Below are 1,153,433 nucleotides of genomic sequence, written 5' to 3' on the forward strand. Positions count from 1 at the left end.
ACTGTGTCTACTTTCGCTCTGTGTATTTTTGAAGTTCATCCATACCGTTAGATTTGCTGGTGGTTTCTTCCACCAAAATCAAGAGTTGGCTGCTCAACAGACTGAGCTACCCAGGCACCCCAATATTTCTTACTATTTTCTAACAGAGGGGTGGAGTACAGTCAATTAGGCTTTGTGAAGTGTTCCAAAAGGGCCACTAGGACTGCAAAAGTTGGATCAATGGGATACCATGGCAATTGAGCTTGGCTTTGATGATTTTCTGGGGATATGACCACTCAGTCTTCCTAAGATGGGGTGCTTTGAGGAGGTTTTGTTTGGCTCCAGTGGCTTTATAGAGTTGCTATTATATTAACATTTTGGCAGCAAACATGTAAAACGATCTAATAAAAATGGGTTCTACTTATTAAACCCTAAGCACTCTATACCTTATCTCATTTAATCCTTGTAATAGCACTGCAAATCAGGTCTTAGTGAGCACCTAATATCTACCAGTTCTTATGGAACTTACAGTCTAAAGGAAAAAGCAGACATTAATGAGAGTCTGATAGTTGTTTTGCTAAAACTGGGGGCAATGAGAACATTTATCAGGGGGGCCTAATCTAATCTAAGGGGCAGCTAAAATATTGCTGAAGAAGTGACCTTTTAGCAGGACCTTGGAGGACAAGTAGAGTTAGCTAAGTCAGAAAAGGGACTAAGAGCCTTTCAATGTGAGAAACATGTATGCAGGCTAAGAGATAAGAAAGTTGCAGGAAGGTTGGAGGAATTGATAAAAGCTTTTTTGTATTTAGAATCTAGAGTTGGAGGCAGTGGGGGGTCAGCTGAGCCAAGCTGTGCCTGAAATGTGGAGGCCTACAAGCTTGGATAGTAAGAATGGGTTATGAGTACTGTTCACTCTAGAATGGCAGTGATGTTCCACAGCCACCAATGTATGAAGATTCAGAGAACTGAATTCCAGTGGATTGGGAAGAGATTTCAGACAGGAAAAATGTCCAATGGTCTCTTGGGTCAATCGTTGGAATGACATGATGTCAATTCATTTATGACATTCACTTTGTAAGTGACTTTATTATTGAAATTCTAGTTAATATTCCACTCACCTCCAGAAAAATAATTATTATTTTACAAGTGGTCTTTCTGAGGTAGAGTTCAGAGAACATATGTAGTGTGAGGACTGATTTCTACTATTATGCTGTCTTTAGTTAAAAAAAAATTAATTTGCAATGTTGTTAATCTGATAATCTTCACAGATAATATTTAATTTTTAAAAGTTAATGGTTACCAACTAGAACACTTCCATGTGTAAAATCCAAGAAATTGATTAAAAAACAGTCAGTGAGGGGCGCCTGGGTGGCGCAGTCGGTTAAGCGTCCGACTTCAGCCAGGTCACGATCTCGCGGTCCGTGAGTTCGAGCCCCGCGTCAGGCTCTGGGCTGATGGCTCGGAGCCTGGAGCCTGTTTCCGATTCTGTGTCTCCCTCTCTCTCTGCCCCTCCCCCGTTCATGCTCTGTCTCTCTCTGTCCCAAAAATAAATAAAAAAACGTTGAAAAAAAAAATTAAAAAAAAAAAAAAAACAGTCAGTGATAAATATCTGTATTTTAAGGGCAACATATACATTGAAAATTGCATCTCTGTCTTGCATTTATGGTAAATAAATAAACATAGTTTTGTAAATTCTCAAGGCAATTGTGGGAAGACCACGACAAGTTGGGTCCTTAATCACATTGTGAAACTAGATGCAGCAGAAAAAGAATTAAATAAAGCTCACTGAACCAAAATAACACATACAGGAATGTGCGTAGATTTCCCGGTTCAGTCTGAGATTCAAGTAATGTTGGTGTTTCTGAACTCTGTCCTAACCTAAAGTGGAGAACAATGATGAAGAAAACATTATGCCTCCTTGGAATGAGGAGGTTAGAGATTGAGGGAATATGTTTTATATGTTGAAATTATTTTTAGCATTAAGATGAAGTTATCACCCACATTGATATTTCTGTAATATTATGAGAGTTAAAATATAGATGCAGACTGAGAATTGGGTCTTTGACTTGATTTCAACAAAACGTGCACTCAAAGAACATGTGTGATGTAAAAATATAATGTCATACCAGGTATGACCTGACATTATTCAAATAAGATATTAGAAAAGTTGATTATTTAAGCTATCATTTTGATAGAAAATTTTTCTTTAAAGTTTTACTTATTTTTGTTTTTTGCTAGAAAGGATTTTTATTTACAAATTTCCGTGTTAGAAACATCATCAATGTAGAAAAGCTCAAAAAATATTGAGGTTATGTTGTCATGACTGCAGTTTCTTTGAAATTCCATATATTTAAAGTACCAAAGGAGTAACCCCAACAGACTTTCTTTCCTTTTTGCTTCCATTCTTGATGTTTCATAAGGCCCACAAAACTGTCTTTAATCTTGCTCTTTCCCCCCTTTTTTGCATAGTTTCTTGGGGGTGTTTCCCAGATTCTCTGCCAGAGTGCTGGGTTGTTCAGGCCTGGCTTTGCTGTGTTCCTCACCCCTGCCCAAAAGGCAGCCACAGCACCTTGACTAGTCTTGCTCCCTTTGGTAGTATGTACTGTACCCATTGGCAGGACTAACTTTTTCAAAGGCTTTTTATCACCCCATTTCTGGGTCCAGAATCTGCAGAGGCTCCCTTTGCTTTACAGTGTGAATCTAAACTCTTGACCTGCCCTCAGAACGACCACTACCTTCTTTTTCCCCTTCACCAACAATCATAATTCTTATTTTCTCACCTGAATGATCTATAAATTTCACGGATTCACTCTATTTATTGAGCAAAAGGCAACATTAGATTCATGTTTTGGAAAGATTAACCTTGGGATGTGTCAACAGAAGCCGTGGGGGTCTCCTGGGGGCCTGTGCAGGAGTCCTGGTGGGAGATGAGGGTGGCTTGAAGGAGGGTCTTGGCAGTAGAGATGGAATGAGATAGTTTAGCAACTGATTTAGGACACGGGTATTCCCTATACTTATCAAAAAACACACTGTGTCTAAATTTTCTTTTTTTTAGATGTTTTATTTATTTTTTAATAGAGCGTAAATCAGGGAAGGGTGGGGGGGTGACAGAGGATCTGAAGCAGTCTCTGTGTTGACAGGGTGACAGCAGTGAGCCTGATGTGGGGCTCACATCATGACATCATGACCTGAGCCAAAGTCCAATGCTCAAACGACTGAGCCACCCAGGTGCCCCTGTGTCTAAATTTTCTACCAGTACTTTTACCTTCAAATCCCACTTGAATGACCACTTTTAGTTCTGTGACCCACCACTCTAGCTGTGTGATATCAGAAAGGTTTTTTTTTTTTAATTTGTTTTTAATTCCATTCCTAAAAGGAATATAATTATGGTACCTGTCCTAAACAGGCTTGAATGTTTCAAAGCTTGTAAAGGTTTTAGCTTAATGCTTGGCGTGTAGTAAGAACACAATAAAAATTAGTTACTGGTACTGCTACTGTGTCTTTTCTGATTAATCTGCAGCATTTGGTTTACATATAGAACAGAACCATTCACTCTTAAAGCTGCAAGAGACCTTAGAAAGTATCTTGTCATATTCTCTCATTTACACATTTAGAAATGTAGTCATAGGGGTTGGGGGAGGTGACCGTTCCTCAGTTCTAGTGCCAGAAACAAGGTCTGGGCCCTCCACCTCCAGGGTCAATGCCTTTTCGCCCTCGACTATAGACCTTTTTCAGTGCCTAAGTGTATGTTTTATCTCAAGTAAAACTTAAGCAGCTAGAATGTGTGGCTCCTCTTCTGGTTATTGGCCCAGTCCTCTGCTGGAAGCCTTGCACCAAAATGCCTGCTGTAATATGGAGATGAAATCTGATGCTTTATTTCACAAATTAGATTAAGTGGCTCTATGAGCTAGACCATTTTCAGTCCCCACTCACCACATAATGGGAGAGATTAAAGCAACCTAAATAAGTAATACTTTATTTAATAACCATCTTACCAGGTGTGTTTTCTAGATAATTAGATCTAATACTACCTGGTGATCTAATACTTGAACTGCTCTCTGGGAGGAAGTGAGGCACTTTTGGGACTACAATATGGTTAGAATAACTCTGGGTCTACTCAGGCAAGGGCACTTGCAAATTGGCTCTTCCAATTTACTAGGCCCTGAGGGAGAATCCTATTCATTGTCAGCCGTCACAGCCCCCTGTGAAACTAGGGCCAGCAATTAGAAAATACTCACACAATTTTCCATTGCACAAGTGGAGACGCCTATGAAATTTCTTGCATGGGGTTTAACTGTTCAGGTTCCTTCACTAAGTCAGTGCTGTAACAACAATGAGAGATGGAGAAAGATAGAGAAGGAGATAGAGATACTGATATAAATAGATGATAGATAGAAATTTATTCCTCCAGTTTCCAGTACTTAGAAAAAACGCCTTTTTTTAATATAACATGTTATTTATTTTGTTTTGTTCTTTTGTTTGTTTTTAATAGATTTTATTTATTTGTTTGAGTACAGTTGATACATAACATCACATTAGTTTCTTTTTGTGTGTGTGTGTGAGTATTTTCTGCTTTATTAAGGTTGATCTTTGTCATTAAAAGTATGGATAACATTTAAGGAAATGCAATATCTAAGTGCATACTTAGTATTTAATTTAATTTAATTTAATTTATAAGGATTAAGTACTTAAAGCATTTATCAGGTCCATGAGGTGATTACAAATAAAACTTTTCAAAGGTGTAAATCCATTTCAAAATCTTGAAACGAATTTAACTAAGTTATATTAAGTACAGATTACTTAGAAAGGTTTAATTTGTTCAATGTCAGTTAATGAAACACCAGTTGAAAACAAAGAGCCAGACTGGTTGAATTTGAATCTCGATGCTGTCACTTTTTGGCTCATGATACTGTACAACTTACTTAACATTAGTTTCAGGTGTACAACATAGTGATTCGACAACATAGTGATTATGCTAAGTCCAACATGGTATTTGTTTTTTCTGATCATATAAAATTGAGCGTTACTTGGAAGTGACCTAATTGGGATCAGTAGAATGTTAACTCTCTCACTGCATAACAGGGAGACTGAATTTACTACCTCAGCTACTTAGTGTATACTGAGGTGATAGTTTTGAGGCTTTCCACAGTGAAATACATTTATTCACAATTGCCATCTTAGGAAACTTTTAGTCCTCAACTTATGTATAAACAATTTCTTAATATTACCTGTCTCCTTTTTCTTACTCCCTTGATTGCATATTATGGTTCTCATTCTCAGGGTCTTCTTTTTTATTTAAATATTCTCATTTCTTTTCCTCATCTCAGTTTTTAGTAGTAAACTTTGTTGTTAAAACTTTCCAAATTATCCCCCAGATAATAACTAGAATAGCCAAAAAAACCCTGTCATTTTTTTCTTATTTAAGAAAATTTTTTTAAGTTTTTTTTTTTTTACATTTATTTATTTATTTTTGAGAGACAGAGCGAGACAGAGCACAAGCGGGGGATGGGCAGAGAGAGAAGGAGACACAGAATCTGAAGCAGGCTCCAGGCTCCGAGCTGTTGGCACAGAGCCTGACATGGGGTTTGAACTCACAAACCGCGAGATCATGACCTGAGCCGAAGTCGGATGCTCAACCGACTAAGCCACCCAGGCGCCATTTTTTTAGGTTTATTTATTTTTGAGAGAGAGAGAGAGAGGCAGAGGGTGAGTGCGGGAGGGGCAGAGAGAGAGGGAGACACAGAATCTGAAACAGGCTTCTGGAGCCTGATGTGGGCTTGAACTCAAGACCTCGAGATTATGAGCGGAAGTTGGATGCTTAACCCACTAAGCCACCCAGGCACCCCTCATTTTCTTCTTATAATATCAAACAAAGAATAGCAAGTTTCATAGAGTGATAGTTTTATTTTTTTTATTTTTTAATTTTATTTGAGAAAATGAGAGAGAAAGAGAGAGAATCTCAAGCAGGCTCCATGTTCAGCATGGAGCCCAAGGTAGGGCTCAATCCCACGACTATCAGATCATAACCTGAGCTGAAATCAAGCGTCGGATGTTTAATCAACTGAACCACCCACCCATCCCAGAGTGATAGTTTTAGAACTGGAAGTGATGTTGGACAGTCTGACAGCTTTTTGGATAGCCTTGTTGTCACATACCTGCTGAAGCCCATTGTCCCCTGAAGGAGGTTGAATTATAGCCCCTAAAGATATCCCTGGAATACATAAGTGTTATTTTATTTGGAAAAAGGGGTTGCAGATGTGATTAAGGATCTTGTGATGAGGAAATGATTCTAGATTTATCTGGGTGGGCCCTAAATGTAATCACATGTGTTCCTATAAGGGAGAGGCAGAGGAAATTTAGTTGGAAGAACAGCAGGTTGTTCTCAGAGCTGCAATTGATACTCATTATCTTTCCTCCTCCATTATCCATTCTAAGTTCTTCTCACCCTCAGCTCTCACTTCTGCAGGGCTTAGTAGGTGACCTGTGTGATACTGGGATTATAATAAGTATATATTGGTCTTCCTCTGGAACAGGGCTTCTAAAATGCTTGAAATTTCCTGAGTGATGAGAGGGATAAAGAAGAAAGGAGTGTCTTTATTATTGAAAACAAGCCCTTTTATTTATTTATTTTTTTTTAATTTTTTTAAATTATTTTTTTTAATGTTTATTTATTTTTGAGACAGAGAGAGACAGAGCATGAACGGGGGAGGGTCAGAGAGAGAGGGAGACACAGAATCGGAAGCAGGCTCCAGGCTCTGAGCCATCAGCCCAGAGCCCGATGCGGGGCTCGAACTCACGGACGCGAGATCGTGACCTGAGCTGAAGTCCGACGCTTAACCGACTGAGCCACCCAGGTGCCCCAAACAAGCCCTTTTAAACCTCAGAATTTATGTTAATGAAGTGACTTTAGAAAGCCTTTAAGAATGGGCTCCCCTCCACCTCACTGCATTGCCAGGGGAACCGACCTGGAGATTAGAGGGTTCACACTTTTAGCTCTTCCTGCCCTGACTTCCAGAAAGGGGAGATGAGTTGGAGGTTGAGTCAATCACCAATGGCCAACAATTAAATCAGTCATGACTATTATGTCATGAAGCCATCATAAACATCCTTCACTGAAGGAGTTTGGAGGGCTTCCAGTTGGTGAACATGAAGAGGTGCTGGGAGGGTCATATGCCTGGAGAGTGCATGGACACTCCATGTCCCTTCTCCCATACTTTGCCTCATGCATCTCTTCCATCTGGCTGTTTCTGGGTTGCATTCTTTTATGATAAACTTGTAATCTAGTAAGTAAACAATTTCCCTGAGTTCTGTGAGCCATATTAACTTATTATTGAATCTAAAGTGGGGGTGGTGGGAGCATTCATTTATAGCCTGTGTGTTGGAAGCACCAGTGACCACGTAGATTTGTGACTGACATATGAAATGGAGTCAGTCTTGTGGGACTATGCCCTTAACCTGTGGGATTTAATGCTGTCTCTGCGTAGATAGTGTCAGAATTGAGTTCTATTATAGGACATCCAGCTGGTGTCAGAGAATTGCTTGATGTGGGAACCCCACCCCCAACACACACATTTGGTGGTCAATAGTATAAGTGTGGTAATAGCAGAGAATAGAGAGAGAGGGAAAAAGAAGTTGTTTTTTGTTTTTTGTTTTTTTTTTTTTTTTTTTGCAACCTGGTAATGTAACTCAAACCCTCATTTCTGAGGCATTTGAGCCCTTAGTAACCATCTCCTTCTTAGGTCAGCATTGCTATGCATGTCCAGTTACACTTACATTTGGGCAAGGCAATACCAAGAGGCACCCAAGTGGACCACCTGACTTTTTCAAATATTCCACTCTGCCTCATTATGTAAGAGCAGCCTTACCTAATCCTTTTGATCAAAGTCACTCCCTGCCAAGATGGTGGCTCCTTTCTCACTTGACAGTTCAGACACCAGGTGTCCAAAGTGTCAGGCAGCAGTCATAGGTCAATGGGCACTTTGCCTTGTCCTCTTCAGAGGACCTCTATGCATGCAGACCCCAGGGCCTGGGGGACAGAAAACAGGCTCTCAGGAGCCTGGGAATCATGGTAAGAGAGGCCATTCCTGCTTCCAATCTTTGTTTCCTGAACCCAAATGTTTTTCTTATTAGGACACAGCACCAGATACAGGTCTTGGAGGTTAACAATTCCTACCTGAAGGGACTTGCCTCTGAGTTAGCACTTCAGCAGCATTTTCAGTAGGATGATACAATGTTTTATCAGACTGGCTGCCTCTGGATGGTGTGTGGCATGCCATACAACTGGTACACCCTATGACCATGGGCCTACAACCACACCTCCTTCACTGTGAAGTGGGACCGCTGGCTGGATGTTAGGTTGTATGGAATCAGGCATACTGTAGAGTCCTGAATAGTGATGCTGGCCGGGACTCAGGGGGCAGAAAAGCAAACAGATACCTAGAAGAGTTGTCTATTTTTGTGAGAAGCCATGAAGTGGCCAGTTGGTATCCTTGAGGAATAGTGCCATATTGGGTCTTTGTTGTTGGTAGGTTGTATGTTCAGAGGTGGCAGTAGCTACATCAGCCTTCATTAGTGAAGCCCAAGCTGTTGAGGTCATTTGTAGCCATTCCTGAGTGGGATTGTAATGCTTACGTTTGTCTACTAAGTAGATTAAAAATGAACCGTGCTCTGGGTTTTTCCTCTTCTGTCAGATGTTCAAAAGAAATACCCCATGTGGTCATAGGTGTGATACAGAGGTGGAGTGGTGGTATAAAACTGGTTAATGACATCATTGAGGTTTATGCCCAATCCAGTTTATTGAGGTTTATGCTATCCAGTTTAACCACTGGCTCCCCAAAAAAGTATGTATGTATCTATCTATATCTATATCTATATCTATATCTATATCTATATCTATATCTATATCATCTATCTATATCTCTATCTATCTATCTATGTGTGTGTGTCTTAGTCAATTCACTTTGCTATAACCATAAACTGGGTGGCTTATAAAAAACAAAGATTTATGTTGCACAGCTCCAGAGACCTGGAAGTAAGTCCAAGAGACCAAGGTGCTGGCAGATTCAGTGTTCAGTGAGGGTCCACTTCCTGGTTCATAGATAGCTGTCTTCTTAGATGGTAGGAGGGGTGAAGGAGTTCTCTGGGGTCTCTTTTATAAAGACATTAATCCCATTCAATAGCACTCCATCCTTATGATCTAGTCACATCCTTTCCAAACACCATCACATTGGGGATTAGGTTTCAACACATGAAGTTTTGAGGGACACAAACATTCCGTGGATAGCAATATACATAAGTAGATTTATTAGAACTTTTACTTATATGAAGGATGTGCAGTAACCAATTTTAAAATAATAATAAAATAAACAATATACTTTAAATTACATATAGTCAAATGATTCTTACAGAATGCTTTTGTTGATTTTTGTCAAACTCTTGTATCTATAACCAATCTATGGTTGTCATTGACAAATGAATGTAGTTCTTTTTTTAAAAGTTTATTTGTTTATTTTGAGAGTAGGGAGGGGCAGAGAGAGAGAGAGAGATGGAGAGTGAGTGAATCCCAAGCAGGCTCCACACCCAGCATGGAGCCCAACCATGGGCTCTATCTCACAACTGTGAGATCATGACCTGAGCCAAGATTAAGAGTGGGATACTTAACTGAGTACCCACGTGCCCCCCCAAATGAATACAGTGCTGACATGAACATTGGTTGATATTTTTATTTACTTTATGAGTAAGACAAAAGTGAAATAACAAAGATAGATATTAGAACTTGACTCTTTTGCTAATGCTGTGACTGACTTATTGGCTGAATAGAAAAGTTTTCTAATGCTGGAATAAAACTGCCTCAATTTTTTGTGCTATTCACAATGCACTGGCCAAGGAAATACACACTTTTATATTTAATTTACATTATAGGGATGCCTAGGGGCTCAGCCTAGCTGGCTTGAGCATCTGGCTCTTGATTTCAGCTCAGGTCATGATCCTAGGGTCATGGGATCAAGCCCCACGTATGGCTCTTAAGATTCTCTCCATCTGTCCCTTGCCCCTGCTCGCATATGCACTCTCTAAAATAAAATTTAAAAATCTACAATATTATTTTTCCTATTATATTCTGTGTAAACGATCAGTAAAACAATAAATCAAGCCCTCATTTGTAGTACTTGCCAATTTACATGGTATCAATACTTCCAACATGGCTGATTGCAAACTACCAACATCATGTCACTGAATGTGTAGTTCTGAAAAGATGTGCCATAGCACACTATTAGAGATCATTTCCATCATATAGGCATAAAAAATAAAAATAATCTCAAGAGCATAGGTAATAGTATAATGTAGTAAAATAATTAGGAAGTAATAAAGTTTGAGTATTTCTTGCCTCATCATAGGCCCAAACTATTACCATGCGACAATGGTCATTTACAAGGGGCTTGAAAGAGACTTTCAAACATAGAGACCTGTCTAGTGAGCAGCACTCAGGGATATGTAATTAATGATAGATTATAATTAGCATTTTTTAAAGGAAAATGACTTTTGAAGAAGACAGGGAAGTTTAGGCTCCAAGCAGAGGACTTAGGCAGTTTGAGTATTGTTGGCAGAAAAGTTGAAATGCGCGCAGAACCCGAAAACTAATAATCAGACCCAAGCGATCCACTTGAAAGAGAAGGAAGAGGAATTTGCTACCCATCTCCCTATCACTAGAATTAGAAGAAATGTTTCAGAAACCAACTTAGCCCCCAGACCCAAGCGGAAAGTCGAACCTGGGACTTTTCCTAAGTGCGAGCTGAGCAACAGGAGGGCGGTAAAGAGAAAACAGCCCTTGGCGCCCCTGAACAGACTGCGCGGGGCGAGCAGGAAGCCCTCGGCCAGGAGACCCTTTCTCTTGGTTTCGGGAAGGTGCTTCGGGCAGTTCCGTCTCCCCCACGGCCTCCTCCACGCGGAGGCTGCAGGCGCGGGGCGCAGGCCCGGGGAGGAGGCGCGGACAGGGCGGCGGGACGCGGGCGCGGGCGCTGGGCAGGAGAGCGTGTCTCCGGGCGCCGCCGCCGCTGTTGTCCGGGGTGCTGAAAGCCGGGAACTTGCGGGGAAGCGGCGGGCCACTATTCCCTCTCTCGGAGCGCGGGGTCGGGGGGTTTCAGGGTGCGCACCTATTAAGCCCGCCCTGGCCCTGGGCCCGGAGGTTCCCACAGGCGAGGCCCTCCCCAGCCTCGTTGGTGGGGTGGTGGGGGTGCATGATTGGGGGGCTGAGGTAAGCATGGCCGGGAGCGCCAGGCAGGACCCCGGTGCCCCTTCTCCGCCTCTCGGGCGCCCCAGCGCCGCGACCCCGTTCCACCTGCGTGCGAACTCTCGCGGTCGGGGACGCGGGCGACGGGGGCTCAGCCTGGGGAGACCGGCGTGTGTTCTCCAGATTTTCGAGGGGCGGGGGCGGGGAGTAGGGTTTTACGGCAGGGGCCGGTAGTGGGGCCGGGGCATGCGCAGTGGGGCGGAGGAGGCATCGTGTGCAGAGGCAGCTGCTACTGCTGTGGCGCCTCCCAGGCGGGCGAGTGCGTGCACAAGGATCTCCGACGTGCGGCCCGGCATCCTCCTCCGCTGGGGCGTCTTCACCAACTACTTCTAGGGCAAGGGCATGGCCGAGAACGCGAGCCACAAGTCCTACCGGCCGCTCTGCGTCCTCACCTTCAAGTGAGTCCCTCACTTCGTGCTCCCAGCTGGCCCCTGAGTCCGGAGAAGTTGTGGGACTACGTTTTTCTGTTTTTTTTTTTTTTTTTTTTTTTTTGTTTTTTTTCGTTGTTGTTTTGTTTTGTTTTGCCACCCTCCACACTTCCCTCCCCATCTGGTGACACCACTCCCACTTTCTCTACAAAAAAGTATTATAGAGAATGCTAGTGGTCTTTAGGTTGCTTGCCTTAAATGCGTATAGACTGCCTTCAGTACTTAGGGAAACCTTCCTGGGCCCAGGGAACAAGGATCAGTGTTACAGATGGCCAATAAACTGTGCATTCATTCAACAAATATTTATAACATAGCTTTCATTTGCAGTTTCTCTTCCAGCCACTGGGGGTAAGGGTCCTTATTGATACAGCTCAGGTAAAATAGGATTGAAGGCCATGGAAGTTTTACAGAGAAAAAGAAAGTACCAGCCAAATTAATAGTAGCTGAGGTATCAAGGGCAGATGAATTAATGAATGGAGACTCAAATCTCAGCCTTGTTGTGTGGGAGAAAAACAGGGGTTCCATACTCCTCGATAATGAAGTTTTGCCTCTGTGTTGTCTAGTGAGTCCCTGGATGAAGGCATCTTCTGAAGCTATTTTTTTATCACCTGATTTACCTGACTTCCTTTGGAGCAATATTCATACTTTCCCTACCTTTGAGTACTGTTAGTCCACTTAACACACACAGAAGAAGAAAGAAATGCTTGATTATGCCAAAAAATAGTATCTCCCCTCCCCCACCCCAACCCAATACACATACATGATAATAGATACTTTCTATTCACAAGGTTCTCTGTGATCTGTCTCCTGGTTACCTCTGGGATATAATCTTCCATGCACTTTCAACTTGTTCATTCCACATCCTTGTTGCATTCTAGAACTCATGTTCTTTGTGCATTCCAAGCACACTCAAGCATACTGCCCCTTCAGGGCTTTGGCACTTTTGTTTTCTCTTCTCCCAGATAGTCTCTGGGTTGGTCCCCCATACAACGTAGGCTCTAAGAGATGAACTCTAGCCCCTAGGATGTTCCTCTGCACACAAAGATGATACTTAACAAATGTTAGTGAATATGATTATTTTTGTGACTGTTTAGGAACTTTTCCAGATAACGAAAGTTAATAAGGTTGTTCTTTACCTTTTTTTTAATTTAAATTTTTATTTATTAAATTTTTTTTTTTAATTTTAACGGAGGTATGACATTTCCTTGGTCCTTTATCCTAACTAGGATGTCCCTGGACCCACCAGAGGCCCTGGTTACTGCAGAGTTAAAGGGTGCACTGATTCCAAACAGGGCTCTTGTGGCTCTCAGCTGGAATCTGCTGTGACTTTGACTGTGACTCTCCATGGAGAATGAGGATCCTTGGCACTTCCTCCAGGACAGTGTAGTGAAGGATGATTGTTGGTGGATGGTACCGTAAAATTCAAGCCTGTAAATACCCTGAGGGAATTTCAGAACTACTGGAAGTTCTCTTCCTACTCCACCAACTCAGAACTAAGTTCCTGCTATGTTGGTAACCTGCTTTCTTGAAGAGGGTCATTTTTTTTTTTTCTTTCAGTCCACAAGCAAGAAGCTATGGAATTTTTTTCCCTCTTACAGTACAGGACCAGAAAATAACTTGTCCCCAAAGCAGTTAACATGAATCCCTGTTCTGTTCAGTACTCTGCCAGTCACATCTTTAAAAGAAGGGCAGACCTTTGCTAAAAACCATCAACCTAGCACTTTTGAAGAAAATAATGTTTTTCTGATCTGATTTGCATTATTTGCTGACCTCCTTTTCTGAGGGTTTCCTTCTGGGACTTGCGAACTTCTACATATGGTTAGTGACTTTCTTTGGTGCAATTGTTACCCTGAATACTAAGATGACAATAGTGACAAAAGCTACCTCTGAACTTGGTCATGGGCATGGCTCCTCTTGCCCGACTCCCCTTCCCCTTCCCCCTGCCCCATGCTCCTTCCCTCCCCTTTCCTTTAAAGCCATGTGAGGGTGTCCTGCATCAAACTTGAATCACAACCATGAACTTTGCTTTCACCTCCAAGTGCACTAAATGTTTGCATTGGTGCCTGCAAATCACATCCTTTGGTACTTCAGGTACGTGAGGATGATAACTTGCTGATTTGTTTTTGGTACTGGATGGACTGTGGAAAAAGAGCAACCAAAATGATTAAGGGCCAGACAGACTTGCCTTAGAGGAAAAATAAGAATCTGATGATATTTATTGGTAGAATGGTCTAAGAAGACTATGGAAACCACTTATGAGCACTTTTTTTTTTTTTAACACTTATGAGCATTTGAGAGCTGAGATGATGGCAAAAGATGAGAAGAACATCCAGCAGCTTTAGAGGAAGGCAGGAGAACACACTGTGTTTTTTATTGGACTGTGGAAACTCACCTGGAAAGTGTTGTAGAATCCTCATTTGAGACACTGGAAACAGATGATGAAACAGCATATTTAATTTTTTTCTTGCTGGAATTTTAGCTTAAATGATAGTGAATGCCTATTGAGTTACCAGAGAGAGCTGAGTTTGTCTGGCAAGTGTGGAGTTGATGCCCAAAGTTTGTAGACCTGTGTTTCTCATGGTCTCAGCACTGCCTGCCTTTATTTACCTGAGATGGTTAGTAAATGGGCAAACCTGTGGGCTTCCTTCAAGATGCACTGAATTAGATTTTATGGAGCTAGGTTTAGGGTATCTGCATTTGCAGGATGCAGGGATTCTTAGATACTTTGAAATTTAGAAACCGTGGGTGTATTTAGCACTTACAGTTTTACTTGTGTTAACTTAGTTAATCCTCACAGCTAGCCTATGAGTTATGTTCTATTGTTATTTAAAGGTAACGTATGAGAAAACAGAGACCCTGAGAGGCTAAGTGACCCGCCCAGCTGATGCATCTAAGAAGCATCAAAGCCGGGATTGTTCTTCACCTACAGGCTGGCCCTTAACTCTGTGCTCTTAATCATGCCAGGCAACCTCTCTGAGGACAGTTAACTTTGAAATCCTTTTGGTCTTATGGGATGGAAAAGCCAGGGGAAATGGTTTACACTCCCTTTTTATCAAAGGTGAATTCATCTTTTTGTTTTCACATGGAGATGAATGAATGATTTAAAATGCACTATGTCTATGTGAAATGTGAGATATGTAGTGAAATCAGCTTTGAATGGAAAACTCTGGGTTTGTCATTTATTCTGACAGTAAAAGGCTGAGAGAACTTTAATTTTGAGAAGGGGCTTTTGTAATTGAAACAGAAAGAAGCTTTCTTGAGGGTTTTTATTGCTTTTCCAAAAATTAGGTTGAGATTGCCTGCCTGCAAAAGTAGTTCAGCTCGGGTTTAAGAAGACTGGACCTCAAGGAAGCATTTTATATGTATCTTTTCAGGTTAGTATACTTTCAACTATGAATCTTATACTGTCAACCTTGTTTTATTTGGCATTCTGTTAACCATCAATTCTACACTTTTAATTTTTATACTATCATAGTATAGAAATTAATGAGGCAGGAGTTTGAAGTATTTTTTTAGTTATCAAAGAAAAGTGAAATTGTGTTCTTTATGCTTTGGTGTTAAACACTTCATCAGTAGTGTTTAGAATCCAATAGTATATTAATTCACAAACTTCATGTTAGACTTTAACTTTGAGCAAGACAGATGAAATTCCCGCCCACAGGAACTTAATTAGGTTGAACCATATGAAATTGCTAATATTTAAGAGGTTTTTGAGTTTGAGAAATAGCAATTTCATATGATTCAACTTCACAGCAGGGAGAGGCAAACAACAAATATATTAATGAATAAATAGGAAAAATTAAAGTGATAAGTGTTTTTGCCAGGTATCAAACTAGTTTCTTTTGTCTCTAAACCCTTCTCCGCTCTTTCTCCACTTACCTTTGTGTTGCTAGGGATGAGACTGTGCAAACCGCTTTTTTTTCTTTTTTTTACTTTGCCAGCTGGATCCCTGGTCAGGTCTACCAACAAAGAGCAGAGGGAGAGCCTGGGAGGCTGGGGTGGGAGGTGGGAAGAAGCGACTCAGCTTCTTCCCATCAGTTTCCTGTCTGCTTGTCATTCCGCTAATATCACCCTGTCGGGCTTCTTCACATCCCTATAGCAGTGCCTCCCATAGCAACAGATGAATCTGGTTTGCAATTTTTTTCTGTATGTGCAGAATCACCTTCATTGCCGGCCTCTCAGTAATATCAGCACCAGAAGATATTAATTTCCCTTAATTTCAACTCGGCCAGGTTCCCATTCCAAACTTCTTCTTTAAAATAATTCCGACCTCTTCCATTTGTTTCTCTAGCTCTAGGGTTGGGAGCTGCTTCCCATAATGCTGCTTTTGCGATACCTTAGTTTTCTGTTTTTGTCTTTTCAGTTACTCAGTTAACAGTTTCATACCTGGTTATCACAATATTAAATTCTCTCTTTTTTTTAAACTTAATTTATTTTTTAAAATTTACATCCAAGTTAGTTAGCATAGAGTGCAACAATGATTTCAGGAGTAGATTCCTTAGTGCCCCTTACCCATTTAGCCCGTCCCCCCTCCCACAACCCCTCCAGTAACCCTCTGTTTGTTCTCCATATTTAAGAGTCTCTTCTGTTTTGTCCCCCTCCCTGTTTTTATATTATTTTTGCTTCCCTTCCCTTATGTTCATCTGTTTTGTATCTTAAAGTCCTCATATGAGTGAAGTCCTATGATTAAATTCTCTCTTAATATACCTTGTGAGGCTTTTGTCTCCTGACTGGATCTTGACTGATGCGGGACCACACAGAGAATTAAAATAGGGCTGTGTGAAGGATGGCTACTTGTAATTGAGTGGTCTAAGAGGCCTCTGCGGGGGGTGACATTTAAAATAAAATCTCAAAGACAGAATGGTGGGGAGGAGAGAAGGGAAGGGAGCTAGGCAAGGGGCATAGCCATTTCAGAGCATTAGGGTGGGAGTGGGATGTGAGGAGAGGGGAGAGAGTGTTACAGTTGCCTGGATGTTGAGGGGAGAGGTGGACAGTGGTCAGACAGGGAGCTCTGGGGCCAGGATAGGGAGCTTTCATTTGATTCCAGTAAGTTGGAGGATTTTCCGCAAAATGAATTTTAGAGAATGAGAATCAAAACCAACAACCGGCCAGGAGGTATTTGCTGTGGTCTAAGCAAGAGGCAGTGGTGGCTTCAACCAGGTGGTTTGCAGATAGTGAACTTGAACCAGGTAGTAGGAGAGATGGTGAGAGAAGTAGACAGATTGGGTAAGAAGTCAACAAACACTTTGGAGAAGTTTAAGGACCCAATGCAGCATTGATGTGTGGGGTAAGGAAAAAAGGAATTGAGGCAAATTTGCAGTGTGTGTGTGTGTGTGTGTGTGTGTGTGTGTGTATTGTAGTAGTAGTAGTAGCTCTCCATTAAGTCCGCTCACCCATTCATACGTAAGAACACATACATATCCCACATTCACACAGTCACATTCACACACACATAAGCATTTAGGCACAAGCTGGAGGCTTCTATTCAAGATGGCATAGATTCATCCATCACTACTCTGTGACTCCTGCCAGTCCGCCTTACTGGGTTCTTGTCTAGCTCACATTTCTCTATCTTGAATGCAGAGATTTTATGAGAGATTTTCCAAAACTATGCGAATGTATTTCTAGAACTCCCGGTTTAATGATCATATTTTAAAAATGAGGTTAATTAGTTCAATCTTAATTTTTTCTAAACCCATACTGGCTTTCAGTCTAATCAGAGATCCTTTTGTAAGTGCTTACAACCGTTTATTTAGTAATCTATTCCAGAATGTTTTGTCATGTTGTGTTGAGCTCCTTCATCTATAGTTTTAGAGTTTACTTGCTGCATTTTAGAAATTAGTAAATTTTTTTAACTCCAGATTCGTGGCTCCTCCCTATTTCTCAGTGATTTCTTATATGTGACGGTATTTCACATAGTTATCTCATTACTGCAGTTACTCCATATTTGATAATTCCTTTTGATATTATGAAATCCAACTGGGCATACTTCAGACACCTGGCACTTTCTTGTAATCTATCACACAAGAGAAGAAAAAGGATCCATGTAGATCGTGTATGCATATTTTTAGATAGGATTGCATGTGGATCACCCAAGGTGATATATATCTTCCATTTTATATTACTTAATGTAGCTCATAAGAATGTAGTAACAGAATAATACCATCTTTCAAGATTTTTTTAATTTTTGGGAATACAATAAGTTCTTTCTCTTTTTTTTATTAAAATGTTTTTTGTTTTTATTTTTAGAGAGCAAGTATGAGCAGGGGAGAGGGGCAGAGGGTGAGAGAGAGAGAGAGAGAGAGAGAGAATCTCAAACAGGCTCCATGCTTAGTTGACCTGAGCTGAAATTGAGTTGGATGCTCAACCAGCAGAGCCACCCAGGCACCCAATTCTTTGTCTCTTTTAAATAATGATGCTATGTTGTATAATCTAAATGTTTGGTCTTAATTATTATATCTGTGGGAATCAGTCATATGTATCAAGGATATGACATAAAGGATGTCTTCTCTTGTTCCCCTCCTTCACACCTACGCTTTCAATACCAAAAGGAAAATATGGAATTACCAGTGTTTAGATGTCATCAAGTGGGCAGCTAGTACTGGCTTTTTGTGGCTTTTATTTGCAAGGGAACGAGCAGCGATGTTGCAGATAAGAGTTAAAGAATCATTGCCTTTCCTGATCATGAAAAATAAGTACTGGTAGAAAATTAGGACAATTCATAAATATATAAAAATGAAAATAAAACCCATGTGTAATCCTATCATTGTTAACATTTTAGTGTAGATCCTCTCATTCTTCATATACAGATAATGTAGTATATGCTGTATATATTTAACAGACACACATATATATTTAATGACTACACACACTATATGCATATATATATGATTATTTTATTTAACTGGAAGTCATAATGTAATACTGTCCTGCAGTTGGCCTTTTAAACTTAACAATGTGTCATCAACATTTTCTCCTACCATTCAGCTCATAACTTACTTTATTACACAGATAAGTGTTTCCCATGCGTTCATGTCTTTTTAAAAACAAAATAGGAACCCACTGCACCGTTTAATTATCTTCTCTTAAAAATATTTATATAATGAAAAAATATCCCCATGTCAGTATAGTTTCACATTATCATTTTTAATTGTTCATAATAGTTCACGGTGTTAATTTGATTATTTACCAAAATTAATTTGATCATTTCCTTATGGTTGGACATTTAGCTTTTGTATTTTTCAATTTTTTTGCTCCTATAATAATATGATAAGGAACACTTTTATACACATATCTTTGTGTACTTCCTTGGTTATTTTCTCTTACGAGAATTCTGGAGGTGGAATCACTCAGTCAAACATTATGTGCTTTTTTAAAGCTTTTGGTACATATTGATACATATGCTTCTGCAACCTGGACATCCACCAATGGTATAAGATTGCCTTTTTCCTCTCACTGTACTTTCTGATTCTCACTTCTCTGTTTATGGAGTATGATACTCTGTCCAGATCTTAATGGACTTGTCCTGTCCATTGGCTTGTTGTCTTGTCCATTGGCTGTTTTCACTCCTCTAGAAGGGGCCAGGGAAGTGAGTCATTTCATACCAGGCTCTAAGAAAGCTAAGTTACACAGAAGCTGTGCCAATACACAACTGGATCAAGTCTCACTTCAGAGCACTGGTGTTAAATCTCATCCATCATTTAATTTTTCTGGCCTTTGGTGGACATATATTTACTTCAGTGTATTCCTATAGCAGCAGAAAGGGAGTAGACAACGTGATCTCTTCTATTCCCATTAGATTGATTGTGAAACTATAATTTGGGATGTTCAAAATTTTGTAAGTTATAAGGTTATAAGGGCTTCATGCTCTTTCCCCATTACCTTGCCCTATGCATCTCGTCCATCCGGCTGTTCCTGAGTTGTATCCTTTTACAATAGACCAGCAATCTAGTAAGTAAAATGTTTCTGTGAGTTCTGTGAGCCCTTGTAGGAAATTAAACCCAAGGAGGGGGTTGAACCTCTGACTTAAGGACTGTCAGAAGCACAGGGACAATCTGGGCTTGTGACTGTCCTCTGAAGGGGTGAGGGGCAGGCAGGCTTGTGGGACTGAGTTCTTAACCTGGAATCTGGTGCTGTTTTTAGGTAGATAATGTCAGAATTGGGTTGAATTGTAGGACACCCAGGTTGTGTCTGAGAATTGTTTGTTGTTTGGGGGAAGCCACACCTTTTCCCAACCATGTTGAAACTGGGTCCAGGAACCCAAAAGAATGCTGCATGTTCTTTTCTAGCAATAATTAATAGTGATCTCAGAGATGAGAATTACCAATCAAACCAAACCACGCTCACTCAAAATAGCCACCTCCATCTTTATTAAGAGGTGCATATTTTGTATTTAATATTTATTTATGAAAGATTATAATATAGTTATATTCATTATATATTAATAATAGCTAATAACAGCTTAATTAAACATATTTTTTCACATTTAGAAGGCCTTATGGTCTAAAGGAAAAATTTAATTTATGTGCATATTTTGATGCAGAGAAATAAGACAATCAACAAAAGAATTTCAAGCATAAAAGTATCTTACAGTAAGATGAAATGCTGAGAGGGAAATGGAATGGAAATAGGAGTTTCAGGAGAAAGAAAGAAGGATATGAAATGAACGTATTCACATTTGTGTAAGTAGATAATCAGTCATTATTGCATTTAGATACTCTGGGGGATGTATAAAGCGGTAATATCACTTTCATAATGTCAGCATTTACAGTGCACTGGACATAACATTCATTCAACTAATTAAAATTATGATGAAAAAATTTAGGTATCAACTTAGAAAGGTAAAATTTAAGACATCGTTTAAAGAAATTATCTTAGGAAATACATGAGGAAAGAAATACAAAGATCGCTATTCTAAATTCTGTAGAATGTCCTATGCCATTCTCTGTAGGCAGTGTCTTCCTTTTATACCTGTAGAAAGCAATTTGATTTTAGTCCAGCTAAAAATCTGTGCTAATAGTAGCGTGGAGACAATTATTAGAAGAAAGAACAAATGAGTAGAGTAGAAAACTCTCCCAGTTCAAAACTTGCAGAGAGAGAAAGTGCATTAAACTGAAGGGGAATTTTGGTCAATGTGATCACCAGCTGGTAGAATTTAACTTGGGGACTAAGAAAAAGTGAATATCCTCTTAGTAAAATGACCTTTTAAAAAGGTTTTTAGCACACTTCGGCACTAATTGAAAAGAATCCATGGAAACAAGATAGAAGAGCCAAGTAGCTGAAAAGTTGGACATTTATTTAGTGAAGGATGTTAGAGAAGGCCATTTGGATTCATAAGAAGATCCGGGAGGTCAGTGTAGGACGGAGGTGAGAAAATTTGTGTAAGAATCAAGTTATACTAGGATATGAAAAAGAGAAGACTCATTTAAGTAGATTCCAGTTCAGGTTTCTAAGGAGGAGAACATGAACTAGGAAAGAAAGATGCATTTTGTAGATGACAAAGTGGTGAAAAAATATATGGGAAGTATCTCTTCATTGTTACGTGTTGAACAAAAAACAAAGACCATAAATGATATCAGAAATGATGGCGAATTAATTGATTAACTTCCAGTTTTATTGAGACATGATTGGCGTATAATTGTCTTAGGTGTACAACATAATGATTTGACATATGTATATGTTGTTAAATGATTACCATAAGTTTAGTTAACATCCATCACCTCCCATAGTTACAGATTTTTTCTTGTGATAAGAACTTTAAGTTCTACTTTCTTTTTTTTTTTTTTTTTAGTTTGAAATAAATTGATCAATTTTTAAAACAGGATCTACTCTCTTCGTGACTTTCAGATACACAATGCAGTACTGTTAACTATAGTCAACATGCTGTATATTACATCCCCAGAATTTATTTATCTTATAACTTACAGTTTGTACCTATTGACTACCTTCATCTATTTTCCCCACCCCCCAACCATCACCTCTGCAACCACCAATCTGTTCTCTGTATTTATATGAGTTTGGGGCTTTTTTAGATTTTATATATAAGTGAGATCATACAGTTTTTTTTTCTTCTGTCTTATCTCACTTAGCATAATGCCCTCATGGTCCTTCCATGTTGTCGTAAATGGCAAGATTTCCTTCTTTTCTATGGCTGAATAGTATTCCATTATATATATTACATTTTCTTTATCCATTCATCTGTCAATGGATACTTAGATCATTTACACGTCATGGCTAATGTAAATAATGCTGCTAGGTATATGGGAGCGCAGACACCTCTTTAAGGTCACGATTTCATTTCTTTTGTATACATTACAGGAAGCAGAATAGCAAACTTAGATTGTTTTCTTTTTGGTGTAGAATAGTAGAATAGCATGTTGAAGTGATGTAATGAGACTGTTTTATCTTCCATACTATTTATACACCGAACAAATAATGAGTAACTAGTTTGCAAGGCTCTCTACTAGGTTTCAGGAGGTATTTGAATAGATACAATCTTGTCCCTGCCCATATATTACTTTAAAATATCAAAGAAGAACACTAAAACACATAAATGGCTGCAGGAACAAGCAATATGTTGTGATACAAACAAGAGAAGCAATTTTCAACTTGGGTAGACAGGGAGAAACTAATTTACTCCTTTTCACAAATATTTATGTCACAGCAGTGCACGGCAGCCCTGAGAGGAGCTGGGATGCAGCCATGACTGTGAGGGACTCAGTCCCCACCCTCCTGGTGGTGCTGATTGTGCAAAGGGTTGTAAAGTCTCCCTGGTGTTAGTAGCTTGCAGTTTGAGGCAGAGATACTTTTTGCTTATTTCTATTGTTTTGAATTGGTCTTTTTGCAGTTCCTAGCACCTCACACTTTAGCACTTCCTAGTGATACAGTTAATTCTACTTGTCTTAGGATGATATTCAAGGCTTTTTATAGTGTGATGCCCAACTCACCTCCAGCTTTGCCGCCCAGTACCCTCCCTCATACCTTCCATTCATTTCATTCTCTTGTCACTTTATGTTTTGCTTCCAGAAACATCCCCCATCATTTTATTTTATTTTATGTTATCCTGTGTTATTTTATTATTTTATTTTTATTTATTTAAACATTTTTTAAGTTTATTTATTTTGAGAAAGAGTGTGAGTGGGGGAAGGGCAGAGAGGAAGGGAGAAAGAATCCCAAGCAGGCTCCGCCCTGTCAGCACAGAACCCAATGTGGGGCTGGATCTCACCAACCATGAGATCATGGCCTGAGCAGAAATTAAGATTCTGACACTCATGACCTGAGCCGAAATTAAGAATCTGACACTTAACTGACTGAGCCACCCAGGTACCCCTACCCATTGTTTTAGACTCCTGTTCCTTTGTTCCTGTTGCTTACTTTTCCTAGAATGCACCTTTTTGTTTTCTGACCTTGAATGCATGTTTCCTTTACTTTTCCTTCCCAAAATTCTCCTAATCTGTCTTTCAGTCTTAGTTCACAGGTCAGCTCTTTCATGAAGCCTTTCTAGATCCTCCAGTCAAAATTATTCCCTTCCTTCTGTTTTTTCCCATAGAACTTAATATTCTTTATGATGTGTGTAATTTTCAAGTGTCTTGACTCCCCATCAATCTTAAAAACTTGAGCAGTACTTGGCAAATAGGAGGTACTTTAAAAAAAATACTTGTTCACTGGAATAAAGCACTCAATTATTGAATCTGGTGGTGTTCAGTAATTGAATCACAGTGTGTGACTTGTGTAGACATTTAGTGGTTGATTGCTAGCACCTTCTTTTTCAGAAATTTGATTCCACCCTCCTAAGGACCCCAGAAGAACATGGGATGCAGGGTAAGTGTTCAATACATGTTTGGTGCTTATATATGAACGTACAGGTGTGGCTGAAGAGGACAGATGAACAGCTCCTTCTCAGTGCATTTACTCACATGGTAATTGGTTTTCAAATTGGCATTAGTGTTAGCACCTCTGACACTTTTCCTCTCTGAGTCTCTGCTCCAAGGGATGCTACATTTTTTAATGCAATGTGCATTGGGCTGGCACATTCTGCTGTTACTGATGCTTCCCAGTAGTGCCTAATGGAACTGTGAGGTGACAAGTAGAGCTTCAGCGTACTATTAAAGCATGAGCAGGGTGCCTGGGTGGCTCAGTCGTTTAAGTGTCCGACTTCTGTTCAGGTCATGATCTCAGGGTTTGTGAGTCTGAGCCCTGCGTTGGGCTCTCTGCTGACAGCTCAAAGCCTGGACTGGTTTGATTTCTGTGTCTCCCTTTCTCTTTGTCCCTCCCCTGCTGATGCCCTGTCTCTGTCTCAAAACAAATAAACGTTAAAAAAAAATAATAAAGCATGAGGTATGCTTGCCCAGTTTGTGATTGCTTCAATCCAACTTGCCACTCGAGGTGGCAGGTCATGGTTTTATCTGTGTTTTGTATATCCACATGTGCAATGATGAGTGTTCATCCAGGACCAGACAACTGGCTTTGCTCCCAAACCTTGTTGCTGATGAGCCTGGTTCTCTGTTTTAACCTTCAGGAAGCCTTGCAGGTGATGCTAAGCTCAGCACTCAAGGAGCCTGTGTGTAGATGGAACAGATCTGGGCTTCCCTTTGGCTCTGCTCATAATCGTTTGTTTCCAGACTGTGTGTCAGAGCTGGTGTGAGTCTTGACACCGTGGTGAAACCACACTTCCCTTGCCTGCCTCCTTTAAATTATGCCAGCGTTCTTGAGTCCTTAGTTCCTCTCAGATTCACAGATCAATGGCCATTGTGTGCTATAACAGCAGCACAGGGCAGTAGTGCCAGCTTTCTGCTCCCAGTGGCAATATTCAGCGATGTCCAGGGTTTTCCAGGCTGTTTCAAATATCTATTGCTGCATTAGAAACTACCCTAAAACATAGTGACTAAAAAATATTTTATTATTATTACCATATCTATGATTCTGTGGGTCAGGAATTCAGGGCACAGGAGGGATGATGAATCTCTGCTCCATGTTGCTCGGAGATTCATCTGTGATGCTTCAGATTAGGAGGCTGGAACAGCTGAAGGTGGAGGGGCATAGTTGGTTTTCTTACATGGTGGTTCAGGGCTCTACAAGTTAGTGTTTCAAGATACAGGAAATGGAAGCTGCCAGTCTTTTGCAGTCTGGGCCTGAAAGCTGGCACTACTTTCATTATATTCAATTGGTTATGAATCACAGCACAAGCCCAGACTTGAGGATTGAATGCTGGGGGGAGTTGGTTCAGTGGGGTCTCTTTGGAGATCTTTCTGACCAGTATTGGTTGGTATAGAATTTTTCTGTAAGTGCAACTTAGTATCAATACATATATATGTACACATAATTGACTTTTTATCAATTCATGATTAATAGATTTATTAGATAATCTTATAAAGTTAACTAAAGCCAACATCTGTTTAAGCTTTAAATTAATAAGATGGATATCCACAAGTTATCCAAGGAAACTTACCTCATTGGTTTGTGGGCCCACCTCCCTAGTCTGAAAGGGAATGGAGGAGAGAAAGGCCCTGATGTTTATTAAGCACTTCCAATTTATCTTGTGATTTTTATGTTATCCTGTTTAATACACAATTATATGAGGTTTCTTATATTTATAGATAAGAAAAACAGGTAGGTGTTTACAAAAATGACCACAAATTCTTCTCTTACCATGAAGTGGGAGGTTCTGTTTCTCCAGCCTTTAGATTTGTGCTGGCCTTGGGCCCTACTTTGCCCAAGTGATAATGAGGAGGTTCTGAGCTTGGGCTACAAGAGGTTTTTGCACACATCTGTTCTCACTCTTTGAACCTTGTCACCACCATGGCAACAAGTCCAGGTAAAGACACCACAAAAAAAGAGAACTATAGGCCAATATCTGTGATGAATATAGATGCAGAAATCCTCAACAAAATGTTAGTAAACCAAATTGAACAATATATTCAAAAAAGCATACACCATGAACTAGTGGCATTTATATCTGGGATGCAAAGGAGTTTTAATATTTGCAAAATGATCAACATGATATGTCACATAAATAAGAGAAAGGATAAAAACCGTATGATCATTTTAGTAGATGCAGAGAAAGCATTTGTCAAAGTACAACATCCATTCTTGGTAAAAACCCTCTGCCAAGGAGGTCTAGAGGGAACATATCTCAACATAATAAAGGTCCTATATGAAAAACCCACAGTGAACATCATACTCAGTGGTGAAAAACTGAAAACTTCTCTTTCATGGTCAGGAAAGAGATAAGTCGACTCTCATCACTTTTATTCAACATAGTATTGGAAGTCCTAGCCACACCAGTTAGACAACATAAAGAAATAAAAGGCATCCAGATTGGTAAGGAAGAAATAAAGCTCTATTTGCAGATGACATGATACTATATATAGAAAACCCTAAAGACTGCACCAAAAACTACTAGAACTGATAAAGTCAGTCACAGGATACAAAATCAATGTACAGAAATCTGTTGTACTCCTATATACTAATAATGAAGCAGCAGAAAGAAATTAAGAAACATTCCCATTTACAACTGTATCTCAAACAGTGAAATATCGAGGAATAAACTTAACCAAAGAGGTGAAAGACCTGTACTCTGAAAATTATAAAACTTTGGTGAAAGAAATTCAAAACAATGCAAAGAAATGGAAAGACATTCCATGATAATGGGTTGGAAGAACAAATATTGTTCAAATGTCTATACGTTATTCAATGCAATCTCCACATTTAGTTCAGTCCCTATCGAAATACCAACAGCATTTTTCAAAGAGCTAGAACAAATAATCCTAAAATTTGTGTGGAATCACAAAAGACCCTGAATAGTCAAAGCAATCTTGAAAAAGCAAAGCAAAGCTGGAGGCCTCACAATTCTGGAATTCAAGTTATATTACAAAGCTGTAGTAATTCAAACAGTATGGTACTGGAACAAAATGACACATAGATTTATAGAACAGAATAGAAAACCCATAAACAAACCCGTAATTATATGGCCAGTTAATCTTAGACAAAGCAGGAAAGAATATCCAATGGGAAAAGGACAGTCTCTTCATCAAGTGGTGTTTGGAAAACTGGACAGCAACAGGCAATAGAAAGAAATGGGACCCCTTTTTATACCACACACAAAAATAAACTCAAAATGGATTAATATGAGACCTGAAACCATAAAAATCCTACTAGAGAAAGGCAGTAACCTCTTTGAAATTGGCCATAGCAACTTTTTTTCTAGATATGTCTCCTGAGGCAAGGGAAATGAAAGCAAAAATAAACTATTGGGCTACATCAAAATAAAAAGCTTCTGCACAGTGAAGGAAATAAGCAACATAGCTAAAAGGCAGCCTACAGAATGGGAGAAGATATTTGCAAATGACATATCCAATAAAGGCTTAGTATCCAAAATGTATAAAAAATTTATACAACTCAACACCCCAAACCCAAATAATCCAATTAAAAATGGACAAAAGACATAAACTTTTCTCCAAAGAAGACATCCAAGTCCAACAGACATGAAAAGATGTTCATCATCACTTACCATCAGGGAAATACAAATCAAAACTATAAGAGATATCACCTCACACCTGTCAGAATGGCTAAAAACAACAAGAAACTATTGTTGACAAGAATGTGGAGAAAAAGGAACCCTCTTGCATAGTTGGTAGATACACAAACTGGCACAGCCACAATGGAAAACAGTATGCAGGTTTCTCAAAAAGTTAAAAATAGAATAGCTCTATGATCCAGTAATCACACTACTGGGCGTTTACCCCCAAAATACAAAAAGACTAATTCAAAGGGATACATGAACCCCCTATGTTTATAGCAGCATTGTTTACAATAGCCAAGATATGAAACAAGCCCATGTTTATCAATTGATGAATCAATAAAGAAGAGGTGGTTGATACACACACACACACACACACACACACACACACACACGAATATTATTTAGTTATAAAAAGCATGAAATCTTGCCATTTGCAATGACATGGATGTAGCTAGCAAGTATAGTGCTAAGCCAAATAAGTCAGAGAAAGACAACCACCGTGTGATTTCACTCATGTGGAATTTAAGAAACAAAACAAATGAGCAAGGGAAAAAAGAGAGGGGGAGGCAAACCAAGGAACAGACTCTATATAGAGAACAAACTGATGGTTACCAGAGGGAAGTGGGTGGGGATGGGTTACATAGATGATGGTGATTAAGGAGTGCACTTGTGGTGATGAGCACAGGGTGATGTATGGAAATGCAGTATCACTATATTGTACACCTGAAACTAATATTACACCATCTGTTACCTAACTGGAATTTAAATAAAAACTTAAAAAACTATATCCATGTGCTCACCACTAACAACCACTGAAAACTTATAATAATGACAACTACTCATAAGAATGGAGAGTGCCAGTAAGCCTTGTGTCATATGTATTTGAGCTGGGCACCTGTGTGTGGTTGTGCACTTGCTTGTATTATTTTCCACAAGATGATTTTGGCAGCTCTGGATTTTAAAATGATCTAGGCAAAATGTAGCTTCTAGATTAATGACACATTTACAGAAGTTCAGGTTCAATAGCAGATGGGTAGATCATGTTTGATTGTCTATTTGTAGCTTAATTATGAGCTCCTTAAATTTAGGAAGAGCGTCTGTGACTTCAGGGTCTGACATGAAGCAAATGACAGCTAAATCAAATGGGAAAGGTAGAGTGATTGAGCCACTGAATATTTTTTAAGTAGCTAGCTCATCCAGATAGTTCTTGATCTATCAAGATAGATAGATAGATAGATGAACTATCTATCTAGTTCATCATCTATCTGGAACCACCACAACAGATTTGGGCAGTTGGACAGATTTGCAAACCAGTAGGCTACCTCTTTAGACTACAAGACTATAGTGGTGACATGCTGGCCTGTTTGACACCCATTTACTGCCCATGAATTAATTAATAGAGCAGAGCTGGACTGTTTGCTCACCCCCAGGGAGAGAACAGGTGGTGACCATTCCTGCTTCATTGAGTTAGCACTGATGGCAAAGGACAACCTGATTGAGGCTGATGGTTTTATTTTGGTTGATAATTTGTCTATTTTTAAAATCTGTGAAGGTAGATAAAGGATTTTTTTTCTTTCTGCTTCTATATCAATGCATAGGAAATGTGATAGAAGCCCATAATTTAAAAAAATGCTGGTACTAGGTAGCTTTTTAATTTGTGAAAGAGAAGTAGGATTCATGTTCACAGTCAAACCTCTTTTTGCCTTTTCAGGGTAGCAAATCCACCCTAGAACTGGAACCACCTAGTAGTTTTCAAGTTTTAGCATTATCAAAAATTGGATCACACTAAAAAAAATGTAGGGAGTGGAAGAACTGGGGACATGATTATTTAGATAATAACAATAGTAATTACAGCATTGTAATTGTGTAATTCTTTATGGTTTTAGAAGTGCTTACCTATAGATTATGCCATTTGCCTGTTTCCCTATGAAATAAACAGGACAGGCATTTCCCCCATTTTGAGTTGAGAGGACACTGAGGTTATATGACCTCGGCTGGTTGGTTTCCAGGACACAGACTGAAGTAGAACTTAGTGTGCAGAATGTTTATGAAGGAGAGTCCTTGGGATTAATACCTGTGGAAGAGAGGGAAGGAAGCAGGACTGGGCAGAGGGAAACACTGATGTGTGATCCAGGCCCAAAGATAGCCTATGCCCCAGGTAGATCTTTTTAGCTAAGATGGCTTTGCAGAGTTGTCCTGAGTTGGGTTGAGATGGCCAGATGATCAATGTCATTGGATGTGGTCATTCTGGGAAGGGAGATGACCTTGGGCAAGGCAGTACTCGGCCACTAAGGCAATCCCTACAGTCTGACAGCTAAAGGCTCTCTGCCACAGCACTCTCAGCACCAGGAGAATTCCTCATTGGAAGGAGATTTGGGCAATCTATTCCTCATGCTGACTGAATCAGGCTTTCCCTTTCATTGTGGGACTGGCTTTTCCAGGATTCCAGTGGATCTCTTGCTGGGGGAAACTTGGAAGAGGAAGATTAGTGGGATGAAAGTATAATTTCATTGCTGATGCTGGGCTGAGGGCCACAGTTACTACTGATGTCCTTCCCCAGTATCCATTCTAGATTCCCCCTGCATTCAGCTAGCACCTCTGCTGGTCTTAGTGGCTTACCTGGTGTCAGGACTCTGGCTCGTATTACCCAGAAGTCAGCACCCTGATCACCATGTTCTTCTAAGGTCCAGGTTGCTACACTTGTTCTAATTACAATAAAAATTGGGCAAGAGGGTACCTAAAGGCACCTTTATGGATCACTTGGACATCAAAGTTATTCCTTTCTATTTCTCTTGTGTATCAGCAACCCTATCTCTTCTTGGTGACCAGGGGAAATTGCTCCTGATTAGAATGGTTACTCTTTTTCATGCTTGCTGGTCCCTTGGCATGAGGAGCCTGAAGTGCCCAGGAGAAGTCATTGCTTATAATTCAATGAGGTTGTTTGTGTATCCTTTGTCAGACATGATCTCTGTTTAGGAGAATTTCTAAACTTGTACAACCTATAGCTGTGGGAGAAAAGCACAAATTTGTCAAGTAGATAACTGAGAGTGATGGGAAATGGGGTCACTCCAGCTTCCAGCCCTTGGTGCCTAGAGTCATATATTTTTCCTTTTGGAGACACAACACCATAGAAAATTCTTTGATTCAACATGTATACTGCATCCTGGAGGATGGTGTCCCACCCTTATAAAATACTGCATCCCAAAGCATTGTTTCATCTATGCCTTTAATAATCCATTCCAATACTTTATTAGACTGGCAGCTTCTGGTTACAGTGGTATAACCACTGGAGCAATAGATACCATGGTCGTGGATCCATTTTCACATCTTGTAAAGACTGTCCCCTGGTCTTTTACAATGAAATCCAGGATTCTGTGCTTGTAAAACAGATACTGTGTACCTCCTCAGAGTGGTGCTGGCTGAGACCCTCTGGGCAAGAAAGCTCAGAATGAAACTCTTACCCTTCTAGGATAGAAAGGATTCATTGTTGTCAACTTGCCACTCATATTGGTCTCTGTTTCTGGCAGGTTGGATATTTGCCAGTGGCTGCAGCTAGATTGGGCCTTGGTTGGGCTGTTGGGCTCATGCTGTTGACCCAGACATAGTCTCCATCCCAGCTGCCTAGTTTCTTTCCTACACCTATCATGTCAGCACTGGGGTAGCTGATTATAGAGGTTCATTGGTGCCAACTGGTTGAGTTATTTGTTTTTGTACTTGGTTGTTTAGTACTCTCTGGGGGGGTGCATATGGAAATGAAGATTATACTTCATACCCCTTCCATATGTCCATCCACATGCCCCTACCCAAGACATCCTTGTCCCTGATATTCCAGTGTTTCTCCTTCCAGTCTTCTGACAACCCAAGCCAGTTTCCACTATCCATAACTCCACATATATTTTAATCTTGGGCCCTTTTTCTTCAGCAGAAGACCAGGAAAAGTGGAAGAAAGTGAAAGATCAGGTAAACTATTCAGGTTCTTCCCATTGGGAGAATTTTCTCTTAACTCTGTTTTTCAAGTGTACTCTTGAATGAAGCTGATGAAAAGCTGCTATCTATGGGGTTGGAGGCAATTTCAGAAGCTTCCATTTGACATTCTCTGTTATGATAGTGTTTACTTCATTCACCAAGGACTTAATGTGGGTGTTGTGTACCTACTAAGTATGTTTATTTTAATTGTATATTCAGGGATTTGGAAAATGATTACCAGGTGGGTCTCTGGAACCTGCTGATATACTGTGAGCAGAATCTTGGCCAGGTCTGAGACAGGCTATGGTGATGCTTCAGGACTCCAGGTATCAGTCAATTCAGACCATGGATCTAGTGGTTCTGAAAAATGTTTACACCTAGTCAGCTGGGAAGATGATAGAGTAAGAGGACCCTAAGCCTGCCTTGTTCCACAAATACAACTGGAAAACACCCATATCAGTGTAAATAACCCAGGAAATGACCCAAAGCCTAGAAGAACAAATTCCATAACTAAAGGCAGGGAAGAGCTTATATCAATGAAGGTAGGAATGGTAAAGAGGTGGTCTGGGAGAGAAACAACCATGGCTGTCCCCAGTAAGGAGAGAGCCAGTGGTCTGGAGAAGGGCAGAAAACAGACTGTCACACTGGGGAATCCCATGAATTGGGAAGATGAATCACTGTAATATTTGTCTTTGAAAGTGAGAGGGGCTGAATTTTGTGAGTTCTTGAAACCAGTAGGGCTTAAAGCCTGGATTTTTAAAAATCAGGAAGCTCAGCTTTGGGAGAGCTCAGAGGGCATTAGGAAATGGAGTATCTTCCCTTAAAGAGACAGCATGATAAACAACCCCTGCAGACACAGGGTAGACCCAGCAATTTGAAAAATGCTGGGGGCAGATGGGAGGGAGGGTGATTTTCTAATCTTAGAGCATGGCCCAGAGAGATAGGGATCATAGGGAGACCCCTTCAGGAACAAAGAAACTGGCAGGTACCTTTTCCCTTTCCTATCTCCCAACATAAACAATGGCCACTTGTGGGAACCAGTGCAGCACCCATACTCCTTACCTAACTTGCTTGAACCAAGAACCCCTGCCCCCTCACCCTGTGATTGGGGGTATCTGCCCTTCCCAGTCATAAGTCCCACCACTGTGGGCCCCTCCCCCAGAAGACCTGTGTAAGCCCTGCCAACACCACATCTCCTGACCTGTGTGTTTTGTGGGATCTGAGTTCTGGCAGCAGCTGGGGAAAATGTCATTTTTCACGCAGATCACTACACACCTTGCTGTCCACAATAGGCAAAGAGAGCCATTGCAAACAACTGGACTGAGATAAAAAGAGGCAAAGACTCAACATCAGAGCACACACAGCACACATGGGAGATACTTCCTGAAGTGTCATACCTTGGGGAACAGGGAACTCTGTACTCCAGGGCAATGAAGGATCTCTTTTTCATAAGGCTATTATTGTTAAAAACAAAAGAAGTAGCTGATTTCCTAACACACAGAAACAGTTACAGAAAGTCAGACAAAATTAGACAGAGAAACATCTCCCAAATGAAAGATCAGGACCAAACCACAGCAAGAGACCAAAGTAAAACAGGTATAAGTAATATGCCTGATAGAGAATTTAACTAATTACCATAAAGATACTCACTGGACTAGAGAAAAAAAGTGGAGGGCATCAGTGAGACCCGTAATACAGAGATAAGAAATAACCAATCAGAGATGAAGAACACAGTGAATAAAATTAAAAATACTCTTGTGGAATAAACAGCAGGCTAGATAAAGCAGGACAACGAATTAATGAACTGGACGACAGAGTAATGAAAAGTAACCAAACTGAGCAAAGAAGAAGAATGAACATTATGCAAATTGAGAATAGTCTTAGGGACAGGAAACCATCAAAACCCTAGAGGAGAAAGCAGGAAAAAACCTCTTTGACTTCAGCCACAGCAATTTCTTACTCAACACATCTCCAATGGCAAGGGAATTAAAACCAAAAATGAACTATTGGGACCTCATCAAGATAAAAAGCTTCTGCATTGCAAAGGAAACAATCAACAGACCTTAAAGGCAACTGACAGAATGAGAAAAGATATTTGCAAGTGACATATCGGATAAAAGGCTAGTATCTAAAATCTATAAAGAACTCACCAAACTCCACACCCAAAAAACAAATAATCCGGTGAAGAAATGGGCAGAAGACATGAATAGACACTTTTCCAAAGAAGACATCCAGATGGCCAACAGACACATGAAACGATGCTCAATGTCACTCATCATCAGGGAAATACAGATCAGAACCACACCGAGATACCACCTCACTCCTGTCAGAGTGGCTAAAATGAACAAATAAGGAGACTAGAGATGCTGGCAAGGATGTGGAGAAATGGGAACCCTCTTGCACTGTTGGTGGGAATGCAAACTAGTGCAGCTGCTCTGGAAAACAGTGTGGAGGCTCCTCAAAAAATTAAAAATAGATCTACCCTATGACCCAGCAATAGCACTGCTAGGAATTTACCCAAGGGATACAGGAGTGCTGATGCTTAGGGGCACATGTACCCCAATGTTTATAGCAGCACTTTCAACAATAGCCAAATTATGGAAAGAGCCCAAATGTCCATCCATCAACTGATGAATGGGTAAAGAAGATGTGGTTTATGAATACAATGGAATACTAGTTGGCAATGAGAAAGAATGAAATCTGGCCACTTGTAGTAATGTGGATGGAACTGGAAGGTATTATGCTGAGTGAAATAAGTCAGTCAGAGAAAGACAGATACCATATGTTTTCACTCATATATGGATCTTGAGAAACTTAACAGAAGACCATGGGGGAGAGGGAGGGGAAAAAAAGTTACAAACAGAGAGGGAGGGAGGCAAACCATAAGAGACTCTTAAATACAGAGAACAAATTGAAGGTTGATGGTGGGTGGGGGAGAGGGGAAAGTGGGTGATGGGCATTGAGGAGGGCATTTGTTGGGATGAGCACTGGGTGTTGTATGGAAACTAATTTGACAATAAATTGTATTAAAAATAAATAAAAAGAGAACAGTCTTAGGGAACTCAGTGACTTCATCAGACAAATAGGGATGCTTGCATTATAGGGATCTCAGAAGAAGGAGAGAGAGATAAGGAGGCAGAAAATTTATTTGAAGAAATAATTGCTGAGAACTATCCTAATCTGTAGAAGGAAACAGACATCCAGATCTTGGAGGGATAGAGATCCCCCCAAATTCAACACAAGGAGGTCCACACCAAGACACATAGTAATTAAAATGGCAAAAAGTAGTGATAAAGAAATAATTTTAAAAGCAGGAAGAGAAAAGAAGACAGTTACATACAAGGGAAAACCCATAAGGCTATCAGGGGAATTTTCAGCAGAAACTTTGCAGGCCCGAAGGGAGTGGCATGATATATTCAAAGTACTGAAAGGGAAAAATCTGCAGCCAAGAATACTCTATATAACAAGACTATCATAAAGAATAGAAGAGGAGATAAAGAGTTTCTCACACAAACAAAAACTAAAAAAGTTAATGACCATTAAACCAGATTTATAAGTATATTAAGGGGGACCCTTTGAGTGGAACCATAAGTGAGAGTATGAAAAGTAAAACACAAAATCAGTAAAAATAAGTATTTCTGTAAAAATCAGTCAAGAAACTCATAAAATGAAGGTAAAATATGATACCATATATCTAAAACATGGGAGGGAGAGAAGTAAAGAATGGATTTAAACTTAAGTAACCATTAACTTAATATAGACTCCTATCATGTAGAAGATATTATGTACAACCCTAATGGTAACCATAAATCAAAGACTAGTAATAGATATGGAAAGAATAAAGAGAAAGGAATCCAAGTATATCACTAAAGAAATCCAATAAACCATGAAAGAGAGCACAAGAGGAAGGATCAGAGAAAATTTATAGAAACAACCACAAAACAAGTAACAAAATGGAAATAAATACATATCTACCATAAGTACTTTGAATGTAAATGGACTGAATGCTCCAATCACAAGACATAGAGTGACAGAGTAGATAAAAAAAATAAGACCCATGTATATGCTGCCTAAAAGAGACTCATTTTAGACCTAAAGACACCTGGAGATAGAAAGTGAAGGGATGGAGAACGATTTATCATGCAAATAGATGCCAAAGAAAGCTGAGGTAGCAATACTTATATCAGACAAATAGACTTTAAAACAGAGTGTAACAAGAGACAAAGAAGGATACTATATAATAATAAAGAACAATCCAACAAGAGGATATAAAAATTGTAAATATTTATGCACCCAACATGGAGGCACCCAAATATATAAAGCAGCTGTTAACAAACATAAAAGAACTAATTGATAATAATACAGTAATAGTAGGGGACTTTGACATCCCATATCAATGGAGAGATCATTCAAACAGAATATCAACAAGGAAACAGTGGCTTTGAATGACACATTGGACTAGATGTATTTAACAGATATATTCAGAACAGTCCATCATAAAACAGCAGAATACACATTCTTTTCAAGTGCACATGGAACATTGTCCACAATAGATCACATGTTAGGTCACAAAGCAAGTCTCAGCAAGTTCAGAAAAATTAAGGTTGTACCATGCATCTTTTCTGACCACAATGTTATGAAACTAGAAATTAAGAAACAAGAAAATAAGAAACAGTCTGGAAAGACAATAAATACATGAAGGTTAAATAACATGCTATTAAACAATGAATGGGTCACCCAAGAAATCAAAGAAGAAATAAAAAGTTATATGAAAACAAATGAAAATTAAAACACAATGGCCCAAAATCTCTGGGATGCAACAAAAGTGGTCCTAGGAGGGAAGTATATAGCAATACAGATCTACCTGAAGAAGCAAGAAAAATCTCAACCTAACATTACACCTAAAGGAGCTAGATAAAAGAAGAACAAACAAAATGTAATGCAGCAAAAGGAAGGAAAATAAAAAAGGTTAGAGCAGACATAAATGATATAGAAACTAAAAAAAATAATAGAACAGATCAATGAAACCAGGAACTGGTTCTTTGAAGAGGTCAACAAAATTTCTAAACCTCTAACAATCCTCATTTAAAAAAAGAGAGAGGGGGGCGCCTGGGTGGCGCAGTCGGTTAAGCGTCCGACTTCAGCCAGGTCACGATCTCACGGTCTGTGAGTTCGAGCCCCGCGTCAGGCTCTGGGCTGATGGCTCAGAGCCTGGAGCCTGTTTCCGATTCTGTGTCTCCCTCTCTCTCTGTCCCTCCCCCGTTCATGCTCTGTCTCTCTCTGTCCCAAAAAATAAAATAAACGTTGAAAAAAAAAAATTTTTAAAAAAGAGAGAGGACCCAAATAAACAAAATTACTAAGAAAGAGAGGAGAAACAACAACCAATACCACAGAAATACCAACAATTGTAACAGAATGTTATGAAAACCTACATACCAGAAAATTGGACAACAAAGAAATGGATAAATTTCTAGAAACATATAAATTACCAAAGCTAAAGCAGGAAGAAATAGAAAATTTGAATAGACCAATCACCAGCAATGAAATTGAATCAGTAATCACAAAACTGCCAACAAATAAGAGTCCAGTACCAGATGGCTTCACAGGCTAATTCTACTAAACATTTAAGTTAGACTTAATATCCATCCTTCTCAAACTATTCCACAAAATACCAGAGGAAGGAAAACTTTTCAAATTCATTCTGGAAGACCAGTATCGCCCTGATACCAAAACCAGATAAAGGCATCACAAAAAAAGAGAACTACAGGCCAGTATCTCTCCTGAATACAGGTGCAAAATCCCTCAAAGTGTTAGCAAACCGAATCTAACAATACATTAAAAAAAATCATGCACTATGGATGAGTGGGATTCATTCCCGAGATGCAAAGGTGTTTTAATATTTGCAAAATGATTAATAGGATACATTAATAAAAGAAAGCATAAAAACCATATGATCATTTCAAAAGATGCAGAAAAAAGCATTTGGCAAAATACAACATCCATTCTTGATAAAAACCCTCTGCCAAGGAGGTCTAGAGGTAACATATCTCAACATAATAAAGGCCTTATATGAAAAACCCACAGTGAACATCATACTCAGTGGTGAAAAACTGAAAACTTTTAAGGTCAGGAAAGAGACAAGGAAATCAACTGTCACTGCTTTTATTCATCATAGTATTGGAAGTCCTAGCCACGGCAATTAGACAACATAAAGAAATAAAAGGCATCCAGATTGGTAAGGAAGAAGTATATAGAAAACTCTAAAGACTCCACTAAAAACTACTGGAACTGAGAAATAAAGTCACAGGATACAAAATCAACGTACAGAAATCTGTTGCATTCCTATACATAATAATGAAGCAGCAGAAAGAGAAATTAAGAAAACAATCCCATTTACAATTGTACTCCAAACAGTAAAATATCTAGGAATAAACTTAACCAAAGAGGTGAAAGACCTGTACTCTGAAAATTATAAAACTCTTATGAAAGAAATTCAAAACAATGCAAAGAAATGGAAAGACATTCCACGCTCATGGGTTGGAAGAACAAATATTGTTAAAATGTCTATGTACTACTCAAAGCAATCTACACGCTTAAATCAATCCCTATCGAAATACCAACACCATTTTTCACAGAACTAGAACAAATAATCCTAAAATTTGTATGGAACCACAAAAGACCCTGAATAGCCAAAGCAATCTTGAAAAAGAAATGCAAAACTGGAGGTATCACAATTCCAGATTTCAAGTTATATTACAAAGTGGTAGTAATTAAAATGGTATGGTACTGGCATGAAAATAGATACATAGATCAATAAAACAGAATCAAAAACCCAGAAACAAACCCACAATTATATGCTCAGTTAATCTTAGACAAAGAAAGAATGAGTATACATTGGGAAAAAGATAATCTCTTCATCAAATGGTGTTGGGAAGACTGGACAGTTATATGCAAAAGAATGAAATTGGACCACTTTCTTCTACCATACACAAAAATAAACTCAAAATGGATTAAAGACCTAAATGTGAGATGTGAAACCATAAAAATCTTTGAATAGAGCACAGGCAGTAATTTCTCTGATATCAGCTATAACAACATTTTTCTAAATATGTATCCTGAGGCAACGGAAATAAAAGCAAAATAAACTTTTTGGGGTACATCAAAATAAAATTTCTGCATAGCAAAGGAAACAACAAAACTAAAAGGCAATCTACTGAATGGGAGAAGATATTTACAAATGAGGTATCCAATAAAGGAGTCGTATCCAAAATATATAAAGAACTGATGCAACTCAATACCCAAAAAACAAACAATCCAATTTAAAAATAGGAAAAAGAGATGAACGGACATTTCTCCAAAGAAGACACACAGATGGCCAATAGACACATGAAAAGATCCTCAACATCATTCATCATCGGGGAAATGCAAATCAGAACTATAATGCGATATCACCTCACGCCTGTCAGAATGGATAATATAAAAAATACAAGAAACAACAAACATTGATGAGGCTGTGGAGAAAAAGGAACCCTCATGCACTGTTGATGGGATGCAAATTGGTACAGCCATTGTGCAAAACTCTATGGAGTTTTCTTAAAAAATCAAAAATAGAACTGCCCTATGATCTAGTAATCACGCTACTGGGTGTTTACCCCATAAATACAAAAAACACTAATTCAGAGGGATACATGTACCCCTATGTTTATAGCAGCATTATTTACAATAGCCAAATTATGGATTTGGCACAAGTGTCCATTGATAGATGAATGGATAAAGAAGTAGTGGCATATATATAATGAAATATTATCCATAAAAAAGAATGAAATCTTGACATTTGCAACTACATGGGTAAAGCTAGTGAGTACAATAGTAAGCGAAATAAGTCAGTCAGAGAAAGACTGATATCATATGATCTCACTCATATGTGGAATTTAAGAAACAAAATAAACAGGTAAAGGAAAAAAGGACAGGGCAGGGAGGCAAACCAAGAAACAGACTCTTAACTATAGAGAACAAGCCGTTAGTTACCAGAGGGGAGGGATGAGAGAAATAGGGGATGGGGATTAAAGAGTACGCTTATCATGCTGAAAAAAATGACTGAAAAAAAAAGATATATGTACCCCTATGTTCATTAAAACATTATTTACAATTGCTGAGGTATGGAAGCAACATTAAATGTCTATTAACAGATGAATGGATAAAGAAGTTGTGGTATATATACACAATGTAATATAGTTCAGCTGTAAGAAGAATGAAATCTTGCCATTTGCAACAACATGGATGGACCTAGAGAGTATTCTGCTAAGTAAAATAAGTCGGAACAAATACCACATGATTTCACTTATATGTAGAATTTACAAAACTCAACAAACAAAACAAAACAGAGAACAAACTGGTAGTTGCCATAGGCCAGGTGGGTACGGGGATAGGTGAAAGGATTAAGAGGTACAAACTTCAGGGCGCCTGGGTGGCTTAGTTGGTTAAGTGCCAACTCTTGATTTTGGCTCAGGTCATGATCCCAGAGTTGTGGAATTAAGCCCCGCCTCAGGCTCCATGCCTTACACGGAGCCTGCTTAAAATTCTTCTTCTCTCTCCCTCTGTCCCTCTCCCACCTCTCTCTCAGAAGGAAAAAAAAAAAAAAAAAAGAGGTACAAACTTCTAGTTATAAATGAATCACAGGAATGAAAATACAGCATAGGGAATATAGTCAATAATTTTGTAATAACATTGTATGATCACAGATGGTGATCTGTGGTGAGCATTTCATAATGTATACAAATGTCAGATCACTATGTTGTACACTCGAAACCAATATAACACTGTATGTCAACTATACTTCCATTAAACATAACTAATATTTTGAAAAAACACTTGGACCTTTCCCCAGTGCACAGTTACCTAAGTAAATAGCCATAGGTTCCTTGGGGGAAGGACCTGGGCAATAATTTCTGTGTTTACTTGGCTGTGGTGTTAGAGAGTGTTGGAGACTTTTCCCTCTTTCTCAGTCAATGGGTTCCATGTATGAAAACTTGTTCATGTCTGAAAACTTTGTAAGGGATCCCTACTTTTTTTTTTAATGTATGAAATTTATTGTCAAATTGGTTTCCATACAACACTCAGTGCTCATCCAAAAGATGCCCTCTTCAATACCCATCACCTCCCCTCCCCTCCCTCCCACACCCCATCAACCCTCAGTTCTCAGTTTTTAAGAGTCTCTTATGCTTTGGCTCTCTCCCACTCTAACCTCTTTTTTTTCCCTTCCCTTCCCCCATTGGTTTCTGTTAAGTTTCTCAGGATCCACATAAGAGTGAAAACATACGGTATCTGTCTTTCTCTGTAAGGCTTATTTCACTTAGCGTAACACTCTCCAGTTCCATCCACGTTGCTACAAAGGGCCATATTTCATTCTTTCTCATTGCCACGTAGTACTCCATTGTGTATATAAACCACAATTTCTTTATCCATTCATCAGTTGATGGACATTTAGGCTCTTTCCATAGTTTGGCTATTGTTGAGAGTGCTGCTGTAAACATTGGGGTACAAGTGCCCCTATGCATCAGTACTCCTGTAAGGGATCCCTACTTTTTATTGGAGACATTGCTGATAATCCCTGCTTGATTTTTTTTTTGATGGTTCAATCTGAGTAGTATGACTCTGAGTAGTTCTGACTGCTCATCTCTTTGGCCCCTAAGACACTGCATTCTATTAAATATCTCAGTAACTCTCTGTGGCTCAGGTCGCTCATTATGACAGTTGCTGTCACCTGAATTTTGACAGTTCTGTACTGCTAAGTGGCCTCTATTGCTTGGAGATCCCATCTTCCACCTTGTGAGTAATGAGCCTCCCTGTGGAATGGCCTCTCCTACTATCTAATCCTGGTCTATAGAGGAGAGAGGTTGATGACTTTCCCACCAGTTTGTTCCTTGTGGTCTTAGCAAATGGAATATCCTCTAGACTTTCCTGGGGAATATAATCATCTGGTGGGTTTTCAGGCCTTAAATAGAACATCCACTTCAGTGTGTCCCTTCTCTCAGCCTTTTAAGTCATTTTCCACCACTGTAACCAGTTCTGGCACTTCTAATTTATCATGAGTCATGGCTTTCACTATGCTTCTTGGAGCTTGCTAGTAGCAAGTTCACACTATCTCCTGGGGTTTTTGCTAAGGGGTTAGATACTGTTTCCTAGAAGAATGTGCCCAAAATGATAATTTCTCTTTTATCTAATTCTTGACCAAGTACCCTCAGAATACAATTCCACATGTATTATTGCTGGTCCAGGCTGGCTAGATATTGAGGCAGCTTTGGGGTATAGTGTCTCTCCTGAGGGGGATATGTGGTATCCTGGAGGGAAGAGGCCCCTGCATCATCTAAGCCAGGCTGAGAGGAGTGTTAGTTTCACAGGAAGAAACAGGACACTTCTGCAGCCTTCAGAGGGTTCTGGGGATTCTGATTTGGGAATTCAGGAATTTTTTTGTGGGCATAAATCCAGATATTTCATCTATTCAGAATCTGGTCTTTCCCAACCAGGGACCTGACCTTGGCATAGCAGACCTGGCTTAGATGGGAGTTTAACATTCTTTGGAGCTCAGCTATGATGACAGTGAAGTCCTGAATCTTGTTCCTTAGCTTTCTCTTCCCTCTCTGCTGAGGAGAAGCCTCTTCTTACGTTACCAAGGAGGCTCTCACACGCAGCTTTTAACTGGTACTCAATCATTCAGCTACTCGTTATCTACCTCCCTGCCCCTGTCACCTCTTCTGTAATATCGAACATAGCAATAACCAGCTAATACCATTATCCTATAGCTGCTCCTTCCTTTCTATATATCTCAGATACCAGCTAGTGGATTCCCTTCTATTAGTATAGCATCCCAATTTGACCAATGCTGGGAGCTTTAAAAATGGAATTGATATTCTATTACAGGGGCTATGTGTGCTTCACTTACCACGGGATAAAGGGTCTTTATTACTCTGGCAGAGAGTGATCCATGATCCAGCTACAAACCCCATCTTAGCCCCTTTTCTTTTCTGGATCATTCATGGAACCAAGTGTTTAGATTGAGTCCCAGAGAGAACATTCTGAAATGGAGTTTCACCTGCGAGATATTTATGGAAAAGTGCTCTGGAGATCAATACCTTTATACTCCTTCATTTATCAGTCATTGGTTATTGGCTTTCTTGGAAGGGATGTGACCTTAGGTGAGGCAGCTCTTCCCCTGAAGCTATCTTTATTGTCTTCAGGGCTTTATTTGAGCTTTCTGTGCGTTTCCAGTGTGGAGCCCCTAGGGCCGGTACTTCAGTTGTGACGAATACATCCAAATGAGCGACGTCCAAACATGAGGTGCAGCTGACCTTGGAGCCGTTACTTCCTTCCGTGATACTGCTGGAGAAAACTGCCCAAAACAGTCTTGGGAGTTGCCTGTTGCAATTCTGCAGAGGGTCAGTTTGAAACACGTAGGCCTATCATTACTTTATTGTTGTACATTATATTCAAACTAAAACATAACTTTATTGAGTAGTCCATTTAACTAAAGGAAAAATGTATAAAGCATTTTAATGTGTGGAATATTGATAAGAATGTCCTGACTAAGCATATTAAAAGTTGAAGCACATACTGAGAATTTTTCCCCTATTAAATCCATAAATAGCAACCATTTGACATACAGACGCTAAGTCAGTAATTATAAGGCAAAATCACTTTTGATCTTTTTCTTTATGTGGCTGATTTATTCTCTTACATTGTCAGATGAAGAATTCTACCTTAAAATATTCTTTTTTTTTTCTTTTCAACATTTCCCTCTTCTTTATTCTCCTTGACAGGAAGATGACAGTAGTTCTATTGAATGGCAACAAGCTGGGATATGCTATTAAATTTTAATCACTTTCCTGCCTATGAAGTTGATAATTGGAGACCATTTAATAGAGCCGGCTGCTTTGTTGGCTCTCTGCAAATCCCAGCCATTTGTAAAAGGCAAAGAGCCCAGTTATCACTATAACCCAAGCTCATCTGGAGCATGGATTTTATGCCAAATGCCCGGTACCTAAATGCCATGAGCCTGAGGACCTCCCTTGGGCTTATACTAGTTTTTCTTTCTTTTCTTTCCCTTTAACCAATGGAACAGTTGTAATGTAATGTCATGTAGAAACTGGCAGGCCAGCCTTACTTATCAGAGACCAAGTGACTGATCTCCCTTGCTTTCTTTCCTCTTTCTTCTCAAATGGACACAAAAGCTGCCTCTAACTTCTTTTCACGTTGCTTCCAATAGCACGTGGATATGACAACTAACTGCAAACACTCTCTCATCTGGTCCAGTCCAGACCTGCTTTCATTTTATCTGTGAATTGGTGTCTCCTGTGGTCTTGTGACTCTCTAGCCAACTGTCATCTACACTTCTTACTCCTTTTCATCCCATCTGTGTAGAGCCAGGCTCCTTTTTTCAAAGAGGATGATTCTTCCTTCTGTTCCATGAACCATCCTTGACCTTCATTATAAGAAATTTCCAAGTGTGTTAAAGGAATTGTGTTGCTGAAATGTGCTTTAGAAACCTCATAGCTCAGAGTTTCTGATTCTGTACTTTAAAGGAAAGTTTTAGCCCACACAGTCAGCATCTCTGCATTAGTGGGGACACTCATTCACTTATTCTTCCCTCATCTGTCTGTTCAGTATATGTTTAATGTGTTCTTGGCACTCTGCTAGTATTAAGAGAATAGTTGAGAATAAAAATGGGTGTGAAGAGCTTATATTGTCCTTGAAGAGCTTATAATCTGGTGAGGACACAGACATAAGTCATTGCATGAAAAATTGATTACTGGTGGGATCATTGCTGTGAAGGAAGTGTGCAGAACGAGAGTATGGAACAGGGAGACCTTGCCATGTACCAGGCACTATGCCATACCATTATAGGCATGAAGTTATTTACACTCACAGTCATCCCATTATCCTTGTTTTATATAGGGGGAAACAAGCATAGAAGTAACCATCCAGAGTTACACAGTCTGAAGGTAGCCATTCACACTCATAGTGTATGAGAATTCCCTTTGTTCCACATCCTCACCAGTACTTTGTCATATCAGATCAAAAAATTCTTTTTAATGTTTGGTTTTGAGAGAGAGAGAGAGAGAGAGAGAGTGAGCACGAGCAGGGGAGGGACAGAGAGACAGAATCCGAAGCAGGCTCCAGGCTCTGAGCTGTCAGCAAAGAGCCCAATTCAGGGCTTGAACCACAAACCATGAGATCATGACCTGAGCTGAAGTCAGATGCTTAACCTACTGAGCCACCCAGGTGTCTCTGTCATATCAGATTTTTAACTTTTCACAGTTTAATAGGTATTAAATTATATCCTGGTATGGTTCTAGAGAGAAGGTGTAATTGTGGTAAACTTTGTATCAGTGACAAACATTTACATGGCCATAGTAATGAACTATGAAAACTGATTTAACTGATATTGTGAGAATGTAGACTTTGGAGGATGTGGGGAAGGGACATGTACATTTGTATGTATGTATATGTGTGAGCATGTTTGTGAGCATAGGTGAGGTGATGATGATGTATATAAGGTAGCTAGTTCCTAGTTTTCCATAGAAAGAAGTCAGTGTGATAATACTGAAAATTGAAATATCAGGTACTAGTAGTAAACTTGTGTTATTTTAAAGTATGGAGGAAAATACCAGAAAAAAAAATGTGGGAATGTTTGCTTCTAGGGAGTAGGACTTGAGAAAAGGATGAATAGATCAGGGGACTGCTGTTTCTTTTTGCAAGTTTTGTCATTCTGTTTGTTTCCTCTCAATTCCATGAGTACCCAGGGTCACAGCAGCACAGCCCACAGCAGCCTGGGAGCCTCCAGGCCCCCTTACTGCCAGCACACCCTCACTGGGAGAATGGGAAGCAGCAGCAGTTTCCTCACCAGGGAGCTTGGGGTTGCTGCCACTTGCCATCACCATTAGAACCCAAAAGCAGTGGATTCCCCTGGCCTCTTCAAGCTGGGTGGTCCATAATGAGATACTGTGCTAGGCTCCTCATCTGTGTGGGTTTTAATGTTCAGCATCACCTAGTGCAGAGTATGATGGTGGGGAATAAAGCTCTCAGTCAGTTCTTTGGGACTTCCTCTTTTCTCTCCCTTCATCCCTCCCTCCTTTTCTCCTTTCCCTCCTTCTTTTCCTGCATTAGATTACAGAAAGGCATAGCAGAAGGGGAGAAGGAGGAAGAAGTAGAAACATTGCTGTTTGCCATCATTTGGGAGAAAGAGATGTTCTGCAAAGCCTCGATTAAGAAGAGCAAACATTTTGCTGGTTCCCTGGTGGAAGCGCCCCAGGCATCAGAGAACAGATGCACTAGGTTTTGTAGGAGAGGAGAGCACTCTACTTTCTTCTTGCAGTCTCTCCCTGCTCTCTGTGTGTGTTAAGAATTTGGTTCAGCACAAGTATGGGAGGAAGCCCAGAAAAATCTTGGAAGCCCAAAGGATATGCTTTTGAATTGGCAGGAAAATGCTTTTAGAGAATGCGAGTTTCCAAAGCCTTAATGAAGTTTCATTGTTCTCTTCTTTGACCTAACAGGTTTTCACTAAATTAGCCTGCTTCTAATGGATAAGAATTTTAATAGATATGAAACTTCTACTTATAGCATTGGTACTTTACCACTTCAGATTATGCCTTCTGTGCCCTTTCAGGGTCTCTGTTCCTAGTTATTCGCTCCTTTACCTGATTCTATCCATTCATTAAAAAAAATCTAATGAGCATCTTCTGTATACGTGGCATGTTCCAAGCACCAGGGATGCCCTGGGCAATAAGAAGATAAGGTCTTTGCCCCCGTGTATCTTCCCTTCCAGTAGAGGAAGACAGGTGGTAAATAATTAAAAATGAACAAACATTGGTGAACACCATGAGAGCTGGGCGTCAGTTTTTGCTCATAGTCGTATCCTCAGTTCCTGGCACAGGACTTGGCAAATGGTAGCTGCTCAAAGATTTGTGAAATTAATAAACAAATGAGCAGGTGGTAAGACAGTGTTGGAAGTGACAATGAACATTTCGCAATGAAGATACAGAGAGAAAGGATGTTGGCTGGAACAATGGCAGGTTTTATGTTTATTTTCAATGTCATGGACAAGGGGTTCCTGAGGATGGTTATAGTCTCAGGGAAGAAAACCCCTAAGGAGGACTGATGAAGATGGTGGGGCCAGAGAGTAACTGCTAGAAGGAGGTCCTTGGAGGGCCAGTGGGGAGGATGAGCAGGTGTGGGAGAGGAGGAAGGGAAAGGGGGAGAAGGGACAGAACGAGCATGTGGTGCAGTCTTCTAAGTACCAGAGAGTATGCTAGGTGTTTAGGAGTATGTGTACCTGGAGCCATCACAGTAGCCATTTGGGATAGATATTATTATACTTCTTAGTTTACATGTGAGTGCCTGAGAGCTGAGAGGTGGAATCACTACCTGAAGTTCCCAAGTGAGTAAGGGGTAGCGCAGATGGATTTGTGCCGGAAGGTGTACTTTTAGCATTAAGCTGTGCTGTAGACAGGCTGGAGTTCCAGGCCATGATGAAGAGTTAGCATAGGTGAGGGGTCCGGTGGTGGACTTTCAAGGTTATTTTCATGCTTAACTTAAACCGGCAATTTTAGAAAGTGAGATCACTGGACTGCAATACATAGCTCCGTTAAAACCAGGACAGAGGATTACAGGTTATCATGTTTGTGAGCAAGGAAGGCAACTTCTTTCTTTTGAAAAGAAAGCTGTTATAATTCTGTGTATATTGTCAAAGTATTAGTAATTTGGGGAAATTTTTTTTGTTCTTTTGTATCAGGAGGTGGGTTAATTGAGCTTAATAAAAAGTCTGAAAATGTGGTCTGTGTAGGACTGCAGAGCTCTGACCCTGAAGACAGAAGGCCTTGGTTTAAATTATGGCTCTGGTACTTGCTAGACAATTTGTTTAATCTCTCTGAGCCTCAGCTTCTTCATGTATAAAATGACAGTAATATTGCCTCAGGAGAGGTTGTGAGGACTAAATGTGATGGTGCAAATCTACACTCCTAATACAGGGAAAAGGATTTGACAATGGGACTGAGAATTAGCTTTACTTTGTTATCATTCCCATTATTTTCTTTTAAGCGTGTCTTAGGCACCATAGGTTGCTGTAATAGAATACCATAGACTGAGTGTTTGTAAACAATAGAAGTTTGTTTCTGAGGCCCAGAAGCCCAGTGTTGGCAGATTCACTTCTCCAGTGGGGGCTCTGTTCCTGGGTTGCAGATGGCTGCCTGTGTCTTCACCTGACAGATTGAGATAGAGGGAGAGAGGGAGAGAAGGAGAGAGAAAGAGAGAAAGAGGGAGGCAAGCTTTTCTGGTGTTTCTTTTTATAAGGGCACTAATCCTATCAAGGGCCCCCTGCCCATGATCTCATCTAAATCTAAATACCTCCCAAAGGTCTTACCATCAAATACCATTACATTGGGGGTTAGGGCTTGAACATATGAATTTTGGAGAACACAGTTCAGTCCATAACAAAGCATAAGTGCATTGTGAGAAATGGTGAATCTGAGATTCTGAAATACACAGTATGAGAATGAAATAATGAAGTTGTGTGAGGTTTTTTTTTTTATTTTATTTTTAAATTTTTTGCTGTTGTTTGGTTCATTTGTGAGAGCTGTTTCTGAAAAAAACCCTAGGGTGAAATTATATTGAGGTCATTATTCTGAGGCTGACACAAATACTTTATCTGGCAAATAAACTATGGGTTACAGATGTCAGGAAGCATGGGAAAAATCCTTTTCTTCTTATTTCATGAATTTAGTTGCCTGATTTTATCTTCTTTGTAGCGATTGGCTTAAAAGTAGAATTTATTGAATTGGAAATCCTGGACTGTTGTTACACCCAGCTTTAGATCAGAAGAAGTTCATTTACTATTGTCTTTTCCCTGAATTGCTGCTTGTGCAATGAGAAATGCTTTGTACTTAAGTACTTTACCCCAACGCTACCAATATATCAAATGAATGCACACAACTTTTCCCTTTAAAATTAGAAAGTTAAAGAGAGGGAGGGAGGCAAATTGTAAGAGACTCTTAAGGACAGTGAACAAACTGAGGGTTGATGGGGGGTGGGGGAGAGGGGAAAGTGGGTGATGGGCATGGAGGAGTGCACTTGTTGGGATGAGTACTGGGTGTTGTATGGAAACCAATTTGACGATAAATTATATTTTAAGAAAAAAGAAAATTAGAAAGCTCAGGGATTTGTATATGAAGTCTTATCTTTATTTTCCTTATTCCTGATACGTATGAGTGTGTATTTCACATTTTGATGACAGTCACAACAATATGCACTGAGACAGTTCCTGGCTCAGTGAATTCATGGATAATTTATTTTTCTTCTCTGCAGTAGCCTGTGCAGTAGGATCTCTCATATTTCCTCATTAATTTAACAATATTTGTTGAGTATCTGTTATCTATCAGGCATTATTTCAACTTTCGGGGAGGAGATGTGGCAGTCAATGAAACAAAATCCTGCCCTCATGGAATTTATCTGGTTGATGGTCATGATGTTTTGCTTAAAATGGGCTCATTTTCTACCTTTTGTGGATGAAACATTGGTTGGATTTCCACTCAGTGAATGTTAAAACTCTTTTATTTTAATTACTTTGCACAAAAGCATGTAAATCAAGTTACTAAGACAGGACTCGATTTAGAGAACATCTTTACATTTGTCACTAAAGTGAAATTGTAGGGTATGTAAAATTAGGAGACATAAGGAGACATAAAAATATCTTGACTGGCATTGTTAGAGTGAGTAACTGTATCAGGCTGCTATAATAGAGTACCATAGACTAGGTAGCTTATAAACAATAGACTTATTTCTCACAGTTCTGGAGTCTGGAAGTCCAAGATTGGGCTGTCAGCAGATTTGATGTCTGGTGACAGCCTGCTTCCTGGTTCATAGATGACTGTCGTTTTGCTGTGTTCTCACGTTGTGGGAGAAACTCTTATCTCTTCAGCCCTCTATAAGGGCACTAATTCCATTCATGAGAGATTTACCCTGATGTCCTAATTATCTCTCAAAAAAACCCATCTGCAAATACTATCACATTGGGGATCTAAGCTTCAACATGTGAATGTTAGGGAAATGCAAACATTCAGCCATTGCAGTAACCAAATACTTAAATAATATTTTAATATTTTATTGTCATAGACCTTGTGCTTTGTTCTTTCCCCCCAAGTTAGAAAACATTGTATAAAGTATCCTCATATTATTTCATCTCCTTAGCTGGAATGTTAAGGTTTTATTTCATACATGTGATGCTATAATAGGCTGAATGTATTTCAGATTATTATTAATAGCATTATACTGGTTTGAGACAAATGTGGTGAGCTAGGGCAGTGAGATTTGTAAGTGATAGAAAAATAAATCTGTGCACATCATGTATTTTTAATAAATAATAACATTGTCTTCTGAAGGTAATTGGTCACCTGTTATTCCTCTTTCCCCTTTTTCTTATTGACTGAATTATAGCTCTTCACTTTATTCAGCTGATACCTGTCAAAAATGAAATAATGGAATGAACAAGGTGTGAAGTTGAATAATGAGTCTGCACAGAATAGATAGCCACCAGTTAAAGTAATGTTTGTGAAGTCATGTTTGCTTAATAGATTAATCTCTTACTTTAAAGTGTCTTAATAAAACTTTTGTTTTCTCTAGCTTCCTTAATAATTGTTAAGAATACAATATATTGTAGTTATACAAAATATGTGTTAATTGACTGTTTATGTTAACAGTAAGACTTCTGATCGACAGTAGGCTATTAGCAATTGTGTTTCTGGGTAGTCAGGAGTTACATGTGGATTTTTGACTGCACGAGGGGTCAATGCCCCTTATCGCCATGTTGTTCATGGGTCAACTGTACTTTCATTTACTCCCTCTTGTCTTTCATGCTGCTGTTCTCATACATTTTACTTCAACATATTTTATGAAATATACATTGCTTTTTAAGTATTTTTCCTTCAGACAATTGCCTTTTAAAGAGATTGAAATTAAGAAAAACATCTGGCATATTTATCCCCATTTTTCCTGCTCCCATGCTCTCTATCTCTATTTTGCATCAGATTCCTTTGAACTGAAGAACTTCCTTTAAGAACATCCTTTAACAGTTCTTGTTGTGGTGATTAACTCAGCTTTTGTTTGTCTGGAAAAATCTTCATTCTATCTCCATTTTTTGAAAGGTATTTTTACTGGATACCGAATTATGACTTGACACATTTTTTTTCTTTCAGGTTTTTAAAGATGTGACTTCATTGTCTTCTGCTTACTTAATTTCTGACAAGAAATCTGTTCTACTTCCTATCTTTGTGCCTCTGTAGGAAATGTTTCTTTTTCTCTGGCTACCATCAAAATTTTCCTTTTATCTTTGGTTTTCAGCATTTGTACTATAATGTGCCTGGTGGGTTTTTCTTGGTATTTATACTGCTTGTGCTCTCTGAACTTCTTGGATGTGTGGTTTGTTGTCTAATTTTGAAAATGATATCTTCAAATACTCTTTCTGTCCTGTTCTCTATCTTTTCTCCTTCTGGTACTCCCAGTACATATATTTAAGACTATTTGATATTGTCCCACATCTCTTGGATGATCTTTTTTTTTTTCATCCTTTTTTTTCTTTTGTGGTTGAATTTGGATAATTTCTGTTGGCATATTTTTAAACTCATTTATTCTTTGCTCTATATATCTTGTTGATAAGCTTGTACAGGGAATTTTCCAACATATATACATATGTACATAAATGTGGAAGTATGTATATATATGCATTTATACATACCAGATTATCTATTTGGTTCTTTTTTATAGTTTCCATCTCTCTGCTGAAGTTTCCCATTTGTGAATGCATGTTGTCTACCTTTTTCACTAAATATTTTAGAACATTTATCATAATTATTTTAAAGTCCCTGCCTGTCTGATAGTTCTAACACATGAGTCATTTCTCAGTCTGGTTCTCTTGATTTCTTTTTTTTTTTTTTTTTTTAATTTTTTTTAACGTTTATTTACTTTTGAGACACAGAGAGAGAGCATGAACAGGGGAGGGTCAGAGAAAGAGGGAAACACAGGATCCGAAACAGGCTCCAGGCTCCGAGCTGTCAGCACAGAGCCTGACACGGGGCTTGAACCCACGGACTGCGAGATCATGACCCGAGCCGAAGTTGGACGCTCAACCTCAACCGACTGAGCCACCCAGGCACCCCTCTTGATTTCTTTTTTACATGATAATATGTCTTTTGTTTTTTTTCTTTTTTGTGTATCACAGTTTTTCATTGAATACTAGTTCTTTTTTTTTTTTTTTTTTTTTTTAAAGAGCAGAAAAAATGGAGGTCAATACAATTTACACCTGAAACTGACACACATCTTTTGTCAGGCCCTGAGTGGTCATCAGTAGCGTGGCTGGATTTGTTGTTGTTGTTTACCTTCAGTACATCTGTCTTCAAATTCCTCGAATGGTGGGCTCCTGCCACTTTGTGCTTAGCATAAGGCCTGCGTTAGCACAGGGCTTTTTTCGGGGTTCCTGTTCTGCTAGCAACAGGTCCTGCATACCCGAACTACAAATGGATATTCTCCCATGGTCTTGTTCCTCCCAAACAGCAGATTGCTATTGCTTGTTATTTCGTGGAAACTTGGGGGGAAGGTAGGTAGTGTGTCTCGGTTTTCCCGATCTAGCCTCAGTCTTAGGAAGGCCTTGTTCACCTATATTTTGGGGGTGGAGCTTTCTTAGTGTTTCAGACCTCTATCCTCACTAGAATCCTTTCCCCCCTTACCCTGCCACATCACCGTAGTCTTCTCTATATTTATAAAGGGGTCTTGAAGGGACCTCTTGAGTGGGGGCATTTGTCCTGCCGTCTCCCAGTGACAGTACACCTCTGCTTTGTACCAGTTTAGGGGCGTGGGTTCAAGCAGCTGTCCTGTCCCTTCCTCGGCTGCATATTGCTGTTGCTACTTGCTCTCCTTCCCCTGTAGTGTAACTTTGTCTGAGAACAGGCCAGGAGGCTTTCCTACCCCACCTCCTGTGTCTTCCAGGTTTTGCTTCATATGAGATGTTCCAATGAGGAGGTGCTGTGCTATTGACCTGAGCATCCAATAGAGGGCCTTGGATAAAAGCTGATGAAGGAGAACAGACTTTTTAAGTCTAGGGCCCCTAGAGATCTAAAACTGACAGGCTAGTCCATACTTAGCATTTAAGAATTTGTTAAAATTTCACATATTTTTTTCTTCTATAATGGTGATCTTGTCCTTCCACTCTGTGCCAAAGATGAAACCTTTTTCCTAGCAGAACTTATCATCTGTTGAATTTTAGTGTAACCTGGTTGCTTTAAAATAATTTATTAGTAAAAAAAATCCTTTATAGGGGTGCCACGGTGGCTCAGTTGGTTGAGTGTCTGATGTTTAATTTCAGCTCAGGTCATGATCTCACGGTTCATGGGATTGATCCCTGCATTGGGCTCTGTGCTGACAGCACGGAGCCTGCTTGGAATTCTCTCTCCCTCTCTCTCTGCCCCTCCCCTACTCATGCTCTCTCTCTCTTTCTAAATAAATAAATAAACCAAAAAAATACTTTATAACATGTCCTATTATTTGAATTTAGTAATTCAGATACTTCTATGACCTTTTCCAATCTTTTCCCAGTTGCGTAAAAATGATTTTGTATTGTTTACAAAATATTTTTTATTTTTTAAATACAGTGAACTGTTCATAGATTTTGTTAACACCAGGTACCCTGAGGTACAGAATTCTTAGTGTCTATTAAGGCATTAGAGAGGTAGTTGGGTGATACGATGCCCAGGCAAATGTTCTTAAGTTCTTAAGTAGGGAATATTTAACTAAAAACATACTCTCAGATAGGGGTGCCTGTGTGGCTCAGTTGGTTAAGTGTCAGACTCTTGATTTCAGCTCAAGTCATGATCTCACAGTTTGTGAACTCCAGCCCCGAGTTGGGCTGTGTGCTAAGCACGGACCCTGCTTGGGATTCTCTCCCTCTCTCTCTGACCCTTTCCTGCTTGTGCACACATGCACATGTTCTCTCTCTCAAAATAAATAAATAGACTTAAAAAATGCTCAGATAATCTCATTTTTTTGCATAGGAACAACAGAAATCATGGGAACCATTAAGAAATTTATAAAAAATACTACATTAGATTAGTATTGCTAGTTTCCTAAATTATGGGCCATCTCCCACTGGGGATTCTCATTAGGGAAGAAAGTTCTGTTGTGAAAAGTTTTGCCTCTGTTTTGGGTGGGATTAGTTGATTTAGTAAAGCTGGACTCTCAAATTCCTTTATAGTGAAATGGAGAGGATGTAGTTTACATATATTGTTATTCTTTCTAATTGAGTCCCCAGAATAAGTAGTAGAGCAAGAATTACTTTGATGTGTTCATTTGAAAGCCTATTGGCAATTGTGTTGGTTGGTACTTGAACTGAGCTCAACACTAAAATGGTTTATTTCAATAAAATGCTTCTTGGCTTTATTCAGAAATTAGCATTAAAAGCTTTTCCCAAATAAATCACTTATTCAGGGGACAAAATTTCTTCAATTTATGGGTAGCAGTTGGTAAAGATTCTTGCTGCTACTGTCCTTGATTCATTTTGCTTAATGTTAATTGGGTACTGGTGCTTAGTAATTTTTGATCTCCTAGGTGAACTTCAGTTAATGGAAGATAAATTCTTTCCTTTATCAGTTGAAAATAATCAAGTTTAGATACATACTTTCTCGTAAATGCCCAGGATAATATATTCAAAGAGATACTATCAGAATGTAGGCATTTCTGGTTGACAGGTGATTAAGTCACTGTCATAACCACTTCTTGCTAGTGTATCCCAGGTCTCAAGCTTTCCCATCAAGCAGTCACCATATGGAATGCTCTAGCTGTAGATAAGAACTGTGATTTTAAGATCACCAAACATTTCTCCATCTTTTTTTGAAACAAAAGATTGTACTTCTATCTTTCTCTTCCTGTCTCCCTCCATTCTTCCCTTTTTCTTTGTAATGTAGCCTGTGGACAGATTGTTATTATAATAAAAGCAGTTTCAGTTATTTTTATATCATAAAAGAGTGAGAGTTTATATCATATAAAAAAAGTGAGAGTTCTCTCATGAGAACATAATTCTAGAGCAGGTAGCAAATCCTATGATCTGAAATTTCTTGGTAAAAACTTCAGTGACTTCCAGCCTTGAAAACCGTATGTCACTGAGTGATACTATGTTTTGTAGAATGCTTGTGACAGATGCCAGAAATTCATGTTTGAAACATTAAAGAAAGCCATGATGCATTTAGAGAGCCAATTATTTTTTCAGCAGAAAACAATGGGATTGTACATACAAAATAATTTAGAATATAAAAGTAACAAGCATCATGATTCACAATCATGATTATCAGCCCAATAACCATGATGATGACCACTACAGTTACACATGTCTGGGTACTCATTAAAGGGTAGGAACTATGCTACTTGATTTACATATATCTTTACATTTTACTCTTACAAAAGCATACAAACTACGCAGTATACAGAGTGGTTAAGAGTATGATTTCATGCCAGAGTTCCTGGGATCCTCTTCAGCTCCACTATTTGTCAGGAATATCATCTTGGGCAAATTTCTTGAACTCTGTGGCTGTAGGTTCCTCATGTGTACAATGGCAAAAATACTAATACTTACCCTACAGGATTGTATAACCCAATATACATAGAGGGAGCTAATAAGTGCTAGGATTTCCTCATGTTTATTTTTTGCCAGATCAATGTTGAAGAATTATTGTTGAGAACCATATTTTTTCCACAATGTCTCCTTGTTTTCTGTTGGGTTTATTAGGGAAAATGAGATAGTCTTGATTTGACATATTTGTCAAGTCATTGCTCTCTTTTTATGAGCTTACAGCATTTGAAAGAGAGTAAAAACAGAGTTTAAAGAAGTAGAAAATAAAAAGTGTTCTGGGGTAATTTTGTGAAGTCTACCAGTATTTAGAACATGGAATGCCTGGGTTAGGACCCATTCTTAACAGAAGGGTGTATTTATTTAACTGATGAGTGTCATCCTCATTATAAATTGATTAAAAAGAATTGCTTGTGTTTAGTCTTTATTTTTCTGTAACTAAGAATTAGTCAAGAAAAAATACCTTTTAACATTTTTAGAGTCTTTACTGAATAAAGAAGCATTAGTTAAATGAACAAATAATTAGGTTGAAATGCAAGAAATAAATAGATGTAGTTTACCATTTTTAGATAAATAAACTTTATTCTTATAGGGGAAGCTTTGCTTTTTGTATCTAGACTTGACAAATGTTAAGGCTGCTTGCATTATACAAATCATGGTTATCATTATTTATAGATAAGCAAGAGAATCCATATTGATTTTGAAATCATTCTAAGCGGTAGCCTCTATGAGGAGACTGATATTAAAGATTTGCCCTTAAAATTTTAACCTCTAAAAGTGTTGATGGACTATTTAAAGAGAACGTAAATCTGGATTTCTAGGGGGATGAAGCCAACTAATTTATCATAGTTTGAAAAAGAAATAAAACACACTCAAATAACCGTCCAGAGGTGGGTGAATGAAAGGATAATGCTTGTGCTGAGCTTGAGGGCTGGCATCCATCTGCACCTAGTGAATAATCAATGCATTTTAGTTATTGATTGATAGAGCTTTATGTAACTGATAGTTAAGTGTTTCTTATAGATCTTTCCTTTATACTTTGCACGTAGCTTTAAGTGATTTTTGTGACTGTGAAGGGAATTATGACATATATGTCAAATATGAGGACCATATATTATTGGTAAAAATGGTTGATAACTTACTTTGATAACTGTGATTGTGATTTTTATGCAACGAAAACAAGAGACTATCTTTTACATCTCCAGTGATTCTTCATTCAGTCACATTTACAGCTGAGACTGAGAGCTGCTCTGCACCATCTTTTAGACCTTAAGGTTGGTCACATGTGAAGACTAAGGGAACAGAATATCTTCCAGATCTGAACTCTTACCATTGACCTTCATTCTACTTTTGAAAGACCTGCAGGATATAAAACCACTGCTCAGTTTCGCTCTTCTGAAAGCTCATGTCACGGCATTGATGTTTCCCTGATTGTGCTTGAGTCAAAGGTACTTGAAAACATGTTAAGTGGGAGAGAAGAAATGGCTTATCCAACAAGAAGCCTGGGGTTGTGATTCTGACTTGGTATATGACCATGGGCCAGTTATTTCACCTCTCTGGTCTCCATTTTCTTATCTTTAAAATGGTAGCAATTGGAGGAGGGTAAAGTTTTTGAATACTTTTAAAAGTCTTTCTACATCCAAAATCTTATAAAATTATACTGGCATTTTTCTTTTTAAAAAAAATTGCTATTCTTCCAATGGTAGGTGCAAACTTGGAGGTTCTGCTGAAGACTGGGGCTGAGAGGGAATCCTTATTCTCACCTGATAAATTAAAAGGCAGTCACTGATTCATTTAATTAACAGGTGTATATTCACTACTTATTGTATATATGTGTCTTAGAGATTATTTGCTTGTGAGAAACAGTAATGTTTTAAAATTGCTTAGCTAAAAACAGAGACCTTATTGGAAGGATATGAGAATATCTCAGACCTCAAGGTTTCCTGGTTTCTGGACACAGGAAACAGTAAATTAAACTGATTTGTTTTTTGCCTCTTCTGGATTTGTGGCTTCCCTTTTGATTTCTGTTCATGTTTCATCCTTTCCTCTCTTTTCAAAGAGTGGCTTTCCCTAATTTTGTGAGTGCAGTTACCCCCATTCTAGCTTTGCATGGTCTCTCAGTTTGTCTTGGGAAGAGATGAGCTAGAATTATTTACTGTGTTCTGATTCTAAGTTCTCATAAAAGAGACTAATTGGTTCAGCATGGGTTAGATTACTATAGTAGATAAGTCATATAAATAAAAAACAATGCAATGATAGATGTATGCACAAGGTGCTTTGGGACTCCAGGACAGAACATCTTACCCAACTTGGAATGTTTAGTTGGAGCTGAGTCCCAACAGACAGTGGGCAGAAGAAAGGTGGGAATATCCTCAGTCAGAAAGTGCAGCACAAGCTGCATGTGAGGTTTGCAACTACAAAATATGTGTGTGTGTGTGTGTGTGTGTGTGTGTGTGTGTGTGTGTGTGTGTGACAGCAACCAGCTCAGGACTGGTGTGGTGGGCAGGGCGAGGCAGGGCCCATAGGTGAGAATGCTGCCATGGAGGGAGATGCCAAGGGGATTCCTTTATCTGGCAACAAGCGAGATAGACTGGCTGTCTTCGATTTAGGTTTCTGTGTGGCAAAAAGTGATCAAAGCAAGAAAGAACATATTACTTAAATGCGAAGGTTAAAAAATCTCAAGCCACTTGATATTATTTTTTTAACAGTTAACTGAGTATGACAATTACCTGTTGAGAATGACAAAGCATTAGTTCTGAGATTTTTACCTTAGTTGAATCCTGCATATCTGTGAAAGCTTAATATTGATTATCTCTTAAATAAAATTTTCTCTATACCTATTTGTAGCTTGAAAGAATTTTAATATTTGCAAATGGTACTAGAAGCCTTCAGGGTGTGATTTTATCACATGGGATGGAGAAACTGCACCATTATTCATATCAATTGATTCCAGCCTCTAAAATTTTTTTATTTCCCTCCAAAGAACATAAAAACAAATAGAAACTTTATTTAGCTAAGACATTAAGTTTATAATTTTATTTCTGACTTCTAATTAATTTCATCATTTCTGAACATGTACAGTTGGATATAGTTGGGTAAAATGAGAGCTGTCTACTGGCCAATGAGATTTGAGACCTTGTTTGGAAGAAGGGAAATATAAATATGTTCCTACAAAATTGGTAAGTGGAATAAAATGAATACACTGGCAGTAATGTCTTGTTTTCTTGTTATTACAAGCACATTAAACGTTCTTAGCCTCATTTCAAAATTTGTTATATCCAGTCGTGATGTAATAATGTTATAATGATGAAACAACAGTTAGTTTATATTGATAAAGAAGCATCTGAGTTCCCTTGAAGACTGAGGGAAAAGAACAGAAAATGTATTTCATAAGTGGTCTGCCAGTTAAAAGTAAAATAAACTTCATTTATTAAGCACACTTCGATCTGAATTATTCTGGTGTGCCTGGTTGATACATGAAGCTCCACTAATTGTGGTTAGGTTTAGAATTTCTCATGCTTGTTTCATGCAAGCAGCTGATAAACTTTTTACCAGAGAAGATGATTGGTTATTTATTTGGCAAAGAAAGTAAACAGATACACAGTAAATATAATTTTCTGGCTTGATCATTCAGAAGCTTTGTAACCTGTTGACTGTGTTTTCTTTAATTTTCTTTCTTTCTTTTTTGTGGATGACTGTGTTTTCTTAGGTGATACAGTAAGTGCAGTTCAACATCAGACTGAAGCTATTAATTGTCAAGGGTTCACTTTGATCAGGATTGTATGGCAAGCCTGTAATATCAAAGCTCTTAGAATTAAGGCTTGAATAGTAAGAAACAATGTTTAGTTTTCACATAAGGAAAATTGAACCACTTGAAGGGTTTATACTGATAGACTTTTTTTTCCTGAAAAGTGGTTCTGGACTTTCCTTACTTGTTTATCTTTAATAATGATGGAGTAGCATGGCTTGGTGATTAGGTACATAGCTAGCCTCTGGAGTCAAAAGTACTGGGTTCAAGTCTCTTAGCTTTATCAGTTAGTAGTAGTGTAAAGTTAGGTTATTTCTTCACTCCAAAAATAGGAATAATAGTAATACAGCCTTATGAGATAGTTGTAAGATTTAAATGTATAGTTTAAATGTATAGTTGTAAGATTTAAAAGTATAGAAATACATAAGACCCAGTAGAACTTAAAGCATTCAGGAGACATTCACTGATGTTGTTATTGTTGTATGATAATCTCATGCAGTTGACTAGTTTTCCTGAGATTGGAAATGGGGGGAAAGAGTGTCAGATCAGAGAAACTTCCTGTCTAATGCATTTATGATACTGTTTTTCAATTTCTTAAAAGTTTTAGATTAATTTTTCATTACCTCTCTGCCATTGGGAAGGGAAAGGGAAATAGCATGGAGTGCCTACTAAAAGCCAGGAAATTAATACACTTAACAGTGAGCATGTCCCTATGAAGTAGTTGTTTTTGCCACACTTATATATGTGAAAGGAAGCCTCAAGGAAATTGTATAATTTTCAGAGCGTTGTACAGCTAGGAGTGGAAGATCCAGATCTGCCAGATTTTATTCTAGTTGCCTCATGTTCTAGAGGCTGAGCCCCACAGTGTTTTCTTACGTAGCTAGAAACATTCAGTGAACATGAAGGGCATTGTTCTAATCTATTTTCCCCTATAACCTATGGGTCTCATGTGGCTTTAGCTTACACTTCACACATGTTGGGCATTGACAATTTATTCTACTCCTCCAAGTCATCATCACGCTGAAGATTAGTGGGATTTCACTGTCCAGGGCCTTGGGCTCAGCACGTTTCAGAAGGACCTTATTCACCTTGAAGTAAAATATGAAATGTGTCACAGTCCATCTCTAAGCAGCTCTTTAATACATTTTTGAAGGGCTCTGAAGTAACAGCCAGCTAGCTGACAGAATGAAAACTTGGGTCCTGATTATTGTATCTGATGGGTTTTTTTGTTGTTGTTGTTGTTGAGTTGTTCTGCTCCTCAGTGAAATAACTTCATGTGTAATATTTCTGGGGGATAGGCTGTTTTTTTGCAAGGTCATAATTACATTTATGAGTTTTTTGGTCCAAAACTCTTCAAAGTGAATGCATGTCTGTGTGGGTGTTCACTGTGGGCATGCTAAAACAATGTTTTGCTGTAATTGATCATGGTCGTGCACAAGCAAGCCATTGGTTTCTTAAGGGAAAAAAAAAAGTGAGGCAGTTAATTTAAGTAAGAGAAGTGGTGTAGTATGTCTCCTATTTGAAATGAAATGTCCTCTAATTTCAATTTATGTATTTATACTTTCCAGTTTCTTATCTATAATATACTATTCCTTACTCAAACATTTTCCAGTAATTCTTTCATAGACTGCTTTCCCTGTTTATTTTTTTTCTGAAAAGTTAAAAAATTAGGAAAAAGTATATAGGAAAATAAAACAAGCACCTGCATATTCCTACTGACCCAGAAAGAAAACTTTGAACATCTGAAATTCTTCCAGATCCTCCCAAAAATGAAACATTAGAGAACATGAAAGTCTCCCTTAACTGTATAACAACAAAAACAAACAAACAAACAATCCTATTACTTTCTCCTCTTCTTAGGGGCAGAAACTATGGTGAGTTTGGTGTAGACCTCAACTCATAGGTTGTTTTTCTGAGACATTGTCTATCTTCTTTTAAATTATCCAGTACACTGTGCCAACCTTTGATTAATCCAGCCATACAATCAGTTTCCTCATAGACATTGGATTAAAAGTGAAACAAAATATACTTTAAGATTTCCCAGGTTTTGTCTTTTTTCAGTCTTCTAAATTTTTACAGTATTATGTGAACAAGTTACCTTGGATCTCAAATTACCCAGAGAGATCTAGGCTAGAGTGGCCCTGAATTCTTAGTAATTAGCTCAGAGTATAGTTGTTTCTCAGGTGACACTGAGGTGATAAGAGTCTCAGAGTCCTTATACTTGTTCCTAAACTTCTAGCCCCTGTTAGCATCTTCATGCAAGGATGATATGGAAGAAACTCCTAGATTTTATTATGTCAGGGTCCTTAACATCTGATCACCGGATGGCCTTCACTCATCCCGGGGCTACCATGCCACTAGGAACTGCAAGGGAGAAGACTTGCCCAGTAGCCCCAGCCTTCCAGTTTAAATAGAATGATAGGACCCATTCGTCTCATGAATCTTATCCTCTGGTGCTTCCATTGCAACCAGAAGCTTAAACCTCACAAGTTATGTGTGGACACTCATATTCTTATTCTTATTCTGGATAGCCCCTAATCTGGCCTTTCCTGGTACCTCTTCCTACCTTCCCAAACACTTCCTTTGTGCACCCAAGAACTCTCTTGAGCAAGCTTCTCTATATCCACATTCTTTTCACTACTTTGACTAAGTGAAACCTAAATTTCCCCTGATGAAAATACTCACCTGTGGTCCTCTTCAGTAGAGACCATATTTTTTCTCTCCAGTAACACACCTCAGCAAGCAGATATAGAGTAGGAATCCTATGCTTGTATCTCATTGCCTCTCCTTCATATTCCTTTAAAAAGGGAAGCACTCCACAATCCGTCTTGCTGTTGCTGTTATTGGCTACCACTCACGTAGTCATTGGGGCACACTGGTTTAGAATGTGTGCCTGGGTTTGAATTCCAGCTGCTACTTGTTAGCTATGTAACTTGGCATATGCTGTTTAATTTTGGTGCTTTAGTTTCCTCATCTGTAAAATGAAGATGTTTGTGAGGAGAAATGGTATTAAATGGAAGGTTCTTAAAATGGTATCTGATACATAGTAAATGCTTATTAAATATGAGATATTATTTTAAAAAATAATTATCATGGGCACCTCATTGGCTCAGTCGATTAAGCATCCGACTTCAGCTCAGGTCATGAATTTGCGGTTCGTAAGTTCGAGCCCCTTATCAGGCTCTGCGTTGACAGGTAGGATCCTGGGGCCTGCTTTGGATTCTGTGTCTTCCTCTTTCCCTGTTCCTCCCCCACTTGCACTCTGTCTGCCTGCCTCTCTCTCTCTCAAAAATAAATAAAGATTCAAAAAATGAAAAAAAATTATCATTCTTTTCTTATGCTTATCTCCATCAATGACTATAGTGTATTTAAAAATCTCACTTTTGGGGCACCTGAATGGCTCAGTTAAGCATCTGACTCTTGGTTTAGGCTCAAGTCATGATCTTGTGGTTTATGAGTTCAAGCCCCACATTGGGCTCTGCACTGGCAGTGGGGAGCCTACTCAGGATTCTCTCTCTCTCCCTCTCTTTCTGCCCCTCCCTGCTCTCTCTCTCTTTGTGTCAAAATAAATAAACTTTAAAATCTCAGTTTTAAGCAAACTAATGTCTAACCACTGGCTCCTTCCCTTCAACCTCACTTTCTCTGATACTTCCTCTCCAACATTTCTTCCATTCCACCAACATCTCCAAGATATGGATCCTGCTGCCTTTCACTCTTAGTCAACCTCTATGTGAACACTATCTTTCTTACCCATGGTAGAATCTGTGGTCCATCTTCATATTCCTTCTCATGCAACATCAACTACCCTTTTCCTTTCTACCTTCTTTATACTCACCTGGCAGAACCACAACTCAACTTAACTGCAGTTTTCTACCTGTTTGACTAGAATCTGAGCAACTAAATACTCATGGAGAAAAATATATAACTTGCAGATTTACAAATATAAATCTTGAATGGGGACTCAATGCTGCTCATCAATCCTACTGAGCTTTCTAGTCTGTTCACTTTCTCATTCTCCAAAATGATTATTTCACATATTCTCTTTCTTCAAAACTGTAACTCTTCTTCTGTTTTCTTGGTTTTCCTGTCTGTCTTCCTAATACATTGTTTTCTCCCCCTCTGGTCTCCTTTGCTTGTTTCCCTATCAGTAACTGTAATAGTTTGCTTTACAAATTACCCCAAAACTAGACTGGCTTAAAGCAACAATAATTTTTAATTTTTTAGTTTCTGTGGGTCAGGAATTTGGGAGTGGCTTGGGGTCTCATGATGTCAGTCAGATGTCAGCTGGATCTACAGTCATCTAAAGGTTTAACTTGGACTGGCTCACTCATATGGCCTCTCTGTGGTACTGCTTGAGTGTTGTCTTAGCATAGTGACTGGCTTGCCTTTGAATGAGAAGACAAAGAAAGCTGTGCAGATACTGTAATTCTTTTTATGAGCAAACCTTGAAAACCATACACCATTACTCCCATAGTATTCTATTGGTCACACATGCTAGCCATGATTCATTGTGCGGGGGGCAGGGTTGAGGGGGACTACACAAGGGCATGGATACCAGGAGATGAGGATCATTGGAGGCCATCTTAGAGGCTGGTTGCTGCTACATGTCAGCCTGACTCTAAGTTTTGCCGTTCCCTAGGTCTCTGAAGAGAGGTTTCTTTTCTTCTGTATCTATATTCTCTCTTTGAATGCTCTCATCTAGTCTTATGGCTTTATATATCATATATAAGCTATTGACACCCAAATTTGTCTCCACCCCTAAACACTAGATCCATACTTTTAAGTACCCACTGGCATTTTCAGTTAGATATCTAATAGGTGTTTCAAACTTCCTTCTAAAATATTTCCCAGACCACCTCATCTCAATAAATGGCATCAGCATCAGTCCAGTTAGTAGCTCAGGCCAGAAATCCAAGAGAGTAATCTTGAATTTTCCTGTTTCCTGATGAGATTGTTAATAATACCTTCAAATCATATCCCAAATTCGTCTACCTTGCTTCACCTCTGTTGCCACTACATTGATCTAAGCTATCATTATTTCTCATTGAGTCTGCATCAGAAGCTCCTATTTGGTTTTTCCATTTCTGCAATCCACTCTTCATCAGGGTCATCTTAAAGAAAGGTCAGTATTACATCTTAATTATGCTTAAATATGTCTGTTGGCTTCCCATTCCACTTAGAATGAAATCCCTCTTCCTCACCCTGCCTAAAAGGCCTTCCATGAATGGCATCTGTACTGTTCTCCACCCCCATTTTCTACTACTTTTTCTCTGGTTTACAACATTCCATCCATACTTGTTTGTCTTCTGATCTTGGCACGTGCCAAGTGCATCCCAATGTGGGCCTTTTGTGCTGGCTTTCACTAGGAAATGCTCTCCCCCAACTCCTGCCACTGATCTTGGTGTAGTCATCTCTTTCTTGTCATTCAGGTCTCAGCTTAAAAGTCCAACTTCCTTGCAGAAGCCAGACCTGATCATTCAGTCTAAAGCAGATCCTATTTTATTTTCTGCATAACACTTAACACTATCTGCTATTGTTTGCTTCTTTATTTGTTTGTTGTTTGTACTCCTTAGTAGAATATAAACTTCATAAATGCAGAGTCCTCAAGTTTCATGTTGACTACTATATCCCCAGCTCCTGGAACAGTATCTGGCTCATATTAAAGACTCAAAAAATGTTTTCTGAATGAAACACCAAATAGCTGTTAACTGGTCACTCAGGTACCCTTCCTAGTATCATTTAGATTGAATTAACCCTGGAATATTTAGGTTATTACAAGAAAAAAATTGCTTAGTAACTATTTAGTTTACAGACAGTTCTTTGATATGTTCCAGTAGAGAGAAAACCCAAAAGGCATATTTTCCTCTGCAAGAAAAATATTGACTTCTTCACACCCAACATCTGTCTTTCCTTTTATGTATTCTGTTGTAAGTATTCTCTTTATTGCTCTTGGTACTTAGGCAAATTTGTCTACATTTTAAGAATATTGCAATTTCTGTTATAGGTAATAATACCTTTGGGATGCTACAGGTTTAAGGCATCTTGTGTTAACAAAAATACATGTAACTTTATGCTGTTTGCTATGGTTATTCGTTTGCAGAGTTATCCTCTACAGTTCTGTCTCTCAATTTTTATTGCCAAATTTGTTGTTAAACCTGGGTCTATATTGCAGAGAAGCCATCTAAATGTTTCTTTTCCTGGCAAACCACCATAGCCTGTTTATTATTATTGTTATTATCTTCAGAATAATCACTCCTCTTTGCTGCAAGTCACTGTGTTTTTTCTTTAGAATAACCCTGAGATCCCTCCCTTACTCCCCTTGGCTCAAAATCTCCTTTTCTCTTAAGTATTTCCCTTAATTTTGTTATTTTAGCTCATACGCATTGCTTTATTTTGAGTTGATGTTACCTTGATCAGTGACGTTCTATGGTTATCATTTCTCTTTTAGGTGGTTTGTTTTTCTTTTCTCCTATCTTACCCCCGCCAAGACAGCACATTCTGCACAGCTGGCATTCAGTCTGGATGGGTGGATGCTGCCCTCCTGTTCATGTCGACCTTGAGACTCACCTGAGCTAACTGTGACTCCTGGTGACACATACCTCACCATGTGAGGTGGGCACCTGAGTTACCTGTGGGTGAACTTTCCTTCATTCCCATCACATTTTATGCCAGAATGTTTTATGAAACATGGTCATTTCTGTTAGTTTAATTACACAAATATTTATTCATATTTATTCAACACCTACTAATCAAATGCAATTCTGAATTCAATAAAAAGTACCCCAGGGATTTTAGATGTATCTGGAATAATTAATAGTACTAGCTGTAACAGTCAAGGTTTTACCGAGAAACAAAACCAGTAGATATATATCTTTATCTATCTCTATCTCTGTCTATATCTATATCATCTCTGTCTATATCTGATTTACTTATAGCTGACACTCATTAGTTTTGGATTTTGTATTTGTGAATTCACCTATTTGCTAAACTTTTTTGTAACCCCCAAACCACTATTTGTAATGCTTGCATGGTCGTTCATGGACATGCACAGAGCAGTGAAAATTTTGAATCACCTGATGCTTCTAGCCGAAGTTGAACAAGGTGATGCCTGCCTTCTTGTTTCAGCTATCATGCTGTAAACAAGCATCTTTTTCATGGTCTACGTAGTGCCACATTTTTCATATTTTTGTTCTTTTTGTTGGTGATTTCATTGTTTACAGTGGCCCCCAAGGGTAGTGCTGAAGTGCTGTCTAGTGTTCCTAAGCACAAGAAGGCTGTGTTGTTCCTTATGGAGAACATATATGTGCTAGATAAGCATCATTCAGGCATGAGTTATAGTGCTGCTAGTTATGAGTTCAATATTAATGAATCAACAACAGAGTATATCCAGAAAAACGAAGAAGAAATTCACTGCTCTGCGCAAGAAGTTGCTCTGGAAAGTGCTAAAGTAACAACTATTGTGTGTGATGAAGCTATGGAAAAGATGGGAAAGTGGCTAAAGATTCATGAGGTAGTAACTCACAGGATAAAGCACAGTAGATAACAATGTTGTGAGGCTGAAAGCCAAAGAAGTTTATGGTCATGTTAGCCAGGGTCAGGAAGATGTTAAACCTGTCTTGGCTAGTGCTGGTTTGCTCACATGTCAAAAAGGTGATACAGCCTGAAAAATATTAACTTGCAGATGAGGCAGGTGCTGCAGATCAGGAGGCCGCATCAGAACTTTAAAAAACCTGATAAATGGTAGATGGGAAAAGGGTTATACGAAAGAGCTGATTTTCACAGACTGGCTTGTTTTATAACGACACTGGACAACAAACCTGTATCATGCAAATGGCCCCTAAATCTCCCAGCTTTTATTTATAATAAATAAATCTCCCATGCAATTATTTATAATAAATATATATTAAATAAGGTGTCCTTAAACAGAAACACGCATGAAACAAGATTATGTATTGATTGGTTGACAAAAATGTTGTGACCAGAGGCTTGCAGGAACCTAAAGTGTATTTCTCCTAGGAGCAAGGAACCTAATGTGTGTTTCTTCTAGGAGCAATGGTTGCGTATGCATGAATTCAGTGATTATGGCTACTTTGTAGAGTATAACTACTGGGAATAAGGATCATCAGCTTCTTGTCAAGGAATTGTATTGGTTCATGTAATTGTGAGGTGTGGCTAGGGAAGTGCAGAATCTACAGGGCTGTCCGGCCAGCCAGCCAGAAACTCTTGGGTGGTGGCTGGCAATTCAGGCCAGAGGCATAATTTCTTTTTCCTAAGGGAAATCTAAGCTTTGCTCTGAAGGCCTTTCAACTGAACCAATGAGTCTATCCCAAATTATACATGCTAATTTTTACTTAAAGTCAACTGATTATAGAGGTTAACCATGTCTACAAAATACCTTCGCAGCTTTCTAGAATACTGTTTGTTTAAATAATCGGTACTGTAGCCTAGCCAGGTTGACACTTAAAACTAACCATCACGCTAACATTTTTGAGGCTTTACTATGTTCAGGCGCAGTTCTCTATGCCTTTGTACTTATTTAACCCTCAACAATGCTATGCAGTTGGTACTATTATTATGTGCATTTTACAGATGAAAAAAAAAAACCCAGAATCTTTCTCAGGATCACACAGCTGGTATGTAGTGAAGCTGGAAATCAAACCTCTGCAGGCTGGCCCCTAGTCCCTGCTCTTAACCAATTCACTCACCTTATATAAAGACAAAGTTAGCTATGGCAGGAAATCTCATAATTGTACAATTGGCCAGAATTTTTACCTTAAAGATGGTACTGCCTTGGTTGACATTGAGGGTTATACACCACTTGAAAGATGGAGGCTGTCTTCTGAATGGGTGTTTCTTTCTCCTCTCATGAGTTTTACCTCTGCCTGCCTAACCCGTGTTCAGTCTGGTTCTGCATTTGATGAGATCATAGTTGTGAGATGATTGGTTATTTTAACTATTACATATTTTTAACTAGCTTGTAATAGGCTAATTCTTTTTTTAAATATAATTCATTATCAAATTGGTTTCCTTTTTTTATGTTGAGCTATACTTTTTTTTGGAATGTCTTTATTTATTTTTTTAATATAATTTATTGTCAAATTGGTTTTGATACAACACCCAGTACTCATCCCAACAAATGCCCTCCTCAATGCCCATCACCCACTTTCCCCTCTCCCCCACCCCCCATCAACCCTCAATTTGTTCTCAGTATTTAAGAGTCTCTTATGGTTTGCCTCCCTCCCTCTCTGTAACTTTCCCCCCATCCTCTCCCCCATAGTCTTCTGTTAAGTTTTTCAAGATCCGCATATGAGTGAAAACATATGGTATCTGTCTTTATCTGTATGACTTATTTCACTTAGCATAATACCCTCCAGTTCCATCCACGTTGCTGCAAATGGCCAGATTTCATTCTTTCTCATTGCCAACTAGTATTCCACTGTATACATAAACCACATCTTCTTTATCTATTCGTCAGTTGATGGACATTTAAGCTCTTTCCATAATTTGGCTGTTGTTGAAAGTGCTGCTATAAACATTGTGGTACAAGTGCCCCTATGCGTCAGCACTCTTGTATCCCTTGGGTAAATTCCTAGCAGTGCTGTTGATGGGTCCTAGGGTAGGTCTATTTTTAATTTTTTGAGGAACCTCCACACTGCTTTCCAGAGCGGCTGCACCAGTTTGCATTCCCACCAATAGTGCAAGAGGGTTCCCGTTTCTCCACATCCTCTCCAGCATCTATAGTCTCCTTATTTGTTCATTTTAGCCACTCTGACCAGTGTGAGGTGGTATCTCAATATGGTTTTGGTTTTATTTCCCTGATGATGAGTGATGTTAAGCATCATTTCATGTATCTGTTGGCCATCTGGATGTCTTCTTTGGAAAAATGTCTATTCATGTCTTTTGCCCATTTCTTCACTGGATTATTTGTTTTTCGGGTGTGGAGTTTGGTGAGTTCTTTATAGATTTTGGATACTAGCCCTTTGTCTGATATGTCATTTGCAAATATCTTTTCCCATTCTTTCAGTTGCCTTTTAGGTTTGTTGATTGTTTCCTTTGCAATGCAGAAGTTTTTATCTTGATGAGGTCCCAATAGTTCATTTTTGCTTTTAATTCCCTTGCCTTTGGAGATGTGAGTAAGAAATTGCTGCGGCTGAGGCCAAAAATATTTTTTCCTGCTTTCTCCTCTAGGGTTTTGATGGTTTCCTGTCTCACATTCAGGTCCTTCATCCATTTTGAGTTTATTTTTGTGAATGGTGTAAGAGTGTGCTATAGTTTCATTCTTCTGCATGTTGCTGTCCAGTTAGTTCTCCCAGTACCATTTGTTAAAGAGACTGTCTTTTTTCCAATGGATACTCTTTCCTGCTTTGTCAAAGATTAGTTGGCCATACATTTGTGGGTCCAGTTCTGGAGTCTCTAATCTATTCCCTTCATCTATATGTCTGTTTTTGTGCCAATGCCATACTGTCTTGATGATTACAGCTTTGTAGTAGAGGCTAGAGTCTGGGATTGTGATGCCTCCCTCTTTGATTTTCTTCTTCAATATTACTTTGGCTTGGAATAGGCTAATTATTGAGACAGAAGCCAAACACTGTCAAGAAACAAAGTTCATACCAAGAGACGCACTGAAATTATGTTCTGAAATGTTTACACACAACTGAAGTAACCCCAGAGGTCCCACACAATCTCCATAATCACAGTATGGCTTAGTGTGGTTGTCAGCTAAAACCACTAACCACCTTATGGCAGGAGGATCTATGATTGCTGGAAATATCCCTTATAACTGTTTCAGTTGTAAAAAGCAAAACAAGTCAGAATAGAAATACAAATTACCAACTACTGAATTGAAGTAGCATAAAGTTAAATTTTTTTTTTAATGTTCATTTATTTTTGAGAGAGAGAGAGAGAGAGAGGGTGTGTGTGAGCAGGGGAGGGGCAGACAGAGAGGGAGACACAGAATCTGAAACGGGCTCCAGGCTCCGAGCTTCTCACACAGAGCCCGATGCAGGGCTCAAACTCACAAACTGTGAGATCATGACCTGAGCCGAAGTCGGACACTTAACCGACTGAGCCACCCAGGCGTCCGAAGTAACATAAAGTTAAATAAAATTGAGCTTCACAAAGATTGGTAATGGTGGTCCCACATGAATAGCACAGGGAATGTGGCACATCCTAAACGATTGATTCTTTGGCTATTTCCATAATGCAGTTCAAAATAATTTTGGTTTTGTTTTTTCTGTTTAGTTTGTAGCATTCTTAAAATAATTTGTGATCTTCCAGCTTCTGGATGCAGTCACTGAGGAACCTGAGTGCACTGAGGCATACCTGAGAAAGACTTGGAAACTGCGAGGGAGAGTTCAGAAGTACTGATGTCCGAGGTAAAGGTTAGGGGTTCTTCCCGTGAAAAATGTGCTGTGTCTTCTATAACCATGGACAAAATTGGAAGAGGCCACCACTTCTTTAGGTTTGCAAAGGCATGTGGCCTCATTAGATAGAGGCCGACTCTGATGGATGCTTGAGAGGAAATGCATCATCCCTGTGGGCATCACACTTTCTCTCTCCCAATGTACAAGAGGCATGTGAAGGAATAAAAAGACAGAATGTCAACGTATATCTGAGAGGAGTGAATCATAGTTTAACCAGATAGCTTTTGGCTGCTTGGTGATGCAGCAGATGTTTCAACATCTATTTTAAGATGCGCATTAGTTAAGAGATTGGTTGATCATTGTACTATAAAAAGGTAAAAAGACTCGATCCCTATTCTTAGAAGTAAGTTATATTTATTTTCCCCAGTAAAGTGCTGAATGCAGGTCTTCAAGGAAATGTTAAGTGAACAGTTTCAGGTTCATTGATGTTATGTGGAAATTGACATTAAAAAAAAGTAGTAGGCCTTGTGCTGTCAAAGCAAAGAAATGGGAAGCTCCTCAGGATCAACAATAGAGTATGCAGAGCAGTATGGAAACAGGTGAAGAAAAGCAAGGGGTGTTGAGTACAGAGACTCCGAGGGAAGGCTGATAAGGAGTGGGGGCTCGAATAGAGGAGTAGTGATGAGCAGTTCAGGTGCACACGGAGGCATAAAGTCAGCCGGGGTGCAGATTTTGTCATGTCACAGCCAGGAGCGGGAGAAAGCCAGCTGTGTTCAGAAGATGGTAATTTTGAGCAAAATACATTCTTCTGGAAGGAAAAAGGATGTGACAGTTGAACAGCTGAGACCTTAGCTGGCTCTTGCCACCTCTCTATATATTAGCAATGACTGTCAGTGTCTGACTTTCAGGGTAAAATGCAGGGTAATATGTAACAACTTCCTAGAGAACACAAAGGATTGCCCTTTGATTATGGCTTTTCTGTAAACTGAAGGCATCCTCATGGAGGATAAGTCAGTGAGGCCAAGGAAGCCCTGGACCTGGGACAGCTGACACTGGCCCATGTGATTACTGTCTTGGGGTTCTTGGAGGGTGGGAAGGAGAAGGTGATGTGGTGTCTCTAGGGTCAGATTGCCTGGTCCAGACACAGGTCTGTCACCCACATCATCTGCATCATCTGTGACGTGACAAGTTATTTGAGCTTTTTAAATCTCAGTTTCCTTACACGTAGATGGGACCAATAATGACATCTCTCTCATAGGATTGTTAGGATGATGAAGCAAGATAATGCTCGCTTCAGAGCATGAGGTGGGGGCCCTGAGGGTGTTTTTGGTAATGTCACCTTGATAGCACACCCACTCTTTTGGTAGGATGCTTGAGTTATCTCATGTAAGCATCCTAACAGCATTTACAAGGGCATGTTTTTTTTTTTTTTTTAACCTGTGAGAACATTGAATTCAGAGAAAATAAGTTGTGAAGAATAGTACATATAGTCACTGTTTGAATGTAGGTCTTTCTTTTTTTTAATTTTTTTTTAACATTTTATTTATTTTTTGAGAGACATAGAGACAGAGCATGAGCAGGGGAGGAGCAGAGAGAGAGAGGGAGACACAGAATCCAAAGCAGGTTCTAGGCTCTGAGCTGTCAGCCCAGAGCCTGATGTGGGGCGGCTCGAACTTATGAACTGTGAGATCATGACCTGAGCCAAAGTCAGACGCTTAACTGACTGAGCCACCCAGGTGCCCCAGAATCTAGGTCTTTCTTGATCCAAGTTCATGTTAACTTTACTGTGACTCCTAACATATGTGAGGGCAGACATGGAGCATCATTGGGAAGTGACAGCTGAGTACAGAGGCAAGAGGCTTGGTTCTGGAGAGCCCTGGCTATAATGGAATGATTCATTACATCACTCAGCACCAAGACCCTTCTAATAGTGACACATTAAGACTCCGTGTTGATAACAGAAACTCATACTTTTTGGGTCCCTTGCTATGTGCTATACACTGGGAAAGGTGTTTTCCCATTTAATACCTACAGAAATTCTCTGAGATAGTTGCTATTATCATCTCCATTTTGCAGATGAGGAAATGGGCCTGGTAGGTAGCAGAACCAGAATTGGAAAGGACATCTGTCTGGTGTCAGAACCTGTGACTTAACAGCCCTCTGTGTGAACTCTCTCTGCAGCTATAGGGTGATGGGCCTCATGTCCACATCGGGCTGCACTCCCACATGGCTCTTATGAAGTAGTTTGCTCTCACCAAATCCCTCTCCTCACTGTCACAAAATGTACCTTTTGCTTTCTGATTGCCATGGCTTTCCAGTATTGTCATCCACCTCCATATCTTCTCCCACATAAGGCAATCTATTTGATACAGTTTCATGAACATCCATCCTGCCTGGTCCTATTGCAACTTACCTGAGAAACCACAGCGTTTCTTCTTGGCTTACTTACCCAGCAATTGTCATTGCTAGTTTGTATTCAATTGTCATTGCTAGTTTGTCTTTCATGTGTCTGTGCCTTGTGCTTTCAAATACATTACCAAGCCCTGTGGCCCATGTCTTCCTTTTGTAACCTCTAGAAATCCTTACTTTGCACATCGTCTAACTTAATAAATATCAATTAATTAATTAATTTCAGGAAAATGTTATACTCATCAAGGGAGATAATTTTAATTTTTTTTTAACGTTTATTTATTTTTGAGACAGAGAGAGACCGAGCATGAACGGGGGAGGGTCAGAGAGAGGGTAACACAGAATCTGAAACAGGCTCCAGGCTCTGAGCTGTCAGCACAGAGCCCGACGCGGGGCTTGAACTCACTAACCGCGAGATCATGACCTGAGCCGAAGTCGGCCGCCCAACCGACTGAGCCACCCAGGCGCCCCAAGGGAGATAATTTTAAAACATGAAAGAAAACAAATCTATAAAATTATAGCACAAGTCACAGTTTATAGATATTAGGATTAGGCGCCTTTATCATCTTGGTTACTTTAATGAAAAGAAAGTGAGTAAATGCGGGAAATCATAGCCACGGAAAAGCTGTAATAAAGAGGCAAAAAAAAGGGATGGAACATAACAGAGTCATGGTAGGGTTTACCTATCACTTTGGAAGACTGATCAACCAAGTGCCCCAAATCCTTCAGTGTGTAACAAAATGCAGCAGTTAAAGTACAGGAAAAAAATTGATACCATATATAGCTATTAAGTAGCATTTCATTCTTTTATGTGTCTTTTTAATACTCTTCATATTAAACAGAATTTTTTTATATACTGTGACATTATTTAATAATCCTCTTCATTCATGTAAATGAGAGAAAGATGATTTAGAAGTAAAACTGGCATTGGATTTATAAATTTTTATTGTGTCTTCTTCCAACATTTGGTTGCACAAGGAGCGAGCAATTTCTATAGTCATGTGAGTTTAAATATGTTACCTAATCTTAAAGTTTTTCTTCTAATAGCTTAACATTTATTTTCTAGTTTCATCATGTTGTTTGGTGCCACGTATGTGTGTGTGTTTTGAATAACTATTTGTTTTGCTAGGTATTTAGCCTGCTATTCAATCCATTTCTGTATTTGTTGGGTTAAATCTTTTAGTAGGAACTATAGTTCCCTGATAATATGGCAAAAATCAGATTTTCATGATTAGTTTTACTTCCCACTCCTTTCTCCAAACCTTCCATAGAAATATGTAGACTCTGTTTCTATTTCACATACTAACATATGATATTTGTAAGAGAATCTGAGATCTGATCTCCCATGACTTTCCTCTTTTTTGAATATGTTCCTGTCTTGCCCTCAGATATTTTTAGAGGACAGAGTGTAGCTATTTTGCGTAATTGTTAATATTACCTTGCATTAAAAGGAATTAAAAATATCATTCTCAAAGAGACTTTTTCCCCTTTGGGGTCAATGTTAAGTAGAATTTCTCAGTGTGGTTCCTGCTTTATTTATACTCGAAATAATTCTGTACAAACTTGACTGTTAAGATGTGAGAGCATAGGAATCATTACTACCCTGTTTACTGGCTCTTCTAAATGTGTGTAATTTATTTTAATATGGAACAGCTGGAGAACAATCAGGTGAAACCTCTGTTGGCATCAAGAAATAATTAAATCATCTTTGTGCTAATACCCACCATCTTCTGTTGCAGATGGCAATGCTGTCACCCTCCAAAGGTCTTTTTCAGAGATGGCTCTAAATGTAGAATCCCTGCTTGTATGCAGCAAATACGACTTTATTTTAAAGGATAAGTGGAAGAAAGGACATGATAGCATCCCCTTATCTTTAGGAATGGGTATTATTTTGTTGAAATTGTAGACAGATGTGGAAGGTGGTTTTGCAAGGCACTTAAGCCCCGTAGTGTATGTTACTAATAATACATTTAGTGTAATCCATCTGCCTCTTATGTGAAGAAAGGTGGCTGTTTTCTACAAAACGCATTTTTAAAAGCCACCTTGGAACTTTGTGTGGGCGATGACTCTTGGGAAGTTGGTGGGTTGAACTGCATATGATCATTGAACCTGATCCTTTAGGCAAAGGTCCTAAAACCTCCCTTCTGTGTTTAAATCTCACTCAAGTAAAATATTTTCAGAGTCTTTGAATTAATTGGGTAAGAATAAGTGAATTTAGATGGAAATTATTATACTTTTTTTTCCAACTTTTAGCACCCTTCATGGGACCCCTACCCCCAGCTCTCTTCAGTCCTCAACCAGCCACTGATTCTGGGAATAGTCCCCTTTTGTGCCTTATTCCCATCTTGCTCAGAGTCCTTCCAGGAGAATCTGCCACACATAACCAACACCCTGGAAAGCGTTCTAAATACAGAAAAAGGGGAAAGGTTTAACATGAAGAATGAGCATATCGATTCATCCAAATGAGTGACGGGTACTGGACTAGGTCCAGAGTATAAACTCATGAGGTTGGGGTCTTACTCTCAGCAACAGAATTGTGTATGGTACAGAAGTAGACCCACAACCAGGTGGAGACACTATGTGGGGCCACAATCACAGCAGGACAAGAAGACATACTCAGGTTAGGATAACTGGGTGGGCAGGTGGGGGGTGGGAGTGGGTTGTTCACAGAGGCAGGCATGGGGCCCTGCAGGGGCCTTCAGTCTAGGAAGGGCAGAGTTACTGTGATTGCATCCAGGCCTGAAGGGAAGAGGGAAGAAACAGTTACTCGAACCCAGGGGAGAGAGTCTTGTGGAAATGTTCCCTTGAGACTTACAAGGAATGACACATCCATCTTGAGGCAACCTTGTGAGGAGGGTGCCATAGGCATGTGCCCTGACCTCCCTTTCTTCCCTTCCTTCCGTCTCCTGTCAGGGCCCCCATTGAAATCAAACTGGAAGGCAGAAGGCATGAGAAGAAGTTGCAGACCATATGAGGCAAGCTTCTGTATAGACAGAGCGGAGCAGGGTGGAGAAAAGAGTTGGGGGCGGGTGCAGGGGAGACAGGAGACACTCAACACATACAGCTAAGATGTCCTGCTAATAAAAACTCCCGATCTAGTAGGGAGAATGAGGAGAAAACAGACATGGACAGCCTGGTTCGACATGTGCTGTAGATGTGGTGCACGCAGAGTGCAATTGGGGATCACTGAGGACAGGTCCCTGAATCAGAGGACAAGGTGCTACGGGGATTCACAGGAGGCATTCCTGGATTTTGAATGATGAGGAGTCTTCCTGGTGAGAAAACTAGCCCCTGACAGCCAGGAATTGGCTTGGTGCTCACAGTTAGGCCTAGCTATTCTGTAGCACATAAACAATTTCACAGAACATCAACATCAGAAAATGTTGATGGATCTGTGCTCAGATGGATTAAATAAAAAACAAGAGCACTCTGAAATCATGTCTGAACATAGATGAAAGCTTGAACATTGTCCAGATCACAAAAATGGTCAAATATTCCTCCATCCTGGATAATGTGAATGACTGCTCTTTGTTTACAAATTACAGATTTAGCTTTGCTTCATTTCATCCACTTTATTGATAAGATTTACCAGCATCAGCCAGTCCTGATCAAAGCTTTTCCCTCCTACCCAGAGTCACCTAATACTCGCCCCAATCCTGTAATAGGTTCTTTATAAACCCTCTTACTAAGGCATCCCAGAGTTCCCCAATGTGTGCATTATCCATCTCTGCAGTGAGTAATAAACTCAACTTGGTCCACCACGGTGTGTTCCTGGTGTTTTTTAGTTGGAGCATGTTACCCCTGGTTAAAATTGAGAGAAGGCATTTTAAGTTAATGGGGCAGCATGTAGAAATGCATAGAACGGAGAGAATGTGTTACATTGAAAACATTACAAGTAGTTCGCAAGGGTTGGTACTAAGTTTACTAGTTTAGTAGGTTGTAAATGTACTCCCAATGTGTGTATTCAAAAATAAATTTTACTCTTTCCTAGCCCGTGTAATTAGGTGAGGAAAAGAAATAACATGCATAAAAAACTGGAGAAAGATTTTACATTTTGAAATAACTCAAAACTTACCTGTAGGCAGAAATTAAAACAACTTTCTAGATTTTCTGATTGCAAAGTTACAATATATTCATAGAAATGTACTTTTCTAAGTTTTTCGTGGGGTAGGGTGGAAATGTGGCTCGCTTTGTAAATGTCCTAAGCATGCTTAGTTGACCTACTGGTAATCCAGAACTCTGTGGTCATTATGGTACAAAACAAGACGAGTAAAAGCAGAGACAAGATGCTAAAGCAGCTCTTTTATATTGAGCCCAGAAGCTTCTCCCTTTGCAGACACTAGGGAATCACTGTATGCATCCTTAAAAGCCTTAAAAATTCCATATTTCTAAGCAGAGTCATATATATATATATATATATATATATATATATATATATGCAGAAGTTGATAATTGATAACTTCTGATTTTTTCCTCATCAAATCATCATAAAAATGATATTAAAATAATAATTGCTAAAACTTGTATAGAATTTATTTTATGCCCGGAATCTCTATGTTCATTTTGTGTTCTCTCACAAGAACCCAGTGAAGTAAGTATTGTGATGATTTTGTAGAAGGAATTGAGAGGGAGTGAGTTTAAGGGTCATAAAGCTACTTAGTGAAGGAGACTAGATTGAAACCCAGGCAGTTTGTTTCTTGACCTGCTTTGTTGGATTGGAAGAGTTAAGCAGTGTAGTGTAGAGCTATGCTTTTCAAACCTTACTATGCATGGGAACCTTCTGGGGGATCTTCTTTAAAAATAATTCCTGGTTCAGTAGATCTTAAGATGGGGCCTGAGCATCTACATTTCTACCAAATGCTGTTGATCTGCTTTGTGTGGTGAGGGATCAAGGGCCTGGAGATAGAAAAGTGGAGTCCAGTCTTAAGGGTAAGACTCTAGTTAGCTCAATTCAATCAATCTCTTTGCTGTTCCTTTTCCTGATGTGTGACATGAGCAGGTTGCATGATTTTTAAGTCCCAGCCAAGCTTGCAAACCTTGCACACCCCTCTGCCCTTGATTCAGACGCAGGAGGCACCTTTCAGCTGTCAGTGGTGCAGTTCTCCTGGTCTTGACCAGCTAGGAGGCTCTAGACAGGGGAGCTGGTGTGGACAGCCTCCTTCTCCCCATGGGCCGAGTTCAGATGACAGCGCTTGAGCTTCTGGACAGACAGGGGCTCTCTGTGATCAGCTGTTTTCTTCCACATCTGAGAGGTTTGCCAGCAGCTGGCACTGCTCAGTTTTGCCTCATGGATTTTTATTCCCTGTCACAGCTGATTAGGGGGCTCAATCTAAAAATGGAGCCTGATACAAGATACCACATTGTATTATTTATGTTTTACCCTATAATTTCAGCCCCAAACTGTAATATTCCTGTGAAGAAAACGCTAGCATCTTCATAAGACTTTTTCTTTTAAAAGGATTTCTGCTATGAAACTAACAGAAATTACTTAACTCAGTGTGGCCAGCCAATGCTGTGCTTAAAACTCACCATTTTCAAACATCTTTTGCTTTTGTAATAGCTGTGAGGACCTATGAATAGAAAATGATAAGCCCTCTTATAACTTAAGCTTCAAAGAAAGTTTTATTGTTATGGTTCCCTAAATCTCCAAGTGCTGTACCTGCAATTTAGGGCTTCATTTCACTGTAATCCCCAGTTCTGTGTTCACTATGCAAATCACAGTTTTGTGTTTTCAGTCTGGGTCCACAATAGTGGGCCTTTCTTTTTCTTCCTTTTGCTTTGATCATGCAGTACCATAGTGTACATTCAATAAATTATGCAAAGAATTTCTCCAGATGGTTTTCTTGCTGCATTTTGACATTTTGTGAAATTTAATTGCATCTGATGATGCTCTCACCCTAATCAGTCCAGAGCAGCAGTGTTATCCCCCTGCTGTGCTTCAGCAGTGCCTCCTGGAAAGTTGCGAAGGGTGTTTGCTGTCCTGTTACCATGTGTATATAATTCATTATTTCTTAACCACATTCAGGGCTAGTTACATGTCAGGAAGATGTTGGGACAGGGTAATCTTTTTAAGCATACATTTAATTTTCAAGTAGATACAAGCAGAAATAGGTCTTTCCATCTTTAGAATGGTCTTCATGTTGGAGATATTGAATGACTTGTCTTCCTAATTTTTCCTGATCTATAGTTAAGGATGTTTTTATTATGTACCATTGATACTCAATTATTATTCCAACCGTGGTTTAGGATTAATATGCCCAGTATTTAACCAGGCATGGGATTTTTAGAATTGTTAAAGGATAAAAGATACAGAGTAAAAGAAATTGTTGTAAAGCTTGTGATGGGTAGGAGAGGGATGATGGTTCCAAAAACCCTTGAAGAGAAACACAGTTGGTCTGTATCTCTATCCATATATCTGTCTTGGCTGAATGCTTCATTCCCACTTGGGTTGAAGATCTGGAATAGATGGAAGAGCGCTATAAAAATCTAGGAAGCAATTCTTTGCAACTTTCCTAAGATTGGAAAGATGGTAGAATCATTGTTACTAACGGAGTAAATACCGTATTTAGAGACCCTATGTCTTTAAAAGCAGCTTCCATGTTAATTGATTTTGAATTATAGTAAAAATATCAAAAGCATCTATTGAGTAGACAAGGTTAAGGCAGAAATCTGGGGTGATTTCACAAGACAGACTGCTTTTCCTCCCTGGCCTCACCTCCTATATTCTACCCACCCCTCGCCTAGCAGCCCCAGAGAACAGGCAGCAGCTCTCCCAGGCTTGTGGAGTTGGTCATGTCCCATGAGACTGCACTGTGTTTTCTAGAACAGTGTTAGATGAACGAGAACATGGTGTATGGCTATTCTCTTCCTTTTGGGTCGATACTTGGTAACTCGGTCAGACGATGGAATCCTGGGTCTAAGCAGCAGCTCTGCATATAATGACTTGGGTCTGGCCAAAAATAAGAGGCCATAATGGAATTTGTCTCTCTCTGCCAGATAGTCTGGTTCAGATTCAGATTCCCTTTCTTGAAATATCCCTTACATGTTTATACACCTGCATGCATTTTGAATTGGAATAGTTGGTATAAAAAAATGGGACCTATGTACATTGTTCCCTCTCTCAAAATTAATTCCAATGTAGTTCTGATGACTTCGAAATGTTATACATGGAAAATGGAAAATATTTTCACATAAAATATTGTGAAATAGGTAAAATGAACATTTATTAGAAAGGACAAAAATTTAATACTGTAATTTTTTTCTTTACAGAGCATTCAATTAATTAAGATTTATAGGGAAATAGTCACTTTATTGGCATTTATCTGGATACAGTGTTTACAGTGTTTTATAAACAAGATTATTCACTAATAGTCTTTCAGTTCTGCTTTTATTACATGATGATCTTGTGATTTAAAATAAGAAATGATAATGCTTAGAATTTGGCAGAGATAGTTGAGTTATACATAGATTTTTTTAGAATGCTCATTTATAATAAAAGCTGTTGATAACATTTTTATCTCACATTCTTTCATGTACTTTAATGTGTTCTAACTTTTTAAGTTTAAAATATTTTTGTTAAGTGTTGAATATATAACACAAATTTTAATAAAACACTTGATAAAATTCAGAGTTTTGAATGAACTCAGTGAATACCTCTGTATTGTGTACCTCTTCCCCAATGCATTCTATTCCAATTGCCTCAGAGATGCCATTGTCCAGAATTTGGTGTTTAACTTTTTTTCATTATGATTTTACCATATATGTTCATATCCCTAAAAATACACTTTTTAGGGGCGCCTGGGTGGCGCAGTCGGTTAAGCGTCCGACTTCAGCCAGGTCACGATCTCGCGGTCCGTGAGTTCGAGCCCCGTGTCGGGCTCTGGGCTGATGGCTCAGAGCCTGGAGCCTGCTTCCGATTCTGTGTCTCCCTCTCTCTCTGCCCCTCCCCCGTTCATGCTCTGTCTCTCTCTGTCCCAAAAATAAAAAAAAAAAAAAACGTTGAAAAAATACACTTTTTAGTTTTTCATTTTTTTGAAATTTGTATAAATCAAATCATCATTCCGTAGGTATTATTTCTGAAATTGCTTTTTTTTACTCACCTTATGTTTCTGAGATTCATTTCCTTTTTTGTTCTTAGCTATAATTGATTCTTTTAATGGCTATAGATTATTTCATTATAGGAGTACACCACTATGTATCCATTATGCTATTGATAGACCTTTGGTTTTCCACTATTTTACTACCACATATGGTCCTGGCATGAATAATTTTTACATGCTTATTGGTGTAAATGTATAAAACCTTTCCTAGTTGATATTCCTAGAATTGACACTTACGAATTATGAACACCATTAACATTTTTGGGTGAACCAAAATTTTTTTCTGTGGTCATTAGGCAAATTTTCAGTCTCATCAACCACGTATATGCAATCCAGTTGATCTGTATCTTTGCTAATAGTTGATACTGTCAGACCTTCAAACTCTGACCAGTCTGGAGGGTGTGAAATGGTATGTCACTGTGGTTTCTAACTTATTTTTTCTATGACTACCAGTGAGGGTCAGCATATTTTCATACTGTACAATTGGCTGTTGGGATTTCCTTCTCTGTGAAGTACCCATTTTACATCTTTGCCTACTTTTCTATTGGGTTGTGTTGTGGCTTGAAACGTGTCACCCCCAAATTCATATGGTGAGTCCTAACATTAGTGGGATCTTACAATTTTCAAAGAGGTAGTCAAGTTAGTCTGAAGTCATTAGGGTGGGCCCTAATCCAGTTCAATTAGTGTCCTAATAAGAAGAGGAAATTTGGACACAGACAGGTACAGAGGGAAGACAATGTGAAGGCACAGTAAAGAGAGCCTTCTGCAAGGAGAGAGGCCTCGGATGAAACCAACCCTGCTAATAACACCGTGAGTTGCACTCAATGTGTCCAGAACTGTGAGAAAGTAAGTTTCATTATTTAAACAATCTAGTCTGTGGTACTTTGTTATGCTGGCCTGAGAAGACAAATGCAGTTAATTTTAACAGCTTCCTTTCAGGTTTGCTCTTATTGTGTCTTATTTAAGAAATCCTTCTCTGAGGGGCACCTGGGTGGCTCAGTCAGTTGTGTCTGACTTCGGCTCAGGTCATGATCTCACGGTTTGTGAGTTCAAGCCCCACATCAGGGTTGCTGCTGTCAGCTGGGTTGAAGCCTGCTATGGATTCTGTGTCTCCCTCTCTCTCTGCCCCTCCCCCACTCATGCTCGCACGCGCGCTCTCTCTCTCTCTCTTAAAAATAAATAAACATTAAAAAAATTAAAGAGAGATAAAAACAAAAAGAAATCCTTCTCTGGAGCGCCTGGGTGGCTCAGTTGGTTAAGAGTGACTCTTGATTTTGACTCACGGTTCATGAGATGGAGTCCTGCATTGGGCTGTACACTGAGTGTGGATCCTGCTTGGGATTCTCTCTCTCTCTCTCTCTCTCTCTCTCTCTCTCTCTCTCTCTGTCTTCCCCTTCTCTGCTCATGCTCCCTCTCAAAATAAATATTAAAAAAAATCCTTTTCCATTCTGAATTCATGAAAATATCCTCCTATATTCTATTTCTTAAAGTTATTAGTTTTGCTTTTTCATATTTAAGTCTTTTTAAAAAAATTATAATTGGTGCACAGTGTTACATTAGTTTCATGTACACAACATAGTGATTCAAAAATCCTATGCATTATGCTATGCTCACCAAAGGTGTAGTCACCATCTGTCACCATACAACACTATTACAGTGCCACTGATTATATTTTAGTTTTCCTTTTTTCATATTTAGGTCTTTTAAGAACCTGTAATTGATTTTTTTAGTGTGTGTAGAGTAACCTGGCAGTACAGCTCTTCTTTCACTATATGAAAAACCAATGATCAGAATATGATTTAGAAAAAAAGTCTAGCCTTTGCCCAATGAAGTTTCCATCTGTGTGTCTGTTTTTACTTTCCCTGTGCTAATACCACATGGTTTTTAAGTATTATAGCTATATAATAATTCTTGATGTTCGGTACAATAGCTTCTATCAACTGGTTTATTTTTTTCCCAATTTTTTCGGTGGGTTCTTAGCTATTCTTGGATGTTAACTATTCCAAATTTATGAGATTTTGATTAAAATCATATTGAATTTGTAGATCAATTTTAGGGGGCCTGATATGATTAAGATATTGAGTCTTTCTATAACTGAAGATTTAATGTATGCTATGACTTATATTGTTTTAAGGGACAGAAATCAATGACTCTTGAACCAGGCACACATATCTTAAGCAATAGTTCCATTTTGGTGACTCAAGTAGCTGATTGATTGCCTAGAAATGAATCCCAATTATGTTCTCTGGCTGTTCACAAGGCATTTTAGGATCTGCTTTGTCCTGCTGTCTTTTAAAGAATTCTAAATTTTTGGACTCATTGTTTTAGCATTCAGTTAAAGAGTTATTGTGATGTCAGGATGTCTATGCAATGAAAAGTAAATATCTTTTTTAGAGTGAAATTTTTTATTTTTGGCATAAGGTAGCTTTCTCATTCAGTTTTTATTCTTGAACTTTAAAATTTTCGGTTTCTTAAATACAGCATCTGTACTTGTTTTCCTAGTCTTTTAATTTGGACACCATAGAGCATGTACACAGACACCATGGCGGTGTGATTGCTTTTCCCTGAGAAGCATGTCATAAATTCTAAAATCTACCAACTTTTAATCTTATCAGTTAACTCATATTTGTTAAGCCTGATCAAATATATAAAAATAATAATAGAACAGCAGAAGGTTATTTTGCACAGTGACATATTTTATCACTGGTTTTCAAACCATGGGATTCATATCAACACTGTTGTTAACATTTAACAATGATAACTGCTATCTATTGACTGCTTATCCTGTGCCAGGGCTGTTTTGCATTTTCTGTGTGCTACCCCACTGATTCTTGCGTCCACTATATTAGGTAGTTACTGTCATTAGCCTATTTTCCTGGTATGGAAATGGTGGTGAGGAGAGATAAATACTGTACCCAAGGTCACTTAATAATAACTGACAGAAACTTAATTTGAACCTTAGAGCCAGTGTTCTTAACCTCTACACTTGCATCTTGTGCAAGGTAATCATCTTGGAAAAACTGGTGGTACAGAGAATTATATTGTATCTTTTAGCTCTGAAACCACTGATTTTTCTCTAGTCAGATTGCCATTTACTCCCAAAGTAGAAAGTGCTGTAAACAGTGAATAAAAACCTAGAGTTCCCTCTGAATTCCACATTCTCCATTCTTTAATTCATGTTGTACTTACTGTCTCTACCCTAAAGTTTATCCTTTTTTTTCACAGTCTTTGTTTTTAATTTGTTTTTTCAGACTCTAATTACTTATCTCTACTTTTCCTTCACACTTGATTTACTAATGTGTATTCAAAGAACACTGGATAGTTTCATTAGAAAGGTAATAGCTGAGTTAATAAGAAACATGTCTTACATAATAGGTTGAAGATTTTCTATCATTTTATACTTTTAAATTATTTATTTCTTGGAATTAGAAGTAAAATTCTAAATGTCCAAAAGAGTAGTAAGAGAAAAATTAGTTTCCCATATACAACAATTGTTGGTGATTTAAACAAAAACTGTTTTATTTTTCTAAAAATATACCCAGCAGGGGCACCTGGGTGGCTCAGTCGGTTGAGTGTCCGACTCTTGATTTGGCTCAGGTCTTGAGCCCAGGGTCCTGGGATCAATCTCTGTGGTGAATGTGAAGTCTGCTTGAGATTCTCCTTCCCTCTCCTGCTGTCCCTGTCCCCATTCATGCATGCGCTCTCTCTAAAAAATAAAATAAAATAAAATAAAATAAAATAAAATAAAATAAAATAAAATAAAATAAAATAAAATAAAATAAAATAAAAACCAATAGAATCTAAATACTGGAGTGATTTGTTCTCCATCAGTATCCATTTAAAAAATACGCAAATAAGAGGGATTTCCAGTTATGGTGAAGTGAAGAGTTTGGAGAAATCTCTCCACAACAAGCAAGTATAAAACTGCACAAAGTTGCCAAAAACAACTGCTGCAGGGTTGTGCAAACTGAATAAAGGCAGGCAAAATATTGGGAAGCATTTATTACTGAAAGACTTCCAGAGCTTCAGGCAATATTAGCAGCCTTCTTGCCTGGGATTGCTCCCAGCCACCTTTCCCAGCCGTAGTTTTGCCAGCTTACCAGAATAAAGATGGATGCAAAACAAAGTAACCAACAGCTTTGCTGCTAGAGGGAGCAAACAATTTTAGATGAGGAACAACATCACTGTTTTGTCAAATAAGCTTTACAAACTGAGTAGAAGCTTTGATAGTCCAAGGTTATGTTCCTCTTTGAGGTGAGCTATGGACAGTCAGAAAATCAATGACAGGGTTCTGCAAATGAGAGTGTCATAAAGGGCTGAGATAAGGTCTGCACTCACGCCTGGTAGATTGGGAAACCACACACGAGCAAACGGTAAAAAGCAAGACAGACCTAAGGAAAGCCTTCAATTCTGAATATGTTCTCAAACCACAACCAGATGGACTCACAGAAGATGGAAGGTATATAGGTCAAGGTGGTCAGTCACTGTCTGCCCACATCATTAGCTAACTTCTAAGGTATGCAGCCGCAGAAGCAACCTCTAGGAAATGAAGCCAAAAAATGAAGATAAGAATAAAAAATTGAGCACAGACATCAGAGGATGCATCCTGCAGGGGAGACAGATTCCAAAGTTTAAGACCAGGCAGGTTACAATAGCAGCAACAAAACCCTCAGAAAAAATAAAATAGAGCTCATGATTTCTACTATCTATCATCTGAAATGTCCAGATCTTTTCAACCAAGATTTAAGAGACATGCAGTAAAACAGTAAAGTGTGACTTGTGTTCAGAAGAAAAGGAAAAAAAGAAAAGAGGAAATAACACCGAGAGGGCCCAAATGTTGGGTTTGTCAGACAAAGCAGCATGTACAAATATGTTCTTAAGAGTTAAACTATGTCCCAAGAATTAAAATAAAATATAATGATAATAACAAATAGGGAATATCGTTAGAGAAATAGAAGCTATAACAGGATTAGAAAGGAAATTCTAGAGTTAAAAATGAAATGAAGTAGTCCCTAGATGGTCTCAATAGCAGATTTGAGATGATAGAAGAAAGAAAGAACCAGTAATTTTGAAAGTAGATCAATAAGGATTATTCATTCCAGTGACCATGAGAAAATAAAGATTGACAAAAATGAATGGAGCCTCAGGGACTTAAAAAACTATCCTATCAATATATATTTCATGAATATTCCAAAAGGAGAGGAAAGAGAGGGGCAAGAAACTAATAAAAAATAATGGTTGAATGATTCCCAGATTTGATGAAAAGCATTAGTTTACATATCCAGTGAACCCTAAGTTAAAAAAACAAAAACAACAGAGAGATCCACACCCAGATACATATAGTCAAACTTGAAAACCTACCTGATTTTAAAACTTACTATAGAACACTACACTAGTCAAGGCAGTGTAATATTGGTATAAGAACAGATGTATATAACAAGGAAAGAATGCAATCCAAGAAAACCCCCAAACTGAACATTTATGGTGAATTGATTTGTGACAGAGGTGCCAAGCGATTTCAATTGGGAAAGGAGGACTTTTTCAACAAAAGTGAGACAATTGGATAGCCCTATCTCTACCCCTCCTTCCAAAAGATTGTAGATACCTTACCTTACTCCATGCATAAAATTAACTCAAATGGATCATAGTCCAAAATATAACAGGTAAAACTGTAAATTTTGTACAAGAAACACAGAAAATCTTTGTGACCTTGAGCAGGCAAAGATTTCTTAGATATGATATCAAAAGTGTGGCACATGAAAGAAAAATTTGATAAACTGGACTTCATCAGAATTTAAAACTTCACTTTTCAGTTTGAGACAATGAGGTCATGGACTATTAAGAAAATGAAAGACAAGTCAAAGACTGGGAAAGATTTTGTAATCTATCTGATAAAGGATTCCAGATTATATAAAGAACTCTTTTAACTCTTAGAAGTGGACAAAAAAAGTTCAGTAAAAATGGGCCAGAGATTATAATAAACCAAGGAAAGAATATGATTGGCTAACAAGCACATGAAAAAATGCTTAGCATCATTAGTCATTAGGGAAATGCAAATTAAAACCACAATAAGATGCTACTATACATCACCAGAATGGCTAAAATTAAAAAGTCCATCAAAAGCAAACGTTGCTGAGGATGTGAAGAAACTCTGTATTGCTGGCAGGAATGTAAAGTCCTGCAACCACTTTGGAAGACAGACACGCAGTTTCTTAAAAAGGTAAATACACATTTCCATTCTACCCAGCAATTCCAGTCCTAGGTATCTACTGAAGAGAGATGGAAACATGTCCACATAAGACTTGCATAAGTATTCATAACAACATTACTCATCGTTCCCAGTCAAAACCTGGAAACAAACCAAATATCCATCAACTGGTGAATGGATACACAAAGTAGGGAATATCCATACAGTGGAGTATTTAGTCAGCAATAAAAGGGAATGAACCCCTGAATATGCAACAGCATGGATGAAACTCAAAGGTATTACGCTAAGTGAAAGAAACCAGCCATGAAAGACACAGATGATTCAAACTGATATAAAATTTCCAGCAAAGGAAAAACTATAGAGATAGAAAGTGGGTCAGTGGTTGCAGGGGGTGGGGAGAATGTGACTGGGTATTGATTACAAACTATACATGGGGACTTTTGGGGGGGTGATGAAAGTATTTTAAAACTCGATTGTGAAAATGGTTGCAGAATTGTTACAAATCTAATAAAAATCCTCATGCTGTTCATTTAAAATGGGAAAATTATATGATATGTAAATTTTAACCCAATAAAGCTTTAAATAACAGGAGGATATATGGATAAATAGATGGATGGATTTATGGCAAAACAAGTACAATACAGTGTTAATGGAAAGTCTATGTAGTGGGTTTTTGGATATTAACTATAAAATTCTTTGAAAAATACATACTCTCTTCCTTAAAAAATTCAAATTTTATGTCTTCCCTTTTTCTCCTTGAACTTGTATTTTCATTCCACTTCAATTACAGTATTTTATGCTGATATAATACTTTTTCAAATCAAATAGCTTTCATGGACTACTCTATCTTATTTCTTTGCGATATGCATTGTATATACATTTTCAAATTTTTAATTAACTATGAGCGTAACCCTCTAAATATTTAAAATGTTTCTGGATGTGGTTATGAATGCAAACAACCTAAATGTGTTTATTATAAACACACTGAGACAATACCGGGTATGGTTAAAACAGACATATTCTGGAGTCAGACTTCCTAGATTCAAACCCGCCTCTGCCCAGCAAGGTAGCCTGGGGAAAGTTTCTTAAACTCTGTGTATCCATTGACTCAACTGTAAAATGGGGTAAAAATAATATCTAGCCCATAGCAATCTTAAGGAAGTTCAATGAGTTAAAAATGTATAGCACTTAGAGTTCATAGAAAGCACTATATATGTGTTAGTTACTATTTTTATGTTGATGCTTATACACAAAAGGTAAAATTTTCCTATAATCATGTGATGAATTTCAGTTATTGTTCAGCATGTATGTTATCCCTATTTTCCATTGTAACATTACAGAGCGAAACTTGTTTTCATAAATCAGTAGATAGAAATGCAAGAAGGGTTTTTTTTTTTCTTAAAGTATAACCAAGTCAATTAGAATTCCATGCTAAAAAATCACTTCCCATTTTTTGTCACCAAATATTTTACCTGATTCTTCACTGGATGACCTTGTTCAATTTTATCAAAAGCAAGGGTTTGGAGACCACCTGACTTGCAAAAGTTTTTTTCCCTCTGTCTTCCCACTCATTTTCCTTTGCAACCACCATTCCAGGTTTTGGATTGCACCCCTAGTACCTCATTAGGTTTTTTACTGTCTGGGACAGTGGGCCTGTGTAATATTCAGAGAGACAGGAAAGTTGGCTTACCCTCTATGGAGTGATGGAGATAGATATCGGGAAAGAGAAACAGTGTGATCCATTGGCTGCTGATCTTAGGCAAATCTAAGGAAACAATACATGTGGATAGATTTTGTGTGTGGGCTTAGTTTGAAGAACTGTCTCTGGGGACCCTGTCTTCTACTGGGTGTTTGAAGCAGGAACATATCACGCCCAGCATCTGCCAACTTGAGTTCTCTGTTCTTGCCCCTATTGGGTATGGATACTCAAAGTGGCCTCTTGGTAAACAGGAGGAAATGAAATTTGAAAGAAAATAATTATTATTTTGGCTGAGCACACATTATGGGTTAAATTTTGTCTTCAGGGATTAACAAATTTGGACATTTTCACATAAAAAAGTAGTTTCTCATATGAAAGGACACTCTTCTTTGTGAGCATATTCTTTGGATTACTTTATGTGCTGATAGAAATAATATTATATTACAGAAATATTAACATATAGTAAAAATGAGACCCGTAATCCCATATCACCCTGAAAGATTCTGATTTTTCTGTTAAAATTATCTTCATACAGTATGTTTTTTTCATAGTCTCAAATTTTTTAAAATTTTGGAACAGTTTAGATTTACAGAAGAGATGTGATGATAGTACCTATATACCTTTCACCCTCTTCCCCTAATGTTTTTTCCCTAGCTTTATTGAAGTATAACTGACAAATAAAAATTGTATTTTTTAAATGTTTACAATATGATGGTTTGATATACACACACATTGTGACATGATTACCACAGTCAAGCTGATTAACACATCTGTCACCTCACACAGTTATCATTTTTCCTTTTTGTGGTGAGAACACTTAAGATCTACTCTGTCAGCAAATTTCAAGTATACAATGCAGTATTCCTAACTATGGTCACAATGCTGTACACTGGATTCCCCAAACTTATTCATCTTATAACTGGAAGTTTGTACCCTTTGACCCCCGCCCCCCAGCCCCGTTCTACTCTCCTTTTCTATGAGCTTGACTTTTTTAGATTCCACATATTAAGTGAGATCATACAGTGTTTGTCTTTCTGCACAATGTGATACTTTTAGTGTGTTTTCTGTCTGTAGCAAGATGAATGGCTTGAAAATGGCATTCATTTTTAGGATTCTCTTCCACATATTTCTTTTTGTTGCCACAGAAGACTATCGTACATTTGAGAGTGACAGAGCCTTAAGAAAAGAGGGTCTGAGATGAGCCAGCCCAGAGAGGGCAGCTTTGTTAAGTGGCTCTGGGAACATTTCACCAAGTGTGTGCAGCAGCAGCTCACCGGTTTTCTTTCACGCTCTGCCTCTGGACCGCATCTCCCTGAATATTTCTATGTGTGCTCCATCTACTCCATTAACTTCCCTTATCACAGCTGTCTTAGGAGTACACTGTCATTTGCAGTTTATAGCTTAGTTAAAAAAATTTACTGAATCCTAACTCAAGGCGTTTAATTTTTTGGGACAATGTAGAACATTTCAGTAGGTTTGAGGGAATAGAAAAGCAACATTTTGAATTAACAAAATAGAGATCAGGACGCCTGGGTGGCTCAGTCGTTGGGCGTCCGACTTCAGCTCAGGTCATGATCTCACGGTTTGTGAGTTCGAGCCCTGCGTCGGGTTCTGTGCTGACAGCTTGGAGCGAGCCTGGAGCCTGCTTCGGATTCTGTGTCTCCCCCTCTCTCTGCCCCTCCCCTGCTCATGCTCTCTTTCTCTTTCTCTCTTTCAATAATGGATACACGTTAAAAAATTTTTTTTAAAAATAGAGATCTGTCTACCTTGAATGTTCCTTTATTTCCTCCCCTCCAATTCATCACATAAAACTAGTTCATGTATGGCAAAGGAAACAAGTGACAAAACTAAAAGGCAATCTATGAAATGGGAGAAAATATTTGCAAATGCCATATTCGATAAAGGGCTAGTATCCAAAATCTATAAAGAACTTATCAAACTCAGCACCCCAAAAATAAATAATCCAGTTAAGGAATGGGCAGAAGACATGAACAGACATTTTTCCAAAGAAGACATACAAATGGCTAACAGACACATGAAAAGATTCTCAACAGCACTCATTGTCAGGGAAATACAAATCAAAACCACAATGAGATACCACCTCACACCTGTCAGAATGGCTAAAATTAACAACTCAGGAAACGATAGATGTTGGTGAGGATGCAGAGAAATGGGAACCCTCTTGCACTGCTGGTGAGAATGCAAACTAGTGCAGCCACTCCGGAAAACAGCCTGGAGGTTCCTCAAAAAGTTAAAAATAGAACTACTCTACAACCCAGCAACTGCACTACTAGGTATTTATCCAAAGAATACAAAAATTCTGATTTGAAGGGGTACATGCACCCCAATATTTAGAGCAGCATTATCAGCAACAGCTAAATTACGGAAAGAGCCCAAATATCAATCAGCTGATGAATGGATAAAGAAGATGTAATATATATACGTGTGTATATATATATATATGCGTATATATATATATATATGCATATATATATGTGTATATATATATGCATATATATACACATATATATATAAATATATATATGTGTATATATATATATATGCGTGTGTGTGAATATATATATACATATACACACAATGGAATATTACTCAGCCATCAAAAAGAATGAAATCTTTCCATTTGCATTAACATGGATGGAACTAGAGTGTATTATGCTAAGTAAAATAAGTCAGAGAAGACAAATACCATATGATTTTGCTCATATGTGGAATTTAAGAAACAAAATGACCATAGGGAAAGGGAAGGAAAAATAAAATAAGAAAAAATAGGGAGACAAACCATATTAAGAGTCTCTTATGGTTTGCCTATAGAGAATAAGCAGGGTTGCTGGAAGAGAGGTGGGGGGGGGATGGGCTAAGTGGGTGATGGGCATTATGGAGGGCACTTGTGAAGAGCACTGGGTGTTATATCTAAGTGATGAATCATGTAAATTCTGCTTCTGAAACCAATACTACACTGTATGCTAACTAACCTGAATTTAAATAAAATCTTGGAAAAAAAACGTAGTTCCTATGTAAATACTTTCCCTTTTTACCTTGTAAAAATATTTAGCTTTCATGTTTCCTACTCTGAAAATGGTCTTCTAAAGTTTCAGGAATTGCCAAGGACATTTGAGGTCCAGGTTGGTGACAAACATTGGGTGTCATCACCATTTGGTTTCTCAGACATGTGGTTCCCTAATAGGAGTGTGGTTCCAGTGGATGCAGGGGAAGAGCAGCCCGCAGACTAATTGGCATGCAGGGGGAGCAGTAGCGGCCAAATGACTTACAAGGGATCCGCTGTGTCCTAACAGCTCTAAAGACTTTCTGTAGACCCGGGCAAGGCGGTGCAGGCTGTGTTTGGAGTAGCTCAGACGGGAAGCCAGTTAGCAGCATGGCAGCTGCTTGATTAAAGAGAATTGTTCAGTAGAATCAATGGGAACAGAAATCAACTATAAACTCTGCTTGCTTCCCCGAGGAGGGACAAAGTATGTTCGTTTACAGCAGACCAATGTGGGGTATGTCTTGTGTAGTGCTGAGTTGTTAGGAAAACCTCCCTTGGGCTGTTCCTACCCTAATGTTAGTCCTTCTCACAGCAAATTAATGATTTTATACTTCAAGATAACTTGCCTCATGTTGTGAATGCCTGTCTTTCTGGGCATTATTTTTTTCACATGTATTTTCATATGATGGTGAGGCATTTGGATAGCATTTTTTGCTTTTTGTTGTGTTTTAAGTATGTTTATGTATGTTATAATCCTATTTTATAGGTTAGCATTGGTAAACATTGAGCTAAGTTATGGAAATCATGTGTTTTTGTTGTTGTTGTTTGTTTGGTTTAATATGGAGACAGGGGTGCCTGGGTGGCTCAGTTGGTTAAGTGTCCAACTTCAGCTCAGGTCATGATCTCACAATTTCTGAGTTCGAGCCCTGCTTCAGGCTCTGTGCTGACAGCTCAGAACCTGGAGCCTGCTTTGGATTCTGTGTCTCCCTCTCTCTGCCACTTCCCCACTCACACTCTGTCTCTCTCTCTCGAAAATAAATAAACATTAAAAAAATAAAAAAATATGGAGACATAAAGGCATATTTTGATTTTTAAAGCCAACTTCCTAAAGCAGACATAGAGCTGGAAGAATGTTACACAGTCATGATTGGTTCCCTTATCATCTGGGAGTTGACTTCTGAAAGAACAGCAGAGAATGGATAAACAGGCTCAGCCAAGGGGGGGTTCTCTGATTTCTTTTCCATGTTTGCCTCTTTCTTTGGCCATTTCTTTGTGAAATACCTCCCCCCTCAAAAAACCCTTTTGTTTCTGATAATGTATTTTTAAAGTATTTTAAAAGATGGTAGTTATACATAGAAACATATTTTGGCTTTTACTCAGTTCTCTGTAATGTGGAAATATTTTTCTTTCTCATTTTTTCTTTTCCACTTTCTTTCCTGCATTTTGTCAGTGTGCCAAGTATTCTTCCAAACATGGATTATCTTGTATAATGTTCATACTGTCCTATGAAGCTAATTTTAATTATTATTATTTTCCCCATTTTATAAGAAAGGAAAACAGTCTTGGAAAGGTTAAATGGGTAGACTAAGGCCACTCAGTTCAAAAAGGACTCACATTCATTTGCATTTAGCAACTAGGTTCCATAGCCTATGTTTTAAAAATTACTCTATAAGATGGCATTCCTAAACTCTGAAACTTCTCTGAATTTGAGACATGTCTTTTGTTATATTGTGTATAAAGATACAAGAACAGTGATCTCTTCTCTTTCGGTTTTGCTGTTCTACACTTATTCAGTATCATTTCTTACTGACTTTTCTCCTACTAGAAAGGGCTAGATCACGTACATTGGGCAGAAAATCACTTTCTTTTATTCCCATGTTTACAAGAGAAATAAAATATCTCCCTTTACTCAGAAGAAAACTAAGACAACATTTCATTTTGGCTTTGTTCCTATTAAGATATGGATCTTATTCACAAAGCTTTCAAACATCTTGGATCTGCCTTTTTTCTCAGACTATTTCTCCTTTTTTGCATCTCCCATAAAACAAGGTTTAAGAAAATATATTCTAGATTTGTGTTTTGACTGTTGTGGATTTTTTCTTCTCAAGGAAAACGTCTTTTCTTTGGAATTTATTGAACAAGTGAATATTTTTCTGTTCTTGGTATGCTGTGGCTGTGATTGGAAAATTCTAATATACCCTGATTGTACCTTATGTCATATATCTGAAAGTATTGTAAGAAAAATGCTTTTGGAGTAGGAGTCCTTATCATGGCATTCATGAGCTTTAGAGGGTCTCATTGTAGTTGTCTGAAAACATTGGTTTGGCTTTAGAGTTCCAGGAGATCCTGAAATTGTAATGGTGTAGCTTTGGTTGATCTCTAAAGTTACTTTCAGATTTTTATCTGAATTATTTATATATTTATTTATATATTTATTGTTTATTTATTGTAATATAAATTCTTTATCTTATTGTTTGCATTGGTTGAGATTAGCAGCTTCTTTTTTGTATTTCATATGGATTTATTTAGGATATAAAGTGTACTAAGTTTGCTGGGAGCTTCTTTATGCATATTTCCTCCTCCCCTTAGCCGTATTCATTCCTTCATTCATTTATTACATTTACATTGTGCTATAGTCAAACTATGTCTCCTCAAACTAAGTAAGATCACTCCATTATAAATTCATTCTGTAGTTCTCCATGGTAATTTTATCACTCTTTACAAATTAAGTATTTGTATGATGTCTACTCACTGTGCCAAAAGCTACAGTAGCCTCGGGACTGGGCACACTGCCTGATATAATAGGATCTCCAAAACATCACTGTTGAATGAATATATTACCATGTCCGTTTATAGTGCCTGGCATCTACCTGAGATTTACTTTATATCTGTTGTAAATAGGTAATCACTATGGAGTGTTGGAAGGGTAGAAAAAGAAGAAACACAACATGATCCTTATGTCAGGGAGCTTACAATTCACCAGAGGAAAAGGAAGTATCAAACCCATAGTTCTGAGTTAGGTGCTGTAGGAAATGAAGAGAAGGACAAGAGATAGCAGGCAGCATGGAAGGAAGACTTCTCAGTGGAGACCTGATACGGGGAATGACTTATGGGTAGAGAGAACATGTCAAGTAATCTGAAAAGCAGGATCAGCAAGAAGGGTGAGGAAGACCCCTTGGTGCAGAGGCCACTGCAAGGAGTCTATAGAATTTCCCCAGTTGCAGAACTGTCTCTGTCTCTGTCCTCGGGCACTAGAAACAAGTGATTTGCCTAATATCAGTGAATGAAGAGCCACGGCCAGATTAGGGGGCTGTTGGAAATTTGTGATGGGGAAAAGGGTTTTTGAAAAGGAGAAAGAGCAGCACTGGGAGCAATAGTAAGGCTCTGATGGTAGTCTTGGAGCACAGGATGCCCCAGGGTGGAGAGCAGAGGAGGGCAAGTCTTGTGTGGAACGCAAGCGTGAGATGCTAAAAGGAAAGTATAATAATAGCTAAGCAAGTTTTGTTCTAGAAGGAGACAGGATATCCACGAGCCAACCACCATCTATGTATCTCGTGAACCTCATGCGGATGAATGAGGATGGTTAGGGAAGAAGCCAAGCCAAGGAAGGAACATCACTATGACCACCATGAGGGGTGGGGACTTCTGGGTTGGGACACCTGCATGTGTGGTTGATCTTGCAGAGTAGCTGTAAAACCAAGACGTCACAGGCTAACCATTCCCTTCCCCTGCCCAAGCATTCACTTTGTATCTATTTGGGGTCATTTAGCCTTTTGTCCAGTAATTGTTTTCCCCTTTATCTCCCAGTGTATCTGCCTCCTGAGATTCAAGATGGCCCCAGATGTAACTGTTCCATCCTCTTAAGGATAGGAATACTGGTACCTTCATCCACTACAACTCCCAGTCACATACTTTCCACAAATAATAAAGTCTGCTTTTCTGCTAGCAGTTTGTTATTTTCTCTCATCCTTGCTCCCCACCTTGCATACCACATATTCTAAATAAAGCCTGATTTGTTGGCTTCATTTCCCCTTTCTTTAAAAAAAAAAAGGTTTTGGTCACAATTTAAAAAACAAGAATAACACCAAAATCATCAACTTAAAAAAAAACAAGAGGGGCTTTGTAGAGTGAGAAACCATAGCACAGAAATTAGAGTTTACCAAAAATACCCTTAGAGAGTGTCATCAATAGTGTCAACAATAAAATCCTGGGAGTTAGGAATCTGATTCTAGTCCTTCATTTTCAACAGAAATAATTATTTTTATGGATGACTGTTCCCAAGTGTTTGATGATTCCTGGATTCAGTGTTCCAGATGAAAGCATCTGTTCTAAACCCTGCTAAAGTACCTCCAGAATCATTTCTTCACATTCCCACATTTCAGTGAAGGCACCAAAATGTAGCTGGAAGTAATTACTTCAGACTAAGCCCTGATGCTAATGGCACTACCTCATTAGTGTTGTGGCTCAGTGAGGAGCCAGAGTGTATTTTTAATGAGTTTAGAATGGTAATAAAATAAAAGTGGAATTGTTGGGCAGAAGGAATATGTAATCCTATTATACTAATGTCTCAACGTAAAGGGAATAGTGACAGGAATTGTAGAGGATTGTATTACTTTTGCTCTCGTCTCTGCCTTTAATGTTCCTGGCTGCTTGAGATCTTGCCCTTTGTGAAATGCATACTTCCCTCTCCACCTAAATCTCCCCTTCCTGCAGGTGTCAGATCAGATTTCAAGTTCTCTGTGAAGTTTTCCTGATCACAAGATGTATCTTTCTCTAAAAGCTGGTGGTAGTATTGTTTGGGCACCAAAAATGTTGTGTTTCATGCCTCAATTCTGTCTCCTTCTGTGGCAGTGCCACACACAAAACAACCTTGGTAGGTTAATTTATTTCTAAAAAGCATAAGAAGAGGATATGTAGAGAACATGGACAACATTAAATTTTGTTCAATAGTTTTTGAGGAATTAGAATTTTGAGGAATTTAGAGCACTCTGAGGGAAAAAAAAATCTGAAGCCTTTGCTCTTATCCAAAATGTTATTGAAGCTTAATAGATATGCAAATACATCAAACTTCCCAGAATCCCATCCAGAAGTACATGAACATCTTTGTAAACATCATATGAACTCTTTGTAATGTAAGCACCATCAATGAATGATGGCCTGGAAAGACAAAATTATCCATATATCCATCCACCCACCAATTTAGAAGCACTAAGTGTTAGTGCTAGGTGTTGGGACACAGAAATTAAAAAAAATGTCATGAGTAGAATTCCTGCCCTCATGGAGATCCTGCCACCCCAAATGTAGGAGACAGAAATGAGGGTAGAACCAAACCATGAAGGACTTTTTATGCTGTGGTAAGGCATTTGCATTTTATTTTGAATTCTGAGGAGAAATGATGAAGATGTTAAGCAAGAAAATAATGGTAATGATTTATGTTCTAGAAATATCTCTCTGGGAGCATTAGAAGTAATAGAGTGGAGATGTGGCAAAGCAAGTTTGAATATAGGGAGGTGAGAAATAGACCATTGGATATTCAAAATAGTCTCTCCAAACTCTCTTTAAGAATAGGTATCCACATATGAGTGAAACATACATCTGTCTTTCTCCGACTGACTTCACTCAGCATAATACCTTCCAGTTTGATCCACATTGCTGCAGATGGCATGATTTCATTCTTTCTCATTGCCAAGTAGTATTCCATTGTATATATAAACCACATCTTCTTTATCTATTCATCAGTTGATGGACATTTAGGCTCTTTCCATAATTTGGCTATTGTTGAAAATGCTGCTATAAACAGAAGACCTTGGGGGAAGGGAAGGGGAAAAAATAGTTACAAACAGAGAGGGAGGGCGGCAAACCATAAGAGACTCTTAAATACAGAGAACAATCTGAGGGTTGATGGTGGGGGGTGGAGGGGAGGGGAAAATGGGTAATGGGTATTGAGGAGGGCACTTGTTGGGATGAGCTCTGGGTGTTGTATGTAAGTGATGAACCATGGAAATCTGCCCCAAGAACACACTTTACACACTGTATGTTAGCCAATTTGACAATAAATTATATATATATTAAAAAAACAACAGTAGAGAGTCAATCACCCTCAAACTAAAAAAAAAAAAAAAAATAAAGAATAGGTATGTAAACCACCAGTTGGAGAGCTAAAGATACTTCTGGCTGAAAACTGTACCAGTTTAAAAGCTTTCTGATCATGCACACCAAAGACGAATTAAAGCAACCAGGGGCTTCTTGGCTTTATAAAAGGAATTTATTTTGAAAACAAAATTTGGTTATAATTATACGCATTTTTATTAAACTTATGTGTAATGAGATGCTATATTTATTTAATTTGTTGAATTAAAAAAAGCATGGAGCTTTAAAAAATAAAGTTGCATTAAAAGGACTTGAAAATATTTTATGGTTTAATAGAACTTTTTGTTCTCTCACATAGGATTTTATTTTATTAATAAGACATACTAAAATTCAATTTGTTTCCTTCATCATGACTGTGTTCTCTCCAAAGAGTTGAAGGATTCATTTTCATATAAAGGAATGCATAAAAAAATTATAAAATTCAATGAAAGTAATAAAATTTTGTCTAGACATGCAGAGAAACATTTCATGAGCAAAGATTCTTTAGTTGACACACCAGAGAAATTCAGAGATCTGCATAGCTGTTACCCACCCTACTGTCTAATTTGGTTAAAAGAAAATAATTCCTTAGCCTAGATTTGGCCCCTCCATTCCACACCCCCCCCCCCACCTCCTACCTTGGAACAAATAGGACATTTTTAGGTTGAGCATCTTGTGGGGTCCATAATTAAAGATTCTACCGTGCACATAAATTTAGGTTATCCTTTTCAGTCTTGATGGGAGATTTATAACCCCACCTATCAAAAAGTCAAAATTCTGTTGCTTATTAGTCCTAATAAAGCAGCAGAAGTTTCCTGAAGGAAATGCTGATGAGCCTAATTGTTCACAGCTGGAGGGTGAAGGGTTGGTTTTATCAATGAAATTTTAACCTTCTTCTTCCCCATTTTGGGAAGGTAACAGGATAGAGAGTTATTGTGCAAAGACCAATAGTATTTCTATATAGTAGCAATGAATAACTGCAAAGTAAAATTAAAATAACATCATTTACCCAAATCATAAAATGCTTAAAGGTAATTTTATCAAATATATACTGTACCTTGAAAATTATAAAACACTGCTGAGAGAAATCAATGAAAGCAAAATAAATGTAGGGAAATGCTGTGTTCATAACTCAAAACATTTAATATGTTTAAGATATCAATTCACTTCAAACTGGGCTAAAGATTTAACATCACTCTAATTAAAATCCCACCAGGCTTGTTTAATAAAATTTTTGGAGGGGGGGTGTCTGGCTCCCCAGTCAGTTAAGCATCCAACTCTGGATTTCAGCTCCAGTCTTGATCTTGAGGTTGTGAGTTTGAGCCCCGCATTGAGCTCCACATGGAGCCCACTTAAATAAATTTTTTCTTCTTAACTTTTATAATGCAAATTCTAGGAATTCTAAAATCTTTGAAGAATTAGAACAATTTTGATGAGAAGAAAATTGGAGAACATATACTATGTGATTTCACAACTGACTATAAAGATATGACAATCATTCTGTGTGATTTGGGACTGTGACTGACACGTAAACAGACCAGTGCAGCAAAATAGAGCCCAGAAACAGACCCCCACATGACTTGGCAATTGATATATCAAGGTAATTTCACGGGGGGAAGGATGGATTTCTTCAATAGTGTTGGGAGAATTGAATATCTTTATGTAGGGAAAAAACCCAACCTTCAATACTTCCCTCATACTATATTCAGAAATTAATTCTAAGTGGATCATGGACATAAGTATAAAATAAAAATTAGAAGAAACAAAAATTAACATCTTTGTGACCTTGGGGTAGGCAAAGATTTCTTAGGAGAAATAAAGCACTAACCATAAAAAGAAAAACAGATCAATTGTTCTTCATCAAAGTGTAAGTATTATTAAGAAAATAAAGATGAAAAGACAAGCCTCAGACTGGAAGAAAATACCACAGTACATATATTTAGAGCTTTTATTAAGCACAACAAGAAGCAAAACCACCAAATTGACCAAATGGGCATATTTGAACAGGCATTTCACAAAACTAGATCTATAGCAAACACATAGTAGATGCTTGACATCATGAGTCATCAAGGAAAAACAAAACCACAATGAGAACATAATTCTTCCATGAGAATTGTCAGAATTAAAGACCCAATACCAAGTGTGAGGATGTGAGGCAGCTGGAACTCTTATATAGTTCTGATGAAATGCAAAATAGTAAAACTATTAGAAAAATAATTGGTAGTTTTTAATAAAGTTAAATATACACTTAACATAAGACCCAGCGATGCCACTGTGTGGGTATTCATTTACCCAAGAGAAATGAAAAGACGTGTTTACAAAAAGACTTTTATGTGAATATTTATGGAAGATTTATTTATAATACCAAAATGGAGACAACTCAAATGTCCATCAATAACTGAATGTATAAACAGATTGTGCCATATCCATATCAAACAAAAAAAAACTATGAATTACTGATAGATACAACATTAATTCATCTTAAAACATAATGGTGAGTGAAAGAAACCAGTCCCCCAAAAGCATATGGTATATAAATTTCTAGAATAGTCAAACCTAACATAGAGTGACAAAAAGCAGATGCGTGGTTATCTCATGCAGAAGATGGAAGATGACTGGATGAGGCACAAAGGAACTTTTGAGGGAGATGAAAACATATAAATGTGTCACACTGCAGGTGTGTGTATGGGTAACATGTGTGCATTTTATTCTATGTAAATTATACCCAATAAAGTTGATTCAAAAAGTAAAAAGACATGATATGTATCCAAATTGTATGGTTTTGTTTTGTCTTGTCTTTTAGAATGGGATTAGTGTTATATATAGGTAGCACAGTGTCCAATATAGCAAGATATGATATAATTAAAAATTAATGATAGAATGCTTTTAGTGCATGATTTATATTATATTTAAGTTCAGACTTTAAAATATGAACCTCCACAGTAAGTAACCAAGCAGCTTTTTGGTTCACTAAACAAAATCTTAAAAACACATTAGATTGTACATACTAGTTTATTCCAAATAGTCTTAGAAGTTGTTAAGCTCTTATTCCTTCTGTATCTTCATTTTCTTCTTGTTATTTTAATAAAATGAAAGTGTAAAAAGTATGTTACATTGGCTGATTTCAATCTAATGAAAGAATGCATCTGACAGCCATAAAGTATGGATGAGAAAATTCTAGTTCTCCTATTTGCAGTAAAGGAAACCAGCTAGTATTTGTTTTCCACTGGAAAAATACTTGCCTTTCATAACTTTTTTTATATACAATGGGTGAATTAGGGACCCCAGAGACATGTTCAGGGCAAGATGAAGGAAATGTTGCTGATTTTTTCTTTGGAATTTTGGTTACTCTTTATTGCATTATTCTTTTGCATTGTACCAATTTGCTAGCAAATGGCAATTTAGTCTCATGTATAAACCTCTAGACTCTATCACTCTATGATAGAAAATTTTCAGAGCAGTTTGATGTGGGCATGTGTTTCGGTTCAGGTCAAAAAGTGTATCTTTGAAAATAACAACTTAAAATATGACCATGGTGGGGTGTGTGGGTGGCTCAGTCAGTTAAGTGTCCAATTCTTGATTTTAGCTCAGGTCATGATCTCACTCACAGTTTGTGAGATTGAGCCCTGTGTTGGACTCTGCACTGACAGCATGAATCCTGCTTGAGATTCTCTCTCGCCCTCTCTCTCTGCCCCCTGCTCACGCACATCTCTAGCTCTCTCTCTCTCTCTCTCTCTCTCTCTCTCTGTCTCTCTCACTCTGTCAAAATAAATATACAAACTTAAAAAAATATGATCATGGTACTAGATTTTTAAAAGGACAAGAATGGAATTTTTCTGTCATAAATTCAATTGGGTGAATTAAATGTATGTGTTGCAAAGCACTGTGTTGGGACTGCAGGGCAGACACAGATGAATAAGGCACCCACTATTCCAATGTACTTAGAAAAACTAAATGACTTTCTTCATTTGAACATTAATTTACACATGGTTTGGTGACTGGAAATACAGCAACAATGTGATAGTACATCAGTGAGAAAATGAAATTGATGGCAAATAAAATGGAAACATTTGATTAAACAAGTCACTGTGAAGGTCATTAGCAATAAGAAGCTGTCTAGTCCATAAGTGTTGAACAGTAGCAGAGTCAGGACACTTGTGTGTTTATGAGAAAGAGGTGTGGGCGCAGAGCCCATGGTTTGGTGTGCAGAGGCCACTATTGTACATCAGTACTAAGGCTTCCCTTTCCCTGAACGGATACAAGCTCCAGTCCAAGGGTGTGTGTTGTTTCTGCCCCTATTTCACCTCAGCTCAGCACCCTTGCACTATTGCATGGTAGTGGTCTGACCTCAGTATGACAGCTGAATTAATAAGGGCATGTTCAAAGTCAAATTATACTTTTATCTTTCAGGATGATACTGTGTTACATTCCGCTTTTCCTTCCAGGAAGGAAGGGATTGACAGACTTTTTGATATCCTATTTCTGTGCTTATTCAAGTTGAATCCAGTCATTCTTTGGCCAAGAGAGATAATTATTTCCTGTATGTGTGTGGCCTGAAAAGTGTAGGCTATACATAGTGTTTTGGTATTTTCAACTGAGTTATACTCACTGTTTCAGTAATGTCTACTTTGTGTGCCTATGTTTGCTGGACATTGTGTTAAGCCACTCATATAATTGATCTCATTGAAATCCTTTCAACCTTATAAGGCAGAAATTATGATGGCAACTTTACTGCTAAGACACCTGCAAGCCAAGGAGGTTAAATGGCTTGCCCAGTCCCCCATATCATCACTGGCTGAACCAAGATATAAATGGGTCAGCCTTCCATCCTGGGCTCTGCTGGATTGGTCACACTCAGATGTCCTGTGGAAAGAAGGAAGCCTAGTTTTGAGATCTTAGAATAAAAAGAATCATTAGAGATCACTCTAGAAATGGAGGCCCAGAGGTTTTTCAGAAGGTCTAAGGATTTGCCCAAAGTCACGGAGCTAAAATAGAAGAGTTTGCCTGAGAGAAAAGGGTCTTTATTAAAGGGTTTCAAGAATCAGAACAACAGCTGTCATCAGCAAGCCTAACTAGTGAGTAGTTACTATTTAGGGGCCACAAGGAGGCAGATCAGTGCCATGAATAAAGGCTTGGATTTGTGGGGTCATCTGGGCCCCAGTAACATCCTTGGTCTGTCATTCACTTGTTGTGTGACTTTGGGCTATATGACTGCCTCCATTTTCCATTCTGGAAGATGGAGATGGTGATAGTAATAACTCCTACCTGGTTAGAGCGAAGATTATGTGGGGCCATCAATATGTAGTTACTACTATTATTTGTAGTATGTGTAATACACCAACCCAGTGACAATGCTTGAATAATAATAAACAACAACAATCAAAAAGAAAAAACAAAAACCTAGTTTTGATAGGGACAGAAAGAAGTTTCAAGGGATAAATTTGGTTTTGGTTTGTTTGTTTGTTTTTTCTCTCTGTGATTGTATTTTACTGTCTCCTCTTTGACTGTGCAGCTATGTAGTAACTGTTCACTGCCTCACCCAGACCACCTAAGGACTGGGGTAGGTGTCTGGGAATCTGCAGACAGATAGCCTCATTGTCAGGATTCATCATAGATATGGATCATAACAGCTGAACAAATTAGAGTGTTTTTTATTGATTTCTGTTTTTACATTAAAAAACACTTTGATTTGATTAAAAATTTTAAATTACAAGCAAATAGGCATACAGATTGCATAGTAGGACATAGTAGAATTTCTGATTTCTTCAGCAGCTTTCCAACATAAACTTCTTTTCTGTGCCTTAAATCTAGATTGTCAGGTCTATGGAGAAATCAGGAAAAGGTTTCAAAAGTTACAAAATTGAAAGAAACATATTTCGTTTTTATATAAACCATGATTATGATGCATACATTCCTTCTACAATACCGATAGACATATTAATCAAACTTTAAAATCCTGGTGTGAATAACGTTTGTATATATGTCTTGAATACTCTTTATGAGGGTCAATGTGGTTCTCATTTCTACTCTACAATCTTATTTATGGCTTTCCCCTAAGGAGCTAGCTTTCTATGAGAGTGAAAATTCAAAATAAAAAATAAAAAAAAATACACATCAAATATTTCAGAAGTCAAGAGTTTAAAAAAAGTCTACAGGCTGTTTTTAACATAACACAGATCTTTGTCCTCAAGGTAACAATAATCAGAGTTCCAACTGCATATCTACAGAGCTCTTTGTCCAGGTCACTGTCTCTTCTCTGTGCCTTTTGATCTCTGGCTACTATGGCCTGCTCCAGGCTTGGGAACTTTCTCCAGGGCAGTTAGCTGGGACAGTTGTTTCCATCTCTCAGGGGTCCAGGGGTCACTGGCCTTCCCTGCCTCATGTTTTGTGTGATTTTTGTCATTTGGCTTGATTTGTTTTGTTTATTAGGAAGGGTGAATTTTAGTGTTTGGCAAGATTGTGCGGATAATGACTTATTCCTCACTTTCTAGCCCCATCTGCAAGGGTACTCAAATGCTCATACCTTAACTGTAAAGCCACATTGAGACTGGGAAAGATAGTAACCTGTTCTTTGGATGAGTTTTGTTTGGGCTAAGAAAAAATTTATTGTCTCCCATATCAACAGTATTTACACGCTTTAGATTGTGCTGTGTTTTATTAGGCCCACCTACTCTACTGAAAGGCTTTGACCACAAATGTAAGGTGATCTATTTGAGGTGGAGCTGTAGGTCTGCCAGAAGCTGAGGTTGCAGACTGTCTTCTTTAGCCCCTGTGTGAACTCAGCTCAAGAAACTCATGGGCTTTAATTTTTTTTAATTCTTTGTTTTTAAATTATTTTAGATTTAGAGAAAAATTGCAAAAATCATACTAATTAGGAAATTAGCATTGATACAACTTTATTAAGTAATCTATAGATCTTGTTCAATACCTGCCACTGTTCCATTAATGTCCTTTTTCTGGTGCGAGATCAACTTCAGAATCCCACATAAAAACACACTCATGTTAAGTGTACATGTAAGTAAGCTTTGACAAATTTATACATCATGTAACTACCATCTAAATTAATATGTAGAACATTTTTCCCATTCCCAAAAGAATCCCTTTTATTTCCAACACACCCCAAAGTTCACTGTGCCCCTTCCTAGTCCATCCCCCACCTACTTGCAGCTATGGCAACCACAGGTCTGCTTTCTGTCTCCTTAGATGAGACTGTTTTTTTCTAGTATTTTAAGTAGATGCAATTATCTAGCATATATTCTTCTGCATCTGGCCCTTTGTGTTCAGCATACTTGCTTAGATATTCATTCATGTTGCTGTACCTGTAGTTATTTATTTTTTTTATTGCTGAGTTTGGAAATACCACCACAATTTGTTTATTTGTTCACCTGCTGATGAATATTTGGATTGTTTCTGGATTTGAGGTATCTAGAGGAGAAATCATAGGAAGGTGGACCCTTCCCTGCCATATTGCTTACTCTTCCTCCAAGTGGGATTCTTGACTAACAAAGGTTAATACAAAGAACTAGGCTAGTTCTAGCAGGCTAGAAACCAGAATACCATTAAATATCCCTGATTCAGAGCACTTTTTTCTGAAAGCTGCATTGGTGAGATTTATTTTGGGCTTAAGGCTTTAGTGAGGCTTCTTCTTCCCCCTGCCTTAAACCTGAGATGTCTGGAATTATAGATCTGGCTCCAGCCTAAATTATTCACCCAATTTCAGACACAAAGCTGGGATAAAGAGAAAGAGAGCCAGTATTGAGAATGTGGGCTCAAAACCAGACTGCACAGGTTCAAGTCTCAGCTCAGCTAATTGCTGGACATATAACCATTGGCAAGTTAATTCACTCTCTGGGCCTCACTTTTCTATAAAAGAGGGGTAGCAATAGCACCTTCTTCCTGGGGTTGTTATGAGGATTGAAAAAGTTAATAGATGTGTTCAGCCTGTCTGACCTCAGTATACATTCAGTGGATTTTAGATGTTGTTATTAAAATATTCAATATGTGCCTTCATTCAGGTTTGCCTGGATGTTCCTAGAGGTAAGATTCACAGATATGTTTTTTATCTTTTCCATTACCTCTAAGTCTATCACAGGGCTGGACAGATGGTAGCTGCTTAATATTTCTTTTCAAATTGAATATTGATGTCCAAATCATTCATCATTTTCATAGTGATGAAGTTATAGCTATTCTTTTGTGGGTTTCCCAAACTGAGCACTAATATCCTGTTATCCTGGGTTATCAGTCTTTATAACATATATCATTGATGTATTTGTATCTCTGGGAATAGTATTTGAAGTTTAAATATCCTCTTGGAAAGGTGAAGATAGAGATTTTGCAGATGATAATGTAGGTGGTAGAGCATCAATGGTTAAGGACATGACCTAGGCTTAAATCTGACTTTACTTACTAGCTGTGAGAACTTGGGTAAGTTACTGACTACTAAGTGCCTCAATTTCCCCTCTGTAAAATGTAGCTAATAGTAGTACCCATGTCATTGAGTTATGCTGAGGAGTGATATATTAATGCAAATAAAGCACTTAGAAAAGTCCCTTGCACAAGGTAAGCATTCAATACATGTTATTTGTTGTTACTGTTTTTTGTAAGGTGGAATAGCCCCAATTTTTGAAGATAGTTTCAATGTCAAATATTCTACTTCACTAGCTTAATTGTGCTAAAATTTATTGCCCCCTGTATCCCAATTAGGAATTCAGAAAATCTGATTATAGCAATATTGGCTTTTTAAAAAAAGTCTTCTTAGTACTAAGCTTACTTATGCACCTGCATGAGTATGTACAGAAAGAAGTGATTTTGTTTGCTTGGATTCCTTGGAGCTCTTCTGTGCAGTAAGTTTGGACAGATGGAAAGAGAAGAAAAAAAGATATTAAATTCCACATACTTACAGTCATGCAGCTAAGAGAACACTGAACTTCAGAAAACTCAAATTCATGTTCATTATTCACTGCCTCTGACCACTTTACCTCTGTGAGCCTCATTCTTAATATGGGGACAGTGTTACTGTCTGCCAACCTCAAAAGAGTCTTTCAAAGATTAAATAAGAAAATTGATGGAAAAGCCCAATGTAACCTATACACTGATATATAAATACATAATGTGTATATTTATTTGAGTGACTGATATTCTGGCAAATTAAATGTTCAGATAATAGAGAATTCTTATACATAACAAATTATTAACTAATTAGCAAAAGATTGAAATGCATTGACAAAATACTTAGCATCTAAATCATTTCGACATATACATATAACATGCTTTTCTCACTCATCTTTACCCATGATTAGGAGAGTATTTAGTTCCTGACACAAGAGCCTTCTCAATATTTCTGAAAGTTCCTCTGATGATATGCCAGATGTTCTCCCAAAGTACTGTTGTCTACCTCTTATTCTGGCTCTCATCTCTGCTATTGCCCTCTGGTCCTTGGACATTGCCTCTCCACCCATTACCCAATTCCGTGGTGATGTATTCTTCTATGACTCCAGAGTGGCACTGTACAAATGTTGTACACTGCAGAATCTGCCCTGCTCAAAATCTGATCATGCCATCTACTAAAGCCCTTCCACATACTTGTTCTCTTTCAATTCTAAGATTTTTTTTTAATGCTCTTCCAAGTCATCTTCTGTCATCTCATGAATTCTTCATCATTCTTTATGTGTAAGCTTCAGTGCCATTCTTTCAGGGCATTTGTCCATGACCCGCTGTCAGCTTCAGCTTGCAGCTTTTCTCAGCTTGGGATGCTAGGTCTGTGTTTTGGGGGGCAGGTTGACAGTTTGGTCTGAGAAGCTATAGTGTAGTGATCTGGTCTCGGGTTTCCTCTCTCAACTGTGTGTACCCTTTCCCTATGGTCAGTTGTTTTCCACTTGGAATTTCTAAATTAACCTGTTCTATATAGGGTTCTATTTTATCTCACAGTTTCCAATATGTATATTTATATTTTAAAATATTTTGTAGAGGGCCCTTCAGGACTGCACACTGCCTAAGTTCTTCCTTCCTTCCTCCCTCCCTCTTTCTTTCTTTCTTTCTTTCTTTCTTTCTTTCTTTCTTTCTTTCTTTCTTTCTTTCTTTCTTTCTTCCTCTTTATTTCTACAAATGTTTATTTTGTATTTACTGTGTGCCAGGGACTATTCTAACTTACGGAGACATCCAAAATATGTGAAATGAGGTGGTTGTTTTTTAAATAAAAACCAACACTCATTGTATTACAGACACCCAGAAATACCAGTAAATACAAGATATCAAGTCAAAAACATGCTGGATAAACCAACTTTTATTTTGCTTCTACAGGGTCTAGATTAGTTGATGGCTTTGAATTTGTGTTGTGTCCTACTCTACTATTAGGCTCTGGGCTTCTGGACAAGAAATTTCCTAAGCCTCATCTGCAAGACAAGGAAGAGTTCTGACTCAGACCATCATGAGGATTAGAGAAGATAAAGCATGCAGCGAGTGTGCTTTGCACAGAGAACAGCACATATTAAATGCACTAAATGCCAAATCTGTTATTATATTGGAACTTCCCTGTTAACCACATAAGTAGCTGATAGCACCAAAATTGATTAAAGCTATTAATTGTAGAGAAAATAGAAATGATTCCTTTGGGGGCTCTGACTAAATTATGGTATAGTGTATTGAGAAAAACACTGGACTAAGCATAAAGAATCTGAACCCCAGTTGATTTTTGACATTTTGACACTACATGACTATATGACTTTATGTAAATCATTTACTATCTTTGACTTTCTTTTTCTTATCTATAAAATTACAAGAGCCCGTATGGTCCCTTTTTATTAGAGTATACTAGAACTTTCAAACTGGTTTAGAGAATTAAAATTATATCCCCATAGGTCCTCTGTATCTCCTATTTCTACATTTTCTAGTATGATAACAGGACATATTTTCTTGTACGCAATTCTTTCTTCACAAGTAACATGCTGGAATATGAGTTTAACATTTTAGGAAGAAGAATTTATTGTAGCTATGGAGCAAGATACTGAAGGTTAATTGGAGTTTTGGTGCAGTGAAGACATTTGTGAGTGTCTTTTTTGACTGGTTGGACAGCTTCTTCCCTTCCACATCTGCCTCTGATTATCAAAGGAGACATCAAAGGTTGTTCTCCTCTGTAGAATGCCATTGGTTATTAAAGTTTAGATGAAGCACTTCATTTGTTTAATGGAGTACATTTCAGAGAGAACCCATAGACACTTAAATTCTCTTTATTATTTTTGTTAAACTGTAATCTTTCCTAATATGAGATGCGTCTTTGCAGTTGAGGTCAGCTGAGAAATCTTTTTCCCTACTGTTCAAGGGGAAATAGGATTTCTGAATTTTTATTCTGAAAACTTTAAATTCCAATTCTTTCTTATTAGAAGATGTGACCCTTTCTTCCTCCATTTTATTGCTTAAAAGAACAAGGAAAACTATATCAGTATGAATGTTTTAGAAATTTTATATAAAACTCTTTGCTATTTATAGGTATAATGTAAAATAGTAACAACTCTTTGCAATGAGGTGATGGTCACCAGAGTCAGTATTTAGGCAAAAATTAGTAAGTGTTTATATATTCTATGAAGGGCTTGAAACTCTACCAGAATATTTTTATTGAAACACAAGATATTACGGTGGGTAAACAATACTTTCCAAGTGGTTCTTCCCCTCCATTCTGTTGTCCATATCCCAAACTGCGAGCACTCTTTTTTTTTAAGTTTATTTATTTTGAAAGAAAGAGTGCAAGTAGGGGAGGGGCGGAGAGAGAGAGAGAATCTCAAGCAGGCCCCACACTGCTAGTGCAGAGCCTGATGAGGGGCTCAAACCCATGAGCCATGAGATCATGATCTGAGCTGAAGTCGGACACTTAACCGACTGAGCCACCCAGGCACCCCCAAACTGTGAGCATTCTTATTCTTCACCCTGGTTAAGCACTGGCTGGAAAGAAAAAAAAGAGATCAAGAGAGTGAGAAAGAGTAAGAGAGATAGCAGAAGTGGGGAGTGAGAGTTCTACCTGGAGGAGCACTAAAGATTTTATAAGTTCATTTAAGCTCAGTAAATATTTATTGATCATCTTGCTATAAGGTTAGGTATATCATTGTCATTTGATGGTACAAATGAATAAGGAAGAAAGCTTCTTCATTATCCAGGAGCTCACAAACTTGTGAGAGGGATGGGTAAATGCATTTTTGACTACTATCAGGCTGATTTCTTGAAAGGGCTATCGTAAAGACACCAAAGATGAGTATCTACAGAGTTAAGAGCAGAGACTCCCAAAGAAGACAGACCTGGTGAAGCTAAGCTCTGTTCTTTATATTTTGTGTAACCTTGACCAAGGTATTGACTGTTCTAAAGATCCAGGGTCCTCCTTTATAAATGGAGGTAATGTCTGTCTCTAAGGGTCACTTTGAGAATTACAGGTATAGAAGATTATATGCATAGACACCTATATGCATTCACACAATGTCAGACATTTGGTAAAAGTTCTCAAAATGATAACTAAGTGATAGGAAAGTCCAGGGAATGGAGATATTAAATCCTACTGGGAGATTGTAGATACCCTCCTTGAGAAGGTGAGATTTTATTTTGATGTTAAAGAATGAACAGATCTCTGCTAGGAACCATGGGAAGGAAAGGCATTCTGGGCAGAGGAAGCTGTTTATTCAGAGGTTGCAAAGGACAGAGGAGGACCCAGAGAACCCAGGAGAGATTTGGGTGTGTTGTAGTGGGAGAGCATCTGGATATGCCAGGTAGTCAGAGTTTGGAGATTTTGAATGCCAGGTCAAGAAATTTGGACTTTAATTTTAGTAAGAGCTATGTATTTGAAATGAATCTCAGTTTTCAAAGAGTTTTCTCACACATTAAAAAAAAAGTCTGTGTAGCCTATGAGGTAGGTCAGGAACGTCTTACATCATCTCACTACATACATAAAGAAATTTATTTTCAAATAAGAAAGAAGTACAAGGCTGCAGACCCAGTAAGTAGTAGACTTAGAACTGGGTCTCACATCCTTTGGCCTAGACAAAGTGTCTTGCCCTAGATGCTACCTCTGGCTGCAGTGAGTGTGGCTGAAAGTATTGATTAGGGGGCCTGGTGAGATCTTTTCTTTTAAGAAGGGAACTCCCCTTCAAGTGAATGGCATTGAGGAAAAACAGCCAAGTTGGGAAGACCAGTTAGGGGGGCGGGGCTTTAAGATAATCAAGGGGGAGATAACAGGGAGCCCAACTATGGAACTTTCAGGGCAACAGACTGAATAGCCTTCATGAATATGGAATCAACAGGATCAACAGGATGGGAAGACTGATTAGCCATGGAGGGTGAACTTTAAGTAAGGAGAAGGAGTTTATGGCTTTGATGTTTTGAATGTGACCAGCTGAGAAGGGGGATGTTCAGGCTCAGAGAATTTGAAGTGTTTTTATTATTCACTGTCTTTGCAGCAGCAAACCTTGGAGAAGTTGAACAAGATTGAAAAGTAGCTAATGACATTGGAATAGTGCCTTATGTTTACACAGCACATTCAGGTCTTTATCTCATGGTTGAATTAAGTAGCTGAGAACATCTGATATAATTATTATTTCTAGTTCTTTATTTTTCTCATCTATAAAATGGGGAATATAATGATTTTCCCCCTGGGCTTATATTGCATTAGTTAATATATTTAAATCACAGCAGTGTCTGGCACATACAAATTGTTTCCCATTATTATTTTTGGTTTTATTGTTGTTAAGTTTCAGTTCTATAGGCTGTATATAATAAATGGGCTGATGAGGAAAATCCCACAGGCCACTTTTACAGGGATGCGAGAGAGGAGGAAGAGATTTGGAGAACTCAATCCCTGAATTTATGAATTTCAGTCTCTGATATAGAGTGGGGAAAAGGCCAGATCATTGTTGGCTTATTTTCTATTTTATTATGAATTGATAAAGAGAAATAGAAACCTTGAAATACAGGTAATTTCTTAGAATTAGAATAGAATGGTTAGTGACCCTCATTGCTATGGAAAGCTAACTCTTAATTAAGAGTAAATTATTTGGGGGTGCCTGGTTGGCTCAGTTGGTTGAGCGTCCGACTTTGGCTCAGGTCATGATCTTGCGGTTTGTGGATTTGAGCCCCGCGTTGGGCTCTGTGCTGACAGCTCAGAGCTTGGAGCCTGCTTCGGATTCTGTGTCTCCTTCTCTGTCTGCCCCCTCCCCCATTCGTGCTCTGTCTCTCTCTGTCTCTCAAAAATAAATAAATGTAAAAAAAAATTTTTTAAAAGAGTAAATTATTTGGTCCCTTTATATTCACTTCTTGAGGAAATGGAATTTTTCATGGAGGTAGAATTGCCAAATAAGAAAGAGCCTCATAAATAAAACTCTTCATACAACACCCCTAGCATACTTTCAGGGAACTGGAACATGAGAAATATACTTCAACATAACATTTTAAAAGAAATCCTCAAACACAAAGTTTGTCATTGCAGAAAGGAGGAGCCACTTCTAATTTCATTTGCTATGTTAAAATAAGTAAACAAAAGAAGAAATGGAGAAAGTAAGCTTTCAGGAGTACTTTTTCATTTACCTCCAGCCCCCCCAAGTAGCTTTTTCCACACTGCCATTCTCTTTCCTTTCTTACTACTCTTCATTTTGATCCTATAAAGAAGTTGCAGGAGCATATGATCCAGTAATTCTACTATGGATACTTACCCAAGAATATGAAAACACTAATTCTAAAAGATATATGCTCCACTATGTTTATTGCAACATTTTTACAATAGCCAAGCTAAGGAAGCAGCTGAGGGGTCCATCAATAGATAAATGGATAGAGAAGATGCGGTATCTATACATAATGGAATATTACCCAGTCATAAAAAAGAATGAGACCTTGCTATTTGCAAAAACATGGATGGCTCTAGAGGGTATAATGCTAAGTGAAATAAGTCAGTCAGACAAAGGAAAATACCATATGATTTCACTCATTTGTAGAATGTAAGAAACAAAACAAACAAAGAAAAAAGAGACAAGAAAACAGACTATTGACTATAAACTGATGGTCACCAGAGGGGAGATGGGTGAGTGGAGATGCATAAAATAGGTGATGGGGATTCAGAATACACTTATCTTGATGAGCACTTAGTAATGTATGACTTGTTGAATCACTATATTGTACGCCTGAAACTAACATAACACTGTATGTTAAATATACTGGAATTAAAAATAAATAGATAAAACTAGAAGAAAAAGATAAAATAAAATTAGATTAAATAAGCAAGAGAGATAGAGAGAGAGACAGAGAGAGAGAGAGAGAAGTTACATAAGTAACCAGAGTTTGGTCTTTGTGATGTTGAACTGAAAATAATTCCACCAGGGAGCCAGGGTTGAGAGGAAGAGGATACTTAGCTGGGCTTTAGCAATTTGGGATCACAGATCACATTGAGATTGAAAATCAAAGGTAGACTTTTACCCCCAAAATGTTTTAATGCAAATATATGCAAAATTTTTCTTATAATTTCAAGGGTTATGGACTGCCTTAGGCCAGTCCTGGGTCAGGAGCTGCACCTGTTTTGGGAGAGCTGGTAGGACCTCTGGGCTTCCTCCTTGCCAAGCCCAGAGGGAGCTAACATAGGCGGAGGAGAGGGAGCTAACATAGGAGGGAGGGAGATAAATAATATGGTGCTTGGGGTGAATCCAGTCCAGGGCTTACTAAAAGGGATTCGGTTTCGTTTCCAGATTCTTTTCTTTTTTTTCCATTCCATAAATACTCACACAGCCAGTTTTCTAGGAACTTTTGCCAGGATTGTTGGTATGGTAGCAGGAAACCTGGTATTAAGAGAGAAAGAAGGAGGAGTGGGGAAAGAAGACACACGATCTGAGTGAGCTGGTCATTTCCTCTCTGTGCCATTTGGGTAGTTAGGTGTTAGGAAGTATATGAGGCCACATGTATTTTCTAAGTATCAAAACAGAAGCTTCTTTTGGAATTACTGATTCACTCTCATAGTCAGGCTTTACAGGATTTTCCCTGAGAGAGCTCATTCAAGTTCAAAATTTTGAGGGAAATGGGGAGAAATACTCTGAGGAAAAATTGTATGAAAAAAGAGTGAAAGGGTGAAAAAAGAGTAGCAGTGTGTGGAGAGTAAGGGTGAGAGAAGTGGTTGTAGGATTTTATGATTAGATGCAACTCTCTTTGTCTCCTCTCTGTCCTTAAAATATAGTTGATTTGCATATAGTTTGCACATAGTAATTGCCTCTGGATATAACCAAAGAATTTATGCAAAATTTGACATTGAAAAGAAAGTAAATGATCACATAATTTAAAATTGTGGGCCTGAAAATCATAGAGGAAATGATGACACAGGATGTAAAGCAGGTGGCCACGGAGCCTACCTTTGAGGCTTATTAACTCTGACTTTGGGGAAATTACATAACCTTGCCTACCTATAGTGTCCCCTCCTTTTTAGTATAAGTGATAGGTCTGTTTGGGAGATACTCAATAACATAAAATAACTCATTTACTCTACAGAATAGAACTATGAGGTAGATAACTATTATTGTCCCCATTTTATAATTAAGAAAAATACAGAGGTGTAGAAAAGTTAAATAAGTTGCCCAAGATGTTCCAGAGAGTAACTAGCAGAGCTGGGGGATTTAGACACAGCTGGTCTTTCTCCAGAGGCCATACCCTTAGCTTTGGTCCTTGTTGGTTTGCAAATAGGCCCCCATACATGGAGAGCAAGGAGAGACAGAAGAAAGAGGCAGGCCACTCCATATTGGCAGGTGGCAAGTATAGTAAGCAAGGGAACTCACCTACAAGAATTGTCTTCGGCAGCCACAAGAGTACATTTGTGTACCTGCTGGCCAGAATCTTCAAAGTTTATATAGGGGCCTTAACTGGGTTCAGTCCTGTATACTGTCCAGGTGGTCTCAACAGAACATCACTATCTCAAGGCTATTTGCTTGGAACCACTCCTACAGTAGGAACAATAGGCAGAATGTATCTTCCAAGGATAGAGTAGGGAGTGACCAATTCCAGGGGGTAAAGTGGCAGTTATGTCCTCTCAAAGACCTCTTCCAAAAGTTCTTTACAGCTATCTGAAATTAATGCAGGTTGAGTGAAACATTTTTTTTTTAATATATGAAATTCACTGTCAAATTGGTTTCCATACAACACCCAGTGCTCATCCCAAAAGGTGCCCTCCTCAATACCCATCACCCACCCTGCCCTCCCTCCCACCCCCCATCAACCCTCAGTTTGTTCTCAGTTTTTAACAGTCTCTTATGCTTTGGCTCTCTCCCACTCTAACCTTTTTTTTTTTTTTCCCTTTCCCTCCCCCATGGGTTTCTGTTAAGTTTCTCAGGATCCACATAAGAGTGAAACCATATGGTGTCTGTCTTTCTCTGTATGGCTTATTTCACTTAGCATCACACTCTCCAGTTCCATCCACGTTGCTACAAAAGGCCATATTTCATTTTTTCTCATTGCCACGTAGTATTCCATTGTGTATATAAACCACAATTTCTTTATCCATTCATCAGTTGATGGACATTTAGGCTCTTTCCATAATTTGGCTATTGTTGAGAGTGCTGCTATAAACATTGGGGTACAAGTGCCCCTATGCATCAGTACTTGAGTGAAACATTTTTGAAGAGTAGAGTAAATTAGTTTCGAAAGAATATTATACATGTAGTATATTCTTAACATTGTTTTAGGAAAAATTTTTCCTTCCTGTTTCACATATCTGACTAAAAAGTAGCAATAGGTATTTCTGTTCCCATAAGACTGTTTTTAAAAGGACCATTCTGGTCATAAGCTATGTAAATATGTATATACTTTTGGGCTGTCTGGTAAGAAATGTTTTTGCTTTTATTTGGATGAGACATGTATTTCATAAACTCTGCGTTGGAGTCTAATAACATGATCTAATAACAATGGATCTTGCTCATCCACTTGGAAGTTGCTGAATCAATAAATGGTCCCACAAACCAAATCATTCTCCTGTGTTGTTGGAGTCTCCCAGTCAGCCAGCTTAGGAGGCCAGCCTTGTGTGATATTAATCTTTCTTATAAATTCCCTACCAACAGTTATTTATAAAAATATCTCTCTGCTTATTTGTAATGTCAGTCACTAACATAATGTGCTTATTTACCAAACATTAAAACATATTTGTGGGAGAAGAGACTTATCTAAAAATGGACTGAAATGGAGATCAGCTTTTAAAAAAGTGGGAGGACCATGTGTCTAGAAAATACCCTAAAGCATCTTGCATAGAATTAAGATGCCATTGCCTGCCCTACAAATCTTTGTGTTTGTGTGTATGTTACTGTGATGAAAGTTGTCAAATTTCAACCCATCTGTTATTCTTTGAATAATTCAAGTCTCACAGATCACTTTACTATCAGTTTTCTTACCAGTTTTGTTGTTGGTATCACTACTTAAATGTCTTTAAGAATTTAAGTTTAGTCTGAAAATTCTCCAGTCACCTTAACCCACCCTAAAAGAGGACATTGTGTAAGTGTGAAATTGAAATGATGTTAAATTATTGCATATCTACTGTCACACTAACATTGGACTGATGCCACATGTGTATCCCAATTTTTGGATTTGGGCCATTATACTAATAAGTCTGTGATATGCATTTAAAAACACTTTTTTAATGTTTATTTTTGAGAGAGAGAGAGAGAGGATGAGTGAGGGGGGTGGGTTGCAGAGAGAGAGGGAGACACATAATGAGAAGCAGGCACCAGGCTCTGAGCTGTCAGCACAGAGACTGATGTGGGACTCAAAACCATAAACTGTGAGATCATGACCTGAGCCCAAGTCGAACTCTCACTGACTGAGCCACCCAGATGCCCCATGTGATATTCATTTTTTAAAAATCCAGCCATGAGTACTTCAAAATATAATTCTTTGTCTTTTATTCAAGTGAAGAATGTCCAGACCACTGGAATTGGTCTTCACAGAAATGAGAAGAATGTCCAGCCTCAACTGTGAACAATACTTGCCAGGGCAGTAATGTCACCTCAGCCTCTGCAGTCCCCCTGCCCAAGGTAGCCACAGGGTCCCACTGGTCAATGAGATGAAAAAAAGGGGAGGAAAATCTTCCCTTGGGGTCTGTTGAAATAAACCTTTGCTAGCATTTTGTCTTAAGTCATTCAAGAATTGGCATTTTTCCAACTGTTTTCATGCAAGAAACAACAACATTATGCATCACATTAAAAATAACTTTCAGAAGGCTGCATGAGCAGGATGGTTAAGAGCTTGGGCTTTGATCTGAAAGCCTGGCTCTTGCCATTTTCTAGTCGTGTGACCCTGGACAGATTACTTAACTTCCCTAAGCCTCCATCTTTGTGTAAAGGGTGGGCAGTGATATCTACATCCTCGAGTATTATGAGAATAAACTAAAATGAAAAGCATTTAGCACAATGATAGAAGGGCACAGTGACAAGCCGCTGCTACCTTATCAGTTTTGCCTTTGCCTCATCACCTTCCTTACTTGCTCTTCTTTCACACAGTGAATTTTGCTCTTCCTCCTCAGTTGGTCATTAAGATAGAAAAGCTCACCACAAGGAGTGTGTGTAAAGTGTCTTGAGATGACCAGAGAAGTGTATCACTCCACTGAGTGGTTATTTAGTCCTTAGTTTTTTTTGTTGTTGTTCTGTGGAGCAATTTTGCTTGTGCTGCTGTATTTCTGCCTGTGGATGATGGAAGATTCCAGGCTACTCTTCTGAGAAAGACAGTCCAGTTTCATTCTTGCCTAACATTTTTGCAAGGTCAGTAGGAATGACATTTGAAAAATCATCTAGGTATTTGTTGGATAGTTTTAGTAATCTTAAGTGTTTTATTTTGGTTTTGTACTTTGAGGAAACAAAAGTCACATTCTGTTCAGGGTGTGGAGAAGTTAAGAGTAGTAAAAAGAAATTAATAGGTATTTTTGCAAAGATACACTCAGTCATGTCTTTATTTGTCCATAAGAGTTCTAGAGTTATTAGGTCAGAGAGTATATGTTGATCAATGAGTTTGATTCAATGGTAAGGTACATTTACCACATGGAGTTTATATTTACTTATTACTTTTATTGAAGCATACTGGCATATAAGATTGTATAAGTTTCAGGTGTGCAACATTATAATCTGTCAACTGTGTGCACTACAAAGTGATCACCACTAAATGTCTAGTTACTATCCATATGGTATTTATATGGGAAACTGTATAAATAATGCTAAATTAGGACACATTTGTTCTTTTGCATTTAACCTCACCTTGAGGTCTACTTTTTAAAAAATTGGAACTCAAGATTTTCATTTGTGGGGGAAGTTTTGAAGGATATTTATTGATTGTCACCATGCTATCAATGATGACTGTAACAATAATCATGAAAAATGTATTTAGAGCATCTAATAAACTCTTATGTTCTTCAAAACCTGTAAAATCAATTCTGAACAGCATATGGAAAGCTAGAGGCAATTATTTGAAAGTGAGACTAAAGCAGGGTGGGATTTCATTTGAGAAAGTGAAATATTGATGAATATCAACATCTTCTTAATTTCTACACCATTGAAACTGTTTATACTAGTGTGTAATACAAAAAATACGATGTCATATTTAATAAAAAGTTCACACTTGGAAGTGTCATTGAGATGGCGGTGTAGGAGGACGCTGGGCTCACCGCCTGTCCTGCTGATCACTTAGATTCCACCTACACCTGCCTAAAGAACCCAGAAAACCGCCAGAGGATTAGCAGAACGGAGTCTCCAGAGCCAAGCGCAGACGAGAGGCCCACGGAAGAGAGTAGGAAGGGCGGCGAGGTGGTGCGCGCTCCACGGACTGGCGGGAGGGAGCCGGGCGGAGGGGCGGCTCGCCGGCCAAGCAGAGCCCCCGAGTCTGGCTGGCAAAAGCGGAGGGGCCGGACGGACTGTGTTCCGACAGCAAGCGTGACTTAGCGTCTGGGAGGTCATAAGTTAACAGCTCTGCTCAGAAAGCGGGAAGGCTGGAGGACAAAGGGAGGGAGAGTTGCTGAGCCCCCGGAAAGCAGAGCTCAGCTTGGCGGGGAACAAAGGCGCTCGCCAGCGCCATCTCCCTCGCCCATCCCCCAGCCAAAATCCCAAAGAGAACCAGTTCCTGCCAGGGAACTTGCTCGCTCGGCGCAAACAGCCAACTCTGTGCTTCTGCGGAGCCAAACCTCCGGCAGCGTTCTGACTCCCTCCCGCTGCCACAGGGCCCCTCCTGAAGTGGATCACCTAAGGAGAAGCGAGCTAAGCCTGCCCCTCCTGCCCCCGTGCACCTTGCCTACCCACCCCAGCTAATACGCCAGATCCCCAGCACCACAAGCCTGGCAGTGTGCAAGTAGCCCAGATGGGCCACGCCACCCCACGGTGAATCCCGCCCCTAGGAGAGGGGAAGAGAAGGCACACACCAGTCTGACTGTGGCCCCAGCGGTGGGCTGGGGGCAGACGTCAGGTCTGACTGCGGCCCCGCCCACCAACTCCAGTTATACACCACAGCACAGGGGAAGTGCCCTGCAGGTCCTCACCACTCCAGGGACTATCCAAAATGACCAAACGGAAGAATTCCCCTCAGAAGAATCTCCAGGAAATAACAACAGCTAATGAACTGATCAAAAAGGATTTAAATAATATAACAGAAAGTGAATTTAGAATAATAGTCATAAAATTAATTGCTGGGCTTGAAAACAGTATACAGGACAGCAGAGAATCTCTTGCCACAGAGATCAAGGGACTAAAGAACAGTCACGAGGAGCTGAAAAGCGCTTTAAACGAAATGCAAAACAAAATGGAAACGACGACAGCTCAGATTGAAGAGGCAGAGGAGAGAATAGGTGAACTAGAAGATAAAGTTATGGAAAAAGAGGAAGCTGAGAGAAAGAGAGATAAAAAAATCCAGGAGTATGAGGGAAAAATTAGAGAACTAAGTGATACACTAAAAAGAAATAATATACGCATAATTGGTATCCCAGAGGAGGAAGAGAGAGGGAAAGGTGCTGAAGGGGTACTTGAAGAAATAATAGCTGAGAACTTCCCTGAACTGGGGAAGGAAAAAGGCATTGAAATCCAAGAGGCACAGAGAACTCCCTTCAGACATAACTTGAATCGATCTTCTGCACGACATATCATAGTGAAACTGGCAAAATACAAGGATAAAGAGAAAATTCTGAAAGCAGCAAGGGATAAACGTGCCCTCACATATAAAGGGAGACCTATAAGACTCGTGACTGATCTCTCCTTTGAAACTTGGCAGGCCAGAAAGGCTTGGCACGATATCTTCAGTGTGCTAAACAGAAAAAATATGCAGCCGAGAATCCTTTATCTAGCAAGTCTGTCATTTAGAATAGAAGGAGAGATAAAGGTCTTCCCAAACAAACAAAAACTGAAGGAATTTGTCACCACGAAACCAGCCCTACAAGAGATCCTAAGGGGGATCCTGTGAGACAAAGTACCAGAGACATCACTACAAGCATAAAACATACAGACATCACAGTGACTCTAAACCCGTATCTTTCTATAATAACACTGAATGTAAATGGATTAAATGCGCCAACCAAAAGACATAGGGTATCAGAATGGATAAAAAAACAAGACCCATCTATTTGCTGTCTACAAGAGACTCATTTTAGACCTGAGGACACCTTTAGATTGAGAGTGAGGGGATGGAGAACTATTTATCATGCTAGTGGAAGCCAAAAGAAAGCTGGAGTAGCCATACTTATATCAGACAAACTAGACTTTAAATTAAAGGCCGTAACAAGAGATGAAGAAGGGCATTATATAATAATTACAGGGTCTATCCATCAGGAAGAGCTAACAATTATAAATGTCTATGCGCCGAATACCGGAGCCCCCAGATATATAAAACAATTACTCATAAAAATAAGCAACCTTATTGATAAGAATGTGGTCATTGCAGGGGACTTTAACACCCCACTTACAGAAATGGATAGATCATCTAGACACACAGTCAATAAAGAAATAAGGGCCCCGAATGATACATTGGATCAGATGGACTTGACAGATATATTTAGAACTCTGCATCCCAAAGCAACAGAATATACTTTCTTCTCGAGTGCACATGGAACATTCTCCAAGATAGATCATATACTGGGTCACAAAACAGCCCTTCATAAGTTTACAAGAATTGAAATTATACCATGCATACTTTCAGACCACAATGCTATGAAGCTTGAAATCAACCACAGGAAAAAGTCTGGAAAACCTCCAAAAGCATGGAGGTTAAAGAAGACCCTACTAACGAATGAGTGGGTCAACCAGGCAATTAGAGAAGAAATTTAAAAATATATGGAAACAAACGAAAATGAAAATACAACAATCCAAACGCTTTGGGACGCAGTGAAGGCAGTCTTGAGAGGAAAATACATCGCAATCCAGGCCTATCTCAAGAAACAAGAAAAATCCCAAATACAAAAATCTAACAGCACACCTAAAGGAAATAGAAGCAGAACAGCAAAGGCAGCCTAAACCCAGCAGAAGAAGAGAAATCATAAAGATCAGAGCAGAAATAAACAATATAGAATCTAAAAAAACTGTAGAGCAGATCAACGAAACCAAGAGTTGGTTTTTTGAAAAAATAAACAAAATTGACAAACCTCTAGCCAGGCTTCTCAAAAAGAAAAGGGAGATGACCCAAATAGACAAAATCATGAATGAAAATGGAATTATTACAACCAATCCCTCAGAGATACAAACAATTATCAGGGAATACTATGAAAAATTATATGCCAACAAATTGGACAACCTGGAAGAAATGGACAAATTGCTAAACACCCACACTCTTCCAAAACTCAATCAGGAGGAAATAGAAAGCTTGAACAGACCCATAACCAGCGAAGAGATTGAATCGGTTATCAAAAATCTCCCAACAAATAAGAGTCCAGGACCAGATGGCTTCCCAGGGGAGTTCTACCAGACGTTTAAAGCAGAGATAATACCTATCGTTCTCAAGCTATTCCAAGAAATAGAAAGGGAAGGAAAACTTCCAGACTCATTCTATGAAGCCAGTATTACTTTGATTCCTAAACCAGACAGAGACCCAGTAAAAAAAGAGAACTACAGGCCAATATCCCTGATGAATATGGATGCAAAAATTCTCAATAAGATACTAGCAAATCGAATTCAACAGCATATAAAAAGAATTATTCACCATGATCAAGTGGGATTCATTCCTGGGATGCAGGGCTGGTTCAACATTCGCAAATCGATCAATGTGATACATCACATTAACAAAAAAAAAAGAGAAGAACCATATGATCCTGTCAATCGATGCAGAAAAGGCCTTTGACAAAATCCAGCACCCTTTCTTAATAAAAACCCTTGAGAAAGTCGGGATAGAAGGAACATACTTAAAGATCATAAAAGCCATTTATGAAAAGCCCACAGCTAACATCATCCTCAACGGGGAAAAACTGAGAGCTTTTTCCCTGAGATCAGGAACACGACAGGGATGTCCACTCTCACCGCTGTTGTTTAACATAGTGCTGGAAGTTCTAGCATCAGCAATCAGACAACAAAAGGAAATCAAAGGCATCCAAATTGGCAAAGATGAAGTCAAGCTTTCGCTTTTTGCAGATGACATGATATTATACATGGAAAATCCGATAGACTCCACCAAAAGTCTGCTAGAACTGATACATGAATTCAGCAAAGTTGCAGGATACAAAATCAATGTACAGAAATCAGTTGCATTCTTATACACTAACAATGAAGCAACAGAAAGACGAATAAAGAAACTGATCCCATTCACAATTGCACCAAGAAGCATAAAATACCTAGGAATAAATCTAACCAAAGATGTAAAAGATCTGTATGCTGAAAACTATAGAAAGCTTATGCAGGTAATTGAAGAAGATATAAAGAAATGGAAAGACATTCCCTGCTCATGGATTGGAAGAATAAATATTGTCAAAATGTCAATACTACCCAAAGCTATCTACACATTCAATGCAATCCCAATGAAAATTGCACCAGCATTCTCCTCGAAACTAGAACAAGCAATCCTAAAATTCATATGGAACCACAAAAGGCCCCGAATAGCCAAAGTAATTTTGAAGAAGAAGACCAAAGCAGGAGGCATCACAATCCCAGACTTTAGCCTCTACTACAAAGCTGTAACCATCAAGACAGCATGGTATTGGCATAAAAACAGACACATAGACCAATGGAATAGAATAGAAACCCCAGAACTAGACCCACAAACGTATGGTCAACTAAACTTTGACAAAGCAGGAAAGAACATCCAATGGAAAAAAGACAGTCTCTTTAACAAATGGTGCTGGGAGAACTGGACAGCAACATGCAGAAGGTTGAAACTAGACCACTTTCTCACACCATTCACAAAAATAAACTCAAAATGGATAAAGGACCTGAATGTGAGACAGGAAACCATCAAAACCTTAGAGGAGAAAGCAGGAAAAGACCTCTCTGACCTCAGCCATAGCAATCTCTTACTCGGCACATCCCCAAAGGCAAGGGAATTAAAAGCAAAAGTGAATTACTGGGACCTTATGAAGATAAAAAGCTTCTGCACAGCAAAGGAAACAACCAACAAAACTAAAAGGCAACCAACGGAATGGGAAAAGATATTTGCAAATGACACATCGGACAAAGGGCTAGTATCCAAAATCTATAAAGAGCTCATCAAACTCCACACCCGAAAAACAACCCAGTGAAGAAATGGGCAGAAAACATGAATAGACACTTCTCTAAAGAAGACATCCGGATGGCCAACAGGCACATGAAAAGATGTTCAACGTCGCTCCTCATCAGGGAAATACAAATCAAAACCACACTCAGATACCACCTCACGCCAGTCAGAGTGGCCAAAATGAAGAAATCAGGAGACTATAGATGCTGGAGAGGATGTGGAGAAACGGGAACCCTCTTGCACTGTTGGTGGGAATGCAAATTGGTGCAGCCGCTCTGGAAAGCAGTGTGGAGGTTCCTCAGAAAATTAAAAATAGACCTACCCTATGACCCAGCAATAGCACTGCTAGGAATTTATCCAAGGGATACAGGAGTACTGATGCATAGGGGCACTTGTACCCCGATGTTTATAGCAGCACTCTCAACAATAGCCAAATTATGGAAAGAGCCTAAATGTCCATCAACTGATGAATGGATAAAGAAATTGTGGTTTATATACACAATGGAATACTACGTGGCAATGAGAAAAAATGAAATATGGCCTTTTGTAGCAACGTGGATGGAACTGGAGAGTGTGATGCTAAGTGAAATAAGCCATACAGAGAAAGACAGATACCATATGGTTTCACTCTTATGTGGATCCTGAGAAACGTAACAGAAACCCATGGGGGAGGGGAAGGAAAAAAAAAAAAAGAGGTTAGAGTGGGAGAGAGCCAAAGCATAAGAGACTGTTAAAAACTGAGAACAAACTGAGGGTTGATGGGGGGTGGGAGGGAGGGCAGGGTGGGTGATGGGTATTGAGGAGGGCACCTTTTGGGATGAGCACTGGGTGTTGTATGGAAACCAATTTGACAGTAAATTTCATATATTAAAAAATTAAAAAAAAATAAATTTTTTCCTCAAAAAAAAAATAAAAAAAATAAAAAAAATAAAAACACACACACACACAAAAATAAAAAATAAAAATACTTTATTATCATCTGAATTTTCTCTATGACATAAGCATTAAAGGTATAGTTTAAAATTTTTCACATAGTTGAGCAATTTTAGAGGCTGCTTTTGTTATTTCTCACATCACAAGGTGAAAATATAGGATATATAGATTTTATGCCTTTCTGATACTTACTTTATTTTTCTTACTTAAGCAATTCTTAATATATATATATGAATTATATATATATATATATAAAATTTATTGTCAAGTTAGCTAACATAACAGTGTATATACAGTGCGCTCTTGATTTGGGGGGTACATTCCTGTGATTCATCACTTACATACAACACCGAATGCTCATCCCAACAAGTGCCCTCCTCAATGCCCATCACCCATTTTCCCCTCTCCTCTGCCCCCCACCCCCCAAGCCTCAGTTTGTTCTCTGTATTTATGAGTCTCTTATGGTTTGCTTCCCTTTCTGAAACTATTTTTTCCCCTTCCCTTCCCCCATGGTCTTCTGTGAAATTTCTCAAGTTCCACATATGAGTGAAAACATATGATGTATGTCTTTCTCTGACTGACTTATTTCGATTGGCATAATACCCTCCAGTTCCATCCACATTATTGCAAATGGCAGGATTTCATTCTTTCTCATTGCCAAGTAGTATTCCATTGTGTATATATACCACATCTTCTTTATCCATTCATCAGTTCATGGACATTTGGGCTCTTTCCATAATTTGGCTGTTGTTGAAAGCACTGCTATAAACATTGGGTACATGTGCCCCTGTGAATCAGCACTCCTGTATCCTTTGGATAAATTTCTAGTAGTGCATTGCTGGATTGTTGGGTAGTTCTATTTTTAACTTTTTTGAGGAACCTCCACACCGTTTTCCAGAGCAGCTGCAGCAGCTTGAATTCCCACCAAGAGTGCAAGAAAGTTCCCATTTCTCCACATCCTCACCAACATGTGTTGTTTCCTGAGTTGTTCATTTTAGCCACTCTGACCAGTGTGGGGTGGTATCTCAGTGTGACTTTGATTTGTATTTCCCTGATGATGAGTGATGTTGAGCATTTTTTCATGTGTCAGTTGGCCATCTGGATGTTTTCTTTGAATAAATGTCTATTCATGTCTTGTGCCCATTTCTTCCCTGGATTATTTGTCTTTTGTGGGTTGAGTTTGGTAAGTTCTTTATAGATTTTGGATACTAATGCTTTATTCAGTATGTCATTTGCAAATATCTTCTCCCATTCTGTCGGTTGCCTTTTAGTTTTGTTAATTATTTCCTTTGTAGTGCAGAAGCTTTTCATCTTGATGAGGTCCCAATAGTTTATTTTTGCTTTTAATTCCCTTGCCTTTGGAAACGTGTCGAGCAAGAAGTTGTTATGGCTGATGTCAAAGAGATTGTTGCTTGTATTCTCCTCTAGGGTTTTTATGGTTTTGTCTCACATTTAGGTCTTTCATCCATTTTGAGTTTATTTTTGTGTATGGTGTAAGAAAGTGGTCCAGGTTCATTCTTCTGCATGTTGCTGGCCAGTTCTCCTAGCACCATTTGCTAAAGAGACTGTCTTTTTTTCATTTACCTAGGCAATTCAAAAATAATAATAGATATGGATTTAGTAAGAAAAAAAAAAACAAAAAAACCCAGTGACTCTTCCATCTTGTCATTAAATTTTTACTATTACAAAGTTATTTGTCATTTATTATTTGATGTAGCTTTAAAAATTCTGTTTTATCATTATTCTTAATTTGATATCTACTAAACCTGATATTATAAACTGATGAGGTTTTCAGGTACAATTATATTTTCCATTTTTAATCTCTTTTTCTTCAGAATATGTTGTTACCATGTTGTTTGGAATAGACACATGCGATATAGTTAGATAGTTTCTTCTTGAATATGACTTTATATATGAAGTTATTTGTTTATTAATTTGTCCTAACTTTTTGCCATAGTAGAAAACTCCAGATTTCTTCTTTTTGTATTTGCACAGATATAAAAGACTTTAAATTATCACTTAACTTTTAGCCACTTATATTTTAATTTTAAGTATGTCTCATATAGGCCTCAGCTTGTTAAATTTTATTTTTATGCCAGTGACCTATACCTTATATTGGGGTTTAGTTCATTTGCCTTAAAGATTTTAATTGATAACTTTCTACTACTTCCTGTTTTCTCCTATTGTTGCCTTCTTTTATTCCATTTTATAATATTTCTGTAGCAGATTATAAACTTTTTTATAAAGTTTCTTTAAATTCCAATTAGTTAACCTACAGGGCAATATTAATTTCAGGTGTACAGTTTAGTGATTCCATATTTACATATAACACCCAGTGCTCAACAAGTTCCCTCCTTAATCCCCATCACCTATGAACCCATCCCCCCACCTACCTCCTCTTTGGTAGCCATCAGTTTGTTCCCTATAGTTAAGAGCCTGCTTCTTGGGTTGCTCTCTCTTATTTCTCCCAATGCTTGGTTGTTTTGTTTCTTAAATTCCACATATGAGTGAAATCATATGGTATTTGTCTTTCTCTGATTGACTTATTTTGCTTAGCATAATACTCTCTGGATCCATCTATATTGTTGCAAAATGCAAGATTTCATTTTTTTTTCATGACTGAGAAGTAATATTCCATTTATTTATCCATTTATCAGTTGATGGGCATTTGGGCTCTTTCCATAATTTGGCTATTGTAGATAGTGCTGCTGTAAACATCAGGCTGCATGTATCCCTTTGAATCAGTGTTTTTTTATCCTTTGGGTAAATACCTAGTAGTGCAATTGCTGGATGGTAGGGTAGTTCTATTTTTAAGTTTCAAGGAATCTTCATGCTGTTTTTCAGAGTGGCTTCAACAGTTTGCATTCCCACCAACAGTGTAAGAGGGTTCCCCTTTCTCCATATCCTCATCAACACCTGTTGTTTCTTGTGTTGCTGCTTTTAGCCAATCTGACGGGAGTGAGGTAATGTCTTATTGTGGTTTTGATTTGTATTTCCCTGATGATGAGTGATGTTGAGCATCTTTTCATATGTCTGTTAACCATCTGGATGTCTTCTTTGGAGAAATGTCTATTCATGTCTTCTGACCATTTCTTCACTGGATTATTTGTTTTTTGGGGGTTGAGTTTGGTAAGTTCTTTATAGATTTTGGATACTAACCCTTTATTCAATATGTCATTTGCAAATATCTTCTCCCATTCTGTCAGTTGCCTTTTAGTTTTGTTGATTGTTTCCTTCACTGTGCAGAAGCTTTTCATTTTGATGAAGCCCCAATAGTTTATTTTCGCTTTTGTTTCCCTTGCCTCAGGAGACGTATCTAGTAAGAAGTTGTTACTTCCTGTATTACTGCCTGTATTCTCCTCTAGGATTTTAATGGTTTCATATCTCACATTTAGGTCTTCAACCCATTTGGAATTTATTTTTGTGTGTGGTGTAGGAAAGTGGTCCAGTTTCATTCTTCTGCATGTTGCTATCCAGTTTTCTCAACACCATTTGTTGAAAGGATTTTTTCCCTGTAGATATTCTTTCCTGCTTTGTTGAAGATGAATTGACCATATAGTTGTGGGTTCATTTCTGGATTTTCTATTCTGTTCTATTGATCTGTGTATCTCTTTTTTGTGCCAGTACCATACTGTTTTGATAATGACAGCTTTGCAATATACCTTGAAGTCTGGAATTGTGATATCTACAGTTTTGCTTTTCTTTTTCCAGATTGCTTTGGTTATTCGATGTTCCATGCAAATTTTAGGATTGTTCTAACTCTATGAAAAATACTGTTGCTATTTTGATAGGGATTGCATTAATTGTATAGATTGCTTTGGGTAGTATAGACATTTTAATATTTGTTCTTCTGATCCTTGAGCACAGAATGTCTTTCCATTTCTTTGTGTCCTCTTCAATTTCTTTCCTCAGTGTTTTATAGTTTCAGAGTACAAGTCTTTCACCACTTTTATTAGGTTTATTACTAGGTGTCTTATGGTTTGGGGTGCAATTGTAAATGGGACTGATTCCTTAATTTCTCTTTCTGCTGCTTCATTATTGGTGTATAGAAATGCAACAAATTTCTGTACATTGATTTTGTATCCTGGGACTTTACTGAATTCATCCATTAATTCTAGCATTCTAGAATTCTTTGGTGGAGTCTTTCTGGTTTTCTATATAGAGTATCATGTCATCTGAAAATAGTGAAAGTTTGACTTCTTCCTTGCCAGTTTGGGTGCCTTTTATTTCTTTTTGTTGTCTGATGCTGAGGGTAGGACTTCCGGCTTCCAGCACTATGTTGAACAATAGTGGTGAGAGTTGACATCCCTGTCTTGTTCCTGACCATAGAAGAAAAGCTCAGTTTTTCCCCAATGAGGATATTAACTGTGGGTTTTTCATATATGACCTTTATTATGTTAAGGTGTATTTCCTCTAACCCTACTTTATTGAAGGTTTTTATCATGAATGGGTGTTGTATTTTGTCACATGTTTTTTCTGCATCTATTGAAATGATCATATGGTTCTTATCCTTTCTTCTATTCATTGATTGATTTGTGAATATTGATCCACCTTGCAACCCAAGAATAAACCATGATCATGATGAATGATTTTTTTAATGTACTTTTGGATTTGGTTTGCTAGTATTTTATTGAGAATTTTTGCATCCATGTTCATCAGGAATATTGGCCTGTAGTTCTCTTAAGTGGAGTCTTTATCAGATTTTGGTATCAGGGTAATGCTGGCCTCATAGAATGAATTTAGATGTTTTCCTTCCCTTTTTTATGTTCTGGAATAGTTTGAGAAGCATAGGTATTAGCACTTCCTTCAATGTTTGGTAGAATTTGTTTGTGAAGCCATCTGGCCCTGGACTTTTGTTTGTTGGGAGATTTTTGATTACTGATTCAATTTATTTGCTGGTTATCAACCTATTCAAGTTTTCTATTTCTTCCTGTTTAAATTTTGGTAGTTTATATGTTTCTAGGAATTTATCCATTTCTTCCAGGTTGTCCAATATGTTGGCATGTAGTTTTTGATAATATTCTCTTATAATTGTTTTATTTCTGTGGTGTTGGTCCTCCCTCACTAGTGATTTTATTTATTTGGGTACTTGTGCCTTTTCTTTCTGATAAGTTTGACTAGAGGTTTATCAATTTTATTAATTTTTTCAAATAGTAGGCTCTTATTTTCGTTGATCTGTTCTGTGGGTTTTTTTAGTTTCCATATAATTTATTTCTGCTCTAACTTTATTGTTTCCTTCCTTCTGCTGGCTTTGGCTTTGTTTGTTGTTGTTTTTCTAGCTCCTTTAGGTGTAAGGTTGGGTTTTGTATTTTAGATTTTTCTTGCTTCTTAAGGTAGGCCTGTGTAGCTATATACTTCCTCTTAGGACTACTTTTGCTGCATCCCAAAGGCTTTGGAACATTGTGTTTTCATTTTATTTCTTTCCATGTATTTTTTTAAGTTTTTCTTTGAGTTCCTGGTTGTTAAGTAGCATGTTGTTTAACCGCAATGTATTTGTAGTCTTTCTAATTATTTTTTGTGTGTGGTTTACTTTAAGTTTCATAACATTGTGGTCAGAAAATATGGATGGTATGATCTCAGTCTTTTTGTGTTTGTTGAGGCCTGATTTGTTACCTAGTATGTGATCTATTCTGGAGAACATTCCGTGTGCACTTGAAAAGAATGTGTATTCTCCTATTTTATGATGTAATGTTCTGAATATATCTGTTAAGTCCATCTGGTCCAGTGTGTCATTCAAAGCCATTGTTTTCTTGTTGATTTTCTCTTTAGATGATGTGTCCATTGATATAAGTGGGCTGTTAAAGTCCCCTACTATTATTGTATTATTATAAATTAGTTCCTTTATGTCTGTTATTTTTTAAAAAAAAATTAATGTTGGGCATCTGGGCAGCTGAGTTGGTTAAGTGTCCAACTTTGGCTCAGGTCATGATCTCACAGTTTGTGAGTTTGAGCCCCACGTTGGGCTCTGTGTTGACAGCTCGGAACCTGGAGCCTATTTTGGATTCTGTGTCTCCTTCTCTCTCTGCCTGTCCCCCACTGGTGCTCTGTCTCTCAAAAATAAATAAATGTAAAAAAATATTTTTAATTTTTTAATGTTTATTTTATTTTTGAGAGAGAGACAACGTGAGTGGGGGAGAGGCAGAAAGAGAGGGAGACACGGAATCTGAAGCAGGCTCCAGGCTCCAGGCTATCAGCACAGAGCCCAACGGAGGGCTTGAACTCACAAACTGCAAGATCATGACCTGAGTCAAAGCTGGACACATAACCAAATGAGCCATCTAGGTCCCCCTCCTTTATGTCTGTTATTAACTGTTTCATGTATTTGGGTGCTTTCATGTTGCAGGCATAAATATTTACAATTGTTAGATCCTCTTGTTGGATTGTCCCCTTTTTTTTAACGTTTTTATTTTTTAAATTTTTTTTTAACGTTTTTATTTATTTTTGAGACAGAGAGAGACAGAGCGTGAACAGGGGAGGGGCAGAGAGAGAGGGAGACACAGAATCCGAAACAGGCTCCAGGCTCTGAGCAGTCCGCACAGAGCCCGTCGCGGGGCTTGAACTCACGGACCGTGAGATCATGACCTGAGCCGAAGTCGGATGCTTAACCGACCAAGCCACCCAGGCACCCCGTCCCCTTTATTATTATATAGCACACTTCTTCGTCTCTTGTTACAGTCTTTGGTTTAAAATCTATTTGGTCCCATTTAAGTATTGCTACTCTGGCTTTCTTTTGGCATCCATTTGCATGAAAAATGTTTCTCCATCCCCTTACTTTCAATCTGCATGTGTCTTTAGGTCTAAAATGAGTCTCTTGTAGGCAGCATATAGATGGGTCTCATTTTTTATCTATTCTGACACCCTGTATCTTTAGATTGGAGCATTTAGTCCATTTTCATTCAGGGTAATTATTGATAGATATGTGTTTAATGACATTTTATTACTTGTTTTATTACTGTTTCTGGAGATTTTCTCTGTTCCTTTCTTTTTTTCCCCCTGTGTTCCTTTCTTTTCTTTGTCACTTTTGGTCTTTGCTTTACACTCAAAAAGTCCCCTTCAATATTTTTTGCAGGACTGGTTTAGTGGTCACAAACTCCTTAGTCTGGGAAACTCTTTAACTCTCCTATTCTGAAGGATAGCCTTGCTGGGTACAGTATACTTGGCTGCAGATTTTTCCCATTCAGCACATTCGAACAGTCATGCCACTCTCTTCTGGCATGCCAAGTTTCTGTGTAGAAATCTGCAGTTAGCCTTATGGTCTTCCCTTGTAAGTTAAGGACTTCTTTTATCTTGCTGCTTTTAAGATTTTTTTCTTTATCACTATATTCGGCAAATTTAATTATAATATGTCCTGGTGTTGGTCCTCCCCGCCCCACACTTTTTTTTTTTATTTTTATGGGAGTTCTCTATGCCTCCTGGATCTGGATGTCTGTTTCCTTCCCCATATTAGGGAAGTTTTCAGCTATTATTCCCTGAAATAAATTTTCTGCCCCTCTTTCTCTGTCTTCTTCTTTTTATAAAAATAATGTTTATTTATTTATTATGAGGGAGACAGAGAGAGCATGAATGTGGGAGGGGCAGAGAAAGAGGGAGAGAGAATCCCAAGCAGGCTCCATACTCAATGTGGAGCCCAATGCAGGGCTCAGTCTCACAGCTGTGAAATCACAACCTGAACCAACATCAAGAGTTGGATGATTAACTGACTAGTCACCCCAGCGCCCCTCTCTCTTTTTCTTCTGAGATTCCTATGGTATAAATGTTACTACATTTGATGGAGTCAGAGTTCCCTAAGTCTATTCTTGTGTTCCATGATTCATCTTTCTGTCTTTTGTTCAGCTTCATTGTTTTTCCATTATTTTGTCTTCTATATCACTTATTCATTCCTCTTCTTCTTCCAGCCTTGGATTCATTGCACCAAACCTATTTTCAATCTCAGTTATTTTTCATTTCTTTTTTTAACTCTCCTTTCTTTAAATTTTTTTAACATTTTATTCATTTTTGAGAGAGAGAGACAGAGTGAGCAGGGAAGGAGCAGAGAGAGAGAGGGAGACACAGAATCTGAAACAGGCTCCAGGCTCTGAGCTGTCAGCACAGAGCCCAATGCGGTGTTTGAACTCTGAATGGCGAGATCATGACCTGAGCCCAAATCAGACATTTAACTGACTGAGCAACCCAGGTGCCCCTATATTTTTTATTTATAACTGATTCTTTTAAAATTATTTTATCTCTGTTGTATCTCCCTCAAGTCTTCCATTCTTTTCTCAAGCCCAGTGAGTATCCTTATAATTGTTGTTTTAAATTCTCCATAAGGCATATTTCTTATATCTAGTTTGATTAGATCTCTGGCTGGACCTTATCTTGTTTTTTCATTTGGGATGAATTCCTCCTTCTGGGCATTTTGTCTAAGTGTCTGCCTTCTCTGTTAGAAAAGCCCATTATGTTTCCCTCTTCTAAGAGTAATGGTTTTATGAAGATGCAGTCATATAGTGTCCAGGGCTTGGTGCTTGATTGAGTGTCTCTGGTGTGTGCTGCATGAGCTCTGCTGTTTGGCTGCTCTATCTTTCAGGCCAGTCATCTGCAGAGGCACTCCTTGCCTGCAGTGGGCAGTGTTTGTTCCTTGGCCAGAATGTGGCAGATTTTAACTAGGTGTGCTCTGGTCTGCTTATGAAATGGGACCTGACACCACCTCCACCAGAACTGAAGCCCCTCAGAACTCTCTAGTTGGGAGATGTGTGGGTAGGGGTTTGTGCTGGTCTTCTGGGGAAGGGGCCCACTATGCTAGGACTGAGGCAAGCTTGACTGAGAAGGGCAATCTCACCATAGTACAGGGGTGTGGCACTTGGTATAAGCAGGTTATGCCTAATAAGTAGCCAATGTGGTCACTGCCCTGCTTCCTGTAGGTGGTTCTGTGTTTATGCTGGGGCAAGGGAGAGAAATGGCACCAGCCAGCTCCTTTGTCCCTGAAGAAGCATCTCTGTGCTACTTCTCAAGGAAGCACTCCAAGAAGAGCAAATAATCTCCCTAATGTATACCCCAGTCATTCTTCAGATCACTGTTTCCACACTGTCTCCAGGTTGTTTGTTGCCTTCTCTCTCAGGAGCAGGGCAGTGCCTTTAGCGATCTATCCCAGCCAAGCCCGCCAACCTTTAAACATCCTGTCTTTAAGCCCCACTGGTTGTAAGAGCTCACGAAAATCAGCTCCTCTCCCAGCCAATGGCTTTTTCCTGGTCAATGGCTTTGGAGAGAGGTCCTCCTTGTGCATTCCCCTGTGTGCTCCTGTCTCACCTTTCTCTGAGACCATGGCCCCTTCCCCTCCACAGCACCTTTGATCCTTTTCTCCCGCAAACCACATCTCCACCCTTCCTACTTTCTTCAATGTTTCTTCTCTCCCTTTAGTTGTGGAGTTTGTTCTGTCAGTCTTCAGGTTGATTTCTAGGGTATTTAGAATGATTTGATAGTTATATAGTTGTGTTCGTGGGACAAGATGAGCCTAGGGCCCTTCTACTCTGCCCTATTGTTTGATACCTGATTTTAAAGTTTTTATTTCCAACTGAAAAGATTATCTACCAATCTGATTACCTATTTTTAACAACAATACATTTTGACACATTTGTCATCATTAGTTTTAATATACACTTGAACTAAATAAATTAACCTTTATCATTGTTTTGGAGGTGACATGAAATCTAAATTCTATGCTGGCATTTCCATTGGCATAGCCTGGAACACTTTATAAAATATTTACATGCATCTCAAAATGAGGTCTAATTTTACATGGTATTTCTAACCATTCCTTTTATTAATTTTGCAGTCCACTGGTTCTTAATAGTTATCTGTCATTTCATTCTTCTCACTGGAGTATTTTCATCAAATTTTTTCCAGGGTTTTGAGGTTTTCTTTCATTTTCAAAAGCTATCTTTTGTCTTCAAAGAAAAAAATGATCTTTGTTGGATTCTGTTCTTTTATAATGCCTCCTTTTCCCTTAGCTTTGGGTTGATGTCCCTTGAAGCCTGCCTTGTGCCTCAAGGCTGAGCATCAGGGCATTCTTACCTTTATAGTAAGATGGAGCCTGTTTTTTGAGGCCACCAATCTCTAGAAAATTAAGATGCATGGTCAAACAGACAGTTAGATGAAAGCAAGTGTAATCCTCACACCAGAGTGCTCTCAACTCACCAAGCAATGATTTCTATCATATGTTCTGCCATCAGTAAGGAAGTGGTCCTACACTCCTTTGATCTCCAACTTACTGTTCTCCAAACTGTGCCATCTTACCTGCCCAAGGGCTTGTGTTATGGGTTCTTATCATCTGATGGCCTGAAAAAAAAATTCTTCCCTTTTATTGGTGGATCTCAAGGCAAAATTAATACATTAGGTCATTCATTTATCAGGCCTTTCCCTCAACTCCTAAGAATCCAGACATATACAAGTTATAGGAGTAAAAATACTCCTTAGAAGGGGGCTCTGGAGGAAATTTGACCTTTGACTTCTCCATATGAGTTTATCCAGGTGTCTATACTCAGGTTACACAATCCATAGAGTGCAATAAAAATATCCCATTAATCACATCTTTATCTTCTTTTATGCCTTTCTACTCAAGACCTCATATTCTTTTGTTCATGTGTGTCAGACTTTAAAAATGTAACAAGTAGGCACCCAGGTATATTTCAGTGAAGCCTGTTTCCAACTGACTTTTCATATTTGTTCAAGATATCTGTATTGTAATTTGATTTCTTGACAGTCCACAAAATTATCTTTAATTTATTCCCTAAGTAAAATTCCACTTTATTTACATTTTTATTTCCTTTAATACATCGATTATTCTCAAATTGGTTATCCTGGTTTTTACCCTGGTTTGTAGGTTTCTTTTCTTTGTCATTGCTGTGTACCCTTGATGTACTTTCATTTGTTCTGTTATTGTCTTTTCAATATCACAGGTTCTTCGTTCTTGATGCCAGTTATACTCATAATGGTCTTCTCTGATGCTTGACTGCTTTTATAGGATTTATAGATTTCATACAGTTTTTAATAGAATCTTTGCACCTTGTTTGGGTAAAAATTATTTCTTCTTTTAAAGTAGTGGGAATAAATTGCTCTCCAATCACATAAGCAGCTTTTAGACAATGGATGTTTTGTCTAGCTTCCTGTCCCTTTAGTAGTTGCCCTACTAATAAAATGTGGATTTTCAAAAATATTATTTTTGTTCTATATAACTTGTTGACATTTGCTCTTACAGTTTCCTTTTTCAAATAATATCTTCTTGCAAGTTTTTCTCTGAGTTTCCTTCTCTTTTGGATTCTCTTTACCTAAATTTAGCTAAGAGGTCATTTGCTTTTCAGTCTGTCCAAGAAGTTCTCTCTTTTGCTTTAACTAAACTGAGGAGAAAAAACCCCAAGACATTGTGGTACGCTTATGTAAAAAGGCAGAGTGCTTGCCACCCCCAATTCATTTTTCCATCATCTTCATATTAAATTCATTTATATACTAACTGTAGAATAATCCCTGCCACCATATTACTTAAACAAAAGGGTTGAAATAATAATAGTGGCAATAATACTTATGAGAATTTGTCAATGATTAAAAAGTATGCAATGGTAGAGTGCTTTCCTATCTTGCATGGTATATTGGATAGACAAATTGTCCACATTTACAAATGAGTAAACTTAGTTTCAGGGAAGTTCAGTGACTTGCTCTTGGTCACTTAGCAAAGCCAAACCAGTTATATAAATTTTGGCTGTAAAGTTTGAGGATCCTGATTTCTAAATTAATGCTAAGCCTTTCAACTAAGCAGAAAAATTCTTTTTGTCTAAGTTTTTATTTAAATTCTAGTTATCATACAGTGCAATATTAGTTTCAGGTATACTATAGTTAAGAGTCTGTTTCATTGTTTGCCTCTCTTTCTCATTTTTTCCCTATGCTTGATTGTTTTGTTTCCTAATTCCACACATTAGTCAAGTCATATGGTATTTGTCTTTCTCTGACAGACTTATTTTGCTTAGTATTATACTCTCTAGCTCCATCCATATCATTGCAAATGCCAGTACATACTTTTTTATGAATACAAATAAAATATTTTATATAAATATATATATACACCATATCTTCCTATTGTTTTTTCTCAGATCTATGTTTAGGGTTTAGGTTAAGCTTATAGTTAGAAATAGGGTTGGGGTTTGGGGTTTATGGTTTAGGGTTCTGGTTAGTGTTAGGGTTAGGGTTGGGGTATGTGCCTGGTCTCCTGTAGTTCAGAGACCTCTTCAGAGAATAAAACCCTAGACTTCTAAGCAGAAAAAATTCTTAGTCCAGTAAGAGATAATATTACCCCAATAGGGTCTTTGTGATGCCCTAAAGTCAAACTAAACTGGTAATTTACCACATTTTGTTTGAGTGAGATATTCCGAAGATCAGCCACATAAGCGCTCCTCAAAAATACCTAACGACATGACTGAGAAATAGTTAATGTTCCCCAAAGTTTGGATGCCTTTAAGAACTTGACTTCTTAATTTTGATCAGTTGGCCTGTCAAATCACACAGAGGACCATTATAATCAGGGACCATTATTCAAATATGCTAGTAACAAGAACCCTTTAATCTTTCACATTTCTGTTTTATCTCAAGTGGGCAATTGTAGGCTGTCAGCACTTCTGTGTGTTTGATCAATAACTTTTCCAACCTGTAGTGAATAGAGTGTGCTGATCAATTGAATGATATGACATTGAATCATAAATGTGTTTGCTTTCAAGTTGTGTAGAAAACTGTAATTAAAAGTTTAGGGATAAAGGAGTCATTGCATTTTGATTGCCCATGCATTAGCAACGTATAAGGAGTGAGCGAAGTCCCCGAACAACTTTCTCTTGCCTATAGAATCTCCCGGGGGTTCAGTCCTTCTACTAGTTGTCCATGTTAAAACACTTAGCAATCATTTTGTCTACTGTTTCCCTTCACCAGTCACAGTCAAGCAGTCACCAGGGCCTGTGGTTTTGATCATTCAGGTTCTCCAGAATTTGACCATTTATCTCTATCCCCAGTGCTTCCACTTTAGTTAAAGCTCTCATCATAGTTCACCTGGGTTACTGCAAATAGCTTCTTTACCAATCTCCATGCCCCCAGTTTTTTACCTCTTCAGACCCATTCTCCACATTGCTGGTACTTGATCTTTATAATTATCTTAAAATAGTAAGTGGTTTCCTGTAACCTTTACGGTAGAGGCTAATAGTCCTTGGTAAGGCATATGATTATGATCTGACCCTTGCTGATCATTTTGCCTCATCTCTTGACACCTCCCTTGCTCTTCTTTAACAATAAGCACTCTCCACCCTAAATTACTCTTGGTTCCTCAAATATACCAAGTTCTATTTGTCTCAGAGCTTTATCACAAGCTTCTTCCTTTTCCTGGAATGCTCTTTCCTTTATCCTTGGCTGCTATTGCTTCTATATGGCTTCTAGGACTTCTTGCCTGAACTTTCTTATCCCCAGTGTTTGTTATGTCTGATGTCCTAAGACTCTGTACTTTCTTTTCTTTTATTGCACTAGATATTATTTGCTAGTGATTCTTCTTCCCTTTGATGTGAAGTCCTTGAGGGCTGAGACCATGCCTTCCTTTATGTCTCCAGCAGGTTGTATGGTGTTGAATCTAGAATAGACCCACAGTAAGTGGTTTTTTCCAGCTTCATTGAGATATAATTGACCAAAAATTAATATGTATTTAAAGTGTACAGCGTGATTATTTGATATACATATATACATTGTGAATGATTACCATAGTCAAACTAATTAACACATCCATCACCTCACATAGTTATTTTTTTGTGGTGCAAACACTTAAGATCTATGCTGTTAGCAAAGTCAATAGTATTCACTACAGTCACTATGCTATATATTATTAGATCCCCAGAACTTATTTATCTTAGAACTGAAAGTTTGGGGGTGCCTGGGTAGCTCAGTCGGTTAAGTGTCTGACGTTAGCTGAGGCCATGATCTCATGATTCGTGATTTTAAGCCCCACATTGGGCTCTCTGCTATCAGCACAGAGCCTGCTTTGGATCCTCTGTCTCCCTCTTTCTCTGCCCCTCCTCCACTCATGCTCTATCTCTTTCTCAAAAAAAAAAAAAAAAGAACTGAAAGTTTGTACCCTTTGACCAACATCTTTTCATTTTACCCATTGTCCAGTTCCTGATAACCTCTAGTAACTCCTATTCTACTCTGTTTCTGTAAGTTTGACTTTTTTTTTTTAATTCCACATGTAAGTTAGATTATACAGTATTTGTCTTCTTTGGCTTATTTTCCTTAGCATAATGTTCTTCATTGTGCACATAGCACAATTTCCTTCTTTTTTTAATGAATGAATAATATTCCATTGTATATATCTATATATCATCTGTATCTATATCTGTCTATCCATGTATCTATACATATACGTCTTTTTATCCATTCAGCCTTTGATGGACACTTAGGTTGTTTCCATGTGTCAGCTGTTGTGAATAATGTTGTAATTAACATGGGAGTGCAGATATCTCTTTGACATAGTGATTTCATTTCCCTCAGATGTATAACCAGAAGTGGGATTGCTGGAAGATATTAGCTGTGGGTTTGTCATATATGGCCTTTATTATGTTGAGGTAAATTCCTTCCATATCTAATTTGTTGACAGTTTTATCATAAAAGGATGCTGAGTTTCGTCAAATGCTTTTTCTATATCTGTTAAATGGTCATCTGAATTTTACCCTTCATTCTGTTTGCTAGAGTATCACTCTTACTAATATTTGTGTGTCAACTCATCCTTGCATCCTTGAGTCCTTTCAGTTTGCTGTTGAATTCAGTTTGCTAGTATTTTGTTGTGGATTTTTAAAACCTGTGTTCTTTAGGGATATTGGTAGTTTTCTTGTAGTATCCTTATTGATATCAGGATAATGCTGGCCTTGTAAAATGAATTTGGAAGTGTTTTCTTCTCTTCATTTTTTGGAAGAGTTTAAGAAGGATTGGTATTACTTCTTTAAACATTTGATAGACTTCATCATAAAGTCATTTGGTCCTGGGCTCTTTTTTTTGTTGGGAGACTTTTGAGTACTGACTCAGTCCCCTTACCCATTATTTGATCTTTCCACATTTTCTATTCATGGTTCAGTCTTGGTTAGTTTTATGTTTCTAGGAACTTACTCATTTATTTTAGATTATCCAATCTGTTAGACGTTGCCATTTTTGAAAAAGTTCTTGGGGCACCTGGGTGGCCCAGTCGGTTGAGCGACCGTCTTCGGCTCAGGTCACGATCTCACAGTCCATGAGCTCGAGCCCTGCGTCGAGCTCTGTGCTGACAGCTCAGAGCCTGGAGCCTTCTTCTGATTCTGTGTCTCCCTCTCTGTCTGCCCCTCCCCCACTCATGCTCTGTCTCTGTCTCAGAAATGAATAAAATAAACATTAAAAAAAATTAAAAAAAAAAGTTCTTTAGCCACCCTTGCCACAGGTGACTTCTTGTTGGTTGATTTTTTTTTTCCTGAAAATCCCTTGCCTGTACTGTGTTGCCTGACCTTTCCTTCTTACCCTCAGTTTCCTCTCTGTGCTCCTTCTCAAATTCATGCTAGTTTCTTATCCAGTCAGCTATCCTATAAGTTACCTCTTTGGCTAGCTCCATACCATATAGGCTATTACAGGCTACCCCATATTCAAAATCAAATCTTCCTATTATTATTTAGGTTAGGCTAGGCTACACACTTACACTGAGGTATCAAGTAACCACAAAATACCAGTGGCTTACCACATAAAGATTTCCACCTTGTTCACAAAAGGTCTGCTTTGGGTTATCAAGGGAACTCTCCTCTATGCAGTGACCTGGGATTCCACCCTATAGTATTATCCTAAAGCTTTACTTCTGGAATAGGTGGTTTTTGGATCACTTTAATAGGAAGGTAAAGGGAGAGGGTGTCAAACCAGTTGATCTTTTAAAAATTTGTGTTAATAGATTTCAGTTATGTAAACAATCATCAGTTCAGTTTGCTTCAATTGTATCCCTACTCACCATATCTACTCTTACTGGACGATTTTGAAAATGATCCCAGAAATTTCCTCTATAAATGTTTAAGTATGTACCTTTAAAAGACATGGATTCTTTCTAAAAGCATCATCAAAATACCATTTTCACATCTAAAAGATGACACAATTTCTTAATATTATCAAATAATCACTCAGCCCCACCGGCCCTTAGGTATTTTAGCCAGAAAGAGACACATTACACACATTATTGGCCAGAACTAGTCACATGGCTCTAACTAAAGCTGGGAAGGCAGTTTTTTTGTGTACCCAGGAAAAGAATTATGAAGCAGGACTTGGTGAACACAACCTAACATTAGATAAGTTTTACTGAGCTCACTTTGCTTCTTTTTAAGCATTTCTTTCTTCCCTTGTGTTTATCAGTAAAGGTTCTCAGGCATATTGAGCAATGCTACTGTCATTAACTACTCAAACATGACATCTCAGAATTTTGGGACAGACACACAGATCTACTTTGTTTACTTAATTCATAAGTATTCCATTCTGATTCCTGCCCATACATTTCATAAAGGTCCAATTTAAGTGTTAACCTCTTTTGGAGAAAGGTTTTCCTGACCTAAAACTGGCAGTGAACTTTCACTCCCTAATTGTTTAAACATAGTAGTTATTGGTACTAGATTGCGAATTATTTCAGTCATGGTGCTTTCTTTTTGCAGTCAAATGCTCTACCACTGAGCTATACCCCCATGGTGCTTTCTTTTTGAAGCACAGCCAGGATCTGATCCCTAAGTGAGTGGGTGCCCTGCCTGGTGATTTTGCAGCATGAAGTATCTGCTCATGCTGCATAAGTGAAGATGGAGTAGGTCAAGAGAAGGGTGAGCCACAGGTGATATGGTGATATGGTTCAGGGTGAGCCTAGACTATAAAGGGATGTAGGTCTTAAGGTCAAGAGGAGCAGCCACTTATTTGCAGAAATTTTATCACTAAGTTAGGTGGGAGGGTGTGCTAATCGACAAACCTATCTCCTGCTCAGCTTTTCTTATATTCCTGGGGGTGACAGTGGCACCGATGACATACTTTTTATGCCATCTGTCATAGACTCTGGGTCTAGAGTTCTTTCTTGTCCAGCAAGAAAGTGGGACACAGGATTAAAATGCGAGAGATGGCTAATGTCCAGGAGAAGACAAGAGCCCCTATCAAGGGTCCTTGCTCCATTTTTATTAGGATCAGAAGACTTACAAACATGGTGATGGATGTGCACAAAGAGACAGTGAAACTGTGAACATTAACTCATGGGCGTGAGGGAAAGGGGGTTTTGAAAACATGCCGTTTCAGGGATTTGGGTTAATACAAAACAAAATCCTGGCTCTGGAGGAAAGTTGTTTATAGCAGATGTGAGGCACCACCTCTGTTTACCTAAACTGGTCTAGGGGACAAGAAAAGCAGAGCTGTCTCAGGGTCAACAAGGCACCTTTCTTTTGCTAATTAGCTTGGCTCTGGGCAACTTTGCTGGCAGTGGTCTATAGCCCTATTTACCTGTTTACCTAATTTGGTCCTTCCTTCCTGTGAAAGCAGCTTCCTGCTATGGTACTAAATTAGGGGGCATTTCCTCCCTGAATACCTAATCTTATTTACCTCACAGACTTTTGTTCTATATTGGGGCCTTTGCCCCGCTCTCTCTGTGCCTATGTACCTAATCTTGTTTACTCAAACTTGGGTGTGAGCATCCTATGGCTTTCTAATTCCTTATACTTGTTAATCCATAGGTGCAAGCCCAGGGAATTCCTAAACTTATTCCCCGCAGACATCAAAATTTCTTAGCATATTTATTGGCCTTGGCTGATTGAAATAATTTAGCTGACCTGGCCCCCAACTAAATCCTCTGTGCCTGATGGGAAGAAGGACTGCTGATGCCTGTGATGCACTTAGCAGTGAGACGGGAGGGACACTTGTCGAGGTACCCTCTGAAGCAGCAGCATCCACCTGATAGTCCATGCTGCTGCATCAGAGTTTTGATAGGAAGTTAAAATTCCATGTCTCATTCCTTGTCCAGTTTTTTAATCTGAAAGTTTAGTATCTACAGAAGTCTGTACAGTCATAGGCTTCCTTGAGAGTTTCTGAACTGATGCAGCGGAATGAGAAGTGGGACTTTCTAGTTAATTTAAGCATAGTTTCATCTAAAAGAAGATGTAAACTCTATATAGAGAAGATTTCTCTATATCATGCATGTTGTTCTTCAACAGTTAGTCACTTTTTTTTTTCCTAATTAAGAAAGGTTTAGCTCTCATATGTCCAAAGTCCTGTATCTCTCTTATCCTGTGTCTTCTCTCTTATCCCAGCAGGAATTTCTATAGGAGCAAGTGCTAGAACAGAAGTTTTCACCAAAAACAAAGGAAGTAAGTAGAGACAAAAGCAATACAACAAGACCAAGGAAAAAAAAGCCAGGATGTTGATTTGGGGACTCTTGACAGTGGAAGGAGGTGCCAGCCAACTACTGAGAGTAAGTATAGGGTCAGTAACCCTGAACTCAAAAGATGAGAACCATGGTGTGTGTGAATGGACAATGATGGAGGATGGGGTTGAAGGCTGTAGTGATTTTCTAGAACAAGCTCTGGTGTTCCTGGTTTGACTTTATGAGATGGAAGAAACTTGATTAGTGGATGGGATGGCCAGGTGTGAAAACTAGGTGGAACAGACACTGTGCACTCTGCAACCTTTGTTTATCTCTGGTTTGGATGTTCTCTGAATCTGCCAACTCATGTTTTGTTCGGCTTACTCTCAGTGGTGGGAGGTTTGGATTTTATTTATACTTTTGTTGTGATAAATAACTTAGAATTTAAGATCCACCTGAAAATGAAGGTGTTTCCTCCATGAGCCAGCAAAATGGTGCTATGACACTTCCCAAGTATGACCATCTAGTAGCATGTCCTGGCCAGAGCCACTCAACTTGTTCTGTTCCACTTTCTGGCCACTGTAGGGTAGAGAGTGGTTCTCCCAGCCCTTGGCTGGGCATCAAGGACACCAGGAGAACATGTTAAAAGTACCAGTTCTGGCTGCTGTGCCCATGAGATTCTGATTTAGTACACTGAGTGGATTCAAATTTGGGAACTGATATCATAGATTTGCATGTAACTTGTTCTGTCAGAGTAGTGGCATTATATTTCTGTGAATATTAATCTTTAGAAACTGGGTAATTAGCACTTAACTATACAATCTGAGATTGTAAACAAACTAACAAAAAGCCCAAGTTAATTATGATTCTCCAAAAAATTGGAGCCTGCAGTAGACAACATAAGCTGGCAGTTTTCAAGGCAGACTAAATGTTGTGTAAATGGTAGCCAATCTCCACCTCCTAGTACTTGAAAGAGAGAAGAAGTGATACATTGTATGCTTCATCAAAGATGTTCAGCCTTTATAATGTTTAACATCTTGGCTTCCATATCCACATAAATGGATAACATTGGACCCGTAGGGAAAGACATAAAGAATCCTTATTAGCATCGTATTATTTTCCTGAGAAGATTAAATGGATTTACTTAAGTGACAGATATATTTCTGCTATAGAGAAATGTAAGAAAAAGCATGTGATACTTTTTAGGAAAACAATAGGATATGAAATGACAGAAAAGACTATTTAAGACAGAATTCATCATTGTTCCTTCTCTTTCTCCTGACTTTTCAATTTCTATCAATATATCAGAGACTCAAACCCTCAGATTTTACTTGTTACTGCCTTACAGGCTTTACTTTACAGTGAACCACCACCCATAAGACAATTCTGGCCCCCACTGATTTTTGTAAGGCCCCCAAAATTGTTTTTACATTTTTTAAATGGTTGGAAAAAAATTCTAAAGATGAATGATATTTCATGACATGTGAAAAGTATATGACATTCAAGTGCTAGTATCTATAAATGAAGTTTTGTTGGAATGCAGCCAACTGCATTCATTTACATATTATCTCTGGCTGCTTTTATAGTAACAGAACCCAGTAGTTACACAGAAGCATGTGACCCACAATGCCTAAAACACTTAATCTCTGGCCCTTGACAGAAAAAGTTTATCTTAGTAGATTATAAGCTTCTTGAGCCCAGGAACTATATCTTTCTAATACCTTTATCCTAAGAAACCACTAACACAGTGCTTAGCACAGAGTAAATTCTCCATAGAAGTTTGAAGAAATATGCATTTAAAAAGTGATGTAGTACAAAGTGAGCTGCTCTTTTTTCCCTGAAGCAGCTAACCCAGGGACTTTACTCAGGAGGGTCTCAATATATGGTTTTTTTAAATTGAAATTTAACTATTCTCTCTCTTGTTGAAATCCGTGGTTCTCAAACTGCACCGTGTATCAAAACCATCTGAAGGACATGACAGAACACAGATTTCTGGGCTATATGGTTGGCTTAGTTGGTTAAGCATCCAACTTTTGATTTCAGCTCAGGTCATGATCTCACAGTTCGTGAGTTCAAACCCTGCATCAGGCTCTGCACTGACAGCACAGAGCCTACATTCTCTCTCTCTCTCTCTCTCTCTCTCTCTCTCTCTCTCTCTGTCTCTCTCCCCCTCCCCCCTCTTAAAAATAAATAAACATTAACAAAACAAAACACAGATTTCTGTGGCCCCATCCTAAGAATCTCTGATTTAGTAGGTCTGGGGCAGGACCTGAGAACTTTCATTTCTAGAATGTTCCCAGGTTCCCAAATGGGGGTGAACATCAGAATCATCCAAGGAAGTGTGTTAGAAATACATATTTCTAAGTCTCATTCCAGAAATTCTGATTTAGTACGTCTGGGTTTGGGCCCAGGGATCTGCTCGACAAGGCATCCAAGGCATATATAACAAGGTGTCCAACTGTTTCTGGGATTTCTGGGGGTCACCCCTTTTGGGATCCACAGTGATAACATCCTCTGAGGTGTGAGTACTGTTTGATATTCATATAGTTAGTGCTTTTTTTCATAGACTAATAGATTGATGGGTTTAGAAGAGATCATCTAGTTTGCTAGTTTGGTTTCCAAAACTCAAATGACACCAGGGTTGGGTGAAATGTTTGCTTTTGTTTTTTTTTTTTTTTTAAATCTCATACCTGGGAATGAAAAGATACAGTATGAAGTAGGGTGAAGAGGAGAGCTTATCGATCTGTGTTGTCTCTGGGAATGGTGTCTGGGGAGGTTGCTGTGGAGCTGACAAAATTTGCCTTTGGAGAATGGCCCTACAGTTGGAGAAATACTGTTCCAGTCTAACTGCTGGGCTTTTACTTCATGGAGGAAACTACATAAGCCTACATGTTAATATTTCCATTAAATTCTCAGTTGCTGAAAAACCGATTAAGTTAAGAGAAAATCCTTTTCTTCATAAATTAGGACATAATGACAAAATAATTTTTATAATGACAAAATTGCTAGGCTCCAGTGAACATTATGTAAAGCTTTTAATTTACAATTTTATTTCTGGCTGTGTGATGCTCTAACAAATTTTCAGCAGTCATCTATTAACCGAGCTGTTAGAAGAAATGGTACACTCATTGTAAGCTTGTGTCAGCTCTGATATAGTCACATAGAAACTCAAGTTCACCTGGGCTGCACTGCTAAACAGTCTGGATCTCAGGCACAGTGCTTCCATGAAAGCAATATTTGACACAACATATTCCCCTGTCCATTCTCCACATTAATAAAGGAGCTGAAATGAGAGGCCATGTGTTGTAGCAGAGAATTGGGTTTGGAGCCAGACAACCTACTCTCACGTGGGAGTCGACTGTGTACTTGGAGTGACCTTGAGGGAGTCATAACAACCACTCTATGCTATTCCTCCACTGTAAGATTAAAGGGGTTTTGTTGGTAGCAGATGATTCTTATATGAAAGTGTTCACGAGCCACAAAGCATTCTACCCACTTACAGCATTGTTAATGTGATTGCTAATGTGTTTGTTAACAGATAAACAAGATTCTTGTCTGGAAGTCCGGAAACATGTGCTTGGTGCATATAGTATGCAATCTGTACATGTTTATTGGATGAAACTGAGAGAATGAAATGACAAAGAAAATTTATTGGTTTAAAATAAATATGTTAAATGCTTTATAGAGCAGAACTAGACTAGAGGTAAGAAATGAACCAAGTATGTGTTTTGCAGAATGTCACATTTGCTTTTTTGCAGGTATGTGCTTTAGATTTTGTTAGCAGTCTTAGACGTAGAAATTTACTTTATTAAATTTACTCTGTTAATAATATAACTGTATTAATACTGTATTAGAAAATTCACTGAGTCTTAATGGCATTTCAAATCCACTTTAGATTTATTCAGGGTGAGAAAAACCCTGATTTAAACTGTGTTGTTATTCAATACAAAGCAAGAAAGAATCTCACATAGCTTTTTTTATATATTGATATCTCTTTATTGTTACTTTTTTGATTTAAATATAGTTGACATATAATGTTATATTAGTTCCAGGTGTACAACCTAGTGATTCAAGAGGTTTATACATTATGCTGTGTTCTTATATATTGATACTTCTGTAGCCTGTAAAGGGGACTGCATTCTCATTCATTTCTCACTGGTTCATTTCAGATAGTTACTATTCAAAAGAAGCAGACCTTCAACATGTGTCCTTAGCTAGATGCCTCAACAACTAGAAGCATAGCAGATGCTTTTATAGAAATGTAGAAATTTGTATGGTGGCTTCAGCAAGAGCAAAAAGTACAGACTTAATGTATTTCCATATTTGTAGGTATTATTTTAATATAGGGTTAATCCAAACCCATTGAGCCCATGTTTATTTATTTAAAGAGCTAGATGCTGAGAAAATAATAATCCATGAGGCACAACCCTGGCCCAGGAGCTTCTGCTGGGAAGACAGACAAGTGAACAGGCAGTTATTGGGCGGTGTGTAAGTCTGGGTGGGGCTGTGGGAGCACAGAGAGGCACCCACCTGGTCTAGCAGCCTGTGACAGGGCAGGTTTGTCAGAGGATGTGACATCCTCACTGGGACCTGAAGGGTCAGCGGGGGCTGGAGTTCAGCAACTTGTAAGAGTTGGTCCCAGAAGGTGAGGTGAGTTGATGGGCACTGCTCTCAGGACCTGGACACCAGAGAGAGAGCTGTGAAGACTGTAGTGATAAGTGTGTGAGGACAGGAGAAAAGGAGAGGGGGCCGCCCTCATGACCATGCTCCAGCCTCAGTCCAGAACAGGCCCAATAAGCCCATGAGCAGAGAGAGCAGGGGAACCACGTGCACAGGGTGAAGCAGGGTGGCCATGAAAGAGGCCCGTGGCCAAGAAAGGAGTACTACCCCTCTCTTATCAACTGATGGGAACTGCATGTGATTTCCCACCACTACGCCCTTGACCTGGGCTCTGGCCCTGTTCCAAATCAGTCAAACCTCAGTTTCATGCCACTTTGCTTCAATGAACTCTTTGTCGCACACTCTCAGAATTTGCTCCCAACACTCATTAGGTACCGTGGTCTGTGCTGTTGGTCTTGATGCCTGCTTCGTATTATTATAATCTGTCTTGACTCCACTGGAACTTGAGCTATGATTGTCACCCTTCTCAAGGTGACACGGTTGCAGATCTATCACCATTTGACTCTTATGCAGTCACTAGGACACTAAATCTACCACTGTTTTCCCAGTTTACCTTTGGGTGTCTGTTGGTTGAAGTTATCAGAACAAAAATTCTCAAATATATAAGGTGCTACTTTTCTTTTATCTTTTCTTCCAGCAGTAGAATTGAACAAAAAGTAATGGTTGTTGGTTACTGCGTGATATATGATAACATCAGAGTGGGCTGAGTAGATGTGATGCCAGCAGCTGGTATGAGGACTCCCATAGTGAAGCTAATGGGAACTCCCAGGGAGAAAAGGATGGAAATGAAATCCCATGTTTTTAAGAAGGGATATCCCCAGCCTAACTGACATTGTGATTTGTTATCCATATTAGACAGATTTTAGAGCCTGTAGGCTATAGTCAGCACCATAACCCATGTCTTCTTGCTCTTGAAGTGACTCAGACTCCTGAGATAATCAGGAAAACGACTCCTCTAACTCACACACACATCATCTACTTGGCTAGAAATATAAGAGTTGGGGGTCCCAGGAGCTCATCTAGTCAAGTCTGCCATACTGTCTGAAGCAGATGCTCTCACTGCAATATCCTTGCACAGCAAGTTTCTTTCCATAATTCCTTAATTGCCATGATTCCAGACTTGCCAATAAGCAAACATATTCTCTTCGCCCACACTCTATTCTATAAACTTGAATTTCCTTCCCGAATGCTCTGTTCTGCCAGTGTATACTACCACTGTCCAGCCAACTAAGCCAGAAACAGGAGTCACATCTTGGACAAGTCCCCCTCCTTTCTTGTATGTTAGTATCTGAATCCTGGTTTTGTTTTGTTTTGTTTTGTTTTGCTTTGTTTCTTTGAAGCAGCTTTTCTCCTCTTCCTTTTTTTCTGTTATCACTGTCTATCTCCACCAAGACCATTATTTTTGTGCTCTATTAGTAAATTTCACACAAGATCGATGTTTCTGTATCATTGATTTTGTCAGATCTCTCCTGTTTAAATCTCCAGAGAAAACTGCAAAATAAGTTTTGCTGTATACCTGGAATTTAAGGATCTCTACAGCTTGAGACAAATGGCAACCTCTTCAAACTGATTTAGTAATTATTGCTACTATATGGTACACAGTCTTTACTGTGTTTTTAAAATTTTTTTAATGTTTTTTATTTTTTGAGAGATGGAGAGAGACAGAGGGCAAGCAGGGGAGGGGTAGAGAGAGAGGGAGACATAGAATCCAAAGCAAGCTTCAGGCTCTTAGCTCTCAGCACAGAGCCCGATGCAGAGCTTGAACTCATCAATGCAAGATCATGACATGAAGTTGGACACTTGACCGACGGAGCCACCCAGGCACCTTTGTACTGTGTTTTTACCATCCTCAGAAAAATGTCACATTTGTTCATAATGTTAAGGCTTTCTGATTCAGTGGCCCCTGCCAGACTGGTTCTTTTCCCATCATTCCAACTATCTAAATTCTGGCTAGAAAAGATACATCTTCCCATATTCTTCCCTTACTCATTAATGTCTTATTTCTTGAACTCCTTTGACACTTGGTGTTGGTGGCCCATACTCCATTCCACCTTGCAATGTGAGTGGGAATGTGTGTGTGGCTATTACTTGGAGTATAAGCAGATAGGGGACAGGTTCTGCACATCCAGTGAATTAAATGGAAGTTGTGGTTCTGTTGAGAAGAGTTGTGCTAATAATAACTTTCTTTGGATGGTCCTGGAGAAGGTAGGTGACAAAAGAGTAAGATGGTGATACCTGCCTAGACCTATTATAGCTGGTGCCAGGTCAGACCAAAGGCCCTTTGAAGCATCAGTGCTAACTCAGAAATGTTGAGGGCAAAAATAGGGGACAGACTTGGCAAGGAGGTCAGATCACCAGTATCTGGCAAGTAGAACAGAAGGAGTTAGGGCAGGGTGAAGTGCCACATGCTGGTCTTAAATGTGTTTAAATTGAAACTAGTGTCCTTGATAAAGCCAAATGATGTTCTTCCCCAAGGCGGAGGCAAGTCCTATGAAACAGACTAAGCCACTCTATATAAACGGAGTTTTTAAGTAAAAGAATCAGAGGGGTCATTTGGCTTTGAACACTAATGTTCTGATATAAGACAAACACTTGCTGCTTTTTAAAAAAAATTTCATATGTACCTTCCCCATGCTGAGGAAGTATTTTGGACTCCTGTTACTTCTCAGAAAATGTTCCTCAAAGACAAAAGAACAGAGCTCTGATCATCTTTTTGAATTTAAGGCATCCTGGGATTAAAAATTTTTTTCTTGATTAAAATAGTTTGAATACAAAGGGCTATACAATTTAATTAAGTGCCAGTTGATGGATGCCAGTTTCCCTACAGTCTTATCTCCCTTTTCCCAGTCATATATTTTTGTTATGAATTCCTTTACTCTTTCCTGATTAACCAACAAAAATGCATGACTAAATTGTTTAAGCTTAATTCTTGGCTTATTTGTGTTTTATATTCTATTTTGTTGGCAAGATATTTTAATGTCTTTCCTCCCACTAGCAGAATTTATGGCAGAAAAATTGCTTTAGCTTTAAAAAAGAGACCTGGCAGGGCAGGAATTTTCGGCTGATCACTTGGTTTCTGAAATTTTAGCAGAAATAAACAAGATGATTAGTTTGAAATGTAATTCATAGTCAATGAGTTTAAAAAAAAAATACTTGAGTTGCTGATTACAGCTAGCTCAAATAGACCCCCTAAAATGTAATTTACTTTTGGAATGATTCCAAATGGATTCTTTCTGCTTAAATTTGCAAAATTTCCCAATGCTGTGTCAATATTTCAAATAGTACTTAAAAAGTTTATTAGTAGCATTGATCTGACTTTAATCATCTGGCCTGAATGTTGGTGGTATCTTGAATTTTATGAGCACAATATACATGAATCGAAAAGAGACATTGGTTTGGATAAATGCATAGCCCTGATTTTCCCCCATGCACTTTCACTATTGCCCTTTTTCTTCTAATGTTTTTCTTTTTTCTTTTTGAAAATTTTTATTATGGATAATTTCAAATTTACAGACACAAGAGAAGAAAGCAAAGCTCTAACTATGCAACACTCAGCTTCAAGCATCATGAGCTGTGCCAATCTTGTCTCATTCATCTCCTACCTACTTTTCCTTTCCCTGTGCTGATTTTTTTAAAGCAAATTCTGGATGTGCAAGTCATTTCATGTGTAAATATTTTAGCATGATATCTAAATTATGATTCTTTTAAAAAATAACTTTAATACCATTATCACATCTAAAAAAATCGAGATTGCTTCCTTCATCAAATATCCAACTCAAATTCCCTGTTTTATCTCATATAGATTTTATAGTCCATATATTCAAATCAGGGTCTGAATGAGGTCCATCCGTATATTATAATTGCTCAGCATGTCACTTAAATTTCTTTTGAGTATGGGTTTCTTATTCTTTTTTTCCCCTTCTAATACATTTTTTGGAGAAACTAGTCATTTATTTTTCTAGATTGTCCTACAATATAGATTTTCCGGGTTGTATTCATTCCCATGTTTTTACTTGGCATCTTGCTCTGTCTTTTGTATTTGTTGAATAATCTGGTCACTGCATGATCTGTCCATGCCTGACTATTCAGTGTCATCTCACACAAGCATTCTGTACTCATCCAGAATTTGCCCACCTCTACCTAGAATGGTCTGACTGCTCAGCTCAAATGTTGTTTTCTTAGGAAAGCCTTATCTAAGGTAGGAACCTATCTCGTGCTCTTCTAGCACTTTTTTCTTCATAGCAATTATCTTTATAACATATTTGTATGTATATTATTTAATACATGTTTAAAAAACTGTCTTTTTTGCACACCATTGAATAGTCAGCACCTAATATAGCAACCAATCCGTGAAAATGTGTCAAAAAATGATGAATTTGATGATTAACTAAAATGAATTCTATACTATGCACTACTCAGCTTCAAGCATCATGAACTCATGGCCAATCTTGTCTCATTAATTTCCTGCCTACTTTCTCCTTTCCCCTACACTGAATTCTTTTGAAGCAAATTCTAGACATGGAAGTCATTTCATGTGTGAATATTTTATATCCCCCCTTGCTTCTTGAATATTACTTAATACAAATGAGGTGACCACAAGTTGTGCTCCAGTTATTCTTTATCTTGGTCCTACCTCCTGGTCTTCCACATGTGGCTACTTTTCACACCCACTATCGTGTAATACTGCAGACAGCTGGTCAGTATTCCTCTAGGGGAGACTATAAAGGACATGTGGAATTTAGTCACATTTCTTTTGGTGGTCGTGATGGTCTTGGGAGCCTGCATTGCTTAGGGAGCTTTAAGGGAAATTTTCTCAAAATGCAAATGAACTCTTTATTTAAAAGGAGATGGTTATACTTATATATTAGTGTGCTTGGGGTGCCATGACAGAATACCACAGACTGGGTGGGTTAAGTAATAGAAATTTATTTTCTTATAGTCTTGGAGGCTGGAAGTGCAAGATCAAGGTGCTGGGAAAGTTGGCTTCTGACACCTGTCTTTCTGGCTTGCCAACAGCTGCCTTCTCACTATGTCCTCACGTAGCTTTTCCTTTGTGCCCTTGAAAAGAGAGAGAGAGATACCTTTCTGGTGTCTCTTCCTCTTCCCAGAAGGACATCAGTTCTGTTGGATTAGGTCCCCACCTCACCCTTTTTCTGTTTTTGTTTTTTTGAGACAGAAAGAGAGAGAGAATGAGTGGAGGATGGATGGGGGGCGGGGCGGGGGGGGACAGAGGATCTGAAGCAGACTCTATGCTGACAGCAGAGCCCAATGCAAAGCTCGAATTCATGACCCGTGAGATCATGACCTGAGCTGAAGTTAGACACTTAACCGACTGAACCACACAGGTGCCACAAACCCCCACCCTTTTACCTCATTTAACCTTAGTTACCTCCTAAAAGGCCCCATTTCCAAATATAGTACAGTCATTAAACATTTGATTTAATATAATGGTTAAATAACAATTTTAAGTACTAAAAATAAAGTTTAAAACATACAAAAAGGGTAAAAGCAGGGCTACATTTAGAACTAAGATTTGAATACAAAATGTAATATGTATTTCTGAAAATCTTTGTAAAGTACTTAAAACATACTTACGTAACCATGACATCTTAGATCAATTTATAAGTGGGCCTTAGAAAAATGATGTGAAAAACCACTCTGACATACCAATTAGTGACCCAAAGCTCAAATTTTATGAACTACAACCATGTCATATCAAATGCATTTATGCCCCTTCTCATCAATGCCCCATATTCCTTTCATTGTTTTATTTCTTCTACAGTATTTATTTTCTAAAATACCATGTAGTTTGCTTATTTTGTTTGTCTGTCTGCCTACTTCAACTAGAATGTTTAATGATCCATGAGGTCAGGGTATGTGTCTGTTCTGTTTGCTGTAGAATCTCTGGCTTCCAGATCAATAGTTATTACAATATGGGCACTTAATATACATTGGCTAAATAAGTAAATAAATTAGTAGTAAGTCAATTATTCTGTCCAATTGGATTTTAATAGTCAGGTTTTTAAAAAATTATAAATTAAATATTACTTATAATGCAATGCACCAGAATCACCTGGAGGGCTTGTTTTAGGGCTTATTGAACTCCATCTCCAAATTCTGGACTCTGTAGATCTAATGTGAGAATCTGCATTTCTAATGTGTTGTTACTGGTGCTGTTACTGGTGGTAGAGGAAACATACTTTGAAAAAACACTAACTTACAAAGACCAAAACTCAATAGCATCATGAAATTTGGGGGAGGGATATGAATTATTAGCATTTGGCCCTAACTCATGGTATAGTGCATCTGCTACGTTGTAATTAACTTGCAGAAGCACATGTAGTGGAACACTGGATTGGTGTGTTGGTAAGTGATTTTCTTGACTCCTTCGCAACAAATTAAAGGGAGTGCTGACTCCCCATAGGCTGTCATCTCACTCACGTATTTTAAATATGGACCTTCATGATGGCAGTAGATTCACAGAAGGCAAATCTTGGCTGTCCCCAGAGTGTCTTTGTTAATGTGATGAATGAATGGAAATTTCCCTTTGGAAGGCTGTTCAGGCTTTTCTTTTGGTAGAATGTATTTAAAAGTATTTGTAATGTAGCATGAAAAAAAAATAGCATTCCAGTTATTGAGATAGTAGGATTTAGCTCTTCTCTGATACTTTTCATCTTGAAAATTTTTTGCAAACATTAACTAATGCCTCAGGCAATCCTTGGAGGCAATTTATACTCTATATTTTGTTCTTTTAAAGGTTGGAGACAGAAGTTTGGCTTCTATTTCATGCTTTTGTGGCCTGGCCTCTCTGCTTTTTGGTCTGTTTATGCACTGGTAGAGAGTTGGAAATCAGCCCTTAAAAATCAGATTCTCCTGCTACTCAGCAACCTCTTGAGGCCTGTTGTTTCCTGCCTCTCTTGTTATTTCTGACCATCCTATTTTTCATGTGCAATGATTAGTTACTAAGGCAATGATCTTAAGGACTCTGACTCTGTTTATCATCCAGTAGGGAGTGAACTTATAGGAAAACAGAGGTCTTGCTTTTATAGACATTCTTTTGTGTTAAAAAAAAAACAAATATTATGCTGAGTGAAATAAGTCAGTCAGAGAAGGACAGATATCATATGTTTTCACTCATATGTGGATCTTGAGAAACTTAACAGAAGACCATGGGGGAAGGGAGGGGGAAAAATAGTTACAAACAGAGAGGGAGGGAGGCAAACCACAAGAGACTCTTAAATACAGAGAACAAACTGAAGGTGGATGGGGGAGGGGGGAGAGAAAACGGGTGATGGGCATTGAGGAGGGTGCTTGTTGGGATGAGCACTGGGTGTTGAATGTAAGCCAATTTGACAATAATTAATATTAAAACAAACAAACAATGAATGAGATGTATACAGAATTATCAGCAAAATAAGCACAACTCTGTTGGCCTAGAAATGTTTTCATTAACGTGCTCACTGTATTCAATAATTATTGGGTTAAATTTATCTCCTAACTCTTCCTATGTTCTTAAATTTTGAGGGGGTAGGAAGCCTATTATCAGAAAGTATATTTTTTATTGGATAAGAAAGCATATACACAAAGTCCAGAGGATCAGACAAAATATTTCTTTCATTCTTAAGTATACCACAGCCACCTTGACCAGTAAGGAGAGGGCAGGTGCTCTTTCTAGTCTTTCTTCTTTCTTCATCATTGAATATTTGTTGAGTGCCTAGTACAGACTAGGTACCTGTCTAGTTCTGGGATTAGAGCAGAGAACAAAACAAAGGTTCTGGTCTCATGGACTTAGATTATAGTAGAGGGGAATAATTAATAAATAAAATTGTATGTCTGTATTAGAATTAAGTGTTGATAATGGCGCTTGGGTGGCTCAGTCAGTTGAGTGTACGGCTCTTGATTTCAGCTCAATACATGACTTTGAGGTTCATGAGATGGAGCCCCACATTGGGCTCTGTGCTGACAGCATAGAGCCTGCTTGTGATGCTCACTCTCTCTCTCTCTTTGCCCCTTCCCTGCTTGCACATGCATGTGTATTTTCTCTCTCTCAATATAAATAAATTAAGAATAAATAAATAAAATTGAATTAAGTATTGATAAATACTGTGTAGACATTAAGACAAGAGCTTTCAAGTAAGATGACACATGGTACAAGTCCAGAAGGCACCAGGGGAATGAGCCACTTAGAGTATTGAGGGAAAAGCATTCTAGGCAGAGGAAAATTAGGCACCAGGATCCTGAGGAGGGAGCATGGCTGATAATTCAGGACCAATAGGGAAGCAATGGGCTGCAGTACAATGAGTCAGGAGTACAGTGGTACCAACTGAAATCAGAGAGATACAGGAGTATACAGAGAGTTACAAATCATGTCTTCTCATTAAAAAAAATGTTTATTTATTCTGAGAGAGAGAATATGCATGTGCACATGAGCCGGGGGGGGGGTGCAAAGAGAGAGAGAGAGAGAGAGAGAGAGAGAGAGAGAGAGAGAATCTCAAGTAGGCTCCATGCTGACAGCACAGGGGCCAGATGCGGGGCTCGATCTCACAAACCATGAGATCATGACCTGAGCCAAAATCAAGAGTCAGATACTTAATTGATTGATCCACCCAGATTCCCTGAGTCTCCTCATTAAAAAAAAATTTTCATAAACTAGTTGGAGGGTTAGGTTAGGTAGGAGACCCGATGAATAGATATTTAAAGTTTATAAGATATTGTCCAGAATTGGGTAAAAGCCCTAAGATATGTTACCTAGGTTTTCCTCTAGAAAAATTGCAGATTGAATATATGGATTGTTTGAAATTTATGCTTTTTCATAGCATTAGAAATTCAAGACCTCAAGCTTAGCTTCTTATTTATCTCAAAAGAACTCAGGTTTCATCTCTAAGTGTTGTGCCCCTTAAAGAGAATCACAGTGAGAATTTGTGTGTAGAACTTGGTTCATTCTGTGCCTTTCTATCATGTTCTCCTCCTACTCCTATTATACCTGCACTAAGACTGAATTTCAACATATATTACATCATGCAAACAATCATATAAGAATTTAGCATTTAATTCAGTCCTCTGTTAGCATTAAATTTTTAAATGAACTAATTTGTTGTTGACCATTATGATTAGAATAATCACCCCATTGGAATGTATGTACAGTAGAGATAAAGGGAATTAAAACTGAAGGCTGATTCTTTCTTCTATGAATAGTTAATGTTATACCCCAGGAGGACCATCATCTGAAAATGTACTCGGGTTTCCTTTATGACTCTTGCCCATTTAAGCTGGACTAAGAATGTTGGTTTGCAATAAATAGTGGCATAAATCAGGAAAATAACCAGTCTAATTTTGATTGGCAGAATCAATGTCATTGGATCTATTTTTTATAGTTCTCAATTTCCTATGTCTTCTAATGTGGTTTCCCTGCACAACAAAAAACATCATTGAATTTTATTTATGAGTAATTTATTTGGTATTGGTTTTTCATTACTTTCTCACAAGGTGCCTTGAGGTTTGGGGTTATTTTTATTATGTATTTTACAATCATATGGCCTACTTACAAGGGGAGAATGTTGCGTGGGGTTGAGGGTACCAGAGATCTGACTTGCCTAAAAATGACAATGATATATCTTTTCATCATTTTGTGAAGCAATGGAACCCCCACTGGAAGGGTGGGTGATTTGAAGGCTTTTTTTCTCCAGTAGAGGTGACCTCATCCATCCATCCATCCATCCATCCATCCATCCATCCATCCATCCAAACCCTCCCTTGAGCTCACATTTCCCTTCAACTACCATCTCATTTATAAATTCCCTTTTCATAGAAAAAAGTCATAATTATTGTATACACATATTGCCTTTATACCTCTTTTCTTTCTTGAATGCTTTCCAGGTAGTCTTCTGTTTTTACTATACCATGAAAGTAATTCTTACTGAGGTGATCAAGAATCACAATTTCAAAGTTCTCACCCTCATCTTGACCTTTCAACTCATTAAACTCTCTTCATTTTTTTCTTCCTCCATGAAATACTTCCTTCAATTTGTCCTCACTCTTGTTTAGATTTCCTTTGGCTTCACCTTTTCTCAGTCACCTCCTCATTTCCCTTCTAAATTTTATAATACTCCAAGGCTGATCCATAGATTTCTTCTAGCCTATGAATTGTCTTCTTTATCTTATCTTTATAGTGATCTCATCTAGTCTCTTGGCTTTAAGTACCATCTGGATAGTGCAACCTCAACATTTAGGTCTTCTGCTTGGACTTCTCCAAACTTCAAACTCATATTAAATTGTCTAAATTATATTTCCTACTGGTTATAAAAATATGCATCTCAAGTTTAATGTGTCTAAGCTGGACTTCTGATTCCCACCACCCCAACCTGTACTTCCTGAAATCTTTCCCATCTAGTAATCACTAAGCCCACTGTTCCAGTTTTTCAGACAAAAATCTTAGATTGCCATAGATTCCTCTTTCTCTTACATAATACATTTAATCCATCATAAAACCTGTTGACTTTTTCCTTAAAATACATTCAATCTTTTAACCTCTACCACTACCATTCTAGTTCCAGGCACTATCATTACCTGAGACAGTTTTCTAATGTGGTTGTCCCTTTTACATTTCCATAGCAACATGAGGGTTCCAGTTTCCTAATCAATATTTGCTCTTATCACTCATTTTCATTTTAGCCAATTTAGTAGGCATGAAGTGGTATCTCATGGTGACTTTAATTTTCATTTTCATTATAATTAATGATGTTGAGCAGGTTGACCCATCATATTTAATTGCAACTCATCCCATGATACCCTCCAGGTACTCTTTATCTGTTCAATCTCTAGTTTTTTTCATAACACTTATTACCTTCTGACATGATGCATAATTTATTTATATTTACTGCTTATTACCTCCTTCCCTGATAATCTCCCTTCCCAACTAGAATGTTAGCATGGAATCTTCCCCCATTTTGCTTGTCAATGTAGCCCAAAGAGCCTAGAATAAAACCAGTATTTATTTGGTATTAGATACATATTGCTTGAGCAAATGAATGATCAATAGCCTTGGATTACTAGGAGTACCACTGCTGAGAATGGGATAGTTTCCAAGACTCACACAAAAGAAGTGAAGTGGAAGCTTCCTGTCCATTATTTCCCTTCATCATCCCTGTGCCACTTGTACTTTCTGTGTCTCTCATAGGCAGGGACCAGGTGTCTGAGTAGCATGACTAGTCACAGTTAGCAGCTACATATATATATATATATATATATATATATATATATATATATATATGTATATATATATATACTGCATATATATATATGTATATATATATATAGCTACATATATATATATATATATATGTATATATATATATAGCTACATATATATATATATATATATATATGTATATATATATATAGCTACATATATATATATATATATATACTGCACTATATGGGGATTCTCACTTGGAGAACATGATGGACATGAAAAATTACTGTGAAAGTGACAAAGTATTCAAGTGAAACACAATAGCTTTCATGGTAGTGAGATACACACACATACACACACACACACACACACACACAAGGCAATACCTTTGCAAGAAAAATCAGTGGTAAAGTAGGAGACAAAATACTAGATATTATGCTGAATGTGGCAAATAAAAATGGAATAAGACCTACTACCTGCCTTGAGGAGCTTGGCTTGCCCTACTTCCATTTCATTCACTCCACCAGGGATATGATGTAAACATGTCACTCCCATGTCAAGAACTCATCATGGTCTCTTTGTTCTCCATTAAGTCTATATTCCTTAGTGGAGCATTCAGGCTCCTTCACAAACTGGCTCCAGCCATCTTTCTTTCTAGTTTCAGTTCTTGTTTTTTCCCCTTATCCAACTCCCAGCAACACAAGAATCAAAGTTCCAGGTTATGGGCTCTTTCTGACACAGAATACTCATTTCATATCTACTTGCCTTTTCTCCTGCTCCATTTGCATAAAAATTTCCCAAGCCCCCCACTATACATTTCCACATACACAACATGCACACAGCACCTTTCCACAGTTAATAAAATCCTCCTTGTTGTTCAAGACTTGATACTTTTGGGGCAACATTCTTTCATGATTTAAGCAGAATGAATTTCTTCCCTTCCTATACAATTATGATACTTAATACAGTCTTATTTTGATTTTGATTTTGTTTATGCTTGTTTCCATCAAATATGAAGTCTGAGACAAGAGGTTGGGTCATATTCATGTTTTTGCCCAATATTCCCCCCTCCTGTTGCCTACTGTAATTGTTTACTGAACACTGAAACAGAATAAAACAAATAATAAGTAGACTCCTCTTTCCTTGTACTTAGAATATAATGAATAGATTTTTTTTAACGTTTATTTATTAATCAGAGACGGAGAGAGACAGAGCATGAGCATGGGAGGGGCAAAGAGAGGAGGAAACACAGAATCCGAAGCAGGCTCCAGGCTCCGAGCTGTCAGCACAGAGCCTGACATGGGGCTCGAACTCACAAACCGTGAGATCATGACCTGAGTTGTTGGCCGCTTAACCGACTGAGCCACCCAGGCGCCCCTGAATAGATTTTTAAAAACGTAACTAAAATGATAATCAAATGCATTTTGACATAAAGTTATTTGCATCATAGGTACATTTGCACAAATGCAATTATAGTAGATTAATTTTAAATCTCAAAAGCAAAAATGAAAGAGAAAAATCACAACTTAATAGTGTGGATACAATTCACACTATTGCTCTCACTGACTGCAGTCCCAGGAGAAAGCAGGAAATAAGAGATATGGATTGGTTCTTCTCTTTGTCAGTTCCAGATCCAGCTCCTGTGAGTCCTCTTGGTGTGAGCATCTTGCTGTGGTGAACAGGATTCTAGTGTTTAAAGATACACATTTTTCATACAACGTGGCCTCTGAGAAGAACCCAACTACTTTATTTGGTACAGCCCCTAGATCTGGAGGGAGATGCATCTTTGGGGATGGCATGTCCTTCTTCACCATCAAGCCTTTAATAGGGTCTGAAGAGTATTTTAACTCTACATGATTTTGCTTCATTTGTTGCCTTTTAGACCCGATTCCCACATGAGGTATTACTCCACAGTAATCTGTCCGCACTGTGGTACTAAGTACCGGTCATATTTCTAACAGAGTAGCTATACTTATGGACTTCCTAACTTAAAAATGTAATGGAGAAAGTAGATGATTCCAAGTAGAGCTGCAAAGATAGTTAACATTTGTAGAAGATGAATATCTAAGAAAGATTTAATCATTGTACTTGCTCTTGTTGTGACAAAGAAGGTAGATAGATGCCCTAAGACAGGTCTCTAAACGAAAAATGATTTCTCACATGGAAAATGGTGGCCAGCTGTTCTTCTCCGCAGAGTACGCAACAGCAGGGAATGTTTAAAATGTAGCATGAGGGATTTACCTCAGATACAGAAAGATTTTCTGTTTGTCAGACACTGAGATGACTTCTTGAGAGAAGTTATAGAATCTCTGAATGTGGAAACTTTTCTTTTTAACCTCATTCTGTCTGGAATAGTTCATACCCACATTTTTCATAGTATGTTCTAGTATTTTATGGGCTGTTAAGGGAAGTTACTCAAATAAAGATTCTGTTATCAAATGCATTTCAGAAACACTAGGTTTAACAAAGTTAAAAAAGAAAAAGCTCTACTGAAGGGCTTTATGGCATTTGCTTTATACTTTGTGAATTTCTGGTTAGAGTTAGGGACATGTAGTAAAACTTCTTTGTAAACTTTATTTAATCATATATAACCCATTTTTTAAAGAGGCTTTTTAAAGGATTGGTGTTCTATGTTACTTTCTGGGAGATATGTTGACCTACATATTTGAAGTGGACTTTCACATAATGTTGAAAAAATTCTCACTTGCCACATTCCTACTTTTGAAAACAATAACAAAGTAATCCACAGAGATATCTCTTTTTAAAAACCACCTAAATATGGATTCCTTTGGAATAATTTCTTTTACAGTTTTAGATGTCCAGTGAGCCACAGTGGAGTGAAAACAATGAGTGTTCAGAAGCAGAAACAGATTTATGGAATCTTACTCCTCGTTCTCGTTTCTGAGCACATTATTTGTGCTAATGTAGAGGCAGAGGCTATACATGTGCATGTTGGGTTTTGCTGTAGTGAGGATTGCAGCTCCAAACACTTCTAATGAAATGAGAGGTGAGTATATTCATAAGATAGTATAATTTGGGGAGGACAATTTCACCTGGAATAGCTAGCTTACTCACTACTACATTACATGACATCTTACCCATGGAAAGCAAAATTATCACCCTACATAACTCTTCACTACTTACACTTGCTCTAGTAAGTTCTCAGGGTCTTGAGTGAATCTTTTGGGAGCTACATAAACGTAACTGGACAGATGTACGGGAGAGAAGTTATCTCCACATCTACTTAACTGTTAATCTGAAATGAGGCAAAAATATATAGAAGAAACAGTGAGGGAAGGGACATACAGAACAAGGTGACATATTGTCTGGATGGTAATATACTTTGATATTGTATTGAATGTGTGTGGGATTAAGTGACCTATAATGTACACTCTTAGAGGTGGTTAGTTAGTACTTGAAGTGCTTCAAGAAGCACTTGAAGATCCCCCATTAGGGATCTAAGTTACTCTTGGTTCTCCAGAAAAACTGTGTGTGTGTGTGTGTGTGTGTGTGTGTGTGTGTGTGTGTGTGAAAGAGAGATTTATTTTAAGGAATTGACTCATGGTGATCATGGGGGTGGGCAAGTTTGAAATTTGTGGGACAGACCAGAACCTTGAACAGGCAGGATTTCTATGTTGGAGTCTTGAGGAAGAATTACTTCTTCCTTAGGAAGCCTCAGTCTCTGTTTTTAGAGCTCAAGCTGATTGGATGAGGCCCACCTAGCCATGGAGGTAAGGTCCTTTACTTAAAATCCGCTAATTATAAACATTAATCACATATAAGAAATAACTTCACAGCAACATCTAGACTGATGTTTAACTAAACGATTAGAAACTATAGCCTAGCCTGAAAACTATCACAGAGTCTACACTTCCGATATTGTCAAAATTCCTACCAGAGCTTTGTTCTTTAGCATGAGAATTGTTAGAAAATAATCTTACATCATTGAGATAAGTAGTGGTCAAACTAAGTGGCCGGCCAGAAGGAGTGTACGGGCACTATTGGCCTTAAATGAACAAGATCCCACTCTGGCAAGCCCAGCAGGCTTATGGAGCTAGAACTGAACTCTGTTCGGGTGTGTTTCCCTACAGAAAAGACTATCCACTGTCCTGACTAGAAGGTAAGCTGATGCTGCCTCACAGCACTGGACATCCTCCTCAGAGTGAATCTGTTAAGCAAGATTCTCCTAAAAGGCCTGAAAACAGAGGGCGTCTCTCTGAGGTTCCAAGAACAGGTGGTGTAGACTTTATCTAGTCGCGCATAAATGTTTACATCCCAGCAGACCTTTGTCTAAGACTTGTTTTCATTGTTACGTCCCATCTGGCTCTTATCGCTAGAGGCTTTTACAAAGGTTTTGGCTGTTTTCAGATAGCCAAACCAGCTCAGCTTAGTTCACAACAAAAGGAATTTGGAAGTCAGTATCAAAAAACTATCCATTGGGAGAAACGCTGTGATTTCCTCTCCATCCCAGCCGACTACCATCCTTTTTTGGTTTGAGTGACTTCGGTCAGCAAAGTCTAGTCTTCTGTCTCCCACAGATGTAGGTCTTCATTATGATATTCATGTAAGAATAATTGAATGCCAGGGGTTGTTGAAGAAACCATTTCACTCTTTTTGTTTCCTGACACTTAAAATTCTTTTTTTTTATTAAAAAAAATTTTTTTAACGTTTATTTATTTTTGAGACAGAGAGAGACAGAGCATGAATGGGGGAGGGTCAGAGAGAGGGAGACACAGAATCTGAAACAGGCTCCAGGCTCCGAGCTGTCAGCACAGAGCCCGACGCGGGGCTCGAACTCACGGACCGCGAGATCATGACCTGAGCCGAAGTCGGCTGCTTAACCGACTGAGCCACCCAGGCGCCCCTTAAAATTCTTAAAGGAATTAATTAATGTGTTGGGGCTTCACTCTTACCTTTAATGTAATTTTGAGCCTTATACGAATCACACAAATCTTCCTCTCTTGTATATACACTTAGGAGATGTGGGTTGATGCCACTTGATGGAAAACAGTCCTTTTAAGAATGCATTTTCCATACCATGAACCAGTGAAAATAGGGGTATGAGAGTCTGAATTCTGAAAAACACAGATATTTGACAAGTCAAAAACATAGGACCTTTATTACATTTTATTACCCCATTAACATTTCCCCACTTAAGTTATGGAAGGTAGATGTTTGCATACTTAAAAGTGGAGAAAGGGGAGTATTCCATCAAGTGAGTTTTTTCTTAAAATAGCTGTTTAACCACCTCTTAAGAAGCTAAATAATCCATCATGCTTTATTACCATGAACTTGGAAGTAGGAAAATGGGTCTTGTCCAAAGAGATACACTGTATTTTGATTTAGAAGATATTTTGCTTTTGGATGAATACATTGATTGATAACAGGAATCAGCTACACTATTAATAGTAGCTCCCCCAAAAGCTCTGTTATACAAATAAATCTCTCCCATCTTTCTTAGCTGCTAAAATAGATGCTTACTAGATTTATCTTTCCTTTCATATTATGTGGCCTTGAAGTAAGCCAAGAATTTCTCTGCAAATTTGTTAGATAAAGCAAAGCGAATTCTTACCTGTTTTTAGGAAATAGTGCTCTAAACTATTTAGATCTTTACAAGTGAGTGAAACTGGAATTTTTGACTCTTTCTTTTTGTTTATTTTATTTATTTTTTTTTAATTTTTAATTATTTATTTTTGAGAGAGAGAGAGCCAGGGAGGGGCAGAGAGAGTGAGACACAGAATCTGAAGCAGTCTGAGCTGTCAGCACAGAGCCTGATGTGGGGCTTGAACTCATGAACTGCACGATCATGACCTCAGCCAAAGTTGGACGCCTAACCAACTGAGCCACCCAGGTGCCCCACTTTTTGTTTATTTTAGATTATAGAATGAAGGGCACCACTTTCTGTGTGTCAAACTGTGGTGACAGATGAATGAGAAGTATTCCTTGAGTGAAGACAACTCAGCAGATTTTGGTGGACAAATGTTTTACTAAAGCAGTACTGAGTAATGTTAGAAGACTACTTTATCCACAGGAACAAAACTATTAATGCCAGCTTCTAATTTATACAGATCTATGTTATCTACCTTCTCATTTTCTCTACCTCTGTTTTCTCCACTTCATCAAAGCTAACTTCACGGTATGACTCCACTTAGGATTCCATAACCTAGGGGCTTAGGGACTTAGGGTGCCATAATTCAGACCTTACCTGAACCATATGCTTCTCCAACCAGGGCCACAATGTGGTGAATGAGGTGCTGCCTGGGCATCTAAGGAGCTGTTGACTTGTTCACCTCTTCTTGCCTTTCTGCTCTGAGTTGGCTCTGAGCACAGGAATGGGGTTTGCTTAGGTTTTCTCTCTTTGGTTCTCATGAGTTACCCTGTCTAGTGTCATATCTGGTGCACACCCTGTGGTATAGTCTTTCCTGAAGCCAAGTGATTCTGATGGGGCGTCTTGGTACTTTACCTAATCTCCTGCTTGACCCTTACTCAAGTAGCTTTGGTCCTACCATGTGAACACATCTCCTACACAGCAATACCACTGCTTAGATTTTCAAACTGTGCCCACTTAAGTGAATACCCAGCATTTAATGCTGTGAGAGTGGGACTGAAAAGCCAGCAATATTCTCCCAAGTGAGCATTTGTAGCTAAGTGGATATCTGTCCCCACATCTGCCTGATGTCAGCTCATCCTGCCTTCCCACAACAGTTTCTTGTTGCCTCAGTAACCATACTGCTTGTGATGGTTAATTTTTATGTATCATCTTGGAAGGTGTTTTGAGATGAAATTAACGTTTAATTATGTGAACTCAGAGTAAAGCAGCTTGTCCTTCATAGTGTGGGTGGGCCTCATCTAATCAGTTGATGGCTTGAATAGAACAAAAAGACTGGTCTTCTCAAGCACGAGGGAAATTTTCAGCAGACTGTCTTGGGATTTCCTCTGCACATTGGCTTTTCTGGATCTCTACCTGCTGACCATCAGACTGGAGCTGCACCATTGGCTCTCCTGGGTCTCATGCCTGCCAGCCCACAGTGCAGAGTCAATTCCTTGTAATAAATCTCTTTCTGGAGCCTAAATGTCCATCAACTGATGAATGGATAAAGAAATTGTGGTTTATATACACAATGGAATACTACGTGGCAATGAGAAAGAATGAAATATGGCCTTTTGTAGCAACGTGGATGGAACTGGAGAGTGTGATGCTAAGTGAAATAAGCCATACAGAGAAAGACAGATACCATATGGTTTCACTCTTATGTGGATCCTGAGAAACGTAACAGAAACCCATGGGGGAGGGGAAGGGAAAAAAAAAAAAAAAAAGAGGTTAGAGTGGGAGAGAGCCAAAGCATAAGAGACTGTTAAAAACTGAGAACAAACTGAGGGTTGATGGGGGGTGGGAGGGAGGGCAGGGTGGGTGATGGGTATTGAGGAGGGCACCTTTTGGGATGAGCACTGGGTGTTGTAAGGAAACCAATTTGACAGTAAATTTCATATATTAAATAAATAAATAAATAAATAAATTAAAAAAAAAAAGACAAAAATCAAAACTTCCAACTCTTCTGAATACCTCAATAAAAAGACTAGTAGTAAAAAAAAATAAAAATAAAAAAATAAATCTCTTTCTGGATATATGCACATCCTATTGGTTCTGTTTCTTTGAAGAACCCTGAAAATTATAATGTCTTATGTTGTAGTACCTCAAACTGTAACACTATTATAAATGTTTATGTTAAATTTGCGTCTGTATATATGCATGTTTTTACTGTGGGAAAAATGAGGCTTCACATTGACTTTGGATCAGAACTCTAATAGGCAGTTTTACTATCCACAGTCAAGGGAGAATGTCAGCCCCAAAACCTTCTAACAAAAAGCCTCAAAGCTTTTGTAGTTGCTGTTTCTTCTTCTGGAATACTCTTCCTCCTGAGAGTTGCAGGGATTATTCCCATATTTTGATTTAGGTCGATACTCAAATGCCTCTTCTCAAAGAAGACTTCTTCAACCACAGTCTAAAATAACCCCCTTTATCACCCTGCACAGCCTTACCTTAATTGATATTTCTTTATAGCATTTACAACCACTTGGTATTTTATTATGCATGTATTTATTTCTTTGTTGTCTAGCACTCCACTAGCATGTGAAGTCCAAGGACTTTGCTTTATTCACTGCTGTATCCCTGGTGCTCAGACTTGCTCAGACTAGATTTTTGAATAATATTTGTTGTCTGAATGAATAAACGAATAAATGTTCTATGTAATAATAGAATAATTAACCCAAGGCTTGTGAATTTATGTACCACTCAGTTTGAGCAAAATTAGAATCCTATAGCAAGTGTTACATTACTTTAGTGAAAAATGTAATTTCCTGTAGCAAATACGTTACAAGGTTGAGAGGTCATGATAAAATTATATTATTGGGAAGTTAACAGAAAATTTTATGGAGTAAAGAATTGTGGATGAAAAAGATTAAAAAAAGTGTGGTTGTGATGACAAGTAATAGAATATGTATGGATGTCATGTTTAAGATCTTTGTCCCATTTGGCCCATTTCCAGATGTGCTGTTTATTCATGGGCCCTCTGTGGTCCCTGGAATATGAATGCTCTCCAGCCTTCTCTAGCTTTTCTTACTGAGAAGGGCAGTTTCAACAGAGCACTTCAGTGCTTATGTTAAAATAAACAGGGAGAAGAGGGTATTTGTATATAGTTGTTTATTCCCAAGGTATAATATTGTGGCTAGTACTCATGATGTGTATGTTAAGTGCTAGCATAAGCAGGTGGTTCATACAAAGTAATGGGACAGACTAATTTGTAAGGAGCTCCATTCTGGAGTTATCTCTCTCTAGGTTAAAGAATAGCTGTTTCTCTATTCAGCTGGCAAATTGAAGCAGGGATGCCCATTGCTAGAGACCCACAGGGTTGAGATATTCCTAAAACACTGTGGCAGTCTTACCTGGCAACCCCAGCCCGCTGCACCTCATCCGCTAGCAGAGTGCATTTCAACTACATAACAATTAAGCAGTGGACAGGCTGGAATTACTTCCCATATCTGAGGATGGCTTTGGGGTTCAGAGCCAGATGGGCTGTGGGAAGAGAACAGGCTTTGGAGTCAGCCAAATGTCAGATTAAAACCCAGCCGTGCCCCTCACTGGATGAACTTGGCTAAGTTATTAAATCTCCTTGAGCTATAATTTCTTCACCCGTGACATAGGACTAATTGTACTTATCTGGTAAGGTTACCAGGAAGGTTCATCTGGCTCACAGCTGACACTTGAAGAGATGATAATTTTTCTCCTACTGTCCACCATTTGCAGTTATTAGGTGTTTTCTTTTTATTTGTTGGCTTTTTGGGTTTTTTTCCCCTTTGACATGTCTACCTCTCATAGGACACATGAAATTTATAATTTGGAAGGAATCTTACAGATTAACTAAGCCAATTCCTTCCTCCATCTCCTTCTTCTACTTTACTCTTATACACACACACACACACACACACACACACACACACACACACAATTTTCTACTTCCTTTCCTGTTTCTGGTCATATCCATAGATGATGAAGAATGTTCATGTATTGTATACTCCCCAGGTCTCCATAAAAAGCTATGTTTCTTTCCAATTGGAAAAGATTTATTCATGATTTTCAGTCTCATAAACCCTCCTCCTTTCTAGCAATTGCTTAACACAAACCATGAATGAAATTTCAGTGCTAGATCCTGTCCTTTCCCATCCTGCCCTTTCTAGAGAAGTGATTTAAAAAAATTTTTTTTTCAACATTTTAAATTTATTTTTGGGACAGAGAGAGACAGAGCATGAACGGGGGAGGGGCAGAGAGAGAGGGAGACACAGAATCGGAAACAGGCTCCAGGCTCCGAGCCATCAGCCCAGAGCCTGACGCGGGGCTCGAACTCACGGACCGCGAGATCGTGACCTGGCTGAAGTCGGACGCTTAACCGACTGCGCCACCCAGGCGCCCCGAGAAGTGATTTTTAAAAAGGCTTTGCCTTATTTCCCTTTGAACATTTGGAAACATATAAGCAGAATGTAGTTTGCATTTCTAAATAAAGCTACAAATTTGTGTGTTCATGTTTACATTAAAACAAACAAACTGGAACTTCAGTATCTCACCCCACTTAACCTAGAAAAGTTTTTTTTGTTCTTATAAGATGTCTTTTTAATTGAGGTATAATTTAACACAATAAAATGCACTGATCATAATTTTTCTGAGGAGATAAGGAATTTTAAGCTCATGACATGGTTTGTAAGAAGTTTAAGACTACTGATTAAAAGCAAAACCGAACCAAAAGAGTGATGCAAAAAAATCTAGTTCAGAACTCAAAACCCAGAAGTGGAAAATATCAGTGTAGGGACGCCGAATTTTCCTCAGCTTCAGCTCACTGATTATTATTGCATGTGGCAGTGCCTCTTGCGGAAGAAATTGGCCTTTGAAAGGCCAAATTGTAAAAAAATTTTAAATTGTAAAATCTATGAAATTGTAAGGCTAATTGTAATCCTAATTAGCTTTACCATTGGTAGCATTAACAAGTATAAGGATTTGCTTGGATTAAAAGTTCTGTGATATTTTAAATAAACCTGGCACTCTGATTCACTCCATTAAAAATACTGTTTCATCTTCTGTGGTCAACAGCAAAGGCATTACCCTACAGAAAACTCTTAAAGCATACGCCAGCTCCTCAGTTTTGCCACTGTCACACCTATATATGGGGTATAGTGTATGGTGTACAGACCTGTGTATAGTGTCCGCATTTGCTGGCTTAGCATTTGTGATGAAAATTATTTGTGAGGGACCCAACGGTCTAAGATATATGCCACTTTTGAATAGGGATAATACCTCCATCACATTGCTGTGGAGATCAAACAAGACTTCGTTGGTACCTGGCACAAATTTAGATTGCCATGGCACAAGATTCATACAGGGGAATTATTTAACTAGTGAATAACCCGTCTGATGGCCCACTCCCCATGCCCCCTCACGTAACTGGAGTGCTGAACATATTTCTCAAGAATGTCAAGAATTGTGCGATCAGATGATGTATGATAGGTTTCAGTTGGTTAAAAATACTTAGCCTTCTGTTTTGAAATTCTTCAATAATGAAAATAATAAATGTCTCTGAAACATGTTGATTCCCCCAAGCAAGAAAGTTATTAGGAGAAATGATGATATCAAAGAATGAATGGTAACCAAGAGCAACAAGCCCAATTGGAGAATTTCAAATGGCAAACACTGTATCATGATGAAAAAGATCTCCTCAAGTGTCAATTCTATCAGACCATTAGGAGACACCCTTGTGTGCTCAGCTCAAGGCTGAGAGAACTTGCCACTCAACTTCATGTCCCATCTACTATATGCTAGTGCATTCTCAGAGATCGATTACCTTCACGGGAATTCCCTTAAAGCCACACGAGTGCCTGAACACCCCAGTGATAAATATATATAGCCTTAACTGCAAATTTTTCCTAACACATTTTTATTGAGTGTCTATTTTGAATGTGCCTGGTCCTGACATGACAAATTTGAATACATTTAGCATACCCCTGAGGAATTTGCAGTGTGATGGAAAACATTGCCATATAAAGAGATATAAAACAGTGAGCTAAGGGCAACAGCAGAAGTCCGTGGAGGGTGCAGGGAGTACCCAGGAGAGGGCTGTCTAAGCTGGACAGTGGGGATGGAGGTGTGTGTGGAGTAGATCTAGTTACCCAAAATCAACTATCTTCCTACAGCATAAACAGACACAGTGAGAGAAAACAACTGCACGTTTAGATCCGTATCTACCGAATTTCACTCTCTGGATTGTTCAATAGCCCCTCCTTCATCCATGGTTTCACTTTCCATGGTTTCAGTTACCTGCAGTCAATTGTGGTCCCGCATCTCATCATATAAGCATCTTATCACCTCTCATCAATACAAGAAGAGGGGTGTACACAGTATAGTAAGACATGGTGAGAGAGACCACATTCATGTAGCTTTTATTATATCATTATAATTGTTCTATTTTATTATTAGTTATTGTTCATCTCTTCTGTGCCTAATTTACAAATTAAACTTTATCCATAGGTATGTATGTATAGGAAAAATGTAGTATATATAGAGTTTGGTGCTGTTTGGGGTTTCAGGCATCCACAGGGGTCTTGGCACACATCCCCTGCAGGTAAGTGGGGACTATTATAATTGAGAGTATAGGGGGAAGTAGCAGTATCTGTAGTCCAGGAAGAGAGGCAGAAAGGAGAGGAAACCCCAAAGGGGGATGCTGGGACCCCCTAACTGCAGCCTTAGCTGTGAATTGGGTTTTGCCTCCTACCTGTTGTACCACCCTTTTCTGGACAGCTGTGTCTAATACTTGTCAGTGGGAAAGTTTATTCATTTTCAGATATCTGGCCTTTGACGTGAATCCAGCAGGGAGTCTAGATGCAGAGGCGCAGCCAGGCCAGTTGTCAGCTTCGCAAGTGTCTTACTCCGGGGCAGAAGGGGAGAGCTTGGCTGTCATCAGCTTCCGGGAAGATTGATAAATTGGAGGCAGACAGCTAGAGCCTAGGGCTGCCAGATAGATCTTTAGGATGGAAATACAACTGCTGTATGTAGAACTCTGTGAAACACCCACACACACCCAAACACATGAGGATCTTGTTTAGAGTTAGATCATGTATTAGAAACAATAATTGTAATTAATATCATGAGGCCTATTGTCTACCTCCTCGGGAAGGCAACAGCCTGCAGTGGATGGAATTTGTGTTGTTTGGGCAGGGCAGGCAGGGGTGCCTCTTCCTCTCAGGCACACTCACCCCCACACTGCTGGCCACAGTGCCCGAGTCCAGGGAGAATGTGTAGTGTGGGCATATATATGGATTTGTGTGTGCCTGTCTGTCTTTGGGTAGGAGTATGCAGGCATCGATAATCTGTGTCCATCAGTCTGTACACACGTGCGTGTGTGTGTGTGTGTGTGTGTGTGTGAGACAGTGTCTGCCTCTGTGTCTGTGTGTATCATATGTATCTATCTTTATGTACATGTGTGGGCATATGCCTTTATCTGTGTCTCTGTCTCTGTATACATGTGTGGATATATGTGTGCATCTGTGTGTGTTTGTTTCACTGTCTACATCTGTCTTGTCTGTGTATATATGTGAAGGATTGTGTGCATGTGTCTGTATGTTATTGTGTACATGTGTGGACATATGTCTATGTCTGTGTGTCGGACTGCCTGTACCTGCGTGGGTCTGTGTGTATATGTTTCCCCTGTGTGTATATGTTTCCCCTGTGTGTATATGTCCCATCCTCTGGAAGCCGAGCTTCTAAGTTACACTTAAGCCCCAAGCTGGACTTCCTCTGTGGTGACTGATAGCACTGAGGAAGGCCGCTGTTGTTGCTGCTTGGCTGTCTGCGTGGCTGTACCCATAGCAGCTAAACAGTAATGTGGGCTTACACTCGGTCACCTCAGAGACTCTTAACGGGAATGTTGAGAAAAGATATCTACCTCTTTGTGGCTCAGGAAGACCCTCCCAAGCCAGAAAATGAAATTCAGTCTCCGTTATATCTGCTGCAGGGAATCTATTAATATCCCACTAATTGTCTTCACAGGTTTGCTATGAGGTAACGTATGTGTGTCAGCTTCAAGTATAGAGAAGTCTAAAGTCATGTTAATTATAGGCAGAAATACTGTGTGTTATCAGGGACTGTATCATTAGCTGTTTTAATTCTCACTTCTCTTAGTTCCTTGTGTGATCAGAAATATGCACCTTCCCATTGGCCTCTTTTCCCAGAAACAAATGCACTATGTTAACTTTGGAAAATGCCTCAAATGCCTTCTTTCTGGTTCCTCGAATTGTGTTTGAGTTTTATCTGAATTTATTTGGCTGAAATCAGCTATAATTTTTAAAAACAATTTTGTCACACAAACTACAAGAATGTTTAGCCAATTTTTGATCCCCGCTTTTCAAAATTGGGATCCTCTCCCAGTCTTTCTTGTGCTTAGAAATCCAGACATATCTTAGCGACATATTTTTGCCTCATTTTCCAACTTTGTACTTGGCAGGTGCATGTGCAATGTAACGAAATACCATCTTAGATATTTTAAATCCAACTTGGCTGATTGGGGAGGAGGGAGGGAAAGGAGTGTTATGAACAGTAGTGTTTGAAGTTAAAGAAGCGTTGGCGAATATTACTGTTTTCAAAATTAACCCCAGGGAGTGTGGGAGTTTTGTCTTTAGCTGAAAATTTTAAAAATAGGGCGCCTGCGGGGCGCCTGGGTGGCTCAGTCAGTTAAGCATCTGACTTCGGCTCAGGTCATGATCTCACGGTCTGTGAGTTTGAGCCCTGTGTCGGGCTCTGTGCTGACAGCTCAGAGCCTGGAGCCTTCTTCAGATTCTGTGTCTCCCTCTCTCTCTGCCCCTGTCCCACTCGCACTCTGTCTCTCTCTGCAATAAATAAACACTAAAAAAAATAAAAATAAAAAAAAAATAGGGGCGCCTGGGTGGCTCAGTCAGTTAAGCGTCTTGACTTTGGCTCAGGTCACGATCTCACAGTTTATGGGTTTGAGCCCACTTCAGATCCTCTGTCTTTCTGTCTCTCTCATTCTCTCTGTCTCTCTCTCTCTCAAAAATAAATAAACATTAAAAAAATGAAAATAAATCACAGATCCACTCCTTGCCTCTTCAAACCAGTGCTGTGGAACAAATAGAATGTGGTGCTTCCAGTGTTCAGAGCTCATGCTATGGGATCTCCACCTTATTCACCCTATGATGGCCTTGTGACTCAGGGTAACGTAACTCAAATAACATGGACTTTCAGAGCTGGAGCATGTCTGCAATCACCTAAGCCCTAAGCCTCAGGAGGTCCTTAAAGGCAGGAAAAGCCACAACTTGACTCCGGGCTTGCTGACTCCTGATCAGCAAGGATCAGCAAGGATGCTGTCCTCCTGTGCACGTGAGACTCTTCAGCAGCTTCCTAGTGACTGCTAGGTGAGGGTTGACTCCACAACAGGACATGGGAAAACCTCACTTCCCATCTCCTGCCCACATGCCTGGTCCAACTTATTGCCATTCTTCCCTTCCCACTTTACACTCAGGAAATACAAATGTCTCATAAATACACGGTAGCATTTTACATCTTCCTGTCTCCGTACTTTTTGTACTTTCTGCGTAGAATGCTCTTAGCTACTAGTGTCATTTGAGAGGTACCAAGAAAACTCTCACATGAGCACCTAAAACATCACCATTAATTCCCTTTATACTCAGCTTTGTTTCCATTGGTGCTCCCCCTGCCCCACATGCCTGCCCCCATAACTCATGTCATTTCTGTGAAGACAACAACTTAAAATTGCATTGGTACTGATTGAGTTTTCCAGATGCTTTGCTGCCAGGGAGGACTAGGTGCCTGGGCAACAGGGATGCTGAAAGGGGCAGGAAGCAAAGAACAGGGACTTCTGAGGGCAGTCTCATTTGATCAGAGTTTTGCTCAGGTCCAGCCTACTGACCACACCATACACCTGTCAGAAGTTTTTGGATGGCACTCGGGTGTCAGAGGTGCAACATGGGAATATTTAGGTGTGCTACGTTCTCGCCTGTATGGGGTTTCTCTGTTCAGTTCAGCACACTGATCAAAATATGTACACGAATTATTCATTTATTCAATGAGAATCTGAAAATAAGAATCAGAGTTAAAAACCAACACAAAGAATTAAATGAAATTTCGTTTGTCCTTCATGATTGTGCCTTTCAAAAACTAGATGTTCTGAAAAAAAGAAAGAAAGAAAGAAACCTAGCTGTTCTGATTATTGCTGGGTAGCAGACCACTACAGTCGTGGCTTACAATAACATTTATTTTGCACATGAGTCTGCAATTTGGTCAGGTCTCTAGGGGGGCTAGCTCCTGTCCGCTCCACTGGGTGTCAGGTGGGGCAGCTGGAAGGCTCATGTGGAATTATCTGACAGCTCCCCTCACTCACATGTCAAGCAGATGATGCTGGCTGTCAGCTCAGCTGAAGCTGTCACCAGGACTACCCACGGGTGGCTGCTTCCTGTGGCCCGTGTTTCCTCCCAGCGGCATGGCTGGGTTCCAAGATGAGTGTCCTGAGAAAAGGAGCCAGGAGAAAGCCCTATCTGCTTTATGACTTAGCCTAAGAAATTATGCAGAATCATTTCTGCCACATTCCATTCATCCCCACAACCACAAAGCCTCTCAAATTCAGGAAGGGACGTGCGGGACCAGAAATACTGCTTTGACCATTTTTAGAAAATACAATCTGCTACACTGGAGCATACAGAAATTTTAATGGACTTGTTATTGCTGGTTTTCCCGTTTATTCCAGCCACCAGAGTCTTCATGGTAGGTTGTGTGGAGGCCAAGAAAGTCTTTTACACGACTAAGTAATTACTGTATTTGGTTTCTTTGTTAATGAGACCTGCCCTCCATCACCAACATCTCTTTGTCCAGAGAGAAAAGCTTTCGTGCATATAACAATTAGATCCATGTGGATCAAAGGTTTTTATTACAACAGCTTTAAAAACAACCTCACAAACTGTTGTACAAGATTAAATTCTGGCCCATCCACTTTAGTATTTAATACTCTGTACAATTGAAAGATTTATAGGAAATTTGAAATATTGATTTGAGTACATATAGATGATCTTTGCAGCAGGAGTTGAGCAAGTCTTTGGCCAAACATCTGTGTTTTCTGGAATGTTTTCTGGTATGTAATTAAAGTAGTTGTCTAGCAAATCTGTCTATTTGCATAACATTAATTGTGTTTAAGTAGTTTAGTTTTAATTAAGCTTTTCTTCTTTAAAAATTAAAGATAAGGAAAATCACATTAAGAATTTGACCTTCACTCAGTCTGTTAAGCATCTGCCTCTTGATTTGAAATCAGGTCATGATCTCATGGTTTATGAATTCAAGCCTTGCATCGGGTTCTGTGCTGACAGAGGGACCCTGCTTGGGATTCTCTCTCTCCCTCTCTCTCTCTCCCTGCCTCTCCCTCACTTACACTCTCTCTCTCTCAAAGTAAATAAATAAACTTTAAAAAAAGAATTTGGCCTTGAGAAAAATAATACAAGGTTTCAAAATTGTAGCAGTATTGCGATATTTGGGATTATGTAATGCCACTTAGCTTTTGGATATTTGAACTATTCTGAAGCTTGTCTTTTGTCTCATTCAACCTGCATCATCCTAAGGCCATGTTTATTTTTGGATGCCTGGAAAAAAACCCTGAATCAGGAGATAGAGTCCTGGTTCAGCCCTATTCGTTGAATGGCCATAAAAGCAGAACACTAAACTGGGTGGTACCTCATTTGTAGAATGAAAGCATTTGATTAAACATTCTCTCAAATTGTTTATGAATAATATATAAGAATGTCATTTACTGAGAGCATAACAAAACAAAACAATATGAAGAATTAATTTTTTTTGATGCTGGGCTAGTAATTAGAAATAATCAAAACCATATATTTTACTTAGAAGCACACTTCAAAATCTTTTATTTCCCAACAACCAATTATTCAAGCTTTCTTGAGACATTTCAGGGTCTTGTTTGGATTTGATTAAGGGAGTAGTCAGCCCTTAGCTTCTTTTATATGACTTCATTACAATTTGAGAAGCAGATGGTTACTTAATAGATACTATTTGATAATGGCAAAAATAGGACAAGGCTCTTCACATCTTAAATAGGTCTTAAAATAACAGTCTTATAAAGCCTTGCCAGTAATTAGGGCTGTGTCCATATTACGGACAGGCAAAAGGAGGCGGGGACCTTTGTTGTAGGATAGTTACTAATGTCAAAGTCTTTCTTCTTTGGGTATTATAAGCTATAATATCCCTTAAAACAATATTATATTCATTCTGTTTTGTATTAATCAAAACATTCTTTTGATATGAACAAAAAACAATAGCAAACTTTTGTGTATCCCTTATAACATGTCAGATACAATGCTGTGTGCTTTATAGTCATTGCCTAATACGATACCCACTTTTAAGGAGTCTTTTTCAGCATGACTTCTACACTCATAGGTTTTGGATTCAAATTACTGCTTACCTAATAGTTGTGATGACCTCACATCTCATTGCCTTGACCTTTGAGGATTACATGAGATTCATCATGCAAAATACTTAATATAGTGTCTGGAATAGTAAACATTCAATAGACATTAACTCTTTATAATTATTATTGTCACCATCAGCTCTGTCAGGTAGGTAATGTGGATAATTTTTGTGTGGCTTTAAAGAGTGAAGTAATTTGCCTGGTCACATAGCTCTTAAGCAGTGGAGCTAGAAAGATAGTTGTTGTTTAATGCCAAATTTCTTAACTTCTAAACCATAATTCTTCCTAACAGTTAAAATGGTGAAACTTAGTAAAATATTTCAGTTCTTTCAATTCTGTTAAGTGATCAACCCTTGATACTTCCAAGGATCCTGGGATCAAAATCTCAAGTTGTTTCATTTTGTGTGGCCTTTCTCATCTAGAGTTTCTGAATCTGGGAAAATAGTTTATGGTGGGGGGGGGTAGAAAAAAGATTGTGGGTGCCCCTTTTGAACAGTCAGGAGTCTTCGTGGATTGATTTATTCTTTCTAAAACTTTTGATCTCTTATTCTTATCCTAAGAGAAACTGATACAATTATGTTTCTTTTTTCACTTTTGTAAAACCCACATTAGAATGGGTCAGGTGTCTAAAATTTCTGGGGATTAATGAAGCAGAAGTAGTTGATGAAAGCTCTCAAAATAAAGTCATAGAATGTGATCAGATATTCATTCACATGCCAGATTAAGTGTGATTTATTCACTTCAGTGCCAAAAAGCAAATTCCTAAACTACTTTAGGAAAACATGAATAAGAATGGAAAAATATACTGGAATGAAAAAAAACAAATTCTAAGCAGAGGCTTGAGGTCAGAGCAAGACTACCCATAGGATGACAGGTGCCATTCAGAGTGTTGAGTTAGTGTAAGTCCCTCTGTGTAAGGCACCCGTGGTGGGGATTGGACAAGATCGAGCCTACTGATACAACTCAAGGAGTTCCAGATTTAAAGGGAACCAGACCACAGCAGGGGTAGGGAGCCCAGATGCCTTTAGCTTGATTCTCTGTTTGACATCTCACAAAGCCATTCGTTGAAGAGACAGGAAGAGCAAACTGGGCTTGCCAAGAAGCCGTTCTACTGAGAACACCGGTAAATAAGTCAACATGTATTTTTCATAGTTCTGATGTCCACTGCATCACACGCTGTATCAGTGCATGCCCTGTGCATATGTGCATGGCTAAATTATAAAACTTATCCTGTCATTATTTCCTCATCCTGAATGCGTTTGCTATGCCTTCCTTTTCGTTTATTCTTCATGTCTGAACTTATTTTTAGTTTCATTTCTGTTTTCAAGTGCATCACATTCCTCATTTCTTGCCTCTGCTTCTCCTGCGCAGATGCTGATGAGCCATAGCTCTCAAGACAACGTATATTTAGAACCCGATCAGACAGTGTTGTAATTTTTGCTTCAACTGTTAAACATAATTCAGAAAGCTCCAGAGGAAAAGGAAAGTCTATTTATTCACCCATATTTTTGCTTACTATGTTCTCTCTTTCTTCTTCATGTAGCAGGTTTCCTTCTATCGTTTCCTCTCTGTTTAGGGCACTCCCTTCAGCCATTGTCTTAGGGTAGGTCTGCTGGTGGGTGGCACATTGTCTTAATTTGTCTTCATCCAAGAATGGCTTCATTTCCCCTTTCTTCCTGAAGGATACTTTCACTGGAGGTAGAATTGTCAGTTGACAGCTCTTTCTCTAAGCATTTTTCAATATTTCGCCATTTCCTCTGGCCTCTGTGGATTCTGGTGGGAAATCCACTGGCGTCTGAGTTATTTTTCCCCTATCGGTAGTGCTGCCTTCAAGAGTTTTTCTTTGTCTTTAGCTTCCTGAAGTTTATGATGTGACTTGGTATGGATGTTTTTTTGAATTATCCTGTTTGGCATTTGCTTAGCTTTTGAAACTGTAAGTTTATGTCTTTTGCCAAGCTTGGAAAGTTTTCTTTTTAACGTTTATCTATTTTTGAGAGAGAGGGTGAGAGAGAGAGAGAGAGAGAGAGAGAGAGAGAGAGAGAGAGAGAGAGAACAAATGATCAGGGGAGTGGCACAGAGAGGTGACACAGAATCCAAAGCAGGCTCCAGGCTCTGAGCTGTCAGCATAGAGCCCAACGAGGGGCTTGAACCCATGAACCATGAGATCATGACCTCAGCCAAAGTCGACACTCAACCAATTGAGCCACCCAGGTGCCCCTCACCTTTTTTTTAATGTTTATTTATTTTTGAGAGCGAGAGAGATAGACAGACAAACTTGGAAAGTTTTTAGCCATAATTGCTTCTAGTACTTTTTCAGCCATGTCCCTCTCTCTCCTGTCTTTTGGGGACTCCAGCGATATGACTGTTTGATCTTTTGTTATAGTCCAGATCTCTGAGGAGCTATCTGTGGATTTTTTTTTCCTCCAGTCTATTTTCTCTCTGTTGTTCAAATTTGATAACACATTATTCTGTCTTCCTGCTCACTGACTCTCCTCTGACCCCCTCATTCTACTATTGTACCCATTCATTGAGTTTTTAGTTTCAATTATTGTATTTTTCAATTCTAAAAATTTCCACTTGGTTCTTCTTGTATCTTTTTATTTTCTGCTAGAACTTTCTAGTCCTTTGCTGAGGCTTCCTATTTTTTTCATTAGCTTTGATCATGCTCATAATTGCTTGTTGAAGCATTTAAATTTTTTTTTAATGTTTATTTATTATTGAGAGACAGACAGAGCGCAAGCATGGGAGGGGCAGAGAGAGAAGGAGACACAGAATCTGAAGCAGGCTTCGGGCTCTGAGCTGTCAGCACAGAGCCCAACACGGGGCTCGAACCCACAGATGGCGAGATCATGACCTGAGCCAAAGTCAGACACTTAACCAACTGAGCCACCCAGGTGCCCCAGCTTGTGGAAGCATTTTAATGATGTCTGCTTTAAAAATCGTTGTCAGATATTTCTAATATCTCTGTTATCTCAGTGTTGACTTCTGTTGATTATCATTTATCCCTCATTTGGGGGTCTTCCTGTTTCTTGGTATGATGTGTGAGTTTTAGCTGAAATCTAGATATTTTGGGTATTTTGTTGTCAGACTCTGGATCTTATTTAAACCTTCAGATTAGGCTATCTTTCTTTGACACCTCCCTGGCCAGGCAAGTGGGGTCTCATCTTGTCACTGCCAGGTGGGATTAGAATTCATTTCACCTGTTGGCTTCTGTTGACACCACAGTGGTGGTAGTGGGAGGGTCCCCTTGTTACTTCTGGGCAGGAGTGAGACTTCCTCCCCACTAGGTCTCTGCTGACACTTCCCTGGCAGAAGGATAGGAATGCCTGTATACTGCTCCTCCGTGACCTCCATGACACCAAGTGGGTGGGGGCTGCCTGGCTGCCTCATTACCAGTAGGTGGTGGTGAAAGTCCTGATTCTCTAGGAGGCCTCTCCTGACACCCACCAGGGGTGGGAAGGAGGGATGCCTCATTACTGCTGGATGGGGGTAGAAGTCCAGGCTCCCATGTGGTTCCCAATGACACTGGGAGTCAGGGAGGTGCAGAGTTTGTTGCCACCCAAGTGGAGATAACAGTCCCAGCTCCTTATTTGGCCTTATATGATACTATGGCAACAGGGGAGGGGGAGGATTGAGGCACTTTGTTACAGCCCTATGATGGTGGAAGTGTGGCTCCCCACTTAGCATATGCTGGAATGGTGAGAAGGGGCCACTGTGTTATCTGTGGTGTCTGGCTGGAGTAGAGCAGTTTTTGTCTAAAAGTTTTCTGTCTTTCTAACTGCTCCTTTCCTGATCCTTTGGCTAGAAAGAACAGGCTTCCTTTGAGCCGTTTTGTCTGCCCGTGTTGGCATCCAAGTTGCTGGCTTCTCCAGTTCCAAATCCGGGATACATAAGGCAAAGAGAAGAGCCACCATGTCATTCCTTGGGTCCTCAAGTCCCTAACCAGTCTGCCTTCTTCTCACCAACTTTCAGAGTCTTCATAGATTTGTTTTACTTACAATGTCCAAGGCTCTTCTTCATACTTAACAGGCAGAATGGGGAAAAGTATGTATGTTCCATTTTCCCAGAAGTGGAAATCAACTGCCTACATTTTACACAGAATTACTTACATGATCCATCATTGTCCTTGTTGTTGTTCATTTATTTGTTCACTCCCTCATTCGTGTAGGAGCTCTGAGGGAGAGCCGGCCACTTAGCACTTGTCATTGCAGGAAGGTCTAGTGCTGGCGTCGGGGGAGAGGCTCCAGAAGAAGGGGAAGCCGTGGCCTGGCCTCTTTCTCCCCGAGTACAGCTTCTTGACGTCTCTGGTTCTGTTGCCTGCTGCCACACCGATTCTCAGCCAGGCTTCCCCAGACTCAGCTGGAACCAATAGGATTATAATAAGACAAGGAATGTAAATATTAAATATTTACTTATAGTTATATGGCTGAGCTTGTGAATAATGAATACAAGAATTTTACAGGAGAAAAAAACTTCTAAGGGGACTTTTTTTCCTTTTTTGGTAACATGCCATTTAAAGACGTTTTTTGGGGAAATAATCTCCCACCTGGTGAAAGATGCAAAAATAGAATAGTGAAAGGAAAGCCCATATACCCCTTACCCACATTCACCTGTTTCTAACACTTAACACTCTATTTTCTTTATCATTTGCACACTGTCTCCCTACAACACCCACACACCCACACCCACACACACACACACACACACACACACTAATTTAACAGACCATCTGCACTCAAATTTTTCAATTGACTCAATATCTTTTATAGGATTTCCCCTCCAGGACAGGACTCAGTATAGCATCAAGTATCACATACATTTATAGAGCCTCCTTAGTCTCCTTTCATTGGGAACAGTTCCTAACTGTGATTTTTTTAAAAAAACAATAAAATGGTAAAACTGTATCTGTCTCATATCATTAATGTTATTTATGGGTACACTTAGCAGATTGTGAACTTATTAACTTGCAAAAAAAGTAGAATTTCAGTACTCAGTAGTAGTAAAAAGGATCTTGCAGCAGCATGTAATTAAATCAAAAAATGAAACCACAGCAAAACCATAAAAAACCATAAAATGCTTGACCCAAAATTAGAAAGTTGTTTATGTAAAGTTAGAATGGAGAGCATTGTTCTTTTATCACCTAAAAGCTTCTGGGGGTGATTAATGAAAGTGCATTTGTACAATTTACACTTAAATTAAATGCTTGCAAAGTTCTAAAATGACAGTTTTTAAAGCCTAGCTGGAAAATTTGTTTTATTCTAACTTGCAGTCAAATATTGCTAATGTGCCTGTCCTGATAAATCCCCTCTGGACATGCACCATAAAAGCACAAGTGAGAGCAGCACAGTGTCTTTCCTTATTTTAAATGCTGAATTCTGAACAGACTACCAATAAACCCATTTCTAATTTGGAGGTGCCATTAGCCTGCAAATGAATGATCACCTTTATATGCTAGGGATAATCTCTATTCCCTGAGACTGCAGTGGTGTTTCTCCAACATGCTTTGAAAATCCATCTGAAATGCATCTTCTTAGTATGCAGCAAAACTGAACATTTGGCAACCAGTTCCAAATGTGGGATACATAAGGCAAAGAGAAAAGCCACCGTGTCATTCCTTGGGTCCTCAAGTCCCTAGCCAGCCTGGCTTCTTCTCACCAACTTTCAGAGTCTTCATAGATTTGGCAACCAGAGTTTACCTTCTGGTTCTTGCGTGTCACTGGCTTGCCCTGGCTCTTTTGTGCTCCTTATTGAGATCTCTAGTCAGAGCAGAGTTATCCTCACAGCCAGGACGGGCTGGTTTCATCTCCTTGGAGGCCAGAAAAACACATGGTTTGCTCTTCACTTGAATTTCCCTTTTCAAGAAGAGGCCTTGCCCTGTTCCTGGAGATGGAGAGAGAGTACTTCTCTCAAAACCTTGGACTGATGAGGTCTGAATTAGACCAGACATTGAAAGATCTTTCCTATTGAAGAAGCGTGTTAATCTCTGTAATGTTTGTATTAGGATTTTAAGCAATGTGACACCTGTCAAGATATTTTCAAATCCGAGTAGAGATTATTTTAGATGAATTACGGCTTCTTGAAATCCTATCTCTTTTCAGTGGTTTAGAAAGAAAATCATCTCCGTTTTATTTTATATAGATGTCTTGGGTTATTGCATCGTGTTAGGGGCAGGCTCTAGAGGCAAGGCTGCCCTCATTGCATTCCTCACCAGTGAGCATGTTACTGAACCCCATAAGTCTCAGTTTCCTCATGTGTAAGATGATAAGAATAGTAGTGACTTCCTGGGATTTGAAGAGCAGTAAAATTTTAAATTAGATGATACCTTTAAAACCAGTGTACCTCAGACCCAGGCACGAGGTTCCCATCCCGTGCCTTAGACTTCAGAGGATTCCACTCTGGCTCTCCTATAGCAATATTCTACAAAATGAAGAATCTGGGATGAGTGGAGGGGTAGCAAGAAAGTGCTCTCCCTTCTCCCTGTCTCTCATTGCATGCTGCACCATCCAGAACAAGTTCTAGGCACTAGAAACTCCAGATCCCTGCCCAGTTGTCCCCAAGTCCACTTACAGGGTCTTTATACACTTCTTTTCTGCTTCTCCTGAAGGGTGACCTCCCCCCTGCCCCCTCTGGTATGAGCATCCCCCCTCCTGAGGGATGGCCAGAGAGTGGCAGTTAGTAGGGCTGTGGGGAGGAGCTTGGGTTCTCAGTGTGGGTGTCTACACATGCATGTGGCCCCTTGCACAGTCACCCAGAGTGAGTGGGAAGAAAAGGGGGGTGACCTGGGGCTGCCTTTTCCTGAGCTTCCATATTCCTACATGGAATGTCAAGGAGTCTGAGCAAGCTAACTTCTCAGTCTCATGGCCTCCCAAGTTGTTATGAAGGCATATTTGTCAAATAAGAGACCAGATGTATTTTATGTGTTTAGCTCTATTTGTACATGTGCCCCAGACTCCACGAATGTTGGGAGTGAGAGTGTGTTTAGGCAGTGACTGGCACATAGTAAGAACTCAGCAAACATTGTCATTATTGTTGTCATTGTTACCTTCTGCCACATGTGGCATGTGGCATTTCTGTGAAATGGGTGGGAAACCAGTCCTTCTCTCACCCCTTCGTGGTCAAATACCAGCTCTGTTTCTTACAAGAGAGAGTAGATGACTATGAAGATTTCATGGATGGTTTTGGGGAAGACAGTGGGGGAGGCAGTGTAATCTGGACTGGAATGAGCAGACCATCGAAGGTGACTACCCTCGCCCTTTGCTGTGGGTTCTGTCTAGGGTCTGTCATCCTGCCGGCTCCTATTTGGCACAGTTCTCAGACTCTGGTGGCCTCATTCCCTCAGACTATCCGGTACCAAAGTCATTTGACAAACACAGGTGTGTGGACATCTGCTACTTCAACTTTCTCTTAGCTTCTGCCTAATTTTTTTCTTTCATCTTTTAAATGTTGGTGCTTTTGTAAGAGACTTAAGATGGTTCTGTCCTGTGGTAGGCTCTTGCCTGAATAAGGGTACCCATAGTCTAACAGCACCCATGTCTCTGGGACAGGATCTTTGGCAGACAGCAGTTTATCTCAAGGATTAAGGTGCTCAAACCCTCCTCAGGTGATGCCAGTGGCCCAAAAATATCTTGCTGATTTTGCATCTAGGATGGTTTTGTAGTAGAAGCAATCTGACAGAATACCTTAGCATAGGCCTTTGTGTTAGAGAAAATACAAATTTTGGTCAAGTTCCAGTCTTTTCAAATAAACTTCTTTGCATGAAAGAGATCCCACCATCTGATGCCTTTTTGGGAGAAACACATAGAGTCATTTTAGCTGTGTGAGTGATGTGCCTCATTGGCAAGAAGCATGACGACCACAAAAACACAGAACTTGGGTTTCACCAAGTTGGGTAATGCTAATGACAGAGATCATTTATGGCATGCTTATTATATGCCAAGGCTGTATTCAGTGATTCGTACATATTATTTAATCAATGAGAAATCAATATGTCCAAGTTAACAAAGCTAACACAATGAGGAGCCAAGATTTGAACCACATTTAATTAAAAAAAAAAAAGCTAAGAGATATGAAACCTCACTACTCTTTTTGTTTGCGAGAGGAGGGCATTTTTCAGCCTAATGTATGTCCAATGTAAATAAGGAGAGGTGCTTATAATTATAGCTGCACGGAACTTTAATTTTGATTAGCAAGAACAGTATTATCTTGAGGGCTGGGCGAAATGAGTGAAGGGAAGTGGGAGGTACACGCTTCCAGTTATGAAATGAATAAGTCATGGGGAGGAGATGTACAGCGCAGGGCATCCAGGCAGTGGTACTGTAATAGGGTTGCTTGCTGACAGATGGTAGCTACGTTGTGGTGAGCACAGTATAATCTATAGATTGGTGAAATCACCATGTTGTACACCTGAAACTGACACTGTGTGTCAGCTGTACTTTAATTTAAAAAAAAAAAAAAAAAGAACAGTGTTATCTCCTGGAAACAGTGATGACTGCCATCCCCAGACACGAATTTTTATAATTTATATTACCTTATATTGTTTATAGTAAAATAACCCCGTATATTGTTTATAGTAAAAATAACAGTACAATTTGACAAACTTTTCTCCAATCTTCACAATAGCAGATAAACATGAAATAAAACATTCTCAATTCTTTCCTCTGTTTTATCACCTATTCTTCCCTCCTGGCTGCCCTCCTCACCATAACCCCCTCCCCTGTCATCTAATCAAGAGCAGTTTCGAGCCATTTCCTCCCGGACAGCTCTCAAAATTACCTGTTTTTGTTTCCCCACTATCACTACCTTGGTCCAGGCCAGGGAACAGACTGTAGAACCAAACTATTGGGGAGTTGTGATTCCAGCTCACTGCTGCTTACCAGCGGTGTGACCTCAGTCAAATAACTCAACATCTCTGTGCCCAGTTTTCAGTCTGTAATTTGGGAATGATAGTACATAGTTCACAGGGTTGTAAAGATTAAAGAATAGATATAACACAAAAAAGGTACTTAGAATAGTGCATTGCACATGTAAGGTGCTGCTGTCCTTAGCCCATTATAAAAGCTTTAGGAACTACAGTCCTGTTCAATTAACTACATGTTCATAGTCATTTTCATTTTCAACTTATTTTGCCGGGAAAATTATCCACTACTTACAAGTGGGCAAAAGAAAACTTGCTGGCTATCCTTTCAGTGGAGCATTGGTATCTTGTCCAGTGGAACCTCCTGGCATTATCGGATTCTGTAGCCGTGGGCATCTTTGATAATCTTTGCATTGATTAGACTATTTTACAACATTGCATGTGTAAAAGTTGTAGAAAACTCACAGTAAAGCAAGTGATCTTTGTCATAAAAAAAAAAGGAAAGGAATTTTGTCTTAAAAAAGATGCAATTGATTTCCACACTGTGGAAAAGATGACCTCAAACATTATGTTTTTCTGCCCTCGATGGTATCAAGCACTTTTGTATCTGTTAGCAAATATATTTCATAATTCCTGGTTGTATACATGTATGTGTATGTTCATGAATTCTACTTAAAATTTTGTTTTAATATTTACTTTGAGAGAGAGATAGAGTCCAATGGAGGGAGGGGCAGAGAGAGGGAGACACAGAATCTGAAGCAGGCTCCAGGCTCTGAGCTGTCAGCACAGAGCCCGATGCGGGGCTCGAACTCAACAACCATGAGATCATGACCTGAGCCAAAGTGGGACGCTTAACCTACTGAGCCACGCAGGCACCCTGTGAATTCTACTTTGAAATAGTTTTAACATCTTAGTGGTACCTTCCTCAACTATTGAGTTAAATGAAATCTTTTTACATGTGCAAAGCTCCCAAACAATATAACTAAGCCAAATGAGAGTCCCTGATTAAAAATTTACAAACCTTCCTTCTCTCATCATTTTCTGAAACCCAAGGAAGAGCCCCAAGTTTGTCCTAATGCAACACTGAGAACTGATAAACTTGTTGCTGGTTATTTTCTTCTCCCTTTCTGTTTTCTGCCTTTTTCAATAGTGCTCCCCACTATCACGGCAGATGCCAGCATCCCATGGTGGTGGAGACACCCCATTCCCCACACCAACCAGCCTTATCTACCCTGGTCTCACCCAGTGCCCCTCCTTGATTGTCACCTCAAAAGCAGTTTGTGTCCTGGGGCACCGATACAGCTCAGTTGTTTGAGCGTCCGACTTTGGCTCAGGTCATGATCTTGAGGTTCGTTAGTTCGAGCCCCACAACAGGCTCACTGCTGTTATCCTGTCAGCACAGAGCCTGCTTCAGATCCTCTGTCCCCCTCTCTCTGCCTCTCCCCCACTTGCGCTCTACCTAAAATTAATTATTTTTTTTAAAAAAGCACTTTGTGTCCTGAGTCTTCCCTCATCACCATCCTCAGCTTATCCCCTTATCAGTTCTGATCCTCAGTTCCTCAGATCATGAAGGCTGATAACAGGCAATATCAGAAAATCATTCATTCATTGAGCTAAGATTATTTGTTGAGCTCCTGCTAAGTGCCAGACACTCTGCTAGGTGCTAGTGATAGAAAAGTGAAGACAACACAATTCATGTCTCTAAGAGCTTTAAAGTCTATTGAGAGAGACCAGCAAACCAGAGATTTGGATACAGTGTGTAGGGACAGTGACTCAGGTAAGAACAGTAGCTATGGGAGTGAAGGGAAGTGACGATGAAAGGGATATGGAAGAGAGCATTCTGGGAAGCACAAATTCTGTGGCTTGATCCCCAGGAAAAGACCAACAGAATCCTTCAAGCTAAAGTAGCCCTAAGTGGCCAACAGACCTCGTGTTGCCTTCAGAAAGATGAGGGTCCCTAAGTAGATGGCCTTAGCATAGAGGAGCAGAGAGGAAAACCTTTAGTGTCCTATTTTTGTTCCCACCTCTCAGTGTCCTTTGTGATGAAAAACTCCACAGAAAACAAGACAAAAATGGAATGCTTGGTTCTGTGTACTTGAGAAAGGCCTGGAGAAGAGGGGTTCCTTCACTTGGGGAGAGCTTCATATCCCGCCTTGTGCTAGTAGCAAACCTCTGGTGGCATTTGGCTGGCTGTACCTCCTGTACCTGAGGAGAAAGCGTTATGTTCTTCCTAGTAGTTAAGTGCATGGCCTTTGAAGTACATCAGGTTGAAGTTTAAGTTCTGGTCTCTCATTTGCTGGATGGTGACCTTGAATATGACATTAAACCACTCCGAGAGAACCCTCCCTTTCCTGCCTGTATACAAGTGCTTGACACAATGCCTGGCACATGGGAAGTAATACTAAAAGGAGGTGATATTCAACCTTCCAAGCAAAGCTTATCAACAGTCGACAAACAATGCAACCTGCTGTTGCTTGCAAAGTTTTGTCCAAACAAGCATGCAGAACCATTTTTACATTTGCTAGTTCGGAAATATGAGGGTGATAAGTTCAAAACCATCTATTTCCATATGGGTGACAGATTCTAATGCAGTGCAGAGTTTAGCGATACTGGAATATTCCTGTATTACACCATTTGGGTGTTTTATATCCCTTAGAAAAGTAATCATCTCAGTGTCCTTTTCATGTGTGTGTCTCAGCCCAGTGCACCCCTGGTCTACAGCAGAGATGAGCCAATTTACAACTCTGTCCGGTGCTTTTCCCCCAGGCGATTCCAGGACTGACTTGAAGGGATGGCAGTAGGGCTGTTGCAGGACTTGTGCAGTTTCTCTGAGCAGGAGAGACACCTCTGCCTTTCCCCATTCACAGCATCCCCCACCCCACAATGCACTGCATTTTGGAATTATGCCACACAGCAATCCCAGAGTCTCTACTCGCTGTGTTTCCTGGGAATCATGCCGTTACAGCAATATGCCTACGCATGTATTTTTGTATTCAGGAAATTTGGTTCAACCAAATAGTGTCAACAGCAGCTTGGGGAGCAGCATACATAAAGACCAGGAAGATATCATGTCTCTGTTCTTCCCCCTCACTTCCCCCACCCCCTGACCAACCCACTAGAGAGCACAAAGTTGAATAAGTGTCATCTGCCAACACAGGGCTATTCATGCAAAGATATATTGACAGCATGAACACTGGGTCAGAGCCAGGATGAGCCATCATCTCTGATAGGACAACTGGAAGAGAGACATCATTGTAGTATTCACAGAGGAAAGAATGCTTGAATTGGGCTTTGAAAGATGAGCAGGATTTCATCAGGTGGAGATACTACCATCCACCACAGGGCTGTTGAGACTACCATGTCCAGTAGCAGGCAGAGGAAGAGCAATGTTTGGGTGGTGATTCTGGGGAAGATAACCAGTTAGTAGGGCTAAGGGAGATTCCTAAGCTAGGGAACTGTGAAAAATATGTGATGCCTGACCTCTTGTTTCTTGACGCTGTCAATAGAAATCTATTGCCAAGCTATTGGTACTTACTCATCTCAGCCCAGCTAAGGGGGTTTCCTGTGTAATGCTCACCAGTGTTTCTAGGAATGTACAAGATTATAGACCTCTAGGTCTACCCATAATAGTTGCTCATTATTGTGAGATGTCAGTGAGAGAGCTGACTTGGCTCTGTCAGCATCCTTGTCCACGTAAAGCCCTTCCTGATGTAGTTGAGAAATCAGTACTATATCCATATCTTTCTGAGGACTGCAAGACAGAAAATTCTGATTTAGCTGCCTCATGCCCCCACTTACTCCCATCTCCATTTTTCTTCATGTTCTAATTACCACAATAATATGGAGTACAGGGAGAAAAGCAAGATTTTGATGAGGAAATGGGTGCAAACGAGTTTAGTATTCCCTTGTTAAGTGCAGTCCCAGCGGGATGTCTGGAGGTTGAGCTAATAGACAACCATGGGAACTAATCTCGAGCTGAAGAGCTTGGTGCAACTAAATCCAGGTGTAACCCATGGCAGAGTGAGAAGGGAAGATGGGGTGGAGTAGTTGAGGACGTTGACAGGTGACGTTCCCCATCTCAATGACAGGATAAGCAAGATCTTCTGGGAGAGCGGGAGGATGAGGTAGATTAAGGTCCAAGAGGAAAGCAAGACATGTTGGAATTATTGCATTGGAGAGTTCAAAAGATAGGTGATCAGTAACGAGTGAAGGAATATCTAAGCAACACTGATGCTTAAAATGCAGTGGGAAACCATGGGGTTATGGAGTGTCTGTCATGCTGTTCAGTTATAATAGCTTTTACCACAAGGTTTGACAACCTAGGAGGAAGAAGAAAGTTGGGCTGGTTCTGAGTTTGGGACTGGTCAGAAAATCCGGCAGGGGATTTCTGCTCATGCTAGCATGTGATTTTAGTGTCTGGTGGTTTTAGGTGCTGGTTTGTACTTCCCCATGCCTACCCCAGATAAAGCTATCTAGCTGCCTCCATGTGAATGCATGTGATGATACATGACAAACCCAAACCGACTCAAATAACAGAAGGAATTTGTTGGTTTATGAAACAGGATTCAAGATTGTAACTTGCCTCACAGGATCGTTATGGGGATTAAAGAGATTAATTGTGTAAAGTGCATAAAACAGATTTTAGTTCAAAACAGATACTCCATAAAGAATTTGGCATGTTAACATTATCATCCAGAATCCATCATATCTTTGTATCTATTCTGTCTACCATGTTGTTAGCTTCTTCCTTGTTCATGTCCAGTGAAAAAAGACCTGTCTTCTAACTTCTCTCCTGGAAGGGTGAGGAGCCATCTTTCTCAAACATCTCAAAACTCATTGGTCTGATCTGGGTCTATAACAACGTCTGTGGCAAAGGAAATGTCATTTGCTCATTCGCATTGTCTCAGTAGGACAATCACGGTGGTTGGAGAAATGGGTTTTTTAATTGCTAGATAAAGCAGAGCCCATGCTAGAGTTGAGGGTGATCCATATTCCTGTCTAGATTACATGACTATTACATCATAAGTATTAGTGTGGTATTTGCTAGAGAGACAATCAAGAAGTTCACTGCAATCACTGAAGGTTTTAAGCAAAAAAGTACAGTTTTGCTTAATTAAGACTGAACAGAAAAATATTCTCCTGGGCCCCCGTGGAATTGTTTTATTGTCACAAGATAGAGATAGGATTCTCCTGAACAAAGAGCTGGTCTTGCTGTGTAATTCCTGTCAGAAAAACCACTGTATTAGTTTCCTGTGGTTCTGTAATAAATTACTTGAAGCATGCTGACTTAAAACAACAGAAATGCAGTCCCTCATAGTTCTGTAGACCAGCATTTCAGAATCAGTATCACTGGGTTGAAGCAAGGTGTGAGCAGGACCATACTCCCTCTGGAGGCTCAGGTCAGCATCTTCGAATCTCTCTGGGCCCTCTTGTCACATTACCTTCTCTGTGTAATGATGCAGGTGTCCTCTTACAAGGATGCAGGTGTCCTCAGTTTTCAAAAGTTCACATTACACCACTTTGCTTTTATGAAAGACTTGTGTTGGTACCTGTTTTCACTAAGTAAAAGCAATCTGAAGAGGATTTTCACTTTTATGAAAAAAAAGCAAAAAGAAGAGATAGCATGCAGTAGTTTTTTAAATAAATTTTTTAGTGTTTATTATTTTTGAGAGAGAGAGAGTGAGATATACAGAGTGCAAGCAGGGGAGGGGCAGAGAAAGAGGGAGACACAGAATCCGAAGCAGGCTCCAAGCTGTCAGCATGACAGCCCCAACAGGGGCTCAAACCCATGAACCGTGAGATCATGACCTGAGCCAAAATTGGCCACTCAATCGACTGGGCCACCCAGACACCAATATGCAGTGTTTGTTTTACAGCAGAGACTTTATAGAGGCAATGGGCACCCTGGGCAGCAAGAGTGGCTCCGTCAGGCTCCTGCCCGGGAACCTCACTCAGCATCTCAGCCTCAAGCTGCTATAGCTTTGAACTGTGTGAGCATCTGTGCTTTATCTTGACTTATGTTGTGCCTCTGTTAGCAAGATGTGTCTTAAGATATCAGAAAAGCCTAAGAGAGGTTATTTTTTGGGGTCTGGGAATGCTAAAAAATATTTCCATATAAATTAAGGTCAGTGGTGTCATTTTGGTTTACAAAAGATTTAATAGTAACACTCACTGTACTATCATAGTAGGGACAGCCTGTGTACATGGGATTGCATTTAGAGTCCACCCTGATAATCCAGGATAATCTTCCTGTCTCAAGACCTTTATTTTAATCACATCTGCAAAGATTTTGCCACATAAAGTAATATTCACAGGTTCTAAGACTGGAACTTGATATCTTTGTGTGCCATTATTTAGATCAATTACTCTAAAATAATTATATTCTGTATTGGCAGACACCCTTAGATAATCGATAACCCAGTATAGAAGAACAATTTGTTATTTAGAAGGATATTATGCAATTACCACATACCCTTAATTGCCAGACTTCATCTGTTGAAAACAGCTTTTGAGAGGAACAAAAAAGAATAAACACTATACTAAATGTCCACATCCATCCTGATTTCAGAAACATAATGTGGGGAAATATGCATTTTAGAATTGAGGAAATGTGGTAATTTATCTTGGGAATATCACCAGGAAGTTACATTGTTTAAAACTAGATGTTTTATGGATAGTTATTGAGATTTTCCTAAAGAGCTATCAAAGGTGAGTGATAATACTTCCCTGAAAATTTTCCAGAGTGAAATCATCATGGCTATGAGTAGAGCATAGGATCCGTCCTTTGCTGGTTTGTTGGAGATCTCAGAACTATTTCTAAAGGTAAATTTTGGCCATTTACTCAGATTTTTTCCTTGAGCCACCTCTGATCTCTTTTTCTACATTTCTCATATTGTAATAATTCAGCTTTGTCATCTGCCTAGATTACCCCCACCACCAAATAATATAAGGCTATAGGATAACGGAGAGAAGAACAAACTGAATTGACTGAGCATGCAGCTGTTCTCCAGGGAACCACATGTCACCAAGGGTTTTTACTTCTGTTTCCCCAATTTCTCTTGAACCCCTCCACTTGTTGCAATAGCCGCTGTACAAGGAGAACGACTCCCAAAGATGCCAACACCATAATCCCCAATCTGAATATGTTCTGTTACAAGGCAATTGGTCTAAAAAACAGAATTAAGGATGCTAATCTGCTGATCTTAAAGAGATTGGCCTGGGTTTTTCAGGGAGGCCCAATGTAATGGCAGAGCCCCTAAAGGGGCAAGAGGGAATGGAAGATTCAGAACCAGAAAGTTGACATTGCGAGGGAGAATTTACCAGCCATTGCTGGCTTTGAAGATGGAGAAAGGGGACCATTATGTGAGGAATATATCACCTGCTAGAGGCTGGAAAAGATGAGGAAATGGAGGGGCATCTGGGTGTCTCAGTCAGTTAAGCGTTTCACTTTGGCTCAGGTCATGATCTTGTGGTTCAAGCCCCACCTTGGGCTCTGCACTCTCTTTCTCTCTCTCCCTGTCCCTCCCCTCATGGTTCCTCTCTCTCTCTCTCTCTCTCTCTCTCTCTCTCTCTCTCTCAAAAAAATAAAAATAAATAAACTTAAAAAAAAAAGATGAGGAAATGGATTCTTCCCTTGAGCCTCCAGAAAGGCACACACCCATACTGACTCCTTGATGATAGCCCAGTGAGACCCATTTTGAACTTCAGATCTCCAGAGCTGTAAGATAACAAATGTGTTGTTTTAAGTTACGAAGGTTGTGGTAATCCTTTCTAGCATCACCGTTGTGGTTCTGCACATCCTATTCCCTAGGTCACTGAAACAAACCTTGATATGATTTCCCGCCTTGCCCCCTTCCACCACATTTCTACACCGTGGTTACAGCTGTCTTAATAAAATGCTGTACAAGAGGTCTCAGTCACCTCAGTCACCTTCCAGTGACTCTCTTCTGCTTTTAAAGCCCAAAGTCTCTAATATGACCCCTAAGGTCCCTTCAGGATTGCTCTGCTCTAGATTTCCCTCGACCATCCACCCAGCCTGAATTTCTTCCAGTTCCTCAAAAGCCTCTCACTCTCCTCTCTCTGGATTCTCTGCTCAGAGGACTCTCCTCCCTCCCCGGGTGCTCCTCCTCCTCCTCTAGACACTCATCTCCATAAAGTAGCTCCTTAGTTGTTGCTGCTTCCTGACTTTCCTGGACTCCACAGCCAGGCCAGATGCCCTCCCTTCTGCTCACATGAGACCCTGGTCACCACTCTTACAAGTCATCTTGTAGTTGCCCATGTTTCCTGCCAGCCTATAAGCTTCCTGGGGACAGAGACCCTGACTGCCTGAGCAACCAGCACAGTTCTTGGCACCCAGCAGGCCCCACTTTGTATGTAATGTCTGTACCCATTATTCAGATCGCAGGAATGCTGGATGTTAATTGGGCCAAACCATTTCAGTTCAGGAATTTCCCCCTTTTGATGGTTCTATGAGGGCTCACACATACTTTTATTCTCTCTTCTCCTTCCCTCATTACTTAACACTGTACTCTTCCCTGAGTGGCTGGGTGGCTCAATCAGTTAAGTATCCAACCGGCAGAGGTCATGATCTCACCAGTTCATGAGTTCTAGCCTCACGTTGGGCTCTGTGCACAGAGCCTGCTTGGGATTCTCTCTCTCTCCCTCCCTCCTTCTGCCCCTCACCTGCTTGCACTCTCTGTCTGTAAAAGAGGTAGAAAGAAAGAAAGAAAGAAAGAAAGAAAGAAAGAAAGAAAGAAAGAGAGAGAAAGAAAGAGAGAGAGAGAGAGAGAGAGAGAGAGAGAGAGAAAGAAAGAAAGAAAGAAAGAAAGAAAGAAAGAAAGAAAGAAAGAAAGAAAGAAAGAAAGAAAGAAGCAAAAGAGAAAGAAAGAACTGTACTCTTCCCATGTTGTCCAGGGTAGGCATGTGAGAATTACATCAACCAAGCCAACTTTCCCACCCGCCATGGTTATGTGCTTGAGGAGCTGTACAAATCCCCCTGCACAGTCTTTAGGTCTAGAATGTGTTTCTTCTCCAAACATGGAGCCCCTAAGATTTATGCAAACAAAAGTAAAAACGTGGAGATGGAAAAGAGTCCTTGAACCTTCAGAGATACAAACTGAATTCTAATATTACAAGAATAATTATCTAATTACCTAATATTAGTAATATTATCTAATATTACAAGAATAATTCTCTAATTATCTTGTACTTTCTAATATTACAAGAAACTAGAATGGAGGAAATAATAAAGGTAAAGAAAAGCAAAGAACAAAGATACATTGCACATTGTAGCTAATTTTTTAATTTACAGAGGAGGGTGTACTTTTAGTCTATTTCTTGTTATAAAAATCATTTAATCTTTTGTTCTTTTGTACTCACATCAGTCAACTAGGCTATTTTTTCAAATCTCCATGATTAAAAAGCCTGCCCTTTTTAGGTGGATAGACATGAAAAGAAGAAAGGGTTTATCTAATGCCAGTCTCCCCCAGATAGGATGAATAGTTAATTACTCTCTGTGGGGTCTAGCTTGCTGTAGTATAGCCCCAATGTCCTCACATCTGCTGCTCACTGCACCCTGGCTTAGGAAAGCCAGACTGGCCTGGTAGTTTCAAGTTATGCATTTCCCTGGTTGTATCATGTGCACTGAGGTCTATAACTAGGCCCTGCTAGGCTCCCCGGAGTCCCTTAGGTAAGATGACAAAGCTCTACCCAGGCTCTGCATGTGACTCTGGTGGACACAAACCCTTATATTTACATGCTAATGGCATTTTGTTCATGTGCAAGTGGCATGTTTGTTTAGATGTGCACTCTTGCCTTCTGTGTAGTTTTGTGTACAGGCATGTTTAATAACTTATATAGTTCACTTATTTTGGAATCCTTGGCTTAGATATAATATATCATTTCAAATAGAAGTTCATAAATCCATGAGTAAAAACATAAGGTAAAATGACAGATTCCTAATTATTACTCTTTGTTTTCGTGGGTTTTTTTGTTGTTTTTTTTTAACGTTTATTTATTTTTGAGACAGAGAGAGACAGAGCATGAACGGGGGAGGATCAGAGAGAGGGAGACACAGAATCAGAAACAGGCTCCAGGCTCTGAGCTGTCAGCACAGAGCCCGATGCGGGGCTCGAACTCACGGACCGCGAGATCATGACCTGAGCCGAAGTTGGCCGCCCAACCGATTGAGCCACCCAGGCGCCCCTGTTGTTTTTATTTTTTGGTATTTTTGTTGTTGTTTTAAGCTCAGAAGTCAACTGTGTATCATAATGCCTAGGTACACTACTTCTGCAGTAATTTTCTGAAAGCCCAAGGTTGGAAAGTGAAACAGTCTTCTGCTTGTCCTCAAGTAAGTGTGTGACACATATTTACACTTTTCAGAACACTATTTATTTTACTTGTCTCCTCCAGTATATGGAGTTTTTTGTTCTTGTTTTTTTCTCTTGACAATGAGCATGACCTTGGAGGAGGTAGAGTTCTTGGACTTTCAGTCTCAATATTCTAAACATTCTACTGGAGTTCCTAGCCAGTGCAATTAGGCAAGGAAAGAAATGACATGCATATGTCTTAGAAAGGCAGAAAAGATGATTTTGTTTATATAAAATCTTAAGAAATCTTTGAACAAAGCTACTAGAACCAATAAATGAATTTAGCAAACCAATGGAACACAAGATCAATGCACAAAAATCAGCATTTCTATATTTGTAAGCAGTAATTGGAAATTACAATTAAAGAATAACCATTACAATAGTACTAAAAAAGGGCAACTTTAACACAATATATGCAAGACTCGAACACTGAATACTACAAAACATTGCAGAGAAAAATTAAATTAAACCTAAAGAAATAGAACAGTATACCATGTTCATTAAAGAAGACTCAATTTATTTAGATATCAAAAACTCCCAAATTGATTTATAAATTTAATGCAGTTTCAATCAAATTCTCAGCAGGTTTTTCTTTTTTTTTTCAGTTTTTCTTTTTTTCAATGTGAAATTTATTGTCAAATTGGTTTCCATACAACATCCAGTGCTCATCCCAACAAGTGCCCTCCCCACTTTCCCCTCCGTCCCAACCCCCATCAATCCTCAGTTTATTCTCAGTGTTTAAGAGTCTCTTATGGTTTGCCTCCTTCCCTCTCTGTAACTTCTTTTTTTTTCCCCTTTCCCTCCCCCATGGTCTTGTTAAGTTTCTCAGGATCCACATATGAGTGAAAACATATGGTATCTGTCTTTCTCTGTATGACTTATTAGCATAACACTCTCCAGTTCCATCCACATTGCTACAAAGGCCATATTTCATTCTTTCTCATTGCCAAGTAGTATTCCATTGTGTTTATAAACCACAACTTCTTTTTTTTTTTAGGTTTTTATTTATTTATTATTTTTTTCAATATATGAAATTTATTGTCAAATTGGTTTCCATACAACACCCAGTGCTCATCCCAAAAGGTGCCCTCCTCAATACCCATCACCCACCCTCCCCTCCCTCCCACCCCCCATCAACCCTCAGTTTGTTCTCAGTTTTTAACAGTCTCTTATGCTTTGGCTGTCTCCCACTCTAACCTCTTTTTTTTTTCCTTCCCCTCCCCCATGGGTTTCTGTTAAGTTTCTCAGGATCCTCATAAGACTGAAAACATATGGTATCTGTCTTTCTCTGTATGGCGTATTTCACTTAGCATAACACTCTCCAGTTCCATCCACGTTGCTACAAAGGGCCATGTTTCATTCTTTCTCATTGCCACGTAGTACTCCATTGTGTATATAAACCACAATTTCTTTATCCATTCATCAGTTGATGGACATTTAGGCTCTTTCCATAATTTGGCTATTGTTGAAAGTGCTGCTATAAACATTGGGGTACAAGTGCCCTTATGCATCAGCACTCCTATATCCCTTGGGTAAATTCCTAGCAGTGCTATCGCTGAGTCATAGGGTAGATCTATTTTTAATTTTTTGAGGAACCTCCACACTGTTTTCCAGAGTGGCTGTACCAGTTTGCATTCCCACCAACAGTGCGAGAGGATTCCCATTTCTCCACATCTTCACCAGCATCTCTAGAGTCCTGATTTGTTCATTTTAGCCACTCTGGCTGGCATAAGGTGGTATCTTGGTGTGGTTTTGATTTGTATTTCCGTGATGAGGAGTGCCTATTGACCATCTGGATGTCTTCTTTAGAGAAGTGTCTATTCATGTCTTCTGCCCATTTCTTCACTGGATTATTTGTTTTTCAGGTGTGGAGTTTGGTGAGTTCTTCATAGATTTTGGATACTAGCCCTTTGTCTGATATGTCATTTGCAAATATCTTTTCCAATTCCGTTGGTTGCCTTTTAGTTTTGTGGATTGTTTCCTTTGCAGTGCAGAAGCTTTTTACCTTTGTGAGGTCCCAATAGTTCATTTTTGCTTTCAGTTCCCTTGCCTTTGGATATGTGTCAAGTAAGAAACTCAGCAGGTTTTTCTGAAGAAATTTATAAGGTGAATGTAAAATCTATACAGAAATGCAAATAACCCAGAATAGACAAAAACCACTTGGAAAAACAAGAATTATACTGCCTAATTTAAAGAATTTTTATGAATGCACATTAAACAAGATAGTGTGGTATTGATTTAATCATTGACATATTTATTAGTGAAACAGAACACAGAGTACAGAGATAGATCCAAATGTATAGGGTCAATTGATCTTTGATGAATTTCCAAAGTAATTGCATAGTGAAAGAGTTCATCTTTTTGATTGATGGTATTAGTACAGTTGGATATCCATATGGAAACAATGCATCTTAACCTTTACCTCACATCATATATAAAAAAATGACCAAAGGAAATATATCAATGGCCAATAAGCACACAAATGATTCTCAATATCATTAGTCGTTAGGGAAATGCAAATCAGATCCCTAATGATATAGCACTATACACCCATCAGAATGGCTAAAACTTGAGGAAATAATACTAACAAATATATGTCTGATGAGAAGGTAAATGGTGTGCACCAGTCTGTAAAATGCTTTGGCAGTTTTTTTTTTAATCAAATCAAACATGTGTATATTGAATGTTGGGACCCGGAAATCCCACATTTAAGTATTTATTTACAGAAGAAATTGAAAACACATGCCCACACAAATATTGTTATACAAATGTTTGGAGCAGCATTAAACATAATGGCTCCCAACTGGAAACAACCTAAATGTCCAATAAACTGGTGAATAAACAGATTATTGTATAACCATATAATGGACTACTACTTAGTAATAAAAATAACATTGTATTGTTACATGCAACAATATGGATGAATCTTAAAACAATTACGTCAAGTCAAAAAAGCCAGACACAAAAGATTATATACTATATGATTCCATTTATGTGAAACTCTTAGTAACAGAAAGCAGATCATTTGTTGCCTGGTGCCATGGATGAGCAGAGGTGATTGGCCACAAAAGGGCACAAAGGAATTTATAGGAGTGATGAAAGTGTTCTCTGTCTTGATTGTGTCATGGTTACATGAGTGTGTAAAGAATTATCCTTTTCCACCTTATTCTGCACCATAGTATTGTTCATCACTTGTTTAATATCCAGCTAACAAATAATTTACAACAGTATCCATCAAAATCTTTACCAAAGATCACAAGAAATGTAAACTTCAAAGAGAAAATCAGACCAAAGTGTCATGTTTTATTGCAGAATAGAAGATCTGTTTGAGATGCATTAAGCATTCACGTTTCTTCACTGGGAAACAATTTACCAAAATTTGCAGTAATTATCTCTGGGTCATGTGATTATTCTCAATTTATTTTTTCTTTTTAAGATTTTCTTATTTGCCAAATGCTCAAGGATAAATGTCTTATTAGTTTAGCTATTAGAGGATGTCATTTTAAACTGAGAGGAGACAAATTAGGTGATGGCGACTTTAACAATTAATTAATTAACTTAGTAGTTTTAGTGGTATTCCAAAGTGAAGATAAAGGGCACTAAGTTTATCAGACAAATACAGAATGAAAAAATGTTTTAGTAATTTATTTCATTCTGAGAGTTTATTTTTTTATCTGGTTCAAACAGAAAAATAAGGCATTCGTTAAAGCAAAGCTCAGACTAAGGTATACAATGAACAAAAATCACTAGCAGTTAATTTTACAGGATTATTGAAGTTGGTTAGGTACTTTCAGCTTTTCTCTGGTGAAATTATACAAATAAATCATGTTTTATCAACTGTGCTTCTGGAAGAAACCTGTCTCTTGAGAAATTAAAAAAAAAATAAAGCCACAAATATCCCACATAGTAATTTTTTATCTTCTTGTACCAGGCTGAAAGCACTTCCTGCTTTAAAAATATTATCACGTGTGGGTAGCCCCTGATGTAAATATTCAAATGACGTTGGTCATTTCCGAAATAAATTATCATTTTTTAATATGCACTGGAGAGAAAGGAGAAAATGCAAGGATGATTCATCATTTTAATGGTTATTTACACAAGTGATTGGAAGATTGTTTTTACTTTGATATAGCAGCAGTTCCTGAGGGAGAGATTCCTCCTCTCCCATTTGCCCCTTCCCAGCTCTAAGTGCTGTGTGTCTGATGTTCTCCGCCTTCGCTCACAGCAGGGAGGAGAATAATTGGGAAACGCAGGGATAAGGGGATAGAATTGGAAATCAGTTCTAACAATGATCTGTTACTGCTGCAGTGAACGCACCGATTGCAAAGATCATAGTTACATTAGTCAGCAGGGTTATATTTATCTGTAATGATCAATCTGTTTGGTCTGGCTTATATTTTTCAAATTAGCACACTATTAAATTGGTATTCATAGACTGCCTGACTGTTCTGCTTCAACTTTTCATTTTATTTTTAAAGCATTGTAGAATTCCCATTGCCCTTTCTCTTTTTAGCATCGCATATTTTATTTCTGCACTACGAGCAAAATCGCCTTTGGAAAATGCTGCTTCTAAGGTTATGGATTTAATTTAAACCCTGAATCAAAGAAAAATGTCAGAACCCTTTTCTTAAAGCTTCAGCAAACATGAGTGCTAGCTTTCCTTTTTTTTTTTTTTTTTTTTTTTGTTTTTGTATGAGGCAGCTTTCTTATTTTACTGTCGCTAGTGCCTTAGAGCTTCTGAGTATTTATTTCCAGACACCACAGAACCACTGGGACATCTGTCATAGCCTTCCAAAGTTTTGTGACAGTCACTTTTTACTGTGTAACAGACTACCTCCCAAGTTTAGTGGACTAAAATAACAACAGTCATCTATTTGTGCAAAATTCTGCAAACAGGCTGGGCAGCTGGGCAGCTGGTCTCTGTTCCATGTGGTATCAGCTGGCCAGACTCACGTGTTTGCAGTCAGCTGGTGTTGTGACTGGGTCTGGAGCATCCAAGACAGACTTAGTCATATGCTGGCACCATCATCATCTATGATGGCTGGAACAAGTGGGTGGTGGTTTAGCCTTTCCTTCTTCAAAGTGGTCTTTTATCTTCCAAAGTCTGTCTCTTTACATCAGGTGCAGTTCACGAGGAGGCTGGCTTGGGCTTCCTTGCATGGCATCATATGGCAGCAAGAGAACAAAAACAAAAAGAATGAGGCTTCTTAAGGTCAAGGCCCAGTTCTTGTACAACATTGCTTTTGTCATGTCTTGTCAGTCCAAGAAATTAATAATATTGGAGAGTTGTATCCGAGGGTATGAAATCAAGGAGGAGTGACTCATTGGGAGCTCTTTTGTAGCAATAAGCCCTAGTTATTCTGAGGAATGTTTTTTTTTTTTATCATTTCATTACAGTGGAGGCAAATAACAAGTTATATATATTTTCCCCCTTCAGTGACCATCTGAAATCAGCTCACTATTTCTACACAGGAACTTGAAAGTAGTTGTCCAATAAGAAGAAATTCAGTAAACCCGAGTGAATAGGTGCAGGAGGAATCCTCCAAGTGAATGGGTACTTGGTCAATAGTTGGCTGATTAATTTGAAAAGTCAGTTAAGTATGAGGAGTCATAAAACAAATTATATATAATCTCACACACTTTGTTTTAACCTAAAATGAGCAAATATGTATGCATTCATCAATATTTTAATATCAGTCCCAAGGCTTTTCTTTTTTTAAATATTTTTTAATGTTTATTTATTTTTGAGAGAGAGAGAGTGTGCGTGGAGGAAGGGTAGAGACAGAGAGGGAGACACAGAATCTGATGCAGGCTCTAGGCTGCGAGCTGTCAGCACAGAGCCTGCTGCGGGGCTCGAACTTGGGAATGGTGAAATCATGATCTGAGCCAAAGTTGGACACTTAACTGCCTGAGGCCCCAGGTGCCTCAGACCCAAGGCTCTTCTGTGAGTAAGCACCCACTGTTTAGAATACCACTTCATCTTTCTTGTATTAACCCACCAGTAATGATAGCCAGTGATTATCAATATCAATAGCTTTGAAGTGGAATGAATACAAATATGGTTGCATATCAATCTGTTTAGAGAATCTGACACTTATATATTTTCTTCCAAGCTCTTATAGTTGTCTTAATCACACCTCATTCACAGCAGTTACTTGGGCCACTTGGTGATTGTGACATTATCTTTCTACATCACTTAAATGGTTTTCATTAAAAGAGCATTAAGTCCCTTTACACTTATATTTTTATCAATTTCCAGATACGTTATACAATTTTGATAAAAAGTACAACCTGGATAAATTTGGGAATAAACTCAGTTGACTTTTAGCAGTTGTGCAATTCAAAACAATGGAAACACAAATGCACGAGCATACCAGAGAATGTTTATTGGGCTGTGGGCATCCACCAATATGTTTTACAGAGGAAATGGGGAGTATCTATTAACTGATGACCTGATGAAGTGGACATTATTTAAAAGAGTTTTTATTATAAGGGAAATAGGTAATTTATAATAGGTGGATCAGTAGCAACTATGAATTTTACTATTGTTCAAATAGTATTGGAATGATTCTATTACTGGTTGATTAATGTGAGCTGGTCATCAAAAAATCCTGCATCTTAGAATGTAAAATAAAATTCTCTATTCCTGGTGATTTGGAAGTTCTCAGTGCTATCACCAGAAAATTACCCATTTCCCATTGAATATTAGTTCACCTGGATGCTCATTCTGAAACTCCACCCCATAAGGACTTGCTGAATTCAGTGGTCTAAATTTGCTGATATGCCCAGTTGTTTGGTTATCAGCTGTGTGCAGGATTCCAACCTGATAAAAGGGCTGTGATCCGCACTCAAACTTGACGGCCATTTCCTTCTGCAAAAGTATTAGTTTCAGTATAAAAATGTATAAATCAAATAGGATTTATTTTCTCCCTGCTATTTTGGACAAACAAGATATGTTGCCATGTCCTAAAGGAAACTGAAATGTACGTGCGCAGTCATAGGACTTTTGGAAATGTCTGATCAGTTCCCAGTGTATCTGTTACTGAACTTTTAAGTAGAAAATACAAACTGAAATACACATATATGTTCAAAGAATTTGAAGTCCTTGATGTTCTATTGGTAAATTAAGGGGAAGGAATGTGTTTTTAATGTTCCTGTACAAAAGGAATGCTCATTCAATTTTTAATTTGGTAACACATGGGAAAGAAAAGGATTGAAATAGTTTTGGTTAAAATTAACACATAAGGAGAGACTTGTCATGAGACTGGTGTCCACTAATATGCTACTTTGTTATCTCTCCTATATGGAAATTCCATTAGACTCTGATAAATATAGATTGAGTAAACAAATAACCAATGAATGGATATTGGAGAAACACCATATTGTTTGTATTGTAATGAAATCCAAAAAAAAAAAAAAATTGAATCTCAGTTGTAAATTAACCTACTGTTCAATAGTATCTTATGATATAATTTATAAAGGTCTTATTATAATTCCAAATGAAAAGTATAGTCAATAAATTAAAAATAGCAAAAATTAGAATTCACTGAATATTATAAAAATCCCACACTTCTTTACATTGCTTATTTAAAAGAGCATTTAGGGGCAGCTGGGTGGCTCAGTCTGTTAATGGTTGGACTCTTGATTTCTGCTCAGGTCATGATCTCATTCATGGTCTTGAGATCCAGCCCCACATCAGAATCTGTGCTCAGCACAGAGCCTGCTTGGGATTCTCTCTCTCCTTCTGTCTCTGCCTCTCCCTGGCTCACACATGCTCTTTCTCTCTCTCTCAAAATTAATAAATAAATGTTAAAAAATAAAAGGACATTTAAAATAGCTTTCTCATGGCTATAGGTGGCCTTGGATACCAACTGCCATGTATTTCTGGAAGAACAAAATACCAAGGCCATTTGTAACCCAGGCTTAACAAGTGGAGAGAGGTTCCTCTGCTAAAGTGGTGTTACTATTTTGGGACTTGCCTGTAGAGCTCCCAAAATATCCTTCTGGTATCACTATTAGAAACTTGAAATTATTTGTCTCCTCTCATTAATAAAATAATATTCTCACTTCCTGTTCTGTGTTAATTAAGTCTGGCAAAAAAGTAACAAATGAATGTTCATTAAATAAAATAAATATTACTTCATTTTAAAAAGTGTACTACAGTTTTAGTTCATACTGGTCATGCCTGTAAACCAAATTTCAAAATCAAAGCACAATACTTTTTATTCAAAAACAGTGGGTTTTTTTGTGTTTTTTTGTTTTTTTTCAGTTTTTTTGTTGTTGTTGTTTTTTTTTTTGGTTTGGTTTTTGACCTCATATCTTTCTTGCACTTCAAAAGTAGATTGATAGTCCATCACATGAGTAAGTATGGCTGCTTGGGGAGGGTATCTCTCAGATTGAGTAGTGGTACCTATCTCACAGAGTTCTTGTCAGAATAGAGCAGTTAATTCATGTTAAGCACTTAGAACAGTATGGCACTGCAAATGCAGTCAGACCCATGTCTCTGCCCTCCTTTGCTTCTCCAGCCTGTCCCCTGGAATCCAGCCTGGGTCACTGCCTTTCCTTCCACAGGTCTTCAGCCTCCCACCTTTGTTTCCGTCCCCTCAGTTCTCACCTGGGCAGCCTCAGGGTTTCATGGGTCGTGGATTCAAGTCCCTACTCAGCTCAGAGCCTGGCACTGGACCCCATCTCATCCATAGGAAAAGTCAAAGCCCCCACGTGGGTGCATACACTCCACGCTGCCTGGCCTTCCCTGTTCTGTCCCCACCGCCTGCTGCTGGCTTCTTGCCCCCTGCCACCTGAGGCTCCTTACTGCCGCTGGAGCTCCACGGGCTCAGTCCTGCATCCGGGCTTTTGCATTTGCAGTTCCCACGGTCCAGAGTGCTTTTCCCTCAGCCTTGCATGGCTCACGTTCTGCTTCCTTCAGATCCTGTGTCCCCACCACAAGGCTTTCCCTGACCTCGCTGCATAAAATTACCAGCCCCCTACCTCCAGCACTTCCTCACCTCTGACCTTTGTTTTCTCCCTTAGTTCTCCTCACCACCGGATAGATCACATACTGTTTTGTTAATTGTCTGTCTCCCACTACCTGAAGAGCAGATATTTTGTAAATGTGCTCAGCACATCAGGCTCATGTCAGGCCTACAATAAATACTTGTTGGATGAATGAATGCTGCAGGTATGTACTTTGAATACATGCACTACTCATGCTGTTGGTTTTTTTTTTTTAAGGTTCATTGTCTGAAATTAAAAGTAGTGACTGAGGTATAAGGAAATCAGTCAGTCATTGTAGGGAGAGAGCCTCAACTACCTTACAGCAAATCCATAAAGGCACCTGCCTTTACTACTGTGCTGCCCTCCTCCCTCCTGTGGCCAGGACTCCAAGCTTCTAGGTTCTCAAGTTCACTTTGTAGTTATACTTTTCCTTGAAAACCTAATGGCTCATTCCTATTAGTATATAAATGTTTCAGATTTCTCTCATCTTTAAATAAGCAAATAAACAGACCTCCTTGAACCTCTTTTCTCCCCTCCAGCTATTCCTCCCCTCCTTTCTCTCCTTTCCTAGGTCATGTCCACGTTTCAATGGCAGCTACTCCTTGAGAGAGTTGCCAGGGTCGCTCTCACTAGGTTCCTGGTGGCTGGACCCAGTGGGCTCTTCCTAGACATTATCCTCATTGACCTCTCAGCTGCATTTGACCTTGTGGACCACTGACTCCTCCTCTATACTGTCTCTTCTCTTGGCTAAGATATATCTTAACCTCTTTCTCTGTGGCTGTGCCAACCTCTTGCACTCTAGCTTGCTTTTTCTTTTTTTTAAAAAAAATTTTTTTTTAACGTTTATTTATTTTTGAGACAGAGAGAGACAGAGCATGAATGGGGGAGGGTCAGAGAGAGGGAGACACAGAATCTGAAACAGGCTCCGGGCTCTGAGCTGTCAGCACAGGGGCCCGATGCAGGGCTCGAACTCACGGACCGCGAGATCGTGACCGGAGCCGAAGTCGGCGCTCAACCGACTGAGCCACCCAGGCGCCCCTAGCTTGCTTTTTCTTAAGAGGTCTCTTTAGTTTCAACAGTTTTGGTTACAGCCTACATGCTGACTAACTCTCAAATCTGTATTTTCACCCCATATTTTCCCCCAAATATCAGAGCCATCTACCCCACTACCTAAAGAGCATTTCCACCATTTGCCCTCTGCACCTCCAACCCCAGAATATCTAAAACTAAGCTCGTTGTCTTCTTTCCAAAGCCCACTCCTGGTCCTTTATTCTCCCCACACCCTCCCTGTGCTTCGTCTGAGTGAAATGTTTTCAGTGGCCTGACTTTTATTTGGGTGTTGGTTTCTCTCTTTGGAAAGCCTTTACTCTTCTCCCTTTTACCCCCACCCCTATCCCTGGACCCCGATTCTTGGTCCAACATCACTCTCTCTGCTAAGACCTCAGTGAGTACCTGGTCCTCCTGGCTGCTCCTGTCATCCCTTGTTCCTCTCTGTCTCAGCCCTCACTGCACTGTATTGAAATAAATTGGTTTTCTTCCACCATGAGAGCTTCTTGAGGACAAGGACTACATTCTTTTTTCTTTTCTGTCCTCTGCACTTAGCAGAGGGCCTGCCACTTTGTAAGTGCTTAATAATTGTCTGTCGAAAGAAAGACTGAATAAGTGTGAGTGTATAAGGGCTACAGAGCTCTTGGGAGAGAGGACAACTTGGTAATATTAAGCAGAGTTTCTTTTCAACGTTTTTTTTTTTTTATTCATTTTTTGGGACAGAGAGAGACAGAGCATGAACGGGGGAGGGGCAGAGAGAGAGGGAGACACAGAATCGGAAACAGGCTCCAGGCTCCGAGCCATCAGCCCAGAGCCTGACGCGGGGCTCGAACTCACGGACCGCGAGATCGTGACCTGGCTGAAGTCGGACGCTTAACCGACTGCGCCACCCAGGCGCCCCAAGCAGAGTTTCTTAATGGGAGACATGTTGTCATTTTGGATGGAACAACTCCATTTGGTAGAATTGTTAAGGTCACCCCTCTGCTCAGAGCCTGGCACCTGTCCTAAGCATTGCAGGATGGTTAGCACCACAGTGGTACCCTCAGTCACTAAAATCAGAAATGCACCCCCCCCCCCAAACACACACACATTTCTAGATGCTTCTTGTGGAGATAGCTTGCCTTGGGCTGGGAATCTCTGGGCAAAGGTTGGTGCTCTGGGTAGTGCAGTGGTTTATACAGTGGGAGTACTCGGGGAATCAGAGAGAAGTAGACCTCTTATTAAAACTATCTAATTGTATAGATTCCAACTGCTGTACTGAAAATCAGAAGAGAGACGCCTGGGTGGCTTAGTTGGTTGAGGATCCAACTCTTGATTTTGGTTCAGGTCATGATCCCGGGGTCATGGGATCAAGCCCTGAGTTGGGCTCAGCGCTGAGCGTGGAACCTGCTTAAGATATTCTCTCTCTCTCTCTGTCTCTCTCACTTTCTCTCACTTACTCCCTCCCTCTGCCCCTCTCTTGAGCTTGCTCTCTCCGTCTAAAAAAAAAGAAGAAAATCAGAAGGCTGATGCATTAAAAATGTGGATCTTCACTAGAAACAGATGAAGGCATTAAACTGCTGCAGAGTCAGTTAATTTTTTAGCACTCCTTACCTTTATAATGCCCAGCTTCAGAAAAGCTATCTGTCATTGTGCTCTGCACATCTTGAGTCATTGAAGTTTGATGCAGTTGCAAGCACTGAATCACAATCAGAGCTCACAGAACAGTAAAATCCAGACTGTGACTGGAGTGCTTTCTATGAATTCAGATTCCTAGGTGCCACCCCAGACCCACCACTGGAAAAGCTCTGAGAAGCTTGGACATTTCAACAAACTTCATAGGAGATTCTTAAGCACCCTCCTTTGAGAACTATTGACCCAGACCATGTTCTTTTGTGAATGGATCTCGAGAAATTTCCTGATTTCTGGCTACTTGTTTCTTAAAAGGGCAAAGATTTACATGATTAATTAAGGCATATTAACTTTAGGGAGGGGAGTTTTGGCATTTCAAATTCACACGGCATTGAAGAAAATGGATGTGACTGTGACTACCAAAAGAAAAAAAATTCTGTCAATTTTCCAGAAAGCGTATTTTCTAACAAGAGTCTAATTTCTGATGGACTAGTCCACTTTGGTATGGTTTTTGCCAATGTCTGTCTGCAAGTGAATCAAGTTCTCCAAGACATAAGAAAAATAAGGAGAAACTGCATGTTCTTCTATGTTTGAACATTCTTGGGTCTCATGCAGGATAACATTTGGTGATCCAACATGTCTTAATTCCAGAATACTCAAAGATGTTACAGTGTCCATGTTTCTCATAGAAATGTATGGATGCACAAAGACTTTTCTGGGGGCACCTGGGGGCTCAGTGAGTTAAGCATAGGATTCTTAATTTCAGCTCAGGTCATGACCTCGCAGTTCATGAGTTCAAACTCCACATTGGGCTCTGTGCTGACAGCTCAGAGCCTGCTTGGGATTTTCTCATTGCCCCTCCCCTGCTCTCTCTCTCTCTCTCTCTCTCTCTCTCTCTCTCTCTCTCTTTCTCTCTCTCTCTCTCTCTCTCTCTCTCTCTCTCTGTGTCTCTCTGAAAAATAAATAAATAAACTAAAAAAAAAGACTTTTTTTCTGGCTGATTCTGTCATCTTTTTTTGTTCTATGAAAGAAATTTCCAGAGCTCAAGTTTTCAGTGAGAATTAGGAGTGGATACCCTAGCCTGTCCATTTAGAGTTTCTCAGAGGAAGCCTAATATGATCCGTGTCCTGTAAATGAAATCCGTGTCCTGTCTGCATTCCTGGAAAGGGAATACAGGATATATCGCCTCCCAGGTCTCCTCAGAGGACAGTTACTGACTAGGCACACACTTCCTGCTACTTCTGTCTCTTCCCTGAGTGGATCCACCAACCAGAGTGCTAATCATGCTACAAAGTATTGTAACAACAGCAATTCCAAAAACATGTGGATCTGTCACCCTGGCACCTCACAGAATTTTGAACATTATTATCACCTTAGGTTGTAGACTTTTAAATTGAGCATGCCTGGAATTCCACTTGATGTTGGCATTTCAGAGAAGCTTCAAGAAAAACTGCTCACGTGTTTAAGATTATCTGCTCTGGATGATGAAGGATTGACAGACTTTGGAGTGAGTTCTTGACACACTCTCACCATCTTGAAATAGAGATGATCACTCATTTTTCACACCTAAAAGCACTCAGTGTAAGGGAAGGTTGTCTCGAGTGTCACTAGGTTAGTGGTGGAGAAATAATGGATGATATCTTGACTGATGGGAACAAGTCGAAGGCTGTTGACAGGTGTGTCGAGAATGGTTTGGGGGAAGATGAAAGAAGGATAGGAGAGAAGCAGAGCTGGGTCTTCAGCGTGGTCTGGGCTCATCCTGGCTGTGGAGCCAGCGTCACTGCACAGAGGTCCTGTGGTTGCACGGGCTCTGATGCATCTCCAGGTGACAGAGCTAAGGGTCCTTCCCCCCTGGGGGAAGTTCGGAATGGAGACAACCACATTTAAATACTTAAATATAACAACATATTGTAAATGTGTACTAGTGGATGGTTTTACACAATTCATTTTATTTATAAGTTTTTTTTTTAATGTTTATTTGTTTTTAAGAGAGGTGGGGGACAGAAGATCCAAAGCAGGCTTAGTGATGACAGCAGAGAGCCCGATGCAGGGTTCGAACCCACAGACTGGGGGATCATGACCTGAGCCGAAGTCAGAGGCCCAACTGACTGAGCCACCCAAATGCCCCCAAATCATTTTTATTTGTTCACACAGCAGCTCAAGGAGATGTTTTTGGCCTTAATTTTCAGAGACAAACTAAAACAAAGACATAAGTCTAAAATCGTGTGGTTATAAAGTATCATAATCAGAAAAGTCAGGGCTGCTGAATCCAAATTCACTTGTCTTTCCATTTTTCCAAAGTGGTTTCCCATCATTCTGTCACAAAAACTGAGGCTCAGTATTCTCATTCCAAGCCACCAAGAAGGGTTTTAAAAGGGCAGAGAGGGGCGCCTGGGTGGCGCAGTGAGTTAAGCGTCTGACTTCAACTCAGGTCACCATCTCACAGTTTGTGAGTTCCAGCCCCACGTCGGGCTCTGTGCCGACAGCTCAGAGCCTGGAGCCTGCTTAGGATTCTGTGTCTCCCTCTGTCTCTCTGCCCATCCCCTGCTCGTGCTCTGTCTCTGTCTCTCAAAAATAAATGTTAAAAAAAAAAATTAAAAGAGCAGAGAAGGGAGGTGGCAGATGAGCAGTGTGGGTGAAGAGGAGTGAGAGGTACAGGTTTCTAGTTAGGGAATATAGTCAATGGTATTGTAGTAGCCTTGTATGGTGACAGATAATAGCTACAGTTGTGGTGAGTGCACCATAATTTATAGAATTGTCCAAACACTGTGTTGTACACCTGAAACTAATATAACATTATGTGCCAACTCTACATCAATTGCAAATAAATAAACAAATAAACAAACAGCAGAGAGTATAATAGTGCAATTTAGAAAGAGTTTCACTCAATAAAATCCCTGCTTACTGGTACTTAAAGGATTAACTCCTCGGCTATCAGCCAATTCAGTTATTTACCAAGGTTCATTTCCTGAGGAAATAGACAGCGGTGGTCTTACTGTAAATTCACTTGGAAAATAAACAGGGTAGTGTCCTCTGAGGTCATTCCTAGAAGTCATCCGTACTCCTTTTGTTATGTAGTAGACCACTCATCTGAAAATGTCCACATTTTCCTAAATCACCTTAGAGTTTTTTCAGGTCTGTCCATTATGGATCAGAAGCAGTACAATTAGCACCTACAGCGACTGTCTGAATTGTTCACAGCAATTCCAAATATTAAAGGAAACAGACCAGTAGGGCTAGCTATATTTGTCAGTGGCAGTTTATTGATATGATAATTCAAATGTTATAACAGGAATTAAGTACAGGTTAAGGTTACAGACCAAATGCTTCCCAGGAATAAGGAAAGATCTAGGCACTTAACAAATGACACAAACTAACTTGAGTGAGATAAAGTTTCTGTGGGTACTTTTTAGTTCTGTGAAAGTTACATTTATGAATTTCAAGTCATATTTTTCTCTTGACTTTTTAAAACATGAAATAGAAAATATATATCTTAAGCATAGTTAACTTCAAGTAAGTGAATGTTTGAGAATGGCAATCAGACAAGTAATAATGATGCATGCATTCACATGTGACAGTAAGAAAATGACTAAGACGATAAAAAGCTGGCCCAAATCATTGAATTTTGAAGAATGTTAAAAAAATCTAAAGGAAATGACTGAAATCAAATGTAAAATTAAGATTTAATCCTATGAATTTCATCAACAAATAATCTTTATTATCTGGACTACAGGCCCATTTTCCAGACTTCAGCCTTTGGACCTTTGGCTGAAGTCAAGAATAGTAGAGCTGAATGCTCTACTATTTTATATTTTTATATTTATATTTTACTTTGTTATATTTTATTTTATATTTTTCTATAAAACTTAGGAAGCTAAGTTTCATACATTTTCTGAATATCCTCTTTTCTAAATCAGCTTTCCATAATGCCATACCTTTCAGGAATGTAATGTTCATTTTGTGTAATAGGAAACAAATTTTTATTTAAAAAAAGAAATCTCTGTAGCCCAGGATCCTGAAAATTGAGTTTGTTTGACTTCTATTGTGGCCCTTAAAAGCTGACTAGATTGGCCAATGAAACAAAATGAAGTAACTATCCCAACAGATTTAACTAGTAGCTATTTAAACATTTCATTAGTGAGCTGTTTTCCCTGAAAATTAACTGAATTCTTTTTTTGAAAACTCACAGATTGACAGGAGACACTTGGACTCCTTTCATTTCCTTTAAGAGCAGTTCTTAATAATATAATTGAAGTAATAATTATTTATATTTTTTATAATACATTCTTTACTTAATTTCTTCCAGCTGTGGTTTCCTCAGTTGTAAAGTAGAGACAACAGTAATTTCACCTTAAAGAATTGTGAAGATTACATGATCTAATGACAGTAACACAAATATCAAGTATCAGCTTTACTAACAGATTATTTGGACCTCTTTTTGTTAGGGTTTAGCTTTTTCCCTTAGGCAAATTCTCCCTCCCAAAGTCTACGTCTTATTCAAATGTCACAGATGCACTGGCTGGATGGAAGGAAATAACAATATCCTCACCAATTTGACTAGTTGTGTTTAAGGAAATGCTGTTAGATACTAAGATCCCCTTAAATGATCAAATAGTTCTGTTTTAAAACTTAAATAGCATTTAAGTTTTCTAATGTTTTAATTAAAAGGATTAAAATTCTCAGTGGATTAAAGATTATTTCCATGGCAACTAATTTCTTTCTTTTTCCTTCAACACATTAAACTATATTTCTGTAGTTAGTCTTTTAAAAGAAAATAAGCTCTTCCACCTCAGAACTACTTAAAATATCAAACATAGTACCTTATGATAAATTTTTAAAATCCAAGTCAGAAAACGATGAAAACGCAATAGTAAGAGAGTCCTCCGCAAACAATGCAAATGTTGAACAAGACTGTGAGAACGAAAATCCAGTGGCTATTCATGCCGGACTTCGAAACGGGCTTGAAAAACACCATTCTGCTCCAGTTCAGTGAAGCTTTTGTTGAGTTATATCAGTGCAACTCTGTTTTTCAGATGGGGTAGGGAATAATTACTGACAGGATTTTTGTATGACACACCTGTAAAAGTCAAAATCAAGATGCACTTAAATTTATTCAGATAGACATCTCTTGAATTATTCATCTTTCCAAAGGAAAATAATCCTACTTGACTCTTCTGGGGACCTCAAACCCCAATCTAGTTTAAACACATCTAAAGGGGAAACACACAAAGTGTGTATTGTTTCTGCATGAGTCTGTGATAAATAAAAAAATATATGTATATGTTTTAAGAGAGTATTTGATTTAGAAAATCAAAATAAAGTATGATACTTTTCATCACCTGATTGTTGAAGAATCCTTTTAATGAAATTTAGCTTTGTTTCATAACTGATGCAATGATTGTACATGATTAGGTGAACTCCAAAGGAATTTTCACCTAACCAGATACCTGGTAAGAAAGGATATTTGCTTTCAGAAATTTAGTGTTACTAGGAACAAAAAGTATCTGCATATTCTCCATATGGAGGGCTATGGTTGATAGTAGAATCAGTAAATTGCCATAAATACTAGCAATTCCATTCTATGATGGTTTGGGCTATTTGTTACAGCAAAGTTCCTCCTTTGATTCTGGCCAGCTTGAAGTCTCCCCGTAAACTTCATGATTCTGCAGCTGCAGACAGTGTCTGAGCACAGAATATAGGAAAGGCCTTCTCTGCTCACAGAGTTTATATTTGTTTCTCTCTCCTAGGGAATGGATCAGGCTTTTAAGAAATTACTTCTGTGATGAAGAGAGGAAAAGATCCCAGGTAGGTTTTTTATTACTACACGTCATCAAGGAAACAACCAGCTTGGGAATTGCCTCACCAGGTTGCCTGGACATTCCTTAAATCTGTTAGTGACCAGAGAGCTTAGCTTGATATATACATAGGGAGATGATAGATAGATAGACAGACAGATAGATGATAGATAGATAGATAGATAGATAGATAGATAGATAGATAGATAGATAGAACAAAATTTTAAATTATACTTCTGGCTATGATGTGCTCTTATAACCACTTCTAAGAAGCAGCAAGGCAATTTTTAGACACAGCTGCCCAGGAGAGTTGCTAGGGCAAGGCCTGAGTAGGTTAGCAGAAGGGTATTTTTATGCTGCAGTTGTAGCTGTGGTATCCACTAGCTGCCTCCAGAGATGGCACTTGGGATTTGCTATCCCCTCACTGGGGAGATTAGAAGGTCCTTGAACTGTTCTTGCCAATTAAAGATATCCAGAAAGAAGCAGTGGGGCATTCTGAGGCTCATGGTTTTCTTTGTCCAGCTAGCTCTTATATGTCACTCATCACAGCTTCCTAAGCTCTTGTGTGGGCCTTTTAAACTAATGCAACTTGTTTTCCTAAGCCTTTCAATAGAATCTACTTCTGCCCCATATTAAATTGATCGTTTTGATAGGGCAGGACAGGGGAGCAAGCTTGGCATTTAATTGTCCAGAGACTTGACAAGCACTGATCCTGTTTTTATTAGTTGGGCATTATCTTGGCTTTTCTACATTAAAGGCCAGTCCCATAGGCTTATTTCCAGTACCTTTGGTGACAGAGATAGAGGGAACCTATTACATGCCAAATATGTCTACTGTAAATGTAGCAAAAACAGCTGAGTCATGTAGGGGTGCTGATTTGGCTGCTTTATAGTTTTGAGTCAAAGAAGTTAGTAAGCTAAGTCTCTTGTTTCCTTAATTGGTGCAGACATCCAGTCCTCCTTTGCATCTGCTTCTGGATATTGGAAATGTTGGCCTGGCTTCTGTTTTGTTTTTGTTTTGTTTCCATATACTTTTGCATCGCTTAATACTTTTCACAGTATTTGCCAGGATTTCAATGCTAAAAATATATATCATGCCAGACAGAGTCTAGTGGCAGAAGAAGAGGGAAATGAAATAAAACAGAAAAAAAAATCAAGAGAAAGAACTATTTTGGCAGAAATTTTGTACAGTTTCCTTTCTCCATAATGTAGATTCTTTACCCAAGGAATTCCCACCACCTTGTGTGAACAGAGAACAGAGAGCGAACAGAGAGCATGGAGGAGCAGGTGGCCAGCAGCCCTGGGATGGGGTGGGGGACAGAAACTCAGCACCTGACTGAGGTAAGGAGGATTTCCTAATGCAAAAACTTGGAAGTAATCTTATCCCCGTGAGCTAAAATTTATTTAATGCTTGTAGCTTTTCCCGAGTAGCTCCAAATCATGCATTATTGGGTGGTTATTTATTTTAATATTCTCTGTCAATGGTTTTCTTACTGAGGGACAATTTACCAGTGTTTGATTTTGATAGTGGAATATTTGGGGACGAAAGAACAAATAAACTCTGCCTCATTTAGAGCTTTTTGTACAAACAAATGGCTTAACATTTTCAATCTTTCACGTTATGTCTCTACCATGCAAGTGCCTTGAACAACCATGGGTATAGCAGGGGAAAAAATGTACTATCTGAGGGCTCTCCAGTTAGATCCCCAGCATAACTGGGCCACTTGAAATCTTGGAAATATCTTTAAGGAAGCAGAATATCAAGAAGCATTGTAACTTAAACACTGTTTTAGGTACCCTGCATTGGTGTCTTCCTAAGGCAGAGTAGTTAGACTTTTCAAGCTTTAGGAGGATGTAATCTCCATCTGAATTAATTCTTTCCTGTGTCAGTCAACAACAACATTTCTCAAAGTCTCTTCCTGAAAATATTAGTTCTGAGAGATATCCACGCCTGTTCTTAAATGGGCAAGGTGGGAACGGGGAGTTGCCTGGTCAAATAAATTCAGGAAGCAAAGGCTTTGGCAAAGGTAAATGATTATTGCAGGAGCCTTTAATATGCTAAGAACCCTGTGAAACTTTAAAAAAAGAAATACGGACACAATTGCCCAAGGGATGGTTTTTAGGAGATAAGCATTTCTTAAGACAAACATTCCAAAACACATAATTTGGGGAGAAACATTCAGGATTATAATTCAGTTATCATGCCCAGTTTATGCTACAAATAAGAAACACCTTGAGCTGGGATTAGTAGTGGTGACCTTGGTTCCTATGAATAGTATTTGGTTTTTGCTTACATCTATGTTCTGAGGTGATAATGTAATTAAGCCATTGAAGACTGAATTAGAACTGGGTGAATCTTGTGTTTTTATTGATATAAACGTTAGACATGGGGGTGATGTGTTGTGATGGTTGCATCAGTGGTAGTGTTTTTACTTCCAAACTAGTCAGAATGAAAACAGTAATAACAAAAATTAGAAACACTTTTAAAAAAACGGACTCAAAGAAAAGCAAGCAGTGAACTATTTTGTATATGTCTTTTGTGAAGCTGAGAAGTCACACACAAATAATGAAATAGCTTCTGTATTTATAAACTTCTAGAGGACAAGTAATACACTTATTCATGTTTGTACATCTTTAGCATGTATTTACTAGATAATTGATGATGCTTTTAAATGAATGAAAACAACTCATCAGAAATTCAGCCTTCATACATCATGCTATTGGAATGTCCTGCTTTATCTACAAGGATAAAAAATTAAAACCTTTATATTTTTAGTTTAAAACTTTAGGAATAAAAATATTTTCAAGTGTTTTCTCTTAAAATTTGAAATAGTATAAACTAACTTTGATGAGGCAATAAGACTTTTTGTTCATAAATATTTTTGTCCCATCACAATGAGTAATTATTCTATAAATTCTGGTAATTCTAAGCAGACATAGTCTTTTCTCATTCCTTTTTGTAAAGTCATGGTTGCCAGCTGAGTATACACGTACAATGATTGACATGACGCCTTTAGTTTTGTCTTCCATTAATGCTTTGTCAAGGGCTCTCTCCAGATGGCCCTTAAAGTTAATGGGTTGCTTGTGTTCCTCCAGCCTTTCCATAACAAAACTGATTCATTTGCCTTGGTAACTGAAAGTATAATGCATCTGCCTGTTTACCCCTGAATCTTAGGATCATATTCATAGGGAGACTTGTGCTTGTGTGTGTGTGTGTGTGTGTGTGTGTGCGTGCGCGTGCACACATGCACACACTCATCTTTTTCTTTAGTCCCATTAAACAAAAGCATTAGTGTTTGTCAGTTATGGAATAATTTTAATATAGTGTATGGTGATAACATCCATCAGGGATGTGAAGTAATTTGTATATTCAAAATTGGCCTTAGATCTCATGATGGAATACAAAATAAAGGGGACACACAACGCAAAATAATAACTGCTATTATTGTACTACTAAATAAGGTTTAAAAAGTATAAATCAGTAAAAAAAATTTAAAGCTTAATTTGAAAACCAGGTACTATTTGATAGAAACAGAGAAAGATAAACATTGAGGATAATTGAAAGAGTACACAGTGAGTCAGAACTATCATTTTAGTACCAAGAAGTTCTGTACGAAAATGAAAGGAAATCCAAAGATGAAAGAAGAATGAGTATAGTTATTATAGTATTTATTTAGAATACAGGACTATATGAAGCTTATTATTTTATCCTACTGTGTTTCGATTTTATGGCCACTTATTTCTTCATGTGTAGTTCTAAAGACTCATTTTTTGAAGTTATTGCTTCTCAATATGTTCTACTTAAAGCCCAAATAACAGAAGACCTGGAAAAACTCCTTTTTATACTTTTTTGGGTCCCTGGATAGTGTAATACAATGAAATAAAATCATTTCAAGTATCATGTAGATGTGTATTATTTTTTTCTTGGCTAATTCTTTTCAAGAAAGCCAGCTTTAACGGCCTGGCTACATTTTGTTCTTATGAAAGATACACTGCAATTATGTTATAACATTGTGCTGAATGTGGTTCCACAGAAGAAGGATGGCAGAAATTCTTTTAAATTTCATTTTGCCAAGACCTAAGGAAGAGATCGATGCTATAATCTTTCCTTTTCGATTCACATAAATTGCCAGTAACTGTTTTCTTGAATTAATATATATCAGTTCAATTTAGAAAAAAAAGTATTTTGAGGGATGAAAATGGTTCCTTTTTACAGTAAACGGGTTCAAGAAACACCAACATAGAAGTTCTTTTCTCTAAGTCCACTGGAGTAAAGTCAACTCTTGCTGACAATCCCAGATAATGACCATGGCTTACATTTATGTAGTACTTTGCAATTTTCAAAGTGTGTTCTTGTCATTGTTTCATGAGAACTCATATTAAGTATGCAAAATAGGCCAGGATAAAGAGAAACCAAGGTCCTGAGATATGAAGTGACTTGTAGAAAATCACACCAGCAGATATTTGCAAATGACATATGTGATAAAGGGTTAGTATCCAAAATCTATGAAAACCTTATTAAACTCAACACCCAAAAAACAAATAATCCAATTTAAAATGGGCAGAAGGCATGATCAGACATTTCTCCAAAGAAGACATACATGAAAAGATGCTCAACGTCACTCACCATCAGAGAAATACAAATCAATACTACGATGAGATATCACCTCACACCTGTCAGAATGGCTAAAATTAACAACACAGGGAACAACAGATGGTGGTGAGGATATTGGAGGAAGGGGAACCCTTTTACACTGTTGGTGGGAATGCAAACTAGTGTAGCCACTCTGGAAAACAGTGTGAAGTTTTCTTAAAAAGTTAAAAGTAGATGGGGTACCTCGGTGACTCAGTTAAATGTCTGACTCTTGATTTCGGCTCAGGTCGTGATCTCATGGTTCATGACGCTGAGCCCTGCATCAGGTTCTGTGCTGACAGTGCAGAACCTGCTTGGGATTGTGTCTCTCTCCTTGTCTCTCTGCCTCTTCCACACATACTCTCTCTCTTTCTCTCTCTCAAAAAAAGTTAAATGTAGAACTACCCTACAACCCAGCAATTGCACTACTAGGTTATTACCCAAAGGATACAAAAATACAGATTTGAAGGAGTACAGGCACCCCAATGTTTATAGCAGCACTATTGACAATAGCCAAACTATGGAAAGAGCCCAAATATCCATCAACTGATGAATGGATAAAGAAGGTGTTTGTTACTCAGGAATATTAGTCATCAAAAGGAATGAAATCTTGCCATAGGCAATGTTGTGAATGGAGCTAGAGTATATTATGCTAACTAAGCAAAATAAGTCAGTCAGAGAAAGACAAATACCATATGATGTCACTCTTATGTGGAATTTAAGAAACAAAACAGATGAACATAGAGGATGGGGGAAAAAAGAGAGAGGGAAGCAAACCATAACAGAATATTAACTATAGAGTACTAACTGAGGGTTGATAGAAGGAGGTGGGTAGGGGATGAACTAAATGGGTGATGGGTGTTAAGGAGGGCACTTGTGATGAGCACTGGGTGTTATATTCGTAAGTGACGAATCACTAAATTCTACATCTAAAACCAATTTTACTGTATATGTTAACTAACTAGAATTTAAATAAAAGCTTGAAAAAAAAGATCATACAACTAATGAATGACAGTACTCGGTTGGATTGTCACCGTGGTTTACACTCTCAGGTGTGTGTGTGTGTGTGTGTGTGTGTGTGTGTGTTTCATAAACAGAATCGTTGATAATATGGTTCAGCAGTTTAGAATAATTATAATAGTTAACATCTGTATAATGCTTTTCACTTTACTGAATGATTTCATGTCCTTTACCTTGCTTAAGTTTTATGGTAACTTTAGCCGTATCTATTTTTATCATCTGCATCCCCATTTTACAGATGAGGAAGCCAAGGCTCAGAGATCTCACGTGACCTTGGCTCTGGCAGATCCTGGACTGAGGTGTTGACCAGTCTGAAAGGTCTAAAAACGAGGCAATATCAGGACCTTCCATTCCTGTGGTAACAGTGCTGTAGTGCTGGAACACATTTTATTTGAATCTTTGCAATTACATGACAATTTACTATGAATCTTTTCAGGGTGAAAGAATTCTCTGAATGCCATGTGAATACTCTGACTTCTTCAACAAACACTTAGGTTCTTCCATGAACCTAGAAGGAAATCAGCCAAGATTCTGTATAGCATAGTGCCAATATGAGAGATTCATAAAGAATAGCTTTCATATTGTTATTCTTGATTTATATTATTTACGACTGGCTTTCTTTAGAATTAAGCACTGTCACATTTCCACCTTAACATAAAGAGGGGCTGTTGCCGTTACTCCTACTTCTTCCCACCCATTCAGTGCGAGCAAGCTGATCTCTTGAACATCAGCTGTGAATTTCCAAGACCTTCTCTCAGCCCTTAGCATGCTTGATTTTTCTAGAATGAACAATTTGACACTGTTTAATTCCCTTCTTTTGAAAGTTCTCTTTCTTTGCTTCTGTGGTATTTTTCTGCAACCTCTGTATCTGGTGGCTACTCTTCTTTAACCCACTCTGAATTTACAGGCATCAGAGATAATTAATCCATGATTATATATCGTCTGCGTACATAAAAAGCCTTAGTTGAGGTGCCTGGGTGGCTCAGTCAGTTGGGCATTCAACTCTTGATTTTGGCTCAGGTCATGATCCGAGGGTCATGGAATCAAGCCCCGAGTCAGGCTCTGCACTGAGTGTGGAGCCTGATTAAGATATTATCTCTCTCTCTCTCTCTCTCTCTCTCTCTCTCTCTCTCTCTCTCTCTGCCTCTATCCACTTGTTCTCTGTCTCTGTAAAATTAAAAAAAGGCTTAGCACTCAGGGTTTGCAGTAATACAGTTACTTTCTATGGCTATTTTTTTTCACCATTTTCCTGTACCCTGCAAACCCAGCCCTCCAGCCAAACTAAACACTTGGCAGTAATTGGGAAACAAAAATCTACCAAAATTCAACTTGAGGAAATGTTACAAAGGGAATCACCTAAGGGTTTCTTTAAAGTGAGAACTCTTCTTATTCACCTAAAATGTGTTTCCATTTGAGTTGTTTTTTACTCATAATCAGATTTCTTTCTAAACTTGAATTACCTATAATGAGAATGAGAATGCTTACTTATTACCCCAGATGTTCATATAGAAACTTGTCCACAAGTGGCCATAAAAGCAGCATCCATAATAGCCAAAAGGTGGAAACAACCCAAATATCCATCAACTGATGTATGGATAACCAGTATGTGGTATATCCATATAATGGTATATGATTCAGCAATGAAAAGAAATAGACTCTTGATATACATGATCTAACATGGATGAACCCTGAAAACTGATGGCTAAGTGAAAGAAGCCAGTGACAAAGGACAAGATATTGGTAATTTTTATTTATAGGAAGTGTCTAGAATAGGCAAACCATAGACACAAAGTAGATTAGTGGCTGCCAAGAGCTGTGGGGGATGGAGAATTAGGGTGTGATGTCTAATAGTTATGGAGTTATGGGGAGGGAGATGAAAATATTCTAAAATTGTTTGGGGCGGTATTTGCATAATGCTATTAATACACTGATAACCACTGAATTATATACTTTGAATTGTATGGTATGTGAATTTTATCTCCATAAACCTTTTTTTAAAAAAAGAATAAAAGGTCAGCAAGATGGCTGAATAAGAGGTCCCCTGTTGTATTCCTCTTTGGCAATAATAATTTGGCAGCCATGCATGGACAAAATTGCCTTGGTGGAAGCTTTTGTGGAGGTGGCTAAATCTGTGGCTGGGACCACAGAAATAGAAATAGCTCTTTATCCCAGAGGACTCAGTCACAGCCCTGTGTGGCTTGATCCTGTCACCAGCATCATATACCAAAGGACCCAGAAGGAGTCATATCCACCTAAGTAGTAAGCATACAGACCTCTGTCATGGCTGTAGACCCTGAAGTGTCCTATGAATCAGCTCTAGATCTTCTTGGTTATGATCTGGGAGATCCTTGAGGTAAGTCCGCCAAACTTGGCCTGACGGTAGAGTCTAAAAGGGTCCAATAACTGGGCTTCAGACCCTTTCAGCCACAGTCCATTAGTAGCCATGCTGGCACAGGAACTCAGCAGGAAACATTCCCAGGTACCCCCAGAGATCTATGACTAGTCCCCACCTAGTCATAGTCTACGGATTGACCTGTTGGCACAGGAACCAGGTAGGAGAAGTTCTGGGCCTACACATGGCTCCAGGCCCCTCTCAACTGCAGTCTGTAAGCAGGCCTGCCAGTACAGGGACACAAACATAGACATGTCTGTCTGCTCCCCCATAAATTCTGAAAGAGCCCCACACTCGGCTCCAGCCTCCTCCTAGCTACAGTCTGCAAGCATTTTTGTGAGTCCAGGGACCCAGAAGGAAACACTCCCATTTACACATCCAGAGATTCTGAAAGGGCCTTAGAGGGGCACTTGGGTGGCTCAGTCAGTTGAGCATCAGCATCCGACTTCAGCTTAAGTCATGATCTCACGGTTCATGGGTTTGGGCCTGTGTCAGCCTCTTTGCTGACAGCTCCGAGCCTGCAGCCTGCTCCAAGTTTTATGTCTCCCTTGCTTTCTGCCCCTTCCCTGGTCATGTTCTGTCTCTTTCTTTCTCTAAAAAATAAATAAACATTAGAAAAAAAATTTTTTTAATGAAAGGGCCTTACAGTTAGCTTCAACCCCTCCCACCCTCAGTCCACAAACAATCCTGCTGGCACAGGGACCTGTCAGGAGACACTCCTGTGTGTACCTCAGGAGATTCTGAAACAACCATATACTTGGCTCCAGTCATGGTAACGGGGCAGCCCAACCTACCCAGGGACTTGGTGGGAGACACGCTCATTCATGTCTCCTGGGCAAGATCTGCAGACATAATCTTGCCTGTGGACCTTGAAATAGCAGTAGGGCTCAGTTCTAGCACCTCTCAGCCATGGTCCAGGGCTAGTCCTTTTCACCCAGGGAGCTACCCAGTGACCCAGCAGGAGTCTTCCAGGGACCTGGTGGGAGTCACATCTATGCACACCTGCTATCAGGTCCACTGTCTGAGGACCTAACTGTGGACCGTGAAGTGGACTCTTGTCCCAGCGCAACCCTACTGAACAAGGTATTAGAGTCAGTCCCGTCCACCTGGGGACTAGACAGAATCTGCCAAAAGCAGTTGTAAGAAGGAAGTTTATAGTGATAAATTTCTACATTAAGAAGAAAGATTTCAAATAAACAACCCAACTTGACACCTGAAGGAATTAGAAAAAGAAGAAAAAAAACTAAGCCAAAAGTTAGAAGGAAGGAAATAATAGAGATTAGAGCAGAAATAAATTAAATATACTTGAAACACAATAGAAAAAATCAATGAAATTAAAAGGTTGTTTTTTAAAAGATAAACAAAATTAACACCCTTAGCTTAGCTAAACTAACCAAGAAAAAAAGAGGAAGGACTAAAACAAAACTGTCAATGAAAGAGGGGACATAATTGATACCACAGAAATACAAAAGAAGCTACTATTAACAATTATATGCCAAAAAACTAGATAACCTAAGAGAAATGAAAAAGTTCCTAGAATCATACAACCTACAACATACATAGCAAGTCCAAATTATGAAGAAATAAAAATTTAACAGTCCAATAACAATTGAAGAGATACAAGCAATAATAAAAAACCTCCCCCAAAATAAAAGCCCTAAACTAATGGCTCTTTGGGTGAATTCTACCAAACTTTTAAAGAATAATTAATGCCAATGCTTCTCAAATTCCCCCAATGTTTGAAGAAGAAGGAACACTCCCAAACTCATTTTATGACGCTGTACCATTACTCTGATACCAAAGCCAGATAATGGCACTATAAAAGAAAAGAAAGCTACAGGCCAATATCTCTGATGAAAATAGATGCAAAAATTCTGAACAAAATACTAGCAAACAAAATTCAATAGCACATTAAAAGGATAATACCCATTATCAAGTAGGATCCATGCCTGGGATGGAAGCATGGTTCAACATGCAAATGACTAAACATGATGTGCCACGTTAATAAATGAAAGGAAAATCATTTGATCCTCTCAACAGATGCAAAAAAAGAATTTGACAAAATTCAACACCCATTCATGATAAAAACTATCAACAAATTGGTTATAGAAGGAACATACTTCAACATAGTAAAGGCCATATATGAAAAGTCCACAGCAAATATTATATGAAATGGTGAGAAGTTGAAAGCTTTTCCTCTAAGATCAGGGACAAGACAAGGGTGCCTGCTCTCACCACTCCTATTCAACATAGTACTGGAAGTCCTAGCCACAGTAGCTAACTAGGCTAGCAAAAAGAAATAAAAGGCATTCATATCAGAAAGGAAGAAGTAAAATTGTCTCTGTTTATGTATTATATGACCTTATATGTAGAAAACTCTAAAGACTCCACCAAAAAACTGTTAGAACTAATAAACAAATTCAGCAATGCTGCAGTATGCAAAATCAATATGCAAAAATTAGATGCATATCTATACACTAACAACAAACTATCTGCAATAAAGTAAAGAAAACAATCATACAAAATAGCATCAAACAATAAAAATACTTAGGCATAAATTGAAGGAGATAAAAGATCTGTATATGAAAAACTCTAAAAAACTGATGAAATAAATAGAAGAAAACACAAGTAAATGAAAAAATATCACATGTTCATGTATCAAAAGAGATAGTGTTGTTAAAAATGTCCACATTAGCCAAAGCCATCCATAGATTCAATGCAATCGCTATCAAAATTTCAATGGCATTTTCCACAGAAATGAAAAACAGTCCTACAATGTGTTTGGAATCACAAAAGATCCTGAATAGCCAAGGCAGTCTTGAAGAAGAACAAAGTTGGAGGCATCACACTTCCTGATTTCAAAATCTTACAAAGCTAGAGTAGTCAGAACAATGTAGTACAGGTGTAAAAACAGACACATCAACCAATGAAGCAGAATCAACAGTCCATAAATAAAGCCATTCATATATGGCCAAGAAATATTTGGCAAGGAAGCCAAGACTACTCAATAGGGAAACGATAATCTCTTCAATAAATGGTATTGGTTATCCACATACAAAAGAGTGAAACCAGACCCCTATCTTACACCACCCAGAAAAATTAACTCAAAATAGATTAAGGACTTAAACATAAGAACTGAAACTGTAAAAGTCCTAGAAGAAAACATAGGGAAAAACTCCTTGACATTGGTCTTGGCAATAATTGTTTGGATATAACACCAAAAGCACAAGCAACAAATAAAAAAATCAATAAGCAGGACTATATCAAACTAAAAGGCTTCAACACAGCATGAACAAACGAACAAGAAAAACAAAACAAAACAATCAACAAAATTAAAAGGTAACCCACAGAGCAGGAGAAAATATTTGCAAGTTGTATATATCTGATAAGTAGTTAATATCCAAAAAATATAAAGAACTTGTATGATTCAGCAGCACAAAAACAATTGGCAAAGGATCTGAATAATCATATTTCCAAAAAAGACCTATACTCTGCCAACAGGTACACAAAAAAGTGCTCAACATCAGTAATCATCAGGGAAATGCAAATCAAAATCATAATGAGATATCACCTCACATCTGTTAGAATGACTATTATCAAAAAGATAAGACATAACAAGTGCTGGTAAGGATGTGGAGAAAAGGAAACATTTGTGCACTGTTGGTGGAAGTGAAAACTGGTACTGCCACCATGGAAAACAGTATGGAGGTTTCTCAAAAAATTAAAAATAGAAATACCATATGATCCAACAATTCCACTTCTGGGTATATATCCAAAGGAAATGAAATCACTATCTTGGAGAGAAATCTGCACCCCCATGTTCATTGCAGTGTCATTTATATAGCCAACACATGGAAACAACGCAAGTGTTCATTAACATGTACAATGCAATATTACTCAGCCATAAAAAGAAGGAAATTCTGCCATTTGAGACAACATGAATGAATCTTGAGGGCATTAAGCTAAGTGAAATAAGTCAGACAGAAATACAAATACTGTATGATCTCACTTATATGTGGAATCTAAAAAGTCAGCTCATAGAAACAGTAAAATGGTGGTTACCAGGGGCTGGGTGTGGGGGGACTGTGGAGACACTGGTCAAGAGGTACAAACTTTCAATCACAATATGAATAAGTTTTGAGAAGTTCACGTACAGCATGGTGACTATAGCTGACAAAACTGTAGCATATACTTGAAATTTTCTAAGAGAGTAGAGCTTGAATGTTTTCAATACACACACACACACACACACACACACACACGATTTAAAAGAAAGCAAATAAAAAAAACAGGAGTCTTTTGAAACTTTCATTTTAGAGAGACAAACAAGCTTCCTAGTCAGTTAATTTTTTCAAGAGTTACTTAAACATAAAACCAAGAGGGGATACTAAGAAGACATATGAGAAATATCAGGTAATTGTTATGCAGTTTCTTAATACTATGTACCTATTTTCTCTAACAACACAGATCACCCCTGAGGTGGCATCAGACAATATTAAAACTTCCTAATGCATGTATTTTGACTATGCAATAAATATTTAGGGAAGCCAGAAGCCACGTATTAACTTAGGCCTTATCTATAAAGGAATATCATGTTAATTATCTGAACCAGATTGACAGGTATATTCAGAAAGTAAAAGAATTAGTAAAATAAAATTTCTTCTGAATTCACTAGGCAAGCGTCATATGTAATGAAGTTGTTTTTCTATATTATATCAATGGAGCCTAAAATCCCTAAGTCATATGTGTTGAACAAATAAATAAAAATGGTTGAAACAGCTGTACAAGTAGATAACACTTCAGTACATATTCTATACAATTAGCCAAGGCTCCACTTTAGTCTGAAGCCAGAGAAAAGAATGCTTTCATTCTTTTTTGAAAATCATGTGATATAGTGGCTCTCAGAACCTCTGTTAAGGGTTGTGCAGTTGGTACTGGATAGAACCAAGATATTTTGGTTGCTGTGGTCTGAATGTTTGTGTCCCTCCCACACCATTCATATGTTGAAATCCTAATGTCCAATATGATGGTGTGTAGTATGTGGGGGTCTTTGGGAAGTGATTAGGTCATTTAATTAGGCAGACACCTCATGAATGAGATTAATGCTCTTATAAAAGAGACCCAAGAGAGCTCCCCTACCCCTTCCACCATGTGAGAAACCTGCTGCCCTGACAAAGTCCTTCACCAAACCATGCTGGCTCCCTGACTTCAGACTTCCAACTTCAGAACTGTGAGAAATACATTTCTGTTTCTAAGTCACCCAGACTGTGGCATTTGTGATAGCAGCCTGGACAGATGAAGACACTAGTTAAATGAGATAAGCGAAGTAAAAATTGCTCTAGGATAAAGCAGTATTATTTCCCTCTAGAAACCTGCACTTCCTTATCAAATGGTGTAAATAAGTAAGGATCAACAATCCTCGGCTTTTCCTCTAGATCAGCAGTGATCAAATTTCAGTGCCATAAGTATTAGTGTATTTGTTACAATGCATAGCCCTAGGCCCTTCAGTGACATAGTGGGTCTCAGCAGGGACCCAGGGATCAGCTTTCAAAATAAACACCATAGTGATGCTGATAGAAGTGGTGTGTAGGCTACATTTTGAGAAATACTAGCATGTGAATTTTCCTTATCCCTTGATGCTTGCAATCAGATTAAATGTATCAATGGTAACAGCTAACAAATAAAAAGAGAAGACTTCCCTCAGACTATTTGAGCTAAGGTCACAATAGGTGGCTCATTTTCTGTTCTTTTTTTTTTTTTTTTCAATATATGAAGTTTTTGTCAAATTGGTTTCCATACAACACCCGTGTGTTCATCCCAAAAGGTGCCCTCCTCGATACCCATCACCCACCCTCCCCCCTCACACCCCCCATCAACCCTCAGTTTGTTCTCAGTTTTTAAGAGTCTCTTATGCTTTGGCTCTCTCCCACTCCTTTTTTTTTTTTTTTCCTTCCCTCCCCCATGGGTTTCTGTTAAGTTTCTCAGGATCCACCTAAGAGTGAAAACATATGGTATCTGTCCTTCTCTGTATGGCTTATTTCACTTAGCATAACACTCTCCAGTTCTATCCACGTTGCTACAAAGGGCCATGTTTCATTCTTTCTCATTGCCACGTAGTACTCCATTGTGTATATAGACCACAATTTCTGTATCCATTCATCAGTTGATGGACATTCAGGCTCTTTCCATAATTTGGCTATTGTTGAGAGTGCTGCTATAAACATTGGGGTACAAGTGCCCCTATGCATCAGTACTCCTGTATCCCTTGGGTAAATTCCTAGCAGTGCTACTGCTGGGTCATAGGGTAGGTCTATTTTTAATTTTTTGAGGAACCTCCACACTGTTTTCCAGAGTGGCTGCACCAGTTTGCATTCCCACCAACAGTGCAAGAGGGTTCCTGTTTCTCCACATCCTCTCCAGCATCTATAGTCTCCTGATTTGTTCATTTTGGCCACTCTGACTGGCGTGAGGTGATATCTGAGTGTGGTTTTAATTTGTATTTCCCTGATGACGAGCGATGTTGAGCATCTTTTCATGTGCCTGTTGGCCATCCGGATGTCTTCTTTAGAGAAGTGTCTATTCATGTTTTCTGCCCATTTCTTCACTGGGTTATTTGTTTTTTGGGTGTGAAGTTTGGTGAGCTCTTTATAGATTTTGGATACTAGCCCTTTGTCCGATATGTCATTTGCAAATATCTTTTCCCGTTCCGTTGGTTGCCTTTTAGTTTTGTTGGTTGTTTCCTTTGCTGTGCAGAAGCTTTTTATCTTCATAAGGTCCCAGTAGTTCATTTTTGCTTCTAATTCCCTTGCCTTTGGAGATGTGTCAAGTAAGAAATTGCCACGGCTGAGGTCAGAGAGGTCTTTTCCTGCTTTCTCCTCTAGGGTTTTGATGGTTTCCTGTCTCACATTCAGATCCTTTATCCATTTTGAGTTTATTTTTGTGAATGGTGTAAGAAAGTGGTCTAGTTTCATTCTTCTGCATGTTGCCGTCCAGTTCTCCCAGCACCATTTGTTAAAGAGACTGTCTTTTTTCCATTGGATGTTCTTTCCTGCTTTGTCAAAGATGAGTTGGCCATATGTTTGTGGGTCTAGTTTTGGGGTTTCTATTCTGTTCCTTTGGTTTATGTATCTGTATTTGTGCCAATACCATGCTGTCTTGATGATTACAGCTTTGTAGTAGAGGCTAAAGTCTGGGATTGTGATGCCTCCTGCTTTGGTCTCCTTCAAAATTACTTTGGCTATTCGGGGCCTTTTGTGTTTCCATATGAATTTTAGGATTGCTTGTTCTAGTTTCGAGAAGAATGCTGGTACAATTTTGATTGGGGTTGCATTGAATATGTAGATAGCTTTGGGTAGTATTGACATTTTGACAATATTTATTCTTCCAATCCATGAGCACGGAATGTTTTTCCATTTCTTTATATCTTCTTCAATTTCCTTCATAAGCTTTCTATAGTTTTCAGCATACAGATCTTTTACATCTTTGGTTAGATTTATTCCTAGGTATTTTATGCTTCTTGGTGCAATTGTGAATGGGATCAGTTTCTTTATTTGTCTTTCTGTTGCTTCATTATTAGTGTATAAGAATGCAACTGATTTCTGTACATTGATTTTGTATCCTGCAACTTTGCTAAATTCATCTATCAGTTCTAGCAGACTTTTGGTGGAATCTATCAGATTTTCCATGTATAATATGTCATCTGCAAAAAGTGAAAGCTTAACTTCATCTTTGCCAATTTTGATGCCTTTGATTTCCTTTTGTTGTCTGATTGCTGATGCTAGCACTTCCAACACTATGTTAAATAACAGCGGTGAGAGTGGACATCCCTGTCGTGTTCCTGATCTCAGGGAAAAAGCTCTCAGTTTTTCCCCGTTGAGGATGATGTTAGCTGTGGGCTTTTCATAAATGGCTTTTATGATCTTTAAGTATGTTCCTTCTATCCCGACTTTCTTGAGGGTTTTTATTAAGAAAGTTGCTGAATTTTGTCAAATGCCTTTTCTGCATCGATTGACAGGATCCTATGGTTCTTATCTTTTCTTTTATTAATGTGATGTATCACATTGATTGATTTGCGAATGTTGAACCAGCCCTGCATCCCAGGAATGAATCCCACTTGATCATGGTGAATAATTCTTTTTATATGCTGTTGAATTCGATTTGCTATTATCTTATTGAGAATTTTTGCATCCATATTCATCAGGGATATTGGCCTACAGTTCTCTTTTTTGGCTGGGTTTCTGTCTGGTTTAGGAATCAAAGTAATACTGGCTTCATAAAATGAGTCTGGAAGTTTTCCTTCCCTTTCTATTTTTTGGACTAGCTTGAGAAGGATAGGTATTATCTCTGCTTTAAACGTCTGGTAGAACTCCCCTGGGAAGCCATCTGGTCCTGGAATCTTATTTGTTGGGAGATTTTTGATGACTGATTCAATCTCTTCGCTGGTTATGGGTCTGTTCAGGCTTTCTATTTCCTCCTGATTGTTTTGGAAGCATGTGGGTGTTTAGGAATTTGTCCATTTTTTCCAGGTTGTTCAGTTTGTTGGCATATAATTTTTCATAGTATTCCCTGATAATTGCTTGTATCTCTGAGGGATTGGTTGTAATAATTCCATTTTCATTCATGATTTTATCATTTGGGTCATCTCCCTTTTCTTTTTGAGAAGCCTGGCTAGAGGTTTGTCAATTTTGTTTATTTTTTCAAAAAACCAGGGGCGCCTGGGTGGCGCAGTCGGTTAAGCGTCCAACTTCAGCCAGGTCACGATCTCGCGGTCCGTGAGTTCGAGCCCCGCGTCAGGCTCTGGGCTGATGGCTCGGAGCCTGGAGCCTGTTTCCGATTCTGTGTCTCCCTCTCTCTCTGCCCCTCCCCCGTTCATGCTCTGTCTCTCTCTGTCCCAAAAATAAATTTAAAAAAACGTTGAAAAAAAAAAATTAAAAAAAAAAAAAAACCAACTCTTGGTTTCGTTGATCTGCTCTACAGTTTTTTTAGATTCTATATTGTTTATTTCTGCTCTGATCTTTATTATTTCTCTTCTTCTGCTGGGTTTAGGCTGCCTTTGCTGTTCTGCTTCTATTTCCTTTAGGTGTGCTGTTAGATTTTTGTATTTGGGATTTTTCTTGTTTCTTGAGATAGGCCTGGATTGCAATGTATTTTCCTCTCAGGACTGCCTTTACTGCATCCCAAAGCGTTTGGATTGTTGTATTTTCATTTTCGTTTGTTTCCATCTATTTTTTAATTTCTTCTCTAATTGCCTGGTTGACCCACTCATTTTTTAGTAGGGTGTTCTTTAACCTCCATGCTTTTGGAGGTTTTCCAGACTTTTTCCTGTGGTTGATCTCAAGCTTCATAGCATTGTGGTCTGAAAGTATGCATGGTATGATTTCAATTCTTGTATACTTATGAAGGGCTGTTTTGTGACCCAGTATGTGATCTATCTTGGAGAATGTTCCATGTGCACTCGAGAAGAAAGTCTATTCTGTTGCTTTGGGATGCAGAGTTCTAAATATATCTGTCAAGTCCATCTGATCCAATGTATCATTCGGGGCCCTTGTTTCTTTATTGACCGTGTGTCTAGATGATCTATCCATTTCTGTAAGTGGGGTGTTAAAGTCCCCTGCAATGACCACATTCTTGTCAATAAGGTTGCTTATGTTTGTGAGTAATTGTTTTATATATTTGGGGGCTTCTGTATTTGGTGCATAGACATTTATAATAGTTAGCTCTTCCTGATGGATAGACCCTGTAATTATTATATAATGCCCTTCTTCATCTCTTGTTACAGCCTTTAATTTAAAGTCTAGTTTGTCTGATATAAGTATGGCTACTCCAGCTTTCTTTTGGCTTCCAGTGGCGTGATAAATAGTTCTCCATCCCCTCACTCTCAATCTGAAGGTGTCCTCAGGTCTAAAATGAGTCTCTTGTAGACAGCAAATAGATGGGTCTTGTTTTTTTATCCATTCTGATACCCTATGTCTTTTGGTTGGCGCATTTAGTTCATTTACATTCAGTGTTATTATAGAAAGATATGGGTTTAGAGTCATTGTGATGTCTGTAGGTTTCATGCTTGTAGCGATGTCTCTGGTACTTTGTCTCATAGGATCCCCCTTAGGATCTCTTGTAGGGCTGGTTTAGTGGTGACAAATTCTTCAGTTTTTGTTTGTTTGAGAAGACCTTTATCTCTCCTTCTATTCTAAATGACAGACTTGCTCGATAAAGGATTCTCGGCTGCATATTTTTTTCTGTTCATCACATTAAAGATCTCCTGCCATTCCTTTCTGGCCTGCCAAGTTTCAGTAGAGAGATCAGTCACGAGTCTTATAGGTCTCCCTTTATATGTTAGAGCACGTTTATCCCTAGCTGCTTTCAGAATTTTCTCTTTATCCTTGTATTTTGCCAGTTTCACTATGATATGTCGTGCAGAAGATCAATTCAAGTTACGTCTGAAGGGAGTTCTCTGTGCCTCTTGGATTTCAGTGCCTTTTTCCTTCCCCAGATCCGGGAAGTTCTCAGCTATTATTTCTTCAAGTACCCCTTCAGCACCTTTCCCTCTCTCTTCCTCCTCTGGAATACCAATTATGCATATATTATTTCTCTTTAGTGCATCACTTAATTCTCTAATTTTCCCCTCCTACTCCTGGATTTTTTTTATCTCTCTTTTTCTCAGCTTCTTCTTTTTCCATAATTTTATCTTCTAGTTCACCTATTCTCTCCTCTGCCTCTTCAATCCAAGCCGTGGTTGTCTCCATTTTATTTTGCAGCTCATTGATAGCGTTTTTTGGCTCCTCCTGGCTGTTCCTTAGTCCCTTGATCTCTGTAGCAATAGATTCTCTGCTGTCCTTTATACTGTTTTCAAGCCCAGTGATTAATTTTATGACTATTATTCTAAATTCACTTTCTGTTATATTGTTTAAATCGTTTTTGATCAGTTCGTTAGCTGTTGTTATTTCCTGGACGTTTTTTTGAGGGGAATTCTTCCGTTTTGTCATTTTGGATAGTCCCTGGAGTGGTGCGGAACTGCTGGGCACTTCCCCTGTGCTGTCTCGAATAACTTGCGTTGGTGGGCGGGGCCGCAGTCAGACCTGATGTCTGCCCCCAGCCCACCACTGGGGCCACAGTCAGACTGGTGTGAACCTTCTCTTCCCCTCTCCTAGGGGCGGGATTCACTGCGGGGTGGCATGGCCCGTCTGGGCTACTTGCACACTGCCAGGCTTGTGATGCTGGGGATCTGGCGTATTAGCCGGGGTGGATCGGCAAGGTGCACAGGGGCGGGAGGGGCAGACTGAGCTTGCTTATCCTTGGGTGATCCTCTTCGGGAGGGGCCCTACGGCCCCGGGAGAGAGTCAGACCCACTGCCAGAGGGATGGATCCACAGAAGCACAGCCTTGGGTGTTTGCGCGGAGCGAGCAAGTTCCCTGACAGGAACTGGTTCCCTTTGGGATTTTGGCTGGGGGATGGGCAGGGGAGATGGCGCTGGCAAGTGCCTTTGTTCCCCGCCAAGCTGAGCTCTGTCGTCCGGGGCTCAACAACTCTCCCTCCCGTTGTCCATCAGCCCTCCCATTCTGCGAGCAGAGCTGTTAGCTTATAACCTTCCAGATGTCAAGTCCCGCTTGCTGTCAGAACACACTCCATCCGGCCCCTCCGCTTTTGCAAGCCAGACTCGGGGGCTCTGCTTGGCCAGCAGGCCGACTCTCTGCCCTGGCTCCCTCCCGCCAGTCCATGGAGCGTGCACCTCCTCGCCGCCCTTCCTACCCTCTTCCGTGGGCCTCTTGTCTGCGCTTGGCTCCGGAGACTCCGTTCTGCTAGTCTTCTGGTGGTTTTCTGGGTTATTTAAGCAGGTGTAGGTGGAATCTAAGTGATCAGCAGGACGCGCGGTGAGCCCAGCGTCCTCCTACGCCGCCATCTTCCCAGGATCCCCCGGTGGCTCATTATTCATGATGATAATATTGTGGCCACTTGGTGAGATGAGAAGGCTGGAGGTTGGATGGTACTGAGAAATGCTGCAATGATAAGAGATTGTCCACTTTGAGTTAGTTGAGAAACACTGAAGCCCCAGCTCCTGCAGATCCAAATGTCCATCAAAATAGGAACAAAGGTTCCCAGTGTTTTGTAAGCAAACCCCACATTCCACTCTGTACATTTCTCTCAGAAACCTCCAAAAGGTCACATCTGTGAAAGAGGGATACTGGGGCCAGCAACAGCTTTATCATATTTAAAAAAGGGACATTTACTTGAGGCATCTGGGTGGCTCAGTCAGTTGAGGTTCAGACTCTTTATTTCAGTTCAGGTCATGTGGGGCTTGAACTCACAAATTGTGGGATCATGACCTGACCGAAATCAAGATGCCTAACTGACTGAGCCACCCAGGGGCCCCTACCTGGATTTTTTTTTTCAATAAATACAGTATAGTACTGTAGATGTATTTTCTCTTCCTTATGATTTTCTTAATACGATTTCCCCTTCCCTAGCTTACTTTATTGTAAGAATACAATGTATAATACATATAACACACAAAATATGTTAATCAACCGTTTGTGTTATTGGTAAGGCTTCTAATCAACAGTAGGCTATTAGTAGTTAAGTTTTTGGGGAATCAAAAGTCATACATGATTTTCAACTGCACAGGGGGCTGGCACCCCTAACTCCAACATTGTTCAAGGGTAACTGTAATATGATAAGGATTACAGAGGAGTGCACAACTACCTAAGAGTAAATGGAGGAAGGGAAATGCTGAGTGTGGCTTGCCCATGGAACTGGCTAGATCTAATGTTGCAAATGAGAATTGTGGTGAAGTATTTGGGAGGTTAGTGCCCTGCAGTGGTTAAGGAATTGGAAGAATTGGCACGTCCAGGTTCAAATTACAACATTATCACTGAGTAAGTAGCTGGTTGACTGGGCCAATGCTAATGCAAATGCAAATGCAAATTTACAAATTTCCTATTTAATTTTAGCATGGGAATAATATTGCCTACTTCAAAATGTTTAATATGAATTAAAGTATGTTATACATTACAAAGCATGATACCTGGCAGAAAGAAAATGGTCCATGAGTAGAGACTTTCTGGAATGATGGAAACGATTGAGATGATGGTTACATGGGTATTTACATTTATCAAAACTCCCTGAACTGTACACTTAGTTGCACTGAATTATATGTAAATTATGTAAATAATTTTGATTTTAAAAATCACCAATTATCTCTTGTAACTTTTTGGGCTTGGTGACTTTATTTTTTAAAAAGTTTTTAAACAACTTTCCAAGTGGCATGAACTAGACTTGTTAGCCTGAGTCTTCAGTGTCTAATGACTCTCCAAAAGTCCCCCAAAAAAGGTAGAGTCATCCTACAGTGCAGAGCTAAGAGGAAATATTCTATGTGCCTCAGAAGGCTTTGCATTTTTTAATACTCCTATACTGTAATTTTATGTGTCAATTTGCAGGGTGTTTTAGGCTAAGACTAACATTTAAATAGGTGAACACTGAGTAAAGCAGATTGTATTCCATTATATCGATGGGTCTAATCCAATCATTTGAAGGCCTGAATAGAACAGAAAGATCAACCTCTCCCAAGCAAGAGATGATTCTCCAGCACACAGCCTTCAGCTTGGGACTTGAATCAAAACATCAGCTGTCCTGGGTCTTTAGCCTGCTGGCCCATTCTTTAGATTTTAGACTTGCCAGCCTCATAATAACATGAACCAGATCCTTATAATAAATCTCTCTCTTTATATTTATACGTTTTATTATTTTTCCCCCCTCTGGAAAACACTAACACATATACTAAATTATGTAATGAGATGCTTTTCTTTATAGGGGTCAGTCCCTCATGGGATTTTTAGAGGTATATCTTCCTGTAAAGAAGCACTTTCTAGTGAAGGTGACACTTAATAACACTTGTTAATTTGGCACGTGAATGTGAAAGGGGGAACTGAAATAAATTCATCATGTGTGTTTAGTGCCAGATACCCTACTAGAGTCATTATATAAAAGGCCAATCCTGGTATAAAATCAAATAAATTAAGCACTGTCAAATCTATACTATCAAATTGTGTTGTTTCTTTTTTCTTTTCTGCTGATTTTGAAAAGCATAGAAGTTATATTATTATGGAGACAATAAATCCTGGGTGTTTTCAGCCTTTGTTTCTTAAACTGACTCCTCCTTGAGATAGCTCTCCAAGGAAAAAATTGGTAAAAAACTTTTAAATCCTTTAACTGAAGAACTATATCAGCCATAAAATCCATGACAAATTTAATAGTGCTTTAAAAACAACAAAATTTCATTAAAAAAATATGTGCCCATTGAAGGATTACTTCATCGGATAGTTTAGTGTAAAAGCTGAGTATATGTAAACATAATGGACTTCTGAAGTGCTTTGTACACACTCTTCAAATATTTGTTGACTAAATGAATGGATCAATAATGTAGCAACAAGTAGAGAGCTGCAGATGCATTTTATTATAAGCATGCAACTTTAAAACCAAGAATTGGCCAAATCACCATAAGCAGGGAGTAACGTGGACCACCACTTCCCACAGGAAACCTCTGAGACCTGCACTGCACACAGGGCCTGACAAATAACACACAGTGATAAATGTTTGCAAACTGAATCATTAAATGTAGGGTCTGTGTGGGAAACAGAATTTTTTCAATGCCTGTGATAGGAAACTGCCTTCTAGATGAAATCGCCATGTGATAAGCTCCCGTGGCACTCACAAACCCCAATTTATGGAGTCAAGTGAGTTTTCCCTCTACTGCATCCTGCAGAGACTTGAGCCAGAGGGGTTCTGTAGCAGGAGCTTCTTTGATTGTTCACGGAGCAGTTCTGCTGAGATCTCAGCCTGCAGACAGACTGTCTGGGGCGGCGGGGGGTGGGGGGGGTGGGGGCGCTTGTTAAACACAAGGTCTGATTCAGAAGGTCTGGGTGGGGTCCGAGATTCTGCATGTCTAACAAGCTCCCAGGTGACGCCAACATGGCATCCATGGAACACACTTGGGGCAGCAAGGTCGTAGAAAAAGAGCAAGAATCCTGAATAACCAGGCAGACTAAGCAGATATGGGGTGATGGAAGACACTGAACCTGGAGAGGACAGGTTATGTGACCACATATGAGTCACTTAACTTTTCAGAATCCAAATTGTCTCATGGGGAAAATGGGTATAATAATGATGATGATTGGATGATAATGACACATTATGAGATCCTTATAGAATTAATGAATAACTTAATGTAAAAAATGCAGGCGCATGCTCCATACACAGCCTTTGTTCTGCAAATGCTTACTGACTGAACGGTAAGCACAGGTCACATGCTCTCCGTAGGTCAGAGGACTCAGCGCCTCATCCCCCCTAGTGCCAAGCACAGGTACTGAGCAGGTGCTCAGGCAGTGTTTGCTCAGTTCAGTTAGCAGCACAGCAATGGATGCTGTAAAGACACAGACACCTGGACGATGGCTCCCTGTGGCACCAACAGGAGAGAATCTTCACTGAGAAAACAGTAACTTTGAGGCCTTGGGTAACTTCCGGGCTCCTCTGAGCCAGTGGTGGGAGACAGAACCAGCTCTTCCCAATAAAGGAAGAAGGTGTTAGGGTAGCTGATCTTTCATATCCTTCAACATAAATTGAGTCTAAATCGCCTACCTGTGATACAAGGCCAGGCCTGTCTGGAGGAAGGCTCAGCTGCTCTTGGGCACAGCCCACAGCCCTGATTAGTGACTTAGACTCAAGTCAATCTCCGGATTCTCTGACTCCGGCTCCCGGCCACCAGTATTGCCCCGGACGATGCTCTGCTGAAGGTCAGGTGAAGGTCTTGTGAACAACTTGTTGAGGACGGAACAGAACTCCCAAGCAACACAGCAGGAACATAGGTAGAGGACACTGAGAATTACCCTCAGGTTCACTTAAATCATAACACCTCTTTCTGATGAGGAGTCAGAGACACTGAATCTGTTAGCACCTTGAGAAAGCCTGGTTTCATCCACTTTCAGTGAAAATCTAGGGTAAGTCAGTTGATCTTTGTTAAAAGAAATTAGATACTATTGAAATCTGATCAAAGTATTTAGACAAAGTGTTTTTAAAAGGTGTTCTTTCTCTCCCTTTCATAAGCTATTGATCCCAGGAGAAAAAAGAAGCTGGTATCATCTTACTGAAGGATTGATTCCAATAAATATAGTTCAGAGTTGGATGAGTATCCAAGTTTTGCTCCTTTAATGGCTGACAAGTAATTGCTTCCATTTAATTTCACACCATATTTTGAAAAATTCCTTGTCAAATATATAAATTAAGATTGAACAAATTTTCATAAAATGGCTTTAATTTTTAAGGTCATAATTGACATATAATCTCTATGACTATTTTCTTTTTTTAATATTTATTTGTTTATTTTGAGAGAGAGTATGAACAGAGGAAGGCTGGGGGTGGGGTGGAGAGAGAGAGAGAATCCCCAATCAGCTCCACACCGTTAGTGGGCTCGAACTTGTGAACCATGAGATCATGACCTGAGCCCAAATCAAGAGTTGTATACTTAGCTGACTGAGCCACCCGTGCACCCCTTTGACTATTTTCTTTCTTTTAAAAAAAAATTGTTTCATGTTTATTTATTTTTGAGAGAGAAAGAGAGAGTGTGTGTGTGTGAGCAGGGGACGGACAGAGAGAAAGGGCAACACAGAATCTGAAGCAGGCTCCAGGTTCTGAGGTGTCAGCATAGAGCCTGACGTGGGGCTTGAACTCATGAACTGTGAGATCATGACCTGAGCTGAAGTTGGACGCTTAACCAACTGAGCCACCCAGGTGCTCCTGACTATTTTCTTTTCATTAGAATTTCTTTTTTTTTTTTTAATTTTTTTTAATGTTTTTTATTTATTTTCGAGACAGAGAGAGACAGAGAGAGAGGGAGACACAGAATCGGAAGCAGGCTCCAGGCTCTGAGGCATCAGCCCAGAGCCTGATGCGGGGCTCGAACTCACGGACCGCAAGATCGTGACCTGAGCTGAAGCCGAATGCCCAACCGACTGAGCCACCCAGGCGCCCCCTTTTCATTAGAATTTCTTACACACGTATTACATACACATATTTGCTGCTCCAGGTTAGGTAGGTTCTAGGCCAGAATAATCCATTGTATTAATATATTCTTTATTAACCTTGGGAAAAATATTTCATGAACAATAAAAGATTGCTTGCAGCTTTTAAAGAAGTTTTTATTTTAATTCCAGTTAACATACAGTGTTATATTAGCTTCAAGTGTATGATATAGTAAGTCAACGATTCCATACATCACCTGGTGCTTATCAAGATAAGTGCACTTCTTATTCTGCATCACCTATTTCACCCATGTCTCCTGTCCCCCTCTCCTCTGGTAACCACCAATATGTTCTCTATAGTGAAGAGTCTCTTTCTTGGTTTCCCTCTCTCTCTCTCTCTCTCTCTCTCTCTCTTTCTCTCCCTTTCCTTTCTTGTCTTTCAAATTCCACATGAGTGGAATACGTATATGGTATTTGTTTTTTTCTAACTGACTTATTTCACTTAGTGTTATAACCTCTAGTTCCATCCATCTCTTTGCAAATGGCAAGACTTAATCATTTCTTATGGCTGAATAATATTCTATTGTATCACCTCTTCTTTATCCCTACATCTATTGATGGACACTTGGGCTGCCTCCATATCTTCACTATTATAAATAATGCTGCTATACACATACCAGACTTATTTTGCTTAGCATTATACCCTCTAGTTCCATCCATCTCATTGCAAATGGCAAGACTTCATCCTTTTTTATAGCTGAATAATATTCCAGTAGTTTGATTACTCACTGAGTAGTTTTATTTTTAACTTTTTCAGGAACTCAAAAAGTTTTCCACAGTGGGTGCACCAGTTTGCATTCCCACCAACAGTGTAGAGGTTTACTTTTTCTCCACATCCTTGCCAACACCTGTTGTTTCTTGTGTTGGTGATGTTAGCCATCTGACAGGTGAGATTATATTGTATTGTAGCTTTGATTTGCATTTCTCTGATGTTAAGTGGCAATGAGCATCTTTTCATATGTCTGTTGGCCATATGGATGTGTTCTTTGGAGAAATGTCTATTCATGTCTTCTGTCCTTTTTTCATTGGATTATTTTGGGGGGAGTGGTTAGTTGTATCACTTCTTTATGTATTTTGGATACTAACCCTTTATCAGCTATGTCATTTATAAATATCTTCTTGCATTGAGTAGGTTGTCTTTTAGTTTTGTTGTTTCTTCCACTGTGCAGAAGCTTTTTATCTTGATGTAGTCTCAGTAGTTTACTTTTTTTTGTTTCCCTTGCCTTAAGGGACCTATCTAGAAAGAAATTGCTATAGCAGATATCAGAAAACATACCGCCTATGTTCTTTTCTAGGAACTTTATGGTTACGGGTCTCAAATTTAAGTCTTCAATCCATTTTGAATTTATTTTTGTTTATAGTGTAAGAGTGATCCAGTTTTATTGTTTTGCATGTTGCTGTCTGCAACTTTTATTAATCTTTTTTCAGGCTTTGCATAGGAATTGGCTATGTTCCTAGTCAGATGGATCCAATTACTTATAATCTTACAGAATCTGCATCTTAATACCTCTTAGAAGATCAAGGACAGTTGTGATGATGGCCTTTTTAGAGAAAATATTTTTAATGGCATAAAACATATGTAGTTGACCTCTCCTCTTTCATTTTTACTTTACTTTCATTTTTACCTTCATTTTTACTCTCCTTTTTCATTTTTACATTTTAAATGATTTTATATTGTTTTCCAATGTCCTGGATACATGCCACCTGCTATTAAAAGTAAAAATATAAATTGTCTCCTGTAATATGATGACATAGTTCTGCTAATACCTAGAAACATCCAAAATAGACAACAGGTCCTATATTATGATTTTTTTTTTTGCCAGACAGAACATCTTTAAAATTAAATCCAGGGGGGCGCCTGGGTGGCTTGGTTGGTTAAGCATCTGACTTCGGCTCAGGTCACGATCTCACGGTCAGTGAGTTCGAGCCCCGCGTCGGGCTCTGTGCTGACAGCTCAGAGCCTGGAGCCTGTTTCAGATTCTGTGTCTCCCTCTCTCTCTGCCCCTCCCCCGTTCATGCTCTGTCTCAAAAATAAACGTTAAAAAAAATTCAAAAAAAATAAAAATTAAAAATAATAATAATAAAATAAAATCCAGGGGCACCTGGGTGGCTCAGTCAGTTAAGCATCTGACTTCTGCTTAGACCATGATCTCACAGCTCATGAGTTCATGCCCCACATCTGGCTCTGTGCTGACAGCTCAGAGCCTGGAACCTGCTTCATATTCTGTGTCTCCCTCTCTCTGCCTCCTTACCCGACTCTCTCTCTCTCTCTCTCTCTCTCAAAAATAAATAAGCGTTAAAAATTTTTTTAAATCAAATCCAACATTTTTAATAGAAGCTCTCAACATTCAATTGACTTAAAGTCAGTAAATGGTTCTATGCTACAGATCAGTTACCAAAGGCTGTAATTTGTGGTCATTTAATCCTGGAAGATCCACCAGGAAGCAAAACTTGAATATTCTTCACATATTTTAGAGGATTTGTCTATGGCTGTGCATGTGGTTTAAAGCATGAGGGATTTTTTTGGTTCTAACATCTTAAATAATGTTAGCCATGCTCTATGTATATATCAGGCATCCCTGGCCCATTTGTGTATGTATTGAAGTAGACACAGAACTTCTCCCTTGAGAAGACACTGGCCCTGTCCATCAGTGTTCTCTTGGTCCACCTAATCCTCACTCTTTCATGTTCAAAAGAGGACTCTCACTTTGCCCTCCACCTAGCTGGTTACAAAGAATGGGAAATGCTCTTCAAACTGGAACATTTCTGCTGCAAGTTCTCACCAGAGACTGCAACCTCAGAACTCTCTGCCATCAAATTCTCACCAACGCTTAGTTCTGAGAAATAATGTTTATGAAGAAGCCAACCTATTGGTGTTCCTGCTATTGTCTAAACTGACAGTTATTTTAGGGTTTTTGCTGTTTCCTATGCCCTTTTCTCCTAGCTTTCTCTATAGATTCCTTCCTCATTTCAGTCATGTCTCTATTCAGATATGTTCACATTAGAAAGGTCTTTCATGCGAACTCTTCCTAGTGTAGCAGTGCCCACCACACCCCCCATCATGTTCTCTGTCACCTCCCCCTGGTTTAGATATTTCCATAGCATTCATGACAAAGCATTTATTTTATCTGTTCATCTGGTATGTGCATTCCCTCAATACCATATTATTCACTGACATCTGCCTCTCTGAATGCCACTGCACATAACAGGTGCTCAATAAAATTGTACAATGCTCGAATGAGTATAAACTAAAGAATATGTAGTCCATCCATTCCTGTATGTATTAGAAATTTTACTCTTGTATCAAGATGTTCAGATCATCTGAAATCTGGGGCATGCAGGGCACACTGCTTTGAGGCCCCTCATAGAATTGCCTTTAGCAAGTTATACCTCAGCATTCTGTTCTTGTCCTATACTAAGTGACATTGCAAAAAACAGCCATGTGAAATTATTCTTCATAACTATAGGTTTAGGGATGGAGTTATGGCCATCACCTGGACATCAACAGGTGACTTCTTATACAAACAGAGGCAAAATTCCTTTCCTGAATTACAGACTTGTTTTTAGATGACGGGTAAGTTTCTTTGCTAGTCAGATTTGTGCCCCTGAGGAACAGCTGTGGGTCTTATATACTACATTTCTCTGTTGGCCAGTCTTCCTCTTCCTCTTGGGTTTATTATTTTCCCTCAGTAATTCATTTTGTATGATTTTTGTATATATTTTCACATGCTATCTCCATTACTTTGTGGAAAGAAAGGGAAAAAAATAAATAAGTAAAGCATTGAATTAAAATTCTTTGTTTGTTTGTTCCCTCTGAACTCAACCAGGATAGGAAATATACATGTCATTGCTCTCCCTGAATGATAATCATTCTTAGGGACAGTATCTCTCATGTAATACAAATGTTAACATATTCATTATTTGAAGGGAGAGTACTTTACACATGTGAATGCGATTTATATTTACTTATCTCCCTTCAATAGCATCTTCCCTGTTTTCTCTCTTTAGGCCCCATCTATTCTCCAAGATCCAGTTCCACTTCTACTTCCTCCCAAGAGTATGTTCACACCTCCCCATCTTTCTCTAGTGTTTTTGCAAAACATATTGAACACGCATCAATAAGCAAACCAGTCCTGTGTTCTATTTCTTATGTTAGTATCTTGAACTGTGCTTTAAGCCTTGTGTTGATTTTCAGGTCTTTAGTCTTGTCCCCTGAAATAAAACTATCTATTTCTTTAAAGTGCTAAGGTTTTTGGTAAACCTACTTTTCCTACAAGGGTGTATAAACCAGGAAGTCCATTTCAGTCTCCCTTGAGTTAATTTACTTTGGGCTTCATTTACCCTGCCATGTGTTCTAAAAGAGCATTTCACTATGAACAGGGAATCTTGGGTTCTGGACCTCACACCAAAGTAACCAGCTACATGGGCTTTGGTAGGGGCTGGATCTCTCTGGGTCTTAGTTGCTAAATCTAAGGCTAAAAAATACTCTCAGTGATGTTTTCTCTTCTAGTTCCAAAATTTCAAAAGTGTCTAGTACTATTGCCCTTGATATCAATAAACTAGTAGCCACTGTTATGATGAATAACTTGTCTCTATTGCAATCAGTATTATTATCCCAAATGCAAGTATGTTAATATGCTAAAATAGCTTATATTTTAATAACACTTGATGTTCTAATTGAACACATGGCTTGTAATATTTACATGTAGGCTCTAGATTGGTCAACTACAAATTCATGAAAAGTTACTTTTTTAAATGTTTGAGTTGTTTAGTGACCTCAAAATTGACTTTAATGTCTTTCTGCTGATCTTTGCATTCATCGTTACTACTGACAGTTTTTATAAAAGATGGAGGTTTTAAAAAGATAACATATATGGGACACCTGGGTGGCTCAGTCAGGTCCAACCTCAGCTCAGGTTATGATCTCGCAGTTCTGATCTTTGAGCCCCATGTTGGGCTCTGTGCTGACAGCTCAGAGCCTGGAGCCTGCTTCGGATTCTTTGTCTCCCTCTCCCTCTGCCCCTACCCCAGTCATGCTCTGTCTCTCTCTCTCTCTCTCTCTCTCTCAAAAATAAATATTAACAAAATTTAAAAAATATAACATATATATATATTTGTCTTCACTTATGTTTAAGAAATGACAGATGCTCTATTTTAAAATCAGTAATGTGACAGGTTTAATCTGAGTGAACCTCAAGGGTACACTGATGCAAAGTTATTGCATTTCACATATTTGAGGTTGTGAGCCATTTTAAAGAAAAACAAAATATTAGTAAGATCATGATCTTGTCTTATATACAAAGGTCACATCCTTTGGTAGGCTTTCTCACATTAAATACAATGTTGAAATGTTATGAGATCTAAGAAATAAATCGAAAGTTTGAAAGTTTCTTTCTTTAGCTTTTTGGGTAATTGATTTTAGCATCAAAGAAGCAGAGTAGCTGGTGGGCATTACTCAGAATTATTCACCTCTCTCTGACTTTCATGATCTCATCATGTTTTGAATTTTATAATAATAAGAGCATGCTCCTAATCCATGCTAAGCACAGAGCATCTGTTAACAAAAAACCCACTTGACTCAACATTCTTTAGCAGAAAACAAATTCCTTTTGTGATGATACCACTGTGTTTATCATCCCAACAATTCAGGCACCCACACCAGATGAAATCATTGTCTACAAACCTTTCTCAATCCATCACAACTTGTGAAACCCTGTCAAACCACCTGTCATTTTTCAGTGACACCATCTGTCTGCACGCACAGCTCATGCTTATTGTAGATGTGCATATGCAGTTATGGAGGGGTGGGGTGGAGAGGACTATACGAGCAGCAGCATACATTAGTTATTCTCTGCCTTTTCTCAATTCAGTATCCTACAAAATGCAGGAATCCCTATATATAATACACACCCCAAGGGGAATTATTCAACATCTGCCTGAAAACTTCCAGGAAGAGGCATCTCGCTCTTATGCAAGAAGACACATTTTATTTGGGGGACAGTTGACTTGTTAGAAAGGTTTTCCCTACATTGAGCTAGAATCAACCTCGCTATAATTTTCACCACGTGGGCCCTGTGTTTCCATCTGAGAACCTGTGAGGTGTATGTCAATGTCCACCATGCTCCTTCTCTAACCATGTCTTTTATAAGCCAAACACCTCACTTTTTCCAATTTTCCCCTTATTTGCCAGGTTTCTCATATAGTTATCTTTCTGATGACATTGCTTGGCTAGTCTTCAGATTATCTGTTTTCCCCATTAAAATGTAGCACCCGGAATCTGAAATGGCTTTTTTACCTGAAGTTCAATAAGTTCAGGGTAGAGAGTGATTATTTACTTGCCAGCCACTGGATTGATATAATCCAGCATGAAATAATATATATTTTTTACATTCACAAGACTTTATGGCTCAGATTGGAGAGGCAGTCAACATAAACCTTTGTTCTTGTTTTTTGTTAATGTAAACATTTGTTATGTCTCACCCATGATGAAATAGGCCCAAGAAAAAGGATACATATTTATTTGTATTTAGTTTCTCTTGATATCAGCCTGAAATTTCAAATTTCCTGGAACTTCTTGATTTTTTTTCTGCTACTCAATGACTTAATAAATTTTCTCTAGCTAACTTAATTGACAGATTTGGTAAGAATGCCTCCAAAAATTTAAATCATTGATACCTGTGTTAAGTGAGAGTGGGCTGATGTTAAACTTTGTGGCAAGTCTATGGGATCTCTCTTCAAGTTGACCTCTATCTTATTCAAATTCTTGGATGTAGTTATTCCTCTAGCTTTGAATTTACCTACTTGGCTATCACCCAGCTCAGTTCTCAGTCTCATCTACAATGATATCATGAGACTCTTTGTCAGGTGCCTTGCTGAAAGCATTCCTTTGATGGAAGCTAATGAAATCTATCAAAACTATGGTTAGTTCTGTCAATCATGTCTCAATAAAGCTGAAAAAATGTATGATTAGATAACACTCTTATTGTGTCTACTGATCATATTTCCTGTCTTAAGTGACAAAAATCCCCACATAATCCCTTCTACTATTTTGCCTGTGACTAATACTATGTTCACTAATTTCTTATTTTTACGACACACCTTTCCAATTTAAAAAAACTTGAAAAATATTCGTTTTAAGGGTTCTGGGACCTTTTCTACCAACCATAATTTTTAAAATGACTACGCTATGCTATAGCAATATCTTACATAACCGCTGCATATCTTCAAATATCTTTTCACATATTTAGAAATTCCATGGAAATAAGTACCAAGAAGACCTGGAATAAGGTGTCATTAAATTGATAGGTTTGAATGAGAGAGGAAAAAGACAGACAGTTGGGTACAGATCCTGTTGATGAATCCAGCAAAGCTTACTTGGCCAAAGGAGAGAATTCAAAATAAGGAAATATTAAAATTAAGGTAGGAGTTGAAGAAAGATTATATAAAGGGAGTAGTAAGACACACATTGAAGTCTAAATTTAAATTGGTAGGCAAAGGTATATTTTGAGGGGGGATTTTGATACAATATGTGGGAAAGATTTTTGTGGAAATATGTAGAGTATTTGGGATCTGTTGAAGACATTCTGTTGAGATTGGCTGAAAGCCTGGAGGTAGGCAGAGAGTGTTGGAATGGATAGAATCCATCATGGAAGCAGATTTGTTTGTACTTGGGGAGAGCTTAAATATGAAGAGAGAAGCAGTAGAGAAATAGAAAATTAAGGAATCTAGGACAAAACACCTAGAGGACCAAGAAGAACAGCCACTGAGGCCACTGATGAAGACACTAGGGTGAGGCAAAATTTTAGGAAGGGATGAAACAAAATCAGATTCGTTTTTCATGTACACATGTAACAGAAAAATGGAATATTTGGAAAGAGGAAAAGCAAAAATAAATAAATTATAATATACATTTATTTATTTATTTATTTATGTATTTATTTAAGTGTCTTTCCTATAGAATATATGCATATGTGGCATCTTTAGTCCTACTGTCTGAATCAAATTTTGCATGGGGAGTCCTCCTTCATTTGTGGAAAGATAGATAAATAGATAAAGAGAGTATTACTCAAGGTTCTCCAGAGAGACAAAACCATTAGGATATATAGATAGATTATAAGACATTGGCTCATACTATTATGGAGGTTGAGAAGTCCCACAGTCTGCCTTCTGGAAGCTGGAAACCCAAGGAAGTTCATGGTATAGCTGGAAGGTCTGAGACCAGAAAGCCAATGGTGTAAATTTCAGTCTAGGTTTGAAGTCCTAAGTACCGGGAACTTCAGCTGAAGATATGCAGCTGAAGGCAGATTGAGATGGATATCCTGACTCAAGCAATCAAGTCAGGATGAAGAGAGCAAATCCAACTTTCCCCCACCTTTTTGTTCTGTTCAGGCCCTCAGCGGATTGGATGATACCTGCCTACACTGGGAGACCCATCTGCTTTACTCAGTCCACCATTTCAAATGCTAATCTCTTCCAGAAACATCCTCACAGACACCCAGAAATAATGTTTAACCAGCTATCTAGACATGCCTTAACAAACTGATACATAAAATTAACTATCAAAGATGATAGATAGATAGATAGATAGATAGATAGATAAACAGACAAATATAATTCTAAGGATGGACCTGCTAAGAGTCTCATCCCTTGGTTATTCAGTCAAACACTAGTCTAGGTCTGACTGTTGTGAAGGAATTTTGCAGATTTAATTAAATTCCTAAATCAGTGTCCCTTAAAATACAGAGATTATCTGGGTAAGCCTGATCTAATTAGTTGATACCTTCAAAAGGCAGAAGAGGAAACCAAAAGGGAAGTCAGAGAGAGTTGAAACATGAAAAAGACTCCATGCACCATTACTGGTTTAAAGATGGAGTCACGTGAGAAGGAATGTGGATGGTCTACAGAGAGCAAGGAGATGGGCACAATAGTCCTGTAAATGCAAGGAACTGAATTCTGACAGCAACGTTAATAAGCTTGTAGTCCAGTTCTTCTCCAGATCCTCTAAACAAGAACCCACACAGTCAATATACTGACTTTAACCTCAGGAGACACTGAGCAGAAAACCCAGTTGAGCCTCAGACTTGTGACCTACAGAACTATGAGATAATAAATGAATGTTTTTAACTGCTGAATTTGTGCAATATAAAACTAGTCACAGTGCAATATAAACTAATATTCTCTTTCTACATGTGTAAAACTATTCTATATATGCCTACACACACATGAAGTTGTTTACACATTTATGTCCTGTTCTGTTCACTTGTCATTGTATTATATAAAATGTTGCACATGTCTTTTATGTTACTACAGAGCCCTCATAAATACTATCTTTCTGGCTGCTTAGTAGTTATCAAATTCATACATTAGAAATTATTTAGTAATTCCCTGTTGAACGTTTAGATTCCCTTCTATTTTTTGTGGCAATGAATATCTTCATGCATATGACTTCTAAAATATGGATTTGGGGTAATCATCTTCAGACCTAGCAGAATTCCTGAGTCCAAAGGTGAGAGGTATTTCATAACCACTCATTCTGTTATATGAATGGCCAGGTCAATCTACAGTAATTCTCAGCAGAAGGCACCAGGTGTATATAGAGTTTACTGTGCCTGGAAATAGAACACCTGTGAAAATGCCATGAGATGAGTCTGGAGAAGTGGAAGCTGCAGTTGTATGCAACATAAAGATAGTTGTTTCTGTGTTTTCCCTTGCCATGGTCTCCTGACAGTGCTGTAGTCCTGGCTCAGGTCACACTTTTTCTTTAGTTTTTATTTGATAATGTTTGGCATTTCCTCTTTAAAATGATATTTCTCTCTTGCCTAAATTGTCACAGTTTGATATTGATCACACCCTGCCTGCTGCTGAGAAAACCCAGCTTAGAAGAGAACCAATATTTGCTGAGTTATGAGGGTGAGGAGAATGCCAGAGTGAATGATTCATTTCAGCCTTCTGTGAAAGATGAACTAGGAAGCAGACATGAAAAGTGAGTCACTCACGAAATGACCATATTGATGGCAGATGAGTGGGAGAGCTGTTTTGAAGAGGAAATGCAGAGGATAGAAAGTAGAAGTGGAAAGGCACTTTCCACTTCATTCTAGAGGATGAAAGAGTATGCCTGTCTATTGTATCTTTGAATTAGTGGGTCTGGGTAGTATGTGTCTTAGAGAAATAATTATAATAAATCTTAATTCCCGTTGGTCTTTGTCCTAGTCTCCTGTGGCTGCCAAAGCAAATTACTACAAACAGGTGGTTTAGAACAACTGAAATATTCTCACACAGTTCTGGAGGCCAGAGTCTGAAGTAAAGTGTCAACAGGGCCATACCCCACTGGAGACCCTAGCGGGGAATCCTTGCTTGACTCTTCTAGCTGCTGATAGCTCCACATATTTCTTGGCTTCCTTGGCTTGTGGCCACATGGCTCCACTCTCTTCCTCCATCTAAGTATGAACTTCTCTGTGGTTTTTTTTCTTCTCTACCTTATAAGGATACTGGTCATTGATTTACCCAGGTAATCCAAGATGATCTTATCCCAAATTCCTTAGCCAATTACATCTGCAAAGACCCTTCTTCCAGATAAGGACATATTCAGAGATTCTAGGGATTTGGGTGTGGACATATCTTTTGGGGGGGGGCATAATTAACTCACTCTAGTCTTCAATTTACCAGGGGTACACTATTGTAGGGGAAAAATGGTTTATGGAAGATAATTTGTGACTCATCATTAACTACGGTGAAAAATACTTCCAGAAAGTAAGTGGTTCAGCACTAGGACAACTTTCCAGTGGAGGTACCCCATGTCTCTCTCCCTTTCTATAGCTCCTCCATGACTCTGAAATGCCTGCCCCTTACCATTCTAGGCAGGAAGCATATGTTATTAGAGATCATCCATTAGGCAGTGTGTATGTTAACACATCTGGGTGTAACATTTGCTAATTTCCATGGTGTAGGTGCTCCCACTGTGGCTAATTTTAAGCTGCCTGTGTGATGTTTCTGACCACAAAATTGAAAGAGATATATATGCCCAGCTGGATCCAGCACACCACTATCAGTAGACAGGCATTATTACTGTCACACACATTTTAAACTAAAGGTGACTTATAAATATTTTATTTTATTTTTCCTCCGGAATTCACAATGTTTGCAGAGACAGAGAATGGACAGGCTTAGCTCAGGAACTTCTAACTTGGTAAATTAACAGAAGAGGAACTGCCTGAAATACATAGATCGTACTTTTATTGGGGATAAATGTACTGCCTCTACAGAGAACAAAACAATAAATTGGGTTTGAATATATTGTATGTCATGTGTTTTCCTTCTGCAGTGATCTCTCTTCATGTGTTTTAAAGTAGAGTCTTAATTCCTCTTTGAAATTCACAGTCGGGAGTGAAAGAAAAAGAAAGACAAATACTGAGGACATTTTCCTCTGAACCAGAATCTTAAGACCACTCCCTGGGGCTAAGGAAGTAAGAGATGTAATTATATGATCTGGATATATGTGCTAATTTGAATTCCCTTGTTAAAATCTCTGACTTCAAAATTTGCATTTCTAGTTGAAGCCTAGCTGAGTAACCCAGTAGAGGAAGAAGAAATTTTAGATGAAAAACTGTGCTCTCTTTGACTATTTTACAGCAGCAAAACTATCAGAGAAGTAAATTAATTCAGATAAGATAGCAATTGCACTCCTGTTTACTGCTATATTCTGTTTCAAGAACTTACCTCGTGAGGAAATTGATTTTAATCCTTTCAGGAAAAATACTTCCCCTGCGTTTGTTTATAAGGGTGTCTTTGGGATCTAAAGTGTCCCTGGATTTTTTTAAAGTACATGTTTATATTACATGTGATGCTGAGATCAGTGCGTGGGAGAAAGGGGGAAAGGGTCTTGGAAGAGAGCAGTGTGGCGGCACCTCCAGCGCCTTATCCTTGCTGGTCTGAGTAGATGTGGGCAGTGACTGTCCTTCCTCTGCCCCGGCAGCAGTATACAGAAGCTTCCTCTTGTGTTTCTCCGCCACCTCTCCTGTAAAATCCTAGTAGGGTCACCACCTTGTCCTGCTTATAAAACTGAAAATCCCACATCCTGGTGTCCCCTTCAGTCCCAGAAGGGCCATTTGGTCACCATAGAGCCTAATGGGGTTCTCAGAGGGAAATCCAGTAGGGACCTAGATCATATGGACCCCCATGTCTGTGATCCCCAGAGGCCTCGCACTTTCCAAGTAGCCTGCACTCTGCCTGCAGCAGTTTGTTAACATTTCTGGCTAATCTTCCTATGGGTTTATATGGCGTTTGGTAAGCAAATGCCCAGGTCCTATTTCTCCCTGCAAGGATCTGCCTCTTGGGTTAGTTGTTTGCCCTGCGACCTCATTTATGTGATAGGTTGAAGAGAAGTCATTGCAGTATATCCAGCTTTTTCCTATTGTAAAAGTGGAAGTGATATTCTTTCCACCTCTTAATATCTTCCAGCTGAAACCAGAAGTCACTCAGGGGTGACTAACTAAATCTGAAGTAAATAAGCATGGCTATGAATTGTAGCTATTTTTGCATGGTTAATACTGACGTCAGTGCATCTAAATATTTAAAGGGTGAATCATCATGTCTGCCATACAGTAGATGTTCAATAAATGTTAGTTCTTTTCCCATTTTACCCCCCCCCACCTGCCCTCAGTGGAGACTATAGTATTAATTATTAAAAATCTAAAAAAAATATTAAAAATCTATCATGCATTTTCTTTGTTCTTTTTTTAAGAAGTAATTTAAGGAAGATGAAGAAATGAATTAGGCTGGACCCAAGAAGTGTCTAGAGAGCTCAGATTTACACAGTCTTGGGGTTTCTTACTTGATGCTGGCAAAGGAGATTAAGGAGAACCTGTTCTGGTGAGATTAGATAATGCTAATCAGGTGTATCTATCAAACAAATGGCAGTAACCCAAATAATGCCCAAGAAATAAAATTTCACTGAGCTTGGCAGTAAGCTCAAAATGTTGACAGGACCTAGTACCTTGGGGACGGTGATTTCTCCAGCTCTCCAAGATCAGCTCAGCAAAATCTGCCCAGTTCTTATAATCATATCTCTAAAGAAAACTCCCCAGGCTGCAAGAAGTAGTATTAATGATTTATTGAGCAGCAGACTTCTTTTTACATCATTTATACAAGATTTTATAAATCCACAATGAGGAAATGTTCCTCTACAGTGAGGCAGAAACTTCATTTAAATCTAGACATAGGCTCAGGGAAGACACTAGCTTTCTATGCATGACACAAGCCTCCAGTGCTGTTGTTTTTTTCCTTATTTAAACACATCATATAACCCCATTTACTATACCTTATAATTGATAGGATGTTCTTGTATAGCTGGTGTTCTTATAAAATGCTTTTACGGCAGTTTATTTAAAGCAACACTGTATGGGAAGGGATTCTATTTTCTTTATGATTCGGGCAGAACCACATACACTCTTGGCATATAATGAATACTTATAAATAATTTAAAAAATTCAAGCTTAATGCAAAGACCGCCCTGTTCTCATTGCCCAGTAGACTGTCTGCCCTGCAGTAAAATTTTATTTTAATTATTTTTCTAACCTGAAACGTACACAATGGTATTCATTTCTTGGTAAATTTGAAGCTCGCCTGTTTTCAAGAATATAAATTTATATTTTGGATTTATTTAATATGACCTGCCTATGAAGCTTGTTTAATTTTCACTTAAAATTGTCTTATATTCCTATTTGCTGACCTGTTAGCAACATAATACAAATTAGGAGTTACACACATTAGGAAATCAACAAAATTGACAAAATTAATGCATTGACAAAAAGCAGAAGAGAATTCAAGAGAACGACTCTCCTACTTCCATGACAAACAAACCCCCAGAACAGTCCACACACTGCTCTATTTATCTTGTGAACAACATCCTTTGTCTTTCTGCTTATGTGCTTATGAAGTTCCCCAAATCCTCTCCCCACCACCTGCTGTATATCTGAATATAGATTTGTCTCTTGTCACCTGCCAAACTTGCATTCTAACGTGGCATGCCTAAAAATTATGATGTAGAGAGGAGACATTCCGCTAGGGAAAATGCACCTCAAATTCAGTTATCTACATATAATCTCACTCAAATGCTACTTTGGAGAAAATTACCTAAACCAGAGAGACTTAATTCTACTTCTCTATGAGAACCTCATTTGCCCTGACATCTTTGTCCGAGCATTTAACCTCTTTGTGCTTTGGCTTCTGGGTTTGTGAAATGGTGATTTTGTCTACTTCTTTATATCGCTTCCATCCCAAGAGGGATTTTAGGCAGTGAAGTGATATTTTTAAAATTAAGGTCATATGTGCAAATGAAAGTTTTTTGATTCATTACATCACCAGACAAGTGCAAGGTGATGTGTTGTATGGTTCAAAATCCTATTGAAGTAAACACCAGTAAAACAAAAATGCCTGACTGGAAAAGACATTTTCAAACTTCCAACTAATATACAGTTATGTAGAACAATGTATCAGTTATGATGTTCCAGCTTAGTATTGAGGCAGACTTAGCGTTTGCTAGAGAATGATTTTTTTTTCTATTATGTATCTTAATGTAAAATAAGAATGATTTGGATAAATAACAGCTGCTAGAAATTTCAAAATATCACATTTGCTAGGATGTTGGTGGCACACGTTTTTGTAAACTTCCACAAATAAAAAGAGATATGGCATTTGGCTTTTGTTTTGTTTTGTTACTATGTTCTTTGATGCTTGGAGTACATACTGAGTATCCAAAGTTAGGCACTGGCAAGAGGACACTAATGGTGTGACCCTCTAATAACAAGGAAGCATCATATAAGAAGAGAGATTGAAGAGTTATGTTTTGTAATTAAGAAAGCTCTGGTGTTGGGGCACCTGGGTGGCTCAGTCAGTTGAGCGTCCAACTCTTGGTTTTGGCTCAGGTCAGGATCTCATGGTTCGTGGGATTGAGGGGTCATTGGGCTCTGCACTGACAGCACAGAGTCTGCTCTCTCCCTCCCTGTCTCTCTGCTCCTCCCCTCTATCTGTCTTAAACAAACAAACAAACAAACAAACAAACTTTAAAAAAAAGAAAGAAAGAAAGCTCTGGTATTACCAAACCTTCACTGTCAGAGTTTGCACAGAAGGCAGTGGCCCATTATCAATGGGTCACTAAGCTCAGCTCAAAGCATCATGTGGCCATGGTGAACCAGGAGAGATTACAGGCCAGTGGAAGAGAACAGCCTGGCCAAAAATGGTGACGATCCTTTTCTTCACTTTGCAAATTGTGTAGAAACCTACACATTGCCCATTAATTTTTTTAGCTGGTTGGAAGAAACCAGTTTTTAAGTGTTAGAAAGTGTCAAACATTTAGGTAGCATTGACTCTCTTTCTCAAAAATAGGAATAAAATGCCGTAAATACTGTCCTAATTAATGACTGAACAGCTTGCTGATTACACAGTGGTGTTAATCAAGCTCAATTTGGAATCCATTTTTCTATATTTCATATAAGCCCATTATCTTCTACAGCCCTAAGAAAAAGTAATAATTTTTAATTTTTAAAATGGTAATAGAAGAACACCTATGCATTAGCAGACAAGTCTACCACTTTTGATGGAATGACCCTTGGTTCCATCTTAGTGCCTCAGCAGAGGGAAGCATCCTTAAATGCAGAGGATAGTGACATAATTATTTTATATTTTTACTCTTGATATAAACTCAAGCATTATGTTAAACGCAGTTTCAATCTAAGGATAGTCCTCCCCAGTCTTTCACAACATTTAGAAATGGACTTTTTTGAAAAGAACGCATTGGTTCTTAAAATTGAGCACACTGCAGGTGGTACATAAAAGGGAGAGACTTTCTTTGGGAGAGCTATGTTACCATGCTGACAGTGTGAAGAAGTTTTCAGATTTGCTAGAAAGTTACAGTACATAGGATCTCTGGCATTGGTAAGAAGAGTGCAGAAAACAAAGGTGAGGATGAGCATGTGAGCAGTGTGGGGAGGCTTTGATGAGCCTCAAAGCTGGAACCAAAATATCTGTAGTATATCGATTTTATAAATACTGATGTGACACTTAATTAGATTCATTCACCAAAATCATAGACACCCAAGTTCTTTTTTAATTTCAATTTTCTGTTCCATGCACTTCTTTCTCATTAAATATGCAGTCAATGAAGTTTTTTTTCTACAAGTGTGCTCTTCTCCTTAAAGCTTGTGAAATCATTCAGTACTGTGGCTCTGGGTCATGATTTGACATACTTAGTTAATTTGTTTTTAAAAAGCACAAATTATTTCTCTGAGTTTCCTTGGACATCCTTGCCAGTCTCACACACACGCACACGCACATGAACACACGCACATACACAGAACCATAAACTGGAAATTCAGCCCCCTGTGAGTCACAAACAGATGCTGAGCATTTTTGTCAGGAGTGTTTCTGGCACACCTCTATTCAGGGATGCTGTATTTGATGAGGTGATAACGAAGTGTCTCCTAGGCCAAGGTCAGTGTGGTTTTGCAGGCTCAGGTTTCGGCTGTAATGGGTCAGACAAGAGAAGCTTGAAAAGATGACCACCCACATCGTGTCAGAGGAGACCGGATGCCTCGAATGCTACCTGTTGTCAGCAATCTACAGCAAGAGGAGCACCATGACAAGAGAGACAAGAGAGGACACGCAAGTTGTTCAGATCCACAGGTGGAAGATGGTGTGCACCTGACTGACTCTCCAGTCTGCAAGTTTACGAGGCAGAGCAGTCTTGACTATCACCCGTTGGCATAGTGTATCTTATGGATGCCCACTTTTCACAGATACCCACTGAATTCCTTAGATTCACATTTGGTATGAAAGTTTATGGGTTATTATTTCAGTTTGTTTTTAGCTATTCCTATTATGAAGAATTCTTTTATTTGTGTGCTCTATTGTTTGCCACATTTCTCCTAATACATTATCTCTGTTTTCCCTGTAAAAGACTCGTAAAAACCCTGTGAAACAAGTGAACCACACTATGTCGTTGCTGTTATCAGTATCTCCATTTTAAAGATTACCCAACCATTAAATTCATGAATTAATTCGACCAATGTTTATTGAATGCCTGCCATGTGCTAGATATTTGGGGAGATAGGAATCAAACAACCGCACCCTGACCTACATAAAATTATCATGGTACTCAATCATGACATGAAGAATGATGTGGTCTCAAAAGAGGGGAGGCAGGAATACAAGTTTCCAGATGGAGAAAGAGTACTTTTGAGGGCCCTATGAAGGAGAAAATATGGCCTACTTGAGGAGCAGAATAAGGGAGCAGGAGCAAGAGGTGAGATCCAAATGTACAGCCAGCTCAAGTAGTTTATTTGTTATTCAAGGAATGATGGAGAATGCAAAGGAGAAGAGAAATGTGATCAGATGTGTGCTGCAAGGGGTGGGGCAGTGAGTGCTGGGGGCAGAGTCGATCCTGGAACCCAAGAGGGGGCTAGGGGCGGGGCCCAGATGGTCATGTGGTCAGTGCAAGATGTCCAGCCCCAGATGTTGTTTTCTTTCAGCTGTATCACATGACCTCCCTGTACAGTGATCCGGGACATTTCATTGTCACTAATTTATAGATAGGAAATGTGTGAACTTGTCAGGTACACATTATTTCTCAATAAGAAAGTCAGGAATTATATGACTGTTTTGTTTCTAACCCCACTGCATTTACTTAACATATTGTACCAAGTAATACATACGAACAAGAGCATAATTTTTATTATTTAAGCATGAATTTCTTTATCTAGTTGGCACTCATAGTCTTAATTTCCAGTCTCTTATGTGCATGAGTTAATTCAATGTGACTATATAGAAAATGTACTTCAGCTAAAACCCAACCCTAAAGTCATATGTAAATTTTTTTCACAAAAGGAAATCAACTAAGAGAGCAGAACCATTGTGACAAAAGTTCAAAGATATAAACAATTAATAAAATCAAGACATTAAATTATGTTCGTGGATAAAATTAGTGCTTCCTCAGTCTTTACACACTTACACAGTAAAATCTACTATCGTTGGCAATTGTAGAATTTATCTTCTGATTAATTGACCTCATTTAATTTTGTAAATAAGTGCCTGTTTTGGGGGCACCTGGGTGGCTCCGTCGGTTGGGCATCCGACTTCAGTTTGGGTCATGATCTCACGATTCGTGAGTTCAAGCCCCACATCGGGCACTGTGCTGACAGCTCAGAGCCTGGAGCCTGCTTCAGATTCTGTGTCTCCCTCTCTCTCTGCCCCTCCCCCGCTCACACTCTGTCTCTGTCTCTCTCAAAAATAAATAAAACGTTAAAAAAATGTTTTAAAATAAGTGTCCGTTTTTATTTTTCAAGATCCCAGAACCCTCTACTCCAGCTTAACTATCACCTGAGTAGTTTTCGACATTTCCACATCCACATGCACTTGTGTCTTTGGAAGAGTTGCTGTCATCCCTGAGTCCCATTCATCTACCAAGACTGTGTCCTCCATTCCTTAGAAAGGCCTTCCTGACCATCCCTGCTCCCAGTGACCTTGCTTGTCTTATACTTTCAGGTCATTTAGTGTCCGTACTGATTACTTGAAGGCCTTCATATGTTGCCTTGTACTATTAGGTCTCTATAGTATATATCTATATATCTATATTAATATAATATGTCATCAGTCTTTAGATGCAAATGTGGAAATATCCAAAACTAATACTCTTTCTGTACTTATAATATGTAATACATAATTTCATATACGTATATATACTCCACATAAACATCAACTAATTGCTTTACCAGAAAAAAAAAAGAATCGTGTTTCCATACTATTTATATTTATTTGCAAATGTCATAGCAATGTGCAAGCTGTGTATGAATTTTATTTCATTGCTGTATCTGTTGAATACCAAGCTAGAAGATGTAAGACACAGTGATATAAATATAGAAACTTCCTTAAGTTTTAAGAAGCTTCCAGTCCTTTCTCGGGGATTATATACATTGTATACATGATATACATCAAATTTTATATCATGTAAGTAAAATATAATATATAGAATCTCTTAATATATAATATCTCCTAATTTAATATATAATCTTCTAATATAATATATATAATCTCCTAATATATAAAATCTCCTCATGCAATATATATAAGCTCCCAAACAGGATTGAAAATTCTCTGAGGAAAGAGACTGCTTCTTTCTATGTTCACATCATTAACCTGGTATATCTGTTCAGTTGTATTTTTAATAATTAAATCATAAAGAATATTTTAATATAAAATCATAATCTTTGAATGTATAATTTGTATTTCAGTTGACAGCAACTATTAACCTTTGCCTAATCTGAGTCAACAAGTTTATGAGGATCATGCTATTAACACTGAAAATCATTGGGCAGAATTTCTTTACTGCAAATCAAGCAAAAATACTTAAAGCGAATCCTCATAGACATTGCATTCAATACAATATTTGTTCTTTAGATAAAAAGAAAAATGTAAGAGGAAGCACTTCACACATGTGAAGCCCTTTCATGTGGCAGGAGAAACTCACTGTGTGTTGCTCTATACTAAGCAGCAAATTTCAGCTGAAAATAAAGACCTTCTAGTAATTAAAACTTCTGTCAGTGAAACAGACTCCCTAAGGAGGAAGCGACACCCGGACGTTTTCATCTTTATTTGCGCTTGGACTAGGTAACGTTGTGAAAGGCAAGACAGCATTGAGCGCTGAGTGAGCGGACTTTGGCAACTGCTCGAAGATCCAAGGATAATAAGAAATTTTTATTACAAACTTCATTTGTAATGAAAACAGCCGAAAACCACAGTTCTCATACAGGTCAAAGCCAGTGGGAAATGATGTCCTGTAATAGAAATCGCCGGGATTTCCTGCAGGCATCTTCATCCCCTTTTCATCCACGAGGTTAGCTCTGCAGGGAAATTACACATTTCCGTTTCTTGCACTTTGGAATCAGCAACTTACACTGTGCATGCGACGTTAGAAAATAACGGGAAGAAAATGGGTCACTTTGTGAGCTGGGAGTGGCTGGTTCCATGACAATGATTATTGCATTTCATTATTTAAATTCTTGTGTGTGAAGGGAGTGCTTTCCACAAACCTATAGGGATCTGGTTTTGTGACATGAAGGTATTTATTTTTAAATTTTTTATTTAGAGCTCTAAAACCGTCTTGGAAATAAATCAAGATCAAGCACAGACCTGGATGTACATGCGTGGACTCCAGCACATCAGGATACAAGAAAGAAATCATTTTTAAATGGAATGAGTCTTCCTGGGTTTTTTCCTTATATCTTTATTCTCTCAAATAATTGAAAACACTAGGTTATTATTTCTTTGGGTTATTTTAAAACAAAAAGGAGAGATTTCTAAAAAGTGAATTTAGTAGTTTATGTTTTGCCATGTGTTAACCAGATACAGAATATGATGACTCCCTTGTCTTGTTTTGTTTTGTTCTTGATATGTCTGTGTAAATTGGGTATTGTGATTTTACTGATCATAGAGAGAATCATATGTACTTATGGGAAGTATCATTTAACATCCGTTATGATCTGTTTTAGTGAACTAAAGTCCTGTTAAAGCAGCGATTCCCAATTAAGAGGATTTTGTCCTTCAGAGAACATTTGCAGTGTTTGGAGACTTTTTTGGTTGTTACAACCGGAAAGTGCTACTGGAGTCTAGGTGTACCAGAGATCAGGGATGCTGCTGAACATCCTAAGTTCCCCAGGGCAGTCCCCACAATAAAGACCCACCCAGCCCCTACTATCAGTATGGTCAAGGTTGAGAAACCATGTGTTAGTGCTTTGTGTGGCTCCTTTTCTTCACAGCCTCTGACTTAAGTGTCAAGGCTAAAGTGTTACTTCAAATGTTATTTTCCTATTTCTCATGTAAAAAGTACTTCCTCTTACTGATAAACAAGCTTGTTTGTGCTATAGTAAAAGCTACCCTTGACGAATCTCCCTGTCTAGGAGCACTGAAGGTAGGGGGACTATATTGTAATGCTGGTATCTAATAAAAGCCAAAGTTCACCATAATTCATTTACTCATCCATTTATCCAGTTAATATTTATGAAAGATATCCTACACTTCAGGTACTTTTGAAGGTACTGAGAATAGTGTGATGAAATCCTGACTTTATGGGGCTTTTATTCAATAGAAAAGGATCCATTGACCAATACGTATGCATATACGAACAGAAAGGCATACAGAGATATGTAGGTGAATGCTGCAAAGAAACATAAAGTAGGAAAGGGGGATAGGACATGCTGAAGGTAGTGAATGCAATTAAAAATTACAGTCATCAAAGAAGGCCATGGTGAAAAGTACATTTGGGTAAAGACCCAAAGGTCATAAGGGAAAAAGCCACGTGGCGGTCTAAAAGAAGAACGTTCCAGACAAAGCAAACAGCAAGTGCAAAGGCCCTGAGTAGCAGCAAAGTGCCATATGGCTGAGGTGGAGCAAGTTAAAGTGAGTCAGAGATTGCGGGGCTCAGATCATAATGGCAGAGGCTAGAGTAATGTAGGGCCCTGAAGGTAACTATAGGGACTTTGGCTTTCATGTCAGATGAGTTGGAGACTTTCAGAGGGCTTTGAGCAAGACCACTGTGGTTCAAGTGAGCTATTCTCAGTCTTCGTCCCGCCTGGCCTCTGTGCTCTCGGGCCCATATCCAAAAAATGTAAACAGGTTAAATGGCAGGACAGAGATTAGAATGTCAGCCTCGTCCTGCAGCTGTGATGAACACAGTGCCTCCTGGCCAACAAGGCTTATTGTTCTGCAGAAACCGGACCACTCTAAAGAACACAGCACAACAAAATACCCAGACCAGAAAGGTCATCCATGGTGCTGGGCATGGGAAGCAGTGATGGTGTGATTGTGGCCTCGTGACTGGCAGGACTTGATTGAATAGAGAACAAAATGGGCGCATGTGAGCAGACCTTCATCTGACTCAAACCCTGGTCTTACTGGTGGTAAACTTGTTGCCCAGATGCACTGCATCTGATGTGCCTCACTCTTTCCCTGAGACTGGATACTGCTTAGCATTAGCTGAGGCTGTGACAGGGGGAAGGGTGCAAGATGAGTTGCCACTCTGAGAGAAAGGGAAGCCTAGGGGTGAGGTGAGGGAGGTGGGGAGCATGGACGTCTCCAGCTCAGAAAATTTGGTAACAAAAAGAAGCATTTTTAGAGTTTGGGATGCAGTTGAATACTGGATTAAAAAAGCAATGCCAACATTCTCTATGAACAAATGGAAACATCAATCTGGCACGTCATAAATTGTATTTTCTTTGCAAAAACACTCTAGAATGTAATATTGCCTAGAAAATTGCAAGATTTCAATTCTTTCAGATACAGAAAATAAAGATATTAAATCAAGGGTACAGCACATATTTTTAATGGTTTCTCATTTCGGGGGGGGGGCGGGAAATGAAAGGAAAACTTGGGAAACTAAGTGTTGCCACACTCAGCCTGGGTTTTGAGTGAAGGGTCAGAAGAGAGAATCCTGAGGTGACCAGGGAAGGAGATTCCAAGGCCTCACACGAGAGCCCTCAATTCAGGGAAACCTCTTCAAAGAAATAAGTTGATAACAACCTGCAGTAGAAATATGTTTTGAAAATTCTCAGTTGACTACACATGTGTATGAACTTTAATAAATATCAGAAGATACTTGTAAGACAAATGTTCGGGTAGAGAAGAGTAATGAAATCCAGCAGTCCAGGTTCTCACTGTTCTGGATTTTGTTATTCATCCTCATCAGAGTTAATAATAAGAATGCTTTTTAAATGTGCTTGGGTACATACAGAGCCTGCGGATCCCTGTCAACGAAACCTGCTGTTTTTCGTTTCTTCCCACTCTCTTTCACCTACCTCACAAGTGATACATCAGTGACAGACACTTTTAGACAATGCCTGAGTACTAATAACAGCACCAATAATAACAGCAGAACATTGAGTGTTCACTGTTATCTGGCTCTGTTCTGGCCTTTTGCGTGTGGTCCCTCAACATTTGGAACACAACAGCCATCAGAAAATGTTAGGCTTTGGTTGCACAAAGTACTTTCACTCCAAGAGATACTGTTTCAATCTAAGATTGAAATCTAGGGAGTAAACATTTCTCATCCATATGGGAGCTTTAAAAGAGAATAAAGTGGAAATAAGTCATATTTTTTGATATAGGGAAAGGGGTCCCTGGGTGGCTCAGTCAGTTAAGTGTCTGACTTTGGCTCAGGTCATGATCTCACAGTTTGTGGTTTTGAGCTGTGCTGACAGCTCAGAGCCTGGAACTTGCTTCAGATTCTGCATCTCCCTCTCTCTCTGCCCCTCTTCCCCGCCTCTGAAAAATAAATAAACATTAAAAAAATTTTTAATTGAAATAGAGAAAACTAAAAGGCATTATCTCTGAAACTCTACAGGAAATGGATCCAAAGAGAGGGTGAACCAGATAATGGAGAAAACGGATTTATGCACAAGGACCTAGGACCAGGCAGACGGTCTAAGGATGCTATTTAGGTTACGGGGCATTGAACAAAACAGAGGGGGCTGATGGAGGGTTGGGACAGTGTGCTTGACAGGTCAGGAGATGGGCTGGGGCACTGTACCTTCCCTCTTGCTTAAGTGTCCAGAGGGATGTACTGCCATACATTTTGGGCACTGGGCAAATTAGGTACTGTTATTTTCATTTGTTCTTTTCATTAAAAAAAAAAAAAGAACACTTTCATTTAAACTATACTATGTAAGAATTACTCACATGTACATATTTTTAAGTTGAAGATTAGAATAACTCAATTCAGTAGGTATGATACACTTATGGGTTCCTTCATCATCACTCTTACAGATTCAGAAAACTCTCTCCTTCCTCCCTTACTCCCTCCTGCCCACCCTCCTCCTCCCTCCTTCTTTCTCTCCCTCTCTCCTTCCTTCTTCCTTCTTCCCAATAATATGAATCTCTAGCCAACACTCTGATGAGAACACTATGAAATGTCAGCCCCAGCTGTTACTCCCAGAAGGTTTAACTGATATCCTCATACTTGTCATAAGCAGAATTGAAAAAGTCTGCTCTTCTGTTGTTTAACCTTGTGCTACAACTCTTTTCCTTCGAATTCTCCAGCTGGTCATATACTTAACACTAACAATGAGTTTCTTTGAGACATGGACCAGCAAGGATGGTATAGCTCATCCAGGCAATGTTTTCTCAGTTTCCTCAATTCTATTATGAAAGAAGTCTGGTGGATCGGGATAAAATCATTCTCTTCCTGGGTGTCTGCAAAGGGACGATTATGAGGAAATCTTATCACTGGTTTCAGATAGCAAATTACTAAGGGAAAGTCTTGCTAAACTGGAATGCCTAAGGAAAAAATTGGAGAATATTCAAGAAAAGGGTCAGACATAGCAGCACCTGTACCTAGTCTCATGAGACAAAACTGATGCCTCTAGGAGAGAACAGAGGGATGAAAGTTCTAATTCTGACATTGTTAAGGGCAACACCAATGAAGATATCTTCTCATTCTGAGTTCTGAGTTCTGAGTGGTGTGTTTGGCGCAGGTGCTCGTAACTCTGTACTGAGAGACTGACATTTCCATGGCAGAATATATCAAATGCAAGAAAAGATAAAACAGGGAGAGGGAAAAAAACAAAAATCTTTTGGTCTGATTTATGAGTGATTTAGCTCCTGGTCTTACCATCGTTTGTTGCTCTGCACTTGTAAATGGGGGATGTAATTCCATTTCTGAGTTATTTATGTCAAAAATGCAAAAACTTAGAGGGCTATGGAGACAGAGTCTACTCTTTATGGAGGAAGATATTTCAAAAATGGTAAATCCTCCAGGGGTAAGTTATTTGGAAAATGCTAGCAAGAGGAGCAGTGTGTAACTCTCTAGAGCCAGCAGTAGAGTATCTATAGTCTTTATAGAGCCTTTGGGATAACGTGGGGAAAAGGGATGAGATTAATTGATCCAGAAGTATATTATTAGATCCCTGTTAAGAAGTAAGCTAGATTTCACTCTAATACAAGTTTTTTCCATTATCCTAATATATTAAAAGGAAATTCCATAGTCATATATGGATGTCTTTGTTCCTAGGGAATATCAACGAGCTTGAAAAGGAAATAGTAGAATATTTGTTCTTCTTTAACGTTAAAAAGATGCTATTAAAATCACAAATGTGAGGGGCACCTCAATGGCTCAGTCGGTTAAGCGTCTGACTTTGGCTCAGGTCATGGTCTCATGGTTTGTGGGTTTGAGCCCTCCATCAGGCTCTGTATTGACAGCTCAGAGCCTGGAGCCTGCTTCAGATTCTGTGTCTCCCTCTCTCTCTCTGCCTCTCCCCAGCTCACACTCTGTCTCTCTCTCCCAAAGATAAATAAAATCATTAAAAAAATTTAATAATAAAATCACAAATGTAAAATCAATCAATCACAAATGACCTCCTGCAATATATGGCTATTTTGGAGGAGGAAATAGTATAATTCTACAACAAAAATATTATAATGTAAACTATAGCCATAGCTATGTTTCTGATTTCAATCCTGATATTGTTTCTTAGAGTTTTCTTTGCATTTTAAAAATTATTTTGGGATAATATACATTGATTCAAAACAACTAGCTTTTGGTTTGATGTAATTTATGGTATTTTATTAATTTCTATTCTCATCTTCATTTCCCATTTCTTTGAGCTAATTCTATTGTTTTTCTAACTTCTTGAGTTGGACTTGTAGCTCATTAACTTTGTAGCCTTTCTTAATTTCTAATACAATCAAGCTCTGCCCTAATATATTAGTCTCTATTCTATGAAATTTGGTATGAGGTGATAATTTTTTTCCAACTTTTATATATGAAGATATCAATTGCAAGTTGTTTGTAGCAGTGAAAAGACTTAATAAGGAAATTGTCTAGAATATTGGCATTCACCTCTTACAACATTATATAGTTGAAAATGATTATAAAGCCCGTGTGGGAAAGTGGGGAAATGTTTTTAATTGAAAAGTAGAGAATATTCAATTGTGTTTGCCTTCATGGCAAGAAAATATGTACCTATGGACAAGGAGTTGAAAGAATCAAGAAAATTAAGTGATTGTCTTATTGTTTGGATGGAAGGTTAATTTGATTTTATCCTTTTTGTTATTAACTTTAGGTTAATAATTTTCAAAAATATGTAGAGAATTTTTACCTTCAAGAGGAAATGCTAGTTATTTGGGCAGTTAGTTAATATAGTCTATATCATTAGAAGGGAATTCTCATTTCACAGGGAAGTGAATTATTATCATTCATTTATTTGGGATTAGAGTAGCCAGAGAAGGTAAACAGACCTTGTTTATTTTGACCTTCTTCCTTTGGTCTGGCAAGGTATACTTGCAAAGCAAGTGAAGTTATGATTCCTTTAGCTAAAAATATGGGAGACAAATGCTTTAAGTAAAGATAGTTGTGCTGCATGGAATACCACTCACTAGTGGGCTGGCTGCAGTAACTATTGCAGATACTGGTGGGAGATGCAAGAAAAGATGCAGAAGACATGCACTTATAATAGACTTGAAAACCTTGTTTGTCAGGTGGACAAAAAATAAGTATAGCTATAAGAGATCTTAAAAACTTAATTAAGAGGACAGACATTTTGGATTTATATCCAACACTATACCTTGATAATAGAGAATATACCTGCCTCATTGTTGGGGAAGGGAGTTGCAAATATGACAGTGGGGAAGCCTGGAATGAACCCGGTGGAGCTGGCCACAGTGACACCCAATAGCAGTCTGTCTGCACTGCCTTAAGAGGCACTGATCTAACTCCATCTGATTCTGTGTGCTTAGTTTCAATTTCTTCTCCATAAGCCTCCTTGGAGAACCCCTTCCAGTGAACTTTTCTCTTTAGAACTAATAACTCTTATTGCTTCTGCCAGTCACTTGGGAAAAGTCACTTGCTCATTATTGGCTCTTGTGAAATTTGACTCTCATTCTAACCCTCTATTAGAACTGTTATCCTGGGGGCGCCTGGGTGGCTCAGTTGGTTGGGCGTCCGACTTCGGCTCAGGTCATGATCTCGCAGTCCGTGAGTTCGAGCCCTGCATCGGGCTCTGCTGACAGCTCAGAGCCTGGAGCCTGTTTCAGATTCTGTGTCTCCCTCTCTCTCTGACCTTCCCCCATTCGTGCTCTGTCTCCTTCTGTCTTAAAAATGAATAAACGTTAAAAAAAATTAAAAAAAAAAGAACTGTTATCCTGAAAGTTTGCATAATCACCATATTCAACAGTGTTTTTCCAAGATCTTCATTTCCAGCATCATTCCCTCTAGGTCTTCTTGTAAAAGTGGCTGATTCCAGACTGGGGAGGAATAGGTGTAAGATAGTCCTGGAACATTTTGTTACTACTAGAAAGTAAAGAAATCCTCAAAAACTTGATGGGAAATGTAATAAATATAGAGGGTTTGGCTTGAAGGGGTTCTCACTGGCTAATTTTGGAACGATTTGAATGCCAAAATATTTAGGTACAGAAATGAATTACAAAGGCTTTTAAAAATAAGAACTCATGAATGATGAAAGAAAGCGAAAAGAGGAAGAGAGTGAGAAAGAAGAGGAGGGGAAGGAAAAGAGACTCTTGCTCACAGCAGAATGCCATGTGTCAGTGTAAGTGTGCAGAGGGTGCTAGACTTAGAAGATCATTATTTTTCAGCCATCACAGTAAAGCAAGGATCCTCAGTGGATTTTAAACCTAGGGGAAATTTTTTATAATGAGTACAATATTTCCATTGTCTTAAAATGTCTTTCCACAGACTTCATATTCGCTCCAAGAGAGAAAAAGTGATTATATAGTAGAGACATCCAGCAAAACTTTGATGGATGATCAGATTACATCACCAGTCATCATGTGCCTATCCTCAGATGTGGTATCCTGAAAAGGACATGACATGAAGTCGTCTGTGTGGTTTTCTGAGTGAGAAAATATAAAACGAACATTCCTGGGAGCACCTGGGTGGCTCAGTCGGTTAAGCGTCCGACTTCGGCTCAGGTCATGATCTCACGGTTCGTGAGTTCGAGCCCCACATCCATCTCTGTGCTCACAGCTCAGAGCCTGGAGCCTCCTTTGGATTCTGTGTCTCCCTCTCTGCCCCTCTCCCATTCACGCTCTCTCGCTCTCTCAAAAATAAATAAACATTAAAAAAAATTTAAGTGGACATTCCTAGATATTATATATGGAATATATAGAACATATAATAATATTGTATATTATACAATACAATTGTAATTGTAATTGTATAATATTGTATAATTGTATAATATGTATAATTGTATTGTATAATATACAATATTATTATATGTTCTATATATTCCATATATAATATCTAGGAATGTCCACTTAAATTTTTTAAAAATAATATATAATATTATTATATTATTATATGTTCTATATATTCCATGTCTTTTTCTCCAGCTTTATCAATATATAATTGAAATTAACATTGTGTAAATTTAAAGTGTAATGTGATTGATATGTGTATATATAGTGAAATGATTATTATAATGAAGGCAGTTACATCATTTACCTCACATAATTGCCTTTTTTTGTTGTTCTTGTGGTGACAGCATTTAAGATCTATTAGCAACTTTCAAGTGCACAATAAACTATAAGTTACCATGCTGTAGATTAGATCCCCAGAACTTACTCATCTTAAAATTGAAAGTTTGTACCCTTGGACCAACATCTCATTTCCTTCCACCTACCTGTGGCAACCACCATTCTGTTTCTATCATTTGGTTTTTTTAGATTCCACGTATAAGTGAGATCATACTATATTTGTCTTTCTCTGACTTATTTCACTTAGTATGCTCTCAGGTTTAAAATGGCAGGATTTGGGGCGCCTGGGTGGCTCATTTGGTTGAGCATCTGACTTCAGCTCAGGTCATGATCTCACAGTTTGTGAGTTCGAGCCCCGCGTCAGGCTCTGTGCTGACAGCTCGGGGCCTGGAGCCTGCTTTCGAGTCTGTGTCTCCATCTCTCTCTGCCTCTCCCCTGCTCATCCTCTGCCACTCTCTCTGTCAAAAATAAATAAACTTTAAAAAAATTAAAATAAAATAAAATAAAATAAAATAAAATAAAATAAAATGGCAGGATTTTCTTTTCCATGGCTGAATAATATTCCTGTGTGTGTGTGTGTGTGTGTGTGTGTGTGTGTGTGTGACAGTGACAATTTCGTTATCCATTCATCTGTCAATGGACAGTTAGTTTGTTTCCTTATCTTGGCTGCTGTAAATATGCTGCTATGAACATGAGGGTGCAGATATCTATTTGAGATAGTGATTCGATATCCTTTAGATATATACCCAGAAATGGAATTGCTGCATCATATGGCAGTTCTATTTTTAATTTTTTGAGAAACTTCCATACTGTTTTCTAGAATGTCTATACCAATTTACATTTCCACCAGCAGTGCACAAAGTTTTCCTTTTCTCAACATCCTTGCCCACATGTATTATCTCTTGTCTTTTTGATGATAGCCGTGTTAGTAAGTGTCAGGTGATAGCTCATTCTAGTTTTGATTTGCATTTCCTGATGATCAGTGATGCTAGGTACCTTTTCATGTACCTGTTGGCCATTTGTACATCTTTGGAAAAACATCTATTTAGGTCCTTTGACAATTTTTTAATCCAATTATTTGCATTTTTTTTCCTAATGAGTTGTATGAATTTCTTATATATTTTCAGTGTTAACCTCTTATCAAATACATTGTTTGCAAATATTTTCTCCCATTCTCTAGGTTACCTTTTCATTTTGTTGAATTTTTTCTTTGGCTGTTCAGAAGCTTTTAAAAATAAGTTCCACTTCTTTCTTTTGACCTTTGTTGCTTGTGCTTTTCATGTCATATCTAAAAAAACCATAGCGAACCTCAGGGTCAAGGACTTTTTTCCCTATGTTTGCTTCTAGGAATTTTACGTTTCAGTTAGTTTCTGTGAGTGGTAGAAGATAGAGGTCTAGTCATTCTTTTGCATGTGAATATTCAGTTTTTCCAAGACTGTTTATCAAAGAGATTATCATTTCTCCTTTGAGTATTTTTTGGCTCCCTTGTCAAGTATTAGGTTGATCATATGTGTCTGGGTTTATTTTTGGGTTTTTGCTTCTGTCCCATTGGTCTAGGTGCCTGCTTTTATGCTAGTACTATACTGTTTTGATTACTGTAGCTTTGTGGTATAGTTTGGAGTCAGGAAGTGTGATGCCTCCAGCTTTGTTTTTGTTTCTAAAGTTTGCTTTACACTCGGGGTCATTTGTGGTTCTGTATGAATTTTGGGACAGTTTATTCTATTTCTGTGAAAAATGTCATTGGAATTTTGACAGGGATTACATTGAATTTATAAATTGCTTTGGGTAATATGGATATTTTAACAATACTAGCTCTTCTGATCCATGAACATGAGAAAGCTTTCCTTTTTATACTTGTTTTCTTTGATTTCTTTCATTAATGTCTTATAGTTTTCAGCATGTAGGTCTTTCATCTCCGTCATCCAGTTGATCTCTAAGTATTTTATTGTTTTTGATGCTATTGTTCATGGGATTATTTTCTTTTTTTCTTTTTCAGATAGTTCATTGTTAGTGTATAAATGCAACTGATTTTTTATGTTGACTTTGTATCCTGCAACTTTACTGAATTCATTTATTTGTTCTAACAATTTTTTGATTGGAGTCTTTGCAGTTTTCTATACATAACATCATGTCTGCAAACAGAGATCGTTTTACTTCTTTTACAATTTGAATGCCATTTCTTTTTCTTCCCTGGTTGCTCAATTTATGTATTTTTCTATTTTGTTTCCATTAATTATAGTAGCTGTAGTTATTTTCAATACTTCTGTCTTCTGTCTTAATTTATATACTAAAGTTAAATAATTAAATAATGAATATACCATCATATTAAAGTATGGTGATGTATTACTATATATACTTACCTTTACCAGTACATTTTATACTTCATATGTATATGCCATGTCTTTATTTTCATGTTGTTGTGGTCACTTCTGGGAGATTTGCCTCAAATTTATCTTCCAGTTATTATACTAAGTTTTTTTTATTTTTGCTAGTGTGTATTTAATATCAAAAGTTTTCTTGTTTCTTTGATAATCCCTTTGTATCGTCTCCTCTTGTTTTATGGATGCACTATCTTTTTCTGTCTCTCTGAGGATGTGAATGATGTTTTAAAGCTAATTTTTCTCCCAGAGCTGTCTGTTTCTTCCACGATCTTTGTTTTGGTCTGTGTCTTTCATGTTACAGACTTTCCTTTCTACTGTCTCAATTGTATCTCACAAAACTATCTCATTGTGAAATATTTCCAACAAATATTTATTGAGTGCCTACTTTGTGCAATATATCATGGGGGATATAAAAGAGAGAACATAGTCCCTACTCTAAAGCAGTAGTTGAAGACCCAGGAAAAGATACATGTAAAACATAAACGAAGTGGTTATACAGGAAATCTCATTGTAACATATGTTTTGTTTATTAGAAAGTAGAAGGAAGAGGGGGAAAAAAAAGAAGAGGGAGAGGGGGAGAGAGAAGATGAAGAAGAGCTTTAAAACAAAAAAAGAAAACCTAGTGTAGTGTTGTAATGTCAAAGATGTGATAGAATATGTACTACGGGAGTCAAAAGCCAAGGGAGGTGTTTTTTATGGCTTGGGTGATTGGGGGAAGATGGAACAAGCCAGGCTCAGTCTGGTCTTTGAAGGACAGACACCCATTAAAGGCAGAGAGCAAAAGGGAGGCTATTGCAGAACATGGGGAAAATACAAGCCTAAATATGGATATGAGATTAAGGAGTGTGTGTTGTATGGTGATGGATTCCAAATGTCCATATCACCTAGGAAGCTTTTAGGTCTTGGGTGAGGCCTGGAAATGTGTATTTAAAAAATATGCCCCAGGTGCTTCTTAGGTAGTCAGCCAAGTGTGGGTTCTTTTAAAAGAATAAGATGGAAAAATAAGCTGGGGACAGACTGTAGGAGGCTTAAATTCTGGGCTAAGACGATATTATGCCATATCCAAGAGAGCTGTTGAATGTTTTTCCTTAAGGGCCGTGACCTCATACACTTGAGTGTTACCAGGAATTAACATCACAGGCAAGAGGAGCTAAAAGGGGTGGAGCCAGAAGCACTGGAAGGTTACTTTATTGACTGGGAATCAGCTCAGAAGGCCTTGTTCTGGTGTTAGAATCGCAGTTGATGGAAATAGCACATAGGAGAAAAGCATATTTTAAAATCAAGAATAATGATTGTGGAGAGGACATTGTTGCATCTGATCTTAGCCAAAAGGCTGGAAGTGATTGGAGAGGACATTGTTGAAGAAGCCAAAAGTTTAGCCTGGTTGACTGGGAGAATGGTAGAACTAGTGATGAAGATGAGGGGACGAGAGGATCTTTTAGGTAAAATGTTAAACCCGGGGTTAGATGTGTTGAGTTTGAGGTAAATTATTCAAATAGAAAAAGGCTAGTAGGCATAGAGGAAGGTTGGACCTAAAGGTATCGATGTTGGGTCTTTGGTATAAAATGATGCTGAAGCCACAGGTAGTGAGACTTACAGAGGAGGAGAGGAACAAGAGCAGGGCACTTGTGCTGCCCAAGATCTCGATTTGGGGGACGCTGTATGTGATATATGCTTAATGAAACAGCAGAAAGGAAAGGAGGCAGAGAAGAGCACCATGGTCAAAGAACTACACAGACCAGAGGCTTATAATGTCTTAAATTTTCTTTACTATCTTGCAGAGGTGGGTGTTAATGGAGTACACAGAAATGTATCGCTGTCTGACTGAGCATCATTGCTCTGTGTTTGTAGCAGTGCTGCATTTTTGTATCTTCTGCCTAAAATGTTTTTACTGTAACCTGATCACATCATCACTTATTGTCTGATTTAAGAATTGTCACTGGACTCTCGTTATATTTTCCTCCTTTCCCTATGACAACCCCAAAAAGACAGTTGGGCAGAATTGGAATGCTCCTTGCCATCAGCTGCCGAGGAACAGGGGAGGGCGCTGAAGGAGGTCCGCACGGTGGCTCACACTGAAGCACAGTGCTGGGTCAGCCAGATTACTTTCTAGATTGCAGTACATGTCGTGCAGGTGAGCTTATAGACTGGTTTGTGTCTAAATGCTGTTTTTAACTTGACAGGTATCAGCCCTTCAGAAAATAAAGAATTGGCATTATTTTGATTGTTCATCATTTTAATTACTTATATTAACTTTGCACCATCTGTACATCTTTAATGTGTTTATAGACAATATTCTTATTCCTACCATTATTCCATTTTAGAAGCAAAGGTGAGGAATAAGAGTCACAATGACTCTTGCTAAAAGAGAGTTAATCAACTGGATCACCAACCAAAGCATCTCAGCCACACATAGCCTAAGGCACTTCATAATAAGTTCTTGCAAGGAACTTGGACTCCTGGAAGCAGATGAGAAAATACTCTCCATTTCTCTTTGTTGGACTTTATATGGTAGTGATTCTTATCATTAGCTGTTAGTCTTTGAACTGGAGACATTCGTTTTTATGAGGATTATCAGTGATCACAGTAAATAGATCTATGGAAAACCTTTCATATTTACAAAGATATATTTTCAGGAAACGTGATGGAATAAGTACATAATTCAATACCAAGTTTCCTCTGTTATTCCCATAGATGTAGGTATTTCTGAAGTTTCTGTACCAGCCCTCCTGGAATCATATGAGAAGTTCAAGATCTTTCTGCAATAGAGAACAGAAAGCTGGTGGAAAAACTTAGAAAATTGTTTTCCTCTTGCTCATTTTATAGTCCATTTGTACCATATTCAACGCATGTATGCCAGCAAGGCATGTTCATTTCTACTTGAGGGCATCATCTGCTTTGGTAGGAGCAGGGACAACTTTTATTCCACTAGTTAAATAAGGAATTGGAATTGAAGACCTAACTTAACTAGCAGCATATTTCCAAAGTAAAGAAAAAAAAAAATAGGTTTAAGGCTCCTTATTGGCTGGTGTCCTAGGCCACTCCCCAGTTGGCCTGCCTTTTTAATTGGGCTGTGGCTGACTCTTAAAACCCTTCATCATTAAGACGGAGTAGTACATCACTTCTGAAGGCAGAGATGATAAAATGAACGGAGTACTCACACACTTTCATCCAGGACCACACCTGAAAAGGTACACCTCCTTTTTGTACTCAGAATATGGGATATCCTGAGTCAGCCACAACTGTAGGTGGTGCTCTTTCCCTAACTGCACTTTGAAGATTCCACCCACTCATTTCTCCTCTCCAGTGAGTATTCTTTGCTTGGCTGCATTATTATAGGCCTTGGTGAGATGGGATGTCTTGCCTTTAAATAAAGTCTGAAGTGCTGGTTAATACCTTGGACCAGATGTTCCCATTTCTGAACCAAGTTCGTGTTGTACAACTTCGCATTTAAAGTGATTTACTACAACTTAAAAGTGACCAGGGCAGGCAATGAGCCTGGCAAAGATTCTATCCAAGGAAAAGGAAAGGAAATCCATGGAAAGGAAAGAAATTCTTCCAGTAAGTAAATGTTAAAGGGACAATGATAGATAAAATTAAAATTGCATTTTGAAGAGCTACCGTGAGTTGTTCTTGTTAACTTTTACAACAGTATACGGTAGTATCCAATGCAAAATGTCATGTTGCACTTCAAGATAATATATTATTCAACAAATATTTATTTAGTCTCAGCTCTTTCTAAGCACTATCTGGACATTGGAGGAAGCCTTTTGAACTGAATAGACGTTGTGTCTACCCCAAAGCATATTATCTGTTCAGGACTGTCATCCAGGTTCTCTGCCACCCAACCAAACTTGAGAACCGCTGTAACCAGGTGAAAGGGGGGCTATTTCACAAGCTCAGCTTGTCTGGACTTGGAATCATGCCTGGGAATAGAAGCGGTTGTTCTAGTTGGAGAAATCTGATAGAGCGGATTATTTGAATAGGTGACTTTCCACTTTAGAGGATTCAGCAATGACTGCAGTTTTCTCCTTATCCAAGAAGATCTCCTTCAGACTGGTATTTCAAAACTTGTTGCCGTGAACAGCACTCAGGGAATATAGCTGATATGTGCCATTTTGACAACCAGGAAACCTGAGTCTCAAGGGAATGGATCAAAAATTCGAGACTCATTAGAAATTATTCATGGCAACAGCATCAGAGATGAAACAGCAGAATCTAGAGAAGGCAGTTTCGAATTCTGGGTGGCACCAAGTGCCTTGTGGCAGTGCTGTTCCACGACAGCAGGGGAGGAGGTGCAACTAGGGGAGGGCATATATGTCATGGGGCACAATTTTATGCTGGTTCCTGCTGCCCAGCTCTCTTACTTCTTGACAGTGCCCATGCCTGACTTCCCACCTTCCTTTCAGTTCTGTGGGCAGTCTCAAGTCTCTCTAATAAATTCCTTTTCTACTTACATTAGCCAGAGTTGGTTTCTGTTGCTTGCAATCAAGAATGCTCACTGATGTGGGAAACAAACTGATACTTTGCTCCTAGGTGGGTTGCCCCAGATGAACTATTATTCTCTGTTCATAAACCAAATTTGACATGAGACAAGGCAGAAACATTTTCTTCTTTACGTGGTTCTTAGGAGAAACACATGTATGCCAAACTTAAACAGGGTCGAACCATTCTCTTTTGGTTGGGGCAGACTACTTATTGCAGAGACTAGACTATCTGACAATTGAAGAAGGGCACCTGCAATTTGTTGGAAACCTACCATAAAATAAGCACTTTGTTAGATGTTGTCTCCTACCTGATAATTCCTTACATCCATTGTGTACATTAAGCATTATTATTCCTGTTTTACAGAAGCGTGAGAAATTAAGGCACTCCCATAAAATCCTACAGTTAGTATGTGGTGAGGAGTGACTCCAAAGTTTATTCCCTCTCTACTGCCTCTCAGTGTATGTATAGGAAATCAGGTTTGCATCATTCAGAATTTATCCGGTCTGGTGTATTAGGGCTAGTGCCCCAAAGTTAATGTGATTTGGGGAAGGGGGAGTGAGTATGGGGACTAAGGACACTGCTCTCACAGTGTGCCAATATCCCAATCCCCAAGGTGCAGGAACCATGCCAGGTCTGGTACTTCAGTCATCCTGTGAGACTCTGCTTTCTAGAACCTAGTATTAGGAAAACCACAATCTTATATTTCCCCTCATTTCCTGAGACATAAATCTGTAGTAAACAAAAGTTCAAATGCATTCTGGCATTTTTCTGTCTCTATCATCGCTGTTTATTTTCCTTTAGAATTGACTCACTTGAAGGCCTCCTAGTCAGTGTTAATGAGCTGTGACATTGTTTAAAATATAAAATTCTGAAAGTTTCAACATTTTCTTCAGTACCTTGTGGAAATGTAGAAATCTGTGAGAAATATGGAGGTGTCAATATTAGAAACATAATGGGTCAGATTATTTTCTTTTGAAAGAGGAAAGTGTGGGGGCACCTGGGTGGCTCAGTCAGTTTAAGGGTCCAACTTTGGCTCAGGTCATAATCTCACCATTTGTGAGTTCCAGCCCTGCCGTCAGGCTCTGTGGTGAACTTCGTTCTCTCTCTCTCTCTCTCTCTCTCTCTCTCTCTCTCTCTCTCTCTCTCTCTCTTTCTCTCTCTTTCTCTCTCTCTCTCTCTCTCTCTCTCTCTCTCTCTCTCTCTCTCTCCCCGCCGCCCGGCCCCTTGCTCATACTCTGTCTCTGTCTCTGTCTCACAAATAAATAAACATTAAAAAATATATATATAAAAAAAAAAGAAAGAAAGAGGGAAGTGTGACAAAGATCATTAGGAATAGAAATTGAGGGCTGCCTGGCTGGCTGAGTCAGTAGAGCATGTGACTCTTGATCTCAGGGTTGTAAGTTCAAGTCCCACACTGGGTGTAGAGATTACATAAAATAAAATAAATAAAATAAAATAAAATGATAAATTACATATTCTACACAAGACTATAGTAACTTTCATTTTGATAAGTGACATAGGAGTGTTAACTTTCATTCTACTTATTTGAAAACTACAGGTAGAAAGCTTGTCTTACTTGAAAGTATGTCCTTCTTGGGGCACCTGGGTAGGTCAGCTGGTTGAGCATCCGACTAGGGCTCGGGTCATGATCTCAGTTTGTGAGTTTGAGCCCCGCATCGGACTCTGCACTGACAGCTCAAAGCCTGGAGTCTGCTTCGGATTCTGGGTCTCCATGTTTCTGTCCTTCCCATGCTCGTGCTCTGCTTCTCTCTCTCTCTCTCAAAAATAAACATCAAAAAATTTTTTTAAAAAAAGAAAGTATGTCCTTCTTAATTAGGGCACATACCTGTCTTATACTTTGAAACATAAAGACATACAGACCTTGTGCTGTTAATTAAAGGATAGGTGTTGTGCACACAGAAGCACAAGAGAGGAAAAGTCAGCATCAGATGTGAGAAAGAAATAGATCACCTCCAAGATTCCTTCTCTTTCTAAGATTCTGTGAGAGTTTGAATACGGAGAGTAAATAAGAACTGAATTTTTTTCAGAATGATGTAGCTTGTATATTTTCAAACTATTATGCTTAAAAATAGCTATGATATGAACTCAGTGGCTTAGACTCAGGTTTGCATCCACTAGGCATTTGATTTCAGGGACTATCCTCCCCATCCCTTCCACTTTGTTTTTATTAAGTCATCTACATTTTTAACATAAGAAAACTTTCTACAAGTGAGAAAGCATCATCAAATTTATAGGTTACATTTATATGTCCATAAAGCCCTTTTTGGAACAATGGGTAATTCTTTATTAAATATATTCAGGCATTATCTCAGGTTAATACTTGTTAATGTGCTCATTTGTAGTAATAGATGTGTTTATTCTTTACTCAGTGGGTCAACTCTACCATAGGTGATTGAATTTGATAACTGCAAACATTTATAAATGCAGAGCAAAGACAGTTTCTCAACACATCAGTTAAATGTGCACAAAGGATTTGCATTTCTGCAAAACTGTTCCTCAGAATCATTCAAGAGTGTTTTTAAGTCTGGACATGACTTTCTGCCCTTGGGCTCTGTTTTCAACGCCTCATTTTTATATTCAACTTGAAATCCAATTTTCATGAATGTCTGGGTTTAAAATAGGCTATGGGTTTAAATAGAGGAACAGGGGGCACGTGGGTGGCGCAGTTGGTTAAGCGTCCGACTTCAGCCAGGTCACGATCTCGCGGTCCGTGAGTTCGAGCCCCGCGTCAGGCTCTGGGCTGATGGCTCGGAGCCTGGAGCCTGTTTCCGATTCTGTGTCTCCCTCTCTCTCTGACCCTCCCGCATTCATGCTCTGTCTCTCTCTGTCCCAAAAATAAATAAAAAAACGTTGAAAAAAAAAATTTAAAAAATAAAAAAATAAATAGAGGAACAGGATTGTTTGTGTAAAACACTAACCAGGCTTTTGACTCCCCAGATCTTTTATTGAGCTGTCATTTTGTGACAGTTATTTGGTGACACCATTAATTTTATTCTGCCATGCAGAGAACCACTAAATTAGAATAATGGATTGTACTTTCAATTAGACTCCATGTAATCTTGTATACCTTAATAACTGAATACATGAGAAAATGCGTAAAGTGCAGTTCTTTATAATGGCCCTATTTTCCCCCTACATGGCATCATAATATTGTAAATGTGATCCCAAGGGAAAGTTTTAACACCATGACACTCTCACAGAGAAATTTAAGTGTTGGATTTTAATATATTTGCTTACTAAACAAAACGCAAATCAAGTAATAAGGGAAGATGGTGGAATGAATGAACTCATCCTCTTGCTTAACTCACTCTCTTTTCAAATGTGTAAAAATGAACAAACATCACCAGACACATTTATTTATTAAGGAAAAACGTGCAAGTCTAAGAAAAAGAGAAAGAAAAAAGAAAAATTCAATACTAAAAACCTATTTGAAACCACAGCTCTGTGGCCTATCTTGATGGATATAAAGTAACATTATTGTTTATATGAAATAACATTAAAGAGAAAAATGGGAAAAAAATCAGAAAGGACTGACTAAATACTTAGAATGTGTGCCCAGCATATATGTAAATCCCAAATATGTATATACCTTCAAGGTGCTTTACCATTTTAATTCCCAGCATCAATACCATTTTGCAGTCCCTGCATATCCAATGTGATAAGTGATTATATAGGATAGTATGCCTGATTTTAGAGGCAAACACATGTAGAACTTTAAAAGGTATTTAAATTATTTTATTATTTTAAAGATTTTGGTATTGTTCCTGGTCTCCTAATGATGTATTCATAATTTTCACGATAACATCGGTAGGTTGCCTTTTTGTTTTGTGGATGATTTCCTTGGCTCTGCAGAAGTGTTTTAGTTTGACGTAGTCCCAATAGTTTATTTTCACTCTTCTTGCTTTTTGTGTGTGATGTCAGATTTAAAAAATCATTGCCAAGATGAATGCCAAGGGGCTTGCCACCTGTTTTCTTCTGGGAGTTTTATGGTTTCAGGTGTTACCTACAAGTCTTTAACCCACTTTGAGTTAGTTTTTGTTTCTGGTGTAAAATAGTGGCCCAGTTTCTCTCTTTGGCATACAGCTGCCCTGTTTTCTCAACACCATTTATTGATGTGACTGTCCTTTCCCCATTGTATATTCTTGGTTCCTTTTGCATAAATTAACTACCTAGGCATGGGTTTTTTTCTGGGTTTTCAATTCTTTTCCATTAATCTGTGTCTGTTTTTAAACTAATACCATGCTGGTTAAATTACTATAGCTTTGTAATATAGTTTGAAATCAGGGCAAATGATGCCTTCAGCTTTGTTCTTCTTTCTCAAGGTTGCTTTAGCTATTCAGAATCTTTTATAGTCCCATACAAATATTAGGATTGTTCATTCTATTTCTGTGAAAAGTGACATTGGAATTTTGATAGGGGTTACAGTGAATCTGTTTATTGCTTTAGATAGTATGGGCTTTTTTCTTTTTTCTTTTTTTTTTCTGAGAGAGAATGTGTGAGCATGAGTAGGGGAGGGGCAGAGGGAGAGAGAGAGAGAGAGAGAGAGAGAGAGAGAGAGAGAGAGAGAGAGAAGGAGAAAATCCTAAGCAGACTCCACACCCCAGCATGGAGCTGACATGGGATTGGATCCCATGATCCTGGGATCATGACCTGAGCCTAAATCAAAAGTTGGATGTTCAACTGACTGAGCCACCCAGGTATTCTAGACATGTTAACAATACTAATTCTTCTACTTCATGAGCACAGAATATCTTTACAATTATTTGTGTCTTCTTTAATTTCTTTCATTAATGTCTCATAGTTTTATATAGGTCTTTTACCTTCTAGGTTAAATTTATAAATTTATAGGCATTTTACTTTTTCGGTGCAGTTGTAAATGGGATTGTTCTCTTAATATCCCTTTCTGATAGTTCATTATTAGTGTATAGAAATGCAACATATTTTTGTATATTGATTTTCTATGTACAACTTTACTGAATTCATTTATTCTAACAGTTTTTTGATGAAATATTTAGGGTTATATATATATTTATATTTATATATTATTTATATATTTATATATAAATAATATTGTGTAATCTGCAAATAGTGACAGTTTTACTTCTTCCTTTTCTATTTGGATGACCTTTCTTCATTTCTTCCTTCCCTCCCTTCTTTTTTCTTTCTTTCCCTTTCTTTTCTTTCTTTCTTTCTTTCTTTCTTTCTTTCTTTCTTTCTTTCTTTCTTTCTTTCTTTCTTTCTTTCCTTACTGCTCTGACTATGGACTTCCAATACTATGTTGAATGAGAGTAGTAAGAATGGCATTTCTCTCTTGTTCCTGACCTTACAGGAAAAGCTTTCAGCTTTTTACAGTTGAGTATGATGTTAACTGTAACGTTGTCAAAATATTACTTTTATCAGGTTTGTTCCCTCTATACCTACTTTGTTGAGTCTTTTAAATCATAAATGGATGTTGAATTTTGTCAAATTGCTTTTTCTAGATCTATTGAGATCATTGTCTGATTTTTATTCTTCATTTTCTTTTTTTTTTTTTTAATTTTTTTTAATGTTTATTTATTTTTGAGACAGAGAGAGACAGAGCATGAACGGGGGAGGGGCAGAGAGAGAGGGAGACACAGAATTGGAAGCAGGCTCCAGGCTCTGAGCCGTCAGCCCAGAGCCCGACGCGGGGCTCGAACTCACGGACTGTGAGATCATGACCTGAGCTGAAGTCGGACGCTTAGCCGACTGAGCCACCCAGGGGCCCCTATTCTTTATTTTCTTAATCTGATGTAGTACATTAACTGACTTACGGGTGTTAAACTATCATTGCATCCCTAGAATAAATCCCACTTGATCATGGTGTATGACCCTCTTAATGTATTATTGAATTTTGTTTGCAAGTATTTTGTTGAAGATCTTTACATCTATGTTCATCAGGGATATTGGCCAATAATTTTCCTTCCCTGGAATGTCTTTGTCTGGTTTTGGTAACAGATAATGCTGGAATCATAAAATGAGTTTGGAAGAATCTCATCCTCTTCTGTTTTTTGGAAGAGTTTGAGAGGATTGGTATTCAATCTTCTTGGAATGGTAGAATTCATTAACAAAACCGTTTGGTCCTGGACTTTGGTTTGTTGGGAGGTTTTTAATAATGAACTCAATCTTCTTACTAGTAATTAGTATGTTCAGATTTTCTATTTCACTATAATTCAGTCTTGGTAAAGTTGTATGTTTCTAGGAATTATCCATTTCTTGTAGGTTGTCCAATTTGTTGACATATAATTTTTCATAGTCATCTCATTATCCTTTGTATTTCTGTGGTATCAGTTGTAACATCTCTTTCGTTTCTGATTTTATATATATGAATCCTCTCCTTTTTCTTGGTGAATCAAGCTAAAGGTGTGTCAAATTTTGTTTATCTTTTCAAAGAACCAGCTCTTAGTGTTACTGATCTTCTCTATTATCTTTTTAGTATCCATTTCATTTATTTTTGCTTTAATCTTTGGTATTTCCTTCCTTCTACAAACTTTGCACTTTGTTCTTTTTCTAGTTCTTTGTGGTGTAAAGTTAGGTTATTTATTTGAGACTTTTCTTGTTTCTTGAGATAGGTATTTATCACTGTGACCTTCCCTCTTAGAACTGATTTTGCTGCATCTCACGAATTTTCGTATGTTATATTTCCATTTTCGTTTGTCTCAAGGTAGTTTTTTATTTCTCTTTTGATTTCTTCTTTGGCCCATTTGTTGTTCAGTAGCATGTTGTTTAATCTCCACAAAGCTGTGAATTTTCCAGTGTTTTTCATGTAATTAATTTCTAGTTTCATAGCACTGTTGTGGAGAAAGATGCTTTATATGATTTCAATTCTCTTAAATCTATTAAGATTTGTTTTGTGGACTAACATATGATATATCCTGGAAATTTTTTCACATGAGAAGATGTATATTCTGTTGCCTTCAGATGGAATGTTCTGTATATATCTGTTAAGTCCATCTGGTGTGATGTTTCATTTAAGGCCTATGTTTCTCTATTCATTTTCTGTCTGGATGATCTGTCCACTGGTGTAAGTGGAGTATTAAAACCCCTTACTATTATTGTATGGTATCTATTTCTTCCTTCAGATCTGTTAATATTTGCTTTATATATTTTTGTGTTCCTATGTTAGGTGCATAAATATTTACCAATGTTGTATCATCTTATTGGATTGATCTCTTTATCATAATGTAATGTCCATCTTTGTCTTTTATTATAGTCTTTGTTGTAAAGTCTATTTTTTCTGATATAAGTATAGCTACTCTGGATTTCTTTTGGTTTCCATTTGCATGTAATATCTTTTTCCATCCCCTCACTTTCAGTCTGTGTGTGTCCTTACCTCTAAAGTGAATTTCTTATAGGCAGCATATGATGAGTCCTATTCTTTTTAATTTTTAAATTTTGTTTAAATCCAAGTTAGTTAAAATATAGTGTAATAATGATTTCAGTAGTAGAATTTAGTAATTCGTCACTTACATGTAACACCCAGTGCTCATCCCAATAAGTGCTCTCCTTAATGTCCATCACCCATTTAGCCCATCCCTCCACCAAACACCCCTCCAGCAACCCTCAGTTTGTTCTTTGTATTTAAGAGTCTTTATCTTATTTTTCCTTCCCTTCCCCTATGTTCATCTGTTTGTTTCTTAAATTCCACAGATGAGTGAAATCATACAATATTTATCTTTCTCTGACTGACTTATTTCGCTTAGCATAATACATTCTAGTTCCATCCACGTTGTTGCAAATGGCAAGATTTCATTCTTTTTGATTGCCAAGTAATATCCTATGGTGTATATATACCACATCTTCTTTATCCATTTATCAGTTGATGCACATTTGGCCTCTTTCCATAATTTGGCTATTGTTGATAATGCTGCTGTAAACATTGGGGTTCATGTTCCCCTTCAAAATAGCACACCTGTATCCTTTAGATAAATGCCTACTAGTGCCATTTCTTGGTCATAGGGTAGTTTTATTTTTAATTTCTTGAGGAACTTCCATACTGTTTTCCAGAGTGGCTGCAACAGTTTGCATTCCCACAGCAGTGCAAAAGTGTTCCCCTTTCTCCACATCCTCTCCAACATCTGTTATTTCCTGAGTTGTTAATGTTAGCCATTCTGACAGGTGTAAGTGGCATCTCATTGTGGTTTTGATTTGTATTTCCCTGATGATGAGTGATGTTGGGCATTTTTTCATGTGTCTGTTAGCCATCTGGATGTCTTCTTTGGAAAAGTGTCTGTTCATGTCTTTTGCCCATTTCTTCATGGGATCATTTGTTTTTTAGGGTGTTGAGTTTAATAAGTTCTTGTAGATTTTGGATACTAACCCTTTATCTGATTTGTCATTTGCAAATATCTTCTCCCCTTGCATCAGTTGCCTTCAGTTTTGTTGATTGTTTCCTTCAGTGCGCAGAAGTTTTTTATCTTGATGAGATCCCAGTAGTTCATTTCTTGTTTTTAATTCCCTTGCCTTTGGAGACATGTCTAGTGAGAAGTTGCTGTGGCCGAGGTCAGAGAGGTTGTTGCCTGTTTTCTCCTTTAGGATTTTGATGGCTTCCTGTCTTACATTTAGGTCTTTCATCCATTTTGAGTTTCTTTTTGTGTATGGTATAAGAAAGTACCTAGGATCATTCTTCTGCCTGTCTCTGTCCAGTCTTCCTGACACCATTTGCTGAAGAGACTGTCTTTTGTCCATTGGATATTCTTTCCTGCTCTGTTAAAGATTAGTTGGCCATATATTTGTGTGTCCATTTCTGAGTCCTCTATTCTCTTCCATTGATCTGAGTGTCTGTTCTTGTGCCAGTACCATACTGTCTTGATAATTACAGCTTTGTAAGGCAGCTTGAAGTCTGGGATTGTGATGCCTCCAGCTTTGGTTTTCTTTTTCAGGATTACTTTGGCTATTTGGGGTCTTTTCTGATTCCACACAAATTTCAGAGTTGTTTGTTCTAGCTCTGTGAAAAATGCTTGTGTTATTTTGATAGGGATTGCATTGAATATGTAGCTTGCTTTGGGTAGTATTGACAAGTCTTTTTTTTTTTTTTAATCCATTCAGCCACTCTTTGTCTTTTGATTATACAATTTATTACATTTATATTTAAAATAATTATTATTAGGGGGTGCCTGGGTGGCTCAGTCGGTTAAGTGGCCGACTTCGGCTCGGGTCATGATCTCATGGTCAGTGAGTTCCAGCCCTGCGTCGGGCTCTGTGCTGACAGCTCAGAGCCTAGAGCCTGTTTCAGATTCTGTGTCTCCCTCTCTCTGACCCTCCCCCATTCATGCTCTGTCTCTCTCTGTCTCAAAAATAAATAAACGTTAAAAAAATAATTAAAAAAATAATTATTATTAGGTACATAATTATGCTATTTTGTTAATTGTTTTCTAGCTGTTTTTGTAGTTCCTCTGTTTCCTTTTTTTTGTCTCTTGCTCTCCTCATTTTTGGTTTTATGACTTTCTTTCATAATATGCTTATACTTCTTTATCTTTTGCATATTTACCATGGGTTTCTGCTTTGTGGTTATCATGGGGCTTATGTGTAATAACTTATATCTATAGCAGTCTATTTAAAGTTGATAACAACTTAAGATTGATTCCATTCTAAAGCTCGACTTTTTTATTCCCCATCTCCTATGTTTTATGGTGCTGTTTTGTTTTTTGTTTTTTAAGTAGGCTCCATGCTGGGCTTGAACTCAGGACCCTGAGAACAAGACCTGAGCTAAGATCAAGAGTTGGATGCTGAAATCACTGAGCCACCCAGGCACCTCTGTTTAATATTTTTGATGTCACATTTTACATTTTTTTAATCTTGTGTGTTCCTTAATTAATTATAGTAATCAGTCATATAGTTATTTTGTCTTTTAAACTTATATTAACTTTATAAGTTATTAATCCACTACCTTTATTATATATTTACCTTTCCAGGGAGATTTATTCTTTCATATGTTTTCTTGTTACTAATTAGTGCTCCTTCTTTTTGCTGAGCACACACGCTAAGTATTTAGTCAGTCCTTGCTGATTTTTGAGTCACTGATTCTGTTTACTTTTCTCAATAGCTATAGAACATAGCCAAGAAAGTGATCATTTCTATTTACCTGAAGGGCATGAAAATGTAACTGACTTCATCATCCATTCCTTATGTACCTCACTATTTTTGAAGATGAAAAGACTGGAGGTTACAAGTATGGATTTTGTACATGATGTGCATGCTAGCACTGCCACAGGGTTTCTTTTTTATTATTATTAATTTGACACAGATGACAAGAAGTGTTGACATCTTAAAGAGTAATAAAGTCAAACTACTTTTATTCCTTTAGAAGCTTACTCTCCTCTTATCTCAGTTTTGCTCACTGATAAAACAGAAATCAACAGAATATATACAGTTGCAAATTTCAGGTGAACTCTGCAAATCAAATTAAAAGCAGTGATATAATTGCCACAAATTTAAACTTTTAAAAATTTAATTTACTTAAAAAATAAAGATGAAGTTACCATAATTTTTGCGTAATTACACTAGAAAATGAAAGTTTTTGCATTGTACATTCAGAAGTAAGCTTTCTTATGTACAAGGTTAGGTCCCATGTACCATTTCAGAAGGAGCTAGTCTCAGTATATGGGGACTTAAATAATGAGTTTGGAATGATCTTTCCTCTAGGCATGCTGGTTTTATCTGTGCTCTGTTTTCTTTATTCCATAATTTCTTATGCATCAGACACCCGTGGGTTCTCAATAAATGCTGATTGAATGAATATAAGATGTTAAAGGCAGTAAGTAAAGGAATCAGATGAGATATTGTCTCCCTGTCTTCTTTGTGAATAGGAGCAGTTTGAATAGGTGCCCATTTGACAATAAAATAATATCAGGGGACTTCACACCAGGTCAGTTTGGTTTGGCTCATTCCAACATAAGAATGTTTCCAGTGATTCATCTGAGCAATATTCCTCCTTTTTCATAGTTCTGATGAATGACAGTTTCTACTTATAAATGTTTTTGATCCCCTTGTTTAAGCAATGATACATTCTCAGAATGTTATCAAAGGTGTACAATTTCAGGGCATAGTACCATTATCCATCCATTAGCTTTACTACAACTTTTCTTACTCTTGTTACAAATTCTAAAATGCGTTAAATTGAAAATGTCTAATTTAGAGTCAGAACCCTGTAGAGGTCTAAAGAAAGAGTCCTAAATGTTGCCAATTTTAAAAAGAAAGAGTAACTCAGAGCAGGGAGGATCTATTCATTCAACATCATTTCACAAAGGTTAGGTGGAGCCTAGAAAGCATGATTCATTATTGCAATTTGTTGGTTCTTCGTACAATAGTATAAAGTAACAAATATGTACCTGAGATTTTGAGATTGTACTAGGCCCTGAGGCTACAGCAGGAAACAGAATGGACAAAAAGTCTGCTCTTTTTCAAGCTTACCTTCTCATACAGGGGGAGACTAAATACCATTGTTAATTTACATTAAGATAAACATTTTTGTACCTCAGAGACTTGTTTGTGTCTTATAGTTGCTGTTGGCCTAGTGTCCATCAAGCCCTTGCTGTTATTGCCTGTTCATAATTCATCAAAACTTGTAGAGTGAAGTCAGCAATTTGGGACAAAATCCTGGCGACACTGGCAGAGCATTCGGGAAATGCCATATCTCCAAAGCTGCTGATAGCACAAAACAGTGATCGGTGGAGAAACACTGTCGATGAGTCTGGGTTACATAGTCAAGAGCAGTTGAACTCTGAATACGATGCAGTCTTAGAAACACGTCAATTTATGTTGCTGGTATTTCCCCCTTGGTTTGCACAATAGTGACATATAATAAAAACTAGACTTATCTAGTTATCTAGACTTAAAGATAGGTATAGATAAATCTAAAATAGCTGTTGCAGTGAGTGTAAAATAATTTAAAAGGAATTTTTAATTTAATTCTTAGTACCACATAAAATTATACTGTTTCTTGTAATTTATGGTTTCTCAGATGTGAAGAAATATAATGTGTCTATATTAGATGATGATAAATGCTTTAGAGAACACTAAAACATAGAAAAGTGAGTAGGGAGTGGAATGGGGTGGTTTGCACGTTTAGCCAGGGTAGGCAGGAAAGCCCTTGAGAAAGTGACATTTAAAATACTTTTTTTTTTTTTTAAGACTTGATGAGAGACTGAGCTGGGCAGACAGCTGAAAAGAGTATCTCAGGCAGAGTGAACAACCAGTGTGAAGGCCCTAAGCAGGAGCATACCAAGCTTATTTGAGAAATAGAGAGGAGGTCATATGGCTAGAGGACAGTGAGAAAGGGTAAAGTAGTAGGAGATGAGGTTAAAAATTAAAGGAGGCCAGCTCACACAGAAACCTGTAGGAGATTGTGAAAGATGTACTTTGAGATTAAAAAGATTTTCACATTTACTCTAAATTGGGATCCATTAAGGGAATAACATGACCCAGCTTACATATTTAAAGAATCAATGAAGCTGCTAGATGGAGAAAAAGAAACTGAAGGGAGACAAAGACAGAACTGGAGAGAATAGTTGGGAGGCTATCATCATAAACTGGCTGGGAAATGATGGTGGCTTGGACCAGTGTAGTAGCACTATAGGGATCAGAAGAAGTAATGGAATTCACAACTCAGTTTTAAGGTAGATCCAAAGGTTTTGCTGATAATTTGGATAAGGAATATGAGAAAAAGAAAAGAAGATTCAAGAGGACTCCAAGGTTTCTCATCTTAGCGACTACAAACATGAGGTTGACATTAACTGAGATGAGGAGAATGACCAGAAGAACAGATGTGGTGGGGCTGGCATGAATTCATTTTTAAACATGTGAAATTTGATATGCCTATTAGACATCCAAGAGAAGATGTCATATAGACAATCAGATATGTGAAACTAGAGTTCTTACCACCGGTTCTTTGCCAAAATTTCCCATCATCTATTCATTGGCCAGAGTGTGTCCTCCTGTAGTTTCCCTTGAAAAGAGCAATTTTTCCCTGGGATCCCAGGTTCATATGAACAATGGTGCCTAAGTTCTTACGTGTTCAAAACTGTTTGATAATATCAGGTCCTGAAGAGAATGTCTAACAACAGGATCTGTCAATCACAGGTTACAATGTAAATTGGTACAACCGCCATGGAAAATAGTTTGGGAACTTATTTCCAACTACTGTGGAATATGGTTTGGTAACGTATTCAATTTTAAGATTGAATATTTACAAACTCTAACAGCCAGCAATTTCACACCAACATTTATATCCAAGAGAAAAATCTGGACAAATGTATTAGAGGACATGCACAAAAATATCCAAAGTAGTTGCCCAGCAAAACGTGGAAACAGCCCAAAAACATTTCAAAATAACCAGTCAGAGATGTACTGTATTTCATCTCCTCTAATGTGTGCAATTTTTCTTATGATGTCTCAAAAATCTTAGCTTACTTGGCAGAGGTTTTTTATTAGTGATTGTGCCAACCATGAAAATATTGTTCTTTAGCTCCAAATCATCTCATCTATACTCTGCTTTGTGGTACAGCACTGAGAGACCACAACACACTCCTGTGCTTTCCCCAGCTGGCTCTGTTAAAGTTTGTCAACAGGGGGCACCAGAGGAGGGTTCCGTGCCAGAGAAGGAAGAAGGGACTTGCTCCTCCTGTTGGCTTCCTGCTTCCTCTCCCCGTGATCTCCCTCCCCTCCAAGCAACCTTTCTTCACAACAGCGATGGCAAATCATTCCTTTAGTGGCAGTTAAACTCGGTTGTAACTTTCCCGTCACATGCAGAAAACCAGCTTGGTAACACTGCCTCACCGGAGGGCAACCACCCCCTCCCCAGAGGCCTAGGCCTGTGTCCCAGGGAGCCCCCTCCTCTGGGCTCAGAGATGCATCAACTGAGCAGTGCTTCCTCTTCAGATATCTGTCTCAGTTTCAGCCCCATATGGACCTTTTTCTAAGTTCTTCCCTTAGTTTCGTCTGTTTTCTCAGCCATAGGGCATGATAGTTTCTTCCTGCAGTTTCTACCTTCATGCTATCTTAGAGTCCTCTTTTTACCCTTTCAGTGGAAAACAACTTTATACCTGGTACTGGTGTTTTGTATCAAATTCCTCTGGTCAAATAACTGGTGTGATTTCTGTCTGACTAATACAATAGTACATAAAATAATTGTACCATCTTTGGGCGCCTGGGTGGCTCAGTCAGTTAAGCATCTGACTCTTGGTTTCAGCTCAGGTCATGATCTCATGGTTCATGAATTTGAGCCCTGCGTTGGCTTCTCAGAGACTGCTTGGGATTCTCTCTCTCTCTCCCCCTCTCTCTGCCCCTCCTGCGTGCTCTCTTATTCTCTCTTTCAAAATAAATAAACTTTAAGAAACATAATTATACTCCTTATAATTCATAGGGTATTAGATTTGAAGTGTCAGGAGATCATATACAGCAAAATCTTGCAAAAAGCTAAAAACAAAGAAAACTCTATATTTTAGGAACACACACACACGTGATTTATATAGTTCTTATCTCTGATAAAGTTTTTATGTTTGGGTTCATTGAGTTTGTTATTACATAAATAATACCTACTTACATCGAAATCTGCATGCATAATACATTCATAATACATATATACATGCATAGAACAATGGTTGAGCTTTGATGAGACTATAAAAAGAACTTTGATTAGTCTGATTCTCTATAAATGACCTCATAATAAAATAAAATCATTTCCCTTTTTACTTAAAGTAAGATTTGGCTATGAAATTCTTGACTCACGTTCATTGCTTGAATGTACTGAGGACATGTCTTCACTGTGTTTTGGTACTGAGTGTTTCTATACTGAAATCAGATGCCACCCTGCTTGTATTTCCCTTAAAAGTGAGTTCTTTCATCTGTTGCCTGGCTTCCCAAAAGGCAAGGGTTCTTTCTAGATCTTTAAAGGATTCCAAAAGGGATTTGTTCTGTATCTTTAAAGGCAACAACTTCACCAAAGTGTGATTTGGTGTTGATGGTTCTGGGTCAACTCTCTGTTGCTCAGTGTGCCGTGAATTTTCTTTAATTACATGTTAAAACACTCATTCTGTTGCTTTCTTTTGGGTTTCTTCTTTGGAATTCCAATTAAGTGTACAAGGGCTATGCTTTGCTTCACTTCTTTACTTGTGTAGCTGTGATCTGTCACTGACCCTATCTCTGTATTTCTCTTTTCTTCTGTTTGTTTTTTCCCATTTCTATCCTCTGTGTCCTTTACTGTGGCCTCACTGTTGTCAGATTTCCCTTACGCCCGTCCTACTTTATGTTTTATTTCTGTTACTTTTTGTCTTGCTTTCTTTCCTGAATTCTGCCATTACCTTCTATTGTGTGCTCCTCTCTTCCCTGATGTATCCATCTTGGTTTTCATGGTCAGGATTCATTTAACTTTTTTTCTCCAAAATAATGATAAATTATTTGTTTATAATTTTTGTCTGCTCTATCACTTTCCCTGAAAACTTTTCTTTGTCTTATATAAATGTCTTGCTGTTCTTTCCCACATATTTTCTTAGAGTATTTTTGGGTGACTAGCATACATTTCCTTTAATTTTTCTCTTTTTTTTAATGTATTGTCATATTGTCCTGAACCATTTTTTGAAACAGGTTAGAGGTGGAGGGATAGGTTAGGAAGAATAAGGGCCAGGGTAGCTCTCTTGACTTAGTAACTGAAGAGCTGTAACTCCTCCCTTCGTATAGTGAGAAATGTTTCCTTGAAATATGACCCTGTTGTGTGGCCACATCTTCTGTGCCTCCCTGAGCTCATCCTGGTTCTGTCTGACTCGTCCAGCCAGGCCTACGCTTCCCCAGTTCCTTGACCAGTACTGCAACCAGGAGACTGTCTTCAATGCAATCCCCACACTTTTTGAGGGTGTATTTTTGTTGATGCTTTCTAAAATACCCAACTCTGGACCCCCAGGCACCTTCCACATCTTTCTTCTCATCCGTTCCTGGTACTTCTAACCTCTCTGATCTAACCCCTACCTGCAGCAGTTCTCTCATAGGTGGAATATTCTCCTCCTGAGGGAGGAATTCTCTGGAGATTTCTGAGCCGCACCACCACTAAGCCCTCTGTCCTTCCCATTCTTCCCTGATGCTTCCCACCTGGCTTCCTGTAGACTTTTGCTGGCTTCAGCTGTTCTTGGCAGTTCTTAAATGTAAATGGAGTTTCCAGGTTTTCTCTGTCTCTTGGCTTCACTATAAACAAATTGTGTGACTTCTGGAAAAATTCTCTGTGTGGTTTCCAAGAGGAGTTGAAGCAAGATCCAGAATTAAGCTGGCACCATGTCCCTACCAGAAGTTCTACAACTGTGATCTAAAAAGAAGAGAGAAAAACTGCCATTGTATTCTCTTCAAAATCTGTTTTCAATCTTTCAAAGAAAGATGTGAAAAATGAAGTTGGCCTGAGGTTTGAGGTGGATATTGTGACTGGTGCTCTTCTCAGTCAACTGTTTTCTTGAAGGTTTGGGAGCACATTTGGTGTAGCAGGAATTGAGCGGGCAAGGCTAAATCGAATATTGAGAATGAATGGGCAGACATTTTCACAGGACCAAATTTGGTACGCAGTTATCATGATTTCTTCATTATTTTCTTGTATTAATCATGGTGAGAGAAGTCGAAAGAGCAGAGAGGGAGGGAACACACTGAAACTTTGTTATTAAGCCTATGAAAAGGAATAGAGGGGGCAAAAGGAGACTGGGTTCTGAGCCTCAGTGCAACCAGGAAAAAAAATCCTCTTCAGACAAAAAGCAATTACATAAAAATTGGTTCAGAAATATCATGTCAGAGCTGTGCAATCTTAAGAAAAAATTTACCTGGATTTTGAAAGCCAATTTATAAGAAATTTTAATATAAAGAGTTATCATGTTATTCATTTAAATCTTGTTAAATGAAGTAGCTCTTGCATTTAGCTAGTCTGTTTATTCTCTTTATAGGATTGTGGCAAAGTCTTAACTACCTGGATTGTTAACCCCATCAAACCTCGGGTTATCCACCAAAAAATCATTGCATTACCATGTTTAGCTGAACCACCAACTATCTAGTGACAACTAGCAAGTCTTTGCCTTTAAAGAAACAACTGGTCTCTTTAGCAACAGAAATGTCAGGAAGTCTGGAAAACCCTCCAATTCCAAAGGATCATAATCTGAGTGGCTGGGTTTCAGACATCCTGACAGAGGGCAGAGGATATTATTTTGGTTAAGAGACTCTTTTCATAATCCCTCAAATCATAGGAGGTTGTCCACTCCCAGCCTGCCTATACATCTGGCCTCCAGTGACTCTGACATCCCTGGCCAGATGCATTGTTAACACATTCCACTGAATGTTGTGAGTGGGTATCAATGTGACAGCAGGGAAGTGTGGCTGAAATGGATCTCCCCAGTCCCAGGACCTTGTCCTGCTTGGCAAATACTGTAATACTTGACTTTCTTATAGGGATTAAGACCTCTGATTTCAGTGATGTAACATCAACAGTCCTCTGTTAATCCAATAATGATTCAACAACCGCTCTTTAGATCCTTTGATTTAGTGAGATGTAATGGGGTAGTTTTTAGGTTCCTGAATTCCAACTACATTAATTGCTATACTTAGAGTGCAGCTGTCGAGCCTTTAATCCCTCTCTGCTGCAATGATATTGAATTGAATTGAATTATATTAAATTACCCTGAATGTACTCATGACTGTTCATTTGTTTGTACTATTAATTTTTTTTTATTTTGAAAGCAATCAAAGTTTGAGGTACAGACCAGAGTACTTCATGTTTTCTCATATAAACCTAAAAAATAGAGATAAAATAATGCACTAATGAGGCAAATAGACAGTTTCTAAACAATTTTTCGTCAGACACATTTGTCACTATTTAATGGTAAGTGATACATTTATATGCACTGCATTTCAATTGCATCTATAATCATTTGAAATTAAATAATGTAAATATCTCTCTTCCCTTATTAGACAAAATTTGTATCAACACATTGTGAATCGCAAAACAGACCAAGAAATGGAAATAAAGACTAAAAATACATGCTGCTTAGAAGACAAAAATATAAGAGATATGAGGTCATGGGTATCTGTTGTGCTCAGGTAAGCACTAAGGGTAACACACTTATTATTTCATGAAGTACAGCAGCAGGGCAGGGCTCCTGGGTGCCTGTGAGCCTCTGAGTTACAATCTTTCCTTCCCTGCACCTCACTGGTATGGCCCATAGGGAAAGGTCCATGAGGCCATCTGCAAGGTGCACTCCAAGCCATCTTCTGAAGAAAACAGCTCCTATACTCCTTTGTGCACTAAGTTACTACAGCTTGAGCCAAATTCAAGGAGTGAAGTGAGCCATGCTATCCTGGTCACCTAAGCCAGAGTCACTGGTGGGGTGGGCTGGACATGAGAAAGGCCAAAAACCACTGCTGGACTTTGGCCGAGCTCTTTCCCATCAGGTGCTTCGTATGGAGTAGTAACAAACAGACTCAATCAGATCCTCTTTCTTAGAAAAAAGGAATTCCCGGAGTGCATAAGTCTGCAGGTGGATCCCAGAGCTTGTAAAGATATCATTCTTCCTCTGTGAGACCTACTCTCTAGTCAACTGCTGATGTATGTGGGACCAAAAGTGACCATACAACCAAGAAGGAGGTGATAATTGAGCCATCTGACATGCCCCTGAATCCCAACCTTTATCACAACAAAGGTTACCTGAATACCTCCTTTCTCATAATCTTAAAAAATCCACTTTACCCTTCTGAATCAAGGTCTCTACCCTCTGCTGTTTCATTTTCCTTGCTGACCAGAGGGAGTATGAGAAAGCAGAAAGGGGACAACCTTATTGCTCCCCAGATATGAGCTTTGTTTCTAACTCTACTACTTGCCAGATGACAGCCACTGTCAAGTCTTCTCTGAGCTTCAGATTCCTTATCCCGAAAATGGGAATAATCTACATATGACCTGCAAGGTCCCCTTAAATCATTTAAGATAAAGAACAATTTTGTAAGCTGTCAACTAACGTACAGATATTATTATTTGAATCCTTAGCTAAACTGTGAGGGTCTCTAATAGCGGCACTTCTTTCTTTTTATCTCCTGTCCTGTATAATAATGTTTGAGATCACCAGGCAAGTTTAATAAATGCTTGTTGCATATGTCACTGCATCATAACCATGCTCTACATAGGTTATTCAAAAGGGGCACCATGTAAAGGAGGAAAGTCCAATAGGAACTCAAACCTTCACACATATTTCTTAAAGAAGGTAAAACTCAAAGGTAACTCTTGCTAAAATTCTCTTCCTCTCATATGATTTAGCACCACATATCTCCCAGGGTCTGTCACTAGTTTTCTTTCCCTCATCCCCCGTGACTCTTCTTGGACATGACCATGACCTTTCTCTTGCCTTTCTCAACCTCTCCCCAAGCCCTTCATCACCAGCACGTTCCTCCAGACTTCCGAAGTGTCAGCTCCCCACACTCATTGTCCTCTGGGAAAGAAAGCTCCACATTCTCTTTCACTACTGTTTTATAGAGCTTTTATCCCTCAGCCCATTTTTGTGATTGGAGCTCACAACAAGCGTAGAGGCAAGTGGAGGGGGTAAAAAGGAACAGTGGCAAAAACAAAGCCTAGTTTATTTGGCAGAGAGAAAGGGTGGGAACATTCACCTATGTTGTCATTTTTATCCTCTCCCCTATAGATGATTGGATGGAGAATTGGCAAGTTATGAGTACGCATTGAATTCCTACTGGGAATCAGGTTCTAGTAATGATGTGATAGAATTGAGCTACCTTGTCTCTGTCCTTGAAAGCTTTGTGCCTCAGTGATTTACGCAGAGCCTTGCACATGTCCTAGAAGATGCTACAAATACTCAAGAGAGTGAAGATAATGAGGTACTTTCATGGGATCAATCTGGAAAGTGTGTGCAGGGAACAAGAGTTGCTGAGATCACAATGATTTCAGGGAATCTGTAGGGAGTTGGCTGTTGCCTGTAACAATGAAGTTTTCATTGGGATAAAGACAGTCTGCCTTATGTTTGGCAAGCAGAGAGGAGAGAAACTAATTTGGCTGAACTAAATATCTATAAAAGTTTGGCATCTCTCCCTCTATAATTTAATGGGTGGAGAAATGTAAAGTTTTGGACCAGAAGCTCCTGAACCACGTTGTTGTTGTTGTTGTTGTTGTTGTTGTTGTTGTTCTGTTTGAATCAATTTTGCAGCTTCTTTATAAGTAGTGCCCAAATAGAAGTATTTAGAATTGAAGAAGAAAGTACTCAGGGAACAGAGAGGTACCTGTGCTGGTACCATCCTTAAATTTAACCAATTTTGTTGTAAACATGTTGAAGTCAAGTAGACTCAGCTAGACTTGATGAAGGATTCACTTTATCCTCAGCACTGTAGGAGATACCAAAATAGTGTTTTCTTTATAAATTGGGGAAAGTAATACTTCTCAACAACTCCCTAAAAAGGTGATTAAGAGGATTCAAAAGGATAATGAATGTAAATGGTAAGTATTCATCTGATACAGAGCAGGAGCTTAATAAATATTTGGGGATGAATGCATGAATGAATGAATGGACTATGGGAGTAGATTAGCCTTGTGACTCTCTAAGCCATACAATCTTTTTGATTCTTTGAAATAAACCTGGGACTGAGGAGTTAAGTAAGAGTCATGAGGTCTGAATTGAGATCAGTTCTTTATTCTGAGTTGGTTTACTTTACCCCTTCACCCTTCACTTTCCTCACTTATGAATAGGGATAACAACAGAGTCCACTTTGTAGGATCGATCTTAAAAGCATTTGGAATGATTACCATCGTGGAAAATCCCCTGCCCATTTGAAGCAACTGCATCCTACCCAGTCACTGCTGTCTTCTTTTCCCAATCAATCAGGTCCAGAATCTCCTAAATTGACCCTTGCCATTAGTAAAACCTTCTCAGATCCAATCCCAACAGTCAGCTGATCTGTCTAAAATGAAAATCTGGTCTACGGCCATACCACCCTGAATGCTTCTGATCTCGTCTGAAGTGAAAATCTGGGGGCACCTGGCTGGCTCAGTCGGTAGAGCATGTGACTGTTGATCTCAGGGTTGTGAGTTTAGGCCCCACATTGATCGTGCGTGGAGTTTACTTAAATTAAAAATAATAATAATAAAAATTTAAAAAGAAATAAAATGAAAATCTGATCCTGTTACTACTATCTACAGGATAAAAATCCAACTTTCTTCTCAAACAGAAAGCTCTTCATAATCTGGTAGTACAGCGAAGAGAGCAGAATTCCATCTGTATTCCTTACTTGTAGGCCTTAGACAAACCATTTAACCTCCCTGTGGCCCAATTTATTTTTCTAACAAATAAGGATTTAATAATGGTGTGGTGGTGAATGGATTCTAAGATTGCTCCCAATTGAACCTACCTCAGGGTACACTCACCCTTGTGTAATCCAGTCCCTTTGAATGTGCATGAGACCTGTAATGCTTCTAACCAAAAGAATATGGTAAAGTGGACAGGATGTCACTTCCAGGAATTACATTACATAAGACTGCAACACCAGCCTGGCCGGGACATGCTATAGATCTTGCTCACTTTGAGGAGGGAAGCTTCCATGTTGGGAAAGCCCATGAGATAAGGAAAGAAGGAGGCCTCTAGTTGATAGCCAGCAAGAAACTGAGGACCTTAGTCCAATAGCCCATAAAGAACTGAATGTTGCTAATAGCCCCCAAAGCTTGGAAATAGATTCCCCCCATTCAAGCCTCAGCTGAGACCCTAGCCCCAGCCAACACCTTGATTGCAGCCTTCTGAGACTCTGACAGAGGATGCAGCTGAGCTGTGCCTGGACTCCTGACCTACAGCAAGTAAGATAATAAACGTGTTGTTTTAAGCCACTAGATTTATGGTCATTGTTATGCCATGATAAATAACTCTTACAGGTGCCTTCCCAGAGCAGGGATGGCTGGTGCTCATCGAATATCCATGTGCTTCTCTGCATTTCCAAATTTCATTTGCAGTGAAGTTGGGAATATATGACTAGTTCTAGCCCACAGACTGAGCAGAAGTGACGGCAAGCAGTTATGAATCAGAGTATCTCTTCTATCCCTTTTCCTCTGTGCTGGTGGCCTTAGAGGCCACATGATCCAGATGTCATGGCTACTAGATATAAGTAGGCTGCCTGGCCCACGTTGGACCTTTAGAGATGAAAAATAGATTTTAATTATACTAAGTCACTAAGAGTTTGGGGTTTGAATATTAACCTTGATTAACAAAACTACCCCCCCCAAGAGCTGTTATAGGATTAACCATGATGATGTACAAAAACAAAAAGTATAAGTTGTACAAATCGACACTCAATAAATTATGCCACTTAAACTTTATCCAGCCTTGTATTCTACAAACCTGTACTTTTGAACTAGTTTTTAGTCCTACAATCACACCATGTCATCTCAAACCTTCATGCTGTTCCCTCTGCCTGGAATGCTCTTCCCTGGATCACACATCCTTCAAAATGTGGCTAAGATGGCACCTTTCCTGGGTTAGGTGTGTTCCCCTCTTCTTTCTGCAGCTGAATGTTTAGTCCATCTGCCACACTAACCACACTGTACTTGCCACCTCCCAGGACAGGTGGAGAGCACCTTTTCAAGGGAAGGCTCAGAGGCTCTGTCACACTGAAGGCACTTGATAAATGTTTGTCATTTACCATGTCAGATTTACATCTTTCCTCATTACATACCTAGTTGAAGTGGATTTTTTTTTCAATATATGAAATTTATTGTCAAATTGGTTTCCATACAACACCCAGTGCTCATCCCAAAAGGTGCCCTCCTCAATACCCATCACCCGCCCTCCCCTCCCTCCCTCCCCCCATCAACCCTCAGTTTGTTCTCAGTTTTTAAGAGTCTCTTATGCTTTGGCTCTCTCCCACTCTAACCTCTTTTTTTTTTTTTTTTCCTTCCCCTCCCCCATGGGTTTCTGTTAAGTTTCTCAGGATCCACATAAGAGCGAAACCCTATGGTATCTGTCTTTCTCTGTATGGCTTATTTCATGAAGTGGATTTTTTTTTTTTTTTTTTAATTTTTTTTTTTTTCAACGTTTTTTTTTTTTTTTTATTTATTTTTGGGACAGAGAGAGACAGAGCATGAACGGGGGAGGGGCAGAGAGAGAGGGAGACACAGAATCGGAAACAGGCTCCAGGCTCCGAGCCGTCAGCCCAGAGCCCGACGCGGGGCTCGAACTCACGGACCGCGAGATCGTGACCTGGCTGAAGTCGGACGCTTAACCGACTGCGCCACCCAGGCGCCCCTCATGAAGTGGATTTTTAAAAAAACTTTAAACCATTCCCTTTCAAGATTTTCCCATGACCCCCCACCCCAGGTGCTTTCATCAGGTAAAAGAAGTGTTAATATTCTATTATCTCCCATTACTCTCCATTTTAGACTGAGCTCCAGTACTCCTTTTATCCTTCTGTCATAATTTCAGTTCTCAACACTGTAATCATGTCTCCAAAGTCTCTCCCTACTTGTGAAATAAAGAGTCACACAGAGTGTTCTAGGGTTCAGTCATGACCAGGAACAATGGAAGACTCTGTAAGCTATTCTGATTTCTTTGTTCTTGAACCTGATAGTGGTCTCTTAGCTTCTTGTCTCTGGGCCCAAGCATTTATCCATCTTATATTTGTGTCCTCTTTTGTATCTTCTCCCTCCAACTTATTCAAGGTCAACTTGTTGAGAAGGAAGCTAATTTTATCTCTATGTTTTCTCTGAGATATGTAATTTGAAATTCTAGTTCTAAATTTTAGTGAGGTCCTCCCATACCTCTCTTCTGGACCTTGGTGAAAAAAGGTGTAGCTGTACTGAGCTCAACCTCTCTAGGTCTCAACTTTGCCCCTCAAAGTTGGCAGAGAGTAATTGCTAACCCCCACATACAACTACAATGTTCTCAGGAGCTTGAACAACAAGATGTGCAAATGAACATACAGTCTTATTAATGGGCTCGCAATAGTTCACAGGTAGAAGTTAAGATGGCTATTCTGATTTTTTTGCAGCATTTCATTTTGGCACATCCAAGGGACAGCATTTTCCTCTTTAAGATGCATTCATTTTCTTAGGCATTATTATATCAGCTGTTCATTTGAAATAGAGCTCTCTGTAGACATGCCATGGCCAGTGACCAAGGAAAAGAGAAAGTATGTCTCATTTAGAAAATTGCTCTCGAGGTATGATAAATGATACCCAAGTATCAGTGAAGAGCTGGGATGTGTCTTAAAGCACCTACGCTATGCCCCAGGGGCTTAGTAATGGTAAGATATTATCTTTAATAATGTTAATGAAAATGATATCTTTAAATAGCATTCTCCAATTTTCCAAGCATCTTCACAGATATTATTACATTAGATCATTGCAGAAATTCTGTTCTTAGGTGTAGTGTGTGATTCCTATTTTAAGATGTGGACTCAGAGGACTTCCTCATATTCTCACAGCCAAAGTAAGTAGCAGAGTTGGAAAGATCATTTGGTATTTTTCACCCTGAAGCCACTTCTATTTTTATATAGTATCGTATGTTTTTCACTATATTCTCTTTAGTTGCTAATAAGCTTTACTTTCCTCAAATAAGTCTTAAAAATAAAATTCTTTCCAAGTTGTGTTTGATTTTATTGCTCTGGGTTTTAGCCACATAAATAAACATCTAAGCAGTGATCTCTCGTTGAAGGTTTTATTATTTTCCACTGGCCAGTTGCTCATTTGTCCTTAGGGCTGCAAAGCTGGGGCCACCCTCAGCTTCTGGAGACTTCCCTCTGGTCCTTGCCTGTGGTCCTACATCTTGGAGCCAGCATGTTGAATCTCTGTCATGCTTCCACTCTCTCTGAGTTCCTTTTCTGCCTCATATCTTTTGGCTTCCTCTTCTTCCAGCACAAGGCTGTTCTCTGTTCTTAAAGGCAGAAGATTTTCGTTGTGAGGGCTGTTCCAAGGTTTCAAAAAGAGAGCAAAGAGTATTAGCAAGTTCTTTTGACTAGCAGATCCAAGCTATGTTCTCCAATATCTACTTTATAAGTAATATGTGAGAGTAATGTTTTCATCTCCTTGTATTTTTAGCTCCCATCTGCCTGATTCTTATGTGTAACTTTCAGTCAGTTCCAAATTCCAGTGAGGAAAGGATTGTTATTTATTGGTTTCCCTCAAATCCCAACACAAATAAAACATGGACAAGACCAGTAGCCTCTTGAGAATTTTTTTGGTGATTTTTCTATGCTTTCTGTATTAGTTTTCTGTTGCTGCCAGAACAAATTACCTCAACCATAACATCTTAAAGTAACAAAAACTTTGAGGCCTGCCTAAGAATTTTTTGTCTACTCTGAAATCGTAAATATTTTCACATATGCTTTCTTTGATAAGCTTTTTAGTTTTTTGTTTTTGTATGAGATCCATGATCCATTTTAAGTTGAGCTTTGTGTATAGAACCAGGTAATGGTATGGTATGGTAAACAGCAATGTTCGTTTTTCTTTTCCTCATGGGTATCTAGTTGTTCTAGCGTCATTTGTTGAAAAGACTATTTCTTTTCTGTTGAATTTCCTTGGCAACTTGTCAAAAATCAATTGATTAAAGTACAAATAATATGTCTACTATGCTATACTTTATATAAGGAAAAGGGGGTATAAAAAATTATACATGTAATTGCTCACTTACACACCAAACATACAGAAAGGATAAACTGAAGCCTAGTGAGATTTACCTACAGGGAACAGGAAAGAATGGAGTGCGAGAGTGGGGGAATGGGGACCAGCTAGTGGGACTTGGTGGGGAGAGACACCTTTCTGATGATAACTTTCTACACAGCTCTGACTCAGAACCATGGCAATATTCCACATACTCAAAGAATACATAATTAATTAAAAATCAACAGGTAAAGGGGTGCCTGGGTGGCTCAGTTGGGTAAGCATCTGACTCTTGATTTCTGCTCAGGTCATTATCTCACAGTTGTGAGATCGGGTCCCACGTTGGGCTCCATGCTGAGTGTAGAGCCTGCTTAAGATTCTTTCTCTCTCTTCCTCACCTCTGCTCATGCATTTGCATGCTCTGTCTCTCTTTCTCTCTCACTCTGTCTCAGAAAAAATCAGGGCACCTGGGTGGCTCAGTTGGTTGAGTGTCTGACTCTTGACTTCAGTTCAGGTCATGATCTCATGGTTTGTGAGTTCGAGCCCCACATTGGGCTCCGTGCTGACAGTGTGAAGCCTGGTTGGGATTCTTTCTCTCCCTCTCTCTCTCTCTGCCCCTTCCCCACTCACTCTGTCTCTCTCTCTCAAAATAAATAAATAAGTAAACTTGAAATAAAAAAAAATTTTAACGAACAGGGATATAAGGGAACTCAAAACGGAATACAAACATTAAAAAAATCAAATTTAATTATTATACATGAATAACATAACTACACTGAAGGGGTTGTAGAAAATACTAATCTCAACAATTTTGGAAAACAGTATTTTTACCTTTTATTATAAAACTAAAGCGAAAAGCACTAGAACTATAAACATATATTGTACTTGAGTTGGTAAATTGGTTTCTCAAAGGAGTGTGGTAGGTTAGCAATTCAGAAACTACCTATGTGTACATGAGGATTGAAAAAATAAGTGAACATATTGTGGATAATAAGAGCCAGGTTGCTCATGATCAGAGAAAAAAGTAACAAATAAAAAAATGTAAGACCCCGTTGTGTAGGATTAGAATTACAGATATAAGAATGAGCTCATGAGCTTTAATATACACATATAGATAGATATGGAACTAAATATATGTAGGTAGGAGTTAGTGTGTGTGTGTCTGTGTGTGTGTGTGTGTGTGTGTGTGTGTGTGTGTGTGTGTGTCACCTCTAGGAAGGGCCAGGATTGGCAGTGGCATTTGTACCTGAGCCTCTCTGACAACAGACTATAGTCTGCTCACCCCAGTACCTTGCACCGCCCTCTCTGCCTACTCCTTACCCTGCTTTATGTTTTCTTCCATATCCTTGGTAATGTGAACAGGTCTCCCACACTCAAAGGCTGAAGACACTGAAAGAGAGAGGTAAATGCTCCTTTGCAATGGTATTGGAGTAAACTCTTTTTCCTTAGATTGATTAGCTGCAAGTTTAAAATTTCCAAATGTAATTGCCTTTAAAAATTGGTTAAATCTGGAAAGGGGTGGGAGTCTTCAGCAGACTGGCAGTTATGTGCAGATTGTTTGACTTTAATATATTTATAGAAGCTGTGTCTGTCACCAGGCCTCTGGGAACACTTGTACTATTTAAAATATAAATTAGAAAAATATGCTGACGGAATTGTCTGCCCTGAGGAATTTTCCCCTAATCATAGCCCTCATGCCAATGGAAGAATTTCTTCTTGGCTATCCCTTTCTAGACAGAAGTTGGAGCATGCAGCTGAGACTTAAAAGTTTACTAATGCTTAAAAATTAACCAGAAACGCTTTGTCCCAACACACGTTCATTTCAGGCTGGAGATCCCCCCCCCCACCCCCCGACAGCATTTCCATTCTTCCTTCCTCTTCTCCTTTCCCCCACCAGGAGTGCCCCCCTTCCCCCTGACCTCCCTTCTCCCACATGCCTTTCAGATGTCTGTGGCTTTGCTGTGCTGTCCCCTTCTTGAATGACCTCACTGGTTCCTTGTAACCACCCCTAAGGTCCTAAGACCCTGTCAGAATCTGGATGCAGCCAACTCTACTGAGCTCCTACTGTCCCCTCCTCCTCCTAAGTCCACATGTCCCACATTTGCATCTGCTCGGTTCCCCACCAGCTTTTACTCCCTGCTGCTGACCAGGATCCAACACACTCCCACTCTGGTCTTGGCCAATTGGTGAAGATCCCACAGAGCTCCTGTCAGGGGTGACCTGCTCTGCCTCACATAGCTAGTGGTACTTTATCTGTTTGCATGGGGTCCTTGCATAGAGTCTTTGCTGTTACTGATGCTCATTGTATATATTTCCTGCCAACCCAAAGCTCTAGGAGAGCACAGAGTCTGTGATAACCGAGGTAAAGTGCCTGACACCCTGCCTGGCAGGCACACAAAAAAGCTCTTGATAAATAGAGGTTTTCACTTCTCTCTCCTACATTAAGAAACAGTTATCCACAATGCCTGGCTTTTAGTAGATGATCAATAAATATTTTTAGATAATGTACTGTGGCAGAACTTGTTAGAGAGAAATTTGAACAATTAAGTATTTAAAAAACATTTCGGGACTCAGATTTTCTACTTGGGGAGTCTAGAGCCTGGGTGTGTGTTAGGTACTGTTCTCAACAGCAGTGTGATACTGTTATAATCACAATCCTAGGCAGATCCTGACTTTTAGCCCCAGAACCCACCAATGGAGATGCATCCTTACAATGCCTATGTGATATGCACTCCACCCTCTCCAACCTTATCTACTTTTTCCCCTCTTTCCCACTCTTCCTCAGCCATTCTGTCCTCTTCGATGTTTCCTCAACATGCTAAGCATGATTCTGCCTCAGGGCCTTTGCACATCCACTCTTTGTCCATAATACTTTAAGAGATCTGTTTAGCTCTTTCCCTTCCCTCAGTCAAGACTTCTCTCTATACTACCTTCTCATTGGGGCCTTCCCTCACTATCCTATTTAAAATTGCACGCAGACACACATATCCTTTATCCCTCATTCCATACTTTGCCCTCATGAGCCTTTATTACCTGATAATATACTATGTAATATATTTATATTGTATATTTTTTTCTCTACTCTCCTTCCACTGCTATGAAAGTTCTCTGAGAGCAGTGATTTTCCCCCATTTTATTATCTTCTATATTCCTAACCTAGCATCCATAAGTAGATATTTATTGCAAAAATGAATGAAAGCAATCAGGTAGGATACCAATTTCCCCTGGTTCTGTAAAGAGATACATCCTCTCATTTATGGCCTTCTCTGTTTGACTAATGTAGTCTCCCAATCACATTGACTAATGAACAACATTTGCATTGCATTGAGATAAGTTACTTAAAATTAATTAATTCAAATCAATTTATTTTAAATAAATTAAAATACTTTTTTGCTTCTCTTGCATCTAGACATTGTTACCCAATTTGTTGTTACAACCATAGCTGCTGAAATAGAAGTCTGGAAAATACCAAAATTATAGAAAAAGTGATCATTTCAAGGAAGGCTATAAACATATAAAGCAGAATGGAATTTGTACTACACAAACTACTTTTATTCATTAATCCAGAAGATATCTACTGAGAGTGCATCATGTTCCAGGCCAGTTCTAGAAGTTGCAGTCACAGTAGTGAACATGACAGGTCCTGTCCTCATGAAGCTCTGTCCACAGACAACGAACAAAGCACATGTTTCAAGTTAAGGTCAAGGCTGGAGACAAAATTAATGTGATATGAGAAGATACAGAGTGGCCCCTCCTTTTCTCTGCCATTGTGGTGTGTGTGGTTGACTGTTCCCTGCCATGTCTTTTCACAAGACTTTCAGGATCAAGTGATTCCTGGTCAAGAAACAAAAAGCAGAATCATCCTGTTCCCCAGTGGGATTTGGATGAAACCTGGTAATAAAATCAGTTACAACTCCAGGAAGAGACACTGGAGAAGAACCAAAGCTGGATCCACAAGAAATCGCCCATGAGATGGCACATGTATTCATGTTCATCAAGGTCACTTGGTCATACCATATCACTCTCTAAACATCACTGCTACTTGAACAATTAGGTGTGTTTTACTGGGGAAAAAATGTTTTTTCTCTATTTCTATGCTTCTGCACTAGTAGGTTTGTGTAGTAATAAATATGTGAGACCTTTTGTTTGGGGGGAAAAAGAGTCATGGGACCTATTTTATACGTGCTGGTCAAGAAAGGTAGAGTAGAAGGACTTCGAGCAGAAATCTGAATGAGGTGAGGCAGAAAGTCATATGATGTAGGAACAGCAAGTGTAAGTTCCTGAGGCAGGAATGAGCTTGATGTGTTTGCCATCCTCGTCTCCTTCACTGCTACTGCTGGTTTTGTGAGACGGACATAAAAGCTTACGTGGACCTGTGCATCCTCGGGGAGACATGGAGAACGGCAGCAGAAATGGGAGCAGGTCTCAGTTTCTCATTTTTACAAGAGATGGAATCAGTGCCTTGCTAATGTGGTCCTAGAACTAGCAGCATCAGGACCACCTGGGAGCTTGTGAGAAATACAGATTCTTGGGTGGCACCCCATACTTACTGAATCAGAAATTGCAAGATAGAGCCTCAAAATCTGCCATTAAGCAAGCCTTCCCTGTGATTCTGATACACAAAAGCTTGAGGTTTGAAAAAGATGATCTTAAATAGCTAAACTTCTATATTCTTATTAAAATGAAACCAAGATCCCAGACTTTAGCCTCTACTACAAAGCCGTAATCATCAAGACAGCATGGTATTGGCACAAAAACAGACACATAGACCGATGGAATAGAATAGAAACCCCAGAACTAGACCCACAAACGTATGGCCAACTCATCTTTGACAAAGCAGGAAAGAACATCCAATGGAAAAAAGACAGTCTCTTTAACAAATGGTGCTGGGAGAACTGGACAGCAACATGCAGAAGGTTGAAACTAGACCACTTTCTCACACCATTCACAAAAATAAACTCAAAATGGATAAAGGACCTGAATGTGAGGCAGGAAACCATCAAAACCTTAGAGGAGAAAGCAGGAAAAGACCTCTCTGACCTCAGCCGTAGCAATCTCTTACTCAACACATCCCCAAAGGCAAGGGAATTAAAAGCAAAAGTGAATTACTGGGACCTTATGAAGATAAAAAGCTTCTGCACAGCAAAGGAAACAACCAACAAAACTAAAAGGCAACCAACGGAATGGGAAAAGATATTTGCAAATGACACATCGGACAAAGGGCTAGTATCCAAAATCTATAAAGAGCTCACCAAACTCCACACCCGAAAAACAAATAATCCAGTGAAGAAATGGGCAGAAAACATGAATAGACACTTCCCTAAAGAAGACATCCGGATGGCCAACAGGCACATGAAAAGATGTTCAACGTCGCTCCTCATCAGGGAAATACAAATCAAAACCACACTCAGATATCACCTCACGCCAGTCAGAGTGGCCAAAATGAACAAATCAGGAGACTATAGATGCTGACGAGGATGTGGAGAAACGGGAACCCTCTTGCACTGTTGGTGGGAATGCAAATTGGTGCAGCCGCTCTGGAAAGCAGTGTGGAGGTTCCTCAGAAAATTAAAAATAGACCTACCCTATGACCCAGCAATAGCACTGCTAGGAATTTATCCAAGGGATACAGGAGTACTGATGCATAGGGGCACTTGTACCCCAATGTTTATAGCAGCACTTTCAACAATAGCCAAATTATGGAAAGAGCCTAAATGTCCATCAACTGATGAATGGATAAAGAAATTGTGGTTTATATACACAATGGAATACTACGTGGCAATGAGAAAGAATGAAATATGGCCTTTTGTAGCAACGTGGATGGAACTGGAGAGTGTGATGCTAAGTGAAATAAGCCATACAGAGAAAGACAGATACCATATGGTTTCACTCTTAATGTGGATCTTATGTGGAGAAACGTAACAGAAACCCATGGGGGAGGGGAAGGAAAAAAAAAAAAAAGAGGTTAGAGTGGGAGAGAACCAAAGCATAAGAGACTGTTAAAAACTGAGAACAAACTGAGGGTTGATGGGGGGTGGGAGGGAGGGGAGGGTGGGTGATGGGTATTGAGGAGGGCACCTTTTGGGATGAGCACTGGGTGTTGTATGGAAACCAATTTGACAATAAATTTCATATATTAAAAAAAAACCTGAGAACAAACTGAGGGTTGATGGGGGGTGGGAGGGGGGGAGGGAGGGTGATGGTTATTGAAGAGGACATCTTTTGGGATGAGCACTGGGTGTTGTATGGAAACCAATTTGATAATAAATCTCATATATTAAAAAAAACAGTATTGCAACAGAAAAAATAAAATAAAATGAAACCAAGAGCACAAGTTAGGTGGAAGCAGCCTCCATGCTAGGACAGCAAAGAGAAAAATGTGGATGGTACCCTTAACTCAACACTCATATGCAGCATTTCTCTGCCCCTCCTCCCAAGAAACGTTCTGCAAATCATTTATAGCCAGGTACTACCAGTGCTATTCTTTTGGAAATTCTCTCAAAAATGCACACATTATCTGTATCTCCCTCTCTCTGTGCCCTCCCCCGCTCATGCTCTCTCTCTTTCTCTCTCTCTCAAAAATAAATACACATTAAAAAAAATTTTTTTAATGGGGCACCTGGATGGCTCAGTCAATTAAGCATCTGACTTCAGCTCAGGTCATGATCTCACAGTTAGTGGGTTTGAGCCCCGCGTCGGGCTCTGTGCCGACAGCTCAGAGCCTGGAGCCTGCTTCAGATTCTGTGTCTCCCTCTCTCTCTGCCCCTCCCCAGCTCGTGCTCTGTCTCTGTCTCTTTCTTTCTCCAAAATAAATAAACATTAAATGCACACATTTTTAAAATGCACACATTGTGCAAAGATCCATAAATGCTTATGAGCAGCTTTAGAGGATGAAAAAGAAGTAGAGGATCAGAGAGAGTAGTACCTGTGGCATCGGGTGACCTGTTGAATAACCCATGGCATCCTCCTTAACCTTTCATATCGTAGAGCTTTGGTTTTGTTTTGTGAATTTGGGTCTATGGCAGTTCAAGGACATGATAAGCTCCTTGAAATTTTATGCAAAATTGTATGTTCATGTTCATTTTTCAGAAGATAGGGTCAGTAGTTTTCATAAAATATCCAAAAGCGACCATGACTCAAAGAAGATTGAGAACAACTGTATAAAAAAGGGTGGTTATTGAACTCTGGCCAGATATTAAATACAGCTTGAAAATCAAAAAGATTGGCTTTCTTACCCCAGAGCCTCTTAGTCTAAATTCCAACATGGAGAAGAATTAGCTCTGTGGGTGGCATTTTTCTCTGTATATACAATATATCCTTTTAGGACTTATAACCTCATAAACAGCAATTTTACGCCTGTCAGTATTGTTTTGGCTTAAGAGGGTGGGGTCACAAATTCTGCTGGCCTCCTTCCAGATCCACTGTCTTGTTTCCATGGCCTCTGTGGATGACACTAGGTTTTAGAGTCTACTTTTCAAAAAACTTAAATAAGGACACACATGCACATGTAAAGTCCAACTCAATTTTGTTTTCACCCCTGAAGACAAAGTGTCATAAGCAAGCTGGGTGCTACTATGTGGTCATACAAGGGTTCTTTTTTTAAGTCAGAGAGTCAGGATACCAGAGAGGGAGTTTATTGGGAAAGTAGTGGTAAACTTTTAAGGGGCTGATCTGTACTGTCTGTGGTCAAATCCAGATATCTCTCATTTAATGTCTTAACTGGGGGCAGATTTCATGCCTTACTCTTACATCAGGTTCTGCAGACGGCTGGGAAGAGAGACGTGCTCAGGTTATCAGGTATGTGATTTTCTTGTGAGAATAGATGGAATGTAAAAGTACAAAAAAAATCTAAACTGCCTCATACAAAGAGAACAGAGCCTCATTTGTAACTGTTTATTTGCTTATTTACAGTGGTAGATCTGATGGTCCAATAGCCGCTTTGGCACAGGGAGTGGAAAGGAGCCAACCCAAGGTACAGAATCTCTGCCTGAGTTCTTGGGTCTCTGATCCCCCCTTCCCTTCTTTGCCTTTCTTCTGGACCGCCCCCCCCCCAACCTGGTTCTCCACTCTTCTCCCAAGGGCATGGTTGCTCTTCACCACCTTCACTCTTTGTATCTCTAATCTTCACTACTGTACCCACAGGCCATACCCCTGTGTGCATGGCAAGCACCCCAAAGGACAAGATCTGATTGGTTGGACCTCTCTCCCTCTTGGATACAACGTCTCCACTGGGAAGAACTCTAGAAACAGTCCTTTGGATGGTCAGCCATTGCATCAGACGGCCCATTCCTGGGTGAGCGAGTGTGGTTACATTTATCATGGTAAAAACCACTTGTGAATGTTTTTACAATCCCAAGAGAAAGCAACTGTCTTCAAAACGATGCTAAGTATATATGGCAGGCTGTGGTACGCAGAATAATATCCTCCAAAGAAGTCCACATTCCAATCCCCAGAATTTACGGATATGTTATCCTACATGGCAAAGGGGAACTTGCAATTTTGACTAGCTTAAGGATCTTGAGATGGGAAGATTATACTGAATTATCTGGGTGAACCCAATAAGAAAGGCACACAGATTTAAAAATGCTACCCTTCTGGCTTTGAGGATGGAGGAGGAGGCCATGAGCCAAGGTATGCAGGCCACTTATAGAAGCTGAAAAAGAGAGGGAATAAACTCTCCCTCTAGAACCTCTAGAAGGAACAGAATCTTGCCAACACCTTGATTTTAACCCAGTGAGACTGTGTCAGACTTCTCATTTCTAAAACTATAGACAGTAAATTTGTGTTATTTTAAGCCATTAATTTTTCTCAGAAGCAACAGGAAACTAATAGGCCCTCAAAACATTCTCTCTGAAAACATCTCATAGTGATTAAAACAAAAAAACAAAAAACAACAAAACAGCTTCAGAGGGAATTATAGATTCATTCATTTTTACTCCATTCTGGGCATAATTTATCTGCAACTTTCCTACATATTCACACAGACTTTCCCATAATCTGTTCTTTATTGGCTTGGCTGTCTACTAGCCAGAAAACTTTGATGTCACTTAAAGTTTGGTTGGACTGACCCTGCCTGTCCCTACCCATCCTTCTTACACCTGCAGGGACTGGGCATATAATCCAAACTTGGCCATAGTTGTTGACCCAGGGATAAACACAGAGCACAAACGTAAGATTCTCTGGCAGTCGTGGAAGAAGACACTCTTCAAACTGGCGGCATATGAACGCTGGGCTTTATGTGAGCACCACACTGCTGTGTATAACGAGCCATCTGAAAATGGAGATGTGGAGCCCTGACTTTATCGTTTTGGCTCCTAGACCGAGCTCTGCCTGATGTTTGTCTCAATCTTGGCCTTTCTCATTAAATGGGTTCCACATTTAGCCCATCAACACATCCTGCTAGCTTTGTGTTCAAAATACATCCAGAACCCAAGCTCTTGTCAGCACTGTGCTGCCGCTCACAGCACAGCCAGTCATCTCCCTGGGTCCCTTTGGCAGCCTATTACCTGGGCCTCCTGCCTCTGCCACTGCCTCTCTTCACTCTGTTCTTAGCCGGGCAGCCAGGACAACATTCTTGAAATGTCACTCAGATCACGTCACTCCTCCATCGTCTCCCCTCTTCACTCCGAGTCAAAGTCGGAGTCCTTGCAGTGGTCCACAGGAGCCTCTATCAGTGGCTCTCCCCTGCCTCTTATCTTTGTGACTTCCCAACCTTCAGGTCTTTACTCAGATGCCATCCATGTTGCCTCGGGCTTTAGCTTTCTTCACAGCGCTCTTATGATCTACATTTTATTCCTTTGTGCTAAAAGACACATTTGGTGCCTTGCTACAAATTACACATTTGTCTGTCAGCACATTTGGTGCCTTGCTACAAATTACAAAACACTGACCTTTCCTCCAGGCTAACATTGCAGCCCACTGAGATTTAAGGCTTGGTGATAGAGTTCCAATCTGCTTTCAGCCCCGCTTGCCCTCTCCACTGGGCACTATTGAGCTTTGCACAGACTGTACAGTGTGTGTGTGTGTGTGTGTGTGTGTGTGTGTGTGTGTGTATCAGCCTGTATCTTTTATTGTCTGTTTCCCCCCTTAGAATGTATACTCCATGAGAACAAAGATACTTGGTTTTTTAAAATATTTTGTTAACTATTGTATCCCCAGGTTTTAGAACAATGTCTGGTACATGGTAGGAGCTCAAGAAATGATTGCTAAAACAATTAATATGTTTTATGTTTTCTTTTTTGCTTGAGCTAGCCTGAATTGGTTTTCTGTCACAACCAAGAGTTCTAATATATCCACGCAATGCAATGCTCAAGTATTTATGTTGAACAGCAGCAATGACATAAATTGCTGTCCTCCTGAACAACTCATTTCATGTTTGGATATTTATGCTTTTGTGAAAATTCTTTGTGGTATTGAACTGAAATCTACCTCTCTGAAAATTTCATACATCTCTTACTTACAGATTAGGCAGCACAGAAGAGATTTAATTTTTCTATCATATGACAACCCCTCAAATATTAAAAGGTAGCTATTATTACCTTTGTATCTTCTCTTTTCTTGATTAAAAGCCCCCAATTACTTCCACTGTTTCTCATACAATATTGTTTTAAGAAATATTATTCTCCAGGGCACCTAGGTGGCTCGGTTGGTTAAGTGTCTGCTCTTGATTTTGGCTGGTCATGATCTCACAATTTGTGAGTTCGAGCCCGGCTCTGGGCTCTGCACCAACAGCATGGAACCTGCTTGGGATTCTCTGTCTCCCTCTCTCTCTGTCTCTCTCTGCCCACCCACTCTCACTCTCTATCTCTCTCTCTCAAAAAAAAAAAAAAAAAGAAAGAAACTAAGAAAAAAAAAGAAATCTTACTTTCCTTGTTAACCCTATTTGAATGTCGTCAGGGTTTGTTTGTTTGTTGTGTGTGTGTGTGTGTGTGTGTGTGTGTGTGTGTGTGTGTGTGTTCCTCCAAGTCAGAACTGAATGTAACACTCTGGGGATCCAACCAGTACAGGGTAGAGCAAATTTATCACTTCTGATCTTTAAGGTATTCTACTTTCATTAATACAGTCAGTCTATGGTCAAATTAACATTTGGGGAAAGTCAAAACATAATAATGATTTACATTGAACTTACCATGAATAAAAGCCCCGAAGTCTTTGTCACACAAGCTGTTATTAAGCTGCACTAAATCCCATAATTGGACAATTGGCACTTTGGACCAAAATTGCCTGCACTCAGATGCTTGAGCCTTATACCAGTCTCTGTCCTTTGCAGCTTTGTGTCAGCTTCATATTGTACAAAATTCTGTTCTTTTTATCCAAATCCCTCCCTCTCCCTCTCGTCTGACCGCCCTTCTTTCACTGGACGGTTCTGAGACAGAAAGCAGTCGGCTGTCCCAGCTTCACATTCTGGGGCCATATGGCAAGTCAGGCTGATTCATTCTGGGCACAGACTTCATGTCCAAAACCCAGCGTCCTGCAGGCACCAGAACATACTTGCTTTCCAGCCCCGGTTCTGTGGCTCATTCCAGGGATTTGCTTAGAGCCTCAGTCTTCTCCTCTCTCTTCTTGCTATGATCTTCCCGGGGCATTGTAGCCTTTCTGCTGATCCTCTTTCTGTTGAAAGAAGACTGAGAATCAAATGGTGAACCCTGAGATGCCAGCACTTGCTTGCCAAAACTTTTGAACATTAGCCACCCCAAAGCCCCACAACAATAGTCTACATTCCTATTGGGATACTCACTATTTCTACTGAGAACCATATTCAAAATAATTAGAAATTATTATTCTCTTTAGAACATGCGAAGTGTATGAATAAGTGGACAAGACAGAGGAGACCCAGTCAGAAAGGTAGAAGGATAGATGAAGACCAAGAGAGAAAATAATTTTGAAGACAAAATTGCCAGCCAAATGTCAAATAATTTGAGCTGAGGACAACACAACTATTGTTTGATAAGTGTCTCTGATATCTACAGGTTTAATCCCTGTCTTCAGTACATTAGGGCACAAACACTGAATATCTTGAATACCAATTTAAAACTGTCACTTTACATGCATTGAAATGACTCTATCTTTGGTACACAGCTATATTGACCATCACATGCAGGTCTCTTATAGCAGGAGAATGGAATAGAAAACCAGAAATTCTTTTTGTATTGACAATGTACAACTGACAGAATGAGTAGTTTCCATTACTTGCAGGAGACAGAAAAATTCAGAGCTGCTAACCCTTATTCCACAGAATCAGGACAGTCATGGGATTGTGACAGGTCTACAGGGTGTTCAGGACTTCTCCAATCTACGGACAGAGGGAAAGGCAAAGCAGGCATTACTATCTCGCAGGTTCAGTGCAAACTTTGGTCTTTGGATGATACCTCTGAGAACAGCTCTGAGCTGGGCCATAAGGAGAGCCGGGCTGAACAAGGGGAAGCGGTGGGTATTTATTACTTTCCTGCAATGCAGCATCTATTCTTTTCTTTTGATGACACTACTAGTCTTTTAAATAAAAGTGCCCTGGCCTCACCTAGCCAAGGGTAGGAGAGTGACTCATATAGCACAGTTTGGGTTTTCCCGGGACTTTGAATCTTGAATGCCATGTTGCAAAGATAGAAATGAAAATGCAGATGCTCAGTCATTGCTGGTGTTGTCCTGGCTCCCATCTCTTCATAAGGCTTCCTCTCTACCCTCTCTAATCATCCCAAAAGCTACCCATTGTCCTACCAATATATTTCCTTCTTGCATGATAGTCAGAACTGGTTCTGTTGCTCACAACCAAAGAACCCTGACTGATACAAATACCATGCCCATAGCTGGACTAGTCCCTTTTTTATCCCCCAACCCCAGCCTGTCTTTTCCTTAAGGAAGCCTGGAGAAGAGAAACCCCAAGCAATTCTCCCCATTTCCTCTGATGTTAGTATCAAAGCAACTGTTTCTCCTCTGATACTGATTCTCTTCACGCCAGTGCTCACCTTCATTTCCCACAGATTATGGCTTAAGTCATAGCAGAAAGGGAGAGCCTGAAAATCACGTGAATATAAATTGAACTGAATTTGTAAATGAGACAAAATTAGACATACACACATGCTATCTACAAAGGTTGGTAATGAAATAAGGATAGACCACATGAGGCAAACAAACAAACAAACAAACAACAACAACAAAACCAAGAGTATAATGTGTTCCAGAGAGAAATGTGGTGACAGTTTTGCCAGAAACCCCAGCTATAATGAACACCTCTTTATTATCACTTTTCTGGCCATCCTGGAAACAGCCAAACTCTGAATGAATACCAGGATATATTATATTACCTTCTTTTTGTATTACAGTCAGAAGTTGTTTCTGTTTACAATTATATTTTTGGCAGGCCTTATTAATTAGTACTGCCAAAACCAATCATCTAACCCCAGATCTGATCAAGTTACTGTCTGCAGTTGTGGTAGGTCCTGAGACATGCTGAGTTTCCAACCAAGCTTCATCCTAAACTTAAATGGCATCTGTTTGATCAACAAACATACCCGATTCTCAAGTTAATTAATGTTTATATGTTTCATCTTCCCAACAAATCTGTAAGCTTTGAGAAGACAGGAACCACTGTGTCATGGAGAAAGCATAGACTGAGGACCAGACAGAACGGTGAGCCCCAGCTCCATGTGAGTCTGCCATTTGCCACCTGTATTAAGTTCAGGCAAGTTATCTAACCATCTGAGCCTCTGTTTCCTTATCAGAACATGGAGAAAAGAATCACCGCATGATGGGGTGCCTGGGTAGTACAGTCGGTAGGTTTCTTGACTCTCGGTCTCAGCTCAGGTCATGATTTCACAGTTCATGAGTTTGAGCCCTGCATCAGGCTCTGCACTGATAGCGCTGAGCCTGCCTGAGATTCTGTCTCTCTCCCTCTCTCTGCCATTCTCCCACTTGTGCTGTCTACCCACCCCCCCTCAAAATAAATAAACTTTAAAAAAAATAAAAATTTAAAAAGAGTCATGACATGATTATCAAACCTATTAGTATATGTTAATCTTCATTCCATTTTTTCTGTTTCTTCCTCACAATGCCTAATGTAGTATTGTGCATAAAATGGACATTAAGTTGGTATCGGACACCATCTGTCCAACATGTATTGAGTACTGTGTACCAGGAACTGCAATTGGTCCTGAGCACACACCGTGAAAATTCAGCCTTCAGTCAGCCTGGATTCTCCATCATCAGGAATGCAGCTGCTGATGGCTCTTGGCACATGGCTTTCACATCACACAACATCACCATCACAATGGGCTGAAATTTGTTCTCTATGGTGAGATTCATAATGTCCAACAAGGACTCCAACCTTGTGTTGATCAAACCTTGTGTAAGGTTTCCACCCAGTTCCAATTAACTGTGGCTAGAAACGTAAACTTCTTGGGGTGCCTGGGTGGCTCAGTCGGTTGAGCGTGCAACTTTTGATTTTGGCTCAGGTCATGAGCATGGGGTCATGGGATTGACCCCTGAATTGGGCGCCACACCAAGTATGAAACCTACTTAAGATTCTCCCTCTCTCTCTTTCTCTCTCTCTCTCTGTCTCTCTCCCTCCACCTCCCTCCCTCCCTCCCCCTGTGCCCCTCTTCCCCACTCACTCACACACACTCTGTCTCTCTCCCTCTCTCTAAAAAAGGAAGGAAGGAAGGAAGGAAAGAAGGAAGGAAGGAAGGAAAGAAGGAAGGTAAAGCTTCCTTACTGTGTCTGTCCCAAGTGCAATCTCATATGTACCCAGGGACAATCAGCATTGGTTATAAGAGAGTAGGTTCCATAAGACAATGGTCCCTCCCTTTGATTGGTTCAGTGGATAAAGGAACATTTCCCAGAAGGGCTGTGTACGAAGAAGATGCTATTCCAGGCAGATAATACAGCATATATCCATGTCAGTATATCTTAAGAGCAGGGTCTTTGTCTTGTTGGTCTTACTCATCTGCCCAACCCATTGACACATGTACATGTATATTTGAAATGTTTGTGGGAAGGAAGAATATAGAAAAAAACAGGGAATATTTAATTGCTATTTTTGTGGCAATGACTATACCAACAATGCAACTACAGTGTGGGATTTAGAGAGGTCATGAAAGAGATAAAAACTTTAAGTAGGCCTCCAAGAATGATTTAAGTAAGGAAGTACTTGATTAAGTAAGGAAGAAGGGAGAACGCATTTCATAAATGAACCTGGCTTATGTGTTTATGTGAGGGGTGAGGGAAAGCAATCAGGGTTCAAATGGGCCTTACTGGAGCAGTGAGGAAATAATGGGTAAAGATGATAAATCAACTATTGGAGGCAGGCTATTTGAACCCCAAGAAACCGTCTATTCCTAATGTGTTAGTGAGTAGGAAGGCATACAAGTTCTTAATATTTATGAATATTCATGAATATTAATTTAGGAGAATTAACAGTCGCAATGCTGAGGAAACTGGTCATGAAGATATTTATCTGGGAAGTTAGCAATGAAACCCTGAAATGACACCCCGAATCAATAAAGAGAAATCACTGATTCTGTGACAGATTGGAGATAGAAGCTCTATTTCAGCAAAGGGAAACTCAAAAATAACTTTAAAGCTGATGATGATGATGATGATGATGATGATGATGATGATGATGATACTCCTGGAATATATTAGATGATAGGGAAAGGAGTTTGGGTTGATAGAAATAACAAACTTAATTTTGAAATCCTAGGAAATTAATTTTGAATTCTAGAAACTAGCAGAGCACTTGAATGGAGGCAGTCAGTAGACTTCTACAAATATCACCCTGAATTTCAGGTAAAATCTGAAGGTGTCTTTTAGGAAGCCAAAATTACTTTAATAATTTTACTTCACAAGGATGTGAGTCTTCACTCTATGGAAAGGTCTGGACTAGGTGTTCTGTCCAAACAAGAAAGATACAATCCCTGCCTCTTAGCCACTTCCCTTCTGTGAGGGGACATGACAAGCAAACGCTTCACTACGATATCAATAATCCTATGACCTTAGGCTTAGGTTTGTGTTTCTTACTGTGTTTTAACTGAAAAGTGGGATTCTACACTAAAAGCAACATTAAGAAATAGTCCTAAACCAATGGGGCGGCAACATTTGCTTTCTTTGGTTGCCGTGGCAGTCAAGCTTGGCATTTCATGGAGAAATGTGCTCTCAAGACTCTGAGCTGGGGCATTCTAAAGTGGCCTCTGTTGGGCTCCAGCAGCCTCTTCAACTTGCTATTATCTTTCACACCATGGCCCTAAGTGCTTAAACTACTCTGATAAAGACAGCTTCCATTTAATAAGCTCCTGATTTTTGGAGCTATATACTCTTATGTACATCAGCTCTTTTAATTCTTGGAAGTGCCCACACAGAATCTCAAAGTGATGAATAACTAGGTTTCTATTACACAGACACCTTTCATTCATCCATTCACTCGACAGATATTTATTAAACCCCTGTTCCCATCCAGGTGCTATACTAAGCTCTAAGGTCAGACAGTCCCTACCCTTATGGAATTTATAATCTCAAGAAAGAAGATACTGCATTATTAAAGAAGTACTTTACAGTATGATATGATGCTTGCTTTTGTTATAGACAGGAAGTTATGGAAATATATATCAGAAGGAATCTAATCTGGTGGGCAGAGAAGGCCTTGCTGAGGAAATAAGTGACTTTTAAACTGAGACTTGAAGGACAAGTGTTACTAGTTTAGCTAAAAGGGGACAGAAAGTGTAGTCCAGGAAAATATACTGAAAAACATGCTGCAAGCTTGGAAATGAGAGAGGACCTAGGTGATTAAAATAAATGTAAAATGTTCTGAGTATTTGGATCATAGAATTGGAGGCAGAGAGTGAGGGCAACTTGACTAACAAATTACTGCATCAGGATTAGAATTTAGGCCTGTTGGACTCCAATACCTGCTCTGGACATTCTCCCCACAGCCTCTTGAAATGTGCAAAGAATCCAGATTAGGCTGCCATTTTTGGGTGTCCCAAAAGCCAGGAAGAAATGGATTTGTCATTTCAGGATGACAGCGTAGTCCCATTGCACAGGTCTGTAGTTTCAAATAGCAAGAATGAGTTTTTGAATATGCTAACTCTGTAAGTCAGGACTTTCCACAAGCAACCGTGCTTTAAGATTCAGAGAAAATTCCAGTGGGTCGGAAGGGAATTCAGAGGAGAAATGTCTGGTGGTTTCTCAGGTTGATCATTTGAAAAAATTTGCTATCAATATTCAATTTTAAGATTGAAATTTCAAGTTAATTGTTTTTTTTTCTGTCTGTGAAAATTACTCTTATTTTTTAGAGTAGCTCTTCTGAGAACTGAGACTATATTGTAGAAAAAGGACCATGGTCAGCCATTCTGGTGCCTTTAATCTAGAGAGAGGGTTTAATTTGTAATGTTAATCTGACACTTTTCATAAGCACTATTTTTACTTCAAAAGTATGGGTAAAAAGTGTGTGTGCCATATAAAACTGTTCTGTGGATTATCATGGAAAATGATTAAAACATAGTCAATGATGAATATATGTGCACTTCTGACAGCAGCATTTACATTGGATATCACATCTCTGTTTTGCTCTTATAGTAAATGAGTAAATCTAATGCTGCAAATTCTCAAGGCAACCGTGGGGAAGACAAGAAAAGTTCAGTCATTAATCACATTGTGAAACTAGACATAGCAGAAAAAGAATTGAAACAAAACTCACTGGACCAAAAATAATCCATATTGGAAAGTGTAGATTTGCCTAGTCAGATGTGGGATTCAAGTGATATTTGTTTTTCTGAGCTGTCTCCTGACCTAAAATAGATAGCAGTAGTGAACGAAACATTATACATTTCCTTTTCTGGGCCCAGTAAATTGGGAATTAAAAAAATATGCTCTATGTGTTAGAAGTGCTTTCCCAAAAATTCTTATATAATTCATCAGTTAAAGTTAAGTGAAGCTATCATTCATATTGGCACAGTTAAATATTATATTATGATGATTAAATAGGGGCAAAGATTTATACCATGAGGATATGTATAATATAAATGTATAATATAAAATGATGGATATAATCTGAAGTTACTGAAATAATTAAACATGATACATTCTGCAAAGATTTTCATCTATGAGCTCTAGAAATTTTATCATTACAGTTTCTTTTGTTATAAAGGATTTCTAGACAAATGTTTTGGTTCTGTTAGAAACATAGATGTAGGGGCGCCTGGGTGGCTCAGTCGGTTAAGCGTCCAACTTCAGCTCAGGTCACGATCTCACGGTCCGTGAGTTCGAGCCCCGCATCGGGCTCTGGGCTGATGGCTCAGAGCCTGGAGCCTGCTTCCGATTCTGTGTCTCCCTCTCTCTCTGCCCCTCCCCCATTCATGCTCAGTCTCTCTCTGTCTCAAAAATAAACACTAAAAAAAAAAAAAAAAAAAAAAGAAACATAGATGTAGAAGAGCTTGACAAAATCGGGGTTTATCACATGTAGATTCGTTTGAAATTCCTTATAGTTAACATGCTAAAGAAATAATACACCACGATCATTCTGCTTTGTTTCCCACCAATGATGTCCCTAAGGCTCATGAATCATGGTTAAGCTTTCTGTTTCCCTTTTCCTTTCACTTAGCCCTACCCCAGCCCCCTGGATGGTTTCCCAAGAATGTTTCCTGGCATGGGCCCCTCTGTCAAGTTGCAAGCTCCCACCCTGGCCGCTGTCATCAGCGCCACCCGGGAAGGCAGCCACCATCTCCCTGCTGTCTGTCTTTGCCAGGGTGTTCCATACACAACTTCTGGAGATACTTTTTCTCAGTCATGCCATTTCCTGGGTCAGCTTCCGTGCTTCTCTCTCTCCCTCTATCTCTCTCTTTCTCTCTGTCTCTCTCTCTTCCACCTTGCCTCTTCTTTTTCCAACCATCAGTTCTCTGGCATGGATGGATTTCACTGTACTTTTCTTGTATTCATGAGCAAATATCTGTTGAGGGAAGGACAACATGAGACTCATCATATTGAAAGCCCATTCTGGCTACAGTGTGGAAGTTGCCTTGTGGTGGGTGTGCCAAGAGAAACCATGGGGTTGGCTGTTCGGAGTTTACTGCAGGAGCCCCAGCAGGGGATGATGATGTCTTGAAGCAGGGTCTTAGCAGTGGACATGGGGTGAAATAATTGGTTTTGCAACCTATTTAGGGAGTGTGTATCCCCTGTTCCTACTGAATGTGACTTCCTAGATGCTCAGTAATTATCTCCCCAAACTTTTAAAATTTTATTTATTTATTTATTTATTTGTTTGTTTGTTTATTTATTTATTTAGACAGCATGAACAAGGAATGGGCAGAGAGAGAGAAACAGAGAGAATTTCAAGCAGACTCTGCACTGAGTCAGTATGGAGCCCGATCCAGCACTTAGGTCATGATCTCACGGTCCCACAAACTGTGAGATCATGACCTAAGCCAAAATCAAGAGTCAGACATTCAGCTGACTGAGCCACCCAGGCACTCCTCCCAAAACTTATTTATTTTAAGAGAAGAAGAGAGAGAATCCCAAGCAGTCTCCACACTTCAGTGCAGAGCCCCACACAGGGCTCAAACTCACAACCCTGGGGTCATGACCTGAGCCGAAATCAGGAGTCAGAAGCTCAACCAACTGAGCCCCCCGGGCACCCCTCCCAAAGATTTTATCTCCACTTTAAAAATTTCTACTAGATATGTGACCCAATACCCAAACTATGTAATCTATGGACTTTAACGCTTGATGCCTCAATTTCTTTATCGGTAAAGTGAACCTACTAACATGACCTGCTTCATAGAATTGTTTCAACGCTTACATGAGATATGCTTTAAAGTGGTAAACTCAGTGCTTGGCCCATTGTAAGTGCACAATCAATGTTAGTCACTACACTACTCCTACTCATAATTCTACATCTGACTCTGTCCTGACTAATCCATGATTCTGAACACTTTGTTTTTTATGCTTTCAGCTCTATTTATTCTATATATATGAATCCATATTCATGAAAAAGAATTAAGCACAGCTGACCCTTGAACAACATAGGGGTCGGTGTGCCGAGCCCCCACACAGTTGAAAATACAGGTGTAGCTTTGACTCAAAACTTAACTGCTAATAGCCTACTGTTGACTAGAAGCCTTACTTACCAATAACATAAAGTTGATTAACACATATTTTGTATGTTGTGTGTATTATATATTGTATTGTTACAATAAATTAAGCTGGAGTAAAGACAATGTTATTGAGAAAATCATAAGAGAAAATACACCTGTAGTACTGTACTGTGTTTATTGGAAAAAATTCCATATATAAGTGGACCTATGTAGTTCAAGCCTGTGTTGTTCAAGGGAGGTAGAAGGGATCTTAGGAATTATATTGTCTCCTCCTTTTACTTACAGATCGACTAATATGGTAACATGCTAAACTCAAACGTTTCCTCAGAGCTAGATCCAAAATTAGAACCCAAGTCCCTGAGTCCCTGAGTCCTGAGATATGGGCCTTTTTCTATATATGCTTGTTGTATTGCTTAACTAAAATTTCGGCAACTTGAGGGTGTGGCCCCTCTTCTGGTGACTGGCCCAGTGCTCAGCAGGAAGCCTTGCATGAACATGCCTACAGCCACAATATTAATCTGGAAGTTAATTCTGATGCTTTATGTGACAAATTAGATTAAATGAATTTATGGGCTAAGCAATTCCAAATCCTGCTCACCACGTAATGAGAGAGATTAAAGCACCCTCAAGGAAGAATACTTTATCTAATGGCCATCTTACCAGGAGTTGAGTCTTTTGAGAATAATGGTCCAACACTCTCAGCATTGAACTATTCCACGGGCAATCCGAAGGCTGAAGTGATACCGGTAGGGTGCCAGTGAGTGTACTCAGGTGAGTGAGCTCTTCCAAATAGGCCCTTCCCCTTTCCTGGAGCTCCAAGGGAGAATTGGGTTCATGGTCTCAATTCACACAGCCCCCTGTGTAACTGGTTTTCTCACAAAACACAGACACATATGTCCCACAGCACACACAGAAAGGCTGCCTTCTACCGTGTTTAACTATTCCGCTTCTCCTACTGTCTCAGGGCTGTCCTTTCAGAAGGAACCCAATGGAAGCATTCTTCCTTCTGGAACTTTGTTTCTGTTTTTAATCTTGCACGTTGTGTTCTTCTCTGCCTTTTTATAATCAGACAAAAGTAAGCATTCCTTTTAAGTGTCCCAATTGGAATCTTAGAACATTTACTTTCCCACCGATCCCAGACCAGGAAAACTTCTCTGGGTTAGTTACTTAGGATTCCACGACATCGAGTCAATGGTTTTAAGATTCTTGGTGAGTAAATAAATACAGAGTGTCTGCGTGGAGTACCTATAGACCACAGTACACTACGTGACTTAAAGAAATTATCCATGTATTTGTTCCTATGCCTGTTCTATCTTTCTTATTCTCACTTTTTCAGTTTTTAAACTTAATTTTTCTTGCATTTCTTTCCTCACCTGTTTTTGACAATTACCCTTGGTAAAAATTTTTTGTTAAAAATTCCCCTTACTCCCAAAATTATAATACCCACAAAAATAGGAAAATAAAATTACTGTAATCTTATTCTTATAATATCTAATCAGGAAATATCCACTTTCTTAGAATCATAGAATTCTAGAAAAGAAAGGATCCTTAGGAAATGTGTCAGCTAAAATACAATTTGAAGTAACTAGAATGTTTTTTTAAGTTTATTTACTTATTTTGAGAGGAGGGGGAGGGGCAGAGAGAGAGGGGGAGAGCGGGAGAATCCCAAGCAGGCTCCATGCTGTCACCTCGGAGCCCTACATAGGGCTCAATCCCACGAACCATAAGATCATGACCTGATCCAAAATCAAGAGTTGGACGCTTAACCAACTGAGCCACCCTGTTGCCCCTGAAGTAGCTAGAATGTTTTATGATGGCTCAATTAATTCAGTAAAGAATTTTTATATTTCAGTTGTCAGGAAAGTTGTTAAAGCCTTGGAAATGGGCAGGAGAGATTACTAAAGTGTTTGTTAGGTGAATGTGGGATTGTCTAGCAGACCCTCCAGGGATTCTCTGACTCTATGGGATGTGCATATTTGACTGTCTTTGACAAGGCTATTTGCAAATCTGTAGCGATAGAATTCTACTCATGTGGAAAACTAATAACAATGCAAACATTTCTTGTCCCCAGAAAAGCAAAAGATTCCTGTTTATAGCGATGCAAATGAATTTTGTCCACCAGAGAATAAAAATATCTGTAAATCAGCCACTCCTTTGAATCAATTTTAATATCGTACTGGTTTCCTCACTAATCCATGAATTAAATAAAATATTTAACAGATGTTCATTTTGTATTTGTATGAGAATTTATGATTTGGCTATTTCACATCTTGTACTTTATTTAACACAACAGTTCTGGAGAAATCTATGAACTATTTTTCCCTGTTTAGTAAACAGAATACAGTATACTTCATTAGATTCTTAAGAATTCTGCAGTGTTTCAGGGTTTTCGCAGCAGACACCAATTTGTAGGTAATGTAGCTATCTAAGAGGAACAAGTACAGCATAATGATTAAGCACATAGGATTAGAACCGGAGTGCTAAGGTTGAAATCTTGACTCTGCCCCTTTTCACCTGTGTGCTTGCCAGCCAGGTGCTTAACCCTTTGTATTTCAATTTCATCTTTGGTATCAATTTGATGCCAGAACTAAATGAATAAATATATGTAATACACTTGGGACAAGCACACACTCTTGTCGTGATTTGTATTGAGTCATTCTCCAAAACAGTGACATCTTATCTTTTTAACTTCTGGATGCTAAATCCTGCCGTGGGAAGGAAGAAAACCATATAAACTATGTAAGCAATTCTTACCTACCCAGGCCTGGGTGAACAAATGAACCTGAATCTGGGGGTTGGGGGGGGTCAGAGAGCAGGCAGCCCTTGGGTTCTCAGTCCGAGCTACATCCCGACTTGGCCTCTGTGATGGCTTTGCAATGTGTCAACTTGGCTAGTCTGAACTACATCTCCAAGAATTCTTCTTGTGTATTTCTCGATAGCGTAGATCACACAGGAGATCCTTGCAAAATTTTTGGTAGGCAGAAGGGAGGCAGCAGCCGTTTTGTAATTGACACACGTTGCTGCTGATCTGCTGACTCACCTGATTGCCATGAGGCAGCAGCTAAGCTTGCCTCTGCCTTCCCCTGAATCCTGTCTTGTTTTGTTTGTTTGTTTGTTTGTTTGTTTGTTTTGAGGGCTACTCTCATCACCAAGAAGAGAGGCAACTACAATAGACACAGGTTTCAGTTAACCCTCATGAGGTTCCAGCCTATGTGTGAAATTCCCTTCCTGACTCTGTCATGTGAACTTCACGATCCAGCACCAGACACAGACACACAGCCTTACAGATACTGCTTCACTGGCCCCTGTAATTGTATAAACCAAGTCCTGTAACAAATATCTTTAATTATAGGTAGGTAGGTAGATATAGATTATAGATATAGATATAGATATAGATATAGATATAGATATAGATAGACATATCCTTCTGATTCTATTTCTCTTGTTGAATTGTGACTCATGCAGAATTTGGTACCAAAAATGGGGAACCCAAGAAGAGCTCATTCAATTTTTTATCTACACACTAAAAAATACACATATTTTGACTCATACTCTACATATCATCTACCTTTACCACCTAAAAATGTATCATGAGCATCTTATTCCATATGAGTACCATAACTATTTTAATGGTTAGATAATCCCTTGTAAATATGTGTTATCCTTTATTTATGAAGTACCCAATATGAGCATTCAAATTGTTTCCAATAACAATACCACAATAAACACTTTTATGCATATGTCTCTGCATACTTGTGTGATTGTACTCTTAGGATAAATTCCCAGAAAAGGTATTATTTAGTCAAGTGATATACACAATTAAATTTTTGAAACATTTTTATCAGAATAGTTGTTCCAATAAACTGTCTTACCAACTGTGTATGAAAGGACCTAATTTTTCAGAACCTCCTAGGTATTTAAATCAAGACATCCCCTACTGGATTTCAGTGGTTTGTTTTGTGAACTGAAGTAGGTTTATTGTTGCTTTTAAAGATTTCTAATCAAAAACCTCTCTATAAGCCAGCTGGTTGCTTTCCCATTCAGGTGACATCTCCATAACCAATCTTTGAACTCCTTGGGCCAGTGGACTGAAACCAGAGCCACTAAGGTCTGGTTCTCCTGTCCTCTTCCAGGAGGACATCAAGGCCATCGGGCATCAGGACCCTTGGAGACTGTGTGCACAGTAAGCAGATAGCCCAGTGCTCGCTGAGGAAGCTTTCTGAAAGCAGCTTGCTTGTGGGTAGCACTGATGTGCTTTCATTCACAGTGTTTGCAAAGTACTAAAGTAATTGGAGATCTTTAGCAGAAAATTCTTGCTGACTGAGAGAGGAAGAACTGCTGAAATCCTTCAGACTCCCACAGCACTTACTCAGAATCATGTGAATGCATTTCAAGTATCTTTTAGAGGATGCTAAGCGGAGTTTGAAAGTTAGCACCAGAGCCTATCCAGATGGCAGTGCTCACATAACTGTTTACTTTCCATCCTGTTTAAAAGAACGCTCTCATGCTGCAGGTTTAGAGGGTGGTGAGGGGTCTCAGTATGACGTGATCCGTTTTAACTATAAAGCATAAATATCCATTAAAATCCTATCCCACCCATACAGTTTTTCTTTTCAAACACAAAAGGAAACAACCCTCCTCTTAAAAAAAAAAAAATCACTGTGAAAGCTACTCTGGCCCAAATGCAGCAGTTCAAGTGACTTTGCGCTGTAATCTATGGTCTTTTCTCCTCAATCTTTCTTCTCTAGTTCTTGGTCCAGGTGAAGAAACTCCAAATCCTATCTGTAGAAAGGAACTTCACATTGGCAATTGCAGTGTTTTAGTGAGTAAAGGCTAAAGGAAATACTGGTTGATCCATGAGCACAGTTCATTGGTTAGTCAGCAGTATCAGTGTTAATATTGGATGATTGGATTTAAGCAGTTTTATGCCTGGCCTGGAGATGAGGAAAAATATCGACACTGGTGGACCAGGAGACTGAAGACAATTAAAATAATGGACATATGACAAAGACATAGTAGCATTCAAATAACTTTATTTCAGAAATGTGGAACAGAAGGAGTTTTTGCAAGTGAGATTTATTTAAAAGACTTGGGAAGAGTCCCACTTCTGAGTGGCTTCTTGGATGTGAGATTGCTGTCTAATTAGTAAGATAAATGTTAAGGCATGTAACCCTGTGTGGATGTGTTTGTGTGCTGGCAGCCATTTAGATGAATGTGTCTCATTTTACCAACAAGGAAAATTCCTCTCTCATTTGGGGTCACCTGAAACATCTTTTGGTTTCCCTTAAAAAAAATCTCTGCTATTATCCAAACGATCAAGAAAGGGAGTGTTTCTTCCCTTGACAGCTTTCCTTCTGAGCAAGACTTCTACAATTCACAGTCTGTCAAGAATATCAATTGTTTTCAAGAGAGAGACATTTTGTCTGTAGAAATAAAAGGGGTCCTCCCTCGTCAGACATGCCGCCGGGCAGCTCCGGAGACAAAGTAGCTTCTCATTGTCGTGGTGACCCAGTAGCCAACAGGTAATGATTGTTAGGATATTTCTGGATCTGGGCACATTTCTTTTTTGAGGTGGGGGAGGGGCAGAAGGAGAGAGAGAAAAAATCCTAAGCAGGCTCCACACCCAACGCAGAGCCTGATGCAGGGCTCAATTTCACAACCATGAGGTCTCCTCAGCCAACTGAGCCACCCAGGCGCCCCTGGATCCAGTAACATTTTAAAAGGAGACTTGGGCAGGCAGGGAACAGGTTGAGAGAAAGGGATCTTGAGATTCTTTTTGGGAGGGAGTTTAGCTGACTTGATCAACTGGAAAGGAACTTAGAATGCTGAGGATCAACACTTGTTGCAGGTCTCTAATTCTGTTAGAGTTTTAAGGTCACTTGAGTTCGATTCCCAATTTTAATGCATAAGGAAAATGAAGACTTTGACATTCTCTTCATCTGTAAGTTTTGCCTGCTCACTCAGTAGGTAAATACAGGTGCAGCGAGTGAGAACTTGGATGGAGGAATTGGATGGATGATAGAACAAAAGAAACACAGTACAAACTGATTTTCAGGCTTGGCTAGAGGAAGCATTTTAGTTAATGAAATATTTTTGGTAACAGAATGCTACACTGCTCTAAGAATACCCCAAAATGAGCATAATTTATACTCTTGTGGTTTCATTGTGGAGGGAGAGTAGGATTGTATAATTCTTCAGGACCTTTGTGAACAACACACATCATTGTACTGGTGGAGTTTCAAGGTGTCATTTGCAGATATTTCTGCTAGATAGAATGTGAGAGTAAGAGTTAACCATCAACAAACCAGATCACTGCCCTCTGAGAGATTACCAACCAAGTCAGGTGACCACAGTAGACCCATTTGTTTAGGATGTGTAAGCACTGGCCTTCAGATCTGACACCAGTGATGTGGACTCATTGTCTAAGCAGGAAAGATGTATTCTACTAAGGCACCTCAACTTCTGACCTGATACCATGGGTGGGTAAGATGGTACAGAACGGATGAGTGAGGGGAGCCTGTAATTTTGGGATAGAGTAGCCTATTTGCAGAGCTAAGTAGCCCACACATAGATAGCAAAGCCATATTCCTGATCTCCAAACTACTGTGCCCTAACCTGGTGATCTCCAAGCTTTTTTTGATCACATACCCTAGCATGCCTTTTTTTAGCATACACCCCTAATGTATGGATGTTTATCTGTTTATTAATTATATATGTGTTTTTCTAATAATACATTATATGCTTATAAAACAAATTTTAAAAGACAAGGTTAGGGGCGCCTGGGTGGCTCAGTCGGTTAAGCGGCCGACTTCAGCTCAGGTCACGATCTCGCCATCCGTGAGTTCGAGCCCCGCGTCGGGCTCTGGGCTGATGGCTCAGAGCCTGGAGCCTGCTTCCAATTCTGTGTCTCCCTCTCTCTCTGCCCCTCCCCCGTTCATGCTCTGTCTCTCTCTGTCTCAAAAATAAATAAACGTTAAAAAAAAAATTTAAAAGACAAGGTTAAAATCAATATAAATAGATATTTAATGGTTTCTTCCTATACACAACAGGGTGGGAAAACCCATACTGTGATTTCTAGCCATCTCTGGAGTATGTTCATTATACCTCGTTTTCAATCCCAATCCCAATCCCATCATAGATTTGACCTTCAGTAAAAATGTTAAGAAATATGGAAAAGAAAGAGAAGAAGAAAATAGTTAATATATACATAGAAACACACATAACAGCAAGCAAGAATCTATGTGAAGCCACCAACGTTTTCATTCTTGTAACTCATCGCAAAGCTGTGGCTGGTTGGTATTAATAATTTCCTCCTTCCATTACACATTCCATCCTTCCGTTTCCATCAGCCAGGACCTCGGCTGGTCAGGGCTCATTACCTAAAAGTCTTCAGTGACTCTTTCCTTTATTGCTTGATGTAGTTTTCAGTTCACTTTTACTATTGGAAATGATGGTATTAAGAGCAATCAGAGAGAATTCCCTGGGTTCCAGAAATAATCCTCCCTGTTCACATTTTTAGGCAGGAATCCAGTTCCCTCTTGATAATCCAGATCAGCTACCCAGCAGAGCAGCTTCCTTCTTTGCCTATTGGTTTCATGGTATGAGGAACTCAAAATGATCTGATAGTGGTCTCAAACTCCAGTTCCATGAAACCATTGTTGTAAGGATTTCTCTCTTAGAAACCAAGACCTCCAGAGGGCAGAGCTTAAAGATGTAGAGATGGATGCAGAAACTCTGCAGATGGGCTATTTGGTATAGTAATGAGAGACCCATTCCTGCTTCCATCTGCTGAGGCCTAGACAATCCATGTGTGCTGGCTGTGGGAAAGACAGCACCATTTATTGTTACCTGATCAAAAGTTTACACTAAATCTTATATGACAGAACTGTAACTGCTCAGGGTTTTGATGCTATTGTATATGAAAATTTTAAAATTGAATATTCATGCCGTTTGCTGCAGTATATAAAAACACAACTGTTTGAGTATAGTAACATTGATCCTGTGCCTCTGACAAGTTCATGAGTTCTAGTAGTTGTTTTATATATTGTTAGGAATTTCTATAGAAAGAAGTATATAATCTGCAAAGAGGTTACTTCTTTCCCGATCATTATTCTTTTGTATTTCTCCTTTCTTTTTTTGTCAGTATGCAGTGACCAAGACCTCCAGCTCGATGTTCAGGGGACATAGTGAGAGTGAGTATCCTTTGGGGAATGCACTCTGCTCAGCTGACTCTGGTGTCTCTGAGCTCAGAGAAAGGGGCTGGGACCCAGATATGTGAGGAGGGGGGTTGCTGACTGGCTGGTGCAGGTGTCTGCAAGGGGGTGTAATGAATCTGGATCTGCAAGTGTTACAGAATTACAAGAAGAAACTGCCACTATGTAGCCAAGAAGCATTCCTGGGATGATACTCACAGGAACAGGAAAATAGGCAGGAAGGTCACAGTAAGGAAACAGAAACAAGCAAGGCTTTCTTCCTCCTCAGACTTCCAGTCTTTCTCTCGTGGCCCCTATTGGCAAAAGGAACCTAACATGGAATCATTTGGCCAAACAGAGATGTGGTTTACAGAGTCCCAGACCCAAAATCACAATGCTGACTATAGAAAGGTGAGTGTGGAGCCATGAGACAATAGCTTACCAACAGGCACCCAAGAAATACATCTGGAGTTTAGACTCAAGCATGTCTTCTCTTCCATCCAAGACTAAGTCCCAAGAGTCATTAGAACGTCACCTCAGTTTTGTTTTGCTTTCCTAATTTGAGATTTGTTTGAGAAAGACTACCATGCCTCAAACTGATGTGGTTTCACTCTGCCCTGAGATCTGTCTCCTACTGAGATGCCGGAAGCTCAGCCTCACAGGTTCGAGCTGGCTGCCTGAAACGTCTTTTCAGTTTCACTTCACATCCAGCTTTGCTCCTTTACTTCTTCCCCACTTTCCCTGGGCCACTGTAACTTCCTTTTACGAAAGTATTGTATTCTTAGCTCTGCAAAGTGAAAACTTTCTTTTTAGCATTTCCTGTGTTAATTAGTATGTTTCCATTCACTGTGCTATTAATGCAGTAATTTCACCTGTCCTTTCTTCTTACGTATCATTCATATACATTCACCTACATATTCGAAGTGTCCACACACCTGGAAACTTCGGTTTATAAAGCCCGACATTTTTTGCTCCAAGAAGTAGAGAATTTCTCACAGTCACACAAGTAGAGAGAGGCACAGTTGGTGTTCAGCCTCCAGACTGGCTGATTCAAAAGCTGTTACCTTTCCCATTTTCCACTCTGTCTCTCTTCTCTTCTTTTTTAATACTAAAAATAGTAACTCTACTTACATCATTTCATTTTCAAAGTGCTTTCGCATATCTTGCAGTATGTGACAAGCACAACTTCTCTGGAAAGTAGGACAGGTCATATTATTTTCTTAATGTTCCAAGAGAGGAAACTTGGCTTAGAACATTTCCCAACTGGGCTCCTGAGTGGCTCGGTTGAGCGTCCGACTTCGGCTCAGGTCATGATCTCGCGGCCAGTGAGTTCAAGCCCCGTGTCGGGCTCTGTGCTGACAGCTCAGAGCCTGGAGCCTGTTTCAGATTCTGTGTCTCCCTCTCTCTCTGACCCTCCCCCGTTCATACTCTGTCTCTCTCTCTGTCTCAAAAATAAATAAACGTTAAAAAACATTTTTTTTAAAAAAAGAGCATTTCCCAATAGAAAGGGGAAAACATTTCTAAAAGGAAACATCAGCCGGTTGTCAATTCTGTCTCCATCCCAATGCACTTTTCATTAAAGCTCATTTAAACAATTCTAAAGATTAATCTTGCATTCGTAACACCTGTGGTCTCCTTGACGTCTACTGCCTGTGTACTATTGACCGTTCTGTATCTTAATAGATGTTGTTATTTTCCGGGGGTTGGGGGTGGGTGGGTGTACGTGCAGGATGTAAATATCTTTGCTGAGTTCTTCTAAGTCTGAAACATATCAGATCCAGTCAGGCAAGATCATTATCAGTATCAAGTCTGAATGAAATTTGTGTTGAATTTACTGTAGAAAACCTTATGTGCTAAGAGTTTGTTCCCCACAATATTAATTGGTGCATTTGCATTTTTATTCCACTATTTGGAGGGCATACCTTTTATTTTTTATTTTATTTTTAATTGTTTTAATGTTTATTTGTTTTTGAAGAGAGAGAGATAGAGCATGACAGGGGAGGGGCAGAGAGAGAGAGGGAGACACAACACTTGAAGCAGGCTCCAGGCTCCGTGCTGTCAGCACAAAGCCCGATGCGGGGCTTGAACTCGCGAGCTGCAAGATCATGACCTGAGCCAAAGTCAGACGCTCAACTGACTGAGCCACCCATGCAGCCCAGGAGGGCATCTCTTTTAGAACATCTGGTTCTTCATTTTGTGTATGGTTTGGAAGAGAAAAATATAAAACAGAAGAGTATACACTTGTTTTTTACTACAGTATTGACCTTGCATTGCTCTGGAGTTAAGAGAGTGCACATGTTTATCACTGATGAATCATCCTAAAAATCTTGTTTTGTTTTATATTAGTGGTGTGAGAGTTTGTAGTTCCACATCCTTCCGGTCTCCTCCTTTCTTTGTGAAAGAGAGTAGCTAGCTTGCAGGATCACAACACCTGTAGTCTTAAATAGTAAATCAGCTATCACTCCACCTCTCCTTAGCGTATACCAGCTATTCTTTATCAGACACTTTCAGCAAAGCACTTCTCTTAAAACGAGCAACTTTATCCTTATCCCCCAAGCCACTGGCATATATAAAATAATGAGAAGTTTTTATTAAATGTTGTCTGCCCTAAAAAAAAAAAAAAAAAAAAAAAAAAAAATGTTGTCTGCCCTATCTCTTTCTTTCTGTTTACAAACCTTACCTCACTGTGAGGATTCATTTTAACATGGCAAGTAGGCTGGGCCACCGGTGCCCAGATATTTGTTCAGGCAATCTTCTGGATGCTTTTGTGAATGTGTTTTTTGGGATGAAACTAACATTTAAATCTGTAGACTTTGAGTAACACAGATTACCTGCCATAATGTGGGCGGGTCTCATCTGATCAGTTGGAGGCCTTAATAAGACAGAGATTTATATATACATATAAATAAATATATTTATGTATATATTTGAGGATATAGACATAGATACAGATATAGATATAGATTATATAGATATAGATCTGTTTCTTTGGAGAATCCTAATATACTCACTTAATCCTTATAATTGGTAGATTTATTATCACATTTTCATACAGTGAAACTAAGGATCAAAGAGATTAAATAATATTCCCAAGATCATACAGGTAATATGTGGCAGGGCAGGCATTTGAAACTATGCTATTGCCAAAGTCAGTATTCTAACTATTATGCTATATGTTTGTTCTACAATTTGTTCTAATATGCTATACTATTCTATATATTACAATACAAGATCAGATAATCCTCACTAGAACTTGGAAGTACATCCAAAGATCCTGTGGTACCTTACCCTCCAGAATAGTTTTTGAGTTACATGATGCAACTCACATGCTTTTTGGTGTGAAGTGATTAAATGGTAATATCAGAGATCCTGTTGCCTGGAAAATGTTTAATAGTGTTGCTCAGGAAATACCACAACACTTGGCTAATGGGGGATCCATTTTCAGTTTGGACTCCAAGCAGAAAGAAACTATCTCCCCAAAGGTTTTAATTGTTCAGCTTTGAAAAAACACTTATTATCAGACTATATGAGAGTATATTACAGATTATATTATACTAACCATACTAAATATTATAATAAAATAAAATTTGTCTTCAATTTTGCCACTCCAAAAAAACAAACATTTCATTTTATAGCTTTCTTTTCAGTGTGCTTTTATAAGCATTTTTCACAAGTTATAGTGATAGTTGAGTTATAATTATGTTATGTTTATAATTAGTTATGTTTCTTTAATCAAAAAAAAGTATTTTATTTTATTTTTTATTTTTTAACGTTTATTTATTTTTGAGACAGAGAGAGACAGAGCATGAACGGGGGAGGGGCAGAGAGAGAGGGAGACACAGAATCCTAAGCAGGCTCCAGGCTCTGAGCCATCAGCCCAGAGCCCGAGGCAGGGCTTGAACTCACAGACAGCGAGATTGTGACCTGAGCTGAAGTTGGACGCTTAACCGGCTGAGCCACCCAGATGCCCCTCCCCAAAAAAAGTATTTTAACAGAGGGAAGAAAAGTGCTCCTCTTTTCCTGATTTTCAGAAGGAAATTCCAAGGCAAAGAAGAAAAAGTAGGTGTTGAAACTTGAATACTCTGTGTAACCAGTATCTAGGGATTAAAAAAAAAGAATTCATCTGACCTACTAGATCATTTTCTTTGATTCAGTTCTCATAATTAGAACTGATTTACACTGGGAGTGGGAAAAGAGCAGTCAAGAAACCCCAGGAACAATACCTGCTCTCCCGGCCGTGGAGAACATCTTCTCTAAACTTAAATTTCAGCCATCTATGTATGCTTCACAGCCAATCCAGTAACCTGCTGATTTCCATAAAGCACCCTAACAGTAACCAGGAGGATGGACTAAACTCAAAAGTTTCTGTGAAATAGAAAAGACAAATTAACATAAAAGTGTGATGCTGGAAAGGCATAAAAAGCAAAGAGGATTATCACAGAAGGATGTAATCCTTTTGTTCTTCCAGCGACAAAAATGAATGGATAAATGAGCCTGCACTCTCTGGCCACTGGGAGCCAGGATTTGATAGCTTGTATATTGTACTGTGTCATGCGGCCGTCTGTTCTGATCCTATGAAAATTGGGAGTTCCTTGGGAAAACATTAATTTTTACAACATCCTAAGACTTCTTGCAAAATAGTTTAACATTGGTTTGAGACACCGAAGGCCCACATATGGGAGTGATGAGTGCCTCCCACGGGAGCGCTCAGTGAAGCTAGCATTGAGCCATGGGGAGTGGTATTAGGTCGGTCAGAATCTGACATCTTCACTAATGACCTGGAGGAGGGAGTCAATGGCTCATTTATGAAATCCACAGATGAAGTGAAATGACGGATTGGATGCAAGAAAGCAATTAATGATGTTGGTAATAGGAGATGCATCTTATAGAAATGCTCACTCATCCTTTACACAGAAAATCACCATCACAATCAGTCCTGAAAGTGCAGCTGCCAGCAGAGGCCTGGAGGGGAGGTGGGGGAAAAGATTAGACAGGAGATGGGAAGCTGAACCAGCACCGAGTGTCTTTCTGGAAAGATTTCACGATGGCTGGCCAGTGTTCACATGCTTCCCATGGCTCTTGACACCAAGCCAGGGTCTCTGAAGTCAATTCTGCTTCTGTCTGGTGGCCAGTCTGTCCCCTGACTTCTACCTGTGGCTGGAAAAGATGGTTCCAGATGGGCTTCCCATTACTGCTCTGTGCAAGAAGAAGTTGACAATGACCAACACTTAACTGTTTGGGGGCCAGTATCTTGGCCAAGGCAGGAGATGTGGGTCCAGCATCAGTATGAAAGACTGGGTCGTGTTCCAGTTTGGATCAGAAAATGTTGTTGGGGCGCCTGGGTGGCTAAGTCGGTTTAGCCTCAGACTTCGGCTCAGGTCATGATCTTGTGGTTTGTGGGTTCGAGCCTCGCGTTGGGCTCTGTGCTGACAGCTCAGAGCCTAGAGCCTGCTTTGGGTCTGTGTCTCCCCTTCTCTCTGCCCATCCCATGCTCATGTTCTGTCTCTCTCTGTCTCTCAATAATAAATAAACGTTAAAAATTTTTAAGAAAAGAAAAGAAAATGTTGTTTTTATCTCTGGCTCATATCTCCATTCTGAGGTGGGTGGGTGTTCTATTTACAGTCCTGCCGCCCATGTCATCTGCTGCTTCTGTCACCTCATGGCTTGGCCACTGGACCTGCTGAGGCTTTCAAGGCCGTAGCAATTTGAGTTCATTTTATGGGCATGCATGTACTCCCCTTCATTGTCCTGTCACCTGAGGCACTGTGTGAGACTGAAGAATATAAGTGCCTGCCTGTGAAAACCTACGATTTCCTCGAAAAAAAAAAAAATTTTAACGTTTATTTATTTTTGAGACAGAGAGAGACAGAGCATGAATGGGGGATGGTCACAGAGAGAGGGAGACACAGAATCTGAAACAGGCTCCAGGCTCCGAGCTGTCAGCACAGAGCCCGACGCGGGGCTTAAACCCACAGACCGTGAGATCATGACCTGAGCCGAAGTCAGACACTTAACCTACCAAGCCACCCAGGCGCCCCCGATTTCCTCGTTTTAATGATCTGTTTCCTCCATCTCAGAAGAATCCACCTCTCTTCCCAGGGTCTGGCTGCATTGCTCCCAGCCCCTCTCTCCTTTGCTGTCTTGAGCATGAGCTTAACACAGGCTTCTGGCCTTCCCCTAAGGTAAAGGGAACTCAGGCACCCTGGACTAATAACCTTTATTTCCATCTTTACCGACAGTCCTGTTCCTTGTAGGGCAATAAGACACAGTTTCTCTATCATATCACAACATCATATAAGTTAACCTCAATTAGGATTTTAAACCCTGAAAATAGAAGTTGTTTCCTCATGAGAGCCAAAAAGTTCATTAAAAGAGACTCTTCCAGGGGTGTCTGGGTGGCTCAGTCAGTTGAGCATCTGACTTGGACTCAGGTCATGATCTCATGGTTCATGAGTTTGAGCGCCACATCAGACTCTCTGCTGTCAGCACGGAGCTCCCTTCAGATCCTCTCTGGACCTCCTCCACTCGCTCTCTTTCTCTCAAAAACAAACATTTTTTAAAAAGAGACTTTTCCAGCATTATTTTTTAGGCCTTCCAGAGAACTTATTTTAAGTTTATAGTTATTTATTATTTGGAATAGTTTCAGATTACTGGGTGAACCTGGAAGTAAACTATTACAAGATCGTTGGATTACCAAAGAAGAAGTAGCAGTGGTAGGCAGAATTGTCCCAATTCAATGCATTTTTAAATCAGAAAGTATCCAATGGGCTGTGGTACTGGACAAGGGATCCTGAATGTAGACTTCTCCAGAGTTATTGCTTATTGTTACAAAACTGCCCTGGGGAACCAAAATCCCCCTGGTAGCCCCTCACCTCGCTCTAGTCCTGATCTTCCTACCCTGAATCTGTCTTTAGCACACATGGTTGAGGATGCATTTCCCATCTTGTCTTGTAACATAAAAAAGCCCAGTTTCAAGGCACGGCCCTCTGAGAATGCAGCGTTGTGGATGGTACTCAGCATGAAGTTAGACAGTCTGGCCCAGCTTTAATGGACTTAACTGGGGAAGGACCTTCTCCTAGTTCGAAGCCATTACTGGAGCCAGAACCATTGCTTGTCAAAACATGACCGGATGCCCGCATCCAGCTTTCAAGTGAAAAGATCTGACATTGTCTCACCCCTGCAGCCTTTGCTTCTGTTGTTCATGACTTGAAGCCTCCACTCTGGCCAGACCGGAGCCCAGCTCTTCTGATTCCTACTCCAGGGGTCTTTCCCTTCCAGCCATTACAGCGGCTGCTGCTGAGACTACATTTAATGTCACCCTCAATTAACCTGACAGGATACAGTCTCCCAAACCCCTCCTGGGACTGAGAGAAAAGAAGAGGCTTAGGGTGGGAAACGGAAAAGGCTTTTATGTTCCTGGCTCTTTTGCAGGCAAATCTCTCAGAAAATTGCTGTTTTATTGTTTCCAGGCACTGAGCTCACATTACACCAACCGAAGCCTAGAAGGCTCTGTCAGCCCATCCATCAGCCTTTACAGGGTGAAGACCTCTGAGAAACATGGAAACCACTCAACAAGTTGGAAATGTTAATGACATGGTCCAAGTAAACACCTTCCAAACTTCTTTCAGATACAATAAACTCTACTGCAACAGAAACAAACAGAAAGTGTGTGTGTGTGTGTATGTGTGTGTCTGTGTCTGTGTGTCTGTGTGTGTTTGTACATACAGGATAGTGTCACAGCCAAATGCATGGGGAAATTCCCAAAGGAAATTAAGATGTAGTTCCTGTCAACCTTTCTCAGAAAGTTTTTTTTTTCTTTCTGGAGGTTGGACTATATGCAATCCAGAATCATTATAATCTTTACTGAAGCAATGGGGTGTTGGATATTTCCCCCTGTACAAATGAGTTTTATTACTTAATTACTTGCTTTTTATCCATACAACTGAGTAACATTTGTTTTCCAGAAAACGATATTGATAATGTACCTGAAAGATAAGGAAGGAAGGAACCCTGCCAGCTTGTTCAGTCCTGTTTTAATTTTAAGAATATGTTAGGTATATTTTATAAATTCTCTAATGGATTATGAACTATTATTTTACCGAATTATGTTAATCACTACAAGAGAAATGGTTGACAGATTAAGCAAATAAAAATACAGGACACCCATTTAATTGTAATTTTCAGATAAGTAAATAATTTTTAGTATAGTAAATACTGCATGGGGCATACCTATAGTAAAAAAAAAATCATCTGAAATAAGAATTTAACTGGCCACACTGTATTTTATCTGGTAATCCTACCAAGAGACCAGTTTCACCTGAAATGCTTCTAGTGTATGTTTTACATCAGTTTGCATCAAATATCTTGGCTTGCCCTTTAGAAACTAACCACTCCTTGACAATTGATCTGACCACTTGGATGTCAGCAAGGAAAATATTTAAGAAGGAGCTGAAAAACACAGTGAAAGCCGACTCTGTTGTCATTGCTTTTCCAGGTTGTCATAGTCTATTTGCTGTTCTTTATTCTTCATTCTATTTTTATAATAATGCACCTCAATAGGTTCTTTTTTCCCAGAAGGACTTCTTGACCACAGTACATTTCTCAATCATCCTAAAATAGAAACATGAACACATGTAGGACAAAATAATATGAGAAACAAGAATGTCATGCTTTTTGAAATTGACTACATTGTTGTAATTGTGTCTGAATATTTGGGGTTTTTTTAAACTAAGATTTAATGACAAATGGCAAATGACATTGTTTCATTTAATGTCAAGGAGGATGCCTTGAATTTGATTTTTTTAATTTGATTTTTAAGTGCTTTTATAACTCTTAATTTATTTTATTTTAATTCCAATAAAGTTAACACATAGTGTTATGTTAGTTTCAGACGTACAATATAGTGATTCAACAATTTCAGAATGCTTTTATAACTCTTTTAAGAAGTTTTCTGGGACACCTGGGTGGCTCTTGTCAGTTAAGTGTCCGACTTCAGTTCAGGTCATGATCTCTTGGTTCATGAGTTCAAGCCCCACATCATCGGGCTCTGTGCTGACAGCTCGGAGCCTGGAGCCTGCTTCGGATTCTGTGTCACCTTCTCTCTCTGCCCCTCCACAACTTGTGCTCTGTGTCTCTATGCCTCTCAAAAAATAAATAAATGTAAAAAAAAATTTTTTTTTAAAGAAATTAGTATTTCTAGTTTTCTGAGAAGAAAATAATTTTTTTACTTATAAAATTACTATTTTTAAGACCATCTTCCAACATGTTGTTGAGAGTATCATGTTTGTTCAGTTAAAATTGTGGTAGTTGGGGCTATATCACTCTTGATTAAAGTTGATCAAAACCAGGTATAAGGGATCCTAAAACTTACCCCAAAAATAGCATTAATGGGCACCTGGGTGACTCAGTTGGTTAAGCATCTGACTTCAGGTCAGGTCATGATCTCACAGTTTGTGAGTTTGAGACCTGCATTGGGCTCCGTGCTGGCAGTGCAAAGCTTGCTTGGGATTCTCGCCTTCTCCTCCCTCTCTGACCCTCTTCTGCTCATGCTTTCTCTCTCTCTCTCTCAAAATAAATAAATAAACTTAAAAAAAAATTTTTTTTACGGATTCAAAGATTTTTTTCTTACTAGTTCCAATTACTCAACAAAAATAGTGGCCCTCTAATAGTGATTCTTAAAGGAAGGATGCATATATTTGTCATTAAAATTTTTTTTTTTTTTTATTTTGAGAGAGAGAAAGAACACAAGCAGGGGATGGGGCAGAGAGCGAGGGCAGCGGGGGAGATAGAAAGAATCCCATGCAGGCTCCTCACTGTCAGCGCAGAGCCCAATGCAGGGCTTGAACTCAAACCGTGATATCATGACCTGAGCAGAAACCAAGAATCAGAAGCTTAATTGACTGAGCCACGCAGGCACCCCGATATTTGTCATTTTTAAAAGTTTCCCTGTTATCACACAAATATTACTTGTGGTAAAAACTTCTTCAAAAATTCAATTTGAGTTAATTCTAAATAATATATCTTCATTAATTCATAAATTATATCGAGCTATCTATAATAATGACTTTTTTTATATCATAATTGGCTGAATATCTGCAGTTTTTCATATGGTGCAAATAAAATTTTAAAAACTAACTTTATTGAGATATTTTACTATAAAATGCATCCATTTTAAGAGTACAGTCTCCTCGATAAATGGTGTTGGGAAAACTGGACAACCACACAAAAGAATGAAATTGGACCACTAATCTTATGCCATACATAAAAATTAACTCAAAATGTATTAAAGACTTGAATGTAAGACTTGAATGTAAGACTTGGAACCATAAAACTGCTAGAAGAAAACATAAAGGCTAGGCTCTTTGGCATGTCTTGGCAATGATATTTTGGATTTGACACCAAAAGCAAAGACAACAAAAGCAAAAATAAACAAGTGGAACCACATCAAACTAAAGAACTTCTGCACAGCAAAGGAAGCCATTAATTAAACTAAAAGGTAAACCTATCAAATAGGTGAAAATATTTGTAAATAATATATCTGATAAGGGGTTAATATTCAAAATACATAAAGAATTCATATAGCTCAGTAGCAAAAATTGAAACAATCTGATTGAAAAATGAGCAGAGCATCTAATATATATTTTTCCAAAGAAGACATACAGATGGCCAACAGGTACATGAAAAAATACTCAACACCACTAATCATCAGGAAAATGCAAATCAAAACCACAATGAGATATCACCTCACACCTGTTAGAATGGCTGTTGTACACACACACACACACACACACACACACGTTGGGGATGATGTGGAGAAGAGGAAACCCTCATATACTGATGGTAGGAATGTAATTTGGTGCAGACCCTATGGAAAACAGTGTGGAATTTCCTCAAAAAATTAAAAATAGAACTGCTTTATGATCCAGCAATTCCACTTCTGGATATTTATCTGAAGTAAACAAAAACACTAATTCAAAAACATATGTGCGCCCCTATGTTTGTTGCAGCATAACTGCAACTAAATAAAAATAACTAAAAATAGAACAAATAACTAAAATAGAACTATTTAGTTCTATAACTAAATAGTTACTATTACTAACTAATAATAGAACTAAAAATAGAACTAACTAAAATAACTAAAAATAACTAAAAATAGAACAAATCAAGTGTCCATTGATGGGTGAATGGATTCTTAAAATATGGTGTACGTATATACAATGATTGCCAGTAACTTGTTCTGCGGGTGTTCTGCAAGACAAGCAAACATTTCTAATAAATTTTAATTTGATAAACAAGCAATGTCTTGCAATATGAGTAGTTCATGATGCCGAATGTCATATGATCACAACTGAGCCAATGGTTCTTCTCTACTCCCCCTGCCCTGCGTGATTGTGGGTGATCATCTCCCATGGCAATGGTCGGTCTCAGGCCGCGGTGTTTGGTGGAAATCAGTGGTTTTTCAGAACGTTGGAAGGTGCCCACAACTGGCACTAGTATATTTTTTGTCACTTCAAAGCACCTATGGACAGTTTTCTGCTTTTCCATACAAGAGTAAGCTTAGGAATGCTTTGCTTCATTCTAGGTCAAGCTGCCTGCAAATATAGACCCTTTCCTCTGATGCCTTATTGCCAGTTACATTAAATACAGTATATGACAAGAGTTCATTAATACTGTACTGCAGTCAACATCCATGCAAGTGTATACAATGGCCTTCATGTAGAAAATGGTTGAAAAGAAAGGCTGTAAGAAGAAGGAGATGATTACGGTGAAAGGTAAGAAGGAAATCATTGAGAAGTATGAATGAGGTATGTGAGTAGCCAAAATTGCAAGATTTTAAAGGTCTGCATCTGCATCTCATCTGCAGAGGAGGAGGAGAAAAAGGCAGAGGAATCCCTTACTTCAAATGAAATTAGGGAGATGTGTCAAATGTGGGAAACAGTGCAAAATTTTGTAGAAAAGCACCACCCAAATAAGGCTGTAGCAGTGTGAGCGATGAATCTGTTTAATGACAATGCAATGTCACATTTCTGTGAAATCTTCAAAAGAAGGTAAAAGCAAGTGTCATTGGATAGATTCCTTGTTAAAGTTTCATGAAAAGAGAAAGATTCCATTGAGCCAATAGATAGCAGTGATTCCATTAGTGATAGTGAAAGCCGTCTTACACAATAACCCTCCTTTCTCTGGTCTCCCTCACACCAGTCACAAAAGTTTTCAAAGGTAAGTGCAGGTTAATTTGTTTATTTTTTCTTTATATTTTGTATTTTCTTTATTATTTTGTATTATATTACAGTATTGTAATCATTTTTATATGAATATTTTGGGGTTGTGGAACTAAGCATCAGTTTCCATTATTTCTTATGGGGAAATTCACTTTGATATACAAGTGCTTTGGATTAAAAGCATGTTTCTGGAATGAATTATGCTCACAAACCAAGTTTTTAATATATATATTACTTATTATATGATATATATATTCTATATACATACAGTGGAATATTATTCTGCTGTAAAAAATGAGATCTTGCCATTTGCAGCAACATGAATGGAAATGAAAGGTATTATGCTCAGTGAAATAAGTCAGAGAAAGACAAATACCTTATGATATCACTTATATGGGGAATCTAAAAAATAAACAAACAAGCTCAGAGGTACAGAGAACAGACTGGTAATAGCCATAGGCAGCAGGGTAGAGGGAGAGCAGAGTGGGCGAAATGGATGAGGGAAGTCAAAAAGTACAGACTTCCAGTTATAAATGAGTCATGGGGATGTAATGTACAGTACAGTGACTATGGTTAATACTATATTGCATATTTGTAAGTTGCTAACAGAGCAAATTTTAAAAGTTCTCATTACAAGAAAAAAGTTCTATAACTACTTATGGTTATGGGTGTTAACAAGACTTACTGTGGTAATATTTCACAATATATGCAAATTTCAAGTCATTATATTGTATACTGGAAACTAATATAATTTTGTATGTCAATTATACTTCATTTAAAAACAGGAGGACACTTCAAAGACAAATGTATACATCTATCTAACTACCACTACAATCAAGTTATAAAACAATTTCATTACCTTAAAATTTTCTTTCTGCCCCTTTCCAGTTAATCCCTGCTTCCCACTTCCTCACCTCGGCAACCCCTGATGTACTTTTTAGTCACCTGTAGACTAGGTTTTTTATTTCTAACATTTTACATAAATTGAATAATAAAATATGTATATTTTGTGTCTAGTTTCTTTTCCCCACAACAATATGTTTAATGTTCACCAACACTGCTCCAGTTATCAGTATTTCATTCCTTTTTTATTGCTGAATGGTGATGAATTATAGGAACATACCACAATTTTGTTTACTCACTAACCTATTGATAGACATTCAGATTGCTTCCAGTTTGGGTCTATACAGAGCTGCTATAAATATTTGTGTACAGATCTTTGTGTGAATATATATTTTCATTTCAGTTAGGTAAATATCTAGGAGTAGAATTGCTCAGACATATTTTTCATAAGAAATTGTCAAACTATTTTCCAAAATGTGTACCATTTTACATTCCTATCAGCAATGCATATGTTTCACGTTCTCTATATCCTTGCCACACCTGAAAAAAAAAATGCCTTAATTTCAGCCCATCTAGTGAGTATATTATAGTATCTTATTGACATTTTAGTTTGCATTTTCTGATGGCTCAGTGATTTTAAATACTTTTCCATGGGCTTGCTGTCCATTCTTAAACCTTTTGTGAAGTGTGAGTTACATTTTTTAATTGGATTGACTGTCATATTATTATAATTTCCTTGTATATTTTACAAAGGAGTACTTGATCATATGGACTTAAAATGTTTTCTTCCAGGGGCACCTGGTGGCTCAGTTGATTAAGAGTCCTCTTGACTTTGGCTGGGGTCATCATCTCAGGTCATGATCTCGGGAACTCGTGAGTTCCAGCCCATATTGGGTTCTGCATTGGCAGCATGCAGGGAGCCTGCTTGGGATTCTGTCTCCTCTCTCTCTGCCCCTACCTGATTGAGGTGCACGCATGCGCCTACTCTTCCCCCCTTCTCTCAAAAATAATTAAACTTTAAAAAATAAAATAAAATAAAATAAAATAAAATAAAATAAATTTCCTTCCAGCTTGTAATGGGACTTTCAATTTTTAATTTTTATTTTTTAATGTTTATTTTTGAGAGAGACAGAGCACGAGCAGGGGAGTGGCAGAGGGAGACACCGAATCCAAAGTAGGCTCCAGGCTCCGCACTGTCAGCACAGAGCCTAACACGGGGCTTGAACTCAGAAACTCTGAGATCATTACCGAAGCCAAAGTCCGTCACTTAACCAACTGAGCTATTCAGGTGCCCCTGGACTTGTAATTCTTTTTAATGGCATCTTCCAAAGATCAAAACTTCTTAATTTTGATGAAGTCTAATTTATCAATTTTTTTTCTTTTATGATTCATGTTTTTTGTGTTCTAAAAAATCTGTAGAACCCAAGGTCACAGAGATTTTCTTTTATGTTTTCTTCTAGACTTTTATGGTTTAAACTTTATGTTTAGGCCTATGATCCATTTGGAAGTAATTTTTGCATATGGTGTAAATTAACAGTTGAGGTTCATTTTCTTTCCCTATGGATCTTCCAGCATCATCTGTTGAAAAAAAAACTATCTTTTCCCATTAAATCACCTTAGCACTTTGTCAAAGATCCATCAACCTTATATATGTGGATCTATTTCTGTACTCTATTTTGTTTCACTGAGCTATATATTTATAGGCCAGTACACCACTTCATCTTTATAAACTGTTGATTTATGATGTCTTGAATTCAAGTAGTAGTATTCCTACAACTTGATCCATCTTTTTCAAAATTGTTTGATTTTCAGGGGCACCTGGGTGCCTCAGTTGGTTGAATGTCCGACTTCGGCTCAGGTCATGATCTCGCAGTTTGTGAGTTCGAGCCCTGCATCGGGCTCAGTGCTGATAGCTGGGAGCCTGGAGCCTGCTTCGGATTCTGTGTCTCCCTCTCTCTCTGCCCCTCCCCCACTTGTGCTCTGTCTCTCTCTATCAAAAATAAATTTAAAAATTTTTTTAAAAATTGTTTGATTTTTCTAAGTCCTTTATATTTCCATGTAAACTTTATAATCAGTTTGTCAAACCATGCCTTCCACCAGCCCCACCCCCACCCCCTGAAAAAGTCTTCTGGCAGGTTGATTGAATTATGCTGAATCTATTTATTAATTTATGAAGAATTAATATCTTAGTCATATTGGATCTGCCAATCCATGAACATGATATATATCTCCATTTATTTAAGTCTTTAATTTTTCTCAGCAATGTTTTCTTTCCTTTCTTTCTTTCTTTTTTTTTTTTTTTTTGGTTTGTTTCTTGTTTTTTGTTTCTTTGTTTTCACAGATCGGGAATATATTGTTTGGAATTTATTCCATGTATTTCATGGTTTTTGATGTCATTGAAACTGTTATTTTTCTTTTTAATTTACTTTCTCAAAAAAATTTTTTTAGAGTGTGTGTGTGCATATAAATGGTGGGGGGGGGGGGGCAGAAGGAGAGGGAGAGAGACTATTAAGCAGACTCCACACCCAGCACAGAGCCTGTGTCAACTCTGAGATCCTGACCTGAGCCAAAATCAAGAGTCAGATGTCCAATCAACTGAACCACCAAGGTGCCCCAGCTTTCTCAATTTTTTATTGCTAGTGCTTAGAAATAATTGTTTTTTAATTTGGCTCTGTATAATGTGATCTTCTAAAATTCAGTTATTTCTAGTAGCTTTTCCTAAGTTCCTAAGAATTTCCTATATACCAAACCACATAATCTGCTAATAAAGACACTTTTAGTTCTTCCTTTCCAATGCATATTTATGTCATTTCTTTTTGTTACCTTATTACACTAGAAAGGACAATGTTAAATAGAAGCCATGAGAGAAATAACATCCATAAATTGTGCCCAATCTTAGGAAGGAAATAGTCAATCATTAATCACTGAATATACTTATCAAAGTTTTTCTGTAGGTACCTTTATCGGGGAGGTGGTTCCCTTCTATTCCTAGTTCATTGAGAGTTTCTTATCTTTGAAGGATCATTTTTTCCTTCTATGTTAATCTAGTGAATCATATTAATCCAATGATTGAGATCTAATGTTAAACCCTCCTCACATTCTGGTTATGATATTTTACTTTTTAATATATAGATCAAGTTGACTTAAAATATTTTATTTGGTATTTCTGTATCTGTGTACATGTGGGATATTGGTCACTAGTTTTTTTTTTCCATGTACTGTCTTTGTCTGATTTTGGTAATAGCATACTTCTGGATTTAGAGAAGAGTCGAGAACTGTCCCTTCCTCTTCTATTTTCTGAAAGATTTTTTTACAGTGTTGCTGTTATGTCTTCCATAAGTGTTTGATAGAGTTTACTACTAAAGTTCTGTGGGCCTAGAGTATTCGTTACGGAAATGTTTTTAATTGTAAGTTCAGTTCCATTAATTCAATTTATTTTAATCTATTTTATTGATTTCTGTTATTGTCTTTATTATTTCTTTCTATCTACTAACTTAGGGCTTAATTTGCTTCTGGGCTTGGCTGAGAAGTTCTTTTACATTTTTTTTTCAATGTTTTTATTTATTTTTGAGTGAGAGAGACAGAGACAGGGCACAGTGGGAGAGGGGCAGAGAGAGAAGGAGACAGAATCTAAAGCACGCTCCAGGCTCCAAGCTGTCAGCACAGAGCCTGATCTGGGGCTGGAAACCATGAACTGCAAAATCATGACCTGAAACAAACGCAGACACTTAACGACTGAGCCACCCAGGCACCCCTGGCTGAGAAGTTCTTAGGGCAGGATAGAAGAAAAAGCTCAGTCTTCATTTTAGGAGATTTCTTAAGGTAAGGGTTAATGCAAGCAAAATGAGATTTTGCGTGAAGGAAATGTTATTTGAGTCACAAGACATCCTGAGTTTGCAGTTGCATAACTAGTAAAGATGGTCGTCATTCTTACAACCTCCCTTTTAGCTACCCTGTGACTAGTCCAGAGGTTGGCCATAAAAGCAAGCGCGGTGCAGATCTATACCGCTATCATGATCTAGAGGTGATTTTATCATCTCAAAATAAGAGTTCAGGGATAGAACAGAATCTGGCCTTGTTTTTCCTTTTGTCAAATGACCGTGGCTGCATGGCAGCACTTAAAACTCTGGAAATCCACACTACACAAGTGTAATACACATGAAGAATAAGAGCAGGAGGGTGATTCGCCTTTACAGAATGCTTTGAAGATACAATCTCAGAGCAGTGAACCCAAGAACACTTCTCTCAGCGTCCATTTGGTCTTACCTTGGAGATCTGGACACATCTCCTTTAGTTTAGAAATGGATTGTTCTACTTGACCAATGCATCAGAAATTGTTAGCAATGGCACAAACACTGCCTGGATTACCTAATAGGAAGTCAAAAGCAATTATACTATCAGTTACTATCTTTTAGTTGTAGAAGCATCTCTTATAACTTTGGCCAAATTGAATAATAATATATTTATCATATTTTCCCAGTTGTATCACCCTCACTATAGGATGGTGTGCATAACAAGTGGGCAAATCTTGAGTATAATTTACTCTTCATTTTGTAAGTTACTGGATACATTCTTCAATGAACTATGGTTCATAGAAGGTAAAAGGATCTGGAATATATCAAAGTCTCCAAAAATTACCCCACAGTCATAAGTCAGATTTGTGTGTGGTGAACAAGTAAAAGCTATTGTCCACAGGAGAAATAATATTCTAGAAGGGTCTAGGGACTGTTGAGGTTATATGTTTACTTACAATGACAAAAATTTGCCAGTTGTAGTCTGTTGATAAAGGAAGAGTTCTTGGTGAAGTTGAAAAACTATCTGAGGTTAGCAAGTGAAGAAAAGACAATCCAAATATTTATTCCAATATTAATTACTTCTGTGTTGTCTCTGTCCCCAGGGACAGTACTGTAATTATTTTTTCAGTATTTTGCTGTTTGAAGTCAGGGTCCAGTGTTTATATGATTGGAAGGTAGGGTTAATAATATGGGAGTCAGGGGTGTTTGAAGGTAGTTAGAGGTGCTTATCAATGAGGTATTTGATTGATTTTGAGGGAGATGAGTAAACATAGTAGTAGGACTTATCATCAACAGTGTTAACACTTATAGTCAAAACTATGAGTTTGCCCTTAATTGTTAATGATAATTCTAAAAAGTATAAGAGAAAAAATAAATGTCAGGTGCCACCTTACTTAATTTGCAAAGCCTTGTTTCATTTTGTTCAAAGAACATTTCAAAATCTTTGGCAAAATCTGGCAGGTATTGTGGGGAAGGAATTTCCAAGTCCAGTCCTTGCTTATTAACAATATTCATTAGCTAAGTTCTAGTTCCAGCTTAAGGAAGGCCATGCATAAAAATGAGGGGAATGCAGCTAAAGCAATTGCCTGTGGACCTATCCAGAATTTTGTCAGAAGGAATTGAAAAGATGCTTTTCTCTCCTATAGATTTCCCCTTTCTTTGTTTAGAAACTAGATCAATTCAGTTCCATCTTTACTGAAAATGCAAGGAGATGGCCCCAGTGAATAAGGTTTGTTCTAGGGAATCAGGAAGAGCCAGAGCCTTTTCTAAGCCTTCCACTCAACATTTTGGAGCCAGGCTTTAGCATAAGAAGAGCCTACTGTTCTAGTTGATTTAGTTCAGGGAGGCTGGGATTCTTAGTTCCTAGGAGTATTAAAAGTTGTGGGAAATTTTTGTCTTTTCTCTCAGGACTTGGAAGAATCCTTTTGCTTATAATGTACCTGGTTCTCATCCTATTTTGGTGGACTATTTTTGGAAGAACTTGTACTTTGGGAATGGGAGCAGAGGGGAAGGATGTGCCAGGATGGAGGGCTTTGGGGGGAAGAGAAGAGAGGATCCTGGAGAGAGTGGGAAAGAGGAGGAACTGGCCATGAGAACAGGATTCAAAGGAAGCAGAATTAGGGTGGGCTGCGGGAAATGACACGATTTTATTGTAACCAAAATGTTTTAAGTTTTTCCACATTTTTCATTAGTTTTGGACCAAGAAAATCCCTTCATGAAGCTACTTTGAAGTCAGAATTTTGGTTAGAAGCTTCTTACCATGAAAAAAAGGCCAAGCTTTGAATGTTAAAAATTGTCTTGCCCTTTTGCCCTATATTATCTCTAAGATAAACAATTTTAATCATATTAAAAGTTCACCAAAGTGGCCACTTACATTCCAAATTATCTGTAATGCACTCCCACTGTTTTGTAAGATATGCACAAGAATTTGAGTTAAAGTGACAATACATATCAGAGGAAGACATTTGACCTGGGTGGTATTAATATGGTATGAAATGACCCTATGTTATGCCCAGAATTCGTGATCCCCAAATACCGCCAGGGAGCCGAGTCCGATGTAAAAGCAAAAGAGCCTTTATTCGAGCTAGCTCGAGCTCAATCCCCTACCTGCACAGACGCAGTGGTGAGATACCGGGGAGAGAGGGTGAGTTTCAAAAGGACAAAGGTTTTATTGGGGCCTAGGGGCAGTTGGTGAGGTAATGGCTATGGCCTCAGCCGATTGGCTGGGGAAGGGTCCTGGGGAAGGGTCCGAGTCCTGTTAGGCAGGTGAGGGGGCGGTTACTCAAGGGGAGGAGGTGTGGTCAAGGTGAAGGACACAGAACAAGATGGAGTCAGCCGGCGTAGGCCCGCCCTTTCACCTAGAAGATAAATGCACAGGGATTGCTTTTACAACTCTTCTCTCAGGCCCTCAGTCAGAATCCCTGACTTCAGATCTGACAATTGTCAGCCTCCATAGATGGGGTTTTTGGGAAATTCTACCTCCCAAACTCTCGGGAGCACAAAGCCGGGACAGAGGGACAGACAGAACTTGTAAGGTTTCCAGATGGTGACCCAAAAGCAAAGTTTATTTTATGAGGGCCACTGCCTGACAAGACCTTAAAACAGTCACTCTTCATGGCCAGTATAGCGTTCACATCACTGATTTTATGTTGGAACTTGAACAGAAAGGCTGGTGAGAGTCCCCCTTTGTTCATCACGAATGTGCTGCTGCTGTTGATGTGTGATGTGATCTGGCTGGGTGTTAGGGCGGGACTAGAGTAGAGATGGCAAGCCAATGGCACTCAGTATTGCCACAACCCTTTCCCGGGCTGGTGGAATGCATTGCTAGTCACTCACAACAGTTTGTTTTCTGCTCTATACAGTGTTCCAGATAACCACTATCAATAGGTAATATTGGTTAAATTGAACATTTAATATGTGCCGTAAACTCTTCTAAGCACTACAAAAATTAATTCCGTAATCTTCACCTCAGTGCTTTTTACAGATTACGTAACCCTGGCCAAGGTCACACAGCTAGTAAATGGTGGGTCTAGGATTCAATCCCCAGCAGTCTGACCACAGAGCATGCGTTTTGCCACTGTATTTTCAGACCCCTGGTCAGAGTTAGCACATGAACTGTAGTCAAAGCTGATACGAGTGTGCACTGTAACACAGGTTGTTAAAATATTGAAATGTTTTTATAAGTTTTGATATAAACTTTCCTTCTGCTGCTTCCTGTTGGCCCTACCCTTGGGACCTCCTCTCCTAACCCCTAACAAGAGAATTAATGCCCAGTGCAGAGAAGTGCAGAGAAGGGGTTTCAGAAGCCATCTCAAGACGGACTTTGTTCTGGTTGGTCAGTGTTGGCCAGTGCCCATGCCTCACAAGTCACTAAATATGGAATTTTAAAAATCATCTCTAGATGTGACTCTTTTAGGTTTTGGTTCTAGGAATAAACAACATCAATATTGTTTACATACAGTATTATTTAAATGTAACATTCACACTTCATACTATAATAAAACCTTATCAAAATACAGAAACAAATACTTTAAAAAAGTAAACATAGGACAACACTTTTTAAATGAACTCTTACTATATTTTTCTAAACCCCTTTTCTTATCACTAACTAAAGTTAATTTTCCATGCTAATGTTGCTTTCCTAGTCACTTCTCAAGATGATAAAATTAGGCTTTCTGCTTAATTTGTTTTTGTACCAACCATCTGATTCCAAATCCTCAGTGGAATGAAATCTCACTTTTATGACACATTTCCTGTTTCTTTCTCTTTTTTTAAGGTTTATTTATTTTTGAGAGAGAGAGAGAGACAGAGTACGAGCAGGGGAGGGGCAGAGAGATTGGAAGACACAGAATCTGAAGCAGACTCCAGGCTCTGAGCTGTCAGCGCAGAGCCCGACGTGGGGCTTGAACTCATGAACTACAAGATCATGACCTGAGTCGAAGTCAGATGCTTAACCGACTGAACCACCCTATTTCCTGTTTCAAACAATTTTCCCCTCCATCTCTGAGCTGTGTCTTACTGCTCAGAAGCTTCTGGTCATCTTTGAGACACCCCAGGACCAGCATCCCTTCACAGGAAGGTAAGCCTTGTCTTGGGGGTGAGTACTGGTCTGCTGTCGCCTGCCTGTACAAACACCCAACTCCCCTTCTGCTCCAAGTTTCCGTTTCATTTCACCACTCTGATTTTCTAGCTCCTGTATTTGAATAACCACTGGAATTTCCTCCTGTGAACTCTGGCTGCAGACCCATTCTCTGTCTCAATTCGTCCGTTCTTGTCTCTGCTGCAGGATCCGCCTCGTGGCAGCTCCTATCACTGACCAAACCAGGCCTGGACCTCATTTTTGCCAAGCCTGGTGCGGCAGAACTGGCTTTCTCTGAGCTAGTTTCTTCTGAGATGTAATTTAGATACTGTAAGCCATCCACGAAGTCAAAGCTGGGTGGGACAGCTTGGTAAATTGAATTTGAAAAGGATCAAGTTCATTCTGACATTCAAGCAACATTGTTACAAAGGAAGAGAATCACTTAACAATAATTAGGAAAACAACAAAAAATGTTTGTTGGGAATTGTTCTTCATTCCCACTTGAAAGGTAAAAAGAGATGATCTTAAATTGTACCTAGTGAATAATATTAGATAAAATAAAAATGTAGGGAAGAGAAACTTTAGAATAAGAGACTGGACTTCCCTTCTTTAGAGGTCAGAATATTTGCAGTAATTTGAGACAGGCTGTCTGAAGGAAGAGTGCTGACCTCAGAAATTTCCTTCCAAAAGGAAAGCAGGTAGAAGTGGTTCCAAATCAGAAATCAGGGTTAACAACCTTCAGTAGAAGTGACAGACAATGTAGAAAGTGAATCCTATACCTCCAGAGTGTGAATTTATTCAGTTTCACTCAGAAATTTATAAAATTTTATAAATGTGTTACTTTCTGTTTTTTTAGGCATTGAAGGTACTTAAAATGTATACTGTAATAGAAAAAGAACAAAGTGAATTTCCCTCCTGCCACCAGGAAATCCTAAACATCCAGCTACTGGAAGTCCTGTCTTCTATTTATGAATGCATTCAAACATTTGTGTATTCCATCAATTATCAGATATCTGACTTGTTACTGTGTGCAGACAATCTGCTTAAGCTCAGAGGCAGACAGAACAGTTGCTGGTCCTGATTTTGGTAATTTAAAGCCAGTGAAAAAGGTTTACCACAGTAAAACATTTACAGAGCAGAAAAAATGTCTAAGTCCTAGTCTTCCCTAAGCCAGTTGTATTATTTAAATCTTCACATTTTCACTGTCTGAGGTGATTGTACCTATTGTGTTTACTAAGTTTATTCATATGGTTTACTCTTTACATTTTACACTTATCTTATGTATACCATTTTAGGAAGAAAACACAAGAGAAAATTTATCTTCCCATTCTCTGTTTGCAAACTTTATCACTGTTTTGTTTGGGTTCTTTAAGGAGGAATTGACTGGAAAAGTGGAGTGTATGTTGGTGTTAATCCTTTTGACTTTGTTGCCTATCATTCTTTTTAAAAAATGTGTGTGTGTGTGTGTTGTTTGAAAAATGACTCAACACACCCATAACATGTGCATAAAACATCATTGCAAAGCCTAAGGACTAATTCCTAATTTGTCGTCTTCCCAGACAATTCAATGTTTCGGAACACTTCAAGTCCACGTAGCCTCTCAATTTACATGCTGTTGATGTCATACATTTTTCTGTTCTTTTTTCAAAAAGCTTCACTGACAGATAATTTATATACCATCCAGTTCACCCTTATAAAGTATACAACTCAATAGATTTTAGTGTACTCCCAGAATTGTGCAAGTATCACCACAATATCATTTTAGGACATATTCATGCCTCTAAGAAGGAACCCTGTGCTCATTAGTAGTCCTCTCCATTCCCCCTCTCCCCAGCCCCTGGCAACCAGTAATCTACTTTCTGTCTCTATAGATTTGCAAGCATGCAGTTTCGACTAGATTTAATCACATATCACCATATTTACCATTTAAATTGCATTTTTTTTCTCTCTCTATACTTTCATCTGGAATCATTTTCATCCTGTCAGAAAAACTATCTGTTAGAATTTTCTTTTGTACTGGTTTTCCAGTGATAAACTCTTTCCAGTTTTGCTAGTAAAAGTCTTTCTTTCACCTTTACTGGGATGATCCAGATCCCAGAAAGTGGGGCTGGAATTAGAAGCGGTGGTGACTTCCAGTTCCTCTTTATTTGTAGGATGCCTTCTTCAGGGTCTCACCCCTATGTAAAGATTGGGTTACCAGGACACCTACTCTTAGGGTGGAACTTGGATTCTAAGTGTTTTATTCTTCCTGGTGCCTCCAGGGTGTCAAAGATGTGCTCAGCCTCTCACTCATCCCCGAGGCAAAAATGGTCCCAAATGCTGGGCTCACCCTTTATCTTCTCCTGGCCTGGTTCTCTACTGTTAAAAATCTGATGTTATGAGGCAAATGTTGTTTAATCTGATTGTCTACATATCCTCTGAAGGAGGATTGATTGAAATCATCTTGTTCCCTATTATAGGGAGGCAAAGTCTCTCACTTAAAAAAAAATTTTTTTTAAGTTTGTTTATTTTTGAGAGAGAGAGAAAGTGCGTGGGGGGGGGGAGGGAAGGGACAGAGAGAGGGAGGGATTCACAGAATCTGAAGCAGGCTCCAGGCTCTGAGCTGTCAGCACAGAGCCCAACCGGGGGCTTGAACTCACAAACGGTGAGATCACCACCTGAGCCAAAGTCAGACCTTTAAACAACTGAGACATCCAGGTTTGCCTCTCACTTTTTTTTTTTTTTTTAAATACAGATGACATTCTTGTTTTCTCCAGGATATCTGTTCACTCTCTCCTACCCTAGAGCTACAACATTAGAGCAAAGGAGCTTAAGCTCCGGACCTACAGCTTTAAAGGAAAGGAACCCAAGGTTTCCTTGAAAATCCTAGGAAAGGAATATCCTTGGAAAAGCAGGTATTTTCACACCTTCCTTTTTTTTTTTTTTTGCTAGTTTATTGTCAGCATAAACTCAGCTTCATAAGGAAATCTTAAAAAAAAATGTTTTAAAAGCAGATTGAGGAAAGGGATAAATATTCATGATAAAATAGCCCAATAACTTTGCTAGTAATTCTTTTGTAACCATGGGGAAATATGAAAAATGTCCCATGAAGTAATTGTTAAAAATTTACGTCATGTGATGTTAAAGGTTAAAGTTCTGGGAAGAAATATTATTAAAGTTTCTTTGAGAAGCAATTTGATCCTGGCAGTCAAATTAGAAACAGCAGAACAGCTGGGGGACTCACTGAGGCATTCATTGGCATCAGGAACTGAGAAGGTTTCTAGTCTCAGTCCCACAATGCAGTGAGATGACGGTGAGCAAAATAGAGTATGGTCGTCCTAAATCTAGGTTAGGCTGATAGCCACATTCCCAGAATGAATGAATAAATGAGTGAGTGACTGACTGAATGAATGGTCAGGAATTGGGAAGCAGATATCCAAGTATTACTTAAAAGCAGGTTTTCCATAATGGAAAGAAATAGAAGTAAAAAGAAAATTACTGAGAAAAAGGAAAAAAGAGGTGGAGAAAAATCATCACCACCATCACCATCTTTTATCGAAGCTATACTTCTATTGAGCATACCTACTATGTGTCAGGCAGTTTTCGAAGCTCTTGACTCAGCTCACACAATCTTCACACTTGCCCTCTGAGGTACTTTCACAGGTTAGGAAACCGGGACTCCGTCTAGTGGTGATCGGGCAGAGAGGGGCCCGTGCTCTTGTGCATTCCTTGGCTATAAACCATTGGAAGCAAAATAGAGCAATTAGTTCAGAAACAAGTATAGGTCATTGGACTACCAAAATTTGGCTCCATCTAATGAACATAGATTAAATAAAATCCTCCTTTATTCATGAACAAGTTATCTTTAATTTGGGGGCAGACAACAAAACTCAGCATTAATTTTAGTGATGATAAATTATAGCTAAGACTATATTTGTGCCCAAATTATTGACTTTCTTTATAAATGACTCTTAATAGTAGTTTTTCTAGATTTTTCAAATGTTGTAGGCATCTTATTTGTAGAAAAACTCTAATATGGCAATTCAATTCTTGTGTGGTAATTTTCACTCATCTGGTAATATATTTGAGAACAATGAACATTCTTACGGAAACCTCCTAAAAAGTACCCCCAGATACAAAAGGTATACTCTTATTAGACCTGCTTAAAAATTTATTCAAATAGAAGTGATCACATCTAAAGTTAAAAATTTAAATATATTTATTTTACATGAGATTTATATATACATATACATATATGTTCATATTCATATATATGAAAACTTTGTAATGATAAACTTCTATTTTTATGGAAAGCATTACTGTTTTAGTACCATGCCACTCAGTAGCTATTTTCCACTGGTAAGGGGTTTTGACTCAAGGGCCAATCTATCCATAGAAAGCGGCAGCCTGGAGAACTGTGTTGAGAAAGATTCTAAGATTGCGTGTGGAGTGGATATGCAAGACAATGACAGTTGATTAGTCAAGATCTTTATAAGCATAGAAAGGAAGAGGGTTTAGAACATGTTTTGTGGGTTTGCCATCCCTGTGTCTCATGATACCACCTCTCAGTAATTGTGATCTGAATTTTGGGCCAAGTATGAAGGAAAAATAAAATAAAATTGGGGTGTTTCCATAAATACGAATTTAGGTCAGCAATAATGCAGTAACAGCATTACAAGGCACTCTGATTCTTAGAAGGTAGGTATAATGCTCATTCTCTTGGAAAAAGGTTGTCAAATGGATAAAATGCTCTCCTAATCCCTCCGACTACTTTAGAGGGAAAGAAGGAAATGACTGAACAAATGGGAAATGAAAGAAAAAGAGTCTGTGAATCAGACTATAAAGCAAGATCTGTTTCTACTTTGTCTTCTGTCTACTGGAAAGGCCACAATATTCAGCCCTAATCCAAGATATGCAAAGACATAAAATTATTTAAAAAACAACCACTACCACCAACCATCACCACCACAACAAAAATCCCCTGACTGTCTCATTCACAGAAACATGACCAAAAATAAAATCTGAAAGACATTTTCTTTCTTTTCTTTCTTTCTCCCTCCCTCCCTCCCTTTCTTTCTTTTTCTTTCTTTCTTTCTTTCTTTCTTTCTTTCTTTCTTTCTTTCTTTCTTTCTTTCTTTCTTTCTTTCTCTTTCTTTTTTTTCTTTCTTCCTCCCTCCCTCTTTCTTTCTTTCTTTCTTTCTTTCTTTCTTTCTTTCTTTCATTCTTTCTCTTTCTTTTTTTTCTTTCTTCCTCCCTCCCTCCCTCTCTCTGCCTTTCTTTCTTTCTTTCTTTCTTTCTTTCTTTCTTTCTTTCTTTCTTTCTTTCTTTCTCTTTCTTTTTTTCTTTCTTCCTCCCTCCCTCCCTCTCTCTGCCTTTCTTTCTTTCTTTCTTTCTTTCTTTCTTTCTTTCTTTCTTTCTTTCTTTCTTTCTCTTTCTTTTTTTTTCTTTCTTCCTCCCTCCCTCCCTCTCTCTGCCTTTCTTTCTTTCTTTCTTTCTTTCTTTCTTTCTTTCTTTCTTTCTTTCTTTCTTTCTTTCTTTTAAGCTTCAGTGGATCCTGCAATAATTCACTTGTAGCCCCCTGGATTGTCTCACATATGGAAAAATAGGCCAAGAAATAAGACTTAGCAGCACAGTGAGAAAAGATAGGAGAGTGTTATTTCTCAAGGGAAATTATTTATCTCCAGATATAATCTTTACTTTATGACAAAGAAAAACTGGCATGGTAGGTTCTCCAATTTCTTTAATAATATAGGATGCAGGCAATGTCATTGGCTTTTGGCAGGTATTTTATTAGGTTCCTTATGCCCTGAGTGTACTAATTTTGGCTGTCCCCAGACTTTATAAGGAAAGGTGGGGAATGGACCTCAGGACCATCTGTGAGGTGGGGAATTTCTTACCAAAATAATTTTTATATTTCAATAAAACAGAGAAATGTGACACAAATATATTAAAACAAAGTATTATTGGATGGCATAGGACAAAAAACAATATTGATGACTAATATTTTATGTAGACCAACCAAGCATTCATATTTTTCTCATTATTCTTTCTTTTTAAAATAGTCATTTTTTAAAAGTTTTTATTTATTTATTTTAAGAGAGAGAGCACACAGGAGGGGCAGAGAAAGAGAATCCCAAACAGGCTCTGCACTGTCAGCACAGAGTCTGACACTGGGCTTGGACTCATGAACTGTAAGATCATGACCTGATCCGAAACCAAGAGTTGGACAGTGAACTGACTGAGCCATCCAGGCCCCCCAAAAATAGTCCTTAGTTTTGAGCTTCATCATCTACAAACTGACAATCACACATGAGTTTCTGAAGTTAACTCCTCAGGTGCATTTATGCAGTGGCTCTAGGTTTTTAAGGTTTCCTTTATTCCTTCTTCCCTCTCTCCCAATCTATCATCCCCCTTCCCTTCCCTTCCCACCCCTCCCCTCCCCTTCCCTTCTCCTCCCCTCCCTCCCTTCCTTCCTTCCTTCCTTCCTTCCTTCCTTCCTTCCTTCCTTCCTTCCTTCCTTCATTTTAGCTTAGTTTTGTTTTACTTTTGTAGCCTTTCCCAAAGACTTTAAATAGGGAAAAAGAAGGAAGTTTAATATAATAGCTTTGAGGATGCCTATTGTTTCTTCCATTCTTCTTGGAGGATAGCTGTCCGGTTAAGAGAAAAAAATTTTGTATTACAGAAAAATTTAAAAGCAGAAAAATAGTATTAAGGAGCATTTAGACACAGTCTTCATAAGAATGACCCCACATCTGACACTAATTGCAAGTTTAGGGGGTTCGCCAAACCACCCTGTGTTGATAATCTTCTGGAACGATTTAATGAATTCACTGAAAACTGTTATACTCACAGTTAAGGATTATTACAGAAAAAGGATACAGATGAAAATCAGCCAAGGAAAGAAGTGCCCAGGGCAGAGTCCAGAAGTACCAAACACAAAATGGCCATTGTCTTCTCTCCATGAAGTCAAGGACATGTCTCTGTCCTGGCATTAATGTGTGATAATATGCCCAGAGTATTGTCAGCCAGCAAAACTCACCTGGGCCCTTGGTGTCCAGAGTTTTTATTGGGGCTCATCACATACTGCGTGCATGACTGACTTTAGTTGTCAGCCTCTCCCAGAGGTCAGGCTAAAATCCCCAGAAATCAGAGCTGATATTGTGCGACCCAAAGTTCCTGCCATAAACTACATTGTTAGACTGTACTCTGGCCAAAGCCGTAGGCAAAACAAAGATACTCCTGTCAGTCAGGAAATTCCAGGGGCCTAAAGATTATCTCCCAGTAGCCCAGGCAAAGGCCAGGCCTCTCTTCAGGTAAAGCTAATTCTTCACTATACGAGTATAGTGATCCCTTTGCCTCTGCCCATACTGATCACTCAAATTCCAAATTACGATGCTAATAATTTTCTTATTTCATCTGAGACTGTGCCAGAGTCAACTCATATTCATTCACAAAAACTGGTTGTTAGGTATTTAGGAGTTTTGTTAAGTTGGTTGTTAAACACAACTGTTATAAAAAATTGTGTTCTATAAACATATAATTATATAAATTAGATTAAAAACAAAGATAAATGTTCAAAACTCATCATTTTCTAATTATTATATTTTACTGTTACTATGCTCCTGATTGTATTCATACCTACTGTATCTGTCTGGTGAGAACTATATAGAATGTTAGACTTCTATGCCACTGAATGACGTCTGCATTCATTCAGTGATGTCACTTGTTGCTTGGGTAGCGTGAAATTGACCATACTAAGAATCTTTACACCATGAAATTCAGTAAATGCTATGAATCAGGATTTTGTTTTGATACTTTTTAATTTTGAGAAGGATCGTTCTGTTGATCCAACTGTTACTAGAACTGTTAAGAGTATTTATAGGTTGTGACAACATTAGGATAAATTTCTGAGAAATTATTTCAAAATATAAGTCATAGTGTGTCTAGAGCTGATGAATCTGATGGGATAATTTATCTAAAAAAGTTTTAACTCTTCATACAAATCAGTTTGTTGTAAGCCTGAATTTAATTTTAAATGTCAATTGATACAGCATTTTAGTGGGTTTTTTTTTTCCTGACATATCCTATACATTGTGGACATTGTACAAGAAACTAAGAGTGCCTTTTTCATTTGTATATAATTAAAGTGTAAAACCAAAATATATGTAATTAAAATTTCATTCATATGAAAATACTTTTTTTCTGTTGAATACACTAATCTTAAAATGTAATGTCTGTTTCTAAGACTGGGTATTTGCTTTGTGATGGTGCAGCAGTTTTCAAAACCGGAGATTCTGAACTCTTTGAAGAAGTCTAGTGAGTACTTGATATGCTTTATTTTAATGTACATATGCATGCTTTTATCTTCTAGTAATTCGCTGACAAAGTTTATTGCCTGAGAGACAGCAAGTGCAAGATCACAGATAATTTTTGATATTGTTTCATTTTAATTCTGGGCAGAATTCACAGAGATACATTCCGGGGATGGGAGTGGAGGCCAGTTTACCTCCCTGAGGAGCCCCTCCTCTCTCCAGGGGCTGCTATTTCTGCTGCCACCATTTGCTGCTACCAGCCTGGGCCAAGTCTGGGCACAGCCACCACTCAGACCACATGGCACCCCAGACTGTCCACATGTGTCCTTCCTGGTGCTGGCCAGCTTCTTAAAGTGCATGTTGCCTGTCCTACCATAGGCCAGGGGGTGGTGGGGTAAGTATATGTAATTTTCTTGCTCTTTTTTTTCTATTTTTCGGGATTTTCTTCAGGAACAGGTAATAGTTTAATAAGACCACAAAAAATTATTTTTAATATAAATTACATTATCAACTTTTTCTGAATTTGTGCTTTTGTAACATTGCATTTGTCCCTTTATATAGGATGTACCTGAACGGGGTGTATATTAGGCTGAAAAAGCACAGTGGGCAGTAATTTGAAATGTGTTTTATTAAAATACCTACTTGTCCTTGATTTATTTTTGGTTTGTCCTAATTTTTTAAGGACTTTGGTCCACTTTAATTTACATGAGTGACTTAATCTGTATGAGTCTCAGAGAGGCACTTCTGTAATAAGTTATGTTTTAAATTGCACTGAGTGGACAAAAGGTGTCTTAGAAGGTAGTATTGCTCTGAGTAAATTAATCAGTGACTAAGTAACAAGAATTTAATCTCATTTCCTTTGGGCCCCTTTATTAGCCAAGATGAGTGCTTTACACCTTAAGAGAGGAGCAGAGGATGATGGACTGGCATATTAATGTAAACCTTTCTCTGACATCACCACCACTTTCACACTGTTTTCCTGTAACACAAAACAATATTGAATTAGGAAGTGATGGGGCAGCAGAGGAACTATTTGGTTTTAAAAAGTATTTACTTTCTGGTTCGTGCTTGAGAAGACTTTTGAGGTGTCTCGGTATTTTAAAGTGAATTAATCCCAAATTTATCATCCAAAATGATAGAGTAATAAATAGAGTAGAGATGCCATTGAATGTAGAGGAAAACTTAAGGAAACTAGGCTCAGAAAGCTGGAATCCCACTTAGAGGTTTCCTTTATCTCTTCTCCATTGCCTTTTTGGAATCCAGCTCTGGTCCTTCTCCATTTCTCTCCATTGTCATGGAACTCTGATACCTCTTTTCATCTAAAAAGGAAAACAACTTGGAGAAGAAGGGGATGGGCAGGGCTGTATTCCTACAAGGGCAATTTAAGGGTGGTGTGAGGGAGAAAAAAAAGGTCAGCTCTCTCTAAAAATCTATTATTGGTCACTCTTTGGGATTAAGACATTGTCTAAAGAAAGCCTCTATTAATTATAGGTAAGGATTGATACATTGGCTATATCATTTCAGCAAAGGCATTTCAGCCAAGGCAGCTAGTCAGCTGTTAACTTAGAAAGTTAGACTTTATGCTGTTGATCTTTCACACACATTCCACACAGGCACACTTTGAGCAACTTTCCTTATCCAGCCTAGTATTTAACACATTGTATCACAAAGTATCCTCTTAAAGTATGTCTATTAAATTGATGGGCAGGCAAAGAGGAGATGGCTGTGGTGGGTTCTCTGCTGGAGATGGTAGACTCAGGTGTATGTGGGGTCTGGCTATTGAAGCTCTCAGAGGTCAAAAAATTTTGACTTAAGGATAAAAACATCAATGCCTGGGTTTTTCAATTTCATTTTGCAGTCACTAATTTTCAAGTCACCAAAAAGCAAAGTGAAATGGATGAAATGAATCTTGACTTGGAATATGTTTGTCTTAAATTCGCTGAATTTTCAACTGCTCAGACGCATCTTAAAATTTAAAAAATAATAAATCGGTGTAGTAAAGAGTCATGCAAATGCTCAGTTAGTATAAGAACAATTTATGCCTTCTATTTTACTTTTTTTTTTTTTTTAAGATCAACTAAACTTTTAAGAATTTCTGGAGGCTGGGTATATTTGGCAAATTTTGTATTTTAAGTTTTCCTCTTTGGATGTGTCAAATTCCAGGTAATTTCAATAACATACAGAAATGGAAGTTAACGATGGGCCTCAAAGAGTTAACAGATTTTCAAACTTGGAGAAATTCTAGGAATCATCATTTTGGGATACCTAATTTATTTACGTATTATAATTAGTATTTAAAAAAAAAAGAAAAAGAAAACAACTTTTCAAAAAAACAGGGAGATTGGGGGTCAAAGCCAGAGGTCTTAACGTTTTAATTTTTTCCCCCATGTTTTTTTGTTTTTCAGGTGGTACTGACTTATCAGGAAAAGTTCAAACACGCCCACAGCCCAGAAAATAATCAGACCCAAGTGATCCACTTAGGTGGGAAGAAAAAGTAATATGCTCCGCATCTCCTGGATCGTCTTAAGAGTTTCAGTAAGAAATAAAACGAGGAGAAATGTTTCACAAACCAACTTAGCCCCCAGACGCAAACCCCAAGTCGAACCTGGGACTTTTCCTAAGTGCGAGCTGAGCAACTGGCGGGCGGCAAAGAGAAACAGCCCTTGGCGCCCCTGAACAGACTGCGCGGGGCGAGCAGGAAGCCCTCGGCCAGAAGACCCTTTCTCTTGGTTTCGGGAAGGTGCTTCGGGCAGTTCCGTCTCCCCCACGGCCTCCTCCACGCGGAGGCTGCAGGCGCGGGGCGCAGGCAGGTGGGGGACAGAAAGGCCCGGGGAGGAGGCGCGGACAGGGCGGCGGGACGCGAGCGCGGGCGCCGGGCGGGAGAGCGTGTCTCCGGGCGCCGCCGCCGCTGTTGTCCGGGGTGCTGAAAGCCGGGAACTTGCCGGGAAGCGGCGGCCACTTTTCCCTCTCTCGGAGCGCGGGGTGGGGGGGTTTCGGGGTGCGCACCTGCTAAGCCCGCCCTGGCCCTGGGCCCGGAGGTGCCCGCAGACGAGGCCCTCCCCAACCTCGTTGGTGGTGGTGGTGGTGGGGGGGGTGAGGGTGCATGATTAGGGGGCGGCCCGGAGCGCCAGGCAGGACCCCGGTGCCCCTTCTCCGCCTCTCGGGCGCCCTAGCGCCGCGACCCCGCTCCACCTGCGTGCGAACTCTCGCGGCCGGGGACGCGGGCGCCCGGGGCTGAGTGTGGAGACGAGCCGGGCGGGGGTGGGGGGTACGGGGGTGGGGGGGCGGCTCTAGTCCGGGGATGGAGGGGGGGCGGGTGGAGGCGAGAGCGAGCGGGGCATGCGCAGTGGGGCGGAGGAGGTGGCGATGGCCGGGGGAGGCGGGGGGACTGCTGTTTATTTGCAGCTGGGCCAACTCGGCGGCGCAGGCGGCGGCGGAGCGCGGGGCGCCAGCGGCGGGTCCAGCTGCCGCCGCACCATGCCCGAGCCCACCTCCGGGCAGCCGCCGCGCGCCGCCGGGGCCCCGGCCGGGGAGGATGCCAGACGCCCGGGAGCGGCCAGGGCAGCGGTGGTGGCGGCGGCGGCGCGATGGTAGTGACAGGCTGTGCCCGAGGCGGCGGCGGCGGCGGGGACCGCGCGCCCTCCCGGCGGCGGGGCTGCGGACTCGCGCCGGCCGGGGCCGCGGCGCTGCTGGCCGGGGCGAGCTGCCTGTGCTACGGCCGCTCCCTGCAGGGCGAGTTCGTGCACGACGACGTGTGGGCGATCGTGAACAACCCCGACGTGCGGCCCGGCGCCCCCCTCCGCTGGGGCATCTTCACCAACGACTTCTGGGGCAAGGGCATGGCCGAGAACACCAGCCACAAGTCCTACCGACCGCTCTGCGTCCTCACCTTCAAGTGAGTCCCTCACCTCGCGCCTGCAGCCGCCGCAGTTTCTCCTCACCCCCCAGCCCGAGCTGGGCGAAGTTGCGGGACCCGCGTGGGGGGCGCTCCTTTTCTTGCGGCGCCTTCCCCTCCACGCCTCCCTCCTGTCCTCCCGTCCACGCCACTCTGCTCCGCGGTCCCAGGCCCCGCTTCTCTGGGCTCCCGGGGCGGTTCGGGAGGCGCGGGCTGGGAGTTGGGATCGAGTTTCTCAAGAGTCTGTGCTCTCAGCGGGCTGGTCTGTCGGGCAAGGACTTGGCGCGGGGCTGGTAGAGCTGCTCCTGCACCCCACCCCTGCCGGACAGTGGTCAAGTGCGACGGTGCGGGCCCAGCGAGTTCCGGACTGGGGGGCTGTGGTGGGAATGCTTCCAAGTTGGGAATTTCTCAGAGGCTGTTGGGCAGCTTCGCTGATGGAGAGAGAGGATCAGTCCCTTTGGGGTCGCGTTCGGAGAAGAGGCGAGAGCTGTGAGCTGCCAGGGCTGCTTGGGTTTTGGGGAGGCGCAGCGGAGGGAGCAGAGGCTCTCCCCCGACCTGCAGCCTTTGGTTGCTCTCCAAGCCTTTCCAATCTGCTGGTCTGCGGAAGGGCTCGGGATTTAGATTTTAAAAGATGCAAAGCAAAGGAATGCAGAAGCGTGGGATCCTCTGGGGATCCTGGTGTCCCAGTCGAAATAGTTTTCGTTTCACAACCTCAGAGTCATGATTCAGCATTTCTGGTGTGAATAAAGTGTAAAGGGAGCCGAGAGAACGCCAGGTTTTTGTAGGGTGGAGTATTTTCTTGAATTTAAAAGAGGGCTTGCTTCAGATGGATGGGGAGGAGGGCTTTGTATGAGTACTATCTCCTACACCATGAGCTTGACTCAACCCCTTATAATTTGGCTCCGTGTTTAAGCTTAACAGTGTGTCGGACAAAAACTTGAAATAATATTGGTTCGGTATCATCAGTGTTTTAAGCCTTTTCCAGTGGGTGTAATATGAACCCGTCTTTATGGTAGTGGTCATCCGAGACGGGATAGGCAGCTTGAAAAGCCTGCCTCTGGCTAGGAGGCCAAGGTCTCTTGACAGGTGGCTCAGATGACTTAGAAAAGGAAACCATAGCAGTTGGCAGTAATTCATGGGCTTTTGACTTAATTTTTCCATTGAAAGTTCAGTGTTTTAAAGAGAGTGAGGAAATTGCACATTTGAATCTGGAGAGAATATTTTATAAACATTTGTCCGCTTAGGAAGCGGTTTTGGGGTTCTGCTGAAAGATAACGTCAGCTACTGAGTGAGTTGCTCAGTACTTTCAGTTTTCTAAATGTTTCTTAAAATCTCCTTAGATGGCACAAATATATATGTTTACTTTCTAGATTGACCTGCTTTTTCATTTATTACAGTGAGGGTTGGTGGTTAATTTAAGGTGTGAAAGCTCACAGTATGAGATGTGCTGGGCTTGTAACAGCCATGGAGACCGTCTTGATTTGAGCATTTTCCATTTTAAAAGGTCAGGGCCAAAAGCCTGTGCCCACTTGGTGGAGAGTGGGGAAGATGTTTTCACTTCTTGACTTTCTAAAATGTTTTTTTCATTCATGCAGGAAATGGGAAGGACAGAAAAGAGAGGAGTGGGGGAAGGAAGTAGACAATGAAGCAAGGCCATTGATGAAGAGGAATGGTAGCTAGGGTTTGGGGGAACAGGGGTAGGGAAAGGAGAGTTGGGAGGGCCAGGGTCTAATCCTCACTGTGTACTCTTTGGTCACAAAATGCAGACTGGTGTCTAATGCCATTGTTCTTTGTATATTGCATCTATTTTGTTTTTGTTTTTGAGAAGGTTGAGTTGCAAATCTAGAAAGCAACACAGCACTAATTGGAAAGGGGTAGATGTCTCTTCGAAGAGAAAGTTCATCTTTCTGTGCTCACAGGTGTGGATTTAAACAGGACCTAGAAGCTTTCTCCATACTGCATCTTCTGCAATAGCTTAAAGAGGGGCACGTATAAGAGCTGGCATCGATGATGTTAGACCCACCCAACTCTAAAGATTGTTGCAAGGAAGGACAGAGAATCGCATTTATTAACTATTCAGTGTGAACCAAACATTGGCCTAAGCACTTTACACAGATTATGTTTTTATGATTTTTATTTTAGGTAGTTGGTGAAAATAAAGTGGCTTGTTAAATATACATACAAACTATCTTAATTATATCTTAAGGTAGGAATGTTTGAATAAAAATCTTTGAGAATTCAAAACGATTTTTTATTTTTATTGTAAGAACTCATAATATAAGATTTGCCAGGTACAATTTTTAAGAGCTTGATAAAATATTATTAACTATAGGCACAATGATTTACAACAGATCTCTGGCACTCATTTCTCTTGCATAACTGGAACTATAGACCTGCTGAACAGCAACACTCCAGGGCTCCATTCCCCCTGCCCTTGGTAGCCATAATTCTATTCTCTGTATTTCCGTGATTTTGACTATTTTAGATACCTTATATAAGTATAATCATGCAGTATTTGTCCTGTGACTGGCTTATTTTACTTAGCATAATGTCCTCCAGGTCCAGCCATGTTGTTGCATATGACAAGATTTCCTTCTTTTTAAAGGCTGAATAATACTTCATTGCATGTATATACAATTAAAAAATTCTTTTTTAATGTTTATTTTTTTGAGAGTGAGAGACGGAGTGCGAGTGGAGGAGGGTCAGAGAGAGGGGGAGGCACAGAATCTGAAGCAGGACCCAGGCTCTGAGCCGTCAGCACAGAGCCCACGCGGGGTTCGTACCCAGGAGATCATGCCCTAAGCCAAAGTCAGACGCTTAACTAACTGAGCCACCCAGGTGCCCCATACCACTTTTTTTTTTTAATCCATTCATCTGATGGTGGCCAGCCAGATTGTGTCCATACCTTAGTTTTTATGAATAATGCTGCAGTGAACTTGGGAGTGCATATATCTCAAGATCATGATTTCAATTCTTTTGGATTTATAACCAGGGGTAGGATTGCTGGATTCTAAGATAAGTGTATTTTTAACTTTTTGAGGAATCTGTATCCTGTTCTCCGTCGGAACTACACCTTTTTTACATTCCCACCAGTAATGTACAGTGGTTCCAGTTGCTCTACATCCTTGCTAACATTTGTTATCTTTTTTTTTTCTTCATAAAATCCAACCTAATTAATTGGTGTGAGTTAGGTGATAACTCATTGTGGTTTTGATTTGCATTTCCCTCATGATTACTGGTGTTAAGCATCTTTTCATGTACTTGTTGGCCATTTGTATATCTTGTTTTTAAAGTATAATTGACATGCAATGTCCTATTAGTAGTGATGTGATGTGTTTTATACATTATAAAATGGTCCTCACTATAAGTCTAGTTATCATCTGTCACTATACAAATTTATTACAATATGATTGACTAGATTCCCTAGGCTGTACATGAGATCTCCATGACATATTTATTTTATAACTGGAAGTTTGTACTTCTTAATCCCCTCCACCTATTTTTTTTACCTGCCCCCCAACCCCCAATCAAGCCAGCCCCCGTCTGGTAATCAGTCATTTGTTTCCTGTATCTGTGAGTCTGTTTCTATTTTGTTCTCTTTTGTTTGATTGTTTTCTTTTTTAAATTTCCCTTGTAAATGAAATCATGGTATTCATCTTTCTTTGCTTGACATATTTCACTTAGGATAATACCTTCTAGGTCCATCCATGTTTTCACAAATGGCAAGATTTCATTCTTTTTTATGGCCAAGTCTTTTTTGGGGAAATGTCTTTTCAAGCCCTTTGCCCATTTTTTTTCATCAGATTATTGTTCATTTGTTTTGTTTTGTTTTACCTTGAGTTGTATGAGTTTCTTATGTATTTGGGATATTAATAATATATTAGATACATGGTTTGCAAATATTTTCTCCTGTTCTGTGGGTTGCCTTTCTACTCTGTTGATTGCTTCCTTTGCTGTGCAGAGGTTTTTTAGTTTGATAGTCCCAGTTACCTAATTTCTTTTTATTGCCTTTACTGTTGGTGTCATATTTAAAAAATCATTGCTAAGCCTTAACATCATGAAATTTTGCCCCTGTTTTTCTTCTGGGAGTTTTACAGTTTTAGGTCTTACATTAAAAATTTTAATACATTTCAAGTTGAATTTTGTCTATGATGTAAGATAAAGGTCCAGGCTTATTCTTTTGTATGCAGATATCCAGTTTTCCCAGGGCCATTTGTTGGAGGGACTATCCTTTCCCCATTGTGTATACTTGGCCTTTATGTTGAAGATCCTTTGACCATATATGTGTAGGTTAATTTCTGGCCTCTCTATTCTTTTCCATTGGTTAGTATGTTTCTTTTAATGCCAGTACTATACTGTTTTAATTACTGTAGCTTTGTAATATAGTTTGAAATTAGGAAGTGTGATGCTTCCAAGCTTTATTCTTTCTCAAAATTGTCTTGTGTATTTGGGGTCTTGTGCAGTTACAAATGAATTTTTTTTTCTATTTCAGTAAAAAAAGCCACTAGGATATTGGAATACATTGGAATACATTGGCTATAGAATACACTGACTATGGACTACATTGGAATGTATGGAATACATTGGAATACATTGACTATAGATGGCTTTGAGTAGTATGGACTTTTTAACAGTATTAAGTCTTCTGATCTGTAAACATGAGACGTCTTTCTGTTTATTTGTGTCTTTAATTTCTTTCATTAGTGACTTAGGGTTTTAATTATACAAGTTTCATCTCTATTTTTAGTGCTATTTTATTCTTTTCGATGCTATTATAAATGGAATTGCTTTCTTAATTTTGGATAGTTCATAATTATATAGAAATGCAGCTGATTTTCTTAACTGAAATATAGTTGATACAAATGCAGCTGATTTTTGTACATTGATTTGTGTCTTACAACTTTACTGACTTTGAGTATTCTAACAGTTTTTTATTTTGGGGGGAATCTTTAGGGCTCTTTAACGCAAAGGATTGTGTCATCTGCAAACATAGTTTTACTTTTTTTTTTTTTTTTCCAAATGTAAATGCCTTTTATTTCTTTTTCTTGTCTAATTGCTCTGGGTAGAGTCCTAAATAGAAATGCAGGAGTGGACGTCCTTGTCTTGCTCTTGATCTTAGAGAAAAACCTTTCAGTTTTTCACTGTTGAGTATGATGTTAATTGTGGACTTTTTATATATGACTTTTATTATATTCAGGTAAATTCTTTCTAAACCTAGTTTTTGGGAATTTTTACCATGAAAGGGTGTTGAATTTTGTGAGATGTTTTTCTTGCATTTATAGACACGATCATGTAATTTAGCTTCCGTTTTGTTAATGTGGTAAATAACATTAGTTGAATTTTGCATGTTGAACTATTCTTGCATCCTAGGGATAAAACCCACTTGGTTATGGTGCATGTTCCTTTTAATGTGCTGTTGAATTCAGTTTGCTAGTATTTTGTTTAAGACTTTCCCATCTGTGTTTATCATGAAAGTTGGCCTGTGGTTTCATTTTCTTACAGTGTCTTTGCCTTAAAAACAAACAAACAAAACAAAACAAAACAAAATAAAACCTTTAATTTTGAGGGGCGCCTGGGTGGCTCAGTCATTTAAGTGTCCAACTTTGGCTCAGGTCATGATCTCACGGCTTGTGAGTTTGAGCCCCGCATCAGGCTCTGTGCTAACAGCTCAGAGCCTGGAGCCTGCTTTGGATTCTGTGTCTCCCTCTCTCTCTGCCCCTCCCCTGCTCGTGCTCTGTCTCTGTCTCTCAAAAATAAATAAATTAATTAAAAAAAAAACCTTTTCATTTTGAGATAATTGTACATTCCCCAGTTGTAACTAATAATACAGAGATCTCTTATACCATTTATCCATTTTCCTCTAGGGTTAAGGTCTTGCATAATTATAGTATAATATCACAACCAGCAAACTGATATTGATACAATCCACAGTTTTTATTTACTTTTTACCAAGTTTACATATACTCTTTTTTATTTTTATTTTTGTTGAGTGTGTATTTAATTCTATGCAGTTTTGTCACATGCAGATTTCTAACATTACCACTAGTCAAGATACAGAACAGTTTCATCACAAGGATCCTTCCTGGTTCTTTATCATAATTATAAACACCTAATTCATAATAACCCCCTAATTCATAACACCCCACCCTACTTCATAATCACTACTAATTTGTTCTCCATGTCTATAATTTTGTCATTTTGAGAATGCTATTTGTGGAATCATTTAGTATGTAACTTGTCGAGGTTGGCCTTTTTTTTTTTTGCACTTAGCATAATTCTCTGGAGTTTATTCAGATTGTTGCATCTCAGTAGTTAATTCCTTCTATTGCTGAGTACTATTCCATTGTATAGATGTAGCACTGTTTACTTATTCACCTGTCGAAGGACATCTGGATTGTTTCCAGTTTTTGGCTGTTTCACAAATAAAACTGCTATAAACATTCATTTACACATTTGTATGTGAACATGTTTTATTTCTTTGGGATAAATGACCAGGATTGCAATTGCTGGGTCATATGGTGGTTGCATATTTAGTTTTTTAAGAAACTGGTAGACTGTTTTCCAGACCTTGTCATACTGTGTATGAGTAATCCAGTTTACTTTGCCTCCTCATCAGCATTTGGCATTATCATTGTTTTTTTATTGTAGCCATTCTGATAAGTGTACAGTGATAATCTCATTGTGATTTTAATTTGCATTTCCCTAATGGCTCTCGGTGTTAAATATACTTTCACGTGCTTATTTGCCCTCTGTATATCCTCTTTTGAAAAATGTCTCTTCATGTCTTTCACCCATTTCCTCAGTGGATTTTTTTTGTTGTTGTTGAATTTTGAGATCTCTTCATATATCGTAGGTACAAGTCCTTTGTGAGCCATGTGGTTGGCACATATTTCCTCCCATTCTGTAGCCTCTTTTCATCCTCTTCAGAGGGTCTTTCTCAGTCCAAAACTCAAACCTAGTTTCTATTAAAATAGTTTATTACCTTTGATTCATTGAATGAACCTTGTACACACTGAGAGCTGGAAATTACCTTAAGAATAAACAATAAATAAATATGTTAATTAATAAGTAAAGATGTGTAATGCTTGTTTCTATAAAGGTACTTGCATGTATAGAAAGATATTAATCACAGTTTCTCTCAAATAAGAAATGAGCTGAATTGCGAGTGAGGAAATGGATTTTTAGAGGGTCTGCTTTTACCAGTTTGCAGGACAGGGTATAAAGGAAAATGAAGGCAGTTTACCAAGATAGGGTGGCTTTGTACTATGTCAACTTAATGAAACTGGAATTTTGTTTCTTGGAAATTCCTTCCCTATGTTGCGCTAGGTTATAGTTGTACACAAATTTCTTCCAGATATGGAAAGTGAAAGTGAGACTGCCTATCCCAGTCAGAAGGCTCGTGTCAAGAGAGTCTTGTGGGTTATCACAGACAGGGCGGCTAACCCACTGCTGCTGTGTGACAGTGGCTAGGTCCCTGGCGCTTCCAGAACTTTCCAGATCATGGTGCTCTAGCTACTTCGTATCATGGTGCAAGTGCGAGTGCAGCTCTGTAGGGAAGAGTGCCAGCCTGTTTGCAAGCCACTCACATTAAAGTTGGAGCCTTCAAGGCGGTGAGAAGCAGAGGTGCCTTGTAGTTCATCTTCGTGGCTTCCAGCTCTGTCTCCCTTTCCCCTACTTCAAGACCCTCCTTCCTCCCTCCCGAATGCCTGCCCTGCCTGCCCTGCTGGCTTTTGGCATCTGTTACGGACAGAAGTGGCAGCCTTGCATAGGCTATTTAGCCAGCTTCCACAATTGTGAAAGGTCAAATCTCTACAGTAAATCCCTTCTGCTGTATCCTTCCCTGTGGTTCCGTTTCTGCAGTCAAACTTTAACTGATACAAACGGTCATCTGTGTTCCCTGAAGTGAATTTAGAATTCTAATGAGTTTCTGTTTCTAGTCAAACCTTACATCGGTCTTTTCGTAAGATCATTTCCAAGGGCACACAGGAATATTTTTGGACCCTTGTAGAGCAGAATCAAAACATCTGTGAAAACTTAATCTGCAGCAGTAACCTTTTTTATTTTGCTTCTTTATCCTCCACTGGCCATGACCTGTTTTTAACTCTGGAATCAGGACATTAACCACGTTCAGTCACTTGGTAGACACTTAATTGACACAGAACCAAAACCCATGATGCCCATAACCTCCACCTTGAAATATGGCCCTGATTGATTTAAAAGGTGCTTAGCTTTTTAATTTTATTTCTTTTCTACCTCTTTCCTCTTGAGAAGAAGCTCCTGCTGGATTGCTAGCAGTGCCTTTCTGCATCAGGAAGGAAGGAGAAGCTTCCTTCAACAAGGAAGATCCAATGGTTTTCAGGTTAAAGATGGGGAAATGAAGGCAAATTAAAGGACCTTAAACTCTTGATTCTCTCTCCATGTTTAGGCTATTAGATCATAGTGTTCTACCAGTTTGCTATAAAGTTTTATTTTATTGAAGGCTTCTGATGATGATATAAACCGTAAGAGTGAAAGTGGGTGGTTTAAAATGTCAGAGTTAAAAAATAGAATATCTTAATATGTGCAGCTGTAAGGATTTGCAACATTTTAATGCTTGGATCTGGAGAGGGTTTTTTTTGTTTTTGTTTTTTTTTTTGCAGCAGTTTGCATCTTTTAGTCACAGATGATACGCCAACCATGAAAATCAGCTCTAGCCTCTGTGCCCCAAAACTGAAAGAAATGGTGGAGTGTTCATTTTGGTTCTGTTTCTTTTGATTTGCCGCAACTCTTTGGAATTCATTTTGAGATAGTCTGTCTATTGCAGCAAAACTCATAAGTTTGTGTTCTGAGTCTATGATAAATGGACAAATGGAGATTGACTAGATTGTCTAAGATGTTCAGTGATGGATATAGCCAAGGAAAAATATGATTGGATGCGATAGAGATTTTATAGAGAAAAATGAAAAAATGGCCTCTGAAAATTTCATGCCAACTAAGGTTTATCTTAGAAACCCCAAGAGGAGGGGGTTAAGATTGTTGCCTGCTAGCATATACTTTAGATGTAAGATAAGCTTTAGACTACAGTCTGGCAGTGTAGGAAGGATGGAAAATGAGAGGAATATATTTTTGAATTATGAGGGTTTTTGTAGGTGAATCTCTCAATGGGGGCTTGGAAACACTTTTTTTTTTTAAATCAACAAATGTCTTTTTTATCTTCCTTTGGAGCTACATTCATGTTTTCCTTAAAATTTTCTTTAATTTCTTGTTTTTTTTTTTTTATGAGAGAGAGAGAGAGAGAGAGAGAGAGAGAGAATCCCAAGCAGGGTCCTGACATGGGGCTCAATCCCAGGACCCTGGGATCATGACCTGAGGCAAAATCATGAGTGGGATGCTTAACCAACTGAGCCACCTAGGCGTACGATGTTTTTCTTAACTTTGAATACATAGTTATCCCACTTAAAAGGATGGGGCAGGGTAAGGAATGCTTGGCCATGCGAGAGTAATGGCTCTGTTACTTTTCCAAATGATAAGAAATGGTTTCTGTTCTATGAGCCCCTGTTGATCTGACCCCTGACCTCTACCATCTAGTCTATCAATCTGCAACTCATTCTAGAGTTCTTATGCCCTTTACAGGCCAAACCTGCTGCTGCTGCCTTTGCATTTTCTGAATTGCTTTCCCCAGACCTGTGCCCTCTTGCTCTCTCACCACTTTGAGTCCCTCTTCAAATGTCACTTCATCCTTTGCACTTTCCCTGGTTCCCCAATCCAAAATGGCAGACTCTCCTCCATATTCAGTCCTTACTCTCTCACTCTGTATCTTCCTTGCCTTAGTAGCCCTCATTCCTATCTGACAACATGGATTTATTGTTGGTTTTTATCTTCTCTCATACTGTGTAAACTCCATGAGGTATATCTTTAGCACCTGGAGCCGTGCTTGTCATACAAAGTCAGGGCTTCATAAATTACTGTTAAAAGAATGAGTTAATTAATAACTTATGTGAATGCTTGACTTTTTCAGGTTAATATTTAGGTAGGGCTACACCTTTATATATAGATGAAAAAGTCTGCTTGACTTATTTCTTGGTTTATTTACCTTTTGTCTTCCTCTGTCAAAGAGAAAAGTAGAGGCACATACAGATGGTTGCAGTGGGTCCTGCTTACTGGGCAGTTAAGGGGCAATTTTGATTCTGAGAGGGGCAACTGTGGCTCCCTGTTGTCACCTGCTGTGACTGTGACTCTGTAGAGAATGAGGATCTACAGCGCTTTGCGACCCACCATTCTCCTCTTGCGTGGCATATTGATGTGTGCTGGTTGCTGGATGCTTGCTATAGATTTGAAGACCGGACACAGCAGCTGTACCTTCTGAGGCAAACCCCAGAATTACACAGGGTTCTCTCCATACCCTACTGTCAGGGGACAAAAGCTCAGCCATGCCTGTGGCCTACAATCTATAAAGAATGGCCATGTTTTTTCCAGCCAATGAGGTAGACATGAAATATTATTTCCGGTTGGATCAAATAGATTATAAGGCCCTGAAAATACTTTCTCAAGGGAACTATGATGGCTGTGACTTTCTGTCCCCAAGTATTACAGAATAAAGAATTTGTCTGGTTTTTATCCCAGGTTCCTGGGAGCTTCTAAACCCTTGGAATTTCCCGAGTGATGAGAGTGTCTCTGTTGTTCATGGTGGGCCTGAGACCACACTTCAGTTTATGTTAAGGAAGAGGTAACTCATGATGGGCCTCCAGATAGTTTCAGAACGTCGGCTGGCTCTGCTGGAAAGACCAAGCATATGATTAGGGAGACGGGACTTTGAGCCACATACCAGCCCTACCTTCCAACCTCTGGGAAGGGAAAGGGGAGCTGGAGATTGAGTTCAGTCACATGATGAAGGATTGAATCAATCAGCCTAAGTAATAAAACCCCACTTAAATTTTTTTTAAGTTTATTTATTTATTTTGAGGGAGAGAGTGAGCAGAGGAGAGGCAGAGAGAGAGGGAGAGAGAGGATCCCAAGCAGGTTCTGCATGTCAGCAGAGATGTGGGGCTTGATCTCACAAACTGTGAGATCATGACCTGAACTGAAATCAGGAGATGGACGCTTAACCGACTGAGCCACCCAGGTGCCCAGAAACCCAAATTAAAAACTTGACATAGAAGCTTGGTTGAGTTTCCTTGATTGGTAATCATACATCATTGTGCTGAGAGGGTGATGTGTCCTGAAGGCATGGATGGTTTGTGTTTAGGACCCTCCCAGATCTACTCCATGGATCTTTTCTTTTGATTGATTTTGATTTGTATGCTTTATAATAAAACTGCAGTCATAAGCTTAACACTCTTAAATTCTGTGAGGCATTCCTGCAAATTCCTAACCTGAGAGAATCATGGGAATCCCCTAATTTGTGGTCAGTTGGTCAGCAGTGCAGGTGGCCTGGGAACCATTGAACTTGCAGCCGGTGTCTGAAGTGAGTGGAGTCCGAAGCAGGACTTTGTCCTCACATAAACTCTGGGTAGTCACTGTCAGAACTGCACTGCACCCAGGAACTTTACCAAACACATACCTTTAAAAGAGAACAAATTTGCAGGAGTGCCTGGGTGGCTCAGTCGATACAGTGTCCAACTCTTGATTTTGGCTCCGCTCATGATCCGAGGGTCCTGGGATTGAGCTCTGCATTAGGCTCCTCGATGAGCATGAAGCCAGCTCAAGATTCTCTGTCTCTCTCTTCCTCTGCTCCACACCCCCACTCATGATCTCTCTCTCTCTCTCTAAAATAAAAAAATAAAAAAATAAAAATAAAAGAAAACAAATTTGCTAAAAATTGACAACCCCATTATAGTTATAACTGTACTTATATGATATTTGGTGTTGATCTTTTAATTTTTATTATTTGCTGACTCTCTTGATGAAGATTTTCTTCTGGGACTTGCTGCCTTCTAGATATGGTCACTGATCTTCCTTTCCTCAATTTTCCCACCCTTTCTTTGATGTTATTGCTACTCTGAGCACTTATGAGACAATAGTGACAATAACTTCCCCTTGCATGGGGTGTGGGCTCCTCCTGACAAGCCCCTCCTCCCCGTTCCCTCCCTATGGCTTCCTCATAGCCAGGCGAAGATGTGATGCCTTGAGCACAAACCAAAACCATGAATTTTATTTTTGTCTCAGAGCACCAATCTCCCCTTTGCACTGTTGTTTGCATTGGTGCTTGTGAATCACATCCTTTGGTTCTTTGATACATTAAGTGATGATGATTTGCTGATTTATTCTTGATACTAGAGGGAATGCAGAAGAAGAGCAACCAGAATGATTAAGGGCCAAAGGGATTCGCCTTGGAGGAAAACGAGAAAAAACAGATGTTGTTATTTATTGGTTGAATGATCTAAGGAGACTATGGAAACCACTTACAAACATTTGAGAGCTGGGAGGATGGCAGGAGAAGGGGAAGAAGAAAAATGGATGGGAATAGAGGAAGACAGGAGAATATACCGTATGTTCAGTATTGGGCTGTGGGAACTCATAAGGCAAGTGTTGGAGAGCCCATTATTGGATAGCAGAAACAGATTGTAAGGGGGTAAATGTAATTTTTTCTTTCCCCTAGTTTGTAGCTCTTATTGGAAAAAAATGTAAACTGGATTCTCCTGGTAAGTGTGGCAAACATATGTAGCCTTCCTTTAAGCTTTGTGATGCATGACTCTCATTGTTCTGAGTATCACCTGTTTTGAATCACTGGGTTTCTTGGGACAGATTTCTGGGCCCCATTTCAGATTTACTGACTTAGAATATCTTGGGATGGGATAAGGGAATCAGCAATTGTAGCTAGCACGCCAGGGGATTCAGAATCCTGTGAACCACTGGGACTCAGTGGGAGCATATGTTTCATGAGGTTGAGATGCCAAATATTGCTGGTGTAATATACAAAAAGGAATCCCAAAGCTCATTGAGATAAGGATGTTGCAATGCACTTATCACATGCTGCCTGCCCACACCTTCCTCCCACCACTCTACTACATTTCCTGAGAGGGCCAGATGATTTTCCCTTCACTGAGGCATTGAGAAATATATTAGCAGGGGAGCACCGACAACTTCGGGAAGCTCTGCGTGGACTCTTTTCTATAAGCCAAGTGTGGTGTGGGAGATACTGCGAGTGAGGTAGACTTTCTGATTTCAGTGGGGGTGATGGGACCCTGGAGTACCAGATGCCAAGTGGCAATGCTTAGCTGCCACAGACAAGGTGAGTGCTTTTACCATGATTGGCAGCAGGGATGCAGTAGTAATCACAATGTTTTGACCCCCTGACAGGGACCATTGGTGGTGACTAATCAGTCACATTGTCCCTAGATATGAAGTAGATGGGCAGCCCTCTTAAATCTTGCTTCAGCTGTATACCACGAAAACTCCAGGTTTTGGGCCCCAAACCAGACGTGAGCCATGACCTCTTCTGGAGGCTCCAGACCTCTGCTAGTTTGTTGAGATGGAGCTGTTTGATTGATGTGGAGTTGGGGTCCCCTGGAGGAAAGACCCTAGTATATTTCCTAGCAGAAGTCTCTTCCAGAAGATACAGCCTGTTTTTGTTTTCTTAAACCAGAAGTATTTTCCAAAGAAGAAAATCAAGAGTAAGGGGCTTTGTTTATCTAGAGCTCCAGGGTATGCAGGTGTGAGGAGAAGGAAGTGCGGCCAATGGCTTTCTTCTCCCCTTCCCACCCCTCCTTCCGTGACTTCTTGGTGCCAAACTGTGTGACCCTGTAACCTTTTCTGGGGACAGGTGCTCTCTGATTGCTGTGAGCTCATCATGGCCCCACCTTTCTGGACAGTTTTACAAGGAGGCAGAGGAGCTCAGACAGAGGAGGGGTATTAGCATTCATATTTGCCAAAGTCTGGAAGGCTTTCGAGCAGTCCGACATGGCTGTTCAGACTTTTTCTGGAAAAAAAAAAATCCTATTGGCCAGTTTAGCTTTAAATGAGAAATGAAGGCTAAATGAAATAATTCTTACTGTTGACTGGGAAAGATGATCTTTTCAACTTTCAACTTAAGGTGAGTTTAATGTGCTCATTCGGTAAACTTTCATTTAGAATCAATTCACTGTGTGCTAAGTGAGATGGATACTATGAGGAAAAGAAATTAATGTTTTACAGTGTATGAAAAAATGCTTATAATATTTGAGGAATATAGTAAAAGAGTTTTAAAAAACTGATGTGTGCTATAATAGAGTCTGTTCGGGGTGACATGGAACCCTAGAGACTGTTCTTAGGTGGTATTTCAGGTGTGCTGTTTATCATGTTCCTGCATGGACATTTCTGGGTGTCCAAACACCCGTTCTAGTTTTAAATATTACTTCTTTGTTTTTGAGCTGAAGCCTGTCTCATAGCAGTTGTTGTTTTGTATTGTGGTAAATTGTGCGTACTTGTGCCCTCTGAATAGGCAACGTGTTTCCATGCGGCCATGTAGTACTTCAAGAGAAGCTGGAAATTTTTATATAAAATCGTCTGTTTTAAAAATGTCGGTGGGGGGGCGCCTGGGTGGCTCAGTCGGTTAAGCAGCCGACTTCGGCTCAGGTCATGATCTCCCGGTCCGTGGGTTCGAACCCCGCGTCGGGCTCTGTGCTGACAGCTCGGAGCCTGGAACCTGTTTTGGATTCTGTGTCTCCCTCTCTCTGACCCTCCCCTGTTCATGCTCTGTCTCTCGCTGTCTCAAAAAAATAAATAAACGTTAAAAAAAATTAAAAAAAAATGTCAGTAGGGTGCCTGGGTGGCTCAGTTGGTTGAGTGTCCAACTTCGGCTCAGGTCATGATCTCTCACGGTTTGTGGGTTTGAGCCCGGCGTTGGGCTCTGTGCTCACAGCTCAGAGCCTGGAGCCTGCTTCGGATTCTGTGTCTCCCTCTCTCTCTGCTCCTCCCCCACTCACGCTCTGTCTCTCTCTCTCAAAAATAAATAAACATTAAAAAATTTTTTTTCAAAAGATAAAAAATAAATAAAAATAAAAATGTTGGTAAATTCGGGGCCCCTGGGTGGCTCAGTCAGTTCAACGTCTGACTCTTGGTTTCAGCTCAGATCATGATCTCAGGGTTGTGGGATGGAGACCTGCGGCAGGCTCTGTGCTGGCCGTGGAGCCTGCTTAAGATTCTGTCCCCCTCTACCACTTGCTTGTGTGCACTCTCTTTCTCTCAAAAAAAAAAAAAGTGGTAAATTAAAGAAAGAAAGAAAAGGTATACAGATGAAACAAAATAATTTGCAGACTTAAACTTGGCCCTTAGTCTATTTGCAACATTGTTATTGGATCTTAGTTTCCACTCAGAGAGGTACTTGAGTAAGTGCATTGCTTAAATATTTCATCATTCATTCATTTGTATATCCATCCACGTATCCACTTAATTTTGACAACTGTGAGCCAGGCAGTATGCTAGATACTAGGGATACAGCCATAATATGGCAAAGATCATTTCCCTTGGAGGATTTGGTATCATTTCTGTCATCTTTCTTTAGGCTGAGCATCCTCCATTTCCTCAAGCCTACCTTCCTGAGACATCACTTTGAGACTCCCCGTCCTTCAGCATCCTGGAGCTCTCCTGTGAAGATGCTCCAGCGTTTAAGTAGCACTCACAGAGGCTGCTGCCCCACATTGGATACCACCTACCTTCACTGTCCCGCATGCAGACAGAATGTCTCCCTCTTTCCTATCTCTGCACCTGGTAGGTTCTCCCCTTGCTAGGTTTCTTTCACTGTTAATTATCTGCTTAGTGTCTCTCTTTCTCTGGTAGCAGATGCCATGTCTTCTCCTTGTGTCTCTGGGCCCTACATCACACCTGACATGTAGTAGGTACTCAATAAATATCTGTTAGAGTGAATTGAAATGAAAATTAGTTGGACTTATGCAGAACCCTGTCTGTGGTTTGGTCTGTTTTGATAGCCAGGACATAATAACTCTGAGTTTACAGTAAACTAACAGCTCTTGGACAATGCTATGTGAGTAGTTTTAGTCTAGATTGCAAGTATTTTGTTCCCTTTTATGTCCAAATGTGGATTTTGCTCTTACCCATATTCTGTGTAATCCTGTAAGAACTAACTAACAATATCAGGCATTTAAACCCTTTGCCAATCTTAGTCTCCCAGAACAGTGACCCTCCTTCCCAGATACAGGCTTTCTGGCAAGCTTGGTTAGCATACACTACAGATCTAGCTAAGTCCTTGATAGAAATATGGGACAGACCAGAGATAACATCAGAGTCTTGTGACTTACACTGAAGGTCTACATCTAAGGGGACATTGATTATTATTCACTACTCTTTGTGTTTGCTACAAATCCTTCTTCTTATATCTTGTGCACAAGGTGATTGTGAAAGATTTTGATAAATGCCTTTGTTAAAATAAAGATAAGATGTGTCTGTCACATTCCCTGTCCTATTAAAATGTGAGGTTCATCAGTTGAACCCCCTTTTTGTGAACCCGTATTGGATCCTAGGATCAGAGATTCTTTTTCCAATGCTCACAAATAACATTTTGTTATTATTTCATCTCAAGATCACTTGTTTATAGTTTGAAGAGTTCACTCTCTATCTTTTTAGATACTTGGGAACTTCTCCTAACTTTAGATTCTCAGTAATTTCTTAAAGCTTAGATTTGCCAGTAACTGGTACCATGTGAGAGGCTTTCAGTTACTTTAGCACTGCGGTGGATCCCCATTCAGTAATTTATTTTTATATTTTGGGGTCTAAATGAATTCCCTTGAAACACCAAGCATTTTTTTCCTAACCAGTTTCCAGGAATAATAATATGATGGTAGCTATACTTGTGGTAAACATAATAGCATGTGTATAAACGTGTCAAATCACCAAGTTGTACACTTGAAACTAATGTAATATTGTGTGTCAACTATACTCAGATTAAAAAAAATCCTCCCCCGAAAAATCAGGGATTTGGCTTATTAGATGTCTTGCCTTCTCTCTATTGTCATCTTATGATTATCACAGTATGATGCATCCTTGTATACTAAAAAGAAAAGTCCTGTTTCTTCTTCTGCTTATAGTCCATACTTCTGACACCAGATATGTAGGGCTTTTTTTCCACAGTGATCAATTCTCAGTGTCCTACAGTATGTGGATATCCTGCAATTCAATGTAATTCTGCCACTGTTTGTCTGGAGTTAGCATTGGATCCCCCAGGTTAAGGGCTCATTTCCTTCCACAAGACTCACCCCATTTCAGATACCAGTTGCAAGTCGTGGGTCCCTAGATTGCCACACTTCTGTCTAACTTGGTTGTTAAATCAGTGTTCCCATGAGCCCCTCCTCAGGTTCAACAATTTGCTATAATGGCCCACAGAACTCAAGCAGACACTTACTTAATGTTTACTGGCTTATTATAGAATAAAGGATATAGATGAACAGCCAGATGAAGAGATGCTTAGGTGGGGTCTGGAGGGTCCCAAGCACAGGAGCTTCTGTCCCTGTGAAATTGAGGTGTGCCACCTGCCCAGCTTGTGGATGTGCTCACCAATGTGGAAGTTCTCCAAAACCTGTAGTTCAGAGATTTTTATGGAGGCTTCATCAAGTAGGCATCACTGATAATTAACTCAATCTCTAGCCCTTCTCCAATCCCTGGGGTGGAGGAGGGGGAGAGGGAGAAAGGCTGGAAGTTCTAAGCTTCTAATCATAACTCGATCTTTCTGGTGACCAGCCCCCATCCAGAAGCCATCCAGGAGCCTACCAAGAGTCATGTTATTAGAGCAAAAGGTAATCCTATCACTTAGGAAGTTCCAAGGGATTTAGGAGCTCTGTGTCAGGAACTGGGGCCAAAGACCAAGAATTGGAACAAAAGATACTCCTACTACCTTTATAACTTAAGAAATTACAAAGGTTTTACCATTTCTACCAGGAGTTGGGATGAAGACCAAAATGCATATTTATTATATTACAATGTCATATCTGTCTGTTTATATCTGTATATCTATATCTATCTACATCTATCTTTGAACACTTTTCAGGTTATTTCCTTATGGAAAATTCCTAGAAGTGGAATTTTTGATCAAAGGTTATGTACTTCTTTTAAAAAAATTTTTTTTTAATGTCTCTTACTTATTTTTGAGAGAGAGACAAGGTGCTAGTGGGGAATGGGCAGAGAGAAAGGGAGACACAGAATCCAAAGCAGGCTCCAGGTTCCTAGCTGTCAGCACAGAGCCTCACATGGGGCTTGAACTCATGAACCATGAGATCATGACCTGAGCCTTAGTCAGGCTTAACCCACTGAGCCACCCAGGCACCCCCAAAAGTTACGTACTTCTTAAAGCCTTTGCTATGTATTGACAAATTTGAGACCTTCCCAGTGGTTGTGAGATAGTTTGCCTATTTAGTTTTTTTGCCCTGAGTGTGAATGAACTTTAAATGAGTGGCTTAGTTGGTCTGGAAAGCTTAGCCTGATGAAAATCAGCCTCAGGAGGATGGGCTCTCTGGGAACTGCACCTAAGTTCTCCGAGGATAGGGACCTGGTCTTGCCCTTTCTCAAAGCTCCACCGTCTTAAGCTCTGATTTCCAACAGCTCTCTCACCATAGGTGGGTCCTCTTGAACTGGAATGGGATGCGATTCTTTCTCCTGTAGCTGTACCTGACCATTCCTCTTTCCCTCCTTATGTTTCATGCTACATTCCTGTCTTAAGGACCCTGGGGTGTGTGCAGAGTAGTGGGTCCGCCAACATACAGCTGGCTTGAATCTTACCTTGGAGCCCTGAAGTTTGATTCCACAAAACAGTTCATTTTATCTAGGCTTAGTTAGGACCATGATTACTTCAGTGGGAATGGAACTGGCGTCAATTAGTAACTATGACATTTATATTCATGTGTCCAAATAAAGCTTGAGATGCTTAAAATTCTGTTAAATTTGTGCCTGAATCAAGTCAAGTATTTAGAATATGCATATGCCATCGCTAAAGTTGACTTTTTCATTCTCGATTGTTTTGGCAAAGAGGAGGTGTTTCTATAAGAAAAGCAGATCAAGGGCATGAGAATAAAGACATGGGATTACTGTTTCAGTAAAATAAGCTGGAATATAGACAACTACAGGCAACCCCCCTTAGAGTATATATGCTCCCCCAAAAGAATCATGCCCTATACAACTATTTTTTTCTGTAACCCCACAGAGTCAATTGGGGACATTATGTCCTGTTATTAAATTTAAGGCAACCTTCAGAAGTGTCTCTGTTCTGCATTTCATAGTAAAGTATTTTTAAAGATGTTGAACAATAAATTTCCCTTCTTTTTGTGACACTCTTTAGTTTCTTCGTCATAATTTTAGAATTCAGATTTTGAGATCTGTGGGAATTTATGTTAGAAAACATTTAATACAGATTCTGAAATGCTATGCTTTTGCTCATCCTTTTAATTTCAGCTGCAGCTGGTAATAGTGTCTTTAGGTGCACTGAAGATCCCTTGTGGGGTGGTAATTAATGATCATTCCGGGTGCATAGTCTGGAAATTTGGTTCCTGGTGGGTATTCTGGGTGAGAGAACACGTTCATGCTTGATTTGTCCCAACTCTGACCACAGTCACAGTCTTGTGGCTTTTCTGTCTTCTCCAGGGGCTGCATCTCTGACCCAGAGCACTGTGGACTTGCTTTTGAACCCTCAGCTCCTTGGGAAGAGCTGGTAGTGAAAGCAAGAGTTTCTCGGGGCTGTTTGCATTAGCCACGGAGTGAAGGAAAAACAGGTCCAGCACCTAGCTGCTTGTCTTCTCGGGCCACAGGGTTTTCTGAAATAATATTGTATTGCTTTTGCAATGACTTTTGCAGATAGGAAAATTCTGAGATAGGGAAAAAATGATACTTGTATATGTAGAGTAACCTGATGTTGGGAGTCATCCATTAAAAATAATTGATTGAACAGCTTATCTTTTTTAAATGATCAGTTCCCTCTGCTTTCTCTGCTCCCTTGTGCTTATGTTTTCTGTTTGTAGCTGATTCCATTTTTGTTTTTGTTTTTATCTTTTTTTACAGGCTGAACGTATTTTTGACTGGTATGAACCCATTCTACTTTCATGCAGTGAATGTGATTTTGCACTGCCTAGTGACCCTTGTCCTGATGTACACCTGTGACAAAGCTGTCTTCAGGAATCGCAGACTTGCTTTTGCTACGGCGTTGCTTTTTGCTGTGCATCCTATCCACACGGAGGCAGTGAGTATCCCTGGAACTTAATGAAACAATGAACTAAAACAAAAAACAAAACAAAAAACAAAACAACAACAACAACAACAACAAAATGAGCCTTTCAAAACCACGGTAATTCAGTGCTCCACTAAAGTGTTTGTCTTTATGTATAAACCATTCTGCTCAACAACTTTTCTTTTTGAATGTTCAAATGGCCTTCAGAATTTAACTGCTTTTCTAAATAACCACTGTTGTTATTACACGTAGTAATAAATGGCCACAGTTTATTTGAATAAAATGTAAGTTCTAACGTGTTTTAAACAGCACAGGGCATTTTGCGATACTTGTCCTGCCGAGGCATTGTTCTTGCTCTGCGTTTGTATTTTACCTTTTCTCTCTGTGCTTTTTATTTACAATATTTATGATGCTGAGCTGTGAGTAAGAGGAAAGACTAAAAAGTTAGACTTACATTCTTCAAGTTAGAAAGACAGACTTAAGAGAGGGATTTATAAATAGGTTTCTAAGTTATTTCGTGTGAAGTGTAGTTATTTGGTGGGTGATGACAAATTTATTTAAAAGATAGTTCAAATCTGTGGTCCTCTTTAAAATAGGGATTTAATCATGCACCCAGAAGGCATTATCAATTTACCTCATTTCACATCTCAGTAATACTTGGTTTATTTTAGCATAACTCAGTAACCACAGTTGGTTTATTTTATATGTATTGCTGGGGGCAGATGAAGACTTTCTAAGGGGTATGTTTTAAAAGAATCATTTCCAGAGCCTCAGCTTGCTTCTGGACACTTTCCTACAGTTTATCTGTCTCAGAACATGCCTGGGGTCAAAGTGTCAAGTTGGTTCTTCTCTCTGTCACCCCCTTTCTTTTTTTAAAAAAAAAGTTTATTTATTTATTTATTTTTGAGAGAGAGAGAAAGAGAGAGAGAGGGGTGGGGCAGAGAGAGAAGGAGAAGAATCCCAAGCTGGCTCCGCACCAGCAGTGCAGAGCCTGATGTGGGGCTCAAACTCACTAACTCTGAGATTGTGACCTGAGCGGAAATCAAGAGTTGGATGCTCAACCAACTGAGCCACCCAGGCACCCCTTCCTCCTCTCCTTTCAATTGTCCTTCTCTCATTGAAAAATAAGAAGGACATTGAAGAGGGCACTTGTTGGGATGAGCACTGGCTGTTGTACATAAGCAATGAATCACGGGAATCTACCTCCAAAACCAAGAGCACGCTGTATATACACTGTGTGTTTGCCAACTTGACAGTAAATTATATTTGAAAAAAGAAAAAGAAAAAGAAAAAAAAGAATGTCTCAAATACATCAGACTTTTACTATTCCCCAGGTATAGAAATCTCTGAGATACCTTACAAAGAAACAATTTGATATATTGGTGTCAGCAAAGCCTCCTTCAATGAAGGCATCATAGACCCGAAGATGAGCTTCATATCACGCTCTGTCTTACACATATTTCTGTGAAGAATACAGCATGGCATTAGAAGTAGGGTACGGTGGCCTGTGTTGATCTTCTGAATTCAGAAGTGAGATGGTTGTCATGGGAATGCATAATAATATGTTCATTTGAATTGACATAAGAAGTTTGATTTGGCCAATTGGTTTTATAATGAGGACTGGTTTTGCCAGTTAGGCTATATGTGATAGATATTTTCCACACACAGTATTGTAAATCTGTAAGCCCAAGATTTTGATACAAATCTATTTGGAGTGAGTGACAAAGAAAAAATGATTTTACAAAAACAATTACATTACTTAAGGTAAATTTCCCTGCCGTTCCTTGAGTGCCTCTCAAAAGGTGCCTCTAAGTGGAAGATTATGCTATAACTGTTATTAAGAAGTGTATTTTTATATCTAAGAGCTACTTATCATTTTTTCTAATTTGTGATGTATTAAAAAGTTATGTATTAACACTAAGTGGAATAATAATATGAAATTGAAAATTTAACAGTTATCACAAGGACGTTTACAATAAATTTAAATATATAAGTATTTTTATTACAGGGAGGAGATGGTAAGTAGAATATTTTTAAGCATAACTATTTAATACATTAATAAACAATGCTGAGGAGGAAATAAAATAGAAATAAGAGTTCAAGGGGAAATGGGTGTGAAATATCCATCATTTAATGAAGAGCCTGTTCATGTTTGTGTAAATGGAAAACAATGAGCTTCAAATTGCTGTGGTACATTCCAGATTCCATTTGGTACATTTAAAACAGTAATATTATGGCCTTATTTTGAAATGTCAGTATTTACAATGCATAGGAAATTAGATCCTTGCAAGTATTTAAAATTATGATGAAAAACTTTAGATATGAATTTTAAAAGATGAGAGAGATACATAAGTTTTTAATATTCTTTTTGGATGTCATATGAAGAGAAATAATCAAAGACTATTACTCCTAGCCATATAGAATATATGACACCAGGTCAAAGTACAGTTGAAAATATGTGTGTGGAGCGTCTTGGGGAACATTTTTTCAGGAAAGAATAAATGAATAGGACAATAACGGTCTTAATTCTATGCTTGCAAAGAGGGAGAGTAGGTAACCTTGGACAGTGAGATCATGAGCTGGTAGAGTTAGGTCGAATTCTAAGAAAAAAAATCCTGTTAGCAAAGTGACCTTTAAAAAAAGGTTTCATTAAGGAGACACCTTGGGTGGCTCAGTTGGTTGAGCGTCCAGCTCTTGGTGTCCTCTCAGGTCATGATCTCACAGTTTGTGAGTTCGAGCCCTGTATCAGGCTCTGCACTGACAGCACAGAACCTGCTTGGGATTCTCTCTAGTCCTCTTTCTCTGCCCTCCTCCCTCTTCCTCCCCAAATCCCCCCCACCCCCACTCATGCTCTTTCTTTCTTACAATAAATAGACTTAAAAAAATGAAAAGGTTTCAATAAGCTTTTGTACTAATAAAAAAAAATCCATGATAACACAATTATAGGGACAAAGGAGTCTGAGAACTGGACATTTAAGGAAAAAGTTTAAAGAAACTATTTGCATTCACAAGGAATGAGAGAAGTGTAGGAAGGAAGTGAAGGAAGTAAAGAAATTTGACTTACATAACAATCTATACTAGGAAGTAAAATCAAGATACTATTTCAGTTATAGGTAATAGTTTAGGTTTCTAAGGAAGAAGACAGAGAAATAGAAAAAAAGGTATTGTGTTGTGGAAGACTTAGTGACAAATTATTTTTAAAAAGGGAAAATAGATCACAGGGTGGCTGGAGAGGCAGTTAGAGGGATGTATCTCCCTTTTGTTAAACAAGAACAAAAATGGGACCATAAGTAATCCCAGGAAGGATGGAGGATTTACATTTTTGGGGGAGGGGCTCAAAAAATTTTTTAATGTTTATTTTTGAGAGAGAGAGAGAGAGAGAGGGAGCGAGAGAGGGAGCAGGGGAGGGACACAGGGAGAGGGAGACACAGAACCTGAAGCAGGCTCCAGGCTCTGAGCTGTCAGCACAGAGCCCAGTGCCCCACAGGAGGAGGGGTTTAGTTTCAACATATTGGTCCGATCAAAGATTTGCTTCCTTAATTATGTAATCAGCATATAGTAAATGAATACTTGTTTGGTGCAAGCACTGTGCTGGGTGCCAAGAGGTTATGTGGGTGGATAAGGGGTCCCTACCCATAATTTGTTCACAAGCTCCTAAAAAAGCCAAAGAACATACACATAAATACATACAAGACAAAACAATATGTTGTAATAAAAAAAATCATTTCCAATTTAAGTATGCAGGAATAAATTCATTTATTTACTCAATCTTTCAACAAATAGATTGCAGAGGGTATAGCACTGACCAAGGTATACGCAGACCTTTCTTCGTTGAAGGCCTGTGATTCTGGAAGAGTTTTCTTTTATTGTCTTTTTTTTTTTTTTTTTTTTTGAGAGACAGCAAGCAGGAGAGGGGCAGAGAGTAAGGTTGAGAGAGAGAATCCCAAGCCCGCTTCATGCTGTCAGGTCAGAGCCCAATGTTGGGGCTCGATTCCATGAACCATAAGATTGTGACCTAAGCCTAAATCAAGAGGCAGACGCTTAACCGACTGAGCCACCCAGGTGGCCCAGAAGGGTTTCTGACAGTATATTTCTGGGGAAATCATGGGAAATTTGTATGTTTTTCTGAATCCTGAATCATGAGAAAAATAAATAGAGAAATTGGGAAAATGGGGAATATCATTGTAATTCCCTTCTAGGAATAAAACTTAGCAACCATTATGGAAACATTATTGGTTGGAAGGAATGCACTTGACTTACGTCAAGTCAAAAGCAAGAGCAGGAAATGCTGATACATGGAGCTGAAGGTTAAGTTCAACATTTCCAGAACTGGGACAAGAGCACGTAGGAGAGAATTGGTAGTGATCTAATCAGTCATTCTGGCTTTCAGCTGTTGGATGTGTTAAGTGTGTGTTTCCTGTCCCTGTCTAACACTAATGGGACTCATTCTTGCAGATGGAACAATCAATAACTTGATACACATGCAATACTTTGTACAAATCCTATGAATGTTATTCTAAGGAATAACAAGTTTTGGGGACAAATTAAATTCTTAATTGGTAATTTCCACATGTGATTCTGTTAAGCTCACTAGGACCTAGATCTGAATGTTACATTGTTTCCATTCTACCCTGATGATGTTCACTCATTTTTTCCATTACTTGAGTATGTGTTACAGAGTTCAGTTCCCAAGTTACAGCTACCCTTTTGGTGATGAAAACCTGCAGCTTGAGGCAGAAGTACATGCTATCCATCTGCATGTATTTTTGGCTGGGTCCTTTGTATTTCCCATCACCCTACAGTTCAGCCTACGTTGCCATAGAATCAACCCAGGAGCCCCAACTTAGCATCCCAGTTTGCTTCCCATTGCCCATTCCTGTCCATTTTCATTTACTCCATGCTTTCATCCCTTTATGCTTTCCCTTCCAGAAACACCTGTGTTTTGAGACTGGACTTTCCTCTGCCTGGAATGCTTCTGTGTTCCTTCCCTGGCCCAGGATTCACATTCCCCTGTCTTCAACTTACTGAGCCCTTCTTGCCTCTCCTTTAGTTGTTAGTGTATAACACCAGCCTTTCCATGAAGCCTTCCCAGATTCTACAGTCAAAATTAATCTCTCCATTCTCTCATGGCAATGATTTCTCCTCTTTATGATACATGCAGTACCCTCTTTTGACTCCCAACCAGATGTTAAACTCCTTGAGGCAGGTTATATCCCTCCAGCTGGCACAGTACCTGGCAAATAGGAGGCACTTGGAAAATGTTTGTTGAGTGGAATAAATCATGCAATTACTGAATATGATGCTACCGACTAATTGAATCACAGGGAAAGTGAATGGTGGTCTTGACATATAGTAGTTGGTGTCAAGCACCTTGTTTTTAAGACATCTAACCCTCTTGCCCCAGAGACCCCAGCTCAACAGGGATATAGAGTAGGTGTTCAGTGGATGCTTGGTGGTTTGAAACTGGCCACAGAGTCTGTCACTGTTAGCATTAACATTTCAACAACCCCTCTGAGCTTCCGCTCCAAGGGACACTACATTCTTTATATCCGGGCACATCCAGCTGGCACATTCTGCTGCTGCTGCTGCTGCTTCCCAGAAGCACTAACTGGCTGCAATTTGAGAAGTAGGCTTCAGGCTCCTTTAGCACATTAGTTATGCTTGCCTAGCTTGTGATTGCCTCATTCCAACTTGCTACACCCAATATCAGCTTGCACCTCTTGCTGTTGTGTGAGTTGGCCACATCAGTTGTGCTGTGGTGAGCGTCCCTCTGGGTCCAGATGTGTGGCTTTCTCCCAAGACTTTGTTGCTAGTGAGTTGGGCTCTCTGTTTAGTGTTCTAGAGGCCTCGCAGGTGATGCTGAGCTCAATGCTCAGAGATGTGGTGGTGTAGACTGAGCAGATCTGGGCTCACAGTTAACCTGTGTGCAATTGTTGCTCTACAGACTGTAAGTCTGAGCTGGTTCTGACGCTGAGGTGACACCATATTGTCACTGTGTACCTCCTTTGTGTCATGCAATCTTCCTGATTTAGCATGCAAATGCCTTATAAATGAATGGATCAATGAACAGTGTATAGTCCAGGCAGCCACATTAGCTAATTCCTTTTAACTCTGTACTGCTAGTGTAATTCTTTGGCTGTATCCAGTTTTCTCTTGGTGTACATTGGACTTGAATTTTTCTCAATATGTGACTTGCTGTCAATCCATATGCAGGTATATAACTAAATTACATTCTATTTATATTTTTAACTAAACTATTCATTTATCTAATGAAGTTTATATATATATACACTTTATATATATAAAATGTATATATATACATACATATATATATGTATGTAAACTCATTAATTATAACAGTAACGTGAGATGTGGGTGTTATACTCATTTTAAAGATAACAAAACCAAATCCCAGAAATTAAAGATAACAAAATTGAGTCTCATTCAAATGGCAAGAGAAGGAGTCTGTATTCAAGCCTTGGATGGCCTAGTTCCATGCATGTGTCATTCCCTCTTCTTTATGAATGCAAAGTGTGCTCATTATATGAGAGTATTTATAGGTACATTTCCCAGAACTCTATTTTCCACTATTAATTATGGTTGATTCTCTAACACACTGTGGACTTCAGGTCCTCTGTGGTTTGGGTGATGCTGTTCTCTGTGCCTGAAATGTCAACCCTGTTCATTTCCCTTGTGAGCTCTGACTCATCTTTAAGATCCAGCTCATACGTGGCCTTTTTTGAAGCATTCTTTGAACCATCCTCCATTTTTTTCCTTTACAGTTTTGTTTCTTGGATTTCAAAAGAGTAAGAGAAATGCACACACATTTTAAGTAGTAATGAAATAATACAAAGATTTATAAAAAGCTGTCTGTCCTCTACCCCTCTTCCATTTTAGTACCTTTCTAAAGTAACACATTAAAAAAAATAATTTTAAACCTCAAAAATGAAGTGACCATATACTCTTTATCCAGACTCATCAATTTTTAACATTTTGCCACATTTGTTTTGTCATTCTTCCTCTCTTTCTCCCTTAATATATAAAAATATTTTTTGTATTCTGAAGCATTTGAGAGTAGGTTGCGTAATTCATGCCTCTTTGCACCAGAATAATTTAATTGTGTATTTTCTAAAACCAAGGCCATTAGTCATTCTCTTCAGTCTCCTTAAGTTTGGAGTAGTTACCAGTCTTCATTGTCTTTTTATAATATAACTCACAGCTTTAAATATAATTTAAAACTTATATTTAATGTACATAATATAAAATGTTTACATGATGTTTATTATAACATTGCAGTTGATGTTATATAACATATATAAACATTCATATTATATCAAATGATTATAATATATATAACACATATACAAAGTATAACACATGATTTATATATATGTTAAAATTTATAATATATAAATAAAAATAGTATAACTATATATTGTATGTAAATACATAAATATAGAAATATGTAAAAATATAAAATAGTATATAAGTTGTTAATACATAATATATGCACATGTAGTAGATTATGCAGGTATAATATACATACATGTATTATATAATAATATCATATATGTAATATTATAATACATCAGATTATAGGAGTTGTAACATAATAAATCATGATATGGTATAAATTAGAACATATTAAAATACTGGAATTTTAATGTTACCAGATGATGTATAATTGTTGTATTTTATACTTTATTAATGTAAAATATATTTATTTATGTATTTTTTTTTTTAATGTTTTTTATTTATTTTTGGGACAGAGAGAGACAGAGCATGAACGGGCGGGAGAGGGGCAGAGAGAGAGGGAGACACAGAATCGGAAACAGGCTCCAGGCTCCAAGCCATCAGCACAGAGCCTGACGCGGGGCTCGAACTCACGGACCGCGAGATCGTGACCTGGCTGAAGTCGGACGCTTAACCGACTGCGCCACCCAGGCGCCCCTATTTATGTATTTAATAGAACATTCCTCATCCTGGGTTTGTCTGATGTTTTCTCATGATTACATTCAGGTTATGCATCCTTGGCTGGAATTTGACAAAAGTGATATTGTGTCCTTCTCAGGGTATAATGTGCAGAGGCATGCCACATCCATTGGCCCTTTATTGGTGAAGTCAAGTTTGAACCTCCAGTTAAGGTGTAATGAGTTTTCTCCATAGTGTAGTTATTCTTTTTACTTTTTCATTTAACAAGTAATTGATGAGGACATGCTTTGAAGCCCTACTAATACGCTTTGCCTCACCAAACCTTTATACCCTAGATTTAGCATCCACTGGTATTTTATGATGTTTCTTGCTCTATCTAATCTTGACTCTTTTGGAAACAAAATGGCTATTTGTCAGCTGCACTATTCCCTCTACATTCATTAACTTGCTTTTTAATGTAAGGAAGAGATTTCTATTCTTTTCCATTCACTTGCTTACTGTATTTATGTGTGTACTTATATTGTGCATTCATTCATCCATCCATCAATATCAGTATGCATTCATGGATGTCTGGTTTTTTTAAATGGTTTATTTTATTATCGTCTTTACTTATTTTGATGTTCAAATGGTCTGATATTTGGTCGGTGGGAGCCCTTTGTCACCAGCTTCTGTGCCCTTTTGACACATACCTGTCACTTAAAAAAAAATTTAATGTTTATTTATTTTTGAGAGTGTGAGTGGGGAGGGGCAGAGAGAGAGGGAGACACAGAATCTGAAGCAGGCTCCAGGCTCTGAACACTTCAGCACAGAGCCTGACTCAGGGTTCGAACTCCTTCGCCTCAGCCCTGGAGTCAGCTACTTCTCCAAGGACCCCCGTTCTCCTTAGTGGAGGAATGTGTGTGGTCAGTGCCAGGATGACTCTTTGCTAGTGGGGTAGCTTGCGTTTAGGCTCTTTCAGTGACAGAACTAAGAAACACAATGACACAGACACACATACATACATGGCCATCAAGAGTTTATACTCATTCCTGTTTTTACCAGAATTATTGTTTCCTAAACTTATTTTTTTCTAATACTCTGTAAATATCTTCTGCTCTATTAGCACTCTGCTACCTGAAGACTAGCACAGTGTCTGGCCTTCAGTCATTACTCAGAAAATATTTTTGAATAAATCAACAAAGGAATAAGCTTTGGTGATATGAATTGGCCTTCTATAGAAGAAAGGTTAAAATGAAATTAAGCATGAAAATATTTTCCCTTCCTTCCTGTTTTTTCCTCCTATAAACTTATCGTTATATATATGATACAAGAGGTGGTTAGTCATAAGCCAAATTTTGAAGAAGAATGTGTTTTCTTACTTTATCATACTTTTCATTCGTCTAAAAACGAATCCATTCTATAACGGTTTCCTGAAAGTGATTTTCTGAGGCTTTTATCTTTTCAAACTTTCTAGGTGGCTGGAATTGTTGGCAGAGCTGACGTGTTAGCATGCCTGCTGTTTCTGTTGGCCTTTCTCTCCTACAATAGGTATGTATGTATGTATGGCTAAGAATGCCCTTCTGTGTGGTTACAATAATGCTGTCCCCTTGGGAATTTCTGTCATGTTGGGGGCTGGGGGGTAGTGCGGACTCTGAGCATCTGCCTGAGAGACGAGGGAGGCTTGTTGGCAGCAAAAAGCTTAGAAAAGCTTCATGGAGATCAGGATAGGAAACCTGCCCTTACCAAATGCAAGGCTGCTCTCTCCTCTAGCCATATTCTCAACTTTGTCATAGCCTTTTTTAAAATTTTTTTTTTTCAACGTTTTTTATTTATTTTTGGGACAGAGAGAGACAGAGCATGAACGGGGGAGGGGCAGAGAGAGAGGGAGACACAGAATCGGAAACAGGCTCCAGGCTCCGAGCCATCAGCCCAGAGCCCGACGCGGGGCTCGAACTCACAGACCGCGAGATCGTGACCTGGCTGAAGTCGGACGCTTAACCGACTGCGCCACCCAGGCGCCCCTCATAGCCTTTTAAAGGAACTGCTCTCCTCGTGCTCCTTGCTTCTTGATTATTCCTACTTGTCATTTCTTACTGAGAATGGAATTTGAAATCTTCGCTCCGAGCCAGTATGTATTGGATATGGTCCTATCTTCCATTTGGCCATGATTGGTTTAATTCCTCCTGTTCATTTTGGTCCTAATTTTTTTTTTCCTCTTTATTATCCTCACGAAAGTAGCTCAGAGCTTAAAATAACAAGGCTGAATTAGAAGTAGTATTTCTCAACCATGGTTTTCTAATATACACACCCTTTCATCAAAACATAGAAGTTCCTTGCTTTGGGATACTGAAAAGCAATAAAATAATTTTCCATTATAGTGTCCCCTTCTCCCCCAAAGTGCTCAGATTCTTACTTGAGTTGTGACATGGCCACATAGGGAAAGGGGCAGGTTAAAAAGAGAATAGGAGCGAGGTGGATGGCTCAGAGAGTGGCCCAGAAAAGGGGGGAGTGAATCCTGTTACTCTACTTTGTGGAGAGATGTCTGGTTAGGGATTTATGAGCTTTGATCTTTGGCTCAGTTTGGTGACCTACCATGTTACAGAGCCCCGGGACCTTGAGAAATACAATTCTAAACAAGTGGTTCTCAATGTGGGGCACTTTTGCCCTTCCCCTGGGGATATTTGACAATTTCTGGAGACACCTTTGCTTGTCGTTAAGTGGGAAGGTGTTAGCGGTTGGCATTTAGTAAGTAGAGGCCAAGCATCCTACAATGTTCAGTACAGCCCTAACAACAAAGAGGCATTTTCCCCAAAATGCTAGTAGTACCAAGATTGAGATTGAGAAGCCCTGTAACAAACAGGTTTAGACCTTGGATGATCAAGAATGAAAAGAATTAATTCTTATGAAATTTCGGTTTAACGAGTGGAGCTTTTCTTAGTACAGGTTTCCCCTGCTATCTGAAAGTAGAGCATTTCTCTGAAACCTTCTGTCAGCTGAAATGGCTCAAAGTGAAGAAGCAATTACCGTTAATTTCTATGGAAAAATTGGGGGCATTCCCAGACCCAAAAAACAACTTCTCTTAGGCTTTTTCTGATATCTTAGGACACATCTTGCTAATGAATGCACGGAATAGATGGAGATAAGGCACAGAGGCTCACACGGTTCAGTTCTCTGGAGGCTTGGGATTGATATGCTGGGTGTGGTCCCCGGGAAGGAACTTGTTGCTGCTGTGGGTTCCTAACAGCACCTCTACAATGGTTCCTAACAAACAAATGCTGTTTTTGCTTTTCACCTTTTTTCGTAAAAGCAAAGACCCTCTTCAGACTTCTTTCTGTTAGTGAAAATAAGTACGAAGGTAGGTCTTTCATAAAAGTAAAGTGGCAGTAATGTGAACTTTTGAAAAGCGGGGGGTACCTGTGTGGTATTAGGCCTCTGTTCCTGGCTCTGTGACTTTCTACAGAGTCACAAAGCTAATCGTATGAAGTGCTGTTGTGAAAATCTTAGAAATATAAATCCAAATTCACCAAGTAGTTGCTTCCTGTTTGCTCCGGTATTAGAACAAGATTCACAGTTGCCGTTGGGTTTAAACTTATTCTGGGCAGCTTTTGCTGTGTCGTTGGTATACTCGGGAACATGATGAGGCCAGCAGCATGTCCGTATCTGTGTGATAATGAGCCGTGGTGTTACAGTTTCTGTTGTGCGTGCCATTCTCAATTTTAGCAATGTAAGCTCTAGACCAGCTTAAGAGGAAAATGCGTATCTGCCACAAATTTGGCATATAATTTTAGGTGATTGTTCCAAGACATACCGGTGAGAGTCAGGTGTCGCAGCTACAGAAATATTGGCCTTGCTTCAGAGGATTAGAGGCAAATGGGTGTGGCGCCTACTGAAGGAACAGTGATGAGTTTTGGTGTGGGCTGATTCTATGATATAAGGTGAAAAAAGGATTTATAGGCCTAGGAGACTTTTGAAAATCCCTGCTGGAAATTATACGGAGGAAAAAAAACACTTTATCTAATACATCTCCTTGGAAAATAAATTTAAAAATACAAATTAACCAGAAGAAAAGAAAAAGGCCAAAACATCTGTATTTTCATCACAGAAAAATGAGGATTCTGTATATCTACTGACTGATTTGTGTATAGAAATATACACAATATTCACTAGGATAATAATAATGATGTGATAGCCACTCCACATGTAATAAGTCATTTATGTAATCCTGCCTGCAACACTGTGATCCCATTTCATATATGAGGGAACTGAGGCCCCGAGAGGCATACTAACCTGCCCCATAATACCCTGTTAGTTAACTGCAAAGCTCTGATTTGAACCCAGGGAACCTGGCTCCAGAGTTCATGTATATGGCTTAGTAACTCGTATTATTCATTTAAAATATATTGACGAAATATCCTTCCATGTCACTAACTGTATCTTTATGGTATCATGTTAAGTGTTTTTGGTGGGGGGGGACGCCTGGGTGACTCCTTCAGTTGGGCGTCCAACTTCATCTCAGGTCATGATCTCGCGGTTCGTGTGTTTGAGCCCCGAATCGGGCTCTGTGCTGACAGCTCAGAGCCTGGAGCCTGTTTCAGATTCTGTGTCTCCCTCTCTCTCTGCCCCTCCCCTGCTCACACTTGGTCTCTGTCTCTCTCAAACATAAATAAACGTTAAAAACATTTTTAAGTGTTTTTTTTCAGTATCCATTTGTTATATGCCATATTTTATCATAATTTATGTGTATTTTAATTTAAATACCAAAGTTCAATGTTGTTGGGCATTTACTTTTTTCATCTTTGCAATATTAAATAACTCTGTGATGAATATTCACGAAGAAATCTTTGTTCACCTACTTACTTAGAATACGATGAAATTGAGTTAAATCATATTTTTTAGAAAGTTGGTGTTTGTCAGTGACCCATATTTCTTCTTAGATTAAAAGAGTCTCAATCTTGTTTTCCAGGAGTGTGGACCAGCGTCATGTTGGGGAATGTTTCCCTCCCACGGTGTCTCCCTTCTTCTTGCTGCTCAGTTTGTTGCTGGGGACCTGTGCGATGCTGGTGAAGGAGACCGGCATCACAGTGTTTGGAGTGTGCCTGGTTTATGATCTCTTTTCCCTATCCCACAAGCAAGAGAAATCGTAAGTCATTTTTAAGTTTTGCCATCAAGCAGAGCATGCACAGAGAATTACTTAGATCGGTAGCTTTCAAACTTTCATTCAAAAATAAATAAATAAAAGTACACTCTTGTGTTAAATGTAACCTCTTGGCCCATAAATTAGTAAGTCTTGTTTTGTTAAAATAAATGCATCAGATATGTTCAAACTCTTCACACTTTATAGAAGTCAGTGAGGACCGTAAAGATTTTGGGAGCCCCACATTTGGAATTGGCAAGTATCCATGCTGATTACAGGTTTCTATTGCTAGATTGTTTCGGTTGCATCCTATGGAGACCTCTTGATTCACAAAGAGAAGTGGTTGCAAATGGTGACAGGTTTTTTTTAATAGCTTGCTTAAATCCCTGCATTCAAATGAGTGTTGTCTATCAAAAAGCACTGCTAAGTTGGAACCTGCTTACTTGTTCTAAGGATGATGCTGTTACCTAAGAGTTTTGGGAGTCTCATTTTGGAATTCTGCAAAAGGCCAGTCTAAACCATACAGGAATACTCACATGTTATATTCAAATTAAAGGTCAAGTTTAATTAGTAGCCCATTTTCACTTAAAGAATTTAAGCACATTAAAAAAAAAAAGAATTTAAGCACATTCATTATATCCTGTAGATTATAGATGGTAAGAATGCTGTGGCACATTAAAAGTTGAAGCACATACTATATTTTTCTTTCTCTATCAAATCCATAATTACTTACAGTTTGACATGCAGACCCCATTTTTCAGTAATTATAAGGCCCTTACTTTTGAACTCTTAAAAACGTGGTTGATTTATTCTTCTGCTTTATCTGATGAAGAATTTTAGCTTAAAAAAAATTTGCCTTTTTATCCCATTCCCTACCTCTTTATACTCCTTGATATAAAGATAAGAGCAGTGTTATTGAGTGGCAACAAGCTGAGATGAGTCATTAAATTCTGATCACCTTCCTGCCTGGGCGTGCTTGGAGATAATTTAAATAGACTTTAGTGCTCTATTGGCTCTCTGTAAATCTCAGAGGCGTGTAAAAGGAAGGAGCTCAGTTATCATTTTGACCTAAGCTCCTGCCAAGAAAGCTGTGAGCCAGAGGACCTCCCCTTGGCTTATATGAGAATGCCTTTCCTCTGCAACCTCTCAACCAATGGGAGTAATGGCAGTGCCTGCCTTACTTTTTACAACCTATCGGCTCATCTTGCTTCCCACTTCCTTCTTGCATCATTTTTGTCTCCGCCTCCTAACCCCTTTCTTCTTTGCTCACTGATAGCAGAAAGCTGGCTGCAGACCCTCTCCTGTGGTCCAGTCCAGAGCAATTTTAACTTCATCATTGAAGTCGTGTCTCCTCTGGGCTCGGGACTTTCCAGGCCACCGTTGCCTGTATACAACATCCTTTTTCATCTGGTCACTGTTGAGCCAGGCTTTTTTCAAAAGGGATAATTGTCTCTTTTATTTCTTTAATAATTGTTTCTGGCCTTCATTATGCTAAACTGTTAGAAGTTCTATGGGAGAAATCATATTGCTAATATATAGCTCAGAAGGTGAAAAGCTTCTAGCCTCTGCTTTGTTTTTTAGAAACTTTTGGCTCTCATAACCAGCAGCTCTGCATAAGTGGAGACATTCATTCTTTCCTTCATCTTTTCTCTATCTATTCAATACATACTCATTTTGTGCCTGACCAAGAAGGAGACAGAAGATTTCTTCCCCCCAAGGGCATATGCAATATCAGGGAAGACAGACATTGTATAAGTAATTCCATGAGTAACTGATTACAGTTGTGAAAAGTGGTAGGAAGGAATGGAGAGCATGTACCAGGGAGACCTGGCCAAAACTGGTTAATATCTCTTGAGTTCTGTTCATGTGTCAGGCACTGTGCCACACCATTTACAGGCTTGAAGTCACTTAATGCCCACAATCACTGTTGGCCTCATTTTACAGAGGAGAAAACAGAATCAGAAGGTAACCCCTCCAGAGAATGACATTCCCTGACTCCTGTCCCTAACCTCTTTCTCTAAAAGTAACCATAATCCTGAACTTGTCACTTTTCATTTCTATGATTATCTTTATGCCCTTACTTAGTATGTATATACCAGTGAATACCAAAGAGTATCTTTTAATATATTTTTAAACTTTATATAAATAGTATCACTTGCTTTTCTCTTTGTTTAACCTTGAGATTTTTGAGATACATCATTGTCCATATGTGTAGCTATAGTACATTCATTTTAACTGTTGTACAGTATTTAATTATCACAATTTATTTAACTCTTTCTGGATTTGGAATTTAGGTAATTTTCACAGCTTGTACTATTGTAAACTATGCTGCAATGGATTTTTTTGTGTGCAAATACATGTGAGTTTCTCTCGGGCATAACCATAGGAGTGGACTTACTGGGACCACGGGTAGATGCATGTTCACTGTGTCCCGTGCTCAGACATTGCTCCTGAAATGATTGTAGCAGTGTCTAAGAATCCCCTTTGCTTTTTTCCAAATGCTGGACATCATTCAGTGGTATCAGACGTTTTAGTTTCTGTTCGTTCAGTGATTATGAACTCTGTCTCAGAGGATTCATGAAAGAAAATGTAATCAAGGTACATTGGATGGATCAACTATGAGCAGTATTTTACAAGATCAAAATTATGTAAATCCCGAATATCACTTCAACCAAGTATTTTGAAAGAAATCTATATTTGGAGGATGAAGCGTGAAGAAGAGGGTGTGTGTGTGTGTGTGTGTGTGTTGGTGACCATGTAAGAGGGACTGAGTCCTAGTCTTCTGTAGTAGTAAGTCAGTATAAGTTCTAAAATAAAAAGAAATATGTTCTCTTGTTATTTTAAAGCATTGTGATACGTACCAGAAACAAAAGAGGTGAAAGACTTGAGCATGGCTGCTTCCAGGGAACAAGACCGTGGAGTGGGCCAGGGGACTGCTGTTTCTCGTTGCAAACCTTGTCATTCTGTCTGACTTTGTTTCTGCTCCGTTCCACATACACAATTAGGAGCAATGGGGTCATCCATCAGCGCAGCCCGCAGCAGCCTGCGAGTCCCCCGCCCCCGTCACTGCCCCCGCAGCCTCACCGGGAGAACGGGAAGCAGCATCGATTTCCTCACCGAGGAGCTTGGGGTGGCTGCCACTCACCATCGCCACTAGAACCCAAGAGCAGTGGATTCCCAGTGTCTCCTGGAGCTATGTGGTCCATGATGAGGTACTGAGCTGGGCTCCCCACGCCCATGTTCGCCATCCAGCACCGCCTGGTGCAGCATGGCTTGGCGGGAGAAATCAAACGTTGAATGTTTTTTTTCCTGACTTCCCTTCTCTCTCTCCTTGTTTCCCTAGCTCCATTCTTCTTTCCCTCCCTCCGTCCCTCCTTCTTTCCCTTCTTCCCTTTTCTTTATATTAGATTTAGATAAGAAAGGAGTAGTTAAGAAGAAGCAAGTAGAAACCCTGCTGTCTGCTTTGATTCGGAAGCACGGGGTGAGATGTGGATCTGTGAGGCCTCAGTTAAGAAGAACAAACACTTTACCGTGTCCTCGGTGGAGGAGCCTTGCAGTGGAGAGCAGGCACCCTCAGTTTCCCGGGGGAGGAGAGCACTCTGCCTCCATGCTCCCTCCACCTGCTTGTTGTATGTGATAGGAATTTATTACAGCACAGGTATGGGAGGAAGCCCGGGGGACTCTGCTTCTCAGGAATGTTTTTGAGGATGCAGGAAATCTTTTCTAAGTCACGGAATTTTCTTTCCCTTTAAGAATATTTTGACCTAGCCATGAAAATGAACATAGATTTACCAGAACGGGTACTCACTAAATTAGGTTGCCTCTAAAATAGCTCAAGCCATGGGCAAGTTAGAATTTAATAAAGATGGAAATTAGATTCATTCTATTAGCACGTTACCATTTCAGATTGCTGTTCTTATTCCTCTGTGCGGTCCCAGAAAACTCTTGTTTCAGGGTCTTAGTTTCCAATTATTTCTGCCTTTGCCTGTTTTTTTTTGTTTTTGTTTTTGTTTTTGCTTTTTTTTTTGTTTTGTTTTGTTTTGTTTTTTGTTTTTGATCTTGCTTCATTCATCAACAAATATCTGTTGAGCATCTCTCATGTGCCAGGCACTGTTTCGGGCACCAGAGATGTCTTGGTGAATAAGGAGGACAAGGTTTTTGCTCCTGTGTAGCTGATTTTCCAGTAGAGGAAGACAGATACTAGATAACCACCAAGGAATGGACAGAGTGATAGAGAGTGATGGAGAGGGGTGGGCTGGCCTGGCCTGGCCAAAGTTGTGTTGGTTGGTCCGGGAAGGCCTCCTGAAACCTTGTGAATGATAGGAGGAGCTAGTCCTGCAAAGACCTGCCAAGATCTGGACAGAGGGCTCCAGCTTTGGAATGAGCAAGTGGGAATTGAAAGGGGGCAAGGTCAGGAAGGGGGAGAGGTCAGGAAGGGGGCAGGCCCAGATCATGAAGGGCCCTGTTGTCCACAAAATCAAGTTTGGGTTTTATTCTGGGTGGAATAAAGGTTTTTTGTTTGCTTAAGTGTGGAGAGAAATGATTACATTTCTTTTTAAAAAAAATATTCCCTGACTTCGTCGTAGTGCATGATGTGAGGGGGCAAGAGTAAAGCAGGGAGGAGGGTTTGGAGGCTTTTATACAGATTAAGTGAAAAAGAAAGGTCCTGCCCAAGGGTGACAGGCTGGGATGAAGTACTGTGTTGGATTTGGGACATCTCTTGGATATAGATCCCAGGACTTGCTAATGCTTGGGATGAAGAGGGGTAAGGGAAAGGCAGGAAATGTGGATTTTAGGGTTTCTGGCTCAAACAGTTGAGTGGATGGTGGTGCCAGTTACTGAGAGAGGAAGGCTAGGGGAGAAATAGGTTTCCTGGGAGTTGGAGGGAGGATGAAATCACAGAAATGTGTGAAATTCCTAAAGATGAAAGAAGGCAGAAAAATAGTCAAAACACTGAGGAAATCTTGACTTTTTAATAGAGGACCATGGAGGAAAAGAAGATAACATTTGGGGGAAATTGTACATTTTCTAAGGAAAGGCCAAGGAGGAGAAAAAAGGAGGACTTAATAGAACATTGGAGACTTTCAAGGTGGGTTTGACAACGTGACTCTCGTGAAGGAGGGACCATGTTGGGCTTTGCTCACATTTGTGTCCCCAGTTACTTTCATAGTGTCTGGCTAATTGTAGTTACTCAGATGTTTGTGAGATGAATAAATAAATGAGTTGATGGTAAGAAAGTGTTGGAATGAATCACAGAAAGAACATTTCCAGTGAATTTGGCCGTGAAGGAATGGTGGAAAAGGATGTTATCTGGAGGCTGTTAGGTGTTGGTTTTCATTCTTATTTTAAATTCACTGGACATGTGTGTGTATGTAGATAAGTTGCAGAGTGGAGAGATGAAAGACAGCAGCAGAGAGGGATGTGATGAAATATGAATACCAGGGGGATGCTGGTGAATGTTTAATACCTGGCTCTCCCAAAACAGGAAATCCTGACTTGTAGTGTTTGCCTGTTTCCACGTAAATACCGCTACCATGGCTCATTTCAGGCTACAAATGTGATGTCACTGACTGTGGAGTTGGGGGAAATGTACCAGAACCCACCATTATGTAGTATTTCCACTCTCTAGCAGACAACAGGCATAACCTCAAGAGCATAGATAATAGTAAAATGAGGTAAACTAGGAAGCGATGAGTTTTGAGTGTTTACCACCTTTGTCTTTAATACAATTGTAAAACTTTTAAGTTTAATTTAATTTTCAGTAGTGGTCATATTTAATAACTGGCCTGCAGAATTCCTAAAAATTTACTAGACATCTTCCATAAGCCAGTGTGAGTTAGCTCTAGCACACCAGTGAAGAAGGTCCTTTGGGAAAAGGAAGAAAGTTTGCTTTCTGTTATCCATCTACTCTGTACCAGGAAGTGGGCGAGCACTTCCCCCGTGTTACCCCGTGTGACCATCACAATATCCATTTAGGGTGGCTATGACAGTTCCTGCTGCCAGGAGGAAATCAGAGATCTTAGAGGTTAAAAAACCTTGTCCACATTTACATAGTAAGTGTAAGGTCGGGATTGGAACTCAAGTTATTTGACCCCTAAACCTGTGCTTTGCTCGTTGGCCATGCTCTCAAGTCCAGAGTCCCTGGCGAGGATTCAGTTTTGGGGAGGAGATGCCTGTATCATTTTATGTGGAGGTTGCCTCTCTGTTGAACTCTCAGGAGGTAGAAAAATTCTTGCGATTATCCTTGGTCCACAGATGAGGAACCTTTTAACTTGCTTTCATATAGGGTTTGGTGCTAATGCATTGAATCAGATGACCTGCTTTTGTAGGTTACATTTTATTTTGTTTTGTTTTGTTTTTAATCTGAGCACCAGGGTATTTATTTTAGAAACAACGGTGTCTGAAGAGCAGTATACAGTACAGCCGGAACTGGGTCAGAGGCTTGCTGAGTTACCATGTTTGTGGGCAAGAAGGATCATTTTCCCTCCCTTGAAAAGTGTCATGTATTTTCCCTGTTTGTAAAGGAAAAGGATTATATTTTTGAGTATGCGTTTGATTAGTATTAAAATTGTTTTTGAAATCTATACTTGAACTTCTGTCAGAAGGTAGTCAGGTAAAGCAAATAAAAGTTCAAAAAGGCAGCTGTGTCCTAGTTCTAAAGATCTCTACAGAGAGCTTGTAAATCATGGCTCCTTTGTTTACTTGATCCTGGACAAGTTAGTATCTCCGTGAGCCTCAGTTTCCTCATCTCCAAACCGTGAAAGCAGCAGTAATAACACTTTACTCTCTTTTTTTTTTTCAATATATGAAGTTTATTGTCAAATTGGTTTCCATACAACACCCAGTGCTCATCCCGACAGGTGCCCTCCTCAATACCCATCACCCACCCTCCCCTCCCTCCCACCCCCCATCAACCCTCAGTTTGTTTCAAGAGTCTCCTATGCTTTGGCTCTCTCCCTCTCCAACCTCTTTTTTTTTTCCCTTCCCCTCCCCCATGGACTTCTGCCAAGTTTCCCAGGATCCACATAAGAGTGAAACCATATGGTATCTGTCTTTCTCTGTATGGCTTATTTCACTTAGCATCACACTCTCCAGTTCCATCCACGTTGCTACAAAGGGCCATATTTCATTCTTTCTCATTGCCACGTAGTACTCCATTGAATAACACTTTACTCTCAAATTGGTTGTCAGGACTAAGAGCAATCAAACAGGTAATAAGCATGTAAATAGGTGCTTGGCACACGGGTGGCCGTTCGGCCCATGGCAGCCAGCTTCATCATTATTAGTAGTTAATATTATAAATATTTTCATTTTTGTGTGGGTTTCTAAACACCAGCATGCATCGTGAAAATGGTGAACCTGTAGTATGCAGGCAGGGGATGAGGAGTTTGTGTGTTTGTGTGGGACTTTTTTTTTTTTTTTAATTGGACCTCGAGCTTATTTGCTAGTGTACATTTGTACTGCATGTATAACGTTAGGCTGGCAAAAAATTGGGCTGACACTATCACTTAAAATATATTCGGAAGATGGCGCACCTGGGCGGCTCAGTGGGATAAGCAGCCGACTTTGGCTCAACTCATGATCTCATGGTTCATGAGTTCGAGCCCTGTGTTGGGCCCTGTGCTGACAGCTGGGAGCCTGGAGCCTGCTTTCGGATTCTGCGTCTCCATTTCTCTCTGCCCCTACCCTGCTCGTGCTCTGTCTCTCTCTTTCTCTCTCTCAAAAATAAATAAACATTAAAAGAAAAAATGATTTCAGAAGTTGCTAATTGCAGGGAAAAATCCCAACCCAGGAAAAAAACCCTAAATTTATTTAGTTGCTGGTTTTTCTGTGTGATTTGGTGATTGATTTATGGGCAGAAAGTGAAATAAAAAGACCTCAGACTTGGGGTACACACTCTGGAATCAGATAAAATTTCAGTTGATACTATGTTTTACTGAATTACTCCATGTGAAATGAGGAATGTTTTGTATTAAACATTCCTTTCCTCATCTTCTTCATTATGTTAAATTCATTCACACATGGACACACTTTCCATTTTGCGTTGGAAAGGTCAGTGAATTCTACATGAAATCTTATCCTCATAACTCCTATTGACATCTATATATAACAATATATAGTTACTCTTCGTATATATACTTGATTGATTTAATATTTAAATGACAGCGATCACAATAGGTGTTGAAGACAGTTCTTAGCTCAATAGATTCTTGTTCGTTTCCTCTTTTTTCAGCTGGATCTGTCATGGGTCATTCATTCACTCAACAGTATTTGCTGAGGCACCATTTTTGGTGTTAGGACTTTGGCCACTGCCAAATAAACAAAGCCCTGCCCTCATGGAATGTGGTGGGATGGTGGCCATGGTGTTTTTACTTAAAATGAGCTCATTTTCTACCTTTGTGGGCAAGACAGTGGTTAGATAGTTCAGTGGGTCTTTAAAAAGTTTTTCTTGTAGGGGCGCCTGGGTGGCTCAGTCGGTTAAGCGGCCGACTTCAGCTCAGGTCATGATCTCACGGTCCATGAGTTCAAGTCCCGCGTCAGGCTCTGTGCTGACAGCTCAGAGCCTGGAGCCTGTTTCAGATTCTGTGTCTCCCTCTCTCTGACCCTCCCCCATTCATGCTCTGTCTCTCTCTGTCTCATAAATAAACGTTAAAAAAATTAAAAAAAAAAAGTTTTTCTTGTAAATACTTTGCACATAGGCATGCAAATCAAGAAACTAAGACAAGTTTAGGACTATAGAACAGTTTAGCACCAAAGTGGATTTGTGAGGTAATTAAATTCAGGGGACTTAGGGAGGCATATAAATATTTTGACCTTCACTGATGGAATGGGTAACTGATCTTTTAAGTGTCGTTTTAATGCTTTATTTCTGTAGACCTTGCATTGTATTCTTTTTCCCCAAAGTAAGAAATGCTGTGCAGGTTAAACTCCTGAGGTGGAATTTTGAACCTTTATCCACACATATGACCCAGTGAGTAGGGCAAGTGTGTTTCAGATAATCATTGATAGCCTCATATCAGCTTTGAGAGAAACTTAGCAGCAAAGTGAGATTTGCAAGTGACAAAAAAATCTGTTGAAAGTCTGCATTACTGATGAATAACTTAGTTCTCTTGTGTCCCCCAACCCTCAATTTTACATACTTTTTCTGTTGACTGATCTCAGATGAGCCCTTTTCTTTCTTTCTTTCTTTCTTTCTTTCTTTCTTTCTTTCTTTCTTTCTTTCTTTCTTTCTTTCTCTTTCTTTCTTTCTCTCTCTTTCTTTTTAAAATATAATTTATTGTCAAGTTGGCTCACATACAGTGTATACAGTGTGCTCTTGGTTTTGAGGGTAGATTCCCATGGTTCATTGCTTACATACAGCATACGAGTGCTCACCAACAAGTGCCCTTCTCAGTGCCCACCACCAATTTTCCCCTCCCCCCATCCACCCTCAGTTTGTTCTCTGTATTTAAGAGTCTCTTGTGGTTTGCCTCCCTCACTCTCTGTAACTATTTTTTCCCCTTCCCTTCCCCCATGGTCTTCTGTTAAGTTTCTCGAGTTCCACATATGTGCAAACGTATGATATCTGACTTTCTCTGACTTATTTCACTTAGCATAATACCCTCCAATTCCATCCACGTTGCTGCAAATGGCCAGATTTCATTCTTTCTCATTGCCAAGTAGTAGTCCATTGTATATATAAACTACATCTTCTTTATCCATTCATCAGTTGATAGACATTTAGGCTCTTTCCATAATTTGACTATTGTTGAAAGTGCTGCTATAAACATTGGGGTACACGTGCCCCTTTTGAATCACTATTCCTGTATCCTTTGGATAAATGTCTAGTAGTGCTATTGCTGGGTCGTAGGGTAGTTCTATTTTTAATTTTTTGAAAAAACTCCATGCTTTTTTCAAGAGTGGTTGCACCAAAATGAGCCATTTTCAGTCTCATTCATTCAGCTGCTGCTTTCAAAAATTTTATGACCAAGAGTGCCTGGCTGGCTCAGTCAGTGGAGCGTGTGATTCTTGATCTTGGTGTTGTAAGTTCGAGTCCCATGTTGGGTATAAAGATTACTTCAAAATAAAATGTTAAAAAAAAATGAAATAACCAAATGAAAGAGGTGTGGCATTAACTAATAGGTCTACACAGAAAATTATCCAACAATTACAGGTGAAGTTTGTAGGTTCATAATAGTAAATCTCCTCCCCTACTTTAAAAATCTCTTAATGCAAGTGTAAACTTCAATGATGAATCCATGTTAAGAACACAGACCACCTCGTGGAGGTAGATGTTAACTAAGATTTTATTACAAAGAGACTTTGCAAATTCTTCAGTTGGTGCTTATCATTTTTCCTCACTTTGCTTTGTTTAAAGATGAAATGGGCCACATTTTGCCAGGGAATTTTCTCTCTTCCTCAGTGGTATAAATTCTTTGGTCTTTAGTTGTAGTTCTTAGATGACTTTATCCAGATCATTATGATTTATTTGGAGGAGGTAGGCACATGATGGGTGGAGGACCAAGAAACCAATTAACTCTCAGGCTGCATTGTATGAAAACAATAACCAAATCAACTAGTATAATTATTGTTAAAATTATTTATTATTAAACAACTTTAGGGACGCCTGGGTGGCTCAGTCAGTTAAGTGTCTGACTTCAGGTCAGGTCATGATCTTATGGTTTGTGAGTTTGTGAGCCCATGTCGGGCTCTGTGCTGACAGCTCAGAGCCTGGAGCCTCTTTCAGATTCTGTTTCCCTCTCCCTGCCCCTCCCCCACTTGTTCTCTCTCTCTCTCTCTCTCTCTCTCTCTCTCTGTCAAATAAATAAAAGTTAAAAAAAAAAAACCCAAACAAACATGGGGCACCTGAGTGGGTCAGTTGGTTAAACATCCGACTTTGGCTCAGGTTATGATCTTGCAGTTCATGGGTTCAAGTCCCGTGTTGGGCTCTGTGCTGACAGCTCAAAGCCTGGAGCCTACTTCACATTCTGTATGTCCTTCTCTGCCCCTCCCCTGCTCTCTCTCTCTCTCTCAAAAATAAATAACCATTAAAAAAGTAAAACCAAATAAAAACAAAGTACAAAAAAAAAATGACTTTATAGGTCCTTACTCCATGAGTCTATTATTTGAGCATAATATCAAAATGATATACTGTTCTGACTTTTGTCCCATACATCCTGAGCATATTCATAGTTTGTCAGTTTCTCTTTAACATAGTGACCTGACCATAGCTTTTGCTAAGACCCTGTGGTACATTTTGGTGTCACTGAACTGCAGACATGCTTAGTGAGTGTAAAGGCACTGGAGAAGGAGGTGACTGATTGTGGTAGGTATTGGTCTTCCTGTGCAGAAAGAAATATTTTCCTGGGAAGGGTGAACAAATGGTGGAGTTTTGCTATAAGAATAATGGAAATGGTGGGAAATTTCTTTTAAAAAATTTTATTTATTTATTTATTCATTCATTTATTTAATATTAAATATAGTTTAGTGTCAAATTGGTTCCCATACAACACCCAGTGCTCATCCCAACAGGTGCCCGCCTCAATGCCCATTGCCCACTTTCCCCTCTCCCCCACCCCCTATCAACCCTCAGTTTGTTCTCAGTATTTAAGAGTCTCTTATGGTTTGTCTCCCTCCCTCTCTGTAACTTTTTTTTCCCTTTCCCCTCCCCCATGGTCTTCTGATGAATGGATAAAGAAGATGTGGTTTATATATATACAATGGAATACTACTTGGCAATGAGAAAGAATGAAATCTGGACATTTGTAGCAACATGGATGGAACTGGAGGGTATTAGGCTAAGTGAAATAAGTCAGGCAGAGAAAGACAGATATCATATGTTTTCACTCATATGTGGATCCTGAGAAACTTAATAAAAATTTTTAAAAAGTAAAGAAGTTAGTTTTAAGGCAGTGTTATCAGGCTTCTTTTTTGTTTTTGTTTTTGTTTTATTTTTTTAATTTATATCCAAGTTAGTTAGCATATAGCACAACAGTGATTTCAGGAGTAGATTCCTTAATGCCCCTTACCCATTTAGCCCATCCCCCCTCCCACAACCTCTCCAGTAACTCTCTGTTTGTTCTCCATATTTAAGAGTCTCTTATGTTTTGTCCCCCTCCCTTTTTTTATATTATTTTTGTCTCCCTTTTCTTTTTTTTTTTTTTTAAATTTTTTTTTAACTTTTTTTTTTTTTTTTTTTTTTAATTTTTATTTTTGAGACAGAGAGAGACAGAGCATGAACGGGGAGGGGCAGAGAGAGAGGGAGACACAGAACCGGAAGCAGGCTCCAGGCTCTGAGCCATCAGCCCAGAGCCCGATGCGGGGCTCGAACTCGCAGACCACAAGATCGTGACCTGAGCTGAAGTCGGCGCTTAACCGACCGAGCCACCCAGGCGCCCCTGTCTCCCTTTTCTTATGTTCATCTGTTCTGTGTCTTAAAGTCCTCATATGAGTGAAGTCATATGATATATGTCTTTCTCTGACTGACAAATTTTGCTTAGTATAATACCCTCTAGTTCCATCCACATTGTTGCAAATGGCGAGATTTCATTCTTTTTGTTTGCTGAGTAATACTCCATTATATATATACCACATCTTCTTTATCCATTCATCCATCGATGGACATTTGGGCTCTTTCCATACTTTGGCTATTGTTGATAGTGCTGTTATAAACATTAGGGTGAATGTGTCCCTTTGAAACAGCACACCTGTATCCCTTGGATAAATACCTAGTAGTGCAACTGTTGGGTTGTAGGGTAGTTAGATTTTTAATTTTTTGAGGAATCTCCATACTGTTTTCCAGAGTGGCTGCACCAGCTTGCATTCCCACCAACAATGCAAAAGAGAATCTCTTTCTCCACATCCTCGCCAACATCTGTCGTTGCCTGAGTTGTTCATGTTAGCCATTCTGACAGGTGTGAGGTGGTATCTCATTATGGTTTTGATTTGTATTTCCCTGATGATGAGTGATGTTGAGCATTTTTTCATGTGTCAGTTGGCCATCTGGATGTCTTCTTTGGAGAAGTGTCTATTCATGTCTTTTGCCCATTTCTTCACTGGATTATTTGTTTTTTGGGTGTTGAGTTTGATAAGTTCTTTATAGATTTTGGATACTAACCCTTTATCTGATATGTCATTTGCAAATATCTTCTCCCATTCTGTTGGTTGCCTTTTAGTTTTGCTGATTGTTCCCTTCGCTGTGCAGAAGCTTTTTATTTTGATGAGGTACCAGTAGTTCATTTTTGCTTTTGTTTCCCTTGCCTCCGAAGACGTGTTGAGTAGGAAGTTGCTGTGGCCAAGGTCAAAGAGGTTTTTGCCTGCTTTCTCCTTGAGGATTTTGATGGCTTCCTGTCTTACATTTCGGTCTTTCATCCATTTTGAGTTTATTTTTGTGTATGGTGTAAGAAAGTGGTCCAGGTTCATTTTTCTGCATGTCGCTGTCCAATTTTCCCAGCACCACTTGCTGAAGAGACTGTCTTTATTCCATTGGATATTCTTTCCTGCTTTGTCAAAGATTAGTTGGCCATACATTTGTGGGTCCCTTTCTGGGTTCTCTATTCTGTTAGTGTTATCAGGCTTCTTAGTTATGAACTGTGTTTATTGCAATAGTATCATTAATATGCCTTTAATGTTCATTAGTAGGGTTGATTTGCCAAGCTGGGCTTTCGAGTTCTTTCAAAGTAGCTTTTCCAAAATATGGAACTTACCAGAAAAGTATTCTCTTCTATGGCTAGAGAACTTTTTTTTCCTCTTACTATTTCTTAACCATTAGTTGGGAGTGATGTTATTCTTTTTGAACCAGATCTAGAGTATATGGTAAGGCAGGAATTATCTTGATGAGTTTGACTGAAAGCTTATTATAATCTGCTTTGGTTCTTGAACTGAGCTCAGCACTAAAATGGATCATTTCAATAAAGTGTTCCTTGGATTCATTCAGAACTTAGCACTAAAAGCTTCTTCCAAATAAATCACATGCTAAGGAGGCAAAATTCCTTTTAATTTATGGATAGCAGTTGGTAGAGTTCCTAACTGCTGACAGCCCCTGGTTCATTCTGTTTAATCTTGATTGGGTACTGATTCTTGGCAATCTTCGATCCCCTGTGAATTTCAGTCAGTAGATGATAAGTTCTTTCGTCTCTCAGTGTAGAGCAATCAAGCTTAGGCATCTGCTTTCCAACTGGATGCACAGGGACATATGCTGAAAGAGAAAACTATCAGAATGTAGGCATTTCTGGTTGGCATGCAATTTTGTCACTGCCACAATAGGCTCTTAGAAGAGGATCCCGGGTCTCATGCTTTTCCATTGCCTCACCAGTTTCTGTATGGAGCACTCCACCTCTGTCCTGTGTGGTGGTTAAGAATCTGGGTGGCTTCAAGGCCACCAAACATCTCTCTCTTCTTTTTCAGAGCACAGTGAGGGCACTTAAGATGGTTAGGTAGTGTAGTGCTGATTTCTTTGCTCTTTTAGTTAATGCTACTGGCATCCAGCTTAAAATTTTTTTTCTCTTTATCTTTTTAAATGTTAGCCTGCTGAGAGGTTGTAGAGTGATTGTGATGGCAGTATCAGTTCATCTTAACATTGTAAATACTCAGGGTTTATATAAATAACTCTTTCACAAGGAATTATTCTATGCCAGGCAATACATTCATGATGGTTTCAGATAATTTGGTGGGATGTACAGTTTGTTGTTCTGAAAACTGTCTGCCATGGGTTTCGATCTGGTAATATGTTTTGTAGATTAAATGTAACAGAATCTTAAAAATATGCATGCTTGAAAAAAACAGTTTTTTAAAATCCAAGTGGGCTTTGGAGGGACCTCTTGTCCAGCAGAAGGAAAAAAAGAATTGTGGAAATACAAATGAATGAAAATTTCCTTATTCAGAAGCCAGCATCGTGATCATGTATCGACATTACAGGTACCACTGTCACTCGCATGGAGTGTGTACTTACCAACTGCCAGAGATCGTGTTACAGGTTCTATGAGCAGCTTATAATTTTAATTTTTATAAAAACCTATGAGAGAGACAGTGTACATTGCCGTAAAGACCAGGGGTTCATATCAGAGTGCCTGGGTTCTAATTCTGTTCCACTGCTTACCATGTATGTGATCTTTGGCAAATTCCTTCAACTCTCTGTGTCTCCATTTCCTTGTGGGTGGGTGGCAAGAATACTGGTACCTACCCCATGAGGTTATTGGGAGGGAGAAATGGGTTAATGTATGAAAAGAGCTTAAAATAGCTTTTCACTAATGGTAGTGTGGAGATTTAGCTCCCCTGGCCCCTCATGCTTAATTTATACCAAAACCAATGTGGAAGAATTCTTGTTTAAAAATCTTCTTCTTGTCACACTCACCTTTTCTTTGCCACATTTATGAAAGAAAGTGATATGGTCTTGATCTTCCTTGTTTGTGATATTTAGTTATTTTCTCTTTTTATGAGTGTACAATATCGTAGAGGGAAATGATTATAAACGAGAAAGGTTCTTGTAGCCATGATGGAAAGTTCATTGAGGTTTAGCAGGATTTTAGAATGTCTGTGCTACCACTTATTCTTAACTGATGAATGCCATCCTCATTACAAGTCGTCTCAAAAGATGTCTTTAGAGCTATTTTTAGTTTATGAGATGAATAGCCAGCTTTTTAAAATTTTATGTATTTAGAATTACTATAGAATAAAACATCACGTTAGTCAACAAGTCATTAGGTTGAAAATAAAATAATAAAGACTTCATTTACCTAATAACCATATAGGAAGATGTGTATCATGTTATAGATTTATGAATTTTTTAATGCCATTCATGTTATTCAAACCATGATCTTTTTATTACTTTATGTGTAATGTAGAAAAAGCATATTGATTTTAAAGTCACCCTAAGCAGCAGTCTCCATGAAGAGCCTGGCATTAAAGATTTGCTAGTAACGATTTAACCTCTAAAAGTATTGGTAAAGTGTTTAAAGGGAACATAAGTATAGATTTTTAGGGAATGAAGGCAATTAATATATCATAATTTAGAAAAAAAGAAATAAAACAAATAAACCCAAACCCCCAGTCAAGGTTGGACGGAGGGAAAGAAGAATGTTTATGTCTCATGTTAAGAGCTAAACATGCCCTCAGTCCCTAGTGAATAACCAATACAGTTCAACTTTTGAGTGGTAGAGCTTTTAGTTCCTGACACTTAAGTCTTTATCATAGATTTTTTTTCATACTTTGCATTTGGCTCTTGTAAGTGATTTTTCTTTGGGAGCTTGAAGGAATGTGACTTCGTGAAAAGAATTATGATATGTAATACAATTATGATGAAAGGAAAGTTCTGATTTTTAAAAGTTGTCTATTTAATTATAAAACTGTAGCTTGGGTTTCCGTGCAAAGTCACTGAAAGACGGTGCATTTATCCTCAATGCATTGTGTTTCTCTCTTCTTTACAGTGTGTCACGTGCAGCCTCAAAGGGTAGGTAAACCTTTTACATAAATCAAGATTGGGTGCCAGTCTCCAGATATTTTTAAGCAGGAAATACAGGTGTGATAATAGTTGATGGCTAAGAGGACATGATGTCTTGAACACTGCAACTCTCATCATTGCCCCTCATTGCTATTTGTGAAAAATCTGAACAATGTAGGTGTAGGGGTGCTGATAATTATTATTTTTTTTTTTTTTTTGAAAGGGAAGAGTTTTTTCCAGGTTGGGCTGTGGGTGTAAAGAAATGAGGCAGCAGCACTGGGTAGCGTAAGGAGCCATGGCCTGGTCGGTGGGAAAACTGGGTTTCACTCTGATTCTGATTTGCTATGGTCCTTGGGCCAGTTACATCACTTCTGTGTGGATTTTTGTTTTTCGTATCTGTGACATGACACAGGGAGACAGGATGGAGTGGTTTCATGGCATTTGCTACTCTCTCTAAGGTCTGTTTTAGCCAAACTCTTCCCTCTTTGAATTAGTGTGTTCCATGGGCATGTGTGTGGTTGGTAGCTGTGGAGGGGTGGGGGGGCGGTGGGAGGTTGACCCTAAAAGGAGACCACACTGAGAGATGACCATAATGAGAGGCTCTCATAAATAACTAAATGGACAGTGGAGGAAATTCTGCTAATGTGCATTTTGTTGTTCTCTCTTTTCCTTTTCTGTCTTGAATTCTTGACTACCCAGAATCTTTAGAACTTAAGTCAAATGTCTTGATGAAAAATGTCCATATTAAAAAAGATTAGAGGAACCTGGGTGGCTCAGTTAAGTGTCCAACTCTTGATTTCAGCTCAGGTCATGATCTCATGGTTCATGGGTTGGGACCCTGAGTTGAGCTCTGCATTGACAGTACGGAGCCAGCTTGAAATTCTGTCTCTCTCCTCTCTCTCCACCCCTCCCCTGCTCTCTGTCTCTCAAAAGAAATAAATAAACTTTAAAAAATCTTTAAAAAAAGATTAAATTTTGCCTTATACATATTTTACCTTCAGCCATCATAGTTGTAGTCAATGTTGTGCATTTGCAAGCTGACTACTGCTGCTGACTATTCAGAGGCAGTTGATTCATTTCATTAAAAAACATTTTTTAAACACTTAGTATAAAAATGTCTTAGGGATCATTTGCTTGCAAAGAACAAAACCTTCTGAAAACTTGCTTAAGCAAATTGTATTTATTAGAAGGATACACTAGAATCTAACAGCACACCAGCATGGGTATCAAGCCTGGTTTCTGTGCACAGGAACTGGCAAAGCCAAAACATTTATTTTTTGCTTCTTGGGGATTCATGCTCTCTTGCTTTTTAAAAATCCACATTGTTTTCCTTTTTGTCTCTTTTTAAAGACTGACTTTTCTTAATTTGGTGAGTGCCGGGCTGCCTCAATCCTAGGTTCATACAGCCTCTCAATTCAGTTCTCCATATGAGATGGACTAGAATTATTGTGTCCTAACTCCAAATTCCCAAAAAGGAGACTGGTTGGAAATCAGCATCAATTTGCTTACATCCCCGTGGAGAAGTCATACAGATAAAAAGATAATGTCACTGGTTTATGCACACTGAATTATGGAATACACAGGATAAGACATGTTGTCAGCTTGGGAAGTCTGGCTCAAGCTGAGTCTTAACAGATGAGACAATGAGCTGAAGAAAGGCAGGCCAGTCTTTCTAGGCAGAGAGTACAGCATGAGGGAGAACACAGAGGCATGCACCTGCAAAGTGTGTGTGCATGTGTGTGTGCGTGTACATGCACGATCATGTGTGTATATGTGTGCATCATGTGTTTGCATGTGTGTATGTGTGCATGAGTCTCTGCGTGTGCACATGTGTGTACAATGACAAGCAGCTTGGGACTTGAGTAGTGGGAGATGAGGCTGAGAAGGCCAGCAGGAGCCCTGTCATGAAGGAATTTGGGAGAGATGCCAGGGGACTTTGACTCTTGCGCATGAAGGGCGACAAGTACAATGGCATGTTCATCTTCGTTCCAGATTCATACATATAAAAGTCTGATAATAAAGCCAGATGAGACATGCTATTTATATGAAGATGAAAAAACTCAACCCATTTGATACTAATTTGTATACTTTTGAGAATGACAAAGCAGTGATTCTGAGATTTTTAGTATAATTGAATCCTGCATATTTGTGAAAACTCAGTATTCTTTCTTTGTCTTTCAAGATTGTGTTTTATATAAAATTATCTTTACACATTTTTGTAGGTTTGGAAGGATTCTCATATTTATTTAGGAAAAGTTACCAGGAGCCTTAAGATCGCATTTGCCCATGGTAGGGAAAGGCTATATCTTTTATCAACGCCTGTTGATTGATCTAAGCCTTTTCAATTTATGATTTTCTTCTAAAGAATAGAAAGTAATGGAAACTTCATGGAAGTGATAATCCCTTCCTATTATGCATTCAGGATACTAAGTTTGACATAATTTTGATTTCTGGTTTCTGATTAAAATAATCATTTCTTCTTATGTGTATTGTGTCCAAGCAGCTGTTGTGTTTTGTATTGGCACAGATAATTGCTTTTCTACTTGGCAAAGAATATGAGCAGATGCAAAACAAATATCTTTTTCTGGCATGGTCGATTGGAAGCTCTGCAGCCCAATATTGACTGCGTTTTCATAAGTGATGTAGCAAGTGCAGCTCAATGTCAGACTGCAGCTGTTAACGGCCAAGAATCCACTTTGGCTAAGATAAATTCTGACCAAGTTTGTACATCAGACTTAGGCTTTGAGCGTGAATATAAGAAACAACAGTTTAGTGTCCACATAAGGAAAATAGTACATTGACATGAAGGCCTCTATTGATGCCATTGCCCCCAAAAGTGATTCTAGAATTTCCTACCTCGTTTCCCTTTAATAGTGATGGGAGCACTGGTATGCTCAGTGGGTTAGTACATGGATCCTGGAGTCACACAAAACAGATTTGAGTCCCAGATTTCTCATTTAGTAGCAGTATAAACTTGGATTAAGTGATTTTCACATCCATAAAATAGGAATAATTAGTTCTTATAAATGGAATGAGGTTTCTAAAGCCTGGGGCCCAGTACAACACAAGCCCAATTAGCACTCATTATTCACTAATGTGAAAATGTCCAGTGTTTCTACAGTTGGGCATGGGGGAAATACGTTGTCTGTCTAATATATCTGTGGTGTTGGTATTCAATGTCTTGAGAACTTTGAGAATTTTGCCTCATTTCGTTGGGAGGTACACAGACAGAATATGGACTGCCTGTGTCAATCCAGGAGAGAAGCATTTAATTGTCACCATGTCCTTGGGAGGTAGATCTTCCCACCACATTTATGTATGTGAAGGACAAGACTCAAATAGGTTGAGTGATTTTTACACTGTTACATAGTTAGAAAGTGGAAGATCCAGGATTTGAACCCACATCCGTCTGATTCTACTATACAGGTTATCAAGGTCAAACCCTTTACAGTGTTTCCTGGAAATATTTATAAGAAGCTCTTAGAAAGGACTGTTATGGGGAAAGCAGAAGTATTCTGGGAGCATTAACCTGCTCCTCTTTTTTCTGCATTTCATGGAGCCTGTGTAGCTTTACTCTGTTTTGTTTGTTTGTTTGTTTATTTAATATTGATTTTTGAGAGGGAGTGAGAGCTAGTAGGGGAGGGGAGAGAGAGAGGGAGACAGAAGATCCAAAGCAGGGTCTGTGCTGACAGCAGAGAGCCCTGTGTGGGGGCTCACGAGCTGTGAGGTCATGTGCTGAGCTGAAGTCAGACGCTTAACCAACCATGCCACCCAGGCGCTCCTGCTCCATTTTAAATGTTGGGTGCTGATGCTCCGCTTGGCTCTTGGCCATGTCATCATCACTCCGGAGATAAGGGGGATTTCGCTGCTTGGAGCACCCAGCTTAGCACTGTTTAGAAAACTATTCTTCATTTTAAACATTTTTTTTAACGTTTTTATTTATTATTTTTGAGAGCCAGAGGGAGACAGAGCATGAGCAGAGGGACAGAAAGAGAGGGAAACACAGAATCCGAAGCAGGCTCCAGGCCCTGAGCTGTCAGTACAGAGCCTGACATGGGACTCGAACTCACAAACAGCGACATCATGACCTGAGCCAAAGTTGGACACTCAACCGGCTGAGCCACCCAGGTGCCCCAAGAAAACTGTTCATCATTTAAAGAGAATTACTGGGTGAGATGTGTCACATTTCATCTGTAAGCAGTCATTAAATACCATTTTTCAAAAGTTCTGTGAAGCAACAGTGAACTAGCTGTTCAGTAATAGATGAGATCCTCAGCCCCTGATCATTATATCTGCTGAGTTTTCTGCTGGAAGGTTGTGTTGCTTTTCAGTGAAACTTTTCTGTGTGTGACATTTCTGAAAGATGGATTGTGTATGTGTGAGAGAGAGCGAGAGAGAGAAGAAAGAGAGGGAGAGGTAGTATTGCTTTGTGGATTTTTGATTCGGACTTTCCAAAGTTAGTGTACATTGGAATATTACTGAGCCATAAAAAAGAAAGAAATCTTGCCATTTTCAATAACATAGGTGGGCTTAGAGGGTATTATGTTCAGTGAAAGTCAGACATAGAAAGAAAAATACCATAGTTTTTCACTTACATGTGGAATCTAATAAACAACAACGACAACAACAAAATGAACAAAAGCAGAAACAGCTCCGTAAATACAGAGAACAAACTGATGGTTGCCAGAGAGGGGAGGTGGGGGGATGGGCAAAATGTGTGCAGGAGTGAAAGGTACAGGCTTGCAGTCCTGGCATCAGTCATGAGGATGAAAAGTACAGCATAAGGAATATAGTCAATGATATTGTCATAGGGTGTTGTGGTGTCAATAGTTACAATAGTTGCAAGTATATAGCATAACATGAGTTGTAGTTGCTGAATCACTATGTTGTGCCCCTGAAACCAATGTAACATTATGTGTCAACGGCACTTTAGTTAAAAACAAGGATGAAATGATATAAAGAAACTCAAGTAAAGCCCTGTAATAAATATATAAAAGAAATAAATAAAAGAAAGAATGAAAAAAATGTTCTGTCCCTGAAGAATTTGCTGTTATGGAAATCCAAAACAGTGATGAATACTTTGAGAAACTGACCATTTGCTACCCTAGACTGTAAACAAAGAAACACAGGCAAGCCGGATACCTTATAATGAACTCTGAGTGCTTATCAATCATGAGGGCTCCTACTGAGCGAATGTAGGCAATAGTAAAGCTATTCGCTACCAAGAGAGTCTCAAAAATGAAGTAACTTGCTGAACCTCAGAAAAAACAAACATGAACTAGAGATTTTAAAACAGAAATCATGAACCCTACAACTACACTAAGATACAGGAGAAAAAAATTAGAACCTTTCACTGGTATACAATGGCCCAACATTGTTTTCTCAACTCAGTGACTTACTCATTTGTTCGGTAATGTTTTATTGTTTAGCTGTTTTGTGCCTAGTTAAGGGGTAGGGCAGTAATGATAAATAAACCAACACATATGCGAGGAGAAAAAAAAAAGTTAGTGCATATCTGTGAAAGCAATCACTGTGGGAATTCCAAAGCAATTCATTGTGGTTACAGTGGCCCGTCATTGTTTGTTTGTTTGTTTTTACTTTTCCTTTTTAGAGAAGTTTTAGGGTCACGGCAAAGTTGAGAAGAAGATACAGAGATTTCCCGTCAACTTGCTCCCACACATGCATAGCCTCCCCCATTATCAACATCATTCATCAGAATGGTACATTTGTTACTGAAGATGAGCCTACATTGACATGTTATCTCACCCATAGTTCATAGTTTATATCAGGTTCATTTTTGGAGTTATACATGCTGTGCATGTGCAGTTGTATATGGACAAATGTATAATGACATGTATTCATCATTATAATACCTTAAGAGTATTTTCACTGTCCTAAAACTCCTCTGTGCTCCTCCTTTTCATCCCTCCTCACTTCCCCAATTCCTGACAATCATTGAATTTTTTATTGCCTCCCTAGTTTTGCCTTTTCCAGAAAGTCATATAGCTAGAATCATATAGATGCAGCCATTTCAGATTCGCTTCTTACACTTAATAATATACATTTAAGTTTTCTCCATGTTTCTTATGGCTTGATAGCTTATTTCTATTAGTGCTGAATAGTATTCCATTGTCAAGGTGTAGCACCCACCACAGTTTATTTATCCGTTCACTTAATAAAGGACATTTTGATTGCTTCCAAATTTGGGCAGTTACAAATAAAGCTATCATAAATATCTGTGTGCAGGTCTTTGTATGAGTGTAAGTTTTTAACCTCTTTGGATAAATACTAAGGAGTGCAATTGCTGGGTCCTGTAGTGCATGTATGTTTAGTTTTGTAAGAAACTGCCAAACTGTCTTCCAAAGCGGCTGTAACTTTTTGCATTCCCACTGGCAGTGAATGAGAGTGCATTTTGCTCCAAGTCTTCATCAGCATTTGGTGTTGTCAGCTTTTGAATTTTGGCCGTTCTAGTAGATGTATAGTGGTATCTCATTGTTGTCTTTATCTTCAATTCCCTGGTAACACATGATGTGGAGCATCTTTCATATGCTTTTTTGCCATCTGTATATTTTCTTTGGTGAGGTGTCTGTTAAGGTCTTAGACCCTGACCCATTTTTTAATCAGGTTGTATGTTATTGTTGAGTTCTAGGAGTTCTTTGCGTATTTTGAATAGCAGTCCTTTATCAAATGTATCTTTTGAAAATATTTTCTCCCAGTCTGTGACTTGTTTTCCCATTCTTTTAACATTATTTTTCACAGGATAAAAGCTTTAATTTTAATGAAGTCCAGCATATCAATTATTTCTTTCATGGATCATGCCTTTGGTGTTTCATCTAAAAAGTCTTCTTCATACACAAGCTCATCTACATTTTCTCCTATGTTATCTTCTAAGGGCTTTGTTTTGTGTTTTACATTTATGTCTGTGATCCATTCTGAGTTAATTTTTGTGAAGTCTATAAGATCTGTTTAGATTTATTTATTTATTTTTTGCATATGGATATCCAGTTGTTCCACACTATTTGTTGAAAAGAATATCTTTCCTCCATTGTATTGCTTTGGTCTTTTGTCAAAGATCAGGTGATTATGTTTCCATAGGTCTGTTTCTGAGCTCTTTATTCTGTTCCATCGGTCTGTTTGTTCTTTCATTAATACGAGACTGTCTTGATTATTATAGCTTTATGACAAGTCTTAAAGTTGGGTAGTGTTAGTCCTTCAATTTTATTCTTCTCCTTCAATATTGTGTTACTGTAGATTTTTTGCATCTTCATATAAACTTTAGAATCATGTTGTCAAATCCACAAGATAATTTGCTGAGATTTAGGTTGGATTGCATTGAATATATAGATCAAGTTGGGAAGAACTGACGTCTTGTCAATATTGAATCTTTCTGTCCACGAACTTGGTACGGCTCTCCATGTATTTAGTTATTTAATTTCATTTATCAAAGTGTTGTAGTTTTCCTCATATAGATCTTGTGAACTTGTACTTAATTTGTTACATTTATACTTAAGTATTTCATTTTGGGGGTGCTAATGTAAATGGCATTCTATTTTTAATTCAAAATTCCACTTGCTCATTGCTGGTATGGAGGAAAGCAGTTGACTTTTGTATATTAAGTTGGTATCCTGCAACTTTCCTATAATTGCTTATCAGTTCCAGTTCCAAGGTTTTATTTTTTATGTTTTTTATTTTTATTTTTGTCTATTCCATTGGATTTTCTACATAGATGATCACGTGGTCTGTTTTTCATATCATTAGTTTTTATTTTTATTTTTTAAAGAGGAAATTTTAAGGAAAGTCTGCTTTTCTTTTTTCCATTTTTTTTGGTCTGAGAAATACAAAATATTCTGGCAAATATGAAAAAATAATATAACTAGCACCCATATCATGTTTGGTCGTGTTTATTTCCAGGGTTTTATTTTCCCTCCTAAGGAATGGAACTATATTGGTATAGTTGAACTCTACTTTAACATTGCCTTTGGTCTCATTTCCTTTGCTGTCTCCTCAGAGGTAATGACCATTCTGTATCTTGTATGTACAAGCTGTTTTCTGAGACCACATCTTTCTCACTTGAATTATGCTTCACCCTCTGGTTAATCTAGTCATATAGTCAATTTTCACATAGAAAATGGATTGAAAGGTCTGTGTGGCTGGGGAGAGAATGTACCCATAGGAATCTCCAGATTTTACCTTACTTTCATCTCCTTAGCCTATAGTCTGTAGTAGACCTGAGGAGTATCTTTAGATCTGGAATAATGCAGAGAGATCTAATCTGAGAAAGCCCCAAATTGTGTGAGGCTGACTCCGAAGTTTCTTGTTTTCTCTTGCTTTTTTTTTGTCACCTGTAACAACATCTGCTGTACAGTTGATTCGCAGCCCATTATAGGTGGATATGGCTCTGCTGGCCCCTGGGCCCCAAGACCCTCCTGATCCCTTGGCCCATCTGAGCCAACAGTGACTCTTAGCAATACTTATCTCAGCTTTTGAGGGTTAGCACTGGAGTTACAAGTGCAGTCACCTTCTTCCTTGCCCATCAACTTTTATGCTAGAGTATTTTATGAAATGTCATCACTTCAACGAGTGTAACTTCATAAGTATTTACTAAACACATGCTAAATGATGAGGTGACAATTCTCTTATGGATATAATACTGAATTCCAGTAACTAATCCTCCAGAGTATACTGAGTATAGTTAATAATAATAACTAACATTCATTGAGTATTTACTATATTCATACACTGCTTTGAGAGCTTTACATATATTAACTCAATCCTCTTAATAACTCATGGTTTGCTGCCATTATTATCCACATTTTACTGATGCAATAATGGGGCCATGGGGAGGATAAGTAACTTGCCCTGAATAATATAGCTAATATGTACAGAACCTGGAAGTCTCATTCCTGCAGCCTGGCTCCTAAGTCTTTTCTTTTAAAATCAATTCACTATATTTTTCCTCTGCAAAGAGACATTTGGTGAGAAATTTCATAACTTCAAAAAGTGATCAAGTTGCCAGTTTAAAGATGTTCCTCTTTGCAGAATGCAGAAAGTTATATGCATTCATGCCTTTATGAGGGTCAGCCTTCTGAGTGGCTGTCGGTGTTTCCCTCTGTCATGGGCTTTACCTCTGCTCACGTAATTCAGCTTGGTTCTGGGCTTTAATGAGAACACGGAAGTATATTTTTAAGTAGGCTGGAATAGCCTAACTATTATGATAGTAGTGAAATACTGTGGAGAAGCAGAACTCACACAAACAGATGTATCAAATTATGTTCTGACAGTGTTTACAACCAGTTGGGATAGCTGTGGAGGTTCCAGACAATCCCTTTAATCGTAGCACAGTTTAAATGGCAATAGATGTCTTGAGGCAGAAGGATTCATACCTCCTACAGATATTGACCGTCACAGCATCTGTTGTAAAAAACTAAAGAAGAAAACAAAAACTCCAAATAATCAATATTAAAATTAAAGTAAAATTAAGTTATTTTTTTTAAATGAGCTTTGTGAAAGATTGCTAGTGGCAGTCCAGTAGGAAAAGCATGGCAAATATGTGTGTTCTTAAAGCCTTTTGCTCAGACATTTCCATAATGTGATTCATAAAACATATATATTTTCCATTTGGTTTGTGGAACTGTCAAAGTAACTTATGATCTTCTAGCTACTGCCACAGCCCAGAGGAAGAGTCTGCCAAATGTAAGGAAAGGAAAGGAGAAGGCCTGATATTCTGGGAAGGGGTCAGGGATTCATCCATGTGAAACATTCTTGCGTCTCCTAGAACCCACTTGAAAAAATCAGAGCATGTCAGTTAATCTTCAGGTTAGAAAAGGCATGTGGCCTTATTAGAGGCAGGCAAACTCAACAGGGTGTTCAACAGAAATAAATAAGTCCTGTGGACTTGTACCTCCCTGTAGTTTAAGAGACACATGAAAATGTAAGAAGGCAAAAGGCAGTCTTGGATTAGGAAAGAATAAATCATAGCTTAAATAGGTACCTTTTGTCGGCTTGGTGAGAAAGCAGATGTACCAAGATATATTTTAGGGCACATTAAGTTCCTGGGTTGAGCGAGAGAGAACAGGGATCATTGCATTATGCAAAGGTACAAACGCTCCAGCAGCAATATCAGAAGCAAGTTACTTTCTTTAGTAAAATGTTGGATATATATCTTTAAAGAAAAATAAGTAAACATCTTTAGGTGCATTAATGTTCTGTGGAAACTGCAATGAAAAGAAAAAGTGGCCTTAGGTTGCCAAAACAAAGAAATGGGAAGCTTCCCAAGAAAAACAATAGAGTAACTGCAGAGCAATATTGAAACAGGTGAAGAAAAGAACATGATGTGCTGTGTACAGAAAAATTATTGATGGCATGGAAACTGAGGGAAAGGCTGATAAAGAGTGAATAGAAAAGTAGCTCATAAGAAATTCAAGCTCACACTGAGGCATAGAGCCAACCTGATTGCAAATTTTGTCAGGTTGCAGCCAGGAGACGGAAAAGGCAGGATGTGTTCAGAAGATGGAATATTTTATCTCAAAATGTGTTAATTCTGGAAGAAAAAGAGGCATGAGTGTGGTAACAACTGGGACTTTCGCCTAACTCTTGAGACCTCTCCGTGTCATCATAATGGCTGTGTTAGTCTTTGACATCAGGGATAAAAAGTGTGATAATAAATAAACTTCCTAGAAGGTATTAAGGATTTCCCCTTTTCTTATGTCTTTTATGTTAACCAAAGACATTCTCACAAGTGATGCAGCGAGGATAGTATGGTTCTGGGCCTGGAGAGGCTAACCCTGGTGAAGGGAGTCACCCTCTCAGGGCTCTGAGCAGGTGGGAAGGAGAACATGAGGTGGTACAGAGTCAGACCCGCCTGGTTCTGATGTAATTGTGCCACCCAGGCCATCTGGGACTTGACAAGTCCGTTAATCTCTTTAAGCCTCAGTTTCATTTGCAAAATGTGAATAATAATAAGCATGTACCTGATAGAGTTGTTTTCAGGGTTAACTAGATAATCAGCAGCGCCTAGCATTCTGTGTTTAATGTTGTGCTAGTTGCTTTTTATTTATTTGTCTCACTTAAGCCTCATAATAACATACCCAAGTTGGTTTTATTATTTCCATGTTTGACATGAAATAACCAAGTTCAGAGAAAATAACTTGTCAAGAGTAACACACATAGTCAGCATTTGAATCCAGGCCTTTCTTTTTTTTTTTTAATTTTTATTTTTTTTAACGTTTATTTATTTTCGAGACAGAGAGAGACAGAGCATGAACGGGGGAGGGTCAGAGACAGAGGGAGACACAGAATCTGAAACAGCCTCCAGGCTCCGAGCAGTCAGCACAGAGCCGGACGCGGGGCTCGAACTCACATACCTCGAGATCGTGACCTGAGCCGAAGTCGGACGCTTAACCGACTGAGCCACCCAGGCGCCCCGAATCCAGGCCTTTCTTGACGCAGGTCCTTGTTCACTGTACTCTGAGGCTTAGCATATATAGAAGCAGACACTGGAGAATTACGGGGAACTGATAGCAGAGTACAAAGGTAGGCTTAGTTCTGGAAGCCCTCTGGCGTAATGGAATGATGTGGCTGGGTAAGAAGCCAGTTCAAATCCATATTGTTGCGTTGAGAAGGTTGCATGAAGGGGGTGCGGTGGCTAGGGCTGGATAGAGCTGGGAGTGTTACTTGACAGATGAGTACGTCATCATGTCACTGTATACCACGGCCCCTGTAACAAGATCTAGACCTCTCAGTGTGGCTAATAATAGGAACAAACTTAAAATATTTTTCTTTGTCCCTTGATACATGCTGAGCACTGTGTTAAGAGTTTTATTATTTATTGCTTAGAGAATTCTTTTGAGATAAGTGCTGTTATTGTCAACATTTTATGGGTGTGGAAACCCACGGTTGTAGGTAGCAGAAGCAGGTTTAGAACAGGATTTGTCTGGCCTTAGAGGCAATCTCTGAATCTCCCATAGTGCCTTTCTCTTGGCATTCAGAGATGGATTGGCTTTGAGCCCATCGGTTTATCTTCTTCTCCCTATGCTTTCCTACTAGAAGGTTTTGCTTAGCCAAATGGCTGTCCTCACTTCACTGAACTATATATCCTGGGTTTCTGGTTGCCGTCATTTTCCTTTCTTGTCGTTCCCCTCCACATCTTCTTCTTTTCCACTCACTCAGTAATTTCTTCCTGCTTTTGAACACTCTATCTTGAGCACGCAGCTCCGTCTGGTGGTCTTATCCTAAGACCCATTGAGCTTGGTAATGCTTTACTGATTTTGCAATTATCACTTGCCACCATGTATTTGTAACCTTTATTATGTGTGCCCTTTTCAAAAAGATTTTAAAGCCTTTGTGGTGCGAGTCTTTTTTCAAAAAGGAATCCCAACAGTGTTTGATACCATATCTCACACATAGTTTATATTGAGTTTTTGAATATTCTTCAAATGACTAATTCCAGGAAAAGAATATTCTGCTGGAATGAAATAATCATAATACATTGCCTAGCTTTTGGGAATTAGACTAAAGTTGCTTGAATGTTGTAGTAGAGAAAAGGGAATGAGCAAAAGAAAATAGCAGCCAAGAAAAACTGTATCATAATGGAAGGAATATACTGGAACCACATGGGAATTGATATTCTGGTTTAGAAGAATTAGGTCAGCTGTGCCAAAAATATTTAAACGTGTAACAAAAAGTGGTAACTAAAGTGACTGGAAAAAATCTGTACACATTTGTATAGCTGTATAGCCGCGTTCCTTTCCTTTTTTTTTTTTTTTTTTTAATTTATTTTTGGGACAGAGAGAGACAGAGCATGAACGGGGGAGGGGCAGAGAGAGAGGGAGACACAGAATCGGAAACAGGCTCCAGGCTCCGAGCCATCAGCCCAGAGCCTGACGCGGGGCTCGAACTCACGGACTGCGAGATCGTGACCTGGCTGAAGTCGGACGCTTAACCGACTGCGCCACCCAGGCGCCCTGTTCCTTTCCTTTTTTGTGTGTCTTAATGGACTCAAAGCATGAGCATTTTTTAAAGTTTCTTTATTTGGAGCAGGGGGAGGAGGGGGAGAGAGAGGGAGAGATAGAGGAAGAGAGAGAATCCCAAGCAGGCTCCACACTGTTGGTGTACATGACCCGCAAGAGTTGGACACTTAACTGACTGGTCCACCCAGGCACCCCAAGAACATTTTATTTGGTTATTGGATTTATTTCAAGTAAATGAGAAGAGAAAATAAAATTAATATTAGGTTTAGAGACTGCTACATTTTCTTCTGGTACTTGCTTGAAAGGAGCACTTTTTAAACAATTTTTTTTTCTTTCTTTCTTTTTTTTATTTTTTTGTTCCAAGAACATAAACCTTACTCACTGCTGCTTTGCTATTATGTTGTTAAGAATCTACTTGCTAGACTTTTAGACTATTATTCAACCCATTTCTTTTTTGAATTAAATTCTCTTTTAGTAAGAGCTAAAGTTCCCTGACAGAAAACTGCAGAAAATAGGTTTTCATTAATTTGACTTGACTACTCCCTAGTTACTCCAAATCCTGATCCGTGACCTTTCTCAAGAGTATGTAGAATCCACTCCTGTTACCTTTAGTGTTAATAATGATGGTTCTTGCGGGAGGCCCTATTGTACTTTATTTGCATAAAGCAGATATTTAAAAACTCATGCTGAATATTTACAAATTCTAACAAAAATACAAACAAAATGAGGACCTTTCTCCCTTTTTGAGCAAATACCAAGTGGAATATCTCCTTGTGATCCTTCCCGTTTTTATATCCCAAATGAACCAGTATCAAGTTGACCTTGAAGATTTTGGAACCTAAGATTTGTACGTTATTAGTACCCATTACTGCAGATTTTCCAGCCTTTATTCAAATTGGGAGCCACTGAAGGAAGAGCAGGCGGAAACTCTTGTTAGTGTCAGGAAATAATTACGTCATCTTAGTGCTAATTCCCAACATCCTCTACTGCAGGTGGCAATGCTGTCGTCCTTTGCTGATCCTTCTCAGAGATGGCTCTTGAATGTGGAGTCCCTGTTTGCTTGCAGTAAATTTGACTTTGAGGGAAGGAAGAGTGGGAGAAAAGAATTGATAAACATCTCTGGTCTCTAGGCACGGGTATTATTTTGATGAAACTTTGAAGCAGATGTGAAAAGATTATTTTGCAAAGCCTCAAGCTTAGAATTTTAAGTGACACATATTACTGATAAGACATAGCTTAATCCATCTGCCCCCTAAGAAATGTGGTTGTTTTCCACAAAATGCATTTTAAAAGAGCACCAGCCAGGATATCTGTGGGAGGTTGTTCTTTGGTAGATCAGAGGAGTAAATGCTGCGTGCAGTGGTTTGATCTGACAGAAACGCTGCAATACTCACCTTCCCGTGATTGTTTTTTAAATCTTTCTCAGGTGAAATGTTTTCAGAGCCTTGACTTTATTAAATGAAAATGCGTAGATTTGGATTCAAATCCACATAGCGCCTGTTTCAGCTGTGTGCTTCCACAAGGCTCTGATTGCCTTGTGCGGCTTACTCCCCATCCTTGGTCCCTGTCTGCACATTTGCTGTATGTAGTCAGCAGGCTCTTGGTGTAGCCTGTGGCTAGCACTTTTGATTCAAGACTGAGGAAACATTTGAATGAAAAGAGGATATTATATTTATCCATTTAGAAAGGAGCCTGCCCTGTGTTAGACACTGCATCGGGTCTAGAATATAAATGCCATGAGTGCGGGGACTTCGCCATTTTTATGTTAGCTCTGTATCTTCAATAACTGGCAGTTTCAAATATCGTTGATTTGCAGGAATATTTATTGAACGGTGGAAGAAGACATGGTGTATTGATGAGAGTCACATCAACAAAGAGATGGCGCATTCACATTAGGATAATAGGGTGGGGATTCTTTGCAAAGGGACCTCTTAGAGGTGAGGGCAGTAACAGCAGAAGAGCTGTTATCACTCAGCACCTGCAGGATAGGTCCCTTTGAGACATTTGGTGGAGGCATCAGCCCCCATCCGTGTGGTGACCTGGCAAAGAGGAAGTATGGGCAACGAATCTCTTTCCTGATATCTTTCCTCTTATTCCAGGGCTCCCCATTGTGAACTAGAGGGTAGGGTAGCTCACTGATGTAGCCCATGAGCCAGCCTTCTGATACAGGGAGAGCTCTCAAATACACAGATCAAATTCCCTGCCACTAAGGAGTTCCCAACCCGTCAGGGAGTAAGCACACATTTTAACATAGTTAGAATAATAATCAGTAATTGTTAATTAGTACCCCCAAAAGAACACTATGAGGTAGGCATTGTGATGATTTTTTACAGATGGAAACCAAGAGACAGGAAAGGTCACCAAGCTAGTAAGTGAGGGAATCGAGACTGGGAGCTGGAAGTTAGTCTCTAGATCTGCTTTGCTGGATTGCAAGAGTTAAATAGTGTGGTATAGAGCCATGCTTTTCATACTCATATGCAGGGAATTTTCTGGGGGTCTTGTTTAAAAATAGTTCCTGATTTAGTTGGTCTGAGATGGTGCCTGAGCATCTGCACTTCTGCCAAATGCTGATCTGCTTTGTGTGGTGAGGGGTCAAGGGCCTGGTGATAGAAGAGTGGAGTCCAGTCGGTCTTAAGGATAAGACTCTGGTTAGCTCAATTTAGCTAATCTCTTTGCTTTTCCTTTTCCTGATGTGTGATATGAGCAGTTGCATGATTTTGAATTCCCAACCAAGCTTGCAAACCTTGCACACCCCTCTGCCCATGATTCAGACGTAGGAGGCTCCTTTCAGCTGTCATTGGTGCAGTTCTCCTGGTCCTGACCAGGAGGAGGCTCTAGACAGGGGAGCTGGTGTGGACAGCCTCCTTCTCCCTACGGGCCGGGTTCAGATGACAGTGCTTGAGCTTCTGGACAGACAGGGGCTGCTCTGTGATCAGCTGTTTCCTTCCACGTCTGAGAGGCTTGCCAGCATCTGGCGCTGCTCGGTTTTGCCTCATGGATTCTCATTCCCTGTCACAGCTGATTAGGGGGGGGCTGGATCTAAAAACGGAGCCTGATACTCAGGGCACCACATTGTATCATTTTCATTGTGCTCTGTCATTTCAGCCGGAAACTGTGTTACTCCTATAAAGAATCCTGTAGCATCTTCAAAAGGCTCTTTTTCTTTTAAAAGGGTCTCTGCTATTGGACGTGTAGAAGTTACTTAACTGTGTGGCTTCAGTTTTAAGCAGAGTCAGTACGCTGCCTAAAACTCGTAATTTGAAAATTATTTTCCTTTTGCAATGCCTGGAGAATGCCATTGCTGCCGTGAGCACCTGCCGGTGGAAAGTGATAAACCCTCACTACTAAACACTGAAAAAACAAATGTCATTGTTTTGGTCCCCTGGGCTCCCAAGCTTTCCACTTGTGATTTGGGGCTCCCATTTTGCTGTAATCTACAGCAGCATATGCAATATGAAAAATCTCAGACTTTGTGTTTCAGAAAAATCACTCTGGGACCACAATACAGACCCCTTCTTTTTCTTTTCCTTCCTTTTGCTTTGATCATGCAGCGCTATAGCACACGCTCAATAAATCACACATCAAATTGTTCCAGATGCAGAGCTCCTGCAACATTATGTGTATGGGTTCCTTGCTGTATTTTGACAATTTGGGGTGATTTAATTGCATTTGATGATGCTCTCAGCCTAATCAGGCTGGAGCAGCAGTGTTATCTCCCTGCTCTGCTCAGCAGTGCCTTCTGGAAGATTGTGGAGAAGGATGTTTGCTGTCCTATTACCATGTTTCCATGATTCGTTATCTCTTTAACTGCATCTAGTGCTACTTATAAGTCATGTAGTTATTTGGAAGGGACAATCTTTTACATGCCCATTTAATTTCTCAAATTGACCAGGTCTTTATAATTATATAATAATCTCTGTCATGAGAGCATTGCCTTACTTGGCTTTCTAATTTTTTCTGGTCTGTTGTTGGGAATATCTTTATCATGTACTGTTGATACCTAGTGATTATTCCTGTGGTGGTTTGAAACCATCATGTTAGTATGGCCAGCACTAAATCAGGGATGGGATTTTTGGATTGTTAAAGGATAGGAGGTACAATAGTGTCAGACATTGTTACAAAGCTTGTGATGAGTATGGAGAGAAGACAGGAAGTACTCCAAAAACATTGAAGGAGAGGCTAGGGCTGGGGAACACAGTTGGTCTGTACCTCTGTTTATATGCTTGTTGGCCATGTGCCTTATTTCCTCTTGAGCAGGCAGAATCAGATGTGGGTGGGAGAGGGCTTTATTAACAATCAAGGGAGAGATTCTCTGGGGTTATATTAAGATGGGGAGGTGATGTGGAATCTCTATTACTGAGAGAGTGCATGCTGCCGTTAAATGTCCACGGTGTCTATAAAGAGCAGCTTTCGTGTTACTTGCTTGTAACAATAAAGATATCAGATGCAGCTGGTGAGCTGGTTTGAGACATTGAACAGGCAGAGATGAGGATGGAAATCGGGGGATGTTTTCTTGAGATGGGCTGCTTCTTCTTCCTGCTCCTCAACTCTCTGCCTCTCTGCCCAGTAGCCCACAGCGCAGGCTGCAGCTCTCCCAGGCTTTTAGGGTCAGGTGGTGTCCCTGGGGACTTGACTGCATTGTTGTTTCCCAGAGCAGTGTTACGTGAACTAGAACACGGTGAATGTTCTGTAATTCCACTCAGGCCAAATACTTGGCAACCGGCTCCGTTGTGCTGTGGAATCCTGGGCCTGGGCGGGTCTGTATATAAAGGCTTAGGTCTTAACAAAGTTGAGAATCCAGAATGGAATTCTTCTCCTTCCAGCGGGCAGCCTGTTCTTTGGATTCAGATGCACTTCTTTGAAATTGTCTTTGGCAGAAGGAAAAAAATGAAGCTTTGAGTTTGAAGATTTGATTTCAACAATTGAGGGTCGTAAATGTCATTGTTTCCCCCTGGAAGTGAGCTCCCGTGAGGACTTTGAAATGCTGTTTATAGAAGATGGAATGCTGTAGCAAATGATAGATTATTGTGAAATAGCAGATCAAATAAATATCTTTCCCGAAATGACAAAAACTTTATTACTGGAGCATCTTGTCTCTGTAGGGCGTATAATTAATTATGAACCAAGCATAAATAATATATTTTATAGTACTTTTGTCATTCATCTGGGTATAGTGTTTTATAAACATGATTATTCACTGGTAGTCTTTCAATTCTGCCTTTATTATGTGATGATCCGATAATTCAAAATGAGAAATTACTACATTAAGAGCTTGGCAGAGATGTGGCCAAGTGTTATAATGAATTTTAGGTTGTCATTTGTAATAAAAAATGTGAACTATATGGCACTTGAGCTCATGTTTGTTGGTTCACTTTTATATAGTGTTTTTGTTTGTTTCGCTTTAAAAGTTAAATTTTGATTAAAGAATTTTATTAAAATTTGCCTAAAGTTTAAAGAATTGATATCGCGGTGATTCCTATGAATTGAGTGTCCCCTCCCCAACCCATTCTCATCCCAACCTCCTCAGAGGTAACACTACCCTGAATTTGTGTTTATTTCCCCCTTTGTTTTCTTAATGGTTTTACCATAAATATGTTTGTATTCCTAAATGATAAATCTGTGTAAATTGGGACATGTCATACATATTATTTGGCAGCTTGCTCTTTTTACTCGACATTATGTTTCTGAGATTCATTCTTTGTTACTGTGGTACCTGTAGTCCACCATTTGCCTAGCTGTGTAATATTCTGTGTAGTGCTGCATAAACTACATAATGGCTCTATCACTGTTTTTCCAAAATATGATGGAAAGAAATCACAAATATAGTGCTTTTGTGAACGTTCTTTAAGTGTCTGATGCATATGCACATGGATTTCCCTAGGTTGTATTCCTATAAGTGACATTTTTCATGTCATAGGGCATGTATATCTTTGCCATTATTAATTAGGCCAATTTCCCCCCCCCGAAGCTGATTATAACAATATATACTACATTCAGCAAAGCATGTGTAATCATGATGCTCCATATTTTTGTCAACATTTGATATTGTCAGACTTTAACATTTTGTCAAATTAGTGTATGTGAAATCTTATCACCGTGTTTTAATTTTTTCTCATAAATACTAATGGGATTATCCATACTTTCATACTATTATATGCCACTTGGGTTTTTTTTTTTTCTTTCTGGGAAGTGCCTTTTCAAGTCTTGCCAAATTTTTTTCCTATGGGGTAGTTAATTTTAATGTAGTAGAATTTATCAATCTTTCCTTTATTGTTTGCACTTTTTATGTGAAACCTTTATTCTGAAGAAATAGAGAAGAGATCTTTCTCCATTCTGAGGTCATGAAGAGGTTCTCTTACATTGGTTTCTAAACATTTTAAAAACATAGGTTTGACTTTTATATTCAGTCTTTACCCAAGTCTTCTTTACTTTCTTTCTTGGTTTTCGTGTAAATAAATGTCTCAGTGTGATTTGTTGAAAAGTCTAGTAATCTACAGTGCCCGAACTGTCATAAATGAAATTTCTATATATGTGTATATTTCTGGTTTCTCTTATGTTTCTTTGTCTTCCCAATGCTAATGCATCCTAGGCTTAAATATTGTAGACTTAAAACAATCCGAATATCTGCCAGGATAGCTGCTCTGTAGTTTTTTATAGAGTTGTCTTTCTTAATTTTATTAACCTTTGCTCTTCCCTTAAAATTTTAGAAATTTCTGATTGGAATTACCTTGAGACTAAAGGTATCACTTTGGCAGAATTGACATCTTAATGATGTTGAGTTTTCCTGTCCATTAACTGGTATATCCAATTATTGAGGTCTTTATAGTGTCTTTACATAATGTTTTATAATTTTCTATGTAAAGCTCTTATCTTCCGAGGCTCCTTATTTTTTGATATTCTTATAAAAGATACTATTTAAAAATGACATTTCACCAACCTTTTGATGCTAGTATATAGGAATAAAACTGATTTTTTTACATAGATTTTTGTATTTAGCAACATTGCTGAACTCGAATAGTTTGTAAAATCTTTTGGGTCTTCTATGTTTATAATCCTATCATATTCAAATTACCTCTTCCTTTTTAATCTTTATAACTTTTACTTATTTCTCCTGTCTTAGGGCTTTGTCTCTGAGGTGAGAGAGGACACACTTGTCATTTCTTGATCTTTAAAAGATTGTGTTACTGATTACAAGCTTGATTACATTGTGGTCATAGAGTGTGGTCTGTAATATATACATCTTATAAGATTTATTTAGACCTATTTTATGGCCCATATATAATTAACATTTAGGAAAGCTTTATGTATTTTCTTCATTTGTGTATGGGTGCAAATTACTGCATATTTTATTCTACCAGTTGTCGAAGTATTGGGAGCACTGGGGGCCCCCCCAATACCCTTTTAAGGGCTCCATGAAATCAAAACTATTCTAGTAATAATACTAAAACATTATTTACCTTTTTCTCTCTTATTCTCTCATGAGTTTACAGAAGAGTTCTCTAGAGGCTACATGACGTATGATGTTGCAACAAAATAAATGGCAGAAGCAGATATGATGGTACAAGTCATCTATTAAGCCAGATATTAAAGAGATTTGCAAAAAAACAAAGTCTCTTTATCGCCAATTTTGTGTAGTTTTAGACGTTTGACAGTTATTTCTTTTCTCAGCACGTTAAAGATAATGTTCTGATTCCAGCGTCCATTGTTGGTTTCAAGGGGTCACCAGCCTAGTCTGTCACACCTTGGTGATATAATCTGTATGTTCCTTTTATATCACTTTTGTAATTTTATATCACTTCATCACTGATGCTAACATGTAATGGGCTTATTGTTATTTTAAATTGTGAATCAAGAAATGCTTTCTTTAATGTTCAGTTTTAATTTCTTATCTAGTGAATATCAGCCAAAATAACCTATATAAACAAAAGGTTTTTAGGATTCTCAGTTTTTCAGAATGCAAAGGAGGCCTAACACCAAAATCTTTGAGAGCCTCTGGTTGATGGGATCAAGCTTGTTACTGTGTCATTCAAATCTTTCATATTATTATTGATTTCTCTTTTTCTTTTGGTCTTTTTGATTTATCAGTTACTAAGAGAAGTATGTTAAAATTTGTCTCATTAATGTGAATTTGTTTATTTCTCCTTGGCATTCTGTCAGTTTGTTCTATATGTTTTCAAGCTGTGCTACTGGTAGTAAACAAGTTTAAGAAATGCACTATCTTCTTAATGATATAAATTTTTGGTTGTCAGGCAGTCATGATTTTTGTCTTAGAGTATATTATGTCTAAAATTATTTTAAGTATTCTGGCTTTCTTTGGGTTAGTGTTACCTGATATATTTTTCTATCTTTCCAAAATTTTAGTCTTTATATTTCAGGTGTGACTTTTGTAAACAAATTTATAAATTATTCAATATGTCAGAAAGTATATTCACCCTCTCTTGACATATATTCTATTCTTGTCATGTCTTTTGTTTTCATCTTTTTTGTTTTTACAAATCTCTACACACGCATGTGTGTGCACACACACACCCAACCACAGAATTTGGTATCAGTTTTTCCTTTCTAAGTGCCCTCAGTCCTCCCGCCTATAATCACTTTTCTGCCTAAAAATTATTTCTTTAAAAAATTTTTTTTAAATGTTTATTTATTTTTAGAGAGAGAGATATAGTATGAGCAGGGGAGGGGCAGAGAGAAAGGGACACACAGAATCCGAAGTAGGCTCCAGGCTCCAAGCTGTCAGCACAGAGACCCATGGTGGGGGCTCAGACTCACGAACCACAAGATCATGACCTGAGCCAAAGTCAGATGTCAACTGACGCCCCTGAAAATTATTTCTTAGGATTTCCTGAGGTAAATGCCTATTGGTAGAATACACCGTTAGTTTTGTATGTATAAACTATATTTCACTTTAAGTTTTAAAAGTTATTTTTAATCTATATGTTTCATATATATTTCTTCATATATCTAAATTTCTGGGTTGACAGTTATTTTTCCTACAGTACATTGAAGATAATGTTCTGATTCCAGCTTCCATTGTTGGTTTCAAGGGATCACCAGCCTAGTCCGTCACTCCTTGGTGATATAACCTGTATGTTCCTTTTGACTGCTTTTTAAGCTTTTTCTTCGTCTTCGGTCATCTGCATTTTCATCTTGATAGTTAACAGGTGGATTTCTTTTTATTTATTTATCCTGCTTCAGATATGTTAGGGGTCCAGAACCTGTGGATCGGGCTTCTTACCAATCTGGGAAACTTGTAATCATTATCTGTTTAAATATTGCGTCTGTCTCATCTTTTCTTATCTTTCCTTCTGCATCTCCTGTTGAAGTGTTAAATTTTTTGACTCTTCCACCATTCCCACGAACCCTGCTTTGTATTCCTTTTGCGTCTTTATGTTGTATTCTGTACGAATAAACCTGGTTTAACTCCACTTCAGTTCTTTCATCATTTTGATTTGTTGTGTTTATAAACCTGTCATGGAGTTTAACATTCCAGTTACACTTAAAAAAAAAACAGCTTATTGAGGGGTGCCTAGGTGGCTCAGTTGGTTAAGCATCCAACTCTTGATTTTGGCTCAAGTCATGATCTCATGCTTTGTGAGATCAAGCCCTGCATTGGGCTGTGTGCTCACAGCAAGGAGCCTGCTTGGGATTCTCTCTCTCCCTCTCTCTCTGCCCTTCCCCTATGTGCATGCTGTCTCTCTCTCTCTCTCTCTCTCTCTCAAAATAAATAACATAAAGATTTAAAAAAAATAAAAACAGTTTATTGAGGTATAATTGACATGGAGAGGTACATATTTAATGTCTACAACTCAGTGAGATTGGGGATAAATGTATTCCTGTGAAGCTAGTCCCACTGTCAAAGTTATAAATGTGGCCCTCACCTCCCAAAGTTTCCTCTTGCCCTCTTTATCATCATCATCATCATCATCATCATCATTTATATGGCAGAAATTCTTTTTTTTTTTACATTTATTTATTTTTGAGACAGAGAGAGACAGAGCATGAACGGGGGAGGGGCAGAGAGAGAGGGAGACACAGAATCAGAAGCAGGCTCCAGGCTCTGGGCCATCAGCCCAGAGCCCGACACGGGGCTCGAACTCACGGACCGCGAGATCGTGACCTGAGCTGAAGTCGGACGCTCAACCTACTGAGCCACCCAGGCGCCCCGGCAGAAATTCTTAACATAAGATCTACATTCTTTGCAAATATTAAGTATATAATACAGTATCAGTTACATTTTTTTTTCTAGAAGTTTTGTTTTTTATCCAAATCTTCTTAGTCTTTTTTATATTCTTTTTCTTCTTTGAATATTTACAGATTCTTTAGACATTACAGAGCAAGAAAGTATGAAATACTTAAGAGCACACACATTGGGCCATCTGGCACTGTATTTAATTGGGGGAAACTCCCAGAAACAAGAGTCCATGCAGATATGCTCATCCCCCTGTGCTCATTGTTTTATAGGATGTGTTCAGAGATCTAGCATGGAGGGTTGTAAGACACCAGGAGAGATTATGGGTCTAGGGCTGTGGAATGTTTAAGCTGCAAGATAGGGGTAATATCACTCCTCTCCTAACAACATAAATGAGGGGAGTTCAAGACTTTGGGTAGTAGCATTATGACACAGTAAAATCTTGACCCCAGTCCCTGTTCTGCCACCTCAGTGTTAGGGGTCAGGGGAACACCAGCCCCCCTCTTTCAGCTTTGTCAGGATTCTCATGTTCAGGTGTTGTGGCTGCAGTTCAGTATCAGACCATTGCCTTGGATTTTTGCCTCAGTATGCTACCTGAATTGTTTCTGACAAGTACTCAGCTCTAGAAGGATTCCATGGAGAAAGCCAACCTTCGGGAAATCAGTTTTAGACAAGCTAATTCTTATTACTTAGTCATTTAAACATGCTAACTGCATACCATTCTTCCTAAGATAAACATTTCCCCCCACATTTTGCGATCACTGAAGCTTGGGATACAGCTGGCATTCTCTTTTTATTTTTGTTAAATAAAGTAACAGTGCATTTTAAAATTGATGGCATTTAGATTTTATAAAATGCAGGAGTTTATACTCTCTTACAGAGAATTCCAACTTATGAAGTCTTTGTGAATGTGATTTTGACACCACCCCCCTCATTTCCGCAGGCTTTCTCATGGTCTTTTGTTTACTTGTATATCTTTTGAAGATTACCTCTGAGCTCATATTTCTTAAAACTTTTTCTGTATGAATACTTGGATGCTTGGATCACATAATTTGCATTTGCTTCATTTTCTTGGGGGACAGTGCAAAACCCAGGAGTACTTTAAATTTTAACTTGAAGTTTTTTGGAGAATACCGTGGTATGCATTCAGGCTGTAAAATCTTATGCTGGTCAGTTTGTGATTGTGAATTTTGAAGGGAGAATTTCTTCCCTCTATTTAAGGCCAATGTTTAAGTCAGTTAATTTCCTTGCAGTGCCCTTAGAATGAGAGCATAACCATTTAGAATCCCAGCTTTATACAGGGGAGAGTCTCTCATTGACTCCCCATCTAGGGTGGTCACAGGATCTTTTTCTTTTTTAATGTTCATTTAGTTTTGAAGGAAAGAGAGACAGAGTGTGAGTGGGGGAGGGGCAGAGAGAGAGAGGGAGACATAGAATCCCAAACAGGCTCCAGGGTCTGAGCTGTCACTGCATAGCCCAACGTGGGGCTCGAACTCATGAACCAAGAGATCATGACCTGAGCTGAAGTCGGTCGCCTAACCGACTGAGCCACCCGGGTACCCCAGATCTTTTTATTTTATTCTCTGGTGTCTTCAAGGCCATGTAGCAAATGTTTTTATAGTCCTCTGTCTTTGTGGTGTCTTGCTTTCACCTGATATTTCATCTCTGAGAAGGTTTTTCTATTTGCAAACTGAATTAAAAAAAAATTTTTATGTGGCAAATTTATTTTTCCATGGGAGGATCGAGCTGCCATACTTTCTGAACAAGAAATTCACCTTTATCTGTTTCTAACTACAAATATGGTGTGGACTGAGCCCTGTGCTGCTTCTTGTGACAGGTTAGTGACTTTTGAACCTCAGTTGCATTTTTTTTTAATGCTTATTTATTTATTTTGAGAGAGACAGAGTGCGAGGGTTGGGTGGGGCAGAGAAAGAGAGAGACACAGAATCTGGAGCAGGCTCCAGGCTCTGAATTGTCAGCCCAAAGCCCGATGCGGGGCCTGGACTCACAGATGCTAGATCATGACCTGAGCCGAAGTCAGAAGCTTAACCGACTGAGTCACCTGGGCGCCCCCTCAGTTGCATGTTTTAAGGAACAATCTCTGCATGGAGGTCTCATCTACAATCTATAAATGAATCTGCACCACATGCTCTGGTTGTTCACAGGAATTTCAAGATTGCACCTGTCCTCTTGCTATTGAACACATCCCTTATTTCTGTACCCACCTTCGTGCGGGTTGTTAAATGGTCATGGTGATGTGAAGATATGTAGGCCACACAGAGTAAACATCCCAATCAGTGAAACATTTTTATTTTTGGAATAAGATAAACTGTCCAATCAAGTTATCATCTACTTTCTCCCAGGAAATATTATTTTTTGGAAAAATTAATTTCAGCCTATGTACATATTTTCTTTTAAGAATGACAACTTGACCATTACAGTATACAATGTAAGATGCAACTCTGTGGCAAAAATGGAATGAAAATTTGAGTATAAGAAGAAAAATGAATTGCAAAATTTCTAGCTGTTAAGAAGAGCCTGTTTGGGTACTTTTCAAACAGCTTTTGAGGATATAGTTCATATATCATATAATTCCACTTTTCATTTTTAATTGTCCTTTCTTTAAGCACTCATGTTTATTTCTGTTTGGGAAAAGTCCTGATGGACTCTAGATGGCTCTGAATGGCAGGTGGCTCCCTTTTTCCCCGAGCAGCACATCATAGCCATTCTAGAACTTAAAACTCTTGTATCTTATTTCAATAGCGTATACTTATGAAGTTTAATCAAATACAAATGAATAATAAAAGCCATTGAAGGTATTCGGCACAAAGACATATTGGTTTTTATGCAACAGGGTTTATATTAATGCTGATAATGCCTCATTAAAATAGTATGTAACATTTATAAAAAATGTAAACATTTATCAAGTGTTTATTGTGTGTCACATTGTTCTAAGCAACATAATACTGTGTTCCCTCATTTGATCTTTTCAACAACTACACAGCTACATTCGATAAGTATTGTTACTATTTTCACTTTCTGGATAAAGAAACTGAGGGACTTACCTAAAGTTGCGTAGCCACTAAGTGACAGAACCATGATTTGAAGTGATTTAGGCCAGCTCAAAACTGCTATTGGCCATTATGTTTAGCTTTTCCTGTAGAATAGTATAGGGAATCAAATTGTAGTTTTAAATGTAAAATCAGCATTTTTTTTCTGTGTCATATGCCCTATAAATGGAAGTTACTGTAAAGATTAAATGCAAATTGAGCTTTTCCCCAGTTTCTAGGACTCTCTCTCACTATCCTGAAGCTTAGCCTTGGTTTTTACTCATATTTTCTCCCGTTAGTCTTGTTGACTGTACTTATCTATGGGGTGCTTCTTTCCATTCCTTCTAGATTTATTAAGCATATTTTAATTCTGAGCCATTTTGTTAGGAATGAAAAAGAATATTCATAAGGAACATAGTTTTTTTTAACAAATGGAATCATGGTCCTTCCTATTCTGAAGCTCAGTCTTATTTTTTTCTCATATTATTTTTTTCTCCTCAGTTTTACTGACTTCATTTACTTCTTTCTTGGGTGCTCATTTTTATTTCTTCTGGATTTATGAATGTTTGTTTTAATAACTTTTGAACATATCAGTGAGAATGAAATAGCAAATTAATAAGGAACATAACTAAATATAAGAGAAGATACAAATTTTTTATTTAAAAATATTTTGGGGGTGCCCGGTGGCTCAGTAGGTTAAGCGTCCAACTTCAGCTCCGGTCATGATCTCACAGTTCGTGATTTGGAGCCCCACGTCGGGCTCTGTGCTGACAGCGCAGAGCCTGGAGCCTGCTTCGGATTCTGTGCCTCCCTCTCTCTCTGCCCCTTCCCTGCTCGCCCTCTGTCTCTCAACATCTCAAAAATAAGTAAACATTAAAAAAATAAAAATAAAAATATTAGGAATAGCTGAATGTATTTGGAAGTCAATATGAGAGATATAGAAGGGCATTCAGTGAAAAATGAGTCTTCTTGCTGGCACTGTTTTGCCCATTTCCCTTGATAGAAGTTGACCACTGTTAACATGTTACTGGGTTGTGGGAAAGAGATTTATGTCTTCATCAAATTTGGTCATACTCCGTTTCTTAGACTTATTAATTCTTTTAAAATGATTGGCCCTACTTGTTTTGTTTCAGCATTTTATTCTGTTTTTTAAATGTTTATTTATTTTGTGTGTATGAGAGAGAGAGAGAGAAGAGAGAGGGCAGAAGGGGGGAGGGGGAGGGGGAGAGAGAGAGAGAGAGAGAGAGAGAGAGAGAGAGAGAGAGAGAATATCCCAAGCAGGCTCCTCACTGTCAATGCAGAGCCCGATGTGGGGCTCAGTCTCAAAAGCCACAAGATCATGACTTGAGCTGGAATCAAGAGTCAGAGGTTCAACCAGCTGAGCCACCCAGGTGCCTGTTTCAGCATTTTAATGGTGATAGTCTGCTGCCTTATATTTTCCTTTGTGTTCAATAACAAGTCATTAGATATTATATTATTATTCCTTTGTGTTTAATGTGCTCTTCAGATGTGGTGGTGTTTTGTTTTTTGTTTTTTGTTTGCATTTATACTGTATCAGGTTTACTCAGTTTTTTGAACTGTAAATTTATGCCTTTCACAAACTTGGGGAATATTTTGGTCATTATTTCTTTAAATATTTTTTTCTGTTCTTTTCTCTCTCTTCTCCCTTTGGGACTTCAATTACATGTGTGTTAGAATGTTTGATGTTGTCCCATATTGTCATTGAGATACTGTTCATTCTTTATTGTTGTTTCTTCATATTAGATCAATTCTTTTAAGCTATTTTCCAAGTTTACTGACTTTCTCCAATATGCTGTTAACCTCATTCAGTGAATTTTTATTATAGACATATTTTTTAGTTGTAGAATTTCCATTTAGTACTTTCATTTATATTTTATTTTTATTAAGATTTTTATTTTTTAAGTAATCTCTACACCAAACATGGGGCTCGAACCCACAACCCTGAGATCAAGAGTTGCACACTCCACTGACTGAGCAGCTAGGTACTGCCCCCCCCATTTAGTACTTTTAAATATGATTTTTATTTTATGCTGAGACTCCCTATTTATTCACTCACTAGGAGCATATTTTCTTAGCATAGTCTTAATAACTGCTTAAAATTCTTGTCTCCTAATAACACCTGGGTGTCCATAGATTTGTGTTTTGGACTTGGGTCGCATTTTCCTGTTCTTCATATGTCTAGTGATTTGGATGATTTCCTGGATATTGTTAATGATATGTTATAGAGATTCAAAATTCTTTATTGTTCTGAAGAGTGTTGATTTTTCATTTTAGTGGGCAGTTAACTTGGCTAAACTTAGACTTCTAAATTCCCTCTCCCAGAATGGGGTGGCTGAAATCTCTGTTCCAATCTCATGGGACAGCCCTCCACGGCTCTCTTTTTTATGGGGTTCTCCCTCGCTCTCCGGCTACTATGGTTGTCCTGGGCTCTGCCTTTCAGCTCTCCAAGCCAGTAGGACTAGGAATTTTGCTGAGTGTTAGCTGCCCTACAGAGTGGAGAAGACTTTGCCCTCCTCTCAGAGGAAGAGCCATAAAAAACAGGAAAAAACATAAAACATGAAAAATGGGGCTGATCCTTTCTTCAGAGTTTCCCCTCTCATTCCCCTCTCATTCCCCTACCAATAACTCATTGGTAGTTATTTTTGATATTTTGTGCAAGTTTAACATTGCTTTTGTGGGAGGGTTGGTCTAATACAAGATCCTCCATCATTGTTAGAAACAGGACCTTCCTATACTTGTTCTGACGTTTTTTACTTAGAACCTGTGTAGTAACTGGGAAGAGTGTATTTGAGTGGTTTAATGTATTGCAAGTGATATGCATTGTGTTATAGAATAGTAATTATTGGGCCATTAGTTTATAATGAAGTGCACAGCCTTCCATTTATGGAAGGAATTATAAATCCCAACATGACAAAACTTTAAGAATCTCGTAATAATTACTAAATGATTACGATCAAGTTGCATGTGAGTGTTACAGGATAGTACTTCTTCATATCTAATAGAAAACATTTAAACAAAAGAATTTAATTGTTAAACTCTCTTCAGACCCTTAGAAATTGTTAAATTTATTTTGTTTTTGTTCAGGAACACAGCTCTGTTAAGCTTTGTACATAAATAAAGCTGTTCCTCTTAGTAAATCTGGAGGAAAGATACATTTCCGTGTAATGAACATTGGTAAACGAAGACTGACAGGGTTGTTAAACTAAAGCTGAGCCATTCCAGGTGAGTTCCACAGGCCCCATTCATTTCAGATGTGGTAGATGTCAAGCCATTCTAAGAAAATTCTTTAGGCCAAGGAGTTGGTGCTTGAAACTTTTCCCTCTGTAGGACAATAGTTTTAAACATTTTGTACCACATACCCTCTAAATTAATTTTTAAAAACCATGGATTCCCTCTACATTTAGGTTAGCATCTAAAATTGTTCATGGTAGGGGTGCCTGAGTGGCTCAGTCAGTTGAGTGTCTGACTTCAGCTCAGGTCATGATCTCACAGTTCTTGAGTTCAAACCCTGCATCAGGCTCTGTGCTGACAGCTCAGATCCTGGGGCTTGCTTCCAATTCTGTGTCTCCCTCTTTTTGCCCCTCCCCTGCTCAAGCTTTGTCTCTCTCTCTCTCTCTCTCTCTCTCTCTCAAAAATAAATAAACATTTTTAAAAAATTAAAAAAAAATGTTCATGGTAAGTTTTCAGTACTTACAAAGACTATAATTTCTCATGTATTATATATGTTGAAAACAACATAAAATTGTTATATCTGCTTTAAATATGTCCAATGGAATACAAATACTAAAGTACTTTGTTACTTACTGTAATACATTTTTTACATACATCATTAAGCTTCTCTTTTATCACTTGGAATTTTACATTATTCTTTTCCACTTTGAACTCCTATTTCCATTACTTTTGGGTTATGGAATCTCATTGTCATGTAATACAGTTTTATGGGGTTTTTTTAAATCTCCCTATCGTATTCGCACAAAAAATCCACAAATTAATATGATTTTTAAATCTCAGTGCCCTTAGGATTTAAATATTAAAATTTCTTCTGGATTAGTTATGAATGTAATCATTATTAATTCACAAATATCAAAATAGTATTTATTTGAAATAATGTATTGAAGATGTACACACTCAAGCCCAAAAGTCTTGGATTCAAATTCTAACTCTTGGTGCTCTCTGGCTTCACTTGCCTTATCTGTAAAATAGGCATTAAGAATAATATTCACCTAACATGAATGTTATGAAGGTTAAGAGCATTAATGGATGTAAAGTGCTTAGGATCATTTCTAGCCCATAATAAATACTACATAATCGTTTGCTTGAGTATTCTGTTCATACTTACTAAAAATGAAAAGTAAACTGTTGTTAGAAATGCATTTTAATGAGATGGAGGTATCTTTTAAATATTTGGATAGTTAATTTTCTTATTAAATTATGAATATTGTTTATTGATGGCCTGAATATGAGTTCAACATCACAGCTCTCTCAATTTTTCATTTATATATATGCTTAGAATAAGAAAAGTTTTTGTACAATTGAGTAGAAGAGAATGAAAGGGGTCTTTTCATAACAAAACTTCTCAATTCTTTAACTCCTTTTGGATGATGTGCCAAAAAAATCACTTACTGATCTTTCATCAGATACCATTTTAAATGATCTTTCAGTGCATAAGGCCTTTAGCTCCAGCTTCAGTTTTGTTGAAAACATTCAATTGGAAACCATCTCCCTTGCAAAGTGATTTTCCTCCAGTCTTTGTAGTTGTTTCTTTGTAACACCAGTACCAACATTTCTAGCTACACCTTTGTTGGGTGGCCCGAGAGGATTTACCATCCAGACCGTGCACTACTACAAAACAGGATGGGTAAGAGATACCATTTCTTTTACGGAGAGAGAGTCAGGACTGGTAGGAAAGAGAAGGTGGAGACCGAGAACTACAAGTGGCGATCTAGACTGTACTCCTAAAGCAAATCGGTTCTGGAAGGTCTTTGTGCGCCCTGGTTGCATGTACCCCAGTTGAAGATCGTGGCTCTTGGGGCCGTCCCTTTCCTCTGGGCACTATGAACCAGGAATACATCATGCCCAGTGTCTGCCAGCCTGAGTTTTCTCTTCTGGACTTTGTTGGTATGTGAGTATGGGAGAGAGCAGGTCAGTTCTGTGCTTCTTCAGCTGTTCTCCAGAGCCACGGGAGGCTCCAGACCCTTTTAGGGGGTGTGTGAGGCCAAAATTATTGCCATAATAATACAAAGACATCCTTTGGCTTTTTTACCGTGTTGATATGCACACTGACAGTGCAGACAGTGGCGAATAAAATAATTGGCCCCATATCACAAATCCAGTGACACTAAACTATGATAGTGGTCATTGTATATATTGCTGCACACTTGAAGTTAAAAAAAAATTCCCGTTTCATTTAAGAATGTCCTTGATGAAGCAGTAAAAACTATGTTTGTATTAAACCCTAGCAGTTGAGTATGTCTCTTTTTCATGTATACTCATATGATATATGTTCACATGATGAAATTGGTATTGTGCACAAAACAATTCTACTGCACACTGGAGAGCGATGTCTTGAGAAGAACTATTTGTACGGTTGAATGGTGAGCTTTACTGGCCACTTTTTTTTCTTTCTTCATGAAACATCATTGTTAGTAGAAACATTTATTGAAAAACTATGGTTATTCGGACTTGGGTGTTTAATAGGCATTTTTTTTTCCCCCCCAAGTGAGCAATGAGCCCAGTACTACAAGGAAAACAACCAGGGGTATTTATTACTAATGCTAAAATCCAAGTTTTCCAGCAGAAATTAGAATTTTGGAAAACTTTTAACTGCCATTGTGAGCTTGACAAACTTTTCATACCAAAAGACTTTTGATGAGATTGGTAGTGATATTAGCAAAAGGAATTTTCAAAATAGTATATCATGAAATTTGTAAACATTTTGAATATTTGTGTAATTCAGTGACCTAATATTTTCCAAGTGATTAATGCATGATTTTACAAAATCATGCATGGTTGTGATAGTCCGGGTTCTCCAGAGACCTGAACAAACAGGATATATATAGAGAGAGAGGGGTGGGGAGAGGGAGAGGTAGAAAGATGAATTTTAAGGGAGTGCCTCATGCAGCTGTGAGGGCTGACTAGTCTGAAATCTGGAGTGCAGCCTGAGAAGCTGGCAATTAAGGAAAGGTTGATGCTGTTGTTCTGAGTACAAAGGCTAGAAACCCAGGAAGAATTTCCATGTTGCAGTCTGGAAGCAGAATTCCCTTTTTCTTTGGAGACTTCAGTCTGTTTCTCTTAAGGCCTTTGACCGATGGGATGAGGCCCACACATGTTATGGAGGATAATCTTCTTTACTCAGTGTCTGCTGATTTAAATATTTACCACACCTACAAAACACCCTCACAGCAACATCTAGACTGGTGTTTGACCAAATAAACCGGACACCAGAGCTTAGCCAAGTTGCTACATGAAATTAACCTTCACAGTGGGTAAAAGCTTTATTCAAAGTTCAAAATAGACCAGTGGATTCCATGTTACAGCTAAGGTTTAAGAAACTACCACTTGCTGAGTGATGTAGTATCAAAGAAGGATATCCATAATTACCTTAAAAGCTTTTAAAAATACTTCCCCTTTTCCCATCTACATCTGAGCAAGTACAGATTTTCTTTTACCAAACTTTTACCAAAACAGCATATAGTAACAGATTGAATGTGGAAGGAAATACAAGAATTTAGTTTCTATTCTCTTCTATTGAGTCAGATATTTAAAGAGATTTGCAAAAATATTTTTTTTAATTCGACTCCTTTTTACTTTTTTTTTTGTTTCAGAAAATGTAGATTTCTAAAGATAAAATATGTTAATAGGTAATAGATTTATTACTGATATAGTGAATTAAAAATTAAGTTTTTGTTTCTCTTCTCTTAGATATAACACACATAAAATGCTTTGGTTTCTTCAGTAATTAAAAAAATTTTTTTTTAGTGTTTATTCTTGAGAGAGAGAGAGAGAGAGAGAGAGAGAGAGAGAGAGGCAGAGCGTGAGCAGGGGAGGGGGAGGGGCAGAAAGAGAGGGAGGCACAGAATTTGAAGCAGGCTCCAGGCTCTGAGCTGTCAACACAAAGCCCGATGCAGGGCTCGAACTCACAGACCGCCAGATCATGGCCTGAGCTGAAGTCGGATGCTTAACCGACTGAGCCACCTAGGCTCTTCAGTAATTTTTTAATGAAAGGAATCTTTAGGCAAGAACGTTGTTTGATAGTTGTTACTTTAATGAAAAGGAGGTGATAGCTTGGGAAAAGGTGATAGCTTACAAAGACAGCACATGTTGGGAGTTAAACTTCTCTTGCGGTGTTAACCTGTCTGAATACCTTAGTGCTGTAATGAGATTCTTCACATAAAAGCGGCTTCCACATCCCTCAGTGGTGTTGGTGTTCGTTCCATCTGATGTAGGATGAAGAGTCTGAAATGAGCAGGTTGGTTATTTGAGGGGGGTTCTCTGTTACATAGGTTTTGTTGGAGGGGAAGTCCATGACATGGTGGACAGTAGTGACCTCTTGTGAAAAGCCTTTCAGACACGAGCTGGCCAAAACAGGGCTGCTTTGTACAGTGGCACCGAGATCACTTTGCCAGAGCTCGTGCAGAATTCTAGCAGCTCTGTGAAGCCCTGCCTCCCACTCCCAAATCCCTGTATTCAGATCTCCCTCATCTACTCCCACCGTTCAGTCCTTTTCACTTCATTATGGCAATGCCAGGAGTGCCCTGCCTCTTGTAGTTTACAGCTCGAGTTAACCCAGTGACACCAATGACCTAGTTCAATGTCCTTAAGTTTTGATACTAGAACACAGTGAGTAATGTTGATAGTATTGGTGTGTTTGAGGGGAAAGGAAAGCCCAATGCTAAATGCGCGTGTTTTACTCATAGAGACCCATTTCATGTTAATAATCCTTTATATTCTTCCTTTCCAAATCATCATATAAAACCAATTCCTGTGTCTATGCTTTCCCTTCTTACCTTGAAAAATACTTAACTTTTACATGTCCTTTTCTAAATATTGTCTTCTAAGGGTTCGGGCAGGTTTGGCCAAGGACGTGTGAGGTCCAGGTGGATGGCATACAGTGGGCATCAGCATCATCTCATTCCTGAGACATCCCTGAAACAGGAGTGTGGTTCCAGTGGATGCAGAGGAAGAGCAGCCCGCAGACTAATTGGCATGCAGGGGGAGCAGGAGCGGCCAAATGACTTACAAGGGATCCGCTGTGTCCTAACGGCTCTAAAGACTTTCTGCAGTCCCGGGCAAGGCGGTGCAGGCTGTGTTTGGAGTAGCTCAGACGGGAAGCCAGTTAGCAACATGGCAGCTGCTTGATTAAAGAGCGTTGTTCGGTAGAAATGAAAGAAACAAATGAGAAAAACAGTGATAGTCTCCAAATGTTGTTTGTTTGAGAAGAGCTGGAGAGAGGGACACATTACATCGGGACGGCCCCTCCTGGGCTGCCTACATCCCTTCCTAGCTCTTCTTCTGAGTGTAACTGACACACAGTGTTATTAGTTTCAGGTGTACAACATAATGATGGGACAAATTTATACATTATGATATGCTCACTGTCAATTCTTCTCTTACCGGTATTTCAAGGTGCTTTGCCCTCATGTCGGAGACTGTCTCCCGGCCGCATTTTCTTCTCTGTAATGACAGGGAGACAGATTCTGCAATGGTAGAGCACTTCAGGCTTTCCAGTGTGCTTTCTCTCCTCTCTCTCATTAGCTACTGCAGCAACCTCAAGAAACGTATCTCGCAGGCTAGTTTCTAGTAAAGAAGACTTAAAATACCAAAAACATTTAAAAAACATGTAAATAGAAAGGCATTGTAAAAATTTTAAACACGTTTTGGAAGGTGGATGTGTATGTGGAAAAGCGTTGTGCAGTTGTGACTGGCTCCATTGCTGTCTGGCATTTAATTTCTATAAAGGAAAGACAGGCAGAGAAAGGTTAGGAAGGCTCAGGGAAGTGTGGAGCCTTTTTATGATTTTCTTTTCCAGTTTTTTCTTTCTTTTGAAAATCTGTGGCATTTTTCATTCACAAATTTTCTTTTGAATGTATGTGGATTTTAAAAAGCAGAAAATGGAAATGTATTGTTCTTATCTGTGTCTAATGGGGAAATATGTTATCCTTTCTTTTTTTTTTTTTTTTTCCTTTTTACTCTCTTGCCTACATTGTTTTCTTTCTTCCGATGCCAGGCATTGCACTAAAGCTCTTTTAAATGGATTCTAGATTTATGTTTGGGCTTGTGCGTGTTTCTATCATGGAAAATATCGTGTCTTTAGAATGTATTGCACAAACCCAAGTTTTCCTAGCTACCTACCAGCATGGGTATACTGGAGCTACGTTTGGAAACGTGCAATGGAGTCCTGTCTTTGGTGGATATTATGAGTAGAATAGCATGCAGTCCTTGTCCTGGGGTCCATGGGATATAGAGAGCCCCCTTGCAACTGTGTGTAATGTTGGTATGTTTTCAGATTTTCAGAGGGGCTCTGTGATTAGGAGTTGCTTTTGGTGGCTTTGAGTGATCCCTGAAATGGCTTCCAACCAAATTGTTTGTTCCTGTAATTTGGGTTTCTTAATTATAACTAGATTTTCTCGGTGCCTTTCACATATGCATTTACTCAGTAAATAAAGTGCATTAAGTTTTGGGTAGCTTTCTTCACCTTAATTTCTCATTCCTTAGCTATATTCATTCATTCACTCATTTATCCTTCAAGTTCTTAATGTGCAGACACTGTGTTAAGCCTTGTCCGCTCAGAGGAAATGATGTCACCTCATTTTACAGTCATTATGCCATCCTAGGCCTTTCCATTTTAACCACTATCACACTTTGTGATTATATATGTGTGTGGTGTCTCTCTCAGGCGACTGAAAGTCACAGGAGGTGAGGGCCTGTGTCGTTTTTCCTCTCTGATGTGTCCCACAGTGCAGAGCACACTGCCTGACAGATAGAAGGACCTGGGACAATATTTGCTGATTGAAGACATTTGTGTGTCTCCTCAGAGTGCCCAGTGTCTTAACAGGAGTTAATTTCGTATCTGTTGGGAATAACTAATGTCCAGCTCTTTGAGCGTTTGACCTAGTTTTGTGTGCTATGGAAATAGAAACAAAATACCGTGTGATCCCCAGTCTCAAAGAGCTTGTAATGCAGTAGAGGAGGAGAGAGGGCCCTACCTAAAACCTGCGTTTCTAAGTGCTAGGGGAGGTTAAAAATAGGGAGGAGGGTGGTCAGCAGACAGGAAGGTTATCTGTGGAGGTGAGACTAGGGATGGACCTGTGGGATAGGAGAATTGCAGAGCGAACGCTTCAGGGCACATTGAAGAACAGGATCCACAAGAAAGGTGGGGACAGCCACATGGTGCAGAGGCCAGCCCAGGGGTAACGTCAGAGCCTGCAGCTGTCTCCTGGTTGCAGTGCTGTGTTCCATCACCTCTCTTAAAATCAGAGCTTGGGAGAAGGGCTGGTGGCTCCTGGCAATTTGTGTTGGGGAAGCTGTGTTCAAAAAAGAAAGGGAAGTGCTGGGAGTAATTTGAGTGCTTAGCCCTCTGAACCCCAGCCTTTATAGCACAGGCTGCCTGAGGGCTGGAGAGCAGAGGAGAAGGAGATGCTGAGTGTGTGTGTGTGTGTGTGTGTGTGTGTGCGCGCGCGCGCACGTGCGCACACGCACACACGCTCATGATTCTGAAAGAAATTGCACATGGTGGCCAAGCAAGCCCTATTCTCAAAGGAAATGAATAATATATGACAGCTAAGCTACACCCATGATTCAGGGACGTTATGAGGACCAAAATGGTAGAAGTGGTTCAAGAAGGAGCATCACTATACCTTCTGCAGGGGTTTGGGTGGGCTGTACCCAAGGAGGGTCCTGAAGAATGGTTCTAAAACCAAGACCATTCTCAACATAGAACCGAGTCACTTCTTAATATCCAGAAAACAAAGGATGATTCTGTGGGGAGCTCATCTTCCCCAGAGGATCCAAAGCCTCCAGGCTGAACCACTTCTCTTCTCGAGGGTTTGAATACCGTTGCCTTCTCCTGCTATCACGCTAACTCCCATGTTTTCCACATACAATGTAAGATATTTTTTCACTGGCTGTGTTCAGTTCTGTCCACTGTTCCTCTCTTTCTGCCAGCTGATTTCTGGGGACACAAACGTACACACGTGTTATCGTTAACAAAATGGTGCCATAGAAAAAGAAATCTCAGCACAAAAACTAAAGTTTACCAAAAATACCTATGTAGAATGTCATCAACAGAAGGAACAGTAAACTCCAGGGAGCTGGTTCTGGCCATACACTAGGAAATGAAATTATTTTTATGGATGCCTGTTCCCAAGCGGCTTAAGATTCTTGGAGCCAATGTTCCACATGACAGCATCCACTCCAAACCCTGTTAAAAGTACTTCTAGAATTACCTCTTTACATCCTACGTTTCAATGAGGAAGCCAAAATATAGCTAGAAGTAATTACCTCAGACTAAATCTTGTGCTAATGGTGCCACCTCATTAGCATTGTAGCTCATTCAGAAGCCAAGATCTACTTTTCGTTACTTTAAAACACAGATAAAATAGGTGTGCAGTGGTTGAGCATGGTTCTGAAATGCAATTCCTTTATGTTTCAACATAACAGAAAATAGCAGGATTATTTTTGCTCTTGTCTCTGCCTTTAATGTTCCTGGCTGTTCAAGCTCTTGCCCTTTAGGAAATGGATACCTTTCTCCCTTTCTAAACCTTTCTTTTCCTACACAGCCCAGGTCAGATTTCACCTTTCCATGAAGCTCTCCCTCTGTACCCCATTGCGTCTTTCTCTGAAGGCTGGAGGCATTGTTTTTTAGGCACCATATACTGACAGTGTGCATTATGATAAAATTCTGGGCTTCCCTTTGAGTTAACCTCTTTAGTAGATTGATTTTATTTCTGGGAAGCACAGGGAGAACTGTAGGAAACACATCCTGTGGCCCTGGTAGAATCAGTGATGGGATAAGAGATAAATTATAATGAGAATTACAGTTTTCCTTTTTATGGCTTTTCATAGCTTCTATGGTACTTTTTTTTTTTCCAAAGCAGACATTTATTGGGGATTAGAAAACTTCAGTAAGGGGCGCCTGGATGACTCAGTCGGTTGGGTGGCCGACTTTGGCTCAGGTCATGATATCTCGGTCCGTGAGTTCGAGCCCCATGTCGGGCTCTGTGCTGATATCTCGGAGCCTGGAGCCTGCTTCAGATTCTGTGTCTCCCTCTCTCACTGGCTCTCCCCCGTTTGCGCTCTCTCTCTGTCTTTCAAAAATGAATAAGTGTTAAAAAAATTTTTTTTTAAAAAAGAAAGCTTCAGTAAGGTAGGATATAGAAGATGTGATTCTCCAGGATCAATCTGTAAGCACATCCTAAGGGTTCTCTAGAGCAGACTAGACCTAGCACTGAGTGACCAGAGAGGAGTTCGTTTAGCCTGACCAGTGGATGGACTAGACTCTCAGGATTTGAAGAGAACTTGGTGGTAATAGAGTTGACCCCTCCCACAGCACCCTCTGCAGTTTAGGGTTGCTATCTGTGTTTGGCCTCTACTCTGACCTCTGAGTAGCCCTGTGCTCAAGACTTCCTGAGGCTGCCCATTCCTCTGGAGTGAGGAGGACTTGTCTGACTCTTCCTCCACTGACATCCTGCAGATATTTGCAGGCAACATTTTCTTATTCTCCAGGATAAACACCTTTATATTCTTTAGCTTCTCTTCATACACCATTGTTTATTTCTTGTTATTATGATTGTTCTTTCTTAGATAGGCTATAATTAATCAACCTCTCTAAGAAAGCGAGATGCTCAGAGTTGAATTCTGCTCCAGGAGAAGAACTTGTACTTTAGTTTCTCAGGGACTAGAGTTTTGTTCATGCAGCAGTAGGGGAGCAAAAAAATTTTCCTTCTACTTTGAGTTCTTGGCTGAGTCCCCTAAACAAAAGATAGATTCACAAGAGAAAAACATACAGAAGTTTGTTAACATGTATACTTCATGCATTCTTGGGACATATCTAGGAAATTAAAGAGTAACTCAAATCTTTGAAAGTTCAGATGACAGAGTGTAGAAGTGTATTACAGTATTTTTTAGGATTCTAGTTCACAGGTGGAGACACTGGGGTTTTTTAGTTCTAGTCACATCCAGAAGTGAGTTTTAAAAAGCTGATGGCCATCTTCACTTATTCTCATTTTTACAATATTTAATAATACATTACTTTTTTGTTCCCTCCCTTCTTCCCGGGGAAACCAGTAGAATTCCATACTTACATAAATTGCAGTGTCTCAGATCTAGACATGTGTGTGATTGGTCACATCTTTTCCCTAAATAAACAAATACATAGACAAAAGATAGAGATGACTCTGGTCCTGAGGCTATGATAAAATGTTAAGATAAAGAGCAAAATTTGTTTTTGTATTGCTTCATAGTTAGTTAAAATATATTATTCTAGTCTCAGATATATTTAAGTATACCACCTTTGGAAAAAACACTAGTGGAAGTTATAGGAACCATAGGAAATAACTGCTTTTCATCAAAAGGAAAATTTGGAAAAAATCGGAAAGCATGGAGGAAGAATATGCAGCTGGCCCATGTTTTAGTGAATTATATTTATTTTGGTCATGGAAAAGGTTACTTCCTATTTTCCCATTAGCCTGTAGTCAATCCCATTCTCCCCAAGAACCTCCAGAGGGAGTGTGGCCCTGCCAACGCCTTCATTTCTGGCCTCTGGCCTCCAGAAAAGTAAGAAAACGGATTTCCGTGGTATTGAGCTGGCAGGTTTGTGGTACTTTGTTATGGCAGTCACAGGATACTAATACATGTGGGATTCAACCAATTCCTTGAGCAGCCATTATATGTTAGTTGTGATGCAAGTCTTGGAAGAAATCGTTTGTGCCTACCAGAGGCTTACACAGTGTAGTGGGTCAGGTATGGGACGGACCTTTATAGTGCCGTGTGAAAAGATTTATTACAAAGTTTACAGACATAAATGAATAATGGGAACATGGAAAGAATACCAATGGTTTTCTGAAAAGATGCCAAAGTTAGGTCAGCTGCAGGCTCTGCTTGGCTTATGAATGAAAGCATTTTTGTAAAATAAGCTATTTTTAATACACTTGTTAGTAATATTAAAAGGATGTAATCAATAGTCTAACGGCTTGAATTTGATGCATTTTTAAGCTGGAGTATACTACATGAAGGGGACATTTCCGTCTTTTCTTTAAACACTAAGGGAAATCAAGTATAACATCCAACATGCTATGAATCTGCCTGGGCATTTTAACACCTTTGTCAACCCAGGCTGTCAGATTTTTCTTTCATGAAAATATATCTCTAATTTTATAGTGGAATCCACTGAATAGATACTTGTCATGCTGATATTTATCACTACTATATAAAAATGATATAGAGTATTTTAAAGCTTTATTGAGGCATAATTCATATACTGTAAAATTTATCCATTTTAAGTGTACAACGTAATACTTTTTATTTATTTTTTTTATTTTATTTATTTTTAAAATTTTTTTTAACGTTTATTTATTTTTGAGACAGAGAGAGACAGAGCATGAACGGGGGAGGGTCAGAGAGAGGGGGAGACACAGAATCGGAAGCAGGCTCCAGGCTCTGAGCCATCAGCCCAGAGCCCGACGCGGGGCTCGGACTCACGGACCGTGAGATCGTGACCTGAGCTGAAGTCGGACGCTTAACCGACTGAGCCACCCAGGCGCCCCCAACGTAATACTTTTTAATAATTGCACAGAATTGTACAAACATTATTACAATCCACTTTTAGAACATCCCCACCACCCCAAAGACCCATCATGATTATTTGCAATCAATTCTTACCCCTAACCCCAGTCTCAGACAACCACTCATCTGCTTTCTGTCTTCATAGATTTGCCCTTTCTAGACATTGCATGCAAATCTGGTAATAAAATATTCTTTTGTATCGAATTTCTGTAACTTAGAAGGTTTGTGAGGTTTATCCATGTTATAACATAGATCTTTTTTTTTTTTTTTTGCCAAATAGTATTTATAAATGTTTTCATTTTGTTTATGTACTCACCAATCAGTGGACATTTGGATGGCTTTATAATCCTGCTATGTACATTGCAAACAAATATTTGTATGGACATACGCTTTTAGTTTTTGGAAGAGTGGGTAAATACTTAGGAGAGAAATTGCTGGGTTATACAGTAAGTGTCATGTTGTCATTTTTGCAAAGCTGTGTTCCAAACTGGCAGTGCTGGTACACATTTCCCACCAGTAATGTGTGAAGCTTCCAATTATTCTACATCTTCACCAATATTTCTTATTGGCTGTCTTTTGGATGATAGTCATCCTAGTGGGTGCCAAGTGGTACTTCATTTTGACTAATGACTAGTGATGTTGAGCGTGTCCTTTGAGGCCATTTAAGTAGACTCTGGCTCTTAAGTCCTATCTTTGGTCTTCAAGACTCAGTCACACATTTTTTAAAAATGAAGAAGTATGTAGAACACACAATAAGAAGAGCAAAAGGTTGTAAGAAGAATTGAGGACAAAAATGAAATAAAGATGGTGAGGGAAGGTTATGAGAATGAAGTAGAATGATGCATGATCATGGGAAAGAGAAGAGAAGGAAGAGCTTGTTAAAAAGAAAAATTGTGTTGCTTGGAGAGTCAAATCATATCATAATGATATCAGTGAAGATAAAAACGACATGAGTACATTAAGAACATTTGTAACCATTTGAACATTTTCCATCCAGAGTAATGGCAATGTATACTGAGATCATTAATTTAGATCAAAATGTGCTCATGAACTGAGAATATTTTTGAGTTATTATCCATTACATTTGTCTAGTCTCTGCAGAAAGAGCACATTTTCATCTACTCATAGATTCTTTCTTTGATTTATTAAGGTCTTCTGTTATGGCCTTTCCTTTAGTGATCAGTCAGCTACCTTCTGGACACAGCATCAGGCCTTTGTGGTCACTGGTGTCCATCTGAGCCTCATAGCATTGAGTCTGGATAATCTCAAATTTTCATGTTCTTTCTTCCTATTAATAAACTTTTTTATGTGCAGTACACTCACTTTTGCTCTTCTCTGCCTCTGCCTTTAAAAAATTTTTTTTAGGGATGCCTGGGTGGCTCAGTCGGTTAAGCATCTGACTTCAGCTCAGGTCATAATCTCACGGTACATGAGTTCAAGCCCCACATCAGGCTCTCTGCCCCAGCTCAGAGTCTGGAGCCTGCTTTGGAATCTGTGTCTCCCTCTCTCTCTGCCCCTCCCCTGCTTGTGAGTGCGCTCTCTCTCTCTCTCTCTCTCTCTCAAAAATAAATAAACATTAAAAATTAAAATGTTTATTAAATGTGTAAAGGGAGAGAAAGGAAGACACAGGATCTGAAGCAGGTTCCAGGCTCTGAGCTGTCAGCACAGAGCCCGACATGGGGCTTGAACTCACGAACCGTGAAATCATGACCTGAGCTGAAGTCTGAAGCTTAACTGACTGAGCCACGCAGGAGCCCTTGCCTTTTTTTTTTTTTTAACCTCTGCCTTCTTCATCACAGTCCTTGGGACATCATTTTGGTGGAGTAGGGTTTTTTGTTTTTGTTTTTTACTTTTGGGCTCATGAGTCGTTAACATATAACTTAACGCATAGTCATCATACGAAACTTTCTGAGATATTTCCCCTGTGAATGTGAATACCTGAATGACTGAGAATTGTTTCCTCAGTTTTGGCTTCAGGTGATGGTCAGTTGGATGGTCATGGTGGTAAAGAATCCGTAACAGTTTTTAAATTTTTATTTTCTTTATTTTTATAGTAATCTCTACACCCATCGTGGGGCTCAAATTCATAATCCCCCGATCAAAAGTTGCATGTTCCACTGACTGAACCAGCCAGGCACCCCCAAAAACAGTTTTTATCTTAAGCCAGTTATTTTATCCTGGTCTCAAGGGTTAACATAAAGATTTTTCTAAAATGTAGTAAAATAAAATGTGTATTCAAATTTGAAAGACTTTTTTTTTTAATTCAAAGAATAGGAAAACACACATATGCTTCAGAGTTTAGTTCTGTTTATCACCAAATTCATATATGTGTATATATGAGCTGTGAAAATCAAGTACTATGACATAGTTTTAATAAATAGATCAGAGCTTACATATTTCAATGAGGGTTATATACTTTGAAATGAATGATCTCGGCTATAAACTTATTCCATCCATTTTACAATTTCTCAATCTTATTTTGGGATTTCCATCAGTGCCAGTTTATGAACCAAATAAAAAAGTGATTTCATTACTTTATTGTCACACTTCATATATAAGATGCAAAAGCAATATGCTTTAGTAATTGAGATTTAAATAAATTGAGTTTCCTATCTCCTATATTGCCTGGTGCTTGGTTTAACCTGTTTTGAGATGCAAAGACCTTACCTTCCATCTTGTCTCATAAGAAAGCAGTGCATTTAAAACAAAGGACGTGCTGATTACAGTCATTGTTTTCCTCTGAGTGCATTACTCTCTTCGCTGGAATTTAGTACCAAGCCCTTTTACCACCTATTACCAAAAGAAAGGAATTTCTCTTAAGAGGCTAAGAGATGAGTCAGTTTGCCTCGTGACTCCCGGCAAATTGTTTTATGGGAGGGACTGATTTCCAAAGATAGCCGTTAAGCTAGGAGACAGGACCTAGGAAAACTAAGACAGTGAGAGGGCAGCTGTCTGCGGCCAGGAAGAGAGGTCTCACCAGACACTAACCCTGCTGGACCTGGACGTGGATGTGACGCCTCCAGAACTGTGAGCAAATAAATTTTTGTTGTTTAAGACACCCAATCTTCAATATTTGTCATGGCGTCTCTAGTTGACCAATATGCATTCTCTTCCATAACTACAGAACAGTTATCAGAGTCAGCGAGTTAATGTTGCAACAATACTATTTTCTGACCTACAGACCTAATTTGATTTTTATCAATCATCCTAATAATATGTTTTACAGCAAAAGGAATCCCAGATCATGTGTTATATTCACTTGTTATGTCTTTTACCCCTCCCTTCATCTGGAACAATTCATCAGTCCTTCTCTCTCTCCTTGACATTGAGGCATTTTGTAAGTACAGGGCCGTGTACTCTGCAAAGTGTTCCTCAGTTTGGGTCTGATACTTTCTCATAATTAGATTCAGATCATGTATTTTTGTCAGGAATACAACAGAAATGATGTTGTATTCTCATTGCAGTATACCAAGAGACACATGGTGTCAATTTGTCCCATTACGGGTATCATGTTACCTTGGATCATTTAATTAAGATGGTACGGGGGCAGCTGGGTGGCTCAGTGGGTTGAGTGTCCAACTTCGGCTCAGGTGATGATCTCTCATTGTAAGTTCGAGCCCCACATCAAGCTTACTGCTGTCAGTGCAGAGCGGGCTTCAAATCCTCTGTCCCTCTTTCTCTGCCCCTCCCCCGCTTGCACTGTGTCAAAAATAAATAATAAATAAATAAGATAAAAATAAGATGGTACGTACTGTTTCTCTACTGTGAATCTACCTTCCTCCCTTTTGTAATTAATAAATAGATTGTGGGGATATACCCTGAGACTGTAAATCTCCTTCTACCCACTGGTTTTAGAATCCACTAATATTTTCTTGCTTAATTCACTTACGACTGCTGTGGTTGCTAAATGGCGATTTTCTTCTTCTGTCATTCCTTGCATATGTATTTATTGGCTTTCTACTGTTAGGAAGAGCTTTCCTTTCTCCTCCATTTTTTGCATATTTATTTATGCCAAAATAGACTCATATATATTAAAATACGCTGACTCCTATTTTAATGCATGTCATACCATATAAACTCTCCAGATTTGGGTAAATATATCCATTTATTTCATGTGAAATAGCAATAAGACACAAAAAGGACACTTCCATTAATTTATATGGAGATAAGACTGTCATAGCTGGAAAAGAGTTTGTGGATGATGAAAACGAGGAATCAAAGATAATTGTCTGACTTCTAGGCTGGGTATAACAGAGAATGAGAAGAGGAGATTTAGAGAGGAAAGCAGTTAAGTTGAAACTCTGAAAATTCAGGGAGAGGTGGTTTGATGTGGGAAACTGATGCTCAGGGTTGGTGTTTGGCAGAGATGTGGGTTGGAGCATGTGTACCAAGAACAGGCATTTCCTAGTTCACAGAGCCCATTATGGGCATCTCTTCCCAACTTCATTTCGGTGCCATCACATGGGTAGCTTGAAATCAGCCATGGAGGGAGTATTTCCACCACAGAAATTAGCAAATGATACAAATCAATCTTTCCTTCCACTTCGCTTTGTCTCCACTGCACCCCGCCCCAGCCAGTTTACCAGCACTCCACTATTTGGGTGGCATTGGCATATATGTGCCATTTAAAATCCTGAAAGTGAATGAGATCATTAAGAGATTAGTGTTTAATATAAGAATAAAATGTGTTAATTAAAAATGGCATATTAGGGGTGGGTAGAAGAAGAAAAGCCACAGAAGACCTTCAGAAAGGATGGAGAGAGAAATGTGTAAAGGGAACTCATGGTGAAGATTTGTAAAGAATCCAAGATGGCAGAGATATTTCCAAGACAGGTTTGGTGAACAGTGCCACATGTAGCTAAGATGTCCAGTAAGATACAGACTGAATGTGGTTCAGGGTATTCACTTGTTTGATGACCTTAGTAGAAGTTTTAATTTAGTGACTTGGGCAGATGCTGGATTGAGTTTAGTTAAAATTCAATAGCCATTGAAAGTTGAATGGGTGGTACTGGATCTTTCAGGGCCAAGAAAAGTCACCCCAGGCTCACCTTTTTTTGATAATCTTGCCATGTAACATAGACTATTATCTTAGGCCATAATGAACATGAGGTACAAGAGTAGTTTGTGTACCTTCTGTGGGTGTCTTAGCCTGCTTTGTTTATAAAAGAGGGAACCCATTTAGGAAGTTTGAATTTGCTTGATTTTAATTTTGGTATTGTGGTTCCCAATGAAGTTTTTGTCAGAATATATAGCATAACACTTAAAAACAGTTTTCAGTAAAAAATTGTATTCATTTACCAAGCTTTTCAGTAATATTACTTGTGATTTTGCATCACTAGACCTCTTCATCTCTTCTAGTTGACGGTTGTGTTTTCAATAGAAAATAATGCCTCTTACAAAACTAATTTGTTCTTTTAGAATCAGTAGTCAGGTTTGTGAAAAAAAATTTTTTTAGAACCATAAGTATTATAGAATGGGATTTCTTTTCTTTCTGTCTTTTTAAAAAAACTGATGTTTAATTTAGGTAGCAAAGCAAAAATGAATTGTTAAGCACAGAAATCCTTATGTATTACATTTACTATTAGTTTATTGGATGTTATATCGCTTCATGGAAAGGTTTTTTCTTTTTATAGTAAATTGGGAACAAGGGATACTATACCATTGCATATGAACAAAGAATCATGTGAAAAATTACATAGAAGCAAATATGGCAGTTTTAAATTCTGGAGTGTAGGGACACCTGGGTGGCTCAGTCAGTTAAGCGTCCGACTTCAGCTCAGGTTATTTTCTCGTGGTTCATGAGTTCAAGCTCCAGCGTCGGGCTCTGTGCTGACAGCTCAGAGCCTGGAGCCTGCTTCAGATTCTGTGTGTCCCTCTTTCTCTGCCCCACCCCTGCTTGTGCTCTGTTTCTCTCTGTCTTTCAAAAATGAATAAACATTAAAATAAATAAATTCTGAGTTGTAGACTGTTTTATACTAAGCCGGGGAATTTGTTTTCTGAACCTTTGTGCCAACAATAGAGCACAAGTTCATTTAATTTGCTACCACGAAATGATAAATATTTGAGTCAAGGAAATCTTTTCTTAGTGTTGAACAGCATTTCATTTACAGTGTCTGTGAATGCATTTTACTTGTAGAAATAAAAATGTGTATTGAAAAGATATGATCTTATCATCCTATGCCCAATTGCTCTTTTTAAAAAGTTTCTTAGATGGGCAGTAGAAAAGCACTGTTTGTAACAGAAAGGAAAATGTTCTTGGAGTTTTATTTAAAAAAAAGCATGGCACATCGGAACAACAAGGGGCATGTTAGCATGTTTTCTGTGTAACTACTGAGTTGGAAAAATTCTTTATGTCCGTTATAACCAGTCATTTGCAATAACACAGTTAGGAAATAATGAGGATACCCTACTGTGTGTGTGTGTGTGTGTGTGTGTGTGTGTGTGTCAGTCCCCCATGCCTTATGCTAAGTGCTCTCACTGTATTTTCTCACTTAATCCTGACTACAACTCATAGCTCATAGTAGCAGAGTCAATATTTGAAGCCAGATCTACCTGACTCTAGAACCAGAGATCTTATACACCATTCACACCGAGGTCTGATCAATGTAGCTTTAGAAGAGTGAGAAATAAGGTAAAAAAAATTTAAAAAAACAAAGACAAAAAACATTTCCCAATGACCCTACTTTTGGTATTTCTTAACATTAGGAAGTGAAACAGATGTGCCTTTGTTTAAAGCAATTTAGTACTAATTTAGGATTAAGAAGAAAGAGAAGGCCATCTTTTTGTTGTCACAATTATCATTTTTGGATGTGATGTGTATAGTCAAATGAGATTACACCATGTATATTTCCTCTGATATGAGAAAGTGTGTTTGAAATTATTTACTATTAATTTTACTCAAGCTGTTAAGAGTTCACAAGGCTCAAGTTTTCTTTTTAGCCTCCTTTTACTCTAACTGGTCACTAAGAACTGCTCTGGAAATCCCATGTTTTACCCAGAAAAAGAGTGAAAATGGAAAATTGGTGTTTATTTTTGACTGCTCTGTTCTACTAACACTACATTTGTTTTCCTATTCAAAGTGATGAGAAAGAAATTATTTTCAGTTTCCCTGTAGACTGCCCTGTTAGTGAAAACATCTCAACTGTTTAATAATTAGGAGAGGTTGTTTGCACACTTAGCTTCTTTCAGGTATGTTTTTATTATTTCCCTTCTTGTGTTGGGCTTTCTGTTTTCTTTGAACTTTTGAATTGTCTGAAAGAGGAAATTGTACAGTTACATTTAGCAGTACTTTTCAGAAACGCCCCAACAAGAGAGACTATGATTTAGTGTTTATTTATGTTACACACAATTGACTGTTCCATATATATATATATATATATATATATATATATATATATATACACATATGTCAGTTTTTAGCTGTTGAGGTCTATGGGGAGTTTGAGTGAGTATAATTTAGGTTCAGATGTTTGAGGGTTTTCATTAAATTACTTCTCTCTGGCTTAGAATAACGATGTTTATCCCAATTTTACACATCTTCTCTCTTCTAGTTTTTGAGGTCTTATATTAAGTTTCTGGATGCTTTTGGGGAAGAGTGATATAAGTAAGTTTGACTTAGCTTCTTAATAGTCAAATTTTCCATTGATTTCAGTTGTAAACCCTATGCACTTTGAAACCCTCTGGGCGATCGAATCCTAAACTTGGTATATTAAAGGAAGGAAGCCAGAAGTTCTGATAATTCAGATGTTGAGAACAGTAACCAAATCCAGCCTATGCTAGCTCCTTTTCAAAATAAGGGAACTTCAGATGGCGAATCTATGAGTTATTGGGAGTTGTTTTGGTTTTGTTTTTGTATTATTTTGATACCAGTCATTTTTTATTGGGTGTTAATTCTCAGTTGGGACATGAAAGGATTTGGGGGTTTCAGGCAAAGGTCATGTCAAGAATGCAGAGTGCACCTGCCACACTGAGCCATTTTCACTGGTACTTGTTTAACCACTCATATTTGAGCTCCTTGTAAGAAGGGCAGTAGTTCAAAATCATTTAGAATTCCCAGTAAAGAATCGCTTTTCAGCCTTTGGACTAAGATCAAGTGTAGAAATCCTAGCAACCCTCCCTTTTTTCACATTGACATACTTGTGACAATGGCAATTACCTCAAATGCTCCAGCAATGCCTTTAGGGGTGGTATCCCCCATCATATCCAGCTTGGAGCTCTCCTATTTTGACATCCATGGGTTGCTTCTCTTTCACAGATATGACTGACACCATCTTGGAGTCCTGGGTGTCCACTGTGCTGGCTGCATGAGCACCTGTGAGGTTTTTTGGTTTTTTGTTTTTCTTTTTTAGCACCTGTTCATGTTTTGAGCTTAATGTTCTTCATTGATGAGGTAGTATGGCACAGGGAGATATACATGGGATTTAGGATTAGATTACCTGGACTTTTAAAAAAGTTTTTATTTTAAACACTTTGTGATTCACAGGGAGATGCAAATATAGCACAGAGAGGTCCCCTTCACCCTTCACCAAGTTACCCCTAAAGGTTACGTAGAATGCAACCATACTACAGTATCAAATACAGGAAATTGACATATAGTTCTAAGTTGTTTATATCATACCTGTAGATTCATATAAGCATCAAGATACCAAATTATAAGCATCAAGATACCAAATTATAAGCATCAAGATACCAAATTATTCTATCAACAAAGATGTCTCTTATGCTGTTTGTAGTTGTACCTGCTCTCTACCCTGCCAGCAGCCCTAAACCCTGGCAACCATGAATCTGTTTTCCATCTCTATAATTTTGTCATTTCAGGAAGGTTATATTAATGGAATTATACGGTATGTGGCCTTTTGAAGTTGGCTTTTTTTTCTTGAGCATAATGTCTTTGAAACCCACTTAAGTTGTGTATGTCAATAGTTTATTCCTTTTTTTATTGCTGTGTAGTATTATACCCTATGGATTTGCTGTATGGGTGGGCCACAGTTTTTAACCTTCACCTATTGAAGAACGTTTTGAGTTTTTTTGTTTTGGTTTTCAGCTTGAAAATACAATGAAATTTGTATTTGTAATAAAATTTAATAATTTTATTTGAAAAACTTATTTGTAATAAAGCTACTGTGAAAATCCATGTACAGGTTTTATGTGGACATGAATTTTCATATCTCTGGTCTAAATGCCCCAAAAGAGTAGTTGCTGGGTCATTTGGTAAGTGTATATTTAGATTTTAAACAAACTGCCAAACTATTTTCCGTACTGGCTGTACTGCGTTGTATTCCCTCCAGCAACGTAGGAGAGATCCCGTTTCTCTGGATCCTTCTCATCATTTGGTATTGTTACTGTTTTTTAATTTTAGCTGTTCTAAGATACATAGTGTTACCTCACTGTAGTCTTATTTTCCTTTCCCTAATGCCGAGTGACATTGAATACCTTTTCATATGTTTATGAAATATATATATTTCATAATGTAATGTCACTTCATGTCCTTCACTTATTTTCTAATTGGGTTGCTTTTTTTTTTTTTTAAGCGTGGAGTTTTGAGAGTTCTTAATATACTATAGATGCTAGCTAGCCCTTTGTCATATGACTTTCCTAATTAAAAAAAAACAACTATTATGGAAAATGCCAAACCTGCACAAAGTTAGATAAAACTGTATAATGAACCTTACTTTTCTTTAATGATTAGCAGTACCTTCTCCACACTCAAATTGTTTTGAATCAAGTTTCCAGACATCATGTAATTTCATATATACATATTTCAGTAGGGCTCTAAAATATAAGGACTCTTCTCTTAAACACAACCGTAATGGCACTGTCATATCTAAAAGAACACTAATTCCTAATATCATCAAATTGCTAATTAGTCATTACATTTCACCTTTTGATACTTTTTCACTTGTTCTAGACAGAATACAAGTAATGTCCATCTGTACCTTGCAATTGGTTGATAAGCCTCTAAAGTGTCTGTTAATCCATAAATTCTCCCTTCCAATGCTGTTCTTTTTGAGTTTGTTAGTTTGCTTTTATCAGAGATAAATACAGCTGGATATTGAAGCAACAGAAACAGATTTCATTTAGTTACTAAAAGAGCTGAACCCCTTTCCAATTTATGCAAAGGTGACTGGGTGATTTTAAAGAGAGAATGAGGTGGGAGAGAGGGGGAAGACTCAACTGGAAAATCACGAAGATTTGGTCAGTGTAAATGCGGTCAGGCTAGTGGTGTTTGCTAGCTAGCAGTTACTGAAATGAGGATTTTAACCCCCTGCAGAGAATGGGAGACAGAGGCCTTGTCCTTTCTGATGATAATGTATTACAGGAATGGTTCTCAGATCCCTGAGAAAGACACTCCTGGGTTGTAGGAGATGCCTCTGCTGCATCTCAAAAAGACTTGAGGAAGGATTGACTGTTATTTACCCTTTTTATTAAATGTTCTAAGAAAGGCAGGTCAGGAGCTTATCTTGAGATGTTAATTAGAACAAACATGAAATCCTTTGACAACTCTGATCTTCTGGAGAGGAACTTAAAAGGGGACTGGCTCATTCCACGAACTCCGTGTTAGGTTGTTAGAAGCCACGTTAGTTGGGTCAGGTCTCAGTCCACGGCTAGAATGCAGTGTGATGCTGAGAATGCTTTGCAGTTCACAATTTTGCCTTGTTTTGTTTTGTTTTCTTTACTTTTTTTTTTCTTTTCATTTTGTGATGCTTCCCACAGTCTGCCTTTTGCTGATTTCATCTCCATGATGTCAACATATCAGTTGAAGAACATTTCAGTTCGTCAGTCCACTATATTTCCCGTAAATTGGTGGATTTAGAAGTTTGATTGCATTCAGGTTTTCTATTTTGGGTAAGAATACTTAATAGACAGTGTTACATACTTTCAGGAGAAGTGAGTTACTATATACCTAGACCCATTATTTCAGTAGGGATTGAAAAATGTGCTATTCTAATTCTATCATTCTCTCCTCATTTATTTGCTAGAATATCTATCAAGAGAAACCATGAAATATTTGGTTATCCTGAGGATACAGTTTGTATAGGCAACACAGGACAAACACTCGATTCTTGAACTTTATTTGCCGGTTCTGTTGTTGATGTTCAAATGCCCATTTTGGTGAAGCTTTCTTCAAGTTGGCCTTTAAGGCCTTTCGATGTGACTTCAGTTCTCTTCCCTGTTATTCTAGATATACCATGGTTATCTTATTCATTCTCTACTCCAGACCTAGAAACATCCACTTCTCCAAAGAGCTTTTGGTTCCTTTTATTTGGGAATGATTTTTAGGAACAAAATCAGGGCATTTGTGGTGCTCATTGCTAGTGGATAATTCACTGTGTCTCCAGGCCTTTTCAGTGGCAAGTTCTGTCAAAATCAATTATCTTTAAAATATGAAAACAGGTAATGAGTTCATTCTGATTCTTTTAATTGAACTCAGGGTGGTTTTCTGGTTGGGGTGCATCAGATTGAACACAATTCAAGGAAATGTTGAAAGCAAAGAACTTGTTATTATTGTTGCAAGTAAGGGGACAGGGAGATAGGTCTCAAAGTGATGCAGGCTGACTGGGTCCAAGGAGAAGAGGGTCCTTTGCTTCAGGCAGAATAGAAATCAAACGTGAGTGAAGAGGAAGTGAGAGCAGTTTGTTGAAGGCATGGAGGGCAGATACAGAAGGAGCATCTGGGAAAAGAAAGGCAACTGAGTCTTGACTTTGCTTGGGGTCTGGGGTTTTATTGAGGATTGTGGTCCAGTGCATTTATCTTCTCAGGCATCCAAGAACAAAGATGAGTGTTAAGGTGACCTCTCTAAGTCACTTAAGCCCAAGATCCAGGGGGTCTTGGTGAGTCAGCCGTCTTGGAAAACATTCCAGAGACCCTGCCTGATCACTCCTTAGATGTTATCTATTGTGCTGGAAGACTCTAAAGAAGTATTAACACCTTGACCTTTACAAGGAGGACATGCATTATCTTTTCTATAAGGTGTGTGTAAGGCAGGGGTATAGGTCCTAGCAAGAATAGAAGTAATTAAAGGAGCCAGAAAAGCAGTCTCTTATGGGGTCCCTTCAGTTTCTTTGTCTCAGAAGCACTGTCTCCCCATGGAGTTAGTACAGGAAGCTTTTATTGGGTGTGTGGGGCATGGGGGCAGGGAGCTTGCATAAACAATTGGGCTCAGTTGTGCATGCTAGGATGTCAGCATGCTAGTGCATGTATCCATGTTCAAAAAATGGCAGAAAACCCCACCCATAAGGGGTGGGTCTTAGTTTTATAATGGACTAAAGGTAACTTCAGGAACTCAGGGGGGCTACTGTACAGGTCCCCAGCTCCAGTCCGGCTCAAACTGGATCATGTAAGTCACTCTAGGTGAAACACACCTAGCAGGGGGCTCTCCGGAGAAACACCTAGTTGAGCTACTCCTTGGCTGGAACTTTTGGTTTTGCAAAACATCCTTTCCCTGCTTTTGTCCTTTCCCCTCCTCCTTTCTCCCGATGACTTGCAACCCTCTTATTTGGGTAACTTCCCATTGCACCCTAGCTAACACTTTCAGCTAAAATTTGGAACTACAGGGATGTTTACCTAATCTCATTGATGGTATGTCTCTCTCTTGCTGCCACTGAAAATTCTGGTTCCTAACAACACAGGTATAATTACGTATTTGTTTTGTCCTTTTTATCCTACGTTACTCATGTAACAGTCTCAAAATAACAATACCAACGTTACCAGAAACAATATGATTATTAAAAGTAGTTTGTGAATTTTTTATAATGCTTTTTGCTTTTAAAGTATATAGTACTAGGTATATACAGTAAAATTCCCGTGTTTTAAACTTACTTGATATGGTTCCTTTTTGTGTAGTTTTGACTTGTTTGTTTCATGTTGCTTTTGATTTTGAAGGATTTTTTTTTCTTGGATTTAATTTGTTTTATAACCCTATAAACACTGCTTCTAAATCTGCAAAATAAGGTGTACTCAGAGAGGCCTGTCCCAATCCTTCCTGCCCTGACACCTCACTTCACCTATAGGTAGTCCTTTCTTCTTTTTTCCTTCTCTTCCTCCTTTTCCTTCTCATCTCTAGTGTTAGCTTTAATTTAAAATATACCCCCCATCCTCCCACCTTAGATAAATGTTAGCATATAATATATACTTTTCTGCTGTTTTTTTAACTGAATAATGTATCCTAGACCCTAGTATATTAGGATCATCATTATAAACATTGCTTATTGAGCAACCGTTATAATAGTTAGCTCCTTAGGAATCACTGAGATGGCCCAAAGGATTTCCTTTTGTCTTCTCTTTGGCCTTCAGTTCTTTAAAGATTCTAGCTTATTATTTTATTTTATTTTATTTATTTTATTTTGTTTTATTTTAGAGAGAACACAGGCATGCCGTGAGTGGGTGGGAGAGGGACAGAAGAGAGAGAATCCCAAGCAGGCTCCATGCTGTCAGCGCAAAGCCCAGTGCAATGCTCAATCCCACAAACTGTGAGATCATGACCTGGGCCAAAATTAAGAGTCAGACGCTTAACCTGCTGAGCCACCCAGGTGCCCATATCTTTTCCCTGAGCCAAAATCCAGAATCAGATACTCAACCAACTGAGCCACCCAGGCGCCCATATCTTTTCTTATTTTTTTAAAAGTATATTTCTTTATTTTGAGAGAGAGAGAGAGAGAGAGAGAGAGAGACGAGCAGGAGGAGGGACAGAGAAAGAGGGAGAGAAAGAATCCCAAGCAGGCTGTCTCAGTGTCCCAAGCACACTGTTAGTGTGGAACCCGATGTGGGGCACGAACCCATGAACCATGAGATCATGACCTGAGCCGAAATTGAGAGTCAGATGCTTAACTGACTGAGCCACCCAGGCGCCCCTCTTTTCTTATTTTTAACTTTCCTTAAAAAAAAACTTTAAATAATGGAATTGATTGCCTTTTTTCTGATTATAAAAGTATTTCATGTTAACTGCTGAAAAATTCCAAACTACAGAAAATTATGAAGAAGAAATGAAAAGGCATGCCTAATATCAATATCCAAGGGTAACCTCAATTAGTGTTTTGGCACTGCCTTAATCTACTTGGCTGCTCTAGCAAACTACCCTAGACTAGGTGGTTTAACCAACAGATACTTATTTCTCACAGTTCTGGGTCTGGGAAGTCCAAGATCAAGGTGCTGGCAGATATAGTTCTTGGTGAGCATTGACTTCCTGATTTGCAGACTGCCACCTTCTCATTGTATTCTCACATGACAGAAAGCATGGAGGAAGCTCTTTCCTGTGTCTTCTTCTAAAGGCACCAATCCCACCGTGAAGGCTCCACTCTCATGACCAAATCACCTTTCAAAGGCCTCATCTCCAAACACCATCACACTAGGGACTAGAATTCCAACACGTGAATTCAGTAGAGGGATACAAACATGCAATCAGTAACAGGTGCATAGCTCACCAGTCTTTTACACACACTTTAACTGGATTCATTCATATTGTGTGTGCTTCTTGATCGTCTTCTTTTATATTTATTTAACAATGTATGAGTGTTTATACATATCTTTAAATATTCTTTTAGGGGTGCCTGGGTGGCTCAGTTGGTTGAGCATCCATCTCGATTTGACTCAGGTCATAATCCCAGGGTAATAGGATCAAGCCCTGTGTTGACTTCCGTGCTGGAGTGTGGAGCCTGCTTAAAAAATTAAGATTTTCTCTCTCCCTCTCTCTCTCTCTTCCTCTTTCCCTCTGTCCCTTACCCGGCTTGCACTCTTTGTCTCTTTCAAAAATAATAAATACATAAGTATTCTTTAAACATAATCTCAAATGATTAAATGGTGTTATTCCAATGTTTGGTGATGGTAACATTTATTTAATTATTCCCCTATAATTAGATATTTAGGTTGTTCCCAGTTTTTCACTGATGTGAACATAATTCATTCTGTGCATTTCTGATTTGAGTGTGATTACCAAAGGTTGGGAAAGTGTTTTAGGCTTGGCTGCATGTTGCCAAACTGCTATTCAGAAAAAAGTCCATGGGGTTACACAAATTTTCACTCCCATGAGAAGTCGACCATTTTGTCTGTCTCACGGAGAGCCCATGCCAACAATGTATTCTGTTATAGTTGTCAAAAACTTAGTATGTGTTTGTAAATAGTGAGACACTAATGTTCCTTACATAAATTCCTTAGAATATCTCAGATTTGTTTCCAAAGATGAATTTGTAGATCTCTCCTAGCTTTTAGATGCCACTTCTTGCTACTGGCATCTCTCTTTGGTGAGATAACACCAGCCACGAACATGGCTTACATGTGATAGAAGTTTATTTCTTCCTCACATTAAGTCTGAACTACATGTTCTTGATTGGTGGGCAGGTTACCTCCACACTGTGATTCAGAAACCCAAGTTCCCTCCATTGGTGACTCTGTATCTTCAAGCAGTGACTTCAGCTTCTGGGCTTGCTGCATGAAGTAGGGAGAGGAAAATGCCGAGGTGCTCCAATGCAGGAAGATGATAAGGGCCAGACTTGGAAGTTGTGCCTGTTATTCCCGCTCACCTTCCTCTGGCTGGAACTCAGTCATGTGGTCGTTTCTAACTGTCAGTGAAGCAGAGAAGTTATGTGCTCAGGAAGAAGAGTAAACAGGATCTGGGGAACAGCAAGCCAGTCGCTGTGACAGTGTACTTCTCTGTGGCAACATTTCTGCCTAGTTTGATTTTGCTTCAGGGATGAAACCTGGATGACTGGGAGTTGGAAACATCAGTTTTGGTCGCCCATAAGCAATTTTTGTTCATCTCTGATTTAAAAATTTTTTTTTTAACATTTATTTATTTTTGAGACAGAGAGAGACAGAGCATGAACGGGGGAGGGTCAGAGAGAGGGAGACACAGAATCTGAAACAGGCTCCAGGCTCTGAGCTGTCAGCACAGAGCCTGACGCGGGGCTCGAACTCACGGACCGCGAGATCATGACCTGAGCTGAAGTCAGCCGCTTAACCGACTGAGCCACCCAGGCGCCCCTGTTCATCTCTGATTTTTGTATGTATAACCAATAGAGGAAGTTGTTCAGGAGATGAGTTTCTGAATATGGCAGACATATTAGTTTATTAAGATTGTCGAATAGTATAATGATAGAAGTGGTTGTCTTTAACAAATGAAAAAATTAAATCATCTCGTGTAAAAATGGCTCATCCAATATGGATTATTAATTCACCTACCTTATTTGGATTGCTTGTGGTCCTCTGAGTATTTTAAGGGCCCATTTTATGTATATTGAAGTAATTGCAAGGTAAGTGTCTATCAGAGAATAGGCTCATTGATACTGTGCAGATATGATGTAAATACAAAGAAACGAAAACAAAAACAATCCAGTGTGCAAAACAGCCATGCAGGAGAGGGGTTATTCATGCTGCAAATTTGATTTTCCTTTTATTTGCAATAACCTTGATCCTGAAATCCATTAGATTGAACTAGCTAAGAAAGAAGAACATAACAAAATTAGATGTCAGTTAATATTTTTATGCTGTTTTCTTGAAGGTGGACCTGAAAAATCCTAAGGGTTCTGGAACGGTAAATGATTTTAGGCAGATGGGTATGTTTCCCTGCCTGTACCTCTTTTCTCACAAAGGACCAGAAGGGCCTCATGTGAATTGTCTTATTTTAGTTCTCAACCAAATCATATTATATGAGGACAAGATGTTCTTCTTTTTCGTTCACTGTAGCATACCAGCCAGCTCTGTCAGGACTTAATGATTCCCCAGCTGTCCACACTGGTGAGGCCTCCATCCACATGTCTGGGACACGCTTCAGTTGACCACCTGGGGGTACCCACTTTCTATCGGTTTCTCATAAAGTGCTTGTTAGAGAAATTGCGATCAAGCATGATTCTTAATCACCTGCCTAATAGAATTTCACCGGCTGCCACATCTTGAAGAGAGGCTGTGCCTGGTTTGTTACTCCTGGAATTAGCCTATTTGGCTTGGAGGTAGAGTGTAGATGGGACCCCTAGAAACAAATCACTGAGTGACCATGGCAGAGGGACCACGGTTTCTTACTTGGGCAAGAGATGTGTCAAAATAGATTCTTCTGGAGTTTGTTTTCTTCATGATGAACGTCTGTTGTTTTTGTCAGTCTAAAGTATTCCCTTAATATTCATAATGTGGTTCTTCTACTTGAGTAGGAGATCACTGAACGGTGGAAAACTCTGCTTTTAGCTCTATTTAATATGGTGTTTTTAGTAATAGGGCCCAGGAAATTGAAACCTTAGTGTTTAAAGACAATGGGAATGACTTTAAATAATTCTGTCATCACTAAACCTTGCATACAAGGAAAAGACAATAAAAAAAGAGGGGCATATAAGTAGAGAAAAACTTTCATAAACTTTTAAATTAAGTATCACTGGTATTTAAAAATAAAGATGAATTTGTGATGTTTACATAACGCAGAGTATAAAGAGATAAATATCAGAATTACAGCACACGAGATTTTGGACCTTGAGATTTGCTTGAATGTTTGGTTCTGTTTGTTTACAACTAAGATTGATCATTTTAGGTATTACTGTGTCTGTCATTTATGGATATGATGCATTTTAAAATCAAGACTGTTAAATTCCTTTTAATTACTGGTATAAGTTTGATTTGAATTTAGCGCTTAAAATATCAACTCTACTGTAATCAACCAGGCAGCTTTATAGTCTAGTAAATAAAGTCATTACAGTTCCATTGATTGCATATGTAGTGAATTCTGTACAGTCTTAGTGGTTATTAAGCCCTTGTTTCTGGGATGCCTGGGTGAATCAGTCAATTAAGTTTCTGACTTTGGCTCAGGGCATGGTTTGTGGGTTTGTGGGTTTGAGCCCCGTGTTGGGCTCTGCGCTGACAGCTCAGAGCCTGTCAGCAGATTCTATGTCTCTCTCTCTCTCTCTCTCTCTGCCCCTCCCCTGCTCACACTGTCTCTCTCTCTCTCTCTTTCTCTTTCTCTCTCAAGTAAACATTAAAAGAAATTTTAAATTCTTGTTTCTTGCTGCCTCCCTTTCCCTTTGTTACTGTAATAAAATGCCACTATAAAGAATAGCCTATGTTGGATTATCCAAGTAGTAAAGATTTATCTGACAGCTGGAAAGTGTGGGTGAGAAAATTCTAGTTCTCATATTTTCAGAATTAACCAGATCAGTCAATTAGTAAATATCTTCCACCAGAGAAAGACTTGTTTTTGATTGAACTCTTATTTATAAGGAATCGTGTCATGGGTAAGAGGGTATATGTGGTGGTGGTAGAGGGGTGTGTGTGTGTGTGTATGTATGTACGTGTGTATACACGCATGTGGGTGTGGCTGCCCAAGGCAAGAGAAAGAAACCAATTATTTTCTTTGAGATTTTGCAAAACGAATGGTTTGGTTGATAGCAATTAATTCTACTGTGCCCTGCTAACCTGCTAGATGATGACCAGCTCACTCTGGTTTTCCCAGGACTTTTTTTAAAAAAAAATTTTTTTTTAATGTTTATTTATTTTTTGAGAGAGAGAGAGAGAGACAGAGTGTGAGCCGGGAGGGGCAGAGAGATTGAGAGAGAGAGAGAGAGGGAGACACAGAATCGGAAGCAGGTTCCAGACTCTGGGCTGTCAGCACAGAGCCCGATGTGGGGCCTGAACTCACAAGCTGTGAGATCATGACCTGAGCTGAAGTCGGATGCTTAACTGACTGAGCCACCCAGGCGTCCTCTCCCAGGATTTTCTTAATGTCATCACTGGAAGTCCCAGGTTCCGGCAAGCTCCTTAGTAATAGGAACACTGGACTGCTTGGTTACCCTGCTGACAATTCAGTCTCGTGTATAAAACCTCTAGAATCTGGAAACTGTACGTAGACTGGAAATTTCAAAGGATTCGGTTTGGCTTGAGTTCAGTTTAGGACAGTAAAAATGTGTTTGACAGTCCCACATCTGGCCCTGATACTGCTGGGGATTGTAAAGACAGTGTTAAGACTTCTATGATTTAAGAATTTTTAAAATTTGGTATGATGAGTGAGATTCCTACAGTATCAAATACCATGGGGAGTGGGCAAGGGAAACTCAGCCGAATTAATACAGAAACGGATGTTAGTTAACATTAAGTTACTTTGCACTGGGTTTGGTGACTGGAAATATAGCAGCACTGTGATAGTATGTCCGTGAGAAAATAAAATTGGCTGCAAAGAAAATGGAAACACTATATTTAGCAAGTTGCTGTGAAAGTCATTAGGACAATGAAGCTGTTTAATGGGTATTAAAGAAAAGCATCCAGGCTGCTGCTGGCCAATAGCGGATATTTATATGAAGTCAAAAAAGCTGTGAGTATGTGGCATGGCGGGTGCATGATGTTTGAGTTGAGGGCACCTTTTGCTCTTTTGGGAGGATTCGGAAAAGGCTGCCACCTCCTTAGGGCGGATGCAGCCGGCACGAGGGTTCATGGGTTGTCGAAGGGCACATGCACTGGATTTCAGCCCTTGCAGGCCACCTCTGTTCCACCTGGCTGCCTACCTCGTGTGGGCACAACCTACACAACACATTTGGGTATCTGGTTTCAGTATCCAAACTGAATTAGAGGAAACCACTGAATGAGAATGTTAAAAGTTAAATTATAGCATAGTCTTCTAGGAAAATATTTTGTTCTCTCCCTTCTCCTTTTGGGAAGGACGGAGCTGGTGGAATTTGAGGGAGATGAGTCTTTTTTTCTGTACTTACCTAGCTGAATTCACTGATTCCTTCCTTTTTCTGTGCGTGGCCATGAAATACAGCCCATAGGGTTTTAGAATTTTCATTTAAGGTGTGATCGCTGCACCAGTAGCGGCTACTTTGGGTGCCTTTGTGTCCTGGGTGCTGTGATGAGCCACTTACACACTTTGTCTCATTGAAATCTGCTCAACAAGGGTCGCCTGGGTGGCTCAGTTGAGGCTCCGACTTCAGCTCAGGTCATGATCTCACCGTTGGTGAGTTTGAGCCCATATTGGGCTCACTGCTGTCAGTGTGGAGTCCGCTTCCGATCCTCTGTCTCTTTCTGCCCCTCCTCCTCTTGTACTGTCTCGCTCTTACTCAAAAATAAATAAACATTAAAAAAAAAAAAAAAGGAAATCCTTTCGATGAACTTGTAAGGGAGAAATTATGATGACCACTTTATGGCTGAGGTCCCTGAGATCCCAGAGGGCTAAAGAGGTTGCCGAGTCTTCCAGATGGTGACTGACAGAGCCAGGATTCTGTGTGACCCCACAGCCTGTGGTTGCTTCACCACACCTGGGCTGCCCCTACAGCACAAGCACCATATTTTGAGAGCTGCTTGGAATGAGAGACTATTTTACTTTATTTTATTTTATTTATTTTTTTATTATATGAAATTTATTGTCAAATTAGTTTCCATACAACATCCAGTGCTCATCCCAAAAGATGCCCTCTTCAATACCCATCACCCACCCTCCCCTCCCTCCCACCGCCCATCAACCCTCAGTTTGTTGAGAGGCTATTTTAGAGATCCCTCTGGCAACCAAGGCATCATACCCAGAGATAATTAAGACCTAGCAAACTGACATTATTACATTTTTTCTAATGTTTACTTTGAAAAATATAAACAAATATAATTGGATATGAGTATATATATGAAAAATATGACTGGGACTGAAATTTCTAGTTCCTTTGGCAACTTTCCTACTATAGCTTTTTATGTTATGTTTTAAAATGAGACTCAGGTCTACAGGTAAATCAAGAGAAAGTTTTTAAAAATGATATAACCAAAAGAAGCATGTATTTGAAAAAAAAAATAGACTTCATTATTATGTATCCCTAACTTCTGCAATACTGGTAAACATTTTACACAAACATTAAAACCATGACAGTTACCTGAATAATGATTGTTCCCATGTTATGTATATTCTGTGCTAAGAGCCACTGTGATTCTTATTTCTACTCTGAAATCTTAGGAGCTTTCAACATGTATGAGCGCTGGAATTTAAAACCAAAGTGCCTAGAATTAAACCTTAAAAGAATGTAGCGTAATTGTCCTCAGCATAAAAAAGAGTTCCAAGTGAAATAAAACTTGAATCTCCCTAAAGTTAGATTCTTGGAGGAAATGTGAATTTTAAAGGTGTTTGCCAAGATTGTGCAGGAATGACCAGTCCCCACTTTCTAGCCTTTGCAGCTGTGACAGTCAGCCCTCTGACCTTCCCTCTAAATGGCATTAGGGCGTGGGGCCAGGGAAATGGGCTGTTCTCTGCATGAATTTGTTTGGACCAAGAAAAGGTTTCTCTTCGGCATCAACATTGCTTACCTCCCTGTGAGTGGTGCTGTGTTTTCTTAGGCCACCTATCTTGACCGCACATGGCCTTGGCTGCAGGGAGGTGATCTATTTCAGGAGGAGCCCGTGTCTGCAGGAAGCCCAGGCTGCCAAATGTCCTCCTTGGCCTCTGCACGAACTCTGTACACGAAACCAAGTGTATTACAGAGCTTCAGGGTTTACTGTCTGTTTTTGCAAGTTGCTTCAGAGCATGTGCCTGACGGCCCTGTCTTGGAATTGGATTGGAGAAAGTGGCTTCATAAAGGTTTGAGACTTCTTCTGCCGCATGTCTAAAATCTAAGCTGTCTGCATCTGTAGCACACACCCTAACCTAAGTTACTCACCCACTTACAAGCGTAAAAGTGGGATAGAGTTCTAGCTGGGCTGACCTGGCCTGCGTTTTACATGGATGTAACAAGTGCAAGAGAGACCAGGAGAGCTGCAGCATAGGATGACCCCCAACCCTGCTGGTATGGTGGCCCAATTTATGTCCTGGGTGTTGACTCTAAGGTTTGAAACACCTAAGGAGGAGGTCACAGATGGGACCATGGGGAGACACAGTCCTGCTCCAGGTACCAAAAGAGCCCAAGTGACAAGCTTGATGCCGGGTAAGGACTGGGGAAGGCTTAGGGGAGAGGGAGCTGCCTGGGTGAGATCCCTTGCCCATTTTTGTGGCTGAGTAAAAGGGAGATGGAAATGACATCAATTATATATGGGGATATTCTACTATTGTTCAAGCCGCCATGGTTTCGAAAGTTCCACTTTCACATTTCCTTATTTACATTGCAGACACTTGACTCTGACACACTGAGGGTGCACCAGATACAGGAGAGGGGCTGCTGTGCTGTGTTTGCAGGGAGCGTCGTTGTCCTGGGCGGTGTGATCACTCCCCGTCCCTCTGCAGCTTCCTGGGCACCTCTCCTCTGGGCCCCTGTTACCTTCCCCGCTCTTCCATCTTCTCTGTCCCTCCAGACCCAGGTCATATCTCATGTGTTCCCCACAGCTTCCTCTCCTTTTCCAGCCCATGCTGACTTCTTACCTTCCAGATCTCTTTTCATCCTTTATTGTGTGCATCTGTCCTTGGGGCAGGACAGCAAGTCCAGAAAGGCCATGTGGTGGAGTGTTGGGCAACAGGCTCAGGAAGCAAAATGCATGAGTACAATTCCCAGTTCTGTTCCTTACTGGCTTTGTGGCCCCAGGCAAGTTCATTCACTTCGTTATGCTTCAGCTTCCCCTTCTATAAAATTTTTTTTGATGTTTATTTTTGAGACACAGAGCATGAGCACGGGAAGGGCCGAGAGAGACGCAGACACAGAATCCGAAGCAGACTCCAGGCTCTGAGCTGTCAGCACTGAGCCCACTGTGGGACTCGAACTCACGAACCGTGAGATCATGACCTGAGCTGAAGTCAGCCACTTAGCCGACTGAGCCACCCAGGCACCCCAAGCTTCCCCTTCCATAAAATGAGAATGGAAATAACACCTGCTTCAGGGGTGCCTGGGTGACTCAGTCAGTTGGGTGTCCGACTTCGGCTCAGGTCATAATCTCACGGTTCGTAAGTTCGAGCCCCGCATCGGGCTCTGTGCTGACAGCTCAGAGCCTGGAGCCTGCTTCGGATTCTGTGTCTACCTCTCTCTCTGCCCCTCCCCTGCTCTGTATGTGTGTGTGTCTCTCCCTCTCAAAAATAAATTAAAAGGCATAAAAAAAACCCCACTTGCTTCATAGTTTGTTGTTGTTTGTGCTGAAAGAGCTAATATAAGTGGTTAGGACAGTTTCTGGCCCATGGTGTACATTCAATGTTAGCTATTATTTAAGTGTTAAATGTCTGCTTTTATTTCTTTGATGTGTTGTTTATAGGACCTAACTCAGTGCCCAATATTTTGCCAATTAAATATTACTGTTGGAATAGCTTGTCATTTTTCATAGAGATAAAGTTGCAGAAGGCTTTTTGTTAATTTTCTAAATTGATCAGGTATGTATGGTATCCTGAATTATTATCCTTTTAAACATGTGTTATTGACATGTTTGTACATCAGAGTAGTGTTTGAAATCCAAGCAAAGGGAAAGTGAAAACAGAGATTTAGTTGGCAACGATGTGAGAGCTGGCAGAGCATTGGTGATTAAGGGTATAAGCTAGATTGACATTCTGACTCTCCTTGCTTATTACCTGTGGGAGCTTGGGGCAAGTTTCTTGACCATTAATAGTTGGTTTCCCCATTGGTAAAATGAAGCTATTAATAGTGCACATCTTCTAGGATTGTGCTAAGGATTTATACATAGGAACTGTGCTTGGGTACCATAGGCATTTACTCAACGTCAGCTATTTTATTGTTGTCATTGTTAACAGAAAATGTGTTTCCTTGGTTTACCAGGACAGTCCCAATACCAAATACTCTTTTTCACTAGCTGAATTGTATTTGAATTTATCAGCCCGTATATTCCAATAAGAGGTTCAGAAAAATATGATTATAGTATCATTGGCTGTTTGTAATCTTCTTTGTGCAAAAGTTTACTTGTGTACCCACACCAATGTGTATTGCAAGTAGCAGTGATTTCATTTGCATGGGTTCTTTAGAGTCTGTCATGTGCAAGAATTTTGGACTGGTAGAAATAAGGGAAAACTCACAGCCAAAAGGCATGGAATTGGCCATAAAACATCCTGGTTCAGGATCCACTGCTCACTAGGTCTAGATATATGGGGATGGTATTCTCTATTCTGCCAACCACATATGGATCTTTCAAGGATTAAATGTTAGACTGGACTGAAAAGCCCTTTGACATAGAAAATGCCATACAGATGCATAATATGTATATTCTTGTAATGCATTTTTATTTTGGCAATTTAATATTCTGGTTAGTAGAAAGTTTTTATAGATGCCAAATTAATGGCCAATTAACACATAAGTGAAATACATTAAGAAAAGACTTAACAGTAAATTAGACTGCTAAATAAATGTAATAACACATACTTTCTTACTTATCCCTAGCATAAAGCCTACCTACTTAGACTAGAACCTCTCATATCTGAATCTGATATCTCAGAAACTTCCAGAATCGCTGCTGCCTACCATTCCCCCATTGGGACTGCTGGGCCCTTTGCTCTTTGTTATGGACCACAGAGTGGTTGCTGTAGCAACATCATATAGTGTCAGTTTCTGACAGAAATCAGATTGGGTCATCACGATGTGAAGCCCTTCACGGGCTGCTCACTGCTGTTAGAATAAAGTCTGAACTCCACAGTGGCATGTGAGGGTCAACGATGAAGTGCCCCTGCCTGCCTCTGCAGCCTCCCTGTCTGTCACCACTCTGCCAGTATTAGATCCTGCAGCTAGAATGAACTTTGATTTTCTTCATTTTGCTTGCCCTCTCTCAATCCTAGGCATCTGTATACGTATCTTATTCCTTCTCTCCTCACCTAATTCACTTCTCATCTTCCTCAGGTGTCAGCTTCATTGTCACTCTTTTGGGGCATCCTTTTCTGTCTTAACTCTCTGTTCCTGCTTGCCACTTGTCTCTGTGGGCTGGCTGGCTGATTGTTTCACAGTGCAGTGACACCTGCAGAGCTCTTCACACTCTCCTTTTGGCCATCTTTTCTCATTTAGAATTTCTGAATCAGCCCACAGTACATGGAGCTTGCATTTCAACCTGCAGTAACCACTACATGCATTCACCTTTAAGGACATAAAGGGTCTTCATGAAAGACCCTTTAAAGATTATGCACTGCCTCAGTTCATTCATTTGTATGAAAAAACCTGTACTCAAAGTTTCATTGTAGACTTGTAGAGTGGTTGAAGATGCAGAGGATCATTTTTAAGTAGAAGTCATTGTGTTGTTTACATGCAGAAATGCACTTAGTAAATAATCTATGTTGAAAGTGTGCTAAATAAACCAGCTGTATTTTACTTACATGGCTATAGTGAGTAGTGGATGCTTCAGATTTAGATTTGTATCTCACCTCTGCCACTTGCCAGCTGCAAGATCCTGAAGAAGTTTTTCCTTCAGCCTCATTCACAAGATGGAGACGAGCATGGCTCATGGGCTAGTGTGGGATTGCATGAAACAAAAAAGGTGCATAGCACAGTGAGTGGCACATATTCAGTGCATTAAGTATTCTCTATTATGAATGAATTGAAACTTTTCTGGGACTGTTAATGACAGACCAGGATGATACCATCAGAACTGAATTTTTGCTGTTACATGTAGAAGAAATAAAAATTGGGGTCAGCGACTAAATGTAGCTGGAGACTAAATTCATTTTAGAAGGACTATAAAGGAGACCCTAAGTTTAATTAATAAAGCCTAAACTCATTGATTTTTGATACCTAAAGACCCTGATCTTATGCAAATCAGTTTCTGGACTTCATTTTTTTCTCCCTAAAACGCCCTGAACCATTCTGATCCCTTCCAGTTTTAACTTTGATTTTCAGAATGGTTAAGAGAACTGAAATGATATTCCCTTATGTCTTCTTTGTCTTTATTTCCACATATTACTTTGTATATAACACAGAGGTTGGAGTTTAAAATTTCTGGAAGAAACTTTACCACAGCCACAGAATGGGGTATTGAAGGTCAATTGGGGTTTTTGAATAGCTGGAACTGAGAAATGCATCTTATCTTCTTAGAAATGTTAGCTCCTTTCCTTCAGACTCTGCATTTGAATATCAAAGGACACATCAAAGGTTGTTTCACTCCTCTTCAGAATGCCTTTGGTTATTTAAGATTTAGATGAGGCACTTTATGGGTTCAAGGAGAGTGCATTAAAGAAGAACCCAAAGACACATAAGTTTCTTTTTGTTGTTTTGTTAATCTGATAATCTTTTCTAATGTGAGCCTTGTCTTTGTTACTTTGGTCAAGTAAAAAGAAACAAAAACAAAAAACCATTTTACTTGTGTTTCAAATGGAAGCACATTCCTGAATTCCTATTTTAAAGAGCTCTGAATTGGGCCGCCTGGGTGGCTCGGTTGGTTAAGCGTCCGACTTCGGCTCAGGTCATGATCTCACGGTCCGTGGGTTCGAGCCCCGCGTCGGGCTCTGAGCTGACAGCTCAGAGCCTGGAGCCTGTTTCAGATTCTGTGTCTCCCTCTCTCTGTGACCCTCCCCCGTTCATGCTCTGTCTCTCTCTGTCTCAAAAATAAATAAACGTTAAAAAAAAAATTATATAAAAAAAAAATAGAGCTCCGAATTTAATTTAAAAAAAACAACAACAATTGGTTGTAGTATATGACTCTTTATTAATCTCCTTTATTACCTTGAATGAACAAGATAAATTAAATTAGTATGACTGGTGTTCTAGAAGGAATTTTGTATATAGCTTAATGGGAGGAAAAATTTTCCTTCTACCCTTCTAGCTTCTTTGCTTTAATAATTAAGTTGGCATAAAATAGATTAACAGGAGAAAACAAATTTCATTTCATATATGTGGGAGCCCTATAAAAATTTGAGACCCACAGGCAAGTCAGGCAGTTGAGGCTTACTTGCCTTCCTGAGTTAAGGAATTGGATAGGAGCCTGACACTTTGAAGGGGAGAAGGGTAATTCACAAGACAATAGGAAGAGCAGATGTTTGGTAATTACATATTTGCTCTTTCGGACAGATAGGTCTTTCAGTTCTCTGGTATAGCTTTCTCTCTGAGGAAGGCCCCCTCTCTAAGGGAGAAATAAAAGGTTTTCTGGAGTCTGCTGGGTCTTGATTGTCTTCAGCTTAAAATAATCCACATGCCAAAGTGGTGAATTTTAGGGTCATGTATTCTGCTCCCCTTCAAGCAGTTTATAATTTATTGGTATAATGTTAAAAAGTAGCAACTCTTTGTATCTGAGATGTCTGCCACAGGAGCTGGTATTAAGGCAAAAATAAACAGATTTTTATAGATCCCTAGAAGGGCTGGAAAGTATAATATAACATTTTATTTAAACCAGCAGGATTTAAGGCTAAGGGAAATAGTACCATCCACGTGATTTTCCTCCTCCAGCTTGCTGTCTATATCCCAAACTGAGCATTCTTATTTTGCACCCTGGTCTACCATTGGAGGATAAGGAACACACAGAAAAAAAAAAAAAAAAAAAAAAAAAACAAAAGAGAGAGAGAGAGGGAGGGGAAGTTGAGTGGAGGCAGGTAAATATTTTAAAAACTCGGTTTGGGTCTGTAAGCATGTGTTGATCATTGTGTTATATAAATTATCCACTGACACAATAATTCTGTGTCACCCAAGTTCAGTGGCTTGAAATAATGAGCATTTATTTAACACTGAAGATTATGGTGGGTGATCCAGGGTGGTTGGTTGTCCTGGTCTCAGCTGGGACCTCCCTGGGATTTGATGACTGACAAACTATGGAGGAAAACTTCAGGAAATCCCATTTAGCTCTGAATATTTGAACGCAATCAACTGAGAAGGTAAATGTTAATAGAAAATTTGATGTCAGAAAAATAGAAAGTACAGGATGTAGGGGAGCACAGGTTAGGGAATTTACTTTGGATAATCTTGGTCTTTTGCTTTTATTTGCCTAAAATCAGAAATTGTTACAAATGCAGAGGTGATAATGCCAACACCCCAAACTGATGTTAAAATATTTTTTTCATGTGCAACTGCAGATTATGAAGGGTCTCTCAAGTCTCATAGTTGAACTAACAATTGCTTCCTCCTAATCCCTTGGCATTTCTTTTTAAATTTTTCAGTAGGGTTCTCTCTGTTTTTCTTCAGTTGTCACTTTATGATGTCATCAGCTGGTGAGAATATCCAAGGATCACAGTACTTTAGACTAAAACCATTTAAGTCCAACTCTCGCTGATAAAAGAAGGAAACAAAGCTCCTTGTGGACTTGTTACAAGTCATATAACCAATGAATTGGAAGCACAGGAGTAGAACCCTTAGCTCCCATCTTAGAGGGTTCCTCAGTGGTTTGATTTTGTTGTTGGAATGTTCTCTGGGTCACAGGGAAAACAGCAGAGACTGAAATTGAACATTATCAGTGGTGGTATTTGCATAGCGCCTTTTGTTTATAAGGCACTTACAGATACTTAAGCTTGCAATTGAAATGAATAGCTGAGAGAATCTGATAGAATAGCCAAGTATTACTTCTAGTTTTTTGGCCTCTTTCTCTGTAAAAAAGGAATTATAATATTTTTCCTCACGGAATGGTTGTAAGTAGTAAATAATTACAATTGAATCACTTAGATTTGTGTCTGGCATATATGAATTATTTGGCATTTTAATGATGTTAATAATAATATTGTCATTATTTGTTGTTGATGTTTGATTCTACTTTACAGACCATACATATGTCATAAATTCGTGGGGAGAATTTCACTATCTAATTTTATTGTGAATTGGGTAGGAGGAAGGGATACAGAGAATTCAGCTCTTGGAGTACTTCCTGTATGAGCTTAGGAATCTCAGCCTCTGACCTAGTGTTTACCAAAAAAGGGCCCATATCATTTTGGCTTATTTTCTCTTTTAATATTGGACAGAAACTAGAAGTAGAAATCTTCAAAGAGGTCATTTTTCAACAGTGCTGTATGTATCATTCTAGGCTTTCATTGCTTTGGGATACTACATCTTAAAGAACAAATTATTTGATGTCTGAAAGAGCTTAACCTCTTAAGGAAATGAGATTTATCAGGGAGGAAAAATTTCTTAACAAAGGGACACTTTATAAATATCACTCCCTGAAATAACCATTGTAGTGAGCTTTCAGCGAAACAAATGCAGAATTTGGGAATTTGCCTAAGTTTAACATTGAAACAAAAACAACACCCTAAACCCTACGGTTTGTTGTTTTTAGAGAGGAAGCCACTTCTGACTTTTAACACTGTGCTAAAATAAAGCAGCAACAGAGGGAACCTGAGAAATGAAGCTTCCAAGAGCAGACCAACCCAAGAAACACTTTTTCATTCATATGTGTCGCAATTTCAGCCCTCCCCAGCACCTTTTTCCTTCCCGCATTGCTATGCCCTCCCTGCTGCCATTTACATTACATCCTGTAAAGGAACAGCAGAAATATCCAGGTTGATCTTTGTTGAGTTATCCTGAAAATGATAGTAATAGTGGAGGCAGAGCTGAGACGAGACACTTACCAGTGCTTTAACCTTTTTGGAATCATAGATCCAGTTGACACTAAAGATCAAAGCCAAGGATTTTGCTTCAGAGAAATGCACAGATGAAAACATACACAAATCTTGTGTACAGATTCAGGAGGTGGTGGACTCCCTTAAGCCTATTTTGGGGACATTAGTGATGCACCTGTGTTGTGAGAGCAGACAGTATCCCTGGCCGTCCTCCTTGCCAAGGTTTAAGTGCAGTGCTTGGGGATGGATCCAGTCCAGATTTTGCTAAAAGCTGACTCTAGTGGTTTTTTGGGGGCTCACCTCATTTTCTCCACTCATTAAAAACTTGAAAGGTCAGATCCACAGCTGTTTCTGAACCAGGAAGAGGAAAAGGGAAGCAAGAAGAGAGGACTTGCTTCTGAGTGACATTATAGTACCTCCTTGCAGTACCATTTGGACATATATGTTTTATAAGCAGTTGTCAAGATAGACGCTTTTTTGTGATAGTAACCCACTCAGGCCTTATAAAGGGATCTCTCTCCAATAGAATATTGGGGATATTGAGAATAATGGGAATATTCCCGTTGTGTAAAGGGACCTCATTCAAGTGCAGATTTTAAGAGATTCTGGGAAGAAATACTTTGAAGAGAAATTGGATTAAGTAGGGTAAAGGAAAAAAATGAAAAAGGGTAGGGAAAATAAGGATGAGGTGGGAACTGCTTGCTGGATTAGATGATTCGATTTGACTTGTTTCCTTCACTTTGTAGATTAACATACAGAAATTTGCATGTAGGTGAAATGACTTGCTTTAGGTTTTTGCTTGGGGTTTGTTAATAACTTTCTCTTGGCTTCCCTTTCATGGTCTTTATTAAAACCAGCCAATCATGTGCCTTATATGTGGAAATATGGTGCTCCTACTTTGTACAAGTGAGTGAGCTGTGGCAGACGCAGAGTCCTTATAACTTCCTGCCCCTCTAGAAGTTGACATTCTTGTAACCTAGTTTGGTTCCAGAGGCCATAGGCAGGTGAGAAAATTGCCCACTGCATATTGGGGAGCTGTGATCCCACCACTGATGCTGACTACCTTTGTTACCTTGGGTAAATTTCTTAACTTGGGCAACCTTGGCATCCTTTATTTTTTTAGGGGTAAGATATTTGTGAGATATTTTGTAGGTTGAAGACATAGTGTCTCTCAAATTAAATTAAATAGCTAAACTCTTAATTTGTTTAAGATCATCCAGGGGCGCCTGGGTGGCGCAGTCGGTTAAGCGTCCGACTTCAGCCAGGTCACGATCTCGCGGTCCGTGAGTTCGAGCCCCGCGTCAGGCTCTGGGCTGACGGCTCGGAGCCTGGAGCCTGTTTCCGATTCTGTGTCTCCCTCTCTCTCTGCCCCTCCCCCGTTCATGCTCTGTCTCTCTCTGTCCCAAAAATAAAAAATAAAAAATGTTGAAAAAAAAAAATTTAAAAAAAGATCATCCCTTTGACCAGTGTAACCCTATATTTGCCAGAATGCCTGGGTTATTTGGGTAGATGGGCTAGTAATATTCATACCTAACAGTGCTAGGTCCTGCTCCATTTATTCTTTCATTTTTGCCCACAGCTTTTCTGTGGAGTAGATATTACTACTATCCCCCTTTTTATAAGTGAGGAAAACAGATGTGCAAAGAAGTTAAGAAACTTGCTCCAGGCCTTCCAGACAGTAAGCAGCTGTGGGACTGAAACCCAGGTGGTCTGACTCCAGGAGCCATGCTCTTAGCTATGATCCTTTCTAGTCTTTTCTCAAGCTATGACCTGTTCACATTGAATGGAGAACATTATGTGTGGTGGACTCTAAAACTTACTTAATTTTTTTTTTTTTCTGTCCTGTTTCAGGTACTTGACAGCAAGGACCAATAGAAATTTCCTGCTTACCATGAGGCCATTCTTAAAAAGGGCCACTTTGGTCATAACTTATGTAAGTATAGATATGCTTCTGAAATATCTGATAAGAAGTGTTTTATTTTAACTTGGCTCAGAGACATGATCCAGATTATTTAATAGAATCAGCAATATATTCGAACAACATGATGTTAGGCTCAAAGAGTTTACATGCCATAAATGTTACAACGCCTTGGAAGGTATGTATGAAAGCCTTCTGGGAATATGGTAACTCAAAGACAGACCGGATGAATTATAGTATTTTGAGTCCCTTTCAAGGTGCTGATCCTGAATTGTCTCAGTAGCACAAACCTGGCTGTATCAGTTATCTATTGCTGCAAAACAAACCACCCCCAAACTTAGTGGCTTAAAACAACAACCACATATATTTACCCCGAATGCTTTAGCTTGGACAGCATCTAGCTGGATGGTTCTAATTGCTCATCATGATTTTTGACTGGGGTTGCACAGGCAGGTTCTTGTAGCTGTCAGCTGGGTGAGGTTATCTGTCTGTGGTATCTCCTTCTCTAGAGTCTCTCCCTGTGACCTCCCTCTAGCAGTGTAGCCAGGACTTTTTTTTTTTTTTTTTTTTTTTTTTTTTACAACATGTCAATTGGGTTCTAAAAGAATGAGCCAAAAGTTGCAGGACCTCTCAAGGGTGAGGCCCAGAACTGATGCAGTGCACTTTCTACAACATTGTCTTGGTCAATGCAAGTCACAAAACCAACTTAGATTTAAGAGGAGGGGCAGTTGGCTTCATTCTTGATGAGAAGAGCAGAATGTACATGCAAAGGGGGCAGGAATTTTTGGTGGCCATCTCTGGTGACAGTCCCAATAATTATTTTCTTACATTCTTGGATTCAAGAATTCATGATTAGGAGATCAGTCTGTTATGCCACTGCTGTCTCCCATAAATTTCTGTCAAAACTTATGATAAATTTTGATAGGAAACTTACAAAAAAGTCTTTGAATTGTAATGTCACCAATTAATGTGATTTTCTTCTTGATGCTAAAGCGTGTTTATGGAAGAAGAGCATGGAAAATTTCAATGAAGGTGGAGAGCCTTGACTGGACAGTCTCAACAAAAGGGACAAAACGTTTCTCTAAAGTGTTCCCTAGTATCTTTGCACAGAGCTAGGATGATTCATCACTGGTTTCAGAAGTGATTTATTTTCTTAGAATTGTATGGGAATGCAAGTAATCTGACATCATTGGCGTGATGAAAGTTGTAAATTATTAATCCCTTTGTTCTTTTAAAAATTTATTATCAAAGCCCTTTCTACTATTTATCTTCCTACTCTTCTTGTTTAATTATCACGGCTTTTTTCCTCTTCATAGTATTTTAGGGAATTTATATTCTTTCAGGATACGTGTGCTGTTACATTTGTAGTTGATATTTTCCATTATAAAGCCTGTAAGAATTTAACTTCAGTTTGAGCAGGACATTGCGAGTGTTAAGACGATTTTTAATTGGCTGCCTAGGCATTGTTTACCGTTGCTATGCTTTTGGCTGACACCATACTTTTATTTTAGGATTTTAGATTTGAGGTTATTTATATAAAAGATATTTATAAAGGAAGTCAGTGATATTCATGGGGAAAAAAATCCAGCCTTAACTACCTCCAAAATTAATCCTTTAGCTTTTTTATTCAAGCAAAGGTTTTCCTCTGACTTTAATAAAAACAATGTAATTGGTCCTGTTGAAATGAGAAGCATCTGGAAGGCCTGTTTGGGCGAACTCTCCTCCCCACAGAAATGTCTCTCCTTCTGGCTTTCTTATTCACCTTGGCAACAGGATAGCACCATTTAGTGATAGAATTCCAGCGGGTGACACAAAAGCTGTGCCCCGGAATTTGTTGAAATAACCCTTCATGAATGTTCTCCTTCAGGGCATTGGAGGGTTGGAACACTTCAAATGTGTTTATCCAAAACCCAGTAGTATTGTTTATTGTATTTTAAATTAACTTTCATGGGGCTGTTTAAATGGAACGGTTAAGAAAGCGGTTGGACAAGACATAGATTCAACTCCTGGATCTTGCAGTTTATTAACTGTGGGGTTCTAGGTAAATTACCTGGAAGCCTCAGCTGTCTCATCTACCTCTAGGTTCTGTGAGGCCGCAGGGAAGATGGAAACTCTTTAGCTCAGTGGATAACAGCTGATAAATGCTTGATACTGAAAGCTGTAATTAAGAATTTGCTTGCCTCTCCCTCAACACCTTCATTGTTTATACTCTTCTCCTTACCCAGCTGTTCCCATCTTGCTTACTCATCTTGAGTGTTAGGATTTTATAGAAGTGCTCATTATGAAACAAAATATTTGTAAAGCATCTGGAAGCGTCCTCCAGAAAGGTGGGGCTTACGCCCAATGAGCAATGACTTTCTTACCAAATCTCCTTTTCTTTGAAGGTGATTGTCGTTTTGTACTTCCGTCTGTGGATAATGGGAGGATCTATGCCCCTCTTTTCAGAGCAGGATAATCCAGCTTCATTTTCGCCTTACATTCTTACAAGGTCAGTAAACATATTTTTGTTTAACTTAACGTGGTACTCATTCAATTGTTTTAAATAGTCTTAAATGAGAGTTTGCCTTTGCCTTTTGAGGAAAGAAGGGTTGTATTCCATCCTGGGGGTGGGGGGGAAACTACTATTCATACATTTGGAATTCGTTTCAGCGGGTGGTGCTGTGTTGCCAGTCTTATTGCTACTGTTCCCATATTGGTATGTATTTGGCTATTCAGCAAGTATTTTGTTGAGCACTTATGATCAATGGCAAATGTCTACTGAGTGGCCTATATGGCAAATGTTACAGAACAGTGCACCACCAAGCCTATAGAGGTTGACTGAGTATTAAAACTATTTGTAGAATCAGTGGAGAGGTTGAAAGTGGAAAACAGAAATGAACGATTTTTGCTAAGATAGAGCAATTCTATCACACTATTTGTCTTTAAGAGATTTAGAGATATTGGATTAAGAAGTGATGTTGATCAGGGGATCTGATTTATTGAAAAGGTTTTTAATTCCTTACCTGTTCAGTCAGCTGTGGTGTCCTGCTAAGGCTTTCAGATATAATTATATTTGGCAATTTTCATGACTTTTCTTCAGGATATATTGCTGCTATTACGTTAAAACATTAAGATGCACCGTTATTAAATTTTTATAGTTTTATATATACCTTTTCACATATAATATTTTCATAATAGTAACCTTCACTCTTTTTGTGTTTGCAAAGACACAATAAAACTTAAATTAAACCTTGACCTATTGCCCATTTGGCTTACTTGTATCTTAGGGACAGCACATTGTTGGATTCTGTTTCTCGGCCGGGCGGTTATCTTTGCTTTATTTGACTCATTTATCTAATTTGTTTTAATTGATACATTTCTACTTGCTTTGCCTTTTATGTTTTTCTTTATTTTCTTCTTTTTCAACGACAGTTTCCCTTTCAAAAAAGATAACTTCCAGTTTGATTAATCCGTTTTTACAAAAACATGTCACAATTGTTTCTATTTACTTCTGTCATGTATTTATATTAAAGAATCTTGACTCTGCCTTCAGAAATCATATGATATCCAGCCTCGAGTGTTGGCTTATCTCTTCGAGGTAGTCTGGAGCCTTATACATTATTGTTTATACCTTATCTTTTTAAAAATGTTGTTGTTTGATTAATCATGACATCTTTAACCCACTTTTTATTAATGTTGCAATCTACTTGTCCTTTTTAGTTCTCCCTGGCTTTCAAAATTTCTGGGATCCCTTTGTGGATATTTTTAGCTCACTGATAAATTGTTTCAGTTTCTGTACCTCCTTAAATAGCTACATTAACCTCCAGAACAGAAGGTTCTGAACTCACCAACCAATTATTTCATTCCTGTCTCTGTCATCAGTAAACAAGTGCCTGCCCCACGGTTCTTAGTGTCAGGACAAGGTGCCTTTGGTCTCTGACTCACTGCCTTCCTACCTGTACTGCTTAGCTGCTGGTTGCATTTTTTATTTCTTCTGGTGGCAGAAAAAAATTCTTTGGTGGAACCTCTGGCAAAATTAGTACCTTGGGCCAGTCACTTGCCAGCTTCTGTCTTTCACTTTCAAGGCATATGTATCCTTTTTCAGAGGGATCTGATACATATTTCATTTAGGACTTTATATGACTCCATCTAAGTGACTGTTCTCAGGTGATTCAATCAATATGTGATAGAACACAATATCCTCTTTTTTTTTTTTCTTTCAAAAAACATATCTTTCTGTTTTTGTGTTTCATGCTTAAAATACATAGAAACCCAGGGACATTTCAATGACAGTTCCTCTAAATGGCTTTTCACATTCCTCTAAGATAGCTGCATTATAATTGTCTCTTTTGAGCATCCAGAAAATTGTCTTTAATTCCTTTCTCAAGTAAGGTTTCTATTCTGCTTGAATAATTGTTTGACCTCTGGTAGGCTGATGATTCTTAAATTGGATTACCTTGGTCTGTTTCCTAGTCCTGTTGGTTTCTCTTTTCTTCTCATTAGCTGTGCAATTTAGCTATGATTTGGCTGGCTCTGTGAGCCCGTCATTACTAATCACAGGTTTGTCATTCAGCTTTGTCAATCTGTCTCATTAATGCCTCACCTCTTTCACTGGGTTTGTAAATTCTGAACAACTTTTGTAGCATCTTTGCTTCCATCTTGCAAGTATTTTATCTTTTAAAGTTTCTATAATAACTTATTCTATTATCAGGTGAGAGTTTTCAGACTTTTTCTTTAATAATTCCTATAGTTACTAATTCCATGTAGTTTTAAAAAAATCCTAATAGTTTTAAGAGTTGCTTGGTCAAGTTTTCCTTTGTTTCAAATGATTTCCTGTGACTTTATAGTTCTGAGATTCCTTCAGTTTGCTTGTTTGTTTGTTTTATTTCTTTATTTTGAGAGAAAGAGAGAGCACAAGGGAGGGGCAGAGAGAGGGATAGAGAATTTTGGGCAAGCTCAATCCCAGGAACTGTGAGATCATCACCTAAACCTAAGTGTCAGATGCTTAACCAACTGAGCCACCCAGGCACCCCCCCTTCACTTTTACATAATCTATTTCCATGTAATTAGCCAGGAGGAAATACCCTGTCATTTTCTATTTACCAACACTGGGATGCAAAATCATTGTGGTTTGCTCTTGAGAATAGTTTGTTAAAAATTATCAAAGATGAGGGAATAAGACAACAGATGACTGTGTGACATTTACTGTAATGTAAGACATTGTCTAACAAACCTAGAGGAATACAACTTTGATTGACTTATTTATATCTATACTACTATATTTTACAACTCTGTCAACTTAGAACTTAACATACAGAAATATGATAGCAGTGATTATTTCTTTTCTCTCTAGTAGGAAATAAGCCTTCAAATGTTACAGTTTTATTGCCTTGTAGGACATTGGACAAACTTGTATCTAATTTACCAATCTCATTCCTTTTTGTTTTTCATGAACATTGTAACACTAGTTTTTCAAATTTAATTTGTATATATTGATATAAGTATACATATATATGCATAATAACAGCTTTGCACTGTTATGCCCAGAATTCGTGATCCCCAAAGACCCGCCAGGGAGCCGAGTCTGATGTAAAAGCAAAAGAACCTTTATTTGAGCTAGCTCGAGCTCAATCCCCTACCTGCACCGACGCAGCGGTGAGATACCTGGGAAAGAGAGTGAGTTTCAAAAGGACAAAGGTTTTATTGGGGCCTAGGGGCAGTTGGTGAGGTAATGGCTGTGGCCTCAGCCGATTGGCTGGGGAAGGGTCGGAGTCCTGTCAGGCAGGTGAGCGGGAGGTTACTCAAGGGGAGGAGGCGTGGTCAAGGTGAAGGACACAGAACAAGATGGAGTTGGCCAGCGTAGGCCCGCCCTTTCAGCAGAGGTACAATTTTCATGGCATACAATTCACCTATATAAAGTATACAATTCAGTGATTTTCGTTATGCTCACAGAATTGTGCAACCATCATCAAAATCAATTTTAGAACATTTTCATCTCCCCAGAAAGAAACCTTATATCCTTTAGCTGTCCCCCACTCCTAGACAACTTTTTGTCTCTGTTGAGTTACCGGTTCTGGATGTGTCATACCAATGGAATCAAATAATCATGGATCTTTTGTGACTGACTCCTTTCACTTAGCATAGTGTGTTCAAGATTCATCCATGTTGTAACTTGTATTCATACTTGATTCTTTTTTAATTCCCCAGTAATACGTCATTATATGGGTATGCCACTTTTTAATTTTTCCTTTCATCTGTGGGCATTTGGGTTGTTTGTACTTTTTGACCCCTATGAATAATGCTGCTGTGAACATTCATGTATGAATGTTTGAATGTATGTTTTCATTTCTCTTACACATGTACCTAGGAGTGGGATTGCTAGGTCATATGTATTAACTTTGTATTTAACTTTTTGAGGAGCTGCCAGACTATTTACCAAAGCAGCTGCACCATTTCATGCCTGCAGGGCTTATGTGAGGGTCTAGTTTCTCCATATCCTCACCAACACTTGTCTTTTTAATTATCTTTCTGTTGTTTTAATTACAGCCATACAAGCAGGTATGAAATGGTATCTCATTATGGTTTTGATTTGCATTTTCCTAATGGCTAATGATGTTGAGCATCTTTTCATATGCTTGTTGGCCATTTCTGTATCTTCTTTGAAGATGTGTCTATTCAGATTCTTTGACCGGTTTTTAATTATTTTTATTATTGAGGCATTTTATTATTTTATTACTGAGTCTTTTTATTACTGAGCTGTATTAGTTTTCTATATATTCTAGATATAGATTGCTTATCAGATATATGATTTATAAACATTTCCTACCTTTCTATGGGTTGTTGTTTCACTTTCTTGATGGTGTCCTTTTGAGCACAGATGTTTTTAAATTTGATGAAATTCAGTCTATTTTGTTTTTGTTGCTCATGCTTCTATCTAAGAAGGCTTTGCCTAACTCAAATTTTCTTTTAAACTGACTTTATCAAGTTTCTGGTTCCCTTATTAAAAAGTTATACACACCTTTATTTTCATTGTGTATTTGTATGAGGATTAAGGTTTTTAAAAATATTTTGAAAACCATACATTGGTACAGTTTATGTTAACAGTAGTTTGGAAGCCATTTAGAATTTGACTTCTTACACCTGATCATTGGGCATGTCAGAGCACAAGGTAAACTGATAAAGAATTGGAGGATCATCATTATCACGATACACTGGCAATGAGGCTCTTAATTTTTCATCTTTCCATTTTAACCCAAACATTCAGATTGTATTAGCTGTCAAGAATTCTGTGTGACTGATCAATAACTTTTTCAACTCGTAGTTAATTGAGATTGTGTGGATCAGTTGAATGGCATGAGATTGAATTAAATGTTTCTACCTTAGGCCTGAGAAGAAAAGTGTAAGAATTTAAAGAATGGAGGAGATACTGTAGTTTGACTGCACAGCTTTCTCTGGACAAGCAGATTCCCCCAGGCACAATTGTCCAAGCCAAATAACCTAGTAATCATGACTGACTACTACCTTCCTATTATTCCTCACCTCTAAGCCATCACACAGTCCTGTCCCTTTGATCTTAATGTTGCTAGAATTTCTTTACTTACATCCACCCCTGCTGCTGCCATTTTCATTAAAGTCCTCATGGACTCTCTCCTGTATTACTGAAATCCTCGTAACTTGTCCCCCTTCCTACAGTTTGCTCTCCTTGGATCCATCTTCCACACTATTTCCAGATGGTATTTCTCACTGGCTTGCTATTTTAAAAGTCAGTGGTTTCCTGTACCTCTAGAATAAGCAGTAGGAATTTGGCCATAGCTATTCTCTTCAGGCTTATCTCTTGGTACCCCACCACCTTCCTCCCTAACCTTAGCCATTAACTATCCTAATCTGCTTCAGTTCCTTAAATGCAGCCCTGCCTTTTACCTCAGAGTCTTTTTACATGGTGCTTTTCCAGTCCTATAATGCCCTTTCCTTCATTCTTTAGCCATTGTTGATTCTAGATCTTGCCAGAACCTTCTTACCTCCAAATCTTGGCCACATATTTTTTGTGTCTTATTACACTTTACTTTATGGACTATTTACTAATTTTTATTTCCCATTTTTTTTTTTAATTTTTTTTTCAATGTTTTTTATTTATTTTTGGGACAGAGAGAGACAGAGCATGAACGGGGGAGGGGCAGAGAGAGAGGGAGACACAGAATCTGAAACAGGCTCCAGGCTCCAAGCTGTCAGCACAGAGCCCGACGCGGGGCTCGAACTCACAGACCGCGAGATCGTGACCTGGCTGAAGTCGGACGCTTAACCGACTGCGCCACCCAGGCGCCCCTTCCCATTTAAATATATGTTTCTCAAGGGCGGAGACCGTATCATATTCCTTTGGATCTCCAGCATATTAGCCAGTGCTAAGCCCAGGGCAGAGCCACAATAACTGTTTATTGTATAATAGATGAAGACATGATTAAATCTACTCTCATACGTCTGTTGCATCTATAAACATGATACCTACATTTACCTTTCTGCCTCTAATGGCCACTTCAAACCACCACCTCTGGATTTATCCTTGCCTTGCTTTTTGGCATTAAGACATTTTCAGCTGGATATGCCTTTGTACACTCCAATATGGAAAACGTAATCTTACTCATTTTATCATAAGGCATCGTAGAATAACTCTGCTCCATCATGAGAATGACCCATAGAATGTAATGACATATTTAAAAATGCATGTGATTATGGAACCCCAATATCATGTTGACTCTTCTTTGAGATTTAAAGAAAATTGGCTCAAGTCTTTTCCCACCTGCTGGGTGTCCATTATTACCCTCTCCTGATTTTTAATCCTTCCCAAGAACCTTATCTTTTCATGGGCATTTCCCATTTCCTTTTCCTGCTAAACTTCCCACCTCACCCATGTTTTACTGCCTGTGGCCATTCCCATTTCCTTTTCTTGTGCCAACCAAGATAGAGATCATAGACCTTTCACCTTAATATCCCCTGAAGTATCACTTATGTAAGGCATTTGCATATAAGAGATTTTACTGAAATGTGAGGACAAGTGAGCAGAACTATATTGTAAAGCCATACACAAATAATTTATAGTAGACATCGTTGTATGACAGAATCCTTCAGCTACTCCTCCCCTGGGGAGTTCTCATTGACTTTTTTCATCAGGTCTCTGGTCTCAGTTATATATTATTTATTATTAGTCCTACCTCTTGCCTACTATTCCCTATTCTTTTCTTCCTCCCTGCAAATTTCTAATAATTTCTTATACAACCCTAGACTGCATAGGCCATCTCAGACTAAATCATCTCTGAAACCATATATACTGATGTAATAGTAAGCTCCAAAATGGAAATGGCTTGACATTGAGAAGGTTTAGTTTTTGATCATAGGGAGATGGCTGTGGATTCTGCCACTCCCTAGGGAAGCTCTCTTCCTAGTGCAGCCCCTGGGTTTTACACTGCTTGCATTTTAGAGTCCCACCATCTGGAATGACTATGTCAGTGTAGGCAGAAGAAGAGAAAGTCGGAGGGTCCCATACATCTTATGTTGAAACTTTCAAATACATAACAGTAGAGACTGCTGTAACAAACTCCCATGTTTGTTCCCATCACCCAGTTTCAGCCTTTATCAACTGTGTTCAGCCTTGTTTCATCAAACCCCCCACACTTACAACCCCTCTCCATTTTCCCCAACCATGACCAAACAGTTCTGAGACCAGTCCCACATATAATGTCAATTCAGTTATCATTATTTCAGTGTGTAGTGCCTCTAAAACATATTTTAGTCCATTCAGGCTGCTCTAACAAAATCCCATAGACTGGGTGGCTTTTAAACAACAGAAACGTATTTCTCTTAGTCCCAGAGGCTGGAAGTCCAAGATCAGGGCACTAGCATGATCATATTCCGGTGAGAGCCTTCTTCCTGGTTCCTAGTCCCCTCCTGCTCACTGTGTTTGCTCATGGTGGAAGAGGTGAAGGAGCTCTGTGGCATGTCTTTTATGAGAGCACTGATCTTAGCTCTTTTTTTTTAATGGTTATTTATTTATTTTGAGAGAGAAAGAGTGCACACAAGCAGGGGTGGGGGGGGGCAGAGAGGGAAAGAGAGAGAGAGAGAGAGAGAGAGAAAGAGAGAGAGTCCCAAGCAGGCTCTTCCTCGTCAGTGTAGAGTCTGACATGCGGCTCTGTCTCACAAACCGTGAGATCATGACCTGAGCCACAATCAAGAGTCACACACTTAATTGAGCCACCCAGGCACCCCAGGGCACTAATTTTATTTCTAGGGACTCTACCCTTTTGATCTAATCAGCTCCCAAAGGCCCCACATCCTAATACCATGACATTAGGGATTAGGTTTCAACATATTACTTTGGGACGGGGGTGGGGGTTCACCCAAACATTCATACCCTAGCAATAGAATGTCTTTAAAAATATAACCACCAGGGGTACCTGGGCGGCTCAGTCGGTTAAGCGCCCGACTTCAGCTCAGGTCATGATCTCACACTCCATGAGTTCAAGCCCCGCGTCAAGCTCTGTGCCAACAGCTCAGAGCCTGGAGCCTCCTTTGGAATCTGTGTCTCCCTCTCTCTCTCTGCCCCTCTCCTACTCATGCTCTGTCTCTCTCTGTCTCTCAAAAATGAATAACTGTTAAAAAATTTTTTTTAAATATAACTACCATATCTTAATGATATCCTAAAAATATTGTCATTAATTCCTTAGTATCATCAGGCATTCATTTAGCCACACACCTTATCAATATCATTTAAGCTTCAAGAGATTCATGGCACCTGTGCCCCAGGTACTGGGAAATAGTGTCTCCTCAGTACTCAGGGGAAGGAGAATTAAACAGACTTAATGAGTACATAGCTATGTGTCTGATATAACCTGTGATGGTATTTTCTTAAAAAAAAGAAAAGAAAATCAAAAACATGTTAATAACATGTTCTTTCCCCCCCCCCCCCACTATAATCGTGTATCCATAACAATTCTCAGGCATGTTTCCTGAACCACTACAACAGAACATCTCAGAGTCTTGGGGCCCTCACAGCCCCCCATCCATTTCCTGTTTGCCTGTGACATCTGTTTCCCAGTCTAAGCCCAACCCATTCATGAAGGCTCAGGTAAGTGCTAGCTGTTGCAGGAAGGTTTCCCTGATAGAAAACTCGTATGACTGCCCACCTCCCACAGCTTGTACATTTAGTTATTTCTACCAGAGCGTGAACTGCTTCAGTAAGATTGCTCCTTTCTTGACATTTAGGACCTGGTGTGTTGACTTAGAAGGGGGAGGGAGCCTCGAGCCTGGCAGCTTTGCAGTGGGAGCATTTGTCAGAGGAATAGGTCTAGGGTAGGTGGCTGGGGTGACCTCGGGGCTGGTGTCTTCCATTCAAGAAGAGAGGTGACCACTTCATAGAAGTAGGTATCAGGAAGTTGGTTAGGAGAGTGTTCTAAAAGCAGACTTGGGGTATGGAATAGTTTTGCTCATAGCTCTGTGAGCAGTGGCTGCCTTGGTGACTGTTAACGCTATTTCATTATCTTACTAGGCTTCAGCTCGGAGACTGGCACAAAATCAATCTTGAGTGTATTGTTGAGTGGATGAATGGTGGTCCTGGTTATAGCACCCAGTGAAAGGAGTGAGCCTCGTTGAGGTGCCTTCTGAGCAGATTGTTGCACACCTGGTAGTTCCCTTCAGGAACATGAGAAGTGTGGTTGTAATTATCAGTTGCAGCCTCCCCCCAACTCAATGCCTTGTTCAATTTTCTGTTTTCAAAAATATCTGTAAGGGTTTGTTTACTTGTAACTTTGTACAAGCAACAAAATGTTTCCTTGAGAATGATGGGATTTATGCTGTGGGATATCTGGTCAATTTGCGTGATTACACATAACACAACAATACAAATACAGCGTGGTGGCTCTGGCGTTAATTTTCATCTCCTTCACTGTGAGGTGGTGAAGCCCTTAGCCAGGAGTGTCTAAGGGAACTCGCTCTGTGGGACCCTCTGTCCCCCTCCTGTTTGTCAGCTTGGCTCTCCTACTTAACCTCCTGTGCTTTCACAGTTCTTGTACTTTGAACGTCTAGAAAGCTTGGCTATAGCTGTGACTTTTTAAACCACTTTATAGTTCAGGAAATTTTGCCTTCTTATGTCCAAATCCCTCCATCCCTCCCATCCCACATGGAATTTCAGTGGGAACAAGGGCCAGAAGGTGAAAGAGAGGGAATAGAAACAAAAACATGTTCTAAAACAGAGGGACAAGAAATAAAAATAAAAATAAAAATAAATATCAGGTTAGTGATTTGGGAAATTTGAGGTTGGAAAATTTTGTGATTGGATTTCAGAGTGGAAAGTGGCTAGAGCCAAGGATTGAGTTATGGGTTTGTAGCAAGAATCCTGAAAGAAAAGTTGAGTATGGGAGAGGTGAAGGATGGGGCTGAGGGCCAGTGTGATGTCTAGATCTGCACTGGCCACTACAGGAGTCACGAGTCACATGAGGGTACTGAGCACTTCACATGTGGCTAATCTGAATTGAAATGTGCTGTGATTAAATAAAAGTCTATGTAGGATTTTGGAGATGAAATCCTGTAAGAAAAAAAGAAAGTACAATATAATTTTTATATTGATTATATGTTGAAATGATACTTTGAGTATATTCATTGAACAAAATATATTACTAAAATTAATCATGCTTGATTTTACTCTGTGTAAATTTTACTCTCATAGAAAATTCGAAATGATGCATGCTTCTTTGTATTTCCGTTGGGCAGCCCTGGCCTAGAACCAGCACTGGGTCTCTTCCGGAGGTCTCTTCCTCACAGGAGGACAAAGGATGGGTGGGGTGGCGAGGAGTAAACAGCGTGTGGAGCCCACACCACACACTCCACAGCCTTCCTCTGCCTCTGGTTTGGGTGGTTTCTTTCAATCTGCCAGCTCAGCTGATTCTGAATGGTAGGATTTGTACTGTACTCCACCTTTGAGTGTGAAGGTTCACTTAGAATTTGAGTCCCATCTGAACAAAATGTCCTTTAGAACCCAAGACCGTGGACACTTATGATGCTTCTTGTAAATTACCACCGAAAATTGTGCCCTGACCGCAGCCATCCAGGGCCTTTATGATTGTACTCCAGCCGGATTGCCAAACCTACATGTGTCTCCAAAGCACCTGAGAATCACACTGAAGTATCAATTCTGGGGTTGATTCTGCTTCAAATGCCCTAAGATTCTGCTTCAGTGGTTTCAGTGCACTTGCATTTGAGAAACGATGGAAGAGGTTTTCGTGCAATTTGTTCCAGCACAGAATTGTCTTTTGGCCCAGGATTTACTCATCTGTTTACGGAAGTCTCTTCAGAAATGTGATACTTCGACATTCAATCTTGTAAATCTTTGATTAAAAATAAGAACAAAAGCCTGAGATAAGTATGGCTTCTGCATAGGGCTGGAGCCTGCGGAAGAAATAACATAATGATCTGCTATTAAGGCCCCTCTTGGTGGCTCCTGCCTAGTAATTGGTTTTCCATCCACAGACTGGAAGGGGACAGGAGGTAAAGCCATGTAGACTTGATGGAGGAAGTATTGCCTTTATAATATTGTAAATGGTTGTCTTTCAAATCCAGGAAATAGATAAAATGGGATTTTCAGTGAAAGAATATAAAGGCCCCCTATCAGCATCATGTATTTTCATGAGGTGTGGTCCTGGATAAGCAAATAGAATGTATCTACTTAAGTGGGTAGATCTGTTTCTGCTGTTCAGAAACATAGACAAAGGCTTGTATTACTTTGTAGGAAAACATCAAGATACAAAATAATAAGATGAAGGTAGAACTCAGCATCTTCTTTCTAAAGAAGCTTCTTTTTTTCTCTTTCCATTTTTTCAGTTGGTAGTTTTAAATAGGCACAAACAAAACCTTAGGTTTTGATTGTTACAGTGTTAGGGCACTATGCCGTCCTAATCTTTATAGCTCTCTCTAATGTAAGGGCTACTTCATAATAAACTCTGAACAAATTGAATTAAAATTTAAATTATCATTTTAAAATGCATTGTGTGTTCCAGGTGAGCTATGCAAAATGAGATGCTCTGTTCTTGGTTTAGCAATTAGCAGGGCCTTGTTTTTAGAAGGTCTTTTTTATTATTTTTATTTTTTTTAACGTTTATTTATTTTTGAGACAGAGAGAGACAGAGCATGAATGGGGGAGGGTCAGAGAGAGAGGGAGACACAGAATCTGAAACAGGCTCCAGGCTCTGAGCGGTCAGCACAGAGCCCGACGCGGGGCTCGAACTCACGGACCTCGAGATCATGACCTGAGCTGAAGTCGGCCGCTTAACTGACTGAGACACCCAGGCGCCCCTAGAAGGTCTTTTTTAAATGAAACTGTGTGTGTGTGTGTGTGTGTGTGTGTGTGTGTGTGTTTTAAAATGAAACTAAAGTCATTCTGATATTTAAATCAGTGATTACCAAACTAGGGTGAATATCAGAATTACCCGGAGAAGTATTTACAAGCAAAGACTTCTAATTCATGTCACAGAAATTCTGAAAGAATTAAGTGGGTAAGAGAGTCTTGATTTGACCAGCAGCCTAAGTGGTTCTGGAGGCAGGTGTGTCGCCCTCTTTGAAACCCTCAGGTGTAAACTATGTCCTCTGTGGTTGAAGACCTCTCTGCAAGGAGACTCTTGTCTCCATTATGGATTTTGTATTACGTTCATAGAAAGTAGCTTTTTTTTAGGAGGTTGCCTGGGGGGCTCAGTCAGTTGAGCCTCTGACTTCAGCTCAGGTCACGATCTCGCGATCTGTGGGTTCGAGCCCGGATGGGGCTCTGTGCTGACAGCTCGGTGTCTGGAGCCTGCTTTGGATTTTGTATTTCCCTCTCTCTCTCTGTCCCTCCCCTGCTTGTGCTCTGTCTCTCTCTCGTGCGTGCTCTCTCTCTCTCTCTCTCTCTCAAAGATAAGTAAACATTAAAAAAAAGAAAGTAACTTTTTGGGATGAAAGAGGTTATCAAGGCTTTGAGAGTAGTTTTCCCAAGTGAAATGGCTCTATGTAATAGTAGTTGACCTAATTTATCTTGGACTCTGGAATGAAGGACAGAAATACAAGGAAGAAGAAAGGGTGGCAGCCAGAAGGGGCAGCTTATGGAGGTAGCCCACGTTACCTCTAGGTTGTTGGAAATTGTTGGTCTGGATCACTTATGGATACTTCACTATAAGGGGCTCTTGGGTGGCTCAGTTGGTTAAGCTTCTGACTTCAGCTCAGGTCATGATTTCACGGCTCATGGGTTCGAGCCCCACATCACGCCCTGTGCTGACAGCTTGGAGCCTGCTTCAGATTCTATGTCTCCTTCTGTTTCCCTCCCTCCCTGACTGAGTGAGCGACTGCTCTCTCTCTCTCTCTCTCTCTCTCTCTCATAAGTAAATAAACAAACATCTAAAGACACACCAAAAAACTATACAAGTCTTTGGGCATCTGACTCTTGATCTCGGCTTGGGTCGTGATCTCATGGTTCATGAGTTCGAGCCCTTTGTCAGAGCCTGCTTCGAATTCTTTCTCCTCCCTTTGCCCCTACCCCACTCATGCTCTCTCTCTTTCAAAATAAATAAACAGAAAAAAAAAATAAATCTACATAGTGTTTCCATTATAATCTTAAATCCCTGAGAAGCTGATAAAAATTAAAGAAACAGTTCTCTTCTTTTTTCCTAACATTAGAACATAAAGACAAAAATTGCTTTTCATAATGAGTAAAATGTCAAGCCTCAGCTTTTTATGTAAGGATTCTATTTCTTGCTGTGTGGTGCTCTGACAAACATTTATATCAGTGCAGTCATCTGTTTACTGTGCTGTAGCTGGGATCACACACTGGTTTTAAGTTTTTGTCAGCCCCGCTTTAACCAAAAGTTAGAGTTTTGGTTGTTTGTTTGTTTGTTTGTGTTATATAAAAACTGAAGTTCCTCTGGGCTTCACTGTTCAAGAAGTAAGTCAGGGTCTCAGGCAGGCTCTTCTCCATGAAACGCCAATATTTGATCCATTATATCTCCCTTCTGTTCTCCCTGTTAATAAAGATGTGCTAATGGAAGACTGTATGATGCAGGGGGGTGGGGGTGGGGGGTTCCATGTGAAGTCCCCAAACAGTGTCTTGTGTATAGGCTCTGCTGTGGGGTTGCTGCAGGACACTGAACAAGTCACAGCCTCCTTTAGGCTGTTTCCCAACTGCAAAAAACGAGGGTAATACCCACTTCATAGATATTGTGTTGGGATCAGCTAATCCTTATATGCAAATACTTTGAGAACTAGAAAATGCTGTACATGTTTAAGGGAGTTTTAATGCTATTGGATGTGGTTCATTAGTATACCAACAGAATTCTTGTATGGAAATCTGGAAATCTATGCCTGCTGCATAGTAAGCAGTTAGTACATGTTTGCTCAGTGGAAGGCAAACCTGTGCTCCATGAGAGAAAGCATGTTGGTTTGAAATAAAGGTGTTTGTTAAATGCTTTACAGAAAGAAACAGACCTTAGGTAAGAAATGAACCAAGTATTTATTTTGCAGAAGGTGTTATTTACTTCTTTTAAATGGGTGTACAGGTTAGAAGTTGTTGCTGACAGTTTTACATGTTGAAATTCATTTTTTCTATCCTGATGAAGTTGTCTCTGCTAATAAGATAACTGTATTAATGGCACATTAAAAAGGTCAGAGAGACTTAATGACATTTCAGATTCACTTTATCGTTTATCCATGGTAACATGAGTTCTCACTTAAACTATATTCGTTGCAGTTGAATGTAAAATAAGAAAATGTAAGGCTGGCATCTCTTTTTAATGATGCTTCTGTGGCAAAGGAGAGGAGGTGTGTTTAGTCATACATTCCTCACTATTTGATGGTATGCCATGAGCTATGCACTGAGGGGGTAGGGAGACACAAAAGCAGAATCTCCAGTTTGGACCCTTTAGCTACATACCTGGACAACTAGAAACCCAGCAGGTATCTTTGTAGGACCATAGAAAACTGTGTGGTTGCCTCAGGCCAAAACCAAAAGTATAAAACGGGAATATTTTCAGATTTTTAGGTATTATTTTAATATCAGGTTAATGTTTTAAAACCCACAGAATCCATCCATTTGAAGAGCTAGGTGCAGGAGAAATAGCTACCCACAAGACACAGCCCGGTCCCCCAGGAGCTTCTGCTTTGCTGAGAAGACAGGCACGTGAACAGGCAGTTACCAGGCAGTATGGGGAGTATGTGGGATGGCAGTGTGAGCAGTTTGTGGGAGCACAGAGAGGGACCCACCTGGCCTAGCAGTGGGCTGTGACAGGGCAGGTTTGTCAGAGGACGTGACATCCTCACTGGGACCGGAAGGGTCAGCGGGGGCTGGAGTTCAGCGACTTGTAAGAGTTGGCCCCAGAAGGTGAGGGGAGTTGACAGGCACTGCTCTCAGGACCTGGACACCAGAGAGAGAGCTGTGAAGACTGTAGTGATAAGTGTGTGAGGACAGGAGAAAAGGAGAAGGGGCTGCCCTTTTGACCATACTCCAGCCTCAGTTCCGAACGGGTGCAAGAAGCCCTCATGTGACAGAGGGAAGCAGGGCAGCCGTGAGGAAGGCCTGTGGCCCAAAGGGAGGGTAGGGTGCTGCCCTGCTTTCCCGTATGCACCTGGTTTGGGTTTGTGAGAAGCCTGGTTATACTCTTACTTTCCTGTCTTTAGATTCTTATGCGAATTTAAAAAATAACCCTACCGTAAATTGAGGTGCTTTGATTAGACCATTGGTTCTTTTAATACAGGAGAACTTTAAAAATAAAACACAAGAAGGTATGAGTCATTTGGACCTCTTTTCTGATTCACCATTTGGAAATAGGCTTGCTGTTTCTCTTCCCAGGTGCTGAAGCAACAAGTACTGAGTGGTACTGCTGCTGGGCCTTGGTCCCAGAATGCCTGGAAGGTCCTGGCACCTTCTACTCTGCTGTTACGGAGGAGCAAGGGGATGAGGGGACAAACCACCATCTACACAGTCCATGTTGCTGGGGTTGCCTTGTGGCTTTCTGCCCCAGCCCTGTGTCACAGGGGCCAGGTCCTGCTTCCAGTCACCCTGCCCTTGTCTGTAGATGATTTCCTTGATTTCCTTTTCTTCAGTGTCTTCTGTTTTGTTCTGTATTTTGGTCTGTGTTACGGCCTTGATCCCTGTTGTTGCACTCATTCTTGTCACTGAATAGATTTCCTTTGAATGGATATACAACAGTGTATGTATATGTCCATTTTATTGTAGATGGATATCTGGTTATCTCTGGTTTGGGGCTATTAAGAAGAGTTGCGAGCAATGTAATAAATGTCTTTTGGTCAACATCTGTCTGCAGTGCTATTGGGTATGAACTCTGGAGTAGACTTGGTTGATCATCCGTGCATTTATTATTAGGCTTTCATGAAACTCCCTGCAGTTCTCCAAAGTGGCTTCATCAATTTACAGTAGTTTTTCAGAGTTCCAGTTTCTGCACATCCTCCCCCAACACTGATGTGATATTTTTCATTTTAGACATTTTAGCTGGAATCATTTTACAATTTTTTATATTATACATTTTTAATTCTACTTTAGTGTGACCCATATTCTTTAAAAAAAAGTTTTTTGAATGTCTGTTTATTTTGAGAGAGAGAGAGAGAGAGAGAGAGAGAGAGAGAGAGAGAGAGATCGTGAACAAGTGAGGGAGGGGCAGAGAGAGAGGGAGACACAGAATCTCAAGCAGGCTCTGGGCTCTGAGTTGTCAGCACAGAGCCTGATGTGGGGCTTGAGGCCATGAACCATGAGATCATGATCTGAGCTGAAGTCTGACACTTACCTGACTGAGCCACCCAGGAGTCCCAATGTGATCCATATTCTTAACTCTCTGCAGAAAGTGTCATGTTCATTTACAACTTGAAGCCATTTGGTGGCCCTGCCTGGACTCTCTGTCTCCCATCTTTCCACTTATTTAAATTCTCCATAGATTCTAGGATGTCATTTAAAAAATTTTTTTAATGTCTATTTATTTTTGAGAGAGAGACAGAGACAGAGCATTAGTGGGTGAGGGGCAAAGAGCGAGGGAGATACAGAATCCAAAGCAGGTTCCAGGCTCTGAGCTGTCAGCACAGCCTGATGCAGGGCTCGAACCCACGAACTGCAAGATCATGACCTAAGCTGAAGTCGGATGCTTAACCTACTGAGCCACCCAGACCCCCTTAGGATGTCATTAATCCTTTGTTTTTCATTAATCTCTCATTTCTTAGAACTCCATTGAAATTGTACCTTTATATTTCACAATTACTCAGCCATGTAACGCGTGTTTGCATTCTTACTACCAATGCTGAATGTCCTCCTTTGGAGGGCAGGGGACTAGATCTTATTACCCTTTGGCACCTAGAAAAGTGCACAGAGGAATTAGTCAACATTTATGAAATTCCAGTGAGGATGTCCTGTCTATGGAGAAGGGTGGTACAGGAAGTGGCTTTCTTTGGCTAGTTCTGGAGAAGGTAATAGGTAGGAGAAGATCCTAATGATAATAATAAGCCGGTTATGCCTGAAAAAGGCCTGTTGTTACTGCTGGGGCACAGCAAGACCGTGGAGACCCTTTTGAAGCACCAGGGGTAGTTCAAGAGTTGAAAATAGGGGACAGTGTAGGGACAGGTAAGACGGATCACCAAAACCTAGGGCTAGAGACACAGTCTGGGCAATGAGGGGTATCACTGTGGTGGTAGAGGTTGTTTATACTGACGCTGGTATATCGACAGTGTTAGCCAGTGTCCTTCCCAGGAGGACTCTGTGTATACAGTAGGCACAATGTCCTGTACTTATGAAACAATGGAAGGACTTTTTTGGTGAATGAGAAAGAAAGATCCTTGGAGCAGTAACATTTTATATAAAACAAGCAAGGGCTGTATATTTGTGCTTGCGATGCATGATTTTTTCATCTGTACCTATCATAGAATCTTCCTAGGATAAGGAATTATGTTAGGCTCGTGTTATTTCTTAGCCAAAAAGGTTTTTTTCGAAGGCAAAGAACAGATTCCAGGTATGTTTTTGCCCTTACAACACTCTCATTTTTTTCTTGCTGAAAATGAAGATTTACATTTTCAGGGCCACCCAGTTTCCTTTGGTGCCATTTGATACATGCCAGCTCCCCCAAAGCCTTTTCTTCCCTTTCACATATGTTTCCTGGCTTGCCGATGCAACTACATGACTAAATTGTTCAAGCTGAATCCCTGTGTATTCCATCCATTTTGTTGGCAAGATATTCTAGCGGCTTTCCTCCTGTTAGCAGCATTCGTGGTAGAAAATTGGTGAATAATTCATTTTGGTTTTGCTCCTGCTTTAAAAAAAGAACCCAGCAGGGCAGAGATATTCAACAGATTATTTCATTTTTAAAATTTTAGCAGAAATAAACAAGATGATTAGTTTAAAATGTAATTCATAGTCAGTGAGTTAAAAGACTTGAGTTGCTGATTACAGCTAGTTCAACTAGCCCCCTAAAATGTAATTAGCTTTTGGCATGATTCCAAATGGCTTCTTTACACTTAAATTTGCAAAAAATTTTCTGATGCTGTTTCAGTATTTCAAATAGTTTTCAAAGAGTTTACTAGCAACATTGATCTGAATTCATATGCACTAGGTGATGTCTCTTGAGTTTCTGGAGACAATACATATGTATTAAAAGGGGTAAGTTAACAGTGTTGACCTTCCTAGTGTTATAGGAGGGTAAGTTGCTTTTAGGTTTGTGGTTTACTCTACTTTTTAAACGTATTTGGGTTGTAGCCTGTGTAAAAATATTTTTTTAAAAAATCCAAGTTACAATACTGAGATTATAACTGAAAAAATATTATTTATTATTTCTTTTCTGTTAATATGGCATTGCAAGTCTAGAAAATATAAGAAACTGAAGACAACTTGCAGGGTAAGGCCAAAATGTGAACTTCACAATTTAAATACAAATTTCCACATTAGCATTTACAGTTATTCCTTCAAGCTGCCGTTAGCATTTACAGTTATTCCTTCAAGCTGCCGGTAGACATAAGAAAGTGTTCTTGTTGCAATTCTGTTGCCTTTTTCCACGAGTTAAAAAATAGTTGTTATTATGGATAATATCAAATATGTACAAAAGTAGAGCAGAGGGCATAAAGAACCTCTACACACCCATTAACCAGTTTCAACAATCATAACTCATGGCCAATCTTGCGTTATTCCTACCCCCACCCTCTTCTGTGCCCTTGCCCCCAGTCCTTCGTTTTGAAGCAAATCCCAGACATCATCTCATTTCATATGGATATATTTTAGTATGGGTTTCTGAAAGGTAAGGATCCTTAAATTATATAACCACAATACCATTATCACACTTTAAAAATTAACAGTGATTCTCTAGTATCATATTTCCAATCAATGCTTCAAGTTTTCCTGCTCATAAGTGGGTATTTTTAGTAATGGTTTGTTTGAGATAGCATCTAAACAATGTCTGCACTTTGTTTGATACATCTCTTATATCTCGTTTAACTTTTTTTTTTAAATGTTTATTTTTGAAAGAGAGAGAGACAAAACATGAGCAGAGGAGGGGCAGAGAGAGAGAGAGAGAGAGAGAGAGAGAGAGAGAGAGAGAAAGAGAGAATCCAAAGCAGGCTCCAGGCTCTGAACTGTCAGCACAGAGCCCAATGTGGGGCTCGAACTCATTAAACATGAGATGCGTGAACTGAGCCGAAGTCAGATGCTTAACTGACTAAGCCACCCAGAATCCCTCTTATGTCTCATTTAACTTACAGATGCCCTCTTCTTTCTTCCCTCCTTCCCCCCACCCCTGCCCCTACTGCAATATATTTGTTGAAGAACCTGACATCATTTGTTTTGTAGAATGCCAACTTTCTGGATTTGTCACATTGCAGCCCTGTGGCATTACATAATGTGTTCTGGTGTTCTTTGTATTTGATGTAAACTGGTAATAAAGGGCTTGCTCAAGTTTAATTTTCTTTTCTTTTCTTTCTTTCTTTCTTTCTTTCTTTCTTTCTTTCTTTCTTTCTTTCTTTCTTTCTAGACAAGAGTACTTCATAGGTAGTGACATATGTATTCATCAGGAGGACATCTGGATGTTAATCTCCCTCTCTATGATGTTAAAATTGGTTAGTCAGCTTTAGGCACCTCATTTATCCTGATCCATCCATTATGAAGTATCCTATCAGCTCGTCACCTAATAATTTTAGCAGCCATTTATAATCATTGCTGCTAATTATTATATCAAGCAAGAGAGATACCATTTTTAAAAGTAATTTTTAAGACCTGGAGAGTAACTGAATGACAAAATGTTGTGATTTTCCTAAGTTTGATGGTTCTGCCTTCTCTTTTAAAGCCAAGTCACAGAGAATCTTTCCTAAAGTAAGAAGTAGATTGCATCAGCTTAGAAGCTCTGTGAAAAAACAAAGCCCAAAGTGACTCAATCATCCTCCTGTGGAGTTAGTATTCTCTCAGGAGACAGTTTCTCAGCCCCAAGCCTAAAAGGGATAAGGCAGTGTTTTTGTTTTTATTTTTGTCAAATAACAAAGCTTGGACTTCATCAAGCTTTCAGTGTATACTGCGCGATTTGTACGTTAACATTTTATTAAAAATACCAACAGAGAGGAAGGGGTTGGAAAACACCATTGGAATATCCCCACTCTTTCAACCCAGTTCTCTGTTGGGGTTTGAGTGTTGGGGCAATGAGTAAAGCCTCATCCCTGAGTCTCACCTGGCTATCATTGATGACTTTTTTACTGCCAACTTTGGAGGGAAAGGAGGAAAGGGAAAAAGATGAGTTGGCAGGGTCTGAGAAGGCTGTTCCCCAACCAGTAGCTACTTGCTGAGAGGAATTCAAGATGAAGTAATCCTCTACTTTGGAAGCTAACTTAGAAGTTATTTGAGCTAATCTCTTTGCTAATCTAAGAATCTCTCCAAGAGTTCAACAACTGACAGAAGACTTACCTTCACATTTTATACTGTTTCAGTGCTCATCTCATTCTGCTTCTTTAATTTTGTATATCTTGTTTTCACTACTGGATTATATATTTTGTGAAGACAAGGAATATATCTAATTATTCTATTTAACCCTATTTAATATAGGGTGTCAAGCAGAAACACAGCGGTTAAAGCAGTGAAAATAGATTTTATTCAGTAACTGCTGACAGCAGGGGAGAGAGCTGAGTGCCATTCTCAGTTGTGCAGAGGTGATTGGGCATTTTAGAGGGAAAGTGAGAGAGCAGGGCAAGCTGGGACTCAGAAGAGGCCAAGAAGTGGAAAATTACAAAGGAATGGTCATCTAAGTGCATTTAGGCTGGCTGTGTCTGCTGGCTGGCAGTTATCCTCTTGCAGACACAAGGAGGCAGGCCCTCTCCTTCCTGATGATTGCATTTTAAAGGAATGGCTCTCAGGTCCTTAAGAAAGACTTGTGAGTTGTAGGAGATATGTATTCACAATTGTGAACCCTTTGGAGAAAATGATCTGAGACAGAGAGGTCAGAGGCCTTTCGTCAGGTATCAGCTAGAGCCAATAGTAAATTCTCCCGATGGCATTGAGCTTTCTCAGGCCACGGTTCTAATGGGGGGCAGGGGTCCTCCTGGGATGAGCCTCACATCGCTAGACGCCACCACGCTGGAGTTTGGTGTCTCCTGGTGCACAGGTTTGCGTGAAGTTTGTGGTGTGCTGAAAGTTCTGCAGTTCTCAAGGGTCTAGACCACCACTTAATGAGTTTGTGTTGACTGAACACATGTAAATAAATTCAGGTTTTGTTTTTTTTTAATAAATTCACATTTATTTTTATTTTTTTTTAACGTTTATTCATTTTTGAGACAGAGAGAGACAGAGCACGAATGGGGGAGGGTCAGAGAGAGAAGGAGACACAGAATCCAAAACAGGCTCCAGGCTCTGAGCTGTCAGCACAGAGCCTGACGCGGGGCTCGAACTCACGGACCGCGAGATCGTGACCTGAGCTGAAGTCGGCCGCTCAACCGACTGAGCCACCCAGGCGCCCCAATAAATTCACATTTAAATCAATTCCATTTCCTCTACCCTGAAAAGGAATGGGGTCAGTTGGAATGCTTTTCACCTTCTCTTAGTGCCTAGACACAGCCAGGAGACCGGAGCACCACCTGCGTTTGTTATCTTCCTTCCTTCCCTGGGTCTAACTGGCCGTTCTCCTTCACAGGGATGATGGCTGTACTTCCCTTTTCTTGAAGCCTAGCACCTTCACTTATGAATAAGAGACTTCATCTCCCTACCATAGATATTCTGATTTTTTAAAAGAAATAATTCAGTATGGATCAATCTGTTATAAAGATGATGACATATTTTACTACCTACTGCAGTTTTCTGAGCACTTTAAAAAAGGACAGTTTAAATGTCTCTTACCCAGGGAATCATACGCAGCAGGACAGCATTTCTGTCGTAACTTTCATCAGACTTCTCCTTTTTGGCGTTTATCTCAGGTTGTAATGTATTTATATATATATATATGATAATTTTTAAATATATGTCATGGAAACTGTCTTTACTTGTTCACTTTTTAAAGACCAGCACCTACCACAGTGCCTGGCACTAGTAAATCGGTTTAAAAATGATCTACTTAATGACTAAATGAACGGCCTTCCACCTTACTTTGTCTTTTCCTGTAAGACCCTGTTGACAGTATACAAATGCTGTTTAATTAAACTTTGGTAAATGAATGTTAGTGACATCTCATGGACCCTGAGTCATGTTTCAATGATTCTTCTTCTCTTTGTAGGTTCCTTACCTACTCCTACCTCTTGGCCTTCAACGTGTGGCTTCTGCTTGCACCTGTTACCCTGTGCTATGACTGGCAGGTGGGCAGTATTCCCCTGGTAGAGACCATATGGGACACACGGAACTTGGCCACCATCCTTCTGGCAGTTGTGATGACCTTACTGAGCCTTCATTGTTTAGCAGCCTTCAAGGTAATTTTCTTAAGATCCAGATGAACTCTCAGCATTTGAAGACAGATACTCTAAACTTACTTAGTAGTGCCTCCCCCCACAGGGGTCTGGGTCTAAACTCAATCTACTCTTTTGTCTAAAAACCTGAAAAATTTAAATTTTTCTAGGTAAGTAATATATGTCTTAAAGACCTTAGTAGACTTAACAGATCATGGCCACCTTAATTATATGATATCTTTTACTGTTCTACCAAGCCTGTAGAAATTGGATCTGAAATTTAATACTTGCAAACAAGAAACTTTTTTCCTGCTATAGTTGACTAATTTTTGAAGTAACTTGTTCGATTTCATGTAATGATAAATGAGATAATGATAATATATTCATAAGTGCTTAAAATATGGTTAAGATGCTACTCCCACTAATGACTGCCTGACTGCCTGAGTTGGTTGGGTGATTCTCACTTCAAAAAAAATGATATAAAGCTGGAAAAAAAATTACCAAATGCAACCGTTTCAAAAATGACCAAAGACAGCGACTGCCTGAGTTGGTTGGGTGATTCTCACTTCAAAAAAAATGATATAAAGTTGGAAAAAAAATTACCAAATGCAACCGTTTCTAAAATGACCAAAGACAGCAAAGAACTTGAAAATGTTTACTTATGAAAAACTGCTACTGCATTGGATGAGATGCTTCTTGCCCAAGGGTCTTCCCATCCCCACCCCACTCCGTTCCACACACACCCCCACCAGCTGGTGTGAAAGAAACCAGAAATTTACTGGTTAGAGGTGGCTGATTTGGTTTGGGAGCATAGCACAGCAGCAGAAAACTTAAGGGGGAACTTTTGGAAACAAGAGAGCTATAGAAGGGCTGAGGTAATATACTCTGCATGCATTTGTGGCTGGCTGCTAAACAACGTGGGCCTCCCCAGGGAGCACAAGCAAAATTGAAAGCCTGGGGAGACTTATTTATTTGCTGCAAATTTGAATGAATTTTTTAACCATACACGGGTTGGTCAGCAGAGAGGGAAGCTTCATTGGCCTGAGTTGTCACTGTATAACCTCTGTTGAAATCACTGGCTGATCAAAAAGCTGTGTAGGCACAAGAGAGATTCCCCCAGAGATCCGGGCAAAAGAAAAAATAAAAAACTGAGCAAAAATTTCAGCTCTCTGCAGAGGAAGTATATTTTTCATTTTGAGTCTAGGCAAATTCATTATATATTAAAACAGTAAAACCAGCAGATTTCAGTCGAACAGAATGGAATATAGAGTCACTACAATGTATGACATACAATGCCTAGTTTGTTTGTTTTTTTTTTATCAGATTCTGGACATGTAAAGGAGCAGGAGAGTGTGACTCAAACTCGGGGTGGGGGGTGCTAGGAATAGTAAGTAGAAAACAGAATAGAATTGAGAATCCAAAGGTAAGCTCACATTTACATGCTCTTGATTTTTGACAAAGTGACCAAGATAATTCAATGGGGAAAGAGTAGTCTTTTAAGTAATAAGTACTGAAATAATGGAATATCAATAAGGAAAAAAAATGTGACATTAACCCTTCCCTCATACCGTATACCTATAAATGAATTCTAAGTGGCTCGTGGTCTTAAACAAAAGAGTTAAATAATACCAAAAATTCTAAAAGGAAATAGAAAAATCTTTGCAGACTGGGGTTAAGCAAAGATTTCTTAGGGCACGTAAAGTACAGACTATAAAAGAAAAAGATGACAAATTGAACATCATTAGAATTAAAAATTTTGCTCATCAAAAGATAATGTTAAGTCACTCAAAAGGCAAGTCACATTGGGAGAAAGTGTTTGCAAAACATATCTATGAAGGACTTGGATCTGGGATATTTAAAGAGCTCTTAAAATTTAGAAATAAGACAAATAACTCATTAAAAATAGGCAAAAGGTTCAGAATCTTCACAGAAAAAGGTATGCAAAGGTTAATAAACATACAGAAAGATGCTTAGCATTATTGGTCATTAGGGAAATGCTAATTAAAGCCACAAAAAGATACCACTGCATATCCACTAGAATGACTGCAATTAAAAAGATTTATGAGACTATGGGAGGGAGTGGAGGGTGGGTGATGGGTATTGAGGAGGGCACCTTTTGGGATGAGCACTGGGTGTTTTATGGAAACCAATTTGACAATAAATTTCATATATTAAAAAAAAAAAAGATTTATGAGACTAAGTGTTGGCCAGAATGTGGGTCAACTGGAACCCTCATTCTGATGAGGAAAATGTTGGCAGTTTCTTAAAGAGTTAAATATGAAGCTAAGCAATTCTCCTCAAAGAAAGACAGAAAGAGGTTCATATGAGTCTTGTAAGTAAGTATTCATAATAGCTGAAAAATGGAAACAATCCAGTGGATCTCAAAATGTAAATGGGTAAACTTAATATAGTAAGTTATTCAGAAATGTAAAGGAACAAATAATTTACTTATACATAAAAAAACATACATGAACCTCAAACATATCTTAGTAAATAAAAGAAGCCAGACAGGAGTGCCCGGCTGGCTCAGTCTGTGGAGCATGTGACTCTAGATCTTGGGGTTGTGAGTTTGAGCCCCACATCAGGTGCAGAGTTTACTTAAAAATAAAATAGTAGAAAAAGAAAAGTCAGACCTATAAAACTACTACTGTAAGATTCCGTTCATACAAAATGTCTGTCACTGTAATTCTACCTTTTCTAGAATTGCCTAGAAATGCCTAGAGAAGGCAGAATTATGACAAAATATGTGAGAATGGGAACTGAAAAGATGTGCAGAGGGGGATGTGGCTGTAAAAAGACTTAAGGGGACTTTTTAGGATACTGATTGCTTTTTAAAAATTTGATTGTGGTGGTAGTTGCTAAACGACCTATGTTCACCAAAACTCCCCAAAATAAATATACATGCAAAATGGGTGAATTCTGTTGTATGTGGACTATCTGTCAATAAAGCTATGTTTTTTAAAAAGATTAAAATGTTACAAACATCAAAAGCAGGAATGAATACAGGACTATTGAATATAAAACATAAACACATGATCCTGAAAATTTGATGAAAAATATGTTTGAATATTAAAACTTTTTTTTATATTAAGGAGAAATTCACACAACACACAGTTAACCATTTTTAAGTGTATAATTTAGTGGTACTTAATGTATTCATCATGTTGTGTAACTATCAGTTCTCCCTAATTTCTTTTTTTTAAATAAGTTTATTTATTTATTTTGAGAGAGACAGACAGTGTGAGTGGGGGAGGGGCAGAGAGAGAGGGAGAGAGAGAGAATCCCAAACAGGCCCCACGCTGCCAGTGCAGAGCCCAACCCAGGGCTTGAGCTCAAGAAACCTCGACCTCGGCTCATGACCTGAGCCAAAACCAAGAGTCAGACTCTCAACCAACTGAGCTACCCAGGTGCCTCCTGCTCTCTCTAATTTCAAAACGTTTTCATTACTTCACTAAAAGCACCAATCACTCCTAACTCTCCCCTTCTTATCCCATGGTGAACTCTGATCTGCTTTCTGTCACAATGGATTGGCCCATTCTGGATATATCGTATAAAAAGAATTATACAATATGTGACCTTCACTTTGCATAGTATTTTGAAGTTCATCCAAGTTGTGGCATATACCAATACTTAGTTCCTTTTAATTGCTGAATAATATTCCATTGGCTATATATACACCACAAATTGTTTATCCATTCATCTGTTGATGGACATTCAGGTTGTTTTCACCTTTTGGCTATTATGAGCATTGCTATATTACAACATTTGTGTACAGGTTTCTGTGTAGACATTATGTCTTCATTTCTCTTAGATATGTACCTAAGAATGAAATTGCTAGGTCATATGGTAATTATGTACTTAACTTTTTGAGGAACTATTTTTCATAGTGGCTGCACCATTTAATTTCCTACCTGGATTAATGGAACAAATGGTTCCTACATATCCATGCTTGTTATTTTCCATTACTTTGTTTAAAGGCATCCTAGTGGGTAAGAAGAGATATAGCTTTATGGTTTTGATTTGAATTTCTTTAATGGCCAATGATGAACATCTTTTCATGTGCTTATTGGCCATCTGTGTATCTTTGGAGATATATCTATGCAAGTCCTTTGCTTGTTTTTCAGTTGGGTTGTCTTTTTGTTGTTGAGTTGTAAGAGTTCTTTATATATTTAGGATATTAAATCCCCAACAGCTAAATGATCTGCACATATTTTCTCCCATTCTCTAGATTGTCTTTTTACAGTCTCAGTAGTGTCCTTTAATGCACACAAGTTTTTAATAATGTCCGATTTCTTTTCTTTTTTTTCCTTCTCCCTCTCCCTCTCCCTCTCTCTCTCTCTCTCTCTCTCTCTCTCTCCCCCTCTTCCTCTCCCTCCCCCTTCTTCTTCTCCTTCTTCTTCTCTTCCTCCTCCTCCTCCTTCTCCTCCTTCCCGTCCTTCTCTTCCTTCTCTTCCTTCTCTTCCTTCTCCTTGTTACTGATTGCTTTTGTTGTCAAACCTAAGAATCCGTTGCCAAAGCTGAGGTCATGAAGATTTATGACTCCATTTAATATAAGAATTTTATAGTTTTAGCTCTTATATTTGGGTCCTTGATCCCTTTTGAGTTAATTTTTTTATATGTAGTGGGATGGGAATTGAGCTTCATTTTTTTTTTTTTTTTTGCTGGTAGTTATCCACTTATCTCTGCAAGAAACTCTTTTCCCCCCAAACACCTTACCTAAAGTAATCCACTTCCTAATCATTTTGTAAATCAAGTTGATAAAGCAAGTATGGTATGAATAACTATCCTCAAGAAATTCTAGCATGCCAATTAGTTACATAAACTTGAGCTCAAATTTCACCTTCTTGGTAAGGCCTACCATATGTACTCTATTTAAAATGCAATCATATACCCTCCACTCTTCTCTCTTTTAACTTTTTTCTTCACTATACTTCCAATTTCTAAAATGCTATATAACTTTGTTATTTTATGTAACGTCTCTTTCCAACTCGAACGTAAGCCCCATGAGGACAGAGATTTTTTTTTCTCTTTTGTTCACTGCCACATTTCTAGCATCAAGAGCTTGCCACATCCAATATTTATCACCTAAATTTTCTTGTTTTTGCTCAGTATATATCATCTAAATGAATAAAACTATAAAGAGTTAGCAACTCTGTTCAATTATATTTTGGAATGCAGAACTTTTTTTTAAAGGCTATAAAAGGACCACACACAATATGAGTATGAACTGTTTGGGGTCATGATGAGGTTTGTTTTATTAGAATCTGGCCTTAGCTCATAGTTTGACATGCCTGCCATATTGTTATTGATGTACAGGAGAAAATGTAGTAGAGCACTGGCTTGGTGTGTCAGTAAGGGTTTTCTCCCAACTGATTAAAGGTAGTATTGAGTATTCGTAGGCTGTCATCTTGGTCAGGTGTATTAAATATGAACCTCCATGATGACAGTGGACCCCACACACAGGCGAGCCTTGGCCCTCTCGAGAGTGTCTTTGATAACAAAATGAATGAATGGAAACTTCTTTGGAAGGCTATTAATCCTTTTCTTTCAGGGAATTTGTTCCAAAATCCCTTTAATGCATCAGGAAAAAAAATTAGCAAAGCATTCCAGCTGTGGAAATAGTAAGACTTAGCTCTTTGATGGTGGCTTTCATCTTGAAAGTTCTTTGCAAACATTAACTGAAGCTTCTAGCAATTCTTGGAGGCCACTACACTTTGTACATTTTCTTCTTTCATAGTTCATACACAGAGGTTTAGCATCTAGCTCATATTTGTGCTCTGTTCTTGATCTGCTTACACACTAGAAAGTCTTAAAAGTCAAATTCTTATGCTAGTTAGTAAATAACCTCTTAAAATGGGGATAATGCTAGTTTTTCGATGTGGTGATCAGTTACTAAGGACATGATCTTCAGAGCTCTGACTCCAAGACAATAAACAGTAGGATTAAGCTTTTATGAAAATAGAAGTCCTGTTTTATGGATGTTTTCCTGTGCTAAAAGAAAACAATGGATAAAATGTTTGTAATAATGGCAGCAAAGGAAACATGGCTTTTTCCATCCAGAGTATTCCCAACTGATATGTGTATTGCATCTCTACGTGGCGGGGGTTGAAATTATTTTCAGTGTTCTTAAATTTTGAGGTAGTGAGGCCATATAATATATTACTGGTGTGTGTGGCAGGGGCGGGGGAAACATTGGATAAAGAGGCCTAGACATTGAGTCCAGGAAATCGTGGACATTTTTTTTTGTTTGTTTGTTTAATTTTCACCTCTAATTCTCAATTGTACAACAGACACCCTGGCTTGTATTCAGGGAGAATATTTTCTTTTCTTTTCTTTTTTTTTTCTTTTTTTTTTTTTTTTAGGAAGAATATTTTCTATTTAGCTTCACAAACTTAATTCTCTTAATGTTGATTGAGTAACTGTTAGTTAGTAGGATTAGAGCAGTAACAGAACGAAGATCTTGTCTGCATAGAGGTTATATTTAAATACTTAAAATATGTCACTCTTTGCGAGGTGTTGATAAGCATTCTGAATGAGGTCAGGGCTGGCGTCTCAGATAAAGTGACATTGCAACAGAGACATGAAGAAAGTAAAAGAGTGAGCCATGTGGCTATTTAGGGAAAAGCATTTCAAATAGAGGGAAAGCAAGTGCCAAGGCCCTGTGGCAGGAAGAGTCCTGGAGTGTTCACGGAACAGCCAATTAAGCTGACATGGGTGGCACAGAGTGGGCCAAACGTAGAGCCAAATGAAATGATGCCAAAGAGGTGATGGAGTGTGTGTGTATGTGTACATAGGATTCAGCCTCTATCTTTTAAGTCTCTGACTACTTTCTCCTCTCCTGCTGTGCTTCTTCTACTTGGCCTGTGGCTATGTTGACAGTCAGGTGGGTTTTGTCTGGTTTTCTTCTTCTGTCATCCTACTTCATTGTTAACCAGGGTTCTGGAGGAGGGGGACGTAATCTACCCTGTTACGGTTATATTGACACTTATTTGACGATTTTAATCATTGACTTTACAAAGCTAAAAATTAACATTTGTAATGAATAAAACAGCAGGTGTGTTACTTCCCAATCCCCACCCACCCTGCTCCCCAATCCCACCCTCTATAGGCCTTCTTTGAACATTTTGTTCTTGTACATTTTTACACTTGCTGAAAACAAAAACAAATTCTTTATGCAAGTAAGTTAAGTCATATGCCATTACAGATTGCAGACTCTTCCAGGCCACCTCCACACGCAGTCAGGAGTATTCCTGCAGGAAGCAGCTCGAAGAGTAGATGTTCGACTTCTGACACACTCTTGTCTACGACTGAGTGGGAGGGCTAGGACACAGAAGCTAAAGCTAAGCTTTCTTTCTGTAGCAGTAACAGCGGGATGAATTTAGAGATTGTTTCTAATCTGCTCTGATTTCATGGCATAAGACACACCAAGTACATATTTCACTGTACTCAAGGAGTAGTTTATTATTTATCATAAAAGAATATACTTGGCATCTTTGCAAATTTAAATGTAGAATTTGCCGTATTCTGTGCCTCCCCTCCATCTCCGCCTCCCATTCACACCCTTTATTCACCAAAAATGCATTTGAACTTACATTACATGATGTACAGAACAATCTACAAATTCATTATTGCATTGAATTCTTTTTAACAGTGAACTTTAAAGTGAACTAATTTGCTCTTACTCTTTGTGTTGAGGGTAATCACTCTTTTGGGAAGTATGTATAGTAGAGAAAGAGTGTTTAAACCATGAAGGCTTATTATTCTGTTCTTTTTTTTTTTTGATGAATAGTGACTGTTTATGCACCAGGAGAACCATAGGCTGAAAATGCACCTAGGTTTTTCATTATTCCTCTTACAGACTATATGTTAGACTGTTGACTTGCAATAGTGATGTATATCTGGAAAGCAGCCCGTGTAATTTGGATTGTTTAAAGGAATCAATACTGTTGGTCCTACTCTTTAGAGTTGCCCTTTTCCCCTGCTCTCTAATGTGATTTCCCTGCATTACAGAGGAAATATCACTAAATCATATTTAAGAGTAATTTATTTGTTATTGATTCTTCATTACATTCTCACAGGGTGTCTAGACATTTTAAGCTATTTTAAATATCTTTTATAATCTTGTGGCAGACTTGTAAAAGTAAAACCTGAAGAAAAAAGAGAGAATTTAGTGATACCTGACTTTCCCATAATGACCTCAACCATGAGATGCCTTTAAGAATGGACATTAGACAGTGGAGGTCCCCTCTTCCAGGTATGTGGCTTTCAGGGCTGTGTTTTCATTTATTTGTTTTGTTTGTTTCATTTTTAGTAGAGGTCACAGTTTTTGTCCCAGTCTGTCTATTCCCAGTCTTACACATCATTCCCTTGCAACCAACATAAATCATAGGCCATATCTCTGAGTCCTGGAAAACAAGTAAAATTCCTTTTTTAAATTTTTTTTATGTTTATTTTTTTGAGAGAGAGAGAGCAAGCGAGCCCAAGCAGGGGAGGGGAAGAGAGAGACAGAGACACAGGATCTGAAGCAGGCTCTAGACTCTGTGCCATCAGCACAGAGCCTGATGCGGGGCTCGAACTCATGAACAGTGAGATCATGACCTGAGCCAAAGTCAACCACTTAACGGACTGAGCCACCCAGGGGCCTCAAAACAAGTCAAATTCTTAAGTCTACATGGGGACAAATCTATAGCCTGGCCAGTGGAGGTGACCTCCAGTGACAGCTTGATAGAAATGGGGGGGCATCTCTTCATCTACAGAGGTGGCTATGTTTATCTCGGGACCGCCCTTCATGCCTGTCCCCCAGCCTTGCCCTTGATTAACCTCTGTGCTAGTCGGTATCACAACCTCCATCAACATTCTCAATAACATAACAGATAGATATCCAAAGGACAAACAGATTGTGAGCCTTAGATCTTTCATTGAAATGCCCACACATCTCAACAAAGAGGTAAGATTAGAATAAGAACCGCTGTTGGAGAGTGATTATTTACTCATTGACCTTCTTACCTTTTTTCAGAAAGAACTGAAGCAGCTTATAATTACAGTACAGTGGAGTAGACCAGGAGATGGAAAAACTGTTGTGTGTTTGTGTGTGAAAAGAACTGAATTGTAAATATTAGGAGCTTCACTGTCCATCACAACTATTCACCTCTGCCACTGTGGACTGTACCACCACAGACCCATGCAGCTGAACTGAACAAGCTTTCAGATTTCTGGATATTATTTTGCATTTAGTTCAGCCGGATAATAGGTTAAATTATCATGGTGCATGGGTCACTGTGGAACAACTCTTTTAAATTCCAGAATAGCCATTATGAAACCTGGTAAAATAAGCATCTTGTTTTAATATGCCAAGTGGTAAAATAAAATTGAACTTGAGGAATGAAGATTGCATTTAATGGTGAATGGCTCTGAGCCATGGTTGATTTTTTTTTTTTTTTCCTTCTGGCCTACAGTTCTCTTTTCTGTTCCCATTTTCTGCAGACTACCATGTTCTCCATCCTTTTCTATCCTCAATTCATGAAAATCCTCTTCATACTATTATAGACCCAGTCTTTCTAGCCCATTTACTACCCATCCAGTTTGTCCTGCTTTGGGACCATTGCAATCACTGACAGAAATCCTAATGATATCTTGACATGGTCCATCTGTCCCTGACCACCAGTACCGTGGGAGTAGCCATTGTCTAGGGTGTCTCTCTATCTCACATTTGACCAGATCAGTCGATCCAGCTTTTTGTCACTGGTCTCAGCTGGCTTTTCCACCTGCCACTATTTTACCCATGGTGATAGCATCTTACTCCTTAGTGGCATAGTTTTTCAGGTCAGTGGCTATAGTCAACTTTGGCCCCTTAGGCCATACTCCAAAGCTGAAATTTTTGTTTATATTATTTTTCTGATTAAAATGTGAACATAAGCTTCCTGCTTCATCAGATGTAGTGTTGGAAATTAGAAAAGTTAGATTTGCACCTCACTGTAAGATGGAAATACTGAAAGATCCATTGCAGTTGCCTTTTTCCACATCCTTTTTTTTTTTAATCTTTATTTTTGAGAGAGAGAGAGAGAGAGAGAGAGAGAGAGACAGACTGTGAGCGGGGGAAGAACAGAGAGAGAGGTGGACACAGAATCTGAAGTGTTCTCCAGGTTCTGAGCTGTCAGCACAGAGCCCGACACGGGCCTCAAACTCACCAACTGCGAGATCGTGACCTGAGCCGAAGTCAGATGCTCAACTGACTGAGCCACCCAAGCGCCCCTTTCCACATCCTTTTATGTCATCACTTTGCTGTATGTGATACAAATTCTGACTTATGTTCCGTCTCTTAATTTCTGTTTGGTAGTCTACTTGCAATTCATGACTGTCATCCTCAAATGGGAGCCAGTCCCTTTCATATTGGAGGCAGCCCAGGTATGCACATGGGAGAAAGCTGCTCTGAGTTCTAGATCAAGGGTTTCTGAGACTGGGAGGAGGGAGTCTGGAGTAGAGTGATTAGCAGCACTCACCTGAATCTAAGGCCAGGCTCTCCACTGACCAACTGGGTGGGCTCACCTCATCCAGCCATGTTCCTACATCATGGTGTAGGGTCATTGTGTAGTTAACCGGGGCACGCCACATAAGATATTCGGCACAGTGGCGGGCACATGGGAAACCCAGAATACCTCTCAGCTGTCCTTGTAGTCCTTGTCGTCGTCATCGTCATCATCATCATCACCACCACCATCATGAAATTGTCACAGATTAAAGTCAGAAGCACAATTAGGTCTCTCATCTTTATTTGTAAGAATAATCATAAAAACTAAAACCAAAAACCAAATAAACATAATCCAGCTGGACTGACTTTTTGATTCTGTATATTTCAATATACAGTCATGCTTTTCACGATAAAAAAAAAATACTTGTAATGCTACTGAAGATTAATCTCCCACCGCCCCACCCCCCGCCCACCAAACCTCGTTTTATCCCCCATCCTATGTAACAGAGATTAAATTCTTGACCTAAGAGCTAATGGTAGAAACATACTAGTTTTTACTAGTAGGTTTACTAGTAAACATACAAGTTTTTAATGCTTCAGCATATTTTGGAATTTGTAAGTAGGTATGTTGAAATGTTACAGAAGGGCAGAATCCTAACATAAAACAACTCTTAGTAAAAATAATAATAATAATAATAATAATAATAATAAATGAATGTTTATTAAGGGAAGAAAATCGTGGCAAATATCACTGACCTATTTGTAAGTGAATATTGGAGTTATCATCTAAACGTCCAAACTATAGAGATAGAGTGGATGTCCTTAAAGGTTTTTGAGAGTTTAGCGAAATAGACAGGATATAAGAAAGAAATCATTTTCTTTTATTGTTGCTGTTCTTCAAACCTTTTCCTGTCATTGCTGGATTTCTCCATTCCATTCGGTGGTGACCATTGGAGCAAAATAGACACTAGAAATGCACCTTTTTATTCAGTGGCTACTTAAAAATCAGAGGCCCTTGAGCAAAGTCTTCCCCAGGCATTCCTTTCTGTCCATTATTAATAAGTCACGTGTGAAGTCGTTCTCCTTGTACAGGATCGGAACCTTATACAAATCCTTCTTTCTCATGTTCTATGTAATGTACCTGGGGTGCTCTGCTTGGCTTTTGATCTAGGCCTGGCAGGAGTTTTTCCACATCATTAAATAATTTGTTTTATTCTTTGCCTTCACCAGGCAATTATGTTTTCACAAGCCACACTCTTTAATAAGAAAATGGCTTACCTACCCTTTTGATGTTTATACCTCAGTTGGAAGAGTCACTGGATTTATTAATGGAAGAGTTAGATAGTTGCATAATGGAAAAAGGAGTTTCAAGCATGTCAGTAACAGCTGTAGTTCTTTTTCTTGAATGTATACTTTATGATTCTTGGCAAGATCTCATAGTTGATGTTATTATAGGCTTTTACTCAGAATAATTGACACCTTTTGAGTGATAATCTTAACACTTCAAAAATTTTTTTAATTAAAAAAATTTTTTAAGCAGGCTCTGCACCCAACGTGGTGCTCAAACTCACAACCCTGAGACTGGGTTGCATGCTCTACTGACTAAGCCAACCAGGCACCCCTATAATCTTAACACTTTTTTAACATGTTAATTTCTCTTAATGATTCATACTCTCATAAAAACAGCTTGTTTCTACTAAGACTTGCAATGCTTTTGATTGTTTTAAACTTTTACCAAGGTACCAAGGTCAAAAGACATTTTTGTAACTCCTAGAGTCATTCTGTCCTTTCTATTTCCATTCAGGACATGAAATTTCTATTTAAAGGAGCATCGTTTTGTAAGAAAACCATGAAATGTGTAATTAGGACTCTCAGAGATAAAAGGAGCTACAAGTCCCTGTGAACAGAAGGTCCGTTGGAATTTGCCATTGTATTGGAAAATACAAAGGAGGCTGAAGTGATTGATTGCCACATTCTTTTTTTTTAATATGAAATTTTATTGTCAAATTGGTTTCCATACAACACCCAGTGCTCATCCCAACAGGTGCCCTCCTCAATGCCCATTACTCACATTCTTTAGGTGGTTCGCTATCAGTACAATGCCAATAAAGCCTATAAAGTGATGACAAACACAGCCTGGGGAGAGTAACCCCTTCCCTTCACACAAACCTAGGCATACTTATTTTAACATATGCTTTGCCCAAAGAGGCAGCGCAGAATACCAGAAAGCAAGCATATTTGTAATATGAGCTTAAATGTTTATATATTTATGTTGTTGTACATTAAAATGTTGGTGGTAAGGTCTTCAATCTTCTTTTTGAATCTAATAAACATAAATGAAGTAATGTACATGGTACCTGCCGTTGTTCAGGAAGGAAGTGCTATCTATACAAGTGCGTTTCCACACGGATGTCTCCAAGTCAACATTCCAAAATTTAACTCCTGAACTTGCCTATTCATTGCTTCCCTAACGATGTTTGCCATCTCAGTGCATTCTACTAGTTGCCCAAGCCAAAATTCTTGAGGTTTCGTCGTTTCTTCTGTGTGTCTGTCTCTCCAGTATCAGATCCAATCTGTCAATAAATACTGGCAACCATATTTTCACAATACATCTGGAAGTTGACCACTTCTCTCCACCCTCACTGCTGCCATCCTGGTCCAAACTACCACCATCTGTCACCTGGGTTATTGCCAGAACTGCCTCACTGGTCTTCCCTACTTCTACCCTTATGCCGCTGGTCCAGACTTTCTCAACACAGTGAGTGACCAGATGATTCTTTAAAAATGTGAATCAGAGCCTGTCCCTCTTATGCTTAAAATCTTTCAGTGGCTCCTTATTGCTCTCAAAGTAAAAATCATAACCTTTATAACGGCTCTAAAGGTTCTGTGTGCTCTGGCCCCACCTCATCATCTCTCTTGTTCCTTCCCGAACTCTTTTGCTATGAAGTGAGTTTTATGGACTCCTTTAACTCTTGCAAGCTTTTGCTTGGTTGCCAGCTTCTCAATGAGGAATGCCCTCACCACCATGTTTAGAATCGCAACCCACTTCTTGCCCACCACATATTGCACACACCCTTTATCAGGCTCTCTTGCTCTCTTTCTTTTTCCCTCCCTAGAAGGGCAGGGATTTTTTTTTTTTTGGTCTGTTTTGCCAACTGATGCATTCCAAAGAACCTAGAATAGTGCCTGGAAAATAACCAGGAGATAGAAGTAATTGCTGAATTCTTGAAGCGACTGCTTATAAGCACGATGCCCAAAGAGATTCTAAAAGAGGCGGCAACGGTGTGTATTTGTTGAATGATTGAATAATCAGTGACCATGTTTAACCAAGAGCACCATTGTTGAGGATGGGAAAGTTTTCAAGGATACTTTGACAAGGCAAATGAGTTGGGGGAAGTGTCCAATAGTAGCCCTGATGCTCCTGCACTTTCTGTGTCTCTCAGAGGAGGAGGTCAGGGGGTGAGTTGCATGACGACTCACAGTGAGCAGCCATGTATATAGCTATGAGATAGAAATGGGAACTGGTCTCAAAAGCCAACAAAGCGTTTAGAGATAAGCAGAACAAATTTGTAGGGAATATGTAGATGCAGGAAGGTGCATTCACAGAGGAAAAGCCTAGAGGAAAACAGCGAGACAGAATATTAGGTATTTAACTTACCGACCACTCCCTGGTTCCAAACAATATGCTGAATTTGGAGAATAAAGATAGAGTAAAACCCAGTAGCTGCTTGAAGAACTCAGTTTTCTTTATTCCCATTCCATCCCCCCACCTCTGAGAGAATTATTCTTCTAAATACAGATATGATCTAAACATGCCTCTGAGCTGCCGAGAAACCTTTCTGCTCTCAAGACTTATCCTGGTTAGAGCCAGGTGGATGACTTAATAAATTTCTTTAAATATATAGTGTTTTTTCTACTCAGAAAATGGCAGTTGGCTATTCTACATCTACCAAAAATGAGTAGCAAAAAAATGTGTCTTGACTGTAGCATAAAGGCCACAGCTGAGATTCAGGGAAAATTTTCTGTTTGCAGACAGCGAGATAGTTTTTGGTACTGCTTATAAAGACTCCAAAGGCATAAACTTTCCTTTTAACTCCATGCTGCATGATCGGTTTATACCACCATTTTTCAAAATAGCATCGTCCAGGTCATTAAGTAAGGTTACTCTAAATAAAGATTCTGCATTTCAGAAGCACTAGGTTTTAAAAAGTTAAACATAGTTCTCTGCTGGAGGACTTCAAAAAGCCTTGACTGTGCTCTAAGCCTTTTGAGTTTCCAAATGTGGGGTACATTGAATGGCATTTCCCAAATTTATTTGAATTTGCTAGCCTTATTAGGGACTTCAAGTGTCAGTGTTCTTGTAATATTCTTTGGGAAGTGTTGGCTTAAATATTTAAGGATAGGTGGATGAGTGAACTTTTAAGAGTCCATTTGTGGGCAGTGTTTGAACATTTTTTTAAATTTTTGCCTTATTTGTACTTTCAAAAACAATAGCCACCACCACCATAGCATCATCAAAAGAGTTTTCCTGTTTATTATCCCTTTAGGAGTCAATACCACCTGAAAAAAGAATTTCTTTGAAACCATTTCTTTGAGAGTTAGGGTTTACAACCAGTCAACGGCACATGAAATAAAAGATCGGTGGAATCTTGGCTTTCACTGTATTGAGGCTGTAATTTGAAATGCGTATGTGGGCATTTGATACAACAGTGACTGTGACTGGTGAGGGATGAGAGACACTACAAGGCTATCCATAAAATTTTACAGTTTGGGGAAGCAAGTATCACCTCGATTCGTTGGTATGTTAAGTGGCAGTTTCAAAGGTAAGACCAAAGTGACACCACATATATCTCTCCACATGTGGTTTTTCTTGTATCTGGAGAAAGCTAAAAATTCTGTCTTTACCTGCTTAGGCGCTGATTTACAAGAAGCCACCTGAGACAGTGCTGTGTGTCTTCCCTGAGTAGTTCTTGCCTCAGAATATGGTTCCTTTCATGGGTGGTCCTTGTAGGAGAGCTGGCGGACAAAGGACTTCCTTGAGCTCTATGACAAGCCAGTGTGTGTGACTGTTTCCTAATAAATGGTTACACTTTTGGCAGAATTTTCTCTAAAACTTGCGTTCATTTTTGTATCCTGTCCGGGTCTAATCACCAGAGGCCACCAGTATTTACAAAAGGACTTGGCGACTTGAAATGGCCAAATTGGCTTCATCAGTTTGTGACTCGGGACTCTGGCATTTGGTATTAAAAAGTGATTAATTAGGAAGAACATTTATTAATGTCAGGCTCTCTGGCATTGCCTTGAAAATTCTCTCCACTACAGCGTACCACAGTCTCTTTTGATTTGGGTGGCTTTGGCAGTGAACTCTAGTTTTTTGCCTATTACACATTTAGGTCCTCACAATGATGGTGTTTTCACCGGGGAATAATTCCAGGCCAGGGCTTGTTGGAGGAAAACTTGTATTCTTTGTGTTTTTTGTCTAAAAAATTTTTCCTATTACCTTGTAAGAATTAACCAAGGAGAAAAAATGACTCCTAATTAGTGATTATATGGTCAAATTCTTTAATTTTTTTGTTAAGCCTCATATAGATACATTAAACTGCTTCTCCCATATATACTTCGGAGATTTATGTTGTTGTTGCTGTTTGGTGGAAAGCAGTCCTAATGAAACAATAATAATAGGTGTCTGAATTTCTGAACTTGGAATTACAACTACACATCTTCCTCAACTTACAATAAATAGAGTTGCATCCTGATAAACCTGTTACAAGTTGAAAATATAGGTCGAAATATATCTAACACACCTAACCCATTGGACATCACAGCATAGCCTCACCCACCTTAAGCAGGCTCAGAACACAGAACATAGCCTACAGTTGGGCAAAATCACCTAACTCAAAGCCTATTTTATAATGAAGCATTGAATATCTCCTGTAACGTATTGAGTACTATACTGAAAGTGAAAGGATGGTTGTGTGGGTGCAGAATGGTTGTCAGTGGATCAGTGGCTTACCCTTGTGGCTGACCAGGAGCTGTAGCTCTGTGCCCAATATCACAGAGAAGACCATACCGTGTATTATGTATTACCAATACCGTGTATTGGTAGCCCGGGAACTGATCCAGATGCAAAATTCAAGGAACGGTTTCTACTGAATGCCTATCACTTTCACATTATCGTAAAGTCTAGAATGGTAAGTGGAACCGTCCGAAGTCAGGGTCCGTCTATATTTAAAACTATTTTAAAACACAGGCTTTGTTTCTATCCTTCATTGCTTTTATTAGTCTATTAAATTTGTCCTTTTAAGCTGTGGTAGGTCGGCTGTTTGAATGCATAGTTAGGGATGAGGGAAGAGCATTATTTAATCATGCCGGTTACTTGGAAAAAGCTTTTCAATGACTTCTGATGAAACAAAATGATCCATCCAGCTTTTATCACTAAATGTTTCAGAAGCAGGAAGTGGGTCTTATCCAGTCAGATTCCACCACATATTTTGCTTATAGAAGATACTTTGATTTGGGGATGACTACCTTGATGGATAAGCAGATTCAAATCCACTTCGTAATAGTAGTTCCTCTAAGAACTCAATTATACAAGTAAATCTTACTTTCTTGTTTTTATCTGCTAAGAGAGAAGCCTTCGAAATTTCTTATTACTCCATATTTTATAAACTTGAAGCAAGCCGAATATTTCTCTGTAATTTGTTTGATAAAGTATGGTGAGTTATTTTAAGAAATGCTGCTCTAAAATATTTGGATCTTTATTGTGTGAAACTGTGGGATTTTTGTGGTTTCCTCTTATTTATTTTAGATTTCAGAGGGAAGGTCTGTCTCCTCTGTGACATTCCCAAGTGAGTAGGTGAATCATACTTTTTAGTGAGTGTGACTCACTGTGTGAAAAAGTAAAACACCTTGTCTTTTTCTTAACTAAAAAATAAGTCTATGGCATCCTGCTTTGGAAGATTTTGGCAGAGGAACATCTCCTTAACAGAAGTATTTGAGCAGTAGCTGTATGTAGAAAACTACTTCCGCCCAGTTCGGCCCAGCATATGTACTTGCCTAGGAACAAAACTATTTATTTGTTTAATTTTAGAGAGAGGGAGAGAGAGCACATGTGTGGGGGAGGGGCAGGGGGAGGGAGAGAGAGAGAGAGAGAGAGGGAGAGAATCTCAAGCAGGCTTCATGCTCATCTTGGAGACTAATGTGGGGCTCGATCCTATGACCCTGGGAACACGACCTGAGCCGAAATCAAGAGTCGGATGCCTCACTGACAAACCACCCAGCAGCCCCAGAACAAAGCAATTTATGAAAACGCTTCTAATTGATTCCGTGTTTCTGTTTGCTCAGACAAGTGAATTCATCAACGCGAATTGAAACAGGTGAAATTCACTCCTGACTTTACTTGCTTGGCTAAATCCATCCTGGTCCCTAACCGAATCCTCACTGAGGGGAGGTTTCATTGTTCCTGTTTCCCTCCCACATCGGGTCACCCTATGGAGTTGCCCGGGATTCTGGGGAGTTACTTGTGTCATCTCCATTTTGCCAGCCAGAGCTGGACATAGAGAACATGACATGAGACCAGGGCCTCCAGGCATCATACTCTCTCTCTCTTCCCCACTCTGTCTGGGCAGGCTCCAGGCACAAGACTGAGCTTCTGTTGATATTTCTGTCTTTGCTTTGCACAGGTATCTTGTCTAGTGCATCACTGACCCTCTGGACAGGGCCCCTCCCCTGAAGCCAGGGGTGTCTGATGGCGATTCAGGTTCCTCTCCCCCTTCTCCTTCCTCCTCAGTGAGCTTCGATCTCAACACATATAAACACACACCCCTCAGAGCAACACCACTGTTGATTTTCCAAATCCTGATTTTTATTTATATATATAAATATATATGTGATAACCATTTATAACATATTATATATAATATATATAATATTTTAACATATTATATAACACATTATAACATTATATATTGTAATATATATAATTATATATATAAGTATATATTAAGTATATATATTATAATATATAAGTATATATTATATATATAAGTATATATTATATAAATATATAAGAGTACGTGGTTATCACGTTGTTATATTCCTGGAAGACTTATGCATAAACAGTTCACAGATAAATGGTTGAATATTAAAAATGGAAGTTTAGAGCAGTAACAAGTTACAGAGCATGTATAGATTTAAAGTTTAGAAGGCTTGTCCCACTTAGCTGCCCACTTAGTTTATTCATTGTGCCTCTGTGGTCACTAGAATATGAATGTTCTCTTATTTTCCTTACTAAAGAGGGCAGTTTCATTACATTATTTGATGTCTTATGTCAAAATAAACCATTATTCCCCCTCGAGACTTCTCACATATAAATTTGACTTATAATTCAGTAACCAAGATCAGTCAAATAAATTATGTCTTATTCTGTTGCAGCTGGTAGACATGGGTATGTCCTTTCTTCCAGAGGCTGGCTGGCAGAACGAGTAGACGGACCGCTTGAAAACATTCATTCCAGCCTAAGACTTGACAGGGAACACGTATTCTGTCCACACATCCTGCTGCATTCCTGGAGATTGTAGAACACTGGCATCTGCATTGACCTGGCAAAGTGAATAGTGGTGCCTTCTGTCGCAGGCCTCGGGGTATGATTTTTTAGACTACCCTAGCAGTGCCTTACTTGGTCACCTCCAAATTGCAGGGTCTCATCTGCTGTCAGTGTATTTCTGCTGCAAAACCAGAAGGCAGTGAAGGGCTAAAATCCCCCCACACCCCCAACACACACTTTGGATTCCAAAAACCAGTTGGACTCTGGGAGAGAACAGGCTTTAGAGTGACCCAGACCTCAGTTTGAAACCTTGTTTCTCACTAATTGTATCGCCTTAGATCTGTCTTAAGGCCTCTGCGCCTCAATTTCCTTATCTATAAAACTGGGGTTAATTACCTGTGTTCAATATGATCATGCAATTTCAGTGGGGAAATTTCAGCCAAAGGTCTGGCATATGGTTTGTGCTTGAGAGGTACTTGTTTTCCCCATATCCTCTACCATTTGCAACTTACAGGTGCCTTCTCATGCCGCCGCCACATGTCTCCCCATGGATGATAGCACACGGACCATCATTTCTCGGTGTGACCTTTCATCCCTCTACTGTGGCTTTCTAGTGCCTTTTCCATTTCTGTTCAGAACCACAGATAGAGATGAAGAAAGTTCCTTTCTGTGACTTCTCCCATGTCTCCAAAAATTCTTGTAAATTTTCATTCTAATCAGGGAAAGCTTTCCTGAACAACATTTTCTAATTTACTTAATTCCTTTTTAACTCCTTAGTAATGCGTGATGAAGTGGATGGCAGTTTTTTGCACTAGACCGATATTTACCGATCGTGCCTCTTCTAAAGTGCCTTTGAAAAGATTTTCGCTTTTACTTTCCTTTAAACATTTAAAACACATGTATGCAGAACGTACCATCCATTTCCCATAATGTTATGAGTTAGTTTATCCTCAATTAGAGTAAGGTAATCTGAGAGTTTCACCCTTCCACCTGATTTAACTTTGAAACGTGCTTGTGTGCTCTTGTGAGATAAGGAATTTCAATCTCAGGAACTAGTGTTGGCAAGGAGGTTAGGACTGTTGATTAAAAACAAATCAGACCAAAAATGGCGCAGAAAACCGAAGTTCAGAACCAAAGACCAGAAATCGAAAATGTCCGTTTATGAATGCTCTGATTTTAATCTGCCTTCGGCTCTGCTCATTAGTGCATCTGGCAGAGCTTCTTAGTGAAGGAAAGCTTGGCGTGGGGAGACTCGGTGTTTAAATTGGCTCAGAGAAGACACGGAGTGTACAGATCTGCTTTTGTCTCTGAGGGGGTATAATTTCTTCATTCATTTCCCCTTTAACAATTTTTCTCCCTGTGCATTTATGAGTACAGTTTAGAGCACATGGAAGTGAGGAAATGACATCCCCAGCTCGAGCCAGTGAGAGTGTGGGTTGGCAGCTATGCCATTGAGATCCTGAATCTACGCCATTTTCTGTCCCAGCTCAGCTTATCCCGTTGATCTCAGACTAGGAGAGAAACATCACAAGTGGTGTTTTCCATGCCTACATGTGAGGTGTGAGGGGTGTTCAAGTCATGGGAGGACTGTCCTTCAACCTCTCACAGTGCAGCATTGTGGTCTTTAGATCTAACTCAGGGTCCCAGTTGAAGATATAATCCTAGGGATTTGGCCACTGTGACTGAAGCTCTGAGAATCAGCTTTCAATATTCCTTACTCTCTCTACCTTTAAGACCGCCCCAAGATTCCTCTTGCCTCCTGCATTGTTCTTACGGAGTTTAGATTCTAGGTCTCATCTGAGGTATAACAAGCGGTCTGTTGTATTGGATATCGCAATAGCAGTAAAAATTCAAAAGTTCCTCTTCAACTATTGGGAGATTGGTCTCAATCTCATTTGCCAGATAAAAAGCTCTCTCGGGTTGGTATTTGTCTTTCCTGTTTTTATACAACATTTAAAAATCTTCCATAATGTCAGTGGTTTAGCCACAGGCTGGAACATAATGGAAATATAACAATGTAAGGATGGGACCAAGTCAAGAGTGGGCTGGAGGTAGCTCCTGTCAGCTCACAAAAGCCGGAGTTCTGATCCTTCTTTGGCATCCACAGCTCTGCTTCCATCCCTGCAGCCTCCACTCTGAGCCGATCTGTCAGTCAGTATCCCGGCAGGAAGTACATGGCAAGGCTAACGGGCTGATTGAAGAGTTTACAAAGGGTCCGTTTGTAGTGATAAACGGACCAACGTGCAAAGTGACACCTACTAGATGGCCTAAAGAGGCAAAAGAGAAGACTGCCGCCAGGAGGCAAAGGAGTAAGAACTGTAACCACAGAGAGGAACCCCAGGCAGGAGCTGTGCCTGAAGATGGGTGAACTGAGCCACTGTCAGACAGAGGTGGAGGAGGGAGGGGCTGTAAAACTCAAAGGCAAACACAGACAAGACTGAACATCAGGTAGACTTGAGGACGACTCAGGCAGAATAAGTTCAAGGTACGATTGTGCAGAGCTCAGACAGAATCCTCTTGCCCCAAAAAGCCAAGCTCTGTCTTTCTTCTTCTCACTTGACACTTCCCATTCTGGTCTCGAAATCATCCTTTGTGGCTTCTGGGTTAGTGTTTTGGGACCAGTTCTATATTCATTTGATGCAGTCTGTATTATCACCATCCTTGAGAGTGTCTAAGGGCTTTTGTAGATTTAAAGTCCCTGATGTTTTAAATAAACCTAAGCCTCCGATTTGCTCAAGTGGAGACTCACCAATCCATTTCCTGTGGACAGCAGAAGTGTTGGGCCACAAAAGAATTGTTGCAATGTACAAAAGCCGCACAGGGGGAGCCCAGGTTCACAAGTTTTTCAGGAAGAAGATCTGAAGTTGTGTGCAACCTTGAGAAATATTTCTCACAGAAATCATGTAGGAACTCTGGCACTTGTGCTGATTATGGTTATAGCTATTAGTGAAGGGACCAAAGGTCTAAGACATACATACAACGGTTTACAACAGGGGTAGTGAAACCTCCACAGAGTTGTTATAAGGTTAAATCATTATTTAAACTTGCACAAATTTGGGGGCTCCTGAGTAGTGGCTCAGTCAGTTAAGCGTCTGACTTCAGCTCAGGTCATGATCTCACAGTTGGTGGCTTCCAGCCCCGCATCGCGCTCTCTGATGTCAGTGCAGAGCCTGGAGCCTGCTTCGGAACCTCTGTCTCCCTCTCTCTCCGCCCTTCCCTCACTTGTACTCTCTCTATCAAAACTAAAAATAAACATTAAACTTGAACAAATTCGGATTGGTTGCTGTAGGGTTGCAGTTAGGAAGTCACTTGGCCAGATGATGAGCCTAAATCAGTGCCCAGCTCCGTAACTGGGAATTTAGGACAAGCCCCTCACAAGATATGAGGCAGTACTACAGGGTCACATAAAACAATAGGGGACTCTAATGGATTAAATAACTTGTCTTCTTCAATTAAAAAGAACTTTCACAATGACAGTGATAGTAATATTATTGGATATTTTAATAAGCTAAAGTATTTTAAAAATTAAAATTGAATGTCCGTAAAGTGAAAGATGTTACTTTTCTGGAGCACACAAGTCATATGACCAGGCAAGACAGAGTAGTAATAAGTAGCAGTGAACGGAATCAGAGCAGTGCCGAAGGTGTGCATATATATTTTTTAAATGTTTATTTATATTTGAGAGAGAGAGACAGAATGCGAGCAGGGGAGGGCAGAGAGAGAGGGAGACACAGAATCCGAGACAGGCTTCTTCAGACTCTGAGCTGTCAGCACAGAGCCTGACACGGGGTTTGAACCCACGAACCATGAGATCATGACCTGAGCCGAAGTCCGACACTTAATCAACTAAGTCATCCAGCACCCCAAGGTGTGCGTGTATTTTGATTAAAACACCTCAGTACTGTTGGTCAGTATGGCCAGACCCTTACAAGATGCTCTTGGATGCTCCAAGTCTGAGGACTTTTCACCCCAAATTAATGTTGCAAAAACTGTGTTTCAGAGCGTTACCGAAAGTAAAAGATTTCCTTAGTGGGCAGTCCCCGAAATGGCCGTCGGTGTGCTCAAGAACCCCGACGATGTGTATCCAGCTTTCATCGCTGATCTTTACTATCACAATATATACTTGTTGAATGCCAGTTATGTGTGTGCCAGGTATCTAGGTAACAGATTTAAATGAGATGGTGACCGTCGTCAAGGAATTCGTAGCCTAGGTGAAGAAGCAGACCCATAAGCAGAAGGAAAAAGGAGGGCCTCATAAGTATTCAGCCATCTCGGTTGTCAGCTTGGCAAATGCCTTACTCCTGGGGCCGAAGAGGGGAGCTTGACTGTCATCAGCTTCCCTGAAGATTGATAAATTAGATGCAGACAGCTAGAGCTCAGAGCTGCCAAATACATCTTTAGGACTGAAATATAACTGTGCTACACGTAGAACTAGGAGAACATGCTCTCACCCTAAAGGCACTGTAGCATTTTTCTGTAAACTGTAGAGGTGGGAGAAAATATGATAATGATGATGATGATGATGATAATTACTATAATGAGGGGGCACCTGGCTGCTTCAGTTGGTAGAGGATGCGACTCTTGATTTTGGGGTTTTAAGTTTGAACCCCACATTGGGTGTAGAGATTACTTAAAAAAATGGGGGCGCCTCGGTGGCTCAGTCAAGCGTCTGACTCTTGATCTTGGCTCAGGTCATGATCTCGCAGTTCGTGAGTTCCAGCCCCATTGGGGCTCTATGCTAACAGCGCAGAAGCTGCTTGGGATTCTCCTTCTCCCTCTCTTCTGCCCCTCCCCTGCTTGCATGCGTGCATGTGCTCTCTCTCTCTCTCAAAATTAACATTAACAAAATAAAAAATTAAACTTGAAAAATCTTTTTAAAAAAAATTACCATAATGAGTCCCGTTCTCTGCCTCCCTGGAAGGGGACAGCCTGCAGTAGATGTCTGTTTTGAATGGGGCACAAAGGGGTCTTCTTCTCCTGAATGCTCACCCACACCCTGCTGGCCACAGTGCACAGGTGCATGTGTGTCCTTACCTGTGACATATGCTTTGAGAACTGAACTGAGAGTGAGAAGGGGAAGAGATAAACAAGAAGCTGCCAGGCTAGGCTACACTTGGATTCTAGAGCGACATTTCCTCTGAGGTCAATTACGGTCCTGAGAAAACCACAGCTCTTGCCTTAGCTGCTTGGTCAGATATGTGGCTGTGCAGATGGCGGTCAGTCAATTCTGTGAGCACCCTAAGAGAGGTGTTGCAAGGTCGTCATCTCTGTGCAGCTCAGGGGCATGCTTCTCCACATTGTCCCAAGGCAGAAAAGAATCAAACCTAACGTCTGTCATACTGAATCTATCACACATTCTTCCTCCAGATGCCATGGGTATCAATATGCTTTCTGTTGTTTTACTGATCATCAAATTAAAGCTCAAAGAAATAAATTTCTGGGGCGCCTGGGTGGCTCGGTCGGTTAAGCATCCGACTTCGGCTCAGGTCATGATCTCACGGTCCGTGAGTTTGAGCCCCACATCGGGCTCTGTGCTGACAGCTCAGAGCCTGGAGCCTGTTTCAGATTCTGTGTCTCTCTCTCTCTCTGCCCCTCCCCTGTTCATGCTCTGTCTCTCTCTGTCTCTAAAATAAATAAACGTTAAAAAAAAATTTTTTTTAATTTAAAAAAAAAGAAATTGGGGCGCCTGGGTGGCTCAGTCGGTTAAGCGGCCGACTTTGGCTCAGGTCATGATCTCGCGGTCCGTGAGTTCGAGCCCCACGTCGGGCTCTGTGCTGACAGCTCAGAGCCTGGAGCCTGTTTCAGATTCTGTGTCTCCCTCTCTCTGACCCTCCCCCGTTCATGCTCTGTCTCTCTCTGTCTCAAAAATAAATAAACGTTAAAAAAAAAATTAAAAAAAAAAAAAGAAATTTCTCTGAAGTTGGACGGTTAATTGGACAAATAATGTGTATTATCAATGGCCATATTATCAGCCCTTTTAATCCTGTCTTTTCATGCCCTACTGTAATTTGAATAAGTAAATTTCCATTTGCCTCTATTTTAGAAGTGGAATGCACTTTGTGTACTTTGGAAAGTGCCACAGAGTTTCTCTCCCCCTCCCCCCCCACTCATATTTTGTTTGAGTTTCATCTGAATCTATTAGGCTAAAACAAGCTTTAAATTATTTAGCCAATTTTGTCACATCTGTAATCCACAAGATACAAAATTGGATTCCCTCCCAGTCTTTTTCATTCTAGGAAATTCAGCCATGTCCATGACATTTTCCCCCCACTTTACAACTTTCTGCTTGGTTGATTGACTTGCAGTTTAAAGAAATACGTTTCTGAATATTTTCTCTCTCTCTTGTCTGAATGCCAAAGAGGCTTAAAGACAAAGGGCATTATGGTCAATTTAATTTGAGAATAGAGTTTTCCGTGAATATTATTTTTCTCAAGACAAAATAAAATAATAAAACTTTATTGAGGTTGGGTGCTGTCTTCAACTGAATGTTTTGAAAACAGAAAAGCCCCCTGTAGGACCAGCCCCCCCTACCAGCAGTATGGAGCCGTGGCCTCTGAGCTCACAACTCACACCTCCAATGATGTGGGGTTCCGTTCACTAAGGGATATTCCGGATGATCCAGCCCACTGAGCCATAAGCCTCACATGTCTCATTTTACAGTCTCGGGGTGAAAGGGCTGACAGACCTGCTCAGGGTGACTCATGGTGTGTTGGTGGCAGGGCCACAACTTGAATCTAGACATCAGCTCCTGGACATGGACTTAATTGCTTGTCTTTCTGTCACCCACCAACATGTCTAGTCTTTTCCTTGTTTTGTACATGCTACATCTTCTCCCTGGAGTGTGCCCAGCTGTGACCTGCCCTCCCATCCCAACCACAACCACATTTGTCTGCCTCGTAAGCATGCATTCCTTTTTTAAATTCAGATCATCACCTCATCAAGATGCTCTGTCTACCCTCTCCCCTTCTCGCATCCAGTTTCTCTCTTGTCCAGTATGTTTATCTATTCGCTGATTTATTCAGCAAATATTTCTAAGCACCCATTAAGTGCCAGGCACTGAGCTAAGCACAGGTGTGCACCAGTGAACACAGCCGACCAGCTCCCTGCCCTCATGGCTCACAGTCTGCTGGGGAAGACAGACATTAAAGACAGTAAACACGGAGATAAATGTGTAATTACAGCTGGGATGATGGTCATGAAGGAAATAAAGATGTACTTGAGGCCTGAAGAGCCCAGTGGGGGAACAACGAATACATGGGGTTGTGGGTTTTCAGTGTGCAAGTCAGTCTTTCAGAGGAGGCTAGGGACTCTTCCACTCTCCCCTCTCATCTCCCTGTGCCCAGGAGTCCAGAGCTCTGCAGGGGGTGGAGAGTGTGGTGGGAAGGTGGTCCTGCCCCCCTGCAGGGCTGGGAGAAGAGTGGGGGCGGTAAGAGTTGGGTGTCTGCCGTCTCCTGACACCTGCCTCCTCCCAACCTCGGCGCTCCCGAAGCCCTGGGAATTCTGTGAGTAACGGACACAAGCACGCCCACCACAGTGAGGAGGGCAGCCTTTGCTCAGGCAAGAAGGTGTGACACCGGGGATGTGGAAGTGATGCCTCCCTCAAGGTTATCCCAGGGGGACTGTTTTCTGATAACCTTGAAGAGGGGCAGGGAGGTGACTTATTGGCTGTAACACTATCCAGGGACATGGATGATGGCCTGCTTGGAGTTCTGTTTATACTCTTTTCTTCATAATTCTATAGGATTAATAAATAGAGCATACTAAATTCTCTGGAAATTTCTGTGGGACAATATGTGAATTCTTTTGTAAAAAAATATTTCAGCTTTTGACAGGTTTGAAAGAAGTATTCAACTATAGCTAAAAAATAAAAGTGCATCTATAAAAATAGAACACCAGTTCTGTACTCAGTAATTTGCGGGGAGTTCATGAAGGGCACTGGACAAGACACTCATTCTCTGGGATTCATTTTCAATTTTAGCAAGAAATACGTGCTTTTGATGTCACAGGATTCTTATGTTGGTTCTTTTTTAAATTATGTAAACTTTAAGTTCTTGAGACGAAATGTACTTTGTAAACTCAAAGTGTAATCTAAACTAAAAAAATAGGTTGCAGCTTTTCAATATAATGAACTTGCTACTTTCCTCACCTATTTTTTCCCTCAATTTTAGATGTTCCGAGAAAATATAACATCCTGTTGCATCCATTTCAGTTGAAGGCTTGTTACGAGAGCCTTTTTTTCCCTTTCATCTTTTAATTCTAAATAAGATGGTTTCGCTAGGTTAAAAAATGAGATTGGAACTTATAGAACTGTTAATTATTTAAGAGAAATCGTCCAGATCACATTTATTTGTATGGAATTGCTCTCTAAAATTTTATTACTCTATATGTTATAGTCAGCAAAACAAAGTTCTTAATAAAATCCAGGTGACAGATCTCTCAAGATGTTAAAAATCTTTGTACACTTAAAGCATCGGTAGTTTCTGCTAGGCGGTTTTATTTATAGTTTTAAAATTCTTTTATTTAGTATTTTACAGTTATTAAAGTAATAGACTGTGAAATGTTTGTGACTATAGTATGCAGAGTTCTATTTGGTTTTTTCTTAAGCTCTTTAAAAAAGAAAATATAATTTCATCCATATATTAAGTTTTGTTTTAAATAGACCTCCTTCAAATGTGTCCATACCATGTATTCATGGAATACAAACTAATTTTTACAGTGTCCATTACAACAAATTATTAGTAACACATATTTTTTTTCTGTTAACTAGAAGTGACAGGAAAGTCTTTACAAGTTAATATACACAATAAATATATATAATATTAGAGAAAGGTGCTTTGTCAATATAATGAATTACTGTAATGATTTTTGATACCAAAAAATTTCATGGAATAAATACTGGCTAAATTGAGTTAAAAATTCCTCAGCTCTAATGATCTCTCATTGGTTCCCTGAATTTTAACATATTTGCATTTAATTTCATTTATGTTAAGCTCCTGGTGAGCTCTGTGTTTAGGTTTTGTGTTTTGTGTTTTGTTTTGTTTGTTTGTTTTTTTTTAATGCATTCTATTGCATTCTATTTCTGAGAGGACAGTAATGTCCTAGTGAGCTGGATTCTATCAAGCTGCTTTACTCTCTGGAAACCAGTTGCCTGGGGGGGACAGAAATTCTGAAAGGGTCCAGAACCAAGAAGTAGGGTTGCTGTAGGGCAGGCACAGAACAAGGAGTGATGGTCACTGATCGTGTTGTGCAATTATCCGATGTTTCTGGGTGGCAAACGTGCGACGTGCCAGAGGTTTTAGCCCGAGGGCTTTCTCTGACGAATTCAGCACACTGATCGAAAGGTTTACATTGTCTAATGTATTCATGCCTTCAATGAGAACTTGAGAATGAAAGAGATGGTTAAATGCAGACTGGAGTGAAATTTTTTAAAAATTAATTTGTCCTTCACTGTTGTGTGTTTCAGAGACTGGAGCACAAGGAAGTTTTAGTGGGCTTGTTGTTCCTGGTTTTCCCGTTCATTCCAGCCAGCAATCTCTTCTTCAGGGTGGGTTTTGTGGTGGCCGAGAGAGTCCTTTACATGCCTAGGTAATTATTGCTCGTGATTTCCTCTTTGCGAGACCTGCCCTCTGTCTCCAACATGGATAGTTCCAGAGGGACGGTCCTTTGCGCATGTAACAATTAGGTCCTTGTGGAGCGGAGGTGTTTATTAGCTCAGCTTTAACAACAGCCACAGAGAAGTTTGGGGGAGATCAAGTTCACACGTGTACACCCTAGTTTACAATGGCTTACCTCCAGTTGGAAGCTGGCTGGGTAATATGAAGTATTGAGTATATTCAGGATTTTAGCAGCACTTACCACAATATCTATGTTTCATTAAATGTAATTGTAGTAATTTTCTAGAAATATTTGATTTGCATAAAGTTATTAACTATGTTAAGTAGCATGATTGTAATTAACTTCTATCTTTTTCCTTCTTTCTCTCTGTCTCTCTTTGTTCTTTTATTTTAAAAATAGGAACAATCTCAAGAAAACTTGTCCTTGAGAAAAAAATGGTTAAAAATTATAAAGGGTATTCAGCCATGTGTGATTACATAATGCCACTTATCTCTGAATGTTTCAACTGTGCTGCAGCTTGTCTGTTCTCTTGTCTTATTCAAATGTCAGTGTTTCAAGGCCACATCTCTTTTCAGATGTCTGGAAATGTCCCCTAAATGGTTCTGCCATTTATCCATTGTGTAACGTTGAACAAGATATGAAGCTTTTTTGAACCCAGGCTTTCTCATTTTTATTTTTATATCTTTATTTTTTTTTTTTTTTAGAGAGAGAGAGAGAGAGAGAGTGAGCCCAGGAGAGGGGCAGAGTAGGAGAGAGCATCCCAGGCAGGCTCCTGTATATGGAGCCATACACAGGGCCTTGAGATCACAGCCTGAGCCAAAATCTAGAGTCCCACGCTCAGCTGACTGAGCCACCCAGGCACCCTGTCTCATTTTTAAAATAGGGATTTTAATAAACTTCCTAAAATTAAGTAGTATCGTGAATGTTATATAAGAATGAACTTTTGTAAAAGGCAGTATCCTAAACCAAAATTTTATAAGGAAATCATTATTTTATTTATTGTTATTGAATTAGGAATTTTAATTAACTTTACATTTTATTTTAAAAATAATTTAAATATCAATAAAATTTAGTTTCATTAATTGACATTGAGTTAGAAGTTTAAAAATATGTATAATTAGAAATTAATTTCATAACGTTTGATTACTCCCAAACCAAGTGCCTAACAGTTTCTCAAAGTCTTTGCAACTTCTTGTTTTGACTTGGTCAAGGAGAGAGGGCAGTCCTTAATTTTCTTTATGTGTCTTTAATACAATTTGGGAAGGAAATGATTTCTTGAAAAATACTGTTCGTTAGGACAAAAATACAACAAATTCTTTGTATTCTATGTTGCTTTAAGATAACAGGCTTATAAAGCCTTGCCAGTAATAGGGGATGTGAAGGGCAAAGGGGACATTGGTATCTGTTCTATATGTTTTTGCTTAGACCAGCTGAAACTGGCTTCAGTCAGCTTTTCTCTGTAGTCCTGAGGATTCCAAGTGGAATCTGTGTTCATTCTTCACTTAACAGGCATTCACGGAACACATTTGCAGGCTGTACTGGAATCTGAGGCTACAAAAATAACTGAATTTCAGTTTCTGCCCTCAAAGGGTTTAACTTCAGATAAACAGTAATGAACATGAATTGTATCAAAACTTCTGTTGAACGTCTATTTTGTGTCAGTCACTGTGCTAAACATCTTCTACTTTGTCAGTGAATTCACACTGTTTGTGTAGTGGTTCATAGCTCCCCACTGAAGTCAGGGATCCTCTCACCTCTGAACTGTATTGCTTCTCTGCTAGTAACATCTCAGTATTCTTTCTAAGTGAAAAGAAGGAGAAATTCTGAACACAGTAATGTACTTTCAGCTCAACTCCATTTGGTAATTAGGACTTGTACTTTAAGAGTCCTGTGTTATAAATCCTCAGGAATCTGTGAGTCTGGGTGACAAAGAATTGGATGTGCAGTAAACTTGTCTAATCTAGAGATGAGAGAACAATTTCTGAGGTAATAAAGTACCAGAGCCTATTTTCTTATTTTATTTTTTTAAATGTTTATTTATTTTGAGAAAGAGAGAGAGGGAGAGAGAGAGAGCACACTAGCAGGGGAGGAGCAGAGAGAGATAGAGAATCCCCAACAGGCTCTGCACCATCAGCGCAGAGCTGGATGCGGGCTTGATCTCACAAACCAGGAGATCATGACCTGAGCTGAAACCAAGAGTCAGACACTTAACCGACTGAACCACCCAGGTGCCCCAAGGGCAGGAATTTTAAACAAGAAGTTAAAATGTCATTTTTCTGGAAGAGATCTTTATTATAAACATTATGGAAGCCCATAGTATTGTTATCAACCGTTTGTGGGGTGTCCTACTTAAATAAGGGGTTCCTCTCGCCAAGGTAGGCATGTCTCCCTAACGCCTGCAGAATCATGCCTGCTCTGGCTTTTCTTGGGTTGCCATATCTTCAATAGACCTTACTCTGACTTTACTTCTTTTCTTTAAAATAAAGTAGTGTCCCTGCCCTTTTCCAGCTAGGACTAAGCTCATTTGGATTAAAATGAAAGTTCTGAATATGAAGAAGACCTCAGTATTTCCAAGAACAAGTGCCCGCCTCTCAGAAACAACCTGGATTTTGCTGCATTTTGCATACTTGGTGCTGGGTCCTCCAAAATCAGTGTCAATAAGCTGGTCTTCATTTAAAAGATGACTGTCTTTGTCTTTTTTCCCCAAGTGCCTGCATCTATGCATTGCAGTATTGACATTAAGTCATCATTTTCCAAGGGTTTCAGCAGGTCTTTGCCCAACTACTTACTATTCTCCACTGAGATGGGGCCACTGGTCTCTGCTGGGTAAAATCTTTTCCAGAGAAAGTCCCCCATTTTCATACAAAACTGTCAGTATTATAAACTGGCTGTGATGTAGTCATTAGAGCTGCTGAAAGTTGCCTTGGGGCCACAGAAAATTTTGCACATGCTTCAGGCATCCCTGGGAAAGTGTCAGAACACTGGATGTTGCCTGTTGCATTTATTATGCTTACACATTGGCTTTGGCAATGGTGAAGAACATTTCCCAAGCCTTTTATACACACAGGAGTCTTCTCTGTGTGACTTTCCTTGCATTATTGTCCTTGACAAGAAACAGCCAATTTCCACAGCATTAAGTCTCCAAGGTCTTTGAAGAAAGCATATGCACAGTGTCCTCAGTGGCAGTTTCATAATACACAGTCATATTTATGCAGAAATCTGTGTTGTCCCAAAAACTTTAGCAAGCAATAGGACAATAAAGTAAAAAGCTGAATTGGTAATTCTTCTGAGGAAGTTGAACTTCCTACTCATTAAGTGTTTATTTCAAGTTATTTGGAGCTAAATCCTGGCCTTAGATCCCATCCATGAAACCACAGAAGTCATGTACACCCTCACTGAAGCCTGGGTGAGTCCCATCCATCCCAGGAGCTGATTAGGCTATTTTATAAGACGGCCCAGAATGAGTCAGACCAAGTGGTCTTTTATCTCTGCCATTATGCCTAACAATGAACAAGCCACTTGAATCTTCAGGCTTCTGTCCTCCCTCCAACCTAACTTAGAAAAGACCCAAAATATCACCTTCCTCTCACTTGCGCTTTGAAATCTATGAATAAAAGGGACAGAAATAGGCTATCCATCTGTCATTGCATGGCTTTAGGGTCAGAGTTTCACCACCAAAAGAAATTGGAATAATCTTTTCTTCTGGTGATATGTGCCTATTTTGTGGATTTCCTTTTTGAACAGGCAGGAGAGTTTGGTGCTTAAATCACTTTTCTAACAGAACTTTTGATCTCTTATTCTTATCTCCAGAGAGGGATATAATTTTATGGCTACTTTTTTGTATTTTATAAAAACCACATTAGAATGCTTCAAAGGACTAAAATTTCTTTGAATCAATGAAGCAGAAATAGTTGTTGAGAGCTCTCAAATGAAGTCACAGGAAGTGATCAGATATCCATTTACATGCCAGATTAAGGGTGATTTATTCACTTTAGCACCAAAGAGCAAATTTCTAAGCTACTTTAAGAAAACATGAATGAGTGGAGAGAAGAAATGGATGGGAATAAGTGAAGGTAGAAACAATATTGTGGATAGCATTGATCAAGAATAATTGAGGGGCACCTGGGTGGCTCAGTTGGTTAAGAATCTGACTCTTAATTTTGGCTCAGTTTATGATCTCATGGTCGTGAGATCAAGACCTGTGTTGGCTCCGCACTGGGCATGGAGCCTGCTTAAATTTTTCTCTCCCTCTCCCTCTCTAGTTTATAAAATGACATGAAATAAAATAATATAAAATAAAATACATTATTTTAAAAAAAATGAGAATTGAGACCACAGAAGGAGAAGTTAGATAACATGTATTGGAAGAAAGAAAGAAAAATAGGGGCGCCTGGGTGGCTCAGTCGGTTGAGCATCCGACCTCAGCTTAGGTCATGATCTCACACTCCGTGAGTTCGAGCCCCATGTCGGGCTCTGTGCGGACAGCTCAGAGCCTAGAGCCCACTTTGGATTCTGTGTCTCCCCCTCTCTCTGCCCCTCCCCTGCTCCTGCTCTGTCTCTCTCTGTCTCAAAAATAAATTAAAAAAACATTGAAAAAATTTAAAAAAAAAAAGAAAGAAAGAAAAATAAAAAATTACCCTACTCTTAGAAAGATGCCATTTCTGTTGTATAATCCCTAAGCTTCTGGACACATCAGACACAGACTATTGGAAAAATGATGACTCCCATTCATTTTGGATTTTGAGAAATACCTTCAAATCGTACCTGTCAATTTGAAATGGAATTTTTAATTTTACACAGGTAGCTATTAAAGCAATACTGCAGTATTCCTTTCTCAGAATGCAAAATGAGGAACCATACTCAGGAAGTCGTACTACTTCCATTATCTGATATTGGGAACCCCTTCTGATAAGCCATATGTGCATAGGCTTCTTCAAACTTCCTGGAGGAGAATGATGATTATTTGAGACTGAATCAAAGTTTCGCCAAATATTAAAATCAGCAGAGCCATCATTTGATATCAACCCAAGCTTACTTTGGCAAATCCAGTAGGAAGAAGACTGAACTGGGAATCAGCATAGCCCCATCTGTCCCCTACTACCTGGCAGCCCTGGGTTGCCCATTTTCCTATCAGTAAAACCAGAGGGTTGGCCTTGCTCAGTGGTCCCCGAGTGTTGCTTAGACCTCTGTGACAGAGTTTTCTCAGGTCTGTGGCCAAATTAGGGGGTGAGGAGAGAGAGAAAGACAATGTAATAAATGTTTCATAAAGTTAAATCCATGCAGTTTTTAAATTATGGAATTACATTTTTCTTATATTTTTGGCATTAAAATATTCTCCTATGACAAGATGATAAGAGCAGCAGGGGTTGCACCCAACTCCCCTTTCTTAGAAATTTTGCAGGTTTGGAAAACCTAAAACTCCAGTAACTACTAGGCTACGTGATCTTGAAGGTCTCTTTCAGCTCCCAAGTTCAAACGTTTTGTGATTGAGAATAATCTTGTGGAGAGTATGAATTTTTTTTTTTCTGCTTAAGATTTAAAATATTTTTTTAACGTTTATTTATTTTTGAGACAGAGAGAGACAGAGCATGACAGGGGAGGGTCAGAGAGAGGGAGACACAAAATCTGAAACAGGCTCCAGGCTCTGAGCTGTCAGCACAGAGCCCGACGCGGGGCTCGAACCCATGGGCCGTGAGATCATGACCTGAGCCGAAGTTGGCCGCTTAACCGACTGAGCCACCCAGGTGCCCCAACTGCTTAAGATTTTAAACAAAGATTGTTGTCAAGCATTGGAATGTGATCACTTCTGTCTGCTCTTTTTCAACAGGCTGGGCCTCGTAGGGAAAGGGCAATGGGTCCCCTGGGGGGGGGAAGGAGAAAAGAAGGCAGTATATTTGCCATGGGGACAGGCACTTTGCAGGGCCAGGAGGTGGGTACCAGGAAGTGGTCGGGAAGCACAGGTATGGAGCCCCTACTCTGAGATAATGGGGTGTCCTTATAAGCAGCAGGAATAGCTGATGCTTAGAAGTTCGTGGGGAAAGCATCAAGAAGGAACTTATGTCAGGAGGAAATGGGGCCATGGCAATAAGAGCAATGCCAGACCTCCTTTTCCAAGAAGCAGTTGTACAGGCAGCTTATTAAGAGAGGTTGCAGTCCATGAGAATGGGTCAAAAGTTTGCCCATCCACATGATGTCACGGAAAGCGGCTCAATTGGGTTGAAGCCTAGTAGAATCTTAACAGGGGCTTGAAGCACCAGTAAGATTGCTCCCAAAGTAACTGATACCTTGTAGAGCAAGTTGAGCCCCTTTGAGGCCATGGCTGATAGGAATGTGACAAGACTGAGTCACTTAAGAGGACATAAGTAACTAGATTTTGATGGGGCCAAGTCACAAAAATAGTAGAAAACCCAGGAACCAGGCAAAGCCAGATATTCGCTTTTTAGCTTGATTTTTGTTTGAAATTCCCATTGTATTATGCATTGGAGAGATGGGAGAAGCACCCTGGGCTTGGCAAAGAGCCACTCTGCCAAAAACCTAAACATTAGGTTGAGAAGGAGTTTTCAGTTACAAGGTCAAGAGCACCTGCTCCTTGAGAACACCTGTGTACAGGTGTGCATATGTGTTGGCTAAATTACCCAAACTCTCTCAATCATTACTTAGTTTTAGCTCTGAATCCATTTTGTGTGTGTGTGTATTTCTATCATGTCGTCTTAAGATAAAGTTCTCTCATAAGGAGAGCAGAGAAAGGAAAAGCGGGAATGCAGTGCACTATTAAATGAGGGGCAATAAATTGATGTCAGCAAATGATCTGAAAAGAAAGAGTGAAGGTCAGTGATACCACTGGAGAAGAAACAGTGGGAAGCTCCAAGATTTGAGTAAAGAAGTAAATAGGTTTTTTTTACTTTGGAGAGGTATTCAAATCCTTTTAAATCCAGTGTCTTCTGTGTCCTGCACCATATTTAAAAAAAAAAATTTAGTGTTTATTTATTTTTGAGAGAGAGAGTGGGGGAGGGACAGAGAGAGAGGGAGACACAGAGTCCGAAGCAGGCTCCAGGCTCTGAGCTGTCAGCACAGAGCCTGATGTGGGACTCAAACTCACAAACTGTGAGATTACAACCTGAGCCGCAGTCAGATGCTTAACCAACTGAGCCACCCAGGCGCCCCTACAGCCTCTAGTTTTAGAACACATTCACTTGAGTCCCTCAGTAAACCCCTCCTTCTTTCCTTCCTGGTTGTGCTCTTCACACAGCCCTGCACAAACCTGGTGCAAAGACCCTTCCTACCTGGGCACTGCCTTCGAGAGCAGCCTCACTCCACAAGGCCTGGCTTCTAGGTCTCACACCTCTTCTGAATTCAGGTGTCAGAGGGCTGGATGGAACAGTGTATTCTGGCACAGCAAGAGGAAAAGGACAAGCAACCTGACATGAGGATATTCCCACCCTTACTCCATCATATGCTGAAGGATAACCTTAATCAACTTTTGAAACCCAGAGTAGGCTATCACACCAGCAAGAAGCCTCCGACTGCATGACAGTGGAGGTGTCTCCCATTGAAGATGGGAGACATGGGGGGAGGGGGAGCAGCAGAGGAGGACAGACTCAGCTTTCTTCTAAAACATGGTGTGGGGCGCCTGGTGGCTCAGTCTGTGTCTCACTCTCTCTCGGCCCCTCCCTGCTCGTGCCCTATCTCTCTCAAAAATAAATAAACATTAAAACATTAAAAAAAAAAAAACAACTAAAACTGGAGATTGTAGATCACAGACAGAACAGAACAGAGAGAGCCACAGTGAAAATGAAGTGAGCTGAGGGCAGATTGGGTGCTTGTGGGCCGTAGATCACTTGGCCAATCTTCAGGGTGGCCTGGGGCAGGAAAGGAGGGTAATCTTGAGCAGTTACTTGCTGAACTATAATCATGACCTTCATATTACAGAATGCTATTAGTTATAAAAGATGAATGTTTATGTCTATTAAGTCCTAAGTGATGGACAGCAAATGTCCGGAAACCACAATTTGAAAGTAAAATTTGGAGAGTATAATTTGGATTCAGATGAGCCTAGATGGAATAATATATGTGAAGAATACCATAAGCTATGCTAGGTAATTGCAAGTCATTATTTCAGTCTACCCTGTGCAAACGAGGTGTTTGGAGGAAACAAAGTTGAAGGAGAGTAAAGCAACATAGGTAAGGGTCTCTCCTTCCTTCTTTTCTTCTTCCCCTGGGTCTGCAGCCCTACCCTCACAGGTTAGTGTTCTGAAACACAGGACTGACTGAAGTGTGGCCATCTTGTCCTTATAAGTGAATTCATTTCTTTTCTTTTCTCTCCGATTCTGCACAGTGAAATGCATCTCAAACCAGTGACTTCTTTTTTTGTTTGTTTTTCTTTCATCTTTATTGAAATACAATTGACATACAATACTGTGTAAGTTTAAGGTGTACAACATGATTTGATACATTTATACATGGCCAAATGATTGCCACTACACCAGTGACTTCTACACATTTTAGTAATCTTAAAATATCCTCCCTACTCTTTTTGGAAACCTGGAGTATTCTTCTCTCGTGAGGTTTGGGACCACCATTTTGTACGTCTGTGTTTTCTTATGGTACCCAGCACAACAGATGCTTCATAAAAGAGGATTGTGTAGAGTTAAAGAACACTGGACACATGACAAATCATACACTTGTGCGGTCAGCTCTGTGTTAACACACAGAATAGAGGAGGGGGCAGCAACAACTAATGGATTGTCCATTATGCCTTCACTTCAAAAGTGAAGATGCTGAATACGGTGGGTTACGGAAGAAGAAATGATAGAATTCAGGTCGTAGAGATGGGCATGCTGTGGGAGGGTAGAGAGAAGGTGGTTTTTCTAACTTTTTAGGAGTAGCTTTAGAGTTACTTGGGGGAGGTCTTTGGCTTTGGCTGAAAGGCCTCTCATGCCCAGATAGAAAATCTGGTTGTGACTGTTTGTACCAGGCTGGGAGGGAAGTAAACCAGGCCTGGGGGGAAGGTTCCCAAGGGGAAACATCCATACTCTGTAGATGGATAGTTCTCCTGATGATAAAAGTGGGTCTCATCGGGGTGCCTGGGTGGCTCAGTCAGTCAAGCATCTGACTTTGGCTCAGGTCATGATCTCACGGTTCGTGAATTTGAGCCCCACATAGGGCTCTGTGCAGAACCTGGAACCTGCTTCAGATTCTGTGTGTCCCCCTCTCTCTCTGGCCCTCCCCTGCTTGTTCTCTCTCTCTCTCTCTCTTTTTTTCTATCTCAAAAATAAACATTAAAATGTTTAAAAATTTAATTTTTAAAAATCTTCACCCCTGACTTGGGTTGATTCATTTTTAAGTTTATGTTTGTTTCCATGTTAATTTCTGATACTTTTAACCTCATTGTTCAACCACACCTGTGAAACAGCTCCTGTCATACCTGATGCTCAAGATGCAAAATGAATAAAATGTTACTCTATCCTTAAATAACCAACCTGAACTTTCAAACAGTTAATACTTTATTTCATATGAAAGTTGAAGAGAAAAGCTTCTTTATTGTGCATTAAATCATTAGAGAGATTATAGTTTGTGTTTTCTTCCCTTTCTTCTTTCTTCTTTAATTCACAAAGATAGAGTAGAGAAAGATTTGAAATGAGTATAAGGGAGGATTTGCTTAAGTGCTTTTTGAATTCCAGAACTATGAATGCACATTAGTGGAAATACATAGCTACATATATTTAACACACTACAAGTGTATCTTACTTTCTGCAGTGTATTGTTCTATAAAATGATGTGTCAATCAAACCTTTCTGAACCAAACGATACTGTACAAGAAGTTAATTTTAAGGGAGTTTCCTTGAATATTTTATTTTTATTTTTTATTTTGCTTTAGAGAGAGTGTGGGAGTGGGGAAGAGGGGCAGAGGGAGAGAGAGACAGAGAGAGAGAGAGAGAGAGAGAGAGAGAGAGAGAGAGAATCTTAAGTAAGCTCCGCACTTGGCACAACCCTGGGCTCATGACCTGAGCTGAAATCAAGTCAGATGATCAACTGACTAAGCCTTCCAGGCCCTGTCTGTGAATGCTTTTAAAAGACTTATATTGTTCTGTAAATTACATAGTTTGGGTCTATCTGGACGTTGATAAACTGGATTTCTCAAGTTGTATTTCCAGATCTCATCACATATTTTCATGATATGCACAGCACATTTTACTGATGTGATAGCATATGGCATACTAAATACACACATGAACACATAAACACTTGAAAACACTGACACATTGTATTCAGTTAATGGACTATGTCCACATACCTGATTTCATTTACTCCAACCAACAACCCTTTAAAGTAGCTGTATTTTAAGGTGTCTAAGGCAGGCACTATTAACCTCTTGTACAATAAACAATTAAGGCTTCACAAGGTTGAGTCAATCTCCCAGAGCCACAGAACTCACAAGTGTCAGAGAAGAACCCAGCTCCTCGGACCCAGTTCCAGACTCTTCATTCTCCAATGAATTCCTTTTCCTAGCTGTGAACTCCCGACTTAAAGTTCGCGCTAAAACACTTTTGTTCCACAGCAGCCTTTAGTGTTTTATGGGCCCCAGGAAGTTACTACATTGACAGGAGCCTGGCAGAGAGAGACATTGGTTTCTACCTGATTATGTGCAGACCGTACAACTTTCCTGCCTCATACTCTATTTAGCAGAAAACAATTGCCTAGCAATATTATTATTATAACATCGTGTTCATGTTATCACTTGCTGTTTATTGCCTACCAAGCATTGTGCACAGTGTGAAATTAGTTTCTTTTACAAATAAGACTGTTAATAACCAGAGAACTTAAATAATTTGAGATCAAACAACAGTGTCAGAACTGAAATGCAAACAGGGCTTTTTCTGACGCCAGACCCCTGCCTTATTTAACCCAGGAAGTCTTACAAATTTGGAGCTAGTAAGTGACTTAGGTTCAGAGGAGCATCTCATCTTCAAAAATATAAAAGAGAATCAGGTTCTTGGAAGGTGAAAGCAATGGCATTATTATCTCAGGTGTTCCGTAGATACACTGAGGAAAGAACAGAAGAAACCTGTTCCGTGGAGAAGTCAATAGAAAGAAGCTCTTCATACCTACCGCAGGAGCCCAGCACATAGGACAAGTAGCTGCACAAGAGGGAAATGTACAAGAAATGCTTTTGGGGTCATTTTCTTGGAATATGAATAAACTCCCATCCAAATATATTCAACCTTGTGAGAAATTTTCCCACCCATCAAATATTTGAGATAAAAAAAGAACGGGGGGGGGGGAGCCTTGGCTCACCAGAAGCTGGCAGCCCCCCCTTCCCGGGTTAAATCTGATCTGAGGCGGCACCATTGGCTCCCTGCTGCTTCCCGGCTGCCGCATCAAACACCTGTTCTGGGCTCAGCATTCCAGGGCTTTATTGTTTAACCGTCCATGAGACCAGAGTAAGATCTTACTGCCATAATTTGCCAGGTGGGGACTCAACAGACCAGAATGAAGTTAACCAGGGATATGTTTCATTTCAACTATCTAAAGTTGGGAATGTTTTTTAAGTAATAAAATGGTGAGATTGTGTCTCTCTTATATCGCTAATATTATTTATAGATACTTTCAGTGGCTTGAGTTTGTTAAAAGGTAGAATTTCAGTTCTACTTAACAGTGAAAAGATTCTCTTTGCTCCATAAAACTAAACAAAAAGTGAAGCTATAGTAAGCATCATAAAATGCTTGCCCCAGAGATAGAAAATTGTCATCTCTTCAGGTTGATGTGAACAGGAAGGAGAAGTGTTTTTCTTTTATCGCTTGAGAGCTTCGGGGCCAGGTTCATGAAAGTACAACTGTACTATTCACACAATGATGAACTTCTCACAAAGTTCTCAAATAACAGGTTTAAACATTTTTCTAATATGAAAGGACCAACATTGTTGACCTGCATTTCCTATTCAGTTCCCTTTGGATGTGCACCATAAAAGTATAAGGAGAGATGCCCGTGCCTCTAGTTACAATATGCACTGAAATGGAGATACCTTCAGCCTGTGAATGAGAGATCAGATAATTATTCCATTCACAAAAGCAGCAGTGCTTCTCCAGATGCATCTTAGCGGGGCGCCTGGGTGGCCCAGTTGGTTAAGCCTCCAACTTTGGCTCAGGTCAGGAGGGGCATCTGGCTGGTTCAGTCGGTTAAGCAGTCCAACATTGGCTCAGGTCATGATCTCACAGTTTATGAGTTCAAGCCCTGCATTGGGCTCTGTGCTGACAGCTCAGAGCCTGGAGCCTGCTTCAGATTCTGTGTCTCCCTTTCTCTCTGCCCCTCCCCTGCTCACGCTCTGCCTCTCTCAAAAATAAATAAGCATTAAAAAAAAATGCATCTTAGTAATGAGCTAAACCAATCAGCAGCCAGAGTTTGGCTCTTGGTTCTTTGGGTTACGATTTTGTCACATGTCAGTGGTTTGCACTGACTCCTTCATGCTCTGTGGAGAGGTCTCTGTTCAGAGCCCAGATTTCCCCTTACCCAGATTAACCAAAGCAATCTGGAGTCTGGTTTCATTTCCTTGGAGGCCACAAAAGCATGTAGCTTCTCATTTGCTTGATTTTTCTGCTTTCAAAATGAGGACTTGCCCTGCCCCTAGCAATGGAGAGAGAAATTCCCCCCACCCCCTGCTGCTGAGATCTGTATTAAAGCAGATGTTGAAGGATGAAATGTCATAATAGAGAAGCATCTTAATCTTTGTGATATTGTGTTCAAGTTTTTAAGAATGTGATACTCTCTAAGAAATTTGCAAACCTAAGTAGAGATTATTTTATATGGCTTACCATTTCTTTAAACCATATGTCAACACAAGGACTTTGCAAAAAAAATTACCGTGTTACTTGATACTGATGCCTGTGCTGAGTGGAAAGGAATGGCGTTCTCCTTCCTTTGGTTATAGCAGGGGTCAACACGCTGTGGCTCCTGAGTGGAGTCTGGCACACCGCCTGTTTTATAAATAAATTTTATTGGAACACAGCCATGCCCGTTCGTTTACCTAGTGTCGATGGCTATTTTCCTGCTACAAAGATAGAGTGGGAAGGACAGAAAAGCCTGAAGTATTTACTCTTTTGCCCCTTACACTAAAAGTTTGCCAACTTCTGGAGTACAGCGTCGTGTTAGAGTCATGGGTCTTCCAATCTCTGTTATTAGCTGTGGGTGCTACAGGCAAGTTATTTAACACTTATTACCTTTAGTTTGCTCATCTATGAAATGTAAAATACTGAGGATTATATTTTTAAATCAGATAATATATTTAAAATGTTTTTTTAATGTTTATTTTTGAGAGAAAGAGACAGAACGCGACTGGGGGAGGGGCAGAGAGAGAGAGGGAGACACTGAATCCAGAGCAGGCTCCAGGCTCTGAGCTGTCAGCACAGAGCCCGACGCGGGGCTCAAACTAACAAACCAAGAAATCATGACCTGAGCTGAAGCTGGGATGCTTAACAGACTGAGCCACGTAAATGCCCCATAAATCAGATGATATTTTTAAAGCCAATACCGTCCTTATGCTGTGGACAGGCCCATACAAAGCTCTTAGCACAGTGCCTGACAAATAGAAAGGACTCAATATAAACATATAAATGTATAAACTAGCTAATTACTTTTTGTTATTGTTGTCTTCATTGTTCTTGTCTTCTGCCATTTTGTGGCCCTGGCTCTGAGATCCAGTGTGGAGATCCCAGTGTTTTCCTTCCCTAGTGCTCTGCCAGATGGGCAGCTCTTTTTCCTACAAGGAGACAGATAACAACTATTACAATTTTATGAATGGAGTGGTTAGGAGGGAAGTACGTGAAGCTGTGTGCTAAGGTATGAGAAACACAAGGGGCACGTAGGTGGCTCAGTTGGTAAATTGTCTGACTTCAGCTCAGGTCATGATCTCACGGTCTATGGGTTCGAGCCCTGCATTGGGCTCTGTGCTGACAGCTCAGAGCCTGGAGCCTGCTTTGGATTCTGTGTCTCCCTCTCTCTCTGCCCCTCCCCTGATCATGCTCTCTCTCTCTGTCTCTCTCTGTCTCTCTCTCGAAAAATAAATAAACATTAAAAAAAAAAAAAAAAAAAAGCTGTGAGAAACACAAGAATCAGCTAGTCAGGTCAGAACCCAGACAAGCAGGACAGCATATGGAGTATGAGTTCTGAAATCTGAAATTCCTCGGTTTGTATCTTGCTCTCTATGTACGAGCCATGTGACCCAATTCAGGAAATCAGTTCACCTTTCTCCTCGTCAGTGTCTTTATGGTTAAACACAGTGAGTGACCCACGGGGATGTGAGGATGGGCTGAACCCATCTATAGAACGTGGTTGGCACATAAGATTGTACTCAGTAAATAGTAGTTCTCAGTGGGGCTGTTTTATGAAGGCAGGGGGAGAAGTCAGCTGGCACTAGAGATGTGGGTGTCTGCACGGGGCACTGCTCATGTGTTTCAGGACTTTGTTTACATGTCCCTTTTTCAATGGCTCCGTTCTTGACCACTCATTAAAATCTCAACTTCCTCCCCACCCTGGACTCCCTCTTCCTCTTTCCTGATAGATTTTCCCCCATGTAACACACCCTGCTGTGTGGCATACTCTGTGTTTTATTTGCTTATTGGCCTTTTCTCCCCACCCATGTGGATTCCACAAGCACAAACATTATTGTCTGTTTTGTCCACCGATGTGTTCTTGGTGCCTGTAACAATGTCAGGGCACGGTTGGTGCTTATTAAATATCTGTTGAATGGAAGAATGGAGCCCAGAAGGCTTTCCTGTGGCCACAGCTACATCCTGCTCACTCAGGGCTGGGATCCGGATGAGGCTAGAGGGACAAATGGCAAGCAGCCACATGAACTTGAGCAACCATGATGGCCTGTAATGGCATCAGCATGGCAAGTTGTACAGAATGAGAGACATTTAGAAAACCTTGATACCTCTAAGGCCAAACCTGACTTGTGAAAATGGAAAGAGGTTTTGAGTTTTTATTTGTTTTGTTTTGTTTTGTTTTGTTTTGTTTTTTGCACCAGTGACTCTGTGTTCTGGAATGTTCAGGGCTTCTGCACAGTGTTTATGGCAGTCAAATCCAGTAAATAGGTATGGGCCTCCTTAGCTCAAACCACAGTCTCCCACTGGTAAGTGGGATGGTGACTCTCTTTGGCTAAACAGTGAACCCCAAAACTTTAGGGAGCTGGACCAACCAACTTATGGGATTTGAAGTATGGGATTGGAGCTCTAACTTGAACTGATTCCCAGCATCTCCACATCAGAAACCTCAGATGCTTCTCTTGTTTTTCAATCCTTGAGACCAAAGCACAGGTATTCAGAAAGGTGAACAGAAGGAAAGTGGAGAGATTTTTTAAAGGAGGTATGTTTAGAAATGAGACGACTTAAGTGTTTTCCTTTACAAACCCAACCTGCCTCAGTAGATTGGAGTTGTTTGATGGCAGGACATGTGTTTTATTCATAATTGCATCCTTAGTGCCTAGTTTATTGCCAGTCACATAGAGAGAATGAGTAAATAATTGAACAAGTAAATGGGCTGTATTAATTTGGAGTTCTTATAGCATTAATGTCTAATATAGGATTACTTTTTTTTTTAATTTTTTAATGTTTATTTACTTTTGAGAGAGAGAGACAGACAGACAGAGTGTGAACAGGTGAGGGGCAGAGAGAAGGAGACACAGAATCCAAAGCAGGCTCCAGGCTCTGAGCTGTCAGCACAGAGCCTGACGTGGGGCTTGAACTCATGAACCGTGAGATCATGACCTGATCCAAAGTCAGACGCTTTACCAACTGAGCCACCCAGGCACCCTGTAGGATTTCTTTACACAGTCTTGTTTCATCCTTAAAATATTCTGTTATAATTTGTAGTTTATTATCTTTGGAAAGAAGTGGGTTTTAACTAAAATGCCTGTGGCAATAATGGGTACAAATTAAATGTTTGTGTTTTTCTGAGGCCAGTCAACAAGCAGGAAGCATCTCTGTGGCTGCACAGATAATGTGAAGCACCACATTCCATCCACCAGGCCAGAGGCTTTTAGAAATGTGATACTGACATGCCACTCAGATAATGAGCAATTCTTATGTCTGTTTAGAAAGCTGAGCCAGAGTTAGCAAGAAAATCGTATCGACACAGTCTGTCTGTGATGAGCTCCAAGCTGCAAGGCTCAGGAGTTGGCTTGTGGACAGATGATTTTCCATCAGCATAAGGAGTTTGACCAGAGTGGGTACACAGCAGGCAGCACATCCCTAGAGACAGACACCAGTGCTCCTTGGTAACCAGCATCCCTCCCAGGACCTGCTAGGGAAGTCTTGGGGACTGCCTGTCACAAAGCCATGATGTGACCGGCTGCAGCACAGTAAATGTAGGCACATGATAGCAATATGGTTATATGATGTCAATGACGTAAGGAAGCAAGAGTCAGAGGGTCTATTCAGGACCCAAGAACATACATAAGGGACTTCTCATGATGTCTGAGCTCTGAAATCCAGGGCAGTCTGAGCCTAAACGATGAACCTATTATTCTCCACACAAATGCCAAAGGACTAGCAATGTGCTGGTACAGCCCATCAGAGAACCGACATGTAAATGTGTGTGAGAGAGGGGTGTTTATGTTTGTTTCTCCATCCCAGGACAAGCTTTATGTGAAAGCTAGTTATATGGGACAGAATGCACAGGGGGCCTCCACTGCACCCCCAGAGTAATCCTGCTTCTCCCACACTGTTTTCCAGCATGGGCTACTGCATCCTTTTTGTGCACGGACTGAGCAAGCTGTGCACTTGGCTGAATCGATGTGGGGCCACCACCCTGACTGTGTCCACTGTGTTGCTGCTGTTGCTTTTCTCTTGGAAAACGGTGAAACAGAATGAAATTTGGCTGTCAAGAGAGTCCCTATTCAGGTACGATTAGGTGGATAAAAGCAAATCTCTTCCCATGTATTTTTTTGCTTAGATATTTGTTTCCAAACAAATGAGGTAACATGGGTCTGGCAATAATCATTAACCCACAGGTTTTTTTTTTTTAGTAAAGTTTTAAGTGGGAGATGTAATTTTATTTTGGGTTTTAGCTTTAGTTTTTTAAATGGTATTGTATAAAGTTTAATGTGAGCTCATTCTAAGTGAATTTATGAAAATAAGGCTCACGGGAAGGTTTTTGGGTCTGTGAGACAGTCGTTAATGATGAGCTGGGCTGTAAAATCAGCTATAAACCAAATGAAATGATAAGCCTAACTTCATTATGCAGACGAGAAAATGAGAAAGGTGAGCACACAGCAGGAAGGAAGAGAAATACAATACATTTTCTATAGAATATTCCAGCGTATCAAGTTGTGATCTGTGATCTAGTTGCTTTATTCTGAACATTAATTGTGAACAAAGAAATGGGAGGCTTTTTTCATCTCCTGGTAGGTTTTTATGTAGTGTAGAAGCTGTTTCTGAAAATAACGATGTCAACTTAAAGCCCCGAATTTGTTGTGAAGTATAAACTATTCTCTGGGACTCCTGCTCATCGCTCTGTTTTCTGGAGCTTAGGCTGTCTCCCTAATGCCACTGCCCCAGTGACCTTCAGCTGGGCTCCCTGGCACTGCCACAGCTGATGTTCCCAGTTTCTAGGGATCCCCCCATCTGTGTCCCCTCTTCCAGCTTCTGTCCTCACTTAGGACCCAGTTGCCCAGTTAGGTCATTGTGGTTTTTACTTGGTTCCTTGTTCAGCTGATACCCAACACTTCTACTTTGGGAGCAAACAACTGAAACAGAGTTAGGATCACTTGAGAAAATAAAAGGGAACATATTGGGAGAGCGTAGGGAAGTGCATGGCATTGAGGGGCCAGTGAAGAAGCTGGCATGTGGCAGATGGGAAAAACGTCTGGATGGTGTCTTGAGAGCACCTGAGCGCCCGCCCGGAAGCAAATGAGGAGACTTATACCAAGTTGTTTTTTATCTTCACATCAAAGTCCTAGGGAAATTAAGTCCTCTGGCTGGGCTTGAGCTTTAGGTCATGTGCCTGCCCTTTGTCTCCACCAGGCACCGAAATGAATGATTGGCCAAAGGAGCCCCTCTGACTTCCACTGAGGGAGTTAGGGCAGGCCCGGCCCCTTGGGGTACCACTGAGACTTCACAAAGTGAGGCAAGGGAGAACTCCCCACAGGGAATCCAACTACTGGAGGAGGGCAAAGACTCTGGGCTGCCAGGAATGAATGAATGAATGAACGAACAGATAAATAAGATAAATGTTCACTGCACTTTTTTACTATTTCAAAACAATATATTTGATTTTGCTACTTGGCAATTTAACTTTTTAACTTTTTTTTAATAGAAAAATATTAGTTTGTCATGCAAGTCTTATTGGTTTTTTATTATTATTATGTCACCACCATTGTCAATGTCATAATCATTTTCACAGTGGATACTGTAGAGACCTGTTGGCATGTAAAGTTTTTTTGTGGGGATTTTTTAACTTAATGTTTTTTCACTTTGAGGATCCAGATTCTGTTTAGTCTCTGTCACATCCTTCACCTTCAATGCGGTCCCCACAGACCACAAAGGACTTGTCCCCTCTTTCTACCCATGCTGAGGTCAATCTGCAAACACAGGGGCATGGACATCCAATGATACAACTTCCTCTTAGTCTCTGTTGGCTTCAATTTTTTTTTCTTTTGCTTTCAACAGTTGGTGCTTTTATGAGAAACTTTAAAATGGTTCTGCCCTGTGCTAAACCCCTTGCTTGAATAAAGGTACTAACAGAGGTCGTGTCTTCTAATTATGTTTACTGCTTAATCAGATCAACTTTGGGGGTGGATTTTGGCAGGCAGCAGTTTATTTCAAGGATAACAAGTTCATGTTCCAACACTCTACGGCTGATGCCAGCAGTTTGAAAACAGACCAACAAAAAGCTCATTGACTTTTCATCCAGAGGCTTTGTTTTTGTTTTTGTTTTTCCAGATGGAAGCATGTAGTAAGTGACAGTGGATTACTAAAACATAACCATTCCGCATATGTGCTTGAAGAGGTTTTGTGCCCCTAAGAGGCCTTTGGTGATCAAATGGAGTTTTGTATAACATGCCAATCAAAGCTTTTGATAGTTCTTTGAAAACTTTGCCTATTATAATTTATGTATGTCCCAAGAAAAGTTTTAAGAATCTGAGACGTTAAGAATATTCTTTCTCTTCAAAGACCGGATATTTGTATGTATTCATCTGTGCTGAGTCATGCTGGAATCAGTTGAGTGAACATTTATCAAGAATCTTTGAAGGAAGATAGGGTTACTGGCTGAGTGTGGGGGCTGGAGTTAGACTTTCTGGGTCCTCTCCAAGTACCATCATTTAATAGCTGTATGATGTTGGGAAAGTTACTTGACGACTCCATGCCTTAGTTTTCTTTATTTTGAAACTTAGAGTAATAACAAGAATGTTTATCTTTCAGGTGTAGGGTAAGAATAAATGATTATGTAAAAGATGCAGAAGGCAGTATGGTAAACACTATGTAAGGTTTTCAAGTTATGACTGTAGGCTCTGTTCTAGGGTAGGAAAGAGATTGGTGTTGACAGGGGGAAGAGGGAAAAAGGAAGAGGAGCTGGAAGTCTGTGGAGGGTCAGACACATAAACACATGTCAACATAATGTAGCCACTGGTAGACAGAGGTAGAGCAGGACAGTGCGTAAGCGCTAAGAACAGCGCAGGCCCTTCATGAACTGTTGTCTCGTAGACCTGAACCGAGTATGTAAAGATGAAAACAACCCAAATTAGCCATAATGATCAAAATCAAGAACTGGCTGTATTGAGTAAGAAAAATTTGTAATGGTTCTAGATAAGGCGATGTCCCTGTGTCAGAGGCCCTGCTTCTGGTTACTCCTCTGTTCTAAACAGTGAACTTATTGACCGTCCCTTGGACATATGGTCTCATTAAGGCCTCTCTTACTACATGGGGTGGTTTTGCTTGGCAATGCTGTGAACAGTCTTACAGAGTGTCTTAGGACAGACCTTTGCGTTGGAGAAAATCCAGCTTTCAGTTAAGTCCCGGCCTTTCCAGCTGAGGCCTCCTCTTACAAAAAAAGATCTCACCATATGATGTATTTTTAGGAGATACAGATGCAGGCCCCCCTCACGGCTTTGTGGTTCCACTGGCAAGAATCGTACACACAAAAGCGTAAGAAGCCTGAACTTGTGTCTTATCAGAGGCTCAAAGGGAGTAATTGGTCCACACTGAAATAGCTGTGAAGAGAAACCAGGATTTGAACCCAAGTTTGATATACAAGAATATGTAAGCTTTGCTACACCCATTTTTTACTTTATGTTTTCTAACTTAAATAAGCCCAGTATAAAAAAGAGAGAGAGGGAGAGTGGGAGAGTGGGGGGAGGGATTGGTTCATAATAATAGCTGCAAGGTATGTTTTCTTTAATTCTTTGTGCCAAGAAACTATTCTGATATCCTAACCTGGAAAGAGGGTAACTGCATAGCTCCAGCTGAGCCTGGTAACAGCCCACAATTTTACATTGTTTGGAGTAAAAAATACTGTAGTAACACAATTTGGTAAAATCCCTTCTACCCCCCAAATGTTAGAAATACCTGAAAAGGCAGAGGCTGCATTTTTCTTTTATTCGCAATGTAGTTAAGGGTCTCTTTGAATCCCATTCATGAAGTATTTAAGTGATCTATGGACCACCAATTAAGAATTTACGGCCTAGATTATTCTCCATCTCTGTAGGAAACACATTTGTGTTTCTTGCTTTCTGAATTGCTAAGCCAGAGATCAGCAGACCTCCCAAGGCAGACAATATATACTGAGGATTGGCAGATTCCTTTGTAAAGGAGTAGACGGTAAATATTTTAGTCTTTGTGGGCCATACAGTCTCTTTTGCAACTACCCAACCCTGCTGTTGTCTCGGGAAAGACGCCAAAAATAATAGGCAAACGCATTGGCGCGCCTGTGGCCCACAAGGCCATAGTTTGCTTACCAATAAGATAAACATGGTGGTAGTGAAATTATAATGTTACTATATCCTGTGGTACCTTTCTGGCTTAGGATCAAGTGTTGATCAGCTTCAGGAATGGTTCTGACCACGTATTGGCCTTGGTTGAAATCTCTTCTCAACTGCCTTCTAGGTCTGTAACTTTAGAAAAAAAGGTCTTAATCTCTCTGAACTTCAATTTCCTCATCTGTAGTATGGAGGTGCAATAATTCTACCCATCCGATAAGTTACTGAAGGGATAAAAGGAGACAGTCAGTCCATGGAAATGGGTGCTCAGCCCAGAACTTGATTCAAACTGAGCATTCCATTCTGTGAGTACCAGCCATCCTGAGTGAGGCATTGTGCTGCCTCAGGTCAAAGCAGGGTTGGAATTGAAGAGAACCACCAATCCTTACTTTCCTTTCCTGTTACCCTTGGGTTGGATGCTGCTCATTAATTTTTTTTTTTCCAACGTTTTTTATTTATTTTTGGGACAGAGAGAGACAGAGCATGAACGGGGGAGGGGCAGAGAGAGAGGGAGACACAGAACCGGAAACAGGCTCCAGGCTCCGAGCCATCAGCCCAGAGCCTGACGCGGGGCTTGAACTCACAGACCGCGAGATCGTGACCTGGCTGAAGTCGGACGCTTAACCGACTGCGCCACCCAGGCACCCTGTCATTAATTTTTTTTAATGTTTGTTTTCTAATCAGGAATTTGGGGATGGTTCTTGTGACCTATTGTCCAGTGATACCAATAAAACAAATTGATGTTCTATAAACTCGGAGATACACCTGAGAGCAGTGGCTTTTCTTGTTGTTTCTGTTCATTATCTTTTTTTTTTTTAAGATTTTTATTTTTAAGCAATCTTTATACTCAACATGGGGCTCACACTCACAACGCAGAGACCAAGAGTCGCATGTTCTACCTACTGAGCCAGCCTTGCTCCCCTGTTTCTGTTATTTTTCAAGAGGCATGGAGGAGAACTATGAGGTACATGAATTAGGATCCTGAATTGAATGGGAGATTTTTCTTTGTAATCATCACTGGGATTATTAATCGGGATCGGGATCCAGCTGTATAATTAATGAATACTGCATGTCTTTGTAGAATAAATGCATATAAGTTGCTTGGTTCCACTAAAACAGTTGGGATTATGAAACCATAGCATCAAGAGAGCAAATAGAAAAGCCTGGTTCTGGAAGCAAGAGCAGCCTGGCCAGTTACAGCAACGTGGAAAGTTTTGCCTTTGGCCAGTTGTTTATTTCCCTTTATCCACAAACTAGTCATTGTAAAATGAGAGACTGGAAAAACATAGCAGAAAAATATCACAGAGAGAACATAAAGGTCAAAAACAACAATGGAAAAAGCAATGTGTTCTTAGGATTCAAGTTACTCCACCCACATCAGCTTGCCTGTTATGAATATTATTACTTCCTCTGGCCATCACTAAACAATGCCTGATCCGAGCAGGGACTATGCTTCCACAAGGCCTAATTGTCTGTTCCTCGGGTGAAATATAATTGAGAGTCACCATGCTAATCACACAGAGGGAAGGGTCAATTCCAATATGCCAGTTATATCCACGCTGAAATCAAAGTTACCTTTAAAAGCTGCCTATTACCTTGCACTATTTATTTCTGGATAGAAAAATCAGAAGTTTTCCTGGTTAAAAATTGGAATTTTTTTAAAGCCATTATTACCACTCTGACCCAGATTTTTCCCCTGTGACTAAAAACACTTTGGGTAATTTCCATTTTAAATATTACATTAAAATTCTAGCTCTATGTGGCAGCTGTTGGACCTCACCATAGGGCGATTGAAGGATACCGATGATTTTACCAGAGAACCCAAATGTCAGCATTTGTATATCTTTTGTCTTGGGTGGGTCAGTTTCTGAGAAAATTCCTCCAGGCTCCTCCGGAGAAGTCTAATCCTGGCTATTCAGAGAGCTTTTTAAGGAGGACAAACTGAGATCCCACTGTTCAGAATACAGATTCTCCCATAATCTACCTTTAAGGTACAGCTCTTCCCCCTTCCCTCGGCTGTACCTGTTCCTGAGTGCAGGATCTCTCTAACTCTGTTTTTCCAGAGAGTAAAACTCCTGCCTTTTGCTGGGATGGGGAAAGAATAATGAAAAAAGTCACTTAGCTTTTAAGGGTAGGGATGAGGATCTGAGGTTTAACTGCTCCTGATACAGATTTAGTCTGTGTTCAGCCACACCCCACCCACCAAAAAATCCCAGCTACCTGCCATACATTTGAAGTCACTGAAGCAACCTGGGTAAGTGTGGAGTCTGCTGCTTCAGATGATGTTGCTCTTGGATTGGTCTCTAGCCTCTTGCACTCTCTGTACGTTCTGTCCTCTGGGGAGTTCCTCAGATGTCCAGCCAGTGGATTTTTTTTTTTTTTAACGTTTATTTATTTTTCAGACAGAGAGAGACACAGCATGAACGGGGGAGGGGCAGAGAGAGAGGGAAACACAGAATCGGAAGCAGGCTCCAGGCTCTGAGCCATCAGCCCAGAGCCCGACGCGGGGCTCGAACCCACAGACCGCGAGATCGTGACCTGAGCCGAAGTCGGACGCTTAACCGACTGAGCCACCCAGGCGCCCCTCCAGCCAGTGGATTTTAAGTGGGACTGTCTCTGCTGGTTATTTCACTGAACGTTCAACAGAGATTACAGTGCCCTTACATATTTCCCCAACAGGGTTTTAACACTTTGTATGAAATCCTTCTATTAATCTTACCTTTAAATTTAAAACTAGGGGCACCTGGATGGCTCAGTCAGTTGAGTGTCCAGTTCTTGATTTTGGCTCAGGTCACGATCATACAGTTTGTGAGATTGAGCCCCGCGATCTTGGGATTCTCTCTCTCCCTCTCTCTCTCTGCCCCTCCCCCTCCAAAGAATAAATAAATAAACGTTAAAAAAAATAAGTTAAAAACTGAATGAAAGTACGTTATCTGGGAGAGGTAGTAGTGCATTAAAGTTGCCCAGAAACTAGGTTGTTATGCTTTCTCCTTGCTCTCTCTCATCAACTGTCCCCCTCCCGCATTTAATCCTCAAGAATTCCGGAAGTTTTCTTTCCAAGTGGCCCTCCAGCCCATTTTCTTTCATCATTCCCCTGCTCCCACCTCCCTGCATGTGAGGGAACGAGGGACTCTAGAACCAAACTAGAATCCTCTAGGATCCCATTTCCGCCACTTACCAGCTGTGTAGTTGTGTACAGGTTAAATGTGTGGGCTAGTTATGAATGAGAAATGGCTCCTCTCCTGCCCCCACTTGCCCCTTGAATCGTCTCCAAAATTTCAGTGCTATCCTGTGGGGGTTCCCCAGGTATTTGGTTATGGCAGTGCAAGCAAACTAATACAGTGACATTTAAGCAAGGTTTTTTTTTTTGTTTTTTTTTTTACCTTTTTGAGCAAAACCTCATTTCCTTGTCTGCAACTTGTAAAATAATAATTATACCTGCATTTGTTTATTTATTTATTTTAATTAGCCCAGGCTTGGTACATGGGAAATGTTAATTTCCAATAAAACGTAATAGGGAGGCCAGTCTAGTAATGATATATTTTTGTAGATGCTCTCCGTTTTTTTTTAAAGGAAGGTTGTAAGTGAACAAAAGAAGCAAGGAAGGAAAAAACTGAATTAACCTGAGCATGCAGTTTTGTTCTCCAGAGAATCATCCCATCCCACCCCCTCTGCTTCATATGCGGTCAGCATGTTTGTTTAGTTGTGCACAACCACACACTGCCTTCATTATTTTCCAGAGAAGCATATTTAATAAGTGACACGATTCACAAATTTTGGAAAACCTGACTTAGATGGATGCAATGGACATTTCAAATGAAGGTTCATGAAACTGAGTAAAACATGAAAGAAACTGACAGTATTCCTAACTAGTATTCTTTGTTGTTCTTTTTTTTTTTTTTTTAATGTATTAATTGTAGGTCTGGAGTTCAAACTCTGCCCCACAATGCCAAGGTTCACTACAACTACGCCAATTTCCTGAAGGATCAAGGTCGGAACCGGGAAGCGATCTACCACTACAGAACAGCCCTCAGGTAAGCACTCTAGGACTGTTTCCCTGCTGTGCTTCTCAGGTTCATTCACTCACCCTCCCAGTGTGTGTGTGGGGGGGAGGAGGGGGGCGGGCAGTGAACATCTCCTTGGAGGTGGTATGGATCCTGGACTCCCCATCTTCTGCTCAATGCTCAAGTCTGTTGTGAATGTGGTAACTCTGCCTTGCTACTAATTCTTGGTGTTTTCCTGTAAAAGTTCCCATTGCTACATGATACTCAAGTGACACCCGGTCAAATACACATATGCAGGAGAAAAGGAGTTGGTTGTCAAAAATACACCAGTAAACTCTGAGAACGTGTATTCCAGTGAATTCTTCTCACTTCAGGCTTCCCGTTATCAGAAAGGATTTATATGAAGGCATTTTAGTATGGAAATGAAATAAATACCCTGATAGTTATATTCAACAGAAAGAGTACTAGAAGACACTTGATTACCATGCTGGGAATATGTTAATAAGGGGCGTGTGTGTGTGTGTGTGTGTATACATACATACATACATATATATATATATATATATATATATATAGATATACACGTATATATATATAAACAGCTCTGACACTCTTCTTGTACTCATCTCCTTGTATTCATTTGGAAGAGACTATACTAAACAGAGCTTTACATGTCACTTTAAGAGAAACTACAAACGTAAGCCTACATTACCAGTGGCAGTCTCTATTGCTCTTGAGTACTCACAATTGTAATCCTGGCTTTCAAGATGGTCTTATCTAAAAGATCCCACATGATAAACGTCTTTAATCTGGAACATGTGGAGGCAGGAGAACTATACATAGCTTGGAATCTCCAAATGGTCAAAACACAGACAGGTGAGTGTTCTCTTTTATTGAGTACTATGAGACTCATGGAAGCTTTTTAGAGAGGTTTCCATACCCCTGCAGATTGGCCCCCATTTGGTTGAATTTTGGGCTAGTGTTCCACTTTGGGATATGCTTAAAGTATGCATACCAAACAAATAGATATTTCTCTGAAGCATGTACTAGCATTGTCTCAAGGCTTAAGTTTGAAATCATCATTCTGAGGGGCGCCTGGGTGGCTCAGTCGGTTGAGCATCCGACTTCGGCTCAGGTCATGATCTCACAGTCCGTGAGTTTGAGCCCCGCGTCGGGTTCTGTGCTGACAGCTCGGAGCCTGGAGCCTGCTTCGGATTCTGTGTCTCCCTCTCTCTCTGTCCCTCCCCTGCTCATGTTCTGTCTCTCTCTGTCTCAAAAATAAATAAAAACATTAAAAAAAAAAAAGAAATCATCATTCTGAAAGTCACTGGCCTGATTTTTTAAATTATCCTTTTGAACGGTGTTCTTACATAAGTATATTATTCATCAATTGAAATATTTTAGACTTCAGGGTCTCTTATTTAGCATTCAATATGATAAAAATTTTAAACTGTGCACGTCAAGTTCAGTATCAAATACTATTCCAAAGATCCAAGAAATGGAAGTCCCAGAGGAAAATTGTAACAAAACTTTTTTTTAAGGAAAATAGGTTTTTTATTTAGGAATAAAAGATCATTCTTAAGATTTAATTCAGATTTCTATTCTTTCACTGGAAGCCAGTTTACCCAAATGTGTACAATACTTCCCTCTGGTTGGTGAGTAGATTAATTTTTTTCTGTATATTTTGTACTCCAGATGTTCCACAATGAACATGTATTATTTTTGCAATGAGGAGACATCTTTTTTAAAGAGGCATATTCCTTCAAGGGTACAAATAAAGTATGTTTTGGCTTAATGGTTAATTGATGTTTCAGGATTTCAGGTGAGCATTCTTGAAGAGAAGAAAAGAGCAGTAAGTTTGCCTGAAAAGTATTCGTTGAAAGGAAGTATTATCAGTACCTTTTAAAATGTATTGCATTCCAGCAGACTATTTTCTGTCAAGTTCAAACAGAAAAATAAGGCAGACCCTAAGGCACCGCTTGGGGCAAAAGTATAAATTACATAAAATTCTCTAGCAGCTGATTTTACAGAATTATAGTAGCTGGTTGGGTACTACCGCTTTTTTCCCATGAAACAATAAAAATAAATGTTTGCTTCAGCAACTGTGCTTCTGGAAGAAACACGTCCCTTGAGAAGTGGGGGAAAAACAATTAAAGCTATAAATATACTGCATAGTAATTAGTGAAATATTTCATCCTCTCACACCAGGCTCAAAATACTTCTGATTTAAGTAGCATCATTTTTGTGTGGATACCTCTGTGGTGAATTTTCAATGGATGTGGGTTTGTTTTTTTGTTTGTTTGCCTTTAAATAAATTGTCGCTCTTTGTGCTAGAGAGAAAAGGAAAATACCAGAACTATTCATCATTTTCATGATTGTTTATCCGAGATGACTGGAAGACTGCCCTTATTTTATTTTATCTTTTAATTTTTTTTTTATGTTTATTTTTGAGAGAGAGAGTCACAGTGTGAACAGGAAAGGCAGAGAGAGGGAGACACAGAATCTGAAGCAGGCTCCGGGTTCTAAGCTGTCAGCTCAGAGCCCGATGTGGGACTCAAACTCACAAACTGTGAGATCATGACCTGAGCCAAAGTCAGACGCTTAAACAACTGAGCCACCCAGGCGCCCCTGCCCTTATTTTAATATTGTTCTTTCTTTGTGGAAGTTGCTGAGACAGAGCTCTCCCCCACCCCCCACTCTGACTCCTTCCTCCGTGTTTCAACTTTCGTGTATCTGATGGTTTCCATATTTGCACACAGCAAGAAAGAGAATGATTAGGAAAATGCAGGGCTAACGGCACTATTATCTGAAATCAGTCCCAACAATTATCCATTTTTGTTGTAATGACTGGGTAGATCCCAAAGGCAATGATGAAATTAGTCATTAGGGTTGTATCTATACCAATATCATTTTGGCTGGCTTACAATGCTGGAAATAATGCTACATTAAATTGGTAATTATATATGCCATGAATATTCTGCTTCTTTTAAACCTTATTCTATGTTTTAGACAACAAAGAAGCACCACTAACTTCTCCTCCCTTTTGGTGTACCTCATTTATTATATTTTTGTAGTGCAAGGAAAATCTCCCCTGGAAAATGCTGCAGCTGAGGTTATAGACTCAGATTAAGACCCAAATCAGCAGAGGAAAATGGCAAAACTCTTTTCTCAAATCCTCAGTGAACACAAGTGTTAGCTTTGTTTTGCTGTGAGGGGCAGCTCTCATGTTTATACCTATTCCAGGCTCTATAAAGTTCTGGATTCCATATGGTGGAATATCAGAACAGCGCTGGTGGATCTGCCATTTGCCTCCAGAGCTTGCCGACCATTGTTCAAAACCTGGAGAAAGTTTCTCACATTCCATCTCACGCGAGGGGAGTAGAAAGTTCAGAGACCACCCAATATCTTACCTCTTCCTGCACAAAAACTCCATGAAATGACTCATCCAGGAAGCCCACAAGGAGAGATGGTGGCCCTGCCTGGATAAAGTGCAGAAGATCCTGCATGTGCCCTTGGCCAGTGGCCTGTTGATTTGCTTCAAAAGTCAGTTAAAAGTGGAGAATCTTAAGACAAATTATGCACATTCTTGAATGATTTATTGTACCCTCAAGTTTCACATGTACATACATTCACCAATCTTCAAATATCAAAAACCAAGCTTTTTCCTTTGGGTAAGAGTCTACTGATTATAATCTGCAAAAATCGCATCCATAAATCATTTCTCTGATGATCAGGTTTTGATACTTTAAAGGGGAGTAAAAATGTAATGACTGAGCTTTTTCTGATTTTCCTCCTGCAGTCTTTTACAGTTACTCTTACATCTAATTCCACAGCAATTTCTTGAGCAGCTTCTCTTTTTTGAGTATTTCCAGAGTATTTCCTTAGCTTCTCTATAAATAACAGCTCTCTTTTTTTCCACATTTATATTTTGTCAATTTGCAAAATGTTTCATTACATTGTACAGTTGCAATAAAAACTAAAACTGCAGCAAATCTGTCAATAAACACAACTGGCTTTTACTCATACAACTCAACTTACAGGATGAAAAAGGCCCAGGCTTATAGAGAAAGTTTATTAAGTTGTGGATATTTCCAGAGAATAGAGAACATCTGGAAATCTGATGACATAGTGAAGAGACTATTTTAAAAGATTTTTCACTACAGGTGATAGAGTCATGGAAATTATTTTTCATTTTATATTTAAATTCCCTGCATGACTCAGTTACTGGTTGGTTAAAATGGGCTGGCCATCAAGAGCCCCCTCACCTGGGAATGAATGGAGTTCACCTTTGTTCAGGTGAGTCAGGAAGGCCTCCCCACTGTCAGCAGCAAATTGTCCCATGTTCTATGGAACAGTTGTTCGCGTAGATGCCCTCTTCCTCCTGGCGCACTACACCCAGAGTATCTCCAGTGATTAGATATCAGTGCTACGTAGGATTCCCTCCTAATACAAGGGCTATGATCTTCAGTCACCCAGACAGCTGTTTCTTTCTCACAGGTATGCTTTCAACATGAAATACACAGTAAATCATCTGAGATTTCCACCTTCCCATACTCCTATCAAGCAGGAGATACATTACCCTTTCCTGAGGGTACTCAAATATGCTTGGGCAGCCAGGGGACCCTTAGAGCAGCCTTTTCCATTCCCGATACATCTGTTGTTGATGTTCTAAACAGAAAATCTGAAGGTAATGAATGGACTATTCGAAAGGGATAGAAGTCCTTGACCAAGCTCTTTTCTGTTTGCATAATTAAAGGGGAAGAAATGTGCTTTTAATGCTCCTGTACCAAAGAAATCTCTACTAGCTATTTGATTAGCTAACACGTGGGACAGCATAGAACTAAATATCTTCCTGATTGGAATTTTTTAAATGTTTATTTATTTGGGGGGGGGGGGTGGTGAAGAGAGAGAGAGAGAGAGAGAGAGAGAGAGCGAGCTGGGAGGGACATAGAGACAGGGAGAGGATCCCAAGCAAGGAATCCCTATGTGGGGCTCAAACTCACAAACCGTGAGATCAAGACCTGAGTTGAAATCAACAGGCAGATGCTTAATCGACTGAGCCCCTCAGGAGCCACTGACTGCATTTTTTTAATGCAAAAAATAGAGACTTGTCATGATAATAGCAACCACGGATAGCATTCTTTGCACTCTCTCCTGCGTGGATAACCAGAACTCTGCAAGGAGACTCCATTAGACTGTAGGAGTGCATGGGGAAAACAGATAGTAATAAAAGAATCGAAGAAACAGCATTATCATTAGAGTCTAAAGAAATCTAACTATGTGTAATTAACCCACTGTTCACTAATGTTCTTAGTTTATCAATAAGATTGCTTTATATAATTCCTTTGAAAAATGCTGTCTGTAAAGCTGGTAGCGTGTGAACATTTTTTTTTCTTAAATCAGGATTTATTGGCTGTTTTAAAAGTCCTTCATTACACAGCCCATTTTAAGTGAACACTTAAAATAACTCTTATGAGTGAAAGTGACCTTGGATACCAGCTGCCATGTATTTCTGGAAAGAATTAAAATTCCAGGACCGTTTGTTAGCCAGGTTTAACAAGTGGAGATAGGCTTTTCTGCCCGTGTGGTATTTTCGTTTATAAAAGTCTAAATACACTTTCCAGTATCACAAGTAGACAGTTGAAATTAGTTTTATTTTTTTGTTGATGAAATTATAACTTTACTGTATATATTTTGTGTTAATTAAGAATAGCAGTTTTATTCCTTAAATCCAAGAAGTTAAGCCCTATTTCATTTAGAAAACTAGAATTGACTCATATTATGGCCATACTTATGGACTAAATTTCTGAATGAAGGTTGTGTAATTTCTACTCAAGAACATTTCCAGGGTCACCTGGGTGGCTCAGTTGGTTGAGCATCTGACTTTGGATCAGGTCATGATCTCATGGTTTGTGAGTTCAAGCCCCTCAGGCTCTGTGCTGACAGCATGGATCTTTCTTGGGATTCTCTCTCTCCTTCTCTCTCTGCCCCTCCCCTGCTCACACTCTCTCCCCAAAATAAACAAACATTTAAAATAACAACAAAAATATTTCACTCCATTTTCTTCTTCTTCTTCTTCTTCTTCTTCTTCTTCTTCTTCTTCTTCTTCTCCTCCTCCTTCTTCTTCTTCTTCTTTTCCTTTTCCCTGCCTTATACCACTTTCACTTTAAAAACTTGCTGTGCTTCCCCAGGAAACAGAATCCCTGGGGCAGGGATTTGCATGCAGGAAGTCTATTAAGAAGTGCTCTCTGGAACACCAGGGAAGGAAGCCAGGGAAGCAGGATGGTCAATGCGGGGGAGGGTTGGGGGCAGTGCAGTCCCAGGGCTTCAGCTGACCCCTTAGGAAGCTTTGGAGTTGGGAGGAACACCAGGGAAGGAAGCCAGGGAAGCAGGATGGGCAATGTGGGGGAGGGTTGAGGGCAGTGCCGTCCCAGGGCTTCAGCTGACCCCTTAGGAAGCTCTGGAGTTGGGAGGGCCCCTCAGGGTTGCCAAGAATGGAGGCAAGAGGTGGAACCTTTATGCCCCCTTATCAGCCAATCACTGCCCCAGGCAGGGCGGGTAGCCTCTAGTGAGGCAGTTCCCCCAAGGCGGAGAGCAATGCCCAGAGAAGACCCCCAAGTGAGCTGTCAGCGAGTGCTTCAGACATGGGTGTTGTCTGGGTGCTGTAGACAGCATCCACTACACTAGCTTACGTTACAATTTCGTATATAAGCAATTATGACAGTTTAAACAATATCACTTAGATTTTTTATTAAAATGAAAATAGTGGTGTTACCTACTTCATAGGGTTGGAATATTATAAGATAATTAATTTATTTCAAAGCTTAAAGCAGTGTGTGTATATCTGGCAGTGATAAACTCATTATATGTTATGACTATATCGCAAATCTGACCCTTCTCTCCACCTCCACAGCCCATCGTCTCTCACTTGGATTCCTGTCTCTCAAGGCCCCTGCAGCTGGCTCCATGCCCTGCACTGTCTTTCTCACACCTCACCTCCTGCACCTTGTCTTGACCACTCAGCTCCAGCCATGTAGGGCTCCAGGCACACATCAGTCAGGCCACTTTCCTATTTAGGGACTCTGAATTTGTGGTTCCCTCTTCCCAGAACACCCTCTCACTCTCTAAACAGCTGCCTCACTCCCTTCCTTCAGGGCTCCCTACTTACGTCATCTTGTCCCAAGGCCTTCCCGGGCCACCCCACCTAGGAGTGCGGTCACCACCAACGTACTCTATTCCTCTTCTTTGCTTCATTTTCTCCACTGCCTTTATCACCCTCTAACCTACTTATCATTTTGTTAATTGTCTGTCTCCCTCCACTAAAAGGAAAGCCCCACAAGAGTAGAGATTTGTGTCCTTTCCCCCAGCCTGGAGAACAATGCCAGGAATGTGGCTCTTAGTAAATGCATGTTGGATGGATGAATGCTGCATGTAGACATCTTTTAACGGTCTCTTTTTCTTTGTGAATTACCTGAAATTTTTTAAAATGGTAATCAAGGGGGTGCTTGGGTGGCTCAGTTGGTTAAGCATCCGACTCTTAAATTTTTTTTTTTAACCTTTATTTTTGAGACAGAGAGAGACAGAGCATGAATGGGGGAGGGTCAGAGAGAGGGAGATACAGAATCTGAAACAGGCTCCAGGCTCCGAGCTGTCAGCACAGAGCCCGACGCGGGGCTCGAACTCACGGACCGCGAGATCATGACCTGAGCCGAAGTCGGACGCTTAACCGACCGAGCCACCCAGGCGCCCCAAGCATCCGACTCGATCTCAGCCCATGTCATCATCTCATGGTTCGTGTGATCACGTCAGACTCTGCACTGACAGCATGGAGTCTGCTTGGAATTCTCTCTCTCTCTCTCTCTCTCTCTCTCTCTTTCTCTCTCTCTCTCCCCTGCCCCTTCCCCCCCCATCAAAATAAATTAATTAAAACACTTTTTAAAAATGGTAACTGAAATACAGTGTAAAAACTAAAAACCATCAAAAGTAGATCCTTAGTTGCTTCTACAGAACATAAATTTAATCTGCCTCCAAACCCATCTTGCCCCCCTCCTCTCCAATTACCTACCCTTCTGGTTTGTCTCCTCTGAGGCTGACTCCTGTGCTCAGGAGTGCATCATTTCCAGCTCCTCAGAGATTTCGTTTAAAACCCTTCCTTTACTGGGCACTTTTCCATTAATACTTAAATATTCTCAGGCTTCTGCCATCTTTATTTATTTTTTGAAATTTTTGTAATGTTTATTTATTTTTGAGGGAGAGAGAATGATAGAGTGTGAGTAGGTGAGGAGCAGAGAGAGAGGGAGACAGAATCTGAAGCAGGCTCCAGGCTTTGAGCTGTCAGCACAGAGCCCGATGCGGGGCTCGAACCGTGAAATCATGACCTGAGTGGAAGTCAGACGCTTAACCGACTAGCTACCTAGGCGTCCCTGCCATCTTTAAATAAATATGCAAACCAGCCTCTGCATCTCCTGTTAGCCCTTCCTGCCATTCAGTCTGTCTCTTCCCACCTTTCAAGTAGTGAAATTTCCTGCAAGTCTCAGTGTCTTCTTCTCCCTTGTGTCCTTCTCATCACTCAACTGCAGTTGGTTCCCTCTCCACCACTGAAACTGTTTTCCTCCAGCACACCAGCTGCCTCCAGGTGGGTAACTCCTGAGGAGGACGCTACTTGGCAATTAAATTACTTGCCTCTCAGGGCACCTGGGTGGCTCAGTCATTTAAGCTTTTGACTCTTGACTTTGGCTGAGGTCATGATCTCATGGTTTGTGAGTTTGAACCCAGCATTTGGGTTCTGCACTGACAGCGTGGAGCCTGCTTGGGATTCTCTCTCTCCCTTTCTCTGCCCCACCCCTGCTCGTTCTCTCTTTCCCTCTCTCTCTGTCTCTCTCTTATACACACACACAAAATAAATAAATAAAACATTAAAAATAAATATATCAGTAAATTACTTGATGCTTGGCAGCATTAATTTTGTTGACTGCTCTCTCCTTTTTAGACAGGTTCTTTTTCAGCTTTTATGCTGTCATGGTTTTTCTTCTATTTCTTGAGACTCTCCTCCAAACCCTTCATAGAGGAGTCCTCAGACCCCTCTGCTAGGTCACCTTCTTTTCTCAATCTTTGCTTTCCTCCCAAGGGATTTCTTGAGTTCCAAAGGCTTTAGTTAATGTCTGTGTGTTGATTAACTCTCAGATCTGTAATTTCACCACATAGCTTTTCTGTCAGAGCCATCTATCCATCTGATTCCTGGACATTTCCACAAATTACCCTCTCTGCACCTGAGATTCACATTACCACCTTCTGTCCCAAACCTGCTCCTTTCCCTTTATTGCCTTCCTTTCTAGTTTGTGCTTAAGCTGGAGTAAAATGTTTTGTTTCCTGAGTTCTGTTTGGTTTTGCTTTCTCTCTCTGAAGCAGCCTTCCTTCCTCTTCCTATTTGTATCCCCTCCTCCCCTTCCCCCTAACTCTTACTGCCTCTCTCTCTCATCTCTCCTGGCAACACCTTGGTGATTACTACCATGGCTCCTGCCATGAGCCCCTGTCTCTTATACTCCCCTCCTTCTGCTTTGTCTCTTTCTGCCCTGTGTGCTCTGACCATAGTGCACTAAAGTAAGTTGGTGTCCTTATCTCTCCCTCTTCTGCCATGGGACCTCCTTGAGAGCAAGGACTGCTTTCTCTTTATTCCTGTGGGCCCTTAGTAAGTGCCCAATAAGTGATTGTTGAAAGAAAGACTGAGGGAATATAATGCATAAAATATCACAGGCTCCCTTAGAGTCGGAGGACCCCTCTGTAATAACAAGCACTGTTTCTTAGTGGGAGAGCCGTCAACGATTTAGATGGAACAGCTCTTCATTATGCAGGGCTGTCGTATGTATCACAAGGCATTTAATACCCCTAGTTTCTGCCAGTGGTGACCACCAATTCCTGAGGTGGATATTCAGGATATGTACCCTTCTCCTTCCCTGTCCCTCATGATCTTCTTCATTGGCAGTTATTGATTAGGAATATGGACACACTTTTCCTGCCCACCACTGCCTTTTTCTAAGTTGATACAACAAGCAGAGTACTATTCATGCTACAAAGTGTTATTACAGTAAGGATTCCATGCGCACATTGATCTGTCACGTAGGACTTTGGATTTCCTTACAACCTTCAATGTAGCTTTTAAAATTGCATGTGTCTGAAATTCCACTTGGTGTTCAGTGTATCAGAAAGGCTTGGAGGAAGTGCCTCTGGTGCCTGTGGGGATCATTTGCTTTAGATGATGAAGGATTGACAGGCTTTGGGATAAGGGTTTGACAAAGAACATTCCTACATTCTTAAAATGGAGAGAGTGATGCGTCCTTCCCATCTGAGAACCCACGGCACAGGAGAGACAGATAGATACAAGATGACTTGAGTGTTCACTGGATTAGTGATGAAGAAATAATGGATGTTATTCTAACTGATGGGAGCAAGCTGAAGGCCATTGACAACAGTGGAGACAATGATTTTTTTGGAGGGTGAGAAATCCATGAGAGAAGGAGAGCTGGTGGCTTCAGCCTGACATGGGTTCATTAGGGCTGTAGGGGCAGCCAAGTACTACTACCCAGAGGTCCTGCAACCGATCCCAAAACATTAAATGTTTGTAGTGGAACAGGTATGATGATGGGTATGAAAAGTTAAGAAGGTCATTATGTTATTGACCTTACTGTTATAGAGAAAGCAACTAAAGGACAGACATAAATTCAAAATCACATAGCTAGAAAGTCACACATGGCTTCTGACCCCAAATACAGTTATTTTTTTTTCTACTCCACCAGAGCAATTCCCCACCATCTGCCACAAAAACCAAAGGTCACTACAATCACCCCAAGCCTCTGAGAAAGGTTAAATTATGTTTACCATTTTCTATTTCAAAAAGCAGAGACGTATTTAATTGAATACATTTCCCAACCTCTAGAGTTAAATTGTCAGGAATCAGGAAAATTCAGCCACTTAAAATGACTCATTTCCTGAGGGCATCAGAGAACAGGGTTCTACTCTAAATTATCTCGGAAAATCAATTGGGCGGAGTCCTTCTGGATCACTGTGAGAAGTCATCCATTGTGAGAGGTCAGATAATTTAGTTGGCCCTCTTTAGAGAGTGTGTCACATTTCCCAAAATTGCTTGTGAGGTTTTTTCCAAAGCTATCTTAAATAGTATAAAAAGAAAGTGGTAAGACTTGTTTGTTAATGGCAATTTCAAAAAAGTAAAAAAGCAGATCAATAATCAGTGTTACCTGGTACGTTTTAGTGACATGATAGTTCAAATCTTATAACAGGAAAGCACTTAAAAAGTGCCAGAGACTAATCTGGTTGAAAATATGCTGCTGACTCCTGAATTAAAGTTTGCTTTGGAATTTTTTTAGTCCAATGAAATTCAGATTTTATGGTTGAATTTTTTTCCCAGCCATGTTTTTTTTTTTTTTTGGGATTTTTTTTTTTCTCAGCAGGAAATAGAAAATAAACATCTGCCCTTGGCATAGTTAACCTCAAATAAATTAATGTGTGGAATGAAAATCAGACAAATAAATCAACGGTGTGTATATTCTAAAAGCAGATTGCAAACTGAAGCACATGATACAATATTGCTTGCACAGTGAAATCCTTATAGGGTAATCAAACGATAAAAAATTAAGAGCATCCTTAACTTTTGAACACATTGTACAAAATTCCAAGTAAATGACTGAAAGAAAATATAAAACCAAACTTTGGTCATATATATCTTATGTCTCTGGATCTTCAGGTGATCTGGAGGTTAAAGCTTAAGAACAGTAGATGAGAGAGTATGTACATCTTGTGCACTCACTGAATAGCTTTTTCTAATACTATGCTTTTCCGAGGTACCAGGATTATTTTGTACAGCAGGTAACAAATTTTTCCAGTGCATGAGAATCTCAATAGCCAAGTGTCCTGAGTATTGAGTTTATTCTACTTCTGTCACTGAGAACTAGTTCCTATAAGATCATAGGTGAATGGATTGGCCAAAGAAAAAGAGGAGAAATTATTCTAAATGGAAGCTCTAATTTGTAGCAGTTTATTTATTTGCTGAAGGTCAAATGACTCATAATGTTTGGGGAAAATAAATAGATTTACAGGAACAGGAACAGAACACATGTGTCTGAGTTTGTTGTTTTTTTTTTAATCTATTACCTACTCAATTTTTTTCCTCAACTCTAAAATAGTACAGTAATTCTACTTAAAGAATTAGGAGGCTTAAAGGAGATAATGGAAGAAAAAGTATTCTACAATGTGAAGTATCATTAATACATCCCAGGTCCCTTTGGACCCATTTTCTTTTATTCCTGCTCCCCCACCCCCCAGTGATGTTGTCAATGTTGGTTCTCAGAGTTAAGGTGACTGGGAATGAAGGGGAATCATATATCCTCAACTACCTATTTTATCAATCCTGCTTAAGAAAACACTGCTAGGTAAAAATTAAGAACCCCTTAAATGCTCAAATGGATGTGTTCCTATCAAGAATATAAATTATCCAGGGTTGCCTGGGTGGCTCAGTCAGTTGAGTGTCTGACTCTTAGTTTTAGCTCAGCTCGTGATCTCACAGTTCTTGGGATCGAGACCCGCATCAGGCTCTTCACTCATAGCACAGAACCTGCTTCAGATTCTCTCCCTCCCTCTCTCTTTCTGTCTCTGCCCTGCTCATGCTATCTGTCTCTCAAAATAAACATTACCAAAAAAGAATACAAATTATCTGATATTTGAAAAAAACTCTTCAGTTCATAGGAACTCTATCTCTATGTTTAGGTTTCATTGTTAAAGAGAAAAAATAAACTTCCTTATACCCTGGAACTACTTGACAATATAACATATTTCCTCTATCATACATTTTTAAGAATTTAACTCACTGAAATAAAATGACAATAATTAAGAAATAGCAAGAGAGTCCCCATAAACAACACAAATGTTGGGTAAGACTATGAGAAAGAAAATCCAGGAGCTGTTGACATTGATCTTAAAAAAAATAGGTTTGAGCCCAAATGTCCACTGACTGATGAATGGATAAAGAAGATGTGGTATTATATACAATGGAATATTACTTGGCAACCAAAGAGAATGAAATCTTGCATTTGCAATAACCTGGATGGAACTAGAGTTTATCATGCTAAGCGAAATAAGTCAGTCAGATAAAGATAAATATCATCTGATTTCACTCATATGTGAAATTTAAGAAACAAAAGAGATGAACATAGGGGAAGGGAAGGAAAGATAAGATAAAAACAGAGAGGAAGGCAAATCATAAGAGACTCTTAAATATAGAGAACGGCAAACCCTATCAAAATAACACCAGCATTCTTCAGAGAGCTAGAACAAACAATCCTAAAATTTGTATGGAACCAGAAAAGACCCCGCATAGCCAAAGCAATCCTGAAAAAGAAAACCAAAGCTGGAAGCATCACAATTCCAGACTTCAGGCTGTGATCATCAAGACAGTATGGTACTGACACAACAACAGACACATAGATCAATGGAACAGAATAGAGAACCCAGAAATGGACCCACAAACATATGGCCAACTAATCTTTGACAAAGCAGGAAAGAATATCCAAGGAAAAAAGACAGTCTCTTCAGTAAATGGTGTTGGGAAAACTGGACAGCAACATGCAGAAGAATGAACCTGGACCACTTTCTTACACTATACACAAAAATAAACTCAAAATGGATGAAAGACCTAAATGTACACAGGAAACCATCAAAATCATAGAGGAGAAAACAGGCAACAACCTCTTTGACTTTGGTCACAGCAACTTCTTACTCAACATGTCTCTGCAGGCAAGGCCAAAATGAACTATTGGGACCTCATTAAGATAAAAATCTTCTTGCAGAACAAGTTACTTGCAATCCAAGGTTTACTGTATATATACTTTTTCTTTTATTCCTTCACTGTATCCTTTGCTGGAATAAATCTTAAGCCATGACAGTAAAAAAAAAAAAAAAAAAAAAAAAAAAAAGATAAAAATCTTTTTGAAGGATGTGAAAGAAACAGTGAAGGAAACAATCAGCAAAACTAAAAGGCAAGTGATGGAATGAGAGAAGATATTTGCAAATGACATATCAGATAAAGGAGTAGTATCCAAAATCTGTAAAGAGCTTATCAAAATCAACACCCAAAAAACAAATAATCCAGTGAAGAAATGGGCAAAAGGCATGAATAGACACTTTTCCAAAGAAGATGTACAGATGGCTAACAGACACATGAAAAAATGTTCAATATCACTCATCATCAGGGAATTACAATCAAAACCACAGTGAGATACCACCTCACACCTGTCAGAATGGCTAACCTTAACAACTCAGGCAAGAACAGATGTTGGCAAGGATGAGAAGAAGGAGTAACCCTTTCGCCCTACTGGTGGGAATGCAAACTGTTGCAGCCATTCTGGAAAACATTATGGAGGTACCTCAAAAAATGAAAAATAGAACTACCTTATGACCCAGCAGTTGCACTACTAGGTATTTATCCAAATGATACAAAAATGCTGATTCAAAGGGGCACATGCACCCCAATGTTTATAGCAACACTATCAACAATAGTCAACATATGGAAAGAGTCCAAATGTCCATTGACTGGTGAATAGATAGTGAAGATGTGGTATATATATTCAATGGAATATTACTTACTAATCAAGAAGGATGAAATCTTGCCATTTGCAATAACATGGATGGAATTAGAATGTATTATGCTAAGTGAAATAAGTCAGAGAGAGACAAATATGATTTCACTCATGTGGAATTTGAGATACAGAACAGATGAACATAGGAGAAGGAAAGCAAAAATAATATAAAAACAGAGAGGCAGACAAACCATAAGAGATTTTAAATATGGAGACAAACTGAGGGTTGCTGGAGGGGTGTTGGGTGTGGGGGAAGGGCTAAAGGGCTGAGGAGCATTAAGGATGACACTGGTTGGGATGAGCACTGGGTGTTATATGTAAGTGATGAATCACTAAATTCTACTCCTGAAAAAAAAAAAAGAACAAACTGAGGATTGCTAGGGTGTTGGGTGGGTACTTTTAAAAAGTAAATAAAGCTACTAAAATGTGAAAAAAAAATAGGTTTGAAAATCACCACTCCACTCTAGTTCAGTGAAGCTTTTGCTGAGATTTTTTAGATAGGGAAGGGAATAATCAATCAGTAACAGAACTTTTGTAAAACATACCTGTAGAAGTCAAAGTCAAGATGGACTAAATTTATTCTGATCATTAATGTAGCAACATAAACAGCCCTTAAATTGTTCCTTTTTCCAGTAGAAAATTCCCTTCCTGGAGCCCTCAGTATTGAATTAGACCCAAGCTAATTCAAACCCAAGTTTATTTGGAAAGTAAAAGCACAAAATAACTCTTGTCCTTCTATAGATCTTCAGTAAACAAGAAAAGAGTATGTGTTCGAAGAAAATTTCTGTCTATCTAAGACTCAAAATAAGGAGTGGTATTTTTTGCCGACTTGGTTATTGAAGAACTCTTTTAATGAAATTCAGCTTTGTTTTATAAATAATGCAGTGCTTGCTTGTGATTAGGTGAACCTAATCGGATACCCAGTGAGAGAGGATATTGCCAGCAAACCCTTACTATTAGGAATAAACAATATTGCACATTTTTCAAGTGGAGGGCTATGAGTGGTACTAGATTAAGTAAACCACTGTAGATGCTAGAAATCCCTTTCCTCGATGGATCAGGACTCTTTGTTAACACCGAGCATCTTCTCTGGCTTGATTCATGGTTGGCAGGGATTTGTGGTTGGCCATGAATCCCTGTCCTAAGCCTCATGGTTCTGCAGTTGCAGACAGGTTCTCGGAACACAGGACATAAAAAGGCCTTTTCCCTCATAGTGCTTATATCTGTTTCTTATATCTGTTTTTTATTTCCTTCTCACTGATTATTTTTGTTTTTGAGTTTGGTGTGGATTTATATTGTTTCTGATTTCAAAAGAGAGAGAGAGAGAGAGAGAGAGAAACATTTTTGTACTCAGTGAAATTGGAAGTGCATGACTATTTATTTAAGTGACAGTGGATCATGAGGGAACGTAAAGTTTGAGAAGGTGGGCTGAGAGCCAGTGCCGAGGGCAGTTGCTTGACCGTGCAGATGGGTGCAGCAGGAGATGGGTGAGCCCATGGTGGAAGATCTTATTGAATTTAGACTGTCTTTCCCATAGGTAGTGGTTTCACCTCACATATTTGTTTCAAGGGCTCCCAAGCCTAAAGAATCAAGGAAAAGATCAAGGTTTAAGAAGACAGATGTCCCCGGAAAGCTTTCTGTTACAGCTGGTCAGCAGGGAAATGAGAACTGCTCTCACTGAGTTCATTGGACATCCCTTAAATCTTTGGGAAGTCAGAGAGCTTTGCTCAACATCTTCACCTGCGCAAAAAAAATAAAAAAATAAAAAATCTTTAGAAGAATTTGAGTGCTGGCAGTGATATCCTCTCTGTAACCACTTTCAAAATCATTCTTAGACATAAGCTTCTCAGGAGACTTTTGTGGGCATGTAGTGAATGAACAGGTACAAGAACATTCTGTCTCTCATCATAGCTCTGATGTCCCATAGTGGCATCTCAGAGAAAGAGAGCCAAGGACTTGCTGTCCCTCAGGCCAAGGACTTGGCATACTTCAGGATCGTGAAGCTTGGGGTTGCGGGGCTACCACCAGGGACCTCAGGTTGTCTTTGCCTGAGTAAAGGTGACCAGAGATAAGCAAACAATAGTGCCACGTGCTGGCCCAGCATGTTTTCTTTTCCCCAACTTCCTCTCATAATATCTCTCTCTCCAGCAGCCTCTGCAGCCATTGAGAGGGCTTTCCAGCTTTGGGAGGGCATAACATGTCTGTGAAGAGTCCTTGACGGTCATGAGGAGCATTACCTGTAATGTCTTCCTGAAAATACTAGTTCTTAGAGATGTTCATCGTGTTCATCGCTGCTCTAAAAGGGAGTAGGGAAGGGTTGCATGGTCAAATAAACCTCGGAAACTTTGGGTTAAGCAAAGGTTTAAAAAGACAAACCATGAGACTTGTCTTGTCAGCCTTTTAAATAGGACCCCCTTCTGCTCCCAAATATAATTGATCTTAGAAGGTGTGGAACAGAGTGGGAGAGGCCAGGCATGTCATTTGATTGTCAAGAGACTTGACAAGTACACATCCTATTTTTATTTGGGCATTATCTTAGCTTTCCTACATTAACAGGCAGCTTCACAGGCTTATTCTGAGTACTCTGGGTGACAGAGATGGAGTGAACCTCTTAGTCTGCTAAATATTCTGCTCTAAATATAGCAGAAACAACTAAACTATGTAGCTGTGTGGATTTACCTTCTTTATGGTTTTGAGTTACGGAACTAAATTGAATCCCTTCCCTCCTTAATCAGCATAAATTTGACTTACTGATGTATCCCCAGTCCTCCTTTACATTTGCTTTTGAACATTGGGAATGCCATTTTCACTTCATTGTGCATTACTTAATTTTTTTGAAAGTGTTTGTCAGGATTTTCATTCTGAGAACTCTCTCAGGCCAGTTGGCACCCAAATTATAATAGGAGGAGAGAAAGGGGGTAAAATGGAAAAAGAGAGCCAAGATGAAAAGCCATTTCGGGAGTAAAGTTTATTTTTATGGGAAAATTGTGTGTTTTATCCTTTCCCAATAATGGCAGTCTGACTCATCTTCCAGTCCAAATATGTTCATGAAGATGCCCTCATCCAAAGAACCCCCAGCGTCTTATGTACATAGTGGGCATTGTACGGGCAGCTGGTCAGCAGTCCTACCAGCCCAGAAACTCAGAAGTGGTGAGGCAATAGGGGTTTTCTGTCAAAGCAAATTGAAAGTAATTGTAGGATCCAAAGGGCTAAAATTTGGTTAACCCTGATAGATTTGTATACTGTTTATTTTTGCACCATTTGGGGGTTATTTACATATACCCCTGTCAAATATGTACTTCTCAGCCACGTTTATATGCCTGCAGCTGCATACATAATTAAAATTTCACATGGACAACCCATTAAAATAAAGGAAGAATTCAGTGTTTTGTTTGGGTTGTGACATTCCTAGGATGGAGGAGGGAGGAAAACAAGCGAATTGTTGTGCCCACCTTAGGAGTTTTTGAACAATCCTGGCTTAATATCTCTAATTTTTCAGGTTGTATCCTCGCCACGCCAGTGCCCTGAACAACCTCGGAACTCTGACAAGAGACACAACAGAGGCAAAGATCTACTATCAGAGGGCTCTCCAGCTAAATCCACAGCACAACCGAGCTCTTTTCAATCTTGGGAATCTCCTCAAGTAAGTACAAGGTGGACCTTCGATTAGGTGCGCTTGTCATTTTAGGCACCCCTTACTTTCTCAACACTCATTTGGTCGTGCTTCAGTCCTCTTCTTAGAGTAGGATAATAAACGTTTCCAAGCTTTGAAAAGAGGTCATATTCGTCTAAATTAACTCTATCCCTTAGCAGTCAAAAAGAGTATTTCCCGAGAGTGTCTCTCTGGACATGTTAGTTCTGAGATATGTTCACAGATTGTCTGTGGAGGGGTAGGAATAGGGAAGGGCTCCTTGGTCAGGTAAACTTAGGAAATGCCAAGTTAGACAAGGATGACTCCCCTCTTGCAAGAACCTTTAATATCTTAAATGCCCCGTGAATCTTGAAGAAGGCAATATGGAATACCACATTTCCCAATTTTTTTTTGGAAAGGTGTTTCCCAGGTATTCCATGAGTATACTTTGTAAAAGTACTTATCCACGAAGAGCAATCTGCTCTAAAACTGTAGGCAAATGACAGAACCACAGCTTGTGTTCAGTGTGTACTAGCAGTAAAAAACAAAGTAAGGTCTGCCTGGACTTAGTGATGGTAAGTCTTACTCTTAGGAAGACCTGCCGGGTATAGTCACCAGTCACCGGGTACTGTCACTGCCCAGTAAAAGGTTGATTAGTGTCACTGAAGACTAAAGCACACAGGGATACTTTTGCATCTTGTCTTTTTATTAATACAGAGTCTTGGTATGTTGGTGATGGTACATCAGAAGCGGAAATAGGATGAAAATGTTTGGAATGAGATTGTAGTGATGCTCGTTAGGATGCTGACAGTCCACACACTTACTGAATTGCTTTCCACGTCTCTAAATTTCTAGAGTGCTCATCTGGTACTTTTAAAGCGAATGGTTTGCTTTGTTCTTTTGGCCTCTCCCTAACAGGATTGTCTTTTTTTTTTTTTTTTTTTTAATGTTTATTTGTTTATTTTTGAGAGAGAGAGATGGAGAAGGAGAGAGAAAATCCCAAGCAGGCTCCACACTGTCAGCTCAGAGCCAGATGTGGGGCTCAAACTCACGAATTGTGAGACCATGACCTGAGCTGACACCAAGAGTAACTGAGCCACCCAGGTGCTCCAGCAGGACTGTCCTCTAATTATCTCAGTAACTCAGTGTGATGCAGCTTCTCCACCTTCTTGTTTACTCCTTTAATTTTACATATATAGATAGATAATAGTCCTTTCTCCTAATGTGTGTGTTAATGTGTGTTTTTATCTAATCTCGTTTAGACAGAAGCATTGGGTGGATTAATCACAGAACATTCTAATATGGTATGATGTGATAGGTACCATCCTGAATCTGAAGGGTTTTTTTGTTTGTTTTTTAAGTTTATTTATTTATTTTGAGAGAGAGAGAGAGATAGTGAGAGGGGCAGGGAGAGAGAGAATCCCAAGCAGGCTCTGTACTGTCATCACAGAGCTGGATGTGGGGCTCGAACTCACAAACCATGAGATCAGGACCTAAGCTGGAATCAAGAGCCAGATGCTTAATCAACTGAGCCACCCAGGCACCCCCTGAGTCTGAAGTTTTATGTTTAGAAATGGCTTTATCCATTTACAGGAGCACAAAATCAAGGAAGACTATACAAAAATAAGTAAATGTGAGGAAAATACACTTAAAATGAAAGAAATAAAACTATAAGTCAGCAAAAAACAAATGTAATTTTTTGAATCAGATAATTTATTGTTACAACTTGATACAAATTGAGATTGATGAAAAACAACTATGAATGAAATGGTACACACTGTGACAGAAAAACCATTTTATTACCAGTTAGCTCCCATTAAAAATAATAACAAATCAAGAGATGTGGGGAAAATGAGTTCTCTGTTATTGCAGATAACTAGTTGCAGGTCAATAGAGTGCTTTTATATTACTCTGCTATTTTTATGAGCTCTTATTTCTTTATGTGAAGCTCTATGGACTCATTTTTTTAAAGTCATTGTTGGGTCTGTTTATGTCCTAACTTCGAGCCCAAGTAACTTAATGGCTGGATAAAGTCCTATCAGTGTCTTTTGGGGTAACTGGATTACATAGTATTGATTTTAAAGGCCATATGAGTATTTGTTCCCCCAAAGAGCCAGCTTTAATGACAGTTCTTGTTAGGAATGATGTCCTGCAGTTATGGTTACAATATTGTGCGAATGGGCCTCTACTTGAAAATAATGGTTAGACAGTCCTTAAATTTCATCTTGCCAAGACCTGAACAAGAGATGCACACTCTAACCTTCCTTTTTCAATTCACATATTATTCCACTATTAGCTTGAATGAGTATCTGTGAGTTAAAAGGATAAGGGATTATTTTTTGGAGCATGGCAATGGCTACTCTTCACAGTAGGAGGGATTCCTGGATACTGAGCATCGGACTTTTTCCCTCTTTGTCTGAGATTTTGTCAAAATCAACTTTTGATGATTATCCAAACCAAAGACAATGCTTTACATTTGTGTAAGACTGTACTTTTCTGAGTGCATGTTTTTTTGAGGAGGCCCTCCTCGTGACTCCTTAAAGTAGACAGGGAAGAAGAGGAAACAGGGTCCTGCGAAGTTGAGTGCTTTGTACAAAGTCACCATTGTTTGCCTTTTGTTCTTTTCATTTACACCAGAAAGCAGAGTGGCTGTATCTATGTAGATTCCTTTTACAATTCAGTAGAATAAAATCATGCTAATAGCTAACATTTATATAATACTGTCCGGTTTACAGGTAAGTGTTTTCATATGCATTATTTAATCTTTAATCTATTGTGAGAGGTATTATCATCTGCATCCCCGTTTTACACATGGAGAAACCAAGGCTCAGAGATCTCGTGTGACATTGGCCTAGGCCTTGTCAGACCTAGGACTGAATGCCTGCCCTTGGATTCCTATTCTATTCACTTACCTTGACCCATGCTGCCCAAATACCTCTCCATTCCAAGAATTACTTCATATTCAGCTATTTGACAGCATGTGATTGCCTTCTGGGAGAAAGACCCGTCATGGGTTTTTTTGGGGGGGATGGGGGGGGATAGTGACATTTGTTTACATTATATCCCTCAGTAGCAGAGAGAGGTAACTCAGAAAATAGAGCTAATCCACATTTAGTTAACTCTGAGTTTCATTTCTACTTAACCTTAATATATGTCTGTTACTAGCAGTGGGTCAAAGACAAAAATAAATAAATAAATAAGAATATTTTAAATTTTGTTTGATTTGATCCATTTTGCTATTTAAGATTTTTGCCCTATCTGTTTCTCATCAGGCAGCTAATTTTTTAAATTGTGCCCTTTTTTGTAATCTAGAACTTAATATGCATTCTGAGAACCCAAGCACCTATTTAGGCACAAGTGTTAGATTTGCTCATCGCTGAGAGCAGGGCAAAAAAATCATTCCTATTTTATAGGAATGAAGAGACTAAGGCTTGGAGAAGTAATGTACCAAGGTCCCTTAGCGAAGTAACAGAAGGCATGGGAATTGAACCTAGAGCTGTCTGACCACACTCGACTGCCTCCTTGTGGCTTGCCTCAAAACTGGGATACAGCCTAGAGCCACATCGCCCAATGGAAATGTAATGAGAGCCAGAATCTGTGACTTAAAATTTTCAAGCAGCCATATTTCAGAACATAAAAAGGTGGAATTATTATAATAATGCATTCTATTTAACCCTGTATATCCAAAATATTGTCATTTTAGTGTGTAATTTGTATTAAAAATTAATTTTAAAATTGAACACGTAAAAATATTACTGAGCTAGTGTGTATTTCTTTACAATTAATCTTTGAAACCCAGTGTATGTTTCTTACTTTCAGACTATTCATATTTCAAGTGTTCAGTAACCACGTGTGGTTAGTGGCTGCTGTATTGCACAGCATAGACCTTTATTAATGACTTTGACTTTGAGAGAAATTAAGTCTTTGTCCAGGCCAGAAGCTCTAAATAAAATGCGATTCTGTCAGACCATCCCAGAAATCGTGTGGCACTGAGGACAAATGTCACTTGAATTCTTGGAATTATATGACATATAGCTTTAGACCTGTTCATAGCAATAGATTTCAATGAATGCTATCCAAATATATTTGGCCTCTTTCATGACCATTTCACTGGACTTTGAAGCTAATCTATTATGATTCTGTGCAGCATATGTACAGTGTGACAGATTGATAAGGAGCAGCTATCCATGCCAGCATTCTTAATTTATATTAATTATTGTTGGCTTTGCTTAAAGCCTAAAACATAAAAGAAAATAGGCAAGATTAGCATAAACTTTTCATGGTTGAAAAGAGCAGAAGTCCCTGATGGCTCAAGAGAATATAATCGAATATTTACATTCAGGGCGTAGGAAAATATTTTTGTGACTGCTTGGGGAAAATAGCTGCTAGTGTTTGTTACTGAAACAGAATACGAAAAGACCCTCTTAAAGAATTATATAGCATACCTCCCTCATGGCCAGAACTACCTTCTATTCACATGAGAGGATTTGGGTGTTAATGGGTATTATAATAAATGTTATAATCCAAATTTAGAAGAAAGTGAAATGGGATATCCAATAATTGAACTATATATAAGTTGAATTTGGGAAAAAATACATTTGATTTTCTTTAGTCTGGTACTTTAGAAAATTAAATTCTGAAGAATAAAAGGACATGGAAAGAAGGGTGACCATTATCTTTGAATAAATTTAAATGTTTGGGATAAATTTCTTTATAGCTTTGATACTAGCTACACCACCTTTTATTTTATAAAAAGGAATTCATACATTCAAGATGGTAGTTCTCTTCTCTCCTTTTCAACTGAAGCCTCTGGGAATTCAAAATGCCAGCCCATTGGATAAAGAAAAGCTTTTGGAGTTCCTTTCCGCTACATTAGGATGTCAGCTTTGGGTGGGCAAGTTCTGCACCCTTTCCTTCTAGTGAAATCTCACTCCTTGCCCCCACCGCCATGGTGATCTGTTAGTATTTACGGTACTTCCAACCTTATTTATGTGTAGCCTCAATCCTATTACATCCCCTCCCCAACTTAATCAGTCACCCACTTCTTCTGCCAGCTTTACCCCCAGACCCTCTGGTTCTGCTCTACCTTGGGCACCCACCAACATGGCCATGCCATGGGATTTTTACACAGACCTTTTTACTTTGTATCACCTAAATTCTGATGTTCCTCTTTGACCTTAACCTCTTACCTCTCCCCCCTCTTCCCTTTCACCCTCTGTTGTCCCTACGAACCCTCTGATGGGGTCATGATTTTGACCTGCCACCTTCTAGCTCTTCTCTGTGTTCAGTTGTCTACTTTAAAAAAAATTTTTTTACGTTTATTCATTTTTGAAAGACAGAGACAGAGCTCAAGCAGGGGTGGAGCAGAGAGAGAGGGGGACACAGAGTCTGAAGCAGGCTCCAGGATCTGAGCTGTCAGCGCAGAGCCTGACGCGGAGCTCAAACTCACCAACCGCGAGATCATGACCTGAGCCGAAGTCGGATGCTCAACTGACTGAGCCACCCAGGCGCCCTCCAAGTTGTATTCTTTTAAGACCTTAGTATTGTTGTGCCTTCCACGACCAGTGTTACTCCCCTCTTACTCCCTCATTCCTACCGACCCTGCTCTTCTCCATTATTAGAATCTCTGTTCTTTCTGATTTTTATATTCATAATTTATAATCTCATCTCTAATTTATCTATTTCACTCATGCATGTGACATCAACATAGACTCTTTCACACCTTGACTATCATTTACTTGCCTGACCAGGCTCCTAACTCAGTGTACCCCATTGCCTGCATTTTGCTTTCTGTAGATCAATATTTCTCAACTCGTTTTCATTATTAGCCGCCACCCTCACCCTCGAAGCCTTTTAAAGCATTTTTTTCCTAATCACCTCCATCCCTAATGAATACTCAAGAATAAGATTTGTTACATAGGGGTTGAGCTTTGGGAGACCACAAACCATTGTCCTATCTAATTTTATTTTTTATATGTAATCTAATATTGTTTTCACAGCACTACCTCCAATCCAAGAAGCAATTTTCACCTCTGTCAGGAATGTATGCTCTAGACTGTCATGTAATCTGTCAAGCGTTAGGGATGAAAAACAAAGCTAACAAAACTCTGAAGAGAGCATTGTGAAACCAAACAGGGTCAGGAGTTAAAGCTGCTAGAGATTCATCCCTTATGATCCTATAATATCTCCTTTTTTTTTCCTTTTCCTAATACATGTATCCTTCTTCCCCTCCTCCGTGTTCATAAACACATGCAGAAGATGACATCATCCCTTACTTCTACTAAGAACATTCAAGTCATTCAGGGTCAGTTTTTTCAGCTTCCCTTCTTCCTATCTCAAAATTCCCTGCATGTCGACAGACTATCTCTTCTTTTACTCTTCCAAGGGAGGAGACACTGTCTTGCCTCCTTAACAAGGCCAGTGCTTACATCTTATTTATGTGTTGTTTATTTGTATTTTTTTAGGTTGTGGCATAATTACCATGGAAAAAATTCACAAATCTGTATTTTGACAATTCTATATACTTTCATAATTACCTCCAGGATAACGTAGAACATTCCAGAAATGACCCAGAAAGACCCTGAAATCACTCCAGAAAGACCCCTCGTGCCTCTTTCCAGTAATTTCTCCCCCCTCGAGGCAGTCATTCTGATTCTTTTCACCATAGATTAGTTTAGCCTGTTTTAGAGCTTCATTGAAAGTTGATCCTTAATATGTACTTTTTGGCGTCTGGATATTTTTACTTATCATAGTGTTTTGAGTCTTATTCATGTGGTTCCATATTACATTTTTTTATTGCTGAGTAGTATTCCATCGTGTTAATATACTGTAATTTTGTTTATCCATTTTCTTGTGGCTGAATACTTGGTTTGTTTGCAGGTTTGAGTGATTATGAATATTCATGTTATGACTGTTCAGGTCCCCCAGTCTTTGTACGTTCATTTCTTGTAGGTAAATGTCTCGGAGTAGAATTGTGGGTAAGTAAATGTATCTTTAATGTTTTAAGAATCTGCCAAACTGTCCTTCAGAGTAATTGTAACACTTGCACTCCTATCAACAATGGTAAGAGATCCATATGCTTCATACCCTAACATTTGGTATTGTCAGTCTTTTTTATTTTAGCCATTAGTAGGCATTAGTGCAAAATCCACATGTGTTCTTGATTTTATTTCTTCCCCCTTCCCCCATCCATTATTGTGGGCCGTCTCTTAGGTCTTCAGATATTTCCCATTCCACAAATTTCTGTATCCCACTCCCCCACACAAGGTTCCTCCAGAGAATCTTTCTCAGTTCAGCTATTCCCTCAAGCTGTTCTCCTAACTCTTTCTGAAATTTCTCTTGTCAATTGGCAAGAATGGTTAGCATTTGGTGCTTGTCCTTCCTCCTCACCTGTTCGTTCAGCTCTCATTCCCCTGATGTCTCTGAAGTGAAGAATATGACAATGTTGGCCTCCTCCTGTTTTGAAGCTCTTTATTTCATCACGTGTATCATAACACATTGTTTTTTCCTTCTATTTCTAACATCTGCTCCTCTCCCACCTTCCCTATAAATTGAGGGGTGCCTGAGAGATTCACTGATTGCCCATTATGTACACACACAGAGTCCAAATGTCTTAGCATTTAGGACTTTCCATAAATGCTGCCACTTTCCTCCATCTTTCCTACCACCCTCCCATGCCGTGTGAACCGCAGTGCATAGCCGCACTGGCCTTTTGTCAACGAATGTGAAATACAAGCCTGCAAACTTCATTTTGAGGGAATATCACGGAGGTTTTAAAGTGAGAACTCTCCTAGTGTATCTAGAATATGGTTTCATTTGCACTTTTATCTTCCGTTCAATGTTTGCACGAAACTGAATTATCTGGGAAATAATGAGAATGTTTACCTATTTCCTCAAGATTTGAAAGTTATTTGTGTATAAACAGATTGCTAATTGTTAAAATATTTTTCTAAGTATCTCTCCCCCACCAAAGCTCTATTCATTCATGCTGGGATTGCTAAATGAATTGAGCATGAGTGAGTTGTTTTAAACCCACAGTATGGTTTGCAAAGAAGCGTCCCTTTCCTCAATCCTTTCTTTGCTGTAATGGCTGCAGTAAACACTGGTGAGGCCAGAAGACAGTCTGTGCAGGAAGCACTGTGAGGGAGAGCAAGCTTTACGGGACCCCTCGTTTTATTTACATTCTCTTAAAGAATTGGAATGTTTTTTCTCTCCCTGCATAAATATTTCTGACAGAGGATAACTAAACATGCCAGACTGCTTTGTCAAGTGCTAGAGTATCCAGCGGTCTCCCCTGTCCTGAAAATTATCCCCCCTCCTTTAAGCTTCACAAACGTTCCCTGCCCCCATTTGCAGTCTGGTCTCCTTAAGATCCTGTGCCAGGTGCTGACTTGGAGCAGCTCTTCACTGGAGATGTAGCTTAAAGAAGGTACAAGTCAATTTATAAGAATAAAAGAAATGAACAAGGAAGTGTTGAATCACTACACTGTACCTCTGAAACCAATATAATACTATGTTAACTAACTGGAATTAAAATAAAAACTTGAGGGACGCCTGGGTGGCTGTCGGTTAAACGTCCAACTTTGGCTCAGGTAATGATCTCACGGTTCGTGAGTTCAAGCCCTGTATTGGGCTGTGTGCTGACAGCTCAGAGCGTGGAGCCTGCTTCGGATTCTGTGTCTCCTCCTCTCTCCGCCCCTCCTCCACTTGCACCCTGTCTCTCTCTCTCTCTCTCTCTCTCTCTCTCTCCAAAAATGAATAAACATTTGTAAAAGTTAAAAAAAAACTTTCGAAAAAGAGGGAAATGAGGGTAACCATTGGAAATTTCTCCTAGCATGCATTGTGTTACCTTAGGGGACCAAACATCTCAATTTTTTTATCTTAAATCCAGTAGATCAATTTTGTCCTGACACCGAGGCTAAATTTGGGATGTGAGTTGTTAAAGATCGTCAGAGGTTTTCAAGTCTATCTTTAGCCCTGTGTCAACCAGGAGGGGAAACACGAAGGGCAGAAAGAGGAATATGCATGTTCTCTACTTATCTGTGGCCTGCAGGGTCAGGCCAGGAAGCTCCATGGGGGCATGAAGCTTGCCTTAGAGTCTTCCTCCCGTGTTCCCCTCCCTCGAGGACCCAGCCTGCTGCTTTCATACGGTACCACCTGTCTGCCGGGAAGCATTGCGGGGCTCTCTGCCCCCAACCTTTCTGCTACCTCTCCTCCAACAGGTGACTAGCCTGTGAAAAACTGACACTTGAATGATGAATTACTAAGCTCTTCCTCAGGCCTCACACACCTGCCCGCTCAGGGTGGGCAGGGGACAGGCACTATCACTCTCCCATTACAGACGGAACCGGGCTGCCAGGGTTGGGAGCAGTAAGCTCTGTGAAGTGGGAACTCAGTAGCCAGCACTTTCTGTTACATCTGTCACGCTGTGTCTGCATCTCTCCTCAGGACCAGGAGCTGTAGAACTTAGTGAGTTTGGATCTATACACCGTGTAGCAGTGTGTGACCTTGGGAAAACAATTTTATTTTTCGCTGCCTCTAATTACTCACTCACAAAGTGGAAATAATACTGTGACTTGTTTTCATGAGTACTAAACATGAGAATGCATATAAGTACTTAACAAAGGACCTAGACCCCCATGAAGACGAAATAAGTTTTAGCTATTATTAATTATTAGCCCAGGGATATGATTTCCCACTGCCAATTTGAAGCTCAGCTTCTTGGTATAAAATTAATAATGAATCAGAAGTAGATAACGCATTTTCCACCCCTGCAATTGAACAGCTTTGGGCAATATTCAACCTCCTTGAGACTCAGTCTCCTTTTTGAAATAAGGGGTGGGAGCAGGCGATCCCGTAAATCTCTGTAGCTGCAAGAATCTGTGCTTTTAACTATGACTCCAAGTTTCTGATCTCTTCAGTGCAGGGGAAGAGAAAGACCAGAAAGGAACTTGCAAGTCCCTTTTCTCTTCAGGTGGAGTAGAAGCACTGGGACAGCATTCTGTTTGTGCCGAGAAGTAAATTGTGAGGCATCCGGTGGCAATTCCAGATGGGAATCTGGCCGAAACGTTGAGCAAGTAGAGCTAACATTTATTGCATCTGCCCTTGTGCCAGACACTTCTCCAAGCCCGTGTGCCTTTACTGCACCCTAACAGGAGCCTGGGGGGGAGGGATCCGTGTGCACATTTCACAGGTTTCGCCACTGAGGCTCGTGGCGGTAGAACATCTAATCCGGGTCCTACAGCTAATGAGGGCAGAGCTGGGATTTAGACAGCAATCAGCCTGAGCCTAAAACCAGGAATGTGCACTCATCAATTGCATCATCACAGTGACCCCTTGTCTATGGGGTAAATGAATCCTGGCTAAATCAGGCTATACTCAGCTGTCTTCTTCTCCAGGTACCACACTGGGAGCATTGTTTCTATGCATTCCTTCAAATCATGGAAGGGCTCGGCAGAGATATTGTGTGAGCTCCGAAGTGATGCTGGCTTAGGAGTATTTCCCTTCACTTCCTACTCACCTTCGTGCACTCGTGGCACAGAACTGGCTCCGTATGTGCGGAAGCAGGGACACGATGGGGCAGTCATCCTGCTTTGGGGTTCAGGGCAGCCACCTCATGGAGCCGATCAAGACATCAAGAGCCTTCTATAGCAGTGAAAGGGGAGGGATCCCAAATGAACATTTCCTCAAGACCTGTGCTGTGCCAGCTCCTGCATGAGGTCTTTTATGTGAACTGTGTCTCCATCTCTGCTGCTCTGTAACTAGATAGCGTCAGAACTTTCCACCATTCTGTTCCTCAGTTTTTAGCTGGGGAGAGAGGTGTTAAAGGCAACCAAAGATTGACCACTCGCACCGCACAGCGTGGGCACCCTAACTGCCTCCCAGTTGTGGCTGCATTGACCTCAATCTAATCCTGCAAACCCACCTGTGTTGCGGAGGGTGTGAGGTACAGGTGATCTACTCTCTGAATGCTAATTATAGTGATCATAGTTTTGAATTGAAAAAAAAATTCATTCTTCATCACCACATAATATGAATCTATTCTCCAGACAGTTTTCCTGTGTGGCTTCCATAAAAACTCACGTTTTTATGTAGAACTATTAGCGTGACCACCAGTAAACTAGATACTATATTTCCAGGGCATTGCCTAGAGATGTGCTCAGTAAACCTGAACATAAAAGAGGCTGCATAAAGTAAGATCCAATAGAACCATAGAAAATACCAATAGTAGAACCATAGAAAAATGTATGCATTGAAAAGATCATCTATCAGACATTTACAACTTGACTTTTACAATTCAGTTTTTCAGAAGAGCTGGTCAAGTCTATATGTTCCCCCCAACCCTAAAAAAAATCATCTTTTTCCTTTGTGAGAGACATCATTTTGGGACACAACAACAACACAACACTCCAACAATGGAATAGTAATTAAGGGAACTCCCCAGCACTCCCAAGTTCACACGGTGGTTAATGGGAAATTTTACTGCTGCCAAGTGGATTGCCAATTCCATTTATTTCTGTTACTGGCATTTCCTAAATTCTCCCAAAATGTCAATACTTTTTCAAAGCAAGCATCTGCTTTTAGTTTAAATGAATATGTCATGAGATTTTAGACAGGAATCCAAAAAGTTTTCTAAATTGACAAACTTAACAGGTCCTTAATTACTAAAAGAAAATATGGTGAAGCCTTATTTGCTTTCGCTAAATATCTGTCATTGAGATGGAGCCAGGAAAGTGAGATGATGCAAATGTTTTTACTTAACACATGAGAAAAACAGCCCCACTGCTATATAACCAAAGGGAAAATTCCCTGTGAAGCTACAAATGTTTAATGGCAAAATTTGCACATTATGAGCAAGATCTAATTTCTACTTAATGTTTCTCTCATGAAATCAATGATGAAGATGTTATTGGTCCCGGGAAGCCCTTCTCAGGACTTTTAGCCTTTTGGAAGGTCCTGGGGGAACTTGAGAGAGTAGTTTTGCTTGCAGATTATTAGGAGGTTTTTATTTACGTTGTGATGCCCGCATAGAGGACACAGAAACTAAGACTTGGATGCAGAATAGAGGCATCCACAACAGAGCTTCGATGACAGAGAAACTGCCTCTTCCCATTGCAGTATTTCTCAGTGCCCCCTCCACCTGCCCCCACTTCCAGCCTCCCCATCATCTGGCCAAATCAACTGGCCACTGTGACTGTGTCTTTGGCTCTGATTGTCCCCGGGAGTCTTCTTTCTTCCTAGCTTTCATCATCCTCTTATATTTCGCTTTATATCCAGGATCAATTGAACAGGCAAATCCCACACAGAGCCAGGGCAGAGTTTCTTAAAGCATAGGCTCAAGACCGCCCCCCTCAGCAGAATCATCTAAGGCACTTATTAAGAATATTGATTCCTGGGGCGCCTGGGTGGTGCAGTCGGTTAAGCGTCCGACTTCAGCCAGGTCACGATCTCGCGGTCCGTGAGTTCGAGCCCCGCGTCGGGCTCTGGGCTGATGGCTCGGAGCCTGGAGCCTGTTTCCGATTCTGTGTCTCCCTCTCTCTCTGCCCCTCCCCCGTTCATGCTCTGTCTCTCTCTGTCCCAAAAATAGATTAAAAATGTTGAAAAAAAAAAAAAAAAGAATATTGATTCCTGGGGCGCCTGGGTGGCTCAGTCGGTTAAGCAGCCGACTTTGGCTCAGGTCATGATCTCACGGTCTGTGAGTTCGAGCCCCGCGTCGGGCTCTGTGCTGACAGCTCAGAGCCTGGAGCCTGTTTTGGATTCTGTGTCTCCCTCTCTCTGACCCTCCCCTGTTCATGCTCTGTCTCTCCCTGTCTCAAAAATAAATAAAAATGTTAAAAAATATTTTTTTAAAAAGAATATTGATTCCTGAACCCTAGCCTGGACATACTGAATCTTAGGAGGCCTGGGATTCTGCATCTAACCGAACATTCAATGATTCTTAGGCACTAAAATTTGAGGACTACTGATCTAGTGGAAAAGGGAAGACAAAATATTTTAGATCATCGGTCATCCACTAGTGCAGTCTCTTGATACTTCCTTATTTGGTGAATAAGGAAATGGAGGATGCTGAGAGCAATAAATATCACCTGATCCCGGACAGTTTTACCAACTCCCAGCTTCTCTTACCTATGTAAGGATCCCTAATAGTTCGACCAGTGCCAGTTGAACCCCCTAATGGGAGCTCTGACAGACCTTAGTGTGACATGAGTTTCCAAAGGGATTCAGACTGTTCCTTTCTGTGATTTCTAACCGAAGGTATGCCCATGGGGTATGTGCTAAGATTTGATTTTATCCACCTACTCACCAGTTATGGGCTACTTCATTCAAGCTTTTTCTATGCAATTCAGAGAAACAACCTGTGGACTTGGTTACTTCAATCACATGCTTGGTCAGTTCAGAGGCAAATGTTATTTCCATATTTTTCCCCTTTTGAATCAACCTGTCAATTTAGTCTATTTCCCCTTTTGAATCAACCTGTCAATTTAGTCTAAACGGCTAGCAGAGTAGTCCTGTATAGATGGGGCTTACATTGAAAATGGGCTTCTGATTTCCCAAAACTGCTTATGATGGATCCAAAATGAATGTGTTAGTAGGTTTTAATACTGGCCCAGGGGTGAGCTGTACTGTGGGAGTACATAGTAATTCCCGCTATTAAGAAATTTTATAATGTCTATTTGAAATCTTCTGCCTCTTTTATATCTTTTCATATGGGGATAACTGCCTAAACCTTTCCTTTCCTGGCTTTACTGAGGAAGAGGCTCAGAATTGCTCCTGATTCTTTCTTGCCCAAATATTCACCTTTAGCAATCACCCCTAAAAATTCAGACCCACTCCTTTAAGTGGTTCGGGCATCAGCTGAGTGGATTCGGAACCATCAGCCTGCAATTGCAGTCTTTTCAGCTTGGTGTTTGCCTTTGTATGAGGTTTCCATGGGTAGTGACTGTTTCTTACAAGTGTGATTGTACATTTAGGGCAACATATTCATTTGGGTATTTAATTATGATTTAAGTTGTATTAAAAATCTATTATGGTATCAGAGGGAAAAAACACTCTGGTGTCTAGCTCTTGTCTATTTTGTGAATAGTTTGAAATGTAAACGTATATTACTTTTGAGGAAATTTAAAAAAACACTACATTCTCCTTGATTTTAAAATTAACTAAACGAAGAAGAGGGAGATAGGTTTTAATGGGTGATTTTGGAAACATTGAACAAGCTAGTAAAAAGCAAAATATATATATAGTACCTTCTGTGTATCTCAGACAGAGGGAGGTCTGATAATTTGCCCAAAGAAACACAGCTAGTAAATGGTAGGAGAACTTGAAGGCAGTCTATCTGGTTTTTCAGTCTGTGCCTTTTTTTTTTTTTAATTTTTTTAAATGTTTATTTCTTGAGAGAGAAACAGTGTAAGTGGGGGAGGGGCAGAGAGAGAGGGACACACAGATCTGAAGCAGGCTCCGGGCTCTGAGCTGTCAGCATGGAGCATGACGTGGGGCTCGAACTCATGAACTGGGAGATCATGACCTGAGCCGGCGTCGGACACTTAACTGAGCCACCCAGGCACGCCTTGAGTCTGTGCTTTTAACTGCTCTGCAGAGTTAAGGTAGTGAAGCTGCTTTAGCTGTGCCTGGTAAGTAGGAAGTGCTCAATAAATAAAAAACTGTACTTGTAATTTTCTTATGCTTCTAAAGCTTGAAAAGCTTCTGTCTTCCTTAGGATTGCTTCTCTAATATTGAAAGAACTGTAGAAATGGAGATATAAAATGAATGATTATATTACCCACCTCTGTCAAATTTGATTAGAATACCAAGATGCTTATTTAAGGTTTACAAAGATCTAGGAATAAAATAATAAAACCACATTTATAAAAATTAATTTAGCAATTATTGAATTTCTACTATGTACAGGTCGCTTTACTAAAATTATTTAACTTCTACTGTGTATAGATCGCTAGTATAAAAGAAGTAAGGTTAATAAGACATGGGTCTTGCCTGTGAAGGAGTGTAAAACCTAGTAATGGTCCCAGAGTGCCCAACATTTAAGAGAGTAGATGCAGAAATGTTGAGGGTGGCCTGCCCACAGAACGGGATGCATGTGAAGTTCTGAATTAGAGTCCTGGTGTCACAGTAGCTGTGTGCTGGAAGGCACATCACTTAGCTCTCCAAATCTCAGTTTATTTGTGTTGGGGTATAGTTGCTGGTATTGTTTTCTAAATCTTAAAAATGGAAATACTGATGCCTAATTCATTATACTTAGGGAGAATTAAAATGAATAATGCAAAAGAATCACTTACGGGGTCCTTAGCCGAGAGTAAAGGTTCAGCAAACAGCCATCAGGAAATGGGAAGCCTTAACAACTTGCCTGCATGGCCCACTCCCTGGTGGACAGACGCTCCTTCCTTGGGAGGCAGGGGCAGGGGTGCTTTGCGTCTTGCGCCAGGGTCTTGGAGAAGAAAATGAGTTGGAGCTCAGTCACCCTTTAAATATTGACCTGAAGAACAATGGGCAGCTGCCCCTTTGGAGGCCCTAACAGGGCTTCCCGATGGCTGTTCCCATGCCATCTCTTTCCCTACAGAGATACATAAAGAAAACTATAAGAAAGGCAGCATATGTATGTTTTCTAATTTTGTTATATATTTAGTAGGTCTGATGAGGGATCCTGCTTTGAGCTTGTGAGTCAGCTGGTGATAATCCATTGCACAGGGAAAACATCATTGAGTGGAGGGGAGGGGAAAGCCATCTGTGAAGTGTCAGGCATGAATACCAGGCTGAGAGGCCACGAGACCTATATGAGGCCTTCCTTTTCACTTGAGACCAGGGCAAATCCCTGAGGCCCTCTGAGTCTCATTTCCCACTAGTTTACGTCAAGGAGGATGGATTATAGCCATAATTCTCAAATCTGAATGGCTGTCATATTCATGTGGAGAGTTTCCTCTTAAGAAGCCCAGCCTAAGAACAAAAAGGTCTTTTTAGAAGCACCTTAAGTGATTTTAAAGTACACTGAGGGTAGAAAAGTGATGGAGTCGGTTATCTCTCAGGTTCTGTAGGATAAATGCCAAAGTCCACCCAGTCTGGGTGGACTGGTGTGTACCTGTTTATGTTTGGAATGTCGGTCAGAACCATATTATGGAAGGTTGTAAACAATCTATCTGTATGCAGCAGGGCATTAATGAAGATGTTTATATAAAGGAATGGGTTGAAAGCAGCGCTGTAGAAAATATGTGTTTGTCAGTTATCTGCATGTAGTAGAAGGAGAAGAAAGAGGGGACTAGAATCAGGTTGTGAACTAAGCTGTTAGCAAGCAAAACTGAATAAGGTGTAGTCTATTCAATAGAATTATAGTAATATGGTCACCGATTTTTAATTAATATGAGGCAATTAGTAGAGAAACATGGGCTGTAATGTGGATAGGAAAAGAGATGCTTCTGAAACCAGAAATGAGTTGAAGTGAAGTTCAGTTCTCACGTGTAATGTATGACCAAAGAAAGTACTGTTGAGATTAATCCTCTGTAAGTTATTATGTCAAAACCACACCTATTTCACAAGTTCCCACCAAAGGCTGAGCAAAAAGAGAGACTACAGAAGAAATGCCTCTTCTTACCATTTCTCTCCCTTTCAGAAACAAAACAACAACAAAATTATTGCTTACCAATTCCTCGGGCTTTTGTAAAAAACATTTAAAAATATCTGTTAAGGTGGCATGTGCCTGACACCTCTCAAAGGCTCCCAGGGAAAAGCAGAATCACCCGAGAATGCAGAGCCAAGAGGAAACGTCCTTTCTGCCTGGTCTTTGCATCTTGCAATACTCCTGTACTAAACAAAATTACATGATGAGCTATTTTTCTGAAATGTGTCAGTCCCTCAAGAGAATAATAGACATACAGCTTTTCATAAAGAATCAAGCTCCCTGGGACACCTGGCTCAGTCGGTTAAGCGTCCGACTTCGACTCAGGTCATGATCTCATGGTTTGTGAGTTCGAGCCCCACTCCGGGCTCTGTGCTGACAGCTCAGAGCCTGGAGTCTGCTTCAGATTCTGTGTCTCATTCTTTCTCTGCCCCTACCCAACTTGTGCTCTCTCTATGTCTCTCAAAAATAAATAAATGTAAAAAAAAAAAAAAAAAAGAATCAAGTTCCCTGTGAATAACTGTGATGCTAACTTTTCCACTGTGTCATATGAATGGTAATGGACAGCCTCAAATATTTAGATTCCTAGATGTCATTAAGTGGTCATTTATCTCACTGAAATCATATATAAAACGTTTGAGTTGCCGTTCTAACTGATGTGAGCCTGACCAATGAGAATCATTAAATCTTTCCTGTCAAATTGTTGTGGGTTTTTTTTCCTGCTGATTTTGAAGAATATCCAAGCTCAATTATGTCCCGGGGAACTCAATCTTCAGCTTTAATTTCCTAAATCCAAATCTTTTTGTGGATTTTGGGAGGATTTCCAAATTAATGTTAATAAAGATTTATGAAATCCTTGGCAAAAGAGTTCTGCTAAGCATGAGATCAATAGTCAAATTATCAAGATTAAAAAATAAGCTTTACTTTACAAGCGCCCATGGAAGAAGTACCTCAAGGTATATTCTAGATTAAAAACGCAAAGTATGTAAACATCCTGGACTTCCATAGAGCCTAACAGACACTCTTTAAATGTTTGTTGACTAAATGATTGAATCAATAAAAAAGCAGCACTAAGACAGCTGTGATGCAAATTTCTTATAACCCTGCAACTTTCAAGCCACATCCCAAAATAATCCACTGAAGGACTCAGGTGTTTCACCTTGATACCAGGGGCAGGAGTGTGCATCAGGAAGAGCCCGGTTAGCTCTGCCCCCAGTAAGAAGAGGAGTGCATGGACAGCCACCTCCCTTAGGAAATGGCTAACACGTAATAGATAATGATAGATGCTTGCTAAACCCAACAGTTAAATGGAAGGTCTTTGCTGGAAACATGTCTTTTTTTTCAAGGTCTATGATAGAAGACTCCTTTCTAGGTAAAATCGCCTTGTAGCATGCTCCTTCTAGTACTTGGAACTGACGCTTGTGGAGTCAATATTAGTTTTTCCTCTACAGATCTTCATCCTACAGAGACTGAAGCCATAGGGGGCTTGCAGCAGGAGCTACACTGCGCTGTCTTTGCTAATTTATGGAGCAATTCTGCTGAAATCTCAGTATGCGAGCAAATTACCAGAGAATCTTTTTTAAATGTAGGGTTTGATTCAGGAGGTCTGAATGGGGCCAGAAGCTTTGCATTTCTAACAAGCTCCTGGTGGTGGTGATGATACTGGTCCAGGACTCACACTGGGAGCAGCAAGGTCATGAGAGGTGGGTTTCTAAGTAGTTAGAAGAAGCAGATGTGGTGTGAAGGAAAAGCACTGGATCTCGACCCAGAAGACTGGTTATATGAACATGATGAGTCACTTGACTTTTCTGAATCCACGTTTTCTCATTAGAAAAATGAATATGATAGGACAGTAAACACCTGCTGTGTGGGATTGTTGTGAAAATTTATAATGTTACGCGAAAAGTGACCAGAGTCTATATGGCACATTGCTGAGTAAGTGATTGTTGACCCTAAATAGTGAAAACGTAGGCACATAAGTCTATAGTGGTAACTAGTAAAGATGGGGGGACTCTTAAGCTGTGTGCTTTCTATACTTCCAGGGATTCAATTTTTTTATTCCACTGCTTAGCAAGTGTCCAGTGTTTGTGAAATTGTATTTGTAGCAAAGTTGATCACTGCCACTGTATATTTTTGGCTTCAAAATGTCGATATCAGGATAATGACCCGGTGTTTCCCCCATGGCACTAGCAGGAAAGAGAACTGCTACCCAAAACATTGGTAATAACTTTGGGGCCTCGAGTCCTCTTCGAACCAGAAACAATTACTTTCAAGAAAAGACTAAAATGGAGAAGACAGAACCAGCCCAGATTTTCAATGAAAATGTGATGAATAAATAGCTGATCGTTCTTTGCCAGCCAGTAGTCACAGTACCTCCTAACTTCATAAATTATGTATAAATGGATCCCTCTTCAATGTAAAAGCAAAGGTTCACATGAGCAGTTTGGCTGGCTTGTGCCTGACGGGTGGCTCGGCCACCGTGGCACCCAGCCTGTATTGGTACAGCTCGTCCTCCAGGGGCTCAGCACATCGTTCACATCATTGTAAACCGGCTCCCTCGAGTGCCTCCACATTGCTCCTCTGGTGGTCAAGCTTTCTGGTTAACAAACTTGTAACATATTAATATCTTTTTTAAAGTTTATTTATTTATTTAGAGACAGAGAGTGGACAAGGGGCAGAGAGAGAAAGAGAGAGAATCCCAAGCAGGCTCCACACTGTCAGTGCAGAGCCCAACGCAGGACTCAAACTCATGAACCATGAGATCATGACCCGAGCCGAAACCAAGAGTTGGACGCTTAACTGAGTGAGCCACCCAGGCACCCCGAAACTTGTAAAATATTAAATAAAACTCTCAAAAAGTGTATAGCAGGAAATAGAAGGTAGAAAAATCAGTGAATAACCTGCAGCATCATTTACACCTCTTTCCACTTAGAATTTAGAGACAGAAACTGTTAGTACCTTGAGACAATCTAGTTTAATTCATTTACAATGTAATCCAGAGGGAATCAGTAATCTTTGCTAAAAGAAATGAGATTTTACATCTAATCAGAGGATTTAAACACAGTGTTATTAAAAGATGTTGTTTTTTCCCTCTTTATGACCTCCAGGTCCCAGGAGAAAAAAGAAGAGGCTATCACCTTATTGAAGGACTCCATTAAGTACGGTCCAGAGTTTGCAGATGCATATTCAAGCTTAGCTTCATTGCTGGCCGAGCAGGTAATTATTTCCTTTGAACTTCACATATTTTTTTAAAATGTTTATTGTTGAGGAGTACCTGGGTGACTCAGTCAGTTATGTGTCTGACTCTTGATTTCAGTTCCAGTCATGATGTCACAGTTCATGAGTTTGAGCCCCACATTGGACTCTGTGCTGACAGCATGGAGCCTGCTTAGGATTCTCTGTTTCTCCCTTTCTCCGCCACTCCCCCAGTTGCCCTCTCTCTGTCTCTCAAAAAAAAAAAAAAAAAAAAAAAAACAACAACAACTTAAAAGTTTTTGCTGTTGAATATATAAATTAATATTACCCAGATTTTGGTACCAATGAGTCAGTTTGTAACCCCATATTGAGCAACTAATTTCTATGTCTGTTTTCTTCTTGACAGAAATTATAAGCCTAGCTTCTTACCCCAATACTCTCTGTGTACTGAAGGTAGCCTTTAGACAAAGATTAGAGGTCATTAGAGGTCATTCATGTATTCTATATCACTTTGGGGCAAAATCTCTCAAGAATAATACACGGAATTTACTAGTTTTATTGCTATTTCTTATATTTTTCTGGGGACTTGCTAATGGAGTCAGATCTCCAAACTCAATGTGGAACCAATTACTGATAATAGATCCTGTGTCTCAATACCTGTTAAAAGATCGCAGAGGCTTATAGAACAGGCTCTGAAGAGATAACATTTCTCATGGTATACAGGGATATTCTTATTCCCCTTCTCTCTTCACTTGTGTCTAAATGATTGGATACTATTTTTCAGTGTTCTGGATGCATGCCCCCTGCTAAGGGGAAACAAGCATAAACTGTCTTCTCTAAACTGATGATGCAGTTTTGTTGACACACATAAGTGCCCTCAATAGACAGTGGATTCTGCTATGACACAATTGGCCAGATTGTCTTTAAAATCAAAGTCAACACCTTCAAAAGATGCCCTGCAGCATTCAGTTGGTTGAAATGTAATGAATGATTTGATACTGATACATGATTTGATATCAGTTACATAGCTGTGCAATTTGCATTGAAAAAATTTTGGATGTTTCAACAGGAAGCAAATTTAGAACTTTCTGTGGATATTTAAGTGTCAGAAATGATAAGACTAGTTTTCATGCTCTAATATTCTCTGTATAGTGTAGGTGGGCTTTAGACAGAAGCTCAGGTCTGTGGTGGGTGATTTCAATGCATGTTTTAGCATAGTGGTTAAGCTGATGTGATGATGATTGTGTTCTGTTATACACTGGTGGTCCTCAGCTACCTTTGGCTTGTGTTGAAGCAGAGACTGTGGGAACTTTCTGCTTAACCAACTGAGCGACCCAGGGACCCTTGGACACTGTGGGAACCTTCTGAAACAAAGATTGACTGTCTTCATCCCTTTTTCTCACCTCATCCTGGCTCGTCCGTTTTCATAAGAAGACCTTTATCCTCCCCTCCCTCCCCCCGCCCCACCCTGTCTGGCTGGGTGTCTGGCAGTTACTCACACATGCCAAGCATGCTTCTCTCTTGGAGCCTCTGCACTAACTGTTTCCTTTGTCTGCAAGCTTTCTCTCAGACATCTTAGGGTATCCTTCCTCACGTCATGCTGGTTTCTCTGCAACGTTACCATATCCAAGGGGTTGTCTGCAATTACCCTTCTTAACTAGCAACCTCACCCTGACTGACCACCATGTTCTCTTTCACCTTGCCCTGCCTTATGTTTCCCAAAAGTATTTATCGCCATCTAACATATGTTTGTCTATGATCGTTCTCCCACCACTGGAATATTTAACTCATGAGAATGACTGTCTCTTCTATTCATGGCTGGTTCCCAGTGTCTGTCACGTTATATGCAATCAATAAATTTTGAGTGAATAAATGAATCCATATGAACTGGAGAGCATATGGTCCTTCCAATCCAGTATATAGCCTAAATTTTATTCTTACATTACAGTACAACTAAGCCTGTGGGCCACACTGTTTTGCAATTGATCATACCTATATGTGATGATTTTGTCCTACACGGAGAGATAGTATGAGGACCACTGTGAGAAATTATTTTTTGTAACCATAGAGTCAGGGGTAGGGGTGAGGACAGCACCTGCTGCATCATTCAGTGGCTTCTTTATGAGGACTCAGGAGAAATTTCTCTCATCTCACTGTTAGGAAAGGCTCAGCTTCTCCTGAGTTACAAGCTTTTTGCTTTATTTTTAATCTAATGCAGGAAAAAATCTTGGAAATTCTGAAAAGGGTCAAGTGTATTTCCATCCCCCTTTCCCCATCCTCTAACAACCATCTAGACTGTATATTCTGCTCTTCTCTATGTGCTGCTTTTACTCCCAGGTTTATCATTTTCCTTAATTTATTTTATTCAGTTTTTGTTTTCAATTTTTATTTTTTATTAGTTTTCTTGGATGTTTTCAATTTTTAAAAGCTACCTCAATTTCTTCGTGGAATAATGAGGTATAAGTAAGTAAATACAGTTGACTCTTGAACAATGAGGGGGTTAGGGGCACTGACCACCTGCACAGTTGAAAATCCACATACTGACTCCCCCAAAACTTAACTACTAAAAGCCTATTGACTGGAAGCCTTACCAATAACATAAATAGTTGATTACATATATTTTGTATATTATATGCATTATATACTGTATTCTTATAACAAAGTAAGCTAGGGAAAAGAAAATGTTATTAAGAAAATCATAAGGAAAAAACACTTATGGCACTGTGCTGTATTTATCGAAAAAAAATCCACGTATAAGTAGACCCACACTGTTCATACCTATGTTGTTCAAGGGTCAACTGTAAATAAAGCATTCCACCAATAGTGCCCACTTCATATCTTTTTTTTCCCCAACTCACCAGGACAGATAATAAACATTTAACTGTTCCTTCTTGATGAAAATTATGCTTAAAGTAAGTAATTATACTTAAGTAAGATAAATTATATTGTCATTTACCTAAGACCAGTGATACCACAGTATGTTGTTTTGGGGGGAGTTTTTTACAGATATGAGTAGAACTTGTATATATTCATATACTTCTGTCTTCTTAAAATGCCGTCTTTTCTTTATCCCCTATAAATCCTGCCGAGTTTTCAAGATCCAATTCAACTCCCACATCTTCCTCCGAAATTTCTCCACCTCCCCTTCTTGTGGGGAGTCATGTTTCCTCAGAGCTCCTTTTTTAAAAAAATGTTTATTTATTTTGAGAGAGAGAGAGAAAGAGAGAGAGCACACACAAGTTGGGGAAGGGCAGAGAGGGAGGGAGAGAGAGAATCCCAAGCAGGGATCCGCACTGTCAGCACAGAGCCTAACTTGGGGCTCAATCCCATGAACCGTGAGATCATGACCTAAACTGAAACCAAGAGTCAGATGCTTAACTGACTGAGTCACCCAGGCACCCCTCCTCGGGGCTCCTGTAATGTTAATGGGAACACATACCAACATGCAAACCAATCACATATTTTTATTTCTTGAGTTAATATCTTGAACTATAATCTAAGCAATTTTTCAGGTTTATTTTCTTTACAAGACCGTAAGTTATTTTAAGAAAAGCAGTGTCTTCTTTAGATACCTATTTCTTTTCCAGGGCTTAGGATAGTTTACTGTGTAATGCAGTCATTCAGACAGTGTGTCTTCACTTGATTTACTTTGGGATTCAGTTACTCTGTAGTGTGATACTAAGAGCAATTGACAGGGGACTAAGAGACCTAGTTCTAGACCTTACTCCATAGTTAGCCAACTATACAGACTTGGGTGAGGAGTACTTTACCTCTCTGGGCCCCAGTTTCCAAATATGAAAATTGATAAATATTCTAGATGATCTTTACTGCATCTATGGCATTAACATTCTGAGTGCCTGAAATTAATCTTCTTTAACGTCAACTAAGTGATTTTTAGTCCTTTTTTCTGACATTCTTCATATTAACTACCCTTTCTAGATATTTCACTTGGCAATTCATTAGAATTGTTCTTTACCATTTTTTTTATTTGAGTACAATTAACATACACTGTTACGTTAGCTTCGGGTGCACAATATAGTGATTGAATAATGCTATACATTACTCAGTGCTCAGCCGTATACGTGTACTCTCAATGCCCTTAGTGCTAAGGCATTTTTTAATGAATACTCTATGGTTCCACTGTAATTAGTACTATTGTTTCTATACAAATACAGCATTAATATGTTAATACTGTGAAAAGTGATTTGCCTTAATCAATATCTGTAAGCTTCACTTGTGTTTTCTTTCTAAATCGATGAGCTCCAAGTTGATGAAAAGCTATTCTTCTAAAAATGTGACCTTGAAATTTCCTGCAGTCCCTTCTGCAGTGTCTTGCTATTAACTAACACATTTTATAGAAAGTGGAAGTTTGAAAAGGACAAGAAATATACATTTTCCTCTGTTATGTTTAAGAAGTATCAGATGCCTTATTTAAATTCAGTTATGGGATATTTCATTTTCGTGAACCACAGTGATAAATTGAGGTAAAGTCATTGCGTGTCACATAGTTGAAGTTATGAACAATTTTTAAGAAGAACAAACTGCAATCATCATATTTTCTTCCATACAAGGGTCACATCTTTTGCCAGGCTTTCTTACTCGAAGTTCAAATGTAAAATGCAATGAGATCTAAGAACGTAATTGAAAGATTGGAAGGTTTTCTCTTTGCTCCTTTGGGCAATTGATTTTAACATCAAAGAGAACAGCTGTTGGGCATAACTCAGGATTGCCTTCCCTCTCTGACTTTCAACATTTTGTCTTCATGTTTTGAATTCTTTAGTAATAAAAGAAGGCTTCAGAGGTACAAGCAAGGCACAGAGAAACTGGTAGAGAAAAATCCACCAGCTTAACATTCTTCAGTAGCAAATGAATTCATTTCTTGGTGGCACAACCTTACTTAATAACTTTTGAGCGTTTCAGACTCTCAGAGTATATCAAAGCAGTGACCACAAACCTTGGTCACTCTGTAACACACTTGTGAAACCATCCCTTCACTTAACAGGTTATCTTCCAGTGTCACCTGGACACATGCATGGCCCATGCATACTATGGTCATGGGCCAATCTAATGATAGAAAATGGTTTCCTACGCTGAGCTAAAGTCAGTCATCCTATAATTTGCTCCCTTTGAGCTCATTCTAACAGAGAGCTTGTTGCACATAGCTGAAGAACACAGCTATGTTATCACTTCTCAGTATACTTGACAGTATACTTCTCATATTGAACTGTAGTTCAGCAAGGTCAGGGTGGAATAGAAATGCTTCCCTGGCTTGACATCCCTTGTGTCTAATAAATGATGCCCTAAAACGAATGATACTGGTTATCTGGCATCCACATGATGCTTTGGCTCACGTGGGAGATACAGTCAACGGAAATTTCTTTTTCTTTTTTTTTTCTTTTTTCAATATAATTTATTGTCAAGTTGGCTAGCATACAGTGTATACAGTGTGCTCTTGGTTTTGGTGGTAAATTCCCATGATTCTTCACTTATGTACAACACCCAGTGTTCATCCCAACAAGTGCCCTCCTCAATGCCCATCACCCATTTCCCCCTCTCCGCCACTCCCTGTTTGTTCTCTGCATTTAAGAGTCTTTTATGGTTTGCCTCCCTCCCTCCCTCTCTGTAACTATTTTTTTCCCCTTCCCTTCCCTCATGGTCTTCTGTTAAGTTTCTCAAGTTCCACATATGAGTGAAAACATATGATATCTTTCTTTCTCTGACTTATTTCATGTAGCATAATACTCTCCAGTTCCATCCACGTTGCTGCAAATGGCAAGATTTCATTCTTTTTCATTGCCAAGTAGTATTCCATTGTATACATAAACCACATCTTTATCCATTCATCAGTTGACGGACATTTAGGCTCTTTCCATAATTTGACTATTGTTGAAAGCGCTGCTATAAACATTGGGATACATGTGCCCCTATGCATCAGCACTCCTGTATCCTTTGGATAAATTCCTAGTAGTGCTATTGCTGCGTCGTAGGGTAGTTCTATTTTTAATTTTTTGAGGAACCTCCACACTGTTTTCCAGAGTGGCTGTACCAGTTTGCATTCCCACCAACAGTGCAGGAGGGTTCCCATTTCTCCACATCCTCTCCAGCATCTGTAGTTTCCTGATTTGTTCATTTTAGCCACTGACTGGTGTGAGGTGGTATCTCAGTGTCGCTTTGATTTGTATTTCCCTGGTGATGAGTGATAGTCAACTGAAATTTCTAAACAATGTGAACACTTGTTAGTCCAGGTCTCACCCATTTTGCAGGCATGTTTTTACAGCCTGGATAAGAGGATTCATCTTTATCTGTATTTAATTTCAACTTCTTTATTATCAGCCTGGAAATTTCAGGTGTTCTAGGACTTTTTAGTCCTTTTTTCTGACATTCTTTGTATTAACTACCCTTTCCAGATATTTTACTTGGCGAATTAACTAAGAATAGTTTCTAGCTACTCATTTATGTATTTGGTTTAAAAAAATGCTGCAGAGATGAGTAGCAGGTTAGAAAGCCCTACATTGTGTTTGTAGGATCTTCTCTCCACGTTGACCTCTATTTTACCCAAGACTCTTTAGGTACAGTTATTTAATTTTTGATTAACTGATCAAATCATATTAGCATCTAGCTCACCTCGTCTTATCGACTTGGATGTTGTGAGACACTGTGTCAGAAACCTGCTGAAACCCTTCCCCTGATTGAAGGTTGTAAGTCTATTAAAAAAAAACAACAAAAAAACCCCACAAGTGTCATTTGCCATGCCTTGTTGCTCTTACTGTATGCATGCAGCTGTCTGTTGACACCTCTTCCCATCCTCACTGCTGGTAAAACTGTGAGGGTGATAATCCCTTCTGGGATTTATCTGAGACTAACATTGTATTCCTTGCTCTGTTGGAACCTTAAGGCAACAAGTAATTCTGTTGGGGCACGGTAGAGAAATTGAGAAAGGGAAATTTGAAAAATGGGTTAATAAGTCGAAAAGATATTACATGCTGGAGCCTTTTAAGGCCCACAGTGGAGCCCAAATTTGACATTGATAGATAATAAGAAGCAAAGGCAAGTGTCTACGCAAAGGGTTATAAAACAGGAGAGGAAGAAAATATGTGGAAATATGTGGGATATTGTGAGGAGGCTTTTAAATGCCGTGCAGTGTGAGTAGTTGAGAGCCTTGTTTCTGGCACAAAGTGTGGGAATGGACAGACGTTATTGCGGAAAAAGAATCCCTTTGTGTTTAAGAACTGTTTGTAGGTGAAGGCTGAAAGGAAAAGAAAATGGAAAATTAAAAATTCCAGGGCAGAGCACCTTAAGGACTGAGAAGACACATGGTCACTGAACGCCATGGGGAAGCCAAGGAGAAGGGAGAATTTAGGAAAGGAGGAAAAGAGGTCAGCTTCCACATTCCTTTTCTATTACACAAGTAATATGAAAATGTAAAATGAAAAGTGGGGAAAAGTCAGAGAAAATAAAATATACCTTTCATTAATATGATATCTAGAAACAACAAATAGTATTATTTTTTAATACCCTGCAAGTCTTGCAATATAAATATTTTGTTTTCATACATTCACAAGTAATTTGTGTCCTATCCTTTTCACTTGCCATTAAATTATGCATATCATACATATTCATGGCCTTCATAAATACCATTTTTTTAACGTTTTTAAATTTTTTTAAGTTTATTTATTTATTTTGAGAGAGAGTGTACTGGAGGGGCAGAGAGAGGTGGGGAGAGAGAATCTCAAGCAGGTTCTGTGCCATTAGTGCAGAGCCTGATGTGTGGCTTGAACCCATGAATGGTGAGATCATGACCTGAGCCGAAACCAAGAGTTGGACGCTTAAACTGAATGAACCACCCAGGAGCCCCCAGTGTATTTCAATATTAAATTATCCTTCTCTAGGTGATCCCACCATTCTTCTGTTCTTTTATTTTAGTCTTTATTTTTTTTCTTCATGCAAAGTTGGGAATAATTGTTTAGTAATAATGAAATAATCTTAGGGTAATTTGTAAGGGTGAAACACCTTGCAAATAGCAAGCTTTCAAGACACAGGAAAAATAAGATCACCAAAATCCCATAATGTATTTTAAATTTATAAAATAGTCTACTAGACTCATCTGGTGATTGCAAGATAAAATGAATTTTATTCTGTTTTTAAAAAGAATGGTAAAGGGGGCACCTGGGTTGCTTAGTCAGTTAAGAATGCAACTCTTTTCTATTTATTTATTTTTTTTAATTTACATCCAAGGTAGCAGATAGTGCAACAGTGATTTCAGGAGTAGATTCCTTAATGCCCTTTGCCCATTTAACCATCCCCCCTCCCTCAACCCCTCCAGTAACCCTCTTGTTTGTTCTCCATATTTAAGAGTCTCTTATGTTTTGTCCCTCTCCCTTTTTTTATATTATTTTTGCTTCCCTTTTCCTTATGTTCATCTGTTTTGTATCTTAAAGTCCTCATATGAGTGAATTCACATGATATTCATCCTTCTCTAATTTCGCTTAACATAATACCCTCTAGTTCCATCCACATAGTTGCAAAAGCAAGATTTCATTCTTTTTGATTGCCGAGTAATACTCCATTGTATATACATACCACATCTTCTTTATCCATTCATCCATCAATGGACATTTGGGCTCTTTCCATAATTTGGCTATTGTTGAGAGTGCTGCTATAAACATTCGGTTGCATGTGCCCCTTCAAAACAGCACACCTGTATCCCTTGGATAAATGCCTAGTAGTGCAGTTGCTGGGTCATAGGGTAGTTCTATTTTTAATTTTTTGAGGAACCTCATACTGTTTTCCAGAGTGGCTCCACCAGTTTTCATTCCCACTAGCAGTGCAAAAGAGATCCTCTTTTTTCCACATCCTCACCAACATCTGTTGTTTCCTGAGTTGTTAATGTTAGCCATTCTGACAGGTGTAAGGTGGTATCTCATTGTTGATGAGTGATGTTGAGCATTTTTTCATGTGTTGGTTGGCCATCTGGATGTCTTCTTTGGAGAAGGGTCTATTCATGTCTTTTGCCCATTTCCTCACTGGATTATTTGTTTTTTGGGTGTTGAGTTTGGTAAGTTCTTTGTAGATTTTGGATACTAACCCTTTATCTGATACGTCGTTTGCAACTATCTTCTCCCATTCCATTGGTTGCCGTTTAGTTTTGCTGATGGCTTCCTTCACTGTGCAGAAGCTTTTTATTTTGATGAGGTCCCAGTAGTGCATTTTTGCTTTTGTTTCCCTTGCCTCTGGAGATGTGTTGAGTAAGAAGTTGCTGTGGCCAAGGTCAAAGAGGTTTTTGCCTGCTATCTCCTCCTCTGGAGATGTGTTGAGTAAGAAGTTGCTGTGGCCAAGGTCAAAGAGGTTTTTGCCTGCTATCTCCTCAAGGATTTTGATGGCTTCCTGTCTTACATTTAGGTCCATAAATACCATTTTAATGGCTACTTACTAGTTATCAAAATGATATATTCTAATTTACATAATAAATTAGCCCAACTTTTGTACACTTGGGTTCTGTGTGTGTGTGTGGCAGTGTGCTTTTACTTTCTTTTTTTTTTTTTTATTGTTTTTAAGTTGATTTATTTATTTTGAGAGAGAGAGAGAGAGTGAGTGAAGAGGGGAGGGGCAGAGATAGAGAGCAAGGGAGGGGCAATTGAGAGGGAGAGAGAGAATCCCAAGCAGGCTCTGTTCTGTCAGCACAGAGCCCAAAGTGGAGCTTGAACCCGTGAACTGTGAGATCATGATCCAGTGGAAATCAAGAGTCAGATGCTTAACCGACCAAGCCACCCAGGCACCCCAAACTTTTCCTTTCTTATGGCTTTTCCAAAACAATATTTTGAGTCATTTCTAATGATAGATTCCTAAAAGTGGAATTCTCACATCAAAGAGTATCAGCATATTTCAGTGAGATACCTCACTATCTTGTTCTTGAGATACATTACTAATTTGCTTTCTGAAAGAGTGATACCAGTATTCTCTGCTGCCAACAGTATCCAGCCTTTAAGTGTTGAATGTTAGTGGAACATTTAAGTGGAAATAGCATGTGGGCAGATGGCAGTGAGAAAGATTAGGACGGGGAAGATGGACTTAGGACTTCAAATAAATGGAACCATATTATGAGCAGGTCATTTCTCTGAGGGGAAAATGAAGAATAGTGTGTGTGCGTTGGGGGTGGGGTGGATAACTTAAAGAATTTTTTAACCTGATCATTTTACAGAGAGTAATATGAAGTTCAGAGAATTAAGTGCCTCTCAAGGTCGGACAAATAACTAGCGTCAGGACCAGGACTAGAGCCTGGTCTTTTGACTCATTGGCACTGCTCTTTCACTGTATGACACCGAGGTCCCATGATTGGACCATGGTAATGGGTAGGGTCAATGAGGTAGAGTGTGGAGGGAGTGGAAAGGAAAGAGAGAAGTGATAGAGGAAAGCCAGGAGGGTGAGTTGTCATAGATGTTAGATACATTAAAAAAAAAAAAATCCAGAAAAAAAAAACTGATATGCCTGTTTGTCTACTGCAGCAAAGAAGTCAAGAAGACTGAGAACAGAAAATAAACTCTTAGATTCGAAGTCAAGGTGGTCTCGGGCTTACTGTTCTCTCCTGGGTCTCCATTAACACTCAGAGCTGGCTGTACTCCAGCTTCACAGATAGGATTGTAAACATTTATAAGCCCACCATCATTTTTAACCAGCCTACTTTTGCAATAGATTATATAGCTTGCATTACACTATCAGTAAAGGAAAAAAAAATTAACACTGCTTATGACCCTGACCTACTGTAAATTGTTGCTAGCCTCAGGTTTATAGCCTCTTGAAAAACTCAATTAATTAATTTCATAACACTTAAAATATTTTTCTTTTATGTATTTTGGGATATGACTTCACATGATATAGGAATGAAAAGAAATTGGAGCAATAAAATATAAGTTAGGAATATAGACCAAGAGTGAAAAGTCTCCTGCCATCCTTTGGGTAGATTCAGCCACATATATTGTGGCCAAATCAACTTGAACTAGACCCTACCTTGGGGCGCCGGGGTGGCTCAGTCGGTTAAGCGGCCGACTTCAGCTCAGGTCATGATCTCACGGTCCGTGAGTTCGAGCCCCGCGTCGTACTCTGTGCTGACAGCTCAGAGCTCGGAGCCTGTTTTGGATTCTGTGTCTCCCTCTCTCTCTGACCCTCCCCCGTTCATGCTCTGTCTGTCTCTGTCTCAAAAATAAATAAACGTTAAAAAAAAAAAAAAAACTAGACCCTACCTTAATAATGTATTGATTTAATTATTCAGCACAGGTACCACTAAGCATTAGGATTTTTTTTTTTTGTTAATGTTTATTCATTTTTTTTGAGAGAGAGAGAGAGAGACAGAGCACAAGTAGGGGAGGGGCAGAGAGATCGGGAGACACAGAATCTGAAGCAGGCTCTGGGCTCTGAGCTATCAGCACAGAGCCAGACTTGGGGCTCGAATTCACGAACCGCTAGATCATGACCTGAGCCAAAGTTGGATGTTTAACTAACCGAGCCACTCAGGTTCCCCGGCATTAGGATTGTTGAGCTAATCAGGTGTGGGCTTTATCCTCATGGAACTTAAGAGTATATTAGAAAGGCTAACCCTAAGCAAAGAATTACAGTCCCATATCCATATCCAATATCTAACACAATTAAAACAAATATGCAAAGAGAATGTACCATTGAGAATATTCTAGGGACCTAACCTAATGTGGGAAGGAACATATGGAGAACAGGGGCAGTGGCCAAAAAGTGACATTTAATCTGATTCCTAAAGAACTTTTAGATATCAACAAGGTAAAAATGAATATGGAAAACTTTCTGGCTAGAGGAAATAGACCGTGTGACAGCTCTGGGGTGAAGAAAAGTGGTATTTCTTCTTTTAATAGAAAATTTTGTGCCTACAGAGAATAAGTACAAAATAGTGTGAGAAGAGTTTGCAGATGGAGGGAACTGCAATTCTCTGCAAATGTGGGCTCCCCCCACCCCTTTTTTCCCTGGTCTCCTGACAGTGTTTTACACCTGTGGTTGCTTACTCTTGTCGTACTTTTAGCTTGTATTTAACAATTCTTAGCATTTCCTCTTTAAAGTGATTACTTCTGGCATACTTAAATTGTTACAGAGTGGTGTTGATCACAGTCTGCTGGGTGATAAAAAAAAAAATCAAGATTAAGAAATACCTGACATTTCCTTGGTGAGGAGAAATGCCAAGTTAATTTTCATTTTAGTTGGATGAGAAAGAGAATTAGACATCAAATATTGGCAGCTCGTTTCTCATGAATGTCCATGCTGATGACTGATGGGTGGAAGAACTGTTTTATAAAGAAAATAAAAGCAAAGGAGAGGGTGAGAAAGCAGGCAATCTCTGCTGTGTGTTTTGAGCTCCTATGTCTTGAAGAGTTTCTTAGAGACATGAGTTTAAACATCCATTGGTCCTAAACTTACCAAGTTTGTCATAGTAAATAAAGGCATTGGACTAAAGGGGAAATAACCTTATGGCTCTGTGTTCATAAAAATACTTCCAGAAAACAATTCAGATGCATGACCATGATGTCAGGGCATTAGCACAACTTTCCATCTCCTCCCTGTAGGTCCTTCACCTCTTTGGAATACAACATCTTACACCTTCCGCACAGGAAGTGCACGTTACAGGCCATTCATTAAGCCAGCTGTTCACAAAGTGTTGACTGGGGACACTTGAGGTCCAAGAAGGTCAATGCAGTTTTCACAATACTACTGACAAGTCATTTGCCTTTTTTACTCTCGTTCTTTTGTGAGTGTACAGTATTTTTTTAGAGGATACATGACATATTTATAATTATGGAAAGACTATTAAAATATTCTCCCATTTTCCAATTAAATATCTGTGTGAGACCAACGTTTCTTCCCATACTCAACTGAAAACATAAAAATAGATTAGCACGCACGCACACATGAAAAATAGATTAGCACAAAAGTAGATATGGGAATCCAGCTGTCTTCTATTAAGCCAAACATTAAAGAGATTTGCAAAAACATGAAATAATGCCAGTATTTTTTTTTGCGGTGGAAAAATATTTTTTATTGTCATACAAATGTGTTATGTTTTAGTTTATTATATATATTTTTTTTAATTTTTTTTAACGTTTTTATTTTATTTTTTTTGAGACACACAGAGACAGAGCATGAACAGGGGAGGGTCAGAGAGAGGGAGACACAGAATCCGAAACAGGCTCCAGGCTCTGAGCTGTCAGCACAGAGCCTGACGCGGGGCTCAAACTCACGGACCGCGAGATCATGACCTGAGCCGAGGTCGGCCGCTTAACCGACTAAGCCACCCAGGAGCCCCTATATTTTAAATAAACTAGTAAACATTTTTAAAATTTCTCAGCTTTATGTCTGTTGTGGTAAATATTGACAGATGTAGCCCACATAAACAAAGCTCTTTGGGGGTCCTCAGTAATTTTTAGAGTATAAAAGTATCCACAAAACCAAGAAGTTTGAGGATTGCTGCATTAAGCCCATGTCCATTTGTCCTCCTGGCTGCTGCAACTTGAACTGTAAGAAGTTTTCCAAACATATCGGTTGACCCAAGAGAGTAAATTGCAGTCAGGGTGACTTTTCCAAAGATCTACTCTTCACTTTCCTTTCCTTGAGGTAAAAAGCGTGTTGTGTTGGGTAATTACAGCATGTAAGAAGTGGAGATGTTGACTATGTTTTATTTCTCCCCCAAGGCCCATTTTATTTCCACAGTCCTGAAAATGCTTCAGCCTTGGAGAGGAGCCCATGCTTGCATGCTGCCCATTTTAACCATCACCCTCAAAGGTGATTTCATGCTGAGGCAGTGGTTCTTGGGGACTCTGGTGTAAAGCAGACAGTATTATTTGTCAGAGCCATTCTCTGGTCACAAGCATTTTTAATTAAAGTTGTCCTATAAATAGCTTATATTCATTTCCTCTGAATCTCATAAGTCAGTAGAGACTAGGAATGATTAGCTTAGGTCAGGACATCTAGCCAGATGGGGTAAATGAAAAGTGAGTGCTTGAAATAGAGCTTCAGGGATTCAGTACTACTACTTGTTAAGATAAATGCATTGCCCTTCCAGAGAAGGTGGAATTTATTTTAAATAAATACCTAGGAGGTATTTTTCTCCCGCAGTGGTGGTTCCCTTTTGTTTTTTAATAAGTGGAGTTAATCATTCCTTGAAATTTACAGTCAAGCGAAAGGAAAAGACAGATATTGAAGACATTATTCATAGACCCAGAGTCTTGAGATAGCCCTTGGGTTCCCGAAGGCACAGGGATGTGATCACTTGCCCTTGACACGCATGGTGTTTTAAGTCCCATTACTTCTTTGGACTTTGAAAATTGCATTTCTAGCGGAAACCCAGCTCATAAACCCCCAAATAAGAGAAGTTTTAGATGAAAAAGGTGATCTCTCTGGCTATCTCAGAGTAGCAAGAATGTGGGAAAAAGCAAAATTAAATCAGGTAAAGGAGTAATTGTACTTGAAAACTGTTGTTGAATGTTGTATTTGACTTCGGCAAGTTAGAACGTGAAGATATCAGTTGTATTCTTTTTAGGAAACACACCTTTCAGCTCTCCCACAGTTTAGTTATACAGTGATGGCTCTAAGATCTGAAGTAGCCATGGATATTTTTCAAACACATTTTTATGTGATGCAGCTGTTGGAGTTAATGGTAACCAGCATTCTCGGGTATTTGGATCATGACAGGTGTAGAGAATCTATCTCATCTCAAGTCTGGATGTCATGTCACTTCTGGTTGCCCCGAGTACCTTATGCTTCTCCTCCCCTGACGCTGTCACAGTACATTGCAAAGTCTTCTTCCTATCTGAATCCCACTCAACTGCCATGGCAGGATCGTCTGTCTTGTTCACTCTTCTATCTCCACTGTATGCTTGGCATGTGTGTGGTGCTCACAAAATATTTGTTGAGGGGATGGATATCCGAAAGTATAATTGTTTCTGTTGATGCCAGAGACACCATTTATTTCCAGAAATACTGCTTTTATTCAGGGTTCACCCATTCCCTGTGTGTCCACTGAAAACCTGAATTCTGTTCTCTGTCCCCGTGTAGCTATGAGATTTGGGGCAAGTCTCTTAACCAATTTGCAGCCAGGTTTCTTCATTAGTTAAAAATGGTGGTGAGTTACTGTTTTTAATATTGTTTCCAGCTCTAATATTCTTTTATCTCTTCTGCTGACAATCTCACCCACTTTATTTTTTGAGGGGGGTGGAGGGGCGCAGGAGACGGGGAGAGAGAATCCCAAGAGGCTCAGTGCTCAGCACAGAGCCCAACATAGGTCTCAGTCTTACTACTGCGAGATCATAACCTGACCCAAAATCAAGAGTCAGATGGTCAACTGACTGAGCCACCCAGGTGCCCCTCATCCATTGTATTTTTAATAATTGGGTGGGATTTTTTAAATGTTGATTTTACCATGACTATGTTAGTGTGTTTTAAAAGTACCATGTAATATACAAAATTTGATCCTTTAACACAAAAATAGCATTACAGTTAGTCTCACTAGTTGAATGCTAACACAGGAAACTTGAGATTTTCAGGAGCTGATTACTCAGGTTTGGATTAGCCAGCGTATTCTCTCTCTGGTTGCCTCCAGGATCTTAGATGTTTATTGACCTCTGTTTCAGAAGATGATTAAGAAAATTTAAAAGGAAAAAACCTAAGTTAATTATTTTTCATATTTGATAGGAAAGGAACTTGAAACTCTTGGCTAAGGTGCCCCTTGGACAGGGCCATGACGCTCCTTGTGGCCTCAGTGACAACTCTAGCACACCTGAGCTCAAGAGCAGCTGTACTTAATCGTTTTAAAAGATTGCTCTCATTGGGTTGTATTTGATAGTTCACTCATCTTTGAGCTCCTAAAACAGAGGGATTTTGTTTTATTCATCTGCGTGTTTTTGGCATGTCTCCCAGTGATACACGTAGCAATGCCAGCACTAAGGAGTGGTAATGATAAGGATGTGACATGACATATCCTATCGTGACAAGGTGCTATGTGCTACGCATTGTTCTACATACTTAACATGTTTTAATCCATTTAATTGTCACAACAACCCTATGAGATAGGTACTACTGGTATCCCTGTGTTACAACTGGGCACGTAGAGGGGAAGTAAGGTCACATAGATAGTAAATGGTGGGTCTGGGATTCCAATCCGTACAGTGAAACACCGGCAGCCTGATCCCTAATCATTATACCATGCTGTCTACGGCCATTGCGGTAAATATGTCTTGAATGAATGAATAAATGAATATGTTTGCAATAGTACTCTGTAGCTATTAACTTGATCTGCCTGTGTCTAACTAAAGACACACACATGCACACCCACACACACATTTGTTGGTCCTTCAATGGATGATATCTTCTCTTTTTTTTTTAACTTTATTTATTTACTTTGAGAGAGACAGAGACAGTGTGAGCAGGGGAGGGGCAGAGAGAGATGGAGAGAAAGAGAATCCCAAGCAGGCTCTGTGCTAACGGTGCAGAGCCAGACGCAGGGCTTGAATTCACAAAACTGAGAGATCATGACCTGAGCCAGAACCAGGAGTCAGATGCTCAAACGACTGAGCCACCCAGGTGCCCCTGGATGATATCTTCATAAAATTTTTCTTCTCTTTAATAGATTGAAAGATGATTTGGGGATTGTCATTCATCTTTATTTTTTTTGAAGTCTGACAATTTGTTGTTTGGCAATCAAAAATACATATGCTTTTTTTAAAAAAAATGCATATACTTTTTAGCAACATAGATCTCAATTTTTGCTGGGCTGTGGATTTGTAATTCAAATAAGTGAAATTTGCCAAATCCAAACCACGTCTTGTTTCCTAAATGGTACTTAAATGTGTGGATTCAAAGAGATGGCCGTAGTCATTCCACAGAGGGTCAAATGTCTTTATCTTTCTGGGTCAAATCAAATTTAGGCTCCTTGGTTTATTGCTCAACACCCGGTGCATTTTTTTTTTTTTTTTAATTTTTTTTTTCAACGTTATTTATTTATTTTTGGGACAGAGAGAGACAAAGCATGAACGGGGGAGGGGCAGAGAGAGAGGGAGACACAGAATCGGAAACAGGCTCCAGGCTCCGAGCCATCAGCCCAGAGCCTGACGCGGGGCTCGAACTCACGGACCGCGAGATCGTGACCTGGCTGAAGTCGGACGCTTAACCGACTGCGCCACCCAGGCGCCCAACACCCGGTGCATTTTTATTCACAAGCCAAAGGTGTCACATCTGAGGAAATTAGTGCTGTACATTCCCTTTTCATGTGTCTGGATGAATGCTTAGTAGGGGTAACTTGCGATAAAATTGTGGAAAACATCCACTCTCAGAGCATAGTAAAGGAAGACTTGCTATGTGCTTTATGCCGCATCATTTCCTTTTACCTGACCTTCCCAGCAGGACCAGGGAACCATGAAAGTGTTCACTTGTGAGTAATTGTTAGAACCTGGGTAGCTTTGATTCATTATGTAGGTTTTACCTTCCGATATTGTAAAAGGAAGCGTGACGTGACAATCTCGGCTGGTGGTGAACAATGTTCCTAAAAGCTAATTCAGAATTGTTAGTGTGCTAAAGTGAATCTTTGGAAGAAGACCAGGACAGTTAGCAAATGACCCATTGAAGATGCAATAGTTGAACGGGGCCTTATCACAAGGATAGGAATTGGAGTTATGCCTTCGAGAAGCCCTGTATTCCCATTGGAGGGTGTGGCTCTGAGGTGGAACACACAGGTTGAATAAAGGAGGGAAGGAACAGTTGGGTGGGCTATCGAAATATTTTGAGTAAACAAAGGTCAAGGCAAAGCCCTCTGTAACCTGCATCAGCCTCCCTCCCCTTTTCTCAAAAACCTCCGCCAATAAACCATACAGTGTAGGTAAAGGGAGTGCTTGATACGCAATGCAGCTATAAGACAAACGTTGCAGGCGTCCCTGCTCCCAGTCACATTGTCACCTCTGAAGAAACTCCTGTATGGACCTAGCCCTCATTTTCAAACAGAGAGTTACTGGGGGTGGAGGGCATCCCATTCAAACAACCTTTTGAGGCTTTTTCCAGTTGTAGGGCAAATCCTTTCAGATGTCCCTTCTTAGTAAACATAGGCTTGTTTGCCCTAAAGAAACTAAATATAAATATGAATTGTAGGAATTTGTGCCATTGCACTGACTTCAATTTAAAGTACACGGTGTTTGATCTCAGTGCCTATTGGCCTATTGCATACAAGATCCTCAGTAAATTAGTTTCTACCTTTTCCATTTATGTCATTCAGTTTATTGTTGTAGTTTTTGTATTTCGGGGCTTTTTTTTGGAGAAAGAGGGTGAGCGTGCACACACGAGTGGGACAGAGGGGCAGAGGGAGAGAGATAGAATCTTAAGCAGCTCCAAGCCCAGCACAGGCCAGCACGGGGCTCCATCAATCTCACCACCCTGAGATCATGACCTGAGCCAAACACTTAACCAGCTGAGCCACCCAGGCACCCCTATTGTTGTTTGCTTTTAACTTTCTCATTTATTTTCCTTTGTTCTCTTTTAAAGGAGAGATTTAAGGAAGCTGAGGAAATATACCAGGCTGGAATAAAGAACTGTCCAGACAGCTCAGACTTACACAACAACTATGGGGTTTTCTTAGTTGATACCGGTGAGTAAAATTAAAGAGAACCTGTTCTGTTGAGATTAGATAATACTATCTATCAAGCAAAATGGCAACCACCCCAATAATGTCTCAGAAGTACCATTCACTTCTGGGCTTGGCAGGAAACTCACACTGTTGACAGTCACATTGTACTGTGGGGCTGTCATTTCTCCAAATCTTCAAGCTCAGCTCAGCAAAATCTGCCCAGTTCATACAGCTCTAAGGAAAACTCCCCAGGTGTCAGGAAGTAGCCTTGATGATTTAATGAGTAGCAGTCCTTTGAGTATCATTTATACAAGTTCATATACCTAAGATGATGAAACATTCCTCGGCAATGATGCAGAACTTGCCTCTGAATCTAGTTACGAGCAGATGGAAAATACTTTTCCACATCTGATAAAAAAAGCCTCCAGAATTGTTTCATCATTCTTTACTTGATATACATTACGGAAACCATATTATTGTAACTGATAAGAGTACTCTTACATGACAGATGCTATATAAAATATACTTACTCCCTCTTATTAAGGCAACACTTCACTGAGCAGGGATTCTGTTTCCTTTATGATTTGTCCTATATGCTGTTGGCATGCTATGAATACCTATAAAGAATCAAAAGATATTTGAATTTAATGCAAAAGCACCATTTTGTTCTCATTGAGTATTGGACTATCTGCCTTGTGGTAAAATTCTATTTTAATTATTTTGTCAGTATGAATGCTCAAAAGGGTGTTTATTTTCTAGTATATCTGAAACTTTTCTTTTTTATAGAATGTAAATTTACATTCCAAAACTCCTGGGAAACGTCCCTTATTTTTGCATGTAAAATTGTTTTGTAGTGCCACCTGCTGGTTTGTTAGCAACACAATAATACATTAAGTGTCATGAAGATCTAAAAACCCAAAGAGACCCCCTCCCTGTTGGTCTCGTCTTAGCCCTCTTCCTTCTACTTCAACAACAAATAATGCCACTCCCCTAGAAATCTCACCGGCCACCCTGTGTACCTTCTCATCACTCCCTTTGTATTCATGTGTTTTATACTAGTGAAATTCTCCCTATTACCAGTGACCTATGTATATATACATACATGGTATCTCGTTTAATGCCTAAGATGTCTGCAGGTAATAAACATTCCATTTTCAGCCACTTAGATAAGATTTCACTAGGAAGCTTCTTTGGGGACCTTATCGGAGGCTTGATTCTAGTTCTGGTCTTCATCCTCAGTTGCCCTGGGATTTCTGTCAAGTCTCCTAAGTGCACTTGCACTTTAGTGTTTATAACTTTAAAGTAATACCTTTATTTTATAATAGCTCTTAAAGCCCAAGAGACAGCTAAATGGTATCTAAAGGCAGCTAACTAGTATCAAAAATACCTGTGAAGATCATTTAATTAAAATATTTTAAAATATGTAATGCGTTGGATACACACAGGGTAGCATTATTATTATTATTATTATTATTATTATTAAAACCCCATTATATAAATCCCATTTAACAAGAACCTATCATTTTTAAAAAGATTTTCAAGATCTGGCTGATACATACTTCGTTAAAGCGGTGCCTTGATTACTATGTTGCAGTACAGTAATTGAGACCAACCCTTAGAAATTGTTTCAGGACAGTTTTGTTTCTATAATAGCCTATTCTGTTTTTTAGTATAATGAGAAGCAACAATATCTCGCATAAATAACAATCATTGATGATCTCAAAACATCATACTTGCTAGGGCAATGGCCAGAAAACACTTTGGCTAAGATGATACGTGTAATAAAAGAAATAGATGTTAGTTTTCATTGCTTTTTTACTATTAATTTCCTTGGAAGCGGGAATGAATACTAAAAGGGCCCAAAGTTACGCAGTGGCAAGGAGATGAAGCCAAAATACAAGCTAATTTACACACTGAATCATTGATGGTATGACTCAGTAATACAAAGAAGAATGATCTACATCAGAAGAGAAATTGAAGAGCCTCGTGTGTTGTATAATTATTTCCAACTACCACTGATTACAGGCTCTCCGGAGAAGGCAGTGGCCCATTACCAGCAGGCCATCACACTCAGCCCAAGTCATCACGTAGCTATGGTGAATCTGGGGAGACTCTACAGGTCATTGGGCGAGAACAGTTTGGCTGAAGAATGGTATAAACGGTAAAATTCCTTTTCTTCACTTTGTAAGTTGCCCAAGGATGTCAGTAGTTGCCCTTCCAATTTTTACGTAATTGAAGCAGACATGCCTTTAGAATATTAACAGATTTTGCCAATTCAGGCAACACAGAGTCTCATCTCCAAAGAAAATAAAACCAAACCCTTAATGGTGTCCCAGTGAATGGCCTTTCTGCCTGCTGGTTAGAACACGATGCTAAACCAAGGTTGGAATGTGATTCCTGCTTTGGTCAGTCCATTGTTTTCTGAGGCTATGGACTGCAGCCCAAGCCATAAATAGCAGTTTCAAAAATGGATGTGGTGGAAAGACTATGCATACATCAGAACAAGCCTATCACCATTAATGGAAATGATCCTTGGAGCTCAGTGTGCATATTGATAGGTCACTAGAGACATTCTTATAGTCAGAGGGCGGCGTCATGATCTTTTTAAAAACAGTCTTCTTGGGGCGCCTGGGTGGTGCAGTCGGTTAAGCGTCCAACTTCAGCCAGGTCACGATCTCGCGGTCCGTGAGTTCGAGCCCCGCGTCAGGCTCTGGGCTGATGGCTCGGAGCCTGGAGCCTGTTTCCGATTCTGTGTCTCCCTCTCTCTCTGCCCCTCCCCCATTCATGCTCTGTCTCTCTCTGTCCCAAAAATAAATAAAAAACGTTGAAAAAAAAATTGAAAAAAAAAAAAAACAGTCTTCTTGATTATAAAAACCAGAGACCAGGGGCGCCTGGGTAGCTCAGTCAGTTAAAAGTCTGACTTCGGCTCAGGTCATGATCTCACAGTCCGTGAGTTCGAACCCCGCATTGGGCTCTGTGCTGACAGCCTGGAGCCTGCTTCAGATTCTGTGTCTCCCTCTTTCTGACTCTCCCCCGTTCGCCCTCTGTCTTTCTCTGTTTCAAAAATAAACAAACATTTAAAAATAAATAAAATAAAAAAATAAAAACCAGAGACCATGTTGAAGCAGAGTCTCCAACTGTGGACTGTCATCCCTAAATCTGCGTTTTGAGCTTTCGAAAGGTACCTATTAGAAGTGTCACTTCATCTTTCTGAAAACTTAGCGCACTGCAGGTGTCCCGCAAAGCTGAGATATTATCACCTCTGGGAGCGCTGTATTATAACACTGGCCGATATGAGGAAGCTCTGCAGATCTACCGGGAAGCTGCGGCCCTCCAGCCTTCTCAAAGGGAGCTCCGCCTGGCCCTGGTAAGTAGATTGCTAAAGAAAATGAGGCGGGAACACACAGGGTGCAGTGCAGAGAGTTGGAGTCAGAACTCTCCTCAGAACTTCAACTAGGATGCTACAGTACATCCGTTTTCTGACTATCCATGTAACCAGTGTTAGAGCCATTCACCAAACACACAGACACTAAAAACTTTTTTAAGTTTTGGGTTCGAAATGATTTCAAACTTAAAAAATTTGCAAGAATAGTAAATAGCTCCCGTACACCCTTTCACCCAGCTCCATCAATTTTTAGCATTTTGATGAATTTGTTTATCAATGCCTTGTGTATATGCATCCATATATGTACCTATGTACATATTTAAGTATGTGTGCAAATGCATAGTATTTTTTTGTGAGCCACATGACAGTTATAGATCCCACCCCCTTTATTTCTAAGTACTTCAGCAAATAGTTCCTAAGAACAAGGACATTCTCTAATACAACCACAGTATGATTATCAAGTTTAGGAAATTAGTATCAACAATATTTTTTAATTTCAATTTGGAAATTTGCATTTTTGTTACTCTTTTCTAGATTTGTAACAAATCAAACTCGTTATAAATGCAATGTCCTGTTGAAACCATAAGAAATCATTTCTTTTTTAAAATATTTAGTCAACTTTTTAAAAAAGTCACAAGTCATTTCACTGATGTCTTTGGTGTCCCTGCTATTCACGTATCATGCATTATTCTCCTAAATAAATAAACAGAAATGAACAACAAAAAATTAGAACCTGTAAACTGTGGGAATTCAGCTCCCTCTGTGGATCTCAGATAGAAGCTGAACATTTTTTTTTCTGGAGTGTTTCTGACACGCCCCTATTCAGAGATGCTGTATTTGATGAAGTGATGACAATCTGGCTCTGAAGCCAAGGTCATGTGGTTTTGCAGGCTCAGGTTTTGGCTGTAATGGGTCAGACAAAAGAAGCTGAAAAGATGACCAACCACATCGTGTCAGAGGAGACTGGATGCCTCGAATGCTATCGCCTGTTGTCAGCAATCTACAGCAAGCAGGAGCGCCACGACAAGGTAGAGGGACATGGGAGTCGTTTGGATCCACAGGTGGAAGATGGTGTGCACCTGACTGACTCTCCAGTCTGCACGTTTACAAGGCGGAGCAGTCTTGACTATCATCCGTTGGCATGGCCTATCTTATGGATGTTTTTTGCAGATATCCCCTTAACTGCTAATATGTCCCCTTGAAATATTTTCTTGACTAATCTTTTGTCTAAAGATTTTATGTGAGGGGCACCTGGATGGCTCAGTCAGTTAAGTATGCAACTCTCGATTTCAGCTCAGGTCATGAGCTTCAGTCTGTTAGATTGAGCTCTGCTGACATCTCAGAGCCTGCTTAGGATTGTCTCTCCCCCTGTCTCCCTCTGCCTCTCTCTCTCCCCCCCCCTCTCCATCCCCCCAAAAAATAAATAAATAAATATTTAGAAAATAAATAAAGATTTTACGTGCTATTATCTCAGTTTGTTTTCACCTAACTCTATAAATACTAACTTTATATGCTCTGTCATTTGTATGCTTTATCATTTTCCATGTTCCTTCAAGTATATTTTTGTAGAGTCCTTATAACACCCTTATATAGGTCAGTGACCCTGTGTTGCAACTGTTATTGTTTATCTCCATTTTAAAAGTAACATAGCCAGTAAACTTATGAACTGACTCAACAAAATATTTATTGGATGTCTGCTATATGCCAGACACTGTGGCAGGTACCAGGAATAAAGCGGTATAATAAAAACAAACAAACAAACAAAAACCACTTTTGTCCTCATGGAGTTTATAGTAGAAGAGGAAACCAAGATTTAAAAAGCAATCGCAAAACAGATATAAAATTATAGCTGTGCTCAGTATGTCATGAAGAGTGACATGGTTCTCACAGGCATATAATCAGGGACCCGAGTGATCTGGGAGGTTAGGTTCCCTGCAGAGTGATATGAAGGTGAATGCTGAATGATAAATAGGAGTTATTAGACAAAGGAGGGCAATGAAAAGCATTCTAGGCAGGATAAAGTATGTGCAAAGGCCCTGTGGCAGCAGCAAGTAGCAAGCCTGAGGGATGGGCATGAAGGGAGCAGGGCACTGTGTAAGATAATGGCTGTAGAGGTTGCTGGGGACAACACCCCACAGGGTGCGGGACCAGGGCAAGGCTTTTGTTTCATATCTTGGGAGAAGCTTTGGGGTTTTTTTGTGTGTTTTTGTTTGTTTTTTGTTTTTGAGAGAGGGCGTGGGGAGTGAGCAAGGGGCAGAGAGAGAGAGAATCTCAGGAGGGGCAGAGAGAGAAAAAGAGAAGAAGGGCTCGTGTTTACCTGAAGTGGAGCTCAAGCTCACTTGAAGCAGGGCTCAAGCTCACCAATGTGGGGCTCAAACTCACGAACTGTGAGATCATGTCCTGAGCCAAAGTCAGACGCTTAACAACTGAGCTACCCAGGCACCCCAAGCTTTTGGGATTTTATGGAGAAAAGCAGCATGGTGAGGTTTGTGCTTTGAAGGGATCCCTGGCTGCAGGGGATGGGGCAGTGGGTGCTGGGTGGGGGGCGGTGGTGGGAGGGGGCCAGAGTTGGCACCAAGGACCTAAGAGGAGGCCATGATTGGAGGGGTCCAGACGGACACAGGCAGGGCAAAACAAATGATGCCAGATCTTGTTTCCTTTCAGCTTTATCACATGATCTTCCTATGGAATGGTCAAGGACATTTCATTGTCACTAATATAAATGGAAACCCTGGAGTATAGGGAAATTATCTGGTCAGGGCCACATTATTTCTCAGTGAGAACATCAGAGAGAATGAAGAATGTGTTTTGATTGTCATTTACCACACCAGCTAATACATAAGAACAAAAAGTATACATTTTATCATTTAAGTTAGTTTTTCTTCATCTAATCTACTTATTCTGTCTTATTTTCAAACCTGTTATAGGCACTTGATGCTATAGACAAAGCTCTCCAGCTGAAGCCAAAGGACCCTAAAGTCGTATCTGAACTTTTTTTCACAAAAGGAAACCAACTAAGAGAGCAGAATCTTCTGGATAAAGCTTTTGAGGTATAAACACTTAATAAAATTATGTTATTAAATGAAGGGATTCAGATTAATACTCTCAATCTTTAATGAAGCATATGTGGCAAAATTTAAGATCATTGGCATGTTTGTGGAGTGAATTTTCTGATTAATTACCATGATGTTATATGTTTCGTTTTTATCATTGAGCCTTTGGATTTTTAGTATTCAGAGTTCTGCAATACCTCCACATTATTTTCTGAATGATTACTTTTAACTTGGTGCCTAAAGCAATTCCACATTTTTCCCTCAAACCAGTTTCTCTCTCTGCCACCCTCACTCTCTCTGTTTGCCTGCAATAACCCTCTAGTCTGGGTGGACTAGTGCTGAATAGCTTTGGCATTTCCACACATCCTTATAACATCCTTCTACACTCCCCCTGTCCCCAATTCCCCACAGATTCCCTGTCAGAATCCACTAAGACACAGCCTGTGTCCTCCTCCTTCTGGAAGCTCATCTGGCCTATCCTTTCTCCTTGGACTATCCTTTCTTGTTTCCCGTGAACTTTTAAAACATTTACTGTCTCTACAAGTCATTTGAAAGTATCATATATTACACTGTATTGTTAGGTCTCTTTCTCCTCTCCCTCTGTCTTCTCCGTCCCTCGCCTCCCCACCCCCTCTGGGCCCCGTGCACAACGCCTGCTCCCCAGTTAGATTAGACTTCTCCTTATAGAAGGGGACTGCTTCCTTCTGTGTTCCAAAACATAACATCTTGCATCTTATAGGCATTCAAATAAAATTTATACACAGCTTGAAATCAAAACGATATTGCAAGCAAATAGAAATGTTATAGAAATATCAAGCATTTCTGGTAAAGCCACAAGTTGGAATTAATGAAGTCATAAAATTACACTAAATACAACATGGGGAAAGTAAAATTTTAAATGATATTGTTTTTGAAAACAGTGAGTGATTTTTAAAATATTCAAAAACACATGTAAAGATATTTGGGGAAACTAATTTGAATGTGAACCCTTAAATCAGAAACAGTGGCATATTTAAAGCAGAAAGTGTGCACTTTTCTCTGCCCTGTGAACATTTTTTTAATGTTTATTTATTTCTGAGACAGAGACAGAGCACGAGTGGGGGAGGGGCAGAGAAAGAGGAAGACACAGAATCCAAAACAGGCTCCAGGTTCTGAGCTGTCAGCACAGAACCCGACGCGGGGCTTGAACCCATGAACTGCGAGATCATGATCTGAGTCGAAGTCAGATGCTCAACCGACTGAGCCACCCAGGTGCCCCTGTGAACATTTTTTAATACCTTAAGTTACTTGTACCTAACATGACAATTTGATTAATGTGTAATTAAATTATAAATAGTTATTTGGTATCTATATCTGTATCTTATACATTGTATTGAAAACCAAAGTATTTTCTAGTTGCTTAACTAATAGATCAAATAATCATTTTAAAGTGGCCAGATTGGGGTGCTTGGATGGCTCAGTCGATTGAGCATCTGACTTCAGCTCAGGTCATGAATTCACAGTTCGTGAGTTTGAGCCCCACGTCGGGCTCTGTGCTGACAGCTGAGGGCCCGGAGCCTGCCTTGGATTCTGTGTCTCCTTCTCTCTCTGTTCCTCCCTGACTCGTACGCCCCTCTCTCTCAAAAATAAAGATTAAAAAAAAATTAAAGTGGCTAGATCTATGAAAGGTAGGAGTAGGGCCTTGGGCTAACAGTAGCAGATAAAATCTATTAACATTTTTATTTATGATTACATGTATTCAGTATTTTAATCTTTGCAACAGTCATATAAGAAAGCTATGGTCATGGTCTCCATCTTACAGTTGAATAAACTGAGACTCAGAGGTTGTGTAACTTGCTCAAGGTCACAGGGGGTAAGAGATGGAGCTGGGATTTGAATCCAGGTTCCTAACTTCTACCCTACACCCTCATCTCTGTTGATAGAAATTAACCCGAGACACTTTCTTCAGGTTTACTTTAGCAGCTTTTTAAAGGCATAGTTTCTTATCGTTTGCTTGCTTCTTTTTTTGACGTTTATTTTTGAGACAGAGAGAGACAAAGCATGAACGGTCAGAGAGAGGGAGACACAGAATCTGAAACAGGCTCCAGGCTCTGAGCTGTCAGCACAGAGCCCGACGTGGGGCTCGAACTCACGGACCGCTAGATCATGACCTGAGCCGAAGTCGGCCGCTCAACCGAGCGAGCCACCCAGGCGCCCCACGTTTGCTTGCTTCTGTTAAAACTAAAGTAGAGGAGGAATGGACCAGATTCTGTTTACTTCACGAATCTGTTCCATTGGAGTCTTGCTAATGAAAATAGCAAAGACATTAAAATATACACACGGATCCTTAGCTTTGAAATTGAAAGTAGCACTCTTAGCCTTTAGCTTTATTTAGGGGACCACTCTTAAGTGCAGACCCAGTGGAGAACATGCCTGTGACGTTAAACAATGTGCAAAATATTACAAATATGCCGCACAGATATTACCTTTAATGGGATACACATTTTCAGACCAAAAGAAGTATTTGAGGGAGAAGTAACCCTCTTCAGACCTTTCATGCAGCAGAAGATAAAGGAAGACTGTAATGATTAAAACTATCCCCTAGGAAAATGGAAGTCCTTAAAGAAGTAAGAGCATCCTGTCACAGCAAGTATTTCAGGATAGGCTGAATAAACATGCCAGTGACATTGTGAAAGGAGGTGCCACACTAGGGCTAAGCTGTGTGGGAAAATACTCGAAGATGCTGATTATTAAAAAGAAAAGTATTCTTACAAACTCCGTTTACAGTGACTAAGGCCAAAGCAGTTTTCTTGCAGATCAAGACCAGAGAGAAATGATGCACTGTAATAAAACCACCTGGATTCCCCACAGGTGTCCTCAGGCTCTGCAAGCAAATCACACAGTTCAGTTTCCTCCACTTCTGAATCATCCATTTTGAAAAATAATTGAAATAAACGGGAACACCTGTGAGCTAGTGGTGTCTGCTTTCATTGTATTAACCATTTAAATTCTCACTGATGAAGAAAGTGGTTTCCACGTCTGTAGCATGAAGCATGGGTTCTCGTTACTCAGCCTGAAGATGTTTCTTGTATGTTTAGAGCTACAAAGCAGCCGTGGAACTGAATCCAGATCAAGCACAGGCCTGGATGAACATGGGTGGAATCCAACACATCAAGGTAGGAGAATAATTCACTTCTGTGTGGACTGGCTTTTCTTTGCGCTTTCTCTTTCTGTCTTTTCTCTCGAAAGATTGAGAAAGTATTGTTTATTCCCTCTTTGAGTTGTCTGAACACCAAAAACATAGGTGTTTAAAAGTGAAATTAGGAGTTTATGTTCATCTTGTATTATCGTGATATTGAATATCATGAAACCATTTTAAAAATAAATCTATACAAATTAAATCCCATGATTTTACTTAACATAAAGAAAATTGTGTGCACTTAGGAGAAGTATCATCGCACAGCAAGTGGAATCTGCTTATGTGAACTAAGTCCTTGTTGGAGCATAGCGTAGCTCATTGTCCTACAGTTTAACTCACGGTCAAGACTACAGTGTTACTTTACATATCACTTTACTATTTCTTGTATTGAATGCGCCTTTTACCCCCTAATCTTTTTCTGAAACGCAAGGCTGTTTACTTGTGGGTTTGTTTTTTATTCTTCCAAAAGAAAAAGCTACCTTTGAGAGAAGCATTAAAAATGACCTGGGGAGGACTGCTGTCTATAACTAATGAACTCAAAGACTCACATTCACTCGTTCATCCATTCATTTGACAAACATGTATACAGAGCATGCTATGTGCCAGGTACTCTTTTTGGGAGCACTGGAAATAGAACACTGAACAAATAAGACAAAAGTGTCTGTCTTCGTGAAGCTAGCGTTTAGTAGGGGAGACTGGTAATAAATAAATACATACATGCATACATACATAATATATATACATACATATATACATATATGCATACATACATACATATATAAAATATATCATGGTGCTATGGGGTAAGAGCTGAAATTTAAAATTAAGGTGGCTGGGAAGGCCTTACTTTAAAAGTTATTTTGAGTAGAGAACTGAAGGGAACAAGCCGTGTGGCACAACAGGGAAAGAGCATGTGCAAAGGTCCTGAGGTATGAGAGTACCAGCTGTGTTTGAAGAACAGGGAGGAGGCAAGTAAGATGAAATGGTAGAAGCCAGAGTCAAAGAAGACACAGGGCCAGAACATGCAGAGCCTTGAAGGGGGATTGTAGGGTCCTTGGCTTTTATGCCATGCCAAATGAATTGGGGTCCTTGGAGGACTTTCAGCAGAGAAATGCCATGGTCTGACATGTTTTCAAAGGATCACTCTTGTTTAGCTAACCTATTTCCAGGCTTCTACCTGTCTTTATATTGATAAAATAACAATATAGTGATTAGGATTTAAACAAAAGCCTAATAGGGTTCACTATTAAATGGAAACTGGTCATTCTCAAAAACACAACAAAACAAAAAGGTGACTCATGATTATGCAACTGGAAGGCAATAATGGGATAGTTACTCTGTGACTGACAGCCTTGATCTAATAGAAGAACATGGATGGCGAATCCAAACATGACATTTATCAGGGCAGAATAACCTGAGCTCTGACCTTAATGATTTTCTGGGGTGTCCAACAGTATGAACTTACTTTTCGAATAGTAACATAATTTTAAATAGTTAAATAGCATGTTAAATAGTTACATTTTAAAATAATGCACACTCAGTATGTTTTTAGATGGGAGTGTGTCTGCAACTTAAAGCAGCTGGGTTCCCCTGTTAATGTAAAAAGTCCAATAAATATACTCAAGACTTTTCCAGAAAGTCTGGAAATACAGGGATAATAGTACATTCATTGGACTCTCAGATTAACAAGTGAATCCATGCTTTCCATTTAGAGGTACTTCCCCTAAAAAGGTGTCTGGAGGTTGAAGAAAGATCTGTTAAGTGTATGACTTTAAAATGTAATGAGCACAAGATTAAAAATTAGTTTATGCAGCTTTTCATCTCTGCAAACATCATGTATTAGGTTAAACAATATAAAATGGCCATGTTTGGAGTTTAAAAATGGCCTCATATCAGTGAATTCATACAATGCAATCCAGTGTAAATGTGGATTGGGATGTGGTCATATAGATGCCACCATTAGGAAGCAAAAGTATTATCATGAGATCCTAAAGAGCAATCGTTAGCTTTCTGTCTTTTTGCAGAAAGTTAGCCCTTAGTAGCAGAGTGCTCCCATCAGTGTCAGCCCATCCCAGGCTCGCTCCTTCCCCGAGCCCAGGTGAAGCTTAGGATACTGAGGTTGCCAGTTGGAATAAGGCTTTGCAAAGAGGCGGCATGAAGAGACGAGAAGAGAGTTGTCTCTTGTTTATAACTGCTTGGTAATAAAAGATAATTATTATGAAGCTCTATAAAGGATGGAGTGGATAGAATAAAAATCTAAAATACATTCTTTATAAACACACAATTGCATCAACTGGGCCATACCACAAAGTACTATTTTCAGTACTGTCCTATGATAAGAATACGCATTTTCTAGAATGGCATTGTGCAGTAGACCTCTCTGTGATGTTGGAAATGCTCTGTATTTGCATGGTCCAAGGCAGCAGCCACTGGCCCATGTCGCTGTTGAGCCCTTAAAATGTGATTGGTGCAACTGAGCAACTGAATTCTTTTTTTTAAATATAATTTATCATCAAATTGGTTTCCATACAACACCCAGTGCTCATCCCAACAAGTGCCCTCCTCCATGCCCATCACCCACTTTCCCCTCTCCCCCCACCCCACATCAACCCTCAGTTTGTTCTCAGTATCCAAGAGTCTCTTATGGTTTGCCTCCCTCCCTCTCTGTAGCGTTTTTAAATTTATCATAATTGATTTCAATTTAGATAGCCATGTGGGGTCAGTGACTCCCATAGTGTAGATAGCACATTCCTAGAAATCAGATCATTCAGATTTGCTACCTTAGCATCTCAGAATTGAATCAAGGGATAGAACTTTTAAAGAGTAATAATAAGGCTTCCAGTTTAATCAAGAAAGGAGCAATTTGAGGAAGAAAAGATAACTCTAGGAGTACATTTTATATGAAAGGATTAAGAAAGCTGATGATCGAAGAAGGAAATGCCAACGCACCGGACTGAGGGCTAAATTCAGGGAAAACTCTTGGAAGAGCAACTTCCAGGTCAGCTGAAGTACAAGAATATTTTCAGAGCACACATGTTCAGTCATCTGCATGTGTGTGCTAAGCCTGATACACATCACAAGACACTTGGAAGTTAAATGCTGGAGTTGAAAAAAATAGTAATTGAATGTAGCAAACCCAGGTTCTCACTTGTTCAGAATTCTGTTTAGCCTCTTGGGAGAATCAAGGTTAATAATCAGAAACGTTTTCCTTTTCTGCCATTTCCACCCTCCTTTTCACCACTATGGTGAGCGAGTGCTCTAAGTGGACAGTGTCTGCATAAACCTGGATGGTCTTTTAATAATGACAACAATGGTAGCATCAGATTGAGTGTTCACTGTGCGTCAGGCAGTGTCCAAGCTCTTAACATGTATTAACTCAGCTAGAAGATAGTTAAGCATTCAGTGAATATTAGTTGCTAGTCGCGACCTAGTACTTTCACTTAGAAATGCTGTTTTAAATTGTGATGGGAATTCAGAGCGTAACCGGTTTTCTTCCACATGGAGCTGCAATTGAGCATAAAATAGAGCAAACTGAAATTTGGGGGAATGGAGAGAACACTAACAGTCATAGTTAGGAGACATGGCAGGACACGGATCTGAAAGAGGGTGGACCAAATACGGAAGGTAAAATTTAGTTGCAGAAATGGGCCTGGAAAACAAGAATTGTGACTAATTTGCTCAGAACCATCTGGGACGGGGCATACATGGTTTCCAGTTAGAAAGCCATTGAACAAAGCAGATAGGGGTCAACAGAGGGTGGTGATAGGTGTCTTTAGCAGGTCCAGGGTGACGTGCCTTCCTTCCTGCTTTAAGAGGATCCAGCAGGTACGTATTGTCACACGCCTTGGGTAAATTTAACCCCATATTCCTATAAGTTCTTTTCATTACATAAAAACTTACATTTCCATTACAGCCTGTATTAGGCAAAAGTTGCTTTTATGTCTTAAGCTGGAGATGCAAATAACTTCTACCACTAAAGAGTTACAGTGGATTTCTATTTAATCATCACAACGTGTGCAGTTTCAAAAACATTTCCCACAGATCTCCCTCCATTCCGTCTTTCTCTCCTCTTTCTCTCTCTGAATGTCTAGCCATGGCTCCATGTGATTACTAAGGAATAGTTCCATTATGAAATGACAGCCTCATGCCCTACATTAGTAGAATTGAAAATCTGGTTTTTTGCCATTTCACCTTACACTGTAACTCTCATCCCTCACATTCTCCAGCTGGCCTGGTACTTAAAACAAATGGATTCTCCAAAAGCACCAACAGATAAGGATAAAATTTTGCCCATGCAGTCAGGGGTTCCTTCTGAGGACATATGTGTTCAACTGGGCCAGAAGGTCTGTTTCCTAGTCTCCCTGTTCTCCAAGAGCGTTCCAATGGGTCAGAATAGATCATTGTTCCCTTTCTTTTCCCCACAGGGAAACTATGTGTCTGCAAGAGCTTATTATGAGAGAGCCTTACAGCTGGTTCCAGACAGCAAACTGCTGCAGGAAAATCTCGCCAAACTGGATCGCCTAGAAAAACGATTACAAGAAGTTCGAGAAAAGGATCAAACATAAGCAGCACTGGAACCAGTCTCGAGGGACAGTGCTGGTGCCTCTGGAAGAGGAAAAAGTGATGCAGGCTCGCTTTCACAGCAGCAGGGGGGCAACAAAGAAGCTTTCCTGTCTCTCAAGGTTCAGAGGGGCACATTTAGGGACACCCGCTGGCACCTCTGTGCTGAGGGACTTGCACTTCCATGGAAGAAGACAGAAAGAGCAGGCAAGAGCTAGGCCTGAGAGGAAGGAAAACAACTACTACACGTTTTGCAGATTTTTGTTGGCTTTAATTCCAGATTTCCCTTCATCTATTTTTCTGCTTTCCCAGCCTGAGAAGCTAATTCCATCTCTTAGTGTAGACTTTTATGTCCCAGAAATACAGGGGCTTGAAATGCTATGAAGGGAGAGCAGCTCTTCTTAATGAGTTTTTTCAAAGAGAATAAAATCTTTGGGATAACCATTTGGGAAATTCCACCAAGAGGTAGCTCATTGAATTCTCCAGAACTGGAGATGAGTAATAGTTTGTGTAGAATCTTCTGGAATATATGGGGGAAAGGGCTCTTGTTAAGTGAGCTCTGCCTATATTCCCCTGGGGATAATCCCCCTAGAGCCCAACTGAAGAGTAAATTAAATTCCACTCTGATGCAATCTTTTCCTGTTGCCTAATATATCAAAAAAGGAAGCTTCTGGAATTGTGTATGTGTATTCTTATCCCTAGGGGAAAATCAAGGATCTTGGTACCCCTAATTCTTTATGGAAATGTTTAAGATTATTTTAATTTTATTACAAGTATTACTAGAGTAGTGGTTCTGCTCTAAGATTTCAGAAGTGCTTTTAGAATCATAAATGTTTCTGCCTCCACATATATTGTTATTTTGGTGGAGAAAAAATAGTATATTCTACATGAGAAATATTAAAGATATTAACTAAGAGAAATGTTCTACTTTGTTATCTTAACGTTCAGTCATCCAGAGATTTATTATTTTTTTGAAAACTATATTTAACCATTGACAAATCTTTACAGTATATCACAGAAATCTTCACAGACTATAAACAGATGGAAAGGGAGCTCTATTGATTTGTCTACTGGGTCTCAATGAGAATTCTGCGCTTAGAACATGAGTGATGGAAACTTGGAGTTCTTGGTTCTGTATTTATAATTTTGGAGATTTCATGGAGAATGCTGAAAAAATCTAGGGAAAAAAATCTCAATTTGTAATTTAAAAAATATATATTTATATTTAAAAGAGTTAGCAAAGTTGAATTTACAATTTGACCTTTGTTTTTTAGTGTTATTTATTTCATAACTTATAAAATATTTAATATATATGTGTACACACATTTTTTCCTGTACATACTGGTTTTAATAGTAGCTTTCAGAACTGATCATACAAAAATTACAAATCTGAATTACAAAGTAGTTAAGTTTTAACAGCCCCTCAAAAATTTTGTATTGATTATTCACTTGCTGAAGCTAAAGAAATTAAGAATCAGACATCAGTGTTTGGGTGGTAATATATTTTGGAAGTGAAGAAATTGGAACACCTGATTCTAATTTGGCCATCATCATAACCTTTAAAAATAAGGAGAAGAAGAAGAAGAAGAAGAACAAGAACAAGAAGGAGGAGGAGGAGGAGGAGGAGGAGGAGAAGGAGAAGGAGAAAGAGGAGGAAGAACAACCACCAAGGGCTGTTCACAACCCTGGGCCAGGTGGCCTAAACATGTAGTAGCCTGAAGGCACTCAGATTTCACATGCTCAGACCAGGGCAGGGTAAAAAGTCTGTTTCTTCTCAGCACAGTATCAGGAAACACTGCCCCTCTATGTTGTTATCTTTTTGTCAAGGTAAGTCTAGTTAAAAAAAAACTTCTTTGGAAAGGGATGATGGAAGGAATACTTTAAATGCAAAAGATTACAGAATTTGAACTGGCATACATGTATTTGTATGCATCAATAATCCAATAATATATGTATTACCACTATGATCTTCTCTTTCTAATAGTCCTTTTAGCCTTATATATCATAACCTTTTCCAAAATTTTATTTAAAATATTTTTTTTGCCTTCAAAATTATACTTGTGTAGTCCTAAGGCCAAGAAATGTACTAGAGTTTATTTTAAATGATCAGCCCACCCCCAAATTGAAAAGCATAAGCCTAGCTAAAAACAGTATCTAAGACTTTAATCACAACTTTTTAAAATAACCTGTAACCAAAACTCACACTTAGGAAATTAATGGAAAAGACCAAGCCCCAAGTTTTGAAAAGCTTTTTTTTCTCAGCCTTACTTGAAGGGCTGCTAAAGGTATGAGGGTCCATTAGTGGGAATAATTGAAATGGCAGTCAAAGTGTAAAAGTTTCTAAGGGAAGGGGTCACATGACCTTCAGGAGACTTCTTCTACCTTCTTTTGGGTGCTTTTCTCTCTCCCCATGTCTTTCTGTCTCTCTCTGTCTCTCCCCCTCCCCTCAATCTCTCCTTTCATTCTGTCCCTCCTCCCCCTCCCCTTCTCACTATCACTCTGCCTCATTCTGTGTGCACACACTGGCAACTCTTTGAACATTAAAAGTAAGCACTGTTTGTTGGGTCAGATATTTTTATCCTGATTTAATAATGTCACTGAGATGTAGCCAATGAAATAGTTTTCATAGTTAAATAGTGCCTATAAGAAAATAAATCACATGTTATTTTTCAAAGATATTAAGTGTATTTTATAACTATTTTTATTTGGTTCTTGTAACATGAAAATAATATTCATTCTTATCAATAAAAGCAGGCTAGTCATGGAGATCTATCTAGATTGCCCTTAATAAAAGCATGCTTGGCATGAGAGTTGATAGCCCTTTCTGAGATGGAGTCTCAGAGCCAGCTTCATGAGCATGCACTTCATGTGGCCCCTCAGGGTCCTGCACTCAGGCACCCATGCTTGGTCAAAGGCTCTGCTTGAAATTCTTAATAATTTTGAACGACGAATCCTGCAATTCCATTTTGCGCTGGACCCTTAAATATGTAGGGTATCCTCAGCGGGAGGGAAGTTGACTGAGGACAAGACAGGAGTTGCTTTAGTCTGGGTGAACACTCGATCTGGTGATCAGTTTTATTTGTGACTGTGTTACTCTGGGCAGCATTTGCTTTTTTTTCTCAGCTACATTTCAAGTTCCTTGTGTACGTCTGTTCCCTCTTACTGCCAGTCTATCTAACCTGTCCTTCTGTCCTACCTAGAACCAGTTCTCCTTGTCTTTAAAATTCCCAGGAAATGACAGTCCCTTGACACAGGAACCATGACAATGGATTTACCAGTTTATTTCAACCCTAAGAATTATTCAGAATTTTTTAAATGATCCAGATGTTTTCAGTCTGTATTCATAAAACATGGTCCCGTGATGTAACATAGGTAAACTAAACCAAAGATTCAAATGCCTTGGAGGAAAGGAAATTTTATTTTAGGGAATCCTGAGATATATTCTTTTGGGCTTATTTGTTTTGAGGTCTATCATAAAACAAAGAGGATTGTTGGCACTTTAATTACAACTTCCTATAATACTTCACAGCCCCTAGCATGAGACTCTGACATTTGTCACAGGTCATACCTCATCTGATGCAGGGGTTTATAGTGGTTGCACGATGCTTCTGGGCAACTGCTCTTCAATGGGACTAAATGAGAAAATCCAAACTGTTCTATACAAACCCACCTACAAAAGCTATAATTGGAGGGGGAATAAAAACAAATGTGTGGTTTCTTACTGTCTCTATTAAACATTCCAGGCCCCTCAGGTTGACGAGCCGCATTCAGCTGATAGTTGAGAACTAATCCCTCACACATACCGGCTCTCAAGCCTGGCTGGGCTGTAGGATCACCTGGGGACCTTTGGAAATCTCTGAGATGCTGGCTGCCCAGGTTAAGATGCTAATATGCAGCTAGGCTGCGGAACCACTGTGGGCTAACAACTTTAATGGACTTTTATAACCCTTCTCAAGTTGTGCTTTTAAATCTAGGCTACAATGAGCCAAAGAATTCTAAAGAATAATTGATGGCACAGTTGATTGGTTGAGACTATTGTTTCAAGATTGACAGACAGGTAGGTTGGGTAGGGTAGTTTGCACTTGTGGCAGTTGGACTATAATTTGACCTTACATTTTTAGAATTCTTGGTCCTCAGATGGAGAGGAATTGCCATTTGTATACACCAGACAAGTCACCCAGTATGTAAAACTCAGAAGGTGTTCATGGCATAGAGTATATTCCTAAACCTACGTCTCTCTTGGTTATACACATGTAAACTTTGGTTAATTATTTCTTAATTGTACTCATTAGAATCAGTTTTTGAGGGGAAAACGAAAAAACTTTTGCTCTGATGTGTTAAGGATTTGCCTCTTACGTTAATCAACCTATAGGATATTAGTAACAACAATCAAGGCAAATGTAGTTGTAGGCAGTTTGTTTGTTTTTAATTTTTCACCTAGTTTCCAGATCACATTTACTTTGATTAAATGGCATGTTGGTATCCCAATGATGACAAACTGTAATTATCTGACATCTTTTGGCATTTTAAAAGAGTAAAGACCTATCAAATCTTGCATTTAGGCTGCAATTAAGATAAAAGCTTACAATGCCAAATACACACACACACACACACACACACACACACATACAAGGAAACATTATAACTTTTATAATTATTCTTGAAGTTTTGATGTAAAAGAATATGTTGAACAGTTCTTCAAAAAATAGCACCTCCTCCATTATTTTTGTTTTTAGGAGCCATTAACTTAAAGGGAAGAAATAAAATAACTATAATCAAAGGAGTGGTTTAATATCAGCAAAATAAAATGCTGCAACAGAATTGATGATATTCATGTCAGTCAAATGGCTCATATAAAAATGTGTTCTTTTTATCACCAAAGATCCTTTCAGTTAAAATCTTTTAGAGCATGTAGCTTGTAAAATCAGTATCCATCACAATATATGGTTACGATTAGTTTGTAAGTGTAGATCATCATTTACCCCAAAATGGAAAGACATGTCTATGTCCAGAAATCCTGGAGTTTCTTCCCATTCTCAAGCGGTGCAAGTGGAGTGTATTTATGTCACATTGGGAAGTTTCCAGTGTGCATAACATGCCTTTGGGCCTTGCTAACCCAAAGAGGGGTGCACCAGTCCAAGAATCTGGAAATCTGGGTGGTAGACCTGTACTGCCCCGGAGGAACTGCCTCACCCTGGGCAGGCTACCTGGTGTTTCAGTCATGTTTATCACCCAGTGAGAGACTAGTTCGTTCTGTGAAACTATCAAGCTCTAAGTGTCTCCTGAATCCAGATTGAAAGCCCTTTACATCGAACAGATAACTGATTAGTGTTGCCCTTCATTTTAGAAATTCTTAAGATAATCACCGCATCAAAACACATACACAAACAACCATAAAAGGGACTGCACTGCCCAAGTGCTTTAACATGGCAGAGACAGTTACTCTTATTTTGCAGTCTGTACACATGAAAATGAAGTGATTTTGTTATGTTTCTGGGGAAAAAGTATTTTTAAAAATTTCCTCCTAAGGAATTAAAATATCTGTAGAAGCCATGGCTTGCTTTTCTAATGTGGAAATTATTTGCCTTGCAGATCCCTCCTTTTATCAGGGAGAAAATGACTTGCAGCCTGTTCTTTGTTCATGTTTTTGTTTCCTACTTTGATGAGTTGTATATAAATGTACATTTTTGTTACTTTTGATGTGCCAGTTAGAAATCTACTTCCCATAAAGTATTTCTCCCATTTAAGTCCAATTATGTACACTTTGCTTAGGTCTTTCCAAAATAAAATTTATGTAAATGTTTATTTTATATAAAATATAATGAAAATAATTATGTCTCTTTCAGTCTCTCAAGTGCTCTGTGATTAGTACCCATTGAAATCCATGTCACTAGATGGGTTTGCTTTAAAAGAAAAAAAACTTCCTTCCTTCCCTGATTCATTCATTCATTCATTCATTCATTCACTGCATTGTTCTGTGTGCTTCATGTCTGCTCTTTTGCACACCTCACAATGGCGATTTCAGTCCTTATGCAGTTCTGATCTCTTCCTCTCATCTTGCTGAGTAGATGTCTTCACCCCTTCACAGAATAAACGAAAGTAGAAAACAGATATTCTCTCAGTATCCTATACTCATTCTACAAACTCACCTGTACTCAATTCTTCCCGCTCTGGATTTTGCCTCTTGTGAAGATTCATTCCATCCCTTAACCTCTCGTTTTCATCTTCAACTTCTTCCTTCTACTGGCTCTTGTGAATTCTCTTCTATTTTAAAACACATATACCGATAACCACCATCAAAATCATTTGGAAATAAAAATGAAGTCCTTCATGTATTTCTTTTCATCTCTAGCTGCTACCATGTCTTTCTTCCTTCTCAGCCAAACTGTTTGAGTGAATTGTCTTCACCTGTTTTTTCTACCTCCATCCTTCACATTCTCTCTGCTTCATAGTGATCTGTCCCTGCAACAAACATGCAAGTAATTGCTGTTTCTGAGGTCACCAATAATCCCCTTAGTGCTGAATCTTAGTGCAAAATCCCTTGTGGGACATGGGAGAGGGTTCTAGAGTTTACATCAGTGGTTTAGTCTGGATGGAAAAAATTTTGTACACAAAACATTATCTGCCCATGATTTGCTCATTGCTCATAGGTTAGTCACTAACACTCCTAATTGTACAACTATCCTTAGAGGTGGGGCTTCATTAAGGGTCTTGGAAGGCCTCCAATAGGAGAGTATCCTGCCATGATGAAGATATGTTCACATTAAAGGCAGATTTCTCATACATCACAAATCCAATCTGGGATAGTTCAGCCCACTCTGTCCCTTCTTGACATCCTTCCCTTACGTGTGTGTATGAATATTTCCATTTAGATGCTGTGACATCACCACAAACTCAACTTATACTTAAACCATCATCTTACTAGCAAATTTAAAACGAACAACCTATCAAATAGGTGTACAATTCATATTGAATAGCTCTTTTCCTATTTAATGGGAAGGCATTATTTTGGTAGGCCTATAAGGGACCAATCCTCATAAAAGGACAAGGTCTCACTTCAGGCTGTGAGTGTTGAACTCTGGAAACAAAGAGAGCTATTCTGTTACAGGAAATGAGACCATGCCCAACCCCAAGGAGACTTCTGGGTATGAAAGAAATCACTAAATATCCTGCAAAGCTGTGTGTGCATCATATGCAGAAGAGTGCAAACTGACGGAGTCTGCAGGCCCCATGTAAAGGTTAGCCATGAACTTGAACACTGTGGGTCCAACTATACTTGCACATCACAGGAGCATTTTTCTTTCCCTCTCCCATTTTGTTTGGTAACAGCTTTGTAATGGTTTTAATCTGACTCCTTGCTAAGAAGAAAGAGGTATTTGGGTCCATCCGGAGGGTCTGAGCTTTTATTGGAGAGTAGTTTGCCCCTGGGGCAAGGGATGGCTCTGATAATCCTTGTAAGATCACTACAGTGAAAGCAAACTTTAAAGGTGAGGTGGTGAGGGGCATTGGTCAGACAGCCACCATACCTGCGGATTTCCTTTGCAGTCCTCAAGCCTGGAGCCCTGGTGGTGCAGGGCTTTGTTTTCACAGAAAGGCTGCTTACCTTACCAAGCTCCCTCCCAACTGTCCCCTGGACACCCAAGCCCCAAACACAGGAGTCATCTACTAAAACTGTTATCCAAGGCGTCTTTATTTAAAATAAATAAACAAAATGGTCCTTGCTATTTATTCTCAAGAGCAGTGCAGTCCGATAGAGCTATCTGTGATGATGGCAGTATCCTGTATCTGCTCTCCAATATGGTAGGCGCTAGCCACAGATGCCTATTGAGCCCTTGAAATATACCTAGTGTGACTGAGGAACTAATGTTTTTACTTTAGTTTCTACTAATTTAACCACGTGTGCCTCTAATCGGACAATGCTTCTTAATGTTGTAAGATGGGACACAGAAATCCGAGAAACCCCTTTTAGGTTCATGAGATAAGAAGGAGACTTTCAAGTTTCAGGGCCAATTACATTCTTTTAGCTTTTCACCAAAAGGTGCCCATCCATCTTCTGCTACCTTCTACAGTTACAGGGGTCATTGCCCCAGCTGATTGTCACTTGCCTGTACCTGCATTCCCTCCACCTTGACTATCTTCTGTTTTCCTGTCCATCTGTCTACTGCCTATCTCCCTAATCTGTATACCTCCTACCTTAAGGAGCTTTTATTTCTATTTTTCACAGAAGACAACTGGGCCTAGGAGATTGGTGTTAGTTATATTAGAATGTCCACGAGCTTTGCTCTAATTTTTTTGATGAAACATACATACATTACAAATTCTGGCTTTGTTCCTCTGTCAACCTCAAGCTAACGTATTACAAAGTAATATTTATGGGAAATAATGCTGACATGATAGTATTACCGATGAATTCATTTTAATGATGTTAAATGATGGATCCTACAGCTTTGGCCCATTCCACTGAAGCTAATGACACAACCATCCGGAAAAGGGGTGACAGCGTAAAACCAGCTCTTTCATACCCACTCTATTTGAAATTCTTGAATGTCAAAGGCTTCCACAAGCTTGTTAGAAGGAGGGGCAGTGCTATTAATGCCTCAGTAAGTTTCCAGGAGTCGGGAGCTTCCTCGCCCCTGGGTTTGGGCCACATTCCCTGGTCTGGGCCAGAATTCCCTGGCGCTGAGCATTCCAGGCCACTGATCAGATTCCAGATCACCTGGATCTGACGGTAGGGCCCTCTGCACACCTGGGAGCGGCGACCACCTCGAGGCCAGAAGGCGGGTAGCTGTGCAACGTGGGGCGGCCGCGCGTGGGTTGAGCGCGGGCCGAGACAGCTGTGAGCCGGTCGGCGCCGCAGGTGCGGCTCATTGGCGCCCGCGCAGGAGTGAAGAGCGCGGCGGGCGCTCCGCGGGGCTCGCTGCTGTTACCGCTTTCCGCAGCTGCGGGGGAGGAAGCGGGGCGGAGTCCCGGCGCGTGGGGGCCATGCGGACGCTGGCCGGGGCGGGTCTGCTGCTGTTGCTCGCCGTCGGCCTCCCCCAAAGCCTAGGTGAGCCCGGACCCCGGACCCTGGACGCCGAGGCTGCGGCCCAGGGCTGAGTGTTGGCGAGGGAGAGAGACTTCGTTACTCCCTCGGCCACGGAGAGGGAGGGGTGAGGGGCCGGTACAGGCCCAGAAGTTCCCAAAGACAGCCCTGCGCCAGGTTTTCTTTTGGAAATTCTTTGGATTCTGGAGTTCAAGGCTTTAGGCACTTATGCTAAGGCGCCTTCTCCACGGAACAATCGCCAATTAGAAGTAACTTAAAGCCAAATGTCTCTTTTCTGAGTAACATATGGTGTTCTATGACCACCTAATTTACGTAATGCTCACCCTCCTAGAGTAACCCCCAAATCGATCCCCAGAAGGAAAGCGAGCTCATCCTGCCCCCCGCCCCGCCAACCCCCCGGGGACTCCCTAAGGCAGCTCAGGCTATAAAAAGGCAGGGGAGTCCTGAGGCAAGTTCTAGTCAACATGGGGTAATTGTGGGACAGTCTTGGGAATATCTTGAGAAAAAAAAGAGGAATAGTCTGCTGCTCGGTGATATCAGAACATCTGTGTGAGGCCAGGAAAATCTGAAGGTGGAGTCTTGATCAAGGGAATCCAGACCTGAGGTGCTCCGGGTGCGTGCCCACACACACAGGTGCTCTCTCTCACACACAGGGCTGAAGTGTGGGATCCCTGCTGTTGATGTCAAACGTAGGACAACTGTCTTGGATTCTGGGTTCTTCTCTGGAAGTACTCGCTGGAGGGATTCAGCAGTTGGTGGACAACCGTGGCAGGTCAGGATAACCAAAGCACTGAGCTCTTGAATGAGAAATGCTGACGTTTTCCTCTGGTTTCCGATATCACAGCTCTGGTTAACAGGTGATTTTTCTCTTAAGCCCATTCAACCCTGTCTGCCAAAAAGTTTACTTCGGGGGAAATCTCTTCCTAACCAATTGTATCGGTAACTTAAGAATGTTATACAAGGAGAGTTCACTTCAAGTGTTTCTAAAGGAGATGACATCACGGGGAGATGCATATTTGTTGTGTTCATACTTTTCTTCTCGGCAGGTCTCCCTAAAATTAGGCGAGCACCGCTTCTGTGCAGGAAGCTTGATCCAAGATGATCTGGTTGTTACAGCAGCACACTGCGTGGTTGGCCTCAATGAGTAAGTTGTGGATTTCCATTACTTATCAAACCTTGGCTCCTAGCAATGGGACTGAGAGATTTGAAGCTCTAAATACCCTGCAAAGTTCAATCCCCATCCCTTTCTGAATTTTTCCACCTGGTCCACCCACTCACTGACCTTCCTGATCCCAGGAAACCTTTATCTGTCTCAAGATTTCCTGTGCCTCCTACTCTACTAATTAGAGACCTCAGAGATCCTAGATGTCCTCTATAATTTGTGGAGTTAGTGGTGAGGTGGGGGTGATGGTTACTTGTTCTAGTAAATTATTGACATTTATTGTTAAATGGAGGTTCCAACATTTTAATAATACGAATTTCAGTCATTAGGAGGAAGACAATACTGTGAAAAGAACCGATACTTAGCCAGATTAAGAGAGATGCTGATAATAAGAAAAGGACAGTTCTAGGAACAACTTTTATATCTTGTTAAAAGTAACAGAGCATATATAGACTAGTACAAAAAAAGAAAAAGAGGCCGCCCTTAAATATTTCATGCAGAACTACAATTGTTGAGAGGGGAAAGGGTTCACAGAATGTAAAGACTCTGATGGAAAGCCATGACTTTACATATCCCTATAATGTATAGGCAATTATGATAGTTGGTAGTAATCACTAATAAAGGTACATCTTCTTTGAAGACTTAGAAATGCTTCAAGTTACATTAATCACTTCATTTAAGTGAGTGAAAACAAGACTGTCTTTCCTGGGGGAAACAGCTATACTTATTGGAACGTTTTTCTTTGGTTTTAGGAAGCAAATTAAGAGTCTGACTGTGACTGGGGGGCACAACCTCTTTCTAGAGGGTAAACAAGAACAGAAGATTCCTGTTTCAAAAATGATTATCCATCCTGAGTACAATAGACTTGGATATATGAGCTCTGATATTGCACTGCTGTATTTAAAACACAAAGTCAAGTTTGGTGAGTAAGGGGAGTTAGCATATTTTAAAAATGTAGGAGAAAATTGTGCTTTATTAATTCTGTACCAGTTAACAATTAATTTCTGTGTATATCTGGTACTATTAGAATAGCTAAGTTTTGTCCTTCTTAAAATTTTGTTTATACATATAAAAGCACTGTAAAGACTGAAAGTCCCAGACACAAATTCTATATGCTTAATTTGCATTTTAAGTCTTTAAATTAACTTAACTTAATCTGCATTTTAAGTCTTTTGTCTTGACTGGGCTATATTCTAGACTTATACTAAGCTCCAGCCTGGGACTTTGGGACATTTGAAAATGTTTTCAGAGACTTCTTTCTCTCCTCGTTATGGACTAGATATCTGACACTGAGCACAGGTAATCTAAACATTTTAGAAAAAATTTTTAAAATCTTTTTGTTTTTAATGCAAAAAAGTAAAGTGATCTGTGACCCAAAACAATGAAGGAGCACAAATCTAGAAGAATTGGCCAGGCATTGAAATAAGCCACTTCCCTTGAGGCATCCCATTGATCTTTAAGAACCTAGAGCTTTAACTTGTCATGCAAGGAGCCTATAGGGCAGGAGAGGTGGGGGATGGGTGAATCTGATCTGGGTCTCCCATGTAACCCCTGACTTCACAACAGGTGATGCTTTGAAAGACAGGGGGAAAAAAGAGAGAGATACGGCACATAAAGTGAGGGTATCAGGAAACTTACCTGCTTGAATCTTGGCTCTGGATGGAAGGTTCCCTGAAGGATCTGTAATCATGAGCAAGCAAGCCTCATTCAAGTTAGATGCTGGAATTCCCATCACCTGTGACCAAAAGAAACTATTGCCCTTTTCCCTGTTCCCCTTTATAGAAAAGCTATGAAGTTCCACTTATGAGAGGTATGTCGTTTTCCTCTCCTCAGTTCTTATAATTGTGTGTATTAGGTCTGAGATATCTGTTAGACATCCAAGTTAGACTTTCACCCTGACCTGCCACCAAATCTGCTCTTGTCACAGTCACTGCCCTCCATGTTGCTAAATTTCAAAGGTAAATTCTCAATCCTCAGCTTACTTGGCACGAGTTTAGACAGACTGGCTCATACTCTCCCTGGAAACATTTTCTTCAGTTGAGTTCCAGGAGTCCCTTGGTTTTCCTCCTATCTCTTTTTGCACCCTTTGTTAGTCTTCTATGATGATACCTCCTCCTCTTAGTGACCTCTGTTGGAGTGCTCAGTCCCTGGACCTCTTCTCTATCTGCCCTCCTTTAGTATTCTCATCCAGGTTCAAGGTTGTAAACACCATCTGGGTTTTACAGATGGGTTGAAGACTAACCCAAATGTTACCTATCACACATGCTGCTGGGATTAATAGGAGTCATATAGCTAACTGCCTACTGGTCACCCACCCGGATGGCTAATGGGCATCTCAAACTTAATATGTTTAAAACAGAATCTTGTCCCCTGTATCCTAAATCTACTTTACCCATAGCCTTTGATTTTGATGAATGACAGCTCTACCCTTCCAGTTGTTTAAGCTAAACACTTTGCACTCAGTCTTAATTCTTCTTTCTCTCACATTGTGTACCTAATCCATCACAAGTCCCATGGCTTCTGCCTCGCCCGGTCTACTCTTACATTCCTGTTCCAGGCTACCATCCTTTCTTGCTTGGGTTAATTTTAATGGTCTCTTAAATTGTCTTTAGCTTTCTCTTTTGAAAGCCTAATTATTATTAACCTAACAACCAGAATAATACTTTTTAAAATCTAGGTTATATTATGTCACTCTGTTCAAAACACTTCAGTGGTTCTTCATTACACTCAGATGGAAATCAATATTTTTATCAATTGCCATCTCTGTCCTCTTAGCCCTAGATCTAGCCTGTTTTTTGTTTTCTTACTATTTTTTTTTCCTTAGTCTGTTCCAGCTATTCTGGCCAACTGTTCTCAAGCATATATGACATTATCCCACTGCAGGGACTTTCCATTCTGTTTCTTACTTTCTTGAAATACTTTCTGCTCAGATAACCACTTTGTTTCAAGGCTTTACTCAAATGTCATCTGCTCAGGGGCACCTGGGTGGCTCAGTAAATTAAGTGTCTGACTCTTGATCTTAGCTCAGGTCTTGATACCAGGGTGGTGAGTTCAAGCCCTGCATTGGGTTCTAGGCTAGGTATGAAGCCTAATTAAAAGAAATGTTATCTACTCAAAGGCACTTGCCATGACTATCATATTTAAAACTACATTTCCCATGCCATCTTCCCTAATCCCCAGACTTTGGGTCTTCTTTACTCTACTCTGATTTTTCTGGAGTGATATTACCTAACAACCAAATAAGTTATTTTATTTGTAATTTGCATTCCTGCTACCCCAACACACACCCTTGTATGTAAAGGATTTATCTTTCTGCTAATTTACTGGAGTCTAGAAAAGTGCTTGCCACATAGTAGTACTGGATTACCATTAGGGGAAACTATCCTTTAGAAACAAGGGTATACCCTCAGTGGAACAGAATATAGAACCCAGAAATTGGCGCATGCCTATATGGTCAATTAATCTTTGACAAAACAGCAAAGAACATCCAATGGAAAAAAGAGTCTCTTCAACAAAGGTTGTCGGGAAAACTGGACCACTTTCTTACACCATACACAAAAGTAAATTCAAAATGGATGAAAGACCTAAAGGTGAAATAGGAAACCATCAAAATCCTAGAGGGGAACACAGGCAGCAACCTCTTTGACCTTGGCCATAGGAGCTTCTTACTAGATTCCGGCGGCAAGGGAAACAAAAGCAAAAATGAACCATTGGGACTTCATTAAGATAAAAAGATTCAGCACAGTGAAGGAAATCAACAAAACTAAAAGGCAACCTACAGAATGGAGAAGATACTTGCAAATGACATACTAGGTAAAAGGCTAGTATCTAAAATCTATAAAGAACTTACCAAACTCAACACCCCAAAAATAATCGAGTTAAGAAATGGCAGAAGACATGAACAGACATTTCTCCAAAGAAGACCTACAAATGGCTAACAGACATGAAAAAAAATGCTCAACATCACTCATCAGAGAAATAAAAATCACAGCCACAATGAGATACCACCTCACAACTGTCAGAATGGCTACAATTAACAAGTTAGGAAACTACTAATGTTGATGAGAATGTGGAGAAAGGAGAACCTTCTTGCACTGTTGGTGGGAATGCAAACTGGTGCAGCCATTCTGGAAAACAGTATGGATGTTCCTCAAAAAGTTAAAAATAGAACTGTCTTATGACTCTACAATTACACTACTATTATTTATCCAAAAGATACAAAAACACTGATTCAAAGGGGTACATAAATCCCAATGTTTAGGGGGTGCCTGGGTGGCTCAGTCGGTTAAGCATCCGACTTCGGCTCGGGTCACAATCTCACGGTCCGTGAGTTCGAGCCCCGCGTCGGGCTCTGGGCTGATGATGGCCCAGGGCCTGGAGCCTGCTTCCGATTCTGTGTCTCCCTCTCTCTCTGACCCTCCCCCCGTTCATGCTCTGTCTCTCTCTGTCTCAAAAATAAATAAACGTTAAAAAAAAAAAATCCCAATGTTTATAGCATTATAGTAGCACTATCAACAATAGCCAAATTATGGAATGCCCATAAACTGATGAATGGATAAAAAAAGATACATACATACACATATATACATACAATGGAATATTATCACTCAGACATCAAAAAGATTGAAATCTTGGTAATTTGCAATGACATGGGTTGAGCTAGGGTTTATTTTGCTAAGCAAAAGAAGTCAGAGAAAGACGGATACCATGATTTCACTTATATGTGGAATTTAAGAAACAAAACATGAACATAGGGGAAAGGAAGGGAAAATAAGATAAAAACAGAGAGGAAGGCAAGCCATAGGAGACTTTTAATGATAGAGAACAAACTGAGGGTTGCTGGAGGGGAGGTAGGTGGGGGGATGGGCTAAATCGGTGATAGGCATTAAGGAGGGCACTTGCTGGGATGAACATTGGGTATTATATGTAAATGATGAATCACTGACTTATACTGAAACCAATACTACACTATATGTAGACTAACTTGAATTTAAATAAAATCTTGGAAGGAAAAAAAAGACAAGTGTATACCCTCAAATGTTAGTTTTGGAGGATCAAGGTGGTGTGTATAACACTGGATTATGTTCTTCCTATTTTACTTTTTCTGCATTTTTCTAAATTTCTACAAATATGGAATAGTTTTTTATGAGAGGGGAAAACTTAAAATAGATATCAATATTATATTTAGAGGGAAAGTGTAGAAGCCATGAAAACAACTGGATGTTACTTTTCTAAATATATTCAGCATCACTTGCCTATCTAGGAACCTTAAAATTTTCTTTTTCCAGGAACTGCTGTTCAGCCAATCTGTCTTCCCCATAAAGATGACAAATTTGAAGCAGGGCTTCTTTGCATGACCAGTGGATGGTGCAAGATTTCAGAGAGTAAGAGGCATCAAAAAATATATAGTAGTTTTAGATTTCTTTGCCCACTAGAAGCAGAAATTGTATTGGCCACGAGTAATATATTTATTGTATTTTGTTTTTGTTTTTTTCCCGAGTTATAATCCAGTGAGAATTTCTTGTTGTTTTCGCCGTAAAAATGTCTGTTTCTAAGGCTCAACATAAAACTTCTGCTGACCATTTTGGTTATGATGTGTCAGAAAAAGAAAACCAGCAGTAACTATGACAGATGAGGAAGAATACAGTAAAAGGATAATCAGGAAATGGTCACAATAGTTAAATTTCCTTGTCTTTAATATTATGATTTTTCAAAAGTAAGAATTTCACAAATACTGCTTTATTGACTAAAGTTTTCTACTTAGGAAAACTTGAAGTATATGGTTAGGAAAGATACAATTGCCTATATTACCTTAAAAAAATCTGCTAATAAAAAAAATGTCCTTTATCACATATCTGATTTTAGGAAAGAATATAATTCACACCTTACAAAAGGACTTCCACATTTTGATTAAACATGGTTGAAATAGGTTTTTTTTTTTTTTTAACATTTATTTATTATTGAGAGACAGACACAGAGCGTGAGCAGGGGAGGGGTAGAGAGAGGGGGAGACACAGAATCTGAAGTAGGCTCCAGGCTCTGAGCTGTCAGCACAGAGCCCAAAGCGGGGCTCGAACTCACAGACCGTGAGATCATGACCTGAGCCGAAGTCGGCCGCTTAACCAACTGAGCCACCCAGGTGCCCCTAAACATGGTTGAAATAGTTTTATACTTGTAGGGTTCTTACTGATTTGTTTCAGTGAGGACAATTGTTGACTAACTCATCAGTCCATCTCCACAGCATCAGAGTATTCAGATGTCCTACAAGAAGTGGAGCTTCCCATCATGGACGACACAACGTGTAATTCTGTGCTGACGGGTATGAATTTTCCTCTCCTGGGGAGGACCATGATGTGTGCCAGTTTTCCTGATGGGGAAAAGGAGGCCTGCCAGGTAAAAAGCATAAGCCAGCCCAGTTATTCAGTATCATATAAGTGATAGTGCATTCTGCCTTTTCCCATGAGCTGCTTTTGGGGAATAATTGCTTCAACATTCTTTTTTTGTTCATCTTTCCACCATGCTTCTACTGAAAAGGTTTACTTGACCTGGCCTGAGAGCATTCTTTCCTGTTCCGTGCCCATTCTTACCCCCACCCCTCTTTTTGGGAAGATGGAAGGAGGGAAAATGGGGAGGAGGGTTCAACATTTCCAACCTAATGGAATGGTGCAAGAGCACTTTGGCTCTATCTGATTAGGTCTATCTGTGAATTATTTTTCATTCCACTTTTTGTTAAACATTGTGACTTTTTTTAAGTGTTGAGTGCAGAATGCAATGTTTGTACAATGTTTGACCAAAGATGTCACAGCTATAGTAACTGTTGGTTAAAACATGTTGTGAATGACCTCCCAAGGCTGACTACAGTAGCTTATAAAGAAGACCGATCTTCACAAGTTAGAGGAAAAGGAGACCAATTTGTGAAAGACATGAGTTTAAAGTTTTAGATAGAGAAGATAATTTACTTGAAAAACCACTTTTTTTTTTTTTAATTGGAGGAGTTGGGAGTTTTTATTCTTCCCCAGCAAGCAGCTTGAAACTGCTGTAGGAAGCTCCCTAAAATTATCTGTTGGAAAATTTCTTGACTTTTTTGTTCTGGAGCAAGGGGGCAGGTGGTGACAGGACAAGGAGCGGGGAGAGTTTGGAAGGGAAGAGATAGAAATTTACAATTATCCCACTTTCTAAATTGGGACACAGGTAAATTAAGGGTGTTTTATCCTGTCCGCATCCTTGAGAAGCAATCCTTTGGGGGGCGGACAGTTAAACCCTCAATTCTCTGCCTTTTGAAGAGGGTTTAGTCCGGCACAGAATTGACCCATGTTCCCAAAGCACTACATTATTATGAAGGATTATTAAAGAAAGGATCCTAAAATCATGCGTTCTTTATCCTCTACTCTGAGAACCAACAGTCCTATACATGTAGACCCTGGGACAAAATTAGGCCTCTGTTCTGAGAGCCTTCAGCCATTGCATGAACTTGACTCAATTCACTGGTGCTGTAGGCTTGGATATGACCCAGTCTTTCCTAGCAATTCCAGATGGCAAAGTAGAGTGGAAGAATGTACCTGTCAATTCCCCCTGCTCCTTTCACTGGTTGCAGAATGCATGTGGTTGTTCACAAACAAGTAGGGGCAAGAGAGAAATTAAGTGTTAGCTCAACAAGATTGCAGGCACTAATTGTAAGGAGGTTACATTTGGGCAAAAAGACTGTACCTTGAAACTAATGATGAAGAGGCAAAAAGATGGATAAAAAAAATGTTAATTGATAGTAACCAGTGGGTATATATGCCTCTACTACTTCTCTCTTTGGGATAAGTGCTGTTTGTTGTTGTGCTGAAATACTTTTTTTTTTTTTTAATTTTTTTTAACGTTAATTTATTTTTGAGACAGAGACAGAGCATGAATGGGGGAGGGCCAGAGAGACAGGGAAACATAGAATCTGAAACAGGCTTAAGGCTCTGAGCTGTCAGCACAGAGCCTGATGTGGGGCTCAAACTCATGGACTGTGAGATCATGACCTGAGCCGAAGTCAGACGCCTAACCGACAGAGCCACCCAGCCGCCCCTGTGCTGAAATACTTTTAACTCGTGAATATTTTCAAGTTTCATTTTTTTTCTGTCCCATAAAAGGGAGACTCTGGAAGTCCATTTGTTTGTAGAAGAGGCAATGGAATCTGGGTCCTTGCTGGGATAACTTCCCAGGGAGCTGGTTGGACTAGAGGTTGGCCTTTAAGAAATAACCATAGAAGGGCATCACCTGGCATTTTCTCCAAGGTGTTTGAGTTGATGGATTTTATCACTCAGAACACATTCACAGGTAGGTATAATTTCTGTGAATTCATCCTTCTGCCTTTTGTTCTAAATCAAAAATTGATCATGCTTATTTCAAGGGTAGTTATTCTGATATGTTGCAGATATAATCAGAACTAAGCTGTAAAAGAAAGGATGACTTTGTCTGGTTTTCAATTCCTAATCCAATGTATATAAACTTAAATCTCTGAATTCATGAGAACTGATCTCTTTCAGTTTAACTTGAACTTAACTTGGACAGAGCCTGAATCTTCAAGTTTATGTTCATGTAGATTTTCATGAGATATGGGTCTTTTTTTGTAATGATGAGATTTTTAAAAAAATAGTCTTTGAGGGGCGCCTGGGTGGCGCAGTCGGTTAAGCGTCCGACTTCAGCCAGGTCACGATCTCGCGGTCTGTGAGTTCGAGCCCCGCGTCAGGCTCTGGGCTGATGGCTCGGAGCCTGGAGCCTGTTTCCAATTCTGTGTGTCTCCCTCTCTCTCTGCCCCTTCCCCGTTCATGCTCTGTCTCTCTCTGTCCCAAAAATAAATAAAAAAACGTTGAAAAAAATTTAATAAAAAAAAAAAAAATAGTCTTTGAGAAAGGATTCTTGCTTCATTTATCCAGGTGACATACCTTTTTCCTCTAAACTAGTTTAGAGCACTAAAAATAAATTACTCACCTCCCATTTTCCCCACTCACCTTTGTTAATTTTACTTGACAACAGTGGGGAAAATAAGGGAGGCCTTGGAGGGTTACTTTGTTTTGCAGCACTAAAATCTAGAATTAGGAAAACAAATGTGGATCTGGAGATGCCAAGCCTGTCCTCAGGGAACTTTCCTACTATTTGGGAAGAAAGAGGAGTATGTTGGCCCAGTGATGAAAGATGAGGTGAGCTAAGCCCCTGAGAGCTGTCAGAGCACTGAGGACAAGGCAGAGGGTCTCAGTCCCAAGGGATACAAGGTTTGCCTTGCAGAGGGACAGCACCTGTGCAAGAGGGCAGCCTTTGCAGAACAGAGCGAGTGAGGACACACAACTTACAGGACCAAGCAGTTCAGTACAAGAAGCAAGTAATTTCAAGGCCGGGAGCCAGAGGGTCAGAGCACAGGGCTCCCTCCAGCCTTCCCTCATTGCAGTCCAAGATCAGCCACTTTGCTGATGATTCGAGAAGCACCACTGTTAACTGGTCCAGCTGAGCACCAGAGCTCCCTCTGACTAGAGCAGGCTTGCCACTCCGATTTGGACCTCAGAGTGAAAGTGTTCTGTTCATTGACATTACTGCACAGGGAGAGTCTCTCCTGGTAGCAATTCTATTCAGTTTTCATCACCTGAAAGAGAAGGTTAAAAGGATTAATAAGCCCTGAACAAAGGTTAACAGTAACAATATTTTAAAATGGCAATGAAATCAGCCAGTAATGGTTAATTCCACAGTCAAATAATAGCACAATGTGACAATTTATTTAAATAATACTTCCTTAACATCATCTAAGCATCTCATGCCACAGTTGCCTATTTCTTCTAGTTTCCAACAATTAAAATGTGACACTGGAATTTGAAATTGCTGAGTGCATGATAGAGACTTGACATGTCACTGCTAAAATTTGTGTACTTTCGGGGCGCCTGGGTAGCTCGGTCAGTTAAGCACCTGAATTCGGCTCAGGTCATAATCTCATGGTTCATGAGTTCAAGCCCTGTGTCAGGCTCTGTGCTGACAGCTCAAAGCCAGGAGCATGCTTCAGATTCTGTGTCTCCCTTTCTCCCTGCCCCTCACCCACTTGTGCACTCGCTCTCTCTCAAAAATAAACATTAAAAATTTAAATATAAAAAAATTTAAATATAAAACTTGTGAACTTTTACTTTAGTATTTTTATACAAAGGTATTTTTTTTTTTTTAAATTTTTTTTTTCAACGTTTTTAATTTTATTTTTGGGACAGAGAGAGACAGAGCATGAATGGGGGAGGGGCAGAGAGAGGGAGACACAGAATCGGAAACAGGCTCCAGGCTCCGAGCCATCAGCCCAGAGCCTGACGCGGGGCTCGAACTCACGGACCGCGAGATCGTGACCTGGCTGAAGTCGGACGCTTAACCGACTGCGCCACCCAGGCGCCCCAATACAAAGGTATTTTATTATAACCCAGGATATCCTAGTGAGAGATGGGGGAGAAAGCCGTATTAGTGCCATGTAATATAAATTTGAAACCTCGATGTGACTCATGATTTGCAAAAGCTGGATAAAGAAATAGCAAATCTGAAGAACTCAGGTAAAGAAAAGAACATTATGATTTATAAATTATCTCAGTGAAGTCTAAGTATAGTGTCTAGGTCAAAGCATCTAAAAACATGCATTCCCATAAATATAAATTATATAAATTACAAGGCTTCAAGCTATGTATCATATATCTTGAAATTCTGTTCATAGCTGAAGTAAATAATCAACTTTTTTTCTACATTTTGAAAGATTGTAGATCTGAGAGAACAGTGTTATTTGGAGAAAATGGGAAGGTTCGTTACCACCATTCCAAAGAAAGCAGCTGTTCTCATAATTGGTATGTATCCAAGGTAGGATGATTCTTGGGTTTCCGCCCCCCAATATCAGGCCACTTAAGGGGCTATGTTTTGTGAATTTTGTCTAGTATTGCAATTTCTTAATCTGCTTAACATAGAAGTCTATATGTTTCATCTGATATTTTCTGATTAGCAAACATTTGCTGGTTGGTATTTCTGCTGTCCACCAATACAAATCATCAGCACAAGTAGTATTAAGACTGGAGCTTATCTGAATTGATGTTTTCAAATATCCAATGTTGAAAGCATCTGCTAGTGAGATTGTTACGGGAATTTAGTGATGAATCCTTTACTACTTATTTCTGTAATAATGGTGATATTTTATTTCCCAGAAGATGGGAAATAGCTGGAGATGAATATGTTTCACTGTCTTTAAATTTTTTCTACATACTCTGTCCCCTCTAAAGATACCTTTAAGCTTTAGAAATAAGTTTTGCAAGTATTTCACTTCCTCAAGTGTTCTGAATTTTAAAAATTGTATGAGCATTTAAAGATATGCAAAGGTAGGGGCGCCTGGGTGGCGCGGTCGGTTAAGCGTCCGACTTCAGCCAGGTCACGATCTCGCGGTCCGTGAGTTCGAGCCCCGCGTCAGGCTCTGGGCTGATGGCTCGGAGCCTGGAGCCTGTTTCCGATTCTGTGTCTCCCTCTCTCTCTGCCCCTCCCCCGTTCATGCTCTGTCTCTCTCTGTCCCAAAAATAAATAAAAAACGTTGGAAAAAAAAAAAATTTAAAAAAAAAAAAATAAAGATATGCAAAGGTAGGGGCGCCTGGGTGGCTCGGTCGGTTAAGCATCTGACTTTGGCTCAGGTCATGATCTCACGGTCCGTGAGTTCGAGCCCCGCGTCGGGCTCTGTGCTGATGGCTCAGAGCCTGGAGCCTGTTTCAGATTCTGTGTCTCCCTCTCTCTCTGCCCCTCCCCTGTTCATGCTCTGTCTCTCTCTGTCTCAAAAATAAATAAATGTTAAAAAAAATTTTTTTAAAAGATATGCAAAGGTAGATCATAGTTCTGTGAGTTTATAATCTGGTAAGAAGAAAGAGCTGGATAAAAAACTATACTGTAAAACAAGACCAATAAGCTTTATAATCCACACTACCCAGGCGTAGGGTGGTATTTTGGAAAATAGAAAGACTAATTCGCATTGCAGTGGTTTGTGAGGCATGTGTGTGTTTATACCAATGTTGGGAGACATGGAGGTAGGAATGTTTTAGTGAAGGGGATAGTATTGAAAGTACGCATTGAAGGATAGTTATAATTTTATAGCTCATGTAGTTGTTTGTAGCTCTAGTGTCTAAGAGATTTCAACATATCATGCCACGTAGAGGGGATAATGTGTAAGAAATGTCAGGGAGGTAGAGAATATCATGGTTGTTTGGACAGTGTGAGTCACAGGACAGCTGGACAGTAATGTTAGCATAAATAAGAACTGGTATAGCAGTGGACAATGAAGATAAAAAGGCTGATTAGCTCTTAGTTATAGAGTGTCTTAAATTCCATGAGGAGAAGATTAGATTTTTTTTGCTGTAAGCAATGGGAAACTAAAATGGTGGCAAGATTATAATTTATAAAATGAATGTATAATGACTTGTAGATATTTGTTGTAAACATAGAAAGGAAATAATGTGGCTTAATTTCAGCCAATATTTAAAAGGCTTAAAAGTCTAAGTTGAGGAGCACCTGGTGGCTCAGTTGGTTTAGTGTCTGAATCTTGATTTCAGTTCAGATCATAATCCCAGGGTCATGAGACCAGGCCCTGCATTGGGCTCTGTGCTGAGAATGGAGGCTGCTTATGATTCTCCCTCTCTCCCCCCTTTCCCCAGGTTGTATGCACACTCTATCTCTAAAATAAAATTTTAAAAAGTTCAAGTTGACTTTCTGTGTGTCAACCTAGTAATGTAATACCAATAAAGGCTTTGCCATTTTTGCTTAAACTTTGAGGAAAATAGCATCTAGAATAAGAGTGAGAGTCCTATTTTATTAGAGTCCTGGGCAGGGGCATTGGGAGGGGTCTCCAGGTACAATCTTTAGAAAGAGGCATTGATAAGCTAGAAATTATCTGAAGGACAATGGCTAACATGGAAAGAAATTTGAAATGATATCTTGGGAGATATGGTAGAAGAAACCAGGAATGGTTTTGATGCAAAGAAGACTTGAGAGGAGGAAGGAACTGTCTTGTCTGAGGATCTACTACAGAAGCAGAATTGGACTTGCTCCAGTGAAGTGCAGAGCTGAGAATAAGGAGCTGGTAGGTTAGGAGAAAGCGGATTTCAATCCAATATAAGGTAGTTTCTTTTTTTTTTTTTTTTTTAATTTATATTATTCATTTTGGGTGGGGAGGGGCAGAGAGAGAGGAGAGAGAATCCCAAGCAGGTTCTGCACTGTTAGCATGCAGTATGATGTGGGGCTCAATCCCACAAACCACGAAATCATGGCCTGAGCCAATATCAAGAGTCAGACGCTTAACTGGCTGAGCTACTCAGGCACCTTGCAAAAGAAGGTAGTTTCTAACTTGAAAGAGTTCTGAGATCTAATGGCCTTCCTCAGGAGTAATGAATTTCCTTTATAAGTAGATATTTGAGAAAAGCATGGATGGCTATGGGTGAAGTTGTAGAAAGCATTTGTACATTGGGCTAAGAGACATGCAGATGACAGCCAATTTACCCTCAAACAAAGAGAACCTGTGATTCAACTTAGACATGAAGTATTGAAGAGATTTCTGCAGGAAAGACTTTCAAGTCAAAAACGGTTGTTATCAGTGTTAGATATTGCAGAAGGCAAAATGAGGTGAGATAAAATGCCATTGGATATGGCAGGTAATTGAGTAGAATTGTAGGATCAGGAGCTATATTCATAACTGGCTGAGTGGTTGTTGAAGACTTGGTATCTTTCCTTCATCAAATAGTCAAAACATTTTTATCAAAGCTTTAAGATGTGCCAAGCACTGTTTCAGGTGCTAGAAATAAAGCAGTGAATGAAACAGACAGAAATGCTTCCTTTGGAGACGAGTTGGAAAATGGAGAACAGGGGTAATACAAATAACGTTATAAATAATAGGAGGAGGTGGCAAGTGCTATGCAGAAAACCATAGCAAGAAGGTGGGATGGTTGTGCAATATTAGAGAAGTTGCTCAGGAAAAGCCTAATTGTAAGGATGATATTTGAACAAAGACTTGAATAAGATGCGGGAGGGAATCATATGGTCATCTTGGGAAGGAACATTCTTTGCAGAAGGAATGGCATATGTGAGGCAGGAAAATTTTTGGTATATCTGGGGAACAGTAGAATCAAAGCACTAGAGCTAAGTGATGGGTGGAAATGGTCATGGTTAGCGTGGTCAAACTTAGAAGACATAAGAAGGACTTGGAATTTTACTACAAGATGTATTGTCATTGGAGGACTTTGAGCAGACAAGGAACATGATCTGACACACTTAAAAAGGATCACTTTGGTTGTTTCATTGAAAATAGACCATAGGGGCACCTGCATGGCTCAGTCAGTTGAGCGTCCAACTCTTGATTTCAGCTCAGGGCATGATCTCATGGTTCATGAGTTCAAATCCTGCATTGGGTTCTGCAATGGCCCTACAGATTCTGCTTGGAATTCCCTCCCTGTCTCTCTGCCTCTCCCCTGCTTGTGCATGCATGCTCTCTAAATAAATAAATAAACTTAAAAAAAAAAAAAAAGAATATAGACTCTGGAAGGGAAAGACCAAGAGCTGAGCCCTGTTAGTGTCATTGGTATCGACACCAATAATCCAGGTAAGCACGATGGCTTGGGACCAGGTTTGCAATGGTAGAGGAGGTGAAAAGTGATAGAACCACAGGATTTGATATTGAGTTGAAAATGTGGTTGTAAGAGAGAGAGAGAGCCTTATAATTAACATGAGGGTTTTTGACCTGTAGGAGGCATGGGAGTGAGGGTTTGCTGCCCTTGTTTCAGATGAGGAGACAGTTAACAGTGAAGGGAAAGAGGAAGACAGGACAGTGGCTTTGGGATAGTAGGACAGGTTTCAAGAGAAGCAGGGTTTTTTGTTGTTGTTGTGTTGTGGTGGGTGGGTTAGGCTTAACTGTGCTTATGAGCAGAAGAAAGAGTAAGATGAGTCAAGAGAAATGTATAAATACATGAAGGATGTTTCATGAGAACACAACAGTTAAAGAAGATTTAGCTTTGGAAAAAATGAAGAATAATCACCCTCCTGAGAAAGCAACAACAACAACAAAATTCAGGTTACCTATAGGAAGGTTAAATGAATTTACACTAGATGTCTTCTTAGTAATTGTAAGGTTTTAGCTGCTTCAAGTTTAGAGGATGAAGTTGAGATTAAATAGTTAAGATACTTAATAGCATGTAAGGACTAAAATGAATCAACCAGAGATTAATGGGAAGACTTTCAGCAACTTTACAATTCAGTATTAGCATGAATTGATACTGTATTTAAGCAAATCTAAAACAAACTGGTTGTAAAATTGTTATTTTATGTACTCAACAAAGAAATAAAAAATACCCAAGATCAGGAGATTTCATTCAAATAAAGATGGGACACCAAAAGCTGTATGTTCAGTGTAAGGCTAAACCAGGCACACGCCCAGCCATGTGGAAAGCTACATGCCCCTACCTTGACACTGGTGTAGAGACAGGTAAAAATCTTCTCTGAGATTTTGAATCACAAGCTAATACTTATGCAGGTATGTAGTCTAAAATTCCTACCACCCGTATAGTCTGAAACACCTGAAAATAACGTAAGTAGCATGCAGTTGATAGTGCTCCTGGGTGACTGGCCAGAGATCATTCCTCGCTGCAAGAACTGTGTCCATCTAAGTCTAAAAGAATTAATTGTAAGACTATACTGTAAGAACCTTCTGATTCTGGAATGTTTCAATGCGGAGGAAAAAACATGTGCTTTAGAAATGTAATGCGATACGGAATCAATCTGCATCTTCGTGATTTCTCCATTATGCTAAGCAGCCTTGAGAATGGTAGAAGGATTAATTGAATATGGAGTTAATTAGCTAATGTTAAGATAGAAACAAATAATATGAAGAAGGAGCAAGGAGTTACACAGTTCCTCCAAGCCTATCTTTATTCTGCTGGGTGGTACCTAGATTCTGAGACCTGGCAGATAAAGGACACTCAGGTCATCTCTCCCCTTCCATGCCTGTGGGAGACATTGCATTTCTAAGAGCATAGAACAGTGCCTGGCATATAATAATGCTCAATAAACATTTGAATAGGTAAATCAAAGCTTAATTTTGGTAATCCTCTCTCACTTAGCTTGATTAGACCTCAGAATCCTTTGCAACACAGCAGTCACTAACAACAAACCAGGTTGGCATATGATTTGAAATCTGTTTTCTATCACTGAGGTAGGGATTTTGAGGTAGACAATAATTTGATGAACAGGAGAAAGTACTTGCCTTTGAAGCCATAAAGTCCAACCTATATTTCCTATTATGTGTGAGGTGTGATGAGTCTTTTAATATCATGACAGTTTTCTTATTTGGAATAAGGGGAGTAATTTCTCCCTGCCCATTTCAGAGGGTTATAAAGAGCCTCAATAAGGATGATAGATGTGGAGTGCTTTTTCAATTGAAGTGCCTAAAAAAGTGAGGTTTGTAATATTTTAGACAGCTTATTGTTTTATAAATTGAAGTGCTTAAAGAGGGATTTTAATAATATTTAAGCAGCCTATTTTGACCTCGATGTTCAAGATGATGGACTTGAAAAAGTAAAGCAGGGAGTTTCTGGTTGAGAAGATATTTAGTAAGAATTGTTATATTTGGTTTTTGGAAACAGGGCATTAAAAAGCTGGATGACTCCTACAGTCCTGAACACTTATTACTTAGAGGGCAGTGATACTGTTAAGAGGTCTATGGCTGTTGATGGAGTGCCTGGGTGGCTCAGTCAATTAAGTTGTCTGACTCTTGGTTTTGGCTCAGGTCATGATCTCATGGTTTTGTGGGTTCGAGCCTTGCTTTGGGGTCTGTGCTGGCAGTGTGGAGCCTGCTTGGGATTCTCTCCCTCTCTCTCTCTGCCCTTCCCCCCGCTCATGCTGTCTCTCTCTCTCTCTCTCAAAAATAAATAAACTTAAAAAAATTATGTAAAAAAAACACAACAACAAAAAAAGGTCTAAGTCTGTTGAGAAAGACTGCCAAGTTTTAGAAAGAGGTTTGTTCTGACATGTTAGGTTCCAGGTAAGAGTGCTTTGCAGCCCAATGAATGTGAGGCACAAAAGATGCTAAGGATTTACGGTCTGCTGGGGTTTCTTTTCTTTAATAATACAAATTCGTGTAGGAAAATAAAAGTAAAAGATTATGTGTTAAATTATGTAAGACTCCTTTCAAAATGTTTAGACATATTTCTAAAGATGTTAATAAAAGGTCACAGCTGACCTTACTGGGAGTTAGGGAGGTGACATTGCACCTGCAGGGACTGAGATCCAGGCTGACCTTGGAGGATGTGGCTGGTTAGAGTTAACATATGCAGCATGGTCAATCCATAATTCATGACCCATAATTTGACTTCTGGGTGAAAACTATGAATTTTCAATTAGGCTAATAAGTTAGAACAAAGAGGTGAATCTTAGGGTTTTCAATTTACAGATCAGAATCCTAGCATTTTATAACTGAATGAAATTTAAAGGGTGGTTTCCGGCCACTCTCTAATTAACGCCTCTATTTGTTGGATAAATGCCAGCAATTTGAGCCTATAAAAATTATTCTTACATAAGGAACTTCCATTGCCTTTTATCTTCTAATAGTCTTTATGATTTTTGTTACTGGTAAGTTATGAGCTAAAGCCCATATATTAGATCTTATTTGTCACACTTGACTGTCCCATTTATTATACTTTCTCCACCTTCCCCTGTCTAGCTTATGTATGTGGAAAATAATGGTACCAGAAGATAAAATTATCCTGATAAAATTTGCAAGCTTAGACATACAAAATCAAGTTGGTTGTGACCATGGCTATATATCTTTACAATCAAGCAATGGCGTGCTTATTAGTACGTATGTTACATTTATTTTTTCTTGTCATGTTAGAGTATCTGAACAACTGAAGACATGCAAAGGGACCTGAAGTTAGATATCTGCCATAGAATGCTTTATATGCTGTCCCTTTCCTGAAGGGGCAGATGTGTGTGGTAAGAGAGGAACCAATGACTGGCATATTGAGTGAGCTATTCCCTTCTCAGGTTGAGTAGCAGTTTTGAATGACAGTGATCTCACAATTATCAGAAACTTCCTTTCAAGGCAACATCTATTTTGTTTTTTGGTTTTATCACAAAAGTGGGTGCCTGTTTGCCAAATTTGGTAAAGACAGGTAAGTAACTGGAAGAAAATGTAAACCATTAAAAATCCTACCACCTAGAGATAAATGCTGTTAACATTTTGGGGTACTGTATATTCATTTATACATAATAACTATACACATTGAACTTCACATTGTTTTATAATGTTCTTTTCTCCCATGACAATAGATCATTTCAGGTCATTTGTGGAATACCACTTATACACTATATAAGTATAATTGTTAACTTTAATTGAAATATTATGTGTTAAGCATCTTGATAGAAGATCTCTAGAGCTGGTATAGACCTTGGTGTCTAGGTCTCCCTAGGCCAGTGATTAGGACAAATAGCTTGTTGCAAATCAACAGGATGCTATAGATAAGGTATTGTGCTAAGGGTTATAATATTCATTGACTAAATGATTTCACATTCAGGCCTGCAATTTACCTAGGAACCATTCTTTCAACCAATCATTTGTTAAAAAATCAACTATGTGCCAGATATCATATCAAGTCCTACACATATGTGGAGTAAAAACAGACTCTGCTCTAATGCATTGCAGTCTGATAAGGTATCTAAGCGTGTACCATAAAGTAGAAAATGACATGGTACAGGAAATGTGCTGTGGTGACTCAGAAAAGGTACCTCTTACTTCAGTGGGTATTTAGGATGGTTTATGAGAACTGGACTTTGAGTCAGGCCCTGAAGGATGAGTAGAATTTAGACATGTGAGATTGAGTTTGAAAAAGCACAGATACAGACAGTGTGGAAAAATTAAATTAACCAGTAAATAGTTTGGTGGGTTGAGAACACAGAGTTCCTGGAACATAGTATTAGGAAAAAAAATTAACAAGTTTGTGACATTTTTAGTAATGCTATTTCAATTTCTTTTCCTTTTAAGGTAAGGTCTGTGGAGATAAATTGCCTTCACCATTGCTGACTGAGACCAGTGAGGCCACAGTTACATTTGTTTCTGATCCAGAAAACAGTGGCAGCAGCTTTGAGCTTACATTTACTGCTGTTCAGAAGAACTCAGAAGCTGGTATCTCAGATATTTAATTTCCTGATGTTTTTATCTGATATGGGGATAAGGAAGAGGGAATGACTTTGGCCATTCACTTTGGATTTCCCTGACACTTCAACAGGTTCAGGCTGTGGGAGTGTAGCTGTATTGGTGGAAGAAGGGATGATTCACTCTGCCAGTTATCCTGACTCGTATCCCATGAATGTAAAGTGTCATTGGTTCATTCGTGCTCCAGAGAAACATATTATAAAGGTAAGCAGCTAAGGAAGATCTTTACTTCATTGAGAGCTTAGCTGTGTTGGTTAGGCAGAACTTGCTTCATCCTGGCTATGAAACTGCCATTATGACTAGGAGCTTCAGTTTGCCACCATATATAAATATATCAACCTACATCTGGATCTATAAATGTGCTTTTAAAAGTTTGAGCAGTTTAAGAGAATACATCGAAAAGTAGGCCTCCTTCTCATCTAACATCCATCATACCTCCTAATGGCAACACTAGAGTGTCCCTAGGGAGATCTTCTGAGCATTTAGAAACATGCATATATTTACATTGCTTAGCAATGCTTTTTCTCCTTAAAAAGATCTCAAAGATCTTTCCAAGAGTCCACAGAGCACTTTTCATTAACTGCATACATTATATTGTGTGATATTCCATAATTTCTTTCTTTTTAATTTTTTTAATGTTCATTTATTTTTGAGAGAGACAGAGACAGACCACAAGTGGGGAAGGAGCAGAGAGACAGGGAGACACAGAATTGGAAGCAGGCTCCAGGGTCTGAGCTGTCAGCACAGAGCCCGACACGGGGCTCGAACTCACAAAGCGTGAGATCATGACCTGAGCTGAAGCCAGATGCTCAACCAGCTGAGCCACCCAGGGAACCCGATATTCCATAATTTAAGTCAGGTCCCAATAATATACACTTAGTGGGTTTCCAGTCTTTGCCCTTACCAGCAGTGGTAGTACATTCTTGTGTCCATGTATTTGGGCACATGTGGATGTATGTGATTCCCAGGAGCGGACTTTCTGTGTCAAAGGATTTGTGCATTTAAACCTCATAGTCATTGCCAAATTGTTCTCCAAAGAGCCTGCAATTAGTTACACTTCTGTCAATAGAATAGGAGGGGTAACTGCCAGCCTTTTCATGTTCAGAGGGAAGCTTTTAAAGTTCATCTCTTCTCTTCCTTGACCATTTCTCTGGTTATGTTTCTAATTGGCACAGTTGGAATTTGAGGACTTTATCACTGAATTTAGCCCGAACTGTATTTATGATGCTGTTGTGATTTATGGTGATCCTGAAGAGGAGCACGAGTTAGGTGGGTAACATTCCATCTGTAAAAAACAAGAGTAGTTGTAACACTGACTGGCCTCCTTGGGTGACACAAAGTTGAATGAGAATAAGGATTTCTTATTCTGGAAACTCACGTGTCAAAAAACTTTAGCTTTAACCGATGAGCCAACAATGGATTCACCAGGAAGATTTAAAAAAATTTTTTTTAATGTTTATTCATTTTTGAGAAAGAGAAGGAGCATGAGACGGGGGAGGGGCAGAGAGAGAGGGAGACACAGAATCCCAAGCTGTCAGCTCAGAGTCTGACACCGGGCTCGAACCCACAAGGTCTGAGATCAGGTATGAGATCATGACCTGAGCCAAAGTTGGACACTAAACTGACTGAGCTACCCAGGTGCTGCCCCACCAGTAAGATTTTTTTTTAATGTTTATTTATTTTTGAAAGAGAGAGAGAGAGAGAGAGAGAGAGAGAGAGAGAGAGAGAGAGAGAGACAGAGACAGCATACGAGTGGGGGAAGGGCAGAGAGAGAAGGAGACAAAGAATCCAAAGCAGGTTCCAGGCTCTGAGCTGTCAGCACAGAGCCCAACGTGGGGCTTGAACCCGCAAGATGTGAGATCATGACCTGAGCTGAAGTCAGACACTTAACCGACTGAGCCACCCAGGCACCCCTCACCAGTAAGATTTTTAATAGAAACATGTAAAATTTGGAGAATGTTTCAGAATATTTGGATGGTGAATGTGAAGTCCCAGGGAAAAAGGAAATAGTAACATTGAATACATTTTTGGCAGTTACTGAAGGTAATTTTTTAAACTCCTTTTTGTATTAGAAAGTAACCAAAAAAAGTAACTGAAAAGTATAGTAACCAAAAAAAGTAACCAAAAGTAACCAAAGTAACCAAAACTATAGTTTCTACTTGAATCTTAAAAGTTAATTTTTGAAAACTTCAAATATACTTTCCATTTTGACCTACCAATTTACTTAGTATAAGAAGTTATCTCTTCCAGCTGTGCAGCCACTCCCTTAATATGCCTATTATTTGTCCCTTAGTTAGATGTCAGTGTGGGTCTGAGACCCAGGAATATAGGTGAGTTGGGAATGTTTGGATATTCAGGGCAGCTGAGTGGAGGCACAATCCCTCTCATCCAGCTGAATAGGATCTGTATAGAGTGGGCTTCAAGTGAAGCAGATTTCAGGTGTTACTTACATAAAGCATAGCCACCTTCCCTTTGAAAGGAGGATACAAAGTTTGGGATTTTCTTTAACTCGCCCCTTCACACTGTGTACATTAAAAGTCAATTGACATTTCTATGCATGCTGAAAATCAGATGTCTTTTCTCTATCTGTAGAGTGTTTTTCTATGAGATAAAAACAACAAATAGTTATCTTGAAACTAGTGTTTCACTCCCGCATACAATGGAAAAGTGTGCCTACAAACCAAAGTTGAAGAAAACCAGAATTGCTGGGAAAAAATTAGATAATGTTTTACCTCTGTTTTCTGACTTAAAAAATTTTGTAACTGTAAATCAAACTTTCCTAAAACTTTTACAGCTAAACTTTGTGGGATCTTGAACCCTACTCCAATATTCAGTCCTCATAATATGCTGGTGATTCATTTTAAAAGTGATGGTGAAAATAACTTCCGAGGCTTCAAGGCTAGTTTCACCTTTTTGCTCTCAGGTGAGGATAAGCACTAGCACAGTAATTATTTTTGCTTGTGAAAATAGGTATACGGAAGATCACTTAGCCATGTTTACCTGAAGTTAGGGTGCTTGAAACACCTTGGTGACAAAATCTAAATGCAGATTCCTGGGACTCCTGGGTGGCTCGGTTGGTTATGCATCTGACTCTTGATCTTAGCTCAGGTCTTGATCCCAGGGTCACGGGCATGGAGCCTACTTTAAAAAACATTTTTTTAATGTTTATTTATATGAGAGAAAGAGAGTGGCAGAGTGTAAGCAGGAGAGGGTAAGAGAGAGAGGGAGACACAGAATCCAAAGGAGACTCCAGGCTCTGAGCTATCCGCACAGAGCCCAGCAGCGCAGGGCTTGAACTCACAGACCGCGAGATCATGACCTGAACCGAAATCGGACGCTCAACCTACTGAGCCACCCAGGTGCCCCAAAACATGCAGATTTCTGGGGCATCTGGGTGGCTCAGTTGGTTGAGCATCTGACTTCAGCTCAGGTCATGATCTCACAGTTCATAGGTTCCAGCCCCGCATCAGGCTCTGTGCTGACAGCTCAGAGCCTGGAGCCTTCTTCAGGTTCTGTGTCTCCCTCTCTCTCTGCCCCACCCCTGCTCATCTCTGTTTCTCTCTCGAAATTAAATAAACATTAAAAAAATTTTTAACTGCAGATTCCTGTGCCCACTCCTGAAGATTTAGGAAGATTTAGGATCTTGAAAAAAAGACTGAGATTGAGAAGAGATGGTCGTAGATTTTTTGAGAAAATCAAGAGAGTAATTTAATGAAGCCAAAGAAGGAAGAAATGCTTAAAAGGGTCAGATACACTAGGAATTTAAGAAAAATATAACCAATCACATCTATGGGATCTGGCATTTAGCACTGGAAAGATTGTAGTAGTGAAATCAACATTAGAGTGGTTTTATGATTGACCAGGATAAGCAAGCAGGGTCAGCTAGTGTAGATGACTTTAAATATTTTCAATTAAAAAAATGTTTTCTCTGTAGACTCTTCAAACCAAGTTGGATCAACATCACCTCCCCAAACCAATCTTGTATCTTCTGCAAAACTTATTCCATATGGTGAGTTGATGGTCATGTAGTTACTACCTGTTTAATCTTTCTTCTTTGGAAAGCCTCATTTTACCTTTATATAACTCTACAATGAAGAAGAATGAGTTTTACATTTAGGTCCATGAAACTTCCAGAATTTTGTTTGGGTTTGCATATACACTTATAAATAGAGGGAAGAAGAAATAAGCTTTATGATTAGAAGAAAAGGGTGCAGAGAGTAATTCTTTGTCCTCATTTGCACCTGTGCAAACTTGATATTTAAAATATCTTCCTAGAATCCATATTTAATACATGATTATGCATTTTGAGGCAAAGGGAGAAAACAAAGTTTTTTGTTTTGTTTCATTTTAGCACACACTGACAACTTTTAACTTACTTGTAATCTGAAGTATCTGGTCAAAAATTATGATCTTTCATTGTTCTATATGCATGTATGCAATATGGCCTAGATGGGCTATAATAGAAAGTTGTACAGGGAGCTGTAATAGGAGAAAATGCCACGAGAGAGAGAAGAAACAAGGATATGTATGAATAACTTTATGTGCTCTGTTAACAACAACAACAACAACAACAACAACAACAACAACAAAAATAACCCATCCCAGTACAATGTAAGTTCCATGACAGCCAAGACTTTTGTCTATTCTATTCACTGATAGATCAGCGACACCTAAAACATCACTATCGAGAACATTGCCTGTCAGTACCAACCACTAAAATTATTGAATGAATGAGTAAATAATACTCTGTAGGCCAGTAACTAAAAACCTAATTGCTTAGCAGAGTTACCAAGGCAAGCTTTTAAAATCAGATTCCTCAGAGGTGGATGTTAGGGAGTTGATATCTCTATAAAGCTCATCTGATATTTGGAAATTACTACCGTCAGCTATTGGAGGAGGTGTATGTTCTTTCTTATTTCAGTTGGATAGGTCATTAATTTCATCCTCTCTGCTATAGGTATCTGTGGCATCCCTCCATTTAGTCTCCAATGGCTTTCCAGAAGAACTGTAGTGGTGGAGGAAGCCTGTCCCCACTGTTGGCCATGGCAGGTGGGTGTGAGGTTTCAAGGCAGTCACCAGTGTGGAGGTGCCATCCTCGACCCAACCTGGATTCTCACTGCAGCCCATTGTGTGCAATCGTGAGTGAAACTGATGATATTTTAATAACGTACTTAGCATGTATTTATGGCCATGCCTAGGGTAGAAGTATAATTATCTAATAAAGTCATCCAGACTAATTCTAAAGCAGGAATCTTTCAACGACTTTCTATACAGCCGTTTCCTCTACTTAAACAATGTCAGTGAGGAAAATGTTGATCAAATCTTGAAATTGCTCATCTCATTTATGGCAATCTCTGATTATTATGTTGAGCACACGTCTGTTTCTCTTTAGCAGAAACCTATTGGTCTAAATTTACTGGAGCTCTGGAAAACAAAAACTTAGTCTGCTTCTTCTTTCACATAACAGTGTTCCCTATACTTGAAGATCTCTCTCACATTGCCCCTTAATTTCATCTTTAAGCTAGGGCTTATCGTTCTGTTGTTTGTCAGTAATTCCAGATACCTTGACATGTGGTACAACTTCCTCTGGATTGATTTAGTGTTGTTTTTCTTAAAATATGGTCCAAATAGTGGAGGGCACAGTAGGATAATCTACCGCGTTGGTCACTGGACTACCAATGGACTAAAATTTTGCTTAACACTTTCAGGGTTTTTAAATTGTGAATTATGCCATGATATGAAAAACTGCACATGACACATATGTGGTCTAAAGAATAGTAAATGTACATATGTGTCCTTGCCACCCAGTTTAGGAAGACTCTTTACACTTCTTAAGCCCCCCAGGACCCCTGCCAAGAGGAAGACACTATGCTAAATTTTGTATTTATGATACTGATGGGTTTTTTTTAATTTTAACATTTGTGAATCCCTAAAACTAGTACATTGTTTGGTTTTTCTTGGTTTTGATAATGTAAAAGAATTGTAGTTTCTATTTTACTGTGCATTGCTCTTATCTTAATGGTATATAGATAAGCTAGGTGCCTTTGTATAACTGTAATTAATTCATTTTCCTTCCAAACTAAAGTCACTTGTTGGTGACTTCTAGACATGGGTAGTTTTTTTTTTTAATTTTTAATTTTTTTTAATATATGACATTTATTGTCAAATTGGTTTCCATACAACACCCAGTGCTCATCCCAAAAGGTGCCCTCCTCAATACCCATCACCCACCCTCCTCTCCCTCCCACCCCCCATCAACCCTCAGTTTGTTCTCAGTTTTTAACAGTCTCTTATGCTTTGGCTCTCTCCCATTCTAACCCCCTTTTTTTGTTTTCCTTCCCGTCCCCCATGGGTTTCTGTTAAGTTTCTCAGGATCCACATAAGAGTGAAACCATATGGTATCTGTCTTTCTCTGTATGGCTTATTTCACTTAGCATCACACTCTCCAGTTCCATCCACGTTGCTACAAAAGGCCGTATTTCATTTTTTCTCATTGCCACGTAGTATTCCATTGTGTATATAAACCACAATTTCTTTATCCATTCATCAGTTGATGGACATTTAGGCTCTTTCCATAATTTGGCTACTGTTGAGAGTGCTGCTGTAAACATTGGGGTACAAGTGCCTCTATGCATCAGAACTCCTGTATCCCTTGGATAAAGTCCTAGCAGTGCTATTGCCAGGTCATAGGGTAAGTCTATTTTTAATTTTCTGAGGAACCTCCACACTGCTTTCCAGAGCGGCTGCACCAATTTGCATTCCCACCAACAGTGCAAGAGGGTTCCCGTTTGTCCACATCCTCTCCAGCATCTATAGTCTCCTGATTTGTTCATTTTGGCCACTCTGACTGGCGTGAGGTGATATCTGAGTGTGGTTTTGATTTGTATTTCCCTGATGAGGAGCGACGTTGAACATCTTTTCATGTGCCTGTTGGCCATCCGGATGTCTTCTTTAGAGAAGTGTCTATTCATGTTTTCTGCCCATTTCTTCACTGGGTTATTTGTTTTTCGGGTGTGGAGTTTGGTGAGCTCTTTATAGATTTTGGATACTAGCCCTTTGTCCGATATGTCATTTGCAAATATCTTTTCCCATTCTGTTGGTTGCCTTTTAGTTTTGTTGGTTGTTTCCTTTGCTGTGCAGAAGCTTTTTATATTCATGAGGTCCTAGTAATTCACTTTTGCTTTTAATTCCCTTGCCTTTGGGGATGCGTCGAGTAAGAGATTGCTACGGCTGAGGTCAGAGAGGTCTTTTCCTGCTTTCTCCTCTAAGGTTTTGATGGTTTCCTGCCTCACATTCAGGTCCTTTATCCATTTTGAGTTTATTTTTGTGAATGGTGTGAGAAAGTGGTCTAGTTTCAACCTTCTGCATGTTGCTGTCCAGTTCTCCCAGCACCATTTGTTAAAGAGACTGTCTTTTTTCCAGTGGATGTTCTTTCCTGCTTTGTCAAAGATGAGTTGGCCATACGTTTGTGGGTCTAGTTCTGGGGTTTCTATTCTATTCCATTGGTCTATGTGTCTGTTTTTGTGCCATTAATTTTTAATTTTTTATTTAAATTCCTCAGATGGGTGACTCAGTAGGTTGAGCATCTGACTCTTGATTTCAGCTCAGGTCATGATCTCATGGTTCATGGGTTCAAGCCCTGCATCAGGCCCTGTGCTGACAGTGCAAGAGCCTGCTTGGTATTCTCTCTCTCTCTCTCTCTCTCTCTCTCTCTCTCTCTCTCTTTCTGCCCCTCTCCCTGCTCATGCACTTTTTCTCTTTCTCTCAAAATAAATAAACTTAAAAAAAAAAAAAACCCTCTCATGATTCCAATGTACAGCCATGATGAAGAACAACTTCCTATCTGTCTATCTGACCCAAACTTGACCCTGCTTGCTCATAATGGGCCAGCCCCATTCCTCAAACATGCTGCATTTCCTCTGTCTCAAGGTGTTTGTGGTTGCAATTCCCTTTGCCATTCAGGATACCACATTACATTTAGTCGGCATGTCACGTAAGGCTACTCTTGGCTCTAAGTATCACAGACTTTCCTGGTTTTTGATGACCTTCCCAGTTTGGGGGAGTACTCATCTGTTATTTTGTAGAAGGTCCCTCAATTTGAATTTATCTGCTATTTCCTCATGGTTTTACTGGGATTATGGTTTTGGAAGAGGAAAACTACAGAAGTCATATGCCACTTGAGGCATTGGGTATTAAGCTTCACCTCCTGAGTGGAAAGTGTCTACATAAATTGTTTGAAATTTTTCTGTATGGGAGATATATCTATTCTTCCTGATTTATTTGTTAAACAATGTATTTCTATCGGTATGGATTCAGGGATATTTATTTGAAAATACTACAGGGTCATCTGGACGGCTCAGTTGGTTAAGCGTCCGACTTCAGCTCAGGTCATGATCTCTCCATTTGTGAGTGCCCCACATCGGGCTCTATGCTGAAAGCTTGGAGCCTGGAGCCTGCTTCAGATTCTGTGTCTGCCTCTCTCTCTACCCCTCCCCCCCTTCTCATGCTCTCTCTAAAAAAATATAACATTAAAATACTACATATCTATTTTTTGCTCAAATTGTTCCAGCTTTGACCAGTGTCAGCTCTTTCAGGGTCACCTCTTATCTTTTTGACATGCCCCTATCCATTTGTGACACTACAAAATGCTCCAGGTTTATCTGATGTATTCCCTCCTCAGTCCTAGAACCAGTCATTTCTCCAGTGAGCCCTGGTCTACTTTGTGGGAGAATGGTATGAGAAATCAAGGTCTAAGTGGTGCGTGTACTAGTTGCTACTAGGGTGTTACTGCACTAGGTCCTCTCAACTGACAGAGCTAGGAAATATAGCTATGGTTACTAACCCATTCTGTAAATATAGCTATCTTTCTGTATCTATATTAAGCTAAACATGACTTCATGTGGATGTTTCCAACTCAGTCCAATACCATTCATTCTAGGCTTTCCCTCCCTTGGAAATGCCCATTTTAAGTAATTCTATCAGAATTCATTTTTATGTATCATGGAAAAGAAGCCTCAATAGTATCTGATTAATTAGTAACAATTAATGTATTAGAAAAGACAAATATTAGTATTGAAGCTCAAGGCACAGACGACGTTTTGGCAGATTCCCTTGTCAACTAGTGTAGTCTGTTCTGGGAATTTATGTGATTAACCAGACACCTTGCAGCAAGATACAGACCATAGCAAGACCATTCTTCAGAAAGGGGATATTCAAATTGATGAGTCATTTGAGATTAATAAACACAGTCAGCTGTAAATGTTTGTGAACCACTAAAGTTGACCACAAAAGGAATTTGTATGCAATTTCATTGGTGATTTCTTGATTTCTTAAAAAAAAAAAAAAAAAAAAGGATTTTTATAATAGTAATGCTTGTGGATAAAGGCATTCAAAGAAAGTTATCAAGTAAAATCTAAATACTCTTTCCATTTCATGAATCCATTCCTCCTCTTTAGAAGTGATCAATACTAACAATGTTTTAATTATCTGATTTCCCACTAATATTTATTTTTTTAATCTGATTTTTTTTTTAATTTACATCCAAATTAGTTAGCATATAGTGCAACAATGATTTCAGGAGTAGATTCCTTAATGCCCCTTACCCATTTAGCTCATCCCCCACTCCGACACCCCTTCCAGTAACCCTCTGTTTGTTCTCCATATTTATGAGTCTCTTATGCTTTGTCCCCCTCCCTGTTTTTATATTATTTTTGTTTCTCTTCCCTTATGTTCATCTGTTTTGTCTCCTAAAGTCCTTATATGAGTGTAGTCATATGATATTTGTCTTTCTCTAATTTCACTTAGCATAATACCCTCCAGTTCCATCCATGTAGTTGCAAATGGCAAGATTTCATTCTTTTTGATGGTTGAGTAATACTCCATTGTATTTATATACCACCTCTTCTTTATCCATTCATCCATCGATGGACATTCGGGGTCTTTCCATACTTTCGATAGTGCTGCTATAAACATGTCGATATAAACATTTCGATAGTGCTGCTATAAACATGAGGGTGCATGTGTCTCTACGAAACAGCACACCTGTATCCCTTGGATAAATACCTAGTAGTGCAATTGCTGGGCCATAGGGTAGTTATAGTTTTAATTTTTTGAGGAACCTCCATACTGTTTTCCAGAGTGGCTGCACCAGCTTGCATTCCCATGATTTCCCACTAATATTTAAGCACACAGTCTATTTTATAGTATTTGTATATACCATATATATTATTTTTTGCACAAAATCTGTATCATTATATGTATAATGATACAGAAAATGTCTGTGTGCCTCATTTTTTCTTTTACTCTTCATAGTTGCCTGACTTATTTCGCCAGAGAAATGTCTTTTTGAAGTTATTCCTTGGAGTATATGGCTCTTTACACCAGAAGTGTTTGATAGGCCAGAGTAACAAAATTGGTATGTTCCACTCATACTCTGCCTTTGTGGGAACTCTGCAGTGGATTCCTTCATGGACTTGTTTCTCCCGGATCATCTTCATTGACTTGGTAGACACCCAGGGCTCCATCCTCTGTTGAAGAGGGCTTCCACATATCCAAATCCATTGATAAGGGAAGTTTGCCATGTGGGATAAGCCAGCTGGGGAGATCTGCAAAGTGTGGGAGCTGAAGTAGACATCATTTTTGCTGAAGGGCACTAGGTGCCAGCCTATTTCACAGTGTTGGGTAGCACTCCAAAGACATTAAGGATAACAGCAACGTTGGACCACCTCCCATGGCTTCGCTGGCACTGGTTGCTCTTAATATTAGTTTATTAGTTCTCAAACTTTAGCATAAACCAGAATCACCTGGAGGGTTGCTGAATCTATAAGTCTGGTGTGGGGCCTCAACATTTGTGTTTGTAAGAAGTTCCCAGGTAATGTTCCACAGTTAGGGAAAACTGGTATTTTTCTTTTGCTGACTTCACACTGGTCTTTGTGCTCATTTGAGAGTTTTCCTGTAGGGAACTAAATTCACTTTGCAATTCTACATTGGAATCTTTCAGTCTTAAAGACTAAATTTTTCTTAAAGACCTAAATTTTTTAAGTTTCAGCCACTGTTTTTTCTGTAATTCAGCAGTAATTATTTCTTCTCCCAAAGCAGTAGTGGCATATGTCCCATTGTTGGATTGGGGATAAGACCCTAAGGATATAAGAAATGAAATTTGTGTGCAAGGGGGGAGATAGGATGGAGAAATCCATCAGTTGCTACTTAGAGCTATTATCCTACTGTTGGAAAAACTCAGACTCTGTTCCCTCATAACATGTATGTTGTTCTGTCATAACAATTTTTTTACACAGTTTTCTACCAAATTAAAGGAAATTTGGTGACTGCACATAAAACTTCACTAGAAGTTGTGCTCTACATTATCAACTATACCATGATTTTTATAATTTCATTCCTTTGTGCACGCTATCCTCTATCTAAAGAAGTAGAGTGGCTTTAGAAAATAAGTCTCTTTACTATCAAGTAATAATTTAGAGGGTGACTTTGAAAATAAAGTTTAATCCTTCACTTAGAGTGCGTGGCAGATAATAACACTGATAATGGCTACCATTATGGAGTCATTACCATCTGCAAGGTATTTGCCAAGCACTTTACCTGAGTAGGCTCCTTTAATAAGTCATATTGAAACACATGAATAAGTCAGACTCATCATGCAAGGAATTGAAATGAACATGGTTAAGACTAGACAGAAGATGCCCATGTATATGAAGAAACTTTTCCTTTAAATAAAGCGTATTGAAAAAATAATTTCAATAACCTTGCTTTTCCTAAGGAAAAAAGTAAAATTTGGAAAATTAAAGAATCTCCAAGCTGAAGTGATATTTGTGACAATCGAGGGACTCTTTCCTCACATATTTCTTCAGCTGAAAATCTTGATGTGGCAGATTAATGGATATTGATTTAAAATTTTTTAAAACATCCTTTTGTCAAGTTTATAGTTACAGGAATTTTCACAAAGTGAGCACCCACGTGACTAGTACCCACATCATAAGACAAAATATTGCCAACACCCAGCAGCTCCCTATGTTTCTTCCAATCATCATCTCCCCAAAATAATCCCATAGGTGCCATAGGTGAGTTTTACCTGTTTTGTGAACTGATAAATTTTTTAACCTCTGTTCCATTAATTCTGGTGATTTGCTAAAAGAAAACAATTTGAGATGTATTCCTGTAAGATAATGTTTGGCTACTTTTAACAGTAAAACATAGGCCAGAAGCTACCTCATTATGTATTCTTAATATCACTGTGAAATGAAAGTAAGCTATAGTTTTTCTTTTTAACTTTTCAACTTAAAAATAATGTTTGATGATATTTGGTAGGGGCTCCAAGGTCATTTTATTGCCAAAATAAAGGGGCAGGATGCATCATTAAGAACTCTACAGGTAGATCAGGAGGTGTGGTGTACCTTCCCAGGCAGGAGATCACACAAAGGCACCAGACAGGGGAATAGTGGCATTTGGCTGAGCTAAACACAGTGCGTGTTGGTAGAGCCCCATGGGGTTAGATCAAATGGTAAAAAAAAATGACTCCTCATGTCAAATTTTTCTTGTTCTTTCTCCAGGAAAAATAATCCACTCTTCTGGACCATTGTTGCTGGGGACCATGACAGAACCCTGAAGGAATCAACTGAGCAGGTGAGAAATGTTTTGAAGGGTCATTCTGCCTTTATCCTAAGTGTTATCACATGCTGGGGAATACCTTTAGCTAAAATATGTAATTAGGTATCCATCTCCTAGTGTCCCTATACAGTTACCAGATGTATCAACATTTAAAGATACGATCTGTGGAGCCCCTGGGTGGCTCAGTTGGTTAAGCCTCCAACTTCAGTTCAGGTCATGATCTCACGGTTTGTGAGTTGGAGTCCCGTGTCGGGCTCTGTGCTGACAGCTCAGACCCTGGAGCCCACTTTGGATTCTGTGTCTTCCTTTCCCTCTGCTCCTCCCCTGCTCATGCTGTCTCTCTCCTTCAAAAATAAACATTCAAAAACTTTTTTTTCAATAAAAAAAAATATAAAATCTGAGCTCACAATTACATCAGAGAATTAAGTGAGGCAGGTCAGGAAGTGTAAATTCAAGTGTGTGTACAAGGTCCACATAGCCTGCTTTCTCCAGGACTGTCCTCAGAAAGTTCATGGCCTCCTGCAAATTACAAACACAGATTGCCCTTTTCAATTCAGTACAGAGCCACCTTCATTGCTGATGCATGGCAATACAGAGATTGAAGGTTTATTTTGGACTATTATGCAAAGAAGTAGTTTGACTCATTGACTTTATCTTGTAATTCGCTTGCTCACCACTGATACAGGTGAGAAGGGCCAAGTACGTTGTGGTGCATGAAGACTTTGATAGCCGGAGCTTCGACTCTGACATCGCCCTAATACAACTGAGCTCTCCTCTGGCGTTCAACTCTGTCGTGAGGCCGGTGTTTCTCCCAGAAAGCACGGAGCCACTCTTTTCCTCTGAGATCTGTGCTGTGACTGGATGGGGAAGCATTAGTGAAGGTGAACATTTTACTTTTGCATAAACATTATTGCCAGTTGCTAATTTAAAAAACTTGGCATGGAAATGATACCAAGCAATACCTGCTTTAGCCTTTCTTCTCTCTGAAAGATAGAACCCATGTTTTATTTAGTCATAGGTGATTAGAGAATGAACTTTTATAGTTTTCCTTCAGGGTGACTTATTATAGGGACGTTAGATCTGTAAAGAGCCAGATAATACGTTTCTTCATCTTTGCAAGCCATATGTTCCATGTCCCAGTTATCCAACTCTGCCATTGTAGTGCAAAGCAGCCATAGACATACACATCTAACAGAATGGATGTGGTCGTGTTCCAGTAGAAGTTTATTTATGAAATTTAAATAAAAAATTTTTAATGTTTATTTATTTTTGAAGGAGAGAGACAGAGTGTGAGCAGGGAGAGGCAGAGAGAGAGGGAGACCCAGAATCTGAAGCAGGCTTCAGGCTCTGAGCTGTCAGCACAGAGCCCGAAGCAGGGCTTGAACCCACAAACCGCAAGATCATGACCTGAGCTGAAGTCAGATGCTCAACCGACTGAGCTACCCAGGCGCCCCTGAAATTTAAATTTCATATAATACTCATGTGTCATGAAATATTACTCTGGGGCTTTTTAGAAGCCATTTCAAAGTGTACACGTCATTACTAGGAGGTCTGGGGATGGGGCTGGCACAGAACTGGTCTGCTGGCTGTGGTTTGCTGACTGCTGGTCTAGATCGTAGAGTTCTTAAAGCCACAGCAAAATACTGGCAGATCTGAATGTGTTGATGTTTGCGTTTTGCCTCTTTCCACTGTAGAAGATGGTTTCCTTGTGTTTGTGTGTCATTTATTTGGGATCTGCTTGTCTGCAAGCATAGCTTTACTGTGCCACCTGCAGCCACTCTGCATGTTCCTCAAACCTGCCCAACCACCAGATGAGAAGGTTTTATCCTCCCCGTGTTGTAAATGAGGATATTATAGCTCAAGAGATTTAAGTCACTTGCTAAGATCCCATAACTAGTACTTATCAAAGCTAGGATTTAAAATCAGCGTGGTTCAGCTGATACTGTTTGGTGCTTTTTCTTTTTCCTTCCTTCCTTCCTTCCTTCCTTCCTTCCTTCCTTCCTTCCTTCCTTCCTTCCTTCCTTCCATTTAGAATAAAGTCTGAACTGCTAGCCTGACTTGGAAAACTCTGTAATTTGGCCTCCACTTACCTCTCCAACTTCCTTTCCTCCCTGTGTCCGCTTCAGGCATTGTGGCCTTCTTTCTTCCTCTTCAACACAAGACCTGTTCTGCTTTCTGAAGCTTGGAACACTCTTGCTTCAGTCTTCTCCCAGCTGCCTCCTCATCGTTCTGCTCGCAGCGCAGAACGGCACACCCTCCTCCGATCACTTTACTGCCTCAGGACTGCCCTTCCGTCACATTTGCACCACCCAGTTTTATCATTTCATCACACACGATTGTACTTTGACGTTAGTGTATGTAATCATTCTCCACATCTCCTCCGTTAGAGTGGAAGCCTCGTGGCGGCAGGTGCCTAATTCTGCACTCTCCTCCAGGGCTACAGATGCACCTAGCATAGACTAAATGCTCAGTAAATTTTTTTTTGACTGACTGGCTTCCAAGACCTTGAGTAAATGTGCCCATTCTCTGACACCTTCAACCGTCACCACCTCCGTGACCACCAGTCAAGTGAAAGGTGCTTACTTACAGTCTTAGGAAAGGCGAATTCATTCTTTCAATCTGAGAGAAAATGAGTTCTTAATTTTAAGAAATGGTAAAGACCAGTGGCAGGAATGGTCTCTAAAAAGAGGATTTCAAAAATCATTAAATTTATTTATGTATTAGATTGATACATTAAAAAGTACGAGCTTTAGAGTCCAACCTAGGCTTAAGTGCTAGTTTTGCCCCACATGTGCTGTGAGATCAGATTTTCAAAACTCTTGTGTTTTTTTCATGTGTGAGGTCAACGTGATCATATATGTGAACAACCCACCTCACAATGTTGTATTATTGGGTTGGAGTAATATTAAGTTACTGTACAAATATAAGGTACTTGCTAATACTAAGCTTTTTTAAAATTAGCCATGAATCCAAAGTGATAGAATAAGTCATGCAGAATACATGTTAATACAGTCCTGCCTGAGGGTCAGTTATGAGAAGTATTGTAGTGTTCATTGTTAGCCTTGTAGCCTTCATTTTAGTCCTTTATAAAATTTTTTTAATGTTTATTTTTGAGAGAGAGACAGACACAGAGCATGAGCAGGGGAGGAACAGAGAAAGAGAGAGAGAGAGAGAGAGACAGAATCCAAAGCAGGCTCCAGGCTCTGAGCTGTCAGCACAGAGCCCGACGCAGGACTCAAACCCACGAACTGTGATATCATGACCTGAGCTGAAGTCGGATGCTTAACCGACTGAATCACGCAAGCACCACCATTTTTATTCCTTTCAAATTGGAGTTGAGATTAGTCTCAGTGACAATAGAGGAAAAGGGGATATGATTTGGTTTATATTAGGAAGTCTTATAAATATGTTCTCACATTTATAATATATTTTTATCTGTAAATATACCATTTAAAATATATAATCATATACATCCTATACAACACAAATTCATATCTTGCTGAATTTTTCTTTCTGAATTTTTGTGTAACAATGTTTGAAACACTAACCTTTAAATAAAAAATAAACTAGAAAAAAAATGTTTCTGGTTTTGTTCTTTCGATAATGTATTCCTTTACCAATATGCCACATTTGGGAAATGAAGACACCCTATGTGAGACACATTTTTTTAAAAAATTTTTTTTTCAACGTTTTTTACTTATTTTTGAGATAGAGAGAGAGACAGAGCATGAATGGGGGAGGGGCAGAGAGAGAGGGAGACACAGAATCGGAAACAGGCTCCAGGCTCCGAGCCATGAGCCCAGAGCCCGACGCGGGGCTCGAACTCACGGACCGCGAGATCGTGACCTGGCTGAAGTCGGACGCTTAACCGACTGCGCCACCCAGGCGCCCAACACATTTTTTTATTAACATCAGCTCAGGCCAAACTGAGTGATTGCAATTACATTACTGCAAAGGAAGTCTGAAATTAAATATGTCTTTTTAACATAATGTGTTGTTTACTTCATTAAGAAGCTGTATTTCTGAATCTGTTTCTTAAGCAGGTGGCGGCCTCGCAAGGCGCTTGCAGCAGTTGCAGGTGCTTGTGTTAGAAAGAGAGCTCTGTGGACACGCTTACCGCTCTCACCCAGGAGGGATCACAGAGAGGATGATCTGTGCTGGCTTTGCAACCTCTGGAGGGAAGGATTCCTGTCAGGTGAGATGACTCTGATTTTGCAGAGGAAGATCCAGGTTCATCTGATGGAGACTCTCCTTAGGAGACATGCTCAGAACCACAGGTAACCATTACAGCCTGTGCCTGATAGCATCACACCACACCCTTCCAGGAACGCCAGTAGGACAATGGGAAGAGGGAGTTCCTGACTCCACACTTGCTGAGATGGAGAGAGGGCCAGAAAGCAGGTGGGGACCGAGGAGCCCATGAGAACACAGGGGACAGCAGCACTGCTAACTGGCCTGCAAGAAGGAAGATGTGCTCAGAGAGATGTAAGGCTGTGGGAAAAGAGGAACAAGCAGAGAAGGGTTCTAAGTCAGTGTATCCTACTTATGAGTTAAGGTTTTTAGTTTTTTAATTTATTTTATTTTTTAAACCTTTTTTTTCTTCAATGTTTTTATTTATTTTGGAGAGGGAGAGAGGGAGAGCATGCACAGGGGAGAGGCAGAAGGAGGGGGACACGAGGTCAAGCAGGCTTCAAGTGCTGTCAGCGCAGAGCCTGATGTGGAGCTCAAACTCATGAATCCTGAAATGATGATCTGAGCGAAAGTTGGATGCTTAACCAACTGAGCCACCCAGGTGCCCTGTTTTTTTACTGTTTTGAATTAATATTAATATCTCCTATGTACTCACTCTTAATTTTCAGATTAAAATAAAATAATCATGAAGAAAATGAGAAACTTTGAAAAAGTGTTATTCATACGTAGTGGAAAACAAATCACAAAACAATAGTTTAATTTCAGTGATATTTAGAGGCAAAAGCAGTGCAGATATATATTAATATGTCAGTTGCACAAGCATGCTATTGGCAAGTTCAAATCAGCTAAGAGGAAGACAGAATGTAGACAAATGGACTGTAAAACACCAGCTTTAATACCCAAGAAGCCAACTGAGGAATGTGACTTTAGATATACAACCAAAAAGGATTTCTAATGGTCTGTAGCCCACCTTCAGTATTCAGTCTGGATTTGAGGCAACCAACTGATGGGAAAGTTGGGGGTCTACAGGGAAGATCTACTTCTCCAGGTCTGTCATTTCATACTGGTCTAGAGTACAGAGGGAAGAGAGGATATGTCTCTAGTCTGTGCTGCTTTTTGATAGTCTTTCCCCTTAATCAAGAAACATGAACCAATGGGAGAAAACTGGGTGTTAAGCTAGATGGAAGTCTTTCCATGTGAAAATGTGAGGTGAAAAGGAAGAAAGTTCCCTCTTAACACTGAGTATCAACGGATGGTAGTTAAACACTTTTGTGGTGGCAAGTACTACTTAGATTCTGTTTTCTAAAAAAAACTTTTTTGAGTGTTTTAATTCGCATTCCCCAGAAGCAGACCCTGAGACAAGGATTCAGGTACAATGGTCTGTTTAGGAAGTACAGCTATCCCTGGTCAGAAAGTCTGGAGGGCAGTATAGGGAAGGGAAGGCAGGAAATGGAAGATGTGCTATTAAGTCGGCTCCCACAGTAAGGGGACTGAGCTTGATCCTGCAGCAATGCAAAATCCAGCACATGTGGTCCCATCCGAGGGGTGAGGGAGCCGGACTTGCTCAGAGTCATATCTCCAGGGCTGCTGGGGGAGGCGTCTGTTAATTCCTCAGGACTTTGCACACTTCTGACCTGTCTCATGGATGCAGTGGAGGAGAGGAAGAGCCCTCAGGCACAGGGCCGAGATGGCGACTGGAAAACTTGAGAAATATGGGAAGGGCACTCACAATGTCTGCCAGAGGACAGAAATGCCATGTTATAAAAATCAAATAGAAAAGTACTCTGAATGAATGCATTTATTCTTCCCCTTTGGAGGGATGGTTTTCCTCTGTGCTTCAAATCAAGGAAATCACAAATGGTTTCTTTGTCTCTGTCATGTTTGACAGCATCTGACATTAAGGGAACACCTTATTCTGTATCAAGAGAGCAAAGGAGAACTGGGGAGGGAATTAGGTCCATGTCAGAGGTGACCCAAATATTGTGGCCTCGGTGGGCATGTATTTCAGCTGCATCAAACTGTCACTTTGCATCATGACTGAATTTGCTGCCAATACAAGGGGAGGAAAATAGAGGAGTTGAGATTCTGGCTAATAAGTGGGACCAGTTAAGAACACTGAATTACTAGCAAGATGATTTCAGAAACGTTGATGATATGGACTCAAGCATTTCTATCAGGTAGTTGATTTTTACCCTCCTGTGTGTGCTCAGAGGTAATGGACCTACTAATGTGATTTCTCATCCAGGAAGGTGAGCTAGAATGTTGGACTGCAGAGACACGGAGTTTCGGCAACGCAGTGTAGAATCCTGTGCTTCTCCGCTCCCAACACATCTTAGATAGTTTTTAAAATTTCAAATTCTTGGACCTGCAAAGTCATCTCTGTCCTCACAGAGTGGTGTATGTCCTGTTCCTGCTGATTTTCCAATCTATTTCATACTTCTCTTGCTGACATATTTCAGCCACACTGATTACTTTCTGACCACACAACTTGCCTAACTTGGGGCCTTAGCCCAGATATCAATTCTGCATAAAATGCTATTCTTCCTGGTTTTTGAAAACCCAGCTTCTTCTCATCTTTCATGTATCCACTCAGATGTTATTGAAACTACATGCACGTACACGTGCATGTAAGCATGCACAAATACCTGCCTTTATTCTCTATTCTAAATATTTTCTTTATAGCTGTTATCACCATCTAATTTGTTGATACTCTTTCTTGCTCCGAATGCCTAGTTCACAATAGGCACTGAATATTTTTTTCAAATAAATAGATACCATTTGCTGATTGAATATTTACTGTATGCTAGGCCCTGTGATAGGTATGGGAAATAAAAGATAAATTAGACAGGCTCTGGAATGTTTGTAATTGCCTGAAAAATTATGTATTTGGTATGTATTGGTACTGCATGAATAAGTTATTTAAGGAAAAAACCTGACTTGACACATCAGACCATTTCAAACTCGAAGGGGTCATCAGTATATATAACCTTGTTTCATAAGGAAAAAAATTAGGGCCAGAGAAAATGTTCATTGCTCTACATTATAGGCTAGGGAATCTATCTCCCTATTCCCACTTTAGGATTTCTTCTGTGAGATTCTTCATAGAAAATAAACTGCTATATCAAATATATCATCAACTCAGTTTATTTTATGAGGAGACAAAGGATTTAGTTTGATTCTAAGTACATTTGTGCCAAAAAAAAAAAAAAAAGAGGGGCGCCTGGGTGTCTCAGTCAACTAAGTGGCCAACCTCTACTCAGGTCTTGATCTAATGGTTCGTGAGTTTGAGAACCTCATCAGGCTCTTCACTGACAGTGCTCGCTCTCTCCCCCTCCCCTATTTGTGCATTCTCTCTCTCCCTCAAAATAAATAAGTTTTTTTAAAAAAGAGGGGCTGATTGAAAATTAGACTTTATTAAGAAGAAAATCTGTTTTAAGGCTTTTTTACAGCTTTTTTGAGCTATAATTGACATATAGCATTGTATACGTTCAGATGTGTAACGTGATGATTTGAAGCAGTTGTGTACTGTGAAATGCTTACCGCAGTAGAGTTAGTCAAAACCTCCATTACTTCATATAATTACTATCTTTTTCTTGTGAGAACACTTAAGATCTACTTTCTTAGCAACTTTGAAATATATAGTATTGTTAACCATAGTCACCATGTTGTACATTAGATCCTTGGAATTGTTCATCTTATCACTGGAAGTTTGTACCCTTTGACCAAGATCTCCCCATTTTCCTTACTCCCCTATCCTTGGTAACTATTCATTCTACTCTTGGTTTCTTTGAGTTTAGCTTTTATAGATTCCACATGTAAGTGATATCCTACAGTATTTGTCTTTTGCTGTCTGACTTTTCACTTAGCATAATGTCCTCAAAGACCATACATGTTGTCACAAATGGAAGGATTTCTTTTGTTCTCATGGATGAATAATATTCCATTAAATATATATATATATAATATATATATATTATATATATATATCATATATTTTTTATCCATTCATCCTTTGATAGAAAAATAGGTTGTTTTCATATCTTGGCTAGTGAATAAAACTGCAATAAATGTGGGAGTGCAGATACCTCTTTGATAACCTGTTTTTCTTTCCTTTGGATATATACCCAGAAGTGGATCATATGGTAGTTAATTTTTAATTTTTTGAGTAATGTTTATATTATTTTCCATAGTAATATACCAATTTACATTCCTACCAACAGTGCAAAAGGGTTCTCTTTCTCCACATCCTAGCCAACATTTTTTGCCTTATCTTTTTGGTGATAGCTATTCTAACAAGTGCGAGGTGATATCTCATTGTAGTTTTGATTTGCATTTCCCTGATGATCAGTGGTGCTGGGCATCTTTTCATGTACCTATTGCTCCTCTGTACGTCTTCTTTGGAAAAATGCCTGTTCAGATCCTCTGCCCATTTTTTTTTTAGTTGGCATGGTTTCTGTTATCAATTTGTATGAGTTCTTTATATATTTTAGATATTAACCCTCTATCAGATACATGGTTTGCAAATATTTTTTGCCATCTCATAGGTTGCCTTTTCATTTTTGTTGATTGTTTCTTCTGATGTTTAGAAGCATTTTAGTTTTATGTAGGTCCACTTAATTGATTCTTGCTTTTGCTGCTTGTGCTTTTGGTTTCATATCCCCCCACCCAAAAAAAAATTAAAAATTGTTGCCAAGACCAATATCAAGGACATTTTACCCTATGTTTTCTTCTACAGGTTCTATGATTTGTAGCTTTATGTTTCAGTCTTTAGTCCATTTCAAGTTAATTTTTTGTGAGTGGTGTACAATAGGCTTATTTTTCTGCTTATGGCTGTCCAGTTTTCCCAACATCATTTGTTGAAGAGATTATCCTTTCCTCAGGGAGTATTCTTTGCTCCTTTGGAAAATATTAGTTGACTGGATATGTGAGGGTTTTTCTGGGCTCATGAGTCTATCCCATTTGTCTATGTGTCTGTTTTTATGCCAGTACTATAGTATGCTGACTACTATAGATTTGTAACTTATTTTTGAAATCAGGAAGTGTGATGCCTCCAGCTTTGTTCTTTCTTAGGATTGCTTTGGCTATTTAGGGTCTTTGGTGGACCATATGAATTTTAGGATTATTTTTTCTATTTCTGTGAAAAATGTCATTGAAATTTTGAAATGGACTGTATTGAATCTATAGATGGCTTTGTTTAGTATGGACACAATATTAATTTTTCTAATCGTGAACATGGGAGTATGTTTTCCATTTGTGTCTTTATCAGTTTCTTTGATCAAAGTCTTACAGTCTTCAGTGTAGAGATCTTTGACCTTTTTGGTTACATTTATTCCTAAGTATTTTATTTTGTGATGCTTTTGTATACAGGATTGTTTCCTTTACTGTTTTATTTCTTTTTTTTTTTCAAGTTTTAATTTAAATTCTAGTTACTTTTAACATACAATGGGGTATTGGTTTGAAGTGTAGAATTTAGTGATTCAACACTTACAACACCCTATGCTCATAACAACAATTGTATTCCTTAATCCCCTGTTTATTTCTTTTTCATATGTTATTACTGTGTAGTGACACAACAATTTCTGTATGTTTGCTTTGTGTCCTGAAACTTCACTATATTTATTGATTAGTGCTAACAGCTTTGTTTGTATGCTTTTAGTTCTAACAGTTTTTTGATGGAGTCTTTAGGATTTCCTTAGGCCTTATCATCTGCAAATAAAGACCATGTTACTTCTTCCTTCCTGATTTACTCCTTCCTTCCTTTTATTTATTTTTCTTGCCTGTATGCCCCACCTAGGACTTCCAATACTATATAGAATATGAATGGTGAGAGTAGGCTCCCTTGTTTTGTTTCTGATCTTACAGGAAAAGCTTCCAACCTCTCATTATCAAGTGTGAGGTTAGCTATGGCTTTGTTATATATGACCTTTATTATGTTGAGATATGCTCTATCTATACCTAATTCGTTGAGGGTTTTTAGCATGAAAGGATGTTGCATTTTGTCAAATACATTGTCTGTACTATTGGGATAGTAATATGATTTTAAAACTTTCATTCAATGTGGTGTATCATAGTCATTGATTTGTGTATGTTGAACTATCCTTGCATCACTGGAATAAATCCCATTTGATCATGGGGTATGAGTCTTTTAATATGCTGTGGAATTCAGTTTGCTAGTATTTTATTGAGGACTTTTGCTTTTATGTTCATCAGGGATGTTGACCTTTAGTTTTCTTCTCTTGTAATGTCCTTATCTGGGATTGGTATCAGGGTAATTCTACCGCATGAAATGAGTTTTAGAGTGTTCCCTCCTTTTCAGTTTTTGGGAAGAGTTTGAGGATTGAAGTTAATTGTTCTTTTTTAAAAGTTTATTTATTTTGAGAGAGACAGAGACAGTGCGAGTATGGGAGGGGCAGAGAGTAAGAGAGAATCCCAAGGAGGCTCTGTACTGCAGTACAGAGCTTGACATGAGGCCAGACCTCATGAAACCATGGGATCATGACCTGAGCCAAATACCAAGTCGGACACTTAACCAACTGAGCCACCCAGGCACTCTTGAAGTTAATTCTTCTTTAAATGTTTAGTAGATTCACCACTGAAGTCATCTGGTCCTGAGCTTTACTTTTGTTGGAATGTTTTTGATTAGTGATTCAATCTCCTTGCTCATATTGTTCTATTCTGATTTTTCTAATTCCTCATGATTTGGTCTTCGTAGTTTGTATGTTTGTAGGAATTAATCTACTTGTTCCAGGTTATCCAATTTCTTGGTGTATAGCTATTCATAGTAATTCTTTGTATTTCTGTGGTATCAGTTGTAATATCTCCTCTCTCATTTGTGATTTTAAGTACTCTAAGGTATACAAATTGACAAGGTATTAATATTTTTAAATTAAAGAAATGTGTTAGCAATAAATTATTGGCTATTCCGGTTCCAAAATTGAATGCAGGAACTCTGATTAAAGCAGTTTTCTAGAACACATTTTCTTGGTGTTTCAGGGAGACGCTGGTGGGCCATTAGTATGTCGACATGAAAAAGGTCCCTTTGTCCTGTATGGTATTGTCAGCTGGGGAGCTGGCTGTGCCCAAACAAGGAAACCAGATGTATTTGCCAGGGTGAGTGTCTTCTTGGACTGGATCCAATCCAAAATCAAAGGTAAATATTTTTCAGATATTATGGAAATATTTCCTCTTTCTTTAGAGTGGGTTTGCGAGAAGGACGAGTGTGGTAGAAATCAGTGTAATGAAAGAAAAAAAACCAAAAAGTGGTATTTCATTTATTTCAGTTCTAAAACATGTAAAATGCGCATTAAAATTCTGTATGAATACATTCTCCTTGGGCAGAGTGATAGTAAAAGTGACTTTTCCTGAGGCAGCTTTAATCCTAGGTTTGCATTTCTCTTTTGACAGAAGCTATTTTACCATAGGTATATTTTGTTTCCAGGCTTTCATATTTATTTCTTTTTAACATGTTCTCTCCAGGTACAGGTACTGCTTCACTTCAGATGAATAATGAAAGAAAAACCTTAACAAGACAACAGTTGCCACCACCCACACCTTCAATGGACAATGAGTCTGGACCAGGTGATAGATGTTTATCTTAGCCTGTTATGCAGCTAGTAAGAATTTAGCAAAAAATATTGCATGTCTGGGTTTACTGATTTTCTTTGGAACAGGATAAGCCCTGTGTTTTCATTCTGGATGGTAGTTTAAGCTGAATGAGAGGCGTGTTGTTACTGTGACCGTCTGGGTTTCTTTTCTACCCCACAGATAACAGCTGTTGCAGGTTAAAAAAAAGATCTTGTGGCTGTGAACGAGTGCTTGAATTTTGGAGACATGCAAAGAAGTATTCTGACCTCTAATCTATTTATTTCTACTTAAACAAAGGTCCTTAGATTTTCAGGTATCTTGCTAGGTGAAGACTCTGGATATGAGATAACCACAGCCAGCATCAGTGTCAGTCACTCTTAATTTTCCCACAGTTGTCAGTGTCTGTTTGCTAATGGTATTTATATTTTTAGTTAAAATCAAACTGCAGCTGGAGAATTAGGAGTCTGTAATAGAGTTGTAGGGAGATGAAAGTTCTATGATACCATCATCCTTGGTTTCCAGGTGGTCACAGTCTCTTCTTTCTCACCCATCTCTGCCTCCATCTACCCAACATGGAGTCAACCCCAGTAGCGAACTAGGAAGAGGTGGAGAAGACTGAAAAGGATACAAGAGAGGGAGGGATACCTGGAGTGATAACCTTCAGGAGGAGAAAGGAGATGAGATCTGGTGCTCAGCAGGGGAGGTTGGCCTCAGGAGTAAAGTGTAGTTCACCCATAGCTGCTGAATGGAAGGTAGAATACTCATGCTGGTGGGTGGGTACACGTGGCAGGACAGGAGCTTCTGGCAGTTTTCTAATTGCTTCTATGTTCTTAGAAGACAAAACAGGGTTATGGAAGATGGTTTGAGGGGTTTTCAGGGGAAAAAAGGGGAAGTATGAAAATAGTTCTCTAAAAAAGTGACAAAGTACATGGACTAGGAGAATGTAGTAGGATTGCTAGGAAACATAAAAGCTTCTGAGATTAACAATCATGAATTTAGGGGAAACTGGCCAGTTAGCTCAATTGTATGTTTTCTTCCAGAGACACAGAGGGTTAGCACATAGGTGCAGAACAGGTAGAGAGTAGACTCAATTCAGAGCAGATTTTCCCAAGTGTATAAGTGGGTATGCAAGTGTATAAGGGAATTGAACGCATGTAGGAGGAAGGGATTAAAATGATATATTGTTGGAATTTATACTAGGAAAAGAGTGAATGAGGGTGAGAGATGAAATAGGGACAAAGAAAAGGTGGTTGGGTAGATGAATTGCAAGTCTCAAAAGATGGAAGGAGTGCTGGAAGTTGCTGAGAAGATAGAAGGTTGTGGATGGAGAAAGCAGTGCTTGAAATCGAGATTAGAGAAGGCTTGGAATTATTGCTGGGGACTGGGTCTCTAGGGGCTGACCACCGGGGTGTATAGCTGAGGTTGGGTGGAGAACAAGATGATTGGAAGAAGTTGAAAAATTGAGAAGCTTCAGTGCTCGACTCATCATCAGTATGGCTAGTGAACTCAGCAAGATTTATGGCAGGAATAGCGGTGGAGAAAATGGCTGCTAAAATCTTCGAGGAGTAAGGCGGAGTAACCAGCTGTGGGTGGTACAGTCTGACAAGACGAGGATCAGAGTCCTATGTAGATTAAAAGTCAATCTGGAATTGGGGTTGAGATGGAGAGCAGACTTAGGTCCAAGATCCTAAAACCTAACGATTTCGATGGTTTGAGTTAAATGAACAGTGTTAATCAGTGCCTAAGTGAACACATGCCAAGCACTTAGAATAGAGATGGCATGATGAATTTTAACAGTCAACAAGTGGTGGCCATAGTGACCAACCAATGTATTTGTTGAACTGTTCCACATAGGCTATTAGAAAGTGAACATTGTTGGGGCACTTGGCCGGCTTAGTTGGTAGAGCACACAACTCTTGATCTCAGTGCTATGAGCTTGAGCCCCACAATGGATGTAGAGATTACTTGAAATTAAAATCTTAAAAAAACCAATATGTTAAAATGTAGCAAAGATGTTTCCCATTTGTAGATATTCAGAAATACATATGCATGTTATTAGAAGTTTTACATATGGCAAGTTACTGTTTTGTTTTAATTCTGTGAGTATTCTATGAGACAAATGTTTGGACTATCCTATATTTAACATCACCCACTCCCACCACTTGCTTTTTACACAAGGGAATTGTTAGCCCATTTATAAAAAGAAGTGACTGATTGGGAATTCATGACATTATATGATTTGATTCCTTTTCCAGGCATATTTGTCATAGAGGATTCATGGGGACAAGAAAAATGATTGAAAGACATGTTGGGGCCAGACTCTGAAAGACAGTGCAAGCTGTAAAATTTTAGTTGCTTTGAGAAAGGAAATAACTTAATTCTTTTGTTTCATACACTATCTTGGATTTGAGGGCATGATGGGGAAAAGATTAGAGACCAGGAAATCAGTTAGGTTACTCTTAAATCAGAGTAGATCTATAAATATCTAAATTATATCATAGTAGCCATATAAATGAAAAGGAGAATTTGCAAAGAAATAACAGAGGACTAGGCAATTGAATAGAATCTTGAATTCTTGTAGCATTTCATTTCCCTTCTTGAATTTCTGTCATTCTTCATTCCTACTATTCATAAAAGTATATTTATGTGTATCACCTCAGTTAGGTTAATTTCTCTAGGGAAAAGCATATATAATAATGCATGTACTAATTAATATTCATACATTAAAATGTGTTTATTTGAATACAGAGTATTTCAGTTTGTAGTTGCTCAGAGGATTTTTGTCAAGGGAATAGACAAAGGGGAAAAAGGAAAAGTCAAGGGTGTAACCTGAAGAAGCAGCAGCCGATTGCAGCATCAGGGGGCCAAGTGTATCCCTGGAGATCCAAAGGTGCCCTTCGACTTCAGAGCAAATTGAAGAAGTGAGAGACATTCAGATGTAGTCAGCTAATCCTCCTTTTTTTTTTTTTTTTTTATCTCAGTCACAAATTCTATGAATGTAATCATTTGTCCTAGCAAGATTAATGCCTAGGGAGGGGATGCCTGGATGGCTCAGTTGGTTAAGTGGCCAACTTCATCTCAGGTCATGATCTCACAGTTAATGAGTTTGAGTCCCGCATTGGGTTCTGAGTTTGGAGCCTGCTTCAGATTCAGTGTCTCCCTCTCTCTCTCTGCCCCTCCCCTGCTCACATTCTCTATCTGTCTCTCTCTCAAATAAACATTTAAAAATGTAAAAAAGAAGAGAATGATGCTCAGTGAAATTAGTGAAGCTTTAGGAACAGACCTTCAGTTGCATCTCAAAGAAAAAAAGAAATGAAAACTTGGTAGAAGTAGAGAGTGCATATCCATTGTGCATCTTCTAAGGCGTTTAAAAGATTCAGTGAAAAGAAATTTTGAATAGTGATGATTTGAATTCTACTCCTACAATCTCATTTCAAGAAAATAGAACACATTAAATGGGATGATAATTTTTATCCAAGGACATGTAACAGAGTAATAAAGTTTTAATTTTCTTCTTGCAAGCCTACATTTTTTGTTTGTGATAAAACCTCACTTTGCTTTGCTTTGTTTATGTTGGTCCCTGGTGTCTGTGTGCTCTGAATTGTAGGTTGTTATTCTGAAGTGGAGCTAGAGGAGCCCAGAGGCTTTTTTTCAACTCCAAGATATCCACTGGATTATAGAGGAAAACTGGAATGTTCCTGGGTGCTCAGAATTTCACCAAGCAGTATGGCAAAAATGATGGTTGAATATCTGTCACTCCCTGGGTCTCCAATGTGTCCAGATTCAGTTATGACTATTTATGAAGAAAGCCACAGTGAGAGAAGGGTGTCAGGTAATCCTTACTAGCATTTAAACTTTGTGCTGGAGCCTTTTCTATATAGGCAGCTTACAATCAAGAGAGCTTGGCTTGGGTAACAATACCACCAAAATGTTGATGATATTTGTAATAGGCATGCCTTTTTTTTCAGGCACACATAATATTATTCATATTGTTATAAAGTCAAAACTTGACTTCACAAAACAGGTGTACTAGGGGTTGAGTGTGAGTATGTGCATGTGTGTGCATTCAACAAGAAAAAAAAAGAGCTCAACTTCTTCAAATATACCAGAACCATGCAAGAATTCCAGAAATGTATATGAGAGAGGAAGAGTTAAGATGGTTAAAAATCAGATGGGGTAGGTGTTAGATGTCAAAATAAAGCAAAATAGATTAAAGCCCTTTCTTTATTTTTAATGTTGATTTATTTATTTTGAGAGAGAGAACATGAGGGGGAGGAGGAGCAGAAGGAGAGAGAGAGAGAGAGAGAGAGAGAGAGAGAGAGAGAGAGAGAGAGAGAACGAACACCTTAAGCAGGCTCCGCGCTCAGCACAGAGCCCGACATGGGGCTCGATCCCACAGACTGTAAGATCATGACCTGACCCAGAATCAAGATTTGGACTCTCAACCAACTGAGCCACCCAGATGCCCCTAATCTGGCAGAATTAAAAATATTTGGTAATAACACATCAGCTGTCATTGCATTTCATGTATAGGCAAACCTGTTTTGCTCAACAGAACAAAGTTGCTACCTCTTGTTTGTGTAGGTGTGGTAGGCTCTTTGGCTCTTAGTCAAGAGGGAGATGGGAAGGTTCTGGAAGTAATTTGGTTGATGGGGAAGACTGGGAAGAAAATAAGTGTATGCTGTTGTGAGTAGGTATGGTACTCATACATGCCTGCACTGGATGCAGGAGTATGGGGAGGCCAAGAAAACTGCTCTGAGGGTGAGACTGTGTTCTTGAGATAGACTCCTAGATTAAATCATTGACATAGAGGGCACAAACATTTATTAAGGAATCTTTATAAATACTATCTCATTTAGACTGTGGAAAAAGCTATTAACTGGCCTATCCACTTTGTACATTTCTCTCCTGTGATCAGATTGCCTTCCCCATCTGCTTTGATTAAAACAGCTCAAGGTTGGGGTGCCTGGGTGGCTCAGTAGGTTAATCCTCTGACTTTTGATTTTGGCTCAGGTCATGATCTCATGGTTTGTGAGTTTGAGCCCTGCATCAGGCTCTGCACTATCAGTGTGGAGCCTGCTTGGGATTTTCTCTCTTTCCCTCTCTGTCTTTGTCTCTCTTGCTCAAAATAAATAAATAAACTTAAAAAAAATAAGCTTAAAAAAAAAGGCTCAAGGTCTCCTTGTAGCTAGGATGAAATCCAAAATCCTTACCACAGCCTTACCTCCTGCTCCCCAACTTACATGATGAAGTACACCCATTCTCGCCCCAGGGCCCTTGACCAGCTACTTCTCCTAGCGGTTTAGAGAACTCCTCATCCTGTGTCTCCCCTCAAGTCTTGACTAGAATGTCACCTTCTTAATGAGTCCTCCCTTAATTGCTGTCAGTTGCATCACCTCCTACCCCAGTACCTCTTAGTACCCTCCTCAACTCTTCTTTAGCATTTACTGTCTTCTAACTATGATTTATTTTTCATGTTTGTGGTTTGTGTTTTCTCTATTGAATGAGGGCTTTCTGAAGACTAAAACTGTCTCACTTGAAGAATCTCCAGTGCCTCGAATAGTATGTGAGATAGAAGGCAGGGAATGAATGAGTGAAAGAATGGATGATATGTCACCTCCTCAAAGAGGACTTCTTATCTAGAGTAGCACCGTTCACTCCCTTCCATAGTCATTTTCCATAGTTCTATTAGGCCAATTATTTCATTTGTAGCCGTGATCTCTGAAATCATCTTCTTTATTTATCTGGCTAAAATAAAAGCTCCAGGAAAACAAAGATCTTGCTATTTTGTCCCCTTCTGTATCATCCTAAATTAATGTCATGCCTCAAGACTCAGCACAAGTGTATACTGCTGAATTGCTCTTCAGAAAGGCTAAATCAGTGTTCACTGCCTTTAGCAATACATGGGAGTATCTTTCACCATGCATATGTATAACTCATGTGATAATTTAGTAGGCATTTTTACCATTTTCTTATCATTAATGGAGTTTTATTTTCATATGTTGGTTAGTTATTTGCGTTTTTTACTTATTACCATCTATTTTTGAGGATTATTCTTTTTATTGGTTTATGAACACTATTATACATAGAGACATTTTTCCTTTTGTTGTAAGTTGCAAGTACTTATTCCTAAGATTGCCATTTGTCTTTAATTTTTACTCTATGTTGATGTAAACATTTAAAATTTTATTTGTGTGTGTGGGCACTTGGGTGTCTCAGTTGAACGTCCGACTTTGGCTCAGGTCATGATCTCATAGCTCATGACTTTGAGCCCTGCATTAGGCTCTGTGCTGACACCTTAGAGCCTGGAGCCTGCTTTGGATTCTGTGTCTTCCTCTGTCTCTGACCCTCCCCTTCTCTCTCTCTCTCTCTCTCTCTCTCTCAAAATAAATAAACATAAAAAATTTTTAAAGTTTATTTGTTTAAATCCATCTGTATATACCTTTGATCTTTGATTTACCACATAGCTTTTATTTATTTATTTATTTATTTATTTATTTATTTATTTATTTATTTTTAAATGTTTATTTATTTTGGGAGAGAGGAAGAGTGTGTGCACAAGCGGGGGAGGGGCAGAGAGTGAGGGAGATAGAGAATCCCAAGCAGTCTCCACACTCCGCACTGAGCCGGACATGGGGCTCCAATTCACGAACCGTGAGATCATGACTTGAGCAGAAATCAAGAGTGGGATGCTTAACTGACTGAGCCACCCAGGCGCCCCTTTTTTTTTTAAAGTATCTCCATGCCTAGTGTGGAGCCCAATGCGGTGCTTGAACTCATGACCCTGCGATCAAGACCTGAGCTAAGTGTCAGACACTTAACCAACTAATCCATCCAGGCACCCCTCAGAGCTTTTATTTTTGAACATTCATTGTTCATTCTGAGTTCAGAAAAAAAAAATGTAATTACAAACTTCTTTAATCCTCCTGAAATGGGTATTTTTCTCATATGATAAAGTGATACTATATCTTTTTCTTTAAGAAAAAGTTATTTTGTCTCCAACTTGTAGCAATCTCTTATACACTGGATTCTTATATAAAAAGAAACATTTTCTGGGAAAACTTACCTTTATCTTTATAACCTATTGAAAACCATGCTTGTCTTTGTTGTGGATTAACTGAGGAAACCCTATAATTTTCCTACCTAGCAGTTCTTTGATATGAAATTGTCAGTTTGAAATTTGTAGAGTAGTTCTGTCTCTTTGGGTGATAGCTAGCAGGTATTACCCCTTATTCAAGCCAGATAGTATTCTTCTGTACTGTAAAATGCTATCTTTTTCCCTGTGGGAGCCAGCAACTCACTCATTCCAGAGCTGCATTGATCTCTACTTGCTACAAATAAGTATTTGATCATTCTTCAAATAGTATTTCAACATCGTTTACCCTAACCCGTTATGCCATGTAATGTTTTCTGTTCTTTGCTTCTTCTCGGATATAATCTCTTCCCTCTCTTGCTCCACAAATACTTGTGAAGAGAGTCTAGCAAGGACCAGAGACCGGCTTTTCTTGGTAGTGAGGTTCAATAGTGAGAAATATGGACAAAAAGCAAAACAAAACAAAAATCCCTGCCCTTATCAAACTTATATTCTAATGGGGAGTAGACACATAATAATAAAATAAAATATGTATTAAGTAGACAAGATAGGGGGAAAATGAAATGGAAAGAAAGAGAAGAATCTGGGATGTTGGTACCATACAGTTGTCTGTAGTGTACCCAGAAAATGCCTGTCTGACTTTTAAACAAGCATAATAGAATGATACTGACCTATTCTTAATATAGATGAGTTTGATCCTAAGAAACCCAGGTTCTTTTCACACCGTTTTAAAATGTTTATTTTTTTGTTATAGAGACAGAGAGAGACAGAGACACAGAGAGAGAGCAAGAGGGACAGGGGCAGAGAGAGAGAAAACAGGCTCTGAAGCAGGCTCCATGTGCTGACTGCAAAGAGCCCAATGCCAGGCTCGAACTCACGAACCATGAGATCATGACCTGAGCTGAAGTTGGATGCTTCACCAACTGAGCCACCCACATGTCCCCACACCTTCCTTAATCAGCCCTCTGAATTGTTCTGGAATTATAATTTTCCCTTACATCTTAGACTCAGGTTCTCAAACTAAAGCCATCAAAAGAAGATTAACTATAGAGAAAGAATACATTTTCAGGTAGAAAGTTTTCCATCATGGATCTCTGATAGTGAGATATTTTTATAAGCAGATTACTTTGCTAGAAGAAACATGGCATATCAGTGTCATTTTAAAGATGAAGTAATTTACTCCCTACTGTCCTTTAAGGGAGCAGTATGACCTAGCTGACTATGTTGGATACTAGATTGATGGTCCTGGGTTTAGATCCTGACTCCCCACCATACCAGTCTGACTCTGGGTCAGTCACTTGAGTTCTGGAGCCCTGTTTCCTCATTTTGTTGAGTGGAATAAATTCCTACTTCATTGATAACTAGTAGATAAGTCCTGGGGATCCAATGCATAGTATAGTGAATATAGTCAATATTTGTAGTATAATCATCAAACTTGCTGAGGGACTAGATCTTAATTATTTTCACTACAAAAAAGAAATGGTAATTATGAGAGGTGATAGAGACTATCACTATAATGGCAGACATATTACAATATATAAATGTTTCAAATCACCATGTTGTACACTCTAAATTTACACAATGTTACATGTCAAATATTTCATGAATAAATCCTCTATTTCTCTTAAAATAGAGAAACTGCTAAAAATTTTATTTCTTGTGTTTTACTAGATTTGATTTTTTTTTTAACTAGGTGAATTATGTGGAAGAGGGCTTTACCCGATGATTTTCATGAGCTCTGGACCACTGGTGAGGGTGACATTTCGTTCCCTTGTGCAAGGTGCTTTGGGCATAAGTTACATTGTCTTTAGAGTCCAAGGTAGGCTTGGTCATTTTATAAACTTAAAAAGTTAAAAATCAGTGTTTTTCTTTTTAGGAATATTTCAAAGCATATATTGTTTCATAAGAGGTGGTGTTTCTGTGGGGAGTTTGTGTTTGAAAGAAAATCTCTTTAAGTCATCTGAGAATGGTGCAGATTCAAAAGAGAAACTGCTCAGAGGATAACTTGATTGACTTGTAAATCATCCAGAATTATGATTTCTGGATGTGGCTAAGATACGTTCATTTCAAGACGACATTTTTTACTGTGATGTGATTTTATGCCACAGAGGGTCTTTTCTGTGGATCAGAAGGTTAGGGTTCTAACTCTTAGTTGGTTGATTATCTACTTAGAGTTGATTACCAACTCTTAGTTGGTTGGATAATTTATTATCTCTGTATCAGTTTTCTTTATAGTAATATAATAAAAGTTCAGAATGAGTTTCTAAGGTAAACTACACAAACATGAAATACTAGCAATATAAATGTAAATGCTATGCAATTCAGAGTTATTAGATTGCATTTTAGAACAAGGTGACTGAAAGCTATTGGCACCAAAAAGTATTGCACCTTTTCTCATTGGCACCAAAAAGTATTGCAGAGATAGATTTGGGGAAAAAGTTCAATAAGGAATAAAGAAGAGTGTACATATCCTGTGAAAGAGTTTTCCTAAAAAACTTTATTAAGAATGTTGCTTTTGGGGTGCCTGGGTGGCTCAGTAGGTTGAGCATCCGACTTAAGCTCAGGGCATGATCTCACAGTTCATGAGCTTGAGCCCTGCGTTGGACAGTGTGCTGACAGCTTAGAGCCTGGACCTTGCTTCAGATCCTGTGTCTGCTCTCTCTCTGCCCCTCCCCCGCTCATGCTCCCTTGCGCGCGCGCTCTCTCTCTCTCTCTCCCTCCCTCTCTCTCAGTAAATAAGTAAATAAACATTAAAGAAAAATAATGTTGCTTTTAGTTGGAACTGTGCAGAGAGCTAGCATTATTTACAGTTTTTCCACATTATCTTTCATTGACTTAAGTCTACCCCAAGGATAATTTCAAGAAAAGTACTGCTCTCTGATGGAGACTTTTCAGTGAGGCTAGCCACTTCCTGTTAACTTTTTTCTAAAACTGAGAGAAAAAGTGACTGATCTGAAATGGTATATAATAAGCCTCTCAAAAATTAATTTTATTTTCATGGCCTTTTAAAAAATATTTAGGTCCAAAGGGCAGTAAAACTCCCAAACTTCTCCAAAGTTCAAACCAAGAACATGTGGCCACTTATGAGGATGTTATTCTGACTGAACCAGGAGGAATCATACAGATCCCAAGATACTCTCACAGAACCACTATGAGGTGAGGAAGGGATGCTTATTATGTTGAAGGAATGACCACTTGACAAACTGCAACACTTGCTTAATCATTATTTTCCACCTCCTCTCCTTGAAGAATAGCCTTTGAAGTAATCCCTGCTCTAAGGCCTTCAGCATATAAAAACTGAACATAAGATTATCCCTATACAAAAACTGAATGTAAGATTATCCCTGTTGATAAATTGTGCACTTTCTCAAAAGAAGGGATCGTTTATTAGGTAAAGTGGAAAGTCACATCTCTGTCAAAGAGTTTTGGAGATTGAAATAATGTACATAAAATCTTCTAGAACATATTAGGTACTCAATAAATGATTCTTAAATTGCCAAAATAGAGAACTTTCTTTGAATTAAACAAGAGAATAAATTTGAAGTGTGATGTGAGGAGTGAAGATTGGTATAATATCAATCCCAAGTAAATTTATGTGATTTAGGGGAGTTTAGGGCAAATTCAGGCAAAAGTAGATCCTTAACTCACAGATTGCCAAATAGAATTTAGAGGAGTACATGTGATTGACCAACCATTTGCCATGATGGGTGAACTTAATTAACGCTTTTGATAAGTTAGATATTAGAAATATTTTTTAATTGTTACAGTTTAAAGTAAACATCTTTCTTTCACCCATGCACAAAGATCGAGTCAGTAACAATGATACATAAAATTCTGAACAAAGTAAATAACAGTATGTGCCGTTTGGAAATCATTCCTGACTTTATTTTATCAAAGTAAATAACATTATGTTTCATTTGGAAATCATTCCTGACTTTCTTTTATCTGTGCCACAGTTGCCACTGGAAGTTATTAGCCCCTTTAGATCACATCATTCGCCTTGATATTATCAACTTCCAGATGAAGTCGACACCCTTGGCCTGTCAGGGTCATATATGGGTTTATGAAGGATTTGGATCAGGCAAAAAATTAATAGGTAACTAATGTCCCATGAAGAACTGTGTTCTTGATTTTTTATGAAATATTCTCATATTGTTCTGTATTCAGTGTGACTTACAGATGATGTTAATTATGTAGTATTGAAATAGCCTTAGTATTTTTTAGATTTGTAATTGAGATTAAGGTAATGCTCAGATGGAGTTAAAAACAAAACCCAACTATATGCTGCTTACCTGGGTCATACCTAGATTAAGTTTGCCCAGAAGTACTGAAAATAAGGGATGGATAGATAAAGGAGTTTTAGGCAATTGAAACACAAGAAAATTAAGACTGTAATATTAATCAGGCCAACTAATTTCCACCAGAAAAGGCATTAAGTGGGTTTATCAATTAGATAGTAGCTGGAAACCTCATTACAGTGAGTTAAATTTATTTTTCTGAAAGAAATATCCAGAGTTTTGTAGATGTACTGCTAATTCAGCAGTTCAACTCTGTCAAGACTAAGGTTAGGGCAGTTCTCTTGGCCATTCCCTAATGGTCCCATAATGGCTATTTCAGTTCTCACCATTACATAGAGAAAAAAGGAAGGGACACAGAGAAGGAGTGTCACCATTGAGAAAACAAACACATTTCCAAGAACCCTGTGGCAGATTTAAGCCTCTCTGGCCAGATTTGTTACATAGCCACACCCAGCTGAGAGATGACTAGAGACAAGGGGAATAAAATGGGACTTCAATTGGCTGACCAGCCTTCCCCTATGTGATGTGATGTAGCAGTCCAGATGGAAATCTGATAGTGCTGTATCCAGGCCTCACTTCTACCTCATAGTAAATGATTTGGGGGGCGTTCCCAACTTTCTCAGACTCTGTTTCTTGAATTGTGACAAGAGAATAATAATAACTGCCTTGGCTCTTCAGGTAATTTACAATTTACCCCCCACTGTCACTACCACCGATTTACTTAGGCATACCTATGCCTGATGAAACCAGCTGACTGCCGAGAGGAAGAGGAGGTGTGGTATGTTGCTGGCCTTTGACTCCCTAAGAAAGGCCCAGATGCCAGTGTTCCTCTCTCCCTAGGTAGGATCTTGCCAGAATTGATAAAACAGCCAATTGCTAATACACTGTCCTTTTATTCTTTGAACTTATGTTACCATCCCAGAAGTAGGTGCATTCAAAATCTTTGTATTTCTACTTGAGGAAATGTTAATAAACACTGATAGTTCCTGGTTCCTGAGCCCATTGAGCACCAACAAGGCCACAGCTTATTATGGGGAGAATGCAGAATCTGTGCCCGGGATCCTTGGAAATTATCTACACTTCTTCCTTTCCTGCCTATAAGATGTTTTACTTGTACTGCCAATGAGATTGTTTTGGGAATTAAATGGAAGAATGCATGTTAATCAATATAAAAGAGAGCAAGCTTCTGCTGTCTTTGAATTATAAACATACGTTTTCATTCTTACTCTTAAAATTGTGTTGCTTAGAAGAAAAGATTAGACTGATGTTTCACTAATGCCTCTCCATGAATGCATTGTCAGAGTACACAAAGTTTGGAAGAACAAAGAAATAAAAAAGAGGGGAGAGTATATTAGCTATGTCAGTTATAATTCAGAATGTTAATGGAACTATATACCTGTTTATCTTAGAATAAGTTCATAAAATATATGTACTATTTCCTACTTCCTAAAATTTCAGTTTTTGCAAATTAAATATACAAGTTCTGGGGGTTAACTCAGTGCTTAAGGTCAGTAGGTTACTCACTATTAAACATAGCCAAATATGATTTATCTTAAGAATGCAAAGATAGTTTAATATTGAAAAATGTATTATGTAGAACTATGTCACATAAGGAAAAAAAGATATAAATTAAACATACAGCGATTATACCCTTAAAACCATACCAGTAAAATTAATAGAAGATAGAATGGAAAAATCATTATAATTAGCAACAAAAAACTATAAGAACATCTGTTAAAGAAAATTCAACCAAATAAACGTGAAGACTTAATTGTCTTTATTAAGGGACTCCTGCCTTGGGCAGCATTCCATCTGGTAAGTAGAGAGATACTCTGAGGAGCTATACAAAATGGAAGGGCTTTATAGACAAAAAAAAGCAGGACAGTTAGCAAAAGAAAAGAGACTCTTAATACAGATTACTTCCTCTTCCTTTGGGGAATGGAGAGGGCCCATATGACACATTACTTCATTGGTGCTAACCAGAATATTCCCAACTGACTGGTTAAGACTCCATTTTCTGGGGGAGGTTGAACTGCAATTGGGTTAGGTATTAAACCCCAGTTTAGTGACATGGCCTCACATAAATGACTCCATTTTGGGCTTGTTGATTTCTTTTTTGACATAACCCTAAAATTAAGTGTGAGATTTATTGTGCAAATATAAAACTTTACACACATACACACAAACATACAGATATGAATGGAGAAATGTACCATGTTCTAAACCTGGAAGACAGAATTAACATTAGTTCACACTAAATTAATATATAAATATAGTATATTTCCCAGAAAAATCCCATAGGAATTTTTTTTTTCAGAGAGTGAGGAAGAAACTGATAATAACTATTTATCTGTACAATAAATAGGACTATCTGAAAATGTTTTGAGAGACTGTCTTGATTAAATTTCAAGTTAAAACCAGAGTCCCCAAAGGTTTTGATTTTTTTTTTGTGATGAGGCACATTATCAGATATTAAAACATACTTTAAAACAATGATAATTAAAACAGACTAGTACATACACACAGAAACACACATGAGTAGAAATAAATAGACCAAAAGGGAACGTATAAGAAATTTGGCTTTACAAATCAGAGAGGAAAATATAAATTATATTTTTCATAATTTTGTACAAGAGCTGATTGAAAAGAGTTAAGCATTTTTCTTAAGCCATACAGAGTAGAAAAAAAAATGGGTAAATATTTATTGATGGAGAAGGACCTTCTCATATAAAAGCAATGGAAGAAACAGGAAATTGTCAATAAATTCCTATAAAATTAAAAACCTCTACCCCAATAGGAACAAAATTTAAAAACAAGAAACTTGAGATTTTCAACAGCTCTGAGAAAAGTTTAAGGTAAATAACGTAGGGAATGTTAACAAATCAGTATTAAAAAATTTCAAATCTGTAAAAATAAATGTATAGGCTCCAATATCTTTGGATCACTCAGCTGTGATTAAATTTCAAGTTAAAACCAGAATCTCCAAAGCTTTGATTTTTATTCTGTTCATTTTACAAGAAATGACAAACTATGGATCCACATGATCTTGAGAGCATAAAGCCCTGATTAACCATTAGCCTCTTTTCACAGTTAAGAAAGGTTAGTGAATATTCTCATATCAGTTACTATGCAATCTGAAGTAAATCTCTTACTTTGTTTCTTGACACAATGAAGTTGATTCTATGGCCATCTGTTTACTAAAAAGGGCAGAGTTTCTCTGTAATAGTGAAAAGCTTAATTCTTAGAATTGTTGACTTGAAACTTTGATACTATTGAGTGTTTAGACCAAACTACCTTTGTTAGAATGTTTCAGAAAATACTACTGTATGATCACTTAAAGTTATAAATGGTTTGTCATGGGAAGCATGCTAATTGCTACATCTTGCCTCTTACTCATTTAGCTGTGCTATAGATATAGTTCCCTAGATATAGATATATAGTTCCCTGAGGACTTAGCTAGACCACGTCATCTTCTTTTATAATATATCACTTTAAAGAGATCTACCTAGTGGCACCTGGCTGGCTCAGTCAATGGAGCATGCAACTCTTTTTTTAAAAATTTTTTTTTCAACGTTTTTTATTTATTTTTGGGACAGAGAGAGACAGAGCATGAACGGGGGAGGGGCAGAGAAAGAGGGAGACACAGAATCGGAAACAGGCTCCAGGCTCCGAGCCATCAGCCCAGAGCCTGACGCGGGGCTCAAACTCACGGACCGCGAGATCGTGACCTGGCTGAAGTCGGACGCTTAACCGACTGCGCCACCCAGGCGCCCCTGAAGCATGCAACTCTTGATCACGGGGTTGTGAGTTTGAGCCTCACATTAGGTGTAGAGATTACTTAGAAATTAAAAAACAAACAAAAAAAACCCACAAACTTAAAAAAAAAAAAGAGAGAGAGAGATCTATCTAGGTTATTTCCAGACATTGTAAGAACTGAGTCCTGTGTTTTGTTTGGTTTAGGACCCCTTCCTTAGAACTGCTTAGATTCCAGGAATCTGGAACATCTTTCTTTCTATTCTAACTGGGTTTTATTCTGCTTAATTTTCTCATTTTTATATTCTTGGGAGTGCATACAGTATAAATTTGTAATTTCAAAAACAGGATTGTTTTTCTCCTACTTTGTTCAATAACCTTTGCTTTGATGAATAGTAAGTTTTTGTATGCTTCTTTGTTTTTTTCTTAATTTTGGGCCAGGAAAATTATGTGCAGGAAATTCACCTTCATTAAAATCTCGTGGTCCTCTAATGATGTTGATTTTCACATACAATGTCAGTTTGGCGTTGGAAGAATTTTCTTTGAGATATTCTTTTCATATTTCTGGTAAGTCTATTGCTTTCATATATGTTTATGAATATATTTTTGTTTGTTTTGTGCTTTATTAGGAAAAATCTGTCATTAAATAAACGGATTGAATTCTCTATTAGTCAGCTTTGGGGGAGAAGAAAAGACAGTGTTTGAAGTATGACTTCTGCAATTTGTGGAGACCTCCAGCTAAACCTCTATAAAGTATAATATCAATCAGATTTATCATTTTTTTTCTTATAGCATCTAAGAATTTTGTCTATTTTTCTGGATATTTAGGTGATTATAAAAATATAGTAGGAAACTTTTTCCTTAGCATTAAAGTTTCAGAAAGTTTTTCTCTTTTGAAATTAATTTCCTTAATGTGCTAATATCAAGAGCAATTTGTTGTTTTTCATTTTTTTGGTGGATAGTTCATTTATATTGGTTGCAGTCAGATTATTTAAAAATATGCTTTGGCCTACATTCCCATGGTTTGGGTGAAGACACCGATAACATTATGAAAAATCAGAACTATTAATCTAGAACTATTGCAAATCATAGAAATTGGGTATCATGGAGAAAACATTTGCAACTTGGAAGTTATTAGAATTGCTTCCATCCTTAAGATTAATCAATTTAGGTGCACCTGGGTGGCTGAGTCAGTTAAGCATTTGACTCTTGATTTTGGCTCAGATCATGATCTCACAGTTCATGAGACTGAGCCCTGAGTGGGGCTCCACACTCAGTGTGGAGCCTGCTTGGGACTCTCTGTCTCCATTCTCTCTCTGCCCCTCCGCCTCTTTCTCTCTAAAATAAATAAACTTTTAATAAGAGATTAATCAATTTATACTCATTAAAAAATGTAATTGGAATACAATTGGAGACACATTCCTACTAAAAGTATTTAATTTAGTCTGGTAACAGTCTCTGCCCTAGTAGAGTTTATAGTCTAGTGGAGGAGATAGTCAGTAATCAAATAATCATACAGTATAGAGTGAAGAAAGAACTGTACTGTTTTAAAGGAAAAATATATGCAAAAATAATATACAATGGAAGGATCTTGTTTAGTTTGGTAAAGGATGGTAATAGAATTGTAGGAAAACTTAAGGTTTGTTTGTTCTCTTATCACAAAGGCCATAAAATTTATTTCTACTTACTGTCTCCTCTTTTGCTCTCTCATTTTTTTTCTTAAATCCATTCCCATAGGGCTTTCTTTGTTACCGTTCCACAGGCATTGGACTTACCAAAGTTACTAATGACATCCCCACATCCAGATCCCAACAGTTCCTTCTCAGCCCCAACAGCATTTGGCCCAGATAAGCTCACCTTCCTTTTGGAATCTATTTGTCTTGGCCTGAAGGAAACCACTCTCTGGCTGTTGTCTTACCTCACTGGTCTCCTTCAGCGTCTCTTGGCTGGTTGCTCTTTGTTTTCTCTACCACTAAAGGTAGAGGTGTCCCTGGACCCAGTCTTGGACTCTCATTTCTTCTTTACCTGTACTCACTCCTTAGTGACCTCACCCAATTCCTAGATTTCAATACCATCAGTACACAAATAACTCCCAAATGTAGTGCCAAATTCTTTTTTATTTTTGACCTCCAGCACTGTATCACCAATCACCTCCCTCTCCACTTGGATATCTAACAAGCATTTCAAATTTAATGTGACCAAAATTGAACTCTGAATTTCTTACCCTGACTCCAGATTCCTTCCTTCACCAATATTTCCCATCTCAGTGGATGACAACTCCCATTTATTAATTAATTGTTCGAGCTAAGGATATTGGTCGTTCTTGACTTATCTTCTCATATCCCATATTGTGTATAGTTAATCTGTGAGCTTTCCAGCAAGTAGTTCTGAGCAGTTCTACTGTAGCATCCTGATACAAGTCTTTGTTTAGTCTGTTTTACTCATAACAGCTAGAATGACTATTTTAAAATGAATAATTCAGATTATCATGTTACTCCTCTGCTTATAATCCTCCAATGTTTTCCCAGCTCATTCAAAGTCCTTAGAGTGGTCTACAAGATGCTATATAATTTGGATCTCAGCCACCTCCTTCTCTTCTTCTCCTATCATTTTCCCCTATGCTCACTCTGCACTAACATACCACCGTTCTTGCTGTTCCTCAGTCCCGCCAAACATACCCCACTGTGGTTATTTCCAAAACCTACAACCGTGCCTAGTAAATAGTGTGCAACAATTGTTTGAGTAAAGGAAATGACATTTCAGCTGGGGCCAGTTAGGGAGAAGAGGGTAAGGAGGTAGCTCCATATCCAGTGAATGAGTAAGAAATGCATCCATTTAACTAATGGGAATCCTCCTGGCTGAGAACCAGTGTATGGGTAGGTGTCAACTCAGGAGCCCATTATTACATATATTCAATTTATGTGTTCAGATAAACATAGAAAACCTTTAGTGTAGACATTTTTCAATGACAACAAAATGTATACCCCGTGTGTAGTTTTCAAAGATCTGACTCATCTTTCATATTTTGAAATTACAAATTAAAATACATTGGTACAAATGATGTTACATCTATGTGGATCAAAAATATAGAATCATTAAAATTTATGTGAAATATTTAGTATGGAAAAATAGTCACAATAAATTAAGTGGAGGAGAATGGTTTTAATGGCGTAAAGTGGCATACAACTTTTTATAATATTGTATATATACCATAGGACTTTGACAGATTTGTTAAAATATGAGTATTGGTTACTTACTGGATGGTACTACAAGAGATTTTTTATCTTCTTTGGACTCTGTATTTTGAAATTTTTTGCAAGGTTCATGTATCACTTTTATACTCAGAAGAATAAAGGAATATAAAATATTTAGTTGGATGCATTAATGCTGAGTATTCTCTTATTCTAGATTCCGTGAAAGGAAAAATTAATGATCAAGGTAAGACCATAAAAGGAGATAAGGAATCCAGCTGGCTTGCTTTGGTTATATGATATTGTGAAAATAGAGTGGAAAATGACTGCCACTAAACACAATTTAGTAAGAAGTGTACTTTGACTTGTCAAACACTTTCAGGTATTTGTGGCCTGATTCTAGTCACTTTACAGTAAAATGGTATTTGTATTAATTTCCTTATGTCAAATTTTGTACTTGATCTTAGCCAAAAGGCCGAGAAGTGATCCTTATGTCAAATTTTGGGGGTAGTAGAGACCTGGGGCACATTAGGGAACTGAGGGTGAGGAGGTAGCACCTTATTCAGTTAATAGGTGAGAAACCCATCTGTTTTGTCTGTGGAATCCTCATAGCTGTTTGAAGTCCATTCATTGCCATTCTTTCCATGTATTTTATGTCTTTTGGATTACATATATATTTTTGCTGTTTATCTTTGCTGGACCATTGCAGAATGAAACTAAGATGTTAAGATTATTGATGAAGTAAATCAGTTTTTGGATGTCATTAATTTTAGGTTGGATGATGCCTATAACATTTGGAGTAGGCCCCAAACGTCACTGACTTCTTCAGTTCTCTTTTTGGTGTAGGCCCTTAGCTCTTGTGAATCTTAATTTCTATATTTCAGCTATCTGAACACGACCTGAGTTTCCCTAACTAGTAAGTGTTTGCACTTGAATTGTACATGCTGTGAGGCTGAACTTTAGGAGCACATAATTTATTCAGGAATTCAATCTAACTGAGTACCCAGATCAGCTTCTCAACCTGCTTCCCTTGTTCTCCATTCCCACTTTGTGGTGTCGAAGTTATCTTTTCCTGCGCTGTGTGGGAAATGAAATATTGCTGTGGTAGTTACAAATTGGGGGAAGTCCTACAAGTCTCAGGACATATCTATTGCATATCAAAGTGATAGATCACTTATCTGTCGACTAAAGATTATAAAATCTATTTCTCCTGATTGTGAACATTGAATAAGATTGTGTGTTAAATATAAGCAACAAAACTACACTGAACTGTAGATGGTGGGTGGTTTAGTGGTTCACAGTTTGTGAACTGAAGTCAAATGAGTTCAGTCTGCCTGCTTCTGGAGAAGTCAGTTTTTCAAAACAAAAGTCATTTGGAACTGTGGGTATGAAGGAGGAGTGACAGAAATTAAAGTACACTGCAGTTTAGGTTGTAATGACCTGGTTGTCATTACAACTAGACTCAGAAAATAACTCTACTCTTTGATTGTTGTGTTAAATATTTTATTTATTTATTTTTTTTGCCTCAGGATGTCCAGTATTGGATTTGATCTCAGTTATTTCTACTGAGATCACATCTCCCAATTATCCTCACATTTATCCCAACATGCTGAACTGCACTTGGATTTTTTATTCCGCATCAGGAAATAAAATGAAGGCAGTGATTAAAGACTTTACAACAGAAGAATCTTGGAACTGTGAGTGGGATTATGTCAGTATTTATGATGGACCAGATCAGCAATCAAGATTACTTGGTAAACTAATCTTTCTTCAATGGCCTACATTAAGTGGCATTTATATAATGCATATATGTGGAAAACATGACCTACATTTGCCTTGGGAAACATGTAATTTGTTGTCAGTGATTTTTCATGAGATCCTTCATCAGAATCCCAAAGAAGTATTAATTGAGCACAATGGGATGAGCTTGAGACCACTGGGCTCCCTGGATCTTTACCTGTAACGCCAGCTCTTCCTGATTTTAGCTGATTCCTGTCTCATTTTACCATTAGGGGGTGCTCTGATTCTGTTTTTCTCCGGAAATTCTGTATTTTAAGAGGTTCAATTACTGTACTGCATTTTTAGGTAACTTTTTGAAAATTTGTTTATTCAGGTTTCATCCTGACAGTAAGAGTGGCCCTTTTTAGACACAGGGTAAATATAAAAGGCAAAAAAGTCCAATTAGCTTGAATAATCTTCAGAGGTTTATTGACCACATGGTGTCCATCACACTTGAATGTCAGGCAATGTCCTGCTCTCAGACCGAGTCATAGAAGAAAACTTTTCCAAAGATTTTACAATCCAATACTGTATCACCTTCTTCAGTCTCCAACAAGTTCTCCTCAGGATGCCATTACAATCCACCTATCCCAAAGAGCAAGAGGAAAGTTTTGATACTATCTTTTTCTGGGACCTTGATCTCTAATGTGATATCATTTGATTTATAACACCAGCAAGCTCAGCAATTTGCTTTGAAATTCTAAAGGTACCTAACTTTTTCTTAACAGTAAATTTACTTCCTATCAAAGAATTTCAAGCCACTAATGTGGTGGGGGGCAGGAGGCAGATAAAACATATCAGTTCTCCTTGAGATTAATATAAGGTATCTATATAGCATCAGACCCTGTAACCTTAACTCTCACCAATGTCCTACAGCCAAAGACCCCGGGATCACACCATGGGGTATCTCAGAGAGAGTCAGAAAGAACCTAGTATGGGATTTTGGCTTTGGTTAAGTGGTTTTGGAGAGGGTCTAAGGAAGTAGACTTTGCTCAAGATTGGTTGCTGTTAAGAAATACAGTAATTTTATGACAGGCATGTCAATCATGGGAGGCCTGACTCGAACAAGGGTAAAACTGCACTTGGCAAAGAAGTGGCAAGCCCTCATTTTAGCCAAGAGAGGTCGATGTTTGGTATTTTGGTGGTTGCACACAACCTTGTGTTTTGTCACACTTTATCATAGATTCAGAAAGTCCTATCTGATGTTGATGTTCTGTGAGAATGTTTATGTCTAACAGAACAACATGGTCTAGTTGTGAGTGCCAAACCCATGTCTTTTTTTTTATGTTTATTTTTGAGAGAGAGAGAAAGAGAGAGTGAGCAGGAGTATGAGTGAGGGAGGGTCAGAAAGAGAGGGAGACACAGAATTTGAAGCAGGCTCCAGGCTCTGAGCTGTCAGCACAGAGCCCTACATGGGGCTCAAACCCACAAACCATGAGATCATGACCTGAACCAAAGTCAGACACTTAACCAACTGAGCCACCCAGGTGCCCCCACCAAACCCATTTCTGAATGTCAGGGGCTACTTTTCTCTTTCTTATTCTTTAGTATTTTCAGTCTAGCAGTACTATTCCTCTTTAAAATTTCTGATAAATAAAAAATTCAGAAATGTCAAATGATTATAAATAAGGCTACTCATATTTTTATTATTAGCTTCTATAACTCTCTATAAAAAGTAAGGAAGCCACAATTCTTTTGACAGTTAATACAATTTTATTTAATACAATTTTATATATTTATATAATTTATTTCCACAAAGCATACAACTTACGTAATAATTTTCAAACTAGTGAACATAGAACCCCATTGCCAATCTCCCAGATAAAATGGAACCACATTATCTTTTCTTAATAAATCTGTTTATCTAAGTAGAATTCACCAGGTTTTAGTTATTTGTGTAAGTGTAAATGGAGTGGTATGTAGCATCCAAATGGTTTTCATTGCAATGCTTTTATAATATCTTATTGAAAATATATTATCAAAATTAAGTTGTACCTGATCTTCTTTCATTTACCTACCCCATGGATGTAAGATATCCGTAACTAGTAAATACTACATTAAATGTACAGGTTAAATTCATTCATTACCAAGCATTTCCTAATAGGTTAGGCACACTGGAGACACAATGGTGAACAAGTCAGAAATGATCTCTGCCATCTTCTCTTGGAAAGACAGACGATAAATAAGATGATAATTTGAAATAACAATAAACAATGATCAAATAATTATTGTCAGAAGTAATCTGAAGGAGTTAAGTTGCAGAGGAAGGGTACATGTCTTCAGTTCATTTAGGTATCTGTTCACATGTTACCTCATCTAAGGCCTCTATCACATGATGTAAGTAGGCCTCCTCTGTCTTCTTCTTGGCATTTATCAAGACCTAGCAAAGTATTCATTTATTTATAATCTGTCTCCTTCCACCAGAATGAAATGTCCTGAGAGCAGGACTTAGTCTCATATTCATTACTGTATCTCCAGCATCTGGGTAGAGTACTACCCAACACTTAGTAAATATTTGATAAAAAAAAGTTGGTGAGAAAATGACCTTGAATTTGGGAAAAGCTTGGTAAATTGGGGAACTGTCAGGGGTCAGAGTGATTGGAGACTGAGTGAGGACAGACAGGAATGAGGTGGGCTGAAGGCCTTGCCACTGTGCAGCTCAGGCTATGGTAATGAGTTTGGATTTTGTTCCAATCCAATGGGAGGTCATTAAAGATTTTTGACAAGGGAGTAATTTGAAGAATGCTCCTGCTGCTGGGTTGGAAGTGAGTTTTAGAGTGACAGGGTGAATATCTAAAGTTATGAGGCTCTTGTGTTATTCTACATCTGCACTGTCCAGTTCACGTTGTTTTTTACATTTAAATTAGTTAAATAAAGGGTGGTATTAGCCATGTTTAAGTGCTCATTGTTGCATGTAATAGTGGACAGCCCTCATTCAGAATGTTCCATCATTGCAGAATGTTCTATTTTATCTGTTTTAGGCAACAGATAGATAGTGTCTTATAAGAGGATGGCAACTGTGGAGTGCAAGTGAAGTGGACAGATCTGGAGACAGAACTAATAGGATTTCTGGGTGAATTGCGTATGAAATGTGCAAATCAAGGATTACTCTGGAGTGAGAGGTTAGAGATGGTGGCATTTACAGAGATGGGGAATACTAGAGGAAGAAATAGATTCATGGGGAGATATCTGTTTGTGCCATGTTACATTCTTAATGGCATAATACATCCTGGTTGAGTTGGCAACATCCTGGTTGAGTTGGTAGCTAAAGGTAGAACTCTGGAGCTAGAGGAAAAGATTGGGCTAGAGATGAAGATTTGAGACTTACCAGCTCCTTAACAGATTTCCTCAAGTGACCCTTTCTCGGACATCATCGATCTCCTCTACCACTCTCATCACTTTCAAATATGTTCTAGTATTACCCATCATTTTAAATAAAATTGAACAAGAAATTTAGCTATTACCCCATTTCTCTGCTTCCCTTTACAGCAAAATCTCTTTCTTAGAGGCTGCTAGATTTAGAAAGTTTGTGGGATTGATGGCTAGAAGGTCATGGTGAAATCAAACAATTATAGTAGAGAAACACTGATAAGTTGGATAGATAGGAGATGGTGATTTAGAAAGCAGGATGTTTGCAATAAAAATTTTAGAGATATCAAATGACAAAATTTCAGCACAGTGTTAGTAAAGGATTATAAGTAAAGGGAATCCGTTCCCTTGCATTAAATTTGGTGTTGGCACTTAGCGGGCATGCACTAGCTCAGTCTCACAAATTTTCATGGTCAGTGTCTAATATGCCTGGCTGTTGCCCTGCCATTCTGGTTATTAAATAGTAACATTAGTCAAGTGTTTAAGGAACACTGACAAACGGGAACACTGAAACAAACATAGAGAACAATGACCAGGATGCTGAAGGGTGTGGGTGCTTAGAAGTGTTTACCTTGGAGAAGACAGAAGGATCATAAGTCTTCCTTTCAAGTAGTTATGGAATTCTCATAAAGACTCTCAGGCCATATATGAAATTTGTTCTGACTGATGATATCTAATAGTTATTGAATATTTACCATTATTCAGGCATGGTCCTACAAACTTACAACTGTCTCAATTTTCTTAACCATCCTGTAGAGGTAGGTTGCATTTATCCTCATTTTAAATATAAAGAAACCGAGTCTCAAAATGATTAAGTAACTTGTTTCCAGTGACATAACTAATAAGTAGAGAAAATGGGATTCAAACCCCAGCACTCCGATTCAAACACTTATATTCTTGGGTACTACACGAACCAGGAAGAAACTGTTACATTGATGTTTTTTGATCCAATGTGAGGAAGAACAGTCTAGCAATTAGAAGCGTTCAAAAAGAGAAAATGCTCATAAGTTTCTACATCATATCTTCCAGGTGAGTAATCACATGTTCAGGGTTATTTTAGCAAGGACTCACAGTCAGATGAAAGATTGAACTAAATAGTCTCCAAGATTACATATTGACACTATTCCCTTCTCATCCAGGCACCCATTTTAAAACTACACATTTTAGGGGCGCCTGGGTGGCTTGGTCAGTTAAGCGTCCAACTTTGGCTCAGGTCATGATCTCACGGTCCATGGGTTTGAGCCCCGCGTCGGGCTCTGTGCTGACAGCTCAGAGCCTGGAGCCTATTTCAGATTCTGTGTCTCCCTCTCTCTCTGCCCCTCCCCTGTTCATGCTGTGTCTCTCTCTGTCTCAAAAATGAATAAACATTAAAAAAAAAACTACACATTTTATAAATGTGTTATATTTCTAAGTTATGAATCAGAATACTGTATTTGACAGAACCAGGGATAGAGCCATATCCACACCATTAAGACCTTCCCTGCAGGTTAACGTTGTATGGTTATTTAATCTATTTAATCAACTGTGAAACTTCCTAGCCATATAATTATCTACTTACATTTTTTATCTGTTCACAAGGATATCATAAGATGCTATATTAAGTGCTTCACTGCAATCAAGATTCATTAAGTTTATCTCCTTCCCCTTAGCCATCGTCTAATTAGCTCTTTCAAGAAAAATGAAATTAGGTTACTTGAATGTGGCATGTTTAGAATCCCATGCTGGCTTCTCATGACCATGGATTCCTTCTCCACATGTTCAGCAACCATCTGCCTAATGATTTGCTGAAAGATTTTGGTGAGGTTTATTTTTATTTAAAAGCACTTATAATACTTTGCAAATACCAACTCATACAATCCCATTTGAATATAATTTTTATCTCTATTATACAGATGGAAAAACTGAGGCAGAGAGGTTAAATAAATTGCCCAGTGCCACATAGTTAGGAAATAGCAGAGCTAGTCTAAACCAGTTTGGTTATAGAATCTGTACTTCTAAGCATTAAGCTACACAATTTCACTGACGTATGACTTTGGAAATCCTATATTTTGTTTTCTCTCTCTTCTCCCCAACTGCCCTCACCTCCAAATCTTTTTTTTTTTTTTTAATCAGTAGCATTTTCCCATTTACATTATTTTAAAACTTCTGGAGTGTTTGTTGACATAGGGTATGTCAAAAGTTCCCCATCAAATCCAGTTCATGAGACAGATTCTTTGAAGATAAGAATGATGTGGAGGTTAACTATCCTCTATTCCCTATCTTTCTTTCTCAGATTTGTGAGACAACATTATCTTTAAGGTGTATCAATAGTGTATCACTGTTTTATCTTGAGAGAACTTAAATTATAGCATGTACAGCTAAATTACAATAGATGTCCTATCACTGTCAGGACCACCTTTGCAACAACTTTTGAGTTTCTGAATTAAGAAAGGATCATCATTAGTCTGCGTTTGGGAGCCTGTGTGTCTCAGCCAGTTTGGGCTGCTATGACAAAAATACTGTAAACTGAATGGCTTAAACTACAAGCATTTATTTTTCACAGTTCTGGAGGCTTGGAAGTCTAAGATTTGGTGTCTAGTAAGAACTTACTTCCCAATCCATAGCTGTCTTTTTGCTCTGTCCTCACATGGCAAAAAAATAAATAAAAAGAGAGAGATTCTCTGGGTCTCCGTTCTAAGGGTACTAGTTCCATTCATGAAGGCTCCAGACTCATGACATAGCCACTTCCCAAAAACCTTACCTCCCCAACACCATCACATTTGGGATTAGGATTTCAACCTACGAGTTTGCGAGGGGGACACAAACATTCAGTCCAGAATGTTGTCCGCTATTACTTTTGTTTCTCTGTCCATTTACCTTCACCAGCAAGTCTCTTTCTCATTCTTATGATCACAGATTACCATAGAATTATATATCATTTTCATATTAAATGCTAGCCCAGTCCTTTGCCTTTGATCTTTTCAGATCTATACCCTTCCTTTGCTGCAGTCAAATCATGAATTCCATCCCACAAATCTTGTTCTCACATTATCAATAATCATTCCTTTACCAATATTAACAGTACAGAATTTAACGTCTTCTTTTTGCCCTCTTTTACCTATGTTACCGCCCAGAAGAACTATTTTAATTATTGAATATATCTCATATTGTAGCACATCTGTGTGGCTCCAAGAAAGAATTTGTCTTAATATCCAGTGGTGCTTACCTGACTATCAATTTTAAGACTGATCAGTCCGTGGGAGAAAGAGGTTTTAAACTCATTTTGGAAGACACAGTTCAGAAGCATTCACAAAAAAGTAATATGGGGACCCAATTGCCTATTAATGGTAAGTAATGATTTTAAAATACTAAAACAGGAACCATATATATCAAAGTAGAACCTGTGGAATACTGCTTATAGGTTCCCTGGTAGTCACCTTCTCTGATACTCAAAACAGCATAGTGTCATTTCAAACCATTTCTTAAAGCACAAGACCTTGGTAGTTTATATAGATCATGTGAGGAAATAGGTAATTGGGGTATGTGCAGGTGTGTGTGTGTGTGATTAAGAAATAATGATAAATATAAAAGGCAGTTGCTATTTTAAAAATCCAGTGGTGGTGGGGGGGCGGGCACCTAGGTGACTCAGTACATTAAGCGTCAGACTCTTGATTTGGGCTCAGGTCATGATCTCATGGTTCCTGAGATGGAGCCCTGTGTTGGGCTCTGTGCTGACAGTGTGGAGCCTTGCTTGGGGAGATATTCTCTCTGTCTGTCTGTCTGTCTGTCTCTCTCTCTGCCCTCCCCTGCTAATGTTGTTTCTTGCTCTCTCGAAAAATGAATGAATGAACGAATGGATTTCTGGTGTAAACAAAGAAATCTCAAGTAAAGAATTTAACGGGTTTTTTTAAATTTATTTTTGAGACAGAGAGAGACAGAGCATGAACAGGGGAGGGTCAGAGAGAGAAGGAGCCACAGAATCCAAAACAGGCTCCAGGCTCTGAGCTGTCAGCACAGAGCCTGACGCGGGGCTCAAACTCACGGACCATGAGATCATGACCTGAGCCGAAGTCGGCCGCCCAACTGACTGAGCCACCCAGGCGCCCCTCTCAAGTAAAGAATTTAACAAATGAGCATATCTTATAATTCCCAAATTATAGGCCATGAAAGTTTTCTTCATATTTCAGAATATACTTGAAAAATCTCTTGTTTTTAATTTCCTGGTGGATTTCTTTTTAAATCTGAGAATGAAGTCAACACATTGCTAGAAATTTCCCTTATGCTTTTCCTTTATATATAAGTCGCACTTGGAATACGTTTAGTATAAAGTCTTGATATGTCTAGATGTGTTATACTGCAATAACATAAATAATGCCAAAGAAAGAACAATGTCCAGCAATTTCATGATTAAGCATAATATTTTTAAAATCAATTTGATTTGTCTATATTAATAGTTTATTGATTTTTTGCTCATTTTATGAACAATGAAAGAAAAGAGGAATCTACTCTCTTGCTAAGAATCCTGGTTTTTGACCTACAAAAGAAATAAACACCTCCATTCTGAGATTTTAATAGATTTTAATAAAACACCTCTATCTAATGTTTTGTTGTTATTTTTCTCAGAGGTAACAGTAGAAACCAGTCCTGGAAAACAGCCCACCCCAGACACCTGTGGAATTCCTGGTGTTGACCCATTTCTAATGGAAGGGTCTAAGAGAAACACAAATGTGCGGCCGACTAGGCTGGGGGAGCCCAGGGTGGTTGGTGGCCGTGCAGCACCTGCAAAGTCGTGGCCCTGGCTGGTCAGCCTGCAGCACCAAGGACAACATTTCTGCGGAGGTGCTCTGATCGCCAAGCAGTGGGTCCTGACCGCAGCGCACTGTAACTTTAGGTGTGTGCCTGGGTGGGGCAGGGGGCACTGGAGCCGTGTGAGGGCCCACGGTGGGCATCCTCCTGCTCTCCCCACATCCCAGGAAACAGTAAGCTCCCGAGGATACAGTCCCCATCATGCAAACGAATGAGCACACTAGGTCAATGACACCTCATGCTTCACTAATACATTTACTACCAAGAGCTGTTAATTACAGAAGGTGCTTCCTGCCTCTAGGTGTAGTTTATTTAAAAAGTAACAACGGTGCCTCCTCTTTCCTCATCTATAAAGTGGACATCGTATCTTAACATTTTTGTATTGGTTTCTTAGCACTGTGCCTAGAGCACAGGCATTGCTCAAATGTGAATTCCTTTCCTTCTTGTTCTGATGACTGATCATCACACCCACTCTCAAAATAAATATCTACTTTCAAAGAATTTTAAAGAATGTCCCCTAAAAGAAACATTTTTAAACAGTTTAGCTGATTCTTGGTCTCCATGTGATATGGAGGTATCTGAAAACTCCTCCCTCAAAGAAGTGTTAGATTGATGTTTTTAAATATTGGTCTTCCAGAAGTGGTGATATGGTTGACAGTGCTGCACAATGGACAGTTAAGTGAGTAGATCTAGTGTTTCAGTGTCTCAAAGATAGGCTTTATAATAAAAGTACCTGCTCAAATAACTTGGTGAGTAGGAACCTTCAACGAATCAAAAACTCATTTTCTTTACCATTCCCCCACTCCTTTGATAGAGAGAAATCACAAGAAATTCTCCTTGTTAATGCATTTTTAAGACTTTCATGTGCACAGAATTATCTGGGGAGTTTGCTATAAATGGAATCTTAGAATCTTAATTCTGAATTTTGATTTGATGAGTTATGTCTGGGATTCTGCATTTTTAATGCTCATGCCAGATTTAATGCATGTAGTTCTTAGACATTTCTTTGAGAAACATTGTATCAGGGAGAAGAGTAACTATAACTTACAGAATAGGTGTCAGTGACCATTATATATGGATATCATATAATGTGGAATATTATGATCGTAATAATACATGGAATCATTGCCTTGAGTCATCATAAATCTTGTCAAGCAATACTAAATCAATTTTTTTTTGTTTGATGTTATGAAGGCCAGAAAGTAGATACTTTTTCTCAGGGATGAATTAATAAGAACCCCCATTTTCTAAGAATTCAAAATGACAAAGATTTTTACATAGATTAGAAATGTTACACAGTATATTTTTAGTAATTTTGAAAAATTATAACCTCATTAAAAGTGGTATCTATTTCCCCACTCCTTTTTCTTATGACAAGTACCATCACAGATGGCCTAGTAATAGGAAGAAGTTCCCTGTCAAACATAGGAAACGGTGATTTGCTACCAGTAAAAGCCGTATACACTCACCCTGGCTTCACCCAGTTCCCTCCTACTGATGATCTGTCTTTGCTGCGTCTGGAGAACCCTGTTGAACTAGGTCAGTATGGATACTTTTCTTTAGATTTTGAGCCTTTGCCATACAGTTTTTATCTTCCATCTTGCTTCGTAGTGCTATACGTACTTTTGAGGGCCAATAATTATTTCAAAACTTATATTCTAAGCCACTCTCCTTAAAAGCTGAAGCATGTGCCTAAACAGTTTACTTTTGTATGGTTTTTAAAATTTTTTTAAAACATTGATTACTTTTGAGAGAGAGATAGAGCGCAAGCAGGGAAGGGGCAGAGAGAGAAGAAGACACAGAATCCGAAGCAGCTCCAGGCTCCAGGCTGTCAGCACAGAGCCCGATGCGGGGCTCAAATTCACCACAAGATCATGACCTGAGATGTAGCCGTCCGCCCAACCAACTGAGCCACCCAGGCGCCCCTGCTTTTGTATGTTTTTACCTAATGGAAGTTGAGAGACAATTTCAAAGAAATATGTTTTTAACATGTCCTCTTTATTCTGAGACTCACTTTTAGGTAAGGTTTACCCAAATACTTAAAACAGGAGTCTGAACCATCAGATATGCAATTTTCTGTCCCTTTTATGACTTGGTAAAATCTTGTTATTTTTTTAATGTTTATTTAAGCCAAGGCTGATGTGAACGTGTCGTGAGGAATGGTTCATCTTGGCTCTGTCATACAGCAGCCATGTGATCTTGGGCAGGTTATGTAACTTCTCTGAGCCTCAGCTTGATCATTTGTAGAAAGGGAGTAATAGTCACCCTCCTACCAACTTAACATGGGTCCACATTCAATGAGAAAGTAAATTGCGGGGGGGTGGGGAGCGGAGAGTCACCACTTTCACACCCATGCCTTTCCGTGGATTCCTGGGGCTCTGGGACAGTTTTTCTTCTCTCTTCCAACTCTCTCCTGTGTTTCTGCATTCTTCAGCTGTTCCCCTGCCGATAGACTCACTTCCCTCTTTAATGTCTTTTCAACATATTCATCCTGCAAAACCTCTGTCATGGTTCAGCCCACCATTTGCTTTCAGTGCTTTTGTAACTGAGTCAGTGAGAGAGCATCTAGAACAGTGCTGCTTACTCTTGGCTATGCATTATAATCTCTTGGGTTGCTTATAAAGAACTGTAGGCCAGGAGACCTGGCATCAGTATTTTTGTTGTTGTTGTTGTTGTTGTTCTTATTTTGCTTATTAAATGTTTAAATTTTTTTTAAATGTTTTTATTTTTGAGAGAGACAGTGCAAGAGGGGGAGGGGCAGAGAGGGAGACACAGAATCCGAAGCAGGCTCCAGGCTCTGAGCTGTCAGCAGAGAGTCAAGCGAGGGGCTCAAACTCACCAGCCGTGAGATCATGACCTGAGCCATCCAGGCACCCCTAATGAGTTTTTATGTTGAGACAATTAATTATAGATTCACATGCAGTTATAGGAAATAGACACAGCAATGGACTTTCTACCCTGCTTTCACCAACGGAAACATCTTGCAGGGTATTGACTTTGATACAGAACATTTCTACCACCACAAGTGATACTGTTGCCTTTTTATAGCAATACTCACTTCCTCCTCCCCACCAGACCTCTGGAAACCACTAATCTGTTCTGTTTCTATAGTTTTGTCATTTCAAGAATGTTGCATAAATGGAATTATGCAGAATGTAAACCTTCGGGATTAGTTTTTTTCACTCTGTGTAATGCCCTGGAGATTTATTCATATTGGTCCATGTATCAATAGTTCATTCTTTTTAATTGATGAGTACTTTTCCAAGATATGGATTCATCAAAGTTTCACCATTCATCTGTTGAAGAACACCTTTTTTCCAGCTTTTAGATATTACAGATGAATCTCCTGTGAGCATTTGTGTATAGGTTTTGTGTAAAGAAAATGGAGCAGGACTTTTCATTTCTGTGGGATAAATGCCCAAGAGTGCCATCGCTGGGTCATATGGTAGTTGCATTTCAGTTTTATACAAAACTGCCAGACTATTTTCTAGAGTCGTAGAACCATTGTATGTCCCACCAGAGATGTAGGAGTGATCTGGTTTCTTAGCATCCTTGTGAGTGTTTGCTGTTGTCACTATTTTTTAAAAGCATTCCAATAGGTATATAGTGATATCTTACTATAACTTTAATTTGTATCTCCTTAAGAGCTAATGATACTGAACATCTCTCCATGTGCCTATTTTTGCCTTTTTTTTTTTTTTAAAGCACTTCAGTGAAATGTCTCTTCATAGCTTTGGTCAATTTTTTTTTTTTTTTTTTTTTTTTTTGAGAGAGAAGGTACCTATACGTGGCAGGGGAGGGGCAGAGGGAGGGAGGGAGGGAGGGAGAGAGAGAGAGAGAGAGAGAGAGAGAGAGAGAATCTTAACACGAGGTTCGATCCCACGACCCTGGGATCATGACCTGAGTTGAAATCAACAGTCAGACACCCAACTGACTGAGCCACTCAGGTGCCCTAGCTTTTGTCAGTTTTCTAATTGGATTGTTTTTCATATTGTAGAGTTTAAGAATTCTCTATATATTCTAAATACTACTGCTTTGTCGGATAGATGGTTAGCAAATGTTTTCTTCCAGTCTGTAGCTTGTCTCCCAGTCTGTAGACCCTGTTTACAGGGTCTTTCACAAGCATAGATTTTAATTTTGTTAAAGTCCACTTTCTTCATTTTCCTTTTATGGATTTTGCTTCAAGTGTCAAGCCAAAGAACTCCTTGCCTAGCCCCAGATGCTGAACATTTTTTCTCATTTCTCTAAAAATTTTTGTATTTTACATTTAACGTCACCATCCATTTTTAGTTAATTTTTATATAAGGTTTAAGGTTTTGGTCAAGGTTCTTTTTCCTCCCCCAGGATGTCCAATTGTGGCAGCAACATCTGTTGAAGAGGCTGTTTTTCCTCCAATCAGTTGCTTTTGTGCCTTTGTGAAAAATCAGCTGAGCATATTTGTATGGGTCTATTTCTGAGATCTCTATTCTGTCAGTCTATGTCTCTCCCCTTCTCCAGTACTACACTGCCCTGGTTACTGTAGCTGTAGAGTAGGGTTTATATTAAAAAGTGATTGCTCTTAATTTATTCTCTTTCAAGACTGTTTTAGCAATTCGAAGCCCTGTACTTTTCCATGTAGATTTTAAAATAAGCTTATCTCTGTCTAAGACACTTGCTGTGATTTTGGTAGGAATTACATTAAATCTATATAGATCACTTTGGGGAGAACTGACATCTTTACTATGATAAGTCAATTCATGAACACAGTGTATTTCTCCACTTATTTAGGTCTTCTTTGATTTCTTTCAATAGAATGTTGCCATTTTGAGTGCACAGATCCAGTATATGTTTTGCTGAGTATATGCATATCTAAGCATTGCATTTTCTAAACAGTGATTATAAATAGTATTGTTTTTATTTTTAATTTTTAAAAAATTTTTAATGTTTATTTTGTTTTTGAGAGAGAGAGCATGAGCAGGGGAGGGGCAGAGAAAGGGAGACACAGAATCCGAAGCAGGCTCCAGGATCTAAAGCTGTCAGCACAGAGCCTGACATGAGGCTCGAACTCTCAGACCAAGAGATCATGACCTGAAGTGAAGTCCAACAGTAACCCGACTGAGCCACCCAGTCGCCCCAGTAGTATTGTTTTTAATTTTAAATTCTACATTAAATGTGATTGACTTATGTATGTTGATCTTGTATCCTGGATTTTGCTGAATCCAGATCAGTATTTTATAAACTTCTCCTGGAAATTTCCATGTGCAGCCAAAGTTGAGAACCAGTGCTCTAGAAAAGACCATTGGTGAAGTTTGGTGCCCTTGAAAATTTTCCCCCTTATTTTGTTCTCCAAGTCTCTTGACTTCCACTCAGCACCACCTGGTGTCAACATCAACATGAAACTTTGTGTTCCTCTGCCCCTTAAGTATTTGGTTAGCTTATTTAATCTGTACCCATTCATTTCTGTTCATCGGTAAGAATGAGAAATATCCTTTCTCCCATTAGAAACAATACAATTTCTACCTATGATTTTCATCCTCACCACCTCACCATGGCCATCATGTGAACATTTATGGCCTATTTCTTTCTTGTCTTTTTATACAACTCTATGTGTACTTAAAAAAATTGTAATATACCTATTATAAGGATTTTATCCTGATTTTTCACTTATTATCAGTGTTGCTTCATATTATTAAAATTTCTTTTAAAATGTAATTTTAATGTCTACATAGTAGACTTTTCACAATTCTTATAGTTTGTTTCTTTTTTTTAAATTTAAATAATGCTGCATTGACTATTCTTATGTATGTGTTTTTCTAGTTCTAGGATTGCCTTAAGATAAATTTCCCAGAAGTAGAATTGCTAGTTTTAGGGCATAACTATTTTCAAAATTGCTGACATAAGGAATACATAAGTATAAGTCGATACATCCTCTTTTTTTTGGTCCAAAAATGAGGCAATTTCGCAATATCTGTTAATTTCTAAAGTGTGTGCCTCCTGGTCCAGCAGTTCTGTTTTCCACAAATACTGACACTAACGTACAGACTGATAATCTAGGACACTTGGTGCAGTTTTTCAGGGGAAAAAAATTAGTCTAAATGTTTGCCAAGGGGATTTAATGAACTGTAGTACATTCACTATTTGATACTGTGTACTACTAAAAATATATTATAAGTCTATATGCAATGATATAGATGATTTGACCATAACCTAGTAAATGAAGAAAATCAGAATAAGAAAAATGGCTGATTAAAAAATATGTTGGTAGAGGGAATATATTTTAGCTCAAGGAAATGTCAGGAATCGATATGATTGAGCAATGATTATATCTATGAAAGTAGCATAACGTAAGATTTGGAATCAGTTGGCATGTGTATAGAAAGAAAAGTAAGAAAAAAAACAAGTTACAGAGCTTTATGTGATTTTACTAAGAGACAGCAGTAAAAATAAAGAACAAATCACTGAAATAAATGGTCTAGGACAGCAGATATGTTGAAACATGTAAGTGTGTAAAAGTCTGAATAAAATTGAAGTCAAACAGCATGGGAGAGCAAACACTGGGACAAATTCAGAGAGAGAGAGAGAGCATGTGTGTGTACACACATAAACACAAAAACCGACAATATTTATGAATTTTGTAATGATACATACAAATATATACAAATATATTTCATATATATACCAATTTTGGTGATAAGAAAAAATGTGAATGTTTAAACATATATCAATCTATTTTATAATATACCTATGAAGATAGACACAAAGATACTTACTAGCTATAAAAATACTTTAAAAGTTTAAATTGCTACAAATGTGGTTTTTCTCCATCCTTCATGTAATACCACTGAAGAGAAAAGATAATTATATTGTTCTGCACTGTCATCTCGTATTCAACAAGGTGATGTCCTGAAGGCATGTAAACAAAAAGGCAGATGCATTTTTTAAAATGGTTACTGGATAAGAAACCATGCGGGGCATGCCTCTATGCGGGGCTTGTGTTTCTGTTGTCCTAGGAAGATATGGTAATACCTGGAATAAAGTGGTAACATGTAAATTGAGGTGATCCCTTCTGAGTAATTAATAGATGGAATCTTCTGGAAGTCTTATTTATTAAATTACAGGGTTAAAATGGGTACTGTCAGATCAAAATTGTTACTTTTAGGGCTATCATTGAAGAGCAAACAGTACAGATAATATCAATCCCATGGACTAAATGATATTTGCCTTTTTCTCATTCTAGGAGAGTTTGTGTCTCTAATCTGTTTGCCGGGGAAATATGATAAAATAAATTTACTTTCGAAATGTATGACTGCTGGATGGGGAATAACTGAACCATATCGTGAGTATACTCACTGCCTCTTCCAAGATTAGAATCCAAACAAATATTTGTGGAGTCTAATATATTGTTTACTTATTTTTAATTTTTCTGTATTTTTCATAGGAATGATAGTAGAAAAAGTCTTTTCCACTATGGATCTAAAGGTGACTACTTGGGTTTTATGACATCATATTCATTAGTATTAGTTCACTGATACTTGTAAAAACTTGTGCTAGAAAACATCTAGTGATTTTAGTACCTAGTAAATATTTGTGTGTCTCATTTATATGTAATTTTCCCCCAGCTGCACTGTGAGCACACACACTTGCTTTCACAACAGTATAGGGGCCGCTACTGTGAAAACCTCTACTTAAAGACATGAGTTATTTCCAAAGATGTGATGCATTTTTCTGAAATCATAGGCTAGTATGAATGGTAAGTGGTGGAAAGATGATGTGAAAATAGTCTGCGTATAGGTCAAACTCATGATTCTGATCTCACATCCTCCATATTCTACAGCTGAGTTAACAAGTTAACAAATATCCAGCAAAATAAAGAATAAGTCAGAATGCAGTTTCAGTTGTCACCTCCAGTGTCAACACTGAAATGTGAAGTCAAGTCAAGAGAATAAGAACACCATGAAACCAATGGGATATAGACTAAATGTGTAAAAACTGAAACGTGTTGTTTGCTTTATCACCAACTGATTTGGGTATAAACTTCCTTTGTCCTTCCATATAGTGATGTCATTTTTCTATTTTCTTGGGACTGTACAAAAAATAAAAGAACCACATGAAGTGGGCTTCTTTCTTTCTTTCTTTCTTTCTTTCTTTCTTTCTTTCTTTCTTTCTTTCTTTCTTTTCTTTCTTTCTCTCTTTCTCTCCTTCTTTCTTTCTTTCCTTCTTTCTTTCTCTTTCTCTCTCTCTCTTTCTCTCTTTCTCTTTCTTTCTTTCTTTCTTTCTTTCTTTCTCTCTCTCTCTCTCTTTCTCTCTTTCTCTCTCTCTCTCTCCTTTCTCTTTTTCTTTCTTTCTTTCTTTCTTTCTTTCTTTCTTTCTTTCTTTCTTTCTTTCTTTCTTTCTTTATCTTTCTTTCGATGGTTCCTGTTGTATAAGTGACCTGGAGTAATAATATGTTTTATACAAATCACTTAACAGCATCATTACAGTGCGGAGAGAGGAGAATTGGGTGGGACTTAACCCTTGGATATATATGGGCTATTTTTGTCCCATATATTTTGTCCCATATGTTTATGTCCCAGATGTTTTGTCCATAAACATTTTTGTGTTTTTATTCCTTTCCTACTAGAAGACGAATTTTCTAAAACAATGCAGCAGGCAGCTGTACCACTGATCAGTAGTACATCTTGTCGAAGTTACTGGGGACTGGATATTAAAAACACCAATATATGTGGAGGGGCTGCAGGATCATCCTCATGCATGGTAATTCAAGGATGGTGCTGATGAGTGCAGTTTTCTTCTCAGTGTGTCTCATGAATGGGTGTTTGCTGACCACAAAGAGGTATAAGTGCATGGTAGTTGTAAAACGAAAAGTGAGAAGGGGAAGTACATTGCTAAGCTGATGTACTGTCATTGCTAATTTGAAACTCGAAGTGAATGCAATTCTCAAAAGGAATTGCTCGTTCATTTGCTTGGGTGACTGTGTGAAATTGATGATGTTCTACTGTTTTTGACCTATAAAAATAATTTATTATGTCTCGACTTCACAGCTGAATTAGACCGCTCAGAGCATCTACTTCTAGTAGCATTGAAAATATAAAGGTATTTTAATGTAACTCAAAGCCATAATTTCGTGATTTATATTAAGTAGATGCTTGAAACTTTCTGCAAGACACAGTCTGTTGTCAGCATTAAATGACTTTGTGTTTAATGTACCTTTTAGCCTCCTTTTGAGAATAGAGGTTTCAATCTGATTCAGAGATCTGTAATATCCACCAACTGCCTATTTGCCTCTGCTGTCGTGAGCAGTAATGAGAGGTGGCAGAATGACTTACGCACTGTCTGATCACCTCTGCGGTGGAGGTGAGCATCCATTATGAATTGTGCAGCCAGAAGAACTTCTCTTTTTGCCGGTTGCAGGGAGATTCGGGAGGCCCTCTGCAGTGTGTGCAGGACGGACAATACAAGCTCATCGGTATCGTGAGCTGGGGCAGCAGTAACTGCCAGCCCACTGCACCAACAGTCTTTGCCAGAATTTCTGCCTACAGGGACTGGATCACATCTGTCACTGGAGGGGAAGTGTGATCACTAAAGAGTAGCATGGTGGAACTCTGTTCATAAATGGGAAAGGAAGTACCTAACAGCATCTCTGAAAAATAAGTCTCTGGTCAGTGTTAAAAGACCCAGTGACCCTTCCTCCAACCCTTGTCACAGAGGAGCTTGGATTTGGTGTGTACATACGTTTAATGTTAAACATTGAACACAGAAAGATAATGTTGATTCATGCCTCCTGGGAATTTATAATCTGAAATGTCATTAAATTCATATTTAGTATGCCATGTATATGTCATTATTTGAATACAATCATATACACTTGTACTATTTTTCTAGTGTGGTAAAAATTAGAATATACAAGCAAATGTTATTCAGTCCATATAATTCTTAATTTCCCTCACACACAACAGTGCACTGAGTACAGTGAGATAGGAACCATCCCTCTAAGTTTCAGAATTTCAATGAACAATGGACATTTAAGGAATTATTTATCAGGCTTATCACTTGATTTTTAAATTTTTTAGATCAAATGTTAGGATATTTCAATTGTTTACAAAGCAATTCATCTGAACCTCAGTTAACCAATATGCTCATCTTTCTAAGTTGTAGCTAAGAATAAGGGAGAAGGAACTAAGGGAGGTCCCTGAGCCAGAAGACTGAATGAAATCCACCACAGAAATATGTAATATAGAATGAGAGCCTGTAGCAACTTTTTTTTTCTTATTTTATATATTTCCACCCAAAATTTATCATTTGGTTTCCAAGATTATAGCATTCAGAAACAGAGTATAGTTCAACTTTAGGTAAGCACATATATAACCCCATGAAAGAGCAACTCATAAGGAGATAGGCAATATATTTTCTCATTCTTTCTCTGATCTTTCTTTCCCTTTCTGTCATTTCTTTGTCCTCAGCCCACACACTCTCTTTCAATCCCTGCTCTCTTTTGCAAATGCTACGAAGGGAAAGTATTATAAATATCCTAGTATTTGGTAAAAACTTCTTCCATGGACATTGTTCTAAACTGCCTGCATTGATTTCAATTATTCTTTCTGACAGGGTCTCTGAGTAAAATGGATGATGAGATTTGCAATGGGGATTCTCTAGTTTTTCCGTTAATCTATTTTGTACGATTTTTACTTTGTCTCGTTGAATTTCTTTTTTTTTTTTTTTTATCAGATTACATTAAAAGGGATTAAAGATGGGCTGTATTAAAGTGTCAGTCCTGGGGCACCTGGCTGGTTCAGTCGGTGAAGCATCTGACTTTGGCTCAGGTCATGATCTTGCAGCTTGTGACTTCGAGCTCTGTGTCAGGCTCTGTGTTGACAGCTCAGAGCCTGCACCCTGCTCTGCATTCTGTGACTCCCCCTCTCCCTCTGCTCCTTCCCTGCTTGCTCTCTCTCAAGAAATAAATAAATGTTAAAAAAAAAAAAAATTTAAAGTGTCCTGTCTAAAGCCTTTTTTGCTTCACAGTGAGATTTGCTAGTGGTTAATGTTGGTGCTGGCACAATCTCCATTGTGACCTCCAGGGACAGTGACCTGGTGGTGGTGATACTTCAGGGCTCTGTCAGCAAAGGATATGGGATTAGCATTCTATGTACTACCTTGGGAAGCTGCCTGATTTTCCTACAAGGGTCAGAAGCTATTTGGTGCTCTCTTCTCAGCTTCAGTTGGCAATAATTTTTAAATTCTTCCATATTTAATCTTTTCTGTATTGAAGAGGCCTCTTAGACTGTTGTACTTGCTCTGCCTCTGGCTGAAAGCCAATTTAATTGGGGAAGGGCATACACTTTCTTACTTTGACCTTCTTTGCAAGAACTCTCCTGTTTACATTGCAAGGTCAAGCTATATGTGTGCCAGATTGCAATCAACACTATGTAAATTGATACAGTAGGTATATAGCCAAATTTAAAGAAATTAGAAACCTAATCACCTAATTTTCCATGTATGTATTTAAAAATATCATTTTTGAGCCCCTACTATGTGGCAAATAGAGGCAACCAGAAAGAAGTTTCCCTCATCTTTAGACTCATTACAATGGAAAAGAATGATACACAAAGATAATTACCATTCAACATGGCAGCCTGAGAGAGAACAACCGATACTTTCTGCAGGAATGGGTGATGGTTTTGCAGAAGTAATATTTGAGCTCAAGTATTAGTTGGTTTTTTTGTTTTAAAGTGATACATGCCAATCACTTATGTTAAAGAAATCTGTATCAAACCATTTTCCTATCGACAACTCTACATACTCTGAATTTCTCCTGTCATTTATGTTTTTGGAAAATGTGTTCATTCTTTTTATTTTGAGAGGGAGAGAGTGTGCAAAAGAATGGGGGAAGGGCAGAGAGCGAGAGAGAGAAATATCAGTGCCGAGCTGACGTGGGCTTAATCTCACAAACCATGAGATCACGACCTGAGACGAGATCAAGAGCTGGACGCTCAACTGACTGAGCCACCCAGCTACCCCAAATGTGTTCATTCATAAGCCAGAAATTGCATGACTTCATTTCTTCTCACCACCCCCACCTTGTTTCTTTCATATGATTTTCAGCAATCTAGTTCCAGTGTTTCATGCATGTTGTCAGTTCAAGAGTCAACAATATTAAGTCTAACAAGTATCTAATTCTCACCAAAGATCAATAATGTTTGGCACTGGTCTTGATTTCATCTTGGTCTTTGCTGTATTGTCACAAGATTATCACTCATTCTTCTTTTCCCTACAGATATTTATAAACTAAGAATAAATCATCAAATTGTCAAATAATGGCAACACAAACAATTGCTGGGAGCAAAATATCTAAAATCTCTTAAAAAGAGGCAGAATAGGGGCCCCTGGGTGGCTAAGTGAGTAGAGCATCCAACTCTTGATTTTGGCTCAGGTTATGATCTCTCATGGTTTGTGAGTTCGAGCCCTACATGGGGCTCTGCGCTGATGGCATGGAGCCTTCTTGGGATTCATTCTCTCTCTCTCTCTCTCTCTCTCTCTCTCAAAATAAACTTTAAAAAAAAGAGGGGTACCTGGTGGCTCAGTAGGTTAAGCAACCGACTTCAGCTCAGGTCATGATTTCATGGTTCATGGATTTGAACCCCACACTGGGCTCTGCACTCACAGCACAGAGCCTGCTTCAGATCCTCTGTTTGCCTCTCTTTCTCTGCAGTTCCCCTGCTTGTGCACTCGATCTCGATATCTCTCTCTCTCTCTCTCTCTCTCTCTCTCTCTCTCTCTCTCTCTCTCTCTCTCAAAAATAAACAAAGGGGTGCCTGGGTGGCGCAGTCGGTTAAGCGTCCGACTTCAGCCAGGTCACGATCTCGCGGTCCGTGAGTTCGAGCCCCGCGTCGGGCTCTGTGCTGACAGCTCGGAGCCTGGAGCCTGTTTCCGATTCTGTGTCTCCCTCTCTCTCTGCCCCTCCCCCGTTCATGCTCTGTCTCTCTCTGTCCCAAAAAAAAAAAAAAAAAAAAAAAAAAGTTGAAAAAAAAAACATAAAAAAACTAAGAAAAAGGCAGAATATAGTGGGTGAATTTTAACAGAGGTTAAAAGATATAGTCATTAAGACAGCGATTATAATATTGCTGCAGAGATTGACCGATGGAACAGAATACAAAAGCAAGGAACAATGCCTTTCTGCATTCTCCAAAATTGGCAAACAGTTGCATAGTATGACAATATAAATATAATGAGAATGTGGAGCAAGCGGAATCTCCTCACTGCTGGTGGGGCTGGGGAGTAATCAGGAACTCCAGCTTTGGAAGACTGAGACATGATCAGGAAAATTGAAGATGCCAGTGTCCTCTGAGTCTGCAATTCTACCCCTAGGTGTATGCCCTAGGGAATTGTCTTCGACCATGGCTGCAATAAGATGTAAAATCTGGAGCTTTTTAAAGCTCCTGGCATGATTGTAATGTGCAGTCGGGTTTGAGACAGCGTCATAGAGGAAATGAGGCAACCATGACCACTGAACATGTACAAGAATGTTTACAGAAATGTAAGTATCAGCAAAATGCTGGAATTCTGAATACCCCATATAGAAGCATGGATAATCAAAATGTGGTATACTCATGTAGGAGTAAAAAATAGAAAACAGTCCACAGGCTCTTTAGGTGAATCTTAGAAACAATGCTGAACTTAAAACGCAAATTTCAAAAGATTAGGTGCCATTGTAAAGCTCAGAAACCAGCAAATTTAAACATTATTTTGCTTAGGCTTACATCATATATGGTTAAAAAAAACAGGGAATGTAGCCCAGTATTTGGAGTAGTGGGAAGGCAGTAAGATATGCTGGAGGAACCACACACAAGTCATTTCAATGCTATTAATAATTTTCTAGTTGAGTGGTGGCTTCATGGATATTATCCTACTTCATAACTTATATATGCTTCTGTATATATCAAATACACCATGTAAATCTACTTAAAGGCCTTTTTAAATTTTATTGCATTATTGTATATTATTCCAGTGTTTTTGTGCAAATAAATGCAAACATGAATGCATATTTTTATTTTCTCCCATTAAACACAAGAATAACGTGTAAATTGTTCTAAACTTGCTTTTTCCATTTGATCATACAGGCTGGAGATCTTTCCATATCACTGTGCTTTTTAAAATATTTTTATTGAAGTATAATTGCCATACAATGTTATATCAGCTTCAGGTGTACAGTATAATGATGCAACAATTCTATACATTGATCAGTGTACTCTGAATCTGTTTTATCTCATTCATCCCCCTCCCCAACTTAAGGCCATTTTAATTACACTAGTTCCTCAGGGTAGAACTTATCCTTCTGTCCGGTTAATTAGAATGTTCCACATACATCTAGAGCATTAAACCCTATCATTTTTCTGTGATTTCCTTTGTCTAGAACATGAATTGCTCTTGTGACTTGTATTTGCTGATGTCACTTTTAACAGTCAGCCTATTAATTTTTCTTAATGCTGGCAGTTACATTTTGTACTATCCATTCTCTTCTAGGGAAAAAGGGTTTAAAATGTGTCTGAATATCTTCTGAATGCCAGACATTACCTGATATTTCCATTGGGTTCCTTTAATTATTCAAGCTAATCTTTATGAAAATGTTTTGAATGTGATATTAATAACCCCTGGGCTATTAATATAGCCCAGGGCATAGGGATTAAGTGTTGGTTCTGAAGCCAGACTTCTTGGGTTCAAATTCCAGCTCTATCATTAATCAGTGTTATGACTGGGCAAATTAGCCTTGTTGTATTTCTAATTCCTCATCTATAAAATGGAAGTAATAAAAGAACCTATTCATAGAGATATCCTATAGTTAAAGGAGTTCATAAATTTAAAACACTTAAAAGAGTAGCTGACTCCTGGTAAACTTTCATGTGATTATTATCTTGTGCATTTTCCTAAAATAAAGCTTTTAAAGAGGATTCCCCACACCCTGAATCCTTTAAAAATATTTTTGTACAAAAGGGAACAATTAAAAGTTTAAAAAGTGAGCCTCAAACTCATTATGCTAAGTGAAAGAATCCAGTTGCAAAAGACTGTAATTCCACTTACATGAAGTGTCTTAAAAATACATTTATTGAGACAGCAGAACAATGGCTATCTATGGCTATGGGTGAGAGCAGGAGATAACAAAATGGGGGTGATGAAAATGTCCTAAAATTGGATTATGAAAATGATTGCACAACTCCATAAATTTTCTAAAATCATTGAATTGTACACAGCCTTTTTCAAGTAGTTTCAGAGTTCTTAATTGCTTTACTAACTTTTATCAGGATGGGTCAAATCTGATTAAACTCTGAGAGTTGAATGTGGCCAAAATCCAGCAATAAACTGTTACATGTGGCAGGAAGAGACTGTCATATATTACTTGGGGAAAGGTTGATTTTATTAAGACTTGCTCTTTGAGAATATAAGTACCTATATATCTTTTCAGTTACTCATTTCTTTATGTCTCCACGTCTTTTTCAATAATTCTCTTTCTTATCCCTAAAGGATTTAATTGGGGAATGACATCAGGCTACCTTAATAGCTTTCTGTGTGCCAACTACTTTACATATATTAATTTAATTCTAAGCCCAATCGTATCAGAAAGGCATCGTCTCTCCCATTTTACCAATGAGGAGATTGAAGCAAGAGACGTTAAGTGATTTGTTTTATATTAAAAATTTTTTAATGGTTATTTATTATTGAGAGAGCATGAGCATGTTTAAACAGCTAGTTTCACAGCAGAATTAGCACATAGGTTTTGATGATTGCAGACCTTAATCACCATATGACAACGATGAATGTTTTCAGAGGACAACACTAGTGTACGTGTGGAGTTTGAACTAGGGAAATGACACTGGAAGCAGGGAGATACTGGAATGGGGCCAGCTTCATGCACACATTTGGACATGTGAATGAAAATAAAATGTAGAGGTAAAAATAAGGCTTATATGTAATAGGGAGGTTCTATTTTCAGAGGTCAAAAATAGTGAAAATTTCTTTGAATCCATTAGGAATTTCTTGCCAGATGCTAATTAAAAAGACTTTACTGCAGTAGCTTGAAGGAATTAGGATTTTATTCTCTTCCCTAAATGAAGTCAGGAAACTAGGAGGCAGCTCTACAGCTATGATAGCCTGAGGCTTTTTCTGTCTTCCTCCTCCATCATCTTCAGTGTATGAATTCAATCCATAAGCCATAAAATTGTTGCTGGGGTCAGGCCATCACACCCACATTCCAAGCAGAGAAGAGGGAAGGTAAGGAGAAAAGAGAACAAATGGCTTTCATAAAAATCCTACTCAGGGGCGCCTGGGTGGCTCAGTCGGTTGGGTGTCCGACTTCGGCTCAGGTCATGATCTCACGGTCCGTGAGTTCGAGCCCCGCGTCGGGGTCTGTGCTGACAGCTCAGAGCCTGGAGCCTGTTTCGGATTCTGTGTCTCCATCTCTCTCTGATCCTCCCCTGTTCATGCTCTGTCTCTGTCTCAAAAATAGATAAATGTTAAAAAAAAAAAAAAAAAAAGTCCTACTCAATGAGTTTTACTTACATATCTGCCCACCCTGCTTGACAAGCTTGTGAATGTAGTTCTTCATTTGAGTTTATTGTCCAGGGTTCTGGAACTAAATGAGAAAAGAGTATTTAGGCAACCAGAAGTCTCCCCCACTTCCTAATTATCATACATTGCTTTTAATTTTACTTAATTTTAATTTATACCTTTTAAAGAAATAAGTGCAAAGAAATAGTGCTAATTAAAAAAAACCAATACTGTGGTTGTATAAAGCAAAAAGTATAATTTTTTTAATGTTTGTTTATTTTTGAGAAAGAGAGCATGAGTGGGGGAGAGGCAAGAGAGAGGTAGACACAGAATCCAAAGCAGGCTTCAGTCTCTGAGCTATCAGCACAGAGCCGGACACGGGGCTCAAACCACAAATCATGAGATCATGACCTGAGTCGAAGTTGGACACTCAACTGACTGAGCCACCCAGGGGTCCCAAAATATAATTCTTTATTTCCCTGCTGTCCTTGTCCCATTTCCTCGTAATGTTTATAAAGTTCAGAAGATATTATATAACAATAGGAGTATAAGAATGAAATAACAGAGAAAATAGAAAAGAGAAATTAAGAAAATAAGAAAACTTCCTAGAACCAAAGGACATGAGTTGTCAGGCTGAAATGAGCCACTGGATACACTGCACACCAATGAAGATGTGGATCCATATCAGACACATCACTGAAATTTAAGAGTACTAAGGACAAGAAAATGATGTAAGATTTCAGAGAAAAAGAGGTCTCACACAATGGGTCAGGGATCTGAGTGGCTTTAAACTTCTCATTGGGAACATTTAAAGCAAATTTTACTATGGGGACCTCTCCACTGGACTTCTTAAGTATGCCTGTGACAGAACTGCATTTTCTTGAAGGATGATCCAAGAGAGAGTAAGGAGGAAGTCACACTGTCCATTATGGCCTTTGCTAGTGCATTTAAAGCTTTATCATAATTAAATCTTTTCAATTTTTCCCTGACAAATCTCATAGCTTAACTGAATCAAAACTATTTGGTGTATAGACAAAAAGAAAAATATGGGAATGGTACCAATCTCTCAGCCTCATATTTTTCCACCTTTTGCCTCCAAAGGGAAGACTCCAATGGATTCCTATGCGTTCAACATGGAGTTGGCTTATGACAGACTGATGTTAGTGGTTTCTCCTAACTCAGGCTCAGCGATCTGCAACACTGCTATTATGGGAATACCAAGGGGGATCGGTGTGTTCTAGAACATCACCCTTATAGGATGGAAGTGATATCCATTGGGCAGCAGCCCCAATCTGTGTCAAAGACTCCCATCTTTAAGGGGGTCCCCCCCCAATGTAAATACCCTCCATTAGAGGAAAATCAACTTCTGACCAAGCTTACTCCCTCAAATCCTACTTCAGGAGGAAGAGTGTGTAAGGTAAGGGAGAATGCTTATGTCTCACTGGCTTCTTTCCTTCTAAGACCCAGACAGAAAGGAGAGGCCCTTACTACTGATGGCTCAACTATCCTTTACTTAGGAAAACAAGTTTAACAAATAAAAGAATTTGCCAAGTTAGGTTCTTTTGAACAGTGATAGTAAGGTATATATTTTTTAGTCAAAGCATCTCTATCCTGACCATATATTATTTATATATTTAGATGTTCATGTATTTTTGACCTGATATGAAAATTACCTTGTAGGGACACATCCCATATATAGGATGGAAATTATTTCATCTTTTTAGCTCAACATCAATGTTAGATAATTATGCCATAAAATGGAAAAATATCTTCTGCTCTGCTCAATTGAAAGTTGATTTTTTTTTCTCTCATAGCATACTGTTATTTCCCCCTTTTTATGTACTTATGCCAGTTTGCCCATGTACATAAAAATTGTGCAAACATAAAGACACACAGATACAAATATACTTGCTCCTAGATATTCTCTTCCAAAGTTCATCTGGATTATGAATTTATAAATATTAACATCAACAGGTGAAAATTAGGTAGTGATTGTTATAGGGGTTATCAGACATTTGGTCTGGAAAGAAATTTGACTTTGAAAGCTTTTGGATGAGACACATATGCAGATAGCCTGACTCCTGAAGGCATCTGAGTTTGATGGGTGATAAAGCTTGCAGACATTTCTATTTATGTCATATTATTGAAATCAAAATTTGGGGGCACCTGGATGACTCAGTCATTTAAGTGTCCAGGTCTTGATTTCGGCTCAGGCCATGATCTTGTGGTTCATGGGTTCAAGCCCCTAGTTGGACTCTGCATTATCTGTGTGGAGTCTGTTTGGAATTCTCTCTCTCTCTCTCTCTCTCTCTCTCTCTCTCTCAGAATAAATAAAAATAAAAAAAGATTTTTGGGGCACCTGGGTGGCTCAGTCGATTAAGTGATTGACTTCAGCTCAGGTCATGATCTTGCGGTTTGTGAGTTCAAGCCGTGTGTCAGGCTCTGTGGGTACAGCTCAGAGCCTGGAGCCTGCTTCAGATTCCGTCTCCCTCTCTCTCTGCCCCTCTCCTGTTCACACCCCATCTCTCCCTTTCCCTCTCTCTCTCAAAAATAAATAAGCATCAAATAAATAAATAAATAAAAGATTTAAAATAAATTTTGTCTACTTACAGTATGTGAGTTAAATATGCTGTCTCTTTTTAACTTAAAGTATTTATCACATTATGACCTAGGCACTTATATAAAGAATTTCATCTGCTATTAGGAGGAAATTAGTAATGTTTTTAAAAGCTTTAGGAAATAGGGGCACCTGGTTGGCTCAGTTGATTAAGTGACTGACTTTGGCTCAGGTCATGATCTTGCAGTTTGTGAGTTCATGACCTGTGTCAGGCTCTGTGGGTACAACTCAGAGCCTGGAGCCTGCTTCAGATTCTGTCTCCTCTCTGCTCCTCCACTGCTCACATTCTGTCTCTCTCTCAAAAATAAATAAATATTTAAAAAATAAAAGCTTTAAGAAATATAAAAGAGCTACAGTTTATTTTAAAATATTGAGAGTTCACAAAAAACAGCTAATCAAATAGATGAGACAATACATCTATGATGCAAAGATGAAAAATATTAGTGAAAGAATGTTTGGAAATGAAAAGCAAAATACCAACTCAAATGTTGTAATCAATGTAGAGAATATTATATAAAATCTGTATTTCAGCTGGATGTTTTTGTGTTAAAATTTATTGAAGACCATAATAAAAAATGTTGCATACACATGATACATTATTAATAACTATTAAAATAAATAGTTTACTACTAACTATTAAGATAAATGACACCAGCCACGGTCATATATTTGTTTTTGGGCTTATTATTTGGTAACTGTATACCCCAATGTATGAATTCCACAAGAATTGTCTGCTTTGTAGACGTGTCTGTACTTAACACAGGTCATGTTCTGTACTTAACACACCACTTGTCATATAGAAGGTACTCAGCGAATCTTTGATACATGAATGGCCAGGTCACAGGTTTAATTGAGTGATCTATGGTCCCTATGATCTATTATTAGTCATACTGAAATGTTGCACAATGCTTTATAGATATTGGTGGTAAGTCTACTGAAACAGAGATATTAAATGGCAGATAGTGCCACTATAAACATACTGAAAATATTTATCCATTAGCTGACATACCAAGTTTAAACTTGGCACATGAAAAATTATTTTTAAGTCCTAACTTGGTAGGTGATAAAATTATTTAAGAGTGTAAAGCACAATGTTTGAAAATGTAAGTACACAATTTGAGTATAACATTGATAATCATGTATAATAGAAGCAAGTAAAAATGAAGGCACCTGGTGTATAGCACGAAACTGAGAATATTTTATAAAAGGAACTGTCTGATCATGAGGACTGGTAGTAAGAAGGGGGAGGAGACACAGGATTCTAAACTGATTGAATCTAACGTTAGTGGTACCCTTGACTTTCCTACGCATAGAAGAGATGAAAAAGCTTTGGGGATAATAAGATCCACTTGGAATATATCGAATTTGAGGTGTTTGTGGGGCATTTGTATATCTATCTATCTATCTTAATTTTACTAACTTGCTAAAACTTTTACTCAAACTATAAAGAAAAAAAAAAGCAACATGAAAACACCTTTTGAGCATCTGTACAAATACAGGTTATTTAGGGGGGCCTGGATGGCTCAGTCAGTTACGCATCCGACTTCGGTTCAGGTCGTGATTTCGTGGTTTGTGGGTTTGAGCCCTGCATCAGGCTCCGTGCTGACATCTCAGAGCCTGGAGCCTGCTTTGGATTCTGTGTCTCTCTCTCTCTGCTCCTCCCCACTTGTTGCATGCACTCTCTCTGCCTCTCCCTGTCTCTCTCAAAAATAAACATTAAAATAAATTAAAAAAAAAGTACAGGTTGTTTAGCACCAGTTTAAATCCCCAATTTAAAACCTATTTCCCAATTCTCTTCTGCAGGTAATATATAATATAATGTTTTTGTGTTAAGCAAATTGTTTCACAGATATAACACCCACCACCAATAACATAGGATTAAATATTCACCTCACTTTGAAGTTAAGCTGAGTTTCAATCTTCAGGGGAAATTAATTTTGTCTTCATTTGGTAGTCTGGAAAATGGTGAGTTGTTTTTTAAATAAGGAGGATCAAACTAGTCAGTTTTGCTATACTGGGAATTCCAACTCTTAGGGGTCAGCTGTTATCGTGAAAGCAGACTCCTCTGGAGACCAGGGACCAGATGTAACTAAGTGAACAACAGCTAGCTAGCTTCCATGCAAGCAAGAGCCCATATAATCTTAGACCCACAAAGAAGGATGGTCTGCTGGTACCTTTGTGGCTAAGGTAAAGACACAGTTTAGATATTTATTAACTCTCTTAGATCTCATAACAACCACATGAAATTATTATTATCGCGTCATTTTTCAGATAAGGAAACGAGATGAAATAATGTGCCCATAGATGGTTGAACCGGAATTTTAACCCAGGAAATCCTAGTTAAAATTTAGCACCAGTTCCTAAAGCTCTAAGCTCTTACCCACTACAGTAAGCTTCTTCTTAAATATGTGAAGGACTAACCCTGACATGAAAAGTCTGGAAATGAAATTGCATCAGTGGAAACACTTTATCTGCTTTTATATTCTGGGATAGTTTCGATTTAGTGAAATTTCGTTTGAAAAAGGGAGTCTAAATGTTCTTGACGTGAGGAAATAAGGAGGCCAATACAGAAGTCACAAAACATGATGCGGATTGTACTGATACGCATTAGGGTTGCAAATGATAAAACCTGTGCCCAAGTCTGTCATTAGTGATGAAGCACTCTATGAGGCGTTGAGATTCATTCTGTGGCCCCTAAGTGTCATTACAAAGGTAACCCATTCCTTCCCGGAGAAGCTGATTCCTTATTGGCCACGTGGTTACACCTAAAATACATTTCAACCTCTGTTCTGTTTAGCCACACCCCTTTCATATCGACCACACCTGTTGATTCACAAAGCGCTCCGTAAGCAAAGGGAATATCGCGAGAACTCTACATTGTCTCCCATCTGACGTTTTCAGCGGTGGTTGTCGCTTTTGTTCTCGCGATATTTTCGGGTGAACGGGAGCCCGGCGGCCCGGGCTTCTGCGAAACATGGCGGTCGGCTGGTACCATAACACAAGGTAAAATACTGAAAGCCCGCCGGGTGATGTTCTCCCGATTGTTCCAAGGCTGTTCCGGTAGTGAATGCGGTTAAGGGGGCTAAGAGTCTGTCATGGGGTTGGTTCCCTGTCTTCATCACTGTCTTTTGGTGAGAGGGCCGGACTGGGGAGCCGCTCCACCTCCCCCGGGGGCGTTACTGGCAGGACCCTGGGCAGCGCAGCGCGGGGGAGCTCCCTTCTTCTCAGTCCGGTATCTGTGCGCTGTCTTGCAACCGGAAGGAGTTTCAGTGCTTCTCCGATAGCTGCTAACCCTGACCCATTGCTTCTCGCTGTGCCCTGTGCCCCGGTGGCTCCTCTCGTCCTCAGGGAGAAAGGTCCCGCGTTGTGAAGACCAGCCGGATCGTGTCCCTATCTTCCCGGGTGTCTGGCTCCCCACCCCCATTCAGACCAATACCAAATTCTTGGCAGCAAGTTGCTCTCTTTCAGAAAGACCGAGGTCTTGGCCTCGTCTCCAGAGTTTCGCACGCCGCCTGGGGGAATGAGAAAGGGGCAGGTCTGGCAAGATGCTTTAGGAGAGACTGGTCTGAGTGTAACTACTTTTCTTAAACCCTCGAGGTTTAAGAAACCCTCGGAAGGTAACTTGTCAATTCGTGGTAGAGAATAGCCTTGGATATAGCTTATATATAGAGTTGATAGGTCATTGTTTGAGAAAACATGTTTAGGTAACTTTTGTATTTGGGATTTTGTGCCCTCGAACTTCATGCAAAGTTACATAATGTCTGTTAAAATGTTGCAAGACTGGCTTTCAGAGGCAATTAAAGATACCTTTAAAAACAGGAGTTATTAATATGTTTGAAGTTGTATTTAAGTAATTGCCTAGCCTGATACATAAACTCTAAAATTCAGGAGGTTTGCTTGTTTTGTTTATTGATACCTTTAAGTTGGTGCAGTTATTCCAGTTCGAAAAACATGAAAAAAAATAAATTTCATTGTTTTGGGAGGAGGAGGAGAGGAGTTTTGTTTTGCTTTTTTTGATAGTAAACTGTAGTACACAACTGAGTTGAAATGGCTTGAGGGTACAGATCATAAAAATATATCAAGATTGAAAGATCTCAAAGGAAATCAGGCGTCTCCTGGAACATCAAAAAAGAATTAGAAGAAAAAATTTTATTTTATTTAGGGGTTAATGGTTTAATTGGAAGAAATGGTGAAACTTATTTTTAATAGACATTACCTTAGGCATTCTAGCAGCTAACAAATCCTATTTAACAGTTTTTCTGTATTTATTCTGTTTCTGCCTTTTAATGTCACAATAAGCAAGTTAACCTCTTTGTGTCTTAGTTTCCTTATCTGCAAAATGGGAATAAGAATAATAATACCTAACTCTATAAGGTAGTTGGTGAGGATTAAATGAGTTAAAATATGCAAAGCACTTAGAACAATGCCTGTCATATAGTTAGCATGCATTAAATGTTAGCTCTTGTTGTTTTAACATTTCTGTTCCTAACTTCTGTAGTTACTTAAGATGTTACTGGGGCGCCTGGGTGGCTCATTCGGTTAAGCATCTGACTTCGGCTCAGGTCATGATCTCACGGTCAGTGAGTTCGAGACCCGCGTCAGGCTCTGTGCTGGCAGCTCAGAGCCTGGAGCCTGCTTCGGATTCTGTGTCTCCCTCTCTCTCTGGCCCTCCTCTGTTCATGCTCTGTCTCTCTCTGTCTCAAAAATAAATAAACATTAAAAAAAAATTAAAAAAAAAAAGATGTTACCTTGGTACTTAGTCAAATTAAAGACTGAAGAAGACACTTTTTTTTTTTTTGATGTTTATTTTTGAGAGTGCAAGTGGGGGGGGGGGACAGGGCAAAGAGAGGGGGACTGAGAATCCAAGCTCTGCGCTGACAGGCTGACAGCAGCAAGCCTGAAGAACGGGGCTTCTTCAAACTGCATCAGGACCTGAGCCCATGTCATTGCTCAACTGACTGAGCCACCCAGGTGCCCCCCAAGAAGACACCTTTTAAAGTAATTTCTTTCTGATCCCTAAAGTGATGAAACACTCTTCTTTTATGTGGTTAATATGTCTTTAAACTCCATCTTCCAGTTGCTTGCTTTCTTAAGCTGTTATCCTCTATTAATTGCTGAGGTACAAATTGCTCCTTTCTACTACATATGGTCTTATTACAGTCTAGGTCAGTACTGCTCTTGGTGCTAGTTAACCCATTCTCCTTGCATTTGGAGATACTTGTTCTGTTATAAATGTATTTCTCCTGTCCTTGACCTTTTTCCACTTCAGTTTTGTATACTTTTTAAAAAAAAAGTTTATTTATTTTTGACAGAGAGCGTGAGTGGGGGAGGGGCAGAGAGAGAGAGGGAGAGAGAGAATCCCAAGCAGGCTTTTTACTGTCAGGGCAGAGCCCAATGTGGGGCTTGAACCCGCATGTGAGATCATGACCTGAGCCGAAACCAAGAGTCAGATGCTTAACTGACTAAGCCACGCAGGCGTCCCTCAATTTTGTACACTTTGATTCAGTAGTTAGTATACTCAGTGTATTATTTGAGGAGGATTATATTTGTCCTTGCTTCACATTGCTACTAGGCACTTCCAAATTGTGTTGCCATCACTCTACAGTCTCTTCTCTTAGCTTTTCTATCACTTTATATCATCTTCATTCTGTTCATGACATTAACTAACCTCAGATACTATCCCACTTTCCTCAAAGACTTAAACATAAATTTCAAGTATCCTACAAATGTTTGTATTTCTTTTGAGAATTAGAAACATTTATCAAATGACTCATTTTTATCTTGGTTAGAAACTGTGTGGTAGCCTTTATGCCTCCCTCCCTCCTTTTAAAGTAAAATATAATAGAGGATTCTGTGATGCTGAGGATTTTTTCAAAATTGTCACAGCTAATAAGGGCCTAGGTAGTAACCCAAGTTTTTCTGACCACAAAATTCATATTTATACCACCTTACTCAGCTTCCAAGTATACTTTTTAAAAAAATAACTTTGCAGGTTATTACATTTATTTGAATTATGTTGGGGTAAACAATTTTAAGAATAACAAGAACTCTTGTAAAAGGTCTAAGTTGTAAAGTGAAAAGAATTAAGTACTTTTGGGTGATAGTATTTGTCAATTGAAACTAAGTTATCTTTCATAAAAAATTTTTAGTGTAAAGTATTCTAATGCAATATAATCAAATAATTTAAAGTTATAGGTAAGTAGTTTTGCTTTTTGTTTCTGAAGTTTGTTGATGGCCTGGATAATACCTGTTTTGTGTCCTTTCTCATTCTTATTAATGGCTTGTATTAGTTTCACGGGGCTGCTCTCACAAATTCCCATAAACTGAATGGCTTAAAAACGTCGACATTTATTATCTCACAGTTCTGGAGGCCAGCAGACGGAAATCAAGGTCTTGGCAAGGCCGTGTTCCCTCTGGCTGTTCTAGGAAAGAACCTTCCTTGCATCCTGTCGCACCTGGGTACTCCTTGGCTCTTCTTGGCTTGTAGATGCATGACTCTTATCTCTGCCACTGTCTTCACATGGCATTCTCTCCTGGTTGTGTCTCTTCAAATGGACTTCTGATAAGAACAAGAGTCATTGGATTTTGGGCCACCCTAATCCAGTTGATCTCATCTTAACTAATTACATCTTCAAAGATTCAACTACCATATTTCCACATAAGGTCCATTCACAAATACCAAGATTAGGACTTCCATGTATCCTTTTAGGGGACCCAGTTCAACCCACAGCATGGTCATATATATTAACCAATTAAATATTTCTCATGTTGCCAAATATATATTAAAAATAGAAGTTAGCTCATAAAATGTGGGTAGCAGGAGTAAAATTGTTTCTCCATTTTTGTTTGGAGAAGTAAACTTAATTGAGCAGACTGTAAAAGGTGTCATGAACTCTGTTTTAATTTTAGCAAAACATTTTATAGTCTCATATTCAAATGGATGCAGTGATGAACTATGGACTTTGTTGACATTATTTAGATTGAGGGTTGATAATGTGTGTCTGTGTTCCGGCATGAAAGGTGGTTTCTTATTTCTTATGCAGTTTTTCAAAGCATTGTCTTAGTCTCAACTATTATCAATGACTTCCTGGACTTTTTTTTTGTTTGTTTGCTTCTTAATATACATGACAGCTTAGGGAAGATATTGAAGAAAACAGTCTGGAGATTGGGAAAGTATGAGGAGCAGCACCAACCAGTGGGCAAAAAATTCTAATGCAATGGCTTCTAAATTTTTAGATTATGTGGACCAGCACAAAATATAGAGGGAATACAGGGAAAGGCTGGATTTGAGGACTGATGTAGAATTGCAGTTTTTAATTTCAGTAAAGCAGGACATCCAAAAACAAAAGAAACAAAAACCTCTATTACCCACTTTTATCATTTCATAAAAGAATTGACACACGTAAAAAAGGAAGGAAATACTCTCCAATAAAATATTTTTAAATTGAATAAATTTAGCTTAAAAGTTTCTTTTTTTTTTTTTTTTATTTAGGTTCAGAAAATTTTCTAATAGCATGGCAGTGACTTCTGGAAACCAGTGATTTGGCGTATTTCTAAATGCATTTTTAAAAGTGGCTGACCAAGCTAGATGGTGAAGGAAATAGAGTGGGGATGGGAGCAGTGGGACTGGATAACGGGGAGAAGTCCAGTATACTGAAAACACAGGGAAAATGAAGAACAAATTCTGTCCTAGTTAGTAAATTAAAGAGCTGGAAGGATAATTGGTTCTGCTCAGAGAGGAAAACTAGTGTTTTGGATTTTGGAGATGGAACTGTTTTGAAAGTTATAAGAGAAGTCAAAAATGGTCTCGCTTGTGTGTGGCTTTGCATAGATGGAGGTCACTGGCTTAGAAAATCTGTTACATTTACATGGTAAAAGCATTATCATTGTGAATAAATGCCACAGGATGAGTGTCATAGGGTCATGACTTGCAAAGGACTGTGAAGGAATGGGGAAGAAGAGAAGCATATTGAATGATCCAGGTGCTAAAGTTACTAAGGAAATTTTAATAGATCCAGACGTTACTAGAAGATGATCACAAGTACTGAAGTATCAGTGTGCACTGTGGTTTGGAGCATGGACTCTGGAGCCAAGTTGTTTGGGTTCGAATACAGGTTCTACCACTTGCTGTGTGTCCCTGCAGATACTACCTGACTGTTCTGTGCCTCAGTTTCCTTATCTATAAATGAGAATAAAAACAGTATCATCTTTATAGAGTCGTTTAGAGGATTAAATGAATAAATAAATAATTCAAATAATACCTAACGTAAAATATGAAAGCTATAATTCTGGGTAGTATATGTGTTCATTATTATTTTTTTAAAGATTTATTTATTTTTGAGAGAGAGAGTGCATGTGCATGAGTGGGGGGTGGGCAGACAGGGAGGGAGGGAGAGAATCCCAAACAAGCTCTGCACTGACAGTGCAGAGCCTGATATGGGGCTTGAACTCTCAAACCATGAGATCATGACCTGAGCTGAAATCAAGAGCCAGATGTTCAACATACTGAGTCACCCAGGCACCCCTGTGTTTATTATTATTAGAAGTAGACTTGAAAAGGGAAGAAATGGTTGAGAAATCATAATAAAACACCGACTGCCTTACCTGGTGAGTCTCAGAAATGAAGTAAGGATTTGAAGGGCATTACCACCAGGAAAATGTCAAGTGTCGTGAAGAAAGCAGATAAAAGGATTGCTTTCAGAAAAACAGAAGTTATTGGACAACTTGTTCATATCAGAACAGTGGCTCTGTAGAGTAGAGTGGCAAGTATTGGAGATGGAATGAGTTTCTTTGATGATGCAGGTTAGTGCTGGACTAACAGGAATGGGACAGGAGGAGTAGCAGAGTGGCAAGGTGCTCCATTCTAGAAGAGTAATCATGTAAAACAGGAATGGAAAATGCTAGATGGAGGCGGGGAGGTAGCCAGGTAGGAGGAGTGCTGAATAAGCTGTGTGAATTGTTAGAAGTTTATAAAACTTACTAGCTGCTTGTCATATCTTTATATTTATATATAATATAAAAGAACATATTTATAAAACTTATAAAAATATAGCAAGTTTAGGAGTAAAATTCAGTTTTGTCATTTGCTCAGCCACGCTGTACCTATTATGTGCCAACCACTGTTCTAGGTACTAGGACTACTATAATGAAAAAAACAAAAATTCCTCTCCTTGTGGATCTTATATTTTTATATATTTACTTATCTTAACTGTTTTGATTGGTAAGCTGTGCTATCATGGGTATTTCTGGGAAAATTTCCTTCCTTTATATTTTGGGGAATGTCCCACCTTTTTTTTTTTTCTTTCCTTTCATATTTATTGTATACCTCTGTGCCAGGCATTGGAGATACACAGATCAAGTTAGGGTTCCTGCCCTAACATTAGAGTGGAGAAAACAGAAAGTTAAACAAGCAATTAATTGAGTCTGAATTGCCTTTGGAATGACCCCATGAAAATATAGAAAGCAAAAATATATGTCTGCGGAGAGATTTGTACTGGGAATAAAGATTTGAGAAGAATGGGCATATAAATGGAAATTGAAGGGAGGGGAGATCACTAGGAAAGAGAGTCGGAGGCGGGTCTAGAGCTGAATCTGAGTGGAAGAAGAATCTGCATAGTAAACCAAAGTTCTTAGAGATAGAATGAAAATCAGGAATATAATATTATTTAAGGCAAGGTAAGATGCTGTTTCAAGAAGAAAAAGAATTGATAAACTATTTTTTCAGAGGCAAAATTAGGTAAGGACTAGAAAGTGTCCATAGAATTTTATACTGAAGAAGTTGTTCATGGGGTGGTTGGGTGGCTCAGTCAGTTGAGTGTCCGACTTAGGCTCAGGTCACGATCTTGTGGTCCGTGAGTTCAAGCCCCATGTTGGGCTCTTTGGTGACAGCTCAGAGCCTGGAGCCTGATTCAGATTCTGTCTTCTTCTCTCTCTGCTCCTCCCCTGTTCTCATTCTTTCTCTCTCTCTCAAACAAATAAACATTAAAAAAAAAGTTGTTCATGACTTAGAGCAAATTTAGTTAAGAGTTGAACATGTAGTGAGGAAGTAGTCACACTGTACAAATGGGGACAATTCATTCTTTTTTTTTTTGTTTTTAAAGTAAACCCTACCCCTAATGTGAGGCTCGAACTCACCCTGAGATCAAGAGTCACATGCCCTGTGAGTCGCAGCCAGGTGCCCTGACAATTCATCTTTTTAAGTTTGGTTTATAGATAAGCAGCCAGAGATCTATAGTTGGAGTTGGACTTGATCTTAAATGCAGAGTTTCGTTTTAAAGACAAGCGGTTTGAACGTATTTAATATTTAACCCCAGTAGGAACAAATGAGTAGAAATTGAAAGATTGAAGAAGGATCGGTCTTGGTGCAGTTACCACTAAGCAGGTACAGAAAATAAATGTGATTGCTCAGAGTTGAACAAACTTAGGGAGCACAGCTTATGCTTACAAACAGAAGCATAATTTACAAATGAGAATACCAGTTTTATGACTGTTATGGGGATCAGAAATTCATCTGTCTTGTCTACGTGTCTCTTTTTTCCTTAAGAAAAACATACACATGAGAACCAAAATTATAATCCGAAGGCCACGTTGTGTTTATGGAATAGAAAAGAGAAGTTAGTTGGATGTTTTTAATGGCAAATGAAATCAGTCTATTATTGCATCCAAACTTCACTTTAGGACTGATTAGTAGTGCCCCTGGTTAGGGACTAGTGTCTTTTGGACAGTGTTCATGATCACTGCCAGTTTTTACTTCTCAGACTCTCCTTTTTCTTCATGAATGCCCTTTATATGGCCTATTCTTTCTGTATTAATCCTACCCATGGATTTCAGACAAGTCTTTCTGCTTTCTTCTAGAGACCTTCTTTTTCTTTTAGTGACATCCACAACTATTTGATTTATTCTGTTAGGTGCTGATTTTAGTCATACAGCTTTGATTTTTGGTAATGCTTTATAGCATCACCAATAGTCTTATAAAAATTACACAGATATTTGAGAATTCAGTTATTTTCATGGCTTTATAACATATTTTAAATACAGTTGGCATACTGATCAAAAAAAGAATACCAAGCAGTCCATTTTTAAATATTTTTATTTCAATACATACTTATTTTATTTTAAATATTTTATTTATTTATTTATTTAATTTATTTATTTAAAAATAATTTGGAAAGTCCAAAATTTTCTTAAAAAAGACAGTAAAATCCTCCCATGATCTACTTTTAACATTTTTGCATATAGACTTTGAATCAGTTTCTTGTAAAAGTTTCCTTTTGTTTCCCATGAAACTATATGTATGACCTTCTAGTCTTTTCCTAATGTATATGAGTATTTTCCTGTCATTAAATGTTTTCTTTTTTAAGATTTTCAGTGTTTACATAGATTCAGAGCTTTTAATTCACTATAGTTTTTATATTGACTACCAGATATTTGTTTCTAGCTTCAGTATTTTAAAATGACATGAAAATTATCCTCATAGGGCGCCTGGATGGCTCAGACGATTAAACATCTGACTTTGATTCAGGTCAAGATCTCACGGTTCATGAATTTGAACCCCATGCCAGGCTCTGTGCTGACAGCTCAGAGCCTGGATCCTGCTTCAAATTCTGTGTCTCCCTCTCTCTGCCCCTCCCCCAATCACCTTGTGTCTCTCTCCCTCTCAAAAATAAACAAACATTAAAAAATAAAAAAAAAAAGGAAAATTATCCTTTCAATCAAAGTTTTAGTGACACCAGATTATTATTTTAGGATACCTTTCTAAAAAGGGAATTCACTCAGTCAAAAGGGTAGTGGTGAATATTTATATTCTTGCTAGCAATATAGATGAGTGTGCCTATTTTATTTACTTCATTGTAATCTATTAGTGGGAATATATTAATATATTTGTTAATTTAATAGAAGGAAAGTTATTTCTTATTTTAATTTATACATTTAAATATTATGAATGTCAAGTACTTTTCACTTTTTGCTGTTTAAGGTGTTTGTGTGTATAAATTGCCTTTCATTAGTATTTTTTTGTCAGAGTGAGATGGAGAAAGGTGAGGTTCAGCTAAGTGTTAAGGTTTTTTTCTCAAGGAGGAATGAGATTGTTAAGTTGTTTCAAGAACATTTGTCACTTACCTAAAATTAAAAGAAACCTTTGTATCTTTTTTGGAGGATTCATTTATTCATCGTTTATTCCTTAGCATGACTATATGAAAGAAGAAGAAGGTTTTCCTGAAGATGAGGCGACTGAATCGGAAAAAAACCTTGAGTTTGGTGAAAGAGTTGGATGCCTTTCCAAAGGTTCCTGACAGCTATGTAGAGACTTCAGCCAGTGGGGGTACAGGTAAGTATCAGTTCAGATTAAAACTCCCTTACTAAGTGCAACTTCTCGGTGAGCCAGTCAGCTCATACAGAAATATAGCCATGAGGAACTCATCAGTGAATTGCATACCTGTGACTGCTCCGTCCTCATGTCACACTGCCCTAATTTTATTGTCATATACATTCTCTTTGGCATCTAACCAAGAGCAGTCTATGCATTTAGCAGTATTTATTAAAACATTACTGAACAACTTAATCCAATTTTACTGCTTTGGTGCTCTTGAGTTATGTATAATTATATATAAATAGAATTGAACTTGGAGGAAGTTATTTAATGTTGAACTGCTTGAGTTCTACTTTGGTTAAGAATAAATCAATTTAGACATTATAACAGAAATTCTTAAATTTCACATTGTTGGAGAAGGGCAGCATGAGGTAATAGTTAAGAGCTTTGACTCTAGAACCAGACTGTCTGGATTTAAATCCCACCTCTTCCCCTTCCTAAGTACCTGACTTTGAGGAAGTTAACTTAATCCATCTATGCTTTAGTTTTTTCTTCCATGAAATGGGGATGGTATCAGTATTTCCCTGGCAGGGTTACTTTAGTGATTAAATAAATTAATATTTATAAAATGTTTAAAACAGTACCTGTTACAAATAGGAGTATTTATTAAATAAAATAAATAAATAAGAAATATATAAGAAAAATATGCAACTATGACAGTATTTACTATTATTTCTTTTCCCATGAAGAGCTAATAAAATAGCATATTTCACATAAGATTGATATTTCATTTGGTAAAGTATAGTAAGGGGGTTGCTATTTCTAACCTGCAATTAAGTTTTATTAATGAAAACAGTGCAAGTTGTTGCATGATCCATTTTAAGTGTGTTATGTCATAATATCTGATAGTTCTCTTATTTTTGTCAAATCTTTTACCTGTTTTTATAAATGAAGTGATATATTTGGGAGATTCTAAAGTAGATGAGAGTTTTATTAGAGATTTGGAAATGTTATTTGAGTTTCTGGCACACAGATTGTTATCGCTTAGGAATTAGTCTAGGAATTTAGACTAGGAATTAGGAACTAGCAATTTAAACTAGGAATTAGTCTAATTTTGTTTTTTATAGGTTGGGCTACAGGCATGGATGATGCATTTTTAATTATGAGGGTACTGCTTTCAAATTTGTACTGTAAAACTATGCTTACTTTCATCATTTATCATATCTATGGCACTGCTGTACATTAGAAAAGAACAATTTTGTGTGTCGTAAAATTTTGGCAAATCTATTTAGTGAGAGATACCTTTAGTACTGCTGAGATAAAATGTTTTCTCAATAGTAGAAGTGCTGTGTTTATGTTTGTGCTCAGTAAATCCTCATTTTTTAACTATTTTAGAAATCTATGTGAATATTTTAAGAAAAGCCTTTTATAGTAGTATCCATTTATGTGGCAATCATATAAGGGCTTTCTTTGCTAATTTTAATCCCACTTAAAATAGTTTCCCATTGTTTCCTTTTTAAAAATTGTTTTAATTCTGTTTTGTTTGTTTGCTTTCTCAGTTTCTCTAATAGCATTTACCACTATGGCTTTATTAACCATAATGGAATTTTCAGTATATCAAGATACATGGATGAAGTATGAATATGAAGTAGATAAGGATTTTTCTAGGTAACTTCTTTTTTCTTCTTGAAATACTTTTAGACTCAAATTGTTTTGAAGATAACATACCTTCTTTTTAAAAATTTTTTCTAACTTTTATATGTGGTTTATTTTAGTTATGAAGAAATAGTACTGGAAAATCCTCTTTAATTGCATGCATTAGGTGACATATTTTAGAATCCTTTCAATCCTGGTTAAATTCTAAAAGATTTTCTTGAATTAATATGCACTTGTATAAAAAAGGTTAGGAGGACATAATATATATTTAGGTGTTTTAATGGTAGAAATTGTTTAATGTTTTGAAACTGTTTACTCTTTAGATTTTGAACTATCTTACTGACTTGTGTGAGCTGGAAAAGCATCTAAAAGCTACATTGTGTATGCTTAAAACTAGATTTATATAAATTACATCTAAATAAAATTTTAATGTAAATAGTGTCATCTTTAAACCTTTGAAAATATATTCTTTTATTTGTATTTGTATTTTTTAATGATTGAAGATAACAGGTTTATAATATTAAGACTGCACTGGGGGGGGCGCCTGGATGGGTCAGTCGCTTAAACGTCCAACTTTGGCTCAGGTCATGATCTCACAGTTCGTGAGTTTGAGCCCCACATCGGGCTCTGTGCTGATAGCTCAGAGCCTGGAGCCTGCTTTGGATTCTGTGCCTCCTTCCATCTCTGCCCCTCCCCCAATTGTGCTCTGTCTCTCAAAAATAAGTAAATGTAAAATAAAAAACAAAAAAAACAAAAAAAAACACTGCATTGGATGGTGGGCAGGGGTGGGGTGGGGGACATTTACTTCTCAGTTCCTATTCCAGCTCTGCCGTTCAGGAAGTTACTAAATCTATATCTGCATGTGCTTTAGTCTCCTTTTTCATAAAATGGGGATAATTATAGCACCTTCCTCATGGGGTTAATGAGAATTAAGTAAGGCAGTATTTGTAAATTGCTGTGTAACCTTGGGCAAATAACACAACTGACTTCTTTTGGGCCTCAGTTTCTTTGTCTATAGTATGAGTATTATTCTTGATACCATTAGTTTTCAAAGAGTTTGTTGTTTTAAGCACCAGTGAATCACTTTTTGCTTTTTTTCCAATGAAGTATTTCATAGGTTACCACGTAAGCCAAGTGGGGATGCCCAGAAGCTTGGCCACTTCACCTTATTCTCTGGTTCCTACAGCATCTCCTGAGTCATTTGGAGCACAGTTTGAACTCTAGACAGTTTTAAGACTCTATGGAAGCTCCAAAAATCTGTAATTCCTATTGAAACAAGATAAAATGATTGGAATGAAAAAGTTTTTGATTGGAAGTACAGGATGGGACTGATACGATTGTACTCATTCTGTTATTCACTGATGATTGATTAATTTTGATACTTGAAAATTAATTCGATTTCAAAATAAGGCATTGACTGAGCCTTTTTAAAGGCCATGCAAAATTTTAAACATCAGTGTTGTTTTTTTTTTCTTTTTCTGGTAGTTTGTAGCTACCAGTTTGTAGTTTGTAGTTTCTGGTAGCATTTACCCTGAGCCACACAGACCTAGTTTTCAATATACCACTTCAGTCAGGCATTTAGGCTGCTTTGAACACCACCGGCTTATCTGCAAAACTGAAGCTGTATACTTTATAGGTCCATGATAGGGAATAAAAATTTAATATTTGTAGGGCATCAGGCATAATGCCTGATATATGATATTTATTTGATAAATAGAGGAGAAAGACTTGTAATTCCTAACTCTTGATTTGGAAAGTTTTACGTTTTCAAAAGAATATTCTATATAAGGTTTATGTAAACAGAGGTAGACTTTTCTGAGTTGCTTGGAGTTATTGTTGAGTTTGTTGAATTACCATTATCGAATTAAAGGATATTGTGTTAAAAACCTGTGACATCAGAAAGGCTTTTAGAATTGCAAAATAGAATTTTTACTTTCAAAATGCCTTTGTGTTGGCCATAATAAATGCTATCCAGTTATTTATTTATTTTTTAATTACTTTTTAATCTTTATTTTTGAGAGAGAGTGAGAGAGAGATTTCAAGCAGGGGAGGGGCAGAGAGAGAGGGAGACCTAGAATCTGAAGCAGGGTTTAGGCTCTGAGCTGTCAGCACAGAGCCTGATGTGGGGCTCGTATTCACTAAACGTGAGTCCGTAACCCGAGCTGGAGTTGGACTCTTTTTTTTTAATTTTTTTCAACGTTTTTTATTTATTTTTGGGACAGAGAGAGACAGAGCATGAACGGGGGAGGGGCAGAGAGAGAGGGAGACACAGAATCGGAAACAGGCTCCAGGCTCCGAGCCATCAGCCCAGAGCCTGACGCGGGGCTCGAACTCACGGACCGCGAGATCGTGACCTGGTTGAAGTCGGACGCTTAACCGACTGCGCCACCCAGGCGCCCCTGGAGTTGGACTCTTAACAGACTGAGCCACCCAGGCTCCTATCCAGTTTCTAATCAACATATTTTATTCTGTTTGAAATCTGAGTTTTCATAGATCAGTTTATTTGTTTCTTACATTTTGTTGATCACTTGGTAATACTAATACTTTCTTTTTGTCTTTTAGCAAATTGAGAATCAATATAGATATTACTGTTGCTATGAAGTGTCAATGTAAGTACACATTAACTTGATGAATCCATTTATTGTTTATGTTTTAAACAATTGCTAGTAAGTAAAACCACTGGTGGTGCCTTAACTTTATTTTTTCCTTTATGATATCTTAAAATGCTATGGTAATGTTATTTAATAATGCAAGTTATTTTTTTACCCAGCTTATATTCTTTAAATTTTTTCTCCATAAAAAGGAGATTTAACTTTCATATTAGTATAATTAAAAAGAAAATCGGAGGAAATTCTTGTGAGTTAGAGTTCTAATTTGGGTGTATCATTTATTTCTTATTTGGAGTACCAGTTTTACACCCATGCTCTACGGACATATCCTGTTTGACTGTTTTGGTTTACTACTCTTTACTTATGCATATTAAAATATGGATTCAAGTCTTTTTTTTTTTTTTTAATTTTTTTTTTTAACGTTTATTTATTTTTGAGATAGAGAGAAAGACAGCATGAATGGGGGAGGGTCAGAGAGAGGGAGACACAGAATCCGAAACAGGCTCCAGGCTCTCAGCTGTCAGCACAGAGCCTGACACGGGGCTCGAACTCACAGACCGCGAGACCATGACCTGAGCCGAAGTTGGCCGCCCAACCGACTGAGCCACCCAGGCGCCCCTGGATTCAAGTCTTTTAACTTAATAATGATGATACTTTTTTCTGTTTTCTTGTTGCTTCATTTGATTATACTGCTAGAAGTAGAAAAATGTTAATATGCTAGATAGATAATGTTTAGATCAGTATTGCTGTCAAAAATGAGGATGCTTTTGCATGAAAGATATCTTTTGAATTACTGCCTAAAATGTGAAGACAAAGAAGTTAGTATTTCACATAAAAATTTTTTAACTGTGAAATAGTTTTATCTAATTAAGGAGATTAATTTCTGGGAGATTTCATTGAGAAAAACTTTAAATCTCTTTTTTCATTTATTTTTTCTTATGGTAGTTGTTTTAGGAGTAAAGAAACACATATTTATGAGTCTGTGTTATTACTGAATATATCATATTTTGCTTTATTTTAGATGTTTGAATACCATTAAAATTTTAGTCTTTTCAAAATAAACTTTTCCTATTTGTTGATTTTTAAAAAGTCATCAGTAGTTTTCTCCTAAAATTTCTTTTAATTTCTAAAAATAATTCTTGTATTTAATATTTCATATACCAGCCATTTAGTACTTGTGATTAGGTTCTTGACCATTTTTGCAAAGCTCTTCAGTTCAGTGAAGTGAGTTTACGCTTTTTACTATAAGAATATGAAATTACATTACATTTCATAATATTTACTGAACAAGAACTAGAAAAAGTATTATCGATTTTTTGGAATACTTTCCAGAAGTATTTTGGAATACTTTCCACCAAAACTATGTAATGCTACTTATTTGAAGAAATAAGTGGTATAGGCAAATGATTATATATGTTTGAATTTTCTGTTAGTCATCTCTGTTTGTTAATTTATATCAGATATAGTTTGGCTCTGAACATAGAATGTAAAACTTCTAATTTTTTTTATGCAGATGTTGGAGCAGATGTATTGGATTTAGCAGAAACAATGGTTGCATCTGCTGACGGTCTAGTTTATGAACCAGTAAGTTTAATGCACATGTTTTTTTTAATTAATATGCTTTGAGTTATTGTTTTCTTGAAGACAGTTTTGATATTTGCTTTTAGTTTTGTATGAGCTAGACCCTTTTTTTTAATTCAAAAATAATCCATATTCTTTACGAAGATTTGGGGGGGTAGTTATATCTAATCCCAAAGTCTTGAGATAACCATTGTTAATTGGATAAGGCTGTAAAGTCTGTTTTATAACCTTATTTGTGTTTTATATTTTTTGTTAATGCTTCCTAATAGTTTTCTCTTTTCTTATAGTTGCTTTAATGATGAAATTTTCTTTTCTTCGAATGATTTGGAATGATTTGGAAATTCTGTCCTATTTGTATTGTACCTTTACCAAATTTAAGTCTAGAAATGTTTCAGCTGTATTTCTCTTATCATAATCAAGAATGAAGCAATATCTAGAGGAGAAATTTTCTATGCATTTACTTCTCTCTTCTTCATATTTCCATTTCCCAAAGTTAGTGAAATCCTGACATTCTTCTACTGTTGGCAGAGTACGAGTTGTGTATAACCAATTTATCAGAAACACCACCACATGACAGGGGCAGGTAAAACACATTCCAGGAGCAGGTGATAATAAGTCATGATAACCAGCTCTAAAGAAGCTTTAGGGAATAAGGAATGGAACTCCCAGCCCCTTTGAGTTGCTCACTGCTTTGTTGGCATTGTGGTACTTATGTTTATCCATGCATTCTTGAGTTCTTTTGTTTATCATTGACAGTTGTGAACACTTCTTTAAGCAAATTGCAAAGTGAAGACTAAAGGTGATGGAGAAGGATTAGAAGTAGCTGAATTTCATGGGAAAAAAAAAAGGAAGCCTTTAGGTCAGTTTTGATTACCAAATTATTTGTAGCTTATAGCAATAAAATATATTTATGCCTTTTGAAACACACTTTTTAAGTAGAGATTTCTAAAGAAAAGACAACTTTGTTATTGCCACACTGAATCTCTCTGCTCCCTAATTCCTGTATTCTCACTCAAAAAAACTGATTTCACAGTAATTTTTTATGAGGTTAGGTACCTTACACATTCAGGTACCATGTTATCACGTATTAAACTAGTATCTAGAGATGTAGATCTTGATAATTATTAGACACTTATGATGTTTGTATTACATTTCATACTATTAAGAATAATTACTGTTTTAACTCTGTTTTATTGCTTTTATTTTCTACCATTCTTTATTTTTTATCATTTTGCAGAAGGACTTTTTGAGACTTCTTAATCAGTAAGAATATGTGGGTTATATTTTATAGACTCTAGCACAACTGCCTACGCCGTTCTGTTCTTCATACATGTGAGTTTAGCTCAGGATATGGTGTTTTGTATTCAGAACTTTATAGACCTTCCTTCATTGTTTTCTGATGCAATTATTTTTTCCTTCACGTATAACCTTTTCATGCTTGAATGCTTTTTTCTTTTACTTTTGCAATTCACATATTTATCCCATATATCCAGGTGTGGATCCCCTTTGGGTGTGGATTTTTTCGTTTTTGTTTGTTCTTTGGTTCTTGTTGATCTTAATGATCTGAATTTTAAAGTTTATATGTGTATATATATATGTGTGTGTACACACACACACACATATACACACACTCATATACACACACACACACACTTTTTGGCTTGTTTATCTGCTTTAATTTTGTTTAAAGCAATGGTTTTACCTCTGCTTTTTAAAATTCTTATATGATGCTGAATCTCATGGAGTGGTTCTCAATATTCTTATCAATTCTTACATTAGATGTGTATTTCATACTTCTCTGAGTTCTGAGAAATTACCTTGATCCAGCATGACCTATCTTCTTTTCAGTGCCTTCATTATATTTTAAAATTCAATGATTATATTCTATATCTTTAATATCTCATAGATCATTCCATTTTTTTCCTGTCTGCATGATGCTAAATGTCGGTGAGAAATAATTAGAAAAACTTAACACTTTTCTTCTTATTCCTAGCAATGGTATATAGAGGAAAATTAGCCCTCATACTTGAGATTGACCACTTTTTTCAAGTTATTGAATCTTTTTATACATTCATTTATTTATTTATTTTCTTGTCTAATTTTAGAATGGGGATATAAAGTGGCCCATTAAGTGATTGAGAGTTGAAATAGACTGTTGAGTTATGTCAGTTCCTATCTGACCCACCTTCTCCAACACACACACTTTTTTTTTCATACCTAGATGAAAGGGTATAGATTTAGATATACTGTGTTTCTTTTTTTTTTTTTTTTTGATCCTTATTTTTGAGAGAGAGACAGAGCATGAGCAGCGGACAAACATAGAGAGAGAGGGAGACAGAACCTGAAGCAGTCTCTAGGCTCTGAGCTGTCAGCACAGAGCTCAACATGGGGCTCAAACTCATGAACCATAAGATCATGACTTGAACTGAAGTTGGATGCTTAACCGACTGAGCCACCCAGGTGCCCCTATACTGTGTTTCTTTTAAATCATGTTAGGGGCGCCTGGGTGGCGCAGTCGGTTGAGCGTCCGACTTCAGCCAGGTCACGATCTCGCGCTCCGTGAGTTCGAGCCCCGCGTCAGGCTCTGGGCTGATGGCTCGGAGCCTGGAGCCTGTTTCCGACTCTGTGTCTCCCTCTCTCTCTGCCCCTCCCCCGTTCATGCTCTGTCTCTCTCTGTCCCAAAAATAAATAAAAAATGTTGAAAAAAAAATTAAAAAAAAAAAAAATAAATAAATCATGTTAGAGCTTAAGATGCTTTTGAAGAGGAAGGAAGAAGTTGGTATTTGGTCCAGGATAGTGGAGTGGTCCACCAGGGCCCTCCCAAATTTTCTTTTCTGTGTTTGTTTTGACAGGCTAAATTGAGCTAGGGTAACTCCTCTTTCTTTAGCTCATGTGACCATCCTCATTAGCAACCAGCTGTGGCAGCATTCTTGCTTAACTTAGAACACTGTCCATGCCACATAAGAGCTAGGAATAACACTGCTTTGGAATGTCCTCACCATGTGGTCTCTGGCACTTGATTGAACTCCTGAAAGTGCTTCTAGGGTAGAGACTGCTTCTTCCTTGGGTGTCTTACTATCTTTTATCACTGTTTCCTCTCTTACTCTGAATTAAGGACTTTCCTTGTTTCCTAATATAAACTTCTCTGTCCCATGAAATAAATTATGTCTTGGACTCTTTTCTCACTTTAGTCTCCCTTTCACCCTTGTATGCAAGCTTGCATAACTTCTTGACGATTTCTAGCATGGGGATGCGAATTTAAAATTATTTAAAATGATAATATAGATTGTGTCCTCATTTTATGTTTCTCTGAACATTGTGAAAATTTGGTTTTGAGGAGATTTAATCATCTTTAACCTCCCCTCTAAAATTAAAAAAATTTTTTTTTAAAATATTTATTTACTTTTGAGAGAGAGAGAGAGAGAGAGAGAGAGAGAGAGCGCGCACCAGTGAGTGAGCAGGGGAGAGGCAGAGAGAAAGGGAGACACAGAATCTGAAGGAGGCTCCAGGCTCTGAGCTGTCAGCACAGAGCCGGACGTGGGGCTCGAACTCACAAACTGCGAGATCATGCCCTGAGCCAAAGTGAGATGCTTAACCAACTGAGCCACCCAGGCACCCCTAAAATTTACTTACACTTTTTCTTTAGCATTCTCTCCTTATTCTGAGTGGCTCTCATTCCTACTCTTTTTTCACATTTGTTAAGTCCCTGATTTTGTTTACATATATTTTCTGGAGAGCTTGTCTCTCTAGCTAGATTTTTAAGCTCCTGAAAAGCATTAATTTTATCCTTTCTTCTTTGTTTCACAAAATGTGAAGTATAGGTGCCTTGTTAGATAATAGGCAATAAGGAATATGTTAGAATTATGCAATTGTAACAAGATTATTGATTATTACATTGTCAACAGTTAGTCATCTCTTTCAGTCACTTGTGGAATAGGAAAGCTTTATTTAAATTTAACTGTCCTATGGGGTGTGTGGGTGGCTCAGTCAGTTGAGCCTCGGACTCTTGATTTCGGCTCTCAGGGTCATGGGATGAAGTCCTGTGTCGGGCTCCACACTGAGCATGGAGTCTGCTTGAGACTCTTTCCCCTCCTGCTCCCCCCCAACAACAAAAAAATTAAATTTCACTGTCAAGTAATTAAAAGTCATGTCTTGGCCAGAAAGGTAGGAACTTAAAAATACTTAATTGTATACTTTTCATTAGTAATTTTTAAAATGTTCAGTACTTCTGGTAAGTATTCGTTCCTTTGTCCTAATTTATATTAAAATATTTAGGTAATGCTTCCGATTCTGTGTCTCCCTCTCTCTCTGCCCCTCCCCCATTCATGCTCTGTCTCTCTCGGTCTCAAAAATAAATAAACATTAAAAAAAAATAAAAAAAAAATATTTAGGTAAAAATTATCAATATAAAATTATTTGAGAAAATGTTTACTTGTTTTTATGTTTTCATACTTACTATCCTAATATGTACTCTGAATATTAAAAACTTAACCCTAATAGCTTTACTAGTTTCCAACTTGTGATCACACATTATGCTATGAGAGTTACTACTTTGCTATTTACTATCATATTTCATTACTATTTCTTTACTTAAAAGAATTTTAAAAATGGTGGAAAAGTGAGGAATCTGACAGCTGGGTTTATATATGGACTCTTACAGTCTCTGATTTTGGAAGAAGTTTTTAACCTATTGAGCTTCTTCCTCACATAAAAAAAGGCAAGAATAATAACAAACTCAGAGCTTATTCTGAAGGTTCAATGAAGTGATGAATTAAGTAACAGTATGTAGCATGCGGTAGGCTACTCAGTAGATCCTTTCTACTTTACCCACATGCTAAGCACTACACTAAGCAGTTTGGGGAAGTCAAAGGAAGAATCACATAGTTCCTACCTTCAAAAGTTTTATTTACAAGGTAACTGGGAAGCAGTTGCACGCAGCCTCTTGTTTGCCATCGTGTGTTTTACAGATGTTAGCATTTTCCTTGTGTGATATGGTGGGAAAAGGGTGGGAAACATGCTGTAGACAAGTTCAGCAGGAGTAATCAGAGATAATTTCATTGTAATCAGAAAGATGGAGGCAATTTAACCTGGAGGATATGGTATGTAGGATTTTGACAGACATGAGGGTCACAATTACAGGAGACGAAGTTCCCAGGTTGGTATAATTAAATTACCAAAGGCAGAGATGTAGAACTATTTGATAGAATGAAGGCTTCTTCCACTTTGATTAAAAAACTGAGGATTTTATAGAGAGAGAGTAGTAGGTTAGGAGCCGATTATGGAGGGATAACTAATATTGCTAAATTTAAAAAGTAGAATCTATATGCTTTGTTATGATTACCTTTATAAAAATCAAAAGTGGGCCTTTTTATTGCAAGGTTAAATTGTGGATATTGCCACAAAGCATGGAAAGCTTGCATATTTCCCTCTGATTCCACAAGTCACCTAGTCTGACTTTGAATTCATGAAGATAGTACTTAAATACAGTTTCTTGAATTATTCCTTATTTTATTCATACTTTTGGGAATTACAGGGCAATTTGTGTAGCTTGTTTCAAAATTGTTGATTTCATCGTGGCATCTTTCTGGCAACAATGTGGGCTTTGGATGCTTGGATATTATAGTTGAGCTTTATGTTTTTCTTTTTCTTTTACAAAAACTTTCATGCACGTATCATTTAAATGATTTTAAGTCCTAAAATACCATTTTGTACATATGCCAGATTATCAGCTTATAGTCATTCCTATAAATGTGGATAACTGTAACAGGTAAATATTTGTGATCAGTAAAATTTCTTTATATTGGTTTTGAGTAAGAATATTATAGATTATATTTTTTCACTTACAGAAGATTAAATGTAAATCATGAATACTTGTTTTTATCAGTATTATAAATTTGTTACTTGCTCAAAGAAATTTTTTTTTTTAAATTATGATATAAAAGCCAAGAGAAATTGACAGTGCTAGTGATTATGTTTTCCTTTATTTCAGGTAATATTTGATCTTTCACCACAGCAAAAAGAGTGGCAGAGGTAATAAGTGAATTAAAGTATTGTGGTCCATGAAATCTGGATCAAATTTTCTCTATTTTGTCCATTTTGAATTATTCATAGATTTAACATTTTTCTGGGCAGTTTTAGGGGTGAAATATTAACAGAATATAATATTTAATCTTTATAATTTCAAAAATATTGTCAAATTATAGGAGAGTTTTGTATAATGTTTTCTCTAGTGTACTTTGAATCATAAGTACATTTTAGTTTTCATTTAAAATTTTATTAAGTATTTAAAAATTTATAAGGCAATATGTGATCATTTAAAATTCAATTTGAATATAAAGGATATGAAGTAAAGGGTATATATTAAAAGTAAAAGCCTCTTCATTATTACTCTTAGTGCTGCTGACTAGCAGTTATAACTAGAGTTAAATTTCTTTTGTAGCCTAGAAATTTTCTGTTAATTTACAATTTTCTGTATGTTTGCATATTTGCTTATGTTTTATTTTTCCCATTACAAATGGTATCTTTCTATACATTCATTCTAGAACTTGCTTTTTTCTACCTAGCCTGGTATTTTGGACATCTTCCCATTTCACTACATATAGCATTCTGATAAACTATAGTTCTTATTTAATTTGATTTTTATCACTGGGCATTTAGATTATTTGCAGGATTCTAATATTAAAAACAATGCTCAATGAAAATTCTTGAACCTAATTCCTTATATACTGGTGTGAATATGTGTAAGTGTGTGTAAGTGTATAGAAATGGAATTTCTCTTTCAGAGGATATTTAATTAACATACTGATAAGTTCTTACACAAAGAAAAAAATTTGTAACTATGTGAGATGATGGTTGTTAACTTATGGGGTGATCGTTTTGCAAAACAGAAATATGTCAAATCGTATATTGTACACTTTAAACTTATACAATGTGATATGTCAAGTGTATCTCAATAAAACTGTGAAAAAATACATTTTGATAGGTGATGCCAAAATATCTTTACTTACACTTCAAAACTGATAGTATTTGTTTCTACACAACCTCACCAATAGTGGGTATAACCAAGGCTTTTTTACTTTTGCCAATTCTGTGGGTGAAAATAGTATTATGCTTTTTTTAAATTAACATTTCTTTATGAATGAATCACTTGAATATCTTTATGGATTTTTTTTCCTGTTGTATTTCTTTTTGTGTGAAACTGCTCATTCATGCCCTATGCCCATTTTGCTTGGTTGTTGGTTTTTTTTTTCTTGATAATTTTAAATAGTCCTTTGTATATTAAAGAAAGTAGTCCTTTGTTATAAATGGTTCCCCCACCCCTACTCCCATGTAGTGCTGTTTTTTTTTTTTTTCTTTTTTTTCTTTTTTGTTTCCAGGGCTTACAAAGGCTCTACCTAATTTAAGATTATTGCCAAAACAAAAAAACAAAAACCCTTTTTCCCATTTTTTTTTCCTTTTTTTTCTTTCTAAGTACATTTCAAAGGCATTTCTCTTTTAATTTCCAGTTTTGCCATTTGGGGAGATTTTAAAATTGAGGTTGAAATCAAATGTAGTTGTCTCTGGGCTTGTAGCGCTTTTAGTAGAAAGCCATCCAGAGATGAAAGACATTACTTTAATCCAGAACTATTAAAGTGAGAAGCCTCCTTTCACATGGAATTTTATTCAGTGTTCAAGACACTGTGTTTTTACTATTAAAATGATGGCTGTTTTCCATAACAGGTTTTTTTTTTTTCATATCTTCATATATGGAATATAAGCTTAGATATTGGTATATTTGAGACAAAAGTTACACACAGAGTTTGCTGTCTTCAACCTCTTTTTCCATTGCTCAGCACTGAAATTGGACTCTGGAAATACAAGACACACATCAAATAAGAAACTTTCAGTTTCTGGTAGCATTAGATCCAAAGATTTTGTCTTGAGACGTGTGAATCTGAAGATGGGATCTGGTTGTTGAATCTTCGTAGATTATCAATTCTGCTTCTAAACAAATATTCTAGAATGGACTAGAGATACCGAAGGACTAACATCCTGAATAATGTACATATTAAATGGTTCTTTACCTTTAGAGTTTGCTGAAAGAGATGAAGTTTTCTTTCAGTTGGTATTCTGCTTTTTAAAAATATTTAAGATCCCAGTTAGTCTCTCTCCTGTAGCAGTAAATAAATCTCAAACCCTAGACATAGCCTTTCTGATTTCTGCTTTTTAGTTCTAGATTTAAGATTTATTTTGAACTAAATTTACAGTGTAAAAATGAATTGTTATTTTAAATAGACCTATTTTACCAGTGTTTTTAGTGAATGGTGCGTAAATATTTGATCTTTCACTTGCACTTCTAAAAAATGTTTATCATTATGGTGGGGAGTGAAATATTAGATTTAGGTTTGCTTCCTTTTATAAGGGTCTATATTTCTTTATAATTTTCCCCAAGTTTTATATAGGTAGATAAACTTTTTTTAAAAACACTTTACTTTTTAGAGTAGCTTTAGATTCACAGCAAAATTGAGCGAAAAGTAACAGAATTCCTAAATATCCACTGCCCCCCCCCACCCCCCGTGCACAGCCTTCACCATTATCAATACCTAGCACTACAGCGGTACATTCCTTACAATCTGTGAACCTGTATGGATGCATCATTATCACCCAAAGTCCATAGTTTACTCTTGGTGTTCTACATTCTATGAATTTTGACAAATGTATAATGACATATGTCTACCATTATAGTATCTACAGAATAGTTTTAGTGCCCTAAAAATCCTCTGTGTTTTGTCTGTTCGTCCCTCTGTGTGTAATTTTTGTACTTGGTGAGTTTGAACTTTAAACAGATGATTTTGGATTTTAGTTATCTGAAGACATAGAGTTAAAGGAGGTAAAATAGGATTATATTTAAAGATACAGACTTATTGCTAAACGTGGTAGGAAATAACATGGCCCAATGGTAGAAGTGTTAGAGGGAGAGAAAGCTGTTATTCTTAGTTTTGTTGTTCAGAATAAATAATTTTATAAGTTACTGTCAACATAAATTTGTAAAAAAAAAAAAAATCTTGAACTAATTTGTTCTATGGGGCTAGGTATATTTAAAAAGAAAATCTAAGTATGGGTTCTCAAATGGATACTTTGTTTTATAGTTTTATGCCTTATATGCTAATATTCTTTTAAAAAATTACAGGTAGAGTATAATATTTTGCTCAGAATGGTCTTATACCATTTTTCTTTGGAAAAAGAGACACCATAATGGCCTATTTTGTAATGAGAATTAGATGCTTGTGGTATGGGTTTATACCCCAGTAATCTCCCACTTAAGTCCACCAAATCTGTTGTACTTGTCTTATTCTTTGTACCTGTCACACTGTATTCAGTACCCGACAAAAGGTAAGAATTTTGTAACAGCTGCATGCAAGCGTGAAAAAGGAGTTTAGATACTCAGGTGAGGAGAAGCTCCTTCTTAGTGACTCTGACTGCACATCTATTATTCACTCCATCAGCTATTAAACTTAGCTGCCCTACCTCATTTTTCCTTCTTTTAAGGAAATGACCAAAGAAAATTTGGTACTTTATTTTAGAATAAAGTCTTGTAGTAATAAATATATGGGTTAAGTAAGTCAGCTAACCATTGTTATTTTAAAAAAGTGTTAGCTTTCTTGTATTCCTAGGTGTATTTGTAACCGTTGCTTGTTGATGTTGTATGTAGGATGCTGCAGCTGATTCAGAGCAGACTCCAAGAAGAACATTCACTTCAAGATGTCATATTTAAAAGTGCTTTTAAAAGTGTTTCAACAGCACTTCCACCAAGGTGAGATGTCATTTTTAAATGTACAACTATTTATTAGGAATTGACTATGACAAAGTTTGAGTATTGGTTTAGTTCCTGAATCTCATATTTCTTAGAGAAGATGTAATCATTCTGTATGATGATTTCTTTTTACTCTTAAATTTATAGCCTGTGATATTGATCATCCTGATCACAAATAATATTATTTCCTTTTCATTTAATTTTTCTCTTATGTGTGTATGGCATACTTCCATATAAAATTATATTAGGTTTTAAGAACAAATTAATTGCATTTGCCATTATTTTATGAGGATGTAGAAACTTTGGTTAGGAGTTTGTGTTTTTATTTCACTTTTTTTTCTCTTTTTTAGGTTACAACAGGTGATATTTAGAAATGCTATAATCATGAAAATGATCATTTAAATTTAAAACTATACAGAGGTTTGACATTTGCTTAGGAAGATGTCATTGTTTGAACTTGGATGGCATGCCTTCCCTCATTCTTACTTCCATCTTTCTCTGTCCCCTACAGTGCCAGAAACAGCTGACAAAAGTATGTTTTTATTGGACTAATTCTTTTAATCTTTCTTCTCTTACTGGCCTTAGTCCTGTGGTCAAATGTGAAGAACCATGGAACGAATATATGTGTGTGTGTGTGTGTGTGTGTGTGTGTGTGTGTGTATGTATATATGTATATATATACATACATATACATATATACATACATACATGTATATATATATGTAATTGTTTTTCTACTTTGTAGATGTATGAGTTTTTATAAATGTGTAGACTTCAAAAAACTGCTGTTGTACTTTTGACATTTAAATCATTACCTAAAAATTGATTTCTAGGGATTCTTTTCCCCATCTACAAAGTGTTCCTTCCACAGGACGGTGACTGTGTTGAGTGTGCCATAAGTAATCCTTCCTCTCATGTTGTAACAGGGAAGATGATTCATCACAGCCTCCAGATGCTTGCAGAATTCATGGTCATCTCTATGTCAATAAAGTAGCGGGGAATTTTCACATAACTGTGGGCAAGTATGTTCTTTTAACTTACTGAAAATACTTTAGACAAGTTGGCAGCTTGGTTTAAAAGTAAATTCTTTGCTAATCAAATAACATAACTACTAAAGGACTGTTTACAATGTTGTGTATCTGCATTTTTGATATTTTGAAACTTACATTCAGGGCTTCAATCTCAGGATAGAGAAGACTACTAACTTTATTTATTTAAAATTTTTTTTTAATGTTTATTTATTAAAAAAATTTTTAACATTCATTTTTGAAAGTGAGACAGAATGTGAACAGGGGAGGGTCAGAGAGAGAGGGAGACACAGAATCTGAAGCAGGTTCTAGTCTCTGAGCTGTTAGCACAGAGCCTGTTGAGGGGCTTGAACTCACAGACTGCGAGATCATGACCTGAGCTGAAGTTGGACCAAGCTTTACCGACTGAGCCACGCAGGCACCCCAGTGTTTATTCAATTTTTTTTTTTTAATTTTATTTTTTAAATTTTTTAATGTTTATTTTGAGAGAGAGAGCACGCATGAGTGGGGGAGGGGGCAGAGAGAGAGGGAGACACAGAATCCAAAGCAGGCTCCAGGCTCCGAGCTATCAGCACAGAGCCCAACGTGGGGCTCAAACCCACAAATAGCAAGATGATGACCTGAGCCCAAGTTGGACACTCAACAGACTGAGCCACCCAGGTGCCCCTATTTATTTTTTTAATGTTTATTTTTGAGAGAGAGCGTGAGTGAGTGCGTGTGTGTGTGCACGTGCACATGAGCAGGGAAGGGGCAGAGAGAGAGGGAGACAGAGGATCTGAAGTGGGCTCTGTGCTGACAGCAGAGAGCCTGATGTGGGGCTCGAATCCACAAACTGTGAGATCATTACCTGAGCCGAAGTCGGACGCTCAACCAACTGAGTCACCCAGGTGCCCCAAGAAGACTACTAACTTTAAAAACTACTTCAAAACAAAAGTAAAACAGTCATGTTATAGTTTATAAATTAAATGAGCTGTAAGTGGATATGGATGAAAACCTTCTACTTGCCAAGTATTAGTAGCCAGGAAGCTCTTACGTAGACATTTTGTTAATTTGTTCATGTTGGATGGCATTAGGTTTTTGTTTTGTTTTTCCTTCTGATGATCATCATCAAAATGCAATCCCTGATGAATTTGAGGCAAGTATTTTTATGTAGTTAGAAATTAGTAGTGCCTAAGATAAAGTATGTAGAAGTTAAGAAAAATATCAGACCACCTGTCTTCATGAACAGCACCAGTATAGATAATCTCATATGATATAAACACTTGGTAAAGTTCTTAATAAATAGATTCTCTGGCTCTCTCCCTGCCTCCCTCCCTCTCATTCTCCTTCCTTCCATCTAGAGTTGTAGAGCTGAACAGTTCTTCATTATAAAAGACATTTTTTGAGTACTTGCTGTGTGCATAGTACCATGCTAGATACTAAGGATAAAAACCATAAAAAAGAAAGAGAGAAAGTGTTTTTGCCTTTATGGTGCTGACATTCTGTGAGAGAATCCAAACTTTGAACAGTGAATTACACTAATAAATACTTAATTATAGTTGTATTGAAGCTGTAGAAGTATGGCCGATAAGAAACTACATAACAGGGTGCTTGACTTACCCTGCACATGAGCAGAGGCTTTATTGAGGAAAACCTTTGAACACTAGTGAATGATTAGGAATTTTATATATAAAGGAGAAAGGGCATCCAGACTGAGGGAAAGGCCATAAAGCAGGAAAAAACGTTGCTAGAGATTTTTTTGTTATATGTGGAGATAAATAGAATAAGTCTTTTATGCAGTATTATTTCAGTGTTTACAATGATGAGATCAGACATTTGTCTTTCTTGTCCCATTCTTCTTGACATTTATGTTTTGTTGTTTTCTTACTGTTGCCAGGATTGATTCTGTAGCTGGGAACCTTAGAATTTCTTAGTATAGTGCAGACAATAGATAATAGCTGGCTCAAAGAAATTGAGGTTTTATTGCTCACATGGATACAAACAATATCCTACTCCCAAACTAACTGAAAGAGAAAGAGGGTAACTTTGACTAATATTTTATGAGCCTCTATATCATGGCCTTGTTTCCAAATTTCACTTCTCTCTCCATGTGATAATTCATGCCATGAATAAGGGAGGCCAGATGGGAAAGTATTTGGTTTGTATCTTACCCTTATCTCCGGGATATCTTATGAAATCCACTCCTAATATTTGGTATTAGGTTTACCAAGTTCAATATTGATCTTTTTGAAGATCTCATTTTATCTTCTCAGATAGAATATCATCATTCTCAACTGTAATATAAAGGAGAAATAAAAAGAACATGATTTGTAACACGATAATATGTATTTCGATATGCAAATGTTTGAGCCTGAATACATTAGATAAGGTAATGAAGTAGGCAGAGGCTTACCACTTACATGTAGAATCATCAGGTATATATCAGTTGCGTATGCAGAATGAAACAGATGTATTGGCTGTTCAAATACCACGAATGCTATTTCTGTTGATTCTGAAATAGGGAACAACTCTGTAATCCTGCAAATAAAACAAAGTAAAATATTTTCTCCATTTCCTAGGAAATTTAGTATGTATTGAAACTACAACAAAGTACTTTGTGTAGCTAAATGGAGTTAAGTTCTAGACTCAGATCATTATTCATAGGTTTTTCACCTTTATGAATGCTGCTTAGAGTGTTTGGAAGTCATGCAAGATGTGGGACAGTATTTTTCTGTGTGACACTGTCCCTGCATTGCAGGATGCCTTGCTTCCCTAGCTGCTGTCCAATAAATGCCAGTAGTGACTCCTCCCTGACAACTGTGGCAGCCAAAAATGCCTCCTCCCAGCCTTCCAGTTTTCAAAACAATCTTTCCTTCACTGAAAATCACATGGAACAATATATTGTAACACATGAAAAATATATGAAATTCAGATTTGACTGTCCAAAAACAAAGTTTTACTAGAACACAGTCATGCTTCCCTGTTTACATATGGCTACTTTCACACTACGAGGACTGAATAATTGTGGCAAAGGCTGTACATGACTCATCACTTTGTGCTGCTACTCGGTGTGCACTACAAATTATAACAAGTTATGACACTTATAGCTTGACAGCATTATAGATGCCCTGTGTATTGCTGTCCTCCAGCATTTTATTTATTTATTGTGTTACTCTGTCAGAAAAGAAAAAGAAATACGGGTTTCAGATATACTTTTAAGGCACAATGGAGTGTGGATTATTTTATCAAATTTGACCTCAGAATAGGATGTTTATTATGCAGTGACACTATAGCTGTGCTATGAGGATACAGGACACTTCAGTAATAGCAGACTAAGCACTCATAACAACATCACTAACTCTTGGGAAAAATAAAAATTTAAAAGGGAATATCTAAACACAAGTAGAATTTCTTCGTAAGAATAGAAAATGAAACTGAGGACTGCCACCACATTAAGTTTAAACGTGACTAATTGGTTAGCTAATGCTAAGGAAAGAAAGCCACTTACTGGCAGGCTGATGGAATTGTGTGTGTGTGCACCAATCAAAGAAAGGCATCTGGGGAAAATAGACTGACTTTGGATGGTTAGCCTTTTGGTGGGAAAAGTGCTTAAGCAACTGAGGACCTTGAGAGCAGTAGCCAATAGTCAGTTAAAAAGCAAGGCAGGTGATACTGAGTGTGTTTCCTTGACTGTTGAGTGAACAGGAGTTACTAATACTGTTTGTTGATTTTTTTTGAGGAGTCGATGTGAGTTTGAAACGATTGAAGAATTATTTGTCTGTGAATAGCCTGCATGGAACAACTATAGATAAAAAGATTTTTAAAGAAATTGAGAGAACATCAGTGTGTTGCTGGTAGTAAATATGTATGAAGCAGAAAAAGGCTTACGTATATAAATTTTCAAAGCCTGTGAAAATGTAAGGTGTTTAAAGCCTGTAGTTCTATCTACTGTATCAGCAGCAGTACTTCACAGAAAATATTTGAATTGAGCATGTATTATTGAAGTGATAGTGTTGATGGTGAACTTCATTTGCTCTCATGGACTTAAATATCATCATTTTCATGAACTTGTCAGAAGGAAAAGCTAAATGGTACAACTTGCCTTGCTACATAACAGCTCGACAGCTTAGTGATCAAGATTTTGTGTGTGTATGATTTTGGAACTCAGGGCCAAGATTGAAATTTTTCTGAATAAGGACACTTGCCACCCATTATTATTGAGCACTGAATAGCTTTGGAAGTTAAGTTTTGTGCAGACTGGATAATGTTTCTCAATGAGGTTAGCCTAAAATTTTAAGCAAAAGCAGTGTTTATATATGAAACTCATATTGTGGTAAAGTTATTTCAGCGATAGGTAATGTCAAATGATTTTAAGTGGTTTTCCTTGCTTCCCATGCTTTGACAGCCTGCACTGTCAAAAGTTAAAACAAGAAACGAGATCTCCATTCTTATACTTGTATATATTTTGCAACCTCAAACTATAGTTCCTGAAGTGTTTCAGACCTTGATGCAGGTGCAAAGGAAATTTACATGTTTCAAAATCCATTTAACCGTGTACTTAAGGAAATTCCACCTTAAAATGCAAGTGATCAATCTGTGTTATGCAATGACATGCCGGAAGGAAATACCAAGAGAAGAATGTAAGAGAGTTCTATCCAAGCAATGAATATACTCAATTAAAAGATATGCTCATAGCTTAATATTTTCAAAGATAAAACATATAACATTTCATTATAGATCATCATAACACATAAATCTTTGTGATCAATTTTGAAAATAGGGAACCCTAACTCTCAACCCTAGTTAAGGAAAGGTTATCTCCCAGCAAAAATACCTGAACTACAAAAAAAAGTACTCAGTTATTACTATTACATTTTAAATGTCAGGGTACCCAGGTGGCTCAGTCGGGTAAGCGTCCAATTCTTGATTTCGGCTCAGGTCATGATCCCAGGGTTGTGGGATCAAGTGCTATGTCCGGCTTCATGCAGGGCGTGGAGTCTACTTAAGATTCTCTCTCCCCCCCCCCCATACCTCTCCCCCATCCCTCCCCATTCACACACCCTCGCTTATTCTCTCTCAACAAATCATTAAGAAAAGGTCGCGAAAAATTTTCTTTCCTCTTGTGTAACTAGTACATATATTTTCAGTGTTGCATCTTGGCCCACAAAGCCTAAAATACTTACTGTCTGGCACTTCACAGAAACAGTGTGCCAGCCCCCAGTTTTTTGCATGGCTGAGATGAGTAGACTTAGCTGTTTAAATCATAGGACAAACATGTTTTTATTATATATTAATAAAATTATATAACTGAGGAAAGATCCCCTTTCTGATTTTAATTAGTTGTATATTTAAATATTACGACTTTAATCTTTTTTTTCTTCCTTTCAGGGCAATTCCACATCCCCGAGGTCATGCACACTTGGCAGCACTTGTCAACCATGACTGTGAGCAGTTTCCTAAATTTTTTCCGTGAAGATGTCATTGAAAAGTGTTGTGTGTGGGTTTTTTTCTTGTGTTTTGTTCTGAGTGCAGATGCAAGGAGTGTTTTAAAAGTGGGCTTTTGTCGAAACAGATGTCCAAAGGAGAAAATAAATGATTAATTTATTGACTCTAATTGATTTTCTCATGTCTTTAAATTACCTGTGTTTCTACTTATTTATAGCTCAGAAGTTGCTGGGGTTAGGGAGTAGAGCCTTAGTGCGCGTTCTATCACTTGGTACACATTTCTGCTAATTTTTAGGGATAATGAAGGGAATGTGTTTGAAGTTTATTTCAATATATAAACGTACATCTGGACACGTGTATACATATAAAGTATTCAAGTTTTTTGTAATAATTGTCATAAAACTTAGTTTTTAAAATCTGTTTTAGAGAACAAAACCAAGTAATAAATTCCATAAAAAGTCAGTTTGTCACATTTAGCAATGGTGTGCATTAAAAATATATCTGATTGGTTTCAGTATTTGGCTACATGGACATCATTCCATTTGTTCTAACAACACACTCCTATCACTATATAAAGATTTGGACCAGGAAAGACTCATTATTATTATCTTTGGTTATGAAGATTAGATGTAATATTTCATAGATGTAATTATGAAATTTAAGATACAGCATTTTATCAGAATGTACTTACCATTATACATTTAATTCCACATATTTGTAGTCTCTCAAAATAATGTGATTTTAAATACTATATTATTATACCTGCAGATTGAGATAATTTTATTTGAGGTTAGATAGGAATGTGAACCAATCTGTAATATGTGGTTTTGAATAATTTAATTTCTGTACTTAATTTTGTTTTATTCCTCTTAGCTTACAACTTTTCTCACAGAATAGATCATTTGTCTTTTGGAGAGCTTGTTCCAGGAATTATTAATCCTTTGGATGGAACTGAAAAAGTTGCTGTAGACCGTAAGTATTTAATGATTACTATTGGAATTTGCATGTAGGAATTGTTTTTATAACTTTAATATTAACCCATTTTTAATAATTCTCTTTAACCCCCTTGTAATAAACAGATAAATCTTTAAGTGGATTAAGTGATTGATAATTTTCTCTGGTAAGGTGTGTAAGAGAGAATTTGTCTGTTAAAAAATGAACCATAAGAACAAAATAAGAAATTAGAGTAACAAGTAAGTAGGAAAAAGAGTTGAATTTAAAAGCTCTCTAAATATATGAAAGGTGAATGTGCTAATAGGGCATAACTCCTAATAGGGCACTAAAGAAAGAATAAGAACCAATGAAAGTTTCAACATTATAAGGAATGTTTTCTTAGTATAGGTTCAGAGTTCTAAAATGCATATTTACCATTATAGAAACCTCCTTGGGGAATTTTACGAACATCAGAAACGTATAGTTATTCTAGAATAGTTTGGTTATTAACACAGTGAGAAGTAGTACATTATAGCATAGATCCCTTTTATTACTGTTTTAACCTTCTGTTCCACTTAAAATTTCATTTTATCCAAATATGGATGGATTATTTTTTTTCTTTTTTTTGGATGGATTATTTTCTTAATTTTATAACAAGTAATCAATCTTGTGTTTCTTGAAGGTTTTTGGTTGCCTTTCCTCTACTGAAATAGTCCTACCTTATGACATGCCCCACCTATAGGACCTTTTAAGGACATGTAAAGCTTCTTGTGCTACTAGGAATTCTAGCCTTTGCAAAACTCTAATTAAGGATTTCATTTTTTATTAATTCAAATAGATTTATTAATATCATTTTCAGTATTTTACTCTTGTAGCATAGTGTTGTAATCAGATGCATCAAAGATGGTTTACTTAGAATCCTGGCTTACATTCCTGAGTATTTTATGTTTGTATGGAAATGCTTCACTTAAGGAAACTTGAGTGTACTAAATTTGGAAATGTGTGAGTAGAAACATTCTGAGAATTAAAAGCTTTATTCAATATATAATCTCCTCTTTATGTGTATGTTCATTGTATACAGAAATACACTATATGTTACTTATGAGATGATCATTTGAAAACATGTTGGTTAATACTTGGTTGCAGGATGCTAAAATGAATTTGAATTTTTGTACAGAATCAGTTCTAAACAGATTAATTTTCAAAGGCTGTTTTTGAGTTTATTCCTAAATTCACAAAGACGAAGAGACTTTTAGAGTTATGTTTTAAAATGCCACCAGATGAGTGTCGGTAGGTTACTCAAAGCTTTAAAGCAGGTGTGCACTTCTCCTTATTAATATGTGTTCTATTGGGCTTTGTTTCCCAAAAAGAAAAAAGAATTAGCATTACAAATGTGTTGTGTCAGGTAACCATTCCCTGGATGTTTCCCAGAAGTTGTGAGGGGATCACTTAGTACTTACATCTTGAATGCTGTACCAATTTGGACAGACCCATAACCTTTGGAACAATTTGTGACCTGCAACAAAATGTCATTCGACAGTATCTGCCTCTCCACCCCACCCTCACCCCCAAACCTAGCCATTAAGTTATCTAACCAATTTATAGCCTTTTCTTGAATTAACAGTGGCACCTACGTCTTCAGTAGTTCTCTGGCCACAGCTTCAATGCTTTCTATTTTTTCCTGTCACATTTCTTTGACCCTTTTGGTTATTATTCATTGTGCTTCACTCCTCACAGGTGATACAATTCCCTTTGTCCTCCATTTTTTTTCCCAAAGTAATTATCCTACCCACGTGTGTAGCACCTATAAGTTATTGCTTCACCGCTCTCAATTTCACCTTTTTTTCATTAATATGTAATACTTGAATACCTTTTTCTCTTAGCACTTTGAGCTCACTACCTCTGTTTACAACACAATAGAGTTTATTTGTAAAAACCTCAAAACTAAGCACAGGTGAAGCAATTCATCTTACATCAAAGGATGAAACTGAAGACCACCCACAATTAATAAGCCATCTATTGGTGGTGGACAGAGTTGACACTCTTCTTCCCTAATCTTATCTGTGATAATACACTAAAGTCTATTATGTTGGGGTTAATAATAGAGGAACTAGTCAAACACTGTTCATGTTTTTGAGAGTTATAGTCATACAGGTGGTAGGTAAGTAAGTGAAGTTGAAACAGGTTTTATTTTATTTTGTCAGAAACTTGTTTAATATTCGTGTTTGAAGACACTCTTACTGTTAACCTCTCTCTCCTATCTACAGTTTACCCTTCCCTCCCCTATTCTGAATTACACTGAGATAAGAGACAGAGAAATTGGATTGATGGAAATAAAAATTCATTAATGTTGAGCAAAAGAAGATAGACACACAGAAGTGCATATTGTGTACTCGCATTTATATGAAATTCTAGAATAGGCAAAACTAATCTGTGATGACAGAAGGTAGATTAGTGGTTGGCCTAGGGTCAGAGGTACAGGGTATTGACTGCAAAGGGGTATGGAGGAACTTTTTGAGGTGGTAAAAATATTTTCTATTTTGACTGTGGTGGGCAGAGACATTTGTCAAAATTTATCAGACCATATATTTAAAATTGGTGTATTTTATTCCTGTACAGTTTCTATAGACAGTTATTATCATGTAATGTGAAGTACATCTATTTTCATGTCAAATGTAAGGAGGCCCTATTACTTATCTAATTGAAACTCTAGATAGATACTTCTAATTCTAAATTTTCTATAAGATAGACCTGGAAAATTAACCTGTTTTGTATTCTGTGAACTGTTACCTGTTTAAGGTTAATTAATAATTGATAACCTACTGGTATTGATGATTTGTATTAAACTTAGAAATGCCTAAAGGCTATATAAATTTGATCCTTTTGATTATGCAAGAACCATAGACCACCATAGAGTAGGTTCTTTAGTTATTTTCCTCCTGTATCAATTCTTTGTATATATCCAAAGGCTGGCTAAATTGGTTTATTTATATATCTTAAGATATTAGTAAAAACTGAAAATATGTCTTGTGGTAGTTATACTATTATAACTTTATTCTCACTAGTTTCTTTACTGTAAAGAAATGCTACTTTTACTTTTCATATTTGATAAAAGGATAATGTTATAAAGGATATCTAATGACTAGTTCATTTTTTTAACATTTTTGTTTTTGACAAAGAAAGAGAGACAGAGTGTGAGTGGGGGAAGGGCAGAGGTAGAGGGAGAGAGAGAATCTTAAGTAGGCTTCATGCCCAGCGCAGAGCCTGACTCGGGGCTTGATGTCAAGACTGTGAAATCATGACCTGAGCCCAAAATTAATAAGAGTCAGACCCTTAACTGAGCCACCCAGGCGCCCCATGTTTTTTAACAACTAATAGATGTGTATACATGACTGTTTTATGCTTATTGAGAACTTGTTTACCAAGTATGAGTATATTGCTTTCGTTGATTCTTTAAAAAATTTTTTTTTGTTAAACACTATCATAAGTAGCATTAAATTTCAAGGTCAATGTGTATAATAGAAGGAGGGTGTATTTGGCAGTAGTATTGTTGCTATTGGATTGATGAAAAAAACACATTTTGTTTTTATTCTAGACAACCAGATGTTCCAATATTTTATTACAGTTGTGCCAACAAAACTACATACATATAAAATTTCAGCAGACACCCATCAGTTTTCTGTTACAGAAAGGGTAAGTTGAATCTAACTGATAAAATGATTTTTTCTTTTCAGTATTTTATAGTCCTCTACAAAAAAAAAAGTTACGACTTGGTGCTCGCCCCCATTTAAAATTTGTGGAAGTTTTGAAATGCATTAATATTTTATTTTAAGCTAATAAAATATTAGAACTGGATATTATTAGTATGCTGTAGAGCAAGAAAAGAAGTAGATTTTAAAAATCTGGAATGTCTTCTCTTCAATTAAAACAAAATATTAAACTATGATGGTATTAATGATTTTATTCTTAATATCTTAATTTTGTAATGTTTTCTCTTGTATTGGTATAATTAGTTCTTACCTGCCAGCAGATTCTCTGGTTTTGTGTTATTAATTTTTTAATTAATGTACTTACCCTGGAGTATGCATGGTTCTTCTGGCTCAGATAGTAGACTAAGAGGGTTTGCCTTCCTGTTAGTGCTTTTTATTCATCTAATTAAAAGGACGAACATTCTGCAATCTCAGGGAGAGTAGCCTTATAAAAATGTATTATGAGGAATATAGTTTTGGAATTGGACAGTTTAACAGACTTCACATGTATTCTGGGGTCATGTTTTCTAATTATTGTGTTTAAGAATGGTGAATATTCAGGGTGCCTGGGTGGCTCAGTCAGTTAAGCCTCTGACTCTTGATTTTGGCTCAGGTTGTAATCTCAGGGTTCAGGGGGTTGACTGCATGGAGCTCTGTACTGACAGTATGGAGCCTGCTTGGGATTCTCTCTTTCTTCCGCTCTCTCTGTTCCTCCCACCCTTGTGTTCTCTCTCTTTCTCACAAAATAAATAAACTTAAGAAAACCTTTTTTTAAAGAATGCTGAACATTGAAATATTATCCAGAATTCCAAGGCAAAGTATAAGTGCTTTTAAAAATTTACTTTCCTCCATGTGGAGTTTCCTTTTGATAGTTTTCTAGCTTATGATAACTATGTCCTCAGTAATTATAGAGTTTCCCTTAGGAGATTAAATACTGAAGTTTTCAGGGGTGAAGTTGTCATGTTTGACTTTCAAAGGGTTCAGGGTGAAAAACTTAAGTGTGTGTGTGTGTGTGTGTACACGGAGAGAGAGAAACTAGGTAAAAAATATATTGTGCTTTTTAGCATTTTTTTTTTTTAAGTTTTATTTATTTTGAGAGAGTGTGCACGTGTGCGCATACACGCATGCTAGTGAGGGAGGAGCTGAGAAAGAGGGAGAGAGAGTCCAGAGCTGGCTCTGCGCTGACAGCCGACACGGACTCAGTCCCACGAACTGTGAGGTCATGACCTGAGCCGAAACCAAGAGTTGGACGCTTAACTGACTGAGCCACCAGGCGCCCCATCAGCAATTTTAGGGGTTGAATGATAAAATTTTTCACTAAAATTGGCAACACCTGAACATTAGGAGGTCTGGATAGTGTCAAGGCTTTGGGGAAAAGAGGCACATATACATTGCTATGGGAATGCAAAACACCATAGTCTCTATGGAAGAGAGTTTGGCAATATCTGCAAAATGATATGTTCATTTATCTTTTGATCCAGCAATTTCACTTCTAGAAATTGAATCCAAGGTTATAGTGAAAAAATACAAAAATGATGTGTATGAGGCTATTCATTGTATTGTTATTTGTAATAGTAGAAGATTATAAACAACTCACATGGTACATCCTCACAATGGAGAAACATGGAACTTCAAAAAAAGAGAAAAAGATAACCATATATTGATACGAAATTAACTCCAGGATAAATTAAAAAAAAATTTTTTTTTTTTAACATTTATTTATTATTGAGAGACAGAGAGAGACAGAGTGTGAGCAGGGGAGGGGCAGATAGAGAAGGAGACACAGGATCTGAAGCAGGCTCCAGGCTCTGAGCTGTTAGCACAGAGCCCATCGCGGGGCTCGAACTCACAAACCGTGATATCATGACCTGAGCCAAAGCCAGATGCCCAACCGACTAAGCCACCCAGGTGCCCCTCCAGGATAAATTTTAAACAGCCAAATTAAATAAAAAAATATATATAATCTCAGAGCATTTGACCTCTTTGTAGTGTGTTTGTGCTGATACGGTGACTAAAATAGTTGTGTTTCACTTAAAAAATAAGTGTGGAGTAACTAGAGTTGGTTAAATGGGGGATGAGGGGGACACAGAGGAGGAGGGCTGAGCTTCATTAGTCCTGAAACCCAAAGTGAATCATTATTAGTGTTTTGTTACATGAACCCCCCCACCCCCACCCCCCGTCCTTCAAACAGCTTCTGCCCATACAGGTGATGACAATATAATTATGGTATGATATTGAACATACCAGAAATTTAAGATGAAGTCACTTTATTGGAAAGTCGATCAGTGGCTTATAAGGCTCTGTTCTAATAGGGGAAGGGGTTTTGTAATGCCTCACACGAAATTGTTTTAATTTCCCTTGTTACTTGTATTCCTAAAGCTTGCAGTTTAGTTATAGCTTAATTAAAATAGGGACTGTTATGACAAAAGTCAACAAAGCACCGTGGTAGCATAATTGTTTCAAGCTATAACAGAAATTTATTAGACAGTTTGCAAACTTGATTTTTGAAGTGTAAACAAGATGGAATGAAATAGAGTATTTTCTTGGACAGTGTACACACTATGGGAGGTTTATGATTTTAGTCCCATTCCTTTCAAGAATAAAACTATCTTTAGAAACTGAACCAGTAACTCAAATATTGATATGTTTCAAATTAGTGCATGCTGTTTTCTTCTTGTATTATATCTCCTACAGTTTAAATAAACAACAGAAAGTGAAATTACTTGTTTTTAAATCTGGTCATTTAAATGATAGGAAATAAATATAATTATTTTGTAAATTCTTAGCAAAGAAGTCTTACAAAAAGTATGTCAAAATATGAACTTAGTTTTTATGGATTTGATCAATGAAGAAGATGCCATATAGTTGTAAGCTCTTGAGCTCAGTAGAATGCTTATATGTAAAGTGACTTTTTCAGAAAATAGAAAAGAATGACTCTGCTCTTTTGATTCTTTCAGAAGCTAACCACACAAAGAATACAGGATAATTCAATTGTCTCTGAAGAGCTCAGTCTAGTAGGACAATTCATAAAGAGATCTGGATATCCTTCTTGTATAGTTGGACTGTAGGGCTTCATATTGCCTGTGCAAGTAACCAGATGATGTGAATCCCATTTTTCTCCTCCTATCTCTCCCCTTCGTTTTAGGAACGTGTCATTAACCATGCTGCAGGCAGCCATGGAGTCTCTGGGATATTTATGAAATATGATCTCAGTTCTCTTATGGTAACCGTCACTGAGGAGCATATGCCTTTCTGGCAGTTTTTTGTAAGACTCTGTGGTATTGTTGGAGGAATCTTTTCAACAACAGGTTAAGATTCATTCCTTTTTTGTTTAATTTCTTGAATGTTACACTGAAATTAAGATGCTGTTACTTAGCAGGAGCAAGAAATATATATACATTCCCATGTTTTGATATTTTAAGAATTTTTTCTTTAAGATTGAATTCCAGATCTCTGAATTGATTAAGCATTACACATAACTAAGTTCACTGCATTCAGTGATTCAAGGGAGATTACTTAGTGAGCTAGAAGGATCCTAGAATTGAATCCAGGTTCTGCCATCTGCTATCACGTGGGGATAGGCTTGTGTATAGGTCACTTACCTTTTCTGAAATTTTCTCCTCTATAAAAATGGGAATAATAATGTATACTTACAAGTGTGTTGTAGGATTAGATGATAAAATGCCTAGAAATAGTAGACACTTGAATGTAAATTTTTTTTCACGTAAGGCATTTTTAACTGTACAATATGTAAAATCACATCTTATGGTACTTTGAACCGTGCAATATGTGCAACAAAAATTTTCAAATTGTTTTCCTGATTTGGGGCTTTTTTGCCCTGAGATTATGAGATGTTCTCAAAGATAACTTTTAGAATCATAATCATTAAAATCTGAGAGTTAAGCACAATAGATAAAGAAAGGAAACCATTCCTTCTTTATCCCCCAACCCCCATTCAGTTTTACGGGGAGCTATGTAGTTTATATACTTTAAATTATTTTTTTTGAACTATGTTTTTGAAATGAATGAATAGGTTTTCTTATGAAAGACTTTGTCACTACTTCATTTGAATTTGTTTAAATTTGTGGTGCTGCCTGGTATTATTTATTTTTCAAAATGGTATGAGTGTGAGTTGTATAAAGCGCCCTTGAAAAGACTGCATGGTGAAGGTCATGAATCATGTGGCTTTGTGATTTTGAAAGGAAATCCATTTGTTTTAAAAATTCAACCGCCTTGTTATTTTTAACCATGGAAATGAATAAAGCAAACTGCTTTGTTTCCTTACTAATCTATGCCATTATAATTAGTTGAGTTTTTTATTCTTATGTAATAATTTAGGAGATGATTAGGAAATAATTTCATTAAAGCATCATTTAATTGAACACATGAACTTATTTTTTATTACAGGCATGTTACATGGAATTGGGAAATTTATAGTTGAAATAATTTACTGTCGTTTCCGACTTGGATCCTACAAACCTGTCAGTTCTGTAAGTGCTACAATAGAAATGGCGCTGACCTCTAAGTCACAGCATCATTGTTAAGTCTGAACAATAGTTTTTGGTGCTCCGAAAGAGATTGCCCAAAATAAAGCATTGTGATTAGAGGGAATAGTGCAAGGAATAAAACTAATGCTTTGGTCTTTTTTCTCCTTAGGTACCCTTTGAGGATGGCCACACAGACAACCACTTACCTCTTTTAGAAAATAATACACATTAGCACCTCCTGAGTGAAGGAGAAAAACTTTTTGCTTGAGACATAAAACCTTTTTTAATAATAAAATATTGTGCAATATATTCAAAGAAAAGAAAATACGAATGAGAAGTGGGAACCACACCTAGGGGGAAAAAAAAAGAAAGAAAAACCCAAACTGAAATCCTATATATGTTGTGTCTGTTACAAATGTCCTAGAAGAAATTACGCAGCTAATCAGTGAATAAGCCCAACTGGAATATTGCTTGGAAGATGACCCCTTCTGATAATTTCATAGCAAATGGGCAGTATCGAAATCAGACCTTGCTTCTTGGTGGCAAAGAGCCTGAAGGAAAGAAGTCAAACCACATCTAAAGAAAAAGGCATTGATAAGTGCAAATGTTTGCGTCCTTTTGTTTTTAAAAGATATGTCAGAATAAAATATGTAAAACATATGGAAAACTAGTCTAGACTTTAAAAAGTTGTGATCAGGTCACACTGTTAATAAAGGAAAACAGGGATGGGTCCCTATGTTATAGCCATATCCATGTTAAGCCATAATGACAAGACCATTTATCCAAAAATTTGGTCTGAGGAAGGTAACTGCTTTTCTTTAAACTCTGGCTGTTGGCTTTTTCTAACAGTTCAAGGCAGGGTCATGGAAGATTGAGGTGAGCAGGTACCTAGGTGCTATAATATGTAACAGAGGTATCATTCACAAATTGTAGAGTGGGCACTTATACAGGGAGAAGAAAGCACATTTTTTAAAAAAAAAGATGCTACGTTTTCTAATCTGATCCTTCTATACACTTTGGAAGTGGGAGGTGAGTAATAACAAGGCCCACTACTGATGATGAAAATTATCAGCTTATAAAGTATTAAAAGGAAAAGTAGAATATTTTATACATGTTTGGGTGAGGGACAACAGGGTAACTTAAAGTAGAAACACGAGGCAAATATTTAAGATAATGTCAGATCTGTAAGGTTATCATTAGACAATGTCCATTAAGCTGTAAAACTGGATTATGAGTGTTTGCATTCAGACTGTCCTGAATGGGATTGATTTTGTTATTTTGTTTTGTGTTGTTCTAGCTTTCTCAGTATTTAAGGATTGAATTTAAATTTCCAGACTATAAAAGATAAAAATAATGAGAGGGAGATACACTCAGGTGCCATTAAAAACTATATTTGGAATAGGTGTGCCAACATCATTTTCCTTTTGTAATACTTAATGATAGTAGAAGAATCAACTAGCAGTCCCCATGGTTTAAAGCATTTAGAGAAATGGGAAAATAAAATTCCAGGTAAGTAACAAGGGCGAGTCTAAAGGACTAGATTTAAAATGGTGGTTTTTAGAAAACGGTATGTCACAAATTATAGTTTCACAAATGGATTTTTTTTAAAGGTAAAAAAATGTTTTCTTGAAAATAGTTGTGACATAATGGAGAGGAGAAATACTGATAAAACTGCTTTGAAGTAGAGCTTATGTTGAATGGTATTCTGTGGAGAATAACAGAAGCATTATTACTTAAAATATACAGTTGGTCATTAAGAGCCATTAAGTTAACTGATGAACATAGGTGACATAACATGCTCTGAAGGATTTTTTTATTCCAGAAAATTCCAAATAATGAATGAGACTTCTCTGTTATTGATTTTTTTTTTTTCAGATACTATTTCTAGAAAGTTAAGAGTAGAAACTAATAGAACATTTCTAAAACGGAATTTTACTTAGAATTTTAGCTATTTGAGACTGAATTTTGGTTCTGTGAATCTGCTTTCCAGACAGTTCATTCAAGTTTCAGAGTTGTTTTTTTTTTTTTAAGGTAAAATAATTGATTTAAAACTTTTCTTTCAGCTAGGATTTTAACAGTTAAGTGTCTTTAAAAGGGATTTTAAAATTATTTTGGTACTTACATATGATTTTTAATTGTTCCCATGTTTTCTAAATACCATATTAAAATTTTAATGTAATTAATCTGTCCCATTAAAGCTGACTTATAAAAGGAATTTCTTTAAAGCAAAATTCTGCTTTGCCGTTGATTTATACTTTACTAGTTAAGAAAGGTTTCTACATGAGACTCCTCAAATAGTTACATTCAGATTTTTGGCAGTCAAAGTAGTAAGATTCTGACGAGCCTCTTGGATGAGGAATGATGAAGTCTACCTTCACATTAGGATTTGCTAGGGGTTTCTGACCTCACCACATGTCTCTTTTCCATTGCAGAGAACACTGTACTGACCTACTTATTCTGGAGCTTTGGCTTGTGCCTGGGGAGGGCGTCTTCAATAGGGTACCCAACTTTATTATTCAGCTCTCCTTTTTCATTTTATTAAGGTATTCATAATATTTGTATATATTCCAGGCTGAATATTTTAAACATTGAGGCTTCAATTTATACGAAATAGGTTTTTTAAAAACTGTGTTTTGTATACATTGGCCTGTAAAAAGAAACATCTAGGTGAATAATTCTCTGCTGCAGTATTTATACAGTACAGACTACCTCTTGGGAAAAGTTTAACTCAATCTTAGAATTACAAACTTACTTCTGATTCTCAATTTAGATGATTAACATCACATTTCTCTCACATTTTATGAAAGTACTGAATTTTCACAGTAAATTTACTAATGCAAGCAAAGTTTGCAATTTTTAATACAAACTGGACTGGAATTCTTAAAGGAATGACTAAGATCTAATTTTTTAATGGTAGAAGTAGGGCTGTATTATGCATCCTGTCTTTTTATGTCCTGGGTTAGTAATTTGAGTACCAGAAAGTAAATTTGTATGCAACCTGTTTCAAAATTTAGAACTTTGAATCTTGAACTTGAATTCAAGATGCGTATTTTTGATTGTTTAATAAAAATTAAGGCTGAGCCGGAGGACCTTTAAACTTTCATCATGCCCTTTAGTCTAGTACTTAAGTCCCTCCCCGTGTGCTTGGAGCTCCATTGCAAACCTTCTGCAAGACAAAGTAGATAGTCAGCACTATCCAAATTAGATCACCATTTGTTCACTACCTTATGGTATGATGCCAGGATTAATATCCAAGTATTTCCTTATTGTCCCCCCCACCCTTTTGAAATAATTTTTTAGTGATGAAATCACCTTGCATTATCTTAAGTTTAGGAAACTGCCTTAGATTTTTTGGTTTTCTTGTGGGTTTTTTTGGTGTTGTTTTAAGAGAAAAAAACACACACGACTCATTTAGTGTATCAATCCTGAACGTGCGGACTCTAACTAAAATGACAAACATAAAACAATTTCTTTGTCCTTTTACAATCATGTATCCCCAAATAAGCCTCAGTTTTTCATATTTAAGCTCCTTTTTCCTCATAGGAAGACTGTGGCAATCCTAGATATCAGTCTGTTACATTTGCTTTTGCTCCAGATGGAGCTAAATTACTGTATGAGATTGAGCTTCTTTTGTATTTTCATACTAAAAAGTGAATGAGTGATGCAAATTGAGCAGTTCACTCAAGTCTATAAAACTGTCAACAAAGTTGACAATAATCGGTGAGATATTTAAAAAGTTTTGTCTTAGCAACTCCAAATTGTATTGGATGTTTATCAGAAGGAAATAGATGGACAACTCTTCCAAATATCATAACTCATGTATGCGATTTTGTGTAATAATTTTAAGGTAAAACTGAGTAGGTGTGGGGGAAAGTATAGCTTGATGAAAGCAACGTGTACTGAAGCAGACCTTCAGCAACACTTGATGTAACTAAAAGATACTTTGTAAGTTCATTTCTGTTTTCAAGCAGTTATGCAAATCAATTTGATGATTTCTTATACTAGATATACTAGACTTATCTTTAGTTTCTTTAGAGTAAAATTGACACAGTTGATCAGCCTCATGTTTCCCTACTTAGTCACAGTTCCAGATTAGGATCAGTATTTCAAGTAAAGTAAGGCCACACCTAAACTTTTTACTTGTGTATCAGAACTGTTTCTAGCTGTTAAAACTCAATTTCAATTAAGTGTCCTTTGCCGTAACTGTATCTTCACTACTGCCTCTCAAGCCAGTTACATCGGAAAATCAGCAATTTCTAGTTTTATTTTGGGTAAATTAAAAAAATATGTTTTTACAAAGTAAGCAGTGAGCATTTTTCCTTACCTCTCTATGTGAGCATATGGGACAACCATTCCTTTTTACTACAGATAGTTGTCCATGTTTCCAGAACATAATTGTTAGATTCATACTTCTAGAAAAATAGACATGTGGGAATTTACATGTAATTTTTGTGAGCTTTGAAAATTACTGATGTTTTTGGAAACTTTAGGCTGACCTACTTTGTTACATTCATTGTGAGATAACAGAACACACTATTTGGGGATTAGTCCCTTCTCAGATCGGTCTGTTTACTCTCAGATTCTAAATCAGCTATTTGAATGAGATGTTGACTGGAGATGATGGTGTCGAGTTAGTGTAAAATTGTAAGAAATGTTTTTTGGAGTTGTATGTCCATCTGCTTCAGGCTTTTTCAGTATTAATTTCTTTAGGTGGGGACTGTCTTAAACTCTGAAATATTCATTACTGTATCAGGTATGTTGTGGCTACAGAATACAGGAATTACCAAAACTTCTTTTTTAATGTAGATGCCTCTCCTTTGTAGTTACTATCCGTCCCCTTCTCCCCAAAAGTAGAAGGCTCTTTCTCATTGCATTGTATGTATTAGACATTCAAATAATTGTCAGTTGGTCTTGATATAAAATAATTAGGGATTTTCTTTCATACAGATACCTATTTTGACTTAGACATCATGTGATTTCTTTAATGCCACAGATAAAAGATGCTTCCAGCATGTAAATGTAACCTTATTAATGGTGTCAGAAAAAAGTGAAGCATTATGTATCTATGTGTTAATTTATATTCATCTGGTAATCTTCTTTGGAAGATTATATCTTTTTCTCAGGGGAGGGAGGAGATCTGTAGTAGTCAGCAGTTAAAGATACAACACTAGAAGAGGAAAACATTTTTAATTCAAACTTTCATTTAATCAAAAATCAAAATGAATACTGGATTAGTGGAATTTATGGAATTAGTGGAAACAAAAATCAAAAGGTAGTAAATTCTTAGAATAATTATGTTTTATCCAACCTCATTGAATTTATATCTTGATTTCATTTTTATTATATCTATAGTTTGTATCTTAATCAATGTAACTCAGAAGTATCATATAGACATCTCAAACTAAAAATCACCAAGTGCTTTGTTTCAGAGCTGGGTTGTATGCCCTGAAAAGAAGTTCCCAGACCTTAGATGAGATTGGAAAAGACATTGCCCAGAACAGTTCCCCCCAAATGCCCTTTATGGTGTTGAGAAAAATCTCAAGTAATAGCAGGCTAGAAGCTGCCTTCAAGCCCTGTGCACTTAACTACGTGAATGTGCTGAGTATTACATATCATTCCAGAGAGCATAAATATAAGTAACTGCCATCGTTACCGTTTTATGCTTGTGTCATTTGCCAGTAGTTATGATTATTTTTAATTGCTCAGGCCCCAAATACTATATAATAATATTTCATGTTTTTAACATGAAATGCTGCAATCCAGCATGCACTGATACCTCAAATACGATGAAAGGATAACAGCTATATTATTAATATAGGAATTTGGGAACAAAAACTATTAATTCATTGATAGTATACATAAAACATTTTTAAACAAAACAACGCCTATTCTCTGAACTTAAAGTCACTTCGTGAAGTCTGTCCTCTTCTGCTGTACATTGTACACTTAACGTTGTCCACTTGGGATGATCAAGATACTAGTAAGTCCTGATGATCACAGAGGAGTAATTTTCCCACTATACAAAAAACTAAAACTAGCATTTACACTTGTATTTGGAATTTTGCTTTCTCATTGGCAAAGGTCCAGGGACTGGTTTTTTAGGATTCTAGCCTAGTACCTTCCTCCCATTAGTCACTGAGGCCTGAGCAACATAAGCTTAAATATAAGGGGTTTGGTGACTTCAATAAAAGAGAAGGAAACTCTTGAGAGAAGGTCATCAGGAAAATGGGTAATTGAAAAGATTTAGAAAGAATAGTTGTCAGATTGAAATTATAAGAACTAATTTTTACTTACAAGCATAGTAAGTCCTAGTGCAAATACACTGGAGCCCTCACTCTGTACATAATTACTTAAACCTCTTGTTTTATTTTTTGTTTTTTAGATTTCAGAAGTATAGTTGAGGGAAATGCTAAATGTGAGCCCACTTTTCTAATTCTCTCAGCCTTCACTCAGGTCTCCATGGTATAACACACAAAAAAAGGCTGAGATTTCAGTGGAGGATTATTTCTTTTATGGTATATCTGAGGATGCAGAGATCATTCTTCTTCTACTTGATCTTTTTTAATGTTAATTTTTGTGAAAGAGAGCACACACACGCGTGTGTGTGTGTGCGGAGCACAGTATGGGGCTCGAGCCCACAAACCATGACATCATGACCTGAGCCAAAATCAAGAGTCAGACACTTAACCAACTGAGCCACCCAGGTGTCCCTTAATCTTGATTCTAAACTTTTCTACTGGGTACCCCTGGAATGGTTCCAAGGTTAAAACTGCCTTTCTTTAGCATATTTCAGCTTCCGTCGTATGTTATTCCATGTTCATTTAGTCAAAATTAGTCCTCTCAAGAAAAAAAAAAAAACCTAAATATCAACAGACAGATGTACTTTGGTGTTTTATGTTCAAGGGCATAGAGTGTTAGGAGGCAATCTGGAAACAAATTTTCCTAAGATATGTATGATTGTAGGCTAAGATATGACTTTCCTTTTCTCACTTAAATAAAAACAATACATAGGGAAGAAATAGGGATGAATACATGACAAGATGTTTGACAGTTAATGAGCTTGGGCATATTCTTTGTTACTTCCTAATCTTAAGAACCACAGTTTGCTGTTTTGGAGGTATCCAGGAGATTCCAGATAAAAGGAGATTGCTGAATGTTCTTAGACCTTAAGTGTGCTGGATGCCCTAAAGTAGGAGAGGAATTTATAACAGAAGCTCACAATGAAGAACCAGACATTCCGAGCCATCTGAGATCGTGCGATGAGAAGGCGCCAGGCAATGAGGAAGAGGGCAGTATTAAAGAGGTAGTGAATATTTCGGAGCCTGGGGAACAGAAATACATAACCAGAGTTAAAACAGCAAGCATCAAATACCTATCTGTGCTATCTGAAGCATAAATGTCATTTTCTGGCTCGTTAGGTGCTCCCAGGTATGTGACATGACCTTATGACATTTTGATTTTTTATCTATTTCCACAACATGCCTTCTGAATGATCGCCTTTCCATAATTATACTTTGATCATATTACCATATCACAAATCTTCACTGGTTCTTGTTCATTAGAAGGTAAGTTCTCAAGTTCTTAGCCTGCTATTTAAGGTTCCTCTTCCGTTACAATTTACCTTTCCATCCTTGTAATCTCTGCATGAAAAGTCCTTTGTTTCTACCAGAATTATATCAGACTGCTATAGTTGATTGTCCTTTATGGAATAATGACTGAAAGAAACTTGAGGCAGTTTAAACTGTCCTTAAGGACATGAAGAGTGGTTGAGTGAGTTGCCCATGTTAAACAGTACAAATTTCCTGCTTGTTGGGTGTATTCTTAATACCCCATTATGATGGGATGGGGTAGAAGAAAAAGAGAAACTTGGGTTCAAATCTGGATCCTGTATTTCCCATGTGTTACCACAAACAAGTTATTTACCTTCTTTGAGCCTAAATATATCTTTGATAGAAAAAAAAAAAAAAGCAGGGGTGGGGGGATAACAAAATACCCCCTCATAGGGGTGTGGCGAAGTCTAAGCAAAACTGTATTATGAGGGCATAGTATATAAGGAAGGACCTATAATGTAGTAAATGCTTGAAAAATGTTAATTCCTCTCCTCCCCTGCTCCAATTTCATGTCTGGTAGAAAATCAGATACATGGGAGAAGTGCTCAATAAATATTAACTGATTAGGCTTACCTTCTCAAATGTTGTTTTGCTTCTGGGATCCCAGCCATATCCTCTTTCAGTAAGTACTTCTTAACTCCTAAAACATAATTTTCAATGTATTCCAACCAGTTCAACTGGCGCACATCAAAGTTGAATACCTGAAAGGCAAGAAGACATTATGGATTGCTAGAATTGCACTGCTGGAGACCATCACTTTGTCCTTTTGAAAAATTTCTTTTACATAAATGAGTGAAATTCAGTTTGGGAGACTAGGGTGGGACCCCTTCAAAGGAGATTATTTGAACAGTTATTTCCAAGGCACTGACAAAATGGATTATCATTTACACAGAAACATTCAAACACCGATCAAGCACAAATATTTGACATTTAAGAAGTCTTGTGAGGGAAATTTAAAGGAACTGGCATTAGCTGGCGAAAGCTAATTTCATTTCAAGTAAATTGGGATTAATTATTTTTAAAAGTGATGGGTAGGGAGCAAAACAAACTGCTTCTCCTTTTTTCCATTCTTTAAATTTTGGTGTTGTTTCCTTGGCCTACCCTCCTTTCCTGCAATATCACCATTTAATTATGCAGATTAAGGTAAACTGAATAAGCAAAATCTTAAAGAATAGTTTAGCAGAAATTCTGTATTTGCTTTAGAGATGTTATCTACTATGTGTGCTGTTAAATGAAGCCCTTCAAAAACATTTCTTTTAGAGTTAAGCGGTAAGAGTTAAGTGTTTCTCTTGGAACCATAGTGTATTTTCTCCTCTTGGATACAGAATACCATGGAACTATATTTTCCCTTTCCCTTTGCCACCAAAAAGCTCAAAAACAGATTCTCTGCTTAACTAACTGCAGTGACTTAGTAAGATCTTGTAGACTACATATGGACATCCTATTTTTTCATTCTTATCTTTGACTTCATATTTTAATGCATACTTTCCCTAGTTTGGTGTTTTATTTCTATTTTCTTTTATTATAGATTATATATAATACATATATACTAAATTATATATAAATGTAAAATATCATATCATATATATGTTTATTGCAAGTTATCTCAAATAATACGGAGTACTAACAAAGAGCAGATGAGATGATTGAGTTCCAGAGAGCTTCATAGACTTGTCCAACAACTGAAATGCTTTTCAAAGGTAATTCTGCATCACTTTGTTTGGATATGTTTATTTACTATAGTATCACTAAATATTACTTATTCATTTATATAAAGAGAGGCTTTTATTTTTATACTATTTCACATTTCTAAGGTTTCAGTAACGTCCTTGTTTGGAATCCTCATTCCATATGGCAAATCAAACTGAATTCTAAGCCGATTCTAAGGCAGAGTTTGGCAATTATATGCAATTATTCAGGACTGTTACCTTTGCAATTTTGAAAGTGTATGTTAAATCCATAGCACATTTGATTCTTTTCATTTTCATAAAATTTTTGGTTATTTTAGGTTAAAATAGTAAAATGTCAAGAAATGAAGCTCTAAGCTACCTTTTGAATTAGAGGGATAAATTACATGGGAAAAATGGCAATAAAGATAACTGTACATAAAACCTGTAGCTAATTTTAAAAACAGTTTACAATAGTTTTTTTTTTTTTTAAACAACATAGTTTGATCATGGTCCATGCATTTCAAACAAGTACTTAGAATAATTTTGCTTATACAAGGGATGTAAATATTTCTGAAAATAGCTCTATTTCATGTCAGTTTTAGAGATGCTCTGCAATGATTTCAGTTAAAATATCCCTCTAAATCTCACCTGGTGTATTTAATTTAACATTTATGGTGTTTGACTTTAAGTAACCCTTAGGTTCCATGACCTGAAGTAATTCTAGGGCTTGGATTTGAATTATACTCTGAGGCTGGTATGTAAGAGTAAAACCCATAGCTGGCATGTGAGGCTGGCAGTAGCCTCGCATTTCCTTCTCAGTGTGATGTGGTCTCTTCTACATGCTGTCAAGTACTAGATAAATCGAGAAATGCTTTTTTCTTTAAAAAAATTTTTAATTAAACATTTATTTATTTTGAGAGAGAGCAAGTGAGTGAGCAAGCATAGGGGCAGAGAGAGAGAATCCCACTTGACAGTGCAGAGCCCGATGCAGGGCTCGAACTCACAAACTGAGAGATCATGACTTGAGCCAAAACCAAGAGTCGAACGCTTAACTGACTGAGCCACCCAGGTACCCCAGAAAGTTTTAGTAGATAGTGTCAACCAAGAGAGTGAAAACTTTAAAATGTAATTGAAAACTCAGGATATGCTCAGGGAACACATGACGCTCTGAGGGGAAAAAAAAACTGGACACATGTACAAAGTACAAAAGATTTTCTATACTTGTGAATTTCAGAATATACAAAGATTTCAAGACTTAACATTTGTAACTGCCAAGAAGCTAATGTAAAGAAAATAAATGGCATGGCTATTAAGCAATTAATGTGAAGGCCTGTCTTGAATGAAAGTCTGAATTATCAAGGATCATTATAGGGATAGAGGCTATATGTGCTGTACATGTGCTAGAGAGAAGGCAGTACTGATGGAGGGAGGTCTTAGTGGGATGCACATAAGAGTTGGGGGTTAGCTTTAAAAAGTAGGAAAGAGGGATGCCTGGGTGGCTCAGTCAGCTAAGTGTCCAACTCTTGATTTTGGCTCAGGTCATGATCTTGAGGTTCGCGGGATTGAGACCTGTGTCAGGCTCTGCACTGGCAGTGTGGAGCCTGCTTGGGGTTCTCTCTTCCCTCTTCTCTCTCTGTCCATCCCCTGCTTTCACACACTCTCTGAAAAATAAATAGAGGCCCCTGGGTGGCTCAGTCAGTTAAGCATCAGACTTCAGCTCAGGTCATGATCTCATGGCTCGTGGGTTCAAGTCCCATATCAGGCTCTGTGCTAACAGCTCAGAGCCTGCTTTGGATTCTGTGTCTCCCTCTCTCTCTCTCTTCCCCACCTCTACTTGCACTCTGTCTCTCCCTCAAAAATAAACATTAAAAATTAAAAAATAAACCTTAAAAATAATAAAAAGGAAGGAAAGAACTGCAGCTTTGGAGATGAAGAATGATCTTGATTTAACAAGAGCAGTGGGTGAGTTTATGAGCAATGAAATTGTGATTTTTCATTGAAGTCCTATGCTGTGGGTTTAGGGAAAATACAGAGGTACTGAGGATTTGCTGAGGACAAACCAAGGGTGAACAGGAATGGAAGCGAAATATGTGAAATGTGACTGCAGGATAGCAGGAGGATCTAATCAAAGTCGAGAACCCAGGACTCTTACCTACATTAACTTATTTCCTGCATTGTGTCAATAATACTGATGGATTTTCTTAGCCAAAAAAAAAAAAAAAAAAGGGAGGGAGAGAGAGAGAGAGAAAGAAGGGAGGGAGGGAGGGAGGAAAGGGAAGGAAGGAAGACCAGAAAAGACAAAAAAGAATTCTGTGTATGTAACTAAAACTTCTTCATCCATCAGCTTTCCAGGTCAAATGGTTGTCAGAACTCTACTCACTCTCTGGTCTTCAGGACTCAGCTCAGACATCAGCATTTCCGTATTGTATGTGCTCCATTCCCAACTCCGGTTGACAAAATACTCCAGCATGGACACTGTTCTTAGCAGCCGATTCATGAGCTTTGTCATCCTGAGGTAAAGATCAGGTAGAAGCCAATATCAGCACACCACAGATGGCTGCTTCCATGCTACTCTATAGGATGTAGGACAAATTATTTTTTGAGAAAAGAGAAAAAATTTCCCTCTTGCCCCCATTTCTTCATTAAAACAGATTCTTTTTTTCTCTTTCCACATAATCTCCATTGAATAAAGGAAGGGGATGAAACTAATGGAGTCTGTTCTATTAGGCATTTTAATACAAACAACCTCCTCCTCTTCCTCTGTACTACCTTCTCTTTCTCCAAAGTGGCAGATATTTTAAAAGCCGAGCCAGATATTGGAAAATAGCTAGGTGATCACCTACTGTGTGGCACAGTGCTGATACTTTGAAAAAAATACTACCTCAGCTAATTCTCGTATCTGTCAGATAGGTATTTATCTGCATTTTATGAGGGGGTAGAAGAAGCTTAAGATAGATGAAGTGGCCATGATAATAATAAGTGTCAAAGGCAAAACTGCAACCCAGTTTTGACCACCCTCAAAAAGCTTATGCTTTTATGATCTCACCACTCTGTCCCATGACTTCAGATGGCCCACATCTTCCAGTCCTGTGGTCAGGACTTGGACCAGCTCTGCTGTGTGAACTTCTCAACTTTACAATAATTTATCGAAAACTTTCAGATGTGATCTTATTTGATCCTCACAGTAGGAATCTGTGAGGGAGTAAAGATCTATTATTATTTATCTTCCTTAATCTTACAGAAGGGTTAACAGCTTAAAGTTCACACAGCTACCGCTTAAACCTAGATCTTCTGGCTACAGATCACTTTGGCCTGTAGAACATTTCTCTTAGGCCAGTTTTGCCAATAGTGATTACTGTAGTTGACCCAGTAATGACTTAAACTGTGTCGGGAATTTGGTCTTGTTTCTGGTCAGATCCTAATGACTTATCAGGGACTTCTCTCATTGTATCATGGGAAATTCTTAGGCAGAGGGTAGACTCATTATTCCCTGGTACAAGCATTACAGTAGCCTTCCATTTAGCTATTATTATTTAACATTTTTGCTATAGACTATTTGTATGCCCCTCCTCCCCAAATTCATATATTTAAACCTATTCCCACCAATGTGATAGTATTTGGAGAAGACTTGGGGAGGTGATTAGTGCCTTTCTCTCTCCCTCGGACTTTCCAGCTTGTGAGGACACAGAGAGAGAGAGAGAAAGAGAGAGAGATGGCTCTCTAGGAACCAGGAAGCAGGCCCTCAGCAGATGCTGAATCCACTAGCATCTTGATCTTACACTGCCCAGTCTCCAGAACTGTGAGAAATAAACTGTTACTTGTAAGCCTCCCAGTCTATGATATTCTGCTATAGCAGACCAAATGAATGACCATCTTTATCCATTCTACAATTCTGATGGAATTGATGTGATTTTAATAAATTTAATTTTTGAAAATAATCCTTGTAGAATGATATCCTATGTACAGAACTATATCAGCATAATTTTTTTTTTAAGAAAGAATACATTTCTTACTCTTAGGTAGAGAAGGTCTTCGCAACACATAAAATGTGAAAGCCATAAAGGAAAAGAGTGATTCATGTAAAAATCTGAAACTTCTTTAGTAATAATAGTGATTGCTATATGCTGTGCCCTCTTATATAAATAGTATAAAATAAGTATGTTAACTGTCCCTTTTTACAGGTGAGGCAGTTAAGTATTAGAGATAGGACTCACTCATATGGCTAATTCCGTGAAGCCAGGATTTAAATCTGTAAGTTATACTTTGAACTCCATGCTATTAAGACCTACACTATATGTAGTTCCCTTGTATTAGAAAAAGTTTAATAATCGAAGGTATGAGATAAGAAAGTGACTTGGGAAAAATATATTAAATATAAGTTTACACACATACATAGGAGTTTCTGTAAATTAATAAGGACAACCTAAAAAAAATAGGTGAGAAACAGGCAGACAACTCAGGAGAAATACTGAATGCCCAATGACCACAGAAAAGCCCAGCCCCTCCAGCAATCGGGACTGCAAATCAAAGGAACGAAGAGATGCCAATCATTATCATTAGTTTGATGATTCAAAAGATTGATTTTTGGCAAAGTATTGATGAGGGTAAGAAAAAACAAATTTTTACCCTCATGTGCTGATGTGATAGTGCCAATTGTCAAACTGACAGAGCCTTCCTTTAGGGCAGCCCGGCAGTAGTCACAAAATTCAGAGACATCCTCCAGTATAGCAATCACACGCCTCAGCTTCCTCCCCAGACCCAGTGGCATGTTCTAAAAAAATTCATGTGCACTGATACTCATGACCGCATTGTTTGGAAGAGTTAAAAGGACACCAGTAGGCAGAATGACTTTGATTTTCATGGGCCATTAGTGAAAAAAGTTAGAAAATTTGCAGGCCTGATTTGCATACACACACACACACACACACACACCTCAACGCAAAACTATATGCATGTCTATATATGGTTGTAAGTGCATAAAAGATTATATACACACACACCTGGGAAGGGAAAGGGTCTCAAAGGGTTCTGCCATTTTCTGCCATAAAGATTATTTCCTAAAATACCTGTGACCAAACAAACCTACCCATTTCCCACAAATATTAGTTTAATTTCTCACAAACAAAATTCATAAAGATTTTTATTAGGTCCCTTCCTCCTGTTTCTCTTTTCTGCTTATGAAACTTTGCTCTTTCTGCAGGTCTTCTTCCAACCCTGATCTGTGTTAAAATCTTTAGCATTTCTGCCTACAATAGGTTTTTCTTCTCTTCCCATCTTTATTTAATAAGCCCCATACCTGGGGTGCTTGGGTGGCTCAGTCGGTTAAGCACCCGATCTTGATTTTGGCTCAGATCATGATCCTAAGGTTTGTGAGTTCAAGCCCCATGTCAGGCTCCATGCTGACAGCACAGAGCCTGCTTGGAATTCTCTCGCTCTTTGCCCCTTCCCTGCTCACATGCGTATGCGCTCTCTCTCAAAATAATAATAAAAAAAAAAGCCCTATGCAAATATTTTCTCCATAGCCACAATGTCTCCTTTTCACCTTGCTCAAGAAAAAGCTGATGATTATTGAGTTATCAGCTCTAAATTGGGTCTCTGAAAATTTGGATAAAAGTAACATTGCCTAAGTTTTAGTCACTTGCACTAAGAAGGATGGAAATTCAACATGCTGAGAGAGGCTTCCTCCTGTAGAGAGACTAGAACAGAAGGCAATGCTATTCATGCTCCTGATTCTTGCTTGCAGCAATTGCCTTTGGTACTTATAATTATGACTCTTCAGAGACAATATTCAAGACACAGAATTTAAGTGAGAGAAAGGGATACGTCCTATGTCACACAGCTAGATGGCGACACAGCTGCCTCAGCATCCACACATTTCATTCTACCTTGTTCCCTTTATTTCTTTACTCACCTCTAGGTGGCAGTAAATCTGGTTCAGGTTTCTCCATATCTTTACTCTGTCACTTGGAATCTACTTTAAATTCTTCCCCGCAGCTTCTACATCCTATTTGTAAAACTGGCATACCGAGAATATCCTCTCTGGGTTGTGAGAATGAAAACGAGATCATCCCACATCATTCCGTGTGTGTGTGTGTGTGTGTGTGTGTGTGTGTGTAAGTGAGGCTGTTATCATTATTTTAATATTACCTAACAATTTAGAAAACCCCAGACTTAGAGTCTCAGTTGCTTTCCTTTTGGTGGATGATTACTTGCTGAATTCACCAAGTTCTTCAATATTGAACTTCCATTATTATGATAGAGGATTTTTAAGGTAGGAGTCCCTCTGGGGCTTCTCACTACTACTGCTTTGGTTTTGTCCCCAAATATATACATACGTGTGTGTGTGTGTGTGTGTGTGTGTGTGTGTATGATTTAGTTATCTCTTTTGATCCCCAGACGAAAGGAGGGCTAAGGACTTTGGGATCCTAATCTTCCATGCGGCAACACTCTTAAAGCAATTGACTTCAGCTTCTTACCTGGGCTTCCTTCCTGTGAGCCGTAGATAGAAGTCGTAGATGATGGCAGGGGCTCGGTGGCTGACTGCATTCCAGTACTGGCTTGTGATGGTACTGGATGTGAAGTCCGCATTCGGCCTCCGAAAAGCTCTCTCAAATGGGACTTTTTCAAAGGTTGCCAAGACTTGGAATCCTGCGGAAAAAATAGAGCACTAAGTCCAGGCGCATATAAGCCCACTGTAGTCGAGGTTGCAATGGGTCAAGATGACAAAGACTAATGATTTGCTGTGTAGAGTCAAGAATCAATCTCTGAGACAATATTAAGGTTATTTATGCCAGGCAAGAGGTCACCTGCAAAAATCAAACAATGAGAATGGGTTACAAAGTGGGTCCTTTTCTTGAAACCTTACACTAAAAGCAACTTCTTGGGGAAATAATAGTTCTAGTCAATACAGTGAAGTACTGTTTGGAAAAACTTAAATCCATCATTGGTTCCAAGGATATCTAGTCTATTCTGAAAGCCCCAAGACAGAACCTGAAGGCTTTATTTCCTAGGCTGGATTGTTACTAGCAGAACCATCAGGAAAGTTTCTTCACATTTTACTTAAACCTTTGTAAAGGGTTACCTTTTAGAAAAAAATTTTTAATGTTTATTTTTGAGAGAGAGCAAGTGAGCGAGTGGGGTAGGGGCAGAGAGAGAGACACAGAATCCGGAGCAGGCTCCAGGCTCTGAGCTGTCAGCACAGAGCCCAAAGCGGGGCACAAACTCACGAACCGCGAGATCATGACCTAAGCCAAAGTCGGACGCTTAACCGACTGAGACACCTGAGACACCCAGGCGCCCCTATAAAGGGTTACTTAAAGCTTCATAAAGTTTAAGTAAAATAGAGAATATCAAGGCAGGATTCCCTTATATTGGTTCACTTTAAATACCAGTCTTTTACTTCTTGGGTATTTCTGCTTCTCTAGGAATATCCAGACTCAATCGTCCACTCTTGTCTCCAGACTTTTTTTCACAATAATTTTTTACATTGTTATGTAGATAAAACCTAGTTAAAAACTTTTAATGTACAGTTGTAAAATAATTATTTAAAAAAAAACTAATTCAAATTCAATATTTATTTTATGTATGTAAAATTTTCAAAGGTTATGCCTAAGTTCATTTTTCAATTATAATGATACCAATTCTTTTTTTTCCAATATATGAAATTTATTGTCAAAATGGTTTCCATGCAACACCCAGTGCTCATCCCAAAAGGTGCCCTCCTCAATACCCATCACCCACCCTCCCCTCCCTCCCACCCACCATCAACCCTCAGTTCTCAGTTTTTAAGAGTCTCTTATGCTTTGGCTCTCTCCCACTCTAACCTCTTTTTGTTTTTTTTTTTCCCCCTCCCCTCCCCCATGGGTTTCTGTTAGGTTTCTCAGGATCCACGTAAGAGTGAAAACATGGTATAATGATACCAATTCTTATGGTGATATGATTATTGTCCTCCTTAAACAAGATTGCCTGGAAATCTATATAAAATATATATACCTTACACAGAAAAGATTCTCAAGAAACATCTGGCCCAGGAATCTGGACTGTTCTCCTCCCAGAGGGAGTCATAATCACTTTTTTTTTTTTTTTTAATTTTTTTTTTTCAACGTTTTTTATTTATTTTTGGGACAGAGAGAGACATAGCATGAACGGGGGAGGGGCAGAGAGAGAGGGAGACACAGAATCTGAAACAGGCTCCAGGCTCTGAGCAGTCAGCACAGAGCCCCACGCGGGGCTCGAACTCACATACCGCGAGATCGTGACCTGGCTGAAGTCGGACGCTTAACCGACTGCGCCACCCAGGCGCCCCATAATCACTTTTAAGAATCACTAGTGAAGTGGTTACTGACCATTGGGGAGGGTCAAGAGATGCATCTTCTACTTCTATTTTGGGTACCAGCCTCCATATGAATTTGAATAGATCTTTTATTCTCCCGGGCCTCATATGTAAAATAAAGCAAGGCCACTAGATTATTTTTAAGATTACTTTCAACTGTGATATTGTATAATTTGAAAAAAACAGATAATAAGTTGCAGCAGGAGGAAGACTTGTAAATTTCAGAAATGTAATTTACATGTTTTATTTAAGAGCCTAAGATATCTGGTTTGCTTCTATGAATGCCACTTTTATAAGTGATATCATAATTCTGTTACTGACGTAGAGGAGATTTATTTCCAAATATGTTCAGAATTATTTAGATATATGATCTAAAGAACTGGATATATGATCTGAAGAACTTTGATGATAGTAGATCATTTCATTTTTACTGAAGTAACAACTTTGCAAACAATAGCATAGCAGAGTGTTCTGAATTGGGAATCAGATTCTAACAAATGAAGTTCATTTGATTTTTTCTATAGCTAGTATCTAAACAAAATTAGATGTTCTAAAAGTTTCACATATTTGCAGGACAACTCCTAAATTGACAAAGGAGGACAAGATTGGTTAGCTAATTTTCTTTTACATGCAGGATTAATTACTTCAACAAGATACTTTCAAGGTCACATGTAAGGCTCACTGTATAAATCAATGAAGAGTATTGCTGACTCAGTAACAAAAGTTAGTAGTATTGAACTTTTCTAAATCTACTTGGTCATTGATCATTTCACAATCTCAGTGAGGGAGCAAGGGGGGCAAGGGATATGCACATGGGAGCAGCTGCCCCAGCAGGAATATTTCATTATGGACATTACTTATCATTGCTGACTTTTGCTCAGTTTTCTTGATTTTTAAAATCTTTGTAGCCAATGAACCCCTTATTGCTTACAATCATGTAGATATTCCACTGACTCCCTTTGATGTACCACAGTACATTCTAGTTAACTCTTACACATTTATAATTTCTAATTATTTTCTTTTTTGCTTATTTTTTGTCTTTTTCTCCCACTTGACTCCAAGCTCCAGAACACATTTTGTCCATCCCCACCCCCTACCCCTGTGGTAGACATTCACAGTGTGAGGGCAGACACTAATTGTTAGGTAGTTACATCTCTATAGACACTTACCCATTTTGCCCCAGTTACAAGGATTGAAGTTACCAGATGTACAATGGTAGATTAATGTTGACTTAGGTCTGAAAAATGAAATAAAAATTAAATAAATACAACTAAATGAAAGACTAATGGAAAAAATATAAGGAAAAATAACATTTAAACAAGATTGTTTCAGTAGTTTCCAAATGAAAGCAACATTTCCATCTTTTGTTCCTTCTTTGGGTAAAAAAGCAAAATGGAAGAAGACTAGGGAAATATGCGTGTTTGTGCATGTGCACACAGAGAGCTCACAAAGGTTGATGTATTTAAGCAGCAAATGGAGGTACCATGACAATGAGAAAGTGGGTCACATTCCTTACTTCTGGACATGGTTACTGGGCAAAATATAGTCTATGTTTTCTCCTAAATCCAGTTAAGCCCTGCTGGATTGAAAAACATCTAAATGGCTGATTTCAAATAAGAAAATTTTAATTCTATTTGTCATTTACTATCAAAGCCAAATATATAAACAACTTTTTTTTTTTTTTTTTTTTTTTGGTACTAGGAAATAGCCCCCATATGGTGATCTGAGATTTTGGCATTTATCAGGAAGTGAGCAGTTCTATAAAATATAAAAGATGCCCTCATTTCACCCACTTTTATCTCCTTTGCCTTGAAAAAGGAAGCTGTATTTTAAATTACCGAATAGAAGGAAAAACTCTTTTTGGTTATCAATTTTATGGTTAAAGGATTTAAAGAGTTTGTTACTTTATGATCAAAATGCACATCAGTATTTATAAAACACCTCCATGCATACGTGATAGCATATTTGAAACTATGTAAAATATTAAATCCTCTTTCACATTTGGGGTCTTCTGCAATCAAATGCATATAATAAGCCTAACATATTCACCCTCCTCCTCGTCAAAGCTCTGCAAGCTGGCTTATGCATGCACACCTGTGAACTGCTGTGTACCATCCTACAGCCAAGGTGAGATTGACAACTGTATCAACTGGAATTAAATCTGCCACTGCCATCGGAGTAGCTCTTATGGACCGGAGAAACCCTTTCCCGGCCTGCACAGGAAAAAAGAACATAAAATAGGTTTTAAGTAATAATTGGGGCTAATACTAATACCGCTAGTTACAACAGTTAGCACTGACTCGCTGCTGACTGGGTTATTGTGCTAAGGCTGACTTTTCTCAGCCGACCCAACCCCCCAGCCAAGTTCACCTCAAATGCCAGCATTTCCACAATAGTCCTCAGGTCCCTTTAGAGAGTGGAGTTCCTCAGATTTGTGAGAGGTTAGTATATCTAGTTAATAAACACCAACAGTTTTTTCACATTTAATAATTAATCCATGAGATATTTTAAGAATTAAGGTTTCCCAAATTTCCCACTATTACTAGTTTACCATTTTTTTAAAATTTTTTTTATTTAAAAAAAAATTTTTTTTTTTTTTAACGTTTATTTATTTTTGAGACAGAGACAGAGCACGAACGGGGGAGGGTCAGAGAGAGAGGGAGACACAGAATCTGAAACAGGCTCCAGGCTCTGAGCAGTCAGCACAGAGCCCCACGCGGGGCTCGAACTCACATACTGCGAGATCGTGACCTGAGCCGAAGTGGGACGCTTAACCAACTGAGCCACCCAGGCGCCCCTAGTTTACCATTTCTTAAATGATGTCATTTTCTGCTAGTGCCTAGTAGCTTACAAACAATAGTAGACACTAAAGGTTTAAGAGACACTTTTAAAAATTAGGGGCACCTGGGTGGCTCAGTTGGTGAAGCATCCAACTCTTGGTTTTTGGCTCAAGTCATGATCTCATGGTTCGTGAGTTCGAGCCCTGCATCAGGCTCTGTGCTGACACTGTGGAGCCTGCTTGGGATTCTCTCTCTCTCTCTCTCTCTCTCTCTCTCTCTCTCTCTCTGCCCCTTCTCCCCCTCCTCAAAATAAATAAACTTTTTAAAAAAATTAATAAAGTTCTACCATTCCACAAAAACTTTTTTATTACTTAGGAAAGGGCCACCACTTTTTGTTAAGTGTTAAGTATCTTAGTTCACAGATCACTGATCTTATGTAGGTGTAAGAATTGGGAATTATTAACATTAATAAATAAGTCATGCCAACAAATAAGTCAGTTAATAAATAGTCATGTTTCTTGATTTTATGAAGTTATTGATACCCTGCATATTTCTAGCATCGATTTGCAATGGTTAGCACTTTCTTATGTTCCTCATTTTTATTTTCTTGTAACTGGTTCCCCTTCCTTTGGATGTAAAAAATCAGTTTTAAAAAATTTAGAAAATCGGAATAAATGTGATTTATAAATAATATAAAGAAACTCATTCTAGGATCATGTTAAAATAATTATGTTCTAAGTTACCAAATATTAACCCCAACTAAGCTTTAAAGAAGAAAGAATTGAAGACAGGTAGAGAACAAAAAGAGAGGGGCTGCTAGAAAAATAAAGAAATCAGAAGGAAGTTCACTGTCCCTGTCTTTGACAGGTAGTCACAATTCACTCTCTTATATGTTAGTTCACGTTGGACCTAGCTCTGAGAAGAACAGAAATAACCTGAAGCATGAGGTTTCTAATAAGATTTAAATTCAGGGAGAGAATTGAATTCCTATTCATTGTCCTAAAGAGTAGAGTAATGGTTCTGGTCTTACAGTGTTTCAGCGTGAACTGTGAACTAGGTCACGGCTCATGTCAACCACATCAGCCTTCAGTGCAGGGAGAAACCCACTGATGATGACTTACAGGCACCACTGACATTTCTACTTGTCTGTGAGAGGGTTATTGGTGAAAAGTATTTACTAAAGTCATCAATTTTTACATGTGAAAAATTTGCTCCAGTGGGTGTTTCTCTTTCTTGTATCTGTTGAGCACCAGTTATTGATGTATGTATATATATACATACATATATATACACATACATATATGTATATATACGTACATATATATACATATATACATGTATATATACACATACATATTATGTGTGTGTGTGTGTGTATATATATATATATATATATATATATATATACATACATAGAATTTCTATCCACGCAAAACTCTTATATGTGTATTATAATAAAAAATTTAATCTTTGGGAATGTGACGTTTATTGCATCCCCAGTTTGGTGTACTAATTCAAGCTATTAATAAAGAGCAAAAAGGAGGAAACACTCCCATCTTGTGGTAATCAAAGGGAAATACAGACATGGTCCTTGATGCTCAGATTTTTCCAAAAATAACTCCTAAATCGTAATTGATCTCACAGGACCTCTGTTTTCCTGATAATAAAATCTACAAACAATAGAAGTAATTTCATCCTGCCTCTATTTTCCAATCAGCAAAACTGAGATTAAGTTGCTTCGATAATAATAAAGTAACATTTATGGTTTTGGATCAATGAAGCCATAGCAACACTAAGCATTTCCTTACCATTCCTCCACTACATTTCAAGTAGTTGTTTCTACAGTGTTATACATACCGCAATAATGAGTCCACTAGGTCCATTTAAGTTATCAACCCAACCCTAAAAGAAAAAAAGATCTCTATTGGTTACACATGTCAGAAAATCATAATATATCTGTAACATCTGCAGTCTGACTTTAATAAATTTCAAAAAAGAGCACTGAGACCCTGGCTGATAGAACAGTCTAAGCCAGTTTTTCTAAGGCCAGAGACAAAGATCAATGGCAAAGCACTGGATATTTCTGCACTTGTGCAAGAATTAAGATTCTGCCAGCATTCTGGAGGAGTCATGGGGAATTTCAAATTGTTCTATGACCTCTTACAGGCTAAATTGCACCTTGTCTTAATATCATAACCCGCCAATCCACTTATTAACCATCATTTTTCTCCACCTCAGTCCTGATTTTAATTCTCCAGGGGAACACTACAAATCAAACATGATTTGTAGGAATTATCCATTTCTCAAAAATGAGAAGTCATAGCGTCCAAACTCCACTTGTATTAGCTTGCTTAGAGATGTTAACAGGGAGAATATGTTCAGGAGCAGTTAGAGGAAAATGTCTTTCTGAGTTTGTCTCCTAAGCCCTAAAAGCAAGTCAGTTGACCTTATTCTGTCTGTTTCTTTATATGTAAAAGTCAAAGTGTGTGTGTAAAATAGGAGAGGAGACAGAAAAGAGAAGATGAAGGGATTGTTGAGTCTTCTACTAGGGACCAGGCACTACACTACACAAACACTCCTCATACATTGTCTCATTTGGTTGACTCTCCAAAGTGGGTCCAGTATTGGGCTAAAACAGTATTAGCCCAGTTTTATAGATGAGACCACTTAAAAGGCTCCATTGTCATAAGTAGTACAGCTCAAATTTGGGGGGCCCTAAAGCTTCACAAAATTGCTTCAAAAAAGATGGTATAATTTAGTGTACTTTCAAAAGGATATTGCAGTATACAGACACAAAAATTATTATTCCTACCCTGAGAACCTTCTGTGAACTTTGTGATTCTTATTTGCCCTGGCAGTTGTAATACTACCAGTTTGGCCATCAAGAACATTCTGGTATATTTAAACTATAGAGGGAAAGCCAAGAACTAAAACTATCTCCCATGGAATTTTCACACTAGGGTTAACAAGAAGTGAATTTAAGATCTCCAGCCAAGTCTAGGCTCCCAGAGGAGCATCATGCTGGACAGATTCTGAACCAAACATGGAGTTTTGTCCTAGTACAATGGGTTCATGTTCGATTCGCTGCACTCAGCTATATATTCTGAGAAGAGAGAGGCAGAGAGAGAGAGAGAGAGAGAGAGAGAGAGAGAGAGAGAGAGAGGGAGAGAACATCAGAAAGTAATTGGGTGAGAAGGATGCTGGTTTGGAAGCAAAGCAAGGAATCTGGAATCCAGGTGAGTGGGCTTACCGGGAAAGGCTCCTGCCAGGTTGCTCCCACAATGGAGGGCCTTATGATGGCAATGTTTAGGTTCCCACTCTCTTGTTGCACCACCATTTCTCCCAAGGCCTTGGTGTATGTGTAAGTATTGGGCCGATCCCCAATCAGCTTGGGTGTGATCTCATCAATAATAGCATCGTCTAACCACCTGAGGGTAGTCAGAGTACAAAAGAATTCTAGCAACATGTGTTAGACAATAAACCAAAAAAAGAAAGAAAAGAAAAAGAAGAAAGAAAGAAAGAGAGAGAGAAAAAGAAAAGTTCCCCAAAACAAGACCCTGTGAGACACAATCAAACAACACTTTCCATTTCTCGCTTGAGTTCTAGAATTTAGAACAGTTGCAGGATACCCAAGTTGAGTGGGTATCCAAATCCTGTGCGCTGAGTGAGCTCTTTGCTCTGCACTGCTAAGCCCAATCCCATCAGTTGAATCCTGCTTCCTCCCACTCAGATCGATAAATTCAGCAGCGATGCAATCTACAGCTTTATTATGTTTGATCTCTAATTATCACCAATTACTTCCTCTCCAACCGGTTCACAAGTACATCCAGGAGCACATTTGTGAGCTCCAGTCACCCTCCAGGAGCATGGCACGTTCTGTATTCACAGAGTTGAGAGGCTCGCATCCAGGGTGCTTCCGTGGCAGCCCGGCTCATTCAGTGTTGTCCAATTAACACCGAGTGCACTGATCTTGCAACCTTCAGCTTTTTGCTTTTAAAATTCTGTTCAATGCCTTAACAAATAAAAGCAACTACATTTGGCAGACTTACAATGTGTTTTAGCAAATCTATGAAATGCATTTTGGAGTTCTATTTGCAGTCTATGGTAATAGCTTGATAATTATTTCCAGAGATTTTGCATGAATTTTGAAGTGCTCTAGTAACTACGAATAGTCTGTCAAGTGGAGTGATTATAGTACACTGAAGCCACTTTACCAGAGTGATTATTGAATACCTGTACTGACAGAAAGACAAGTATCATGAATAACTGAGTTACCATGATATCAGCCTAATCTCTTTTTTAAAGATGTCAGAACTATTTTGTTAATTCCAAAGTCTATCTGTGCTTCTCAGAGAAAGCAATAAAATCATCAATTAAATATTTAATGTTTCTCTTAATTGGAAGGTCTATTTGGTTAAACATTTGATATAATACAGTTTTAAAAATTAGGCTACCTAAGGGGCGTCTGAGCGGCTCAGCTGGTTAAGCATCCGACTCTTGGTATTGGCTCAGGTTATGATGGGTCGTGAGATGGAGCCCCGCATTGGGCTGAGCTGGTTGGGACTCTCTCTCTCCCTCTCTGCCCCTCCTGCTGTCGCTCTCTCTCAAAATAAGTACACTTAAAAAAAATTAGGCTACCTAAATATGCTAGTGTGATTTTTATAATCCATGTGTTTGGTACATTTATTCCTATCTTAAAGGACTGAGCTCAGTCATACTATTTTGATTATAGGGAAATCTTAGCTGTTACCGCTTTGCTCCCATGACAAATTATTGAGCATTTAAGATGTGCTTATGCCAATACTTCAGGAAAACAACTCTCAATTTTAACACCTCTCATTGGATATTGGAGTGTCTGTAATGTTTTTGGTTTTCCTTGCTTTGCTGCTATGAGTGCTGAGTGTTCACTAATTACTCAAATGCCTTTTGACTTCAATTGAATAGGCAAAGGTCGAGAAGTTCCCAGAATAAAAACAACTCCAAATACTTAGAAAACCAGAAGATTTTCCAATTATATAGCCACCTGATGGTTGGGCTAAAGCTCATGGGATGATGCAGGCACCTCTCCATTTTATATTAATGTTACCTTTACCTCATCTTATTTGATGGTCAACAGGGGGTTAACTGACCTAAGACCCTTTTGTTTCACCTGCAAACATACAGAGGTTTCAAAAACTGCGATGGAGGAAATACAGCCTGATTTCAAGAAGGTTGTAAAGAAAAACATCTATGAAAAATCAGAACCCGGCCATGAGCTAGGATTATACGTCACATGGCGGGCACCAGCTGTTGTCACTGATGTTAGTGTGCACGGCAAGGGTAATACTTGGAGGCTTTGGTGAGTTAGCTTTTCTGCGAAAGTGCTGGTTGTGTAGGTTTCTAAGAACACAACTGCAGAAGTTGCAGCGCCCTGTAAATGGCCTCCCTCTACTAGTCATAGCTCTACCTGTGTTCCATAATATCATTTTCTATTCTATAGTACCGATCTTTTTACTTGTGAAAAATGGCAATAATTTCATCTGTTCTAAATTCTTGGGATATCATGAGAACGAACAGGAATATTCGCAACTACACTTAAAGCTATTTGATAAAACACAAGGAGCCAGGAAACCGAAGACATGTTGATTTTGGGGACAACAACCAAGGAGCATGTGTCTACAATGGTAATAGTTGGTTTTGAAATACCTTTTCTTGGGCGCCTGGGTGCCTCAGTCAGTTAAGCATCTGACTCTTGATTCTGGCTCAGGTCATGATCTCACGGTTCATGAGATGGAGCCTCGTGCCAGACTCTGGACTGACAGTACAGAGCCTGCTCGGGATTCCCTCTTTCTCTCTCTCTCTGCCCCTCCCCTGCTAGTTCTCTCTTTCTCACTCTCTCAATATAAATAAACCTAAAAAAATAATAAAATAACTTTTCTGTTTAATTTTGAAGTATTTTTTAAATGTTTACTTAGAAGAGAGAGAGCGCGAGACTGTATAAGTGGGGGAGGGGCAGAGAGCTAGGGGTACAGAGGATCTGAAGCAGGCTCTGAGCTGACCCACAGCAGAGAGCCCGACACGGGGCTTGAACTCATGAACCCTGAGATCATGACCTGAGCTGAAGTCAGATGCTTAAACGACTGGGCCACCCAGGCGCCCCAAAATACCTTTTCTAATTTTTTTTAATGTTTATTTATTTTTCACACAGAGAGAGACAGAGCGTGAGTGGGGAAAAGGAAGAGAGGGAGGGAGACACAGAATCTGAAACAGGCTCCAGGCTCTGAGCTGTCAGCACAGAGCCCGATGTGGGGCTTGAACCCACAAGCTGTGAGATCATGACCTGAGCTGAAGTCGGACGCCCAACCGACTGAGCCACCCAGGCGCCCCCCAAAATACCTTTTCTAATACAACCAAACAGTCCCTCACTTATCTCATCCAGGCACTTCCTGAGTTCAAAGTGGACACTGATGTAACAAACACACATATATATTGTGTGATACCCTTTTGGGGACATATAATCAGTTCATGCTCTTTTTTACCAAAGTCTGATTTGCTGCTGGTTGTTCTCAATTTGTTTTTAAAATAGTAAATAAGACAGCATGGGAAAAAAGACACTCTATAAATAAAAGTACATTTCTAAAATTAACCAAATGCTCTTCAGTGTACCTAAGATGTTTTGAACCGATAGGGCCTAGATTCTAAACTTCTACTTAAATTGCTGGGTTGCTTGGCTGGCTCAGTATAGGTTGAGCATCCGACTCTTGATTTCAGCTCAGTTCACAATCTCGCAGTTCATGAGTTCAAGCCCTGTCAGGCTCCAGGCTGCTAGTGCACAGCCTGTGTGGGATTCTCTTCCTCTCCCTCTCTTTCTGCTCCTCCCCCACTTTCTCTCTCTTTCTCAAAGTAAATAAACTTAAAAAAACTTAAAAAAATAAACTTCTACTTAATTTTGTTTCTAATGTTTATTTTTGAGAGAGAGACAGAGTGAGAACCGGGCAGGGGCAGAGAGAGAGGGAGACACAGAATCCAAAGCAGGCTCCAGGCTCTGAGCTGTCAGCACAGAGCCCCACGCAGGGCTCGGACTCACAAACTGTGAGGTCATGATGAGCCGAAGGTGGACACTTAGCTGACTGAACCACCCAGGCGCCCCAATAAACATCTACTTAAATTCGCTTCAAAGGAAGCAAAAGGCTATTGATTCTCAGAAAGCAACGTACATACGATTTCCTCTAAATATTACTATATTTTGCGGGGCTTGAGATTTATTGAAGCTTTCTCCTACTCTCAGTAATTTCACGACTGATGTATTTACCAAGTGAAAGAGCAAGAGGAATGTGCATCTTTCCTCCTAGGTTTCTTACGCAACAAGCAGGGCAAGACAATGGTGTATCAGGTGAAGCTGTCTGTTGCCTCCTGGTGACGTTCCTTCTCCCCTCTCATCTGAATTATGTTCTTCCCTTGATCATTGCAACTATCATTCTGTATGCACTTGCTCATGTGTCAGTTTCCCCACTTTCTAAGGAGTCCAAGAGAGCAGGGATTTTGTTTCTTCTCCCTGTATCCAGTCCCCTTCTGCTTCCAGGTACCTTATTCAGTCAATGAGGGCTCTCCCCACACGGCAGTCTTGATTGGCCAGTGTGTGTTCTCCATAGTGTTTGGGGAGCTGAGATGGACGATGATAAGAGAGAACGAGTGAACACAGAAGGAGGTGGGTTGTAGGGAGATCGTGGGAAGGGAAGAAAGGAGATGGATTTGTAGAGTAGGAAGCAAAATTGGGAGTTAAAAATTCCAGTTGGCAGTGATGAAAAGTGTTGAAGAGCTGAAAGGCTAAACGTCAACCAACTTCAACTTGGCAGAGTTGGCTTCAGAGTAAATGTAAACTTTTTACTGGGGAGACGGATATATCTGTGCCTAATGCTCCTGGTGAACTGGCCTCCGCATTTCCCTCTAAACTTTTCCTGAGTACCTATTCTGGCCTCCAGTGGTCGGATAATATGAAAAGTATTCATTTTGTTTAGGAAACAGGTAACCCTGCTCTGGTTTGTATTTAAAGCCCGGTAACATTAAAACTACACAGAATTTGCAGGGATTTTTTTTTTTTTTTTTTGGTCAGCTGCTTAGATGCCATCATAAGGCCATGCAATCCTGACAATAAACCCACAAATATTAAAATTAGTGTTTTCCTTTTCCCTGGAATAATCTTTCTTAGTGTTAACAATGTGTTTTTCAGTACCAAGGCAAAACTTTCCGACCTCTGACTTCCCTTCATATTTGTCACAGCTGATTGCTGTCAGTGTCTGATCAAAAAGCACAAGGCAGATTAGCTGTGCTTCTAGAGGCCAGGTGACTTCAAGAGTGTGATGTTTAGTAGGTACAAATCTATCTGGAACCTGTCATCAAGTAAAGCATCTAGGAATTGAAAAACAAAGTGAGGAGAGTAGGGGAGCAGAGGTGATTTGATGGCTGGAACATGACTGACCCCATGTCCAATGGAGCTGTTGAATGAAAAAGCACTCCGAGACATGATTTCCCAAACTTGCCTGCTCACCGGTAAGACTTATGTGGGGCCTCTGACAGAAGTTCAGATCCCTGGGTACCGTCTTACAACCACTAAATCAGTCTTTAGGGGTGACAGTTTGATAATCTTTGTTTTTAACAAGTGGAGTGGTGAGTCTTAGGGTCAGGCAAAGTGGGAAATCGCCAATTTAAAAGAGCACCGCTCCACAAGTTTAAGACTTGAATGATTTGGTATTAGGTTTCGAAAAAGCATTGCTTCTTGGAGTAAAAATTTCAGTAGAATTGAACTTTAAGAGAATTAAATCCCTGGCACCGGAGACGGAAGCCGTGACAGTTGTGGGTGTCCGGATCCGATGGTTGACCCGACAGGCATGTGCAAGCACATGTGTGAAGCAGTTGCCATGTCCTATTGGTTTTTCTCTCCCCAGATACAGGGGTGTTTTTTTTATATCTGTTGCCCCTCTCCAGTCCTAGGACCCCTCTCCTCCCCTGTCCATGGCCAGTGATGGCTCTCCCTGCCTCTGGTGACTGCCCATGTGGACCTATCCCCCTGCCCCCATGACCATATTAATGTGCCTAAAGAAGCCCACTTTCATCAAAGTCTTTTTTTGATTAAAACAAAATGGAACAAATAACCAAAGCCACCCCAGTCCACACACCACACACACACGACCCTCCTTCGGTGTATCCCCAGTGCCTACAGAATTAAGTACAATCCTCTACATGGTACTCAAAATCTCAGTATGGCCCCAGACATCTTCCCAGCTTGACCTCTAGCAGCTTCCCTACATGTAACACATGTGCGGCCGAAGTGGACTGACAGCCATATCCCAAACATGCGGCCGGTTTTCCTGCTCCAGTGGCCGTGCCTGGTATGTGCCCTCCTCTTCCAAGTCTGTGTCCTATGCCTGCCTGTGTTTACAGAGCCTTTCTACCTCCGCCAACTCCATCAAACTTAATATGTCCCACTTCCTCTACCACGCTCCATATATAATTCTACCCTGTTTTGTCTTGTGTTTTATTACGAGCTCCATGAGAACACGGTCTATATTTTAAGAAAGCACCTTTTAATCTCTTACACTGCCAAATGTGTGGGTGTACCGAAAAGACTGCAGCCATGTGACCAGAATCATGTGGCCATGGAGAAAAATGGTGTCTCTGTGACTTATTAGCTGAGAGACTTCTGAAGAGTTACTTAGCCTTTCTGAGCTTTTGTTCCTTTATTAGTACAGCAGTAATGATAATATCAACCCTAGAATATTGTGGTCAGGAACTGAATGTCTGTTAAAGTGTCTTTACTCAAAATAATTGCTCAGTGATGATTCACAGCTGCCCTTCCCTTCTTAATGCATATTTACTAGACTGTTTTAAGTATGCTATATAAAGCAGTAAATATTTATGGATCCACTTTTCTAGTTCCCGACTCTAGTTATTTCAAGTTGTTATACAGGTGCAAAAATCCTTTTCTTCTGTCTCCCCTACGAGGTGGTAACTTGGCCTGAAAAATATGGAAAGCACCAATCCCAAAGCCCTATCTTTTCTGGTCAGTCATGTGCATTTTTACAATAAACATTCTAAGGGCATCTGGGTGGCTCGGTTGGTTAAGCATCCGACTCTTGATTTCTGCTCAGGTCATGATCTCATAGTTGGTGAGATCGAGCCCCGCATTAGTGCAGAGCCTGCTTGGGATCCTCTCTCCCCCATTCTCTCTACCTCTCTCTCTGCCCCTTCCTGGGGCTAGCACTCCCTCATGTATACTCTCCCTCTCAAAATAAATAAACTTAAAAAAAATTCTACTTAAGCTGTTATTCTGGAAAACTGGAATTTCATTGGCAATCCCTGATCTAGTCGTGCACATGAGTTTCTAAAGGTAAATACCACCAACTTTAGAAGCTAGAAATATAAAGGCAGGGACATGAGTAAGAACGGTGGCACAATCCCATGACCAAGTGCCTGTGGTAGTTGGGACAAGGGCAGAGGACACCGGCAGGTAGGAGAGAGAGAACAGCCCATTGTTTAATGCTGATTAGTGGCCATGTTTGTCATACTAATAAGAAGCATTAACTCCTAATTTCAATTATTATTCAAATGTGGCTGGGGCGCCTGTGTAGCTCAGTTGGTTAAGCATCCACCTCTTGGTTTCAGCTCAGATCATGATCTCAAGGTCACGAGATACAGCCCCGCGATGTCCTCTGTGCTGAGCGTGGAGCCTGCTTAAGATTCTCCCCATCTCCCTCTGCCCCTCCCCTGCTTGCACACACTTGCACCATCTCTCTCTCTCAAAATAAAGAAACATTTTTTAAAAAGAAGAAAAAGTGGGCTGTCAGAAATAGGGATAAGATATGGGCATACAGGTGTTTTACACATAGGACTTCACATCCCCAAATATAAGCTTGCTATGGAATTCTGCCATCTATTCTCACGTTTGTCTAAACGAGCAAACAAGCAAACAAACGTCAGCCAGGACGGTGTGAAAATGGTCATCTCATTCCATCAACAAAATTTCATTTCATTCAGCAAATATTTGAGTCCCTACCAAGAGCTGGCAATGAAAGCAAGAAGAAACAAGAGACATTCTCTTCCTTTGTGAAACTCACTGCACAAGAGAGAACACAGATAAATAACCAGCTATTTAGAATAACCCTTGTAAGAGCAATGAAAAAGATGGACACGGGGGACGACGGCAACTCCAGAGGAGGCCGCCTCAGTGCAATGGCTTCCAGGGCTTCCAGCTCTGATGTCTGAGTAGGAATTAACCAGGGAAGCAGAGGTGCAAGTAGTTTCCAGAAACAGAACCGTCACGAGCCAAGGCAGAGAGGTATGAGGGAGAGGACAGACTACTTCAATGTGGCAAGGGAGGGCTGCCGGAGATGATGCTGGAATGTGGTCCTGAATGTAACATTCTGAGTGAATCATGTGCGCTTATGACTTTTCCCTGTTTAAAAAACAAACAAACACACAAACAAAAAAACAAACCTTGGTTCCTTAAGTGCATGCAAAATATATTCTGTGGAGACAAAAGTTATCTCATTTTTAGTTCTGTTTGGCTGCCTAGTTTTAAAAATAATTATACACCTTGGAGAGCATTACATGACAGAGAGACATAAATTTTGTACAAATGTCAATTACAGTTTGATCATAAATCAGGTAGCAATTACCTGCCTTTACCAGGGGATGGATAGTGGGGAAGGATGGAAAGTGCTGAACACCTGAAGTAAATCAACTCCTCTTCTGGGAGATGAGTTTATTCTTGTTTAAAATCTAGGGTTATAGGGGCGCCTGGGTGGCTCAGTTGGTTAAGCGTCCGACTTCGGCTCAGGTCATGATCTCGCGGTCTGTGAGTTCGAGCCCCGCGTCGGGCTCTGTGCTGACTGCTCAGAGCCTGGAGCCTGTTTCAGATCCTGTGTCTCCCTCTCTCTCTGACCCTCCCCCGTTCATGCTCTGTCTCTCTCTGTCTCAAAAATAAATAAACGTTAAAAAAAATTAAAAAAAATAAAATCTAGGGGTATAAAGTGTCTGGACACAGCTTGGGAGGGAGGAAGTGCTATGGAGCACCTGGAGGAGCCCCTTTCTGGGGAGGAACTGAATCTCATTCCCTATCTCTTCTCTCTGGCAAACTCTCTGAGACTTTCAGTGCTGCCTCACATCGTGCTGTGATCTGTCAGGGGCCTGGACAGGTCAACAGTGGAGTGGGCCTCTGGAGTCTCAGCAGTCAAGTCTGGAATCAAAGCAGGTCTGCCCCTTTCCTGGGTGCAGCAAATACGTAAGCACCACGTTTAACAAGAGACAGCACTGTAGAGGGCAGCTGACTGACAGACAATTCGATTCTGTCCAAAAACACTGGGGGTTTCCACATCTGCTCTCATATACCGACTCTGGGTGTCGGAGCATCTTTTCTCCAGCCATCCCGACAAGCTCTGGACTCAGAAGGTTCCTTTGCACCAGTTAAGCAAATCATCGCTTATTAGTGACTTTAGGTAACCTCCGGGTCCTTTAGATGACTTTCATTCTTCTTTGTCCTGGATATTTTAAAATGACAGGTAAAAATATCTATTCTCAGAGCTGTAGGAGATAAAAATGTTTGCCCTGAAGGGAATGAACTCTTGATTTAGCTAAGCTTCATTTTAAAAAGTATATCTTAAATAGAAATACCAGTATTATATGAAAGTAAAATCTGACAAACTTCACTGTGAAATAGTCTATTTTCTCTGATGTATTACTTTTTTTTGCAGAGTTTGTTTGTTTTGTTTTTTAAACAAGGTAAACTTGGTAAACTGGACAGAATAATGGAGAATGTAATGAAGAATATATATTCTTTTTTAATGAAGAATATGAAGAATATAAATAATGAAGAATATAAACAGAAAACAAAAACGTACTTATTCTGAGACCATGGTCACGTCCTAAGAAGAAAGTGGTTCCTATTAGCAGGCAAGAAGAGACAAATGCTATTTTTCCTTCTCAATAGGACAATAAGGAAAGTGTATCTGGGTCTAATCGACCAAAAGACGGGCAATTTCTGCCAGATCTGGGAGGATTTCTGCTTACCTATTAGTTCTTTATTAACCGATTAACTGCTATTCAACACTCTAGTGCAACTGCTTCATAGAACTCAATTCATCATCGCTACAAGATGGGCATTGTTGTTAGCCCCACCTCGCAAATGAAGGAACTAAGGCTCAGAGAGGCCAAGGAACCTACCTAAGGTCACACAGATATAAAGCTGCAGAACCCCTGTAGGTCTGACTTTCTTCTGCACTTTCATACTATCTGCTCTACTTATTTTCTCTGGTGACCACGCAAGCTCATTAAGAAGTGAGAAACCACCTCTACGGAAAGCATTCCCAAGTGCCTCTTGCAATCCTAAACCACTTAACAAAACTTTTCTGTGGGATTTATCTATGCCTGGCCTTCCTCCCCCCCCCCCCCCCCCCCCCCGCCACCAACGTCTATACTTCCCCACCCTGGAAATGACAGGAATAGCAGGGACAGGGGAGACAAAACAAGCACCTTTTCAAAGCATGCAGTTTCAAGGATGACTCACTTCGTTACCTCATTAATGAATGACTACAAAGAAGCAGAGAGAACAGCTATCTGCCCACCTCTTGACCCCCCTCATCTGACCCAACTTACTCCATGGAGTCGATGATTTTTTTTGGCTCCACAGGGCATGGATAGATGACTTCATCGATGTGCTTCAGGTTACAATTTGAAAAGGCCGTAGAGATATGTATGAAGGCTTCAAGCTTTGGCATCTGACTGGCCATAAGCAAGAGCTGCTGGGTGGCAGTGACATTAAGTTGCACGGCATGCCTGCAGAAGGTTAAGCAGAGGGAAGAACAATGAGGCAACCCAGCACCCTGCCTTGCTGGAACTGTATCTACTCCAATAACTTGCATGTCCATCTGAATTTTGTGGCTGCACCAAAGGACCAGGAAGATTGGGCGCCTGGGTGGCTCAGTCAGTTAAGCGTCTGACTTTGGCTCAAATCCTGATCTCACGGTTCGTGGGTTTGAGCCCAATGTCAGGCTCTGTGCTAACAGCTCAGAGCCTGGAGCCTGCTTCAGATTCTGAGTCTCCCTTGCTCTCTTCCCCTCCTCCACTCACGCTTTCTCTCGCTCAAAAATAAATAAAACATAAAACAAAAACAAAAACAAAAACAAAAAAGGACCATGAAGAAAAGTATGGGTCATGGCTACAGTTACGTGATGCCTGGAATGTGTTATATGTTGATTATGCATTCTGTGCACATAAATCCTATTCATGGAAGCATTGTGCATAGTGCATGTAGAGATCACTTGGTTCTAAATCAGCCGGAAGGGGGGAAAATCATAATCCTATGAATTTGTAAAGGGGCTTCTCAAGCAGCCATTAAAAATATAAAAATACATAAACTGAGCCTTTGACTCAAGAAGCTGGAAAATTCAAATAAATTGTAGGGGAGCAACAGTGAATACAGAATGAGAAAGATACATTTCTCTTGCAAAGGTCTGGGTCAGACATAAAAACTGATGTCAAAATACTGAATTTTAGCTAACAGAACACAAAGTTCTATACACACAATATGTGGTGACAATGAAATAGTTGATTCTAGAAGTAATATGGCTTATATAATATTAAGAACCCTATTAATCTAACTAAAAAAGAAAAACTAAATGGTCCTCTATATGATTTTGAAAAGTTTAAAAAGGACATTCAATATCCATTGCCAATTTATTTTTTAAAAATTCACTAAAAGAAGAATAAAATGATTAAAGTATGTCTATTTCACTTTGCTGGCTTGTATCTTGCTTCATGGTGAAAAGTTAGGAACACCCCTTTTAAAGTCAGGGCCAAGAAGGATGCTTACAGTCACTACTACTAACTATTGTTCTGAACTTCCACCTTGTAATAAGAGAGGAAAATAAAATTAACTAACAGATACAAAAATTATAAAGACAGTCACAAAAATTGTGATCAGATTACATAATTGTGTTTCTGGAAAACAAACAAAAAAGCTAAAACAACTATCCTGGGATATGCAATAATTCATTCAGTAAGGTATCTATTTATAAAGTTATGTAAAAGGAAAAAAAAAACCGGAGAATATAATGGAAGAAAGGCACACATTCAAAGCTGAACATTTGAAAAATATGTCAGGTGAATAATAAATAAATGGGATATATAAAGAAAATTATAAAACTTCATGGAGGGTCACAAAAATTGAATAAACAATACATTGTTCTTGATAGGAAGAGAAAATGGTTTAAAGATGTTAAGTTTTTCTAAATCAGTTGACATATTCAAGGTAATCCTAATCAAAATCCCAACTTTTTAAGAACTTGGGAAAATTATTCTAAGTTTAATCAAGAAGTATTAGCAGATGAGAATAGCAAAGAAAATTCTATAACAGGTGAATGATGTGTGTATGCTTGTCTAATAACATAAAAATTACAGTAATAAAATACTGTGGTATTGGAAGAGAAAGCCTAATTCATGGAACAAAATAAAGAGCTCAACAATGGAAATTTAGTATATGAGTTCATTTTAAATAAAGAGTAAAAGAAAATCATTTAATAAATGTTGCTTAAGAAGTAGCCATCTGTTAGAATTTTTCTCAAAAGCTACTCTACATTCACACCCACACCACTTTTCTTTTTATAGAATTTTCTTATTTCTCTTTACAGGCAAATAAACTTTAAATGGGTCAAAGACTTAAACATGAATATGAAGCAATAAAAATTCTAGAAGAAATTATGAATAACTGCATAAATAATAAAAATAGTTGAGGGCAAATGATAAACTGTTAAAATATTTTGGGCCTTATAAAAGACAAAAAATTAGTATGCTAAGACTTCTAAGAAGTCGTAAAATTGACAAGAGAAAAGTGTTTCAATAGAAAAACAGTCAAAGAACATGAATCGGCATTTCACGAAAGAATAAAATGCCAATCAGCATTTCAACATCTTCAACTTTTCTAATCAAAATATGCAATGGCATTTTCATTGCATAGGCAACATTAAAAATAATTAAAGGATTCTAACACAGTGCTATTCAGGTGTCAGAAATCAGCATTCACGCACACAGGGACAATTACTTCAATCACGCCTTTTTGGAAAACAATTTATCATTAACTGTTCAACGTTAAACATAAACTGTTTATAACCTGGGCATTATCTGGTACATCTCTAACAATTTTACTTCTGGACATGTACCCAAAGTAAAGCACACAAGGATTTACAAAATGCGAGCACAGAGATGTTCATTGAAGAGTTTTTTATAATAGTGAAAAATTAGAATAATCCAAAAATACCCACTAAAATAGAACTGGTTAAGTATATTATATACACATACAATGGAATGTCATGTAGTCGTTTGAAATTACAAAAGAATATTCATTGACAATGAAAGACATCCAAAAGTAGAATTGAGCACATTGCTAAAACATTATCAGTATGATGCCATTATTTTTTGGCAAGGTTGGACATAAATCTATTTTATTATGGATGTGTAAAGTAAAGTTGGAATGGTTATCTCTGGATGGTGAAATTTTTGGAGAAGTTTTACTCCTTTATATTTTTACTTATTGAGAATATATATATATATATATATATATATATATATATATATATTTACTTGTTTGTTTATTTATTTATTTATTTACTTATTTATTTATTTATATTTTAACAGAGACCACGAAGGAACTCACACGCACGTGCATGCGCACACATACGTACACATACAAGCTGTGAGACGAAGAATGTACCTCAGAGGATCATCAAAGCGCACAGTGGCCGCACAGTGGAAGATAATGTTCGTGCAGGAGAGAAGCTCCTGCATGTCCTCCTTGCTGATGGCGAAGTCATTCTGATTGAGATCTGCGTAGATCGCTCTGATCTTCTCATGCACATTTGGACAGACTTCTTTGACCTTTTCAAACAGCTAAAACATAAATATAAATCAATATGCAGAGAGCGGCATCACCGCATTTCCCTGACTCATTTCAGGGTCATTTCCCAAACCTGGTTTTGTTTGTAATATCACTCAAAGAAGGCATTTACTCAAGAGCCATTTGTTCTACTTCATGCGATTCGGTCAGTATAGTACAATTTCCGCTCCTCTTAATTTGATAAACATTAAAAAAAATCAGTTTTAATTACCAGTAAGGAGTATCTTTTGAACTTTTCCTGCAGGGTGAAGGAAAGGTGAAGTCATCTGTATCCCACCCCATCCTCTTTTCCCCTACAAGGCAGCTTTGTGTTCATACCTTGGTGATTGTTTCCATTTTGGGCTGGGAAATGTGCTTTTCAGCACAAAATGACCAGCCTTTACCAAGTACCAGCAAAATCACTGGCCTTTACAAAGGAGGTCTTATGGGCACAAGTTCAAAACAACTTGGTTAACTGGCCCAGATGAACAAGATGTCTCAGCAGCACAAACATAATTAGAAAATAACAAATGAAGCAACTTTGTAATGGGTAAAACAAATAAAACTTTTATATAATCTCATTCTAATATCAATGGCAGTTATTGTCTAGTAAGACAATTACATGAGTCTATGTACTTTTTATGGGATTTTAATTGATTTCTTAATATTCTAATTTATTTATGAAGGGAAAAGGAATGAGCACTGGCAGTTTTAGCTTTTATTACAATTACTCAGATGGAACAGTCTCTCCTTTCCCCTCCACACAGAAGTCCTGAGGTTAAATTGGTCTTTCCCATTTTCTCAGCAAACACAATTTTAATAAAATGGTCTTTGCTTCAACTATTCTGTTAAAATGAAATTTTACTGTAGAATTGGTATGGTATGTGAACAGTGAGGAAAAGTAAGGCTGAATGTTTTAAAAGGTTAGGAGCAGAGAAAATTGGTCTGTGGTTTTAATCATAATACAGTAGCAGAGACTGTCCTCTGTTTTTCTTCAATCCAAAAGAATGTTTTCAGGATCATCTTTGATCCTGAGTAGCAGGTTTCTTCTCTCCATTAGAGATCTACCCTAAGCTTTTTAAATTGAATAGTAAGAAGTTAATCTTAGGTAGTCAGAGGAATCATGTCTCATCTGAATCAGGCAAGACCACGTTCAGTTTTCTAGGTGTGCAAGATGGTTTGGCATTGATCTAGCTGCATTTCAGGGACGAGAGGCAAAAAAACAACAACAAAAACAAAAACACCAAAAAAACCCCTTCCAGGCTGCTCCGCCATCTTGGTCCCTCCTCAGGCACGACCATGTTCATTTGCCCTTCTGGGAATCCAGTGAAGGTGACCAGGGAAGGAAGTCAAATTCACACACTGGTGTGGCAAGTTAATAAACTCCTATCTTTGACCTACCGTCTTCCTGCACTGCAGGATCAACCTTTTCAGTAGGGTGTTAACTACAATTCTGAAAAGAATTTGGAAGTTAAATCACTCCTCAATGCTTTTTCTGACATTGGGATTGATGTGTCTAAGGGACCTTCTCAAAAAAAGTCATTCTAGTTCTTCCAGAAAAGTTTTTAACAGCTTTTCTAATCCTGATGAATCATATGCATGTTAAATACTGTTTTTCACAATCAAATGCTGTCCTTCTTATAGTCCATGTTAATCATACAACGAATTGGGTATCTGGGGATAAACTTACCTAAAATTCACACAATTCCCCCCTTTTAAGAAATGGATTTGTAGAAGGCTCTTTTTTGAGTCTACGTGACAGATTTCATTCACAAGAAATTTATTCAGGGTTTCTGTGGAGTCTTTGACTTTGGCCTGTGTTGACTTCTGGCTACATAAGAGTATTAGGTGGAAAATGACTTGTGTGTCCATCCTTCGCACAAGATGGAGTGTGTCCACTCCATCGCAGTGGGGTTCCTCACACATGATGTAAGCTACCATACATAGACTTTCCTTTGCCTTCACTTTTATGACTTTAAAAGCAGAGAATACTGTTACGCCAATATTGTACTTTCAGACCACTTGTGCAATGTCAAAATACCACATTTACTGCCTTATTATTTTAGGAGATAATTACTATTACAGGAGATAGTGTTCCCATCTATATTCTATTTATTAATTTACATTTATGAGAGGGCATATCTGAGTGAACACAGTATAATTTATTTTTTAAAACATCTAAGTTTTCTAATCCAGATGGGATTTATTATGGTCAATTGGAATAAATCAGTGAATTGGCTGCATCAGTTCAAACCGCAGTGCTAAGTGAGGGTCACATTTTACGATATCCAGGCCCGAGAATACGACTGGTCTCATCTGGACTCTCACCGTTTTGCTACAGCCTCTAACAAAACAATACTTAAATAGAGTGATGAGATTACAGCCAACTGCCATCCAACAGGTCAGTGCTTTTCATAGTGTTATCCACAAGTGGACTGCATTGAAATCACCAGAATACATGTTAAAAATGCATATCTCCAGAGCCCATCTCACACACACTAAATACAAAATGACGGGGGCACACCAGGAGTTTGATTTCACGTCAAGTTCCCTGGCTGACTTTAACTGATCCCAAGAAAAGAACTTCTTCGGCTGGGGCGTTAACATGGATAATTGCTGGTGAACAATAGTGTATGACTCATCTTCCTTTATAATTGTCCAGACCAGTTACAGGGCATCAGTGGTTTTCAACCTGTGTAGGCCTAAGAGAAATCTAGGCACCGGTTAAGAATGACTTCCTTACTCTACGCTCAGAGATCCTGACTCAATAGGTTTGGCATGCAACCCAGGAAGCTGTATTTCTTAACGAGCTCCACCGACAGGTCTGATATCTAGGTACCATACTTGGTGAAAATTAGTTTTGAAAGTTTGTGTCCATTTTTAAAATCGGGGGCTTAAATTACCCCCTCTGGTTGGTAAATTCCTTGATTCTTGTTTATTTCTTTATGCTTGACTGCACCCAGTTCATTGAAAAGACTCAAATGTTGCTTGTTAAATTGAAATGAATTACTGTAAGAACAGTAACAGAACCATGAATGGGAGGTAAATTCCTGAAATCCTTTGGTTACCAGCTCTTTTGTGTTGGTGGGATGAAAGACAGAGGATAACTACTAAAAGTAGAAGGAACAAAGTGTTCCCTTGGGTCCTCTGCATTGACTGCAAACGTGGCTGGAAAGGATCAGCATAGAACCTTCGCTTTCGTAATAATGACAAAACCGGAGGACAGAGGAAATGTTGCAAATGGGTCCTCAGTGGACACCAGCTCTTTTGAAAGTTTCTTTTGCTGATGTGAGACATTCACTAAAGGTAAGAAAAAAAAACAGGTGGAACAAAAATGAGCGAAGAAAAGAAACTTTAAAAATTTCACTGAAGATCCACCAATAAGGAACTTCATATAATTATTTTAGGTTCTAAGAGTTTATCATATTCCTTCTCATATATATTTTATTTAATGGCACAGGAGTGAGAAGGTAAAAAGCAAGTAATTACCTGCCATATATGAAAACTCAAGCAGAGGACTGCTGTGTTTCCATTTTCTGAAACCTTTTCTTGACAAAGGCAGGACACTTCTGTGGTCACTGGAAGATCACAGCTGAGAGGCGATCTAACCATTTCAAACTGATAACAAAGCTACACATTTCTCTTGGAAAGTGTAGGAGTGTTCTATTGATTCGATGTTACACAGACAAGTATTTCTCTCTCTTAATTTGTTTTAAACACAAGAGATTATTCCATTTATGGCAATAGTTACTGACAGCCCAGAGGCAAGAGAGAAACTCTGCAAATCCGAAATGAGAAAATCAGCAGAAAGAAGACAAGAGACATTTTCTGGATTCAATAATCTCCTTGGGTAGGACATCTGTAGGCAGACACTACAACTCTGTTTTTATTAGAAGCAGGAATTGAACAAGGGGTGGGGGTGGGGGCATGACATTTATGTTATGCTTTTGAAACAATGTAGATGTCCTGAACTTGGATTTCTATAATCAACGTTGTTACCCACATGACCTGACTTTGGAGATATCCACAGGGGATTCAGTTGCTACTTCCCAGGGGAACGTGGAAAGTCATAATATCTTTAATAATCATAAGAGTCTTTGATTATTAAAGTTAATAATACTGACTGGAGCACCAGGGGTCCAAAGCAGAAAAGAGCTTACAACATTTTTGGGAGAAATTTTGGAATGCTGTGTAAGAGCAAATCAACAGATTCTGCAAGTTAGCTCTTGAACAAGAAAGACTTATCAAGAAAGGATATAATCTAAGTTGAAAACAGTTAAACACAAATAAGTGCAAGTAAACTAAGGCAGAAGCTATCATGAAAATTTACAAAATGTTAAGATATTGCTAGTTCACGAATAACTCTCATAAGATATAAAGGATTAACATAGAAGTTTTTATTACCTCAGCAAGGACCATTTCTACAGGACCATAAAGCAGTATGGTGTAGCAGTGTGGTTATTGAACTTTGGCATGCAGCTGGGTTAACTAGAAAGTTGTTTAAAAAAACAAAAAACAAAGCCCTAGGTGTCCTGAACCTGGAGATTCTAACTCAGTTCTGAGTTGAAGCTTGTGTGTCTGTACTTTGAAAAAGTTCTCCAGTGGGGCGCCTGGGTGGCGCAGTCGGTTAAGCGTCCGACTTCAGCCAGGTCACGATCTCGCGGTCTGTGAGTTCGAGCCCCGCGTCAGGCTCTGGGCTGATGGCTCGGAGCCTGGAGCCTGTTTCCGATTCTGTGTGTCCCTCTCTCTCTGCCCCTCCCCCGTTCATGCTCTGTCTCTCTCTGTCCCAAAAATAAATAAAAAAACGTTGAAAAAAAAAATTTAAAAAAAAAAAAGAAAAAGTTCTCCAGTGAGTCTGATATACACTGTAGGTAAGAGCCCCTGGCATACTAGAAAGATCTCAGGCTCTTTGGAGTCAGGAAGGCCTGGGTTTGAATCCTACTGCTGCCATTTATTAGCTGTGTGACTGAGGCAAGTTACTCACTTCTTGGGGCCTCAGTGTTTTTATTTGCATATTCATCTAAAATGCTAATTGTTAAACTCTCTGTGTTCTCAGAGAACTAATGATTCAGCATATATTCTGCTATTCTTAAAAGCAATTTTGCATTAAAATTTTTTAATTCACTTTGCATAAAAATCTATGATAAACACCAAAGATGACACAGTGGTCAGTCTATCATCTTGTTGTTTTATGTCCCCAAGGTAATTTTCACAGAATTCCTTGAGAATAAGTACGTGGACCAAAGAGGAGGTAGGGCGGCTAGGAAGATGGAAACCAATCTTTTTTTTTTTTTTTGCTTTTTTTTTTTTAAAGTTTATTTATTTATTTTGAGAGAGAGACAGAGTGAGTGGGGGAAGGGCAGAGAGGGAGGGAGAGAGAGAATCCCAAGTAGGCTCCACACTGACAGTGCAGGGCTCAAACTCATGAACCATGAGATCAAGACATGAGCCAAAACCAAGAGTGGAACGATTAACCGACTGAGCCAGCCAGGCGCTCCGATGGAAACAAATCTTAAAATTACTTCCACTCTCTACAGAATTGGTGGCATCTCTGCATTCTCCAGGCTACCGGATGGGTAAAGTGGTGATACTAATCCAGAGGTGGCCATGGTTTTCCCTTCCTAATGAAGTGGTCATCATTGGGAAGTATAATGCCTGGAGAGCAAGGCTTACTGCCAAGACAACCAGGGCTTGGAGGATGCAGTTTCTTGGGGAGGCAATGCAATGTGGTGGGGAAGGTGTAAGCTTTACAGGTAAGAGAACAGTGTTTAAAATCTTTGTTACTTCCTTGGGATTTCCTTAGATAGGCGACAACCTTTCTTGGATTAGTTTGTCATCTGTGAAGTAGCAAGAAAGCATTCCACAGAGTTGTGTGAGGGTCAGATAGGGTCAGGAAAGTCAGATGCCTAGCATAGTACTTGCTACTTCAGTTCTTGATAATAGGAAAACTCCTTTTCCACATATACAATAATACTCAGTTTTCAAAGGTTTCTGATTATACCATGTGATCCGGATACCTCTGCAAACTGAATGTATTCCAGAGTCAAGTTGAATCTTGTGGCTTGATGACTTTTTGAGTGAAATGAGTATGGGCAATTTGAAGCTTTTAAGAAAGAGACCTGATATCACTGGAAGAAATTGAAAAAGAAGGAAAGAAGTTGGATGTGTGAAATCATGCCAGAGATTGAATTACCTAGTAAATTGTATTGCAAAAGAAAATAAGAGATTGGGAAAATAAATTGCTTCTGCTTCTGGTACTGTTATTATACCCCCAGGACTAAATCAATTTCTTTAATTTTTTTTTTTTCTTAAGAGAAAGGAAATGACCCACAGGGGGTTGGCTTAACATGCTTCAACTAATCTGAGTTGAGTAACTGTCAGACTGAAGGCCATTTACACTCTTTTAAAACTGTGTATTTGTTAATCATGGGAAATTTAAATTCCTGGCAAGATTATATTCTAAATGTCCTAAGTTCATAGAATCCTCTTGCTTTTTGTGGGATGGTTTCTCAGGAAAAATAAAATCTAGTAACGGAACAAAACTGGCTTTGGGAATTTAAAATACAAACTTCTGTTTCCAATTGCCTTTGCCTTATATAGAGATTTAACAGAACCATTAATGCCAATCAGAAATTCATTTTTGAAAGTTGGGAACAAGCAGATCTTACACAGGGTAGCCTTGAACCAAGCATGAAAACGCCTTTTTTCCTCATGAAAAAGTCTTTGAAAATTAACAAGGAACTTCTACGTAAAATGAAATGAACACTTCTGTTGAGTGTTTCTTAATACTTAACAACGTCAGATTGTTGACTTTTCTTTTGCAGGTGTTACTTGATTCAAAGTTAATTTGTTTAAATGCATTATTTTTCCTCTCAAGGATTATTTTGTCTAATGCCTTCTAGAAACTACCAAACAGTGATAGTTTGTGAAAGGAGTCAATAAACTATTTCATAAAATGTTACGCTCTCCCATTGTCTTAAACCTGGTTAGTTCTGTGAACTGAGAGCCCAGTGTGTGACCTTGTATGATACATTAACCACAGCTCTCCAGGGTATTTCAGAGTTGATTTATCTCATGGGCAAATAAGGGCTTATTGAGTAATTCACATTTTTCCAGAGAAGTTGACTTGAAGTATCCAGTGCAACCTGCCAAGCCCTACCTTTGTTTAAAAATCCACTTCGTAGTGACATTGTACAAGATAGTCCCGCCCTGGAAACCTTGAGTTTTGCCTGGTCTTCTCGGAGGATTAAAAAACCCAGCATCTAAACCCAGCATAATGTTACTGATTATGTTCAGATGATTCTACACCCAGCATAATCTCATGGCAACCTTTCCCTTTTTTGATTACTATAGTTTAATAGGAGAAGCCCAAACTTTCTACGGATTCTCTCAATAAAACATTTTTTAGATACTAACCTCTCAATCACTCTTAATTAACTACCTCTTAATATAATTCAACTACCTGGGGTTTTATTTTTCAAATACGGACATTGTCTCCTTGATGTTTTCTTAAACAGTTATTAGGAATAGATTACAACCAATTTAAGACCCTAAACTGGTATAAGTAGGACATGATTGTTGTAAAAAGGAACACATCTTTAAGGCACTAAAGACCCTCAAAACACATTTCTTGGAACTTGATAACTGAATGAGTTATTGGCAACCCATTACCTGCTGTAGTGGGGAAAAGCCATGTCTTGTTAAGCAAAGCCATATTCAAGATAGCAAAATAGATAAAATATCCATTTCTCTATCTAAAATTGTTTTTGCTACAGTGAAAAGCTGGTTCGTTGAAAAATGAATACATTTTTCATAAGTAAGAACTAAGCGGCCAGCATGGGAGCCCTGGGGACCCATGATTTGAACAGCACGGGTCTGTGATGAGCATATTCACATTTCAGCACATGGTATCTGGCTTTTTTTCCTTAGATGTTTCTCAGATTTTATGAAATAAACTAGAAGATTAAAAAATAATAATGCTAGAATCATATTTCTAATACAAATCAAATCAAATTATTTAATTTTGATAAACAGTTTCAAAACTCACAATCAACTGAACTTATATCTGATGACCTAGTTTTGGAAATTCATGGTTGCCTTGCTGCCTTGCTTATTGGCTTTTTTAAAAAGTGGGTGTTTCCTCCCCCACTATAAATGTGAAACATGTTCATTGTTACTGTATTTGCAAGACTTTGGGAAAATATTCCTGCTCTCATTTGTTCACTATGAAAGAGGGTGCTTTCTGCCTTACCATAAAAGTAAACATGCTCATGATGACTGTAATTTGAAAAGTTGGAAGTTCCAAAAAATAGAATTAACTCAAGATCCTACCGGCATTTAAGGACGTTTGTTGAGGTGATACTGAATATGGTTTTGCATAACTTTTTTTGCACTCAATATATGAGAAGTGTTTTCTCATGTCATTTAATAGTTTATAAAATGTGACCTTTAATGCCTACATACTAGTCTAACAAATGTATGTATTGTTTATATTATCATTCCTCGACTATGGAACATTCAGATTGATTCTAGTTTTTGCTACTATAAATCATACTACAATAATATATTGGTACAATATTTGTGTGTCTCTGGTTGTTTTCTTAGAGTGCCAGCTTAATTGTCTTTGTGAGAAAGTCTTCAAGAATCTGCCATCAATTCAGATATCTGTCCCTCTATTGATATAGAGCACTTCCCTTAAGTGCTCTGAAAATACTTCAGAAACTTAGTTATATATAAGAAAACTGGTCTGTTCTGATTCATGAGCCCCACTTCCATGTGGCCAAAGGATGAAAAACAACCTTTTTTCCAAAGCATTTCCCACTTAATTGTCTCCCTCTGAAAGCACGGAATCAGGAAGCGAGAGGTGGTATCTGTCCATACAATGAAAGGAAAGAAATGAATCAGATGCATGAATTTTGATAGATACAACAGATGTTCTCTTGACTGTATTTCCTGGGGACATAGTGGGAATCAAAGGCAAACTGATAACACTTTAATTTATTATGTCTTAAAGAAAAACTTCCATGGGCACCTGAGTGGCTCAGTCATTTGAATGTCCAACTCTTGATTTTAGCCTGGGTCATTAACCCAAGGTCATGGGATTGAGCCCTGGGTGGGGCTCTGCGCTATGCATGGAGCCTACTCAAGATTCATTCTCTCTCTCTCTCTCTTTCTCTCTCTCCTTCTCCCCAACTCAGGCTCTTTCTCTAAAAAAAAAAAAAAAAAAAAATTAAGAAAAGACATACTTCCAAGCCTAACTTACCTGATATGACATAACATACCTTTATCTACCTTTTAAGAATACCATTGTACTTTGAGGGGCGCCTGGGTGGCTCAGTCAGTTAGGTCCCTGACTTCGGCTCAGGTCATATCTCAACAGTTCGTGAGTCTGAGCCCCACGTCAGGCTCTGTGCTGACAGCTCAGAGCCTGGAGCCTGCTTCAGATTCTGTGTCTCCCTCTCTCTGCCCACCCCCGTTTGCTCTCTGTCTCTCAAAACTGAATAAACATTAAAAAAAAAAAAGAATACCATTGTACTTTGAGATGAATAGAATTCATACATTGCTATGTGTGAATGAAGAGAAATATTGCTTAAAAATGATACCAGGCCTCACTTAGGAATAAGGTATGATTGCATTTAAAGCACCCTATGTCAAAATAAAGTTAAGTGACAGAATAGAAACTGGGTCTTGATTTGTGGATGATATTTAATAAATATTTGCAGAATCAGAGGCCTATCAGAAGAAACACTAACCCAGATAGTAAAGTTCTTCTGAGTAAAAACCAGGAGCAAGAGTGGCCATACAATAGAACTAAAGTTTGGCCTGGACTCAGACAAGACCACTGAGAAACTAGAATGCATTAAACTTGTTCATTCAACAAAGTTGGTTGATTACCTACCAAGTGGACAGTGATAACACATGAGAGTAATGACAATGGAAAGGTCTGAGACTTAAAATTTAGAGGGAAAAGTTGGGGTAATAAATGTGTTAAATGTGTAATAAATGTGTTTTGGCTAATCCAATACACTTGAGAAAATGGTGTATTATCTGCCAAACGTAAGACTCTTTTACTCCTACTGGATTTGACATTAGGAGATCATAAAAGCAGACAGAATTATTAGGAAATCAAAGGTTTATGGGCATATTCCCTGAAGTATAACCCTATCTTGGAAAGTTGATTGTGGCAGCCACATATTTGGAATAACCAACTTGCACCTTCCCCCCAAATTCTAACCAAATAGAAGAAAACTAGAATTCATATGGAATATTCTCACTTTTAAAATATGATGCTACAAAAATGTTAAACTACATTATTCCCCTTTTAGGTAGAAGCCCCAGATCTGTCCATTCTGCATGCTTCTATCTGGCCACGTAAGTCAAAAATTTATGAAAGAATAATGAATGCCTTTGCTACAAAACCAGAAATAGCTAGAAACTTAAGAAGACTTTTCCATGTGCCAATCTCTTGAGCATTTTGATGCTACAGTAATTGTTTCCTTTTAAAACACTCACTTATACATATCTTCAGTAGTTTCACTTTACAACAGCAAAGCCTTCTTTAGGGAGAGGACAAAACTTTAATTAAGAAAAGAAAAATATTTTTATTCTGAGGGTGAATTTAGGAGACTGTGTGAAGACAGTCTTAGCAAAGGGGTGGGTATGTGAGCCTGACTGTTTACAGAAAGCTAACTTTGTATGCTGGACTTGATAGTACTGGGACTATCTTGAAAGATATGGAGAACAGGCTTAAAAATTTCAACTGGAAGACATCTATGGGACTAGAAATGGAGACTTCTAAGCATTCAGGGATTCAGCAAATGGCTGCTGGTTGGTTTTTTCTTGGTTTTAAATGACAACTAACCTCCAGTTTAGTTATCTCTGCATTGGAGATGACCAATTGATGGCTATGTTTTAGATTAGTGAATGTCAAAAGCTGATTATTTTATGTTTTACATTAACAAAACCCATAGAGAAATTCTACTTCACCTTTTTAACCCACAAGTCAGCTTTGGTTTCTCTGCACCTTAATTAAGTTGTGATTGATTACACTCCCAATTCAAGATCCTCCCCAAGATTATTCAGAATTCTCAGGTGGCTAATTTTTCATTGTTGTTTCTGCTCTTGCTTTTTCTCTAACTCAGTGATGCACTAAGATTATTTTATAAAAACATATTTTGTCTAACACATTTAGGTATTCTGTATCAGAATGCATTTTGCTGATCCTCTATTCCATGAGTTGGCAGAGTTCTTCCGTAAGGGGAAAACGTAGTATGATTTCTGTTTCAATTACTCAACTAAATTCATTACAATCACAGATCCCACAATTAATTTCCCATCTTCATCAGTTGAGTGCTGTTTTATTACCATTATTTAAAATAGCGGAATCATCCAGCTTTCAGAAGACAAAAAAAGGCCTTCAACTGGAGTGTCATCCCCTAAAAGATAAAGCTCAAGCTTCCATATTTGAATAGTAATATTAAAAACTAATAATTGCCAAGTTCTTATCCTGGTCCAGGCACTATTCTAAATGTCTTTCCTGTATTAGCTCACTGATATCTCACAACAGTGTAGAAGACAATAGCCATTAGTATCCTTATTTGGGTTACTCAGGCTCAGTTATGTAAAGGCACACTGCTTGGTGGGGAGAGGACACCAACTCAGGTCTGTGTGACTCCTGAGACCAGGCTCTTCTCAGGATGCTTGCTTCCTAATATCCATTCTTCTGGGTCTTGAGAAGTACCTAAATTATCATTCAGATGTTCTCCATTCTCCATGTAGCCACTGTGCCCCAGGAGAAGATGGTCTCACCCTAGCCCTGGGGAAAGACTTATCTAAGTGAACTCTTACCCTCTGCTCATTGGTTAGCTTAGATCTGGAGTTTCTGAATAAATCAGTATATGTCATACCACATGTGATAGGGGTTGGTCCAGAAATGGACATATAACCTACCCTAGGCTGGTAAGATAGAAGGGGAAATACGAGGTTTTCAAGAAAAGAGGTTTCATCAATCTTGAAAGAGAGTTTCAGGGGGAGCCAGCCTCTCTTTATCCAAAGGCTGTCATATATATATATATATATATATATATATATATATATATATATATATATATATATATATGTATATGTATACACACACACACACACACGAATCTTGCAATGATAACAACCATCTTATTCATAACTGGAATAAAACTAGAACAAAATGGCAGAGCTGAGAGATTCACAGACCAAGGTGGCCAGAGCTCCAGCCCACTGCCCATGACTGTGGTCCTGGAGTTTCCCATTGTATAATCAATATATCATCTTTGTTTTCTAAGCCGGTTTCAATCGAGTTTTCTTCCAACTGAAAGTGAGCTAACTAATACAATTGTGTGTAGTCTTTCAGAATCTGGCCTGAACTAGCATGCCTTTCTAGTTCTTAAAAACTCACTTGTTTGGGGCTAAGCAAGTCACCCAGAGGTTCTCAAATATACCATACCAGCCATCCATTTGCAGGTGTGGTTCTTCCTGCTTAGACTGCCCTTTGGTTTCCTCTCTCTGGAGAACTCGTGTTGCATTGTAATCATGTTTTACATGACTATCTCCATCACTTGACTTGGCCGTGTCATTTTTGTCTTCATATCCTTAGTGCCTAGCATACGTGTGACACATAAGCAAGCACTTCAGTAAGTGTAGAGTTAATTAAAATGAGGGGCAGCATGAAAATCTTAATCACAGCATGGTCCTTCCATACAAGACACTCAGTCATCTAAATGAATGCTGTCTAAAACTCTGGGATTATAGAAATGTTCTATACCTGTACAGTAAAGCAGCCAGCAGCACACGTAGCTATTGAGCACTGAAATATGGCTACTATGACTGAAAACTGAATTTTAAAGTTCACTATTGTAATTAATTTGAATTTAAATAGCCACATACTCTAAGTCAAAACAAAAAACAAAACAAAAAAATTAATATAATCTGGAAGGGTTTTTTTTTTGTGCAAAAGGAGTGTATTCACATATTTTAAAAATGTAATCTTAAGGTTTGTCTTTCTTTTGAATTTTTAGTTTCAAAATGAATATGAGCCATAATACCTTATATGTCACAGTCAGTAATAAGGATTGGGCTGTCCCTTCCCTGCACACAGCATTCTTGACAGTCAATCAGCAAGAGCATCCTCATATTCTGAGGCAAGAATTCATGATTCTTGTAGTGGAAACTTTTCAGTTTTTGAATGCCCAGAAATAAAATAAAGCACGTCATTTTTCCCCCCATGGAAAATCTTTTTGTAGGTATCAAATTCCACATAGCCAAGAAAATGGGTCTTTGCATAACTAAAGCCTGTTTTCTTTAACATTTATTTAGTTTTGGGAGACAGAGAGAGATAGAGTGTGAGCAACGAAGGGGCAGAGACAGAGAGAGACACACAGTCTGAAGCAAGCTCCAGGCTCTGAGCTGTTAGCACAGAGCCCGACATGGGGCTTGAACTCACAAACTGCAAGATCATGCCCTGAGCCAGAGTCGGACATTTACCCAACTGAGCCACCCAGGCATCCCTCCAAAGGCTTGTTTTCAATAAGTGATGGAATCTGTTCTTTTTCGCAATTAACGTTTCTGTTATAAATGATAACACAGAAGTAAGATGCCTTAAAAAATAATCATAGTGTATAAGCTTCTCCAGATTCTTTAGATGTCCAAGGAATTCAATAAATAAAAGTACTAAAAAAAGAAAAGAAGCCCCACAAAATGGTCATGCAGACATGGTGTTTTACCACAGATATTAAGTTGATCAGCCATTTAATGCACAACAGATTTCTTTCCTCCCATAATTCACTTAGGTAAAATTTATGGAGAAAAGAAATCTATACAATAAACCCTAATTAGCATAACAGTAAAAAGTGAGGCCACAGGGGATAGTGGTTAAAACTATACCATACCTAATGATGTCAGACTTGGATTTGAATCCAGAAAGACTTGAGTAGGGGAGAGAGATAGAGTGAGGTGGGTAGACAGACAGACCACTCTCGGGTGAGCAAGGTATTATTACCCTACTTACAAATAAGGAAACCAAGGCTCATAGATACAAGTATATATCTTGCCCACCGTCACACAGCTATTAATTGTTAGTGCTGAGGTTCAAACCCAGATCAGTCTGCCTTGTGAAGCCTATGCTTTTCAAGCACTATCTGATGATAACAGACAGTTCCCAGGTGATATTGATCCTGCTTGCTGGTCTGGAAACCACATTTTGAGAACCACTATATATAAAGGTCAATAGCAGGCAATAAATAGCCCAAGAGTGGGAACAAGTGTGGAGATTTGCAAGTCAGTTTCACAGATAAGTTATATACAGTACAATCAAGATCTCCAGGACAAAAGTAATATTGTTGTGTCATTGAAAAGAACAGTAGGTAAAGACTGTGCTGACCACAAGACTCTGCCACAATATTTATCTAGAGATCTATTCTCTGGCTACAAAGCTAAAAAGGCATGTCTGCTATGTGAGAAAAACAAACTCCATTAGGGATATATAAGTGAACAAAGCTGTCTGAAGAGGGATCTAGATTTCAGCTTTATGCCACCTTATCCTTTTGGTCTTAAGACCCACTAGCTACAAAGCAGGCAGTGTTGGGCAGAGGCAAGTATGTTGCCTCAGGGGCCAGACTGAGATCTAGAGTCTGACTCTCATTTACCACCTGGGTGACCTCTGGTAAGTTAACACTCCAGGCCTGTGTTCCCATCCATAAAATCTGTAAAATGAAAATTGAGGATATGAATCATTCTTTTTTCATCAGGCTGTTGCAAAAATCAATGAGGTAAGGCACAAAAAAGCCTTTGAATGGTGCCTGCCATGTACTAGGTGCATAAGTACTTAATACTAAGTACATAAGTACTAACTACATAACTGTCAGCTACTATTATTTGTCCCACTGCTGAGTCAAGCCATGAGAAACAGGAGAGGCTTTCCTGATTCTCTTGATGATCATTTGTACCAAAATCTCATCCAGGTACCTGCAGATAAATGTGATCATCGGGGTTCCTGAGTGTCTGTAATGTGCTGTGCTAACAGATACTGCCTCCGTTAGACGGGAGCATTCCTACACATGGGAAAGGAGGCTTTTTATAAAAGAAAACAAAAAAACAACAACAAGAAAAACACCTTATTTAAATTTTCCTTTTGCCAACCCTAAATGACCCTGTATATTTCAAAGGGGCCTCTGAACCAGACACATGCCTTTTTTTTTTTTTTTTTTTTTTTTCATTTAATTCCTGTGGCAATCCTGGGAAGTCCTTGTCTCTGTTCCTATGTTGAACACCGCAAACCGGAGCTTACGAGGTAAAGTGACAATAAACTGATAAGCCAGAATTTGAGCTAAGATATGCTTGAGACCAAAGCCAATACTACCTTCAGATTTACAAAACATGGGAGGATACGTATAATCTTTTATTTAAGGAGTGAGGGGGTCTGATACGCAAATGCTCATTTATGTATGTAATATTTCATGTTCCATGTTTTCCCCTTAGAAGAACCTATGGAATAATACAAATACCAAGTTACCATAGATAAGTATGTAACACCTAAACCTTGTGGAGTGTGGACAACTGCCAAGTATTATCGCATGGCTACTTACTAATCATACCTGTTCAGAATAGAATAGAATATCCAAAACTTGGGGGGGGGGGAACTACCTTGAATTTAGAAGTAGGAAAGGGTTCTGTTGAACTTTGGCAGATTTTGAGGTTGGAGAGTCCACTCTGGGGATTTTAGCATTTTTGATTCTTACTCAGTAATTTCCAGAGCATAGAGTATCTGCTCACCTGCCCTGGACAGAGCCTATGCCCTCTTTCTTCTCCTACAGGAAAACACCACAGATTTCTATGAGCACCTGATTGCCATCTTGTCTCCTCTCCTCTACCTGCCCAGGCATCCTGGCCCCCCCACTTGCAATCTGGGGCTGTCAGGGAATATTGTAGTGAGTCATCTTGCCCCAAGGCTCTTCCCCTAAGGCATACCTTACTATTTAGGATCTGGAAAACCCTCTGCTGCGTAGTCTGGCCAGCCTTGGTCCTCACAAGGATGTAAACGACTTTCAGGTCTGGGCTGGTGCGAAACAGCTTCTCCATTAACACTTTGCCCATGAAGCCTGTGGCCCCAGTGATGAGAATGGACTTGCCACCATAGAAAGCTGCAATCATGGACATGATTCTTCTCTTTGTCTTTTATAGCTCCGGAAAGAGGTTCCTGAAAAGGAAGGGAAATAACAAAATGTTACATTCTCAGAAGCTCAAAAATGCAGTCATTTAAAATGTTTCTGATGCTTCCAGGAGTTTTGAATGCAGAAAAAGGCCCAAGTGAGGACATCATGGTTTATTGACAAATGATTCATTTCAATCGAGATTTATTGAGATCACTTTATTAAATGCCAGACTTTATGCCAGGAATTGTGGGCAAAAAATGAGTGAGACATGGTTCTTGCCCTCAATAAATTGCTCTTATTCAAACGGAGGCCAACACCTAAATACATCATTAAATATAATATGTGAGTGCTAAAACAAAGGGGGGTCACAGAGGCGGAGTGTACAGCAGGATCTGGAAATTGCAGAAAGGCCCGCCTGAATAGGTGGTGATGCATGAGGTAAAACTGGAAGGCAGAGAAGGGCTGGGGTAAAGGTGTCCCAGTCCAAAAGCAAAAGCAAAGGTACAAGCTAGAGATTGTGTTATATGGAGGAAATAAAAGGAGTTCAGGGTTACGAGAATGTAAATGATAAGGCTAGGAGTGGCCCCAGAGCCTGTGAAAATTAAGCTGAGAACAGCCATCACATTTTTTGAAACATATGATGGAATTACTATTACAGTGGCAGTTTTATTTACAGAAAATATTGGAACAAATAGCTTTTGGTCTCACTTGAACTAACAGGCCTTTGCCTACCTAGCCATTTCTGAATAAATATGCTTTTCTCTTCCTTGAGCTAAAAAGGGGCCCCATGCCTCCCTTTCCCTGTATGGTAGCTATTCTTAGGGTTGAAACGTGGCAAGAGACAAAGGGCAGAGAAGCTCGAACAAGTGAAGCCACAGACCAGGGACTTTGTTAACCCTGAAGTGGCTCCAGGTGATCTATTGTCCATTTCCGGCCGTTGCCAGGAACACAGAGAAGGAGCAAATCTGGTAGGGGGAAGCCACATGCGGCATTTGGATCCTGGGCCTCCTGGAAAAGGCACCATATGCTGTAGGCATGCAACGTGAAGTGTTTTGTCTTTAAGCCCGGGTTTAAAACTGTCCATTGGAAGCAGTGGTGGAGAGCTTTGAATGAAACAGTGCTGTGGTGTGGGTGCAGACTTCCTTTCTGTCATTGTCACTGACGGCCATCTGTAGCCACTCCCCGGCAATCTGCTGGATGGGGTTGGGTTGATCTTGCAAAACACAAGCCCAGGGACTGGCCCTAACATCAGAGCTCGTGAAGAAGACAAAAACAGGCAGAAGAGTCAGCACCCTGCCTTGTCAAGTCCAGTCAGGATTACTCTGCCAGTAACTCCTCAATGAACTCCTTAACTTCTCATAGTCATAACTTACAAATTGTAATTATACACATAGTTTATACTGTAAGGAATTTGAGGCTGTTCTTGGGCAGAGCTCTTTGCCTTTGGAGGATTCATTCACTCATGAATTCACTCAACAAGTAATTTTGAGGACCTATCATGCCGGCATCTGTGCAAAGTTCCAAAGATTAAGAGATGAATAAGGCAAACAGACCCTTGCATTCCCTTTAGCAGAAGAGGCCAGCAACACAAAAGTAAGTAAATATGCAAACAAGATAATTATAGACTGTTAAAAAAGCAAATAAAATAGGGATCAGTGACAGAAATCACACCCAATCATCAACACTAGTCACTTTAGGAAATCTGGATTTCAAATCATGTTAGCTATATCCCCTGAGTCCCTATTTAAACCCCTCTTATTGAAGGCTGATGTGAAAAATACTATTTTGAAGAACACATTTGGACTTCGTGCAAAATAGCAATCATAATTGTGGTCATGTTCAATAATGCTATTCGTGCTGCAATGTATCCAATGATTTTCTCAAGATTTTATCACTTGGGAAAAGTATTGATGAGTTTTGTCTTGCCTGCCTTGAAACTCAGGAAAGTGCTGTAACCAAGTCCGGAAGGCAGTATGACCTCCTAGTTTAGTGCACAGGTTCTAAGCAAGACCATCTGAAATCAAATCCCAGTTCTACCACTTATTAGCTCTGTGACCTCAGGCAAATTATGAATTTCTCTCTGCTATAGTTTGCTCATCAGTAAATGTAGATATCAAAAGCATCCACTTAATAATGCTGTGGTAAGAATTATATGAGTGAATACATTAAAACTGTTAGCAATCAGGGGCGCCTGGGTGGCTCAGTCAGTAAAGCGTCTGACTTCAGCTCAGGTCATGATCTCTCATTCGTGAGTTTGAGCCCCACATCGGGCTCTGTGCTGACAGCTCAGAGCCTGGAGCCTGCTTCGGATTCTGTGAATCCCCCTCTCTCTGCTCCTCCCTAACTTGCACTTTGCCCCTCTCTCTCTCTCAAAAATAAAGATAAACATTAATTTTTTTTTTAACTCTCAGCAATCAAAACAGTATTCTATTGGCACAAAGTAGACACCTAGATCAGAATAGACAGCCCAGAAATAAATCCACATTTATATGGCCAATTAATCTTTGACAAAGAAGACAAGAATATACAATGGAGAAAAGACAGTCTCTTCAGCAAATGATGCTGGGTAAACGGGACAGCCACATGCACAAGAATGAAACTGGACCTCTTTCTTATACCATTCACAAAAATAAACTCAAAATTCATTAAAGACCTAAATGTGACACCTTGAGCCATAAACTAGAAGAAAACATGGGTGGTAATTTCTTTGGCATTGGCCATAGAAACATTTTTCTTGACATGTTTCCTCAGGCAAGGGAAACAAAAGTAAAAATAAACTATTGGGACTATACCAAAATAAAAAAGCTTTTGCATAGCAAAGGAAACCATCAAAAGATATTTAATTGGAGGCAACCTACTTAATTGGAGAAGATATTTGCAAATGATATAGCCAATAAGGGCTTAATATCTAAAATATATAGAGAACCCATACAAGTATACATCAAAACATCCCAAATAATCTGATTAAAAATGGGGCGAGAACCCAAACAGACCTTTTCCCAAAGAATACATTCACATGGCCGACAGACACATGAAGGGATGCTCAACATCACTCATCCTCAGGGAAATACAAATCAAGACCACAGTGAGATAGCACCTTACACTTGTCAGAATGGGTAGAATCAAAAAGACAAGAAATAACAAGTGTTGTGAGGATGTGGAGAAAATGGACTCCTTGTGCACTCTTGGTGGAAATGTAATTTGGTGCAGTCACTGTGGAAAACAGTATAAAGATTTCTCAAAACATTAAAAATAAAATTACTATATGATCCAGTAATTCCACTATTAGGTATTTACCCAAAGAAAACAAAAACACCAATTTGAAGAGATACATGCCTCCCTATATTTACTGAAGCCTTACTCGGCATTACAATAGCCAAGATACGGAAGTAACCTAAGTGTCCATCAACAGATGAATGAACACAGAAGAGGTGGTATAGACACACAATGGAATATTACTCAGCCATAAAAAGAATGAAATGTTGCCATTTGCAACAACATGGATGGACCTAGAGGATATAATGCTAAGTGAAATAAGTCAGACAGTGAAAAACAAATAGCGTATGATCTCACTAATGTATGGAATTTAAGAAACAAAGCAAACAAAGAAGGAAAAAAAGACAAGCAAAAAACCAGCCTCTTAAATACAGAGAACAAACTGATGGTTGCCAGAGGGTGGGTGGGTGGGAAGAAGGATGAAATAAACAAAGGGGATTAAGAGTACACTTATCATGATGAGCACTAAGCCATGTACAGAATTGGTGAATTATTTATTATATTGTATATCTGAAATGAATATAACATTGTATGTTAATAATGTCAATAAAAAAAGAAAGCTCTTAGTTTCCTATAGTATATACTAAATATTAGCTATTAATACAGTCACTGTATTATATGTTTTTCCTCTTAATAACTTCTGGTTTTTCCTTTTGACATTTATTTTAAGTACTCTGTATTATGCATTTAAATATCCTCTTTTGGAAATAAGAGGTGATTTACAACTCAATCAACCATCCAGCCAAGTAAACTGTTTTCCCCAAATGCAACTCGATGATGACCCTTGCCAATTCCTTTTTATATAAAAATGTTTTGGAATCATACCCCTTTAGTATATTAGGCATACATGAGCTTGGTTGGCAGGGAAATACAGAAGAGAAACTGAGTTTGGATAGGGTTACTTTCCATGCAAATATACTATTAAGATATAAAAAAACATGTTTTTAATGTTTATTTATTTTTAAGAAAGAGAGAGAGACAGAGCTTGAGCAGGGGAGGGGCAGAGAGAGGGAGACACAGAATCTGAAGCAGGCTCCAGGCTCTGAGCTGTCAGTACAGTGTCCCATGTGGGGCTCAAACTCATGAACCAAGAAATCATGACCTGAGCCAAAGTCAGACACTTAACTGACTGAGCCACGCAGGTGCCCCATTACTGTCCACATATTTTGATCCCAGACACAGTTTTGTAGCATGTGATAAAAAATTTCGGGAAGCAAGTAATATATTTCTAATGAGCCCATTTCTTATAGAACAAAGGAAGGGTTGATGTGTCCCCAAAGAACGGAATTTGCCTGCTCTGTCTGGAGTCCAACTACTTCTCAAATACAACCCAAACCACGGCAGAGAACACTGAGTTCTCCGACAGGAAAACAAAACATAAAACAGTATTTCCTGGCACTCCTTACCCAATTGTCAAGGGCAGGTGGCAGAGGAGTGTGGCCAAGACTCTGATCAAGACAAGCGATTCTGAAAAATGTCAGGGAATTCCTCATCCTCCGATCAAAGCTGTAACAGAGATGTTTCCTCTACTTCTTGCTTCCACTCTCAATATATGGCTTAACACTGGCCCCAGAAACTCCTATGTGAAATTTGGCTCCCTGAATTCTAGTCCGGGTATTAAACTTGCAAGGTCCAGGGACTGTTAACCCTGAATATAATTCATTAAAATAATTAACTCTTTTAAAAATTAAAATAACCTTACATTCAGTAATGGATGATATGCAACTCTTCAAGGAGTAATACGTTTAGGACAGCTGACCAGGTAATGGTTTGCCTTTCATATCTTCTGATTGCCAGTGCAGAGAGCAAAGGACAATTTCTTGTCCCTCATGCTCGTGATATGGCTTGTGGGAAGCCTAAGCCACTTTGACAACTTTCGGAATCATCCTATATAATGTAGGATGTATGACGCTTGAATGATAAATGAGGGGGCCTATGAAAATCAGCCAGTGCATGTTTGTTGAACACGTACTACGTGCCTGATACTGGGTAGGCACTGGGAATAGCAGTGAATAGGCTGTAGGCAGCTTAGATTCTTCCTTTCTATTCTGGAGCTTTCTCCTTAAGATCATTTCCCATGGTCATGAGTAGAAATAGCTAGTTTTTACTATCCTTTTGGTAGTAAAATGAGGCTGTTCTCATTTCTAGAGAACAGATGTGAAAATCCTGAATCATAATTGTTGTGCCAAGTTAGATACATTTTTTCTGATTTCAGCATATGGGAATTATTCTTTGAATGGTTCTTCTGGAAAATAAAAAAAAATTAAGATTCAGAAATGTAAGGGAGACAAGTTTGCCCAAATTTCTTGATAGTCCTTCAGAAAAAAAAACATTAAAAAAACCCAACAAGGTTCTTTGCCTCTCAGGAATCTTACATAACCAAGGTTTCTTAGTCTTGGCACTATAAACATTTAAAGATGAATAAATGTTTGGGGGAGGGGGCTGTCCGGTACAATGTAAAGTCTTTACTTGCATCCTTGGCCTCTACTCACTAGATGGTAATAACCTCACTCTTCCTTAGCCAGGTATGTCTAGACTTCGCTAAATGTGCTCTCGGGAAAAATTGCCTCTTCTTCAGAGAATCATTGTTCTTGGACCTTCTTCAATTCTCATTTTATAATATGCAGCACATCATACTAAAAAATCAAGATTCAAGGCTTAAATTTCTGCTTGTGAAGCTAAGCACAAATAAGATCCACTGCTACCCCCATTTTACCTATATTAAATCCTTCATGGCTAAGTATATTTACCCAAGCGAATTACATGCATGGCAAATTCTGATAGTACTCAAAGTGAAGATGAAGGAAGATTTCTTCAGAGAAAGATTACTCCCTTTTTATTTAACCAAATTTCTTCTGGTCTCTGTGCTTTAAGTTAGACTATGAACCCCACATTTCATATAGATTGAGCCTCTCAATTTTATCCATCTAAACTGATTATGGGCAAACTTTGGAAAGAATAGCAATTGGGCCAACAGGAGATCAGCCAAGGAAAGCCATTTAGTATTGGTTACTGTATATTAATAATTCTATAAATAATTGAGCCAATCTCATCTATAGATAATTCTGTTACCCTTTGTGAAAATTCAGACATGATGTGTATTAAGATATATCTCATGTAGGCAAATGGAGTGTCAGTTGGCAATGAGCCTGGTAATATGGGCTGATCTATTGAAGAAAATTGATGCTATTTTGTAAAACTCAGTAAATGAAAGTTGTTCTGCTTCATCAAAATTGAACGGTTGAAATTCTTTCAATAAATGTGTTGAATTAATCACATAAATGCATTTACAAAATATTATTCAATGAAAAAAAGGAGACCACAAACTTGTGAAGCATCATTAATGTCCATTACAGACCCCTGTGGGAAAGAATGGGGGGGTGTGTGGGTGAAATCAATGACAGTAGCTGTATAATAGTGTGATATGATTAAAGAGAAAGAGTCTCTTTTCATGTCTGTAATTTCTTTCCATGATTTTAAATGGTAATTTAATAATATATACTTTGAAAAAGTTCCCAGAAAGTCATGGCAGCTGGTATTTTTATAGGCTCTTCTTTTGCTGTGGGCACTAAAGGTACAAAGAAATTTGCAAAACAAGCCTCCTTAGTTTATTTATTTTCTTTTTCTTTTTTTTTAGAGAGAGAGAGAGAGAGAGTACAATCTGGGGAGAGGGGCAGAGGAAGAGAGAGAGTATTAAGCAGGCTCCACGCTCAGCACAGAACCCCTTGAGGGACTCAATCCCATGACCCTGGGGTCTTGACCTATGCCAAAATCAAGAGTCAGATGCTCAACTGACTGAGCTACCCAGGTACCCCCAAACCTCATTTGTTTAAAATGTGTTTAAATATTTTTAAAAATGTAGCTAAAATTACATTAAACACTATTTATGGCCTGAATTATGTCCTCTCCAAATGCATAAGTTCAAACTCTAACACCTACTGTGATGGCATTTGGACATAAGGTGTTTGGGCTACATGGGATCATCAGAGTGGGGCCCTAATTCGACAGGACTGGCATCCTAATAAGAAGAGGAAGAGACACCAAAGAACAGTCTCTCCTTAAACATTAGGCACCAAAGAAAGGCCATGTAAGTAGGTACAGAGAAGGGAGTTGTCTACAAGCCAAGAAGAGAGCTCCCACCAGAAACTGAATTTGCTTGCACCTCAATTATGGACTTATAGCCTCCAAAACTATAAGAAATAAATGTCTGTTAAAGCCACCCAGTTTGTGGTATTTTATTATAGTAGCTCAAGCAGCCTAATGCATACACAAACACACATGAACAGAGAGATGAACATTTTTGGATAAGTAAAATAACTTCACAATAATTCCTATCAACCTTACTCCAATTATGGAGTAGACCTTTTTAGTGAAGCAAATGTATCTGTCTCATTTTCCCATCTTTGGGGATAGAGGCAGGCTATTGATTTGTGGCATTTACATGTTTGTGAAAATATGGACAGGCCTTTTACAATAAACTATAGAGACGTCATTAATCCAAGCCTTAAGAGTCTGTATAGAAGTCACATATCTGCTTTCAAGCACTTAGTAGGAAAAAAAGAGTTTTCATCAGAATTCTTTCTTTTTTATTTACCTTTAGTTGCCACAATTCAGCAATAAACTTAGATACCTTTCACTGTGGGCTTGTTATATAAAGTCTTTCTGTGAGAACTTTTAAGTTCTTGATGGGGACATACTAACCCCCAGGGGTATTGTGGGCAACTGTTGGGGGCACAGCCTCACTAATCACATTAGCAATGAGCCATAGTCAGAAAAAACCAATTTGGAAAGAGTTCTGAAGGGGGAAGGACAGTCCAGGCTGGCTTTAGAAACACAAAATTTACTAATCACCTTAACACATTCTTCTTAGTTTCCTTGTGCTTAGCTCATTAGTAAGTGTTCCAAAAAGCCCTCTAAACTTAACAAAGATGAAAAAGGAAAAATATGACCTAAACTCATTATTTCATCATAATTGATTAAATAGGTGTATAGACTGCCTACAATATGAGACCTACTGGGTTAGGTGTGAATAATTAAAATGTAAACATTCTTCCTAAATGGTAAAGCATTATAAAAATGCATAGCACCATTATTATTGCTTATAGGTAAGTCAAACAATAGGCAACATGTGAATATTCTAAAATGGTATCAAGAGTCACAATCAAATGGAAATCTTGATGCTTCCTATTTTTTCTTGATTAATTATAAATTGGTCAGGTTGTAAATAAAAGAATAGTTGATCTATTAACACAATGACCAAAGGAACCCAACTGAATGGATAGTAAGCTAACCTACTTTTTCATGCTCTGCTTAGAACTAAAGACTATTTTTTTTTAAAGATGACATGACATAGACTATCTATCTATCCATCCATCAACAGACAGAGGAAGAGAAAAATAGAGATAGAGAGGGAGGAGAGAAATAAGTGGGAGGGGAGAGAGACAGAGAGGGAGAGAGAGAGAGAGAGAGAGGAAGGGAGGTAGGGAGGGAGGGAGGGAGGGAGGGAGATGGGGAGAAAAATGTGTGTGTGTGGGAGTGGGGAGGGAATTTTAAGAAACTGTCTCATGAGATTATGGAAGCTTGGTAAATCCAAAATCTGCAGGCTGGAGACTCAAGGAAGAGTTGCAGTTTAAGACCAAAGGTAGAATTCTTTCTTGGGGGAAGTCGGTCTTTGTTCAATTGAGTCCTTCAAGTAATTGCATGAGGCTCACTCACACTATGGAGGGTAATCTGCTTTACCCAAAGTCCATTGGTTTACATGCTAATCTCATTCAAATACGCCTTCATAGAAATATCTAGAATAATGTTTGACCAATATCTGGGCACTTGGTCTAGCCAGGTTGACATATAAAATTAAACATCATAAGTCCACCCTTGTTGACTTGGCACCCACGCAAATCTCCTTAAACCATAATTTCCAAAATAATGACAATAGCAAACTTATACTTCTGCCCAACATTATATAACTATCCTGCATACAACTAAAACATACTAACTCTTTCCCTAGAAGAGGATGCAAAGTCTTTGGGTAATATTTACTCTTCTTTCTGATATCCTATAACTTAAAATACTATGACATAAAGTTGAAATCAGTTAAATACTAAGATACAAAATTAATATATCTTATTTCACATAAGAGGATTAGATAATGAGGAAAACATTTGTTTTACACAGACACACAAATGTATTCATAACAAAACAACAAAAATAATCATGACAACTATAGTCATCATTTCTGTAACTAGTCACATGGTATTTGTAACTACATTTCAGTTGGCAGTTCAGTGGGCTAGGATTCTTTACCTGGTGGGCATGACCCAAGCCTTCATTCCTGAAGCGTCTGGGTCATCAGCAGTCCTCTCTGAATTGGGTCATTGTAGTTTTTCATTGACCTTGATCACAGGGCATTATATCCTCCAATCAGTTTTCTAGGTGTGTAGGACGGTTTAGTGTTGGTCTGGCTGTATTTCATGGACGCGAGACACACAAAAAACTTCCATGCTGTTCAGCCATCTTGGCTCCTCGATCACAGGGCATTATAATGCTAAGAGATGTCCTGAGGGATCGCCTATATTTCAGACACACTCTTCCTTACCTCCAATGTGTTTCCTCTTGGTAGTTAGGATCAATACTCCCCCAGCCAGCACAGAGACTCCCCTCTTTGCTTGTTGATTCAGAGGCATGAGATATTCAAAGTGGCCAGACAGCAGGCTTAACTTCCAGTTCAATTGAATCATTGTTATGTCTCCTGGTAGGACCTTTCTTCCCTTTGGAACTAAGATTTTTAAGCCAGCAGAACACAGGGTCATGGGGAGATGGAGAAAATTTTTGATAGTGGGTCATTGGGGTAATAGTGAGTGGTGACACTCTCATTTCTGCCCCTTAACTCATGAACCTGTGAATCTTGGCTATGGGAGAAAATAGCATGATCTATTAGATGCTGATTCAGAGCATATACAGCCTTCTGGAGAATTTTGCCCCTGTCCTTCAAGGTACTGCCACATAACTGGCACTATAAATGAGTCTTCTAAAGACCATTACACCATTCTGTCAAGTCAGCTGCTTCGGGATGGTGATGAACATGATAAGACCAGTGAATTCTATGAGCATGAACCCATCACCACACTTCATTTGCTCTGAATTGAGTTCCTTGATCAGAAGCAATGCTGTATGGAATACCATGATGGTGGGTAGGCATTCTATAAGTCTGTTCATGGTAGTTTTGGCAGAAGTATTACATGCAGGGAAGGCAAATCCACATCCTTTATTTCAGCAAGAACAAAACACCGACCCATGATAGAAGTAGTCCATTGTAATCAATCTGCTTCTAGGTAGCTGGCTTATCACCTGGGGATTCAGTGTTGGTCTCCTTTTCTGGCAAACTGGGCACTCACCAGTGTATTTGTGGATGAGTCAGCCTTGGTGAGCATAAGTCCGTGTTACTGAGCCCACACATAACCTTCATCCCTGCCACTATGACCACTTTGTTTATGAGTCTATTGGGGGATAAAGGGGTAGCTGTGTATTCACAGGAATAGGTCATCCTATCCATTTGATTATTAATATCTTCCTTGGCCAAGGCCACTCTTTGGTATTGGCCAAGGCCACTCTTTGGTAAACATTTATGTGGTGCACAGGTATCTTCACATTTTGGCTCATTCCACATACCTTTTCCCCAGACTTCTTTGTTGCCAATGTTCTTTCGTGTTCTAATCATGTTCTTTTGAGTCCCTGACCATCCAGACAAACCATTGGCCATAGGCCATAAATCAGTATACAGTTATACATCTGGCCATTTCTCCTTCCAAGCAAAGTGAATAACCAGGTTCACTGCTTGACATTCTGTTCACTGAGAGGATTTCCCTTCACCACTATCCTTTGGGGATGTCCCAGAGAGAAGAAATTGTTCACTTTGGGTGGTACCTACATCTCTCTCTTCTTCTGTCAACTGATTATAAGGAATTCCTCACAAGGTCATAGATGCAGGCTGAGAGAAAAAAGGTAGTATAGCACTAGTGGGGACCATGGGCATTTGGGCCACTTCTTCATGGGTCTACTTGTGTCTTCAGGGCTTTCTTGGGCCTGATCAGATATGTAAAACTTGTATTTGATGATGAAGTGCTGCTGTGCATGCCCAGCTTTATGGCTTGGTGGGTCAGATGAGATCCAGTTCGTGATGGGCAGCTCAAGTTGCATGATAAGTTAGTGGTATGGTTAGGTGTTCAGTTTCCACTAAGGCCAGTAGTAGGCCTAAAGCTGATTCTTAAAAGGAACGTACTTATCCATAAAGGATGGCAGGGCTTTACTCTCAATCCTAAGAGTCTGTGCTATGGCTCACCAGTAGAGGCCTGCTGAAGGCTCCCAACAGCATCCTTATCTGCCATTGCCACTTCAAAGACTATTGGATCTGCTGGATTATATGCCTCAAGTGGCAGAGTGGCTTGCACAGCAACATGGACCTGTTGTAGAGCCTTCTCTTATTCTGGGACCCATCAAAAAATGGTGGCTTTTGGGGTTACTCACTAAATGGGCCAGAATAACATACCCAAACAAGGATAATGTTGCCTCCAAAACCCAAAGAGGCTCAGTAGGGCATCATATCTCTTGTTTGGTTGTAGGAGGGACCGGATGCAACAACTTATCCTTTATCTTAGAAGGGATATTTCAATGTGCCCTACACCACTGGCCCCCTAAACCCCCCCAGAGATAGAAGATTCCTGAATTTTTGTTGGACTTTACCAATAAAATTTTTGTCAGTTACCACCCTCTGGTAACGATATCTTACAAATAAGTCTATGGTACTTGCTACTTCTTGCTCACTAGGTCCAATCATCATAATGCCATCAATGTAATGGATCAAAATGATAGCTTATGGAAGGGAAAGGTCATTAAGATTCCTGCAAATTAAATTATGGCATAGGGCTGCAGAGTTGATATATCCCTGAGATAGGACAGTGAAGATGTCTTGCTGGCCTTGCCAGCTGAAAGCAAATTGCTCTGTTTTTTTTTTTTTTTATTATTATTAACATGTATGAAGAGCAAAGCATTTGCCAGATCTGTAGCTACATACCAGATACCAGGAGATGTGTTAATTTTCTCAAGCAATGAATCCACATCTGGTATAACAGCTGCAATCAATGAATCACCACTGTGTTAAGCTTATGATAATCCATAGTCACTCTACAAAATTTATCTGTCTTCTACACAGGCCAAATAGTCAAGTTGAATGGGAATGTGGTAAGAATCACCACCTCGGCACCTTTCAAATCTTTGATGGTGGCACTCATCTCTGCAATCCCTCCAGTAATGAGGTATTTCTTTTGGTCTACCATGTTACTAGGTAGAGGCAGTTCTAGAGGCTTCCACTTGGCCTTTCTTGCTCCACAGGTCAGGGATTCTGCGGGGATTCTGTCACCTACTGGGTATATCTATTTCAATTATGACTTTCTGAACTGAGGAAAAATGGGTACAGACACCTGCTGAGCCCAGTGCGAGATGGTTCTAACATAAAACTCCCCTGATCACCTGATATCCATAGGCTCCTATTCTGACTGATGGACTACAGGGGCATTTTGGGTTTCCTAGAATTAGCGTCAGTTCAGAGCCACTGTCCGGTAGTCCCCAAAAGTTCTTATTATTTTCTTTTTCCTCAGTGTACAGTTAACCTGGTTAAAGACTGTAGGTCCCTTTGGGGATGGCAGGGAAAAAGATTAACAAAATGCATTTTTAGCAATATACAGTTGTCCTGTTTCAAGGGGGCCTGGCTTCCCCCTTCATTCTGCATCTGTAAATTGGCTTGCATCTGGGAATTGATTCAGAGGTCATAACTCTGTTTTAATGATTCAAGTTAGACTTCTGTTCAAGTTGACCTAGAACTTTTCTGCTTATACAGATCAAGCAAGAATTTAGTAGGCTTCCCATATATTTCACTTCTAGGAACACCATGATCAACCAGTCAATGCCCTAGCACTCTATAAGTCAGATTATATTCTGATTTATGCTTCATCCTGCTGTCCATTATGGAACCATGACCACCTTGACTTTGGCAATGGAGGGTCAACACTTGACTCCAGCCATGCGAGGATCTTCAGCACATTTAGGTTTTCCAATTTAGTGACAGCAGTCCTCACTGTAAGTTCTGGACTACAGAGGAGAATAACCACTTAGGTCTTCAAGGATCCTGGGACTACCCTCACAAATTTATTTCTGTGGTCCAGCCAAATTGACACATAAAATGAACCATCATAATCATTAATATTTTCTGCTAACACATTCACCATATGCAAGACTTCTCCCACAAATTTTAATGAACAAAATCCTTGCTTGATGTCTTGGTAGCTGAACATAAAATACAGAGACAGGAGGAAGTTTTAGTTATTTGGAATTATTTCCTTTGTCTGTTTTTCAGCCAACGTATTCATTACTGGTAAACCCTTCTATCTCTGAACTGTCTCAGCTTAAGTACAGCAACAAAAAATTATGTGAGGTGTAATAGAGGCACAGTGAGAAGAACACTGATGTAGGAATTAGCAGCAGAGCAGAGTTCATTTCTAGGACTCATTTTTTTTTCTCTTCTGTGAAAAAATATTCTATCTACTTCACAGAGCAGTTTTAATTATCAAATAAGGTAATAAATGAGAGAGATTATTATTCCAAATGTCATCTGACCAGAACAGAATGATGTTTCCCTTGTTCTGGATGTTATATACTATACAATTAATGCTACTTTGACCCTGAATCCAAATACCTTGTGCTTATTTATTAATAGATATTGAGGGTACACCTTGTCACCCTAATTAGGTAGTAAAACATTTGCCAGAGATGTATTTTATATTGTATTATTGCTTACATGCCAACTAGCCCAATACTATGCAATGAAAAGTGGCTTGATAAATATTGTTAAATCAGTGAATGAAGGAGTCAGAACTGAAGAACCGATTCATTTAATCAATGAACAAAAAATCAGGGGGTTTCACAAAGTGTAGTGGGTATTTGAATCATCTGGAAAGCTGGCTAAAATGGCTCTTTCACCAGACCCCATTTTCTGAGATTCTGATTTAGAAAGCTGGGGCAGGGCCCAAGTAGATGCATTTTAATGAGTACCCCACTGATTCAGATATAAGTGGTAACAGAAATGCAAGGATAGGGGATTTAATTGTGTTCTGATTCCAGATCATATTTTGTACCTTAGTCCCCATGTTTAATGTAAGCCTATGTTGTCCCTATGACTTTTTTTTTTTTACTTAAAACAATACATAAAATAATCTGCTTACTTACGAATTCTCATTTCTAACAATAATAGAATGTGGCTAACACAGGACACTGCAGAGCATGGCTTCAGTCCAGCCTAAGCCTCAGTCTGAACTTCCAGGACCTCCCATTTGCATGAAGGTAATTTTGATTGAGAGACTTTGTACATTATTTACTGCCAGCATCTGAGTTCACAGGTGTTACCCATAATAATGCATGTATCGATAGAGGTGGAATGGGGACATGTCTTTTCTAATAAATAACTAAAGCTTTGAAAAGTTATTTTTTTCTTTGTTTTCCTGCTTCCCAAAACCAAAATTTGAAACGAATAGCTATTTAAAGGATTTTTAAAAATATAGTGCAAGTATATGAACAGATATTTGTATAGAATAGCATACCAATGATTAATAAATATGTTGCATAACCCCAGTGTTATATATACATCAATGTGCCCTAATTTCTTCTAATAAGATACAGTCTGCCACTCATATGGATTCAAAGACTTATTCAGACTCATTCAAGCAGACCTTAGAAATAAGGTTGGAGATTTCTATTTCTCATCCAAACAACCCTATCTCAACCTTTTATTCAACCAGGAAACTGCATGGAAACAAAATAGCTGGAATGTATAAAGTCTTTAAAAGCAAGGCCTGATTAAAAGGAGATCAATTCAACATCATTAATTCAGTCCACCAAAAAGACAATTGTTTCATAGATTAACACTGAGAAATTACTACAAAACCGTAGCACAAATTATTTTTTGTACCACAATATTACGATGGTGTATATGTAAAAATACACGTAGGATAGCAAGATTTGCTACTGTCAGTGATCAGACATAGTATTTGTTAACTGTACCCATCCAAAGAAAAGACTCAGAGTTAGTTAGTTACTTCATGTAGTGAGATTCCAGGAGCTTAGTCATTGCCATTTACCAGCTAATTGTTCTTGAACCACATGGGAAATTACATTTTTTAAAAAGGTTAATATGAAGGTTAATTATATACAAATCAATATGATGAATTGGAAATCCTTATTTTATAACAGACTTTACTGATCATGACCTATGCCAATAAATTGACAGTCTCTAGATAGACATAGATATAGATATAGATATAGATATAGATATAGATATAGACATAGACAGATATATTATTCAGAAATGGGCAGTTAGGCCTTTATGAAGGATTAACTCTGTTTTTTTTTTTTTTTTTTTTTTTTAAATTTTTTTTCAACGTTTTTTATTTATTTTTGGGACAGAGAGAGACAGAGCATGAACGGGGGAGGGGCAGAGAGAGAGGGAGACACAGAATCAGAAACAGGCTCCAGGCTCCGAGCCATCAGCCCAGAGCCTGACGCGGGGCTCGAACTCACGGACCGCGAGATCGTGACCTGGCTGAAGTCGGACGCTTAACCGACTGCGCCACCCAGGCGCCCCTGAAGGATTAACTCTGAATTAAGGCTGATGCTTTCCCTGTACAATTCTCTCCATCAGATCTTATTCTGTGTCAGAAGCACAGCAAACCACAAACAACATTCATTCTTTTTCTGATAATGTACAATGAATTCTATTAAAGAGCAACAAAGATTTTAGGCATTTATCTTTAAAATAATGGTACTTAGAGATCTAAAAAAATACTTCATGTCTATATTAAACTATGTGTTGTAGCTATATAATATCAGAAGAAACATAACAGGTTTTGTACAACAAAGTGCAAGCTATCGGAAAGACACAGTCCATCAAAGCTGCGTTTGGGACAAGTTCCTAGCCCTAATCATTTAATATCAATCACTATAACAGAGAAAAAGAGACACTCTGTTCTCTCCTCCAGTTACTATGCTATTTAAACAAATACTAACTCCATTTTAAACTCTCTTTTACAATGTTAATTGATATGAACTATCCAGTCAAATCACCTATGTTTTACATGCTTTTCACAGTATTTACTGGAATGTTAAATCCACTCTCGGTTCATTTTACTGTGGCCAGGCATAGAATATATTTCAAATTATTAAGGCTCCTGTTACACTGTCTGACCTCTGCTGTCTGGTTCTAAATGTGAACCATTATTTCATAATTTATAAGCCAACCCAATTTACTACTAACCTGCTTCATATCTAGGGCAAACACCTATGTCTATTTATCAATCAAAAATGAAGGTATAATAAAGATGTGGGGTAAGGAGAAGGAAGATAGGAGAATTCCCAAGTCTGGATTCTTGCCTGTCTTCTAAGGGCCTGCCTCCATTTACCACGTTCTATTTTGTATTTTTGTGTACACGGGTTTTCTGCTGTACAAGAGTTGAAGTTCTTCAAGGGCAAAGACCTTAGCCATCCTTTTGTGCTTTATATATTCTAACCGAATGAATAAATTCTGTCAGATCCTATCTCTAGCTGCTGCATTTGTGTTCATCCGTGATCTCATGTCAGAGCCTTGAGCTCTTTGAGGGAGGGGAAGGTAGATTAACTTTTTATCCCTACTGCCTAATAAACTCTACATGGCCTATCAATGTTATTTAAGCGAATGAATCAATGAACAAATGAATGGATAAAACATGTGTGGTCAAGTGCACCCCAGTGGTGGCTGGATGCTAAGCCATGTCTCTTGTTTCTGAAATCCTTGTCTCCAGGGACTCTGCCACACAAAAGGCAAGAAGCTCAGCCTGTCACATTGACATGGATGGTCTCCAAAAGGCTGTGTGAACCAACTGGCTTGGAATATACATCTGTGAAATCACTTGAATAGCTGTAACATTTTTAAATGTTCAAACTTGGTACCACTTCACACGGATGTTAATAAGAAGCTACTTCGAGTCATGGTTCCTGTTGACTGAACACTGCTTTAAAATTCCACTTGATGTGTCCATTCGCACTTCCTTTCCAGAATTCAGGATTTGGGGGGTACAAGGAACCAAAATAGTCATGCTTGATTTTGGCTGTCATTGTATATTCTGTGACCAATCATTTGATTATTTTTGGCTCAATCAGATGTTAGGAGTTTTGGTGAAAAAAAAGAACACACAGGAATACCTAAATTACATAGCAGGCAAGGTGACACCTATTATTTTCATAATAGCTACTTGATCTAAGTTGGGAAATTCATTCACTCACTCACTCACTCACTCACTCACTCATTCATTCATTCAGCTGCTGGCTAAGTATATACTATGTTTCAGGCATTGTGCTAGATCCTGGGGATACAATGAGGAACAGACACCTACCTGTTCAGGATAAGGTGCCTTGTCTCTCATCACATGAGAGTTCTGGTTACAGAATTTCTAACACCTGCAAGAGGCTTTATGCTCATTTGTATCCCCAGAATACATCCTAAACTCAGGATGCATTTAAAGACCTATTAAGACCCCAGAGTTACTTTTGGGCTTGGACAGTTACTAGAAGTAAAATGAATGGGATAGACAATTTCAGATTCTTCTCACGACTCCACCGGTGTTTTGCCTACAACTGATAAGCCATTCTGACTCTGACCTAATTCCACAGGGAAGTACCTAGTTATGCCAGCACAATCTGACTTCTCCCACATCCACTCAGTTCTGATCCAAACTCCAGCACTGATGTGAAGAAAAATTCAGAGACTGTATTTGTATTTATTGAGCATGTGCTACACGGTAACACCATGATGATACAATTGAGAGACTGGATAACTGGGCAATGGCTAGAGCATGTATAAAAACAGAACGTTGACCTACCCCCTGAAGCAGCCTGCCCGGGAACCCAAACCCTTATCTGCAATAAACCAACCAGAAAGCCAACCTGCTATAAATCAGATTTGCAGGAACTCAAGTTGGTATCTCTAGTAACAATCCAGGAAGCTGAACTATAATTTTTTTCTGTAACAGCTGGTCCAGAGTAACAACTGGCAGCTTCTCTAATTTCTGTCCCTGTTTCCAACTTAGAGGAAGCCAAGTATGTGCTGCTCACCAACCACATACGATACCCCACTTCTAATGAGCCCACCTACAACTTCTCCAAGCCAACAGCCCCCAGTCAGGACACACATAAAGCCTTCTTCCCCTTTTCCCCTCTAAGGCTTTCCAGCTCCTCTGCCTGTTTCTGCAAGTGACCGGGGCTGACTCCCTTGCTACAACAAGCTCTCAGAATAAATTGCCTTTGCTTGTTCTCATTTGGTTAGTTTTCTTTTATTTCCACATGACCGTTATACTCATTTTATAGATAAGGGAATTTATAGAGATTAACTTTTTTTAAATGGAGCCATCCAAGAGGCAGAGCAGGGTTTTGAACCTGATCTCACTAATTCCAAATTGATTCTGTTAACCATTACCCAAACGTAGAAAAGATAAAAGTAGCTTTTTCTCCACTGTCCTCTGCTAAGCTTAATTTGCACTTTTGGAATACTTTTATCTTTTCTTAAAAGAAAGTGATCCGAGTATAATGACATCAGTCTACTGGCCTGGTGGTTAAACAGGAAAGTTCAATTCAGTGCACTATTAAGAGTTTAAGGAGATCTCTAGGGTTGTAATGGTGACTCTAATTCCATATTTCTTTACCATGATTTGAATATATGAACAGGACTAGAGCCCAGTAGGTGGAGAGACATGGGTTGCTCATGGGGAAATAGTTCTGTGTTGTCACTGACCCATGGGACCACAGAGATGCCCATTTCTGTTGCATCGACTAAATTAGGTCAATTATTGAATGTAAACTCCTATGGAACTTTAAAAGCATTTAAAAATAACATGCTAGCTCCAGAATGCATAATTTTAGCATGTGTAGAGTACCGGGTAAATTTATTAGCATAATGATGTTCAGAAGTCAAGAAGGACAGTTGATTATTTTAGTTAGTACATGTTACCTGTTATTTTAAGTTACCTAGTTCTAATGGCATAAAGGTGCCAAGGGTAAGGCCTCAAACTTACACAGACTTTCCTCTCCAGTGCACAGAAATCCTGAAAATCTGTGTGAATCCTTTTGTGTAACATGAAAAGTTGTGCACTGAAAGGAAGGCACAAAGATATCCAGAGTCATGTCCATGCTGAACCGTCTGACTCAACACTCCAAGAACAGATGTTGCTCTCCCCACCCCCACCCCCACCTCCATTTGCCCTTTTTCTCTGGCACTGAGTGTATTGATTTCTCTGTAGACTCTGGGAAGGAAGAGGAGTTTCCACGCCACTCTGATGCACGCCCCAGGGGGTTCCGCTAACACCCAGCAGCCATTCTCTCAAGAACAAGCCATTCCCTGGGGCAGCTGAGGTACCTTCTCAGGAATGAAAAGCAGAAAGGACAGACCCCCCCCAAGCTACACATGTCCCGCTGCTGGGACACACAACAAGAAAAAGGAGACTGTTTGCTTTTCACTTCAAATGCTGGCACAGGAAGGAAAGAAAGGATTTTACATTATATATATATATATTTTTTTTTTTTTTGAAAAGTAACTCAGAATACAAACATCAAAGGAAACGTTGGGAATATTATCAGGTTGCAGTGAAGTCTGCAAAAACACCTCAGTATGTGAGACTAAAAAAATAAAGGGATTCAGCTGGAGAGACAAGAGGAGGGAGGAGAGCAATCTTAGTTTCCCCCCGCCCCCCCCCTCCAAGAGAAGGACAGGAAATACAGTAGTGTATACACACAAACAAAAGCCACAAATCTGCAGATTATCTAGGTGAAATAAATCTACAATTTTAAGAATTTTCTCCTTCATGTTCTTGAGAAAGTATTTTTAGATTTCTGTCAAATATAAAGTAAAAAGTCACAGTAATATTAGAGGAAGAAAAAACAAGACGTGGAGAGATTTGGAGAGATGCATTTTAGCGTATGTTTACATACATACTTGAATGTCACCCATTATCTCTGTGCACACACATACACTTATAGATGTAATACATACATAACTTGATCTTTCTTTAATACAAATTCAAAATGGCATTTGCAAAACTGGCCTGTAAATATTCAATGAAATTCGTAGCACTTTAGAGAAAGTACACCTTTTGTCTGTGAGTAATGACACAGTTCAGTTATCCTTTCCAACTATATAGGCTCTTCCTTCCTCTTCTCATCAAAAAAACAAAAACAAAAACAAAAACACCATACTGTACAAATACAGTCTCTGCAGATGTTTGAAACCACTGCTCTCTGGTGCATTTTTCTTCACGTCAGTGTTGGAATTGGTGTTGGCCTAGATGTTTTTAGAAGTATTTTTAACACGTATAAGCTCTTCTCAATAAAAGCTTACACAGAGAAAAAAAATAATGCTAATAAAATGTAAAGTGATAATATTGCATGTAGAGAATTGTAATTCAGAGGAAAAAGAATGGCAGGAACCTTCCCAGGGAGATCTTTTTTTTTTTGTTTTGTCTTCAGGAAAGGGAAGTATGGGCATGTTTAATCATGAGAACCATCACCTCTCACCCACTCTACCAGAGAGAGAAAGAGAGAGATAGGTAAGAGAAAGAAAGGAGGAGGAGGAAAGAAGGGAACCGGAGGAAGAGGAATTCCAGAGGGGAGAGAAAGGGCATGAATACATTGGTGGGAGAAGGAATGGGAACCAAAAAAATCTGTGCTGTGGATGATGAGGCAAGAACAGTTAAGTGAAATTAAAAACAAAAAACTTCCCATTTTGTGCTATAATCTCTGTTTCCCTATAACTTTAGGAAGGGTCTGCTATATATTTATGTTAGTGGTACTCTTCGTAAAGGGAGCAGTGTCTGGGAAGTGTCTGGAAAGAGCAGCCAGCACAGGTGGTGAGGAATTAGCAGGCAGGTGAAGGATCCCATGGGAGCAGGAATTCAGAATGAGAAATAAGCAGGAGAATGGAAGCCTGCCAGGAATCCTTGGAAACTTGGGTGCAAATTCTGACTTCACAGAATCTGGAAAGGGGGGCTAACCTATGCTCTTTGCATGCTAAAGGAAAGGTTGACTCCAGCCAAACACTTGGGGGGGGGAGGGGGATACTTGAAACTGTACTTTGTATAAGCAGTGGTGAAAGTCAATCTTGTGATTCCTTCTTAGAAGCTGGTCTCAGAAGAATATGAACATCTGTCTCCTTGATAATGGAAGAATGATTTTGGAAGCTCTTGGAATGATGGAAGAGTTAAGGCTAGAAAACCTGAGTGGGAGATACAATCTCAAATATAGGATAAAAGTAACATTGGAATTAAGACCAAGATGAACTAATATAGTGAACAAATAATCCCTAAAGTACCTTTTTGTTTAAAAACACAAATAGCTAACTGCCCCCTCTTCCATATAAATAATAAATGAAATATTCAAAATACCACAGCAAAACTACTTTGTGTCGTCAAAAAGCATGTCAATGGAGATATATAATAATTACCTATTTGAAAGAATTTTCAAAACCTGAGCTTATAAGTATAAAAGATTTTGCCACATTTTACATTATAAATATATATTGTTGAAGGATAATATTTTTCTACCTTTGCTTTTTGAAAAGTTATGATATCTTTGGTTATGATGACTAGTAGATATTTGCATGTTGGCCTTCCAGCATCTCTTCTACTGATCAAAACCTCCTTTTGAGGTAGCATCTCTCCCCCCACTTTGGGTAGTCTCTATAAGGCTATCACTCAAGACATTCTGTCCCACTTAGCCAAGGGGTAGAACTTTAACTATGCATGAAGGCACACATAATTAAAAAATACATGCATATTGATACATAAAAGTTGATATATAAATAGGTATATATAAAATATATAACAAATATATATATATATATATATATATATATATATATATATATGGAGTTGATTCATTTAGCGGTGGCATGTTGACTAGATAATCTAGTCAATTAATACCTGTCTTCTTGATACCAAAGTCTCTGATAGCTCTTAGGAAATGGAAAAAGGGCTTTTTGCCCTTTCTAAGGCTGTTTTTTTGTTTGTTTTTAGCCATTCCTTTGACTGTGTGGCTACTTCATTTCCTTCCAATAAATTTCTTGTTTGTTTCTATTGTTATGGTAGGCAGAATTCTAAGATGATACCCCCTCCCCCATGATACCCCATGATATGCCACTGTATAACTCCCTCCTCTTGAGAATGGACAGGACTTGTAATTTGCTTCTAACCAATAGAATACAGCAGAGGTGATAGGTTTTCACTGTCATGATTATGTCACCTCAAAAGGTAGAGGTGAAGGCATTTTACAGATGTAATTAAAGTCCCTAGGGGTGCCTGGGTGGCTCAGTCGGTTAAGTGTCCGACTTCGGCTCAGGTCATGATCTCGCACTCCGTGAGTTTGAGCCCCGTGTCGGGCTCTGTGCTGACAGCTCAGAGCCCGGAGCCTGCTTTGGATTCTGTGTCTCCCTCTCTCTCTGGCCCTCCCCCCGTTCATGCTCTGTCTCTCTCTGTCTCAAAAATAAATAAACGTTAAAAAAAAATTAAAAAAAAAAATCCCTAATCAACTGAACAGGGAGATTATCCTTGGTGGACCTGATCCCTTTACATGAATGACTATCTTCATAAGAAAGAGATCCTTCTCCTGGCTTAGAAGAAACAACCTTCCCTGAATTCTAAAACTGCATGGAAACTGTGAGATAATAATTACATGTTGCTTTAAGCGGGTAAATTGTGGGTAACTCATTACACAATGGATCCAGCTGCCCTTGCTGGTTTCTGTTGCTTTCAGCCAAAGAACTCTGACTGATAAAATGCTGGATCTCTTTGAAAATTCCTTGGCTGAAATCTGTAAAGCATATTTTAATCAATAAGTAACAAAACTGCTTATATTTCTTGGGATTAAAGGTCACAAAACATGTTGTCTTCTGTGTACCTGCAGTTCAGCATGAGTAAAACTGTCCCTCTCTCACTATGATCAGCTAACCTAGCTTTATCAAACTTTTTTGTCTCAGGATCTCTTTATACTCTTAAACATTACTGAGTACCCAAAGAGCTTGCATGTGGTTATATCCACCGATATTTAGTGTATTTGAAAATAAAACTGAGACATTTAAAAAATATATATTTACTTATCATTTAAAATGGTAAACCTATTAAATGTTAACAGAAATAACAGATTTTTTTTTGAAAAGTGAATATATTTTCTATAATGAAAAAAAATCTACATTGAGAGAATTGGCACTGTTTTACATTTTTGCAAACCCTCTTTAATATATGCCCTAGCAACGAGATTTTCATATCTGTTTCTGTATCCAATCTGTTGCATTGTTTTGGTTGAATATATGAAGAAAATCTGGCCTCACACGATATATAGTTGGAAGAGGGAGGAGAACTTTAAAATCCTTTCCAAATAATTGTGGATTTTTTTTATATCATCCCCAAAACTTAGCACATTGTAGTTTCTCAAAGTTTAGTACAATGTGGAATCTACAACCATATAAAATTTTCATATTCTGTTACTTTAAGATCCATTGGTCTTTCTCACTATTTAGATGGATCTTTTAGTTATATGCATAATTTTATAACACCATGCATTGGTCATTTGGAAAAGAATGATTTACTGAGTTATGCAGATCTTCCAAATGTTGACAAATTTCATTATATAATATCGAAAAATCATAGTTGTTAATGTCACCAATCTCATCAGAAAAGTCTTCAACTATTGGGAAGCTGTCAAGCTCTTAGTCATTGGCACAAGTCTTCCAAGACTCTAATCTTTATTTGAAAACTCAAAGTCTGTCATTGGCAAACATACTGCCAGTTGTTTACCTAAGTGACAGGTTCGCTTAGCTTATTTTGAGGAAATGTCTGCCAAATACCCAGATCTGAATAACCAGAGTTTGTCTAGAAGTCATTCTTGCAGATAAAATGGTATTTTGTGATGAAATCAACTAGTTCAGTTCACAACCCATCACACAGGCTCTTCTCTGAGATGCCCAGCCTTCTTTGGTATGCAGAAGTTCTTTAAATATACTTTTTATTTCATCATACAAAATATTAAAGACATGTAAGCAAGGGTTGAAATACAATTATTTTAAGTGTTTCTTCAAAGGTATTCTTAAATGAAACTGGTCATTTTATTTAAGCTCTGAGGGCCTGATGACCAAGAACACAATGACTAGGAGGACAGGTTGGGGGCACTGCCTTATTGTGCTGTTTTAACCCACATCACTTTTGCACCATTGGTGCAAATGTCAACATAGTAAAAAGGGCAGCTAACATCTTAATATTTTTATAAAACTAGCTTTGAAAGTGTGGATTCCTAAAAGTATCTTGGTGACCACAGGGATCCGCAGACCACACTTTGAGCACCAATTATCTATACTATTATTGAGGCCATATTCCAACCATTTTTGCACTTAGCTCAAGGTGGATTTAATAATACTTTTCAGTTTGACTTTAGAATTCTTTAGGTATTTTCAAATGGAAAGGAAATGCTGGTGCTGTTCATGAGCACAGAAGTCCTTATCTTTAACTTATCACACAAATGTATTAAGACCAGGCAGAAAGGGGCCCCTGGGTGGCTCAGTCAGTTAAGCGTCTGACTCTTGATTTCAGCTCAGGTCATGATCTTGTGGTTTGTGGCTTCCAGCATTGCGTTGGGCTCTGCACGGACAGTGAGAGGCCTGCTTGGGACTCACTCTCTCTCCCTCTCTCTCTGCCCCTCCTCTGCTCATGCTCTCTCTCCCTCTCAAAAATAAAAAAAAAAAAGCATTAAAAAAATTAAAACAAGGTAGGAAAAAGAGTTTCTTTATATTTTACATTGGGCTAGTAACTAGCAAGGGTTAGAAATACAGCTTTATCAGGACCAATCTAACTAGCTTTAACTTAGCTAAAGCTAAGCTCATTGAGGTCAAAGAATAGGTGTAGTGATGATAACACTAAAGGCTTTGGCTTTTCAATGACAGGTTGTTTTCAGAGAGTGAGATGCTGGAATTCACGATTCTAGAACTGAAGCAGCTGTGAATGGCAGTGTCCATGATGTGGCCATGGGAATAGCTGTCAATGAGGAGTTAACCTAAAGAACACTGGAATTGAATAGGCCAAGGAACAATGGTGGGGATGGGCAGATTTGTTGGGTCATCTACACTGATGTAGCAGAATTTGGAGTGAAGATGTGAATGGTGACTCAGATGCCAAAGCTATGGAAGAGTATGGAGGAATAATCATGATGTGGATAGATGGCAGAGATCTTAGGTAGAACAATAATCAGATGCCATGGCCTACAGAAAAGATGTCTGAAGATATAATGCTTAGACCATAAGAGGATTCTGAACACTCTCAGGACCACAGGAAAGAGAATAAACTACTTGAGATCATTTCTAAAAGGATATTCAAATTTCCGTTAAAGCAAGGAGGTAAAAGATGTAGAGGGCTTCCACAAACATAATGGAAAATAGGTGTGAAGAATGCAGTAGGGAAGAAAAAGCCAGGAGAAGAGAAGAAAGCATGAAGGAGTGTGGATATGAGAATATGAGAGAGAACAGATGCCATGGGAAGTTTGCAATTTGGATATTAGCCAAGGGTGGAAAGGATGAGACCAGCTTGAAGCTAGCTCAGGGTCAGTGTATATCTCTGGAGTGCTAGAAGATTGAACGTGCATAGGCTGAGGTCTTTGCTCTAGTTTTCAAGGAGAAAGTTAGTGAGAGAATGTATTTAAAGAAATCTTAGCCTAGAACTGCAAACAGTTAGATCAATCCTGGGGCTCTTGCCTTGTATTGGAAATAGCATTTGTCTCTTCCCAGCGATAAATCGCAAAATCTGATTTCTTGGATTCAGATTCCCAACTCCCTTGAAATGTTCTCTTTTTCAGCAACATAGGCCACAATATCATACCCATCTCTTCTCTGAACTTTTGGAAACTGACATTCACAAAGTTTCAGGGTATTCCCATGGTTCTCATGAACGCTGTTCTGTTGCTACACTTGTACAATGTCTCCTATTGAACTGAGAGGTCCTTGATGGAGAGGGTTGTTTCTTTTAAATCTCTGTATCCCCAGCAGTTTGATCTGTGCCTGGCAGATAACAGGCACACAGTGTGTGTTTGTTGAACGAATGAAACCATACAAATAAATCTACTTAAATCTGCACCCATCCTTTCCAATAAGGAAAAAAGCTGCCTCTTTTCGTATCCAGGGCTCATTCCTCTACTTGGGTTTGGATTCTGTTTTCTTCTATATTCTTTGAGAGGTATATGATTAATGATCCCTTTCCTCTCCTGCATATCAATCAGCCTCATTCAAAACTCTCCTTCCTTTTAAGCTTTGGAATCATGTCTCTTTAAAAAAAATTCTTCTTTATTTTACATTTATTTATTTTTAAGAGACAGAGAGAGACAGAGCACAAGAAGGGGAGGGCCAGAGAGAAAATGAGACACAGAATCCGAAGCAGGCTCCAGGCTCTGAGCTGTCAGCACAATGCGGGGCCCAATGCGGGGCTCGAACCCATGAACCATGAGACCATGATCTGAGCCGAAGTTGGACACTTAACAGATTGAGTCACCAAGGCACCCCTGGAATCATCTCTCTTAAATTTACTCTCTTGTGCCTAGACCTTGCCCCTGAACTTCAGACTATGGCGCATGCTTACTTGACATGTCCACTTGTATATTATAGACACCTTAATCTTAAGATCTTTTCCCCAAAGAATAGTTCTCATTCCAGTTTTCCCTGTATTCTTGAATGAAATCACTGTCCACTCTATTGTTCAAGTCTGAAAGCCAAGAGTCACCTTTGGCACTTCCTTCTCTGTCACCTCCATATCTACCCACCACTTCCTAACAGTCACCTCCTGAATTCATCTAATTGCCTGCCTTTCCACACCTACCATTACCACATGACTTAAGCTACCACATCTTGTCTGGACTGTTGTGTTTATAATAAGTTTTCTGCATCCATTCTCATCCGCATCAATACCCAACTCCAATCTCTTTGCCACACTGCAGCCAGTTCCCATTTGGCAATGACAATCTGATAGCCTGAAATATCCCTTAAAACCTCATGTCTTCCCATTGTTTTGAGGATAATGGCTGAAATCTCCAAGGTCTGATGTGGTTTGGCACCAGCCTACTCTCTCTAGCACATTAGACAACATGTTCTCCTGTGCTTGCTTTGCTCAGACAAGGTGTTAATCAAACATGCAAGCCTCTCCTTAGGCTTGGCACATGTCTAAGAGGTAAGTTAACCTACCACAGAACAAGCTCCTAAACCACCTCCCCCAACTTGCTCCTTTTAAAACTTTCCCCATCTTAGCAAATAAAGCCTTGAGTTTTTGTGTTGCTCAGTGCAGAGATCCTGAGGCCATCCTTGACTCTTTTTCTCATGCTCTATCTCTACCTCTCAGCAAAGCCCATCAACTATTTGCAAAGTATATTCAGGATCTGGCCACTTCCCACTATCTTTGCTTGTACCAAATTGGCCCAAACCATTAAGGTAACAACCTCTAAATGGTTCTTGCTGCCCTCATCTTTGCTCCACTAATAGTCTATTCTCTATGTATTAGCTCAAGTGATCCTTCCCAAAGGCAAGTCAGGTCTATCAGTTCTGCGCTAAAATTTTCCAATGTAGTCCTCACATAAAAGGGACTGAATCACATGACTCTACCACCACTGCCTCCAGTCTCCCCCAGTACACACTCAGACATGGTCTCATGTGTTCCTAGAACATCCCAGGATGCTCTACTCCAGGCTTCAGCTCTCTTTTTGCTCAGATATGCCTCTGCCACTCATAGCTGCATGACCTGCTGCCTCCCTTTCATGTCTCAGCTGAAAGGTGACTTACTAGGGGGACCTTCCCCCAACTGCCCCCTGTAAAACACCCACCTCACCTCCACACCCTGTACGCCTTATTCAGCTTATTCTTTATTTTTCTTCACAGCACTTATAACCACTTGACAGCATTTATTTATTTGGTCATTTGTTCATAGTCTGTTTCCTTCCTCAACCAAAATGTAAGCCCCACAAGGGCAGGGAATTCATTTTGTTCACTGCTCTGTCCTCAGCAGCCAGAACAGTGCTGGACACATAGAATGACGGCGTGATGAATGTTGTCCTCTTTACTGGCATGCTCTCCAGCCCATCTTGGTCTTGCAACTCCTAGTCACCCTTCAGACAGCAGTTAAATCATCATTTCTACAGAGAAGCTTTAGCTGACCCTCCATATTTGGTTTGATCTGTATTTATGTTCTTTCCATGTACTTTTCTCTGTTGGCTCTTATCACAGTTGTAACTTTATGCTGCTGTTGATGATGTATTGAATAAAATTGCTCCCCCCACTAGACTCTAAACTCCACGAGGACAGGAACACTATCTGCCTTTGCTCAATACTCACTTTTGGATTTAGGGGAGAGCCCGGCACTTAGTAGGCACTCAACAGATTTCTTGACTGAATCAAAAAACAAAGGGAAATGGTCTTTAAAAAAAAAACTTTGACACTTTTACTTCACCAACCAACTTCCTTTTGCTGCTCAGAACTACTTTATTTTTCATTGTATTTTCTCTAAATTGAAAGATGAAACTGTCAGCAGGTACATCCTGAATGGAAAGTGGGATTGCCGGAATAGTGATGCCCATGTGGACTGCCCACAGAGCTCGTTTCCAAATCCAATTCCCAAGCCTCACACCTGAGTCTGTCAGGGGGATCTATTAAAAAAAATACCAGCTACCTTGCAGGAACCTCAGACTTTCTCTGATTTTGTTTCTCCATCATGAGAAGAATTAGAAATGGAGTACAAAATACATCAATTGCCAGACCACAGGTAAGTTGCGGATGGAAGGTCACCACACCACAGTTAGCGGGGAAGACCGGCTTTAGAAACACACCCACTCGTGGGTGGATGTGCTTTTAAAAACAACCACTGTTGACCTAACCGCAAAGAGTGTCAAAACGGAGCAACTACAGAAAGAACATTGCTGAGTTTCTGCAAATAAAGAAAAGAAAATCTTAATAGTCTCGGTTTTCCTCTGCCCCAAACAAAGACACCCTTTCATGAGTTTCACCCTAAGTTGCTGCAGATGCCAGTCAGGATAGGCACACTTTGGGGGAAGATCAAGATTTTCTGTGAGAATATGATGGAAACAAAATTGGAATGAATTACTCCAAAGACAATCAATGTTATAGCAAGTTTCTCAAATGAAGGTGCTTGGTAATGCAATACTTAAAAATAATAACTTGCTTAACATTTAAACCTTTAAAGTAGATGTAACCCTATGCGAGAAAGTGTCATTTTTCAGAAAAGAAAACAGAGACATCACTCTAATGTTTCACAATAAAAAAGCTGGCAATTTTTTTTTGTTGTTGAATTTGGAAATAAAACAACCTATATCAAAGGTAGGACTCTTAGAATATTTTGCTGAGGAAAAGGTAGATTCGGTTAGTAAAGGTAGTGAGGCTTAAAAAACTCACTGTTTAAAAGAAAACAAAATGGAAGCCAATTTTATAGACCTTAGCAAAGTGCCAATGCAATATACATAGTTTGTGGTTATTATTCTGTCCTGGTGTTAGGTCTAGAACAGGGCAGGTGTTAATTGTTCTGGAAAACAAAATGCAACATAAAAATTCTTAGGAAAAACATTTTTTTTCCTGCAGTCAAGATATGCTTTTTTTTGTTTTGTTTTGTTTTTTATGTTTCCTTCGCTGACGCTAAAATTTCCTATTTCATACTGTTCTTGAAAAATTGATTCCTTAATAATTTGCCCAGATAAAACTGCTTGGAGACAACCAGTTGTAATATGCCCATATAAAAGGCAAAATGGCAAAAAGGATGATGCAGATAGTCTTGAGGCAAACGCTATAAATACAGAGTATCTACTCAATAGAGAAACAAATGATAAAAGAAAAGGGACCTACTTTCTACACATATTTCCAAATTGCCCATTCATTGTTCATTAACCCTAAGATAGATGAAAGCGGGAAATTCATGTTAATTGTTCAGAGTTAAACAGATAATATGAAAGCACTCTATCTAGGATAATGGATAAGCCATAACTGATTGTATTGATTTTGTTTTATTTCAGAGATCTTCATTATAATGTTTCTATTTTCTTTAATTTAAATTCCCTTCTCAAAATTTTCCAATAAGTTATTTTAAATGTTGCCAATAAAAATGCCCTGAATAAAATGTTTACCTAGCTCTTAGCAACCAAGGAGCCAAATCTGTTGACCAGAAGTCAGAAGCACCAGAAGTCAGAAATATAACAATTATAGCACAGAGGGCAGAAATCAGGGCACCTCTAGACTGTAAGGGATCTCTCACTCTTCACCAAGGTAGAAAATATTACCTCCTTTTAAAGAAGGAAAGTGACATTTGCTTTGAGTTTTATTTTCTAATCATATTTTTAGGGGCACCTGGGTAGCACAGTCAGTTACACGTCCTACTTCAGCTTAGGTCACGATCTTGCCATCTGTTGAGTTTGAGCCCCACATCAGGCTCTGTGCTGACAGCTCAGAGCCTGGAGCCTGCTTCGGATTCTGTGTCTCCCTCTCTCTCTGCACCTCCCCTGCTCACATTCCGTCTCTCTCCCTCTTAAAAAATAAAATAAACACTAAAAAAAAAAATTAAAAAAAAATCTGTTGGAGGAATTCAGAGCCTCCACATACGGGCTCTAAACCAGGATGGGATTAGGATTAAAATGATTCCGAGGTGGGATGAAAAACCGTGTGAAAATTAGATATATATCCAAACTTTCTGATAAAATGGGCAGAAAATACGTTCCTACTCTACAGTACTACATCAAAAATGATTTGGGATGGTTTAGAATTTCATTTTAAAAGAAACTCACCATCATAAATAGGTTTGTGTTTCTAAAATAGCTTGAAAAGGGGACTTACAATTTAAGCCTTTTACTAGAACAAAATTTGTATGTGAACTTTTGCTAATTAACTCCTTATAGCTACTCTAGTGACAAAGACCTTGTCCCCATGTTTTGTGAACATTCACTATGAGAAGTGAAAAGAGCAATAGCTTAAATCTTAAGACGATCTGCAGATCCTATGTGATGAAATTAATAGCAGAAATTACAGCCAGTATAGAGGCTCGACTATGGGTTTGGGGAACAAGACTTCTAACTTTCCTTTCTCTCAATAACTTTACTCTGAGTCAAGTTAACTCATGGAGGAAACTACATAATCAAACCAGAATAATATCTAACATCTGTTAAAATAATTAAACAAGGAGGTCATTAGACTGAGGTGGCTTTAATGCCTCATTAGCCTATGTAAGAAAACCAAACCTAAGCCTGTAATGCCTCAACGTTAAGAAATTGAAACTTAAGGACAACCAATTACAAGTTGCCAGCTAGGCTTTCCCAATTAATGCAACTGCTTAAGCTATAGCCAATCAAATAATTTCCTTGCTTTGCTTCTGGCTTAGCACAGCCCAAATTGATTTTTGCCCAAATAAGCTCCTAAAATGTTTACTATGCCTCAGTTTATTGCTTAACACTTAGTGCAAATATCATCCAACAAAAGAAATAAAATGATCACTAACATTTATTCAGCACTATGTTGCAGACAAATATCCTGTGTGTTATATAATTATTTTCTCATCTAAACCTTACAATAACTCCATGAGGAAACAAATGACAACTTTCTGCCCAGGACCTTAAGTATTTTGTGTCTGACAAGCTGAGGGAGGAAGAGTGGGAATCTGTACCTGGGAACTCTGTGCCCAGAATCTGTTTCCTTCTACATGAAACCAGTAAGATAACTGTGGCTAAGTTTTTTCTAGGGTAGAGGGCACGCACCTTCACCTCCACATGTTATTTAGTTTAGAAATCAGGCAAGCTGTAATTATTTTTGGAGCTGAAACAAGGTGAGGCCCTGAGAGGCCCGAAGACATACTAGTTGACAACTGTTGAGCAAAGCTCTGGCAGCTCCCCTCCTGGGAGAACGTCATTGCCCTCGTTGGCCACCCATTTCCAAATTTCCACATCCGCAGTTGTCCTATGGGCTTATCAGGTAGCCAGAAAGGCCAGGAACCTAGATGAGTTCTGATCCTTCCTTGAGGTACCCCCCGCCCACTGAAATTATTATTATAGAGCATTCCAAGAGCCTCTTCATCCAGTTTTCCCACTGGGAAAAATATATGCTAATTGTTCCGAGCATAATGTATCTAGAGCTATCCTACGACCATAAACTTCGATCCATAGTAATAACAATAACAACATCAGTAGCTAAGTCTGTGGGTATCAAACCTTCTGCTAAGGGGTTCATATGTATGATCTCATTTAAGCCAGTAACTACACTACAAGGCAGGCATGATTATTACAGATGGGAGAACTGAGGCTCAAAGAAGGTAAATAACTTGCCCAAATGTTTTTAATATACAAAGTTAACTAGTTACTTGTTAATTTGCATTGTTTTTATGTACCTATGCTCAAAAAAGAACATGAGGCAATTAAGTACTCACTTGGTGACCCTTCTGTTGATGGAATCCTACATCTTTCGTAATGTGGCATTAATTCCACTTTGCAATTTCAATATACTATTAATAACTTGTAAAAACACTGCTTAAGTGTAACAAATCACTACTTCTGTATGTATATGGTTTGAACATGTTCCATGGAGAAGCCAGGTGAAGCAAAAAAGGGAGTGAAGTGTTTATGGAATGAAGGTTTCATTCCAATTCCCTCATACCCAACCAGAATAGAACAGTCAGCCTTCTGCACTTGGGCGTTGACTATTTAACAACACACACACACACACACACACACACACACACACACACACATCTATTGTTAGGCATGAGCTCTGAATGAATAACCTCTGAGTATGAAAATTAAATTCTGGTTTTTAATTGATTTTTCCAGGCAAATTTAATAAAATGATCAAATACAATAGAAGTCTCGTATTCTTCCCTGGAGCTCTCAAGTTCCTTTTCTACTATAATCTATGTTTGAATCTCATACAAAAATCCTTAGACTTTAAATCTGCACCAGATGTGCCAAAGTGACGCTTGGTAATGCACAGAGTCAGGGCAGAACGGAGTTTCAGACTGGCCACAGCCATTTCCAACCCACACAACCCCTTCCCTGTCTCCACAGAAAGTTCAGCGTTTCATGTCATGCAGTCATAGTGAAAACCATTTTTTCTTCATTCAAACATTTAAATAACTTGCAACAATCATTTGGCTTGTACTTCACAGCCCAAAGTAAACCAAGCATTCATTTTTAACTAATGGAGAACATTGCAGATTTATTGATTCTACTTCACAGGAAATAAGTCATTGATTTCTGAGGTTAGATGAGTTCTGCTAAGCTAAGGTGGAGACCAAGCAAAAGTGAAAATGAGGTAAAAAGACCAGGCTCTCACCTCAAGAATCATTTAGTTGTCACTGCTACTATTAGCTTTAGCAACATCTGGGACTTATCATTGATTGTTTTTCTCTTACCTTCTCGTCCTATTTCTCCCGCTTCAGGTTGGTTTCCTTAGGACCAGAAGAAGGTATGAGTAAGAGCTGAGCAGGAAAGATGGCAGAAAAATTTAAACCGGGTCTAAAGAGCAATGGAAGGGGCTCCCATAGCATCTCACGACCAGCAGCCTTAGATCAGGGGAGTGCTAGGACCTCAGGAAGAAAGGCTCACTGCACTATTATATCCAGGTACCTGAGGTCCAGCTCATCCCAAGCTGACAGTGGGAGATTCTGTGGGCTGGGCTTCCATGGATATCTGCAACCACCTGTGTGTTATGAAATGCAGACAATGCCTTCTGTCCTAAAATGTTGCCATTGCAACCCTTGTAAGCCAGAGTTTGAGAAACTTAACTTGGTTATCTCACTGATGATCAGAAACTGAACATGAGCTTGTAATTCATTCAATCATTTCTTTATCCAGCAATTAAAATTAGTGATGACTTGTTATGTTTTAAGCACTGTAAAGCGTTCTGAATGTGAACAGTGCACCAAAACCTCTGGACCCCCACAAATATATATCCATCAACTTCCCTTTTACCTGTGTCCCAGTTTTATGCACTTGCTTGGGGATATGGAGAGAGAGAGAGGTTTTATACAAGTTGGAATGCACAGCAGTTAAGAGAACCATCTCAAGGTCATGTTGTTTGGGTTCTAATCACAACCCTCACATATTTTAATTAAGTAACTTTGGGCCAGTTTTGTAACTGCTATGTGCTTCAGTTTCCCTGTCTCTCATCCTGGGATAATAATAGTACCTCCCTCAGAAGGTTGTAGTGAGGATTAAAAGCGTTAATTTATAAACATAACAAAACAAAACAAAAAAAAGCAGTGCCTGGGTGGCTCAGTCCATTGGGCCTCCGACTTTGGCTCGGGTCACGATCTCGTCGTTCACGGTTTGAGCCCCGTGTCAGGCTCTGTGCTGACAGCTCAGAGCCTGGAGCCTGCTTTGGATTTTGTGTCTCCCTCTCTCTCTCTGTCCCTCCCCCCTCACTCTCTGTCTCTCTCTCCCTCAAAAATAAATAAACATCAAAAAAAAATTTTTAAGTATTAATTTATATAAGTGATTTAGGGCAGAGCCTGGCAAAGAGTAAGCACAATGTAAATATTACAAATATTTTCATTATCCTCTGAGGCTGATCAGATTTCCTAGATTTCCTTTGGAACAAATTGTCAGTGTGTGTGCAGTTCTATTAAAAGATTTTGTTCTGAGGAGAATAGCTGGTGTCACTCATTTATACTAGCATTATGAATCATGGTGGAGAATATTTTCCAGAGCTACAGGAGAACTAGTACAGTACCTCTAGTATTCTAAATTCGGCCTTATTAGTGGGTAAATCTAAACTTAGAAACATTGTGGGGACAAAGAATCTCTACTTAACTGAACTTTAGGCTCCTCTGAGCCCCTTTCTTCATCCAGGTCTTGACCTCGACCTGTTGAAGCCAGTTTCAGAAAAAAACAAATCCTGCTAAATCAGGGAATCTTCCCCAGCTTGATCCAATCAAGCTCTTCTTCCACCTTCCATAGGGAACCAAGTTCTTCTCCCCTCCCCCACCTTTATATCCAAGCAAGTTTGGCATTAATTTGCCACCCTCTGCCTCATCCTCTCTGCCAGTTAGAAATCCCTACTTGCCCCTATTTGTATTCAGAGTTATGTTAAATCTCACTCCCAATTGCAATAGTCTTGGCTCCTATTGCCAATAGTCTTGAATAAAGTCTTCCTTGCAATTCTCAACAAGTGTCAGGATGATTTCTTTTAACAGTGCAAATAATCAAATAGCACTATCATTGAGATATGATTAAGTCTTTACATACGCCAGTGGGAAAAAGTTCAAATAGACTGTAAGAGTTTGTGAAGCTTGTAGACAGCCTTTCCTATGATAGTAGTGTGATAAAGGTGAAGAGGGTCAGATCATAAAAGCAAGTAGAGATAAGATAAATTACTTCCCAGACATCATCTGTAGTTGTTTTTTCCATTTAAAATAAGAGAATTACTTGTGTTAACCTCAAAACAAACTCACTTTCTAACACGGGTAGAATAAGGATATAACATTTTTAGGCATATAGCATCATGCCTGACTGCAGGATTAAACAGGGGAGAAAACTGGCTGCAGGGTAGACCATTTATCAGGAAATAAGGTGTCAAAAAATTGATAAGTTGGAAGGACAAAAAGTATATTGAATAGATGGGGTATTTTATTTTAGTTTTTAGTTTTTTGTTGTTAAGCATATTTTTAATTTTTATAACTTTAAAAATATTTATTTATTTTGAGAGAGAGGGAGAGGCAACAGGAGAGATGCAGAGAGAGAAAGAGGGAGAGAGAGAGAATCCCAAGCAGGCTCCATGTTATCAGCATAGAGCCCAATGTGGGGCTCAATCCCACAAACCATGATTTCATGACCTGGGCTGAAATCAGGAGTCGGACGCTCAACCAAATGAGCCACCCAGGTACTCTAAGCATCTTTTTTTAAAAAGTTTTCCTTAAGTAATCTCTACACCCCACATGGGGCTTGAACTCATGATCCCGAGATTGAGTCACACATTCTTCGAGTCGCCAGCCAGGCTTCCCTAGATGGGGTATTTAAAGTGATTAAATTTGAGCTCAAGTTGAATATATTTTGAAGAGAAGAAGGAGTTAATAAGTAGTTATGATATTTGTATTTTTCTAAGTGACAACAGTCACTTAGTTTTCAAAATATATTAGTCTCCTGAAATCTTAAATAGGAGATGGAAAAGCAGTAAGAGGAAATATTGATGAACAAAGAAAACATTGTATACTTACAGTAGTCATCGTAAATGATTTTTTACTTTTTTAGAAGGTAAATCACCATTTTCCTGAAGGAAGTATAGTAAAACCCTGGATTGCGAGTAACTTGTTCTGCAAGATGAGCAAACATTTCTAATAAATTTTAACTTGATAAACGAGTAGCACAATACAAGTAGTACGTGATGTCAAATGTCACAGGATAACAACTGAGCCAATTGTTCTTAAAATTCGCTTTGATATATGAGTGCTTTGGATTATAAGCATATTTCGAGAACGAATTATGCTCTCAAACCAAGGTTTCACTGTACTTGTAAATAGTAAAAAGTCTGATTTTAAGTTCAAACTGTAGATTTATCCATACTATTAAAGCTATCTATTAGGTGAATAAATACAGCAACTTACTTATGAGAATAAAGTGTACCTCCCTTTAGAATTACTGCAAATTAAAATTTTTCCATAATACTCAAGGAAATTTACTCATAGGATTTCTTTTGCTTTCAATTTATGGGAAGAAACCAGTTTAAACCTTCCACTGTATTCCCAGAAAAAGGTTTGATACTGCTCTTGATCTGACTCTGTATGTGACATCCATTAGCAAGAAAAAGTTAATAGAGAAAGGGTCTATGTGGAGAAGGCGAGGGAGGCCTTTAAGGAAAAACTGTCAAGGCCAGAGTCCATTAAAAATTCACCTTCAATGTCAAAGAAAAGCCCTGAGTTCTAGCCCAGCCCTGTTTCTAACTAGCCGTGTAAACTCAACTGAGCTCAGGTCCCTCAGGTCATGTACAGGGATGGTGATTTCTACATACTCCTCTAGCTCTAAAACTATTGATTTGTAATGCGTAAGCACCACAATAAAAGATTTGGTCCTAAACATTTCAGACCTCTGGGTTTCTAAATCTGGCTTGAATGCTTCTTTTTTTTTTTTTTTTTCTTTCAGTAAATTTTTCAATTCCCAATAAGAAAAAAAGTTTTCTGCCTCTGGATTTAAAAAAAAAAAAAAAATAAGGCTTTTAGAGAAAGGGATCCAAATGATGCTATTACATTCCTCCCTAAGGTCTTTTGAAAATGAGAGAGCTGATATATGCAATACAGATATAAGCATTTGCAGAATTACCTATATTCTGCAAATAGTTTTCAAGGATTGAAATTGGTCCAAACTTCAATTGTTCACCTTTTTTTCCTTTCTACTCACTTGCAACATAATAAGTTATTATCAAGAAAAGATTTTCTCATATCCATGATGTGAGCTAGTTTATTGATTATGTAGGTACTGTTTTAGGTGCTGAACTATGCAGCCAACTACACAAAGTCCCTGTTCTCAGGAAGCATACCTTCCACCAGAATTGTCCTGTTTAATAATATTAGTAGTTCATGATTGTAGAAAAGTATGAAGAAGAAAATAAATACTACTTATGTTAGAATGTTTGTCTATTGTTTTTCAAACATTTTTTTCCAAGAAAGATTGTAGCTATTTGCAATCCTAATTACCATATAGTTTTTATTTTTCATAACAAACTCTTTTTTTTAACAATTTCAGGAGAATTTAGTGATTCATCACTTACATATAACACCCAGTGCTCATCTCAACAAGTGCCCTCCTTAATGCCCATCACCTATTTAGCCCATCCTCCTACCCAACACCCCTCCAGCAACCCCCAGTTTGTTCTCTGTATTTAAGAGTCTCTTAGGGTTTGCCTCCCTCTCTGTTTTTATCCTATTTTTCCTTCCTTTCCCTATGTTCATCTGTTTTGACAATCACTTCTTTAGAGTGTATTATGGGCCAGATTCTGTTCTGTTTATAGTATTAACCCATTTAATTCTCAAACAAGTCCTATGAGGTAGGTGATAATAATGATTTAATAATATAACAATAATAGTAATAATAATTCTTGGGTACAGAATTTTAAGTTGTCAGGTTTTTATTTTCAACATTTTAATGCTATTATTCCATTATCTTCTGACTTCCATTGTTGCAACAAAGTTAGTCCTTACTTTTACTGTGGTTTTCCTGAATATAACTTTTTCCCCCTTCTACCTGCTTTTTTCTCTTTTTTCTCTTTATCTTTGTTTTACAGCGATTTTCTAGGTGTCTACTTTTTTGTAATTGAATTTATTCTTGGTGATCTGGAAACAGGTGAGGGCTGGACTCAAATCTGGGGGTTATCTGTATACAGAATAGAGTATAAACAGATAACTTTGCAAAGTGACAGGAAAAGAAGACACGAGAGAAGAGAGCGTCCTCAGTAACCCTAAGTACAAGGATGAAAAATGGGTCAGAAAAAGAGCAGCAAGAGAAGTAAAATAGAAACCAAGAGTAGAGGTCACAATCATGAAGAGGAACTACCAAGGATAGTAGTGAGCAGTGGTAAATGGAATAGGCAGGTCAGCAAGACTACAGACTGGAAATGGGTCACCAGATTTAGCAATTTTTTTTTTCTCAAGAGAACACCTTTGTTTTGTTTTTAGGGTAGAAGTAGAAGCCAAGTTTTTAAGCATTTGCCTTATATTGTTTCAGGTTCAGATTCGTATATTTTTATTGTACCTTGATGAGTATAAATTCTCAAGGAATAGAATAATATATTTCTAAACATACTTTGGGAATTTCTAGCTACTGTTTTTAAGAAGTGGTTAGCCAAATATCACTAATACAAACAGAGGACATGTCAATTGCAGACATGTAGTTAAAATATATTTTCTATTCAGGTCAAGTGAAGTCTTGTCGATAGGACCTCCAGGTTTCTGCTGTAGCCAGGGGCACCTTCTCAACAAACAGAAGGATGATTTAGGAAGGGTTGTATTGGCCAGTGAAGTATATCCTTGACATTTCCCCTCCCTTCCTGGTGCCCACTTTGTTTCCATTATCATCTCTCTAGAGCTTCCTTCAGTATCACTCAGGCTGTTTAAACTTTGTATTTTCTGAGACATGACAAGGCTGGCCCCATGCTCTATAATTTTCTATTTTTTCTAATAGCATTTTGTCCTTGTTCATCATTGTATTGCTTCTAATTGGGGAAAAAACTAAGAAAAAAAATCTGATAATAGGAAAATAGAGGCTTAGCCATGTAATTAAATACTATGGGATAATGAAAAAAAATTAACATTTCTTCATTTTTGAGAGACAAAGAGAGACAGAGTGTGACTGGCAGAAGGGCAGAGAGAAAGGGAGACACAGGCTCCAGGCTCTGAGCTGTCAGCACAGAGCCCAATGCAGGGCTTGAACTCAGGGACCACAAGATCATGACCTGAGCTGAAGTAGGATGCTTAATTGACTGAGCCACCCAGGTGCCCCTACTTTGGGATAATTTTTAAGCATAATTAATAATATGGAAAAATGTCAATATATATTAAGTGAAAAATATGTCAGATCTGCTTTCTGGTTCATAAAATAAGAATACACTTACAGAAATGATAGACTATTTGAAATTGGATTTACCTGAAAATAACATACGACCATGAGCACAATGTTAAATAGTTTGGGATAAGGAATCCCATGTTATTCCAAAATAGATAACCATTTAAGCAATATGCCATAGTAATGGGCTACCAAATAGCTATATATGAGTCACTTCTTCATTTCTACATCCTTTGAGTGATTTATAGAGAATGTCATATCCCAACACAAAGTTTGAATTTTCCCTTAGCTTTTTTCTTTTAAGTTTACCAGCTTTTCCAACAAAGACAAAATGGAAACCCCTTGAGTTAGTGTTCATTACCATTTATGGGGTATACTCATAGTTAACTAATGTGGTTTCATTTTATGCCACTGGTTTCATTTTATGCCAATAAAACCTCTGGAACATCTGTTTTTATGTTTTGTTTTAGGATTTCTGATTGACATTTAGATGGAAAGCTGAAGATTTATTCATGTTTCATCTAAAAAGAAAAAACTAACACAAAACATTTCTTCATTTAGATGACTATAATTAAATTAATTTGATAAAAAGGCAATTAAGACAGCCAAAGCATGTCAAATAAAGAATTCAAGCTATTACACAATACTTCTTGTGAAAAAATACTTAGAAAAGAATGTGAAATATTGATTTGTCCTGTATATAGAGGTATGGAGAGGATTCGTGTCTCTATTGAGATGCTGTCAAAATTAATTTTCCTCTAATTCATATAGTGCTTTATGAATAAATCCCATCAGCCCTTTAATATCCCTGGGGTCAAGGAGAATTTTCTTCATTTAATATATAGAAAATCTAGCACAAGAGACTGACTCAATTATTTTAGGAGACTGAATAATTCATTGGGAAAGTGAAAATAGAATGCAGCTCACACTATTTCCTCCTTTACATAAAGTTATAGTTTGGCTTGTTATATACAGATAGGCACAAAACTGATCTCATAAATCGCTACATTAAAATTATAACTACTAACAAAGGACTCAATACAGCCTTTTTTATTAGTGTCAAAATCCTGATATGTAGTCATCTATAAATATGCATACACATATGCATACATAATCTACTAAATTCACACACACACACACACACACACACACACACACACACTCCATATTATATTAGCACCATTTTATAGATGGAGAGAGCAGAGGGTTTAAATACTTGTCTGGAATATAAAGCAAGTCTTAGCTAAAGAACAGATATAAACCGTATTCAAATGGCTATTTTTCTCAATGCTATTGCAGTGTGCAGAAGAAGCAATCTGCAAACAGAAAGAAGATCTTTGCTGTCTGAATGATATGAGATGAATGGTAGGATTCTTGACTGACTAGAAGGTATTTATTCTCTGCCTGAATTGAACAAAACAGAATACAATAAGTTTCTCTCTTTGGAATTAAAAAAACAAAACTCAGAAAGTTCAGGGGGAATGTATGGTTTAGTACTGTATCTCTCTATGTATCTATCTCTATCTCTATATATCTAATATTCATTCATTCATTCATTCATTCACTTATGTGTCAGCTCCTATTTTCTGCCAGGCCACTTATGTACTTGATGATCAAGCCAGAGCTTCTCATCATGCAGCTTATCTAGAGGGAAAAGTGTTTAGGGAATTTTAGTTAATTTCAGTGCACTATTACTGAACAATGTGAGAGCCTACCCCAGTTAATGTAATCTTAGGTCGCATTTATTTAAGAACAACATCTAGAATAATAGCATATTGAATTCCAATCTGCACTATTTTGATTATAACCAAGGTCTGGATGTTCCACTCTAAAAGAGATAAACTGGAACACATTTCATGAAGCTGAACATAAAGGTTAAAACACTAAAAACTATGTCATATGTGCAATAGTTGAAAGAACTCAAGGGCTAGTCTGGGAAACAAATGACTTAGAAAGGACATGATGGCTGTCACACATTAAAAGGACTGACCTGAAAAAAGAATTAAATTTGTTCTTTCTTGTTTTTAGAAGCTAATGTACAATTGATGGGTGAACGTTGTAAATAGGTACAGTTCAGTTTAATACAAGAAATCATATTTTAATCATCAGAGCTGCTAAAGATACAGTGCTTTGCCTCAGGAGTTAGCAAATGTATCCAAGCAGAGGCTGAAAAACCACTTTGCTGGTACATTGCTGAAGATCCATAATTATCCAATGGATGGCTGAGCTATGTGACCTAATTATTCCTTCTAGACATGGAAGTCTACTAATCTATGATGCAAATTAGGATGTATCAGGACAACAATTTCTTTATTGTTTCAAAGTGTTTGATTCTATCAAAACTCTCAGAATGATCTTAATCAATGTTGATGTTCAGAGAAAGAGCTTACATTTACTTTATTCGTGCTATGGTTTATACTCTTTCGTTGCACTTTTTTCTCCATGACTCACTGTATTAGTTTTCTAGGGCTGCTATAACACAGTACTGAAAACTGGGTGGCTTAGCACAACAGATATTTACTGTCTCACAGTTTTAGAGGCCAGAAGTCCAAAATCAAGGTGTTGGCAAGGCCATACTCTTCCTCAAGATGCTGGGAGAGAGTGTGTTCCAGGTCTCTCTCCTAGCATCTGGTAGAGCCTTAGCTTGTCACAGCATAGCTCCAATCTTCACACGGTTTTCTCCTTGTATATTTGTCTCTGGGACCAAATTTCCCTCTCTTTTTAAGGACACCAGTCATACTGGATTATGGGCCCACCTCTCTTCAATATGACCTCCTTTTAACCAATTCCATTTGCAGTGACCATATTTCCAAATATAGTCATATTCTGAGGCACTGGATTAGGACTTCAACATATGAATTTTGGAGGGACAAAATTCAACTTGTAACACTCGCACACCACAATCTTTTCCAATCTGACCTCCTAACGCCACGGTTAGGGAAGCTACACAGAGGCTGATCACCTAGTGAGTCACTTGCTTATGATGGTACGTCCCCTGCAGTAGCAGTGGAAACTCTGGACTCTTCCTGAGCCAGCCACGTATTAGACATACCACTCATCTCCTCTGGATAGTTTTCTCAACTTGCAGATATATTCATCTTGCCATTATATACTTACATGACAGAGTTTGTTGTCAGTCAAATACAATGATATGTATGTACTCTGTAAATGTAAAGCACTTTGTAAATGTCTTACAAAGAGAGTAGGAGGAGCTCATCTAAACTTTTGCCTGGGTTATTTAAAAATCAATAAGAAGAATGTGACTCAACAGAACCCAGAGTAAAGATCAGCCCCATGAAGAGCAGTCTGGTACATGAAGACTTATAGATGGTTAAAAATATGTATCTAAACAATACAGACATGAAAGTACAAAAATGGCTTTCCCTACCTATACAAATGACATACTTTTATAAGAGTAAAATTCAAAAAATCAAATTTGGGCTAGTCAGCACAATACTCTGACAATTTGGTATCAACATGAATGTTTAATAAAAAGTCTAAGTAGCTGCAGAAGAATCAGCTATTCTTATTGGCATAGCTGATGCATCCAGACTCTATTGGGTTTTTTTTTTTATTTTTATAACTAATAAGGCCAAACAATTGCCAACTGCAGAGATGGCCACCATGACATAAGCTTTGTCTAACCATTGGCATGAGATGGCACAGGAATTTGTGGTTGAAAATCAGTCCTAGGTTACATATACAAGGGCCTGACTTTGGACAACTCTCTGAGTTTCTGTCTCCTTGTACAGTGTCCATCTCACAGAATCACTTATCAGCTCTCTCACCCACAATAACAATTGTTATGATGCTTATGACATGAAGCAAGAGAAATATAAAAAATGAGAAGAAATTAAGTTGCTTGTCCAAGTCACAAAATTAGTGTCTATGAATGAGTGTTGGGGGGCAGGGCTGAGGCTGAGCTAATTTGATTGAGTTTATTATTCCTTCTTTTACATTTGTGTGTGTGTGTGCGTGTGTGTGTGTGTACTGCCCTGGAGCAGAGAAGCCTTGATACACTTTTTCACTAGTGGCAGGGAGGCAGGCCTACGTTTCTCCAACCCAGCCTGTCTAGCTACTCTAACTTCCGGTTTTCTACCTGGACTGCAATTCAGCAGCAGTGAGGACCTCCTTCCAGAGTCTGAGGTCATGAAATCACCACTCCCACAACCGACTTAACTGGCCTTCATAAACTATAAAAAGGTATTTGTTCTAAAGGGAGGCATCATTTCCTGAACTGTACAAGTTCAGCTGCAAGGTAGTCCAATCTCAAAATCAGTACATTTATGATTGACTTAATACACCCCATCTCTGGAAAAAAGGAAAAAGTAGTGAGAGAAAACTTTATAGGAGCACATTTTGTAGAGTTAAAAGCAGTTCGGAAGACAAAAATCTTTGCTGAAAACACTGATTCTAGAGGAGAACATCTTGTCATTGATGAAACCATATGGTCTCCAATGTTCCTTTTTAATTAGAAACATCTGATCTTTGGACTCTTCCAGGTAAAATTCTTTTTGGATCATCCCCCCCCCCCCCACCCTTTCCTGTGCAGTGCTTTGTCCTTAGTTCAGGTCCAAATTACCTCCTGGCTGAATTTCTGGAACAGCCAGAAGTTCTTCTGGCTAACCTCATTTTCCCTTATAGAGCATTCTGTGTATCTTCCCCGGACTAATCCACCTAGGGCAGATTGCTTTTCCCATTCTAGTTCCTAGTGGTTTCTTACATTTTGCAACTGGAACATTCTCCCATGATTCTGTTCTCATTCCTCCCACTACTTGGAAATTAAGTCCCCCTCATTAATCCAATCCCATGTTTGATATAAACACGCCAGTGCACGTGATCATTTCCTTTTCAAAATGTGTACTGTAGCTGTGGTAAGTATCTCTCACTTTGGTGGTGTTTATTCTCTAACTGGCTCGTGTTTTATAATGTTGTCTCCAGAGTTACACTGGCCAAAAAGCCTCTTTTGTCTTTCTTCTCTCTAGCCCTTAGCTCCAGACAAGAGTTCTCAATGAATACCTTCTCATACCTGAATATCAGACAATTAAATTTCTTCTTATGAAACTAATAATAAACCTTTCAGTAAAATCTGATAGTATAAATATAAATGAAGAATGAACAAGATTAACGAGTGTGACACTTGTGCAGCCACATGCCACATCCTGTCAAGAAAGGCTACACAGAAAAATTAGAGGAAAATTCTTTGACTCTTCCCCTCTGATAAAATCTACTACTCCTATTTCAGTGGAATGAATGGCAGGTTTGAATCCCTGCGTCACTGAAGTTTGGGCAAACGACTGCCCTGTCTGGCCTGCAGCTGCTCAGTAATGAGTAGATGAGTGTGAACAGATGGCAGAAACTGACGTATTCTGGCGTTCACCAGAAATGCCTGCAGTCTTCAAACTTCAATTCAGAGGAAGAAGCACAGGAAGAGGACTTCAGTTGCCCTCAAACTGTAGTGGTTTTTTGCCCCCACATACAGGTTGTGATACTGCTCAAAGCTATTGTTCAGCCAGGAAATGCTAAGCTTCTAGTCAACAGTCTTTTAAGTTATTATATGAATAAACAGAGTCTTATGGTGAATATGCTGTGTTCAAGTTCTGAACTCATGCAGTGGTGTGAAATTTACCTTCTTTTAAGATCTGACAGAATTGGATCTGCAAAGAATCTTATGAAATACCAGCTGTAAGCTCTAAACCATTTTCTTCTAGCTAGGTGGACTTCTTCAGAAAAACTATCTATCTATCTATCTATCTATCTATCTATCTATCTATCTAATCTATCAATCTACTATCTATCCATCCATTCAGCCATCCAGCCATCCATCCAAACTCTCTCAGCCCAGTATTTGCAGTAATATGATAGAAACTTTACCCAGGCCTACCCTTCGAACAAGGAAACGGAGAAAGAGGCAGACAGACAGCAAAACAAACCAAAGTAGCCAGTGGACCAAAGCCATGGTGAAAGCATGTGTGTTATTCAGGCTGTGCCAGTGCAGAGTCCCCTCACCCCAGGCAGAGGGATGAGAGCCCAGTGTGGCCTGGCTACCCTGTAGGAGACGCTAACTCTGCTGCCTCAGTGGTTCTGGCGATCACTCAAGGGAATTCTACACAGGCAGTTGTGCTTTGCTATGAATCACCACATCCCCATAGTGACAGTGGGAATTCTGTATCCGAATGAGGAACTGGTAAAGTATTAGCATGTGTCTATACTTAATTTCTGTCAGACTTAGGCTTCCAAGCAGGGGGTAGAAGTGGGAAGTGAGGAGTTATGTGATATAGAGGAATTCTAATATCCTGCTCCAGCTGTAAAAATCAGGTGTCATGGCTCACTATCCCGGGCCAAATATGTTGCCAAAATTCCTTGGTCCAGCACACAAGACTGTTTAAAAACCAGATGAAATCTGACTTTTCTGCCTTCTTTTTCTCCTCCTACACCAACTTTTTACTGTGACCAAACAAGCTTTGTTTCTTTAAACTTCTTTTCCTTCTCATGGCACCCCCATTCCTCTTTCCTCCTCTCCAGGCATTCCTGGCCTCCCCAGATTGTTCTCCTGACCAGGGAAGGTTGGGAACCATTGGATTATCCAAGGCCCAAATCAAATCCTGCTTTATCCATGATACCTGCTGGGGCTGCTCTGGGATCCAGGCCTGTCCCCTTCCTCCACCAATCCTACCACAGTTATGGCTCAGGTCAGTCCTTTGGCACATGGTGATGGACTGCCTGTCATTTCATGTTATGGTCTTCTTTTCCTCCAATTTAGCACTTTCACTGTTCTTTCCCTTCCTTACATGTCTGTGCATCTTAATCCCCCAATTAGAAGTGGAAACAATGAGCACTGAATCCCACCGTGCCTTCCATTTAGTTAGGGGTCACTAAATATTTTTGATCCCCTGAAAGGGGTCAAAGGCCTGGAAGCAAAGCCAAACATGACTTCATCCGCGGCATCCCAAGATGAAACTTATGGGAAAGATGCATGCCTTGCAGTGTCGTGGGGCAGCTGTCAGGGTTTGTGTCCTCGTGCCAAGTTGAAGACAAGCCAGTGTCTACGAAATCCAGCACAGTTTCTCCATCAGTCTTAAATCTGATGAGGCAAGAGTTTGTGTTAGGTAAACCTGGGTTTACTTTAGCATATACCTTAGATGTTCTGAGTATTGAGCCTTGTAGGAATATTGCAACAATCTCAGAAGGTTCAAGTAAGCTACCAATGTCACTGTGATCTAAGACTCAAAACATGATGAAAGATAAGTGCTAGGTCCAATTCTACACAAAGGTGAAAATTGCCAGATCTTTTGGTAATTCTCACCCAGTTTCAGAAACAAGTCAGGTGGTACAAGACTGTTCTCATTGGGTAAGGATATGCTCTCATGGAATACACTGCCCAGTGATGCCAAGTATTGGAGAGTAAATTTGAGGGAAGTACCATTTAAGAAACTGCATCTTTATGATGCTGCTACTTCTGGCAAATGCTATTAATAAGACACAGTCCCTAGGCTGTAATCAAGGCAGAGTAAATTGATTTTTTTTAAAAAAGAAGCTTTTCATAATGGGCAGCTGGTAGCCACAAGTCAGAAAAAATGAAATACAGTCTTTTTAAAAGACAAGTGAAAATAAGAATCAATGCTCTCTAGACCACTAATTCCCTGCTGTACTTTCCTTACTGTTCAGCTATATGACATAGTAGCTATTTCCTAAAGACTGAGACTCCTGAGAATTTCATTGGTCTCTGAGATCCTTTCAAGCTCTAGGATGCCTTGGTTCTTCCCTCCATGTGAGATTCTTTGTATTGGCTAGTATCATTATTTCATTCATATTTAAAGGATCATATGGAGTTTTTTCTGCATTTCGTTGGTCTCCATTTCTTCAGAGCCTGCCCTGTAGCTTTTGGTATGATTGGTTTGTTCTTTCACTATGTACGTACCAAACAGCAAGAGCTTAAAATATCACATAGGTTCTTTCTTTCTTTCTTTCTTTCTTTCTTTCTTTCTTTCTTTCTTTCTTTCTTTCTTTCTTTCTTTCTTTCTTTCTTTCTTTCTTTTGCTCTTTCCCCTCCTTCCTTCCTTTTTTCTTCTTTCTCTTTCTTTCTTTCCCCTTCCTTCATTGTTTTTTTCTTTCGTTTCCTCCCTCTCTTTCTTCTCTTCTCTTTATTTCCCCTTCCTTCCTTTCTTTTCTTTCTGTTTCTTTCTTCCCCCTTCTTCCTTTCTCTTCCTTCCTTCCTTTCTCTTTCTTTCTTTCCTCATTTAATCACTCAACAAAAACTATGAGGTGGGAATTTTGTACCTTCATATTTGCAGAACAGACAGGAGAGGAGAGCAAAGGTTTGTATAACACATTGGTACACTGAAATTTTCCAGGCCTGTTCTTTGCTGAGACCAGAGAAATAAACAGTTTATTCCTGTTTGAAAGATCTCTCTCTCTACAACCTCTGAAAACATCTGTAATGATGCAGGTGTGGTAGGGGACTGATAAGCAACATTTCCTGAACACAGTAAAATGTGTAAACTTTTACAACATGCCCAATCACAGGTATGTGGGGTGATTTTTGTAGACAGAAAGGAAAGGATACTTCCAAATGTCAGGTTTCACTATATAACAATAATTCAATGGAAAACTTCAAATTTTTCAATGAAAGCAACAATATGACAAATATTATATTGTATATTATTATAATATTATAAAGGAATCATCAGATGATCCTGCCAAGAAAAAAAATACCTTGTAAAAGCCTGTGGCAGCTGTGTAGGTAATAATCTCACCTGAGAGCCTTGGTACAGGCTGCTCCCTCTGTGGGGAGCACGTTTCACAAAGCTAGTTCCCACTTTACCTTTCAGGCATCAGATTCAATGCCACATACCCGGAGAAGCCCTCATGAACACCCTATATATAGTAAATGAGACTTTATCTTTCCTTCTTTCAGATTCATGTTAATCTCCTTCATATTTGTATGGCATTTTAATTGCTTCATTTTATATGTACTTTTGTCGGTCATCCCATGAGAATATCAGCTCAACAAGGGCAGGGACCATGTCTCCACTGTCTTTCCAGTACCAGTCTAGTCCTGGCTTAGAGGAGACCCTTAGGGAAAAAGCTAATGATCTACATTTATATGGAGAACACATTCATTTCTTTTTAATACACAGATCTACATCTTGTTTGCTTCTATGCCCAAGAAACAAGTTGCTGTCAGTTGATTGTGGTGTTTGTTAAGTTATTGATTACAAAATCAGGCTGTGTCTTACCACTCTGGATCCTTTTGAAAGATTACATTTTACCTCTGACATATTTTCTATCTAACTCAAGTCTTTTGCAATTTGTAAGGTACTGATGGTCATCAAGGTCCCACCCATTTACAGCCTTCATTCCTGCACTAACATACACACAAAGTTTTCACGCAGACAAAACAATATTGTGGGAATTAAAACGTCTTCAGTAACCTCAGAGATGGATGGCCTTACAGTGGCCATGACCTCAAGATTTTCTTGGGGCCCAAGTGTAAGTATGTAGACCCTAAGGTTCACATTGGGAGCTTCACTCTTGGGTGATTCTCCCATAAGAACCTAAGAGCCAAGGCAACCTCTCACCTAGGTATTAATTCTCTGCAAAGGAGAGTAGATGTGCAGCATGAATTGCTTTGCTGCAAAATTGATAAAGGAGAAAGAATAATATGGTGGCAGAATTGCTATATTTTCATTTACTTTTATGTGGTTTAAGGAGGAGATTCCTTGCTTGTTAGAATGTCACACAAACCAAAGACCACAGCTTTAAGCCAAAACTTGAGCAAAATTACATTTTATAAAGTGCTTCTCTTCTCTGTAGACTATTAAATATCAGGTGTCAGTTCTTTCTTCAGAAGACATCTGTAAAATGAATTATAAAATCAGTTGTACTACTTTGTCTCCATGAATTTTCAGGGTCTAATGTATAATTTAACCAAAATAGCATCCATCTTCTGGAAAAATATTGCTGAGATTTATTTCCTTTTTGTTTCTCAGACTTTCCATGAAGGCATATAATAGATTTGGGACTATTGTTTAACAAGTTACTTGAATGTCACTGGAAGGCAAGAACTTGGTTTTTGATGGTAAGAAAATAAATGAAATTCTCAGTGAGTACTTAAATGGGTGTGAGTACATGACTAACAACATGTTCATCAAAATATTCATTTGATAATACAAATAATTCCTTGAAAGGTCTAGATGGTTCTGCCTTTATCTTTTGAGTACACCCCAACGCACATCCTTATTTTACTTGGAGAAAAGAAAATGTAACCATGTGGCGATTTTTGGAAGTTATCAAATAGTCGACTTTGGACCAGATAGATGTGACTTTGGATTTTGATTCTACCACTTGCCCTCTCCTAACCTTACTTTCCTCATTTGTAAAATGGTAATGACAACATAGTATTAGTGAAGGTTAGTTAAGATAGTGAGTATAAAATATTTGGAACACTATAGATGCTGATTGGAAGTAGGTTCCTTTTTTTCTTAAATTATTATATCAAATAAAAAACAAGCAAAAATCCTCTAGGTAGTATCATATAACTTGTGTATTATTGCTGAGACACTAACTTATTTCCTCCAAGTCATCATCAACAATGGAGAACTAAAAGGAATAATCAACACTTTTCTGCAGTAGTGCTGCCCCAATAGAACTTTCTGTGATGGGGAAAAGTTTCATACCCGTACTGTCCAATATGGTAGCCATTAGTTATATGTGGCTACTGTGCACCTAAAATGTGGCTAATGTGGCTCAGGAACAGAATTTTATTTTAATGTAGTTTAAATTAATAACAATTTTTTTTTTAATTTTTTGTTTATTTTTAAGAGAGAGCAAGAGAGCAAGAGAGCGAGCCAGCAGGGGAGATGCAGAGAGAGAGGGAGTCACAGAATCCCAAGCAGGCTCTGTACTGTCAGCACAGACCTTGATGTGGGGCTCAAACCCACAAACCGTGAGATCATGACCTGAGCCAAAATCAAGAGTTGGGCACTTAACTGACTGAACCACCCAGGTGCCTCAAATTTTAATTTTAATTTTAAATATCCAGGGTCGCCTGGGTGCTCAGTCAGTTAAGTGTCAGACTTCAGCTCAGGTCATGATCTGGTCATTAGTGAGTTTGAGTCCCATGTCAAGCTCTGTGCTCCGACAGCCTGGAGCCTGGAGCCTGCTTCAGATTTTGTGTCTTCCTCTCTCTCGCCTCCCCTGCTCACTCTCTATCTCTCTCTCATAACTAAACTAAATAAACATTTTTAAAAATTTAAATATCTAGATGTGGCTACAGTATTGAGCAGTGCTGTTCTACTGAAATAATGTGCTCAAATTTGATCGAGGTATATCCAAGTCAGCATTCACAATTAATTGAAAACAGTATTACACATATAACTTATGACTAACCAATTTATCTTATCACAAGTCTCACTGTAATAGACATCAGAAAGTGAAGTTCTTGATAAGTGATCTTCTTGACCTCTATTTACCCTCTTAAGTCCTATGTTAGATGCAGACGGCAGAAATCTCATTTTCTTCGGTATGATTGTCTAAAATTGGGCTGATAGTTTTCCTTATCCAAAAAGAGGATAGTGAGTAGTAAGAAGCCCTCACTCTCCCTTTCATCCCTTGTTCAGAAGATAACTGTATTCAACTACAGATGTATGCTCACAAGTGTATCTGAAGGGCAATCGATGTCTATAAGAATTGTGACTGAAACCATCCAGTATGTTTTTTGAAACCCTAATGAGAAACTGGGTGTACTGGTCAGGTGGAGATGTGAATGGCCAAAGGAAGGAGGGCAAAACAAAATGTACCCAGATACCAATTAGGAGATACCGCCCTCAAAGCACAGATAAGACAGTAAGATTATGTGCAGAGATTCACATGGTAGAGAGGGTAAAGGCAGAAGAGTGGCTGGTATCACAGCATCTGCAAGAGATAGGAGAAAGAGAACACCCCAGATTTTGGAGGGGAATAATCCAGAGTGGGGCTCTTGTCTGAAACTGTGCCCCCTAAGGTCAACCAGCTCTTTGATGAAAACTTTCAGACCACATTTACCTAACTCCTGAGACACAGTTGGTAGGTGATGTTGAATACTCTTCTGCCTTGAAACTCTGTTTTTATAGTTTTTATGTACCATTTCATTTCTTATCTGACTGGTGATGGCTTCTTAATCTTCCCAACTGATATTTTACTGCTCAGCTCCGGGGGTCACCGTTCACATTGTAGACCTCATAAATTTATAAAGTGATAATGACAACTTTTCGAGTAGATAGTTAAAGTGTTCTCTAATTCACACAAAGGCACCATGTGACCTAGAAGTTCCCCCAATTTGGCAGCTAGGAAGGCAATACTTCTCTTAGGTGCCACCCCAGGCACTCGGTTGTTTTCATTTTTAATTAGCTACTGATAACCTCATTCACACATGCTGCTTATGTGTATGAATACACCACCACTTATACACTATCTGTATGGCTCTTAAACTGTTATGTTATCCACAGCCCAGATTTCTCTCCTGAGCCCTAGACTCACATCTAATTGGGTTTTACACAGTTCTATTCAGATGTTTCAGTGGCACCAGTAACACAACATATTAAAAAAAGAATTGATCCCCAATCCTAATTAACACCACCACTGTCCACCTGGTAACTCAGGCCAGAATGTGAGAATTATCTCCATCTCACTCCCAACATAACTTCAATCTGTGAATCCTGGAGATGCCACCTCATTTAACCCCTTCCATGAATGTCCCCATTACCTCATGCTGCAGCTGCTTGGGACCTCTCTACACACCCCTTTACTAGCTGCCATCTTTCCTGTCAGTCAGGTTCATTCTGCCTCCACAAAGCTCCCAGTGAGATCTTTCTAAAATGCATGTATTATTATGTCACTCTCTTGCTAAAGCTACTTAGATTTTTACGGCTTGTTAATGTGATTCATGATAAAGTCTGAATTCCCAATTGTGGTGTATAATAAGGGATAGGCAAGCTGGTCTTTGTATGCTTTTCCATTTTCAACTTCTCCCACATCTCCTAACATATGCTTGCACTTTAGGCACACACACATTTGGCTTTCTTAATAGGCCCAGCTCAACCCCTGACTGGTCAATGCTCTTCCTAGAACTCCAGTGGTATTTACCAGGGGACAGTGCAATAGTTTCCAAATCTGCCTTTCCCTTTAGACTTTAAGTACGCTTGAGAACAGGAATAGGATTTTATCTTTGTATCTCTAGCACCTGTCTACCATCTGCCAATTTAGAATAAATGTTTACCAAGTAGATGGATGAATGCAAAGGTCAAAGAGAAAGGAAACAGAGGAAATTAAGGAGCTTCAAATACTCCCGGAGTTTCAGGAAAAGTAGGGAATGTGAAGATTTGGGGTAGAAAGGAAAACAGTGGCTGAGATGAAGAAAGTATCTTTAGATTCAAAAATCACTACCTGTATAGGTGGAAGTATAGTGTTGATAGGATCATTGCTTCACTGACACACAACATTTTTATGCTTCAGTTTTTTAATTTCCATTTACAAAAAAGGAAAATATTACATCAAAGCATTAAGACTCTAAAGTCTTTGTCCTTTATGACAAAGCTATGAATATTAGCGATAATCCTTAAAAGGGAAGTTGCTATGATATTTAAATGTAAAAGAATAATGGGAGAGAATATAAATTGCCTTTATATAAAGCTATTTCAAATAGTAAGCATAAAAAGAAACTCCTTAAGCATAGTTTTCCTTTCTCTTCTATTCTTTTTTTGTCTTTTAAAAAAGTTTATTTTTAAAGTACACAGCTGTTCACAACTATAAATAAAGAGGTAGCAATGTCACATCTATTTGAAGTACACTTAATGTCACCATTAAGCTATATTAATTATTTCATGTATGTACAGACAAGGGAGATGAACTTTGGTTCATAGAAATTGTCTTGCATTAAGTCCGAATTAAAATATCCTGAATATTTTGTCCTGAACTAAAATATCTGGGATATATCTGTTTGCTTGGCTGTCACTATTAACAAAGCCTGTGATAGAATATATCATATCATTTTTTTAAATGTTTATTTACTTTTGAGTGACAGAGCACAAGCAGGGGAGGGGAAGGGAGAGAGGGAGATACAGAATCTGAAGCAGACTCGTGGCTCTGAGCTGTCAGCACAGAGTCCAACATGGGGCTCGAACTCATGAACTCATGAGATCACGACCTGAGCCAAAGTTGGATGCTTAACCAACTGAGCCACCCAGGCCCCTGAATACACCATTTCTTAAATGAACACTTGTAGAGTTTTAGAAGTCAACTCTCCATATCATTAGTTTGGGGTATCATTAAACTACAAGGCTAGAACATAATTTCCAACATAGACATTTTGAAAATGCAATTAATTAAGAAAAAAAACTTTTAGTTTTTTATGCCGGGGGGTGGGGGAGGGAGGTGGGTAGGGGGATGAGTGTAATAAGTGAAGAGGAACAAGAGTACACTTATTGTGATGAGCAGTGGGTAACATATAGAATTGCAAATCACTGTATTGTACACTTGGAACCAACACAACACCACATATTAATTACTGGAACTTTTAAAAAATTAAGAAGAAACTTTTAGTTTTGAAAGCTTACTGACTCCACGTTTTGTTTCATTTGCATCTTCCTCTCCAGTATCAGATGTTCAGGAGGTGCTCAATGAATACTCAGGCAAATCACTGACTCTTTCTAAGCCTCAGCTCCCTCATCAATGAGTGGAATTAATAACCACATCATAAAGTTATTAGAGAATTAAATGAGATACTGCTTTGTATGCTGCCTGGTACGAAGGTTGCTATTACTGTTTGCATATGTGATCCTATAAGCCTTTGTAGGTTACAGGGCTTTTGTACCTTCAACATGTTCATATAAATATAAGACTATGCATTTTATATTTCAGTTCCAAAAATGGGGTAATAGTTGAGTAAAAAAACACGAAGATGGGCTTAGAGACAAATTGGAAGCTGTAAGTGAACACAACCATCCAACTATGAGAAACAGTTCTGGTAAGGACCACATACCTTATGAAACCAATTCTTGCCCTTTGGAATGATTTTTATTTGCCACAAAGCATAAAGTTATTATTGAATAATATAATGCACATTACAAGTCAAATGCAAATGTTGCTTCATGTGAATTTTCCCTCCACTGAGGACTTTTAGCAATTCTCCCACAGACCTGACTCCAAATAGGTGAAGAACCACTGACTTAGACTGTTATAGTCACTGGATCTACTTTGTTCTCCTTATAAGCAGATTTAAAAATAAATTTTTTAAAAGAAGTCCTTTAAAGGAGGGTTTTCTCCGATTCTTCCTTGTTTTTGCAGATATAAGTGTATTCTGAATCTTTTCTATTTTGCTTTGAATATATTCTTTGGTTCTCTTCTCAGTGGAAGTACAGAACAGTTGGTAACAATCATTCAGAAATGATCTCAATGTTGCTGCTTTACCCTTCATGCATTTAATAGTTGTTTGTAGGAATGTTCTTTGTTGTTACCAGTATTCCACAATGTACATATTTATTTTCATTTTAAATGGTGATATAGGAGAATAAGGTCAATGTTCTGAAATAACATGCAAGGTGAGCCTTCATAAACAATACAAGGAAAATTCACTATCACCAATTTAGAAGAAAAAAATGAAAGTGGTTGTAGGTGGTAGATAGTACAATTTCTTAGAATACTGTGAATTAAAATAATTCAACTATGCCCACAACAGATGAGTTTTGCTAATTTGAAGAAATCACCAAAAAAGATATGCTAATACCCTGGCTAAACAGCAAGAAAGACTGGGTCAGAAAAATTACTGAATTATTTAATAACAAAGAAAGTGTTCAAAAAAAAAAAATCTCACGAGTAGAAGTAAAGAACAAGAATTTAGATTTTTCCACCTAATGGTAATGGTAATGCAAAGACAGAGATATAAAAGCCTGATATTGTGGAAGCCAGAGGGGCTTAAGCTCACACTTCTCCACCATACTCTATATGAATGATTTCAAGCATACTCACTACACGTTGCACTAATTCTGTTAACTAAACAACCTTTCTTAAAGTCTGAGTTCTCAATGTAATAAAAAGTCTGACTCCGTTATTTGATGTTTGATTACAGACACTTTTCAAGCCTTACCTCGCCCTCCCCCCATTCTGTCTCAGATCCGGGCAAGCTGTTAAGAAGGCCCAGGTGCTGTGCCACAAGCAGTAAGTTTAAACCATGCACTAAAACCGTCACTCCAGCTCCAGCCCCTACCTACCATGAAAACTCAAAGCCAGTCTCCTTTCTTTCACAGCTCTTTCAAGCTATTTTCAGATCAGCTTGAGAGGCCCACCCTACTCTCTATGGAAAGCTTCATTATGGGAATATAAAACCTTTTGACACTTCTTGGTGTGTGTGTGTCTGGCATCATCAGTTTGGGAATCCAAACCAAATTTTGGGTGGTTATCCATCTCAACTCTATGGACTGGCCACAACACCCAGTCACAATGACACTGGAAGGAGGGTCCATTTCAATGAAGGCATAATAATTATAGTACCTAGGAAGAAATCTGCATCCAACAGAAACCTAATAAACTGAGTTCTAGTTTATACATCAATTCCTTGTGAGTTCATATACTGGGAATCCATTCCATTAAACCTAATGATGCCAAGACCAAATTTCAGAAACTGAGAAGCTGAAGACTAGTCTTGGAAATGATAATCCCTCCAACGGATTACTACAACACATCTTCACCTTTTGCTTTCATTTATCATATGGAAACACAACTGTATTTCTTTAAGAAACAATACATAGTCCATTTGAAGGAACAGTTCCATTTTATGGGAGGGAAACTAGAATGTCTGCAGGGGGCAGTAGTTAAATGAAGCAGGTAAGAGAAAATAGACACGCTAAGCTTTTGTATTACAACTCAGGATAGCCTGGGTCTATTACATTGTCTATTAAACACTTTACTGTGCTTTGAAAGGCAAATCAGGGCAAGCTTCTGACCCACTACTGTAAATGCTAAGGTTGAAAAGCTGCATAACTAAAAATGTCAGTATTTTAATTCTATTGCTATTATATTTAAAAAAATATTGATACCTGCAATGTAGCCACTAATTTACAGGTATACACAGAAATGAGAAAAGAGTGCCACTTAAGGAGCCAAGGTCTTTCTGTCAACTCTCTTTTTCTTTATATTCCACTTTCAGTTTTATTTCATGTTGACCAGACTCTTATGTTGCATTCATTGTTATAAAAGCTGATGCTCAAGAAATGGGCGTCGCTCCTTAATTAAATTAGATGTATTAGTTGACTTTGGTATTTCAGGCACAAATGCGTTATTTTATAGAACCTTTGAACTACTTGAATAACATATAACAAATATTATTTGCTGAACTAGAAATCTGCAAAAACATGAGTAGTTTTTAAAGAACTCTAGGATTTTATGGAGTGCCTGGATGGCTTAGTTGATTAAGTGTCCGACTTCGGCTCAGGTCATGATCTTGCAGTTGGTGAGTTTGAGCCCCACATCTGGCTCTGTGCTGTCAACTCAGAGCCTGGAGCCTGCTTCAGATTCTGTGTCTCCTTTTCTCTCTGCCCCTCCCCTGCTCACACTCCGTCTCTCAAAAATAAATACACAATAAAAACAAGTTTAAAGAACTCTAGGATTTTGGAGTTATCCAGAACTAGTTTCAAGTGCTAGTTCCACTGTTTACAGTATAACTGGGGAAAGTTCATTAACCTCATCTGTCCATAGAGCATGTTGAGAGGATTAAATGAGTTTGCATACATAAACATCCATCATAGTACCAAGCACATAGGAAGTGTTTAATAAATAGTAACATCTTTTATTTCCAAGTTAGTTTCCTCTGGTCCTTTGGGTTTTGGTACTCTAAAATGTTGTAAGGTTTCATAAAGAACCTGATAATTCTTATTTACTCAGAACATTCAAACTCACACAATCATAAAGGACAATTTAATTGATTTAATTTGTGGAAGTGTAATAACAAAACAATCAGCAGGAATTACTGTGGTGTATTGACTCACCCATTTTTGAATTTGATGTAAAGGAAAAGGTGGGATCATGAGCTGAGTTGAAACCAAGAGTCAAATGCTTAACTTACTGAGCTACCCAGGTGCCCCTTTGTTACAGGAACGTCTGCATTTTATCTAAATTATCTGATTTGTGGAATTGTGATCAAGATGGAGGAGCAGCATGGAGACCCTCAACTTGTCTCATCCCTGAAATACAGTTAGATCTGCACCAAACCATTTTGCACACCTAGGAAATTGATCTGAGGATCAACACAACAATCTGCATAACTTGAGCCACAGAATTTGGAAGGTACATGGTGCAGAGAGGTGCACTGGGGCAGAGAAAAGTCATGGAGGGTAGGGAGCTGTTTTTGCAGAGAAGGACAGAGAAAGGGGGAGAGTGCAGGAAAAACACTTCCCCAAAAGTAGCTGGAAGGAAAGAGAGAGAAAGAGTGAAAATGCACACAGGAGACTGAATAAGAAATCTGTTCCCCAAAACTATTGATGGGAATAAAAGGAGAGGCTTTCAATACCACCAGAATTCTATAAACAGTGGAGCACAGAGTCTGAAGTTCCAGAGCTCAGTGCCTGGCAGTGCTCTGGTGAGGAAGTGGGGCAAATCCCCAGGAGCAAGCAGCAGGTTCTGAGGGGTCCATGTGCCACACGGGGAGAAACGGTTCCCTCACTTGGAGTGCATTTGGTAGATGCCATAAGGTCTCCCCACGGGCAAAGGTCCCAGCAGAACCCGGAGAGCAGCCATGTTTGCTGGTGTTGGAATAAAGATGCCCAGAATGCAGTGAAACCTGATGCTGGCTGTGTGTTGTGGTTTGCCATAATCTCTGAACCTCTGCTGCTGCACGACTACAGGAACATTTTCTGGGGCAAGCCAGAACCCGGCCATTGCTCAGTAAGACCCTCCCCCAAGGAGTTGTGGGTCCAAGCTGCAGAGGTCTCTGAATTATGGGATTTTGAAACACAAACCCATCTGAGATAAAACTCTGGAGGGAGGTGCTGATTGGCAGGTGGACAACTTGGGCAGGGACAGGGTGAAGGCAGGGAGTGGACAGAGGTCTGAGACAAAGGAGGGGAACTTGATTTCCACCTCTCCTGTCTATGCGTGTGCACCACACTAATCCACCCCAGTAAGCTAAGCAGTGCCACCTAGTGAAGAATGGAGCCATTACATCAATCCCCGCCCAAATGAACCCTCCAAGCACATCCCCCAGGAGACCAGCAAGAGTCCCTCCACCTGCTTAGTATACAGACTATTGAGGGCTTCATAGTTTCAGTTCTAGGGGAAACTGGATGTAAATTCATTTGGGTTTCATTCTGTTTGCTGGTTCATTTATTAGGTGGTTTTTGTGGGTTTTTTTGTTTCTTTGATTAAATTGTGTTTTTTTCCCTTTTTCTTCAATACAGAAAGAGAAAATTTTATTTTTTTTAATTTTTAATTCTTTCACTTAAAAATTTTTTTTAACTTTTTTTCTTAACGTTTATTTATTCTTGAGACAGAGAGAGACAGAGCATGAACAGGGGAGGGTCAGAGAGAGGGAGACACAGAATCTGAAACAGGCTCCAGGCTCCAAGCTGTCAGCACAGAGCCCGACGTGGGGCTTGAACTCACGGACCACGAGATCGTAACCTGAGCCGAAGTCGGCCGCTTAACTGACTGAGCCACCCAGGCGCTCCTTAAAAATTTTTTTACTTTATTTTTTCATTTTTGAAAAAATTATTCTATTTAAATTTCTTTATTTCATTTTATTCTGTGTTTTTTTAATTTTTAAAATTTTTCTTACCTTTTTCCTTTTTTTTTCTTTCCCTTTTTTCTCCATTCTATCAAGCTTCTTTCAAAAGGCAGGCCAAAACACACCTAAGATCTAGCTTCTTTTACTTGATTTTTTTGCCTTTAATTTTGTAATTTTTAGTTTTTATTTTATTAATTGTTTTCTTCCTTCAAAAGGATAAAACAAAGGAATTAACCCCCAAAGAAATAACAGAAAGAAATACCAACCACAGGCTTAATCAACACAGATATAAGCAAGACGTCTGAACTAGAATTTAGAACCACGATAATAAGAATAATAGCTGGGCCTGAAAAAAGCACAGAATCCCTTTCTATGGAGATAAAAGAAGTAAAAGCTAGTCAGGATGAAATAAAAAATGCTATAACTGAACTGCAATCTTGAATAGATGCCACAGCGGCAAGGATGGACAAAGTAGAGCAGCAAATCAGCAATACAGAAAACAAAATTATGGAGAATAATGAAGCAGAACAAAAAGAGAGAAACAAAGGCAAAAGAGCACAATACAAGACTTAGAGAACTCAGTGACTTATTAAAAAGCAACAACATCTGAATCATAGGCGTCCCAGAACATGAAGAAAGAGAAAAACGGGCAGAAGGTTTATGTGAGCAAATTATAGCAGAAAACTTTCCTAATTTGGGAAGGACACAAACATCATAATCCAGGAAGCACAGAGAACTCCCATTAGATTCAACAAAAACTGACCATCATCAAGGCATATCATAGTCAAATTCACAAAGCACACAGACAAGGAAAGAATTATGAAAGCAGTAAGGGAAAAAAGTCCTTAACCTATAAGGGAAGACAGACTAGGTTCACAGCAGACCTATCCACAGAAACTTGGCAGGCCAGAAAGGAATGGCAGGATATATTCAACGTGCTGAATTGGAAAAATATGCAGGCAAGGATTCTTTATCCAGCAAGTCTTCATTCAAAATAGAAGGAGAAATAAAGAGTTTTCCAGAAAAACAGAAACTAAAGGAGTTCAAGACCACCAAACCAGCCCTGCAAGAAATTTTAAGGGGGACTCTTTGAGTGGAGAAAAGATGAAACAAAACAAAAAAGACCAAAAGCAACAGAGACTGGAAAGGACCAGAGAACATCACCAGAAACATCAATTCTACAGGCAACACAAGGGCACTAAATTCATATCTTTCAGTACTCACTTTAAATGTCAATAGACTAAACGCTCCAATCAAAAGACACAGGGTATCAGAATAGATATGAAAACAAGATCCATCTATATGCTACTCACAAAAGACCCACTTTAGACGTAAGGACACCTGCAGATCAAAAGTAAGGGGATGGAGTACCATCTATCATGCCAATGGTTGGCAAAAGAAAGCCGGAGTAGCCATACTTATATCAGACAATCTAGATTTTAAAATAAAGACTGTAACAAGAGATGAAGAAGGGCATTATATCATAATTAAGGGGTCTACCCACCAAGAATATCTAACAATTGTAAATATATACCCCCCCACAACGTGGAAGACCCAAATACATAAATCAATTAATCACAAACATAAAGAAACTCATTGAAAATAATACCATAATGGTAGGGAACTTCAATATCCCACTCACAACAATGGACAGATCATTTAAGCAGAAAATCAACAAGGAAACAATGGCTTTGAATGACACATTGGCCCAGACGGACTTAGATATATTCAGAACATTTCATCCTAAAGCAGCAGAATACACATTCTTCTCGAGTTCACATGGAACATTCTCCAGAATAGATCACATACTGGGACACAAATCAGCCCTCCACAAGTACAAAAAGATCGAGATCATATCTTGCATATTTTTAGAGCACAATGCTATGAAACTCAAAATTAGCCACAAGAAAAAACTTGGAAAGACCATGAATACTTGGAGATTAAAGAACAACCTATAAAAGAATCAATGGGTTAACCAAGAAATTAAAGAGGAAATTAAAAAAGTACATGGAAACCAATGAAAATGAAAACATGACAGCCCAAACTGCTGGGATGCAGCAAAGGCAGTCATAAGAGGGAAGTATATAGTAATCTAGGCCTTCCTAAAGAAGGAAGAATGTTCTCAAATATACAACCTAACCTTCCATCTAAAAGAGCTGGAAAAAGAAAATCAAATAAAACCCAAGCCAGCAGAAGAAGGGAAATAATAAAGATTAGAGCAGAAATAAATATCGGGGGAAGGGGGGAAGAAAGAAACAGAACAGATCAATGAAACCAGGAGCTGGTTTTTTGAAAGAATTAATAAAACTAACAAATCCTTAGCCAGACTGATCAAAAAGAAAAAATAAAGGGCCCAAATAAATAAAATCATGAGTGAAAGAGGAGAGATCACAACCAACACCACAGAAACTCAAAAAATAATAAAAGAATATTATAAGCAATTATACGCCAACAAATTGCACAATCTGGAAGAAATGGACAAATTTCTAGGAACATATAAACTACCAAAACTGAAATAGGAAGAAATAGAAAATTTGAACAGACCCATAACGAGTAAAGAAATTGAATCAGTAATCAAAAATCTCCCAACAAACAAGAGTCCAGGGCTGGATGGCTTCCCAGGGGAATTCTACTGAACATTTAAAGAAGAGTTAACACCTATTATTTTGAAGCTGTTCCAAAAAATAGAAATGGAAAGAAAACTTCTAAACTCATTCTATGATGCCAGCATTACCCTGATTCCAAAATCAAAGACCCCACTAAAAAGGAACAATTTCCCACCAACTTTCCTGATGAACATGGATGCAAAAATTCTCAACAAGATACCAGCCAACCAGATCCAACAATACATGCAAAGAATTATTCACCATGATCCAGTGGGATTTATTCCTAGGAGGCAGGGCTGGTTCAACATCTGCAAATCAATCAATGTGATATATCACATTCATAAAAGAAATGATAAGAACCACATGATCCTCTCAATAGATGCAGAGAAAGCATTTGAGAAAATACAGCATCCTTTCTTGATAAAAACCCTCAAGAAAGTAGGGATAGAACGATCATACCTCAAGACCATAAAAGCCATATACAAAAGACCCTCCACTAATCTCATCCTCAATGGGAAGAAAACTGAGAGTTTTCCCCCTAAGGTCAGGAACATGACAAGGACGTCCACTCTCACCACTGGTATACAACATAGTATAGTGTTGGAAGTCCTAGCCTCAGCAATCATAAAACACAAAGAAATAAAAAGCATCCAAATTGGCAAGGAGGAAGTCAAACTTTTACTCTTCACAGACATGATACTCTATGTGGAAAACCCAAAAGACTCCACCAAAAAAACTGCTAGAACTGATCCATGAATTCAGCAAAGTCGCAGGATATAAAATCCATGTACAGAAATCAGTTGCATTTCTATACAGCAATAATGAAGTAGCAGAAAGAGAAATCAAGGAATTGATCCTATTTACAATTGTATCAAAAACCATCAAATACCTAGGAATAAACCTAATGAAAGAGGTGAAAAATCTATACAATGAAAACTATAGAAAGCTTATGAAAGAAATTGAAGAAGACACTAAAAAATGGAAAATCATTCCATGCTCATGAATTGGAAGAACAGATACTGTTAAAATGTCGATATACTCAATGCAATATACATATTCAATGCAATCCCTATCAAAATAACACTAGCATTCTTCACAGAGCTAGAACAAATAATCCTAAAATTTGTATGGAACCAGAGAAGACCCCAAAGAGCAAAAGCAATCCTGGAAAAGAACCTGTGGGGATAGGCTTAAGGAATCCTCCGGGCTTATACCAATGGGCTAACAAGGCATAAACAAAGTCATAAAATGCTCACACCCAAGTTTGGATAAACCAGATAGGCAACCCAAGAATGGGGGGTAAAAAGTCACCCCAAGAACAGAGAGGTTCAAAGGCTCCAAAACTAAGGAGGTGCAATGGAACCCCAAAATAGAGAGGGGATGCAGAGCTCCCAGAATAGAGAGAGGGACAAAGGCCCCAAATAGGAACGGGTGCAAAGGTGCCCAATACATAGGTATATGCAATAAACAGGATTAGATGTTCAGGGTGTAAGCACCGCCAATTTAGTACTATAGAAGAAAAGCTGCTATCCTGGAGGATAGGGCCAGGTTAGGTAAATTGGTCAATTCCACTATGGACCACTGTGTGGCATGCAAGGCAGCCTAGAGCCGAGATGGTTAACAAAAGAAACGATGCCTTATTAACCCTCAGGTTATTCCCCCATCTGTCTCATCCACTAGGCTAGCTAAGTTAAACAGACAGGGCGCCTCCTGTCTGTCGTTAAAAACCATCTACCCATCTGCCTGGCGTCAGGATTTTGTTGACCCAAACCCCAAACAACAAATATCTTCAAAACCCCCCTCTTGCCTCACGTCCCCAAGTTAATGTCCCCAGTTTGTCTCTTTGTACATGTCCATCACGTTTGTAAGCCTTCTGATCTAAATAAATATGGGGCAAGAACCCTTATTCAGGGCTCTTGTCTTTTCCCAGACATTAGCCATCTCTTGCTTTAATCCTGCATTCGCTCTCTTGTTGGCCAAAAGAGAACTTTAGACTTAGAGTCTATGACAGATGGTGACCCCAACGTGACAGAAGGAAAGTGGACTACTGGCTGAAGTGTGCAGGGGGCTGACATGGCCAGGTGGTGCAACACAAGGACTGCAGGACCCCGTGGAATGGTAAAGGAGCTCCCAGAAAAAAAACACCGCACTGGGTACAGTCTCTACCTGATGAGGTAAGGGATAAAGCAAAACTATATTAGGATTTGCTGCTGTGGAACTTTTTGAGAGATCTCCGATGGGAAATTACCTCCCCCTGACTCCCTAGCCCCTGAACAAAAGCACTATATTTGAATTCTTCAGTCCTTAGGAGGAACAGCAGGGACTATTCTAAATTACAAGGCTCGCCTTAGATTATTGGCTGTCTAACAAAATTGCCCTTGGTTCCCAGAACAAGGAACTTATGATCTTAAAGTGTGTAAACGAGTAGAGAAAACGTTGAAGACAGGCATTCTAAAGGGGCTAATGTCCCCCCTTAAGTAATCCTCACCTGGTCAACTGTCCACACTGCCCCTCCCTGTAGAGGTGGGACAGTGCATAGGAAGACACAGAGATACCTAAAAAGAAAGGAGGAAAAACCTCCCTCCCCTATACTCAGATTGTGCCTCTGGCTCCTTTACAGCCAGAAGATACTCCCCCTCCCCCAAAAGGGTGGAAAGATATTGAGCCTCTGAAAACCTCACCAACTGGCTCTGATAAAGTCCTCATCCCAATGCAAAAGTATATTAAAGCAGCCCATAAGTCTGGTAAACTGCAGCTCTTTCCCATTGTCAGGCAAAATGGGCAATGGGGCGACGAAGGCCTGCTCTTTCCAATAGAAAAGAATTGCAAAAATCAGTTCCGCTGTATGTCCACCACAGCCCTTTTACAATCAGTATTTTAGAAAATATTCATGGCACTCATTCCATGTGCGCCTGGGACTGGGGCTCTCTTAAGAACATCATTTGGACCCCAGCCCAGTATGCTGTCTGTGCCCAAGAGTTTCATGATGCCTATGTAACTAGTGCTATGTAAAACTTTGCCGCTGCTATTCCGGTGTCTTTTAAACAACTGTCTGACACAGGGCAGTGTTCCCAACCAAGGCAGTGGCCTAACTTCCAATCATTGTCAATAAAACAATGCACTGAAATAGTGTGGTGCAGTGTATTTTATATAGGCTCCCTGATATAGGGGACTGTAACTCTCTCTCTGTTTCTCCCTATACTCTGTGGTCACTGTAACCATATGTGAAGGCTTCTCCCTCATTCATTTCCTGGATTAATAACTGTGATGATTAGAGCCAATTGTCTCTGGCTAGTCTACCTTGGGATAGAGATTTTAAGGAATATTCCCAAGCAGCTGCTGAAACTCCTTTTGTTTCGGGAAACTTCCCTGTCTTCTCTGGCCCGACATGGACTGCTTAATTCCACTAGTGGAAAACAAAAACAAAACAAAACAAATAATACAAAACAAAACAAAAATCGGTATCTGCTCATCTATCTGAGCTGACAGGCTTTAGGACCACATGAACTCTTTTCTCTGCCCTCTGTGCCTCTGTCTGCCTTCAGACCTCTTGGTAGTCCCTCACCTTTTCTGCCTTCCCTTCCCCCTTCTCCTGTTTCTGTACCTCCTGGGGTGTGCCTGCTTATATGACTCTTCAAAACCTCAGAAGGCACTCCTCCTCCGCAGGCTGTCAAAAGGCAAAAAACCCTTTCTTAGACTTTAAATTTACTCACTGGTTCCACGGAAAAAATTAACAATGGTAAACTTTTAAGGGGACACAGATAAAATATTATTAAGATAGGCATGTCTTTTAAATTATAAAACTTTATTCTACTAAAGTTGAGATGAATAAAATTTTAAAAGTACACCGGTATAAGGTTAAAATTCTGCTCTTCTCTCTGTTCGAAAAGCAAAGTTTTCTTGGACTGTTCTGTTCTTGATAAGACAATGTAAACAAAAGGTTTTTTTTTCTCTCTTTTGTCTGCCAGAAAACCAAAGCTTTAGGCTTCATCTTAGGTTTTTAATTGCCTAGTTAAAACTTCTCAATGTTAAAGGAGCTAAGTTTCGCTAACAACTATATAATACTATACATTCGCCTTTAGGATCTTTTATTGCCACGTTGGTTAAATAATAAAGTTTCAAGATTTGTAATGATGTGTAATCCTATTTAGGATGTGCTTTATAATAACTTCCTGAGGTTTTAGCAAGCTTCCTAGGATTTAAGTGGTAAATGAAACATATTTGGTGTTTAAACTAATTTAAGTCTATTGGATCTGTCTTTAACGTTATCAGCATTAAATATAAAACTTTATTTTACTAAGGCTTACTAAAGGTCAAATAAGCTCATGTTCTCGCTGTTCCAATCTTGTGTTAGCAAAAGGATGACTTTGCTAATAGTTAACTTTGCCTCATAGTTTTCATGGGTAATTGTTAAGATAGCTTTTGAAGTGTTTGTAACCTAAAATGTTAATGTTTTGCTTGCATAATAAATTAAGATAAATTCGTTGGTATCTAATGAGATAAAAAGATAAAACACTAATCACTAGATGTGGGTCTGTACTTTTGACTTGTTGCAAAAAAAAAAAAAAGAATATTTAGAAGTGTTAAATCCATGCTTTATGATTAATGGATTCATAAGTCTACCACCTAAAAAATTTCCTAATGTAACAGACAATTCACAATTGGTCACTACCTAGCTTTCACTGGAGACTAAGGTTTCTAAGAGTTAAAATTCTGTTAAATGTAGTTAAAACTGATAAAAATTTTAAAAAAGCAACTCTGTATATGGAAAGTAGGAGATATAAAGGAAAGATATAAGAAATGGAAATATATTTTTATTAAAGGTAAAAGAAAGTAATTTTGTCATAAATGAGACTGGTTACTTGGAGAAAAATGGCTTGGGACAAAAGCTAAATGCAAAGAAAAGTTGTAAAAGATTCATAAAGAAAAATCTTAAAAAAAAAAAAAATTGTGTGGCCAGAACAGACTAAGGTTAAAATAAATGGATTTTAAAAGTACACAGAGTTAAGATAAAGATTCCTCCTCCTTTGATCCAAAGGCTGTGAAAATGATGGCAATACTCTTGGTGCCAGCCTCCAAATCCTCCACATTTGTGTTGTTCCTGTTTAGCAGAGAAATGGATGCCTCTGCCATATGAGAGAGGGATGATATATTGATTGGGCTTTTACTAAGATACATGGGAACCATTTTACCAAACTTAGCCCATTGTATGCCACAAATGGATATCTACATGGCTAAAACATATTTATATGGGCGTTACTAAAAATGACAGGAAAATAGACCTTGACTTTGGCCGTTTAGCCCCCTCCCTCAATGGCCAATGATCAATATGTAAGTTACTGCTGAGCCAAAATAAAATTAGTACATCCTACAACAACCACAAAAATAATACATTTTTGTTAATGGTAATAAATAAATAGGTAAGTAAGTAAGTAAGTAAGTAAGTAAATAAATAAATAAATAAATAAATAAATAAATAAATATAATTTTAACCAAAACAGTAAAACAACAGGACATCATGCCCTTTTAAGCTGTCTTGCTTACGGCTTGGTTGGAGTTACCCATTCCTTATAATCCACCAGGCCAAACAATTGTAAAATGAGCACAGATTACGCTCAAAAACATGTTAAAAACAAAAAAGGGGGAGATAGCCCTGGCTGTCTGCATTACAACCTCAGCTCCTTCTTGATCTTGCTAGGATTACTCTTCACTTTTTAAATCTCAATACTCAAGGACTAACTGCAGCTGAGTGACATTCTTCAAAATAAGACAAACCCTCTCACCCTATGGCACTATGCAAAACCCCTGAAGGGGGGCCCGCATGGACTGGGTACACTAAACTTCTCATCTGGGGTTGAGGATATGCTTGTGTTCTTTCAGATTCCAGACTTCTGTGGATTCCCTCTTGTTCGGTAAAGTCTTACCACCGCATCATGGAGATCCTTAGGATATCTTCCAGTAAACCAGAACATCCAGAGAATGACTCTGAGTGAGCGGCTACTGGCCCCCTTCTTCAAGATGAAAGAAGCCTCTTCATGGACTCCTCATCCTGAAGCCACTCTACAAATGCAAGTCCTTGCCACTGATGTAACATGGGGAAGCCTTAAAACACCTGTCTAACCAGGCCAGCATCCTCTTACAACACAACAATATTGCATATACCCCTAATTCACATCTGATAGCCATGACTTCTGCCATTAACAGAAATTCAATAGGTGTAAGCCTAATTCTACTCCTTGCCCTCATTTGTCCAGGCCAAGCTCAATATTCATATTGGGCTCATCTCCTTAACCCACCTATATTTGATAGCTTAACACTCCTAGCCTGGGATATTCCTGTTAGCAATAATGATAGAGTTCATGGAAAGAGCCGATCTTAACCCGCCCTTCCAAACTGAACAAGAGCATTGGCTTTATATGCCAAGACCTCAATGGTGGCTTCCTCCAGCACCTCCTATGTGTGTTACTAAACTCAGCAACTTATCTGCTTGTCTCCAACTAAAAATCAACTGCCTTTCACATGCACAGCCAGCCCAAAACCTCTACAAAGCCAGACAATTTTACCTTTTTCACAGCCATAAGCTTTGATATACCTTAAAAAATAAGCAAATCTCACACTCCTAATGTTGTAACTTGCTCTAGTCTCAAATATTCAGACCACCCCTGGAACATTATTCCCTGGACAACCTATTATGGAGAGTCTGAGCATAATCACTGGGGTAATTGGACTGTTATTGACAGGGGTCCTAGAGGACATCTTGAAACAAAATATTCTAATAAGACCATATCCTTTGGCCAGTCTAGTAGGAAGAATATTTTTTGGAAAAACAGAAGTTTGTTTGGCCCCTATAATTTCTGCACATAAAGGGAAATTAAAAGGACCTTGGATTGTTAATCTTTGGAAGCTAGGGCTTCCCTTCTTCACTTGTACTATTAGCCACGGTGAAATTTATGTAAAACAACATGCTAACCTAACTTGGGCCTCCCTGTACAATAACCAATTCGCATGGACCACTATTTGCATCTGTTCTCCCTACATTCTCTTTGCTACCTCCACCTTACAGATCTGACAACTAGGAAATAATTATAATATCTCTATCTCCCAAGATTGGTTTATGTCCTGCATAAATAATGATAACATCACCCAATTAAATGTCTCCTCCTTGTTAGTACTTAGAGCATCGCAGCCTGGGTTCCTGTTTATAGCTCTGAGACCTATACTCATCCATCAGGACTACATACACTTTCCAATCTTATTTGACACTGGCACTCTGTTGCAAGGCAAAAAAGATTTTTTGGCCTGTTAATCATGGGCATCCATGCAGCAGAAGGCATTATCACCTCTGCCACTGTAGCTGGAATCAGTCTGCATCATACTATCCAGAGAGCCCATGTCCTTAATAAATTTATGGTCAACACTACCAAAGAATTTGTATTCATCCAGCCTCAATATTCTTGAGACCATAGCGAAATTTATTGAAAAGCGACAGGAGGCCTTGTTCCTCTACTCTAAACTGCCCTGCGACCCTACCTACCAGCCTATCTGCATGAATGGCATTCCTTATAATCACTCCCAAGCTTGGGATGCTGTCCAGACACACCTTCGCAGTATCTTTTCTTCTCACCTCTCTGACAATATAGATTTATATATGACTTTGTACCAACAGCTACAACATACAGAGCATCAGCTTAAAAACGAATGGGCTGATTCCTGGGAAATGTGGAGCGACCTAAATCCTTTCTCACTTACAGCTAGCACTCATCTCAAATTCTGGATAACTTTGGGAAGAGAAATGTTTTTACTGTGTCTCTTTTTATGTCTTTGCAGAATCACCCTCCAAGCCATCCAAAAGCAAAAAAAGGACCAGGAGCTCGTCATAATGGTCCTTGAACATGAAGCTAAAAGAACCAAGAAAAACAAAAAGGGGTACTGTAGGGGATAAGCTTAGGAATCCCCTGGGCTTACACCAATGGGTTAACAAGGCATAAAGAAATACAAAGCCATAAAATGCTCACACCTGAGTTTGGGTAAACCAGATTGGCAACCCAACAATAGGGAGGCGCAAAGGCGCCAGGACTAGGGAGGTGCAAAGGAACCCCAAAATAGAGAGGGGATGCAGAGCCCCCAGAAATAGAGAGGGAGGGGCAAAGGCCCCAAATAGGAACCGTGCAAAGGTGCCTAAAACATAGGTATATGAAATAAACAAGATTAGATGTTCAGGGTGGAAGCACCCCCAATTTAGTACTATAGAAGAAAAGCTGCTTTCATAGGAGGGTAGGGCCAGGTTAGGTAAATTGGTGAATTGGACTAAGGACCGCTGCGCTGCAGGCAAAGCAGCCCAGAGCAGAGATGGTTAACAAAAGAAAAGGTGCCTTATTAACCCTGAGGTTATTCCCCCATCTATCTCATCCCCTAGGCTAGCTAAGTTAAACAGATACGCGCCTCCTGTCTGCCGTTAACAACCATCTGCCCGGCTCCAGGAGTTTGTTTTATATTGACCCAAACCCCAAACGCCGTATATCTTCAAAAAACCCCTTTTCCCTCACGTCCCCAAGTTAATGTCCCCAGTCTTTGTCTCTTTGTACATGCCCATCACATTTGTAAGCCTTCTGATCTAAATAAATACGGGGCAAGGACTCTTATTAGGGGCTCTTGTCTTTTCCCAGACATTAGCCATATCTTACTTTAATCCTGCATCCACTCTTTTACTGGCCAAAAGGGAACTTTATACTTTATTTTTTTATTTATTTTTTTTTTTTAAATTTTTTTTTTTTTCAACGTTTTTTATTTATTTTTGGGACAGAGAGAGACAGAGCATGAACGGGGGAGGGGCAGAGAGAGAGGGAGACACAGAATCGGAAACAGGCTCCAGGCTCCGAGCCATCAGCTCAGAGCCTGACGCGGGGCTCGAACTCACAGACCGCGAGATCGTGACCTGGCTGAAGTCGGACGCTTAACCGACTGCGCCACCCAGGCGCCCCGGGAACTTTATACTTTAAAGTCTACAACAAAAACCAAAGCTGGAGGCATCACAATCCCGGACTATAAGATGTACTACAAAGCTGTTATCACCAAGGCAGTATGGCACTGGCACAAAAACAGACACTCAGATCAATGGAACAGAATAGAGAACCCAGAAATAGACCCACAAATGTATGGTCAACTAATCTTTGACAAAGCAGGAAAGAATATCCAGTGGAATAAAGACAGTCTCTTCATCAAATGGTGTTGGGAAAACTGGACAGCGACATGCAGAAAAATGAACCTGGACCAGTTTCTTACACCACACAGACACACACACACACACACACACACACACACACACACACACATATACACACACACCTCAAAATGGACGAAAGACCTAAACATAAGACAGGAAGCCATCAAAATCCTCAAGGACAAAATAGGCAAAACCTCTTTGGCCGATCTTACTTAACATGTCTCCAGCGGCAAGGGAAACAAAAGCAAAAATGAACTATTGGGACCTCATCAAGATAAAAAGCTTCTGCACAGTGAAGGAAACACTCAGCAAAACTAAAAGGCAACTGACAGAATGAGAGAAGATATTTGCAAATGACATATGAGATAAAGGGTTGGTAACAAAAATCTATAAAGAACTTATCAAAATCAATATTGGGGCCCCTGGGTGGCTCAGTCGGTTAAGCGTCTGACTTCAGCTCAGGTCATGCTCACAGTCTGTGAGTTCGAGCCCCATGTTGGGCTCTGTGCTGACAGCTCAGAGCCTGGAGCCTGCTTCAGATTCTGTGTTTCCCTCTCTCTCTGCCCCTCCCCTGCTCGTGCTCTCTGTCTCAAAAATAAATAAAAACATTTTAAAAAATCAATATCAAAAACAAATAATCCAGTGAAGAAATGGGCAAAAGACATGAATAGACACTTCTCCAAAGAAGATATCCAGATGGCCAACCGACACATGAAAACATGCTCAACATCACTCATCATCCAGGGCATACAAATCAAAACCACAATGAGATACCACCTCACACCTGTCAGAATGGCTAAAATGTTACAACTCAGGCAACAACAGATGTTGGTGAAGATGTGGAGAAAAAGGAACATTTTTGCATGGCTGGTGGGAATGCAAACTGGTGCAGCCACTCTGGAAAACAATGTGGAGGTTCCTTGAAAAAATTGCACTACTAGGTATTTATCCAAAGGAAACAAGATTGCTGTTTTGAGGGAGCACATGCATCCCAATGTTTACAGCAGCACTGTCAACAATAGCCAAAATATGGAAAGGATTCAAATGTCCATCGACAGATGAATGGATAAAGAAGATGTGGTGTGTGTGTGTGTGTGTGTGTGTGTGTGTGTGTATGTATACATATGTATATGTATATATATATGTATATGTATATATATACTGGAACATTACTCAGCAATCAAAAAGAATGAAATCTTGCCATTTGCAACAACACGAATGGAATGAGAACATATTATGCTAAGTGAAACAAGTCAGTCAGAGAAATATCAATATGATTCCATCCATATGTAGAATTTAAGATCCAAAACAGATGAACACAAGGGGTGGTAAGCAAAAATAATGTACAGAGAGGGAGATGAACCATAAGAGACTCTTAAATACAGAGAACAAACTGAAGTTTGCTGGAGGGGTTGTGGGTGGGGTGATGGGCTATGTGGGCAAGGGGCATTAATGAGCACTGGGTATTGTAAGTAAGTGATGAATCACTAAATTCTATTCCTGAAATCATTATTACACCATATGTTAACTAATTTGGTTTTTTTTTTTAAAAAAGGTTTAAGAATTAATGATTATTAATTCTGACTCATGGCTCCTCACTGGACCATTGCTTTTCCTCCCTATCTTTCTGACAAGCCACAGAAATCTACCTGCTTAGAGGCCGTACCCAACGTTCTAATCAACCAACACAAACAACCAGGCTTTCTGATAAATAAGAGTGCACTGTTTACTTTAAAGGAGTAGTCTCTATATGGGAATTCATTACCTTTCTTCAAAAAGCACCGTTGCAAATTGGTTCTACATAAGGAAACTCTGATGCTAGCAGCAGATAAGATTCTGGAAAAAATCATGCTTTCTGCTTTTCTCCTCCTAAACATTTTTTTTCAAGTTAATTTCCATGAAAGCCTAAGACAAAGCCACTTACAAACACAAGGAAATGCAAAAGTCTGTTAATACAATGTTATGGTTGAACATGTAAATGTATCAAAGGTCAAGTTTCAGTTGTAGTTCCTATAGCAATTGTAATTTGGCCACTTAACCCTTCAACAGTAACAACCCAGAGTACCCACAACCAAGGAAAGCATTTCTGTAGCAACTCTAGAACTTTCTGCCACTGAAAGGTTTTGGCTATTATGTTGCACTTGTTTTTGTTGTGTTTACTCACATCAGTATTTCAAAAGCATCCCATCTAGGTTCTACTACTGAAAACTCTTCAAATTGGCCTCCCTGTGTAAGTGGTGATGGCTTTAGCCGCATGTACCTAAAATTGTCCATTTTACCCAATAGCACTTTAATGTGTCTTTACAGTTGAATGGACAAACACAATAAAACCTCGCTTCTACAATTGAATGGAGAAACACAAATCCTCTTTAGTAAACCGGGAGACTATTATTAACACGGTGGTGTAAATCAGAAAATTTAGGAGTATTCACCACACAGCAAATGAACTCAAAGTGAGAAATATATAAAAATTAAGAGCCAAGAGGCGCTTGGGTGGCTCAGCGGGTTAAGGGTCCAACTTCGAGTTCGAGCCCCGCATCGGGCTCTGTGCTGATAGCTTGGAGCCTGGAGCCTGCTTTGGATTCTGTGTCTCGCTCTCTCTCTCTGCCCCTCCCCTGCTCACGCTCTGTCTCTCTCTGTCTCAAAAATAAATAAAACATTAAAAAACTTTTTTTTTAATTAAGAGCCAAAAGACAGGAAGTGATGGGCACAAAGTTGTGGGTGTGGTTTTATGGCAACTACTAAAGTAAAACAACAACAATGTAAACCCTGGATAAATTTTGCTTTAAAAGCAGAGGTAGAAATGATTTTTAGGGGCTCCTGAGTGGTTCAGTTAGTTGTCTGACTCTTGGTTTTGGCTCTGGTCATGATCCCAGGGTCATGGGATCAAGCCTCATGTCAGGCTCTTTGCTGAGCATGGAGCCTACTTAAGATTCTCTCTCTCCCTCTCTCCTTCTCTCTCTCTCTCTCTTGCTTCTGTCGGCCCCTCTCCCTGGCTCACACTCAATCTTTCTCTCAAATAATAAAAAAAAAGATTTTTAAATACATGTAGCAGGAAAACTAGAAAGACAATAAACATAATTTCATATTCAGATAAGAATTAGTGATCTCTGAACTTGTCTTCTTTGTATTCAAAGCTCAGTAAAACAACTCAACGTTATGCCAGAATCATAATGAGGGATCAAATGGTCCGTCTATACACTCAAAGTGAAGTGAATAATTCTATAATATGTATAACAAGGGCCAACAAACTATATCCCATGGGCCAAATACAGTCTGAAGTCTGTTTTTTGTAAATAAAGTAATAAAACCCAATACCTTTAAATACTGTCTATGGCTGCTTTCATGCTACAGTAGCAGGCAGATTGAGTAGTTATGACAGAAACTCAGTGGGCTGGCAAAGCCTAAAATATTTATAGTCTTTACAGAAAATTCAGCCAAAAAGCTTAAATAAAACTAGACATAGATCCACTGCCTGGAATATACAACTTTCTATGTTGGTTGAGAAGTGGACAATTTAAACAAACAAACAGACATGGGCTAGAAATGCCCACTTATTTTATTCTACTTTTAGGCCACAAAGTTACCAAATTTCAACCATGATGTAGAGAAAACTTCCCCTCTAAATTCTTCAGAAAAGTTGATATGATTTCCTCTATTGAATAATCTAAGCCACTAATGTACAGGCTTGATACATTTTAAAATCTATGTCTTACTGGATTTATTTTTTTCAACGTGTTTTTTTTTTTTTTTTTTTTAATTTATTTTTGGGACAGAGAGAGACATAGCATGAACGGGGGAGGGGCAGAGAGAGAGGGAGACACAGAATCGGTAACAGGCTCCAGGCTCCGAGCCATCAGCCCAGAGCCTGACGCGGGGCTCGAACTCACGGACCGCGAGATCGTGACCTGGCTAAAGTCGGACGCTTAACCGACTGCGCCACCCAGGCGCCCCTATGTCTTACTGGATTTAAAGATTAAAGTTCAAATGCCCTATACTCGAAATCCAAATATTAAAAAGCATACTTGTGGTTTTTTTTTTTTTTTTACTTTATGGATTTTTTTAAATCAAAAGTCAAGTAGAAATAAAACACTTATGAAAAATAATTATATGATACTCCAAGCAAAATTTTTATCATTTAATAACCAAGTTCTAGAGAAATGAAGAAGAATAGACAAAATGCCGATATTCAGGATAGCATGAAAGAATGCCAGAAGGAACTTAGTAACACGTAAAATTGATTTTGTTAAAAAAAAATAGTAAGAAGTAAATAGCTGTATTAGCTGAAGGAAATGTAGAAATAGTTTCTGAAGTTTTGACAAGGGAAATTTAGGCAAACTACTATAAAACACAAAGCCATAAGAAGAACCAAGCTATGTAAAATTAAGACAAGAAGTCTTGAAATTTGTGTTGAGGTAATATCCTGAATAATGAAAGCATTTACAGCAAATGACAAAAAGATTGCATATTTTTCAGAAAAAAAAAAAATGTCAAGCCTGGAATTGTAGAATGGTCAATTTAGCTTCATACCTAAATACTCAAGTGACTCATCAAGAAATCAATTGTCAACTGCTTAGAAGATTCAGAAGATACAAAATAATAACCAATATGACTTTGGCTTCCTGAAAAACACATTTAGCCCGACCAGGATCATTTCTACGTTACAGTGACAAGGATAGTTGATGGGAGTCAGCTGAAGTCTTTCACTCAACTGCTTATGACAGGCATCTTCTAAGAAAGACAGAGATGGTTTAGAAAAACACACAGACACTCATAGAACTGCAAGATGGGAACCACCAGAAACAGGCTAGTTTGAATTGAGATGTGCCGTTAAGTCTTTGAAGATTTAGTAAAACCAAAACCAAAAACAAAACATAAAATGTCTCATTAATGACCATATGTTATATATTGAAATGATAGCATTTTGTATGTACTGGGTTAAATAAAATACATTATCGGGGCACCTGGGTGGCGCAGTCGGTTAAGCGTCCGACTTCAGCCAGGTCACGATCTCACGGTCCGTGAGTTCGAGCCCCGCGTCGGGCTCTGGGCTGATGGCTCAGAGCCTGGAGCCTGTTTCCGATCCTGTGTCTCCCTCTCTCTCTGTCCCTCCCCCGTTCATGCTCTGTCTCTCTCTATCCCAAAAAATAAAAAAAAAAAAATAATAATAAAAAAAATAAAAAAAAAATAAAATACATTATCAAATTAATTTCACCAGTTTTAAAATATTTTAATGTGACTATTAGGAAATTTTAAATTACATGCGGCTTGAATTTGTGTTTCACATGATATTTCTACTGGATAGCACTGTCTGTAATACAGATGGATGCTGAACCCAGGAGATTATGGGAGAATATCTTATCCTACCTGAGCATTAGTTTTTCCTATGCAAGGGGCGTGGTAAGGTTGAAAGGTTGGTGAGTGGGATGGGGGATGGGACAGTTCTTTGATGGGCTGTTGAGCAGGTGTGTTCCCTGCACTGAAGTGTGTTTAGCATTTCTAGGTCCTACCCACTAATGCTTCCCCATGTCTAGTCATGATAGCCAAAAAACATCCCTCTCATAGATCCAAATGTTCCTAGCCTGAGGTGGGGTTATAATAGCCCATGCTGAAAACTAGTGGGCTAGGAGATTGCTCATAAGGTCCTTGCCAGTGCTGAATTTTTATAACTGTACAGTGTGATTTTATAAAAATCCTTTTTTTGGTCTTGGTTTTATAAAAATTACTTTTTACTAATATATTAATCCAGTATATAATCACAGCTTCCTCAAGGGTTGAACTATAAAACCATTCTTAGTGTGTATCCTGTATAATTTTTTAAGTTTGTATGAAGTTCATTCATCCAGCATTCTAGCACTTAGCACCCGCTGTTTTTTATTTCATTCATTTGTATACATGTCTTGTGCTCCAAGCAGGATCATAAACTCTGATGGCAGGAACAGTTTCTTACACAAACTTTCTCTCCTATAACATATGAATAATAGACACCAGTGAAGTAAAGGGATCCAGCAGTTAGGATAGCTTTCTGGATTGAGTTAGAACCTGGTGTTATTTAATATTTTCAGCAGTTGTGACAATGATGGTAGAATATATCATTCATTTGAAACTCAACCACATGGTACTTTATGTGGTATGAAACTTTCATAGATTTAAATTTGATTACTCAAAGTAAGAAGAGTTACTTGAGGGCAGAGAATTACTTACTGTGGTAACAACAATATTTAAAAAAAAGCTTTTCGATATCACATACATTTTCTAATTAAGAACTGAAAGGACCCTACAAAGCAGATACTGTTACCATCTCCATTTTGCTGAAGAGGAAACTGTGGTTTAAGGAGATTGACAACATGATGACGGGGGGGGGGGGGGGGTGTCAAAATTTCAATCTAGAACTTGAATTTAGTTCACCTGATGCTAGACCAATGGTTTTTATGTCACTTTACAACACTGTAATGTCTCTTCCTTTGTGTCTGTCGTACTTCAGGTTCCCACAGAAGTTGACCCCAAGGGAAGGATTTGGGTGGAAGTTTGGGGAGGTGCAGAGAACACCTGAAGGGAAGTAGAGATGTGATATAAGGAAGGGAAAGCATCTAGCAAGGGATGATATTAAGTCAACTACCACTACACGCACATAGGCCTTAATTTCTCAAGGAAACACTGGAAATGGTGTAACACCCAACTGTTGCGAGCTGAAGTGTGTTCCCCTCAAAATTCATGTGCTGAAACCCTAACCCCCAGTGCCTCAGAATATGACTATATTTGGGGACAGGGCCTGAAAGAGGTGACGGAGTTAAAATGAGGGTATTATGGTGGGCTCTAACCCAAAGTGACTCATGTCTGTACAAGAAGAGAAAAATATGGACACACAAAGAGACACCAGGGATGTGCACACACAGAGGAAAGTCCATGTGGGTAGCAATGAGAAGGCGACCATCTACAAGCCAAGGAGAGAGGCCTCAAAGAAATCGGACCTGCCAATACCTTGATCTTCAACTTTTAGCCTCCAGAACTGTGAGAAAACAAATGTCTGTTGTTTAGGCCACCCAATCTGTGGTATTTTGTTATGGCAACAAGAGCAAACAAATATACAATGCTTCAGAATTTTCCCTCCCAAGTAGTGAAGGAGTTGGTGTACTTGTACTTGAGGTTTGCCCTCTGTATTCATCGTTCTATGTATACATTGTCTCCTTGTCAAGCTTAAGCTTCTGTCTGGGTCCCTGACCTGCAAACCACACTGACTGTCCTCACCTGCCTCCTGTTTCCTACCCTCCCCCCTCCATCCTTGTTCTGCTCTGTCCCAGTATTGCTCCTAGCCATGTATAGTCAGCAACACATCCATTTCCATCTGAATACGACATTTAAAGATAGCCCTCCCCAGCTAGGACTCAGGTAGAGGGATGTTTTGGAAATAGCATCAGAATTCAAAAGAGTTGGACGAGCTGGAATGAAGTGTCCAGAATGGATTTTAATAGCAAACACACTACTTTATGCAGCAGTGTGCCATTTCAGAAAGATAAGAGCCATCAGTTACAGCAAAAGACTTAGAATTCAAATGGAATCTGAAAGCAGAATATAACACAGTTACACAATGTTAGTGTCATTATTGCAAGTAAAGAGCACAGAGCTGACATAGAACAAATGAGGGGTGGGTGTGAACACACATTTTAATCATTGCACCAATAGTGCTTGGTGGTAATGTTGTTATTATCCATCTAGAGAACAAGAGGATAGCATGTTGGAAGAAGAAATTGATTTTTCCATTACACAGGGAATTATATATCTAGTTATATCTAATTATATCTAGTTTGGAATCCTGTGAAATGATGTATGAAATTGTAATATTGAAAAGAGGTAAGAAATGAGTAATAAAGATGGTTTAACTTTGTTAAAAAAAAAAAAACTTTGAGGAGAGCCTGATGAAAGTTGGAGAATGAAGGTCTGCAACAATGCTGGTTTTGAAGTGGATTGAAGATCAACTGTAGTCTATTCCCACTGAGAATTTAAAAGAGAAGAAATAAATTTACAAAGTTGAAGGAGAGATTTAACTGAGCCTCACAAACTTTGAGAGTTGGAGTGAAACATTAGAAAATGCCATGAAAGGTTAAAAAAACTCTCTCTCCTGGGGCCTTTAAGAACAAAGGCGATGGATCAACCTTTACAATGGATCTTGGGAACCAGCCCATCTACTTTATCACAGTGAGAACAAGTAATTCCAAAGTAGTACAGTTCTTGGACTCTGAGTGGTATTTAAGAATTCAGTGACAATTTAGCTTGCCTACAACTTCTTTATTTAAAGCCTGACCTAATCTCTCCCAGAACTGCAGATTCAAATGTATTTCTGTGGCCTGGATAGACAAATATCTTGGTGGAGTTATGTAAGGTCTTTTTGTGGAGGAGGGAGATAAGCCTCTCAGAGATTTTCGACCTTTGTGTTAATTTTTTTTATATTATTGAGGTAAAATTCACATAACATAAAATAATCTTTTAATGTGCACAATTCAATAGCATTTAATACATCACGATGAAACATTATCACCTTTATCAAGTCCCAAATTTGTGTTGATATTTACAATGAGGACAATCTTCAGTACATCTCCCTGTGAGATTTCCTAATAAAATAATGATGTGGTACAGAATTTGGAAATCTGAAGCATTCCAGTAAACTTCCATTTGGAATTAAAAGAGCCACTTAGTACATGGATGGTACATGTTTATGCTTGATAAATGAATGATAATAAAATAAGTTAGGGTATTATTGACCACCAAGGTAAATTAAACTCTCCAATTAGAGAGTGTCCTAGGGGATAAATCCTATCTCTTCATTTTAGCTTCTGAAAAACATAAACATACTATATTCCAAAAGGTACATTTCAAATAAAATTTGATTACTGTTAACTATCGAAAATTCAATCTTTAATGCGCAATTTGGTGAAACTTCAGGAAAACTAGTATAAAAGCCTATCTTTCAATGTTTACCACTTATTATGTGATATACTGGAAAAATGGTAAATGCAATGACAAGATAAACATTAGTCATCAAGTAAAAAACATGCAATTATATATTTTATAGATAAGTACATAGGAATTAACGAACATTTAAAAGTAATAAAACTAAACACAATGGGCTTTGACTATGCAAAAATATAAATGCTTGGAAAAGATAGCAAAAGGAGCTGTCTTCTGACCCCCATACCAAAAGCGTAGGGAGAGGATATATTACAAGCTGCTGTTCTCTCTGCACATATAAGGATTAATGAATGGGAAAACCAAACTGGGAGAAAATATATTTCTATTGTTTAAGCTACATGGTCTGTGGTACCTTTTATGACAACTCTAGCAAATTCATGCAGTTGAAGTAACATCTACAAATCCAATAAGCATTTAAAGTAAGGCATACGTTGCCAGCAAAGAAAGATAATCTTTTAATAAGCTGTCCAGCAGAGTTTCTCTAGTTTTTGTATCTTCTATTCCAAGAAGCAATATCAAAGAACCTGTGCCTCACCATGTTGGAAAAACAAAGCCGTCCTCCCTCTTTATTCTAAGAGAAACACACTGCATATATTTTTAAAAATGTTTATTTATTTTGAGAGAAAGAGAGCATGCATGTGTGCTATGTGAGAGTAGGGAAGGGGCAGAGAGAAAGGGAGAGAGAATTCCAAGCAGGCTCCGTGCTCAGCACAGAGCCCAACTCGGGGCTCAATCTCACAAACTGTGAGATCATGACCTGAGCCGAAATCAAGAGTTGAACACTTAACAGACTGAGCCACCGAGGCTCCCCTGCAGGTATGTTTTAAAAAATATTTTTACGTCATGTAAGTTTTAAGAACATAAGAGTGGCAGTGCTGGGAATCCATTTTATTGAGAATTCTTTTCCATAGCTATTTTCATTGTTATAATTGTTATAATAGACCTGCATCTATTAGACCACTATTTCTGAGGGTCACTACTTTTACACAGACCACCAGAGGAAAATTATTAGTTTAGTCTTCATAGCAGACCGTGAGCAATGTGTCTTATAGGAGATACCACTGATTGCATTTGAAACTTTGGGGGCAAGGTGTAGATTGTCTACTGTTTTTGTATCTCCATGTAGCTCCTTCATAGAAACAGCACAGATAAATTCAATTATCCTTACTTCTTTTTGCATGGTTCTTGTTCATAAAGGCAATCTATCTTCTGGACAGAAATTCAGCTGCTGAATTTTTTAGGCTTCCATTATAATTGTTATTTAATTACAAATTTGATAACTACATATCGTCTTGGAGAACTCTTGGGACGTATCTATAAAATGAAGATAGTAATAGCTTCTAGAGCCCAGAGCCAATGCCCACCTGAGGTTTGGTCCAGCTGTGAGATCTCTGAATGTGTGGATTTTATGACAGTTCAGCTACTGTGTCATAGTAATGCCATTTCAATGCTTTTTGCAAGCCAGTTCCCATTTTAGTCATTTGCAAATGCATTATTACTTCTCAAACTGTAGGAGAAAACCCTAGGCTAGCCACAGAAAATTGGGTCATATCCCGATTCTTGTCTAGAGAAATGCCCCTGTGGCGGTGAACAGAGTCTCTGGTGTAGTTCTCAATAGTTCTATCCATATTTTTCCACATAAACATTTATATAATAATGTGTTCTAGTAAAAACATAAATGGAAGCCAAAGAGTCTCCCTTAAAAGTCCCTAACCATGACGGCAGTCACAGTCAGCTCTGTTGTCTGCTCTGTAGCCGAGCGGGAGTTCATGAAGCAGGTGCCCACCTGTACTGCCACCCTGGATCCAGTGCAGCCAGAAAGGACTGGACTAAGACTGATAAGATTTGCCCAAGTGTCTGAATGTCCAGGTGTGCTCTGAGGGCATACAACACTGTCTCTAAGTGATCTACCTCTATTCATTGTTGCATCATCCATAAACTTCTTCCCCAGGATTATTTTCAATTAACTGCACTTCAGAATGGTCATGGATCCAGATAGGTTGGCCACTGCTTCATTCTATGATGTAAGCACTGTGTGTAGGTCTGTTTTGCTTAACCATGTTGATGAAGGACAGGGCGTCAGCATGGCTACCTGAAATTCACTGGTGGCTTCACTGGTGGTGAAAGAGGAATTTCACCTGTAGTTTCCACCTTTTCTACAGCCAAAGCCACTACTTTTTCTCTGAAAAAGTATTTAGTTGATTAATGTGCAATTCCCTTTTTGTCATTTTCTATGACACTGCCATGGGGAAAAGCCCAAGTGAAACAGAGTGGCTAAGGCGGAATCAAACAGCTTAAATGATTACACACTGGATTAAAGATCTGGGACAAAGGTAACACATCTATATTTTTTATATGCTATATTTGGAGCATCCTTTCTTCAGCCTGTGTCATGAGCAATTATATATTTTAGATTTTTTGTTCAATTATAATTGTTACTATAAGGGTGGCAGCCTAAACTGTTATTATTTTTTATTTTTTATTTCTTTTCTTTTTTAAATTTTAAAAATTTTATATTTGATTTTTCTCTAGATTTTCAGTTGCTTCATCTAAACTTCATTTCCTTTAAGTAAAAATGAGGGTTTTTTCCCCCTTAAACAGTTTTTGTCTACGTCAAAGAAAATAATGCACACTAAATGAAAATGTTCAAAATATTGTCTCTACCACTGGCAAAATTACCTGTCTGCTTTTGCTGTTCTCATCCAAACCCAGCTACAGTAGTAATGACTGTATATCACAGAGCTCAGGGGCAGGTCAGTGGCCATGATGACGTGATGCACACCCCAGTGGTAAAATGACAAACACCGACATGCACCTTGCTTTAGCAGCAATGGCTACCTTTTGCAATTACTGAAGAACAGCTTTAACCTATTAGGAATTAAATTTTCTCTTTAAACAAAGTTGCTAAACATTTCCCCCCAAATTTCATATGTGGCAAGAGCAATTTAGGGAGCTTAAAATTAAAATTAGGTAAGGAAGCTCATAAAAGTGACCTCCTATGTTTAGTGCTTTTGAAAACTTAAGTAATAGGAACATAGGTTTAACAACTAAAGGATTGCAATATTTAAGCTTTTGATTCTTTAAGTATCATAAACTGAGGTCACCCAGTTTTTACTGTCAATATCGAATTTTAGTATTTTGTTTTATTTTTCAGTTTTTACTCTAGCATTTTTTACCCTCGATATTGAATTTTAGTACTTTGTTTTATTTTTCAATTTTTACTCTAGTATTTTTAAAAAGTTTCTTAGATTTATAAATGTCACTAATTTCTGTCAACATAGGTGAGGGTTCATCTTATTGCATGCTACCCTTTTATGGAGCAAGAACCAAAGTTCAGCAACTCCCGATTAGTTTACCTCTGGTTTCAAGCCAGGATAAACTGTAAAGAAAAGGCTTCTTCTGACACATCTGTTTAATCTTGACTGACGCATTATCAAGAATTCCACTGGTACTTTCTGGAATCCTGAGCACAGGAACTATTTGATTTTTCATCTGCAACGATATGAACATTTGACTCTATTTCTCATTTTTGATGGGTCATTTCTCCAAGAATTTCAAATCACTAACTGATAATCACAAATTTCTTTTCAGAATTCCCATCACTGTCCTTCATGTTCTTATTTTCACGTTTATTTATTTTTGAGACAGAGAGACAGGGCATGAACGGGGGAGGGGCAGAGAGAGAGAGGGAGACACAGAATCGGAAGCAGGCTCCAGGCTCTGAGCTATCAGCCCAGAGCCCGACGCGGGGCTCGAACTCGCGGACCGTGAGATCGTGACCTGAGCTGAAGTCGGACGCTCAACCGACTGAGCCACCCAGGCGCCCCCTCATGTTCTTATTTTCAAATGAGGTTTCACTGTGAGTGCTCTGAGACCATCTCTAGTATTCAGTCAAAGAGTCATGCCATGCTTGCATATTCATCTAAAGCAAGCATTCTTCGGCTCGCCTGGGTGGCTCAGTCGGTTAAGCCTCCGACTTCGGCTCAGGTCATGATCTTGCGGTCCGTGGGATCGAGCCCTGCGTCGGGCTCTGTGCTGACAGTTCAGAGCTTGGAGCCTGTTTCAGATTCTGTGTCTCCCTCTTTCTCTGACCCTCCCCTGTTCATGCTCGCTCTCTGTCTCAAAAATAAATAAATGTTAAAAAAAAAAAATTTAAAGCAAGCATTCTTCTTAAGTAAGGTGAAGTATCAACACAGAAGAAGAAAGTGATGAAATAAAGCACCAAATTGTCAGAATAACTCATGAACTGTTTTTTGATTACAGTATTTCTATGATAGCTCTGGACAGATTACTTGATTAGAAGATCTAGTGTAAATTACCTCTGGGAAAAGTTCAACCACAGTGGAAAGCTGATAGAGGGTGACAGGGTAGCAACAGAAGAATGGAAAGAAAAACACAAAAGAAGGGTGTGTGTGTGAAGTTCATTTGTTGGCAAAATAGGGTGTTTGAGCATTGGCTGAATCTGAGAGGAATTACACAGAAATGAGAGAATGAAAGTAAGTGGAACTGAGGCTCTGGAGGAGTTCAGAGGGAATACAGTTGGTAAGAAAGATGGAGCAGTCAGCTCTGAACCCAGGAAGGTTATTCATCCTCTAAAAAGGAGGAGGGGCACCCGGCTGGCTCAGCCAGAGGAACATGCAACTCTTGATGTCCTGCCCATGAGTTCAAGCCCCACACAGGGTGTAGAGATTACTTAAGAAAATGAGAAAGAAAGAAAGAAAGAAAGAAAGAAAGAAAGAAAGAAAGAAAGAAAGAAAGAAAGAAAGAAAGAAAGAAAGAAAGAAAAAGAGATAAGAGTGGAGGAGGTGGTAGATAAATTTTAGGTTGGAACAGAACCTGAGATAGATTTTTGGTTACTTGCCTTTTCTTTAAGGAGTAAGAGCCAAGATCATATTTTGTTACTTAAAGAGCCACAAGTAAAGGAAGGTGTTCCTGAAAAGGAGTCAATATTTGTAAACACTGTTTTAGATAAGAAAAGAAATAAACTAGAACTAGCAAAGAAGCTGAAAGTAGAAGTTCAGCTGAGGTTAAAGCTGGATTTGTACTATCCTTATTTAACACAAATACCTGGTTTTCTCCAGCAACACCTGACTGTCTGTGGTTGGAGCAGGGAAAGTGGATTGTTGACAAGATCCACATGTGGGGGTTACAAACAATGGACTTGGGGGAAACAAATGGAAAACATGGGGATATAAGAAACTGACAAAGGAATAAAGTAAGGGACCTAGGCTGCACAGAAAAGAAAGGAAGCCAGGAGGAAACTCACGTACTATAAAAATGTGTGTGTGTGTGTGTGTGTGTGTGTGTGTGTGTGTGTGGTATCAGCAGAGAGGAGTCAAAAAATGACTAGAGGTCTTCCTGCATTGGAATAGGAGCTTTGGTAGGAGAAAGAAAACAAGAGAGCTGGAAATAAAGAATGTCACTCTATGGGACTCGTGGGTGGCTCAGTCAGTTAAGAGCCCGACTTTGGCTCAGGTAATGATCTCAAGATCCATGAGTTTGAGCCCTGTGTCAGTTCTGGGCTGACAGCTCAGAGTCTAGAGTCTGCTTCAGATTCTGTGTCTCCCTCTCTCTCTGCCCCTCCCCCGCTCGTGCTCTGCCTCTCTCTCTCTCTCAAACAATAAACATTAAAAAAAATAAAAAAAAAAAAACCAATGTCACTCTACACGTGTGACGGTCACATTTAGATGCAGGAGTCTGGAACAATTTGGAAGCCTTAGGATTGGCCTTGGAAGTAGGTTTCTAAAAATACAGGGTTTAGTGCTTGAAACAAAAGCTAATGAAGACGTGAGGTCAAGGCACTAGAGTGTTGTGTGTCCTTCACATGGGTGTTGAACTTGAAGAGACTCTCAGAATTTGGAAAGGAAAGGATGTGTGAGTTACATAGTTGCCAAATACCAGATAATGATCTGGAGGTGAAAGGTAATAGCAACAGGGGCTGACAAAAGTTGCAGAAGTTGCAAAAGAGGAGAGGCTTTCTTTTGGTGACAATGTAGAGATCCACCTGAGCAATATGGAAAAGTGTGACAACCACTCACAGGGTGCTTCTGAGGCTTACATGAAGTAAGGAATTGTACAAGCGTTCCAAGGAGTGTAAAATACAATTTAAATACAAAGGATTACTATTATTACTATTATTATTATTTGTGTACAAAATTATGTATAGGTATTAGAGCCTGTACACACACACACACACACACACACACACACAATTATCAGTCTTATATGCTATCAATACGGCTTTACTATTAACAGTAGCAACTCTTGTCATATCTTACACTTTATCTTAACAATTCTTGTAGAATTTCACATGCACATTTTAGTATTTTTTCACAACCATCCTGGGAGGTAAATAGTGTAGATGTTATTATCCATAGATGTGGAACCTATGGAACAGAGATACTGAGTGATTTGGTTAAGGACAAGTCCAGTGACAGAGCCAAGACTTAAATTTTGATAAAATAAACTGTAGTCTCCTAACTCCCATAGATAATGAGGAAAAAAGGCTTTCACCAGGTGTTCATTTGCTTCCTGCTTTCCCTATATAACAACATCTAGAACTCAGGTACACCTGATAACTTTTTTTTTTTTTTAATGTTTATTTATTTTTGAGAGGGACACAATGTGAGTGGGGGAGGGGCAGAGAGAGAAGGAGGCACAGAATCTGAAGCAGGCTCCAGGCTCTGAGCTGTCAGCACAGAGCCTGACACAAGGTTCAAACCCACAGACTGTGAGATAATGACCTAAGCTGAAGTCAGATGCTTAACCGACTGAGCCACCCAGGTGCTCCTGATAACTCTCTGTTCTATATTTCTTTCTCAACCATTGTAGATTAGAATATCAGAACTCTAGGAGCTCAAAGGTTCTGAATTTGCAAGGACAATATCCTCAACAGTCAATTTCCTCTCTAAGGCTTCAAATATTTGCCTACCAGCATAATTATTTTGTAAACTGTCTCTTAGTAATAAAGACAAATCCATGATTCTGTTCCTGAGAAACTGACCATCAAAAATGAGTATAGAATCATTTTTCACTGATTTCTAGGAAAATCTGATGATACTCAATACAAACATGTTTACACATTCAAACAATGGGTGTGTTTCAATACCAAAAGCATTCTTTAGACTCACCCTCAAAATAATTTTTTAAAAATAAGCTCTATATGCAACATGGGGCTTGAACTCACGTCCCTGAGATCAAGAGTTGCATGTTCTACTGACTGAGCCAGCCAGACACCCCTCCAAATAGATTGTTGAGTTGGAAGTGTCTCTCTTAACTAAAGTTATGCTTCAATAATGACTATATTTTTATGTTAATGCTTCCCTAATGACTATATTTTAAACTGGCCCTATTGTCTTCATTTGCAAAATGTGTAATTCCCAGGGCTGATGTGATACAGTGTTTGTGAACTGCCTACCTGGCACAGTATCTTGACTTGTTAACCACTTAATAGTACAGGTGATTTTCATCAGCCATTATTTTTTTAAAATTTTTTTCAGTGTTTATTTATTTTTGAGAGAGCAAGAGAGACAGCGTGCGAGCAGGGGAAGGGGCAGAGAGAGAGAGAGGGAGACACAGAATCCCAAGCAGGCTCTAGGCTTTGAGCTGTCAGCACAGAACCTGATGCAGGACTTGAACTCAAACTGCGAGATCATGACCTGAGCCAAAGTCAGACACTTAACCGACTGAGCCACCCAGGCTCCCCATCAGTCATTATTTTTTATCCTGCATTTTATCATTAGAGTTTTTCCCTCCTTTGTGTAAATGGTGTCACCATGCTAACACCAACAAGAGGAAGGATCATTGCAACCTTGAGTCTGAAACCACAGTCTAACTGAGGAGATGTTTCACAAACTACTTCATAAATGAAGCAGATAAGGAAGGATTTCTTTAAAGACACAAAAATCTCAATACAAAGAAAAAACATGAGGTAAATTCACCAACAGTAATAGTAAGAACATCTGTTCTTCAAAAAAACACCAGAAAGAATGTAAAAAAAAAAAAAAAAAAGACAAGTCACAAACGAGGATGTACATCAGACCAACCCAATAACATGAATCATGGTTAATGTATGGGTGACATTGGGCAACAGCCAATGAACAATTTTGTAAGGAACTGTGGCTAGTACTGCTTTTACTCAGGAAGGGCATGTTTCTTGTCTTTTTTTTGCTACTTCTCTAACATCTCTCTGCATCTTGGTTCACGCACAATTGGATCCTCATCGTACAGACACACTAATACTCATCAAAAGTCATGCAGTCAGAGCGTGGCTTCCCAACAGGCTCTGCCCCACTCCCCTGCTCCCCAGGGTTGGCTGGGGCTCCTTTTACCATCCTCTCTGCTCTCCTCTTTTCTGGGCCTCCCCCAAGACCACTCTTAGATGTCCTCAGCTCCTCTCACCCTCCCTGCAGGAGAAACCTGGTGTCTGGAATGCCGAGGGCCCTCAGAGGATGGATGGCCAGGACCCATACTACCCTCTGAAGGAGATGGACCCTAGGCCCACAGATGCCAAGGACCAGGCTGGGGAGGGATGGTAGGGCTTTGAAGAGAAAACAAGAGGGACAGGAAGCTAGCTTCAACCCAGGAACTTTGATGCTAAATTTCCCCTTCAAGAAGAAACCAAGGAGAGCAACGGAATTAAGCAAAATGGAAGTGGGCTGCAGCAATGAAAGTGAACACAACAGTACCTTATAGACAAATTATGCAACCAAAGCCTCATGATTATGTAAGCATAAAGATGGAAAAGAGGCCTAAACAGACATACTATGCAATGCCTAATTATCCTGACCAAATTAAACTTGGTGTAGTAGATTTTGAACCAGCCAAATAGCCTTAATAATAAAGAAAACATTTCTATGTTACCTTATTGTGTTGAGCACTATCCTTTGCACGTGACACACATATGAAGTCATTTATTTCTCAGTATAGCCCCTTAGAAAGAATCCATTACCAGGCTGAACCATGAGGAATTGCCAACACTCAACCATTTTGACCTACAAATGGCGACTGTGTATAGTGCAGGCTGCATTTTGTCTTCATTTTACAGATGAAGGAACCTAGATGAGAGCACTTAAGTAACTTGCTAAAAAGTATCCAACTATTTGGGTCAGGCAACCAGGTTCCTGTTTCTGTGGGTGTTATTAACGACCAAAATGCACTGCCTCTCCACCACACTGAATTAAAAAGAAAGAGTGGTTTCTCCAAACAGAAAAATTCTATTTATGAATGGGTTTTCACATGCCAGTCTGTTCATGACATACCTACTTCTTTTGAAATGATATCACTGCTCACCCAATCACTCAGCTGGAAATCTCAAAATCAAATTTTTTTTTTATTTCTCTACCACAAGAAGAAAAAAAAATATTTATTAAATCCATGTCAGCAAGAGCTGTAGAATCAAAGGCCATGAGAGTTGGAAGGGACTTCACAGATAATCTAGTCATGTTCTAAGGTAGACATAGTCACTGAGTGAGCAGGTAGCAGGAATATGATGAGAGTCTGATTCCTAATTTCTGGTCTTTTCTCTCTCTGCCTTAGCTTTTACATTGGACTATAGATGTGGTAGATAATACCTCTTTGTTTCTCCAGAGCCAGGACCAATTTAAAATATCTAACCCTTGTGTGTGACAATAACGGGACTCAACAAACACCTCTTCTGTACCACCCACTCTTCTAGATGGTTTACATGTATTAATTCATGAATTAGTACAAGAACTCTCTGGAATTTTCTATTATAAACCACATCTTACAAATAGGAGACTGAAGCACAGAGAAATCAAAGCCTTTTACCTTAGATCACTAAGCTTGTAGACTAGCTCCAGAGGCCATGCCATATACACTTATAGAAGAGATCACCTGGCCATATACCCTACCCTATCCTACCCTACCCTTCACTAGGCAAGGCTTAGACTTATGTCCTTTGGGAAGCAATTTCCAATTCTACCCCCCATTTCAGCCCAGGCTGAGGTGAAAGTCTGATCTGTTAAATTTGCAGAGCCCCCATTCAATACTGTTGTATATAACTGATGATTTGTCTTTCTCCACCTGATTGCAAACATCTTGAGGGAAGTATGTTTTACTACTCATAATATTCACAGGATTTGACATAACACTTGACAGTAATCACTAAATAAATACATTAGATGAATGCATGAAAGAATGAATGGCCACCTAATTAATCTTCCTGCCTTCAATTTCTCATTATTCCAGGGATCTTTCATCTTGAAGTGAGGAGGTAACTAGTGAGACATTTAGTGTGTAAGTTCAATGAAGACAGGTAGGGCCTTTATTTATCTTCCTTAATAACTGAAGATAAGCCTTTTGATTTTTGTTCCTTAAACTTTTGGTCATAAACTCATCACTCTATTAACATAGTAATTTTTTTATCCATATCTTAGACATGAGTTTGTTTTGAATTTTATACTTTGACTTTTGTGAAATAAACTAATTCATTTTATTTCACCTAACCCATTAGACAAGAAATTAGGTCAAAATATGCAGGTCAAGTAAGTGCTTTGACCCTAACCCATAGTCACATGGGCTTCAGAAGTTATTACAATGAGATGTGTTTTAACTGACTTTATGCTTAAATGTGTTAGTTCTGAGGTGTCCAAACTGTTGCTGTGTCCCCTGATTTGCAATCATTCGCAGAATTCGAGTAAATGGTACTGAGTCAATTGGATATCCAGATGGAAAATGCATTTTTATTTCTTGCATCATATAAAAAATTAATTCCAGGTGGATAGCAGATCTTAGTATGAAAGGCAAAACAATAAAGCATTTAGAAGAGAACATCTTTCTGATCTATGAGTAGGCAAAAAGCACTAACTACAGAAGAAGAATACTAATAAACTGGACTCTATTAAAATTAAGAATTTGTGTTCATCAAAAGAAAAAATTAAGAGAGTGAAAAAGGAAGCCCCAGTTGGAAGAAGACATTCACAATACATATATCCAACAAGGAATTATGTCTAAAATATATAAAGTATATGCACACATAATTAAAAAGATGGACAAATGGGTGGGTAAAGACTTGAGTAATTCTCAAGGGAAGATATCCAAATGGCTAAAAAATATATAAAAAGATTCTCAGTCTTGTCAGTCGCCAAAGAAATACAAACAAATCCATGATGCTATACAACTACTCTCCCACCAAAATGGCTAAAATGAAAAGGACAGAAAATAAGAAGTGTTGATAAGGATATGAAACAATGGAATCTCTCTACTGCTTCTGGGAGTATAAAGTATACAACTAGCTTGGAAAATTCTTTGGCAGATTTCAGCAAAGTGCTCTATGTAAAGCAGTTCCATGCCCGGTATACCCAACAGAAATGTATATACATATTCAACAAAAGACATTCATAAGAATGTTCTTGGTAACACTATTGTTAAGAACCCCATAGTGGAAACTACACGTGTTCATCAGTAGTGGAACAAAACACGTACCCCAATGTGTACAGCAGTGCTATCAACAATAGCCAAATCATGGAAAGAGCCCAAATGTCCATCAACTGAAGAATGGATTAAGAAGATGTGGGGTGTGTGTGTGTGTGTGTGTGTGTGTATAATGGAATACTACTTGGTGATCAAAAAAGAATGAAACCTTGACATTTCCAATGTGGATGGAGCTAGAGAGTATTATGCTAAGTGAAATAAGTCAGGCAGAGAATGACAAATATCATATGATTTCACTCATGTGGAATTTAAGAAAGACAAAGATGAACATAGGGGAAGGGAAGAAAAAATAAGATAAAAGCAGAGGGGAAGCAAACTATAAGAGACTCTTAAATACAGAAAACAAACTGAGGTTGCTGGAGGGGGGGGCAGATGGGGGGATGAGCTAAATGGGTGATGGGCATTAAGGAGGGCACTTGTTGGGATGAGCACTGGGTGTTATGTGTAAGTGATAAATCATTGGGTTCTACCCCTGAAGCCAATACTATGCTGTATGTTAACTAACGAGTTAAAAAAAAATAAGTTAAAAAAATAAAAAATAAAAGTATTCAGCATTTAAAAAAATAGTGAAACAAATTGAAAGTGGTATATTCACAGTATGGAGTACTAAATAGCAATGAGAATGAAGAATCTATAAATTCATACAATTTGGATAATTTTATAAACATGCTGCTGAATGAAGAAGCCAGACACAAAAGAATGCAGCCATTTCCCAGCATACTCTTATTGATGCTAATTGTTCAGGACTGTGGGAAGCTAAACCATTGACTGGGGCTGGTTAGGAGAGAGAAGCAGGGAATTAAAACCTATGAGAAGTTTATATTTTACGCTGAAGATCTTTACTGAAAGATTTCACAAACTCCAAAGCTGTAACTGGTTACACACTGCTCAAAGAGTAGGGACACTAAAATTTAAAGGCAGGTACTATAACTTGTTCATCATACATCTGCAGAGCTAAACACCCTGTCTGGTACATCGCAGACTTTCCAAAATCATATGAATGTTGACTGAATGAAGGAATGAATGAATAAAATGGTCATGGGATTGGCGGTCATAAGATTTGGATACTGGTATACATTCATCCATTAAATGGATATGTGACAAGTCATTTGATGTCTTTGGGACTGGCTTTTCTTTTCTATAAAATGAGGGAATTGGACTACATATAGAGAAGGTACTTGAACATTCAACAACTTAGTATAGCAGTATACTTAGGTAAGGCAAAGCTATTTGTTGTGCCCACTCTGTACAGAAGACAAGATAATGAGGTATATGGCGACATTCAATATGTCTAGGAGTTCACGGAAGTCTAAATTCAGAAAGTTTCCCACTGTCCTACAGAAACCGAGGCCTAAATTTACCAAACGTGCAGTCCTGTGATTTGTAACACACTCCGTGGCTCTTGCATAACTGTTGCTTCAGGCAGGACCGCACGAAATAGCAGGAGGAAAAGAAGGGAGAGACAAGGTCAGAATTCAACTAGGGAGAGAGTTTTGACAAGTACAATGGCTCATCTGGATGAGAAATTAACTCTTTCAAACCATCAGAGATACCCGTGATTTGAAACTACTTCCGGAAGTAAATCTTAAGGCTCTCCAAGTCTTGTGGTAAGAGAACAAGTGCCCATCTTTTAGATCTTCTGCTCATATTCAGGGCAGATAGGTCCTGAAGGTCTTGTATAAACAAAACTCAACTGAAATACGATTCAATTCAGAATGAGACAACAGTTACAGTGTAAAAGAAATGAAAATACACAGACTGACATGAAACTGATTTCATTAATGTTTACCAGGATATTATTTATATATTTGTTTCATGCGAAATTAAGTGGCAATTTCTCTTAAGTTTTTGATAAGTGGCTCTATTTTTATTAAGTGAATACTGTCCATCTTGAAGATGATTTTATTACTGAAAAAAACTATGCTGTTACTACCCACACATCTTTTTTTAATGTTTATTTTTGAGAGAGAAAGAGAGTGCACATGCACGTGAGTGGGGGAGGGGCGGAGAGTGAGGGGGGGGCAGAGGATCCAAAACGGGCTCCGTGCTGTCAGCACAGAGCCCGATGTGGGGCTTGAACTCATGAACCGTAAGATCATGGCCTGAGCCAAAGTCGGATGCTTAACTGACTGAGCCACTCAGGCGCCCCACACATCTTTTAATTTTAAAATCCTTTCTTGAAAATAGTAAGCAAAAACCTTCAATACACGCACTCACACTGAATTGTTACACACAGCTGCTTTTGTTCAGTTTATCACATTCTTCTGGGCAGATTCTTCCAGTTTCTTGACAATATTGTGCATTGGCAGATCTAATTCTTCTGCTTAAGTGGTTTCAAATATGTTGAGACCAGACACATAATTTAATGGTCTTCCTAATTTCCAACTATCCTGCCCTCAAGGATGCCAGGGTTGTGTGATTTTTGTGGGATATGTCCTCTCACTGACCTGTGATAAATAAAGCATCATTTTTGTGAAATGATCTAAAATGTGCAATGTTTTCACAATGACTTTTTCTCATTTCTTGGCTCAGGAAATATTATTCTTGCCTCCTGTGGTCATCCTGTTATTCACCAGCAAATATTACTGACCCAACAACTCCTCAGCTGAGGGATAGAAGAGGTCGTAGTTTTTGTCCCTTCCACACAGATTCACAGGGAAGTGTCCGCTTTCCCTTCCTCACCTCAAATGTATGCTTCAAGGCTTTGGGACATCTCTGGAGGGGACTGGGAAGTTAAAATACCTTAAAAACAAACAAGCAAAAAAACAATATGTCCAGAGGCCACAGGGAACACCTGTTGTAGGCTACAGCTTGGAAATGGTTTTGCTGGACTGCAGGAGTTAAGGATACAAACTTATCAAGGACTTTTTAAATAAATCATGACTAAAACAAGAAACGCGTGCTATTCTTAGTGTTTGATAATTATAGTAAGAACAATTTTTTTCACAGTCTACTGAATCACATTGTTGATTACACAAAAAAATATATACAGTAAAACCTTGGCTTGCGAGCATAATTTGTTCTGGAATCACGCTTGTAATCTAAAGCAGTTGTATATCAAAGCAAATTTCCCCGTAAGAAATAATGGAAACTCAGATGATTCATTCTGCAACCCAAAAAATATTCATATAAAAGTGATGACAATACTATAATGTAATACAAAATATAAATAAAAATAAATTAACCTGCAGTCCCCTTTGAAAACCTTCATGGCTGGTGTGAGGAAGACGAGAGAGGAGGGTTATTGTGTAGGATGACTTTCACAATTACTAATGGAATCACTGCTATCTACTGGCCCAAATGGAATCCTTTTCTTTTCATGCAACTTTAACAAGGAAAGTATCCAATGACCAAGAATGAAGCAAAGCATTCTGAAGCTTACTCTTGTGTGGAAAAGCAAAGGACTGTCCATCGGTGCTTTGAAGTGAAAAAAATTCACTAGTGCCAGTTGTGGGCAGCTTCCAACATTCTGAAAAGTCACTGATTTCTGCCAAACATGTGGCCTGAGATGAGCACGAAAGATGATTATCCACAATCGCACAGACAGAAAAAGAGAGAGAGAGAGAGAGAGAGAGAGAGAGACAGTGAGAGAGAAAAAGAAAGAGAAGAACCACCAGCTTAGTTGTGATTATGTGACATTTGGCATCATGTACTACTCGTATGGTAAGACGTCACTCACTTATCAAGATAAAATTTATTAGAAATATTTGCTTGTCTTGCGCAACACTTGCAGAACAAGTTACTTGCAAGCCAAGGTTTTACTGTAATATTCTTTGCATTGGTATAGGTGTTAAGTAAAAAAAAAAAAAAAAAAGCCTACTGAATGAAGATGTTACCTGAAAACCCGAAATCAATTCTTTTTTTTTTTTTTAAGGTAGGCCTCTGAGTTAGTCATTATGCAATCTCCTGATCAGTGTACTTGGCAAGGAGTACTTGGCAATCATATTTCATATTGATTCCCACTACATACATGCTCCTGGAAGGATTTCATGATAGCAATGATAACTCTAAGCACCAAGCTTCAAGAACCCTATCTTCTGGTTCTATATCCCATGGAAGAACTTGGATCAGTTGCTCACACATTTTGTACCTGAGCTGTGCTGGTTATATATGAAGCACATAGGATGCTCATGCTAAAAATCCTGATTCAATAAAAGTAAGATGGGGACAATAAAATGTGTATTTTCGTTACCCCTAAGTTAAGACTATCACCCTTAAACCATAAATATTTGGGGCACCTAGGTGGCTTAATTGGTTGAGCAACTGACTTCGCCTCAGGTCATGATCTTGCAGTTCATGAGTTCAAGCCCTGCATTGCACTCTGTGCTGCCTGAAGCCTGCTTCAGATTCTGTGTGTGTCTCTCTCTGCCCCTCCCCACTTGTACTTTGTCTCTCTCTCTCTGTCAAAAATAAACATTAAAAAAATTTAAAAACATCAATATTTACAAAAAAGATTACATAAATAAAAAATAGATTTGCTTCATTATTGAAATAAAAATTGAAGGTGACACCTTACAGTAAGTCCATGCTCATAGGTAGCAGATTTCAACAACTAATTAATATTAAAGTTAATTACCCTATCTCTTCAGGTTCTAGTTATGTCTGAGTGCCCATCCTTTATCTAGCAGTTCAAATGTTTGATTAACTCTCAAAAATGATTACCTTCAACACTATCTTCTGCTCCTCACATTGGCATGTAACATTAGCTACACTAATTACGGACAATGAATAGCACTGTCAAGACTCCAATGGCAATAATGATTGAGGAGCTTCTAGGAAATCTATTTACAACTTATAGACAATGTTTGACTCTCCTCAAAATTCCTAGGTTGAAATCTACTCTCCAGTATGATGGTCTTTGGAGGTGGGACCTCTAGGAGGTGATCAAGTTGTGAGGGTGGAATCCTCACAAATGGGATTAATATCCATATACAAGAGATGCCAGAGAACTCCCTTGTGCCTTCCACTATGTGAAGTTACAATTAAAAGATGGGCATCTATAAACAATGGAACAGGATAGGGAGCCCAGAAATAACCCATGTTTATATGGTCAATTAATCTACAACAAAAGAGGTAAAAATATACAATGGGGAAAAGATCATCTCTTTGCTAAATGGTGTTGGGAAAACTGGATATGCGAAAGAATGAAACTGAACCATTTTCTTACACCATAGACAAAAATAACCTCAAAATGGAGTAAAGACCTAATATGAGACCTGAAACCATAAAACGTCTAGAAGAAAATGTAGGCATTAATATCTTGGATATCAGCCTTAGCAACATTTTTCTGGATAGATCTCCTCAGGATGGGAAAGAATAGCAAAAAATTAAACTATTAGAACTACACAAACCAAAAACCTTGATGCATTGAAGGAAACCATTAAAAAAAAAGCAACCTACTGAATGGGAGAAGATATTCACAAATGATATATTTAATGAGAAATTAAGATTCAAAATATAGAAAGAAATTATACGATTCAACACCAAAACAACAACAACAACAACAAGAACAAAAACCCAAGTAAACTCAAAAAACGGGTAGAGGACCCAAACAAATATTTTCCAAAGAAGATATATAGATCACCAACAGACATATGAAAAGATGGTCAACATCACTAATCATCAGGGAAATGCAAATGAAAACCACAAGAAATACCATCTCACACCATTCAGAATGTCTAGTATCAAAAACACAAGAAATAAAAAGAACTTTTGCGCACGATTGATGCAAAAGTGCAGCCATTGCACTGGTGCAGCCACTGTGGAAAAATGTATGGCAGTTTCTCAAACAATTAAAAAGAGAAATACCATATGATCCAGCAATTCAACTACTGTTTACCCAAAGAAAATGAAAACACTAATTCAACCACAAAAAAAAAAAAAAACAACGAAATCTCGCCTTTTGTAACAATGTGGATGGACCTAGAGGATATCATGCCAAGTGAAATAAGTCAGACAGAGAAAGCCAAACTGTATGTGAAATCTAAAAAAGAAACAAACAAAAAAACAGAAAAAGACTCGTAAATACAGAGAACAACTGGTGGTTGCCAAAGGGGAGGAAGGTGGGGATGGGCAAAATAAAGGAAGGGGATTAAGAGGTACAAATTTCTAGTTACAAAATAAATAAGTCACAAGCATGAAAAGTACGGCATCAGGAATATAGCCAATAATATTGTAATAATGTTGCATGTGACAGATGGTAACTACATTTATTGTGGTAAACATTGTGTAATGTATAGACTTGTGGAATTACTATGTTGTACACCTGAAACTAATACGTTGTATTGTATGTCAACTATACTTCAATAATAAATTATTTTTAATTTTTTTTTCTTTTTTTTTTATTTATTTATTTTTGGGACAGAGAGAGACAGAGCATGAACGGGGGAGGGGCAGAGAGAGAGGGAGACACAGAATCGGAAACAGGCTCCAGGCTCCGAGCCATCAGCCCAGAGCCTGACGCGGGGCTCGAACTCACGGACCGCGAGATCGTGACCTGGCTGAAGTCGGACGCTTAACCGACTGCGCCACCCAGGCGCCCCTATTTTTAATTTTTTTTAACATTTATTCATTTTTGAGAGACAGAGAGAGAGAGAGAGAGGCATGGAGCTCAATTGGGGGTGGGCAGAGAGAGAGGGAGACAGAATCCAAAGCAGGCTCCAGGCTCTGAGCTGCCAGCACAGAGCCCAAAGTGGGGCTAGAACCCACAAACCATGAGATATGACCTGAGCCGAAGTCAGTTGCTTAACCAACTGAGCCACACAGGTGCCCCTAATTTTTTTTTTTTATAAAGAGAGAAAAAGGACTCCAGAGAACTCCCTTTCCCTTCCACCATGTGAGGTTACAGTGAAAAGATGGGCATCTATAAACAATGGAACAGGTTAGGGAGCCCAGACCATATTGATACGGTCAACTAATCTATGACAAAAGAGGCAAGAACATACAATGGGGGAAAGATTTGATTAATGGTGTTGGCAAAACTGGACAGCTACATGCAAAAGAATGAAACTGACCACTTTATTACACCATACACAAAAATAATCTCAAAATGGACTAAACACCTAAAGTGAGACCCAAAACCATAAAACTCCTAGAAGAAAACACAGGCAGTAATCTCTTGGATCATCTATGAACATTGGTGCAGCCACTGTATAAAAGAGCATCTATGAACCCAGGAACTCTCCCAGACACCAAAACTGTTAGAAATAAATTCCTGTTTTTATAAACCACCCAGTCTATGGTACTTTGCTATAGCAGCCTCAGCTAACACTATCCCCTAAAATATAAAACAAATGAAAAACAAATCGATTAAAACTGTGCGATTAAAATTGTGGCCAGTGAGTTTAATAACCTAGAACCCAGGGGTTGTTGGCATTTCCTGTAAAGGGCTAGATGTATTAGGCTTTGCTGGTCACAACTACTCACTGGGTAGAACACTAAAGCTCCTAAGATAGTATGATGATAGATAGATGACACTGGCTATTTTCCAATAAAACTTTATTTACGGACACTGAAATTTGGTTTTCATATAATTTTCTCGTGCCACAGAACATTATTCTCGTGATTTTTTTTCCAACCACTTAAAAATATTAAAACCATTCTTAGTTCAAGGGATACACAAAAACAGGCAGGGGCCAGATTTGGCCCTCAGGCCATAGTTTGCCCACCCCTGGGCTAGAGGACCAAATGGATGAAGCCATGGTCAGAGTCCACAGCTGTGTGAACCTGTTTATCCTGTTCTGTTCTTTTGGTTGCACTGTTCTTTGGTCATAAATTGCATTCCTGTCTCCAACCCACCACCATGCAAATGCACTGGGGAGAAGGAGAGAAGATATATGAGATTCAGTGCAAAATAATTGCTCCTACAGACACCCTATGTATTCTCATTGTATTGTCCTGTAAGAGATACATTATGAACATCAAGTAAGGCCCAGACCTGCCATGGAACAAGAGAGGCCTTGTGAAGTCTTCCCCACTACCTATATTTAAGGTTCCTCCTGTGTAAATCTAGACATGACAGAACATACTTCAGGGAGGTCTGAAAGTAGAAATGAAATCATGAAAGTAGAAATTTAAATCAATCAATCAGTCAATAAATTAAAGCTTCTTTTTAATCAGACTGTAAAACTTGCTTATGAATATCTCTTTATCTCTTATCCATAGAGCAAAATGGTTTCATCATCAACTTACAGCCTGTTAACAGAGTCCATTCTAGTCTCCCACTTTCTTCCAGCTGAGGGGCATGAAAGGGATGAGAGAAGTTGATGGTGAATAGAGGGATGTAAATGTTAAAAGGTTTAATCTATTAATATAGGGCAGCATTTCCCAAAGCACGTTATGCTAAATGCTGACTCTGTCAGATGTTCTAACAAAAAAGCATTTTGAGGTCAAATAAGTTTAGGAAATGTGACATAAAATACCCCTTCTTTCTTGATTCTTAATGCACTAATTAGTAAATTAAAGGCTCTGAGGATTCCTGCAATAAGACAGTTTACCTAGGTTAAATCAAGTGTTTCTCAAATTTAAATGACCAGGAAAGCTTTTTTTTTTCTTCACTTAACTGTTATTAATATCCCAAAACACTAATGATCCACAGAGTACATTTTGGGAAACACCAATATAAACAAGGGGGAAGATGGAAAGGTTTTCAGAATTATGAATTATGTTTTAGAACCAATCACTTTGGTAAGGGTTAGACTTTTCTCTCCTTATTTTTGTCATGGTAGGAAATGGCCTCGTGTTCCATTCATGTGCTCAAACCAGCAAAACAGGAGCCATATTTGTTGCTGCAGTAACTTTTTAAGAAATGATACAATATGTGATGGCTTAAAAATAAGCCCTACAGTAGAAATGATAGTATGAAAAGCAAAAGTATCTCTCTCCTCTCTCTCACTTCTACCCCAGTAGCTGGTATATTTCCCAGAGGTACTAAGCAAGGTTACCAGCTTTCACTTCATTTTTCAGTTCTTCTAGCAACTCTAAGTCATATGTCCATGAGTCTACTGGTTTGGATTACAAACATCCAGCAGCATCTACTGAAATAATTCATTCTCCCACTTCTTTCTGCCTCACGCACCTCTCATATCCAATCTATCAGCAAGCTGTATCAATTCTACCTTCAGAATAGATCTCAAGTCTGCCCACTTCTCTCTACCTTCTCCGTCAGTACTGTTTATGGCACTCTGCCCTAACTGGTCTTCCTTCCTCCAATTCTTTTTCTTTCTTGTCCTTTGTCCATATTGTACCCATAAAGATCTCTTAAAGTGTGAATTACATAGTCTCTGACTTCAAAGTCTTCATGGCTTCCCACCAAAATAAAATTCAAAATCAATGTCAAGATCTGTGAGGTTTTCCATGATCAAGCTCTTGCCTACCTCACCATACTCCTGTCCAGCTTCACAGCAATTTCTCCCCAAACTCCAGCCATGCTTCCTTTCTGTTCCCTGAATACTTCCAGCCTTTTCCTCTCCTTGCAGCCTTCCCATTGCTACTTCCTCTGCCCAGATTGTTTTTCCTTCCTTTACTTTATTCCCAAGCCAATCCCTATGCTTCTTTCAAGTATCAATTTAAGTCTTTCATCGTCTAACAGACCTTTCCAGAACACCAAGTCTGAGCCAGCCTGTTTTTTTTTTAATAGCACTCTGTTCTTCTTCATACTACTTCCAACAATTTGTTATTATGTTTCCTTTTTTAAATGTCTATAAGTTATACAAGATGTCTGCTTTATTCAACACTAAATACAGAAAAATTGACCCTGTGTCTGGTCACAGAGGAGGCTTAATAATTATTTATTACATGAATGAAGCCAACCACTGGAAAGTTCCCTTACAGTTTTATCTCCTGCCTTTTCCTTACATAAAACTTTAGCTCCATCCAGATTTTCATTTTGTGCACACCAATCAGCCAGAAGACTCCTTCATTCACCTCTGGAGCAGAGCTTTAAGGAACATCTCATGTAACCTTCCTCTTAAGCTTCACTAATGCATTTTACTCTTGGGAACTCACTGCACTTACTATCTGCACCATTCATTTGGTGTCTACTCTTCTATTGCCTTGTAACAACTCACCTACTACTGTTAATTAACACCTTATATTGACATATTTTGTCTTGCCAATGATGTCGTGTCTATCGAGTATAGGACCTAGTACTAAAGCTAAAGTACACAGCATGACTCTGCACAGAGTAGTTGTATGAAAGGAGTCTCCAACCACCCCATTTAGTGCCCCCATTTTAAGACTTTGATATGGGGATTTGACTCATTTCCTTTCACTGTTTTCTTCCTCAACACTTTGGTGTGTGTTGTCATCATACTGGGAATGAAAGCTGGGGTAAAGAGAAGATCTGAGATGAGAGAAGTAGTTAAGGGAGGAGAGTGATGACAGAGAACTTGCCAAAAGTTTCTCAGTTTCTTCCCTCGTGTTAAAGGAGGTGAAGGACTGGGTGTACTTTAAACTGCTAGGCTATGTCCTAGAGTATTTTAAAAATGACTTGTTCGAGATTTGAAAATGTGGATTTTTAGAACTTAAGTGTCAATCATTGACTCAGTTACACATTGTTCAATTTTTGGATGGATTAGACTCAAACATCATATTTAATTCAGGAAGTATCTTTGGAATCCAAGAAGTTATTCTGCACTTTTACTTGTCAATTCCAATCTTGTCCAAATAATGGTTTTTAAGGAACATTTAAAATACTGAATACCTTAGCTACTTTTTATTTTTCCCCACTAAAATATAAGGATTATTATAAAAGTCCTGCAACGTTTTTAATGTACTTAATCAACTTTCCTCAAGCTACTTCTGAAACAAGGAGTAGAAGTCAAGCCTTTGTTAGTATAAAATTGTTCAAGGGAAGCAGATGCTTTTACAATTATTACCTCTTCACCTAGTGTATCTTCAGAACTACTTTTTAAGAGGAAGAGTAGCAGATATTGCCTGCTATCTTTATTCAATCAGTAAGGAAACTGCACATGAGGAAGAGGGGCTGAACGATACAGGTACATAGCAGCTAAAGTCCAAGTTTGTGTTGGAGAATTCACCTGAAATGTAGGATTACTATGACATAACTTATGCAGTAAATTCTAGAACAGGATTGTTATGCTGGGATCAGGGCTGGCCACAGAATTTGCAGGATATATAGTATAAAATGAAAATTTGGAGCTCCTTGTTTGAAAATTATTAAGAGAGCTGACAGTGACAGCAGAACTTTAAAACTAGTGCGGGGCCCTTCTGAGTTGAGAGCCCCGTGTGACTGAGTGGTTTGTTTCCATGAAGCTGGCCCTGCCCAAAGTCTGTGAACGGCTAACATCTGGTTGGGTATCAAGGAGGCTGTGAACTCCTGAAACCATAGGCAGAATTCCGTGTTAATGTGCATATGTTTGTGTTTCATACCCCATAGCTTTTTATCAGATTCTCAAAGTGCTCTGTTAACAAAAGCATTAAGAATGCCTCTTCAGGAGTAAAAAAAAAAAAAAAAAAAAAAATGTTCTCACAGAGCCCAGAGTGTCAGGGAACACCATGCTCCTGGTCACTGTTCATGATCCTTCTGGAGACTGTGCTTGTGAATGAGTGAGTTTTCATGGCTGCACTGGAGTTAAGAGAAAAACAAAGAATTCTTAAGGCTGCCCAGATGTTGCCAGACATACACTCAAAATACATCTTCAGATGACAGGAAAGCAAATGGTGAGATGTTCAAGACGACCATATTCTTCATAAACCCCAACATGATACCCAAACCTGAGCTATTTCATTGATTTTTCACCCGTTTAAAGAAATCTTCTCCCTCTTCTGTAATTAGATGTCATGTCCCTCCTTTAAATAAAGGAGAAATGCTTCATGGTAAGATTTACCAACTTATGGTGATTTATATTACCTATATTTTATGGATAATTACAACCCAATGTTAGAAACTGGGGTAAGGTAGGAATTTGTTAATAAGGCAGGTGCAGGAAATGCCCTCAAAACAGAAAAAGAGTCCTATAAAGAAGACCAGCGTCCTGGGAAAACACTACAGATGAAATATTTCAACACCTGAGTCTGGCTGGTAAAACCCCACGGCCATCTACCGGAAGTCTCATGCACAAAGATCCCTAAATGCGGGTTTTGCTGAAAAACCTGCTCTTGCAATTCGAGTGGCTGACTTAAAATTTTATTTAGTCCCTTTGCCGTTTCAGACTAAACGTGCTCTTTAACCAAATCATATAAATGGAGGTAGAGAGATGAATAATTGAAACCACAGGGTAATTCTCAAATTTCTTTTCCCACAGTGTCAAACTTCTCTTGATGTAGCATCTATAAGAAGAAAAGTACGAGAAACTTAAGTTTCCTGGTCAGTCAGCTGTCCCCACTCTGCCTTTGCTCACGGTACAATGGGGCACGCCACATGATTCAACCAGACGCTAAAGCCCTCGCATATCCTTGGAGGACCTGGTAGCTCACACGAGGTATCTCATCCATCAAAGAGTAACTGTTCATAATCCTACCCAACCCAAAAGGTGAAAGAGTAGGAAGCTGGTAGATAGATGGGATGCTTTCCTACGGTTTCTAGGACTAAGCTGGTTAATCCTTTTAATTGAATTAAATTGCCCCGAGGGTTCTCTTCCTCGCCAGGGAAGTGAGTAGCCTTCCCAGCCTTCCCGCAAGCCATCTACTCCAGTTGGAGTCTCCTGGTACCTGCTCTGCTCTCCTGCTCTTTCCAAGACGCGCAGGCCACAGGGAGAGGAGGCAAACTTCCAACAGCGGCAGACCCCACCCTACACGCCCCTGAGCACTTCGGCCCCGGGCTCCCGGCCTCGGCGAGGCGGGAGTGGGAGTGGGAGTGGGAGTGGGAGGGTCCGGACGCGCGGCCAGGGATAGGGCTCAGGGCGAGCGAGCACGCGCTGCAGGGTCGGGAAGCGCGCCGGCTGTCTGCGGCGCCCGAAGGACCGCGGGCAGGGAGCAGTTCCACACGTGGCCTGGAGTCACCGCGCTCTCTTCAGGAATAGCCCCAGGGGCCAAGGAGGCCGCCGCTAGACCGGGCCAGGCGCCTCTCTCCCTCCATCCTGGCTGCCGGGCGCGGCTCCCAGGTTAACCCTCTCGGGCCCTGCCTGGCCCGCCGCCGCTGCCACCCTCTGCGCGCTCCACCTCCGCGGGCAGTAAGCGCCGGCTGACGGCGGGGGGGTGGCGGCTGCCAGGGGGCAGAGCCTCCCAAACCTCTTCCTCCGTCCTCCGGGCCGCACGCCCACCCTCCCTCGGGGCCCTTAGGGATCCGCCCCCCCCCCCCGACCCCTGCGCCCGGGGCTGCCCCCAGCCCGGCGTGGCCTCCGCGGCGTGGGCTCGGCGAGCGCTGGGCTGCGACCCCGGCGTACCTGCTCCTCCGACGCGGTGGGGTTCAACTAGTGGTCCTGTAAATCCCAGTCCTTCCCCGAGGCCCCGGCAGGTACTCCCGCCGCAGGGAGAGCGCTCTCCTCGTTGGGCTCCCAAACGTGACACTCTGTATATCCGGCTCGGAGACTGGGTGTGGGGCGGGAGGAAACCACCCTCCCTCCGACCTTCCCGGTTGCAGCCGCGGCCTCCGCGTGGGGCGCGGTAGCGGCGGCAGCCGGAGTCCGGGGCGGGAGGAGGGCGCGCGGCTGGCGAGGGCCTTTACAGGCCTCCGGGAGACGGCATCGTGCGCGCAGGCCCGCCCCGCGGCTTCCATTCATTCAGCACCCAGCACAGCCGCTCGCTATTACTCCCGGGCTTTTTTTTTTTTTTCTTCCTTCATTTTTTTTTTTTTTTTCTTTAATCTGTGGGTGAGGGTAAAGGGAGCTAGAAAGGCGCCCCTCTCTGGTCTGCAAAAGAAGAGCTCCCACACCTTGAGAAAGAAAGAGGAGGAGGGAAGGAGGGGGGAAAAGAGAGACCCAGAAAGTCTAAGGTTCTGGTCTGAACGCTTGGAGGACACACCTTTCCCCATCCACCCTAGTAGAAAAAGACTCAAATCCGAGTTCACTGAGGTTCTGGGTACCACACACTCCGTGGGAGGGATGTTCTTGTATCTGCTCCAGACTCTGCGGAGGCGCCCTGCAATGACCGACCAGCGCAGTGTCCTAAAAATCCAGGAGGGGTGGAGGCACGCTTTACTCATACCCAGGGTTTGGAGGGCAGACATCAGGCTCTGCCTGCGTAGGGTGCGAGTGGGAGTGGGCAGGTGGAGAGGAGACTAGAAAGGACCCGAGATGCGGGCTGCGGGAACAGCTGTGCGCCAGCTTTGCTCAGCAGCGCTTCAACAGATTAAAGGAGGGAGAGAGAGAGAGAAAGACGTTTTGCTTCTTAGCCTGGTAGCTTTTTGCAGATTGGTCATTGTTAACAGTTAAACGGAAAAACTGGATCCGTTGTCAGGGAAGACTTGTAGAGGGATGGACAGGCAGGGGAGTCAGCCGTCCTCAGCGAGGAAGTGCTGAACGCAGGCCAACGCCCAACCTACTTCCTCGAACAAGGTGGAAGGTAACTTCCCAAATAAATATGGTGTGTTAAGAGGAGCCAAAAAGGAATATTGCCCCGGAAGCTGTCTTCACATATCCTCATTCCAACAGTCGACATACAAATAAATAAAATTTAATTCATGAAGTTTGGAATTAATGAAATGAGTGATTTCTTGCATTAAAAAGAATTCACTTCCCATCTTGAATCCTCTTCCACTGGGCTCTCTTTGATTAAATATGGCAAGCAAAGTGTGTAGCCTAAAGACACTCTAATTTCCTCTGGTGACTGCCTGCAAGTAAGAGAAAAAGAAAAAGGACCAAGTAAATACACTGTTACCCCTTCCCCCACTGTAGAATACATCTGAATGTGTTCTAAAAACCTGTATGACAGTACTTGAAATGATACTGTCAAATGATGGTGAGAATATGTTGAAATCCCTTATCAAACAGCAGATAGAAGATAAATTGTTACAACTTTTTGGAAAGCAATTTTGCAATACATTTCCAAGGCATAAAATGTTTTGTCACTCAAAATGTTCTTATTGTTCTGAACCTTGTGATAAAGGAGTGCCATTTCTTAGAATATGTCCCAAGGAAATTGTGGTAGACTCTGGGTCTAAAGTTGTCTCTTGTCTAGCAAGAGAGCGGCACACAGGATGAGAAAGGAGAAATGGTTAATGTCCCGGACAAGACAAGAGCCCGGAACAAGGGGCCTTGCCCCATTTTTATTAGGATCAGAAGGCTTACAAACATGGTGATGGACGTGCACAAAGAGACAATGAATCTGTGAACATTCACTTGGGGATGCGAGGGAAAGGGGGGTCTTGAAGATACTTGGGGTTAGGGCTTTGGGTTAATTACAAAACAAAATCTGGGTGCCAGGCAGTTGGGAGGAAGGTTGTTTACAGCGAACATGAGGCAGCACCTCTGTTTATCTTAGCTAGCCTAGGGGGATGAGGCAGATAGGGGAAATAGCCTTAGAGTTGACAAGGCACCTTTTCTTTTGTTAACCATCTCTACTCTGGGCTGCTTCGCCTGCTGCACAGAGGTCCATAGTCCAATTCACCAATTTACCTAACCTGGCCCTATCCTCCTATGAAAGCAGCTTTTCTGCCATAGTACTAAATTGGGAGTGCTTCCACCCTGAACATCTAATCTTGTTTATTTCATATACCTATGTATTAGGCACCCTTGTGCCCATTCCTATTTTAGGCCTTTGCCCCTTCCTTTCTATTCTGGGGGCTCTGCACCCCCTCTCTATTTTGGGGTGCATTTACACCTCCCTATTCTTGGGGTGCAAATCTGGTTTACCCAAACCCAGGTGTGAGCATTTTATGGCTTCGTATTTCTTTATGCCTTGTTAACCCACTGGTGTAAGCCCAGGGCATTCCTAAGCTTATCCCCTACAGGAAATACCCACAAAAAAGGGAAATGCCATATGGACAAAGTTACAGGTTTATTACAGCATTATTCATAAAGTAGAAAATAAACAGACTTTCAGTGGGATGTTGGCAAATAAAATGCAACATTATTATAGATTACAAAATTGTAATTTGATTATCACCATTTCAAATGACACTTATGTGTACATGATGTATTCGTCCACCGGCTGCCATATTGAAGTCCACAGACTGAGCGGCTAAAACAACAGAAATGTATTGTCTCACAGTTCTAGAAGCTGGAAGTCCAAGAACCAGTGTCTGCAGGGTTCTTCCTGTGAAGGCTGTGAGGAGAATATTTCAGACCTCCCACCTAGCTTCTGGTGGTTCAGTGGTAGGTTTTGGCTTTTCTTGGCTTGTGGAAATATAATCTTTGCCTTCATGTTCACATGGTGTTCTCCCTGATGTCCAAATTTCCCCTTTTTATAAGGACACTAATAATATTGAATCAGGACTCATCCTAATGACTTCATCTAAACTTAATTGATTACATCTGCGACAACCTATTTCCAAATAAAGTCACATTCTGAGGTACTTAGGGTTAGGACTCCAACATATGATTGGGGGAGGTGGCTGGAAAAGGGCAGATTCAGCCCATAACAGATAATAACAAAACCAGACAATGTAGTAGGTTGGTAGGTTAAATAGTGACTGCCAAAAGATATGTCATGGTGCAAATCCCAGGGTCCCATGAATGTTACCTTATTTGAATGAAAGGGTCTCTGTAAATGTAATGTTAAAGATCTTGAGAGTAAATCATCCTGGGTTATCCAGGTGGGCCCTAAATCCCATAGCAAGTGCCTTGATAAGAGAAAGACAAAGGAAGATTTCCAACCTGGAAATCTGTTGGAAAAAGAGATATAAAGAAAAGGCAGAGATTGGAGTGATGAGGCAAAACAAACAAACAAAAATGAAGACCAAGGAAAGGAAGGAATGCTGACAGTCACCAGAAGCTGGAAGACAAAAGGTAGGATTTCCCCCTAGAGCATCTGCAAGGAGCATGACCCACACCTTGATTTCAGACTTCTAGCTCCAGAACCGTGAAAAGAAATCAGCTCTTGTGGTTTAAGCCACCCAGTAAGTTATTACAGTAGCCCTAGGAAACAAATATAAGAATGTGTTTGTGGTAGAATGCTACATATTTGCTTTTTTGTTTTTTCTTAAAAGAGAGATACATGAATCAAGACCTTTTCAAGTGGGGCATCCTGGTGGCTCAGTCGGTTAACTGGCCGGCTCTTGATTTTGGCTCAGGTCATGATCTCATGGTCATGGGATTGAGCCCTGTGTCAAGCTCTGTGCTGAGCCTAGATCCTGCTTAAGAGTCTCTCCCTTTCTCTCTACCCCTCCCCCACTCGTGTGCCCTCTTTCTCTCTCTCAAAAAAGATAAAATTAAATTAAAAAATAAAATTATAAAAAAAGACCTTTCAAGTGGGTATTTTAATAGAGTTATCTTAAAATTCTCATTCACTTTTGAAGGAATAGGCAGGGGACCTGCTAATGACTTCATCATCTTGGGAAGTAAACCCTCCAGTAGTCTCAAGTGCAGCTAAAACTACAAAGCGTTCTGATTTGGTGAAATGTGTTTTTTGTTCTGGACCCTCACACACGGTGCACGTACAACTCCTGCTAATACAAATTCAGCTCCATGCCAGTTTGATTAGAGGGCAGTCTTCAGTGTTTTATCTCAAAACCACTGTTGCTGATGGTGAATGTTGAGACATAGGCTATTACAAAACTGACCTCTACTTTCAAAGCCTTTTCTCCCTCACCATTGCTCAGTGACTTGCCATTGTATTCAACCCCATACAACCAATGTTTCTTTATAAATCTTCCTGGAAGTTTTTGTTTACAATGCCAAATACTTACAAAATCTGCCAAACCAAAAATAATATGTCAGATCATTCTAATGACACTGTAAAGTGGGAGGTGGAGAATAAACCAAGTGTTCCAAAAGAATGCTATCTCTTTAAACACATGCTGTTTCTGTTGACTAATAGTATTAAGGACGCAGACATTTGATTTGCATCTACAGTCGAATCATAAAAATACAGTGTTCTGGAACTAGAAAGCTAGTCCTTTGGGCCCACTATTTTACTTTGGAGTGGAAGCCTAGACTTTATGTCTTGTCTATGGTCGCTGTGTTAGTTTTCCATTGCTGCATGGCCAATCACCAGAAACATATTGCTTTAAAACAATACCCATTTATTATCTCAAAATTTTGTAGGCCAGTCATCCAGACATGAAGTAACTGGGTTCTTTGCTCAGGGTTTCACAATGCTGAAAGCCCAACGTCAGCCTGGACTCTGATATGCTTTGTGACTGGAATCCTCTTCCAAGCTCCTCATTGGTTGTTGACAGGGTTTAGCTTCTTGCAGCTACAGGTCTGAGGGCCCTGTTGTTGTTGTTGTTGTTTTTAATGTTTATTTATTTATTTTTGAGAGACATAAAGAGAGAGAGAGGGAGAGAGAATCCAGGCAGGCTTTGTGCTTTCAGCATGGAGCTGGATGTGGGGCTTGATCTAATGAACCCTGAGATCCTGACCTGAGCAGAAATCAAGAGCCAGTCACTTAGCCAACTACACCACCCAGGCATCTCTGTTGGCCAGGGTTTGCTTCCAGCTCTTAGAAGCTGTCTTCTGGTCCTAACCATGTACACTCTCACAGCATTTTTGTTTGCTTATTTTTTTAAATGCTTATTTATTTACTTTGAGAGAGAGAGAGAGAGAGAGCAGGGGAAGGGCAGAGAGAATGGGAGAGAGTCCCAAGCAGGCTCCATGCTCCAGGCTCCAGGCTTCATATCAGTACAGAGCCCGAAGCAGGGCTTGAACTCATGAACCACCAGATCATGACCTGAGCCAAAATTAAGAGTCTGACACTTAGCCAACTAAGCTGCCCGGGCGTCCTTTGTTTGCTTCTTTAAAACCAGAAGAAGAAAATATTTCTCTCTTTAAATCTCTAACTTTCCAATCTTCACATAACTTAACAGCTGAAATTATGTGAGGGCCACTTAGGATAGCCTCCCTTTTGAGTAACTCAAAATCAACGGACTCAGGCCCTCACTTTCACTGTATAATGTACTCACAGGAGTGAAAGCCATCATGGGCAGAGTCCCACCTGTTTAAGGGGAAGAGGTTATACAGAGCACATACACTGGAGTGAGTGTGTGAGTTTGGAGGCCATCTCAGAATCCTGCCACTCTCTCACTCACTTAGATGGTAGATGGCAGCAGCATCAGCAACAAAGCATTACTTCCTACTCTACTGAGATGTTCGTTTTGCATGAGAAAAATTGTTGTTCATTAACTGGACATTTTATGAAGCAGTTAGATATGGATTCTACCTTTTTTTTTTTCCTGTTTTTAAATGAGAGAGAGAGAACAAGAACGAGTGGGGAAGGGCAGAGAGAGAGGGGGGACAGAGAATCCAAAGCAGGCTCTGTGCTGACAGCAGAAAGACCAATGTGGGGCACGAACTCATGAACTGCGAGATCATGACCTGGGCCAAAGTCTGACATTTAGCCCACTGAGCCACCCAGGCGCCCCCCAACTTTTTTCTTATTTTTTTTTTCCTGTGTAGATATATAGGTCTTTAAAAATTATATAACATTTTTATTGACAATAGTAAAAGTGTAACAGGTGAGGGCTAAACTTGTATTTCCTGATTCCAAGTATAATGCACTCTGAGCTGATGGTTTCTTAAACCTTGGGTCACAGACCTCAAGAGTCTTTTAAGAATGGTCTTGAGAGAACTTTTGAGAATCTTTTATGAGAATGCAATAGGGTTACATCTGAATTACTTAAAGGCATATTCTCTCTATTGACTGCTATGTAGACATTAAAAAGAATAAATTAAAGCTATGCCAGTTGAATTTCACTAATTTCTAAGAGGTTTGGTTTGTGAAGAAAATAAAATCCTGAAAAACATGTGTGAAATGATCACATTCCTATCAAACCAATATCAGGTAACATAGAATATGTACATGTGTACATATATACACCGGTCTATGAAAGCATGGAGAAAAATGTGGAAGGTTACATACAAGGCTATTAACATGTTACCTTGAGTTTTTAAAAGAGAGCCACTAATGCTGATGAAGGAAGATAGAGACAGAAGCAGCAGGCAAAGATGGACAAAGAAAAAGAAAGACTAAAATGTAAATCAAGGTAACATATGATCACACTCATGCATTTATTTAAATATATTATTAATTTTTTTAATTAAAAAAGAATGCTATGAGTTGCCACTCCATTCTAACAAGTCAAAAGCTGTGTGGCTCAGTCAACTGGGCGTCTGACTTCCGCTCAGGTCATGATCTGATGGTTTGTGAGTTCGAGCCCCACATCGGGCTCTGTGCTGACAGCTCAGAGCCTGCAGCCTGCTTCAGATTGTGGGTCTCTCTCTGCCCCTCCCTGGCTCACACTCTGTCTTTTTCTCTCTCAAAAATAAATAAACATTAAAAAAATTTAACAAGTCAAAAACTGAACACACTGAGAAGTAAACAGTCCTTAGATTTGTCAGGGAAGCAAAACCAGAGGATAGGCCTGTGAAACTATCGCCACCATTGAAACTAGAGAAACAGACAAGTGCATATGGAACATCATAACTGACAGGAATAGAAACCAATGAGAAGAAACCTCCATGTTACCAGTGCCAAATCAGAAAAGCTGAACTATATTTGATAAACTGCTGTGTAGACAATTGTGAGTTAAAAATTCTAGGGGACCCACTAATGGGGCAGGAGGGTGGCATACTCTTTTGTGTGAGAAAAATTTCCTCGGGCCTCCAGCAGGAGGAAAGGAAAAGGAACCATCACCATCTGAAATCAGCTAGGGCATTCTGTTCTTAACAAGGCTTACCCTCATGAGAAACTATTATACCATAGCCCAACCTGTTGGGGTTTTATTGAGCCTAAAATAACTGTGGTAAGGGAAATACCCAAGTCCAACCACTCCATCCCTCTTATCCCATTTAAGGGGGGAAAAAACGAGAAGCGCTTGTGAGGTTCACAGCCTAGAGGCACAGGTTCACCAAAAGACTGAGACATAATCATAGGATTATAGAAGACTTCCCTTCTCCCCGCACTTTCTCATTACATTATTAAATGCCTATTTACTGCAGTTCCTTTAACCCAGCATTCATGTCCAGCTTCCAACAAAAAATTGCAAGGCATACTAAAGGCAAAAAAACACAGTTTGAAGACACTGAACAAGCATCAGAACCAGAGTGAGATATGGAAGGAATGTTGAAATTATCAGACCATGAATTAAAAAACAAAACCAGCTATGATTAAAATGCTAAGGGTTTTATTTAATTTTTTTAAGTTTTTATTTTATTTTGAGTAATCTCTATACCCAACAAGGGGCTCAAACTCATGACCCCAAGATCAAGAGTCATATGTTCTTCTGACTGAGCCAGCCAGTTGCCTCGAAATGCTAAGGGCTTTAATAGAAAAAGGAAACATGCAAGAACAGATGGATAATATAAGCAAAGAGATAGAAATTTTAAGAAAGAATAAAAAATAAATGCTAGAGATAAAAACATTGTAGCAGAAATGAATAGCTTTCATGGACTCATTAATAGACTGGACATGACTGAGTAAAGAATCTGTGAGCTTAAGGATATGACAATTCAAACTTCTAAAGCTGAAAAACAAGAAAAAAAAAAAGACAGGAAAAAAAACCCCAGAATATCAAAGGACTGAAGGAAAACTGAAAAAGATGTAACAAATGCAGGATGGGAATACCAAAAGGACAAAAAAGAGAGAAAGGAAGAAAGCAATATTTGAAGCATTAATGATTGAGAATTTCCCCAAATTGGTGTTAAACACCAAAGCACAATTGAGAAGGCTCAGAAAACAAGTAGGATAAATGCTTAAAAATGAAGAAAAAGTAAACAACAACAACAACAGCACACACACACACACACAACTACACACAACTACACTTGGGTATCTCATATTTAAATTTCAGAAAATCAAAGATAAAGAAAAATTATTGAAAGTAGTCAGAGGAAAAAAATGCCTTACCTCTAACAATTACCTCCAACTTCTTAGAAAACATGCAAGCAAGAAGAAAGTGGAGTGAAATGTTTAAAGTGGTGAGGAAAAAAACCCATGAAACCCACACCAACCTAGAATTCTGTACCATGTGAAATTATCCTTCAAAAGTGAAAGAGAAATAAAGACTTCCTTAGCAAATAAAAATCGAGGGAACTTGCTGCCGGTAGAACTGCCTTGTAAGAAAGTGAAAAGAATGGGGCACCTGGGTGACTCAGCCGGTTACGCATCCGGCTTCCGCTCAGGTCATGATCTCACACTCCCTGAGTTCGAGCCCCGCATCGGACTCTGTGCTGACAGCGCAGAGCCTGGAGCCTGCTTTCGGATTCTGTGTCTCCCTCTCTCTCTGCCCCTCCCCTGCTCATGCTCTGACTCTGTCTCAAAAATAAATAAAAACATTAAAAAAAATTAAAAAAGAAAAGTGAAAAGAAGTTCTTTGGAGATTAAGAAAATGATAGAGATCAGAAATTCAGACCTACATACAGAAAGGAGGATTGGTAAATGAATAAATGGAAATAAATAAAATCTTTTTTTCCTTATTCTTCATTGATCTAACAGCTAAGTTTGTTCAAAATAGTAATAGCAACATTGTATTTGACTGTATATGCTTATCCATATATATATATACTTGTGTATATGTGAAATTAATGATAGTAGTGATCGAGCGAAGAGATAGAAAGGAGGAAATGGGAATACTACGTTTCTATGGGACGCTCACATACCCAGGAAGCTATACAGTGTTATTTGAAAGTGTAATTTATTAGTCGTAAATATATATTGCAAACTCTAAAGCAATCACTTGAAAAAAAGTAAATAAGGAAGTATAATTACTACACTAAGAAATAAGAGGAGATGGAATCGTATAAAATACTCAATTAAAGCCACAAAAGGTGAAAGAAGTGCAGAAGACAGAAATAGGAACAAAGAACAAGAGCAACAAATAGAAAACAATCATAAATATGGGAGATATTAATCCAACAATATCAATAATTACCTTAAATGTCAATGTTCTAAACACCCAATTAAAAGATTGTCAGAGTGGATCAAAAAATAAGGCCCAACACTATGTTGTCTACAAGAAATTCACTTTAAGTATAAAGACATAGAGATTAAAAGTAAAGGGATGAAAAAAGATACGCTGACACTAAATAAAAGAAAGCAGGATTGGCTATATTTATTCCAAAAAGAACAGACTTTGGAGAAAGAAAAGTTATTAGGAATAAAGAGGGGTATTAGTTAATGATAATGTGATGAATCCTCTAAGAAGACATAATAATCTAACAACAGAGTGTCAAAATGCATGAGCATAAACCTGATGGTACTGCAAGGAGAAACAGATCAATGCTCTATTATAGTTGGAAACCTTCACACTCCTTCATCAGAAATGGACAGATTCAGCAGGCAGAAAATCAGTAAGGACATAGTTTAACTCAGTAACACCATCAGTCAAGTGGATATAATTTCATCCACAGGCTACATTATCTGATATTGCAAAATTTACATTCTTCCCAAGATCACATGGAATATGCACCAAGAGAAGCCACATTCTGGGCCATAAAACACACCTTCACAATTTAAAGGGATAGAAACTGTACAATATCTACTCTCATATCACACTGTAATTAAACTAGAAATCAGTAACAGAAACATAGCTGGGAAATTCTAAAATACTTGGAAATTGAAAAACACATTTCTAAATAACACACAGGTCAAAGAAGAAACTTCAAGATATATTAAAATAAATTTTGAACTAAAAGAAAATGAAAATGCAACTTATCAAAAATTGTGGGATGCAGTGAAAGCAGTTCTTAGAGGGAAATTTATAGCATTGGATGCTTATTTTTATTTTTTTTTAATTTTTTTTTTTACATTTATTCATTTTTGAGACACAGAGAGAGACAGAGCATGAGCGGGGAAGGGGCAGAGAGAGAGGGAGACACAGAATCCGAAGCAGGCTCCAGGCTCCGAGCCGTCAGCACAGAGCCCGATACGGGGCTCGAACCCACGAACTGCGAGATCATGACCTGAGCCGAAGTTGGACGCTCAACCGACCGAGCCACCAAGGCGCCCCTGGATGCTTATTTTTGAATATAAGAAAGATATAACATCAAGAATATAAGCTTCCACTGTAGGAAAATCAAAAAAGAAAAGCAAATTATACCTAAATAAAATAGAAGAAAAGAACAATAAAAATTAGGCCATAAACCAATCAAATTTCAAACAAGAAATCAATAGAGAAAATCAACAAATTCTTTGATTGATAAACTTCTAGCCAGACTAAGTAAGAAAAGAAGAGAGAAGACACTAATTACTAACATGGGAAGTAAAAGAAGGTACATCACTATAGATCCCATGGATATAAAAAGTATAATAAAGTATTATGAATAAATCTATGTTCACAAATTTGATAACCTAGATGAAATAGATCAATTCCTTGAAAGACACAATCAACTAAAGCTTATATAAGAACTAGATAATCTGAATAGGTCTATACATATTAAAGGAACCGAATCAACAATTAATGACCTTCCAAAACAGAAATCACCGGGCCCAGATGGGTTCACAGGTGAATTCTACCAAATATTTAAGGAAGAAATTACACCAGTTCTCTAGACTCTCCTCCAGAAGTAGAGGGAATAAATACATCATCACTCATTCTCTGAAACCAGCATTGCCCTAATACCAAAATCAGATGAAGACATCACAAAAGCAAAACAAAACACCCCAAAACTACTATAGATTAATATCTCTCATGAAACATAGTTGCATACAAAAATCCTCAACAAAATATTAACAAATTGAATACACAATGCATACAAAGAATTGTACACCAAAACCAAGTGGGATTTATCCCAGGTATGAAAGACTGGTTCAACATATGAAAATTAATTATTGTGGTTCACTACACTGACAGGCTAAAGAAAAAAAAAATCTCATGATCATATCAATAGATGTGGAAAAAATCATTTGACAAAATTCAACACCCATTAATGATTAGAAACAAAAAACTTCTCAGAAGACTATGAATTTAGGGGAACTTCCTCAGCTTGGTAAAAGAACATTTGCAACCTAGTTACCATATATTAATGACAAGAAACTTGAAGCTTTCCCCTTTTAGATCAGGAACAGGGTAAGGATATTCCCTCTCACCACTGCTTTTCAACACAGTAGTGGAAGGGCTAGCTAATTCAATAAAACAAACAAACAAAAAAGGTACACAGATTGGGAGTGAGGGGATAAAACTATCTTTGCAGATGAACTTTAGGTGAAAATCATGTATCAATGTAAATTCACCAATTACAACAAATTTATGCCTTTGGTGTGTAGATGGTGAAAATATGGGAAGTTGTGCATGTGTGGGGCAGAGGGTATATAAGAACTCTCTGTTCTTCCCACTCAATTTTTCCGTGAATCTAAAACTGCTCTAAAAATGTTTATTAATTAAAGTTTCTCAATTAATTGAAGAAGATGAGTATGTTTAGTTATCAAGAGTGAAATCAAATTGAAGATAGTTGTGGAAAGACATGAGCTCTAGGGATGAATGAAAAATATAACTGCAGCATCCTGAAGCCAGAAGATCAGTGGCTTTTCTCTTATTTTCTCCTCCTCAAATAAAGGAATTGCTTTACATTCTAAAAGAGGGACCTTGTGATAGTAGCTAGAATCAAATGGTTATGGGCCACTAAAGGCATCTCCCTAATGTGTCATAGGACAAGAGTGTAAGTCTTACTGTACCCCAAACAACAAGTAATTGTGTACATGATGCCTAGTATCTCTGTGCAAGCTTAAATCAACACCGTTTCCATGGGGCGACATTGTACACAGTATAGCTCCTACCAGTAGGGCAAGTCTCTCCAAACATTGAATCATGATTATGTACATTTTCACTTTGCTCCCATGGTTTGTCTAGATTTGCTGGCAGGGTTTAATGGCCAATGCTTAAATTAAGGGTCCAAGAGCAGCATATGAAAAAACATAATAAAGAAGAGAAGGGCTATAAAGAGGAAACCATAAGTCCACATCTACCTCTAGTATTAAGAGGTCTGTTGCAGGAGTCAAATGGAGTTTAAATAAATATTGACTTACTTCAATAAACCGGATATTTAAATCACAATTCGGGCTAGCAAACTGTTATATAAGATATGTTCTATTCTCCCACCTTGACAAATATATTTTCAAATGACAAAACAATAACATGTGTAAGGCTAGGACTTTTATATGACTGGAAGTTACCCAAGAATCAAGACAATTGAATGTAATTATTGTGCATCTGAATGTTTGATGTAAAATAAAGATGTACATAATTCACAAATTATTTCTTATTTGTTCCCACAAATGAATTTTTCTTGCCTGCATTTGAAGAAATCACTAAAAACATTCTAAAAATTTTTTAAAAATTTAAAAAGTGGGGGGGGGCACCTGGGTGGCTCAGTTGGTTGAGCATCCAACTTTGGCCCAGGTCATGATCTCACGGTCCATGGGTTCAAGCCCTGTGTCAGGCTCTGGGCTGACAGCTCAGAGCCTGGAGCCTGCCTTGGATTCTGGGTCTCCCTCTATCTCTGCCCCTCCCCTGCTTGCATTCTCTCTTTCTCTCTCTCAAAAATACATAAAAACATTTAAAAATTTTAAAGAAACCACTAACTACATTATTAGAATCAAGACAATAGCATAAATTGGTGTACTAATTTAGGTAAGAATTAAAAGGATCAAAGAATAAAGTAGAATTATATTTAAAAGTGATGAAGTTTGCATTTTTTACAATACAGATTAAATTAAATGGAAAATTTGAAAATAGTACTTTTAATATTTTTTACCAAAACATTTAAATTATCTATTAAAATAAAGTCAAACTACAGATTAAATTCTTGAATATCAAAGTTTTAAGTAAAAAGTATTGAAACAAGGTAACATTTATTTTATTGTTTTGAAAAATCTAATATATATTATCCAGAACTTTTATACAAATAGAATTATTATCAATTCTAGTGTTTCAGTGTTTCTGCCGATGTCCATGTAAGAAAGAAAAAGATCAAGTCAGTTAACATGCTTCATGGTATTACATTGAGATCTCCACATATACAACTCAGTTTTTCAACTTTATTTTATTGCAATAAAGGAGCCTCTTCCTCCATCTCAAACCACCCCTGGGGAGGAAGAGGAGGTTGCCAACCTTTTCCTGGACTCCCCCCAATCAATTCAGTCTTTCAACTCTCTTCCACTGCACAGAGTCTGGTCCCCTGAGGTGGAGTCCAGGGACTTCAAAACTTCACTTAGGGGGTTCGAGGACCCTGCAGAGCTGGCCTCCTCAAGTCCAGGGAGACCGTGCTCTCCACTGAGCTGCTACCTGTACATAAACTTGAGTAACATGAATTGTTTACTATGGCAAAATGTTCCTGAGCTGAGGGGGAAAAAAAAGCCACTGTTGCCAATATTCACTAATTTGGAATCAGAAATTGCAACACAGAGAAACAGGACATTTGACTTTCAGCATTACTAGGAAAAGAGACTATTATGCAAGAGTTTATTGTATTCATAATATCTGAGAAACAGGATTTGATGTTAATTATTTTTTCTTTTCTGTTACTAAGTGCTTCTGCCACTGAAGTCTTCTTCACATTCCCAAGCAATACTCTCACTGATGCCAGCAATGGCACAACCCCAGACCTTCACCGCATTTAGATGCAGTCACATTGTGTTCTGAGGATAAATGGCAAAAGAGCCAGCATTTTCTGAGAACTGAATGACATTAGTCACGAGAGTAGATGTTTGGGATTGTGCCTTCTTTTGTGCTAATAATGACTGCTGAGTCCCCAAGTGACAGAAACACTCCTGCATTTAATACGTGTGTGTGCATGTGTGTGTGTGTGTGTGTGTGTGTGTGTGTATGTGTGTGTGTGATATGTGAAACCCTTTGGAAGGCAGATCCTAGGGAAGGAGATCCTCTTGCTTGACTAGAAAACCACTCTCAGATTGTATAAGAGGAATGGGGAAGGGAGGTAGTAGGCATTGAGACATAAAATTTCCAGTCATTGTACTGGGAACCTGAGGAGTGATAGATGGGACAGAGGAAAGGTAAGGAGGGGGGATGCTTACCAGGCTTTAAATCCAACTGAGCCTTAGATAAAGTCTAGACATAAATTTGGGTCAATATTCTTGCATAATAGTGGATCAAATCAAGAGAATAGGTATAATATTAATACAAGTTTTGCTTTTCTTGTTGCTGTGGTCACAGGCAGTGAAGTTTTCTTCCATGATGATTTGTTTAATGTTGGTTTTTGGTGAAAGAAGACCACCATTCTTGTAGGGGCTCATTCTTGTAGATCTTTGATGGTTTTGGGTGACTATGTTTCATCCCAAAGCACCAATTCTACTTAAGTAACCCCCTCAACACCCTTATTCCTTGGGGATGTGGTGGTACAGCTGGGATTTAGGGAGCCCATTACTAATAACCTTCCATAATATATTAGAATTTGAGGTATGAGGAGGAAGGATGAAGAGGCTGGCTGTTTACCAACGTGTGCTATTAAAGGCTGTGAATATATTCTGATCTGGGCATGAATTCCCAGGCCGAGAATTCCAATTTGCAAGTGGGCACCAATATAAAACAACACGTTTTGTCCTCCATAAATTAGGTTAGTACCAGACCTGCTATTAAATGGGTATCCACACAATCTTCTACAGTCTTTCCTTTACTACCTTTCCTAAGCAGGCAAACTAAACCTAAGTTTTCAGCTGTTTGCTTAATAATTACTGTTTCATGCTCTTATGAGTTTCAAGTACTCAAAGACACGTTATATTTTGATTATTTTCTTCACCTCTACACTTTTTTCATATTACAATGGCCATCTAACCATAGCGTTCAGCACATGTGAGTCAAAAGAAATCCTATCTCCACCTCCATCCACCCAAATATTACCACATTTTGCTCTTCTTTAAAGGAAAAAATGGCTATGTAAAGTAAAAAAATTACTTGGATTTCATAAAATATTACATATAAATAATTTTTAGGTAAACATTCTGCCAATTTCACATTCAAGTTTTCAACTAAGCAGTCAGTTGTCTTCATGTTCAGGTGCTAGATACTATGCAACATGATGCCCAGTCTCTCTCTTTGAGAACTGCACCTGAAACATAAAGGTGATCCTCCATCAACCATCATTCATTCACTCACTCACTCACTCACTCACTCACAAATATCCATGGATCATTTGCTAGGTATCAGACACTATCTCAGTTTTAAAACTGGGATAAAAGAATTAAAATCTCTTCCCTCCTTTAAATTATAGTTAGTGATAGTAGGAGATGGAGATTAAAGAAAGTAAGTATCTGTTTACAAATTTCAGCAAGTCTTACGAAGGAATAGAGTAGACCTCTGAGAAAATAATAGGGGAAACCTGGTTTAGATGTGGAGGTTCAAGGGTACCTGGGTGGCTTAGTTGGTTAAGCGTCTGACTCTTGATTTTGGCTCAGGTCATCATCTCACGGCTGGTGGGTTCGAGTCCCTCATCGGGCTCTGCACTGCCAACATAGAGCCTGCTTGAGATTCTCTCTCCCTCTTCCTCTGCCCCTTCCTGCTTGTGCACATGCTATCTCTCTCTCTCTCAAAATAAATAAGTATTAAAACAAAAGATGTGGAGGTTCAAACAACAACTCTGTCAAATGACATTTAGGTTGATACTTAAGGAGAAGGGATAATGGGGAAAGTTCTGGGCAAGAGAATATATAAGGATTCTGGAGGGGAAGTATATTGAGCACCTGGGTCTGTGGTTTGAGATGAATTTGGAGAATAGGTAGGTATCTAATGGTATTTGAACTTGATGGGAAGTACAACAGAACAAATGAAGGGTTTTAAGAAGGATTTTAAGACCCTGCCATTGTGACTGGAATGACCCTTCCAAGGGTGATCACCTAAAGCTAGACCAGTCAGGTTTTCCTTTCAAGGAATTTGGAATTTTTGACCCAAAAGACACAGACTCTGAAAGCTTCTGGAAGTTTAATAATTCCAGACGGCATTCTAGAAATTCCATGAATTTCTGCTACTGGTCTCAGAACTCCCTAAGTTTCTGTCCTTCTCAAGGTCTGTTCATTATTTCTTGGACTGTAATAAATGTCACAGTATTTCCATGAAGTTATTTATTATTGTTATTTTGCTCAAGTTAAGTAGATTTTATTTACTTTTATTTCAACAAAAACCTTAACTAATATAATTTATCATTTGATATCTTTCCACAGTAGATATTATGATATTTTGTTAGTGCTCTTAGGTGGCTTAACTGAAGAACAAATATCAAAGAAACATGAATTGAGAGGGTAATAATTTTGGTGATATTTCCAGTCAACATTTTTGCTTTGTTAAACAAAGAAATCTGAACCTTTTTTTATTGAGTATATCTGGTAAAGAATAAGCTCTTCCCAATAGACACACTTAAATTCTTAAAAATTAAGGATACCACTCAACTAAATCTAGAAAGTTAAAGAAAAAGGTTAAAAATTCGATAACTTTTCCTTTTCCTCTTTTTGTTGTTTCAGTAAAGTATCTGGTTATGATGGAACAGTGGCAAAATCAAAAGCCCTGAGTATTTTTAAACAAGAAGGACTCTTTGTTAAACCTTAAATCAACAGCCTTCAAATTGGTTAGAATTGAATCATGTTCAAATGCAGCACTAAATCCTTGCTCTTGAGCAATTCTGTGCCCTCATTCTTGGAAGATTCTACGAGTCTAGCAGGAAGATGTCATAAGTCAAGCATTTACCAAAGTTAAGCAGAGTGAATACTCCCTGGAAGATTCTTAGAAGATGAAGGCCTGAAATCAAAAGATAAATTTGAAATTAAAAACAAAACATTGCATTATTTCAATCATTTCATTGTTAACGTATAATTCATCATTTATAAAAATGGAGACAACAAAAGTTTTAAAAACGTAATACAGTTTGCTGGATGCAATATCACAAGAGAATATTACAATACAAGACAATATTATAGTTCTAGCTTGTCTTTCTCTTTCTCTCTTGCTTGCTTGCATGAGCGAGGGAGGGGCAGAGACAGAGAGAGGGACACATAATCTGAAGCAGACTCCGGGCTCTGAGCTGTCAACACAGAGCCCGACGTGGGGCTAGAACTCACGAGCTGTGAGGTCATGACCTGAGCCGAAGTCAGACGCTCAACCGACTGAGCCATCCAGGCGCCCGTACAATGCAGATTTCTAAAGCTTCATGTTGATATCATTGCCAGCCAAAGTCCTCCAGGACAAAGATCTAAGTTTGGTGTTGGCCATTTGGTCTCTACCATTCTAATGGATTTTGGAAATCTCTACCCATTATTGTAACAATCTTCTGATGATGCCTCTCTTTCTACCTTTTGCCTGAACCTAAGATATGTCATGTTCACACTAAACTCACCGTTATCTTCCCCTAGACCTGCTCTTCCTTCTGTATAACCTATCTTGGCGAACACTGTCACCGTCCTTCTAGTAGAGAAGGGAGACACATTTTTAGATTAATTATTTTCAATATTCATTCAGCGCCCCTCCGGCCCATCTTGTAAATGCCCATCAATTCAGCCCCTGTTTCTCTATTTCCACTGTTTTCTTCTTAGTTCTGTCTGGGGCCCACAGCTCTGCTCTGTTTCTGCCAGCTTCCTTAAATAAGATACAACAATGATTCTGATGCACAGATACACTTTACTGTTCTGTGTGGATGTTGTGCTATAAAATAGGTGCTAGTAAGAGAATCTAACATGTTAAAGTTTCAAACAGTTTAGTCAATTTCACCATATTGACAAGCAGTCAGTGATCCTGCTGTGGGTGCCGTGATTACTGGGATATTGTGATTTAAACAATCCCTCCTGTTCTCTCCTCTCTTTTGCTTCTAAGGTAGGAACTGCTGTTAGCCTGTTCTTAGCCTGTGTGAGTTCCTATCTCCATTGCCCACTTTCCACCTGCTGTCCACATGTTCTGCTCTCACTCCAACCCTCAGTTTTCTGTGTCCTCCCTCTCCTTTTCTCCTGTTTGGTCATTTGCTCTTCCTCTCTGATGGCACCATTGCTACATGTCTCTGCCCAGTTAGCTAATTCTAGTTCCTCTCTCTCTCTCTTTTTCTTCTGTACTTCATCCGTCCTTTGTCAATTCCTCATCCTCCAATTTCTTCGTAGGCCTCCAGTTGGCCTAATTGAATTTAAGTCACTTATGGCTTTAGAATACCATCGTCATCTTTATTTTCAGAGCAACACAAATGGGTTTTTGTCACTGCCGAAATTAATTAAGACTGCCCCCATACACATTTAAAATTCAACCTAGACATCCCTAGCCTCCTTTTATAATCATCTTTTTATGAAAATGAGATTTTTAAATTTGTATTCATTCATTCATTCATTCATTCATCTATTTATTTATTTATTTTGAGAGAGAGAGAGGAAGAGAAACAGAGCACTAGTGGGGGAGAAGCAGAGAGACAGAGACACAGAATCTAAAGCAGAAGCTCTGATTCAGAGCCTCCAGGCTCCGAGCTGTCAGCACAGAACCAAACATGGGGCTCGAACTCACCACCAGCAAGATCATGACCTCAGCCCAAGTCAGATGCTTAACCGACTGAGCTACCCAGGTGCTCCTGAAGAGCAGCTTTTTAATACCACGCAAACTCCTATTTGTTATCAGTAGGGTTGCTTTCATGCCATTTGAGTTGTGGACATAAATTAGAGGAAATGTCTAGCTTCTAAAAATATCATAGCTTTTAGATGAATAGTAATAGCTAACCTTTAAATAACACCTAGTATGTGCCACATTATTGTAAGGGCTTTTCACATATTTGTTCATTTAATTTGCGCTACAACTTTAGGAAGTAAGCACTATTATTATCCTCACTTTACAGCTGAAACAACTAAAAAAATTAATTGGGGTGAATTATATGAATTATAGTTAGGAAAGAAAAGTCAGAATTGATGAGAGTGCAGAATGGTAGTAGTGTCTTTGCCTGAAACACTGTGTGTGTGTGTGTGTGTGTGTGTGTGTGTGTGTTAGGTTGTGTTAATGTGAGAAAAACTGCATTTCTACATCCCTGGTTTATCACTGTCTTTGAAAATGATATAACAAATTTTCTTATTTCACAAACAGAAGAGAGAGATGGGTAATCTAGCAGCATGATTAATTTAAAAAATCTGTTTAAAAGTCAGGTGCTTAAATACCTTTTCCCACTGGTGTTTGGATATGACATTTCTCATTTGAGACTTAATTGTAACAAAATAATGAAGATGCTTAATAAATAACCTGGCCTTCTCCTGCTATGGCATCTTTGCTATTAGTTCAGGGAGCATCTAGGTTCCAGACTATATCTTGTGGACAGTGGACTTACTATGGTCTTTATTTCTCTTTCTAGCTCTATTATTTTATGTTCTGTGATTTGTTTTCCCCTCTCCAGAGAGCTCATTTTTTTCCCTTCCCTAAACAGGAAGATGAATAAACACTTCAGTTCTACAAATTCTCTTTATTCAACATAAATCAGGAGTTATTCATGTGTACAAATGTAGGAGATTACTTAGCAAGCTCCTTGACAACAAGCCTTTTGACCTACTTTAGAGTGATATTATAAATGTAGGGACTCAATACTTCTTGTTGAATGAATGAATTGAAATGCAAGTCATCTGGGTTCATGTCAATAGCATGATTTGACATCAACATCTCCAAAGAACTTAAAATAGCAGGATGGTGCCTTTAAAAATTGCTTTCTTGGCCTTAATTTTTAAGTTATCAACATAGTTCTATCATGGGCTGTCTTCTCTTTGTGAAAGCTGACACACTGAAGCAGGTGACTTATTAAGACCAAGAAATAAATGAGCAGTGTTAGGTTTGCAAAAAGGAGGTGTCATTAGATCATACTTCATTCTGAAAAAACAAAAAACTGGAGAGACAAGTAACCCTGTATCTTACAAGGCATGCTGTTTTGTTCTTTACCAGACTGCTTTTGATTGAAACAGGAAGCCTGTTGGATAAAGATATACAGTCTGGCAGTTACGTTCAAGGGCCATGATATAAAATAAAACATGGGTATTTTCAGTGACGCTTTTTCTGATGGAGTCATTTAGATGTATTTGAGGAATTTCCTTAACACTGACTCAATGCCTGGATCTGGTGTTTCCTAGCATTGGTCGTCTTTGGAGACCAGAACACTCAGCTTTAATACACACCAAGCCCCTCTTTTTAGGATCTGCCCCATCTACAGCAAACTGCTCAGGAGCTGAAAACACAACCGAGGCTCAGTAAGCTTCCTGGAGTTGCAGGCCTCAGACGTGGCTCAGGTGAGATGTGGTGCTACCAAGCTTCCGTCTTAAACAGTGACTCAAGTTGGAAGCCCTAGACCCTGGCTCAAGAACCAGGCTGATCACTGGGTGGCTTTTTCACCTACCAGCATCAGTCTCATCCCCAATGTTTAGATGGGGTTAAAAGTGAATGAGGCCTATCCTGCTCTCAAGGAACCTGTTGTCTAGGGGGAGAGGCCGACCCCTGTATTAAGGCTATAACACAGTGACATAAATACAATTCTAGAGGACCATCTGCTAGTGCAGAAGAGGGCATATCCCCCAGTGGGGTTCAAAGGAGTGAACTCCTTGGGGTTCAAAGGAGTGTTTGGTAGGGAAAGTGTTCTTGGTAAGAAGCAGAAGGTGTTTTCCTGAAAGAATGAGGCTTTGGTCTAGCATGGGAGAACTCCCCGTGCAGGAAAAATAGCTTGTGTGTTTCAGAAATTACTTAGGAGACCATGGAATGTGTGTGTGGAACAAAGCATTCCCTGAGGCTGCAGTGTAAGTGTGGGAAGAGAATGCTGAGGAATATGAAGCAGAGACCTGCTCACAGAGAAGCTTTCGGATGCATAGATATTTAGACCCTATTCTAGGGCGGTGGGGGGCCAGGTGGATACCCAGGCTTTGAAGGGTTTGAGGGAAGAAATAACAGGAGTAGGTTTCATTTTCTGTAAACCACAGTGGTAGATGTGTATGGGATAAACTTGAGAGGAACAAGCCTGACAGCAAGAAAGCAGTCAGAGATCTGGAGTAATCTGGAGAAATTGGGCATAATCGCTCCGTTTCAATTTTGTGACTTTTGCGAGATGACGTTGCAATGAGGCAGTAGGGGGCGCTGGCTCTGGAGCCAGATGGCCTGAGTGAGAACTCTGGCCAACCACCCGTGTGACTCTGGGCAAGTGATTCATACCCAAGCTTCATTTTCTTAATGTGTTAAGTGGGAATGAAAATGACGATCTCTTATCAGTGACTGTGAAAATGAAACAAGATAGTCAATACAAATGGCGCAGCACCGCGCCTGCTGAAATACATGTCTGTACATGTTAGCTATGATCATCATGTAATGAGGAGAAAAATGAAAAACAGGTGGCATAGTGAGGGATAGTGAGGACATTTCCAGATAATCTAACCGCTCTTCCAACTAAAACCATAAACACCGTTTTTATTCCATCAAGGACACAGAAAGAAAAAAAGCAACTCTATCAGAATGATAAAAGTAAAGGGAATTCAGGTGTTTTCACCAGAAGACACAATCCTGGACTTACGTACTTTCAAGATGCAAAGTTGTATAGTGGGCATGACCTTGTGTTAAGTTAGATATAGAAAGAAATTCAAAGAATGACATCAGTATTTCTGCTGTGTGTTCATCATGAGAACATTTGATATCATCAGTAACTATAGATTGTATCAACATTTCAAAGGCTTCACTGCCCAGAGGTGTTTAATAAAATTTCAGTTTCTTTTCTGGATGCTTTCATTACATCCCACAGTATCCTTCCTTTTCTGTCTCATGAGAGTGAAGAGAAGTACAGATGTGAGGTAGTTCATTTTATCCAATCTATTTTTTCCATATTTAATATTGCTGTTTTTCAATCTTTTTATGTATTTCAGTTTTGTAATTTTATTTATTTTCTGCATGAAAATGAATTGTTTCCAAATGCTTCAAAATATAAAAATTGGATGTCTATTGGGAGTTTAAAATAACATCTGAAGAAAACGATTACACATATTTCCACAAAGCCTAACTTAACACTCTTTTATGCCTGCCTGCCCTGGGCACGGGCCTATCGAACCCGAAACTTAGGAGACTTCTCTTGCTGCGTCTACCTCCACCTTCTCTGATCTCATGTCCTGTTCCTCAATCTGGTTTGTCCTGGCCTTGAAAATGGGACCTGGACAATTACAGACTCCATGGTAGAGTCAATCCTTTAGTTGTGCTAAAGATGACTGAAAGTATAGGTCAAGTTTTACCAGGAGGCGTCTCATCATTATTGTAAACATAGTAGTCCTCTCTAATTCTAATTCTGCATCCCCTCTGAACTCTATTCTTAACTCACGCAATTAACAGAAAGGAAATAGAAAATTGTTGCAAGAAAATTGTTGTACTCATTTTTTTTAATAGACTTACAGAATGCGACAATCTAAATCCATAAGAGAAAGTAGAAAATAATTATCCAGAAAACCAGGCCAGAACACATTTTTTTTCTTGGAGTTTTCAGATGTTCTGACTAGTAGGAAATAGTACTTTAAAAACTGAAGTGTTAACACAAAACTATAAAACTCCTAGAAGGTAACACAGAAGAAAGGCTAGGTGACTTCTGGTTTGGCCGTGAGTTTGTAGATCCAACACCAAAAGCACAAACTATAAAATAAAAAAGTTGATAAATTAGGGTTCATTAAAATGAAGAGCTTCTGCTCCAAAAAATGCATTGTTAAGAGGACGAAAAGACACGACACACCACAGACTGGGAAAACACTATTGCAAAAGGCTTATCTGATAATCTGATAATGCAAAATATACAAAGAACTCTTAAAGGTCAACAATAAGGAAATAAACAACTCAATTTAAAAAATGATCCAGGGGCACCTGGTGGCTCAGTCGGTTGAGTATCCGACTTCACCTCAGGTCATGATCCTGCGGTTCGGTTTGTGGGTTCCAGCCCCATGCTGGGATCTGTGCTGACAGCTTGCTCAGAGCCTGGAGCCTGCTTTAGATTCTGTGTCTCCTTCTCTCTCTGCCCCTCCCCTGTTCACGCTCTATCTCTCTCTGTCTCTCAAAAATAAATAAGTATAAAAAAAAAAATTAAAAAAAAATGAGCCAAAGATCTGAACGTCACCAAAGCAGAAAAAAAGATGTCAAACAGCATATGAAAAGATGCTCAAAATTATATGACATCAGGGAATTGCAAAGTAAAACAACAATGAGATATCACTACACACCCGTTAGAATGAATGAAATCCAAAATACTGGGAACACCAAATGCTGGTGAGGATGTTCCTGAGTTGATGGTGGTGAGTCAGAAGCACCAGGTCTTTTTCTTCCATCATTTCTGTCTCTGGCTAAAAGAGAGAGTTTTAAATATATGTGTATCTACTTACTCCTACCAAAAAAGGTAAGTTTTGGGGAGGAAAGCAGGATAGAAGAAAATTTTAGGCATCAGACTAATCTAATGCTGGGCAAGCAAAGGGACATATACAGCTAAAGACTAGAGGAAATCATACGTTGTTCTCTTGTTCATTATCATGTCTTTTAATTTTAAACCAAAAATCTATGTACAAGAAGTCATACTATGTTGTGATATGGACCACAATGGATGTATGTACAAATCCTATAATGATTCAGGGTATGAGCTTTGAAATAAGACCCTGGTTCTATTCTTTACTCTGCCACTATGATCTCAGGCAAATTGCTTAACATCCTTTAAGCTCTCATTTCTTTGCCGGGAGAAAGTCCATACCAATATTTACATAAGAAGATTATTTTAAGAAGCAAATGTGCTATTTCTTTCCCCGCCCTTCCCCAGCTTTACTGAGATATAATTGACAAATAAAATTGTAATACAAAATATACAACATAACGAGTTAATACATATATGCATTGTAAAAGGATTTCCACCCAGTTAACACATGCATCACCTCACATATTTGCCCTTCTTTTTTGAGAATACTTAAATCCTGCACTCTTAGCAAATTTCAATTATATAATACTGTGTTATAAATTATAGTTATTATGTTATACATTAGATCCTCAGACCATTTTCATCTTTTGCTGAAAATTTGTTCCTTTTACCAGCCTCTCTCTGTTTCCCCACCCCTTAAGCCCTTGGCAACTGCCATTATCCTCTGCTTCTGTGAGCTAGACTATTTTTTAGATTCCATATTAATGTGAAACCATACAATACTCGTCTTTCTGTGTTTGGCTTATTTCACTTAGCAAAATGCCCTCCAAGTTTAGCCATGTTTTTCCAAAAAGCAGGATTTCCTTCTTTTTAAGGCTAAATAATATTTCATTCCTACTTACACCCCATTTTATTTCATTGGTCAGCTGACATGGGTTGTTTCCATATTTGGCTACTGTAAATAATGCTGCAATGAACATGGGTGTGCAAATATGTCTTTGAGATAATTTTATTTCCTTCAGATATATAGCCAGAAGTGAAATTATCATATGATAGTTCTATTTTCAACTTCTTTGTAGGTGGATTTCACTTTTCCCAACACTATCGAAGAGATTATTCTTTTCCCACTATATATTCTTGTGGCTTTATAATATAGTTTCAAATCAGGAAGTGTGATACCTTTGTTCTTCTTTCTTAAGATTGCTTTGGCTATTAAGTGTGTCTGTGGCTCCATACAAATTTTTGATTTCACTTTTCAGTTCTTCTTTGAACCATTGGTGTTCAGGAGCATTTAATATCCACATATTTGGGACTTTTTCAGTTTTCTTCTTGTAATTTAGTTCTATTTTCATACCACTGTGCCTAGAAAAAAATGCATGGTATAATTTTAGTCTTCAATTTATTAAAAACTGCTTTGTGTTGGGTCACCTGGGTGGCTCAGTCAGTTTAGCATCCGACTTTGGCTCAGGTCATGACCTCACGGTTCATGGGTTCGAGGTTCACATTGGGCTCTGTGCTGACAGCTCAGAGCCTGGAACCTGCTTTGGATTCTGTGACTCCCTCTCTCTCTGCCCCTTTCCTGCTCATGCCCTGTTTCTCTCTGTCTCTCAAAAAATAAATAAACATTAAAAATTTTTTTAAAAAAAGAATTGCTTTGTGTCATAACATATGATCTATCATGTTAAATAGTCCATGGATACTTGAGAAGAAAATGTATCCTGCTGCTGTTGGATGGAAACAGTTTTCTGTTTTGATTTGTTTTATTTTTAATCCAAAGACAAAGCAAAGAATTTCTAAATCATTTTATTGACTAATGGTTCAATACCTTAGAACCTCAGGATAATGGGGGCTAGCTAATACATTTGAATATTCCAATTTAATTGTCCTGTTTGAGGATGTATGAATATTTTTTCATGTGTCAGAACAAGGAGAGAAGTTCTAGGTTGAAGAAAAGCAGATCACAAGATATTGTCTATAATTTACTATAATTTTATCCCTACTCTTAAAACTATTACCATGGAATCATTTCTCTCAGGACTAACTTATATTCTGTCACACAGTATGATCTCTTTTGAATTTTCCAACTTTAATGTAAAGCATATCAGGAGAGTTATGGGTTGTCCAATGATGGAAGACATTTCACATAGAATTTTAGGCCTTTGAACAAAGAGACTAAGAAAAAGAGTAAATCCATTTGCCAAATCTTAAGTCAGATACAACCACAATTCTTGTGTATAAGGATTATTCAAATAATTGTTCAACTTGGTCATGACTTAAATTCACTGGAAACACAGATAAATCTAAAAAACACAAAAGTGAAGATTTTCTTCCCTTTGCTTTTCTTATTGTGATAAAATGAACATACCATAAACTTTACCATTTTAACAATTTTGAAGAATTCAGTAGTATTAAGTTCTTTCACATCATTGTGCAATTATCACCACTATCCATTTCCATAACTTTTACATGCTTTCAGACTGCAACTCTGTATCCATTAAATAACAATCTCCTGTTAACCCCTAGCCCCAGCTTTTGGTAACCATTACTATATTTTCTATCTCTGTGGACTTGTTTATTCTAGGTAATTCATATAAAAAAATCATACATTATATGTCCCTTTTTGTCTGGATTTTTTCACTAAGCATAATGTTTCCAAGGTTCATCTATATCATAGTATGCATAAGAATTTTTTCTTCTTTTGGGGTGCCTGGGTGGCTCAGTCGGTTAAGCGTCCGACTTCGGCTCAGGTCACGATCTCACGGTCCGTGAGTTTGAGCCCCGCATCAGGCTCTGGGCTGATGGCTCAGAGCCTGGAGCCTGCTTCCGATTCTGTGTCTCCCTCTCTCTCTGCCCCTCCCCCGTTCATGCTCTGTCTCTCTCTGTCTCAAAAATAAAATAAATAAAAAATGTTAAAAAAAAAAGAATTTTTCTTCTTTTTATTAGACTTTATTTTTTAGGATACTTATAAGTTCACATAAAAATTGAATGGAAAGTAATGAGTTCTTATATATCCCCTCTCTCTGGCCTTCCCCCGTAGTCTTCCCCATTATAAACATCCTGCCCAAAAGTGGTACTTTGCTACAGTCAGTGAATCTACATTGACATATCATCACCCATTATCATTATTGTCACTACATTAGGGTTCACTCTTGGTGGTGTACATTCTACAGGATTGGTCAAATATATAATGACATACAACCATCAACATAATGATGAGGGAGCATAAGGCAAGCTGAGGGCAAAGTACAGGCTAACAACACTCCCACCCCAAGGGGGGATGTGTGTGATATTCTTCAGACACTCTTGGCTGTCTAAGAACAAAGGAAAGGAAAGAAATGGTTTACTGGTAGAGATCACAGTCATGCAGGACAGAAGTCTCCTTCAGTTTATAGATAACTTACTAAGCTGCAAGAAAAAGGCAATCTTATCCATAGCCTAATCTCCAGAAACCTATAGACTCTGTTTCCAGGAACCCTAATGTAACCCTCATCAAGATGTAAGGGGGTTTAAGTGCTTGCCATGGTGATGCGGAAACAAAGGCAAATGAAAATTCCCTTACTGTGTACAGCCCATTGACAAGTCCTTGACATAGGCAGAGTGACCTCCCTCTAGGAGCTCAGCTGCCTCAATGATAGCCCTTTGCTAGGGACAAAAGGGAATCTTGGATTAATATTATCCTGACCACTCCCTTTCCCCCCAGGATCCTGTGAGTTTCCTGAAACAGATAAAAAATTCCTTTGCAAACCTCCTTTATCTTTAACCCCCAAGTATATGTTGGCAATTATACTCCAAGCATATGGCCCCTGATATACATCTGAAGGATCATGACTAAGATTTTACTAAACAATAATAAATGATGTTTTCCTAACAACAGCTAGCCCCTCAAGGTCCTGGAAACCTTGTTTCCAAAATTCCTTAGAAACTGACGCTGTCCCTGACCCCCTTCCCAACCTGAAGGTATATAAAATCAGTCACTCTTCACAACCCCAGTGCAGCTCTTTCTGCCCACAGGTCCTATTCCCACGCTTTAATAAAATTACCTTTTTGCACCAAAGATGTCTTCAATAATTCTTTCTTGGCCATCAGCTCTGAACTGCCCCTCATTACCCTAAAACTCTATTATTAACATCATACAGAATAGTTTCATTGCCCTAAAAGTCCTCTGTTTTATCCTTATTCATCCTTTTCCTTCCCCCAAATTCTGGCAACTACTGACTTTTTTACTGTCTTTAATGGGTTTTTAGGGTGATGGTGGAGTTCAGAGCTGATGGCCAAGAAAGAATTCTTGAAGACATCTTTGGTGCAAAAAGGTTATATTATTAAAGCACAGGGATAGGACCCGTGGGCAGAAAGAGCTGCACTGGGGTTGTGAAGAGTGACTGATTATATACCTTCAGGTTGGGAAGGGGGTCAGGGACAGCATAAGTCTCTAAGGAATTTTGGAAGTAAGGTTTCCAGGACTTTTGGGGATTAGCTGCTATTAGGAAAATGTCATTTAATATCACTTAGTAAAATCTTGGTCATGAGACCCTTCAGATGCATGTCAGGGACCATAAGCTTGAAGCATGAATGCTGGCATATACCTTGGGGGAATTGAGATTAAGGAAGTTTCCAAAGGAATTTTTTATGTTAAAGTAGGCTTACAGGATCTTGAGGGGTCAGGATAATGTTAAGCCAAGATTCCCTTTTGTCCCTTGCAAAGTGTCATCATAGAGGCAGCTGGGCTTCTAGAGAGAGGTCACTCTGCAAGTTTCAAGGACTTGTCAGTGGGCTGTAGGCAGTAAGGGAATTTAATTTTTCATTTTCCTTTGTTTCCCACATCACCATGGCAAGCACTTAAACTCCAGGGTAGCCAGGAGTGTCCAAGGAATATCACACATATTCCACCTGGGAGGGGTGGGGTAGGGTGCTGTTAGCCTGTACTTTGCCCTCAGCTGGCCTTATACTCCCTCATCAGTCTTAATAGTTTTGCTTTTTCCAGAATGTCATATAACTGTAATTAAATAGTATATAACCTTTTCATATTGATTTCTTTCAATTAGTAATATGCTTTTTAGTTTCCTCAATGTATTTTTGTGGCTTGATAGCTCATTTCTTTTTGGCACTGAATTTTGTCTGGATGTTTCAGCTTATCCATTCACTTAATAAATTACATCTTGACAGCTTCCAAGTTTTGGCTGTTATGAATAGTTTATAGAGCGTCTATAAACATTGATGTGCAGGTGTTATGTGGATGTAGGTTTTTTAAAAAACTCATTTGGACAAATACCAAGGAGCCTGATTGCTGAATTACATAGTAGGGGTATGTTTAGCTTTGTAAGACATTGGCAAACTGTTTTCCAAAGTGGCTGTACCATTTTGCATTCCTACCAGCAGTGAATGAGAGTTCTTACCAGTATTTGGTGTTATCAGTGTTTGGGATTTTGATTTTTTATGAGGTATGTAGAAATATCTTGTTTTAATTTGCAATTCCCTAATGACATATGACATTGAGCACGTTTTTGTATGTTTATTTGCCATCTCTATTTTCTTTGGTGAAGTTTTGCTCATATATTTTTCGTATTTTTTAATTGGGTTGTTTGTTTTCTTATTGTTGAGTTTTCAGAGTGTTTTGTATATTTTGGATAACAGTCCTTTATCAGATTTTTTTTTTGGCAAAAGTTTTCTCCTAGTCTGTGGCTTGTCTTCTCATTCTCTTGTTGTTTCAGAATTTCATTTCTTTTTATGGCTGAATAATATTCCAGAGTATGTTTATATTGTTTTGTTTATCATTCATCTGTTGATGGACATTTGGATTCGTTTCACCTTTTGGTAATTGTGAGTAATGCTATTATGAATATTGGTGAACAAATATCTGTTCAAGTCCCTGCTTTTAATTTATTGGGATATATACCCAATTGGAATTGGAATTGTTGAACATCCCTTTGCTTTTAAAAATTCCCCATTAGTGTATTCTCAATTATTACTTCTGTCAACAAAGTAGTACTGTAGCATTCATGGATAAGGTACTGCTAAAACAATCTTTGCTCTTTGTATAGCTTTACCATTTCTTGTTATTCAGTGAAGAATGAATCATCAGTCTGCCAACTTCAGAAAAGTAACTATGATCCTTGACTGCAAATGGCTTTACCTCAAGGAGAGGTGAAGTGAATAGAAGCAAATGGAAATTTGTAAAATACTTTAAAAAATAAGAGATGCCCCACAGTTCTCAATGGAAAGGATGAACCCTGATTTCAAACAGAAGCCTGACAGAAATAGATGAAAATAAAAAAACCTGAAAAGGACCCAAGAGAATCCAGATAAAATCTCATCCCTTGTTTCCTCATAATCTACATATGCAAAGCAGCAGGAGTACAAAATAATTGTATTTTCTACATAACAAATCACCCAGTTTCCATTTTATATTCAAACTAACAAGAAATAGGGAGAAGCATCTTATGCAGATTTATAATCTTAACACGTGAAAAGAGAAAATTCTTTTAGATATCTATCTAGCCTTTGACTAGGATAACCTGTCATCTTGTAGGCATAGAGATTGGGTTAAGAGCATTTGTGATCTGATATTGAAGCATGTGTTTTGTATCTAGGATCTAGAAGAGAGTTATGATATTTCCACTACCTTCAAAAAATGAAAATGAAAATATGCATAAGCAATATAATTAAACCTTGTATTAAAAATATTATTCTTGTCAGATTCTTCACTATTATCTTAGTCTAATTACAATCAAGAATTTACTTTCAATAAATGCTTGAGGATCTTATGGCTTTGTTAAGTTCTTTGCAACTCTTTAAAAATTTTTTTTAATGTTTATTTATTTTTGAGAGATAGAGAGAGATAGAGCTCGAGAGGAGAAAGGCCAGAGAGAGAGGGAGACACAGAATCTGAAGCAGACTCCAGGCTCCGAGCTGTCAGGGCACAGAGCTCAATGCGGGGCTTGAACCCATGAACCGTGAGATCATGACCTGAGCCGAAGTCGGATGCTTAACTGACTGAGCCACCCAGGCATCCCAAGTTCTTTGCAACTCTTACAGAATATATATTTCTGATAATATATAATATATGTATATATAATAACATATAATCTGTTCTGTATTATGGAAAAATATGAAAATATTAAGCTAAGTATAAATTTGGTACCCAAAACTGACAAAGGTGGCCCACAATGGGATATCTATTTATGAAGGTAGGTGAGGAAGTCAAGTTAAATACTCAGAAAATGACAATACAATAAAAGGAGAGTGCACCACAATCAAGTGGACTTTATGCCAGTAATGTGGGAAAAATTGATATGTTGTGTAAGCAGCAGGTCAGTTCACAAAAAACAATCCTTTCAGTAGCTATTAAAAAAGGCATAAATAATTCAATATCTATTCCTTGTTTAAAAACTGTTTCTGGAGAATCAGATTTTGAAGTTAATTTCCTTATTGTAAAAAACAAACTAACAAAAAAGAATATTTGCTACAGACCAATAGCCAAAATACTACTTAAGAGATGCTAGAGGGGCGCCTGGGTGGCTCAGTTGGTTAAGCATCAGACTTCAGCTCCGGTCATGTTCTCGTGGTTTGTGCATTCGAGCCCTGCATCGGGGGCTGTGTGCTGACAGCTCAGAGCCTAGAGCCTGCTTTGGATTTTGTGTCTCCCTCTCTCTCTGCCCCTCCCCTGCTCACATTCGGTCTCTGTCTCTCTGTCTCTCAAAAATAAATAAACATTTAAAAAATTAAAAGAAAAGTGAGATGCTAGTAACAGTCTTATTAAAACCAAGGAGAAATTAAGTATGAAATCTGCATAAGTTAGAACTCTATTTAATTGAAGCAAAAAGGGAATTTGTTGGAAAATTCTCAGGGGCTTACAGGCTTGGAAACCACAGGATTGGAGGAACTCTCCAGGGTCAGGAAGCAAGATACATGGCAGGGAGGCTGTCTGGGCAGAAGCAGTCCTGGTGCAGCCCATCTACTAAGGCTGCCTTGGCTGCAATGATTAGTACTTCCAACAGTGTGCACGTTGTCAGGTCACTGGTTCAAGATGCAGAGTCCCAGGAGAGGGCCACCTGGCTAACTGTGAGTCAAGAGTTTCTCCCACCAACTTACAATACTTCATGTGATAGGAGTGTCCTCCAAATAGAAGTGGGGTGCTAATAGGAAGAGGGGACTGAGATGTTTGACATCCTTAAATGACACATGCTTACTACGTTACTATCATTGCTGTTATTTATGATCATTGTTTGAAGATGAAATTATTTTAGTTCTAGAATATCCATGGGAATCAACTGGAGCTAAATAAAAGGAAAGATAAGAGCTTTGTGAGGAATTTGGATTTAAAAATATTCACAAAACTATAATTTTCCCATGAAATATCAATAACCAGTAGAATACAATGAAAGGAGATATAGTAGCAAAACAATGAAATTTCTAGAAATTATCACAGAATCATAATTATTATAAAATATTACATACCATCTCAGAGGATTTTTGGATGCTTTGAAGCTTTTCCAGTGGACATCCTAGGGAAGCCTTTCTTAATCTTTTTACCTTTGAAGAATCTTTGCAATAATATTCAGGTATCAGGAAATCCTGCATCAAAATTATATTTACAGTTCATGGTATCTTAATGTGGCCAGTAAATTGTAGGTATAATGAGACAATTTTATTATTGATGCTCTATTGAGTAAATAATAACATTTTTCTCATGATCTGTTTCTTTTGGCCAACTTAACTAGTTTTCTCTTTTTGTGTGATATCCCCTTCTTCATAAGTGATGTCAGCTTTAATCCAAGTCAGTAGCAAAGATGGTGAAAATAATTTTTTTCTTACTTTAACTTTTTACCTATCCTATGTAGGTTTACAAGTCTCACAACAATTCTTTTTTCTTTGCAAGATGCTAAGTAGGTGTGATATGCGGTGTATGTAGTAGATGGTATATGAAAGGTATTGTTTTATATTTAAAGCTAAAAATGACATTTTAGTCAACATTCTTGAAAAATAACTAGCCAACTAAGCTTTGCTTACTTTTCTCACAATCAGTATTTATTTTTATAAATTTTAAAAATCATAAGACAAACAATAAATTTCTGGTAAATTACTACTTTAAGTTGAAATGGAATTTCAATTTTGTAAAGATGGCTTTGGTAGATTTCATTTGAGTAATGTTTTAAATTGATTTTAACTAATACAAATTTACAACATACAAATTTCTTGACAATGTTGAACAGTAAAATTACTAAAGCCATAAATTGAAGCTATATGAATGAAGGTATAACCCAAGAAGCAATTTTACATAATACTTTGAAAAACAGTTTCTTACAAGGTAACATGATCAAGCTCATAGTCCTAAGTGTTTAAAAATTCATATACAAGCATTCTTGATTTTTTAATAGAATATTTATGTAAAAGGTGCTATTTTTGACACCAAAAGTAAAAAATGAAATTCACCTGTCTTTTGTGAAACTTTGATTTTTGCTACACAAATACCCAATTCTGGGTTAAACTTGAGATAGGCACACACATTTTTACCTGAAAGGAGATTTCTGTTCTTGCTCCTAATGCTTGTTTACACAAGAAGCACCTTGATCACACATGCTAAGACGTTAAAACCTGCAGCAGAATGTTTACTACTCTCCCATGACTTGCATGATCATCTTCTTACCCTGAAATCCAGAACTTCTGTAGGTGCAAAATCTTTTTTCTTTTGTCAGTCATGTTCTCAGGCTGAGCAGTAGATTCAGAGAGAACAGACTGGAAATATCATTCAATTCCAATCTGTGGTTCTTCCAGTTGATTTTCTACAGTACTTGAAATGTGTCAATATCCTTTCTCACTCCCAAGTCCCAGCAGCAGTGAAACATCTTAAAGATTTTATTTTGCAACATGATTTTCCCAAAGGTTGAGTTTTCTTTTAAGTCCATGAATCAGGTCATGTGAAGTCAAAATATTTTCTCCAGGCTTTGCAGAGACTTGTTCAGCGTTTTTTTTTTTTTTTTTTTTTTTAGAGTTATTTAAATTCCAGGTAGTTAACATCCAGTATAATATTAGCAACTAGGCTCCTTGGCAGCCATTTTCATCACATAAACCAGCTGAACAAATAGGGAACCTACTTTCTGCAGCCATTCTTCATCTTCAAAGCACAAAACAAAATCTAGAGTACTACCTTCTTGAAATTGCTTCTGAAATTTATCTTCCAACTCAAACAACTTGTTAACAGCTCTTCATCAGTTAATCCACCAGACTTCTGTGTGTAGCAGGAAATTTCTGTGTTCTTAGTCTAAATTTTCACACTATTATGTTCTTGAGCAAATGTGTCTTTGTTCAACAGAGCTAACCATTCAGCTTCATCCAGATGATTTTTCATTTTCATACCAAAAAACATTTGACACCAGCATCCCTCTGTGAAGAAAGAAGTGTGTTGTGACAAGGTGGAAATTTTCACATTTTTTTACAAGAGTTGAAACCTTCCATGGGCATAATTGAAAGAGCAACATCTGTACAAGTGCCACCACAGACTTTTCGTTTGATATGTAGATATGATGACAAAACATTAAATATACCTTGGGCTTTGCTTGTTTTGGGAAGCTCTGCAGCAGTCATTATTTCCTGAATTTTGCCAACATATGCAATTTTTACAAAATTTTTTTTTGTGTGAATTTGCCTTCCTGTGGCAACAAATCCTGCTATGAGACAACTTGATCCCCGAGGCTTTCAATGATTTGACTTTTCCCTCCAGCTTTATCGAGGCATGGTTGACAAATAAAAACTGTATATATTTAAGGTGCACAAGGTGATATTTTTATATATGTATACACTGTGATAATTGCCATAATCAAACTAAATAACATATTGTCACCTCACATGATCAACTTTTTTGTGTGTGGTAGGAACTTTTGAGTTATATTCTCTTAGCAAATTTTAAGTATATAATACATTATTATTCACTATAGTGACCAGGATGTGAATGGGGTCGCAGAACATATTCATCTTATAACCAAAAGTTTGAATACTTTGATTAATATCTCCCCCATTCCTCCACTTTCCAGTCTCTTGTAACCACCATTTCACTCTGTTTTGGTATAGTTTGACTTATTTTTTAGATTCCACACACAAGTAAGATCATGGGATATTTGTCTTTCTGTGTCTGGTTTATTTCACTTAGCATAATGTCCTTAGGTTTATCCATGTTGTTGCAAATACCAGGATATTCTCCTTTTAAAAGGGGAATAATATTCCATTTGAATATATATGTTGATATGGATATGTATCCATCACATTTTCTTTACCCATTCATCTGCTGATAGACACAGGTTGTTTCCATACCTTGGCTATTGTGAATAATGCTGCAATGAACATGGAGGTACACATATCTCTTTGAGATAGCAATTTTATTTCCTTTCAATAAATACTCAGAAGTGGGATTGCTGGATCATACTGTATTCCTATTTTTAATTTTTTTAGTAACCTCCATACTATCTTCCATAATGACTATACAAATTTGCACTCCCATCAACAGTGCATAAGTAGTCCCTTTTCTCCACATCCTCATCAACACTTGTTAACTTTTGGCTTTTGATAACAGCCCTCTTAACAGGTGGGAAGTGATAGCTCATCATGGTTTGGATTTACATTTCCCTGTAGATTGGTGATGTTGAATACATTTTCATATACCTGTTGGCCAGTTGTATGATTTTTCTTTAATGAAAGATTTTGTTTGTTTGGAGATTCTAACAGTCATTTAAAATTTCACCACTTTACATGTGTAATGGCTATGATATGTACATAAGAGCCTTTTTGATTATTAAAATAAACCTTATTAAGTATAACTTACATAAATAAAATCCTATGATTTTAATGAAAAATTCTGAGTTTTAACAAAAGCATACATCTATGTATTGATAGTTGCAACTAATCATGACATCTGTTATCCCAAAAGTTTTTTCACATTTTGTAGGAAATCCTGGTCCTTCATTCTAGGTCCTTTGCAATCACTGATCTGTTTTCTGTTATTCTAGGTTGCCTTTGCAATATTGCACGTAAATGAAACTATACAGGATGTAGTCTTTTATGTCTGGCTTCTTTCACTCAGCATAATGGTTTTGAGATTCATCCATGTTGTTACGTATATGGTTGTACATCCTTTTTATTGTGGAGTGGTGTTTCATTTTATGATTATACCACATTTTTCTTATCCATTTACTAGTTGATTGACATTTGAGTTGCTTCCAGTTTTTATCTTTCACATTTCCATATACATCTTGTAGGCACGTGCATTTTTTTCTCTCTGGGTAAATACTCAGGTATGAATTTCTGTGTTTTATTGGAATTGCATGTATATGGTTTCAGAAGCTTTCAAACTGTTTCCTAAAGTGTCTTTGTCATTTTGCATTTCTATCAACATTGTATAAGTGGGGTTAGTTGCTCCACATCCTTTCCATGCTTGATGTTGTCAGTCTGTTTACTTTTTGACATTTTAGTGAATATATAGTGATAATCTCACTGCGGTTTTACTTTGAATTTGCCTCACAATGATGCTGATTATTTTCTCCTGTGCTTATTTGCTATTCCTATGTCTTTGGTGAAGTATCTGTTCAAATATTTTGCCTCTCAAAAAAATTAGGTTGCTTGCCTTTTTATTATTGAGTTGTAAACATTTTCTTTTGGATACTAGCCCATTTTCAGATAGATGCATTGTAATATTTTCTTCCAATCTGGGGCTGTCTCTTCATTTCTGTAACATTACTTTTTTTGAAAGACACAATTTTAATTTAAATGAAGTACAACTTTTCAAGCTTTTTCTTTTATATCTTATTTTGTGTGTGTATCTGGTTTATTTAAGATATCTATGCCAAGATTGGTGATCTTTACTATTCCAAATTCACAGATTTTTCCCTTGTGTTTTCTTTTAGAAGTTTTATAATCCTAGCTCTTACATCTAGTTGGGTAATCAAATTAATGTTAATTTTTATATGTGATGCCAGTTTAGAGTTGAGATTCATTTGATTGTATATGTATATGGAATTATTAATGATTTGCTGTAAAGATTATCATTTTACTCATTAAATTTCTTGGTACTTCTGTTGAAAATCACTTTATTATATATATGTGGTTCTATTTCTGGTTTTATTTTGTTGCATGATTTATATCTACATGTCAGCACCTCACTGTATTATTTATTGTAGTGTTATAGTAAGTATTGAAGTTAGTTAATGTTAGTCTTCCAATTTTGTTGGACAATTTCTATATAAAAGCCTTTGGGAATTCTTATTGGAATTCTGTTAAATATATACACAAATTTAGGGAGAACTGATTTATGCTATTGAATCTTCTAATCCATGAATACAGCATATCTCTCTATTTATTCAGGACTTTGATTTCTTAGCAATGCATTATACTCTTCAGTGTACAAGTCTTACGTGTATTTTGTTTAATTTATCTCTATTTTATATTGTTTGATGCTCTTGCAAGTGGTATTGCCTTTCAAATTTCAATTTCCAAATGCTGAGTGTTAGTATATAGAAATACAAGTGATACCAACCTTGTATCCATTGACTTTAGTAAACTTACTTATTTTTTTTTTTTTTTTTTTTTTTTTAAATTTTTTTTTTCAACATTTTTTATTTATTTTTGGGACAGAGAGAGACAGAGCATGAACGGGGGAGGGGCAGAGAGAGAGGGAGACACAGAATCGGAAACAGGCTCCAGGCTCCGAGCCATCAGCCCAGAGCCTGACGCGGGGCTCAAACTCACGGACCGCGAGATCGTGACCTGGCTGAAGTCGGACGCTTAACCGACTGCGCCACCCAGGCGCCCCAGTAAACTTACTTATTAATTCTAGTAGCTTTTTCACAGATTTTGTAGCTTTTTGTACACTGGTGATCATGTCATCTGTGAATAAAGAGGAGATGAAAAGTCTGAAAAGGAAGATGTAAATAGAAAATATTGCAGAACAACCACAATTTTAATACACCCGATAAACAACACCGAAATACTTTGAGGAATCTTGAAGAGAGCTCAGAAAATTAATTGGAAAAGAACAAGGATATAAACATTTTTATAGAAGAGATCATGGATATGGAAGATGATAAGGAGATCGAATTTCTGTATAATAAGTATTCAAGAGGAAGCAAACTGAAATCAGACGAAATAGAAAAAGACATATAGCTGACTATGTTCCACTTTAGATATATCTACTTAATTTCTTAAGTTGTCTAAATGATCTTTTGCTGCTGTGTCAGTATACCTTTGAGTTAGATTCACTTGGTTCAAATTATTTCTCAATTTGTGTCTAACTCTGTGACGTTGGAAATGTTATTTATCTCATCTGAGTCACTCAGTTACCTCATTTATCAAGTGGAGATAATAATAGTCCCTATTATAGAGGCTGGGCTTGATGTTTACATGAAGATCTTAGTACTGTGCCTGGCACAAAACAAACATTCAATAATAAATACTACATTTCTTTTCTTGATCTCTGTGTTTTAATAAATAACTTTCACTCAAATGGCTTAAATAATAAGAGAACATTGACTGGATCTTGAAGAGAGCAGGGAATGAGTTTATCCAGGCTTAAAGCTACATGTTCAGGACTTTCTCTCTCTCTCTCTCTCACTCTCTCTCTTTCTCCCTCTCTCCTCAAATTAGTTCCTTTAGTGTTGGCTCCATTCCTAGACAAGAGCTCGCCTTGTGGTAGTAAAATGGCTACCAGCACTTCTAGAACTTCATTTTTCATTCACATGGAAATAAAACAGTGAGAGGTTTATCTAACCCAAATTCTGAACAGAAATAATGGCTTCATTATGAATTAACTAATTTAGGTCACAGGTTCATTCCTGAGCCAACTACTGTGGCTGAAACACTAACTTAGATATGAGGGTGGGGTCATTTTCTTTCAAAGCATTTTGGTTGCATGAGGGCAGCGTTGGTCCTGTTACTAAGAGAAGGGGAAGTGGATGCTAGGCAACAAAACCAGCAAATATCTATGACAAACATTATCTCATTCATGTTGTCTCCTCTAAACAGAGATCACAACATATTTATATCATGTGGAGAACTACTCTTTATCTATGTTGTTGGGAAATTCCTCTATTTTCTTTGGATAAATTATGCTCTTTATCTGCCTTTTGCCTATGTGTGCATTCTCTCTATTTCTGGCAAAGCTTTTATGCATCGGCCAATATGGGTTTCTATTTAATTATTACTCATCTTCAAATGGAAGCCAGCCACCAGCTAAATATAAATAAAAAAATGATAAATAAGTAAATAAAATAATAAATACTGTGGTTAGCAGTGATTGAGGATAATAGCGAAGTCTTTTAAGTCACAAGCTCTGTTGCAGTCTGGCTATAAGTGCCTTCCCTCCCTTTTTCACCCCACATCACCTTCAGAGGTCGTCCTTGGCTAGAATAGCATATTGTGAATCTTTTCCCTTCCTCCCCTCCCCTCCCCTTTGCTCTCACACATACAAACACCCCTTTCCCTCCCCCCCCCCCCCCCCGCCTCCATTTACCTTTCTTCCACCCTTCATGGCAGATACAGGCTGGGTCAGCATTTGTTGTTGTTGTTGTTCTTTTTCTTCTTCTTTTTTCTAAGTTTATTTATTTATTTATTTTGAGAGAGAGAGTGTGAACAGGGGAAGGGCAGAGAGAGAGGGAAAGAGAGAGAATCCCAAGCAGACCCCTCACTGTCAGTGTGGAGCCCAATGAGGGCTCAAAGCCACAAACCATGGGACCCGAGCCAAAACCAAAAGTTGGACACTTAACCAACTGAGTCACCCAGACGCCCCAGCATTTGTCCTTCCGCTGTACCTTTGCTGCCTTCTGAGATGTCATCCTGGGTCTCTGTAAAGACATTCCTCTTTTCCTTTGGACTCTTTATACCCACAGAGCTCAATATACTAGTCAAAGGAATTTTTAAGGTGGTGACATGAACTTTTGGGGACATTAGTTAGCTTGGTCTAGATACTAGGAGGCAAAGGTTGGCTCTCCCGGCTTTCTTCTCTCATCTTGGTCTAGATTTTGGGTAGTTGGCAGATATGTTTCCTAGTTTGTGGCCTGTGGTTGTGTCCTTTTCTATGTTTCATTGAAGATCGATTATTTTTGCTCTTTCTGTTTGTTTGGTTTTGGTAGAGTTTAAGGGAGTGGAGAAGAGTAAAAGTTTTGCTACTCCCTTTTCTTTAACCAAAAACTTTTTCAGAATGATTTTAGTCTAACTGATATTTTCATCTGGATGTCCCTCAGATGGATTGACATCAAAACATTAAAAAATGAAAACATATTCCTTCTTTCCTTGAACCACAGTTCTTTTCCATTTTCAGTTTTTCCTACCTCAGGAAGAAGTACCATTATTTCCAGTTGTCTTGATTCTGGAACTCTGGAAATTTTCTAGACATCTCCTCTTTCGCCCAAAAAACATAATGGCTGCCAAATCTTGTAGATTTTTTCTCTTGTATACCTTTCAAATATATCGTCCTATCTCACTGCCACTGCCTGCATTCTAGACACTGTTGATTATTGTCTATTCAACCTCAACAGCCTGTGATCTGGTCTCCTGGTCTTTTTCTTCTTCTCTTCTTAAATAGGAATACTGAATCCAGAAGAGAATCGGATGGCTTAACCAATAGCCCTGTAAGATGATTTTCAACCAGTTCCAATACATCTCTCCAAGCATATACATAAAGTCAAGAAATATGACTTTAGCTACTGTTTTCCAAGATACCCCCACTCTGTAATTACTTCTCTCATTCAAGACTAAACTTGATGCTATTTGAACCATTTTCCTGCTATGTTATGGTGCTGGAGAAAAAAGGTAGGAGATGAGGGAGGTGTATAGTATAAATTGTCCCTTCCAAACTTGTCCTTCAGCAACTCTAAGATAAATCATCAACCAGTCTCTTTCACTGGGTTATCTTTATAATGTGATAAAGGTTACACTGTGGTTCCTGAAGGGAATGATCTATTTAACAAGGTTTTTAAAAATAAAGAATAGTTCCCAATTTGCCAATGAATTTGTCTGTGTTTTAGCAATGAGGGCAGGAGGGTGGAGTTCTAGCCCAACTTTTAACAAATTCATCCAGGGTAGCTAAAAGGATGCATGAACAGGGAAAAATAGTTTCAGTCTATCCTTCAGCAACTCCATGAAAATTATTAGTAGAGGACACCTAGTGGTGCTTTCTAGAAATTCATTTATGCTAAGAAATAGTCCATTTAAATATTAATAGCACTCAATATATCAAGATCCTATAGCCCAATATAACAGATATGCTATGACAACGAAGTATAAACTAAATCTGACATTAAGTCTAATTGTATTGGTCACTATAGGCTAACTGTTGTAACAAATATCCTCCAAATTCTTAGTGGCTTAATATAATAAATGTTTATTTTGCACTCTCAAAACAGTTACTCAGTGACCTTCCATATGATGACACAAAATGTGACTTGATCACATGCAAAAACATACTTTATGCTTGGAAAGGAAGATTCAATGACATAAAGATACCACTTCTGAAAACAAAATAAAACAAGTAACAACAACAACAACAACATTGTTTGTTTGTAATCGTCATGGTTGTATGCAAATTTCAAGACTCATCAAATTGTATATTTAAGACCTATGCATTTCACTATATATAAATTTTATCTCAATTTTAATTTTTTTTTAATGTTTGCTTTATTTTTGAGAAAGAGGGAGAGATAGACAGAGTGTGAGCAGGAGAGGGGCAGAGAGAAAGGGAGACACAGAATCTGAAGCAGGCTCCAGGCTCTGAGCTGTCAACACAGAGCCCCACGCTGGGCTGGAACTCAGAACTGGGAGATCATGATCTGGGCTGAAGTTGGACGTTTAACTGACTGAGCCACCCAGGCGCTCCAATTATGGCTCAACTTTAAAAAGAATTTACAAAAAGAATACCTGGTCGAAAGGTGAAAAAAGTGGTGTGTGTGTGTGTGTGGGCGGGGGGGTGGGTGGTGGTGGTGGAGAAGGGAAGCCTTATATTAAAATTCACAAAATCTCAATAATTAAAAAAGAGTGGTACTACAATTAGAAAAATAAAGAATTTTAGGGCACCTGGGTGGCTCAGTCAGTTAGAGACTTCGGCTCAGGTCATGATCTCACAGTTCGTGAGTTCGAGCCCCACGACAGGCTCTGTGCTGATAGCTTGGAGCCCAGCGTCTGCTTCAGATTCTGTGCCTCTCTCTCTCTCTGCCCCACACCTGCTTGTTATCTGACTCTCAAAACTGAAGAAACATTAAAGAAAATAAAAAAAAATAAAGAATTTTTATAAAGAGTGGTATGGATATATGAGTGGATGAACTAATGAAATGGAATTTAAAAAAACCCAGAAATATACCACATGCATACAGAAATTTATTAGAAGATAAAGTAGCCACCAGAACTCCAATCAACTATTCAGTGAATGTTTTGAGATAATTGTAAATATCTGAATTCTTCGGAGGAAGGAAAGAAGGAAGGAAGGAGGGGAGGAAGCAACAAAGGAGGGAATGGAAAGTAAATTCATGCTTGAGAAAAATACCCTTGGGCAATGCATTAGTCAGGGTTCAAAGAGAAAGAGAATCAATAGGATGTATATATGTGTGTGTATAGGTGTTTATTTATGTATGTATGTATTTGTGCATTATTTATTCACTTATTTATTTAAGGAATATCTCACATGATTATGGTGGCTAACCATAATTTGCATGGTGAATTGGAAAGGTGGAGACCTGAGAGACTTTATGGTGTAATTCTAGTCCTTATTCAAAGGCCTGAGAATCAGGAAGCTCATGGAGTAGTTCCATTCTGAAGACCAGAAGCTTGAGACCCAGAAGAAGTGATGTTTTAAGCTGAAGAACATAAAAAAGTCTATATTCCAGTTCAAAGACAGCAGGCAGGAGGAATTCTCTTTTACTCAGGGAGGCCTTTTTGTTCTAGCCAGGCTTTCAATTGAACAAATTCCACTCACATCAGGAAGAGCAATCGACCAATTAAATTTTTTTTAATGTTTATTTTTGAGAGAGAGAGAGAGAGAGAGAGAGAGACAGACAGAGTGCAAGCGAGGGAGGGGCAGAGAGAGAGGGAAAGAGAGACTCTGAAGCAGGCTCTAGGCTCTGAGCTGTCAGCACAGAGCCCAACGTGGGGCTTGAACTCACAAACCCCAAGATCATGACCTGAGCTGATGTTGGACACTTAACTGACTGAACCACCCAGGAGCCCCTCAATTTACTAATTTAAATGTTAATCTTAAGGTGACTGGGTGGCTCAGTTAGTTGAGCACCTGACTCTTGATTTCATGTCAAGTCCTAATCTCACAGTAGTGATATCATGGTCATGGGATCCAGCCCCTTGTGGGCCCTGTGCTGAGTGTGGAGCCTGCTTGGAATTCTCTCTCTACCCCCTCAGTCCTTCCCCTCCTTACATGTGCTTTCTCCCTCCCTCTCTCTCTCTCTCTCTCTCTCAAAATAAATAAATAAACATTAAAAAAATAGAAATGTTACTCTCATCCAAAAACACTCTCACAGATACATCCAGAATAATGTTTGACCAAATATCTGAGCACCCGTGACCCAGTTAAGTTGACATACAAACTCAACCATCACAGGTGTCATAGAAGAGTTACATCCTCTGACTGCTTATTCTCTTTACTGAAATTTTAATGTTACAAAGGATCATCAGATCTTGTCTGAAATGGACTACAAAAGAGATACTTACTGAAGAATTCTTCATCTGTATTTCGAGTACGTGCACAGCATTTCTCCTTCTTGGTAGTCCTCTACTTCTTACTGGTATGGGCATGCCTCAAATCTACAACAAAATATTTAATAAACATAGAGACACTTGTGCTTTTTTTTTAATATGGTAGAAGGGCATCAGATGATGTTATCTCTGCCTATCCACTAAATTAAAATGGTCATTTGCCATTGATATTTACACCTAAGTGTGGCTATTACTGTGTCTCGAGCCTTTAGAATGCCCCTGACAAAGAGGGGCATGCACTACTCCTCACTGTCTTCTTTTTTTAATTTAATAGGTTTGAATTTGATCCGTGCTTTGTGTAATCATTGGTAGTTACAATAGTCTGATATTTAACTTGCGTGTATTTTTTGAGTGCAACTTAAATCACTCAGAGGCATCTAGAAGAGTAAAATGGCCAAAAATATTGTTGAGTATAACATAGCACTCATGTTTGGATTATGCATGGTCCAGAGTTATCCAAGTTATCTCACAGTTTGGAAGAATTTTAATGAGGCAGAATTTGGAAAAGCCTTTCTAAGTGTCCCAACCAGCGTCACTTTTAATCATAAGGGTGCCTTTCTGCAGAGCATTTCTGTCCTGGTGAAATGAAGGACTGAACTGCTAAGAGAGCTCACCTTTGAATGGTCTAGCTATTGGCATCCATAGCTTACATGATTTTCTTATTTTACATCTTTTTTTCTTTGGAGCAATTCAAAACTGCATTCTTTGGTGTCTCAATGAATGAAGCTTAGAGAAATTCTTTCTGGCTTTGGGGGGAAAGAACCAGTAAACCAACTTTAAATACTGAGTTAAGGTACATTCCAGTCTCTGTAGGTTATAATGGAAATACTTTACCAAATAGAATTATCAAGAATGAACCTTCCAAGTGTCAAAGGTTTTTGTAATGGGATCTGCGTCTATTATACCAGAAACATTCTTTGTTTTTCACTTCCCTCAATGCTATCATGTGTATATATGTATCTACATGTATAGGTGGAAGAAATCACCACTGCCTTTCTTCATTTGAAACTGTTTTCTCTGCTTCCCCCCACCCCCACCTCCCATGAAAGATTGAAGAAAATATAATTGGAGTTCTTTTAAGAATCGGAGTTCTTCAGCAAAACTGAAGTCCCTTTTGGGTTTACCAAGGAAGCAGCTGTTGAAAGATAGATAATGTGGTTCCTCTGCTTTTCTGATAGGCCCTCAGATGGAAGAGAACAGAACTGAACCCTGGTCTGCATGATAATGGACCTTGATGTTTCCAGGGAAGATCATTAAGTAGTTATTAGGGAATAAAGGAAAACATTTCCTTCCTTAGCATAAGTTTACCCTGTTCTGTCACTGGAAGTTCATATCTCTGCTAGATAAGAGTATGTATGCTTGATTTAACAGGTTCAGTAGTTAAAGAAGTAGGAGTGTCTGCATTTCCTTTCTCTGTAATGTATACTGTTAAAATTGAAGCCTCCAAAATAGAATAGTGCTCAGCACCTGGTAGGTGTTGCAACAATTTTCATGGGTGAAAGAGCACCTGATTTTGTAGACTGGTTCTTAGCCCATAAAAATTATAATTATTCTGTGTATGTACATTCAGGCTTAAATGTAGGTGTTTCAGTAAGTGAAACAAAGTTAACTTCCCACTGTGAATTTTGTCCTAATTGCCTTTTTTCCTTTTCTGACACTTTAGTTTGTCTGTAGTAAAGTGAATTAGAGTCTTCCCTGTATCCGCATCCACCCCCCAGCACCACCAACCCCCCTCCCCACAGCACCAGACCATGAGGTGCAGGAATTTGTGGGTGGGTGACAGATGCTGTAATTGAATAGAATTTCCCATCTGCTCATGTTGGGGTTGAAAGAAAGATGCTGCTGTTATACTGTTTACAGATGCTCTAAAAGTCTCTGTCATAGGAGTGGCCAGAGAGATGGGTTGTGGAAGTAGACTTTTCTTGGTGGGTGACTTTGTTTAGGATTGCCAGAATATGGTGATAATAAAAAGCAGACCAACGTGTAATCAGTTTTATGACTTTTTAAAAATGAACTGCAGATTGCGCACCTCTTTATTGCCAGCACCCTCGCTAAACCACCCCTGCTCTGTTCCTATTTCTAGACTTTGTGATGTGTGCCTAGGATTCAAGCACACTATAACCACTCAGAGGAACTCCAGTCTATCTTGATCTCACTCTACACCCAAGATGGGGTTCTCATATTGATTCTTCAAGGAATACAAAACAGCATCACTGAAATAGAGGCACAGATTGTAATAAGTATAAACATTTAAATGGAAGTGGACACAACCAACATTTTCAACAATCTTTTTCTGATTGCTCTGTTCTCAGATTTCTTAGAATCTTTTCAGAAAAAGCTCCTATGGATCTTTGTACTTATTGTCTGGCCACTGGAAAGCCAAGCAGACTTTGGGCACTGCTCGTATCTAATATTGTACTAAATCAAGTAATAAGGATGTGGGCAGTGCCTGCCACATGTGATGGTTAATTTTATACCAAATTGGCTGGACCACGGGGATGAGATATTTGGTCAAACATTATTCTGGTGAGTCTGTGAGGGTGTTTTTGGACAAGATTAACATTTAGTTTATTTTTAATTTTAATTTTTTTTCAGAACAATAAAATTTTAATGGATTTTTAAGCAGAAATGTTTCTATTCAAAGCACTTTAAAAAGCAGAAGAAATGTCATAAATAATGATTTCAGGACAATTTTTAGAAGGTTCTGGTATTGATTTATATTTCAATGATGTCATAGAATGTATTGAGTTGTTCTATTTTTCTCTCCAGGTTTGCAACACCATCACAGACAGGAAACACAGACACCTTCTTGGAGAAGTGTGTTACTGAGTCAATAACGCACGTTGTGAATGGCTCATTTAATTCCCCATTTTCAGACAACAGTACCAGCCTCCAGGTAATGTAAACAAATACAAAAGCATTCTGGCACACAATTTACTTCCCTTGTTTGAGTAGGAAAAAAAGTTTAATCTGACCAGGAAGTCATTTCTTATACTTCCAAAGGTTATTTTTCTCTCCTATTATTTACTATTATGCCTCTTTCTCAGTTTACCAAGCTTTATTTTAAATAAAGAGGCTGTGCCTATCCATTTAAAGAATTGTGTCATTTATTTCAATACATGGCAAACTGTTAATATATAGACATGGAAGTTCCTGTTCTGCTTAGAGGGAGAATAGACATAATTCAGTTTGAAGATGGGGACTTTTTATTTAAAATAAAGTTTGGAAGGGGCGCCTGGATGGCTCAGTTGGTTAAGTGCCTCACTTTGGCTTAGGTCATGATCACACGGTTCAGGAGTTCAAGCCCCACATCCAGCTCTGTGCTGACAGCTCAGAGCTGTCCCTCTCATGCTCTGTCTCTCTCTCTCTCTCTCTCTCAAAAATAAATAAACATTAAAAAAGATAAACTTTGGTAAACTTAGATGCCAAATTATGTTAAATACCATAATCATATGTGATTTAGCCTTCGGGGTGCAAAATGGTACATTAAGGCATGGTTATTCCCTCTCTTTATGATATATTATTAAATAAGCATCTTTAAATTATTTATAAATTGATATCTCAATCTTGCCATACTAGCTTTTATGTTCATGTGTCCTACCGTGTATGTAAATTATGTGACCTGGGAGTGTGGGATGTTAATGTAGAGAGATGGAAAGTACACTGGGGACAGGGGCAGGCAGGCCACATGCTGTATGAAGGGAGTGTCATGCAAGGATTTACATGAGAGAAGGGAGTTGAAGAGGAAAGAATAGTACTTGGGAGTGATTGTTTTTGGTCTAATTAGAATTATCCAGGGGTGTATTGTCCTTACTTGCAATATTTTCCACTTTCTATCACATTATGACCACTGTATAATTTTTATTCCCTCTCCAAAGGAGGCCTCGAGAAGAGAAAGAGGTGATAATTCAAAATAATGTGTTTGAGATTACTACAAAAATGTTGTTAATGGAACAGACAACATATTTTAAAATGGCTAGCAGTTTTTATTTAATAAATTGTCCCCATGCCTCATTAACTTCCTCCCTTTATTCTTATGAAATATTTGATGACCATTCTTCATAGATGAGTCATTTACAGTGAGATGACAATGTGCTGTACCTTGGCATCTGTGTGTGTGTGTGTGTGTGTGTGTGTGCAAGTGTGTGGAAGCAAGTGTGTGTGTTCATCAGCCAGGGGCCTTGTGAAAACCAGAATTCATTCAGATAGTTCAAATGAAGAACTTTACTAGGGTAAGGGTAGGCACACTTACAAAGACAAACAAGGCATGGCTTGGCATTCAGACTAGCAACAATGAGAAACCATTATTCTTCTGAGACAGGAAAAGGAAATAGTGTGACCAGAGCCTGGTGGGAGCTGTAATTGAGAGGGATGTGGCTGCCACCAGAGATAATGGTGCCAGGCAGGGAGAGATCAGGGAAGAAACACCACATTTCTCTTCTTCTGCCATCCAGTCATTTGTCAGTCCCTTCCCTTGGCCAACTCCTACTAGAAACCAGTCATCAGGGAAGCTCTAGTGATGTAATTCATAGAGATCAACCTCTTTCTCCTTCTCCTCCCTTTTCAATTTAAATTCCAGTTAGTTAATATATAGTGTAGTCCTGGCTTCAGGAGTAGAACCCAGTAGAACCCATCACTTACATATAACACCCAGTGCTATATGTAACACAACAAGTGCCATCCTTAATGCCCATCACCCATTCAGCCCATCCCACAACTGCCTCCTCTCCAGCAACTCTCATTTTTTTCTCTGTGCTTAAGAGTCTCCTATGGTTGCCTACCTCTCTGTTTTTTATGTTATTTCTCCTTCCCTTCCCCTATGTTCATCTGTTGTGTTTCTTAAATTCCACATGAGTGAAATCATATGATATTTGTCTTTCTCTGACTTATTTTGCTTAGCATCATACCCTCCAGTTCCATCCGCATTGTTGCAAATGGCAAGATTTCATTCTCTTTGATCACTGAGTAGTATTCCATTGCATATGTATACCACATATTCTTTATCCATTCATCAGTTGATGGAAATTTGGGCTATTTACATAATTTAACTATTGTTGATAATGCTGCTATAAACATTGGGGTGCATGTGCCCCTTTGAATCAGCATTTTTGTATTCCAGGTCAGCCTTCTTGATATAGAGAAGGCAAGAAAGGGTAGGGAATGAATCTGAGTCAGGAAATGAACAGAAACTGGTGTGTTCCCTACTTTTGCAACATAGCATCCATTTTTGCCCTTTATTTAGATGGAGAAATCATCCCTAACATTAAGGAGACACAAAGTTCCATCAGCTACCATATAGTGATGGAATAGTGTCATTCAGTCATGATTTCAATGGGAACTTTAATTGTAATATTTTTCATGATCACCTTTCATATAAGTATCAGGGAAAGGGGAGAAAAATAATCAATCAACATGAAATATACATAATTGCTACAGTCCTTGGCTCTGTATCTGGTTACTAGGTCAAAGATTATTATCACAAATTTTTCTTTTGCTATCTGGTTCACATTTCTCTTACCCTCTGCTAGATTTTAGCTGAATGGGTGCAGTGCCACAAACCTTCATTCCTGAAATATCTGAGACCATAATCTAGTCTTCATTGAGTTCTTGCCATTTTCTATTAAGAAAATGGCTTGCATGTAGGTAGTTAAATTGGGAAGTGATCATAGGAAGCAATTGTGGGAAACGAAGGGTGTAAAACAAGGACAGGATTAAGGCAGTACGGGGTGGGGGGTGCATTATCAAGTTGATTATGCAATGGATAATTGTGCTCAATCCTACAGGCCCATATGAAGAAATGTTATTTTTTTTTAATGTTTATTTATTTATTTTTGAGAGTGAGAAAGAGTACACATGCATGTGAGTGCTCTCCTGAGCTGGAGACAGGCAGAGGGAGACAGAGAATCCTAGGCAGCATCCACATTGTCAGCGCAGGGCCCTATGTGGGGCTCTATTTCCTAAACTGCGAGATCATGACCTGAGCCAAAACCAAGAGTCAGATGCTTAATCAACTGAGCCACGCAAGTGCCCCTGAAGAACCTTTAGAAATATATCTGAGAACTGGCTTCCCAGAGTATAAAGGGGTAACAAGGTATTCTTTGGTGCTTGTCCTCAACTGGCCAAAGAGTAGTCACATGTGGGTTAACTTCCATGAGTTGAGTACTGAGTGGATACCCACAGATGATCCATGCATTGTATCAAAGAAACCCCAGGACAAGAAGTGAAAGGTATGTAGCAAAGGCATGAAGTAAGGCACGGTCAGTTTATATGTGCACAAAGCTAGTCCATGACTCATGGAAGTAGTCACCACAGCAGTGGTTGGAGGTGGGGTTACCTGGAAAAGAAGTGGGATACAAGGTATGTCTAGTGGATCATATGATGTAATGCAAGTACCAAGTACAGAAATAATAAAGCAATGGCTAACTGTATTGGAGGTGGGGTCCAGGAAACCACCAGGGAGACATTTAAACTGAATATGATTTTGAAAGATGATTACCAGGCTTGGAAGGCATTTTAGAGGGATCAAGATGTATAATGGCCCACTGAAATGAAACCATGTAGTATATAAAAACATAAACTGAAGTGCTAATTTTCTCAACATACCATACCTACCTACTATTTTCATTTAATGATATTTTAGTTATCTTTAACATATTTGAAAAATAATCATATACTCTGACTATGTGACAATGGATAAGTGTCTAAATAAAATTAACTTCCATTTCGCCATCTACGCAACAAGCATATTGGACCACATAACCTCTAAGATCTTTTCTGGGTCTCAGTTATGAGCTTCTACACATCATTTTGGACATATTGATAGGATTATTTATCAGCATGTAAAATGAGTAACTTTTGTAAATCAGTTCAGATACATGTGTAAACAATTTGTTTACACAAAGGCAGTGACGTGTTGGTTGTTTAGAAATGGATTCTGGAAAAATAAATGTGGAAAAACTGTGGGAGCTAAATTACTCCTTTTGCTTACCCACTTGTAACTGTAGAATACTCCCTACTTGCAATGTGTAAATACTACTGATTGCTTATTCAACAGCAGAAATATAACATGTATTAAAAAGTTTTGTTTTTAAGTTTTATCCCCTTAAAATATGGTTTGGTTGGTCAGGTAGAGGGTGGATTGACAAGAATCATTTGAACTAGAGATGTTTGATAGTTTTTTCAAGATTCTATGGGGTGCCTGGGTGGCTCAGTTGGTTGAGCTTCTGACTTTGGCTCAGGTCATGATCTCATGGTCTGTGAGTTCGAGCCCCATGTCAGGCTCTGTGCTGACAGCTCAGAGCCTGGAGCCTGCTTCAGATTCTGTGTCTCCCTGTCTCTCTGACTCTCCCCCATTCATGCTCTGTCTCTCTCTGTCTCAAAAATAAATAAACATTAAAAAAAAGATTCTATTACTCTCTGCTGACTAGTCCCTTGCCTTGGAAAGAGCAGTAGGAGAAATAAGTTGGCTTGCTTGTAGGAACTGAATATTCTACACATTGAAAAGTTAAATGTTTATGTTTATAAGCTTTTAAGAGTATTATTATTATTTAAAAAATTTTTAATGTTTATTTTTCAGAGAGAGAGAGAAAGAGAGAGAGAAGGGGAGGGGCAGAGAAAGAGGCAAAGAATTTGAAGCAGGCTCCAGGCTCTGAGCTGTTGGCACAGAGCCTGATGCAGGGCATGAACTCATGAACCATGAGATCATGAACCATGTTTTAGATAAGAATAAAGATTGTAAAAAAGGCATTTATATATGCAAATTAACATGTATGTGATATAAAGGTGCAATAGGTTAGATCCCACTTGCCCTGAATTCTGTAAAACTTTCTGGTGTTCTTCAGTCTTTCTCAGATCCACTATGTTTATAGTAAAAATGAATTGTAATTTCATTGTGACTTCTTAATCATTTTCAAATTGGTCAATCAGTAGTCAATACAACTCTTTTCCTCACGGTGATTTGAACATTGACAGATATGATAATTCATGTCAAAATATCTCATAAATTCATCTTGTGAGCTTTGAAAACTCAGTCTCTGAAAATAATCTATAAAATGGACAATAGTTATGGAACACGCTTGCACCTCAAGCAAAGGTAGTTTGTTGGGCTTTTTTGTGTGTGTTACATAGCCCAAATATCAGTGGATTCATTAAGTGGCATTAACACAATGTTTTAAAATATTATTGTGCTAGCAACAAACAAGTGGAATTTAAAATTAAAAACACATGAATGGAAAATTTTTTGCATTTTACACCCATGAAATACAGCCAGACCAACACTAAACCATCCTGTACACCTAGAAAACTGATTTGAGGATTAACACAATCTGCACAACCTGAACCACAGAATTCAGCAGGTATGAGGTGCGGAGAGGTAAACTGGGGGAGAGAGAAGCCACGGAGGGCAGGGAGGGAGGACAGAGACAGGGGGAGAGTATGGGAAAAGCACTCCCCCAAAAGCAGCTGGAGAGAAAATGGAAAAGTGGAACCAGCCACAGGGACTGAAATAAAAAGGGAGATTTAAATTCCATTAAGACTCTACAAACAGGGGGAGTGCAGAGTCTGAAACTCTGCAGTTCGATACCTGGCGGTGCTCTGGTGGGATGGGTGAATCCACGGGAGCAGAGTGAAATCCAGGGGTCTTCAGGCCACGTGGGGAGAGGCGGTTCCCCTTCTGGGAGGACATCTGGTAAAGGCTGTGAGGCTACCTGGTTGGAACAAGGTCTTTAAGGGTGAAGCCTGGTGCCAGATGTGTGTGGTGCTTTTCCATAATCCCTGAAACACTGCTGCTACACAATCACGTGAACTTTTTCTGGGGCAGGCTGGCACCTAGCTGCAGTCTCTGTGCATCAGCAGCAGCATGGTCCTGTGAACGTTCCTGGGTGCAGCCCGTACCCAGTCATTGCTCAGTGAGACCCTCCAACAGAAGGTCTGAAGGGGTCAAAGCCGCAGTCCCTCAGAAGTGAGGGGTCAGGAAAAACAGCCGTATCTGAGATAAAGCTCAGGAGGAAGGTGCCACCTGGCAACTTGATGGCTTGGTCAGGGACAGTGTAGAAGTAGGGAGTGGACAGAGGCCGGAGATAAAGGACAAGTGCCTGATTGCTGGTTGGGGAGAACAGAGTTCTGATACTAGAGACCGAGTAGCTGGGTGACACCATTTTCACCCCTCCCATGCATGTGCATACGCACCTACAAGCACCACAACAATCCACCCCAGTAGGCTAGCAGCGCCATCTAGTGGAGAATGGAATCATTACAATAAGCACCGCCCAACTGGGCCAAACTTGCTCTTCAGGAACGTGACAAGTTTCTCCACCTGCTTAGTTATAGACTATAAAGTGCTTCATAGTCTGACTTGTACGGGAAACCGATGTAATTTCAATCATATTTCAGTCTATTTGCTTGTCCATCTATTCAACTTTCTGTCTTTTTCTTTATTTTCTTTTTCTTGAATACAGAAAGAGAAAAAATGTATTTTTATTTTCAATTTTTATACAAATATTTTTCTTTATTTTTCTACTATATTTTTTACTTTTTTGTAAATTTTTCGAATTCTATTTTATTTCTATCAATTCATCTTATTCTATTTCATTGTATTCATTTTTTCAAATTTTCAAACATTTTCTTTTTTTTCCCTTTTTCTTTTTTTCTTGTGTTTTCTTTTTCCCCCATTTTTCTCTAATCTATCAAGCTCCTTTCAATAACCAGAGACAGAGAACGAGGTTGTCTTTTACACTGTTGGTGAGAATGCAAACTGGTGCAGCCACTCTGGAACACAGTATGGAGGTTCCTCAAAAAATTAAAAATAGACTACCCTACAACCCAGCAATTGCACTACTAAGCATTTATCCAAGGGATACAGGTGTGCTGTTTCGAAGGGACACGTGCACCCCCATGTTTCTAGCAGCACTATCAACAATAGCCAAAGTATGCAAAGAGCCCAAATGTCCATCGATGGATGAATGTATAAAGAAAATGTGGTATATATATACGATGGAGTATTACTAGGCAATCAAAAACAATGAAATCTTGCCATTTGTAACTATGTGGATGGAACTAGAGGTTATTACGCTAAATGAAATTTGTCAGTCAAAGACAAATATCATATGACTTCACTCATAAGAGGACTTTAAGATACTAAACAAATGAACATAAGGAAAGGGAAGCAAAAATAATATAAAAACAGGAAGGGGGACAAAACATAAGAGACTCTTAAATATGGAGAACAAACAGAGGGTTGCTGGAGGGGTTGTGGGAGGAGGGATGGGCTAAGTGGTAAGGGGCATTAAGGAATCTACTCCTGAAATCATTGTTGCACCATATGCTAACTAACTTGGATGTAAATTAAAAAAAAAAATTAAATACAAAAAAACCCCCCACATTACCATGTACATTAGCACCAAAAAAAATACTTAGGCAAAAATTTAACAAAAAATATATAAGATCTATATGAGGAATACTATAGAACTCTGATGAAAGACAGTAAAGAATAGCTAATAAACGGAGAGATAGTTCAAATTAATTATTAAGAAGATTCAATATTATAAAGATCTCAGTTCATCAAAATTTGATCTATAGATACAATGCAATCTCTATAAAAATCCCAGCAAGGTATTTTTAGATATTGACAAACTGATTCCAAAGACTATATGGAGAAGCAGAAGACCCTATGGTCAACTCAATATTGGAGAAGAACAAAGTCTGGAGGATTTACACTACCTAACTTCAAGACTTACTATGAGGCTACAGTAATGAAGACAGTGTGATATTGCTGAAAGAATAGACAAATAGATCAATGGAACAGAATATAGAGCCCAGAAATAGATCCACATAAATATAGTCAACTGATTTTTGACAAAGGAGCAAAGGCAATAGAGTGGAGTAAAGATATTCATTTCAACAAATGAGTATTGGAACAACTGGACATCCACATGTAAAAAAAATAAATCTATTCCAGGCAAACAAAGCTCGTCACTACTAGACTTGCCTTACAAAAAATGCTGAAGGGAGATCTTTGAGTTAACATGAAAGAATGCTTGGGGCGCCTGGGTGGCTCAGTTGATTTAGCATACGACTTTGGCTCAGGTCATGATCTTGTGGTTTGTGAGTTCAAGCCCCGCATCAGGCTCTCTGCTGACAGTTCAGAGCCTAGAGCCTGCTTCAGATTCTGTGTCTCCATCCCTCTGTGTTCCTCCTCTGCTTGCACTCTGTCTCTCTCTCTCTCTCACTCAAAAATAAAGAAACATTAAAAAAAATGAAATAATGCTAAGTAACAATATGAAAATTTATAAACATATAAAACTCACTGATGAAGGCAAATATATAGTGAAAATAATTATACTCTAATATGATAAATCACCTTTATCTCTATTATAAAAGTTATAAGACAATAATATTTTAAAAAGCCATAGGTAAAATAATTTGTTAATGGATATACAATATAAAAAGATGTAAAGTGTGACATTAGTAGCATTACATGTGGGAATGGGGACGGAGTAGAAGTACAGATCTTTTGTATGAGATACAAATTGCTATCAGCTAAAAACAGACTTTTAATTACAAGATGCTTTATGTAAACTTAATGATAACTGCAAAGAAGACATATTTAGTAGATATACAAAAGATAAAGAGAAAGGAGTAAAAAAACACCTCTAAAAAATCAACAAATTACAAAGGAAGACAGCAAGAAGGGAAGAAAGAAACAAAGGAACTACAAAACTACCAGAAAACAACAAAAAAGATGGTAACAATAAATCTTTGCCTACAAATAATTACTTTAAATGTAAATGAATTCAATTCTGTACTCAAGAGCACAGAGTACCTGAATGGATAAAGTAACAAGCTCAAACTATGTTTTGCCTACAAGCGACTCAGTTTAGCTTTAAGGACTCATATAGGCTGAAAATGAAGGGACGGAGAAAGATTTCATGGAAATGGTAATTAAAAGAGACGAGGGTTGGCTATGCTTATATCAGACAACTAGACTTTCAGTCAAAATCCATCACCAGAAACAAAGAAGGTCACCATATAATGAAAGAGGGGTCAATTTGTCAAGAGGATCTAGCACTTGTAAATATATATGTACCCAACATTGAAGCGCTTACATAACTAAAGAAAATACTAACAGAAATGAAGGGAGAAATAAACAGCAATACCACAATAGGAGGGGACTTCAATATCCTACTTTCATCAATGGATAGATCATCCAGACAGAAAATCAATAAGGAAACAGCAGACTTGAATAATGCTTTAGACCTAACTGGCCTAACAGATATATACAGAGCACTTCATCCAACAGCAATAGAATACACACTTTTCTCAAGCATACATGTAATTTCTCTAGAGTGTATTATATGTCGTACAGCAAAACTCATGGTAACAAATTTAAGAAGATTAAATTCATATCAAGTATCTTTTCTGGACACAATGGTATGAAACTAGAAATCAATTACAAGAGGAAAATGGGAAAATGAATACATATGTGAAATTAAACAATACACTTCTAAACAACCAATGCACCAAAGAGAAAAACAAAAGGAAAATCAAAAGAACCTTGAGACAAATGAATATGGAGACACAACACACCAAAACATATGTGACATAAAAAGAATTGTTCGTAGAGGAACATTTATAGTGGTAAATGTCTATATTAAGAAAAAAACTTCAGGGGTGCCTGGGTGGCTCAGTCTGTGAAGAGCCTGACTCTAGGTCTCAGCTTGGATCTTAATCTCATGGTTGTGAGTTCAAACCCTGCCTTAGGCTCTGTATTGGGTGTGAAGCCTACTTGAAAAAAAATTTTTTTTCAAATAAGCTAATTTTGTACCATTTTAACCTAACTTTATTCTTTTTTCTAGAAAAAGAAAGCAAACGAAGCCCAAAGTTAGCAGAAGAATAAAGAAAAATAAAGATTAGAATAGAAATAAATGAAATTGAGACTAGAAAGACAATAGAAAAGATCAATGAAACTGAAAGTTGGCTTTTTGAAAAGATAAATAAAATGAACAAGTAGACTAACCAAGAAGGGAAAAAAAGACAGGGCACAAACATATAAAATTATAAACTAAAAAGGAAACATATAAGTAAAAGAGAAGACAACTAATACCACAGAAATATGAATAATTATATGCCAACAAATTGGACAGCCTACAGGAAGTGGATACATTCCTAGAAACATAAAGCCAACCAAGACTGAGGTATGAAGAAATAGAAACGGACCAATAACGAGTATGAAGATTAAAGCAGTAACCAAAACCTTTCAACGAAGAAAAGTCCAGGACCACATGGCTTCACAGGTGAATTCTACCAAATATTTAAAGAATTAACACCAATCCTTCTCAAACTCTTCCAAAAAAAATGAGGAGGAGGCAATACTTCCAAACTTGTTTTATGTGGTCAGCATGACCCTCATACCAAAGATAGATAAAGACACCACAGGAAAGAAAATTACAAGTCATCAAAAGAATGAAATCTTGCCATTTGCAATGATGTGTGTGCAGCTAGAGTGTATTATGCTAAGCAAAGTAAGTCAGTCAGAGAAAGGCAAATGCCATATGATTTCACTCATATGTGGAATTTAAGAAACAAAACAGATGAACATAGGGGAAGGAAAAAACAGAGAGAGAGGGAAGCAAACCGTAAGACATTCTTATGTATAGAGAACAAAGTGAGGGTTCATGCAGGGAGGTGGGTGGGGGATGGGCTAAATGGGTGATAGGTATTAAGGAGGGCACTTGTAGTGAGCACTGGGTGTTATATGTAAGTGATGAATCTCTAAATTCTACTCCTGAAGACAATTTTACCATATATTTTAACAAACTAGAATTTATTTTTTTTTTAATTTTTTTAAATGTTTATTTATTTTTGAGAGAGAGGGAGAGACAGAGCATGAGCAGGGGAGGGGCAGAAAGAGAGGGAGACACAGAATCCGAAACAGGCTCCAGGCTCTGAGCTCTCAGCACAGAGCCCAACGTGGGGCTCAAGCTCACAAACCGCGAGATCGTGACCTGAGCTGAAGTCGGGCGCTCAGCCGACTGAGCCACCCAGGCACCCCATTAACAAACTAGAATTTAAATAAAAGCTTGAGAAGAAAAAAATAATTTTTTTCCCTTAAAAAAAAAAGAAAAATCTAAGTCAATACCCTGATGAACATAGATACAAAAATCCTCAATAAGATGCTAGCAAACTAAATTTGATATCACATTAAAAGGACGATACATAATGATCAAGCAGAATTTATTCCTAGGATGCAAGGATGCTCCAACATATGCCAGAAAAACAATGTGATACACCCTGTTAACAGAATACAGGATACAATTATTTTCAATTTATTCTCTTGAGAATTCTGAGGAGGGCCATGTCAATTGAGATTGTCAGTGTTGAGTAATTGAACTGGCAGGTGATAAAAAGTCAGGGCTGAGATGGCCATGTTTGGATTAAGTGAAAGTAAAGCCAAAAAGGCTGGTTGGTAGAGAAAGAGAATAAAATAGCCATGCAAAGAAAGGATGAGATGACAGACCATGCAGGGACAGAGAGAGGCAGGAAGATGTAGATTGTTTTGGCTTCTTTGGGTCTTTTGCTTAAGGTTTTGGTTTGCAATGAAAATGCTATCTTATATCTGAGTTCTGTGATCTGCCCATATTTACTTCCAAAAATCTCCTCCTTTTGCAAATCTTGAATAAGATATAGTTCTTTTTTTTTTTTTATTCATCCATTTTGAGAGAGAGAGAACACAAGCGAGCAGGGGAGATGCAGAGAGAGAGAGGGAGAGAATCTTAAGCAGACTCTGTGCTGTCAGCACAGAGCCCCATGTGGGGCTCAAACTCACAAACTGTGAGATCATGACCTGAGCTGAAATCCAGAGTCCAACACTCAACCAACTGAGCCACTCAGGTGCCCCAATAAGATCTACCTCTTGAGGCAAAATGATTTCCAAGCTAAGAATAATTGTCTGAGCAACTTCATTTTTTCCCCTCAATGCAGAGTACACAGAGAGAAAGGGGATAAGAGAAGGTGAGAAAGTAAAAGATTCAGAGAGCAATGAGGTATGACATACTGTAGAAATATAGAGCCCATATAATTTATCATTCAAACTGGGACACAACTGGAAGTGAAATAGAGTGCTTTTAATAATTATGTCAGGACAGCAGCCTTAAACCAGGACTGTTCTCTGTAACCAGGGTGTATGGTCATTTAAGTCATGAAAGAATCTTAGATAGCTAAAGGCAATGATGACAGGAAGGAGACTAATATCTGGAAGGAGGAAGGGCACCTGGACCAAGGAAGGTCCATTCTCATGGGGAATCATTAAAGACAGGCAATTAAAAAAAAAACCCTCATTGTTAATTAGTTGCTAACCTCTTAATTTTTGTTTAATTTATTTTTAAAATTAAGATCTCGTGTTTCTGATTTCCTGCTAAAAGACTATGACAAATAAGATTGCTTTGTCACTGTACAAAAATCGACTGAGGAATACTCAAGTATTCCAACACAACAGAAGCTTTTAAAATAAGATATATTAGAACTGTAGTTGATTAATAAAGTGGGTTAAAGTGAAAAATTCACATCCAACGTGTATTTTATATGAACTTAAACATATAAATGGATCCTCATATACAGTTTTTTTCTCTTTGTGGATCTAAAATCTTTTCTTTGAGTATGGGTCCATTGTTTGAAGTTCAATGTTCTTTCCCTTCCATTAACTACACCAATTATGTAGCACTTTAAACGTCCAGGTTCTGTTTTTTTACTGTGAAGCAACAGCTTTAAAAAGGAGAAAATATGCTAAGTACAGAACCCTAGATTTGTATTACTTTTTCCCTTAATTTGTTTATATTTGTATGCCTCCACCTAATCGAATGAGATTTTTATTGTCATTTATATTTATTGGGTCTCTCCAAAGCATTCTATTTGACTTTCATAGAAAGAGCAACTTTATTTTCTCATCCCTGGTTCAGAAGTTTTGGTAATACTTAATTAAATTATGAAATAATAATAATAAATCTAACTGGCATAAACAGGTTTGGGGACACACTTGACTGTGTCTTTGTACATATACACTTTGTAAGTGAAGGAATGAGCAGATCTATTAAGTGAGCATTTGGAAGACCCAGTTGTAAGGCACCTGTGTTATACTGGGAATGTAGAGCTCTGATCAATCTGAGTCTGAGTCTGAGTTGTTACCACATAATGCTAGAAAAAATTATCTTTATGTAGGGAAGATAGAAGTTTTGGAAACCTAGAATCCTGTGTCTCTGATTTTAAATTTCATGAATGTTTATTATAGGTTTAAAAATATTACGTTAATGAAAACAAGGAAGAAATAAAGCTAACTTCATTTGGTGGTATAATAAATAACACTATGCAGATGCCAATAACTGCACCATTCATAAATCTTCAGAAAAAAACCATGAAAAGATAATATTAGGAGAAGTGCTGTTCACCTGCATTATTTTCACAGATTTTTTTCTTCCATAAAGTGAAAAACATATCTCAATATTTTTATTTAAAATACGTCATCCAGCCATTGGGCAATGTGCTTGTGCTTCACAGTCTAGTGTAGTGAATACTGTATTTCAAGTGGTAAGATGAGGTGCCAAAATATCAGCCATTTTCCTGTTGGCTGAGGGCTGAGGGAATTTCTGTATAGGTGGACCTACACACATCTGTAACCCTGAAAGTAGATCCTTTGAGTAAATTATTATTTCAGAGACATAAGCATTGGTAATTCCCAACTTCAGAAGATAGTTTCTCCTAGAATGCTTGCCTGTGTGGGCTCTCTGCAGCTGCTTTATAGACCTTCTATCACCCAATCCACCCAACGCACATATGGCATAGGCACTTGAATCTCTACTGAGAATTAAAAGAAAAAAGAGAGAGAAAGAGACACTCAGAGAATTTGGGTCAGTTGCCAAAGATCGAACAACTAGTGAGGGTCTGATGCCAAGCCCAAGCCTTTTCCTTCCTATCCAACCTGCTTGCTCCCTTTCAGGCTTGAAGTGTCCAAGTGTTCAGGTCAGGAAGATACAAGTATGCTGAAGCTAACTAGGCACTTCTTTCTTTCTTTCTCTTTCTTTCTTTCTTTCTTTCTTTCTTTCTTTCTTTCTTTCTTTCTTTCTTCTTTCTTCCTTTCTATGTTTATTTTTGAGAGAGAGAGAGAGACAGAGCACAAGCAGGGATGGGCAGAGAGAGAGAGAGAGAGAGAGGGAGGGAGACACAGAATCCGAAACAGGCTCCAGGCTCTGAGCTGTCAGTACAGAGCCTGAAGCAGGGCTGGAACCCAAAGACCATGAGATCATGGCCTGAGCTGAAGTTGGACACTTAACCGACTGAGCCACCCAGGCGCCCCAGCACTGCCCTTTAAATTTTGAGTGAACTTTCCCTTTCAGAGGTCCTAGCATGCTATGGCTATGACTTATGCAAGTTTTTAGAACTGGGAATAATACAAACATTATTACTGATAATTATCCTCTCAGAAATGATCCCTCAATATTCTAGTATTAGTTTAGAGTACAAAGCTTCTGAATCCTTGTTATATAAATAGAAACTCCCTATCTAAATAATTAGAATAATGAGCTCCATTAACTTCACTATTTATTATGTTAAGATCAGATTATTCAGAGTTGTTATTCATTTATAAGACTATTATCACTAGTATTACTTATGTTATTTATGAAATGAAATAAGTGCATTAATGCCTAAGAACAGAAATGTTGATTGGATAATCTCTGGATTATCTCTGGATTATTGAGACTGCAGGTGTGGATAATGTTTTTCTCTTTATTAAAGAAATAGGCTGGTAACTTCAGAAGAAATGTACAGAATTGATTTAATTGCGACAAGAAGGAGGAAAGCAAAACAAAAGAAAAGAAAAGGAAGCTTTCAAAGGACTGGTTTGCCTCAAGTGTATTTGCTATTTTAAAAAGTAACTCAAAGTTGGTATATGTAAATTAGACCATGCGTCCCAAGAAATTTTGAGTCTTATATGAAAAGTAATAGAACGAAGAACAATACAGAGACTTTTAGCTTGTGATAGAGTTGTCAATTCAGAGAACAGAAAATAGTACGTAGCAATTTCCTTGATGTATAAAGCCCATTGTAAGTCAACACACTTAGATGATCATCCACATAAGAATTAGTGATGCCCTTCTCCAGATGTGCCTTTCTTCCATACTTTTGCTTATTTTCCCTACCCACACTTTCTTCCTTATTCCCCAGCTGCATGAGTTGAACCCTTTATGGGCAACTCATTATCAACCTCTTTCCTAAAGCCTTCTGTGAACACCTTAATTAGAAGTTCTCTCCACTCCTTGAACTACTGGAGAATATACAATATTTAATAATCATATAATCTCTATCAGGCACTGATCAAATATTTAATTTTATGTACTTCTCTGTTTTGTAAACTCTTGGAGGGAAGGAAGTTTGCTTCCTATTTTCATTGTATTTTTCATTATAACTTACAAAAAGATGTGCAAAGAGTGAATGTTAATACCTACCTGATGAATTGTAGGTATGTATTGAATGCTTTTTGCCTGCAATATTTTTCCAACTTGTCACTGATGCCCACAATTTAGTCACATATTTCACTGACTTAAGCTCTGCAGATTTTTTTCCATAAAGACAAATAATCCAACATTAGTCATTCAGTTGTCACTTAGGGTGAATATATACACATATATTATATAACATATATTTTCTGGGACATTATGAGAAGATGAAGCTTTTGGGTAATGGGAAGGAGAGGGCTGAAAGGAAGAGGTAGAGAGAGAGGAAGAGGTAGAAAAAGGGAGGCAGAAACCTTCCAGACAAGCCAGGGGCAGATCTATGGCTATGCTTTCTCTAAGCCCTGCTAAGTACAGATATTCTCATTAAGGAACTCTTCTAAGAAACATTTTTTAAAACAGTTTGTTGCTGTTGTTGTTGTTCTTAAACCTAATTCTAACATGGGATTATTCAAATATAAGGCCTTCCTGGAACTTGGTAAGTATTGGCAAGTTTGATTCCTTCAAACCTTTTCAAACTTGCCAGATTGTTTATTCGGAAGCAGTTAGACCCAGGATTTGTCTTTACCACATTAAAACATTTGTCATCCTTCCGTCAATCTGTGGCAGGACACAGTTGTTATGGCTGTCTTGCCAATTAAGCACATTTAGGGCTCTCTAACTGAAGCTTCAAATAGTGGCATCTGTTCTTCATCATTTTAGTCTGTGGTCATTTTCTGGAAAGGCCAAGGATGGCCAATTCATCCTTAGACTGGAAATCAATATGCCTCTAACCTCATGTGGCCCAGATTTTATGAATAACATCCATGGTTTCATTCAGAAATGTTCCACCTTGCTTTGATTCTTGGAAAAATAGAGATCATTCTACACTCCACTTTCCAGATGGTTCTGTCTTTAGCTGGCATTTAGCAACGAGCCAGAAATCTGTTTGTTAGAATAGAATAGTCCTTGGTAGTATACTACTGCTATGTCAGGGACCGTGTCTTTCTCATTGGATGTCACTGCAAATAGCTCTGTGCTCAAAGATTCTGACAGGTTGACCAATGACAGGCATTTCCTGGGTTGTGCAGCCCTGAAAGATTTGCCCTGAAAAGAGAGATTTTGATGATGAGTTAATCAAACCTTTCTGATGCTGGCTTATATCCAAGCTAGACACATGGAATGCTGCCGTCCATCACCTAGACTCTGTAATCAGCATCATATTCTTTATTGCTTATTCATCCATCTATCCATTCTAGTCTTCATCCATCAATTCACCTGGCTTTTGGATGCATTTCAAAGTCAATAGAGTGCACCAGTATAGTTCTTCCTAAACATTTCAGTATGCTTATCTTTAAAGTTCAAAATTTGTTTACAGTATTTTTTCCTCCCATGACATAATTTATAAACAACAAGATATGCAAATTTTTTTAAGATATGCAAATTTTAAGTGAACATTTAAGTTTTGGCAAATGAATACATATATGTAATCCAAACATCTGTTAAGACATAGAATATTACCCTCATCCCAGAAGATTCTCTCATGTCTCCTACCAGTTAATTCCTACCTCTGTTCTATGTACAACTTCTGCTCTGATTTTTTCCTCCACAATTGATTAGCTTTGGTTATTCTAGGACTTCATAAGAATGGGATAATACAGGGGCGCCTGGGTGGCTCAGTTGGTTAGGCGACCAACTTTGGCACAGGTCATGATCTCACAGTTTGTGAGTTTGAGCCCCGCATTGGGCTCTGTGCTGAGAGCTCAGAGCATGGAGACTGCTTCAGATTCTGTCTCCCCCCCTCTCTCTACCCACCCCTACCCTGATCACTCTCTCTGTATCTCAATAATAAATAAAGGCTAAATTTTTTTAAAAAAAGAAGGGGACTATACAATATGTATTATTATGCAAGGTTTACTTTATTCAGAATAATGTTTTTGAGATTCTTCTTGTATCGATAGTTCATTCCTTTTTTTTTTTAATTTTTGAGTAATACTCCGTTGTTTAAATGAATCACATTTTATTGATTTATTCTTCTGTTGATGGACACCCAATTTTTGGCCAATACGAATAGAGCCATTATGAACATTCTTATCCAAGTCTTTCTATAGATTATTCTTTTATATCTCTGGTAAACCTAAAAGTAGAATTGTGGGGTCACAGTTCTATAATAGTTCTATAGTTCTAAAATAAATTTTCAGACTTCCTTTTCCCTCCAAAGTACACAACAATAAAAGAATGTAAGAAAATTTGTTTCTCCATGTCTTCACCAATAGTTCGTGTCATTATTTTTTAATTTTGGCTTTGCTAGCGGACCTGGGGAAGATGGCAGCATAGGAGGATGCTGCGCTCACTGCGTCCTGCTGATCACTTACATTCCACCTACACCTGCCTAAATAACCCAGAAAACCACCAGAAGACTAGCAGAACGGAATCTCCGGAGCCAAGCGCAGACGAGAGGCCCATGGAAGAGGGTAGGAAGGGCGGAGAGGCAGTACACGCTCCATGGACTGGCGGGAGGGAGCCGGGGCAGAGGGGTGGCCTGCTGGCCAAGCAGAGCCCCCGAGTCTGGCTTGCAAAAGTGGAGGGGCCGGATGGAGTGTGTTCTAACAGCAAGTGGGACTTGACATCTGGAAGGTTATAAGCTAACAGCTCTGCTCTGAGAACGGGAGGGCTGGAGGACAATGGGAGGGAGAGTTGTTGAGCCCTGGACGACAGAGCTCAGTTTGGTGGGGAACAAAGGCGCTCGCCAGCTCCATCTCCCTCGCCCATCCCCCAGCGAATATCCCAAAGGGAACCGGTTCCTGTCAGGGAACTTGCACCATGCAAACACCCAACGCTGTGCTTCTGCGGATCCATCCCTCTGGTGGGTCTGACTCCCTCCCGGTGCCGCAGGGCCCATCCTGAAGTGGATCTCCGAAGGAAAAGCAAGCTGAGCCTGCCCCTCCTGCCCCTGTGCACCTTGCTGATCCACCCCAGCTAATATGCCAGATCCCCATCACCACAAGCCTGGGAGTGTGCAAGTAGCCCAGATGGGCCATGCCACCTCACAGTGAATCCTGCCCCTAGGAGAGGGGAAGAGACGGTTCACACCATTCTGACTGTGGCCCCAGTGGTGGGCTGGGGGCAGACATCAGGTCTGACTGCAGCCCTGCCCACCAACGCAAGTTATTCGAGACAGCACAGGGGAAGTGCCCCACAGTTCAGCACCACTCCAGGGACTATCCAAAATGACAAAACGGAAGAATTCCCCTCAAAAAAACCTCCAGGAAATAACAACAGCTAACGAACTGATCAAAAACGATTTAAACAATATAACAGAAAGTGAATTTAGAATAATAGTTATAAAATTAATCGCTGGGCTTGAAAACAGTATAAAGGACAGCCGAGAACCTCTTGCTACAGAGACCAATGGACTAAGCAACAGCCAGGAGGAGCTAAAAAATGCTATTAATGAACTGCAAAATAAAATGGAGACAACTACGGCTCGATTGAAGAGGCAGAGGAGAGAATAGGTGAACTAGAAGATAAAATTATCGAAAAAGAAGAAGCTGAGAAAAAGATAAAAAAAATTCAGGAGTATGAGGGGAAAATTAGAGAACTAAGTGATGCACTAAAGAGAAATAATATACGCATAATTGGTATTCCAGAGGAGGAAGAGAGAGGGAAAGGTGCTGAAGGTATACTTGAAGAAATAATAGCTGAGAACTTCCTTGAACTAGGGAAGGAAAAAGGCATGGAAATCCAAGAGGCACAGAGAACTCCCTTCAGACATAACTTGAATCGATCTTCTGCACGACATATCATAGTGAAACTGGCAAAATACAAGGATAAAGAGAAAATTCTGAAAGCAGCAAGGGATAACCGTGCTCTAACATATAAAGGGAGACCTATAAGACTCGTGACCAATCTGTCTACTGAAACTTGGCAGGCCAGAAAGGAATGGCAGATCTTCAATGTGATGAACAGAAAAAAATATGCAGCCAAGAATCCTTTATCCAGCAAGTCTGTCATTTAGATTAGAAGGAGAGATCAAGGTCTTCCCAAACAAACAAAAACTGAAGGAATTTGTCACCACTAAACCAGCCCTACAAGAGATCCTAAGGGGGATCCTGTGAGACAAAGTACCAGAGACATCGCTGCAAGCATGAAACCTACGGACATCACAATGACTCTAAACCCATATCTTTCTAAAATAACACTGAATGTAAATGGATTAAATGTGCCAACCAAAAGACATAGGGTATCAGAATGGATAAAAAAACAAGACCCATCTATTTGCTGTCTACAAGAGACTCATTTTAGACCTGAGGACACTTTCAGATTGAGAGTGAGGGGATAGAACTATTTATCACACCACTGGAAGCAAAAAGAAAGCTGGAGTAGCCATACTTATATCAGACAAACTAGACTTTAAGTTAAAGGCTGTAACAAGAGATGAAGAAGGGCATTATATAATAATCACAGGGTCTATCCATCAGGAAGAGCTAACAATTATAAATGTCTATGCACTGAATACAGGAGCCCCCAAATATATAAAACAACTACTCACAAACATAAGCAACCTTATTGATAAGAATGTGGTAATTGCAGGGGACTTTAACACTCCACTTAGAGAAATGGATAGATCATGTAGACACACACGGTCAATAAAGAAAAAAGGGCGCTGAATGATACACTGGATCAGATGGACTTGACAGATATATTTAGAACTCTGCATCCCAAAGCAACAGAATATACTTTCTTCTTGAGTGCACATGGAACATTCTCCAAGATAGATCACATACTGGGTCACAAAACAGCCCTTCATAAGTATACAAGAATTGAAATCATACCATGCATACTTTCAGACCACAATGCTATGAAGCTTGAAATCAACCACAGGAAAAAGTCTGGAAAACCTCCAAAAGCATGGAGGTTAAAGAACACCCTACTAAAGAATGAGTGGGTCAACCAGGCAATTAGAGAAGAAATTAAAAAATAGATGGAAACAAACGAAAATGAAAATACAACAATCCAAACGCTTTGGGATGCAGCGAAGGCAGTCCTGAGAGGAAAATACATTGCAATCCAGGCCTATCTCAAGAAACAAGAAAAATCCCAAATACAAAATCTAACAGCACACCTAAAGGAAATAGAAGCAGAACAGCAAAGACAGCCTAAACCCAGCAGAAGAAGAGAAATAATAAAGATCAGAGCAGAAATAAACAATATAGAATCTAAAAAAACTGTATAGCAGATAAACGAAACCAAGAGTTGGTTTTTTGAAAAAATAAACAAAATTGATAAACCCCTAGCCAGGCTTCTCAAAAAGAAAAGGGAGATGACCCAAATAGATAAAATCATGAATGAAAATGGAATTATTACAACCAATCCATCAGAAATACAAGCAATTATCAGGGAATACTATGAAAAATTATATGCCAACACACTAGACAACCTGGAAGAAATGGACAAATTCCTAAGCACCCACACACTTCCAAAACTCAATCAGGAGGAAATAGAAAGCTTGAACAGACCCAAAAACAGTGAAGAAATTGAATCAGTCATCAAAAACCTCCCAACAAATAAGAGTCCAGGACCAGATGGCTTCCCAGGGGAGTTCTACCAGACGTTTAAAGCAGAGATAATACCTATCCTTCTCAAGCTATTCCAAAAAATAGGGAAGGAAAACTTCCAGACTCATTTTATGAAGCCAGTATTACTTTGATTCCTAAACCAGACAGAGACCCAGTAAAAAAAGAGAACTACAGGCCAATATCCCTGATGAATATGGATGCAAAAATTCTCAATAAGATACTAGCAAATTGAATTCAACAGCATATAAAAAGAATTATTCACCACGATCAAGTGGGATTCATTCCTGGAATGCAGGGCTGGTTCAACATTCGCAAATCAATCAACGTGATACATCACAATAAAAGAAAAGATAAGAACCATAGGATCCTGTCAATCGATGCAGAAAAGGCATTTGACAAAATTCAGCAACTTTCTTAATAAAAACCCTGGAGAAAGTCGGGATAGAAGGAACATACTTAAAGATCATAAAAGCCATTTCTGAAAAGCCCACAGCCAACATCATCCTCAATGGGGAAAAACTGAGAGCTTTTTCCCTGAGATCAGGAACACGATAGGAATGTCCACTCTCTCCGCTGTTGTTTAACATAGTGCTGGAAGTTCTAGCATCAGCATTCAGACAACAAAAGGAAATCAAAGGCATCAAAATTGGCAAAGATGAAGTTAAGCTTTCACTTTTTGCAGATGACATGATATTATACATGGAAAATACGATAGACTCCACCAAAAGTCTGCTAGAACTGATACATGAATTCAGCAAAGTTGCAGGATACAAAATCAATGTACAGAAATCAGTTGCATTCTTATGCACTAATAATGAAGCAACAGAAAGGCAAATAAAGAAACTGATCCCATTCACAATTGTACCAAGAAACATAAAATACCTAGGGATAAATCTAACCAAAGATGTAAAAGATCTGTATGCTGGAAACTATAGAAAGCTTATGAAGGAAATTGAAGAAGATATAAAGAAATGGAAAAACATTCCATGCTCATGGATTGGAAGAATAAATATTGTCAAAATGTCAATACTACCCAAAGCTATCTACACACTGAATGCAATCCCAATCAAAATTGCACCAGCATTCTTCTTGAAACTAGAACAAGCAATCCTAAAATTCATATGGAACTACAAAAGGCCCCGAATAGCCTAAGTAATTTTGAAGAAGAAGACCAAAGCGGGAGGCATCACAATCCCAGACTTTAGCCTCTACTACAAAGCTGTAAGCATCAAGACAGCATGGTATTGGCACAAAAACAGACACAAAGAAAAATGGAATAGAATAGAAACCCCAGAACTAGACCCACAAACGTATGGCCAACTCATCTTTGACAAAGCAGGAAAGAACATCCAATGGAAAAAAGACAGTCTCTTTAACAAATGGTGCTGGGAGAACTGGACAGCAACATGCAGAAGGTTGAAACTAGACCACTTTCTCACACCATTCACAAAAATAAACTCAAAATGGATAAAGGACCTGAATGTGAGACAGGAAACCATCAAAACCTTAGAGGAGAAAGCAGGAAAAGACCTCTCTGACCTCAGCCGTAGCAATCTCTTACTCGACACATCCCCAAAGGCAAGGGAATTAAAAGCAAAAGTGAATTACTAGGACCTCATGAATATAAAAAGCTTCTGCACAGCAAAAGAAACAACCAACAAAACTAAAAGGCAACCAACGGAATGGGAAAAGATATTTGCAAATGACATATCGGACAAAGGGCTAGTATCCAAAATCTATAAAGAGCTCACCAAACTCCACACCCGAAAAACAAATAACCCAGTGAAGAAATGGGCAGAAAACATGAATAGACGCTTCTCTAAAGAAGACATCCGGATGGCCAACAGGCACATGAAAAGATGTTCAACGTCGCTCCTCATCAGGGAAATACAAATCAAAACCACACTCGGATATCACCTCACACCAGTCAGAGTGGCCAAAATGAAGAAATCAGGAGACTATAGACGCTGGAGAGGATGTGGAGAAATGGGAACCCTCTTGCACTGTCAGTGGGAATGCAAATTGGTGCAGCCACTCTGGAAAACAGTGTGGAGGTTCCTCAAAAAATTAAAAATAGACCTACCCTATGACCCAGCAATAGCACTGCTAGGAATTTACCCAAGGGATACAGGAGTACTGATGCATAGGGGCACTTATACCCCAATGTTTATAGCAGCGCTCTCAACTATAGCCAAATTATAGAAAGAGCCTAAATGTCCATCAACTGATGAATGGATAAAGAAATTGTGGTTTATATACACAATGGAGTCCTACGTGGCAATGGAAAGAACGAAATATGGCCCTTTGTCGCAACGTGGATGGAACTGGAGAGTGTGATGCTAAGTGAAATAAGCCCTACAGAGAAAGACAGATACCATATGTTTTCACTCTTATGTGGATCCTGAGAAACTTAACAGAAACCCATGGGGGAGGGGAAGGAAAAAAAAAAGAGGTTAGAGTGGGAGAGAGCCAAAGCATAAGAGACTCTTAAAAACTGAGAACAAACTGAGGGTTGATGGGGGGTTGGGGGGTGGGTGATGGCTACTGAGGAGGGCACCTTTTGGGATGAGCACTGGATGTTGTATGGGAACTAATTTGACAATAAATTTCATATATTGAAAAAAAATTTTGGCTTTGCTAGCAGCTTTATTTCATTGTGACTTTGATTTACATTTCTTTCCTGGCTAATAACGTCAACTGCTTTTAAAATTTACTTACTGGTTATTTGTACACATTATTTTGTAAAGTGTTCAACTTTTTTGTTGATTAAGAACTTTTACTGTTTGTCCTTTTATTATAAAGTTGTATGGTTTCTTTATATATTCTAAATGCCAGCCTTGTGAATATTTTTTCTAGACTAGTCTACTCATTTTTTGTAATGGCATCTTTTGTTGTGCGTACGTTTTTCATTTTGGTAAAATGTAAATATTCTTACATTATTGGCTCACTGCTTTCTGTGTTCTTCCTGATAAACCATTGCTTACACCAAAGTGGTAACTATGTTCTCCTATGTTTTCCTTTAAGCTCTACTTAATTTTTCAGTGTGGTATAAAAAAGCAGTCAAGTTTCTTTTTCCATAAGGATACTTAGCGGTTCCAGCACTATGTGTTAAAAAGCCACTCTTTCCCCTATTGGATTGCTTTGGCACCTTTGCAGAAAATCAAATGTCTGTGTAGGTGTGTGTTTATTTTGGAGCCTTCTCTTTTATACCATTGTTCTATCTCTCTCTGGTTTGGCCAATACCATACTCTCTTTAGTACTGCACTTGTGCAGTAAGTCTTGAAATCAGATAATGTAAATCCTACAACTTTGTATTTTTGCAGTCTTGCTTTGAATATTCTAGGTTCTTTGAGCTCTGTGCATTTTTTATAACCAGCTTTTGTGTTTCTACAAAAAAACCTTGCTAGATTTGTGACCTGGATTATGTTGAGTTTAGAGATTAATTTGATAAGAATTATTATCTTTATGATAATAACTATTCTAACTTATGAATAGGGGCTATTTCTCCATTTATTTGGGTCTTCTTTATATTTGGTCAGCAATATTGTATTCTTTACAGTGATAACATTTTGCATATCTTTTGTTAAATTTATTCCTAAATGATTTGTGTTACTTGATACTATTGTAAATGGAATGTTAATTTAATTTTCAATTATTTTCTCTTGGTATATAAAAATAAAATTGATTTTAATATTTTAACTTGTATTCTATGAACTTTATAATTCACTTATTAGTTCTTTTTTTTTTAATTTTTTTTTCAACGTTTTTTATTCATTTTTGGGACAGAGAGAGACAGATCATGAACGGGGGAGGGGCAGAGAGAGAGGGAGACACAGAATCGGAAACAGGCTCCAGGCTCTGAGCCATCAGCCCAGAGCCCGACGCGGGGCTCGAACCCACGGACCGCGAGATCGTGACCTGGCTGAAGTCGGACGCTTAACCGACTGCGCCACCCAGGCGCCCCAAGTTCTATAAATCGTTTTGTAAGTTCCTTAGGATTTTCTATATAGTCAATGATGTCATCTGAAAACGCATCAGGTTTGCTTCTTCCTTTCCAATCTGTATGCTGGCTTTCTTTCCCTTCTCCTATTACAATTTTGGAATCACATTATAATACTTAATGAGTAGTGATGAGATTGGACATCCTGATCTTAAGGGGGAAATTAATTTTACCATTATGTATAATCTTGTACATATATATACTGTACATATCTTCACACACACACACACACACACACACACATATATATATATACAAAATTGTGCAGTTTTTGTAATTGCCCTTCATTAGATCAAGGAGTTTCACTGTTTTACTTACTTGCTGAGAGTTTTTATCATGAGTAGTTGCTGAATTAACTAAATAATTTTTCTGCAACTACTGAAATGGTAATATGTTCTTTACTCCTTTGTTTTAGTTAATAGGGCAAGTTCTGCGAATCAATTTTCAAACATTTAATCGATATTGCATTCCTGAGATAAACCCCACAAGGACATGATGTATTATCCCTTGCACATACTGGTGGATTTGATCAAGAACTATTTTGTTAAGAAATTTTGTGTTTATATTAATGAGATATATTGGCCTGTAATTTTCTTTCTTTCTCCCCTCTTTTTGGTAATATATTTTTCAGTTATACTAAGATTTTACTGGCAGATTGATTTCCTCAGCAGATGTCCTCTCAAGTATCAATGGTCAGAATTAGGTCCTATGCCCACCTCTATATGAACTACTAACAAGGGGATGGTTCCCGAAGCTTGATTTAGACTAATAATGATACACTCCTGAGAAATGGGTTGCTACTAAAGCTGTGTGGAAGAAATTGAAATCAGAGGTTTATTTGGAGGGAGAAAAGGAACAGCTCTCACAATATACATCACAAAAAATATTACTATCATCCCCTTTGGAGAAGGGGGGAAAAACGGAAGTTTAAGAGGTTAAGTGGCTTGCCAAAGGTACACAGATAGCAAGTAGAAGATTCAGAATTATGGCATAATAAAAACAGTATTACTCTAGATGTCAAGAAATGTGTGATAACTTAGTTATATCATGAAATGACTATGGGACCTGGAGCTATTCACTGAAACTCTCTGGAGCTCAGTTTCCCCCCTTCAGAATTAAGCTCTAAAATGAGCTCTATGAATCACAAATTTTATAGTTAGAGAGACATTACCATATCATGCTCCCCAAATTTGTATTGAATTGATTATGAACCACTTGTGACTTGAAATATCAGGAAGAGAATGGCAGGATCGATTGTATTGAAACAGAAAGCTACTAAAATATTGGTTTTGTATAAGAAACGTGGAGCAAGAGGAGCTAGTTTGGAAGCTGAGTTTACACGGTATTCTGTCTTCATTTTCTTTTTAAAAGATCTTACGATTCTCATACTTTTAAATTTTCTACTATTTTGCAATTCAATGAATATAAAGAATTAAAGCATTGAGATATAAATTACAGAGGAGACATTATCATAATGGAAAGAATATAAGCATATCTGAGTTTTAATGTTGGTTCTGTCTTTGACTAGAGGAGTAAGGACAAATCACTTGAGCTCTTGGCTCTCAGATTCTTCATCAGAAGAGGAGTAAGAGAGTCTGGTAAAGATAAAGACTTATCTCCCCAAGCTGCATGGAATGTGTGGCATAATATATGTAAAACTAAAAGCAAAATATGTGTACCTAGGAGGTATTCACAAATTATTCATCCTTCCAATTTTGCTTATGAATGATGTTGATAAATGTGCTTCATGACAAAGTGGATATTTCTGAGCTTGTCTGGACAACTTAGAATACAGACCTTTGGTTAATAAAGATTTTGGTAAAAACTGAGATACTCCCAAGAACCCAGAAATGGACCCACAAATGTATGGCCAACTAATCTTTGACAAAGCAGGAAAGAATATCCAATGGAATAAAGACAGTCTCTTCAGCAAGTGGTGCTGGGAAAACTGGACAGCGACATGGAGAAAAATCAACCTGGGCCACTTTCTTACACCATACACAAAAATAAACTCAAAATGGATGAAAGACCTCAATGTAAGACAGGAAGCCGTCAAAATTCTCGAGGAGAAAGCAGGCAAAAGCCTCGTTGATCTTGGCTGCAGCAACTTCTTACTCAACACGTCTCTGGAGGCCAGGGAAACAAAGGCAAAAATGAACTACTGGGACCTCATCAAAATAAAAAGCTTCTGCACAGCAAAGGAAACAATCAGCAAAACTAAAAGGCAACCGATGGAATGGGAGAAGATATTTGCAAATGACATATCAGATAAAGGGTTAGTATCCAAAATGTATAAAGAACTTATCAAACTCAACACCCAAAATCAAATAATCCAGTGAAGAAATGGGCAAAAGACAAGAATAGACACTTCTCCAAAGAAGATATCCAGATGGCCGACCGACACATGAAAAAATGCTCAACATCACTCATCATCAGGGAAATACAAATCAAAACCACAATGAGATACCACCTCACCCCTGTCAGAATGGCTAACATTAACAACTCAGGCAACAACAGATGTTGGCGAGGATGCAGAGAAAGAGGATCTCTTTTGCATTGCTGGTGGGAAGGCAAGCTGGTGCAGCCACTCTGGAACACAGTATGGAGGTTCCTCAAAAAATTAAAAATAGACCTACCCTATGACCCAGCAGTAGCACTGCTAGGAGTTTACCCAAGGGATACAGGAGTATTGATGCATAGGGGTACTTGTTTATAGCAGCACTCCCAACCAATGTTTATAGCAATATAAACCCAATGTTTATAGCAGCACTCTCAACAATAGCCAAATTGTGGAAAGAGCCTAAATGTCCATCAACTGATGAATGGATAAAGAAATTGTGGTTTGTATACACAATGGAGTACTACGTGGCAATGAGAAAGAATGAAATATGGCCCTTTGTAGCAACGTGGATGGAACTGGAGAGTGTGATGCTAAGTGAAATAAGCCATACAGAGAAAGACAGATACCATATGTTTTCACTCTTATATGGATCCTGAGAAACTTAACAGAAACCCATGGGGGAGGGGAAGGGAAAAAAAGAGGTTAGAGTGGGAGAGAGCCAAAGCATAAGAGACTCTTAAAAACTGAGAACAAACTGAGGGTTGATGAGGGGTGGGAGGGAGAGGAGGGTAGGTGATGGGCATTGAAGAAGGGCATCTTTTGGGATGAGCACTGGTGTTGTATGGAAACCAATTTGGCAATAAATTTCATATATTAAAAAAATAAAAACAAAAATAAAAAATAGAACGACCCTACAACCCAGCAATTGCACTACTAGGTATTTATCCAAGGGATACAGGTATGCTGTTTCAAAGATGACACATGCACCCCAATGCTTATCGCAGCACTATCAACAATAAACAAAGTATGGAAAGAGCCCAAATGCCCATCAATGGATGAATGGATAAAGAGGATGTGGTATATATATACAATGGGGTATTACTTGGTAATCAAAAAGAATGAAATCTTGCCATTTGCATCTATGTGGATGGAACTAGAGGATATTATGGTGAGTGAAATTAGTCAGTCAGAGAAAGACATATATCATATGACTTCACTTATATGAGGACTTTAAGACACAGAACAGATGAACATAAGGGAAGGGAAGAAAAATAATATAAAAACAGGGAGAGGGACAAAATCATAAAAGACTCTTAAATATGGAGAACAAACTGAGGGTTACTGGAGGGGTTGTGGGAGAGGGGGTGGGCTAAATGGTAAGGGGATTTACAGAATCTACTCCTGAAATCATTGTTGTACTATATGCTAACTAATTTGGATGTAAATTAAAAAAAAATAAAATTAACAGAAAAAGAAAAAGAAAAAAAACCTGAGATACTCCTTTCTAAGCCTAAAATTGATCCATAAATAGAAGGATTAAGTGAGGGATCTGTAGCAATTGGAATTGCATGCTCATGGTCTTATGTACCATGTCTCAGTCCCACTGCATCCTGATCCCAACCCTGAGATGAATACATATTAAAAAAAATTTTCACTGGATTCTGATATTGGCCTTTCATTGTTAGGAATACTTTCAGCTGTAACAGAAAATCCAGCTAACAACGGTTTGAGTAAAAAGAGCATCTCTTCTCCCATAACAAGAAATATGTGGCAGTTAGTGTTGGTTCAGCAGCTCAAAGCCATCAGATTTGGCATTTCTGAAGTTTTCTTGACTTTATCTTCATTTTTATGGGACAACTGCCGCTGTTTCAGGCACCAGGTTCATGTTTAAGTCTTGAAGAGGCTGTACCAACTGTCCTCTTTATCAATGAAGCACAAGTTTCCTAGATGTTCCTCAACAGACTTCTGCTTCAGTCTCTTTGGCCAGAAGGGAGCTATAAGGGAGGCTGGATAAATCAGTTTATGTGCTCTAGCTACTACGGAAGGGGCAAAATTAATTCATAATGGATATGGACTAACCAAACAGCTGCAAATGTTCCAACTTCCCTTAGCAGGCATTTAAAAATTTCTTCCTTAATTAGACACAGTCAGAAATTTACTCCAAGGAGGATTTCCATAGCAGTGGGGGAAAAATAATTCTATCTTAAAGATTAAGATCTCAAGTAATCGTTAGAGCAAACCTTAACCCTATATGTAGTAACTGATTTTAGGAATCTGGGAAGGCTAATTAATATCTTCCCTAATTCTTCTTCATCCACTAATTTATGCTTGAATTTCCTGTTTCATCCTTAATAACCCTTTTATTCTAACTAAAGCATACAGAGCATCTCTGAGGGAACAGTGGTAGATGCTAACCAGAATTTTGCAATTATCTATGAAGTGAGGAGCTACAAGCAGATTTTTAAGAGGATTAAGGAAACCATTAAGGTCCTGAAGGGGGTAGAGTGTGGGAACCAAAGACAAATTTCATCCCCTTGACAATTTTGTCCAGCACTAATTCTTTTATGTAACTCATCATAATGTTTTATATATTATCTATTCCTCTAGTAGCCAATAGTTGAATTAGATTATCTGATTTACTTATTTATTTTTTGCAAAAGGGTAAATACCAACCAATACATGTTCCATCTCATCTCCCATTACTTTCCTATAGAAGCCAACGGGACTTTCCTGGCTAATCTCAAAGTATACTGTGCACTCTCCTGCTTCTACATCATTGCCCAGAGTATGTCCCACCCAGAATGCCCTCACTGACCACTGAAATCTTGCTCATTGGTCAGCACCATTTAAAAACACTCCCTTCATTGTTCATCCCTTTCCGCATACATAGTTTGGAGTTTCTCTCTGTGGCACTAACCATATCCTACCTGGTATGGTGTATGGAGGATATAGTGTTACAGCCTTATTAAATCATAAGGTCCTTTTTCAATGAGATTGACAAGTAGTCGTCTCTCCCGTACCTTCTATGACAACTCTCTTCCATGACATTATAGGCACTTCATTGTTAGCTTATTTGTTTAATTTTTACTCTGTTTTACTTTATTTGTGAACAAATGTAGAATAAACTGTGGAGCAAATGAGTACAAGCAGCCCAGAGTCCCGGAGTCCCTGCCGGTTCCTGCCGCAGTTCTGCGGTTGCCTGCCTCCTCTTTCCTTTCGACATGACAGATGCCACTGTGTCCTTTGCCAAGGACTTCCTGCTGGGTGGAGTGACTGTGGCCGTCTCCAAGACCAGGGGAGCACCCACTGAGTGGGTCAAGCTGCTGTTGCAGGTGTAGCATCTCAGCATTGCAAATCCCCGTAGATAAGCAATACAAGGGCACTATGGACTGTGTGGTTCATATCTCCAAGGAGCAGGGAGTCCCGTCCTCCTGGCAGGGTAACCTGGCCAATATATATCATCACATGCTTCCCCAACCAGGTTCTCAACTTCACCTTCAAAGATAAACACAAGCAGATCTTCGTGGGTGGTGTGGACAAGAGAACCCAATTTTGGCACTTCTTTGCCCGGAATCCAGCATCAGGTTCCTTTGCCCAGAATCTGGTAGCTGGGGCCCCATCCTTGTTTTGTGTAGCCTCTTGATTTTGCCCTTACCTGCCTAGCAGCTGATGTGGGCAAAGCTGGAGCTGAAAGGGAACCCCGGGACCTGGATGACTGCTTGGTTAAGATATACAAATCTGATGGGATTAAGGGCTACCAAGGCTTTAATGTGTCTGTGCAGGCCACTATCATCTACTGAGCTGCTACTTCGGTGTCTATGACACTGCAAAGGAATGCTACCAGATCCCTAGGATACTTACATCTTTATCAGATGTATGATCCCATAATCTGTCACAACAGTTGCTGTGTTGACTTCCTTTCCATTTGACACTCTTTGTGGCTAAATGATGATGCAGTCAGGATGCCAAGGAACTGACCTCATGTACACAGGCGTGCTTGACTGCCAGAGGAAGATTGCTCTTGATAAAGGAACCAAAGCTTTTTCAAAGGGGCATGGTCCAATGTTCTCAAAGGCATGGGTGGTACTTCTGTGCTTGTCTCGTATGATGAAATCAAGGAGTTCGCATAAGTTATTTCCTGGTTTCCCCCCTGTGAAAGGCATGTTGTATTATATAACATAGCTTGAGCATTCTTGACAGACTGTTGACTCTTTATCAATGGCAACTATTTACTGGATGAAAATGGGAGTAAATCTGTGCCTTGAAAAATCACTTACCTGAACAAATTTCCCAAAACATCTGGAGTACCATCACCAAGTAGTATGTGTATGTTTCTTGATGAACAGCTCACTTTTGAGACTTTGAGTTGTTGCTGTTGTTCTATTTTAGAGATATCATTGAAAATAGTAAATGAAGGACTATGTTCTCTGCAATAGATAGTAAACAAGAATTCTGAGTATTTGGCACTAAAATGTGATGGCCAGTAATTTACTTAGATACTTTCTCAGAGTACTAAATTGCTAACTGTTGTATGTTGCAATGATCAGTTCCTGTTGGTTTGTTTTAGCAGCTCTTCATTAGGTAATGGTCAGTAGTTAAACTGGATTCTTCTCTCTTTGTCAAGAGAGTGGATGACTTCATAAAACTGCAGTGTTTCTGTATATTATTAATAGCATCTCACTTTTTCCCCATGTACTCATTTGCTCCAGGCAAGATTGATAATGTTGCCTGTTCTTCAACTTAAAACAGATTCACACTAAATGAAAGAGACATTTTGTCAAAATGTGAGAGATAACATTGATCAGAGAACTACTGGCAGTTCTTGACCAGGATGTTATCACTCCTGGGTCCTGCTGTCTAAAGATGTTGCCAATATAATAAATCAAGACAGTCTTATCAAATCATTGTGAACAAAACATCACTGGAAGAATATTAATTTAAAAAAAAAAAGTCTAATACAAATACATGGTAATTTCAATTTCCTTCACTTAGGACCTGTCTATCCTGACACTTGAAACATTTCAAGTGACAGGCTTTGTATTTAAAAAAAATAGATTTCTTTTTTATCAAGTTGCTGATGCAATTTTTTTCACCCACAGAATCTAGGAATTCCATGAATTTCAGGAGCAGAAACAGTCCCAGGCCAGGAATAAAGTAATTGTTAGACTTTCTACCAGAGTCCAAAATGGTTCTTGAATTAAAGGGATGCTAGATCTAACCAAAATAAAGGAGAATTTCCATCTAACAGTTTCAGAGGTGTTGTGGGGCTTCTAATTTATCCCTCTGCCACTGTCAGTGCTCCTAAGACTGTGTGTGAAACCCCAAGGAGAGGCCTGGAAAAAGTCAAATTAAGGGGGAGACAGTTTCAATCACTTCAGGAATTCAAAATGAAATTGAATGCTGCCAGCCCCACCTCCACCCCACAGATGAGGATCATCCAATTACAAAATTTCCATCCAATCTTTTTTTCAAAATCCTCGCCTACAAATTTTGTTTTCCCTTTCTTCTTCTTGTTCAGGCTTGGATTCCCTTCAGATCTGTGATGCTGTCTTTATTTCACAAAATCAGGATCCCTTACCTTCTGAAGACTGATTTACTGATTTGAGAATGATCCTTCTTTTGCCAGGGTGTCAATAAATTGTCCAAGACTGTGTTCCTGAAATAGCTGAAATCATTTTCAGGCCAAACTCTGTAGACATTACATTTTATTATCCTAGAAAGAACCACAAGACATTAGTCACTGCTAGCTGCATTCCTATGCCATGAAAGACTTTTCTTACTTCTGTTTCTATATTTGTGAAAGTGCCCCAGTTTTCTCAACATTATTTAGGACAACAAGTCATCACACTCCTATACTATTGTCCATTCTGTGCCACAAAGACTCTGATAAGCTCAGTGGACATTTCCGAAGGGCCTGGTTCTGAGTCATATGAGGCTTTGTGTGTTCTTTACCTCTTGTTTGCGGTCAGTGACCAGGACAAAATGTCTCAGTTCTTCAGTCTTAGAGGCATGTGAGTCTGGGAATCCACCAGCAAGGTTCCTTGGCTCAATCTTCTTCAGGTGATCATTTCTGTGAACAATCTCCTTCTGCTTCATTATGGTGTTCTTGGAAGCCCCTCAGCAAGAAGCCTATAGTAAAAAGAAAGTATACCTCCTTAGTCACCTAAAATGAAGAAGCTATACTAGTATTTGCCTTTTATATTCTGCCTTTTCACATTTGCATTTATACTGTGAGCATTTTTAATATCCTTATGTATTTTTAAAATGTGAGTTGAATAGTGTGTAATATTTTCAAATATGACTATTCAACAACTTATGTGCCAATTTATTTAAATTTTGGCATTTAGGTTTATTCTAGTTTTTTTCATTTTTTATTATACTATTAAAGCTTTTTTAATTAATTTTTTTAAAAAAGGCAATATACACTTTAAAAAAACCTTCTTTTTAATGTTTATTTACTTTCTAGAGAGATAGTGTGAGCAGGGGAGGGGCAGAGAAAGATGGAGACACAGAATCCAAAGCAGGCTCCAGGCTTTGAGCTTTCAGCACAGAGCCTGACATGGGGCTCGAACTCACAAACTGCAAGATCATGAACTGAGCTGAAGTCATATGTTTAACTGACTGAGCCAACTAGGTGCCCCTAGTATTTTTTTTTTTCATTTTTAAACACAAAATTATAAGAAGTGTCTTATTTTTTTTCATGTCTATTTATTTTTGAGAGAGAGAGAGAGAGAGAGAGAAGGAGAGGGAGAGAAAGAATGTGAATGGGGAAGGGGAAGAGAGAGGGAGACACAGAATCCAAAGCAGGCTCCATGTTCTGAGCTGTCAGCATAGAGCTCGATGCAGGGTTTGAACTCACAAACTGTAAGATCATGACCTGAGCCAAAGCTGAATGCTTAACTGAGCCACCCAGGTGCCCCTAGCTTTTTTTTCATTTTTGAACACAAAGTTATACTAAGTATCTTATTCTTAATGATTTTTTTGGTTTGTTTATTTTGAGGCTTATCTTGGGTTTGTATATCAAAATGCTAACATAGGTTCTTGAACTTTCTCTTTATCTCATCTTAAATTTCTCCTGAGGCTCTATGGGAGTACAATTGAAAATAAAATAGAAGCAGGAGCTTCTGGCTTTCTAACTAGAGGTTTATTGGTTTCAGAAGAGAGGCTGTGAGGGGCTGACTCTCAGGGCTGGCTCGTTTGGCAGAGGAAAGAGTCCCTCTGGGCAGTAGGACAGGCCTGAGCTTCTCTGGCTTCATGGAGACAGCTGAGAAGATAGTAGGTGCTCCTCATTTTGAACCCAGAGGTAGAAACTGCCCTGAATCTGTTTTTTTTTTAAGTTTTTAATGTTTATTTATTTTCGAGAGACAGAGAGAGACAGTGTGCAAGCAGGGGACGGGCAGAGAGTAAGGGAGACACAGAAACTGAAGCAGGCTCTAGGCTCTGAGCTGTCAGCACAGAGCCTGATGTGGGACTTGAACCCACGAACCATGAGATCATGACCTAAGCTGAAGTCAGACACTTAACCAACTGAGCCAACCAGGTGCCCCCTGCTTTGTTTTAAAGTGGATTAAAACCATGGGTCATACAATTGGATGTATTTGTGACCTGGGAAGTGAAAGCCAGTGTAGACACTTGGTCTTAGCTTTGGCACCCTGCCCTGGGTGGAATGGTTTTCTACCCTTTTGATCTGCCAGACTATGCCACCTCTTTTCTTGGTACTTCAGTCCTCTGAAACTTCCACTTATTTAGATGGTTATTACTTGGTGCTACAAGTGAATTCTCCTTTCTGTGCCATCTCACTCTTTATATATCTGGCACCCTCGGCCACTGTCCCTCTGATCTCAGCCCTCACTGTGATGATAGTTTGGCACGACCGTTGAGTCACCTTTCCCTGAAAACTTCCTATCTCAAAGTGCACTATGCATCCTTTCGGTTTCTGTTTGAGGGCTTTCTCCAGCCCTGAAGGGGTCTGTAAGACCCTGCTGGGCCCATGCACAAGCTCAGTCCAGAAATTCAGGGTAGTTAATATTTGTCAACAAACGTGGGCTGAGAGCTAGGATCTAAGGACTACAATCACCTATTCTTTGTACCAGTGACAATTCTAGGACATCTAGATTGCATGTCCTTGACACCCTCATTACCCACTGAAGAGACTTTAATAATGCTCCTCTTTCCTTGTCTCTCTCCTCCTACCTCATTCTTATGTCCTGGGATCATGTCCCAAATGAACTATCCTCACCCAAGTCCCTGTTTCAGCCTCTGCTTTCAGGAAGCAAACTAAGAAAACTGGCACAGAAGTGGTTCTTAAAAGCCACTTCTCAGAATTGGATCATAGAGCTGGCTCACTCATCAGTCAGGAACAGTACAGAATGGCATTGTCAGTGGTAAGTGCGCAGGTAACCTCTAGGCTGCTCATAACCGCCAACAAGTTATAGCATACAATTACTAAGATGTTCCTCTGTGTTAAATTCAGAGAAGGCACCGACACAAGTAAAAGTGATGGTGTACAGGGGGTGGATTGCTGCCAACTTAGGCTAAATCTGATTCATTGCCTAGTTTGCTACATAAAGTTTTATTGAAGTACAGCCATGCACATTCATTGATGCAATGTTTATGGCTGTTTTCATGCTATGACAGCTGAGTTTAGTAGTTGCAACAGAGAACATAGGGCTCACAAGCCCTAAAATATTCACTATCTGGCCCCTTACAGAAAAAGTTGGCTGACTCCTAGTGTGTAGCATGGGTTAGTCTCTGTCAGACCGGATTGCATGCTTGTCCCCAGAGTTGCCTGTAGAATAGTATCTGATCCTCAACTAAAGTTACAGTTGACTAACTGAGATGAATTATATCTTGCAACCACGAGTCTGTGAGTTGTATGGGGACAGAATGTGATTACTTGTCAGCATTGTATAGTAATAATAATTGGGCTCACCGATTATGACTTTTTAACTGGTTTCAGTGGGACCTGGGGGGTTTTCAATGTTTGAGGCTGGTCACATGGCTGGAATGTGTTTACATAAATACTTCACTGAAGAAGACACCATGAGCATAAATTAGTGCTATTGGTGTCAGAAGTAGAATGGCTAAAATTATCCCTGACTCACTTTGTATGGAGAAGTGGCTAAGACTGTTTTCGGGGAAAAAGAGTGAAGATGATGTTATGGATTGAATGCTTGTGTTCCCCCAAATTCACATATTGAAACTTTAACTTCCATTGTGATTGTATTTGGAGGTGAGACCTTTAGGAAGTAATTAGGTTTAAATGAGATCTTGAGAGTAGGGTCCTCAAGATGGGACTAGTGTCCTTATAAGAAAAGGAAGAGAGCTTATAAGAGCTTATAAGAAAGCTTATAAGAGAGCTTATAAGAAAAGGAAGCAAGCCAGAGCTTGCTCCTACACTCTCTCCCTACACACACACACACACACACACACACACACACACAATGAGAAAAGGCCAGGTGAACACACAGTAAGAAGGCGACCCCCTCTAAGCCACCAAAGTGTGCTCTTAGCAGACACTGGATCTGCTGCATCTTGATCTTGGAATTTCCAGTCTTCTGAACTGTGAGAAATAAAATTCTGTTGTTTAAGCTGCCCAGTGTGGTGCTTTGTTCTAGCAGCATGAACAGAGTGACACAGATAAGAAGAGACGAAAATGAATTTTTTATGCCTGAAATGGTTACTAAGTCATCCTTGGTTTGTGAAGTCGTAAAAACTTTGTGCTTTGTGATTGGGGAAAACCTAATGGTACTTAGAGATGATAGATATGGAGCCTAGGGGGACACAAAAAAATGAACCAAGAAGGATATGTAGATTGACAGGAAAGGGTGAATTTTGTTATTTGCTTCATTGCTGCCAGACAAGAGATAACCAAGATTATTTTTGTTTATTACTATTATTTTTTGTGCTTGGCCCGCAAGTGAAGCTCCAACCAAGGGAATTTGAGCAGATAGGATTTTATTTTTTTTTTTAAATTTTTTTTTTCAACGTTTTTTATTTATTTTTGGGACAGAGAGAGACAGAGCATGAACGGGGGAGGGGCAGAGAGAGAGGGAGACACAGAATCGGAAACAGGCTCCAGGCTCCGAGCCATCAGCCCAGAGCCTGACGCGGGGCTCGAACTCACGGACCGCGAGATCGTGACCTGGCTGAAGTCGGACACTTAACCGACTGTGCCACCCAGGCGCCCCCAGATAGGATTTTAGAGACAAAAGCTAGTCTTGTTTGACTGCTAATCACAAAACGCATGATAAACACGGGAAATGCTACAGAACAAGAGAGCATGGAAACTAGAGGCTATACAGTTAAGAAAATGAGCCACTTTGGGGTGCCTGGGTCGTTTAGTTGGTTGAGCATCCGACTCCTGATTGCGGCTCAGGTCATGGTCTTGCAGTTCATGAGTTCGAGCCCCACGTTGGGCTCTGCACTGATGGTGCAGAACCTGCTTGGGATTCTCCCCCTCTCCCTCCCTCTCTGCTCCTCCCCTGCTCAAGCTTTCTCTCTCTCTCTCTAAAAATAAGTAAATAAACTTAAAATAAAGGAAATTGAGCCACTTTATTGATGGGTATAAGCAGTTCCCTGGGGAACAATTGTTAAGACTGTTACTTAGAATTAGTGATCCATGTGTGGATTCCCCGGCTCCAGATAAAGCCAGGAATGGGATGAATGGAAAATATATTTGGGTTAATATAGGGACTAAAAGTATAGCCATTTTTTGTAGAAATGAAAACCTCACAGGAGGGACAAACATTCAATCTTTTGTATTGGATTAAAGGAGGAGTACATCACATCTGCAAGGAAGAGTGGAACTACCCATCCCATCTGGCTACACTTGGCCACATGGTAGCAAATGACTTACTACCCAGTGGGTGAGAGAGTCTCAGGTCTTTACTGTTCAAATGCCAAGTGATACAAATGAGAATGGGTGAGAGAGAAGGCACTCAGACTATAATTGCTTCCAGCAATATGGGTATGCTAATTTAGTTACTTATATCTGATTTAATAAATGATAGTTGGAAGGTAAAATAATTGCAGCCACTAGATTTTGTGGCATTTTATTACACAGCAATATGCGACCGTTAGATAACTAATAGAATATCCCATGGTGGATTACAATGTGGGGACTTTGGTAAGGTCTATTAAGAGTCTCAGGGTTTATACCTTTAGGGATGTGAAGGAAGGTTATATTTGTTCTGGTAGGGAACTCCCATCTTTTGAAATGCAGGTCCCAGTTTCATATGGACCCTAGAAAAGACTGAGTGTTAGGTCATGGGGCACCAAGTAAGATACTATAAACCCAAGTTGTCTATCATGAGCTGGATAGTATCAGACCCATGAAGTAACACAATTGTATGTGCACTGTAGTGATGCATTGTACATATATAAGAGTGGGCCTGGCCAGGTCCAGAATGCACAAGTAAATTCTTTGAATTGCTATCCCAGTTTCCCATACACCTACGTTTATTGAACAAATGCTTCTTCCTCAACTCACAACATGCCTCATGGAAGGATTCCTAAGGCCAATTGATGAAAGAGAGAAAATCTGAGGACTAGCTCCCAGATGGATTTATTCAAATATTCTAGTTCTAATCTGAATGGTGCTTAACTGAAGCCCCACTCAGTAAAGTCCTGAAAGACAGCGGTGGGGACATCCATCAAATGGGTAAATCTTTGAGTGGTGCACTTGGCATTCCCTCTGTGTGGTTATAGAAATAGCTCATGGTAAGGATGTAAGAAGAAGGCTGACCAGTGGCAAGTCGCTTGGAAGGAGCAAGATCCAGTATAGTGAAATCTGGGAAAGTGGCATGCAGGTAGATTTTTTGGTGAAAGGGCACAATGTCTGAGAACTTTGTATTAACATTAATGCCCATAGAGAGCACCCATCACAGAGAAGACAATCGTCAGGCAGACTAATACAGTACATAAGCCAGTCTCTATCCTCAGGCATCCCATCTTTTCTACAGAGGACCCATGAAGGTAGCTATGGTGGCAATGATGGAGGTTATGCATAGGTCTGAAGCATGGGATCCCACTAATCAAGACTGATTTATCTATTGCCATGGCTGAATATCTAACATGTCAGCAAAGAGGCCAGTATTAGGCTTTTAAAATGGTACAATCAACCTTCTACTTGAAACAAGTTGATTATATCCGATCCCTTCCACCCTAATAAGGGCAGAGATATGTCCTTAACAAAATGATCAATTCTGGATTTGAGTTTTCCTTGTTTATTAATAATGGTTTGGCCAGCACCACTGTTTGAGAGCTTATAGAGTAAGTTATCTATCAAAAGGATATCTCATACATGTTGTTTTCAGACCAAATGATAAAAGTGGTAAAAGAGGTACAACACTGTGTGCATGGCAATGAACTCCATTTATCTAACCACATATCTCACTATCCTGAAGCAGATGACATATTAGAATGGTGGAATGTCCAGTTAAAGCTTAACTAAGGTGCCAGCTTGAGGTTACCACTGGCCAAGTGTTGGGGTATTGGGTTGGGGTGCTGTCTTCTAGGATACAGTATGTGTATTGAATCAACAGTAAATTTATGGGGGCTATATTTTCAATAGGTTGACTAGATAGGTCAGTCAAGAAACGGGAGTTGGATTGGCCCCTCTTGCCATCATTTTCAAACACCACTTGTGGAACTTGTATTATCTTTACAACCTTAACTTCTGCTTGAGCAGAGGCCCTAGTGCCCTAAGGAGAAAGCATTCATTTCCTGACAAGAGAAAGACAACTAGGGGCTTAGATGTCTCAAAGATGCTGATCTATATAACTTCTCCAGGAAATATAAATTGGAATGATAACAAAAATAAGAAAAATCTAAGCCAGATAGTGGAGGAGGGAGATAATGAATATCAATTTTTGCCTTGGGGCCAGTTGCAACAACAAGGACTTCAGTTTTTTCACCTAATCCCTTGTATTAAGTCTTTGCAGATATTGTGGCTGGTCATCCCCTTGCAGAAGCCTTGTGACATACTGGATTTAATGAAAAATCCAGTTTTGGAGCAGTTTGGAGGAAGGCAAGAGGTGGATTGTATCAGGCAACCCTTGTGCACAATTGCACATATTCTAAGCCTCACATTTTACACCAGCCATTGTAATGGCAAGCAGATATGCTTAGATTTTGACAAACTCCATGAAGCTGAGACTTGAGAGTGACTTATTTTGGACTTCATGATATGTACTTCTTGCTTTTTGCTCTGTGGTTCTTCTGATATGAGAGTATGGGATAATTTGTATTAGCTCAACACCCACAGTATGCAATTAGAAACTTCAGGAGAGTTAGGTTTTTGGGGCCACACTTGATCAATGTAATATAGGAATGAATGGACAAATGTATCTTCCTTTTGTCTTCTGAGCAGATAGCTCTGAGACATATTTCATAAAATTCTTTGGACAGTTCCATAAAATCAAGCAACAGTTGCCTGAAGTAATGGCTAACTTTATAATACATTTCATTTTTTTTCTCTTTCTCTGTTCAGTCTCCCTGTCCCTCACACCTGCTTCCTAGTTCACATTCTCAAACCACTGTATGCAAAGCTTTATCACAAAGTAAACTTTAAAAGGGAAATATATGTTAGAATTATTTATTGATATGCTTTTCTCCCTATGGAACTAAAAATTTCTTGAGGGCAGGGACCATTAGGTGCTCAATGGATGTTTATTGAATGAATTGAATCGAGAAAATTTCAACATGCTAATTGTTTTCCAAGTATGGCCTTGGCATGATCTATTCTCACAACAGAGGAAAATATAAATGTCCAAGGATGGGGCGCCTGGGTGGCTCAGTCGGTTAAGCGTCCGACTTCGGCTCAGGTCATGATCTCGCGGTCCGTGAGTTCGAGCCCCGCATCCCGCGTCGGGCTGTGTGCTGACAGCTCTGAGCCTGGAGCCTGTTTCAGATTCTGTGTCTCCCTCTCTCTGACCCTCCCCCGTTCATGCTCTGTCTCTCTCTGTCTCAAAAATAAATAAACATTAAAAAAATTTAAAAAAAATTGTCCAAGGAAATTAAATTTGTTTTAAAAAGGAAAATTTCTTGTTAAAACAAATTTGGGTGTCTTCACCATTGTCAATTGTCTGAAGTCTATAAGGCATGGGGCAGTTAAATAGATAGGTCAATAGAAGAAGGAATATCTTAGGACTAGCTGCCATGGTGTGGCCTCATTGGGGAAATAATTAAGCATGATAAGAATAATTAAAATTAAAAGACAACTTCCAGTTACCAGAGTTCAGTGGCTTTGTCACACATGAGGGAAAGAGATACTTTAGTGTAATTACAACAGTTAAAATAATAGCTGCCATTTATTTAGAACCATGTATGTGATAGGCACTTTTCTAAGTGTCTTCCGTATATTCTATCAGTTAATCCTTTCCATCTCATGAGTTGAAACTTATAATTTTTATATATACGGAACCTTAGGTATGAAAATATTGAGTAATTTTCCCAAGTTCACAGAGGAAAAAATGAGTCAGGACATGAAATCAGACTCTCTTCTCTAGGATGTTTCTATCACTGCAGCATAGCTCAAAGATACATGTGAGTGGTCCATCCATTCTTCACATGAGCTTAAGGTCATATCTAAAAAGTTGAATGAATATCACTTTAAACTCTCTGACCCAACATTCCTGACTCTATATTCCAGATCAAGAAAAAGTAATATTTAATACAAATTAAAATGTAATAAGAGTGAACCTAGATATGGAATACAGAAAAAACCCAGGACTTAATTTTTTTTTTTTTACCTTTTGTGCTTTATTTTTTACTAGGATATCGAATATTAAAGGTACAAATAAAGTAGTATGCAAAAATGTCTGTACCTAGATCTGCCTAAGTTCTGAGTCTGTGCTTTTGTTGACTCGACCACATGAGTATAATTTAATAGGCAAGATACAGTATGGAAGTTCACAGACTTGACTTTTAATCCCACTAAAGCTATCAATAATTTAAACAAATTCTTGAGACTCCTGTGCTTTAGTTTTCTCCAGCTGTCATATGGTTACCTGCTCTCCATTTAACCACAGGGTTCTTGCAAGGTTAAAAAGAATGTGGTTTGAGGAAGCTGAAAGTCTTTTTTAAGTGTTTAGCACTATTAATCATGACTTTCCATCATTAAATTTATTATGCATCTGCTATATGACCCGACACTGTTCACTGTATAAGATCATCTTTCCTATAATCAAAATAGTCCTCAAACCAAAAAATGTTATTATGACCCTTGGGGTGAATGCAATATTTTCAGAGATGACACAGTGAAAAAAATGCTTAAACCTCTAAGAATGCATGAATGTTTTCTTTTCCTCTCTTTAAATATTAAAGAAGCCATTTAGTGTTCTGGACAAATGCTCCTTTTGGGTGAGGTTCATAGCCTCACTGGTTCAGTTTCTCTTCTCTTGGAAACTTTGTGATGGTTTGTGTAACTAAAATCCTTAGAACACTTGTTCATGATGTAGGAACAACGTCAAGTGTAGCTGCTGGTCAAATTCCTATTTGTCTTCCAACCCAATTTATCTGCCACAAGAATGGCCAGACTTCTCTCAAACTGAAATGTGGGCAGTTTCCATACCAATGCTACAGAAGGATACTGTGCCTCCCTGTTCTGTTCACACCAGGAAAGAAGAGGGAAAGGAAGAAATCACCTCAGTGGGGAGAGAAGTAGAGACTTAATTGGAAATCAAACTGAAGCAAAAACATAAAAGGACTGTAAACTCTGAAGGGGATGGACTGGATCTTCCTTATGTCTTTATTCCTAGGATACAGAAAAACATATTGTAAGCATTTTAGTAAATGACTTTAAAGGAAAGAATAAACAGACATTTGGCCTAAGAAGGTCCATTCCTTAGACTTACTAAAGGGAGTAATTGTGAAGCTGAAGTTGGAAAATCAGGATTCAAGTCTGGCTTCTTCACTTGTACTCTGTATATTTATTGAACTTCTTAAGCATAAAACTCATTTATAAAATAGAGATAAAACTAGCCCCCATATAAGTGACAGAGAAATCTACCTAAGATGCAAATCTAACCAAGACACTCTTATTTTAACCTGATAGCCTCCAGGATCAAGTTCAGGTTCGCTAGTGAATCACAAAACCTCTCTATGATCTGGTCTTTCCTTTCTCTCAGACAAATAAACCCTTAAAGCTACAAAGTGAAGTGAAAGGGGAATCTATAAGCCATAAGAGCCAGTTGAAAGAACAGTCATGAATATGTAAGACAGAATAGTTCTCATAATATCAGGCCAGTGATGGAGCTCTAGACATCGAGATATTATTTGCATCACTGCAAATGATAGAAAACCCTACTGTGCTGACTGAAATAGATGGGAAGGGATACCAAGTATGAAAGCCCCAAGAAAGGAGGCAAGCTGACATTTTCCAGGAAGGAAAGCAACCAGTGAGGGACACAAAACAGTGCTAGAGAGAAAGGCAAAGATCAGACCAAAACACCTACAGCTCTGAGTGCTCATGTTAACCAGTTTGAATTTTATGATATATGACTAGCATAAGGTTGAAAGGTTTTTAAGCAGGTTAGAACAAATATGAGGTGAGAGACAGGAAGGAATCACAATTTTGGCTTCACAGCCATTTGAATGGTGGGGACATTTTCTGCATAGAGAAGGTGGAGAGAAATGGATTCTTCTGGTTGTGGGGGCAGAGGGAAGGAAATCAAGAGTTTTATTTAGACGTGTTACAGATGGCCATTAGACATCACTGTAGATAGGTTTAGTAAATATGAAATCTTGGAGTCTGAATTTCAAGAGTGGCATGTAGACTGGAGAAAACCTTTCTTTCCCTATCAGTTAGGGCTTCTTTCCAATGTTTACCATGGAGGCTTTCAAACTCTTCTCCTGGAGTCATAGGGTTCTCAGAACGTAATAAATTGAGGAAAAATTCAAGGGGATGGAGCTCTTTTAACACAGCAGCTCTTGTTTCTTTTCTTGTTCTTTAAATTTGTTCTCTACGTATGGATTCCATGTAAAATTTCATTTTAAAAAGTGTCTGAAAGTTACACCATAATTATAGTTAACAGGTACACAGTGCTTACTATGTGTCTGACACTTTTCTAGTGTGTGTGTGTGTGTGTGTGTGTGTGTGTGTGTATTCTAGAACACACAAATTATATATATGTATATATATTAGATATATACACTAATTTAAGTATCACAAAACCTTATACACTAGACACCATCATTAACCCTATTTTATGTTGAGGAAAATGAGGCAGAGAGCTGAGGTCACTTACCTAAAGTCTCAAAGCTAGGAAGAGGTGGAGACAGAGTCTGGTCAAACTCCTCACCACTAACACCACAGAATAATACTGAAACTTTCTCAACAAGGTACATAAATCTTTAACTTACTGTGCTGCCCCATGGCTTATAGAAATACTCCAAGCAGCCCATGCTCCAACTCGCCTGAACTGTGACCACTTCTCCAAGTCGTTCATACTCTTGCCTCTAAGTCTTTGTTTATGCACCCTTCCAAACCCAGCTAAACAGATGTGTTTTCATAAAGGCTTGCTTGGCTCCCCACTTCCTAAGCACAGAGAGAATCACAACCTCCTCTGAACTTTTAGAATGCTCTGTTCACAGTCCAATTACATCAAGCGTGATTTTTTGTGTACTGGTCTGCCCTCTACCTTTCCCACCCAGCTAATTTCTCACCCACACAGAGATTGTGAAAGCCTTAAGGACAATCTCTCTTGTTTAAATGAGCTTCGTAAGGTTTCTTCACTTTGGAAACTAATGGTCTAGAGATACATATAGATACAGAAGCGACTACAACCCAATAAAAAAACTAGAACTTCACAGATTCTTAAAAAATTTTTTTTTACCTTTATTTATTTTTCAGAGACAGAGCACAAGTGGGGTAGGGGCAGAGAGAGAGAAGGAGACACAGAATCCGAAGCAGGCTTCATGCTCTGAGCCATCCACATAGAGCCCGACGTGGGGCTAGAACCCACAAACTATGAGATCATGACCTGAGCTGAAGTCGGACGCTTAACCGACCAAGCCACCCAGGCACCCCTAGAACTTCAAAGATTCTTAAATCAGGCTATTTATGTTCAAATCCTGGCCTCGCCACTTGCTTCCTAAATGGAGAGAAGTTATTTAGCTTCCATTTGCCTCAGTTCGTGTATTGGTATTATGCAGATAGTATTACCTGTTTCATCATGCTGTTTTAAGGATTTAACAAGACAGGTTACCCAACAATGACTGGCATGTAGTATGTATCTGATAAAGGTTTGTTGTTAATATTACATTACCTTTATTATAACAACATATTCCAATGTTTTCCAGAGAATTACATTTTGTATTTCTAGCACTTGTAACTATGAATGGCATACGTATGCTTTTTTAAATGTTTATTTATTTTTGAAGGAGAAAGAGACAGGGTGTGAGCAGGGGAGGGGCAGAGGAAGACACAGAATCTGAAGCAGGCAGGCTCTGAGCTGTCAGCACAGAGCTTGATGTAGGGCTCGAACTCACAAACCGTGAGATCCTGACTTGAGCTTAACTGACTGATCCACCCAGGTGCCCCGGCATTACATATTTTTGAGTGAATGACTCAGTTAATGGATACCCATTATCCCATACCCATTGAATTTATTAATGCAACAAGTATTAATTGTGTATCTACAATGTTCTATTGCTATGCTAGCTTCTGGGGTTGAATTAGATAGGTAAGGTTTCTGCCCTGTCATGGATTATAGTCTCACTAGCATTGGGCATGGGTGGCACAAACAAATAAATAGGAAATTATAAGATAATGATAAAGGAAATAAGGGAAGTAAAGAGTGCTATGAGAATAGAGCAAACATCCTTTCTTATATTTGGGAGGTCTAAATGTTACCTAAATTAATACTGGCAGCTAGCCAGGTCAGTGAATGAGAGAAATGACTGGATGTTAAGCAGAGAACAAACAAATGTTTTGGAAGCTAGAAAGAACAGGGCCTATGGGAGGAACTTCCTTGGGATTAGATACAAGGCAGCAGAAAGAGGTTCAGGTACTGAAAGACCTTGTGTCCATTTTAGTTTGGCCTTTATTCTTAGAACAATGGTTAGTTACTGAAGGTCTCAATTAGAAGAATAACTTGATCAGAATTGTGTTTTAATAATATCATCCTGGGTTCAGTGTACAGAATAAATTGGACAAGGCCAAAACTGAATGCAGGGAGACCAATTTGGAGGCTCTTTCCAAAGTCTGGGAAACCAAGAGAGAGTGGACTAAGTGAGTGGAAGTGAGAATGAAGAAATAAGGGCTGGAACTCAATCATCAAGGCCTGATGATAGTTTGGAAATGGAGTTGGTGAAGAGGTGGGTAAATGTAGCATGATGTTTTACCTTCTGAGAGACAACTGAATAGATGGTGGTACTGGGCATAAGGATACCATGAGGAAGACACACAGTAGCTGGAGCTGGTGAAAGGGTGATGAGTTCTATTGTGGATATACTCAGTCTTGGTGGCTTATGACATTGAAAAGAAAGCAGCTAGCTGAATTCACCCAGGGCTTAGGTTTTACCAGGCAGTGATTAAATGAATAAGCAGCAAGATGACTGAGGATATTGCAAGGATTTAATAGAAGTGGTGGTTTATAGAATCTAACTAGGTACAGAAAGAAAAGAAAACGGAACATCTGGATAAACAGAAATAAATTAGATGATGAAAAACAGAGGTACTATCAAAGCATAGGCGCAATGATAATAAGTAGGTAGGAAAAATGGAAGAACGGAAATTATGGTTAAATTATTGGAAGTGATGATTTCTGGGATGGACCCTTCCAGAGTGATGACATCATTCAAGATGGTGGCAGGACTTGGGATGGAGAGAAAGACTTTAAAATGGGAACGGAAGTCTTTGGTCAATACAACAAAGCACATGGAATGTTAGTAGATGACACCAAGGGAGGAGTATTGAAAGCCCATAAAATAGACAGCTCTCTGAGCTTTAGTCTTTCAGGGAGTCTATGCAGGATGCTAGACACATCCCAAATGGTACATATCCTTTTTGAAGGAATATGAGCAGGGTAGATAATGAAGCTGCAAAATTCAACTCACCAGTCGGCTATATTCCCAGAAATGGAGGCAAAGCAGACTCATCATTATCAGCACCAGCAGGTTGGGTTCACCTGGGAACCTCAGCCATCTCTTACAGTTCATTTCTTCCATGGCTTTGAAAAATTGGCACCTAAGGTAGAGAACACTGAATGTAAGAAAACAGGAAACTCCTAATAAGAATGTGTTCTTTCTAAAAGGCATTTTTAAGACTAGGATTTTTTGTTTTTTAGGAAAAAAATGGTAATTAACTGCCCTCCCTTCTGTCAGAATCTAGGTGGGAGGAAATGCAAAAACAAATCAGTAAAAAGAGCTGGAAATTCTCCACTCTGTTGATGTGTTCCAGCACAAACAACATGGGAGATGTGGAAAACTCCACAAGGAGACATTTCATAGGACCATAGCATTTTTGAGCTGGATGGGACCCAGATCGAATGGACCAGTTCTTTATTTTAAATAGGATGCTCTGAGGAGGCCAACATTGGAACGTTGCTGATTAGGAAAGTAAGTGCATATTTCTCACCAAATAATTTTTTTCAACTTCATTTAAAAAAATGATAATTCTAATAGCTTTACAAAGGAAAATATAGATAAATTTCATTATGGAAATGTAACTCTAATCAAAATTTTAACAAAAATTCGACTGCTAATAAGATCTTATTCACTTAGTTTACAAATTTGTTATATAATTTTGACTCTGAAACTTTGAAATACTACCATAATTTTATGGGATGAGAGATACTCTTTTTTAAATTTTTTTTAAATGTTTTTATTTATTTTTGAGACAGAGAGAGACAGAGCGTGAGCAGGCGAGGGGCAGAGAGAGAGGGAGATACAGAATCTGAAGCAGGCTCCAGGCTCTGAGCTGTCAGCACAGAGCCTGACGCAGGGCTCAAACTCACAGACCGTGAGATCATGACCTGAGCCGAAGTCGGACACCTAACAAACTGAGCCACGCAGGCACCCCAGGATGAGAGATACTCTTAAATGCAAAGCCATTTCCCTACTAATACAACTGGCAAATCAGAAATAATGGTAATTGGGAAGCCCAAAATGATAACTTCTTGTCATTGACAAGAAGGTTAGGAAAATCTAACAGCCTTTTTTCCTCACCACCTGATAATAGGACATAATTTGCCTAATTATATCTCCAGTTGTATCTCACTTTGGCTTTGTTCTGGTATCCTAAGACATTTTCAATTTTTTTTTTATTAGAAAGACTCTTTATTCAAATGAAATCTTACTATGAAATAGGTAAAAGCGGCACCTGGGTGGCTCAGTCGGTGAAGCATCAGACTCTTGATTTCAGCTCAGGTCATGATTTCACAGTTCATGAGATTGAGTCCTGTGTCAGGCTCTGCACTGACAATGCAGGGCCTGCTTGGGATTCTCCCTCTCCCTCTCTCTCTGCCCCTCATCCACTCATTCCCTCTCTCTCTCTCTCTCTCTCTCAAAATAAATAAGTAAACTTTAAAAAAAGAGAAATAGGTAAAGAGCCCAAGTTCCAGTTGACAGAGTGATGACGTATGGCCCACATCTCTGTGCTTATGTTTTCACTCCCCACATTTTTCTTCATATAGCTCTGAAGGAATTTGTGGAGCTGAGATTAAAAACCAGTGCAGTAAGGGGATCTATAAAAAGCCTAGGCAAATAAATATTCATAGACTATTTATTTACATGCACATGCGCACAAACACATCCCACATGTGTTCACACAGTATGCATATATGCCATGTATATATGTGTGCATGTGTATAATTTTATGCATAGAGTGAGACATGGCTGTTTAGAAAAAGTTAGCAACGTAGAAACCGAATAGAAAATATTATCCTGATACATTTGGAAATGTCAATGGAGAATGGATTTTAATAGTTTACAAGGGTTTACGGTACATTGCATGGTCTGGTTTGAGCCAATTGACACTGGCTTCTTTTGACCGAGAGCTGGATTTTATTTATATTCTGGTTGGAACCTTTGACTCATATGATCAGACACCCACACAACCCACTTAGCTTTAAAAAAAAAACCCACCCGAGTGAAGAAGGTAGCTTGTTTCAGTCTCCTTTGTGGATTGTGGTTAGTGTAACAGGATCATGAACAAAAGGATCACAAAACCACTTGGTTTGGACAGAGAACACTTCAGAGCAGCAGCTGCCTTAAGACCAAAAGGGTTTATAGAGGCAAATTGAGCATATGGTTAGTTAGTGTCCTAGGATGACTCAGGAGAGAAGACTGGACCCACGGGAAAGGTGAAGGGCATTAAAAGAAAGGCATCGTCTTTGGCCATAAACGTACTGTGTGTCAGAGACTTATATATATGGTCCCTTTTATCTGTAGGACAAAGTAGGTTATCTTCTGCTAACAAAAGAGGACACTACGGTTAGGAGAGGTGAATTAATTTGTCCAAGAGTATACAACCTGTGTTTGTTTTATATCACATTATCTCCTTCCTATTCCACAAACGAGCTGAGCATGGTTTTACCACAAGGCCTTTGCTCTTTGCTGTTCCTTCCGCCTACATAGCTCACGCTCTTATTTCACACAGGTTGCTGCTCAACTGTACCTTCTTGGTGAGCTTTCTCTAACCATATTTCATAAGGTATCACCCTTTCCCATTCTTTATCCACTTACTCTTCCTTACTTTTTTCATAGCATTTATTGCTACCTGACATGATGTTAGATATGCACTTATTCAGCAGCTTATCATTTGTCTTTCACGATGGAATATAAATCCCATTAGGAGAGGGAACTTGTTTGTACAGTTTACTGCTCTAGCCTCAAGACCTGACATAACATGTGTCTTGCACATAGTAAATGATCAATAAATATTTGCTGGTGAATGAATGGTGTACCAAGAAATTAAATAAAATACTTAAAATAATAATTAAATAATAAGCAGAGGAATTAGGGATTTTGTTCCAATTTCAGCCCATTGGGAATTCAATGTTAATCCTTTCCTATGTTAAATCTTTGTTAATGACATATATGAGTCATTTGACCTTCCTGGACTAAAATTATCATGTGTAAGATCCTGTCTTAAAGGTTGAATCGATAGTTGTTGGAGATACAAGTGTATCTCTCTCTCTCTCTCTCTCTCTCTCTCTTTTTTTTCATGGTAACTGCACCAAAATATTCTTCAGGGAACTGCCTCTTTCACATTCTTAGAAAATTGATTTCAGTGCATTCTTCCTACCTTTAGTAATGTGGATGTGTCTTGCTTGGCTTAAATCAGTCAGTGAGGACCATGATTCTGGCTGATGTAATTGGCTTAGGGGTGGTCACACATCCTGATACAGGCCAATGAGATAAGGAGGGTTTTTTTGTTTGTTTGTTTGTTTGTTTGTTTTTGGTGACTTCTTGGAAGAAAGCAACATTATACTTCTGAAAGAGTTATTAACAGAGATGAGCTTTTCTTCTTTTGGGGCATGAACAAGTGATTGGGAAGAGACTAAGCAGGAATATCCTGAATTGCGGCCGGGTTTATTCAACTAATACTGAGTCTATATTATGTGTCATACACTGTTTTAGACACTGAGAATTTAATGGTTAATGATAGAGACAAGATATTTGTTCCATGGAGATTAATTGTATGGAGGAGACAAAATAAGTAATCAAACAAACTAATAACTTCAGCTAGTGATACATAGTATGAAGAAAATTAAACTGTGTTATATAATGGAGAATATCTTTTATCTTGAGGAACAGGTAGGGCCTCTCTGGAGAGGGTTTTCAGTCATTTATACAAATGCCCCATTTGTCTAAAGTAAACAAATATGACATTTTTGTACTCAATCAATTACATTACTTTGAATGACTTTTATACATAATTAAACATAATTGAATGTAAAGTCATCAAATAAAAACTGCAGAATGTATTGTGGTCAGTAGCGTTGGCATACTACCATCTTGTATCTTTCAAAATTTGGCAGATTTTATCAAGTATGTCAGAAATGTCTTCTGTCATCTCATTGACTTGTACTGAGTGAATGTTACCATCTCTAAACCAATCACCTTGTCTGGGGTTATGGACTTTATTAACTGATTTACTCCTACCCATGGACCTGAAGGTAGACTAAATCCTACCAAAGTATCTGTCCAACTGACTGCAGTCAGGGAGGTTGTTAAGTGGTATTATAGAGAAAGTATTATGAGAACAGCCAGACTGAAATAAAAGAGACCATGGAAGCTTCAACTTCTTCTCCCCATCCCATGCTATTAATATATTGATAAACATAACTCTAAGAAAAAGTGACATATTTTCTCAGGTGTCAGAACTCAGAGGAAATTCAAGGCAGAGGCACAATCAGGAGCTGATAACACAGCATTATTAAAGGACACAAGCCCCAGACATGAGATACTGGACAGAAGATTTGGTCTTCAGTCCATGCAAGGAGGAATCTGAAACTAAGCTTCTGCATAGAGCTGGGAGTCTTTCAGTCTCACGTATTTCTAGAAAAAAAGGGTCTAGAATAACTCCACCTACAGACCCAGCAACAGGGAACAACAGAATGCTTGTTACCCACCTGGAAATGTGCACAGGAAACAAAGTCTCTCCTAGCCATCAGTAATCCAGTTTGGAAAATTACTCAGAAGAAGCTAAAATCTTGAGGGTCTTTTGAAGAATAATATTCAAAAGCGTAGTGAAGATTTTCACAACCTAAGGCTTATAGGACTCTCACAGCAGGAGAAGAAAACAGGGAAGATGAGTTCATAATCCAAGTTTAACACATAAGGAAATATACCACTTTGAAGGAACATCACTAAAGTCAGTAAACACCTAAAAAAAAAAAAAAGCCAGTAACAAAAACAAGCCTGGATTTTCTAGGGAACAGGGCCTGGATATTTATGGCCGGGAGCTGAGGTGAGACTATTGGGAAGCCTGACCAGCATGTAATGAAGTCAGAGTTCCAGAAGCTCGGAGCAACAGCTGGACCAGCCGAAATCGAGCTACCGCAGCAGAATGGCGGACACTCTCGGAGCCAGCAGGCAGTGAGAATTTCCCTGTGGCTGGCCAGATTCCTATAGCATCAGAGTCAAGGGCTTATCAATTCTCAAAAGAGCAGAGAGAGGGGAAGCTGAGTCTGAGATACCTGCTCTGAGCCAAAATAACTGAAAATGTGAGATTGTCCCCATACAGGGGATCATATGGCTGACAATAATTTGAAGAGTTTCTCAGAACTGGCTCAGGACAGCACTCTCACAGATGGAAATAAACATAGTTCAGAAACAAGATTGCCAAAAAATGGTAAGTCAAGCAATTCCGGCAAATGCTCGTCAACAAGAACAGGATACAAAAACACGTAAATACTAAAAGACTGACAATATTAGAACTGGCAGAGGCAGCTTGCAGAAAAACTCTGTAAGAACATATTTTATATACTACAATTAAGTATGCTATTACAATGAAGGGTATACCACAAATACCAAGAATGAACAGAAAGACTTTCAAAACCAAATAGGAACTCTAGGAATAAAATCTATTGTATGTACGTTTCAAGTGACACTTGAAGTTTAGAAGTTAAGAAGAAAAAAAAAAAACAACAGAATACATCCTAAAGCCATTAGAAAAGCATACTTTTATCAGGGGTGGAGAAGGTGATGAGGTAGTTTCGGGAAATCCAGCTGCTTTCTCTCAAGTAAGTCACTTCAGAAAGGAGTAGGATGCATATTGTTTTCCTTTACTCTTCATGTTCTCTAATCCAGTTTTACCAGTAATAAAGTTGAATTTTTTTATGTTTATTTATTTATTTTGATATGGGGAAGAGTGTGAGCGGGAGAGAGGCACAGAGAGAGGGAGAGAAAGAATCCCAAGCAGCCTCTGCACTGTTAGCACAGATCCTGATGTGGGACGCTATCTCATGAACCTCGAGATTATGACCTGAGCAGAAATCAAGAGTCAGAGGCTTAACCAACTGAGCCATCCAGGCACTCCACAAAGCTTGTATTTTTAATCTGACTTTTAGACCTATTTTTTTATTTAATTTTTTGATACACTTTGAATTTATTTTTAATGTCTTATTAGGAAGAATTTTAACCTATAAAAAGTGGCAAGCATAAGACAATCAATACACATAATACTTTTCATCTAGATTTAGCAATTCTTATCATTTTCTCACATACTTTATGTATACATATGTACATATTAATATAATTACTACTTCTCAGAACCATTTGAGAGTGTTGACAATATCATGAACCATCATTCCTAAATACTTCAGTAAGTGTATGCTGAGAACAAAGATATTATCCTATATAATCACAATACTATTATTATTGAGGTCAATTATTGACACAATACTGTTACCTAATACACAGTCCATATTCAAATTTTACTAATTGCTCCATAAATGTCTTTTACAGCAATTATTTTTCCTGATCCATGTCCCAATCCAGGATTGACATTGCGTTTCTGTCTTTAGTATCCTTCAAATCTGGAATAGTTCCTCAGCCTTTATTTGGCTTTTGTGACACTGACATTGTTGAAAAATACAATTTAGTTTTTTTACAAATGCCCTCTTAATTTGGGTTATCTGATTATTTTGTCATGATTTAGATTTAGCTTTTGTATTTTTGTCAGGAATACTATAAAGGTGATCAGTCTTTCTCAGCTGACCACATTTGTCCCATTCAAGATGTTAACTTTGATCATTGGTTATGTGATTTTGCCACAATAAAGGAAGCATTTTTCCTTTTGTAATTGACATGCAATCTTTATTTTGATGGTTTGATACCATTAAACAACAAACTGATATATTTGTGTAGCTTCTACTGATGATTCTTGACTAAATCAATTATTGCTATATTGGTGGCTAAATGTTTTGTATCTTTTTATCTTAACTGGTTCAGAATCTGGAAGCACAAGGCATCTAATTCTCTCAAGCCCAATGCATGGTACATTAGTCTGGAAACCTCAAGAAACCAACAAAACGGGGTAGAATATAGAGAAAATGTGTCTTGGAGTGGCTTGTGTGGATGGCTTTAAACATAGGCCTTGCCAGTCTTTAAATTTGTGGGCTGTAGCAGTTTATATTGTGGCTGATGTTTACAGGCGTGTGATTGGTTTTTAAAAGCACTGCCAGATTTGGAGGATTAACCCAATTTTTTGTCTGGTATCTTCAAGTGTGGATTCCTATCTGGGTTTAGCAAGAAAAGGGATTCAGTTTAGGGACTGGGGTCATTAGGGCCTTCAACTGAGTGAGTAGATTCTCAGGAAGAGATTGAGGTTTCTTCTCGTCAGTCAGAAAAGATTCTTTTGACTCTGGAGCACAAGCTTATTTGTTGACAATGTCAAAATCATTTGGGGAGAAGAGACACCCTTGCAGAGGGAGAACATGCTCACCTCAAAAAAGGTAGTGCTTGCTTTATGGCATCTCTGCCAGGACTGGGAGGGCATAGAGCCAGAGCAGATACCCCCTGACCTCTACTGTTCATTACTTTTTAAAAAATTTTTTAATGTTTATTTATTTTTGAGAGAGGGATGGAATGCGAGCAGGAGAGGGGCAGAGAGGGAGGGAGACACAGACTCTGAAGCAAGCTCCAGGCTCTGAGCTGTCAGCACAGGGCTCAAACCCACGGACCGTGAGATTATGACCTGAGCCGAAGAAGGCGGCTTAACTGACTGAGCCACCCAGGTGTCCCTACTGTTCATTACTTTTGGAGTACTGAGCATAAAGATGTAAAGATGTAATTGTTTTTCTTTTCTTTTAATCTCCCACCCTTTTTTTCTTGTTTCTCAACTTGTACTAAGAGACAGACCTTCGTAGAAATTTTGGTTCTGCTGCAGAAGGTCACATGTGGCAGAAAGGGAGTTTCAGATGGCCACAGGGAATGTTTATTTGATGTCTAATGATTAAATGCTGAAAAAGCAAGATTTGGGGATAAGAACATGGCCTGGGTTTCTGCTTCTCATTGGAATTCTTAGGGAAACTCCAGGGACAGCAAGGGTGGGGGCAGTGGTGGGGGGGCAGTGGCCACACATGAGCTCTTCAAAACTGGTACAGATTGACTGCCACAGCTAAAAACGCTGCCTTATCTCTACTGTCATATTGTTTGTCTGCCTTCCTTCTCCAATGTATTATAAAGTTATGAATTACTTATCATAATCTTTTCCTGGTCTCTCAGAGTTACCGAACTCCTAGAGAAGTTCTAAAAGAATCAGCATAGCAAACTCTGTTCCTTCTAGTTTATACAAAAAAAAAAAAAAAAAAAGCTGGAGACAGTGGAGGTGATATCACCTTAAGGAGAGAATAATTCAGAAAACAATAACTATCCTATGGGGTAGAGTGCCAGGGAGCCCCCAAGAACCCTTCTTGTGAAGATGGCAGGTGTCTGTAGGAAACAAAGACTAGCCTTATGTTTTCTAGCAGGATGACTGCTGACTAAAAGGACATGGCGGTCTGCGCAAGTGCCACAGCAAAAGAGAAGACCCATAAGGAGAGAGGATGGAGTTCCCCCTTCATCCTGCCCAAGCCTCCATGGGGAAGGTGGCTCCACCCTATGTCCACAGGTCCCAATGTAGGGATAGAGAGGATAGGGATTAATACTCTGCAGGCTTGCCAGGAATTGTCACAGTACAGGGGTAAAGGCACACAAAACAAAGGAATATAGACACCTCCATCCAGTGGCCAGATAGAACTTCCAATTATATCTTTCAAGAGGATTACTCATGACAAGAAACCTTTGAGGGACTGGATTCCTCAGCTACCTATACATATAGAATCCACTGGCTGAGCTAGATGAGCAGGGAGTCTTTCACTTACAAAATATTTACCAAGTACCTACTATTTGTCAAGAGCTGTTATTGTCAAAGGGATAGAGTGTAAGAGTAATAAACCAGACAAAGACTGCTTTTCATTCATTGAGAGAGACAGATAATAGTTAAATGCACAGGGGTGCCTGGGTGGCTCAGTCAGTTAAGCTGCCTACTTTTGATTTCAGCTCAGGTCATAATTTCATGGTTCATGAGTTTGAGACCCAGTTGGGCTCCATACTGACTGTGTGGAATCTGCTTGGGATTCTTTCTCTCACCCTGTCTCTCTGCCCCTCCCCTGCTCACTCACATGTTTGCACACTCTCTAAATAAATAAATAAATAAATAAATAAATAAATAAATAAACAAAGTTAAAAAATAGATAAATGTACAATATATATGAGACAAAAAGTAATTTTTAAAAAAATCAGAAGAGAGTAAACTTGCCTCAACAGGCAATTATATACAATAATGGCTGCCCCTAGATGGCCCATCCCTCATAAGGGTAAGAAAAGAGAAGAAAGGCAAAGAGGATGAAAGAAAATTATACTCTAAAACAAACATTCTGTGGCTCAATACAGCCTGGAATGGAGGGGAGGGGAAGCTTTATAGGTATTGAATAGAGAAGGAGATTTTATACCAAAATAAGACTGAGATCTTAATAAGATTTTTTTAAAAAGTCATTAGATTGCAGTTTTATTTGTCAATTATATCTCAATAAAGCTAGGGAAAAAAGGTCATTGAATTGGACTGACATGAAACATAGGAAACAATTGTAAAGTTTAAGTAGCCTCGTTACCCATTTGGGTAAGATCTGGACAAAGCAAAGAAGGTAATGATTGTTGAAAATATGCAGCACCACTCCCTACTTATAGACTGATGAATTGAGATGGATTGATTATGCCTGTGTCCTCAGGAGTCCAACAAGTATCTACTACAATGTTTGACCGGCATAACTCATGTGGTTAAAAGTTGCACTATGTGTGGTTTGGAAAATATTGTTTTGCTATAATAAGCATTTGTTAAGCTTTTTAGAGTTTCGTAGCATAGAGCTGGCCCTTTAACAATTTCATATATCTGATTTGTTCTTTAGACTTCTTTAAAAGGTTTGAGGATTTGGTTAATTCAACTTTAGGGATGCAGAACAAATTACCCATTTTGGTGAAATACCCCAGGCAGTAGCTATGTAAAGAACCTCAATTCTACCCAGATATTTAAATAAAGTCATTCTGGCTGGGATTGAATAGTGTAAGGAATAGGGAAATGAGGAAACAAAGCTGTTTTTTTGCTTTTAAAGTTTTTGTGCTTAACAAATAAGAGGAGGAAAGAAATTTAACTTTTGACTTTCATTTTTTTTGAGAAATTTACTACTAGAAGGGTGCTTATACTCAAATTTGAGAATGTTTTAATTTTCTTAAGTGCATTTATTCTTGAGAAAGAGAGAGAGCATGCACATATGTGTGTACGTGTACGGGGATGGGCAGAGAGAGAGGGAGAGAGAGAATCCCAAGCAAGCTCTGCACCATGATCAGTTCAGAGCCTGTAGATCTCACGAACCATGAGATCATGACCTCAGCTGAAATCAAGTGTCACATGCTTAACTGACTGGGCTAGTCAGGCACCTCTTGAAGACATTTTAATATTGCTGGCACTATACTATTATAATTTATAATAGTAAATAGGGGTAATTTATGTAGTCATATGGACTCATGATGTAACTTCTATTGAGATAAAATGGAGAATGTGGTATTATTTGAAACAGGAGAAAGATCAAGGATTTTTGACCTCTGGTGTAGAGTGGCTTTGTGGATGGCTTAATGTATGCCCTTGTCTGATTCACTTCAGAACAGAGTCAACACTGTATGTCTCAGGTCTCCAGACAGTCCAGAGAGAAACAGTCTTTGGACTTGGAGGAAGACCACACTGGAAGAAGGATGGAAGGAGTACTGCTTGACAAACTGTGAGATCTCTCCCCTAGAGGACCAGTCATAAACAGCAGGCTTGTATGCTTAAGCATAGTAGGTTACAGAACAAAAATGATGGGAGCCCAAAGAAACATGGGAATTATAATAGGAATTCCTGCTCTCATGGAGATTGTGGGAGGGAAGCTTTTGTGTTGTTTTCCACCACACTCTCCCCACTGATTCTTCCCAAGAGTCTCCCTGGCTCCCTCTTCAGACCCACAGGCAGCCAGCATCCTCCTTTCTTCTACAGGGAAACCCTCTAGGTCAAGCTTGGTGAGGAGAAGTTGAGGCTGCCATTGGCTCTGTCTGAGGAGTAGGTAAATCCAATTCAGGCCAAAGGAGTTAAAAGCCTGTTGCAGTCTTGGGTACAAGCTGTGGCCTTCAATTCAGCAGATACCAATACTTTTATTTTCCTCTGATTCAGAATCCAGAGGGGACAGGGACCATCCTTTGCAAACAGCACCAGTGACCTCTGAGAGAGTGAGTGAAAGAGCGAGAGCGAGCATACAGGATGGAGGTTCAGAGCACAAGAGCTGGAGTACTGAGCAGGCAAACAGACAGAGAGGAGGTTCTCAGCACAGTGATACAAGCAGTGCCTGTGGGATTGCAGGTGTCAGGCACTGTGTTGGGGCTTTTCATGTATTGCCTTATTTAACCCTCTCAGAAACCCAATGCAATGTATATTATTATCCCCAAGGAGACCAGTTAGACTTTTGTAGGGGTGAATTGTATGAAAGAAACCCTTCGAAGCCAGTGACCTTGAAAGGTTTTTGATTATCGTCCATAATAATCTATTAGAAACTAAAGTGTCCAAAAAACAGTAGTTATCATTACTATCTGCAAAATCTAATCTTTTCTTTTTTGTTTTATTTTAAAACATCTGGTTGAAATAATTAAAATATTTTTAAGAGCCACTAATCAGTCATGACATTAATTTGAAAGCAAACAAACAAAAAAGTGTTCTAAGCAAAGCCATGGCACACAGATCTGGGCTCACATCCTGCTTTGATCACCATTAGCTGAATGACCTTTTGCAAGTCACCCCTCAGAGTCTCCAACACTCATCTGTAAAATGGGATTCATCCCTCTGAGTTTGGTCAGTTAAAAAGTAGTGTGCCAGTTCAGCTAGGCTGAAGAAAGCCAAGGGAACCATTAGCGGTCAGAGTAGCTGATTAAAAACCAACCAAAATGAAAGTCATGGTCAAGCCTTTAATCACTTACTGCAATGGTGAGAGCAAGAGTATAAAACTGGAAAAAGTGCTGACCCTTTCCTGTTCCATTCCCCCCCATGGAACAGTGCACCCGTCCAAGGTAGGTGGATAAGCACAGATGAGGGGGGTGTCTCACTGAGGAGGGATCCCTGAATAAAAAGTTCCTGCAGTTTTGTGGACCTAGGGGCCGAGGAGGGGGAGGAGGACAAGAGGAAGGCTGGGAGAGGAAAAGTGCCAAGGACGGATTCAGAGTGGGGAAAAGTGCCCTCAAGTCTTTCCTCCTCTTGGTAAGGAGGCCTCAAGTAGAAATGCCTGAAGAAGGCCTAGGCTGAGGGCCCCACATAAACATGTCTCTAAACGCAGTTGCCACGACTAGAAATACAAAGATGCTTAAGAGCAGAGGGGCCCAGGGTCTTCCTTGCCTGCACTTCTTTCCAGAGACGTGATGTACTCTGCGACCAACTCTGGTGTGGAGAGAGCAACTTTTCCCAGTGAGGTCGGCCAGGTAAAGTCTTTGTAATCACCTATGGTTGGGCCTGAATAGCATGCATGGGATTTTGACCAGGAACTGGACTCCTTATAGTATGTAAGAAGGAAGGAAATCTGTATCCAGCAAAAATACCAACTCAGTAGGATTACTGTGATAATTAAATTAAAGGAACTGAAAATAAGTTAGTGCTGGTAATAGTGCCTGGCACATAGTTATTGCTATATATATTCTTTGAGTTAAGCCCCCAAAAGAGCAAGAGTTCAATAAATATTAGCTATTTTGCAATTATCCTGAATCTGACCAAATCCTGTCTACTCTGATCCAAGCCATCCATGGATGATTGCAATCAGAATGGGAAATATATATGAATATTTACCAGGAGAGGGGCACTTGGGTGGCTCAGTTGGTTGAACATCCAACTCTTGATTTTGGCTCAGTTCATCCTCTCTGGGTCATGGAATTGAGTCTCACATAGGGCTCCGCACTGGGCATGGAGCCTACTTGGATTTCTCTGTCTCCCTCCACTGCTCTCTCTTTCTCTCTCTCTCTCTCTCTCTCTCTCTCAAAAAAAAAAAAAAAAGGAAACCCAAGAAAAAATAAAGGTGATTTTTTCCCCATTGAAATTCAATAATATTCTCAATAATGAAGGGATAATAGAGTTAGAATGTCATCATTTTGCCATCCCCAATAATTAGTCATTGATCATCAACAGCTGCTAAAATAAAAAAAACAAAGAAAAACAGAACTCATGTAACTCCTGAAGGAGGAACATATCACCACCCAGGTTGCCAAAGAAATTGAAAGTGCATCTGATGGAGCACCTAGAGCTAATAATCAATTTATAGGACAGGCAGAGGAAAAGAAATATGTTCACTGACATCATGGGGATGCAATGCAAAATCTGGACTGTGGGAACCCCATAGGACAGTCTGGTTTCTTCAGTACAAAATTTAGAGGTCAGTGATCCAGTGGAAGAGACTTAAAAGACAAAATAACGGCTCATGTTATGTGGTTCTTATTTGGACACTTGTACAAACAACTGTAACAAAGAAAAAGTGCATTTATGATATCAAAGCACACATATGCACTACACCCACATTTCAGCAACCCAGACATAGCATTTTACTTTGCCCAGTCAGTAACCCCAAAATATAACATCATTCTGACCTCTATCGCCATAGATTTGTTTTGCCTCTTCTTGAACTTTTGAATGATGCAGTATGCACTCTTATGTGTACAGTTTCTTTGCTTAATGTTATGTTCGTGGGATTTAACCATATTGTTGCCAGGAAGCAGTTCAGTTTAAAAGATATATTTTTAAAAGGAGCTTAAATGTAAGGTGTTGTTCACTATGGGAATGATTTATTTAGCATGAAAAAAAAGCACTCAGCATCACCTGAAACTACTATAACATTGTGTGTCGACTATACTTCAATTTAAAAAAGTAAAAACAAACAAACAAAAAAAAGAGAAAGTCTATATAACAAAAAGCATTCAGTGCATATACAAAATAATTTATAAGACTCAGTCTTTATGAGAACCAATTAGTGTAGTTGTCATAGGTAAAGTTTATGAAAACTAAAAAATTTGAGCTGGATCTTTGAAGAAGTTTATATCCTAAATAACATAAGAAAAGGGTAATCAAGATGAGAGAATAGTGAATAAACGCTTCAAAAAGTTTTGGAAAAGTGATTAAATCAAAATAGCTGGAGTTAATAGCTGGAGGTGGGGGTTGGTATTTGTGAGATTTTCTCCAAGCTCTATTGAGGTACAATGTACATAAAATAAATGTATATATCTAAGGTGCTACAATTTTGTTTTTAAATATATGTTATATACCTGTGAAACAATCACTACAGTAGAGATAATGAAAATATCTACCATGATCGAAAGTTTCATAGGCCCCACTGCAATTCCTTACTCATATTCTTTCCCCATCTTGCATGCCTCATGAGCATGATTACTTTCAGATGCATACATTTTGCTGCATATATCAATTGTTTATTCATTTGTATTAGTGATGTCATATTATATTTGTTTTTCTCTGTCCTCAAGGTCCATCCATGTTGTCAGAACATGTCACAACATGTTACATCTTCTTTATTCATCTATTGACAAACACTTAAGTTGTTTCCTTTACTTTGCTATTATGAATAATGCTGCAATAAACACAGAAGTCCATTTATCTCTTCAATGTGCTGTTTTCATTTCCTTTGGATATACACCAAGAAGTAGAATTTCTGGATCATATGGTAGTCCTATTGTTAATTTTTAAAGTAAACTCCATATTGTTTTCCATAGTGAGTGAACCAATTTGCATTCCCACAGAGTGCGCAAGGGTTCCTTTTTCTTCACATTCTCCCGAACACTTTTTATCTCTCATCTTTGTGATGGCAGCTATTTTCACAGGTATAGGGTAATATCTTATTGTGATTTTGATTTACATTTCCCTAATGATTAGTAATGCTGGCTCATTTTAAAATCAGATTTTTTTTTGATTCTTATTGAGTTGCATCAATTCCTTATATATTTTGGATATTAACCCCTTATTTGATATATGCAAATATTTTCTTCTATCCCCAAAATTACCTTTTCATTTTTTTGATTGAATCTTTTACTCTGTGTAAGCTTTTTAGTTAGATGGAGATGCATTTGTTGAACTATGAATTACAAGAAATCCATACACAAATAAAAGTTCAGATGAAACTGATCATTTAAATGAAGACAGTTGTTAGTGGCATTTCTTTTATGTGTGTTATTCAATTAAGATAGGGTACTATTTTTGTGGAGCTTCCTTTTTAAAACATGGGTGCCTTTAATCAAACTCCTCCTTTGATGGATATTTATGTATTTAATTTTACTTATCTTTTACCAGTACTTATAAGAAGAAAAAAATTAAAACTTTCTTTTTGATGAATATATCAAAGACCATTTTCAGTATGAATTAATAATTATAAGAATTATTAACATGACACTAAGCAGTTATGAAATAATTAAAATGCACAGATTACACTTTTTCATGGCTCATACCATTGAATGAAACTCACTCCAAGTAAATACACTGCACAGACAAGGATATTAAGAAACTCTGACAGAACTCTGATAATACTCATAAGTCAAATGGGAAGTCTCTGCTTCAGTTTGATTGCTTAACATGTTCCTCTCTTCTGTCAGTGTGTTTGTTTCAAAATAACTTTTAAAAAGTTTCACAGATTCTAGGAGTATCTGGGTGGCTTAGTCGGTTAAGCGCCTGACTTGTGACCTTGGTTCCGGTCATGATCTCGTAGTTTGTGGGATTGAGCCTGCATTGGGCTCTGCACTGGCAGTGTGGGGACTGCTTGGGATTCTCTGGATTCTCTCTCTCCCTCTCTCTGCCCCTCTCCAACTCACGTCTCACTCACTCCCAAAATGAATAAATAAACATTAAAAAAAAAAGGTTTCACAGATTCTGACAAAACTTGGAATATTCCAAAATTTACCCATAATTTTAAGTTCGATTTCTGGTTCAGTCTGCCACTTAAAAGAGAAATGGTTTTGGATTTAGTTTTTCAAATGGAGATAATTATTAACATTTTGAAAGAGATTTCAATAAAGTCAGTAGCTATATAGAAGTTGGAGAGACATGCATTCTGTGCAATGCCAAGTAAATAATTTGTGGCATTATCAGTATTTCAGATAACATTTCAGGTTTTCTTCTGCCCAAATTAGACATTGTCTTTCATCTTGCTGACCAACTTCTATCCGCTATTAACTAATCACTTTGTTAGCCACCTGACAACTTTAAAAAAATTGACCAAGTGTGGTAAACTTCCCAGAGTTGTCAAATGTTATGTGACTCATTCTATTTTCTTGATTTAAAATTGCAGTCAATACAATATGTTTAATGCTTATCATTTATATTTTTGAAGACATTTTGATTGAATTTGATATATGAATAGAGTGACTAGATTATAAAAGTGAATATCATCAAAAAATAGATCATTCTACAAATACTACCTATTACATACATTAGCCTTAGGCAAAAATCATTAACAGTGAACATCAAAAAACAACTTATTATGATTCAAAAGGCTTCTGCGATGCAGATTAGTCTTGGCATCACAGAAGTTCGGAATTGAAAAAGACCTCAAAGAAGACCTTGTAAAATCATACCTGTGATCTTTGGAGTCTTTGCAGTACATCCCTGACAAACCCAGCTTGGATTGAATGTCATCAATGACTTTTAACTCACTTCTTTTAAAGCAGTCCATTCTGTCTTTAGCTGGTTTTGAACTAACATCGATTCCAAATCAGTTTCTCTGTAGCTTTCTCACACTGATTTCACTTCTCCACCAGGATTACACAGAACTAGTCTCAAGCCTTTTCCACAGGAAAATCCTTTTCATGTATTAAGAAAGCAGTATGCTCTCTGAAAATTCTCTTTGTAAGAGAAAACACTCCTAGTTCTTTCAATTGTTCCCACTTGCCATGGTTTCCCCATTCTGGTTGCTGTCTCTTGAATGTGCTGAAATCTTTTGAGAAGAGAAAATTTATTATGTAAACTTACAGATAATGGTCAAACATTTGTTGATAAGTAAATAAATAAATTAATAAATGAAATGTATTGCTGAGGAAAGCTGAAATATAAAATAAAGCATATAACTTGGTCTATGTATTGAATATTACTACTAATTTCAGAAAAAAACAAATCTGTTTTTCAATTTTTTTTCACTTAGTGTCTGGGTAGATATATGGGAAGCTGAACAAATATTCATCTTACTCAACATACGTATTATAAAGTTATAGTTTCTAACTGCCCTCAAAATTCAAACTGGCTTCTTGACTTAGCACCTATTTGGATTCTTACAAGCCAAAAATCGATGAAAATTTTCAAAATGAATAAATTTTTATAGTCGTATTTCAAACTTATCAACTCCTCTTCAAAAGTTAGTGTACAGGGGCGCCTGGGTGGCGCAGTCGGTTAAGTGTCCGACTTCAGCCAGGTCACGATCTCGCGGTCCGTGAGTTCGAGCCCTGCGTCAGGCTCTGGGCTGATGGCTCGGAGCCTGGAGCCTGTTTCCGATTCTGTGTCTCCCTCTCTCTCTGCCCCTCCCCCGTTCATGCTCTGTCTCTCTCTGTCCCAAAAATAAATAAAAAACGTTGAAAAAAAAATTATAAAAAAAAAAGTTAGTGTACAAATAAGGCTTTTTGTTGTGATGTTAATGTGCTCTTCCAGCAGAAACGTAGTGCTTTGTGATTCAAAAATTATTAGATCCTTTCCATTCCAAATCATTTCCACACTCTGTCTGAATATCGATGAAAGAAAAATGGCTGACTCTCTGGAGCAGTGCTGTTCAATAGAACTTTCCACAATGATATAATGTTTGATATTTGCCCATCTAACATGGTAGTCACTAGCTACAGGTGGCTACTGAGCACTTGAAGTGAGGCTAGTGTAACAGAGGAACTGAATTGTTTATTTTATTTATCTTTAATTATCTTTAATTATTGAAATGTAAATAATTATATGTGGCTAGTAGCTGCCAAACTGGAACAGCTCTAGCTGATGGACCCTCAGATACCCTTGCCTCTTAGTCACTGTGTTCTGAGACATATTAGCTTTGTTTAGATTTTTTCTTCCCAAATGTGTTTTTTCCCCAAATTGCTGTCACTGCATAAAAAAACAATTTTCGTTATAATATAGGCATTAAAGGCCATGACATTTAAATAGTTTTTAAAAAACTAATGGCCTTTGCTTATTTCTCATGCATTTTCCAGTTTTATTTTATAATGTTTCCTTCAATACTAAAAATAAAACCCTTACATCTAGGATATGGCTGTAAGTTCATAAGTAGTAAAGGGGGTATTTTCAAGGGTGGCAGAGGAAAAAGGGAAGAGAAGGAATTACTTATTTTTCAAAGTTAAAAGGTCACACATGTAATAAAGATTGGCTTGAGTTTTAAAACCATGATCTTTTTTTTTTTTTTTTTTTTTTACAAACAAGCCTCAAATGTTTTAATGGAATTTAGCTTTTCCTTTAAACTGTCTTTTCACAGTCAAAACAACAAAAAACACCCAATGTTAAAACCACTTAATAAACTTACAAACTAGAAAAATTAGACACTTCAGATAGGCAATAAACTTCATATTATGAAAGCAATATATATTCCAAGTTTCAAAGGTTTGACAAGTTCTGCAGAGTATCTTTCATCAGTAGATGGAAACTTTCAAACTCCACAACCTTCTCCCAAGTAGCACTGAGTGTCATTCACTGGTTTGAGGTCGAATCCATTTCAAGGCATGTCGCGGCGGTACAGTGATGGTGGGATGATAAAATGCGCAGTCAGGTCTGGGACACTGAGTGTTAAATCTGCAGTGTTTTGGATGATAGAAGGGACATTCCATTTCCTTACAAGCAGGGAAATAACGGCACGGCTGACTACGAGAGGTGGTGCTGGTGTTATAACTGGTTTTAGAGGCAGTACTGGAATTCTTCTACTCATATGAGTGAAGGGACAATCTGGTTTAGTACATTTTGTATCATATTTACAATTTGGATAAACAAACACTTCTCAGCAAATTTACAATTGGGGAAGGCTTTGCAAGGTGAAACAGGATGATGGTAAGCACACTCATCCCCATTTTTACAGGCAGGCCAGTACTTGCAACGCTCCAGAAATTTTTCTGGTTTCTGGGCCACACTCAGTTCACTCATCTCAGCATTTGCAAAGCTACCATTTGGGTCATCAAGCTGCCTGCTCATCAACTGCAACTGCTGTGGATGGAGGAGACCTTTGAGTCCCTTGCTCGAGGCTGCAGTTTGGTTTACAGGTTTCATTCCTTCAAAGCACATGTCCTCCTCTTGATCTGACATGTATCTTGGGGGGCTGGGGACACCATCCAGCATCACTATAAGCTTGGGACTTGCAGGTTTATCTAGTTGTACAAGATCTCGTGTCTGCATAAGGTGTCCTGAAAGTACCCGAAGGGTATCCGCAGTCTTCATCCCCAACTCCTGGTTTGGTGCCACTACTATTTCCTCAGACAGCTTTGGCTTCTTCAGAATAAATGATCTTGTGTCTGCATGGACCATGGATTCCATGTCATAGTAATCTTGACTGATCTGCAGAGTTTCTGCCATTACTTGGTCGACTTGTAGTCGGGATAACAACTGCCTCTGTGGAGCTCCTTGACTTTTTTCTCTATTATCTCCTTTTGTTTCCTCTTCTTTAATGGGAGGACTTATCCTGGGGGTCCTGCTTTGCGCCTGGACCATTTCTGCCAGCAATTCTTCTTGAGAAGTTCGAGTTCTGGGAGCAACTGGAAGTATCTGTTTCTGTGAGATTGTAGAATAGTTAGTTGTTTTTCTTACACATTCTTGAGCTTCAGATATAGCCTTCAAAATTAGATTCTTGTTAGCTTGTTTAGAAGGTGGAAGTGAAGGTCTCCTTTCAGGCTTTGCTGGCACTGACACACTGCTGGAGATGCTTCCTGTATGAGACCCACAATCATCATCATCCTCCTCCTCTTCTCCATCATGATTGAATTTTTTTACTTTAACAACTGAACTTACAACAGGCAACTTTCTCCTCCAAAAGTTTTCTTCCTCAATACTCATTTTTTCTGAGTTGTTTCTGAAGAAGGGACTAGCAGTCTCTTCTAAGCTGTTAATCACTTCCTGTTCACACAAACGTCCTGTTTCATATACCCGGCTGTTCTGTATATCAGGTTGCTTGGCAGCATGAATACTGTTTTGTTGCTGCTGAAATTGCAACCTGTTTAAATGAGCACCACTATTTGCATTTCGACTTGCAGGTGGTGGATCAATTTCAATAGAAGGGCGAGAAGAATCATACATAAGTGTCACTGTCGGTTTTTTCTGAGATAAGGGATTCTCCTGCACAAAATTGAGATCATCTGGTTCTGGCTTAATATCAATCACATTTTCAGAGGGTGCTGGCTCCCTCAGAGGCTTCACAGTTGACATTAGACGGGTTGCAGCTCCATCATCATAAGTCTGTCTAACATTAGTGGTTTTCTGCTCCTGTGAACTAGTAGAAACCCTGGAATCTCTTTTCTCAGGTCTTGTGCTAGCAACTGCGAGGGGTGGCACTGCAGCTTCAGGCCTTCTCTTGTCTCCCCAACCGAAACTGCTCTTGTTTGAAGACACGTTATTATCAAAGATGTTGGTGTCAGAAGACTTGAGACTGGAGGGATCAGTTGTAACAGAACGAAGTTTATCTAATACACCGTGAAGCTAACATAAACTCCTAATTCTTGCAATTTCCCCTTAATGGCACTCCGGATCTTGTGGCTAATCTCGGCGCCCATCTCCATGGCTCCACGGCGGGTGGCGGGCTCAGCCATGCGCGGCTCTTCACTTACCAAGAGACCCGCGCCGGCTCCCGGCCTGCAGCTCCGCCGCCGCCTAAAACCATGGTCTTAAAACAACAACAAACAGTTGGAATATCTCAGATATCAAGTCTTGGGATATAAGGAATATTTGCCATTGGTTCGAGGTTGACTTATGCTACTTTTTAAATAAACACTTAGCGTATAAAATACTGAACAGAGTAGAGCAATGGGAATTTTTTAGCTCTCTTTTGAATGTTCCAAGGACAACTGCAAAGACTTTTTCTAACATATCACACAAAATTTCTTTTTAAAACCCTAAAAATCTCACTTTAGAGATGTTGTAAGGAGTGTCTCTTGGTAGTTCTGGGCATTTTCAAAGTCTTGCTGCTGTTCCTGGTGAAATAAATTGTTCAGATGGTTTCCTGATAGGTAACTTAACTTTAGATATTAGTAAACAATAATCAGAAAGGGAGTGGAAAGTCAAAGGGCTAATGTTCAGTTGCTTGAAGACTTCACTATCACAAAAACACTTCCTACTCCCAATCTCTAGATCTTGGTTTATATTATTTCTTCTTCAAAAGAGGTCTATCATATCATTCAAAGTCAAGCTCAAATGTCACCACCTGTAAGAATCCTTCTCTGATCATACGAATTAAAACAATCTTGTTCTCCTCATCTCTGTAGTGCTTTGATCATATTATTCATGACTCCACATACCATATTCGTTACAAGTCATCTTCTCTAGTAGTCTGAGAGGTCATTAATACAGGGCTTACATCTTAAGTCTTTTTGTACCAATTCCCAGTACTTAGTGCATGTTAATGATCTGAAGCCATTCTCATTTTTAAAATGGGAATGATCAGCCACCCACTTCACATATTGTTCTGGATACTGTTGCTGCATAACAAAATATCCCAGAACTTAGCAGTTTAAAACAATGATTTTACTGCGCTCATGACTTGTGGGTTAGGAATTTAGACAGGGTTCATCTGGGTAAGCTCTTATTTGGAATCACTTATGCAGGTATATGTTGGTTGGGGCTTCTGTCATCTTACAAAAGCTCAGTTGGGCTGGATGTCCAAGATGGCTCACTCTTACAGGACTGGCAGTTGACCAGAGCACCAATATGTGGCCTCTTCAGGGTGGAGCTGGGAGTGTAATCAGCTTTCTTATATGAAAGTTTAGGGTTCCAAGTGCAAGGTTTAACCAAACAAAATGGAAGCTGCATTGTCTTCTGTGACCTGGCCTTGAAAGTTTATTGTGTTACTTCTGTTATAATGTATCACTATAAGTGTCCACAAGTCACCCAGATTCAAAGGAAGGGTAATTAGACTATACCCCTTGATGGGTACAGCAAGGTCACATTGCAGAAGAACAAATGAGATGGGAGATATTGTTGTGACAATATTTAGAAAATACAATCTGCCACATACAAATAATAATGTGAAAACACGCTCGACCCCAGAGACTTATGGCCATTTTCATTCATATTGTACCTTCTTCTTTTTTTTTTTTTTAATCATATCACCTTCTGAACTTTGACCTATTCAGTTCTTTTTAAAAAAATTTTTAATGTTTATTTATTTATGAGAGAGAGAGAGACTGAGTGCAAATGGGGGAGGGGCAGAGAGAGAGGGAGACACAGAATCCAAAACAGGCTCCAGGCTCTGAGCTGTTAGCACAGAGACTGACATGGGGCTTGAACTCAAGAACTGCGAGATCAGGACATGAGTTGAAATCAGACACTTAACCGACTGAGCCACCCAGGTGCCCCTAACCTATTCAGTTCTATGCCAGGCCTGATACTTACCCAATGAGTCACGCTCAAGGTCTATGGCATAATATACTAATATGCAGAGAGTGGGCAATAATGCTCAGAACTTTGAGCTTATCTGTCTTGCTGTTCCATCCTTCTTTCTTTCTTATCTTTTTACTACTTTTACTTGTTCTGTCAACCTTTTATAGAGCTGGTTCTATATGCTATATTCCTCTTTATTGGCATTCTCAGAGTATCTTCATCTTCTCGTCTCTGAAGCAAGGGATTTTTGATGAATAGAAATATTTCATCCATTGTAGCAGAAGGTTAATTTTAATCCTTCAGTGTCCACACTGGTCCTTGGAAAGAATCATTATCTTAGCCCAAAATTCCTTAAATGAGATTTTGTTTTTAGGTCAATGAAAAAAGAGAGCAAGAGAGTGCCTCTTTTTGCTGGGGATGCAGGTCAATCCAAATAAAAGTACCTTATGCAGTAGATTCTGAGGTAATATTTGTTATATATATAAACATAACCAACATTCACCTGGTGCTCACCACGTACCAGATAGACACCACTTAGTGGATGCAACGAAGTGTGAAGATCCAGTCATCAAGCTAGCTGAGAAGACATCTCTTAATCAAAGAAGTAGACAACTAAGAAAACAGTTATGTTCTGTAAGGTCCAACGTTAGTGGTACAACCATAAATTATAATCTTGGGGAAAGTGGACAGAACTGGCATTCTTAGGATACCTTCTGTGTGCTAGTGGTTGAGTCCTGATTTCACTGAATCTTCACAACAGGGCCACAGGAAAGAAACAATGCAGGGAGCTGATGGAGCAGAGAGGGGCATAAAGAACCCAAAGCTATGCACTTTGTAAGTGGACGAACCAGAACAAACTTCAGCAGCCAGTATCAATGTCAACTTTCTTTCCTGGCTGTGACCCATATCCTCAGGATAGCAAGACTCTCTTTCCTCTTCTGAGATCTCTTTCAGCTTAGTCTTAGATGCTGTTACATGACTGGGGATAATTAATAGGCAAGTCTGTGATGTTGATTGAATCTTTTCTAAGAGACTTTCTCATACCCAAACTGATCAAGGTTCAATTTTTCCAATGGCCACTGGAGGGCTCCCCACTGTAAGCTTTATAGACCATCACCAGGTATTACTTAAACACAATTTTTTGTTGTTCTCTCTGATGTTTGATTAATTCCAGGCCTTTGGGAGTCGGTGAGTGACTATGTCACTCTTAAAAATGAGGGATGAATAACATTTTGCTGGATCCATATTGAGTTAACTTTGGGCAGTGGTCATCTACGGATCTTGCCACATGGTTCTTTATGTACTTCTGAGGCCAGGCCACCTACATTTTGCTTCTTAAGTCCCAAGCCTGCATTGTATTCAAACAATCACCTGCAGTCCTCACCTACAGCCCTGCATCTATGTTATGCCTTCTTTGTCGATGACCAGCTTCTCACTGTCTTCCATGTTGGACTCTGCCCTGGGGGCTAAGGCCTCAGCCAGGGCAAAGATGTAATTTGTTCACTGCTGGAGCCTTAGGATATTTTTCCATCTGGGCCTCCAGGCCCTTTGCCCCTGTGCTATCTTAAAGCAAGGGGAGGCCTATAAGAAGGGACCAAGGAGGTTCTAGTTTGCTGTCAAACAAAATGCATTCTCTCCTCTCTACAACTTTACCCTGCTGGTTGATATATCACCCTGCCTGGTGCATTTACAGTTTAAAATACAGAGAGAGAATGTAATGTTGAGTTCAGTGAAATGTGTTCTGATGGCAGAATTTCATATCACAACAAGATGAAATTTTTCAGCAAAGACTCAGAGCCCTCTAAAATACACCAGAACAAATGACAGACTGTGGTGTTGGCTGTTCATGGATACTTCAACTTTTGGGTAATGATTTTAGAGGACCTATCCTGCTAGAAAGGTGTTTGGAAAGTAAAGTGGAACTTGAAATAGGGTCTTCTCAGTGAAAAACACTGCCAGTGTTTAAACAAGAATTATTTCATTCAAAAGCAAATCACTCCAACTTGAGTGATTTTCAACAGAAGAAATCAGGAGAGGGTAATGTCCTTCACGAGAGACTTAGGTAGACACAAGAACTAGCTAGTTATGTGCCTCCCTATTGTGTAAATCAACAACAGCAGAATTGAGAATGATGGAATATCATGTTCATTATTATGTTTCAAGACCAAAGCTCTCTAAGTTGACCAACAAAATGCAAATTGTCTACTCATTTGGAGGCAATTGGTCTCCTTAACCATTTGGTACCCCCATGAGTTGAAGTCATTGTTTTCATTTTAGAGCTGGAAGGACCGAAGCATATGGCAGGCAAGCAATTGCCTCAGGTCAGCCAAGATGTGGTTATGGTAATGGCAGTGGCTTAGTTCATGTTTTCTGCTCATGTGCACTAATGTTAACTAACTAGGTCCCACTGATACTGTAGTCTTCATCCTTACCTCCTCCAGCAGTGGCTTTAGATGCCTAAGACTTTTGGCAAGAGATCTATCTTTACAGGAAAGATTAGATAGTAATCTTTCCAAAGAAGCCCCCTACCCAAGCTGTTTGATGTTCTGAATCACAAAAGTTAGAGACCAGACCAGTAATCAAAACCTGAGCGTAGAGCAGACACTCCTACTGGCTCAGGTTTGACTAGTCCAGTCAGAAGTCAAGTGAATACCCACCAACCCATAAGCCTCACAGCAATTTTCTGCCCTACTGGGGGAAGGCAGCAGTGTCTATGTGGTTTGATTCTGATGACATTAAATTGCCAACACTGATCTCTGCAGCTTTTATCTCAGAAAACTCCATCCTCAGAAGTCCATGGTCAGCATTTCCACCCATGGCCTGGATTCTGGGATCCTGATTGGGTGGTATGTAGAATAAGTCCTACCTTGGCTAGATCCTGTCTACTGCCTGAGCCATCATCATGGCTAAATAACTCTAGATAGGAAGTCCTTTAAGACATGGGCTGCTAAGTGCCAAGAATACTGCCCTTGCACCACTTAGTATTAATTATTTAATTGGCTAAGAGAGGAAATAGATATGTAATACCCAGAAGGATTTAGCCTTATCCTAGGTTCAATTTGAGCTAATCATCAGTCTTTCTGGGAAATGCCTATGTGGGTTTTTCTCAGTAAGTGCAGTCAGCAAGTCTGAACAAAACCTTCCTATGCTGCCTGACACAGCTATGTTTAGACTCATATCTTCCAACACTGTATGACCAACAGGGCCTTTGAGGTGCTCTGGGCCAAGTGATATTGTCTCAATGGCAAACATATGCCTTTATGAAAGAAAATAGACATTTACCAGATGGATATGAGTCTGAAAGAATTGGGTACTCCATCTTGAACTTGAAGAAACTAAGCATGGATGTACACTTCTCAACCATCATGGATACGGAGTAAGGGAAACATTTTTAAATGGAAATATAAGCGAAATTGTTAAGAGGAACTATCTTTATACAAAACCTATACACACTTAGACACTTGTAGAATAGTTTTTGTTGGTTTTTTGGCACTACTTTACCATAGCATGACTGGATAGTTTGCTGGATACAGAGGCTGGAATGGCATAGAAGACCAGAATAACACCAAAGAGCTTCTCAAAACATGTGTATGAGATCCCAGGGTTTAGAGATAGACATTATTATGATCATTTGAAGTATTCATTCTTTTAGAATCATGTGCAAATAAATGTTACTGTGAGCCCAAGATCTAAAGTCTGGAGCAGTGCTATTGCCAGTTCGATTAAAAATAGGCACCAGGTAAGATAAATAAGTTTGTGAATTATATGGTGTCCTTTGCATTTCCATTAGAGGGCATTCTTGCTTCACAAATTTCTGGATTTTCTTGTCATCAGAGAGCCTTTTCTTCCAAGGCAGGTCTGCTTGATAGGTGGTCTGAACTGGCAAATGGCATGCCAAGCAAGGTAAGAGAAGTTGAGAGGAAACAATATGGCATTTCTTTTTTCCTGCTTTCAAATCAAAAGTGCATACCCAAGGTTAACAGAAAGTGGCTTGGGCCAAAACTGTTTTCCTGGGAATTTTTTCATTTCACAGACCTTGTACACAGTACTTCCATGGACTGCCAGCACCTTCCCCCGGGGGAGGCTGAAAGGGGAGACAGTTGATTTTTTAGAGAGATTGTGCAAATGCAGCCAAGCAAACAGGAAGGTGCCTGGAGTCCTAGACGGGGCCTTTCCTCTCCATGTGCACTCACTGGGGCCCTGTGTATGGGGGATGAAGCCAAGACTGAAGCAAACTGAGGACCTTCTCCAGCATCTCCAGCATCTCCATCTAGCCAGCTGCTTTCCCAGTCCAGATGTGGTCATAGCATGTATATTGTTTGTAAGTAGGCACACCATGTGCGTGTGTGTGTGTGTGTGTGTGTGTGTGTGTGTAGTTTAGTACATGCACATCCCTAAATGAGAACTCAGTGCATGCATGTGGTGCCAGAGTCACTAAAGTGTCCAAATTTTGGAGAAGGAGACACGGGGAATGATGTTGACAAAGAGCTCCTCTGGCCATGCTCTGAATGAGGGAGACACATGTGGAATGTTACAGTTTTTGATGGGTGGCAAAGCATCTGTGGACAATGCATATATATCTGAATGCACGCATGGGGTGGGGACGAGACACAACAAAGAAGTTGCTTCCTGTCAGAAGGGGCTGGCAGCTGTATCAGAAAGATAGAGGATAGTACTCTGCTGCTTGGGGAAGACCTGCCTCTCATGCCATGTGTCTTGGTTCACGCCGCTATAACGAAGTGCTGGCAGCTTCTACACTGTAAGAATAAATTTCTGCCATTTCTGGAGGCTGGAAGTCCGAGATCAGAGTGCCAGCATAGTCATGGGCAGGTGCTGGAGAGATCCCTCCTTCTGGTTGCAGACTGCTGACTTCTCAGTACATCCTCACATGGTGGAAAGAGAGTGAGGGATCTCTCTGGGTCCCTTTTATAAAGGCACTAATACCAGTTGTGAAGGCTCCACCCTCAACGACCTATTGGCCTCCCAAAGGTCCCATCTCCAAAAACCATCACCTTGGGATTAGAGTTTCAACCTATGGATTTTGGGGGGACACAAGCATCCAGTCCATTAAACTATAGGAAAGTTCAGTGGAATGAGCTCATAGGAACTTTTGAGGCCTCTCTGGTCACTCTCAGGTGGCTCCGGATGAAGGCAGATTGCCATGAAGCTTCTTTATTGAGGCATTGGGTTGGGAAGCCAGTCTGCAAGAAGAGGGGTGCAAACATGGGATATAAGCTCTCCTTCACCTTGGGTCTTAGAGGAAAATAGCTAGATCTGTCCCAGATCTGAGCAAAAAAATGTAGTTGTGTTTCACTGTGATGAAAAGTATTTAATTTGGAGTGGTTGTAGAGAATCATGTCAGGACAGTAATAGTGAGATAGCTTTTATGAGATTCTTAAAGTACAAAGCTGGCAGAGGACTGATGAATTTTGGGAGAAACCAGATGACTAAACTTGTCTCTAATGGGCTTCAGTTTGAGACCCTGGGCAGGAAAATGAAACCCTTAGCAGGCAGGGTGAGAGGGCAGAGCCCGCGAGCTGTCCCCTTGGCAAGACCTTGATGCAAAGTAATAGTAATTATAGCCCTGGGAGGGGAAAGCCTTGTTCTCTCCTGCAGCTATAAACTCCTGGTTTTACAACTGAAGCTCCTGGCCCTGGTTTTCATTTTGGGCTCTGCAGCAACAAAGCACCTTTGGCCCAAATATCTCACTTTCTATTTTTAAAAAGCAAGGATTTAGGCAGACAGGGGAACCTATAATTTACCCAGCACTTGCAACAATCAAATTCACCCCAAGGCACGGATGTAGCTCAGATCTTCCTGCACTGGTTTTGCTGGTCCTACCAAAACACTTAAGGGTTTCTTTTCTGTGGAGCACTGTCACCGTGGTCCCCTTCCCGAGAACATTTTATATTTCACATACTGTAGCAGGGAAGTGGGTGTGCTCAACGGGTAGAATGTGGAACCTAATGCTAGCTAGGTTCTGTTTATAGGCCCTCGGCTCGCAAACCAGGCAATGGTTTGCCAAGTTTAGAACCCCCTGGAAACCTGTGGATTTGGAACTCCAGATAGAATTCCATTTTTTTTTTTTTTTTGAGGTTCGAGTTCTTTTCACTCTTGGCACAAATGTGACTTCCTGTTTCTAAGAAAAAAAAGCTTTCAAAAGTTCCATTGAAAGCACTCCTAAAGTGCCCTGGACATCCAGTGGTTTTCACAAAACAATATTTTGATGAGTTAAGTGTAAATGTATCAGAAACATATGGATTAAATTTCCCTCGAAGCACGCAGGGGTTTGAGAAAAGGAGGGGAATGAGCAGGCCAAACACACTTTAGGGTTTCACCGAACCCAAAACAGTTGAGAAGTGCTCTGAGGTGTTTGAGTGAGTCCAAACCTACAGTGCTGGCCCACCCGGGATGGCAACAGCAGACTCACAGCCAGGCAGACACCCATTTCCCAGACTGTGGTGGTGTTTGTATAGGCGAGGAAGCATGAAGCACATGGGGCATGCTGCAACCCGGAACCAAAGCAGGGGTTGTCCAAACCCCGACTGGGGCACATGCCTCACCTCCCTGCCGGAGTATTTCAGCTCTGAGCAAAGCATAAGGAAGAACAATTGGCTGTGCTTTGGGGGGTCTGATTACAAAGCACCATTGCTTGTGCAGGATATTGCAATAAAACAGACTCAGATTAAATGAGAACCAACTGAAGCCTCTACTTCCGATGTTAACTGGACCAGTTGCTAGGAATGGAGACAGTTCCCCAACTATACGTCAGTCTCTTTCCTTCTCCAATGCAGCTCCTGCTTTGTTTCTCTGGTCTTGGCTGACACCAGAAGCAAGGAGTCTCAGAATCACCCTCCAGGGAACATGTTCTCAAAAGATTTCCAGCTCCATTCACTGAAGGCAGAAGTTTGAATGCAGTTCACAGAAGCACCACAATCTGGAGGGTTTGCAAGGAGTGGGGGGCGAAAACCTTTCCTGGGAATCGCCTACTTGTTAAGGTTGACTCTGGGGCACGTGGATCACACTGCACAGAACAATTGCCTTGGAAAGGGAATAAGGGACCCAAAGCAACGCGGCCTCCGAGCAGTTCAGTTTTTCCAGTAAACCAAGAATTCCCAGAGAGAGTAAAGACATTTCTCCTTTTTCTCTCATCCTGTTTGCTTTTTTAGAAGATGATGTAGGTCCTCTTCTGTTTCTTAAATATTCCTGTTTTCAGCCATATACTATGCACCCAGTTACCTAAGACCTGGCCCCCTTTATGTGGGTAAGTAGGGAAATACGAGGCTGGGCATGTTTCCGATTTCTGTCGTGCAGGATGGGCTTAGCTCAGGCCCTCTGAGTCACATGCAGGCCTCTGTCATCTCTCTTTTAGCCTTTTAGGGGATTTCCAGCAGTGGGACTATTTATTGGTAGGCAAGTTCAAATAATAGAAAAGCTAGAAACCAGAAGTTCTCCACCCTTCCAATGTCAAAACAGATTTGAACTAGCTTTAAAGTTCTGTCTTTTAATTGAAAGAATATTTGGCTGGGCATCAAAAGAGATGGGCAGGGGCTGGCCTTCATTTTTTTTCTATAATTAAGTGAGCTATAGTATTTGTTCCTCAGGTTTGCCATATTCCAGAAAGGATGTATGCATATATTACCTTGATAATTGGTAGGGGGATAACATGAAATGCTTCAAACTTCTTGAGGGCAAGGCTGCCAGATAATTTAAAAAAAGTAAGAAATTACATTATGGAAAGCCTAGAATTATGGTGAATTCAAGTATAGCACTGAACATATTGGGAGAATTGCTTCATTCTTTCCCCCTGGTAGTCTGCACCTAATAATAGTAATTATTTATGTGGTGCTTGCTATATGCTAGGTATTCGGGGTGTTTCATGCGTATTAACTCAGCCTTCACAATGACACTAATAACTTGGTTCTTTTATTGTCCTCATGGGGAAACCAAGACACATGTAAGTAATTTGCCCAATTTGCCAACATAGTTTGGCAAAGTCAGGCTTTGAACCATGACATAAACTCCAGGGCACATATTCTTTTTTTTTTTTTTAATTATTTAATGTTTATTTATTTATGAGAGAGAAAGAGAGAAAGAGGGAGAGAAAGAACAAGCAGAGGAGGGGCAGAGAGAGAGGGAGACAGAGAACCTGAAGCAGGTTCTGTACTGCCCAACGTGGTGCCTGACCCAAGAACTGTGAGACCTGAGCTGAAGTCAGATGCTCAATGGACTGAGCCACCCAGGTGCCCCCAAGGCACATATTATTAACCTCTGTAGGGATAAGAAATTTTATCTTCAGGCCAGATGATCCCAATCCTGCTGCTGAGCTCTCTGATCTTGAAAATATGCTCATGAAATTTTTCTCCCTCTCATGTATTTTACGAGCAAATAATTATGTTGAAATAAAGCAAAACGCACACAAAAACATTTCCCTATAATTTGCCATTTCAATATGCAGTGCCAATAGAGACTACTTCAAGCAAGCATGGTTTGTATCATCATGTAGAGAAACTAGTCTGTAGGTTGGTATAAAAACCTATTTAAAAAATGTTCATGAGGGGAAAATGATCCGTCTCCTTTAATTAAAAGCCAATTTCTGAAGTCTCTGGAAAAGCAAGGGAAATGCAGAAATCAATTCTGAGGAAAATCTCAAGGTGAGCTTGGAGTCTTGGAGGGAGAAAAAGAAAGCTGGAATGTCTGGTTTCATCAGAGGAACTAGCTGCCTGCAGAATAAGCGAAGGTGGAGAGGGGGCTTTTATGATAGGGGCTGGTATGTGAAAGCTTACTCTCCAACTAGCAAAGCCCCAGTGGAGCACAAGAGAGCCGTGGGGGTATCTGGAGCACAGAAGAGTGTAAACTGAATGGTATCACTAGCAAGAAGAAGAGAGGTTCTGCCAGACAGCCCTCGAGCTTCAAAGTGCTGCTGAAGCCATGGAGTTCTGGAAGGCTATTTTGACTTTAAGGAAAGGCTTGTGGTAAGTTTTGTTTCTATGGAAATAAAGCAATTAGCTTAAACAGCAATTGAAAACTATTTACTGAAAGAGATACCAGTGTCATTTCTTTTCATTTTACACGAAATCATGTATTATTGCTTCAGTTAGCAACTAGAGAGCAGATGTGTGTTTATGCTTATGCTTATGTTTAATTAAATGTTTATTTTATTCTTAGAAAAACAACATTGATTGGACTGGGTGCCATGATGTGAGACCCAGTTATATTGCTTGAGGAAAGCCTCCCTGGGTGATTTTTGCAATTGTGTGTGTGAAACACCATTGTCTGCTGGAGGCACTATTGGAATTTCAGATTGAACTTTTAGGATGATAATGACATATTCAGACTTGCCTTAAAAACAACAAAGAGCAATGTGTTAATTGCTGTCCTACTTTATTCTCGAGACAGGCTGAAAATAGGGTTAGGCAAATGTTCTTCAGCGTTCACCGGATAGTCTCCCCAATCACACGTCCCCCTTCTGTGTCATTATATTGTGCCCCTCTTTCTCCTTTTACGGATGGCTGTAGGACTGTGCTTCTCAAAAAAAAATGTAGTTTCTGAGCCCATAGGTCTAGGGTGGAGCCTTTCTTTCTTTCTTTCTTTCTTTCTTTCTTTCTTTCTTTCTTTTTTTAGAGAGCAGAGGGGCAGAGGGAAAGAGGGAGAGGGAGAGAGGGAGAGACAGAGAGAGAGAGAATCTCAAGCTGGCTTCATGCTCTGATGTGGGCCCACAACCCTGGGATCAGGACCTGAGCTGAAATCAAGAGTAGAACGCTCAACTGACTGAGCCACCCGGGCGCCCAAGATTCTGCATTTCTAACAAGTGCCCAGTGAAGCTCATGCTTCTGGTCCAGGCATCACCCTTTGAATATCAACTAGACTGATGTGGTTTTGGAGTGATGGGGATCAGGAGCCAATGGCCAAGAAAGAATTCTTGAGATGTCCTGGTGCAAAAAGGTGATTTTATTAAAGCATGGGACAGGGCCCATGGGCAGAAACAGCAGCACTGGGGTTGTAAGGAGTGAGAGGCTATATACTATGGAGTTAGAGGAAGTAAAGGCAAAAGGGAGGCTTCCAAAAAGATTTTCATACATTAAAGATGGCTCATAAGATCCTGGAGGCCTTGTTATTGCTGAGCTAAAGTTATTTTTCTTCTAGTAAGTCATTAACACTAAGACAGTGGGGAGTTCCTGGAGGAAGGTTTTATTCTGTTTCAAGTATTTGTCACTGGGCTGCAGGTTATAAAGAAATTTAATTTTATTTACCATTTCATTCTTGCCTTTGTTCCCAACATCACTTTGGAGGGGAGGGTGATGTTAGGGCTCTAGGAAACTGGATCTATGGGTTTCTGGAGATTAGGCTATTGATAAGATTGACTTTTTCTCATAATTTACTAAGGTATTTGTAATTTGTAAATGATGGATGATGAGAGAGCATAAGGCAAACTGACAGGCTGCAAACACCCCACCCTACCAAGGTGGGATATGTGTGATATTCCTCAGGCACTCTTGGCTGCCCAAAAACAAAGGAAAGGGGAAATACAAATGGTTAACTGATAGAGATCATAGTCCTGCAGGACCTAAGTCTCTATCACCCCTCCATAGTGATGTGGGGAACAAAGGCAGAAGGAAATGGCAGATAGAACTCAGTTTCCTTATAACCTGCAACCCTTGATAAATAATTAAGGCTAGCAGAGTAAAACATTTCTTCAAGAACTCTTTATTTTCTTTTTTTAAAAAACTTTTTAAATGTTTATTTATTTTTGAGAGACAGAGCACAAGTGGGGGAAGGACAGCGAGAGGGGGGAGACAGAATCCAAAGCAAGCTCCAGGATCTGAGCTGTCAGCACAGAGCCCGATTCGGAGCTCGAACCCATGAACCGTGAGATCGTGACCTGAGCTGAAGTTGGACCCTTAACCAACTGAGCCACCCTGGCGCCCCTATCCAGGAACTCTTTATTGTCTTAATGCTAATGTTTTGCTAGAGGTAAAAACAACCTTAGCTTGACAATAGCTAGGCCTCTAGTATCCTGGGAGTCTTCTTTAGTATATGAAAATCTCGCTAGAAACTTTCCCTGGACTTTACCTCTCCCTAACTCCATAGTATAAAACCAGTCTCTCCTCATGGTCCTGGGACAGCTCTTCCTGCCCACGGGTCCTGTCCCCATGCTTTAATAAAATCACCGTTTGTCACCAAAAACGTCTTCAAGAATTCTTTCTTGACTGTCAGCTCTGGACCCCATGAACCTCACTATCACCTCAAAAACCTCATCAATGGAGACTCCTGTCCTGCAGGACTATGACCTCTATTAGTTAATCATTGTTTTTTTTTTTTTCCTTTCCTTTGTTCTTGGGCAGCCAGAGTGCCTGAGGAATATCACAGAAGTCCCACCTGGGGGTGTGGGGGAGGGGAGGGTTGCTAGCTTGTGCTTTGCCCTCAGCTTGCCTTTGTCTCCCTCAACCAGACCACGACGAAATTGTGCGTGTGTGTCTGTGTGCCTGTGTATCTGTGAATGGTTATTGATTATAATACTTGCCTGATTTTTCCTCCTCTTTTCAAGTATTCAGGCCTAAAAGTTGATGTTCAAAGAAAATCTCATTTTCCCAGTTCCAATCCCCAAACACACACTCAATTAAAGCAGTCAAACCAAGCAGCAAGTAAGGAAAAGGATCCTAAGAGAATCAAGCTTAATTTTCACTGCTGAACAATGGGTAACTGGGCTTTCACACTTTCTTAAGAAATGGTGCTGAGAAGGTTAACAGAGCCACCAAAGGTACTGAGGGTATTTGGAGCACAAAAGCCAGATGCTTTTCTGATATTTTCCCTCCTGCAACACCATTAACGATGTTAGCTTCTACCACCTCAAACCTTCTAAATGCACATCAATAGATACTTGGAGTAGGTTACCCTCTTTGTACCCAGAGCTATCACTCCCCAACTCTGGCTTCTCATACAGAACTTTATTGCCTTATTTTTGTCCACTTTGAACATTCACTAGTTCACTCTGATACAATTATGTCAGTCCTTTTTATCCCTGAGCAAATTCAGAGGTTCAAGTAAAGGGCAAGTTATACTTTGATTCAGCTTTTCTTAATTTGCTCAAAGATGAGCTGAGAAAACATTTGCTCAGTTTTTCCATTTCCATCTTCTTTCTCTCATTCTCAATACTCTATCCTCTTTTTCCTATTAACAAAAACAAGTGAGAACATAAAAAATAATCTGTGCAAATGGAATATATTATTTTATCAATTGTTGGCCCGTGAAGAGACAGGCAGACTGTACTTTGTACCTGATCATCAGTTGGGGCCTGAAGGGGGCTGAGGTGAATCTTTCCTGAAATTCTTAAGCCCTGAGGTTTCCTGATAGTTTATTTAAGATTTCACCTGTTGACAAATGGTCACGGGACGGTAGGGCCATAGGAGTGGGGCACAAGGAAAGGAAACAGAGATGAAGTGGGGTGGAGGCTGGTCCTCAGGGAGGGCCAAGCAATTCAGAGAAGGAAACAAAGATTGTTTGTGTAATGAAAACAATGACCTAAAAATGACAAGAAAAGGGAAATGGGACAAGTAAGAAGGAACTTTTACAACTTGGCCCTCAAACAAAGCTGAGTTTAGATACACAATTTTGGCTGAAGATTGATTATTTAAAGAGATAAGTCTTTAATGCAACTGAAGCCACAAACAATATTCTAATGAGATGGGCACTTAGATGAGCAGTTCTTTGAGAATGCCTGGGGTATAAAAGAGAGAAGTGGTGGGGCACCTGGGTGGCTCAGTCGACTGAGCTTCCAATTTGCCTCAGGTCATGATCTCACGGTCTGTGTGTTCGAGCCCCGAGCCCCGCATCGGCCTCTGTGCTGACAGCTCAGAGCCTGGAGCCTGCTTCAGATTCTATATCTCCCTCTCTCTCTGACCCTCCCCCGTTCATGCTCTGTCTCTCTCTGTCTCAAAAATAAATAAACATTAAAAATAATAATAATTAAAAAAGAGAGAAGTGTTTCCCAAAGGTGGCACAGACAGCCCTGTGGGACTCAGGAAGGGACAGTGAGGGGGCGGGGATAGAGACAGGGTTCTGACTTTGGAGCTCATCCCAGCCTAAAGCTTCAGTAGGAATTCAAACGCATACAGGGCTCCACCATGTTTTTCTAAACTTACTGTTTGTTTTCTAAAATTTCTCTTCATAGAAGGCACTAATGTGACTGGGTTTTGAAAACCAAAGCATAAAAGGGAGGTCCAGTCTCTTAATGTTCCAAGTTCTTCACCTAGGTAGGTTGAGGGCATCTTGAGAAATCAGAGAAAAAGGGAAGTCATTTTTTCCCAGTCTTTGTTGAAAATAAATAGTTATTTGGGACTTTTCTAGGTCAAGTTTAGACCTAGAAAACATCTTAGATGCAACATGGGTTGACACTCTTATTTTATAAGGGAAAGAGGGAAATACCTTGCCACTGGTCACATGGCTGGTGAATGACTGGATTTGAGCTTGGTTATTATCCCTCTTTGTAAAGCTGTCAGCACAGTATTCTTCTCCCTGTGCTTTCATAACATGTGTCTGCTTTCTTTCAAATAAGAACAGGGTTAAAATAAGAAGGTCCATATAAAGGATGCTTCTATATGTTAATGTTGCTCTTCAAACAGTGATTTTTTAGGGGACACTTAGGGGTCTCTCAAAACTTCCAGCACTCCAGCTGCCTGACTGATCTGCCTCAGAGATTATTTAGGAAATGATAGAGGAAAAAAAATCAAAGCACTGGTTTTGGCAGGGTTTCTCATCACTCAAACTGTCTGCCTGCAATATGACATTCCCAGTGGTCACTTTGGACCAGAAAGGATTTGAGCCTGTGGGCCTTTTATTAGTTTGGACTTCCATTCTCAGCCAGTTACCTGTGAAAGCTTCTGCAATAATCATTGCTGATCAGAACCACATCTGATAGGGGAGGATTGATAGATTCCAAGTGCACTGTCCTCTGCACAGTGCAATAAGGCCCTTGGGACCCCAGTTATGCTCCAACTTGGAGATCACTTTGCTGTTTCCCCTCCAGAAGATTCCAGCAGCAGATACAATCTAGAGCCTCAAAGGCAGGGCTGGAAATGAAATGACAACTTGGCTGTCAGTTTTCTGGGCTTGAACCTGCTTTGGCATGGGGGTGGATAAGATGACCTCATAGGTCTTTTCCATCTCCAATTTCTGTGAACCATTGTTCTTGGGAATAGATGATTTAATAGGCCAATACATACTTGTGTTTGCCCATTCTGTTCCTTGTATTTGTTATATTTTACTTGGTTACCCTGGGAAGAACAAATCCATTATGTAAGTCCAGAGACACTCAGAGGTCAAAATCTGCAAAGGGCAGAGTTTGAAGGGATGTGGTCAAAAGAGAGATGGCGGTGAATAGGAAACCTGAGCTCACAAGTGCTTTCTAGATGTTCCCAGAGCAAAGTTTGAGGAAAAGTACCAGGATGTGATGTCTTCTAGTGCAGTGGAAAGAATATAAATATGGAGACAGAAGACCTAGTTTGAACTCTGACTTACTGGCTTCTAATGATTTCAGCTTCCACATAGATAATGGATTCAATAATAGTTACCCTGTTTATTTAAAGAGGGTTGGTTTGAGAGTCATATGAGAGAATATGGGTCTGTGTATTACAAGTGTAAAGTGATATATAAATTAGGTATATTATTATTATTTAATGAAGTGATTCTTATGCTCAGAGCTGAATAGAAAAGTTCTGTGTACCAAGAGCTATGCCAAAAACAGCTATGTTTTCTGAAAGCAATTTTGGGAGAAAGGACAAGAAACTGACAATAGGAAATTAAGTTTTATCAGTGCACAGGAAGAAAGAGAATTCAAACCTCAAATGTTCTTGCCTTCTGGTCTGTTCAGAATGTAAGCCAAAGCATATTTTAAAGTCTGAGAAATATTGAAAATCACCATTGATCTTTTTCTTATGGTGAATGAGTCCTAAAATTTTTTCAATACTCCGATCTAATACTCAGAAAAGCTGATTGAGATAATGTGATTCAATATAGATTTTTCTGAGCAACTTCTACGTGCAAGACCACAACCCAGACTTGGAAAGAAAAAACATTCCTGGCCTCTAAGAATTGCACCTTAAAAGGGAAAAATGAGTTCATAAATACATCTATTGTTTCCCAGGGGTTAACATAGGATCAAAATGATTCTTACAAAAGAGTTTTTCATTGGCTCTATTTTCTTTCAATTTATCATTGGTACCCAGGAGTGACCCACTCACTAAATCATTGACCCCCATGTTGCAAACACAATTTTTGTTTGCTTCTATACCAGTTCATTATGGTAATGTCTCCTGGCTTTGTCAAAATCCACTGAGATCCTGTTACTGCTGGCCTTCAGGGGTGCCTCCTCTACTGGTCCCTGCTTGAGCTGACACTGCTGCCCATAAGTGCTCCTACTGGTATTAGCATAGCCCAAGCAACATAAAATAAATAAGACAGGTGTATATACAAAGTGTAGGAAGCAAAATGGGTGAAGGGGAGTGGGAGGTACAGGCTTCCAGTTATGGGATGAGTAAGTCATGGGACTGAAAGGTACAGCATAGGGCATATACTCAATGATATTATAATAGCAATACCTATAATAGATATTGGGAAAAGATGGTAGTTACATTTGTGGTGAGCATAACATAACTTATAGAGATGGTGAATCACTATGTTGTATACCTGAGACTAATGTAACACTCGTGTGCCAACTATACATTCATTACAAAAATAAAGTGTAGTAGTGATGCCTGGGTGGCTCAGTTGGTTAAGTGTCCGACTTCAGCTCAGGCCACAATCTTGCGGTTTGTGAGTTTGAGCCCTCCATTGGGCTCTGTGCTGAAAGCTCAGAGCCTGATGCCTGCTTCAGATTCTGTGTCTCCCTCTCTCTCTGCCCCTCCCATACTCTCTCTCTCTCTCTCTCAAAAATAAACATTAAAAAAATTAAAAATAAGAAAAAAAGTGAGTAGAAATGCCTACTAGAATCTATTGATTCTACTTAGCTAGGGGAGTGTGAAGGGGTCATGGAATTCTCTCTCTAAAAGAATACATTTATTTTTTAATATAAAGCATGAATAGATGTCAAAACACAGGGGAGAAGGGCATCCCAAGATCATGGACATGTATAGACAAACTCTTACGTGTAATGTAAGAGTTCATAACATCTAGTCTAGGAAAATAAAGTAGGGATTTCTCAAAAGCAGCATTATAGGGTATTAAGAATAACAGAAGGAAGTTAAAACAAGGGCCAACTGTGACTATAAAAGATAGGATGTGCATTTTTACTTTCTCACTATTCTACTTCTTATAGAACAAAGGTAGAGTTGATACTATTTCCCTTCTCATTAAACAATAAAACAGGATTTGTTTTAAGTTTTTATTTTTAAGTAATCTCTACACCCAACATGGGGCTCAAAGTCACAACCCCAAGATCAAGAGTCATGTGCTCTACTGACTGAGCCAGCCAGGCACCCCAAAACAGAATTTGAATTAAAATCCCTCTGAGTGAAATCTTGAAGTGGAGAAGGCAGGTAGTGGGTTCCAAGGAAAATGGAACACGTTATCAGAATGACTGGCACCTGATCACTAAGACTCAGAAAGTAGAACTATAACCAGCAAGTCACCTGGTGATAGCAAGTAGAAACTAAGCACAGTGTCTAAGACTTTAGATTGAAGTCCCTTTTACCATGGCTCTTGAATGCTTAGCATAGTAATTAGTAAATTTGTTAAATAGAATTCTAAATACTACTACATTTCCCAAAAAGTTGAGTAGCTTCCATGGGAGGCTCTGGTTAAATATGCAGAAAATAGTCAGGCTTTATTCTAAGGCATAAGGATTCATGTTGGGACCCACAGTCCTGTACACACATAGTCTTTATTCGACATAAAGCAATGTGATTTCCTGGCACCAACAACCCTCGAGCATCACACTAAGAAAACTTGAAGACACTCTTTTCGTATAAAGAAGAAGATTGTCTTTTTTTGAACCACAGATGCCTACGGATTTCCTTGCATATGCTATACTCATCCCCCACCTCCCAAACTACTTGATAGAATGTATGTATTGATTATTCTCTCCTATAGCTACTCCAGCAATGCTGCTCTGGTTGGTTTTTTCTTTTTCTTTTTCTTGTCAGTGTATATGATATCAGTTGTGCTTGGAGAGGGTAGGAACTAGCATGGCACTTTTTGAAAATGACTGTGAATTAATGACTTTAAATGATGGTAATTATAATGATTCTGTCTTATGCTCTACATCATCCACTTTGGTAAGTCAGTGTCAACAAATGCATCTCTTGGAGAAGCAGAGGATTTGAAAATCTCCCAGAAATTTCAGACAGTCAGACTTCTCTGCTCATGTGCTCCCCAGAGAATTTCTCAATTTCCTCTCTACCAGACTTATATATTCTCATAACACTTTACCCACAGGGCAAAAGAAGATGACAGTAAAAATAATAAAAATAGTGTTAAGGATGTACCTCGTATTAGCAGTTTCCATAGAGATGACATTTATGTCATTTATTCCTCCTAGTAATTCAATGATCCCCTCACAGAGGCAGAATTTGAGGCTTTGGACAGGTTAAGTAAATGTCCCAAGGTCACATGGTGACAATATAGCACGACTGGGACTCACACCAAAGTCTGTTTGCTCCAAAATCCATGCTCTTCAGCAGGGACACTTCTATTCAAACAAGGCTGATCTGTGACTTGTGAGGGTAAGACAGGTGGTTATCACATAGATCTTGGGGCTGCTGTCACTCCATCTTCTTTCCAATGACATGAAGGATAAATGTAGAAATTAGCTCAAAAGACTTCTAAATGATGCTATGTTAAGACATTGATCATAATATCTCAGAAGATTGCTTTTTAAAAAGAGAAATGCATAATATTAATAATGGAATGATGGTTAATGGAAAGAAGTGCAAGTATTTAATCAAAGCAATGAAATACAAAATAGGGAATGACTAATTGACACAAGCTAATCTGAAAATGATATAGAAGTAAAACATATATGTGAATTACCTTTTTAAAAAAGAGAGGAAAAGAAAAGAGTTAAGTCAGTCTATGGCATAGAATTGAACAGAGAGAGACTGGCAAAATGAGCTTTCTTCATATACCCAGAAATGGTTAAGCCTTTACTAACATATTAACTGCAAATTTGATGTACACTTAAAAAAAAAGATAGAATAGAAAGATAAAAATGATTTAGAAAAAAACTGCCAAAAGGTGGAAGAGACTGAAGACAGGAATTATAGGCAAATGTTAATGGCCTTTGAGTTGTTCAGTTTAGCAGAAAAGATCGAGTACCACTCACATATACCTAATACCATTATAAAAATTGCAGGTTTTTTGTTGGCTTCTATTTTTACAGAAGTTAGAAGGATTAGTTTGTGTTTCAGATTTACTTTATTTTAGGCAAATAAGTTTTCTTTTCTGAAAAACTATATGTAAATTAAGAGTGTTTACCAAAATCAAACTATGAGCTAAAGAGCAGGAGGACTTCCATTTATAGATTCAAGTCTGAAAGAAATTAAAACTCTGAATTATTCTTTTCTGTGGCATTGTGAACAAACCACAGGTCTCCCCACTCTCAACCCTGCCCCCTCCAAAAAGCCTCTGTGAGTCAGTTCGAGCTATGACTGACATTATAAATTTTTCTAAAGCAATTGAAATGGAACAAAACCAGAACATCAAAATACTCTCCAAACCCAACTTGACCAACCTGATATTTCACTTGGTTTGAGTCCCTGGTGTAAAAAAGAAAAAAAAAATTTTTTTTAATCCTACTTTAAATGCACCAGACAGCTCTTCTATTTAAAAAAGAAATCCTATGGTGGATGCTTTAGAAAAACAGACTTTTGTGAGATGAATAATCACCAACTGGTCTATTTGTTTTGAAAATGTTGATTTTGGGGTCTGATTTGTTTAAACTACCTGGTTATCTATAAGTTTTTATTATAATGATGTGGCCAAACTAGTTATAGAGAAAACGAGTTCATTTCCCATGCCTACATCTATATCAACAAGACATCCTTACACCTGAAACTCATGTAACATCGTGTATCAACGATACTTCAATAAAAATAAAGAATTAAAGTAAGTAAACAAACCAAAAACCAATACAACTTTGATTATTATTTTACATTAAAAAATAATTATATAATTTAGGTGATAAATGGCATGATTTAATTTCCTTTACAGAGAGAGAAGTCTAGACAATTGGCATCTTAGACTCTCCATGCTTACAAATTTTAGGAACTTCAATCAGTCAGAATTGACCCATTCATTTTTAGAGCACTGCGTCAGTGTCCATTAATGGTTATGCTCCTAAGATATGTGCTAGTTCCTTTCCCCTTTTACCACAGGAAAACTGGGCAGCCCTTCTGGAGAGCAGCCTCAGCCAAGGAGTGGCTGCCATGATTGGTTTTCCTTTACCTCACCACTGGGATGGTCCTTAACACTTTATAGAATTTGTTCCCTCAAGCTTGTGTCCCTTACTTCTGATGGAAGCAAAATATTGCCTTTGTTTTTCTTGCTAGAAATGGAAAGGACCCTCCAGTCCACATTTTCTTGTTCTTGGTTACTGTTTCATTGAATTTGACTCCCTTGTAGGCTCCTGGGGTTATTAAAAACTCATTATTCTTTAAGCTTTAAGTTTTAATTAGAGACTAAATCAATCTCCAAATAACAGCAAAATGGTGTATGTTAGGAGGGGGTGGTGGTGGTGGTGGTAAATCAGGGTTGGACAAGTTTTACTTCTCCTCCTAAGGTGTAAATCCATTTACCGTTATCCCTTAGAGGGACACATGTAAAAAACCATTGACAGAATGTCCCCTTCTATCCATTTCATACCTTCTACCTATTTGTCTAATTGTAGATCTGGATCCACAGGGAAATGATTAGAGATTGGGGAGGTATTGGCTACTCAGATAGGCAAGAAATGTGATATCAGGTAAAGAAATGGAGTCTAAGAATTTTTCTGACTCTGAAAAAAGGTGGGGGGGGGAGGCTACTTCATAAAACAGAAGGGCAGATACACTTGGAGAAGATGTCAAGTTTACTGCCAAATGACATTCAAAATATTTATGAAAAAGAAGCCTTTATTCCAAAATAAGCTGGTTGAGCCTGGGCAAGCTATTTAATCTCTCCTATGATGTTTCCCTAATATGCTCTATTAGGAACTGTCTTTACTCAGTAGCATTATTTTATGGATTAAATTAATGGGGCACCTGGATGGCTCAGTCGGTTAAGCGGCCGACTTTGGCTCGGGTCATGATCTCGGGGTCCTTGAGTTCGAGCCCCGCGTCGGGCTCTGTGCTGACAGCTCGGAGCCTGGAGCCTGTTTCAGATTCTGTGTCGCCCTCTCTCTGACCCTCCCCCGTTCATGCTCTGTCTCTCTCTGTCTCAAAAATAAATAAACATTAAAAAATGTTTTTTTAATACAGTAATAGGATGATGCAGTACCTGAAGCATAATAGACTCAGGGAATATTATTTCTCTTCCTTTTCAAGAACTTAACTGTTAGAAGACCCAAGTATATAATAACAATTATATCAGCCACTAATTGAGTGTCAGTAAGTGGCTGTTAAATACTAGAATCTTTACTTATTTTGCCTATATTGTATAATTTAACTCTTTCAACAATCAATCCTGTAGGGTAAATATTATCAGCTTTTTTTCTTTCTTTTTTTAACAGATGAATTAACTGAGACACAGAGAAGGTAAGTAACTTGCCTAAAATCCCACAGCTGGGTAAATGGTGCAATCAAGATTTGGACCCACACATTATGACACAAAAATATTATTACACTCTTTTTTTCTCCAAGTCTGCTAACCAAGCATGCATAATTCCCTCCAGTAAAAACTTCTATAGTTCGACTTCAGATTTATCAATCAGAAATAGTGTTTTTTACTCAATGATCAAATAGTCTGATTTTTTTTTCTGAGTTACTTTTAAAAACCTTGAACTATCTGCTCATTTCCTCTGTGAGTGTCCTGTTAATGCTACACTATAGTAATACAGTGCATAGTGTAGTATTATAGTGTATATTCTATTGTATCTGACTTTTTTTCACTCAACAATACACTTGTAAAATTCATTTAAGTTGTGCAAGTAACTGTAGCTCATTTGTTCTCAATGAGGAATACATTTCCCAGGGAGTAATATACCATAGCTGGAGATCTGAAAAGTTTTCAGTTAGAGCTATGGTGAATAATGATAGTAACAATACTCTTGTACCAGTCTTTTGGTGCATATGTGCCTGAATTTCTGTGGAATAGAATTGTTGGATTACAGATATGTGTATGTTCAGCTTTAATAGATACTACCAGTTTTCCTAAGTGGTTCTACGCTTTACACTTACACCAGCACTGAGCTCCAGTTGTCTACATCCTTATCAACAATTGCTATTGTTAAATCTCTTTCATTTTAGCTATTCTGGCAAGTGCATAGTGGTTTTGCTTTATGGTTTTAATTTGCACTTCCCTGAAGACAATAAAGTTGAGCATTTTTATATGTTTATTGGCCACTTGTGAAGTATTGCTTCAATCATTTTTCTATCAAATAGACCATCTTTTTATTGACTTGTAGGACTTCTGTATATATCCTGGATATGAGCCCTTTGTTTGAGGGTTGTAAGTTTTGTATTTCTTTCTGTGGCTTGCCTTTCTCACTCTCTTGATGTCTTTTGAAAAATTAAGTATTTTATTTTTAATATAGTTCAATTTATTGTGTTTTTTTCCTTCAGGATAATGCTTTTTCTGCTCTGCTCTGGTTAAGAAATCTTTCCTTCCCTTAGGTAATGCATATACTCTCCTATATTTTACTTCAGAACATTATTGCTTTGCCTTTCATGTTTAGATCTATAATCTCTGGAAAATAGATATTTGCATATAATTTGAGGTAGAGGATGTTTCAGTTTGTATGTAGGTCCAATTGTCCCAACACTATTTATTGAAAAGATTATTATTTTTCTATGGTTGTATAGTAACACTGTTGTCTTCATTGTAATGTCTACATACGGGTGGGCCTATGTAGTCTCTTTTTTCTGTAGATCTATTTGGTGATCCTTGAGCCTATATCACATTGTCTTCATTACTTCCACTTTATAATGCATCTTGGTGTCTGGCATCTGGGAGAGCAAATCCTTTTACCTGGTTTTCCTTCAAATGGCTCTTTAATAGCCTTCACTTTTTAAATCTTTTAATCTAAGTTTTAGCATCAGCTTTTCAAGACCCACCAGTTATTTAAAAAATGCTTTAGGATTTTTTTTTTGTGGGGGGTAGGAAATTACATTAAATCATTAAGATCAATTTGGGGATAACTGACATCTGAACAATATTAATTCTTCCATTCCACAAACATGATATACCCATCTATTTATTTATTTAGGTTTTCTATGATTTTTGTGCTGTATACTTTATAAATTTCTGTGTGGATGCCTTACAGGGCTTTCTTTAGATTTATTCCTAGAAATTTGGTAATTTGATACTACTGAAAATGACATATTTTTAAAAATTCACCTTCCGATTTTGTTAGTTGCAATTGAACACAACACAACTGATTTTTTGTATACTGGTTTTTACCTAGAAATTTTGAAAAACGGCTTATTACTTTGCATTTTCTATATGATCACATTATCTGTGAATAACAATTTTGTTTCTTCTCTTTCAATCCTTACACCTCTTACTTATTTTTCTGACAGCACTTCTCTTTCTAGCACTTCCATGATGATTTTGAGTAGTGAGAGTGCGCCTCTTATTCTTGTTCCTGATCTCAAAGGGAAAGCTTTCAAAATTTATTACTATAAGGGAAGATGTCTACTGAAGGTTTTCTGTAGACATTGTTGATCAGATTAAGAAAGTTTACTTAAGCTCACTAGGAATTTTTAGAAATCACAAATATACATTGAATATTTTCAAATGTTTTTCTGCAAAAATTGAGATAACCATATTTTTTTTTCCTCCACAATCCTTTTAATGTGGTGAAGTATACTTACTTATTTTTTAAAGTTAAAACAACTTTGCTTCTTTGGTCTAAACCTAAATTGATCATGATGTATTAACTTGACATGGCTTGTTAATATGGTGTTTAAGAATTTTGCTTCTATGTTCATGAGTTAGATTTGTCTGTAATTTTCCCTCCCAGAATGTCTTTGTCAAGTTATGTTATAAAGATTATGCTGGTTGGGGAACCTGGGTGGCTCAGTTGTTTAAGCATCTGACTTCGGCTCAGGTCACGATCTGGCAGTTTGTGGGTTTGAGCCCCATGTCCGGCTCTGTGCTGACAGCTCAGAGCCTGGAGCCTGCTTCAAATTCTGTCTCCCACTCTCTCTCTGCCCCTCCTCCCCTCATGCTCTGTCTCCTTCTCTCTCTTTCTCTCTCTCTCTCTCAAAAACAAATAAACATTAAAAAAAAAAAAAAGGTTATGCTGGTCTTACAAAATAAAAATAGGAAGCTCTTCCACTGCCCCTCTTTTTTTTCTCTGTTTGTGTAAAAATGGCATTATTCCTTCCTGAATGTTTGCTAAAATTTATTGGTAACCTTTTCGGCCCGGAGTTTTCTTCAAGTAAAGATATTTACCCACTGAGTTTATTTACTTAATGCTTATAGTGTTGTTTATGTCTTTGATTTCTTCTTTCATTTCTGGTAATAATATATTTGTTAGTAAGTTGAATTTCTTTTTGAAGTTCACTTATGTAAATTTCCAAGTTCATTTTCTTTAAGTTGCTTATGATTATAGTGACCGTATAATTTGTAATCCTACTGGAACACTTTTGAGAGGGAGAAAGGAAGTGCATATGATTAAAATTGGGTAATTTTTGAAGTACTTATTTCTTTACCTGAAACTGACTTTGTTATTTTGCTGTTATATCTATTTTCAAAGATAAAAGTCTTTCTATAGTTTACTTATTTTTATTAATACAACAAAAGTTTGATACTGGTTACCTAACCATTATAAAATGACATATTTGTTTTTAGTAAATACTTATGTCACTTAATTAGTTTCTTGGATGTATTTATCATTGATATTATTGTATCACTGATATTTTTCTGAAGAATATATTTTTTATAGTATTGTCTTACTATTTTTAATTTTTTTCATATAATTTCCTGCAGTGTTTTCAAAATTGAATTTTATCTTTATAAATTTGCAATTGTTGACAATCTCAATTGATGTTTCTTTGCAGATCAAGATTTTTTTTATGTTTAAAAAATTGCTTTTTAATGTTTATTTATTTTTGAGAGAGAGAGAGAGACAGAATGTGAGTGGGGGAGGGGCAGAGAGAGAGAGAGAGAGACACTGAATCCGAAGCAGGCTCTAGGCTCTGAGCTGTCAGCACAGAGCCCTATGCAGGGCTTGAACTCACAAACCATGAGATCATAACCTGAGCCGAAGTCTGATGCTTAACTGACTGAGTCACCCAGGTGCCCCTACAACTTGATCAAGATATTTTTAATTGAGAGCATACTTTCTCTCCAGGTGTTGAAGTACCTTAAAGCTCATAGTAATTTCCTAGAATAAATTTCATTATTTTTTCATAATGAAATATATAAATATTTCAGTCCATATATTTTCATAGATTATGTCTCTTTGGTTCAATTCAAAGTAAATTTCTCTGAAAAACATTTTTTGCAAGGCAAAATTCATTAAGCAAGTGGTCTACAATTATGATTCTTTGTGCATTCATGAAATTTAGAAGCTGAAAAATTGTGGGCCTTTTCAATTTCATTCTACCCTCATTCAGAATGTAAATTTACCCAATTACAAATAGTAGGCCTATCAAAAGATTCTCATGACAAGTTAACATATCACAAATCTGAATGATAACATTTTAATGTTAAATCTTGCACACAGTTTAAGTTCTCGTAGTTGATTTCTCCAGTTCCTCCTCATTTTTGAAGGGATGCATTTGTATTTCTTTCCCTGAAAGTATTTTTTTTACTTAATTGTAATTAATAAATCTTAAGAGCTGAAGCTTTCTGTTGCTCCATTTCTTGAATATATTCATTAAAGATTTACAACTGATTTTGAGAAAAATACAACCAGACTTTAGAAGTCATGTTTTTGAAGAACTTCAAAAGCATTATAGGTCATTGAGGTTGAATTATTAAGGAGTTATTAAAGAGCCAAAATATTAAGGAGGCAATATATTCATAGCTGTTACTTCACTTTCATATGTGTACAAGAAATCTTATATTAACAAAATGAGTGAAATTAATTTAGAACAGTCATTTGATCTAAATGAAAAGTCATGCTTCACAGAATAATATATAAATGTACCTTCTGCAGCTGCTTTTGCTAACTTTTGTCTTCAGAAATAATCTCAAAGTAAATATTAATTTTTAAGTAAGATTGTGATACGTTAGCAAATTTGTGTCTCTGTCTTTTTTGTGTCTAGTCAGGAATAACAGTTGGACTCCCATGATAACTGATAATGTAAACAAATATTTTGTGTAGTTACCATGTTTATCAGTGGCATCCTTGATAAAGTGAAATTCAGGTACTTTTTACCAAATATGCTTTTTTGAAATTCAAAAATGTTCTTTAGAAAAAAAAAACAGGGGTGCCTGGTTAAGCATCCAACTGTTGATTTTGGCTCAGGTCATGGTCTCACAGTTCATGAGTTCGAGCCATGCATCAGGCTCTGCCCTGACAATGTGGAGCCTGCTTGGGATTCTCTCTCTCTCCCTCTCTCACTGCCTCTCCCTCCATTCCTCTCTCTCTCTCTCTCAAAATAATAAGCTTAAAAAAAATAAAAAAGCATTACCTAGCAGTAAAAGAAACATATAGTTATACATTTTACTGCATTCAATGAATGACAAAACCATTATAGCAAGAGAATTTAGATTCTTTTAGTCCATACCCCTTCTAGCAGGACTACACAGCTATCTTCCCACATAAATTCCTCATGTAACCTGCACATTTTCACTTTGCTCACAGACTTCACCTCTAACACCCTAGTGGGTTCATGCATCCTATAGTCTCAGCATGAATCATGGCATTAGAACACCAAGTAGCTAACAGGGACAGTCAGATGACCAGTCTCTATCTTCCCTGGAGCCCAGCATCAGCTACTGCTGCCGTTCTACAGAATGCACTAATTTAATCAGTGGGTACCTTGCTTGCTGCCTGTGAAGGGAGGTGTCTGCCATGCTGTGTCTAGTTAAGATTAACAAGAATGACAGTTTATCAGTTAGTATCTTTAGTTTGATAGTGAGAACTTTGTTCACTGAACATACATTTCATATGCCACTAGATAATGCCACAGCAGAAGGTGAAAGTACAAAGAAGAGATCTACACAGTCCATCCAGGATTATTTTATTACAAGTATTAATACTTCATTACAAAAGGCAACTCAGGTGAAATAGGAAGTAGTTGGGATACCAGGTCGAAAGCTATAAATTAGACATGCAGTCATTCTACAAATAGTACTCTGCTAAATTCTCTCCTACTTTCCTCCTTCCCTCGCTCAGCCCCTTCCTTCTTGCCCTTCTTCCTTCCTTTCATTACCCACCCTGGAGAATGTTAAGCATATACCAAATTAGAAAGGACTGTACTGATCTCTCAGCTTCAACAATTTTTAACACATGCCAAATAATTTAATCTATATTCTTCCCTCTACCTTCTTCCTCTGGATTATTATTATGTTTTTTGTTTTTGTTTGTTTATTTATTTAATTTTTAAAAAATGTTTACTTATTTTTTGAGAAAGAGACACACACACACAGAGCATGATTGGGGAAGGGGCAGAGAGAGGGAGACACAGACTCCAAAGCAGGCTCCAGGCTGTGAGCTGTCAGCACAGAGCCAGATGCGGGTCTCGAACTCAAGAACTGTGAGACTGTGACCTGAGCTGACGTCAGATGCTCAACCCACTGAGCAACCCAGGTGCCCATTCCCTGGATTATTTTAAAGCAAATTTGGACACCATGTCATTGCATCTGACGATTTTGTCAGATATTGGCAGGATCTTTAGCAGTGCTGTCCCCCTTTTTCATTTTCAATATTGCTTATCAAAGACCTTCTCTCTTCTCCTGGTTGTGTTGTCTCAGCTGGCATTTGTTAATTTTATGACACTTTTCAATGAAACTTGCTTCTTTATTAGTCTTTTCTATTATTTGTTGCTATTTCACTAATTTCTCTTATCTTTATTATTTTCTTCTTTCTTTTTATTCAAATGGATGTTCTTTCCCTAATTTCTTAACGTGTATGCTAGCTCATTGATTTTCAGCCTTTCCTCTTTTCTAATAAATTATAGGGCATTAGGGGCATTTCACAGATTTTGATATGTAGCTTTATTTTCAGTCAGATCAAAATATTGCTGAATTTTCATTATAATTTTAAAAATTTTAATGTTTATTATTTATTTTTGAGAGAGAAAGAGAGAGACAGAGTGCAAGTGGGGGAAGTTAGAGAAAGGGAGACACCAAATCTCAAGCAGGCTCCAGGCTCTGAGCTGTCAGCACAGAGCCCAACACAGGGCTCAAACTCAAAACTGTGAGATCATGACCTGAGCTGAAGTCAGATGCCCAACCGACTGACCCACCCTGGTGCCCTTCATTATAACTTTTTGACTCGGATTCTGAAATGTTGTATTTTGACTTTCCATTAGAACAAAATATTTTCTAATATTCACTGAGATTTCTTTTGTCCATGGATTATTTAGAAGTGTACTTCTTAATTTACAATCATAAGAGGCGTTTCCTGTTGTCTTTTTATCATTGGTTCCTAGCTTACTTGCAGCACAGTGAGGAATTATACTCTGTATGCCTTAAATATTTTGAAATTGGTTTCATGTCTCCCCTCATTTCTTTTTTTTTAAATTTTTTTTAATGTTTATTTATTTTTGAGACAGAGAGAGACAGAGCATGAATGGGGGAGGGGCAGAGAGAGAGGGAGACACAGAATCGGAAGCAGGCTCCAGGCTCTGAGCCATCAGCCCAGAGCCTGACGCGGGGCTCGAACTCACGAACCTTGAGATCGCGACCTGAGCTGAAGTCGGACGCTTAACCGACTGGGCCACCCAGGCGCCCCTGTCTCCCCTCATTTCTAACAGTCAATTTTTCTAAATATTCCACATGGGAATATGTGACAGATGGGTATTTCCCAGTGGTCAGGTACAGTGTTCTATATATCAACTAATTAAATTGGTTAATCATGTTATTAAACTCTTCTACATCCTTCCTGATTGTTTTTCTGTCTGCTTGTTATATCTGTTACTGAGGTGTGTTAAAATCTCCCTCTATTATCTCCCTCCACTTATTTCTTTTTGTTTCTATCAATCTTTCTTTACATATTTTGAGGTTATATTCTTAGATACGTGAAATTTATAGTTTATGTTTATTTCTGGTGAATTGACCTTTTTACCATGAACATCCCTTTTAATCTTTTATAATATTTTATTTTTCTTAAAGTTTACTTTATTTTAATACTAAATAAATTTGCCTGATGTACCATCTTTCTTTTGGTTAGTATTTCTTTGATATGATATCCTCATCATTGTAGTTTCAACTATTCTGTGCCATGATATTCAAACGTGTCTCTGAAAATCAGAAGAGTAGTCAGGTGTGTTTTTTTTTGTGTTTTTTTTTTAATTTTTTTTTTCAACGTTTTTTATTTATTTTTGGGACAGAGAGAGACATAGCATGAACGGGGGAGGGGCAGAGAGAGAGGGAGACACAGAATCGGAAACAGGCTCCAGGCTCCGAGCCATCAGCCCAGAGCCTGACGCGGGGCTCGAACTCACGGACCGCGAGATCGTGACCTGGCTGAAGTCGGACGCTTAACCGACTGCGCCACCCAGGCGCCCCATCAGGTGTTTTTTAATTTAATCCAGCCGGTAAGTTTTGAGCATTAAGCCATTTAAATTCAAGGTAATTGCTTTTACATTCAGTTGTATTTTTCTTTTTTTAAAGTTTTTATTTTAATTCCAATTAATTAACATAGAGTGTACTATTAGTTTCAGGTGTACAATGTAACGATTCAACACTGCCATACAACACCTGGTGCTCATCACAAGTGCACTTTTTAGTCCCTATCACTTCTTTCACCCATCCCCCCCCCCCAGCTTCCCTCTAAGATACAAATAGACATTTTTTTCATTAATGTTCTTCACTTCCATGAAGGCACTGATGACCAGTAAAGATTAGTTTTACTCAGCATTTGTGATTTCATGAATTGTGTAGACTTCAAAAATACAGACCCAGGAAGGTTCTGGAGCTGATGAGAAAAGTGATGCACATCACATATAGCTTTCATTATGATTCTTAAATGTAGTCACAATCCCTAGAAAAACAGGAGAAATACAAATTTCTGGGCTCTACTTATGATATTCTCACTTAGACTAGACCTGGTTTATAAATGAGCTCAGGTAATTATTCCTGAGGAGTTACAGAAGTAACACAAAAGAGCCCGTCGATGATCACTTTACAAAGACAATGTGCTTATGATGACTAATGTTGCCTTGCCATCAACCAGCCAGTGACCACTGTAGGGAGTGGACTTTATTCAGAAAAGAGCTTCACATCCAGAGTGAAGTACCAGACCTCCCAAAGTCAGAGTCTATAATCAAATTAATTCAGCTAAGACTCAAATCCAGACCCTCTCTCCATGGAAAAACATAATACCAGCGTTGAGTTAAAGCTGTAGAAACTGTAGAAATGTTCTCTTATGCTATTTAAGCTAATGTGACTTATGTGAGGTGGCAGTTTTGATATTGATTTTACCATCAGTGAAAAATATTTGCCTATGACATTAAAGTACCACTAGGCACATACTGTGTGACATACTATGTAACATTAATACTATGCATGCTATTTCTTACTGATCTTTACCACAATATTATCTAGTAGACTCTAGAAGGAAACTGAGGCAGAGAGAGATGAACTCAACCATGATTATGGAGCTGGTGAGTAGCGCAGCCAATGTTTGAAGTCAGGTTTATCTAATCCAAAGACCATGATTGTTCTAATCTACAATGCTGCCTCCCCTGATCATGAGACTTTATGAACATGTTGGAAAGGAAATGTGGTGTGGGATTTCTTTACAGGCAAAATTGGGTACATTCACCTCTACCTTTTCATTGCCAGTATTATCCTTCAGGGTTGGACCATGGCTGTCACAAGAGATAGCTAGTTTGGGGATGGATAGTGTTTCACCATAAAAGCATTGGAAAGATTTGAGAGGAATTCTAAAAAGATTTCTGAATGCCATGCACATTTCTTCAAAACTGTAGGATACATAAATCAAGCATAGGTCTGGTCTGTAACAATGAATTCATTTTAAGATGACAAAGAAAGCTGTGAGTCTCAAGAATATAATGTTACATGAAGACAAGAGAAGCACTGTTATTTAAGGCAAAAGAAATTATAAGCAAACCAAATGATGTCCTAGAGCAAAAGGTGTGAACTCATGGATAAAGAAAGAGAAAAAGGGAGGAAAGAAAGAAAAGATGGAGAAAAAGAGAGAGAAAAAAAATTAAAAAGTAAGAATAGTAAGGGAATCTAATCCAGCACATGTCTATGGAAGAAGTCAAGGAATTTCAATATTGACTCTCTTTTTAGGAAATTAATAACATTTAAATATTACGTTGTGCCACTTATAAGATAAAGGGAAAAGCTGGATTTTTTTTTCTTTTTGTTTTGAGGATATGACCCTATGTAATTACTGTTGTGTAAGTATTAATCTGTATTTTGTGTATTCTTTTAAACATAATCATACTTTTCAGTTCTTAGCAGATTTACAATGTTTTGTAGGTATAACTAGAGCTTGACCTCATACATTGTAGAATAACTGGAGTCTTCTTCCTTATGCCAAAAATCAAATTTAAGAAAAGAAAGAAATAAAAGATAAAAAATGTAGAAGCCCAGAATTAAACATTATCTTGGGTCACCAGCTAGTGAGTGTTTGAGAAATGAGTAGATATTTCTTCCCGTTGTCTAACTTTATTATGCATTCGTTAAAATAACAGAAGTCTCCATGTTCCTTGAATATTCCTTTTCTGCTGAAGTATGTCTTGATGATTCAATAACAATACAATAAATCAGCTATGGAGTTAAATCTGGTGTTGCTAAAAAATCACAGTGGTAGGGAATTTGAGCTAGACAGGTGTCCTGTTTCCAGAGGTTGTTCAATAAAGTAAATGAAGGATCTGGGCAAAAACCAGGGAAGCTGTAATCCTCAAGCTGATAAGAGGCTGTACAGGACAAGCTGACACTGACATGGCCTAGCCTTGTTTCACCTTTGCTCACATGTTCAAGAAGCACTACTTGCTGTTTATTTTTTCATTTACTGCAAGATGCTTGCCCCCACTGAAACTGGATTAAGTTAAAACTGTTGGGTTTCTCTTGGAGACCTCAGAAAATGGTGCCCCACAGCTTTTCATCAGTGACTTAAATGGGACTGCCAGTAGTGAAGATCTCTCAGGGAGAAACATGTCATCAAAAATTGCAAGTTCTCAGTCACACCTTTTAATGAAAAAAAAAAAAGTTCTATCCTCCCCCTCCTGCCCCCCAGCTTCTGCTCTTAGCAGGGAACTTTTTAAATAAAGCAAACAAGTTCTAAAACCTCTCCAGGATCCCTCTTGCCCTTGTCAGAACTGTGTTGCCCACTTTTGGCTACAAGGTCTGGTTTTCTTCCCAGTCTCTGGTGGTCTTGGCAAAACCTCATGCAGGTTCCCATGCCACACGTCCATGGAGAAGATTGTGGGGCTTGGTGGTTACAAGGAATGAGCCAGAGAATTTTGCATTTTAGTCTCTGCTAAGCAACTCAACTCTCTGACCTTGCCGATGAGTCACTTGGATACCATTGACTGAAAGGGAGAATTTGGGGGCAAATATAGGAACCTTCTCTGAAATCCAGATGCTGTTTGTGAGCTGGGTTTTCCCAGATCAAATAAACAAGCACTGAAAGCAGTCATCCAGGCCCCATGGAAAAAATATTATGTGCCCCAGATGCTTTCATGGCTAGTGGGTGGCTAAATTAGGTTCTTGTTTTGTCTAAAGGCATTTGAGTATATAAAAAAAATTACATAGCAAATATCTGGTGTCCTGACTCTCAAATTATGAAAACTACTAGTCTTATAATATGTTAGTGGCAAAGAATAAACATAAATTAAAATCCACTTTACCAATAAAACATGTTGCTTTTATATTATAGAAAAGAAAAAAGCATCAAGTCAAAACATTGTGATGTCCTAGACCATTACTCACAGTCATGCTATTCTGGGGTCACACTGCAATCATCAACTATTGAAATGAAAATTTGAAGACCCTCAGATTTCTCAGAAGAAAATCTACACATGATTTGAGATTTCTTGTATGACATTCGATCTTGCTAAAAAGGAAAAAAGTCCCATTAAATTCCAATTTCTGTTGAGAGGGTAACAGATATTTAGACTCTTTATCAAGGGATGCTTTCTTTTAGAACATTCACTGGGTTTGGGCGTTTACTTCCCTCCAAGTGTGAAGTTCTGGAATAGATGCTCTGCAAATCTCCAAAGAAAGCCAGACTCAGTTATCCCAACCTTTTTTTTTTTTCCAATTAATTGATTAATTAATTTTGAGAAAGGGGGGGGAGAGTTTGAGTGGGGGGAGGGGCAGAGAGAGAGAGAGAGAGAGAGAGAGAGAATCCCAAGCAGGCACCATGTTAACAGTATAGAGCACAATGCGGGGCTCAAACTCCTGAACATTGAGATCATAACTGAGCTGAAATCGAGAATCGAATGCTCAACTGATTGAGCCCCCAGATTCCCCATCCCAACCTCTCTTAATTCCCATTTCTTTCTTTTCATCCCCTCAACCATACCCTGGGGAATGCAGTAATCACCTCTATCTGGCACCTCTCACCTTTTCACATATTAAAAGAAACCTTCTGAGTTAAGCAAATGTTTTCCTCCTCCTCCTTCTTCCTCTCTTCCTCTTCATTATCTGAAGGTGCTCCTTGATTGATAATATTTGTTTTGCCCCTTGCCTAGAAGGTAGGGTGTTCCCTACTTGCCCATAAGCTACTGAGGGTCTTCTCTGAAGGCCTTCAAGAGTCAACCAGTGTGCTGTCATCTTTGCAATTATATTAATGGAAGAAGATTTGATGTAGATGTGGAATAAAAAAGTGACTCAGAGGTAGATACATGGAATGATAATCTTGGGTTCATCAATAAGTTTTGAGAGGTAACTTTCCCCTCTTGAGGATCTATTTTTCTCATTGGTCAAATGATGAGAAAGAGATTTATAAGGAAGAATTGGCTCACATGATTATGGAGCCTGAAAAGTCCCACAGCTGCCATTTGTAAGCTGGAGACCCAGGAAAACATGTGGTATAATTCACTCCAAGTTCAAAGGCCTGAGAACCAGGAAAACCAATATTGTAAATCTCAGGCTCAGAGTCAGAGACGATGAGAGGAGATATCCCAGTTCAAGCAGCAAAGCAGGGCTAAAGAAAGAAGCTAATTCCTCCTTGCTACACCTGTTATTCCATTCAAACCCTCAGTGTATTGGATGCTACCAACACACTTTGGGGAGGACAATGTACCTTACTGAGTTCACCAATTCAAATACTAATGTCATCCAGAAACACCCCCCAAGACACCTAGAAATCAGGGCACCCATTGATCAGTTAAGTTGACACATAAAACTAACCACCACACCCACTTTATAATGATTTAATGATTTTCCCCCTTTTCAAGTAATTTATGTACATTTTCAAAGTGGCTGGCTGTAAACCTTTCTTCAGAGTTTGCCTTCTCTACACTTAAATTTTGCATGGTAAGAATTTTAAGCCAGGTGGGAGCTAAGAGTAAACCATGGAAGAAATTTCTGGGCTGGTAGGGCCATTTGATCCTCTGTAAATCATGTAATAAAATAATAAGTAAACATTTGTTAAGCACTTCATATGTGCAATAATTATCCTTTGATTTTGAAGTATATTAACTCATTTTACCTTTACAATAACACTGTGAGGTAAATATGATTATCACCACTGATGGATCAGAAGCCTGGGGAATAGAGCTTGCATAAGCTACCCCAAGGTACACAGCTGGTAAATGGCAGAGCTGAGATGTGAACCCAGGGAGTCTTTAAATTCTGCTGAGGACTTCACACAGAGTTCATACATCCTGCTGGCTTCTCCTACATAATATAACAAATCTCTTATTAAAACCATCTCTTCATCTATAGCTTCCATAACATTACCATTGGTCCTAAATTCTATTACAAGCTACAGTCTCCTTAATCACTGTAATCCAAGCACCATCTAGTTTTCACCCATCCTCTGTGCATGACTGACAGCTTAGCCATATAAACATACTCACAATCCAACGTCAAAGTCCCAGGTCCTAAATTTAGTCTTTTCCCTCACTGTTTCCCATACTTGTAACAATTGCCAGGCTGAAACTCTTCTTTCTTTGTGCAGTCTTTTCTGATTAAAGCAGGGAGCTCTCACATTCACTCAACAAATAGTTGTCAAGGACTTACATTACACCATACCATACTAGCACATAGGATAAGCAAGTGAAGTAGGGTATACAGCCTTGAACTTACTGAATTTGTAGTCAAAATAAGGAAACTGCCAAGAAACAACTAACGACATGCTTGTAACTAACCATGTGTCAGATTTATAATAAAATTAACCTGCATAGACTCTTCAGATTAGAATGTTTTTCATAAAACACAAATCAAATAGAAAAATTATATTTCTCATTCCAATCTCCTCTACTTCTACAACCTTGTGTTCTTTTATGCAGTAATTCTAAAGATAGGGACATAGTATATGTACCCACATGTACACTTGTGTGTGCACATGCACAGTTACATAAAGAAACATCACTGTTCATTACTCATGTCCTGATCAATAGAAAAATGACATTTCTACCCTTCCCTTGTCTTGAATGCTCTTCATCACCTCCACCAAAATCTCTGGCATACCTGCATTGCACCACAGGTTAGGGATGCACTGATTCATTTATTCTGTGACTTCTGTAAACCTGGTTTAGGCATCTTTTATGTCGAAAATGATATCAAAGTTGGGGTGCTTGGGTGGCTCAGTCGGTTGAGCATCCAGCTCTTGGTTTCCGTTCAGATCATGATCTCACAGTTTGTGGGACTGAGCCCCATGTCAGGCTCTGCACTGACAGCACAGAGTCAGCTTGGGATTCTCTCTTTCCCTCTCTCTCTATCCCTACCCGACTTGTGTGTGCATGCTCTCTCTCAAAATAAATAAACTTTTTTAAAAAAGGAAATAATATCAAAGTAATTTATAAATTTTCCTGGAATTATATTAGGAGTAAAAGAGAAGTATTAGATGGACTCTAGAAAAATTCTTTTATTTTTTGAAATTGGTCTTTAATCTCATGGACTCAGAGGTCCCTCCAAGTCTTACTATATAACTATTTTGAAATCTTATATATTTATTTTTCATTATTAATTACTGATTTTAAAAAATTGATGTGAAATCTACACAACATAAAATTAGCCACATTAGAGTGTACAATTGAGTGGCATTTAGTACATCCACAGTGTTGTGTAACCATCACCTCAAAGTTCTAAAACATTTTCATGACATCAGAAGGAAACCCTGTACCCATTACTCATTCTTTTTCCCTTCCTCCACCCATTTCTCCCCTCCCCCTCAGTCCCTGGCAACTACTCATCTACTTTCTGTCTCTATGAATTTGTATATTCTGGTCATTTCATATAAATAGAATCATATCATATGTAACATTTTGTGATTGGCTTCTTTCACTAAGCACACCGTTTCAAGCTTCATCCACCTTGTAGCATGTATCAGTACTTCATTCCCTTTTATGGTTTAATAATATTCCACTGTATGGATATGCCACATTTTGTGTATCCATTCATCCACTGGTGGATATTTGGGTTCTTTCCACTCTTTGGCTATTGTGAATAAGGCTGCTAGGAACATTTGTGTTCTTGTGTTTTTATTTTGACATACGTTTTCTTTTTTTTCAAGTATATAATACATTATTATTAATTATAGTCACCATGCTATATATTAGATGTCTCTTGTGACTGCAAGTTTGTACCCTTTGATCATAACTTCCTGATTCCCCAACCTCTGATAACCACCATTCTACTGTTACTACAAGTTCAACATCTTTTTTTCTTTTTAGATTCCATGTATAAATGAGGAAAGGCAATATTTGTCTTTCTGTGTGTGAAAGACTGTAGATTCTCTGAGCATGTTTCATAACTAAAAGTTATTCCCACTGTTTCTGATACTCTCTCTCCTTACTCTACCATCAAGCTAATTCAAATTCTTTTTTCAAGTCTTGGCTTAGATGTACATTCTTCCTGATGCCTTTCTAACTCTTAGTTTGTCTGAGGTGCTTCTCTTCTGTCTCCAAAACACCCTACAATAGCACTATACCACTCACTATATCCTCCCATTGGACTGTGAGTCTCTATGTCAATGCCACCAAGGATGAATATGATCGCAGTCCTTAGCACAGTGCAGGCTAAGAGCAAGTGCCCATATCTAAGTCTAAATGAATGAAGGGGCGCCTGGGTGGCTCAGTCGGTTAAGCGTCCGACTTCAGCTCAGGTCATGATCTCGCGGTCTGTGAGTTCGAGCCCCGCGTCGGGCTCTGTGCTGACAGCTCAGAGCCTCTGTCCACCCCCCCGCCTTTCTCTGTCCCTCTCATGCTAGCTCTCTCTCTCTCTCTTTCTCTCTCTTTCTCAAAAATAAGTAAACATTTTTTTTTAAAAAAGTAATACAGTTTGAAACATGCTGTCTTCCATTTAGATCCTTTCTAAGAATCTTCTTGTCCTCAAAAACTCAAAAGGAACATGTATTTTATTCATTCATTAAATTTTTTTTTAATGTTTATTTATTTTTGAGACAGAGAGAGAGACAGAGCATGAACGGGGGAGGGTCAGAGAGAGGGAGACACAGACTCTGAAACAGGCTCTGAACGGAACTCACAAACCATGAGATAATGACCTGAACTGAAGTTGGACGCTTAACTAACTGAGCCACCAAAGTGTCCCTAAACTGTACTACTTCTTAAAGGTAGAGTAGATTTATTTAACTAAATGATTCAGGGAAACAAAACATAAAACGTTAGCAACTTCCTTGCTTTTTTCGAGAGTGACACCCATGTCTGCCTGCTGATTATCTAGTACAAAATCCTGTTAATGGTAGGTTCTCAGATAACAAGGCCATAATGTGGGCATCTGCCATAGACAAAAGAAGGGTCAGCTAGAAAAATGACTGGGAAAATAGACCCCCAGGGAGACTAGAGAGGGCTATTTGTCCAGCAAAAATATACTTAGGGTAGGAGGAAGGGAATTGAGACATCTGAAGAAAGAGCATCGACATGATGTCACCAAGGGCAGAGCCATAACAATGATACCTTGAGTTGGGGGTAATAGTTTGAAAAATATCTTGTGGTTACCCAAAGAATAACCAAACTTATTTGTGCCTTTCAACTTCAAGCATCCAAGTTATTTTTTCTCTCTAAGATTAAAGGAGTTCTGGGGCCTGGGAGCTGGGTTAGATGTTTCTCTTCTCTATCATTGCACTTGCCCATGCTTGCTAATCTACCTCCTCCCATGAAAAGTGAGCTGCTAACAGCGCCCAAGCCCAGTGTCTGGTACATGGCAGGGGGAGTAGGTGAATTCTTCAACAAGTGCATGAAATAAACAAATGGTGGAAAATTAATGAATAAATGGCTTCTTCACATTAAAAAAAAAAGGAATCTGGTTTCCTTCCCCATCAGTATTTTAAGTAAAGATCCTTACTCTCTGGAGGAAGAGAATAGATAATTTGAATATCAGCCAGTCCTACTCATTTATCTTTAATCCTTCAAACATTTATCGATCAATTACTCTTTGCATAGTTCTCAAATAGGCACTGAGAATATATAGATTAATAAGAAAAATCCTGCCCATAAGGAGTTTCTGATATAGCATACAGATGATGTGCACAGAGATCAAGTATCAGCAAATAGTGATGGATCATCTTACTTTTTCTTACTCAGGAAAGTGACTCATTTACTAATCAGAGAATGGTCTAAACATGAGGGTTTCAGCACAAGCCTACCTACTTAAGGAAAAGTCTGAGTTTATGTGCTTATTTAGTTGTGATGAAGTTTAATTAAAAAGCAAGTATAGAAGATTGCTCTTTATGTGATTATTTAGCTGTCATGAATTTTAACAAAAAACCAAGTATAGAAGGTTTTCTTTTTGTTTGAAGTTTTTGCAAAGGTTATTTTCATCCCTCTAAATCATCATCTAAATCATCTTCCATTCCTGGTAGCTTTTATTATCTATCTTGGGGCAAGATGGAAAATTCACAAGCAGAAGTAGAAATACCAGTTATGTCCTAGGTTAATTTCACCTGGCAGCATTAGACTATCTCCATTTCACAATTAAAGGGGGGACTGCATTTATTTCCTTCTTACTGATTTTGTTTCACTATCAAATGATTGTAGGAGAAAAGAAAATAAAAGTCTTGTATTTGTGAGTGTTGACTCCACAGGTCACTATGTGACCTCAGGTACATCACGTCTGTGGGACCTAAGATTCCTCCCTTTGTTACATGAAGCACACAGGGTGGCTTTTCTTCCTTGAGCAAAGAGACCTCAAAGTTTTGCCCAGGCATTATCAGGGTCTGATTCTGAGGGGGACATATGCGGGGCGCCTAGGTCAAGTACTCATCCTCTGGGACACAGAATTCCAGGGCATTGTTAAGACAGGGGACCCAGTGTCATGAACCTGAGCTCTGATGTCACACAGACATGGGTTTGAATCCTCAGGCTAGAACTTACGAGACCTTATTAAGCTAGTTTTCCTTAGGTAAGTGATGTACCTGTATCTGTAAAATGAACACATACCTCATGAAGTTGTCAGGAAAATTAAAAGAAAAACATCGAATTTCCCAGTTCTCAATAAATGGCTGTATACTATACCTCCTGTCTGCAAACACACGCTTCAGATAGTACACGGGCAATGAAAATGGTGTTTGGCAGGACCAGAGAGTCTCACAGGAAGCTCACAGGTCTCTTGGGCCCTAGATCACCAGAAGGCACCTGCAACCAGGTAAATTTGTTTCAAGGACTCCAGCAAATCAAAAGTAGTCTTTGCCAAAATAAGACGAGATGAAAACAAGTCTCAGACAAAGGGAGCTTGGTTGGCTATGCTAATACACATTTCTAGGCATTGGTGATGCCAGCCATAGCTGGTAAGACTTCCTTTTCCAACAGGGAAACTCCCTTTACCATGGCTTAGGGAAAAAGTCCAGACTTTACCTTGTTTCTTTCCAGAAAACAAGAAATCTCTGTTTGTGTTTATGAGAAGATTGTAAGCTTCACTGCTGCTGAAAGTAAAAAGAATGTCATCCTCTTCTCAGTCTAGCAGAGCCCACAGAATTTGGTGAAGGTATGGAGGGGCTGTTTGTGTGGGGGGTCCAGACAGGAGTCACATTGGAATAATGGCCTCAGAATTTGCATTTGCCTTGTACTCTTGTATACTGCGTGTGTTGTACATTAGGGCTTGGAAGTAGGGCCAGAAATAATTCCCTCTTGAGACAGAGCAGGACAGTTCCTAATGGCTTGGTCAAGGGGGTGGCTCCCCCTTCATCTTCCCTGAAGGAGCTGCTATTGACAGATTTCTGGGGTCCTTTTTGTTTAGACCTCCATGTGGGGAGTGTGTAGGGCAGACTTGTAGGGCGGGGTTGGTTAAGAAAGCCTGCTGGAATGTGAGAAGGGACATATACCCTCTGTGGGTAGGATACCTGCTGTTACTTGGAGCCTTTGCCAGGAGCCCAGGACCATCATGGGGGGTAGGGGATTGAAGGGTCCATAGTTATATGTCAGGTTCTGACTGGATCTGGCCACAGAGGCAGATATTGTGTGTGGTCCAAATGTATTCATTTTGACCAATACCTTGTACTTTTCTTCCAGTAAGAATATGGCTGAGCAACCCAATTGTCCAGAATGGAGCTTAGGAGACATGATCAGGCCTATCCTGATATAAATATTGGCAGCTTTCACTCTAACTCTTGGAGAAGTAGCTCAAGGAAGACATCATGGAAAAAATAAGCTAGCCAAAGTGAAGACTTGTGGACTCTCTAGACAAAACACTTTTGACCCTGTGGACCTGATTCCCACATGGGATTCTGGGGTCAACAATGTAGGCTCCATGTTCTATATTCAGTTCTCCCTGCTGTCTTCCAGCAGTTGTGGGGCTGGAGGGTCATCTGTGTCCCTCCTCTTCCACCTCTCAACCCACTAGATCTCTTTGCTAGGTCAAACTTAACCTAAAAAGCAAATGACCTTCCTGGTTGTCATCTTTAGTAATCACATATTCTCACTAAACTTGAAAGGAGGGAGAATATTATTTTGGGGAAAGAGGTGATGAAAATCTATTTGATAAACAACAAACAGCAATACTAATAATGATAACACCTCTCAGATGAACCAGACTCTCACTTCTCATTTCTATGCTACTGTAGCTCTGGTTTGGCTGGCCTCCTTGGCTTGGCGAGCTCTATCCACTTCATCTCCTGCTTCTCCTGTTGGCTGAGCTCCCACCCTCCACTTGGCTCCTGTGGCTCAATTCCTGGCTGGCTATGCTAATCCCACATAATATTTTACGCAAATTTATATGAACCCCGTTACAAAGCTGAGCAAAGAGGCACTGTTTCTTTTCCTTGATAAAATTAATCATTTATAACTTGGCCCTAACAAACCAGTCCAACTTGTGGGTGCTTAGTTTTTGCTCAAAAGAAACATTCCCAGCCCTACTCCAAAAGAAAGATTTCCCATTCCCTGTCCTGCCCTGGCCCCCCAAAGTGCCGTCTACATTGGAAATTCCCACCAGTCTCATTTAGAGCCACACTCACAAGTTGCCTGGGAATTTCTCCCAGAAAGCTTCTATCTACCCCACCCCTAGGGGTTTGATTTCCCACAGACCCCTGGGTGGTTTAGACTGTTGTCTGTATCAACAACATGATAAACTTATTGTGGCTACCCAAGCTTCTCCAAAGAGTTGTGGGAATCATTTGTGAATTACTTCTTTGATTTTTCTTAAATGAAATTCTGTTTTTACTCATGTTAAATGGCTGTTCCCAGAGTGCAGTTTCTTTAGTGGCACTGTTACATTAAGGAGGAGGATATGCTCCCTGGTTCTAACGGGAATCAATGAAGGCACCAAACTCTGGATTTGCAATTAAGACAATGAAAGTTCAGCCAAAAATCACCTCTGTCATCCCCTGATGCCTCATTAATAAAGAAGGTAACTAATTTTTCACCACTAAAGAGAAAATATAAGGACTAGGCACATACATACAGCCTTCACACATATTCTAGGAACACGGAAAAGAATTTCTCTGCTCTTGTTTTCTTTAAGCAAAGATAAATAGTAGATTGTAGCATCTAGCACCTCAAACTTTTCAACAAGTACAGAGGAATGGAAAGATCATCTGTGGATCCAGTCACTTTTCTCAAGCAGTGTGGGTGGTGGTGGGTTTGTGTGTATGTGTGTGCTTGTGAGAGAGAGAGAGAGAGAGAGAGAGAGAGAGAGAGAGAGAGAGAGAGAATGTTTTCCTGTCCAGTACTAATGAAGGGTTAGTTGACTGTGCTTATAGCTCCAGCTTTGGCAATATAATTTCTGCCTTCCAGCTAAATATCTAGTTCCCCTTTTTGTAGCAAGGAGTCATGACAAACATATGCTTAGGGAACTTTCTCAAGTGGCAATAAAGCAAATTGGGGTGAGCAACAATGAACACCACTTTCCAGGTGAATGCCCAGAGCCCCAATATATCACTTTAAAATAAAACATCTAAAGCTCAGAGATGTGGTCAGATTTGTCTAAGTCACACAGTGATTTAGTAACAGAGATAGGACTAAGGTCTAATTCTTCAAATTCCTAATCTATTGTTTTGTTCTTAACTTCACTTACTATCATTGTCTAAAATGTTTCAGGCAGAATTCTGGATGCTCAACTTATATGTTATAATCCTTCCCAGAAGAATTCTATGTCATGTTACTCGCAATATACTCATGTTATTTACTAAATAGGAAGGGGATAAATATGTCTAAATTGGCATCTGCCAAAAGCCTTGTTTTAATTAATGTGTATGAAACCGTAACTACTTTATATGAGATAAAGTGAACACACACACACACACACACACACACACAAATCCAGGAATCAGAACTCAGGATTCAGTATCTCAAAAAAGAACAGGGCCCATGTGGCCAGGTTCTACAAAGAATATGCAGAGCAAAGGGGGACTCCCCTTAAAATTGACTTGAGATGATCATGGCTTTGATCTTTCTAAAATAAACTTTTATTTTAAAAAGCTTAGATTTACAGAAAGGAGGCAAAACAGTAGAGAGTTCCCTTGTACATGGCATCCAGTGTGCCCTGCTGTTAATATCTCATATTAATGTGATAAATTTGTCACAACTAATGAACCAATATTGATACATTATAAACTTAATTAATTTAATTAATTTATTAATTATTTTTGAAAGGAAGATATCTATATATCTATTTATCTATATCTATATCTATACCTATATCTATATTGATATCAGGGGAAGGGCAGAGAGAGAGGGAGAGAAAATCCCAAGCAGGCTCTGTGATGTCATTGGAGACCCTGACACCAGGCTGGAAATCACAAACCGTGAGATCATGTCCTGAGCTGAAATCAACAGTTGGAAACTTAACCAACTAAGACATCCAAGCACCCATTTAACTAAATTCTTTTTTAACTAAAGTCCATACTTTATTCAGATTTCTTTTGTTTTTAGCTCTGGTTCATTTTACCACTCCAGATTCCCATCTTGATACCATATTCCACTTACTGGTCATATCTCCTTAGGACCCCCTATACTGTGACAGCTTCTTAGACTTTTATTTTTGATGACCTGGACAGTTTTGAGGTGGACCAGTAAGGTGTTTGGTAGAATGTCCTTCAGTTTGGGGTGTCTGATGTGTATCTCATGATTAGAATGTGGTTGTAAGTTTTGGGGAAGAAGAGGACAGAACCTAAGTGCCATTCTCATCACTATCAAGGGTACGTATTATCAGCATGACTTAGTACTGTTGATATTAACCTTGATCATCTGGCTGAGTCACTGTTTGTCTGATTTCTTCCACTGTAACATTATTCTTTTCACTCCTTTTTATGGTATACTCTTTGGAAAGACGTCATTATGCACAGACCACACTTAAGAGATGGGGTGTGATACTCTACCTCCTTGAAGGGGCAGTATTTATATAGATTATTTAAGTTTTCTTCCTTTAAAAATTATACTATATATGTAATCACAAGAAGTAATAACAACAATATTAGAACACACACACACACACACACACAAGGTAAAATGTGAAAGTTCTCAAAAAATGCCTAGTTCTGTTTTCCTGATTTAATGAGAACTGTATTGAATAATTTGCATGGTGCACACTCACATGTGGTCAGGTTAAATTATCCACATTCGTTATTCACTCAACAAATGGTTTTTGGATGCCTACTCTTTATTAAACTCTGGGTTTCATCATTTGAATTTAAAGCTGTACTGTATGGCAGGTAAGAAAGATGCCACCATGCTCTCACTCTGTTTTCAGATGAGCAAGCCAGGGGAGAATGTTTTTCCTGGGTGTTATTGATCGACCTGTAAAGAATAGCCAGGTTTCTAGACAACAAGCGCAATGCTTGACTCTACTCAACAGTGTGGTTTACCTCCTAACACCACTAAGCAGAACAGAACAGGGTGTTTTTATTAAATATTTCCAAGGGCAATCCTTATTTGCCGAGCCATACCTGCCACTGAGAAATCAAGGATTCAGCTTAAAGTTTTATTTGGCTCATCCTAGGATTCCATCTCCTCCAGCCACAACCTCCTCCCCACCATTGCCCCCACCTCTGCAAACTCTTATGCTGGCTATGTCTAGATTCCTGCTACTGAAAATAAGTAGTGTGTGGACTATTTGAGTGCCTGCTGTTTAAATATGTTATCAGTGTGTTTACCCGGACTCTGTTGTTGTAGGACTTGGGTGTTCTTGTAAAAACTCAATTTATTCCGGCACTCTACAAAGCAGTCCAGTGGTCTTTTAGGAATTAATGAATATCTACTAGGCACATAGATCGCATTGTATTAGACATCATACAAAATGCCTTCAAACCAAAGGGAAGAGATGACAACAGGTACTGGAAGGCTTATAATCTAAAAATTGCCAGAGAATAGGAAATTTCCATGACTTGGAAATGTAGTTCTCATAACAAAGAGAAAGAGCTGGTCAAGAGGGATGAAAATTAAAGGAAACACTGAACTGAACTGAAAAGATTGGGCTGGAATAACCTGGAAAGATAGGATTAAACTGCAGAATAATGAATCCTTCAATTTTAGATCTAACTTTTTTACTGATAGGCATGTCACCCTCAGATATTCTTTTCCCTTCTCTTCCCTAAGGCTTCTCTGGAATTTTCCTTTACAGTAAACCACTATAAAGGATTTGACACCAGAAATAGTAGCAATCCCATGCTCCTCTTGGCAGTGGAGTAAGGCAAACTCAAAATCTATCTTCTTCTTTCTTCAGAGTTTTGGAAGCAGAAACTAGTACCCAAATCAGATTTATCATACATTTACTTCTGATATAGCACGTATTCAGACTTCATAGAGCAGGCTTAAAGCATCTTATTCTTTTCTTTAGCCCTCCCAATATTCGTGTTATTTTGGCAGTTTTTGTCACACAGGACCCCCTAAGCTAGTTCACTTAGTACACAAATACCCACAGTGAAAATATTTCCATTATCATGTAATCATTCTTTTTTTCTCCCTCTGGGTATTGCATTCATTGATCTTGAAGGTGACTAGTTTCAGACTGAGAAAGAGAAATTTCTATCAAGTTCTTGGGATTTTGTCCCGTGTATTATACAGCAGGAGGAGGGGAGAAACATAAGCAAACTTCAGAGTAGAAACACTGTACTGGGCCTGCCCCCCCCCCCCCACCACCACATGGCATTTGCATGGCATGAATGGGATCATTTATAGGATTTGGCAGTCAAACTGGGAGTCCTAATGTCACTATGACTCAAGTCTATGGAGAGAGAAAAGAAGTTTTAGCAAAGAAAAAAAGATAATGAATCCAAACAGTATCTGTCATCTCTCTTTTCATCCACAAATCAGTTTTCTCTATTGTTACCATGTAGTTTATTGTCTAGCCAATGCATGTTAATATCAGACTCATATTTTGGCAAAGTAAATAAGGGGACTTTTCTTTTGTTTTCAGAGTAAGAATATGTTAGAAAAGCCAAGAAGTTGTAAAATAAATACTGGCCTTTTTCCTTACGACTACTAACAAAGAGTAAGTTATAGCTCAGGGCTTTCTGATCTACCTACCGAGCAATTTTAGAGAGATGGGGTATGATTCTCAGGGACATTAATACCTCAATCTTTCTATCAACATGATGAGGAATTCAAAACCAACTCCTTTTATCATATGGACTCAATAATTATTCTAAAAAACTCTCTGTAACATAAGAGAACTTAGCAAATTAAAAGGATAATAATCTGTATTTCAAGCATAGACAATATGCACATAATGAACTTATAAATATGATTTGTCCCAAATGACAAAGATCATCATGATATAAAGGTTTTCAAGTTTCTAAGTATTATAATGTTTTATGATAAGATGGATTTATATAATTTCCCCCATCTTTCCTGCTGTTCTCTAGAAGGATGTATAGAGGATATATAGGGGATGAGGAAAGGAATCAGTACCAATATACTATAAATATTAAAAGACTGTATTTTTTAAAAAAATATTTCAAATCATATTATTTACTGTAATTCTTAGAAAGGTTGATTAAATGTTGTACCTCTGGTAAGTCTACACTTGGGAGAAATGCATTGTTGGCTCTAGGAGGGAGACAAGAAAGAAGTGATAACAAACTCAAAATGCTTTTGTATAATTATCAAGAGCTGAGAGAATAATAAACTACATTTGTCATCTGTCTATCTTTTACATCATTGATCTGCCCAAGTATACATAATAGTTAACTCTTGGTGAACAGCACAAAATCCCAGTAACAGTTCCTGGTTCTTCTTAACTGGGCCCCACTATATCAAACCAATCTCTTGTCTTCTGGATGGTGCATGTCTTCATTCTTATTTCCACTGTCTTTGCATAAACTGCCCCATTCCTTTACCACTGGGCTTCATTGATGTTATTTACACCCTACCTGGAACACCCTTCCTTCAGCTTCTGCCAACCCTGTTATTATAGATCTTTTAATATTCATCCCAAGTGCCCTCTTAAAAACTTCTTTACTTCTTAGACTACTTGGATTACTTATTTTTATTGAACTTAAACAAATCCATACTGTGCAATTATTCCTTCATTGCTTGAAAATTATTTTCAAGTGGGTTTGTTAGTTTGACTTCTAGGCTATACATTAAATTTTGTAAAGAAGGAAATATATCTTAAATTTATACTGTAGTTAACATGAATCTTAGCAGTTCTGGGCTTAAATTTGATGTTGCATAGATCAAGTTAATCTAGGTAATTGATTTGTTTGATAAAATTGCATGATAAAATTGATTTGATAAAAATGCATGTAAAATCTTCCAACTATTTAAAACATCTGAGTGAAATGATTTTGTTGCATCACAACAGAAGGAATAAAACAAAATGATTTAAATGGGGTGTGTGTTCATGAATGTGAGTAAGAAGGGATATAGAACATAGAGTATACTTCATCTTATTTATACTTCCTTCTGAATCTGATATAATAGCAACAATTTTTAAGATGAAGAGAATGATGCTCAGAGAGGTTGTATAACTTGCTTAAGTTTGTAAGGCAAAAAAGCAAGATTTGAACCCTGTTTTTTAACTCAATGCCAAAGTACTTTCTACTATACTGATGATCAACTCTTTCAATAAGGTGTCATAAAATAGAACACTAGGTAAATATGAGTCAATTGTTTCATTTAAAAATGAAATAAATCAGAATAAAATACATGGTATCAATTTCAGTCCATATTAAACCAGAAGAATGTTCAGACATTGTAGAGGGAGAGTCAGAGAAGCTTCTGACTCCATCATATGATGAGGAGCTTGATTTGGGATTGACAAATGTAGAGGAGGGAAAGGGCTCAAGAATAATAGTTGAGGCAGGATAAGTCTGGCATATGCAAAGACCAGAAACCTTATTTAGAGTGGGTGATATATTTCAAGATGAAGAGTATAGTTTGAGGTTAATGTATCAGTCAGTTTTGGTGCAATGTTGCTGTGTAACAAACAAGCCCCTGATCTTAGTGGCTTACACCAACAAACCTTTATTTCTTGCTCATGAGTCTGTAGGTTAGGTATGCCTCTGTTGGGTTTGGCTAAGATTTCCTGGGTTCAACTGGATTTAGCTCTAGGATACAAGCCATATTTACTCATCCAAGGACTCAGGATGTAGGATATGTGACAACTTGGCATATGCTATGTAATGGAAGATGTCAGAAGTTTAGGAGGACTCAATGAATCTTGCCATGCCTTTTAAATCTTTGGCTCATACCTAACAACTTGTCATTTCCATCCACTCCAGTTGGCAAAACCAAGTGACATATCCAAGCCTGTATCAGTAGGGTGGAGCAGTACACTCTGCTCAAAGGGAAGTCATGGCAGGAATGGAGAGGGGAGGAAGTGTGAAAAAAATCAAACTATCAAAATCAGACTGGATAAGTCATGAACGGGGAGTAGACAGGTGATGGAAGGCCATAAAATTAGAAAAGGGTTCACAGGTAGGGAGTCATCCATTCTTTTATGTTAGGAAATGGCAGAAAGAAATCAGTGTTTCAGGAAGTTCAGAATTACAGCAGACTAGAAGGTGAAATGGACACGGAAAATAATTACTTGCCATAGAGAAGAACACCTTGTATGGTAACAGAGTTGAAGGCCTTCAAACCATGAGAATTATATGAGTAATATATTTTCTGTATTGCCTTCCATCTTTGTGGTGAAAAAGTAAGGAGATCAGCTAATGCTTTCAAAGTTAGATTGCCATTTTTCTTTTGAATACTCCCAAATACAGTAGGCAAAATCGGATATTTTATTTCAAACTTAAGAGGATTCCAGTGTGCAAATTCTGACATATGCCATAGCATGGATTAACCTTGAGGACTAAGTGAAATAAACCAGTCACAAAAAGACAAATACTGTATGATTCCACATATAAGAGGCACTTGTAGTCAAAATCATAGAAGCAGAAAGTAGAAGGGTGATTGCCAAGAGCTTGAGGAGTGATGATGGTGGGTTATTTTTTGATGGGTATAGAGTTTCAGTTTACAAGATTAAAAGAGTTAATGAAGATGGATGGCAGAGATAGTTATATAACATTACGGATGTATTTAATACCATTGACCTATACACTTAAAATGATGAAGTAAATTTTTTGTTATGTGTATTTTACTACAATATATTTTTTTAAAAAGGATTACAGTGTGATTGGATGCAAAGCTTCCAGAACCATGGTCTTTCTGGTATCCACAGGGAACATGGATAATTACCATGTCCACTGGGTTAGATCAGGCTGAAGAAAGACCTTTGAGAAAACTTCGCCAGAATACCAGGCTGTGTGTCAAAGCTCTGATAGTCACAACCACCAAGACCCAGTATCATAGGATAAAAATCCTCCTGAACTAGGATTCAAGGGTCAGGAGGTTTTTCTGACTTATTAGTCATGAAAATTTGAGGAATTGTTCAGGACGCTACCCAAGTCAGGAGTCACTTTAAGCAATGAGATAGAATGTTCAGGGTACCAAGAATCCAGTGAAAGATTTTCCTTTGACTCTTATTCTCTATCCTAAATATCATTAAATCCTATTCAACTATTGTCCACACAGGTTTCATCCCTCTGCTGAAAGATTTTTCTCATCTCAAGTCTCAGTTGTCCTGGACTTTTCACTATGCCTTTATTCTTGTGGATGGAGAACAGAGACAACCAATGACCTCTCTCTCTCTCTCTCTCTTTTTTTTTTTTTAACATTTATTCATTTTTTTGAGAGGCAGGGTATGACTGGGGGAGAGGCAGAGAGGAAAGGAGGCACAGGATCTGAAGCAGGCTCCAGGCTCTGTCAGCACAGAGCCCAATGAGGGCTTGAACTCATGGACTGCAAGACCATGACCTGAGCTGAAGTTGGATGTTTAACCAACTGAGCCACCCAGGTGCCCCACCCCAATGATCTCTTCAAAGCGGTGGTAGTAGTTTGAGAATGCTCTGAACTCCTGATTATATCTCCTTTGAAGGTAATGCAGGGTTACGGTAACATATACTCATGATTCTATTACTTATTTGAGGCACATTCCATGGGACCTATGCTCTCTCTTCTCTCTCTCTCTTCTCTAACAACATCATCAAAAGAATGGAAGAAGTATTATAGCTTTTATTTGCTACAATATCTGGAACTTTCTTTCTGGGCAAATAGCACACAGAGCACCACATCAATAGTGCCAATGTTCTCCATAGGCCGGTGCCACCCACTGCCAAGTTTTTGTTGCTACATAATAAAAATTTTTAAATAAGCACAACACAGTGTATATAAACATATGTATTTATATGTAATATATATTAAGTAAATAAAAATATAAATATACATGAATACCTTTGTATAATTTCTAATTATCTTTTCTTAGGAGAGCTGTCCTTTATTCTAACATCATGTCCTATTTAAATTTTGCGGTAAAAATGTCCCCTTTCTAATATAAAATTGCAAGGCTTATGCTTGGTGTTGCATGACTCTTAGCTTTGTGGCTTATGGACTCACATTGTCTGGGTTTGCCCACCCAGGTTTACGTTTGCCACCTGTTATCTGTGTGGCCTTAGGTAACTTGGTTATTTTTGCTGTTCATCTCATTGGGCTGCTGTGGGGAGTAAATGAGATTAGTTCTTTATTTAACAAATAGCAATAGTGCTTACTGTAAGCCAGACATCACTCTGAGCATTTGACAAATATTAACTTGATGTTCACAATAAATTTATGAGATAGATGCTATTACTTTGATCTTGTAGGTGAGAAAGTGGATGCACCAAGAGGCTAACTTATTTGCCCAGATCACATGGCTGCTGAGTGGCAGAACTATAATTCTCACCAGTGAAATCCAACTTCACCATCCATGGTAAGTGCGTGCCACAGTGTGTGGAGTCGACCATCATCATAATTATTGATGAACATGTTTTTAATGTCCTCATTGGGCAAAATACTAATTTCTATTCTAAGTGGCCTCCTTAATTAGCGTTTTAAAAATTGTAATAGTCAGTGAGCCTGGGTGGCTCAGTCAGTTAAGCATCAGACTTTGGCTCAGGTCATGATCTCACAGTTCATGCACTCAAGCCCCGTGTTGGGCTCTGCACTGACAGTGCAGAGCCTGCTTGGGATTCTCTGTCTCTGTCTCTGTCTCTGTCTCTCTCTGAATGAATGAATGAATGAATGAATGAATAAAACAACTTTAAAAATTGTAATAGTTTGTGAAATTGAAAATTCAAGAATTATTCAATTTTTTAAAAAGTTTTATTTAATTTTGAGAGAAAGAGAGATCAGGGGAGGGGCAGAGAGACCGAGAGAAGGACAGTGGAGACATAGGATCTGAAGTGGGTTCTACACTGACAGTAGAAAGCCCTATGGGGGCTTGAACTCATAAACCGTGAGATCATGACCTAAGCCAAAGTGAGATGCGCAACAAACTGAGCCACCCAGGCACCCCCAGGAGTTACTCAATTTTATACTTTTCTGAGTCTCTTAAGTTTCCTCATCTCCAAAGTGAAAACAGTATTTTCTGAACTCTGCTCTGCATGGGATTTTTGTGAAGGCTAAATGAAATAATTAAGAGAATTATTAATTAAGTCATGATTGTGTTGATCAACATTGAGAAAGACTTTCAGTTTTGTATGGAGTACAGAACTACTGTAAACAGCAGTGTGGTAAATGAGAAGAAAGTTCCCCTGTCCCCTGCCCCCACCCCATGCACATGTGCACACCTCCACATCCACACTCACAGAATGATCAAAACCCCTTCAGCCTGTTGGTTTAATGACACAGTCTGGTTTCATGCTATTTTATAAAACACAGCACAGGTTTGAAAACCTTTGGACATCAGAAATTACATGACTGCCACCTTTTTAATTGGGGGTTAAAAAGTGGCATCAGAACCAAGGAATCTCAAGTCACTGTGTGCAGGACAGTCAAGCTGTGGCGAGCAGAGCATCCAGGCTGCAGATATTTGCACAATTTTACTAGTACAAACACCCAAGGTACCAATGCTTTCATGGAAATTCTGGCTGTGTAACTGTATTAACATTGGCTTCAGCTTGAAGCTATTTTCAGAATCCTTCACAAACTTACAGGAAGTACCTTCCCTTTTTATTTACATTTAGCATTGTTATTTTTAAGTATTGCACATGCGGGAAAACTCATTTCCTTTGCCTCTACTAATAGTCATGTTTTAAAAAATTATACATGTATGAGCACTCATAAAAACATATAACATTTTAGTTGAGGTAATCTTAAAAGACAAACAAACAAACAAAAAAAACCACCCAACCCTCACCTGATTGAGATGTTAGAACTGGCGGCTCTTTCTAGCAAAACTTGCGCACTCACAGGCTTGGTCGAGTAGACGGACCCTCCCTGGGCTCCAGTGTGAGCTGTGGCAAAATCAATAAACAAACAAATAAAGTAAAGTAAAGGCCAGAGACTCCGTGGAGAGTTGGGACTCCCTGTCTCTTTTATGAGTAATGAATGTGGCAACCACAGAAACCGGGAAAGGACTGGGATCCTCAGATCCACAGCCAACTTTCAAGTAGGTCAGTGCACTCTTACAGGGACTTGATGGGGGTGGTGTGGGGGCATCAAGGAATAAATAAGAAGAGGGGATTCAGGGAGAACAGCAAGGGTCTTGGAAAGCAAGATGTAATAGGGATTGCCGCAAGTTCACCTTCCCTCCCTCCTGAAATTTGTGTGTGTTAAAGTTTGAATCTCCAGGATCTGTTGTGCAATATGACTCAATTTCTCAGCCAATCTCTTGAGAAGTAAGACAACTTGTGCCCAAAGAGGCCCACCTGACGAGGCCATCTGTCTCAAGACTGCTTCACTGTCCTGGGTGGTCCCAGGCTCTTGAAAGGGAACATCTTTCTCTTGAGAAATACACATGAGGTAAATAGAACAGAAGCTGGCTCTGATGCATTGGCCTCCCCACTCCATCCCAAATTCTTCATGTTTTCTTAAATACAGGGGGGCTTTCATGTGTCAGTCCCTTATGTGCTTGTTCTTGAATGCCAGCAAAGAAAGATGGCAATAGGGGAGTAAGAGAGACTGGAGGGGCCCAGAGAGTATTTGCAGATCCAGACATGAGCAAAACAAGTGAGATCATCTCAGCAACCATGACCTGTCCCCTCACAACCCAATAGTCAATCTTTAAGGTCGTAGGAGGTCAGAGAGGTAGAAATGTGGCCCCTTGCTCCATGCAACATAGTTACTATTCCACAATACCATTTTTTTATTCTGTGTTTACAGTGAAAAATATCCTTGGAACACTACTGTGGACCTTAAGTTGTATGGGAATTACCTTTTTACTAATGTATTCATAGGAGTCAAGAAGAACAAAAAAGAGGATTTATTTTTTCTCCTATTTGTTAAAAAAGGTTCTTGATCATTTCTATACAGAATGCGTGATTACCTACTCAATGGGTCATTCAACCCACTCCCTATATATGCAAAGCATTTTATGACTCAAAGAAGCTGTCAGTAATTGTCCAAGGAAGAGAACGAAGCACTTAATCTATAATGTAGTTCCCTTTACCTCTTCTGGAGTAACCGGGACTGACCAGGCCTTTCCTCTGCTCCGGAGGCATGTGTGGGAGCCTGGAGGAAGAAAGAATCTCTGGTTAGCTGCACGAGTCATGAAAAGATTTATCACTTACTCATCTAATTGGAGGAGCCCTGGGAGCTTAAGGCATAAAGAAAAGAGATGGAAAAGAGAAAGGACTTTTAAAAACTTCCAAATTATGAGATTAGACTGGACAGATGAATATTGGAAACTAAAGAGGAGGAAATGACATGAAAACCAATCACAATACAGTGACTCATCTGGCTTTGATTTTTTTTTCCATTTAAAAATATCAGGGATGCAAGTGAATGTCAACTCCTGCCCCATTAAAAAACATGACTCTGGGTAACTAGTTCCATTTTCTAAGACACTGATTTTCTCACTATATAAAAAGTAAAATCCACTTTTAAATAAATGAAGATATTGTCATGCTATATTAACGGCAGTATCCTCCTCCCCTCTTTTGATGGTGACCTGAAAAGAGAGCCCATAATTGTTTATAAGAAGCAGCCTGGGGGGGGGGGGGGGGTGGCACAAGATGGCAGAACAGTATGGAAGTTTTTTGTGTGTCTCTCGTCCATGAAATACAGCCAGACCAACACTAAACCATCCTGCACACCTAGAAAACTGATTTGAGGATTAACACAACAATCTGCACAACCTGAACCACAGAATTCAGCAGGTACGCAGTGCGGAGAGGTGAACTTGGGGAGCGAGAAGCCGCGCACAGGCAGGGAGCCGCTTTTGTGGGTGGAGAGAGGATGGAGATGTGGGAAGAGAATACGGGAAAAACAACCCTATCCAAAAGCAGCTGGAGAGAAAGTGGAAGAGTGGAAACAGCCGCGGGGAATAAACTAAAAAGGGAGAAAGGAGAGGGCTTAAATTCCATTAAGACTGTAAACAAGGGGAGCGCAAAGTTTGCAACTCTGCAGCTTGATACCTGGAGGTACTCTGGTGGGAAGGGCAAAACCCCAGGGGCAGAGTGGGGTCCAGGAGGTTCTTGGGCCACATGGGGAAAAGAGGTTCCACTGCTGGAAGGACATTTGGCAGAGACTGTTGAGGCCACCTGGTCCCAGCAGACCCCAGAGAACGGCCACATTCACTGGTGCTGGAACAAGGTTGTTAAGGGTGAAGCCAGGTGCCAGATGTGTGTTGTGATTTTCCATAATCCCTGAAATGCTGCTGCTACACTATCTCGTGAAATTTTTCTTGGGTGGGTGGCACCCAACTGCAGTCTAGGGCACTGGCAGAAGCAGGGTCCAGCAGGCATTCCTGGGTGCAGCCGGCATTCAGCCATTGCTCAGTGAGACCCTCCCACAGAGGGGCAGAACCAGTCAAAGCCGCAGTCCTTCAGAAGTAAGGGGCCAGGGAAAACAGCCGCGTCTGAACCAAAACTCAGGAGAGGTATGCCTGGGGCATGGTCACGGACAGTGAAAAAGCGGGGACTGGATGAAAGATGAAGGCAGAAGACGGGTGCAAGATTGCTTTTCGGAGAGGAAAGAATTCTGATAATAGAAGCTGGGTAGCTGGGTGACGTCATTGTCACGGCTCCTGCGCATGCGCATACGCACCTATACGCACCACAACACTCCAGCCCAGGAGGCTAGCAGCGCCATCTAGTGGAGAACGGATCTATTACACTAAGCTCCACACAACTGGGCCAACTTCACTCTTCAGTAACCCAAGTCTCACCGCCTGCCTACTTTATGGACTATAAAACACTTTATACTCTGACTTCTAGGGGAAAACAAAGTAATCACTCATATTTCAATCTGTTAGCAGGTCCATCTATTCAATTTTCTTTCTTTTTTCCTGTTTTTCACTTCTTTTCTTTTTCTTGAATACAGAAAGGGAAAAAAATCCGTATTTTCAATTTTTATTAAAAATATTTTTCTTTAATATCTTTACTATATTTTTTCCTTTATGTAAATTTTTTCAAATTCTATTTTACATCCATCATTTCATTTTAGTCTACTTCAGTGTATTCATTGTTTTCAAATTCTCAAATGATAATGATTTCCTTTTTGTTTCCCCCTTTTTTTCTCTAATCTATCAAACCACTTTCAACACCCAGACCAAAACACACGTAAGATCTAGCATCATTTATCCGATTTTTTGTGTGTTTTTAATTTTTTAATTTTAATTTTTTTTTAATTTTAATTTTTTTAATTTTAATTTTTATACATCATTAATTCATTTCCTCCCTTTAAAATAATGAAATGAAAGAAATCACCCCCCAAAAAGAGCATGAAGAAATGACAGCCAGGGATTTAACCAACACATTACAAGCAAGATGTATGAACCAGAATTTAGAATCATGATAATAAGAACACTATCTCAAGTTGAAAATAGACTAGAATCCCTTTCTGCAGAGATAAAAGAAGTAAAAACTAATCAGAATGAAATTAAAAATGCTATAACTGAGCTGCAATCACGGGTGGATGCTGCAGCAGCAAGGATGGATGAGGCAGAACAGAGAATCAGCAATATAGAGGACAAACTTATAGAGAATAATGAAGCAGAAAAAAAGAGGGAGATTAAGGCAAAAGAGCATGATTTAAGAATTAGAGAAATCAATGACTCATTAAAAAGGAACAACATCAGAATCATAGGGGTCCCAGAAGAGGAAGAGAGAAAAATAGGGGTAGAAGTGTTATGTGAGCAAATCATAGCAGAAAACTTTCCTAACCTGGGGAAAGACACAGACATCAACATCCAGGAAGCACAGAGGACCCCCATTAGATGCAACAAAAACCGACCATCAACAAGGCACATTATAGTCAAATTCACAAAATACTCAGGCAAGGAGAGAATCATGAAAGCATCAAGGGAAAAAAAGTCCCTAACCTACAAGGGAAGACAGATCAGGTTAGCAGCAGACCTATCCACAGAAACGTGGCAGGCCAGAAAGGAGTGGCAGGATATATTCAATGTGCTGAATCAGAAAAATATGCAGCCAAGGATTCTTTATCCAGCAAGGCAGTCATTCAAAATAGAAGGAGAGGGGCACCTGAGTGGCTCAGCTGGTTAAGCGTCTGACTTCAGCTCATGATCTCATGGCTCGTGATTTCGAGCCCCACATTGGGCTCTGGGCTAACAGCTCAGAGCCTGGAGCCTACTTCAGATTCTGTGTCTCCTTCTGTCTGCCCTTCTGCTGGTTGCACTCTGTCTCTTGCATTGTCTCAAAAATAAATAAACATTAAAAAAAATAAAAAAAAAAATAGGAGAGATAAAAAGTTTCCCAGACAAACAAAAATTAAAGGAGTTTGTGACCACTAAACCAGCCGTGCAAGAAATTTTAAGGGGGACTCTCTGAGGGGAGAAAAGATGAAAATATAAATAAATAAATAAATAAATAAATAAATAAATTCCAAAAGCAACAAAGATTAGAAAGGACCAGAGAACACCACCAGAAACTCCAACTCTACAAGCAACATAATGGCAGTAAACTCATATCTTTCAGTACTCACTCTAAATGTCAATGGACTCAATGCTCCAATTAAAATACATAGGGTAACAGAATGGATAAGAAAACAAGATCCATTTATATGCTGTTTACAAGAGACCCATTTTATACCTAAAAACACTATCAGATTGAAAGTAAGGGGAAGGAGAACTATCTATCATGCTAATGGCCAACAAAAGAAAGCCAGACTAGCCATACTTATATCAGACAACCTAGACTTTAAAATAAAGACTGTATCAAGAGATGCAGAAGAACATTATATCATAATCAAGGGGTCTATCCACCAAGAAGACCTAACAATTGTAAACATTTATGTGCCAAATGTGACAGCACCCAAATATATAAATCAAATAATCACAAACTTAAAGAAACTCATCGATAGTAATACTACAATAGTAGGAGACTTTAACATGCCACTCACAGCAATGGACAGATCATCTAATCAAAAAATCAACAAGGAAACAATGGCTCTGAATGAAACACTGGACCAGAAGGACTGAACAGATATATTCAGAACATTTCATCCTAAAGCAGCAGAATATACATTCTTCTCCAGTGCACATGGGATGTTCTCCAGAATAGACCAGATACTGGGACACAAATCAGCCCTCAGCAAGTACAAAAAGATCGAGATCATACCATGCATATTTTCAGACCACAACGCTAAGAAACTCGAAATCAACGACAACAAAAAATTTGGAAATGTAACAAATACTTGGAGACTGAAGAATATCCTACTAAAGAAGGAATGGGCTAACCAAAAAGTTAAAGAGGAAATTTAAAAGTACATGGAAGCCAATGAAAATGATAACATCACAACCCAAAACCTCTGGGATGCAGCAAAGGCAGTCATAAGAGGAAAGTATATAGCAATCCAGGCCTTCCTAAAGAGGGAAGATACACAACCTAACCTTATGCCTTAAGGAGCTAGAAAAAGAACAGCAAATAAAACCCCAAACCAGCAGAAGACAGGAAATAATAAAGATTAGAGGAGAAATTAATGCTATTGAAACAAAAAAAAAAAAAAAAAAAACAAAAAAAAAAACAACCCAGTAGAACAGATCAATGAAACCAGAAGCTGGTTCTTTAAAAGAATTAACAAAATTGATAAACCACTAGCCAGTTTGATCAAAAAGAAAAAGGAAAGGACCCAAATAAGTAAAATCAAGAATGAAAGATGAGAGATCACAACCAACACAGCAGAAATAAAAACAATAATAAGAGAACATTATGAGCAACTGTATGCCAATAAAACGGGCAATCTGGAAGAAATGGACAAATTCCTATAAACATGTACACCAAAACTGAAACAGGAAGACATAAAAAATTTGAACAGACCCATAACCAGTAAGGATATTGAATTAGTAGTCATAAATCTCCCGAAAAACAAGAGTCCAGGGCCAGATGGCTTTCCAGGGGAATTCTACCAAACATTTAAGAGTTAACACCTATTTTCTTGAAGGTGTTCCAAAAAATAGAAATGGAAGGAAAACTTCCAAACTCGTCTATGAAGTCAGCATTACCTGGATTCCAAAACCAGACAAAGACCCCACCAGAAAGGAGAACTATAGACTAATTTCCCTGATAAACATGGACTCAAAACTCCTCAACAAAACACTAGCCAGCTGGATCCAACAATACATTAAAAATATTATTCACCACGACCAAGTGGAATTTATATCTGGGATGCAGGGCTTGTTCAATATCCACAACACAATCAATGTGATTCATCACACCAATAAAAGGAAAAGAACTACATGATCCTCTCAATAGATGCAGAGAAAGCATTTGACAAAATACAGCATCATTTCTTTATAAAAACCCTCAAGAAAGTAGGGATAGAAGGAGCATACCTCAAGATCATAAAAGCCATATGTGAATGACCCAATGCTAATATCACCCTCAATGGGGGGAGACTGAGAGCTTTACCCCTAAGGTCAGGAAAAGACAGGGATGTCCACTCTCGCCACTGTTATTCAACATAGTATTGGAAATCTTAGCCTCTGCAATCAGACAACACAAAGAAATAAAAGGCTTTCAGATCAGCCAGGAGGAGGTCAAACGTTCACTCTTTGTATATAACATGATACTGTATATGGAAAACCCAAAAGATTGCACCAAAAAACTGCTAGAACTGATTCATGAATTCAGCAAAGTTGCAGGATATAAAATCAATGCACAGAGATTGGTTGCATTCCTATACACCAATAATGAAACAACAGAAAGAGAAATCAAGGAATCGATCCCATTCATAGTTGCACAAAACCCCATAAAATACCTAGGAATACATCTAACCAAAGAGGTGGAAAATCTATACACTGAAAACTGTAGAAAGTTTATGAAAGAAATTGAAGAAGACACAAAAAAAATGGAAAAAGATTCCATGCTCCTCGATAGGAAGAACAAGTATTGTTAAAATGTTGATACTACCCAAAGCAATCTACATATTCAATGCAACCCCTATCAAAATAACACCAGCATGCCTCTCAGAGCTAGAACAAACAATCCTAAAATTTGTATGGAACCAGAAAAGACTCTGAATAGCCAAAGCAATCTTGAAAAAGAAAACCAAAACAGGAGGCATCACAATCCGAGACTTAAAGCTGTATTACAAAGCTCTAATCATCAAGACAGTGTGGTATTGGCACAAAAACAGACACTCAGATCAATGGAACAGAATAGAGAACCCAGAAATGGACCCACAAATATATGGCCACCTAATCTTTGACAAAGCAGGAAAGAATATCCAATGGAATAAAGTCAGTCTCTTCAGCAAGCGGTGCTGGGAAAACTGGACAGCAACATGCAGAAGAATGAACCTGGACCACTTTCTTACACCATACACAAAAATAAACTCAAAATGGATGAAAGACCTCAATGTAAGACAGGAAGCTATCAAAATCCTTGAGGAGAAAGCAGGCAAAAACCTCCTTGATCTTGGCCACAGCAACTTCTTACTCAACACGTCTCCAGAGGCAAGGGAAACAAAAGCAAAACTGGGAACTACTGGGACCTCATCAAAATAAAAAGCTTCTGCACAGCAATGGAAACAATCAGCAAAACTAAAAGGCAACCAACGGAATGGGAGAAGATATTTGCAAAAGACATAGCAGACAAAGGGTTAGTATCCAAAATCTATAAAGAACTTATCAAACTCAACACCCAAAAAACAAATAATCCAGTGAAGAAATGGGCAAAAGACATGAATAGACACTTGTCCAAAGAAGACATCCAGATGGCCAACTGACATACGAAAAAATGCTCAACTTCACTCATCATCAGGGAAATACAAATCAAAACCACAATGATATACCACCTCACCCCTGTCAGAATGGTTAACATTAACAACTCAGGCAAAAACAGATGTTGGCGAGGATGCAGAGAAAGAGGATCTCTTTTGCATTGTTGGTGGGAATGTAACCCGGTGTAGCCCCTCTGGAAAACAGTATGGAGGTTCCTCAAAAAACTAAAAATAGAACTGCCCCACGACCCAGCAATTGCACTACTAGGCATTTATCCACGGGATACAGGTGTGCTGTTTCAAAAGGACATATGTGCCCCAATGCTTACTGCAGCACTATCAACAATAGCCAAATTGTGGAGAGAGCCCAAATGTCCATCGATGGATGAATGGATAAAGAAGATGTGGTCTATATATATATAGTGGAGTATTACTCAGCAATCAAAAAGAATGAAATCTTGCCATTTGCCAGTACGTGGATGGAACTGGAGGGTATTATGCTCAGTGAAATTAGTCAGTCAGAGAAAGACAAATATCATATGACTTCACTCATATGAGGACTTTAAGACACAGAACAGATGGACATAAGGGAAGGGAAACAAAATGATATAAAAACGGGGGTGGGGACAAAACAAAAGAGACTCATAAATATGGATAACAAACTGAGGGTTACTGGAGGGGTTGTGGAGGCGGGGGGATGGGCTAAATGGGTAAGGGACACTAAGGAATCCACTCCTGAAATCATTGTTGCACTGTATGCTAACTAATTTGGATGTAAATCGTAAAAAAAAAAAATTAAAATTAAAAAAAAAAAGAAAAGATAAGGCTGTTCAATAAACATAAATAAATGAATAAAAAAAGCAGGCTGAAGTTCACATCCTCCACCAAAGGACTTGCCAACTTCAGGGTTAACAGTGGAGTAAGATATTTTAAAAAGGAGAGGAGTAAGTGTCTGCCCCAGTCATAAGGAAGAAATGCTCTTAGAGGAAGCCCAGTGTTCAGTGTCAGAAAGGATAGTAAGACTTTATTCTGTGAAAGATTAACAATGTCTGCCTGGTCCCTGAGGGCAACAGGGTTGCACAAACATTGTCTATTTGGTACCTCTGCATTAAATAGTATGGTTTCAGAGGCACCTGCAAAAGGTGTTATTCACATAAGCATTTCATCTGTTGATGCTGAGAATGGAAAATTACTTAAGGAAGTAGAAGGGGACTGAATGGATCTCTTTAGCCCACAAATACAGACATTGCAATGTGAATACTTTAGGGTAAGGAAAAAACATGACTTGGGTGACTGATAGGGAGTTTCTCTTTCTTTGACGATGGAAGTTTATATGTGGAGGGGACAAGAGGAATGGAGAGAGGTACAGGCAATAGATGCCCAATTATAGGAACAAATGATGCAAAAATACAATGCTTTAAGATTCACCCCTCGGTTATCAACTCTCAGATCTGAAAAGACCCACAAACCTGCTTCATTGAATCCTGCAGCAGAGGAAGAAATTACTTTCTTCCTCAGAAGATGTAGTGTATACAGAAATCCACTGGGGGCGCAGAAAATTAAAATATTGGGATGTGGCTTAGTTTGGAAGCCCTGCTCTTCATAAGGAGCAGACTTCAGTGACCATGCTGGTCTTTCTTAGCTCAGGCCAAGTTTAAGAGACAAGTGGGATAAGGTAAAGTATTCTGAATATTAGTTAATGAGAAGAAGTATATCATAGTGGTTAGGATTACATGTCATACTTTCTTAATAAGATAACATATATCTACAAAAATCCTATAGGAAACATCTTACTTAAAGGAAAAATACTGAACAGTAATTTACAATATTGAAAATAAGACAAGGTACTACTTTTCAATATTGTACTAGAAGCCTTAGCCAGTACAATAAGACAATTACGCTAGAAGTGGATAACAGAAAAAAAATAAGAAAATTGTATGTTTTTGAAAATTAAGGAACATATGGGTATAAATAATCCACAGGTAAAAGAAGAATTCTCAACAGAAATTTGAAAATATTTTATGTTGAATGATAATAAAAATGTGACATATCAACTCTTGTGGGATAGGCAGTGATTATAAGGAAATTTATAGCTGTAAAGTAAATATGAAAGGAAGAAAGATTAAAAAACAATGCATCCACCTCAAAAAGAAGGAACTAAATACAATGATGCAGAAGGAAGAAAGTAATAAGGACAGCAAGCAAAAAAATGCATAAATAAATACAATGAAAAATAAAGGTAAAATGTAAAAATGTAAAACTGTAAATATGAAAAATCTAAAAAAAATCAAAGGTTGATTCTTAAAAAAAATCCAATACAATTGACAAATCTGCATCAAGGCTAAGAGGACAGAGTAAGGACACTGTGTAAGAGAAAAAGAAAGAGAGAGAGAGATAAAATTACTAACATCAGGATTGAAAGAATCATCATTAAAAAAAAAAAAAGAAAGAAAGAATCATCATTAAAGCAAATTCTATAGACCTTACAAAGACATAATAAGATTTTACTATGAACTTTATGCCAATGAATTTTGAAAAGGTAGATAAAATGGACAAATTCTTAGCAAAACTCAGATTAAAAAAAATAAAGGGAAGAAATAAAAAAACCTGAACAGCCATGTAAGTATTGAGTCTATAATTAAAAAATATTTCCAAAAAGTAATATTACGATCACTCAGATGGCCTCACTAGTGAATTCTACCAAATATTTAAGAAGGAACACTAATCTCACACAAATGCTTCTGGAGAATTCAAAAAGTGGAAACGCTTTCTATTTCTTTTTATTAGATCAAGAGAAGTTTGATCCCAAAACATGGCAAGGACATTTCAAGAAAGAAAAATTATAGTTCAATTTCTCAAGAACATGTATGCAAAAATTCAAAAAACATTGCCCAGGGATACAAGATTATTTAACATTGACAATCAGTCAATATATTTTAATGCATTAAGAGAACGAATGGAGAAGTCATGCAATCTCTTCAAAAGCACAGAAAGTACACTTAGCATAGTTAAACAGCAGGTAAAAAATTTCTCTGGAAACTAGAAAAATAGATGGGAACTTTTTAACCTAATAAATGGAAGCTATACAAATGATATAGCTAGCACATAATTAAAGGTGAAATATTGAAAGCTTGGTCTTGAGGTTGGGAATGAAATATGGATGTCCATTAGCATCACTCTATCCAGCATTATACTGAATAAACTCCCAGACAGCTCAGTAGGCAAGGGCAGAATATTAAAATGTATAAAAATAGGAAAATAAGAAATGGAATTATTCAGAGGTGACATAAATGTGTAGATAGAAAATCCATCATCGTCCATAGAGAAACTATGTAAGAGTCCATTTGACAAAGTTGCTGAATATAAGGTCAATTTGTAAAACTCAGTACAAATTCAACATACCACCAACAAGTAGAAAACAAATGTGCGAACTTTGCACTGAAAGTAAAAACATTATTCAGAGAAATTAGATAAGAGCAAGATAAACAGAGGGATATATAATGTTAACAAATCGCAAGATTCAACGCTTTAGAGATATCAGTATTTTCTGTATTAGACCATCGATTTAACACAATTTGAAACGGACAGAATATTTTGCTATAAAAATTGATAAAATTATTTTAAAATGAGTATAGAAATGCAAAGAACCAAGAATAGTTACTGTAATTTTGAAGAAGGAAAACAACAAATGTGGAAGAATTACACTACTAGATATAGCTAGACCTTTACAGAGTTATAGTAAATAAAACAGCATGGGATTAACATAATGATAAATATACTGACCAATGGAATAGATTAGAGACCAGAAACAGAACCATTCATTAGATCAATGGCAAAGGCGACAGTGCAGTGTGATGGGGAAAGGCATTTTTAAAAATAAATGATACTGAGCAAAAGGGACACACACACACACACACACACACACACACACACACGTATTTTAACTTCTACCTAATATCAAAACATAAGTTAGTTCCACATGGATTCCAGATCTAAATATAAAAAGTAAAGCAAAAAAGCTTTTAGTAGAAAAATGTAAAAAGGACTCCAAAAGTGCTAGCCATCAAGAAAAGAAGTGATAAAATATTTTATTATTTTAAATAATACTTTTGGGGGTGCCTGGGTGGCTCAGTCGGTTAAGCGTCCAACTTCGACTCAGGTCATGGTCTCACAGTTCATGATTTTGAGCCCCATGTCAGGCTCTGTGGTGACAGCTCAGAGCCTGGAGCCTGCTTCATATTCTGTGTCTCCTCTCTCTCTGCCCCTCCCCGACTCACTCTCTGTATGTGTCTCTCTCTCTCTCTGAAAAATAAACATTAAAGAAAATTAAATTAAATTAAATTAAATTAAATTATTAAATTAAATTAAATTAAATTAAATTATAAACTTTTATTCACCAAAATACATCACTGAGAGAGTAAAAAAGTCAACCTATGGAGTGGACAAGGATAATTGATTGCAATTCTACCTGACAAACAACTCATGCACACATACAGATGTTTTTGAAAATATGTGAATGTGTAAAAACTGTTACAAATCAATAAGGCAAACAAAAAAATGGGTAAAAACTTGAAAGGGAACTTTGCAAAAGAGGATATCCAACTGGCAAAACTCATTAGTCATGATAGAAACATAAATGAGCACTGGTATGGCTAAAATGAAAAAGATGGAAAATATCAAGTGTTGACAAGAATCTGGAACAATTCACATTTTTGTACACTGCATATATAAATTTTAATTGGCACACAATTTGGAAAACTTTTTGTAGTATCTGATAAAGCTGAACATATGCAAAATCCACAACCCAGCAATTCTACCCTTAGACATGTACCCAGCTGAAATATACATATACCAAAAAATAAAATGCACTAGAATGCTTATAGCTGCTGTATTAGTAGTAACAGCCCTTACCTGGAAACTACCCAAATGTCCACCAATAAAAGAATGGATAATGAAATTGTGGTATATCTACACAATGGAACACCATACAGCAATGAGAAAGAAAAATCTAGACTTTTACACAATGGATTTAACTCACAAAAATAATAGTGATCAAAAGGAGCCAGACACAAAAGAGTAGTATTCCATCTATATTCATCCTATGTATGCCAAGTTCAGAAATAGGCAAAATTAATGACTATGGTTTAAAGTCAGAAAAGTGGTTACCTTTGGGGATGGGGCAGATAGTGATGGGGAGGGAACAAGTCAGGGCTCTCTAGAACGCTAATAATGTTTACTTTCTGGATTTGGACAACAGTGACATGGATGTCTGTGAATATTCATTGAGCTGTATACTCATGGTTTCTGCAGTTTTCTGTATACATATTATACATCATTAAATTAGTGAGTGATTTATACTTCATTCTAAACTCTAACAAAATTTTTTTCCTAGTATTTTTGGCTAAGTTAATTAAAATACAAGTTGACTGATTTATGAATTAATTTACAAAATCTTATTGCCACACCTTTAATGATGAAACCTGTTTCTTTTTTTCCACCAAAGCTGGATTTTCCATTACTTCCTACTGCTATTGCATTAGAGAGTTGCCATTTCAAACACCCCTGGAAGGCTCCATTTCTTCTTGGAGCCTATTTAAATTACACATTTAGAACCTTTTAATTACCCCAAAGTCCCTTGTGCCCTTTATAGGCATTTGTCAGTTCTCACTTACCATCTTTAAATGGAGGAAAAGTTGTGTCTTAAAGTTTATTTTGGGGGAATGTGGGAATAGGGTGTTAGGGTAAGGAGCTTTTGCACTCACTCATATGTGTGCTATTCCCTAGAAGAATTGTTTCATGGAACCAGACATTCTAAGTGAGATCAGAAGAGCTGAGAGAACAAGGAGGGGAAAATGGAGATCAGTTCCCTGAGCTACGTCTGCACATGTAACCAAAGCTGCATAGTGAAAAATTGATACTCTGTTGAGGTTGAGTTTTATGAAACAAGCAGAGTTTACTGAACTGGTAAGCTTCTCCTTCTGACCTTCCAAAGGCCACTATACCAAGGTCATTCCCATCCAAGGGGCAGTCTTGGCAGAGAAAGGTCAAGTGTAGCTGAAAGCCACGATTTTGGTGAAGCATTTTCTGATTTCTCTATTCATAATTAATGTTCTCCTCTATGTTAATTCAATATACTTTGTTCATTTTCAATTTTATCTTTATATTCAACCAAATGATATTGGCTCTCCCCTAAACAAAATGGCCTCACTATCTTTTTTCATAAAAACTGGGGTGTTTCAAAGATTGTAATGGCATCATACTATTACACTTCGTCTAATGTTGCCCAAATTTTCTTTCCCCAGCATGTTGTTTCAATTTCTTCCTTACAGTGCTAATAAAGAATCCCCTTGCTCAGATATCTGTATACTTATGTTCACAGCAGCATTATTCACAACATCTGAAAGATACAACAAACTCAAGTGTCCACTGTAACATGAATAGATGAACAAAATGTGGTATAGACATACAATGGAATCCCATTCAGCCCTAAAAAGAAGGAAATTCTGACAAATGCTACAAGTTTGGTGAACCTTGAAGATGTTATGCTAAGTGAAATAGCCAGTCACAAAAGAACAAATACGGTATGATTCCATATATATGAGGTTTCTAGAGTAATCAAATTCATAGAAACAGGAAGAAGGGTGATGGTTACCAGGGACTGAGGAGAGGAAGGAACAGGGGGTTACTGTTTAATGGGCACAGAGTTTCAGCTGGAGAAGAATAAAAATTCTGGAGACAGATAGTGATGTTGATTACACAGTAAGGTGAATGTATTTTATGCCATGGAACTGTATCCCTAAAAATAGTTAAAAGGGTAAATTTTACAGAATAAAAAATATTTAGTTAAAAAAAGAATTCTTGGTTGTTTTCTCTCAACAACTCCTGTTTGTTTTTTGTTTCTTTTCTTGTTTTGTGTGTGTATGTGTGCATAATTTTTGTACTGATTTTCCATTCTGCCTGTCCCCAACCTTTCTGCCCATCCATGTACTAACGCATGCCCTATATTTGACTTTAGGCAACATTTAGGTTTATTCCCAAACACAAAGCGAGAAACACATTACCTTGGGAATCTACAAAGGCATTTTCTTTTGTTTAGAGGCAATGCCTCAGAACAGAGAAGTTTAAATCTGTTTTAGCCTCATAAAGAAGTTGTTTTGCCCTGATGAGTTTTTTAGACAATAGACCAGAATATACTGAAACAAATAAATGGTGATACTAATATTATAGTTGTGGGTCCTAGGCAGCCACCCAGCCTCCTGCTTTGAGCCCAGAGCAAACACATCTTTAGAAATGAAAGGCTGCAGGAGAAGCCAAGATGGTGGAAGAGCATGGAAGTTTTTTTGCGTCTCGTGTCCATGAAATACAGCCAGATCAACACTAAACCATCCTGCACACCTAGAAAACTGATTTCAGGATTAACACAACAATCTGCACACCCTGAACCACAGAACTCAGCAGGTACATGACAGGGAGAGGTGAACTGGGGGGAGAGAGAAGCCACTGAGGGCAGGGAGCTGTTTTTGCATGTGGAGAGAGGACGGAGATGGGGGTGGGGAGAGTACAGGAAAAGCACCCCCCCCCACCAAAGCAGCTGGAGAGAAAGTGGAAAAGTGGAAACAACCACAGGGACTGAACTAACAAGGGAGAAAAAAGAGGGTTTAAATTCCATTAAGACTCTATACACAGGGGGAGCGCAGAGTCTGAAACACTGCAGCTTGATACCTGTTGGTGCTCTGGTGGGAAGGGCAAATCCCCAAGAAATAGAGTGGGGTCCAGAAAGTCCTTGGGCCACATAAGGAGATGTGGTTCCACCGCTGGAAGGACATTTGGTAGAGGCTGTGAGGCACCTGGTCCCAGCAGACCCCAGAGAACAACCACATTCACTGGTGCTGGAACAAGGTGGCTGGGGTGAAGCCTGTTGCCAGATGTGTGTTGTGATTTGCCATAATCCCTGAAATGCTGCTGCTACACGATTGCGTGAACTTTTTCTGGGGCGGGCTGGCACCCAGCCTATCTCTGGGCATCTGCAGCATCACGGTCTCCTGAATGTTCCTGGGTGCAGCTGGCACCCAGCATTGTGACACCCTCCCCCAGAGGATCTGAGCGGGTCAAAGCTGCAGTCCCTCAGAAGTGAGGGGTAGAGAAACACAGCCACATTTGAGATAAAACTCAGGAGGGAGGTGCCACCTGGCAACCTGATGGCTTGGTCACAGACAGTGTAAAAGCGGGAATGGATGGAAGCCAGAGAAAAGGACGGGTGTGCAATTGCTGATTGGGTAGAACAGAGTTCTTGTACTAGAGACTGGGTAGCTGGGTGATGCCATTTTCACCCCTCCCATGCATGCGCAAGGCACCTACAAGTGCCGCAACAATCCACCCCAGTAAGCTAAGCAGCACCATCTAGTGGAGAATGGAGTCGTTACACTAAGCCTTGCCTAACTGGGCCAACCTCGCTCTTCAGGAATGTGACAAGTCTCTCCGCCTGCTTAGTTTACGGACTAAAAAGTGCTTCATAGTTTGACTTCTAGGGGGAACGGATGTAATTTCAATCATATTTCAGTCTGTTTGCTTGTCCATCTATTCAACTTTCTTTTTCTTTTCTTTTTCTTGATACAGAAAGAAAAAAAAATTATTATTATCTTCAATTTTTATACAAATATTTTTCTTTATTTGTTTCTACTATATTTTTTATTTTTTTATAAACTTTTCAAATTCTATTTTACTTTCATCATTTCATTTTATGCTATTTCTTTGTATTCATTTTCTCAAATTTTCAAACATTTTCCCTTTCCCACTCCCCTTTTTTCTCTAATCTATCAAGATCCTTTCAATAAACAGACCAAAACACACCTAGGATCTAGCATCATTTATTCGATTTGTGTGTGTGTGTGTGTGTGTGTGTGTGTGTGTTGTTTTTAATTTTTTAATTTAATTTTTTTTGCCTTATTAATACCTTTCCTTCCTTCAAAAGGACGAAATGAAGGAATTCACCCCAAAAGAAAGAGCACAAAGAAATGACAGTCAGGGACCTAATCAACACAGATACAAGCAAGATGTCTGAACCAGAATTTAGAATCACGATAATAAGAATACTAGCTGGGGTGAAAAACAGATTAGAATCCATTTATGTGGAAATAAAGGAAGTAATGTCTAGTCAGGATGAAATAAAAAATGCTATAACTGACCTGCAATCTCAAATGGATGCCAAGGTAGCAAGCATATAAGAGGCAGAGCAGTGAATCAGCAATATAGAAAACAAACGTACAGAGAATAATGAAGGAGACAAAAAGAGGGAGAAAAGACAAAAGAACATGATTTAAGAATTAGACAAATCAGTGACTCATTAAAAAGGAACAACATCAGAATCATCAGGGTCCCAGAAGGTGAAGAGAGAGAAAAAGGGATAGAAGGATTCTATGAGTAAATCATAGCAGAAAACTTTCCACCTGGGGAAAGACAAAGACATCAAACAAAGACAAAGACATCCAGGAAGCACAGAGGACTCCCATTATTTCAACAAGGCATATCATAGTCAAATTGACAAAATACTCAGGCAAGGAAAGAATCATGAAAGTAGCAAGGGAAAAAAGTCCTTAACCTACAAGGGAAGACAGATCAGGTTTGCAGCAGACCTATCCACAGAAACTTGGCAGACCAAAAGGAGTGGCAGGATATATTCAATGTGCTGAATCAGAAAAATATGCAGCCAAGAAATCTTTATCCAGCAAGGCTGTCATTCAAAATAGAAGGAGAGATAAAATGTTTCCCAGACAAACAAAAATCAAAGGAATTTGTGATCACTAAGGCAGCCCTAGAAGAAATATTAAGGGGGACTCTCTGAGAGGCAAAAGAAAAAAGACCAAAAGCAACAAAGACTAGAAAGGACCAGAGAACACCACCAGAAACTCCAACTCTACAAGCAACATAATGGCAGTAAACTCATATCGTTCAGTACTCACTCTAAATGTCAATGGACTCAATGTTCCAATTAAAATACATAGGGTAACAGAATGGATAAGAAAACAAGATCCATGTATATGCTGTTTACAAGAGACCCACTTTATACCTAAAGACACTTTCAGATTGAAAGTAAGGGGATGGAGAACTATCTATCATGCTAATGGTCAACAAAAGAAAGCTGGACTAGCCATACTTATATCAAACAATCTGGACTTTAAAATAAAGACTGTATCAAGAGATACAGAAGAACATTATATCATAATCAAGGGGTCTATCCACCAAGAAGACCTAACAATTGTAAACATTTATGAGCCAAATGTGGTAGCTCCCAAATATATAAATCAAATAATCACAAACTTAAAGAAACTCATTGATTATAATACCATAATAGTAGGGGACTTCGGAGAGTTCCGGAAGATGGCGGCGTAGGAGGACGCTGGGCTCACCGCGCGTCCTGCTAATCACTTAGATTCCACCTACACCTGCCTAAAGAACCCAGAAAACCGCCAGAGGATTAGCAGAACGGAGTCTCCGGAGCCAAGCGCAGACGAGAGGCCCACGGAAGAGGGTAGGAAGGGCGGTGAGGCGGTGCGCGCTCCACGGACTGGCGGGAGGGAGCCGGGGCGGAGGGGCGGCTCGCCGGCCAAGCAGAGCCCCCGAGTCGGGCTGGCAAAAGCGGAGGGGCCGGACGGACTGTGTTCCGACAGCAAGCGCGACTTAGCGTCTGGGAGGTCAGAAGTTAACAGCTCTGCTCAGAAAGCAGGAAGGCTGGAGGACAAAGGGAGGGAGAGCTGCTGAGCCCCCGGACGGACGGCAGAGCTCAGCTTGGCGGGGAACAAAGGCGCTCGCCAGCGCCATCTCCCCCGCCCATCCCCCAGCCAAAATCCCAAAGAGAACCAGTTCCTGCCAGGGAACTTGCTCGCTCCGCGCAAACACCCAACTCTGTGCTTCTGCGGAGCCAAACCTCCGGCAGCGGATCGGACTCCCTCCCGCTGCCACAGGGCCCCTCCTGAAGTGGATCACCTAAGGAGAAGCGAGCTAAGCCTGCCCCTCCCGCCCCCGTGCACCTTGCCTACCCACCCCAGCTAATACGCCAGATCCCCAGCACCACAAGCCTGGCAGTGTGCAAGTAGCCCAGACGGGCCACGCCACCCCACAGTGAATCCCGCCCCTAGGAGAGGGGAAGAGAAGGCACTCACCAGTCTGACTGTGGCCCCAGCGGTGGGCTGGGGGCAGACATCAGGTCGGACTGCGGCCCCGCCCACCAACTCCAGTTATACACCACAGCACGGGGGAAGTGCCCTGCAGGTCCTCACCACTCCAGGGACTATCCAAAATGACCAAACGGAAGAATTCCCCTCAGAAGAATCTCCAGGAAATAACAACAGCTAATGAACTGATCAAAAAGGACTTAAATAATATAACAGAAAGTGAATTTAGAATAATAGTCATAAAATTAATCGCTGGGTTTGAAAACAGTATACAGGACAGCAGAGAATCTCTTGCTACAGAGATCAAGGGACTAAGGAACAGTCACAAGGAGCTGAAAAACGCTTTAAACGAAATGCAAAACAAAATGGAAACCACCACGGCTCGGATTGAAGAGGCAGAGGAGAGAATAGGTGAACTAGAAGATAAAGTTATGGAGAAAGAGGAAGCTGAAAGAAAGAGAGATAAAAAAATCCAGGAGTATGAGGGGAAAATTAGAGAACTAAGTGATACACTAAAAAGAAATAATATACGCATAATTGGTATCCCAGAGGAGGAAGAGAGAGGGAAAGGTGCTGAAGGGGTACTTGAAGAAATTATAGCTGAGAACTTCCCTGAACTGGGGAAGGAAAAAGGCATTGAAATCCAAGAGGCACAGAGAACTCCCTTCAGACGTAACTTGAATCGATCTTCTGCACGACATATCATAGTGAAACTGGCAAAATACAAGGATAAAGAGAAAATTCTGAAAGCAGCAAGGGATAAACGTGCCCTCACATATAAAGGGAGACCTATAAGACTCGTGACTGATCTCTCCTTTGAAACTTGGCAGGCCAGAAAGGCTTGGCACGATATCTTCAGTGTGCTAAACAGAAAAAATATGCAGCCGAGAATCCTTTATCCAGCAAGTCTGTCATTTAGAATAGAAGGAGAGATAAAGGTCTTCCCAAACAAACAAAAACTGAAGGAATTTGTCACCACGAAACCAGCCCTACAAGAGATCCTAAGGGGGATCCTGTGAGACAAAGTACCAGAGACATCACTACAAGCATAAAACATACAGACATCACAATGACTCTAAACCCGTATCTTTCTATAATAACACTGAATGTAAATGGATTAAATGCGCCAACCAAAAGACATAGGGTATCAGAATGGATAAAAAAACAAGACCCATCTATTTGCTGTCTACAAGAGACTCATTTGAGATCTGAGGACACCTTTAGATTGAGAGTGAGGGGATGGAGAACTATTTATCATGCTACTGGAAGCCAAAAGAAAGCTGGAGTAGCCATACTTATATCAGACAAACTAGACTTTAAATTAAAGGCTGTAACAAGAGATGAAGAAGGGCATTATATAATAATTACAGGGTCTATCCATCAGGAAGAGCTAACAATTATAAATGTCTATGCGCCAAATACCGGAGCCCCCAGATATATAAAACAGTTACTCATAAACATAAGCAACCTTATTGATAAGAATGTGGTCATTGCAGGGGACTTTAACACCCCACTTACAGAAATGGATAGATCATCTAGACACACAGTCAATAAAGAAACAAGGGCCCTGAATGATACATTGGATCAGATGGACTTGACAGATATATTTAGAACTCTGCATCCCAAAGCAACAGAATATACTTTCTTCTCGAGTGCACATGGAACATTCTCCAAGATAGATCATATACTGGGTCACAAAACAGCCCTTCATAAGTTTACAAGAATTGAAATTATACCATGCATACTTTCAGACCACAATGCTATGAAGCTTGAAATCAACCACAGGAAAAAGTCTGGAAAACCTCCAAAAGCATGGAGGTTAAAGAACACCCTACTAACGAATGAGTGGGTCAATCAGGCAATTAGAGAAGAAATTAAAAAATATATGGAAACAAACGAAAATGAAAATACAACAATCCAAACTCTTTGGGACGCAGCGAAGGCAGTCCTGAGAGGAAAATACATCGCAATCCAGGCCTATCTCAAGAAACAAGAAAAATCCCAAATACAAAATCTAACAGCACACCTAAAGGAAATAGAAGCAGAACAGCAAAGGCAGCCTAAACCCAGCAGAAGAAGAGAAATCATAAAGATCAGAGCAGAAATAAACAATATAGAATCTAAAAAAACTGTAGAGCAGATCAACGAAACCAAGAGTTGGTTTTTTGAAAAAATAAACAAAATTGACAAACCTCTAGCCAGGCTTCTCAAAAAGAAAAGGGAGATGACCCAAATAGATAAAATCATGAATGAAAATGGAATTATTACAACCAATCCCTCAGAGATACAAACAATTATCAGGGAATACTATGAAAAATTATATGCCAACAAATTGGACAACCTTGAAGAAATGGACAAATTCCTAAACACCCACACTCTTCCAAAACTCAATCAGGAGGAAATAGAAAGCTTGAACAGACCCATAACCAGCGAAGAAATTGAATCGGTTATCAAAAATCTCCCAACAAATAAGAGTCCAGGACCAGATGGCTTCCCAGGGGAGTTCTACCAGACGTTTAAAGCAGAGATAATACCTATCCTTCTCAAGCTATTCCAAGAAATAGAAAGGGAAGAAAAACTTCCAGACTCATTCTATGAAGCCAGTATTACTTTGATTCCTAAACCAGACAGAGACCCAGTAAAAAAAGAGAACTACAGGCCAATATCCCTGATGAATATGGATGCAAAAATTCTCAATAAGATACTAGCAAATCGAATTCAACAGCATATAAAAAGAATTATTCACCATGATCAAGTGGGATTCATTCCTGGGATGCAGGGCTGGTTCAACATTCGCAAATCGATCAACGTGATACATCACATTAACAAAAAAAAAGAGAAGAACCATATGATCCTGTCAATCGATGCAGAAAAGGCCTTTGACAAAATCCAGCACCCTTTCTTAATAAAAACCCTTGAGAAAGTCGGGATAGAAGGAACATACTTAAAGATCATAAAAGCCATTTATGAAAAGCCCACAGCTAACATCATCCTCAATGGGGAAAAACTGAGAGCTTTTTCCCTGAGATCAGGAACACGACAGGGATGCCCACTCTCACCGCTGTTGTTTAATATAGTGCTGGAAGTTCTAGCATCAGCAATCAGACAACAAAAGGAAATCAAAGGCATCAAAATTGGCAAAGATGAAGTCAAGCTTTCGCTTTTTGCAGATGACATGATATTATACATGGAAAATCCGATAGACTCCACCAAAAGTCTGCTAGAACTGATACATGAATTCAGCAAAGTTGCAGGATACAAAATCAATGTACAGAAATCAGTTGCATTCTGATACACTAACAATGAAGCAACAGAAAGACAAATAAAGAAACTGATCCCATTCACAATTGCACGAAGAAGCATAAAATACCTAGGAATAAATCTAACCAAAGATGTAAAAGATCTGTATGCTGAAAACTATAGAAAGCTTATGCAGGTAATTGAAGATGATATAAAGAAATGGAAAGACATTCCCTGCTCATGGATTGGAAGAATAAATATTGTCAAAATGTCAATACTACCCAAAGCTATCTACACATTCAATGCAATCCCAATCAAAATTGCACCAGCATTCTTCTTGAAACTAGAACAAGCAATCCTAAAATTCATATGGAACCACAAAAGGCCCCGAATAGCCAAAGTAATTTTGAAGAAGAAGACCAAAGCAGGAGGCATCACAATCCCAGACTTTAGCCTCTACTACAAAGCTGTCATCATCAAGACAGCATGGTATTGGCATAAAAACAGACACATAGACCAATGGAATCGAATAGAAACCCCAGAACTAGACCCACAAACGTATGGCCAACTCATTTTTGACAAAGCAGGAAAGAACATCCAATGGTAAAAAGACAGTCTCTTTAACAAATGGTGCTGGGAGAACTGGACAGCAACATGCAGAAGGTTGAAACTAGACCACTTTCTCACACCACTCACAAAAATAAACTCAAAATGGATAAAGGACCTGAATGTGAGACAGGAAACCATCAAAACCTTAGAGGAGAAAGCAGGAAAAGACCTCTCTGACCTCAGCCGTAGCAATCTCTTACTCGGCACATCCCCAAAGGCAAGGGAATTAAAAGCAAAAGTGAATTACTGGGACCTTATGAAGATAAAAAGCTTCTGCACAGCAAAGGAAACAACCAACAAAACTAAAAGGCAACCAACGCAATGGGAAAAGATATTTGCAAATGACACATTGGACAAAGGGCTAGTATCCAAAATCTATAAAGAGCTCATCAAACTCCACACCCGAAAAACAAATAACCCAGTGAAGAAATGGGCAGAAAACATGAATAGACACTTCTCTAAAGAAGACATCCGGATGGCCAACAGGCACATGAAAAGATGTTCAACGTCGCTCCTCATCAGGGAAATACAAATCAAAACCACACTCAGATACCACCTCACGCCAGTCAGAGTGGCCAAAATGAAGAAATCAGGAGACTATAGATGCTGGAGAGGATGTGGAGAGACGGGAACCCTCTTGCACTGTTGGTGGGAATGCAAACTGGTGCAGCCGCTCTGGAAAACAGTGTGGAGGTTCCTCAGAAAATTAAAAATAGACCTACCCTATGACCCAGCAATAGCACTGCTAGGAATTTATCCAAGGGATACAGGAGTACTGATGCATAGGGGCACTTGTACCCCAATGTTTATAGCAGCACTCTCAACAATAGCCAAATTATGGAAAGAGCCTAAATGTCCATCAACTGATGAATGGATAAAGAAATTGTGGTTTATATACACAATGGAATACTACGTGGCAATGAGAAAAAATGAAATATGGCCTTTTGTAGCAACGTGGATGGAACTGGAGAGTGTGATGCTAAGTGAAATAAGCCATACAGAGAAAGACAGATACCATATGGTTTCACTCTTATGTGGATCCTGAGAAACGTAACAGAAACCCATGGGGGAGGGGAAGGGGAAAAAAAAAAAAAAGAGGTTAGAGTGGGAGAGAGCCAAAGCATAAGAGACTGTTAAAAACTGAGAACAAACTGAGGGTTGATGGGGGGTGGGAGGGAGGGCAGGGTGGGTGATGGGTATTGAGGAGGGCACCTTTTGGGATGAGCACTGGGTGTTGTATGGAAACCAATTTGACAGTAAATTTCATATATTAAAAAAATAAATAAATAAATAAATAAATAAATAAATAAATAAATAAATAAAAAATAGTAGGGGACTTCACCACCCCACTTACAACAATGGACCGATTATCCAAACAGAAATTCAACAAGGAAACAATGGCTTTGAATGACACACTGGACCAGATGGACTTAACAGATATATTCAGAACATTTCATCTTAAGCAGCAGAATACACATTCTTCTCCAGTGCGCATGAAACATTCTTCAGAATGATCACATACGGGGACACAAATAAGCCTTCAGCAAATACAAAAACATTGAGGTCATACTGTGCATATTTTCAGACCATAACACTATGAAACTTGAAATCAACCACAAGAAAAAAAAAATACAAGAAAGATAACAAATTCTTGGAGACTAGAGAACATTCTACTAAAGAATGAATGGGCTAATCAAGAAGTTAGGGAGGAAATTTAAAAGTACATGGAATCCAATGAAATGATAACACCAAAGCCCAAAACCTTCGGGATGCAGCAAAGGCAGTCATAAGAGGGATGTATATAGCAATCCAGGCCTTCCTAAAGAAGGAAGAAAGGTCACAGATACATAACCTAACTTTATGCCTTAAAGAGCTGGAAAATGAATAGCAAATAAAACCAAAACCAGCAGAGGACAGGAAATAATAAAGATTAGAGGAGAAATTAATGCTATCAACACCCCCACCCCTGCAAAAAAAAAAAAAAAAAAAAACAGAGTAGAACAGATCAATTAAAACGTAAGCTGGTTCTTTGAAAAAATTAACAAAATTGATAAACACTAGCCAGTTTGATCAAAAAGAGAAAGGAAAGTACCTAAATAAATAAAAGCAAGAATGAAAGAGGAGAGATCAAAACCAACACAGCAGAAATAAAAACAATAATAAGAGAATATTATAAGCAATTGTATGCCAATAAAATAGGCAACCTGGAAGAAATGGACAAATTCCTAGAAACATATACACTACCAAAACTGAAGCAGGAAGAAATAGAAAATTTGAACAGAGCCATAACCAGTAAGGAAATCAAATTAGTAATCAAAAAATCTCCCGAAAAAACAAGAGTCCAGGGCCGATGGTTTCCAGGAGAATTCTACCAAACATTTAAGAGTTAACACCTATTCTCTTGAAGGCGTTCCAAAAAATAGAAATGGAAGGAAAACTTCCAAACTCTTTCTATGAAGCCAGCATTACCTTGATTCCAAAACCAGACATAGACCCCACCAGAAAGGAGAACTATAGACTAATTTCCCTGATGAACATGAACTCAAAACTCCTCAACAAAACACTGGCCAGCTGGATCCAACAATACATTAAAAATATTATTCACCACGACCAAGTGGAATTTATATCTGGGATGCAGGGCTTGTTCAATATCCACAACACAATCAATGTGATTCATCACACCAATAAAAGGAAAAGAACTACATGATCCTCTCAATAGATGCAGAGAAAGCATTTGACAAAATACAGCATCATTTCTTTATAAAAACCCTCAAGAAAGTAGGGATAGAAGGAGCATACCTCAAGATCATAAAAGCCATATGTGAATGACCCAATGCTAATATCACCCTCAATGGGGGGAGACTGAGAGCTTTACCCCTAAGGTCAGGAAAAGACAGGGATGTCCACTCTCGCCACTGTTATTCAACATAGTATTGGAAATCTTAGCCTCTGCAATCAGACAACACAAAGAAATAAAAGGCTTTCAGATCAGCCAGGAGGAGGTCAAACGTTCACTCTTTGTATATAACATGATACTGTATATGGAAAACCCAAAAGATTGCACCAAAAAACTGCTAGAACTGATTCATGAATTCAGCAAAGTTGCAGGATATAAAATCAATGCACAGAGATTGGTTGCATTCCTATACACCAATAATGAAACAACAGAAAGAGAAATCAAGGAATCGATCCCATTCATAGTTGCACAAAACCCCATAAAATACCTAGGAATACATCTAACCAAAGAGGTGGAAAATCTATACACTGAAAACTGTAGAAAGTTTATGAAAGAAATTGAAGAAGACACAAAAAAAATGGAAAAAGATTCCATGCTCCTCGATAGGAAGAACAAGTATTGTTAAAATGTTGATACTACCCAAAGCAATCTACATATTCAATGCAACCCCTATCAAAATAACACCAGCATGTCTCTCAGAGCTAGAACAAACAATCCTAAAATTTGTATGGAACCAGAAAAGACTCTGAATAGCCAAAGCAATCTTGAAAAAGAAAACCAAAACAGGAGGCATCACAATCCGAGACTTAAAGCTGTATTACAAAGCTCTAATCATCAAGACAGTGTGGTATTGGCACAAAAACAGACACTCAGATCAATGGAACAGAATAGAGAACCCAGAAATGGACCCACAAATATATGGCCACCTAATCTTTGACAAAGCAGGAAAGAATATCCAATGGAATAAAGTCAGTCTCTTCAGCAAGCGGTGCTGGGAAAACTGGACAGCAACATGCAGAAGAATGAACCTGGACCACTTTCTTACACCATACACAAAAATAAACTCAAAATGGATGAAAGACCTCAATGTAAGACAGGAAGCTATCAAAATCCTTGAGGAGAAAGCAGGCAAAAACCTCCTTGATCTTGGCCACAGCAACTTCTTACTCAACACGTCTCCAGAGGCAAGGGAAACAAAAGCAAAACTGGGAACTACTGGGACCTCATCAAAATAAAAAGCTTCTGCACAGCAATGGAAACAATCAGCAAAACTAAAAGGCAACCAACGGAATGGGAGAAGATATTTGCAAAAGACATAGCAGACAAAGGGTTAGTATCCAAAATCTATAAAGAACTTATCAAACTCAACACCCAAAAAACAAATAATCCAGTGAAGAAATGGGCAAAAGACATGAATAGACACTTGTCCAAAGAAGACATCCAGATGGCCAACTGACATACGAAAAAATGCTCAACTTCACTCATCATCAGGGAAATACAAATCAAAACCACAATGATATACCACCTCACCCCTGTCAGAATGGTTAACATTAACAACTCAGGCAAAAACAGATGTTGGCGAGGATGCAGAGAAAGAGGATCTCTTTTGCATTGTTGGTGGGAATGTAACCCGGTGTAGCCCCTCTGGAAAACAGTATGGAGGTTCCTCAAAAAACTAAAAATAGAACTGCCCCACGACCCAGCAATTGCACTACTAGGCATTTATCCACGGGATACAGGTGTGCTGTTTCAAAAGGACATATGTGCCCCAATGCTTACTGCAGCACTATCAACAATAGCCAAATTGTGGAGAGAGCCCAAATGTCCATCGATGGATGAATGGATAAAGAAGATGTGGTCTATATATATATAGTGGAGTATTACTCAGCAATCAAAAAGAATGAAATCTTGCCATTTGCCAGTACGTGGATGGAACTGGAGGGTATTATGCTCAGTGAAATTAGTCAGTCAGAGAAAGACAAATATCATATGACTTCACTCATATGAGGACTTTAAGACACAGAACAGATGGACATAAGGGAAGGGAAACAAAATGATATAAAAACGGGGGTGGGGACAAAACAAAAGAGACTCATAAATATGGATAACAAACTGAGGGTTACTGGAGGGGTTGTGGAGGCGGGGGGATGGGCTAAATGGGTAAGGGACACTAAGGAATCCACTCCTGAAATCATTGTTGCACTATATGCTAGCCAACTCGGGTGTAAATTAAAAATAAATAAATAAAAGAAAGAAAAAAATTAAATAAAAATAACAAAACTAAAGGGCCTTCATTTTCTGAATATATATGAACATGTAAAAAATAATGTTGACTCATGGAAAAGCTCCTTAATTTAAAAAATTAAATTCAAATTGAAAGGTCAAAAGAATAATTTGTACTGTATTTTCTGATTTGTCTTCTGTTTTCTATTAAAAAGAATGCACCATCCTGTTGCTTATTCTGTTTCTCTCATCCACTCACTTTCTCTTTTTCACACACACATTTCCTTAGAATTTACAGAAGAAAATCCAAACTCTTTGTCACAAAATAGAGGGTTCAACCCAATCCATCCTCAGAATGTTCTGATCTCGCAGTGCTGGCCCTTCACAGCCTAGATTCACTCCAAGCATACCACACCACCCTCTTTAAGAATGTGTCACGGTACATGCATCATATTGTCCTTTATTTACACATGCTGTCTCCTCTGATCAGAGTACCTCTCCACCCTTCACCATGTAAAAATTTCCTATTCATCTTTGACACAGTTCAGTCATCACCTTCTCTCGGAAGCCTTCTGTGCTTTCCTCCCTCCTCTGACCAGTCAGCTCCCTGTACCTCTTGAGTGATCCCCAGTGATCCAGAGTCTTTCTGCAGAGTTCTAATAGGGTGCTCATAGCATGTAGTAACACTGTATACATGCATGTTTCAGCTTTTAGACTAGAGGATTCTCCAGAGCAGTGTCATAACTTGTATCACAGCACCTGACACAGTCCTTGGAGTAAACTCTGATATTTGTTTGAATAAATGAATGAATGATGAATGGAGGAATGAGTGGAAATCAAGACATAACCACTCATTATTATGATTTCACAGACAGAACACAGAGGCTTATATGTCCAGGGGCAGGAATGAAGGTAAAGTTTATTTCTAACAGAGAGGACAGAGTTTTACAGTTACTGGTTGAATGTCAACTCCACTCACAACTCAAAACCACTCTCTCTGCTTTGTATTTACAGAGTGGGGCATACTAGCATTACACTCAGGAGTGCTGTGAAAATCAATTTACATCGGTTAACTGCTTCAAAGTTGAAAGGTAATAAATTGTCTTTATGATATAAATTTAAAATAATGTTGTCCTCTAGCATTAAAAAAAAAAACAGAAAAGAATCCCTTTCTACATTGAAAATGTGTGGTAGAAAACTAAGTAGAATTGTTTCCACTTACAATGCTTTCAAGTTATATCCCTGGAGCCATTTGGCCTCAGATATAAAGGTGGAAAGAAACTTAGTTTTATGCACATGCATGCTCACACACAGTACACTCTCTTATGTAAACCAGGCAGTGACAAGTTAGTTGGATGGCTAAACCGAAACTGGTCCACCAAACAAAATTGTGCACTGTGTTGGAGAGCATTAGAGCTGCCGGGTTTTAAGGTTTGCCTTGGCTGGGATTCACTGTAACACCACCCACCTCTCTCCAGTTGCAATATTCTAACCAGGTCACCTAGATGCTGTGAAACAGATGTTCATTGAAGGGAAAAGGAAATAGGTGGTGTCCATTGAAAAGTGATAGCCATGGCAGAAGGGAAAATATATTTTTACCTACAACACAAGCTGAATATTATGGAAAATTATTGGTAGGGTAGAAATTCCTAGCTCTCCAGGAATCTGCAGCATTTAGTAAGCACTTCAGTATACTCAGAAGCAGGCAAGCAGAGTTGAGGAGGTTCTCAGGCTCTGGGGTCAGACTGCCTTTGACTCCCAGCTCTGTACCCGCTAGCCATGTGCCCTTGGGCAAATCACTTAATCTTTATCTTTGGTTTCTCATCTATAAAACTGGATAATAATACCTACTTCGTATGGTTCTTTTGATGATGACATGTATTGATCATGTAAACCACTTCCAAAAATGTACAGTGCTGTTGACTATTGTCTTTAGGCAGACGGGCAATCACTGTTGATTTGGGCTGACAACCCACCTAACCTAAAGTTCTAAAAAGGGAGGAAGAGTGATCAGGGCTTCATCTGTGGGCTAGAAAACAGTCTGTTCTCAGCGCTAAGAAGACTTGCACTTACAAAAATCAGGAAGGAAGATGGCAAAGCTACCAAATACAGAATCCCAAGCCATCAGTGGATGGCTGTGTTCATCTTCCAGGAATTACTTCCACATCTCCCTTACCACACTGTGGAGTGGGCAGATTGCTCAGAGGGAGGCCAAAAAGGCTTGCCCTGAAGCATAGTTCTGCCAAGTCCTTCTGTTTGGTGACTTAGTGTTTATTTTCACTATGGGAGTGGATATAACTCTAGCTGGTTACAACTTTCCTTCTCTCTTCTACCTGGTTTGGGTTTAGGAATCTAATCAATAAAAATCAAAGATGGCGCCACTCTGTCATATCTTGTTCAGAATTTTCTTGCTTAACTCTGTACGTTTTGGAGTTAAAGCTTCATAGACTAGTTTCAAACTTTTTCTCTGGCCCACCCCAAATCCTAGTTTCTGTCACAAAATACAAAGAATTATTTGTTGAAGTCAACATAAAGTAACATGTAGGATTACATATAGGTTCTCATTTGTACTCCCTCAATTTGGTCCTAATTTCCACAGATTTTACAAATGTTTGAAAATCCACGGTTTGTGGCTGTAGTCATATTCCACTCTTACTGAAGGAGTAATCTTTTAAATTTTTTACTCATTCTTTTAAGTGAATCAATATGTACTGCTTAAAATTGAGAAATTGGAAGAGTTTTAAGTATGTTATTGAAAATTATAAAATCAAACGGTAATAGAACTGCATATCAGGAGAATAAAAGGAGTACAAAAGAAACACAAAAACTGTTACGTGTCTAAAATTTAAGTAGACAGAAGAAGAATTGATAACAGGGAAGCTCTAACATAAAATAATATGATAGAATATAAAATAAAATCACATAGAGTAAAATGACCAAATATACCTACTATAGCAAATACAAACTGGATAAACTTAAAAGATTATTAGCTTTGATTAAAACCAAAACCCAAATATAGACTACTGAAATTAGTAAAAAAATAGAGAATATTTAAACAACAGTGCAATTTATGACAAATAAATAATATCATGTCCTCACTATGGAATATACAGATGTTCACAAAAATTCATATATACGTGTACACACACATCTTATATCCTATAAACAAGTTGCAAAAAAGTATAGATTGGACTTGATTTAAGTAAAAACACTTGAATATATGTATTCTAAATGCACAGAAAATATCAGAAAAGATTTATAATCTCTTTTGAGGAGTAGAATTTGTTAGACTGTAGAAGGGAGAGGGGATTTTATTTTTCACTTTTTATGATTCTCAACTATTTGTAACAAACATATATTGCTTTTATAATAAAAATGTTTTAAATGGCTGTCACATACATTCAAATAATGAATTGTCAAATATTTTGGATTTAAAAATTTTTTTTTTCAACGTTTTTTATTTATTTTTGGGACAGAGAGAGACATAGCATGAACGGGGGAGGGGCAGAGAGAGAGGGAGACACAGAACCGGAAACAGGCTCCAGGCTCCGAGCCATCAGCCCAGAGCCTGACGCGGGGCTCGAACTCACAGACCGCGAGATCGTGACCTGGCTGAAGTCGGACGCTTAACCGACTGCGCCACCCAGGCGCCCCAAATATTTTGGATTTAAAACTGCATCCTTAGTCAATGCCAAACATCATTTGCTTTCTCTTGGATTATTCAAAAAGCCATTTTCAAAGTTTTCTATGGCTCAAGAGTAATAACTTGCCACAACTGTGTAAAAGTGGAGAAACAGAAAGAGATTTGGTTAGAACATTTTTGAGTGAGGAAAACAGTGTAACTAGAAAAGTAAAAACGGAGGCTGCAGAGGAAAGCAGGTGCCAAATGGTGGCGTGTTAAGGCATTAGACATTACTAATAAAGCAACTGAAATGCTTTAAGCAAGTAGAGTAACACTACCAAAGTTGCATTTTCAAGAAACTGCTGGTTAAAGATTGGAGAAAGAAGTTGGAGGAGGGCAGCAATGGAGGCAGGACTTGTGATTTAAGGCTGGTAATCTTAAATTTTCTGCCTATCTCAAATACTTAGTGGAGAAATATGACTTATGAGTGAGAAACCTAGAGGACAAAATATCAGTTTTGTTTTTAACTGATGAAGTTAAATTAGATGTTTGTGGCCATGGCTGGACTACCTCATATTTTCTTCCTCCAACTGTCAGTGAAGACCTTGGATTCACTCATCCATGTGACAGTTTTAGTAGGCAGAGCCATCTCTGTATTTTAAGATGAAAAGGAAAAGAGAGGCACAGGTCTTCGAATATATCTTTTGAAGGTGGCTTGCATCCAGACCAAGGTCATTTGCCTTGGTCTGAAGAGCAGGGAAGAATGTCCTTTCAGTGGGCAGAAAGGCACTAAAGAAAATAATTTCAAAAGGTTGAACCATAAATGCTTATTCCCATTCTCTAGGTGTGGGGCCATAATGAGAGGTCAGAGAGAACAGAATTGATCATTGCATACTTTTCCTCCTCTAAGAGCATGATGTAGGGAACAAGTATGACTCTGGAACAGAGGGAGCTTCAATCATGTTAGAGGCTGCAATGTCCTCAGATGAGCAGCTGACTCTTGGGAGTGGAATGCAGCATCTCAGTGTCAGCTGAGTACAGAGTGGTGTTTCTTCAGCTTGGAGCAAGCGTCCCCATGCAGCAGTCACAGGGTGGCTTACTGGAATGGGAGCACACATAGTTATGAAGCTTAGACTTCATTTTTTTTTAAAGAGAAGTTAAGAATGTTTAGCTATTTTTCCCTTAGAGGAATAAGCTAATGACTTAAGGAATGCATTTACAAGGTTTTCCTGGTTAGAGTTTGAGGTTTCCATTTAGAAAAGGCATTCAACCATATTCTGTGAATTTCTCTGTCCTTTGTCTCCTTCTCTCTTTCTATTTCTCCTTCCTTTTCTTCCTTCCTTCCTCCTCCTCCCCCCTCCTTCTCTCCCTTCCTTCCTCTCTACCACTCTTCCTTCCTCCCTTCCACTCTTTCTCTCTCTCTCTCTCTCTCTCTTTCCTTCTCATTTTTTCTTCCTTCCTTCGCTCCTTCCTTTGCTGTCTACAGGTTTATAAAGAATACTTCTTTCCAAGCTTTGGGTTACATATCAATTCATTGATACATTCAGAAGAAGTACACTCAGCAACTGTGGAAAATTGTCTGTCAGAGACACTATTCAACAACATCAAGGAGGAATTAATGGGGATTTTATGAAGGAAGATGGCTAGAACATTGGTAATTTTCATGTTACAAACTACTTTAGAGTATTTCTTCCAATTTCTAACAGTCCATCCCTTCTCTTTCCTTTCTCCTAGAACTCTGAATTATGATGATGCATTTGGAGAATTTCTGGTTCTCACAATATTGTGGATTGGATAATTTGAATATTAACTTGCTACCAACACACCAACATACTGGGACAAGGTACAATATGCATTATTTTAAACACATAGGTACATCCATAAGAAAGAAAAGAAAATCCATATACATGAACAAGAGCAATCTGAAAATCAGGATAGTGAGCTTATTATCTGATATAGAACAAGGAATGAAGTATATGTGGGGTGTTATTAATCTTACTAATCCACAGGCATGAGTTTCACTCCCTGCATGAAGACAGAAGGTGGTGGCCTTGAAGCTGCATGAGGCAGAGAAATGGAACTGGAAAGTCACACAAATCAGGACTCTAAAAGGGGAAATTAGAAAAAACATTTTTTCTGCCTTCACAAGTTGGTAGATAAATTTTAGTTCTCTTCAGGATTGTTGGGTAAAAATAAATACATAAATAAAAACACTTGAGAAACTGGGAATAAAGGGACCATCCCTAACCCAATAAAGGAATCTAAAAACAAAATACCTAGAACAAACATCAAACTTAATGGCAAAATTTTTAAAAACTTCACTTCATGGGGCGCCTGGGTGGCTCATTTGGTTGAGCCTCTGACTTGGGCTTAGGTCATGATCTCACAGTGTGTAGGTTGGGGCCCCATGTCAGGCTCTGTGCTGACAGCTTAGAGCCTGGAGCCTGCTTTGGATTCTGTGTCTCCTTCTCTCTCTGCCCCTCCCTGCTCATGCTCTGTCTCTCTCAAATAAATAAATGTTAAAAAAAAAAAAAAGTTAAAAAAAGACCCCTTTACTTCAGGATAATATCAGCTCTCAACACTTATTGTCATTATGAGTCATGACAATGAGGGGAACATAAAATGGTAAGAGAATTGGAAACAAGGAGGCAACGTATTGTTTCCACATTTTAAGATTTCCTTCATAGAAAACACCAAACAACCTACAGACAAATTAGTAGATATAATAGGGGAGTTTAGTAAGGTAGAAGTAACAATAAATAAGAAAAAAAAGTCAAGAAAAATGGACAAAGGATTTGACCAGGCACTTTACTAGAAGAGAGAAAACAGTGCCCAATAAATATATTGAAAGATATGCAATCTTCTCAGCAATCAGAATTCAAATGAAGACCTTGCTTAACTATGATTTCATACCCTCCTGGTCAGCAAAAAGCAAAAAGTCTGATAAACTAACGGAGCCTCCCAAGTAGATTTCTGAAGCTCTTTCTTTTCTCACAGTTCCTTCCTCCCTGTACTGCCCCAGAAATTCCAACCAACTCATACTCTCAGAGCCCCAATTTGTACTTCTTTAGTTCAGTGAGATAACCAAACATTGCTTTTGATTATTCTCCCTGTGCAGTATATGAACATACTTTAGGCAGAGAGCTCACCTTGGTTTTTTTCTCTCAGGCATCACAGTCTGGGGTTGCCTGTTGCCCACTGCCTGAAAATGGTCATTTCATTTATCGTGTTCAGTTTTTCATATGCTTCCAGTGGGAGAGTAAATCTGGGCCTTGCTCTGTCATGGCTGGAAACAGAATTTCCTTGTATTGGCAGAGCTCAGAGACAAGGGAGCAATGCCGAAAATGGACTCCAGAAATCTGCACACAGGTATTCTTGAGTCTCCTGATACTAAGATAGGCATGCAAAGGGTAAAATTCCATGAGGTTGGGGAAAAAATTGGGGGAATCTGTGAACTTCATGATTCCAAGAACTCATGCAGGACATGAAGTTTCAGGAAGTCAAAGTTGTAAGTCCACAGTGATCACTTGGGGTATTTGTTAGAGGCCCTGTATGGGTCAGACCTTATGAATAAGATGATTTCATCCCTTGATTGTGCCATTTGAGACAACATGGATGGACCTAGAGGATATTATGCCAAGTGAAATAAGTCAGACTAAGGAAGCCAAATACTGTATGCTTCACTTATAACTGGCATCTAAAAACAACAACAACAACAAAATGAATAAACAAAAAGCAGAATTAGACCTATAAATAAAGAGAACAAATTAATGGTTGCCAGAGGGCAAGGGGTGGTGGGTAGGCAAAATGGGTGAAGGGTAGTGACAGGTACAGGCTTCCAGTTATGTAATGAATAAGTCACAGGAATAAAAGTCACAGCATAAGAAATATAGTCAATGAAATTTATAACAGCAACATATCAGGACAAACGGTAGCTGCATTTGTGATAAGCACAGAATAATGTATAAGCCGAGCAAATCAGTATGTACATCTGAAATGAATGTAACATTGTGTGTCAACTCTACTAAAAAGAAAGAAAGAGAGGGAAAGAAAGAAAGAAAGAAAGAAAGAAAGAAAGCAAGCCTCCAGTAAAGGTTACTCTGGGACCTTCCTTAACAAAGCTTAAATAAAACTCAAAAAGATCAACCTAACTTGCAATTAATTTTACTACCTTTAAAAACAAAGCCATACAGTCTGTAGAGAAAGTCAACAAAATCCAGACTTAAAAAATGTATCATTTATTATTAGACCTTTAGAACAGGAAAATGTGACCCTTGATTAGGAGAAAAATCACTCAGTAGAGAAGGACCAAAATGATGGAAACAGATGGAAACGATGGAATTAGCAGACAAAGGTGTTAAAAGTAGTCTTACAATATATAAAGGAAAATGTGAACTGAATGAGAGAAATGGAGATATAAAAAAGAACCAAATGAAGTCACAGACATGAAAAATAAGATGTCTAAAATGACAAGTTCACTGGATTAGACTAATGACAGATTACATTGTGCTGAAGACATAATAATAGAAGCCAACTGCAATGAAGCATAGAGCAAATAATTTTAGTATATCTAATGTATATGTATATATGTATATTAATAATATATTATGGTAAAAATTTTAAGATATCAAATCCAGCGATAAAGTATGTGTATGTGTATGTGTACATATATAATTAAAAATTATATATATATATATATTTAAAAATTATATATATAATGTGGTGTTTGTCCTGAGCATGCTAGGTTCATTTAACATTTGATAACCCATCAATGACAAAACTTTCAGCAAAATAAAAATAGATCACTTTCTTAAGCTGATAAGGGGAATCCATGAAAATCTTAAGCTATTTTCATACTTAATGAACAGTAACTGAAATATCTCCCCCTAAGTTCAGAAACAAGGCAAACATATTAATTCTCAATGCTGCCATTCACTGTTGTATTGGAGGTTCTGGCCAATGCAATAAGGGGGGAAAGAAAATAATTAAAAGGCATGTAGATTAGAAAGGAGGAAGTAAAAAAATAAAGTTGTTTCCATTTGCAGCTGGCATAATCTTTTTGGAAAAAAATTTAGGGATCTTAAAAACTACTCAAACTAAAAATGACTTTAGTCAAGTTAAAAGAAACAAGGTCAAAATACAATATTCAATTGCATTTCACTGTATTAGCAATAAACAATTGGAACTTGAAATTAGGAAATCAATATAATTTATATCATTAAAATATTAAATAACATTAACAAATATATGCAAGAAAATTAAATATATGCAATTCTAAAGGAAAGCAGAAGAAAATCTTAGCAAAATTGGGGCAGGCAGATTACTAAATTAGAACAAAAAGCCATGAACTGCAAAGAAAAAAAAACTGTAATATGGACTTCATCAAAATTCCAAATTTTTGTGCTTTGAAAACACCATTAAAAAATAAAAAATCAGGGGCGCCTGGGTGGCTCAGTTGGTTAAGTGTCCAACTCTTGATTTTGGCTCAGGTCGTGATCTCATGGTGGTGATATCAAGCCCAGCATGGGGGCTCCGCTGGGCATGGAGCCTGCTTAAGATTCTCTCTGTCCTTCTCCCCACTTGCACTCTCAAACTCCCTTGTGCCCTTTTCTCTCTCAAAAAAAAAAAAAAACCAATAAAAAATAAAATAAAAATAATAAAAAGGAAGTTGAAGAACAAAATATTTGCTTTTTTCCACTATAGATTAAAGAAATTGTATCTAGAATTTATAAAGAACTTATAATTCCTTAATAAGCAAACAAGCAAACTGATATTTGAAAAGAATTTAAGTAAACACATGAGAAAAATAACTACATGAAGGCCCAATCAGCTCATGAAATGATACTCAATATCAATATTCATTGGGAAAATGTAAATTAAATCCACAACGAGATACCACTGCACACCTATTAGAATGGTAAGATTGAAAAGACAGACCATACCAAATTTGGGCAAGAACGTGGAGAAACTGAACTTCTTATTAATTTCTGTTAGAAATGTAAAATGGCACAACCACTTTGGAGAACAGTTTGGCAGTGTCTTATAAAGGGAAATAACGTTTTCTATACTACCCAGTAGTTTTAATCCATATTCACTCAAGAAAAATGAAACCATGTCCACATAAGGGCTTATTCGCAAACATTCACATTAGCTTTATTCACAATGGCCCACGCTGGAAATAATCTAAATATCCCTCAACAGGTAAGTGGATAAACAAATTGTGGTAAAATAATACAATGAAATACTACACAGTGATATGAAGGAATGAAATATTAATATAGACAACATAATGAGCCATAAAAATATTACACTGAAGAAAAGAAGACAACAGAGCAAATACTGTAGGCTTCTATTTATAGGAAACTCTAGGAAAGCTAAACCTAATGTATTGTAATAGAAAGATCATGGAGGGAGGGGCCAAGAGGGCGGAACACCATGGAAGTTTTTTTTTTTTTTTTTTTTGCATCTCCCATCCCTGAAATCATGAAGCCATCAACACTAAGCCATCCTGCCCTCACTCGCCTCCGACGGCCTGCCTCATCGTCCGCACGCCCTGCCGCTGCCCCGCAGAAATGCTTCGATTACCCGCAGTACTTCGCCAAATTAGGCCAGTGTCCAGGGCACTGGCTCCTCATCTTACTCGGGCCTATGCCAAAGATGTAAAATTTGGTGCAGATGCCCGAGCCTTAATGCTTCAAGGTGTAGACCTTTTAGCTGATGCTGTAGCTGTTACTATGGGGCCAAAGGGAAGAACAGTGATTATTGAACAGAGTTGGGGCAGTCCCAAAGTAACAAAAGACGGTGTGACTGTTGCAAAGTCAATTGATTTAAAAGATAAATATAAAAATATTGGCGCTAAACTTGTTCAAGACGTTGCCAATAACACAAACGAAGAGGCTGGAGATGGCACCACTACTGCTACTGTCCTGGCACGCTCTATTGCCAAGGAAGGCTTCGAGAAGATTAGCAAAGGTGCTAATCCAGTGGAAATCAGGAGAGGTGTGATGTTAGCTGTTGATGCTGTAATTGCTGAACTTAAGAAGCAGTCTAAACCTGTGACAACCCCTGAAGAAATTGCTCAGGTTGCTACCATTTCTGCAAGTGGAGATAAAGAAATTGGCAACATCATTTCTGATGCAATGAAAAAGGTTGGAAGGAAAGGTGTCATCACAGTAAAGGATGGAAAAACACTAAATGATGAATTAGAAATTATTGAAGGCATGAAATTTGATCGAGGTTATATTTCTCCATACTTTATTAATACATCAAAAGGGCAGAAATGTGAATTCCAAGATGCCTATGTTCTGTTGAGTGAAAAGAAAATTTCTAGTGTCCAGTCCATTGTACCTGCTCTTGAAATTGCCAATGCTCACCGTAAGCCCTTGGTCATAATTGCTGAAGATGTTGATGGAGAAGCTCTGAGTACACTTGTTCTGAATAGGCTGAAAGTTGGTCTTCAGGTTGTAGCCGTCAAAGCTCCAGGTTTTGGTGACAATAGAAAGAACCAGCTTAAAGATATGGCTATTGCTACTGGTGGTGCAGTGTTCGGAGAAGAAGGGTTGACTCTAAATCTTGAAGATGTTCAGCCTCATGACTTAGGAAAAGTTGGAGAAGTCATTGTGACCAAAGATGATGCCATGCTCTTAAAAGGAAAAGGTGACAAGGCTCAAATTGATAAACGTATCCAAGAAATCATTGAACAGTTAGATATCACAACTAGTGAGTATGAAAAGGAAAAACTGAATGAACGTCTGGCAAAACTCTCAGATGGAGTAGCTGTGCTGAAGGTTGGTGGCACAAGTGATGTTGAAGTGAATGAAAAAAAAGACAGAGTTACAGATGCCCTCAATGCTACCCGAGCTGCTGTTGAAGAAGGCACTGTTCTGGGAGGGGGTTGTGCCCTGCTTCGGTGCATTCCAGCCTTGGATTCAATAACTCCAGCTAATGAAGATCAAAAAATTGGTATAGAAATCATTAAGAGAACACTCAAAATTCCTGCAATGACCATTGCTAAGAATGCAGGTGTTGAAGGATCATTGATAGTTGAGAAAATTATGCAGAGTTCCTCAGAAGTTGGTTATGATGCTATGCTTGGAGATTTTGTGAATATGGTAGAAAAGGGAATCATTGATCCAACTAAGGTTGTAAGAACTGCTTTATTGGATGCTGCTGGAGTGGCCTCTCTGTTAACTACAGCAGAAGTTGTAGTCACCGAAATTCCTAAGGAAGAGAAGGACCCTGGAATGGGCGGAATGGGAGGAATGGGAGGTGGTATGGGAGGTGGCATGTTCTAATTCCTAGAATAGCGCTTTACCATTGTTAATGAACTGTGAGAGGAAGCTCAAGGCAGTGCTCCTCAAGAATAACTTCAGAGAAGTCAGTTGAAGGAAATGACTGAAGAAAAGGCTGGCTGATGTTTAAGAAAGTCACTATAACCATCAGTTACTGGTTTCAGTTGACAACATATAATGGTTTACTGCTGTCATTGTTCATGCCTACAGATAATTTATTTTGTATTCTTGAATAAAAAGACATTTGTACATTCCTGATAACTGAATGCAAGAGCCATGTACCAATGTACTGCTTTCAACTTAAATCACTGAGGCATTTTTACTATTATTCTGTTAAAATCAGGATTTTAGTGCTTGCCATCACCAGATGAAAAGTTAAGAAGCAGCCTTTCTGTGGAGAGTAAGAATAATTGTGTACAAAGTAGAGAAATATCCAATTATGTGACAACCTTTGTGTAATAAAAATTTGTTTAAACTTAAAAAAAAAAAAAAAACACTAAGCCATCCTGCACACCTAGAAAACTGATTTGAGTATTCACACAACAATCTGCACAACCTGAACCAGAGAACTCATCAGGTATGCGGCGAGGAGAGGTGAACTGAGGGAGAGAGAAGCCATGGAGGAAAGGGAGCTGTTTTTGCTTGTGGAGAGAGGACTGAGACTGGGGGTGGGGTGGGGAGGAGTACAGAAAGCATCCCCCACCCCCACCCCCTGCCTGAAAGCAGCTGGAGAGAAAAGAAAGAGTATTCAGGGGACTGAACAAAAAAGCGAGAAAGGAGAAAGGAGAGGGTTTAAGTTCCATTAAGACTAGAAACAGGGGGAGTGCAGAATCTGAAACTCCACAGATAGATACCTGGCAGTATTCTGGTGGGAAAGAGAATCCCCAGGAGCCGAGGGCTAACATTAGCAACTCAGGCAACAATAGATGTTGGCAAGGATGCAGAGAAAGAGGATCTCTTTTGCATTGCTGGTGGGAATGCAAACTGGTGCAGCCACTCTGGAAAACAGTATGGAGGTTCCTCAAAAAATGAAAAATAGAACTACCCTAGGACCCAGCAATTGCACTACTAGGTAATTATCCAGGGATACAGGTGTGCTGTTTCGAAGGGACACATGCACCCCAATGTTTAGAGCAGCACTATCCACAATAGCCAAATTGTGGAGAGAGCCCAAATGTCCATCAATGGATGAATGGATAAAGAAGATGTGGTATATATATACTATGGAGTATTACTCGCCAATCAAAAAGAATGAAATCTTGCCATTTACAACTATATGGATGGAACTAGAGGGTATTATGCTAAATGAAATTAGTCAGAGAAAGACAAATATCATATGACTTCACTCATATGAGGACTTGAAGATACAAACCAGATGAACATAAGGGAAGGGAAGCAAAAATAATATAAAAACAGGGAGGGGAACAAAACATAGGAGACTCTTAAATATAGCCAACAAACAGAGGGTTGCTGGAGGGGTTGTGGGAGGAGGGATGGGCTAAATGGGTAAGGGGCTTAAGGAATCTACTCCTGAAATCATTGTTGCACCATGAGCTCACTTGCATGTAAATTATAAAAAATTAAAAATTAAAAAAAAAAAAAAAAGAAAGAAAAATCAGTGGTTGCCTGGAGCCTGGGATGGGGTGGCACTTTACCAGGAAGGAGTCACAGGAGAATCTTTTGGAGGTGATGAAAATATTTTACAAATGATTTTGCTGATGGATACAAGTAGATATGTGTCTGTCAAACTCATTGTACTGTACACTTAGAATGAGTACATTTTATTGTTTATAAACTATACCTCAATAAAACTTGATTTTAAAAGTTTTGATAAAATCAAGTACAGGAGATATCTCATAGTTTTGATCTGCATTTCCATGATAATTATTGATGTTGAGCACATTCTATATACCTGGTGACCATTTGTATGCCTTCTTTGGAGAAATGTCTAGTCCAGTCCTGTGCCCATTTTAAAAATTAGGTTATGAGATAACATCTCCCAACTATCAGGATGGCTATTATCAAAAAAGAAAACAAAAGATAACAAGTGTTGTCAAGAATGTGTAGAAATTGGAACTCTTGTATACTGTTGGTGAGAATGTAAAATGGTTCAGCTCCTATGGAGAACAGTATACAGTGTCCACAAGAAAATTAAAACAAAACTACTATATAATCCAGCAATTCCTCTTCTGTGTATGCACCCCAAAACACTGAATTCATGGTCTCAAAAAGATATCTGCACTCCCATGTTCACTGCAGCATTATTTACAATAGCCAAGTTATGGAAACAATCAAAATGCCCATCAACAGATGAATGGATAAAGAAATATATATATGTATATATATACAGTAAAATGTTGGATTGTGAGTAACTCGTTCCTAGAATGTGCTGCAAGACAAGTAAACATTTCTAAAAAATTTTAACTTGATAAGTGAACAATGTCTTGCAATACGAGTAGTGTGTGATGCCGAATGTCAAATGATCACAAGTGAGCCAATGGTTCTTGTCTCCCCCTCTCTTTCTCTCTCTCACACTCTCTTGCTGCAGGAATTGTGGGTGATTGTCAATGCAATGTCACATTTCTGCAAAATCCTCAAAAGGAGGCAGAAGCAAGTGTCTTTGGATAGCTTCCTTGTTAAAGTTGCACAAAAAGGAAAAGATTCCATTAAACCAATAGATAGCAGTGATTTTGTTAGTGATAGTGAAAGTTGTCTTACACAGTAACCCTCCTCTCTCTTGTCTCCCTCACTCCAGCCACAAAGGTTTTCAAAGGTGAGTGCAGGTTAACTTATTTGTCTTTGTATTTTGTATTTTCTAATTATTTTGTATTATATTACAGTATTGTAATCATTTTCATATGAATATTTTTGGGTTACAGAACGAATCATCCGAGTTTCCATTATTTCTTAAGGAGAAATTTGCTTTGATATACAAGTGCTTTGGATGACAGGCATGTTTCCAGAACGAATTATGCTCTCATACCAAGGTTTTACTGCTTGTACACACACACACACACACACACACACGCACACACACACAATAGAGTATTAGCCTTAAAAAAAGAAGAAAATTCTACCATTTGTGGCAACATGGATGAACCTGGAAGACTTTATTTTATTTATTTTTTTAATTAATTAATTAATTAATTAATTTTTATTTATTTTTATTAAAAAAATTTTTTTTAACGCTTATTTATTTTTGAGACAGAGAGAGACAGAGCATGAACAGGGGAGGGGCAGAGAGAGAGGGAGACACAGAATCTGAAACAGGCTCCAGGCTCTGAGCTGTCAGCACAGAGCCTGACACGGGGCTCGAACTCATAGACCGCGAGATCATGACCTGAGCCAAAGTCAGATGCTTAACCGACCGAGCCACCCAGGCGCCCCTGGAAGACTTTATTTTAAGTGAAATAAACCATTGTTGAAAAGAACAAGTACTGTATAATTCTACTTTGGAGTATCTAAAATAGTCAAACTCAGAAGTAGAGAATAGAACTGTGGTTGCCAGGGGTTGCCAGAGGGAGAGGGAAATAGGGAGGTGTGAAAATTAAAGAATCTATTTTAAGCAATTATAACAGTGCCTGGCACATAATGAACACTCCATAAATGTTCATTTTTACCATTAATATTGTTTAGGCTCTCCAAAAAAGAGTGTTGATAAGGGAAAAGACAAAAATTATTACTTTAGGTTGTGAATATAATCTATTAATAATTCAGGTGAAACACCAACTTTACACACACACACACACACACACACACACAACTGCAAGCCAGGAAGAGGAGAGATGATAGTTATAACAGGGTAGTTGTGAGACTCCAGTGAAAGTATTATTCATATACGTGAAGTGGTAGGTACCAGTTTGAGAGGTTTTACCAGCCAAGGAAAGTGTCAGGACTTGTCAACGAACCAGAGTTACTTTAAATTATAAGAATTTGGAAGAGAATGTTACAAGTATTGTTTAAATGTGCAACAATTCCTGAATTACAATTCCAGTGAGTCACGCTGCACTTATTGCACCAGGGAGCATAACCTGGTGCACATTCACATTCTTGCACATACCGGCCTGTTCACTCACAGGGGATGAAGTGTTTATGGACATAACCTCACTCAAGCCTGTGGCCCTTCTTGAAGAATTGCAGACATTACACAAATGGCCTTCATCTTGCCTCAAACTGTGTATTTCACACACTTTTTCTAACCTCTATGTGGCTTCAAACCCTTCATCATTATCTCATATTGATCGTATAGCCAAATGAAGACACTGAGTATTTATTTCTTTTACACTGTCACATCTTCTTCACCCTGCACTTATGATTTGGGGGCTTTAGGAAAGGACCTTAAATTCTTCTGATTATATTTCACTTTGCTGGATTTGGTCCATCACCCTGTCTGTTGGGTGACAGCATACTTTGTCATCTAACAAATTTGTCATCCGTTCCAGTTTTGGTTCCTCAGGATATCTGGTAAGCAAGCGTTCTAGGACTTCATCCAAGCTCTTGATAAAAATACTGAGACGAATAAGATCAAGGATAGAGCCTCAATGCAAGTCACTCTAGAGATCTCTCCAAGTTAACATTAATTTAACAGTTAGCTTGATGCTGGTATATACTCTCATTAGCTACAACAATAAGGACTTCATAGTCAGGTATATTCTGGAGATGCTACCTATTGTGGGACTCTTAGAGTTCTGCATTACATGTTAGCATCATAAAGATTTGGAAAATTCATCAGTGAAGAAGGACTGACCTATGATACACTTGTTCATGAGAAACACTTAGCATTCCAGAGACTTGCAGTTATAGAGTTGCAGAATACTGTGAAACAAGGTCTAACCCCCAAAGGAGAGGTCCTCAACATCACTTGAGTGGAATGCCATTGCACTTGTATGGAGGAACCTAAATCACTAGGGAGTAACAAGAAAGGTCTGGGCTCTGTGTGTTCCACTGGTTTTTATTCCACCACACTTGGAGTCTCCAGCAGCCCAGTGCATTCACTCCCTCACTGGCTCTGTTTATCCGTGCAGAAGAATGTGGAGGACAAGGATGATAACCGTGATCCCAGAGAGAGAGTAGAGGAACTATCATCAGTCCTGCCTGAGTGGAGATGTCCAGATGGTTCTCAATGACAGAGGAGAACATTTAGCTGTGAAACATAATGTCTCAAAAAGGTGCGATGCGTGTAACATGCTTCTCATTCCTGTGGCTGACTGTTGATCATTCTGGAAGGTGTAGCCCAAGTGGCACAATCTATTCTCTGCAATGAAATGGAAAACAGGTAGCATTCTTATTTTGTGCATTTATCCCTATTCTCTGAAAGTCCTTTTTCTATCAGTGTTAGAGATGAAGAGAAGAATAGGCTGTATTGTGTTCATTAGCTTTGTGGGAGGAGGAAACACTGGGCAGAAAATCAGTGGGTACAGAGAAGCGAGGAAGGCCTCTGCTTGACATAAGTGTGGCCTGATGAGTGCATCTCTGTTCCCCTTTCTCTGCATGTGCTGGGACTGTGGGATGATGAGAATATCAAGACATGATTTCAGTTTTCTAATTATCCAGGGGTTATGTCAGCCAGCCAAACAACATGCTTCTGCTCCTGCCTTCTTGCCCGATAGCTGACCCTGCCTCAGCAGGGCCACCCTCCTTCCAGCGTCAAATCAAATCCTCCTATTTGTTCATCCGTGACTTCTCCCACACACTGAAGAGGTCAAATGTGTTTAATTACAGAGATTATTTTGTAATCCAGCGGACTACCACCCTACAGAGACTCCCGCTGAGATCACAATGTTCATTTCCCTGTCAGAAGTCTGCTGTGATTTTAATTCATGTTGTCTCGGAAGTAAAGACTTCAAGGTTTTCCTCTTAGCTAAAATATGAGCCCATATGTCACTGATGGGATGCTTTTGGCAACAGCAGGAATCGTGTTCCCAGACCCCGAAACAATAACTTTTTAAAGGTTCTTCCAGTCTCTAAACACATGCGCACTCCTACCCTTTCCACCTTCTTTGCATCCTGTTTTTCTCTCTGTTTTTCTTGGCAGGTGTTGGTGTTGGGTAAATACTCCTTTCATGGAGGTGCTTGTCTGTCAGGTCCCACAGAGAGTAAAGAAAATGGCAAATTAATGAATTCAGGGTTGCGTCTGGCAGAAGGTGTGTTCCAGTCCCACGTGGAACATCTGGCAGCAAGTTAAAACAAAACAAAAAGCAACAATGGAGTACAAATACAGCACTCAGAAACCTGAGGTTAAAACAGAATTAAATAAATGTCCTTAATGTAAATGTCCCTAAAACCAAGAGCATGTGATGAGAGCAGAGGAAAGAGGGCCAGAAAAGCAGTTGTAACTGGGAAATGCAAAAAAAAAAAAAAAAAAAAAAAGAAAGAAACCTTTAAAAAGCAGCAGTATGAGCTTTTCAAAATGAAATTGGTCCAAAAATGTACACCGATGTTAGGATCTTGCCCCACAAGTGCTGTCTGATTGAGGCAGTAGGAATGGACAGCTGGTCCTTCCCTATGCTGCCAGAGTGCTGCAGGCAAGTCCCCCCTTGGCATCTCATTCTCTGCCACAACACAGCCTGAGCTTTAAAGAAAATGCAGGACTGTTGGCTGTTACCATTTCAAGTCAGTTTGCAGAATGAATATTTTCTAAGAACTCCGTGTGTTTTAAAATTATTCCTGTATCCTTGGTCACAATATCCATTGCAGAGGACAGCCTTATGGAAGAAAATGAAGACTTCTTTGGATATGATATTTTAGATTTTAAACAAAAGTAAAAGAGTGAAACTTTGAAATGACATAAAAACTGAAGAAGGAACCAACTTCTTATTTTTAATGTTTCTTTATTTTTGAAAGAGAGAGAGAGAGAGAGAGGGCATGCAGGGGAGGGACAGAGAGAGAGGGGGACAGAGAATCTGAAGTGGGCTCTGCACTGATGGCAGACAGCCTGATGCGGGGCTCGAACTCATGAACTGTGAGATCATGACCTAAGCCAAAGTCACACACTCAACCAACTGAGCCACCTAGGTTCCCCAAAGGAACCAACTTCATAAAAAAAAGGGCTGTTGATAATAGGACAGAGACATCAAAGATCGCGTAAAATGATAAATGCTATCAAAGTGGGTCCAGCAGAAGATTATGACATTTAAAACTCTAACAGAGTACTAAGTCATGGCTCCATTTCGCAGACAAGCTTTCCATGGAAAAAAGGAAACATTCTCTCTGAGCATTTGAGTGCGTTATGAGCACAGCACCATGAGCTCCTCAACAGCAATAAAAGCATCACTTTCTGTGTGAACTCTCCAGGTGAACAGATCAGACAATCATGTCTAAAGTTATGTTGCTGGTTGAAAAAGAGAACCATTTCATTCTATGTACCTCTACAAAGTGGCAGAAGGTTTTGTTTGCCTCAGCCACTAATGAGTCTTTCCTTGCCAAAAGCAAAACAATAACAAAATCTGCAGATGAACAAACAAATCCTCAGTTGTGTAGTTCAACTCGAGAAATCCATGTGTTCTTTGGGCACCTTATCATCTCTGACTTTTCAGTCTACACGCGTAGCTCATTCTTCATCAGATGTCAAATACAGAGTCACTTTAATAAGTATTTGCAAACAATAACAGGGTAGAGAGTAGATATTAAATAAAAGGACTCATCTTCCTTGAGGACATGAAGGTATGGGAAACTAACGGAAGGCAAAAATTTCCAGGGTAAGGAAAATGGACACTTTGGTCTTGACAGTTAATTATTCAAGAGGTCTCATGACATCACTTATTGGAAGGTTAGAGGGAGTCCCTCTGCAGAGGATACAGAAGAATCCCTTTGTGTTGTAATGGACTGATGTTATGAGTTACTGATCCAGAGGCCAGGACTCATCTAAAGCATCATTCATGTTAGACATGTATTATGAAGGGATGCCAGGGAATGAATGTAAGTTCCTGTTTCTGAAGGGCAAGAAGGAGGGACCTGTCACAGTTCTATTCACAGGGATTCCAGGGAACTGTGTAAGGAAACTTAACCCCAAGAACAGAAGAGGACTCACTGGGAAACGTTATTCCAGGGACAATAAACTACTGGTGAGGCTAAAGGGAGAATTTTGAGAATAGCAGAATATCTGTTACTTTATTTTTCTAAAGCCTTGCAGAGTCTGATGCAGGGACTTGGACCAGATACTTGGAGACAGGGGCCTACAAAAAGTAGGAATATATGGATAAAATTGCTGTAAAACATTTGAATTCAAGGTGATGCTCATTATGTACTATACTTGTTAGATGTATATCCACATAAATACTGGTACATATATACAATGCTAGTTACATATAAAGGATTTTTTCCCTCCCTTTACTAAAAAGGTTATAGGAGCACACTGGAAAATACAATAGAAGAATGTATGTCACCACACAAAATGACAGAGGACTTAAAGCCACCATTGTCTGAATCATGATGACATTATTACACTCTTCAGAATTCTCTAGTAGTTTTCTACCATACCCAATATAAAGCTGAAACTCTTTGCCAAGGTGAACAAAACTCTGTGTGTTGACTCCTCCCTTCCTCACCAGCTCTACCCCTTCATAATCTCTCCCTTTCTGCTTCAGCCATTATGACTCTTTTGCTGTTTCTCAAGCAAACCAAATCTACTATAGCCTCCGGGCCTTGCATTGGCTTTCCTTCTGACCAGCCTGCCTCTCCCTAGATCTTCACCTCACTTCCTGTCTCATTTCATGCAGGTTTCTGCTTAAAGATAACCTTCCTAGAGAGGTCTTAGTCCTGAGTTCTGGAATCTGTGAGGACAAATTAGGGTTGGATCAGGCTTCTCCTATTCTGAGGTTGAGGCTGCACAGAATCTTGCTCATTGGTTAACAATATCCCCATCATGTGCTGAGACTAGTGTTGCCTAGGAAACATGATCATTACAGATCCATCTCAGGTTCAGACTGTGATACATTTTTTTTTAACACAATAGTGTTCAGCAATATGTTTCGAAGTTTCTTTTAGTTATGTGATTCTATGTAGAGCTAAATGATGGAAGGTACTCCAAACTCTTAACATTCAGAAGTAATACATTGAAACATGGTAACCAGATCATTTTGAAAATTAAGTTTCTAAGAAGTGAGGACCTCTATCAAGCCATATAAGAATATCTAATAGTCTTATGGAGTCCCCTTTGCAGACATCAAAGCAGAGATAGACTCCATTGATGTTGTCTATGAAAGAGTCATCAACAGTGAAGACTGCTTGGGGCAGTCTTCTGACAAACAAAATGAGCCTAAAGTAAAAACAAGTCATCTGAAATCCAAAAGTTGACAAATAAGCAACCAACCATGTTTAAATCCCTTTTCTCTATGATACAAAGTAATGATAAAATGGGCAGAAAAGAGAAAGAACTGTGAAAGAGTATTTTTAACTCCTTTGTTCTCAAATAGCTTGAGTGACTATTTACTGTGAAAAGATCGAACACAAATGAGAGTGTCTTATTATTAAATTTTGGTTTTAAAAAC

The 1,153,433-nt window shown here is 38.9% G+C and overlaps 7 protein-coding genes, 5 long non-coding RNA genes and 1 pseudogene across 17 annotated transcripts; 11 read left to right on the plus strand and 2 right to left on the minus strand.

Moving 5' to 3' along the window:
- Positions 1–11,459: 11,459 nt before the first annotated feature.
- On the plus strand, positions 11,460–23,515 carry LOC131484037 (uncharacterized). Its single transcript, XR_009247982.1, has 3 exons — positions 11,460–11,664; positions 14,983–15,068; positions 23,466–23,515. It is a non-coding gene; the product is annotated as an uncharacterized LOC131484037 (long non-coding RNA).
- Positions 23,516–142,394: 118,879 nt separating this feature from the next.
- On the plus strand, positions 142,395–214,724 carry LOC131484038 (uncharacterized). Its single transcript, XR_009247984.1, has 3 exons — positions 142,395–142,550; positions 212,975–213,032; positions 214,234–214,724. It is a non-coding gene; the product is annotated as an uncharacterized LOC131484038 (long non-coding RNA).
- A 145,910-nt stretch (positions 214,725–360,634) lies between these two features.
- Positions 360,635–633,153, plus strand: TMTC1 (transmembrane O-mannosyltransferase targeting cadherins 1). 3 transcript variants are annotated; one of them, XM_058743207.1, is made up of 20 exons: positions 360,635–361,051; positions 381,008–381,185; positions 390,559–390,632; positions 394,048–394,224; positions 397,224–397,430; positions 482,810–482,891; positions 485,261–485,364; positions 507,584–507,773; positions 536,226–536,347; positions 553,105–553,272; positions 561,266–561,379; positions 579,494–579,637; positions 599,354–599,462; positions 617,976–618,078; positions 620,083–620,218; positions 621,280–621,424; positions 622,333–622,470; positions 624,370–624,492; positions 627,573–627,650; positions 632,098–633,153. In XM_058743207.1, the coding sequence occupies exons 1-20, from the start codon at positions 360,744–360,746 to the stop codon at positions 632,236–632,238; spliced, it is 2,841 nt and encodes a 946-aa protein (XP_058599190.1). In that variant the 5' UTR covers positions 360,635–360,743; the 3' UTR covers positions 632,239–633,153. The 3 variants fall into 3 exon arrangements, with proteins under 3 accessions (XP_058599190.1, XP_058599191.1, XP_058599192.1); XM_058743208.1 differs by lacking the exon at positions 553,105–553,272; XM_058743209.1 differs by lacking the exon at positions 397,224–397,430.
- An 8,706-nt stretch (positions 633,154–641,859) lies between these two features.
- Positions 641,860–703,244, plus strand: OVCH1 (ovochymase 1; the record flags this gene model as incomplete). The annotated part of the gene is made up of 25 exons (XM_058682240.1): positions 641,860–642,048; positions 642,323–642,420; positions 643,191–643,360; positions 647,727–647,822; positions 648,680–648,831; positions 650,562–650,748; positions 653,180–653,267; positions 660,152–660,285; positions 661,472–661,612; positions 661,716–661,846; positions 662,818–662,911; positions 664,437–664,565; positions 665,577–665,651; positions 666,600–666,780; positions 674,206–674,278; positions 674,949–675,144; positions 678,307–678,458; positions 685,448–685,604; positions 685,931–686,032; positions 689,646–689,870; positions 694,825–694,950; positions 696,152–696,287; positions 697,088–697,227; positions 701,624–701,790; positions 702,945–703,244. Coding segments are annotated over 25 exons (3,639 nt in total), but the record flags the coding sequence as incomplete, so codon positions are not given.
- A 2,604-nt stretch (positions 703,245–705,848) lies between these two features.
- On the plus strand, positions 705,849–724,110 carry LOC131519805 (chymotrypsinogen A-like). Of its 2 annotated transcripts, XR_009265800.1 has the most exons (8): positions 705,849–706,127; positions 712,674–712,847; positions 714,124–714,391; positions 715,685–715,845; positions 721,523–721,621; positions 721,724–721,764; positions 722,906–723,039; positions 723,697–723,809. XR_009265800.1 is itself a non-coding variant. In XM_058743213.1 (7 exons), the coding sequence occupies exons 1-7, from the start codon at positions 705,980–705,982 to the stop codon at positions 723,859–723,861; spliced, it is 1,149 nt and encodes a 382-aa protein (XP_058599196.1). In that variant the 5' UTR covers positions 705,855–705,979; the 3' UTR covers positions 723,862–724,110. The 2 variants fall into 2 exon arrangements, 1 of the variants encoding a protein (XP_058599196.1); XM_058743213.1 differs by lacking the exon at positions 721,724–721,764 and having other exon boundaries at positions 705,855–706,127; positions 723,697–724,110.
- A 12,200-nt stretch (positions 724,111–736,310) lies between these two features.
- ERGIC2 (ERGIC and golgi 2) lies at positions 736,311–777,665 on the plus strand. Of its 2 annotated transcripts, XM_058743214.1 has the most exons (15): positions 736,342–736,441; positions 743,755–743,819; positions 745,621–745,763; positions 747,305–747,413; positions 749,964–750,010; positions 751,524–751,594; positions 757,581–757,621; positions 761,283–761,384; positions 762,311–762,406; positions 767,780–767,835; positions 768,710–768,808; positions 772,365–772,462; positions 775,664–775,826; positions 776,926–777,008; positions 777,175–777,665. In XM_058743214.1, exons 3-15 carry the CDS (start codon positions 745,658–745,660, stop codon positions 777,235–777,237), a joined length of 1,134 nt encoding a protein of 377 aa, XP_058599197.1. In that variant the 5' UTR covers positions 736,342–736,441; positions 743,755–743,819; positions 745,621–745,657; the 3' UTR covers positions 777,238–777,665. The 2 variants fall into 2 exon arrangements, with proteins under 2 accessions (XP_058599198.1, XP_058599197.1); XM_058743215.1 differs by lacking the exon at positions 743,755–743,819 and having other exon boundaries at positions 736,311–736,441.
- LOC131519809 (uncharacterized) lies at positions 754,328–757,236 on the plus strand. The gene is made up of 2 exons (XR_009265803.1): positions 754,328–755,866; positions 755,983–757,236. It is a non-coding gene; the product is annotated as an uncharacterized LOC131519809 (long non-coding RNA).
- Positions 777,666–777,979: 314 nt separating the features above from the next.
- Positions 777,980–936,122, minus strand: FAR2 (fatty acyl-CoA reductase 2). Of its 2 annotated transcripts, none has more exons than XM_058743211.1 (12): positions 935,776–936,122; positions 830,297–830,525; positions 814,139–814,314; positions 811,027–811,206; positions 800,648–800,825; positions 799,255–799,299; positions 796,712–796,830; positions 795,787–795,854; positions 792,762–792,933; positions 788,666–788,795; positions 785,189–785,316; positions 777,980–784,327 (listed from the first exon to the last, which is right to left on the minus strand). In XM_058743211.1, exons 2-12 carry the CDS (start codon positions 830,483–830,485, stop codon positions 784,165–784,167), a joined length of 1,548 nt encoding a protein of 515 aa, XP_058599194.1. In that variant the 5' UTR covers positions 830,486–830,525; positions 935,776–936,122; the 3' UTR covers positions 777,980–784,164. The 2 variants fall into 2 exon arrangements, with proteins under 2 accessions (XP_058599194.1, XP_058599195.1); XM_058743212.1 differs by lacking the exon at positions 935,776–936,122 and adding an exon at positions 864,288–864,515.
- Positions 785,310–790,221, plus strand: LOC131519807 (uncharacterized). The gene is made up of 2 exons (XR_009265801.1): positions 785,310–786,315; positions 788,630–790,221. It is a non-coding gene; the product is annotated as an uncharacterized LOC131519807 (long non-coding RNA).
- On the plus strand, positions 817,520–845,148 carry LOC131519808 (uncharacterized). Its single transcript, XR_009265802.1, has 3 exons — positions 817,520–817,606; positions 842,966–843,068; positions 845,060–845,148. It is a non-coding gene; the product is annotated as an uncharacterized LOC131519808 (long non-coding RNA).
- A 76,998-nt stretch (positions 936,123–1,013,120) lies between the features above and the next one.
- On the plus strand, positions 1,013,121–1,014,029 carry LOC131483865 (ADP/ATP translocase 2-like; annotated as a pseudogene).
- A 34,463-nt stretch (positions 1,014,030–1,048,492) lies between these two features.
- LOC131519810 (zinc finger CCCH domain-containing protein 14-like) lies at positions 1,048,493–1,050,772 on the minus strand. The gene is given in 4 exon segments (XM_058743216.1): positions 1,048,493–1,048,796; positions 1,048,799–1,048,909; positions 1,048,912–1,050,609; positions 1,050,612–1,050,772. Coding segments are annotated over 4 exon segments (2,097 nt in total). The 5' UTR covers positions 1,050,718–1,050,772; the 3' UTR covers positions 1,048,493–1,048,614.
- Positions 1,050,773–1,142,167: 91,395 nt separating this feature from the next.
- On the plus strand, positions 1,142,168–1,144,420 carry LOC131519812 (60 kDa heat shock protein, mitochondrial-like). Its single transcript, XM_058743217.1, has one exon. It carries the CDS (start codon positions 1,142,227–1,142,229, stop codon positions 1,143,946–1,143,948), a length of 1,722 nt encoding a protein of 573 aa, XP_058599200.1. The 5' UTR covers positions 1,142,168–1,142,226; the 3' UTR covers positions 1,143,949–1,144,420.
- The last annotated feature ends 9,013 nt before the right edge of the window (positions 1,144,421–1,153,433 follow it).

The sequence above is a fragment of the Neofelis nebulosa genome, chromosome 8 (genome assembly GCF_028018385.1).
Source record: "Neofelis nebulosa isolate mNeoNeb1 chromosome 8, mNeoNeb1.pri, whole genome shotgun sequence".
NCBI lineage: Eukaryota > Metazoa > Chordata > Mammalia > Carnivora > Felidae > Neofelis > Neofelis nebulosa.

Bases quoted from the DNA above. Each gene is read 5' to 3' on its own strand.
- TMTC1 (XM_058743207.1), top strand. From the start codon at position 360,744: ATGGTAGTGACAGGCTGTGCCCGAGGCGGCGGCGGCGGCGGGGACCGC. The intron at 536,348-553,104 runs GTAATTATTGCT...ACTGTTTTCCAG, and splicing joins AGAGTCCTTTACATGCCTAG to CATGGGCTACTGCATCCTTT. The intron at 561,380-579,493 runs GTAAGCACTCTA...CTAATTTTTCAG, and splicing joins CACTACAGAACAGCCCTCAG to GTTGTATCCTCGCCACGCCA.
- LOC131519805 (XM_058743213.1), top strand. From the start codon at position 705,980: ATGCTGAACTGCACTTGGATTTTTTATTCCGCATCAGGAAATAAAATG. The intron at 721,622-722,905 runs GTGAGTATACTC...CTTTCCTACTAG, and splicing joins GGGAATAACTGAACCATATC to AAGACGAATTTTCTAAAACA. The intron at 723,040-723,696 runs GTAATTCAAGGA...TGCCGGTTGCAG, and splicing joins CAGGATCATCCTCATGCATG to GGAGATTCGGGAGGCCCTCT.
- ERGIC2 (XM_058743215.1), top strand. From the start codon at position 745,658: ATGAGGCGACTGAATCGGAAAAAAACCTTGAGTTTGGTGAAAGAGTTG. The intron at 751,595-757,580 runs GTAAGTTTAATG...CCTTTATTTCAG, and splicing joins ACGGTCTAGTTTATGAACCA to GTAATATTTGATCTTTCACC. The intron at 767,836-768,709 runs GTGAGCAGTTTC...TATTCCTCTTAG, and splicing joins AGCACTTGTCAACCATGACT to CTTACAACTTTTCTCACAGA.
- FAR2 (XM_058743211.1), bottom strand. From the start codon at position 830,485: ATGTCCATGATTGCAGCTTTCTATGGTGGCAAGTCCATTCTCATCACT. The intron at 796,831-799,254 runs GTATGTATAACA...TTTCCTGTGCAG, and splicing joins CTAGTGGACTCATTATTGCG to GCCGGGAAAGGGTTTCTCCG. The intron at 784,328-785,188 runs GTAAGCCTAATC...TCTGTTCCCCAG, and splicing joins GCAAAACAACATTTGAGAAG to GCTCCGAAATATTCACTACC.
- LOC131519812 (XM_058743217.1), top strand. From the start codon at position 1,142,227: ATGCTTCGATTACCCGCAGTACTTCGCCAAATTAGGCCAGTGTCCAGG.